The sequence below is a fragment of the Lutra lutra genome, chromosome 4 (genome assembly GCF_902655055.1).
Source record: "Lutra lutra chromosome 4, mLutLut1.2, whole genome shotgun sequence".
NCBI lineage: Eukaryota > Metazoa > Chordata > Mammalia > Carnivora > Mustelidae > Lutra > Lutra lutra.
The window spans coordinates 171,622,683-172,765,297 of NC_062281.1; the positions used below are offsets into that span (position 1 = coordinate 171,622,683).

The window sequence follows — 1,142,615 nt, forward strand, 5'->3', positions numbered from 1 at the left end:
AGCATGCTGCAGCCCTAAGAACCACCTTGCATCCATCCATCATCTTCAGCCAAGCAAAAGCAGGACATTATACCCATCTCAGGAGACAGAGACATGCACACGGGAAGTCTATCATAGAAGAGTGGTGGTACGGGAGGCTATGCTCATAGGAACTCCTGAAGGGCGTGAATGAGGGGGAAAGGATTGGGCAGAGGGTAAGGTTGAGTTGGGGCATAGTAATTGTGACTGAGATCTCAGCAGATCCTACAGGACCCTCTGGAACTGGAGTGGCCCTTCAAAGTTAGCCTGAATGAAGACAAGGGGGCTGGCCTTTGACTTTACTCATAGATCAGTTATGGTATATGGGCTATCCCTGGAGAAGGCATTTCACCTTGGTTGAGGCAGCACCCTTTGAGGGAAGGACAACTTCCGGGGAGGGATTTGAGAGCCATCAGCTGCCAACATTCCTGACCATTTGCGGAGTAAGTGACTTAATCCTGTAGCAGCCTTTGGGTGGCACACCATAACATCCACTACACATTTGATGTAGACATTGGAAAGCACTGAGCAGAAATGTTCTTACTCCCCCTCTACTCCCAAGACCTTCCAGAATGCACACTGTAGGTATTTTGCAAATATTCTCGGATAAGTAGTGATGGACATGCAGGACCCAATTGGGGCAAAGACAAAAGCATCATATCCGCATCCTCTCTTCCATCTGTTACTCCTTCAGAGGAATCATTGTGACCTGTAGAGCCATTAAATATTGTTTAAATTGCATAGGTGGGCTTCAAATTAGGGAAGGAAGGATGACCTGGCTCTGGGAGGGACTGTTAACTATTTGGGAAACAAAGTAAAGCTACGGCATTTGAATAACATACAACAAAATAAAATTCAGTGGTTAAAGAGTTAAATATAAAATAATTGAAACCATGAAAGAATTAGAGAAAAATTCTAGAGGAATGTTTTTATAAACTTGGGGTGGTTGGGCCTTTCTAAGTATTACCAAGCATTCAAACATTTCTAAGCAAAAACAATAAAGGAAAAGATTGATGAATTTGATTACTTAAATATAAAATCTTCATTGGGTCAAAAAACACCATAAGCAAAATTAAAAGGAAATGGCACACTGGGGAAAAATCTAATAAACATATATTATAGACAAAAGGTTGATCTATAGGTTGCACTCTCAGAAGTCAAAAAGGATAAGATAAGTACCCCCATAAAAATGGGTAATTGACATAAGTAGGCAATTCACTAAAGAAAAATTACAAAGCGACAATAAACATATGAGAAAACATTCAGCCTCACTGGAAACAAAAGATATGCAAATTAAATCAACAATGAGTGTGGGAAATTGGGCATTCTTGTAGCCTGCTGGAGGAAGTGTGATTTGGTGCAGCCTTTTCAGAGGGCAATTTGACAATATCTATCAAAAGCCTTAAAAATGTGCATACGGATCTTCAACTCAGCAATTTTCTTTCTGTGAATTCATCTAAATGATCAATGCAAATATATTTTTGCAATTTATACAAAAAAATTTATGTATAAGTATATTTGATAAAGAATTATTTATGTTAATGAAACTTGGAAGTAATCTGCATATCCAACCACAGACAGTTTATTAAACACATTATGGAATATCCATACTATGGGATACTGTGGAGCCATGAAGTTATGGAATAATACTTACTGACATGTTTGCAACATATTGCTGAGTAAAAAGGCAGGCTATAAGAACGATACAGATAACACCATAAATGGTGTGTGTGTACCTAGAAAGATGTATTTTCCAAATATTTATTTTTCACTTGGTGGCAGATTACTTATTTTTATTTCCCTTGTGTTTTTCTGTGTGTTGTCCAAATTTTCTGAATTAACCAAGAACTACTTTTGTATTTAGACAATAAAATCTCATAACAAAACAATTAGTTTTAGTAGAATTAACAAAAATAACATAATTGTTAGTATTGAGTATCAGAAATGGACCTCTAATGCCAAGGTGAATCAGATTGGTACCTGTCTCATGTTTGAAGTAGAGGACTGACAGCCAGAGAGAACCTCACCAGAGCTCCACGGAAGATGCCCAGTGTGACGTGATTGGTAGTATAAGACCATCAGAGCTTTGAGGGCAGGGATGAATCCCACATATCATTGTGACCTGAACAGGACTGACAGTGAATTGAATGAAGGTGCGAGTGAGTGGCATAGTTATCAACCTTATCTTCTACCCCTTTCCTCTCATGTGAAGTTGACTGCATCTAAGAAAGTGAGCCCCATCCTTGCTCCTCCAGGAACCAGTAGGATGTTCTTGTCACCAGGGCAACCTGATTGTGAGCAGAGGTTGTAGCCCAATGGAGGCCATCTTCCACCTTGGTTCTCTTCCCTGTGCCTGCCCTTCCCTCCCACTCTTGCCTGAGTCTCTCTCTAGGGACTTCGGGTTAGTTGCACAGTAGAGAGAGTTGGCTGCTCTACACAAACACATTTTGTATTAATTTTGGACTACAGCCACAGCCACATGAAACTCCTGAGGCCTCAGATACAGACTGTATTGATTCAGCTTAATTATTGGAACAGAGGGTGAAACTGTAGTTAAGCTTGGGTGGGTGGATGGATGGATGGATGTTACATTAATGTTACATAAATTCTTAAGACTACTAGCTTCTGGTAAGCTCACTCTCCACATATCTGAATTTCATTCAGACTCAAAATGAGATCTTGTTAGAACTGGTATGATTCTTCTCCATTTTACAGTTAAAAAAACCCTGAGGACCAGAAAAGAAAGGCCCTTGCCCAAAGTCACACAGCTAACAAGTGGCAGAGTTGGGACTCAAACCCATACCTAGGGGACACTTAGGTTTTTTCCTTTTTCATTCCACTATGTCCAAGGAAAAACACTGGACTCTGTTGTTAATGAGGTATACAACACTGCTTCATATAGGAACTGTATCACTGGTTGTCCCCTGTAGGGTAAGACCTCCCAGATAATGTTGACATTGCCTGCTTCTCCGTTGCACCTCTAGATAGAACAAATCCAAGTTCAAGTTCCCCATGGATAGTCCACCCCAGCAGTTGGTTTGCCGGCCTGTTGGGAGGAGAATGGCAGTTCCATCTGGCCAAACCAGATTTCCCTTGATCGTCTGCCAATTGCACAGCTACATCTGAGAGACAGCTCTGTACTGTGAGTCCTCCTGACTCCACAGGCCACCACAGGCTTTCCCAACTATCTCTGGCTTAGAGGAGCAGCAGCCCTGAGTAGCATTTCCATGGGCTTCTGGAGAAGATGGGTCAGCCTTGTGGGGTTGGTTCCACTAGCAGGGCAGGAGCCCTTAGGGGTCAGAGGCTCCTGAGAGAAAGTCATGCCTGCCACATGGGCCAGAGAGAGGCCTCACAATCCCAAGCCACAGTCTCTTTGTCCTGTGTGTGTGCTTAGCCCCTACTGACAGTCTTCTGACCTAGCCCCTGGTTTCTCCTTCTGCTTCTAAGTCCTGAACCATGGCAGCTCTGATGGCTGGGGCCTTGCCTCCTGTCCACCAAGATGCCTCCTCCATTCCTGTCTCTAAGTGGGACTCAAACCCTTTGCTTCTAGCCACTGTGTGGGTCCCACAGACCCAAATAGTACATTTTCAGCCTCCACATGATCAGGACCACCTACACCTACCTTATTCCTTTTCTGGGGACAACGCTTTGGGTGTCAACATCAGCCCAGGTCAGACAAAATCCACTAGGCTTCTTGAACATTGGGTTTGGACTGCTGGGCCCTCTCTCAAGTCTGAATAGAGTCTCTGCCTTAAATTGCTGCGGAAGAGCTCTCTTCAGGTCTTTGAAGTGGACAGAGCTAAAAGCTGTGACATTGATTTCCAGTAGGAGAGTTGGGAGGTGGCCTCTTACAGAGGAGCAGGTGAGGCATCCGTGAACATACAGCTCAGATTCTGTAGACCAGGGGCCAGGGGTAAATGCCTGGCTAGACCTTGGCCTGCAAGAATCCTTAAACTGGAACTGGGAATTGGATTCACAAGTGTGAATCCACGCATGTGTGTGCTTGTGTGCATTTTACTAGAGGGGTTTCCATCACTTTTATTAAAGACAACAAACACTTACTCAAACTTACTATGATCCAGGGACTCTTTTGAAGCTCTAACACATTTACTGATGTAATCCTCGCCACACCCTACAAGGTAGGTACTGTTGTTGTTCTCATTTTATTAATGAAGAAACTAAGGCACAGAGAGGGTATGTAACATACTCGAGATCACACAGCCAGCAAGAAGTGAAAGAATATTTGAACCCAGATCTTTCTGAACCTCAAATGCATAACTTTAGCCTCTACATTTTATTATTAAAGACTCAAAGATGCATGTGGCTCAACAAAGGTGAAGAGCCTCACACAAACTGAAAAGGTATCAAAGAACCTTGACTGGGTCAAAGTGCTGAGCAAGGGAGTATTAGTGAAACCAGCATCAGCTTTGCACCAGCAGCACCCTGCTAGCAGGTCTTTGTGTAGATTTTCCATTTATTCTTCATGACCACCATGAGCAACAGGCCTCTGAAACCACATTTTGCAGATGTACTCATCTGTGGCTTAGGGAGGCTCAGTAACCTGTCCATGAAACAACTTGCTGCTAGTAGACTGTGGTCAGAGATTCAAACCAAGACCTGCCTGAATCTCAACACGGGACAGTGTGAGAGGTTTGGTTTGTTATTGTGGACTTGCACACCATAGACAGGGGTGGTGTAGGAAGAGAAGGGATCCCTGATCCTCATTCATCGGTCCTGCCCATCTTTTCCCCTCCCCTGCACCTCCCACCCCCGCCCCATCCACCACACCTATTCCTTTTCACTTGCTGGGGATTAAGTTAGGAAAACAAAAATGAAATGAACACTGCTCCACCAACCCATCCCTGGAGACACTGACTTACACGCGTCTGATGCTCTTGATGATGTTCTATCGATTTCCCCTCTAATTGCTGCAGCTGGATCTATATTCATTTTCTGTCTCAAACTTCTCCTTTGTTGGTTCAATCAGCTAAATGAAGGGCCCATTTTTCTCTGCTCCTGTCCTGAAAAGCCAAAGATGTTTCAAATGAAGAGCTTTCTTTAGAAGTTAGAGAGGTCAGTGGACTTAGGGACAGAGAGGGTCAGAATGGGGTGACCTCTTTTGATGATGTAGCAAAGAACAAGGCTAGAAAAGAGAGGCTCAGGAGACAGACTGAGTTGGCAAGAAGCAGAAATATCCCATCTTGAATTCACACATCAGTTGTTTACTCATTCATTTAGCACCATGATGGAGCACCTACCATGGACCAGACCCCATGGTAGGATCCAGAAATCTTCCCAACACAGAACCTGCCATCATGTGGTTAAATGTGAGATAGGTGGATAGATATCAGTCAAATAATATCATGAATAAATAATTTGTGCTATAGAAAATGTCTAGGTCAACCTCAAGAACCACAGGAAGGAAACTCAGGGAGGAAATCAGAATTAATCCAAGCAATGTTCATTTTTCCCTTTGATAACTCAGGAAGCTTTTGAATTCCATTCAACTCAGGATACACCATGAAGACAGCAAAGAGCTGAGGGGATCTTCAATCTGAACAAGAATTGGTGCCTTTCACCCAGGAGCTCACTATATTACAGAGGAGCCAGATGCTGGGGCAATTGCACCTGCTTGTATAGGACCTTGGGTGGAAGGTGGAGCGCATGCAAAATTCAATCCTCTTTCTTTGTGATTTGTGAGTAGCTTTGGCCCTTTGGGTAAATATGTCACTTTCTCTTGGTGCTCATTCTTGACTGTTCTTTCTATGCTCAAGAGGATTTGAGATTCCGTCCCTATTCTTGAAATCTGACCACAACTTATCCACCCATTGCCAGTTATTGGCCTTCACCAGGCCTTCTTCCTTCAACAATATAATGATCAGGACAGGTGAGTGTATGAGCTATACAGTGACATTAGTCAAGATAAACTAGGCTATGCTGCAGAAACAAATAACCCCAAAATATTAGTGGCTCAACATGACAAAGATTTGTTTTATACTCATGCAAAGTCTGCAGCAGGTTCAGGGGCTCTACAGGGCCATTCCTCCCAGCAGTGATTCAGAATCTGACGGTCTTCCACCTTGTGACTCTGACATTTTTTTTTTATTTTTTATTTTTTCAGCGTAACAGTATTCATTATTTTTGCACCACACCCAGTGCTCCATGCAATCCGTGCCCTCTACAATACCCAACACATGTTTGCCATGGCAGGAGAGAGGGTCAGAGTCATTTGCATTTTCCAAAGTGACACATATTATTTCTGCTCACAATCTTGACCAGAATTAGTCACATGGCAGCACCTAACTTCAAATTTTCCTAGGAAGAAGAAAATAATCAGATATGTATAAGTTCTAGTAATGTTGACTACAATTGTTCCAGCCTCTGAACAAAGGATTTACTTATAGACATTCTTATCTGAAGCCCCAACCCATCATAGCCCAACTTATATCTAATCCTTATTTCTTTAATGCAACCTTAATTCACAGTCCATATCTGTCTTCTCTAGACATATTTCTTAACCAATAACTGGTAAGCTATGTTTCAAGCTCATGACTATCTTCAAAAGAAAAGCACACACCTTTCCCTTTACCTTAGACTACCTCCATAGGGAAAGCTCATGTGCTTGAAGCAATTCTGTTCTTATTGGGGCAGCAGTATTGAGACATACATGAAAGGCAGGATGGCTTAAGTGTAAGGGTCAAGAGTTTATGAAGTGAGGCACACATGAGTTCAACTGTCAGCTCTGCCATTTATCATTTGGGTGACCCTCAATGAAATGACTTAATCTCCAACTTTTACATCTGTAAAATGGGAATTGTAATAGTACTAACTCAGGGTGGTTATAATGCCAAATGAGCTAATGTAGTTAGTAAGGGTTCAATAAGCAGTAACTGCTATTAGTATTATCATAGATTTCTAGAAGTCAATAGCTAATTAAGGGTTTTATAGTGTGTTTCAGACTCAATGCTAGAGATTCTGGGAAAGGAGGGGAAAGAAAGAAGAAACACTTGGAGATCTGAGTTTACTGCAGCTTCCAAATAAGTTGTTGGGCAATTAAGCTGCCAAGAAAGCCAGGATGGTGAAGATATTTCAGGCGTGTACCTCAAGAGTAATGGGGCCTGGAAATAGGGGACAATAAATTGCTAAATATAACAAAGAGGTTAGGGGTATGCCTGTGTAACCTGCTTTCTCTATTCTGCAAACTTGAAATTGGGCTGGTTCCAATGTTGCTTGAGTTAAATATCACTATCTTGTAAAATGCGCAGCACAATCCCAGGCTTATAGTTGATAGTTGATGCTCAATAAATAATAATTATTATCATGATGATAATTATGATTCTCATTCTACCCCAATAAGTTGGCACATTAATCCAGGAGACCATAACAAGGAAGTTATCTAAAGAGACTTATTCTATGAATTGTTGATCTCCACCCACAGCTTATTAGGGGACACTATTCTAAAGCAAAACTTCTCTTAAATAAAGTGAGTTTAAAACTAAGAAATGTACTGTTCCAGAATGAGAGTTGGATATGGTACAAAGACAAGGTTTGTGAAACACCTTGTCTTATATTGTGCACATCACTAATATTATCTCCAGACCTCACAACAATCAAACAAAATGGGTCTTATATTTCCTATTTTATAGATGAAGAGAATTAAGCCTCAATTCCTCTAGTCTTAACAAGAAATTTCACTGACTTGCTATGAAGATTAGGCACAGCACCTATACAATGCATGGAATAATTCCAGGCACAGTGATGGTACAGAAGACGATGGAGTCTCCAGTCACTGGAATGTGTCTACATAGTTGCTGTCTGTACTAGGAAAGTGAATGAGAGGGGTGGTTGGTGACCCAGGAGTCTGACAGCTTTCTCCATGTCCCAACCCTCCAGTGTTAGGTCAGGATAATCCAAAGGTCACATCCAGCTCCTAGCCTGAGATCTAAGGACTGCCTACAACTTTGACTTCTTGTGTTTCCCCTCAGTCTCCTTTATAACCAACTAGATGGGGAAGTCAATGGGTGGGGCAATTCCAAGTTTCCCCACAACCTACCACTCCCTCCCTCTGCATCATTTCAGAGTATAAGACTAGGGTTCTGCCTCTTGTTCCCATTAGCTACACTCTGGAGTGTGATCTGGTCTTATCAGCTTCTCTGCATAGGTTTTGCTATATGTTCTCTGCTCCTGAATATACAACTCAATTGGATCTTGATACAACTCAAGATCCTGTTTACAGAACCACAAGGAAGACTTTTGCAAGAATAACAGGGACACATGCTTCTCAGGGTTAGCTGGAAATAGCCACCTATAGGGTGGATTTTTGGAAGGTCCCTCAATCCAAAATACTCCCTTTTGTCTGTAAAAGTTCTACAAATTCCACCATTAGAGATATTTAATTTTAATTTAGATTAAGAACCCTTTAAAGTACAAATATTTCTAATAAGGGTAACATGATATCAGAGTTCAGGCAAAGTCTTCAAAAGGTGATCTTCTTGATGAAGTTGCCTGTAGCAAAGCTAATAGTCAGAATGAAGGGTAGAGACAATAGTCAGCATGGACTTCATAAGGCCAAGACCATGAGGAGTTCCTTCCTGGCTTGTAGCAATTTCAGGGAGCTTTCCAGATCAGCTCCATCTTCTGTAGACACCATTGCCTTCAGGCTATCAGCCTCTCTGGTGAAGAGTTCTCTATTACAGATATTAGACAGCCAGGACTTCATTCCTGGAAGAAGGTAAATGCCATTCCTCTGGAAAGAGAGTTTTGCTTGGAGATTGTGCTCAAGAGATCAAATTGCGACTTGAGGACATTGACTCTCTTCCCAGACTTATCTTGATGATGATCATGATGGAGATGCTAATAGTAAATATAGCTAACATTCACTGTATATTTACAATGTTCCAGAGCCACCATTTCATGCACTTCACATGGGTTATTCACCAAATGCCCAGAATAAGCCTAGAAGGTAGGTACTATCATTATTCTCATTTCACAGATGATGTAGTGGAATACACAGAGAAGCAGGGCTTTCCTATGTCACTGTGTCACACAAGTCCAAGTGTCATTCTCATTGCGGCCCATGTGAATGGTGCCTCCTGGAGTTGTGCAGGGCACAAAGTGTGCAGTCATTCTGCAGTAACTTAGCTGAGATCACAATGCTAATAAGTGGGCTGAGAACCTAGGAAATGAAGTTCTTGAGTCCCCATTCTTAACCACTACATTTGATGGGACCATCTTCATCAGTTTCTCTTCAGTTAAGTGTACTATGGACATAACAGGTCAAGTAGTACTTTTTTCATTCATTTTTAATCATTATTTGTTATTACATGAGAGACTATGGACTCTGAAAAACAATCTGAGGGGTTTGAAGTGGTGGGGGGTGCGAGGTTGGGGGAACCAGGTGGTGGGTATTAGAGAGGGCACAAATTGCATGGAGCACTGGGTGTGGTGCAAAAACAAGGAATACTGTTATGCTGAAAAATTATTTATTATTACAAAGATAATACATACTCTAGCAGCAAATCTGAACATTACACAAGCAATCAGTGTGAAGTCAAAATTTCCTCCCCAACCTCTTATTTTCACATTCTCCCTTCTGTGGTGTCTCTACCCCCACACACTTCCACCAGTGCCCTACTGACAAGAAATAGGAAGGGAAGAGATGACGCTAGACAGATTGGATTAGTATTTGGGGAAGGAGTGTTGATATAGGAAAAGAAGGAAATGAAGCTTGAATTTCATGACCACTTTTAGGCACTCAGGGTAGATGTCCCATCTGGATCTCTCCCATCTGGAGTGATGAAATGGGGACTCCATCATATATGCAACTTTGAGGGGTATATTTTAAAAAGCTTTTGAAGGGGGGCTTTCAGAGTCTTTGAATCTCACTACCACCTATCACACCCCAGCTAGGAGAACAAAGCAAGCATCAGTCTATCATACCAAGAGCTAGATGTTTCTGCTCTGCTCTCATTTTATGACTTTGAAGATTGTGTGGCTCTTCTGAACATTTCCTTGGCCATAACCGTAGCCACAACTGCAGGGACATTGTTAACTAAGGGTCATTCAGCCTGATAATACTTCTAATCTTAAAAATATCTGTCTATTATCCATTTTGAGTTTATCTTTGTGTACGGTGTAAAAGAATGGTTGAGTTTCATTCTTCTACATATAGCTGTCCAGTTTTCCCAGCACCATTTATTGAAGAGACTGTCTTTTTTCCACTGTATATTTTTTCCTGTTTTGTTGAAGATTATTTGACCATAGAGTTAAGGATCCATATCTGGACTCTCTACTCTGTTCCACTGGTGTATGTGTCTGTTTTTATGCCAGTACCATGCTGTCTTGGTGATCACAGCTTTGTAGTAAAGCTTGAAATCAGGTAACTGGGTATTGGAAAGGGCACGGATTGCATGGAGCACTGGGTGTGGTGCAAAAACAATGAATACTGTTATGCTGAAAATAAATTTAAAAGATTAAAAAAGAGAGAAAACAAACAAAATAAATAAATAAATAAAAATTTAGAAAAAGAAAAAAATATCTATTTTTCCTTTATCAAAATGAGATTGTACTGTGTTTGCCTACAGTTTTTCTGCTCAACATCCTGTTACATGTCATGCACGTTCTCTCCACATCAGTACAAAAATCCTGTGCTTCTTTCTAATAGGGGTATGGTGACCCTTTGTACAAAAGCACTACAATTTTTTTTTGTCAGCTTCTTATTGATGGGTATTTAGATTATTTCCAATTTCCCCTTTTTTTTACTGTTGCAAACAGTGCCATTACAAATGTTCATACATATATCCCTTTCATCTTGCACTAATTTTTTTGTATGGAGGAGAATTGCTGTATCAAAGGATAGGCAATTGGCCAGTTTTAATGTTATAGCCAGATGGCATGAGAAGCAATGGAGACACATTCTAACATGAGGATGCAGCCATAACTGCTTGGAAGTGGTCACGAAGAGAGAGGAGAATGCTGACTTGAGTTTTTGTACCTTAGCAGAAATGAGCAGCCTCGACTTGAGAAGACTATGAAGGCAGCAGTGTACTCTGGGGGCATTTCATTCTCTGTTATGGTGGGGGGTGCAAGGAGTATTCTGGAAAAAGTCCCAATATGCAGGGAAGTCTGTCTAGGAAACAAACTGGGCAGGACTGGGAGGGTGGAAGCTGTGAGGCTGGATCAAGGGTGAAGGAGCAGAGAGCCATGTGGGGAAGTGAGGGGTGGGAAAGATAAGAGACTGGAGGGGAGAAAGGGTCTTCCATCTATAAGGTGAATAGCCACAGATGACAATGCTGTGAGGCTGGAAGATTGTCTGGTTATCAGATTCAAATAGATCTCAAGTCCTAGTCCCTGAATGGTACCCAAAGCTTAATGACTTTTGTAAAACATGGTCTTAGCTCACTGTCTGTCTTAGGTATGATTCGCTAGAAGCAGAGCCTGAGAGATTTGGGTGCATATGATTTGTACTAAGGAGTTCTCCTTAGTAAATCTTGTAAAGCAAGGAGGGAAGGGGAAAGAGCCAAGAAAGTCTATGGCCTCAAGTAAAGTTTAACCTTGTCTGACCTACAGGGTGCTCTGGAGTGTCACATTGTGGAGTAGTCATTCAGTGAGATGAAGGGGCCAGGAGTTTGTGCCCTCATGTCAGCCAATTAAATCATTGGACACCCCTAGATGAGGGAGTGTAGCATCCCAGGCTTCTCTCCAGGAGATTCCCATTGGCCACATATGACATGCAGAGAAGATCACAGTTACAAGCCATTAGCTAAAGCACTTGCAGCAACTCAGGGAGAAATGCATGAACAGGTAAATGGATCTGGGAAATCTGAAAGTGCTACCAGCCAGAGGGACTCTTCAGAGTCCTGGTCTTAGGAAGTCCAAACTGACTTTGCCCTCAAGAGACAATTGGAGTAATCTAATGAGACTGTCTCCAGAGACATATAAGCTTGACATAGATGTTCACTCATTCCCAGGAACCTTGCCCCACAGCAGGACAGCAAGAATGTTACTGGGTGGGAGGACTTAGGCTTTCTCAGGTGAATGGCTTGTTAAAGTCTGGCTGGGGCAAACTTTAGAGGAACACTTGTTTTGTGAACAGTGGGAGTTCTGGTGTTGACATAGGACATAAAGCCTGGTGTTGACATAGCCATCAGCACTGGCCACCTTTCCAGGGCTGTAGAAGGATGTCCAGTGGGACGTGGATGTTGTGCAGTGAAATGCAGACAAGGGCAAGGTTAGACACCCTCTTTCTTATTCTCTGCCCACATTTTACCTCACGAAAGCATCTTACACCTACTGATGCCTTATTCCCATCATGGGAACTGGAATTACACAGGCTGGGGATGTCTTCAGGTTTGGCCCGTTTCCTACCTGAGTGAGCTTAGGTGAGTTACCTCACCTCTCTGGGTTTCAGTATCCTCATCTGAAATAAGGGTGAAATGAAGGTAATCATAAAAATTACCAAGTGGTTGTGCAAAGGAGATAATGAGTATAAAACATCAAGTATATCTCTACACCAACAACAAAACAGAAGAAAGAGAAATTAAGGAGTCCATCCCATTTACAATTGCACCCAAAACTATAAGATACCTAGGAATAAACCTAACCAAAGAGACTAAGAATCTATACACAGAAAACTATAAAGTACTCATGAAAGAAATTGAGGAAGACACAAAGAAATGGAAAAATGTTCCATGCTCCTGGATTGGAAGAATAAATATTGTGAAAATGTCTATGCTACCTAAAGCAATCGACACATTTAATGCAATTCCTATCAAAGTACCATCCATTTTTTTCAAAGAAATGGAACAAATAATCCTCAAATTTATATGGAACCAGAAAAGACCTCGAATAGCCAAAGGAATATTGAAAAAGAAAGCCAAAGTTGGTGGCATCACAATTCCGGACTTCAAGCTCTATTACAAAGCTGCCATCATCAAGACAGCATGGTCCTGGCACAAAAACAGACACATAGATCAATGGAACAGAATAGAGAGCCCAGAAATGGACCCTCAACTCTATGGTCAACTCATCTTCGACAAAGCAGGAAAGAATGTCCAATGGAAAAAAGACAGCCTCTTCAATAAATGGTGTTGGGAAAATTGGACAGCCACATGCAGAAAAATGAAATTGGATCATTTCCTTACACCACACACGAAAATAGACTCAAAATGGATGAAGGATCTCAATGTGAGAAAGGAATCCATCAAAATCCTCGAGGAGAACACTGGCAGCAACCTCTTCGACGTCAGCCGCAGCAACATCTTCCTAGGAACATCACCAAAGGCAAGGGAAGCAAGGGCAAAAATGAACTATTGGGATTTTATCAAGATCAAAAGCTTTGGCACAGCAAAGGAAACAGTGAACAAAACCAAAAGACAACTGACAGAATGGGAGAAGATATTTGCAAATGACATATCAGATAAAGGGCTAGTGTCCAAAATCTATAAAGAACTTAGCAAACTCAACACCCAAAGAACAAAGAATCCAATCAAGAAATGGGCAGAGGACATGAACAGACATTTCTGCAAAGAAGACATCCAGATGGCCAACAGACACATGAAAAAGTGCTCCATATCACTCGGCATCAGGGAAATACAAATCAAAACCACCATGAGATAGCACCTCACACCAGTCAGAATGGCTAAAATTAACAAGTCAGGAAATGACAGATGCTGGCGAGGTTGCGGAGAAAGGGGAACCCTCCTACACTGTTGGTGGGAATGCAAGCTGGTGCAGCCACTCTGGAAAACAGCATGGAGGTTCCTCAAAATGTTGAAAATAGAACTACCCTATGACCCTGCAATTGCACTGCTGGGTATTTACCCTAAAGATACAAACGTAGTGATCCGAAGGGGCACGTGCACCCGAATGTTTATAGCAGCAATGTCTACAATAGCCAAACTATGGAAAGAACCTAGATGTCCATCAACAGATGAATGGATGAAGAAGATGTGGTATATATATGCAATGGAATACTATGCAGCCATCAAAAGAAATGAAATCTTGCCATTTGCGACAACGTGGATGGAACTAGAGGGTATCATGCTTAGCGAAGTAAGTCAATCGGAGAAAGACAACTATCATATGATCTCCCTGATATGAGGGAGAGGAGATGCAACATGGGGGGTTAAGGGGGTAGGAGAAGAATAAATGAAACAAGATGGGATTGGGAGGGAGACTAACCATAAGTGACTCTTAATCTCACAAAACAAACTGAGGGTTGATGGGGGGAGGGGGTTTGGGAGAGGGGGGGTGGGGTTATGGATATTGGGGAGGGTATGTGCTAGGGTGAGTGCTGTGAAGTGTGTAAACCTGGCGATTCACAGACCTCTACCCCTGGGGATAAAAATATATGTTTATAAAAAATAGGGGCGCCTGGGTGGCTCAGTGGGTTAAAGCCTCTGCCTTTGGCTCAGGTCATGATCTCAGGGTCCTGGGATCGATCCCCGCATCAGACTCTCTGCTCAGCAGGGAGGCTACTTCCTCCTCTCTCTCTACCTGCTTCTCTGCCTACTTGTGATCTCTGTCTGTCAAATAAATAAATAAATAAATCTTTGGAGGACAAGGGGAGATGGAGAGGAGAAGGGAGTTGAGGGAAATTGGAAGGGGAGGTGAACCATGAGAGACTATGGACTCTGAAAAACGATCTGAGAATTTTGAAGGGGTGGGGGGTGGGAGGTTGGGGGCACCAGGTGGTGGGTATTGTAGAGGGCACGGATTGCATGGAACACTGGGTGTGGTGCAAAAATAATGAATACTGTTATGCTGAAAAAAATAAAAAAAATTTAAAAAATATATGTTTCTAAAAAATAAAATTTAAATATAATAAAAAAAATCATAAAAATACAAAAAAACCCCATCAAGTATATAGTAGATACTCAATAAACATCAGTTGGATTTATAGTTGTATCTTTTTTTGCCTTTTAAAATATTTTTTAAATCATTTTTTTTAATTTATTTTCAGCATAACAGTATTCATTGTTTTTGTACCACACCCAGTGCTCCATGCAGTCCGTGACTTCTCTAATACCCATCACCTGGTTCCCCCAACCTCCCGCCCCCCCCCCACCTCTTCAAACCCTTCAGATTGTTTTTCAGAGTCCATAGTCTCTCATTGTTCACCTCCCCTTCCAATTTCCCCCAAATGCCTTCTCCTAACTCCCCATGTCCTCCATGCTATTTGTTATGCTCCACAAATAAGTGAAACCATATGATAATTGACTCTCTCTGCTTGACTTATTTCACTCAGCATAATCTCTTCCAGTCCCATCCATATTGCTACAAAAGTTGGGTATTCATCCTTTCTGATGGAGGCATAATACTCCATAATGTATAGTTGTATCTTAAAATCAGTATTATTTTCATAGTTCTGGAGTGGCTATGCTGGTTCTCTCTTTGCCTAAAGGCCTTAAAGTAAACACCACATAAAAGGATTTCTTCCTGTCCATCTTGCTAAGAATCTTGCTAACCTCTGCTTCCTAGCCCTGTTGGTCCACTTTGTCCGTGCCTCATTTATGACTGATCACAAGAGATTTGTGTTTTTATGGTTCACCCAGAACGGATAAGACCAGACAGGACCAGGATTGAGCAGGTGGCTGTGCTCTGGGGCGGGCATCCCAGAAAGGTTGCCATCCATCCTTTGTGTACTACTCATATGGGCATGGAGAAGTCAAGCTGGACTCTCACAGGCTCCTGTGTTGCCTAGGAATGCATTCAGCTGTAAGCAACAGAAAAATTGGTTAAAAGTGGTTCAAACAATTAGGAGTTAGTTTGTTTTTCTCACACCACAAGGAGCATACAGGTGGGAAACTTCTGGAAATGGTTCAGCAGCTGGATCATGCCAGAAGGGCTCTTGGCCTTTGAAATGCTCTTGGCCTTTATTTCTGCATTTTGCTTCATGGTTATAAGGTGTTTATAGCTCTGGACATGGCACCCATGCTCAAAGCAGGAAGAAGGAGGAAGGGGAGAAAAGGGAGAGACTACACTAACCTTGCCTTTCAACTTTTTAAAAAAAAATTATTTATTTATTCATTTGACATACAGAGAGAGATCACAAGTAGGCAGACAGGCAGGGAGAGAGAGGGGGGGAAGCAGGCTCCCCGCTGAGCAGAGAGCCCGATGTGGGGCTTGATCCCAGGACCCTGAGATCATGACCCGAGCCGAAGGCAGAGGCCCAACCCACTGAGCCACCCAGGCACCCCTCACCTTTTATCAAGAGGTAGAAATCTTCCCAGAACCACTCAAAAGACTTCCATGAAGGTCCAATTGGCCTATGTACAAGAAAAACTCACTCCTATTTTTCCCCTATACTGTCACACTACTATCACGCTTCACTCCTGCTTATCAAATGCCCAAGGGCTCTCTCTACACATCAAACAATTCCCCAACACTAGCTAAGTGTCTACAATTTAACTCACTTCTGACACTGTCTACATGGAGTTAGTGTCAGATCCCAAAGGTTAAGGGCTCAGTCCCACAAGACTCCTCCCCACCACTTCAGACACCAGTTGTAAGTCTCAGGTTGTCATCTGTACTTCTGACCAACCAACTGTAAGTCAGGGTCCCCATGACTCCCTCCTTTAATTTGACAATTTGCTAGAATGGCTTACAGAACTTAGGGATACACTTTTACCAGATTATTATAAAATAATAATCACATACTCACATTTACCAGATTATTATAAAATAAAGGATATAATAAAGATACAGGTGAATAGCCAGATGAAGAAATACATATGGCAAGGTCCAGAAGGTTCCTGAGTCAGGAGCTTCTGTCTCTATAGAGGACACCACTCTCCTAGCACATGAATTATTCCCAACCTGGAAGATCTCCAAACCCCATACTTTTGGGGGTTTTATGGAGGCTTCATCATTTAAACATGATCAACCATCACTGTAATCACCAGCCCCTCTCTCTTTCCCTGAAGATGGGGGTGGGTCTGAAAGTCTCAAACTTCTTCTTCTTCTTCTTCTTTTTTTAAAGTGAAAGTCTCAAACTTCTAATCATGACGTGGTCTTTCTGGTGACCAGCCCCCATGCAGGAGCCCACCAAGAGTCACCTTATTAGAACAAAAGAGATTCCTTGGGGCGCCTGGGTGCCTCAGTGGGTTAAGCCACTGCCTTCGGCTCTGGTCATGATCTCAGGGTCCTGGGATCGAGTTCCGCATCCGGCTCTCTGCTCAGCAGGGGGCCTGCTTCCCTCTCTCTCTCTCTCTCTCTGCCTACTTGTGATCTCTCACTGTCAAATAAATAAATAAAATCTTTAAAAAAAGAGAGAGAGAGAAAGAGATTCCTACCACCCAGGAAATTACAAGGGATTTAGGAGCTCTGTGCCAGGAACCAGGGACAGAGACCAGTATATATTTGTTCTTTATTATTTCACAACCCAAATAAGTTCAAAGGCCAGCATTAATTGCCAGGAAAGCCAGGACTAGAAATGTCACATTTGGATTAGAGACTAATTATGGCTCATCTCCAAGGATGGGGCGCATTGCTGTTCTGAACAAAATCAGGGTTCAATGGGCAAGAAAGAAGGAAGGAATGGATATTGGGTAGACAGTAAACAGTCTTCCCACCTTCACACCTTAGAAAGTCAATCACTAAGAATGTAGATTGCAGTAGAGAAGCTGCAGCTAATGAGGGACCACACCTAGAGTGTGTGGGATAGGTGGGGGGCACATGCCTTCACAACTCTGCCCCAAATTCCCAGATCCCTGAGCCATTTTTGTGCACCCAGTTCCCAGGGTGCTTTTGTTCCCCTCCAGCTCCTTTATCTCTTTGTTAAAGCGTTGTCATAGGACACCGGAGCTCATTTTGCCTGTGCACACAGACACCCAGAAGGGTATAAACATGAACTCCCTTGCCCCTGATTGGGGCAGCTCTGACGTGTGACATGGGTTATCTTCAGAGCTCCCTTACAGAATTAAGTTCAAGTTACCCTACATAGAATTTTGCTTGAGATCATACCTTGCCTGGCTTTTTCTTTCATTTGTCTCACTTCCCCCACTCCCCTGCTAGATTTTCCTAGAAACTCTTTATGACGAACCTTTTCATATGGGTCTTCAGGGTCTGCTTTTGGGGCACCCAACATCACATCTTGTGGCAGTAGTATGATTCAAGTGGTCTGTTCAGAGGAGCAGGGAGACAGGGAGAGGAAAGAGGTGGACAGGGTCCTGGAATGGTCCAAGCAGTGTGTTGGTGTCTCGCTAAGGAGGTTGGGATTTAGGACAAGTCTCCCAGCTCAGTGGTAGCTGTGGGGGAAAGGAGGGAATGGAAACAGAAGCTTGAGTAGAGGAGTGGGAACGCATCATAGGAATGAATCCCAGGCCACACCTCCCAGGCACTGAAGGCCAGTGACCTTATAGCCTGGTTCAGGCTGTGCAGGGCTGGGGCATGCTAAGTCTATACCAGATGCAAGTCCAGAGTTCTTGCTGAGTACTTGTATCTGGTATCATAGACTTAGCATGCCCCAGCCCTGCACAGCCTGAACCAGGCTATAGGAGAGTGCTGACTCATGCCACCCCAGCTCACCTCATTTAGAAGAGTATCACAGCCAGGAACAGTTTTTATATTGCGACCCCAGAGCCCCTGTGCTCTCAGCATGGAACTTCCATATATGATTACATTTGAATGAAAGGATCTGCTACTTAAGAAGGAAGGTTGAAAATCATCATTGTAGTTCAACCGCTTGGTTGAATCTCTAGACAAGCTAGTTTCTCCAGGACACTCAAATTCTACCTGCACCTGTGTTCCCTGAATTTATCAACTGATAAGTGAGAGTTAAGATAAAAATAACACTGCAAGCCATGACTCAAAGAGCCATAAATTCAGAGTGAAGACTATTCTGTACAAATGAATTTTCTTGGGCAATTGAGGTACGAAAGCCAAGCAGTGAAGAGTGGGCTCTGGGTTCAAATCCTGAGTCCAGCATTTACTAGTCATACTAAGTGATAGGGAACCAGCCCCTCTGACCCCCTATTCCCCATCTATGAAGGGAGGATAAATAAAATCTATAAAATAAGACCCATACCTATCAAAAATTTAATGACATCTGTGAAGATCAGTTGAGATGATTTCTTTAAAGCACTTGGCTGAGTGCTTCATATATGGTATATATGTATAGGTAAGAACCAAAATGTTTAATAGCTAAGATGGCACTAGTGCCAACCAATCAGCATGTTGCACTGACCAATCAGGGCTGATTCACTGTTCAGTAAGAAAGGATGCCTACTTGAACTGACCTACAAAAGAACACCCATGTGTTCTCTCTGTAACTCTTATGGTAATTTTATAAATGGAGGCCAACTAGCATGAACCCTGAAGCAATTTTGTTTTGCTTCTTGCTATAGAAACTCCAAAATGCTTTAACTTCTTTATCATAGTCAATAAGGTCAGAGAACTCCTTTCCTGAGTGAGAGTAATTTTCTACCTTCCTTTTCCCCTAATATAAACCTTCAATGAAGATGCAGAGGTGGGGATCTGAATCACTGCTCCTCAGTCTTATGTGTGCCCTTGTCTGAACCAGAGCAGTGAGGGGAAGATCAGCTATAGGAGCATCCCCTGGGGACTCCTTCAGCTTCTGTACTGGGAAGCCAACATCTGGATAAAATTTCACTGAGAACAGTGTGTTTCACCTGATGCCCTTGTTCAGGATTCAAAGTTTAGGGAGACAGAGTCTGAAAAGTTGAGCTTTTTTCATGCATTTATTTTTTACTCTACCAAGGCACTGAGCAATAGGATCCACCAGAAAGAGATAATTCTCCAAAAGGAAATTGAGAAGGTGTTAGAAAAGGAAGATTCCCAGATCACTGGGCAACAAAGAGAGGGAGACAGACAAACAGACATGTCAAATGCATAAGGAGACATATGGCTCATTCTTTAATATTCATCCTCTAAGTTATGACAAGCCATCGGTTCACCAATTTGTTAGAAACCTTATTACATATACTGTACACTGTTCAACTCCATTCATTTCAGTAGTGGTGACCAGAGGAAGGCAGAGAGGTATCTGCTACCAAGATTTCCCGGAGGTGTCCAAGTCCTGCCAATTCCAAGTGTAATTTCTTCTTTATGTCTCTTTCAGTTGGTGACCCTCATTACCCCTCCTAGGTTTCTAACAAATCCTTTTTTGTTTATGATACCCAAACTTTAACTAAAAGATTATAAATAACAGGCTCCCATCATGCATACAAATATGACATGATAAATGGACACTTATTGTACATCTAATGTCAGGGATTGCACAAAAGAAACTCACCCCAAGCTTGTTTTGCCACAATCACACCATGAACCTTTTTGCTTCCATGTCTCACTGTGTTTGCCATTACATTGTCCTCCAGCCAAACACCCTGTCTCTTTGCTGTAGCCATCTCTTGGGGTGGACATCAAGCTCATCATGACTCCTTTTCTTTGGGAAATGCCCTAAGTCAGTGGCTGGGTCTGAACTCACTAAGCTGCATCTTTAGGTCCACCTAAATAAACCAGGAATGGATCTCTGACTCCAGGTGTGCTGGATCATATTCTTCTAAGAACCTGGAATTTTGAACCGAGACACCCAGGGAAGAGATGTTGGTTGAGGAGAATTTTGTCCAGGTGTGCTCTCTAGAAAAGAAAATCATAGATTCCTGCCACCAAGGTCTCCCAAACTTCTGAGATCTTGTCGTTCTTGAGATATACTTGTTCATTTCTCCCTTGGATTCCTTGAAACAACCAGGAGTCTTACAATAACTCTCTTTTATTTAAACTAACCAGTCTATTTGCAACTAAAATAATGTTATTAACACACTCCCAATTCTCTATTCCTTCAACACTGCTTTGTCCCTCTTTCCATGAAGCCATCTCTGGCTCACCATCCCCTGGCAGGCAAAATTTGGCTCCTTCCCCTTCCTTGTTCCCATAATACTTGATGCTCACTTGTGCTGCAGCATTTTGTATATTGTTATGTAATCTGTTGTGTATTTAGATACATTGATTCCTCAAGGAAAGAAGCGGCTTTATTTATCCTGGTGTCCCTAATGCTGATCTTAGTGCTTGCAACATAATAAGCATTTATTAAATTCTTCTTGAGTAACTGATTAAAGGAATGAATAATTAGAGCTAAATTGGAGACAGGCTCCATGAAGAGTTAAACCTTATTCCTTTTCTGTGTGTAGGTGAATACTGCAGAGAGATCGCAGCAGAAAACCTGCTCCACTGGGCTCACAGCTCTGCCACAATGAACTCTACAAGTTGTCAGAATCCCTTTGTCCTGTTGGAGTATCCGTTTGTTGCAGGTTGGTTGGAATGAGAGCCCAACAGATAGGCAACTAGAGATTCCCTTGGCCATACAGAGATTTTTTTTGTTTCTGGAGGGCTTGACCTGGTGGACATTCTGGCCACCTTATTGACCCCTGGCTGTCTGGAGTAAGTCCCAGAGGAATAAGGAAGGATACCTCTCTGTCTGGGGAAGGAGAACTGACAGGGAGAATCAGAGAGACTAGCCAACCTTTTCTTGTTCACAAAGATTTGATTCTGACAGTCTTCAGAAAGACTCCTGGGTCTGACTCCTGGCTGAGATTTAAAGACAATTGCATCATGGGTGAACATGAGGCTCCTGGCAAAGTAAGAATTCCAGAACAACTGTGCCAATGAATATAACTCTGACCCAAGTTGTACAAAGCAAGTGAAATTATGAAAAATCAGGGCAAGAGTGGAGAGATGAATCTGATGCTGATCAAAGTTCAAGCACTCAGAACACATGCTAACTGAAAAGCTGAGCCACAAGGCCAACAGTTGGACTTCTATTGAGCTACAGCGTCTATAAGAAAAATGCAATCTGCCCCAGGCGGCTGTAGTTGTGCCATTTGGGCACTGGATTAGAAAGGTAGAAACAGCCTGGAAGGATAAGTTCTCTGAACTAAGGACCTAGGCAAAGGATGGTTGATAATTATGTTAAAATAGTGGTGATTTAATAACAATCATAACAGCAAACATGCCAGACACAGTTCTGAGTGCTCTTGATGTGTTATCACATTAAATCCTCACAATGTACTTAGAGATCAATGCCTCTATTATACAAAAATGAAAACAGCCCTGGACATTACGTGACTTGTCTAAGCCTACACAATGGGTCAGTGGTGGACTTGAAAGGCTAACCCAGACAGCCTGAAACCAGAGCCCTCACAGAGAGTCTGAAGGCCATAGATTCTCTTAGCCACCCTGGGCTCTTTTCTGCCCCAAGGTCTTTGGATATGCTGTTGCCTCTGCCTGATAATTAGAGCTAAACTGGAGACAGGCTCCATGAAGAGTTAAACCTTATTCCTTTTCTGTGTGTAGGTGAATACTGCAGAGAGATCTCAGCAGAAAACCTGCTCCACTGGGCTCACAGCTCTGCCACAATGAACTCTACAAGTTGTCAGAATCCCTTTGTCCTGTTGGAGTATCCGTTTGTTGCAGGTTGGTTGGAATGAAAGGCCAACAGATAGGCAACTAGAGATTCCCTTGGCCATACAGAGATCTTTTTGTTTCTGGAGGGCTTGACCTGGTGGACATTCTGGCCATCATAGTGACCCCTGGCTGTCTGGACTAAGTCCCAGAGGAACAACATCACTCTCAATGATGATAATAATAGTGTAACAAGATGGATATTTCCTCTAAACCTCTGTGCAGCAGATCTCAGGTATGCAGGATAGATTGCAGGATAGGCCAGTGAGTAGAATTCAGTAGAAAAAGTGAAAAACTGGTGAACTTGGGCAAATAAATCTTAAACGCTTCACCTTTTTGAAGGGTGTATTAGAAATGGGAGAAAAAAGAATTGGGATGAGAATGTTTTAGAGAGCAAAAACTAATGTATACTGATTTTAACTTATCCAAGGTTACCAAAAAAACCGAATTTGTCATTATATGGCTTGGAGTAGGCTTATGTTGATCCCCAGTTTCTTTTTTGTGGCAGCTACTAAACTTCTATTCATCGAAACCATTTCCTTTTGGGAACACTTATGTACCATTGGTGGAAATGTAAATTGGTGTAACAACTATGGAAAACAGTTAGGAGGTTCCTAAAAAAGTTAAAAAATAGAAACATCATATGATCCAGTAATTCTACTACTAGGTATTTACCCAAAGAAAATGAAAACACTAATTCAAAAAGGTATGCTCCCCTATGTTTATTGCAGCATTATTTACAATGGCCAAGATATGGAAGCAATCTAAGTATCCATCAATACATGAATGGATTAAGAAGATGTGAGATACACATACACACACACATACACACAGAGAGAGACATACACAATGGAATATTACTCAGCCATAGAAAGGAATGAGATCTTGTCATTTGCAGCAACACAGATGGACCTAGAGGGTCAGTGAAAGAAGTCAGTAGAATAAAAACCAATACCATATGGTTTTACTTATATGTGCAATCTGAAAAATAGAAAACAAACAAACAGAAATCAAACAGATTCAAATACAAAGAACAACTGGTTGCCAGAGAGAAGGGAGGGGAAATAGATGTAATAAAGAGTATTAATAAAGAGTATTAAGAAGTATAAACTTCCAGTTAAAGAAATAAGTTAGAGATGAAAAGTATAGCATAGAGAATATAATCAATAAGATTGCAGTAACGTCATATGGTGACTACACTTATTGTGGTGGGGATTAAGTATAGAATTATTCAATCAATCTGTTGTACACTTGAAATTAATATAACATTATACTTCAATAGTTAGTTAATTGATTAATTAATTTTTAAAAGGTTGTCTTAGTCAGTTTGGGATGCTATAAAAAAATGCCATAAACTAGATTCCTTAGAATCAACAAAAATTTATTTTTTACAATTCTGAAAGCTGGGAAGTCCAAATTCAAGACATCAGCAGATTGGGTGATGGGTGAGAGCCCACTCTCTGGTTCATACACAGCTGTCTTCTTGTTATGTCTTTACCTGTTGGAAGGAGGAAGGGAGCTCCCTCTTATAAGGGCACTAATCCCATTCATTAGGATTCTATCCTCATGACCCTCCAAAACCTCCCAATCAGCCCACTCCCTATTATCATCACACTGGAGATCATTTTTTAACATATGCATTTTGCAGGGACCAAAATATTCAGCCTATAGCAAAGACTATTGAAATAATCCAGGTAGGAGATGATAATGTCTTTGGCCAGCATGGCAGCATCAGTGGTGGTCAGAAATAGTCTTATTCTGGCTTGATTCTGAAAGGAAAGCTATCAGGATTTGCTGACAAATATATCCATTTGGATATGGGGGATATAAGGAGGAGTTGAGATCATTCTAAGATGTGGGGCTTGAACAGCTGGAAGAATCAAGTTGCCATTTTCTGAAATAGGAAAGACTCCAAGAGGAGCTAGTGTAGGGAGAGCAAACAGGAGTTCAATTTTGGATACTTTAGGTTAGAGACATCCATTAGATGTTCAATACATAATGTCTTGGTTGAAGACAACCCTTGGGAGTCATTAGCCTAGATGTGGTATTTTAAGCTGCAAGACCAGATAAAACAACCTAGTTCAGATGGAGAAGAGAAGTTTGAGACTGCCCTTCTGTGTTGAAAGGCAAGAGAGATAAGGAGTAGCAAAGTAGGCTGAGAAGACTTCTTGTCCAATAAGGCTAGAAGAGGATCAGAAACTAAGAGCAGAAAGAGAAGGGAAGGAGGAGGGAATGATCAGCTGTTAGAACCACTGCTGAGAGGCTGAGAGCCCACCATGGATTGGGTGGCATGAAGTTGCTGGAGACCACGACAGGAGCTACTTGGTGGAACCGCAAGAATGGAAGCTGGTCTAGTGGGTTCTAGGGGAATGGGATAAGACATAGATAGAGCAGGTACAGGCAATGTTTTTGGAAAGCTTTCCTATAAAGGGGAGTGGAAAAATGGGTCACTGTCCAGGGTGAGGGAGGTATAATCAAGAGGGTTTTTTTTTCTTTTTCTAATCAATCATTGAATGCTTTTGAGAATGGTCAGAAAGAAAAGAAAACTGATGTGAGGGAAACAGAAGAGATATTTTCAGGTTGACAGCTACCCTCCTGAGGCCAGAAGGGATGAGAACCAATGCCCCAGTGGTGGGAGGATAGCTTAAGAGAGAAGCAGGAACAGGGTAGCACTTACCAGCAAAGAGGCAAGTATCAATCAGGAAGTTAGCCAAGGCATTAGGAATCTGTAAAAGCTACCTTCCAAGTGTCTCCATTTTCTCAAGGAGCTGGGAAGCAAGGTTATAGCTGAGGGTGAGAAGAAGAAGAAGGAAAGAAGTGTGAAATGGTTTTCTAGGACAAAGGAGAGAATATGAGCCAGGAGCATGTAGGATAGTTACCAGGTTGCACAAGGAGCCTGTTTGAAGTTGGGGACATAAACAGAGGGAGAGCAGTCAGCATGGTTTGTGGTTTTCGTCCATCCATATCCAGCTGTAAAGGTGTGTGTAAAAGGTGTGTAAAAGAAGCTAGGCAGGGAGGTGGGTTTAACCTAAACTGGGTAATGGTGGACAATTGCGTTAGGGGAAGCCACCTTGTCTGAGAGAAAGCTCATTGATGCTACATTTGCTTTGTGTTGTTCCAAAAGGTCTCTTGTACTAGGATGCCTTCATGCTCTTGGAATTTTATGAACTTCAGTCATAGTAGTTGAGGTTGTTAATGTTTGCTGAGTCCCTCTCTTCCAGATGGCATTCTAAGCACTTTACCCAGATTATCTTATTAAACTTCTTGACAACCTTATGAGGCAGGTGCTCTTATTACTTCCATTTTGCTGATGAAAATACTGAGACACACAGAGAGATTAAGATACTTGTCCAAGGCTACACAGGCATCCCAGAAGTTACTAGAAAGCACAGAGGCTCCACCACTACCACACACCTCCCAAGCACCCGTAAATACCACAGAACCCCAGGCTTTGCTGTGTTTCTTCGTGGCTCATGCAAAATCACAGATTTCCTAAATTTGGATACCAGATGGGGAAACATATTCCGATTTATTGCCTAATTTATAAAGGGCTTTAACTTAGCTCAAGTTCTGGAGGCATGCTTGTTTAACAGAGGCATTCTACCCCAATTACAAGAGTTGGAAAAGAAAGGAAAGATGGCTGGTAATTCACAGCCAGCCTGCCGTAATTGTCAGCAAATGGGAGGTGGGAGAAAGTTTGCCTCAATTCCTAAACTTCCTCATGATTAACAATATTGTGACTCAACATCACATCCACACACACCCACAAACGTTTGTATATTAGCTTTCCAACGGCAGATGCCATATCCACCATGCTTCTTTTTGAGTAGCCAGGGAAATGACCTTCTTCAACCACTCAGAGATATTAAGAAAATGCCTCAGCTAAATATCTTACAAACAGTGTATTATTCCCCTAAGTCCTATTTTCTTGGATGTTCTTAATTCCCTGGTTCTCATGCCCTTTGCACCACCAATCATCTTGCCATTTTAGCAGCTACTTCCAAATCTTTTCCAGCGCTGGGATCCAGCCATTGCTGCTTCATGAAGGTAGCCTGCCTTTACCCATACATGTCTGTTCCCGATGTGACAAATCTCTTTTTGGTAAAAAGCATCAAATTACCTCTTTTGTAAGTGGTTGGAATTGTTAATTTTGCTTTCAGCACTCTTAAGAGGATAAACTGACCCACAAGACTCCTATAGGAAGAAGTAGGTCAGTTAGGAAGGGAAGGACATAATGGAGATGCTTCAGGGCCCTCGAAAGAGTACAGAACCCCAGAGTGAAGTCAGCTGGAGATTTAGGTGAGATGGAAGAGACAGGGCTGCCCAGAGTGGACCATTTATTTTCACAAAGTCCCCAGGGGTCTGCTGGGTGAAATTATGGTCACTGAACATTTTTGATTTTTAAATAGGGTGGTGAGAGTTGCCTTGTTCCCTTTAGGGTTCTGTCTTCATAGTGGAAATGGCACTGATTGGCACCCTCCCTTGGGCCCAGTCAGTGAATGCAGGACAGGAAACTGGAGTCCTAGTTGGTTGGGAAAGGGACAGTCCCAGAGCAAAGCCACCCCACCTTTCCCTGCAATACCAGCTTCATGGGAACTGTGGGAATATTGTGGAAAGCACAGAGAGGGGAGACAGATACTCCCAGGGAAAAGAAGCCACACAATGGGGTTGGGAGTGAACTCTGGAGCCTCTGAGGAGCCCCAGGCGGGTATACCACAGAGCCTCATGGAGGAGCCAGCTTCATGGGACTAGGCACCCAGCACTGAATGGGATAGTAGAAGTCTCAAAAACTCTTACTGCCAAGTTCAAGAACAAGTTCAAGACCTAACACATAGCTGTGGTTCTGACACCTGTCTTCACGGTGACCTAGAGTAGCTCTCCTATTGCATTTTTTTTAAAAAATTATTTATTTATTTATTTGTTTGTTTATTTATTTATTTATTTCTTTTTTTAATTTTTACTTTTATTTATTTATTTATTAAATTTTTTTTTTTTTTCAGCATAACAGAATTCATTGTTTTTACACCACACCCAGTGCTCCATGCAATAGGTGCCCTCCTTAATACCCACCACCTGGCTTCTCCAACCTCCCACCCCGGCCCCTTCAAAACCCTCAGATTGTTTTTCAGAGTCCATAGTCTCTCATGGTTCATCTATCCTTCCAATTTCCCTCAACTACCTTCTCCTCTCCATCTCCCCATGTCCTCCATGTTATTTGTTATGCTCCACAAATAAGTGAAACCATATGATAATTGACTCTCTCTGCTTGACTTATTTCACTCAGCATAATCTTTTCCAGTCCCGTCCATGTTGCTACAAAAGTTGGATATTCATCCTTTCTGATGGAGGCATAATACTGCATAGTGTATATGGACCACATCTTCCTTATCCATTCGTCCGCTGAAGGGTGTCCTGGTTCTTTCCACAGTTTGGCGACCATGGCCATTGCTGCTATAAACATTGGGGTACAGATGGCCCTTCTTTTCACTCCATCTGTATCTTTGGGGTAAATACCCAGTAGTGCCATTGCAGGGTCATAGGGAAGCTCTATTTTTAATTTCTTGAGGAATCTCCACACTGTTCTCCAAAGTGGCTGCACCAACTTGCATTCCCACCAACAGTGTAAGAGGGTTCCCCTTTCTCCACATCCTCTCCAACACGCGTTGTTTCCTGTCTTGCTAATTTTGGCCATTCTAACTGGTGTAAGGTGATATCTCAATGTGGTTTTAATTTGAATTTCCCTGATGGCTAGTGATGATGAACATTTTTTCATGTGTCTGATAGCCATTTGAATGTCTTCATTGGAGAAGTGTCTGTTCATATCTTCTGCCCATTTTTTGATATGATTATCTGTTTTGTGTGTGTTGAGTTTGAGGAGTTCTTTATAGATCCTGGATATCAACCTTTTGTACTGTCATTTGCAAATATCTTCTCCCATTCCGTGGGTTGCCTCTTTGTTTTGTTGACTGTTTCCTTTGCTGTGCAGAAGATTTTGATTTTGATGAAGTCCCAAAAATTTATTTTCACTTTTGGTTCCTTTGTCTTTGGAGACATATCTTGAAAGAAGTTGTTGTGGCTGATATCGAAGAAGTTACTGCCTATGTTCTCCTCTAGGATTCTGATGGATTCCTGTCTCATGTTGAGGTCTTTTATCCATTTTGAGTTTATCTTTGTGTATGGTGTAAGAGAATGGTCGAGTTTCATTCTTCTACATAGAGCTGTCCAGTTTCCCAGCACCATTTATTGAAGAGACTGTCTTTTTTTCCATTGTAATTTTTTTCCTGTTTTGTCAAAGATTATTTGACCGTAGAGTTGAGGGTCCATATCTGGGCTCTCTACTCTGTTCCACTGGTGTATGTGTCTGTTTTTATGCCAGTACCTTGCTGTCTTGGTGATCAGGGCTTTGTAGTAAAGCTTGAAATCAGGTAACGTGATGCCCCCAGTTTTATTTTTGTTTTTCAACATTTCCTTAGCGATTCAGGGTCTCTTCTGATTCCATACAAATTTCTGAATTATTTGCTCCAGCTCTTTGAAAAATACCAGTGGAATTTTGATCGGAATGGCATTAAAAGTATAGATTGCTCTAGGCAGTATAGACATTTTAACAATGTTTATTCTTCTGATCCAAGAGCATGGAATGGTCTTTCATCTTTTGCATTTTTTTTAATGTAGGGAGGTAGTTCAGTTCATTGTAAAGAAATTAGAAAAACTAATATAAAAGGCAAAAAAAAATCTATAACCTCAACACATGAACAGACATGTTCTTACTTTCATAACTTTCCACCAAGGCATCTGTGTGCACATCTACACACGAATATGTTGTACACAGATGGCTTTGCACTGTTTGCACTATTTTGTAACCTTCTTTTTCACTGGACGATACTTTCAATGTCTGCCCACGTAGCTTTACATCATTTTAAATGACTGCACTGCAATCCTTTGGGTAGGTATACTAAAATTCATTTAACCAACCCCCTATTGTTGGATATTTATGCTGCTTTCAACTTTTTCCTACTATATTCACTGTAGTGAATATTGTTGGACATATGGTTTGTGCCCTTGAGGAACTCATGGTAGTAGAATTTGGGAGGGGGCTTCCATTGCTTGAGTTTATAGTGAGTGTGGTTTTTAATGATAACACTGATAATAAAGTCACTTTCATTGAGCATTAACTTTGCGCCAGACACCATGCCAAGGACTTCACACCTATACATCTGTCATTTAATCCTTACCACTCTGTGAGGTTGGGATTATTAACATTTCTATTTTGCAGGAGAGGAAATGAAAGCTCAAAGGAGCAAGTGACTTGCCCAAGGTTTACACGGAGAGTATGTGGTAGAGACATGTTTCAAGCCTAGGTCTGAGTGTTCCAAAGGACAAACTGTAGGCCAAACACTAGACTTTCTTTTGACAGTTACTTGGAACTGTGTTCCTGGATTTTAGCCTCAGAGCCACTCTCTATCAGGTTCAGGTTGGATTAATAGACCGGCCAGTCACAGAATATTTGTGGTGGGTGTTTGTTCCTTCCATATATGCATGTCTTTGCACTGTGAGCTTGAAGCATCTCTCTTTCAGAGTGGAACCTGTTTCTCTGACTCTAAAATCAGCACCAGCCTTTGTGGTTTGCTTTAACCAGTAGAATGGGGCCAGTGGAATGTTGTACTGGTTCCAGAATTAGACCGCAGGATGCCTCCACAGCTCCTGCCCTCACCTGGGAACCTGCCTCTGTCATGTGAATGCACTCAGGCCAGCCTATTGGAAGATGAGAGCTACGTGGCTCAGGGGCTCTGTGTCCTTGTCGACAGAGATTAGTTGACTGACAGGTGACAGGATGCAGGAAGATACCCAAACAAGAGTCGCACAGCTACCCACTCAATTGTGAGCTCACAAAGCTTATTGCTCTAAGCTCACAAGTTGTGGGGTGATTGTCAGGAAGCAAAAGCTGATGAGTACCTGGTTCTGTTCATGTGCGTGACACAGTCCGCGAGAGGAGGGCTTGGGCAGGGGTTGAGAGACACGTGGCTGGGACAGCTTCAGAGAAGAGGTGACAGCTTGTGCAATGCAGGGTGTGCAATAAATAGCAAAGCCTCCTGAAGCAGAACAGGGAGGTGGGCCTGCATGCACAATCAGATAAACCTCGCCACTAAGGCTGCAGGTTGCCAGAGACGTGTCTCCAGAGCCTGAATTAAATAGAAACCTCCCTGAGGCCGGAAAGGCAGCTAGACGTCATTTACACACCAATGCAAAATAAAATAAAATAAAATAAAACACCTGGCAGATTCCCTGGGAGCCTCTCAGGTGTGCCCTGAGGGCTGGGGCAGAGGTAAGTTGAATGATGGTCCCCCTTTCAAGTGGATAAATGTTGCTCCTTCTCCTGCATCTCCTCCCACTGACCTGACACCTGATGGAGGCTAGGCCTTGAGGCACCCTGTGCCCTGGGAAGTCCTAAAGGAAGATCTTTCCTGTACCCTCTGACAAGGTATGTAGTGCAGTGTTTTCCAGTAACCCTTACACACGTGACCTAGCAGGGCTGCTCTTAGCAGCATCCTGATGAAAGAATTGAGTCAAATAATCTTCCAGAACATGGGACTCAAAATCATTTGTTCGATCATTCATTCAGTCATTCCACAGATACTCCCAAGGGGTGGAAGATGCCCCAGAGAACTTCACAGCCTGGTGGTAAATGCATATCTTGAAAATTCTGTGCCTTATCTTAAGTAAAGCTACATGGGAAAGCAGGTGGTCCAAAAGGTGGACCAAGAAAATGGATCCTGTGTTCTCTGGATTGGTGATGGAATCAGTGAGCGCTCTTCTCCAGCATCTGTTGGAGCCTGGAGGCCTGGGAGAGTGAGAAAAGAAAGATGAATGAAGGGGTGTGTGTCCAGATGCTGAAATTGAAGCACTTTGAGGTTTTGGTGTTGTCTAAGAAGATAGCAGGGACAAGGGTAGAGTTGTTGGGTTGCATTCTTGTAGGAAGCCAAGGTGAGAGGTTGGAGTCCTAGGGTCCAATCTAGAGGTCCAACCTAGAGGTTGGAGTCATCTGATATTGTATTATCAGTAATAACTGCAACAATGTTTCACACACTTGGAAGTATTTTTTAACACTTGTTAATGGTATATTGTATTGGCCTGGTGAGAGGGGTTGGGGAGATGGGGAGGATCCTGCCTCCAGGACCTCATGGCCTGTGGGGCACATAGTTCTGCAGATAAATTATTGCATTCCAATGTAATGGAAACAAGCCCAAAATGCTCAGGGAACAGAGATGAGGTGACCAGGGAAAGTCAGTGCTAGTTTCATATTTGAGCTGGTCAGTAGTTTTTGGGTGATGAAGAGACATTTCAAGAGGAATAAGGAATTGAACACACTAAGATGTAGCAGAATGAAAAAGCACAGAACACAGCAGTGGCCAAGTGTAAGATGAACAGAATTCAGTGAGAAGCAGGCTGAAGTGTGGCAAGTAAGAGCCAGACCACAGAGATTTGTGAGCCCATTGAAGGAGCCTAGACTTCAAAATGCTGAGAAATGGGAAGCCCTTGAAAGGTTTTGAGTGAGAGTGAGGTGATCAGAGCTGTCTTTTAGAAGGAGTTCTCTGGTAGCTGTGTGGGGAATGGTCTAGAGAAGGGTAAGACCAGGGACGGTTATACCCTCTAGGAGATGCTGCGGGAATCTTGGCAATGATGATGGAGGCAGATGCAGCAGGAGAGTAGTACTGCCCTGGTTTTGGGCAAAAGCTCTGGAGGCAACTTGGGGACTCAAAACCTGCCTGGATCCCTTCCTTACCAGCTGTGTGATCTTGGATGAGTTACTTAACCTTTCTGCATCTTTCTTCATCTATAAACTAGGAATAATAAAAGCAACTACCTCATCATAATCGTTCCATGAATGAAATGAAATGGTCCAAATAAAGCACCTGAACCATCCCTGGTACACTGCAAATGCTCTATAAGGACTGATTATTCTCATTTACTTCATCAGACCTGATGAAGATTACATGTGGACAATGAGTACAGTGTGAGTCTAGAAGTCTAAACTTGCTTCTACAGAGCTAGTCAGGCTGCTGCCATTCCTAGAGGTGAGAAATACGAGAATATTGCAATAAGTTTACTCCCTTCCAGGAGAATGGAAGTGGTACCCAGTGTACAGAACTAAGCTTCTGCCCTTTGCTTCTCTCTGAGAACTTCTAATGGTGTCTTGGTTTTGTGTAAGTAGACTAGACCCCTGCCTGAGACTAGCAGCAATAATGAACATCAACAGAAACCACCATGCCTACTTATCCTCTTCAAGCCTCACAATATGCTTGCAATACTAGTGAAACAGGGATGCTATTGTTCCCCTTTTACAGATAAACAAACTGATGCTCAATGCCACTGGCCAGAAGAGGTGGCTGAAAAGGGAAAGATCCATGAGTCTGATATTCAGGTCTTCTGACTCCCAAATCCAGTACTCTTTCCATGACCCCTATTTGTTACCATCTTTTTTTTTTTCTTTTCAGCGTAACAGAATTCATTGTTTTTGCACCACACCCAGTGCTCCATGCAATACGTGCCCTCCTTGATACCCACCACCTGGTTCCCCCAACCTCCCACCCCCTGCCCCTTCAAAACCCTCAGATTGTTTTTCAGAGTCCATAGTCTTTCATAGTTCACACCCCCTTCCAATTTCCCTCAACTCCCTTCTCCTCTCCATCTCCCCATGTCCTCCATGTTATTTGTTATGCTCCACAAATAAGTGAAACCATATGATAATTGACTCTCTCTGCTTAACTTATTTCATTCAGCATAATCTCTTTCAGTCCCGTCCATGTTGATACAAAAGTTGGGTATTCATCCTTTCTGATGGAGGCATAATACTCCATAATGTATATGGACCCCATCTTCCTTATCCATTCATCCATTGAAGGGCATCTTGGTTCTTTCCACAGTTTGGCAACCGTGGCCATTGCTGCTATAAATATTGGGGTACAGATGGCCCTTCTTTTCACTCCATCTGTATCTTTGGGGTAAATACCTAGTAGTGCAATGGCAGGGTCATAGGAAGCTCTATTTTTAATTTCTTGAGGAATCTCCACACTGTTCTCCAAAGTGGCTGCACCAACTTGCATTCCCACCAACAGTGTAAGAGGGTTCCCCTTTCTCCACATCCTCTCCAATACACGCTGTTTCCTGTCTTGCTAATTTTGGCCATTCTAACTGGTGTAAGGTGATATCTCAATGTGGTTTTAATTTGAATCTCCCTGATGGCTAGTGTTGATGAACATTTTTTCATGTGTTTGATAGCCATTTGAATGTCTTCATTGGAGAAGTGTCTGTTCATATCTTCTGCCCATTTGTTACCATCTTTTTGCTTCCTTGCAGGCTTGCCGAAGTCCTAAGTTCATAGGACAGCACCAAGGCCCATTGAAGCTCCAAACTGCGATCTTACTGTCTCCCAGGGATGGTAGAGGGACTTGTAAGTACCAAAGAAAGGGTGGAGCAGGAGGGTGCCCCCAATTTTACTTGAGTTTCTGCAAATTCAAATTTGCAGGAATTCAAATCCTTGAAAGCCTTTGCTACACGCCTGGCTATCTTTAGAAGAGGGAGAGATAGGATACTTAACCACCCTTTAGAGAATGGCCCAAAGAAGAGTAGAGAGGGAGGTAAGAGCCATTATTCTTTGAGCTCTGTGTTCCAGGTGCCAGACATTCATCATCTCATCGACTGCTTACATCCACTGTGAGGCAATCAATATCATTTCCATTTCTCATACAAGGAGACTGAGAGCCAGCAAAGTTAGGTACCCAAATTCTTAATCATTCTGTTATGGCAATCCCGCTTTCAGATGGAGAAATGAGGACATAAACCCTGTGTTAGGACAGCCTCCTTTCACTCTGGGCACATTCTCTGACCAACTCTGGAAGGTATTCTACCTAGAATCACTGCTTCTGTGAGGACAGCCAGGTAAATTAAGTATCATTGAAGGGCTTCATGAAGTAGCAAGAATGGGGAAAATGGTGTGTTTTTTTCATAGTCTGAATGTATATCTGCCTCTAGCTTGAAAGAACATTTAACTGGAACATATTAACTACCAAGAAATGTGGTAAGTGCTTTAAATACATTATTTCACTTAATTCCACGAAACAACCTTATGAACTGAGGTCTGTTATCATCATCCCATTTTCTAGCAGAGACACCTGAGGCTCAGAGAAGTGGAGTAACCTCTCACTCCAAGGTTATACAGCCAGCCACTCAATGGCAGAGCCCCGTCCATGTTCTTAACTGGCAGTTTTTGCTGCTTTCTGAAAGAGAAGAGAAGGCCCCTGTTAATTATACAAGAGGGTGGGCATGGAGCAGAGACTGCCTGGGACATGTGGCTCTACCTTGCAGTCCGGAGGGCAATTCCTGAGGTTAGTTAATCTCTGATATGAGCCTAGAACAAGAGTTCTCAATTTTGGTTTTCATCCCTGAGTAGGGATCCACAAGCTAAGAACTCTGTATCATCCCTCACTGGGCTTCACAGACCCTTGCTTAGCAGGTGGACTGTGACCACTTCCAGGCTAACAGCATAGGCCTGAGATGTGGAAGACCTAAGATTTGGGTCTTACCACTTATTAGCTCTTTGACCTTGGACAAGGGATTTACATGGTTTGGTTCTAAGTTTCCTCTACTGTAAAACAGGGCCAATAACAACACCCATTGTTCTGGTTACCATTGATTTGTAACAAACGATCCTAAAACTTATTGGTTTCGAACAGCCACTTGTAACTTTGTGGGTCAGGAACTGGGGAGAGACGGGGATGGGCCAATCTACTTAGGAACTCTCATTTGATTGCAGTCACGTGTCATCTGGGGTTGCGGCCATGTGAAGGCTTGACTGAGCTGGACATCCGCAGTTGGCAGTTAGTACTGGCTGTGGGCTGTAGGCACAGGTGGTCTGCTCCCTGGAGTGCTTACATATGGCCTCTCCAGCTTGACAGTCTCAGGGTTGGACTCCTTACATGGCAACTCAGAACTTCAAAAGGGAGTCTCCTCTAACAAGGGGAAGCCACGCCCCTTTGTATGCCCAAGCCTCAGAAATCACACAGTCATTTCCACTGTACTCTATTGATTACAATGAGTCACTGGGCACCCAGGTTCAAATGCAGAGAATTAAACTCTACCTCTTATTGGGGGAGTGGTAAGGATCTTGAAAAGCAGGAAAAACAAGAGGTATTGTGGCCACTTTTGGAAAATATCATCTGCCAGCCTTGTATTATGGAATTGTACAAAAATTAAATAAGAGGCTGTGTGGAAGGTACTTAAGACAGTGCTTGGCATATAGAAAGTGCTCATAAAGGTTAGCTATTGTTAGTAGATGACAAATGCTTGTGAGATGTCTTTCAACATATCAGAATAGGGGGAAGGGTTGAAGAAAGACTAAAATTGCTTCAAAGCAATGGCAAGGAAAGATTTCCCCAAGAGGCAGAGTCTTGACCATTTAGCTAATCAATGGCCCAAGGGAAGATAAAAGGGAAAGTAAAGCAGTGGGTATCAGGTTTACATTGGCTGAAGGGCTTGAAGTCTTGGTCAAGGGAGGTGTAATCTGGGAACCAGGCAGGAAGGGATGAGCACAAGAGCAGGATTGACAGGCTGGGGTGAGTGGGAAAAGCACATCCCAGACTCAAAGTATGTGAGAAGAGAAGACAAATCTAGGAGGGAAAAAGAGTTGACTAGGCCTGGAAGGGATTCCAACATGCAGTTTGAAGCTGCCTAGCTTGGTTCATAGGCTTATGTCTGGGCTAGTCTTCAATGGCAAAGAAGTTGGCCTGTAAATGTGTTCACTTCAGGGATTAAGGGGATAGACTGAAGGTGCCTGCCTTCTGGTTTCCTAAAACATTTGCTAACCTAGGAACTCTCAACATAACTGAATTTCCTAAGAAGATCTGAGAAAACACTTCACTATTTTATTATTGCTTTTAAAATAAAGTCCAAACTCCATAGCATAGCCTACAAGAATCATTTGGCCTCTGCTAGTTCTACACTCTCATCTTGAACTTCTCTCTTCTACTTACTAGACTTCAGTTCCATTGAGCTTCTTTGAGATGCTTTAAACTCTTTCTCGCCTCAGGACCTTTGTGCCTGCTACTTCCTCTACTTAGGATGGCTTTTCCTCCTCCTCTTTACACAACTAGCCCCTTTTCATCCTTTAGACCTCAGCTGGAACATTGTTTCCCTTCATATCATGTATTACAATTTTGTGTATATATGTACTGGACTATTTTCTTGTTCAGTGCCTCCTTTCTGCCAGACTGTGAGCTGTATGTGGGAAGGGTGATGACTTATTTTCACTCTATACTCCTAGCACCCAGTCAAAAGCCTGGTACTCAACAGCTATTTAGTGCCTATTAGTTGTGAGAAAGTCTGTAACCTCAATGTGGCTGGCTAAGGGGTGTGGACTTTGTTCACTCTGCAGCCACAAAACTAGGATAGGTTAGAATGTACTAGAGTGTTAGAAGTGGTGGTGGCCACTACTGTTCATGTAAGAACATGTGGGATTGAGGGGCTGAAGTATTTTTGTTCCTAAGGGTGAAAACCTTTTGAAGGTGGCTGTGCATGAGACCGATCTCCTTTTAGTGTGTTTCTTTTGAGATGATTTTCCACAAAATCTGTGGAATTTTTCTGTGCAGATAAATTAGAGCATTTACTGATGTCAGACAATGAAAACTGTGTTACTCAATGTGTGACTGCTACCAGGAACAGAGTGTAATTTATAGTCTGCCACTTGAAATGAGTTCTGGTGGGGGCCTGAGATCACCAGCCCAGGCAGGTTAGACTGCTCTCCTTGGTCCTGAAATGTCCCGGCTTTACATTGTGTCCTCACAGAAACACACATATCAAAATACATAAAAGAACACAAATTTACATGGGTATATGTGCACACACAAGCACAACCCTATAGAGACAAATACATCATAAACTTATCCACATGCACTCTCATGAACAGTGAGATAGCAAAACTCATTTGATATGTATGCATTAAGCTTCTGCAGTATTTATGCCAAAAACTAGGATGATCTAGGCCCTTTAAAAAAATTATTATTATTTTAAAAATTTCTTTTCAGTGTACCAGAATTCATTGTTTATGTACCACACCCAGTGTTCCATACAATACGTGCCCTCCATAATACCCACCACCAGGCTCACCCAACCTCCCACCCCCTACCCCTTCAAAACCCTCAGATTGTTTTTCAGAGTCCATAGTCTCTCATGGTTCATCTCCTTCTCACATTTCCCCCAACTCCCTTCTCCTCTCCATCTTCCCATGTCCTCCGTGTTATTTCTTATACTCCACAAATAAATGAAACCATATGATAATTGACTCTCTCTGCTTGACTTATTTCACTCAGCATAATCTCTTCCAGTCCCGTACATGTTGATACAAAAGCTGGGTATTCATCCTTTCTGAGGGAGGCATAATACTCCATAGTATATATGGACCAAATATTTATGCCAAAAACTAGGATGAACTAGGCCCTTCTTAAAAACAAAGGGCCATCATATCTCCTGAGGTAGATGATTTGTAAATCTGCAGTTATTTCCCTCCATCCCTGCTGGCTAAAATGTGAGTTTTCACTTTTCCCATCTAGAAGGAGAATCTATTTCCTCAACCTCTGAGTCTGGGCTTATCTTATGAATTGCTTTAGCCAACAGGAAGTGAGAGAAGTGAGACCGCACCAGTTTCAAGCTTACATCCCAAGGGGCTTTGAACAGTCCCACTGCCCTTCTTGGAAACCAGACCAGCTGCTGTGTGAACAAGTTGAGGCATTCCTGCTAGAGGATGAAAAACTACATAGGGCAAAGATGAGCTATCCTAGCTGAGCCCATTCTGGATAAGTCAGTCCCCATCAGACAGCAGACACGTGAGTAAGTACTGCTGTAAATGGCCTGGCCCAGCTCAGACCAGAAGAGTTGTCTAAGCCAATTGGTGGACTTATGAGTAATAATAATTTGTTGTCTGAAGTCACAAAGGTTGGGGTAGTTTGTTACTTTAAAACAGAACCAGGTATACTTCCTTACATGAAGGATAGAATCTGAACTATTCCTGAAACTAATATGTCCTTACCAGTAAGATGTCTCTGTAGGGCCCTAAAGCAATTCTGCTACTGATGATAAAGTCCCAATGGGATGTGGTCAAAGAGCACTGCTTTGGAAACAAGGAGATTTAAATCTTCATCCCGACTCTGTCAATAACTGACTGTGTGACCTTGGGCAAGTCACTTGACATCATCTTGAGTCCTTTATAAATTGAAAGAGCAAGTTTAGCTTATTTTAGGCCTCCAGGCTCTGACACACATTCTGTGGTCCCATAATTCTCAGTCTCTGCTTTTATCTGTAAACCAAGAAAAGATAATTCACAATTCTTTCTGTCTTGCAGGATAATCCAAAAGGATGAAGTGTTATTTCCTTAGTGGCACCTCTGCTTCCAGACACTTTCAAGAATTTGAGCCTATGCAGCAGGAACAGACACCCTGAAATTCTGGCTTTGTGATAATTCACTAAGTTTTATCAACATATGTGAACACACAGATTTTCAGCTAATATTAGAAGCTGAAATGGAACTGATGAATGTGATCCCCAGGCAGTCTCCACCACATCTCCTAAAAGAAGTGTAAGCATCTTATAGAAATATGCATTCTGTTCCCCCTTCTTTTCTCCTGGGTTCCCACTGTGGGTTAATAAAACTTTATTTGTGAGGTGAGATTGATTTCCCAGGCCCAAGGAGATCCTGGACAGGTAAAAACATATGCACACCATAATTGGAAGAGAAGGTTGCTTGGAGCTCTTTGCTTGCTTCTGACCATACTTAAATAAGTATAAATGTTAGAGGGGTAAAATTATTCCTGTGGAAACTTCCAAATGAGCTCTTATAATTTGACTGAAAATTGGTTCCAGAAGTCATATTTAAGGAGTGCCATAAACGCCAAAACCTGGAGTCTGGCTCAGGACAGTGTCAATGACTAAAGAGATAGCATGGCAGATGGATGGTGGGGTTGTAGGACAGGAACAGGCATTCCTTGAGAGAACACAAAAAGCCCAGCAGAGAGCAACCAGCCAGTCAAGACCATGCAAATATGGGCAGCCAATGCCAGCACACAACAGTGGATAAAGCAAGTAGGGAAACTTGTGCTGGCTGTGTTTAAAGACATGATGAAGAATGCGTTGTTCACATTTTTTTCTTGGCTGCATATCACAGAAAATCTAACCCCAAATGACTTAATCTGAAAGAATTTAGTGGATCACAAAACTGAAAAGGTCATGAAAAAGATTATTTTCAAGCATGGCTTCATGCGGGCATTGAAACGACACTACCAGGACCCAGTTTTCTCTGTCTCTCTGTTAGGCTCTGCTCTCCCCAGTATGTAGTCATTGACAGGTTCCTACTTTATGAGCACAATGAGGGTACAACTGCACTATATCTTTCATCCTTTATGATCTGTACTGGGCAGGAAGGGAGAGTATCTCTCTCAACAGAGTGTTCCTAGTTCTGGGTCTGACACTTGTTGGTACAATTAGGCCACATGATCATACTTGTATCATCCTAGTGCCTAAATTATGTCATGCACAGATTGGCTTAGGCTGATCAGGGCCTACCCTGGGACCTGTCAAGGGCCAACCCCAACCAAACCACAGGAACCTAGACAAGACAAAGAATAGCTCCCCAAAGGAAATTTAGACCCACAGACATCCATGACAGCAGGTGTGGATAGAAATATGGAACAGAATCTAAAACATTCCAGCCTGAAAGTCAAAGATTTTCTTGAAAAAAAAAAAAAAAAAGAGTAAAATTTGTTGCAGGCAGGTAAGGATCTAGATGAATACCTTTATTAAAATAAGACAGATCATGGCTAGAGATTAAGGAAACAAGCTTCCTGGAGAGCACCTTCTGGATTTGAGGGCTCTAGGGTTATAAGACTTCAGATTTTCTGGATGTGGTATCCAGAATAGGGTCTCTCAGCCCAGGTTGGATACTATAAGACAATATATCTGAAACTATAAAACCAGTCAAATGGAACTGATGTTTCCAGGCACTAGGACTCAGAGTAAAGATAAGCTTCTATGAAAGGAAACATGTTTGACTTAAAAAAAAAAAAAAAGACCATATTTTAAGGCATATCAAGAAGAGCTCTGATTCTTTTTTTCATTGTGTATACCCCAAATGCAGCCTGCAGATGCAAAGGAGGTCACCTTTAAAGCTCAAATTACCATAGCTCCAAGCTCCTACCTGCTGGATTACAACATTTATAAAACAGGATTATAGTTTTCACTACAACTCCCTCACACTCTGTCACCTAAACCCAAAGCAGTTTTGCTTATCCCTGAATCCATGATAGCTCTCAGCAAAACAACTCAATCAGCTGTTGGCTTTAGCCCTCTAGCCAGTGATGCTTAAACCTAGCATCTGGAAAAACTAGGGAGGAACAAATATTGTGGCAACTCTCCCCTCTGTTCCCTTCATCTCTATCTTGCACCTGGACTACAATAAACTGTTGTCCTCTTCCCACAGCTTCTTAGTAGATACAAATAAATATAAGTGGGTGATGGTTTATTCATTTAACTAATATTTATTGAGTACATAATATAGTAGGTACTTGAGTTTACAGTTTAGTAGGAATGACAGAGAATGAAAAAGTAAAGATGTCTGTGTGTGTGTGCATACATAACTAGTGATAAGTGCTATTAAAAAACTGGAAAATAATTAATGTAATCCATCACATCAGCTACTTAAAGAAAAATCATATAAGATCAACAGATGCAGGAAAAGCATTTGACAAAATCCAATACCACTTCATAATAAATATTATGAAAAATAAGACTATTTAGCAAAATAAGCAAAATAAGACTATGAATAGAGGGGAATCTCCTCAACTAGTATAGAACACCTACAAAAATCCCTTCAGCTAATATCACACATAATGATAAGGAACTACATGCTTTTTTTCTAAGACCAGGAACAAGGCAAGGATGTCCCCTTTTACCACTGATTTTCAACTTCATACTGGAAGTCCTGTCTAATGCAATAAAACAAAAGAAAACATTTATACAGAGTGGGAAGGAAGATATAAAACTTTCTTTGTAACGGAGGAGTCAAGATGGCGGAGAAGTAGCAGGCTGAGACTACTTCAGGTAGTGGTAGATCATCTAAATAGCTTATCTAAAGATTGCAAACGCCTACAAATCCAACGGGAGATTGAAGAGAAGAAGAACAGCAATTCCAGAAACAGAAAATCAACCACTATCCGAAAGGTAGGACTGGCGGAGAAGTGAATCCAAAGCAACGGGAAGATAGACCGCGGGGGGAGGGGCCGGCTCCCGGCGAGCGGCGGAGCAACGGAGCACAAATTCGGGACTTTTAAAAGTCTGTTCCGCTGAGGGACATCGCTCCAGAGGCTTAACTGGGGTGAAGCCCAGGCGGGGTCAGCGCGGCCTCAGGTCCCACAGGGTCACAGAAGGATCAGGGGTGTCTGAGTGTCGCAGAGCTTACCGGTATTAGAACAGGGAAGCCGGCTACAGAGACAGAGCTGAGGAGTGAGCTCTAAACTCGGGGTTACCTTGAACCGGTCGCAGGCTCAGTCAGCTCGGAGCGCGGCCGGAGGCCAGGGTGATGGGAGTAATTGGGCGCTGTTCTCTGAGGGTGCACTGAGGAGTGGGCCCCGGGCTCTCGGCTCCTCCGGGCCGGAGACAGGGAGGCCGCCATCTTCATTCCTGTCTTCCAGAACTCTACAGGAAAGCGCTCAGGGAACAAAAGCTCCCGAAAGCAAACCCAGCAAACCCGAGCGGATGACTCAGCCCGGCCCCAGGTAAGGGCGGTGCAACTCCGCCTGGGGCAAAGACGCTTGAGAATCACTACAACAGGCCCCTCCCCCAGAAGATCAACGGGAAACCCAGCCAGGACCAAGTTCACCTACCAAGGAGTACAGTTTCAATACCAAGGAGAGCAGCGGAATTCCAGAGGAGAAGAAAGCAAAGCATGGAACTCATAGCTTTCTCCCCATGATTCTTTAGCCTTGCAATTAATTTAATTTTTTTTTCTTTTTCAATTTTTTTTTCTCTTCTTCTGCTAAATTTTTTTAACTTTTACCATTTTCTTTTTTTACGTTTTTAAAATAGTTTATCTAATATATATATATATTTTCCTTTTTATATTTTTATCGGCTTTCTTTTTTTAATAGTTTCTTTTTTTTTTTTTCTTTCTGAACCCCTTTTTATCGCCTTTCTCCCCCCCTCACAATTTGGGATCTCTTCTGATTTGGCTAAAGCATATTTTCCTGGGGTTGTTGCCACCCTTTTAGTATTTTACTTGCTCCTTCATATACTCTTATCTGGACAAAATGACAGGGCGGAAAAATTCACAACAAAAAAAAAGAACAAGAGGCAGTACCAAAGGCTAGGGACCTAATCAATACAGACATTGGTAATATGTCAGATATAGAGTTCAGAATGATGATTCTCAAGGTTCTAGCCTGGCTTGAAAAAGGCATGGAAGATATTAAAGCAACCCTCTCGGGAGATATAAAAGCCCTTTCTGGAGAAATAAAAGAACTAAAATCTAACCAAGTTGAAATCAAAAAAGCTATTAATGAGGTGCAATCAAAAATGGAGGCTCTGACTGCTAGGATAAATGAGGCAGAAGAAAGAATTAGCGATATAGAAGACCAAATGACAGAGAATAAAGAAGCTGAGCAAAAGAGGGACAAACAGCTACTGGACCACAAGGGGAGAATTCGAGAGATAAGTGACACCATAAGACGAAACAACATTAGAATAATTGGGATTCCAGAAGAAGAGGAAACAGAGAGGGGAGCAGAAGGTATGTTGGAGAGAATTATTGGAGAGAATTTCCCCAATATGGCAAAGGGAACAAGCATCAAAATCCAGGAGGTTCAGAGAACCCCCCTCAAAATCAACAAGAATAGGTCCACACCCCGTCACCTAATAGTAAAATTGACAAGTCTTAGTGACAAAGAGAAGATCCTGAAAGCAGCCTGGGAAAAGAAGTGTGTAACGTACAATGGTAAAAATATTAGATTGGCAGCAGACTTATCCACAGAGACCTGGCAGGCCAGAAAGAGCTGGCATGATATATTCAGAGTACTAAATGAGAAAAACAGGGGCGCCTGGGTGGCTCAGTGGGTTAAGCCGCTGCCTTCGGCTCAGGTCATGATCCCAGGTCCTGGGTTCAAGCCCCACATCGGGCTTTCTGCTCAGCAGGGAGCCTGCTTCCTCCTCTCTCTCTGCCTGCCTCTCTGCCTACTTGTGATTTCTCTCTATTAAATAAATAAATAAAAAATCTTTAAAAAAAATGAGAAAAACATGCAGCCAAGAATACTATATCCAGCTAGGCTATCATTGAAAATAGAAGGAGAGATTAAAAGCTTCCAGGACAAACAAAAATTGAAAGAATTTGCAAATACCAAACCAGCTCTACAGGAAATATTGAAAGGGGTCCTCTAAGCAAAAAGAGACCCTAAAAGTAGTAGATCAGAAAGAAACAGAGACGGGGCGCCTGGGTGGCTCAGTGGGTTAAGCCGCTGCCTTCGGCTCAGGTCATGATCTCGGAGTCCTGGGATCGAGTCCCGCATCGGGTTCTCTGCTCAGCAGGGAGCCTGCTTCCTCCTGTCTCTCTGCCTGCCTCACTGCCTGCTTGTGATCTCTCTCTGTCAAATAAATAAATAAAATCTTAAAAAAAAAAAAGAAAGAAAGAAACAGAGACAATATACAATAACAGTCACCTTACAGGCAATACAATGGCAATAAATTCATACCTCTCAATACTTACCCTGAATGTTAATGGGCTAAATGCCCCAATCAAAAGACACAGGGTATCAGAATGGATCAAAAAACAAAACCCACCTATATGTTGCCTACAAGAAACTCATCTTAAACCCGAAGACACCTCCAGGTTTAAAGTGAGGGGGTGGAAAAGAATTTACCATGCTAATGGACATCAGAAGAAAGCAGGAGTGGCAATCCTTATAGCAGATCAATTAGATTTTAAGCCAAAGACTATAATAAGAGATGAGGAAGGACACTATATCATACTCAAAGGAACTGTCCAACAAGAAGATCTAACAATTTTAAATACCTATGCCCCTAACGTGGGAGCAGCCAACTATATAAACCAATTAATAACAAAATCAAAGAAACACATTGACAAGAATACAATAATAGTAGGGGATTTTAACACTCCCCTCACTGAAATGGACAGATCATCCAAGCAAAAGATCAACAAGGAAATAAAGGCCTTAAATGACACACTGGACCAGATGGACATCACAGATATATTCAGAACTTTTCATCCCAAAGCAACAGAATACACATTCTTCTCTAGTGCACACGGAACATTCTCCAGAATAGATCACATTCTTGGTCCTAAATCAAGTCTCAACCGGTATCAAAAGATTGGGATCATTCCCTGCATATTTTCAGACCACAATGCTCTAAAACTAGAACTCAATAACAAGAGGAAATTTGGAAAGAATCCAAATACATGGAGACTAAACAGCATCCTTCTAAAGAATGAATGGGTCAACCAGGAAATTAAAGAAGAATTGAAAAAATTCATGGAAACAAATGATAATGAAAACACAGTGGTTCAGAATCTGTGGGACACAACAAAGGCAGTCCTGAGAGGAAAATATATAGCGGTACAAGCCTTTCTCAAGAAACAAGAAAGGTCTCAGGTACACAACCTAACCCTACACCTAAAGGAGCTGGAGAAAGAACAAGAAAGAAACCCTAAACCCAGCAGGAAAAGAGAAATCATAAAGATTAGAGCAGAAATCAATGAAATAGAAACCAAAAAAACAATAGAACAAATCAACGAAACTAGGAGCTGGTTCTTTGAAAGAATTAATAAGATTGATAAACCCCTGGCCAGACTTCTCAAAAAGAAAAGAGAAAGGACCCAAATAAATAAAATCATGAATGAAAGAGGAGAGATCACAACGAACACCAAAGAAATACAGACAATTATAAGAACATAATATGAGCAACTCTACGCCAACAAATTTGACAATCTGGAAGAAATGGATGCATTCCTAGAGACATATAAACTACCACAACTGAACCAGGAAGAAATAGAAAGCCTGAACAGACCCATAACCAGTAAGGAGATTGAAACAGTCATCAAAAATCTCCAAACAAACAAAAGCCCAGGGCCAGACGGCTTCCCGGGGGAATTCTACCAAACATTTAAAGAAGAACTAATTCCTATTCTCCTGAAACTGTTCCAAAAAATAGAAATAGAAGGAAAACTCCCAAACTCATTTTATGAGGCCAGCATCACCTTGATCCCAAAACCAGACAAGGATCCCATCAAAAAAAGAGAACTACAGACCAATATCCTTGATGAACCCAGATGCAAAAATTCTCGCCAAAATACTAGCCAATAGGATTCAACAGTACATTAAAAGGATTATTCACCACGACCAAGTGGGATTTATTCCAGGGCTGCAAGGTTGATTCAACATCCCCAAATCAATCAATGTGATACAACACATTAATAAAAGAAAGAACAAGAACCATATGATACTCTCCATAGATGCTGAAAAAGCATTTGACAAAGTACAGCATCCCTTCCTGATCAAAACTCTTCAAAGTGTAGGGATAGACGGCACATACCTCAATATTATCAAAGCCATCTATGAAAAACCCACGGCAAATATCATTCTCAATGGAGAAAAACTGAAAGCTTTTCCGCTAAGGTCAGGAACACGGCAGGGATGTCCGTTATCACCACTGCTATTCAACATAGTACTAGAAGTCCTAGCCTCAGCAATCAGACAACAAAATGAAATTAAAGGCATCCAAATCGGCAAAGAAGAAGTCAAACTATCACTCTTTGCAGATGATATGATACTATATGTGGAAAACCCAAAAGACTCCACTCCAAAACTGCTAGAACTTGTACAGGAATTCAGTAAAGTGTCAGGATATAAAATCAATGCACAGAAATCAGTTGCATTTCTCTACACCAACAACAAGACAGAAGAAAGAGAAATTAAGGAGTCCATCCCATTTACAATTGCACCCAAAACTATAAGATACCTAGGAATAAACCTAACCAAAGAGACTAAGAATCTATACTCAGAAAACTATAAAGTACTCATGAAAGAAATTGAGGAAGACACAAAGAAATGGAAAAATGTTCCATGCTCCTGGATTGGAAGAATAAATATTGTGAAAATGTCTATGCTACCTAAAGCAATCGACACATTTAATGCAATTCCTATCAAAGTACCATCCATTTTTTTCAAAGAAATGGAACAAATAATCCTAAAATTTATATGGAACCAGAAAAGACCTCGAATAGCCAAAGGAATATTGAAAAAGAAAGCCAAAGTTGGTGGCATCACAATTCCGGACTTCAAGCTCTATTACAAAGCTGCCATCATCAAGACAGCATGGTACTGGCACAAAAACAGACACATAGATCAATGGAACAGAATAGAGAGCCCAGAAATAGACCCTCAACTCTATGGTCAACTCATCTTCGACAAAGCAGGAAAGAATGTCCAATGGAAAAAAGACAGCTTCTTCAATAAATGGTGTTGGGAAAATTGGACAGCCACATGCAGAAAAATGAAATTGGATCATTTCCTTACACCACACACGAAAATAGACTCAAAATGGATGAAGGATCTCAATGTGAGAAAGGAATCCATCAAAATCCTCGAGGAGAACACTGGCAGCAACCTCTTCGACCTCAGCCGCAGCAACATCTTCCTAGGAACATCACCAAAGGCAAGGGAAGCAAGGGCAAAAATGAACTATTGGGATTTTATCAAGATCAAAAGCTTTTGCACAGCAAAGGAAACAGTGAACAAAACCAAAAGACAACTGACAGAATGGGAGAAGATATTTGCAAATGACATATCAGATAAAGGGCTAGTGTCCAAAATCTATAAAGAACTTAGCAAACTCAACACCCAAAGAACAAAGAATCCAATCAAGAAATGGGCAGAGGACATGAACAGACATTTCTGCAAAGAAGACATCCAGATGGCCAACAGACACATGAAAAAGTGCTCCATATCACTCGGCATCAGGGAAATACAAATCAAAACCACAATGAGATAGCACCTCACACCAGTCAGAATGGCTAAAATTAACAAGTCAGGAAATGACAGATGCTGGCGAGGATGCGGAGAAAGGGGAACCCTCCTACACTGTTGGTGGGAATGCAAGCTGGTGCAGCCACTCTGGAAAACAGCATGGAGCTTCCTCAAAATGTTGAAAATAGAACTACCCTATGACCCTGCAATTGCACTGCTGGGTATTTACCCTAAAGATACAAACGTAGTGATCCGAAGGGGCACGTGCACCCAAATGTTTATAGCAGCAATGTCTACAATAGCTAAACTATGGAAAGAACCTAGATGTCCATCAACAGACGAATGGATGAAGAAGATGTGGTATATATATGCAATGGAATACTATGCAGCCATCAAAAGAAATGAAATCTTGCCATTTGCGACAACGTGGATGGAACTAGAGGGTATCATGCTTAGCAAAGTAAGTCAATCGGAGAAAGACAACTATCATATGATCTCCCTGATATGAGGGAGAGGAGATGCAACATGGGGGGTTAAGGGGGTAGGAGAAGAATAAATGAAACAAGATGGAATTGGGAGGGAGACAAACCATAAGTGACTCTTAATCTCACAAAACAAACTGAGGGTTGATGGGGGGAGGGGGTTTGGGAGAGGGGGGGTGGGGTTATGGATATTGGGGAGGGTATGTGCTAGGGTGAGTGCTGTGAAGTGTGTAAACCTGGCGATTCACAGACCTCTATATATACTATATATAGTATATATACTATATATACTACTATATATACTATATATATACTATATATACTACCATATATATATATATATACCATATATATATATACCATATATATATATACCATATTTATATACCATATATATATATATACCATATATATATATATACCATATAAAAATATATGTTTATAAAAAATAAAATTTAAATCAAGAAAAAAAAAACTTTCTTTGTAGATCACACGATTGTCTATTTAGACCATCTCAGAGACTCATTAACAACAAAAAACTGGAATAAATATGTGATTATGTCAAGGTTTCAGGTTATAAGGTTAACATTAAAAATCAATTGCTTTTGTATAGACAAGGAATGAAAAATTGGAATTTGACACTTAAAACACAATATCATTTAAATTAGCACAAAATTAAATGGTTTGATATAAATCTAGCAGGATATATACAAAATCTACATGAGGAAAATGAAAAAAGAAAAAGACTCGGTAGAAGAAACAAAAGAAGATCTAAACAAGTGTAGAGATATGACATGCACATGGGTAGGAAGATTCCATATTGGCAAGATGTCAGTTTCCCACAACCTGATACATAGATCCAATGCAATGTCAATCAAAATCCCAGCAACTTTTTCTGTGCATATAGATAAGTTGTTTCTAAAGTTTTGCATAAACAATAAATTTTGAAACACTGAAAAAAATTAAATTAAATTAAAAAATAAAGTTTATATGGAGAAGCAAATTACCTAGAATAGCTAACACAATATTGAGAAGACCAAAATCAGAGAACTGATACTACCCAACTTTAAGACTTGGTATAAAGCTATAAAAAAAAAAAACAGTATTGATAAGAAACAGGCAAATAAATCAATGGAACAGAACAGAGACCAAAATTAGACTCACACAAATATGGGCAATTGATCTTTGATAAAGAAGCAAGGGAATAAAATGAAGAAAGGAATAGTCTCTTCAACAAATGGTGCTGGAACAACTGGACATCCACACAAAAAATGAATCTAGACACATACTTTCTTCCTCATAGCTGAATAATATCCCATTATACATACATATAATACAAAATGTGTATTACATAACATATATTTCTATATGTATATATTATATACACATATACATACATTATATGTATATCAAAGCAAAAACTCATTCTTCAAAAAAAATCAACAAAATTGATAAACTTCTAGCAAGAACTAGAAAAATAAAAACAGAAAAGATACATGAATTACCAATAGTAGAAATAAAATAAAAGCTATTATTGCAGATCCTGCAGACATTAAAAATATAATAGAAGAATGTTATAATTTAGTACTCATAAATTTGATAACATAGAAGAAGTTAACCAATTCCCCCAAAGCAATAAATTACCAAAACTCAGCCAAAATGAATAGGCAATCTGAGTAAGTCTTGAAGCTAGCAAAGAAGTTGAATTCATAACTACAAAGGTTCAGGAAAAAGGAAATATCCAGGCCCAGATAGTTTCACTGGAGAATTCTAGCAAACATCTAAAGAAGAATTAACACCAATTTTACACAATCTCTTCAGAAAATAGGATGTTGGTAAGCAGGATAATGATGCTGGAACCTGTTAATGTTACTTTATAGGGCAAAAAGGACTTTATTAAAAATGCTAGGATGGGGGGCACCTGGGTGGCTCAGTGGGTTAAGCCTCTGCCTTCAGCTCAGGTCATGATCCTAGGGTCCTGGGATTGAGCCCTGCATTGGGCTCTCTGCTCTGCAGGGAGCCTGCCTCCACCTCTCTCTCTCTGCCTGCCTCTCGGCCTACTTGTGATCTCTGTCTGTCAAATAAATAAATAAAATCTTTTTTAAAAATGCTAGGATGGGAGAGATTATCTTGGATTATGCAGATAGGCCAGATATAACCACAGGTGACCTTACAAGTGAAAGAGGGTGGTAGTATGGTCAGATTCAGAGATATTTGAGGACACTATGCTGTTGGCTTTGAAGATGAAAGGAGAGGCCGTGAGCCAACATATTCAGTTTAGACCAGTGAACCTCTCTTCAGACTTCTGACCTCCAAAACAATAATAATAAGCTTCTTGTATTACTTGTGTTGATGTGTTACAGCAGCACTGGAGACTAATATGAACAGAAAACTAACATAGAGAGGAAACATTTCTCAGGTCATTTTATAAAGTCATCAAAACCAAACAGACACAGTACAAATAAAGAAAACCGGTCAAAAACTCTTATGAATTTACACCAAAATCTGAAAATTTTAGTAAAATGAATCCCACAATGTATAAAAATAATTACATGCCAATATATGTATTGTATATTACCAATACATGCCATGACCAAATGAGACTTATTCTAGGTATGTCAGGTTGGTTCAATATTCAAAGCTCAGTGTAACCTATTATATAAGCTAAAAAAGGAAAAATCATATGATCAAAAGAACTGATGCAGAAAAAACTTTTGACAAATTCAACACTCATTTATGACAAAAACTCTCAGAAAAATAGGAATAGAGGGAAATTATTTCAACTTGATATAAAGCATCTTCAGAAAACCTACGGTTAATACTGGCACTTATTGGTGAAAGCTTAAATCTTTTCTCCCTAGGATTGGGAGCAAGATATGAATTTCCATTCTCAATACTCTTACCAAACAGATCTGGAAGTTCTAGCTATTGCAATAAGGCAAAATAAATAAATAAATAAATAAATGGAATATAGGCAAGGAAATAAAAGGAATACAGGCAAGGAAAAGGAATACATGAAATAATCTCTATTTGCTGATGACATGATTGAATACAAAGTAACTCCCAAAAAGTCTTCATACAAAAAACCCTTCTAAAGCTAACTAGTGAGTTCAAATAGTTGCAGGATATAAGATCAGTATATAAAAAGCAATTGTAATACAGCCAAGAATACTATATCCAGCTAGGCTATCATTGAAAATAGAAGTAGAGATAAAATTTTCCAGGACAAACAAAAACTAAAACAACTTGTAAACACCAAACTAGCTCTACAGGAAATATTGAAAGGGGTCTTCTAAGCAAAGAGAGAGCCTAAAAGTAACAGAAAGGAACAGAGACAATATACAGTAACAGTCACCTTACAGGCAATACAATGGCACTAAATTCAATAGTTACCCTGAATGTAAATGTGCTAAATGCCCCCAATCAAAAGACACAGAGTATCAAAATGGATTAAAAAAATAAAACCCATCAATATGCTATCTACAAGAAACTCATTTTAGACCCAAAGTCACCTCCAGATTTAAACTGAGGGGTTGGAAAACCATGCTAATGGACATCAAAAGAAAGTTGGGATGGCAATCCTTATATCAGATAAACTAGATTTTAAGCCAAAGACTATAATAAGACCTGAGGAAGGATGCTATATCATAATCAAAGGGTCTGTCCAACAAGAAGATCTAACAATTTTAAATATCTATGCCCCTAACATGGGAGACCAACTATATAAAACAATAACAAAATCAAAGAAACACATTGACCATAATACAATAATAGTAGGGGAAGTTAACACCCCCCTCATTGAAATGGACAGACCATCCAAGCAAAAGATCAACAAGGAAATAAAAGCCTTAAATGACACACTGGACCAGGTGGATATCACAGATATATTCAGAACATTCCATTCCAAAGCAACAGAACACACATTCTTCTCTAGTGCACATGGAACATTCTCCAGAATAGATCACATCCTGGGCCACAAATCAGGTCTCAACCAGTACCAAAATATTGGGATCATTCCCTGCATATTTTCAGACCACAATACTCTAAAACTAGAACTCAATCACAATAGGAAATTTGGAAAGAACCCAAATACATGGAAGCTAAAGAGCATCCTTCTAAAGAATGAATGGGTCAACCAGGAAATTAAAGAAGAATTGAAAAATTCATGGAAACAAATGATAATGAAAACACAACAGTTCAAAATCTGTGGGACACAGTACTGAGAAGAAACTATATAGTGATACAAGCCTTTATCAAGAAACAAGGTCTCAAATAAACAACCTAACCCTAAACCTAAGGGAGCTGGAGAAAGAACAAAAAAGAAAGCCTAAACCCAGCAGGGGGAGAAATAATAACGATCAGAGCAGAAATCAATGAAACAGAAACAAACAAACAAACAAACTCAAAAAACAAATATACAAAACTAGGAGCTTGTTCTTTAAAAGAATTAATAAGATTGATAACCCCCTGGCCAGACTTATCAAAAAGAAAAGAGAAAGGACCCAAATAAATAAAACCATGAATGAAAGAGGAGAGATCACAACCAATGCCAAAGAAATAAAAACAATTATAAGAACATATTATGAGCAACTATATGTCAGCAAATTTGACAATCTGGAAGAAATGGATGTATTCCTAGAGACATATAAACTACCACAACTGAACCAGAAAGAAATAGAAAACCTCAACAGACCCATAACCAGTAAGGAGATTGAAGCAATCATCAAAAATCTCCCAACAAACAAGAGCTAAAGGCCAGATGGCTTCCCCGGGGATTCTACCAAGCATTTAAAGAAGAATTAATTCCTAGTCTCTTGAAACTTTTCCAAAAAGTAGAAATGGAAGGAAAACTTCCAAACTCATTTTATGAGGCCAGCATTATCTTGATCCCAAAACCAGACAAAGACCCCATCAAAAAGGAGAATTACAGACCAATATCCTTGATGAACACGGATGCAAAAATTCTCACCAAAATACTAGCCAATGGGATCCAACAGTACATTAAAAGGATTATTCACCATGACCAAGTGGGATTTATTCCTGGGCTGCAAGTTTGGTTCAACATCCCCAAATCAATCAGTGATAATAAAAGAAAGAAAAGAAAGAACAAGAACCATATGATAATCTCAATAGATGTTGAAAAAACATTTGACAAAGTACAGCATCCTTTCTTGATCAAAACCGTTTAAAGTGTAGGGATAGAGGTACATACCCCAATATCATCAAGGCCATCTATGAAAAGCCGATAGCAAATATCATTCTCAATGGAGAAAACTGAGAGCTTTTCTGCTAAGGTCAGGAACATGGTAGGGATGTCCATTATCACCACTGCTATTCAACATACTACTGGAAGTCCTAGCCTCAGCAATCAGACAACAAAAAGAAATTAAAGGCATCCAAATCAGCAAAGAAGTAGTCAAACTCTCACTGTTTGCAGATGATATACTTTATGTGGAAAACTCAAAAGACTCCACTCCAAATCTGCTAGAACTTGTACAGGAATTCAGTAAAGTATCAGGATATAAAATCAATGCACAGAAATCAGTTGCATTTCTATACAACAACAGCAAGACTGAAGAAAGAGAAATTAAGGAGTCAATATCATTTACAACTGCACCCAAAACCTATAAAGAACTTTTCAAACCCAACACCCAAAGAACAAATAATCCAATCAAGAAATGGGCAGAGGACATGAACAGACATTTCTGCAAAGAAGACACCCAAATGGCCAATAGACACATGAAAAAGTGCTCCACATCACTTGGCATCAGGGAAATACAAATCAAAACCACAATGAGATATCACCTCACACCAGTCAGAATGGCTGAAATTTACAAGTCAGGAAATGACAGATGCTGGCGAGGATGTGGAGAAGGGGAACGCTCCTACACTTTGGTGGGAATGCAAGCTGGTGCAACCACTCTGGAAAACAGCATGGAGATTCCTCAAAATGTTGAAAATAGAGCTACCCTATGACCCAGCAATTGCACTACTGGGTATTTATCCTAAAGATACAAATGTAATGATCCGAAGGTGCACGTGCACCAGAATGTTTATAGCAGCAATGTCCACAATAGCCAAACTATGGAAAGAACCTAGATGTCCATCAACAGATGAACAGATAAAGAATATGTTGTATATATCTACAATAGAATACTATGCAGTCATCAAAAGAAATGAAATCTTGCCATTTGCAATGAGTGGATGGAACTAGAGGGTATTATGCTGAGTGAAATAAGTCAATCGGAGAAAGACAACTATCATATGATCTCCCTGATATGAGAAATTTGAGAGGCAAATTGGAGGTTTGGGGGGGGTAGGGAAGGCATAAATGAAACAGGATGGGATCAGGAGGGAGATAAACCATAAAAGACTCTTAATCTCACAAAACAGACTGAGGGTTGCTAGGGGGAGGGGGATAGGGAGAGGGTGATTGGGTTATGGACATTGGGGAAGGTATGTGCTATGATGAGTGCTGTGAAGTGTGTAGACCTGGCAATTCACAGACCTGTACCCCTGGGGCTTATAATACATTATATGTTAATAAAAAAATAAAAAATTTTAAAAAAAGAAAGAGTATCTCTGGTTGTGAACTAGAAATAGTAAATTAAAAAAAAAAACAATTGTATTATACATATCAACATACACACCTATGAACATGCCAACAGCAAATTTTAAAACACAATACCTTTAAAAAAGAAAATAAAGGAAAAACCATGGTAACTTTGCGCCAAAGAAAATAAACAAACTAACTAGATATAAAATTAATAAGGCATGTGCAGGATCTGCATACTCAAAATTACAAAATGCTGATGAAAGAAATAAAAGTCCTAAATAAATAAAGTGATATACCATGTTCATAGATTGGGTTTCAACATAATATGTGAATTGTCCCCAAATTGATCTATAGATTTAACACAATTTTTAGAAAAATTCCTGCAAATATTTTCATAAGTATAAAGAAGGTTATTCTAAAATTTACATGGAAAAAATACCAGTCTTAGAATAGCTAACCAATTTTGACAAAAACTATAAATTGCAAGAAATTACCCAATATTAAGGCTTACTAAATAGCTGCAGTAATAAAAAACAGTGTGGAACTAATAAACAGGTAGATAAATCAGTGGTTAATAATAAAGGATCCAGAAATAATGCCGCACAAATATGCCCAACTAATTTTTGACCAAAATGCAAAAGCAATTGAATGAAGGGAAAGAATCTTTTCAATATTTAAACACAAATTAAATAAAAATGTATCATAATTTAAATGTAAAATGTAAGGCTCTAAAACCTTTAGCAAAAACCATATGAGGATGTAAGTCAAACCATAAATTTACACACAGGTGTATGTCAATTACTTCTCAATAAATCTAGGGGAAAAAAATCTTTCCTCTTTAACCTATCAATTTTATATCTAGTAATTTGTTCAGAGGAAATAAGGAAAAAATCTGCATCTATATTTAATTATTTATATTAGCAAATTATTTTAAAACTTTCTAAATACACAGTAGGTAAGTTGCCAAATAAAATTTATTTCATCCATTCATAGAAAAAAAAAGTGCGTATATTTTCAGGACTAGGGCTATTCAAAGAATTTTTATACTTGACACCAAAAGTATGATTCCTAAAAGGAAAAACTTGATGAACTGAATCTCATCAAAATTTAAAACTTTTGCAGGTCACCTGGGTCTCTCAGTTGGTTAAGTGTCTGCCTTCAGTTCAGGTTATGACCCCAGAGTTCTGGGATTGAACCCCATATCAGACTCCCTGCTTAGCAGGGAGTCTGCTTCTCCCTCTCTCTCTGCTTCTCTCTTTCTCTCTCAAATAAATAAATTAAATCTTAAAAAAAAATGTAAAACTTTTGCTCTGTGAGAGGCCATGTGAAAAAGATAAAAATATAAGACTGGAAGAAAATATTTGCAAAACACATATCCAGCAAAAGGCCAGTATCTGGAATATATGAAGAACTCTCAAAACTCAAAACTCAAATCTTAAAATTTTAAACAAAATTTTAAAAATAAGCAAAAGACATGAATAGATATTTCACCATAGAGGAAAATGCAGATGGAAAATAAACATGTAAAAAGATGTTGAATGTCACCAGCCATCAGGCAAATGCAACCAAGAAAACCACATGAAATATCATTATGCATCTATCAGAATAGCTAAAATTAAAAATAGTGGGTGGGGTGCCTGGTTGGCTCAGTCAGTAGAGCATGTGACTCTTGATCTCAGAGTTGCAAATTTGAGCCCCGTGTTGGGTGTAGAGATTACTTAAAATAATATCTTAAAAAATAAAAAATACTTTGTGTGGAACAATGTTAGACCTATTCTCAGGTTGGCTTAATCAACCTCTTTGATGAAAAATAATCAAAGAACCCAAACTTTTACCAAATTCCATGGCATTTTTGATGTCAAAGCTGCTATAGTAAATAAACTGGGCATTCTTGATACTTGAATATGGAATATGTTCACAGGGAAAGGAAATAAACATTGCACTTTATAAGCAAATGCAATGCCTTAAATAAAACTGTATTTAAGATCGGCATCAAAAATTAAATACATACATACATACATACATACAAGCTAGTGGCAACATCAAATGCTGTCAAGGAAGCAGAGAAACAATCATCATGCATTGCTAGGAGAATGTAAAATGGTACAGCCATTCTGGAAAAGTCTGGCAGTTTCTTTAAAAACTAAACATGCAATTAACATAAAACCTAGCAATTGGAATCTTGGGCATTTATCCCAGAGAAAAGAAATTTTATGCTCAGACAAAAACATACACATGAATGTTCATAGCACCTTTAGTTGTAATAGCCAGAAACTGGAATTAGCCCAGAAGTTCAACACATGAATGGTTAAACAACTGTGCTACATTCATACCATGCAATTCTACTCAGCAATAAAAAGGAACAAACTAGTAATACATATGTGGATGAATCTGCAGGGAATTATGCTGAATGAAGAAAGCCAATCATAAAGTGTTGCATACTATATGATTCTATACATATAACATTTTGAAATGATCAAATTTTAGAAATGGAATACAAATTTGTGGTGGCCAGGGGTTAGGAAGGGGAGGGTGAAGAGATGGGGGTGGGGTAGGGAAGTGGGTATGGTTATAAAAGGGCAACATGAGAGACTTTGTGGTTTTGGAATTGTTTAGTATTTTGACCATGGTTTTGGATACAGGAACTTATACAGATGATAAAGATATATGTAATTTAATGCATACTGCACACATACACACCTGCACACAAGTAAAACTAGGGAAACCTGAATAAGACTGATAGATTGTATCAATGTCCCTATCCTGGTTGTGATATTATACTATTATTTTGCAAACTATTACTACTACTGAAGCAAACTGAGCAAAAAGTTCAAGGGATCTCCCTGTATTATTTCTTACAACTACACAAGAATCTAGAATTATCTCAATAAAAATGTATATTAGAAAATCAATTGGCAAACAGTAGACTTAAATTCAACTTTTAATTAACAAGTCAGGAAATGACAGATGCTGGCGAGGATGCGGAGAAAGGGGAACCCTCCTACACTGTTGGTCGGAATGCAAGCTGGTGCAACCACTCTGGAAAACAGCATGGAGGTTCCTCAAAATGTTGAAAATAGAACTACCCTATGACCCAGCAATTGCACTGCTGGGTATTTACCCTAAAGATACAAACGTAGTGATCTGAAGGGGCACGTGCACCCGAATGTTTATAGCAGCAATGTCTACAATAGCCAAACTATGGAAAGAACCTATATGTCCATCAACAGACGAATGGATAAAGAAGATGTGGTATATATACACAATGGAATACTATGCAGCCATCAAACAAAATGAAATCTTGCCATTTGCGACGACATGGATGGAACTAGAGGGTATCATGCTTAGCGAAATAAGTCAATGGGAGAAAGACAACTATCATATGATCTCCCTGATATGAGGGAGAGGAGATGCAACATGGGGGTTTAAGGGGGTAGGAGAAGAGTAAATGAAACAAGATGGAATTGGGAGGGAGACAAACCATAAGTGACTCTTAATCTCACAAAACAAACTGAGGGTTGATGGGGGGAGGGGGGTTGGGAGGGGGTGGGATTATGGACACTGGGGAGGGTATGTGCTATGGTGAGTGCTATAAAGTGTGTAAACCTGGTGATTCACAGACCTGTACCCCTGGGGATAAAAATATATTATATGTTTATAAAAAATAAAATTAATAAAAAAATTCAACTTTATTAATAATTATGTTAAATATACATGGATTAAACATTTCAGTTAAAAGGCAGATATTTTGAAAATGGATCACAATAATCATTGCCTAGCTATATGCTGTCTATAAAATATACACTTTAAATACAAGGATATGAGGGTGTCTGGGTGGTGCAGTCAGTTAAGCATCCAAATCTTGGTTTCAGCTCAGGCCCTGATCTCAGGGTCATGATATCAAGCCCCACATTGGGCTCCACACTCAGTGCAGAGTCTGCTTGAGTTTCCCGCTCTCTCTCTCCCTTTGCCCCTCCTGCTCATGCTCTCTCTCTCTAAAAATAAATAAACCTTTTAAAAATAAGTACAAGGATGTCATAGTTTGAGATTTTTTTTTAAAGGAAAACAATTTCCCAAGCATAAACATATAATTAAAAGGTGAAATGACATTATAAATATCAGACATAATAGACTTTAAGACAAAGAATATTACCAGAGATACATTTCATAGGATTAAAGCATCACTATTTTAGGACAACATAAGAAAAATAAAATATATGCACCTGATAATAAAGCTTCAAAATACAGGAAACAAAGATTGATAAAATTAAGGGGAGAAATGGGAAAATATATAATCATAGTTCTCTTAGGAATTTATAGAAAAGCTATATGTATATGGTTACTATGTATATATTATTTATAGTATTTTATACATGTAGTATGTGTTAATTTTTTTATGTGTTAAGTTTTTTTTCTTTTAGATTTTATTTATTTATTTGTCAGAGAGAGAGAGGGAGAGAGAGCAAGCACAGGCAGACAGAATGGCAGGCAGAGGCAGAGGGAGAAGCAGGCTCCCTGATGAGCAAGGAGCCCAATGTAGGACTCGATCCCAGGACGCTGGGATCATGACCTGAGCCGAAGGCAGCTGCTTAACCAACTGAGCCACCCAGGCGTCCCTTTATGTGTTAAGTTTTAAAGGAGCTAGATGATACTGCCAAACATTCTGACCTAATGTGATAGAAAACACATGATTTTCAGGGCAAATACAATGTTCACCAAGACAAATAATATGTTGGGCCATGTTGATACAAAGGTTGGGTTTTCATCCTTTCTGATGGAGGCATAATATTCCATTGTATATATGGACCACATCTTCTTTATCCCTTCATCTTTTGAAGGGCATCTCAGCTCTTTCCACAGTTTGGCAATTGTGGACATTGCTGCTATGAACATTGGGGTACATATGACCCTTCTTTTCACTACATCTGTATCTTTGGGGTAAATAGTATCAACATGGATGAGACTGGAGGAAATTATGCTGAATGAAATAAGCCATGAGAAAGTCAATTATCATATGGTTTTCTTACTTGTGGAACATAAGGAATAATATGGAGGACATTAGGAGAAGGAAAGGAAAAATGAATTGGGGGAAATCGGAGGGGGAGATGAACCATGAAAGACTGTGGACTCTGAGAAACAAATTGAGGGTTTTGGAAGGGAAGGGGTAGGGGGGAGGGTGAGTCTCGTGGTGGGTATTAAGGAGAGCATGTATTTCATGGAGCACTAGGTGTAGTGCATAAATAATGAATCTTGGAACACTGAAAAAAATAAAATACTATGTTGAACAAGAGTGGTGAGAGTGGGCATCCTTGTCGTGTTCCTGATCCCAATGGGAAGGCTGCAAGCTTTTACCCATTGAGGATGATATTTGCTGTGGGTCTTTCATAGATTTTATGAAGTTCAGGAATGTTCCCTCTATCCCTATACTTTTTTTTTTTTTTGACAGAGAGATCACAAGCAGGGAGAGAGGCAGGCAGAGAGAGAGGAGGAAGCAGGCTCCCCAAGAGAGCAGAGAGCCCGATGCGGGGCTCGATCCCAGGACTCCGAGATCATGACCTGAGACGAAGGCAGCGGCTTAACTCACTGAGCCACCCAGGCGCCCCTCTATCCCTATATTTTGAAGCATTTTAATCAAGAATCGATGATGGATTTTGTCAAATGCTTTTTCTGCATCAATTGAAAGGACCATGTGGTTCTTCTCTCTTCTCTTATTAATTTGTTCTATCACATTGATTGATTTGCGAATGTTGAACCTTCCTTGTAGCCCAGGAATGAATCCCACCTGGTCATGGTGGATAATCTTTTAATGTGCTGTTGGATCCTGTTTGCTAGGATCTTGTTGAGAATCTTAGCATCCATATTCATCAGTGATATTGGTCTGAAATTCTCCTTTTTGGTAGGGTCTTTGCCTGGTTTGGGGATCAAGGTAATGCTGGCTTCACAGAAAGAGTCTGGAAATTTTCCTTCTGCTTCAATTTTTTGAAACAGCTTCAGGAGAATAGGTGTTATTTCTTCTTTGAAAGTTTGGTAGAATTCCTCAGGGAATCCATCAGGTCCTGGGCTCTTGTTTTTTGGGAGGTTTTTGATCACTGCTTCAATCTCGTTACTAGATATCGGTCTATTCAGGTTGTCAATTTCTTCCTGGTTCAATTTTGGGAGTTTATAGTTTTCCAGGAATGCATCCATTTCATCTAGGTTGCTTAGCTTATTGGCATATAACTGTTGATAATAACTTCTGATGATTGTCTCTACTTCCTTGCTGCTGGGAAAACTGGACAGCTATATGTAGAAAAATGAAACTCGACCATTCTCTTACACTGTACACAAAGATAAACTCGAAATGGATAAAAGACCTCAATGTGAGACAGGAATCCATCAGAATCCTAGAGGAGAACATAGGCAGTAACCTCTTTGATATCAGCCACAACAACTTCTTTCAAGATATGTCTCCAAAGGCAAAGGAAACAAAAGCAAAAATGAACTTTTGGGACTCCATCAAAATCAAAAGCTTCTGCACAGCAAAGGAAACAGTCAACAAAACAAAGAGGCAACCCACGGAATGGGAGAATATATTTGCAAATGACAGTACAGACAAAAGGTTGATATCCAGGGTCTATAAAGAACTCCTCAAACTCAACACACACGAAACAGATAATCATATCAAAAAATGGGCAGAAGATATGAACAGACACTTCTCCAATGAAGACATTCAAATGGCTATCAGACACATGAAAAAATGTTCATCATCACTAGCCATCAGGGAAATTCAAATTAAAACCACATTGAGATATCACCTTACACCAGTTAGAATGGCCAAAATTAGCAAGACAGGAAACAACATGTGTTAGAGGGGATGGGGAGAAAGGGGATCCCTCTTACACTGTTTTTGGGAATGCAAGTTGGTGCAGCCACTTTGGAGAACAGTGTGGAGATTCCTCAAGAAATTAAAAATAGAGCTTCCATATGCTATGGTGAGTGTTGTGAAGTGTGTAAACCTGGCGATTCGCAGACCTGTACCCCTGGGGATAAAAATATATGTTTATAAAGCTGTAAAAAAAAAAAAAAAAAAAAAAAAAAAAGAAAGAAAGGATGAATCCCCAGGTTTTTGTAGCAACATGGACGGGACTGGAAGAGATTATGCTGAGTGAAATAAGTCAAGCAGAGAGAGTCAATTATCATATGGTTTCACTTATTTGTGGAGCATAACAAATAGCATGGAGGACAAGGGGAGATGGAGAGGAGAAGGGAGGTGAGGGAAATTGGAAGGGGAGGTGAACCATGAGAGACTATGGACTCTGAAAAACGATCTGAGAATTTTGAAGGGGTGGGGGGTGGGAGGTTGGGGGCACCAGGTGGTGGGTATTGTAGAGGGCACGGATTGCATGGAGCACTGGGTGTGGTGCAAAAATAATGAATACTGTTATGCTGAAAAAAATAAAAAAATTAAAAAAAAAAAATAGAGCTTCCCTATGACCCTGCAATGGCACTACTGGGTATTTACCCCAAAGATACAGATGGAGTGAAAAGAAGGGCCATCTGTACCCCAATGTTTATAGCAGCAATGGCCACGGTCGCCAAACTGTGGAAAGAACCAAGATGCCCCCTTCAATGGGCGAATGGATAAGGAAGATGTGGTCCATATACACTATGGAGTATTATGCCTCCATCAGAAAGGATGAATACCCAACTTTTGTAGCAACATGGATGGACTGGAAGAGATGATGCTGAGTGAAATAAGTCAAGCAGAGAGAGCCAATTATCATATGGTTTCACTGATTTGTGGAGCATAACAAATAGCATGGAGGACAAGGGGAGTCAGAGAGGAGAAGGGAGTTGAGGGAAATTGGAAGGGGAGATGAACCATGAGAGACTATGGACTCTGAAAAACAATCTGAGGGTTTTGAAGGGGGAGGGGGTGGGAGGTTGGGGGAACCAGGTGGTGGGTATTGGAGAGGGCACAGATTGCATGGAGCACTGGGTGTGGTGCAAAAACAATGAATACTGTTACGCTGGAAATAAATTTAAAAAATTTTAAAAAATAAAATAAAATAAAATTAAGATGTTAAAAAAATGCATTGGGCCATAAAAAGTCTCCATAAAATTTTGAAATTCTGAAATCTTACAAAAAATTCTCTAACCAAAATTAGAGATAACTAACAATAAGATATCTAGAAAGCCATAACTATTTCCAAATTAAATAATCCATCTCAAAATTACCCAAATGTCCAAGAAGAAATCACACAGAAAAATAAAAACTGGATCACAATGAATAATAATGAAAACATAGCACATCACAATTTGTAGAGTGCACCTAGAGCCCATGCTTAGAAGGAAATCTATAGCCTTAGGTGCTTAAATTTAATAGGTCAAAAATCAATTATCTGAACTTACACCTTAAAAAGCTCTACAAAGAGTATGAGTTTGGGGTAAGATGGACTTAGCACCTGTACCCTGCCTCTCTCACTGAATGTGGCTAAAAAACCCAGAGAGAAAATGTGGAGCAGCTATTTGAAGACTTTGAAAACAGTAGTGAGCATATTGGGGAAGAAATACAAGAATGCAAAATACAACTGAAATGATGGTGAGTTGATTAAAATTTTTTCTCTTCCAGTATCCCCTGACCTAATCTCAACACCCTCTCAAAACTCTGAAGTGATCATGGGGGTGCAGGAAAAGAGAGCTCCAAGAGAATCACTCTAGTTCTGGCTCAAAGAGTGGAAAAAGAAACTTCTAATACTCAGAGTGAGCATAGATAGTCCTGGTTTAGTCTCAGGATGGTAGGCAAAATATCAACACTTTCTCACTTGCTATCTATCTATGATCTGTCTATCATCTCTTTTTCTCTTCATGTAGCTTGGTCTTGAATATTGGTGTAGTTACAGAAGCATGTGGCGAAGTGGGGTAACTAAAGCTCCAGCTGGCTATCCAGAGAACCAAAAAGGAGTGCCCCAAATTGCAGAGGAGGAGCTCAAGAAAGAAATGCCATAAAGTTGTTTTGAACCCTTGGGCTCCCCCGCTAGCTAAACATGTGTGAATCCAATCCTAATCAGCATATCAAAGACTTTGAGGATTAGACAAACACATAGACTTATAGCCAGGTCCAGGACTAGCCTCGAGGTGGCACATATGGGGGGAAGAGTAAAACAGCACCAAGAATGCTTTGAAAGGTGAACTGACATTGGAACAACAGTCCACAGGAAGCCTGAACTTGAAACCTGATATTAACCAGGTTGATTTTGCTGCTAATACAATAATATCAACATTGGTATAGGATTTAAATAAGACTCAAACACTCATATTCTAATATTCAAACTTTCCGAAACACTATCCAAAAATTACTCACTGTACAAAGAAACAGGAAAATCTCAATTCTGATGGTAAAAGACAATCAACAGCTGCCAACATCAAGATAGCACAAATATTCAAATACTGAATTATCCAACAGACTTAAAAGTAGCTCATATAAAAATTCTCCAACAAGTGTTGTAAACACTCTTGAAATAAATGGAAAAATTAACAATTTCAGCAAAGATATTTTGATCTGAAAAGCACAAATAACTAAAATGAAAAAATCAATGTCTGGGCTTGATAACCGAATGGAGATGACAAAGGAAAGAAGGAATTTGAGAATGTATCAACAGAAATTATCTAATCCAAACAATAGGAAGAAATAATTTTTTAAAGCAATAAACAGAGCCTCAGAGACCCTGTAGGACAGAACCAGAATGTCTAATACATGATACATGCTGGAACACACTAGAAGAGCAAAAATTCAAAATATTGATAGAAAAATATTATAAAGGACAGGGAGCTACCAGATCTCTCATATATGGTTAATGCAGATATAAAATAGTTCATCTACTTTGGAATAAGTGCTGGTAGTTTCTTATAAATTAAATAAAAGAACACCTGCCTAAAACTATTATATGACCCACTAATTCCAGTTCTGAATATTTATCCAACAGAAATAAAAGCAAATGTCCAATCAAAGAGCTGTCACTGGCAACCTTATCCCTAATAACCAAAACCCAAAACAACACAAATGGACATCAGTATGAGAATGGGCTTTAAAAATTGTGGTATATTCATATAGTGGAATACTAACCAACAATATAAAAGCATGCCACTGATACAAACAACATAGATAAATATCACAGTTACTATAGTAAGCAAAAGAAGCCAGAAACAAAAATTTTCTCATTATATTAGCCCATGTATATGAAGTTTTAAAACAGAAAAAGCCAATGATGAAAAAAATCAGGACAGGGGTTTGCCTCTGGGTTAGGGGTGGGAATTAACTGGGAGAAGATAGGAGGGAAATTTCTTGATAGGGATGTGGGTCACACAAATATATCTATCTGTCAAAACTACACAGCTTGTAATTATTTCAATAACGGTAATGGTTTATTTTACAAATAAGAACTATTTTTTTGAAATTACTAAATAAGACATGAAATCAGAAGAAACCATGCATTGTGGGGCAGAAGAATATCAAAGGTAGATAGAAGAGTACCTGTAAAGCCTGACTGTAGCAAGATGTTTGTTGTGTTTGAGAGGGTGGTAAGTCAGTGGGGGGATGGAATAGAGCTGATAGGAAAAGAATGGAATGAAAACACCATTGACGTGGACACAGTGCACATTGCCTCAGCCTGGTTTAGCCAGAATAAGGAGTGTTCCTTTTCTCTAAAGCATAATGGGAAGCACTGGAAGTTTAAACAGGGAAACGCCATGGTCCAGTGTGTGTTTTTTAAAAGACTACCCTCAGCAATTCGGGGTCTCTTCTGATTCCATACAAATTTTAGGATTGTTTACTCCAGGCTTTGAAAAATGTTGGTGGAATTTTGATCGGGATGGCATTGAAAGTATAGATTACTCTAGGCAGTAGAGACATTTTAACAATGTTTATTTCTCCAATCCATGAGCATGGAATGGTCTTCCATCTTTTTATGTCTTCTTCAGTTTCTTTCATGAGTGTTCTGTAGTTCCTCAAGTACAGATCCTTTACCTCTTTGGTTAGGTTTATCCCCAGGTATCTTATGGTTCTTGGTGCAATAGTAAATGGAATCAATTGTCTAATTTCCCTTTCTGTAATTTCATTGTTGGTGTATAAGAAAGCAACTGATTTCTCTACGTTGATTTTGTATGCTGCCACATTACTGAATTGCTGAATGAGTTCTAGTAGTTTGGGAGTGGAGTCGTTTAGGTTTTCCATATGGAGTATCATGTCATCTGTGAAGAGAGAGAGAGAGTTTGACTTCTTCATTGCCAATTTAAATACCTTTTATTTCTCTTTGTTGTCTGATTGCTGTCGCCAGGACTTCTAACACTATATTGTACAAGATTCGTGAGAGTGGGCATCCCTGTTGTGCTCCTGATCTCAAAGGCTGTCAGCTTTTTCCCATTGAGGATAATATTCGCTGTGGGTTTTCCATAGATAGATCTTATGAAGTTGAGGAATGTTCCCTCTATCCCTATACTTTGGAGCATCTTAATCAGGAACGGATGCTGGATTTTGTCAAATGCTTTGTCTGCATCAATTGAGAGGACCATGTGGTTCTTCTCTCTTCTCTTATTGATTTGTTCTATCACAATGATTGACTTGCAAATGTTGAACCACTCTTGTGACCCAGGGATAAATTCCACCTGGTCATGGTGGATAATCTTTTTAATGTACTGTTGGATCCTATTAGCTAAGATCTTGTTGAGAATCTTAGAGAGCCCAGATATGGACCCTCAGCTCTATGGTCAAATAATCTTCAACAAAGCAGGAAAAAATATACTGTTGAAAAAAGACAGTCTCTTCAATAAATGGTGCTGGGGAAATTGGGCAGCTATGTGTAGAAGAATGAAACTTGACCATTCTCTTACCCCATACACAAAGATAAACTCAAAATGGATAAAAGACCTCAATGTGAGGCAGGAATCCATCAGAATCCTAGAGGAGAACATAGGCAGTAACCTCTTCGACATTGGCCACAGCAACTTCTTTCAAGATAGGTCTCCAAAGGCAAAGGAAACAAAAGCAGAAATGAATTTTGGGGACTTCACCAAGATCAAAACCTTCTGCACAGCAAAGGAAACAGTCAACAAAACAAAGAGGCAACCCACGGAATGGGAGAAGATACTTGCAAATGACAATACAGACAAAGGACTGATATCTGGGATCCATAAAGAACTCCTCAAATTGAACACACACAAAACAGATAATCATGTCAAAAAATAGGCAGAAGACATGAACAGACACTTCTCCAATGAAGACATACAAATGGCTAACAGACACATGAAAAAATGTTCATCATCATCATTTAGCCATCAGGGAGATTCAAGTCAAAACCACATTGAGATATCACCTTACACCACTTAGAATGGCCAAAATTAACAAGGCAGTAAACAACATGTGTTGGAGAGGATGTGGAGAAAGGGGAACCCTCTTACACTGTTGGTGGGAATGCAAGTTGGTGCAGCCACTTTGGAGAACAGTGTGGAGATTCCTTAAGAAATTAAAAATAGAGCTTCCCAATGACCCTGCAATTGCACTACTGGGTATTTACCCCAAAGATACAGATGTAGTGAAAAGAAGGGCCATCTGTACCCCAATGTTCATAGCAGCAATGGCCACAGTCGCTAAACTGTGGAAAGAGCCAAGGCACCCTTCAACAGATGAATGGATAAGGAAGATGTGGTCCGTATATACTATGGAGTATTATGCCTACATTAGAAAGGACGAATACCCAAATTTTGTATCAGCATGGATGGGACTGGAAGAGATTATGCTGAGTGAAATAAGTCAAGCAGAGAGAGTCAATTATCACATGGTTTTGCTTATTTGTGGAGCATAAGGAATGACATGGAGGACATGGGGAGATGGAGTGGAGAAGGTAGTTGGGGGAAATTGGAGGGGGAGATGAAGCATGAGAGACTATGGACTCTGAAAAACAATCTGAGGGTTTTGGAGGGGGCGGAGGTGGGAGGTTGGGTGAGCCTGGTGGTGGGTATTATGGAGGGCACGTATTGCATGGAGCACTGGGTGTGGTGCATAAACAATGACTTCTGGAACACTGAAAAGAAAAAAAAAAAGACCATACTCACTGTTGGGTGGAGAATAAATCAAAGAAGCTGAGAGCCAAACCAGGGACACCAGTTGCAGTTGTCTGTTTAAGAAATTTGAAAGTCACTGGACTGAAAGGCAGCCATAGCAGAGAAGTAAAGTCCATTGTTTCCAGCTGTGTTTAGGAGATGGAAAGAATTGGACTTAATAATGGACTGGTTGTGGGAGAAAGGATGGAAAGAGAGGGAGGAGCAAGGCCAGCATCCAGGTTTCCCACTGAGAGATTGAGAAGAAGATGGCAGCATTTGCAGAGGTAGGTAAAACTAGGCACTATTCAGATGTGGGGACATGTTAATTCCAAGGTTGTCTGCTATGTATGTATAAGGCTATGCTATAGGGGGGTATGAATTAGGGAGTCACCAGCCTGGGATGCCACTGAAAGCTGTATAAATGGATGAGAGTGGGAAGAGAAAGCAAAGGTCCCAAGGTGAGTCCTGGAGAGCATAGAGAAGACCACACAAAAGTTGAGTATGCAGCAATTGGATACAGGAGAGGAAATCTGAGAAGTCGCCAGAGGGGGGAAAAGGAAGAGAGTGATGTCATGGAAAGTGTGCTGAGAAGGAGGGAATAATCAATTGTGTTAAATGAAGCCAAGAGGTCTAGAGTAAAAAGAAGCATTTAAGTGTGGTATTTAATAACAAGGAGGTTGCTGGTAACCCTGCCCAAATCAATTACACTTGAAGTTGTGGTAGCTATATTGACTACACTGAGTAAAAGAATAACTAACAGGAGTCAAAGCAAATGTAAAGTAAATGCAGTCATCTCTTCCTAGAACCTTTGCCATGAAGAAGCCAAGAGAACAGGCGCAGGAGGTTTGCAAGAGGGAGAACAGGAAGTAGGCTTCTTAGTGAGTGGAAACTGAGGTACCAGGAAAATCCATAGGCTTGCTGGCCACTAGTGAAGGTCCTCCTAAAGACAGGCTGATCTTCCTGTGGGATTAGTAGGATATTTCTTAGTGTAGGTCTCAGCGAAGAAAGGGGTAAATTAAAAAATGAAACAAAGATAACCTTGTCAGCATGGATGTGTGCTTGGATGCAGGCATGGAGAACAAAATGATTGAGTTCACCTGTAGTTGGAGTTTTTCAGAAGAGTATGTTAAATGAAGAGATGAGCAAGAAGGTGAGGCTCTTTACAAGGGGGTGGTTATACCAATGGACCACAAAGTCTCAGTGATAAAATAAGGGAACTGTTGACCAAGGGGAACTATTGGACAAAGGGAAAGTATACATGTGTTGGAGGAGGTGGGAATCAATCACTGAGTTTCCGAATGATCAGTGGAGCACTTGAGAAAATAAATATAGGGATAGGATGCTGACAGAGGGAAGGGTGCTGGAATTATAATTTTGGAGGTAGCAGTACTATTTTGACTGGATATTTTAGAGTCCAGGGGGAAGCCTTGGGCATCAATTTTGAGGTACAATCAAGTGCCATTGGAGGATGAGAAGGTAGAAAAACCCAAAAGATTATTGTATTAGTTTGCTAGGGCTGCCATCACACAACACTACAGACTGGAAGTCTGGAATTTATTTTCCTCACAGCAATTTATTTTCTTAGAATTCTGGAGATTCTAGAGGTTAGAAGTTCAAGATCAAGGTGTTGGCAGGTTTGGTTTCTTCTAAAGCCTCTTCTTGGCTTGCAGATAGCTGTTTCCTCACTGTGTCCTCATACAATCATCCCCCAGTCTCTGGGTTTATGTGTGTCCTGATCTCCTCTTCTTGTAAGGACACCAAGCATATTAAACCGGGGCCCATCCATATAACTTATTTTACCTTGTTTACCTTGTTAAAGACCCTATCTTGACAAAGATTCTCTCCTTTATCCAAACTAACTCCACTCTTCCAAGCTCTCTTCTCAAAAAGGTCTTTATTTTGGGGCTTCCATGCTCATCTCTGCATTGTCCAATTTTAGTAAGGATACTGCTAAGTCACTTTAACCAGAATGCCCCACCATCAATGTCTGATCATCCTTAATATCTAATCTGATTCCTCATCCTCCATCATTCCCAGGTGATGTCTTATTATACTGGCCTGCCTCCAGTGAGAATTTCATTATGTCCTTTAGCCAAATCCCACCCTTTATCCTTGTGGTTTCACCTTAGTAACTTCCTATCCACAGACCACCCATTCCCCAGGTCCTTGGCTATAGAATCTTCATTTGTCCTTCTTGTATTAGGAGTTGAGCCTGATCTCTCTACTCTACTACAAAACCCCAGTGTGGCAATCCCTACGCCTAGTGAGATAGTCCTCCTGAAGACAATCTGCCTTAATTTCTTCAACAAGTGTCAAGAATATATATTTTTTCCATGTTATTCCTTATGTTCCACAAGTAAGTGAAATCATATGACAATTGCCTTTCTCAGCTTCACCTATTTCACTCAGCATAATCTCCTCTATTCCCATATGTGTTGATGAAAAATTTGGATATTCATCCTTTCTGATGCCTGAGTAATATTCCATTGTATATATGGACCACATCTTATTTATCCGTTTGTCTGTTGAAGGGTATCTCATCTATTACCACAGTTTGATATTGTAGACACCACTGCTATGAACATTGGATTACATATGGCCCTTCTTATCACTACATCTGTATCTTTGGGGACAATACCCCGAATTAATTTTTGAGGAATCTCCACACTGTTTTCCAAAGTGGCTGCCCCAACTTGCATTCCCACCAACAGTGTAAGACGGTTCTTCTTTCTCCATTAGGAGAGGGAAAGGAAAAGTGAAGGAGGGAATTGGAGGGGGAAATGAACCATGAGAGACTGTGGACTCCAAGAAACAAATTGAGGGTTTTAGAGGAGAGGGGAGTGGAGGGATGGGTGAGCCTGGTGATGGGTATTAAGGGGGGAATGTATTGCATGGAGCACTGGGTGTTATACATAAATAATCAATCTTGGAACACTACATCAAAAACTAATGATGTATTGTGTAGTGACTAACATAACAATATAATAACAAAGAAGCGCGCGCATGCGCGCGTGTGCACGCGCGCGCGCGCGCGCGCACACACACACACACACACGAATATGTTTCTTTTTCTTTAAAAATCTCCAAATAAGGGTGCCAGGGTGGCTCAGTCAGTTAAGTGTCTGACTCATGGTTTTGGCTCAAGCCATGATCTCAGTGTTGTGAGATCGATTGATGTTATCAGGTTCTGTGCTCAGTGAGGTGTTTACCAGAGATTATTTCCCCATCCCTCTTTCTTCCTCCCTGCTCCTCTCCCTGCTCACATGCTCTCTCTCTCTCTCTCAAATAAGTAAATAAGTAAGTAAGTAAATAAATAAATAGTATTTAAAAAATATCTCTACAGTCACATTCTGAGGTACTGGGACTTAGGACTTGGAGAGGAAACACAATTTAGTCCTAACAACAGGGTATTAGGTGAGTCATTTATGTGGACCTTATGCTACATAGTAACTAGGACATAGAAGAACATAAACAACCAGGTGCTAAGTCTTCAGTGAATGGGTGGGGGGGCGGTGACCAGGCCAGCACTGGCAGCAGTGTATGTGAGTGTTTGAGGGGAGCAGGTTATATTTTAATTCATGAGTCTCAAAGGAGAGATGGCTTTTGAAAAGAGGGACAGAAGTGGTCTGGAAGTAGCCAAAGAGTCAAGGAGAATAATCAGGATTTCCTCCCTCATCCTGAGGCATTTGGAAATACAAACCTGAAAATACAGTCTCCACCTCAGAGGGCTACATGAGCAGTGACATCCTCAGGCAACAGTCATGTTTTTACAAAGGCAAGGGGTGGACAGGATGTTGGGAGAGGGGGCTGAGAATACAGGGGAGTTAGCAAATCAGAGCAGGAGTCTACATTAGTGGCATCTGGGTCCCAACCTGCAGTGTCCACACGTGTGTGTGTGTGTGTGTGTGTGTGTGTGTGTGTGTACATTCCATCTATTTCAAGACCACCAATCAGCCTTTCCCATCTCCAAAGCAATAATTCTTTTTTTTTTTAAGATTTTATTCATTTGACAGAGAGAGAGAAATCGCAAGTAGGCAGAGAGGCAGGCAGAGAGAAAGAGGGGAGGAAGCAGGCTCCCTGCAGAGCAGAGAGCCCAATGTGGGGCTCGATCCCAGGACCCTGGGATCATGACCTGAGCAGAAGGCAGAGGCTTTAACCCACTGAGCCACCCAGGTGCCCCCAAAGCAATAATTCTTATTGTCTACTGCCTATGTGGGACATTTTCACCACTGCAAATTGGTGGCTGAAAGAACCACACTTACTCAATTGTAACATTGGGCCACCTGTGAAATGACAGCTGACTCTCCAATTGTACTTTCAAATCCATTTGTCAATTTGTTCCTGGTGAGTAGTCCCCCCAAGAGCTCACACAGTCAGCTCTCTCTCCATTATTCCAAGGACAGCTTGAAGTTAAAGAATCACATCCTGGGATTTGGTGTCTCCATTGGCCTCTCCCATCAAAAGGATCCAATTAATGTGCCCAGGGCTGAAATGCTTATTTATTTCATTGATGTAAGGCCAGGTGATTCCTCCCTTCAGATTTGTATATTAATGTTCAAAATAAGAAGTCAGCTGCATGCAGTGGCTTAAACTAATCCTACAAGATACATTTAGCCAAATAAGCATGTGCAAATGCAGAAATTTGAGTTTTGAGCTGGAACATCTGAAGGACAGGATGTGCCTGCACGTTTAGTACATTTTACTCCGTGGAATGAGCCAGGCACTTTACTAAGATGATGCATTGCTGAAAACTGTCTAGAAACAGAAAAATGAACCTGAGCCAGGACAGGCTTGGCTTAAATAGACAGGAATCCAAAATGAGGACCTTAAGGAAATGGGCTGAATTTGAATTATCTTAATCACTAGGAGGAGAAAAAAAATCAGGCCTTTTTAAAAAAATAAAAATGGAATATGTGAGAATATATGGGTATCTGGGCATCTCTCTTTAAATAATAATAAAATCATCATGTAAATAATTCTATGTTCATTCATTCAACCAGAATTTTTAAAAACCATTTTGTCTTCTGTCCTATACTAGGTGCTGGGGATATTGAAAGGCACAATTTCTCTGCCTGAGGATTTCCCAGTCTAGGGGGAAGACAGATAGTTACAGATGGTATGAATTGCCATTTGTCAATGGTTTAGAATAGATCCTGATTTCCAACCTGTAGACAGAATCCTGGGGCAGAGATCATTCTGATTTGCAAAGTTTTACTGCACCAGACATTTTCTAGGGAAAAAAAAATATTTCACACATACATATGCTACTTTAAAGGTGAGTGGATAAAGCTGTGACTAACAAAAAGAAAAGCTTTTCCAAATTCATGAGTTTCTTACCATTATGTAGTTTTTGATCAAAGGATATTAAAAGTATAGCTACATCTGGAAGAACAGGAAATATTTTGAAGTTCAAAGAGAGGCTTCAATTAAGGAAGAGCTAAGAACCAGGGGTCTCATCACCAGCATGGGACCTCTGTTTCCAGTGTAATCCCAGCTCAGTTGGAGTGCAACACTACTTGTTTCCTCTGATTCAAGACTGATCACCTACCTGGGTTCCAGATTCCTTGCCCTTCTCCTTAGGACTCTCTGTTGGTTACCTCTTCAATTTGATATCTTCATTCTCTTACCCATATTCATGCTCAAGTCTCTTTATCTTTACAAGAATACTTTCTATCATATTAGTTCCATGGACATTTATTGAGATTGTGTATAACCTCATCTGGAATATCAGGAAAAGACTCTCTGAGAAGGTAGAAATTGACCTCAGAAAAAAATAAGTAGTCATTAGCCACCAAGCTGAGGAGCAGGGGGCAGGATGGGTATTCCAAACCTTTCATTTCATCTCCTGAAGTGTCTCTCAAAGTCATTTGCTTTTCTCCATTTCCAAAACCAGCTAGTACAAACTGTCATTAACTCTTGCCTGGATATTTTAATATCCTTGTAGCTGATCTAACTGTGGTCAATCTTGCCTCCTGTCTGTTCTCCACACTGCAGCCAGAGTGGTCTTTTCAAAATTTCTGAGGAGAAATCATGGTGGCTTGGACTCAAATGCTGGCAGTACAAATGGAGAAAAGTAAACAGAATTGAGATATATTGGGAACTGGAACCAATAGAATTTGGTGATGGATTCAGTGACAGAGATTGAGGGAAATGGGATTTTCAAAGGTAATTCCTAAGAGTTTGGTTTGAGCAACTGAGTGGGTGCTGGTTTCATTTACTGAGAGCCTATGTAAGAGACAGGTATGGAAGCTCACTGTCCCACCTCTACTGAGCACCTGCTCCTTCCTTTTCTTTTTGGGTTATGAGTTGTTAGGGTAATTGGGGTGTGGAGTGCTTGATTAGCAAACTGAAAGGCATTGTGAAAATCACTCCTTAGAGATGAACTTGAGATATTACTTTGCTAACCCATGATACCAGCATTCATTTCTCTCTGCATACTAACTTCCCCGTCTTTCCTTCCTTCCCTATCCAGCCTACATCCCATTTTGTGTCACTTCAACCTCTCTCTTACCAAATACCCTTGCCCCACTGTTTTCCCAATTCAACTTCTGGCAAAACACAACTTGGATGAATCCAATTATTGCCCATCTCTGGTTGCTAAGCACTGCTGGAAATCCACACAGATTGGTGTCACTGTAAATCACTGGTGCTGTTCTGAATTTATTGTCTCCAACTCCAAATGGACCCTCAGTGCTTCCTGGCAATCCTTATCTATTTCCCTTGTCAGCTTTCTCTCATTATCCACAGTGGCTGTTTCAGATTTTAACCATTTCTTAAACCCTACTTACCCTTCTCTCTGATCAGATGAAGTCATTCCTACTTCACAGAGAATATACAAGCCTCCAGAATGAACAACTGCCTCATGCTTCTCCCATCAACCTATATTCTTACTTGAGTCTAAAACTATCCTTTCTTATGCCTCTCCAATTACATGTCTCTTCCTGAATCTAAAAGTAATACTTCAGCTGGCTCTCATTCCCTCTTACTTTTTAGGAATCTTCTTTATTTATCCCTACTGTTCCCTATATTGTTCAACCATTCCTTTACCAGCTCCTTCCCAATGGCATTGAAACTTGCTCAGGGCTCCCCTATCTTTAAAAAAAATTTTTTTTAAAGAATCTATTGTTCTCTCTATTCCTTACTACTAGATTTCTCTTCTTTCTTCTCATTAAAACTTTCTGAAAATATTGTCAACACTGGTTTTGTCTTCAATTCTTATAGCCTGCTCTCTTCACAAACCGTGGAAGTCTTGCTTTCACCATGAACCTACCTTCATCATTGCCACAATCTCCATTTTTAATTCTAATGGTCATCTTCTGATCACTATGTTCCTTGGAGTCTCAGCAGGTTCAATATTGTTCACCACATCTCCCATCTAGAAATCTCCCTTCCCCCTTGGTTTCTATAAGCCACACTTTCCTGGTTTTCCTGTGACCTCTTAGGCTATTGTTGAGTCTTCCTCTTCTTGAGCTTGAATGACAGAGGTATGTGCTGGACTTTCCTCTCTTTTTCTTCTGTACCTTAATCTTGGTTGTATTCTGTAGTAGATTATTTGCAAAAAAAAAAAAAGTACCAATTTTCTATTCCTCCTTATATCTATACTCTTTGTTATGTAACTTGCAACTCCTCTGTGAAGAGATAGAGTCTATTTTTCTACTTCTTGAACCTAGACAGGACTTAGCTTATTTGAACAGAACAATATGGACATTAGGAGAAGGAAAGGAACAGTGAATTGGGAGAAATCGGAGTGGGGAGACAAAGCATGAGAGGCTGTGGACTTTGAGAAACAAACTGAGGGTTTGGAGGGGATGGGAGTGGGGGGTTAAGTGAGCCTGGTTGTGGTATTAAGGAGGGCACATATTGCATGGAGCAGAGGGTGCAATGCATAAACAATGCATCTTGGAACACTGAAAAAGTAAATAAAAATTTAAAAAAAAAAAAGAATATGACCTTTTGTACCCCAATGTTCATAGCAGCAATGGCCATAGTCGCCAAACTGTGGAAAGAGCCAAGATGCCCTTCAACAGATGAATGGATATGAAGAAGATATGGTCTTTATACACTATAGAGTATTATGCCTCCATCAGAAAGGATGAATATCCAACTTTTGTATCAACATGGACGGGACTGGAGGAGATTATGCTGAGTGAAATAAGTCAAGCAGAGAAAGTCAATTATCATATGGTTTCACTTACTTGTGGAGCATAAGGAATAACATGGAGGACATTGGGAGAAGGAGAGGAGAAGGGAGTTGGGGGAAATCGGAGGGGGAGATGAAGCATGAGAGACTGTGGACTCTGAGAAATAAACTGATGGTTTTGGAGAGGAGGAGGGTGGGGGGTTGGGTGAGCCTGGTGGTGGGTATTAAGGAGGGCATGTATTGCATGGAGAGTTGGGTATGGTGGGTAAACAATGAATCTTGGGACATTGAAAAAATAAAATTAAATTTAAAAAAAGAGAAAATGGCAAACCAATACTGTGTTGCTTCCAAGCCTGGGTCTCACTTCCATGTGAGCAGACGTGGGCTGCCTTCCTGGACAATGAGAGTCCATGACCCAGTCTCCTTAGTCAATAACCAGACAAGCAGCTGGTGAGTAAAGCCATCTGACACCAGTCAGCCTCAGCCATTCTGCCAGCTGACCATAGACACATGAACAAGCCCATCTAAGATCAGCTAAGCCTGGCCCAGATCACAGAGCTTATAAACTCATGAACAGTTTCACATGGTTGTTTTAAGCTACTAAACTTTTGCTATGTAGCAAAAGCTAATTGATATGGTTTCACTCCCTTTTATGCCTCAGTGGTCATCTTTATGTTGGTAATTTCCTAGACTATGTCTCTAACACAGATCTACCTTCCTAAGTCCAAATTCACATTTATACTTACCTAATAGATAAGAGCATTTATCCGGATATATATATATATATATATATATATATATATATATATATATAAAACCTTTCATTTTATCTCCTAAAGTGTCTCTCAAAGCCATTTGCTTTTCTCCATTTCCAAAACCAGCTAGTACAAACTGTCATTAACTCCTGCCTGGATATTTTAATGTCCTTGTAGCTGATCTAACTGTGGTCACTCTTGCCTCCTGTCTGTTCTCCACACTGCAGCCAGAACGGTCTTTTCAAAATTTATAAAATTTATATTTCAATATTTATATAGTGGTGGGTATATATACATATATATATATGTATATATAGTAATCTATTTATATATCTATATCTATCTATCTATCTATCTATATAATTGTATATGGTCCTGGATATAATGCAATGCTGCACACATTTCTCTTCATCTTCTCAACCCACCATGTGGTGGATTTTGCTCATTACTTCATCTTACAAAAGAAAAAAATGGAAGCAAAGGGAAATTAATAGCATGTGCATGATCTTACAGCATAAATTGGTAGGTCTAGAATTTACACAGAGGTCTGTCATATTCCAAAACTGATAATTGCCACCACTATATTGCCTCCCCACTACTTGCATTACAAGGACTTACAAACATTCTCATATCTCTCACTTTACGCATGTCGACTGTTCTTCCGTAGGTGTTTTACCCTTCTGCTGTTCCTGCTTTATCCTTATGCTCTTATTGGCTAACTTCTCTGGCATGAATGGATCAGGTGACTCCTTTCTCACCCAACATAGCACCCTCTGCATACCTCTACCTGCTCTCATGGTGTCATATTGAAGTTGTGTCTCTCTCCCTAGATTGCGAAACCATTGAGGACAGGGATTTTTGCCCTAGGAAGGGATCCAGTGGGCATCAGATTTATTTCACCCAGCCAGGCACCACGGTCCAATATATTCTAAAAGAATTGTTGTTCAGATATCACCTTGGCACAGCCCAGAGTCAGATAAGTAGAACTAGAATAACTAAAACAGCTCCAAATGCTAGCTATTCATATAGAAATGGAAATTGCAGTCCATTTGACAATTTCTGAGACAGTAGGTCTTAGAATGAACTTTTCACAGTCAGAGAATTTGGAAAGCCACTCACCCCAAACTCTAATACATGGCTTGAAGACAAACTGCAAGAAGATTATAAAGTTCTTGCTCTTCTTTCTTCCATCAATAGACACTTTCCCATGAAAGCACACTCTAGAAGGTGCTGGAAATGAGTGATTTAAGGAATGGAACAAGTCACGCTGGCCATATCTCAGGCAATGCAAGATTCAAATGGCTCCAAAAGGGCACTTCGCTTTTGACAATAAGAGCAAACACTCCATGCTCATGGATCGGAAGAATAAACATTGTTGAAATGTCTATACTGCCCAGAGCAATCTATAGTTTCAATGCCATCCTGATCAAAAGTCCACCAGCATTTTTCAAAGTGCTGGAACAAACAACCCTAAAATTTGTATAGAGCCAGAAAACACCCTGAAATACTAAGGAAATGTTAAAAAAGAAAAACAAAGCAGGGGGCATCATGTTGCCTGATTTCAAGCTTTATTACAAAGCTGTGATCACCAGGACAGCATGATATTGACACAAAAACAGACACAGAGACCATTGGAAGAAAGTAGAGAGCCCAGATATGGACCCTCAGTTCTATGGTCAAATAATCTTCAACAAAGCAGGAAAAAATATCCAGTGGAGAAAAGATAGTCTCTTCAATAAATGGTGCTGGGAAAATTGGACAGCTATGTGTAGAAGAATGAAACTCGACCATTCTCTTACACTGTACACAAAGATAAACTCAAAATGGATAAAAGACCTCAACATGAGACAGGAATCCATCAGAATCCTAGAGGAGAACATAGGCAGTAACCTCTTCGATATTAGGTACAGCAACTTCTTTCAAGATATGTCTCCAAAGGCAAAGGAAACAAAAGCGAAAATGAACTTTTGGGACTTCATCAAAATCAAAAGCTTCTGCACAGCAAAGGAAATAGTCAACAAAACAAAGAGGCAACCCACGGAATAGGAGAAGATATTTGCAAATGACAGTACAGACAAAAGGTTGATATCCAGGGTCTATAAAGAACTCCTCAAACTCAACACACACAAAACAGATAATCATATCAAAAAATGGGCAGAAGATATGAACAGACACTTCTCCAATGAAGACATTCAAATGGCTATCAGACACATGAAAAAATGTTCATCATCACTAGCCATCAGGGAAATTCAAATTAAAACCACATTGAGATATCACCTTACACCAGTTAGAATGGCCAAAATTAGCAAGACAGGAAACAACGCGTGTTGGAGAGGATGTGGAGAAAGGGGAACCCTCTTACACTGTTGGTGGGAATGCAAGTTGGTGCAGCCACTTTGGAGAACAGTGTGGAGATTCCTCAAGAAATTAAAAATAGAGCTTCCCTATGACCCTGCAATGGCACTACTGGGTATTTACCCCAAAGATACAGATGGAGTGAAAAGAAGGGCCATCTGTATCCCAATGTTTATAGCAGCAATGGCCATGGTCGCCAAACTGTGGAACGAACCAAGATGCCCTTCAATGGACAAATGGATAAGGAAGATGTGGTCCATATACACTATGGAGTATTATGCCTCCATCAGAAAGGATGAATACCCAACTTTTGTAGCAACATGGACGGGACTGGAAGAGATGATGCTGAGTGAAATAAGTCAAGCAGAGAGAGTCAATTATCATATGGTTTCACTGATTTGTGGAGCATAACAAATAGCATGGAGGACAAGGGGAGTTAGAGAGGAGAAGGGAGTTGGGGGGAAATTGGAAGGATAGATGAACCATGAGAGACTATGGACTCTGGAAAACAATCTGAGGGGGTTGAAGCAGCGGGGGGTGGGAGGTTGGGGGAACCAGGTGGTGGGTATTAGAGAGGGCACAGAAGAGCACTGGGTGTGGTGCAAAAAACAATGAATAATGTTATGCTGAAGATGAATAAATAAACTTAAAAAAAAAAGATATGTCTCCAAAGGCAAAGGAAACAAAAGCGAAAATGAACTTTTGGGACTTCATCAAAATCAAAAGCTTCTGCACAGCAAAGGAAACAGTCAACAAAACAAAGAGGCAACCCACTGAATGGGAGAAGATACTCACAAATGACAATACAGACAAAGGACTGATATCCAGTATCTATAAAGAACTCCTCAAACTGAACCACACAAAACAGAAAATCATGTCAAAAAATGGGCAGAAGACATGAACAGACACTTCTCCAAAGAAGACATACAAATGGCTATCAGACACATGAAAAAATGTTCATCATCATTAGCCATCAGGGAAATTCAAATCAAACCCACATTGAGATACCCCCATATACCAGTTAGAATGGCCAAAATTAACAGGACAGGAAACTGCAAAAGTTGGAGAGGAAGTAGAGAAAGGGGAAACCTCTTATTCTATTGGTGGGAATGCAAGTTGGTGCAGCCACTTTGGAAAACAGTGTAAAGATTCATCAAAAAATTAAAATAGAGCTACCCTATGACCTAGCAATTGCACTACTGAGTATTTACCCCAAAGATACAGATGTAGTGAAAAGAAAGGCCATCTGTACCCCAATGTTCATAGCAGCAATGGCCACAATTGCCAAACTGGGGAAAGAGCCAAGATGCCCTTCAACAGATGAATGGATAAAGAAGATGTGGTCCATATATACAATGGAATATTGTGCCTCTGTCAGAAAGAATGAATATCCAACTTTTGTATCAACATAGATGGGACTGGAGGAGATTATGCTGAGTGAAATAAGTCAAGCAGAGAGAGTCAATTATCATATGGTTTCACTTACTTGTGGAGTTAAGGAATAACATGGAGGACATTGGGGGAAGGAGAGGAGAAGGGAGTTGGGGGAAATCGGAGGGGGAGATGAAGCATGAGAGACTGTGGACTCTGAGAAACAAACTGAGGGTTTTGGAGGGGAGGGGGGTAGGGAGTTAGGTGAGCCTGGTTGTGGGTATTATGGAGAGCACGTATTGCATGGAGCACTGGGTATGGTGGATAACAATGAATCTTGGAACACTGAAAAAATTAAATTAAGTTAAAAAAAAAAAAGAGCAAACCCTCTCTAGGGTGACCGGGTCTTCTCCAGAGACTCCTGTCTCAGAAGTTGCTGTCATCAAGCTGGGAGAGAAGATGCCATATAGTATAGGGCCATCAATTCCACTTCAGGCATCTTTGATGTGATGAGACAATGATGAAAAAAAGCTGCTTTCAAGAGAGAAGACTCTTTAGAGAACAGAATCTTGGGTTCCAGCAAATGTCTTAAGCAATTAAAAAAAAACATTTCAAAGTTTGAAGGGTGCAAAAACTTATATGATGATGTAACATGTCTAGAATATATTTTGCAAAGTTTCTCAGAGAAGCAACTACCTTTTAAACCACTTAGCTTTTTAGAGCTTTCTCTTAAAAGTCCTGGATTCTAAAATTACACACACACCCATAATGAACTATGGAGCCAGTATAATCATGTGGAGCTTTGGGTTATTGTCCTGGAGTTAGTGGTATTTGCATTATAATAATGGCTTGGTATTATTTTTTTGATATAATTTTTTTTATTAATTTCTTTTCAGCATAACAGAATTCATTGTTTATGTGCCACACCCAGTGCTCCATGCCATACATGCCCTCCATAATACCCACCACCTGGTTCCCCCAACCTCCTACCCCCTGCCCCTTCAAAACCCTCTGATTGTTTTTCAGAGTCCATAGTCTCTCATGGTTCCCCTTCCAATTTCCCTCATTTTTTTTTACTTTTTTCTATGTAACTTTATTTTTTTTAATTTTGTTTTTTATAAACATATAATATATTTTTATCCCCAGGGGTAGAGGTCTGTGAATCGCCAGGTTTACACACTTCACAGCACTCACCATAGCACATACCCTCCCCAATATCCATAACCCCACCCCCCCTCTCCCAACCCCCCTCCCCCCATCAACCCTCAGTTTGTTTTGTGAGATTAAGAGTCACTTATGGTTTGTCTCCCTCCCAATCCCATCTTGTTTCATTTACTCTTTTCCTACCCCCTTAACCCCCCATGTTGCATCTCCTCTCCCTCATATCAGGGAGATCATATGATAGTTGTCTTTCTCCGATTGACTTATTTTGCTAAGCATGATACCCTCTAGTTCCATCCACGTCATTGCAAATGGCAAGATTTCATTTCTTTTGATGGCTGCATAGTATTCCATTGCGTATATATACCACATCTTCTTTATCCATTCGTCTGTTGATGGACATCTAGGTTCTTTCCATAGTTTAGCTATTGTAGACATTGCTGCTATAAACATTTGGGTGCACGTGCCCCTTCGGATCACTACGTTTGTATCTTTAGGGTAAATACCCAGCAGTGCTATTTTCAACATTTTGAGGAACCTCCATGCTGTTTTCCAGAGTGGTTGCACCAGCTTGCATTCCCACCAACAGTGTAGGAGGGTTCCCCTTTCTCCGCATCCTCGCCAGCATCTGTCATTTCCTGACTTGTTAATTTTAGCCATTCTGACTGGTGTGAGGTGATATCTCATTGTGGTTTTGATTTGTATTTCCCTGATGCCGAGTGATGTGGGGCACTTTTTCATGTGTCTGTTGGCCATCTGGATGTCTTCTTTGCAGAAATGTCTGTTCATGTCCTCTGCCCATTTCTTGATTGGATTCTTTGTTCTTTGGGTGTTGAGTTTGCTAAGTTCTTTATAGATTTGGACACTAGCCCTTTATCTGATATGTCATTTGCAAATATCTTCTCCCATTCTGTCAGTTGTCTTTTGGTTTTGTTCACTGTTTCCTTTGCTGTGCAAAAGCTTTTGATCTTGATGAAATCCCAATAGTTCATTTTTGCCTTTGCTTCCCTTGCCTTTGGCGATGTTCCTAGGAAGATGTTGCTGCGGCTGAGGTCGAAGAGGTTGCTGCCTGTGTTCTCCTCGAGGATTTTGATGGATTCCTTTCTCACATTGAGATCCTTCATCCATTTTGAGTCTATTTTCGTGTGTGGTGTAAGGAAATGATCCAATTTCATTTTTCTGCATGTGGCTGTCCAATTTTCCCAACACCATTTATTGAAGAGGCTGTCTTTTTTCCATTGGACATTCTTTCCTGCTTTGTCGAGGATTAGTTGACCATAGAGTTGAGGGTCTATTCCAATTTCCCTCATTTTGACATGTAGATGTGTTGTACATAACTGGAGAATGATTAGTGATGGCTGTACAGTGATGTGAATGTATTTAATACCACTGTACTGTATACTTAAAAATGGTTAGGGTGGTCAGGTTTATATTATGTATATTTTACTGCAACTTAAAAATTTTTTAATAAGTTTTGAAAAAACTCCCATGCATGCTCAATCATTCTATTCCTTTCAACTGGCTGAAATGGAGACAACTTCAGGACAATCTTGGAAGCCACTGAAAATACTGAAAATGACAGTCTCTATAAGCATGGTTACAAGAACTAGAAATAAGTTTCTATTGTATTTGGACTATTAAACATATCTGGGTCTATATTAATCATCTATTGCTGTGTGAAAAATTGCTCCAAATTATAGTGGCTCAAAACAAGCACCATTTATTATCTCACAGTTTCTGTGGGTCATGAATCTAGATGCAGCTTAGCTGTGTCCTCTACTTCAAAGAAAAAAATATGTCAGCTGGGGTTATAGTCATCTCAGCCTTGACTGGGGAAGAAAGAACCTGCTTCCAAGCTCACCCATGTGATTGTTGGCAGGATTTATTTCCTCATGGGCTGTTGGCCAGAGGCAGCTCTCAGTTCCTGGCTATGTGGACCTCTCCATCGTGCAACTCACAACATGGCAGCTTGCTTCATCACAGCAAACAAACAAGAAGTACCAGAGTGAGCGAGCAAGACAGAAATCACCATCTTTTATAAACTAACCTCAGAAGTGACATCCCATCTTTTTTGCTGCATTCTACTCATTAGAAGCAGGTCACTAGGTCTGGCACACACTCAAAGGGAGGGAATTACACAAAAGTATGCAAGCCAGGAGATAAGGTTCGTTAGATGCTATTTCAGAGGCTTCCTATTACAGGGCCTACTTGTTACAGCAGCTAGCCTATACTAACTGTTACAAGAAGCCTAATGGAGTAATTTACAACTTTGGTATTAGTGAGAGTTTTGAAGATTGCTTGAACATTTTACCCCCTGCATCCTGCCTATTCCTGGGATCAGAAGCAGAAATACACAATTTCAGGTTATTGATAACTGAAGAGATACATGATGACATTTCAAAGAGGCCTGAGTTTTCTTGGCATGATTAACAGCAGCATCATTCCACAGTTGACCAAATGCAAGACCAAATGGAGAATTAGTTTCTTCTCACTGCCAGATGCTCCCTCTTCCCTACATCCAGTGACTAAAAACCATGACAGCAAGATTTTCCTCACATTGGTGGCTTTGCCACCAAGCTGTTGGGGCCAGTTCCTGATACTTTGGAAGGTGGAGAAGAGCACTTTGGTTTGGCTTCCATAAACTCTGGATCAAGGAGGGGTTGGCCAGACAGCTGTCAGATGCAAGGATCTTCCCTATGTGTATAGTTCAACTTAATTGCTCATCTGGCTAAGTCCCATTCCTCTCCAGATGTTGTATCATGGCGCTGCTGGAATTGCTGCTCTCAGCCTCCTCTCATCACCCTCATTAAACCAAAATAATAAGGCAACATGTTAGACACGTTGATCAAGTTTTAATTAGACTTTGATAAACCCAATGTGAATTTGGTCTTGTCAGGTGCAACATTTTTGACATGCAGTGAGGCCAGTGAATCATGAGATGGTTTTGGTATAAATAGCAGCTATGGTTTCAATCTCTTCTATGTAGAGGGAAGCCAGGAATTGGGTATGTACATAACCATAATAACCCTTTACATTAGAGGAACACTTTACAGTTTGTAAAGTTCTTTCAGCCCTTTGCTATGTGATTGCGTGGGCTGAGGCTCATTTGGCAGCAAGGCATCCAGGTCCAGATGGGAAGAATAAGGAAGAAGCTAACATTTAGTCAGTTCCCAAGACATGCCAGGAACTGTGCTAGGAATGTCATATATGGAATAGAAGTCAAATGTCTCACCCCGAGTCTCAGGACTTAAGGAGTGTCAGGGTGAGAATGCCCACCCAGGTCTGTTCATTTCCTCTGTAGGACTCTCTTCACCACTTCATCAAATAGTCTCCCAAAGCCAACCTAAGAGACAACTATCACAGAGGCAGTCACAGAATCAGAGCTGAAAGTGCCCTTAGAGATAGCTCCAACTTCTTCATGGTACAGATGGGGAAACTGAGATACAGAAAGGCAAAGGCATATCCCCTGGCCATACAATGATTTAGTGGCAGAGCCAGACAAAAACTTAAGTCTGACAGTCACTTTCTCAATTCATTTGATTCAGTGTGATTCAACAAATATTTGCTGGGCATTTATTATGCACCAAGCACTGTTTTAGGGATGTGCCAGTGGATTAAAAGAGATAATCCATTCTGGGTGATGGGGAACCATGTTACACTATGTAGGAGCAAGAGTAAGCAATAGATAAGTAAATTATAAATATGTGAAGAAAGACTGAGTGTTCAGATCAAAATAAAAATGTGGAGCAGGATAAAGGGGATTGAGAACAAAAGAGATGGGTGAGCTTAAATTTAGAACAGGATGGTTAGGATAGGACTTATTGTGACAGAGAAAGCTCCCTAAAGAAAAGTTTCCCATTCACTCATTTATTCATTCACTTATTCATTTATTCAGAATTTATTGAACAGTTACTGTATCCAGTCTTTTGACAGTGGTGGGCATTGATGTCAGTGGAACACAGCCAATCATCTCTCTCCGAGATATCTGCTTAATTCCCAGGAACACCACTGTGGTCTGAGGCACTTTTTGTTAACGAATTGCATTCCCCAAGCTTATGGCCAGTGAAATGGCTTCAGCACTACTAACCACTTGTACATGGCACAGAACACCTAGACACAACATGCAAAGTTTGAGAGCCAAGTTGTGGTTGGGCCTGGAAGCAACAAGACATTCCCAGCTGTGGTGGGGAGCAAGGAGGAAAGCAGCAGGAGCCTTCCTCTCCTCCCTAAGGCACCACACCTTGCACCCCAACAGGTTTCTCTGGTAATGCCCCACCTAACCTTTATCTGCCTTTCTCCTTTAAAATTTCCCTTGACTGGATTGGGCCCTGTTTTCAAACCCCAGTGTTACAGCTAATTACCCCTGTAGGCTAAATGAACCTGTGGATTCTGGCGTCTATTCCTGTCTGCTAATTGGAGTCCACTGACCCCAAACCATTCATTTTCTCCCTCCTCCTAATTTGTTGAAGTAGCATTCCAGAGATAAGTGGTCTCTGTCAGATTCCTTCATGTTACACTATGTAGGAGCAATAATCTTTTGCATTTAGACAGAACTTTACAACTGACATGGACTTTCATATCCATCATGTTATTCGAGGCCCACAAAAATGCTGGGTCATAATTCCTTCTATTTTACCCAGATTAGTAAGCCTACACTCTAAGAAAAAAAGAGTTTTCCAACATCACACAGCCACTGAAACACAACTGGATGTCCAGTGCTGTTTCTAAAACCCCAAACCGGCTGGCCCTGTGAACAACATTTGGTGACAGGCCAGATAGACAAAATAGAGATAGCCCAGCCTCAAGGTGAATGAAAAAGAATCAGGAGAAGAGCATGGAACCCAGGAGCAGTAGAATGTAGTATTTCTGAGACTTCAATGTTTACAAAAATCTCCTGGGAATCCTGTCAAAATGCAGATTCTGGGTCCATAGGTCTGGGAAGAGACTGAAATTCTTCATTTCTTTAAAACTCTCGGGTGATGTCAATACAGCTGGTCCTCAGGCCACACTTTGCATAGCAGGAGGATGATGTAAGTCCACACACTGAATCATCTGACTGGAAAGAGCTCAATTCCTAGTTCTGCCCTTTAGCTGCCTGTGACTTCAGGCAAGTCTCTTCACCAAGCTGAAACTGAGGGTGGTTGTTCTTTTTTTCCCCCAAGCTCAGCAACAGAGAAGTGCCATGGTGGGCACTCAAATTAGTTCTGAAGAAGATCTCAATCAACCATAGGCCTGAGACTGTCACATAGGGTTATGCAAGGTGTGCTCTGTACCAATGGGAGGGTGGGTGTCAGCTGAAATCCAGCCCACGTTCCAGTCACCATGCAGCAGCCCTTGCAGAAGGCTACGTCTACACAGAGGAAGGAGCATCATTTCCTTCATTTACACAAGAGCACCATGCAGACCAGTGGAGGCTTTATATAGCCTATGGTCTAATTATCTACTTTTATAAGGCTTAATCTAGTTGCCAGGCTTCTTGTTTACATTTACACTGTCTTCTTCTCATTCTGATAATGACCTCTTTGACTCCTCTTCCAGGCCTCTACTAAGTCCTAGCCCCATCAATAGCTTTGTGGTGGGGTCCATGTTCATTCATTACCTTTCACTTGTTCAACAGCAAATATTTATGGGGTATCCTCTGTGTGCCAGTCATGGTTCCAAGCACTGAGAATATAGTAGTGAACAAAAACAGGCAAAGCCCCTACCCTTCTGGAGTTACCATTCCTAAAGGGAAGAGACAATCAAATAATATTTGAGATAATGGCAGGCAATCATATGCATAGTGAGGAAAATGAGGCACAGTGATATTTGAACAGAAACCAGGAGGTGAGGGAGTGAGCCTTATGCGGTGATGGTGGAGAAGTACAGTTTGGCCAGAGGGACAGTCTCTGCAACAGATCCTAGAGCAGCTGTGTGCTTGGCATGGTCAGCAAAGCTGCAAGAAGGCCAGCGTGCTGGAAGCTCTGGTGCATCAAAAGGAGCATTTGGGTCATGGGGAGAACTCTGGGTTTCTAAACACAATGGGATAACATTTAAGAGCTCTGTGCCATGACCATTGTTATTATACTTATGCCCCCTGCATAAACTGCTCTCCAGTTTAAATGCTTTAAGGAATTTGGACTATGAAATAATTCATTTAACAAATTCAATATATGTATCGTGAGTCCCTACTATGTGCCAGGCACTTTCTCAGGCCCCACTCTAGGTCCTGGGAATATTAGCAGTGAGCTAGATAGGCAAACTCCCTGCTCTGGTGGGGCTTACATTTTTTTTTAAATTTAAGTATAATTAACATATAATGATATATTAGTTTGTGATGGTACTTTCAGGCATACAACATATTGATTCAACAATTCTATACATTACTCAGCGCTCACCTTGATAAATGTAGTCATTGTCTGTCCCCAAACATTATTACTATGCTGTAATATCCCCTATGCTGTACTTTTTCATCTCCATGACTTACTTATTTTATAACTGGAAGTTAGTACCCTTAATCCCCTTTATCTATTTCACCCACCCACTTCTCACCAGCAATACCAGTTTCTTCTCTGTATTTAAGAGTCTGGTTTTTTTGGTTTGTTTATTTCTTTGCTTATTTGTTCAGTTTTTATATTCCACATATAAGTGAAATCATATGGTATTTATTTTTCTTTGTCTGACTTACTTTACTTAGCATAATACTCTCTAGGTCCATCCATGTTCTAAAGCGCAAAACCTCCTATTTTATGGCTGAGTAATATTTCATTGTATGTATGTACCACATTTTCTTTATCCATTCATCTATTGATGAACTTGGTTTGCTTCTGTATCTTAGCTATTGTAAATAATGCTGCTATAAACATAGGTGTGCATTTATCTTCAAATTAGTATGTTTGTTTTCTTTGGGTAATATCCAGTAGTGAGATTCCTGGATTATATCAATGGGACATGAATGACCATACTACTCCCAATGAGATCCACATGGGGAGGAGGGTGAAATGACACTGTTTAACAGAGCCTCCCTCTCTTTAGATTTGCAAATTGGGTTAGGGGTGGGACAAGCCAGAAAGTGCTGAGAGATACCCTACTACCTACACACAAATGTTTTACGTTGTGACACTTGTGGAAATCTAGAACAAGAGTTTGATACCATGTTTGGGTTAATATAAGAAAGAGCGTGTGGGGTTGAGCTTTTTGAAGGATCCGGAATTGACCTTGGGTGTGGACATAAACCTTGGGAATGCACATAAATTCTGGGAGGAAAAGGAACTGGGACAGGAAGCTTGCCATTGCTTGTATTTGCATACATGCACACAAGCATTTTGCCAAGTTGTGCTTGTCCTTCAAGATCTAGCTAAAAAAATCATCTCCTTTACAGGACCATCCTTAAAAATTCTTCATCACTTCTGCCTTCCAACAGGTGCTGCATCTTGTGGCAGTGTTTCCAGTACCTATCAAAGAATCTGGCTCATAGTGCTCAATAAATACTTGCTGAGTAGTGGGTGGAGGTGTGGATGGATGGATGGATGGACAGAAGCTATGATGCCACTGAGGTATGGTTTTTCTAAGACTAGCTTGTTGGCTCCAAAGTATAAGCCTGTGAAGTAAGGAAGTCTGCAGGAAAGATCTAAGACTGATTAACCTTTTTCTCCTACAGCACCTAGACTGTGGCCTTATACATAATAAGAGTCCAATAAGTGTGTGCTGAATGAAAGGAGATAAGCTTTGACCAAAAATATGAGCCCAAGGGTTCAGTTTTTCCCATGAAACTTTAATGCCAAAAAGGATTTCTGAATATGAAATTCACCCTTCTCTGCTCACCTTTACATAATTCAAGCAGCATGTGGTTCCTTGGGGACTTCTTGGACATTAAGTTCTCTCTCAACAGTCCAAGGATTGAACAGCTGCACTTAAGCAATTACCATTGATTTGTCATCATGACGGGGTATGGGAGCCGTGGGAGGAAGGGCATGGAGATGAGAGCCAGGGACAGAAGGACCCAGTGGTTGAGAAACACAGGGATTGCATTTGTGGAGGCAGGGAACTTGGAGAAGTCAGTGTCCCTGGAAGTGCCAAAATGCTGGACAGGGCTATTAACACACCCTAGAGGCACAAGAGACTTTAAGCTATTTCTTGGTGTACTTGTTTCTTTCCCCCTGATCAGTATCTAGCTCATGCCCCTCAACATCTGCTTGACAAGCACATTTCTACAAAGCAAGACAGAAAAGGGAAGAGGTCGGAGAAGCCGTCTTTGTTTTGCAATGAAAACCCAGGAGATGAGGAGGAAAAGCATCAAGGCACTCTGAAGATGAGAGTCCCCTGGGAGCTGTCAGAGGAGTGGGAAATGGCTCAGGCAGAGTTTGCAGGCTCCCCCATCCTCAGCTCTCAGAAATGCCTGCACTGATGATGGACAAGGAAAGAGGACCTGGTGAGTATGGAAGTCTGGATAAGGACTGGTCCAGGTTGGAGATGATCAGGACTGCAGAGGAGCAGCTAGCTAGCACCTTCTCAAAGAGGAGAGACAGTAAATGACTTCTGTGAGGGTCCAGAACTTAGAAAGTGAAGTTCTGAGAAAAAGAAGCATGATCTCCCTCCTCTCACCCTCATTGAAAAGGAGATTCCCTCCAGTGGAAGTGGTGGGGGGAAAGAGAAGAAATCCCTCAGCCCCTACCACTTCATTATGAATTAGCCCCTCTTGAGGACAGAGACACCTGGAGAAGAAGAAGTGGGGAGAAAACCAGCATTATACATAGACCCCACTCTGAGGAAGCAGCTTCACAGATCTTGTTTTGCCAAACCCTTACCACAATCCTCTGAAACAAGTCCTATGGTTCCCATCTATAATTTGTTGAATTATGGTCCCTCCAAAATATGTCCTTGTGATGTTATTTAGAAAAGGGTCCTTACAGATGGAATTAAGGATCTTGAGATGAGATCATCCTGGATTGTGAGGTGATGGCCTTAAATCCAATGTCATGTGTCCCTATAAGAGAAAGGGCAGAAGACACCAACACAGTGGGGAAGGCCATACAAAGATGGCAGATGTTGAAGAAATGCAGCCACAAGTCGAGGAACTAGGGCCTCCAAAAGCTGGTAGAAGCAAAGGAGGATCCTCTCCTAGAGGCTTCAGGTGAATTACAGCCATGCTCACATCTTGATTTCATATTTCTGGCCTCCAGGATGAAAAGAGAATAAGTAGGATTGTGGTCATTTATATAGCAGCCATATTATATCACTGTATCACTTCATAGATGAGAAAAACAAGGCTCAGAGAGGGTAAGCAACAGTTCTAAAGATTCCTGGCTCCAGCAGGATCTTTCTGGGTTACAGACTTTGGAGTAGAGCAACGCCTGCAAAAATGGGTCCAGAAAGGTCACCTGAACACACTTCCATAGTCAAAGAGTTGGGAACCATTCTGTTCTGAAATTTCTCTTGGCTAGTGTGCATGGTAAAAGCTCTCAGAAACCTGCGGACCTATCACTTCCTCAGGAAGACCTGCCCTCACGCTACAGAAGGTTAGGACCTCACTCTGGTTATTTCTTCTCATAGTACCTTTGCTGGGCTTCTCTAGTTTGCACTTACAATCACAAGCCTGAGTAAACACATATTTGGAGTTTGTTTCTGTCTGATGTCTTCTTCCCCAACCATTCCACAAGTTCCATTAGAAATAGGACTGTGTCCAGTTTCTTCCCCATGGTGCTCCTTGGTCTGGACCCAACACTTGGTACAAGGTATGTGTCCATTAATATCTGCTAAAGGGATGATCAAGAAAAAATTGTTTAACTTTACTTAACCTAAGGTTTTCCAAACTTATTTAACCATTAAACCCATCTCCCTATAGCACCTGAGAACATTAGATTTGGGGAGAGGTGGGGGTTTCTGCCAGTAAGTTGGGTTGATTACACTGATTTCCCCTGAGGCAGGCATGAGTGCAAACCTCTCCATCCAAACGATGTCTTGACCCAAGGAGAACCTGCTCTCTCCTTGGGAAAGAAATGCAGTCATAAGTCAGTGAAATCCAATGATAAGACGTAAGGGATTTGCAGGGTGAGAAGGAACAGGCAAGGCAATTTAAAGTCTGTAGGGAAAAACAAACATGATACTAGCCAGGAACATTCTGAAATTTGAAGGAAAGAATAAATAAAAATGCCAAGTCTTGCCAGATATTAGGACATAATAGAAATCTATAATACTTAAAACTGTTTGGTACAAGACAAGACAGTCAACTAAAGGAAAATAGAATCTACCAGACAGAAATCCAAGAACATACAGGAATTTAGTGTATAATGAATATGGTGTTTCAAATGAGGCAAAAGGATTCTTCACTGAGGAGTGTGAAGACAACCAACTTGCCATCTGGAGAAAAGTAAAGCTGGATCTTGTCTTCACTTCTCATGTCATAGCAAATTCCAGATGGAGCAAAAATTCCAGCATAAAAAATAAACCCATAAAAATACTAGAAAGGAACATGGAAAACTTTTTTGTGACTATAGAGTAAAGGCAGCCTTTCTAAGCAAGACACAACCTCTTAGCTGAAAAAGTAAAGAATTGATTCATTTGAGTAGAAAAACTGAAATTTTAAGAACTTTGAAAAGTACTAAAGTAAACTCAGAAGTCAACCAACAAACTAGTGGAAAAATATCTGACAAAGGTCTGGTTTACTTAATATATCAAAAGATCTTATGGATCGATAAGAAAATGACAAATAACCTGATGGAAAAAAGAAATGGACAAAATCCAAACCAAAACAAAAAACACAGACAGCTCAGAGAAAAAGACCTGCAGATGGCTAATAATATAAAGATATTTATGGCATCTTATATAATTAAAGAAATGCACATTTTAAATGAGAAGCTTTTTTTTTTTAATCTATCAGATGAGCACACTTCAGAAATGTGGTAAGACACAGTGGCAACGAGGATAGGGAAATAGGTACCATAAGTCCTGTTGGTGGAACATAAATTGGTACAGGCTCTTTGCTGGGGAATTTGGTGACATTTTTCAAAATGAAAAGGGTGAGCCAGGTGCTCAATGGGTAGAGATTCCTGCTTCAGCAGTGCTTGGATGAACCCTGGCCAGCCACTGTGATGTCCCAAGGCCACCTCTCCTCTGTCACCTGCTAGGATCCACATACCCCTCAACTACCATCAGCCTCAAAGACCTCCCTCTAGTCCAGACCAAAGTGGGGTGCTGTGCCTCCTGCATTTACTGTCCTTGTCTCAATATCCTCCCCACCCCACCCCCACTGGAAGTGGAGTGGCTTTGGAGGATTCTGCCATATCTTTTCTTCTCAGATCCTATTAAGAGAGGGAACACACTGAGAAATCACAGAGACTGCAATGTGGCTGAACCTTCTTTAGAGCACCAAGAAAGGAGCCTATAGCCAATGGGAATGCTGCACAATGTGCATTTACACTTGAACAGAAGTGTGAATTTGTTGTTGACAGAAATTGCACAACTTGGCTGTTGACCAAATGATGCCCACTTTGTGAATTCTCTGAGACCCTCACCTGCTGAATAGATGTGATCCATCAAAGAGGGGGGTGACCATTGAACCAACTTCTCCACGGAACTAACTTCCATAAGAGGTGGTCCAGGAGTCTGGCATGGTATAGTATCTTTTTGACAAGCACATCCTGAGAGACAGTGACAGGGGAGATAAGCCTAAGGCTTCCTTACAGCCATGGGGGTGGCTTCCCAGTGCAATGTGTCTGCATTGCTGGGTCACCTTTAACTTTCTGTAAGCCGTACCAAAACATCCACCATGTTTTCTTTGAACATTTCCACTCTTCCTTCCATAAAGGAATCTCGCACCCCTTTGTCAGTATGAAAAGTATACAATAAAAAGGCCCATCCTGCTTCACTGAAGGCCAACCACACCCTAACTCTAAGGGAAGGGAGATCTGTTCCCTGAAAAGTGAGGTATGCCTTCAGATATGCCTATTCTCTCAACCCAATAGTCTAGAGCATAAAATTGGGCTCCTGTTTAGGTTCATCATCCAAAATGTGCTTCAGCAACTGGGATCCCAGCAAGGAGAGGGTGGGGCTGCTCTGCTCTAGCCAGACCCCTGACATATAACCTGGGGGCAGAAACCCATTCCTGGGACACATGTCTCCATTACCAGATGCCCTTGACATGTGTAGTCTGCAGGGAATACCCAGTACCATCTCCTAGACTCCTGAGTCATACCTCCCGCATGAATGCTACCCCTTGAAGTATTTACAACTGACATCTGGAGTATCAGGCAGCACTTCCTAGAGTGCTGAGCTCTGCCCTCAGGAAAACCAGATACTACCTGCTGGAGTAAACAGCCTGACAAACACTGCCTGTAGTCCTCAGTGCTGTTCGCTGAGGTCCTGAGTGCTCGGACTTGACTTCTGATGGCTGACTGGCTGGAGCACAGAGCACCATTTGCCTGGAGTTCAGAACACTTCAGTCCTGAACCCTTGCTACTGGGGACCTGAGCAGGGGCCCCGAGTGCTGAACACTACATGCATGGGCCATGGGGTTGAGTACGCTAAGGGTTTCAAGTGCTATCTCTTAGAGGATCATTGTACCTGGAAGACTGGAAAGGACCTCCACCCAGCACCACCACTTCATCGTGAACAACCACTGTTGCAGACCAAGTTTTTTCTTCCTGCCATCTGACCTGTTCTTCAGCATCTTCCCCAGGATAGCTCCACCCCACAACAGTCACATATTTATTGGACACTTACTGTGTGCTGCGCACACAGCACATAGAAGTCCCACAGGATTGGTAGCAATGAGAGAAGATGGGACCCACTTCCTTGGCCCAGGTCTTGCTCAAATTCATGCAGGGTGGTCTGGCAGTTTTCTGAGTTGCTCAGAGTGAGTTTAGCAGCCAGGATATAGATCTTGGCTGGCCGAGATCCCAGAAAGCTGAGGACTAGAAAGATGGATTGACTTCATTTCAGGAGAGGCCAGAAGATCTCAGATTGGTTGTGAATGTTGATAGATTGAAGCCCAAGATGTGCCAATTTAGTCTCAGTGTGGATCAGGGAAACCCATGCACGTCTTATGGGTCAGAGGCTAGACCAGAGGGGGTCCAGGCTATGCCATAGTACCCAAGACCCTGTCATTCTCTTGTCTTGGCCTCTGCACTGCCCACTCCTTCCCCCAGCAACAATTCAAGCTAGAGTTATAATTAAACCACTCAAGTCATGATTGCAGATTTTGCCAGGTGCTCCCTGGTAGGTGGGATCAGCAGCTGGCTTGCCTCTGGGCTGCCAACGTGGGCACATGGTCAATGCTTAATACGTGGTAAATTTAGTAGTTAGTCTCTGCCGGGGGTCACTTTCTTTCCCACTCCTTTCCCATGCTGATCTTTATCCCCTATGCTGACCCAGGCTTTCTAGAGAAAGATGGCTCCAGGCAGTCTCATGCTTGCTTGAGATACATCGCAGATTGTAATATCAACCAGAAAGTTCTGTAGCCATGACTATCACATGTGACACCCCTCATGGTGTCCAGTCATAACTCAGCATATGAGCACCGAAGCTGGAGCAGCTGGCTGCGATTTGTAGTTACGGCAAATTGCTTAACTTTTCTATGCCTTGGGGTTTTTTCCCTGGCAAAAAAAAAAAAAAAAACTGAAACTCATATCTATTTCATAGGGTTGTTGTGAAGATTAAATGGATTAACATATTGAAAAGCACTTAAAATGATGCCATCACACACTGAGTGCTCAATGAATGTTAGCTAATGTCACTACTCAAAATGGTATGCTGCCTGTCAGACACTGTCCTTCACATACACCATCTTACTAGAGGCTCACACAGTGCTCAGAGGCAGGTATTATCATCCCCCTTTGTTGATTAGAAAATTGAGTCACAGAGAAGCAAAGTAACTTGTCCAAGGTCTGATGTCTAGGAAATGGTGGGGCTGACATGGGAAACAAGGGAGTTGGTCCTAGAGCCCATTTCAACTCTAACCACTGTGCTATATAGTCCAGCAAAGAAGCCTCCTCAGATGGGTTTGTTAGAAGCATGTCTGGACACCAGGTTTCTTCAGAGAGAGACAGTGGGCAGAATATCCCTTCTGGTATGCCACTCCTTTCTTGCAGCACAGAAGGTTACCTGGGTGAGGTTACTGAAAGAGTAGTTCTTGGTATCAATGAGCTGGTTCCAGTGAGTGCAGGGAAATCAAGATAGGAGTCAGGACTCATACCAGCTAGCATTTACCCAGCACTGAGTTAAACACTCCCCCCTCATTTAAACTTCAAGAAGCCCTATGAATTATATATATTTAATCTCATTTTATAGATGATGAAGCTGAGACACAAACAAGTAATCTACAAGATCACACAGCTAGGAAGTGACAGAAGCAAGACTGAACCCCAGGCAGTCTAGGGTCATGTTTTAAACACTACCCCCAACTGCGTCTGAAGTTAGCAGCCTAGAGTGCATCCCCAGAGAGTTCAGGTTAGTCCCCCAGGACCTCTTATACTTCATCAAAGCAAGAAGACCAGAGCCTGAGAAATCCAGGAAAATCCAACAACCTAACAGGAGCATTTGGAACTCATCAGGAGGTCCGGGACTCTGGTCACCCCCTTGTTTTGCAGTAAGATCTGCAGGGAGGAGACTACAGAGAAAGGGGCTGGGGATCTATGGAACTAGGTTCTGGTTCTAGATGTGTGACCCATAGAGCATCATTTCTCCTCTCTAAGCATTAGTTCTCTTGTTTATGAATAAAGGTGATTGGTTCTCTTTTGTTCTGCCACTCTTTTATGGCAAGAGAATTATGGTCCATTCTGGGGACAGAGACTTGTCATGGGTCGATCTATCTGAAGCTGACAATTCCCAGAGGATAGAGACTATCCCTCTATTTGTCTTGGGAGGGGCCTGGCTGGGTATGGCAAATCTCTATCATTGGTAGATATCAAGAATGATGTTTGCACCTCTGATGTGAGTGGTCCCTCAAAGGGCCCAATGATCCTAGGCAGCTCCCAGGTAAACATGTGAGCAGAATGTAGAAGCTGAAGAAGGACAGAACTCAGCTCTGAACAGGAATATCAGTGTAATGAGTTATCTTATGAAAGAGGGAGCTCTCCATCGCTGAAATTATCATGCAGAGATTATCATGCAGAGATTATCATGCAGCGACACATGTTCATCTACAGGAGCCTTGGAGAGGAAGTTCTTTCCTTCCCCCAGTGGGTTTAGAATGCACTCTATTTTAGTTCATTCATTTACTAACCATTTACTCACCGACTGAATATTTAATGAGCATCTACTTTGTGCCAGGTACTGAGCTAAAGACAATTTATATAAAGATGAAGAAGGTTCAGTCCTACCTCTCACCACAAATGTATATTGTGGTATCAGCGGTGTTAAGAAGGACTCTCAGTTACTGAGTTGTAACTTGTTGGTGAGTCATGTACTCACTTGAAGAAAGCTTTGGACATTCATACCTATGCAATATTTTATATCTCAATTTGAAGTCCACAAAGGAATGAAAGATGGTGTCCTAGAGCCCATGTTTCCAATCTATTAGCTCCCATGTCTGCACAGCTGAGCAGGGACTGCCTTATGGCTGTCCATGCTGGGAAGATGGCAGACAAGTCCAGGCACAAGAGTAAGAGGCTAGAAGGGATGCAGGGCAACTGTGGACTAAACTAGTTTCAAGGGATGTCAGTCATGGTGACAGAATCCAAGGTCAAAGGTGGCATGGACAGACCTATTCCATTAGTCTAGGGTCCAAGAGAAATTAATGTTTCTGGTAGGATGAACAGGGAAGGATGTTTCTGAAGTGCAGGGTACGGACTAGAGGAGAGACACTCAAAGCCAGGTATTCCCTGGAATTTCAGGAGGAAAACCAAACTAGGCTCATTCTGGGGTGATGGGAGTTGAAATCCCAGACAAAATTCAGGGCTCCTTCAGCCTTTTGAAGGATTAGTTAGAGAGGTCTGGACAGAGAAGACCAGGCAGCTAGCCCAATCTCCCACAGGGATTTCTCTGCTTTTTCTCTGCAGAGAGCAGTCAAAACTATTTCTATTTCACTGCTGTTTCCAGGACAAAATCTCTTTCCATTGGGCTCAGTGGGTGGATAAGGCTGGCCACAGACCAGGCATGCCCAGAGGGGTAGAACTTGAATGGGTAATTGCTGCCAAGAACCCACAGAAATGCCACGAGATTCCAAGCCCAGGGTCAGTCCAGGTCATGGGGGTGAGCCAGGGTCTCTAAGCGGCCTTCTCAGGGGCTACCCTGGAGAATGGAGGGCCCAGGACCTCTCCTGAACAGTCCTTAGAGACAGCAGAAAACTAGATAAAAGTTAGGATTAGAGGACCTGCCTCAGACACGAAGCTGACCATTAATTCATCTTCCAACAAGAAGAGATTCAAAGAGCTTCTGTCAGGGTGACGTTGTTCCCAGCATTGGTCTTTCATCATAAAAGCCCGGGGTAGCTGTGCTCATCATCATGAAAGCCCATAGCACAGTGGTGGCCTATCTCCATCTATCTCACCATCAACTTTCAAAACACAAAGCCCGGGATGCCAGGGTGGCTCAGTTGGTTAAGCGGCTGCCTTTGGCTCAGGTCATGATCCCGGCATCCTGGGATCGAGTCCCACATCAGGCTCCTTGCTCGGCAGGAAGCCTGCTTCTCCCTCTGCCTCTGCCTACCACTCTGTCTACCTGTGCTTGCTTTCTCCCTCTCTGTCTCTGACCAAAAAAAAAAAAAACAAAAAACAAAAAACAAAACACAAAGCCCACGATCTTCCTCTTACTCTATGCCAGACACTTCTGGCCACTTTGCTCACACATCTCCTACAATTCTCAATGACCATTATTGTCTTTATTAGCCAGGTGTGGGGGGTGGGGAGCTGAGATGGGGAGAGCTTCAGTAATTGTCTAAGATCAGAAGTTAGTAAGAGTAGAACTGGGACTCAGAGCCAGTCAGCCTGGCAGCTGCCTGGGCAACACTGCCCCCTTGTCACTTGCAGGGACCTGACTCCTTCAGTGATGCCACTGGAGCACCTTTCTTCATGGCTTTTCCTACTTGGGCATTTGATGACCACAACAACCATACTCCGTCTTGGTGAGGATCTGGACTCAGCTTCTCGTTGGTCACCTCTCTGGCTTTCTCCCTCAGATGGCAGCATGAGCTCTAGGCGTCTGGCCCATCTCCATTTCTATCCCCTACTCTTGGCTTCCTCCACATGGCAACTGACACCTCCATGCCACCCATCCTCAATGCCAATGTTCTTCTTTTGGTAATATTTTTTCCAAACTTTACAACAGTGCTGTTGCTCTTCCTAATCCTCACTTGATTATCAGCCCACCTACAACTCTGCCAGCTGAGACACTGGAGGCTGGACGGCTGGACCTGATGCCATTCACTTTGTCTCCCCCTCACAGTAATCCCTCCCTAAATATCCTCTGATGATGTCATAGGCTTTAATCCTGAGCCTCATCCACATTTAGTGGATCATCTTTTTTCCAAAACTGGTCCTGCCAGCTGAGATTTTCTATCCTCAAATGGTCTAGTCTAGGATGTCCAAAAATCTGTCTCTAAGTGAGGTCTGCTCTGTTGCATCTCAACCCAGGGTAGATCTGGAAGTTCAGCATATTGACCACCAGGATCTATAGAAGGAGATGGACCCACTGCTCCATCTGACACATTTCTGAACAAGCCCAGGCATTTGGCTCTTAAACAAATGGCCATTGTGAGTCACGACTTAACTGTTTCATCTTCTCTCCGTACCTAGATTATAATGTCTTAAGGTTAGTCTCATACTACATGTTCAAAATAGCTAATTAAGTCAATGATTGGATGAAGGGGAGAGGGGAACTCTCATTTACTGGATACCTACTTTGGAAAAGGTACTAAGGGACTTCTATGAACTGAATAGTTTCCTCCTCCAAAGCCCTATGCTGAAGCCCTAAACCCCAGTGTGATGGTGTTTGGAGATGAGGCCTTTGGGAGATTATTAGGGTTAGGTGAGGTCATGAGGGTGGGGCCTCCATGATGGGATTAGTGCTCTTGTTTGAAGAGACACCAGAGCTGTTCTCCCCCTCCACCTCTCCCATCCCACCACTTCTCTTTCCCTCTCCCTCTGTCTCTCTCTCACATGTACACAAGGGAGAAGTCATGTGAGCACACAGCATGATGGAAGCTCCTCAGCACCTAAGAGAAGAGCCCTCAAAATGAAACCTACCTTGCTGTCACTTTGACCTTGGATTTCCCCACCCCCAGACCTGTGGGAAATAACTATCCATTGTGGAAGCCTCTAGGTCTATGGTACTTTATTATGGCATTCCAAGCAGATTAGGACAGGGGCATTCCATCTTCTACCTGTCTAACAACTGTATGAGGTATCAGGGTAGGCATCTCTGGTTCCTATCTCAAGCCAAATGCTCTTCATCCTTAGTTTATAAAACCCCAATTTGGCTTGTGTATTAGACAATTCTAATGCATATGGGAGACTTAAGTCCCTTCCCCAGCTCCAGCTTCTCAAATTTCACCAGAGTCTAAGTCTGAACAAGTGAACATGGCCTTCATTTAAGTCTAGTTATAGAGCCTGGACTCTACAGACAAATTTCCTGGGTTCACATTTTACTTCTGACAACTATCTGTTGCATAGCTTTGGGCATTTTTTTAATGCCTTTTGCACCTTAAACATGGCATCTATTTATTGGGATTATTATGTGTATTAAGCTAGCCCATGTAGGTATTATTTACTTATTTAGAAGATTTTATTTATTTATTTGAGAGAGAGAGACTGAGCGAGAGAGAGAGAACACAAGCATGGGAGGGACAGAGGGAGAAGGAGAAGCAGACTCTGCTGAACAGGGAGCCCAACATGGGGCTCCCTCCCAGGACTCCAGGATCATGACCTGAGCAGAAGGCAAATGCTTACTTAACTGACTGAGCCACCCAGGCACCCCCCTCCCCATGTAGGTATTTAGAAGGTGCCTGTTATGAACTAAATACTACACAAAAGTCACTATTATTATTATTGTTGCTGTTCCCATGAGCTGTAATGGGGAAGTATCCTGAATACTTCTATGTAAGATTATGCTCCTTGATAAAAAGAGAAGTGACAAAAAAGACTGCCCCCTTCTTTCTGCCTTGAATTTGATTGTGATATGATTTGATGCCTGGAGCTGCCATCTTGGGTATTGAATCCATAACCTCAGGACAAAAAAGCAAACATGCTCTCATGGCAAGATCAAAACTTGGAACAGCCAATTTCCAAATTTCTCTTTCTTTGAGATAATTAGCCGTACTAGGAGATTCTTAAATTTTTTTGAGTACAGTTGACACACAGCGTTACATTAATTTCAGGCGCACAACATGGTGATTCAACAGGTCTATGTTATGTTATGCTCATCACAATGGTGCTATTATTATCCCACTGGACCAATGAGGAAACAGGCAGGGGGAGGGCTGGGGAATGTTGAAGTAATTTGCTCAGGATCAGCTAGATGGCAGATCTGGGATTCTAACCCAAAGCCCAGGCTCTTCCCTTAGGACCTATAAGCCTGGAGGCTTGGAGAGAAAGGTGCCTGCCTTGGAGAGGAGGTGAGGGAAGAGTGTGCTCTGCCTGACTCTGAGCTTCCTGTGGAAGAGGTGTACTGCAGCAGGTGCCTGCCTGCCTCCAGTGCCTTGGCTGTCAATAAAACCCCCAGCCTGGCTGTAGCAAGCTGCAGATTCATGCAAATTCAGGGCCTATATTTAGCAGTAATTTAGCTGTCATCAGTCAGAGGGAGAAGAAAAAGTCCTCCCCAATGTAATGGTTATTCATATCAACTACCTACTCCTCCGGTGCCTTATAAATCCAACGGAATCTGACTCAAAGCGGTGGTGGTACTCAGGGGGGGCTGGATGGCTTAGGTTATTCGACACCCCCCCCCCAGCCCCGGGAAGAGATGATGGGGCAATGGCCTGAGTACAAAGGAAAGGAAGTTTCATTTTTCATGGAGGGTGGTGATAAGGGAGAGAGATGGAGAGAGATGAGACAATCATAGAAATCTAATAAAAAACTTGAAACAAGAAGGATGTCAATGAGTCAGAGGATGTCAGAGCTGGGAGGGCCATGGGAAAGAAAGCAGTCCAACCCCGAGGAAACCAAGGCCAGGGAGGAGAGTAATCACAATAAAAGCTATCATAATTACCATAATTGAAAGCTTGTCCTCTGTGCCAGGCACAGTACTGACCACTTCACAAGCATGTGGCCACGCTATCCTCCTAGTAACCCTGCAAGATCAGAATTATAGTCCCCATTGTATAGAACAGGGACAAGAGATGTGGAGAGATTTAGTCACTTGCCCCATGTCCAAAAATGGCAGAGCCAGGATTTGAACCCAGGTCGGCCTGACATCACAGTCATTGCTCATAACACTAACAATACTGTTTGATTTGTCAACAGTTTCAGGGTTAATATCAGAGGTGGACCCATGCACCTGGTCCATTCTGTGTCCTCCAAGTAGAAATGACTGCAGGACTGAAGAAGGAGAAAGTGAACATGATAGGTGGAAGGAGAGTGGATTTGTACTCGAGGTGGTTGGAAGCTTGGGGAAAAAATGAAGGTACTGTTCTCTCCCTTTAGCAATGCATCCATTGAATTTATTTGAGGGTATGGTGGGGTGTCTGGAACCAAGAGGAGAAGCTACTTTGGGAAGGGATGAGTGAGGCACATCGGGGGAGACATGATGATGGGGGCTTCAGGCATCATTAACACCCAGTGGGTGGAGGGACTGGACACAGGAAAGGGGACGCAATGAAGTTAACTCTGTCTTCTTGTGCCAAAGTTCTGCTCCCTTGCCCAAAACAGACCAGGTGTCACTTTACATGAGGAACTTCAAGAAAAAAGAGTCCTAGGAGGGAGGAAGATTTAGGCAACACATGTGATCTTATAGTGGCTGGGCCACGAGGGAGCCACGTCTCTGCTCTTAGCCCACAGAACCTAACCACAGACTTCAAGAGAACTCAGAATGCATGTCCTGAGCTAGTGCCAGGACCCCGCACAAGCAGCCCCTCCAGGACTAAGCGCATGGACTCTAGGGCCAAAGTGACTGGCTTCCAGTCCCTATTAGCTGACTGACCTTGAGCAAGCCACTTGACTTTGCCATGCTTCAGTTTCCTTACCCATACAACAAGAATAATAATAGTCCCACCTCCAAGGGTTGATGAGAGGATGAAATGAGTGAATCTGTGTGAGGCGCTTAGCACAGCGCCTGGCACGGAGTCAGTGCTGTGTAAGTGTTAGCTATTACTATTCATTCTGAGATGCTTTTGTCTGCCAAAGCAGAAGGTCTATAGGACTGAGCATTTTCCCTCCGTAAATTCAAGATGATTAAATTATCCCCAGCTATGCCACAGAATATACACACCACTCAGATAATATGCAAAAATATTACATTTCTATGCCTATCGTTCTCTGCCATTTCTCCCCACCTCATCCTACCCACCACCACATACACCACCCCCGCATTACTACATTTGTCTGGATAATAATAGAGAAATAAGTCCGCTGCTCTGTTCTCAAATTGCTCAGGTATCTCAAGGCTAGTTCATTTGGGGATACTTTGGCCCAGAGTGATTGACTCTGGCCAGATTCTTCTCCTGCCCTGCACCACCACCCCCATCTCTGCCACGTGCCGCTCTGGTCCCCTGGGTCACAGACCATCATATCCCTCCTTTCTGCCCTGGAAGTTTCAGATATCAAGTGTGGCTCCACAGTCAGCACTTTATATCCTGAGCAGCCAGGAAGAGGAATTGACACAAATAACCGTGCTAATGGAGGTAATGGAAGGAGGGAGACTGATGTCTCCAGTTTCCCCGGGAGGGCTGGTGGCATGAGCTCACTGAGCCAAGCCCGGCCATAACCCTCCAGCCAGCTGCTAACTTCTCAAAGGAAAAGGTTGTGGACCAGGCTGCCTATAACAACTGCATTTCAGGAACGAGTCCCGCAACTCTCAGGTCTCAGACCCTCTTTCCATTCTCCTGCCTCTGAAATGCCTCCCCTAGTTTACCCCTTCAGAGCCCCTCACAGCAGGGGAATGCACAGAGAGCACGTGGTAGCATCCAGCAGCGGCTCTCTGGGTGGGAGCCTGGACCAGCAGCATCAGCACCACCTGGGAACTTGTTAGAAATCCAAATTCCAGGGCTCTACCCCACATTTGTGAAACACTGAATCAGAGACTCTGGAAGTGGATCCCTGCAATCTGGGTTTTAACAAGCCCTCCAGGGAATTCTGTAGCACGTTCAAGTTTGAGAACCCCTGGTCTAGTCAATAGTTCTCCAACTTGGCTGAATATTAGAATCACCTAGGGAGCTTTTAAAAATCCCAACGGCCAGGCCACCCTTCAGCCCAATTAAATCAGAGTCCCTCAGGGTGGGATTCAAACATCAGTGTTTTTAGGTTCCTCCAGGTGATTCTGATCTATGTTGAGGGCTGTGAACCATTGATCTAAATATTTAATAGGCAATCTACAATCATCCTCTTTTTAATGCAACTATGCTTGGTAAAAGCTATAAAGACAGTTTGCCTTCAGGCAAGGAAATCTAGTTTGTGAGCATCTACTGGATACCAAGATGGTACTGTGTCCATTTTACCAAGGCAAAAAGAAGGCATGTATTTGTTAAGTAGCTTGTCCAAAGTCAGAAGCAAATCCCTCAAAAGGCAAACTGGCCACGTCGTAACCCAGGGCCTCTCTGGCTAGACCAGACCACAGGCAGGGTCAAAGTCATGCACCACTGCTCTCTCAACCACAGCAGTTCCTTAAACTGCCTCAGCTCTGGTGAAAGACATCACTGGCTGACAGACCTCCCATCCACGCAGTCAGTGAGGACTCAGCAAGGTCCAGACCACACACCAGTCAGAGTCATTTGTCTACACTAACAACTCAAGATGGAAATTAAACTGTAGATCTAGAGGGGGTGGTATACTATTTGAAACATGAAAAATTCATCATGTCTGACTGGTACCTAAGAATATAAATTAGAAATCTTTAAGCACCACAAATGGGAGATACGGTGTTACAGGTGAGAAATCGAAATCAGATTAGGAAGCAAAACCAAAACAGTGATTTCCTCTTTGCTGGTTTCATACACCTTCTGGCTTTGGCTCCTCAACGAGTAAGTTTCAGAGCTGGAAGCTGACTCCTCCATCACCTGATCCCAAAGCTCAGGCACTCAATATTGCTCTTGAGGATTAATCTTAGAGAACAAACTTCTGCCTAAAGATGTTCATTGAAACACTACCTATAATTGCAAAAAAAAAAAAAATTGAAAAAACACAATAACAGAAAATTAATAACAATAATGGTAGTGTCTGTCCTTACTGAATGCTGTCATGTTCCTGGGACACTGTGCTAAGAACTTTACATGTGTCATTCCATTTTAATTATATGTTGTGAAAACTATCAAAGTTTTCTAGTTGTCCCTAAGACGCAAGGTAAGATTTACCTCTGCTCTCTATTGTTGGTGGGTGAGGCCAGGTTATTCTGTTAAGATAGTTCTTCATCAGTTTGAGTCCCTAAGTAACTGCCATGAACAGAACCATAGTAACACCAACTCTTTCCCATCACCAGTTAACCCATGATGCATATGTAACATGAGGAAAGAATAAAATTTGCTTTACTTAACTGAGACTTGGGGTTTGCTTATTACCACAAAATAATAGCCTATGATGACTGATGTATATAATATATTATAACATACTTATAAAATATTATGTCATTTTTTAAAAGATTTTATTTATTTATTTGACAGACAGAGATCACAAGTAGGCAGAGAGGCAAGCAGAGAGAGAAGAGGAAGCAGGCTCCCTGCGGAGCAGACAGCCCGATGTGGGGCTCGATCCCAGGACCCTGGGATCATGACCTGAGCTGAAGGCAGAGGCTTTAACCCACTGAGCCACCCAGGCGCCCCAAAATATTATGTCATTTTAACAACATCCCTGAGTGATTAATATTGATTCCATTTTGTAGATGTAGAAGCTGAGGCTTCATAGTTAAGACCATGTTCTTAATCACTACACTAAGGAAATGGTATATCCACTCCAAAGGACTATTATGAAATCATTAAGATCAATAATTAAAAGATAATGTGGAAACAGAGAAAGAATACATATGATGAAATAAGCGATGAAATAAGCAAATTAGGGCACCTGAAGGGCGCTTCTCCCTCTGACCTTCCTCCTTTCATGCTCTCTATCTCTCATTCTCTATCTCTCTCTAATAAATAAATAAGTAAAATCTTAAAAAAAAAAAGAAAGAAAGAGACTGTCTTTTTTCCACTGTATATTTTTTCCTGCTTTGTCGAAGATTATTTGACCACATAGTTGAGGGTCCATATCTGGGCTCTCTACTCTGTTCTACTCGTCTATATGTCTGCTTTTGTGCCAGTATCATGCTCTCTTGGTGATCACAGCTTTGTAGTAAGGCTTAAAATCAGGCAATGTGATGCCCCCGGTTTTGTTTTTATTTTTTAACATTTCCTTAGCAATTTGGGGTCTCTTCTGGTTCCACACAAATTTTAGGATTGCTTGTTCCAGCTCTTTGAAAAATGCTGGTGGAATTTTGATTGGAATGGCATTGAAAGTATAGATTGCTCTAGGCAGTAGACATTTTAACAATATTTACTCTTCCTATCCATGAGCATGGTATGGTCTTCCATCTTTTTGTGTCAGGAAAAAATATACAGTGGAAAAAAAGACAGTCTCTTCAATAAATGGTGCTTGGAAAATTGGACAGCTATGTGTAGAAGAATTAAACATGACCATTCTCTTACGACCTCAATGTGATGCATCAGAATCCTAGAGGAGAACATAGGCAGTAACCTCTTCGACATAAGCCACAGCAACTTCTTTCAAGATATGTCTCCAAAGGCAAAGGAAACAAAAGCGAAAATGAACTTTTGGGACTTCACCAAGATCAAAAGCTTCTGCACAGCAAAGGAAACAGTCAACAAAACAAAGAGGCAACCCAGATACTTGCAAATGACAGTACAGACAAAAGGTTGATATCCAGGATCTATAAAGAACTCCTCAAACTCAACATACCCAAAAGAGATAATCGTGTTAAAAAATGGGCAGAAGAAATGAATAGACACCTCTTCAAAGAAGACATACAAATGGCTAACAGACACATGAAAAAATGTTCATCATCACAGCCAATCTCCATGCTGGAGATTCAAGTCAAAACCTCATTGAGATATCACCTTACACCAGTTAGAATGAACAAAATTAACAGGACAGGAAACTGCAAAAGTTGGAGAGGATGTGGAGAAAGGGGAACCCTCTTACACTGTTGGTGGGAATGCAAGTTGGTGCAGCCACTTTGGAGAACAGTGTGGAGATTCCTTAAGAAATTAGAAATAGAGCTTCCCAATGACCCTGCAATTGCACTACTGGGTATTTACCCCAAATATACAGATGTAGTGAAAAGAAGGGCCATCTATACCCCAATGTTCATAGGAGCAATGGTCATAATAGTCAAACTGTGGAAAGAACCTAGAGGGCCTTCAATGGACGAATGGATAAAGAAGATGTGGTCCATATATACTATGGAGTATTATGCCTCCATCAGAAAGGATGAATACCCAACTTTTGTATCAACATGGATGGGACTGGAAGAGATTATGCTGAGTGAAATAAGTCAAGCAGAGAGAGCCAATTATCATATGGTTTCACTTACTTGTGGAGCATAAGGAATAACACAGAGGACATGGGGAGATGGAAAGGAGAAGGGAGTTGGGGGAAATTGGAGGGGGAGATGAACCATGAGAGACTGTGGACTCTGAGAAACAAACTGAGGGTTTTGGAGGGAAGAGGGGTGGGGGGCTGGGCGAGCCTGGTTGTGGGTATTATGGAGAGCACATGTTGCATGGAGCACTGGGTGTGGTGCATAAACAATGAATTCTGGAACACTGAAAAGAAATTTAAAAAAAATAAAATTAAAATTAAAAAAAGAAAGAAGCAGATTAAGTGGAAACACTGTGATATATGTGTGTATATATATATTTCATGTATACATATACTCTCTCTTTATATATATAGGTATATATGTGTGTGTGTGTGTGTGTGTGTTTGAGATGAACCAAACCAGGAAGAAAATATGCAAAAGTGGAAATGGTTGTTATTTTAGAACAATGGAATTATGTGTGACTTGTCAAAAGTCTCTCCAGTGCTATTTCATCACTGTTTCATTAATAAAAATAAATCAATCTTTTTCAAATGTCTACATCTGCACAATGTCAAACACGTGGGTGGAAGGTAGAAAGTGCCATACGTCAGCATCATGTATCTCTTGCCCAATGTCAGACATCTGGAAAGTCTGAATGAGCAAATGACTGAATTTTTCATGCTTCCCTGAAGATTTTGGGGAGTGGGGAGAACAGAGCTCTCTGCATAGCTGGTGACCTTCATGGAGAAACTGACTTAGGTAGAAATGCTGTGGATAGAAATGCCCCCACTGAGAAAAAGTATAGGAGGAAGCAGAGAGTCTCCCGGGCAAATCAAATGAAAGATGTTTCTCTGTTCAGCCACCTCTGCCTCAGGTCCTAGTGAGAAACTTGGTCACTGGGGAGTGAACATTTAGCTGGTGACAGTGTCCTACAGACCCTTAGCACTGATTATGGGAGATCTGAAGACTGCTTCACCCCTCCCCCACTCCCAAAGGGAATGATACTCGGGTCAATATTCATCAAAAGACAGTGCAGATGCAGTCTCCAAACAGGAATGCCCATCATTCTCTTATAATGGAGGCTTCCACAAAAGCTGTCCTGCTCATGCTACATGCTCATCTTCACCAACACCTCAGCTGATGCAACCAAAGGAGTGCTCCTGAGCCAAGGGGAAGACAAGCTACAGGCTTGACTTAGTCTAGCTCCAGAAAGCTCTACTCAAAGAACAATGTCCTCTCACAAAACCAATCCAAATCTCTCTAATGGGGGTAGTAACACCAGAAGGAGATTGGGCAATAGATAACAGCAATGGAAGTGGGCAGAAACACAGGAAGAAGCTGAGATAAGAATGTGCTCCAGTCACCATCACAGCAGAGCACTGGACACACTCTTGCTTTTGGGGAAAATGAGCCATACTAAATGACCTGGTGTTGTTAATTAGTGCTGGATCCTGGAGGATTTTCCAGTTCCTACAATATCTTCTAATCCTAAGTCATGAGACTGTGCAGCTGGTCCTAGGATATCTTGTTTGGGGATGTTTCCTAGGGTGGTTCCTATAACCACCAGACTCCAGAGTCTGCTGGAGGGACAAGAAGCTTTGTTCAGGGAACTGGTCTAGGACAGGGATGCCAAAGCAACAATAGAGGGAAGTGACCACCAAGCACTTCAGGTAAGCTTCCAGTACTAATTTGTTGAATCAGGACTCAGCAAACTTCTGAAAGGGCCATAGAGTAAATATTTCAGCTTTGGGGGCCAAATAGACTCTGTTACAATGACTCATCTCTGCTGTTGTGGCTTGAAATGAGTCACAGAAAATCTGTAAATAAACAGGTGCCAATAAAGCTTCACTTATGAAAACAACCAGTTGGCTAGAGTTAGACTGTGGGCTGTAGTTTATTGACCCCTGGGTTGGGCCATCAGGTTCCCCCACCTGACTGTAATATGTCCACACGCATCTTGAGGACTGTGTGCCCAAGCTCATTGAATGCCTTTCCTCTACACAAGAAGCTGACAGTGGTAGTGGTGGGATTAGCTCAGGGGAGCAATGGCATTAGTCTCCAGCTAATGTCACCTTCTTCCACTTTGTGGCCCTGCAACTATTTTGCAGCTCCTGGATTGCAGGGACAGGCTGATAATGAGGAGATAGATGGATGACAGAGGGCCCTGACTCTCCTAAAAACTCTTCTGCCTTCTGGGAAAAACAACAACAACCACAACACAGCTTCTTAAGGTATGCAGAGATGGGCAGAAAAAAAAAATACCATCTGTGAAAATCCCTCTCCTATAACACTCTCCCTGTTCATAGTGCTCCTTCTACTCTGGTCTCCTTTCTTTTCCTTAAATCCAGCAAGCTCTCTTTAGCCTCCTACTTGCCATTTCCCACCCCCTGCCTGCCTGCATCATCTTTGGTCCAGTTCTCGGCATAATTGGCCTATTGTCACCCTTCAAGTCTCAGTTCACATGCAGCCAGCTCATGGAGCCCGCCATATTTAAAACCCAGCCACACAGCCCTTATCTTTGTCCGAAAGGATCATTTTGAATGTTTGTGTGGTTGCTTATTGTTGCCTTCTCTAGCAAAGTCCAATCTCCAGGAAGAAAGAAATCTTGTCAGTCTGCTCTGCTGATCTCCCTGTGAGTACCTGGCACAGAAGGATCAATAAATAATTCTGGCTGGTTGAATGAGTAACCTCACCCTACACCATATGGGATGGGGTGGGGGGAAGCCAGTGGACATTCTCTCCTTTTCCTTCTCCCTAACCAGTCAGGGTTCTTGGTCTTAATTACTTGGCTCAAATTTCCACCTCATAGAAGGAAAGAAGGGACTGTGTATGTGTGTGTGCGTGTGTGTGTGATAGGAACAGTGAACATATTTACCTCTTAACACATTTTTAAGTGTACAGTGCAGTATTGCTAACTATGAACATGATGTTCTGCAGAAGATCTCTAGAACTTATCTTGAATAACTGACACTTTATACCTGTTGAATGGCAATCCCTATTTCTCCTTCCCCTCAAGCCCTTACAAATTTCTGCTTTTATGAGTTCGACTATTTTGGATACTTCAAATAAGTGGAATCATGCAGTGTTTGTCTTTCTGTAATGGTTTATTTCACTTAGCAAAATGTTTTCAAGGTTATCCATATTGTCATATATGGTGGGGTTTAAGAAGGCACTCTTTTTCAATTGTGCTGGGGAGCCCACATAGGCTTTTCCTCACAGCCAAGAGCAGGAGGAATCAGACAAGTGAGGACATGTAAAGTACAAGACCCCAGAGCAACAGTGAATTCCCCTTTGGCCTTTTGTATCCTTTACTCCAAGGAAATCCTTTGACTTTGAGTTTCAGCATCCTTGCTCTAAGATGTAGTCAATAACAGCTACCTCACAGAGTACCATCAGGATCTAGTGAGAGAACACACATGAAGCTAATTTGGTGCAGAGAAACTCCAGAAACTTAGGGTGGGGCTAGGGTTGTAGGGCACTACCTTGGCAGGCATGTAAGCCAATGTCACTTTGGAGGAGTCTCCACACCAAAAGCCTCTCAAGAAGAATACAAACTTCATGAGCAGATATTTGGTTTTGTTTCTGTTGTCTGCCCAGTGCCTATAGCAGTGCATGTCATGTAGCATGCACTCAAGATTCAAGGTGAATTTATTAGTGGCTACAAAGTGTTCCTACTTGTTGTTAGCCGAGAAGAGTGACAGACCAGAATCAGAAAAATTAGTCTGGATAAACAAGGCTCAAATCCTCTCCTCTTAGTTTTAATTAAAAGGGAGAGAAGGGAAGGGAAGAGAAGGGAAGGGAAAGGAAAGGAAGGGAAAGGAAGGAAGGGAGAGAAAGAGAGAAGAGAAAGAAAGGCAGGAAGGCAAGAAGGAGGGAGAGAGGGAGGGAGGAAGGAAGGGTGTGGGGAGGGAGGAGGAAGGAAGGAAAGAAAAAAGAGTATAACCAACTGTGGTCAGAACTGTAATGAAATATCTTGAGCTTGTTGAGGAGTTAACTACAGGATTTAGCACACTGGAATCTTCTTCTGCTGGACTGTTACTCTACCCCTCCCTCATCTCTCTCCTGTTTGGACTCAGTATATTTTCCAGCAGCAAGCCTTCCATATTACTTTTCTACCACGCTTCACTTCCACCAGACAGACTCTGGGATTAAGGAGGGCAATCCATTCTGTTCCAATGAGAGAACTCTTCATTTGGTCTGATCAATGCGGAAATGCAAGTAAATTATTCACTCACAATCAGTCACTCTTTGTCAACTGCAGTGAGAGTAGCACTTTGGATTTTAGCCTTACCATTTCCTGCCTGATAGTAGCAGGGTTACTTCAAGGTCATTCAGTCCTGAGAGCTGCTACTGTCCTCGTAGGTTAGCTCCCAAAGCAATTCATGGTAGACATTTGGATGTCTAAACATAGCCTGAGGCACAAACCAGGGACTATTACTGGGTTGGGACTTGAGTCTGAGCTTTCTTAGTAAGGTTCAGTGTATGGATGAAATTGGGGAAGGAGGGAGGAGGATCACAGAAGCCATCTGCTTCCAGCCCCATCCTAACAAGTCCTCAGTTTGCAAATATCATGAGCCTCTGCCTGGAATGCTTCTGCAAGAAAAGCTCTCTCCCTCCTTTTTTTAGAGGGGGAGCTTACTTATCCTTCAAGATTTAGCATGCCTACTTCCAGGAAGTTTTCCATGATTTTACTGAGTCAGGGGTCCTTCTCCCAATCCTTGCATTGGCCCCTAACACAGCGCTTAACTCACTATCTCCTCCCCTACACTGAGAGCATGGTGTAGGGGAGGATCTTGTCTTATTCCTCTTTGATTAACAGTGGCAGATCTTGCCATTAACATGGCAAATCTTGTCTTATTCCTCTTTGATTAACAGTGTCTAAAACAGGAACTATTGCATAGTAGGCCTCAGTGAATTATGGTAGGCATCAGTGAATCTGTTGGGTTTGAATAAATATAGCAACTTTCCGAAGATTACACAGCAGAAGTAGCAAAGCCTGGAATATTTGTCAGCTTTGATGTATAACAAACATCCCCCAATCTCAAGGCTTCAAACAACATACACTTATGTTGTGTTTATGTTGCATGTTGGCAGCTGCAGTTCAGCTGTGGTTCTACCTTGCTCTCTACATCTTCTTATTCGGGACACTAGTGGAAAAAGTATCCCCTGTTTGGGATACACACATTCTCAGGGCAGAGGGGAAGAGCAAGAAGCTGACATGAACCACATATTTAAAACTTCTACTCAGACATAGTATATGTTGTGTTCACTCATATTACATTGGCCAAAGCAAGTAACATGACAGATCCCAAAGTCAGTGGGGGTAGGGAGTTATACTCCTTGTTTGGATAATATTTAAGTAAAATGAAACAGTCTGCCACAACAGGACAGAATGACTCCAAAGTGGCCCATCTTTCCTTTGTATCTAGCTTTTAGTTTAGAATCTCTCTCCCTTAGGCTCAAGCCTAGGGATCCAGATGTAGAGAGGGAGGCTGGTAGTGAAGAACAACTGGAAAACCTTTCTGAAAAAACTATGTTTATCTTCCATCTTGCTGAAGAATTTGCAATGTTTGCACTGTTGCTGCACAAATAGAACCATGACTTAAGTTTCACATCTCCTGTAACTGATTTCATGCAATTTTGGCAGTTGTGTCATGTTTTCAAGGAATCATAAATGTTCTTTCTCCTCCAGGAACCATGTCCTCAAAATACAATGCTTATAGAAGTAATCACAGGAAACACATACAACACAGGCTCAATTCTCTTCCCTAGTCTACATTTCTGAGCCCCAAAATAACAGGTGATGCGAGAAATAACTGTACTGAACTGGTACCTGCAATGGAAGCCAACATCACAATAATACCCCCCAACTGAGAGGTGACATGTATCCTCTGGAACATGGGCTTGACTTTCCCTCTTCTCTCAATGCCCTTCTTGCTTGTAGTGCATGTAGCATCTGGTATCATTTTGACTCCCCAAAGAGCTGGGAAGAAGAAAAAAATCAGAGAAGGACTAATATCTATTTGCAAACCAGACTCCAACTAATGCCAGGAAATGTGAAAAAAAAATCTGGAGATATTACTCAAAAATCAAGATTTCTGGACCCTAGAAAAATTGGAAAATGAAGCAAGGTTAGCTTGCTTTCCCACATGGCAATAGTTGGCTAGAGTTGAGTAATGGTGTGACTGTAAGATGGTTGTCCCTTTTAACTGGGACAGGAGCTCTAGTCTCCAGATGGACATAACCATCTCCCAATGTCAAACATGCATCTACCTAACATTTTAGCCTGCCTCACTCATTTATAGTACTTGCCTGGTCCCTGTGGGTATTTGTAGTTTTAAACTCCTTATTTATTAAATGCCTACTGTATTGAAGGGACTGTTCTAGAAGCTACCTGGTCTCCTTTTTCAGTGACCTTCCCCATGATCAGGAAAAGACTGGCCCTTCCTTTCAATAATTCCTATTAAATTCAGTGTTCTGCTGAGAGGGTTATGTAATGACTTTGGGGCCAAGGTGATTGATATGCCTAAGGCCCAGTACATGGTCTTGTTTAGGTCATTGATGCCTTTTATCTCTGGAACATTCCCAATTACTACACCCAAGCTAACTCTCATAGTTGAAAGAATAAGGTTTTTGGTCAAATTGACCTAAACTCAAGTTTGAACACCAAATCATATCAATTCTCTGAGCCTGAGATTTCCTATTTGTAAAATAGGCATATTAATTCAATATTGGTGGGTTGCTATGAGGATGGAATAAATGAGATCATGTATGTAAGAAGCAGACTTTGCATTATAAAGTATTCAGTAAATGTTAGCTCCCTTCAAAAATCCCATCCACTTACAGCCTCACAAAATATGAATACCTGACATATGTAATAATTATATATAGAAAAAGTTAGCTAACAGACATGAGTGGGAGTATTCTTGCAAGGGAATAATGAAAAACTTGGTAGGTCCCTCTGTTTTAGGAAAGGAATGCGCTATTACCCATAAACACCATGTCCTATTAGGTAGCTTCCTGTAGATGAGCTAGTTCTGTTTGGGGCTGTGAAGGTGGTTTCTTACTTATTTGTTTGTGTTATTTGTTTTCTTACTCATTTGTTTTTGTTATTTGTTTGCGTTGATTCTGACCATTGCACTCTGTTTTATGAAGTTGGTTGGGCAAACATTGTCCTATATTACAGATACAGAAAGTAAGGCTCCAGTGTTCTAGTCAGGACTCTTAGTTGCAAAGTCAAAATCTACTTGGGCTAGCTCTGCTTGGGTGAGCTAATGAATATATGGGGACTGACACCAGAACATAGCTGAGACTGTCAGGGACAGAAACTGGCAAGTCAGAAAACCATGTTTTTTCTCTCTGCAGCCTCATATTGTCTCTCATCTTTTTACTCTGACTATTCAGCTTGCAGTTGTTCCAATATGACCAGCAGTCTACCTTTATCCCATGTCCTTTTAGCTTACCAGTTTCCTATACCCCAAGATTGAGCCTCAATCCTGGAGTCTAAATTTCTTGCCCTGCTGCTGGAAATAAGATGCCAGGAGGAGTACCCTACATTGGATATTATGCCCATATTCATGAGTTTTTCCTCCCCTCTCACCATTTTTCATAATAGAATAGAGCAGAGGCAATAATCAAAGTTATATTAACTTGGAATTTTCCAGAATTGGTAAAGGAATATATTAATGTGTGGGTACATCCAAGTATATATTGACTGTATAAATAATAATCATAAGCATAATGTCTAATTTGGGATAGTAAAAATATTGAAAAACTTTAAACTTGAGACAGAAGGAGAGTAATTATAACTAGAGTCCTTGAATTTGTGGGATGGAAAACATATATATTTTGCCTAATCTGTTAAATATGCATAATAAAATGTCTAAAGTAGCACTAAAGGAACAAATATAGGAGTGTAACTTCCATATTACTTGAGAGATGGTGGATAAGTTTAGTAGAGAATCAGTCTAAAAGAAGACCTAATTAATCTAAAAGTAGAATAGAGTGGAACAAGATTAGAGAAAAGGGCAAGAATAATAGGAAGCACAAAATAAAATGATAGAATGAAGTCCAACCCTATAAGTGATTCCAATAAATATAAAGTGACTACATTTCCCAGTTAAAATAAAAAGGTTACTAGAATAAAAGCAATTTGCTTTTATACTGGATACAAGACAAAAAGCAAATAGAAGTAAAGAGAAATATTAAAGCATAGAAATGCAAAAATGTACATAATTTAAATACTAAACAAAAGAAAGCTGACATAGCTATATTAGTATGATCTGATTAAATATATTTTAAAGCAAAAAGCATTACTGAGATAAGAGTCATTTTGTACTGATAAAAGTTTAATTCACTCAAAAAATTAAATAATTCTAAACTTGCATGCACATGATATTGCTTTATCAAAATAAATAAAACAAGAACAGTCTAGGTTGGCAGTGTTTCTGTTGGTATAAAATTCTCAAAATTCTTGTTGGCCTTCAGTGCAATTAATGGGAGAGCAAGCTATGAGACAAGAAAGTCCTCCACATATATTTCCTAAATATCTCTATTTTTAGATTATGCTTAAATGGCTCACTGTGTCCATCATTTACATTCTTGGTCTCTTTAGCAAATTGTTGTCCAGCCACACTTTTAGCCCCATTTCCAGAGCATGCTATTTGGATAAATTGAGATTCCTTCAATCAAATGTTGTATTCTTTTTGCTTAGCAGTTCCTTCTTCAATTTATTTCTTTCCTCTCATATAAAGTAGCACCAAGCTGAAACTTCAACACTTTGCTTTGAAATCTCCTTAACTAAATATCCAGATTCATCACATATAAGTTCTGTTCTCGATCCAAAAAAAACACAATTCAGCCAAATTCTTTGCAATGTTATAACAAGGATTGCCTTTCCTTCAGTTTCCAAAAACATGTCTCTCATTTTTGTACGATAACTAACCAAAAGCATCTTTAACATTCATATTTTTAGCAAAATTCTATTCATGATGATACACGTGTTCTCTAAGACAACAAAAATCTTTCCTTTCTGAGCTCTCACCAGAATTTTCTTTAACATCTATATTTTTACTAAAAGTCTCTTCAAAGCAATGTAAGCTCTAATTCAACCCACAACAATGTTGAAAGGGTAATACATTATACATTACTTAAATCAGACTTAATAAGTTAAAGAAACATATTATAAATCACAAGGTATTCACTAAAAAATTTTAAAACACTGAAGTATAGTTAATAAGCCAAAGTGGAAATGAAATGGAACACTAAAATATAAGAGAGAGAACTCAATATGAAAGAAGGTAAGAAAAAGAAAAAGAAATAAAGAGCAGATGGGACAAATAGAAAAAAATTGCAAGATGGCAAATTTAAATCCAACCATACTGATAATTACATTATGCATAAATAGTCTATGCACTCCAACTATAAGACATAGATTGTCAGAGTGGATTTAAAAAGCAAACTTTGGAGTGACATCAGAAAGATGAAGGTATAGAAGTTCAAGCTCTTGCCTCCCCACAAAAACATTAATTTAATAGCCATCCATGGATAAAAATACCTTTCTGAAAGCTCTGGAATCCAGGTGAGAAATTATAGCACCCCACTGGACCACAGAAATGCAATAAGATGCATTGTGATGTGTAAGAAGTTTTTATTCATGCACATCAACACTCCCATAACCCAATACAAAGGTGCACCAAGAGATATCTCCCTGGCTTGAGGTATCCCCCAAAGGAAAGAGAGAACAAGCCTGCCTGTGGACTATGGCACAGTTCTGTCCACCTGTGGACCCCAACACCAGGCCTGCAGCCCCCACCACTGCCATGGATTCTGCCACATGGCCTACCCAGAATCTCTGACTAGGCTGAGTGATGAAGGGCCTTTCTTACTAAAGCCATTCTATAAAGAGCGGGAAAGATGACTACTACCTCAAATGCTCAGACACCAACAGACGACTATAAGAATCATGAAGATTCAGGAAGCATAACACCACTGAAGGGTCAAAATCAATCTGACCCTATAGCTGACCCAATAGCTGAACCTAAAGAAATGAAGATCTAGTAACCGACTGAAAAAGAATTTAAAAATATTCATCTTAAAGAAGCTTAATGAGCTACAAGAGAATATAGATAACTAAATGAAACCAGGAAAACAATGCATGAGCAAAATGAGAAGTTCAATAAAGTGATAGAAAACATTAGAAAGAGTCAAAGAGAAAAACTTTGGGAGTGGCAAAATATTATGACTGAACTAAAAATTTTAATAGAGCCATGCCTGGGTGGCTCAGTCAGTTCAGTGTCTGACTCTTGGTTTTTGGCTCAGGTCATGACATCTGGGTAATGAGATCAAGCCCCATATCAGGTTCTATGCTTAGTGGAGAGTCTGCTTGAGATTCTCTCTGTGTGTGTGCCTCCCCCACCTCTCCAAAATAAGTAAATAAATCTTAAAAAAAAAAAAAAAAACCCTGTATAGAGAGCTTCAAAAACAGACTCAATCAAGTAGAAAAAAGAATCAGCAAACTCAAAGACAAGTCATTTGAAATTATCCAGTCAAAGGAATAAAAAGAAAAAAAAAAAAAACAATGAAAAAGAGTGAAGAAAGTCTATGGGACTTATAGTACATCATCAAAAAAAAAAAAAAATCAGCATATGCATTATGGGAGTCCCAGAAGGAGAAGAGAAAGAAATAGAAAATTAATTTAAAGAAATAATGACTGAAAATGTCCCAAATCTGGGGATGGGCGTGGATATCCAGATCCTTATGAAGCCCAAAAGTCTTCAGATAAGTTGCATCTAAAGAGATCTACACCAAGACACATTACAACTGAATTGTCAATAAAGATAAAGAATTTTGAATGCAGAAAGAAAAAAAAGCAACTTATTACATACAAAGAACCCTTATAAGACAATTAGGATATTTCTTAGCAGAAAACTTGAAGCCAGGAGAGGGGTGGAATGATATAGTCAAAGTGCTAAAAGAACTGCAAACCAAAAATATTACACCCAGCAAAACTGTCCTTTAAAAATGTAAGAGATAAAGACTTTCCCAGATAAACAAAAACTGAGGGAATTTGTCACCAGTACACCTGCACACAGTTGCTAAAGGGAATCTTTCAAGTTGAAATGTAATAAAGCTAAACAAAACAAAAGGGTAAATACTAGTAAGGGTAAATACATAGACAAATACAGAATAATGTAATACTATAATGTTGGTGTATAAATCACTTTTGACTCAAGTTCAAAAGCTAAAAGACAGAAATATTAAGAATAACTTTTAAAAAGTTAAAAATAACAGTGGCCACAAAAATTTCTTAATGGATACACGATGTAAAAAGAAGTAAATTCTGATAACAACATGAAGTATGGAGGACATAAAAGTGTAGTTTTTATATTTGATTGTTACCAGCTTAAAACAGATTGTTAAAACTATAAGAAGTTTTAAGCAAGCCCCATGGTAACTGCAAAGAAAAAACCTATAATAGATACAAAAAAATTTAAAAAATTAAAAACAACAACAACAACAACAAAAAAAAAACACAAAAAAAGCAGAGAAGCCAGCTATATCACTATAAAAAGAAAAAAATATCAAATCATGAAGGAAGACAGCAAGAGAGAACCAAAAGAACTACAGAACAGGAAGAAAACAATGAACAAGGCAAAAGTAAGTCCTTATCCATCTATAATGACTTTAAGCATTAATGAATTAAGCTCACCAAACAAGAGATATAGAGTGAATGGATTGAAAAAAATCCATTTATATGCTGACTGTAAGACACTCACTTTAGATTTAAGGACACATATAGCTGAAAGTGAAGGGATGAAAAAAGATATTATATGCAACTAGTAACCAAAGAGAACAGGGTGCCTATACTTATTATCAGGCAAAATAAGCTTTATGTCAAAAACTGTCACAAGTGACAAAGAAGGTCATTACATAATGATAAAAGAGTCAATTGAACAGGAAGATATAATGATTATAAATATTTATGTATCTAACATCAGAGGGCCCAAATGTATAAAGTAAACATTGAGAGAGCTGAAGAGAGAAATAGACAACAATACAACAGAAATAGGAGACTTTGATACCCCACTCTCAATAATGGATAGATCACCTAAACAGAAAATCAACAAGGAAACAGCAGATTTGAACAACACTATAGACCAAATGGACCTAACAGATGTAAACAGAACATTCAACCCAACAGCAGCAGAACACACATTTTTCTCAAGTGCTCACAGAAAATTCTCCAGGATAGATCACATGCTAGCTCACAAAATATATCTTAACAAATTTAGGAAGATTGCAAGGAATTTCAAGTATCTTTCCCAATCACAACAGAATTACAAAAGGAAAATAGAATGGAATTACAAAATGGAATTACAAAAAGAAAACTCATAAATGCATGGAAATAAAAAACAACACACAATAAAAGAGCTCCAAAATACATGAAAGAAAAATTACAGAAGAGAAAGGAGAAATAGAAGAATCCACAATTACAGTTGGAGATTTCAACTGCTTTTTTCCGTAAATAGAATAGACAGGATATTAGTAAGGATATTGAATACATGAATAATGCTATCAAAAAACTGGAAGTAATTGGTATTTATAGAAAAATCTTTGCAACAACCTCAGAGCACACATACTTTTTAAGTTTACATGGAGTATTCACCAAGATAAACCACAAATAACAAATTTTTAAAAAGTTTAATAACAAATTTAAAAGAATTGAAATCATATAGAGTATTTTCTCTGAATACAAGGAACTTAAATGAGAAATGACTAATAAAAATATATCTGGAAAAATCCATGGATATTTGGAATTAAAGCAAACATTTCTAACTGATCTATATCAAAAAGGAAAATCACAAGATAAATTAAAAAAGCATTTTGAACTGAATGAAAACAAAAGCAAAACATATCAACATTTGTGAGATGATGCTAAAAGAGTGTTTTAAGAAAAATGTATGGCTTTATATACCTGTATTAGAAAACGAATAAAGGTCTCAAATCACTTATCTAAGCTTCCATCTTAAGAAAATATAAAAGGAAGAACATATTAAGACCAAAGCAAGTAGAAGAAAAGAAATAATAAAGAGCATAGATTAATGAAATAGAATATAGAGTAAAAACTCAGAAAGTTCCTGTCTCACATTGAGGTCTTTTATCCATTTTGAGTTTATTTTTGTGTACAATGTAAGAGAATGGTCGAGTTTCATTCTTCTACATATAGCTGTCCAGTTTTCCCAGCACCATTTATTGAAGAGACTGTCTTTTTTCCACTGTATATTTTTTCCTGTTTTGTCGAAGATTATTTGACCATAGAGTTGAGGGTCCATATCTGGGCTTTCTACTCTGTTCCACTGGTCTGTGTGTCTGTTTTTATGCCAGTACCATGCTGTCTTGGTGATCACAGCTTTGTAGTAAAGCTTGAAATCAGGTAACATGATGCCGCCAGTTTTATTTTTGTTTTTCAATATTTCCTTAGCGACTCGGGGTCTCTTCTGATTCCATACAAATTTTAGGAATATTTGCTCCAACTCTTTGAAAAATACCGGTGGAATTTTGATCGGAATGGTATTAAAAGTATAGATTGCTCTAGGCAGTATAGACATCTTAACAATGTTTATTCTTCCAATCCAAGAGCATGGAATGGTCTTCCATCTTTTTGTGTCTTCTTCAATTTCTTTCATGAGTGTTCTGTAGTTCCTCAAGTACAGATCCTTTACCTCTTTGGTTAGGTTTATTCCCAGGTATCTTATGGTTCTTGGTGCTAGAGTAAATGGAATTGATTCTCTAATTTCCCTTTCTGTATTTTCATTGTTAGTGTATAAGAAAGCCACTGATTTCTGTACATTGACTTTGTATCCTGCCACGTTGCTGAATTGTTGTATGAGTTCTAGTAGTTTGGGGGTGGGGTCTTTTGGGTTTTCCATATAAAGAATCATGTCATCTGCGAAGAGAGAGAGTTCAACATGAGACAGGAATCCATCAGAATCCTAGAGGAGAACATAGGCAGTAACCTCTTCGATATCAGCCACAGCAACTTCTTTCAAGATATGTCTCCAAAGGCAAAGGAAACAAAAGCAAAAATAAACTTTTGGGACTTCATCAAAATCAAAAGCTTCTGCACAGCAAAGGAAATAGTCAACAAAACAAAGAGGCAACCCACAGAATGGGAGAAGATATTTGCAAATGACAGTACAGACAAAAGGTTGATATCCAGGATCTATAAAGAACTTCTCAAACTCAACACACACAAAACAGATAATCATATCAAAAAATGGGCAGAAGATATGAACAGACACTTCTCCAATGAAGACATACAAATGGCTATCAGACACATGAAAAAATGTTCATCATCACTAGCCATCAGGGAGATTCAAATTAAAACCACATTGAGATATCACCTTATACCAGTTAGAATGGCCAAAATTAGCAAGACAGGAAACAACATGTGTTGGAGGGGATGGGGAGAAAGGGGATCCCTCTTACACTGTTTGTGGGAATGCAAGTTGGTGTAGCCACTTTGGAGAACAGTGTGGAGATTCCTCAAGAAATTAAAAATAGAGCTTCCCTATGACCCTGCCATTGCACTACTGGGTATTTACCCCAAAGATACAGATGGAGTGAAAAGAAGGTCCATCTGTACTCCAATATTTACAGCAGCAATGGCCATGGTCACCAAACTGTGGAAAGAACCAAGATGCCCTTCAATGGACAAATGGATAAGGAAGATGTGGTCCATATACACTACGGAGTATTATGCCTCCATCAGAAAGGATAAATACCCAACTTTTGTAGCAACATGGACGGGACTGGAAGAGATGATGCTGAGTGAAATAAGTCAAGCAGAGAGAGTCAATTATCATATGGTTTCACTGATTTGTGGAGCATAACAAATAGCATGGAGGATAAGGGGAGTTAGAGAGGAGAAGGGCGTTGAGGGAAATTGGAAGGGGAGGTGAACCATGAAAGACTATGGACTCTGAAAAACAATCTGAGGGTTTTGAAGGGGCGGGGGTGGGAGGTTGGGGGAACCAGGTGGTGGGTATTGGAGAGGGCACGGATTGCATGGAGCACTGGGTGTGGTGCAAAAACAATGAATACTGTTACACTGAATAGAAATAAAATATTTAAAAAAAAAAGACTTGTAGAAAAAAAATGCAGAAGATTAATAAAATCAAAATATGGTTTTTGAAGAAAATTAATATATTGAACAATATATCTAATGTACTATATTATAATGAAACTAATGATATACTATAAGTTGGCTAATCAAATTTAAATTAAAAAAGGAAAATTAATATAGTTGTTGATAAAACTATAGTGAGCTTGATCAAGAAATAAAGGAAGAAGACACAAATTATGACTATCAGGTATAAAGATGGGCTATCACTACAAATCCTGCAAGAAATATTACTAACTTTATGCTACCAAATTCAACACTTGAGAAGAAATGGGCAAATTCTTTGAAAGACAGAATATACTATAGCTCACTTAAAAAGAAGTATGAATCTGAATAGTCTTATCTATTAAGGAAATTGATTTCTGAATTTAAAACCTTCCCACAAAGAAAACACATGGTCATATGCTTTTGTTGGTGAATTCTATAGAATATTTAAGAGGAAAAATAATACCGGTTTTATACAAGATCTTTTAGAAAATGGGATAAAAAGGAACAACTCCCAAATAATATATGAGTCCAGAATTACCGTGAACCAAACAAGACAAAGATATTACAAGAAAAGCACACCATAGGCTAATCTCACTTGTGAGCATAGACACAAAATCCTTAGCAAAATACCAGCAAATTCAATTGCACGATGTACAAAAAGATAATACATCTTGACTAATTGGGGTTTATTCCAGGAAGGCAATATTGGTTAACATTTTTAAAAAAATCAATGTAAATCAGCATATTAACAGAATAAAAGAGAAAAACCCTATTATCACCTCAATAGATGGAGAAAAAAGCATTTGAAAACTTCAAGACCTAATCATGACACGATCTCTAAGCAAACCAGGAATGAAAAAGAACTTTCTCAACACGATAAAGGACAGCTATAAAAAACTCTACAGCTAGCATCATACTTAATATTGAAAGATTAAATGCATTACCTCCTAAATTGGGAACAAAGCAAAGATGTCTTCTCTCACTGCTTCTATCCAGCATTGTGCTGGTGGTCCTAGGCAGTTTAAAACAAAATATAAAGTAGGTAGATAACAAAAGCTCTAAGTAGAATATTCTTAGCAATGTATAAAAATACTCCACCAATACTAATAAGTGAGTTTAACAAGGTCAATATACAAAGTAGATTGTGCTTATATAAATTACTAGCATTCAGTTGGAAACTAGAATAAAAAAACAATGCCATTTATAGTAATACCAAAAAAACATGAAACCCTTAAGTATAAATATAATAATGCTCAGACCTATATACTAAAAACTAGAAAATAAAGATAGAAAGTGAAGAAGACTAACTAATAGGAAAAAAATCATATTGATGGATCAGGACTCAATATTGTTATGATGTTTGTCAATTTTCCCCAAACTGTAGATTCAGTGCAATCTCAATCAAAACTCTAGGGGGCTTTTATATAAAAATTGAAAAGATGATTCTAAAATTTATATGGACATGCAAAGGAGCTAGAATAACAGAGACTATTTTTTAAAAGAACAAATAAAGAATTTACACTATTTACTTTTAAGTTTTACCATAAAACTAAATACAAAATTATTGTAAGCTAGGAAATGTGGCACTGTGAAAGGGTATAAGAGAAGACATCTATATCAATGGAACAATAAGGAAATAGATCCACAATTGATGGTGCCATGTTAGTTTTCCATTACTGCTATAACAAATTACCATCAACTTAGTGGTTTAGAACAAAACAAATTTATTTTATGGTTCTGTAAATTACATTCCAACGTTGAGCTCACAGAGTTGAAGTCAAGATGTCAGCAAAGCTATGCACCTTCTAGAAGTTCTAGGGAAGAATCTGTTTCCTTGTCTTTTCCACTTTTTAGAAGGCACCTTTAATCCTTGGCTCATGGTCCCCTTCTTGCATCTTCCAATTCAGCAGCATTGGGTCCAGTACTTTTCACACTGCCTCACTCTAACTTCTATTCTGTTTCCTTTTTCCATTGTTAAGGATCATTCTGACTACATCAAACCAACCCAGACAACCAGGAATAATCTCTCTATTTTAGGGTCACTCCTGTAACCTTAATTACCCTTTGCCATGTTACCTAGTATTTACCTGTTAGGTTAGAACATGGACATTGTAGGCCATTGTTCTGCCCACCACATACAGATGCCAAGGTAAGTCCATGGGGAAAGGGTAGTCTTTTCAACATCTGGTGTTGGTACAACTGAATATCCACATGGAAAAAAATAAATCTGATAATGACCTAACCTCACCCACAAAATTATCTTGAAAAAGATCATCTATCTAAACATAAAAATGAAAACTATAACACTTCTAGAAGAAAATCTTTATGACCAAAAAGAGGGCAAAGATTTCTTAGGACAGAAAGGACACAAACTACAAAAGAAAACTTGGCTAACTGTATTGCAACAATATTAAAATTTTTTTACTTTAAAAGATGTTGTTGAAAAGTCAAAAGCAAGCCTCAGGCTAGGAGAAAATATTCACATGTGTATATCTGACAAAGAAATTCGTATACAGAGTATATAAAGAATACTTTCAATTCAATAATAGGAAGACAAAAACCTCAATTTAAAACATGGGCAAAAGTTTTGAACAGACATGTCTCCAAAAAAGATATATAATAGAAAATAAGTACATGAAAAGATGTTGGACATCATTAGTATTCAGGAAAATAAAATCACAGTGAGACAAAACTAGCAAGACCAATAATGCTAAGCATTGAAAGAATCTTGTTCAATTTGAACTCTCAAATTCCATGTTGGGACTATAAAATAGTTCAACTACTTTGGAAGTCTCTTTTCTTTTTTTTTTAAAAAAATGTTATTTATTTATTTATTTATTTATTTATTTATTTATTTATTTTCAAAGTTGAAGTGACTTTTTATTAGGTTTTTAATTTTCATTTCTATGTAGTTAACACACAGTATCACATTAATTTCATGTATACAATGTAGTAATTCAATAATTCTGTACATTACTCAATGTTCATCATAAGTGTACTTTTTTAATAAATTTTTTTATTTTTTATAAACATATAATCTATTTTTATCCCCAGGAGTACAGGTCTGTGAATCACCAGGTTTACACACTTCACAACACTCACCATAGTACATACCCTCCCCAGGGTCTATAACCCCACCCCCCTCTCCCAACCCCATCCCCCCAGCAACCCTCAGTTTGTTTTGTGAGATTAAGAGTCACTTATGGTTTCTCTCCCTCCCAATCCCATCTTGTTTCATTTATTCTTCTCCTACCCACTTAACCCCCCATGTTGCGTCTCCACTTCCTCATATCAGGGAGATCATATGATAGTTGTCTTTCTCCGATTGACTTATTTCGCTAAGCATGATACCCTCTAGTTCCATCCACATCATCACAAATGGCAAGATTTCATTTCTTTTTTTTATAATCATTTTTTAAATTTATTTTCAGCATAACAGTATTCACTGTTTTTGTACCACACCCAGTGCTCCATGCAATCCGTGCCCTCTCTAATACCCACCACCTGGTTCCCCCAACCTCCCACCCCCCCACCTCTTCAAACCCTTCAGATTGTTTTTCAGAGTCCATAGTCTCTCATTGTTCACCTCCCCTTCCAATTTCCCCCAACTCCCTTCTCCTAAATCCCCATGTCCTCCATGCTATTTGTTATGTTCCACAAATAAGTGAAACCATATGATAATTGACTCTCTCTTCTTGACTTATTCCACTCAGCATAACCTCTTCCAGTCCCGAACAAAAATTCGCTATTCATCCTTTCTGACGCCTGCATAGTATTCCGTTGTGTATATATACAACATCTTCTTTATCCATTCGTCTGTTGATGGACATCTAGGTTCTTTCCATAGTTTGGCTATTGTGGACATTGCTGCTATAAACATTCCTGTGCACGTGACCCTTCAGATCACTACGTTTGTATCTTTAGGGTAAATACCCAGTAGTGCTATTGCTGGGTCATACGGTAGTTCTATTTTCAACATTTTGAGGAAACTCCATGCTGTTTTCCAGAGTGGTTGCACCAGCTTGCATTCCCACCAACAGTGTAGGAGGGTTCCCCTTTCTCCGCATCCTCGCCAGCATCTGTCATTTCCGACTTGTTAATTTTAGCCATTCTGACTGATGTGAGGTGGTATCTCATTGTGGTTTTGATCTGTATTTCCCTGATGCCAAGTGATGTGGAGCATTTTTCATGTGTCTGTTGGCTATCTGGATGTCTTCTTTACAGAAATCTCTGTTCATGTCTTCTGCCCATTTCTTTTTTTTTTAAGATTTATTTTATTTATTTATTTGACAGACAGAGATCACAGGCAGGCAGAGAGAGAGGAGGAAGCAGGCTCCCCACAGGGCAGAGAGCCCGATGCGGGGCTCGAACCCAGGACGCTGGGATCATGACCTGAGCCAAAGGCAGCGGCTTAATCCACTGAGCCCCCCAGGTGCCCCCTGCCCATTTCTTCATTGGATTATTTGTTCTTTGGGTGTTGAATTTGCTTAAGTTCTTTATAGATTTTGGACACTAGCCCTTTATCTGATATGTCGTTTGCAAATATCTTCTCCCATTCTGTCAGTTGTCTTTTGGTTTTGTTCACTGTTTCCTTTGCTGTGCAAAAGCTTTTGATCTTGATGAAATCCCAATAGTTCATTTTTGCCCTTGCTTCCCTTGCCTTTGGCGATGTTCCTAGGAAGAAGTTGCTGTGGCTGAGGTCGAAGAGGTTGCTGCCTGTGTTCTCCTCAAGGATTTTGATGGATTCCTTTCTCACATTGAGATCCTTCATCCATTTTGAGTCTATTTTCGTGTGTGGTGTAAGGAAATGGTCCAATTTCATTTTCTGCATGTGGCTGTCCAATTTTCCCAACACCATTTATTAAAGAGGCTGTCTTTTTTCCATTGGACATTCTTTCCTGCTTTGTCGAAGATGAGTTGACCATAGAGTTGAGGGTCTATTTCTGGACTCTCTATTCTGTTCCATTGATCTATGTGTCTGTTTTTGTGCCAGTACCATGCTGTCTTGAAGATGACAGCTTTGTAATAGAGCTTGAAGTCCGGAATTGTGATGCTACCAACTTTGGCTTTCTTTTTCAATATTCCTTTGGCTATTCGAGGTCTTTTCTGGTTCCATATGAATTTTAGGATTATTTGTTCCATTTTTTTGAAAAAAAAATGGATGGTATTTTGATAGGAATGGCATTAAATGTGTAGACTGCTTTAGGTAGCATAGACATTTTCACAATATTTGTTCTTCCAATCCAGGAGCATGGAACAGTTTTCCATTTATTTGTGTCTTCCTCAATTTCTTTCATGAGTACTTTATAGTTTTCTGAGTATATATTCTTAGCCTCTTTGGTTAGATTTATTCCTAGGTATCTCATAGTTTTGGGTGCAATTGTAAATGGGATTGACTCCTTAATTTCTCTTTCTTCTGTCTTGTTGTTGGTGTAGAGAAATGCAACTGATTTCTGTGCATTGATTTTATATCCTGACACTTTACTGAATTCCTGTACAAGTTCTAGCAGTTTTTGAGTAGAGTGTTTTGGGTTCTCCACATATAGTATCATATCATCTGCGAAGAGTGATAGTTTGACTTCTTCTTTGCCGATTTGGATGCCTTTAATTTCCTTTTGTTGTCTGATTGCTGAGGCTAGGATTCTAGTACTATGTTGAATAGCAGTGGTGATAACGGACATCCCTGCCGTGCTCCTGACCTTAGCGGAAAAGCTTTCAGTTTTTCTCCATTGAGAATGATATTTGCGGTGGGTTTTTCATAGATGGCTTTGATAATATTGAGGTATGTGCCGTCTATCCCTACACTTTGAAGAGTTTTGATCAGGAAGGGATGCTGTACTTTGTCAAATGCTTTTTCAGCATCTATGGAGAGTATCATATGGTTCTTGTTCTTTCTTTTATTAATGTGTTGTATCACATTGATTGATTTGTGGATGTTGAACCAACCTTGCAGCCCTGGAATAAATCCCACTTGGTCGTGGTGAATAATCCTTTTAATGTACTGTTGAATCCTATTGGCTAGTATTTTGGCGAGAATTTTTGCATCTGTGTTCATCAAGGATATTGGTCTGTAGTTCTCTTTTTTGATGGGATCCTTGTCTGGTTTTGGGATCAAGGTGATGCTAGCCTCATAAAATGACTTTGGAAGTTTTCCTTCCATTTCTATTTTTTGGAAAGGTTTCAGGAGAATAGGAATTAGTTCTTCTTTAAATGTTTGGTAGAATTCCCTTGGGAAGCCGTCTGTCCCTGGGCTTTTGTTTGTTTGGAGATTTTTGATGACTGTTTCAATCTCCTTACTGGTTATGGGTCTGTTCAGGCTTTCTATTTCTTCCTGGTTCAACTGTGGTAGTTTATATGTCTCTAGGAATGCATCCATTTCTTCCAGATTGTCAAATTTGTTGGCGTAGAGTTGCTCATAGTATGTTCTTATAATTGTTTGTATTTCTTTGGTGTCAGTTGTGATCTCTCCTCTTTCATTCATGATTTTATTTATTTGGGTCCTTTCTCTTTTCTTTTTGATAAGTCTGGCCAGGGGTTTATCAATCTTATTAATTCTTTCAAAGAACCAGCTCCTAGTTTTGTTGATTTGTTCTATTGTTTTTTTGGTTTCTATTTCATTGATTTCTGCTCTGATCTTTATGATTTCTCTTCTCCTGCTGGGTTTAGGGTTTCTTTCTTGTTCTTTCTCCAGCTCCTTTAGGTGTAGGGTTAGGTTGTGTACCTGAGACCTTTCCTGTTTCTTGAGAAAGGCCTGTACCACTATATACTTTCCTCTCAGGACTGCCTTTGCTGTGTCCCACAGATTTTGAACCATTGTGTTTTCATTATCATTTGTTTCCATGAATTTTTTCAATTCTTCTTTAATTTCCTGGTTGACACATTTATTCTTTAAAGGGATGCTGTTTAGTCTCCATGTATTTGGGTTCTTTCCAAATTTCCTCTTGTGATTGAGTTCTAGCTTCAGAGCATTGTGGTCTGAAAATATGCAGGGAATGATCCCAATCTTTTGATACCAGTTGAGACCTGATTTAGGACCCAGGATGTGATCTATTCTGGAGAATATTCCATGTGCACTAGAGAAGAATTTGTATTCTGTTGCTTTGGGATGAAATGTTCTGAATATATCTGTGATGTCCATCCAGTCCAGTGTGTCATTTAAGGCCTTGATTTCCTTGTTGATCTTTTGCTTGGATGATCTGTCCATTTCAGTGAGGGGAGTGTTAAAGTCCCCTACTATTACTGTATGATTGTTGATGTGTTTCTTTGGTTTTGTTATTAATTGGTTTATATAGTTGGCTGCTCCCACAATAGGGGCATAGATATTTAAAATTGTTAGAACTTCTTGTTGGACAGATCCTTTGAGTATGATATAGTGTCCTTCCTCATCTCTTATTATAGTCTTTGGCTTAAAATCTAATTGATCTGATATCAGGATTGCCACCCCTGCTTTCTTCTGATGTCCATTAGCATGGTTAATGTTTTCCACCCCCTCACTTTGAATCTGGAGGTGTCTTCGGGTCTAAAATGAGTTTCTTGTAGGCAACATATAGGTGGGTTTTGTTTTTTTATCTATTCTGATACCCTGTGTCTTTTGATTGGGGCATTTAGCCCATTAACATTCAGGGTAACTATTGAGAGATATGAATTTAGTGCCAGTGTATTGCCTGTCAGGTGATTGTTATTGTATATTGTCTCTGTTCCTTTCTGATCTACTAGTTTTAGGGTCTCTCTTTGTTTAGAGGACCCCTTTCAATATTTCCTGTAGAGCTGGTTTGGTGTTTGCATATTCTTTCAGTTTTTGTTTGTCCTGGAAGCTTTTAATCTCTCCGTCTATTTTCAATGACAGCCTAGCTGGATATAGTATTCTTGGCTGCATGTTTTTCTCGTTTAGTACTCTGAATATATCATGCCAGCTCTTTCTGGCCTGCCAGGTCTCTGTGGATAAGTCTGCTGCCAATCTAATATTTTTACCATTGTATGTTACAGACTTCTTTTCCCAGGCTGCTTTCAGGATTTTTTCTTTGTCACTAAGACTTGTAAATTTTACTATTAGGTTACAGGGTATGGACCTATTCTTATTGATTTTGATGAGGGTTCTCTGCACCTCCTGGATTTTGATGCTTGTTCCCTTTGCCATATTAGGGAAATTCTTTCCAATAATTCTCTCCAATATACCTTCTGCTCCCCTCTCTCTTTCTTCTTCTTCTGGGATCCCAATTATTCTAATGTTGTTTCATCTTATGGTGTCACTTATCTCTCGAATTCTCCCCTCGTGGTCCAGTAGCTGTTTGTCCCTCTTTTGCTCAGCTTCTTTATTCTCTGTCATTTGGTCTTCTATATCGCTGATTTTTTCTTCTGCCTTGTTTATCCTAGCAGTGAAAGTCTCCATTTTTTATTGCACCTCATTAATAGCTTTTTTTATTTCAACTTGGTTAGATTTTAGTGCTTTTATATCCCCCAAGAGGGTTTCTCTAATATCTTCCATGCCTTTTTCGAGCCCGGCTAGAACCTTGAGAATCATCATTCTGAACTCTAGATCTGACATATTACCAATGTCTGTATTGATTAGGTCCCTAGCCTTTGGTACTGCCTCTTGTTCTTTTTTTTTTTTTTTTTTTTTTTGTGGTGAATTTTTCCGCCTCATCATTTTGTCCAGATAAGAGTATATGAAGGAGCAAGTAAAATACTAAAGGGAGGCAAAGACCCCAGGAAAATACACTTTAACGAAATCAGAAGAGATCCCAAATCGTGGGGGGGGAGAAAGGGATAAAAAGGGGTTCAGGAAAAAAAAAAGATACAATTAAAAAAAGAAAACGAATAAAGAAAAAATATAAAAAAGAAAAAATATATATATATTAGATAAACTAGTTTAAAAAAAGTTAAAGAAGAAAAGGGTAAAAGTAAAAAAAAATTTTAGCAGAAGAAAAAAAAAATTGGAAAAAAAATTAAATTAACTGTAAGACTAAAGAATCATGGGGAGAAAGCCATGAGTTCCATGCTTTGATTTCTCCTCCCCTGGAATTCCGCTGCTCTCCTTGGTATTAAACCTGCACTCCTTGGTAGGTGAACTTGGTCCTGACTGGATTTCTTGATCTTCTGGGGGAGGGGCCTGTTGTAGTGATTCTCAAGTGTCTTTGTCCCAGGCGGAATTGCACCGCCCTTACCAGGGGCAGGCTGAATAATCAGCTCGGGTTTGCTTTCAGGAGCTTTTGTTCCCTGAATGCTTTCTGTAGAGTTCTGGAGGATGGGAATGAAAATGGTGGCCTCCCAGTCTCCGGCCTGGAGGAGCTGAGAGCTTGGGGCCCCACTCCTCAGTGTGCCCTTAGAGAATAGGGCCCAATTACTCCCATCTCCATGGCCTCCAGCCACACCCCAAGCTCACTGAGCTTGCGACCGGATCAAGGTAACCCCGAGCTGAGAGCTCACTCCTCGGCTCTGTCTCTGTAGCTGGCTTCCCCGTTCTAATACCTGCAAGCTCTGTGACACTCAGACACCCCTGATCCTTCTGTGACCCTGCGGGACCTGAGGCCACACTGGTCTCGCATGGGCTTCACCCCGGTTTAGCCTCTGGAGCAATGTCCCTCAGCAGAACAGACTTTTAAAAATCCTGATTTAGTGCTCCGTAGCTCCGCTGCTTGCCAGGAGCCGGCCCCTCCCCCCGCGGTCTATCTTTCCTTCTCTTTGGATTCACTTCTCCGCCAGTCCTACCTTTCAGAAAGTAGTTGATTTTCTGTTTCTAGAATTGCTGTTCTTCTTCTCTTTGATCTCCCGTTGGATTTGTAGGTGTTTGCAATCTTTAGATAAGCTATCTAGCTGATCTCCTGCTACCTTATATAGTCTCAGCCTGCTACTTCTCTGCCATCTTGACTCCTCTCCTATTTATTTATTTATTTGAGAGGCAGAGGGATAGAGAGAGAATCAGACTCCCCACTGAGCAGAAAGCCTAATGCAGGGCTTGATCCCAGGATCCTGAGAACATGACATGAGCTGAGGCAGACACTTAACTGACTGAGCCACCCAGGTGACCCATTTTGGAAGTTTCTTATGTTAAACCTGCACTTAACATACAACCCAGCAATTCCACTTCTAGCTATTTACTTAAATGAATACATTTGTCCATACAAAGATCTGCACTCAATGTTCATTGCATCTTTGTAATAGTGATTAATTAGAAACAGTCCGCAGATCCACCTTCAGGAAAATCATAGTATATTCATACAGTGGGATGTAACACAGCAGTGAAAATGAGTTAACATCTATTAAGCACAATGCTGATTTTTAAAAAAGTCACAGAAAAATACATACAGAGTGGAGTCCATATATATAATGCATAAACATGTATATCATTTCTGTGTTTATGTATGTGGAAGAATTATTATTTTTTTTGAAAGAGTTAATATTTTTTTAATTTATTTTCAGCATAACAGTATTCATTGTTTTTGCACCACACCCAGTGCTCCATGCAATCCGTGCCCTCTCCAATACCCACCACCTGGTTCCCCCAACCTCCCACCCCCTGCCCCTTCAAACCCCTCAGATTGTTTTTCAGAGTCCATAGTCTCTCATGGTTCACCTTCCCTTCCAATTTGCCCCAACTCCCTTCTCCTCTCTAACTCCCCTTGTCCTCCATTTGCCCCAACTCCCTTCTCCTCTCTAACTCCCCTTGTCCTCCATGCTATTTGGAAGAATTATTTTTAAAACTCAGGGAAAGAGAAACATAAAATGCAACATGGTGGTTATCTCTGGAAGGGTTCAGAAGGATATGGGTTTGTAGCAAGGCATAAAGAAAAATTCAAAAGTATTGGCAATGTTCTTGCACTGCAATGTTTATATCAGCAATGTCCGCAGTAGCCAACTATGGAAAGAGCCCAGATGCCCATTGACAGATGAATGGATAAATAAGATGTGATATATATATATATATATCACATCTTATATGATGATATATATACCATAAATATATATGATATATATAATGAAATATTACTCAGCCATCAAAAAGGATGAAATCTTGCCATTTGCAATGATGTGCATGGAGCAAGAGGGTATTACACTAAGTGAAATGAGTCAGTCAGAGAGAGACAAATACCATATGATTTCACTCATATGTGGAATTTAAGCAACAAAACAGATGAACATAGGGGAAGGGAAGGAAAAATAAGATAAAAACAGAGAGGATAAAGAAGATAAAAACAGACTCTTAACTATAAAAAATAAACTGGGGGTTGCTGTAGGAGAAGCAGGTTGGGGGATTGGGTAACTGGGTGATGGGCATTAAGCAGGGCCCTTGATATAATGAGCACTGGATATTATATGAAGCTAATGAATCACTAAATTCTACATCTGAAACTAATAATACACTATATGTTAACTAAACTGAATTTGAATAAAACATTTATTAAAAAGGTATTGGCAATGTTCTCTTATGCTAAATGATGGTAACACAGACTTTTCTTCTTTATAAGCATACATTATAATTATTCTTTTTGTATAATATAATATTTATGTTTAAATTTTTAAAATCGGGGAATTGAATGCAAGTCTCTTGACCCTGAGCCAGGGAGAGAGAAGTAGATCTTATCTCTCTGCTTCCAGGTTGAATTTAAATTTTGTGGGAGAGGTAGTCAGTGTAGCAGCCAGCTGGAAAGATAACCTTTGCCTTATTCTCCATCACCTGTGGATATTGTTGATATTATCTGCCTCTTCTCTCTACCAAGTATCTCCTCTAGGTGCTAAGACTTAGGATAGCAGATGAGATCTTGTGCAGGTCAGATCCCCACCACAAGGGGAATTTTCTCCTTCCTAATGAAAAGTGATAGACAATGAGGGTGCTCGCCACCAGCAGATGTTCATCCATCCTGAAGCAGTTAGGATCATGGGGACAAGCTCTCCAGGAGGTAAAAAGAAGTCCACTGGGCTCCCTTCCCTAATCACAGGCAGAGTGGACAATCACCTCTGACAAAGGAAGAGCTTATGAGGCTCCCTGGAAAAGATGGTTTCCATATGCCACCCACCCTCCTGGTTTACATGAGTAGTCCCATCATTTGCTGCTCCCCTGAGACTACATTAAAATGCACATCCTTTACTTTGGGCAGCCTGTTGGCCCTCTCCCATTAACCATTGACATGGATGAGCTCAGATCTCTTCAGAGACTGTTCCTCCATCCTTTCACTGGTCTAACACTTATTAAGCAGGAACCAATCACAAGACCTGTCTTCGTGGATAGGACAGAGATAATAAGCCAACAAAAGCTATCTTTGCATAGGGAGCTCATAAAGGGAGAGAAAAATATATCAACATATAATTACAACACATTAAGCTTGTGCTAATTGAGTTTTATACAGAAGAAAGTGCAGCAAATTAGTGGCCTTATCAGAGGAGGTGACATTTGATATAGGGTTTGAAAAAGGAGTAAGAATTCACCAGAGAAGGCAGGAGGTACAGAGACCGTCTGAGAAAGGGTGAGAGGTTGTGGTGGGCTCTGGAGAAACAAAGGAGACCCCCATGGCTGGAGCTTGGATAAGTGTAGGAAGAAAACGTGCACAGAGGTCCTTTAGGAGAGCTGTAGGGTGCAAGAAGTTTGGAACTTAACTTCTAGGCTATTTATCTTCAACCTCTGAGCCCCCAGAGACGTTGGGTTACAAAGTTATGTGGAAGAAGTCCTCAAATTCCTATGTGCACTGACCTGTGACTATTGAATGAATAAATACTGTAAATATACATGCTATTATTTTAAAATAGAACTAAATTTTACAATGATTTTTTAAGTTCAGATATATTTGAAAGTCATGGTATTTTTTCACATTATGCAATTTTTCCAAATAACAGTTACTGCTAGTTCAACTGCTGTCATGGGCTGAGGTGCAAGGAGGCCTCTAGGAACATTTTCAATGTTAACAGTGGGGACGAATGGTCCTAACTGAAGTCCGGGCCTTCTCTGAAGGAATGAGGAGAAACAGGACAGTTTTAAGTAAGGGCAGGACATGTCAGGTTTCCTGTTTGGAAAGGTTGCATAGGCTGCCCCCTGAGGGGGAGGAGGCAGGATGTGTTATGGAAGGGAAGCCCCACTGGGGACAGAGCCACCAGTTCAGGGACTCTTGGAGTGATGAAATGAGAAGTCCAGGTGATCTGAGCCAGACAGATGTGGTGAAGATGGAAGAGAGAGGCATTTCAGGAGGCTTTAAAGTCAGAATTGTGGGGGAGGGATGAGTAGGCAGAGCATAGAGGGATTTTTAGGGCACTAAAAATACTCTGTATGATATTAGAGTGCTGGATACATGTCCTTATGCATTGATCCGAGCCCATAGAATATACAACACCAAAAATGAACCCTCATGTAAACTATGGACTTTGGGTAATTAGCATGCATCAATGCAGGTTCATCAATTGTAGCAAACATACCACTTGGGAAGGGGAATGTCAATAGTTGGGAGGCTAATACATGTTGGGGGGCAGAGGCGATATAGCAAACCTTTGCATCTTCCTCTCGATTGTGTTGTGAACCTAAATTGTGCTTTTAAAAATTGAATCTTTAAAAAACAGTAAGTAGAAAAAAGTCAGGATTGGTAGAAAACGAGTGGATGTCGGAAGTGAACCAGAGGAAGGAGTCCAGGAGGGCTCCAGGTTTCCAGCTCTGACATTTACTGAGGCCATTCTCAAGACTATCTGGACTATCTCCTGTAATCCTATGCTTAACCCCATCTTTGAAATGTCCCGGGCTTTGCATTCGGAAATCACTAAACTCGGTATTGAAGAAGAGGAAGAAGAAGTTTACACTAAACACTAAACTCAGTGTTGAAGAAGAAGAAGAATACACTAAACTCAGTATTGAGGAAGACTTCACAAGAATCAGAAGAGGAAGAAGAAGCAGGAGGAGGAGGAGGAGGAGGAAGTGGAGGAGGAGGAAGAAGGAGCAAGAGAAGGGGGAGGGGGAGGAGGAGGGGGAGGAAGAGGAGGAGGAAGGCGTGGAAACTTGACCACCTGTTTAAGATGTAAAGAGGCAAAAGAAATGAAGTGAGAATGTGTAACTACTGATGGATCCCTACAGGGAAAAGAGAATGAATGACACAAGTCACTATATACAGGGGAGTGGTCATTGCCAGAGTCATGGCCAAGAAAACTAAAAACATTCTGAGGCCAAAGGGTGACAAGGCCTACCTGTTATCTGCTCCAGCTGCTCCTGGGAACGAATGCACTGCTGCAGGATGATGAGGAGGGTACTTCTGAAGCTGGGGCCTCCATTAAATCATGTGCACACGGGTTCACAGCTGGTAAGCAAAGAGATTTCAAATAATATCAAACGCTTGAGGATCGCTAACAGTCAAGAACTGTCCTCAGCTCACGACATGCATGAATTCTTTGAATAAACATCCTAGTTCTGTGACGTAGCATTGTAGTATTATTCTTATTTCTTCCATTCATTCATTCATTCCCAGAATGAGAAAACTAAAGCCCTCAGAGGTTAAATAAGTATCCAAGAAAGCACATGTGGTAAGTGCAGGAAGCTAGGAATTAGATCCCAGCAACCTGGAACCAAAGATTGCTTGGTTGGCCCCTACTCAACACCCTGAGTCTGTCTGTCCATCTTTGAGACTAACTGAGATTCTATTCTTAAAAAGAGAGCCACATTGCCCTAACATAAGAGGGAGTCCAGGTGTAAGGGGAGGTGGTTAAACCAGTCCAAGTTCAGGGTAGTGAGGCCTGGAAGAGGGGGGCACCCGGAGACAACTTTGCTCAGTGAGGTGGGTCCGTGTGGGCCTCTGGGTCCAGGGGACCAGCAGTGGCAAGATGGGTGGCTGCAGCCCACTCTGGACAAAGGCAGGCGAAAGATGGAAAGGCTGCAGTTTTCCATCCAGACTGAAGCATAGGTGTGGTCCGGGGAGGGGTTAGAAAACTGGGGGGGGGGGTGATAGAGGGGCAGAACTATGTTGAAATTCTATGAGGATACTTCACAAGAATCAGGCTTTCTGGATCTTATAGAATTGATTTTATTTTTATGTCTTAAGTTTGTGCCAGGATGTTATTTCTCAGTTGAATTCCTTTGACTACTTCTATCTCCCAATTACACTCTCATCTTCCTCCAGCAGTCGTGCATTCATTCCCATGTGCAAACAGTGAAGGCAAGCCGAAAAGCCTTGTTTCCTGGAGGCCAAGCGTGTTGTCTTCCTGTTGGCCTTGACCTAGAAAAGGAGTGCTTTTCCGAGTCTTGGAACCTATGTGAAGGCAGACCTTCTTCCTTAACCAGCAGTAACTGGTTCTGTATGTTCTTTTTTTTTTTTTAATTCTTTTTTTTTTACAGATTTTATTTATTTATTTGACAGAGAGAGAGATCACAAGTAGGCAGAGAGGCAGGCAGAGAGAGAGAGGAGGAAGCAGGCTCCCCGCTGAGCAGAGAGCCCGATGTGGGGCTCGATCCCAGGACACCGAGATCATGACATGAGCCAAAGGCAGAGGCTTCAACCCACTGAGCCACCCAGGCGCCCCTTTTTTAAAAATTCTATTTGCCACATCCCACTTTTTTTTTTTCAATTGTAGAAATTCAGTGATTATCCAAGTTTTAAAAGTACCAGGAGCACTAACCTTTCCTTCCTGCCTTTGGCCACTGCTAACAGGCTCCATCCAAACTTCAGTGCCCTTGGGCAAGGCTACGTCCTACTTAAGACTCTACTTTCCCCGGAGGTCTGTCTAATAGAAGTAGCCTCAGGAACATGCAGAGGGGTAGGGGTGGGGATGCATATTTACTGAGCCCCAGTTTTGTACCCAGCAAACACTAGACATTCTCCAGTTTAATAGTCACATTTACTAGCTAATGGACTCCATGCTAAGTACTTTACCAAAACTACAGCCGCTTTTAAAAATACAAATCAAACCCTGCCATCTTCCTGCTAAAAACCATTCAAGGGTTGCCCACTGCTCTTAGGATGGAGTTCAAAGTGGAGTTCTTGCCTCAAGCTACAAGGCTGGCTGCGGTCTGGTCCCTGACTACATCACCCCCTTCTCCTTCGATCGCTACCTGAACTCTGCTACTCATTCTCAGAACTCAGCTCAGAAACCAGAGTATATGGGAAGAAGAGGAGTGCGGTGGTTTCAGGTCTTCTAGCCAAACTATTTAGGTTCAAATCTCAGCTCTGGGCCTAGCTGGTCTGGTTGGATCAGTTGCCCATCAATAATCCAAGTGCTGGCCAAGGTGATAGGATACCCAGGGCTGCCCCCCAGGGTCCAGGAGTGAAATCAACTTTATTGTGAGCACCTGGCTTATAATTGGGGCCAGTGATTCACCAAGGCACATGAGGAAATGTTGCTCCAAGACGGGCGAGCAGATGCAGGAATGACAAATGTCCACTTTGCTGTGGTCCTGTGTTTTCCAGACTATGACCACTGTGCTCCCTCTGTGATTCTTGCTTTATTCTTTTTATTTCATTTCCCACCCCTCCTTTTTGGTACTTAGAGTCTCATTTTAAAATAAATGTATTTACATCAGCACTGTCCATGAAAAGCAAATCTTGCTTGCCTTAAAGAGGAGGTAATCTTACGTAGTTTTTTCCAGTGAAAACAAAACAATGTTATTAAATTCTAGCTGGAGACAGTGGCCTGCTAAAAATGCTCTGGGATTGTGGCCTTGTTCTCTCTTTGTTAAAAAGAGAGATTATCAAGTGTTAGAGAGGCGTAAAGACATACTAACACCAAACTGAGCCTTTCTCCCTGATGTAATCAGAAGGCCTAAGAAAGAATTGAAAAGGAAATTACTTTCTCACTGTGTGATTCGATGTGATGTGATGCCGTATCCATGCAGCATTGAAAAGTCATTTTCCATGCCACTCGTAATCACTGGGTACCCACCAGGGCTACCTGACAGACACTTTAGGGAACACTGTCTTGGAGTATTTGAACTTGGTCCAAATTACTGAATGAATGACCAAAGATGGTGAACCTGAGGACTAGTGGGTTATCAGGGAGGGTGGGAAGCAAAACAGTCGGCACATTTTAACAACAGGAAATTACCTCTTTGTCTAATTGGAACTTTTTGATGAGCTATGAAAGGTTGTTTTGTTTCTCTCCTTACTTCTGGCCAGTTGCTCCTCCTCTGTGTCACACACTGTCCTTCCAGGCTGGTGTCTATGCAGTCTTTCCAGTGACTGATCTCTCCTTCTGCCCAGCCAGGGACCTGACCTCCAACCTCAATACCCACTATTCACTCATCCCCCTCACATGTCAATTTCCCTGGCATATTCAACCATTTCCATTGTCTAAATATTTTCTCAAATCTGTCCCTTTCTGTCCCTCTCCACTGCAACAGCCACAGTTCACAGAACCATTATCTGCCCTCTGGACACCTGCAAGTGCCCCTTATCATTCCACCTCCCTGTTTGCCCTCGTTCCTTGATCCATTTTCCACCTATCATCCAGAGTGATTTTTTTAAGCAAGTGGATTGGAGCCCTCACTGCCTTTCATTAAGACTTCAATGATTTAGGGGTTCCTCGGTGGCTCAGTTTGTTGAGCGTCAGACTCTTGATTTTGGCTCAGGTCATGATCTCAGGGTTGTGAGATGGAGCCCAGCATCAGGTTCTGTACTGGGCATGGAACCTGCTTAAGATTCTCTCCCTCTTCTTCTCTCCTCTTTCCCTCTCTTAAAAAAAAAAAAAAAGACTTCAGTAGTTTATTGGGGTTAGAATAAAAGCAATAGCTAGGACTACCCAACTGTGCCATCTGCCATCTGGCCCTGCCTCAGTCTTATACCTCACCACACTGCACCCACAAAGCATAAAGCCCACCTCTGCACTGGGGCCCCATTCTCCTTCCTACAGTGTGTTGGCTCCCAGTCCTCGGTGCCTGCACTGTGCCCTAGTTCTTCTTCTGGCTTGATCCTTCTCATCCTTCAGGAATGCCTTCCTTCACCCCCCTCCACAAAATATATCCCCTATCATAGGACCCCATTCTTGGCCTGTATGGCACTTCTCACTGCTTTAACCATATGTATTTGCCTCTGTTTGCTCAGTGTCATTCTCCTCCATCTGACTAAAAGCTCCCTAAGAGGAGGGAAGAAATTTATCTTTCTTATTCATTGATACATCCCCAACCATTAGCCTAGAGCCTGGCACTCATTCATGTTTGTTGAAAAGCATAAATAAATACTTTCCATAAAGCAAATAATGTCCTTAATGTCTAAAATTGGCTAAGAGGGAAATGCATTGCGTTAGAAGAGGGGAATTTGTAGATTAAGAATTAAGGGTATTGGATGTATTTGGTAAGAGGTTTGATAGTGGATAAGGTATAATTATGTGGCTAAGTATGTTCAGGGATGATTTCTGTTTTATGTTTAGCTGAAAAATTTAAAAAATCTGTTCTGTTGGGGAATTCAAGAAAACCTGAAGAGCTCATTAAGACATTGGACAAAGTGGGCAGGACAACTCAGAGGATGCTAAGTGTTCACCTCCTTGAGACCACAGGTTTGAACTGAGCATGGACATGGCTAGATTCCAAATAAGCAGAAAAAAGGACCTCACAAAGACTAATCTATGTGGCCACCACTCGACCTACCCTGTTCCTCCTGCTAATTACACCAGAAGTGGAAAATTCCCCTACAAATACAGTGGTACAACTTGGAGTCAAGCTAGCTCCCCCTCAGAGAGGAACTGGATAGAAATAGGAGGGGCTTGGAGGAATTATGGCATCATATGGGGATGACACTGAGGGGTAATTAATTTAAAAAACATACTGAGGTTCTGTGCATGAGAACGTCTTGAGCAAGGTACATCTCTCCCTCAAGCATGTGGCAGCCAGTGTTAAGAAATTAGGGATTTGAAAAAAATTTAAAAAAAAAGATATTAGGGATTTGTACAGCCACATTCCGCCTCCTCACCCCTGTCCTAGTCACCACTGTTGCTGCTTAGAAGGGAACCCCCACAGGAAGCAGGGCAAGGAAAAGTCAATAGTCTCCACCAGCTTTTAAAAGTCAAATATCTTCTTTCCATTATGCTGATAAGGCCAGTAGGGCCATAGGACATGAGGTGTAGACAGGATGGGCTGTGATGATGTGGTCAGTACATCAACAGTGTGTGTGTAGTCACCATACAATCCTCAGAATTTAGAAAGAAGATCACACTCCCAACTTTTGTATCAACACGGACAGGACTGGAGGAGATAATGCTGAGTGAAATAAGTCAAGCATAGAAAGTCAATTATCATATGGTTCCACTTACTTGTGGAGCATAAGGAATAACATGGACAGCATTAGGAGAAGGAAAGAAAAAGTGAACTGGGGTAAATCGGAGGGGGAGATGAAGCATGAGAGACTGTGGACTCTGCGAAACAAACTGAGTGTTTTGGAGGGAGGAGGGGTGGGGGGATGCGTGAGTCTGGTGGTGGGTATTAAGGAGGGCACGTATTGCATGGAGCAATGGGTGTAGTGCGTAACAATGAATCTTGGCACACTGAAAAAATAAAAACTAAAAGAAAAGAAAAGAAGATCACTCTTTGTGAGTAGATCTGTTAGAAGTATCAACGCGGGTGAATTTGACTGTTAGCACAAGGCCCTAAGTAAACCAGAGGTATGTTGGAGCCAGATCAGACCAACTCTCAAATGTCAATTGGTAAATTTCCTGGATTTTGCAAACTGGTTGTTAAGCACAGACATTGTTAAAAATTAAATTCTCTCACCTTTGAATTAAATAAATTTTATTACAAAGATAACAAATACTCAGAACTCTGACTTCTTAATTATTTTACACTTTACTACTATCTGTGCTCTTGGGGTTATTATTTTTTTTTTTTTACAAACCAAGAATATAGTATTTTATTCATTTCTGGATTATGAGTATTACACAGCATATACATATATTTAGATAATATATAAAACAATGAATAAACCGTAGGAAGAAATATTGGTCTGAAGTTGCCTTACGGGACATCTTTAAATCTGTAAGTTCGTGGTAAGTGTATCTCCCCACACACTGAGGCAGGCAGCAGGATAAACTCCACCATTCATGTTCCAAAGGACGGCTTATTCCTCACTGTACTTACAATGCAATTAGGGCATTATGGCATGGTCACTGGTGTCCACAACAGGGGACACCAAGTAATAGATAAAAGAACCACAGCACAGTAAACTAATAGAAATTTTTTTTTTTTTTTTGCATTGTCCTGCAGACAGTTTCCTTTTTAAACTAAGAACCATGTCCAGGGGCTATCCCTTGAGTTGCATTCCAGTTATTGCTTTGCTTTGTTCTGAACTGGGAGATACAGTTTGAACTCTGCTGGCAGTTCATCTTCTGAGTAGAGTCTGTCTGAGAAGTAAACCTGTCGGATGCGACAGTTTGCATGAATCTGCACTCTTAGGGTCTCGATATAATTTGTGCCGTACGCCTGCCTAGTGAAGTCTGACAGATTGAACTGAATCTGCTCTTGGGGTTATTTGCTTCTATTATGTCTGTATGGTGGAAATACTTCAGCATGGTGTACTTACTGTCTCCTCCCCACTCAGGGTTTAGTGACATCATGCTGGTGGCTTGCAATTGGCCAAAGTGGGAGTGTTTTTACCATGGAAGTCAGAAAATATTACAAATTACAACTTGATTTATTGTTTTGTTGATTGTCTAGATGTAAGAAAGTGATGCGGAGAAAGTTAATAACGCAGATAAAACTTAAAAGCCTGCCGTGTCTGTAAATGTCACATGGGGAATGGCACAAAAATTGAGGAAATATTCTTCCAATATTTGAAAACTATTATCTGGTTTAGCAAAGCAGTGACTCACATCACTGATGAACAAATGGCGTTCCTCATGCTCTTGCTGTTTTACTTCCATCTTCCTTGTTAACGTGAAAGAAAATATGGGCCAATATCCACGTCACCATTCACCAGTTCCTTCCTTAGGCTGGCTGTAGATACAATTGTTCAGCAACAATCGATGAAAGCGTTCTATGAGAATTTACAAGAAATAGTGTTGCATATTGTATTATTTGCAAACTGCGCCCTACACACCCTTTGTCAGTAGAATTTAAGCAAATGTATGTGTATATGTACAGTATGTCCATATCTTTTTGAGAGCTGGTTATTGAACATGGACCAGCACATGGCTTGTTATCTCCCAAACCAAAGCAGAAGAATGAGCACAAGAAGTCACTGGGTCTAAATCAATGACCTTGATATTATTACAGGAAGACATGGCAATGTAAGGAAGTTGAACTTCACAAATACCAAGAGGATGCTGCAAAGGGGAATTCCACTCTTTATCCAATCCTGCCCAAGTGAGAGGACACACAGAGACATGTTTTTTTTTCTGCTGGGAGAACAAAAGCTTCCTCAGATCTCAGTCTACATCACGTTTTCTCAACCTTGGTGCTATTTTAAGCCAGAAGACTCTTAGTTGTGAAGGGCTGTCCTGTATGTTGCATGGCATTCAGCAGCATCACCCACCTCTAACTCCTAGATTCTGGTAGCACCTCCCCAGTTGTGGTCACCAAAAACGTCTGCAGACCTTGGCCCAGGAGGTAAAACTGCCCCTGTTTGAAAATCATGGGCTTTGATGAAATATCACCACCATTCCAGTCAACTCAACAAATAGCTATTATCACCTGTTATGTGCGAGATGCACTGTTCCAGGTGCTCAGGATACAGAAGTGAACAAAGCCAAGAAGGAGGCTTGCTTGTTCTCATGGACTGCCAAGTTACATGCCTTTGATGACCCACTGAACTGATTGTCTCCACTGTGCTGTGAGCTCCTTGAGAGCAGAAATTGTGTCTCCAGGTCACCAACTTGTTTCAGCACAAGGTGTGGCACCCAGGTCCTCAGTAAATGTTGAGCTAGGGTGACCTGAAAACCTTGGCTGGGTGAACACACTACCTAGCTCTACAACCACACCCCTTTATCCACCACTGAGCTTCAGCTGCTCTGAGCTGGTGCAGTTCACCAATTTCTCACCAATGTCTCACCTCTGCCTCTTCAAGATCTCTCTTAACATCACCCCCTCCTGGGTGGGTTAGTTTTTTGTCGATGTGTAACAATTCACTACAAACACAGCAACTTAGAACAACACCCATTTATTATCTCATGATTTCCACAGGTCAGAAATCTAGGCACACCATGCCTGGATTCTCTGCTTAGATTCTCATGAGTCCATAATCAAGGGGTCAGCTGACTGCATGCTCATCGGGACCTCAGGGCTCTTCTTCCAAGTTCATTTGCGTTGTTAGCACATTTCAGATCCTTGCTGATTGTCTGGGGGACTGGGGTGCACGTTTGGCAGTGAGAGGCCTGTCTCCTGTCCTTGTCATGTGAACCATCTTCGAAGCCAGTAGTCGAGAATTTGTCACACATCAGATCCCCCACATACTTTGAATCTTTCTGACTTTGATCTCTTTCTCCAGGAAGGGTCTCATGCCTTTTAAGGGCCCAGGTGAATATGTCAGGCTCACCAAGGGTCATCTCCCTTCCTTCCTCATGGGTGTTGTGTAATATAAACTAATTATGGAAGTAGTGTCCCATCATATTCATAGGTACCTCCCACCATGAGAGAGAGAGAGAGGTTTACACAAGGGTGGGGATCCTTGGGGGATCATCTTAGAATTCTGCCCATTACGTGTGGGTGTCCCCACTCTTCCCAACCCCCTTTAAACTTGGCTACCCCAGCCCTCTTACTATTAGGTCTCAGCTTAGGTGTCAAATGACAATATTTTCCTCTTAATGAGTAATTTCTAAAAACTGTGCACCACACTTTACATTCAGTGTTGTATTTGCTTTTCACAACAGCCGTCTGAGGTTGGCATTGTTTTTGTGCTTTGCACTTAGATTTCCATCTGTCTAAGATTTTCCAGATAAACTTCCTGTTCATTCCTTCACTTCTTTCTGGTCTCCACTCAAATGTCACCTCCTCAGAGAAGCCTTTCCTGATGACCCCATCTAAAAACAGTTCACAGTGGAATAATCACTAATGAATGCAGAAGAAATGGTGTAATGAGAAAACTACCACTTGGCAACCATCATATTAGTGATTGATTTGGGTAAGAATCATCAGTGATGCTAAAACTTGTGAGTAGATCTCAATGAGGAGCAAGATAATTCCATAGGCTCAGGATATCTTCCCACAAAATATTTATTAATTATAGAAGAAAAGAATAAACTTTGTTAAAATGTCTATGCTGCCTAGAGCAGCCTATACTTTCAATGCCATTCCAATAAAAATCCCACCAGTATTTTTCAAAGAGCTGGAACAAATAATCCTAAAATTTGTATGGAATCAGAAGAAACCCCCGAATTGCTAAGGAAATGTTGAAAAAGCAAAACAAAACCAGGGGCATCACGTTACCTGATTTCAAGCTTTACTACAAAGCTGTGATCACCAAGACGGCATGGTACTGGCACAAAAACAGACACATAGACCAATGGAACAGAGTAGAGAGCCCAGATATGGACCCTCAACTCTATGGTCAAAAAATCTTCAACAAAGCAGGAAAAAATATACAGTGGAAAAAAGACAGTCTCTTCAATAAATGGTGCTGGGAAAATTGGACAGCTATATGTAGAAGAATGAAACTCAACCATTCTCTTTCACTGTACACAAAGATAAACTTGAAATGGATAAAAGACCTCAATATGAGACAGGAATCCATCAGAATCCTAGAGGAGAACATAGGCAGTAACCTCTTCGATATCAGCCACAACAACTTCTTTCAAGATATGTCTCCAAAGGCAAAGGAAACAAAAGCGAAAATGAACTTTTGGGACTCCATCAAAATCAAAAGCTTCTGCACAGCAAAGGAAACAGTCAACAAAACAAAGAGGCAACCCATGGAATGGGAGAAGATATTTTCAAATGACAGTACAGACAAAGGACTGATATCCAAGATCTATAAAGAACTTCTCAAACTCAACACACACAAAATAGATAATCATGTCAAAAAATGGGCAGAAGACAAAAACAAACAAACACAAACAAACAAAGACAAAAAACAAACAAACACAAACAAACAAACATATGAGTGAAGACATATGAATGGCTATCAGACACATGAAAAAATGTTCATCATCACTAGCCATTAGGGAGATTCAAACTAAAACCACATTGAGATACCACCTTACACCAGTTAGAATGGCCAAAATTAGCAAGACAGGAAACAACGTGTGTTGGAGAGAATGTGGAGAAAGGGGAACCCTCTTGCACTGTTGGTGGGAATGCAAGTTGGTGCAGCCACTTTGGAGAACAGTGTGGAGATTCCTTAAAGAAATTAAAAATAGAGCTTCCCTATGACCCTGCAATTGGGTATTTACTGGGGTATTTACCCCAAAGATACAGATGTAGTGAAAAGAAGGGCCATCTGTACCCCAATGTTTATAGCAGCAACGGCCACAATCGCCAAACTGTGGAAAGAACCAAGATGCCCTTCAATGGACAAATGGATAAGGAAGATGTGGTCCATATACACCATTGAGTATTATGCCTCCATCAGAAAGGATGAATATCCAACTTTTGTATCAACATGGAATGGACTGGAAGAGATTATGCTGAGTGAAATAAGTCAAGCAGAGAGAGCCAATTATCATATGGTTTCACATATTTGTGGAGCATAACAAATAACAAGGAGGACATAGGGAGATGGAGAGGAGAAGGGAGTTGAGGGAAATTGGAGGGGGAGATGAACCATGAGAGACTATGGACTCTGAAAAACAGTCTGAGGGTTTTGAAGGGGCTGGGGGTGGGATGTTGGGGGGAGCCAGGTGGTGAGTATTATGGAGGGCACGTATTGCATGGAGCACTGGGTGTGGTGAATAAACAATGAATTCTGTTATGCTGAAAAGAAATTTTAAAAAAAGAATAAAAGGAAAAAAATAGAAGAAATATTAGTGACTTTATGATGGACAAAGCTGGCAAACACCACCTTAACTAAATGATTGAGTTAATATCACCAGTAATGGCACAAAGCTACCTCTTGTGCCTCTTAATATGATGCACTGAGAGCAAATTACTTCTGTGCCAGAATTTGCCCAAATTGAGGAGTCAGACTACAAAATAACTAGGCTGTATTCTCCAAAAATGTCAAAACCAGAAAACCTGAGCAGCTATTCTTGATTAAAGGAGATTAAAGAGACATGACAACTAAGTGGGACATGTGATCCTGGATTGGGTCCTGGACTAGAAAAGAGAAGCTTGCTTTTCTTCTTTTCTTTTCTTTTCTTTTTTTTTTTTAGTATAAAGGATATTATTGCTACAAATGTTAAACTTTTAATAAGACCTATGGACTAGATAACAGTATTAAGTTAATTTCCTGATTTTGATCATTGTACTGTGGCTGTGTAAAAAAAAATATATATAATCTTGCTCTTAGAAACTATATATTGAAGTGGTTAGGGGTAAAGGGGCATCATATCTGCAACTTACTATTCTGAATGGTTCTGGAAATAAATTAAAAAAAATAATGATGGAGCAGGAGCCTCTGGGTGGCTCAGTCCATTAAACGTCAGACTCCTGATTTTGGCTCAGATCATGATCTCAGGGTTGCGAGATTGTGCCCTGTGTTGGACTCTGTGCATCTCTCTCTCTCTCTCAGAAAGAAGGAAAGAAAGGAGGAAGGAAGGTAGGGATGGAGAAAGGAAAGAAGGAAGGAAAGAAAGAAAGAAAGAAAGAAAGAAAGAAAGAAAGAAAGAAAGAAAGAAAGGGAGGGAGGAAAGAAGGAAGGAAGAATGAAGGAAAGAAGGAAGGAATGAAAGAAAGAAAGAGGAAGGAAGGAGGGAGGGAGGAAGGGAAGGAAGGAAGGAAGGAGCAAAAGTAGTAAAATGTTAACTGCTAGAGGACCTGAGTGAAAGGCTATGGGAGCCCCTTGTACTCTTTTTACAACTTTTCTGTATATTTGAAATCATTTCAAAGTAAAATTTACCAAAAGAAAAAAATATATAGTAAGAATAGCTCACTGTCCCATTCTTCATGCCTTAATCTGCTTTACTTTTCTGCATAGCTCTTACCACCCCTGGCTAGAGCGTGTACTTTACCCTACTTTGACAACACCATATGAGCTAGGTACCGTTATTATTCCTTGCTTCCATCACCCTCTCTGTCTGCAATGCCCTCTTCCCCAGCTCTCTGCAGGTCATTCCCTCCCCTCCTTCTGGCCTCCACTCAGGTGTCACTGGTGTAGGCAGCAATGTTAATTTCTTCCTTCACTAAACTAAAAATCCCATGAGAGCAGGAACTTCTGTTTTGTTACTCATCTTCATCTCCTTCAACAATAGTTGACACATAGTAGGTATTCAATAAATATGTGTTCAATGGAACACCTCTATTTAAAAGAAGAGTCTCTTTAGAAAAGTCTCTTTAGAAAAGATAGTAGGTGCTGAATCCAGGCTTTGAATTCAGGCAAAGTGATTCTAGAATAACTATTAACTACTCTGCTTTATTGGCTTCATTGTTCTAGGAAGATCCCTGGCCTCTGTGAACCCCTTACTCTTGGGTGTGGCCTGGACCTTGTAACTCACTTCTAATGAACAAAATATAGCTGAAATGATGGGATGCCACTTCCATGGTCAAGTTCATTGTAAAAAGTTTGCAATATTTCTGTCACTTTGTCTTGCATTTTTGCTTGTTTGATGCCATATTGTGATAATCTATAGAGAGGCCCATGTGGCAAGAAACCAAAGAAGGGCTTCTAACCAATAGCCAGTCTTGCCACAAATGCATGAGTATTCACTTTGCAAGTGGATCCCCCTCCCCAGTTGGGCCTTCGATGGCAAAGTTACTCCAGCAGAGACTTGGACTGCAGGCTATCAGAGACCCTGAAGCAGAGAACTAGCTGAGCCACCCCCAAGAGCCTGACCCACAGAAACTATGAATCATTAAGTATTGTTTTTAAGCCACTACATTTTGGAGTAATTTCTTACACAGCAATGGAAAACTAACAGTACAGGCTTCCGTATCTACACTGCTATATTCTACTATTGCAGAAGCAGGTTGTATGATACTTATCTGTATTTTCTACCCTCCCAGGACCCACCCTATAAGCTCTTTGGGTGGGTGGACTGTGGCTAGTTTATAATTTTATCTTTGCTTCATAGCACATTGCCTATTTCATACTTGGAGCTCAATAAATGATTATCAAAAATTACTGAGAAGAGTTGGAGGAGCAAGATGGTAGACGAGTAGGAGACCTAAACATCATCATGTCCTAGGAGTTCAGCTAGATACTTATCAAACCATTCTGAACATCTACAAACTCAACAGGAGATCGAAGAGAAGAGCAGCAATTCTAGAAACAGAAAAGCAACCATTTTCCATAAGGTAGGAAGTGGGGAGAAGTGAATCTGAAAGAACAGGAAGATAGACTATGGGAGGGGGGGCTCCTGGCAGCAGTGGAGCAGCAGAGCACAAAATCAGAACTTTTAGAAGTCTGCTCCACTGAGGGATGTTACTCCAGAGGCTAAGCCAGGGGTGGAGCTCTTGCAGGGACAGTGTGGTCTCAGGACCCGTGAAGTCACAGAAAGACCAGGGGTATCTGACTGTGGCAGAGCCCCCAGGCATCAGAGTAGGGAAGCCAGCTGCAGAGATGGAGCTAAGGAGGGGACTCTCAGCTTGGGGTTACCTTAAACCATGATCTGGGGCACAGTTGGGCCACTGCTCTTTAAGCAGTTTCCCCACAAGTGTCAGATTCGGGGATACTCACTTTCCTTCTCTGGGAAGAGGGATGCAGGAGCACACAGCAGGAATTGGCTGGGTTTAGAGACTCCAAACGGATTGAGTGCTAGAGATAGAAATCCTCAGTCACAGCCTGGGTGAGCACGGAGCGTGGCTAAAGACCAGGAAGATGGGAGATATTGATTGCTTCTCTCGGAGGGCACACTGAGGAAGGGGCTCCAAGCTCTCAGCTTCTATGGCCAGAGATTGGGAGGTCACCATCTTCATCCTGTCCTCCAAAACCCTACAGAAAGCATTCAGGGAACAAAAGCTACTGAGACCAAAACTGCGCAGACTACTCAGCCTGGCCCCTGACAAGGGTGGTGCAATTCTGCCTCGGACAAAGACATTTGAGAATCACTGCAACAGGCCCGTCCCCCAGAAGATCAGCAAGAACATCCAGCCAAGACCAAGTTCACCAATCAATGAGAACTGCAAAACTTCAGAGCTGTGGGAATATATCACATAGAATTCATGATTCTTTAGTCTTTAAAAGTTAAATTTTTAAAATTTATTTTTTCTTATACTTTTAAAAAATTTTTCCTCTTTCCTATTTTAATTTTTTTATCTTAGCAATACCTTTTAAAAAATCTTTTTTAGATTTTCATTGTTAATAGTCATATTCTGTCCTTTCATTTTATTTAACTTTATTTTTTGTATACATATAGGTTTTTCTTTCTTTAAAATTTTGGGATATAGTTTCTTCCAACAGATCAAAATATACCCTAAATCTAGTGAATGGCTTTGTTCTAGCCTCCAGTCTGATCACATTCTTTCCTCTTTTTTTTTTCTTTTTTCAACCAACTTATTTTATCAAAGATTTTTAGAATTTTTTCTAATTTTCATCTTTACAGTCATATTCCATCCCTTTATCATGTTTATCCTTATTTTTGTATATATAAGTTTTTTTCCTTTAAAGTTTTGGGAGGCAGTTTCTTTTAGTAGACCAAAATACACCCAAAGTCAAGTGTGTGGCTCTTCTCTAGTCACCAGTCCAATATATATATCTATATATAAAGATATAGATACAGATTTTTTTAAATAATTTTTTTCCTACTTTCTTCTCCCCCCCAGTTTTGGGTCTCTTCTGATTTGTTTAGTGTACATTTTTCTGGAGTTGTTTCTACCCTTTTAGTATTTTGTTCTCTCATTCATCTATTCTTATCTGCATAAAATGACAAGGTGGGAAAACCCACCTCAAAAAAAAAAAAAAAGAACAAGAGGCAGTACTGATGGCTAGGGACCTAATCAATACAGACATTAGTAAGATGTCAGAACTAGAGTTTAGAATGATGATTATCAAGGTGCTAGCTGGGCTTGCAAAAGCATGGAAGATACTAGAGAATCCCTTTCTGGAGAAACAAAACAACTAAAATCTAACCAAGTTGAAATAAAAAAAGCTATTAATGAGGTGCAATAAAAAATGGAGGCTCTTACTGCTAGGATAAATGAGACAGAAGAGAGAATTAGTGATATAGAAGGCCAAATCATGGCAAATAAAGAAGCTGAGAAAAAGAGAGATAAACAACTACTGGAAGCCAAGGGGAGAATTCAAGAGAAAAGTGATACCATAAGACAAAATAATATTAGAGTGGTTAGGATCTCAGAAGAAGAAGAAAAAAGATAGGGGAATAAGGTAAATTGGAGCAAATTATAGCAGAAAATTTCCCTAATTCAGCAATGGGAACAAGCATCAAAATCCAGGAAGCACAGAGAACCCCCTCTAAAATCAATAAAAATAGGTCAACACCCTATCATCTAATAGTAAAACTTACAAGTCTCAGTGACAAAGAGAAAATCCTGAAAGCAGCTCAGGACAAAAGGTCGATAACATATAATGGTAGAAATATTAGATTGGGAGCAGATCTATCCACAGAGACCTGGAAGGCCAGAAATGACTGGTGTGCTATATTCAGAATACTAAATGAGAAAAATATGCAGCCAAGAATATTATATCCATCTAGGCTGTCATTGAAAATAGAAGGAGAGATAAAAAGCTTCCTGGACAAACAAAAACTAAAAGAATTTGCAAACACCAAACCAGCCCTACAGGAAATATTGAAAGGGGTCCTCTAAGCAAAGAGAGAGCCTAGAAGTAACAGACCAGAAAGGAACAGAGACAGTATACAGTAACAGTCACCTTACAGTCAATACAATGGCACTAAATTCATATCTTTCAACAGTTACCCTGAATGTAAATGGGCTAAATGCCTCAATCAAAAGACACAGGATATCAGAATGGATTAAAACAAAACAAAACAAAACAAAACAAGACCCATCGATATGCTGTTTACATGAAATTCATTTTAGACCCAAAGACACCTCCAGACTTAAAGTGAGGAGGTGGAAAACAGTATGCCATGCTAATGGACATCAAAAGAAAGCTGGGGTGGCAATGCTTATATCAGATAAGTTAGATTTTAACCCAAAATTATAATAAGAGATGAGGAAAGACACTATATCATACTTAAAGGGTCTATCCAACAAGAAAACCTAACAATTTTAAGTATCTATGCCCCTAACATGGGAGCAGCAAATTATATAAACCACTTAATAACAAAATCAAAGAAACACATTGACAATAATAGTAGGGGACTTTAACACACCCTTCACAAAAATGGACAGATCATCTAAACAAAAGATCAACAAGGAAATAAAGGCTTTAAATGACACACTGGACCAGATGGACATCACAGATCTATTCAGAATATTCCATCCCAAAGCAACAGAATACACATTCTTTTTTGGTACACATGGAACTTTCTCCAGAGTAGATAACATCCTGGGTCAAAATTAGCTCTCAACTGGTACCAGAAGATTAGGATCATTCCCTGAATATTTACAGATCACAATGCTTTGAAACTAGAACTCAACCACAAGAGAAAAGTTGGAAAGAACTTAAATACACGGAGGCTAAAGAGCATCCCACTAAAGAATAAATGGGTCAACCAGGAAGTTAAAGAAGAATTTAAAAAATTCATGGAAACAAATGAAAATGAAAACAACTGTTCAAAATCTTTGGGACACAGCAAAGGCAGACCTGAGAGGAAAGTATATAACAATACAAACCTTTCTCAAGAAACAAGATTTCAAATACACAACCTAACCATACACCTAAAGGAGCTGGAGAAAAAATAGCAGAGAAAGCCTAAACCCAGCAGGAGAAGAGAAATAATAAAGATCAAAGCAGAAATCAATGAAATAGAGACAAAGAGAACAGTAGGATAAATCAATGAAACTAGGAGGTGGTTCTTTGAAAGAATTAATAAGATTGATAACATCCTGGACAGACTTCTCAAAAAAGAAAAGAGAAAGGACCCAAAATAATAAAATCATGAATGAAAAAGGAGAGATCACAACCAACACCAAAGAAATACAAACACTATAAGAACATAGTATGAGCAACTATACACCAGCAAAGTTGACAATCTGGAAGAAATGGATGCATTCCTAGAGACATATAAACTACCAAAACTGAACCAGGAAGAAATAGAAAACCTCAACAGACCCATAACAAGTAAGGAGATTGAAGCAGTCATAAAAAATCTCCCAATAAATAAGAGCCCAGGGCCAGATGGGCTTCCCAGGGGAATTCTACCAAATATTTAAAGAAGATTTAATACCTATTCTCCTGAAATTGTTCCAAAAAATAGAAATGGAAGAAAAACTTCTAAACTCATTTTATGAAGCCAGCATTACCTTGATCCCAAAACCAGACAAAAATCCCATCAAAAAGGAGAATTACAGACCTTTATGGTCTGTATGTATGTATGATGAATACGGATGCAAAAATTCTCACCAAAATACTAGCCATTAGGATACAACAGTACATTAAAAGGATTATTCACCACGACCAAGTGGGATTTATTTCTGGGCTGTGAGCTTGGTTCAACATCTGCAAATCAATCAATGTGATACAATACATTAATAAAAGAACAAGAACCGAGGAGGAGTCAAGATGGCGGAGAAGTAGCAGGCTGAGACTACTTCAGGTAGCGGGAGATCAGCTAAATAGCTTATCTAAAGATTGCAAACACCTATAAATCCAACGGGAGATTGAAGAGAAGAACAGCAATTCCAGAAACAGAAAATCAACCACTTTCTGCAAGGTAGGACTGGCGGAGAAGTGAATCCAAAGCGACGGGAAGATAGACCGCAGGGGGAGGGGCCGGCTCCTGGCGAGCGGCGGAGCAATGGAGCACAAAATCAGGACTTTAAAAGTCTGTTCCACTGAGGGACATCACTCCAGAAGCTTAACTGGGGTGAAGCCCAGGCGGGGTCAGCGCGGCCTCAGGTCCCGCAGGGTCGCAGAAGGATCGGGGGTGTCTGAGTGTCGCAGAGCTTACCGCTATTAGAACAGGGAAGCCAGCTACAGAGACAGAGCCGAGGAGTGAGCTCTAAACTCGGGGTTACCTTGAACCGGTCGCAGGCTCGGTCGGCCCGGAGTGCGGCCGGAGGCAAAGGTGATGGGAGTCATTGGGCGCTATTCTCTGGGGGCACATTGAGGGGTGGGGCCCCGGGCTCTTGGCTCCTCCGGGCCGGAGACCAGGAGGCCGCCATCTTCACTCCCGTCCTCCGGAACTCTATGGAAAGCGCTCAGGGAACATAAGCTCCCGAAAGCAAACCCAGCAAACCCGAGCGGATTACTCAGCCCGGCCCCGGGTAAGGGTGGTGCAACTCCGCCTGGGGCAAAGACGCTTGAGAATCACTACAACAAGCCCCTCCCCCAGAAGATCAATGAGAAACCCAGCCAGGACCAAGATCACCTACTAAGGAGTGCAGTTTTAATACCAAGGAGAGCGGCGGAATTCCAGAGGAGAAGAAAGCAAAGCATGGAACTCATGGTTTTCTCCCCATGATTCTTTAGCCTTGCAGTTAATTTAATTTTTTTTCTCTTTTTCAATTTTTTTTTCTCTTCTTCTGCTAAATTTTTTTTAACTTTTACCGTTTTATTTTTTTAACGTTTTTTAAATAGTTTAATATATATATATATATATTTCCTTTTTATATTTTTTATCGGCTTTCTTTTTTTAATAGTTTCTTTTTTTTTTCTTTTTTTTTCTTCTGAACCCCTTTTTATCCCCTTTCTCCCCCCTCACGATTTGGGATCTCTTCTGATTTGGCTAAAGCATATTTTCTTGGGGTTGTTGCCACCCTTTTAGTATTTTACTTGCTCCTTCATATACTCTTATCTGGACAAAATGACAAGGCGGAAAAATTCACCATAAAAAAAAGAACAAGAAGCAGTACCAAAGGCTAGAGACCTAATCAATACAGAGATTGGTAATATGTCAGATCTAGAGTTCAGAATGATGATTCTCAAGGTTCTAGCCGGGCTTGAAAAAGGCATGGAAGATATTAAAGCAACCCTCTCGGGAGATATAAAAGCCCTTTCTGGAGAAATAAAAGAACTAAAATCGAACCAAGTTGAAATCAAAAAAGCTATTAATGAGGTGCAATAAAAAATGGAGGCTCTCACTGCTAGGATAAATGAGGCAGAAGAAAGAATTAGCGATATAGAAGACCAAAAGACAGAGAATAAAGAAGCTGAGCAAAAGAGGGACAAACAGCTACTGGACCACGAGGGGAGAATTCGAGAGATAAGTGACACCATAAGATGAAACAACATTAGAATAATTGGGATTCCAGAAGAAGAGGAAACAGAGAGGGGAGCAGAAGGTATATTGGAGAGAATTATTGGAGAGAATTTCCCCAATATGGCAAAGGGAACAAGCATCAAAATCCAGGAGGTGCAGAGAACCCCCCTCAAAATCAATAAGAATAGGTCCACACCCCGTCACCTAATAGTAAAATTTACAAGTCTTAGTGACAAAGAAAAGATCCTGAAAGCAGCCCAGGAAAAGAAGTCTGTAACATACAATGGTAAAAATATTAGATTGGCAGCAGACTTATCCACAGAGACCTGGCAGGCCAGAAAGAGCTGGCATGATATATTCAGAATACTAAATGAGAAAAACATGCAGCCAAGAATACTATATCCAGCTAGGCTATCATTGAAAATAGAAGGAGAGATTAAAAGCTTCCAGGACAAACAAAAACTGAAAGAATTTGCAAATACCAAACCAGCTCTACAGGAAATATTGAAAGGGGTCCTCTAAGCAAAGAGAGACCCTAAAAGTAGTAGATCAGAAAGAAACAGAGACAATATACAATAACAGTTACCTTACAGGCAATACAATGGCACTAAATTCATATCTCTCAATACTTACCCTGAATGTTAATGGGCTAAACGCCCCAATCAAAAGACACAGGGTATCAGAATGGATAAAAAAACAAAACCCATCTATGTGTTGCCTACAAGAAACTCATCTTACACCCGAAGACACCTCCAGGTTTAAAGTGAGGGGGTGGAAAAGAATTTACCATGCTAATGGACATCAGAAGAAAGCAGGAGTGGCAATCCTTATATCAGATCAATTAGATTTTAAGCCAAAGACTATAATAAGAGATGAGGAAGGACACTATATCATACTCAAAGGAACTGTCCAACAAGAAGATCTAACAATTTTAAATATCTATGCCCCTAACGTGGGAGCAGCCAACTATATAAACCAATTAATAACAAAATCAAAGAAACACATCGACAAGAATACAATCATAGTAGGGGATTTTAACACTCCCCTCACTGAAATGGACAGATCATCCAAGCAAAAGATCAACAAGGAAATCAAGGCCTTAAATGACACACTGGACCAGATGGACATCACAGATATATTCAGAACATTTCATCCCAAAGCAACAGAATACACATTCTTCTCTAGTGCACATGGAACATTCTCCAGAATAGATCACATTCTTGGTCCTAAATCAAGTCTCAACCGGTATCAAAAGATTGCGATCATTCCCTGCATATTTTCAGACCACAATGCTCTAAAGCTAGAACTCAATAACAAGAGGAAATTTGGAAAGAACCCAAATACATGGAGACTAAACAGCATCCTTCTAAAGAATGAATGGGTCAACCAGGAAATCAAAGAAGAATTGAAAAAAATTATGGAAACAAATGATAATGAAAACACAACAGTTCAGAATCTGTGGGACACAACAAAGGCAGTCCTGAGAGGAAAATATATAGCGGTACAAGCCTTTCTCAAGAAACAAGAAAGGTCTCAGGTACACAACCTAACCCTACACCTAAAGGAGCTGGAGAAAGAACAAGAAAGAAACCCTAAACCCAGCAGGAGAAGAGAAATCATAAAGATCAGAGCAGAAATCAATGAAATAGAAACCAAAAAAACAATAGAACAAATCAACGAAACTAGGAGCTGGTTCTTTGAAAGAATTAATAAGATTGATAAACCCCTGGCCAGACTTATCAAAAAGAAAAGTGAAAGGACCCAAATAAATAAAATCATGAATGAAAGAGGAGAGATCACAACGAACACCAAAGAAATACAGACAATTATAAGAACATACTATGAGCAACTCTACGCCAACAAATTTGACAATCTGGAAGAAATGGATGCATTCCTAGAGACATATAAACTACCACAACTGAACCAGGAAGAAATAGAAAGCCTGAACAGACCCATAACCAGTAAGGAGATTGAAACAGTCATCAAAAATCTCCAAACAAACAAAAGCCCAGGGCCAGACGGCTTCCCGGGGGAATTCTACCAAACATTTAAAGAAGAACTAATTCCTATTCTCCTGAAACTGTTCCAAAAAATAGCAATAGAAGGAAAACTTCCAAACTCATTTTATGAGGCCAGCATCACCTTGATCCCAAAACCAGACAAGGATCCCAACAAAAAAGAGAACTACAGACCAATATCCTTGATGAACACAGATGCAAAAATTCTCGCCAAAATACTAGCCAATAGGATTCAACAGTACGTTAAAAGGATTATTCACCACGACCAAGTGGGATTTATTCCAGGGTTGCAAGGCTGGTTCAACATCCGCAAATCAATCAATGTGATACAACACATTAATAAAAGAAAGAACAAGAACCATATGATACTCTCCATAGATGCTGAAAAAGCATTTGACAAAGTACAGCATCCCTTCCTGATCAAAACTCTTCAAAGTGTAGGGATAGACGGCACATACCTCAATATTATCAAAGCCATCTATGAAAAACCCACTGCAAATATCATTCTCAATGGAGAAAAACTGAAAGCTTTTCCGCTAAGGTCAGGAACACGGCAGGGATGTCCGTTATCACCACTGCTATTCAACATAGTACTAGAAGTCCTAGCCTCAGCAATCAGACAACAAAAGGAAATTAAAGGCATCCAAATCGGCAAAGAAGAAGTCAAACTATCACTCTTCGCAGATGATATGATACTCTATGTGGAAAACCCAAAAGACTCCACTCCAAAACTGCTAGAACTTGTACAGGAATTCAGTCAAGTGTCAGGATATAAAATCAATGCACAGAAATCAGTTGCATTTCTCTACACCAACAACAAGACAGAAGAAAGAGAAATTAAGGAGTCCATCCCATTTACAATTGCACCCAAAACTATAAGATACCTAGGAATAAACCTAACCAAAGAGACTAAGAATCTATACTCAGAAAACTATAAAGTACTCATGAAAGAAATTGAGGAAGACACAAAGAAATGGAAAAATGTTCCATGCTCCTGGATTGGAAGAATAAATATTGTGAAAATGTCTATGCTACCTAAAGCAATCTACACATTTAATGCAATTCCTATCAAAGTACCATCCATTTTTTTCAAAGAAATGGAACAAATAATCCTAAAATTTATATGGAACCAGAAAAGACCTCGAATAGCCAAAGGAATATTGAAAAAGAAAGCCAAAGTTGGTGGCATCACAATTCCGGACTTCAAGCTCTATTACAAAGCTGTCATCATCAAGACAGCATGGTACTGGCACAAAAACAGACACATAGATCAATGGAACAGAATAGAGAGCCCAGAAATGGACCCTCGACTCTATGGTCAACTCATCTTCGACAAAGCAGGAAAGAATGTCCAATGGAACAAAGACAGCCTCTTCAATAAATGGTGTTGGGAAAATTGGACAGCCACATGCAGAAAAATGAAATTGGATCATTTCCTTACACCACACACGAAAATAGACTCAAAATGGATGAAGGATCTCAATGTGAGAAAGGAATCCATCAAAATCCTCGAGGAAAACACAGGCAGCAACCTCTTCGACGTCAGCCGCAGCAACATCTTCCTAGGAACATCACCAAAGGCAAGGGAAGCAAGGGCAAAAATGAACTTTTGGGATTTTATCAAGATCAAAAGCTTTTGCACAGCAAAGGAAACAGTGAACAAAACCAAAAGACAACTGACAGAATGGGAGAAGATATTTGCAAACGACATATCAGATAAAGGGCTAGTGTCCAAAATCTATAAAGAACTTAGCAAACTCAACACCCAAAGAACAAATAATCCAATCAAGAAATGGGCAGAGGACATGAACAGACATTTCTGCAAAGAAGACATCCAGATGGCCAACAGACACATGAAAAAGTGCTCCATATCACTCGGCATCAGGGAAATACAAATCAAAACCACCATGAGATATCACCTCACACCAGTCAGAATGGCTAAAATTAACAAGTCAGGAAATGACAGATGCTGGCGAGGATGCGGAGAAAGGGGAACCCTCCTACACTGTTGGTGGGAATGCAAGCTGGTGCAACCACTCTGGAAAACAGCATGGAGGTTCCTCAAAATGTTGAAAATAGAACTACCCTATGACCCAGCAATTGCACTGCTGGGTATTTACCCTAAAGATACGAACATAGTGATCCGACGGGGCACGTGCACCCGAATGTTTACAGCAGCAATGTCTACAATAGCCAAACTATGGAAAGAACCTAGATGTCCATCTACAGACGAATGGATAAAGAAGATGTGGTATATATACACAATGGAATACTATGCAGCCATCAAAAGAAATGAAATCTTGCCATTTGCGACGACGTGGATGGAACTAGAGGGTATCATGCTTAGCGAAATAAGTCAATCGGAGAAAGGCAACTATCATATGATCTCCCTGATATGAGGGAGAGGAGATGCAACATGGGGGGTCGAGGGGGTAGGAGAAGAGTAAATGAAACAAGATGGGATTGGGAGGGAGACAAACCATAAGTGACTCTTAATCTCACAAAACAAACTGAGGGTTGATGGGGGGAGGGGGCTTGGGAGAGGGGGTGGGGTTATGGATATCGGGGAGGGTATGTGCTATGGTGAGTGTTGTGAAGTGTGTAAACCTGGCGATTCACAGACCTGTACCCCTGGGGATAAAAATATATGTTTATAAAGCTGTAAAAAAAAAAGAAAGAAAGAAAGAAAGAAAGAAAGGATGAATCCCCAAGTTTTGTAGCAACATGGACGGGACTGGAAGAGATTATGCTGAGTGAAATAAGTCAAGCAGAGAGAGTCAATTATCATATGGTTTCACTGATTTGTGGAGCATAACAAATAGCATGGAGGACAAGGGGAGATGGAGAGGAGAAGGGAGGTGAGGGAAATTGGAAGGGGAGGTGAACCATGAGAGACTATGGACTCTGAAAAACGATCTGAAAATTTTGAAGGGGTGGGGGGTGGGAGGTTGGGGGCACCAGGTGGTGGGTATTGTAGAGGGCACGGATTGCATGGAGCACTGGGTGTGGTGCAAAAATAATGAATACTGTTATGCTGAAAAAAATAAAAAAATTAAAAAAAAAAAAAAGAAAGAAACAGAGACAATATACAATAACAGTCACCTTACAGGCAATACATTGGCACTAAATTCATATTTCTCAATACTTACCCTGAATGTTAATGGGCTAAATGCCCCAATCAAAAGACAGGGTATCAGAATGGATAAAAAAACAAAACCCATCTATATGTTGCCTACAAGAAACTCATCTTAAACCCAAAGACACCTCCAGGTTTAAAGTGAGGGGTGGAAAAGAATTTACCATGCTAATGGACATCAGAAGAAAGCAGGAATGGCAATCCTTATAGCAGATCAATTAGATTTTAAGCCAAAGACTATAATAAGAGATGAGGAAGGACACTATATCATACTCAAAGGAACTGTCCAACAAGAAGATCTAACAATTTTAAATACCTATGCCCCTAACGTGGGAGCAGCCAACTATATAAACCAATTAATAACAAAATCAAAGAAACACATCGACAAGAATACAATAATAGTAGGGGATTTTAACTCTCACCTCACTGAAATGGACAGATCATCCAAGCAAAAGATCAACAAGGAAATCAAGGCCTTAAATGACACACTGGACCAGATGGACATCACAGATATATTCAGAACATTTCATCCCAAAGCAACAGAATACACATTCTTCTCTAGTGCACATGGAACATTCTCCAGAATAGATCACATTCTTGGTCCTAAATCAAGTCTCAACCAGTATCAAAAGATTGGGATCATTCCCTACATATTTTCAGACCACAATGCTCTAAAGCTAGAACTCAATCACAAGAGGAAATTTGGAAAGAACCCAAATACATGGAGACTAAACAGCATCCTTCTAAAGAATGAATGGGTCAACCAGGAAATTAAAGAAGAATTGAAAAAATTCATGGAAACAAATGATAATGAAAACACAACGGTTCAGAATCTGTGGGACACAACAAAGGCAGTCCTGAGAGGAAAATATATAGCGGTACAAGCCTTTCTCAAGAAACAAGAAAGGTCTCAGGTACACAACCTAACCCTACACCTAAAGGAGCTGGAGAAAGAACAAGAAAGAAACCCTAAACCCAGCAGGAGAAGAGAAATCATAAAGATCAGAGCAGAAATCAATGAAATAGAAACCAAAAAAACAATAGAACAAATCAACAAAACTAGGAGCTGGTTCTTTGAAAGAATTAATAAGATTGATAAACCCCTGGCCAGACTTATCAAAAAGAAAAGAGAGAGGACCCAAATCAATAAAATCATGAATGAAAGAGGAGAGATCACAACGAACACCAAAGAAATACAGACAATTATAAGAACATACTATGAGCAACTCTACGCCAACAAATTGGACAATCTGGAAGAAATGGATGCATTCCTAGAGACATATAAACTACCAGAACTGAATCAGGAAGAAATAGAAAGCCTGAACAGACCCATAACCAGTAAGGAGATTGAAACAGTCATCAAAAATCTCCAAACAAACAAAAGCCCAGGGCCAGACGGCTTTCCGGGGGAATTCTACCAAACATTTAAAGAAGAACTAATTCCTATTCTCCTGAAACTGTTCCAAAAAATAGAAATGGAAGGAAAACTTCCAAACTCATTTTATGAGGCCAGCATCACCTTGATCCCAAAACCAGATAAGGATCCCAACAAAAAAGAGAACTACAGACCAATATCCTTGATGAACACAGATGCAAAAATTCTCGCCAAAATACTAGCCAATAGGATTCAACAGTACGTTAAAAGGATTATTCACCACGACCAAGTGGGATTTATTCCAGGGTTGCAAGGCTGGTTCAACATCCGCAAATCAATCAATGTGATACAACACATTAATAAAAGAAAGAACAAGAACCATATGATACTCTCCATAGATGCTGAAAAAGCATTTGACAAAGTACAGCATCCCTTCCTGATCAAAACTCTTCAAAGTGTAGGGATAGACGGCACATACCTCAATATTATCAAAGCCATCTATGAAAAACCCACCGCAAATATCATTCTCAATGGAGAAAAACTGAAAGCTTTTCCGCTAAGGTCAGGAACACGGCAGGGATGTCCGTTATCACCACTGCTATTCAACATAGTACTAGAAGTCCTAGCCTCAGCAATCAGACAACAAAAGGAAATTAAAGGCATCCAAATCGGCAAAGAAGAAGTCAAACTATCACTCTTCGCAGATGATATGATACTCTATGTGGAAAACCCAAAAGACTCCACTCCAAAACTGCTAGAGCTTGTACAGGAATTCAGTAAAGTGTCAGGATATAAAATCAATGCACAGAAATCAGTTGCATTTCTCTACACCAACAACAAGACAGAAGAAAGAGAAAGTAAGGAGTCCATCCCATTTACAATTGCACCCAAAACTATAAGATACCTAGGAATAAACCTAACCAAAGAGACTAAGAATCTGTACACAGAAAACTATAAAGTACTCATGAAAGAAATTGAGGAAGACACAAAGAAATGGAAAAATGTTCCATGCTCCTGGATTGGAAGAATAAATATTGTGAAAATGTCTATGCTACCTAAAGCAATCTACACATTTAATGCAATTCCTATCAAAGTACCATCCATTTTTTTTTTCAAAGAAATGGAACAAATAATCCTAAAATTCATATGGAACCAGAAAAGACCTCGAATAGCCAAAGGAATATTGAAAAAGAAAGCCAAAGTTGGTGGCATCACAATTCCGGACTTCAAGCTCTATTACAAAGCTGTCATCATCAAGACTGCATGGTACTGGCACAAAAACAGACACATAGATCAATGGAACAGATTAGAGAGCCCAGAAATAGACCCTCGACTCTATGGTCAACTCATCTTCAACAAAGCAGGAAAGAATGTCCAATGGAAAAAAGACAGCCTCTTCAATAAATGGTGTTGGGAAAATTGGACAGCCACATGCAGAAAAATGAAATTGGATCATTTCTTTACACCACACACGAAAATAGACTCAAAATGGATGAAGGATCTCAATGTGAGAAAGGAATCCATCAAAATCCTTGAGGAGAACACAGGCAGCAACCTCTTTGACCTCAGCCGCAGCAACATCTTCCTAGGAACATAGCCAAAGGCAAGGGAAGCAAGGGCAAAAATGAACTATTGGGATTTTATCAAGATCAAAAGCTTTTGCACAGCAAAGGAAACAGTGAACAAAACCAAAAGACAACTGACAGAATGGTAGAAGATATTTGCAAATGACATATCAGATAAAGGGCTAGTGTCCAAAATCTATAAAGAACTTAAGCAAACTCAACACCCAAAGAACAAATAACCCAATCAAGAAATGGGCAGAGGACATGAACAGACATTTCTGCAAAGAAGACATCCAGATGGCCAACAGACACATGAAAAAGTGCTCCACATCACTCGGCATCAGGGAAATACAAATCAAAACCACAATGAGATATCACCTTACACCAGTCCGAATGGCTAAAATTAACAAGTCAGGAAATGACGATGCTGGCGAGGATGCGGAGAAAGGGGAACCCTCCTACACTGTTGGTGGGAATGCAAGCTGGTGCAACCACTCTGGAAAACAGCATGGAGGTTCCTCAAAATGTTGAAAATAGAACTACCCTATGACCCAGCAATTGCACTGCTGGGTATTTACCCTAAAGATACAAACGTAGTGATCCGAAGGGGCACGTGCACCCGAATGTTTATAGCAGCAATGTCTACAATAGCCAAACTATGGAAAGAACCTAGATGTCCATCAACAGACGAATGGATAAAGAAGATGTGGTATATATACGCAATGGAATACTATGCAGCCATCAAAAGAAATGAAATCTTGCCATTTGCAACGACGTGGATGGAACTAGAGGGTATCATGCTTAGCGAAATAAGTCAATCGGAGAAAGACAACTATCATATGATCTCCCTGATATGAGGGAGAGGAGATGCAACATGGGGGGTTAAGGGGGTAGGAGAAGAATAAATGTAACAAGATGGGATTGGGAGGGAGACAAACCATAAGTGACTCTTAATCTCACAAAACAAACTGAGGGTTGATGGGGGGAGGGGGCTTGGGAGAGGGGGGTGGGGTTATGGACATTGGGGAGGGTATGTGCTATGGTGAGTGCTGTGAAGTGTGTAAACCTGGCGATTCACAGACCTGTACCCCTGGGGATAAAAATATATGTTTATAAAAAATAAAATTAAAAAAAAGAAAAAATAAAAAAAGATAAAAGAACAAGAACCATATGATACTCTCAACATATGCTGAAAAGGCATTTGACAAAGTACAGCATCCTTTCTTGACTGAAACTCTTCACAGTGTGGGGATAGAGGGTACATACCTCAATATCAACAAAGCCATCTATGAAAAACCCACAGCAAATATCATTCTCAATGGGTAAAAACTGAGAGCTTTTCCACTAAGGTCAGGAACATGGTAGAGCTGTCCACTATCACCATTGCTGTTCAACATAGTATTAGAAGTCCTAGCTTCAGCAATCAGACAACAAAAAGAAATAAAAGGCATCCGAATTGGCAAAGAAGAAGTCAAACTATCCTTCTTTGCATGATATGATACTTTATGTGGAAAACTCAAAAGACTCCACTCCAAATCTGCTAGAACTTGTACAGGAATTCAGTAAAGTGTCAGGATATAAAATCAATGCACAGAAATCAGTTGCATTTCTCTATACCGAGAACAAGATAGAAGAAAGAGAAATTAAAGAGTCAATCCCATTTACAACTGCACCAAAACCCATTAGATACCTAGGAATACACCTAACCAAAGAGGCAAAGAATCTGTACTCAGAAAACTATAAAGTACCCATGAAAGAAATTGAAGAAGACACAAAGAAATGGAAAAATGTTCCATGCTCATGGATTGGAAGAACAAATATTGTGAAAATGTCTATGCTACCTAAAGCAATCTACACATTTAAAGCAATCCCTATCAAAATACCATCAATTTTTTTCAAAGAAATGGAACAAACAATCTAAAAATGTTTATGGAACCAGAAAAGACCTCAGATATCCAGAGAAATGTTGAAAAAAAAAAAAAGGTGGCAGCATCAAAATTCCAGACTTCAAGCTCTATTACAAAGCTTTCATCATCAAGACAGTATGGTACTAGCACAAAAACAGAAACATAGATCAATGGACTAGAATAGAAAGCCCAGAAATGGACCCTCAACTCTATGGTCAACTGATCTTCAGCAAAGCAGGAAAGAATGTCCAATGGAAAAAAGACAGCCTCTTCAACAAATGGTGTTGGGAAAATTGGACAGACATGTGCAGAAGAATGAAACTGGACCATTTCCACACACAAAAATAGACTCAAAATTGATGAAAGACCTCAATGTGAGACAGAAATCCATCAAAATCCTTGAGGAGAGCACAGGCAGCAACCTCTTCGACCTCAGCTGCAGCAACTTCTTCCTAGAAGCATCACCAAAGGCGAGGGAAACAAGGTCAAAAATGAACTATTGGGACTTCATCAAGAAAAAGGCTTTTGCACAGCAAATTAAACAGTCAACAAAACTAAAAGACAGCAGACAGAATGGGAGAAGATATCTGCAAATGACACATAAGATAAAGGGCTAATATCCAAAATCTATAAAGAATTTATTAAACTCAACACCCAAATAACAAAGAATCCAATCAAGAAATGGGCAGAAGACATGAACAGATATTTCGGTGAAGAAGACATCCAAATGGCCAACAGACACGTGAAAAAGTGCTCAACATCACTCAGCATCAGGGAAATACAAATCAAAACCACAGTGAGATACCATCTCACACCAGTCAGAATGGCTAAAATTAACAAGTCAGAAAATGACAGATGTTGGCGAGGATGCAGAAAAAGGGGAACCCTCCTACATTTGATGGGAATGCAAGCTGGTGCAGCCACTCTGGAGAACAGTATGGAGGTTCCTCAAAAAGTTGAAAATAGAGCTACCCTACAACATAGCAACCCCATTATTGGGTGTTTAACCTATAGATGCAAACGTAGTGATCTGAAGGGGGCGCATGCACCCAAATATTTATAGCAGCAATGTCCACAATAGCCAAACTATGGAAAGAACCTAGATGTCCATCAACAGATGAATGGATAAAGAAGAGTGGTATATATATACAATGGAATACTATGCGGCCATAAAAAAACCCACAAAACCTTGCCATTTGCAATGACATGGGTGGAACTAGAGGGTATTATGCTAAGCAAAATAAGTCAGTGAGAGAAAGATAATTTTCATATGATCTCTCATATGGGGAATTTGAGAGGCAGGGCAGGGGGTTGTGTGTGGTAGGGAGGGAGAAGATGAAACAAGATGGGATCAGGGAGGGAGACAAATCATAAGATATTCTTAATCTCAGGAAACAAACTGAGGGTTGCTGGGGGATAGAGGGGAGGGATAGAGTGACTTGGTGATAGACATTGGGGAGGGTATGTGTTATGGTGAATGCTGTGACTTGTGTAAGACTGACTGATGATTCACTGACCTGTACCCCTGAAGCAAATAACACATTATATGTTAATAAAAAAAAAAACAAAACAAAACAAGTTGGATTCTGGAAGGCTTGGTACACAGAGTGCTACATATCCATGGGCAACCCAAAGTCTGTGAGATGAGGCCAGAGGTGGATTGATGGTGATATAAGTACATGGAGAACCTAATATATAAAATTAAGAGACCATTATATCCTTTCTTTTCTAAAATAAAAAAGATACTCATTATTATGTTTAAAAAATTATTGAGAAGTCCCTCATTAGAAATAAATTGCAGTTGGGTTTATACATCAACCTATGAATCTGGTCAGATCTAAGTACCCTCATAGTGCTCTTGACTTTCCAAAGCTCAAAAGCTCAGCCTAACCTGTGGGCATTCACGAGGCCCCAGCTGGGTGGCCAGCTGGTCCCCTAGATGGTGTCTCTCTCACCTTCTTTAGCACCAAAATTCTCAAAACTGTTGTTTGTAATACTAAACCACGTGAAAGGACAAAGTGACCTGCCCATCCACCTATTCTTATTAATACAGTTTTAAACCTCTCAAGAAAAACCATTTCGCCTCCTTCCTTTACACCAAACAAAGACTTAGCCATAAAATTTCGGTTTAGAGTAATCACATCCTGAATCAATGGCTTCTGTTCTGAGTTTAAAAAAGAGAGAGAGAGAGCCCTCTAACATGTTCATTTTAATTTTAAAAATGCTATTTTAAATGGTAGGGAGCCTTTTAATTCTCCACTTTGGGTTATAAAAAAATAATAGATAGGCTGAAATGTGTTATTAAAGCTATTTTTCTTGGCGTTCTGGTAATTTAATAAACTGCTGAAGCTAAGCCTTGAGACTTTATGATGCAGCAAGAAGACGACTTGTCTGTTGATTAATAGTTTCTGATCATCCCCCACCCAACCCCCCCTCCCTCCTGGGGTGATTCCTGAAGGACAACGGGTGATTTCTGAGGAGTGGAGATTTGGAGAAATGGTGTACAAAAATGTCCTATTCAAGGAAGTTTAATCTCTTGGAACACCCATATGCCCTTCTCTAGGACTCAGGGTGTTAGGGAGCTGGTTGAGGTGAGTCCCAGAAGCTAAATCTTAAGGTCGTCACTCATATATCTGACCACTTCAGAGCATTTCATCAATGTCAAGATCACTGGGGAACGTCTGAGTCTGCTCAGGCTGCCATGACAAAACACCAGAGACTGGGTGGCTTAACTGACAGATCTCTATTTCTCAGACCTCCAGAGGCTGGGAAGCCTAATTTCATGGTACCATCAAGGTGGGTTTCATTCTGAGGCCTCTTCCTTTGGGTGGTTGGAAGCTGCAGTCTCACTGTAGGCTCATATGACCTCTTCTTTGTGTGCATGTGGAGAAAGAGAGCAAGTTCTCTGGTGTCTCTTCAAGCACGGGCACTAATCCCATCATGACAGCCTCCCCTTCATGACCTTACCTAACTAACCCTAATTACCTCCTTAAGGCTTTATTTCTAAATAGCATCACACTGGGGGTTGGGGCTTCAACATATGAATTTGTGGGGGTCACAAACATTTAGTCCATAACAGGGTGTTGAGTTACTAAGTCATTATTTGGCTTCAAAACACATTCCAAAAGATCCTGAAGATCTGCAAACCACTTTTCTGCTTTGCATACCATTTATCTCTTAGACTCTATGAGAAGGAGTAATAGAGGGACCCCCAAGGCTAGAGGAGGTAGAAGGGCCTGTTCATTCTTGTTTGGCTCCAATTCTGGTCAGCATCACCCAGCAATGACAATGTTTTCCATTAGCAACCACGTACTTAGGTTGCCATTTTCCCAACACTTACAGAACAAGCCTCGCTGTGCCTTCTTAGAACATCAATACCAGTAAGCTGATGCCTCCTCCTGCGAGGTCTGCATTTCTGCCTCAAGGAGCTCTTCCTCTGACACCAATGCTGGCCAAACAGTTCCTGCTCCCCAGACCCACATGTCTGAGTTTCAACTCCAGGGCTGCTCCTCTGGGCTTCCAAGTTTTAATAATTCCACACTCTGCTTTCTGCAATTGCTATTTCTGTGTTAACCTCCAATCTTTTTTTTTTCTTCTTTTTTAGTTTTTAAATAGTTAATAATTATTTACTTATATCAAATTCTATTAAAATAACTGAAGTGTCAGGGCACCTGGGTGGCTCAGTGGGTTAAAGCCTCTGCCTTCGGCTCAGGTCATGGTCCTGGGGTCCTGGGATCGAGCCCCGCATCGGGCTCTCTGCTCGGCAGGGAGCCTGCTTTCTCCTCTCTCTCGCTCTGCCTGCCTCTCTGCCTACTTGTGATCTCTGCCTGTCAAATAAATAAATAAAATCTTTAAAAATATATATAACTGAAGTGTGTCTGTCTCCTGTCTGGGCTGGGCCCTAACTTGATGGTGAAAACTTGGTCTCATTCATTTGATAAAAAGATGCAATCCCCTAAAATGTACATCAACTACTTTTGCATTCTCTAGGCCTGCTTTTCTCCTTGTAAAGTGGAACAACTGGTGAATACATTTCATGTATGAGACTGACCACACTAAGTCAATTTTCTCCTCTTTCTGGGAACTGCTAGGTTGTATGACTGTGACAAGGAAAACCTTCTTAATGGAAATTTTTCTTTCTTTATAGTCAGCTAGCTCTGTGATGGCAGAGAATATGATTGTCCAACTACGTATCTCAGCACCTGGATCATGCCCAATGTACTAGGGAGGTAGTCAATAAATTCTAAGTGGTGATTGAGTAAATGGATGGATGGATGGATGGATGGTTGGATGGATGATGGATGGATGGATGGATGGGGAATAGATGGGTGGGTAGATGGGTGGAAAGTTGACATTAACTGAACTCAAAAAGACAATAGTAGGACAAAAAAAATCCCTTTTGAAGAAATGGTGTTACTTCATTTTTGAGTATGTGAATTAGGATTAGGTTTGGCTATGTAGGAAAGAAACCTAAATAGTGGTGGTTTTTTAGTATGTGAATTAGGATTAGGTTTGGCTATGTAGGAAAGAAACCTAAATAATGGTTTTTAAAAGGTGTTCATTTTCGTCTCACATAAGCATTTTCCTCTCACATGGCGTGTCTCACGCCAGGGCTGGCCTGGCACCTCCACTATTAAAGGCTCTCTCCTTCCATCTTCTTGCTCTACCTACCCACTTCATCCTATAGCTTTGACCTCCAGAAATCACACAAAACACTTTGCCTACATCTCCTTTGGCTAGAACGAAATCACATATTCTGGGTGGCCATGTGCTAATCTGAAAAGAGATATTCTATTACTAAGGAAGAAGGGGGAGATGTGGGGTTGGTGCCAAATGGAAATCCTGTCATACAGAGGAATGAATAACACAAAGGCACCATGGGGTGCCTTCCTCACGAGGGAGCCTTGGGGAACCTGAAGTCCTGGAGTTTCAAGACTGAGACTTCATTTTGGGATTTTCCTCCACATTTCTAGATAATTATGGGAATTCCACTCTCTGGAATCATCCATTTTAGGTATTACATAGTGACTTCCTCTTATGGTTAAGTGAGGATTTTAGCTTTATTCACACTTCTCTTTTCTCCTCCATCCTTCCACTACAGTTATAACACAATTTTTGGTGAAGTCTATAATTGAGCTTTTTATTATTATGACCACATAAATATTGTCCACTCCCAAATTAAAATTGTTTCATTTTTCACTCTACAGCTAAGTCTCCCCACCCCAGCTCCCAACCACTATAAAACAATTCTCAGTATAATGTTCCACATGGTCAACTCTGTCAGGATAATCTGGTGTTCTCTTTTTCCCCAGCCCCTCAGACCCCTCATGGACATACCTCCTCTCTTATGTCTCCAGCTTCCTGCTGCTGTCTGGACAGGTGGCGGTGGTTTCCCAGGCTCTGCTGCATGGTTCTTAGCTAAGACCTTCCTCTCTCACCACCTCGGATGCCTCCTTAGTCTCCCTCCTGCTCACATTCCATTGGCTACCTGCTTCCCAGATTCTGGATCCTCTTTTTTGGCTTACCCACTTGTCTCAGTGGAGCACATCCTCCCTTAATTTATTGACAAGTGTGGAAAGAGGTAATATTTTTGAGACTTTGCATGTCTAAAACCAACTCCTTTCTACCTGTATGATAAAAACTGAGTTTTAAAATTCTAGGTCAAAAATCATTTCCAATCAAAGTGATGACAACTTTGTCCTGGGATCTTCTAGGTTCACCATGCTACTGTTGAGGAATCCAATGCCATTCTGATTCTTGCACATGTGTATGTGATTGGGCTTTTCTGAAATTATTACAATCCTGCCTTTATCCCTGGTATTCTGAAATTTTACAGTGATATGACTTGGGATATTTCTTTTTTATTCATTTTGCTCAGCGCCAGTCTGGACCATTTTATCTGGGAAATTTTCTTGTGTCTTTCTGTTAGTACCACCCTCCCCTCTATCTTCATTATTCTGCGTAGAACTCTTGTTAGGCAGATATCTCATGTCCTGGACTGATCCTCTCATTTTCCCATGTTTTATCTCCTATAATCCATCCTTGTGTCTTTTTTTAGTTCTTTTTTCCATGAGATCTTTCTGATGTTAGCTTCCAACTCTCTTCACTAAAAAACATCAACTATCACTGTTTAATTTCAAAAGCACTTTCTTGTTCTGATTTTTAAAAATAAGTATATGGCATATTGTCTTTTTTTTTTAAGATTTTATTTATTTATTTGACAGATAGAGATCACAAGTAGGCAGAGGCAGAGAGAGAGAGGAGGAAGCAGGCTCCCCGCTGAGCAGAGAGCCCGATGTGGGGCTCGATCCCAGGACCCTGGGATCATGACCCGAGCCAAAGGCAGAGGCCTTAACCCACTGAGCCACCCAGGCGCCCCTTGTCTTTTTTTTTTTTTTAAATGTACTATCTTATCTCCCTGAGAATATTATGGTCTCTCTTTTTTTGGTTTCACTTTACCTTTGTTTTGATTCATTTCTTTCTTGTTGGAGATTGTCCATTCCTATTAACTATTTTCCATCTGGACTCTCAGCTCCACAATCCTTATGTATGGTCTCCAAGTTTCCCCAGAGAAAATGCCTCAGTCTTCTACAGAACTGTCCATGGCCCCTGGCTTTGTGAGGCTGGGATAGAGGCTACCTCCTACATCACTTCCTCACTTTCATCCCTCTCCAGCCCCACTTCCTTCCATGGTGTCCAGCACCCAGCACCTCCTGAGACCTTCAGGACTCTACAGGAGGAATTGTTTGCTTCTTGTCTCCTTCAGCAGGCATCTCAACACGATCTTCCCTTGCTCCACTGAGGTGTTTACCATTCCCCTATCCCATTTCCAACTTTGCAGATAGTGGATGGGATTGTTGGCTTCTCCTAGTTTCACTGAGAATGGAATTTGTATAGGTTTTTTTGCTCTCTCTCCTATTTGGGGGGCAATTTCAAGAGAAGAGGGACAGGAACATCTTCACCATTGTAAAACCACAAGTCTGAATTAAGTAGACATTAAATCTATATTAAGTCTACATTATCTTTTAATCCCCACAACTATTAACATTGTCATTAATAAAGCTGAGGCTTAGCGAGATTGAATTCTCTGCTCAAGGTCAACATTAGAATGTGGCTTAGAACCCAGGTCTTGCCAAGGGCAAGTTAATGCTTTTTCTCTTACTCCCTCCTGCCTCCAAACAGTCTGAGATCAAGAGAGGGTAGTAAACTATGGTCCAGCCTGTGGCTAATACCTGGAGAGACAATATGAGGAAGGCTTTCAGGAAAGAAAAGGGCTCTTGAATTTGTCAGAATTCCTAGGTGATTAATGTCTCTCTCAGAGACCATGGAGAATCTAGACTCTTGGCCAAGGAAATCAAAAATAAATAAAATATACTAGAAATTGGGTACAGCCTTGGGGGCAGGGGCTAAAGAACTTGGGGAGAATCCCTGACTCAGACCACGGAGAAAGAGAGAGGGCCTAAGTCCTAAGAGAATTTGGAGGAGAAATTGATTTCCAGGTTCCCAGAAGGAAAGGTCAGTGAGGCCAATGGCGTCATACTGTGAGGGCAGGAGAAATGCTCCTGTGGGCACAGGACTAAAGCTTGTCCTGAGACATCAGTGATTTCTAGACTCCAGGCTGTCATTGGTATCAGGACTGGACTAGTCAGGGTGGGATTGAGCTTTCAGATAACTAATAGGATTGGTAATAGAGCAACTTAGAACTGATAGTGTTAGTCCATCTTTTATGTGCCTAACTTATTTTTTTGACCCAAGAGTAGGTTTTACATTAACTTGCTGTTTAGTTTCATCTTGTTAGAATCTGTCAAAGGCTGACACATGGGTTTCATGTCACAGACCATCCCGGATCAGTGATGGCTGCCTGGACCACCATGGAGAGAACAATTCTATGGCTTTGTACAGGCTCAGGGAACCGCAGCTTAGTGACGCCTGCCATGGGTGTAAGAGAGCTTACCACATGCTATTACCAGTTGAGGCCATCTCCTCCCCCCAGATTTGTGTCCTCCACATATGTGGTCAGGATGCTTTCAACAGCCTTATTCAAGTCACTAATAAAAGTTGGTTGAGATAGATCCAAGGGCAGTGTTATCACTCACAGTTTTGAGATTGGCCTGGAGCTTGGCATTGATATACAATCTTTGGATATAGTCTACCCCATTCCAGATTGTTTTTGGAATTGATTTCCAGGTCATGTTTTCCCAACTTGTGTCCAAGAGAGATTTTTTTCCCTATAAAGCAGCCCCCTAAGGAGGGTGCTTTCCTTTTATGTCCACTCCTGTGATACAGGAACTGGGATGCTGAGAAGTGAGCAGGTCACAAAAGAAAAGAGGTTAGCCTTTACATTTATGACCCCTAGGGTATTTATGCAGCACTGCTTGAGGACTCCAGCCTGTTGTCTCCCATCAACATGAGACACAATGCTGTGTCTCATGCATAGGGGAAATGAGCAGTGAAGATGACACAGAGCATGACAAAAATAAGCAGGCACACTCCATTTCAAGCAGCTCACACTTTTATCATAAAATACAAACTTTCTAAAATTAAGTGTCTTACTTCTACTTTACCAACAACAAAAACAAAAATCACTCATGTCAGCTAACTACAGGTGCATATGTGGTTGAGCAGGAGAGTATGTCTATGAGGGAGGTGCATGTGAGGTGTGCAGCATGTGGTGTGTGTGAGAGGGCCTGTGTGTGTGAGAAAGTTGGTCAATAGTTGAGTCTGGTCTTGCTGTTTTCTGTCTGTGACCTGGTTGGAACCTTGGCTTTCCAAACCTCAGGCCACGTTATTACAGAATCCAGAGTTCCAGAGCACTTAGCCCTCACCCAAGGGCGAAGGTAGGAGGAGGGAGAAGATCATCTAAAAATTTATGCCATTCCCACTGGAGGAAAAATACGGGCTGTTCATCACAGGCCCGCCAGCCGTCGAGCCAAACCTGGAAGAGAAAGAAGACAGACGTTGTGACGGAACTGTTAATTTTGTGGCTGTCACGGACTAGAAAGATCATGACAGGCGTGGAGGCTAAATGTTTTAGCATAATAAAAAAATATTTGGCTCTGGAAAAATAAAATATTAAAATGATACAATTGGAGGACAATAAAGAGCTTCTTCTGTCACTTCCTTAGGAAAAGGAGCCCTTGGCAGCCTTTAGGGACTGCCTCTACGGGCCCAGTGTTCTCTCCATCTCCAGGACCACACAGCAGGGAGCCTCTCTGGATCTGAGCCCCTTACCTATGGGCCTAAAGCCATTCTACCTGCCTGGGAAGGCCAGGTATGTCCTTCAGGAATTCCACAACATCACAGAACCCAGGGCCATGTCCCAGTGTGAGATCCCAGAGTCTAGACAATTCCAGGGCTCCCTCTCCCCTTATCAGCTAAGTCAGGTTCCCCATTTAAATACCAGTGCGAAGAATAAGCATTGAGACATCACTGCATGCCTGGAACTTTGCTTAGATCCCCAAGGAAGGAAAAGCTGAGAGCATTTGAGCCTCACCTTCTAAGCATAGAAATGTGTACACTTCTGCTTTTTACCCCTGGCACCACTGCTGTTCATACTTCAAAAGAGAGTTCAAAAGCCATCTCCTCTGTGACCTCTCCCCTGACCTCTCCAGATGGAATCATTTACTCACACTTCTGGGATCCTACAGCAATTTCTTCACCCATCTGCTAGGATGTTTTGAATGAATGGGAACAGAGCTCAGCACAAATTGCAACAGGGCAAATGGCTAGATTTAGTCTAATCCAGGGATTCTCAGCCCCTTTTCAGCTGGGCAGATGCATATTACAGAAGATGTTCGTGTTCACCACACCCTTCCATGAATTAATGAAACAAAAAAGGGAGGGGGTGAGGGAGGGAAACCGCTGCATTAATTTGTAATGCCTCAGCTGGTATGGTATCCGTCGCTCACTGTAAGTGTCATGGACAAGCTAGGCTTTGGGTCGATTTGCTTCCCTTCTCATTAAATAAATTCCAGAAGAGCAGGGACATTATCTGGACTGTTTGCCGCTTTATGCCCAGGGCCCAGCTCAGGACCTGGCACAAGGCAGGTGCCTTGTAAACAAGTATCCTGGCTCTAATCCCATCTCTTCTTCCCTCTTCTGGAACTCATATTGGAAAAGAACTGATTGAAAGTCATGTTAATACAGGGATACCCTGGATTCGGGTCTGATTTACAAAATAAAAACCAGAACCCATACTTCAGCATGTAATAATTTTTGGTAACAAATTACTCAAGATACACCTCATATTTGATTGCCATGCCCCACGCATCTAGACCATTCAGGTTGGGAATTCCTGACGGGTTCACCTGCCAAGGGCATGGTCTAGACAGGATGTCCACTAGAGGGCCAGGAGGAGAGGCAACTCCATGGACTAGAGTTATCAAGGAATGCTTCCTGGAGGAAGAGGAAAAGCTGGAACTCACTTGAGCATGGCGAACTGGCCTGGTTGGCCTGCAACAGTTTCTACATTGGCATTTATGGGGTGATTATTATTTGTGTTCCTTTCCACTCTCAAACTTGTCATTGTTGGGAAGATAAACTGCATATGATTATCCTGCCCCATGAATATACACAACTGATTCGGCGGGGGCGGGGGAGGGTTTGGGACCCCCCCTTCCCTCAGAGCCACAGGCTCCTTCCTCTCCCTCTTCGTATAGTTTAGTTTCTTGGTTTGCTCTTTGTTCCTGATCCTGCTTGTCTCCAAGGCTACACTCACCCTCAGTGCCCTTGCATGCTTCCTCCCCAGTGCAGCCTCTGCTAGACCTGTTCCACCCACAGAACTGGGAACCCTGGACAACACTGCCATACTCCATACTCACTGGGTCCCAGCCAGCGGTGCCCGCATCGCTCTATGATCCCTCCCCACACTCGCCTATTTCTTCTCTCACCTCACTAACACTCCCTCTTGGATCCTTTGCTGGGTCCTCCACATTTCCCCAAGCTCCCTACATGTAGGAGCCCCAGGGCTCAGTCTTGGGTCCTCATCTGTTCTCCAAGCACACATGCTCCCTGGGCCATCTCATTCCATCCCGTGCCTTTAAATATCATCTATATGCTAATGACTCCCAAATGTACATTGCCAGCCCCAGCCTCTCCTCTAAGCCCCAGACTCACATATCCACCTGCCTCGCAGCAACCGCACTCATATGTTTAATGGGCGTCTCCAACTTTGCATATCCAAAACCAAACCCCATCAACAGACCCTTCGTTAGTCATCTTGACCTTAGTATTTTGTTTATTTTTTTATTTTAAAGAGTTTATTTATTTATTTGAGAGAGCGAGAGAGAGAGAGAGTGAGCAGGAGCGAGCACAAGCGGGATTAGAGGCAGAGGGGGGAGCAGACTCCGCGCCAAGCAGGGAGCCCGACTCGGGGCTCAAACCCTGGACTCCAGGATGATGACCTGAGCTGAAGGCAGACTCTTAACCAACTGAGTCCCTAGGTGCCCTTGACCTTAGTATTTGGCATTGCCACTTGTTCAAATAAAACATTGAAGAATCATGCTTGACTTTTCTCCCTTTCCCGCCATCAAGTCCTGTCAATTTGACCAAGAAAATAAATACTCCAGAACTTTTTCACTTATCTCCTTCCCACAGTCTCCGCCAGCACCTCTTTAAGATTTATTTACTTGTTTATTTTAGGGAGAAGTAGGGGGAGGAGGAGAAGGAGAAGGGCAAAGGGGGAGGGAGAGGGACAAGCAGACTCTGCACCAAACAGGGAGCCTAATGCAGGACTCAACACAGGGCTCAATCCCACCACCCTGAGATCAGGACCTGAGACTTGAGCTGAAACCAAGAGTTGGATGCTCAGCTGACTGTGCCCCCCGGGGGCACCCCACCAGCACCTCTTTATCCCAGGGCTGTCAGGGCTCCTATCCTGCGTCCCTGTATCAGCTCTTGCCCTGTGGTCCAGGCTCTGTACATTGGCCAACGTCACCGTCTTTAGACAGAGAATTAGAACATGTCCTCAGCAGTGTAAAAGCTATAATAGCTTCCCACTGTGCTTAAAAGAAAACTCCTCACCATGCCCACCAGGTCCTATCTAGTTTGGCCCTGCTTCCTCTCTGATTTCAATTCCACCCACTCCCTCTCCTACTCACCGTGCTCTGGCTACATTCCCCACCTCGGGGACACTGCCCAGAGTGCTCCTCACCCAAATCTGTCGTCTCCTTTCATTCAGATCTCAGCTCAGGAGACATCCCTTCATTCTCTCACTCCCTTACCCCCCACACGTGACATGTGTGTGGTTTGTTTATTTCCTTACTGTGTATTTCTTTCCCTGGAATGAGAGAAGGAAGTTCTTTGCCTTGTTCCTTCCCTTCAGGAAACGTTGCCTAGAACAAATAATCCTTTGTGGGGACATGGGCCTGCAACGCCCCCCTTGCCTCACTTTTATGATTTCCTGACCTTCTCAACCTCTTGGGCCACAAGCCCACCCTGCTGACCACTCCTCCCCCATGTCACTGACCTCCTGTGCCCACTTTGTCTCCGGTAGACCCCAGGCTCTCTCCCACTCCGCAAACAGCTCCTTTCTCAGCCCTTTGCCACGCTTTTCCTCTCCCTGCCCCTCTGCAGGCACCCAGAGACAGGTGTACCCCCCCCCCGCTCTTCAGTTCCCCAACAGTGCTTCGCACCTGCTGGCTGATGAGACTTGTGGCCACACCCCCTCCCCGGCACAAACAGTTCTGGCTTCTGCAGTCTTGCCTCCCTCAGGCCCGGTGTCATGCTGTGGAATGGGACTTGTTGGGGACAGGTCTTGATTCCACTGCTGTCTTGTATAGTCGCACCCCCAAGGGAGGCGAGACCCTCTGCTACAGACCCTCCAGTCCCCTCCAGGCTGCACCCTGACTTGCCTCCTATTTCCTCCCCTCCAGCCCATCCGTGCACTCCAGGCTGCACCCATCTGCATGGGATCCCAGGCCTACCAGTCAGTCCTTAATATCCAAGCCCAACCTCCCTTTCTAATCCTATTTTCCACCTTTTCTGGGGATAAATCGAATACTTCAAGCAGAAGATGCCTTTGTTCCCCAGGCCTTAAGCGTGCTGCACACTTTCCCATCTGAGGTATGGACCCTCCTCCAGCTGCTGTTCCCTGAAACCTCCCCGCCTGCAGAGCCCCTGCACACCACCCAGCAGGGGTGCTCCCTCTGTCCTTGGGCCATGCTCGCTCTGGAGCTAGGGGGACGGGGACATATTGCTGTTTGTGGGATGGGGTGACTGGGGGAGATCCTGGGAGCCAGGCTCTCTCTCGTCTCTATTCTTTCTCCCAGAACAAGGTTGTGTCCACATCTCATCCCTTCTCAGTCTCTGAAGGGAAGGACTGTGTCCTAGGCATCTGTGGGTCCCCACAGGCTACATTCATATTAGCCACATGAACTAACACAGAGCTTTCCAGGGTTATCAGCACCCTGATAATCTGTACAGGAAAAGGGAAGAAAAGAGGGGGAAAGAGAAAAGAAAGAAGGAAGGAGGGGGAGGGAAGAAAAGGAAAAAAGGAAAAAAAGGAAAGAAAAGGGGTCATGGATTTCATGTTCAAATAACACTATCGACCACCTCGTGAACATTTTCTATGAACCTTGAGAAATTAAATAGTCTGAGAATTCCAATGATTAAGAAACCTGCTAATCTTTGTTTCTCACAGCTTTGCCCAAACAGATCCAACTCTGGAAACCTTTTTTTAAACATGTAATCCTCTTACAAGGCATTCAGGGGAAACACTGAAACTATGAGAGTTTGGGGAGACCTAGGTGACATCACAATGAGGGTCTGTGACGGGGAGGTGGACAGGAAGGGAATCCATGTCAGGCTGGGGAATTTGTCCCTCACTCTATCAGCTCAGTTCCTCAAACTGGGGCACAGCTTCCCCAGGGTGTGTGAGGCTCAGGTCTTCAGGAGGGACGCGGCCTGCCTCTCGGAGCATGAATACAAGTTGAAGATTGGGTGGGTGAGAATGAGCGACCGTGTGCTCTTCTATCGAGACAAGGAACATTAATTTATGGCTGACCAGCATGTAAAATTTGTGTGGAATTTTCAGCTAAAATGCTGAGTTTGTGTTGGCTGCTTGCTGTGAAGTCCCTATCCTCTGCTGTTTGGGGCCCTTTGGTGGGAAAGCATGAGCAGCCGTGATAAGCCCAGGAAGCCCCTTCCGCAGGGCCTGTTACAAAGTCAATGGGATGTTGGAGAGATTAGCCTGGGAAGGAGCTCAGGGTGCAGTAAGGAGGGCCAAGGGAGGGAGCTGTAAGAAGATTACTCAGCCGTGTCCTGTTGTAAACCAATCAAACGGGCAAAGGCAGATGGGTCATGCTCCATCACCTGCCACCTGCTAGAGAGTGTACCTGCTGTCCACGGCCAACTAGTGTGCCTACGTTTCTGCAGCCAGACTGTGAGGCCCCAGCCCCATCGTGGGCCTACAACAGGGGCCCAGCAAACCCTGGGCCAGCCTCACCTCCATACCAGGTCTCTCCAGGACACACAGAGCCTCCGACCGGCACAGGTTTCCTCCCTCCCCTCAGCCACGGAACGTATGCACAGAGAACGCACCAGTGAGGCCCACCTGGCATGCTCCCCTCTCCTGCCCTCCCCGGCAGACTTCGGGGTCCAGGGTGGACTTACAGTGTGAGTTGAGGACTCACCCGTATGCCTGGGGGACGAGGTACTGCGGCCCATCTCCTGCCATGGGGGAAGGGTCTCGGGGATTGGTGGACAGCTTCGGAGGTGTCCTCTGGGGGTATGGATAGTTGGGCTGGACGAAGGGAATGTAGCTCAGCAAGGGAGTGTAGGAAGAGCGGAAAATCTGCTGTCCCATCTGCTGTGGATTGTACGGCGTCACCTGCAGGTCAGAGACGAGAGAGGGGCTGGGTCCAGCAGAGCCCATTGCTTCCAAACCTCCAGTTCCTGGCTTTAGCCCCAAACCCAATCCTGGCACCCCCCCTCAGCCCCTGTGCCCCTCAGTCACTGTAGGTGTCTATAAGGCACCCTGTTGGGATGGCAAAAGCCCAAGGCTCAGATTCCTATCTGAATGGCAAGATACTTAATTTGTCTGGGCCTCAGTTTCATCATCTATAGAATGAGCAAACATTCCCTTCACTGTATGGAGATTGAGTCGGTTGATAAAAGCAGAGATTGGTGCATAACAAAGAGCAAATAAGTTTTATTTCCATTCTCTGGCCTGCCTCCCTACCTCTTCCTCTGTCAATAACCATCCAAAAAGCCCTTGTTCATTTTTAAGTCTTTTACTATCTAAAAAAAAAAAAAAAAAAAAAAAAAAAAGGCTGTTGAGATTTCTATGTCCCTGGCTTCTACCTCAGGATCTCAACAGTCTCCCAAGTCCAAGACAGCCCAGCTCAGTGGAAATGCCTGTGCCAGGTGATGGGGATATTCTGCATCTGTCTGGTGTGGTAGGGCGGCCGCCAGGCCCACGAGTCTACTGGTTGACCACTTGAGCTGTGGCTGCTGTGGACCCGAGGAAATGAATTATACATTTTACTTGATTCAAATGTAAATAGCCATATGTGGCTAGTGGTTGCAGTATTGTACAGTGTGAGTCTAGGAGAAAGGGCATACCCTAAATGATGGAGAGCTCATTACATCTTAGGCACTGTATTCTACTCCTGACAGCTCCAAATGTCAGAAAACCCTCTCGTGTATGGAGCTGACATCCATCCTCCTGGATTCTGAAGGGAGTTTCCAACAAAACTGGGGAAACTTCTGAGATTCCTCTTTAAAAGCCAGAGTCTGGGATCTAAGCTGCTGAGGCATTCAGCACACTGACAGCCTTCTCTCACCCTGCATGTCCTTATCTAATTAAGTTGACCTTGCACAGTGTGTGCTCCAAGTGTCTGAGTTGCGGTCGGAACCCCCAAGGCATGAGACTGGTACCCATGCCCTGAACCGCACCTCGACACCTGTTCCCTTCAAAAGCCCAAGCCCCTCCCTCTGGGCCCTCATGTCTCCCCCGGGGGAGAGATAGGACCTGGTGATGCTGGATGTGGGCCCCCAAACCCCAAGATGATGAGCTAAAGGTCTGAAAGAGCCACGACCTCACAGAGAGAACCCAGGAAGGCACCTCCCAGGACAGACGCAGAAATGGCAGAAAATGGGGGGCTGGCGGAGGTCCAGACCTGGGAGGCAATTGACAGGAAAGAGGAGCAGGTCCTGGAGCTCACACAAGCCTTCTGGAGGGATGTGTCCTTAACTCCGTGGAACTGGTAAACACCATAAAAAATGCCCCTCTGGAACCATGTCCGGGATATACTTTGCTGGCGAAAGCAATGACAGAATAGCATGCCCAGAAAGCCACATCTGTACAAAAGGTTGGTGTAAAGAGATGTCCCTGGAAGGGTCCTGAAGGAACCAGCAACAGCAGCTGCCTCTGAGACTTTTTTTTTATTTTTTAACTTTGGACCATGTTCTTATATTACTTTTCCAGATACACGCACAAATGTAAGGTTGTCTCAACATGCTCCCTCTGGAGCTAAGGGGACATATTGTTGTTTGTGGAATGGGGGTAACTGGGGAGACCCTGGGAGCCAGGCTGTCTCTCGTCTCTATTTTTCTTGATGCCACACAGCCCCTACTGTTAGAAAAGTAGCTCTGGCTCACTTAATAAAGTAACCTGTACCTGTGGGCTCTTCTCTACCCTCTGGAACATTCCAACATACTTCAGGTCAGAGGTACAGTTTGCTCCCTGAGGGGAGAAAAGAGGTGTAGGGGTGTGAGTCTGAGCGTGGCTTCTGTCCACCTGTGTGTGAGCGGGGGCAAGACCTGCCTGGAGACGCAGTGCAGTGTCAGCCTCTCCCCTCACACCCCCATATCTGCCCCAAGACTTTCACTGTCTCTGAATACAGGTGTGTGCCACTTAGCGGCAGGCATAGAACTACGTCTTCCTTTGTGTCTCTGTATCTGTGTGTGTCTGTCTCTGCGGCTTTATTCTGATTCTGTGTTTTTGTGTATGTGTGTCCAAGAGGCAACAAGCCACGGTCGTTGGCAGCATGGACTCTGAGGTTAGGCTGCCTGAGGTCAGACCCCGATTCTGTCCTCGTGTAATTTTCAAGCTGATATCCTCTCCTGGCTTACCCGTGGAAGTGGGGGGTGCCAGATTTAGCAAACAAACAAACAAAAAAGACATCCAGTTAGGTGTGAATTTCAGATAAACAGCAAATCATTTTTTTCATATAACAAGGACCCATACAATATTGGGGGCTTCCTTATACCAAAACTTTATTCACCATTTAACTGGATGTCTTCTATTTTAACTAACAAACTGACCCAGAGGGAGAGGAGTCCTCGGCCCCACCGATGCTGGGCAAAACCATGTGGTTTTCTTTGGCCAGCAGAAGGCAGGTGCACGCTGCCATGTGCTAGCTCCAAGCTGATGCTTCCAGAAGCAGTGGGTGTTGCTGATCACCTCTCCCGCTCTCCTGTCACCCACCTGAGGCAGGAGCAAAAGCTACTCTATCTTCAGTATGGTCCCCAAAGGAAGACCTGTGAAATGGGCTTGAACCCAATCCCAGCCCAGCTCAACCAACCCATAGACCTGTGAAGGAAAAATAAGTATTTATTGTTGAAAGTCTCTGGGATATTGGGGCTGTCTGTTGCCACAGCAAAAGCTAACTAGTATGTTAACTTTATGACCTTGCACACGTTACTTAATCTCTCTGTGCCTCAGTTTCTTCATCTCTAACCTATTCCACAAGGTGGCTGGGAAGTTTATGCAGATAAAGCCCTTGGAGAAGGGCTGGGATGCAGTGAGGGCCATGGAAGCACCAGCATCTAGCACCTAGGGACACAGATTTGATTCCAAGTGCATGCTGGCCTTCGTGTCTATTCTCTGGGGCCAAGGGCGGGCCAGAAAATCTGGCTAGTGACCTGCTGGACCAAGATGAGGAAACAGATGTCCTTCTGACCTGAAGGCCTTCATGGCACTGGAACAGAGGTGAGGAGGTTGTGTACTCACCTGTCGGGAGTAACAGCCCATTTGGGGATGCAGGGCCTGCTGATAGGGCATCCTGGCTGCTCGCTGCGGGTATAGGCCCTGCAGGGAGAAGGGGGAGGCTCAGCGCAGTGGGGGCAAAGGGCTCCCCACCAGAGAGCAGCAGCCACTTGGCCCAGCTTCCCGCTCACAATGCCTGGATTGCCAGCCTGCTCGAGTCCATCCCACCGCACTGCTAGCCAGACCCCTCCATCGTCTGTCCAGCCACCAGACTGAGCAGGCACAGCTCACACCACACAGGAAGCCCCTGCTGAGCAGGCTTCATAGCCTTTCAGGGGAGTGTTTAAGGGGAGAGGGATCTGATGGTCTCTTGAATCCCAGATCCGCCCCCCTTGGTGGCTGTGTAACCTTGGGAAAGTCACTTCACTTCCCTGAGCCTCTTTTTGCTTGTCCATAAAATTACGTGTATTCAAACAGGTAGAGCCTGTGAAGGTAGCCAAATTATCTCTGTTGTTATCTATACCCTTTTTCTAAGTGCCTTTCCCCAGACTGCAGTCCTGCCCCAAGACATGAGGCATCGATGAGCCTCTGTGTGTGTGCGTGTGCTGGTTTGCCTCCATGTTTGTTTCGGCACATCAACACGGGTGCTTCCACTCATGTCCGCCGCTGTGTGTTTCGGGAGTATTAGGCTGGGTCTCTGCAGCTGTGTATCTGCACACCCACACATTCACCCATGTCTGCTCCTTATGGCGAGGACCGGCAGGAAGATAAATGAGTTAGTGCCTCCAACAGCTTAGAACCGTGCCCAGCGCATAGCAAGGGTTCTGTGAATGTTCGGTATTTTCAGCATCGCTCACTGCTCCCCCACCTTGAAGAGGCGGTCGGGCCAGTTCAGCCGAATGGGAAGTAGAACCTTTATTCAGAACTCCATCTGGGGCGGCCCTGGGCACCCATGTGTACACACACACACACACACACACACACACACAGAGTTGGCTACAGTGGGTGGGGTCAGATCATAGTCCCTCCAGGCTCAGACTGCCTCTACCTGACAATTCAGAGTTACCTCCTAAGACGCAGCTCAAAGCAGCCTTCAGGCCAGTATGTCTTTCCAGAAGATTCCAAATCCCAAGATGGTGCCCCCATTCTGGGCCAGCTTGTGCCAATTATCAAAGTGTTGATGGCCGACACTGTGCCCTTGATGACTTCTTCAGCACCCATGGGCTGACATGGGGCCCATCGTCCAGGTCCCTGAGTGTACACAACCTCCAGAGCCTGCCCTGGCTCTCTGCTCCCAGGTGACTAACACAGGCCGTGGTCGGGCTGCTCCCACTGCCACCAGCCCCTTTACCTGCGGCCAGAGCACCAGCTCCCCTTCTCTGCAAGCCCTGCGGCCCCAGGGCAGCCCTGCTCACCACCATGACCATAGCCTGGTCTCTGCGCCCCCCGCCAGGGCCTAAACCTGAGCAGTCAGTCAGTCAGACAGGCAGGTTCCCTGCAGCTGTTCTGGTGCACGGCGAGCTCCGAGACCAGGTTCCGCGTGCCCACCTCCCTCCTGGTCAGCCTGGGCTCTGCGTGCATAGTCAATTCCCAGGGCCTCCGTCCTCCCCACACCTGGGCTGGGCTGCTCCCAGGGCCCATGCAAGACAAAGAGCCGCCCATCCCTGTTCCATCCTGGATGGGTTTGCAGGAGTCAGGACCACATGCATCAGTACGAGCGGCACACTCTCTGACCTTCAGGACATTTCTAGTTGTTCAAATTGCTAATTCTGCAATTCTGTAAAATCACAAGCAAGGGTAAATAAACATTCATTCTTCTTTGCTTGAGGTCACGGCCCCTTTCTACCTTCCCTCCTTAACTGGGAACAGAGTTCCTTTATGCTAAGAAGCAGCCTAGGAGCCTCCAGAGCTCCTTGGTGCTGCGGACTTAGTCTTCCATGGCTCTGCATCGCTCCACAGTGGAGCTCTGAGTAAATTGGATTTGGGACCTCATCTTTATTCCTAACGCCACGCAGGAGAAGAGACGAGGATAGACCGTTCCCTGTTTCTCCTCTCTGTCTCCTCAAGGTCTGTGGAGCTCCCTGACCCTGTTTCCTAGGAAAATCAGGGCTGAATAATAATAAAAACCAACATCTGTATCATACTTTAGACTTTTCAAAGCCCTTTCTCACCCGTGGACTCAATTAACCTTACAACTGAGTCCATGCCACCGCCACCGTCGCTGCTGCTAATTGCTACAAGCCCATTTCACAAGTGAGGAGACCAGGGCTCAGAGCATTTAGCTAACTTGAGCTTGCCCAGAGCCACCCAGCTTGAAAGCAGCAGATTTCTTTAAATGCCAAGTCTTCCAGTTCCAGAACCTGCCTTCTTTTTATTATGTCAGGCCCCTTGATGAGCCGTCTTGAAGTTAGACTGCATTATGAAATCCTGAGAAGCTGTGAGAAGGTAAATGGCCCTGTTCTCCCTTGCTACCTGGGAGGGTCAGTTTCTCCAGCCAAGGCCAGGAAGCCTTAGAGGCAGCTATGCGCTGCAAACACTGGCATCTCTGAAAACAAAGGATCTTCATGCTCAGATAATACGTTCGAATCTCACTCCCTCCAAAAAGCCAAGCCAGAGACAATGGACATAGCAAGGAGCTCTTAGCCACTCTTTATAACGTGAGCCAGCGTGCACCTGCTTTATACGCTGAGCCCTGAGTGCACTTAGAGCAAATCAGTTTACAATGTATAAAATGATGCGGTTGCTTCTCTTCCTGGGTTGGGGGTGAAGTCATAGTGCTGGTCTGCGACTTGTGCCTGACCTGTGCTGGACTCTGGGCATTGCAGTCATCTGTGAACACCCTCGCCTGGCCGACACCCAGCCAGTGGTTAGGGTGGAGCCAAGGCTTTTAAATTACTTCAATGAATGAGTAAACATAAATAAAAAGGAACAGGTCGCTCAGTAGGTAAGTAAAGGACTGAAGAGTGAAGGAGCAAACACAGAAACGCCAGGATGGAGAGCACTGGAGAAGAGGTCTGGGGACAGATGAGGGCGCGAACAGGGCAGTTCTCTCAAGACCTAAGAAAGGACGAGACAGATACGGGACTGACTCACGCTAGCCTCCCCCTCCATCATGCTTCATGGCAGCCCCAGCTCGAGGCTCTCCATCCTGCAGAGGGAGGGGGTGGGCACTTGTCCTCTTTAGCAAACAAACAAACAAAAAGGCTTGAAAACAAAACATCAGAGAGAAAATCAGACACTTCGCTGAACTCTGTGAGCTTCTGTTTAAGCTTCTGGGGCTGAGTCTGGTGGTCCCGCTCAGAGAGGCTCTATGTGGGGTAGAGAAGATCTGCCTTCTGCACAGGGGACACCTAAGCCCAAGGCTTGCCGCTCTGTTGTAAAGGAGATGAACACAGGGAACCAAGGAGTCGTGGGAGCAGAAGGGACACAGAGACTGGGTGAGATAATTTGCAGGTGTATTGCCTTCTCTGTGTGCCCTCTCCATGCTTTCCTGGGCCAGCCCAGGGCAGCAGGCCCCCAGGGACCTGGGTGTACAAGTTGGCGTATCCTGCCCATATACCTACGTGCCATTCTGGAAAGGCTGGGGCAGAGGCCAGTAGACCAAGAAATCTTAGATGCTGAGCACCTTTCCTGGAGAAACTGAGCACAACCTAAAGGGACTGTTGAAGCTGCTGAATTGAACTAAGGTTTAAACCAGAGTGGACATTGATTTGATTTTTTTTCCTCCTTCTGTCCAGTGGGCGGCAGCTCTTAAGGGAGATTGACTTAATAGACAGACTAAAGAAACTACATTTTCCTGCAGAAATAAGTTCCATGAGTAAAATTTCCAGGAGCCCTGCTCCTTGTGTTTCACTGTCCCTTTGTGTCTGGTCACGAACTCCCTTTAGGCTAGGAGCCCCAGACTGTGAATGCGTGCCAGGCCATGGGAGCTGGTACAAGCTAAGACTACTCAGATATCCTTTAAATAAGGTGGTCATCTAGATTGGCATCCACCCCAGGACACTTGGGAGTGAAAAGAGGGTGCTTAGAATAATTATGATGGGAAAAAAGACCAAAGCCGGGACTGTCCCAAGTACTCTAGGACACATGTCATCCAACTCTAAAGGAAGTCACAGCAGGTGGGTGGGAAACAAGGACTATGCCCTCATCCCATGCTGGGAGCCCAAGCACTTCACAGGCCAACACTAGCAAAGCAGAGGTGAGGGACCCTCTCACTCACCTGATACTCACCTGATACTGCGGGAAGGTAGAGTGATTTGTGAACACAGGAGGAGGCGGGTAGTTCAGGTTGAGCCAGAGTGGCTGGTTCAGGGTGGCTGAGGTCAAGGCTGTAGCAAAGCGTGGGGTGAAAACATTCCCTGTGTACTTGAGGTTGCTCTTGTCGGCCACCGTCACAGGTGGGTTAACTGTGAGTCACAGAAGGAGAGTGTCTCAGGGACTGCAGAAGGAGGAGGCCAACACACCCGCAGCACCAGGGCCACCTCGGGGTTCATGTTCTCAGGTCCTTTAAGCTCCAAGAGAGTTCCTCAAAGTGTGGGGGACTTTCCAACTACGGGAAAACATCGTTCGCACACACCTGGCGAATTTGGAAGTGGTGCGAATCCCAGCATGGTCTGGCTTAGAGCTCTTTCTCCACTATTCGCTAGTAAAGGAGGTGGTTTAGCAAGAGAAAACAATACACCAGGTTGCTAGGGCCATAGTTCATCCATGTAGAAAACCAAATGCTTCTCAGTGCTTTACAAAAATCCAGTTTTATACCAACAATTGCTATGCCGTTGGAATTCATACTAACCAAATTATTAAAGCAGCCCCCTGAGGACATACACTTGGCCACACTGAGGACCTTACCCAGGTTATATATAACTGACACGGTATGACCCCAAATTAGTCTGAATGGATAAGATCTGGTTGGGTTGTTCTAGGATACGAATCCTTGATTCTCTCCCTCTGTCCTGTGGGCTTCTAGAGTCAAAGATGGGGCCTCAACTTCCCCTTAGAACATCTTTTGGGGGAAAGGAGGTTTGATGGAGACAGATGTAGGGAGAGAAAGGAGGGACATGGATAACCTCAGTGTAGGAATCATCTGAAGCATGGATTTTTCCTTGGCTTGAACAACTTGAGGGCACAGAGGTATGCGGGCTCAGGGCTATATTCAAACTGACCCCTCGTGGACCCCCTGGGACCCTGAAATTCACCTGCATTCCTCTAGCAGTGGTAGTCCTGATAAGGGACATGGGAGAGAGTCATTCCCCCATTCTATGAGTTTAAAAACACACGCCCAGAGAAAGCCAGTGACTGGCCCTTGGATGAGGCAGCCATTTGGTGACGATGGAGCCGTCACGGGGCTATGAGAGTATCTGGAAGGGGCACCGGGGTGGCTCAGTGGGTTAAAGCCTCTGCCTTCGGCTCAGGTCATGATCCCAGGGTCCTGGGATCGAGCCCCGCACCAGGCTCTCTGTTCAGCGGGGAGCCTGCTTCCCCCTCTCTCTCTGTCTGCCTCTCTGCCTACTTGTGATCTCTGTCTGTCAAGTAAATACATAAAATCTTAAAAAAAAAAAAAAAAAGAGAGAGTGTCTGGAATCCCCTTCCTCTCCAGCCCCTCCCCGCGCAGGGCCAGCTTACGTTTCAACTCCAGCCCGTCCACCTCCACTTTGCTGCGAAGCTTTAGCTGCATGCTTGGGTTTTTGGTGGCCCCAAGAAACTCATAGAGCAGGTTCTTCTCGGCTGGCCACGCAGGCTTCTTGGCTGGTAGGGCCGTGGTCACGGAGCCCACTGAGTCACTGCACCCCTCTTCACCGCAGCTGTCCTTCCGGCTCTGGGGCCACTGACTGAGAAAGAGGCTCTCTCGACCCTTGGTCGGCTCCTTGATGCCAGAGTTCCATTCTATGGCAGGGGAGGGGAAACTGAGTCAATGGGTCTGGGAGGCCACGGGCTGGATGCAGGGAGCACTTTCTTTTGGACAAAATGACAGGTCCTCCCTATCACACACCTGTGGCTCAAACTGCTCTGGGGTCTCCCTTACAGCCCAAGCCAGTCCTAGTCTCCTCCCTGAAGCCTTCATGGACCACTGCCCATCACAGCCTTCCCCTCTCATGCGTGCAAACGTGGATCCATCCGTCCATCCATCCTCTCTTCCTTCCATCCAAACTTCCGTCCTTCCAATTACCTTTCTTTTCTTCTCTCTCTTTCTCTCCTCCCTCCCCTTTTCTCTGCTTTCTCTCCTTTCTACCTTTTTTCTCTCTTCTCTCCCTCTTTTGTTTCTCCATTCCCTCTATTCATCCACAGTGTCAAGCTTGGGATACGGAGCTGCCTTCAGCCCCGCCTCCTGGCTCCGTAGGGAAGACGCACAGCTTCTGTAGAACACGTGGCCTAGCTGAGGTCCGGCCCCTCACTGTGGACTCTACTCCTGTTTTGGTGCTCACGGGTGATCCAGCCCATTTGTCAGCACCAGGCCCTGACCTGAGTACTGAGGACACCGATGAGTCAGAGCCAGACTCAGGCCTGCAGGAGCTCACAACAAGGAGGGAGAGAGAGAGACAGACCCAGAAATAGCTCCAGGACAAGGCAGATGGGAACTGTGAGGTGACAGAGGGACACAGTGGGAGAAGAGAGTGTCTGAGATGGCTTCTCTCAGTGAGGGTCAGAGGGTTTCCAGAAGGAAGTGGGCCTTCCAGGAGGCCTTCTGTCCAGGAGTACAGGGAGATGGCATGGCAGGGGCGGGCATCAGAGAGACACAGCAAGTGCATGTCCACACAGTGCGTGCCGTTGGGGCCAGGCCCGGGTCCCTCTGCAAACAGACAGAGCGGTCCCCTGGTGTGGGATGCTGCCTGGACCATCCCAGGACCCTCCACAGCAGTGATTTTTTTCACCTAGATTTCCTTTCGAGCAAAGGGACTCATTCTTCAATCAAAATTAACTATGGCCGAAATTGTATTTATGTGGGTTTGTTTGTTTTTAAGGCAATGTCTGGCTGAAGTAGTGCTCTCCACTCCTTTCCCAGCCTGGAGGCTTTGCATGTCTCCATGGAGCTTGTCTGGGAAAGAGTGCCGGACACCCAGCAAGGACCTCAGATTGTTCCCGGCGCGGCTGGATCAGAGGACCTGTGCCCAGTGTCACCTGTTGGAAATGGATTGGATCCCTCCAGCTCGTGCCCCCACTGCAGGCCAGTGGTCTTGTGGCTAAGTCTGGATAGGACCGGGCCTGCCCTCCTAGCACCATCCCAGAGAAGGAAAGAGTGCTCTAGCCTGAGCCAATTTAGAAGAAAATGACATTTTTAGCAAAACATGTCCCTGGAGTCTCTTCCAAGAGTTTCTCTGGTTGCCAAGTTTAGCCCCCAGCCAGTGTGCTGAAATAACAGTACCCGCTAATAATAGCCTTTTCCCCAGAGACCCACACACCTGCCGTCTCTCACACACCTCCCGTTGCCTTGAACGGGCCTGCCGCTCACTCAGCTCCAAAGCTCCCTCTTTCAACGTCTGTGTACACAGGCAGACAGAAGACAGACACACATACATTCTTGCCTGTTGTTCCTCTGCCTCACTTACGTGTGCACAACGATGCACATAAGATGGATACACAGAGATATACACTCGAGACACACTCAGATGCCCCCACACCCACCTTTTCTCTAACACACCCACATCTATAAAACGTCCTTTGGCACACCTTTGCCCACATATCTATACATAGATACACACACACGCACACACACAGTGTGGGGAGGGTGGGTGGGACAGGACCACCTCCAAGCCGGCAGCCCCATCCCACAGAGAGCTATCCAGGTGTCCTTCCTGGAGAAGGAGGTAGTGGGAAGGTCTCACGCTCTGGGCAGGGCTCAATTGTCACACGCAGAACTCGCAAAAAGCCCTCTGCGTCCCAGGGGCCTTCCCAGGACCCAGAGTCCAGCTTGCTGTCCCCAGCTCTGATTCCTCGGCCTTCCCAGAACGTTCCATAACACAGAACATGCACCACTTCTCTTAAGGAGATGGATTCGGGCCCTCCCAACACAGCATCTCAGTTATCAATCCATGCTTACAGCCTGGGGGTGATTTTTCTTTTGGTTGACGTATGATCAACTCTCCTAAAGACTGCTGACTGTAAGCAAATGCCTCTGCCATCAGTCTGCCTTGGAACCATTCGGTCTGAGTGGCTGGTTCACAACATGCAGAACCTGGAGGTGGAGTGGGGGGAACTTGGAAGGTGGCTGGGCTTTCAGGAAAGGGTGTGGACTCCTCAGTTAGCAGGTGGAAAGACACTGTTCTAGGGTTCAGGAGTCCCAGAGAACAAGTTCGGGGCAGTCTGAATGGCATGTGGAGAATTTGCATGCCTCCCCCCATCCTGGCCCCAGAGTGAAGACCAGTCCTCGTGGTCAGAACAGGTGCCTCCGTCGGAAGCCAGATGACCCCAGCTGCTAATCACACTTCCCTCCTATCCATCTTAAAGTCCCTATGCTGCAGTTTCAGCTGGGGTAAACGCCTCCATCAATGTATTCTGCATGCCTGGATTCAAAAAACGAGCCAGTTACCACATGTGCCTCTATCTCCTCTCAAAGTGTGTTGGGATCAAGGCCACTGTGTTTGCTTCCACAAGCTGTGTCCCCATACATGGGCATCCAGCAGAGGGGGCCTGTGGGTGCTGAAAACCACTTGCACTTGGGGACTGTGGGCATCAGAGAGGCCACCGTGTCTAACTCTGTTCAAAGATGCTGCGTGCACCTGCTGCAGCCCTAACGGGCTCTCTGGCAGGTTCCTCCCTGAAGTCTCGCTCACTAGCCCGGCCCCCAGCCACACTCACCCATTAAGAGGTGCCCCTCCATGGTGGACTCAGCCTCGGGCTTGGAGCAGATCTTGGCAAACACTGGGAGCTGCCTCTTCTGAGCAGAAAGCTCAGGAAGTTTGTCAGGGGGTGCGGGAGGTGGGGGAGGCAGCAGGAGGAAGGGGCACAGCCCTGTGGGTTCCCTGGGTCCTGGGCCACGGAACATGCTGTTCTGCAGGAAGTCTTTGATGGCCCTGGTCTCCTCCAGCACCACCTTGTTGTCAGGAGCCTTAGCTGCCTCTGTGGACCTCAGGGGGAACTGCGCCAGGAGCTTGTTGATTTCCGAGTTGGAGGCGCCCAGGATGTGGCCCCTGTCTTCTGTCCCCTTAACACTCTTGACCTTGGCAGCACGCAGAATGCCCGTGACTGTAGACATGACAGAATCGCAGTCCTGCCGGCTGCTGATCACAGACATGGCCACCTTCGGATCCAGAAGGGTGTCGGCGGCAAGGATGGCAGCTCCTGGGTACTCACTGCTGTCTGCCAGTGGGGAAGGTGCAAGAAGGCGGGGAGCCGGCTGCCTGGGCCCCTCAGGGGAAGTGCTGGGTACTTCCAGCTCCCCAGAGGTCTCTGTGACTAAGATGAGGTGCTCTTTGGTCAGGCTCAAGAATTCCTGCTCCACCAACAGGGAGATCTCATCTTTGTCACGGCTGAGCTCCAGAGCTCTGCAAACAATTCAGAAAGAGGTTGTTTTAGTGTCAGCTCACTCAGGGGTTGGGGGGGGGGGTCCCTGTAGCAGGCCCCAGGCCGCAGGGAAAGGGGGCAGAGAGAACACATCTCCAGGTAAGAGAAACCCACTGCTTTCTCAAGAGGGAAAATGCACAAACAGCAGATTCCCAAGATGTTTCTAGGCCCCCAGCAGGCCCGGCACCAAGAGCACAGTTCTGGGAATCAGGACATCGGGGTCCTCTCCAGATGCTCTGTCTTGCTGAGTAACCTGAGCCTCAATTTCAGTCCCTCCCTCCCTGTTCAGTTGTGCCTGGGACCTGAAGCAATGAAAGTCCAGCCACGTTGGGGTTGGGAATGAGTCAACAGCCCTGAGCACAGAGGCCAGAGTGCTGGGGGCTGAGCCCTGGGAGTAGAGGGCTGGACCGGTGCCCTGGCTCCCTCATTTCCCCGCTATGACCCTGGGCAGGTCGCTCAGCATTTCCATGCCCTGTCTCCTCATTTGGTCAACAAGAATATCAGAGATGGCAAAGCACTTTAGCATAGGGTGAGGTTGACCCAGGGTGTGTCAGCCTGGTTGGATCCTAGAGACCGCACTGTGGTCCCTGTGGGTGGAGACCTGTGGCTCCCCGCAGGCTGGCACGGCCCTCTGACCAGATCACAGCATCTGGACTAAGCGTCAGCTCTTGGGAGCCCAGGAGTCACTTGGTCCCCGCACGGATTCACAGGCATCTCCCTGAACTCCCACACTGGCCTCTACCCACACCTCCAACACTGGGCCCCAGCTGGACCCCTGACAGTCAACAACAGCCTGATGGGCCCGATGGGGCCCAGGGACTCTAGGCACTTGCTTGTTCGCTTTTTCCAGATGGGGGAGAGGATGTCAATCATGCCGGCCTGGCGTCTTTGGCCAGGGGGCACCTTCCTCCCTGACACGGTCAGAAGGACCATGGCAACCTAGCTTAAAACCATCTGCTTTCCATATGTGATGGGTTCCCAGAAAAAGTGGCTGAGGTGGTCTACAAAGAGCATTCTGGAAACCACTCAGTGCCCCTGGGGGAGGGTGGTGAAGGCAATGAGGAAGGGGCAGAGGGAAGATGAAAGTGCCCACGAGGGGAGCTTAGCCGTGGGGGAGGCCAGGAACACACCCCTACCCTGACGGTTCTTCCCCAGGGCTCAGTGAGTCCCTCGAGCAGGGACCATGAATCCTGCCAGCCGGGATGTGCCTTCCTCATAATGCTCTTCGTGTGTGAGCACATGCCTCGCCTGTGCAAAAGAACAGATGTGCACACTTGTGGATGTGTTTGATGAGCACGCACAAGCACCGGTGCAAAACAACTCCCACGTGAGCACACACGGAGCCAGGGAAAAGTCACTATACTTGACAACCACTCAGAACAGGCACAGCAGACAGTCCCAGGTTCTCCCAGCTGCGCCAGGCATTACTCCCTTAGTTGCTGGGTCCTCGTGAGGTCCAGGGAGACCTGGGAAAGGAGCTGGGTGGCCAGAGCCCTCAGGAAATACAGGCAAGAGCATGTCTCCACTTAATCAACTGACCACCAGCCCCGCAGGTGGCCTCGGCAGACTTAGAAGCAGAGACGGGCCAGGAGAAAGCAGATTCCAGCCACGCAGACCTGGGTCTCCATCGGGCACTAATGCCTATTTCATGTCAGACCCTGGAACCTCAGGGCCTCCTCTGTAGCCTGGGCATGACACCTGAACCAATATTGTGATGATGGGGTGAGAACCTGGGGAGGCAACCTGGGTTTGAGCTTAGCACGCGTCCTCTGGGAGCTCCCGAAGGCGGCATTGCTTCAGGGACATGTCTTCCACTCTGGTTCTCTCGTTCCTTCCATTCTCTCCTCTTCCCCTTCCCTTTCCCCCTCCCCTCTGCCCTCTCCCATTCCCTTCCTTTCCTCTGTCCCATGTCTAGACTTCGGCTATAAATAGGACCCATTCTCATGGCTATGTCCCTGTGAACAATCAGAATAAAGAGATCCCCCTTCTTCCTCTTCATCATCATCCTCAAAGGGAACAGGTGAATCTCGAGTTACAGAAACCAGACATTTGAAAAAAAAAAAAAAACTTGCAAAGCAAGCTATACACCAATAGATTTTTTCTTTTTTTTTTTTTAGGAAGACCTACTACAATTATGTCAATTTTAAAACATTGTGATAACAGTATTGTGGTTTATAATTAACAAAAAAATGAGTCCTTATCTCTTAGAGGTAGATAAACTTATGTCTAAGATTTGCTTTAAACTTAATCTAGCAGGGTAGAGGGAAGAGGGGGACATAGATGAAACAAGGTGGCCATGGGTTGACCATCACTAAAACTGTGTGATTGATCAGTACATGGGTTCATCACGTACTATTGGCTCTGCTTTTGGCGGATTTTTTTTTTTTTTTAATAAAAATGTTGCACAATAGATGCACGCAGAAAAAGTCTCACCGCTTGAATCCTCTCAAGTACCAACTCCAGGAGAAGTCAAAGCAGATTCTAAAAGACCCTCAGGACCCTGGGTCCCTGTATCAAAAACCACCCACAGACCGTCCTTTCTCAGCACTCAAGAGGACCCTTGTGTCCCCTTCCCAACCTGGGACACAGGCAGACACTGAGGATGAACCCCTGTTCTTTTTTTTTTTTCTTTCCATTCTGTTCAGTTAGCCAACATAGAGTACATCATAAGTTCTTGTTGTAGCATTCAACGATTCATTAGTTGCCTGTAACACCCAGTACTCATCCCAACACATGCCCTCCTTAATACCCCTTACCTGGTTACCCCATTCCCCAGCTCCCTCCCTTCTGTAACCTTCAGTTTGTTTCCCAGAGTCCAGAGTCTCTCATGGTTTATCTCCCTCTCTGATTTCTTCCCACTCAGTTTTCCCTCCCTTCCCCTATGGTTCTCTGCTCTATTCTTTATGTTCCACATATGAGTGAAACCATATGATAATTGTCTTTCTCTGCTTGACTTACTTCACTTAGCATAATCCCCTCCAGTTCTATCCATGTTGATGCAAATGGTGGGTATTCATCCTTTCTGATGGCTGAATCATATTCCATTGTACATATGGACCACATCCTCTCTACCCATTGGTCTGTTGAAGGGCATCTCATGAACGCCTGTTCTTACTCCTCTGTCACATTACAGCAATCAGGGGCCCCTTAGGAAGTTGGCATTCCCAGCAGGGGCAGCGTAGTGCCAAGGATACAGGGTCCACTCTGGCTGTGGGCCCTCCATGCACCCCTGAAATGCTGTCGCCAACCTCCCAGCCCTCCCTTGAGCCAGTCTCCACAAACTCCTACTTCCCTTGCTTCTGTCACAAATCCACTACAGGCCAGACAGGAAGCCATGCATTCCTATACATGCTTGAATTTAATCTTCTTCACACTCGTGAGCAAGAGATAGCATCATCCCCACTTTACTGATGGGGAAAAATGAGCCTGGTTGAGGCCAAGGACCTTGTCACCTAGAAAGTGTGGGAATGCGGGTGGGTTCAGCTGCCTTCATGACCTCCCCTTACCCCATCCAGCTTCCTTTCCAGGGATAGCTATCCAGCAAGGACTCCCTGCTTCATGGCTGAGCTCTGTTCCCCAATCAGAGAGCAATCAGGCCTATTGCTGGTTTCATTCCATCACTCCAGCCTGGGGAGGATCATCATGGTAAGTCCTGAGTCTGTCATCTGTGGCATTAGCTGTCCCTGACAGGTTCATGTCAGCTGCATGTCTGATGAGCGTGTCTCCTGGGTCTTCTGCCAATTTACAGATAGAAATGTTGAAGGGAATGAGTCCAGGGCTGAGCCTTGGAGACAGTGCCAGAGACCCTCCCCACAGCCTGACAGTAATCCTGGATCAACACTTTGGGGGAATAAATCAATCCAGTCACTATCATTCAATCTCTTCTTCTCTAAGACAGCCTTTATCAAACGCCTCTCTGCAATCAAGATTCATCACACAGTTACAAGTCCCTGATCAAGGATGTCCCTACCTGCCTTCTCTCCAACCCCCAAGAAAACAAGATTCGTTTGTTCTTGTTTGTTCTAGAAAACTGCCTGCCTGCAGTGTTAGGATGTTCTCAGAACTCAGATCAATCCATCTCTCTGCTTAAACCCTCATGTGGAATCTCATTACTTATAGGATGAAATTTAAACTCCCTCCTGACCTTCAGGGCAGATACAAAGTGGCCCCTTCTGCTTTGACTCCTTCATCCAAGCCCTTCTGGCCTTAAAAATATTCCTTGACATGCCAAGTTCATTCCAGCCCCAGGGCCTTTGCATTTCCTATGAAATGCTAGATCATCCCCTGACTGCTTCTTCTCATCATTTAAGCCTCAGCTCATGTTTCCTACTCCCAAAGTAGCCTTTTCTGCCCATTTTTAAAGTGCCCCCCCCTTACTAGGCACTCTCTGACCCACCAATCTGCATATTTTCTTCATGGTATTAACCACCATCTACAGCATCTTTTTGTCTTTACTCCCCACAACAACATAACTTCCCCGAGGGCAGGGACTATATCTTGTTCAGCACAGAACTTCAGGGTTTAGAGCAGTGCCTGACATCTGACTCCAGCTCAGGGAGAGTTTGTTAAATCAATGAGGAAACTAGCTCATGAACTTATCTTTACCCTTGTCCATCTCTTGGAGCTCTTGACATCGAAAGCTCTGTTGCCAAAGACTGCTCAGCTCCTCCCCACAGGTTGCAAACTCTGTGGCTTTGGTTCCATTTTCTGGCCCCCACATCTGGCCTGACATCCCTAAGCTGGTCAGATGACATAAGCCACCTGTTCAGCCCAGTCCTAAGAACGCCCCACCTCTACACAGCAGTCCCACAGCAGACCCCACAGAAAGCCTACCTGACCTTTGCAAGCACCTTGGGGATCCCAGGAAGATTTTTCATTCTTCCCACGACTTCCCTGGGTTCAATGTCAAGTCTGCTCCCCTGCATTTCCTGGAATCTATCTTTTCTTTTCTCCTCCTAAGAAGTTTTGCCGATCCTGGCACCTGTCCCATGCTATTTGCTTTCTCCTTTGAGTTGGTAAAAACCATCAAATCTGCCACAGACTCTATCACAGTGAATCATTCAGGAAGGTTAACCCAGTTCCCAGGTGCTGACAAAGAAAGAAGTCAGGATTGGTGCTGTGGTTCCAGCGGCCGCCACCACCTCTGCGTTGCCCACCTCCAGGAGTGACAGGTGTCTGCCAGCGGCTCTAGACGTAAGCGCTATGCATGATTTCTGCATTTGCTGTGTTCGGAGTCATGTAAAAATAAAGGCTATTGACTGGTTGGCACCCCTTCCCAGAATAATGACTAAGCAAGCACACTGTTAGCTCCCAACAGCGGTTCTGTGTACATGATAACACAGAGCAAAGATGAAAACTGCTATTCATCCAAGCCAGACAACAGGAAAACACAAGCAGAGAATTGTTAGTGCTACAAGAGGACACCCAAAACAAATATTTTCTTCCCACCATGGCATTTCAGACCAACGACAAACATGGTACCCAAGCCCAGTACCCGGGTAACATGGCTGATGATGGCTGACGGAGGTGAAGGACCCCAAGACTGATGCAGACCTGGGCCTGAGTGACAGTCCCTCCGTGGACTGACCTCATGACCATGGGTGAGGTTCTGACTTCTCTACCTGTCCACACACCTGAGCAGCAAAGCGTAGTGGCCAAGAGCTCTCTCCCTGGAAAGAGTCGGAAACAGACTCAAACCCCCGATGGTTAACAGAGGCCAAACGTTATGCAAGCTGGCTAACATGTTTAAGCTCAGGTCCCAGGTCACAAAATAATAAGAAGGCTTAGCGCTTATGGAGAGCTAACTAACTGGCTAGGTGCTGTGTTAGGTAATTTCCATGCCCTTTCAAGAGGGTGGAATCAAATCCCCCAACAGCCCCAGTGGGGTAGTGTGGTCAACTGCTCACAGTAACAGGCCCCATTTTATCATGGCTTCCTATGTCCAGGCCTTTCAGGAGTTTCCACCAATCTTGATTCAGTAATAAGGAAAAATATCTAGGAATAAATTTAACCAAGAAGGTAAAAGACCTGTACTCTGAAAACTATAAGACACAGCTGAAAGAAATTGAAGATGACACAAATGAATGGAAAGATACACCATGCTCATGGATTGGAAGAATTAATATTGTTAAAATGTCCATCTTACACAAAGTAATCTGCAGATTCAGTGCAATTCCTAACAAAATACTATTATATAGCTAGAGTAAATAATCCTAAAATTCATATGAAACCACAAAATGCCCCAAACAGCCAAATCAATCTTGAGGAAAAAAAAAAAAAAAAAAGAACAAAGCTGAAGGTATCATGCTCCCAGATTTCAAACTAGAATACACAAAGCTATAGTAATCAAAACAATATGGAGCCAGCACAAAAGTAGACCCATAGATCAGTGGAAGGGAATTGAGAGCCCAGAAATAAACTCATGCTTGTACGGTCATTTAATCTGCATAAAGGAAGCAGGAGTGCAGAGTGGAGAAAAGACAATCTCTCCAATAAATGCTGGTGGGAAAACTGGACAGCTACATGCAAAAGAACGAAATGGGACCACATTCTTACACCATCTACAAAAATAAACTCAAGATGAATTAAAGACCTACATGTAAGACCTGAAACCATAAAACTCCTAAAAGAAAACAGGCAGTAAACTCTTGGATAACAGTCTTGGCAATATTTTCTTGGTTGTCTCCTCAGGCAAGGGCAACAAAAGCAAAAATAAACATTTTGGGACTATATTCAAACGAAAAAGCTTTCGCTCAGTGAAGGAAACCAACAGAACAAAATGGCAACCTACTGAATGAGAGAAGGTATTTGAAAATATGTACCTGATAAGGGGCTAATGTCCAAAATCTATAAAGAACTCATAAAACTCAACACCAAAAAAAAAAAAAAGGAAAAAAAAAAACAAATAATCTGATTAAAATGGGCAGAGAACCTAATAGACACTTTTCCAAAGAAGAATACAGACGGCCAACAGACACATGAAAAGATGCTCAACATCACTCATTAGTAGGGAAATTCAAGCCAAAACCATAATGAGGTATCACTACACACCTGTCAGATGGTCACTATCGAGCAGATAAAAAATACCAAGTATTGGTGAGGATATGGGGAAGAGGGGACCCTCAGGCACCATTGCTGGAAATGTAAATTGGTGCAGCCACTCTGCAGAATAGTATAAAGGCTCCTCAAGAAATAAAAATAAAAATACCATCCAGTCCAGCAATTCTGCTTCTGGGTATTTTCCCAAATAAAATTAAAATGCTAATTTGGAAAGACATAAGCATCCCTATGTTCACTGCAGCATTATTTACAATAGCCAAGATCTGGAAGAAACATAAGTGTCCATCGAGAGAAGAATAAAGAAGATGTGGCGCGTGTGCACGCGAGCGCACACGCACACACACACACACACTCACACACGGGAATATTATTCAGCCATCAAAAAGAATGAAATCTTGCCATTTGTGACAACATGGATGGACCTAAAGGGTATTCTGCTAAGACAAATAAGGCAGATGGAGAAAGACCAATGCTGTATGATTTAACTTACATGTGAAATCTGAAAATGAAAACAAATGAACAACCAAAACAAAATGGAAACAGACTCATAAATAGCGAGAACAAACCGGTGGTTGCCAGAGGGGGAAGATGGAATGGGCAACACAGGTGAAAGGAATTAAGAGGTACCAACTTCCTGTTGTAAAATACACGAGCCACAGGGATGGAAAGTACAGCATAGGGAATATAGTCAATAACATTGTACTGTAATAATTTCACTTGGCGACAGATGGTGACAAGACTTATGGTAAGCTTCTTGTAATGTATATAAATGTTGAATCCCTATGTTGTACACCTGAAACTAATATAATATAATATGTCAACTATATTTCAATAGAAATAGAATCCAAATTAAAAACAAAATACATTTCATACAGAAAAGAACAATGAGTGGAGACTCAAAGTGCTTGGACATTAGGACCTCATCCCATGTTTGTCTTAGGACTTAGCAACCCCCATGGGCACGGGAGTAGGAAAGCTTACCAGAGGATGACACAGCCCATGGAGGGGAAACCCCAAGGCCCCCGGGTCACCCATTGCCACCCCCAGCTGACCGCAGACGTGGGTGAATGGGAGCCCCGTGCAGTCAGCCCCTCCCAGAAGAACCACTCTGCTGAGCCCGGGCCAGACTGCTGCCCCACAGAAAGGGAAGCTAAGTGGTTAGTGATGGTTTTGAGTCACCAAGCTTCGGGGTGGTTTGTCATAGATCAAAAGATAACTGACACAGAATTTTCCCAGTTTTTAAAAATGAAGAAGCAAAGAGACAGAGAAGTTAGGTAATTTTCCCAAGGTCCCAGAATTGAGAGGTAACAATGGGAATGAGTGGAGGCAATCTTGTTCACATGCTACATTTTTCAAATGCTGGACCACATTGTTCTGCAAACACAAAGTGAGAAGTTGCGTGGGAGAATAGTAGGTGCACACACCCAAGTTAGGAGAGTGAAAAAAGCCTCATTGAGGAAGTTTCATTTAAGCTGGGGGAGAAAAGAAAGAAGCATGTATTTAGGTAAAGAATGCAAGGAAAAGCTTTCCAGACACAGGGAATAGCACATACGAAGGCCATGACGCAGAAAAGGGCTTGGTGCATTGGCATGACTGATGCTCGAGTGCGTGGGGCACATGAAGGGTGGGGTCACGCCAGGTGAATTTATAAAGAGATAAAAGCAGGAGGTGGTATGTGCCAGGACTCTGAGTGATGAGAGGGGATTCGATTCCAAAGGCGCAGAGAAGCAGTGGAGAGATTTCAGCAAGGAAGCACCAGGTTTAGGTATTTTCCCTCTAGGAAACAGCCCAGAGGAGTGACAGGAGGGGTCTGGGGCCTGACCCACCATCTGTGCTGTGTCTACTGGGTGCCAGGTATATGCTCAGCACTTGTCCTTCCAACAACTAGGAAGGGTGAGCAGCACCTTCATTCCCAATTTAGAAAGAAGAAATGGAGACTCAGGAAGTCTGAAAGGTAACTTCAAGTTCACCCAAGATCAGGGTTGGATCCAAGGCTACTTGGCTCCAAGCCTCTGCCCATAACCACTGACCTACATTGCCTCAAACAGCAGAAGTGGGAGAAGGAGCCGGGTCTTCGCCGTCGGGACGCCTGCACTCGAACCCCAGCTCTGTCCTTTCTGACGAGGTGACCTGCAATTCACTTCCTTTCTCTGACCCTGGGCGCAGGAGGCCAGAGGCCAGGGAACCAGCCAGGACTGAGGAGGAGGCGGCAGAAGGCAGAACTTGGTGGGCAGGTGAGTGGTTGTGAGTGGGGGTGGGGAGGAGACCCCAAAAAGCCCCATGTAAGGAGAGGTCTTCATCACGGAGGCAGAGGCTCTGCTGTCCAGTCCGGCGCCCACCTCTGCTTGACCAAAGTAGTGGACATTTCTAAGTCTTCCTGTCTGCAGGAAGAGCAGAAACCCTGGTGCATAAGTCACAGCACCCAGGGTGCCCTGCCCAGTGTGGAAGGAAAGGACACAGCCGTCTTGGTCAAAGCTACCTTGTCTCTTCTATCTTCCCTCTCCTCCACATGTGGGATTCACTGAATCGCCCTGGGTCTCCCTCCCCGTACACACATGCCACACCCATGCACACACATACCACAACCATGCACACACACACACACACACACACACACACCCCACAGCCATGCACACATGTACCACAATCATACCCCCCACCCAGGTGCACACACATACACACAGCCATGCACACTGCGCAAACACCTCACCCACATCCCACACAGCCATACACACATACACCCAACACACACAGCACACACAGACACACACACTACCACAGGCTTGTGGAAAACCAGCAGGAAGGAAAGGAATGAGGAGGGTGGATTCCACCTGTCCCAGCTGTGAGGGGCCAGGCTCTGAGGGGCTCAGTTTAGGGGGGAGGGGGCACTTGAGAGAATAGGTAGATTCACTCGCCACCCCAGGCCCCACACACCTGGCTCCCAAAGGTACCTGGGAGCCCCCTGAGCTCTGTCTGCAGGGACATCTCAGTGGGCAGAGGGGTAGGGGGCCTTCAGAAGGCTGCACCTCCCACCCCTCCTCCACCCTGCAGGCTGGGGAGGATTAAGTGAAACTAGGAAGTGAAGCACTCTGTAAACTGTAAGGAGCGCTATGCAAATGTTAGCAGCTCCGGAGAGAGCTGCTGACCCCTCACCGCTTCCTGGGGCCCAGCTGGCTGAGGGTGGGAGTGGGGGGAGACATCTTGGAACCTCAGTCTTGTCATCTGCACCGTGGGGATAGTGACACCACTCGGGGTTAAAGGAGGTAACCCCGTGAAATACCTCAGCTGCCCCAGCACCAAGCCTGGACTTGGCGTTCCTCTCACTTCTCAGCAAAGGCCTTCACACTGATAGAGCCCATTTTTTACGGTGTCCGTCCTTGGCAAACACGGCCAGAAAGCTCTGTCTCCTTCCTTCTTGCGCTTGTTTGGAACACCTTCTCAAAGCTGTGTGTCCCTTTTAAACCTGAGGCTCTGTCATCTTTGACCCCCAAAGTACCCAGAGAACTTTCATACAAATGCACAGGAGTCACGTGGGGCAATGATTCCGAATGCAGATTCCCAGGCACTCTTGAGGAGATGGCCACTCCATTGGTCAAGAACAGGGCCTGGGTATCTGCATTCTGAATAGGTAGCCCTCCTCCCACCCCCTAGTGGGTGTTGACACAAATGATGCCTTTGATGCACAGGAGACAGACAGCCAGGTGTGAATTTCCCTCGGGGCAGGTGGGACAGAGAAGGCAGAACAGCACAGGGAATTGGGACACCTTCCCCAGCCCCCCAGCCCCTCCCTGACCCTTGTCCCTCAGCTTCCCTCAGGAAACTGCTGAGGGCTGGGTCCCCAGAACAGCCAGGTTTTGGGGTGGGGGACTCAGGGAGCTGGAGACTGAGTCCGGACCTGCTGAGGAATGAGTACAGAGTAAAGGAGATTCTGCGGCATCAGAGGAGCTACAGTGTGATTCGTATTGTTCAAATTATCTTGAAAACTTTTCATTTGAATCTGTTTAATAAGAGAAGGCTTACCCTAAGGAAGAGGTATTTTTTTTAATGTGACTTGGGAGCTGAATTGGAAAGAACGTTGCAACAAAGATATTAAAAAGGGGATTAAACCAAACCACCGGTGGCCCATCTCTGCAGGCTCCCACAACCTGCGACACAGCTCCCGAAACCATAAAATTAAATTAAAAGGGGGGACACGGGACATGGGACGTTAATCATGCTTCATCTTCCCTCGGCCTCTCATGGCTCCTGGTACTAAGCAGACACAGAAGGGCTATTGTGATGGGCTCCTGGTGTCCAGGAAGGAGCTCAGGCCTTGAAGCCTCACGGGACTCCTATCTCTGCTCTGGCCCCTCCTAGCAGGAGGACTCTGGGCAAGTTACCTAGAGGTTGAGCCTTGGTTTCATCATCTGTAAAATGGGAATAATATCGACCATCTACTAGGAAGGATTGCTAAGACAATGAGATAAACAGAAAATTAAAATGTAGAGCCTGGCATATATCAGATGTACAAGAAAATGTTAGTTCCCCTCTCTGCAGCTTATACAGAAGGAGGAAAAAACCCTGCAATGTCTTGCCTTATTGTTATTCTGTCCTTGGGTCACTCAAGGCTTCCTCTGATGACTGTGACCCCTTTCTTGGATCCTGGCCACCTCCGGTCCTCACCCTCTTTGCAGTGTCATTTTTATGGTCCATCCATCATTCACTTCCTCATTCATTCATACACACTGCATAGCAGCCACCAAGTGCCAGGAACTCAGCTGGGCACCAGGAGACAGAGATGAGTAAGACACAGATCTTGCCCTTAAGGAGCCATGGTCAAGTGGGGGAGGAAGGATTGTTGCCACAAGGCACTGTACAATATGTGCCTAATGATCAGAAATCTCATGCCTGAACCATAACAAGAGATTCCATGGGATGCTGTGTCCTCCCCTTTGGCCAACGGTCAACATGAGAGTTGGGCCTGAACCAACTTTTCCATTCTGTCACCCTCATGTAAAGACCCCTATCTCACAGTCCTTAGAGCTAGGGAAGCACTGGTCTCTCCTGATGATCTCTCCTGTTTTCTCTTATTAGATGATATAAATTATATAAACCAACTGCTTTGTCCCCACTGTTTGCCCTGGCTGCCAAGAAACTCAGAGCAAAATGCTAGCCTTGGTTGAGTGGTTTCCATTAACTTAGGTTTTCAGGAATATGAGTTTCCTCCCCTCATATGATTCTTGATGACTGAAACCCTGTTATTTTATCCTTGATCAAAACAATAATGGTGATGATGATGCTGGAGAATAACTTAGAGTCCTTATCTTATGCCAGGTGCCGTGTGAGCTCTGCGCACATTCCTTCATTAACCTCCACAATCATCCTTTAAGGTGGTTGGTCACTGCAATATTTTCCATTTTTCAGATGAGGAAAATGGGGCACAGAAAGTCTGAGCAGCTTGGTTATAGCTAGGAAGCGTGTCGGGATTCTAATCCACCTGTCTCCTTATTTTATTGTTTCCTGAGCCACCTTGAAACTCTTAGGAAAAAGAGAAAGTTATAATTATGTATTTAAATTCAAAGGAAGAACATGGAAGAGGGAGGAAGAAAAAAAATGTTGAATGGGTGAGACATGAAACATTCAAGGGATGACACACTTATTCTATGTTTTTAAGGATAGATAGGATTTCAATAGGCACAGATATGGAAGAGAGGCATTCCTGGCAGTGGAGTACCCCAAGCAAAAGCAAGGAGCTATACACCTGCTGGTGGTTCATCTCGGCTTACAGAGAGTTTGGAGAAGAGCAGCAAGGATGCTCCTAGGCACATAGGCAAGGTCAACACAAAGACCCTTGTAGACCAGATCAAGGGGTTCAGAAGACAACGAAGGAGCCATGGGAGAATCCTGAGCAGCACTGTTGACATATTTCAGGAATATGAAGCAAGTGAAGGGCAAAGCACATCCAGGAAGAAAAAGAACCAGACACAGCCAGATGAGATGTTCTGAAAATGGCAGAAAAGAGAGTGGCAGGGAGGCAAGGAATCCAAGACCATCCTGAAGGTGAGTGGAGGAGAGAAAGATTGGGAGGTCTTAAACCTCTGTCTGCCATTTTGTGCACTAATTCACCTGATAACCAAGATGGGGGTATCAACGTGACTGGGGTCACAGCAGTGGCAGAGAACCACCCCCAGGAAGCATGAGGGAGGGAGACACTTAGTGTCTAGGAGAAATGGATTCCAACCTGAGGCCCCCGCCCGGTGGGTGGGGGAGGTCTCTGCCATTTACAAAATATGAAGGGATAGAAGGATGTATTTTAAGCAAAAGAGTGCACAGCAGCTTTCCTTGGATTCTGAAACATTTGACTTCTTAGAGAGAAGAAAACTCTAGCCTAGAGCATCAGACTCCAAAGGTCTTCAGAGCTGGCTTCTGCTCTAGGACACCGTCTGCATTTCCATGTGTGAGTCTTGCCCTAATCACACCCATCACTAGGGTCCAAGCTTTTAATAAATAAATAAATAAATAAATAAATAAATAAATAAATAAATGTGAGCATATCTCCCAAGCAATTTTTCCAGAAAAGAAGGATTCACTCAAATGTTCAAATAACCATAGCACAAAAGATTGGTTTGTTGGGAGAACAGCTTCAGTAAGGTGGCACCTTGGTTCAAGTCCCAGGGGCCCCACCAGACTGGAGGCTGGGGTCAGTGGGCATAAACAGTAAGGATTTCCTAAAGTAAGGGCAGAACAGCCCTCTCCCTTCTTGAGACAGATACTTCAGAAGGCTGTTAATCAGAAAATCATTTCCATTTTTTAAAAACTCAAGTGGATTTCCTTTCTTTGGGTAGAGTTATCTTCCTCCTTAGGTCTGGCTCAGGGTAACACCTACCAAAGCCTTCTGATGCTGCAGACCGAGTTCTGTCTGACTTGGGGATGTGGGAAGTTTCTCTAGTGCTGCCTGAGCGCCCAGAAGCCTCCAGAGAAGGTAGTGTGGTACCCAGCAAGCCCCAGGCCACCTCTCCACTCTCATCCACCCCCAGGCATGACATGCCATCTCCAGGAAGCTACCTGTCCTTCTGTGCACCTGAGGGATGCTTTCTGTAGGCTCTTATCTCTTCTCAAGACCCGGCCCAGGAGACACAACCATGGATCCCCTTTGCGGTGATAATCCTGCCATCTTCTGCTCCCAAGGGGCCATCTCTGTACCCTTCATCACATGCACAATGCAGGGGTCTTTTCTCTTGACCTTCCAAACCGCCTCCTACCGCCTTCTCCAGCAAGCTTTCCCTGAGCCCCAAGGACAGCCTCTGTGTCCCCCTCAGTAAGCTTTCACAGCACCACAACTTCATCAGCATGGTAATGGTAATATGCTGTCATCTGCCTTCCTCAGGACACTGAAGGTCCGTGAAGGTCAGAGACTGTCCCCATCTTTCCCACCATTGTATTTGTTTGCATACTTTATCAGGCATGCTGTAGGTGCCCAATAAATACTGTTGAATGTCATTGCTGTTTCTGGGTCCATCCCAGCCACTAGAGGTGGAGCTCTTTGAGAGAAGGGCTCCTGTCCTACTTATCTCTGTATTGAGGGACCCAGTGTAGATCTTGGGGCCCAGCATAGGGTCTGGCACCCAGAAGGCAACTGTGAGCGTTAATTGAATGAATCTATAAAGGAATGAACAGATGCCACGTCCCAGTCAGGGCAAAGGAGTCAACCATAAATCCAAAACCCGATTCTCAGACTGTGAAAAAGGTCAGTGACAGGGGTAACGAGGGAACACATGGTTCTAGGCTGTGAGTCTGGAGGCTTGCCACAATGCTCTAAGCCCTAATTTAAGTCTACTTAAAAGATAGCTGAGTAAGATTCTGGAGTTTAATGAATACTAGACAGAATTAGTGTTTTCTCCCCAAAAGCCCATTTCTCCAGTTTCTTCCCCACATCAGGAAATGCCCCCCAGTTCAGCTGGTGGTGGCTCAGGCAGAAAACCTCAGCAGAGCCTTGCTGTCTTTGTTTGTAGGCTCCAAACATCAGCATGCCTGCTGGCTCCTCCCAGAATAGCCTCTGACTCTCCCGTTTCTTCTGTGTCCCTGCAGTTGCACGGATCCAGCCACCCTGCCGTGGTGCCTCAGCTGGACTACTGGAGCATCTTCCAGAGGTCTTCCTACCTCCTCTCTCAGGCCCACACATCCTGTCTGCACAGCAGCTAGAGAGGTCTTTTTTAAAAAACAGTGAATCTGCTCATGCTACTCGCCCTTCAAGCCTTTGAGCATGTCCCATCACACCGAGAATCAAATCCACACTAAGTACAGTGATTCCCCCAGGCCATCTACACCTTACCGGCCTGCCTTTGATATCACCTTGTCCCATGCCATCACACCTCTGCCCCAGCCCTGTGGTCCCTCAGTCCCTCTCTGTGCTTATTCCTATGTTGGGCCCTTCATGGTCACTCTCCCCTCTGCCTGGACATCCTTCCCTGGATTTCCCCTGACTGGCTCCTTCTTGGGATCCTGGTTTCAGATCACATGACCACGTCTCTCTGGATAGCCCTTCCCTGACCACCCTCTACTGAAGACTGCTTTGCCCTGACACGGTTTTATTTCCATCAGAGTGCTCATTGTGATCTGAAATTATCTGGTTGATTTTTATGTTTGGTTTCCTCCAACTAGAATACCAGTCTTTTTCATGTTCTAAAACTATCACAGTCTTTTATTCACTTGTTTTTGGTTTCTGTCCCCTCCTTGACTGTAAGCTCCAAGGAGAGCCTTATCCAGGTCACAGCCCTACCCTGCTCTCTCTTAGCACTGTGCCAGGCACACAGTTGATGCCTATTAAATATCTGCTAAATGAATAAATGAATGGATGGATGGATGGATGAATAAATTCCAAATGTGCCCACAGAATGAAGCTGGCTCATGGGGAAAAGTGAATGCAGCATTAATCACCATTACCATGAATACAAAATAAAAACAGAGAAGATCCAGTTTGCACAAACTACATCATACCTGGTTTCCTGTACTTAGTTCTGGTTACCTCACTGCCAAGTGGACCAGCACACGTGAGGGGAATCTTAGAAAACCAGAGATGATCAGCTACAAAAATAAGAAATCCTAGGAAGAATATAGTTCACCATCATTTAATATCTAAAGGGCTATGGAAAGAATGAGGGGATTGATTAAGTTTGGAGCCCTAAATCCACTGATCTGAACCCAGCTCAATGGGTATGAGTTTGACAGAGATAGACGCAATATAGGAAGAAAATGGTCTTTTGACAGCCAGCATTCATAGCAAGGGAAGGGGCTGCCTTAGGAGGTGGTGAGCTTCTCCATCTAAGCAAGTGTACAAGTGGGTAACCACTTGGCAAGGATCTTGAGGAAGAGATTCAAACAGCAGAAGGTGGCCTCCAGGATCCCTTTCAGCCTTGAGATGTCTGGGGTTTTGTGATATAGAGGGATTGAGTCAAGAAAAAAATTTCTGGCTAGCAAGAGCTTTAGAATTTACTTATCTAGCCACCCTAATAGCAGAAAATATCACCCAAACTAGGTTTACAGATGAAGCGGTAGGAAGATTAGCTGAGAGGTATCTCATGAGCCTGAAGCCATCCCACAGGCACGCTGTACATACAGCACACAGGATTTGCAATCCATTGTTTATGTGTGACCATTCAGAACATGGGGCTGCCCAATATTATAATGGTCCAAAAAGATGCTTCCATTTCCAGGGGAACATAGCCCACACTATCTATCGCATAGTAGCTGAGATGAACCTGAGTTTGCTTTCTGAAATTCCACCACTTCCTAACTGTCAGGCCTCGGGCAGAGAAAGGGACCCCTCCAACCCATGACCTCATCTGCAAAAAGGGATTCCATTTAAAAACCAGGGAGGGGGGCGCCTGGGTGGCTCAGTGGGTTAGGCTGCTGCCTTCGGCTCGGGTCGTGGTCTCAGGGTCCTGGGATCGAGCCCCGCATCGGGCTCTCTGCTCAGCGGGGAGCCTGCTTCCTCCTCTCTCTCTGCCTGCCTCTCTGCCTGCTTGTGATCTCTCTCTGTCAAATAAATAAATAAAAATCTTAAAAAATAAATAAAAATAAATAAAAATAAAAACCAGGGAGGGAGGACTTGAACCAAGAATGGCGCAAGTGTGGTAGTCAACGAACCGGAACCTCGGTGACAGACACCCAGACAGACATTCATCATCCTATTCTATTTTATGCCCAGGAACATCGGCATAATACAAAGTCAAAAAGAGGGGGAGTTTAAAATAGTACCAACCTCATGGAATAATTGCAGGGCTTAAAGAGATCATCACCATCATTATTATTACAAGGTAATAACATTGATATCATCGCTGTTATCGACACGCTCGAAGGCTTGAAGGGAGAGTAGCATGAGCAGATTCACTGTTTTTTAAAGACCTCTCTAGCTGCTGTGCAGACAGGATGTGTGGGCCTGAGAGAGAAGGTAAGAAGACCTCTGGAAGATGCTCCAGTGGTCGATCATGTTATCGATGTTATTGATATAACATCGATACAAATCCTAGTCATTACCGTTATTACCAGGAATACTTAAATATCCCTTTGAATCATCCCACCAGCCTTCTGGGATGGCGGTAAAAGTCTCCCCTTGGCAGATGAGGAAACTCAAGCTCACAGAAGTTAAAAAGATCCCACAGCCCGAGCAGTGCGGCACGCAGTCTAAAGCCAGGGATCGGACTCTGCCATTGCAGCCGCCTTGACTGCAGGAAGAGTTTCTCGGGTTCTATTTAGTTGGTGTCTACAGTTTTGACACTGGTTACTCATCTTACGGGGTGTTTCTCTGGCTCCCTTCTCAGCAGCAAAACCATTGTTTTTTTGTTTTCCCCAAATGTAGCTTATGGAGAACTCCAGGAAGCAACAACCCAAAACACCAAAGAGGCTTCTGGCTGAAGTGGGGATGAGGGCCCAGCAACCAGGCCCCTTGATTCTAGGATGGCCCCTTGAAGCACCTGCGGGTCTTTGAGCAGAGTATGAAAACCCCGATTGAAGCCAGCAGCAGTAACAAGAAAAATCCCCTGAACTCTGAGAATCCCATTAAAGGACAGCCTCCTCTGCATAATGCAGCTTTCGGGGGTGGGGGAGGGTCCTGGGCCAACTGCATGTGATTCTCCTTATCGACTCTGAGGTGGACCAAGCAGGCCATATCGTCCTCAATTTGCAGAGGAAAAACATCAAGGCCAAAGGTGCACCAGTTCACTTCTGGGCCAAGTGCAGACTGGAAGTAGAGTCTGTCTCCATTAACTCAGTGGGACCTGGCAGAGAGAGTGCCATCTACTGGAAATTGCCACTGACCCTTGGTCCACAAAGTGGACAATCAGCTTCTTGGCCACTGAGAGCTGAGCACAGCCCCAAGGGCCCCCTGCCAAGGCCCTGTCCCAGAACAGATGGCAACAGGCAGGGGAGGGGTGCTCAGTGCCACTGGAGGGCTGGACAGCAGGATTTTGGCTGTAGACGGGCCATTCCCAGACCAGCCATGTCGTGCTGAGCACAGGGCAGGATAAGCAATCACAGCCAAAGTGCCTTCCACCTTCGTCTGCAGCCCAAGAGGGGACAGCAGGTAGGGCACACCTGGGTAGCAGTTCTGCTTCCCCTCTCCTCATAGCTCTTTCATGGAAATCCCTGAAACCAGACACAGTGGATAATTGCCTACATGGCCTCCCCACTCTAGCATCTCTGAGCTGAACTGGAGCATGTGTTGGAACAGGTGACACTTAATTATCACTTAGTCTTTAATTAGCATTTAATTATTAACACTTAATCCATCTGTAAAATGGGGACACTAATACCTGGCTCATAGGGACCCTGGGAGGAGTAATTAATGTTCGCGGCCCACTCGGAGGATGCCCGACATTGAATGGGGGCTCAGCGGTGGCACTGATGACCAAGGTGCTTTACAGGCTTTTCCTAACGAGCTCTCTCCTTCCTCTTCTTGAGAATATCCATCCCCAACAATATCTGCCCAACATGAAACTGTGTTTCCCAGACACAGGATTTCCCATCCAGAAAAGGCCTATTTACAGCCATCTTCCCGCACTTTAATTTTCTATTGTGCCCTCTGAATATGTCAATGCCTTCCCAGTAAATATTTTGATGTGCGCTCTTGCAGAGGCTTCCGTGGAGGCTGAATGGGACAGCTGCTCCCTGTATTAGGGAATTCCAGATGTGGTTTAAAACTACCAGACTCATCTCTGCCAATGCCTAGCCTTTGGGGTGGGAAAGGGAAAGTATCACGGAGTTGCCGCCAGGGAAAGCCATGGGCATCTGACCCTCAGCCCAGGCCAGTGCGGGTTTTCAAGGTCCTCAGATCTACATCTGAGTTGCGTAAGTAAAAGGAAAGGTGTCCCCTTAGCGGGCTGGTAAAGAGACAGCCGAAATACAGCCCTGGTCTGGCACTTCACCCAGGTAACTTCAGGACCCCTCCCAACTCCCCTATAAAGATTGGACAAAGGACCAAGACAGATGGAGGAAAAGCATACAGCCTTTAGGGTTTAACCAGACTGAACAAGGGGCAAGAACATTCCCTCAGAAGGTTGGACCTCAGCTCCTCCCACTTCCCTTGATGCCAGCCCCAGAGGGGGACACTCACTCTTCCTGGAAGCTGAGTCCGTTGTCTCTTGAAGTCCCAGCCACAGGGGTGGAGAGCTGTTCCTTCAAGGTCCTGGGTTGCAAGGCCTCGGGCAGGCCTTGAACTCTCTTCCAGATTTCATGGCAAGTCTTGTCTAAGCTGTCTTGGGGTGTGTCCTGGTGGATCCAGGTGTGTCTGGGGAATGGGCCCAGGGCGGAGGGGCGCTTGGCCACCAGGGCGGAGGATGAGGGGAGCCCATTCCCACTGGCCATCCTCCTCCTCTCTTTCCGGAAGCCCCTTTGTCCACCCAGGGCTCGCAGACAGGGGGACCATCCACCACCACCCCTCCACCAGAAAGGGAGATGAGGATGGGCAGAAGCAGGTCAGTTCTATCTGGCTGTTGCTTCAGCAAGGTTACTATGTGCAGAGGCCTAGGATTTGTGTGTGAGTGGTGGAGGGGGGACAGCTTTCTTTTGGGGAGGGGGAGCTTATTTTGATTTGTTTTTATTTGTTCTTTCCTGACTTTTGACCCCCTCCCCCTCTCCCTTAGAAGAAAATATTTGAAAGTCAACAAAAACCAGTAGCTTAGTAACTGTGGAATCCCCCTGAGCTCAGGAACCAGGCGCCTGGGCGGGCAGAATGACATCTGGGAACAGCTGGAGGGGGAGGGCGGGCTCTCCCCACAGTCCCTGGCACTCCCCCCGTCGTGATGCGCCCGTGACACCTTGCGGCAACTGTGGCTCAGCCCATTCTCTCTCGCCAAGCCGCGCGGATGGGCACTGTGCTAGGCGCTGTGCGGGCGGGGGCCCGCCATCAAGTTCTCAGTCAGGCCTTCCCAAAGACCCCCCGCGCACTCCGAGGGCCAACGGGCCCGCAGAGCCCCGCCTAGCTCGGCCCCCTCCCCGCCCCCTGTCCCCCTGTCCAGAGCCGCTCTGCCTCGGCGGCTGGGCAGGAAGACCCCCCCCCCCTGAGAGTGTGGACCCCGGTAGCCCGCCCGGTGCCCCCAGCAGACACCTGCCGCGTCCCCCGCACCCGGCTGCGCTTGGCCTGGGCGGGGGCCTCAAGCCTGAGCAGGGCTCTGTCTCTGCAGGCGGCGCAGGGCGTGGCGGCTAGGGCCGATTTGCTTGCCTGTGGCTCCCACACCCTCCCCGTCCAGCGCCGGAATTCCTCTGTGGGTTTCAAACGCAACGGCTCCGTGCGCGGGCCGCCCTGAATTCGGTCGGTGCCCAAGGCGCCCGGGCAGGTGGGGGTGGGGACCCGGAGGACCCCAGAGCACTTGCGCCTGTTGGAAGTCAAGGGCGCCGTGACCCCGCTGCTCGGTGGGAAAACCTCAGCTCCTGTCAAGGGCCCCTGGCCCTGAATCGCCTGATTTTACCCCAAACTGCCACTGTATTGGGGCTTACCTTGTGACAAGCTCTGGGCTATTCAAGGAACAAGTTCATGTAGTTAGTACCATTGTTTATGACTGTTCTGCGTTTGAGGAAACCCAGGCCCTGAGTCAGGAAGGGGTATGTCCAAGACCCTCTAGGGAGAGGGGAGCTGTGAAACAAACCCAGCCCCGCCCCCAACATTGATCCTGATCCTGTGCTTTCAAGACATTGAGATCCACCCGTCCCTCCTGAGTTCCCTCCTGAGCTTCGTGCAGCCGGTCCTAGGGGTGAGAGTGGGGTCAGGGCTCAGGTGCAGAGAGAAGGGCTAAATTAGCAGTTTGCGGCCCAGTGGGCTCCCCCATTCACTGGATGGGCTTCGTTAAACTTGGAACTGACAGCACCTTTGCCTGTTCAGAGTCAGTCCTCGTTCCTCTAGGGTTCCCAGAAAAGGGAGAACTCAATGACTTGGGAGAAGATTGGATAGGAACAGACCCGAGCCAGGTTGAATCCCGACATGGCCATCTCCAAGCTGTGGGACCCCAACCACTTTTTAAACCTCTCCCACACTCCTTCCTTCCTTCTTTCCTTCCCCAGGATCAACTGAGGACCTCCAGTTGAGTTGCTGGGCTCTGAGGAAGCACACAGGTGAACGAGATAGCACGGTCCTTGATTTCCTGAAGCCTATATTTTAGGGCAAGGAGACAGATCGCAAACTAGCAAAGCAGGTAAATAAGCACTCAATACAGATGAAACAAGGGCTCTGAGGGGGCAGGGGGAGGGGAATGGTGGCTGCATTAGAGGGATGTCCTGGTAGGCCTCTTTGAGGAGCTAAGTTAACACAGAAAATGAGACAGAAGGAGGAGAAGGAATCCTTTTCTATAAAATGGTGTTGAAAAATTCTTAAGAAAACCACATTTACAGCACATAGTAGGCACTCAATAAATATGTCTTGGAATGAATTAATGGTATATCATTTGTAAAGAACCTGGCATACAGTAGGTGTCCAATACACAACCTTGCTCTTTAGAAAAGGCCGGAGTTCCTGGAAATGTTGACTCTCAATTTTGAAATCCAAGCTTCATTCCCCTTTGATTTTCATTATAAAATTGAAGATGTGCTCCTTTGGGGAAAATTCTGAGGACCTAGACGGAATAAAATTATAGTTAAGAATGTAGAAAACCTTTTAAGACAGTGTATTTAAAGGAGAAGTGATCATTTCTGATGAAATATTAATAATTCTGAAAATGTCACTCAGTGTTTGTGCTGCTTGGCATTTGGTTGGCTAACACCTATGCTTAGAGCACAACGCCAACAACCCAGCACTGCCCAGGCCACAGGATTCTGGAAACTTGGCCAGCTCACTCACTCGTGTTCTCCCCGCACCCCCCCCACCCCCGCGTAGCAGGAGACTAGGCAGCAGGGGCTAAACTGGAAAGGATTTGGGGGGGGGAATGCAGCAGGGATACAGAATAAAGATAGGGGCATATTTCTTGGAGTACACAGCTGAGGTTTCTAGAAGATTCTGCAAAAAAATGTGAAATAATTCGAAATAGTATAAAGCTATGTCCAATATGCTAGCTGCTAAACCACATGGGGCTATTTTAATTCTATTTTAACATAAATTAAGTTAAAATTTTAGTTCCTTCGTTATATCAACCACATTTCAGGTGCTCCTTGTGGCTTGTGGCTACCATTTTGGACTGCACAGAGAATATTTTCATGGTCATGAAACACATGGACTCTAGAACCAGACTACCTGGATGCAAATTCTGAGTTCATATATTCTGGCCTGGGGATATTAGTTTTCTAGGGCTGCCATAACAAAGTACCACAGAATGGGTGGCTGAAAAAAACCATAAAAATTTATTTCTTCACAGTTCTGGGGGCTGGAAGTTCAAGATCAAGGTGTCCGCAGGGTTGTTTCCTTCTGATGCCTCTCTCATGGGCTCCTGGATGGCTTTCTTCTCCCTGTGTCTTCATACGGTCTTCCCTCTGTGTGTCTGTCCTCTTCTTATAAGGATATCAGTCGTATTGGAATAGGACCCAATCAATGATCTCATTTTACTTTAATCGCTCTTTAAAGGTTCTGTCTCTACTTACAGTCATATTTGGAGGTACTTCCTGGGGGGGTTAGGACTCAACATATGAATTTGGAGGGACACCATTTAGCTCATAACACTTAGTCTCATCTGTAAAATAGAATGATAGTAAAGAACACCTACTTTGTAGAATTGTTGTAGATATACTATTACTAGGTAATTGACACATGAAGTCGCTAGAATGTGGAGCATATAAGACATCCGTAAAAGTGCTGTGTATTAGTTCCTTTGTTGATTACACCAAAATGTGGACTACTGGAGTTTCTAAATAACAGCTTTTGTGCTATGTAGAGGGAGGGAGGACTTTCGCTGTCCTGGGGCAATTAGTCCGTGATGGAGGGACAGACTCAAATCATCCACTAAGCCTTTCTGGGCTTTGTGCATTTTTGAACACCTGCCATGGGCCAAGACTGTACAAGGCAAAGGGCGAGGAGATGATAAAAACCTTTGGCTTAGACATTGCTACAGGCAAGTGAAGGGAGCAAAGCGTTCCATAAGTGCCTGGTAAACAGCAGATGTAGGGGAAACTGGACTTATTCCAGTCTTGTTCAATATATGTAGTGGGTTCCTCCAGTGCCTATGTATCTATGTGCCCAGCACGTGAAATAGTGTCCGTGGCTCCTGTATGCTTCACTTCGAGCATTGGAAAAGGGCAGGGACCAGGCCTGGCTTCGGCACCTTGAACGGTGGTTTCGATCTGTTTGGACACATACTTAAATTACCTGTTACTGCCCTTACGACGCTGAGAAGATTGTTTAACCTCTGTATACCTCGGTTTGCTCATCTGGTGAAATAGGGATAATAAAATACCAACTTCATAGAGTTGTTTTGTGACACCTGAGATAACGCAGGTGCGGAGTTTAAGACAGGGACCCAGTGAATATTAGCTACCATATTTAGGATTTTGAGGTTCTTGCTTTTCTATTTGGAAGCAAGAAAGCCTCAGGAAGAAGCAACTGTCCCTCCCTCTTCCCCAGCCCCCACTCACCTGGCTTCCATCACAGACACTAACATGGCCAGGATGGAACCCTCCTCCAGGTGGGCATAAGCCAGTGCTCCAGGAAGACCTTCACAGGCTGGAAAGCAGCTTCCTCTTGCAGGCCCTATCGCTCATCGAACATATTTGAAACACACCCACCTCTCACCACAAATATAACTTTTTGGCTGTAAAAGAAAAATTGAAAGGATTTTTGCCATTTTGCTTTTGAAAATTTTTGGCCATGAGTAATTTATTTAATTTATGGTCAGCTGTGATTTCTTACTGTGCTTGGTGCCTACCTGGGATGTCTTGCACAGTGAGGAAACTCCAACCTACAGACTGTTATCAAATGTAATGAAATTTTTATGACTACTAAATTCAACCATTAATGAAGTTGACATGATGTTACATTTTGCATTTAATTAAATATTTACTGATTTTAAGGTTGCAGTTTTCTACTTTGTGTTGTGGAGCTAATAAAAACATGTTTAGGCCTCAGACTTTCTTGTATGCCCCCGAAAACCCATAGAGAAACCCCCCTTCATTCCCAGGCCAATGATGCCCTAATGGGTCAGGCTACCCAGATTTGGGAGGGGCGTGCATAGGGAGATCCCAGGTAAATTTCCTGAGGGACAAACCATCAGAACTGGAGGAAAAGGAGGGTACAGCCATGTGTCACAGGAACAGGCTTTCCTGGATATTGTCCTGGCAACTGAACCCAGCCACAGAGCAGCCAACCATTTCCAGGACTTTGAAAAGGACACCAGAATGCTCTGGAAACAAACCTGTGACTCTGGCTTCTCTCTCCTGGCAGCACCGTCGGCAATCCTCGCCATCGCCCAGGGGATTTCATCTCTTATTCTTGCCCCCATTCCTTGCCCACCTGTGAGGAGATTGTTAAGAGTTGAGGCGGAGGTAGAGGCACCTGGGTGGCTCAGTGGTTAAAGCCTCTGCCTTTGGCTCGGATCATGATCCCAGGGTCCTGGGATCGAGCCCGCATTGGCTCTCTACTCAGCAGGGAGCCTGCTTGCCTTCCTGTCTCTGCCTACTTGTGATCTCTGTCAAATAAATAAAATCTTTATTTAAAAAAAAAAAAAGAGTTGAGGCTGTGGTAGCTGATATACTTGAATTTGAATTCCTGCTCTGCTACTTACTACTGAGGGCTTCACACGTGCTTAACTCCTCTGGCATTTCATCATCTGCAAAGGGGTTGAAACGAGACAGGTGCAGAGGGGGAGAGGTTCAGATAGGAAAATGCAAAGTTCCCAGCACAGATTCCTGATTATTGTTCTTACCAGCTAGTAAAGTAAAAGTGGTAGCTTATGAGATGTCTATTTTTTTTTTAAAGATTTTATTTATTTATTTGACAGAGAGAGATCACAAGTAGGCAGAGAGGCAGGCAGAGAGAGAGAGGAAGGGAAGCAGGCTCCCCGCTGAGCAGAGAGCCCGATGCGGGGCTCGATCCCAGGACCCTGGGATCATGACCTGAGCCGAAGGCAGCGGCTTTAACCCACTGAGCCACCCAGGCGCCCCGAGATGTCTATTTTTAAGTTAGGGAAAAGGAAGGCCATAGTTGATGGAAGGAAAGAATACGACTTGGCAGTGGTGTCCCAGTAAGGTAGCAAAAAAGTCAGAACTCATTTGGCCTTTCACTTCCTGCTCTGGCTTTCCTGCCAGACTCATTGTGACAGGCGCCCCGAGAATTTCTGGAGAGGCTGTATGTGGGATCCTTCTCAACTAGAAGCTTGGTGTTCTGCCCTTCCTTCCATAACTTCCATGCCACGAGGTTGGTCACCAGTATGCATTCATTTAAGATTTATGCTAGCCGACTGCTGAGACGATCTGAGGCAGCTTTCAGATTAAAAAGTAAAAATTACAGCTTTGAAGAATAAAGCAAGAACTGACTTCATCTAAAGAAAACAAAGAGTTGCTGCTTTCAAGCACCTGAATTGGTCAGAACGTACTGAGGTAATAAGATAAGAAAACTGGGTATCCCTATTTGTCAGCTAAAGCAAAAATGGAAACACGTCGGAAGGCAGAGTTTTTATTTTCTGACAGCAGAAAATACACATCTTCATCTGTGGAGACAAAATGTTTCCTGGAAATAACCTCAAGCATGAATTTATCATGAGTCCTTGTATAAAGGACGCTGAGTGACATAGTGGGCCATATATTCAATTCTGTTTTCATAAAGACAGAAATGCCATTAAGTTGGTCAGTTTCTCACATCAGGGTTCTCTGAAGATATAAAGCGTAACATTAAATCATAACTCAGAGAGGGCATTTCTTTAAGGAACTCAGATAATGAAGTCTAGGGGAGACACCTTTGGGTCCATTCCACAACCATTGCTGAGCACCTAGTCAAGCATCCATCCATCCATCCATCCACCCACCCACCCAGCAGAGCTCTACCAAATGCCCACCGTGTACCAGGCACTCTAAGTGGCACTGGTGAAGACTGCCAGAGCTGACACCTGGACTGAGTTCTGAAGGACAAACAGGAGGACACCAGACACAGAAGGAGGAAGAGAGCATTCCGGATCTGATCTAGGGAACAGCACATATAAAAGCCCAAGACAAGGGAGAGAGAAAGCAGGCCCATCTCAGGAGTATAAGGGGCTCCAAATGGAGAGGGCATGTGTGGGTGAGTGGGGAGATGGGGGCTAGAGGAGCATATAAGGCACAGGTTAATGGAAGCCCCCGTAGGAAGAAATTAGCAGGGAGCTTGGATTTTACTCTGTAGGTCATGGGGAAGTGTCCTGGGAAGATGGGGGAGCTGTGAAATCAGTGGAGTGCTTGCAAAGTAACTGGTGGCAAAGAGGAGGCTACACTGAATGGGGCAAGAGCAGAACTGGGGCACTTGGGATGTGGCTGTTGTAAGAAACTGGAAAGAAAGACCCTAAGACCTGGGGAATATTAAGAAGGCAATATTTAGATGACTTGGGGGGCTGCCTGGATGACTTGGGGGAAACAGGGAAAGCATCCAGGATGAACCCTGCAGCTTTCTGGCTCAGGAACCCGTGGACGTGGAGACACGGAGCAGAGAGGCAGGATGCGGTGACAGGTTATAAGCCCGGAAGTCCAGGTGTGAGCAGGATGGGGCATGGCATCCCGTGGGACATCCAGGAGGATAGGATGCCAGATCCCCTGTAGGCACTAGGGACCTAGACCTTCAGGAGGTTTCTGCCAGAGGCAACTCTCAGTCCACCAACTCTCAGTGGGGGGGGGGGGGGGGCAGTGAGAAGTGGGACAATTACAGAGCCTGGAGAGTGCAGAAGTGAGATCTCCAGCCCCTCCTGCCCTTCTATCAGCATCCCAGACTGCACAAAGGCTGCGGAAGCCTCAGGCTACCTCCCTCCCAGCGCTTGCCTACACTGCTTGCTTCCAGGACCTGGTTGCCTCTCCCCCACCTCTTTCCCGAGGCTGAGCCAGGAACCCTCCTCCTTTCTACCCCCTGCTATATTGAATCCTGCTTTGCTGTTTATCTCCCTTCCCTATAAACTTTATCAACTCCCTGAGGGCAGGGACTACTGGCAAGGTCTTATTCTTCTTTCTGTGTTCGTCATTGCTTCCTCCAGACCCAGTGCAGAGCCTGGTTTGCTGAGCAACATTTGAGACATGGACAAATGAACAAGTGAGGAATAAGCCCATGACTACATGGAATATTCCAGAAGAAACCATGCAGGGGTGCGCAAGGGTACTGCCAGCTGCTGGGGCATGTCCCAGTATTCCAGTGGCTCAATGCTGTGAAAGATCATGTCTCATACAAGAGTCTGATGCTGGTGTTTCTGGTTGATGGTGATTTTCCTCCACACCGTGATTTGGGATCCAGGCTTCTTCCAGCTTGTGGCACTGCCATCGCGAGGGACACACACACTCTGCTCCAGCCAGCGGATGGAGGAGAAAGGATGAGAGGATTTTATGGGATCAGCCTTGAAGTGATATCCACCACTTCTGCTTACTTTCTTTTGGCTGGGACCCTGTCTTGTAACGTTACCCAATTCCAAAGGGGACTGGGACATGTAGACACTACTCAGGGACACTTCAGCCCTTCTCAATATCTTGGGCTGCATAATTTGGGAGGGGGTGGAGGAGAGCTTCCCCAGGGGGTTATAGGATGTCCATCAGTATCCCTGACCTCTACCCTCTAGAGGCCAATAGCACCCTCCAGTTGCAGCTGTTGTCAAATGTCCCCCAGGGGACAGCATTGCCCCTGATTGAGAACAGTTGCTACATTCCATGGAAGGGGAAGCAAGGGCTTCTGAGATCCAGCTAGCTGGCCAAGCTGCAAGGGAGCCCAGCAGGAGGGACAGGGGCCACCTAGGACAGGTGCCACTTGAGCTGGGCGGTGGTTAGGACCATTTACTCTGCACGGTAAGAGAGGAAAGGTACTACTGTTAGAGGAGACAGTGGGAGTAAAGGCACGGAGGCATGACAGCATAGCTGACTGGAGCTTCCAAGTGGAGATGATAGTCTAGGGTAGCCCCTAGAGGGACAAACTAGAGCTAGCCCTAGAGATAGGATAGTCTAAGATAGCCCCTAGAGATCATTGCATTGTGGCCTCTGACAAGCCAAGGAGAAAGCTGACCTCTTTTGCCACTGGTGGGAGTGCTGTCCCTCTCCTTGTATCACAAATAGATTTTTCTATAAGAATTCGGGGGACCCCCCCCACTTGGTAGCCTTGGAAAAAGGGCTAACTAGGGGCCCTTCTCACTTCTCCCTCCTGGCATCTGAGGCCCACAGACTCACTGCCCTTCGTTCTGGGCCTTTTCTTCCTGAAACCCCTGTCACCTCTTCCTGGGGAGCAGATCGCTGTCATGTCCACAGTGACAGCCTTGCTCTTGGGACAGAGGAGCTTCTGTGTGATCATACTGGTGATTTACAATCCCTGCCCTCTACTCAGACCCCAGGCTCCTCCTTGGAGCCTTTGCCTTTGCTCTGTGGTCCTTCTCTGCCCTCCTGCTGACCCCCCCCCACACACACACTTTCCTGCCGCCCCCACCCCATGGCTTCAGAAATCTCCTGCATTTTCTTCTTGGGTCAGAATGAAAATTGCAGGGCATCAAGTCTCCAGACCCTCCTTAAATCAGGCTGAATTCTCCAGCGCATCAGGTCTTGTTTTCTTTCTAAAATGAACTCTGATCTTATCTGGATATTAGGCTTATCTTGGCGAGTCACTATACTGCATTGGGCTTTTTTTGCAACGTGATATTGTGGAGGCATCTTGACCTGTGGCTGCCTACTGTTCTGGGGAGAAATGAAGGGGCATGTAGGGGGCCAGCCCTGGAGGCTGGGCTGAGAGACACCCTCTCCTAGGCTACAGCAGGGTGGGCCGTTATCATCTCTTGGACTCCTGCCTCTCCCTTGCTCCATGAATGTTCCTAAGGCTCCTGTCTCTGCCTATACCCACATCTCTTCCAGCAAAGACTACTGCAGTCACCTTCCAAGTGCATTCCCTTTTTCTGCCCCTTCCTTCCCATCTGTTCCCCACAGAGAAGTCAGAGTACATGCCAGGCTGTGCCCCTTGGCTTCTACTTCCTAGAAATAAAAAATCCACCTCTCTGGGTTTCAGAGCTGTCCACCTTTCTGTGGAGTATCTCCTGCTAAAGCCATCATGCTACACGCAGCCCTAACAGATCTCTCTTTAAATATATATACCCACAATCATGCCTGTGCTTCCTTTCCTCCCTCCACCTGCTTTCCTTTTGTGGGTAGAATTGTGTCTCCTTCCCCAAATTCGTATGTTGAAGTCCTAACTCCCAGTGTCTCAGAATGGGACTGTATTTGGAGACAGTGTTTTGAAGAGGAAATCATTAAAATGAGATTAGGGTGGGCCCTAATCCAGTGGCTGATGTCCTTCTAAGAAGAGGTGACTGGGACACAGACAGGTACAGGGGGAGACAATATGAAGGGATAGGGAGAAGGCCATCTACAAGTCAAGGAGAGAGGACTGAGAAGGAGCCAACCCTGTGGACACCTTGATCTCAGACGTCTAGCCTCCAGAACTATGAGAAAATGAGTTTCTGTGGTTTAAGCTAGGCACTCTGTGGTACTTTCTTAAGGCAGCCCTCGTGAACTAATACAGCTCTTGCTCTCACTGTCTGTGGCTAAAATCCAAACTCTTCACCCATCCCCTTTGCCTCTGCACGATCTGGTTCCAATGCCCCCCCGCTACCCTCACCTGCAGGGTGTCCCCTCTTGCTCATTTGATGCAGCCCTACACCCTGTCTCTTACCCTTGTCTTTTTTTCAGAGCCTTGTCCATGTCCCCTGAACCAAAAATCCCTTTCCCACCTCTTTACAGGCCTGTGCTGCTTAATTTAGATCCTGCTTTCAAGGTCACCACCTCCGAGAGGCCTGCCCAGACAGACCACCTATTTAAGTTACATCCCCCCCACCCCCCACCCCATAGTCTTTCTCAGAACACCATGAACTTTTCCTTCATGGTGTCCTTAATTAGTAACGTCATCTAAATTTATCTATTACCTACTTGCACCAAGCCGGGGACTGTTCACCTGGGTGGATATTCATTATCTAGTACTGTCCATCGTGTAAAGATGCTCACTAAATATTTGTTGAGTAAATCTTCATCTTGCCAAAATCTCTATCCAGGCCTCGGAGCCCAGCCAAAATCCTACTTCCCTCCTTAAATGAAGAGACTTTCATTCCCCCAAGTCCAAGACAAGCTTAGTCTTGATTTGTCTCTGTAACAGGTCCCTTGTGGCATGGTGATCACCATCGCCCGACTGTCAGGGTTCTGTGTAGGGTGCCCAACTCTGCCCCACATCTTTCCAAGCTGGCCTGCACACTGAGGATCTCTGCATTGCCCACAGCACAGGCTGGCACATGGCCCAGAGCCCAGGGGGCCTCAGTAAATGTATGTGGACCCAAATAGATCAGAGAGAGGGTTGAATGGTGGAGGAAGTAACTGGGCCATTTATAGGGATGAAAAGTACGCCCCTGCCCTCCATATCCCCCAAAGAGAAGGATAACAAACATTCCTATTGCCAGGGAAGGTTTAGGGGGGCAAACCTCAGCTGTGGGTTGCAGCCACAGAGCAAAGTTCTGGGGCTAAGAAGGGGCTAGGGGCAGTACACTGGCCTGGAGCCCCAGAATTATAGAGCAGTCCAGACTCTTCTGCCCAGCTGTGGGCTACTGGGGAGGGCTGGGCATCTGCCAGCTCTTCTCTGGAGGGGGACCCAGGAGGCAGGAGAAGGGGAAGGCCCAAGCTTAGAAGCCAGGAGCCCACCCCAGGGAAGGCCCCAGCCAACAGCCCCCCAAGGCTGCCATCCACTCACGGCACAGCCAGTCCCTCCCTCCTCCCCAGGGCTGGTGGGAAGGCCCTGGCCAGTCTTGGCGGGCTGAGCTCTCTCTTTCAGGGGCTGGGCCTGGACAATGGGAAGCGAAAAGCCCCCTCCCCACTGCCCTGGGGACATAAAGCAGGCCTTTCACTGTGGAGTTCTGGCTGCTTCGGTTGGTTCTTGGCACCCGGCAAGAGGGCGTCAGGAGGGGCGAGAAAACAAGTGTGTTGGGGGTGGGGTTGGGCCGGCGATTCGGAGGATGCTAGCCGGCCCTGGGCCACCCGGCAGGCTCCCCAGCTGTGGGATGAGCTCATGCAGGGAAACCGGAACAACTTGGGGTGGGGGTGGGGGATGGGCATCAAGGAGGCTGGGAGATCGTGGCTCTGGGGAGCAAGTTTTTCCTGGGGGGTAAGAACAAGCATCCACTCCTCCGGCCCTGCGCATCACCCTCCCCATTGGAGATCGGCAATCCCGTAGCCCTTTTCAGGCTGTTTCCCGGAAATTCCCAGGCCCAGCCGATAGCCGGCCACTGGCCAGGGGACTCGCAGAACCGGAGCTCAGGCTCGGCCAAACCCCCTAAGCCCGGAGCTCAGCTTCTCTCTTGTGCTTCAGGCAAAGGGGGTGGGGTGCTCACCGACTAGTGTCTTTCCGCTGGGCGAGCCAGCGGGGACCTTCCCCACCCCCAGCCTTGCCCCTCCCGGTCCCCCCGCCCCCCCCCCCCCCCCCCCCCCCCCGCAGTGGCTCTTCCTTCTCGCCCAGAGTTTGGCATAGACAACGAAGGAGCCATCGTGACTGACAGAGGAGCCTAGGGAAGATGAGACTGAGACAGCGACCGACTGGGGGTGGGGGATGGGGTGGGACCCGACGCTGGGTCTTTGGGGGCAGGTGGCAGCGGCGACGGGGTAGAGGTGGGGAGCAGCTCACCCCACTGGGAAAAATTCTCCCGTTTGGGGGCCGTGGCTGGGAGGGGGAGGGGAAGGGGAGAAGCAGGGTCCAGTTTTTTAATTTTGAGGATAAATTGTACAAGTAACTCTTGCATCGTCCTTTCACCAACCTCACCTGCCCCACGCACCTCCCCCCAATCCCCCACCCCTCCACCCGAGCGCATACAGGCACTCCTCCCTCCATCCTGATTTTGTCTTAGGGTAGGGGTAGGACCGCCCCAGCCAAATAACCTGTCGCCCCCACCCCCCGCCCAATTCTTAACCCCCGTGTGAGCGCACACACCCTTCTCCTGGGATGGGGTAGAAGGCTATTGCGAATGGGCCTCCTAAATAAACATCGGCCCCGATCCCCAGATTGCAAGTTCAAAGCCACCACCCATGATCCGCTCTTAAGAGCCCTGACTTGGGGAACCGCGTCCTTCTCTGGTTACCTTTTCCCAGACAGTATTCCAATTTCCAAACGTGGAAGAGGCGTGTGTGTGTGTGTCCGCGTGTGTGTCGCTATCACTGTGTGTATGTGTGCGCGTGTGTATGAGGGGTGTATTCATGGGTGATCTTATAAATGGAAACGAGAAGACTGAACTTAAAAGAAACTGGTCAATTGTAAAACAAACAGGAATAAACAACCCTTTAGATGTAATTTGGGGTTTATCTGGAGGTGGAGGTGGCGCGGAAGAGGAACCCCCACCCTCCAATATTTTTTCCTTTGCTACGCCTCCACCCCCAGCATTTGGAGCGGCGGAGAAGCGGCTCCGGAGTGATTAATCCGGGGATAATTCACCCCCCCGCCCCCCGGCGCGAACCCCGCGAAGCGGGATTGGAGCGAGTCATTTCCGAGAGCGCAGCGCGCCTCTCCCCGGCCGGGCGGACACTTGGTTCATTCCAGCCGCAGAAGCTCAGGGCTCCCGCGTACCGGGATTTTTTTCCGAGCAGAAAAAAGCTCCAGAGCTCTCCTGACCTCCTTTCTCCTCGGCGGTGAGCAGAGCCTCTCCCTCCGCGCTGCCGGCCGCGCCATGCCGCGCTCGCGGGGACTGGAGCAGGGACGCTGCGGCTGCCCCGCGGGGAGGGCTCGCGGCGAAGCCGGGATTTCGGCGCTCGTTTCGGGCGCCGGGAGCCGCTGGGGCCGCCCGCCGCCGCAGCCGACGCCGCCGCCGCTGCTGCTGCTACTGGGCTGGGGGCTGCTCGGCGCCTCGGCCGCCGCGGGTAAGTCCGGTCGCGCGGTTCGGAGCCGCGGCCGCCGCGCGCCCCACCCGAGCCCCGCGCCCACCCCTCCCTGGCAGGGTCCCTGTCTCTTTCCTCTCTCTCGCCCTTAACCTTCCCAACTCCCAGTCGCCCACCCTCCTGCTCAGCCTCGCTTCAGTCGATCCCCCATCCTCCTCCCACCGTCAGCCGCGTCCTCACCTCCACCCTCACCCTCCTTGCTGCCCTCAACCCCAGCCGCAACTTGGCCGGTTTCGGCCAGCGTGGGGAGCCTGGGATATAGACATCCCGGCCGGGGCTGGGGGCACCCGGATTCAGTTTCACTGGTTTCAGTTGCTCCAGCCTCCCAGCCCCCCCGGTGCCAGGCTTTCCCCGGATAAACTTTCCTGGAGCCCTACCCCCACCGCCGCCTCCCGATTCCGGTTGGCACGCGGGTCCTGGGGGCTGGAAAGGAATGGCGCGCCCCCTCCCCGTTTCCGCGTCTGCAGGGTCTGCCCTTCCTGCCCCCGCCCATTTTCTCGTGAATGAAGCCCGTGCCCCAGCCTGAGCCGTCTCGAGACTGCGGCCACCACCCCCTCCCCAAGTGTCCCCCTCCCCCCGGCGCTCAGGGCTAGAAGAGGGGGGGCGGTCAGGTGGGCGCGCGCCCAGGGCCAGGGTCCCGCGCACGCCTTGCGGGAAGACTCAGGTGGGGGCTGGAGGGTGCTGAGCCACAGGGAGGCGGCGTCGGGGGTTGTGCCCGGGGGCGGGGGAGGGAGTGTCGCCGCCAGGTTCCGCGCCGCCACATTCCCCTCGGTTCCCACTCCGCGCCAAAGTGCCCTTTCCCGCGCCCTGCTGCAGCCGAGCGGCGGGGCTGCGGCTGCGGCGGCGCGGGCGGCAGGACCTGCTCCAGGCGACCGAGTCAGGGAGGGGGCAGACCAGGCGGGTGCGACGAATCCCGGAACTTCGCGGGTGTTTGGCTGCAGCTTGCAGTCCCGGGAAGGCTCGCGGACCTTCGGGAGAACCCAGTCCCCAGTAGGGACCAGTGGCCCCGACTGGTGCCCTTCCACTTTATCTCTTGCGCCGCTCTGAGGCTCAGCGCTAGCCACAGCCTAGAAAGTTCCGCGTGCCCGGGTGGGGACGGGTCCAACGGGCGACGCCTGGGCCGGATTTTTATTTACTTGGGAGGCTGACACTCACTGGGGGAGAAAACCCCTAACACCTGCTGCCTAGGCTAGGACTTGGGCACCTCCGGCCTGGATACGTGGGGTTTTTGTTTGTTTTTTGTTTGTTTTTTTAAACCACCGATTGAACCTTTGAAGGCTTGGCCTCCGCCACTCCAGCATCCCCGTGCTCCCTTCTTGGAAAGTGCGCCCCTTCCCTGGCAAGCCTTGCGGCCCGCTCTGGGTTCCAGCGTCTTGTGAACCCGAACCTGCAGATGGTCGCCAGCCCCTTAGCGGGGAATGTTAGGGTAGCTGTTCTGGGAAGGCGCCCCGAGCTTCGAGCTTCGAGCTTCGGCTTTCCCATCCCGACTTGACCGGACTTTCTTGGTTTTTCTAGGAGTCATAGCTGCCGACACCCAGAGAGGGGCGCCCGCGGTGCGCTCGCCTAGGAGCTCTGGCCTTGCGCGCACACCCACACCCACTGGGTGGCTGCGCTGTTCCCTACGATGCCGCTGGTCCCCCAGACCTGCCACATGGGCGGTGGGAGGAACCGCTGCTCGGGACTGGGACTGTCAGGGCTCTCCGACGTTTGTCCAGGTGTGGCTTTGCAGACTTAGATTGGCCCTGAGGCCATGGAACTGTTTTTATGGCTAGATCTGTCCCTGCCCCCTGGGCATGTCATGCCCCTGGGGAAAGAAAAAGGCCTTCTCCCTGGAGCTTGCACAGTGCTGGGCGGTGCTGGAATCCTGCCTTGTAGATCCGTTGGCTTCCAGCTCTTTGGTCAGCAGAGCAGTTGGCGGTGGTGATGGCTTGGAGGAGGAGGCATTTGCTCTCTGGCCAGTGGCTCTGGCTTCCAGTGCTTCCAGTATATTTCTTTCTAAACCTTTCCCGCATTCAGATCTGCTGTTTGGCCTTGCCAGCAGCAGAGGTTTGGAAATGGACTTGGTGACGGATGATCGCAGGCTTTGGCAGTTTCAAGGGGGAAGAACATTCATTTTGTGTTCTCTGTACACTGTTGACTTTGAAAGACGCTCAGGACTGAACTGTCTCCCTTGCTTGGACCCGTGAGGACTGAATACAATGATTATAAGGATTTGAGAAGGGGGAGCCTCCTCACTCACCTTTGCCTTAGACCCTCAACCCTTCTGTCAGGGTCAGGCCGGTCTCACACTCCCCCTGGCTCTGTCCCCCAGAGAGACCTCCCATCATTTACCTTCTCTGTTAACTCTGGCTCAGTCTGTCTCCCTTCTTCCATGTCCCCTTGACCTGCGAACTGCTTGCTCTATAACCTAAAACAAGCTAACCAGACTTCTTGGCCCTGTTGACCTTCTCCCTACCATCCCTTTGCCTTTACAAGTGTCTTCAAATGGGTCTTCAAATCACTTTCTTGGCTACTGTTCACTCTGCAATCTGCCTTCTGTCCCCGGGATTGGAAGTCTCCAAGAGAGATCTCCAAGGACTACTCTGATTGTCATGTCCATTGCAATGTACTTTAACTCTGTGTTTGTCTTCCTTTATCTCTGTGGCTTTGAACACTTTGGGTTACTCTTTTTTTAAACATTTCTTCCTTGGGCTTCTGGGATACTGTGCTATGCCGATTTCTCTCCTGCCTCTTGGCTGTTCCTTCGCACTGTCTGGTGGTTAGCACTTCTTCCCCTCCTGTAAGCATTTCTTACAGCCTTCTAGTCCTTGTGCCTTTCCTCGCTTCCTTTCCCCACTTTGCAGGTGAGCTCAACCCGGTCCCGCCCTTCCACCACCACACTCTGAAGCTTCCAGATGTCTCCTGCCAAGACGCTTCTCCTGACGTATCTTTTGGTATCCTAGCCCATGGAAGCTCTGGGTCTAGACAGCCCATGTATCCAGCTGACTCTTGGATAGCTTCACCTAGATGTTTCCTTTCTAGAGAAAATTCATTAGCTCCTTTCCTGAACTTCCAGGATTCCCCGTGTAGGCTGGTGGTTCTTCCCAGTTACCCAGCCCAGAAACCTTAATGTCATCTTCAACTCCTTCCCTATCAGGTGGCCATCAAGTGCCTACCTTCAACTTTGACTAACCCTAGCTACTTTTCTCTGGATTCAGAGGCTCTGAGCATTGACAAGGCTGTTGTGTCTCCTATATGCTTACTAAGTAATTCAAAATAAAAGCAACATTGACCTGTGAGTTTAAGGAATTCCACCAAAGTTCTGATTTTCCCCGTGCTAACCACTTCATTGCCTTAAAAAAAAAAATCAAATACCAAATTATTATTATTTTTTAAATTCTGTTTTGCTTATTCCCTAAGTGCTTGTTGTTAGAGGTGTCTTGGGGACTGGAGCACTGACCATACCCAGTGTTTGATTATAATACTAATTGAGTTGTCCTCAAAGTATTTGTTTGTTTGTCTCACATATTGAACTGTGAGCTTCCCGAAGACAGGGATAGTACTTTTTTCTCTTGGTATCCCCAGCACCCAGCTCAGGACTTTGCATAGAATTAGTGCCTGATAAATGGTTGTTAAATCAGCAGATGGTTTTGAAACTTTTTTTTTTTTTTAACCCTTGGATGGTTTTCTAGGGACTGATAAAGCTAAATCAAGAATTTCAGTAGCCAGGACAGCCAGAGATGACAATGACGCCTGGTCCCCTGTTGCTTCCGCCCCCCAGAACTAAATGTCACAGATTGGTAAGATAGTTCCTTAGATTTCAGAACTGATGCACAAGCCCTTAGCTATCATTGTCCCCACTCCCCCAAAGGAAAGATACTCAACCACTCAGTTACCAGTATATGGATTTGAATTTTCATTTGCCATGGAACTGCAAGTTTTTGGTTTTCAAGAAAGAAGCTGACTGTAGCAGGTAATGTTGAGCACGTCTCTGGCTTGAGAGAGCGTGGCTTTGTTGAAGGTGAGGCTGGGAGCGTGTGCAAGGGGACTGGAGAATAAGATGGCAGGCTCTCAGACTACGGGGTTTGGGTTGGTCCACGAGAGTCCAGCAGGTGGCTTTGGCAGCGCCACCTGGATGCAGGTGTGTGACCTGCCCCTGCCTCACCATGGTTTTTTTGCCAGCAGGACTAAAGGCCTCTGATTGGCCCGCAGAGCCAGATGGTCCTTGTAGAAAACTGGTCGACCTCTTCAAGGCTCAGGGTCCCACTTGGGAAAGCGGCATGTCATTCCTGTGTTGTGGGAAACACTAGAAGTCAGAGATGCACCAGACCCAACACGTACCTACCTCATCCAGAGTGCCCATTTAGTACAAGCTGGGGCTGAAGTGGGGACCTTGAAGGCAGAAGCCTCAGCGAGGAAGTGAGTGAGCCCTCAGCAAGGCTTCAGCAACCCTCAGGTGCCCCGAGATACCCAGATGGCTGGTGGTCCCTGAGTCCCCATCATGAGCTGACCCCATCCCCACCACTTGGTCGGGTGAACTCAAGCCTCACTGCAACCTGGTGAGGGCAGCAATCTTATTATCCCCTTTTTGTATGGCAAGAAATAGGTTCAGAGAACTACATAACTTAACCACACAACAGTCAATGGCCAAGCTAGGCCTTGAAGCCAGTTTGCCCAACTCCAGATCCTTTACTCATAACCACACTGTTGTCCAGCTTCTAAGGGGTCCAGGCTGGCACCATTCCCCTGGAATCCTTCTGCCCAGGCTGCCTGCCTCTGCCCTGCTTTTTCTCCCAGGGCTGTTTCCCCCCAAGTGCTGCTGGGCACTTGAGGCTTGGACCCCAGGCTTTCAGCCCCTCAGGCAGCCATGGTCCATCCATGTTCACCACAGCTACTGTGACTGCACAAGCATCCTTGGTCTGCTGCTCCCAAACCCCCATCTTGACTGAGACCTCTAGTGGCCTCTCAGCCCCCAAGATCCCCCTGCTATAAAGCTCAGCAGGACATATTGGAATGTCTTGGTTAGTGAGGTGGCACCTGTCCGTAATCCCTAAAGGCCCATGCACCCATGCAGGCCGGTGTAGCCCAGACCCCAGCCCCCAGCAGACACCCGAAGAGCACCTGTCCAGAGGATGAAAGGCAGGTTCTCTGGAACCCGAGGCCTCCTTACCCTCACACTGCCCTCTTGGACATTCCCAAGGCAAGGGGTTTGGAGGAGTGGGAAGGGGGGAAGAAGCGCCCTCAAGTGGGAGGTGGCCCAGGCCCTTCTGGGGAGCACCCAGATAGTAGCTTTCCTTTGGGGAGTCTGGCTAAATGGCTAAATGCTTCGTAGACATTACTATTCAGTTTGCATAACCATCCAGGCACTTTATCATATTTGAAGAGACGAAGGCTCACAAGCATTTTGGCCAAGGTTTTAGAGAAGATAGGTAAAGGAGGCAGGATCAGCCCCCAGGGCTACTCGACTCCAGGGGCCGCTTGCTTAATTCCTGGAAAGCAGTTGTCATGGTGCTGGACACCCTGTTAGCAACCAGTGCCTGTTAGATGCTGTCCCCACCGCCACCACTGCCCCCTTGCCCATGCTGCTGCTACTGTCTACTTGCTTCAGGAACCAGCCTTGCAGAATTGGGAGGGAAACAGGTCTAACCCCTGTTAGGTGGGCTTGGGGTCTGAGAGCCCACTGGAGGTCTCAGGTGTCTAACACGTGCCCCTCTGACATGCAGCTCGATGCATCACAAGAACCTTTTCATTTCTCCCACTGAAAGGACACCTTTAAGAACCTGGCCAACTCACCCAACCCCATCAACGCTGGTCCCGCCTCTTCCTAGAAGGGTCATGGGGGAGGGTCCTCAAGTTCCTCCTAGAAGTTGGACAATGTCCCTGATATGGCGCTGGGGTTTCAGTCCTTGAGGGAGGGAGATGGCCTCCCAACCCCTCCTCTCTGCCTGCTGCAGAGATCTTCCACAACAGGGGTACATGGGGGTGAACTTGAAACTGGAGGGTTGCTGCAGAGTTCTCTACCTCAAAGAGACACTGTGTCTTTGTGGCTTCACTGGCTTTGAACAGAGCTTGGCTCTCCCTTAGACCCACAGAAGGCAAAGGGTAGACTATGCAATGTGGGGTTTTCTCAACTTGAAAATGATAGTGATGTTCTTAGAGCTCTCTGCTGACTCTCGTAAGCTAAGAGAGACAAAGGAAACTCAATTTGTTTTCTTTCTGGACTCCCGAGAGCCCAATTCCCGGGATTATCTTTTCATATCTCTTCTTTAAAGATGAGATTTTGTCTTTTTTTTTTTTTTCCCCTCCTCTCCCACCCCAGTACACATTTAACTGTTAGATATTTGGGGGAGGGTGAGACCTTTTGACTTTCTCATGTAGCTTCCTGTAACACAAAGAACAGTCTCATCTCTGTATATGATCATAGATGAGAGCTTTGACAAAGCAGGGCATAGGAGGGGAGGGAACGTAATAGAATATCATGGCTTGGAATTGGAGAAATAGGATAATTTGAGATGGACTGAGATCAAGTAGGAAGGAGTGAGTTACGGTAGGATCAAGAGCCGCAGGGAGGTGTTGGGATGGGATAGAATGAATTGGGGTGGATTGGGATGGGTGGTGGAATGCAAAAGAATAGGGTTGAGTGAAATACAATGGTTTGGGGTGGTATTGAGAGGGTGGGAGGTAGAGCAAACAGGTGATTGACTGGGTATCCTATTGGGCAGGATAGGAATGGGTCAGTAAGGATTGGGGTGGAATGGGATAAGATGGGATGGGTAGAGTTTGGGTGGGGTGGAATGAGACAAATTGGGATATGGTGGAGTGGAGGTGAATGTGTCCTGGTGGGATGGGGTGAGATGGGGATGAGTCAGGCTATATTGGGACAGCTTGAATTGGGTGGTTGGGATGGGATACTGGAAGATGTGAGGTTTATAGGCAACTGAGTGGGCTCTGTAAAGAAATGGAAATGAGTGAGGGCACCAGAAACAACCTGCTTCCCATGTTTTTAGCATCTTCTTCTTCCTCCCCAGAGCTCCTCAGGTTTTTGGTTACCCGAACTCTGAAATCTCCAGCAGATGGGAAGTCCGCATCAGCCCTGCTTCCACTCGGGCATGCATCCTAAAATGCTGGAGGCTCCAATCTCCGTCTGTCAGAGGTCATTCTTCAGGGAGCAATTGGGAGTCCTCTGTGGCCACCACCACGAGCCCTGTCAGAGAACTATGCCAGAAACATGACAGGAAACCCCCATGCAGCCCAGCGTCAGACAAGGGCACCATGTCCTCCCTAAACTTGTGGGGTGGCTGTACCCATAGCAAGCCATCTTTTCAGTGGTGGAGGGCTTCACTGCAGTGGCACTCCTCTCTTGGCGGGGGGGTCTCCCCACTGGAAACTGCCTTTGCTTTCTACCTACTTGTTTCTGTAAAATGTCAGAATGTTTTAAACGGAATTGATCTCTATGAGGATGTCCATCCTATCCTTGAAAGTCATCATTATAAAGTCATCATATATAGCTTTTATGATGCCAGGAATAAGGAATATGTGGTTCAATTATTGACAGCGCCAAGATAACTCTGAGAAATTTATTCGAGAATCTCCCATGTGGTCTGGAACAGAACATAAGGGCTGGTATTGAGGCCCAAATAGCGTCCCTTCCCTCCAGTTTCTAATTTATACTCAATTAAGTGTAGTTATAATCCCCAAACCTCAAAAAAAACAAAAAAAACAAAAAATGGTATGTCCATCTTCTGAGTTTTCAGATCAGAAATCGCCTAAGTTCCATTATGAAGTAGACACATCTATTTATTGAATGGAAGCGAACTAGGGTGACGGTTTCAAGTTTAAAGGGAGAGAGCAGAGACTTTGAAATTTAGATCATCTGAGGGACGCGTCCCTGTGAGAGAACGCCCTGGTGTTTCATTCGGGCTCGTCTAGGAAGAACAGGTGTGGGAGGGTGGACTCAGCCCGGGGAGGGAACTTTGTCTGCTGGTTGCCGCCCTTGTCTCGCCTACCACCTGCTGACCCTCATTGCCTCCTCCCTCGCTGTTTCCGGGGAGGGGGTTGAGTATGGAGAGAGGCGGAGAGACTGAGTGAGACTTGTGTGGGCTTCTGGCACGTTCCTTGGCAAGAAGAAGGAGGTGAGAGTGTGCTGATTCATTTTCAATCCCCTTGAAAGAGTTCCTAGCATGAAAACAGCCACTTCTGGCATGGCATCCCTTCTTCCTGGGGACCCGTGTGGCCCTGCCCTTCTGGCCCTTGTCATCTGGGTAGCTGTGGGAGGGCTGACCCACGGCAGATCCGAGGCTGGGAGGAAGGTAGTCTCCTGTGTTTGATATCTGCCTTGAAATTTGGCTTGAGGGTCAGGAAACTAGTATTCTGTCTCCGTCATGCCTTCACAACTTCCGTGACCATGACTTCATCTTTACGGGCCTCTGTTTCCTCACCTGTAGAATGAGGATAATATTACTCACTGTGTCTGTGTGATCCTGGACTTGGAAGCTCTTTAATGAACCAAACTAAAAGGATCTGGGGATATGACAGTAAGCCACTAGACCAAGCACTACCCAGTGGGAGATCCCATCTGGTAGCCAGGCTGGCTTGTCTTGGCTTGGCTTGGCTTTCCAGGGATTCAGAACCCCTTCCCTCTGCAGACCACCTGCTTCATAGGGGGAGCGAGTAAAGAAGGGCGGACTTGCTGGGCTTCCTGGCCCTGATCCATTCTTAGCTCTCCGACGGCCTATGTGGCTGATATGGGGAACTTGGAATGGAGGGGACAAGAACTTGCCCATCAGACATAGGGCTCAGCCTTCTTTGAACCCACCCGGCCGCCCTGGGACAGCATCACTGTGCATTCCGTGGGAGGGGGAGTGATTGCCCAGGTTTCTTCTTCACTAACACATTCATCCAGGGGACAAAGCTCTGCACTGAGGCCTTTTAACTCAAGCAAGATGAACATTCCTTATGTTCCAGGACCACGGGACTCACATCTCTTATGATATTGTGTTCCCAGGAACGTGAAAAGAGGAAAATGTTACGGAGATAGTTTTCCTGAGTCACATGGAAGGCACAGGTGTTTATTTTGTGCCTTTTTTGTTTGTTTTGAGCTCAGGTGCATAACATTGAATTCATCCCAGCCTCAGACCATAATGCTTTAAGATCATCTGTCAATGCAAGGTTCCTGTCTTGTTTTATTTTAAATGTTTTCCTCCCTTTATCTTCAATCCCAAGGCATTACTGCATTCCTACATCTGTACCCACTTTGATACATTTGATAGATGTCTTGAAATAGGCATGGATCCTTGTATTATATGTAGGATTGTCTTGTGTGTGATGGGTTTTTAATTTACATAGATAGTAGTCAGCTACACGTTTCATGCAGTTTCTTATTTTACCCAACACTGTATTTTAAATATCTAGCCTTGCTTCTGTATTTGTCTGGTTTGTGGCTTCTAATTGCTGTGTTACATTATGAGCTCTGTATCACATTCCGTGTATGCCTCTCGCCTGAGGATAGACCCCTGGTTTGGCTGTAGCTCCCAGCCACGCATGAAATTCTGAAGAACATCCTCAGTCATGCTCTCTTGGGACCCTGTGTGAGACTACTGGGGGTTGTATAAATGGGGAATTGGGATCCTTGAGTTAATATGTTAATTTCCTATGTTCCGCTGGAGTGTTTTCCCGAAAGGCTCAGCCAGGGCTCATTTCCACGAAGAGTGCACAAGAGTTTCTGCCTCCCCATATCATCACTAATACCTGATATTATCCATCTTTCTAATTTCGGCTGTTCTGATGAATTTAAAGTGCCATCTCCTTGTTTTTTACTGGCATTTCTCTGATTACTAGTATGTTCAGATATCTCCTATATGCTTGTTAGTGGTTTGAGCTTCCCCTTATGCAAATTGTCTATTCATGTTCCTTGTGTTCTTTTTAACCAGGCTTCCTGTCTAATTTCGGAAAATTTTCGGTCGATTTGCAGAAGTTCTTTCTACAGCCCAGGTATTACCCTCCGTCAGTATTAGAGGTTACACATAACTTCACCCAATCTTTCATCTGTCTGTTTGGTTTATGGTGTTTTTCTCTGGACAGAAACACTTCATTTTATGTGGTCAGATCTCTCAGTGTTCTATGAAAGGCAGAAGTGGAGTCATGTGGGGCTGAGGAGCTAGGGGCAGGGCGGGGTCCCAGGCCCACCTGGCTCTACACTCCCGCAGGCCTGGCTCTCTGTATGGAGGGCTTTGAGGATTTCCAGACTTCCAATCCATACGGGGCTCCTAAATCTTGCAAAAGGTCTCTCTTCTGTCTCAAGGCCCTGTGTTTTCTGAAGTTGCCCGCTAAAGTAGAAATTAATGACTTGCTGGGTACCACACTTGGAGAATGTGAGGGACCGCTCAGTCCTTCAGCAAGGCATTTAGGGAGGGTCTGTGCTGTGCCCGAGCTCTCAGACACACTGGGGACATAGACAAGTCTGACACACGTGTTCATGGCTGCCTGATTCACAGTTTCCAAAAAGTGGGAACAGCTGAAGGTCCATCAGCCAGTGAGTGTCTAAACCAGATGTGGTCTTTACCTACACGGGGGAATACTATTCAACCTTGAAAAGGAAGGAAATTGTACAGGCTACAATGTAGAGGATCCTTGGAGACATTCTGCTAAGTGAGAAAAGCCAGTCACAAAAGGACCAATACTGTATGATTCTGCTTAGATGAGGAAGCCAGTGTAGTTCAATCCATAGGGACAGAAAGTAGAAGGAGGGTGTGGGCGGTAGGGAGGGTAGGGCAGGGGGAGAAGGGAACGGAGAGTTAGTGTTGAGCGGATACGGAGTTTCAGTTTTGCAAGACAAGAAGAGTTCTGGAGACGGAGTATGGGGAGAGTTGCCAAAGGACATGGACGTACTGAACTGTACCCCTAAAAATGGTTAACGTGGTCAATGGATGTTACATGAATTTTGACATAATTAGAAAAACAGTCTCAGGGGTTCTGGGAAGGCTCCTGGAGCAAGGCAGGCTCTGGCTGAGGTGTGCAGGAGAGGTAGCAAAGGGCAGATGAAGAGGGCCCCCAGGGGGAGGCATGTCCACTATGGAAACGCACCCTCACAAGCCCTTGGTCAGTGGGAGCAAGGCGTGCAGAGGGTCTAGAAGTTCTGCGTGACCTGCGGGTGTGCTAACACAGGAACCCCAAGGAGGAATGTGCAGGGTCAGAGCCGGGCTGCAGTCTGGCTGGCTGGGTTGGAGGGTGCAGACCTCTGCGGGGAGGAGGGGTTGGTGGGGTGTGGGCACTGTGGGCAAAGGCGGGTCTGGCAAGGTGCTTGGGGTGCCATGGGGGAGAGGGGGCTGGAAGGGGGTGCAGGGATCCTTTCCCTTCTGTGTGCCCCCACCCTGCTCCCCACCTTCCCAGAGGGCGTAAGCATCCGACAGAAGTGCCAGGAGTCCACGAGCCCCACTCCATAAATTGTGGGCTGTAAATCACCATACCGTTAATCCTCCCTCAGTGAGAACAGCACCACACTTTCCTCCCGAAAGAATAAAAATAGGAAATGTACCTACTCAGGGATGACTCAGCAGACTGTCTGGCGGGGGGACCCGTGGTCTTCCTCCTCAGCCAGTCACATGTGCCCCTCACCATTTTGCTCTGTGGCCTCCTTCCGTCACTGTGGCTTGTCTCCCTCGCCTTTCCTTTTCGACTCCCTCCTTTTCCCCAGCCCTGTGACCTCCCTGGCATTGTCATCATCGTCCTCCTCCCCTGGGTCTCATCTTCAGTTGGACCCTCTTCCTGACCTTTGATCTCTTTGTCATCACCCACACCTGACCTGGGACCCTCCATGTCCCTGGCCTTACCTTTAGCCGGGTTTCAGCCCAGCAGTTCTGTCAACAAGGAGGGTGTTTAAGGCCCTTGGCACTCTGCACAGAGTCATTCGGCTGCCTGATGTGGCCCTGGGGGGGGGGTCATGCCTGTCAATACTACTTCAAAGCCCTTTGGCCTTTGGCCAAGGACAGTTATAAACTCCCAGGTACCCAGGGAACTCCAAGAGAACAGTGGAGGCAGGGAGGGGGCAGGGCAGGCTCCCCAGGGCAGTAAGCAGGCCCTCCAGGTCTGAACACAGGTCCCTGGGATGCTGGGGATGACCACTAGGAGGTCTAGGACCAGGGCGAGTGGCTTGCACAAAGGCTTGCACAGAGGCATATGGGCTTGTGGTCTACCTTCCCCTCCAGCGGCACCACTGTCTCCATCCTGGAAGCCGGGAGCTGTCCTTTAGGGAACACTGGGGTCCCTGGCTGAGAGCTGTATTTTCCTCTCCTTAAGCCTGGCCCTCCTAAGAAGTCGGTCATTGGCAATTGAGGAAGCGGAGTTGAAGGCAATGAAGTTCCTCACCCCCGACCACACTGCTGGGGAGAAGAGAGCCCGGATTGAAAGCTGGTCTGATCCAGGCCCAATGGACACAACTGTCACTGTAGCCACGTTTCTGGTTACACATGGGGAGCCCCAGGCCCTCCCGCCCCTGGTCTTCTGAATCAGAGTATGAATCTAGGAGCGGGGTGTGCAGTCTGCATCCTGAGAAGCTCCTCTTAGTATTATAATTAGTATTATTATTACTGTGCACATGGGGTCTGTCTGGGAATCTCTCAGGCAAACAGCTCCCAGTTCCGAGGGTGGAACACCAAGGTCATAGGCTTTCAACCACCGCTCCTGCTCACCTTGCTATGGCCCTGGTCTTGAGGGGCCCCCAGGACCCAGCAGAGGAATCAGGGAGGGGAGGCCACCCCCTTCCCTCCTTTACTGTTACAGGAACTTTGTCCCCTTAGTACCTGAGGTTCTCTGTCAGGTCATACCTCTTCAAAGGATGAAGAGGGAGACCAGATGAAGGGTGGTGGGCAACAAAGTGAAGTTTACTGAGCAATCCTATAAAGCTCCTGGAGAGGGAGGGGTGACCTGAGAGAGTTACCCTCAGAGTTTCTAAGTGTAGGGGTTTTTATGAGCTGTTTTGTGAAACTATCTTGAGCATCCTGTGGGGGGGGGGCCATGAAGTGTGCCAGTCATGGCTTTGATCATGCACCAGCTACCTGTCGGGTTATTGTTCATGTGTTGATGGTCTTTTGGGCTGACATTTGGAGACTAAGTCCCTCTGAAAATCCCACCAGTGAGCTTGGGCTGCCCGCCCCCTCCCTGCTCCCCTGGGAGGGTGGTCCTGCCCCAGCCAGGGAGGTAAGAGGCTGGGAACTGGATTCCTTGGCCCCACTCTGGGAGCTTCCTCCAGAAGCCTACCTTGACTGCACCGTAATCCCAGCCTCACCAGGCCCTGAGCCTACCTGCCTGACTCTCCCTTAGCCTGCCTACAGCGCCAAGAGAGACCCATGTTTTACGGTTAATTGTTTTGTCTCAGGATGTTTTGCAAAAGTCATTTTTGCAGACGCTGCAAAATAGAATGCTAGCGAGGTTTTGTCTTAGCTGTCCGGGCTCCCTGCTTTCTTTCTTTTTTTTTTTTTAAAGATTTTATTTATTTATCTGACAGAGATCACAAGTAGACAGAGAGGCAGGCAGAGAGAGAGGAGGAAGCAGGCTCCCTGCGGAGCAGAGAGCCCGATGTGGGACTGGATCCCAGGACCCAGGATCCTGAGACCAGGACCTGAGCCGAAGGCAGAGGCTTCAACCCACTGAGCCACCCAGGCTCCCCAGCTCCCTGTTTTCTTGTTGGGGAATCCTGGCCCTGACTACCTACATGTCCCACTAACTCCTAAGGCTACTCCCAGCCCCGCCCCGGGGGTGGGGGAAGGAGACAGGTCCTGCTCCCACAGGTAACCAGATTTGTGCTGTCAGATTCAGGGGAGGGGCAGAGGAGACAGGAAGCCCTGGAGCCTGGTAGTCTGGCATTTACATTCCTAAACTGCTTAACCTACTGAACAAAGGGCCTGTTGGGGAGGGTTGGCCTGGCAGCTTGGAGCTCCTGAATCCCGGAGTCCTTCCACCAGCGCCTGATTTGTTAGGTGAGAAATCAGGACACTCAGGGGAGCCTTATCCTCAACTTTCTCTGTGTGCTAATTCCCATTATTCTAGATTTAATACTCACTGAAGAGCAGACACAAAGCACCGGTATGCCACTTTCCTCCGGCCTTGTGGTGGGAGGCGGCTGGCATTTTAAGAAAGAGGCTCTGTAGCCAGGCTAAGGCAGGGCAGTGCAGTGGGGTCAGGGTGGAGCCGGGCTGGGGTTAGGGTACAGTCAAGGCAGGCTTCTGGAGGAAGCTCCCAGAGTGGGGCCAAGGAATGCAGGTCCCAGTCTTCTTAGCTTCCTGGCTCAAACAGGACCCCGTCCCCAGGGGGAGTGGCCCTAGCTCAGTGGAGGGACTTCCAGAGTCTGCCTTCCCTATGAGGAACCGGGGTCTCAGCAGGGAGACAGAGCCAAATAGGGATGCTAAGGCAGAAAGTACAAAGATCCTGTGAGGCCCAGGGTGGCCTTCATTTGTGAGGTGGGGACGATTAAATCAGTGCCATGGGAGAAGAATCTTTCATGATCAGGTGAGCCTGGGAAACACTAGGCCCTTGGTGTCCCACGACGGGTGGTCCAAGGCCTTGCCAGGAAGCTTCTTAGAAATACGGCCTCTTAGGCTTCACCGTTCACCTACTGAATCAGAATCACTTTTTAAAGAGACCCAGGTGATTCCTGTGCCTGAGAGTCTGAGGAGCACTAGGGGACACACTTTCTCAGGGTAAACTTTGGAGTAAGTCCAACCCAGCACAAATCCTGGCTCTCTTCTGGGCCTCAGCTGTTACAAGTAGAACGAGGCAAAAAGTCTGACCTCGCAGTTACACCTGTAAAGGTCTTTGTTTGCAAGGGCCTGGCTCTGAGCACACAGATCTCCTATCCCACTGACAGGGTCTGGGTTCTTTTTTCACCTCAACAGTGTCCCCAGCGCCTAGGACAGGGCCTGGGGCACAGTACATGCTCAGTCCATGTTTGTTGACTGAATATGTAGTGAGTGGTTGTCAGGAAAAATGGAACACCCTGGAAGCTAGTTTTTAGAGCAGCAAAGACACAGCAAGGTTTTCCTTTCTGTTCTTTGTTGCTGCATCAGATTAAGACAGATTCCCCAAGGTGAAGGGTCGCTGAGGGGCGGGGCAAGGGGGTAAGGCAAACTTTTGATACAGAGCAATGAGATGGCGTGTCTGTGTCAGCCTGTGTTGCAGGAAGATTTTGTTGGTGGTGGTGGTAGAATTAAATTATTTTGAGAAGTGTTAGCCTTTCACACTTTAGTAAAAAATGAGCTGATCAGTCTAGAGAGATCAAGGTCAGGTAGGGTAGTAAAGGACTCACTGCCTCTGAAACCACTCAGCATGCCCAGGCCTCAGACTTTGAACCTGGAAGTTCACCTGACCCATTCTTATTCCTCTTCCTCCTTTTCATCCAGCCTCTGTTGACCTCTGCCCCTCAGTGCAGTCCCTGGTATGTCCCACCCCAGCTCTGTGCCCCTCTGAACCATAGGCTCCATCTGGGGATCATTCTCATTGGGGAAGGGAAGCCTTGGGGAAGCCAAGGGAAGCCTTGCCCACTTGCTGTCCTGAGCAACCTTGTTTCCTCCATCACGGAAAAATTGTCATTGAAGGAAACAACTGCATGAACCTTACTGCTGAATTTGGGTAGGGAAGCACTACCCAGGAATGGCACTGCTGTCACTGGCATCCCTGCTCCTCATGAGCCCATAAACACACTTGGTTTTCATCTTAAAGGTACACGAGGGGTGCCTGGATGGCTCAGTTGGTTAAGCATCTGCCTTTGGCCCAGGTCAGATCCCGGGGTCCTGGAATTGAGTCCTGCATCAGAAGGAGCCTGTTTCTCCCTCTCCCTCTGCCTTGCAGCACCCCCCGACTTGTTCTCTCTCTCTATCTCTGTCAAATAAATAAATAAAATCTTTTTTTTAAAAGCACACTGAACAACACCCCTTCCTTGACTCTTCACCCCCTTTGGCTGTCACCCTGTTTTCTTCCCTTCCTAGCCATGCTCCTGGGAGGGTGTCTGCCAGCTCCTTTCTCAGTCAGCCTGTCATCTTGCTCCCACCCTCCCCAGTCCAGGGAAAGTGCATCCCCCAGGGTGCCACATGACTTCCTCCTTCCCAAGTCTTAAGTGTCTCTCTTGGCCTCTAGACCTTTCCATCAGGCACAGCCTGCTCTTGACCTTCTGTCTGTCCTTTCCTCTCTTCAGCACCTGACACTGCTCCTTCATCCTTCCCTACTCGAAGTTGCGTTCTTATCAGTGCTTCCATGGCTTTGCCCTTAGCCTTCCTCTCTGTTGATCTGCATTTCCTTCCTTCCTGGGGCTTAACACCGCCATCCACATGCTGATCATCACTGCCTCCCACATTTAGGTCTCCAGAACTCCAGATCCAGCACCACACACACACGTGCATGGTCCAGCACACCCCCCACCCCACCCCCAGCATGCTCACCACCCCGTGCTCTTTTGTGTCTCACCCCCAGAAATGGCTACACTACCGTCGAATCTTCCTAAGCTGGAAATCTGGAAATCATTCTTGAGTTCTACCCTCACGTACTGCTTTTCGCTAATCAGATCTTAGGGATTCTGCTTCCCAAATAGCTCCGGAGCCCTCCCATATCCGCCCCAGTGCTACTGTGACTCAGGCCTCACCCTTCGCTCCTGGACATTTGGGACCTGGTGCTCTGGCCATGTCAGTGGCCGTGGTGTGGACTCGCACATCCTTTCTTGCCTTCCTCCAATCGGCGATGCGCACCTCGGTCAGAGAGAAGCTGGGGAGACATTGCTCTCTGGGATGCAAAGGAGGGGCACCCTGTGGCAGAGACTGAAGCTCTCAGGATAAGCATGAGCCTTGGCAGGAGCTCAGGCTGATATGTCCCTAACCACCCCCCCCCACCCCTTCCAGGGTTCTGATGGATGGAGTATAAGGACAGAGAATGCTAGTTGGATGGAAGAGAAAGTACTGATTCATTTATTAATAGCTGGGCGTGTGCCTGCTACCTGTCAAAGCACAGGCTTTGGGGACATCAAGTTGGAGAATGTGGCTCAGCCTAAGCCCAGGGGTTACTTTCCATCTCCCACTGTGAGTGTGAACCTTGGGAACGGAGGGACCTCTTGGGAGCTTCTGCAGAATTAGGCTGGGACGGGGTCTGTGGCACACCCTCAGTGTCCCTTCCTCAACCACAAGAATGATGAGCTGGCTTTGCCTCCAGCTTTAGGTTGGATGGCCGTAGGGGACAGCTGCGGGACACACTTTGCCTTCCAGCTCAGTGGTCCTGCCTGCTGGTAAAACACGGCCCAACCAGTGGTGAGGAGGGAGGTAGCAAGTGCCCAAACTGCCTTCTGAGCCTTCCCTAGCAGTGGGGAAAGCGGGGGGTCCCCCTCTGTTGGCTCAGACTGCCACAGGGTATGGGGCTGGCGGGTAGGGGTGAAGCAGGACTCCTGAATGTCTCCCCCTCCATCAGCATAGCCCAACCTTGTTATGACTGGGGACTCGGAGTTCCTCCCAGGAAACTTGTGTTTCAAGGCACTGTTTCCCACCAGACTGCATTTATTAAGAGGTGCATGGATCCTTTCCCTGTTTTTATTCCTAAAGGACATACGTTACTGCCATTGTTTTCTGGTCTGTTGGCACTGATCAGCTCTCCCAAATCTTCCCACACCGAAAAGCTTACTGAGAGACTCTGCCAGGGGGCCCTGGACAAGTTCACTAGACTTCCTGGCTTCCCTCAGCTCTGTCCCTGGACTGAGGAAGGCGAAACCACATCCACCATGTGGAAGCAGACGTGTGACCCTTTCTACCTTCCAGCTCTCCTATTCCAGAGGCCTGGTCCCTTTCCCTGCTTCCGGTGGCTGTGGCCTTCTCCCCGCTCCCCACCCTATATGGTTTGCATCAAGGCCACAAGATGTTCACTTTCCTAACAGGTGGTTCTGATCTTTGGCTCTGGGAAGAGGCATCTTCTTGGGAACTCATTCTCATTCCCTTTATCTGAGGTTGAGACACACCCCCCCCCATTTTTTTCTCCCAAATGCACCTCATTGCAGTTTCCCCTTTTGATGTCACGGACAGCCCTGCCAAGGGGCTACCGTTTCTCATGCAGTAAGCAGAGGGACTGGGGAGACCAAAATCCCTTCATTCTCTATCCTTGGGGGAGCACGGCACAGGAGGGCCACGGCTCTGTCCCACCAATCAGGATGGACAAAAGGCAGTGTGACCTCACTGATTGGGAGTCTTTCCAGCCCAAGGCAGACACTCAGCGTTTATGTGTCTGTGCGCGTTTTGATCTTGGACAAACGCAGCTTCTGTTAGGCTCTCTGAAATACTGAAAATAGCTCACAATAGCTCTCATTACTGCCTCTGAAGACCTGTAGGGGTCTGGGAACCCCAGGCAGGGAGCACGGGTCTGGTCCGGACCCTCCTCTACACCCTGCCCGGCACACCTTTCCTCCTTCTCAAGTTCAGACCAAAGTGAGTGAAAAACAGGAGGAGTCATTTATTACCGATAAAGCCCACTGGAGAAGGTGGCTTTGGCTACGCAGCCCAATCAGATTGTTACTACATCACCCCTGAGTGGGAGAGATTTACCCACCCTTTAGCAGGCACTAGGAGACAACACCCCTCTGCCCCGATGTTCCCCTGCCTTCCTCACATGGACCAAGGCTGCTCTATAAGTTTAAGGAGGTGCCAGGAGGGTGGCAAATTTGAGTGGGCCAAATTCTTCCCCCAGTTTCATTATTTGGACAAGTTGTTCCCTGGAAAAAATCGGCAGACTTGGAGTAGTTTGACCAATGGGGCATGAATGGGGACTCCCGCAAGGATCCTGCTGTAGTGGACAACCCGCTTCCCCGATGTCAGCCTCGCTGGAGGCTGCGGGCGGGCAGGGAGGTGGCAGTGGGCGCAGGCAGGACCTGTCCCACGCTCCTGGGGCGCCGCTGGAGATGCCAGCCAGCCTTGGAACTTTCTCAAAGCCCCTATCCAGATGGAGAGACATTCCTAAGACGTTGATCATCTGGGCTGCTTATCTCAGTGACATACTTAAATAAGAAACTAAATTGTTCATTTTTCTTTTCTCTTCATTGTCCCCTGGAAGAGTAAATGGAGAATGAGCTTCATCCAGGTGAATTGTTAGGAAATGGGACTGCTGTTGAAAATGCATGCACTCTGGAGTCAGACCTGATTCTCCTTGGTTAACTCCTTGATAGGAACTGATGTGGGATTAGGGCCGGGCACCATACATTTGCTTTGCAGATGAAGGATCAGAATTGAGTGGAAGAGGAGCAGGTGGTGGGGGGCGGGGTGCCAGAGGAAAGCAGTGAAAGGTGCCAAGACCTTTTCCTTCTTTCCTTCTCCTCCTTACTCCCTCCCCCGCCTCCTTTTCTTCCTTCCAGGTGCTCAGCCATCCATCCGTGCATCTGTCCAACCAAGTTGTACCGAGTTCCCACTTTGTGCCGGGCACTGTGTGGGGTTCTGGGATATAGGGCTGAAGGCATGCGTGGTATCTGTCTCCCTCCTAAACGATCTATCTTCTACCTCCTAAACTTCCTTTCTTTCTAATACCTCTCTCTTTGGGTGATCTTTTATTTTTATTTTTTTTAAAGATTTTATTTATTTATTTAGAAAGAGAGTGAGAGGGAGCAGGGGGAGGGGCAGAGGGAGAGGGAGAGAGAGAGACTTTCAAGCTTGGAGCCCAACGTGGGGCTCAGTCTCACGACACTGAGATCGTGACCTGAGCTGAAATCAAGGGTCAGATGCTTACCTGGTTGAGCCGCCCAGGCACCCCTGGGGTGATCTTTTAAATGCAGACTGGTGAATGTTACCACAGAGTTTAGCCCAGAACTGGGGTGGGGGTTATGGGTGCAGACAGGAAGGGCAGAAACCCAGCCAGGAAGAATCAGGGAGGACTTCTGGATATACTTTGAAGGTAGAGCCCACAGGTCCAGAGGGACTTAGCCTGGGAAAGATAGAGAAGAGCAAACCAGAGCTTCGTTATCTGGTAGCTGTTGCTGGTAATGGCCAGGAGCTATTTCCCCCAGGTGGACGTGCCTTGCCTGGGCAGGGGGAGGGGCTATCTTATTCTGATTCTGACTGTGTTGAGCTGTACCCAGGCACCGTGCCACAAGACCCCACTAAGTTGTTCCCATTTTATAGAAATGGAAGCCAAGGTCTGAAGGAATGAAACAACTTCCCAGGGTTCGCACAGCACCTGTGTGGGATTTCTACAGCTGTTTCCACTGCAGTGCACAGACCAAAGATTCCTAGATGAGTCCAGCAGTGACCCTAATCGGAAAGCATTCCCATAATAGTAGCCATAAAATCATTATCTTCATGTATGGAGCTCCGACTATGAGCCAGCGCATCAAGCATTTACATGTACGGTCTATTGTAAGTCTTATGATGGGTTTGTAAACTAGATGGCATTATTATCCCCACTTTGCAGATGGGCAAAATGAGCCTTGGTAATGTTAACTAATGGCTCAAGGGCACACATAGTTGGTACATGGGAGAGCTAAATGAGAACCCAGGGCTGCATGACCCCAAAGCTCATGCCAGCGAGCAGAAGGTTATTTATCTCATCTGTAATTTCACAAGAAAATAAGGAGAAGAGGCTCTTCTCATCTTGTGTCACCAGTGCCCTGCCCATGCTCCTGCCACTTGCTGGACCTCGGTTTGCTCATCTGTGTAGAGGGGACATTCATCACTGCCTGTTTTGACCAGGCATGAGATGGCAACAGGCTCACTGGAGCTCGCAGGAGCGGGCTTCACCGGGCTGAGCAGGCATTTGCTGCTGAACTCAGGGCTCCTCTCTCCCGAGGGTCGGGAGGTAGCTGAAGGGCAGAGAGGTGCCCCCGTGGGCCTAGGCTTCTGCGACCATGTGTCTGAGCCGGTTGTTCCAATCCATCGTCTTTTAGATGTGTGTGACCATCAGATGTGAAAGGATCAGAGCCTCTCTGGAGGCTGAAGGGGTGGCTAGGGCAGGACCAACGCTGCCTCTTCCCCCAAAGGCCACGTGGCAAAAGGAAGGCACAGCATGGCCGCTCAGGGACATTTGATGACTCACATACCTCACAGACCTTAACATGCCCGGCTCCACACAACATGGCCGAGGGGGACAGCCTCCGCTCCCTGCCCTGTAGAGCTTGCCTTCCTGTGGGGGAGGCACAAGTGGACACACACACATGGAGCAGGTGGGGCCCAGACACGTGGCCGTCATCCCAGATGCTGCCCTTTGCCCCTTTCCTCTCCTGCTCTGTCTAGCTGTGAGCAAACCCTTTTGGCTCCACCTTCAAAATATATCCTGCCCCTCTCGCCACAGCCCTGGAGTCTGAGCCAGCAGCTCCGTCGTCTGGACTTCTGCAGATACCCCTCTGTGCTTTCCTTCCTTCCATTCCTGCTTCCTGCCAGCCCAGCCGCTGGAGAGCTTTGAGCGGTTTGGGGCACATCACATGTTCCCCAGCCCAGAATCCTCCAGCGCCCCCCCCCACCCCCCGTTGCATTCTGAAGGAAGTCAAGACCCTTCCACGTTCTCGCCCCTGGTTTCCTCCCTCAGGGGGGTTTTCCTCTCCCCCGAGATGTGGCCGCCTCACTCTGCTCCAGCCCATGGCTCCCCGCCGCTCCCCAGACACACTGGATGACTGTGTGCTCAAGTAGTCTTCGGCCCTGTGTCCCCAGAGGGCCACAGGGCGCAGTTTACTGCCTCAGATGCCACCTCCTCGGAGAGGGGCCCTGAGTCCCTGTCCAGAGTCAGGCCATCTTCCCTTGCTCTGCCTTGGGTTTCTCCACTGTTCCTTTTCACTGCTTGACATATTACATCTGCATTTCTCCCCCGTTTCCCATCTGCCCACCCCAGGAAGTTCCCTGAGGTCCGGGGGTTTGTCTGCTTTGCTCCCCATGGTATGCACAACTCCCAGGGTGCTGCCTTACGCACAGTAGGGGCTCTGTGGCTATTGATGGCATGTTGAGTGAATGGAGCTGTAGAGCTTAGGAAAGCCCAGGCGATGGAGCGGACGAAACCAGTGTCCAGTGCGTGCAGGCGGGGTCCCTGTCGGAGGGGGTGGCATGGAGGTGGGAGGTAGCTGGGGAGGGTGCGGTTTCCAGGGGAGGATAAGAGGGGGCAGGAGCCTTGGCAGAGCCCCCAGACCTCAGAGGGTCTGCGCTGATGGGAGCAGATGAGAAGTTCTGTGTGGTAGGCTGTGTGCTATTGGTGGCGGGGGGTTGCTGAAATGAGCTGGGGTGGAGGGCTGGTGGCCCCAGCAGCTAGGGGGAGAGGGGCCGCTCCCTGGGAATTGACTGTGAACTTGGACTCTGGAGCCAGCCTGGCCTGCAGGGAAGACTCATCAGTCACACTGTGAGGTGGCCGTTTTATCATCCCTCCGGACCTCAGAGAATAGCACTGGACATTCTCAGAAGCACGAAGTGAAGCTTCAGAGAGAGGTAGGCTTAAATCCCGGCCCTGCTGGGTACTAGCCTGTGCAAGAGACTGAATAATCTCTTTCGGCCTCGGTTCCCATCTCTACAGCGAGAACAATAATCCCTAATTCACAAAATCTTTGTAATGATGCGGTGAGATAGTGTCCATGAAGCACTTACCTAGGCCTGGCCTGGTACTCAGTCATGGTTGCCAAGGCAACGAGAGGCCTGCTGGATCCAGGGGGATCAGGAACATTGAGAGGGACTTGTTCTTTGAGCTCTAGGTGGGGCCACAGGCACTCTCCAGACACTTTCCGGGCACCCGCCCCTGCGAGGGCCTGCACCTTTGCTCAGAGACCCTGCCCTCCAGCTTGCTCCTTCCTTCAGGGCCTCAGAGTGCTGTGCTCCCTCCCTTCTGCCTCTGGGCCTTTGCATGTGCTGATTTATCTGTCTGGAGTGTTCCTGCCCCCTTTCACTTCATTAACAAAGACTCATCTGCCACCTCTTGGTCCAAGGTTCATGTCTTCTCCTGGACGGCTGCTCCAGGTCATTCTCACAGATTGTGCTCCTTGCTCTTGGATAGCTTATCTCAGGTGATAATTATACATGGATCAGGGTCATTCATTTGTTATTGCCCTCCCTCATAGACTGTAAGCCTCAGGAGGGCTGGGACCGTGGGTGTCTTTGCCTGTCATCGCTTTGGACCATGGACAGTCCCGGCTAAGAGTAGATGCTCAGACAATATGAAGAGTGACTCAGGACATGTGAAAGTTACACACACAGCCATAGTGACCTTGCCTTCCCCCTGCGCCTTCCCAAACCAGGCTGATAAGACTGAGGGAGGCCCTTTCCTGTGAACCTCACAGCCTTAGGAAGGATGCCAGTTCTTTTTAAATTTACAACAACAACAAAAACAATAATAAATAACACATACTCAGAGCCCCAGTCGCTATGCTAAGTACGCTGTAGACATTACTTCATTTAATTGAAACGTCATTATTATTGAGTGAGAAAAGCAAGATGCTGAGAAGTGTGTATAATATGATCCAATTTAAAAAAGATAAACAATGTCAAAGCCCTACTATATATGTAAATGTGTATTTGGGAGTATGTAAGTTTATGTTTGTATATGGTTTTATGAGCAAGAATAAAAATATGGAAAGAGGCAAACGAGACTGCTGATGTGGGTGAGCTAGGGGTGCGTGCTGGCTAGTGGGTGGTGTGGGTAGGGAAGGGTGGGACCGAGAGAGAGACGGCCAAGTGAGTGAAAAAAGGAAAAGTAACAAGCCAAATGGCACTAAAAACCCAATGTGCATAATAAGATCATACTTACGTATTCATGCCAGATTATATATGGATTTGTATGTAAAAAGAAATACAAACTTTGTTTCAGAGGAGGTCTCTGTGGCGTCAAGGGTGGGGCATAATGGGCACTTTCTCAAACTGCCTCTAGGGGTGTAAATTGTTACGAACTTTCTGGAAAGCAACTTGGCAATACATTCTCAACAGCCTTAAAAACGTTCATCTATTTGGACTCAGTATTCCACTTCAAAGAGCTTACCCTGAAGAAATAACCAGAGTTGGGGTCAAGCATTTCTGTGTAAGATGCATAGCGTGATTTATCACAGAGAGAAAATGGAAATAAATAGCCAGCAAGGAGAGGTGAAGCAAACTGTTCATCACAAAGTAAGTTACAGTAGTTGCAGGGTCACAGCTGTCCGGCAGACAGAAACGTTCTTCCCATCTCCATCTTCCAGATGAAGGGAGAAGAGGCTGGAGAAGGTGAAGCAGGTTGGCCAGTTGCGGAGCAAGTAAGTGGCGAGCAGGATTTGAACCCCTGTGGATTGGCCAGGACAGACAGATTCCTACCTGGGCGCCTGGGTGGCTCTGGCGGTTAAGCGTCCGACTTGATTTCTGCTCAGGTCATGATCTCAGGGTCGTGAGATCGAGCCCTGTGTTGGTCTCTGCACTCAGCAGGGAGTCTGCTCGAGATTGTCTCTCTCCATCTCCCTCTGCCACCCCTCTCTCCCACTCTCTGTCTGTCTCCCTCTCTCAAATAAATAAATCTTTAAAGAATCTCTACCTTATGGATGGGATTGCAAACAGGGTGAGCAACTCAGGTTCTTCTCTGGGAGGAAATGGTATAGCTCATCCTCCAAACCCTTGAAACCTTGATGTGGGACCTGCTAAATCATAGTGTATGGAAGGACCCCCAGGAAACTCATCAAAGTGACTTTACTTTCTTTCTTTATGAAATAATGTGTAGAAAGCCTTTAGCCAGCCCCTGACGGAATGAGCACTCACCATATACTATACCTTATCCTTTTTAATTAGTACAGAAGCAGTTAGGAAAATGGGTCTTCTTGCTTATCGTTCTGAGTTCTCTCTGGGTTAGCTTGGAAATTGTCCTCTTAGTGGCAGCTCGTGGGAATCAAGGAGCCAGATCTTTGGAGTCAGATCTGGGTTTGAATTCTGATATCGCCTCTTAGCAGCTGTGTGACTTCAGACAAATTACTTTGCTTCACTGAGCTTCTGATTCTCCTCCTTTGAGACTGCCTAACTTAGAGAATGTCAGTATAAATGAAATTACGTGTCAAAGAGAAAATGCCTAGCACAGTTCCTGCCTTGTAGTAGGTGTTTATTAAATGTTCCCAATTAGAAAACACATCCTTCAGTTGAAGCCTTGCTGAGTGGCACTGGATTGGGAGTGGTTTCAGGCCAGGGTGGACCAGGCCAGACCAGGATGTAAACTGGGCCAGAGGCACAAACATCATGGTTGGAGCTTTACCCCAGGCTAGAGTTCAGTGTGGCAGTTGGGCTCAAAAGGGAAGGTACCTGTGGTTACTTAGGCACAGGATGGAGCTAGAAGTTACAACGTTTTGAACCCGATGTTTTTGCTTTTGCTGGTATCTAGAAGTCACAGTTGATGAGAGACCCGTGGGGGAATCTGGGCAGGAAAGAAAGAGGAGGGATGTGAAGTTTGGATAAGACTAGCTGTTGAGAGTGCTCAGGTATGTCCTGTGTGAAAAAAGCTTAGTAGGCCTTAGGAAAATAGGGTTTTTCAATAACTTTTTTTTTTTTTTTTTTTTTTGCTTCTTGTAGTTATTGGATGTTGGCTGCCCCCGTCTCTTCACCTCCAGAGTCATACCCAGGTCCAGGCTATAGGGTGGGATGAAGAGACGCAGTTGATGAGTGGATGTGTGGATGGAAAAATGGATATATGAATAGGGTGGAGAGATAGTAGATGGTAGAAGGGTGGATGGTAGAGTTAGGTGGCATTGTGGGAGGGAGGAATAGATGAGTAGGCTATTGTATACGGGGGATGGATGCATGCATGGATGGCTGGGATGGAAGGACAGGGTTGATAGGCTGGTAAAATGGAAAGATAGATGGGATAGATAGGATGGGTGAGTGGACTGGATGCATAAATGAAAATATGGGTGAAGGGATGAATGGATAGATGGAAGTATTGACTTGATAGATTACAAAGATGAAATGGGATGGTTGAATGAAAGGATTGAGGGAATGGACGATGAGTAGATTCATTGGATGGGTATATTTAAGAGTATTTGGATAGATAAGTGGATAAAAGACATGATCCAAAGATGCACAGATGGAAGGATGATTGGATAATGGATGGATCAGGGCTTTCATAAGTTAATGTTCAAGCAAACCCATTTGCTTGCTGGCTGGTCAAAAGTGGAAACACAAGCTGAATGAGAGAATAAAATATACTGGCTTTCTTAGAGGCGATAGGTACCTGAACTCCTTTTCATCATTCTCTTATCAATTCCCGTGATGTAAACACCAACACAGACCATGCACATACCCCTGTGAAAATAGACTGTGTCTTTTCTAAAGCACAAGCATAGTCTTTATTGACTCTGACATGCAAATATGAGATATGTCCACACTGGCATTTACACTCACAGTAATTTGTGATGGAGACTGCCTGTTTGTATTCTTCTGGAAACCAGATGAGGTCAAAGGCCAGCAATCCACAGCACACCCAGCTGGGTGGGATGGGACAACAGGGAGGAAAATCAGGCACCCTTGCCTTGTTTAATGGATATAGGGTTTTACTTTTTGTTAAACAAGTATTTGTTTTGAAGGCCACCAGTTAGTGAAACCAGTTACTTGGTCTTCATCAAAACAACCTGAAGATAGAGCACAGAAGAGGCCTCTGAGGTTCTCAACTGGGCCTGAGTAGTCTCCCAGATACAGTTTTCCAAATGACTGGATTTCCCTCTTCCACTAGCCATGCTTCTCTCTCTTGCTTGCTCTCTCTCTTTCTTTTAAGTTAATGAGTTATGACTACTTTTCAATTATAATAGTAATATATGCTTAGGGCAAATATCAGAACAATGTAGAAGGGCATAGGGTGAAAAAGACCTCCTCCCCACTGAAGATCCCCAGTCCTACTTACTAATAGTTTCTTCTAAATTGCTCTAGAAATCCTCAAAACACACAGAAAGAAATATGACACAAACGCTTTATATCTCACACAAATGGGATCCTTCTAGATATAGCAAATATACTATTCTGTAACATTTTTTTTTCTCTTGGCAACATCTCATAAGTCTTTGTGGGTAGGCACATGGTAGTCCCCCCTTCTTAGCCATGGTTCTGCTTTCCAGAACTTACCTGTGGTCAGACGTGGTCTGGAGGCAGATTATCTGCTGTCCGACAGATGGTCAAGAGGTCAATAGTAGTGCAATGCTATGTTAGCATGTCTACGTCGTTCTCCTCACTCCATCTCATCATGTAGGCGTTTTATCCTCTCACATCATCACAAGAGGAAGGCCGAGTAGTGTCCAATAGGATATTTTGAGAAAGGAGACCACATTCACAAAACTTTTACTATAGTGTATTGTTATGACCTATTTTCTTATTAGTTATTCATCTCTTACTGCGCCTAATGTATAAGTTAAACTTTATCATAGATATGTATGTATAGAAGAAAACATAGTGTGTATAAAGGGTTTGGTATTATCTCTGGTTTCAGGCATCCACTGGGGGTCTTGAAACATATCTCCTGTGGATAAGGCATGGGGGGTGTGCTCTTGTACACTGATTCATCTCATTCTTGTTAATGATTGCATGGTATTTCATAAGTTACCACCAATGACTGAATCAGTCCTTTATAATTTAGGCTTTTTCTAGTTCTTGGCCACCCCAGATAATACCACAATAGAATAATTGGTTGTGTGTGTGAGTGATTTCAACCTGAATGGATAGTCTATAGAATGGATTTATTTCCTTAATGGGCGTAAGCATTTACACCATAAGACGTTAATTTAAATATTACCAATAGTATTTGAGAATTCATAGTTTCTCTACAACTTAGAGTACATCAGAATTAGCTAGATGGTTTGTGACAGTTTCTGGGCCCAAGAAATTCTATCCAGTAGATCTGAGGTGGAATAGATCTCATGTAGGATTGAGAATTTGCATTTCCAGCAAGTTCCTGGGTGATGCCAATGTGCTGGTCCAAGAACCATTGCTCTGCACCTTTCCAACAGCTTTTTAAAAATTGCCAATCTTATATGTGTCTAGCATCTCACTATTGCATTTCTTTAATTATAAATGAAATTGAACATCTTTTCATATTTCTTAGTCATCTTTATCTCTTTTCCTGCATACTGTTCATGTACTTTGCTCATTTCCTATGACATTGTTCATATTTTCTTTTATTGATTTGTAAGAACTTTTTGCATATGAAGGGCATTGGCTCTTTATCTGTAGCAGTATGGCAAATCTTTTTCCCAGTTTGGAGCTTGTCTTTAGGTTTGATGATTTTTTTCCCTTCCCTCCTTCCTTTCCCTTCCCTTCCCTTCCCTTCCCTTCCTTCCTTCCTTCCTCATTTTTGTGCACTCAAATTTGTCAATATTTTGGCTTTCCTGTTTGTTTTATACTTAGAGAAAGGTTTTTCTCTAAGATTGTATAAACATTCACAATGAATGTGTGTTAATGCTTACTTTTTACTTCTAATCTAAAATTGGGCAACTTAATGAAAAAATAAAATGGGTCAGCAATGTTACTATGGCAGTGTCATACCACTTAATGGAAAATGTGAAGTCTTCGTATTTCTGAATTAACCTGATGAGATCTTTTCAGCTGCTTCATCCCTTGGGCCTGTAAGAGAGAAAAGAAACTTCCCCTTGTTGGTTTTCCTCTCTTCAGGCTATTGCTGTGATGAGTTGAGATTTAAAAAAAAAAAAAAAAAAGGGCGCCTGGGTGGCTCAGTGGGTTAAGCCGCTGCCTTCGGCTCAGGTCATGATCTCAGGGTCCTGGGATCGAGTCCCACATCGGGCTCTCTGCTCAGCAAGAAGCCTGCTTCCCTCTCTCTCTGCCTGCCTCTCCGTCTGCTTGTGATCTCTCTCTGTCAAATAAATTAAAAAAAAAAAAAGAGGCCAGAGGGTCTTTAAAAAAAAAAAAAAAAATCTTGATGTCTGAGGGCAAAATATGAAGGCTCTTTTCAAGCAAACAAATATTTCTAAAGTGAGGGAGATGAAGAAAGAGCCAAGGAGGTGGCAAAGGTGAGGCAGCACAGCGAGTGAAGCTCCCTCCCTTTCTACCAGTCTGGCTGTTGGAGCCCCCCACCAGGGTTTCTCTTGCAAACTGCCCAGACCATGGCATGTTCCCTCCCATTGAGCTGCAATGCTTACCACTGGAAAAAAACATGGCCAGCACACGCGCAATTGTGAAACATGGCCTTTTGCACGACCCATAACGATATATGCACAAATAATTATGGGCAAACTGATTTAATGGAACCCTCACAATTTTGCAAGGTGTACTTTTTCTATTATTCAGACAACTTCCTGCTCAGGGTCCTGGGACAAAATCCTAGATGCAAGGACAACATCCTTAACCGGACACAGTGCTAGCAGATTAGTAGACAGCTGGGTATGGTAACAGTGATGTTTTTGAAAAGAGAGAGGCTAATAGAAGGTGCTAGACTAAACCAAGCAGGGATCATGTTTTACCCATCATTCTGTCCTAGGACCTAGAGCAGAACCCGACAGTGGGTGCTGAGCGTGGAGCTGAGGGAGGGGTATTGGATGCTGAAGTCAAGTCTAGCCCACTCATGTGCCTAGAAGAGTATAGGATGGAGAAATCCCTAGGCCAGGCCAGTCTGTATAAATAACTTTCAAGAAAGAGTCACCCATTTGTTTATTTAAAAAAGTAAGACACGAAACCTACTCCACTGGAACCGGGTGCAAGACTTCGACTCTAGGTCAAGTATAACTTGATCCTCATCTGCTACTGCTGCTCCTCACTGACTGTGCCACCCAGGGGCAGGTTATTTAACCTTTCTGCCCCTCAGTTTTCTCATCTGTAAAATGGGGTTATAATAACTCCTATCTCAAAGGGCAGCTGGGAAGGTGAAATGAGTACATGTACTTGAAGACACTCAGCACATGGCAGGTGCTAGATAATGTTCGTTAACAAAAACAAAGCAACCGTTGGTGGGATAAGAGATGTGGGGATTGGGGGAGGGGTGCCAAACCCTGGGCAGTAAAGGACAGGTGCCAAATTACAAATATGCATCTATTGAGCACCTACCGTGTGCTAGATCTGGTGGGTAGATACAGGAAGGAGAATCTGATGCCATGTCTGTCCTTGAGTTGTAAATAAGATACATGGGTTTGTCTTTTAAACCAGGTACCAAGTGCTGTGGACCTGCATAGACGGGGATGGAGAGGGTCTTCTGGGAGGGCGGCCTTTGAAAAGTAGGCTCAGAAAGAGTTGAGGAGTGGCCTGTATAGCCCAGAGTCACCGGAGAAGGCATCCTGAGCGAGGAGAACAAGGATGGAGAGGAGGCAGGGACAGGGTTGGGGGTCAGGGTGGTGCAGGATGAGTCTTTTAAACCCTCTTTGTCTCTCCCCAGGGACAATAGCTCCCTCGCCTATCTGCCTGCTTTTTGATGTTGTCGCCTCGGTTCATTCTGCACACAACAGCAAGACAGATCCTCACGCGGAGGGATCAGACCTGGTCCCCTCTTCCTTCACTTGCACAGAGCTCAAACCCTCCAGATGGGACGCGGCCTTGACTGCCCATCTGCTGTATCTCACCTCCCACACTCCTGCATGGGCTCCATCCCAGGGGTGCTGGCCTTCCTGCTGTTACCTTGAAAACAAGCTGGTTCATTTACACCTGCCCTTTTCTCTGCCTGGAATATTCTACCCCTCAGATCCTCCATGGCCCACTCTTCCTTCCCCTCAGATCTCTAATTCCAGAGTGACACCTGCAGAGTGGACTACCATGGATGAAACTCCCCCACATCCCTCCCTCATAGCTTCAATGGCACTCCTTATACCGTCTGCCTGTCGGTCACTTGCTGATCTTGACCTCCCCCACCAGAAGACAAGCTGTGTGGGGAGGAGCCATAGGGACCCAGCACCTCCAGTGCCTCCAGCAGGCTTGACACACAGCACTCAAGAAAAACTTATCTGTTGAGTGAATGAAAGACACAAGGGTGGGAGGAAGGGAAAGAACGAGTGGTAATTCATGTTTATTGAGTTCCCTGTGCCTGGCATTTCACACCTATAATGTCATTGAATCTTCCAGCATGCCTGGGGGGAGCTATTATCCAGCCCTCCTGCCTAAGGGCACTGAGGCTCAGAGAGGGTAAGCAGGGTGCCCACAGTCACACAGCAAGCCAGCAATGGTGGTGCGGGACTGGGAATTCAGGGCTGTCTGACTCCACAGGCTGAGCTTGGTCCTCACTACTGTGCTGGGAGTCGCAAGCCCGCTGGAGCGGCTGATGTCCTGGCACGTGTGTGTGTCTGCAGGAGTGGAGGGTGGGGCAGATCAAATGGCTACCGTGGGCTCTTTTTCAAGTCCCCTATGCTTACGTGTATCCTTCCATGCATTGCAGCCTTTGAGCGTAAGCACATGAGCACACACAATCTTCTACTCACACGTGATCACAAGTACGGTTTCACCAGACACACACACTCCCCTGCCACTCACAAGCACAGCCCCAGGTGGAAGACACACCCAGAGCTTTGCCCAGATTCTTCCAGAAGGCTGCTGGGGTCCTGGTGGAGGGTGGGGGGTCCTTCTTCTGCAATGGTGGAGCAACAGTGTGGGGGAATGGGTTGTGCACACGGCAGTCCTGTGTGTGCAAGTCGTGTGTGTGGGGGGGTGCATGCACGCATGTAGTGAAATTGGATGTTTGTGTCTAGAGATGCTGATGGGCGTGTACCTCTGAATTCTGGATGCCAGGAGCTGGGTGGTCTCAGCTCCCAGCTCCCGGGTGGGTCAGGCTTTGACCTTCAAGGCCCTGACCCCATTCACTCTCCTTCTGGGCTGGTGGAGTTTATGGGCTGGGCCCTTCCCAGAGCAGACTTGTCAGCTCTTTCTTCTCTTCCGGCAGCTTTCTGATGACCCCAGGATATGAGCCTGTGCTTGGCAACCATGCCTGGCAACAGCCAGGGCTCAGTCAGACCAGCAGCTATGCAGAGCCCGCGGACTACAGTGGGCTTTGGAGAGGTGCCGGCCTGGTGCTTGGTGTTCAGCCGGTGGGCCTGATGCCTTTGCCTGACCTTCAGGCCTCCTTGAGCACCTGGGACTTCTTGTTCAAGGGAGCCTCTGCCTCTTTGAGAACCTGCTTTCTTGGAGCCGGTGCTGTGATCTCTGGGTAGAGGAGGAAGGGAGAAGATGTGCCCTCAGACCCAAGCAAAGGGCTCTGCCTGTGGTTCCAGTCTTCGGAGGACATGTAATTCCCTAAAGCTCCTGTGAGCCCGAGAGATTTTCTTGCCTTTGTCTCTTTAGACTCAGCCCTTCAAGTGCTCTGAGGAGCCAGAGCCTCAGAAGTTTCTAGAACTTCTAGGGTGGGCGGGCCAGGCAGAGGTGTGCTGCCTGGGCTTTATTTACTGCCTTGGAGCCATCAGTGCTGAGTCTAGAGCAGAGAAGCCCCCAAACCAGTCTAGATGAGCTCAGAGTCCAAAGAGAATGTGGGAGAAGGTCTGTCCCTGGCCCTAGTGTGGGCAGAAGTGGAACCAGGGAACAATGGAAGCTGACAGCTGGGAGGGTAGAGAGTGATGCTGCTTCCCCAGGGGGACGGACTGAGAACGACAACCAAGGGCAAATTGAGGTCATAGCTGGCCATGACTGGGCAGAGGACAGCCGAGGAGGTGTGTGGGATGATGGCTGTGCCCAACCATGCAAGGCCTCTTGGAAAGCTGAAGACCTCTTAACCCCCCCCCCCCCCACCCCCATTCCTCCCGCAGGCAGCTTTCCTCAGCCCCTGTCCTTCAGGACAACCCCGTGAATGACTGGTCCACAGGAACCCTTGACCTTTAGTCCTCTGCTGCCCCCCCTGCCCACACACTGCAGCTCGCTGCCTGCCCACCCCCGCCCCGCCCCCCACTCTGGGCTGTGAATCTGGCCACCAGTGCATTCTGAGCCCAGCAGAGCTTAGCTCTCTCTTGATTGGCTAGCTGGTCAGCTTCCTGCCTTAATCCCAAGAATGGCCATTCTAAGACACTAAGTCATGGTCCCTTCACTGAGAACACACACAGCATCAGGAATGGACCTCTCCCACATCCTGTCCCCTTCCTGCCTGCACCTACACCTGTACCTGTGGCCACTCTTGCCCCCCCCCACCCCCCACTCCCCAGACAGCGGTGGGGGTCCCCGCTGCCATTCCCAGTTCTCAGACCGCTGGATACCATCCCTTGTCTCCCCTCCACCTTTCCCTTTTTGTTTCTCTCCTCCACCGGCTTGACTCTAAATTTAAAACATGTTCATAATAAAAAAGGGGCTGTCTTTGGGCCCTGAACTCCTCTGGCTACTGCCCTGTTCTTCCACTTAAAGCGAAGCTGTTCCCTGTTGTCTGTGCTCCGTCTCCCTTTCTTCTCCATGGCCTCATGCTGGGGAGACTGTGTGTTGGGTGCCATGGAAGGCCTTCTTCAGGAAGCCGCTGGAGCTGGTGGTTCCTTGTGTTTCTCCCTTTCCCTCCATCCTTCTTGTTACTGTTGCCTTGTCTGCCCCCTATTTGGTCTTTCTTTTCCTTTTCTCTCTCACCATGTGTGCCTTTGTGTCTCTCCTCTATCTGCCCGTCTCTCTTCTGCCTGCTTTTTCGGACCCCTGGTTTTCCCTCTCCTGATCTTTCTAGCTTTGTCCTTTTCGTGGGGGTGTCCAGCCATAGGTGGTGTGATTAAGGCGGTCCCTGTGGGTCCTGATGCCCCCACCTTGAGAGCCTCTCCAGAGGCCTGGACAAGGAGCAGTGTGGGTCTGGCTGTTTGGGGTGGGGGTGAGGGGCTGTTGTGGCAGCCCCACATCAGGAAATGCCCTCCAGGCCTCAGTGGGGTTGGGAGAGAGTCCGTCTCTCTGTGGATCTGTGGAGGTGTGTAAACGACAGGGGCCTGGAGCGCCTCCAGTTAGTGTAATTACATTCTTCCTGCTGACAATTCCCACCATGGTCTCAATTGGATGTGACATTCTTATTAAATAACTTCACCAGTAACTAGTAATAATAACACAGTCCTTACTTCGTGACCTAAATTGCTCGATGCTATTTTGGGGAGCAGCAGCCGAGCTGCCGGGCTTCTGCAGAGCAGCCCGCTGGATTGCTGCCCGCGTGCACACACGTGGACACATGTGTGTACATGACCAGGACCGACGGGAAGCGTGCATGTGCCATTTGTGCACAGCCTACACCCTTGTGCTCAGGAGCACATGGGAGGGTAACACCCCCTCTCCAAGCTGGGAGTCCTGGGTGCCTGATGACCCAGCATCCCAGACAGGGATCTCTTCCTAGCCTGATGGGTCGTACACAATGGAGACTTGACTTCCAAAGACCTCTTGATCCTGTGTTTCTTTCTTTACCCTGCCCTAGCTTCTGTGCATTTATATCTGCCTTCCCTGGAGTGTACGTCTGTCTCTGGAGTTTCTGTCCCTTTTTTTTTTTTTCCTACCAGGTGACATTTTATTCATCCTTCAAGGCCCTGTGCAGATGTTGCCTCTTCCAAGAAGCCACCTCTGATTCTACATGGTAGAATTAGTCACTCCCTGAATTCTGCCTTATTTTGTCTGGTCTGGCACAATGTCCTGATTTTGTTAGCTGGATATAGGACTGTCTTTTGGCCAATAGGGCCATATTTCCTTAAAATCAAGATCTGGGTCATAACCCCTCTACTCCCATAGTAAACTCATTGTTCACCAAATGGAAGTGGAAATAGGTTCATGATGAGGGGTGGGCATTGCTGGAAGCTGAGACTGGTGGTGGGTTTCTCCACAGAGATGGAATGTTTGCAAGACCCCTAGTTTGTCTGTCTTTGGTTTTGTTTTCCATCTTGATAAAAAATGTGAGATGTTCACTCTCGCAGAACAAATAGAACTGTGACTTCGGTTTCACAATTTATGTGGCTGATTTTGTCTGCTTTTGACAGTTCTGTCGTGTTCCTGACAGTTACAATTTGGTTTCTCTCTGGGACCTCAGGATGATATGTTGGGATGCCAACCTTGCACTGATCCGCTGGGGGAGCACATGGCCCCTCTTGCTTTCTCCCCGTTCTGTGCTTATGGATTTGGAGTTCTGCGCAAGCCGGCGGGGGTCGGGGGTACAGATGGTGAGAGAGTAAGGCAGTGTGAGTATGTGTGGGTGCCTGTGCTGGGGGAGGGGGATTGCCTGGATCACCTGACCCCTTTGACCATCCGAAGGCATGAACAGGACCCACTTGTAGTTCCCCAGACCTGCTCCCCACAGCTGCTTGGTACCCCAGAGGGCAAGCCTCAAGTGAGTCCCTGCTCCTGTGCCCTTTCCTTCGTCCCCAGCCCACCCACCAGCCTGCAGCGTGTCTCCATGCTGACGTAAGCGCTTGAAAAGAGGGGTCACAGCTGATTTCTCTCTAGATCCTTAACACACAACATGTGACCTCAAGAAGCATCAGCTTGTGTGCCAAGTGCATGATGAATGAATGAATGAATGAATGAATGAATAGATGAAGGGTGAATGAGTCATTTGCTGTAGCCTGCAGTTTTCCTTCCATGACCTGAGCATAGAATTGAGTCTGTCTTAGATTTCAGTCCTGGGTCCACTGCTCACTAGCTGAGTAATCTGGAAAGGTTATTTTGCCTTTGAGGAGCTTCTCTCCATCTATAATATCCAGAACAGAATCCAAGCCTGCCTGGATTGTTGTCAGGGTGAAAGGCATGAGGGACCACATATGGTGCAGTGGTTAAACCTATGGGCTCTGGACCCAAACTGCCCAGGTTCATATGCTTGTTCAGCTGTTTCCTAGCTGTGTGACCTTGGGCAACCTACTTAGTCTCTGTGCCTAGTGTGTTCATATGTACATGGGGATAACAGTCGTGTTTATCTCCCAGGGCTTTGGGGAGGATTTTATGAGACAAAGCATTTAAAGCAGGGCCTGGCAGATGGTAGCGACACTTGTAATGAGCATCGCATAATATATAAACTTAACAAATCACTGTGTTGTACACCTGAAACTAATATAACATTGTGTGTTAACCTTACTTCAATTAAAATAACAAAAATTAAAAATAAGCCAGAGACTGGCATATAGCAAGTGCCCAGGACATGGGCATTTGGATGGGCAACTTGGCAGAGTCACAACTGAGATTCAAATACGAAGACTCAGGAGTCAGGCTATGATATATACTCTCTAGGGAGCCCTTCTGTCCCCTGGTCGGATGTCTCCTTCCCTCTCATGGAAGTTTTGGATGACTAGCCACACTCCTGGCTGGGATGGAGTTTGGCAGTTTCATGAGTAAGAACTTGAACTGAGAACACAGATGGGGTTTTGATACATGTAGACCCATGTAATGGAGGAAAACCGTAGGTGAGTTAAGGGCACAACAGAGAGAAAATTCACTGTGAGTGAGAGAGTCAGCGATCTGACAGGGTCCCGAGGCTTAAGAATCAAGAGGAGATGGATTCTGGATCAAACGCAATCAAGTATGTCTCCAGACATTGCCAGATGTTTCCTGTAAGAGAGAAAATCACCCCTGGTTGACAACCATTGCTCTGTTACACTGCAAGAGGATGACAACTCCTTACCAGCTGGAGAGAGGAGTAAGGAGTGGGAGTTGGGTAGTGGAGAAAACAGGAAAGTTCCTTCCAGCTGCCTAAGAGTGTTAACACTCCTACACATCCCAGATCAAGGTGGCAGATCAATGCCGTTGGGCTCTCAGCCTGCCCTGAACAGCAGTGGTGAAGTTTCAGTGGCCCTGAGGCTGTTGATGAAGGGCACAGAGGCTGACTGAGAAGGCGGGCAGGGTCCAAGAGGGTGGCTCTACCTCCACTGGGAGTTGGCAGCCTTGTTCTGGGATCCCCCTCTCAGATGTTCTAGTTTAATTGGTCTGGGGTGAGGGGCCTGGGAACTGGGAATTTACAGAGCTTCCCATGTGCCACAAAGTTGAGAACCAGCCACTATAAGCAACAAGTGCTGCATTCTAGAGATAAATCCCATTTGGTCATGGTGTATGATCCTTTTAATGTTATTGGTTCAATTTTGTGGAATATTTTGTTGAGCATTTTTGCATCAATATTCAGCAGGACCCATGGTTTTCTTAGAGTATCTTTGATTTTGGTATCTGATCAAAATCATACTATTGGTCTCATAAGATAAGTTTGGAAATGCTGCTTCTTCTTCAGATTTTTATAAGAGTTTGAGAAGGATTGGTGTTTTTCTTATTTGAAATGTTTGGTAGAATTCTCCAGTGAGGCCACTGGGGCCTGGGCTTTTCTTCATTGGGAGGTTTTTGATTACTGATTCAATCTCCTTTCGAGTTACAGATCTATTTAGATTTTTTATTTCTTCATGATTCAGTCTTGGAAGTTATATGGTTCTAGAAGTTGATTCTTCTAGGTCATCCTTTCTGTGGTGTATAGTTATTAAGAGTAGTCTCTTGTGATCCATTTTATTTCTGTGGCCTCAGTTGCTCTGTCTCCTCTTTCATTTCTTGTTTTTTCTTTGAGTCTCCATGCTTTTTTTTTTAACCTAGTTGAAGATTTGTCCCTTTTGTTGACCTTTAAAAAAAAAAAAAAACAACTCTTAGTTTTGTGGATTTTTTGGTATTATTTTTCATTCTCTATTTTATTTCTGTTCCAATCTTTATTATTTCTTTCCTTCTGGTAAGTTTTCATGTTGAGTTTGTTGTTTTTCTGTTTTCTTGGGATATAAATTTAAGTTGTTGATTTGATACTTTCTTTCTTCATGTAGCCATTTGCTGCTATAAACTTTCCTCTTGGTACTGCTTTTGTGCATCTCGTAGTTTTGGGATGTCCTGTTTTCCTTTTCATTTGTTTAAAGATATTTTCTAACTTCCCTTGTGATTTCTTCTTTGACCCAGTGGTTATTCAATGGTATGTGCTTTAATTTACACACATCTATGAATTTTCTGTTGTTTTTATTTTGCTACTGATTTCATTTCATTCCACCATGGCCAGAAAAGATACTTGGTATGATTTCAGGGTTTTTTTTTTTTTTTTTTTTTAATTTGCTGAGACTTGTTTTGTGACCTAACATGTGATCTGTTCTGAAGAATATTCTCTGGGTGCTTGAGAAGAATGTGCATTTATTCTCCTCTTGTTGGGCAGAGTGTTCTGTATAGGGCTGTTAGGTCCAGTGGATCCACAGTGTTGTTCAAGTCCTCTGTGTCCTTTTTGAACATCGATCCATTTTTGAAAGTGAAGAGTGAAGTATTGAAATATTCCACTATTATTGTCTGTTTTCCCCTTTAATTCTGTAAATGTTTGCTTTACATATTTGTGTCCTCTGTTCTTAGGTGCATTTATATTTATAATTGTTCTGTATTTCTGATGAATTGATCCTTTTATCATTATTATAATGTCCACTTCTTTAAAAAAAATTTTTTTTTAGATTTTTATTTATTTATTTATTTGACAGACAGAGATCACAAGTAGGCAGAGAGGCAGGCAGAGAGAGAGAGAGAAGCAGGCTCCCCGCTGAGCAGAAGCCTGATGTGGGGCTTGATCCCAGGACCCTGAGACCGTGACCTGAGCTGAAGGCAGAGGCTTAACCCACTGAGGACCCAGGGGCCCCTAATGTCCTTTTTTTATGACAGTTTTTGACTTGAAGTTTATTTTGTCTTATAGAAGTATGGCCACCCTTGCTCCTTTTTGGTTACCATTTGCAAGGAATATCTTTTTCTGTAATTTCACTTTTACTGTATGTATGTCCTTACATCCGAAGTGAGTCTCCTTAACAACATACATTTGGATCTTAATGTTTTCTCTACTCAGTCACTTGGGATCTTTTGACTGGAGAATTTAATCTGTTTACATTTAAAGTAGTTGCTGATAGAGAAGGACTTAACCAGTACCATTTTGTTAATCGTTTTCTGTACCTCTTGTAGTTATTTTCCCCTCTTTTCTTCTCTCCCTGCCATTGTATTTCTTTCCTTTGTAGTGACATACTTCGCTTCCTTTCCATCCTTTTGTGAGGTGTTTTTTGTTTGTTTGTTTGTTTGTTTTTAGATTTCATTTATTTATTTGGCACAGAGAGAGAGATTTCAAGTAGGCATAGTGGCAGGCAGAGGGAGAGGAAGAAGTAGGCTCCCTGCTGAGCAGGGAGCCTGATGTGGGACTCAGTGCCAGGACCCTGAGATCATGACCTGAGCCTAAGGCAGATGCTTAACCGACTGAGCCATCCAGGTGCCCCTTTTGTGAATTTTCTATAGATAGTTACCATTGGAATTACATAAAATATCTTATACTTAATACAATCTATTTTAAACAGTTAACATCAATCACATAAAAAAAACTCTATTTCTTTTCATTTCTACACCTGCCTTTGTTAACCATGTCACAAATTACATCTATTTACATTTTGAATCATTAACACAGTTTTATAGTTATAGTGGTTTTTGTGCATTTATCTTTTAAATTCTATACCAGAATTAAAAGTGATTTTATATGATTACAGTTTTATAGGATTCTTTATTTTCTATATATTTACCTTTATCAGAGAGCTTTATATTTTCATGTTTTGTGTTGCTGTGTAGTGTCCTTTCATTTCAGCTTCAAGGACTCCCTTTAACAATTCTAACAAGGCAGGTCTCGTATTCATTAATGCTTTCAGCTTTTGTTTATCTGGGAGGGTCCTTATTTCTCCTTCCTTTCTGAAGGACAGTTCTGCTGGATATAATATTCTTGGCTGGCAGTGTTTTCCATTCAGCACTTTAAATACATCTTCCCACTTCCTTTTGGCCTGAAAGATTTCTGCTGAGAAATCCACTCATAATCTTATGAGAGTTTTGTTGTATGTGGCAAGTTGCTTGTTCTCTTGTTGCTTTCAAGATTCTTTTTCTTTGTCTTGATTTTGACAGTTTGATTATAATGTGTCTTAGTTTGGGTTCATCCTAGTTAGAGTCTCTTGAGCTTTTTGAATTTGGATGTCCATTTCCTTCTACAGACTTGGGAAGTTTTTAGTCATTTCTTCAGATAAGTTTTTTTTGCCCCCTATCTCTCTTCTCCTTCTGGGACTCCTATGATGTGTATATTAGTCCATTTATTGATGTCCCTTAAGTCCTTTAGGCTTTCTTCACTTTCTTTATTCTTTTCTTCTCTTTCGCTCCTCTGACTCAATGATTTCAAATGACCTTTGAGTTTAGTGATTCTTTCATTTGCTTGATCAAGTCTGCTATTGAACCCCTATAGTGAAATTTTCAATTCAGTTATCTTCTTTAGCTCAAAATACCTGTTTGATTCTTTTTTATAATTTCTGTCTCTTTGCTGATATTTTCATTTTATTCATGTATTTTTTATTGGTTTAATTTAGTTGTCTGTGTTCTTTGGAGTGCATTGAGCTACTTTGAGATGACTATTTTGAATTCTTTGTAATTCTCCATTTCTTTAATTTTGGTTTCTGGAGATTTATTCTGTCCCTTTGATTGGATCACAGTTCTATGTTTCTTCATGTGCCTGGCTATTATTATTTTTTTTTTCCTGTGATTTATGCATTTGATAAAATAGCCACCTCTCCTTATTTTTACAGACTGGCCTCATATGGTGAAACACCTTCTCTGGTTAGCCTGGCTAGAGCTTCTGGATCTGGAGGTCACTTAAACTTTTTACAGGGATGTGTCTTCTCTGGGCTTGTGCATGTAGTTTCTCAGTTAGAGAAGTGGTTTGACATTTTTTCCCTTAGGGTCTTGCAATTTCTTGCTCCCTCTCATGTCTGTCTGTGTTACTGCAGATTCTCTGGTGCTATAGCAAGTGCTGGGCTCCCTTTTGTCCCCTGTGACTCCCAGGCATCCTGAGTATGCTGGTTCCTTCTTTGCACTCTAAGTCAGATGAGACAGAAACCAGTCTCTTGGGCAGTGCCCTAAAAAGCTGGAGCATTGGACTTATGTTCTACTCTTCTCTTTCCTTCCCAAGGGATAAGGTGCTAGTTGGGCTATTCTTCCTAAACATAGTGAGCTGTGCTGGCTTGAGAGAAAGACTATCGTGGTTGCTGTAAAATGGCTTTTCTTACCTGTTTTACTGGGACTGTGTGGCTTTGAACTTGCCTGGGGTACTGTGACTTTTTAACTGGTTTCTGGAGTTCTCCTAAAGACTCTTTGGGTCATACATTGTTATGATCCAAAGTTGGTGACTCTGGTGAAACAAAGTCTGGGCTTTCTTAGTTTGCCATCTTGCTGATGTAACTCAACTCCTCAGCCCTCTTTTTAATGACACCTCATCTAGACACCCTCCCCACTGTCTGCCAATAGAGACTATTGCACTGTAAGGGTTGTGAGAATCATTTGGGCCTCACACCTGTAAAGGCCTTGCTGGATCATAATAAACTCTCTCCTGCCCAGCAGGATATGTGATAGTTGAATGTAAGTTCATTCTGCTTTGACCAAGTCCAGCCTGCATGGTCTCCATGCCATTTCAGGGATAGATGTGTTTTGAGAGGACATTGCACCCATGGAATTGTTGAGTCAGAGGTCCTAGGTACCAGCTCCATGAGCCCAGTAGATGTGACACCTCTGGTTTCTCTTTTGTCATGCATGGTCAGACTCACCATTTCCCTCTTGGGAGGCAAAAGGAGATGGGTACCTCGAGGTCCTAGGAATCTACATGGGAAGTATCACCAGGAGGGTACAAGGAAAGGAGGGGTAGAACAGATTTCCCAGTTTATGATAAGAGATCTGTGCCAAGAGGTGGCCCAGCCAGGGCAGAGCTTAGCTTGCAGCAATGAGGATGAAGCTGTCCCCCACCTCTCCCTCAATGTCCCTCTTTCTCTCCTTTTTATAAATTCTTTGCCCTTCTGTGATATACACCTGCTTGCCAGCTGCCATTCAACCAAGAGCATTGTCAGGGAAGCTCAGATTGTCTTGTAGAAGTCCCTAGTGAATACCCATTGAATTCTTGAATTCTATTCTTTCCTTGGCCCTGTGCTACTCCTCAAGCTAGTGTGTTTCCTGGCTTGAAAATCGCCAGCAACTAGATTTGAAAGCCCCCTGCTGGACTTGCCTTTTATAGATTCTCCCATTAGAAGGTTCATTCATTTGTTCACTCACTCATTCATTCATTCATTCACTCATTCATTCATTTAGCATCTGCTTTTGATTTTTCTTAAGACCACCCAGCAGAAGGCCCTAGGAATTCTTGCCCCAGTCTCTGGCATGGAGACATCATTTTGGTGTGTCCACAAGAGAAGGAAGCTAGGATTGGCAGGATTTCTGTAGGCCCTAAATGGTCTCCAGGACTCTCATCCATAGAACTCTGCAAAGCAGCCCTCTGGTAAGCCTTTGAGTGACTGAGTGCTCTGGATGGGGCTCTCAGCTAGAGCAAGGAGGCTACTGGGACAGCAGGTGGGTGATTAGGCAGAGGCTGCAGCTGACCAGACTGGAGGAGCCCAGGGTGGGCAAAAGCCATTCAGGCTAGCACTGGGCATCTGGGGAAGTGGCCACAAGGATGTCTTCTAAGCCAAAGTCTCAGGTCACTGGGGCACGTTCTGAATCAGATGCTTCTACATGCCCAGCCTCATCATGATGTTGGCTTGCATGTGTACGGGGGAAGGGCAACAAGAGAGCTGTGATGATTTCCTTTTATAGAGATTCTAAGAGGAAGTATATTTCTCCATTACTTCCTGACACAATTTTTAGATTATCCACCTACTCAGATACATTTTTCCCTCAGTTCATTCAAGTTGAGACAGGGAGAGAGAGGGAGGGGAGAGGAATTGAAAGGAAGGTTTTCAAAGAATTAATTAATATAAAGTCCCCTCTAGGACAAGATGTGCAACCTCTGTGCTTCCTTTGGGGTAGGGAGTGCGGTGGGGACAGGGCTCTAATAGAGTCATGTCCACCCAAGAGGAAAATCTCCTTAGCTCTGGTCAGCAATTTTAGACCTCCATGTTACATCTGGCATGTGGCCTACCATCTTTCCTTCTTCTTCCTTCCCTCCCTCCCTTCTTTTCTCCCACCATCCCTCTCTCCCTTGCTCTGTCTCTCTGCCCCTCCCTTCTTCTGTCTGTGTCTCTCTCCCTCCTTGTCCCCCTCCTTCCCTTTCATCCCAGTGCAGTGGTAGAACATATAGTTTTAGATCTCAGTCTCAAGAGTCAGACAGACCTGTGTTGAACCTTAGCTTTGCCATCTATTATTATATGTGTGAACTTGGGCAAGTTATTTAGCTCAAACCTCACTCATTAAACAGGGTAAAAAATAACACCAACCTCTTTCGGATGTTTTGAGGCTTGAAAGAAATCATGTGAATAAGATGCTGAGCACTGTGTGGGGCACGTAGTCAGTGCTGGATAATTGATGGCTGGAATTCCTTCATCCTTGTGCTTACTGACATTTGATTCTTTCAATAGCCCTGTGCTGGCCCTCAAGGATGTGTTGGTGAAAAAGGTAGACAGTGTTTTATGGCCTAAGGGGATCAGTCTGATAAGGAGATGGCTACTCAGGGCCTCTCTCCCTGGCTGTAATTTCACTGTGGGCTGAAACTGTGGGCCCTTCCATTCCAAACTGCTTTCAGACAGAGCCACACCAGCTGGTTTGGCTTCCTAGGCCTTTAGGGAGTTGGGTCCACATGAGCTGTGCATTTGTGAGTATACCAAATTGTAGTTTATTCATTCATTGAACAAATATTTACTGAGTGCCTACCATGTGCCAGGTACTGTTCTAGGCATTTGGGATGGAACAGTGAATAAAACAAAGAACTTGGTTTCGTGAAATGAATGTTCAAACAAGAGGAAACAGACAACAAACAATAAACACACATAAATAAACTACATAGGATGCTATAGGGTGATACATGCTATGGGAGAAAGGAAACTGAATGGGTAAGGGAGATCAGAGGTGTTGGGGATGGAGGTGGGGGAGGGTTGTGATTTTATTAAATGCCATCAGGGTAGACCTCATTGCAAAGGGAACATTGGGCAAAGACTTAAAGGAGGAGAAGGAGTTTGCTGTATCTGAGGAGAAAGGACTTTATGAGAAGAGGGGAAAGCAAGTGTAAAGGCCCTGAGGTGAGAGCATGGACCCTTGTGGGAGGAAAAGGCAGGAGGCAAGAGTGGCTGGGGAGAGAGGGGCAAGAGGGAAGCTCTACGAGGGAAGAGACTGTGTCTGTCCTGTGTCTGTCAGGTGGTAAATGTACAGTGAGTATTGGTTGAAGGAGTGAATCTTTGCTGGCGTCTAGGTCTGACCTGAGCTGGGCCAGGCCAGGACTGACCTCATCACTAATTGCTTGAACAGAGTGGCTGATTTAAGCTTTCCTTTTTGATAAGAACAATTTTCAAATCAACAGAGCTCATAAAAAATTCAAATGTGCATTTGGGGGCATCAAAATACAAAGCTCTTTCCTTAGCATGTAAAAGAGCAGCACATCTGCTGAAGAGTAGGAAAAACAAAATGAAATTGCAGATGACCTTTGAATGCCTAATTTAAAGAAAAGTGTGTATTGAACTTTTCCTGTAGCTGCCTTAAAAGTCTCTGTGAGTGAGCTATTTGGATTTCCAGCAGATGTCCAGTCTAAAGGTACTGGAGGAATGAGAGGGTAGGCCATCTATGGAGGAAGAAAAGGCTGCACCCAACTGCTGGTGACCATATGTTGTGTCCTCCCTTTGACCCTTAGGATGTCAGATTTTGTGTCTCATTCTGGATCTCAGGTCTTTCCACCCCTCCTCCTTCCCATGTCCTCCTCCTCTCCCTTGGCTTCTGAGGACTGAGTGCCAGGAATATCTCAGGGGTACACTCTTAAGGGACCCTACCCATCCCTCACCCAGGCCTTCTAAGGCAAACCATCTCTGGTGTGGCCTCTGGTTCTGTCTGGCCTAGGGCTGATGACCATTGTCTTAAGCACTCAGGATCCTGAATGGACCTCCAGAGCTCTCTGCCCTCACCTGTGCTCCACTAATCCCTTTACCCTCTCTCTGCTTTTTCATCTTACTAAGTCCCCTTTCCTTTCTCATCTGGTACAGAAATCCTGGGAGAAATTGGACATGCACCCCCAAGTGCCTGGGGTCAGTAGAAACAGCCAACCCTGAGGACATTCATGGTTCAGGACCATGAATAGAGCTCATAGGCTCCTGCAGCACCAACCATTCACTTGGGTAGCTGACTCAGGGCACCTATGGGAAGATGGCCTTGAGAAACCCATTTTAAGATGGAGGGCAGGGGCTTATGTGACTAAGGGACTTGACCATATCCGTTCCTAGTAAGTGGCAAAACAGAGTTAAGAACCCAGACTCTCTGATTCTTTCCACTGCATCATGTTAATCCCCCCCCCATTTTTTTCAGTTAATTTCCAAATATGAGTCACAGAAGGGCAGAGAGCTTAAGTTGCCTGTGTTCCTCAGGGATGAGGCCAATTCTCCTATGGGTGTATGTAAAACAGCAGCCATGAGCTTTTAAGGAATAGAGAAACAAATGAAAAGAAAGGGTACAGATGACAACTAGATGTATTAATCTATTTACTCAATAAATATTAACTGCGTGTCTATGAAAAGCCAAAACCCATGTTGGGGATTTAATAGTGAATCAGATGTGCCATCATGAGGTGCACAGGTGGGTGGGAGAGACAGAGACATAAGCTTGGCTTCACATACTTTTGATAATTCACTTGTTTCCCAGGTTACCTTTTTTCTTCTTTTGGGAAAACCAGTGTGCACAGAATTCCTCATGTGGTCTCCCTTCTGATACCTCACTGTAGTGGGCTCAGCCTTAAAAAGGCAGGCAGTGGAGCAGAAACCTAAGAGTTTGAGCTGAAGTGATTGATTCTTGAGTGAAGGCCCTTGTAAGGCAAGATTCTTTGCCTGTGAGGTTGCTCTAGAAAGAGGTGTGACTGATCAGTATGGCTAAAAGAAGCATCTAGCCACTTTTTAGCCTCCCCCGCCCCCCAATCCATCTATCTATCCATGGAGAAGTGGTTAAGAAGGCAGAATTTGGTACCAGATTGCCTGGGGTTGAATCCTGTTTTTACCATTTATCAACTGTCTGACCTTAGGTAGATTACTTAACCTACCTAAGCCTCAGTTTCTGTGTCTATGAAATGGGAATCATAATAGTACCTATCCAATATAGTTGCAGGGATGGAATGCTGTAAAGCAATAAGAAAGCTTTTGGCACAGGAGGAATGTGTAATAATCTATTATTATTCGACTGAGCTCCATGAGGCCAGGGTTAGTGCCTGGGATACCACAGGTGCTCAATACTGTTTTTTAAAGATTAATTAATTTATTTTAGAGAAAGCATGTGAATGGGTGGGGGGGTGCAGAAGGAGAGAGAGAGAGGGAGAGAATCTCAAGCCAACTCAAGCAGACTGAACGCAGAGCCCCATGCAGAGTTCAGTCTCATGACCCTGAGATCTTGACCCAAGCTGAAATTAAGAGTTAGATGCCCAACTGACTGAGCCACCCACATGCCCCTCAATACTGTCTCTTAAGTGAGTCAGTGAATGACTCGAGCATTTGCTAAGACCTGAATTATTGTTTCAGCCCCTGTGCTCAGCCACCTTGGGTCACAACCACAACTCAAGTGTCTTCTCAGTTGAGGAGAACTCAATGCTAGCTTTCTGTATTTGCTCTGAAAGACCCAGCCCAGGCGTAGGACCAGCCTGGCAGAGGTGCCTGTCCCCAGATACCGCTGGCCCCCTCCTCTCTGTGCTGATGCAGGGACGTAGTACAACCTGATGGGTGAGAGGCTCTACCATCAGCAATACAGAGATCCCTTTGCTGCTCCAGGATTCCCCATCAACATAATAAACAACCCCTGGCTGGTGTTGGCTCAAAATGATGACAAATGATCTGCCTGTGTATTGCCAGGCAGGGAAAATCATATTTGGAACACAGTGGTGGCTTCTGTGTTAAGCATGTCCGGGAGAATCAGAGAGCCTGGGGGTAGAATTAGAAAGCTGAGCGGCATGGGATTACTCCCCCGGAACAATTGGATGTGGTACAGGGGCAGGCTGGCCACCTCACCCTGTCTGCTGTGCATTGTTTTATACCTTTGCTGGATGCATCCCCAGCTCAAAAGGAGGGAGACCCTGTTTTGTTTTCATGTCCCTGAGGCACAGCAACTGCACTAATCTGTTTTCAATAAATCCCAGGCTCTGCCCCCAGTGCTGGATGCAGAGTGAAAAAGGACCATAGCTTAGGAAGTGTGTCCCCTGATGGCATGTGGAAGCCTTGCAGTCTGGCAGAGGGAGGAGCCAGAGCTTGGCTCTCCAGCAGACCTGGGGTTGACTCTCAGCTCTTACACTGCTACCTATTTGACCTTGACCGTGTTCTTAATCCTTGACGAACTTCGGTTTCTTCACATGTAAAGTGTTAGGGATAGGAAATGGGACCATTTTGAGGTGTCATTGCAAACATTAGGGAGATAATGGTAGCAAAGCCTGTGAAGCCAGACCCACGCAAAAGCACAAGTCTTTCTGGGTTTGTTTTTACGTGCTGTCTGCTGCACCCCTGGGATCCAACAATGAGGTCTCCCCAAACTACTCGTTAAGTGGAGGGTTATTAAGACGGCCCATGCGTGTCTATCTCTATATTTCGCTGTGAACTCCTTGGGGACATGGAACACATTATACAAAATCCATCCTTCCCATCTTCCTACCCCCATACACATACAGGCTGGGACTAAGGAAACTTCCCCAGATTTGCTGAATGAGAAATTGCATTTGGTTGGATCTCTGGAGTTCTTTTTTTTTTTTTTTTAAAGATGTCATTTATTTGACAGAGAGAGAGATCACAAGTAGACAGAGAGGCAGGCAGAGAGAGCGAGGGAAGCAGGCTCCCTGCTGAGCAGAGAGCCCGATGCGGGACTCGATCCCAGGAACCTGAGATCATGACCTGAGCTGAAGGCAGCAGCTTAACCCACTGAGCCACCCAGGCGCCCCAAGATCTTTGGAGTTCTTGATAGAATCTAGGGGCTTCCTAACTTGGATAGGAGACAATTACATCTTTATTTTCACTGATTTCCTCTTGAGACTTGGCGTTTCTACCAGTGATGAGTATAGGCAACAAAGTACAGCTGTATTAGCAGTATTTGTGAATTTGTCACTGATAAGATCACAGGTATTTTCATTACCTGAAAATACGGTTGTTGTAGCCAGCCAGAAATAACATTTATGGCTTGGACCACAGTATTTATCAGGCCCATTGCTAGATCTTATTAATAATGCATTAATAGAGGAGTGCCTGTATTACCAGATGACACATTTTCAAAATGTTTTGAAAACTGTATTTCAGTGTAATTGGTTTCCTTTGTAATTCTATATATTTTGTTTTATTTCAAACATTTATTTCATTAAAAACACTTATTTTATTCAAAAACATCATTTGTGAAGGCCTCATCAGGCTGCCAAAGAGGATCATGGCACAACAAAGGTGGAGAAAGTCTGGTGTAGAAGGTTTGGGAATCCTTTGACATAAATGACAAAGGTGGGAGGTTAGCATTCTATGTCTATTATTCTAGAGAGTATTTCTAACTTTCATTAGAAGCTCCAAAATGGCAAAGAATTAGATAATAGGTCTCTACGAGGGGTGATTTTTCCCACCTAGGGGACATTTGGCAAAGTGTGGAGATATTCTTGGTTGGTTCAAGTGGGAGGTGCCCCTTGGCATTCAACCAGTAAGGCCAGGGACCCTGCTGAACAAGCTGTATGCTATATACAGAGGACAGTCTCCACAACAAAGAATCCTTCTGCCCGAATGCTGACGGTCCTGAGGCTGAGAAACCCTGGACTAGACTATCGCATCATTGGTGGGAATTTCTCTGATTGTTAGGACCTCTAGGAAAAAAATAATAAATGTGAAACTTCATTAGAAACACCTGCACTAATTCTCTCGTCCAGCCCTAATGCACATCTGCTGTGTATACCAGGTGCTGGGCCCTAGGATTCCAGAAAGAGGAGGCATGGCCCTGGGGGAGCTCTGGGTCTGCCATTCAGCAGGATGTGTGACCCAACTGACTGGTATGCAAAGTACAGCCACTATGCCCATCACTACTGGGCACCTCTTGTCCAGGCTGATGTGCTGGGTGCTGAGGATCGTTGTGAATGTGACAGAACATGGTCTTTACCCCCACTGAATCCACACCTCTCTGGGGAGACATGTATGCCACGTGTGATGTTGGAAAGGCGGGGTACTGTGAGGCTGTGTGGCAGGGTGTGTGTTTGGGTGCCTGTTGGGCTGAGGATGACACACCTTAGGGTAGTGGTCCATAAGGTCTCCCTGGGGGTGGTGAGCTTTGACCTAGGACCTAAAAGATGAATCGGAGTTGTCCAGACCATAGGATGTGGAAAGGATGCTTCAATCAGAGGGAGCGGCCACCAGTTTGAGGCTCAGAGCGAGCCAAGGAACACGGAGCATCAAAGGAAGGAAATGGAGTCTGGCTTGGACTGGAGCATCCTTTAGGGGAAAGAGTTGCGAGAGCTGAAGACCGGACAGGAGCCGGGGCTGGCTCATGCAGGGAATGGATGTCTTGTGCACCATATTAAGGATTAAGAGCTTTATCTAGAGGAGCCATTGAAGGAGTGTAAGCAAGAGTAGCAGGCCATTTTTGTTTTGTTGAAAGACATAGACTGGAAAAGAAGAGCCAAGAAATCTGGAATTTGGTGGATGGCTTTTGGAGAGAGGGAGAAAAACAGGAAAGGACAAACCAAAGGAGGGAGGGAGAGAGGGAGAGGGTAGGGAGAGAGAGAGGAAGAGAGGAAAGGACAGACAGAGGGAGGGAGGGGTGGGGAGGGAGCAGGGAAGGAGCTGGGGATGAAGAGAGGAAAGGACAGATGGAGGGAGGAGGGAGGAAGAGAGGAAAAGACAGATGGAGGGAGGGAGGAAGAGAGGAAAGGACAGATGGAGGGAGGGAGGAAGAGAGGAAAGGACAGATGGAGGGAAGGAGAGGGGGAGGGAGAAATTGCCCAGGAAACCAGGGAAGACTCCTCAGAGGAGGTGCTACGTACGTGAAGTGAATCTGGAACAGGGAGTAAGGTTAGCTAGGTGTAGAAGGCAGGGGAAGGGCATTCCAGGCCAAGCACTGTGAGGGCCTGAAAGGGCCCGGAGTGTTTGTGGATGATGAACTATTTGGCCTGAACCATGCTTGGTGTGTAGGGGAGAGGGGTTGAACATGAGGCTCAGTGCCAGCATCTCCACAAGCGTGATCTCTGACCTGCTCCTATAGGGTGATTACTGAGGGCCAGAGATCCTGTGTGGCCCCTGTTCCCTCCATCTGTCCAGACATGGGGCCCTTGCCAGAAGGCATGTCTACAGCTGGGCCAGAGTCCCACTATAGACTTGGGGGCACAGGTGGCTCTCCACGTGGCAAGTGAGACACCCTCAGTAGACACGATGATCCGCCTCACACCTGGAGCTTTCCTCTGCATTTCCTCTTAGGGCGGCTTCATTAATTACATGGCTTTGACAAATCCATATTCAGCCCAGAGCGCACTCCCAAATTCCAGTCTACAGCCCTAATTGCCTTCTGGCCATCTCCGCCTGGATGTCCCACTGGCTTCTCCAACTAAATTTGTCCAAAATTGACCTTATCAGTCAACAAATATTTGCAGAATTGAATTGAATTTTCCTGCCAAACTTCTCAAAAGAGTTATCTCCTCAAAATTATCATTATTTGTAGACAACATGATTGTGTACCTAAAACACCCAAGGGAATCAACTGAGAAAATCTTTGGAATTAATAAGAGTTCAGAAACCCAGTTGGATGTGAGATGAATATATAAAAATCAATAGGTTTTTCTGTATACCTGAAAAAAACAGCTAGAAAAATAAAATAATGGGGAAAAAGGTTATTCACTAGAGCAAAGAAAAGTGCATAAAATGTCTGGGAACAACCTTAACAAGATGTGACTGGACCTCATATAAAGAAAAGTACAAATCTTTATGGAAAGATGAGCTGGTATTTATTGATTACGAATCATATATTAGATACTATCTGAGTATTTAGCAATTTAGTAGGTATTATCACATTAAACTATGTAGTCATCTTTGAAGTAGGTGTTAATTTTAAAGATGTCAAAACTGAGGTTTAAACAGTTTACATAAAGCTCCCATCAAGTATTAAGTGGCAAAATGGAAATTTGTATGCAAGGTTTTTGCTTCCCAAACCTATGCTTTTAACCTTTGCCTAAGCCACCTCCCCAGGAAACCCTAAGTACATGGAAAAATGAAGTTGGAAGGTGTCATCTGAATGTTATAAAAAGATTAATTCATTTCACCCATCCATTCATCCCCACAGTGGGTACTGAATGTCTACAATGGGCAAGGACTGATAAGGTGGTAGAGATAAAAATATGCATAGTTTTTAAGAGAGTCTGTGGATGGAGAAGCCACATAAGTGTGTCATCATGTCACCATTGGTGAAGGCAAGGATATTCACAGTGGATGGCTAGCAAGTAGGGGAGAGGGTTCCAAGATGGCTGCTTGCAGGAAGGAAGGAGTCTCAAAGTAACTGTAGTCAGCTGGGTGAAGGAACCAGAGTGCAAGCATCCCAAGCACAGAGAGTTGGATGGGCAATTAATATTTATGAATTCATTCATCCAACCAGCAACTCTTCTGGGAGCATCTGCTCTGTGCCAGTATGAGTCTGGGAGCTGGAGATAGAGCAGAGAACAAAACAGCAACTCTGCTCTCATGAAGATGGCATTCTAATGGGAAGGGGCAGAAAATAAACAGGAAGATGGACGGCAGTGGGTGCTAAATGATTCGGAGAAAAATAAAGCAGGAAGCTAGAGCACCTGGTCTGAAAGCAGGGAGGCCTGGATTTTAGGTAGGGTGGGCTCCGAGGAGGTGATATTCCACTCCAGAGCTCAAGGAAGTGAGGGAGTGGGTCGCAGGGCTCTTGAGGGAAGAGGTGTCTGGACGGAAGTTTCCCAAGTTGGGCATGTGATGGGATTAAGGAGTGGCCTGGAGGCTGCATGGCTGACTGTGGGAATAAGGAAACAAGAGACAGGAGAGGAAATCAAGAAGCAGAGGGGTGTCCATTGTGGGAGGGCTATGAAGGGCCAGGACTTGAGCTTTTATGCTGAGGAAGATGAGAAGCCAGCCCATCTTCAGTAGAGTGGTCTTTCTAAAAGTATGACCAAGAAAGAGACAAGTCGATGTCACTGCTTACAAAACTGAACATTTTAGTCTACAAGAAAAATCAAAACAATGCAAAAAGCGCACAGCCATGTAGACAACGATATTTGCAACAAATATGACAAAAGAGTAAAATCGGATTCTATGAAGAGTTATTACAAGTTGGTAAGGAAAGAGGAAAATTGTAGAAACCTCTGGAAGACTTAAGTACATAAAATTTAGGAACCTGTGTATGTCAAACATCATAAAATTAAAAGGCCAAAACAGTGACAAATGTGCTTGTAGTACCTGTGAGGCCTAAAGGACGACAATATGTAAGTCAAGAAGGAAAAATAAACACTACAGTGGAAAATTTAGCCAAAGATTTCATCAGATAGTTCCCAAAGGGAGGATTTAAAATTATTAGGGAAAGTTGAAAAATTCTTGAATCCAAGTTATAAAGAGATGTTAAATAAAACAAGATAGCTTTTTTTGGGGGGGGGTACCTGTTAAGTAGGAAAAAACTTTTCAATAAGAGAACACACAATGTGAGTGAAGATGGCTTGAGATAGACATTCATAGGCATGGCTGTTGAGAATGGAATTGGGGTATGTTTTTCAGAAAGTATTTGGAAGATCCAGAGCCAGAGCATCACAAAGGCTCATACCCTTTGACTCAGTATGTTGCACTTTTGGAAGTCTATCATTGGGAAATCATCCCCCCCCCAAAATGCATGAACAACACCCCAAAGCATTTAATTCTCCAGGATTGTTCTTGAGCCTGAAGTGGGTCTTGGCCATGTCTGGTAGCTGCACTGACTAGAGAGAGTTATGGGTAAATGAAAGTAGCCCATCCTGCGAACAGAGAAAGATATGCAAGTTGCCCTGGGATCAAAGTGCATAGCAGCATTCCCGTCTACAGGACAGTATACTGGTCATTAGAAGCGAGGAAAAAAGAATACAAAAAAAACTCATTTAAAAAGATACAAGTACCCCTGTGTTCACTGCAGTGTTACTTACAATAGCTGAGACATGGAAGCAGCCCAAGTGTCCATGGGTAGATGAATGGATAAAAGAGATGTGGTGGATATAAGCATGAACTATTACTCAGCCATGAAAAAGGATGACAGCTTGCCATTTGCAACAACCTGGATGGAACTTGAGTCTATGATGCTAAGTGAGATAAGTCATTCAGAGAAAGAAAAATGCCATGTGATTTCACTTATGTGGTATTTAAGAAATAAAACCAACAAAAAAGGGGACAAACAAAAAGAGATTCTTAAAGGCAGAGAACAAAATGGTGGGATGGAGGAAATAGGTGAAGGGGATTAAGGAGGACACTTGCCATGATGAGCACTGAGTAACATATAGAATTGTTGAATCACCGGAGCACATACCTGAAACAACTGAACTGTATGTTAATTCTACTGGAATTAAAGAATAATAACAATTAAAAAAAAAAGAATGAAGAACAGGTAACCCTTTTCTTGGAAGAAATTCAGATTCTTATAGGCATGAAAGGACATTTAGCCCCTTTGGCATGGATTCCCTCTCTATTAGCCTTTCAATCTGGAGTGGCTTCTCTCTGGGTTATAATTCCTCAACTCACTAACAAACATTTGATTTCAGGGAGACTTCCCAATGAGTCAGGCTTCTAGCACTATCTATCTCCAACAGTGCCTGCCACAGAGGTCAGCCAGCCTCCTATGGACAAGACCATCACCCCCAACCTTGAACCCAAAGCTGTATATGGTTACAGTGTTAAGTGAACATTTGTTCTGGGAGTCTGGCCATGGAAGAACATTTTCCACTGCACTGACGAGCATTCATTCTGTCACCAGAGCTTACAAAGTATCCAGGTCTTATTTAAAACAGAAAAAAAAAAAAAAAATCCAGAAACAATTTAAATGTCTGACAGTGGGAGAATGTCTGAGTAAATTTTAGTTTAACCACAGACCGGAATGTTGTGCATCCATTTAAAAGGCTTTTTATAACAGATTCAATATCTTGGGGGAGAAGCTTGTGTTATAATGTTTACTGAATTGTTGCAAAAGAAAACAGAGAAATGATCTGTGTGGCCATGAGCAGGGGAGTGGTTGAATACATTGAGATACACCCATGCTGTGGAATATTACACCTTTATATAAAAAATAAGTTAGATATGTATCTCCTGACCTAAAAGGTGTCCCTGACGTACTGTTAAGTGAGAAAGCACATTGCAGAGAAATGAGCTAATGTAGGATCTCATTTTTAAACAAAATAATAAAAATTCTCGCAGAATGTGTCCATTTCTTGCATGAGAGTGGAGAAGGTTGGCGAGGGACACATAGCTGCCTGGTCACTTTGGATTGGATGGGAGGGAGAGAGATAGGAGATCAGTTTTTTTTTAATATGTCTTTGTTTTATATATATGCATATCTATGTATATCAGAAAAGCACCTTGCCTTTGTAATTTAAGACAAGAATAATTTACTGAAGAAGGAGCACACACAATTGTATATACAGTATTAGTTGCACAGTGTGAAATGCATCTGGAAAAATAGAGAAAAAAATGAAAATATAAATAGCAGTTGTCTCTGGAAGGAAAGTACAGTTATAATGTTTCCTCTTTTATATCCTTTCCTGTATTTTCCAAATCCAATGAGCAAAATGTATAAATTATTATTTAAAATATACTGCCTTCCACCAGTCCATCTTGCCTTTACTTAACTGTGATTGGGCCTCTGTCCGCCTTGCCTCCTGCCACCTGCCTTTGCTGAAATTCATGTATCCATTCAGCACATACTTATTGAATTCTTTGCATTGGGGATGCAGCAGGATCCAGGATAAATTTCCCACTCTCAACATTCTACTTCCAGAGGGACCATTGAGACATCAAACCGAGTGACCTCACCCCAGACCCTCATCTTAGCCTGTCTGTGGTGCTCAACAGATTGAGTCAAGTTCTCCTGCATGGAAATGCCCTCTGGTTCTCCTCCAGCCATTCTTCCTGCCTCTCTGCCCCCTATTCCATCACCTTTCTTGTCCCCATACATGGAAAGTGTTCCCAGGGGCTCTGTTGGGAGCCCCTTCACTTCTTTCTCTGTAGAAGTCCATTTAGAAGTAGAAGTAGAAGTAGAAGTCTGATTCTGAATCAGAAATAGCAGATCTGTGCCTTTCTGAGCCAAGGCAGCAGCCCTGGATGCTGGGGATGGTGGTAAATGTTGGTATCATTGGTTGTCTAGTATATGGATGATAGTGGCCTTTACGGTGTGGCCCCTGTGGGCTCTGTACTTCAGATGCACTCTGTGTGTCCCTGGGTGCCCACAATGGAGTGTTTGCTTATGTCCAGTCTAAGATCTGGGCCCCATGGCCCATCACCAGGTCTAACCTAGGGGAATGAATGAATGAACAAATGAATGAATGAATGACATAATACAGTGACATCAACAGGCAGATTTTAGAAACGAGTAGATCTGGTGCCTGTGTCAATGAGGGGAAGTTTAGGGAAGTGAATTATGGGGCTCCTTTGAAGATTTATTACATTATTATTGTGACTAAATATTTTTCTGTTTTCTGGGCCACTTATGTCTTCTTTTGTAAACTAAGTTGTTTAAGACCCTGTCTGATTTTTCAGTTATAGTGCTTGTTGTTTTCTATTGATTTGCCAAGGTTCTTTGTATATTAAGGCAATTACTTTTGTGCCTAACATTTTTGTATCCTTTTCTCTTCTGTTTCTATTTTTTTTTAAGATTTTTTTTTTTTTTAATTTGACAGATAGAGATCACAGGTAGGCAGTGAGGCAGGCAGAGAGAGAGAGAGGAGGAAGCGGGCTCCCCGCTGAGCAGAGAGCCCGATGTGGGGCTCGATCCCAGGACCCTGGGATCATGACCCGAGCTGAAGGCAGAGGCTTTAACCCACTGAGCCACCCAGGCGCCCCCTGTTTCTATTTTTGACATATACATACTTCTTGCACAAAACTATCAGGCTTGTAGTATTTTCCAGATAATTATTTGCCTATATATTTTTTCTAATCATTTTTTTGGCTTGATTTTGTTTTAACATCTAACTCTTTTCTCCATCTGGAATTTATTTTAGTAGATGGTATGATTTGAGGAGGTAGCAGTTCTTTTCCCAGTTAATTTGGTGACTATGCAGAAATGTTTATATCTTTTCTCATTGATTATTTTAATGTTGCCTTGTACGTATTTCAGTTTTTATGTGTGTTAAGATTGTTCCCACAATACTGTTTCATGTTCTGCCTGTCTGCTCCTAGACCACCATTCCGCTGTTTTCATCAGCATCATTTGGTGATTCTGGTTAGTATCTTGCAGAAGGAGGATACTGCATTTACTACCTTTTCAAAAAATATGCATTGTCTGTGACCATCTATTTTTCCACTTAAACTTAGGTATCATTTTACCAAATTTAAAACAGGTCATTGGGCTTTTGATCAGAATTGCATTTAGCTTACAAATTAACTTTTCAAAAGGTTAATATTCTAAATTAACCTTTCAGTAGTTCGTCTTTCTGGCTCAAGATGACATTACGTCTCTTCAATTATTCAGTTTTTAAAAATTGCTCTCTAAAAGGCATTTTCATACAGTGCCTACTCATTTTTTACTGAACTCATTTCTATGTCTTGCATGCATTTTGTAGTTATCATAAAGAAGAACTTTTTTCTTTATATTTTTAACTATTACTGGCATATGGAAATGGTATTGATTTTGTAAACTTATTTTGCATTTGGCTACTTTACAGAGGTTTTTTTTGTTATCAGTACTAACAGCTTTATAATTGATTTCTTTGGGTTTTGGGTATATTAAAATATCATTGACAAATCTTTTTTTTTTTTTTTTTGGTGGGTGTTTATATGTGTGTGTTACATGAGTTAGCTCTTCCAATAAGTCATGAACCCTCACAGGTGACAGTAACATTTCTATCTCATTCCTGATCTTAATCAGGTGTTTCACTATAACTATGATGTTGGTTATTGTTTTAAAATGGATGCTGTATCATGGTAAGGAAATCTTTTCCCTAATTGCAAAAGCTCATTTTAATCAGGGTTACCCGTCTAATTTTATTAAATGCGCATTTAGCATTTATTCAGAAGACTTTAACTTTTTTTCTCCTTTAATGGGATACTTTGTGTTAAGAGACTTCTCAATAGTAAAGTCATTTCAGAGATTAACTGTCCTTTGTCAGTTAATCCCTAAATGGGCTTTAAAAATAGTGTTGAGTCCATTTGTCAGCATCAGAGTTAAGGAGGGGTGTGTGTGACATGGCTGCTCTTGTGTGAATCCCTTTTGTGTGTAGCAGTGTGGTTTGGGTTCCATTCCTTAATTTCTCTTTGCCTTAGTTTTTTATCTGTAAGTGGAGATGATATTGATAGTCTCCATCTTGAAGGGCTGTTGGTGAGGTTTAAACAACTCAGTCTACACAAAGTTCTTGGAAGAGTGTCTAAAACACTCACTAAATACAAGCCATATGTTAATTATTAGAAATTTATTAGAAATTATTAGAAATTTGCCATGTGCCTGATACTGAGTTTGGGGTGTGGATTCAGAGATAGGAAAACTCGCATATGGTCTCTCTTCTCATGGAGCTTACAGTGTGACAAGAAGAAGATCCTTATGAAATAATGACATGGAAACATAGAAATTTGCTTCTATGATAAATGCTATCAAGGAGAGATTATGGTGTCATGAGAACATGTAATAGGGGTGTTGAGCTAGTCAGGGAGAGACACTAGACTGAGATCTGAAAGATAGATATGCCCAGAAGGTAGGGAAGAGTTTTCTAGGAAAAGAGAAAAACATATGCAAAGGTCCTGTGGTCGTGCAAGGAAGATAGTGTGGCTTGTACAAAATTTGAGAGGGTGGCGTTTGACTGGAACACTAGCAGACACTGGGTTTGAGAGGACAGTAAGGGCAAGACCATGCAGAGACCCTCCCAGGCTTACAAGTGATTTCCTTCCTTACTGAACAGCAATGAAGAGTCATGGAAGGTTTGATGTAGGTTGTGGGGAGGGGAGTAATCTGATCAGATTTCTGTTTTAAAAAGACACCCCTGGCTGCAGTGTTGGCAAGGACCAGAGTAAATGTGGTTGACCAGTTAGGAGGTTGTTATGGCAGTCCAAGAGAGAGACTGGTGTGGACAGGGAGGTGGGGAGTGGAGGTAGAGACAGGATGGTAGATTGCTTGGGAAGTTGTGATGGAGAGCAAGATGTCAGAGGAGAGGGAGGGAGGGGGACATCACAAGCCTGAGCATCCCAAAGGAGATGTTGGGGCTGGAGCTCAGAGGGAAGTACAGCCTGCACTGTGAAGTTGTGGGTTGTCAGTGGGCAAATGGGGAAGTCCTCCAGTCTAGACAGAGAGGAAGAGAGGCCCCAACACGGAACCTGGAAAGGGGCCAGAGGAAGAACAGAGGGTGTAAAGAAGGAAAAAGCAGTGGTATAGGAGAGAGCTTTAGACCACACTGCTCTAAGTGTGGTCCCCAAGAATCAGTATCATTGCATCACTAGGGATCCAGTGAAGAGGAACAGCCTTTGGCCCCAGCAGGATGCTGTCCATCGGAATGTCAGAGTTCACATTTCCACCAGCCACCCAGACAGTGTGCATGCATGGTGAAGTCCGAAATGCTCTGGCCTGACAGGAGTGTTTCCAGAAGGAGGGTGTGTGTGAGCAATAGTTTTAGAGGCAGCAGAGACAGAGGTCTGTTAAAGGGAAGACTGAAAAATAGCCACTCGACCCATCAGTGACTGTAGCACACCTGCTTGGGTGAATCAGTAGGGCCCGAAGGCAGAAGTGACAGGTCTAGAGAGTGAGTGGGAAGTAAGGAAATGGAGACAGAAAGTATGGCCAGATTGTGTTTTCTAGAAATTTGGCAGTGAAAGGGAAGAGAGAGACAAGACTTGAGGGAGTGCTTTGGTTATTATTTTCTTGGTTATGGAGTGAATGAGAAGAATGGGAAGGCTCCAGTGGAGAGGAAATGATTGGATATGTGTAGTGTATGCAGGAGAGAGACAGGGGTCGGGTTCTTGGTGGGGAGGGGGGATTTGATTCCAAGGGCAGATGGGATGATGGAGCAGGGGTGGTTCCTTTGTTGGGAGAAGGAGGACAACTTGGGGAAGATTGGACAGGTGCAGAAATGGGAAGGGGGGCACGGGACCAAGGGATTCCCCCTTGTGGCTTTGTTTTCTCTGCCAGATGGGAGGAGAGACAGGAAGCTTGGAGGAGGGGCCTGCAGAGTCAGGAGAGCCTGGAAATGGAGATGGTTGCAAATCATCATTCTGGCATATGACGTTCTAGACAGGAAGCCTGTGTTCTGCCCCGTCTGGTGACTTTTAGTTCCAATTCTTTGAGCCTCACTTTCTTACTGCACACTTGTTCTGAGGCTCGTCCAATGATGCACATTTTGTCTTCCGCACAGTGCATGACACAAGCAAACCTAGACTCCCTCTGTCACCCATCCTTCTCTCCCTCTGTGCCCAGCCTGGGACAGCCAAGGAAGCCTGTGGGAAAGCAGGTGGACATTATTCCCATTTCTCTGGAAGCTTCTAGGAATTCTTCTGGCCACACTGACCTCCTCCCTTTCTCTCTCCCAGGTCAAAACTGCACGTTCCAACTGCAAGGTCCCAACGGGACAGTTGAGAGCCCAGGGTTCCCGTATGGCTACCCCAATTACGCCAACTGCACGTGGACCATCACCGCAGAGGACCAGCACAGGATCCAGCTCGTGTTCCAGTCCTTTGCCCTGGAAGAGGACTTTGATGTCCTGTCGGTGTTTGATGGCCCGCCCCAGCCAGAGAACCTGAGAACCAGGTACTGTCTGCCCTCCTCCCCACAGCCGACAGCGGGGCCCCAAGCCAAGCCCACTTGCCAACAAAACCCTCTGTTCCTATGGGCTCTGCCCTCAGTTCCTCTGCTTTCTTTTTTTTAAGATAGATTTATTTATTTATTTATTTATTTATTTATTTATTTATTTGACACAGAGAGAGAGAGAGAGAGAGATCACAAGTAGGCAGAGAGGCAGGCAGAGAGAGAGAGGGAAGCAGGCTCCCCGCTGAGGAGAGAGCCCTACTCGGGGCTCAATCCCAGGACCCTGAGATCATGACCTGAACTGAAGGTAGAGGCGTAACCCACTGAGCCACCCAGGCGCCCTAGTTCCTCTGCTTTCTTTACATTTCCAAATTCCTTTCTCCAGCTTAGAAGTGCCCAGTAGGTGGGACTGATGGGTAGTGTACTTGGGAAGATGAGATAGAAGACACAAAGTGTTATAGAGAAAACCAAGTCTTTCTATTAAGACAGATTTTGTATGGATTTGTGTGTATGTGTATGTATCTATTGGTGTGGATTCTTTGCACGCATGGAGATCTTTTTCCTCCCCCTGGACCCAGCAGATACGTGTTGAAGGCCAATAGTGATCATGGCTTACATCCTGTACTTGAAAACCATCAATACTTTGTTGGAATTTGCCTTGCATTTACATGGACTTGACTGGCAGTGTAGAATCAAGAGTTTGGGGGTAGGGGCACCCGGGAGGCACAGTTGGTTAAGGTCTGAGTCTTGATTTCAGCTCAGGTCAGGATCTCGGCGTCGTGAGATTGAGCCCTGCATTGGACTCAGTACTGAGTGCGGAGCCTGCTTGTGATTCTCCCTCTCCCTCTGCCCCTCTACCTACTCCCTCAAAAAGGAGTTTGGGGCAAAGTTCCCACTCTCTCAAACCCCAGCCTGGTCATTGGAAGAGAAAACTCTGGAGAGGGCTTTCCTGTCCTGCTGGGCTGTCTCCTAAGGAAGAGAGAGTTCCCTTCGAGGAGGGAGACAGGCAGGGAGGCTCCTGCCTGCACAGACGGCCAAACTTGTCTGGGACAGAGGTCAGGCCCCAGAGTTCTTGCTCTCCAGCTTTTCTTGACCTGGTGCACGGCTGTGCTCTGTGGCCAATGGTGTCCTGGTTCTGCCAGCCAGGCTTTGGGTTCCCCAGGGAGCCAAAGGGTTAGTGGCTTCCCAGCCAAGCCCCGGGGAGCTTGGGGTGCTAATGAGCAGAACAGTAATGAGCCATTCCCTGGCAAGTGCTTTAACTCTCGAGGTTTTGTTTAAGATGCTCTGTGCCCTTAGCTCATCAGCTTCTGGAGCAGGGTCACAAACAGCATTTATAGGACAGCACCAGCTATCTCCTCTCCCGCTCGCTGCCCTCTCAGGGCAGTGCAGAGGTGAGGCTGCCAAGCTTGCTACGGAGGTAGGGGCACCTGGGGCCCCTCTGACTAATAGCTCCTCCTGGACAAGGCTGGGCTTATCCATCCCTCCTGGACAATCAGAGGGTTTGGCACATGGTAGGTCTTCAGTGACACTTGGCGGGGGGACAGGGACTGCAGTCCTCTTCACTTGTTCACTGTGCAACTAAGTCACGAGCACCCCTTATGTTCTAGACGCTGGCCTGGGTGCAGGGGATGTGGCAGCAAGCACAACACAGCCACTGTCCTCACGGGGACTACCTGCTCATGGGGGCAGCGGGCATGGATGTGAATATGTGAGCTGAGCGTTCAAGGGCATCAGAGCTCGAGATAAAATGGGGGAACTGGGGCTGGAGAGGCTGGATGAGGTCGCAAGGGAGCAAATCCTCACCACTGGGTGCTGAGCTCAGGCGACACCAACCGTGGGGCCCCTGTGTAGACTTTTGATGGACACTGAATGAAGCTGAAAGGTGGAAAGGCTAATGGGGTGCTTCGCTCGGGTGTGGACAGCTGGAGGCTTCCTTTGGTTCTGTGTCCTGGAGCTGTTCCAACTTTTCTTGCTCTAAGGTCCTCACGGACGTGGTCAGACCTCTGCTTTCTGATGCTTGGTTTGCTCACTGTGAGAGTGAAATCCAGAACACCCACTGGAGTGGGGGGACTGGTCTGGCCTGGAAGGGTGGGGAGGCGGTCCTGGAAGGGAAGGCCCTGGATGTGTTTCTGGCCCCAGCGCAGCCCACTCTGGCCAGCCAGCGTGTGTGAGGAGGAGGGCCCCGGGGTTTGTGGCTTCACTAGGTCCCTGCTTGGGTTCTTCCTTTCTGGGATCTTCCCAGTCTGCTCATTTCCTTTCATTTCAGTAGCCAAGAGCCTACAGGCTTGGCAGAGGGGAAAGAGGGCTGTGCCTCTTGGGGTCCCTGCAGCCAGAGGAACTCCCAGCTTGGAGGACCCTGGGTGGGGAGATGACCCCAGAGGGCAGCCCAGATAGCAGGAAGGAGTGGGATATGCATGAGTTCCTTGAAGGTTGTGGAATGGAGCTCCTTCCGAGAGTGGAGGGGGCGGACAGCAAGTGTGTGTTTGGTGGGGACTCCTGGGTCCTTGTGAATTGTTTTCATGTTTTTGCATGGTTATTAGTCTCTTCTGGTTTTCTTCTTACTCATGAATCAGTTTCTACATGTATGTTTGTCCAGGAAATCATCTGTTTTATGGAGATGGTCAAGGGTCTCAGGCTAGAGTCATACAGTTTCCCCACCTCTCTGGGATCTGGGAGCACACTTCTGTCTGGCGTTTGCTCCCACTTGTTTGTGTTTTGTTTCTTTTTACTCAATTAGTCTTGTCACAAGTTTGCCTGTTTTATTGGTCTTTTTAGCATTCAACCTGTAGGGGTATCAATTTTATTCTTTATTATCTAACATACATTTCTGCTTTTATCTTTATTCATCCTTTTCTCTCTCTTACCTTGGGCCAGTGTTGCTCTTTTGCTGATTTCGTGAATTGAATTAGTTTCATTATTTCTTGTTTGGAAACAAAAACCTTAAGAGACATTTTCCCCCAAGTATAACTTTGACCGTATCCCATAAATTTTGATGGGTAGTCATTATTTTAGGAGGAGTCTCTAATTGTGGTTTTGTGCCTTCCTAAACTCTAGGGTTTTTTTTTTTTTTTCTCTCAGATTTTCCAGTAACTTTTTTTATACTTAAAACATTATTATCTAGTTGTATTGCATTATGATCAGATCATGATTTCTACTTTGGAGAATTGGCTGATTTTTCCCCCCACAGTATAAGATCGCTTTTTTGTAAGTGTTCTATAACCATTTAAAAGAAATAATTTTTGTGAAAAAATTTGTGTCATTAGCATTATGCAGTTTTTCTAATTTCTTACCGCCTGATGAGGTTTGTCAAGGATAAGCGGTACATTGTTTTCACATCTGCACTCTTGTTCTTGTCAATTTATCCTTTTATTTCTAAGTTTTTACTTTATGTATTTTGGTGCTATACTCTTCAGCACATCAGTATGTTTAAACATTAGATATTAAGAGTGAATTTTATGTATCTTTTTCAATACAAAAGTTATCTTTAGTCCTCCAGGTTTGTTTGTTTGTTTGTTTGGTTTTTTTTTTGGTCTTAAATTCTACTTTGATGCTAATATAACCACCTTCGTTTCTTTGGGGTTTGTATTTATTGGGTCCCCCTCTTTCCCAATTGCTCTATTTTTAATATTTCTGCTATTGTTTTAGTTATGTCTCTTAGGACATCATATCATTGGACTTTTTTTTTTAAGAATTAAAAGAATTATTTATTTAAGAGGGAGAGAGAGATACAAGAGAGAACACAAGCCACAGGGTGGGGGGAGAAGGAGAGAAATAAGAGACTCCCTGATGAGCAGAGAGCCCGACACGGGGCTCTATCCCAGGACCCTGGGATCATGACCTGAGCCAAGGGCAGGTACTTAAGGACCTAAGCCACCCAGGTGCCCCTGGATTTTTATTTTTAAACCTTCACTGAGAGTCTGTTCCTTAGTAGGAAAGCTTAATCTACTCAATTTTTTTGGTCACAACATATATGTTTGTTCCAGTGTAATACTTAATGCTTTCTGTTCTTAAGTTTCCTTATTCTTATTTACTATTATTTCCTTTTCTCTGCTTTCAAGTACAAGTTTTCTTTGCCTTTTCTGTGATTTTGGTTCTACTAGTGGTTAAGTTACTTCGTGAGAACACATTTTTAAAAAAGATTTTATTTATTTTTTTGACACAGAGAGAACACAAGAAGGGGGGGAGCAGCAGGAAGAGGGAGAGGGAGAAGCAGACTCCCCACTGAGCAGGGAGCCTGACACGGGGCTGGATCCCAAGACCGTGGGATGACCTGAGCCGAAGGCAGTTGCTTAACCGACTGAGCCACGCAGGCACTCCCAAAAAAACATTTTAAGGTGTATTTCTCTGTCAACATTTTGCCTGGCTAGGCTTTTTCTTAACTGGGTCATACCGGCACTGCACCTTGTAGAAATTCCTTAGTGTTAGTAGCATGTAGGTATCTTTCTTTTTTTCCTAGTTCCCAGAGCAGATGTTTATACTGACTCTTTTTAATACACCTCTGATTATTTCCATGAGAACTTAGGGGCTCAGGTTGAAGGGGAGTATAACATGTTGGCTTGGCTATCCATCTTCAACTGGAAGTTTCTCTTCGGATTTTTATTCTTTTTTTTTTTTTTAATTTTTTTATTTTTTTCAGCATAACAGTATTCATTATTTTTGCACCACACCCAGTGCTCCATGCAATCCGTGCCCTCTACAATACCCACCACCTGGTGCCCCCAACCTCCCACCCCCCACCCCTTCAAAATTCTCAGATCGTTTTTCAGAGTCCATAGTCTCTCATGGTTCACCTCCCCTTCCAATATCCCTCAACTCCCTTCTCCTCTCCATCTCCCCTTGTCCTCCATGCTATTTGTTATGCTCCACAAATCAGTGAAACCATATGATAATTGACTCTCTCTGCTTGACTTATTTCACTCAGCATAATCTCTTCCAGTCCCGTCCATGTTGCTACAAAACTTGGGGATTCATCCTTTCTTTCTTTTTTTTTTTTTTTACAGCTTTATAAACATATATTTTTATCCCCAGGGGTACAGGTCTGCGAATCGCCAGGTTTACACACTTCACAACACTCACCATAGCACATACCCTCCCCGATATCCATAACCCCACCCCCTCTCCCAACCCCCTCCCCCCATCAACCCTCAGTTTGTTTTGTGAGATTAAGAGTCACTTATGGTTTGTCTCCCTCCCAATCCCATCTTGTTTCATTTACTCTTCTCCTACCCCCTCGACCCCCCATGTTGCATCTCCTCTCCCTCATATCAGGGAGATCATATGATAGTTGTCTTTCTCCGATTGACTTATTTCGCTAAGCATGATACCCTCTAGTTCCATCCACGTCGTCACAAATGGCAAGATTTCATTTCTTTTGATGGCTGCATAGTATTCCATTGTGTATATATACCACATCTTCTTTATCCATTCGTCTGTAGATGGACATCTAGGTTCTTTCCATAGTTTGGCTATTGTAGACATTGCTGCTATAAACATTCGGGTGCATGTGCCCCTTCGGATCACTATGTTTGTATCTTTAGGGTAAATACCCAGCAGTGCAATTGCAGGGTCATAGGGTAGTTCTATTTTCAACATTTTGAGGAACCTCCATGCTGTTTTCCAGAGTGGTTGCACCAGCTTGCATTCCCACCAACAGTGTAGGAGGGTTCCCCTTTCTCCGCATCCTCGCCAGCATCTGTCATTTCCTGACTTGTTAATTTTAGCCATTCTGACTGGTGTGAGGTGCTATCTCATGGTGGTTTTGATTTGTATTTCCCTGATGCCGAGTGATATGGAGCACTTTTTCATGTGTCTGTTGGCCATCTGGATGTCTTCTTTGCAGAAATGTCTGTTCATGTCCTCTGCCCATTTCTTGATTGGATTCTTTGTTCTTTGGGTGTTGAGTTTGCTAAGTTCTTTATAGATTTTGGACACTAGCCCTTTATCTGATATGTCATTTGCAAATATCTTCTCCCATTCTGTCAGTTGTCTTTTGGTTTTGTTCACTGTTTCCTTTGCTGTGCAAAAGCTTTTGATCTTGATAAAATCCCAAAAGTTCATTTTTGCCCTTGCTTCCCTTGCCTTTGGTGATGTTCCTAGGAAGATGTTGCTGCGGCTGACGTCGAAGAGGTTGCTGCCTGTGTTCTCCTCGAGGATTTTGATGGATTCCTTTCTTACATTGAGATCCTTCATCCATTTTGAGTCTATTTTCGTGTGTGGTGTAAGGAAATGATCCAATTTCATTTTTCTGCATGTGGCTGTCCAATTTTCCCAACACCATTTATTGAAGAGGCTGTCTTTGTTCCATTGGACATTCTTTCCTGCTTTGTCGAAGATGAGTTGACCATAGAGTTGAGGGTCCATTTCTGGGCTCTCTATTCTGTTCCATTGATCTATGTGTCTGTTTTTGTGCCAGTACCATGCTGTCTTGATGATGACAGCTTTGTAATAGAGCTTGAAGTCCGGAATTGTGATGCCACCAACTTTGGCTTTCTTTTTCAATATTGCTTTGGCTATTCGAGGTCTTTTCTGGTTCCATATAAATTTTAGGATTATTTGTTCCATTTCTTTGAAAAAAATGGATGGTACTTTGATAGGAATTGCATTAAATGTGTAGATTGCTTTAGGTAGCATAGACATTTTCACAATATTTATTCTTCCAATCCAGGAGCATGGAACATTTTTCCATTTCTTTGTGTCTTCCTCAATTTCTCTCATGAGTACTTTATAGTTTTCTGAGTATAGATTCTTAGCCTCTTTGGTTAGGTTTATTCCTAGGTATCTTATAGTTTTGGGTGCAATTGTAAATGGGATGGACTCCTTAATTTCTCTTTCTTCTGTCTTGTTGTTGGTGTAGAGAAATGCAACTGATTTCTGTGCATTGATTTTATATCCTGACACTTTACTGAATTCCTGTACAAGTTCTAGCAGTTTTGGAGTGGAGTCTTTTGGGTTTTCCACATAGAGTATCATATCATCTGCGAAGAGTGATAGTTTGACTTCTTCTTTGCCGATTTGGATGCCTTTAATTTCCTTTTGTTGTCTGATTGCTGAGGCTAGGACTTCTAGTACTATGTTGAATAGCAGTGGTGATAACGGACATCCCTGCCGTGTTCCTGACCTTAGCGGAAAAGCTTTCAGTTTTTCTCCATTGAGAATGATATTTGCGGTGGGTTTTTCATAGATGGCTTTGATAATATTGAGGTATGTGCCGTCTATCCCTACACTTTGAAGAGTTTTGATCAGGAAGGGATGCTGTACTTTGTCAAATGCTTTTTCAGCATCTATGGAGAGTATCATATGGTTCTTGTTCTTTCTTTTATTAATGTGTTGTATCACATTGATTGATTTGCGGATGTTGAACCAGCCTTGCAGCCCTGGAATAAATCCCACTTGGTCGTGGTGAATAATCCTTTTAACGTACTGTTGAATCCTATTGGCTAGTATTTTGGCGAGAATTTTTGCATCTGTGTTCATCAAGGATATTGGTCTGTAGTTCTCTTTTTTGTTGGGATCCTTGTCTGGTTTTGGGATCAAGGTGATGCTGGCCTCATAAAATGAGTTTGGAAGTTTTCCTTCTATTGCTATTTTTTGGAACAGTTTCAGGAGAATAGGAATTAGTTCTTCTTTAAATGTTTGGTAGAATTCCCCCGGGAAGCCGTCTGGCCCTGGGCTTTTGTTTGTTTGGAGATTTTTGATGACTGTTTCAATCTCCTTACTGGTTATGGGTCTGTTCAGGCTTTCTATTTCTTCCTGGTTCAGTTGTGGTAGTTTATATGTCTCTAGGAATGCATCCATTTCTTCCAGATTGTCAAATTTGTTGGCGTAGAGTTGCTCATAGTATGTTCTTATAATTGTCTGTATTTCTTTGGTGTTCGTTGTGATCTCTCCTCTTTCATTCATGATTTTATTTATTTGGGTCCTCTCTCTTTTCTTTTTGATAAGTCTGGCCAGGGGTTTATCAATCTTATTAATTCTTTCAAAGAACCAGCTCCTAGTTTTGTTGATTTGTTCTATTGTTTTTTTGGTTTCTATTTCATTGATTTCTGCTCTGATCTTTATGATTTCTCTTCTCCTGCTGGGTTTAGGGTTTCTTTCTTGTTCTTTCTCCAGCTCCTTTAGGTGTAGGGTTAGGTTGTGTACCTGAGACCTTTCTTGTTTCTTGAGAAAGGCTTGTACCGCTATATATTTTCCTCTCAGGACTGCCTTTGTTGTGTCCCACAGATTCTGAACCGTTGTGTTTTCATTATCATTTGTTTCCATAAATTTTTTCAATTCTTCTTTGATTTCCTGGTTGACCCATTCATTCTTTAGAAGGATGCTGTTTAGTCTCCATGTATTTGGGTTCTTTCCAAATTTCCTCTTGTTATTGAGTTCTAGCTTTAGAGCATTGTGGTCTGAAAATATGCAGGGAATGATCCCAATCTTTTGATACCGGTTGAGACTTGATTTAGGACCAAGAATGTGATCTATTCTGGAGAACGTTCCATGTGCACTAGAGAAGAATGTGTATTCTGTTGCTTTGGGATGAAATGTTCTGAATAGATCTGTGATGTCCATCTGGTCCAGTGTGTCATTTAAGGCCTTGATTTCCTTGTTGATCTTTTGCTTGGATGATCTGTCCATTTCAGTGAGGGGAGTGTTAAAATCCCCTACTATGATTGTATTCTTGTCGATGTGTTTCTTTGATTTTGTTATTAATTGGTTTATATAGTTGGCTGCTCCCACGTTAGGGGCATAGATATTTAAAATTGTTAGATCTTCTTGTTGGACAGTTCCTTTGAGTATGATATAGTGTCCTTCCTCATCTCTTATTATAATCTTTGGCTTAAAATCTAATTGATCTGCTATAAGGATTGCCACTCCTGCTTTCTTCTGATGTCCATTAGCATGGTAAATTCTTTTCCACCCCCTCACTTTAAACCTGGAGGTGTCTTCGGGTGTAAGATGAGTTTCTTGTAGGCAACATATAGATGGTTTTTGTTTTTTTATCCATTCTGATACCCTGTGTCTTTTGATTGGGGCATTTAGCCCATTAACATTCAGGGTAAGTATTGAGAGATATGAATTTAGTGCCATTGTATTGCCTGTAAGGTGACTGTTATTGTATATTGTCTCTGTTTCTTTCTGATCTACTACTTTTAGGGTCTCTCTTTGCTTAGAGGACCCCTTTCAATATTTCCTGTAGAGCTGGTTTGGTATTTGCAAATTCTTTCAGTTTTTGTTTGTCCTGGAAGCTTTTAATCTCTCCGTCTATTTTCAATGATAGCCTAGCTGGATATAGTATTCTTGGCTGCATGTTTTTCTCGTTTAGTACTCTGAATATATCATGCCAGCTCTTTCTGGCCTGCCAGGTCTCTGTGGATAAGTCTGCTGCCAATCTAATATTTTTACCATTGTACGTTACAGACTTCTTTTCCCGGGCTGCTTTCAGGATCTTTTCTTTGTCACTAAGACTTGTCAATTTTACTATTAGGTGACGGGGTGTAGACCTATTCTTATTGATTTTGAGGGGGGTTCTCTGAACCTCCTGGATTTTGATGCTTGTTCCCTTTGCCATATTGGGGAAATTCTCTCCAATAATTCTCTCCAATATACCTTCTGCTCCCCTCTCTGTTTCCTCTTCTTCTGGAATCCCAGTTATTCTAATGTTGTTTCGTCTTATGGTGTCACTTATCTCTCGAATTCTCCCCTCGTGGTCCAGTAGCTGTTTGTCCCTCTTTTGCTCAGCTTCTTTATTCTCTGTCATTTGGTCTTCTATATCGCTAATTCTTTCTTCTGCCTCATTTATCCTAGCAGTGAGAGCCTCCATTTTTGATTGCACCTCATTAATAGCTTTTTTGATTTCAACTTGGTTCGATTTTAGTTCTTTTATTTCTCCAGAAAGGGCTTTTATATCTCCCGAGAGGGTTGCTTTAATATCTTCCATGCCTTTTTCAAGCCCGGCTAGAACCTTGAGAATTATCATTCTGAACTCTATATCTGACATATTACCAATGTCTGTATTGATTAGGTCCCTAGCCTTTGGTATTGCCTCTTGTTCTTTTTTTTGTTGTGAATTTTTCCGCCTTGTCATTTTGTCCAGATAAGAGTTTATGAAGGAGCAAGTAAAATACTAAAAGGGTGGCAACAACCCCAGGAAAATATGCTTTAGCCAAATCAGTAGAGATCCTGAATTGTGAGGGGGGAGAAAGGGGATAAAAAGGGGTCCAGAAAGAAAGAAAAAAAACTATTAAACAAAAGAAAGCCGATAAAGAAAAAAATATAAAAAGAGAAAAAAATATATATATATTAGATAAACTATTTAAAAAACGTTAAAAAAAAGAAAATGGTAAAAGTTAAAAAAAATTTAGCAGAAGAAGAGAAAAAGAAAAAAAAATTGAAAAAGAAAAAAAAATTAAATTAACTGCAAGGCTAAAAAATCATGGGGAGAAAGCCATGAGTTCCGTGCTTTGCTTTCTTCTCCTCTGGAATTCCGCCGTTCTCCTTGGTAGGTGAACTTGGTCCTGGCTGGGTTTCCCATAGATCTTCTGGGGGAGGGGCCCGTTGTAGTGATTCTCAAGCGTCTTTGCCCCAGGCGGAGTTGCACCGCCCTTACCCGGGGCCGCGCTGAGTCATCCGCTTGGGTTCGCTTTCGGGAGCTTTTGTTCCCTGCGCGCTTTCCGTAGAGTCCGGAGGGCGGGAATGAAGATGGCGGCCTCCCGGTCTCCGGCCCGGAGGAGCCGAGAGCCCGGGGCCCCACTCCTCAGTGCGCCCTCAGAGAACAGCGCCAAATGACTCCCGTCACCCTGGCCTCCGGCCGCGCTCCGAGCTGACCGAGCCTGCGACCGGTTCAAGGCAACCCTGAGCTGAGAGTCACTCCTCGGCTCTGTCTCTGCAGCCGGCTTCCCCGTTCTAATACCGGTAAGCTCTGCGACACTGAGACACCCCCGATCCTTCTGCGACCCTGCGGGACCTGAGGCCGCGCTTACCCCGCCTGGGCTTCACCCCAGTTAAGCCTCTGGAGCGATGTCCCTCAGCGGAACAGACTTTTAAAAGTCCTGATTTTGCTCCGTTGCTCCGCTGCTCACCGGGAGCCGCCCCCCCCCCCCCCCCCCCCCCCCCCCCGCGGTCTATCTTTGGATTCACTTCTCCGCCAGTCCTACCTTGCAGAAAGTGGTTGATTTTCTGTTTCTGGAATTGCTGTTCTTCTTCTCTTCAATCTCCCGTTGGATTTGTAGGTGTTTGCAATCTTTAGATAAGCTATTTAGCTGATCTCCCGCTACCCGAAGTAGTCTCAGCCTGCTACTTCTCCGCCATCTTGACTCCTCCCCCAGGATTTTTATTCTTTTGATGCTATTGTGAATAGAATTATTTTTTATTTTATTTTATTTTTTGATTATTCACTGCTAATATATAGAAATACAGTTGGTTTTTGTACATTGGTCTTATGTCCCATGACCTTGCCGAATTGTTATGAATACTCCTTTTTTTTTTTTAAATCTATGAATAGATGTTTTTGTTTTTCTCTTCCAATCTAGACTTCTTTTAGTTCTTTTTTTTTTTTTTTTTTTTTGCCTAACTGTACTGGATAGGATCTCTAGTGTAGTCTTGAATAGATGTGGTAAAGCTGGGCATCCTTATTTTGCTCCTGATCTGAAAACATTCAGTCTTTCGCGATTAAGTGTGATGCTAGCTATAGAGGATGGCTAGAGACCCTTCAGATGAAGGTTTTAAGCAGAAGATTTTGGCATAGCCTGGCTGCAGTGGGGAGGAGGCACTGGGTTGGGGGCTGGACTGGTGACCGCCAGGCCAAGCAAGAGACTATGGTAGCCTGAGCTAGACCAATGGAGAGAGAAGATGGCGTGGCTTTGTGTGATGTTAATGGAAAGACATTGTCTCTGAAGTTAAGGGTGAATTTGTAGGGACTGTGGAGTGAAAATAAACAGAAGGAGGTGAAGGGTGACTCCACAGTGTCTGGCCTAAAAGCAGAACACAAGCGAGATCCGTGTGCAGTGAATTCTGTTCTCCTGGAAAAGGTGTTCTCACGGCATAGCAGGGTCTCTTCTGTACGGACGCCTTTTCTTTATTCACTGAGCAGAACAGGAGGGTCACATCCTTGTATGTTGTCTTCCTGTGAAACAGTGGAGTACAGTGGCGGCAGGCCTGAATTTATACCCAGGTGGGTTCCGCATTTATTAATGTTGTGACCTGTGCAAGGTCTGGCTTCTCGGAGCTTCATCTCTAAAACGGAAGTCACACTGCCCATCTTTGCCCGTCTTCCAGGGTGGTGGGATGGGAGCCCCAGCTACAGATCTCTTTGTGCTCTAGCAATGGTATTTGCTTCCTTCCTTGCCCCTCTGTTCCCAGACCTAGGAACTCAGACTATTCTAGAGGGCTTTGGTGTCTGTCCTGACGCTCTTTCTCTAGACTTCTTAGATCACAGGAGCGCAGGTGTGGAGCACAGGCACTGGAGAAGGAATGGGCCCGGGGTTATCACTCACTGTGGGTAGCATTACTGAGCCCCTGATCACCTAGTTAGTAGGGTAGGAGCACCGGGAAGTCTGCAACAGGTTTCTCTGTGCCTGGATAGCCTGTGGCTTGCTATGTTTATTGTCTACAACTCCGCAGGCTCAAGTTTTGCAGTTCTGCTGTCTGTGCAGCTGGAATGTACTTCTCCTTTCTTCTTCTCTTACTCCAACACTAATCTTTTCCGCTTGGTGGATACATTCCAGCACAACGCTGAAGGATCTCTTCCCCACCTTAATCCCCAGCCCCATTAAATTTACCTTTCTCCGGCTGCTTGCTCATGGGTTGTGTTACAAGTGACAAGCTTGCTAACTGGTCGGATCTAAATTCCTTGAGACTGAAAGTCAGGCCTTCTACCACATTTTGCTGTGGCAGAGCCCTGCAGTGAAATATATCTCTTGCTGGTGCGTGACGTGAGCTTGACTTCCAGCTGTTCCTTAGATGCTGGGCATCCATTGGTCTCTTTAACTCAGCCTCAGCATCCCCATCTATGAAGTGGGTACATCAACATCTGCTTCATAGGTTGGTTGGTGGGATTAAATTAAATCATGTGTGTAAATCATGTTGAATTGTATAAGGTATATACAAAAGGAATACTTGTGTATTTGGAGAAGAAAATCAGAAAACACAATTAAGCAAAAAGACACCTCCTCCTCCCCAATAAATGTATAAGTCATGTGGCAGAGCAATGGTTCTCAACCCCCAGGGGACATTTGGCAAGGTCTAGAGACATTTTTGGTTGTCACAGCTGGTGGGGTGGGGGGACTGTGGCATCTAATGGGTCAAGACCAGGAATGCTAAACATCCGGCCATGCCAAGGATCGCCCCCAGGTCACGTGCTGGCGGTACTGAAGTTGAGAAATCCTGATGAAGGTGATGGAGGGGTTAAAGCCTTTGGCATCGGACATACTTAGGTTCTAATCCTATTTCTAGGTCAGTGACCTCGGACAAGTGAGTCAACCCATGTGAGCCTCAGTTTCCTCCCCTGCAAAATGGGGAGCTCTGGGTGGTGCTCTGTGCTGACAGCTGCACCTGGCATCATCAAGGAAGAGGTGCCAGGAGACACTGTGCTCGGCTCGTTCTCTATGCAGATGCCATTCATCTCCCAGCGACTCCCTTTCTCTACCAGGAGTTCAGAGCCATCTTCTTGAAAGCATCTCACATTTCATCTAGAGCTATTCACAAGCAGCAACATCCCAGGGTGCCAGAAGGCAGCGTCTGGCTGCTTGAAATTAAATTTACAATAGAAGCTGATCAGATTCTTCTCATAATGGATCAGGGTGGGAAGCGAGAGCAGAAGCTGGTCTTGAAAGCCTCAGAGCCTGTAGGAGTTTGGAAATTAGCAAGAAAAGAACAAAGAGCCTTCCAGATAATGCAGTGTCAGCTCTGCCTGGATAAATTACCACAACGATCCCCCCATCTCTGCTTTGGCACAATTAGATGGCCTTTCCGTGCTGGCAAACGTCGTCCTATTGCATTGTCGTTTAATGTGGGATGAAGTTTTCTAATGAAACACGAGCAAACGTAATCTACGGAGACGCCGCTAATAAACAGCGTCACTGTGTATTGGAGGGTTTAGAAGGCGCTGGTGATGACTACACCGGTTAAGCACAGCTGAGCATCCCTTAATTTAGACATTTGGGTGCAAGTGATGGGAAACACCACCGCTCGTTCCCTCAATTACCGGCAGTACGCATTCTGTCGTCTGCCTGAGGTGGAATGAAGTTTAAGTCATTTGGAGCTGGTTGCAGATTTCACTCAACTGGCGTTAGGCACCTGTTTGGAAGTTGTAAAAAATGCACCAATTTGCCAGATTTACTGTCTTCTTATAAATCTGTATCACAGCCGAGGCCCCTGAAGGACCCGTCTGCATTCCTTAAAAAGTGTTCCTTGCACATCAGTAGGGCAGTCCTCGGAGGGTCCTCTCTCTCCCCAGAATGCCTTGAGAGTGTGCTCCTGTGTGTAGGAGGTGGCTGGGAGGGCCCAAGGGGGTGAGGGGGCATGCTTTCTTTGTGACTGCAACGGGGAGAGAGGACACTGGAAAGGGGAAAGGAGAGACGGTGGCCCTGGATGTCTCTGAGGGTCCAGCTACCATGCGAGACACGGTCATTCATGGTGTTTCTTCAACACTGCATGCCTATAGGAGCGTCCAGCGCTGGGGATGCAGGATTGAACTGCCCTGCAGGATGCAGGGCAGCCTCTGCTTTCAAGGAACTTACAGTCTCTTTGGGGGGGGGGGCAGATAAATACACAGGCAGCACCAGTCCAGGTTGCTGCACGCTCCGCTCCGGCTGGAACAGCTGATGGCCTGGAGGGAGCTCTTTGGAGATGCTGATCTATGGGCCTGGGATGTCCTCCTCCGTCTGCCCCTGTGCTTAGCTATCTTACTCATTCTTCATACCTCAGTTCACTTGTCACTTCCTCACTCAGGGACTCCTCGGAGCCACCCCCACTTCTCCACCTGGCCAGACCCTCCTACGATTACCCTCCTCCATGCCTCCGTCCTCCATGGCTTTATGTGTGCGTGTGCATGTGTGTGTGTGTGTGTGTGTGATTCTGTGATTTGTGCGCACCTCCCACAGGACCGTGAACCCCTTGGCTACAGAGACTGTTTCTGTTTTACTCTGTGTCCTGTCTCCCGGGCCTGTCTGATGGTAGGTGCTCAACAGATATTCAAGGAATGAATGAATGAATGAATGAATGAATGCTGTCTGGAGGAAGGGTCACCTGGCAGGGCATGGAGGTTGGGATGAGGACAGTGTTTTAAACCAAGAGAATAGTGTATGTACCAGTCCAATAAAGCAGAGAAGGTGAAGTATAGGATGAGAGTGGGTTCATTGTGGGGTGGGCTGTAGTGGAGAGGTAGGGGTGTGGCCTGGGCAGAGCACCAGGGGCCCTATACACCATGCTGGGGAACTTGTCACGTATTCTAATGGAAGCGGGGATGCACCAGAAGGTCTTTTTTTTTTTTTTTTTTTTAAAGATTTTATTTATTTGACAGAGAGAGAGAGATCACAAGTAGAGAGAGAGAGAGGAGGAAGCAGGCTTCTTGCCTAGCAGAGAGCCTGATGTGGGACTCGATCCCAGAACCCTGAGATCAGGACCTGAGTTGAAGGCAGAGGCTTAACCCACCGAGCCACCCAGGCAGCCCCGATGCACCAGAAGGTCTTAAATGGGCACTGTATGTGTTATCTAATCATTCAATAGCACCGTCATGAAATCAGTAGCATTAATTTCATTGCCGGAGTTAGATAAACGTCTGAGGTCTCTAAGCTGCTGAGGGGCTGAAGGGGGAGTGGGCCACAGGTCCCCTGGAGCCAGAAACGAGGCTTTTTTCCCCACACCAAAATGCTTTCTTACCACATCGGACTCATTTGCATTCATTTCATTTCCTTTTTAAAAATTCATTCCGTTTTCCTTTTAAAGCAGCTTCTTTGAAATAGTGAGAGTAGTAAGCGCTCACTACTGTAGGAAAGTCAGGCAGTCCAGCAGCGTGGAGTAATATGATGGAAGCGCCTCCTTCCCCAGGCCCTTGTCCCAGCCCTGCTCCTGGGAGGTGACTGCTGTTAACAGTTTGGTGTGTGTCCAATTTCTTTTTAAATAAAGATTCATTAAACTGCCCGTGAGGCTTATTGGGACATCCATCAGCCCTTTAAAAATTGTTCTGATGAATTAAGTGTAAACTAATTAGAAACATGGATTCAATTACCCTCGAAACACACAAGGGCTTAATAATTAATAGGAAGAGGGCTTGAGGGCAAAGGCATTATGGATTTTATCAAACCCCTAACATCTGAAAAGTAAATATGTTTGATTCACCCTAAATGCTGGCAGATTTGCCATCCAGAGGCAAACCTGTTGGTACGAGCTTTGTGTTTAATCAGGAAAGTTATCTGTGATTAATAAAGAGTCAGCTGGAGTGCGTGGGAGCCGAGGTCTGCTGGTTGTTGCTGCAGATGACAGCCTGGGACAAGAGAGCCTGTCTCTCTGGGTTCCTGGAGTCAGCTCTGTTCATGATCTCTCACCAGGCTGTTTTTGGGGGTGGTGGTGCGGGGTAGCGGGTCTGCTGAGGTCCCCTGTGAATTCACTGATCCTTCTTGTGGGTCCAGAGTATCTGGAGAGTACTGCTGGGCAAAGAAACCCTGCAGGATTTGGGGGGGGAGCATGCTGTTTGTCCCCTTGGACTATGAACTATGTTGCCTTAGATGGAGTTGGAGGAGAGCTGGGGTGGGGGAAGGAATGAATATTTACCTGCTGTGCCAGCTGCTCTGTGTACCATAGCTCATTGAATCTTCAGTTTTCCCGGAGGTAAGAATTATTGTCTCCATTTTTAATGCTAGGGAAACTGAGTCTGAAAGAGGCTACATGCCTCGGGGCGGCTGTGTTCAAAGTCCGAAATCTGGCTAACAGCCAGGTTCACACAGGTGTGCACAATGACACCAGGGCTGAAAGGGGTGGTGGTGGAAGGACAGGAAGCAGGGGCTCAGGAAACTAACTGCCGGGACCCATGGGGCAGCCATGTGCTCCATCACCTAATGCCAAAGGGTGGGTTTGGGCGGACGTGGTGGGGGGAGGGGTTGGCAGCAGGTGCTACATAAAGCCAGGTGGGCAGCCGTGTCGGGGTCCTGAGCAATCTCTCCATTCACAGTAGGACCCTGTGGTTCAAGGTCAAAGTCAGTCTTTGTGGCAAAGCTTCACCTAGCTTGTTCGCCAAGTCTGCTACTTAAGAGCAGCCAAAATTTAAGGCTGTGGAGCCCGAGTCTCAGGCCAAAAGGCCATGCTAGCTCACCCCTCCTCATGACTGGTTCTGCCCGCCGTCTTACCAGGGGTTGGTCAAAGATGCAGCATTGCCCCAGAATGGAGTGGGCCACCCCTTGACCTTCATCTGCCCCTTTCTTGCAAGTGGTGGCTGACAGGGGCGTTGCTGAGATAGGAAAGCGCCCCCTCATTTATCCTCAGCGCTTATTCCCTGAACCTTTAGGGCCACAGAAATCACTGTGCAAGAACCGTGTCACCCAGGATATGGGCCTCAGGGTGGAGGCAGGTTTGGACACGGAATTCTAGCCTTCCCTCTCTTCATCAGTAGAAACGGTACCCAAACAAACCACCCCCCAAGTACGAGTTCCTTGTTCCCTTGGAATTAAAATAAATGTAAAAGGAAGCCAACTGTCATCTTTTCAGCGAACCAAGAGCCAAGTTATTGCTTCCTGGGGCGGGTGTGAGCTGCCGCAGGGTGTGGTGCCCTGAGCCAGGCGTGGGACAAGGAGACCTGGCTCATGTCCAGCCTGTTTCCTGACCGACTTCACCAGGTCTCTCCCTTCGGAGACTCAGCAGTGTCTTCCTGACTTGTCCGTGGAGGGTGTGAGTCCAGAAAGCCTCCAGAGCTTCTCCGAGTTCTGAAATCATGGAATTGAGTCTTGCTGGAAATGTATGGGGAAGGACTATGAAATACTCCGCATCTTCTTGGATTATTTCTGTCCTCCTCGTGTACTGCTCTCAGTTCTGTGAATAATTCTACTGTTTGTCTTTGGCATCGGGGTTTATCTTCCAGGGGCCCGTCCAGCAGCATGACAGAGAAGGCTGACTGCCCACCATTGTTCTTGGTCATGTCCACGGTCTGTAAGAAGCAGCAGCCTCCCTGCGTCCGGTGCTGCCGTGTGGTTTAGCGGTCAACAGAAAGTGGATGGAAGTCATGTGTACCCCTCCCAGCCTGGCCCAGGAAGGCTCCCCTGTGATCTTGTGTTCCCTCTTCTTCTCTGGAGTCAGGAGATGCTTGCATGACTCTTTGAAGTAATTTGTATTTGAAACCCACCTACTCCTGGTTGGCTGAATTTTGTACAAAAGCTTTGCTCTCTGAGGGCCCCGAGGTTTGTCTGTTGCTGTAGTCCGTGTTTGCTTAGCCATTGTGAGCTCTGAGTCCAGCCACTGAGGAAGGTACTATAGAACCTAGAGGTAGGTGAGGATTCTAGATGGCAGGATCCATGAGCTTTCCGGAATTGACATTTGGTCTTGTTTGCTTTTGGGGGAGATGAAGCTCCTGGACAACCTGGCCTTAGTGCCTAAAAATGAGGCCATTGATGCAGAGTTGAGATATTCTTTAAAGGAGTTTTTGTGCTCCTGACTTCTGGTGGATTCCTCTTGCCATCGTGTGGTTCTGGTTGTAGTCCCTGTCCCTGTCCCATCTCCTGGGGCTTCAGCTGAGAACACGTCTTGGTGTGGTGGCTCAGAGAGAGGCTTTGGAGCCAGGCTGCCTGGATTCATGGCCTCGCTCTGCCTCTTACTGGCTGTGACTTTGAGGAAGTCCCTCGTCCCTGAGTCTCAGTGTCACTGCCATAAAGTTGGGATTCCAGTGGCACCTATCTTGTAGGAAAGTTGTGAATATTCAACTACCCTATAAGACCCAACTACATAGCAGGTGCTGGGCCCGTGGTAAGCACTCAGTAGATGTTTATTGTCTTGTCATTATTGTCCTCCCTGAAGCTCAGGTCCCCGCTACCACCTCCCTGGTCCGTCCCCACCCCGTTTGTCTCTTGCCTTGGTTATCACAACAGCCTCCTCCCACCTCTTCCCCTTGCTATGCCTTGGGTGTTTTTTGTCTTATCCCTAATACCAGAGCTACAAGGATCTTTTATTTTCACATTTTTAATTTTTTTTTAAAGATTTTATTTATTTATTTGAGAGAGAATGTGAGCAAGAGAAATAGAGTACGGGTGGAGGGCAGGGAAGGGTAGAGGGAGAGAGAGAAGCAGGGTCCCCGCTGAGCAGGAAGCCCAACACGTAGGATCTTGGGATCACGACCTGAGTCAAAGGCAGACACTCAACCGAGCCACCCAGGAGCCCTCTTTTTTAAAAGAACAATCTTTGAATTGAAACATATAGAAAGAAACATTTTGAGATTTACAGAGAAGTTGGAAAGATGGTACAGAGAGTAACTATATGTGGCTCACTCAGATTCCCTTATTATGAACATCTCACATCTGTGTGATACCTTTGCCACAGATAATAAACCAATACCGATTTATTGTTATTAACCTAAGAACATATTCTATTCAGATTTCCTTAGTTTTTACCTAATGTCCTTTTTCTGTTCCAGGATCTCCCCCAGGGTATCTTAGATCCTTAGGCTCCTTTTGGCTATGACGGTTTCTCAGACTTTACTTGTTTTAGATGATGGATACTTTTGAGGAGTACTGGTCAGGTTTTTTTGTAGAATGTCCTTCAGCTGGGATTTGTCTGATGTTTTTCTCATGATTTGACTGGAATCCTGCTTTTTTATTGTTTAATATTTTATTTATTTACTTATTTGAGAGAGAGAGAGAGAAAGAAAGCAGGCTCACAAGTTGGGGAAAGGGGCAGAGGGAGGGACAAGCAGATTCCCCACTGAGCACAGAGCCCGATGCGGGGCTCGGTCCCACAACCCTGAGCTCATGACTTGAGCCAAAATCAAGAGTTGGATGTTTAACTGACTGAACCACCCAGGACCCCCAAGGAGTCACGTAGTTTGAAAGGAAGACGGTGTTTTCATCATATCACGCCAAGGGTACAGATAATCGACATGACTTGTTCCTGTGGATGTTGACCTTGATTGCCTGGCTGAGGTCCTGTATGCCCCACTCCAAGGTGACTCCTTTCTCCAACTGTCCTCTTGAAAGGACAGTTCCACACCCAAGGGTAGAGCATTAGGTTTCATCTTGAGAGCAGAGTAACTGCACGAACTATTTGAAATTCTTCTGCACAAGAGATGTCTATTCTCTTCCATTGATTCATGCATTTATATCACTATGGATTCATAGGTCCTTATTTTTGTACTCTGGGTTCTAATCCAAAACTGGTTTATTTATGTTGTTTCTCAGATTGTTCTAGCCCAGCCCCCGGGCACTCCTATAGTTGGCTCCTCCTGTCTCCTGACATTTCCCACCATCATCAGTCTTTGTTATAGATGTTGGTGGTGCTGCTGTTTCATGAACACTCTTGGGAGCAATGAGCTTGGGTTCCCTTGATCGGAAAATGGTATTAGACCCTGAGATCTGGCTCTGCGTGTACCCATGACTTTTGGGGCATCACTGCTTCTGGGCCCTCCTCGCTGCTGGAGCAAGGAACTCTGTGTGTACACCAACCCGTGTATATACACAAAGCCATAACTATGTTTATGTGTATCCATCTGTGTCTCTGTTAAGCTAAACGTGAGTTCATGCTGATATCTCCAGCTCTACTCCAGGACCACCTGGATCATTGTTGCCTCCTTCCCTTACTTATCTGGAACCTCCCACACTGCCAGGGAGACACCTGGCTGCCCCCATCTGCTATGCATTTACTTCATTGTTCAATTACAGGCTGCATGTATGGTGGTACCAGCACTGGGAAACCGTGCTCTCGTCGGAAAGGACTTTTTCAACTAGAGGACAGTCATTATGCTCTGTTCCTTTTGCCTTTGGTTTCCCAGATTTCACTTGATTCAAAAGTTCCTGAAAATAAGCACTATGGAGAAAATACACATCAGGGCAGTGGTGTGATATGTAAGGGGTGAGATCTTAATAGGGTGGACAAGGAAGCCATGTCCCATGAAGGTGACTCTTGTCTAAAAGCCTGGAACAAAGTGAGTTCGGTGTCTCCATCGATCTGCGGGTGGCTCCAAGGGACACCTGTCACATTGGGTTGTGTGTCTCACGTACGTTTCCATCTCAGGGCCCAGCAGGTCTGTTAAGGAAAACTAAGGGACAGGGACCATGTTTATCAGTAACTTCAGGGGACATGAAAGACACTCAGGCCCACGTTATGGGCACCTGTCCCCAAGGAACTGCAGCGGACTGTGGTTTCCTGGGGACGATGAGAAAAGCCATGAAGTCAGAGAAGGGATTTCTGAACTCACGAGGCCACCAAGCATCGTGGAGGAAGCAGGGCCCGCCATCCCACCTGAAGGAGAAAATGTCTGCACAAGGTTTCTATCAGTGCCCTCCCCTGGACCCAGCAAAGTCTTTCACCGAACCCTTCTGGTTCCGCCCTTCCCTGCCCACCTTTGCCCCTTTCTGCTCTCACTGGGCAGCGGTAGCGTCATCAGGGAAGGAAGTCTGCACATTCGGCTCCGCCTCCCCAATTTGATTATTTCATCCTCGGAGGCTCTCAACTAGTGATCTGTGGGCTTTGTGGGGCCCTGGCTGATCAGAGGAGGCATATCCAACCTCTGTCTTCTTGGGGATCCTCGAGCTACCCATCACAGTCAGGGTGGGTCTTAGACCTCTCTAAACCCTCCAAGGTGAAGGGTGAAGTTGATACCTTTCCAGCTGCATTGCAGTCGTGGCAGGAATTCATCGCGTGGTCCCTAGATGAATGCCCTGCCCCCCAGCGGGGCCCTTGTGGGTCGGGGAGCCAAAGACAGGAAGAGTCCCTGCAGACCAGGGCAGGTGCAAGGCTGCTCCGTGGGTCTCCTCCCTGCTCTGTGCGACGGCTTCAGCTTCCCAGACTCGCCGTGTTACTTGCTTTCCCTAGTCAGTCAGTACTGGCCTTTTCTTTGCTCCCATCTGGCAGAGGAGAAAGCTGAGGTTCTAAAGGATGAATAAATGGTGGATGATAATACAAGGTGGCCAAGTCCTCAGTGTTTTTGATCTGCTGTGGCAGTGCCCTCCAGCCATATAGACTGTAGGGTCCAGTGAGGGGCAGGAGAGAGCCAACCTGGACACAGAGCCAGCGGTCCTAGAGGACATGGAGGAATGAGAGGGAACCTTGCAGAGATAGTATTTCTCTTCCACAGCCTACCCCTTCCTCCCTACTGGAATTTACCTCCACTTGGGCAAAAAGGAGAGCAGAAAGGGCTAACCGGCTTTCCCCCTGCTGGGCTCCTACTTCCGTGTTGAACTAGGTGAGGGCCTTGATGTGGTGAAGTCTTTGTAGAACCCCGAAGGAGTGGGTTCCTTCTATTTTGGAGTATGTAGAAGAGTAAAGATTTTCTTTAATTAGATAGTGCCGGATAGATTTAATTAAAGCTTCAAACCTGCAATTTTCTTTGTTTGATTGATCAGTTGGTGCTGATTGCCTGGAGTAATTACGAAGGGGGAGGTGGCGTTTGCGAAGTCTGGTGGTGATAAAGAACCAGACTGAGTCAGCTCCTGGGTACTTGGTTGTCAGAGTATTCTGCAAAGGCTTAAATTGCACAAATGTTTGTTCGTTGGCCAAATGAAAAATAAGGTGTTTAAATTACACTTTTGTCTAAAGCGTGCTCCTGGCTGATGTGCTTCTATAGAAAAGTTCCCTTTTACCTCTTTGCTCCAAATGTAATCACGTGCCTGAGACCAGGTGTTATTCTGTTATTTTTGTCTTCTTTTGTGGGGGGAATAATTGAAGCACATCGTGGGGAGTGTCTCGTAGTGACCTCTTTTAAATCTCAAGCCCGTGGAGGTTCAGGTGAGAAAGACCACCTCTCCTGAACTCTGCATTTAGGGAACTCATGGAGTTTTGGAGTCAGGAAGCCCTGGGTTTGAATCCTAGTTCTGTGACCTTGAGCAATACTTTCTCTTTTTCCCCCTGAGCTGCAGATAGGAGAGCTGTGTAAAGGATTCAGTGAGCTAACATTTGGGTATCTAGTGTCTGGCCTGCTGTGGGTTCTCACTGGATGTGTCTCTTCCCCGTCCTGGGCTCTGTCACCTCACCAAGGTCCCCACTACCACGACTGAAGCTCGGTGAGCTCATGAGAACAGAGCCATCTTGCTCACCATTACAAAATCACCCCTGGATGACAGCCACGTCTTGGTGCGTGGCCGTTCTTAGCAACTCTCTATCCTGTGGTAAAGAAGTGAATGAAAACCCTGTGCATTTAGGGGCCCCCCACCCACCAAAGTAAGTGACACCAGGATAGGGAGAAGAGGAGGCTCCATTCATAAAAGCCTGTGGGGTCCTGGTCCCCACTGGACGCAGCCTGAAGGGGGTGGCGGGATCTGCCGTTTGAAAGCCTTGGTGGGAGAAGCTGTTCTCTTTTCTTCAGAACTAGTCAGACCATGCATGGAAACTAAGTTGACTTCTTCAGTCATACACTGGAAGGGGGTGTCAAGGCTGTTGCCACACAGAAGAATGTTTGAGTTGTTAGAACAAAGTAGGCTGTGTAAATTGCCAGTACATTCTGTGTATCACCGCAGGAGAATGGAAACACTAGAGGCAGAGAAGAGCAGCGTGCTAATAATACCGGTATTAGGGGAGCCGGATTGTAATTTTTGTTTTCTGCTTTATTTGAAGATGTTTCTGTCACATAGCATGTTATTTGGACCATAAGAGTGCATTTTCAGTGGATGTAAAGTTAGGTGTAAAAGAAAAGCAAAAAGCCTCCGTGTGTTACTCCTCACTCTTATCCGTAGAGGGACGGGGACAGACGGAAGTTCTTCCAAAGGAGAGTGAGCGGGATGAAGGGAGATTGGGTCTGTGTTGCAAGAGAGAAATTGAAGGACTTTGGGGGTGTTTACTTGGAAGAAGGGGGCTCGCAGCGGAAGTGATGGCTGTTGTCAAAGGCTCAGGAAAGGCTCGAGAGCCAACATCAGGCGGCCACACTCGGGCTGCAAAATGGACATGACAGGACCACAGACTTCAAGTCGTGGCCAACACTCGCATCCCTCTAAAACCAAGGCTCCTTGCTTCCTGCTTCTGGAAGAATCCATGCAGAAAGTGGGGCTTGCAGGCCTGCCCCTCTCTGGGCCACCTTGCCTTACACTCAGCCGTGACCCCTGGAGTTGGGGAAGTGACATCCCAGTAACTAGCCTAGATGGGAGCTCGGGGGGAGGTTTATAGACCGAAGATCCCACAATTCCCCGAGAGCTTCTGGGTGATGCTGGTGTGGGTTCATGGCCCACCCAGCACCCAGCACCCAGCAACACCTCTGAGGCCCTTTCTGTCAGCTCCTGGGGCCCTGGCTCCCTCGAATGGCAGCATGTTGGTTGCTTACCTATCCGCGCTTGGCCCGTCCTTTGTAGAGTCTGTTAAATGAAGAGGAACCAAATAAGAATGAAGAGCGAGGTGCGAGTGAATCCAGGCACGACTTGAGAACTGTGTTTTAACGATAGACCCCGGCACTCATTGCTCAGATTCATATCTGCACATGTTCATATCTGGGCTCGTGACTATTGATCATTTGCAAATAATGCTCTGTTGTCTTAATCCTACTTTTATGGCTAATGATGTGTGTTTCATTCCGATCAAGCGTAGACTTAGAGTAAACATACATTTCTCAATATACTTCCCTCCGATCACTACCCAGGACCGTGAGTCATTGAAAGAAATCGAGTGTGAGGGAGTCAGGATGGTGTCTGGAGCCCGTCCGGTGCCGGCAGCCTTCTCTGGCGGCCCACTAAGGACCTAGAATGGGCGAGCCTGCTCGTCCTTGCTCATGCCCTCCCTGCTGGTTGAGGGAGACCCTGCGACTCTCTGATGAACGTCCATGGGCTTGAGGGAACTGCCAACACTAGTGATCACCAGCCCATGCAGAACAGAGTTTCTCTCTTGTTTCCAGGAATTTGTGATGTTTCCAGTTTGATTATCCAGGATCGCTCTCTGCTGCCCCCATTCCTGCTCAGCAGCAGGCAGCGTCATCCCCCAGACCCCCACCCCATCTTACCCCAGGCTGACTGTGGAGAGGCCCCATCCTTACCAGAGGGTAGCTCAGGGCTTAGCCTCCTGGGCCCAGGCTCTGAGCACCCTGGACTCTAAGGTGTCTGTTGTGTGGTGGTTTGCTGGCCCCCCAGCTGGGCCCAGGCCCTCTAGCCTGGCTTTGGATGCCACTTGACTTCTTTAGCCCACTTCTCATAGCAGCTAGCCTTTGCCCCTGCCTCCTGGTTGCAAGTCAGACACGGTCCCCAGGGCCCTGCCAATCTCCAGGCCGTGAGCCTCCTGTGTCCCTGTAGGCCCCACTCCACCAGGCTGGTGGCTGAACCCCAAACGGCCCTTTCCCCTCCCTTCCATCCCTTGCCCCTTCCCTCTGCCAGCTTCGAGGGTGTTTCATGATGCGAGTGAGCAGGGAATGCTGAGGGAGGGATAATGCCAAGACAGAGAGTGGGGAGCAGGAAGGCACTAGCAAGGAGGAGGGTGGGATGAAGCAAAAGCTGGCTTTGGGACAGCAGTTCCTGACAATAAAAATTAACATGTGCCATTATTTATATATGCAGTTGTATATACACCCCGTGAGGAAGGTGTTATCATCTCCACTTTATGGATGGAAACTGAAGCGGGTCACGAAGTGACTTACTGAGATCACGTAGCTGATAAATGGCAGAGTCAGGATTTGGACCTGAACTGGCAGACTTCAAAGCTTATAGCCTTAAGCTCTCTGCGACCCTGTCCCAAGTTTCCACCTTGGGCAGAGTGGGGTCATGGGCCCCCGTGAATGTCTGATGTTAGCCATGGGCTCTCCCCTCCACGCCAGGTACACACACCATCATTTAACCATGTGCATTCAGTCGTGATGGGTGGATGCCTCAACCCCATGGGGCCCATCTTTGTGCCTTAGGTTTGAAGGCTCCTGCTTTGGAGGTGGTGCCCATGGATGGCAGTAAGAGTAGCAACAGAGATTTTTACTTTGTTGAGTATTTACGAAGTTCTGGGCACAGGGCTAAAGGCTTTCTGTGAATTACCTTGTTTACCCCTCCCAACAATTTCAGGAGGAATTCTCAGCCCCATTATGCAGATGAGAAAGCTGAGGTTTAGAGAAGTCGACTCACTATCCCAAGCTCAAGCAGCTAGTGAGCCCCACAGAGGAACTTAAACCTAGGTGTGGTCTGCCTGCTCTGAAGTCAGTGCCCTGTATGCCTGCAGCTGCCCTGCTAAGGGCTGGTGGCGCCCTCGTCCCTTCGGGGAACAATTTCTGGCGGGTGCTTCTTGGAGATTCTCACCCCCAACCTAGGCCTGCTGGAGTCTGCTTCGCCATCACTTGTGCACACGGGTGACCCGTGCACACCCAGCAGAGTCTTTTGTCTTGGAGAGCAGGAGGACAGCGTGACAAAAATAAAGGACAGGTTGGGGGGCCCAGGGCAGAGCCAGCCAGGGAAGAAGGAGGAAGATTTGTTCCAGAAAACCTAGAAGACCCCCACAGAGGAAATAACAGTGTGAGGAAAGGAAGGACCGAGGGAGGTTCCGGGAAAGGGGAGGATTCTGAGGAGCCTGTTCTTACAGAGTGAGATTAGGGCATTGGGTTCTGCAGCCAGTGGGTTGTTTTGTTTCTGCAGAGACTGTTGGTTGTGGGGTCAGGGAACAGGGTCGTAAAGCCTGGCAGAGGCAAGGATGGGGTTGGGGACCATCAGGCAGGACAGGCCCCAGCAGAGCTGCATCCATACGCAGAGACTGGGGGCTGCTCTTGGCTGCCTTGTCCTCTGGGATGGGCCCTCAGAGTCTGTTCTGCACGTGGTCCTCCACCTTCCCTGACCTCTGCGTCCCCATCTTTAGCACGGCCATCTTGAGCGTGTGTCCTGAAATGTGGCCCCCATAGGACTTCCTGGGGTGGCCATTTTAAAGCATCCACATTAAAGTGACCGTGTCGGAATGTACCAGCCACTCTTTTGTTCCCAGGTGTGTGTGTGTCATGGACATCTACGATAGATGCCAACACATGCTACTTGGTAATCAAAATAGCCGACGGCTTAAGGGTTTATTTTTAGACTGTGTCCAAATATGCTGCTGCCTCAAAATGTCACTGCAGGGTCTCAGAGGGCCTGGGTGCTTGCTGGGTCTTGTCCAGGGCCATTGCCCGCTTCCGGGGCCCAGCGAGGTCCAAGGCCATGGTAAGAAGTATGCTGGTGGATTGCAGATTCACTAGGGTTAGAAGTGACCCTAGGGTCAGGAGTGGGTGCTGAGAGCCACATCTGTCTTACTGGAGGGGAGGCTGGTGAGTTCCACATGGTGGGGTCCTGTCTCGTCCTGGTGCCTCACTGTGCGGATCCCATATCCAGAGCCCATAGGGAGAAGCTTGAGGCAAGTCTTCTCCCCCGCTGCCAAGCCAACAGTCTCCTCCTTGGGACAATGGCAGTGATACCTCTGACTTCTTGGCCTGTGCACATGAATGGCAATAGTAGTAACAGGTTGTCAGGGCTCAAGAGGACTATGGGAACCAGAGCTGGAGTGTGGTGTGTGCTGGCGGGGATGCTCGCTGCCGTGGTGAGCGATGGTACCCACTGATCTGTTGCTTTCCCCTAGGTAACAAGAATGGCTACCAGGTATGGAGCCCTTACTACCTGTCAGGCACTGCTTTAAGTGCCAAACATGGATGTACTCTTTAAAGTCTTAAAACAGCAATGCTACGAAGTAGGTGTTCCCATTTTCCAGATGAGGAAGCTGAGGCACAGGGAGAATACGTGACCCATGTCTGCGGTGTTGGGATTTGAATTCAGGCAGTTGGATCTCTGAACCCCACGACTGAGGATGAGATGTGCAGCGACCTAAGCCAGTGCCCTTCAGTGCCCAGGAGAAGCCAGGGCCTTGTCTTCTGCTGTAAGAGAGCCTTGAGGAGTGTGTGGGTCCCCAAGGATAGGTCAGAGTCAGAGGCTGGCTTGCTGCCAGACTGTCAGGTGGGCTTTCTCCACTGGGGCACTGCTGCCCTTGGGGCTGGGGAATTCCTCCCAAGCTAGGATATTGAGCATCTCTGGCCTGCCAGCCGCGCCCCTTTGCAGAAACCAAAAAATGCCTTCAGACATGGCCAAATGTCCATGGCGGGTAGGGGGAGCTTCCCCACTCTGAGGACCACTGCTGTAGGAGTCCAGAGATGGGAGCTTTGCTCCTGTCCCCAAGTCTCTCCCCTACCCACAGGTTAACATCTCTTGTGTGATTGATTAGCTACCTCCAGTTCCTGCTAAAAGCCGGCTTTCCTGGCCCCTAGGAAGGCAGGTGGGTTGGGCCTCTGTGCCTCTGCGTTTCTTTGCAGAAATCAGAAATTGGGGTGGGGGCAAGGTAGGGCACGGGAAGGTGAGGCTGGGCTGTGGTGGGGACCTGACAGCATCCGGCTTCCAAGACTTTTCATGGCCTTTTTATCCTGCTCCATTAGTGAGATGCATGGCATTTCTGTTACAACGTTTCCACAAAGAATCAATTGAAAAGATAAAAAATACGGCATCTGGAGAGTTTAAAATTAAATTCTTACAAAATACAAAGTGGAAGAGAGAATTAAAAAATAGAAACAGGGAGCCCCATGACTTGCACAAATCCTCCATTTGTTGCCTGGGAACTGAGCAGCCTGGCCTCAGAGGAGAAGGAATTCCAGGCTGCCTGGGGTGGGGGTCCTCTGAGGACCAGGGGAGAGGGGGCAATGCCCTGCAGAACTCGCTCCAGGCCAGCAGCCCGCCTCTTCTCCCCCAGGGCCTCCCCGTCTTCGGCTTCCCCGTCCTTCTTCCTTTCCTTTCCACACATACACTTCCATTATAGAAATAGAGTCTTAATATAGAAAAACCTGGAAAATGCAGACTAGTATAAAGGAGAATTTTACAAAATCATCTGTGATGTTGCCACCCCAGAGAACCACTGATAACACACCCCATGTGCACTTAGTCATGGACTTGGCCAGAACTGTAAATACCGTGTATCCTGTTTTGTATGTACATCATTTTTTCCCCACTTAATTTGTCCTGGACCCATGGGAGGAATCCAACTTTTCTGGGGTCTCCCTGTCCCTCCTGTCAGCCACGAAACATCTGCATGAGCCTCCCCAGGACCCAGTACTGCAGGGGCAGACAGGCAGAAGGACAGGAACACCCAGACTCTACTCGTGTTCTCACAGCCTGGAAAGGGGCCCAGGACCCCTGATGGCCTGACGGTTGTCACAGGGCAGTGCCTTTACCTGTAAAGACTTCCTGGAAGGACCCAAGCTGGGTTTTTGGAAGAATCAATCAGACTTGGCTGGAAGGAGGGATGGGGAGGACGTTCCTGGTAAGGGGTAGAGGGTGAACAGTGGCGGGGGGAGGAGCCATTCCAGGCGCATTTGGTGGGGGGTCTTGGAAGGGATGCTCAGACCATACACAGAACAAGCCCTTGGACCTGCTGGCCACATTGACGATGAACAGTTGGTCGGAAAGGTGGATTTGAAGCTGCTTACAGAGGAGCTGAATCGTGCTGGAGGCACAGATCTGGGCAGGGGTGGGTCTGGTGAGGGTGGGCTGGAGGGGAAAGGCTTTGTAGCTCCTGGACACTTCTTGCGCTCTACCTCTAGGGTCCTTGGAGCTACAGCTGTGAGCTGGGCAGCCCTGTTTTGGTGTCCTGCACTGGCCACCTGTGGTCTAGACCACCCTGGTTCATCTCTCCTGCAGCCAGGATCATGCTTTCATTGGCCTCTCCAAATCTCTTCCCTTCTCTGGGCATCATCCACCCTTCCCCTCTCTGCGCGCAGTCAGAGTCAACATCATGGGCGTACGATCCGGGCCTTCACCCAGGATCCTGTGCTTGAAAAGGGCCCATGCTGGTTGAATGCTCTGCTGTCATTATCTTCAAATTCCTAATCATTTTTGAAGGTGGGGCTGGCTTCTTTGTTTTGCAGGGGGCCCCACACATTATGTGGCAGGCCCGACACTCAGTAGAAGGTCTCATCTCTCATTTTTCCAAGGGCTTCATCGAGGCCCTCCTGCCCCACAGACCTGCCAGGTTTCTGTCTGTCTGTCTTTCTCTGAGGCCACCCTTCTCCCTGGCTCTCAGGTGTTTTCCCCACATGTTGTCCCTCTCTGCACCCTGCATTTACCCTCTCTCTGCTCCTTCACTCCAACCCACACCTAGGCTGGGTTACTAGCCTTCTTCAAAATTAAAAAAAAATTACTACCTTGCACACCTACTTGCCCCTCCTTCCAATGGCCCTACCCTCTCCTCCTCCACTTCGTGGGGCTCCCCCAGAGACCTCTGTTGCTTGGTAGGCATTGGCGTCATCTCTGGGAGGTCTTGTTTCTGATCCCCTTCCTCTGCCTGCAGATCCAGTCTGTAGGGTACTCACACAGCTGACCCAGGAGGACCCAGGGGCCTTTTCCTAGCTCACCCTCCTTGCCCTCTGAGCATCACCTCTCTGGGGCCGTCCTGGACTGGTCCTCATCATTAACTCCCAGCATGTTTTCTTGCCTTTCTTTCCCTCACTTCTCCACCCCATGGATGTGGCAAAACCCAAGAGGTCCATTCTAGCTATGCCTATGCCTTCTAGAAGCCTGGGCAGAAATAACCCCATGATGACCAGCCAGTGGTCCAGCATGGGGTGGAGGTGTGTGTGGGGGGTGGTGTAGGGAGGTGGGTGTTGGAACCAACAGAGATGGGCAGGGACCAGCCAGGTGATAGTCCAAAGGGTGGTGGCTGATGGAGACTCAGGCCACAGGGATCTGGGGCAGGGGGATTAGGAAAGTGAGGGAAACACCCCCCACACACACACACCTGAGTATGCTACAGTAACCACAACAAATAGCACTTCCCTGCTTCCATTCGCTCCTTCATCACATGCTCCCCAAACAGTCCCCTGCACCTATCCCAGCACCTATCCAAGCTGGACACTGAGTGTGACCCTATAATGTGTGAATTCTACTGTGGGGTCACCTACGGGGGTCAGTAAGTCATTGGGAGAGCAGTGGGGGAACAAAGACACCAATTCCAATCATTCCCAAATTTAGCCTCTAGTAGAAATTAATAAATAAATGAAGAAACAAACAAAGCGATTACAGCTTTTGATAAGATGTCTGCTTGAAATAAATAGGGGTCAAGAAGAGAGATGGTGGGAGCCTGGTGTGAGTCTTCACAGAAGGACCCTTAGGATCCGAAGGGTGGGGTGGGTGGACCGGCCTGGAGGGGGTGCCAGGCATAGACACGCCCAGCACAAGGCCCTGAGCCAGGAAGCAAGGCCTTTACTAGGCACTGAAGGAGGTCTCTGCTTGCCAGTGCCAGCTGGCTGGGCATAGCCTTTACTGGTGGCTGGAAGCGCCCTGACTCCTGGTGATATTGATAGCTGCGTCCTTTGTCTCATGTCACAAAATGTCCCTGAGTACTTGAATTCTCATGACTCAAGGAGTGTCCTTTCAGAAACATGACCATGGTCACTGTTCATTTCTTCCTGTCCTGCGTGACCCTTCATGCTTCTGCCCCATGCAAGGACCTCAAATATGGGATTGGCTTGGAAGCGGGGTGGGGTGGGAGACCCAGGTCTGGGCTTCATTGCCTGGGAGGTTCACTGACAAGTGCCCAAGAGGCAGAGGGTCCTAAAGCTGGTTCAGGCTGGGGTCCACCGAGGTTGAAAGAAAACTGAGATCCAAGTATCCAGGACCCTCTTCTGTAATAATGCAATGCCTCAGGGGGTGAGGTGATCATGCCATTCGAGGCTGAAATGCGGGGAGCGGGGTCCCGTCCTCTGGGGAAAGGGACTGACCACAACGCAAGGAGATGAACAGGGCTGAAGGCCAGGTGTGTATTTCGGGAACCAAGGCAGGGCAGCCCTGTGGGCTCATGTGGCCCCTTAGGGCGGATCCCACTCTGACACCCATGAGCCTGCAGACAGCAGGCACAGGAGGCCGTGTTAGCTCCACGTGGGGCCTCGGGAGCTGTAGTGTCCCTGGGCTGCTGTGGGTCCTTCCACATATTTCCATTCCGATCCCACAGCCTTGAAGACTGTGGCCTCACAGCAAATTCCTTCCTTTTCCTTAGAGGAGGTCTTAACATCTTTTTCTTCAGAAATTTTGTTTGATAGCTACAGGAACGTAAAGACTTGTTTTTATATCATCATCATCATCATCATCATCATCATCATCATTATCATGTTAACCCCTTGCTCTGTGCCAGCATCCAGAGGAAAGGAGGATCAGAGTGGGGAAGTGTGGCTAAGATCCTAGAGGGAGTAAATGAGCTTGCCCTCCGAATGGGACCAGCTCCTGTGTGATGCAGGCCCTGGAGGGGGTTGGGGAGGGCTTCCTGGGCTCCCAGCACTCAGTCCATCCTTTCAAAGGGACGGGTTGGGGTGGCATTGCCCAGTACATGGGGGGGCCCACCCCCGCGGGTGGCTGTGCTGCTCCCTTGTCCCCACCCCCCACTGATTCCTTCTGCTCTGAGGCCAGTGGAGCCAAGCCTGGCAGCACTCTTGAGTTCAAGGAGGTCAGAAGCTGCTCTGGCCTTTGTCATGGCGAGCCTGGTGCACAGCTCACCTCCTCCCCCCAGCACCCCCACCCCCCTTTGCCTGCCCACGCTCAGAATTGTGGTGCTATAAAAAGCCCAGTAGTAATATGCAAATCGCCCTGATTATTTATGGCTAAGTTAGTAAATAAGCCAAAGAGACAAGGTGGGTTGTTGTTTTTACGATCTCTGCAGTCCTCGCAGGAAAATCTACGGTAAGCAGAGATTGGGTGAGCCGAGCCAGAGCCCTTGGTTTAATAAACACAGCCTAATTACCAGGCACAGGGGACAAACAAGCAAGGTGGTTGAGCAAGGGAGGGAAGAGGGAGCGCGGCAGCCCAGCTGGAGGAGGGGGTTGGGGGGGTGTGGAGACCGTGGGCAGGAGCTGGTGGCTGGGCCCTCACTCCGCCCACTTCGCTCTGGTCCCGCCTCCAGGTGCCCGCTGGGAGGGGCGGGGTGGGCCACTACCACCTTACCTGGATGTGGGTGGGGCTGTGGGTTCTGCCCCGGAAGAGGGAGCGCAGCTATCCCGGCTGCAGGAACCGGTTCAGGATGGGCCTGACAAGGGAGGCTCTGGACGGAGAAGGGAGGCGTTCTGCCCGCCTTCAGCCTTGTGGTGAGGGTGGTGTGGCCCCTGGTGGTTTCCCCAATCTCTGCTACGGCGGCCCCTGGGAAGCTGGGATTGGGATGGACTCAAGGAGAGAGATGGGGCAGGGGAACAGAGGAGCTCCGCGGACTTGAGGAGAGCAGAAGCCAGGCTGCCAGGGACACAGTCAGAAGTCCTGCTGGGCATTTGTCCCCCACCCTCTTCGGAGATTATGGGCTCACCTGCCAGACGGGAGTGGAGGGCCCCTCCCTGTAGCCTCCCCCAACCCATAGCTCACTGGGAGGAGCTAATGGCCCCAGGAGCCCAACAACCAACAAAGGAAAGAAAGTGTTTGCTGGAAAAATACCCTGAGCCGCCTCTCTGTTACAGTAAGACAACTGAGTTGTATGTGCTATATGTGCTATGCCCACTCCCAGGGCCCCTTTTGGGATTCAGAGCCATTCACTCATTCTGGCACCTTCTGCAGCTGGGACCCCTTTGTGGGTTGCCTCCCCATTCCTGTCTCACTGCCCCTCTCCCTCACTGTACTTCCAGGGATCACTTAACAAATAAACTCACTTGCATCCAGATCCTTAACCCAGGTGACCATAGCTACCAGGTGCTAAACACTTTGATAGTGTTAATTATAATAATATTAGCTACTGAGCACTTACTATGTGTCAAGCACCATTCTAAGCATACTTCTAATAACTCATTGAATCATTTCTACACTCTATGAGGGTGATACCATTGTTAATCTCCCATCTGACAAAGGGGGAAAAGAAGGCACAAAGATATTAAGGAACCTCAGCAAGGTCACACAGCTAGGAAGTGGCAGGGCCAGGGTCCAAACCCAAGCACTACTAACTTTAGAGACTGTTTTTTTGTGATCATCATACTAAGCTCCAGGCTTTTCAAATATTCCCCAAGTGCTTCTTTACTCCAGGCCTTATGCTTGAACCTTGGAATCTAGAGATGAACTGGATGTGGGTCCTGACCTTGGAAAGCTTGGGGTGATGAGCAGAAAGAGGAAGGAAGTAGACAAGACCATGCAGTTTGGAGAGATGTGTTCAGAGCAAGGAGGGTTTAGAGGCAGAGCACCTGGAGGAATCAAGGAAGACGCTAGTAAGGGGTTGTCCCTTGGAAAAGTCTTAAAGAAGAAATGAACTATTCGGGTGCATGTGCCCCTTCGGATCACTACGTTTGTATCTTTAGGGTCAATACCCAGCAGTGCAATTGCTGGGTCATAGGGTAGTTCTATTTTCAACATTTTGAGGAACCTCCATGCTGTTTTCCAGAGTGGTTGCACCAGCTTGCATTCCCACCAACAGTGTAGGAGGGTTCCCCTTTCTCCGCATCCTCGCCAGCATCTGTCATTTCCTGACTTGTTAATTTTAGCCATTCTGACTGGTGTGAGGTGATATCTCATGGTGGTTTTGATTTGTATTTCCCTGATGCCGAGTGATATGGAGCACTTTTTCATGTGTCTGTTGGCCATCTGGATGTCTTCTTTGCAGAAATGTCTGTTCATGTCCTCTGCCCATTTCTTGATTGGATTATTTGTTCTTTGTGTGTTGAGTTTGCTGAGTTCTTTATAGATTTTGGACACTAGCCCTTTATCTGATATGTCATTTGCAAATATCTTCTCCCATTCTGTCAGTTGTCTTTTGGTTTTGTTCACTGTTTCCTTTGCTGTGCAAAAGCTTTTGATCTTGATAAAATCCCAAAAGTTCATTTTTGCCCTTGCTTCCCTTGCCTTTGGTGATGTTCCTAGGAAGATGTTGCTGCGGCTGACGTCGAAGAGGTTGCTGCCTGTGTTCTCCTCGAGGATTTTGATGGATTCCTTTCTCACATTGAGATCCTTCATCCATTTTGAGTCTATTTTCGTGTGTGGTGTAAGGAAATGATCCAATTTCATTTTTCTGCATGTGGCTGTCCAATTTTCCCAACACCATTTATTGAAGAGGCTGTCTTTGTTCCATTGGACATTCTTTCCTGCTTTGTCGAAGATGAGTTGACCATAGAGTTGAGGGTCCATTTCTGGGCTCTCTATTCTGTTCCATTGATCTATGTGTCTGTTTTTGTGCCAGTACCATGCTGTCTTGATGATGACAGCTTTGTAATAGAGCTTGAAGTCCGGAATTGTGATGCCACCGACTTTGGCTTTCTTTTTCAATATTCCTTTGGCTATTCGAGGTCTTTTCTGGTTCCATATAAATTTTAGGATTATTTGTTCCATTTCTTTGAAAAAAATGGATGGTACTTTGATAGGAATTGCATTAAATTTGTAGATTGCTTTAGGTAGCATGGACATTTTCACAATATTTATTCTTCCAATCCAGGAGCATGGAACATTTTTCCATTTCTTTGTGTCTTCCTCAATTTCTCTCATGAGTACTTTATAGTTTTCTGAGTATAGATTCTTAGTCTCTTTGATTAGGTTTATTCCTAGGTATCTTATAGTTTTGGGTGCAATTGTAAATGGGATGGACTCCTTAATTTCTCTTTCTTCTGTCTTGTTGTTGGTGTAGAGAAATGCAACTGATTTCTGTGCATTGATTTTATATCCTGACACTTTACTGAATTCCTGTACAAGTTCTAGCAGTTTTGGAGTGGAGTCTTTTGGGTTTTCCACATATAGTATCATATCATCTGCGAGGAGTGATAGTTTGACTTCTTCTTTGCCGATTTGGATGCCTTTATGTCTACAATAGCCAAACTATGGAAAGAACCTAGATGTCCATCTACAGACGAATGGATAAAGAAGATGTGGTATATATACACAATGGAATACTATGCAGCCATCAAAAGAAATGAAATCTTGCCATTTGCGACAACGTGGATGGAATTAGAGGGTATCATGCTTAGCGAAATAAGTCAATCGGAGAAAGACAACTATCATATGATCTCCCTGATATGAGGGAGAGGAGATGCAACATGGGGGGTTGAGGGGGTAGGAGAAGAGTAAATGAAACAAGATGGGATTGGGAGGGAGACAAACCATAAGTGACTCTTAATCTCACAAAACAAACTGAGGGTTGATGGGGGGAGGGGGTTGGGAGAGGGGGTGGGGTTATGGATATTGGGGAGGGTATGTGCTATGGTGAGTGCTGTGAAGTGTGTAAACCTGGCGATTCGCAGACCTGTACCCCTGGGGATAAAAATATATGTTTATAAAGCTGTAAAAAAAAAAAAAAAAAGAAAGAAAAAAGAAAGGATGAATCCCCAAGTTTTGTAGCAACATGGACGGGACTGGAAGAGATTATGCTGAGTGAAATAAGTCAAGCAGAGAGAGTCAATTATCATATGGTTTCACTTATTTGTGGAGCATAACAAATAGCATGGAGGACAAGGGGAGATGGAGAGGAGAAGGGAGTTGAGGGAAATTGGAAGAGGAGGTGAACCATGAGAGACTATGGACTCTGAAAAACGATCTGAGAATTTTGAAGGGGTGGGGGGTGGGAGGTTGGGGGCACCAGGTGGTGGGTATTGTAGAGGGCACGGATTGCATGGAGCACTGGGTGTGGTGCAAAAATAATGAATACTGTTATGCTGAAAAAATAAAAAAATTTAAAAAAAAAAAAAAAAAGAAGAAATGAACTAGAAGATGATGAGATGAATGGGGTAGGAAGGGTCCAGGCAGGGGAATAGTGGGTGTAAAGGGGCGAATTATGTGCACTATGGGGAGGTTCCGTGTGGCTAGAGACCTGGGGTGAGTCAGCCTTTTGCCTGTTTGTTTATTGTTATTGTTGTTTGGGGTGGGGTGGGTGCTGGTGACTGATGGGTGGAGAGGCAGAGGCCAGATTGTGAAGGGTCTTGTCAGCATGCCAAGGGAGGGGACAGCTCCCCAGGGGATCTGACCGTGTTTGCAATGCTTTGTTTCCTGGCGGGAGTTGAATACACAGGTGCTCATTATATTCTTCTCTAACTCTTGTGTTTCTGAAAGATTCTTAGTTTTAAAAATTATTTAGGAAAATAAAAGCAGTTAGCAGGTAAACAAACCCACACGGATAGACCAGAATTATCATCTCGTCCCTATGGACACTAGTCCTGGGAAGGTACCCCGACCTCCAAAGTCTTCTAAGCTTTCTTGACACCAACTCATACAACAGGAGTCAGCCTCAAGCTCCACGAATGTTGAGCATTAAGACTTGTACAGTTTGGGTCTAGGATCCAAGGACACAACTTACTCTTCAATGCAAGTCCTCTGGATTAAGTCGGGGATGACCTTTTGGATTTGGGTCTCGGTCACATGAGCCATAAGTTCACCAGTGTGCCATCTATGTTCCCATACAAGACATTAAAAATTATGGCGTTCAGTGCAATGTGGTCTCCTGGATTGGGTCTCGGAACAGAAAAAGAACACTTGCGGAAAACCTGGTGAAATCGACAGAAAGGCTGTAGTTTAGTTAATAGTAAAATGCCAGTGTTCATCTCTCCCATTTTGGCCAACTACCATGGTTACAGAAGTTGGTTCACACCAGGAGAAATGGAGTGAAAGGTACATGGTCATTCTCTGTATCATCTTTGTAACTTTTCTGTAAATCGCAAATTATTCCAAGCTAAGGAATTCATGTAAAAATTGGAGTGGACAGAGGAGGACTGAGAATTGGCCTCTGTCACAAAGCCCTGTTCCAAGGTGACATGTGCGCATGGCTGAGGTGGGAAAGAATTATGATTTTGATAATGTCCAGCCCAGCCTTCCTCTTCTTGTGCATGTATAAATGCCTTGTTGGAACCCAAATATTCCATACCTGTCACATATTCCTGACCTTCCCACCTGGTAACTCTTTTCAAAAGGGAATGAAGGTAATGATAATGCACTTTGGAGAACATTCCACTTGATCAAAAGATTGACCAGAAGTTGCCTTGAAGGGGCATGCTTTCTTCCTACATTTTAAGAAATTCCTCTACTAATGTTATATTTTTGCTTGCCTCTTTGGAAATTCCTGGAGTAGTACAGACCCATTTTCCCCAGAGGAGAGACAAGAAAATGGCTTCAAGGATGGCAGCCCTGCAATGAAAATGGACTCGTATTGACTCCCTATGTGTACCACTAAATTTTAACCTTCTCTGGAGATTTCTTGCCTCCACTTTGCTTGGAGAGACCAACTAATGGACTCGTGGGCTAATGAGGAGTCAGTCACCCATGGAGGTCACCATAGGAAGACGTGGAGATAGTAACTTTCAGTCTTTCTTAGACAGACGACAACGGCAAATTGTCCTCGTTCTAATTGTCCCTGCTGATTAATGAGGTCACTTAAGGTATCAATTATTATCCTGCCAAGAGAATGTGTATCAGACTGAAACAAATGCCTAGGAACTTGCTTATTCTATTAAAAAATAAAGTAATGAGAGATGATTAATGGTATGCGCTCTGAGAGAAGCCACAGGCAGGGATGGGCAGGAGAGAAAGGTAGAAATGAGCCTTTCTGATTAGGGGTCTAAAAAGGCTTTTGTTTGAAAGTAGCTTTCTATGGACCCTATTCCTTTCAACACCATGCCTTGGGGGAGCAGTCTAGACTCAATACCTCTACTTCCTTCCTTCCTGTGAGCAGCTTAACCCACTGTAACCCACTTTCAGCCTTACTCCACTTAGAATGCTCTGGAGAAAGTCACTACTCTGGAGAAAGTCACACCTGCCGCAACCATTGGCCCTCCAGTTCTCCCGTACCAGTTCCCTCAAAAGGGTTTGCCACCACTGACCTCGTGCTTCTTGAAATGCTTTCTTTTCCCAACTACTCTGACACCACCAACTCCTCCTTCCTTCCTCCCTCCCTTCTATCTTTCCTCTTTCATTCCTTCTTCCATTCACTTTCCCATGTATTTATTGGGCCCCTACTGTGTGCTAGGCACTAAACATAAAAAGGTAACCAAGACGACAGAGTCCTTATTCTAATTGGAGCTTATTTTCAAGCAGAGGAGGATAAGCAACGAACAAACAGTGCCTGTAAATAAGATATTCAGTGTTTGGAATAGGAGGACAGTAAATCTGAGTGACAATAGAGCGTGAAGACTGGGCAGCATCAGGTGGCGTGGTCAGTGGGACCCCTCTGTAAACACGATCCTCCATCCATTCACGTGGCAGTCTCTCAAATCTTGCCATTATCTCTGGGGCTTTCATGTCTTTCTTCGTGTCATTTCAATTCCCCCCCCCCCCCCATAGACATGGGCCAGACCTTGAGGATCATGGGATTGTGCTTTGTTTGCATCAATCTGCTTTGGTCCCCGCTTTGCACCAAAGATGATTGAAGATGTCATCCAGGGGGTGAAACTCAGTTCCAAATTCAAGCTGACGGTTGTCTGATTCTGGGGTTCCAGACAAAGAGACCAAACCCAGGGACAAGGCAACAGGTCTGAACACACAGAGCCGTTGACTATAATATGAATCACATCCCTCAGAATTGTGCAATATGGTGGCCTGAAAAATCCCAGAGGCCAGACTGGAATTAGAGATTCAGAAAGATGCTAGGACAAAGAGCCTGAGAGATTGCCCAGACCCCTTGCAAAAACTCCCAGGTGACCAAGCCGTCTCACTGCCCCTGTGGCTCGGTCCTATCAGGTCTCCAGCTGAGGGCACAGGGAAGGGCTCTTTATTATTAACTGCACCTGTCATGAAAGGCCAAGCTGGGTCAAGGTTTTCCAGGATCCCGTGAAAGCAGATAAAGTCTGCCTCTGCTAGAAGGCTGAGCAGCCTCCAGAAAAATCCCCTCTCTTGGGGAGACTAGTAATTAAGCAGTCATGGCAAACACATGGAGGATGAACAGCTGGTTGTATCCATTTGTTCTCCTGTCTTTGGTTGGAGAACAAGTTCATAAATTACACGTGGAGTTGGATTTTGTCTTTCCTCTGCTCATGCTGTCCCCTTTGCTTGAAATGACCTCCCTGTGCTCCTGCTACCCTCCATGCCCTTTGGATGATTGGCTAACAATCTATCCTTTTAGATCAGCTCGGGCTGATGATGTCGAATTCCTGGGGCACATCGCTGTCACTGAACTTACTGTGTTGCATTATCATTGTGTCTTCAGCAGTAGTACAATTAATTATTAACTCCTACTGTGTGCCTGGCACTGATCTCTAATGCTGGGCATAGACCAGGTGACCAGATGGGTCAAAATCGCTGTCCTCGTGGAATTCACAGAATGGGGAAAGGTGGACTTAATAAATAAGGATGAATCAAATATATAGTATGTCAGATGGGGATAAGAAATGCAGAACTAAGAGATAAGGAGACGGGAAGTGGGGGGAGGGGAGAAGGTCGCAATTTTTTTTTTTTTAAGATTTTATTTATTTATTTGACAGAGAGAGAGATCACAAATAGGAAGAGAGGCAGGCAGAGAGAGAAGGGGAAGCAGGCTCCCTGCTGAGCAGAGAGCCCAATGCGGGGCTCGATTCCAGGACCCTGAGATCATGACCTGAGCTGAAAGCAGAGGCTTAACCCACTGAGTCACCTAGGGGCCCCGAGAAGTTTGCAATTTTAACTAGAATGGTCATCAAAGACCTCAATGGAAAGGTGATATGTGAGAAAAACTCCTGAAGAAGATGGGGAACCAGTCAACCATGTGCAGGGAAGGAGGTGGGATAGCTGGGAAAAGCTAAGGGAACAGCAAACACAAAGGCTCTGAGACAGAAACTCGCCAGGTACGTTCAGGCCATTACAGGTGGAGTGAGCGAGCAGGGGAGACTATTAGATGATAGAGAGAGAGGGAATGAGAGTGAGTGGTGATGGCAAGAGGTTTGCCCAGGGCCTTTGGGTCATTATGAAGCCTTGGGCTTTATCCCAAATCAAGTGGGACACCTTTAGAAGAGTTATAAGCAGAGAAGTGACATAATCTGGCTTAAAGTGATCATGCTGGCTGCTGTATTGAGAATAGTCTGGAGGGGGCAAGGGGATGTAGGGAGAACAGTTGGGAGGTTATTGTAATCAGCAAGGCAAGAGATGGAGGTGGGGCGAACCAGGATGGTAACAATGAAGGTGATGAGATGTGGCTGAATTTCTGGATAAATTAATGGAAGTTTCTACTTTTGAGCATGAAACTCTTGAGGGACATTTCCGTGTCTTATATATTTCTATCCTCAGAACCAAACATAGTACATGACGTTTAATAACACACACAATATTTGTTGAATGCATGGTTGATGAGAAAGAATTTTAAAATGTTAATAATAGGAATAAGTCAGCTTCTGGTCTCTTTTTAGAACCTGTCAGATCATAGAGCAAATCCTGGGTAACAGTTCTAGATTTTCCAAGCTTTTGTCATTAAGAAGGCTGTTCATGGGTATGCTGGATCAAGAAGTGTGGGGCATGCTCGCTTCAACTGTGTTTGTCTATTTTTCTTGCTGCAGGACTTCTCAGAGCCTTTAGTACACTGATGTGTGGATTCCCAACATTTCTTAGCTTGAAGTGCCATTAGGTGCCTCAGTTATTTTTCCATGGATAAAACAGGTGCTCCATGGGTAAAAGAAATACCTATCAGCTCTACTTACTAAATAGTTAGGTCCAAATGGCTAAATAAGTATTTATACCCTAGCCATTTTGTAGCTGTTTGAACAAATAATAAATATAAATTGAAAGAAAAAAATCCAATTTTTATTTCTTCCTTAAATAACCACCACTACTTACGAATTGGCTGTGCGTACTTGTTGGGCTATGCCCAGTTTCTCAAATCTTGGAATCAGATTGGATGCCGCCATCCTCATATCCTGTTCTACACTGATTTTCTCCCAGCACCTGTGTTATATACCACACCAACCCCTAAACCCGCAGCTTGGCAAAGATATGATGTCATCTCATGGAATGTAACCTCACGTTGAAACTGTGAACTGCCTCGAGCTCATCCTTTGGGTGGCCAACAGATACTGAGTGTCATGGATTCCTTTGGAAATTTAAAATATTCCACAGCGCTCTTACGAATTCCCTGCAGCACCCTAGCCTACCACAGCACACCGTCTGAGAACTAAGGTGCTACTTTGGACATAGCACTTCCCAAAATTATTTGCAGGTTTTCTCAGGCAAATCTACAAACATCACACTGGATGCAGCATGGAGAGAGAATACCCAAGGCTCCTTCCTGCAGAATCTGAAGCTGCAGCTCTATGGGAAACACTCCTGGGTATTGACAGAGTGAGCATGCTTAGCATTTGCATTCTAAGCATACAGTGCTGCTTCCTTATTTTTAGCTGTCAGCAGGTGGGCCTGCTTTGACTCCAGACCTCACTTCTAAAGCCTGCATGTGTCCCAGACAGGGTATCTGGAGATTTGGATGCCTAGCATCGCTCCCACCGAGCCATACTTTGGACAGGTATACTGGCCTCCCCAAAACGTTTGTATGTGTGCAGCTGAAAGCAGACATTTCTAAAGCCAGAGGATGTTTTCTGGATAGACCTAGACCTTTTAGAGAAGATCCTTTGGACTTAAGTTGGGATTTTTTTTTAGCCGATATGTGGCTAATGCCAGGTTATCCTCAGAAATGAGGGGGTTATTCCAAGGATCCCCAATCTTGGGACAGCACAGGACCCAGCTCTACAGATTTTTGGTTACTGTGGGTTTCAGGGCTTCTGAGACCAGGAGTGTCCATGGTCTCATGACCAGTTTAGCAGTAGCAGAAGCTCTGTGACCTGCCTTCTCTGAGCATCCCATCTCCCAGAGAGTGCTCCATAGTGCCCCAGCCCACAGGTCCTCTAAGAAAAGAGCTCATGACACAGACACTTAAAAGCACAGAAAGCTCTTTTTCTGCAAGTTCCCCAATTTTAGAAGCTCCTGATGCAATGCAAATGGGAATCACCAGAGAGAACTTATGTCTGTAGGGGTGTATGTGTGTGTCTGTGTATTGTGTGTGATTATGACTAATGTCCATCAATTACCTGCAAATGACTAGACAGTGCCTGTAATGATAGTTCTGTTTTTAGCTTAATGGTTTATGTATCTAACTAGTGGCTGCTGTCTGGAGTAAGGCTGCTGGCAAATCAAAACACTGTTTGCCACGCCTGTCAGTGTGACAAATGTTGCTTGCATTTACTCTTTTATTCCCAAGGTCAATTGACATGTCTTTTTTTATATTACTGTTTGATGTGCTAAGAGCCTTAAATGAGAGCCATCCAATAAAGGCCCAATTTGCTATATTACTGCTTATTCCTGGATAATTCTCTATTAACTGGGCTCTTTAAGATTTCAGAGAAATGACATGCATGGATTATTCTCAGAAATAGGGATTTATTGCCAGGATCCCTGGGTCTTGGGACAGCACAGGGACCATCCCCTCAGGCTTTTGGTCATCCTGGGTTTCAGGGCTTCTGAGATGAGGAACGTCGGCAGCCTCGAACGTTGTGACCTGCCTTCTCTGCACATCTGATTTCCTAGGTGGTGTCCCACAGAGCCCCAGGCCGTACACTCTAAGGATAAAAGGGTCTCTGGTCCCAAATGGGTTTGGAGCTCTTGGCATCATCTACTCCTGTCTTGCAAGTTTGCTATTCACCTATTAAATGTCTCCACAAACACTTTATTTCTGTTTTTTTTTTCTCTGAAAACTCCTTGCCTAACTTTTTCCAATTCTGTTTAACCAATAGACACCCTAGAATATCCTTTGAAGAACAGTCTGGTTCTTGACTTGTACTTTGCAGACGGATAGGGTTGTGGTCACTTGTTGCCCTCTGTGCTGGGGGGTCCCTGCAACCACCCACAGCTTCCATGATACGCTCAAAGGACTCACAGGATGTAGCCCATTGTTGTCCTCCTAGCTATGATCTGTCACAGTGAACGTGATGGGAAACCCGGCACGGGCTACCAGGAGTCCTTTCCCAGTGGGTTCACGCAGAACGTGCTTAATCGCCCTGGCAAGGAACACACTTGTGAAACGCTGCCACCAGGGAGGCCCACCAGAGACTGAGTTTTTCCTGGGAGCAGCGACATCGGCACTGTCTGCCCAGCGTGTACCAAAGTTTCAGACTCCCAGCAGGAAGGCAGGTGTTTAGAGTGAACTGTAATGTTCACATAGATAGTTTAGATGACTCTTAGCAGTTCTGGGAAAGGTGGGGACCCTCCTGAAATCCAGGTTCAATACCAGCCAAAGGCCGACCTTGTAAGCTAGCCGTCAAATAATAGTAATCAGGTCTTTGCTGTCTGCTCTCTGATGGTTGAATATCCACTCATTCATTCCTTTTACATTTGCCTTAATCCGTTTGACTGCTATAACAAACGTTCCATAGACTGACTGGGTGGTTTGTAAACAACAGAGATGTATTTCTCATTGCTCTGGAGACTGACAGCACACGGTCGGGGGGCCAGCACGTGAAGATGTGGTGAGAGCCGTATTCTGGGCTGTAGGCTGGCTGCCATCTTCCCCTTGTACCGTCTCATGGTAGAGAGCAGAGATCCTGTTCAAGTATCCCATGCAAGAGGGCTCTGCCCTCACAACCTCATTTAAACCTAATTACCTCCCAAAGGCCCCACCTCTTAATTATCACACATGGGGGGAGTTGACTTGCAACATTAGAATTGGGGGGGGATTCACTTTCTAGTATGTGCTGTATACTAGCGATGCAAAGAGAAAGTTAAATCTAGACCTTGCCTTCAAGAGACTTATCATAAGGAAAGACAGATACATCCCAAATAATTCAATAAGAAAATCATGCTATGACAGAATGAGTATTGCAAAGGAATAAGTCCTCTGTCCTCTGAGAACATTGATCAGAGATCTCTATGCCCTTTCCCAGAGGAGGTAACGTTCAATCTGAGACCTGAGAAGCTAGTGGGGATGGGAAGGGGGGATGGTGGCAGCTTGGATGGCTAAGGGGAGGGGGGCAGCTCATGCAGCCCTAGGGGCAGCTGATACAAAGGCTGGGGCGGGAAGAAACACAGCACATTCAAGAGAAGTGCACAGGCCTGTGTGGGTGGAGGGGAGAGAGTCTTGAGCTGAAGCAAGAGAAAGGCAGGCCAAGTAATGCAAGCACAAAGCCTTGAGCTGCATCCCCCAGGGGGCATCCTGTCTGTGTCATCCCTGGGAGCAGACAGATCTCTGCTTCCTCTTGAGGAGTGGTGCTCAAGTCACAGCAGTGTTTATGCAGTGTTCTTGCCCCTGTCCTCAGAAGGCTGCCCTGGGCCCCTTTCCCTCGGGAACCACGAATAAACAAGCTATCATTTTGTTGACAGTCCACTCTTGATCTGCTGGCCTCACCACACTGAATAATAATAAAAGCTACATTTTAAAACACTGTGGTAACAACCAATCCTCAAATCTCAGTGGTTTAACCCACCAAGATTCTTTCTTGCTCAAACTGTTAAATCCAAAAACAGCTTGCAGGGGCTCTGCTCTCTGCTGGCTGGAGTCACCCCGAGACCCAGGCTGGCAGGAACCAGGGATCCCTGCAATGGGGGAATTGGGCAAGAGGTGCACAGGCTCTTCAAGCCTCCCTCCCAGAAAGAGCGCATTCTGTGACTACCCGCATAGCCTTGGCAAAGCCAGTGCCACAGCCAGGCTTGCCCTTGGCCGTGGTGGGGAGATGCCATTCTACCCGGTATCTGGGAAGAAAGCAAAGCCAGAGGTACGTGCTGAGGAGCACTAGTGACTGCCCAAGGGACCCATGAGGATGCAAATAGATTGACTGCTCTGGGAGGTCAAGGACGCCTCTTTCGGAAACACTGAAGTGTTGAGACATTTGTGACAAGATTTGAACGATGGGAAGGAGTAAATTAGCCCAGGAGGTGGAGAGGAGGTGAGAAAATGCTCTAAAAAGGAAAGGGCATGTGCAAAGACCCTGAGGAGGGGGGGGTGCATACTGAAGGAATTGAAGCCTGGAGGAGGGTGGGGAGAAAGGTAAGGGAAGAACATTTTATCACTGACAGTGTTTGGAGAGCAGCCTCATGGGAAGCCTCTGTTTTATTATCATTTTCAGATTCTCCACAGGAAACACACAACTTATTGCCTGCACTTGGGGCCGACCATGGCCCCTGCCCTTGACCTAGGAAGACTGATGGGGCCGGAGCCAGGTGGGATGCAGGGGCTGAGTCTTCCAGGCTCTGTGGAAGGCACTAGGGGTCCTGGCCTTAATCTTAAGAACAATGGGAAGCCATTGGTGGATTCAGCACTGGGAGAGTGAGAAGTTTGGGGTCTTGGACATCACCAGGGTCCAAGATCCTGGGTGACTCTGGGCATGGAGGCAGAAGCAAAGAGAAGGTTCCTGAGGAGCAGGAAAGACAGGGAGGCTTGAGAAAGCTGAAGAGGAGCATTCTCTTACATCTGGGGCCATGCCACCAAGCTCTCCTCTGCTCACTTTAGAGTCAATGGGGGAGAGAGCCAACAGCAGGAGGGGCTTTTGCTGATCTTGCCATCCCCTTAGCCCAAGTCTCTGATAAACCTAGATTCCACTCTTGAAGCATGCTTAACTCCTTTCAATATGGTATTTAGACTCATCAGATAAATGGTGGGAACGTCTGGAAGTTTTGTTTGCTTATTCCAAAGCGCAGCATGGTTACTGCTCCTGTGAGGTCATCAGCTTGTCTCAGATTTATTTGGGGACCCAGAGTGGGTGAGGGAAGATCGGGCACGGGGAGTGGGGGAGGGGAGTAATGATTCAAGTATCCAGACGGGAGATCCAGGCTTTCACACCCCCTCCCGCATTAGCACTTTTGAGGAATCCTCCATGTTAGAATTTATCTACCAAGGCTGGGAAAGAAAGAGCAGGATGGTAAATATCTGATTAGAGAAAGTGCCTTATAAGCTGCAATTCCATATATTGCAAGCGATAAAACTGTAATTGTTTGTTGACAGTGTACATTAGCTATGCGCGGCTTGTGTCAATATAGTACCAAGAAACTAGGGTCTAGGAATCTTTAACGGCAGCTTAGAAATATCATGGGAGCAGCCTTGGTGAAGTGTGAGAGGCCCACATGAAGCTGTATATTGTTGAAGGAAGAGTCTCCCCAAACCGTCTGGGAAGGACACCCAAGGACATAGAGCCAAGTTGCACCTGCTGTGACTTGGGCCCGTTTGGAGGTTGGAGACACCTAGGGACGGTTGGGATGGGGCCTGGAGAGCAGTTGCAGATAGAGGTCTGACCCTAGTGGGGACATTTTAATGCCTGCCGTTGGGGGCAGCAATCTGTCATCGGCAGACATGCGTGTCTGGGTATGGGAGAAGGGTATCTGGTGCATGGGCATGTCAGAAGGGAGCCAAGGGACATGTGAGTGGTGGCTTTGGGGCTGGAGTATGGTTTCGGTAAGCAGTCCTTTTCCAGCAGGGACCCAACCATGCTGCAGGTGTGTGTGTTTGGGGGATGGGTGCTGGAATGTACAGGAAGCAGCTGGAGAGAGGGGCCTGAGAAAGACCAAGTAGGAGCTCAAGGCTCAATCTAGGTAGACCAAGTTTAGGTCAAAACTAATGGAGGACTCAGGTACTGTCCAGTAGAAACACAGTGTGAGCCACAAGTATAATTTTTAAAAATTTTAAATTTAGAAGACATTATAGATTCATAGAAGGTTGAAAGATAGTACAGAGGTTCCATGTGCCTTTCCCAGTTTCCCCCTGTGGGTACATGGAATGTAACAGTTGTAAAATATCAAAACCAGGAGACTGACGTTGGCATGGGAATATGTTTATGACTTTGTCACTCTGTCACATGTGTGCATTTATGTCACCACCACTGCTATCAGGATACAGACCTGGTCCATTGCCACAAAGAGCTTCCTCCTTTACATTTACCCTTCTTTATAGCTATCCCACTTCCCTTCCTCTCCCTATTCCTTACCTTTGGCCACCACAAATCTGTTTTCCATCTCTCTTTTTAAAAGATTTTATTTATTTATTTGAGAGAGAGTAAAATAATAAATTATTGATTTAAATTGCTCTTTGAGAGAGAGAGAGAGAGATTACCCCTACAGTGGGGTAGGGTAGAGGGAGAAGCAGGCTCCCCTCCGAGCAGGGAGCCCAATGCAGGGCTTGATCTCAGGACCCTGGGATCATGAACGGAGCTGAAGGCAGACTCTTAACTGACTGAACCCCCTAGATGCCCTGTTTTTAATCTTTTTAATATCATTCCAGGAACCTGGTATAATGGAATCATCTGGTGTGTCATTTTTTTTTCTTTTTTTCTTTTTCTTTTTTTTTTTAGAGGTGGGGGGTGCATGCATACACACAGGAGCAGTGGTGGGGAGAGGGGTGGGGGGGTAGAGAGAGAATCTTAAGCAGGCTCCATGCTTAGGGTGGAGCCTGGTGTGGGGCTCGATCTCGCAACCCTGAGATCATAACCTGAGCCGAAATCAGGACTGAGCCACCCAGGAGCCTCGGATGTGTCATCTTCTGAGATGAGCTTTTCTTTCTTTCTTTTTTTTTTTTTTTAAACTCAGCATAATGCCCTTAGATCCATTCAAATTGTTGTATGTACAAATAGCCCATTCCTTTTTATCTCTGAGCAGTAGTCCATGGTGTGGAGGTGCCATGGTATGTGGAACGGGTTTCGTCATTCGCTTGCAGGACATTTGGGTCCTTTCCAGTCGTTGATTATTACCAAAAAAAAAAAAAAGCTATGAACAACTGTGTACAGGTTTTTGTGATGACACAAGTTTTCATTTCTCCGGGATGAATGCCCAGGAGTGTGATTGTACATTGTATATGTCCACTTCTTCCTTCCTTCCTTCCTTCTTTCTTTCTTTCTTTCTTTCTTTCTTTCTTTCTTTCTTTCTTTCTTTCTTTCTTTCTTTCTTTCTCTTTCTCTCTTTCTCTCTTTCTTTCTTTCTTTCTCTTAATGAAATGGCCTCTTTCCGGAGTGTCTGTTCCATTTTACATCCTACCAGCAATGTCTGGGAAATCCACTTGCTCCGTTTCATTGTCAGCATTCAGTGTTGTCCCGATTTTTATCTTCTCTTTTCTAATGGTATGTAGTAGTAAGTAGCCTACCTTCCCACATGTACTCATTTTGCATTTCCCTAGTGGCCAGTGATATGGAGCATTTCTAATATGCTTGCTTGCCATTCTTGTATCTTCTTTAGTAAGATGTCTCTTTGTCTTTTGCTGATTTTCCAGCTGCCTTATTGGATCCTTGACTTATTGTCAATCCTCAGGGAAAAGCAGTCTTTTACCATTAAGTGTGAGGTTAGCTGTAGGATTTTTTAGATGTTCTTTATCAAGTTCAGGAAATTTCCTTCTATCCCTAGTTTTCTGACAGTCTTTTTTTCCCCCTCATCATGAATGAGTGCTGAATTTTGTCAGATGCTTTTTCTACATCAGTTTATATAGTTGTGTGATTTTTCTACTTTTGGCCTGGTAATGTGGTAAATTACAGAGACCGATTTTCAAACATTGAACTAGCCTTTTGTCTTTGGAACAAACCCCACTTGTTTGTGGTATATAATAATTTTATTATATTGCTGAATTCTCTTTGCTAATAATTTTTAAGGATTTTTGTGATTATATTCATGTGGGATATGGGTCTTTAGTTCTCTTGATTTGGACTGTCTTTGGTTTTGGTATTAGGGTAATACTGATCTCATAAATGAGTTGGGAAGTATTCTTTCTTTTCTCTGTTTTTTTGGAAGAGATTATGTAGCATTTGTATTAATTCTCTTTTATATGCTTGGTAGAATTCTCTAGTGAAACCATCTGGGCTGGTATGTATTTTTTGGGGGATTTTTAAAATTACTAGTTCAATTTCCTTAATAGTGGTAAGGCTTTTCAAATGATCTCCTTCATACTAGGGAGCTTACATTAGGTTGCACTTTTCAAGGAACAGGTCCATTTCATCTAATTTGTCAAGTGCATGTATATAATCTGTAGTATTTCCTTATCATCTTTTTGATATCTGCAGGATCTGCTTTCTGTAAATTTTGCCAAGTCTGGATAGTTGCCAATGTGAGAGGTGAAAAATGAGTCTTGTGGATTTAGTTTCCAACTTTTTTTTTATATTAAGTAGCTGGATCATTTTTCTATTTTTGTTTGTGTCCTTTGCCCTTTTCCTTTTTACTTGCTTATCCTTCTCGTAATTTGTAAGTGTTCTTTATAGATTATGAATGCTCACCCTCTTCTTGTCATATATATTATAATCTTCCCAGTTTGTATTTTTCCTCCTTTTTTTTTTTTTGCAGTTCCTTTTGCTTTGCTACATGCTTTTAATTTTCACATAATTAAATCAATCAATACTTTCCTTTAATGCCTCTGGGATTTCATGCTGTCTCCACCAGTAATCAATCGCAAGAAATAGAATTCAAATCAAATTAGCTTGAGAAAAAAAAAGAAAGGAAGGAAGCAAGCAAACAGAGGATTGTTGGCTCATGTAACAGGGCACTGCAGAGTTGAATGTCTCTGCATGGCTGGCTTGAGGATCTCAACAATGTATCATCAGGGTTCTGTCTCTCTTCTCTCACTTTCAGCTTTGTCTGTATCATGGAGAATATAATTTTGTAAAGCAGCTAGCCTCTGGATACTGATAAAAAGGCTGCTGGCAGTCCCAAGCTTACATCCTAGTGATTTAGAATCCAAAACTAAAAGGTTCTCAGAATCTGTATATCATATCCCATGGAAGGACACAGAATGACCCTGCTTGTGTTAAGTGCCCTCCTCCTCCTCCATGCCTTGAACTGGTCCTTAAAGATGAGGGACATGCCACAGTTGGTCATTTGCCCATTTCTGTAACAGGTGGGCTGGCGGGGTACTCTGTGCAGTGACAGCTCCTTAGAAGAATGATGGTGGAATGTAGGAGCCAAAGGAGTCCTTTAAACATGTCACTCTTAGAAAGATCTTCCCCACATAAGATGATTAAAAAAAAAAAAAGTTTTTTCCTAATATGTATGGACTCAATATTTTACATCTAAATTTCTGACCCATATGACAAAATGAGGGAGACAGAGACAGAAGGTCAGGGGCAGATAGAGGAAAGATTATGGGGTGATGTAGGCATCTCTTGCTAGAGGCTTTTGTATCAGAAGAGAACATGAACTTGAAACTTCACCTGTTTCACAGCTCTATCACTTTCCTTCTCTGTTCCTTGAGTTTATTTTGAGTTAACACGAATCCTGTAAGATTAGAATGGTGGGGAGGGCAAGGACTTCATCTAGCACAGGGCTTTTCATGGTGGGCTTTGACACCTATCTAATTCAATGTGTCTGAACCCAGAGTTCATGACTCCAGGGGACATCTGGACATCCCCTGGAGTCAAATGAAATGCATTATTTTGACAATGGAAGGAATAGAGCAGGATCCAGGAGCACCACGGGTGTCCCATACTACTTGAAAATGAGAGTAAAGGTGAATCTTGAACTCCCTCCCAGAGCCTTGATGGGGGTGCAGGGATGTAGGGTGAGACTCAGGGAGGAGATAAAGGACAGAAGCAGACAGGGGACTGGCCCCTCACCACCTCCTCTGTGCATACTCAGGTCACCTGTGGGGGACCCAGCTGTGGACACCTGCTCTCCTAAAATATGTTCCCAAGAGTTAAGTGAAAGCTTCTTTATTTTATCTTTTTAACATTAGAAGAATCTTTTCCAAATGATTCTCTTGTGCTGCAAACAAATTATCTCAGGTTCAACAGTTCTCTCTATTTCACCTTTGTTTCTTTTCCTTCACTGAACTCACAGAAAAAAATTAAGTGTTTTAATTTTAAAAGCATGTACAGTACGATCCCATTTGTATGAAATTATTTCATTGATGATGATCCCATCTATTGATCCCTCCATCACTTTGTATGTCAACTGTTAAGCACGGTTATTTCTAGATTGCATTGGTCTGTCTTTCTTTCTTTCTTTCTTTCTTTCTTTCTTTCTTTCTTTTTCCTTTTTGCTTTCATCTTTTAAAAATAATAAGCACTTATCATTTCTATAAAAGCAGTAGACTTATTCCTTTTAAAGAATAAATTCTGTGATGAGAAGCAGCTACCTTCTGATACTTATGCTTAGGTCTGTTTTCCTCATCCAAGTGAATGTTGTCTGTTGGCAATGACTAGTTTTTAAGTTTGTGGTGAAGTCGACTCAGAGACACAGAAGACCTCATCTAGTAAGGGAAGAGATGGGAGAAGACACCCAAAGAGGAGAAAGAAGAAGAGACATAGATGAGGCAAGCCTCTGGGTCGGGGGATGGCCTGTGGCTTTCTGTGGTCTGTGACAGGAGACTTCCGTTTGCCACCACCTCTGTTCCCTCACCTCTTTGTCCTTGGACACCTTGCCCATGTCCAGTGTTAGTCTGCTTTCATATCCCTCCCTGGGCTGAAGTCAGCATTGTGCATCCAGCAGGTGCTCAATAAATGCTTAATGGATGCTCATTTCCCAAGGGGGTCATTCTCCCTAAATGGCACCTCTTTGTCTTTCAGGCTCACAGGCTTTCAGCTGCCAGCCACCATCGTCAGCGCTGCCACCACCCTCTCTCTGCGTCTCATCAGTGACTACGCGGTCAGCGCACAGGGCTTCCATGCCAGCTATGAAGGTAGGTACCTCTGGGCTGGGCCACTAGGGCCTGGCATGTGAGGTTGGGATGGCCCTGGGTAGGGCCGCGCTGTTCTCAGCTGCAGAGAAGGGGTGCTTCAAATTCAGAGCTCCCCCTGTCCTAACAAAGCTGCCTACTAACCTGTAACTTGGTTACCTAAATTGTCCGTGCCATGTTCCCAGGAAACTGAAAATTAAAATGAGAGCTTGGCTGCAGTCATTTATCCTGAGGGCCTGGTCCCATCCTACTTCTCTCTCCCCTAAATGCGTTTGGTTGTGTTTTTATTTATTTATTTTTTTTATTCTGTTTTCTATCGGGCTTAATGGTGTAAGGTATCTCTGCTTGGTTTTGGAAATAAGAGAGGTAGAAAGCCTAAGTAAAAAGAAATAAAATAAGGAGCTGAAAAAACACTTCTGCTCAATCTGTGACCGCAAAATGTGAGTGTTAGGTCATTCAGAGAAGAACTGTCCGTTGTTCCTTAATAGCACGGATTAGGCTTTCTTGGTTTGAGTTATGCAAATAATTTCCACTTCCCTCGGCTTGTTTAAATACGGTGTTGGCATTCAAATTAACACTAATATCTTCAGATTATACACTATTATTATTATTAACTTTATTATATTAGTTCAGAAGGTGCTACTTCTAGATCTCTGTCATTTCCCTGGGAAATTTACATCTCATTAATAGGTAATTATGCTGCTCTTGGCTAAGACTTGCACTGCTATTTTGTGTTGAGATCATTAGTAGGCATATTTTAAGACCATTAATGATAATTAATAACAGTAATGACATAATACCCTAGTAAAGCATGCCAGTTATTTGAAAGCTTTCTTACCTCCAAGAACTTAAAGAATAAGTGATGCTTTTTGGAAGGGAGCTATAGCAACATAGAAAGAGATACCACCTTTTTCCCAGCTAGGAGTGCACCACAGAAAGAGAGCAAGTCCTACTCCTTTGGCAAAATCCATCCCTGGTAGTCAGGGTGTGGGGGATAGAGTTTGATGCTTTAACCTGAGTGTTTGAGGACTCCTGAGGAAAGGCTCCATTATTTTTAAACTAAAGGTTTCTGAGAAGGCTCCAGAGAAAATTCTGCATGCCTTTAACTGATAATTTCTGACATAATTCTAGCCTTTAACTGAGGGCTCCTGATAAAGACCTAATGATCTCTACAGGTCTCTTGAGGTAGCTCAGTTTCTTTAGAAAAAAATGATCACATTCTCCCAATATCAAGTCTGTGATCTTGGTCATTCTGGCTATATCTTCACCCCAAACCTTTGTCCCTGAACCCAAAATAATTTTCTCCAAATTTGAGTTACAAATGGCCTCTTCAGAAATCCCTTACAGCATCTCTGGTCATGAGTTCCTTTTACAGCATGTTGGCCTTAGGGAGATGGGGCGTGTTTGGGGCTGGTGGTGGGGATAACTCAGGGACACCACAGTTGGTGTCTGGGGAGATGCTGGGAGGGGCTAGCATGGGGGGCCCTGGCTGGACCCTTATGACGTCCTCACTCCACCATCCTTATAGATATTTGTCGGAAGCCTGGACTTTCATGAGTGTCCTGTTGATTCCTGCCCATGTCGCCCCCTCTAGGAAGCAAGGCCAAGCACTTTCTTACCAGGCAGAGCAGATCTGAGGTTATATTCACTGATACCTTTTAGATCAGAGGTTGTATGTAGCTTGGGGCTCGTGACAAGGCTTATAGTTAGACATCAAAGTCCTATAAACCCCTTGAAATTAGGGGCAAAATGCTGATACTTAAAAAAAAATTTTTTTTTTAAGAGAGAACAAGTGAACAGTGCTAGCAGGGTGGGTGGGCGGGCAGAGGAAGAGGGAGAGGGAGAGAGAGAGAATCTTAAGCAGACTCCATGCCCAGTGGAGAGCCTGACACGGGACTTGATCTCACGACCCTGAGACCATGACCTGAGCTGAAATCAAGAGTAAGATGCTTAACTGGCTGAGCCCATTCTGAATGTATATGGATATATGTGTGTTTTCTTTTCTTTTCTTTTTTTTTTTTTTTTTTTTAAGAAAAGAGTAGAACAGAGATCAACAAACTATGGCCCCATGGCTAAATCCAGTTCATGCTTGTTTTTGCAAATAAAGTTTTATTAGAATGCAGCTAAGCCCACTTGTTGCTGTGCTGTCTATGACTGCTGGCATGGGCTACGACTTAAGAGTCAAGCTACTGCCACAGAGACTGCATGGCCTGAAAGATCTACGATCTTTACTCTCTGGTCCTTTACAGAAGAAGTTCGTTGACCCTTTGTCTAGAGCTGTGCTATCCTGTGTGGTTGCCATTGGCCACATGGAAATATTTATAGTTACATTACTCAAAATTAAATAACATTTAAAATGCAGTTTCTTGGTCACATGAGCTTCCTCTCTAGTGGTCAGGAGCCACATGTGACCATGATACTGGACATCACAGGTGGAAAGCTTCTCCATCACTGCAGGGGACGCTACTGGACGAGCTGAGCCAGAGCTTCCATCAGCTTCACAAAGGGTCAGCAATTCAAAAGAGGTCATGGAATAGTGCAGTCAAGTATAGGCTGATGAGTCCCTCTTTCCACCTGCCTGGCAGAGGAGGCAGCCCAGATGCGAGTTTGCACAGCATTCTGTTGCAGGACCAGTGGGCCCGAGGAAGGGCCTGCCCTACCCTGGCCATGTAATGGTGTCTTTGGTGGTAAGAGGACAAAGCCTTGCGGGCAAGGTCCAGGCAAACCCTGGACCCATGTGAACAGGTTGCTGTGGTTGAGTGAGTCCCCATGCAGTCACCTGGGTGGGTTTCTGCCAGCTCTGGTCTCTGCAGCTGCTGTCTTTGCACAGCCTGGCAGAGTGGCTCAGAGATGGGTGTCCTAACAAGGGAGCCAAGCACAGAGAAGCCAAGGCTGGGGCACTCAACAGACCCCATTGACCTGGCCTGGGCCTGGCCTGTGGGGCAATGTATACATCTAGAAAAGTATGAATTGTACTGACTTCTGGAACACCCCAAGTAGAGGGGCGAAGGGTGGGTGGCAGGGAAGGTGGGAGGAACGAGTATGGGCCACACTGCTGGGAATAAAGCACAGGCTAGCTGTATATACCTGATGGCCAGGGCCTGTCTGTCACTAGGTATCACCGGGCTTATGAAAAAGACACCAGATAATCCCATATTTGCAGACTTACTGATAAACACTAGCTTCTTAGCCTGTAACTGACTATCTGACCTTGGGCAGAATTTTTGGAACTACCTGGGCCTCCCTGGAGGGCAGGGAGGGGATCCTGTAGGTAGAACGACTCTGAATATTTGGCTTTCTGGGAAAGAGGTCAGCTCCATTGCAGAGTACATCTTAGACAACTGTGCTGGACAAGTCATAGTCAGACAGGGTCCAGAAGAGGAACCCCCCTCCCCGTGCCACCAGCCTGGGCTGCCCCCGGCTGCCACGGCCCCCTTGCATTCTCTAGTTCATCTGGGTCCTGTTCTTAGTAGCTCGCCTTGGCCGACGTCCCTGAGAGTCTGCTATCAAAGCAAGTTTGTCTCCTCCAATGCATCAGGAGAGTGGAAGGTACAGATAAGGGGCTGAGCTGCTGCGGGGACTTTGGAGAAAGGTGAAGTCAGGTGAAGAGTGTCAGCCCACGGCAGCTGGTGCTTCAAGCAAAAGATCAAAAAAGGCCAGTTGTCTAACTTTGAGATGGCAGGAGATGCTTGATTTGTAATCCGCGGGGACAAGAGCGTGGGCTGCGGCCTCTGATCAGAGGGAAGGGGATCAACTTGTATTAAGCGCTGACTGTATGCCAGGCACTTTACATACATCATCTCACTTAATCCCTACGGCAGCCCCGTGGACAGACGTTGCTATCTCCATCTTACAGATGTACGAGCTGCATGCGCCTTGAGAGTTTTGTGTTCAAGCTTAAGGCTACTTGATGACCAAGAGTTTTTCTGTGGCTTCTCCAACACTAAAGCTTGCGCTCCCTGCAGAATTCCTGGAGGAGGGCAGAGATGGGTACCTCCATTTCATGGGCAGGTCAGCTGGAGCTAAGTCAGAGGTATGGGAGGACCCAGGAAGTCTGCCTCAGCTTCTGCTCCCCTTCCAGCGGGTGTGGGTCATGCTGGGGAGACAACAAGAGATGTGTCCAGAACTTCCTCGCTAGGGTTGACAGATAAACTACTGGGTGCCCAGTTAATTTGAATTTTTAATTATTCAAATTAAAATTTAGAATAAAGTATAAGTCTATCCCAAATATTCCATGGGATAGACTTATACTAAAAACTTGTCCATGGTCCATCTGAAGTCCTACTTTAACCCAGTGTCCTGTAGATTCATTTGCTGGCTCTGGTGACTCCATTCCCAGCACCGAGTCCCCAGGAGTCCTCAACCCATTCACTCCCCCATCCCCTCCTGACTTCCAGATCTTGCTCCTGCCCTGGTCTGCCCAGCTAGGGCTGCCCATCCACTGCAGAGGGTCCAGCCTCACCTCTGCTATTCTGGGGAGTATACGTTTAGCCAGCGGTCCACACGAGCACATGGGTACCTGCACGGGAATGGAGATCCACGTGCCTTTGGAGTTATGCTCTATGTTCAGTTCTGTACTCTGGTAATGAGGACGGCGTTTTTCTATGTTAATAAGAGTAGCCCTGCTTTGTTTGTCCTTCTGAATGAATATCAGTGAGGGAGCCATTGTGGTTTGCTTGTATCACAATTATTTAACCGGTAGTCTTCTGTGAACACTTAGGTGAAGAACATTCTTGTACATACAACTTAAACCCTCATCTAATTATCTTCTTAGAATAAATTCTTGGAAGTGCCATTGTGGGGTCCGAGAGTGGGTAGATTTTACATTTTAATGCATAATTCCACTGTGTTCTTGGAAAGGTTATGCTGATGCCCACCTCCACCAACAGCACATGAGAGCCTAACCCTCTGCCCCCTACTTTATCTACATTGCATATTGGTGAGTTTTAAATCTGTTTCGTTGATTAAAATGGATAAAAAATGACATCTCATTGGTTGTTATAATTTCCATCTCTTTGATGACAGGGGAGGTTGAGCACCTGTCTTCACTTACTGGCCTTTTGTAGATCATTTTGTAAATTCTCTGCCCCGCCTCTGCCCATTTTTCTTTTGAGGTGTTAGTATTTTTTTTTAATCTCTTTTCTCATAAGTGGTTTTTGTATATTAAAGATATTAAAGTTATTGGTTTCCTTTTGATGTGTGGGAGTTTTAATCTTTATGCCACTGATTTTAAATTTAAAAAATTTACTTTTATGATCTACCTTTGGTGTCATGTTTGGAAAGGCCTTTTTCATGTCACAATCAGATAAATATTCATTTAAATGTTCATCTTTTTCTTTTGGAATTTTATTTTTACATTTCACTTTTAAATCCCATTGGAATTCGGTTGTGTTTGTCTTGGTTTCAGGGACTATTTCTGTCTCTGGCTCTCCAGTGCTCTGGTCTGCCCTATCCATCTTTGAGTGTGTGCGAGTCCCTTACTTCTCAGTTTGTTCCCAGTGTGACTCTCCCTTTGGGTCTTATTTCTCCAAGCCTATCCGCCAGGCTTCTTGCCTTCTCCACGCACAATCTGAAAGGCTATGAGATTGTCTCTGTGTATTCCAGACCCATCGGCATGTAAACAGGAGTTATTATAAGCATATCAGAAATGTCAATTAGATGAGAATCTCTGCGGGTTTTAAATGCCCAATCCTGGTTTCATCTTTGCACTTTCAGACCATTAATCCAGAGTTGTCCATCAGACACTTTCATGATGGGGACCCATCCCTGAGTGCTGGGTCTCAATCAATCAGATCTATTTTCATCATCCAGATCTGAAAATAGGTATTTCTGCTTAGCTGACTCTGACTGTTATCTTGGGATCGCACTATCAAAATACTGGAGGCTTCCTTAAAAATCAGGCCTGTTCTGTTTCACATAGTATCTCCACAGAATCTAGAAGGATGAAGAATGCTTATTCTTGCAAATTCCCTGGTAACTGTTTTTTTTTTATTTGTTTTGTTTTTTAATATTTTATTTATTTATTTGACAGACAGAGTTCACAAATAGAGAGGCAGGTAGAGAGAGAGAGAATGGAGGAAGCAGGCTCCCTGCTGAACAGAGAGCCTGTGCAGGACTCGATCTCAGGACCCTGAGACTATGACCTGAGCCGAAGGCAGAGGCTTAACCCACTGAGCCACCCAGGTGCCCTTCCCTGGTAACTGTTAAGGGGAGAGGTGGCATCGTACAATGGTCAAGACTCTAGGTCCTGAGTTCATACAAATCTGGAATCAAAGCCCATCTCCGCCGTTCACTTGCTGTGCGACCTTAGGCAAGGAATTCTGCTTCTCTGAGCTCTGACCTCCCCATGTGAAATCAGCTAAGAATATGCTTCCACAGTTGGGAAGACTAAAGAAGAGAACACACAAGTCACACGATGTGCCCAGGGCAGGGCTCTGGCTAGCATCCCCGCTCCATAAATATCAGCGGATCCAGGAAGTCCTGCTCACACTAGCCTTACTTGCCTGGGATTATTTCCAGAGATGGGAGAAAAGCTCATGCCATTGCCAGAGGTCACAGTCCCAGCTCCACCTCAGTCCCCTGGTCCTGAGTTTGCCCCAGATGCTCAGCCCAGTATTCATGGTGTATCCGGTCTACAAACAGACCGTGGTCTCTGTGGGGAAGGAGCAGAGTGTTGTCCATGACCATGAGCCCCAGCACTGCCTGAGGGCGCATCCGCTGGACAGGGATGAGGCTCCAGGCCTTGCCGCCTCGTGGACCAGTACTGCCCGTCATGACCAGGAGCTTAGCCTTTTGGTGGCTTCTGCTCTTTGCATCAGAGGTATTGGCTTTAGAGCTCAAAGTGCTAGCAGCACGTCCAGCAGGCCCTAGGAGTTGGAGGTTGGAGCCACGGATTTGAAAGCCATAACTGTCTTTGCATTCCAGTTCACTCACACCTGTGTGTGCACACACACTCACATATATGCATGTACACTCACACATGCGTGCACACACATGCACATACACGCATACATACATGCTCACATCACTTTTCCATATTTCCCTTTACCTAATTCAGATGCCCCGAAGCCCACCCACAAACCACTAGTCCCCTGAAGAGCAGAGCCCAGAGGGGCTGACGTCGTGCATGAAGTTGAGGGTAGAGACTCTTTCTTTCACTCTTTCCTTCACTTGATTTCTCAAGTGCCTACTGTGTTCAGTTACTGATTTTCAGCCAAGCCCCACCTTCACAGCCCCACGGCTCACCCCCTTTGCCCCATCCACCGGGCAGGGGAGGAAAAAGACATGCCCACTATGGTGTCCCTTCTGAAAAATGCCAGGGTGACCTTCTGCTACAGTGGAAGGTCAGCAGCATCGTTACTGGGGGTCAGGCAGACACACAAGTAGGGGACAAAAGGACAAAGATGGCGCTCCCCGTGGCGTTGGACCAGGAGAGGTGGGTTTGAAGCAAGCTCTGGGACAGAGTGTGCTTTCATGGCTTTTGGAGGTTGGAGCAGGGTGGGAGGTGACCATGACACTCTGCACACAGGGAACCTGGGGTTCAGAAATGGACCCCCTCCTGATTTTATTCCTTCCTGTTATTAGGCCCGCTGATTCCCATCTCAGTCTCTACCTCTCAGACAATTTCCTCATTCTGAAAGGGCTCCCCGATTCTGGGACATTATGCAGACATTTTAAAATTGAGCTAATGGAAGCTCTCTGACTATATATATATATATATATATATATATATATATATACATACACATACACTGAATATGTAATTTGCACTATTCAGGCCACTCTGGTCCAGAACGGCAGGCCTGGCAAGGCCTCCTCTAGGGTGGGAGGCGATGAGTGTCCATTTCCTCTGCCCAGGAGGGATGGTGTGCGCTTCCTGAGTGAACCTGCCCCATTTCCGATGGCTCTGCCTTGGGAGTTGGAGAACATTCCTTTTAATCAGTACTGTGGAGTAGCAAATTAATACATAGAGATGTGACATTTGAGGCAAATTGGGCAGCACTTCTCAATAAGTGGGGAATCAGGATGGATTTCATAGCACATCCTCAATAATCCCATAAACAGTTCATCACGCACAGTGATATTTCCCCCCTTTGGAGAAGAGTATTAACATAATTGGACGATGATATCATACCAGAGTCTAGCGCCCTGGCTCACCTCATGTCGGCGTGCTAGAAGACAGGGAGGGGAAGGGGAAGGCCCTTCTCAGGTGGCCGCATTACCCACCCGTAAGCTGTACACCCACTTTACCTCCCTGCCCGCATTCATTCCTCATTCGTTCAACAAATATTTACTGCACCCTTGCTCTACACCAGATCTCGAGGTAGGCTTCAAGGAATAGGAGTGAATAAGAAGCAGCCCCCATCTTCGAGGAGCTCTGAGACCTCAGACTCATGGAAGGAGTAAGAACAGAGAGGTGGGTTCAAACTCTGGCTAGCTGTGAGAATTTAGGCTTAAGTCTCCCAAGCTCCCTGAGCTGATTTTTTTGCAAAAGAGCAAGTGTAATGCCCACCTCAAGGGATTGTAATGGGGACTGAAAGAGTTAATGTGTGCAAAATGCCTAACACAGAGTCTCTATTCAATAAATACCAGCTCTCTACCACATGGAAAGAATTGCTCTCCTGCCTGGTTGGGTCTCTGGAGACCGATTTGAGCATTGCCTTGTCCCCACTGTGTGACCTTAGGCAAGGCACCGAACCTCTCAGCTCCCTCCTGTGGAAATGCAATCACCCACTCTTCCTTTCAAGAGGAGTGTGAGCATTAGTAAAAAGGTCTGGAAAGTACCTAGCATGACATCTGGTGCACAGTTGGTATTCAGCAAAAGGAAGCTATTATAATATGGCCTGGTGTGTTTCGTGGGAGTGAAAAAAATTTTTTCCCAACAAAGCCTTTGGTCAAGACTTGTGGGTCTCTAAGAGCAAGGAATGACACCTATTTTTTGTTTGTTTGTTTGTTTGTTTCTCTCACCACAATACCTAGTCCCAGGCTTGGCACACAGCAGGGACGCCACAGTAGTAGCTAGCCCTTGCCTCTGCTAACCTGGATCCCTGCTAATCCGTATAGGGCTTTTGTGCGAATTAGCACAAGTGGTCACCTTGAGGGGACACAGCCCTGTGAGCATATGGCTTAGTGGGTGGAGGGTAGGCTGGGTTTTAGTTCTCATCACCCTCTTGTCTGGGCACCTTTTTGCAGTACTCAACCTGAACAACTGCACATGGGGGCCTGGCTCCAGAGCCTTCCTTTTAGGAGTCCACAGTCAAAGAGTGACTTTTTGTCCAACCAAAGATTTAGAGAATCATTAGATGCTTGGGTACAAGGATCTCAGGGAGGTTTCACTTAAACCCTCTGTTTCCAGGATGGAGAACAAACACCTTACCAGGCCATGAAAGCCCGGGACATCAGCCCCCTCTACCCTCTTCCTCTTCTGGCTGCACTGGACTTTGTCCAGTCTCTGTCTCGCCCTCATTTCTCAGACTCCTCTACCCACTTCCACCACCCACTGCTCTGCTCTTCCTCTTGCTTTCCTTCCAGTCTCTGCTTAACCCAAACCCACAGGCTGCCCGTGATGCAATGCTGCCTCTTAGCTCCAGGTCTCTCTCCTCCCATCCCATGCATCGCTCATACGTTCCCCATTCCTACTTTGCCTTCCCCACACCCATGTGTACTTTGGGACGGCTGGGACATGTGGGAGAGCACCGAGATCAGGAGCTCAGGTCTGGAGGGAGACTGGGTTCCCAGCTTAGCCGGCTAGCAGCTGGTGTGGGGATTTGACCTCCCCTGTTAGAGGAGGAAGGTGATAAGCCCTCTTCTGTGCCATTCTCACTGGGAACAAATGAGACCACCCATTTGGGGATTCCTAACATGCTCAAGAAGCAGACATGGGGACTGTCGTGATCCCTGTTGATAGCTGTGCTTAGCCCAGGATCTGACACATGGTGGACCCTCAGTAAACAATGATTTAATAAGGGGAAGTTGATAAGTGGTCACTGTGCCCAGTGAAAAAGACTCTGGAAAGGAGAGAGATTTGCTCGAGGTTCCTGGAACTGTATTCCATTGAATGTGAGATGCCGTCTGTTACGATATAGCTTGATCAGATGTACCACAGAGGAAGAAAAACATGTTGCCAATTAAAGTCTGACATGATACTGATTATAAGACACATTACAGTTTCAAAGATACTAAGATCTGGAAAAATGTGTGCCCTCAAACTGATGAAATACGGTAATTCCTCAATTGCTTTTGACCACTCCCCAGCCTCCTTTGCTGTCTGCTTGTCCTTTTAACCTCTTCCCCGACCCAGGACTCTCAGATGGTCTGAGCTCTTCCTTTTCAGCATTCAGATGGTGGCTCTCTCGGTCATGTGATCACCTCTCAATTTATTCTCTTGGCTCTGAGTCTCATTACTTCTCAATTTTCTGCATTGAACTCTATTTAACACCTATTAGCACAGGTCTTCAGTTGATAAACGCCCTTTTCGCGGGAGGCAGCACAAGGCCCCCGTCTTGACCCTCCCTCCCCTATCTGTGCCCAACGCAGGCGAGCCCATTAAACCCAAACATGGCTCATTTGGGGCCTCTGCCAGCCCACAGCCAGCCCTTCCCATAGTGACCCCAAAGGCATGGAGAACAGCACTGGGTGGGGGCGTGATTGTGGTTTTTCCCATTGACATGGGAGGTGGGAGGGCCAGCCTTTAAGCACTGTCCTGACAGAGACTAGAGCTAGACATGCACATCCATCTCCCTCCGGCAGGCCTGGGTCAGGTGAGAGCATGAGAGCTTCCTCTGCTGACCCCCGCTCTGGACGCTGAGAGGTCACTTGCCTTTCTCTGCCTCTTTGCGGGGGGACTTTTCTCCCAACCCCTGAACTGAGCATCACTGGGGAGATAACCCCTGCAAATGGAAGTATCAGATTGAATATTCCAATCTCATTTCTTCCCATTATTGGACCATTTGGGGGTAATCAGCCACTGTTTTCGATTATGATTTCCAGCTCTTCCTTTTAATAATGTGGATAATCGAGAGTTTGAATCCACTGATGGTTCATTTTAACAGCAGGAGGGAAGAACACCATGTTAGGTGGGAGATTTGGATTTGGAAGTTTGGGGGTGGGTGGACTACAACTCTCCCCTCCCCCTTTCCATCCCGATGCACGATGGTTCCTTCACAGTCCCACGTCCTCACACGAGCCACAGCAGCCATGCCAGGGGCTCTGAGAGCAAGAAAACCCAGAATCTAATGATGCTTGAGAACCTTTGATGTGCCCAGCAATGCGGTGGGAGCTTTGCAGACACTAGACATCACCACCTCAAGGGCAAGGTCTTCCTTAGAATCCCCATTTCATGGAGAAGGATGTCCAGGCCCAGAGAGGTTAGATGGCTTGTCTGAGGTTATAATGCGCCTCAGGGTCCTGCGCCCTTCTCCACTCTGTGCTGTCTCCCAAAGTATGTCCCGATTGGTTCTCCAAACCCATCTCTTCACTTCTCCTGACCCCACAGAATGGAGTGATAGTAGAGAATCAGAGTCAGCACAGGATGCTGGGATGTTTCCCAGAGCCTGCAGTCCCCAGGGTTGACCCTCCCGAGGACACCGTTGCTGCCAGAGACCCTGTCTTGTGCATGACGGCTTTGCTTCCCTGCTTTTCAACCTTTACTTCCAGCTCTTCAATTCCTGCTCTTTCCTTAAGACTTTTATCCAGCCATATTCCTGGGGCTTTTGCCATAATGCATTCCAGGAATTCAGAAATTATTTAGGAATAATGCAGATTGCATTTGATAATGAATGACATGACCAGGATGGGTCTTGTGAAGTAGAAGGAGGCAGAGAAATGGCAAGCCAAGCACATCTCAGCCTCAGGGCATCCGTACATTCTGTTCCCTTGGCCTGCACTGCTCTAACCTGGAGGCCCCAGCTTCTTCCCTTGTCTCTGCTTCAGGTCTCTGCTCAAATTCCCCCTCATCAGAGAGGCCTTCTCTGACCATACTGTATAACACAGCACTCTGACCCCCATTTCTCCATCTTACCCCTTCACATATGATAACAATTATTTATTTGCTTTTTGTCTGTCTCCCCTAGTAGAATGTGAGTTTTGGGGGGCCAGGGACTTTGTCCTTTTTTTGCACTATTATTGTTGTTCTCTGCTGAGTCCTCAGCTCCAAGAACAACAGGTCCTGATGCATTAGGCACTCAGTAAATATTTGGTGGAAGGAAGGAAGGAATCAAAGGTCAGAAGAAAGAAAGAGCATATGTATTTGAGCACCTGCAAGAAATCTTGCAGGGCAGAAGTGTAGACTGTGAGAAGCAGGAGTAGCAGGAACTGAGTTCAATGAGGGTCAAAGGCCAGCTTGTGCAGGGCCTGGGAGGCTATGGGAAGGAATCTAGGCTTTATTTGCAGAGAGAGGCCATCATCAAAGAGTGCTGGGCAGGGAAGTTACACAGTGGGGATGGTGAGGAGGGCAGGGGGCAGATTGGAGGCAAGGGGGCCATTGCAGTTGGGGACCATTGCCTAGAACAGAATGTGCCTGGACCTTCATCAGTGCTGGGGAGGGTGCCAGGACAAGAGGGCACGTGTCCCAGGGCTCATGCCACACTTCCCACATTCCCTGGGGATGGGTATCTGAGGTGCTGGAATAGAGGAAATGCCCTACACGTGAAACAACTTGGCTTTACCAATGGCTTAAACAAAAATACTGATGATACTTCTGTCTGCATTCATTCACGATGGGACTGTAATGGATCAAACAAGCTCACCGTGAGAGTCCAGATGACTATATGAATGTCCAAGCACTGGGGTGTCCAGTTTAAGTGCTGAAGCACTAGACATCACCCTTGGAAATTTTGCAGGGGATTCCAAGCAGGGAGGAAGAGCAAAAACACAGGACAATGATGATTGTAAGGACAACTCCCATTGCTTCCACTCTGGCCAGGTGCCAGGTCCTCGTCAAAGTACCTTATGTCTTAACATTTCATCCTCATGACTCTCCTATGAGGTAGGTACAATTATTATCCCCATTTTACCGATGAAGCACAGAGAAGTTAAATAACGTGCTTGAGGTCACAAAGCTAATAAGAGGGGGAATGACGGTTCAGACCCAGGCAGTTTGACATCAGCTGGCAAAAAAAGAATAAAATAATTCCCCTCAGATGGGATCATTGAATCAAAATAAAATATGTTGCTATAGGAGAGAGCAGTGCCAAGCTTTGTACTTTAAAGGACCTAGCGAAAGGAAACAATGTACTCATCTGACTATATTCAAATGTAAAAGTTTGTGTAACAAAAACCATCTCCAACGGGAAGGAAACAGTTGACTATTGAATCATATTATGCCAAGAAAGGATTATTCTTTCTATTACATAATAAGCCCATCCAAGGCAGTAAAAAATCTGGAGTTCATACCCGAGGAAATAGAGTCAGCAAGTGAATATAGAGGAAAGCTATACCGTCTTTCTAGTAATCAAAGTAAGTCAATTAAAACAATCAAATGGCACTTTAACCCTAGTAAATTAGTTAGAAGAGCCTTAGCAGGAAAGAGAGTGCTGGCACAGATGCAGAGAAACGGGCATACTCGTCGCACGCTGCTGGTGGCGATGTAAATTAATCCTTTGGGAATCCAGTTTGACAACATGTATCAAGAGTCATAAAATGCTCATGTCATTTGACCCAGTAACTCCTCTCCTGGGAACATATCCTACAGAAATAATTCACCAGAAGAAGAAAGTTATATGTGTGAAAGTGTTGATTTCAGCATTATTTATAATGACGAAAAATTGGAAACTGTAAAAATGTCCAACAATGGGGGAATGACGAAGAAAATTATGGTATATCTACCTAATGGATTTATGCAACCATTTAAAATTATAATAACATTATTTAGTAATATAGAAAGATGTTTATGATACTATTTTCAGTGGAAAAAGCAGAATACAAAGTTATTTCCCCATATTTATTACAAGCATGTAAAATAGGTCTTCTATGGACAGGGACTGGATGAAAATCTAAAAAGGAAGCAATGGCTATGGAGGACCGTGAGACTGTGGGTTATTTTTTTTTAACTCCTTAATGTCTGTTCTAGTGTTGATTGTGTGATAAAAAGCAAATAGGAGAAAATCCAAAATCAAAGAGTGAGCTAAAATCAACAGCAGGAAGGGAGGGAAAAATAAAACAAGATGTAACCAGAGAGGGAGACAAACCCTAACAGTCTCTTAACCATAGGAAACAAACTGAGGATTGTTGGTGGGAGGGAGGTGAGGGGATGAGGGTAACCTGGTGATGGTCATTAAGGAAGGCATGCGATATGATGAGCACTGAGTGTTATATACAACTGATGAGTCACTGACCTCTACCTCTGAAACCAATAATACACTCTATGTTTATTAATTGAATATAAATAAAATAAAATCAATAACAGTGAGGTTCTGACATGTGAAAACTATACAGAGAAACGTTTCAGTTGGCTATAAAGAGAAGATGAGCCAAACCTCATATGGCTCTATTAATAGAAGTATAGACTCTAATCTCGGGAGGTGGATGTGTCCAGAGGAAGGAAACGCACACAATAAAACAACAATTAGTAACAAGGTGTTTTTGAGGGTAATGGACTGTATCTCCAGCATAAGACCCAGCACTGAGTAAATGTTTGGGAAGAATGAATGAGAGAAGTAATGATCTCTGCAGAGCAATTAAAGAGAGGACTTGGGGGTGACTTGAGGATTTGTCACATTGAGGACAAATAAATGTTTATTCTGGATGGTCCCAGAGAGCAGGACAATGTCCATTCCATAGATGTTAGAGATAGGTGAATTTCAGCCAAGCATCAAGAAGAAATTTTTCATAGCTTTCTTTTTTTTTTTAATTTTATTTTTTATAAACATATATTTTTATCCCCAGGGGTACAGGTCTGTGAATCGCCAGGTTTACACACTTCACAGCACTCACCATAGCACATACCCTCCCCAGTGTCCATAATCCCAACCCCTCTCCCAACCCCCTCCCCCCATCAACCCTCAGTTTGTTTTGTGAGATTAAGAGTCACTTATGGTTTGCCTCCCTCCCAATCCCATCTTGTTTCATTTACTCTTCTCCTACCCCCTCTCAACCCCCCATGTTGCATCTCCTCTCCCTCATATCAGGGAGATCATATGATAGTTGTCTTTCTCCGATTGACTTATTTTGCTAAGCATGATACCCTCTAGTTCCATCCACGTCGTCGCAAATGGCAAGATTTCATTTCTTTTGATGGCTGCATAGTATTCCATTGCGTATATATACCACATCTTCTTTATCCATTCGTCTGTAGATGGACATCTAGGTTCTTTCCATAGTTTGGCTATTGTAGACATTGCTGCTATAAACATTCGGGTGCACGTGCCCCTTTGGATCACTACGTTTGTATCTTTAGGGTAAATACCCAGCAGTGCAATTGCTGGGTCATAGGGTAGTTCTATTTTCAACATTTTGAGGAACCTCCATGCTGTTTTCCAGAGTGGTTGCACCAGCTTGTATTCCCACCAACAGTGTAGGAGGGTTCCCCTTTCTCCGCATCCTCGCCAGCATCTGTCATTTCCTGACTTGTTAATTTTAGCCATTCTGACTGGTGTGAGGTGATATCTCATTGTGGTTTTGATTTGTATTTCCCTGATGCCGAGTGATGTGGGGCACTTTTTCATGTGTCTGTTGGCCATCTGGATGTCTTCTTTGCAGAAATGTCTGTTCATGTCCTCTGCCCATTTCTTGATTGGATTATTTGTTCTTTGTGTGTTGAGTTTGCTGAGTTCTTTATAGATTTTGGACACTAGCCCTTTATCTGATATGTCATTTGCAAATATCTTCTCCCATTCTGTCAGCTGTCTTTTGGTTTTGTTAACTGTTTCCTTTGCTGTGCAAAAGCTTTTGATCTTGATGAAATCCCAATAGTTCATTTTTGCCCTTGCTTCCCTTGCCTTTGGCTATGTTCCTAGGAAGGTGTTGCTGCGGCTGAGGTCAAGGAGGTTGCTGCTTGTGTTCTCCTCAAGGATTTTGATGGATTTCTTTCTCACATTGAGGTCCTTCATCCATTTTGAGTCTATTTTCATGTGTGGTGTAAGGAAATGGTCCAATTTCATTTTTCCGCATGTGGCTGTCCAATTTTCCCAACACCATTCATTGAAGAGGCTATTTTCCATGGGACATTCTTTCCTGCTTTGTCGAAGACTAGTTGACCTCAGAGTTGAGGGTCTATTTCTGGGCTCCCTATTCTGTTCCATTGATCTATGTGTCTGTTTTTGTGCCAGTACCATGCTGTCTTGATGATGACAGCTTTGTAGTAGAGCATGAAGTCCAGAATTGTGATGCCACCAACCTTGGCTTTCTTTTTCAATATTCCTTTGGCTATTCGAGGTCTTTTCTGGTTCCATATGAATTTTAGGATTATTTGTTCCATTTCTTTGAAAAAAATGGATGGTGCTTTGATAGGAATTGCATTAAATGTGTAGATTGCTTTAGGTAGCATAGACATTTTCACAATATTTATTCTTCCAATCCAGGAGCATGGAACATTTTTGCATTTCTTTGTGTCTTCCTCAATTTCTTTCATGAGTACTTTATAGTTTTCTGAGTATAGATTCTTAGTCTCTTTGGTTAGGTTTATTCCTAGGTATCTTATAGTTTTGGGTGCAATTGTAAATGAGATTGACTCCTTAATTTCTCTTTCTTCTGTCTTGTTGTTGGTGTAGAGAAATGCAACTGATTTCTGTGCATTGATTTTATATCCTGACACTTTACTGAATTCCTGTACAAGTTCTAGCAGTTTTTGAGTGGAGTCTTTTGGGTTTTCCACATATAGTATCATATCATCTGCGAAGAGTGATATATTGACTTCTTCTTTGCCGATTTCGATGCCTTTAATTTCCTTTTGTTGTCTGATTGCTGAGGCTAGGACTTCTAGTACTATGTTGAATAGCAGTGGTGATAACGGACATCCCTGCCGTGTTCCTGACCTTAGCGGAAAAGCTTTCAGTTTTTCTCCATTGAGGATGATATTTGCGGTGGGTTTTTCATAGCTTTGATAATATTGAGGTATGTGCCGTCTATCCCTACACTTTGAAGAGTTTTGATCAGGAAGGGATGCTGTACTTTGTCAAATGCTTTTTCAGCATCTATGGAGAGTATCCTATGGTTCTTGTTCTTTCTTTTATTAATGTGTTGTATCACATTGATTGATTTGCGGATGTTGAACCAACCTTGCAGCCCTGGAATAAATCCCACTTGGTGGTGGTGAATAATCCTTTTAATGTACTGTTGAATCCTATTGGCTAGTATTTTGGCGAGAATTTTTGCATCTGTGTTCATCAAGGATATTGGTCTGTAGTTCTCTTTTTTGATGGGATCCTTGTCTGGTTTTGGGATCAAGATGATGCTGGCCTCATAAATGAGTTTGGAAGTTTTCCTTCCATTTCTATTTTTTGGAACAGTTTCAGGAGAATAGGAATTAGTTCTTCTTTAAATGTTTGGTAGAATTCCCCCGGGAAGCCATCTGGCCCTGGGCTTTTGTTTGTTTGGAGATTTTTGATGACTGTTTCAATCTCCTTACTGGTTATGGGTCTGTTGAGGCTTTCTATTTCTTCCTGGTTCAGTTGTGGTAGTTTATATGTCTCTAGGAATGCATCCATTTCTTCCAGATTGTCAAATTTGTTGGCGTAGAGTTGCTCATAGTATGTTCTTATAATTGTCTGTATTTCTTTGGTGTCCGTTGTGATCTCTCCTCTTTCATTCATGATTTTATTTATTTGTGTCCTCTCTCTTTTCTTTTTGATAAGTCTGGCCAGGCGTTTATCAATCTTATTAATTCTTTCAAAGAACCAGCTCCTAGTTTTGTTGATTTGTTCTATTGTTTTTTTGGTTTCTATTTCATTGATTTCTGCTCTGATCTTTATGATTTCTCTTCTCCTGCTGGGTTTAGGGTTTCTTTCTTGTTCTTTCTCCAGCTCCTTTAGGTGTAGGGTTAGGTTGTGTACCTGAGACCTTTCTTGTTTCTTGAGAAAGGCTTGTACCGCTATATATTTTCCTCTCAGGACTGCCTTTGTTGTGTCCCACAGATTCTGAACCGTTGTGTTTTCATTATCATTTGTTTCCATGAATTTTTTCAATTCTTCTTTAATTTCCTGGTTGACCCATTCATTCTTTAGAAGGATGCTGTTTAGTCTCCATGTATTTGGGTTCTTTCCAAATTTCCTCTTGTGATTGAGTTCTAGCTTCAGAGCATTGTGATCTGCAAATATGCAGGGAATGATTCCAATCTTTTGATAACGGTTGAGACCTGATTTAGGACCAAGAATGTGATCTATTCTGGAGAATGTTCCATGTGCACTAGAGAAGAATGTGTATTCTGTTGCTTTGGGATGAAAAGTTCTGAATAGATCTGTGATGTCCATCTGGTCCAGTGTGTCATTTAAGGCCTTGATTTCCTTGTTGATCTTTTGCTTGGATGATCTGTCCATTTCAGTGAGGGGAGTGTTAAAATCCCCTACTATGATTGTATTCTTGTCGATGTGTTTCTTTGATTTTGTTATTAATTGGTTTATATAGTTGGCTGCTCCCACGTTAGGGGCATAGATATTTAAAATTGTTAGATCTTCTTGTTGGATAGTTCCTTTGAGTATGATATGGTGTCCTTCCTCATCTCTTATTATAGTCTTTGGCTTAAAATCTAATTGATCTGATATAAGGATTGCCACTCCTGCTTTCTTCTGATGTCCATTAGCATGGTAAATTCTTTTCCACCCCCTCACTTTAAATCTGGAGGTGTCTTCAGGTTTAAGATGAGTTTCTTGTAGGCAACATATAGATGGTTTTTGTTTTTTTATCCATTCTGATACCCTGTGTCTTTTGATTGGGGCATTTAGCCCATTAACATTCAGGGTAAGTATTGAGAGATATGAATTTAGTGCCATTGTATTGCCTGTAAGGTGTCTGTTATTGTATATTGTCTCTGTTTCTTTCTGATCTACTTCTTTTAGGGTCTCTCTTTGCTTATAGGACCCCTTTCAATATTTCCTGTAGAGCTGGTTTGGTATTTGCAAATTCTTTCAGTTTTTGTTTGTCCTGGCAGCTTTTAATCTCTCCTTCTATTTTCAATGATAGCCTAGCTGGATATAGTATTCTTGGCTGCATGTTTTTCTCGTTTAGTACTCTGAATATATCATGCCAGCTCTTTCTGGCCTGCCAGGTCTCTGTGGATAAGTCTGCTGCCAATCTAATATTTTTACCATTGTACGTTACACACTTCTTTTCCCGGGCTGCTTTCAGGATCTTCTCTTTGTCACTAAGACTTGTCAATTTTACTATTAGGTGACGGGGTGTGGACCTATTCTTATTGATTTTGAGGGGGGTTCTCTGAACCTCCTGGATTTTGATGCTTGTTCCCTTTGCCATATTGGGGAAATTCTCTCCAATAATTCTCTCCAATATACCTTCTGCTCCCCTCTCTGTTTCCTCTTCTTCTGGAATCCCAGTTATTCTAATGTTGTTTCGTCTTATGGTGTCACTTATCTCTCGAATTCTCCCCTCGTGGTCCAGTAGCTGTTTGTCCCTCTTTTGCTCAGCTTCTTTATTCTCTGTCATTTGGTCTTCTATATCGCTAATTCTTTCTTCTGCCTCATTTATCCTAGCAGTGAGAGCCTCCATTTTTGATTGCACCTCATTAATAGCTTTTTTTATTTCAACTTGGTTAGATTTTAGTTCTTTTATTTCTCCAGAAAGGGCTTTTATATCTCCTGAGAGGGTTTCTCTAATATCTTCCATGCCTTTTTCGAGCCCGGCTAGAACCTTGAGAATCGTCATTCTGAACTCTGGATCTGACATATTACCAATCTCTGTATTGATTAGGTCCCTAGCCTTTGGTACTGCGTCTTGTTCTTTTTTTTATGGTGAATTTTTCCACCTTGTCATTTTGTCCAGATAAGAGTATATGAAGGAGCAAGTAAAATACTAAAAGGGTGGCAACAACCCCAGGAAAATATGCTTTAGCCAAATCAGAAGAGATCCCAAATCGTGAGGGGGGAGAAAGGGGATAAAAAGAGGTTCAGAAAGAACGAAAAAAAAAATTAAAAAAAGAAAACCAATAAAGAAAAAGTATTAAAAGGAAAATATATATATATATATTTTAGATAAACTAGTTAAAAATGTTAAAGAAAAGGGTAAAAGTTAAAAAAATTTAGCAGAAGAAAAAAATTGAAATAGAAAAAAAAATTAAATTAACTGCAATGCTAAAGAATCATGGGGAGAAAGCCATGAGTTCCGTGCTTTGCTTTCTCCTCCTCTGGAATTCTGTTGCTCTCCTTGGTATTGAAACTACACTCCTTGGTAGGTGAACTTGGTCCTGGCTGGGTTTCTTGCTGTTCTTCTGGGGGAGGGGCCTGTTGTAGTGAATCTCAAGCATCTTTGCCCCAGGGGGAGTTGCACCGCCCTTACCTGGGGCCGGGCTGAGTAATCCCCTCGAGTTTGCTTTCGGGAGCTTTTGTTCCCTGAGCGCTTTCCGCTTTCCGTAGAGTTCCGGAGGGTGGGAATGAAGATGGCGGCCTCCCGGTCTCCGGCCTGGAGGAGCCGAGAGCCCGGGGCCCCACTCCTCAGTGCGCCCCCAGAGAACAGCGCCCAATGACTCCCGTCACCCTGGCCTCCGGCCGCTCTCCGAGGTGACCGAGCCTGCGACTGGTTCAAGGTAACCCCAAGCTTAGAGCTCACTCCTCGGCTCTGTCTCTGTAGCCGGCTTCCCCGTTCTAATACCTGTGAGCTCTGCGACACTCAGACACCCCGATCCTTCTGTGACCCTGCGGGACCTGAGGCCACGCTGACCCCGCACAGGCTTCACCCCGGTTAAGCCTCTGTAGCGATGTCCCTCAGCGGAACAGACTTTTAAAAGTCCTGATTTTGGGGGCACCTGGGTGGCTCAGTGGTTAAGCCTCTGCCTTCAGCTCAGGTCATGGTCTCAGGGGCCTGGGATCGAGTCCCACATTGGGCTCTCTGCTCTGCAGGGAGCCTGCTTCCTCCTCTCTCTCTCTCTGCTTGCCTGTCTGCCCACTTGTGATCTCTCTCTGTCAGATAAATAAAATCTTTAAAAAAAAAAAAAAGTCCTGATTTTGTGCTCCGTTGCTCCGCTGCTCGCCGGGAGCCGGCTTCTCCCCCCGTGCAGTCTATCTTCCCGTCGCTTTGGATTCACTTCTACGCCAGTCCTACCTTTCAGAAAGTGGTTGATTTTCTGTTTCTAGAGTTGCTGTTCTTCTTCTCTTCGATCTCCCGTTGGATTCGTAGGTGTTTGTAATCTTTAGATAAGCTATCTAGCTGATCTCCGGCTACCTGAAGTAGTCTCAGCCTGCTACTTCTCCGCCATCTTGACTCCTCTCACCTTTCATAGCTTTCTTTAATCAAGGTAGTGAGCTCCCGATCTCTGAGGTGCTCAAACAAAGGTTTGATCAATCAGCTCAACCAGAGATCCCATTAGCATACTTCTCAAATTGGCATATGTCTTGGATCTCAGCAATTTAACATTCCATCGATTGTAAGATGCGCCATTGTTTCATGCACCACTAAGAGAGAAAAAACACTGCCAATTAAGCTGTGACACGCTCTTGATTGTAAAACTCCTCCAATTCCTGAGTTATTTAAATGTTAAATGTGAAAAAAAAAAATCAGTGAAATACACTATGGTCCCAGGGAGGATACATGGTTTATTTTGAGTGCCGTCATCTGTAGGCTAAACATGTCATAATTTCTGGTTTTATCAGGGGTTGCAGTATTAAAGCTTATATCTTATATTATTATTTTTATCTCTATATATCTATGTATACACATACATGCAGAGAGAGAGGGACAGAAGGCAAGTGAAATGCAGATGGGCATTTTTTTAAAGACAGGGCAGGATACTTAAGAGCCATGTCCTTCTGGTGGCCAGCCACAATAACTTGTCCCCTAGGGTCCTGGGTACATGCACACACATTCTTTTCCTGCTGAGGATTTCTCTGGTGTGAGAAAATAGGCTGAGCTGGATAGGGAGTTTCCCTAGATGCCTTCTATAATTCATGGTGAATCTATGAGTTGCTAATTCAATGGTTCTGTGATTCTGGAACTCACTACTTTAATCAGCCATCCCCATCCATTCATGCAATTGACTTTGATCCAAAGCATTTTGTAATCCCTAGTCCTGGCCCATGCCTGCCAATCAAGCCCCATTAACACTGAGATGGCAGGAATACAGGCATGCAGCCAGTCCCCCCCTCCACCCCCATGGCAGCCCTCTATCTGACCCATGTTCCAGCAGCATCCTCTGGAAACAGGCCTTTGTGACCCAGGAAGCTGCAGAGAGATGGAGGAGGCATGTCACCTGGGACATTTTCCTTCCTCGGGCACAGGGAAGCCTAGACCCAGTGCCCACATAGCACCCTCTCTTGCCTCCCTGGACTCCCACCCCCTTTTAGAGGTGGGGGGAAAGTAAGAAGCAACCAGAAGAGTGGGATGAGCTTGTCCTTTGGAACCAAATTGTTCTTGGGTTAATCTGCTGTGCACTGTGTATTATCCAGCGAACATGCGGTGATTTTTCTTAGCCTGAGTTTTCTCAGCTGTAAAATGGGGTTGGTGCCCAAGCACACCAGAATAACAGCAGGCTCATTGGTAGCCATGCCCAGCGGGGCTGAGTCTGCCTCCTCCTGCAGATCCTCTCTTGCCTTGCGGCCACATGGGACTTTTCTAAAGCCTCCCTGTCCATCTTGAATGGAGGCTGAGATGGGGCAAGATTCTGTCCTCAGTTGGGAAAATATGTTTAGAAAGCTGTGGTTTCGGCAGCTCCATCATTCACAAGCCAGGAAGAACATTCTCTTTCTGGGGCTGTGCACTCAGCTGTGTTGGAGAACAGCATGGCCCTACTTGGAGACAGCACATGGGCTGGTTGGCTTCTGATGAGTCTTCTTGGGACACAGAGCATATTCTTTGGTTTCTCGCTGTTCAGTCAAGCACGGATAGGAAAAAATGTCTCAAACACTGTGAAGGTTATAAAAACCTAACTTTTTTGTTCATCCATCCATCCATGTGTCCATCAATCCATTGATCCTTCCATTCATCCATAAACATGACTTGAATACCTACTCTGAGCAGGACCTAGGAAAACACTGATGGTAAGATCCCATCCTTGACCTTGGACAACCATGATCTAGTTGGGAAGAAGGATAAGAAACCCCAATCTGTGATGCAACTGCTTGAAAGTGTGGGCACAGTGGTCACTTTCTTAGGCTCAAGGAGGAGAGCTCCTTGGATGGAATTTGGGGTCCTGTACCACCACCTCCTGGAGAACCCCAGGCTCTGAGTCAGCAGCATCACAGAGCCCCTGACGTGGGAGTTGCCTGGCACATTTGAAAACAGAGTTGAGCCAGTGTGGCCAGAGGAGAGTGAGCTGTAGGAGACTAGTAGCAGGTGATAAAGTCAGAGAGGGAGGAAGGGACCAAGTCAACACCTCCTTACATTACGGGAAGGACTTGGCTTTTACTTTGAGTGTGATGGGACCTGTGGGTAGATCAGAGGGCCTGACCTAACTGACCTTCCAGGAGTGACCCTGTCTGGTGTGTGTGCATTGTACACTCGAGAAGGTCTGGCAAGGGAGGAGCTGGGAGCTCGGCAGGAGTCTGCTGTTGTAATATGGATGCAAGACCAGGGCTGGGGGGTGGGCGCGGCACTGGGACAAGGGCAGCAGTAGCAGAGGGACCAAGAAGCGGGCCTGTTCCTGATGGATTTTGCTGATGGAGCGAACAGAACCTGCTGCCAGATTGGGTGCAGGTGGTTAGGGAGAAGTCATGGATGGCTCCAAGGGTTTGGCTGGAGCACTGACAGCACAGACTGCCTTTAACTGAGACAGAGCAGCCCCAGGTGGGGGCACGGGCTGGGCGGTGCGGAGATCAGTGGGGTCTGTTGGCCCTCAGGAGGACCCGGTGGGGAGGCAGCTGGGGGCAGAGAGCGTGTCTGCAGTATGTCAGAGGCTACTCTCTTAGAATGGAGACAATATTTGAAGCCCGGAGGTTAGATGACTAACTTTGAGAGGGAGCAGACATTGAAAAGGGAGCTGATTTTTACTCCCAGAGCTGTGCTTGCCTGAGGTATTGAGAGAAGGCCCATTACCCTGTTCTCCCAGTTACGTCTGTTTCCTGGTTCCCGCTGTGGCCATGGCGTTGCTTTCTTCCAGAGGTCTAGCCAGCAAGGTCAGCACCAGTGTTGGCACTGGAGAGCCAGGCACTGCCCCTGGGGCTTCTGGCTCCCTTTCCTATCTTCCTGAAGCAGGTGCCCAGCACCCGCAGGAACTTGGACAGGGCTGCTCCAGTGGAGGGATGCAGGGTGTCAGGAGGGTGGCCAAGCTCCAGGGTCCCACCCTGAGCTCCAGAGAGAAACCAGAGAAGCCTCTGCGGCTGAGCAGTCACCCTCCAAGCAGCAGTGAGGTCTGTCGTGTGCGCCTGTGGGTGCAGGGGGTCCCTTACGGCAGCATGGGGAGAGGAAGCTCGTCTCTGCCTGGCGGGCACCTACTGCCTGGGGAGCTAGGGATTGAAAAATCCATAACGGGCATGACAGTGAGTGATAATACTTGAAAGGAAATCTGCGACGTCTGCTTTCAAAGCAGTGCTTTCTGGAATGCGGGTCTGCCCGCCGTTCTCGTAGCTGTCCTTTGGAGATGGCTGTAAGCACTTAGCCAGCTTGCTAGGGTTCACACAAGGAGGACAATTAGCAAGACTGTGGCTTGGGCTTGGAGTTGGGCTTCTTTCTATAGGCTAATCATTGGTTCCCAAAAGTGAAACCTTGGGTGGGGCCCCCGCAAAGCAAGGGCTGGCCCTGTGATGGGGACACACAGACAAGCCCAGGGCAAGGCAGGTGTGTCACCTTTGTTCTCTTGCCCTGACAGTTGTAAGGAAAGAGCTGTTTGGGATTCAGCAACAATTTCACTGGCTTCGTTTATGGGACTGTGTACTTCTGATGGCGAATCATTCATTCATGCCACAAATATGACTGAGCACCTACTGTGTGCCAGGCACAATTTGAAATCTTGGGCTTGCAGCAGGGAAAAAAACCGATGTCCTCTGAAGCTTGCATTCTAACATACAGACCAGATAATAGACCAACTAAATTAGTAGAATATATATGTATGTATGTAGTTGTTGATGAGTACAAAGCAAACTGACAGGCAGAGAAGCAAGATAGGACAGGTCCGGGGTGGGGAGGTTACAATTTTAGATTGGATAGTCTGGGAGGCCTCCTTGAGGAGATGCTATTTGTGTGAAGACCTGAAGGAGGTGAAGGGGTGAGCCAGGAGTCTGTTTGGGAGAAGAGTGTTCCAGACAGCAGGACTAGTAAGTGCAAAGGCCCTAAGGTGGGCCTGACATGTTCAGGGAACGACAAGGAGTCAGGGGTGGTTGGAGGGGGTGTGTGGGGTTTTGATGAAGAGGAGGCAGAATCAGAGGTCACAGTGCCAGGTGACGTAGGCCCTGATAGAGTGTTTTCCATTTAGAAAAAAACTGAGCCATTCCACCTACAGTCCCAGTGTTTCAGATAAGGAATTCGACCCCAGCCAAGGCAAAGTAGTTTGTCCATAGTCTTGCTGTCAGTAGCTAGCCTTGTTCTAACCCTTGGGTCCCCTGACATCCAGATCATTACTTTTCATTCAACTTACTTAGTCATTTAGAAAAATGTTTATAGATATTTCACTCACTACTGGAAAGGAAAAATAAACAAAACTGATGGAGAAGCCCAGAGAACCAGAGTGGAGAATGGACGGGCTCTCATGAGAAGATGCTCACAGACTGTCTGTTTTGACTTTCCATCTGGAGAGAAGCCTTTGAAAACATCACTCCAGAGCCAGTGGAAGTCCGGATTTCTGTTGCCTAGTTTAACAGGAAGATTTCTAGGCTTTTGCCAGTTTTCCCCTCAGTCCATTTCCAGCCACCTTTCCATCTCGAAGTTATAAGACAGAGTTATTAGACCAGGGCTCAGCCTCCAGTGGGAAAAGAAGCAAAGCATGCAGTAATTTGAGCAGGAATTATTGGCATAGTGGAAGGCAGTGGGGACCCATTGGTGATCTAGAAGGCTTTGCCCAGGCCCTCCTTGGAGCTCCGAGCCCCGCTGGGGGCAAGCCCGTAGTCCCGGCACAGTGATCAGGGCTGTGATGGGGGTTGAGGGAGCCGCAGGTATGCAGAATGTGGGTGTCTGAACCAGATTCGAGGTGGGCGGGTTAGACAAAGTCTCCTAGAGAAAGCAGAGAGCTGGAGGGTGAGAAGGAGGTATCAGGCCTTTCTGAGGCAGAGGGAGACCATAAGCGAACCATCAAGAGAATTGGTGTGGCCTTTGTGACTTTGGGGACGTCCCTAAACCTCCATGTCTCGCTTTCTTCACAGATAACATGGGATGACGATAGAAGCACCTTCTAGAATTACACTGAGAATGAACTAGGGAATGCAGGAATATTGAGCCCATTGTGAGTGCCTGCTCGATGGATGTGTCATCATGGCAATCCAATGTGTAGAGTGTAAGGGATCATAACTCCCTGCCTGGGTTCTGCTTCCTGGAGGTGCTGCCACCCTGGCTGAGCCTTAAAGGGAGAGTGGTCCCCTGAGCCAAGGGAGCAAAGATGTGGAGAGGAAGTCCTTCCAGGCAGGAAGTCCTGAGCCAAGACTTGGAGGCCCAGGCCAGCACGGTGAGTGGGAAGAGCTCCAGGTGGATCAGTATTGAAATTAATAACAATCAGAAGGTGGGGAAGGGGGTTTGGTGAAAAATAAAAACAGGCAGGGTCTAGAATCAGAGGTCTGTATGCAGGTCAGGGATCTGATGGTGGCCTGTGTCAGTGAAGAGCCGTGGAAGGGCTCTCAGAAACAAGGGAGTGGCATGATCGGGCATCTAGAAAGGTCACTGTGGCTGCTGAGGAGAGAGCAGATTGCAAAGGTTCAAACAAGTAGTGGGGGGCCCTCCTGGGAAAATAGGGTGTAGGTCCAGGTACAAGATGTGAGGCCTGAACTGGGATAATGGCAGCAGGGACAGGGGTGGCAAAGAGAGGCCAGGAAGAGGTTACTCAGGAGTGAAATCAGCAGGACTTGATATTAGATTCAACTCCGGGAGATGGGGGGAGGCTATGAAAGAAAAGAAATATCCAGGAGGTCAAGAAGTTTTAGGAAAAATACTCCTAATTTACATATGTATATATAAAATATAAAGTAAAAATATATAAATATAAAATATTTTATATATACATATATACACAAATAGATATATTTGTATATATTATATACAAATATTTTACATATTATAAATGTAAAAATAAAATAATATATACACTCTATAAATATAGGTGCGCCTGGGTGGCTCGGTGGGTTAAAGCCTCTGCCTTCAGCTTAGGTCGTAATCCCAGGACCCTGGAATTGAGCCCTGTATCGGGCTCTCTGCTCAGTGGAGAGCCTGCTTCCTCTTCTCTCTCTCTGCCTACCTCTCCACCTACTTGTGATCTCTGTCTCTCTGTCAAATAAATAAATAAAATCTTTAAGAAAAATGATAAATAAATAAATGTATATAAATATAAAATATCTTCAGTATACATATACACACAAATATATAAGATCATATATGTACATATAAGGTGAGATACATATATAAGATATATACATATATATAACTTAAATATAAGATATAAAAACTGGGAAATTGGCATTGGCTTGCAGGATTATGGAGGCTAGGGGGTCCCACCATCTGCCCCCTGCAGGCTGGGGGCCCAGGAAATCCAGCAGTGTGATTGAGCGTGAGCCTGAAGGCCTGAGAACCAGGGGACCTGATGGTGTGCTTCCCAGTCCAAGGGCCGGAGAAGATGGGGGGAGTTGTCCCAGCTCAAGCAGGGAGGCAGAAAAAAGGGGTCAATCCTCCTTCTTCTGTGCTTTTGTTCTGTTCAGGACGTCAACAGGTTGGACAAGACCCACCTATACTGGGGAAGGCACTTTACTGAATTCACGGATTGCAATGCCAAACCCATCCAGGAACATGCTCACAGACACACCCAGAAACAACGTTTAATCTGGGCACCCTGTGTGGCATGTCAGGTTGGTCCTTACCATCACCTGTCATCACACTGGAGCAGCTAGCACTCCTGGGGATGAGAGGGGCTGAGTCACCAGGAAGAAGCAGTCACAGAGCGGGGTGCACTGGGAGACACCTGGGGCAGGCGGAGGAAGAGGAGTTCATGGAGGCAGAGCTGTGAGTCAGGTGCCCAGATTCCAAGGGGCTGGGGCCTCCAGGAGAAGACAAAAGGGCAGTGGTAAAGGCAACTGAGCATCCAGGAAGAGTGAGACTGCCGTGTCTCCTGGATTCTGCCCCAGGGGCAGTTAGCCACAGAGCTCTCCCTCACACCCAGTGCATGGAGCTGAGGCATGAGCTGGAGGGAGCAAGGAGGGAGAGTTGAGTGTCTAGACACCTTTTTAGAGATGTTTGAGTGATAAGGGGAGATAGGCCAAACTCCTAGGTGTGTTTAGCTTTGTTTTTACTGTAAGAGAGATGAGGTGTTTACAAACTGAGAAGTGCTTTTTGGAAGGGAGAGATAGGGATGACAAAGTCCTGTGTAGCTGAGAAATCTTTTTTGAAATCTTTTTAGCTCTGCTGTTGGACAGGACAGGACAATGATAGAGCCCTGTGGTAGACCACTAGAGACCCCTCCAGATGGACAAATCCCGCTGCCTTAATCTAGGTCATTTTCCCAGCACTGATGCCTAGCATTTCTCCCTCTTCAGTCATGGGAACTTCCTCCTATCCACTGCACTCCCGATGACATGAGGCAGCCCAGCACGTTGGGAGACTGTGGGAGCTGGAGGTAGGACACCTGGATGAAGGTGTCTGCCTGGCTCCTCTCTAGAGGGACAGTTGGAGTGGGACGTTTAACTTTTCAGGGCCTGCCTTCCCTCCTTTATAAAAATGGGCTCCATGCTGATACCTGCCATGAGTTCTTGCCGCAGTGCTTGGCAGGATTAGATGGGAGAATGTTGGGGAGCTGGGTGGCAACATAGAGGGCCTGTGGTTTCTACTTCTCACCTGTGCGCACCGGGAGCCGGAGTCGCTGCCCCACGAGTGCGGGGAACCAGCAGCACATTTCGGGACCTGATTTGGTTGTGCGTGCTTTGTCAGGCTTAATCATTTGTTGGTTTACATGAGATCGCTAGGCTTTTTTAAAAAGTCAGACAGTTTCTACTCAAACTTGCAGTCTGACAGCCAAATTTCAGGATGCATGTCTTTTTTTTTTTTTTTTTTTTTTTTTTTTTGTCTTTTAAGACTACATGTTTTGCTTTTATAGACTACAAAAGTATTACACATTCACAGGAGAAGATGGGCGGAGTGCACAGAAGCACAAAGACGAAAATTAAAATTAGCCATGATCTAACCCTTTAGGTATCACCACCGTTAATATATTGTTGTTTATCCTTCTGGGCATAGGTTTGTAAATGTGTACGTAAAATTGAAATTTTATATATTTATATTGCTATAATTATTTAACTAATCTCCTGTGTTTAAAATTTGAATGGTTTCCACTTTTTCCCTATGATAATGCTGCAATGAAAAATCTTGATACATAAATCATTGGATATATCTGATTATTTCCTTAGAATAAATCCATAAGGGCATGGTCTATTTCAAAGACTTTTGGTAGGTGGTTTCAAATTGCTTTCCAGTAAGATTTATCTTCTTGCCAGCAACATATACACATTTGCTCACACCCTCCCCAACACCAAATTTATTAACATTTTTAAACAATGGATCACCAATTTGACAGGTTCAAAGGGGGGGGGGCGCCATCAGAGGTGGCCAGTCCTGAGGGTTTGCCTGTATCCCAGCCACTGCAAGGATTACAGCAGAACTCCTATTTCTCAGGAGCGTGTTGTTCCATGCACCATGTCCTGGCCTGCCCCTCACTCATTGGGAACCTAGTAAGTGTCTCTGCATGTTTGCCCCAGAGTGGGGCACCTCCAGGAGGCTGAGGTCAAGCCTGAGGGGGTAATGATGCCCAGGGGCATCTGAGTCTGGAAAAGAGAGGGAGAGGGAAAGAGAATGAATGCATTTCAGGTGGAGGCAGACCAGTGTCCTGCATATCATCTTGGATGTACTTCTGGGCTCAGATTCTAGAACCTTCTTTTGGGCTCTACCCATAGTCCAGAATGCTCTGTTTGTTCATGGGACCTGTCCCTTTCCAGACTAGATGCACAACTTCTGGAGGGAATGAGCTAGCTGAGTGAGTGTTCAGAGTGTTCATGCTTATGGCAGTCTGGTCAGCGGGCTCCCTAGGGGGTGCTCAGCCTTCTTCTCTTCAGTCCTTTCTTGTTATCTCTTGAGCACGCCTACTTTCTCAAACCTGAGACAGTGCCCTGTTCATGCCCATGCCCTGGACATAACTGGAGGCCTGTGGGAGAGAAGGAGGCAGAGAGCATAAACATCCATGTCAGGGCCCAAGAATGCATGGTGGCACACTCATTTGGCCATCCTGCCTTGCAGTGTGCTGATAGTAGGACAGAAATGAAGACGAACAGGACCAGGTCCTTTGGTGCCCTCTAGGAGCTCACAGTCAAATAAGACAGACAAGCCCACATAAACCAGCAATCCCAAACACAGGGGTGAGGCATAAGCCTCAGACACTTTCTTTCAGACACTCTGGAAGCCCAAGCTGCTCACTTTCTTGTCTTCATCTGTTATTTGGACTTTAGAAAACATTCCTCCAGGAGCAGCGTGGGATGGTGAACTGGAGTCAGGGAACAGGAACCGGGGTGGGCTGGGTGGGATGTGCACAGCTGGCCTGGAATGAGAAGAGCAGATGTGGGTAGGGGCTAGGGGCCACAGACTTTTCCAGGTGGAAATATGCAGCGTTCCCCTCCTAAGACAGGATAGTAGCCTCTGAATTAGGGACCAGGGGAATCAGGTGAAGTCTGTGAGGACTGCCCCAAAGGTATCTGATTTGGCTGGGAATCAGGACGGGCTTCAGGATGAACCAAGATGGGTTAGACCCTAAAGCACAAGGAGCCGGGTATGGACTGATAGAAGGATCTGGCAGAGGGCCCAATGCCTCTCACTCATCTTGATGCTAGCATCAGTTGATTGGTTGTGGCTGCCAAGAACCGTGTATTGAAGCCATATCGAGGTTCACTGAGAAGAGTGCAGAGATCGGTTGGTGATATCTGCACGGGAGTGGATTAGAGGAGTGTGGGCACGCATGCTATTTTTGACATCCCTGATTCTGGACATCAGGGATGACAAAAAGATATTGACGGATGATCTTGCTAAATGCCAGAGAGGACAGGGTCATGATGGTGATCCTGATTTACACTGGTCTCTGGGAAGCATAAGTCTCCCGGGAATATAAATCTGAGGCGGTCAGAGGAGCAAGAGTCATCTGTGGAAGAAAAACTGAACTGAGCAGAGCATGAGGGTCCCAGCCTTTATGACCAAATTCAGCTAAGGTTCCAGTCGGAGGGGAGCTGCAGCACCAGTCGGGGATAAGAGGCAGGAACCAGGAACCCAGGGAATGTATACCAGGCCAGCCTAGCCAGTGCAAGGAAGGCTCCACTTATGGGCTCCACTTGGCTCCTGAAGTTGGGCCATACAGCTCATTTGGACTCTACCTTCTCATGGCCTCCCTACCCTATTCAGGACCAAACCAGGACCCAGGCATTATCACACCCTCAGAGGCTGGATGAATGACCTAATCATTCACACGTCATGGATTTCCACACTCAGAGGAGGCCCCATGAAATTCCCAGGCCATAAATGAACCCACAACCCATCTCTGTCCGGAAGGAGATCTCTCACCTTCGCTCTGCCTCCTTGCTAGGGCGGAGAGGGCCTTCATAGCTGGAAGTTCTTCAGTCTGGGCTCCTTGTGTTTCTCTGGAAGATTTCTCCGTTGCAAATCTGATTATCTTCCCTGTTGAGAGGTTGTTTTCCTGAAACAGGGACTTGACTCATGGGTTGAGCAAGTCAGTAGCAGAGCCCTCAGGGGCAATTGGTGGGAAGATGTGCCCCTGCTGTAGCCTTTCCAGGGTCCCCACCTTCAGTAGTGGTTGGCAGATGACCAGTAGCTGCAGGACATGGGCCCAGCCTAGCGCAGCAGGGATTGGGCAGAAGAATTTACTGAGGAAGAGGGAAGAGACTGGAACCAAGCAGGGTACCCCCTCTCAGAATGACATCAAGCTCCCAGGTGTAGGAGAGAGTTGGAAAAATAGAATGGAATGGAATTAAGAGGAATTTGCCAAGGTCATGGGAATCTGACCATCCCTCAGATGCCCTAAGCCTCTGACCATGCCCTAAGCCCCTCCAGCTATTTTGCTGTAGGTCCTTCTGACCATCCCTCAGACCATCCCTTCCTGAGAGGCACTGTAACAAGCCCCATATCTCCATGATTCTACAATGTACACCCTGCCCTCTATGCTCCACCCAGTAGTTGAGCCCTTCTAAAATCAATATGAATATTAAAACAATAAACAAATGCAGCTCATGTTATATTTTTATTTCTTATTTTTCCAAAAAAAAAGAAAAGAAAAAGAAAAAATCTTTTAAATTGATGGTGCATGGCATACCTGATGGCATGTTTCAATCATAGAAATGTAGCATATATACAAAGAATGAAGCTGGCGAAGGGACCCTTGATGACTAGATAAAACTGGTTCCAAATGCTCTCGTGAGCTGTCTGGATTCCAGTGAAAATGTGTTCAGCTTACTTCCATGATTCTTTTAGCAGTTCATAAGAGAAAGCCAACTCAAGGGAACTTGAACACGAAAGGAAATGTATTGGCTTAGGTTCCAGGGAAGTCTAAAGCCTGAATGCCTTCAGGAACAGCTGGATCCAGCATTGCCGGGACTCTCTTCATCTTTCAACTCTGCTTTATCGCTTTCATGTGGCCGCAAAATGGCTTCTGAGAGCTTTGGTCTTCCATTATCCTGGAGACAGCGATCCTCTTCCTTCCAACATCCATATGGAATCCATACAGAAGAAATGTTATTGACCATAGTTGAGCCATGTACCGCCCCCATGAGAGAAATCATAGTGGGCTGGGGATGAGCAAGAAGGCAGCTAGAAGGCAGGCAGGGTGTTGTGGTTTGAGGGACAGTCTGCACAGGGCCATATGGGATATACACAGAGCAGTTCTCTCCTGGGAAGAAAGAAAGGCTGGGTAGATAAAAGCTAATAGCTCTCTACTCTTCAATCAGTCTGAATGACCTAGAACCAGAGTTCTTCTGCTCCAAGTTCAATCTCTGACCACTCTGACTCTGACTACTTCTGTTCAAGGAAAGGCCAGTCTAGAATAGCCCATTGGAGTGACAGAGGACAAGGAGAAGAAGGGACAGAATATGGCACTTGCTCCAGTGCCCGGTCAGTGCAGGGTATCCCTCCCAGCGGTGGGGGGTTGGAGGGGTGGGTGGTGCTGTCTCTGGGCACGTTCCCCACAGAGGGGACATGAGTCCACAGAGAAAAAGCAAAATAGCTGGAGAGGCTTAGGGCAGCCTGAGCTGTGCCGACAAGAAAGGAAAAAACAGAGGAGAGACTGCATCCTCTGTGAAGATAATGCATGGGGATGCTTAGCCCAGTGCCTGGCACCCAGTGCCCAATCAATAAATAGTAGCTATTATTATTACCCATTAGGGATCATCCCTCAGCGCCTGCAGTCTGGACATGATGGATGCAGGCTGTGTTTGTGTAATGGGGATTATTTATTAGTCACCTTGTAAAAAGCAATGACAGAAAGGCACATAACTGTGTTACCACAGAGGGATCTTATCTCATGGAAATCAAAAGCTTCTGTTTTTCTACTAGGAAACAAGAGCACTTGTTCTCAAAGATTAAATCCAATTCCTCTGTTAAGACCTAAAGGAGAAGGAGGAGATGTAATTCCCACAGATCTCAGCACAGCTTTTAGGATAATTCTCCTCTGGTGGTCCCTAAGTACCCAGGACCCAGGCATGCACCTGTTGCGGGAAAGGTAGGTGTTGGAGGGAATGGGAGCCAGAGAGGGGATTGGGGCCTGGTCCCCTTGGAGCTCACTTAGACCTTGGCTCCAACTTCCCTACCTTTACTGGCTCAGGGCAGAGAACCAAAAGATGTTTCTCCAGATCTGTTTGTGTTGGTTGGGGGAGGCTGGACCATCCCTCCCCCTCCCCCTGCCCAGCCACACCTGCCTTCAGTTGCCTCCCCTGTCTCAGGGCTCCATTAGGAGCCCTGTTATAAAACCATGGCCCTCTACTCATTGCCATCTAGCGGCATATACTATTTTAGAACTACTTACAGAAATGTCTTTCAATTTGATATTTTCAGTTAACAGAGGACACAGGACACAATTTTGTGGCTGCACTCATATAATAATTTTGAGTGGCCACAAAGTCCCCATGCATGATATTAGGTCTTTTGCTAATTATTTGTTTAATAACAGCTCTGCCTAACAACAGTTGAAGACCTAAACACGGCAATCAGCCACGTTCTCCCAGAGACTATGGGGACATTTTAAAATTATGTAGATAATAGAAGAAAATGTACAGATCACTTCTTATTAGCACGCAGTGAGACTTAGTGGTCACTCTGAGTATATCATTTATTAAGCACTTACATTGCCTGGCGCTTTATGGGTATTATCTCACTTACACTCCTCCAAACTGTTCTCTAACATAGGTGCTGTCATCCCTATTTTACAGGCTAGGAAACTGAGACACTGAGCAATGTTAATAGACTGGGGGAAGGTTGAGCTCGCATGCTCTGACTTCAGAGCTGGTGCCTGCCCCTACCATGAGACGGGGCCTCGTATAGACCCACCACATCAGCAGGAAGCAGGAAAGGAGGGGCATGTAAAAAGGGATCATGATTTTACTCTCCTTAAATGGTTCACATCTATCATAAACATTAAGGAGATGCAGTGAATTATAATTACAAAGCGTTTTGTAATTGTACAAAATTCCACCAATGCAGAAGTAAACCACTGTTAACATTTTGAGGCCATCACTTCTAGGCATCTGGCTACCTAGGGAGGTAATAAGCTAAAGAGGCTGCTGGACAGAATGAATTTTAAGGGGAAAAAATGGGGTTGCTGCATGCTCTCCGTTTTATTTTTACTTTTTGAAAATTTGACTTGAATTTAACATATGGAACAACGAATTAAAGAGAAATGGAAGGAATTAGTGAAACTTGAGATAAATAGGCATTAGTTTCTTAAATATCCATGGAAAGCTAAGGACAAAGATTAAAAAACTCACTGAGAAGTTGGAGATTTCCTCCCTTTCACCTTTCTCCTCCTCCTTTTCCTCCTCCTCCACCTTCCCTCTCCCCCTTTCCTCCTCTCCCTCCTCCTTTTTGTAATATTTATTAACCTCCCTCTGGTGAGGAAGTCAGTGCATTTATGTTTCTTTTCATTTCCTCATCCTCTTTTTCCTGGTTTAAAAAAAAAATGTGTCATCTTTTTGCCCAGCAGGACTTATAACATTTATATTCTTTCTGTGCAGTCATTTTCACAGTTGTGTTATCTTGGCCCCATATTTATAAAAGGATTTAACACTCGCCACCAATCTTCTTACCACATGTTTTATATTCCAGAGTTCTGTATTTTGATTAAGCTCTTGGTTTGCTGAGTTCAATCTCAAATATTTTTTGCAGGAAGGACTCATGGATGTTGCGTTCTCTGAATTCCTACATGCTCAAGAGGGTCTTCCTGTTGTCTGAATACTTAAGTGACAGTTTCACTGGTTATACGATTCTTAAGCTGTAATTCTCATCAGAGCTCGAGAAGATTGATCTAAGGCTAAGCAGACTTATTTTTCTGTTATTTAGCTTAGTTTTTCAGCTTGGGTGCCCATACAATTCATACTTTTCCCTTGAAATTTAGCAAATTCACCAGCATATCCTGGAGGTGATTACTGTCCATTTAAGTTTTGGCAACAGAGTATACCTTTTGATCTTCAGATTGAGTTTTCTTGATTCCAGTATGTTTTCATTGATTATATCTTTGTATATTTTTCTCTATGGAAACATTGGATCTCTTTTGCCAATATTCCATACCTGTGCTCTTCTCCATAATCAAGTTTCTATATTTGATCTTTTCCATTTGTTTATTTAATTTTCACAAATGTGCCCACCACATGCCTAATTTGGGTTTCCAGACATGCCTCCCTGACCCTTCTGCCACTCCCTTCTTCAGTTGCTTTAATGTGATCAGTCTTTTTCTTCCTCCTGCTCTGCATACTTGCCTTCCTGTCTTTTGTTTATCTTATAGTTCCCCTTTCAGATCCTTGAAACCCTTTGAATTTCCTTTTTTTTTTTTTTAAATCTAGAATTTCTTTGAGACTAGACAACCATGCTTTTCTGAACTCATATTGTTTCCTTTGGTAATTCTTTCTGCAATATATGTTGTCCATACCCTTTTACTTCATTCATTTCTTACTTTCTTATTTTTTTCACTTATTTTGTGAATTCAACCTGTACTTCTGGCTAATTCCCTACTAACGTTCTCTGATTATTGTATTGGACAAAATATTTGTTGACAAATAGCATGTGGAAGTCGGGGGGCATGGGCAACGAGGGATCGTGAACAAGCAGTCCTGCATTGTGGGTCAGGTTTTGTAGCTCAAATACCGTCTTAGTCAACCCAGTTTTCCTGTTTACCCACAGTCAAAAGCTTCTCCATGTGGCAGTTTGGAATGGATGCCTCCCTCATCCACTGCCTTACTCTGAAACCTCCCTAGGACAGAGGCAGGGCTGTAGACCATTCAAGTGAAAGGCAGTGTGGCCCATCCTTCAGCCTCCTCACCTCCTTTCCTGCTTCCAGTGCTGACTGGGTATAAGCCTTTCTGCCAGTTCTCCCATGGCTGGCCTATATTCCAACATCTTATCAGTCTCATCACAAGTTCACGGAAGCCATTCGGCTGCTGAGATACCCCCTTTTAGGGAAAACCATATTTTGCTGAAGGTCTGAGGATGCTCTCAGCATCCTTCCTTAGTTGGGTCCAAATTCTGCTGTATTTGGTGGATGTGCTAAGTGACTTGTGTTTGGGATCATTTCCTTGTTTCACCAAGGATACAGCTTTTACTTGTTGTTCCTTTTGTTTCTCATCATTGGATTTTTAAGAGAAAGAATAAGCGTAGATGCCCTAATGTGACATTTCTAGAAAGAAGACTTTCATGGCATCATCGTTGTGTAGAATCCTGCTGTGCCAATGAGCAACATTTAATGAATGGAGATTCTCTGTGAAGGGTATTTCTGTTTCTTTTTCTTCTCCCTCCTCTTTTTGATGATAAGCAATGCTATGATGACTGTCCTTGGATATTTGTCCAGTTGTTTTCACCCACATTGTGAAAAACTAGGCAAAGCCTCAGAGAGGGTAAGGGATTTGCCCAAGGTAAAGCATCTAGTTACTAGTGGATATGGGATAGGACCGAGTTTCAGAGCTGTCCAGCCACGCCAGACCTATGTTTCTGTTCATCCTAGCAAAGACCCTTCCCACCACCCATCCTCTCAAATTTGACTGCCTCCTTTGGCTCTACATTCTTGTAGACTTAGCCCCTGTTCTCAGAGGGATTAACTGTAAGAGGATTTCTGTGCAGCTTTTCTCCTGGATTTGTACAAAAGGACTTAGATAAGTCTTGGCTTATGGGGCCTTAATGGGCCATTAGGGGAAACTGGAGCATCTGGAGCCAGCTCTAAGCAGAGGAAGGGATCGGGGAGGCTAGTACATGCCTGGGGAGGGCCTTTCCAAACCTCTTCTTCAATGTCCTCTTGAATAGCATACTCTGGGAGTCTGGGCTATTGGTGCAACCCAAATGTTTGGAATTTCTTAAACTGAGGATCTGTACTCTTGGGGGGCATTCACACACAAATGACAAATCTCTGAGGATCTAACAGATAATCAGGCCTGGCTTCATAGACGTGAGACCTGTCCATTGCCCAGGGCTCTGTACCTTGAAGGACCCAAGCTGGGTTTAGTATCGTGCTGTTGCCCTCTTGAAATTCCTATTTATGTTTGAGCAGGGCTCGGCATTTTCATTTTGCATTGGACGCTGATTATATAGCGCTTCCTTTGTGTGCCAGATACTATACTGAGCTCTTACACCTGGGCTCACTGAGGCCGGCGTAGGGAGAAGCAGAGAACAGGGTCTGAGAGCTGTCAGGCTGCTAGTCTTCAAATGCTGCAGGCTGCAGGCCAGGCCGTCTGGTGTGAGAGCAGCAGCCGTGCAGAGAGAGGGACCCCTGGTCATGGTGACTGCCCTCCGAGCCCACAGCCACAGCTGGTCACTCTGCAAAGGCCACAACTGGGGGTCTTGGGGCTGCACCTCAAAGGCAAATGAGATGCTCTTCCTGCCCTCCTGGACTGCAGTCAGCTGCTGAAGGCTGCTGCAAATGGTTTTTGCTCCATTTTTGTCCCATCACCAGCAACATCAGCAAAGTGAAGGAGCCCGGTTTCAAGAATCATGTGGACTGATCTCAGCGCTCCCACTGAACCATGGCTGGAAGACAGCCTCCCTCTCTCCCTGTCCACGTTTCTCTCTCTTTCTCTTTTCTGTCTTCTGTTTTATTAGCTGCACAAGAAAAGATTTTTATTACTCAAATGAGCTCTCAGCACGTCTGCTAATACACTCCTAATGGGTTTTAAGACTTAAAAGCACCAGCACGGATCACCATTTGCTTGCTCAGCAAGAATTTGCCTGGTGGGAGGGCTGGATGAGGGAGGGGAGGGAGGCAGGGAACAGGAGTTACCTCCGTTGGCCAGACCCACCATGCAAATAGGCTGGGATGCACTCCCAACATATTAAATGGATCAGAGCAGCTTCTTGTTCACATGTGCAAATTAGATTAATCAGACCAGACACAGAAAGAGGAGAATAATAATGCCGTTACTAAGGACACACAGGCACCCACAGGGACACGCAGGAACCGGACTTGGACTGGAAATCGTCTTTGGGCGATGGGTCATATCCTGGCTTCTCTCACCCAGCCATCTAGCCGGGTCCAAATCCATCAGATGATCTCTGTCTTGCCAACCTCCAGGTCCTTCCTGTTGGGCCCAGCAGCTTCCAAGGCACCGAGGAGCAGAAAATCTGCATTTCTCAGGCCCCAGAGAGATGCAGTATGGTCTGAGGGTTCAGAGCACTGATGACCTGGCCCTAGCATTGACCCACGGGGTGACCTTGAGCAAGTTCAGATCCTTATCACTCTTGAGCTTCCGTTCCTACAGGTGCTGATAGCTCCCGCCAAGGCTAGCTCTGTGGATTAGAGATAATACACACAAAGTAGTGCTAGACAAAATAAATGTAGCTATGATTTCCTTCCTCTTTTCTTCCCGATTCACAGAATCAGTTCCAGTTTTCTCTTAAGTGGATTCATAAAATCGACTCCATGATTTCTCTAATTTGATCTTCCAGGAGAGACCTACAAACCCATCCCACCTAGAGGGGGCGCACATCGAAAATTCCAGCCGTGTGCCTGGAGTAGCCCTGCAGGCAGGTGCCCCTTTCCTTCTGCCTTGCCCTGCTCCTTCGTCTTCCTTCTTGGGGGCCATGACTCAGCGCTCCTGTCTACCCAGGTCTCCCAAGCCCCAGGACAATTAGGACCTGCTGTCAGGGCATTCTGTCTGCCCCCTGCATCTTGTGGTCTGATAACCGATACGTACAGAGCATGCACACCTGTGCTGGTGTCTGTCGGCAGAGATTTTTGTGGAAAGGCCTCGGAGAGAACAACTCAAAGCTTGCTAGAGTGTGGCTTATCATCCTCCTTGGACGCTCTCCCATCCCTCTGTGCTGAGTTTGATTGTGGCAGGCAGTGAGGGCCCTGGATGGGGGCTGGAGGGAGGGGTGGCTGGCGATGTGGCCCGGGGGCATGGGCGATGTGTCTGGCTCTGATGATCAGCAAGCTTGAGTATCTTTCCAGGATTATCAGCCATTTGCATTTCCCATGAATTTTCTCTGCCTATCCTTTGCCTGTCTTCTGGGCTCCTTTGAATTTCTTTTTCCTTTTTACGTAATTTGCAGGCGCTCTTAATAATATCCGGGGATTCATCCTTTGTTTGTTATGCATGTTGTGCATATTTTCTTCCAGTCCTCTGCTCACTCATCCTTACTTCCTTGTGGTTTTTCACCTCATCCATCCCCCCAGCTGACCTCAGCGAGGCCCTGTGCCAGCACGGGGCAGAGGGTGCGGGGGGGCACTGTTACAGATGGCTGGGGTCACTCACACCTGGGAATCAGAACTGTCTGGTGTGCATCAACAGAAAAATCTTGACGGATCACCGCTCCAGGTTACTAACTATTAGCACAACCGGACTTTGGCATTTTTAAAGCATTGCTTTTCTTATTTGCAATGAGTCATTTCTTGCAAAGAAATTACAGTTGCTTGTGAAGAGAGCAGAGGCATGACAAGCTCTCGCCGTCCTGCTGGAGCTGGAAACTGAGTCTGAACGAAATGGGTGGCAAATACTCCGGGAGTGGGGGCTAGTGAAACAGCTGCTGTGTTTTTCTATTTCCTGAGAGCTAAGGTTGACCTCAGGCTCTGGGGAGTGAAGGATCTTCAGAGGCCCGAAAGCTTAATCTGGAAGCCAGTTATAGATGCAAAATCCCTCGCAGGAGACTGGATGGTGGCTTTTGCTTCTAGATTGCCAGGCTGGTAAGCAGTGATGTTCAGAGGGATTGGGGCTGATGTCACAGAGCACTGCCCTGCCTGTGGCCACCACCAGGCAGCCTCAGATGGTGACCGTGCCGCAGCCCGGCAGTGGGGGTTTCAAATGGGTGATTCCAACGTGGGCAAAGCCAAAGGACTCCCCTCTCCCTGAAACAGTCGGGGCTGTCGTTCTGTGAGAAGCCAAGGCAAACAGGGAGTCCTGGTAGGAACCTGTGGGTAGTCTTCCTGGATCCATGGTGAGAATTTACCGTCTTAGACAACATTTCTTCTCTTTCTCTTCTTCATTGACAAACACATTCACCAAGCACCTAGTGGGTTTGGGACTGATGCGAGTTCACCAGAGTCACCTGTAGTTCCATAAGCCAGCTGGTGGGTGTATCAGGACAATGAGGCGAGATTCCCAGGCACATGGGTGTTCGAGGAATGGAAGCGGCTTTGGGGAAATTGCAGGGTAAAAGAAGTTTTAACTAACAACTGGTTCTTTTTTTTTTTTTTTTTTTTGGATGAATATTTATATATCTACCGTGTGTTGTGTATGGGTTGGGCTCCGGAGGTACAATAAAAAACAAAGACAGGTGCATTCCTTCCCTTCATGGATCTGAAGGAAGACATTAATCAAGGAACGCACAAACACATGGAAAGGACAACTGTGGGAAGGACCACTAAGGCTCAGCCCGCAGTGCTGTGAGCAGGAGCAGGGGAGAGCCACTGGTCAGTGGGGATGCAGGGATCACTGAGCCCTGAGCTGGAGGGGGAAGGGTTCACTAGGGAGCAGGTTGGGCTTTCCCAGTGGGGGGAAGTGCACCTGCCATCACTCATCTCCTCTCCTTCAGCCTGCTCATCCCTTCCACACCCTTAACCCAAAGCTTACCTACTGTTTCCAGTTGGTCACATATCCTGTTTAGTCTGCCTCCCAGAAATCCCTGGAATCTGATCCTCCCCTCCCTTTTCCAAGGGCCCCCACTGTGTCTGCCTCTTGTCTCCTCTCTCCCAGATTCCCCTAAGTATCCCTTTGCTGGTCCCAGCATCCCCCTTCAGTAAGTCACACATCCTGGTGTCAGGGGTTTGCCTTCATACATTGGCAGAGACCTTCTTCACAGAACATGTTCCTTATTCAGATAACTCTTGGAGGGTGACTCAAAGCTAGACACCCAGGAGGATAGGGACTTACCAGGGAGAAGGATTTGGGCTTTCTGGAAGGCTTAGCTTTTGACGTGCCATGGCAGAAGGGATAGGAATCCGATAGAAGGGATGGGTGAAGAGGGCATTGCAAGCAGTCAAGGAGCAGTGGGGAGTCTTGGGGCGCAGGGACGTGAGGCTCGAGAGATGGCCATTCAGAGGAACTTTCAGAGCAGTGTTCCTTTACTTTGGCAGAAGCACAGAAGAATTAAATAGCTGGGATTGTGAGTCATGACAGCCACAGGGAAGGGGATGGAGGCCTCTTTCAAGAGGCTGGGTCAGCTGGAGACGGGATGGAAGGTGGACCCTGGGGGACACAGAAGTGGGGAAGGGGCAGGCGGGAGAAGAAAGCAACTTGCTGATAGAGAAGGGCCCGGAGGAAGGAGAAGAGGCAGGGGAGGGCCGAGTAGGGTCAGGGCCTCCCTCGCAGAGCTTCACCTTGGACAGGGGGAGGGAGGCTCCTTCTAAGAGGAGGCAACAGAGTCCATGCCATTACAGGGGAGAGGGGACCCTGTGAGAGGGGCAGAAGCATGAAGAGGGAGGGAGCCGTCTGACCCCATCCCTGTTCTGTAAACCAAGTTCTTTTTTTTTTAAGATTTTATTTATTTATTTGAAAGAGAGAGAGAGAGTGAGCGAGCTCGAACGAACGAGCGAGCAGGGGTGGGGGGAGGGGCAGAGGGAGCAGGACAAGCAGGCTCTCCGCTACCCACCAAGCCACCCAGGCACCTCTGCACACCAAGTTCTTAACGTGGTAAATCTGTGAACAGCATAGAAAGCTCCAAAGTAAAAAGGGTCCCCCTTCACAGCCCTCTTCCCCCATTTGCCTCTCAGATTTTTCCAGGGTCAGAATTTGCTGTTCCGTTTAGATCTTTTCTATACATTGGACACCCCTGTGCACACACCAAGCTAGAGATGTATGCATATGCATAGACCCAGACAGACACACACACATACACACACCGATATAGTTCTACTTCTTTATATAAATGTGATAATACAAAATGTACTATTCGGAAACTGTTGTTTTTTTTTTTTTTAATACGCCATATGTCTTTAGAGTTTTTTATATATTTGTATTCATTCTCTTGGGTGGCTCCAAGGATTTCTGTGCCCTGAGTTGTCTATTTTATGGACAGACACTGAAGTGGCTCCCAGGGATCTCTGTCAAAAGCCACAGTTGCCCTGAGTGTCATTGTTCAGCGCATCTCTCCGGAAGAATGCCAAAGGGATGGAAAGCTAGAGCTGGAATTAGGGGAAGCTAGAGGTGGAATTGGAATTGGAGTATGTGGGCTGCAGTTTTCATATTGTTGGCTGTCCTCCCCCAAAGCCATGCTAATTTACATTCCCACAAACAAGGTAGATTGATTTCCCTCCCAATCCTTGATTTTTATCAATGCTTTACATTTCTGCCAATGGGATTGTCAAATAATGCTCTCTCTCATTTTCATTTGCATTTTTCTAGATTGTTAATGAGGTCTGTCTTTTCATGTGCTTATCCTCCATGTATTTGCTTGTTTGTTTGTTTTTCAGTGAGTGACCTGTTCCTATCCCCTGACCTTTTTCTCCCCTGTGGGGTCTCTTTCTTCTCTGTCTTAATTTGGAGCGCTTAATATATTCTGGGCGCCACTGTTTTGTTTACTATATATGTTGTGACTTTTTTTCTACTACTTCTCTGTAACTTGTATTTTTTTTTTAAGATTTTTATTTATTTGACAGAGAGAGAGAGAGAGATCACAAGTAGGCAGAGAGGCAGGCAGAGAGAGAGAGGGGAGGAAGCAGGCTCCCTGCGGAGCAGAGAGGCCGACGCGGGGCTCAATCCCAGGACCCTGGGATCATGACCTGAGCCGAAGGCAGAGGCTTTAACCCACTGAGCCACCCAGGCACCCCTGTAACTTGTATTTTAATGTTGTCTTGAGGCCCATTTTACAGATGAAGAAACTGAGTCAGAGACAGAGATTTGAGATGACTTGCCCAGAGCTATGTTCTGACTCCTAGTGTTCTTTCCATCAGACTGACTGTTCCTTTGCAGAACAGCGAGGCTGCGTCTCCTCTGGCTCCCAGCCAGGAGGATTGGTAAAATTGGACTCACTACTTAGGAGGGAGCCAGTGTCTTATCAAGCTGCTGAGCTGGGTGAGGAAGGTAGACCCACTTTCGGGGCACCTGTTCAGCTCTGCTCCAGCCCCTTTCATCTCCTTTCTGTATTCCTGTGGAATAGTTTCAAAGGTTTACCAGCCCACAGTTCATGTTTGCTTAGGACCTGCTGCTATAAACAAGGCTTCAAACGGTATTATCTGGAGTCCTAAAGGTTCGAGGATAGCGTACCAGGACTAGCTGGAACAGGGTTGCTAGACTTAACAAGCCAAAATAACTGGGCACCCAGTGAAGTTTGAATTTCAGATAAACAACAAATATTCGTTAGTATAGCTAAACCCCCTATGCCATATTTACTAATACTAAAAAAATCATTTGCTGTTTAACTGAAATCACAATTAACTGGGATGATTCTGTCTGGCAATCCTGACCTGAGGAGGTGGGAAAGGTCAGAGCAACTCAGCAGACTCATGTTCCTTCCCCAGCCCCCAATATCAACCAAAGAGTGACACTTTCAAATGTCTTAGCTTTTTAGATTTAGAAATTTAAGGTACGAAGAGATCAAGGGACTTGGCAGAGCTGGGATCTGGATCAAGATGTTTCTAAGAGATGATTCTATGATGTCTCCCATGTGTCTTGAATTTGGGGAGGTCAGCTCTCCTCTTCGTGTCTCTCGGTGGGCTGGGGAGCAACAGAGGGGCCGAGGAGGTTGGCCTGTAAAGGGCTTCCTACATGGAGAAAGTGTAGGGGGAGGGGAAGTGTAGGAAGAGAGAGTAATGTGTGTTTTCTACAAGACTCTCATCACCTTAAATGGAGTGCATCCACATTAATTCAAATTAAATAACTATTTAATTGGCTCGAACTCCATTTCCAGGGGCCCACAGCCCATGCGTGTATCCTTGGGCCTCTGATTACTACAAATCTTACATTACTACAGACACAGTACTGTTTTTTTGATACCCATTCTAAGTGTTGTTTTTTTTAAATCACCTTTATTGAAATATAATTAACATGCAATAAAATATACCAATCTTAAATGTGCGGTTGGATGAGTTTTGACAAGTTTATGCAACCACCTAAGGACAGAGCAATCAAGACACAAACAATTTGACTAACCCAGAAAGTTCCTTTGAGTCCCTTCTTAGTCATCCCTCCCCCAACTCCAAGTAACTGATCTGCCTTCTGTCACTTGAGATTACATTGGCCTTTCCATGAGTTATCCTTTATCAAGTCATACCGTGTCATCAGACAATGGTTATACTCTTTTGTGCCTGGCTTCTCTCGTGTCATGATTTTGGGACCCGGGCCTGTTGTTATGTGCGTCCAGAAATTCATTCATGTTTACTGCCGAATGATGTCTAGTGGTATCGATATGCCATAATTAGTCAAGCCATTCCCCTATTGATGGAAATGTGGTTTATTTCAAGTATTTGCACCATCACAAATAAAGTTGCTCTGAATGAACATGCATATAGAAGACTTTGTGTGGGCATATGTTTTCGTTTCTCTCAGGTAAATGCCTAGGGACAAAATTGCTAGGTCATGTATGTAGTAAACATCATAAACACATTGCTTGACTGTTTTCTGAAGAGGGTGTGCCATTTTGTATTCCCATCTGCAATGTGTGGTGGACACACCCTTGCTAAAACTTGGTGTCCTCAGTCTTTTGAGTTTTGAGCATTCTGCTAGGTATGTAGTAGCATCTCACTGTGATTTTAATTTGCATTGCCCTGATGGCCAGTGGTGATAAACATCTTTTCAAGTAATTACTGGCTATTTGGCTATTATTGTCTGTTCAAGCCTTCTGCTCATTTTTTTAATTGAGTTATTGAATTTTTTGTCTTCTTAGAGTGAGCTAGTAAATTCTACATCTCTCTATATATATTTATACATTCATATATGCATATATTTATGTATATATAGAGAGAGTCAAGGTTCATTTTCTCCCCATATGAATATGCAATTGTTCCAGCACCGCTGGTTGAAAGACCATTAAATTCTATTAAGATGCAATGTGATTGATTTTTTATCAGCCCTTTTTGTTTTTCACCTTTTTTTCCCCAATTAACAAATATTTGCTGAGTCTCCACTACACATCATGCGTTGGTTTAAGTGCAGGGCATCAGCAGGGGGATGAATGCCTGCTCGCCTGGAAGTCATGGTCTAGCGGCAGGAAGCAGACAGTCCACCAGGTACTAGAAGGAAAACCAGGCTGGGGCCTGGGACCCAGAGAGCAGCAGGATGAGCTGGGGTGGGGAGAGGTGGGTGTCAGCATTTCTGATGAGCCCGCTTGAGCCTTTGAGCCAACCGGAAGGCTGCAGGGGGCAAGACTCAGCTCTCTCCAGATGGGCATTTAGGGAAAAGCCTCATTTCAAAGCCCCTCTTCCTCCTTGCCTTCTCAGCTTCTCAGAAATGCCCTTGGGTCGGGGTTGTGGCCGGGTCCTTCTGCAGGATCCTGCGTCCTATCAGGTGTCAGGTCAGAGTTCTTCTATATCTGGTGGTTCTTACCACCACTTACCAAGGTGCATCTTCCAGCAGGGAAGTCTCCAGGCAGTGACCTCAGCAGATTTCCCTCCTTCATTCATTTCTTGGATCAAAGGCTGCATGTTCAGCACATGGAGTGTGCTTGACACTGTGCTTGTGTCTGGGGAGACAGAGACGAACCAGTAAAGGGAGGAGGGTTGAGGAATGGGCCCAAACGACTACATCAACAGGAGCCAGCCCAAGAAGAATCTGAAGTGAGCTTGGTACACTGGGCGTGTCCTCAGCAGGGAGGGGGGCTCTGTGCTCCCTTGGGTCATGGCTGAGGCCATGACTTCTTGCTGTTGTGCGCCTTGGGTTTCATTTTTGGGGGGAGCTATAAGATTCTCCATAGAATTATATATGTATGTTTCATTATATATATTCTATATAGATATATTCTCTATATAAGATTTTATATTTGGGAGGATATGGGACAAGGAGGGCTGAGCCCAGCAGACATTGCAAGAGGCCAGGCAGGACACACCACAGGAGTGGTTTAAAGCAGTGGAGACTGACGTGGGGGGCGTGGGAGAAAAACTCCGGTGAGTCCAGGTTTCTGACTTGAAGGAAAGGGGCTAGTAGTACAGTGGATGGCCTGAGGGGACACGGGAGGAAGAGCAGGCTTGGAATGGGTGTGTGGGGTGACGGTCTCATTTGGGGGCATGTTGGGAGTAAGGTGTGCCTGGTAGAAATGTCTGGGACTTAATAGTGCCTGAAGGTCTGAAGCTCACAGAAGAGGTCTTGGCTGGAGGTCAAGCTCGGGAGTCATCACGGCGAGATCACAGTTCAGGCCCAAGGTGGAGGAGATACTCCCAGGAGGTTTCTGAATAAATACTTGCTCTGTGTCACCCTTTGCTCCCAGCACTTTGCTTAGTGTGTAGTATACTGGTTATGACATTGTGGTTTTTGGTTGTTTTCGTTTGTGGTTGGTTTTGTTTTTGTTTTGTTTTGTTTTGTTTTTTTAGAGAGAGCACATGCATGTGTGGGCGGGGGTGTGGGGAGGGGCAGAGGGAATGGGAGAGAGAATCTCAAGCCAATCCCATGCCCAGCACTGAGCCCGGATCGGGGCTTGATCTCCCAACCCTGAGATCATGACCTGAGCTGAAATCAAGAGTCAGACACTCAACCGACTGCGGCACCCTGGTGCCCCATGACCCCGGGTTCTAATGCTCAGCTCCCTGGGTTCAAATCTCAGGGCTCCTACTTACTAGGCACTCACCTGTCTATGCCCCCACTTCTTCATCTATAAAATGGTGATAATAATACTTCGATAATAATATCTTTGCCTTTTGGGGGTACAGTGAGGATTAAATTATTCAGAACCTGCAAAGCACTCAGAACACTGTTATTTATGAGCAGAAAATGTTTGTTAGTTGTGATGTCCTTTAATTTTCTCAGCACACTTATGAAGGGGATGAGGGATCAGGATTACCCATTTTATAGATAGGGGAAATGAGGGTCTGACAGGTCCCTGCCCAAGGTCGCGGAGTCATGAAGTGGTGGAACCAGGACTTAGGGTGTGCCCGTCCCAGAGTGTAGCACGTGAGACTGCCTGCCGCTGTGGCGAGAGGCCTGAGCATTCATTGACTTCTTGAGTAACTCAGCCTCTCCAGGCAGAGCATTCGTGACGTGAGGCTGAGCCCTCATCACCACTGTGTCATCAGCCAGTGCTAGCTTTTTCCCACCCAGCCTGGAGCCTGAGGACCCAGCAGATGGCCTGCAGGCCTTACGCATGCGTGAGTAGGACCCTTCTTTTCTTCCCTCCTCCAGATACTCCAGGATCCGATCCTCCCATCTCTCCCAGGAAGCCTTCCCTAACTACCCCAGTTCCTGGAACACCCCGCCTCTGGGCACCCTTAGCCGCAATGGCCCAGTCCACTCACTTGGGACATGCATACACACTGCCCTGGGCAACCTTTGTCATCTCCTGGTAGGATGTTCTTCTTATACCAACTGCGCTATGTCTGAGTCAGGTGCCAAATGTCCCCTTCTTTGTCACAGGGCAGAGGGAGAGAGAAGCCTTCGGTCAGTGCTGGTTCACCATACCTAGGGCCCTGGGTTGTACTCTAGGTGCCCCATTTGGAGAAGGGGATTAGTGAGGAGCCCCGGCTGAGAGGGCATGGCGGCCAGGGGTTGGAGCCAGGAGAGCAGACTTACAGGGACTGGAGCACAGAGAGAGGCCAACAGTTCTGCCAGGAACTGGGGTGGGGGGTGGGGTGGCTAATCCCAGGCCAGCTGGGAAGCAGGGAGGCAGCCAGCCCTGGAGAGAGCACTGAGAATGAGCAGTCCTGGGCTGGAGGCCTGCTTCTGTTTACCTGTTCAGTCACCAGATGACCTGCCGCCCTGAGCCTCCGTTTCCTTAACGGCAAAATGGGTGTGACACAGTTTCATCCCTTCCTGGGTTGTGAGAACGCCAGGTGGTGCTGGCCTTGCCTTATCCCTGCCGCCCAGGAAGGGAAGACTTCCTGTGGAAGGCAAGCTTTAAGCAGCATTTGGGAGACGAGGAAGGCCATGGCCTGGCTGAGCAGGGAAAGGAGGGTATTGCTGCCTGGGTGTGAGGCTTGAAGCCCAGGGCATCAGCTGAGCCAAGAGCTCTGGGAGGAGAGATGAATGGGCACGCACACATGAAGAGGGAAGGAAGAAGTGGCCACTGTCATTCTGAGTCCTGCACGGTGCCAAGTGGACGAGGGGACACCTGTGCCCTTGGAGCTTCCAGTGTGGGGGGGACAGTCAGACACATCATGGGGCATCTCCATCAGGGCTGTTTGACACATCATGGAGCATCTCCATCAGGTCTGTTCCGGGATGATCAAGGGTGGCCCAGGGACACAGACCTCATGACAGCGAGTAATTCCTTCCGCATCGATGGCTGTAACCTGGCAGCCTGTGAGTGACCTGAAGCCCCCACATTCCTTGAAGGTAGAGAAGCAGAGAGGCTGTATAGGCCGCATGCTGGAAAGAGAGCACAGCTTTGTATCTGCAGGACTGAGCTGGGCAGCACCCTGAGAACCTCGACCTCCCGCTCGGGAAGAACAGGGCCTGAGATCTCTTGGAGAGCTGCAGCTGTCACAAATGGCATCCCCTTAATGCCCCTTTATGCAGAGAGAATCTCTGTTTTCTAAAAGCCCAGAGGGGTCCAATAACTTACCTGGAGTGGCAAAGTCAAGGTTCGTACTGGGGTCCTTCTGGCTCCACTGGGCTGATGTCTCCCACATGACCCCTCCTGCCAGCCCCGTGCCTTCCCAACAGATGGGCCACTCCCATGTCTCTCCCAAGCCCTGCAGAAAATACTAGGTCCTGCCTCCCCTAGAGGAGCCCAGGCAGCCACAGGGCCTGGCCCACCACGGTCCCTCCTGTCCTTCCCAGCTGCCAAGCCACTAATTAGTGGGCCTGGCGTTGTGGACTCCAGTGAGTGTGAACGATGGTTCCTCACAGCTTCCCGCTCACCCGTGTCTCTCCTCCAAAGCCAGGCTGTCGGCTATATTTAGCTGCGGCTACTTGGCAGGGAGGGGTGTGGTGGAGAAAGGGAAGAATGGCTTAGTCCGGAGATTGTAGTTTGCACATGGAGGGTGACAGCCAGAGCAGACTCTCCCCCATCGCCAGCAGGAGCAGCCTTGACTGGACATTCTTGGTTCAAATCTGATGGACGCTGAGGTCCATGTACGATGGCACCAGAAATCTTGAACGTCAGACTTTATTAAAGCTGCCTTGTTTTCACTGATCGGCTTTACAATAGGCAAGCCTTATACTTTTGTATGTGTACCATATGTTCGTATTCTTCTCATTTTGTTTCATACACCAGGGTTCTGGGCAAGGTTGCTTTCAAGACAGGTTTGTTTCCTTAATGAAAAAAAAGTTTGGAAACTGGAAGTTTCAGCCTTTAGTGCCTTGCGGCTCAGAATGTGGTCTACTGACCGGGAGCCTGGGCCTCACCTGGGAGCAGGTTCAAATGCAGCATCTCGGGCCCCACCCTAGACCGAGTGCATCAGAACCTGTGCCTTGTAAGACCCACGGGTGATTCCTCTGCTGTTTGAGAAGCATGGCCTTAGTAGAAGTCAGAATCTTGGGGGGAGCTTGTAAAATGCAGAGTCCCTGGCCTTGCTCTGCGGGATTCTGAGTCGGGTCTCCCAGCGGGCCCAGGTAATATCCATGCTTTGTAGCCCCCTGGCAATGGGGCAGGCCCTCTGTCTGCCCCGGTGATGGGAATGCCTGCGCTCTGCCCGAGGCGATGGTGGGGGCAGGCAGGCTGGTGGACAATGCGCAGAAACAGGCTTTCCTAGACAATCCCTTTGTCTCCTGCAAGGTCCCTGGACCCCAGTCGTGTTGGGAGGAGCAACGGCCTTTCCATGTTCAGTCCAGGGGGAAAACACACCTGTGACCACAGCTTCACAAGTTTTCCCTTCGGCCGTGACCGTGGAGAGGAGGGCTGAGATAGCAGACAGTCTGGAAACCAGGCTTGTGCCCAAGACGAGGCAGCTGTGGTCCCAAACCAGATCCGCACACTTGCAGATCACCTTCTACATGATCACTCAGCAAGGGGTTCACACCAACTCTTTCCTCTCCTTTCTGTCCTGGCCAGACCACCCACAGGGAAAAGTTCCCAAGAAGAGATGATGTCCTGAGGGAGGTGACAGGGAGAGGAGAGACAGGTGATCAGACCAGCTGAATTCTTCACTTCCCTCAGGGTGAGGTCCTGAATAACGTCGTGGCATCTGCTAAGTGCTCACAAACACTCAGAGTGTATAAATGTGTGTATACATATGTATACGTATATACGGAAGACCGTGCCTCACCTAGATTTTTGCAGGAACCTGCTAATAGGACCCCTGCCTCCAGACCTCTCTCCCCCATTTATCACATCCCTCTTAGGGCCTCCAGGCCCTGCCTTTCCTTGCTTTGAGTCCTGAGGCTGTGCTCCCAGTACAGGATTTACAAGGTCTTATGGCCTAGGCCCTGCCCACCTCCCCCATCTGAGGCTTTCTCCCACTGATGCTCTCCCAAGACTACATCACCTCTAGTGCCTTGAGGGTGCCAAGCCTGCCCAGGCCTCTCTGCCTGAGCACCTGCCGTTCCCTCTGCTGGGGATACACTGCATCCACCCATGGCAGGAGCCCCCTCACTGGTCCATCCCTTCTTGAGTTATACACTAAGAGCTCAGGGCTACCATATGCCATATACTGAGCTAGACCCTGGGGTAGAAAATGCAATCAACAAACTGAAAGGACTCACAGGCCAGAGACCTCTTCTCAGTGCCATCCAGCTCCTCCTGCTTCCCCTTCCATGGCCCTGGTCTTCTTCCCGTGCGCCCAATTCTGAGGACAGAAACACTGATCACCCAGGTGCCTGATCAGAAAGCTGCAAATTGTCTGGGCTCTGCTCCATGCATCAGCTCCGTGCATCCTCTGTCTGCCTCCTAAAGTCTCTCACGTTGGTCCCCTGCCCCCTCCTGGTCCTAGGAACCCTCGCCTCTCATCTGGGTGACTGCAAGATCTTCTTCATATCGCCATAGCCTCGTTCCCTCTGCCCTCCTGCAGTCTGTTCTTCCAAGAAACGCACAGCCCTGCAGCCAGTCTGAGCAGGTTGCCTGGCTCCCGCAGGCCTCAGGGGCTGCCCTCACTGACTGTGATCCTGCTACCTGGCCATTTGTCAGCACTGCCCAGAGGCTCCTCTCATCATTCACCCCTGCCCCATGCAGCCAAATCAAATTGTGCCCCTTCTTCAGCTCCCAGCTCCAGCTCCATCCCCCCAGGGATGCTCCTCATATCACCTGTCCAGCTTGCACACCTTGGCTGTCTTCATGGAAATGTCTCGAGATGACCCATTTACTGAAGTCATTACTTTATTGACACTTGTCCCCTTGATGAGATGAGAACAGCAGCACAGCAGCAACATGGGTGCTCGGGGCCTCCCTGTCCACACCGCACCTGTAGCACCCGACGGATAGGAGGCAGGCCAGGAAGACACAATGAACTAGTGAGGGTGGGGCTATGAGATCACATCAGAGAGTGCCCGGACAACCCGTGGCCATGGTCTCTAGCCTACGGCAGGCCCTTATTATTGACTCATGGTCATTGTTGTCTTGAACAAGCCTTACCTGATGCCCAGAGGGGGGGATGGAAATTCCAAGTAATTGGGATGGTGGCTGCAGACAGCTGGAGAGGGATGATACTGGAGCGTGGCAGCTGTAAACAGCTGGGAGGGTGACTGCGAACAGCTAGGGAGGGGACGGCGCAGTCCTGAGGATGTGGCCCGCTCAGAAGTGGGTAGGGCTGCATGCAGCTGGAGGACTGAGCTGTGAACAGCTGGGAGAAAGACCTGGGGAACAGCCCGGGACAGGCACGCATGCCTGTGGGTACAGCTTGCTCTCCCCATCAGCCCCGACCCCATCTGCCCGTGCAGCGCCCCGGCCCCAGCAGGTGGTCCTCGCTCCTAACGAAGTGTGTCTCTCATGGGCCACCATCTGTGTCCGATCACCCTGTGGCTTGTCTCCACTCTCCCTGTGCTCCAGGAACGCTGCCCTTGCTCAGCTCCTCAAGCGGGCTGTGCCTCCTCAGGCTGCCTGGCCTGGGCAGGTGCCAGTCCCTCCTCCTGGCTTCCCTTCCTCCGTGTGTGAGTTCGGGCAGCACTTTGTCAGGAGGCCTGGCTTGGATTCTCCTCCTTCCTTCACTTCCTCTTCTGCAGTGAGAACAAGGGTCGCTCTTCCTTTGCTTGCAGATACTCACAGGGTTTTCTGACGAATCCCCACCATCCCTACTGAACCATGGCTTCTAGAGAGCCAGGCCGTGACGTGGTCCTCACTCACCTGGCCCTGAGCCTGGTCCCCGGCAGGTGCTCGTACATGTGAGATGGTGCGAGGATGGATGGAGGCACAGGGGCGGTGGCTGACTGGGAACACATAGGTCCTTGAATTCTGGGGTAAAGAAAATAAAAAACTCATTTATGGAGTGTCTGCCGTCTATCCAACCCTGGGCTAAGTCGTTCCCTTCTAGCTGGTGCTTAGGATGCCCATGAGTAAACTGCTCTTTGTTTCTCCAGAGTCCGTCAGAAGGCCTCAGTGCCCCGTGGCCCAGCCAGTGCTTCCCCGTGGTGGCTGGCCTGTGAGGAAGTCTGTTAGGATGAACAAAGCAGGCCTGCCAGCACTCACACTGATAGCCACCTGCTCCTGTGGCCTGCTTCCAACACAGCAAGGAAGAAACTGACAACCCCAGGCCTCAGTTTCCCCATCTTTAAGAAAGTGCTCCTAGGTGATGCCCGAGGACCATGTCAGGTGCGATAGTCTGAGTTGGGGGCTACTTTCTCAGTCTGGGACATGTATTTTCATTCCAGAACTAGGCACATCCTCCCAAGAGGGTCAGCCCCCAGACCAGCATCACGGGGTCTGTCCACTGATGTCTATCACATTGGCCAGGAAAGCGTCCAGAGTGAAGGCTCTCACTGGCTCCAGTAACATGTGGCATCCACTGACTGGCTTACAGGAGTCCCACAGCTCCGTAAAGCAGACACAGAACCCAGAATCCCACAGGCACCTCAGACTCCAAGAGACCCCAAGTAATAATAACAAAGCATTGGCTAGATGTTCTAAACTGAAGTTCAGAAAGGTTAAGGAACTTGTCCAATGTCACACAGCTAGTAGGTGACAGGGCTGGGCTTTGGGCTGAGGCAGGGAGGCTCTAGAGTCCTGCTTCTGACCTGAGACACTCAGACACACTCACCAACAGACACACAGGCTCCCCAAAGTACACATGCGTGGGTGCGTGCGATCACACACACACACACACACACTCTCAAAGTATGCACAGACGTTTTCAGGGACTCCAACAAAATGGCTCCTATCCTCTCCCACTTCCTCTCCTGATGCACGCTTCAGCTCTGCTGGTGAAGATCCCTGCACAGAGCTGGGAAGGTGTCTCTCATTCCCAAGCACTTTCTCTCTTGGATGGACTGGCGCACTGGGCGGTGGGAGACAAGTTCCTTAAGGCCCGAGCCTCGCAGTTCCCTTGGACGCTGTACCCTTGGTGGCGGGAAGGGGACAGAGCTGTTTCTCAGTGGGTCCCTGGCCTGGCACGACAGCTGCTTTGGGTGGTAGCCGAAATGCCTCTTTTATCTCTGTCCCAGTAACTCAGAGATGCCATAGGAAACCTGTTAAGGAAAAAACGAAATGGGCCAGCCTGTGCTCTGCACTGCCAGCTGTCCCTCCCCTTCCCTGCATGGGACACAGCCAGGACGGGGAAACCAGGCAGTCCTGAGGGGCCTTGGCTCCTGCCCAGCATGGCCATCCTGGGCATCTCACCTGCAGGGGATGGGGTCTGGGGTGGGGTGCCTGGGGGTAACCTGAGCAGGGCAGAGCAAATCATCCAGAGGGGTGAGAGCAGACAGCAGGGTGCACAGAGCCACACACATGTGGGGACCAAGTTGAGGAACTCCTAGAAGAGGGTATGTACCTGGGACAGTGAGGCAGACAGTGAAGACAGGAAAGTGGGATGGCTGCTGTTGATTCTCACTCCCCTGCCTGCAGGCTGTGTGGCTTTGGGCAAGGCCTTAACTCTCTGTGCTTCTGCTCCTTCTCTGTAGACTAGAGATGGCAGGAGTACTCGCCTCCTAGGGGCGTTGAGAAGAGTCAGTGCAATAACTTCGCAAGGAACTTCATGCAGTGCCTGGCGTGTCCTAAACATGCAATCGATGCTAGCTCTGATTAGTGGAATAAGGAGGAGGAGGAGGAGGAGAACGCATCTGGGAAGGAGAGCTAAAGGGCACTGTGCCCGGGGCAATGATCCTTGCCAGCCACCCAGAGTTCCGTCAGCAACTTGGACGCACTGCTCTGTCTTGATCTTGAATACGCTGTTCTCTCTCCTGCGTACTCTTCCCCAGGTCTCCTTCTGATTAATTCCTGCGGTGGGTGTTAAATAAATTTTCTGAGGATAAAAAAAGTAGTACTCACATGTTGGATATTAGAATCTTATCTCCTTAAACCCGAGTGTTTCTTGAAAACCAGCTTTGACACCTGTCTCAGCACCTCGCAGAGACACTGAAACTGGTGCAGTCAGGAGCCCTGGACTCAGACTTCCCCGCTTTTAATCCCTTCTCCTTCCTTTGTAGCTGTGTGACCTTGGGAAAGTCATCTAACCTTTCTCTTCCTCAAGCTTCTCATCCATACAATGGGAATGATAAGGTCATTGGGAAGGTGAACAGACTGATACACTTCGATGACTTAGAACAGGGCTGGCCCAGACTGAGCTCTGGGTGAGGCTTGGCCATCTGGGCCTTGATGTTCAACCCGAGGCCTGTTCTGCCCACACTGTGAATCGTGTTCATCCCGCACTGGCCCCTTCTCTCTTCTCTTGGCTGCTTTGATATGTTGTGGAAGTTGCTGTGATTTTTCCTCACTCAATGGTGGTAATGTTTTATGTCCTCACTGAAAACAAAGCAAAATAATATAAGGTTCAAAGGAGAAATGAAGGCCATTTTTGTTAGGGCAGGGTGTGGTCTCACATCTGAGCCTTGGTCAGCAGGGTGAGGCTTGTCTGTCCTCAGCTGGGTGGATGGGCTGTCATCTTCTGATGAGTCCTTGTCCCTAGTCCCATCTGGGCCCAGGACAGTCCTGTCTGGGGCATCCCAGGTCAACTACGCAGGCTCAAAGCCACCAGATCATGGACTGGCCGGGTTGCTCTCAGCCAGAAGCCCCATGAACATGTGCTGATGTTCCTCTGTGTGTGTGTGTGTGTATGTATGTAGTAGGGCTCAGGCCACGCCACTTCCTGTCTCACAGCCTTGCATGTGATCTCAATCTCCATTTCTGGACTAATCGATTTGTCTTCTGGTCTCTGACTTGGACTAACAGTCTCCAAACTTCAGGCTGCTTATCTGAGTCCTAACATCCTATAGACTTTCACCAACCCCTTTCCTCAGGGCTGGGTCTGCTGTCTATCCTTCCAACTACTAGCTGGGCTTGCTTCACATCTGGTGACCCCCCCCTACCCCACATCACCCACAAGTCTGGTGTGAGTGCCTCCCCAGGTCAGATCCAAAGGCAGCTCCAGCTCCCATGAAGGTCCTGGCATACCTCAAGGCCTTGCCCACAAAGGCGAGGACTCAGAATCCAGACCAAATGCCAGATGTGGCCTGCAAGGTCCCGCAGGCTGTGTCCATGTTCATCTCTGGCCACACTGTCCTTCCTTAAGTTCCTGAGGAATGTGTCATGTCTCCTCAGAACCTGGGCAGTGCTATTCCCTCCACCTGGAATGCTGTTCCTCTGCTTCCCCCTCCTGTCTTTTTCTCTCATCCTACAGACCTCAAAGGTCACATCCCTGGGATGCCCCCAAAGGGCTCCCAAGACTAGATACAGTCCCCCTGTTGCTCCCTCCCCAGGCTCCCAGAATCTGTTCATATGTTCTCCATCAATTTATCATCACTTATAATTGTTACTTAATTAACATCTGTCTTCCCACTCGACTAGAAGCCCCATGTGGGCAAACTTGTACCTGCTTTACTCGTCCTGAAGCCTAGCCAGTGTTCATTATGGACACACTTTTCTTGATCCCCTGCTGCTCTGGGCCCTGAACTAGATGCAGCAGGGGCAGTGGGGAGTGAGCCATGGCTGAAAAGATGGACCAGAAAAGTACCCACTTATGATAAAAGGTGATCCAGCTGCTGGGGGAGCACAGCAGAGGGAGGAGCCCCAACCCCCAATCTGAGAGGAAGGTGTCCTAGTTGGGACTTCAGTCCCACTACTGACTAGTAGGGTTCTCTTTCTCGAACTCTTACTCTGTAGGGTCAGCTGTGTTGAAGAGTTGGGTTGAGGAAGGGTATTTGGGGTGGAAGAGATAGGAAAGAGTATAGATGGAACTTCGGCAGCAGCTCAGTGGTCCGGTTGCCCCAGAGGGAGTGGGAGAGGAGGCTGAGGGACCGGCAAGGGCTTGATCTGGGTGATGGTGCATCATGGAGAGGGTTTGGAATCTAACATGAAGAAGGGAGGCATTCGTAGAGGAGATTGTGTGAGGTGATGAACAGGGGTGTCTCCTGCTTCCCCATCACTCACTGGCCCACAGTAACCATGCTTATTTTCATGTCTGCCCACTCCCCTCCCACCACCACTACCAGCCTGACACGTGCCTAGACAGGATCCTTCCTGCCTGTCCCTTTCCTTCAGCACCCTGGACAGGGCCTGGCCTAGCCTGGCCATGTTCCCTTCCTTTCCTTCTTCCATTCTTGTGTAACCCCTTTCCTTCTAATTCCTAACGCCTTTCTTTATCTCCCTTCCTCCCTCTCTCTCTGTCTCCCCAAAGAATGGTTTGGACCATAAACGGATTTCTCTTCTCCTCCCCATACCTGCTCTCCCCCATCCTATCATCTGCCACTTCTTTGCTGGAAAAGCTCTGAACTCAGCGACACTTGAAGAGCTAAAAGGATGGGTTAAAAGAACCGATGTCAATCGAACATCTTTGTATGCCCAAAACTATGCCAGGTCCCTTATATGAATTACTTGATCTAATTGTGAAATCAACCCAAGGAGGTAAATATTAGTGTCTAACCAGTGAAGGTCAGAGGAGTTCAGAGCTGTCCAGTGTCATATGGTAGTCGAACCAGACCCCTGATTAAAATAAAGGTCTGTAGTGGCAGATGTTAGGCATCAGGGTAGAACAATGGGAGAGGGATTTAGGAGCAAGGAGTCCTTCCCACACCCTGCACATCACATCCCAGTGGTGAAGCCCCATTTCTCCTGCCCTGAGTCAAGGATGTCCAATAGCAGCCCTTCTCTGGGTCTGACTCCTTCAGCTCCTGCACTGGATGGTGCCCTAGGCAGGCAGGTTGGGCATCTGGTTCAGCCAGAGCTACGAAGGTGGTTTTGGAGCCAGTGGAGGCCAGAAGCCATGTCCCTGGAGGTGTCATGTGGAGTTAAGGCCGTAGCTTACGACAGGATCCCCTGGTGGGCCCTGTGGGCTCCTGTCATCAGCCTCTCCATTTGGATCCATGTCACCATGTCTGTAGTCATCTCTGCCCCCTGCCCTTGTGCATGTCTCCTTGTCCCCATCACAGCCCTTGGCCAGTACAGAAAGCTTGTGTTCTGGACCTCACCGCTGCTGATGGAGACCCCGAGCCATGCACCCCCTGAGCTCCCTCCGAAATTTAAATCAGTCCATTCAACTCAGGTGAGAAAGTGACCCTGGTCCCCTGGCTCAGCATCAAAGGGCCAGGAATTCTCAGCAGGTTGCTTTTGAAAGAGTAGAGAAACAAAATGTGTGAGGATATAACTTTTAATTTAAAATCCTGTGCCCTCTGCATTTGGATGTCAGGAGGGATCATGAGTGACATTTGCAGAGTTGCTGGGGTGAGCGCGTGAGGTCAGGCCTGTTCATTAGTCATGCTCAGAGGCAGCAGCAGAGGGAGTGGGGCATAAATGGGTTCTACCCACTGGGTTCCTCCCTATCAGAGAGAAGCAGAGCTGGATTCGTTTGGACAGCCCCCAGGCAGGGCCACAGCCAGGCACAGAGGGGGCGTCCACAGGGCTCATGGCGAAGCATCAGGAGGAAACTGGCATGGCTTCAGAATGTCCCCAGCCCACAGGGGAAGGGGAGACCAACAGGAGGCTCCCTTAGAGCGCCCCATGGCATTGTCTCTGCTTAAAGCAAACCAGAGTTGGGCTATTGGGAATTTTATCTGGGAGGGAACCTGCATGACCAGACATTGTATGGAATTCCCCGACTCACAGATCTTGGATATTTATGCAGGTGTGTGTGTGGGGGGGGGACACTTGGGAGGATCTATAGAATTTTTTTTAAATTTTTAAATTAATTTTTAATTTCTTCAGATTCTCAAAGGGAATCTAAAGAAATTAAATCTTTAAAAAAAGTAACTCAGTGACCAATTATTGTATATGTGGCACAGGTCTAGGCCCTGGGAATATAGTAAGTGAATAAAAACAAAGTCTGTTTGTACTCCAATCCAGGGGACAGAAAGGAAGTACGTGAACAAACAAATGAGAACTGTGTTTACTGGTTCTGTGGGCCACGAAGAGCAAAGATTGATAAGGAGAAGAGAGAGGGATGGATAATGGTGCTGTTGGGTACATGACACTGAAAGCATCAGGAGCGCTTGGTATAGACAGTAGGCCTGATTCTGGTGTGCAGATCTGTTGCACCTTACAGAGCAGGTCTGGGTACGAGCCTTTGGAAGCCAGGTCCTCTGGTGATGGGGATGGACTCTGGGAAGACACAGTGACCTCATGACCCTACTTGCACCTACCTCAGTGCCAGGCTTCTTAGGGGAGAGGAGGGCTTATCTAGCCAGGGGCAGTCGGAGTGGAGCTCTGCAGTGGGGAGCATGTGGCTTAAGTCCCCGGAGTTGGGGACGTCCAACCTCCTCCCTCAAGAGGTGAGCTGGGTAAACACATCAAGCCCTGGCTTGCGTCTGGCTCTTGATGGCTGCTTCATTCATAGCTTTGGCTTCCTGGGGACACTCGCAGATAAGATGTGTGCAAACATCCAAGTATGCCAGTGTGGATGGGCCAGGAGGCTCTTGTCCTGAGAAGAACACTCTTTGAGAAGCTCCTTCTGCTTTCTGGGCCTTGGCGGCTTCACTGTGCAAATGGGGAGGGTATGTGTGTGGAAGGGGTTGGGTTCTGAACTTGGCCCGTGGTTCCTTCTCCCCGTGGAGTTCACACTCACATGCTTGCCAGTAATTTCCTGAGGGCTGATTTGCACTGAGTCCTGGGCCGAGATGAGCGATGCTTAACCCTGACCTTGGGACACTCAGTCCAATGGAGGAACTAGGCAGGCAGAGTGGCTCTGCCTCTGACCAGCCCTGTGACCTGGAGCAAGTTACTTCCGCTTCTCCGGGCTTGTTTCCTCATCTGTGAAATGGGGGATTGTTAGGATAGCTCCTGGGGCTTCTGCAAAGCTTAAACATACAAAGCACTCAGAATAGCATGTGGTAGAGCTAGCTCCTTGGGGGACAGGTCACCTGACCTGCTCACATCTGAGTCCCCGGGGCCTGGCCCAGTGCCTGGGCTGGAGACGGGGTTCCAGAAGAAAGGCAGAATGAGCAAGCAGCAGGAAGTATCTCTTCTACGTGCTGGGTTACCAGTTTCGGGAGTCACAGGAGGTTTGTGCAAGCCCGTGTGCCCCTTAGACAGCTGTTGCAGGCTGCTCCAAAGCTCTCACCAGCACCTGTCCCTGCGAGCCTCTGTATCGTGTACTTGAGCCTTTGATATATGTGGGATGTTTGCCAAGGGAGAGACATGTTATTGGACATTTTTTTTGTGGTTGTAAAGATTACTTTTTGATGAAAACACACACAAAGAAAGACTTACAAGCCGCCTTTAAGGTAGGCAAATGAATGATGTGTGTTTACCGTGTCCCAGCCTTGCTCAGGGCTGTCAGTTCTGGTGGGGTGGTGGTGTGGGAGGTGGCCACGTGGCCATGTGCACATGCATGAGCGGGGGCAGGTCTACTTTGAAACCACAGCAGCCCATTATTCTGAGCCATCCCTGGACTCCCCTTGCTCTTCTCAGCTCGTCTAAGTTTTTCCTATAAAAGAGCCAGGCTTTTCCTTGAGGTCTGGCCTCATTGCTGCCCCCTCCCTGAGCTTGAGGGGACCTTGTGCTGGGTACACCTTCCCGGAGGGTCTATCTCCTCCTTGAACCCCATGGGGGCTCTGGCTTTTCCCATGAGGGAGGGGTCCTGTCTCCCCAGAAAGATCCTAAGTCTGAGAGGGCAGTTTGCAGGGTCGCTTCTAGAGACCTGAGCCCAAGCAGCTCCCTTCCTGAATGCAACAGGCAGGCCAGACAACAGGGCTGTGGCTGAGGGGGAGCTCTAGGGAATAGACTTCAGGCAGCCTGGGGACCTCACTTCTCAGCTGACCCAGGAAACTTGTCTCATTCAACGCAGAATGTCAGGGCTTGTAGAAAGGGGGGAATTCAGGGAGTGAATCACGAGGCACACAGTCAGCCTCCTTGCTGACCCTGCCATCTCGGACCCCACCATCTCGGACCCCACCTCCTTTGCCAGGAAGCCCCTCCGGCCATCCTCCCAGTGGGAAGGAATGCCCTCTCCTGGCTGGCTGCTCTGTTCTCCTCTGGATCTGCTTGCCGCCTGGCATCAAAAATTCTTCTTCGTCATACACAGACACGTTGATGCCCTTGCTACAAAAATGGAAGACTTTCTGAGGTGCCAGGAAATAGGGACAGAGTTTCTGCAGGGAGTCAGGGTGGCTGGGGTCCCAGCTGGGCAGGGCCTGGCCTCTGGTTGAAGAAAGAGCTGGAGACACATAGGGCCTGGGTTAGGATGGGTGGTTGGGAGCTGGGACCTGGGGTTAGAAGCCAAGATTAGCATATAGCTGTGCAAACTTGGATGGCTGGCTTACCCTCTCTGAACTCAGCTTTCTCTCTGATGGCAAGAGATAAGCCTTGAATTGAGACGTTTAGTCTTCTAGCTGTGGGGGTTCGTCCTCCCACTCCAGCCTCGTGCTGGGCCTTGCAGGGACATCAGTAGACTGTCAGCAGCCTTCCTGCCGTTCATAGTATGTAGCGGCTTCTTATTGTCACTGTGACAAATTACTAAAAACCTAGATGCTTAAGACAACAGAAATTTGGGGCACCTGGGTGGCTCAGTGGGTTAAAGCATCTGCCTTCAGCTTAGGTCATGATCCCAGGGTCCTGGGATCAAGCCCCGCATCGGGCTCTCTGTCTCTGCTCAGTGAGGAGCCTGTCCCCCTCCCCCTCACCTTCTCTATCTGCCTCCCTACCTACTTGTGATCTCTTTCTGTCAAATAAATAAATAAAATCTTAAAAAAAAAGCTACTTTTTTTTTTACTTAATTTCTTTTCAGTGTAACAGAATTCATTGTTTATGCACCATACCCTGTGCTCCATGTAATACGTGCCCTCCTTAATACCCACCAGCAGGCTCCCCCAACCTCCCACTCCCCGCCCCTTCAAAACCCTCAGATTGTTTTTCAGAGTCCATAGTCTCTCATGGTTCATCTCCCCTTCCAATTTCCCTCAACTCTCTTCTCCTCACCATCTCCCCATGTCCTCCATGTTATTTGTTATGCTCCAAAAATAAGTGAAACCGTATGATAATTGACTCTCTCTGCTTGACTTATTTCACTCAGCATCATCTCTTCCAGTCCCGTCCATGATGCTACAAAAGTTGGGTATTCATCCTTTCTGACGGAGGCATAATACTCCATAGTGTATATGGACCACATCTTCCTTATCCATTTGTCCGTTGAAGGGCATCTTGGTTCTTTCCACATTTTGGCGACCGTGGCCATTGCTGCTATGAACATTGGGGTACAGATGGCCCTTCTTTTCACTATCTGTATCATTGGGGTAAATACCCAGTAGTGCCATTGCAGGGTCATAGGGAAGCTCTAATTTTAATTTCTTTAAGGAATCTCCACACTGTTCTCCAAAGTGGCTGCACCAACTTGCATTCCCACCAACAGTGTAAGAGGGTTCCCCTTTCTCCACATCCTCTCCAACACACGTTGTTTCCTGTCTTGCTAGTTTTGGCCATTCTAACTGGTGTAAGTTGGTATCTCAATGTGGTTTTAATTTGAATCTCCCTGATGGCTAGTGATGATGAACATTTTTTCATGTGTCTCTTAGCCATCTGTATGTCTTCATTGGAGAAGTGTCTGTTCATGTCTCCTGCCCATTTTTTGACATGATTATCTGTTTTGTGTGCGTTGAGTTTGAGAAGTTCTTTATAGATCCTGGATATCAGGAAAAAAAAAAAAAAAGACAACAGAAATTTATTCTTGTATGGTTCTAGAAGCCAGGAATTCAAAATCAGTCTCCCTGGGCTGAAGTCAGGGTGATGGGAGGGCAGGTTCTTTCTGGAGGCTCTAGGGGAAAATTTATTTCCTTCCCTTTGTCTGCTCTTAGAGGCCACCCACATTGCTGGATGTATGGCCCTGTCCTCATCTCACTTCAGCCTCTTGCTTCCATGGTCCTGTCTCCTGCTACTGACACTGGCCCTCCTGCTTCCCTCTTAGAAGGTCCTTTGGATTTCATTGTGCCTACCCAGAGGATCAAGTTAACCTCCCCATCTCAAGACCCTGACTTAATCACATGTCCTTTTACCAGGTCAAGTAACACATCCACAGGTTCTAGAAATTAGGACATGGACATCTTTGGGTAGGGAGGGGCCTACTGCAGTGTGGTAAACTATTCATCAAATAAACCATCAAATAAATGTATTACTTGAGCTCTGATAACACTATGCCCCACAGAAACGCTGTGCTGTGAGAGGTGTAAAGGGGACTTGGTTTAGCCTGGTGGGGACAGCAAGGTCTGGGCCACATTACTCCCTTTTTCTCAAGCCCTGTCAGTTCTCATGGCCCTGCCTGCCCTCTGGAAGTCCTCAGAGAGTCCCTTTCTACAGCCACCCTCCACCCATCTCCCCCTGCCCCTGCTCCTGACCAGGGCAGCCATCGGTGTCGTCAGACTGTAAGGGAGGCTGAGGGAACTTGGGAAATTTCTAGGCAGCCTGTGAGCCCATATAGACCAGCTTCCCTTGGGAGGACCAGTGACATAAATATAAAGATAAATATTTGTCTCCTGGGTTGGAAGAACTATCAGGCTGTAATTTATTTGGTCAGTTGTGCTGGCTCTTTCTCACCCGCCCACATCCTCCAGAAAAAAAGTCCTCTGCCTGTCTGAACAGTAGACAGTCACCTCACTGGAAGTCCTCCAGCGACAGGTATTACCACGAACCTGGAGGGCTCCCCGGGTCCTCCCAGGGGCTGGGCTGCCGACGACAGTCAGAGCTGGGCCCCCTGCCAACACCCACCCCCCCCGCACCCCTCTCCCATCCTGTGGAAGCTACTGGCACATTCCTCTTGACCTTCCCAGAGCTTCCAGAAAAGGCAAAGGAGCAGTCAGCTTCCTCTCCACTGGGCTCCATGGGAAACCACAGCCCAGTCCCCTTTGTACATGCCATGTCTCCCAGAGCTTCTAGGGTCTGGTGGCTCCACTCTGGCCTGCGCACATGTAGGAAGGATATCAGAACATACCTAGCATCACACAACAGCTAAAGCAGTGGGGGAATCAGGATAAAGGCCCAAGACGGGTACCCTGCTTCCAGAGGCCCTCCCAGAGCTGGAGGAAGATGGAGCACAAGCACCCATGTCCATGAGGCTGCCGGGGCTGGCTCACCTGTGCACCCAGGGCCCTGGGGACTCCAGAGGTCAGGCTGCTGTGACCTCGGTGGGGTCCAGGGAGGACAGCTGCCAGTGCCCCAACCCATGTTCATCTTGGTCCTCCTCTCCTGGAAGGTGTCTCTGGCCGTTGGCAGAAGCCTTGAAGCCTCTTCACAGCCAGCGACTTGCTAACAGTCGCTCCAGACACCATGAGAGCCCCTGTAACAATCATGCTAATGATTCTGACAATGGCAATTGTGCTCCTTTCCCGAGCATTTATTCTGCGCCAGGCACTGTGCTAAGCTCCTCTCCCGCCGTATCCCAATTAAATCCTCCCAGAAGCCTAATTCTTATTATCCTGATTTTCCTGATGAGGAAACTAAGGCTCAGGGAGGTAAGTAGGGAGGCAGGGGGCTGCTGCCAGAGGGAAGCAGTTATGGGAAAAGGAGCCCCAGGTTTGGAGTTCAACGGATCTGGACTAGAACCCAGAGTTTGCCACTTACCAGTTCCGTGGCCTACAAGACACAGCCCTGCTCCAAGTCTCAGGAGGCAGGAGAGGGCAGGTGGGCCCACAGAGGTCTGCCTCCCTAGAGCCCAGTGCTCCGTCCCCGCAGGCAGGGAATAGCCTCTGGGGAGGCGCCCTTCCTCCTGGGGAGGCTTGGGCTGGTAGGCAGGGCTGGGGGTGGGAATGTGCCAGGAGATCCTCTCTAGGACTGCCCACACCCAGGTGCCAAGCCTGAGCTCCATCTCTAATGCCATATGATGTCACCTTGTGATTCTGTTGGGCTGGCCTCTCTTCGGGGACTGGAAGCCAGGGGTAGATCTGGGATGGTGGTTGGATCGGTACCTGCCCATAGGGATTCCAGAGGGAATGTGTGTGGCAGCCTCACTGGGCAGCGGTGGTGGGTGGGAGAGGTCCCATCTCTACAGCCTGGCTCGCTTAGAGAGCCTGGTGGGCCAGGAGATCTCATCACCATCAGAAACACATACCTTCACTCACTCGTTCATACCAGCCCCGGCTGCTGAATCCCACGGACCCGGCTTTGAATTTCTGACTCTCTAGGAATTCTCGTGCCATCTTGGGAAGATCACATAATCACTTAATCTCTCAAAACCTCAACTTTCTCATTTGTAAAATGGAAGTAACAGTATCTAATTTACAGAGTAACAATGCAGGTCAGATGACATAATGCCTGGTGTCAGGAAATACTTGATACATGATTCCAAAATATCTATCTATTTAGTCCTCTGTTTAGTAGAAATATAATGTAAATCTCAAATGCAAGCCATGGATATAATTTTTTTTCTTTTTAATTAGTTAACATGTATGGAATTTTAAATTTCTGGTATCCATATTAAAAGAGTACAAAGAAACAAGTGAATTATTCTAATAATATATCTTATTTAGCCTAACACATCTTTTAAAGATGTAATCCTTACAAAACCTATTGAGATATTTTACATTTTTCCTTCCTTCCATATTAAGTCCCTGAGACTGGGTGCACATTTTTCCACTTATAGCACATCTCCGTTCAGACCAGCCACCTCTAAATATGAGCGTTCCCCAGGGTTTGGTCCTTGTTCTGATCTTCTCTCCACATGATCCTTCTCCTATGATCTCACTGATTCCCACAGTTTCAATTATCGCCTCTAAGTGCATGATGACGGGGGAGTGTCTTAGGGGGCCTTCTTCAGGGAGCTAGGGAACAGACAGGATGCACACAGAAAATGTCAAGAAGGGCATTCCACCAAGAAAGCTGGGCATTAGCAGAGGCCTAAGAAAGGAGCTTCAGGGTAGTAAAGTCCCAGCAAAGCTTGGTGTGGTAGTTATCATCCTAATATCAATGATCACAATCACAGGTTATCATGATTATAAAATGATCACAAACTGAGCAGCCTAAAATAGCATACATGTATTATTTCACAATTAATAACTTTAATGCATTTATCTTATGGATCAGGAGTCTGGGCACAGGCTAACTGGATCCTTTAACCAGGACTTCACAGGCTGAAATCAAATGTTGTCTGGGCTGCATTCTCATCTGGAGGCTTGACAGAAGAGTAATCCCCTTCCATGCTGGTTCTGGTGCTAGAAGGCTTTGTTTCCTTGCAGCCGTATTATTGAGAGCTCCCAGATTTCTGCCAGGTGTCAGCCAGATGCCTCAAGTTGTGGAGGAAACTCTTGGGTCCTAGAGACTTTTGGGTCCTTGTCATGTGAGGTTCTCCAACTTGGCCACTTAGTTCATGGAGCCTGCATTGAGAGTCTCTCTCCAGTCTAAGATAGGGTCTTATGAAATGTGACATAATCATGAAAGTGACATATCATTACCTTTGCTATATTTTGTTGGGTAGAAGCAAGTCACAGGCACACCCACACTTAAGAGGATGATATTACACAAGGGTCTGAACATCAGAAGGCAGGGAATTTGTGGGGCATTGCTTTGGGGTCCATCTGCCACCTGGGATTTGTGAAAAACTATAAAGATGAGGAACACAAGTTCAGGGGAGTTAAGACCCTCCTCTTACCTGAGTCTAGGAAAGGAGATGCAGAGATACCTCACCAAATAGGAATCAGGAACCAGTTTTGTTTATATCTGGACAGGCTCCCTAAAGAGTGGGACTTCAGTAGGGCTAGACCAGAGAATATGGTGGGGCTGCCCATCTTCTTTCCAAAGAGAAGACATCAAGGCCCATGGGGCAAGTCTGACAGGATTTACCCACCTGGCCATAAGTAAAAAAGGTAGGCCAGAGGGAGAGAATGGTATGCTTCTCTCTAGAAGGCAGATTAAATCAAAGCAAAATGCAAGAGTCAGCCCTTTTGCTGTTTAAAATATGGCCCAATGGATTTTAGGTTCTTAATAATCAGCTGTGCTTCTCCACCTTTTTTTTTTTTTTTTTTTTTTTTTTTTTTTTTTTTTTTTTTTGGAGGAGAAAAAAAAATAAGGGGGTAGGAGAAGAAGGCAGGAATGTCCTTTCCTCTTTGGAAGGGAGATAGGGACCTGCCCTCAACAAACATAAAAGGAATTTACGATTTTGTTGAAGCAGGAGGAAACACCAGGCCCACTGCCTGGTAATAACTTCTCGCACGTGCACTGGAATTGATAGACTCCCAAGCATTTTCAAGTCCACTGACCCACTGCATCTTGAAAACAACAACAATCAGCGGGCACGATAACGCCCATTTTAGAAATGAGGAAGCTGGGATGCCTGGGTGGCTCAGTCGTTAAGCGTCTGCCTTCAGGTCGTGTCGTGATCCCAGAATCCTGGGATCGAGACCCACCTCGGGCTCCCCACTCAGTGGGAAGCCTGCTTCTTCCTCTCCCACTCCCTGTGCTTGTGCCGTCTCTGTCAAATAATAAATAAAATGTTTAAAAAGCCAAAAAGAGGTGAGGAAGCTGAAGCTCTGAGTGATCAAGTGGACTTGCTGACAAGTTGCACAGCTTGGACCTTGAATCTCAGTTCTCCAATTCCTCGTCTAGTCCCCCTCCCACTCTCTATTATGCGGCCACAGGATGGAGAGAGAATGCAGAGAGCAGTTCAACCTCTCTCTCACATCTGTTTGGATTTTTGGCAGCAAACTAATGGAAAGTTTGACAAGGACTGTTAACTTAATAGCTGGGGAGTATGCAGGTGCCGAACCAGTGGAGGTACACCAAGAATGTGTCCCATCAGAAATTAAGAAAATAATCCCATTTACAATTGCACCAAAACCAATGAAACACCTAGGAATAACGCTAACCAAGGAAGTGAAAGACCTGTGCTCTGGAAACTATAATAAACACTGATGAAAGAAATTGAAGATGACACAAACAAATGGGAAGACATTCCAACAACAAATAGTATTAAGATGTCCATACTACCCAAAGCAAGGTACAGAGGTAATACAATCCCTATCGGAATACCAATAGCATTTTTCACAGAGCTGAAACAAACAATCCTATAATATATATGGAACCAGAAAGGACCTGGAATGACCAAAGCAATCTTGAAAAGAAGAACGAGACTGGAGGTATCCCAATCCCAGATTTCAAGACATACTATAAAGCCCGAGTAATCAAAACAGTATGGTATTGGCACAAACATAAATGCAGAGATCAGTGGAAGAGAATAGAGAGCCTAGAAATAAACCCACAATTGTATAGTAACTTAATCTTTAACAAAGGAGGCAAGAATATGCAAGGGGAAGAGAGTTTCTTCAACAAGTCGTGTCGGGAAAACTGGACAGCTACATGCTGAAGAATGAAACTGGACCATTTTCTTACACCGTACACGCAAATAAACTCAAAATGAATTAAGGAACTAAATGTGGGACCTGAAACCATAAAAATCCTAGAAGAGAGCACAGGCAGTAATCTCTCGGACATCAGCTGTAGCAACATTTTTTTTAGGTATGTATCCTGAGGCAAGGAAAACAGAAGCGAAAATAAACTATTGGGACTACGTCAAAATAAAAAGCTTCTGCACAGCAAAGGAAACAATCAAGAAAACTGAATGGGAGAGGATATTTGCAAATGACATAGCTGATGAAGGGTTAGTATCCAAAATGTATGGAAGAATTTATATAAATCAGCACCCCAAAACAAATAGTGCAGTTAAAAACTGGGCAGAAGACATGAGCAGATGTTTCTCCAAAGACATCTAAATGGCCAACAGACACATGAAATAGTGCTCAACTTCACTCATCATCAGAGAAATGCAAATCAAAAGGTGAGTTATCACCTCCCACCTGTTAGAACAGCTAGAATAAAAAACACAAGAAACAACAAGCTTTGGCAAGGATGTAGAGAAAAAGGTACACTCATGCACTGTTGGTGGGGATGCAGACTGCTACAGCCATTAATGGAAAAGAGGTTTTTCCAAAAGTTCAAAATAGAACTACTATGTGATCTAGTAATTCCACGACTGGGTATTTATCCAAAGAATATGAAAACACTAATTCACAAAGATATATGCACCCCTATGTCTATTGCAGCATTATTTATAATAGCCAGACTGTGGAATCAGCCCAAGTGTCCATCAACAGATGAATTAATAAAGAAGACATGGTCTGTATACACAGTGGAACATTATTCAGCCATCAAAAAGAAAGATACCTTGCCATTTGCAACAACACAGGTGGATCTAGAGATTATTATGCTATGCAAAAGAATCAGAGAAAGAGAAAGATAAAGACAAATGTGATTTCATTAATATATGGAATTTAAGCAACAAAACAAATGAACACAGAAAAAGACAAACCCCAAACAGACTCTTAACTATAGAGAACAAACTGATGGTTACCAGAGGGGAAGTGGGTGGGGAGATGGGTGAACTAGGAGAAGGGGAATTAAGGAGCGCACTTAACTGTCATTAGCTTTGAGAAATGTATAGAATTGCCAAATAGTCATATTGTGCACCTGAAACACAGAACACTGTATGTTAACTCTACGAGATTCATGAAAAACTTTTTAAATTTGCCTAGCTTTCTATAGTTGGCCAATCATTGAAAAAATAACAGATGTGGGCAGTTCCCAGTCTTTATTATCTAAGAGTGCTTCAACTGGGATGGTCCTTAATCTCACAGGAAACTGTACAAGGAAGTCTTGATGTCCTTCTGATTTTCCATTACCCTAGGGGATGCACCCTTCAAACCAGTTTCCCCTTCTGTTATCTCAGGGTTTATCCTGCTCCACCAAGGCCCTTCTTCACAGACTAGAAAGGTCTGAAAGTGCAGCAGGAGAGACCCATTGCCCTAAGAGAGGCGTTTCTCTTGGGGTAGTCCAATCCTGTTGGCTCTGATCTCATCGAGTTGGCCCGATGGGGCATTTCTACCCAACATGGAAGCCCTGACTTCCTGCTGAGCACCTGGTTTGGGGAATTGGTCACAGACCATGCCTGCATTTTCCTCAACATACCTCTAGAAAACCCTGCTGTGTCACTCGTATGGACTTTGGCTAGGATTTGATCTGGGGAACAGAGAATGGAGGAGGTGGGATTGCTGTGGAAGGAGAAAGAAGTTGGTAGAAATATCTGTGTGGTATAGGGGAAGAGGGGTATGCACACTGGAGCCTGATATATCTGTGAGTGCACCTGTGAGTGCAGCTGTGAGCACACCTGTAAGTGCACCTGTGAGTGCACCTATGAGTGCAGGTGTGCCGGGTAATTAAGCAAGAGTATGCCTGTGTATATTCACACTGGGGTGAGGGTGTGTACTTGTGTGTGGAGATCCTTGAAATCCCATGTAGGGTATATCCTGAGAACCTGACATTCCCAAATTCTCGAATATCTTTATAGATATTTCTCCTATTAAAAAATCAGTAAAATGTGTACTCGAGAAAAAGAATTTTGGTGACCTCTTCAGACCTTTAATGATTCACTAAGTGTAAGACCAAAGCCATTTATAAAATATGAAAATCAGTTCTCCACTAAACGGACCCCCTTCTCCTTTGCCTCACATCCTTAGCCTACCAACATCCCCATGGGGTTTAAGTAAAGCTTCTAAGCTGAGATGGGATCAGGATGGATACCAGTGCCCCACCCCTGTTAACTTCGGCCGCACTGAGGGAGAACACTGGGCCAAATGTTCAAACCTTCCCTTGTGCTTAAAGGTCAACTCAGCTGCCCCGCTCTTGCATCCACCACCTGGTGCTTTAGGGAAATGTTTGTGGGCTCCCAGATGCATTCCAAGCGCATTTCCAGGGACGGTCGTGGGTTCCCTGGACACGTTGTCACAACACCCTCAGCCGCCTTGTGTAGCTGTCACCGAAGGATTCATTCCCACTCAATGAGCAATTTCTGCCCTGGCTGAAGCACTTGCTGAAATGATTTCATACATCATCTTCCCCTTGTTTCCAAACACTCGTGGAGCAGAGCCCCATCCACTTCAACATTCGCTCCCGAAAGCACCCACAGCTTCTGTTTTCGAGCTCAACACCATTACTTCCTGAGCCTCCCTCACTCACTTTGCACTTCCACTGCCACCCCGGGCAGTTGGCTCTATTCTGGGAGATGATTTTTCACAATAAAATAAAGATGTTCATCACTTCGGAGGCGTTGGTGCAGAAGCCCACGAAACCGGAGGGCTCAGCGAGGTTTCCTCCGCTACCGAGCATCTCCCTCCTGGGCCAGCCCGCAGCATCTGCAGCCCGTGTCTCAGCCTCAGCTGAATTAGGAACTGCAGCCTGGGCTAAAGTTCACTTCATGTGGCCTGGGTCTGGAAGGATGTGCAGCCCTTAGGGTGGAAAGTGCCCACGGCCGTGGTCAGGGATGTACAGGCGGGACCCAGCTTTTGGCCCGGCATCCTCAGCTTCTGTTGAAATTCACTACGAATGCGCTGGCTGGAACCTGGGGTCCAGATCAGAGGCTCCACAGGCCAGTGGACTCCCTGGGAGTTCCAGGAGCCTTGTAGGTTTCCTCTCCTTAAAATTCAGATCTTGCAACTTTTATTCTGAAGGCCGTTCCCGAGCTCCCCCTTGCCTCTGTACAGCAGGTCAGCTTCTTCCAGGAAGATCATACCTTGCCCCATCATGCCTCGGCCACTGGACCTATTACTATGTACTGTACTTACCTGCTGACTTCTTTCCTCTTGTGCATCCATGACTGGACTGTGAACTCCTGAAAGCAAGGGCTGTCTTCCCTGTCTCCCGGCCTGACCTTCCTCCTGTCACTCTGAGGCTCTGAAGCTCCAAGACTCTGAGGGGAGGACATGCCCTTTATATAGCTTCTCGCACTCAGGACCAGCTTCTGGGACATGTGGCCTTGGCCGTCACATGGGTGCCAAGGGCCCCTTGCATGGCTTCACACGCTGCAACTGTCTTGAAATTGTTAGCCATTTTTGAACAAGGGGCCATGCCTTTTCTGTCTGCGTTGGGTCCTGCAGATTCTGTAGCTGCTCCAGTCCACACAATGGGTGAACAGGAAGTATTTTTGGAGGCTTGGTGTGCCTCCTTGTTTAATGTTGGTGTAACATTAAATGAGAATCTCTAAGGGCACAGACTGCAGTTTTCCAGCACATTCTGATGGCCCCAGTATCACCTTGGGCAGGGGTGTAGCCTTTATCATCACCTTTAACCCCTGGCCTCAGCCAGGGCAAGTTGAAAATCAGGAAAAGTTTACCCACATCCAAGAGGGACCCTTCAACCAGCAGCCTAGACCCACTCCTGAAGACTGCATTTATGGCACAAAGTATGGGAGGCATTTGTTCTCTGGCATCATTTCAAAGCCAGACAGCGAGAAGGCCAGGGACAACAGGCTCTGAATGGACCTCACAAATCAGGTAGGACACAGCACCATTAGCCAGAGCTCTTTATCAGGCAGGCCTAGGCCCAAGAGACTTTCTGCTGGAAGCAGGAGGCAGGGAGTAGGGACCATTAGCCCCATGGCTCAGGGGAAGGGAATGACGGATGAGAAGAGTTCTAACTCCATCCCGGGTTGCCTTTGTTCAGTCTGCATGAGGTCACTCAGGGAAGTGTGCCAGATAGAGACGCATGCATGGGCCGAGCTGTTGCAGGTGCTGTAGCCCCTGTCTCTGTCCCTGGGAGGTGTAGAGGATGACAATGAACCTTTCCTGAGTGTTCCCCATGTGCCACTGCTCACAGCATTAAATGCCTTACCCACCGCTTCCCACTGAGTCTTGCCCCATCCTGTGAGGATGTGTTGTGATTGTCATTTATAACTGGGGAAGCTGATCATGACAAGATCTCACGTCCTATCCTCGGTCATCCAGGTACTTAGGGACAGAACAAGGGTTTAAGCCCAGAGATACCAGGTGCTGCAACCTGATCTCCTAAGGTCACACCCCATAGCCCACCCCCCCACATGAGGCCAGAAACCTCTGCTCTCCCTAGGTGGCCTCTAGGGTCTGGAGAGGGGCTTCAGATGAGGGGAGGGAGCCATGTGCCCATTCTCCTGGATGGGGCTAGAGGAAAATAGAGGATTGAGGTCCCTATCCTTGGGAATAAAAAAGAAAAGCAGAAGTCTTGAAGGGAGGGGGAAGGGTGACACCCGGAATGATCTCAGAGGGCATCGGGAGCCTGGATGCATGGACCTTGAGGATTCTAGAACCTCTGTCATTGCCCTCCACCAGTTGCTCCTTTCCAGAAGCCATTTCCAGAAGGCAGATGTAATTAAACCCAGGCACTCCTGCTCGGGAGCCTTCTTTCAGTCACTCCTCACCCTGCTTCAACGCAAAGATCTCTTAGAGCTATTCAGAGCAGTTGCTCCAAACCCCGAGTGCAGATCAGAACCACGTAGGAGAGTTTGAAACCCTCACGCTCCCCGTGACTCTTCCGCACAGTGGCTGGGCATGCACAGTGGAACGACGACCTTGGAGAGAAAGTTTGATGGTTTCTTAAAAAGTTAACCACAGCCCTGTCATGGACCCCAGTCATTCCCCTCCCAGCAGACAAGAAAAAGAAAAAGCCCATGTCCATGTAAAGGTTTGTACCCAAAGGTTTAGCCAACTTTACTTGGAAGAACCAGAAACTGGGAATAATCCAAATTGCCCACCAATGGGTGAATGGATACACAAGCTTTGCTAGATCCCTCTCATAGACTACTACTCAGCAATAAACAATGGGCTACTAGGAGATACATGGCATGGATGGTTCTCAAATGAATTGTCCTGGGTAAAAGAAGCCAACCAAAAAGAGCATCTACTGTAGGAGTTTGGTTATATAAAATTACAGAAGCTGTAAATGGCTCTGGAGTGAAAGAAGGCAGATCTGTGGTTGTCCCGGGGCAGGGTGAGGTAAGAGAGATTACCGCCAGTCCTAGGGAAACTCAAAAGTCATGGAACCTTCTTACCCTCATTGTGAAGGTTAACTTAGGAGGAGTATAGTAGGTTCAACTTGGTCCAAGCAAGAGCCTTCAATATGTGTGGCTTCTTGTGTGTCCGTTATACCTCAACAAAGCTATGGGGGAAAATTAAAAAACGCACACAAAAAACTCTTGCTCAAACCTGTCTCAGAACAAATAAATCAGCTGTTGGGTATAGACCCTAGACACTACTGTTTTTAAAGCTCCCCAGAGATTCTAAGGGGCTGCGAAGGTGCAGAGGTGCCGATGCAGTGGGGAGACAGGTGTGCAGAGAGATGGTAGGTGTTCTGGGAGGGAGGTACTCAGAGCAGGGCTGCCAACCCAGCTCAGAGCTGGGCAGGGGAAGCGCCTCGGACAGGTGACCGCTGAGTCATGCAGGAGGTAACAGAGTTTTGAAGGCTAAGCAGGAGTTTTCCGGGCAGGCAGGGTGGAGGAGGCAAGACAGTGTGGTCCAGGCAGCATGGGCAGCACCAAGGTCAAAGGTGCAGAGGATGGAGAGGACAGCCTGTAAGCAGGAGCATCATGGCGGTCTGTTGCCTGCAGCTTGGGCCATAAGGCACAGAGCACCCACATGCTCCTGGAGAGAGGCCACATGAGCTTGGCCTTTATCTTCCTTTTTCTTGAAGGTCCCCTTAAGGATGAGGGAGAAGCCCACCAAGTGCTGACACTACTCTTCCCCAGGCATGGTTCTCCCTGCTGGGAAGGTTGGGGTTAACATAGGTGAGGGGGGAGGCGCTCAGTAAAGGGCCTTAAGGAGAGTGATAAGGTCAGAGATATGCTTAAGAGACCACTCTAGGAACCAGATAAAGAAGGCTGAAGAAGGTGGGATTTAGGCTCTCAAGTCTTTGATGGCAGTCTGTGCTTTCCAGGGCAGGAGGGTAGTGAGGCGGGGTTTGGGGGCACCTGCTCTTTGTTCCTTGCTACACTGACTCATTCAGTGCACATCTCCAGAGGGCTGGCACTAGCCAGGCCCTGCTCTCAGCTCTTAGGGACAGGAAGGAATGAAACAAAAGAAACCCCTTTCCCCACAGAGCTTACCTTCTAGACAACATAAACAGCATAATTAATGATGGTAGAGTATATCAGACGCTTATGAATGCTGTTGAGAGAACAAAAGCCAGGGATGGGGATTAGGAGTGGCAGGGCTAGGGGTGGGGCTTGTGATTTTAAACAGGGCAGACAGGAATGGTGTCACTGAGAAGCTGACATTTGAGGAAACACCTGAAGGAGGTGAAGGAGTGAACTTTGCTGATCTTTTGGAGCAAGATGGTACCAGGCTGAGGAAACTGCAAGTGCAAAGGCCCTGAGGCAGGAGGGGTGAGCGGAGAGAGACCAGTAGAGAAGAGGGCAGAGAAGGCGTCGCCTGTGTGGGGCAACTCTGAGTGAGAGGGGAAGCCCTTGGAGCATTTGAACTGAGAAGGGGCACTCAACCTATTCTTGCAGGGTTGTTTGTAAATCAGATGTTTGGCAAATGAATCCTGCTTAAAATCCCATGGGAACCCAGCTGACCCAATGGTTCTTGCTTGAAGGTGGCTGGTTCCCACAGAGCAGGTGTGCTTGTGGACACCCTGCACAGGCTTTCTCCAAGTGAAATCTCTATGTGCCCTTTCAAAGTGAGAGAGCAAGCTCCCCACTCGTCCCCACCCACCCCTGCAGATAGCAACACTGTCTACCTACAGAGCCTGCTCCTCCTCCCCAGGGACTGCATCCAGGCTGTGCTGCTCCCCTCTTGGGTGGATGAGGTTGCAGAGAGAGAAGGGAGCTCGTGAGGGTGATGTCGGAGGGAGAGTGAGCCACGTGGGCCCTGCAGTCAGAACTCCAGAGCCAAGGAGCCTGAACACTCTGCCTCTAAGCCAAGCTGATGAATTTGCCAGAATGACTTCCATTGCAGCCAGCTGAAGTGGCTACTGTGCCATTCACTGAGCACTTACTATGTGCCAGAATGGGTAGTAGGTGCTTTGCATGATCTCTCATTCAATCATCTCAACACTCCTGACACCTCATAACTCCCGTTTTGCAGATGAGCTCCGAAATGCTAGCAAATGAGGGTTTTCTGTGTTCACAGGAAATGATCGTGGCCCCAGGGTGTCCCCGCCCTCCTGCCCGCCCCCATGCTGGCTTCTGCTCTAGCACCCCTTCACATCCCTGTGATTATGTCCTTAAACATTTGTCTTCCCACAAGGCCACCAGCCCTTTGAAGGCAAGGTCTGAGTCTGATCCATGCCCCGTCCCCGAGCCTGGCACAGGCTGATCCATAGAGTTATAAAATAAATTAATGAATAATTAGGAAAAACCGGCTGCCAGAGAGCACCGAGGTTCCAAGTCAGCGGTCTGATAATGTCTCTATGAGTGAATCCAGCTTCTGTGGACTTTGTGTGTTGAATAATTGAGTGAGGTATGCCAGAGGCAGAGCAGATGTGAGATTTCTCAAACCCAACAAAGGAAAGAGAACTTCGAAACAGAGGAGATGGAGATGGGGTCGAGACCCACCCTGGGGGTTCATGGTCTGGGGATCCCCAGGAGGCCGACCTCAGCAGGAAGAAGGAGTGGGGGAGGGATACAGCTTCGGGTAGAGGGCGGTGGGTAGGACAGCACAGTGCTGGGCATTCCAGGGATGACAGAAGGGACCAGGCAGCTCCGAGTCCTGGGATCCAGAGTGCTGCTGTCCCAGGGGAGCTGAAAGTCCAGATAGAAGATTAGGTTTCATTTATTCCATCAGCATGCGTCCTTGGCGTTGGGACCCAGCCGTGAACAAGGCAGTCACTACCCTTATGAAGGTGACTTCTAGCATGGAGACAAGTCAACAAGTAAACAGTCTCATTTCGGGTTGGGATAAATGGTACACAGAGACAAGAGGCAGGCCAGGGAAGAGAGCAGGGAGCTGGGTTATCTCGGACAAGACAGAGTCCAAGAGGGCTTCTCTGAGGACCTAACTCTTAAGCAGACCCTTGAGTGATGCAAATGATGTCTGTCTCCGTGGCTGTCAGCTTGGCATGTGTGAGAAGCTGCCCCACAGCCAGGTGGCCAGAGTCAGGGACACAGCAGGAGAGAAGGGAGAGGGGACCCACCGTGCCACTGCAGCCTGCCTGTGGGGTCTCCTAGGATATGGGACTTTCTGTATTAAACCTGGAAACGTCCCAGGCAAAGTGGGACTAAGTTGGTCACCTAGAGGTAGGGCAGGAGAATAGAGGGGGGCAGGGACAGGAATACGCAGGCTTGCCTTGGAGGCCCCAGGTTTTATTCTACATTTGATAGGAATGGAGACAATGGCTCATGTTTGATTGAACAAGTAACTCTGAGAGCCTCCTCCCTGTGTGGCGCTGTGTTGGCCAGTGAACCGGGGTGAGGCACACGCTCCCGCCTCCTCGATGTTTTGGGCTTTTGTGTCCTCTCGCACTGGACATTAAGCCAGTGGTGGCACACTGTCACCACATGCCTGCTTTTTTGCATTTTCTGACCAGGCTCAGGGAGAACAAAGAGAAGCATCTGTAGTCTTCAGACAGGTGCCTTTCTTTTCCATCCAGAACAGCAGGATGCTTCCAGACATCATCTCATCATGACAGGGAGGGAAGAGCGTGTTATCTGATCCCGTGTTGTGGTCCAGGTCACCCTGGCAAGCGAACACTGGCTTAATTTGCGCACCTGAATAGGAAGGTCACAGGATGGCCGGGGTGGCCAGGAGAAGCAGGCAGTTACAGCGGAGCACATGGGAGCCTGGCAGAGCTGTGTGGGCGGGGCGGTGTCACACCAGCAATCGGGAACATTCACTAAATGTTAACCATATCAGCTTCTCAGTGCTGCATAGCAAAATGCCCCAAACACAGCAGCTTAAAACACATTCATCATAGCACAGTTTCCTTGGGTCAGAAGCTCTGGGCACATCTCAGCTGAGTTCTCAATTCAGGGTCGCACAAAGCTACAATCAAGGTGTCAGCTGAGGTGCGGATCTTATCAGAGGCTTGGGGTCCTCTCTCCAGCTCATGTGACTGTTGGGAGAATTCATTTCCTTGTAGCTGTAGAACCAATGCCGCTTGCTTCTTTAAGATCGGCAGAAGAATCTGCTGCTTTACGTCTCTGACCCTCGGGCTCACCTGATTTGGTCAGGCCCACCACCCAGAATAATTTCCTTTTTGATTAACTCCTAGTCGGCTGATTTGGCTTTAATTACATCTGCAAAAATTCTGTTCACCTTTGCCAAACATCTAATCGTGGGAGTGAAACCTCATGATATTCATGGGTCCCACCAATACCCAAGGGAAGGGAGTTCTGAGGGTGGGATGAAGGGGCGGGGACTCTTGGGGACCATCTCAGAGCTCTGCATCCTGAAACAGCCTGTAAGATGGACTTTACACACACCAACTCATCTAATTCTCAGATCAGTCCTATGAGGTAGATACTGTTATTGTTCCCACTTCACAAATGGGCCAACTGAGGCAGAGGGAAGGTAAGTAATAAGTCCAAGGTCCCACAGCAGGAGGGGCCAATGTTGTGATAAAGCACAGCCTGTTGGAACAAGGATGGCTGTGCCAGTCAGGGAAAGAGGAGGGGGCAAGCCCACCAAAGTTCCCATTACTGTTTCATCAAGCGTTGCCATGGAAACCCTGCAGGAAGCATCGCTGAAAGAGCTGTTTGATTATTTTTTCTGGGTGACCTCTGCAGACACATAGCAGCAGCACCAACACAAGCACGCACCGTGGTGGGGTTAACAGGTCTCGCAATGGGCACGTGGCCGGAGGTCCCGGAGGCCCCTTGATAAAGGAACACACTCATTGGCAATATTAGAGTCTGGTCACTGTCCCTGCTGCCAGAAACCCAGATCCAGGGAACCATTCAGGTCCCTGTGGTCTGTAATGCTGTCAGTTTTCACTTACCGTGGATCCAGAGGGACTGTATCTGTGGCTGGCCCTCTCCTCCCACTAGCCTGCACTCGTGGCCTATCTCTGACCTGCTCTTCCTGCCCTCTTCACACTGGTGATCTTGGTACCTCTGCCCAGTCAGAGAGAGGGTTAGGACAGTGTGCAATTTGTGGAAGGTATGCCTGGACAACAGACATAGGAAGGTCCCCAACCTGCTCTCTGACCCCCTTCAATGAGTTCCAGCTCCCACCATGACACAGAACGTCCTGGACACTTAATGATCTTGTCCTAAATCTTAACATAAGGGCCACCCTCGCATATCAATGAGGAGTAGGTCCAGGGTTATAAATATGACGACAGTGGCGATCACAATGACTGCCATTTAGTGTGACTTCTTGCCAGGTCCCACGCGAAGTGCTTTGTGCAATTGAGTTTAATTGCTCATTTGTCAATTCACTCAACAAATATTTATTGAGCCATTGCTCTGTGCCAGGTTCTGGGTCTCACCCGTGAAGCGGTTAGATAGCATCCTGCTTGCATTCTAGTGCAGGGTGGGGGACGAAGAGAATAAGCAAAGTGGGAAAAGTATTGAATTGTGGTGTCATGCAAAGAATTAGAATAGAACAGGGTTGCAGAGAGGGCCAGGGGACTTGTTTGGTCTGTGTGGTGAGTGGAAGCCTCCCTGAAGAGGCCAGAGTTCAGCAGATAGTTCAGCAGACATCTCAATAAAAGGCTGTGCCAAGGAAAAGGTACAGTTGATGCAAAGGTCCTGGGGTAGGACCTGGCTTGGTGATTTTGAGGAAAGAAAGAAGAGCAAGAAAGTGGCTGGAGTATGGGAAGTAAGGACTAGAGAGTACAAGCAGAGGTTGGCCAAAGAGACGTTGTAGGTTTGTGCAAGCTGTGGGTTTTCTGGGATGAGAGATGAGAAGCCCTAGGTGTATTAAGCAGGGGAGATATGGGCCGTAACTTATATTTCAAAAGATCACTCTGCCTACTGTGTGAAGAGTGACTGCATGGGGACAGGCTTGGAATCAGGGAGGCCAATTAGTAGGCCTTTGAAGGATTCTGGTGGCTTGGGCTGCAGAGGGAGCAAGGCAGCTGGAAAGAAGTACATGGATTCAGGTGTGACCAGCCAGGCTTGCCAAGAGTCTGGATATTGGCGTGGGGAAAAGGATTCTGGACTATTCCTAAGTTCTTGGTCTTGAGCAACAGGTAGATAGAGATTCCATTGCGGCAAAAATTCTTAAGCTGTATTGTGATTCGTGTTTCACACCTTAAAAAGCAGGCCCACAAACGCCTGATGTGTGCTGCTACACAGGTGAACCTTGAGGACATTATGCTAAGTGACGATAAGTTGTCGGGTTCACAGCGACAGAGAGGAGACTGGCAGTTGCCAGGGCCTTTGGGGGAGGAGGGATGAGGAGTCGATGTTTAACAGGTGTGGAGTTTCAGTTTCGCAAGATGACAAGAGTTCTGGAGCCAGAGGGCAGTGACCGTGGCACCACGGGTGTGAACTTAATGCCACTGAGCTAGGCACTTAACAATGGCTACGATGGTCATTTTTATGTTAGGTGTATGTTTCCCCGGTTAAAAAACATGGAACTGGCCCAGGATCCCACAGTGACTAAGAGGTCAAGCCAGGTTTTTATCTGGGCCCAGCGAACACCAGAGTTGGTGTGTTTAACTGCTGCATCCTTGTTCCCAGGAACACGGGACCCAGGCCGCACAGAATCTCACCACAGCCCTGGCACCAAGGGAGGACAGCAACCCCAGGTGTGGCTGGTGTGGGTCCCTGCCCATGGGTCGTTTGAATGGGAAGGGACAACAGGAAGTCCACCGAATCCTGGGACTTTGTAACAATGTTGATATGTACAAGAAAATGATGATGATACTGATGATAATGGTGGTACTTACTGCTGACCACAACAATGACAGCAAAATGGCGAAAACGTCAGCTCCCACACCTGGACGTGGGTGGGCCAAGCCCCTGGCATCTAATATTTTAGCAGTCCTCACCATAACCCTACACTGTAGCTAGTTCCATGATCCCAATCCTTTTGATGAGAAGACTGAGGCTAAATGCCATTAAGAGACTTGCCCAGGACCATCCGCCCGTAAATGGGAGTAAAAATCAAAGCTTGGCCTGCCTGTCTCAAGATGCCTTTCTAGTAATGGCCCAGGTTAAATGAGGGGACTAATTACGAAGGGATAACTGTGCTGCTTCTCAGTGTTCTATTTTCTGGGCCAACTTGAAGGGACACAGAGTAATGATTTCCTGGAATGAGCATCTTCTGCACGGGCCCCAGGATGCTCCACACTCAGTCTCCCACGTGGAAGCTGACACTGCCTTTGCCTGGCGACAAGTCCCAACAAGGCTTGGCACATTCCCACCCCGCCCCACTCAGGAGGCACCTCCCGGGGGGGGGGGGGTGGCAGAGGGGGAGAGAACAAGATAAAACAAAATCCAGCTGAGCTCCTAATTCACATTCATCTCCAGCAGCTCCTCGATGATAAATAATTCCGGAATTGGAAATGAGGTGGAGGGAGGCAGGTGGAGATTTGGGCAGCCCGGGCTCACCAGACCTTTCCACTTGGGATCTTCCTCTCTGCTGCTCGGCTGGCCAGTGAGTCGGGGCCCACCAGGGATGAGGGGGCACCTGTGCCTCCTCCTCTCTCTCTCCCTCTCTAGTTATTATTTTCAATCATGGTAAAGTCGACATAACAAAGTTGACCATCTTCACCATCTTCACGTACAAGTGTGCATTTCACCAGCATTAAATACATTCCTGTTGTGCAACCATCCCCGCCGTCTGTCTCCAGAACTTTCTCATCTTCCCAAACTAAAACTGTGCTCCTGAAATACCTTTCCCCTCCCTCCTCCCTGCTCCCAGCAACCACCATTCCACTTACGTCTCGAAGGATTTGACCACTCTGGCTAATCCAGCTGTGAACACGCCCTTTCCCTACCCCGGGTGTAACCATGACTGTGTATCACCAGTGTATTCAGGTGATCAGGTGAAGTGTGCATCCTGTTGACCTCCAGGATGGCCACCCTGCCTGGTGCTCAACAGACCCCCTACCACATCTCATCCTAGGCCTTGCAGGTTTCCATGGCAACCCCATGCCAATCAGCTGGGCAAGGCAGTCCTGTGTAGCGGTTTGAGTCCTGGCTGTCTGCTTACCAGGTGTGGGACCTCAGACAGGCGGTCACCAGTCATGACTGGTCTTTCGTTTGTTCTCCTGTAGAGCCTGGGTCATCCTAGCTCCTGCTTCACAGCTAAGGGGAGGGCTTGTGGGGAATATGATGTCCTTGTTCTCTGGTGGGCATCATACTGGGTGCTCGGTACAGATTACTTGCCATGGCCCTCACAACGACCCTCATGCGCACTTAGGCCCTTAGTCTAAGCTCTGTCTGTAAGTTGCTTGCTTGCTAGATGGGGAAACTGAGTCTCATGGAGCTGAAGGTCTTGCTGGAGGTCCCTCCCCAGTCAGTGGTGAGGCTGAAGCTCTGAATACCCAGCTTGTGGTCTTACCCGCCGTGCATAGAAGGCATCTAGCATAGGACACGGTCTGCAAGAGTTGCTCAGCAAACGGGGACCCACCTGATGAACTTTGGGTATGGCCATAGCTGGCTCCAGACTTGAGGAAATCAGTGCATTTCCCCAGAAGCGGAAGCAGAGTTGGCTTTAACAGGCAAAGCCCTTGTCTGACCCGGACATTCTGGTCTTGCCACTGGGCCAACAGATCAGATTGGCTGTGCTGGGCAAGGACACTTGGGATCCATGCCTGACCTTGGTGATCTGTGGTTGCTGTCTTCCTGCAAAGAGGGTCCACACATTTTATTATTTCTCAGAAGGTCCCTGACCCCCAAATGAAGACCCCACTTGGATTTTAAACCCGATGGATCTCAGAGAGAGGCACAGGCTGTAAGAGATGGTGTTATGCTGAAGCTTGGAGAGGGGCCAGCTCCTGGGACAGCAGGGATGGAGTCACTATGGACACATGGTGAGTCAGCAGACGTATGTGCTATAGGACAGACAGAACCAGCCAGGACTAGGGGTCGTAGAAGAGAAAAGCCGCTGTTGGCAGTCAGGGGGATGAGGTCAGACCACTGGGAATGCTAGGCTCGGCCACAGTAAACAGAAGACACCAGACTTTCCATGGCTCAGCGAATAGCACTTGATTTCCTGCTCTTGTGTCGTCCTGAGCATGTGTTCCGTTTGGCGGGGCAGCTCTCCTGCACGCGGTAATGCATGTTGGAGACCCACCATCCCCTGGGGTCTGCTCAGCTGCCTCCAGCTGAGATGGGAGAACTTGGAGAAAGTTGCATGTGGGATCTTATGGGCCAGGACTGGAAGTGGCCTGGGCCACCACTGAAGAAGGCCCAATTGCAGGGGAGTCTGGGAAATGTCATCTAACTGTGTGCCCAAGGGAAAGAATGAGTTTTGGTGGACAACTGGCTTTTTTTTTTTTTTTTTTTTTTTTGGCCACGTACAGCCAATCTGACATTAGAAAATGTCTAAGGAACAGAAACCCCCTGAAGTAAGTTCAGTAAAGCGGGGTTTATGCTAAGTATTTAGTGGACAGCCTCACAGAAAACTAAGTACATGATGATGGGCATGTATCTGCTTGTTCATTCGACAAATAGTTGTGTGTTTGTTTTTTTTAAGATTTATTTATTTATTAGAGAGAGATCATGAGCAGGGGTGTAGAGGGGCAGAGGGAGAGGGAGAAGTAGGCACCCCACTAAGCAGGGAACCTGTCTTGAGGCTCAGTCTCAGGGCCCTGGGATCATGATCTGAGCCATGCCACACAGGCACCCCCAACAAATGGTTTTTGAGGGTCTGCTGGGTGTTGGCCACTGTGTGATTTGCTAGGATACTAAGGTGAAAATGTCAGAGTCTTCTCATGGGGCCTGCATACTAGTGGGAAGAGGGAAGTAAACAACAAGGAAAACATTAAGAACACATGAGATGATTACATATGGTGACTCATACTCCAAAGGTAACATAAAAGGGGGTGGGACAGAATAATTGAGGGCAGATTAGATGTCAGGGTAGTTCTCTCCGAGGAGGTGGCATTTGAAATGATATGTGATAGATGAGCATGAATGAGCCATGCAAAGAGCAAAGGCCAGAGCACTTCTGGGCCAGGGAAAGTTGTGCAAAGGCCCTGGGGCAGAAAACAGTTTGATATACTTAAGGATCAACCACCATCTCTGTTATCCTAATTCAGATCTCTTTACTCTTTGCTCTGTTACTTTTCCTCTGTTAAATTCCACTGGTTCTACGGGGGACTACCAAATTCAGTGGCTCTGTGTCTTCCCTTCCTGGCTTCAGCTCTTAGCCACATTCCACACACTGTGGGCCATGCTGTCATTCTCAAGATCCTCTGGGGCACCCATAGCCCCCTTGGCTTGTCGGTTCCTACTTGTACAAGCTTCCCAGAGTGGAAACAGTGGAGGACTAAAGGGGGGCAGGCAGGGAAGCTGCAGTGGGGCCTGGGTGGGTAAGCAGGAGAAGGGCTAGGAGAACATCCTGTTTTCTTGGCAATCAGGAATGTAAGTTGCCTGCACAGTGCCTGGCTCAGAGTGGGCCCTCCGCCATCATTGCCTCACCTCCTTGTGGGGCTGTGGCCTGGGGTGGGCACTCTGCTAGTTTCTTGACTAAAGGCTCACAACCCAGAGTGTAAAACCCGTGAGGGCAGGGAGGGTGCTCCCCGATAGAGCCCCAGCACCACCACTGGTTGCATGAGGGAAGGAATGAACCAGCAGCCCCTGTAAGCCAGCATGTCTCCTGAGCCACGGGCAGTGTAGAGTGACAGATCCCTGTGACATGGCTTTGGGGGTGGGGCAGAGAGAACCAGGCCTGTTCTGGAACCCCGTTCCAGCCCTAGAGATGCTGATAACAGACAGGCCAAAGGAAATGAGGGTGGGGAGGCCAGAGACCCAGCCCACGACAGGCAGGAACCACAGTGGGTCAAGTTCAGACACAGGACAAACCAGAAGGAGAGTTTGGAATCATCAGGCATCTGGAAAAACTCCCGAGGCTCTGGGAAGAGGTGTGACCCCAGGCAGGAGCCAGAATGGAGAGCTTGTCTCTCTTTGGGAAACAGTCCCAGTGATAGAGTGATCAGGTCACTCCAGCTCTTTGGAGAATCAGAGAGGGGTACAGGCTCTTTGGGGCCTCTCACCCCCCTCCTTTCCTGAGTAGGAGGGAGAACAGTACACAGGGATCTGGCTCCTTCTCTGAGCACAAACCCTATGCTCCGGGACAGCTGTAGGCCAGGTCAGGAGATGACTGAGACTCCTTCATTTCTTTTTGGGAGGGGAGAGCTGGGAATGCCTGACTCCTGGACACTCATTCCCTGGGCTGGCAGCTACCTGGCACAACTGTGTGTATCCACTGCTGTCTTCTCCACTCAGTCTCCCTCTGTCCCCAGCCTCAGCAGGCTCTCCCACATAGACACACATATGCCTCCCGTGTCCCAGCACACACCCACATGTGACATACATATGCAAATTGATATCTACATCTACAGTCTACAGCTCTGTCCACACTTGAAACACTGGCACGTGAGCGCACTTGCATACACTAGAGAGACATGGTGTTCTTGCTCACACACACATGGTGCTGGAGGAAATACAAGGAGTTCGATGTTGCTAGGACATTGGATGTGAGTGGAGACAGCGCTAAGGTTGGAGGCAGGGGTGGGGCCAGATCTCAGCACGTGAGTGATGGGAAGACACCAGAGGGCTTTCGGAGGGAAGCAATGTGATCTTGTTAGCTCTTTAGAGAATGGGTTGGACTGGGGCAAATCTAAAGACAGAACAGGGAGGATGCACTGTCTCCAAGTCCCTGAGAAGAAGGCCAGATGGGGGGAGTGGGTGGCCCTGAGGCATTAGCAGGGGGGTGGGGAGGAGGGACAGAGAGGAGAGAGGAAAGGAAGCCAACACTAGAGACTGATGCAAGAGGTTTTGGCGAGGGTGGCTAGAGGGAGCCCGCCCCCGGGGACAGGTGGGTTTGAGGTAAGGGCAGGAGTTCCTTTGGTCTGCATGCAGCCGGAAGCATGTGTATGAATTCCCCGTGGAGAAGCCTGATGGTGGGGAGACCTGGGGCCTGGAGTCAGGAAGAAGGTGGGACTGGCTACCTGGGACTTTGCAGATAGGTGAAGAGTCAGCAACAGAAGGGACAGCTGCGTGCTCCTGGCCATGTGCCACTGCCTCTACCTGGAATGTCCTTCCTTCGCTGCCAAGACCATACCTAATGCCTCTTCCAGGAAACTTCTCCGAATTATTCCTTCCCATCATCCCTGAGGCTGTGTGGCACTGGCTGGGGCAGCTGAGTGCAGCCAGGATGAGGGGTGGAGAGGGGCCGAGTGGGGCCAAGTGGGGCAGGGTCCTGGGCCTGTGTCTGTCCCCTGCCAGCTCCCTGTGTCGTCTACATTTCCCTAGCCACTTTGGGGCTGAGTAGACTGCTCAGAAACTGTTCTGATTAGGCTGGGGAAGCGTTTTGGACCAGCAGCAGACGAGAAGCAGGCGAAGCAGGCCCTGCTTGGCTCCGTAGAAGTGCTGCAGGTCCAAGGGCTGCCACCTGCCTGGCAGAGGCCGGCTTCTCACGTTCCAGCTCCTGGGCCCCATCTGCTCCCTGCAGCTACTCTTCCAGCCTCTTCTCTCTCTCAGCTCTGGCTTCACCTACACTGCCCTGGCATCCTCTCCTGGGGAGCTCTTGGGACTTCTATTGAATCACATCCCCAATTTATTGAGCAATTCCTATGTGCCAGACACTGAGATAAGTACTCCGTCTGGTTTATCTGACTTAATCCTCGCAGCGGCTCTCTGAGCCGGGTGCCGTGACATCTCCCATTTTATGGGCCAGAACACCAAGGTGCCAGGAGGTGAAGTACCTTGCTCAGGAAATAGCAAGGCTGGGATTTGAACCCAGGCCATCTGTCTCCAGGGTACACTCTCCTCACCAGGGCGCTCGGCTACCTGCTATCTATTCACTGCTAACCCGTGGCTGGAGGCAGGGGCAGGGGTGGGGTGGGGGCTGAATTCCAACCCAGGTCTGCAGGACACTGGCCCCATTCTCCGAGCCATGGTGGTCTGTGCCTGCCTGACCCTGGCAGCCTCACTGTCTGCCTCGGAGCCTGTGGCCGAGGCCAGCAGCTGCCTGCCCCATGATCACAGCTGGATCCGCCTCCCCACCCCAGTCCTGTCTCCTGGTCTGGGCCCGGGTGATTAAGAGTGTCAACACAGGAGCCGGGCAGGCCCCTTGAGTGCGGGGATAGTGACACTGGCTTCCAAGACGTGCTCTGCTTGTTGAAAGAGACACCTGCCAGCAAGTGTTATTCACCCAGGAGAGGCGTACGGAAGTGAATTGTCATTTTGAGACATAATATAGGTTGTTTATCCTGTGTGGGGGAAGATGTGTTGTGCCTGCTGTCATATATGTAAATGCAAGAGCTATGTACAGGTGCCTTCTGGATGGGTCTGTTTTTATATATGCATGTTTGAGTATGAGAGAGAGAGAGAGAGCATGATAGAGCGTGTATGCGTGGGAGAGCATTTGAATGATGGTTTTGTGCCTGTGTGATGTGTAAGAGATGTGGGTTTTCCAAGTAAGAAACTAGTCCAGGGCAGAGAGTTCTGCCACCTGGCTCTTGACCCTTGAGGGCCCACATGGGTGGTCTCTACTTATACAGGGGGCTCCACAAAGCCTTTGGACTTCAGCATGCATGTAAAGTTAGACCTCAGAAGCGGTCAGAAAGCTCAGGGCTGCTGATAGAGGGAGTGAAGAGGGCTCACAGACTTCCTGTGGGGCCTCACACACACAGCGTTTCTGCGTCTTATAGTTGCTATATCCACCATCCTGCATACCTGCAGAAGGTCTAGGAAATAAGGGAGTGACAGTGGATGCATGCCTCCCTTCTCTGTTCCTCTTGGGCCCCTGTCAAATTCTTTTTAGGAAGAGGGCAGCCAACAGTCTAGAGCCTTTGGAATGTTGTGTTTCTCCCAGTGGAATGCAGCCTAAGTGTCTCTTGCCTTAAGAAGAGAGATGGCCATGAGGCATGCTGGGGCTTCCAGGCCCTGGACAGGAAGCCAAGTGCTGGAAATGGGGACCCTGGGGGGCTCCCTTGTCCGCAGGCCGGCACTGGCACATGGCAGATTCCCATGGGCATCCCAAGGGGTGCTTGTGCTCAGAGACAGCATTTCCCTGCTAGCCAGCAGGGTACTGGGGACTTAAGACCCAGCCTCGGGGGACGGAGGTTTTGCAAAGCTTGGGGGAGGTTCAAGGGAAAGTAAGACTAAGTATACTGCCTAGTGGAACAGCCCCAGCAAGGGAAGGATGACTTTCCATATGGGCATCCTCACCCAGGGTTACAAGTCCCAGCCGTAGGGCAAGACACCCTGCCAAGCCAGCTCAGGCCTCACCCTCTTTAAGTTCCTTTGCCAAGATTGGTTCAGGATCCATGACTTCCTGCCTGCCGCTGGGCAGGGGTGAGGGCCCAGGATGACTGGCCTTAGCCAGAAACCTTGGGAAGCCCTAGCCCCCTGGGCCAAGGCTCACTCTGCCCCAGCCAAACAGAAAACATACCCCGCTATAGAAGGCGTCAGAAGAAAGAAAAAATCCTATGCATTTGCCATTTTATAACATATACTGAGCTCAACAGGAAGTGGTAACTTCACTTCTTTGATAGGAATTGATCCCATTCCTTAAAGCTCCTGACGAGTGGAACCTGAGAAACCTCAGGCCATCCCAGCTTCCAGAAAAACATAAGTTGGGATTTGCCAAAGGGGAATTATTTTTTTAAAAAATTCATGTTAACCGGAAAAGTTCTATGTAATTGTCAACTATCACCGCTATTTTCCTCTTATGGTGGTAATGGTTAATAATGTCAATCAAGCAACTGAGGTTTACCTTATCCTAGGATCTAGCAATTCCCAAAGCATATTCCATAGAACGATTCTGGAGTTACTAGGTGATTCTAAGGGAAGAAAATGGGGAGGGGGGAGAGGAGGAGAGATCCTGTAGTTAAATTTTTGGAGATTCTGATTTAAGTAAGGTTCAACAGGTTTCTCGCCTGAAGAACCTCTTGGGTAAACTTGTGAGCATTGGTTTCTGCTAGAAGAGGGAGTTTCTGGAGTATTTTTAAAAATTACTTGACCCACTGGATGCTTTTCTCACAAAATGTATTTCTCATTTTTGTATGGAGCATACATCGGGAAACATTTTGAGGCTCCATTCTGCAGCAAATCACATTTATCCCCAAATTGCGTATTTAGCTGTTCTAACAGTATTTTTGCAGCATTTCCCCAAAAGACATCAATGATTCTCCATGCATTCTCTGTTCAGACAAGCTGGAGAATCCCTGTGCTTGGCTGTGGGGGGAGAGGTGCCGGGAGGCTGAGTGGGGAGCAGGAGGGTCTGGGGCTTCAGAGGTCAACAGAGGCTGCCTCATGGAGGACCTTGTACCAACCTAAAGCTACTCATCAGAAGGGCTGAGGCTTGCCACCAGCTCTTAAAACAGGAAAGGGACATGCTGGTGCATAAGAACAGGGGCTGGAGCTTCCCTTAGGGATTGGCTGGGGGAAGGAGTGGGTGGCCCAGCCCATTGCTCCCCTGTAATCCTGCAGAGGATCCTCAAACTCATGAAAGCCCCATCCTGGAAGGCTCTGAACTTCCCCCTCCACAGCCTCTCTTTTTGTTCAGTGCTGTGTTTCCTAAAAGCAGGGTTATCTCTCTCCTTTTCTTCTTCCTCTTTTTCCCAGAGAGATCCCTTGTGCCTCAAGAAGCTGAAGTCATTGATGCAGAGGTGACTCCCCTCTGGGCTAGAATGGACAAGTTAAAATACAAGGTGCCCCGTTAAATTTGAATCTCAAATAACAATTTTTTTTTTTTAGTGTAAGTATATCCCAGATGGCGCATGGGGTATACTTACGCTAAAAACCCCTATTTGTGTTTCTCTGAAATTCAAATTTAACCGAGCATCCTTTGTTTTAACCAGCAGCTGTATTCAGGGACCTAGGATATTGCCTTTTCGGTGCTGCTTCTAAAGAATGGCTAGTAAAAATGAGGAGATCATGGGGTCTTGTGGTTGCAAAGTGTCAAGGAAAATTCTATACTGACAGCCCCACCACGGCTGCTCGTGGGAGAGTGGATGCCTACACAGCCCCAGCTTGTTAGGGTGGGGAGATAGGGCCAATGAGGCTCTGCCTGGGTGTGGGTGGGGGTTTCCCTAGGTCTGGCAGAGAGAGGGACAGTGCAGGGACACAGAGCACTGCCTCCATGCTGGGAAAACAGCCTTGAAGCCTGAGAGATCAAGGTTACCACCTGATGAAGGAGACAGCGCTGTGGTCAAGTGGCTTGATTTTCAAGCCCAGCCCTGATCGCAACCAGGAGTGTGACACTGGGTCCGAGTTAGCCCCCCCAAAGGAGACCTCCATGGTACCTGTCAGGGGAAAATGAAGTAGAGGAGCCCAGATAAAGTGCTGAGTGGAAGGTCTAGCTCAGATTAGACATCCAAATGCTAACAGTTACTGTCATTACAACTGACCCTCTGACTCCTTTCCCCATAGCGGTGCTCACGAATGCCAATCTAAGGAGGAGCTTGAGGACTAAGAGAAGTACCGTCCTAACAGGAAGAGGCGGAGTTTGAACATAGGCAAGCCCTTCCCGCAGCCAGCACAGCGCCCCCTGTTTTCAGGGCCAAACTGAAGGGGAAAGGAAATGAGATTTCTCTCGTAGTCCTTGGAGGGCTTACTGCCTGTGTTTGTCTGGCCCACTTCCGGCTGGTTGCCTCTGTCCAAGACTCCTGCCTGCCTGGCTCACTTTTCTCCCAGCCCCTGCCCATCCTTGATGCCCAGCAAAGAATACTGTACACCTGAGCTAAGTGCCTAACTGAATTGACTGCCAGACAGTGGCTCGTGGACTGGCTGCCTGTGTTCTCAGTAAAGTTTTATTGGAACATGTGTTGTCTGTGGATGCTTCTGCACTACAGTGGAAAAGTTGAATCTCTGAGACAGAGACCATAAGGCAAGGCCCAAAATATTTGCTATCTGGTCCGTTACAGAACACAGTTTGCCAACCCTGCACTGGTTTATTGCTATATATATATATATATATATATATATATATGCTAATATATAATGCATATTTTTATATTTATATAATATACATTATATATATGTACATACATAAAATTCATTCAATGCATTCCAATCAGGCATCCTCTTCCTGCCAGGCATTAAGTAAAACACGAGATAAATACAGAATAACTCATTTCTGCCCCTCAGGGGAGTCCAGCGATGAACACAGACACCTAAAGAAATCCTGAGAAGCAGGCTTAGCTCCATTTGGAAAGCAGGGTGTCCTACATGGACGGCTGAATGAGTTGCAGTGTTGTGTGACAAGTGCAGGAATTGATATGCAGCAAGAATTCCAAAGTTATTCTGTAAATGGGACCCCAAAGCTCCAATCAGGTAAAATGTGGGTTTTGAGGTCACAAAATGATGAAATGAAGAGAGGGGCCTGTGAAGTTCACGGGCGGGGAGTTCCAGAAATCTGGGAGCCGATCGCCAATGACATTATGCGTGAATTGACCTTCTATCCCAATGTGTTCTCCTGGGATCTTCCAGTTTCTACCAGACACAAAGAGCATCAAGGAAGGTGTCACAGAGAAAGTGACATTGAAGTGTGGCTTTGAAGGATGAGTAGGAGTTTTCCAGATGGAACATTTGAGAGAAGAGTAAGACGTGCTTGGGGAGCCTGTGGTTTAGAACAGCCCTAGTGGAGGGGATGAGATTGGGGGAGCAGGAGGTAAAGCAGAAGTTGTCAGCCGGGGTCACCTCATGGAAGGATGGGGCTGCATGAATGTAAGCTTTGATTTATCCTAACAGCGATGAGAAAGCTCTCCAGATTTTCTTCTTCTTTCCTTTTATTTATGTTTATTAATTGTTCAAATCATTATTTATTCTTTTGTTAATCATGCAAAAGAGCAGGGGACCTGCAAGGACCGCTGTGCCTGGGTGGCAGGGAAGCCACTTTTGGCACGTGCACACCTGATGGGGTGAACAAGGCAGGGCTGTGGTAAATGAGACCTTCTAGAAAGTTCACTCTGTCATCCGTGGGGACAGTGCCTCGGAGGGGGCAACACCAACAACGAGATCAGAGTGGGGTGTGGAAGTCCAGGGGAGAGGTGAGGGGGACTATCAAAGGAGATGCAAGGCTAGGGCAAGTGTGATTTATGGAGTGCAGCACAGTCCAGGGGAGAGGTCAGGCTTGCTGCCCCCAGAAGTCAAAATCCGGTCACAAGTGAGGCCCCGAAGATTGAACAGTTCAGAGCTCAGAGGGATAACCCCACGGGGTTAATAGGATAGCTGACACAAAATAGGTTGCGGTGAGTGGTTGTCAATCCCAGTTCTGCTTTGCAGACCCCTGGACGAGCCCAGCCTCTGCCTCTGAAATTCTGAGTTGGGAAGTTGTGGGGCAGGCATTAGTAGGTTTATAGAATTCCCCACATGCCCCTGGTGGCAAAAACCACACACCTGAGCCAAGCAAGCACGCTCACCGTGGGGAGTTTATGCGTGGCACTGGTTGAGAAGATGTGTGACAGGACAGGGCCCTATGAACCGGGGTTGGGGGAGGCAGTGTACCCCATCAGAGGCCCTGGTGCCCCCTGTATTTGTTTGACTGACAGGTGGCAGGAAATGTGTGGGGCCAAGTGAGGGGCTGACTTGCCTGGTGGACACCCCAGGACATCCCCCAGGGAAAATGAGGGTGAAGACCCTACGAGGAGGGTTCAGGATACACGCGCCACCCCATGGCGGGGTGACTCAAGGTGGGGTGCTCAAGTGCAAGCAGAACCTAGTGCAGCTGCAAAGTAGGGGTTTAGGAGCCCGGCATTGCCTTGGAAACCCAGCTTTACCCCTCAAGGACCATCTGTCCTTGAGTAAATGTCCCAGCCTCTCTGGTAGGCATGCTCCTCTCAACAAGGGAGGATAGTGGCATCTCTGGCAATGGGTTGTTGAAAGGATTAAATAAGATCATTAAGTCATTTGATCAGCTTTTATCAAAGTATTGTTATACTCGAGGTGGAATGTTCTAGGAATTGGTACATGGAAGTGAACAAAATAGACTAAAACCTGTCTGTCTTTATGGAGCTTACATTGTAGCAGGGTGAGATGAAGAATAGCAAATGTATCAAACATAAAATATGTCAGATGGGAGGAATGGAAGTGGAGGCAGCAAGTAGAGACAATTCTTTGGGGATGGTAATATATACAAAGCACTTGGCACTGGGGCTAGCACTTAGTAAGTGTGCAATAAATTATGTTTACAAGGCCAAACAGCTAAAAGTAAGGGAGTTATAAAGAATAACTTTATAAAATTAAAGGTCATGTGTGTGATGCAGAAGTACCTAGCTCGGAGTAGTTAATTGGAAGAGAAAGGTTTTTATTCCTCCCTCTCCTGACCATGCCCACTACCCCTCAGTGTCACACACACACACACACACACACACACACCCCCCAAACACCATCTCCTCTTTCCATGTTGAGGGTTGTGGGAAATGTAATCCTTCCCTCTGAATCCTTTTTCCCAGCCATCTTGCCACTTAGTATCAACCGTCTGGCCACCGAGATGAAAGAAGTTGCTTGATGGAAGATAAGAAATCAAAACATACGGAGGGTGCTTGTCCAGAGAGCATAAATGACTCTTCATTATAATATGGGAACTAAAGTCTCAAATTAAAAATAAAAGAAGGCACGGTGTAGCTTTTGCTGCACTCCAACCACAGAGGAGATTCATTGTCATACAATCACTGAGAATATTATGTTGATTGGCAAGAACCAGGCTTTGAAGAAGGGACAAAACTCCCCACAGCTAATCTACAATGGAATTGTTCAATGTCAGGCACAGCTTTAATAATATTGTTCTGAGGTACGTTGGATGTAAATATCCCACTCTTCATTTTGTAAGCAATCAAAGGGAAGTTTTATAGATGGGCGAGCATGAACAGCTAAAATAGCTGTGCCAAAAAACACACGGGCAAAATAAAAAAAATCAAAGAATGCCACACCTCAAAAGACTTGCTTTGTGGCTTCTCTCCGATCTCCTCTGTCCAGCAAGTTGCACATCAGACACATTACAAAAGCCCTCGCTTTAAATGTTGCCCTTGACATTATTTTAAAAAAAAATACAAGGTTAGTAATTCAGACTGGAGGGAAAAAAAAAAAAAAAAAACACAGACCATTAAATCTGGACAATCAGGTAATCACCCTTCATCTTGTCGCAGCACCTACAATGATGGAGGGAGGGAGGGAACTCTGGTTGATTAAGCACCTACTGTGTGCTGGGTGCTGTCTCTGTTGGAACCAGTATCACAGTCCAATTAAGAGTGCTGAACAATGGAGCCAGAAAGACTGAGATTCACAACCTAGCTCTGCCACTTTCTAGCTCTGTAGCCTGGAGGAAGTTGCCAAAACTCTCTGTGCCTCAGTTTTTTCCTCTGTAAAATGAGGATAACAGGTATCCCATTGGATTGTTTTTAGGATTAAGTAAAATTAATTTGTAGCCTGGGCCCTAAAACCTACCCGTTACTCAAGAATGGATATTACAGAGCTAATTTTACTTAATGTGCACAACAGTGCTACTACAGGTTTAACGGTGTCCCCCAAAAAGATATATTGAAGTTGTAACCCCCAGTAGCTGTGAATCTGACTTTACTGGAAGTAGGATCTTTGCTGATGATGAAGTTCAGATGAGCCCATTAGCGTGTGTCTTAATCCCAATCCAAAATGATTAGTGTCCCTATAAAAAGGTGAAATTTACATACAGAGACACAGAGAAATAATGCCACTTGAAGATAGGGGATGGGAGTGGTGTGCCTTTAAGCCAAAGAATGCTAAAGATTGCCAGAAAGCCACCAAAAGCTAGGAAGAGACAAGAAAAGTTTCCCTTACAAGTTTCAAAAGGATGCGTTCCTGCTGACACCTTGATTTTGGACTTCTAAACCTGCATATTATGAGACAATAAGTATCTATTGTTGTTGTTTTTTTTTAAGCCACCCAGTTTGTGGTACATTATTACAGCCTTAGGAAACTAATACAATACCCACCATGGGAAGAAACAGTATCCTTATTTTCAGATGAAGAATTGAAGGCCAGAGGCGACAATTCTAGCTTAAGATCACTCAGCTAGTGGTTGCGCTGAGATCTGGAATCCACACCTCTCTGAGCCCAGCATCTGCCTCCATCTCTGGCCACTATGAGGCCCCTTAGGAGCAGAGCTCAAGATTAAAAAAAGGAGGTGGCATTGGGACTGAGCCCCCATTCATCACACCCAAGTCCCAGTCGAGGGGCCAGGTCAGAGTGGCCTGATTATGAACAGCTCATTAAGTAAAGAGCAGTGAGTGTTTGAGAGTGACTTTTTAAAAAGAATTGACTTTTATTTATAGTGACGTTCCAGTCATTAATTTCGAAGGAAGAAAGCCCAAAGCAGAAGCAGGTTCATTAAAAATTTGACATTAGTAATTTAATTAAATTGGGTCTTTGCATCTCGTTGCAGAAAATAAAACGTTAGTTCTACACCAGTTCTCAGCCCATTTCCCCTGGTTTGCACCCTCCCCTCACCTTAGCTTGCTTTCTTCTCCAAATGTTTACCTGACCCACCCCTCGACGTCCCGACACTCACAAACACACACACATCACAGTCACTGCCTCCTCTGCAAGCTAGCAGTGTGAGCTCATGGGAAACGTCAAGGAAGCCAATAGTGTGGGACATAGGAAACGCCAAGATAGCCAGCAGCGTGGGATCATGTGAAATTCCAAGATGGCCAGTAGTGTGGGATCATGGGAAATTCTGAGGTAGACAGTAGTGTGGGGTCATGGGAAACACTAAGGTAGCCCGCAGCATGGGATCATGGGAAGTTCCAAGGTGGCCAGCAGTGTGAGATCATGGGAAATGCTAAGCTGGGCCAGTGGACAGGGTGATAGAGGTAATCCCTTCATCTGAGTCATCACACCCTTAGAGATAGAGCATGTGCACAGAGAGCTCTTCAGTCTTTAAGATAACTCACAAAAACTTCAGCCTCTAGAGGGCTGGGACCCTCCTTATTTAGTTCACTGCTAATTCCCAGCATAGTAGGCCCACAATAAATTTGTATTACATGTAGGAATTAATTATATTGCATGAATTAATTCCTTCATGTAATACAAATTTATTGTGGGCCTACATGAATGAGTAACTTCCCCAAACAACTAATTAATGAACACACAATTAAGTCCCTGCAAGTGCCAGGCATTGTGTTAGGGCTCCCAGGATAAACCTATGGGCCAGACCAGGCCCCTGACCTTCGGGTCCTAGGACTCAGTGGAATCATGCAGCAACCATTTTCTGAGCACCTACTATGTGCCGGGCACTGTGTCAGCCAGCCATGCATCATTTATTGTCAGTAACCCCCTCCACCACTAGGTAGTGTTCTCCTTTCTCAATTGAGGAAATCAAGGCTTAGAGAGGTCACATGAGTCAAGGCCACAGAATAAGACAGAGAACAGTGCCTGGTTGCAGAACCAGATCAAGTCTGCCACTTCTCTCTACACCATGCTTTCTCTTCCTAGAAGGGGATAATAGGAAAAGGGAAGGAAAGCCTTCTTTCTGAGGGTTCTAAGATCATCAGTATTGGTAGAGAGGGTCCTGGAAGACGGCAGCATGGTCAGGAAGAGGGTATGGCAAGGGCCCGGGAAACCCTCTAGGATTCAGGGTGGCCACCTCCACTTCTTCATCCTTACTCCTCATCCTGGCCACCATGGCCCTCTTATTTCAGGCTTTTTGAGCCCCTAGGTGGTCTCTGGCCTCCGGCCACTTGTGCATGATATTTCCTTTTCCTGGGACACTCTTTAGCCTGGCTAATTCTTACTAATCTCTCAGAATTCAGCATAGATGTCACCTCTTCCAGGAAGCCATCTCAGACTGCCCTAGATTGGGTTTGGTCCCCTGCCTGGTCTCTATCCTATCAGAACATTTAACATACCTTTAATTGTGCACATCTCTCATGAAGTGTGCTCGGATTCACGTGTGTCATATTCATGTGTCTGCCAGGCTCTCTCCTAAGCACTTTGCATATCTTTGTTAATTTAATTTTCCCAAATACCCATTGAGGGAGGAAAGTACTGTTGTGATCCCTGTCTTGCAAACGAGGAGGCTGGGGCACAGGGGACTTAAGGGACTTGCTTGGGGTCCCAGAGGTAGTAAGCCATCTGTCTAAGATGAGCATACCCAAGTTCTTGCATCTGTACTCCCCACCACCCTGCTCTATAGCCTCTCAGTGATGCCTCAGTGAGCCATCGCTTAGGTGATGGACGTATATTTGGATGATGCTCTGGACATGTCCATGAGCCCTTGTCACTGCCCCATGGGGACATCTTGAATGGGTAGGTCTGACCTTCAGGGCACAGGCAGTTCTAACTCTGGGGAGATAGGCAGAGGGTTGGGGGAGCAGGATTGGTTTGAACAAGTGACTCAGGCAGAGGAGCTGCTCCCACCCTCCCTGGAGATTGGCTGGTACCCTCCCCAATTTCCTCGGGATAATGAGAGCCCACTTGTAGCTGGCCGTGATGGCTTGGCTTGGGTCACACCCTGTATGTTGTAATCCCCAGCTCCCCCTTTAAGTGGGTCATTCAGATCTGAACTGAGGTTCTTGTCTTCCCACTTCACTGCCTGTTCCAACACCAACAGCCCCTTCAACTCTCCCTAACCTGCTGGGCCAAAGGGCCCCTCCGGTGGCCAGAACAGACACACATGAAAGGAGGGACCCTGGGTTTAATGAGCACCTACTCCACGCCATGCTCTGCACCCCTTCCCTGGTTGTAAGGAGTGTGGAGTGTGAAATCAGGGCAACCATACCCAAGAGATTAAAGTGATTTTTCCCTGGAGAATCTCGAGTGATGGGACTGACGTAAGCCATATCCATGGTTGCGCGGGAGAAAAGGCAGGAAACCTGGATGTCCAGTCATAAACCACAAGTGCGGCTCCTCCTTAACGCAGGGCCACCATGAGTACTCAGAGACTAGGCAGCCTCGAGATGGCCTGCCCATCTACCCGGGAAATGAGACCCGGGGAGGCGACTTGTCGGGGCAGGTGCTGCGTGGAAATGGGCTTTGTGGCTGAAGCCTCGCTCACAGGTGACCTGTCTCCCTCTCTCACAGTGCTCCCCAGTCACACGTGTGGGAACCCCGGGCGGCTGCCCAACGGCATCCAGCAGGGCTCAACCTTCAACCTCGGGGACAAGGTCCGCTACAGCTGCAACCCCGGCTTCTTCCTGGAGGGCCACGCTGTGCTCACCTGCCATGCTGGCTCTGAGAACAGCGCCACGTGGGACTTCCCCCTGCCCTCCTGCAGAGGTAGGCGGCCAGAGAGGGTCTGAGGAGTGGGCAGTAACTGGAGGGGATGCTGGAGCTTCTAGTGGGACCTGGTCTTTGGGGGGGAGGGGAAGCTACACCATCCACTCCAGCTACGTCGGGGGTGCCTGCTATGGGGAACGCATGTCTGGAGATCACCGAGTATCCTAGGGTACCTAGCTATTCCAGAGGCCTCTCAGCCTCACTGACTTTCCAGCCCTCAGGTGTTCCTCTCCTCAATCACTTACCCCCACATCAACAAACTCATTATTATTTTTTTTTAAGATTTTATTTATTTGACAGAGAGATGGCAGGAAAGGGAATACATGCCGGGGGGAGAGGGGGAGGGAGAAGCAGGCTTCCTGCTGAACAGGGAGCCCAATGTGGAACTCCATCCCAGGACCCTGGGATCATGACCTAAGCCGGAGGCGGATGCTTAATGACTGAGCCACCCAGGCAGCCCAACAAACTTATTTTTAACCAATCTGCCCTCCTGTCTAGAAGAAACATGGTTTCTTTTTGTTACGGAATATCTGTGTGCAAGTGTCTTCCCCAGCTGCTTCCCTTCCTTCCAACCACCCCAGCCATTCTGCTTTTCCCTCGCCTATAAATTTCCTATAAATTCAGCCTCTCTCCCTGTTCCATGGAGTCCTCCTCTCAGCCTCCAAATATGCTCAAAACCTCTTTACCCCAACAGCCCTCCCACCCCCAAAACCCGCTGCCTTAGCCTCCCAGCTAAGGTGACCAACTTATCCTGGTTTTCCTGGGATTTTCCCATTTTTAGCTCTGAAATTCTCTCATCCTGGAAACACCCTCAGCCCCAGGCAAAGCAGGATGATGGGTGACCCTCTTCCCAGCCTATTTCTTATTGTCCCTCCAGTCCGTAGTAACTGAGTTTACTTCTAGGCTAATTTCCCATGCCTCTAATCTGATGATAAAAATAACACATAATCATTTTTAAATGATCTTAGAAAATTCAGAGAAAGAGTAAAGAAGAAACAAAATTTATTCATTTTAACAATGATTTTCATGTATTTCCTTCCTATCTTCTAATCCATACTGCATTATGCATATATTATGAATATGTGTATAGTTGAGATTATTGTGCATGTAGATTTTTTAAGGCACCTCCTAAAGGCTGTGACATTGTACTGTTGTGTTTCCCCAGGCCACCAGAAATGCCTGGCATCTCAAAAGCTCCATCTAGCCTAGTCTCTGCCCACCCCGACTCCCACCAACCTCCCACTTATTCCTCTGCAGACCGGCCTTTGGCCCCAATATTCTGCATCATGTTGTCAAATCAGATGGGAATTGTTCTGGCCCTTATATTTCTTGACCTCTCAACAGCCTTTTGTACTACTGACCACTCTTTTCTTCTTGAAACTCTCATCTTTAAATTGTGCAAATCCCAGAACACTCCACTATAGGTCTGAAGGGAGGGGGGGCGTTTCAAGGAGTTGAGAAATGATTGGAACACACAGCTCTCCTTGGGTTCAAGTTTTGCCTTTCTCTTGGGGGCAGATTTTCTGTAAATACTGTCCAAAGACTAGCTTGGGGAGACGGGCTCCCCTTTCCCGCCATATGCACATACCCTTTGTACTATCTGCACAGGGGTGGAAAATCCTTGGCATATATGTCTCTTCCCTTGTTCCCACGCCAGTGGCAGACATAATTAATTGATCACAGCACCCTTTCTTGAGCCCACACACGACTATGAATTCCTCCCCAACAGACAAGCCACAACCAGTCGGCGTGAGTCGCCACCTGACCCCATGTTTGTTTACTCCTCCTCGACCATGTTGGTCCTTCTTGGTGGAACCCAGGGAAATGAGAGTCTCCCTCCTTACCTTCCTAAGGGCTCCTCTCAGGCCCCGTTTCTAACTTGGGATGTGCCTCTTGTCATGTGCTTGCTATCAGGAATGACCAACCCCATCAGGGGAGACCTTGGCCCCTCCACACAGGTGTGTCACCCTGTGGACCAAACAAGGCCAAAAACTGCTGTCTCCACTCCTCTTAGAGAATCCCTACCCACACCCGGCCTAGAGGATATCCCAGCTGAACACTCTGACCTTCCTAGGAAGGGTGTCAGAGTTGGGACATGATACTAGAATATGAAACCAGGTAGTATATGAAATCAAGTATTTAAGTTGTGAAACAAGACCCACCCTTCTCCTTCCTCTTGCAGCACTCTAAATGCCATGCTCTTTCAAGATGGAACTAGAAAACAGTGGCAGCCCAAGTGTGAGAGGCAGCAGGGCTGTCCCCACCCCCTGTCCTGCGCCATATAATCCACATCAGCACCCACCCCGATAGGGTAGAAATCCTCTTCTCTGATCGTCATCAGCTTGAGCCTCCTCTGAACCTGGATCTCACATGCCCTGTCTCCCTGGGTTCTACTCTTCAAGCCGAGGTCGAGGTCGGGAACTTGGCCCATTGGTCTTCAGTCTCTCCCTGTCCCCAGGGGGAAAATAGAACAAAACAGAAAGCAAAACCCACTAACAAAGGTGTTTGCAGGCACGCAGAGCAGCTCTTTGTTGAAGGTGTTGATGGCAACAGAGGGAGTTTGTGGCTCAGCAATGCGAATGGCCGAGAATGACAGTCTGAGTCATCAGGAACCTCCAAAGCTTTCAGCCCTGTTCTCTGGAAGCTTGTCCTTGGCTTCAGTCTTGGCAGGCTCAGGCCCCCCGGGGCTATGCATCACACCTTCTCTTCTTTCTCCGTCCTCCTTCACTTGGCCCCTCTTGACTTCGGCCCTGCAAGGGGAATTGTGTTGACCGCGTAGGCACAAGAGCCCCATTGCCTCTTGGCTTTGCCCTCTCCTTCCAGACTAACGGGTCCCTTCCCAGGGTGGTATTGTCCTGAACAGAGCCACCTCACGAGAAACTTGACTGGCTGTGAAAGTGCCTTTTTTATTAATCCACCAGTAAAAATGAGGGCTGAAGGCTGTCCCCTGGAGGTCTTCTTTGGTTGGGTGGGCTCACAGCCCCCCAGTCTCAAGCCTGCATGTCCAGGTGTGGGAGCAGGGCCGGAGGGTGCGGAGTGGGCTGGGGTGATGGTGCTTCCCAGCAGTAGTTTCACAACCCAGCAGTGGTTCATGGGCATGGGGGGCTTTTCTGGGGCACGACTCTCTCCCTGTCCTCTCTCCTTCCTCTTTTAGCCTCTCAGATGATGACGATCTTCCCCGCCTCTCCCCAGCCTTTCCTTTAATCCCAAAGGGCCTAGCATGGCCTCACCTCTAGGGACATCTCGCATCTCTTGGGGTTTCTCATCCACTACATGCCTTCTAATTGTCACTTGGAGATGACTCTCCAGTGTCTGTCTCTAAGCCTACTCTCTATCCCACGTTGCAGGCCCCCATGGGTATCAGACTCTACCAAACCTTTCCCGGGTGTGTGCCTCAAATGGGGCACATCCAAAATCTAATTCTTTCTGTCTTCCCAAACCTGCTGTTTGTGTGCCTCCCGCAGCTCAGTGAAGTGTCACCATCCAGGGTGACCAAGCCAGACACCCCAGTGGCATCTTACAGCCCTCGCCCTCCTTGCCCCCAACACCATCAGCCACCATCCTGTTGCATCTCTCTGCACCTGTCCTCTCTCCAAGCCTCTGCCCCTGCTCAGGGGTTCTGGCTAGGGACAGTCCAGACTGCCTTATATCCCATCTCACTTGTCCCACTGCAAAACAGCCCTCCCAGGTCCCCCACCCCGCCCCAACATGACCCAATCCATTCTCCACTGCTGGAGTGACCTTCTAAGCCACAGATCTGACAGAATCACTTGTTACTTAGAAGGCAGCCAGTGGCTCTTCCTCCCTGATGGGGTCATGTTCGGATTCTTTAGCATGGACAAGGTCCTTCCAGAAAGAGTCCTACCTAGGCTGATCTTTCTAAGTCTTTTCTCAGTAGCTTCTAATTTTGCTACACCAGAGAAGGTCCTCTTCTGGAACACACCAGGGAAGCCAGTCAAGGATGTCAAGTGTGGCTTCCAAAAAGGCTTCGAGTCCTGGAGGCTCCTTGGTGTCTTCAGGGGCTGAGATGTGTCTTCACTCATGACTGGGGGAGGACAGATGGCTCTCCCACTCTCTGTGCCCCAGCGCCTCCCCCATTCTGTGGGCTTCAGGTCCATTTCTGGTTCCTAGTTCACCATAAGCTGCAAGAACAGTCTGAGACGTGTCCTCAATAATGTCAGTGATTTTCCAAGCTGCACCTCCTCGGGAGGCCAAGCCGTACAGGAGCTGAGGGGGTTGGTTCATCAGGCGTCCCATGATGCCAGGAGTCGTGGTCACGCCAGAGCTAACGGTTCGTACTCAGGAAGGATTAAAGCCTTTGGCCTTTATTCCTCTTGTGTAGAACTCTCAAGGGCTGGCATCTGTGAGTGGATAAACCTCGTCCACTGGGCAGTGGTCGGTAAATATTTGCTGAATGAGCGGATGGCTGGATGGGTCTAATTCACCACCAGAACTGTGCAGGCATACGAGCCCGAAAGGCAAATTGCTGGCCTGGGTTAACCCACTTGCCCAGCAGTGCTGAGTGATGCAGAGTCTGAGACCGAGGCTTCCTGGAGCAGGCTGGAGGGCCAGAAATGTCACATGCCTGGCTGAAAGGTAGACTCAGCCTAGGGATGTAGCCCAAACTAAGGGGGAGCGAGGACCCACTAGGATATTAGGGGGCAGAACAGGTGCAAGGCTGACCTCCAAGGAGGCCCATCCCAAGGCTGCTGGCCCTCTGAGGCTTGGTCTAGCTGGCAAAGGGAAAGAGGCAGGGCCTGTGACCTCCCTTTGCTTTATGTCCCTCTGGGCACCTTGTCAAAGGCAGAGGTCCCTGGGAGGTTCTGAGCTTTGTGGAACCTCTTTGAATCACAAGAAGGAAGACCATGTCGGTTTCAGCAAATGGCCTCTGAATTGGGATGGGCATGGGCCCTGGAGCAAAGAAGGCCGCCTGGGGAAGGAATGGGGTTCGGATGTGCTGGGAGCTGGGGGACAGGTGGAGAGAAAGCATCTAGAGCAAGTAATGCTTGGCCTCTGAGGTTTGAGCCAAACACTGCTGGCTGTCCCCTGACTTGGGGAATGGAGCATTGGTCTGCGGAAGCTTAGGCTGCAATTGTCCAGCTGCATTCCTGATTTTCTAGCCCCAGGGAGAGGGATCTGGGGAAGACGAGACAGAAGCAGTGTGCTATGGAAAGAGCATGGAGTCAGAAGCGTCCAAGTCAGCCCTAGCCATCCCGTGCCAGCTCAGAGCTGCAAGTCACTGGAGTGCTGTTAAGCCTCCTCTCATTTTCATCTGGAGAACACCAGCAGTGGGCTTAGTCGCTTATTCATTCATTCACTCCAGATTCAGCAACTTCATGAGGGCCTACCACATGCTAGACAGTTAGTAACTCAATCCTTATCTATCGACTGCCGATTTTTGTTGGACATTTGTTATTCTAGATACAGAGAATTCCCATGATGAAAAGTCAGACCAGGCACCATGAGATCATGGAGTATTTATTTGATTTTAGCAGCTGGGAGGCAGAACACAGATTAAAAATCAAATACACAAATTTCAGATCACGAGGAAAATGAAGCGGATCATGATAAGAAGGCTACTCGAGATGGAGCCCTCAAGAGCGGTCCCCTCTGAGCAGATGATACCTGAATACTGTGTGAAGACCCTGGGAAGGGCATTCACAGCAAAAGGAACAGCAGGTGCAAAGGCCCAGAGGCAGGAGAGAGTTTGACATGTTGCAGAAAGAGAAACCAGGCCTGTGTGGCAAAGTAGAATGGGGGGAAGGAGTTGGGGGAGAGGAGTTGCTGTGATGAAGTAGGACAAGAAGTTGGGGTGTGGTTCTAAGTTCAGAAAGGAGCCAGGGAAGAATTTTAAACACAGGTGTGGTGCAGCTGAACTTAATTTTTTCCAAAGTTCATCCTGAGAGCTAGAATGAGAGGGACTATAGCCAGCAAGAGGTGCAGCCAGGAGGACCAGTCAGGAGGCAGCTACCATAGGCAAGCAGGCTGGAGACTCTGCCTTTGGGTCACAGGTGACCATGGAAGAGATGGAGGGACCGTGGTTTGGTGGCACAGCTGATGGATTGCATGTAGGTGCAGATGGAACAGAGGGTCAAGGTTGACTCCTAAGCTTGAGAGCTGGCAGGCTGGGGGTGTCACTACCCGAGATGGGGATGACTAGCACAGGGAGTTGGAAGCATGTGTCTTGAGGGGGATCAAGAGAGCTCATTTCATCCAGATAAAGTCTGAGATGCCCATGAGACATCTGGGGGGGAGGGGGATTTTAACTCTGTGGCTGGGGAAGTTCTGAGCTAGGGAGATGGGGGGAGGGATACGAGACCTTATGTTGACACCATGGGTGGCAGAGAGGGTCTGAGAACTGCATTTTGGGCCCCTTTATGCTGATCACACTACACAACATACAGAAAGTACCAAATATCCTGCCAACCAGTGTGCACCTTGAGTGATTCTGCACTTGATCTTAGCCAAAAGGCCGAGAAGCGATGCACCTTGAGTGATTCTGGAATGCACCGTGGCTTCCAGATACTGTTCCTAACCACAAGGTTCTTCTCCTCCCATTAGGGTCACCAGTCCTTCTCCAATCACCTTTGCCATCACTGTTACTACAGTAGAACTATAGTAGAATGTGTTCCAGAGTCCAGTCACCTGGATTCAAATCCTGGCCTTGCGATGCCTACCCACTAGCTGAGTGACCTTGGGCTAGTTACTCCACCTCTCTTTGCCTTGGTTTGCTCACCTGTAAATAATACCAACAACAGTGAGTAACTCACAAGGGGGAAGCAGGGTTCAAGTTGATCAACACTGCGTGTGCAGCAGAGGGCCTTATTCATAGCGCTGACCCAGGGAGAGTGAGCTGCTGTGATTCGAACTGCCACCACACTGCAGGCTGGCGTTCAGGGAGCTCCATCTGTCCTCCAGGCCCTGCTCTGCCTCCTGCAAGCCTCAGCGAATCCCCACAGGAGCCCCAGGAGGTCAGAGCTTGCTCTCCCCTGGTGCACATGAGGGAACTGAAGTGCGGAGAGATGAGGCACCTTGCCTGCGGTTGCATGGCTCGAGGGCAGTGGACCCAGGATTCTAGCCAAGGCCACACATCTACCAGCCATGATCTTGACCTCCACTGTCAGCTGCAGATGATGCCTGGCAGGAGACTCGTGGTGACACTGTTGCTTTCAGAGCTCCAGCTTGGTGGCTCAGGGCCTGAGAGCTTGATCCTCTCCCAGGGGCATCCCCTGATGGGTCCACTAAGCCAGGCACTGCCCAGTCTCCTGTGTTCCCCCGGGACCTTCCTCTCTAGACTGTCCCAGGAGCTCCAGTAGAGAAGCCTCAGGGAAGGGGCCCAAGGTGGTTCTGCTGGGCAGATGTTGCTTCAGTGTGGGGCGGGAGGAGCCAGCATCTGTGGGGGCTGCTTCTATTCTTTAGGGGAAGCCTGACCCAAGACTCACCCACCTCCACCCGAGTACGGGAGCTGGCCTGCACTTTGCAGACAGCTCAAAGCCCCCACCTCGGGCCACTCAGGCAGAGGGGAGGAGGAGCAGGAGGAGCTTCTCATACTTGGAAAAACCCCTCTCCAGGGCCTGCTGCTTCCAGGGGCTCCTCTAGTCCGTGTCTGGTACAGCATTGGAAATAGGTGCATAACGGCATGGCTCTGGAGTCAGAGTGATCTGGGTTCAAGTCTGACTCTAACAGTTAGTAGCCATGTGACTGTGGGCAAGTTTCAAAAACCACTGAGTCCTTGGGGCGCCTAGGTGGCTCAGTTGTTGGGCATCTGCCTTTGGCTCAGGTCATAATCCCAGAGTCCGAGGATCGAGCCCCACAGGGGCTCCCTGCTCTCAGGGATACTGCTTCTCCCTCTCCCTCTACCTGCAGTTCTGCCTGCTTGTTCGCTCTCTCTCTCTCTTTCTTTCTTTCAAATAAATAAATGAATAAATCTTAAAAACAAAACAAACAAAAAAACACCGAGTCAGGGTGCCTGGGTAGCTCAGTTGGTTAAGCGTCTCCCTTCAGCTCAGGTTGTGATCCCAAGGTCGTGGGATCGAGCCCCACATAAGGGCCCCCTACTCAGTAGGGAGACTTCTCCCACTGCCTGCCACTCCCCTGGCACATGCTCTCTCTGTCAAAATAAATAAATAATTAATTAAATAAATAAGATCTTTTAAAAATAAATAAAAACCACTGAGCCTCAGTTTCCTTATCTGTAAAATGTAGATGATATTATACCTATTTCTTCAAGCAGTTTGAGGATTAAACAAAAAAGTATCAGCAAAGCATTTAGCACAATGCCTGGCCTGTACTCGAAGCTCAGCAGAGTTACGTAACTGAATACCATGTCCCACCTGTATTCTTCTCCCCAGAAGGATGCCTTGGGGGACCATATCCATGGATGGCATCTGGTGTTGGGGAGGAGCAGAAATACCGATGCTCTCAGGCAACTGCAATTTCTTAATTTCAAGAAAGGGTATCTTTGATCAAGCCAAGGATAAAGGGGCAGAATCCTGAACCCCCAGAAGAGGTGACTGATGAGGCTGAGCGGGTCCCTGGAGCCCCCGGGACCCCTGAACCATATAGCACAAGGAAAAGGGGGGACATCGAGGCTTTGGAGAATTCACACCCTGGCTTCTGCCTCACACTTGAGTTGTCGGGTGGCAGCTTCTCCCCCAGGGCCGATGGGGATTTTTGTTGCCTCAGAGACAGAGTAGCCTGGGGAATGAGGACATGGATAGAAGCCCAGAGCTAAGTGTCCCCAAACTTGCAGGCATCCAGGATTTGGCACTGGCAATGGCCTGAAATGTAAGGAAGGGAGGAGTAGGATGGTTCCCCCGTCCCTGCCTGAAATTTGTGTGTCACGGGAGACTTAACAGACATCCAAGGGGGCTGAGGGGTAGTTCTCTCAAATTATAGTTAATTGAAGAAATTTCGGTGGAGCTTTAAGTCAATCATAAATAAAGTCATAAACTTGGAAGGGCAACGCTCGGCATCACACACCTGCACCTTGGAATATATAGGACTTAATGGCAGAGCAGAATGCCCATTACCAGAGAAGGAGAAAGTGTAAATAATATTTTAGGACTGTGGTGTCAGCTGAAGGTTATATTTTATGGCTCTGAAGTTGTAAACATGAAATATGATGCCTTGTTTCAAGGCAGAGGATATCTCCAAACAACTTCTAGAGCATCTTTAATCAAAGCCAGATGTTCAGGAACCAGGGGGTCGGAGGAGCCCGAGAAGCAGGCCCCACTCAAATGGGAAAGGGGCCACCTTCAAAGTGGACTGGCAGCTCTGGGCAGAGGGCCTCAAGCTCTCCAGTGTTCAGTCCCAGAACAGTTTAGAAATCACTGACTAAGGTTTAGGAGCTTTGAAGATCTCAGGATGGCTTACCAGACTGCTTTCAAGCAGGGCATGTGGTATCTTGACAGAGGCCACAGTCCTGGTGCCAGAGAGACTCAGCTGGAATCCTAACTGGCCACCCACTGTGTGACCTTAGGGAAGTTGTTTAACCTTTCTGGGCTTCCGCATCCTGTTTCATTTCATTGTTCGACAGCTGTTTACTGAGGGCCTACCAAAGGCCAGAAGTGATAGGTGCTGGGGGCATTTTCATTTCCTCAGAGCTGAGTAGCCCTGAGGTTCCACTGAGCTCCATTAAACCCCTTGCTGGATGTCAACAGTCCTTTCTCCTTCCCAGGAAGAGAGTCTTGCTACTGAAATTCTGGGTCCAGAGGCAAAGGTGTTTTGTTCTAAAAGACATTTCTTCTGAGTGAAACTTATAACTCACATCAAGGACAAACTTCCCAAAGTCCCAAGCCTCATGGCATAAGGCTCTTAGCCAGGGCGATGAGGGGCTACACACCACCCAGCCACAGTGACCCAGCAGCCATCTGCCCAGCCTCGCTGCCCACAGACACAGCCCCTGCCCTTGTGGAGTGTACAGTCTAGACATTAAATAAATGACATAACCCATCAATGAATTTGGGAAAATGATTCATTATGGGAAAGCATGTGCGATCTGAAAGCATAAGATCGGGGGAAGGGGTTTCTGTATCTGGAAAGATCCTTGAGGAAGTGATACTTAGACTGGGACCTAGAGGCTGAGGAGGGGCCATCCAGTCCCCAAGAGGTGGGGAAGAAGGTTCCAGAAAGAGTAACTAGCACTTGCCAGGTCCTAGAGCAGGGAGATGCTTGGTACATCAGAAGAGCTGGGAGGAGGCCAGAGTGGTGGTGGAAGGTAGTCAGGAAACACTGGTATGAAGCAAGGCCCTGTATACCTTTATAAGCCATAGAATGGTGTACTATATCATGAGTGACTGTGGGAGTTACTGAAGGTTCTTATAGAGATGAGGGGCATCCTTAGGTCTGTGTTTCCAGGATGGCTCAGGTTTCCATGTAAAGAATGATGGGCTGGAGCAGGAGGGGTGTTTGGAGACCAGGAGGGTAGCCTCATGACTGTGGACTTGGACTATCACATGGCTTCACATGGAGCAGGTGCAGGGCAGATGGGGAACCCAGTCAAGAGCTACTTACAGGGAGGAACGGGATTTGGTCTCCGGCTGGGTGTGCCATGTGGAAGAGGTCACCGATGGCCCTAACCATCTGGCATAAGGCCCTCCGTAGGTAGCACGGACACTATCTGGGAAGGAAATGCCGGAAGGTCAGGTTCAGTGGGAGGAGAGCGCGATGGTGGTCTTGGTTGGGTTGAGGTAGTAAACAGTGTAGGATATCTGGTTGGGTTTCGAAGACCAGAATCACATGGAGGCCGCAGAGTCACCTTCTTCCCCCCCGACCTGCTCTCCTCTGGCATGGCCATGGCCAGCTGATGCTCCTCACACTGCTTCCTCACACCAGCCCCCCACTCGAGGTCCCCCTCCTCCCTAACCCTGACCACTCTTCCTTTCAGGTGCCTTCGCTTCTGCCTGCTGGTCATTAAATGTTGCTCTTCCTGGGCCTTCTTTACTCCCGTGGAGCCACAGTTTCTCTTTGTCCCACTGACTCCCAGCCTCGCAGGCTCCCTCAGCTCATGGTCTCTTTGGGCGCGCCACCCGTTTACCCTCAGCAGCTCAGACTCAGCACGGGAGTGCCAAGGGCCATCACTGTCCCGCTGAGCTTCTTCTCTTCTGGGGCTCCCATTTACCCAGACAGCGTCATAATGCTGCCCTGTTAGAAATCTCCACCTCCTCTTTCCCTCCTCCTCTGCTTCACTGGCCACTCCCAGGTGGAGACCGTGTCCTCTCACTTCTCCCCTGCCTGGCTCCTGAATCCTTCTGTTTCTTCTCTTTCTCCCACTGCCACTGCCCCTCATTGAGGCTTTGATGAGTAGAACAACCTATTCACGCTAAGAGTTGGCATTTATAAATAGGCTCATTCTCTTGAACTAGACCTTGACCCTGTAGAATGACATTAATGAGGATAGTTCAGGACCCCTGAATGAACTCACCTTGACCTCCATCCCACACTTCTTCTGTATATCCAGCTGTCAACTCTGTCTCTGCACCCTCATGGACATCCCTCATGCATACTCAGCCCTTGGATCCAAAACTGAACTCCTGCTAGCCTTCCCCACCACAAGGCACCCCCCTCCTGGGTTCCTGCTATAGGCAGTACCTTTCATTCATCCAGATTCTCATGCCCCAGACCTGGAGCTCATCCCTCCCAACTGCCAAAGCCTGTAGATTCTGCTTCTAAAATCTCTCCGAAATCAGTGCTCTTCCTGCAGTCCTCAGCTTCAGCTCCAATCTCATCTGGCCTCCCCTGGACTTTGGTGACTATGTCCTACTAAAAGCATCATGCCCACTCCCCTTACTCAGACCTCCCCTGTGCTACGGCTCCAGTGATCTTTCTAAAATGAAAATTCAATCATATTTCTTCACTACGTTTGATTCCCAAGATGAAGTGGAAGGAAAAGGAGAACTTAGTACCTGCTGGGCGTCTACATGGGCCAACCACTGGCTGATGCTAGGCACTGCACCATTAACGATCCCATCCAGTTATCCCAGCAAACCATCATACAGAGAAGCCAAATGAAGCTGCCAGAAATAATCACCCAATTGGGGTCACATGGCTGGGAAATGGTGGAGGCTGAATTCAAATCTAGGCCCTCCTGACCCCCAAATCCATTTTCTTTCCAATACAGTCCACTGCTTCCAAATCTTCTTGGCCCAGTGTTCTCTGTCACACGGATCCTTCTCCATTGCCAGTACCATCACCCATCATTCCTCTTAGTTCGCTCTGTGATAAACTGTCGAGAGCCCCTTATCTTAGGCATGCCTTGTTGCCTTTGTGCTTCTGTGCTTAAGACATTCGTTTCCCTGTTTTCTTAAATGCCATACCCTTTCTTCTCTATCTAGAGAACTCCTATTCACCCGTCAAAATCTAGCTCTAAGGGCATCTCCTCTGTTAACCTTTACCAAACTGAGTCACCCAAGCAAAGTAATTTGCTGCTTTATCCATGTCCTCCAAGTATGAACTGTACTCCTGGGAGATGGAAGAGTGCATTGGTTAAGGGCACAGCTCCTGGAATCAGGCTTAGAATTCTAGCTCCTATAACAAATAGCATGGAGGACAAGGGGAGATGGAGAGGAGAAGGAAGTTGAGGGAAATTGGAAGGGGAGGTGAACCATGAGAGACTATGGACTCTGAAAAACGATCTGAGAATTTTGAAGGGGTGGGGGGTGGGAGGTTGGGGGCACCAGGTGGTGGGTATTGTAGAGGGCACGGATTGCATGGAGCACTGGGTGTGGTGCAAAAATAATGAATACTGTTATGCTGAAAAAATAAAAAAATAAATTAAAAAAAAAAAAAAAAAGAATTCCAGCTCCTTCAGTCACTATGAGCTGTGTCACCTGCAGCAAATGCCTGACTCTCTGTGTGCCTTGGTTTCCTCACCTACAAAATGGGCATGTTACTTCACAGGGTCAAAGTAAGGACTACATGAAAGATGTAGCATCTTTAGAATGGTTCCTGGTATAGTGTAAGTGCTCCAGAAATATGAGCTTTTGTTATTGTTACCAGGCGGCCTCTGGCACACGTTGGGAGCCAGCTTTTGCATTTCTCCGTCCTTCACCACATAGTCCTGCCTCTAGCAACACATGCTAAGTGTACTGCACTCGCTTGCTTGGGTACAGGTACTAGGACAACAGCTTAGACACCAGCCAGCTAGTGAGCCGCAGGAAAAGGATTAAGACGGCAGCCTCCGATAATCCAGAAGCCAGGCCTCTTATTAACTAGTCTATGTCAGAGCATGTTCCCCGCATCATTTTTTCTAAATATCAAGTCTCAGCTGGGGTTTGGCAGGAGCGGTGTGACCACCAGGTTGTGTGGTGGGAGGAGGGAAACACAATCCCTGCCCTTGGGGATTCCCAGCAGAGCTCAGAACCCGCATGGCAGACAGATGGATGAATGGGTCACTTGGACAGGACCACGTACATGTCTACCATCAGACACATTGCAGCGGGAGCCCAGAGGAGAGAGCAGTCACCAAACTTTTGCTTACGGGCATGAGGCTCTCTCCCAAGAGGTGGCATCAGAGTCAGGCCTAAAAGCAGGAGAAGAGTTGCCCTGGAGAGAAGGCATCCTGGGCAGAGGGGGCCGCAGTGTGAGTGCAGGGCAGAAGGCTGGCTGTGCGTGGCGTGAGAACAGAGCTGATCCGAAGACAAGGGCAGGAGGGAGGATCTCAGTGGTCTGGCCAGAGTGTCACCCCAGGGAGCTGTGTTGAGTTTTTGTCTTGTGTCCCCCATCGGAGGCTTCCTAAGTTCAGATGGGAAGAAATATCCTGTTCCCCACAGTGGTGACCATGGCAGTAAAGGTGACAGCTGAGTCCCTCCCTGCTCACAGCAGACCAATATGTGTGGTACCCTGAAGGTGTCCTGGATGTCAGAGTTCGGTCACAGTTCAGGGGCTGTGTCACCTTAGGTAGGTGACATAACTTCCCCGTGCCTCAATTTCCTCATCCGTTCAAGGAGAATAGTCAGATCTGAGATTCTCAGAACAGGGCCTGGGAACTAGAGCAGCTCACCTGAGCCTCTTCTCTGTGTGTCCACAGCGGACGATGCTTGCGGGGGAACACTGCGGGGCCAGAGCGGCATCATCTCCACCCCCCACTTCCCATCGGAGTACCACAATAATGCCGACTGCACGTGGACCATCCTGGCCGAGCTGGGAGACACCATCGCCCTGGTCTTTATTGACTTCCAGCTAGAAGACGGTTACGACTTTCTGGAAGTCACAGGCACTGAAGGCTCCTCCCTGTGGTAAGTGCAGCAGCCCCTCCCAGTCTCCATCCAGAGGCAGTCTCCTCCAAGGCGGGGCCTGCACTCCAAGGCCCCTTTGCCACATCCTGGACCCACAGTTGATGAGTCTGGTTCTGATCATGATGAAAACTCCCTGCGTGTTTTCAGAGCTGGGTCCATTTTTACAGTGATTTTGGGATCTGATTTGATGTGTACTCTTGCTGAAGACGATGGCCTTGGTGGAGTGACTTGCCCTGAGAGTAAAAATCTTTTCTTTCTCAGGCCAGAGACTCAGTGTGCAGGTTTGAAGTACAGTTGCCTTTGTGGAGGGTGTAGTCATAGTGTACGACAAAGGGAACAGAATTGTTAGGTGGCAGTCCCTAGGGCTCCCTCCTGGGCAAGGTTTCTGATGGGAAATGTCCAGCTTCCAGTTTGGGTGATAAGCCTTGAGTAGTGGCTTGGGGCTTAGAATGTTCTCTCGTCGTCTCCTCGTGGCTGTGTTATCGGGAGGAGGGCAAAGGGGATGGTATCAGCCCATCAGGTGCCCACAGAAAGGTGTATCAAGACTTCCTTCCCATAAGATTGGGGGGTGTCTCGCAAGCTTCATTGCAGCATAGGGGAAGCACAGAGAGACAGGGGAGGACAGTGCCTGGGAAGGAGATGTGGCAGTCAGTATAAGTAGGGAGGAAGGGAGGGAGAGGAAGCAAACAGGAGGCAGGGGCACATTTACTGAACCCCTCTTTCAGACTAGATGTCATGTCACAGGATAGAAAAACAGCTGTGGAAGACAGGGTCCTTGGAGGGTGAGAAAACCAGACAAACCCATAGCAGGAGCCAAGTGTGACTATTTCCAGGGAACAGAATTGGAACTGACTCCTCCCAAATGTGGGCTGGGAGATCTGGGGACTGGTGTAGCCTGGAGAACTCAAATGTCCTGGGACAGTGGAAGGCAATCTGACCCGGGAGCCAAAGACCTTGGTGCCATAAGCTTGTTGAGTGAACTTGGCCAGATCATTCACTCCCCTGGATGGGGAGTTGAGGGAAGCACGTGTGAGTCAAAGACCGACCACTATAGGCAGGTGGCTGTTCTGTCAATGGTCTGGGGCAGCAGCTGGATACGTGGTGCTAGGAGTGGGGATGAAAGCCTGGGCGCCCCTCTTTTGGACTGGGACCCCAGTGCCCTGCCAGCCCGAGGCCCTCTGGCCTCCTGCCTCTTTTTGTTAAATACCAATTTTTGTGACTGTAAATAGAATACATCTGCTTTGTATAGAAAACATCAAAAGGTATGGAGAAATGAATAAGATATATTAAGAGTTTGGGGCACCTGGGTGGCTCAGTGGGTTAAAGCCTCTGTCTCCGGCTCAGGTCATGATCTCAGGGTCCTGGGACGGAGCCCCGCATTGGGCTCTCTGCTCAGCAGGGATCCTGCTTCCTCCTCTCTCTCTGCCTCTCTCTCTATGCCTACTTGTGATCTCTGTCAAATAAATAAATAAAATCTTTAAAAAAAAAAAAAGAAATATTAAGAGCTTGATGTATTTCCCTTTGGCCGTTTTGCTTTGTTTGAATCAAGCTAGCTGGCTATTTATATATGTTTTAATATTACAGAATTAGGATCTTAAAATCTATCTGTGGTTATATATTTTTAACTTAGCATTATATAATGAAAATATTCCCTGTATCATTGCAGAGCCTTCCAAAACACAAGAGGTGCAGTAATAGCCTAATTTATTGAGCATTTGTTATCAATATGTCTCAGGCTGGTTCTAAGCTCTTTTGGCTCTAATTTCATCTCTTCCTTATAGAAACTCTGTGAAGTAGGGAACATCCTTTTCCTCCTTTTCCAGATGAGGGAAATGAGGTCCAGAGAGGTTATGTCCCTTGCTTGAAGCCACACAGCTAGTAAGGAGCAGAGCCAGGATTCAACCCGAGGTTAGTCGGACGTGAAAGGCCATCTCCGTAAGCCATGACAGAGCAACACATCATGCACCTTACATTCGAGAAGGGCTGTCCCAGCTGTGTGGCATTCCCTCATCAAACTGACAAGGGTTTACTCATCGGATCTCTGATGAGGCCGTTCTCAAGTTTTGGCTTCTGTAAACAGATGCCAAGATGAATAGGCCTGCCAGTTCCGTCTCTTCCAGTCCCAAGGCCTCTTCGACTCACTTGTTTATCCGTGGGCCAAATGGTCTCCCACAGCTTCTGCCCCCTCCCCAGGTGTGAATCCACACGTTGCCCAAACTTCTGGAGTGAAACAAATCTGAAAGACTATTCCTTTTCCTATTAAGTCACTCAGTGGGGAAGGAATTAAGCAGAGGAAATCGTTAGGGGAGTCATTCAGAACACTTTGCTATAAGATAAAATTATAATTATTTACAGGGTTGGTGTCACCATTTCCAGGCAGGATGCATTTGTTGTTCTAATTTATACTTGCATAGCAATTATGGATAAACAAACTTGGAGGCTCAGGACGTGTGTGCAAAGAACCCACACTCTCGCCTGCCCCTCTCCTTTATGGATCCCTGGATTCCTGTGAAAATGTGATGCTGCTGGTTTATGAGGGTGCTTTATATCGCCATGCATTAAGATTTTAGGATGTTTTCTTGAGTTCTGTGCCAAGTCATAGAAAGACTGCAGTTCCTGTTAGAAAAGATGAATGTAAATAACTGGGCATCCCTTCACCTATTGAGAAGACAGAGGCAGCTTTGAGAGAGAGGGAAAAAAAAATCCACTACTTCCTTTCCCAGATGGCAGATTCCCACTGATTCAGGATGGGTGGGCATGGGATGTTCCTGACTCAGTTTCCCCACTCTTCTCACCACCCACCCCCCGCCATGGGATACAAGCAGGAGAGTTTTCATTAGGGGTTCCAGTTGTTTGGATTTTGTGGACCATCAAAATTTCCAAACAATTAGGGAAATAGAGGGTTGATCATTTTTCATTTTGCCAGGCAAGGACATTAGGGGGGGAAAAGTGCCAACTCCTCAGAACATTATTTTATAAAACAAAGGCCAATTCAAAGCCAAAAATGTGGCAGGATATAACCAATTTGCAGCCTTGCACTGGCACAAGGAAAGAAGGGGTAGGAGGAGTGCACAGAAGTAGCGGCGTATGGCGGGAGCAGCAGACCCAGCGCAGGGCGGTCATCGGCCCCGGGCCAGCCGCTTCCGGCTTTCGGCTTCCCTGTCTGTGACTGGCCACTGAGAACCCGGAAGTCCGCGCTTGGAACAGGAAACAGCTGTTCCTATGGTGAGAACCAAATCCTGAACATCTGACGCGTCAAGAGATCCCCAAGTGTTTTAGATGTCCTCTCTCTAAAGTTAATTGCTATTTAAAAAAAAAAAAATTTATTTTGTGATTGTCCATAGACAAAAGCTGGGTTTGAACTGAGAGTTACAATCCATAGTGTATTTGGTGTTCCTCCTACACTACACACACATGCACACACACACACACGCGCGCAGAGCCAAATCACCACCATTTACGCATCACCAAGTGAACCCCTGTTGCAATACATACCTGTGTCTCTAGTTCACTGAACTCAGTTCAGGGGCCAGATATCTCTCACTGATCCTTCTTGGGGATGGTGGGTCTTTGCTCTGACCAGGTCAGTTGGTTGTGTCCTTCACAGAGCCCCATTCCTTCCCCTCCAATTCTAGGAAAATATTCTTACATTGCTAAAGTTCCTCATGAGGCCTCTGGACTTTTTCTGATGGCTAGGACTGAGCACGGGCAGAGCTGGGGTTTAAAAACTCTGTTGTTTAAGACTCTGGGTTCTGTGTCCCTGGAAGGTATCAGGATCATGCTATAACAAGTACAAGCGATTGCCAGCCCAGTACCCTGTCAGCCTCTCCATTGTGGAGAAAATCAGTGAATGAAAGCCCACTGGGAAGACTCAGGAGCCAGAATCTCTCCCCTCCTCCATCTGCCTCATGCTTGACACTGTCCATTTGAGTCTCTAGGCTATTCCTCTGGGCTAAGGAAGGAGAGAAAGCCAGATATGCCCTCCAAGAATAGGAAAGAGGTCTATGTATCTTGGCATCTAACTGGGAAGACAGAAAGCCTGGGAGTCAGACAGATTTGGGCTCAAAACCCTGATCCACCTTTTGATACCTACTAAAGCATATTTACCTACTCCTGAGTCTGTTTCCTTCCACATCTGGAAAATTGAGCTCATGATACCAGCCTAAAAAGCATGCTGGAAGGGCTGGACATGTAGGCACACAGTAGGCTCACAGTAGACACAATACTCCTGAGATGGGGAACACAGTCAGGGGCTCAGCCTTTGAAAGGAGAAAGGTAAGATGGGGCATCTCCAGCAACTCAGAGCCCTGGTGGCCCCATCCTCGATGATCCCACTGAGGCTGTTCTTCCTAGCCCACCAGCCCTGTGACATCTCCCCGGGGCAGAAAGATGCACAGCCTGGTCACTCCAGCTGACTCAGCTCCCAGGGGAATTGCCTGGAAAGCTAGGGAAGGTGTACTGACAGAGAGCCCCTGGGTCAGACTGGAGGATGCCCTTGCAAAGGTCAGAAGAGAGGGTGCTGGTTTTGTTGAAACTGTCCTCCCGGAGCCACATTTTGTGAGCACATTGCAAGCAGCATCGCCTTTTCTTGGCTGGACCCAGCTCCAATGAACTGCCTTGTTAGAAAAGCAAAAGAGGGCACCTGGGTGGCTCAGTTGATTGAGCACCCGACTCTTAATTTTGGCCCAGGTCATGATCTCAGGGCCATGGGACCAAGCCCTGCATTGGCCTCCATGCTCAGCAGGGAGTCTGCTTGAGGATTCTCTCTTTTCCTCCACCCCTCATTCTCATCTCACTCACTCAAATAAATAAGTAAGTCTTTAAAGAAAAGAAAAAGAGGGGAGTGGATCAATGTAGTGATAGTGGCTATTCTGGGCAGGGCTGGGAGCAGGGGGTACTTGGCTCAGGTCAGGCACAGCACCTACCCCGAGGGGCCCTGCTGAGTTGGGGAGAAGGGGCAGAGAGTTTGGAGAAGACATTCAGGAGACCACTGTCCCAGACCCAGAGGGGAAGCAGGTCTCTGCCTGGCACCGTCTCACTGGCTGTGATGGATGATGCAGCAGAGTTCAACTGGGCCTTCCTCTCTCCTCTGCTCCTTCTCTTTCTCTGCTTCTCTCCTTCCCCAGGTGTCAGTTTCCTCCTGTTGCAGGGACGGCAGGCAGGTGTGACCTGTGCTCAGAACTGAAGCCACCCTTTTCCTGGGGCCTGGCCAAAGGGCCACACGCAGGGATGTGTTTGTGATGGGGAGGCTGGTAAAAGGAGTTCAAACCTCCTTCCCACATGTGGTGTTTCTGTGTAGACCCTAGAACCACCCCCACCATCTTCTTGGTTGTCATTCCTGTGGTCAGTCTCTGCCAGTGCTTCCCAGCCTCTCTTCTCTGTCCCCTTTGGTATATTTGGACTTCTGTTCTTTTTTTCACTGGGATCATTTGCGATCTCCATGCCCATTCTCTATGTCCCCCCACCCCTAGCCAAGCCCCCATGGACCTCTATATGACAGACTTGCCTCCGCCAAACCTTTGAAGTAGGGAAGGAAGGGAGGGCACGCTGCAGGGTTCAGAAGAGGATGCTGCCCTCAGGTAGGAGGACCAAGGCCTCAAGAGGGGGGCTGCTTTGGAGACAAGCCTGGAAGGGTGGGTGCCACTTGGATATGGGAGAGAAGGGGACAGGGAGAACATCATCCTAGGGCTACTGCTGGGCATCCTACCTGACATGGGAGCTGCCCTGATCCCTGAGACGCAGGGCCAGGAAGTGGTCCCAGGACTCTCTCCACGTGCTCCCACCCTGGGCTCTACCATCTGCCTCTGAGCCTCAGCAGCCCCTCCTCCTGGAGAGCAATAGAAAAGAACCTGCTAGACTGTCTGGATCTCCTGCCCCCCAGGGCCGCCCAGTAGACTTGGGTTGTTTCCAGAAAGCGAATTTCCCTGAAGAGCAGCTTCAGCCTACTCTCTGGATCAAGCTTTGAGGGTTTTTCTTCCCTTTGTTCCCCTTCCTTTTTTGCTTTTGTTTTTGACAGGTGGAGATACAAAAGTTCCCGTCTACTTTACAGACATTCAGTTTGAAAATTTTGCTAGCAACATTCTTTTTCCTCTTTGAAAGACTTTATTTTAATTATTAAGCATTTTACACAAGAAATTTGAGCCAACTAGAACCATTTGATCTCAGCGACTTTTAAGTAGATATTTCATTCAGGAGTCATTAGATTCAGATATAATTAGAATGAGAACAGCATGCCAACGGGGATTTGTTAATAATAACTATTCACTTATTTACTCATTTGCATGTACTTTATCAAACCATTGGTTTAGATCATTTACGTTCTTTGTTACTTTTCCCCTATTTATTTCCAGTAATCATTTATGGAGAACCTTCTATGAACTAAGATCTCCTAGGTGCTGGGGAGAAAAAGACACAGTCCCGTCCCTAAGGAGTTATTTATTCCCTCCGCTGATGTTTATGTAATAGCCATGCATCATGCTGGACCCTGGAGCTCACAGTCAGGGCAAAGAGGCAGAATATAATTAAATGCTTGACAATATCATATGTTAGGTGCTTTTCTAAAAGGTATAAAGAAGCTCCCGTGGAGACTGAAAAGAGAAATGTAATAGTTAGTATTCTTTTGGTTCAAGAAATAGAAACCCACCTCCAGCTGACTCAAGCTAAAATGGGAATGTGCTGGCTTCTGTAACTGAAAAGTCGAGGGATTGGCATCAGGGACTGCTGGATCAAGGTATGCAAATAATATCATCAGAATCTATTTCTCTCCCTCCCACAGCTTTGCTCTCTTATGTGTTGGCTTCTTCAGGCATGCTTTCCCCATGAGGTAGCAAAGGCAACACCGTCGGCTCTGTGCATTCCACTGGCTTAGCAATCCCAGCAAAAAGGAATCTTCTCTTTCCTGATGGTTCCCACAAAAGCCCTAAGATGTACCTTGAGTGTGCTTGCCAGCCAGGCCCAGGTCACATGACTCTCTGACCTGCTCAGACTTCCAGACAAGGAGTAGAGGAGGGTGGTTCCCAAGGGGCAAACTGAGTTCCAGGGAATACAAAGTCTTCCTGTCCTGTTGGGAGAGGCTGCTGGAATGACTCCAATAAATGAGCCCCAGAGGGGGTAACTTTTGAATTCAACTGAATCATGGGAGTTTACCATTGTCATGGAGCAGGAAAGGGCCTTGGTGTGTTGGGGGCACTGGAGGTGGGTTCAGGGTGAGCGCAGGGAAGGCATGGGTCTAGAAGAACCTTGTCCCACGTTCAGAAGCTGGGAGAGGATTCCAAAGACTGTAGAAGGCTATAGGAGTGTTCTAAGTGGAGAAGTAACACAATCACTCTGAATTTTAATTGAGTCTAACTGGAAGGCTCAGAAACCAGCTATAAAACTTTTTTGGTGACCACTCAGGCAGGAGATGTTCCAGCCTTGAATTAGGGCAGCTGTGAGGATGTGGAGAGGAGGGGGTGACATCAAGAAACATCTCAGATGCAGAATCAGCTGCTTTGGGGAGTTCATTGGAAAGGAGAGAGGGGAGAGTCTGGGTTGACACCCAAGTTCCTGCCCGGAAGACTGTGGTAAGATTGTCTACCAAGGAGAGGGTCACAGCAGAAGGATCAGGACTTGGGAATGGGGACACAGGGGCCCTTGAGTGCTGACCTATATAGTCTTTTGAGGATCTCTAGTGGAGATGGTCAGGGGGAATCAATAGCTAGGCCAATTTGGTGTTGGGCTAAATGTTGTGGCAGGGCCTTGAGAAGTCATTGTCAGGAGCAGCACCAACACCATCATCCTCAGCAGTGTCTCCATCATCCTGGTCACCCTCACCAACCCTGTCTTTATTACCAAAACCCTCCACCATGATTTATTCATTAAAGCAGACTACTTAGGGCTTCTGTTGCTGGACATTGGGCTTGGCATAGGAACACAGTAGTGGAGGAGACAGATAAAGCCTCTGCCTTTGTGGGACTTCTGGTCTACCTTGCAGAGACTGACATTAAAATCACCAAATAAATGTGTTAATAAAATTAACTTGTGTTGAGAGCTATGAAGGAAATGAACAGGATGGGGGATGGAAACAGTGGGGGCCTTATTAATATAAAGTGGTCAAGGAGGCCTCTTGGAGGGGGCCAGATTTCAGCTGAGACCTGACTATTGAGAAGGACTCAGGGATCAACATTCGGGGCAGAGGGGACTGCATCTATAAAAGCCCATCATCACAGTGCCCTATATGTCCTTAAACTTTGTACCTGGGAGTGTCATGGGCCAAATACCTGTCCTCTGGGATTTTGGCTTGTTTGAATGTCAAGAGCAAGACAGGGTCAAGGTCTCAAGCTGGCAGAGAATCTCAGGGAGCAGCTGAGATGGTGCCTGAGCAAGGCTGCTGAAGCCAGTGGCACTTTGAGCCACTTCCTGCCTTCCTGTGGGTCCCTGAGGCCCTTGCTTCCCCCTTCTTCCCTGCCACATCACAATGCTTTCTGCCACCCCAAGAAGCTGTTCTCTTCGGATGGAGCCCATGAAATTGCATCTGTTGTATCCATCAGGAGCCAGGCCATAAATAACCAGCCCTTTAAAATCTCATCTCCCGTATCTCTCTGAGTTGGAAATAGCACTCCCAGCCCCACCGCTGAGCCTTAGGAAAGGATTAGTGTCCTAGCACACCGCTGGCAGAACACATCTGCACTTCTGCACTCTCCACGGAGCACCAACTTGACTTCCTCACTTCCCTTGGTAAAGCTGGAAGGAGCAGGAAGTGAGCGGGGTTGTCCACTGTTGGCACAGTGGCTCGGCTAGAGAGCTTGTGATTTGGCCAAGTTGTTTGCATGGGAAGTGAGGGTCAGGTGGCTGCCCTGCACCCCCATGGGTCTGACTGCATGCAACAGGTTTGTACTAAGTAGGTTGTCTGCTCAGGGGCCTGTGCCAGGACTGGGAAGGGCACCAGACAACAAGATGCTCTTTTCGACCTCTCTCTCAGGGAGCTGCCAGATGCCTGATAGTGCTGCAAAGACAGATGGAAGGAACTGTTCCGGGCCCTTCCAAAGGCCTCTCGTTCCGGCAAACCCCACCTTCCAGAATGGCGTCAGTTCATTCAGCATGTTCAAGACCCCAATCCTGATTTCTGTTTTCATGAAACTTGCCCATGAAAGTTTGTTCTACTCACTCTTGGCCTCACTCATCTCATGGTTCATCCTGATTTTGCCTGTCTCTGACTCCTACAATTTTTTCTGGTTTCCAGAGCCTGACCTAAGCCATTGGTTCTAACCCTGAGCTTATACTTCCATCATCCCAGCTTGTCCTCATTTGGTGGCTAGGGGGCCCAGGGTGTGACCCTCCCAAACTCACCAGGGAAGTAGGACTCATAAAGAAAACCAGCATTTGGCAATCTGAGGAAATGGCCAATGATCACTGTTGAACTCAGCAGATTTCGTCATCTCGGGAGCAAGGGGCCAGGTTGGCTTGAAAAGTGGGAGGCTTCAGGGAGAACCCTATCCCTTCTGAGAACTTCTCATCCAAGGTCTCATTCGAGCGATCTGCCTTGAAGTCCTCTCTCCACATTAATTCCTCACTTACTTCTCCATGGCTTCTATCCCCAGCCTTCCCCTGAAACTAGTCACATTAGGATCATCATCAGAGAACCACCCCTCACCCCAACACTAACCACTTCCAGTACCCAATCCATGAAATAGTCTTTACGTCCCCTCTTATTGACACCTCTTCATTCCTTTACCTTGTTGGTTATTCTCTTGTTTTAGAACTTTCTCTTTGCTTTATGACACTCTCTCTGATGCTTCTTGGACCTCTCTGACCATTGCTTCTCTGTTTCCTTCGATGTCCCCAAAAGACTCTGTTCTGGCCTTATTGCTATTCCCATCCCATACATCTCGTGGGGTACTTTTATCTGCTCTCACAGTTTTAGGTGCCACTTGTTTGTTTAGAGCTCCCAAAGCTGGCTCCCCAGCCTGGCCTGCCACTGAGCACCAAACTGTAGAGCCAACCAGCTGTGGGAATTCTCCACCTTGATGTCCACCAACGTCCCCAAGTCAGCATGTCCCAACATCTCTCATCATGGGCTACTAAAACAGTCAGACTTGGTTTGCTTTCTTTGTTGATGGTGTCACCTTCCACCAAGTCTTCCAAAAATCTGGGACTCTTCTCTGTTCTTGGAGTTCTCCCAGTGTACCTCCTATAACATATTTTTCATCTTTACTGCCACTCCCCCCAGTTCAGCCCCTCATCTTTTCTTCTTTGTGGGTTGTAATAACCTCCTGACTGATCTCCCAGCTTCTTGGCACTCTTCAATTCATCCTCCCCACTGCTACCAGAATGGTTTAATTAAAATGCAGATCTGACATGCTAAGCCCCAGGCAAAGGCTTTCAATCATTTTCCATTATCTGTGGAATAAAATTCCTGCCACTGATAAGGCCCTGTTTAATCCAACCTTTGCCTGTCACCCTGGTCTCAACTCTTGCCACTTCCTTCTTTGAGCTTCATTAACCTTAAAACTCAATGGTATAATACCGCAAAGGTTTCTTTTTTGCTCATGTAACCTGTCTGCCATGGGCCAGTCCAGAGTGGCTCTGATCCACATAGTAATACAGGTGGGTATCCAGGCTCAAGGAAGTTCCACGGTCTTATAGATGGAATGTGTGGCCTTCTCCAATGCGGTGGCAGGGAAGAAGAGTGGAGAACCTAGCATGCACTTTTCATTGCCCTGGCCCAGATACCATGCACATCACTCAACTCATATTTCATTGGCCAGAAATAGCCACATGGTCCAGCCTAGCTGCAAAGGGGCCTGCAAACATCATGAGCAGATGAAAGGGTTGGTGAGTCAGTATCTGTGCCATATTTCAGTGGATGAGATGTCCAGGCTCTTGTCAAAGGCCAGCCCCTCCCTCTATGTTCTAGACCTCCTAGTCCCCAGACTTCTATGTTAAATTCATCTTCTTTTTCTTGCATTCATTATTTTTTTCTTCTCTCTTGGACATGGCTCACAGCATAGAGACATGTTCTACTATCTACTGTCTAAAGTCAAACCAAAAGCACCACGCCCCAGAATCCCACTACTCATTCCCATTCAGCTGCTGCCAGTTATTGGTAACGGACCCTCTCTCAGTGTCTGCCCCACCTACCACGAAATCTGATCTTAATAAGATCTCCAGTGACCAACCTCCAGATTGCCAAATCCGGTGTTGCTTCTCCCTGTCACCTGACTTGGCCTCTTGGCAACATACAACATCAGTCATCTGTCCTTCTTGAACTTCTCTCCCTTCTCTTGGCTGTCATGGAGACACACAGCTGGCTACCTGTGCTCACTCCTGCTCCGTCTCCTTGTGTCTCTCCTGCAAGGTCTATCCTCTGTCCATCACTCACAGGTGGCCTGCCCACAGGGTCCTGGGACCCTCCTCTTCTCCTTTTACCCTCATTTCCAGGTAACATCAACAAATCACATTTTGGCCTTCAATATCATTTGTTTATTATATGCCAGTGTTGCTCAATTTCAATGTCCAGCCTGGAGGGACCCTCTAAGCTCCATATTTATATATATTTCAAATTTCAAAATCTTAACAGGAATCTCAAAATGAACACTTCCTAGCAGACTTTTTTTTTGTGGTAAAATATACGTTAAATTTACCATTTTAACCATTTCTGAGTTTACAAATGAGTGGCAATAAATACCTTCACATGGTTATACAACCAACAGCTCTCTCCATCTCTAGAACATTTGTCACCTTCCCGGACTGAACCTCTCTGTCCCCACTGAATAACATCCCATCTGCTCCCATCCTCTGAGAACCACTTCTCTGTCTCTATGAATTTCACTGGTCCAGGGACCTCATATAGACAGAATTATACAGTATTTGTTCTTTAGTGTTGGCTTATTTCACTTAGAATATTGTCAAGGTTCATCCATATTATAGCACATTCCAGAATTCTATTCCCTTTTATGGCTGAATAATACTCTCTTCTATTATATACCACCTTTTGTTTATCCGCTTTTCTGTCTGTGGACATCGGCTTCTCTTTCCCTCCTCACCCCTAACCCGTCCTTTACCCGGCCTTCTCCACCTCTCTCTGTTCCCAAGAGGAAGCTGCTGGTGCCCATTCATTCCCCAGCATCTCTGGCTATTCAGTGGCCTTGTCTCCCTGCTTCTACCCCTGGGTAACCCGTTCTCCATGCAGCAACTTGGGTGACTAATGTTTATATACATCAAATCATGTCTCCCTTGTTTAAGGCTTGCTAACAACTTCCCATCACGCTTAGAATAAAATCCTACAACAAGACTACATTATTAGGTTACTGCCCACCTCCTTGACTTCCCTCCTATCACTCTTGCAACTCACTCTGCCCCAGCTATACTCCCCTTCCTCTTGTCTCTTGGTGGGTTAAGCAGGCTTCCTCCTAGGGCTTCTGCACTAGCTCTTCCAAGGGCTTAAGATTCTCTTCCTTCACAGTGTTTTGTTTTTTTAAGGACCCAGCTTTGGGGCACCTGGGTAGCTCTGTGGGTTTAGCCTCTGCCTTCAGCTCAGGTCATGCTCAAGGTCCTGGGATCAAGTCCCGCATTGGGCTCCCTGCTCAGTGGGGGCCTGCTTCCCCCTCCCCATCTGCCTGCCTCTGTGTCTACTTGTGATCTCTCTTCCTGTCAAATAAATAAATAAAATCTTAAAAAAAAAAAAAGACCCATGGGGCGCCTGGGTGGCTCAGTGGGTTAAGCCGCTGCCTTCGGCTCAGGTCATGATCCCAGGTCCTGGGTTCAAGCCCCACATCGGGCTTTCTGCTCAGCGGGGAGCCTGCTTCCTCCTCTCTCTCTGCCTGCCTCTCTGCCTACTTGTGATTTCTCTCTGTCAAATAAATAAATAAAATCTTTAAAAAAAAAAAAAAAAGACCCAGATTTTTGAAATGCAAAATTCAATTTAAATCCTCCCTTTAAAAGGCCTTCCCTAGGCACAATCTAAAGTAACCCTCGCTCACTGTCCCAGCATCTTGTTGTATTTTAAACATTTGCCGATAGTGGATATTTTCTTGCTTACTTACATATGTGTCTCTTTTCTTTGCCCTTCCCCTGCCCGTCCACTGCCTGCAGAACCTTGAAAAGCCCCAAAGGCAGTGCTTGGCGCTTAGTAGGTGTCCAAGATTGGCTTGTTAGGAGGAGAGACCTGCTTTTGTCTCACCAGTACCAATGTCCTGTGGCTAATTGCAAAGGTTAACATCGAGCCTCTCCACCAAGTATTTTAAGTGATAACCTTCCTGGGGGACATTTGCAAATTAGCCCTGACTCTTGCTGATTATTCATCCTAAACTCAGTCTGATTAATAATTAATCAGCAAACTGCTTGGCCAGAGCAGGCTGATCAGTGCTAGAAAGGATCTTAAATTATGCAAGTCACTTGGCCAGTGTTGAAAAATAAAAAGCTCAGCAGTCGACAGAAATGGAGAGGTTGATTGCAATGTGAGTGAGGTAAGGTTTCTCGCTTGTTTGTTTTTCCTTTCCGTCTTTTTTTTTTTCCCTTTTGACGAAGAAATCAATTAGGCTCCCAACTTGCAACCTCGGAGAGAGACTGAGTAGCACAGAAATAGAAATGTGTTAAATATCACTTTTTCTTTTTTGTTTCTTCCCTTCAAAAGAGTTTTGGTCCGAGAGACAGAGGTTAAAATTAGCCAGTTTGTTAAGCAAATGGGTGTCTGGCACCTGATGTCAATTTCTGCAGCCCCCTCAGTTCCTGCTACCCCCTTCCCGTCCTCTGAGCAGCAGCACGCTGGGCCTGGCAATAAGGAGGTGAGAGATTTGATGGGTACTGCTCACTGCTGGCCCCGGGGTTGGGGCAGAATCAATTTGCCAGCAACCTGTCCCACCAGGAGGCCTTCTTGTACTCTTTGCCTCCTACCTACAAACCCCAGGGAGACAGGAGAAAAGGCAATCAGAGGGTGATGGACAGGCTCCCTGTTGCCAGGAGTGAACTCAATGACCGCTGGGGACACTTTCATCCTCAGTCTGTGGCGTCCATCCTGAAAGGCAGGTCCTGCCTGTGTCTTCGTATTTCTTCCAGATGCCCCTTCTGATCATTGGAGATACGGCTGATGGGGAGACTCAGGGAAAGCCAGAGGGGTCTGTCAACATTGATCTCTGAGCCTGAGAAAAGGTGCAGGGGTATAGGACTTAGTGAAGTTAGCGCAGCCCTGACATTTGTCCAAACCAGCAGGGGTGACAAGACAACACCCTAGACCAACTGAGTCAGACTACCCGGGGATGGGACCTAGGCCTGCATATTTTCAAAGCTCCCCATGGGCTCTCTCTGCCTCAGAGGGGAACGTCATGAACTCATGGAGCCTGCTAGGCTTTTAGGAAGGAGGTGATGAGGGACATCAAAGAGGGAAATAGGAAATGGGCTTCTCCCAAGTTGATTGTCCTCCCCAGACTTGCCTGGAAGGTGTTGAGAATGCTGAATCCTGGATCCTACCCTGGGCTACTACCTCTGAAGTTTCTGAGTGGGTCTACATTTGGTATTTCTAATCATTCTCCCAGGTGTTCAGAATCAGATCACATTTTTAGAGCCATGCTGGACCTAAACGGAACCAGTCCTTCCAGAGGAGCCATGTAGGGTGGTGGACGTTTGCCCATTGGGAATGGATCCGTTAACGAATTTCTTGGTGTGGAAATCCCCAGGTTACATTTGACTTATACGTCTGGTTATGGTTTCCGTTCCAGTTTGGGCAAGGGCATCTTTTACATAAAACGAGGCACACTGACTCCTAAATATTGTTTTTTATTAATATTTTTATTAATTTATTTAACAAATGACTTTTGCCTGCCTGCTCTGCGTCACCCTTTGGGATAAGTCCTGCGATTATGCTGCTGAACTAGAAAGTCTCAGCCGTCTGGCTTTGAAATCTAGCCTCACATCCTGGTCTACCTGGGATGGGCCAATGCAATGTCTCCTTTCTGAAACCTTGAGACATGCTGGCCTCTCTGCTGTACCCCCTCAACCCCCGCTGGTCTCCTGCTGCCCTGGCATAAACCACTTAGCTTCTCTGGCATCCTTCTTCCAACAGAAACTCTGAAAAAGCATGAACTTACCCATCATCTCTGAATCCTCAGGGCTCAGCCAAAGTCCTGGCAACAGACAAGGCAAAGATTTGCTGACAGTTCATTGGATAATCAAGAGAGTATTTGCCTGTTTATTTGTCTTGACATTTATCCTCTTACCAAAGGGCTCTGAGACCAAGCAGGGTGAGACAAAGTGCCATATGCCTTTCCTTTGGGTCGTGGGGAGATGGAGCTGAGGCTCGAGGGTCTTGATTGCCTCCATGAGCCCGTTGGTTCCTGTGCCGAATGACGTCTCGCATCCCATCTTGTTGAATTGTCAGCACCAGCTACAGGTTAGGTATTTGCACACCCACCTTGCAAATGAAGAAACTGAGTCTTGGAGGCTTTGACTTCTCCTCTCCTGAACACTGTCCTCTTCAGCTGGGTTCTTCCTGTTCCCCTCCCTCTGGAGATCCTAGGCCAGCTGTGCCCGGGGTCCTCTCTTGCCCTTTGAGCTGGTGTGGTCAGTGTGGCCTCTTCAAGTCTAATTATCTGCCTCCCTCCTGCCTTAACCTACCTTGGCAGGTGTAATAACTTTAAGAGCTACTGCGTGTCAGGCCCTGTACTAAGGGTGTCATGTGCATTATCTCATTTAAATCCCAACAAAACTCGTGTGAAGAGATGTGTCATCCTCCCTGTTTTTCAGATAGAAAAGCTGACTCTAGGAGGTTAAGAAACCTGTCAGAAGTCATACAGCTAGCAAGCATTTGTCCAGGAGTTGGACCCCTGTTTTCTGGATTCTAGGCCCTGGTCTACCCCCACAACCCTCTCTCTTCCCCTCTGAGCTCTGATTCCTTTCCAGTTCATACCCCATCGATGATGTAGCTTTTTGGTTTTTCTCTTTTCAAGTCACATGTCCTCTCTGCCCTCCCCGCAAGAGCCTTGGTGAGTCCATCCTGGGTCCCAGCCCGCAGAGAGCAGACCCTGCCCACCCCGCTCTGAGGATGCCTCCAGGATTCTGTCTCTTCCTGATGTCCCGGGATAGTCGGAACTGCAGCCAGCCCCTGGCCTTTGAATCAAGCATTCAGTTGTGTCTTGAACGAGGCTAGAGTCTTCTCTGTTCCTGTGACATGCCATTGAACCTTGTAGGCTGCTGCCTGAGTGGGGGTGGGGGCCACATGGTTCCTGTACAGTGCTTCTCCTGCCCCCCCTCCCCGGGTCTCTCTCCTGATGGTCTACATCACCAACTGGGAACTAGATAGGAAACCTCCTTGGAGGATGTCTGTGACAGGCCCAATGAGAGGTTGTTGGGCAGCAGACCAAGTGGGCTAACTCCCAAGCGAGGTGTGTGCTGGGTTCTGAGGGAGCTTGGTCCTGCTACTGGGATGCCCATTGTCCTTTTGCATGATGCCATGACTCCAGGTGTCCCTGGCCCAAGTGGGGAGCCAGGGCTTGACCTGCCATACCTTCAGCTCTGGTTCCCAAGCCCAGGTCTTCAGAAAGGAACCACATCTCCCCCTTAGCATCCTGGGAGAGATCCCTGGGACTCCTGGCTCACAGCGTGGAGTAAGGGAAAGAGCATGGATTTAGGAGTCAGTGCTGGGTTCAGTACCAGCTCTGCTGCCAACTAACCACATGATCTCATTAACTTACTTACCCTCCCAGGGCCTGACATAGAGTCATGAGAAGCATTTGGCGTGGAAGCCTTTGAACAGGCCCAGCTTCCCAGCTTTTAAATCCTGCTTGTGTCCTTTCTCTGACCTTGCATGGCCAAAGCACATGGAAGGGCCTCCTCTGGGCCACCTGCTGCTCCAACCTGCCCCTGTCCATACTGCTCCTCCCACTCTGCTCCAGCAGCACCCTCAGCAGACACACAGCTGTGCACTGCCCCCTTCAGTGGTCCTCGGGTCCTGGGGGGCTCACTCCCTGCAGTTGGTGCGTCAGGGAGGCAGCTGGGTTCTGGACCCTAGTAAGACAAGAGACTGTCATCCTGGTCTAGGCCAGGCAGCTCTGAGGTCCCAGGACCATTTTGGCAGTACCCTCGGGGACAGATGGAGGAACAATGTGGTTTTGATGCTTCCCTCTGAGCCAGGTCTTCAGTGTCTGAACCTGACCTGCCCTAGTTTTTTAAGGCAGGTGGTGGGTCCTTCGCACCCCTCCTCACCCCTCCACCTGCTGGGGACATGCCGCTTGGTGCACAGAGACTTCCTAAGTTCCCCTGTATAAACATAACACCACAGATTCCCTTCCAATAGCACCTGTGCCTCGCAAGGTGATTTTTCTGGAACTGGGTGGGTTTGGTTGTTGTCGTTGTATGTATTCAATTATTTACTTATTTATTATTAATTTATTTTAATGTGTTTTAGTGGAAGTCTGTTTGACATACAATATCTTGTTAGTTTCAGGTGTATGTCCTAGCGATTGGATATTTTTATGCATTATGAAATGATCCCCATGATAAGTCTAGTTACCATCTGTCACCATACAAAGTTATCGTAGTATTATCAACTCTGTTCCCTAGGCTGTACATTACATCCCCATGACTTATTTCCTTTAGTCCTGGAAGCTTTTTACCTTTTTACCCCCTTCAGCTATTTTGCCCAACCCCCCACCCTGTCCCGACTTTAGTAATCAACAGCTGGTTTCCTGGAGGATTTGCGGAAGGCAAGATACGGACTCTGTAAGTGCCAACTGCATGTCAGACATTGACACCGATTCTTTCCTTTGCATCTTTAAGTAACTCGGAGAAACTGAGACTCCATGAGGTCACGTGCCCAAGGTCATATGGGAGCTGGGAAGTTGCAGCCGGAGGATTGGGGCAGGAATTCCAGGCTGGGTGTTGCAGAAGGCCTCTGGGAAGGCCTCCCGGGGCCCACAGCCTCGGCAACTGTTCTCCCCCTCATGCTGCCTTTGTCCTTTGGGCTGGGCTGGGCTCGGCTGGAGCCGCAGGCCAGCTTCCCACCAGCCAGGCTCATGGAGGCCTCATTGGCCACATGCTACCAGCTGCCTAGGAGACACGCCATGAACCCAGGACAGACTGCCGGCCACCTTCCCCGGTAGGAGAGCCCTGTCACTGCAGACAAATGGCCCGTGTCATTCAGCCACGTCCTTCTCGTTGCTGATCTGCAGCCTGAGTTGTCCAGATAACCCTGTTCATTTAGTGTCGTCTTTAAGGATGCCACGAAGGTCCCCAGGCAGTGACAGCCCAGCCTTTGCCCCAGCCAAGGAGAGACGCAGACAGGCCTGCTTCCTGACTTCTGTTGGCTGCACGTTCAGCTCTTGCAATTATCTGAATCTGTCAAGCTGCATCAAGTGGCATTTTTCACATAAAGGCAAGTGTCCCTTAGGCCTGGCTCTGAGCAGGGGATGACATCCTGGATGCTAACATGGCTTCCACCAGCCATCTCCTTCCCAACTGCGCCTCCCAACCCCCGTCCATCAATGCCCCCTCAGCTCCCTTCAAAATGCCCCAATCCCCATGCTTATAATTACCCTCCTCCACCCCCTCCCCACCCCCTGTGCCTTGGCAAGTAATTACCTTCCAGGGAAGTTGACAAGTCTCTGGCGACTCCTAGCCCAGCTGGAAAAGATTCATTATTCTGTATCTGGAAATAACCAGGCCCATCAGCACAGGGCTGAGATAACACCAGTATAAAAGTTCTCTATTCAGGAGAATTAATTAGGATTCCTTATTAAAGATCCCATTAGGCAAAAGGGCATTTTTATCTGTGATAGTCAGCTGCTCCTATTTTTCTAAAGCTATAACTCCCAAGTTTTAAAAAAGAGAAAACCAGGGGCTGTGTTTTCCTCTAAAACAATGCAGTGTCAGTTATGTCTTCATCAGGATGTGAAAATAGATTTTCTCATTCAATTTGCAATGTTTTATCTCTTCAGAGTCTGGTAATGACTCCACTATATCCCTTTAGCAAGAATCACAGCCCCAGATGGGCATTTGGGGAGTGGGACGTTTGCTGAGAATGACTACAAGAGAATCTGAATCTTTTTAGCAGCCTGGGCTGGCAGGAAATGCTGAATCTGCCATGTACTGTCTGTGTGACTTTGGGAAAAGTGCTGAACCTCTCTGAGCCTCACTTTCCTCCTCTCTAAATCTATCTCCCAGTGCAGAGGTGGGGGATCAAGAGTATAGTTGACCCTTGAACAACCTGGGTTTGAACTCTGTGGCTCCAATTATATACAGATTTTTTCGAGAAACACAGCACAGTACTATAAATGTGTTTTCTCTTCCTTAGGATTTTCTTAACATTTTCTTTTCTCCAGCTTACTTTATTTTAAGAATACAGTGTGTAATACATATGACTACAAAACACAGTTGACCCTGACTGATGTGGGGGGTTAGAGGTGCCAACCTCCTGTGCACAAATCTGCACAGAACTTTTGACCCCCCCAACACTTTACTACAGTAGTCTACTGTTGACCACAAGTCTTGCCGATAATACAGTTGATGAATACATATTTTGTACGTTACATGTCTTATATTACTATATTCTGACAATAAAATAAGTTAAAGAAAAGAGAATGTTATTAAGAAAATCTTAAGAGAAAATTCATCTTCCCTCCTATAACTGTAAGATATTCATGTAGGAGAAGAGCCCATACACCACTGTTTTGTTCAAGGGTCAGGTGTGAACCATTCTGACTGAGCCTTGGTTTCCTCATCTGCAAAATGGGAGGGCACACCCTCTTCCAAGGCTCTGGAAGGGTTCAAAAAGAGCAAGTAAAAGCACGTTCGTTGCCTATGGGAGGCATTTTATCCCTGTGTGTCAAACCCGTAATGGACTCATTTGGTATTTCCCTCAGAGAAGCCCAGTCGGGCTCCCTGGAGACAGCTGTTCCTGCTCCCCACCCTGAGAGACCTGAACTCATTTGCCCTGTCTGGGGCCTGGGTATTAAGCTCCCTGGGTGATTCTAGAGTATAGCTGGGGCTGAGACAGCCCGCTCCATTTCATCTAGGTGAGCCTCATTGAGTGACACTGTGGCCTCTGTGGCTCCCAAAGGAGGCAGCGCAGGGGTGGGGAGGGGTCACCTCTCGACCTCAGTGGCTGTGCTGCTTTCCCCTCAGCCTGGGACCCAGTGCCTAAAGTCTACCCGACCATGGGACATGGGCGCTCCCTGTAAACCCCACAGATTTTTATTGGCATTGTTAAAGAGAGCAGCCATAGCTTGTTTATCTTGAGGAAGAGAAGAATGGGAGGAATAACAGAATCTGAGGCCTCCAAAAAGTTCCGTACAAAGCACGTTGTTGTTCTCTTGCCTCACCCCGTGGACAAGGACACGAGTCCCAGCATTACGCAGCAAGTGCGTGGCATAGCCAGGGTAGAATCCAGGCTCTCCGAGTCTCATCCAGACCTGTTTCCACCACCTTCCATGCTATTGGGCTCCCTGCCACACCAGCATTCACCAGACTTCTCATGAGAGAGTCACAGCTGTGTCGCCTTCTGCGAGATCTGTATCCACACAAAGCCTCCTTCACACAGTGTTCTTCTGCCTGCCTGTCCTGATACCCCTTCCCCATTGCTTGTGCCTCAGTTTACCTGGTAGAGGAGACACCTTAGCTTCTGGGTCCTCTTCTCACACTTCCTTCGCATTGCTTTGGCTTCAGTCCTCTTTTATTTTATTTTTTTTTTTAAAGATTTTATTTATTTATTTGTCAGAGAGAGAGAGAGAGAGCGCGAGCACAGGCAGACAGAGTGGCAGGCAGAGGCAGAGGGAGAAGCAGGCTCCCCACAGAACAAGGAGCCCGATGTGGGACTCGATCCCAGGACGCTGGGATCATGACCTGAGCCGAAGGCAGCGGCTTAACCAACTGAGCCACCCAAGCGTCCCTTCAGTCCTCTTTTAAAGCCTCTAACCCTGCTCCCTCCCCCATAACCTCTCTGACCTCCCTGCTCTCTCATCCACCTCTGTGGCCACACTGGCCTCCTTGCTGTTCCTCAAACACCAGGCTCACTCTTTCCACCTCAGGACCTTTGCACTTGCCATCCCCTCCACCCAGAATGCTCTTCCCCCCAGATGTCCACATGATTCACTCTTTCACCTCTTTCCTGCGTCACCCTTCAGGGCATCCCCTCAGTGAGATTTCCCTGACCCCCTATTTAAAATGACCAGCACCTCTCCCCACACTTTAGAATGTCCGTTTATACCTGTTTTTTCTCAGCTGGATCCCCATATCTCAGAGTGTCTAGCACACAAGAAGTCTGGAATTTGGGGGTTCCAACCCCTCTCCTTGGTTCTATCCCCAGAAGCTCTGTTCAGAACTTCACACCCATCACCTTCATTCTCCAGGTCAGTAAACTAAGGCAGGGAGGTGGCATGTGCCCTCCCAAGGTCATGCCAGGGGTTAGTGTCACAGGAGTGACTGTGCCAGTTGTGTTAAACCAGCCCCCAAGGCCGTTATGCTCTCAGGTTAGTTGTGTCCATCTCCTTGGTCTGCCCTGGGCCTCGCCTCGGAGTCTGGCTTTACTGGGTGAGTCTGACCTCGGGGTCTGGCTTCACTTTTCCTGGGCATGGTCGTGTTCAGCACCCACGTCATGAAGACAGATTGCCCGACTGCACCAATGTGTTGCTGGGAAAGAACCCAGTCTGGGCTGAGAACCAAGAAATCCTCTCCCCCTTGGCACTCCCCTCCTCACCCTCCTTTCCCCCATTCCTGCCAATTCCCCCATCAAATAATTCCTGATAATGAAGTTAGGATGATTCATTGGTTTTCTGATGAGCGTGAATTCATCATCAAAATCTACATATTTCAATCCCTTGATATGTGCTCTCAGATTCCTAACCTGATTAATATGTAAAGTGCTTTATCCTGTGACTTCACAAGAGAAAACCCAGCTTGCTTTCAGGGGCCTGCGTGGCTCCCCGCCTGTGGGGTTCTGGGCAGTGTGGGAGATGCTGTGGGCTCCGTGCTGGGGATGGTAACGTAGCTTGGCCTGCACCACAGCTGAGAGGATGGTGGCTGCAAGGAGTCCGGCCCTGGGAGACCAGGTAGTCACATAACCTGGAAGGCCTAGATGCAAAGTTCAACATTCACAGCCTCCCAAGCTTGCAGGGGCTAGGAATAGACCACAACCCATGTCTGGGAGCCTGGCAGAGAGGCAGCAGCCCCTTTCTGAGCCCTTCTGGAAGGCCAGCCAGTGTGCGAGCCACCTTTCAGCCACGACCATCTAAGTTTGATCCCTGCATCCTGTCTCCACGCCTCTCCGGAGGTCAGGCTCAAGTTCAATAAGCAGCTTTGGGCCTCCCTTCCCCAGCCACAGCCACACTGGGACTGGCCCTGGTACTGCTCACCTCCTGTCCTGTCTAAGATGCCTGCCATGTCAGATGTAGCCCCTGCTCCATCTCCTTTCACCTCACCCACCAGACATCCCTATCCCTCCACCACCAGATTCTGCTACAGCCCAGACTGGACAAATTCTGGCGTACACATCCTTGGATTCAGACTGTTGCCTCATACCCCAGGCGGGGCCACCCCTGCTTCTCCTCCCTGACCCACAAACCCAGGCGCAGGTGCACACACGCCACAGAATCTTCCATCAGCTGCTGTGGCCCCTGACCCCATGGGTGGCTGTTTGCCCAGAAGGTCATAGAGTCAGACATGGGTTCAGACTTCAGGTCCAGGATTTGGGCGAGGTTTTCACCTCTCTGAGCCTCTGTTTCTTTAGCTTTAAAATTTGGGCCATCAGGAATAATAATTTATATTGGGTCAGGCTGCCATGAATTTCATCCCAGCACTAAGCAGCTTGTTTAGCATGTAGGTGACACTTGGTAATGTAGCTGTGGTTGGCATTCACCCTCATAGCCCCTGACTCGGGTGAGCAGGAACCCCCATTTCCTGATCTGGAAACAGAAGCTCAAAGGTGTTGAGGTTGGAATGTGGTTCGGTGGAGCAAGGCAGCACCTCTTCTCCACAGCAGAATCTGGAGCCTCTTGGGTGAAAGGATCTGGGCTCCTGCAGAAGATGGGAATTCCCATGAGGACACCTGCCCTGCAGGAGACAGGGACCCTGTCAGTGGCCTGGACACCCCAGCAAGATAGTCATCCTAGCAGGGGAGTACTGCTTCCTGGCACATCCTGGGTCTGATGCTAGAATTCTTGCTCCTGCTACCAGGATATTTTCCTAGTTTCAGTTTTCCCCAAAGCAGACTTGAGACAAGGATTCAAGGGCAAGTAGTTTATTGGGAGGTGCAGGTGACAGCAGTAGAGAAGGAGGACATGCTATGGGGAAGGGGTGCAAGTGGACACAGGGTGTGTGGTCCCTCCAGCCACCACAGTGATGCCTGGGCATAATCCTACCACGAGACTCCGGGAAACCCAGGTCTGCAGAACCCAGGTCTTGGAGTCATGCCACACAAGGAATAGGGAGCCAGGTATTTATATACCAACTTCTTCGAGTCACCAAATGAGAGCTGCTCCCAGGGGATTAGTAGTGCCAGGCCCTTCCAGCCTGCTGTGCTTGCAGGCAAAGTGGCTCTCCTGTAGGGAAAATGACCTCAGGCACAGGGTCCAAGGGCTGGCAGTTGACAGCTGTTCCACTCTGAAAGATCCAGAATTATAGGAGGACACTGACCATACCTGCGACAAATTTAAATGTGTAAAAACACTGTGGAAATAAATCAAAAGATCTGTAACTCTTGGGACCCGGGCAGCTCACTAGACATGACCTTGGGGAATGACCATCTTCCTTTAAGCCTTGAGGAGCTACTGAGACTTTGGCAAATCTGCAGAAAGCTGGGGTGCGGGGGGAGGCATTGGCTCTGGTGAACAGGTATAGAGGACAGCAGGACTCCACTATCCAGGTAGCTTCATTTATGTGACTCTAAGTCCCCTGCCCCCAACACCACCATCTGACAACAGCCTGGAGACCTCCCAGAACAGGGGGAGGTGGGCCCCATGTCATCTTGTGTTTGGATCTCTTACCCTTCCCTGCAGGTTTTAGCCAGCATCAAGGGGACCCCTTCAGGGACCAGCATTGACCATCCCGAGGGGACTTGGAAAACACTAGGCTCCCTGCTAGTTTGGCAATTAGCTATTGAAACTCAGAAGGTCAGGAACATGAAACTTTTTTTGTAGTCACAGAACAGTTAAATTCTGTGGATTTAGGTCACACACACACAGAGACACATACACTTACAAAGACCAATTATTCACTGGAATAGAAGAGTCTGCTGTCAACATTCAAATATTTTTGGAAGGTTTTGCTTTTTTCTGGCTGTGCATTAAGTGAAGTCGTGCTTCCTCTACCAGTTGTAGGCTCCAGGGTGAAGTCACCCAGAGCTCATGCATAGTTAAGCAGCAACGCCCACTTGGGGGCTTTATTTAGACACACCCCAGATCTCACTTCATCACTTTCTGGAACCACCTTGGGAAGTTTCAGAATTCAGCCTGGGGAGAAGGAAAAATGTTCAGAGTTCAAACACATTCCTGACCCATTTATTCCTCCTTCTAAGGATTGTGGTTGAAAGCTTCTTTGTGCTTCACCCCCCACACCCTTTTCTGCCCACCCCTACCCCCGCCCCCCAGCTGGTCTGCCAGGAAGAAAACCCCAGGACCTGGAGTCAGGTAGATGGAGTTCCATGGGACAGCTTTGGGCAAGTGCCTAGTCTCAATTCTCCCATCTGCGAAGTGGATGCAATATTGCCAACCATGGCCCTCCAGAGACACGTGTAACATCCCAGGTCCTGAATGAGGGCTCCTCTCCTTCCTTTCTTGTGACTTGAGTTCTCCTTGTGACTAGGAGCTTTCAGACCTCCTCTCCCTCCCTCTCCATGCAGATTATAGCAGGGAGAGTTGTGACCCAGATGCTTCTGTTGATGTGGGGAGTGGCTGGAAATATGGTGTGATAGTCCATCCATAACCGTCACAAAGCACCATTGACTTAATACATATCTATGACTACATGGGGAAACTCCCGTTGATCATTTTGAAGGTGACAACCTGAGCCTCTCGCCAGGCCCATCTGCTTGTTCCCACATTCGTTTGGTCACTCACCTCCTACAAAAACCATCGAGTCTGCACTTGGGGGCCAGGGATGCTGGGCCCCCATTTTCTGCTTCAGAATCACCCAGCCAGCTTCTGTGGAAAAGAGGGAAAGCACAATGATTTTACCGTACTGGTTTCCAGCAAAAAGGAAACAATTTAAAAAAAGAATAGAGAGTATTTGTTTTTTTGTTTCCATTATGGATGTAACACATGGTCATTAAAGAAAATTTAGGAAACAGAGAAAAACTAGACAAAGAAACACTTATGCATGAACATTTTGACGAACTGCCTTCCATTTTTTCTAGGCATGGCTTTGTTTTGTTCTTAAAGAGCCATGTTCTTGCGGTGTGTTTATATCTATGTGGCTAGATAGATCCTTTTCATTATTTACAAAAGCAATTCATGCTCATTGTGCAAAATTCAAAACATACGCAAGAGTACAAAGTAAAATGTTAGCTTTCTGTTTGTCAACCCCCTACCCTAATTCCACGCCCCCACCCCTTGCTGCTCCCCCAGGCAAACATTATTAACAAGTTGGTTTGTAGCTTTTTAGATGTGTCCCTATGTGTTTACACACACACACACACGCACACACGCACACACGTACACACGCACAGGATAGGGGTTAAATGTAAACATATCACTCTACAGCTCATTTCTATTCCCTTAGGTGTGTATGTTAGGTATTTCTCTGTGTTCGTGCCTAGATCTGCCTCATTATTTTTTTAACAATTGCCTTCATGTTGTATTTTTCACCATCAAACAGTGTTACAGTGAACATCCCTATGCATCTATCTTTATGTGGGTGTTACAGCATTTATAGGATACCTCCTTAAAGTGCAATTTCTGAGGGTGCCTGAGTGGCTCAGTGGGTTAAGTCTCTGCCTTCAGCTCAGGTCATGATCCCAGGGTCCTGGGATCAAGCCCCACATCCGGCTCTCTGCTCAGCGGGGAGCCTGCTTCCCCCCCCCCATTCCACCCCGCCTGTCTCTGCCTACTTGTGAGCTCTCTCTGTCAAATAAATAAATAAAATCTTTTATAAAAAAAAAAAAAGTGCGATTTCTGGGTCAGAGTGTACGTGTTTTTAAAAAAAATTCAGTTTCTGCCACAGTACATTCCAAAAAAGTAGTGTCAATTTAATGTTTTTATCAATTATGTAGGAGACCAGCTATTTTCCTACATTCTTTCTAAATTCAAATTTTGCTATTTTTACCCATCTCCATGAGTGAAAAATAACACCTCATTCTCCTTTTGATGGCCATTCCTCCAATTATTAGTAGTTGATCATCTTTTCACGTGTTTATGGTCATTTTCATTTTATTTTATGAATTAACCTATTTATATCCTTGACTCATTTTTCGGTTGCATTGTCTGTGTTTTTTTTCCTATCGATTTTTAGGAGGTCTTGCATATGTTGAATAGCACAACTGTGTCTGGGTCGTAGTCCTTTCAGGATGCTATAACAAAAATGCCAGTCTGGGTAGCTTATAAACAACAGAAATTTACTTCTCATCCTTCTGGAGGCTGAGAGTTCTAAGGTCAAGGTGACAGCAGACTCGTGGTCTGGTGAGGACCCACTTCCTGGGTCAGAGCTGGCAGACCCTTGCTGTGTTGTCAAGGCAGACAGGAACTCTCTGGGGTCCCTTTTATAACTAATCCCATCAAAAGGGCTCTACCCTCATGACCTAACCACCTGCCCAAGGCCCCATCTCTTTGTACCATCCCCTTGGGGTAAGGTCTCAACATATGAATTTGGAGAGCAGTGGGGAGGGGGGACACAAACATTCAGTCTACGGCAGTCTGTCTTGTATGTTGGAAGAGTTTCTGTCAGCCAGTAACTTGTCTTGTTTCCTTCTTCCTCGCAGCACACACTTTATTTGTATGTGACCAAACCAGTGGATCTTGTGTCTTGGCTAGGAATCTTCCCATGGAGGTCATAAAAATAGTCTTCTCTATGTCTTGTAGAACTCTCAGGATTTCCTATTTTACAGTTAGCTCTGGAAGCTGTCTGAATTATGTTCTGTGCCAGGTGCGGGATATAGATCTAACTTTGAGTTCCAAATGAATAATGAGTTGTCCCCAAACCTGTCCTTTCTGATTTGAAATGGCCCTTTTGTCATAAACTGAGCTTACATCTTTCCATGGTTCAGCATCTGTATTTTTTTTCTTGTATTTCATTTAACCATTATTCTCTTTCTGTGCCAGAATCGCATATTTTCAATGACCATAGCTTTTTAGCCCTCCCCCATTATTATTTTTAAGACATTTTGTTGGCAATTTTTGTGCATTTACTTTTCCAGATAAGTTTCAGAATAAGGTTTTTGGACTTCTTCAAGAAATTCCATTGTGATTTTGCTTAGGATTTGTAGGTTAATTTGGAGAGAACTGACATTTTTACAATAGTGAACCTTCCGATGTAAGACCATGGTATGCCTCTAATTTTTCAGATCTTTGTTTATGTTCTTTAATAAAACGTTATGGTTTTCATCATTTAGGCCTAGTAAATTTCTTGTTAGGTTTTATTCCTAGGTAATTTTATAGTTTTTATTATTGTGAATAGTGTCATTTTGCCATTGCACTTTTTAATTGCTGACTGCTGGTAATTAAGAAGACCATTGACTTTTGTACATTCCTTTTGTAACTGACCATCTTACTGAACTCTCTCATTGGATCTTGTAGTTTTCATGTTGATTATTTCAGATTTTCTAAGTCTAACAATGCTATGAACTGCAAGTAATATAATTTTGTTTCTTCCTTTCCAGTATGTATGCTGGTTGGGTTTTTTTGTTTTGTTTTTGGGGGGAATTTGGGAGGCTTTTGGGGTTTCTTACATGACTAGTGCCCATAGAACTGTATTAAAGAGAAATGAAGGTTTGGCAGCCTCATGGTTTTTGCAAAGGAGAGACTTACAAGCAAGCACAGCTTTTACTAAATTCTGTATCATGGAGTAATAAAAATCACACAGTTTCTAAAGATTTTTTATTCCCACTTTATATAAGACTGAGAATCATGTTGTGTCCACATTAAGTGATGTTACTTTTTTTTTTTTTTTTAATCTCGAAGGATTTAGAAGGGGCTTGGGGAGATCAGAGTGACAAGGGCCAAAAATGCAACCCCAGGCAGTTCTGTGGTACCGTCATTAGATGATGCATTGCGTCATTTCAGATCCTCATTATTCCGTATTTACACCTTTGGCATTTTTCATGTTATTATGAGCCCTCAGCCCCAAAATATTCCATGAGGTAGAGATATCACAACTTACTTAACCATTCCTTTTTCCGTGGACGGTTAGATCATCCCCAGTTGTTCGTGTTATAAATATTGCTGTGAAGAACATTGTTGTGTGTAAAGTCTGTTTTTTCCCCCTCTCTGAATTTATGATTATTTCTTTAGGAGCGATTCCCAGAATGAATATTTTTTAAGACTCTTGATTCTTATTGCCAAATTGCTTTCTAAAAGCATTCGATCATTTTACCCTGCCACGAGCAGTATGTAAATGCCTGAAGAAAGGGGACTTTCAAAATTAAAATTATGAAATATGTTGTAGAGGAAAGAAGATGGGCTTTGGATCCTGGTTCCTCCACTGAGAAACTGGTCAGATTGGGAAAAAAAAACAAAAAACAAAAACAAAAATCTCTCTGGAGCATCTGTCTCCCTAGCTGGAAAATGTGAGGCCAACTCTACAGTCATGGTCAAGGCGGAATGAGAACAAACGGGTGATGGCACTTGGCACAAAGTAACTATAAAAAAAAATACATGTCGTCTTCCCTTTATTTGAATGATTTTTCAGAGATTTTTTCTTTCCTAACCGCCTTCGGAGACTTCCTCAGACAAGCATGCTTGCTGCAATGAGGAGTGACTTCTGTCTCTTAGCTGAAGCCTGTCTGCCTTGGGGGATGCCCTTGACCAATGCTGCTGGCCACTTGTCCCAGCCCTGAGCTCCAGGACCTGTTCCTAGGAAGACTCTCCCATGGGCTTCCTGTCGGGCCCCGCTCTGTGGTCATGCGACTCACGAGCCTCACAAGCATGGGGACAGGAGAGAGTGGTGAGGCCTGTGTTCTTAGTGGAAACTGTGGCTGATGGCTTCCAAGGAAGCCATGCCTTCTCTCCCAACTCACTGACTGGGTTCTCTCCTTCACGGACATTGCACAGAGTGGGCAGTCATCATCCACTCACATTTCCTGGCTGCCAGATCTCACCAGTTCTACCCCTGTGATATCTTTGCAGTTTGTCCCTTTCCCTGCAACCTCAGGACCCCCATGGTCATTCAGGCTGTCACACCTGGAAGACTGAAGCAGCCTTCCACCACCCTCCCGTATTTGTGCCTCCCATCCATCCTCTATTCTGGCCACCTGTGATCCTACTAAAAGCCTGGGTCCAGCCTCATTGCCATTTCACTGCTGAACACCTTCCGTGGTTCAGCTTAGCATCCAGGGCCCTCCAGCTGGCTGTCACTCCTCATCTGTACGTTCCACGCATGCGTTTGTCTATTCGAGAGACATCTATTATATGTCGGGGCCAGGCTGTGTCGGAGGTACACCTGGGATGTGTTTCAAGCTGACCAGTCCTGACCAAGAATCATATGGGCTCTCACGCTTCCTGCCCTCTTTTTAGGCGCTTGGTACTGTGCTGAGTACTCTGTATGCATCACCTCTCCTAACCCTTTCAGTAACCCTGTGAGGCTGGTATGATTTCCATTTCCCCTTTACAGGTGAGGATGCTGAGGCTTGGAAAGTTAACACTGGCTGCCGGGGGCAGCTCTGCTGGGAAGTAACAGAGCCAAGTCCTCTGGCACCAGAGCCCATGCTCTTGGCCACCCATCAATCTCCGTTCCTTTTGTCTGTATTAAGCCTGAGACTTCCTGTTAGACTGAATAGTGGCATCCTCTCTCTATACATATCTTGTAATAAATATGAGCAGAGGAGCACCTGGGTGGCTTAGTCGGTTAAGCGTCTGCCTTTGGCTCAGTTCATGATTCCAGGATCCTGGGATCAAGCCCTGCATTGGACTGTCTGCTCAGTGGGCAGTCAGCTCATCCCTCTCCCTCTGCCACTCACCCCTGCTCATGCTCTCTCTCTCTCTCTCACTCTGCTCTCTTTCTCTCTCTCTCAAATAAATAAATAAAATCTTTAAAAAACAAAAACAAAAAGAGGGGCTTCTGGGTGGCTCAGTCATTGGGCATCTGCCTTCAGCTCAGGCATGATCCCAGGGTTCTGGGATTGAGCCCCGCATTGGGCTCCCTGCTCAATGGGAAGCCTGCTTCTCCCTCCCTACTCTGCTTGTGCTCCCTCTCTCGCTGTCTCTCTCTGTCAAATAAATAAAATCTTAAAAAAAAAAAAAAAAAGGAAAGAAAAAAAAAGAATATGGGCAGAGACTTCACAGTTCTAATGAGCAGAATGACAAAACCTGCCACTGACCGGGAACTAGCACAGGGACTGGGGCAAATTCTCCACTGCCTAAGTGCTCCAGGGCTGACCACAAGATTCCTGCCTTGAACTCCAGTTCCTGGCTCCCCAGTCCCTGCCTCCTCCTAGTGCTCCACACCTAGTTTAGTTATGATTTCCCAAGAGGTGTGTCTGCCTTCCTCTCTGGACCTTCCATAACCAGCCCTTACAGGATGCATGCTAGCCATTCAGTAACCACACCAAATTAAATTGGATTGAATTGAACCAAATTGAATTCAGGAGCAGATATTCCCCAGCAGTGGCTGGGATTTAAGTTCATTGTCGTCCTAATCATCTTGTTGTAGATAACATTGCCTCCTCCATAAGCCAAGCTAAGCACTTAGGTGTTTGAGGATAGTACATCTTAAGGGGTTTCTGTTCAGGCAGGGTGGCTCTTTCAGCATACACCATTGGAAAGAGATCTGAGTTGGGTGTATTCTTTGATGCAGTCCTCTGATATGTCTCAGAAGTGGCAAAATCTGGGTTTAAGAATCATCTGTACCTCTTGCCCTGCTGTATGACCTTGGGCGAGTTTTTTAGCCTCTCTGAGCCTCTGGTTCCTCATCTGTCTCTGTCTCATGAGGATATTGCAAGGATTAAAAAGAAAAATTGAATATAAAGCTCTTTCTATCAAGCTTTACATATAAGGAAAGAGGCACAAGGCATAGTAAGAGCTCAGGGGTGTTGACAAGGATTGTTAGAACTGTTCTTTTATTCCTGTCTCTCTTGTCTGTGCTGAATTACACGGACTGGAGACAGTGACAGTAAGGAAAGGGAAGAGGAAGGTAATCAGAAGCATGGTCTTCAGGGAGATTGCTCAGCCCTGGAGCCCAGGACATACGTAGGGGGAGCTCTCTGTTTCATGCCTAGAAAATTAGCTGATGGGTGTGAAAAATGAAGACAGGATGAGCCTGGAGAGGTGGATGGAGGCCAGATTATTTGCATTTAATTCCGAGGTCAATAGGGAGCCACCAAAAGGTTTATAGCAGGGAAGTAACACTATCAGCTTTGCATTTTTTAAAGACCACTCTGGTTGCTGCTGGAGAACAGGATGGAGGGATGAACGCAGGCACAGACACCCACTGTTCCTTGTTGCTGTAGCCTAGGTGAGAACTGATGAGGCCTGAATGAGTAGAGATTCATGAGTGGAGGGTTGGGTTTAGAGGACAAGAAGAATGGAAACACAGCAGCATCTGGTGATGATCCAGTGAAGCTTAGGGACAGAGGAGGATGAGGAGGATAGATAGCTCCCAGCTCTTGGCTTGAACAACTGGTGGATGGGCAGGAGGTGGCAGGTGAGGTTTCAGAGGTCCATGGGACTTCTAAGGTGGATGGATTAAGGAGCTGGGTTTTGGGTGGGCTGTGGGTTATAAATAGACATTTGGGAGCCATCAGCAGAAAATTGGGTGCAAGGAGAGAACTTAATCCAGGAGACAGCAGGGACAGAGAGTGGCACATGAAGGAGAGGAGGCAAGAGAGTGAGTAGATGTGAGGACTTGCTCAGAGCCCCGGCTCTTTCAGGGGATGACTCTGTGCTTGTTTGCCCTGATGTCCAGCACATTCTGCAGTGTGCTGTGTGTCTCCTGTGGTCACAGTGAACCTCCGGCTCCCTTGCCTGGCCTGGCCTGGGCCCTGAGTGTTCATCTGCTTGGCTGGCCCATGAGCCCCTGCCCTGCCCTGCTTCTCTCCCTCCCAAGAGCTGTTTTTCTCTATGAAAATTATAGAAATAATCAATGCCCTGATCTACCTGGCAGCACATTTCCTATTTTCCTCCCCCTTCCACATTCTAAATCCTATAATACAGAAGGAACTATCTCTACTCTCTCTCTCTCAGAGGAAGACATCCTGAAAATGGGGTCTTGTTCTCGGTTCAGAGGTGTGTGTCCTCTTTGGGGCATCTCACCTGGGGATCAGATGGGCACTTGATTGTGGAACCCCTGAGTAGCTTTGGAGAGTTCCCGTATGTGTCAATGCCTTCCAAGTTCTTGGCACCATGGATACTGCTCTGAATTAAACAACGGCAGGAGTTTCCAAATCCCACTCTCACTCAATGTGTCTCAGTAGATTATAAATCTACATTTCAAATACTCACCCTAGACCACTGTGATTTAAGAGGCCAGAGAATATCTTTGAGAAACAGGATTCAGTGGAAGATGATCCCTAGGGGAACCAGCATCTAACCACCACCGGTCATTTCCCATGTGGCTGATATTTCATTTAGTACTCACTATTCCCCAGTAAGGTAAATACATCCATTATGTATGGTCTAGGAATAATCTGAGATGTTTAGTAACTTGCCCAGAGATGCACAGCTTGTTAGCAGAGTCAGAATTGAAACCCCAGGTCTGTCTGACTCCAAAGCCTAAGACATTTATACTTTAACACATCACCTACTGAGAATGAAATGGCACCTGTTTTCAGGTAGTTAAATGTCCACAGAGGAAAGAAAGTCTATCAATTGGCAGAAACAGAAACAATGGGTGATTGCAAGAGTCAAACTTTGACTCAGCGCAAGATCTAATAGAATAGAGTAGCTTCCTGTAGGTGACCACTGGAGTGTTAAGCAGGTGCTGGATAGATGCTCATTGGAGACTGTGTGGACTTGCGGAGTAGGCGGTAATGTGATTGAGTCATTGTCAAACGTGATGTCCACCGGATGGTGTGTTGATGAGATGACTCCCAGAGTCAGGTCCTCACATTTGCTGTAGACTTACTGCATTGGTGGCCGTGAAGGGAGGAAGAGAGGGAGAGGGGAGAGAAGTTAGCCCATAGTTCAACATATGAGGATTGAGAGCTGTGGATCCTGAATCTTTTGTCCCTCACTGAGTCATGTCTTAATGATGAGAGAACTGAGAAGACATGCCTCGTGTTGAGTTGTTCTGTAAACTGAAGGCAGTCATGAGGAATCCTCCCTGAATCTATCTCACATGACCAGACAAGTTTTCATATGTGCATTTCCTGCTAATGCCAGCCCAAAGCCTGGGTCAACAAGGCAGTCATGGCCAAGAGAAAGGTAGATAGGTTTCATTCTCTTTGGTCTGAACACACTCAAGTGGGAAGTGGGGACATAGGCAGCTTTAGAGAGAGAGGATGGAATTCCACGTGTTGTCTGCCAAACTACCTGTCCTTCAAAGCTGGGTTGTTTTTTTTTTTTTTTTTAAGATTTTATTTATTTATTTGACAGACAGAGATCACAAGTAGGCAGAGAGGCAGGCAGAGAGAGAGAGGAGGAAGCAGGCTCCCCGAGGAGCAGAGAGCCTAATGCAGGGCTCAATCCCAGGACCCTGGGATCATGACCTGAGCTGAAGGCAGAGGCTTTAATCCACTGAGCCATCCAGGCGCCCCCTTCAAAACTTTTATTAGACCGTCCATCTTCACCAGAGTGTTTCAGCCTTCCAGATTTGATCGCCTCTGGCCCCACCAATTCCCCTCTCACCACTCTCCCCAGCAAAGCTCTGCCATAGCCCTGTGAACACCAGTGCCCACATTCAACTCTCAATCCCCCACTCTCAAGCTCCTTAATCCTCAGGCAGGTCATTGAACCTCTTTGCTGGGATTATAAACTGGCACAACCCTTCTAGAAGGCGGTTTGACAGTAGTGATTGAAAGGTAAAAGGAGCATACCAGTTTTAGGAATTTATTCCGAGGAGATAAAATGACGTACACAAGGATGTCCACTGCAGTATTATTTATGACAATGGGGAAGGGAAACAATATATGCCCAATATCAATGGTTAGCTACACTGTGGTCATTTGGCTGATAAAACATGCAGCAATTCATTTCAAAGAAATTGAAAAAAATTTAATATATGGTATTAAGTGAAAATTAACAGATAGAACTGAATATGTAGCATGAACTAAATTTCTTACATGCATACATATGTAAAAGTCATAAAAGGAAAATGGGTGAATGGGGTATTAATATATTTTTCAATATTCTCTTATATTTTCCAAAAGTTTTACGACAAGACTGTATTTCTTTCTAGGTGCAGAAAAATCAGCATAAGTTAAAATATATTTTGATAGTTCCCACCATCTACCAGGTGAAGAACAAACTTCTTTATTTTTTAAGATTTTATTTATTTATTTGTCAGAGAGAGAGCAGAAGCACAGAAAGCTGCAGGCAGAACAGGCAGAACAGGCAGAGGGAGAAGCAGGCTCCCGCTGAGCAAGGAGCCTGATGTGGGACTCCATTCCAGGACCCTGGGATCATGGCCTGAGCTGAAGGCAGACGCTTAACCAACTGAGCCACCTAGACATCCCAAAAACAAACTTCCTAACAGAGGATTTTCATAATCTGGCCCCACCCTAATGTAGCAGCTTCGTCTTATGCCACTGCCCATCCTTGTCAGCAATGCACATCATGCCGAAGTACCTTGCTTTAGCCACTCAGAGCCACTTGCTATTCTGTAAACACATCGTAACCGTCATCCTGTCATGCCTGTATCCTTCCTGTGTTCTCCATCTGGAATGACCTTCTCCACGTTTTTCAAGGAGCGGTTCAACTATCTCTATCCCCTCCTTGGCAGTTAACTAATTCTTGCTCTTTTACATCTGCAGAATTTTTATATATACGTAAGAGTTACATATTTAGTCTCTGTCATCCCCACTCTTTGCTTTCTTCAAGATTTTGTGGGAATCCCAAGAAGAAAAGACTAATAACTCTATTTTGGAGAGTCAGGAAAGTAGTCACAGAGAAGAGGACATTTGATTGGGTTCTTAAAGAATGAGTAGGAGTTTGTCAGGTAGGCAAAGGACAATAGACATCCCACACATTCCTAGAACAAGCTTTCAGTATGCCCACTGGCAAACTCTTGTACTTATTTCTATCATAACTTTTATCTCACTGCATAGTGTTTTGCATGGGGAAATTGTCTGTCCCCTACCAGACAATAGGTCCTCGGGGGCAGAAAATGTGCCTTGTTTTCCTTGCAATGTGCAGCACAGTGCCTGACAGATGCTGGGCATCATAAATATATTTTTGTGCTGGCGTATGAAAGCATAAAAGTACCAATCCAGGAACTACCTTTCTCCTTGTCTTAGTGCAAGTGGGGAAAATATCATATTCTTATTGCCTCTTATCACTGGTTTCAAGAGCAGGCTCAGAGATGCTGAAATACTCTATAAATTGTCTGCTGATTTGAACCAAATTGAAGAAGTTGCTCACCTGGCAGGCATTAAGAGGATTTTCTGTAACATTTGGACTTCATTTGAGTATAAAAATTCCACCAGGATGAGCTTTGCTTCCCCTTTAAACAACATGCCACTGTTTTCAGGATGATGCCTTGGAAATAAATTCTGTTCGAGTAATATTTCTCTTGGACTCATAAAATCTTTATGGCAATCTTTTTTCATCTCATAGACTATGAGAAGGAAGAGAAAGCCAGAACCACTGAGCTAGAAGTGGGGAGTGCAGTATTTTCTCATATGTGGGTCACACATTTAATGTAAATAGTTTTTAAATGCAAATCCAATACTGACTACACATTAGCTCAAAAAGCCTAGCTCTGTCCAAAGTGCTGAATCTATGAGTACCCTCTGATTAAAGGGTAGGTGGTATGGAAATGATGTATCCTTGCAGATAGAAGGCTTGTGAATGTATTAAAACATCTAATAATAGCCATACTAGGGATAACAAGACAAATGCCAACAGAAATAAAACAAAATGAACAGCTTAGTGCCCCCACTGCAGGAGAGAGTGAGGGAGGGAGGGAAGGAGAGAGAGAGAGAGAGAGAGAGAAACAATAAATTGATAGAACTGAGCTCTTAACCCAGTTGTACAAAGGAGCACTGAATTGGGATTAATGCAAGAATGCATTAATCATTAATTCAACACAATTTTTTGAGTGACTACTATGCACTCAGCATTGTACTAGGATATTAAATGAGATAAATCATTATCTTTGATCTCTACAAGATCACAGTCAGTGTTTACTCAACCACTGACCAGCTGTTGACCTTGGGCAACTTACTTAAACTTTCCAAGCCTTGGATTTCTCCTTTAAAAATTCATGATAATAGGATCTCACGAGATTACTGTGCAAATTAATTAAGGTGACACTTACAAAGCACTCTGCACAGAATTTAACATGTTGTAAGCTCTCAGTGAACATTACATGTTAGGATCATATGTGGTTCATTATGCTAAGTTCTTCATACCCATTACCTTTTATGCTGTCCTTTACTCTGCACCAGTCACATGGGATAGGTTTTAACGACCCCTTTACACAGGTTAGGAAAGTGAGGCTCAAAAGAATGGGGTTCATTATCTCACCCAAGTTCATATGGTTGGTCACTAGTGTGGACAGAATTCAGAGCCAGCACTTCTTTTCTCAATTTTATTTATTTTTTTTAAATATCTTTTCAGTGTTCCAGGATTCGTTGTTTATGCACCACATCCAGTGCTCCATGCAATACGTGCCCTCCATAATACCCACCACCAGTCTCACCCAAACTCCCAGCCCCCTTCCCTCCAAAACCTTCAGTTTGTTTCTCAGAGTCCATAGTCTATTACGGTGTGTCTCCCCCAACTCACTTCTCCTCTGTATCTCCATGTCCTCTGTGTTATTCCTTATGCTCCACAAGTAAAGGAAGCCATATGATAATTGAATCTGCCTGATGACTAGTGGTGATGAACATTTTTTCATGTGTCTGTTAGTCATTTGTATGTCTTCTTTGGAGAAGTGTCTGTTCATGTCTTCTGCCCATTTTTTGACATGATTATCTGTTTTGTGTGTGTTGAGTTTGAGGAGTTCTTTATAGATCTTGGATATCAGCCCTTTTTCTGTACTGTCATTTGCAAATATCTTCTCCCATTCCGTGGGTTGCCTCTTTGTTTTGTTGACTGTTTCCTTTGCTGTGCAGAAGCTTTTGATCTTGATGAATTCCCAAAAGTTCATTTTTGCTTTTGTTTCCTTTGCCTTTGGAGACATATCTTGAAAGAAGTTGCTGTGGCCGATGTCGAAGAGGTTACTGCCTATGTTCTCCTCTAGGATTCTGATGGATTCCTGCCTCACATTGAGGTCTTTTATCCATTTTGAGTTTATTTCTGTGTATGGTGTAAGAGAATGGTCGAGTTTCATTCTTCTACACATAGCTGTCACTTTTTACTCTAAAGCCAATGCTTATAATTATGGTGATGCTGGCTAGAGCAAGACTTGAAAACAGATTGATTGTCCCTGTCAACAACCAAAGAAATAAAGCCAACTCCACCCTCATCTGGGCTGGCACTTTGGGAAAGGCAAATTCTTAGGAACTGGGGTGGGCACACGAGCTAGGTGCCTGTGTGAATTTTACATTAGGGATACTTGCAGGTTGACAAAGATGAGGAGGATAAATCCCAACCCGCAGGAGAATAGGGCCAAAGCCCATCCATCTAGAAAGTGTCTTACCAGTCTCTCAGCCCACAAGGGAGAAAGAATAGAGACCAGAGACCAGAGCAGAGCAGTCAGGCAGATGAGCCACACTTAGATATGGTGGTTAACTACAAAGCCTGCAGAGGTTAAATCCCAAAGGGCATGTTGAATTTTGGGAGGTGGGCAGTAGACTATTTCCTGAATCCATCTGACAAGAGAGAAAGGTGCTTGTGATGAATTGCCTCCTGGAGACTCACTGGCACCCAGACAGGGCAAGTTAAGCTCAAATACGTGGCAAAGCAAAGGCTGGGCAAGAGCTGGCATCACAGAAGCCACTGTCTCACACATTCCATTTGGAACCTCCAGCTGAGAGAAATCTGCAATTGTTCTGGTCTGTGTCCTGTGGAGCGGGGGAGATGCGGCTTCTGAATTAGTGACACCACATTGCTACCTCCATGGTAAGAATGTTCCTTTCCTTTTAGTCTAAGAGCTTATGATCCAGACCTACAGACTCCACATAAATATATATTCTCTTTGCTTTCCTCCCTGTGGGACACATCAGGCTACAAAGCACAACATTCCCCCTTCTTCCTCCCTCCTCCAAAGCTGTTCAGTAAACAATGGGAGCTTTGGACTCCTTTGATTGAAACCGAAAAGGTCACATCTCAATAATGTCTTTGAGTCTTACTTGTCCCATTTGTGACAATCCTGGGCTGTTGTGGGTCCTCCCTAAGGTGCCCTTCCAGCTCTGACTTTCCATAGGTGTCTTTTAAACACAGAGAATCATCAGCCATCAGGCAGGTAAACGGATCAATGTGGGCTGTTCATCGAATCGTGCTCCCAGGGCCTCTGTGTCTGCTGCCTTCTGCCCCTGCTGCTGCTGTCAGATCAATGGGGTGTACTGGAGGGCTATACTGTGTCGTAACAGCGACTCCTTTGTAGGGACTTTTCTCAGCCCTTCTCCTTCAAGCTGGGAGGTCAGGGGCAGCCATGCCCCACACCTCAGCAACTCCAGAGAGGCCCGTGTTGACTTCTGATCAAGGTCAGTAGGGGGTCTCCAGAAAGGACTGCATGCTGGTCTCCCACTCACCTGTGGTGCTATCTAGTCTGTCCCCATGAGATGGGAAGTGTAGGTGTTCCCATCAAGTGACATGTACATGGAGCCCATGGGGCCAGGACTCATCTTCCACTCAAGCTAAGGGAAGGCATGTGGTGACAGGGAAAGCAAAGCAGGAGTTTCAGGTTACTTCCAATGCCTTACCTCTCTGCAGTAACGGCCCCATGCGATGGCTCCTGGCTCAGGAATTCAGAGGGTTTATTGAACAAATGCACAGGACAGAGAGTGCCGAAGAACAGCTCTCTCCAGTACTATGTGGTCTCTTCCCCTCTTCCTCCTTGTGAATCAGTACACACAGTCTCAAATGGTCCCTCCAGATGCTAGGTCACACTGACTTCCAGTTTTCTGCATCTCTTGATTCAAGCTATCAAGAGAAAGAATCTGATTTGTTCAGCTGGTTGATGGAGTGTTAACTCCTCATCCAGTCAGTTGACAATAAGAAGAGGCACACTCAACGGGGACAAGAATGGCTGCTGGAGCCCACCCCTCCAGTGGTGGTGGTAGTGGGTGGGTGAGGAGCAGGGTAGCCATTAGAAGAGGGCATGGGCTGGGCACTAAAACCATGACATGGCTTCCACATTAGCCTAACCTTGCCCTCTTCTCTTGGGTCGTTCTCAAAAAGAAATGAAGAAAACTTCTTTCATCTACCTCCTTGAACTAAACAAAATAAAGCAAAGGGCCCAGCACTCCATGAAGAGAACTTGAAAGCCATTTCAGGGTGTCCCCGCCACTACTATATTGTCTGGCTGGCTTTCACATTCTGCAGAAGGCAGCTCTGTAAATACCGGGGATTACTCTGATGATTATGAGTCCTCTAAGCTAAATTTACCAAGTGCTCAGGGTTGTGATGCTTTGGGATTTAGAGATATAATTAAGAACAGATGAACCTCAAAAAGATTGATGATCATTATTGGGGATGGCAGGAGAGAGCAGAGAGGATGTTGGTGGGGGTTCCAGGATTCCATTGCCCCATCATAGTGGCAGAACACAGCCAGGGGAATGGGTGGGGGATGGCAAGTGGCCTGAAGGAACTTGGTCACTAGAGTCAGGAGTCCCTGTCTCCCAGGCACCCAGAACTGGGGACACAACCTATAAATCTTCTCAACAGGTTAGAACCAGGCAGTGTGGAGTCACCCTCGGACCGTGGTGGTATGGAAACAGCTTTCTACTGTTCTGGGACCCAGGGAGCCCGCCACATCTGGCCCATTTCCTCTCAGGCAGCCATTTGCCTTCTGCCCACTTACCAGTCTTGCCACAAGAGGGTTTCTGCTGCAGCATTGGGACATTCCCCAAACCCCGTTAGTTTTTATTCATTTCCCAGTGTTTTCCCCCAACTTCAGGATTTACTAAAAGGAACGGAAATGCCAAAAGGCAATGCTATGTTTTATTTGATCTATCGACCACAGTGACCTGAATCTATAGCATCTGTAATGCCAAGATTGTTTTGACCTTCTAAAAGGAAATGAGTGTGCTTGGAACCAGAGCCAAGCAAGCAGCTCTGATCCATCCATAAGCAGAAGTCTGGGACCTGGGGAGTTCCAGAGAATTAAATTGCCATCAAAATTTGACTAGAGTCTTGAAACCCTTGCAGCCAGGGAAGGGAAGGAGCAGAGATCCAACAATTATCATGAAAGGAGAATGAGGATGTTAGAGCCAGAATGCTTGAGTTCTGCTACTTGATTGCTTTGTGACCTTGGATCTATTGCTTAACCTCTCTGTATTCCATCTTCCCACCTGCAAACTATAGATTAGGATAGAATCTGCCTCATGGGGTTGCTGTATCAAAGGCGTCAACACATGTGAGGTACTTAAAACAGTGTCTGGCATACAGGGGAAGCACATAATGGTCTCTCTTGTTCCCAGGGGTTGCCTAGGTACTCTATCCCGTGTCTTTTCATTTTAGACTCCCAATAGCCCTGGAAAACATATTTTTATATTCCCAACAGGCAGAAGAAATGGAATCTCTGATGTTCAATAAATTGCCTAGGACCACCTAGCTAGTAAGTGGCAGGGATAAATTTCTAAAGTGGAGATCTCTGACTCTAAGTCCTATGTTCTTTCTATTCTCTGTTGTGGCCAGTCTCCTTCATGGTCTGCCTTGCTTCCCATAATCATCTCCCTCCTCCACCATGTTTCCTCTGCTGAGCCCCTTGGCACCCACCTAAGTTAGTTTCAGTGACCTTGGAATCACAGCACCACTTCCTGGCTATGACAACTCTCTGAGCTTCAGTTTCTCTATTTCTCTAAGTTGGCACAATCACGGTGCCTGCTGATGAGGAGAGCAACAGCCCCTAAGGGCTGGAAAGTGGCCTGGCATCATCAGGCTACCCCTTCGCTGGGAACTAGCCTGGCACCCACACCAGACCATGGTGTTGTCCGTTGAACATAAATGTCAGCATCAGACAGGCCGCTTCATGACCATGATGGATTAAGATAAAAACAAGACTACTTCATAATCACATCTGAACTCCAACACTAGCAAGAACATTACCAAAACACAAAAATGACCAAATGCTCCCCTCCCTTTGCATCTTGGCTAACGTACGTGACAACTGGTGCTTTAGCAATTGCAACTTTAGTCTTGCTTCATTCCTCCTGCCTTCTAGAGAACAGTTATGAAGTCCCCAGTCATAGAAATACACCTACGTCTTGACAACAGCTAATCCAGAGCAAAGCTCCACTTTCTTGAGCCCTCCCCAGATTACCTAACAAAAGCCCAAATCCTCAGTAGGTTCTTTCCAACACCCTCATTGAGACCTCCCCCTCCCCCCCCTCCACCTCACTGAGACCGCCCCCTTCCATGGTTCCCAGTGATGCACATTCTCTCTCATTGCCACAAGCCAATAATGCCAAGTTTGCTCAATACAGGTAGATTCCTGGCGGTCTTTGGCTGTGGTTTTTTAGGTGGGGTGGGCCTCCACACTGCTTCTGGAATTAAATATGATGATTCCTGAAGAGCATTTAGAAACAGGGCCTGGTACCTAGAAAGTACCAGGCTAGTTAGTAGCATTGTATTTATTGCCAAAAATGTCCCTCTTTGGACAGACCACAAGCCTGTGAATACTTTTACCACCCATGACTTTTGGGACTGCCATCTGCCCGCTGGGGCCCCTCTTGAAAGACAGCCTTTCAGAGTGTTTCAACAGCAAGGTGGGTGGAGGGGAGGCCAGGCGGGCAGTGGAATGACGATCGGGCTTCACCAGTCCCCTTTCTGCCTGGCAGAGAAGACACTATGCAGATGGAAGTTCCCTCTCCCTCTCGCCAGAGGAGTCTGGCCAGAGTCCTCTGCACAAATGTACTCACAGCTGCATCTGCAAGGGGCAGCTCCAGGGCTGGCAGAGCTCTTCCATGCCCACTGCTGCTAATTGCAGATAATGCATTAAAAATACAGAGCCACATCTGTTCATTTCAACATGAGTATCGAGGAATCTACACGGTTTATAATGACAGGGTGTGAGGGGTAGGAAAATTCTTATTCTGCCTGCGGGCCAGAGACACAGCTGTGAGCAGGGAGCTGGAGGTGTGGTTTCTAGTGCCCAATAAATCCTCTGGATGCCAGCCAAGCCCTTTCTTGGAGGTGCCAAGAGATAGATCCAGGTATTTCTCTGGAAATACAAAATGATGTAACCAGTCGAGCACAGAGTATGTGTCTTGGTGCTCAGGAGCCCTTCTGGGCCAACTCTGCTATTTGCAGAGCTCCTGCAAGGACAAGAGGAGCAACGTGGCTGTCGTGTTTCCAGCCAGCAGGCACTGAGCACCTAGCAGGGATTCTCAGTCCCCCGCCTGCAAAACAGGGGTGTTTAAAGTTCTTGCCTCATTGGGTTTATTATCAAATAAAATAATTACATCTGAATCACCTCAAACAGTAGCAGATGTATACAATAATGTTTACTATTATTATTTGAATGCATTTCAGGCATTGTGTTAGATTTTTAAGGGTACCGGGATGAATAAGGCAAGGTCCTTGCCCTTCTCCACAAGTCCAGGAGACAAACAGGTAATACAATGTGATCTGCATTGGGATGGTGATATGCTGTGGGAGCGCAGAGGAGGGTAGGAGAGTCAAAGAGGACTTCCTGGAGGAAGGGACACCTGACCTGACTTTCATCTGATGGTGGAAGTTTACCAGACCTAAACGGTAAGAAGGAGGATCCCAGCCAAGAGTAGCATGTGAAAAGGCCCTGAGGAGAAGGTGAGAGTATCATGTTTCTGGGGGAAATATATAGCAGGGCCTCCGGGTGGGAATATTAAACACCTTTTGGTGCATAACAAATTGCCCCAGAACTTAAGGTCTTAAGCAGTGTTTATTGTCTCACATGTTCTGTGTATTAGGAATCTGGCTGGGGCTTAGCTGTGTCCTTTAGCTCAGGGTTTCTCACAAAGCTGCAATGAAGGTGTCTGCCAGAGGTGCAGTCCTCTCAAAGTTCAGTTGGGGAAGAAGGTGCCTTCTAAGCTTGTTCACGTGATTGAAGGATTGGGTGCCCCAGTGCTGTTGATCAGGGAGACCACCTTAGTGCCTCTGGTGACTTTCAACATGGCTGCTTACTTCATCAGAGCAAGTCTGAGGAGGAGAGAATGAGACCAGGAGGCCTGGTCCTTTATAACCTCATCTCAAAAGAGATAGCCTACCACTTTAGCTGTATCCTACTTGTTAGAAACAGGTCACTAGGTCCAGCCCACACAAAGGGGAGGACATTGACCAAGGGCACAAATTCCTGGAGATGAAGATCATGGAGTCATTTCTGAAGCTGCCTTATTACCGGCTACACTCTGGATCCCAACTCCTTCTCCTTCCACATGCAAAATGCAGTTGTCCCTTCCTCAGGTCCCACAGAGTCTCATCCCATGATAGCATCAGCTCAGAGTCCAGAACATCATCACCTAAATCATGTTCAGGTATGGACGAGGTTCCTGGGTGTCATTCCTCAAAGGCAGGTTCTAGAAGACTGCTACCCTGGATCTGTAGTTCTGGTTCTACAAAACCAGAGAGAGAAGCATTGCCTGCCACCATGTACCCAACACACAGTGATTCAACAGGCATAGCGTCATGCTCAAAGACATTCTTACTCGAAAAGGGGGGAGGAGAATGTGAGGCATAAAGGAGTCTCTGGTCCATAACAATTCTGAAATCCATCCAGGAAAATATTAGAACTTTCTTGATTACTTTCAAAATCTAGGAATCATTCCCCATGAGTTGCAAATCCACATTCTGAGCTCCTGTTTCCTTCCTCTGAGTCATTTTTGTCTTTCTCATGGAAGAAAGCATATGTTGAGAATTTGGGGAGTCCACTGACCTCTTTTTTTCATGCTGTCTCTGTCTTGAGGGTCTGCTAAAACAACCAAGGAATGATGCTCTGATGCTTCCCAGAGGCCCTGCTGTTTGATCTAGAGGGCCTGTGAGACCCACCCTAATCTCTTTAAAGGGCCTTCTATGTCTGAATGACATTATGCTCTTTTTTTAAATTTAAATTCAATTAGTCAGCATATAGTACATCATTAGTTTCAGATGTAGGGTTTAGTAATTCATCAGTTGCATATAACACCCAGTGCTCATTAAATTAAGTGCCCTCCTTAATGCCTGTCACCCAATTACCCCATCCCCCCATCCATCTCCCCTCCAGCAACCCTCAGTTTGTTTCCTAGAGTTAAGAGTCTCTCATGGTTTGTCTCTGTCTCTGATTTCTTCCCATTCAATTTTCCCTCCCTTCCCCTATGATCTTCTGTCCTATTTCTTATATGCCACATATAAGAGTGAAATGATAAGATCATTGTCTTTCTCTGATTGACTTACTGCACTTAGTATAATACCCTCTAGTTCCACCCACATCATTGCAAATGGTAAGATTTCAGTTCATTGATGGTTGTATAATATTCCACTGTGTATATATACCTCATCTTCTTTGTCCATTCATCTGTCATTGGACATCTAGGCTCTTTCCATAGTTTGGCTATTGTAGACATTGCTGCTATGAACAGTGAGGTACAGGTGCCCCTTCGCATCACAACATTTGTATCCTTTGGGTAAATACCTAGTAGTGTAATTGTTGGGTCAACACTATGCTCTTTTGATCTTCCTGACATTTCACCCAACAGCTGGACAGTCACACCTTCACTTATCTCCAGACCACCTTTCCCTGACAGTGCTGGAAAGCTGTTTGATTTTAGCATCCTTTGATGTCTTGAGGGTCTGAGAGTTTTCAAAACTATCAGGCCCTTGCTCCTTTTTAACAATCTTTCCCTCAGTTTATCTCCCTTCTCACTGAAGTGGCAAGAAGAAACTGGCCATGCCTTTGACACTTTGCTTGGACATCTCCTTAGCTGGATTGCTGAGTGGGTATGTGTTTTGCTTTCCACATAACTGCAGACAACAGTGTTGCTAAGCTTTCTGCCACTACATCACAAGGATCCCCTCTCTCCAGTTTCCAAAAACATGTCCTCATTGCCTTTTCAGCCTTCACTGGCAGCACCCTTAAAGTCTAGATTTTTCTAACAAGCTTCACAAAATATTCCCTGCCTCCACCCAAGCTCTGGTTCCAAAGCCACCTTACATTTGAGATATTTTTCATGATACTATACCTTACATTTGAGATATTTTTCATGATACTATGCCTCTTTTGATACCACAATTTGTATTGTTCTCTCTTTTGGTTTATAACAAATTACCCTAAACCGTAGCACAAAACATCTGTCAGCCTGGTTTCCATGATTCAGGAATCAGGTGTGGCTGATCTGGGTCTGTCACAAAGCTGCAAGAAAGGTGCTGCGCATGGGAGCCTGGGAGTGGTCCACCTCTGAGCTACTTCATGGTTGTGGGGAGGATTCCCTCCCAGCAGGCAAGCCAGCCTCAGTTCCTTGCCACACGAGCCTCTCCACAGGACAACTTTCAACATATCCATTTGCTTTGAGCAAGCAATGGAGATTGTGTTTAGTAGCTTAGTCACTAGCAGAGAAGTGATGTCTTATCACTTTTGCCCTATTCCATTCATCAGAAGTCAGTCACTAGGTCCAGCCCACACTTAAAGGGAGGAATCAGACAAGGGTGTGAATACCAGGAGGTGAGGATCTCTGGGAGCTACTCGAGAAGCTGGGTGTGGGCAACAGTGCAGAGGCAGCAAGGTTTGATTATGCTGCGTCAGACTCCCACAGGCAATGGGCAACCACTGAAACGTTTTACTGTTGAAGGGGAAGTCTTACAACATCCATCAGGCAGCCAGAGCAGAGAAAGGATTGGAAAGGGAGCAATGGGTAGTGAGAGCTAGTGCATGGAAACTTACAAGGGGATGGCCACATGAGAATGTTCATGGCATCCCACCAACCCAGAGATCAAGGCCAGCCAACCTGGAACATCACACATTCCTCTTTGGGTCCCTGGCTAGGTTTCCTCCTGCTTCAACTGCCCTTTTCTATGTTGTTCTCACCTTCTTTAAACCATCCTTTAGAGTCCAGGGCAGGAACCCTCATTCACAGGATACTTCCCACACACCAGACCTCATTTACAATGATACACACATCATTCATTCTCCAGCACACCTGTAGGGCAAGTATAATTTTGGGGAGTGTGATTAGAGGACAGGAGAGTGTCATTGCCTTGGTGATTTCACCCAAAAACCATGCCCTGCCCATGGACCAAATCCTTGAGCTTAACAGCTCAGAAACTGGATCTTTTGATCCTCAAACAATTGATGATTTAGTGGAAGGTAAAATCTATTATAAGATCCCAACACAGCAGGTGCCTGGGTGGCTCAGTTGGTTAAGTGTCTGCCTTTGGCTCAGGCCATGATCCCGGAGTCCCAGAACTGAGCCCTGTGTGGGGCTTCCCACCCAGCAGGGGGTCTGCTTCTCCCTGTCCCTCTGCCCCCAAGCCCCCTGCTCTTGCTCTGTCTCTCTCTTTCAAATAAATACATAAATATTAAAAAAAAAAAATCCCAACATAGTTGTGGGTTCTAGATGGTAATCAGTTGTTTTGCAACTGGGATCAACTCCTCTGTTGGGATTTGAGGCAAACCCAATAAATAAATATGCTCATTCCTGTGAGGTTTGGAATCAGTGGCAGGTGCAGGAGAAAGACAGATGAGGATCAGCCTGTCCCCTCTATTACCAATGAACTAATTAAAGTGCAGACCTGAACACATTCTGCAGCTAAAGTGGTGGGGGGCGAAGAAAGAAGGGTATGGTGAGCTCCTCTTCTCAAACTCATTAGGCAGATAAGTCTCACTTCTTATTACTCTTCCAAGTGAATGCCCAGGTTGCAAGAGGGAGAAGAATTCCCCTGTGAGCCTTGGACTGGTAGCATCAGTGTCACCTGGGAACTTTTAGAAATGCAAATTCTAGGTCCAACTCCCAGAAAAATTGAATCAAATTCTAGGAGTGGGGCCTAGCAATCTGTGTGCTAACAAGCTCTGAGGTAATTCTAATGTAGGCTCAAGGTTGAGAGCCACTGGTCCAGCAGAAGCTGTTCATATGCAAATATGAAACCTGGGAAGAAGAGTCTTTATGGAACGTTCTGCCACCCGTGCCCACCCTTTTCCCCATCCCTGGGAAAATTAATCACAGGGCTAGAAGTTTCATCCTTTCCACATTTGATTTTCAGCTTACAGCTTCTCCAACAAGTACCAAGTAGAGACTCCTGATTATTTCCCATCCAAAAAAGAAAAATGTCATGGGTTTGATATTTGTTAGCCTTATCTCTTACTCTTGAAAACCTTGGAGGGGCTAGCATCCCCTTTTTGGTACTGATAGTTTCTGAAAATGCTAGAATGACCAATATCCAGAAGTCAAAGTGGAAGCATGTGGCTCTTCCTGCAGAAAACTCTGTGGCTCCCCATTGCACTTAGATTTCAAACAAACTCCTTTCTAAGACCTGCCTCACTCCAGCTGCATCTCACACCATGTCAGTCAGGCCTCCCTACTCTCCCTCTAACATGCCAAGCTCACTTCTGCCTCAGGACCTTTGCACTAGCTGTCCTGCAGCTTGAAGAACTTTTTCTTCAGACCTTGGCATGCCTAGTTCCTTGTCCTTTAAACCTGAAACCAAATGTTGTCTTTGGTCACTGATTTAAAGTGCCCTCAACCTCACTTGTCATTGTTTATCTCATTACCCTTGTTTATTTTCTTTGGAGCACTTGACACTATCAAAAAATGATCTGGTGTATTTATTTGTTGACTTGTTATCTGTCTGCCCCTCCCTGGAATGTAAGAGATCAGGGGCCTTGCTGTATTCCTAGCACCAGAACAGTTCTTGGTATATTGCAGGCATAAGATTTACATAAATATTTGTTGAATAAATGAATAAATGAATGAATAAGTGAACATAGGAAAAGCTTTAGGAGAGAAGTATCAGAGTGCAGTGATTCATTCATCGAGACAGTGATAGACCCAAAGACTCTGCCTTCCTCTTCCCAAGGACAGGGGCACAGAGCCCAGCTGAATGGGTCTGGAGTGTTGGCACCATACCAGACTCCTTGCCTGCTTCTTCTCTATCCCACTGTCTTAGTCCTGGCTCCCCCTTCTCTTCCTCCTCTTCCCCTCCCTCTGCCTCACTGTTATTACATTACAGTCATTAGAAGCCTGCAGCTTCACCCCCTCCTGTCGACTTTTTCATAAAGGAATGTTAATGGAGTTCGTCTTCAGCAGGGGTGTTGCAGACTGTTGTCAAAACTTTGACTTGGCCACCCACATTCACATAATTAATCACACAGGAAACCAGAAAGGGGCAGCAGGAGGGCTGGGCCTCTCTATGTGGTGGCCCTCTTCCCAGAGTGGAGTGTGGTATAACACACAGCTGCTCCCCACCAAGAGCCCACAGGTCAGGCTGGAATCAAGACAACTCAACAAGAACCACTACAGAGGAGTAGAAGTCAGGCTCTAATCTGCCATGGGGAGGGGGGGTCTCCTCCACCTTCAAGAGGATACCAAGTAAAGGAAATTAAACAGACAAAGTAGAAGCTAGAGGGAGAAATAAGGTTAAAGACTGTCTCTTCTAAAATTATAAGGAAGCTGGCTTTTATTGAGCACTCTATTGGTTATTTGTTGCCATAAGACAAATTACCATACACTTAATGGCTTAAAACAACACACATTCATTGTCTCTCGGTTTCTGTGGGTCAGGAATCTGGTAATAGCTTGGTTTAGCTGTGAGATCTCACAAGGCTGCAGTCAAGATGTCTACCTGGACTGTGTTCTCATCTGAAGGCTCAACTGGGGAAGGACCCACTTCCCAGCTTATGTGATTGCTAAAACACTCAGTTCCTTGTGGTTGTAGGACTGGACTGGGAGCTTTAATTTTTTGATGACTGTTGGTCTGATGCCACCCTCAGCTCCTAGAGACTTATCACAGTTTCTTGCCATGTGAGTTTCCCCAGCTTGGCCTCTTCATCATGCTAGCAAAATCTCTAGAACAAATCAAGTAGCAAGATGAAGTTTTATGCATCATTACATAATCACAGAGGTCACAGCTCGTCTCTTTTTTCTCCATTCACTTGGTTAAGAGCAGGTCACAGGTCCTGCCCATATTTAAGAAAAGATTGTACGTATGTGAGTAAGGACACTGGCAGGGGGGATTATGAGACAGCCATCCTAGAGGATGCCCACCACATTACATATTAGGTGTCAAGGACTATGCCAAATGCTTTTGCATGTATTATATCATTTATTTACTAAAACAACCTGTAAGGTGAGCATCATCCCCATTGCACAGGGGACAACACAGAGGAAAGAACTTGACCAAGGTCCTGCAAACATTAAGATCAGAACCATCTGTATCATAGCACCAAGCCAACCTGTGCAAGCTTAGAGGGCTAAAGGATTTGCATCTTTAGAGTGAGGAGCAAGGGCCTGAGGGAGGCAGGGGATGGGGGTAACAAGTATGTTCTAGCTCCCTATAAGACTTGAGATCAGGAGGAAGGGATGGGTGTGGATTACATGTTGAGAAAGAAGAACACTGAGAACGCTTATGTTTGATGATCTCTGTTTTCTCAATGAGACAGAAAATGAGGGCATCTCCTGAGAGAGAGGGGGTTGGGATGGAGGGGAAGCAGAGCCAAGTTGGAACAACAGCTGTAGGAAATGGGGAATGGGGAACAGGAATCTTGCCAGCAGCAGTACAAGTTTGCCAAGTAGGATAAAGCTGCTTCATCCCTGAAGACTTCAAAGGTCTCCTTGGTAGGGGATACCCACTCCTGCCCCCTACACTCTGAGTTGCCTTCATTTTCATCATGCCTTGTAGTGCTGTAGTTTATGCTCACATCCTTCTCACCAGAAGGAAAGTTCAGGGCAGGAACCTGACAGTAGTCTATGCAACAGACTATGTAGTACCACATAGTAGACTATGCAGTAGCCAACACAGGATCTGGCATATGTGAGTCTTCCATAAATGGCCTGACTCCAGACCTTGAACTTCTAAATCACTCCACTGTATTACCTTCTATTCCCTAAAGGCTCTCTAGTTCTGTAAGATTTTTCAAAGTATGTATTTTTACTTTTGTTTTGAGAATAAAAGTTCAAAAAGTGGTAGAGGACAAAGTCTAAGTCCATCCTGGAACAGGAGTGGAGGTGGAATTAAGGAAGTCTGTTGCATTCATAACACAGTGACAAAAAAGCAATTTTGTCTTTTGGCCCAGTCTTTTTGATGTCAAGAAGTCAATAGCCATTTCACAATATTTCATACCAACTTATATTGGAGATGAAGCACTGCTCATGATATGTCGCCTGAAAAATACAGCACAGACACAGAACAGTCCTATTTGTGCCAAATGACCACTTTAGTCTCATTTTAAATGGCAGAATCCTAACTCAAAATACCTTAGACAAAAAAAAATAATAAATAATAAATAAAAAAGAAAGAAAAGAAAGGAAAGGAAAAAGAAAAAAAAAAAAACATTTGGGCTCATCTTCAATGAAGTCCAAGATTACACTCTGTTGCCAAGGGACTAACATTTTGGCCCAAGAAAAAGGCAGATGGCTTACAGTAGCCTCAGGACAGGGCTCTCCTCTAGGACTCCTGGCACAAGTCCTGTGGTCCCCTCTGATTGGACACCCTGGGTCACATGCCTGTAACTGAACCAATCAGTGTGACCAGGGGACTTCAGAGGAGGGTGCTGTGAACAAGAGGAGGAATGGATGCTGGGTGGACATAAAGGCAGTAAATGTCCACTCCATGTGTGCTGTGCTTCTAACCACAGACAACTGATTGGGTGGGTGCCCACCAAAACCAGGGTTTTCTCTAGTTTAGAGGACTTGGACGGAGTCAGATGCCCACATTCGTAAAATCAGCCCTGTGTTTTCATCCCCACCAGAGCAGGAACCAACCCTGAGGTGGTCTCCTGGCCCGCTGATGATACCTAAGGCTCAGCTGGAGGAGCAATTCTGGAATTACTGGAGGAACCAAGTACTCCAAAGCCCACCTCAACTCCAGTTTCCCAACCTCTGCTGGGGCCTCAATTAGGAGTCTGACCTGAATTCCAGGCCTTCTGGCCCTGCTGGTAAGGATGATGGCAGGACTGGCATCCATGCACCCGACCCAGAGGAGGGTCAGTCCTCTACCCTCGATAACCACTTGCAACCAAGATGCCCTACCTCTGTGACTTCCACTATAGACCCGGAAACTCCCATCCCGCCTGCCCAAGCTTAACTCCGTAGCTACTGACCTCACACATTGCCTTGGACCCCTTTGCCCTTCTCTCAAAGCCAGCCCTCCCCAGGATCAGCTTCCAAGTCCCAATCTCAACCGCCACCCCACTCACTTCCTCAAGGCAGCAGCATCACTGGCTACACTAATGTCACACAGGAGACCAGCGATGGGCAATACAGTTGAATGGCATTTATTTCTAATTGGATCCATCAGCTTTGTCTGAGTCAGTTTTCCTTCTGCGCTGGTTCTTAGCTGACCCTTGGAGGCCCTTCCTGGCATTACATTGTTTGCGGTAGATTTCCAATTCCTCTTGGTATTTGGCTCTCAGGAGAGCTGCTCTTTGCTCATATGGCTGCTTTTCAGCATCTGTTTTCGCAGACCACATCTTTCCTGAGGCCCTTGCCACCTGCACTACTGACCAGCTCGGATTCTCCCTCTTCAGCCGGGCAAAGTGGTCTTGGCAGAAGAGCAGGAAGGATGATGGGGGGCGTCTGGGTGCTTGGGGGTCCCGTTTTCTCCGCTTCTTCTTCTTGCCAACATAATTCATCATCTCTTCCTGATACCGGGCTTTGTCGAGCTTGGCCAGAGCTTCATATTTGGCCTTTTCGTGCTTTGAGATGGACTTCCATTTTTCCGAACACTTTCTAGAGAACTCTTTAAAGCCAAGGTAGGTATTTGGCTGCTGCTCCTTGAACTTGTTCCTGTAATTCAGCAAAAAGTGGATGTAAGAAGAAACATTTGCCTTGGGCCTTATCTGGATTTCTTTTCTCATGTTCATAAGGTCATTTTTTTTTTTTTTTTTTTGGATTCAGTAACTTGGACAGCAGAGACTTCTGTCTCCACACTCCAGGAGCAATCTAGAAGGTGCCCTGCTTGCGGTGAATTTTTCCTTCTGTAAGAGCTATGGTCACAGCTCAGCCTTTTCAGTGGTGGTGGCATTATTGCATCAGAGGAGGGATTGTGACATCATTCACCAGCCTGTGGCATTAGCTTACAGCTCCTCTTATTGGTTGGCTACGGGAGGGTCCATTTTTTTCTGCTTCTCATGTGAGATGGTGGTTCACCCAGGGCTGGTTTGGAAGCAGCGACTTCCCCTGGAATATTTCTCCTTGATGTCCTGGAGGCCATGGGCTTTGCTCAACTATAGGAGATTTCAGTCCCTCGGATGTAGTAATGAGCCATGGGGTCTGCCTTCCTCACCGTAAGATTGTCAAGACGCCGCATGATCCCTTCCGAAGTCAGGATGGATATAATGAACGTGAGGAGGTGGATGGCTCCAGGGCTGTCATGATAAAATGTGAAGTCTTTCTGTTTGCCTTGAATGGTGGCAGCTCATGCCGTTCAAAGAGTTTAGTAGTAACTCTAAAAATAATGAGGTATGACAGCCGTGACTCGGTTCCTGTCAGGACAAAGTTGTCTAATTTAAAACCTGAGCACTTGGGCTATATACATCTGAACTCTTCATTTCTCTGAAGAAACTGGGATGGGGTGGGCAGAGGGAAGAGAACCTTGAGGGGCTTTACTCAATACACTTGAGGCCGTGAAAATGGGGTCAAATCCTTGGCCGTCAGGAGGCCTCCCTGCTCTCATCTCTGGGGTCATTGGCTCTCAGGCTTAGAGTACAGAGCTCTAATGGCTACACTCACACTTGTCAGCTTTTGACTTTGTGTTAAAGCCATTGCCCATATTCCACTAGTCTTCCAATGGAAGGAAAAAGAAAAGACAATAAAAAGGTCATCTTGTGACCTTTGGACACTTTGAGGGCATTGCTTGTATGGGACCAGGGTTCATATAACTCAGTGGTTGACGATAGTGCCAAATTTATAGGACTACAAAATGGAGCCTCATTAGCAGAAAAGTTAAGGTAAAATAGCCTAACAGATGGGAGTCTGAATTTGGACTGATTTGCTTGACTCAAGCTTGTGTTTCTTTCTCAGTCCTTAGAAGTGGTGCCTCGGGGGCCAACGACTCTGGTGTGTATCTTCAGCAACTGAGCCTGACAGGGAAACTTGACTAAGACTAGACCACATTTCCAGGGCTCCCAGTCCGTTCCTAAGCCTCTGAGACTGACTGCAACTTCCATCTTCTGTAAAAGAAAGATGGAAACTAATGAGTGTCCCCAGTCCTGAATTTGAGCCCCAGCTCTGCCACAAGGCAACTGGGCTACGATGCTAGCTCCTTCCTTCCTGTGAGCCTCTGATTTCATATCTGTAAAATGGGTGCTTTGGACCGGCCAGGAAGGACCCTCCAGATGGCATGCTGTAGTTTTGTGGCTGCATTTAGAGGCCTATAAGATCTCAGATGCCAGCCGAGGAAGCCTGGGCTAGTGATGATGGGGCCAAGAGGTCTGGCAGGGGGAACAAATTACTCTGAGAATATATCTCAGCATGCTAAGTTGTTTTTCACTCTGGTTCTTTCTCCCAAGGCCAGGAGTTGGCTCACCTATTTGTTGGATTTGAGCTAGGTTGCCAAGATCAATAGGACATAGCTCCTTTCCAAGATGGAAGGACAGGTTGTGAGAAAGAATTTGGCCGATGTCTGTGGACATGAATCCGACTCTGCTCAGTCTCACAAAAACCCCAACAGCTCATTTGTGCCTCTGTTCATGATGATCTACCCTTCTCATGATGAAAAGATCCAGAAGGACTAACCCTATAATCATCTGGAGCCTAGCATGTCTAGGAAGACAAGGTGGTAGAAGGTAAAAGCTACGGCCACCCTGTGATGCTTGGGCCACAATCTCACCTTGGAGGGATGAAGTGGGGGAAATGTCTGGAGAACCTTAGGGAGGGTCAGTACGGCTAGCTTTCTAAGTCGATGCTATGTGCTCTGGTAGCTGGGGCTTTCCAAACCTCTTCACTATCTTCTGTGCCCTGGGAGGCTGACCCAGATGGACCACATCAGTGGATCTCATGCCCTGTGGCTTCCATTTCAGTTTGGTCACTGTGGACCCCAACAGTAGATCAGGGAGAGAAAGGTGATTCCAGGACATTCATTCTCCTGGCTTCCCCCTCAAGAGGTCACCTGGAGCTGGCTCTCAGACCCTGGACTGAAGGTCTTGGCTCCTATCAAGTTTCCCTTTCTAAATGACTGGCTCCTTCCAGGTTTAGGAATTGCTCCCTTTCCTCGTCTTCTCTTGCCAACGGTGGTAAGAGCTCTGCTTTTACTCTGCTGTCCCTTGTGGCTTTCCTACACCTTGCCCTTCCCTTTGTAAATAGCCTCTTTATTAAACACTCCTCAAATTATGCTCATTTGAGTGGCCATCTGGTTCCTGCTGGGACTCTGACCGATGTGCCATGTTTCTGGCTTTCCACCATGAGCAGCAATGGAGGTGGATAAATAAAGCAAGTATGGGCATAGGTCCAGGGTCAAAGGCTATTGAGCTTCTTGAGGCCCAAGGACCCAGTGGTCTCACAGCCTAGAATGTTCTGCAGGGGTAAGCGTGCCTGCCAGGGTAATAACAGAACAGGGCCACATGGCCTCCATAGAGGCATCTAATATCCCTTATATTATAAGATGACCTCTAGGCAGGGACATTGGTCTGGAAAGCCAGATAAGAAAGATTTTCAGCTTTGTGGGCCCTGTAGTTTTTATTGGACATACTCAACTCTACCATTGTTGCTCCAAAGTAGCCACAAACAATACATACATCGATAAGCCTGGCTGTGCCCCCAGTAACTTCACAAAAACAGGCAGGTGCCTGGACATCGTAAACTGCTACCATCCCAATCTAGAGCTGTGAGTTCAGTGTTTTCAAATTTGTTCATTGCAGCTTACAATAAGATTTACATTTTACATCACGACCCATTTGTGCATGTCTGTACTTCATAATATTGATATAATGCGTCATGTGTGCCTGTCTCTGTTCCAAGCACTTTACCTATATCAAATTATTTAATCTTTGTAACAACTGTGTGTGTTAGGGATGCTATTTTTTTTTAAAGATTTATTTATTTATTTATTTTAGAGAGAGAGCCAGCATGGGGCAAGGGAGGGGCAGAAGGAGAGAGAGTCTCAAGCAGACTCTGCTGAGCATAGAGTCTGATGCTGGCCTTGATCTCACGTCCCTGAAATCACTCCCGAAGCTGAAACCAAGAGTTGGATACTTAACCAACTGCACCACCAGGTGCTCCTGGGCAGGGGGGTTGGGTGGAGGTTGGGGGGTGGTGGCAGGGCTGCTATTTTTATCCCTATTTTAAAGATGAAGTTCTCTAAACACAGAGTTTGCAGAAACAACAATATAACAAATTATACTTACTATGTGTGTGAAGTAGTATTTTCTATTCTATTCTGTTATGGTCTATTTTGTTATTCAAAGTGCCTACAGACCTACAGATTGGTCTCATGACCCACTATGGGTTACAGTCCATGGACTGATTTGAAAAACACTACGTAGGCAAGCTGAGGGGGAGCTCTCACCTTGAATACAAATCCAATCAGATCCCCTTGATTTAGCGTTAGTAACATGAAGAGGAAAGAACATGGCCTTGGGAGCCAGGCAGACATGAATTCAAATTCTAGCTTTGCTACTTATGTTCTGGGTATTGCTCGTTACTACCTTATCAGTAAAGAGCAGTGAGATGGTAACAAAGCCGTGGATAGGAACTAACTGCAGTGATGGGAACAATGGACCCAGTACCCCTTTACCAAATGGGCCAGACGTAGGGACTCACTTCTAATGAATAGCATGTGGAAAAGGACAAATTGTACCTTTCCAGTGGAGAAAGCTGGCAGGTACCACCCTAACCAATAATGATATTCTTCCCCCAATTGCATAACCCCGGTCTAATCCTGAGAAAATATTAGACAAACCCAAATTAAGGGGTATTCTACAAAACACTTGACTAGTACCCTTCAGAAGTGTCAAGAAAGCAAGGAAAGCCTGAGAAAGCAAGGAAAGCCTGAGAAACAGAACCAGATTAGAAATCAAGTAGACTTAATGTCTCAGGGCTCTGGGAATTGATGGACTGGATGGTGGACCAAGAGAAAACACATTAGTGGAAAGACTGGGGACATCTGAATGAGTCTTCCACTGAGCTAATGTCAACTTCTGGATATGTCTACCATGGTTATATAAGACACTAATGTTAGAGGAATCTGGGCGATGGGTCTATAGGAAATTTTTGTACTGTCTTTGTAACCTGCAATGCTTTTTTTTTTTTTTTAAGATTTTATTTATTTATTTCACAGATAGAGATCACAAGTCAGACAGAGATCACAAGTAGGCAGAGAGGCAGGCAGAGAGGTAGGGGGAAGCAGTCTCCCTGCCAAGCAGAAAGCCCGATGTGGGCCTCGATCCCAGGACCCTGGGATCATGACCTGAGCCGAAGGCAGAGGCTTTAACCCACTGAGCCTCCCACGTGCCCCCGCAACCTGCAACTCTATTCTTATTTCAAAATAAAGTCTTTCGGAAATCTCCCTCGCTGACAGTAATGTGTACCCACAGTTGAGATACCTTGCTCTTGATCCATCTCCTCCAGAAATCTCTGGGCAGATTTGACCCTCAACCGTAGCAACATGTGCTCTTGGCATGTCTTCCATCACAGTGTTCCCTGAATTGCAGGGCATGCTGGAACCACCTGAGGAGGTTTCAAAAATCCCAGTGCTCAAGGTATTATATAGGACTGATGGATCCCTGACTTCTACCTCTGAAACCACTAATACATTATATGTTAATTGTTGAATTTAAATTAAAATAATAACAATAATGATGATAATAAATCCCAGTGCTCAAACAAGAAGAAGAAGAGCAAAGGTACCTGGCTTGGGCATCTGAAATGCTTTGATGCTTCCTTCATCCCCCTCCTGCCCCTCTTCTTGTGGGGTGGGAATCTGCCTACACATGCCCTCTGAGTGGAGTATCCATGGTAGGCAGAAAATGGCTCCACAGGGACACCCACATCTGAAACCTCAAAACCCATGACTGTGTTACCTTCCATGGCAAAAGGAACTTTGCAGATGTGATTATGTTAAGGATTTGGAATGAGAGGATTACCCTGGGTTACATGGGTGGAGACCTGCTGTAATCACCTGGGTCCCTGTAAGAGGAAGGCAGGAGTGTAGAAGTCTGAGATGGAGATGCAGTGACAGATGCAGAGAGTCAGAGTCAGAGATCTGAAGATGTGGTACAGCCAGCTTTGAAGGTTGAGAAAGAGACCACAAGCCAAGAAACAAGGTGACCACTAGAGGCTGGGCAAGGCCAGCAAACAGATCCCCCCCGCTAGAGCTCCAGAGAGCACAGCCCTGCAGTCACCTTGATCTTGGCTCCATGATACCCATTTTGGGCTCCTGCCCTTTCCCCCCACCCACCACCCAGAACTTTTAAGACAAGTGTGTTCTTTCAGGCCACAAAATTTGTAAAAATTTGCTAAAGCAGAAATAGGGAAGGAATACAGTGTCTTTCTCATCCATCTGGTGGTCTGTAATGTTTCCTGTGCTGTTCTTAACCCCTGCTTATGTTAATAAAAATTAAAAATTTATGCCACCACTTATTGGATTAGTTGTGGGACCAAGGAACATGGTCTGCTCAATTTTACACACTCTTCTTCATGCACTTGCTGACTCATTAAGTCACTAATTCACTCGTTTGCTTACCAGTTAATTCACTCTTAGATTCTTTCAGTTCATTCACTCACTTATTCGCCACTCATATATGTGTGCACATGCACACACATCTCAACAAATAGCTGTGAGTTGTGGAGCAATGTCACTGATTCTTTGATGGCCACTTATAAGCAGCATTTGAAGGATGGATATGTCTTAGGAAAGGAGGTGGTGGGAGAGAGAGGCATCTGAAATTTCCTGGAAGCCAGACTGGTGGGAAAGGCAGGGTCATAAACAGTAGGCTTAGGCTCTTTGGCACTAACCTCATGCCAAGAACTATTACTCAATCTCATGTGACCATAATATTTTAATAAGAATGACATTAATGGGGAGTTAGAGAGGAGAAGGGAGTTGAGGGAAATTGGAAGGGGAGGTGAATCATGAGAGACTATGGACTCTGAAAAACAATCTGAGGGATTTGAAGGGGCAGGGGGTGGGAGGTTGGGGGAACCAGGTGGTGGGTATTGGAGAGGGCACGGATTGCATGGAGCACTGGGTGTGGTGCAAAAACAATACTGTTACGCTGAAAATAAAGTTTTTAAAAAATTAAAAAAAAAAAAAGAATGATGGTAATGTTTTAAGTATATCATCTCCAGAAAAGCCGAGAGAGAGAGAGAGATTAATTTTTCCAGGGCCACACAGCAATGAGTGGCAGAGCCAGGCCTCAGACTCAAGTTGGTTTGACTCTTAAGTCCATGTGTTTTGCCGCTACTGGGAGTCTCGGAACTCCACTGGCTAGGACCAAGGAGAGGAGGAAGCCAGAAGGGAACAAGGCCAAGCAGTAGGAGGGCAGATGGAATAATAATAATAATAATAATAATAATAATAATAATAATAATAAGGTGTCTAAATCTCAACATTTGAGGGATTCAGGGGACACTTTTCTCATTTGGGTTGATGGATCTCTCGTTCCAGATGGATCCGGTCAGTTTACCCCAGGTCATGGAATGTCCTGAGTCTACAGGTAGACTGACGTGGATAGCCCATAGAACCACACCAGCATGTGCAGGTACAAACAGAACCTGGGTCTACTTTTAGAACACAGGCTGGTCAAAGCTGAAGTGAAGTGTCCGCACCTAGTCCAGTGGCTTAGTGGACAATGGACAAGAAATGGAACAGATGATCAAGCACAAGCATGGGATGAGCATGGCAAGGTCCAGGCATGCCTGCTTACCTCTGGTAGGACACAGCAAAGGAAGAGAGGATGAGGTCTAGAATGAGACCAATTTTGGGGAGAGAACGCCCACAGCAAAGTATGACTGGATATCCCTCACGGGCCTTGACAAAAATACTCTATTATGCCACAGAGTAGGAAGAGTGGTCCCTGATCTTTTTGTCCAGCTCCCTGCCTCCTTCAACCAACATGAGTATCTTTCATTTGGTCTTCCTAGCACTGGCCACTCCCTCCTTCTAAGCACATCCCTTCTTTTGGAGAACTGTCTTCGAAACAGTTCCAGAGGAGGCCTATGCCCTTGGCCCCAGGCATGGGCACACCCCCCAGTGGGACTACTTGGAGGACTCCAGTGAGCTTTTTCTAATTAGAACTAAGAAAGGGATTTTCGTCTTGTTTCTGGAAGTGAAGGTGTGAGGATGAATCAAAGCTGCTAAGGGTGGCCATGGGTCCAGCCTTGAGCATCGCCATTTGCCATGGAAAGAATGAAGTCAGCAGACAGAGCACAACAGAAAGAGGACACAGAGAGAGGGGCCTTGTGACATTTGGGTCCCTGGGTCTAGTCATCCCTGGGGCTAGCTATGGCTTGACTATAGCAGCCAGTCATGTCTTCTCTATTCTAGGCTGATTTGATCTGGATTTCTGCCATCTGAAACCAAGAGCATTAGCCCAGATGTAATGCAGGTGAGCAATATGAGAAGCCAGGAGGAGAAGACTCTCCTCTTGCCCATTTGTCTGTTCTCTCCTTTTTATCTCTTTCCTCTCCCTTCTACTTGCTTTTGCTCCACTAGATCTCTGGTTTGTTATTCAGAAAGTATATATACAACACTGGCACATTATTGGCCCTCAGTAATAACAACAAATGGTCTTTGAGCACTTGCTATGTGCTGAGAACTGTACCAAGAGCTTTTTAAAAAAAATTTATTTTAGTTTTTCAGTGTTCCAAGATTCATTGTTTATGCACCACACCCCATGCTCCCAGCAATACGTGCCCTCCTTAATACCCACCACCAGGCTCACCCATCCCCCCACCCACCTCCCTTCGAAAACCCTCAGTTTGTTTCTCAGAGTCCACAATCTCTCATGGTTCATCTCCCCCTGTGATTTCCCCCAGTTCACTTTTCCTTTCCTTCTCCTAATGTCCTCCGTGTTATTCTTTATGCTCCACAAATAAGTGAAACCATATGATAATTGACTTTCTCTACTTATTTCACTCACCATAACCTCCTCCAGACCCATCCATGTTGATACAAAAGTTGGGTATTCATCCTTTCTGATGGAAGTGTAGTATTCCATTGTATATATGGGCCATATCTTCTTTATCCATTCCTCTGCTCTAGAGCATCTTGGCTCTTTCCACATTGTGGCGATTGTGGCCATTGCTGCTATGTACATATGGCCCTTCTTTTCACTGCATCTGTATCTTTAGGGTAAATACCCAGTAGTGCATTTGCAGGGTCATAATCTCTACACTGTTTTCCAAAGTGGCTGCACCAACTTGCATTCCCACAACAGTGTAAAAGGGTTCCCCTTTCTCCATATCTTCTCCAACACTTGTTTCTTGTCTTGTTAATTTTGGCCATTCTAACTGGTATAAGGTGGTATCTCAATGTGGTTTTGATTTGAATTTCCCTGATGGCTAATGTTGATGAACATTTTTTTCATGTGTCAGCCATTTGTATGTCTTCTTTGGAGATGTGTCTGTTCATATGTTCTGCTCATTTTTTGACGTGATTATCTGTTTTTTGGGTGTTGAGTCTGAGGAGTTCTTTATAGATCTTGGATATCATCCCTTTTTCTGTAGTGTCATTTGTGATTATCTTCTCCCATTCCATGCATTGCCTCTTTGTTTTGTTGACTATTTCCTTTGCTGTGCAGAAGCTTTTTATCTTGATGATGTTCCAAAAGTTCATTTCACTTTTGTTTCCTTTGCCTTTGGAGACATATCATGAAAGAAGTTGAGGTGGCTGATGTCGATGAGGTTACTGCCTATGTTCTCCTCTAGGATTTTGATAGATTCCTGCCTCACTTTGAGGTCTTTGATCCATTTGGAGTTTATCTTTGTGTCCGTTGTAAGAGAATGGTTGCATTTCATACACAGCTGTCCAATTTCCCCAGCACCATTTATTGAAGAGACTGTCTTTTTTCCACTGGATATTTTTTCCTGCTTTGTTGAAGATTAGTTGACCCCAGAGTTGAGGGTCTATGTCCAGGCTCTCTACTCTGTTCCACTGGTCTATGTGTCTGTTTTTGTGCCAGTACCGCTGTCTTGGTGATCACAGCTTTGTAGTAAAGCTTGAAATCAAGCAACATGATGCCCCCAGTTTTGTTTTTCTTTTTCAATATTTCCTTAGCAATTTGGGGACTTTTCTGGTTCCATACCAATTTTAGGATTGTTTGTTCTAGCACTTTGAAAAACTTCGGTGGAATTTTTAATGGGATGGCATTGAAAGTATAGATTTCTCTGGGCAGTATAGACATTTTAACAATGTTTCATCTTCCGATCCATGAGCATGGAATGCTTTTCCATCTTCTTGTGTCTTCTTTAATTTCTTTCATAAGTGTTCTGTAGTTCCTTGAGTACAGATCCTTTACCTCTTTGGTTAGGTTGATTCTCAGGTATCTTATGGTTCTTGGTGCTATAATAAATGGAATCGATTCTCTAATTTCCCTTTCTATGTTTTCATTGTTAGTGTATAAGAAAGCAACTGATTTCTGTGCATTGACTTTGTATCCTGCCACATTACTGAATTGCTGTATGAGTTCTAGTAGTTTGGGAGTGGAGTCGTTTGGGTTTTCCATATAAAGTATCATGTCATCTGCAAAGAGAGAGAGTTTGACTTCTTCTTTGCCAATTTGAATACTTTTTATTTCCTTTTGTTGTCTGATTGCTGTTGCTAGGACTTCTAGTAGTATGTTGAACAACAGTGGCGAGAGTGGGCCTCCTTGTCATGTTCCTGATCTCAAAGGGAATGCTGTCAGCTTTCCCCATTGAGAATGATATTCACTGTGGGTTTTTCATAGATAGATTTTATGAGGTTGAGGAATGTTCCCTCAATCCCTATACTTTGAAGAGTTTTAATCAAGAACAGATGCTGTATTTTGTCAAATGCTTTTTCTGCATCAATTGAGAAGACCATGTGGTTCTTCTGTCTTCTCTTATTCATTTGTTCTATCACATTGACTGACTTGCGAATGTTGAACCACCCTTACATCCCAGGGGTAAATCCCACCTGGTCATGGTGGATAATCTTTTTAATGTACTGTTGGATCATATTAGCTAGGTTCTTGTTGAAATCTTGGCATCCATATTTATCAGGGATATTGGTCTGAAATTCTCCTTTTTGATGGGGTCTTTGCCTGGTTTGGGAATCAAGGTAATGCTGGCTTCATAGAAAGAGACTGGAAGTTTTCCTTCTGTTTCTATTTTTTGAAACAGCTTCAGGAGAATAGGTATTTCTTCTTTGAGTGTTTGATAGAATTCCCCAGGGAATCCATCAGGTCCTGGGCTCTTGTTTTTTGGCAGGTTTTTGATCACTGCTTCAATCTTGTTACTAGATATTGGTCTATTCAGGTTGTCAATTTCTTCCTGTTTCAGTCTTGGAAGTTGATAGGTTTCCAGGAATGCAACCATTTTTTCTAGGTTGCTTAACTTTTGGCAAATAGCTGTTGATAATCATTTCTGATGATTGCTTCTATTTCCTTGATGTTAGTTGTTATCTCTCTCCTTTCATTCATATTTATTAATTTGGGCCCTCTCTCCTTTCTTTTGGATTAGTTTGGCCAGTGATTTATCAATCATATTGATTCTTTCAAAGAACGAGCTTCTAGTTTTGGTGATGTGTTCTACTGTATCTCTAGTATCTATCTCATTTATCTCCACTCTAATCCTGATTATTTTCCTTCTTGTTCTTGGGGTTGCCATAATTTGTTGTTGATTTTCCAGTTCTTTAAGGTGTAAAGAGAGCTGGTGTATTTGGGATTTTTCAATTTTTTTGAGTGAGGCTTGGATGGCTATGGATTTTCCCCTTAAGACTGCTTTTGCCATATCCCTGATGTGTCTTCCTTCTCATTGGTTTCCATGAATTGTTTAAGTTCTTTGATTTCCTGGTTGATCCAAACATTCTTAAGCAGGGTGGTCATTAGCTTCCAAGTGTTTGAATTTCCTTCTAAACTTTTTATTGTGGTTGAGTTCCAGTTTTCAAAGCATTGTAGTCTGAGAATATGCAGGGAATAATCTCAATCTTCTGGTATCAGTTGAGCCCTGATTTGTGACCCTGTATGTGGTCTATTTTCGAGAAAGTTCCATGTGCACTCAAGAAGAATGAGTTTTTTGTTGTTTTAGGTTAGAATGTTCTGTATATATGAAACATTCGAATGTTCTATATATGAGGTCTATCTGGTCCAATGTGTAATTCAAAGGTCTTGTTTATTTATTGATTTTCTGCATAGATGATCTGTCTATTGCTGAGAGTGGCGTGTTAAGATCCCCTACAATTAATGTGTTCATATCAATATAATTATTTATCCTGATTAACAGTTGGCTTATGTAGTTGGCTGCTCCCATATTGGGGGCATAAATATTTATAATTGTTAGATCTTCTTGGTGGGTAGAACCTTTAAGAATGATGTAGTGTCCTTCTTTATCTCTGACTACAGTCTTTAGCTTAAAGTCTAATTTATCTGATATGAGAATTGCTATCCCAGCTTTCTTTTGAGGCCTGTTGGCATGAAAGATTGTTCTCCATCCCTTCACTTTCAGTCTGGATGTATCTTTAGGTTCCAAATGTGTCTCTTGTAGACAGCATGTGGAAAGGTCTTGTCACTTTATCCAGTCTGCAACCCTGTGCCTTTTTATGGGAGCATTTAGGCCATTCACATTGTGCAAGTAATTATTGAAAGATAAGTTTTTATTGACATCATGTTGCCTGAGAAGTCCTTGTTTCTATAGATTGTCTGTGTAAATTTCTGTTCTATGTCACTCTTCAATTCTTTCTTCTTTTATAGAATCCTCTCCTTAATATTTCTTATTCTGCCGGCTTGGTGGCCACATACTCTTTTGAACCTTGCCAGTCTTAGAAGGTCTTTATCTCTCCATCCATTTTGAATGTCAGCCTTGCTGGATAAAGTATTCTTGGCTGCATGTTCTTCTCATTTAGTGCCTTGAATATGTCTTTCCAGCCCTTTCTGGCTTGCCAGATTTCTGTGGACAGGTCTGATGTTATTCTTTTTTTTTTTTTTTTTTTTTAAGATTTTATTTATTTATTTGACAGAGAGAGATCACAAGTAGATGGAGAGGCAGGCAGAGAGAGGGCGGGGGGGAAGCAGGCTCCCTGCTGAGCAGAGAGCCCGATGCGGGACTCGATCCCAGGACCCCGAGATCATGACCTGAGCCGAAGGCAGCGGCTTAACCCACTGAGCCACCCAGGCGCCCTGGTCTGATGTTATTCTGATAGACCTTCCTCTGTACATAAGGAATCTCTTCCCCCAGCTGCCCTTAGGACCTCTTGTCTAAGATTATGATTTGTGAATTTCACAATTAAGCATCTGCAAGTCTTTCTAGATTTGTTGATCTTGGGGTATCCTTTCTGCCTCTAAGACACAAACATTTGTTTTATTCTCCAGACTGGGGAAATTTTCATCCAGAATTTGTTCAACTATATCTTCTAGTCTTCTCTCTTTCTCCACCCCCTCAAGGATCCCAATAATTCTGATGTTAGAATGTTTCATGGCATCATTTATTTCCCTAATTCTGTTTTCATGGCTTCTAAGCTATTTGTTCCAGGCCTCCTCTTGATCCTTCTTTTCTATCAGTTTGTCTTCTAGATCAATAATTTGATCTTCTGCCTTGATTACTCTAGCTGTTAGAGTATTTAGATTAGATTGGATCTCACTGATAGCATTTTTTAGTACTGCCAGATTAGCCCTCACTTCCACCCTTAGAGTTTCTGTGTTGCCACTAATGATCTTCTCTAACCTAGCCATTGCTTGGATAATTGTTACCCTGAATCCCCTTTCTGACATACTGTTTATGTCCGTATCCAATAGTTCTGTGACAGAGGGCACAGTCTCTGAATTTTTCCTCTGTTGGGTGTTCCTCCTCCTAATAATTTTGGTGAGAGGTGGTTACGGGGATGTATAGCTAAATATATCAACCACAATCCAGGCAAGGTGCACCCTGGAAAGTTTTTGAAGCAACCACCAAAAAGGAAAAAAAAAAAAGAAAAGAAAAAAAACCCAGCCGAAATAAACCCCAAAAGTAAGATTTATAAGGTCCATAAACAAAACTGAACAAACAAAAAGACTGACAATAGTAAAAGAAAAGGGAGAAAAAAAGAAAAAAAACAGCCAAAATGAACCCCAAGAATAAGATTTAAATAGTACAAAAACAAATACACAAATACTAACAGAAGAATAAGATGGGAAGGTGTTTACAAATCCTTGATGTGGATATGGAAGGTTATTTCGGTTCTTCCTGGGTGAATGTTGTTATCTTTGTTAAAGGACTCAAATTTCCAGACATACAGGGAAATTAAAACTGGTTTATATATAGGGGTAGTATTGAATAGGGAAAAAGGATTACCTTGAAGCTTATATCTATATGTATAAAAAAAAGAAAAAAAACAGGTATATGTATGAAAAAAGTTCAAGTTAAAAGTTGTTATGCAATATGTTGTATTAAACCTCTAGTTGTACTGGTAAGAAGGTTAAAAAAATTAAAAGAACAAGAATCATGAGAACGAATTAAAAAAAAAAAAGTTGACTATGAAATATACAGGTTTTGGGGCAATACCAGGAGCTTAATATGTTGTTTTCCCCTGATGTTGGGGTTTTACAGTTTTATGGGGACCCTGTGATTAACGTCCTCTGGTTCTTTTGGCTTGTCTTCTGCGGGAGGGGCCTGCCATGTTTGTTTGTTTTTCAGTCAGTCCTCCTGGGGCTGAGTCGCCCCGCCCACTATCAAGGAGCTTGGCTCTGTGGAAACCAGCTTTTCAGGCTTTTGTTCTCTGGAGGTTTTTGTTCTTTGGGGGCTTTTTGCAGGGCTTTTCAGAGGTTTAGTGGAAAGCAAACCGTCTGCACCCAGACCTCTGCCTCAGAGAGAAGCCTCAGTCTGCTCCCCTCTGGGTGGTCCAGAACACACAGACTCCCCCTCTGCAAACTCCACTGAACAGTGCAGCCTTCCACAAGCAGTGCGCACCCCTGTGCCACTAAAGCCATGAATGATATTGGTCTGGGTGAGCCTGATCCCAGGTGACTGCCATTCCTGGGACTGCTGTCTGGGGTCCATGCCCTCGCCCGGTGCACTCACACCCAGTGGCGGCACAGGTAACATGCAGAAGTCAGTGGGCCCAGAGACCGTGGGCCAGTGCCCACACCAGACTCACTCAGGCACGGGTGGGAGTGGGCCCAGCCCAAGCAGTGGTGCAAGCAGTGGAAAGCCGTGGGCTCATGGATCACGGACGTGAGCCCCCGCTGGACTCTCTCTGGCATGGGTGGTTGCCAGTGGTGACCGTCCTGGGACCATGGGCTTAGGCCCATGCCTGTGACCACCCGATTCCACCAGTTGCCTCTTAAGATCTTTTACTCTTTTTTGGTGCTTCTAACAAGACTCCAAGTTAATGCTGGTCCCCAATCACAGGGCACTTTCATATTGAGATATTACTTTCCAATGAGTCACTTCTGGTGGCTCCCTCCCCCTTCTGTTTATCCTCTGATATCAGTCCGAGTGTTCCCACTCTGCTTTACCTCTCCATTGGTGTCTTCTGCCCCTGTAGTGATCCAGAAGTGTATAATCTTACACCTCAGGCTGATTTCATGGGTGTTCAAAATGTTCTGGTAGATATTTAGCTCACTTTAGGGGACTGGTTGAAACAGGGTCTCCTACTTCTCCACCATCTTACCCCTCCATACCAAGAGCTTTTATACCCATTATCTCATTTAGACCCCCTGTCAGCTCTATGAGGTGGGTGCTGTTGTTACCCTAGCAAATAGCAGGGGAAACTGAGGTCCAAAGCAGGTCAACCACTTGCCCATAGTTAGACAGCTGATAGCTAGACAAGAGATGAGACTTGAACCCAAGCAGGAAACTTCCAGGGCCCATGTTCCTAATCTCCACCCCAAACTGCCTTTTTTTAAAAGATTTTATTTACTTATTTGACAGACAGAGATCACGAGTAGGCAGAGAGGCAGGCGGTGGGGGGGTGGTAAGCAGGCTCCCCACCAAGCAGAGAGCCTAATGTGGGGCTCAATCCCAGGACCCTAGGACCATGACTTGAGCCAAAGGCAGAGGCTTAACCCACTGAGCCACCCAGGTGCCCCCCAAACTGCTTTCTATTCAGTAAGTATTAGCCCTTGGCCCACGACTCTCCTTTGCTTTCTGGAGACATGCCGTGATCAAGAATATGTGGCTGCTATGTCTTGAAGGCGTAGCAGGAGTTTACGAGCATCACCATAGCACCTCAAATTGTCACAAAGCACTGTGATACACATACTGGGAAAGAGAGACTCAGAGAGGTGAAGCCATCTCCCAGGGTCACGCAGTCAGTGGATGTGGAGGCAGGATCCAAGTCCAGCTCCATCTGACTAGGACACCTTGCTCACTGGCCTGCACATCACCAAGATGCTTTAGCCCATCCATTCTCCAGCTGACTAGAGGCTCATGCCCTCAGCCAGGGCTTCAGAGCTGCCTGGCTCTCAGGCAGGGCTGGCTAGCTGCCTCCTCCTGGAGGGGGAGGAGGACATTGATGTTGCTCAAGCTAAGAGTGGCAGTCGAGTGGCAGGCAGAGGCTGGCGTGGGAGGCTCCTCAGTAAGCCATCTGCAAACATTTCCTCAGGATGAGAAGTATTATCCAAATATAATCCCCAGAGGCCTCTGCAAGGCATACATTGCCACCATCCTTGGGAGGGGGACAGGCCCCTCCTCTGACTCATGTCTGCTAGTGACAGGTGGAAGATGGGCAAGACTGAGAGAGCAGGAACTGGTGGAGGCAAGGCTAGAGCCGCTGAGGGAGAAGGGAAGGTAGCTGCCACATGGACTGGCTACCTTGGGTGACACAGAGTGCCCTGTCTCTTCCCCCATGTACTGTCCTGTCACCAGACTGGGTGCAGGCATCCTTACTTCTCCAGGGAAACCTAGGCCAGGCTACTCCAGGGTCTACTTAAACCCTGTATGCTCTGGAAGATAGGGTTCAAGGCTCTGATAAGATCCCATCCTTTCTCCTTCTCTCAGACCTAGCTAAACAAGGGTGGGGGAGAATAGTTCACATTTGTGAAGCACCTGCTGTGTGTCAGGCACAATCCTAGACACCTTATATACATAAGCACAGATGTTCATAGGACTCCCATTGCACAGATGAGGAAACAGATTCAGAGAATTTTTGGCACATCCCCATACTTACACAACTAGTAAATAGTGGAGCCCAGACTCAAATACAAGGCTGTGTTGGTTCCAGAGGCCTGGCCCTTAACGTTTGACCTCCTTAAACCTATTGCCTCTGTGTAGGGGAACAAGACAGGTGATAACCCAGACAGGGGACATCTCCACCTAGGCAGAGGCCTGAGCCGGGAAGGCGAGAGGGTCAGGTTGAGTGTGAGTGTGCCTCGGCCACCACGTTCCTAAGGCACCCACTTCCGGGGCCAGGACTGATGGGGCAGGCTTTAACATTTTAGTCCATGGGGCCATCAGCTCTCCAGGCGAGCTATCCGGCCTAACCTGGTGCAATGCAGACCCGGGCTGGGAGCAGAGCGTGGCTAGCTAAGGATTCAGCAGCAGGGCAGGGCAGAGAGGGCACTTAGATTCTGTCCCAGGCAGATGGCAGCAGGCCGTGGAGGAGGATAATGTACGAGGCACCCACATCCCGTGAGAGTGATGGGGTGGAGGTACAGGGTCAGAGGTGGAAGACTTGATGTGGGGCCACCCTTTCCGGAATCCCTCCCGCGGGTGAGGCCCGTTCCCATGGGCCCATTGGCCCCACTGGTGTCACGTGGCCACCCTGAGCCAATCGGGCGCGCCCTGTGGGTCGCGTGGGGTCGGCGGGGGCGCATGCTTTTCAGACGTCTGTAGCTCACGGAGGGGAGTGGGACTGACAGAAAATGAGGGAGGCGCGGGGGCCCTGGAAGGTAGCTGAGAGCATGCCAGGAGCCCCCTCACCCAGAGCTCAGCACTTCAGGCCCCGCTCCCGTTCGCAGACCCAGTGCCAGTCTACTCTGCGCAGTCAGGAGACGCCTCAGCCAGCAGCCTTTCTGGGTGAGCAGCCCTGCAGGGAATGCAAAAAATGAACACCCCAAGCCACTCCCAGCCCTTCTCAAGGTGCCACCCCCAACGCACAAGCCCCAGGACCCCCAGCGGTGATGACACCCACATCCCAGGGGCAGACATTGCCGGGAGCCCTGTCCTACCCTTTTCCTGGTTCACATACTCGTCCTCCAGGGAGCAGTGCATCTGGAGGAAAAGCGTTTACCTGATGTAGCTTGTGTGGGTTCCCTGGGGCTAACAATTAGCTGAGCAGGGAAGAGCCCTGGTAATTTGTTGAGTTTATTGAGTTCCTTCTGGGGAAGGAGGAACATTTGCCCACACTGATTACAAGACCTCACGGTTAGTGCATTGGGGATGTGTCAGGATGAGAAGAGTCCCCCAGAAAGGTACGAGCAGCTGGCAAATGAGTAGGGGATAGGGCGAGGGCTGAGGGACCAAGGGGGTGTGGGGGCGCATATTCATAGGAAACCAGGATGAAACCCATTATGGCCTTGGAGGCTCTCACCACTGTCTCCAGGCCCACCTGCTGGTCTGTTTTCCCCCTCATATGCCCTCTGCTTTCACTAGCAAGGATCTCATTCATTCATTGACTCATTCAAGCGTTCCTTCTTCTAGTAAGCAATGTTTATGGAGGCGTGTTAGGTTTCCATGGAAGGTACTGATGAAAGAATTAAAGAAGAAAGAAACAGCCCCTGTCTTCAGGAGCGCACAGTTTGGAGAATGAGGCAGACCCCTGGATGATTCTTGGTGAGGCAAGCACCAGGGTAGAGGACGTGCAAGGAGTCCCAAGGTACACAGGAGAAGCCAGCTAGACTTTCTGGAGCCAGTGGCTATAAGATGCCTGCTCAAGGATGAGCAGGAAGCATCAAGAAAAGGGTGGGGGTAAATCAAAGTAGACTGGGAGGATGTGGCAAGAAGCTGACTTATCAGTCTTGGGAAGCATTCAGAACAGATCTGAACTGACCATCTGTTGGGAAGGCTGTAGTTGAGATCTATACATAGCTGGCCCTTAGGCCTGGAAGTCCTGTGAAGTCCTCATCAATTAGGATTTTAATATTAATATTAAGTGAATCCCACTCTCCTAGTAGCAAAGGGGATGTGATTAGTAAAGATGCCCACAGCTGAAAGCAGGAGACTGCCATTTGTTCATTCATTGATTCATTCATTCACAAGACATGTATAACGGAAGTGCTCTTAGCCGTCTCCACCAGAGCAGCTTCCTGGGGTAGCTGGAATTCCCATGGCCTTGTTAGAACTTCCTGACCAATGCCCTGTGGCACTCTAAGCACCAGCGGCCTGCAGGCCATCTCCCACCCCCACCCTCAAAGCCCATGCCCTCCATGCTCCCACCAGCTGAGTCTTGCACTTTCTGAGAATCAGATGGGTCTGTTGCCAACTCTCTTGGTGCCAGTCATACTTGTTATTGTAATTATGTGATTTAAATTAAACATCACATAAACTGATGAAATATGAGTGTGAAAGGAAATAGAGTTGCATCTATGGAAACTAAATTGAGTGCTTTGGAAAGACTCCATGGAGGAGAATCTCTAAAAAAGAATTGCTTCCTAAATATTAGGTGTGAGTGACTGAGACAATTGCTCAGTTCCATCGGGGCAGGGACCAGGACTGTCTTGCTCACCGCTCCATCCCCAGTGCCCCCACACAGTGCCTGGCACATGGCAGGTGCACGATAGATATTTATTGACTGAATGAGCTGTAGCTAAATCGGATATGGCGAACGATGCATTATAGATGGAGTTTATATAAGAGATTGTGAAGAACAAAACTGTGATCAAAGAAAAGACCTTGGTACTACATTAAATGGATTGATGCATAAATGTACATTGAAGTATTTGTGCACTATCAGGAAATATTTTAGCTGTGTATGTATTCCTTTATTATTCCTTACTTGGAAATTACTTTTTACCAACAAGCTATGTCATCTGCAAGGCTTAGGGTAGGTGTCAGGAAACTGTTTCTGTAAAGGGCAAGACAAATATTTGGTGTTTTGCAGGTTATAGTTTCTGCCCCAACTACTCAATTCCGCCATCATAGCTTGAAAAGGAGGCAATACGTAAATGAATGATCATGGTTGTGATCCAATAAAACTTTATTTTTAAAAACAGACGGCAAACTATAGTTTGCCAACCCCTGTTCTAAGGAATTGACTTGTTCCACATGCCAGGCACGGTGCTGTGTTTCTGGACATAGCGAGATAAAGAAAATTCTGTCCCTGCTCTTACAGAGCTTGGCTTCTAGTCAGGGAGATGGTTATGATTTGGTGTGTCCAGTACGATGGCAGGGGCGTGAGCATGGTGCAAAGGGGCCACAGTGAAGGCAAATGTTTCTCCCATGGGGCAGGGAAAGAGAGAGGTGGAGAAAAGGAGACATTTTGGTTAGGTTTATGGGAGCAGTGATATTTCCCAGGAAGTCAGGTAGGGCAACAGGAAAGGACATTCCAGGTAGAGGGGGTAGCATATGGAGAAGCATGGAGATATGAAAGAAGCTGGGGCTCGAAGTGGGTGTCACTGGGGAGGGAAGGTATGAAAAAGTCTAGACTTTGTAATACTGGAGCCAGCGGGCCTTTGCTGCTGGGTTTCTAGCAAGGCAGGAACTCGGGGAAATCTCCCCCCAGAATACAGAGAGGGATTGAGGGCAGAGGGCAGGACAAAAGGCTGTCTTAGTAGTCCAGGTGAGGATCATGAGGTCACAAGGCAGAGAAGATGTGGCTGCAGTTGGTCACGGAGAGCAGGAATGGGAGGAGTTAAGGATGATGCCTGGTTTGGGTGACTAGGAAGACGGTGTAGATTATGGGAAGAAAGAACACTGAGGAGCGAGAATGATTGGCAGAAGCTTGGGTTTGTTAGACAAGTCTCAAAACCTCCAGGTGGGTAGCTGGGATTTGAATTTTCATACTGTGGCTCAGCTGCTCAGAGCTGCCTGAATGACTAACTGGGTTGGGTAGGCACTGCTGAGAACCAGATATTGGGATGCCTTTCCAAAGATAGGTCTTAAGGTTCAGGGACTCCAACTGTCCATATCCAAAAGAGAACTGCATTCATCCCGAGCTTTTGCCCGGTTCCAGGAAAATAGATGATATCATGGATTTGTCCTGGGAAAAGCATTTATCTCGACTTAGCAAGAATCCTAGGCATTTGGCTAAAGGGAAACTAATACGGAAATCATTGGTGATGAGAATGAGTATCAGAGCTGAGTCAATAAGTGTTCACTTTCTTAACAAGAGGTGGCTGGGGCAGTGGCAGCAGGAGTCAGGTCTCCAACAAGGGCCTTGGTGCCCTTTACCCACCACCACTAAGCCATTTCCAGAAGGGTTTTTCCTGGTTGCATCATGGTGCCTTCTCCATCCCCCAAAGAGGAGAGCAGATGGCACGTAGGAAGGGAGGTGGGTGTGGGAGTGGGGATAAAGTGGGACACACCTCCTATATTTTGTATTCTCTCCAGCCAGCTTTGGAGTTGGAAGGATGGCTTCTGCTTGCCCCTGGGATGCAGAGATTCTCTAACCCTGTGTCAGATTCAGGCTGTGCGCATAGCTTAGCTGAGAGATAAAGCCCACAGGAGATGCTCTGGGAGCCCATAAGCCAGATGCTATTGACCGAGGAGTTGAGGTTGTGCAGATGAATATGGTAGAGTTCAGGCTTTGCAAGGACTGCCCATATCCAGGGAACCAGTGGGAGTGGCACCCACTGGCAAGTGCCATGCCTCGTATCCAATATGTGCTCGATGAGTAAATGAATGAGTGAATGTTCTGCTGAGCATGTCAGTTTTCAGGAATACTGAAATTTAAACCAGAAGCTCCTAATACTCCTCCCCCTCTGCGTATAGTTAGGAAGCGATTCCTTGCAGACTGTTATCATCTCAGCGCTCCCAGCATCCTGAACGTAGGAGAAGCTTCTTAAGAAGAAATGCTTTCCGGGGAGTCTGCTCTGAGCTCTCTTATTACCAAGACAAGAACTTAGAGATTGCTGTAGGGGAATTCAAAGCCACTTTTCCCATAATCAACTACAAGCATTAAAGGAAGCGGTTGTGGGTTTTGTTGTTGTTGTTGTTTTATTCTCCCCAAGCCAGATTCCATTAATGAAGCCCCATTTAACGGAAGTCAATTTACCAAAAAGAAAAAAAAAATTGAGTGTAATTGCTTAAATACATTTTATGCTATACTGCAATAGCAGTTTCCTGGGCGAACTTAGAGTTCCCCAGGCCCCCCAGAGTGAAGTTAATGTGGACAGAAAGGTTTAAAGGGGAGAATCTCTCTTTGAGTTTCTTGCCTTTAATTATGGTTCTAAGAGGGAGCAAAATTAAAGAGGATCCTGGGGGGGGGGGGGATGTGAGAGGGGAGGAAAAGAAACAGAATGGAATTCAGCCTGAACTGTTCCACTGCCTTCCTTCATGCTTGGGTGTACGTGGCAGTACAATGCAGAGGCTGAGTACATAGGCTCTAAGTGGGGTGGTTTGAGTTTGACTCCCACCTCTGCCCATTTAATAGCTGTGTGACCTTGAACAAGTTTCTTCACCTCTCTGTGCAGCCAGCTCGTACAATGGGAAAGGGCAGAAAGCAGCAAGTGCAAAGGCAGAGAAGCACAAAAAAGCAGTGTGTGTTCAAGTACAAGTAAGGTCTTCTGTTTGGTTGGAGATGGTTTTTTTGTGTGTCTGTGTGTGTGTGCGCGCGTGTGCTCAGGGAAGGTAGGCAGGCAGGAGTCAGACCAGAAAGACTTCACCAAGAAGGTGACATCTGATCAAAGCCTTAGACGAAGTGAGGAGGTGAGCCACATGGATGTCTGGGAGAAGAGCCAGCTAGCAGGCAGAGGGAATGTCAAGTGCAAAGTCCCTGAGGCCAGAGGAGGTCTGGCCAGGTTTTTTTGTTGTTTTGTTTTGTTTTTGTTTTTCTTTATCTTTTTCATTATGTTATGTTAGTCTGGCCAGTTTTGAACAGCAAGGAGACCTGTGTGGCTAGAACAGAAAGAATGAGGTGGAGAGAAGAGGAGGTAAGAGAGGTGAGGACACTCTGACTTTTTTTTAAAGCCTAAGGCCATAGAAAGGTCTTTTACACCAAGGATAGGAGCCACTAAAGACTGTTTTTAATTAACTCTATTTTGGGTAAATTTTGCAAAAAATAAAGTGACCCATTTTAAATGTACGGTTTTTAAAGCTTTGACCAACGTGTACATCCCATATAACCACCATCTCCTTCACAATGTAAAACATTTCTATCACCCGAGGAGGGTCCCTTGTACTCCCTTCCAGGGGGTCCCTGCTGGTATCTCTCACCCCCAGCTCTGGCAATGACTAATCTGCTTTCTTTTGCTATAGATTAGTCTTTCCCAGAGTTTCATATAAATGGAACTGTACCGTATGTCCTCTTTTATCAGTATAATACTTCTGAGAGTCATCCATGCCATTGTGTGTGTCATTGGCTTGTTGGAGAGTTGTCAGTGACACAGGGCACCATCTCAGTGGCAGAGTCTGATGTGATGACAACAGCATGGAAGCCCCCAGTTCCTGGGATAGTTGCCAAGAAAATTCTCCAATGTGCATTTATGTGTGAGGAGTCAGGAGCAGAACAGAGTAAAGGTGTGAAGGCACCACAGGGCCCTGAGAGTTTAAGCCTTGGGAGGGAACAGTTAGCAGGAGTCCTAGGGATGAGTAAAGGTGTGGGAGAGATGGAAAACAGATGTCCCTTGGGGCGTCTCCAAACTGGGCAGCTGGAGTTAGAGCAGGTACCAGGGCTGGAGAAGTCCACTTTCCATCCCGATCATTACTCTCCTCCTGCTCCCGGGACCCTGGCACCCTCCCCACATTCTATTTTGCAATAAACAGCCTTTGGTTCTGAATTATTCAGGTAAATTCTCCCTATTTCTACTTCCCTTATGTAAATAGTCTCTAAGCTTTGTCATTGAGATAGAATTGAATTTGGCCTGGGGAGGAAAAAGCCACAATACTGTTTGTGGCTCCTTAGAAAACTTAAATGACTCAGCCTATAATAAACTATTTTAAATGGGACCTGGTAAAATACGGTAATTGGTTTCTAGAATAGCTCTTACCATGGCAATATGGGTTATATTACTGGAGTTCGGTGTGTGTCAGCATTTTCATTATAGTAAAAACTCAGTTTTGCCAGGATATGAAACCACTTGTTTTCCTTTGCTTATTACATATTTATAGGGACCCACCATGCTGGATCTCTTCCACTTGTCCCTCCAAATACTCTCCCCAGCTTTCTCCACTTGGTTCCGTGTCTAGGAAGACTTTGCTGTGGGTGGGGCTACATCAGTATGCTCCTTTGTTTATGGCTTCTAATTGGGAGAGATCAACAGAAGCGTCAGCAGGAGACTGGAGGGGGGGAGGGAGGAAAGTGAGTTCTGGGTATCCATTTCCTGTTCCCTCCAGGTGGGACTTCCACAAACTGCCTGAAGAGCTGGGTCCTTTATGGTGGCCCTTTCCATACAGCCTTCTTTTTCAGGGACACCATTTCTTCTCCAGGCCCAAAACAGCTCCAAAAGCTGTATGGATACTGCCCCATCCCTGGTGGTTGTCCCTTTACAAAGAGTCCATTCATGGAACTCCTGGAATTATTCTCAGATGACTGCACCACCTGTTTTGTACTGGAATCCTGATGTCCCTGCTTTGTATCAACCATTGTGCTCGGTGCTTGGTTCAGAGATGAAGAATGCAAGTGGAAGAGAAGAAAAGAGCAGCCACCATTTACCAAAAGCTCTCTGTTTGCCAGGGACCATGCTAAGGTCTTTGTTGTGTATTGCCTCCTTTAATCCTTGCAACTCTTTGAAGGAATGGTTGTCATTTTCCCCATTTTAAAGTTAAAGTTATGGAGAGCAGAAGTAATTTTTGTTAAGATAACACAGCTGATCCCTGTAGAGCCCAAGCTTTACCACCAGGCTACAGTGCCCTCTTTGAGGAGGTATCATAGGGAGACACACACCTAGATAGGGAATCATAATCAGAATGCAGTGATGTGGCATCATGGAGGAGGGAAAAGGAAAATGAGATTTCTCGAGCCCCTGTGTGGCCTGGACTGGGCTATGTTCTTTGCCCACAGGACTTCAGGCTGCTATTCATATTCTCATCCTCAGAAAGTTTCAGTAACTAGTCCTAGGTCACACTGCTACTAAGTGCTGAAGCTGGATCAGAACCCAAATCCACGTGGCTACAAAGCCAAGCAGAGGAGGAAAGGCTTTCTCAGGACAGGATGTTTGAGAGCTTCCCGAAGTCATCTCAGGTGACATGGGGTGTGCAAGAGAGAGGGCTACAGGTGGGCCTGTTCCCAGCAGTAAAGGCGAAGATCTAGAAAAGGACAAGTGTGCGTGCTTAGGAGTTGTTGGTAGGGTGTCCCCGCGGGGGTGGGAGCAGACAGGAGGGAGGTGTGATATTGCCAGAGTGGAGGCATTGGGAAGCTTTGTACCTGATTCTTATGTGGGGAGGAAGAGCGGGGAACACCAGTGTATGGGCCAACTGGGAGGCAGTGAGGTAGATGAGGGAAGATAAGATGGAGGGGGTTCCTGGGTGCAGGGAGCACACGGGGTGGAGGACATCACAGCTTGGCCTGAGTATGGTAGAGAGGGCCAGCACTGAGTAGAGGCTCATTCCGGCAGGGGACAGGTGGGAATTTTGAAAAGCAGCATGTCTTTTGTAGCCACTAGGGAACCCCTGAAGGTTCCTGTGCTCCAAGAGGAAGGATCTGGTTGACCTGGAAGTTGGCCCAAGATGGCAATTTGTCAAGAGGCTAGGGCACTGAACAGTGACAGCAGGAGAGACCCCGGTGCCCTCCTCTCTGGGCTGGACTAGCTGGGAGCCAGAAGAGGCTAATCTAAGGGAGGAGGGGTGGACCCAGCAGGAAGGGGGAGGCTTCTTATAGAGGCAGCAGCACTAGGGGAAGAACTAGAGGAGACCTGGGGCCTACTGAGTGATCCCAGAATGGGCTCTCACACCACTGAAGGGCCACACTGCCTAGAGTGCCTGTGTTGGCCCTTTCCACAGACTCCCTGGGGCCTCACTAGGGGTAACTGATCCTTGGCCCTGAGGTTGTTGGCTGGATTTTTGCTGGGGGAATCAGGATCTTAGATGGGGCTGGGTGGGCTCTGCTGGGAGGACTGCAGGAGAAAGCTCCTGCAACTGCAGTCTGTGGCACAAGGGAGTGACACCTGTCAACACTCCTATCTGGGAGGAGGGGATGGGCCTCTGCTCCTGGCCTGAAGGACCCACCCTCTCCACAGCTTCTTAAGGTAACCCAGGTGGGAAGGGCCCCTAAAGAGCCACCTGAAGCTGCTCAGTCCCTAGGTCGCTGGAGGGCAGCCAGGGTGGCACCACCCTTCCTTCCTGCTCTAGGCCTGGACCGAGGCCCTAGCTCACATGGGAAATGGGTTCACACCTGGATGCCTGCCCCTGTCTCACCCCTAACCCTGCTGATATCGTGTTCCCACAGGTTCACTGGAGCCAGCCTCCCAGCCCCAGTCATCAGCAGCAAAAACTGGCTGCGGCTGCACTTTACCTCGGACGGCAACCACCGGCAGCGTGGTTTCAGTGCCCAATACCAAGGTAGGTGGGGCTGCCATGCTGCTTCCATGGGCTGCAGTGACTCCTGGTAGCTCGTCCTGTCCCCAGACATGCCTCTAGCATCCTGTTCTTATTTGCAGACCTAGGGTCTCCACATCAGGCATCTCTGCATCTGCCACGGTGGCCTGCTGCCCCAGGCAGCAATGGGGTCATGTGGCCCATCCCAGGCCCCACCAAGTGCCTTTGAAGAGCCAGGCACTGTGGGGGGCACTTGATAAGTATCATCTCATTTAACCCTTATCATTCCACTGTGAAGTAAGTGGTGTCACCATCCCTGTTATATGGACAAGGAAGGTGAGGCCCAGAGCAATTAAACCAGTTTCCCAAGGTTATCTGAACTCCTCCTGCCTATTGAATCCAGAGCCCAAACTCTAGATCACCGGTGTTCCACCTCCCCTGGTGTAAAGTGGAAGACTGTCTTTTGTGTTATATAGCACCCAAATGTATTACACACGCGGGCAGGGGAACTCTAGGAGTGCTATAGCTCAAGTGCCCTAGTCTGTGAAGGGCTGCCTGGCAGCCAGAAACCAGACTCGGAATGGCAGGTGGAAATCGTAGGTAAGCAGATTTCTGCTCCAATCCTGGAGAACTGGCTCTCCCCAAGACAGGGAGCTCCTCAGGCCTGGAGGAGATCCAAAGTCCAGGGAATGTACGGGAGTAGATGAGGACATTCCTTTCAACCTTGAGTTTGCTCGAAGTACACAAAATTTATAAACACCAAGGGTGGGCTTTAGAACTTGCTCATTAAGCCCTTAACTGCTACCAATTACAAGCTGATGGTTCTGATTGATTCGACAGTGAACTTGTATTGCACACCTATTAAGCAGAAGGCCCTGGAAGGCCCTCGGGAATAAAAGGTGGGGTAGGCTCACGGTGTAAGTGAGCGAGTGAGGAAAACCAATGGTGTGCAGAGAATGGGACCATGTAAGGCTGATAAAAAGTACGAAGTGCCTCCAGGCAGGGGTGTGCTGGGTCAGGGGGTAGGGGCAGGGGGCAATGCAGATTCTCAGGTGGAGAGCAGGGCAGTGTGTCCCTCCCAACCCTGGCTTGGAGGCTCTGGCTCCGGACAGCAGTGGCCCATCACTCACCTGGAGGGGGCAGGGGGCAGCCCCCGCCACCAGGCCCCCAGGGCCAGGATTTCTGGCCTGAAACTAGGATAAAACTGGCACTGGAGGCAGAGGCCTTACCTGTAAAATCTGGGACCTTTCCTAAATAGCCTCACTTCCTTAGCTCAGGGTAGCAGGACACCTTTGAAATATTTAAAAAATAAACCCCAAAGCCACCCTGGTCTGATGAGCTTCACAGAGCCTCACTCTGAGAGCTTTCCTGAAAACATTTTTCCATTGCAGACCGTGGGCTTTTGTGGAAGCGAAGCACCTGTCTGGATCTTTTATTTGTATTTTCCAAAATAGAAAAGTAGAGATGAATATTATCATTTTATCTGGTTAAATAGGTACCAGGATTTCTACTATTTCGGGTGCCCGAGGGCCTGTTTGGCATGGCCGTGGGTTATAGTTTGATGCCAGACAATGGGGGACAAGAACCGAGCTGTGTGGCAGCCTCTAGAAGATCAGGAGCATACCTGCTGTGCAGGAGGCCTGGACAAGGCCCTGTCCCCCACTGCCCTGCTGGGCACCCCCCCCCCACACACAGCACAGTGGCAAAATGTGTTTTTAATTCCTACATTGCAGCTGAAGAAGCCGAGGCTCAGAGAGGTTTAGTAACAAGCCCAACACACATAGATCACACAGGTTGTAAGTGGTGAAGTTGAATTCATTCACAGGCTCGTGTGAGTTTTCTGCAAAAGCAGAGAGCCTTCTCTGAATGGTGCCTCGAGTGTCTTACCTTTCCTATTTAACTGGTAGCTTTTAAACTTCATTTGTTAATCTCATCCCACCATAAAGAAGTACATTTTCCAACACAACCCAGTACACACATCTATGTATAGAACTAAAAAGAAAATGTCACCAAGTGGTATTTACCCTTACGAAACATGATGCACCCTGAAAATTTCCCATTTTTAATGTTAACTGCAGCCTCGAAGTGAATTTCACAAGTCTACAGCAGCTAACAACCCACAGTCTGAAAATCTGCTTTAGTGATGAACTTCTCAAAAGCAAGCCCTATCTTATCCTTTTCTGTCTCCCCGAATACAGCTCTGAGCAGGTCTTGCTCATTCCCGTGGGCCAGTGTTTCCAGAGGGCTTTCTCTCACTTCAGGCTTCTGGCATTTACTACTTCACCCAGTCCTAACAGCGGCTGTGGGAAGGAGGTCCTCCTCTTAGCCCCGCTCTGCAGGCGAGGAGCCAGGGTTTCCGAGAGCCACGTAACTGGCCCGAGTCTCATCGATGGAGTGCGGGAGGCGGGATTTGCACGCCAGCGGTATTCACGCTTATAGACGGTGGCAGATATACTGTGCTAATAACTGATTCTACCCTGGGAACTTCTTTTTCTGGTGTTTTCCAGACCGGGGGCACATGGTGCAAGCATACGCAATAATCATTTAGTAATTCAGTTGATGACTCAAGCAGGGTTCCTGAGCCTCAGCCCTGTTGACATTGTGGCATGGGGAGCTCTTTGTTGTAGGAGACTGTCCACTGCATTTTGGGGTGCTCAGCAGCATCCCTGGCCTCCATCCGCTCAATGCTAGATGTCAGTAGCATCTCCCTCAACACACACAGTCATGATAACCAAGAAGTTTCCACACGTGGCCAAATGACCCCCGCATACAGAATCACCCCCCATTGAGAACCACTGCTCTGAAGGCAAGGAAACTTGGAAATGACTAAAATAATCCGTTTGGTGGCTTGCAAATACAGCCCCAAAACCTGGCAAAGATAGCTTTTAGTCAGGGGGCCTAGCAGGAGATAGAAGACATCCTGCCCAGCTTTCTGAGGAGGGTTTAGTGATGGGACATTTTACAGAGGATAGGATGGGATTAAAGGTCCCCAGAAGGATGATGAGGCCCTCAGCGACCACGCAACAAGGAGGCCTTCACCATAGTGGAGTGGGGGCTGGGGGCAGAGGGAGTAGAAGATAAGCCACCTAGCTAAACTGAGGAGCCTGACCACTGCCAACCCACAGTGTAGGAGGAGGGGGCCTGGGAATCAGTATCCAGAGCAGGAGGAGGAGCCCAGAATCAGTAACCTGATCTCTCTCTTCTCTATCCCTCCTGTCTGCTGTGCCTCCCATCTGCCAACCCAAAAGGAGCGAGAAACAGGGGAACAGAGGCCCTGCTGTGGCCCCCTGTGTACTCTAGGAGGCTAGGAGCCTTACCAGGGCCCCCTTGCTCTAGCAGTGCTCAGGGCAGGACAGAGAAGTGTGAGGACTGGACCTAGGGACACATCATCAGCAAGGCGTCAGTTTCCACAGCCCTCAGCTTGCTGGGATTAGTCTCAAGTGATTTATGGCACCTCAGGGCTAATCATTATAAACCCCTAAATGGATTGATGAACAGTTGGTTTGGGCTTTTTTGTTTTTTTTTTTTTGCCCCCAGAAACCAAATCATACATTGAACAAATAAATGAATAACCTACAACATGGCATATTCCATTCCCATCTCAGTCCAACGAGAACTTAGGGGTATTCTTGGCCAAACAGGATGTTCAGTGCTACCTCGGGAAATCAGGGGACCAGAGTTCCAGTGTGAGTGTGCGTCTGGCTGGCTGTCAGATGGTGGGCAAGCGTGCTGAATTTCAAGCATCTTGGTGTGACATGGCCATGTGACAGCACGGAAAGGGGACTGCGGCTAGGCCAGGCTCTGCTGTCAAGGAGAACAGCTTAAAGAGAGGAACAGGCGTAAATCTATAAATTGTGCGCAGCCAGATAAGAGATACAATTGAGGCCTAGGAAAGGGTTCTAGGATTAGAGATAAAGGAGCAATTAGTTTAGCGGGAAGCACTTAAGCCCCAAAAAAAGGAAAAGGTGGCAGCAACATCAGTGTGGGCTCCAGAAAGATGCCACACAGATAGTGAGGAACATTCCAGGTAGAGGGAAGGCAAGAAACGGCTAAGTCTGAGGAGCCCCGGAGACCTGCGTGTCCAGGGAGGAGCTGGGCCAACTACAGCCCGCAGGCCTGACCCAGCTCTCTGACTGCTTCTATGTGGTCCTCAAGCTGACAATGGCTTTAACGTTTTTAAAGACTGAAAAAGAAAATCAGAAGGTTTCGTGACACATGCAAACTGTATGAAATACGAGTTTCTGTATCCATAAATAAAGGTTTATGGAATACAGCCTTGCTCATTCATTTACGAAGTGTTGAGAGCCTCCAGAGCGCTACCAGGCTAGAGCTGGGCACTCTACAGCTGAGACATGACCCACAGCCCAACTCATGCACTCTCTGGCCTCCCCTCTCCCCGAAAATATTTGCTGCCCCAGCTGGAAGCCTGCCATCCAGAGCACGGGACAACGGTCAAGGCAGCAATCTCCGAGCCCAGAGAGGGAGACAGAGATAACACTGAGAAGCTGCACCGAAGACAGGAGATCATAGGTCTTTAACAAGAGTTAACAGAAGTTTAACATATGGGCACCTGGGTGACTCGGTCAGTTAAGCGTCTGCTTTCGGCTCAGGTCATGATCCCAGGGTCCTGAGATGGAGTCCCACCTTGGGCTCTGTGGTCTCTCTCTCCCTCTGCCCCTCCCCCTGTTCATGCTCTCTCTCTCAAATAAATAAATACAAATCTATAAAAAATTATTTAAAAAAATTTTTAAAAAACAAGGGAGACATGATCATATTTTCATTTCAGGAAGATCTTTGACTACTCTCAGATGACAATGGGAGGACAGTTAAGAGTCTCGGAGAACCTGAAAATCTCCAAGGACCTAGACTTTAGGCAGAGGCAGAGAGAGACTGGAAGAGGCCTCCCCACGGTCACCTGGCTGGACTCGTGGCCTGTTAGATTGGGGAGTGAGAGGGGTGGAGGAAGGAGGCAGGGCATTCAGAGGTGAATTTTAGGTTTTTAGCTTGAGGGAACAGGTGAAAAAATGATACTGTTAACCAAGGTGGCCTGGGGCAGAGGCACATGAGGGTGGATTTGCTTGGAACATGTTGATCTACATTGATATTGGCGTTTTGGGGCTTAGGGGCCATCTAGTAGGTAGCTGGCTGGTCTGTCAGTCTGTATCTCAGAGAAGGGTCTGGGCTGGAGAGAGAGATGTGAAGACTCAAGGCAAAGTAGAGGCAGAGGTCACTGGTCCCCTCTCAGGGCAGGAGTCCTCTTCAAATGTGTGTAACATGAGAGGAGGGAGCCCGGAAGAGTGGTTTTCAAAGTGGGTTCCTTGGAGCCTGGAGAGCATCTCCCCACAGCTGTTTTGATAGGGACTGAGTGGGTGGGGCTCTAGGTTCACCCCCACACCATCAACTTAAACCAGAACAGTTCCTCTTTGATATGTTTTGTGTAGTGGGCATTTACCTAGAAGTGTAACAGCAGGTTCCTGTACCTGAAATGTTTGGCAATCACAGAAATGGAAATCCCTTAAATTTTCTCCAGTTCTGGGAGACCACTGAGGTTATATAATCAATCCTTCTACCTCCAGGAAAGGAATATTTTCAGTCTTTCTTGCAGTGCTAATTGCTTTCTTGCTTTCTTTTCAAGCCTGCAAGGAATGACATTGAGAAGAGCCTTTTTAAATTCCCCCAGAGGCTTATGTTCACAACTGGTGAGGGTCTTTCCTGGCAAGGAAGAGAGCATACCTCCCAGCTTACTGTTGCCCTGCTGGTCCCTAGAGAGGGAATGGTATTGACCCCCATGGGGCTAGTGGAAATTGAAGGAGGTCCTGCTAAAATATCTGGCACGTGGCAGATGTTCAGGAATTGGAACCCTCAGGCCTCAGACTGCACCAGTCACCTCTACTCCCTGTTATAGGAGGAACCCCTTGTGCAGTGACAGGTAGACCTGGTGGCTCCGGCTCCTCAGCCGTGGGCTCTCTGCCTGTCACTCCAACATCATGGTTACTGTCCACTGCTTGACCCTCCCTCCAGCCAAATCCTAGCCTGACTCTGCTGTTCCTCTCACTGCCTGTGTTGTCAAGTGAACTCTGGGAACCAGGAGTTGGGAGATACTCCACAGTGAGAGAATCAGCTCCTCTGCTTTCTGGAAGTCTGAGACACTGAGTCTCAGTTGTCTGCCGAAGAAACTCAAACATTTGAAACCAATTTGCATGCATCGAGATGCTTTTTATAGTAATAAACCCAAGCTTCTGTTTGGGTTTGAGCTAAAGTGCCTCAGGCAGCCTATGTCCACGCTCAGACTCTTCTCTCCAATTCCTGTCCACCTGCTGAGCTACTCAACCCTTGCCAGCCTCATTGTTATGTTCTGGATATCCAGGTGTCCTCCATGAATCGCAGACTTGCTGCTTCCAGGCTCCGGAGCCCAGAGCCCAGTGCCCCTGAGGCCAGCCTTCTAAATTCAATCAAAAGTGAGCCTGAACTGAAAACAGCATGAACACAAAATACAGCACCCCTCACCTCACCTGCTTTCAAGGGCAACCCAGTCCTTTTGCTAGGAAAGGAACTCCAAGCACATATTCTTCTAACAGTTGGTCATTTCTTCATCCACACAGTCATCGGATGGTTCAGGGAAACTTCTGTGTGCTTGGCTCTGTCAGTCACAGGTCACAGATCTGTAAGCTTGGGGGACAAATAGGAGAACAGGACATGACATCACAGTAGAAAAAGGGCTTCAACAGATGCCCGGATGAAGTCTTGTAAGGGCAGTGACTTCTCCCTGAGGTGGAGCCACAGCCACAGAGAGGAGGAAGCCTTTGAGTCAGGCCTTCGCCAGTGAGAGCTAGCCAAGCAGGGAAGAGGGGAAAAAGACATGCCAGGTAGAACAAAAAGCATTGCCCAGGCCATGAAACCAACAACTGATGGCCATAGAAATTTCCTTAAATATCTTTCTTCTGGTCATTTTCTGACTTGTCAGAAGTTGTTTGTGAAGACCACCACACAGCCTGTTAACAATGGCAAAGCACTAGTCTAGAAATTAGAACATTCCACTCCCATACTGCCCGTCATCTACCCTGCCAGGATCCTTGTCTTCTTCAGGGATTCTAGTGACTACGAGGTTTGCTGTGGTTAACCCACAGGCCACACCAGCAGCACCCAACAAAGTACTTCTTACAGACTTCAGTTGTTTTGTATATCCTACTGCCCATAGTTGGGTTGATGATTTCTTTTTCCACCATATTCAAAACGCCACCCAGCATAGTGTATAACCAGCTTCTGAGGAGCTGTACATTATTTTCTAAACTATTGACAATCCTTCCTCTCCTGGATTTTAGGCAATGGTAATTGGTGGCATTTTGAGTGTTCTCCTTCCATTGTTGCTATACCAGTCTTTTGCTCTTTGTTAGCTAGAGCAGTGAATTTAAGATGGGAATGTGCCAAAGCAAGGCACCCAGATAGCGCCTTTTCCAGCAACGGGTCTTGGAGCATTCACTGTATCTGTTACTCCTTCCTTTCATTCTCTTCCATGTCACTTGTCCTGGTGACCTTCAGCACAGCTCTGCCATCTAAAGGGTCACCAGATGTCCCTGGAGCTTTTCTTTTCCACAGTCACTAGTAGTGATTACCTGAATATTTCTCTTTTTGAATCTTGTCACTTCTCTCTTGCAAGCATGTGCCATCATCTTCCGTTACAATAACCTTTCCAACTTTTCCTAAATCATGAAGCAAATGATCTTGAAAATTCAGAGCCTGGCTCTCTTTTCCAAATACCACACTATCAGTAGCAAAAGCTTTGTTGGTTCTTTCCCTGAGACCAGAACCTGAAGCTTGGGTTGCTATAATCAACAAGCTGACATTTACCCTATTCCAAGTGAGTGTACTGAGGGCATCTTCAGCAGTCATAGCCCAAGACTTTCATTGGGCATTGGTGGTTTTAAGACTGGGTACCATGGACCGAACACCGGAAACCCTAAGTATCCTAGAATTTCCACTTCTGAACTATTGATGTCTTATTCAAGTAGGGAGATACGTAATTTTCGGCACCTTCTGTGCCTTTGATTCCTGCTTCAGTCCAGTGTTTTCCTGCCCCATATTGCGAGGATATTCTTTGAACTTTTGTGATTTCATCAGAAATGATATTGCCGATTTGTCTGTCTCCATTTGCAGAAACTGTAGCCAACTGAGCAATGTTTTCAGAAGTTATCACAGCTTTAGGCTCCTCGTAAGTTTAGGAATTGCAGTATCAACACAAAACATCACACCTTTCCTGATTTCCATTAGATTAACACCTTTGCTCATCTTCTCAAAGCCTTCCATGGCCATGGAGCATGCCAGTACAGTGGAAACAGTGATGCCACCCCAGCCTCTTTATTTGTGTGTTGGCAACATCCTGGTCAATGGTGGCACAATCGTCTTATATTTATCCCTCACCAAGTCCACTGACCTGGCAGGCGAAACCCCAACTTCCGTTACATTGAGGCTTTCTCAGCTCTATTCCGTACCACTGCTCTTTCCACTGTTCTTCTGCATAGAAAGGGCTTCAGCATCTGCTAGAAGGTCTGTACCTTGAAGCATTAGATCTTGGGCATCTGCAGCAAATTTTCCATCTTTGGCATAAATCTGAGCGAGGTAAGGAGCGAGTGTGCTAGACATTGACTTTGTCTAGCAAAGAACTATGAATAATGAAAGCATGTGTGCAGGGCTGATGACCAAGCAAGAGGCAGGTCATCAGTGACAGGGGAGGGCCAGGGTGCACACCCACCAAGTTTTCTAAGGGAAAAATCAGATTCTAGTTTTTAAAAGATCATCCTCTGCAACACTTTGGGGGGTGAGTTAGAGACAGTGAATCGGTGAATAAAATCCAAGCAGAAAAGGGTTTAGGGCAAGAGTGGCTTAGAATCCTGAAAGAAAGATATACATTGGATGATTTTTTTCTAAGGCTGAATGAACTAGGTTTGGTGACGGAACAGGTGTGGGGAGATGAAGTTATGGTCCAGCCAGTCATACAGCCGAGTGGTGGGAAAAGAGGAGTGATCAGGATTAGCGCCTGGGCTCAGCCTTGTGAAGGGAAGTCTGACTCCTTTGGGAGGAGGAGAAGCTGCAGGTTCCCTCCACTTTGTGATTCCCAGAGCCCTGGGGACAGTTTTAGCATCTCCCCTCCTCCACCAACAGGTCCTTGTCTCCTGCTAGCTCAGCCCAATAACTCATGCTGCAGACTAGAAAGGAATTTGTATTGCCAGATTCTTCTAGCTAAATGTGTACCATGTGTCCCGCTAACCTTTACAACAGCGGGGAAATGTCTTGTAATTAACCAGAATATAAAGGATGAATGGAGCAGCCTGGCAGTCTCCTGGAGTCATTATCATTCGGGGGAGATGAATGTACCTAGTAAGATTTCCATCAACCAGTTCAAGCCAGCACTTTTCTCTGGGAGTCCTGATTTTGTTCCCGGTGCAAAAACATGTGCAAAAGGGAATTATATTTTGTATGTGAGTGTTTGGGGCCACGCATACCCAAGGGCACAAATTTGCTGTGGGTGTGCTGATTGTAGACACAGACGCATGTGTGGATCTGTGTGCAGGCACATACATATGTGCATCGAGGTGTGCATACAAGTGTGGCCGGGACTGTGGAGCTGGCACCAGGCTCCCTTATATCTGCGGTGCATCAACGGTTACAAGATCCATTTTAAAGACCAGAACTTCGGTGTAATATCATTGGCACTACACTGTGGGCGCTCCCTGAATGAATGAATGAATGAATGAACAAATGAATGAATGGATACATGCCAGAAATTCTCTAGGTTCTTGCTACTTTATCCTGCCTTTCTGAATGGGTCTGTCAGTAGCATACTGTGGAGATCTAGAGGCAGAAGCCCTCTTGTTCTCTGATGCTTTTTACCTGGCCTGCCCTGGTCTGTCGAACTAGCTCTTACTAAGCTCATTTTGTGACTGATTTCCCACGGTGTTCCTTTTTCCTTGATCACTCACTGCCCACTTGGTCAGACTGTTTAAGAGACAAATTGGTTGTCTATAATTCAGGGTGTGACAGCTTCCCTGGGATTGCTCAAAAACTGAGGCCCCAGCATATATGGAGGCAATTTCTTGATGTCCACATCCCCGCTAATATGGATCTTGCCAAGATTACCCCCCAAGCCAAGACCACTTTCCTGATCCATTCATCAGCTCCCACTATGGTATGGGTCCACTGTATGGGCTCCCCTCCCCAGAGCCTGGGCCTGGGCCAGTTGGGCCTGGCATACATCCTTTAGAGATTGTGCTGTTGGTGTGAGGAACCACCATCCAGAGAGCAGGACCCCTGCCTTCCCCAGGCTTTTGTGTGGTGCTTACAGACAGCACCTCACAGACAGCACGGGCCATGAACTTCTGAAACCAACTCAGAGGAGTAAATAGTCCAAGGTTTATATGTAAATTAAGAAGCCCCTTGAGGCTTCTCAGATTCCTTCTCATTCACTTCTTCTTACCGCTTTAGCAAGTTCCATCCTGCAGTAAGTAGCAGGAAGGACAGAGTTCATTCCTGCTGGGGAGGATGATGATGTCAGCCACCCCTAACAGTGGCCCAAGGGTTATAAAGCACTGACCTGGCGGGTTACACAGCCCTTCTTGGGGAAGGCCGAGTAAAGTAGATGGGCACAGAAATTAGAAGGATTCCTTCTGGAGCCTCTTCCTGAGTGCAACCTTGAGAAGAGAGAAAGAAGGGCTCCCTCTTAACCATCTCCTCATGCCCACCTGCCTCTCATTGTCCCCCTTCAGCAGCTGCAGGGAAAACTGAAGGAGAATTTACCCCTGGGATGGCATTCGTGGTGCATCGGCCCCTCCTCACCTCCCTTCTTCCAGAGAACACTAGGATAGGAAACGAAGAAACTGGGAATACTCTTACTTCCTCTTTCTTGGCCAGGTGCCCAGAGTCATCTGCACAGACCTCCCATAGAGTGGACCACACTGGGTCATGGAGACCCTCTCCCCACCCCAGCCCCAGTGCCAGGGGATCAGGGAGAAGAGCTCGAGCTATCCCCACAGTACTGGGACCAGCCCTGTTCTCTAAGGGATGACTGAATCCAAGGAATTTCCCCCCTGCTGCACTGTATTAGCTAGGCTTGAATAATGCATGTTTCCCTACTAATACCCTCTGTTTGATAATGGGTCCACGTTAGTGTTCATTGGAAATTTTCCTGCTGGATACACATGGAGAGTAATGCACATTTATAAAAAGGCTTTGAATGCACGTTGGGAAGCAGTGACTCCATGTAGTAACTGAATTTGATCAGGCATTCAGTTTAGCAGCTTGTCAGGGGACAAACCCTTTGGGAGCTTTTTGATATAGGCAGATCTGGGGGTTGTGGGGGGTTGGGAGATGGGCTCTTGCATGCCTGATCACTGTGGGCTTTAGTTTCGGGACTGGCATGTTACCTCAAGTGCAGAGCAAGTACGAGTTTTTCAGGACTGAGCTGGGGCAAAGGAAAGATTCTGGAGAAGATCAACAGTGCCCCTGGGATGGCTTTGGGGGCAGGTCACAAGAGAAGATGCTAAGGTTCAGCCAAGAGCAGCTGCCTCCTGGCTGTGTGACCCGTAGCAAATCACTTAAACCACTCTGAGCCACCATGTGATTATCTATCACATAGGTATAGTAACCACCAGTCAAGGTCGATGGATGTGTAAGGAGCAAATGAAATGATTATCGAGGGCCCACCATGTACCAGGCTCTATTCTAGGCATGGAGGAGGCACCAGTGAACAAAACAGACGAAAATCCCTGCTTTCCTGGAGCTTACGTTGCATTGCGGGGGGACACAAACCAATGATCCTATGTGTTAGAAAGTTAGGGATGTAAAGTAGGGAAGGGAGCTGCAGAGCTGGTGGTGCGGTGTCACTGTAATCACTGGTCAGAGAAGGTGTTTGTTTCTGCAGGGAAGCGGGGTTTGCACAGATGCTTCCAGGGAAAAAGGGAGTCATGAAGATACCCTTGGAGAAGAACATTTTAGGGAGCTGGCAGGTAGAAGCAGGAACACACTTGGCATATTTTAGGAGCACCAGGGAGGCCCATGTGGCCGAACAAGAGTGATTAAGGTTGAAGATAAGGTCAGAGGGGTGCTGGGAGGGCAGATGGGACTGTGCAGGCCACTTGAAAGATGAGCTTTTAGTTTAGGAGAGGCAGGTTGCCATTGAAGGGTTTTGAGCAGACATATAATATAGTCTGACTTAGGGTTTGTTTTTTTTTAATTGACATATAGTGTATTATTTGTTTCAGGGGTACAGGTCTGTGAATCATCAGTCTTACACAATTCACAGCACTCACCATAGCACATACCCTTCCCAGTGTCCATCACCCAGCCACCCCATCCCTCCCACCACCCTCTGCTCCAACATCCCTCAGTTTGTTTCCTGAGATTAAGAGTCTCTTATGCTTTGTCTACCTCTCTGGTTTTGTCTTGTTTCATTTTTCCCTCCTTTCCCCTATGATCCTCTGTCTTGTTTCTCAAATTCCTCATATTAGTGAGATTATATGATAATGTCTTTCTCTGACTGACTTATTTCACTAGCATAATACCCCCTAGTTCCATCCACATCATTACAAATGGCAAGATTTCTGATTTTTGATGGTTGCATAATATTCCATTATATATATATACCACATCTTCTTTATCCATTCATCTGTTGATGGACATCTAGGCTCTTTCCATAGTTTGACTAACGTGGACATCGCTGCTATAAACTTTGAGGAGCATGGGTCTGACTTATGTTTTAAAAGGATCCCTCTGGCCCTTGTATTAAGAACAGGCTATATGGGGCAGGGAGGATGGGAGGTCATGGCAACCAGGGAGAATCACCAGAGATTTCCATGGCCGACATGGAAACTGCACTTGGGATCTACTTGGAAGGGTTTGAGGCATCCTGACGGATCGGGTGTGGGTAGTAGGTGTGAGTGAAACAGACAAATCAGGGATGCTGACCTGAATAAAAGAATTTGAAAGGCATTTAGCCCAGGGCCTGGCACACAGGAAGTGCCTGGTCACAGTTGCTGCTACCACTGCTGGGTACTCATCTGAGAAGGCTGAGCCACCAGCAGGGGCCAGCAGGGAGAAGGCTTGGGGGTCTGGGACAGATGCATCGAGCAGTATACCCAGAGAACGGATGAAGCCCTTAGAGGCCAGCAAAATGTCTTGGGGACCTGAGGAAGTCAGACAGAAAGGAGGTGGATGGCTTCAGAGGATTGGCCTTTGGAACAGTGGCATCCTGGCTCTGATGCCTTTTCTGTGCTCTTTAGCAAACTCCTGATGAGCTGTGGATTAGACTGAGATGGGATCAGAACCCAATTCAGTCATCAGGGTACCACCTGAGCCAGGCACCATCCCCCAGGGACCTCCAGGACTCTGCTTCCCCTGCCCACAGTAGGTCAGCTAGCATAGGCTGGGCTCAGCTAGCCAACTGGTTCTGCCACATATGCTACTCATCCTCCTGGGACCAACCATGATCTCTCCCAGGGATGGTCGGGATGTGAGAGGACAAGCCTAATCTGACAGGTACTTTGCAAGCCCTCAGACACATCAAGACCTCCAAAATTCCAGTTGCTGAACCCAAAGTCAACAGGTGAGGGAATATACCCCACCTTTTTAATGGGAAGAACTATAAAGTCACATTGCAAAGTGTGAAGATATAGGGAGGGTGACAGTTTGGGGGGCATTGCTGCAATCAAGTGCACCTTTTGCCCAGAGGGATTTCTGGCTTTGACCCACCCTGGAATATCCCAAGCCAAGAGTGGGGATTATTCTAGAAGGACCCCATCCCTAGTCACCGATAACAACTAAAATGGTTTTCCCTCTTACCTCCTCTCTAGTCAAGAAGCAAATTGAGTTGAAGTCTCGAGGTGTGAAGCTGATGCCCAGCAAACACAACAGCCAGAAGACATCTGTGTGTAAGTGTCTGCCTGCCTGCTCGCCTGCCGGGCCTCTTGCCTGAGGTCAGACCTACTGGTGCTGTGACTGCAGGGAAGCCAGATGATGCTAGAGTGATTTCCCTTCAATCCTGCCTCCTTCTGTCTCGGGTTCTGCACATGGACACACTGACCTAGTGGCCAGTGAGCAGCCCCAGGGTCTGACCTTTGCCTCCTCCTCCTCCTCCACCTCCTCTCCTCCCTGCACTTCCCTCCCTCCTCTTCTTTCCCTCTCACTTCCCATTTTAACTGTAGTCCAGGGAGTCATTACTGCTACATTTCTTTCTTTATTTTTCCTTTTGAATCACTTCCACCTGCTAAAACAGTCCTCTTTCTGCTCCTTGCCTAGGAGTCACTTACCCCCAGCTGGGATCTTAGAGGCTGCAGGGTCCCCATTGCAGCTCCCAGAGCAAGATCCTGTTCCAGGGTCCCTGGACCTGGCTGGGCTAGAGGGTGGGCTCCTGCATTCAACCCCTCAGTCAGTGCTGGGGTCTCTGTGCTGGGGCATGGGGCGATTTTTGTCTATGAGAACATGTTTCTGCTATTGATGTTTGAATGATTAAAAGGGGAACATCTGGTGCTGGGGAATGGGCTGGAATGTCACCTTAGAAACAACTGATTAGAGCCTGTGCTAAGGGACTTTTGGGCTAGTGTATGAGAAGGGGTTCAGGAAGGTTCTGGGCCACCCCTGGAGGGCTGGACTTGAAAGCAATGGAGATTTTCCCAAGAACCCCTCAGGTTTTGTTCTGAAGTTGAGTGTAGGGAGCCTTCCGTGGTTAGGGACGCCCAGATGACCAGCTTTCTGCTTTTCCTTCTCCTACCCTTCCTTTGCCTTTCTGCTTCTCTCTCTCCCAATCTTCCCACTCTCCTTCTTCCACATCCTCTCTGCTGTCTGCTCCTTCAGTTTCTCCCCTTCATCCTGACTCTCTCCTTTCATCTCACCTCCACATGCTCACTTCTCTAAAGGGTCTGGAAGTACTTCCTGAGAGGGATGGAGAGCAGCCATCAGTGGTTCCAGAGCTCTGTGCCATGTATGTGGCAGGGAACCGGGTAGGGGAGAGGCCCCGACCGAACTGAGGCTGGCTATGGGATTTTTCTCTGGTTCTTCAAGTCTCCGGGGACTGTCATCTCTGACATTCTGCCCTTGATGGCAAAGGGGCGGCCAGGAGCCTTGCTTCTGTGCTGCATGAGGGTGCCAGGGGAAGGAGCAAGGGGAACCGAGGGTTAAACCAGGAGTCTGCAGAGCAGGCTTGAGCCATGGCTCTGGCCCTCACAGTCTCATTCCTTCTGTAGCCACAGGAGAGGAGATGAACTGAGGTTGGCGTGATCGTTTCAGAGTTTTCCTGGAGCCACCAGCAGACTTCAGGGACATGGCCCAGATTTGAGAGAGCAAGTTTTTATCCCTGTGTGTTTTCAAGTGACTCTGTTACTCCAGCCACTAGTATCTCAGTTTCCAAATCTGTGAAATGGATACAAAACCTTCTTCCCAAGGCTGCTGTTGAATCTAGGATGGGCCTTCCTGACCTAGGACTTGAGGAGGTCCGTGAACTGGCTAAAAACTACATGTGATATTGTGGGTGCACTTTGGGGGAGGGGGCATGTGTTTCATTAGCTACTCAGGTGCCTGAAACTCCCTCAGAAAGATGAAGAAAGCTTATTCTCATGAAATAATGCAGGAAATCTGAAAAAGATACACATCACTCTACTATAAGACACGGATCTCCCCTCTGAGGTTTCCTCAGAGACAGACGGGTTCACGGCTACAGTGTGTGGAAGGCAGGCCACCAAATGTCTGCAGGTGTCTGGCCCTTGGTGGCCTACCCACACTCCCTGTGGACAGATGTCGTGAACTTCAGGGGAAGAGTGGACCCCCCGACCTATCCCAAACCCTACTTACTGCCTTCACTGGGTGGTCCGTGGGTACCACCAACTCCTGGCCATCAATCCCGACTGCCCGCATGTCCCTGCCTCCTTCACCTTGGGTGGAAGACACTGCCTTTCTGAGCGTGTTTCGGCTTCTTGGGGTAAGGCCCACTCTCCCTTTCCTCCCATCCCTCTGTAGCCAACAGCGAACCAATGCTACAAACATAAGCAGCTGGTTGAATAGCCAGGAGAGGCTGGGATTAAAGAAAGAGAGGGGAAAGCCCTCTTGACTCCGTCATTCACACATAAAGTGTTCAGTTCACGGGGACTTATCTTTGCTTGTTTCCCGGGGAGCCTGGAAGTCCTTGCACTCAGGCCTCCCAGGAAGACAGGTCTTGGGGGACTGTGAGTACTTACCTCGGGCTGGTGACTTCCAGGATGGTGCCTGAGCCTTACTTCCAGGGACCTAATGAAAGGGGGTGTGGCAGGGTTGGCTGCACACGTGCGGGGCTGGGGTTGGGTAGGTGGGTTCTGCCGTGGGCTCTCTTCTTTGGTCCAGCCACATCCTCATCCCACAGGCTTTAGCTCTGTGTGCTTCCTGGGTGGTGTGAGTACTGGGCAAGAGGGCAGGAAACTGCTGTACTGTGTTAACATGCTACCAGGGGCAGCTTGGTTCCCATGCGATGGGCTCCAGGGACTGTGGGAGGGGTGTGGCCAGCGGGCAGGGGTGAGTAGGCCAGGCTGGAGGAAGGTGAGCACTTGGCTGACAAGTCCTTAGGGGGGCTGGATCGTGGTGAGGCTGGCTTACTGAAGTAAGTACTGGCATACAGAACTGGCATCCTCATCTTCTTAGAACAGAGCCTTCTCTCGCCTTTCTGCCTCCAGGGGATCCTGGAGACCCTGTTACCGCCTTCCTTCCTGTTGCTTGTGGAACACAGAGGCTACAGGAAGTGGGACGTCCATCTCATTATCCCTGCCTGGGGGGTCCTGCACTGGCAGGAATGGTGATGTTGCTGAGTTTAGGATGTGAAAGCCTTGGAAAGAGAGGGTTCACTGGGAAGGGGATGGGAGTGGGGGACATGCCTGGCATGAGTGACTGGCTTTAACAGGGCAATATGGAATATTGGAGGAGAGGCTCCCTGAGAGGCCTTGAGCTCAGTGCATCACAACCAAGAAGATACCAGGTGTGTGGCTTGTGTGGCATCTGTCCAGATCCCCAGGTTCCCTTGGCCAACCACCCTCTGGGATACCTGGAGGTTTGAATGGGGTCTACACAAGTCTTCTAACTGTAGAAATGAGCTCCAGGCTCCAAGAGTCTGAGATAGGACTCCACGGTCCCCAGGTGAGACATGCCCTTGCTCCCTCTTCCCACACTTTAGTCTTCCAGGAGCCCTGGGGACTCTTTCTTTGCCACATCCATTCCCATGCCTTCATGTCCGTCCCCACTGCCAGGCTCTTGTCCTTCACCTCGACAGTCCTAAAACTTCCCAACTGATCTCCCAGGCACCGCCCCCCTACCCCCACCGAGCATCTTACTGGCCCCTTCTACCCCAGGACTCTTCAGTGGCTCCCCATAATTTTCAGGATCAGACTTAAACCCCTCAAAGTTCTGACCTCCAAAGCTTCACCTTCCACTCTTCATGTCACTGGTACCCTCTCTTCTATTCTGGCCACACTGGGCAACCCCCAGTTCTATTTCCATGTCTTCACTTCACCTTCCTGTGTTCCTCTGTCTCCCTAAACTGCCATTCCTCTTTCACCATGTGTTCAGATCCTACGATCTTAGACGACTCATATTAAATGCCATGTCCTCCAGGCAGGCTTCCATGCTTCTCTCAGCAACATAAGACAGGTCTTCCCTCTCAGCCTCCCTACAGCTGCGTCTTTCATCACTTCCCTGTTGTGGTTCTACAGTTGGTTTGTTTCATATCTTTACTTGAATGGGAGCTCCTGGAAGACAGTGGTCACATCTGATATCTGACAGTTGTATCTCCATGGAGTCCAAAAATAGGGCCTTGTACATAGTAGGTGCTCACTTAATACTTGCTGTGTACCAATGTATGGGAATGAGTGAGTGGGTGAATGAATGAGGAATGGAGCCGTTGCTTATACTGTGGGACATTGAGTGGGTAGGAGGGACATGGGGTAATTCAGAGAATGTTGTTCCACGCTCCCTGTCATCTCTGTCTTGAGGGTACAATTGGGACTGTAGGATGGGTAAGGCCTTGAATGGATAGTCCTCTGGCCAAGCTGTATGCCAGGTCCCAGCTCCTGGTCATTCCGAAAGCCAGGAATCCAGAGGTGGGAGAGAGCTCCAGCCTCATGAGTATGAGCATCTCGAGAACAGTAAACCAGCAGGGGCCAGAGGGTTTCTACCCTCTTCACTGGAGACAGGAGAAAACCGTGTATCCGCCGCCCCCTGACCAGGCTTCTCCTTTGGCAGAGAGGACCATGCACATGGTTGTATAAACAGCACTCTGGTGTTGGCAAGTGTGAGAGCATCCCACCACCTGCCAGCACCACCACGGGGGCCGTCTCTGCGTGGTGCTCTTGGCCGGTGGCGTTGGATCGGGGATGCACTGCTTCCTGCTTACTCAGCTTGAGAAGTGTCCGATGGGAAGAGGTTTCTTGGCAGAAATAGCCACATTTGAGCTAACGGCCCTGCTTTGAACTTCAGACTGCAGCTTTCTCTTACATTCTTTACTGTTCCTGATCACACATCCACCTTTTATTTAACTTTCTTTGAGTCATTTCTCCATGTGGGGCTGAGGTTGGGGGTGATCATCTCATCTAGAGTTGCCACCCCCGGATCCAAAGCACAGGGTGAGGAGATCACTGGGGGGCTGAGGCCTGTCCACTTCTGGCCACTGGCGTGGGGTGAGGGAACTGGGTGGTTGCTGGTTTGGGGAACCTGCCTCGAACCCCCATGCCCTTGATGAATTTCACTTGGACTTTGCTCACAAAGGAATTTGTCAAAAGCAGCTCCCCACCTTGCACACTCATGAAGCCTGAACCAGGAGACCCCACAACCCCACAGCCCCACGGGGCAGGGCCTCATTCTGTCTTTGTGTCCACCCCCCACCCTGAGCCGCTGCCCCGGATGTGCCTTCCTGTGATTACCCATCTCTGTTTGTGCTGTTTTTTGCCTTGTAGTAACTCAGGTTGGTGTGTCCCAAGGGCATAATATGTGTCCAGACCCTGGCATACCTGAAAGGGGCAAAAGACTAGGCTCGGATTTCAGGTAAGACCTATTCGGGAACTTTCTAATTGCAAAGAAGGGTGGCTCGCCTGGTTGGGGGGAAGACAAGGGCTGGTCTTCTTAGAGGTACTATGCAGAGGACAGTATGGATTTAGGAATAGACACTTTTTGGAAAAGAACTGTGGCCTCTGGCATTCTTTCCTGGGCCAGTCCTGGGACCAGTGCCTGTAGGCTTTAGGGGAAGGAGAGAGCTGCAGACTGCTAGTGTTACCCAGCAAAACTATCCCTGGGGTACAGGAACTGCCCTCACCAGTAACGACGTGCCAGCAGCTGCTTATATCTCCATCATCTAGAGATCCTAGGGCCCCAAGATGGCACATCTTACAGTGTTTCTAATAATCAAACTATCTTCCCCAAATCCTCCATTTTCATTAAAGTTTATGGGTACCATCCACCCACTCTTAGCTGTCCTAATTGGTACTTATCTCAGAACATGGCTCTTTTGTTCACAAAGTCACCTTTTAACTCAATCCTAAGACCATTAAATGGTCCAAAAAAAAAAAAAAAAAAGATGAAGAGCAGATGTTCCTCTCAGTGGAGATTTTAAGTGATACAACAATGGAGTAGAGATGAAGGGCCAGAGGGAAAATATTGTTTGGCATGGTGCTTGTTTGTGGAGCAGGGAAGGACTTGGGTGGGCCTGGCAGACCCAGGGCTGAGCTCACAGAAACACCTTGTCTCCCAGGTTAGGATCCAGTGTCCAGTTCACCTGCAGCGAGGGCTATGACCTGCAAGGGTCCAAGCGGATCACCTGTATGAAAGTGAGCGACATGTTTGCGGCCTGGAGCGACCACAGGCCAGTCTGCCGAGGTGAGGGCGCCCTGGGAGAGGGAGGCTGGCCAGAAACCAGGATGGGCAGGGAGGATGTAGCTCAGCTCCTGGTCCCTGAGGGTACAGGCTTACATCCAGACTGGCTCACCTCACTCTTGCCGTGTTCCAGGCCTTGGATTCTGCATTCATTGACTAACTTAAAACTACATTTAGTTAGCACCTTCTCTGTATCAAGTCCTGTGCTAGGATCAGGGGCTACAGAGGTGGGGATGAGAGACATGGCCTCTGCCCTGCATGGACCTTACAATCAGGTAGGGGAGACACATATGAAGCAGGTTGCTAGCTCATGGCACAAATACATCTCAACTACACCTCACATGGAAGGGAAGTCACCCTGTGTAACATTACCTTGATTCCCTCCATTGTAACACATTTATACCCTAAACCTTCCATCTCAATGCCTTTGTTTCTTTCCACGTGCTCAGTAACCCACAGACCTGTCACCTCGAGAAGAATGTTCTTAGCTAGGCAAGAATCATGTGGACCATGATATCAGAAGGCTCCTCCATGGGATTCTTCTAACCTCACACCTGGGCATCTTGTTTTCAAAGACCTGCCCCCCCCCATCCCTAGCCATCACATGGCCCGAGGCTGGGCTGCTGGAGCCCCTGTCCCCCACATCTTAAAATAGTAGACCTGAATGTTTTCCTTCCCTGGGACAGGACAGCAGCTGCTTCTATGGTAGAGAAGCCCCTGGCCTCATCCCCCAGGGCAGCGGTAGCTGGCTTTTTATTTCCTCTGTTCTGTGGGCATCTCCTTTCCACTGTTTGTGCACATGACCAGAGCTCAGTTCTTGGTGCAAGAGTGCAAGAGTGAGCAGTCTCTCTGGAGATTGTGAACGAAGCCAACAGTTGCTCTTTTGAGGGCCCCTGTGGAAGAGAAGGTACATTGCCTGCCATAAATTTAAGTTCAATTTAAGAAGGAGATGCTTTGCCTCTCTCCAGGCTTATGTGCCAAGATGAAATTGATGCACAGAGAGGGGTCCAGGGGAAAGAACTTGGATGATGATTACACTAAAGAAGGGACCGAGTTGGAGCTGAAACCCACTCCCTTTTTGTAAATGTGTTATTGAGTAATCTTGGAAGAAGGTCATGAAAATACCTTTGAAAGAAGCCTTGGATGTATTCATTCTCACTCAACTTCGAGGTGGCCATGACCCACAATTAGTAATGTACTTTGTGTTCCCACTGATTGTAGCTATATTATTTCAAGGATTCCACTTAGCTAATATTTTTAAAAAATCAAACAAAAGACCAAGTCTTAGGTATAACTCTCAGCTTTGCCACCAGCTAGCCATGGGCAGTTTGGCAAATCATCTATTTTCCTTGGCCTTATTTTCTTACCATTTATATAATGGTACCTCCCCTAACCATCTTGTATTAATTTGAGAGTTGTGGATATGGAAACATCTTGTGAATCAGAATGAGTTTGACAGGAAAAGGAGTATCCTCACGCTAGAATATCAGCTCAATAGAGCAAGAATGCCTAGAATGGGGCCTGGCACATAGTAGGTGTTCAATAACAGATGTTGAATGAATAATTGAATGAATGAATAATCAGAGCAAACACTCCCAATTCCAGGGAGCCAAGAAACCAGCTGTGTAGAGAGGCATGGAATTATCATGTCTGAGGACAAAAAGGACCCTGGGCCAATCTATTTTACAAAATTTCTTTTGAGGAGCCAGAGTAACAATGCCTTTGGACAGTAGTGGAATCCAGTCTTTCCCAAAACCTTTCATTGGCGGAAGATTCTTCTTTTAGGAAGGGTGGTGGTTTACGTGAATATGCCCAGGGAAGAACTGGCATTTCGGAATGAAGTTCACAGTCAAGTTATCATGCTTACCTTTTTCTCCAGAAGTGTTGTGTGGCCCATTCAGGTTATGTCCAGTGATTTTGACACACTAGACTCTAAATTCTCTGCCACCCTGTTAACTGAGCTTTGGGCTAAGCTTTATGCATCTGTTCTCCTCTCATCCTCTGCTTCTGGGAGGCAGAGGAAATTAGTGGGAAACAAAGCCAAATACCCAACTTTTGTAGCAACATGGATGGGACTGGAAGAGATGATGCTGAGTGAAATAAGTCAAGCAGAGAGAGTCAATTATCATATGGTTTCACTGATTTGTGGAGCATAACAAATAGCATGGAGGACAAGGGGAGTTAGAGAGGAGAAGGGAGTTGAGGGAAATTGGAAGGGGAGGTGAACCATGAGAGACTATGGACTCTGAAAAACAATCTGAGGGTTTTGAAGGGGCGGGGGATGGGAAGTTGGGGGAACCAGGTGGTGGGTATTGGAGAGGGCACGGATTGCATGGAGCACTGGGTGTATGCAAAAACAATGCATACTGTTATGCTGAAAATAAATTTTAAAAATTTTAAAAATTAAAAAAAAAAAAAAAGAACTGCATTCAAATGCAACTCCCACCACTTTGTAGCTGGGTGTCCTCGGGCCAGTTCCTGCACCTCTCTGAATCTCTTTTTTGTCTGCTAAAAAGCAGTGATTCTAGAACATGAGTATTCCTTGGCTTTACCTTGAGGCCTAGAGGAGGTGGTGGATTGAAAGTGCTCACTTAGAAATGATCCAGGAGCATCTGCAAGGCTCCCTCATGGCACCATCTGCACATGGCCTCCCCCCGCACCCCCCCAGCCTGGGAGTACCCCCTCCTCAGCCTCTAGGGCTACAGGGTTTTAGATGCCACTTCCCTCTCTGTCTTGGCCAGTCGTACCATAATCACACAGTTTGGGGAGGTACACAGACTTTGATCTAGATCACAACTCTGCTGCCTATTAGCTTGCTGGCCCTGGGTGGGTTCCTCCCTCATTTTGAGCCACAGGGCCCTCATGAACTAGGAAAAGGAAACCTCTCCTTCCTCATGCTGGTGACATTTAAACAAGCCATTTTATAGAAAGTAACCAGTGCCAACTGTGGTAGAGAGGGGGGCTTCTCAGCTCAGGTTAGAATGCTCTCTCCCCCTCCTGTTTTCTCTCCCCTCCTAACTCTCTGTCATTGGAAGGGAGCAAGAGACAAGGCAAAGCCTCCCAGGTTTGGACTTGGATGGCCTGTCCTCGGCTTCCCTGAAGGCTAAGGGCTGAGACAGAGATTAGATTCAAGGGTCCTCTCATTGTGGCAGTTTTGAAAGTTTTTCTTTTAAAAATCTCTTGTTTTTAATTAGTTAGAATTATTATCATAATTGTAAATTTTTATAGAAGTCTAAGTGAACCCCACTTTGAGAATAAAGAGGGACAAAACTCTTTGAATTCCAGGATAGCTCTACTAATAAGCAGGTTATCAAAAGATCTCATTCTAAAAAGGATTTACCACTAATAACAGTGGTATTATTTTTCCTCTAATGCATTTAAAATATGATTTGATTTTAAATATTCATTTTCCACACAATTAATTCTGCTAAAACATGGGGCCTGGCAAATAATAGGTTCTCAACAAATGTTGGAGGATGACCTGAATGGATCGGTGATTGAAATGAGCGAACAATATGGGACTGTGCCTTCATTTTGGAATTTGAAATTAGGTATTCACAGGTTTTTCTTCTCTTTCCATCCCACCAAAGAAATAAGTTCCAAAAAGAAAGAAAGAAAGAAAGAAAAAGAAAAGAGTTTCGAATTTGATGTGCCCTGGAAAAGTTTGATCATCCAAAGTAGACTGAGGGAAATTTGAAACCTACTAATCCTCTTCAGCTCTAGACAGGAGTGGGTGCTAGAGTACAGAGCTCATCAGAATCATTTTACAGATGGAACCCAATATTTAAAAATCAGCATTTGCAGAAGCCTAATAATAAAACATAGATAATAATAATAGATATTAGATAAAAAATAATAAAATAGAGCTTCTTTCTTTGAAGTAGGGGCAAGAGATTTAGGGTTGCCCCTCCCTCACCCCTTTCAATAGCCCCCAAGCTACGTCCAAGGAACCCTGAGGCTCCAGGGAACACTAAACACTAAACCACTCAATAGCGTGGACAGGACCAAATTGACAACCAGGAGACCTGGAGGCCTGGTTTCTTGTGCCCACAAATTGATGTTGACAGAGAATAGGAACCAAGTATCAGCCCTAGATCTATCTCATCTGAGCCATAAAGTAGATACTCAACAGAAAACCACACGTCATTCCTCTCCTTTGTGGAGAACTCCCCTGTTTGCTGTACAAATACACATGCATACATATGCACACACACGCACACGCACATATCTGTACATACTTGTATATCTGTATAGAATAAAAGCCTTTTCCCTCCCTTCCCCTATGATCCTCTGTTTTGTTGGAGGGGAGGTGGGTGGGGGGATGAGGTAACTGGGGTGATGGGCATTAAGGAGGGCACATGATGTTATGAGCATGGGGTTATTATATGCAATGGGTGAATGACTGAGCTCTGCATTTGAAACTAGTGTTGCACTATATGTTAATTAATTGAAATTAAATAAAGTAATTTAGTAATTTTAAAAAAGGAATAAAAGCCTTTTTGTGGGTAGAACACCTGACTCAGGACTCAAGAGACCTAAATTCAAGTTCCAACCTTGCTATTAACATACCATATGGCACAGGGCAAATTACCAAAATGCTCTGCATCATCTCCCTCATTCTCATAAGACGGTAGTAAAATGTGGAGAATATGGCACAAACCAGCGGAATGAAACAGCATGACAGTTACAGGTGGTTGTCTTTCTTCTTGGTGGCCATCACTGGATCTGTTTCCCAAGCCCACTCCTTAAATGCTAATGTTGTTCAGAGTTCTTTTTTCATCCCCTCCTCTCCTGTCCCCTCCCCTCTCTCTCCACTCCCCCTAACTCCTACCCCAAACTTTCTTTCCTCTCCTTTGTAGTTATTCCCCCTAGGTGGTAATACTGACAGCTAAAATACATGCCTCCTTGTTCCCCAAGACTCGTACCTGTATATTTGTACTAATGATAAAGCTCCCATTTTTTACACTATTTGTATAAAGCATTGCAGTATGCATTTTCCATAATTTCTTTATAAGGAAAATGGCAATATTCACATTTTATGTTTGGCTCAAGCTTGTAATGGTCAGCCCTCTTGCCCAAGGACACAAAGCTCATGGGTTGAGGTGGGATTCAAACCCTGACTCCAAAGGCTGTCTGTCCTACTCGAAAATGGCACCTGGGCAGCCTTTGGAGTTAATATACTGGATGGAACCACATAGAACTACACCCTCTTCCACACTTATTGGCAACTTTTATTTTTGTTTAATTGTAAACTCGCAATTTATGGGAAAGGTGTGAAGAACTATACACTTTTTACCCAGATTTAAACAACTAATTTTGAGGACTTGATGAACAAGAAGGAAGTTGAGAAGGATCATTCAGAAAAGTAGAAGAGCCAAGAGGCACCATAGAAGCCAACAAATGTGAATTTCAGAGAGAAGGATCAGTAGAATCAGGTCCTCCAGAGAGTTCAAGTGCAGCAAAGAGTAGAAAGTAACCACAGGGGTTAAGTGACTCAACTGAGTGGCAAATGTTTGAAGTTACCTCTGTAAGAAATTGTCAAGGAAACTGAATAAAGACAAGGGAGAAGGCTGACCTGAGCTGAAGCTTCAATTACTATGGAAACTATGAAGCTATGTGGTAGAATTCATCAATGGCAAATATAAGAGAGTTGAGGGTATCAGGGTATTGGTAAGGGTCTTGAAGTCCAGACTGGGTAGTGAAGGAAGAGCCAGGTAGAGATCAATAGGCAGGGCGAAATGAGGGAGACAGAGGGCTGGATGAGCCTATGTTTTGGACAGCAGGTACCTTGAAACCAAGTCACTCTGCTGGGTACAGAGGCAGAAGGGCAAAGAGTGGGATAACAGAGTTTAAGATCTCATAGGTGGACTCTCACAAGTCCCAGAACAGCAGGCCTTCGCTATGCTCATGGACATGGTTGACCTTGGGCAAGAGTACCAGGTCTCATGAGGAGGGCTGGCCTCTGAAAGGTGAAGGAGCCATCTCTCTGTTGGAACCAGAAGGGAAGGAGTAGATGAGCACATAAGCAGATAGGAATTCAGATCTGGGAGATGGGAAAGAGGGTGTGCCCACCAGATGTCCTTTGTGTCATCCACAGGGACTGAAGCAGGATGATCAACTGAGAGTGAGGAGAGGCAAGGGGAAGGGTGAGAGGTCTGCGGGCATGGAGAGGGTATTTGTCTTCGAGCAGAGCATAGAGGTAAATGGCAGAGTCACTAGGCAATATCTAGGATTCTTTGAGGTGGGTAATCATGAATTTATAGTGGTGTCTCTCTTCCTACTCATGTGACTTTTCTCTAACAAAGCTTGACTCTATGGGGGCAGGCCTAGAGAATGTAGGTTGAGGGGTTCATCCATGATTGTTGTCACCCAGGCTGATGAAAGGAAAAGGAGCAAGAGACTTGGGTAGATTTGTAAGAAAATGATCAAAGTGGTGGACTATGGGATCTAAGTTGGATAAGTACAGAAGAGAGGAAGGGCAACTTACAGCTAAAGAGACAACATTGGTGTCAGTGGGATGAGGTCTCAATGAAGATCAAAAGAGAGTTCCTCTGGAGGTTTTCAGCTAACATTTGTGGAAGGAGATACTGGGAGGCAGGAGAAAACCCTCCACTGCCGAGGACAGCAGGGAACGCACTGGAGTGGGGAGAAGGAGCCAGCCTTCAGGCAGGGCAGGAGTTGGAGTGGGAGGTTCTGAAAGATGTTGCAGCTACTAATTGGGGTTTGTCTGTCTTAGAATTGGTGATGGGGACATGGTTCAAGAGGCCTAGGGAAGGGGCAAGGAGGGAGGTCAGGCAGGAGAGGCGAGGGAAGGCAGCATGGAAGACGGTGGGAATAAGATTTGGGGAGGAGGGAGAAGACCAGAGGCACTTGCATCTGGAGCTGCTCGCTTTCTGGTGGCAAGCTGTTTCCATGCCAGAACTGGCTGTGGGTCCTTGTGGTGTCTCCTGAAGGTCCCCTGGGTTGCTGTCTGCAGAGCTTAGGCACTGAAGGTACTGGAAAAGTCTCTCCTAGAAGTTATCCAGAAGAACATTTGTTGGGAAAAGGCAAATAGAGAAACACAAGCGTGTGTTTAGTCATTTATTCAGACGTTGTCTGAGCACCTTCCATTTTGCTAGCCTGTGTGGGTGGCATCGATGAGCTATCCATCCACTAGTGGGATCCCAGGGACTGGCTGCTCAAGGGGATGTCTCTCTGTCCACAGACACTCCTGACCCTACCCAGACAGCAGAGGGAAAAAGCAGTTAGTGCTCCTTTTTATTTTTTATTTTATTTTTTTTTAAGATTTCATTTATTTGACAGACAGAGATCACAAGTAGAGAGGCAGGCAGAGAGGGAAGGGAAAGCAGGTTCCCCACTGAGCAGAGAGTCTGATGTGGGGCTCGACTCCAGGACCCCGGGATCATGACCTAAGCAAGAGGCAGAGGCTTTAACCCACTGAGCCACCCAGGCGCCCTTGGTGCTCCTTTTTAAACCTATTTTAAGGTGCCCCATGTTAACTGTCTACACACTGTACTATTTTATGTATGCCCCTCAAAGCCCTTCAAGTGGTAAATGCCTTTTTGACCTGTTCTAATGACCTTCAGCATGTTTTGACAATGCAAATACCATCTAATTTTTGGAAACAAGTGTGAGATAAATTGAGTCTGGAGGTGAGGACCTTAAAGGCAGCAAAACGTGACCTTCCAGAAGAGGTATAAATGGTGCTCATGAAGATTTGGAGGAATTCCCTGCAGGGCTAGGGTTCTGAATCCACAGGTCCCCTTTGCAAAGGTGGGTGAGATCATGGTTTTTGTTTTGATGGTCTTTTTCTAACTTGCATACTAATATCACTACCCCCATTTTACAGACGAAGTGGGATCAGAGAGGCTTTCCAACTTAACCAGCAAATGGGTTTCAAATACAGAAGGCTGAGCTGGTAAACCCCACAGCCTATGCTCTCCTTACCATGGTGAGCTGCCTTCAGGCCCAGTTGTATCAAGTACAGTCTGAATCTTAGAGTTTCCCAGCACAGAACTACAGGCACAGTCAGTTGTACATGAAGGGGACAGAGGAAGTGTTCCTCTAGGGCTTTTTTCAAACTTGACTCAACTGCCATTGGAGCTCCTGAGGGAGAAGATCTTTCAGGTGTGAGACCGGGGCCAGCTACCAGAAGGAACGTCCTTGTAGACAGTGTTGACCCAGTAGAGAAAGAGCAGTTCGGAGCCAGCAGCCTCTTACAAATAACCCTCTGAACGCTACTCTGCTTCATTGTGGCCATTTCCACACCTGCTTCCCCCACTTTCCGCTGGCCGTTTCAAGAGGAGAGGTTGTGTCCTAGATATTTTTCTCTCCCTGCATTCTTCCTGGCCCATAACAGGCACTCAATATATGTAGGAATGAGTGAGTGCAGGAACAAGTGTAGGAAATGAGCAGATTAATTATGGCCGGGGGCTGTGGAACCTGCTTCCCAGATCCTCCAAGAAGACTTTCCCAGGAAAGGTTTATCGTGGCCATTATCCACCTGCGGAGAGGAGCCCTAGGATGTTTTGCCCCATCAGAGGAAACTAGGTTTGACACCACTTTCATTTTATATACTTAAGCTTGTTGGGTTTGCTCACTATTTCTTTACTGTTAGGCACTTTGCCTACAATTAGGATAAATTGCCATGTGGGCAGCAACAGAACAGACTCCTAGAACTCTTTATTAAAATAGCTGAGTGCTAACACTGAAGAATGATATGGCCAGAACTAAAGAGCACGTTTTTAAAGAAGGCAAACACCTAGGTACAATGTAGTGCCTTAACTGTTATCAATCACTACTTAATCTAATTAGTTTAGAAGCTATTTTAAAGAGCTTAATTAGATTAAGCTGTGATTGATAACACTTTATATCTACTTGAGTAGAGTACTTCTTCTAATTCACCTTGAATCTTTATGCTTCCAGTCAAAAACCTGTTACAGACATGTGCTGAGGGTGGGGAAGGAATTAGGAAGTACTTGATTGGCATTGAAATCACTCTGGGTGCCTGGCATCAGGGCTGAGCTGGGGGCTTTGGCAGTATCTTTGGGTGTAGGCATTCTGAGACCTCCTAGAGTGGCTTTGACAAGGACATCCTGAGATTGTACTTCAGGAGGCTGAGAACAAATGGGGAAACAGGTCAGCAGAACAAGGGGTGAGAAGCTCAGTACTCCCATAGATGCCTGGGACCTACCTAGCTTTAGGTCCGCATGAGTACTACTAGCCCACACCATCCTGGAGGAGATGAGCTGCTCGATCACTGTGGAGTCGGGATAGGGAGTCTTGTTTAGCCTAACCATGGAAGTTCATCATTGCCTACAGAGCAGCAGGTGAGGCCTTGTAGGCCTGCCCCTCCACCAGTGTACCCGGAATTTGACTTTCCTTTGAGGCTGCGGGGAACTGGGGAAGGAAATAGGAAGTAGTAATATCTGGGGTGCGACGGGTACAGACTCCAGGCTCTTCTGGCTGGAAGTAGGAGGGGGGATGGGAACCGGATGTAGTCTAAACTAAGATGCTTGCCTTTCATCTCCTCCCTGCAGCCCGCATGTGTGATGCCCACCTTCGAGGCCCCTCGGGCATCATCACCTCCCCCAATTTCCCTATTCAGTATGACAACAATGCACACTGTGTGTGGATCATCACAGCACTCAACCCTGCCAAGGTAAGGCTCCTGGGGAAGATGGGGAATATCCTGTGGGCAGGTCTGGCTTGGGAACAGTTGGTCTCCAAGGGGTTTCAAACCCAGAACTTGGTGGTGGTAGATTCTCTGCAGGCTATTCTTAAAAATTGTGTTTTATTAAATTTCAGGTAGTTAAAAACATATTTGTAAAACATAATAAGTAAGATATAAAGAGCATCAGTACAACAAACAATTTCATAGTCATCTCCCAACTTAAGGGGAAAAAAAAATACAAACATTTACCTTAGTGATGCATGTCCCTCAGCAGCCCCATTCCATTTCCTATCCCTCAGGTACCTTGATTGTGTTATTTATTGTTCCTCTGCTTTTCTTTATAGTTTGTGTGAAAATGTGTATCCTTAAAAATGCATTATTTAGCAAGCCAGTATTTGAACCTCATAGAAACTTACTCATATCATATATATTCTTAATCAACTTCACTCAAAATTATGCCCCTAAGATTTGTCTGTGTTGGTGTGTGTATTTTGCCCTGTTATATACGTCTCTTCACGTTATTTTACATTTAGTTTTTTCCTGCCCTTTTGTTCTCTCATAAATTTTATCTTGCCAAGACCCACAAAATAACCTGTTAGAATCTTTATTTTAATTATACAAAAACTACAGATCAATTGGAGAAAAACTAATATCTTGAGGATACTGAGTCTTCCCATCCATGAGTATGGAATATCTATTCCCTTAGGGCTGTCAATAAACTTGTGTAATTTTTTTCCATTATAGATCTTGTTTGTTTCTTAATACATGTTCTTCTAGGTATCTTATATTTATTGTTACTGTTATAAATGATATCTTTTAAAATATCATTTTCTCCCAAGTTCTTGATAGTATTTAGAGATGCAATTAATTTTTATTATCTGGTTTTTTAATACAGCAACTCTTATAATAATTTATCTGTGAATTACTTGGAGTTTCTATAAAGGACAAAGAATGATACTTTATTTCTTCCTTTCCAGTCCTTATGCCTTCTTTTTATTTTTTTCTTACCCTAATGTTCTGGCTAGACCCTCCTATATAATGTCAATCACTGTGATGATGGTGGGCACACTTGTCATTGTTTGATGTTAAATAGAATGTTTTTATCATTAAGTATGATCTTTGCTGAAGTTTTTTTTTTTTTAACTTATGGTTCCTCTCTGACTCTAGTTTTCTAAGTGCTTTTATTGTGAATAAATGTAGAGTTTTATCAAGCACCTTTCTGTATCTATTGATATCATTATGATTTGCTCCTTAATTTTCTTAATGTAGTGAATTACATAGGTTGATTTTTCTAATGTTACACCAACTTTTCATTCCTGGGATAAACCCAACATGGTAATTTAGTATTAGATGCTCAAATAAGCATGTAAGTGTTATAAATGCTTATATTTGATTTGCTAATATGTTGTTTAGTAATTTGCTTCCATTTTGTTAGTGAGATTGGCCTTTTTTTCATATTACCCTTGCCAGATGTTTTTCAACAAGATATTGTTAGCCTCATAAAATGATTTGGCAAGTGTATCTTCTTTATCTATCCTATTAGGTTAATACTGGAGGTTGGAATAAATTGTACCTTAGAAATTTGGTGAAACTTTTCAACAGAACTATTTGGATTTGGTGTTCCTTTGTTGGAAGATTTCAAACTATTGATTTAATACTTTTAATGACTAAAGGACTATTAGATTATCTTATTTTTCTCTTGAATCCATTTTAGCAAGTTTTCAAATTTATTGGCCATAAAGTTCTGTATACTATCTCTTGCTATATATATTTTATTCCCTCTTTTATTTGTAATTTTGTACCTCTTTTAATCAATATTGCCAGAAGTTTCACATTTGTTATTCTTTGCAAGAACCATTTTTAGTTTTGCAAATATTTCTTTTGATATATTTACTTTTTATTTCACCAATTTCTTTCCTTCTGTTATATGGGGTATGTTCTGGGTTTGTTCTGGGTATATACATATACATACTGGGTATGTTCTGGGTTTAGGATGCTTTTTTAGAATCCTAACTTTGATGCTTAATTCATTATTTTTCAATCATATTTAAGCATCTAAAGCTACAAATTTCCCTCTGAGAACTATTTGGCTACATTCCCACAAGTTTTACAGGTAGTATTTCTGTTATCCTTCAGTTCTGAATAATTTTACAATTCCATTATTCTTTTATCTTTCAACAGTGGGGGTTTTTGGTTTTGTTTTGTTTTCTTTTCTTTTGTTTTTGAAATATTTCTTAATTTCCAAACAGAGGATTTTTCTGGTTCTCTTTTTATTATTGATTCTAAAGCTTGTGGTCAGAGAATATTGTCTGTATTTGAATCATTTGAAATTATCGAGGTTTTTAGGATCAGGAATGCTTTTAGGATCAAGAATGTCATTTTTCACATATATTCCTAGTGTGTCTGAAAAAATAAGATGTACTTTGTAGTTTTTGTGTTCTAATATCTTCATTGTATCAGCCTTGCTAATTGTGCTTATATCTTTTATATCTTAATTGTTTTGCCTTCTTTATCAAGAGAGGGCATATTACAATCTCCCATTATGATGGTGGTTTGCCTAATATTCCTTGAAGTTCTGTCAGTTTTTGCTTTATATATTTTGAGACTGTTATTAGAGCATGTAGTTGAGATTTTATATCTTGCTGGTGAACTGAACTTTTTCAAAAATAGTTATTTAATGATTCTTTTTACGTGAAGTAATGTTTTTGACCCTAAAGTTTTTACTCCCAACTGTTCCATCAGTTTTTTGTTTGTTTTTTGTTTTTTTGTTTTGGTTTAATAAATCATTCCTATTCTCTTGCTTTCAACTTTTCTACTTTCTTATGCTTTATATATGTATTGTCTATAGCTGGATTTTTAAAAATCTCCTCTGACAATTCATCCTTCAACTGGAAGATTATACCATTTAAATTATACTATCATTTGTATTTTTTAGGGTTACCCTATATGTCTAGTGTTAATATGCATACTTAGCAAAGTCCAACGTAAGTAGTAATTTTATGTTCCCCCTAAAAAGTCAGAGGTCTTAGAACACTAACTTTAATTACTCCTTCCCAATTCATACTCTATGGTATGTGTTTTTTCATGTAGCCTTTCTCTTGCTCACAAGTAATTACTGCTCTTGTTTAATAAAACTAATGTCCATTTAGATTTACTCACACATTTGCCATTTTGTTCACTATTTCTTCTTGCATATTAGCCCTTCTTTTTGGAATTACTTTCTTTCTGTACAAAATACATGCTTTAGAATTTATTTTCATGTTAATGACAAACTTTCTTAGTTCTTGTTTGTCTTAAAATGTCTGTTCTTCCCTTGTTCTTGAAGGAACACTGCTATTCACTAAGTATTTGATTCTTGTTTGATAATTGTGTTCTCTCTGTACATGGAAATGTTATACCAATGTCTTCTAGCTCCCATTGTTGCTGTAAGTTTATTGTCATTCCTTTGTATGATATTCTTCTGGCTGCTTTTATGGTCTTTTCCTTATCTTTATTGTTCTGCAGTTTCACAGTCAAGTGTCTAGTTCTGGATATCTTGGCGTTCATCCTGATTGACTTCATTAAGCTCTGGGATCTGAAGATTATATCTTTCATCGGTTTGGGGAAATTTTTAGCCAATGTCTTTTCAACTGTTTTCTCTCTTTTATTCTATCTTCTCTGCTCCTGAAAGCCTGACAGGACACGTTAATCTTTCTCACTTCATCTTCTGTGTTTCTTAACTTATATAATTTTCTCTCATTCTTTTCACTATTTATCTGAGCTACATCTAACCTCTGTTGAATTCATTCACTTAAGATTTATCTTAATTTCAAATAGCACCATTCATATTTTATTAGATCCTATTTGTTTTTTCTTAAAGTGTTCTTGATCATATTTTATAGTACTTTGCCCCCTACTCATATGTTCCTTAATTCTTTAAGTATATTAAACATATTTATCTTATATTCTGTATCTGTTAATCCCAATATCTGAAGTCTTTGCAGGTTTGATTCTGTTGTCTGTTGTTTCTCACTTCTTGCCCCCTGAGAGCCATGTTTCCTTCCTTGTCCTGTCTGTAATTCTGGCTATGTGGTTAGAGCCATAAGCTTTTTCTGTGAGACTTCTTTGAACCTGGGTAGAAGATGGTTTCTCCCAGAGAGAGTTTACATTTGCTTCTTCCCAGTGCCTGGGGGCATTACCAGTCAGAAACCTCTCATACTAAATTCTCAGTATGAAGGTTTCAACCCACCCAAGTAATGTGCAAACATGTGAATGCAAACTTATTGTAAAGGAGTCTCAGGAGTCTCTCTACTGTAAAGAAGTTTTCTGTTTGCTGTACACTCAGTGTCAAGGTCTCAGATAAATAATCAGCCTCCAGATCCACCCAGAGGGCGTTAGTGGCAGATGAGAAGGAAGGCAGTCTTACTTCTCACTAACCCTCACACTATGGGTGCAGCTTTAATTAGCCCAACTGTATTCAGGGATGTCATACTAGAGTCCCCACCTTTGTGGGTCCTGACCCTTGTCTCCTGTTCCCTTTTCTCTGCAAGGCCCTGAAAACCAGAGCTCTACTTCACCAGTTTTTAAAAATGAACTCAAAGCCAAGGCCAGCTTCCTGCTCTGAGTCACAGGATTTGGACTCTAAGTATTCTTACTTTATTAGTCTGCCCAGGCTGCCATAACAAAACAAAATAGACAGGGTGGCCTTAACAAGGGACATTTATATTCTCACAGTTCTGGAAGCTAGAAGTTCACAATCAAGGTGCCAGAAAATTCATTTTCTGGTGAAGCTTCTTCCTAGCCTGTAGATGGCCTCCTCCTTACATGGCCTTTCCTCTGTATGCATCCAGAGAGAGAAACTCTCTGGTGTCTTCTCCTCGTATAAGGACACCAATCCCATCAGATTAGGGCACCACCCTTATGACCTCATTTAACTTTAATTACCTCTGTAAAGGTCCCATCTCCAAATTCCATCACACTGGAGGTTAAGGTTTTAACATGAATTTCAGGGAGATATAATTCAGTTCATAGCATTTACTAATTTGTAAAAAAAGCTTTTTTTTTTTTCTTTTTAAATTGTACTCAACATTTTTAAATTGTTTGGTCAGGGTGCTTAGGACCACAGTGCTGGGGACAATGGAAACAGATTCCTCTGCAAGGCATTTTACAAAGAAAGACTCATATTTCATCAAACCATTTGATGATGAACCTAGTCAATGGGGAAGGATGCTTCAGCCACATGGGGATGGAGGCTGGATCAGGATAAGGACTTACTACCATAAGGTTATTAAGTTGCTGACAAGAGGCTCTTTCTTAGGTATTGTTAAAGATGCTTATCTCAATTTTCTTTTGAACCTGAAGGTGAGGTGCAGGGGAAAGTGTAAATAAGGGCTGAGAAGTTCCTGAGAAACAATTTGTTTCACCCTCCTCCCCCTACCCCCCAGAAAGGCTAATCTTAGCTGGTGTGCAATGGTCAGTTCATATTAGTCCACATCAGTCACTCCCTCATGTGTCCTGCAGGAGGTCACACCAGCCTGGGTTCCTGAAGCCAGCCCCTCTGAAGGGTACTCCCTCAGAGTCGAGCTATGAAAAGAGATGTTCCTATTCATCTCCATGGGTTCTTTATGAGCTTCAGGTAGAGCTGAGGAGCCTAGAGAGGCTGAAGGGTGTCCCCTACTGGCATCACCCTGGAGGAGAGCCAGGGAGAATTATGTGCAGAAAGAAGGATATAAGTGCGGTAACCAGAAATCCAAGACTGAAGAGTCAGAGCTTCCTTCCTGCAGACATCAGGGAAGATGCATAATGTGTTCCTAACCCTGGTCACTGACCCACAGGCGAGATACAGGTGTGTCTGAGGACTGCATGTCCAATCACCCTTGTAATGTGCTCCTCAGTGAAAAGCCTAGTCTCTCCAAGTTCACAGTATGTCTTATGAGATGAGCTCTCACTCATTCATTGAATATAGATATGATCTCTGCCCTTGAGGAACATGTACACAGGAAAGATGACAGGCACTTAAATGAAAAACTAGAGTATGGGTAAATGCTGATGGAGGAGTGTCCAGTTTGCTATCTTAGAAAATATTGGAAGGGGCCACTAACTGGAGTGTCAGGGAAGTTTTCACATTCGAGCAGGGTCTGCAAGGATGAGTAGGCTTGGAAATCCATATGTGAGTGGATGCATGTGCAAAGGCACTGAGGTTTGGAACAACCTCTCAGAACTGAAAGGAATTCAACATGTCTGGGTCAAGATGAGGATGGAAAGGTCATTGGACCCAGATCATATGGAACCTATATGCTTGGCAGAGAGGCTTGGGTTTTGTCCTGAAACAGATTTTTAAGAGCAGAAATGTTAAATTGTTGGTAGTAACAACAATAGTTATGTATTACTGTATGTATTTCATATGTCAAGCACTGAGCTAAGCCTTCTATATAACTGATTTTATTTCATTCTCTTCATAGCACAATTAATTAGGTGGTAAGAAACCCACATGATGGATGAGGAAACTGAATCATGGATAGATTAATGGGTAGGAAACTTAGCCACTGTCATAGCCAATAAGTGACAGCACCAGGATTTAAACCCAGTCTTTGTGGTTCCACTGCCCATGCTCTCACCAGCTGGGCTATGCTGCTGGATGGAACAAGGTCCCAGGAAAAATGGGAGGGCATCGGACTGACAGCACTGAGATCAGCCTTGGAAAAGATGAGGGTCATCCTTTCTTCTGAACAAAAGCAATATCAGGAAGGTCTGAATTTTTGAAATGATTCTGGCAGCAGTGGAGAGGATTTCAGAGGGATCCTGAAAGGAACAAGACCAGTTAGGAGGCAGAAGCAGTTACCCAAGTAAGAAAAATGGGGACATTCACCAAGGCTTTGGAAACATGGAGGGGAGAGATATTTAAGAGAAATGTAGGGAATGGAATGCAACTTGGTGACTGACTGGATGTGAGGATGGAGGGAGAAGGAAGGTCTTACCCAACATTGTATCCCAGGTGACCAGCACAGTGCCTGGCACATAGTGGGCACAAGGAAAACATTGATTCAGTGAACAAATGAATGATGATGCGATACTTTCTGACTTGGACCAATGGGAGGCTTTAAAAGGAAATGGAAAGGGAGAGACATGCTTTACAGGGTCAAGAGGAAAACATGGTATATTTGAAGTGCCTGTGTTTCATGCAGTGACATTTGGATGTTACCCAGTTGGAAACTGGGTAAATCCAGGTTTAATAGAGAGATTGAGTGTTACCTCCTCAGCACTTGGGTGAGAATAGAAGCCTAACGAGTAGACAACACTTCCTGAAGAAAGCAAAGAGAAGAGGAAGATTCCAAATGGATCTGGAAACACCACCCTTAGAGAGAAAAGAAATCCATTCTAAGACACAGAGGAAGTACAGCGTAAGGTAGGAGGAGAATCATGCCACAGAAGGAGAAAGAGTTTCCAACCAGAATATGTCTGACAATGGTGGTAAGGAACAACTGTTGCTGGAAAAGGACAGAAAAGAAACCATTGGCTTTGGCTTTGAAAGAGAACCTTTCAGTGAAGCTTTGAGGGCAGAAACAGCCACAAGATGAGGAGAGAATGGGCAGGAAAGGAGGCTCTAGGAATAAGGAGTCCAGACAGCCACTCTGACAAGTTTCAAGGTGATGTGAAGGAAGGAGAAAGGGCATGAGAGGGAGGTAAAGTGGACAGAAAGTTTGGGGCTACTTAGAGTGTTTGTTTAGAATGTTGGAAACTGGAGTATGTTTGCAGGCTAAGGGCAGAGCAGGTGAAGAGGAAGAGAGTGAAGTTGTAGGAGGATCTGAAGTAAGTGAGAGTCACTTGGGACTGAGAATGCAGGGGCTATCTTGCACAGAACAGGAGAAGGATGGTACTAGGAGGAGAGGCTGGAGTTTTGCCTGCAAGCATGCAGAGCAGGACACATGTCTGCCCCTCCTTATGATCCTGAGATGATTACTTATCCCAGGCACCTGGATATCTGTGGACATGAGGACTCTTGCTAGAATTCCATCCCCCTTGTAGGACCTCTGTGGGCTGAGCTTGAGAGGGAGCTGTGAATGTTCCAGTAACTAGGGCCCCCCCAAGGGCAATAAGAAGGTCCAAAGAGAAATGAAATTCTCTGGTGTAGAAATGGCCAAGAATATGTCAAGATACCAGCATTGACTGAGTACGTATGGACCACGTGGCAACGCATTGTAAGGATAAGAACTTACAGTCTAAATGGGGCAGCAGGTGAGGGTTATGTCTCTACTCCGTAAACTAAGAATGAAACAATTAAAAATACCCAGGCCATCCTCTTGGAACCTTGGCAGATTCAGGGAGAAGAAAGAAGGCTCAGAACAAGTGAAGTTGGCCCACTCCGAGTGACTCCACATTCTCCCTTTGATTGAGATGTCCATGAAAAATGTGAGCCCCACCTTGGCCATTTGGGCTATCTTAGTCCTTAGAGTCATTCTACTCACAATACTATTTCTAATCTTCAGAAATACCTGGAGAGAACTTAAGATACAAATTACAGAACTCTTTCTTCCAAGATAGGATTCTGTGGATCTGGAATGGGTGCCTGGAGCCATACCTTGAAAGGGCACACTGGTGGCTGTGACCAGCCAAGCTTGTGTGCTAAACAACAACCCCCTTGCCTCACAGCAAAGCACACACAGGGACTGCCCCTCCTAGCCCCCCACTCAGGCAGCCCTGGCTTCAGCCATGCTGAACTCCTGGTTCATAGATACACGCAGTCCTTTCAGACCTCTGTCTGCACACACCTGTCCCAGTGTGCCTTCCCTTCTCCTTTAGGCAAGTTTCTTTTCTTTTCTTTTCTTTTTTTTTTTATTTCCAGCATAACAGTATTCATTGTTTTTGCACCACACCCAGTGCTCCATGCAATCCGTGCCCTCTCCAATACCCACCACCTGGTTCCCCCAACCTCCCACCCCCCGCCCCTTCAAAACCCTCAGATTGTTTTTCAGAGTCCATAGTCTCTCATGGTTCACCTCCCCTTCCAATTTCCCCCAACTCCCGTCTCCTCTCTAACTCCCCTTGTCCTCCATGCTATTTGTTATGCTCCACAAATCAGTGAAACCATATGATAATTGACTCTCTCTGCTTGACTTATTTCACTCAGCATAATCTCTTCCAGTCCCGTCCATGTTGCTACAAAAGTTGGGTATTCATCCTTTCTGATGGAGGCATAATACTCCATAGTGTATATGGACCACATCTTCCTTATCCATTTGCCTGTGGAAGGGGGCATCTTGGTTCTTTCCACAGTTTGGCGACCGTGGCCATTACTGCTATAAACATTGAGGTACAGATGGCCCTTCTTTTCACTTCATCCGTATCTTTGGGGTAAATACCCAGTAGTGCAATTGCAGGGTCATAGGGAAGCTCTATTTTTAATTTCTTGAAGAATCTCCACACTGTTCTCCAAAGTGGCTGCACCAACTTGCATTCCCACCAACAGTGTAAGAGGGTTCCCCTTTCTCCACATCCTCTCTAACACATGTTGTTTCCTGTCTTGCTAATTTTGGCCATTCTAACTGGTGTAAGGTGATATCTCAATGTGGTTTTAATTTGAATCTCCCTGATGACTAGTGATGATGAACATTTTTTCATGTGTCTGATAGCTATTTATATGTCTTCATTGGAGAAGTGTCTGTTCATATCTTCTGCCCATTTTTTGATATGATTATCTGTTTTGTGTGTGTTGAGTTTGAGGAGTTCTTTATAGATCCTGGATATCAACCTTTTGTCTGTACTGTCATTTGCAAATATATTCTCCCATTCCGTGGGTTGCCTCTTTGTTTTCTTGACTGTTTCCTTTGCTGTGCAGAAGCTTTTGATTTTAAGGAAACAAAAGCGAAAATAAACTTTTGGGACTTCATCAAAATCAAAAGCTTTAGGCAAGTTTCTGTCCCTCTTTGACACACAGTCCAAATACCTCCTCTTCTGAGACGCCCTCTTAATTCCACCAGGTCTTGGTTCTTCCTCCATTCCTACAGCATTGCATCAGCACCTTTTGTCTGTGTATGTATCATGTCACACTGGATTTAGAATCTCCTTCCCCCACAGCCCAAGAGCACCCTGAAAGCAGGGACGGTGCTTGGCACAGGAGGAGCATGGCAGATGTTTGAATACATTAATGATTGACAGAGGAGCTCTGTCCCCATGTCAGGTAGCTCCTCAGGTACAGCCCTGCCCCCATGGGGCCCTGGGGCTGCCTCCTGTCAGAACCTCTCACCTGGGCCTCCCAGAAGACACACTGATGGAATTTCTGCAGTCAGAACTGAAGCCCAGACTCATATCCTACCTGCACACATCTGCCTTTCTTTTGCAGCTCCTCAGTATGAACTTGAGACCTATGATCTGATTTGTATGTGAACTTCGCTGGGTTTGAGCAGGAAGATCAATCCACCTATACAAGAGAAGAAGTAAAAGCAAGGCAGATGGATGGGGTGGGGGATGGGGGGGTGAGGAAGAGTAGAGGAGGAGGGCATGGACCTGAGAGAGAAAGCAAAGCTCACTTCGTGAACTTCAAAACCAAAGATAACAGGGTTTTTGATTATTTCCTCCAGGATTACCAGTGTCCCTCTTCCCTTTGTGCACCTGAAGAATTGGGAAATCTCTTTCTCTGTGCAAATGATCACTTGCTAGTGAAAATGCTGGGAGCACATTTTTTTGGCCCATTTGCTCACTCAGTTATTCATTCAGCTAACTGACTTGTGTCCTCTCTGTGCTGGTCCCTGAATGAGATGCTAGCTGGCCACCAGAGGACTTTCCTCTAAGTACCCCCAAGCCCATTCCTCATAACCCCTTAATGGCCTCCCCCAAGTCCTAAACCTGATTCTGTTCCTCTCACATTTGTCCTCACCTCACATCACCTCTGGGCATTCCTCTCTCCCCACACCTGGCTGTGATCTTGGTATCCTCACACCCCCTCCTCTGTTCTTGAAGGCAAGCTCTGGCCCTCCTCTAGCCAGGACTTTCTGTGGCCCTCATATTTGCTCCAGCTGTTTGCTTCCCCGACTCCAGCACCCATCACATTCTATGGTATTTTCCATAGACTCATGCATCTCCTCTTCTAGACTGTGGGATCTCTCAGAGCAGTGGCCATGTTTAGCTTGCCTATTGTTGCCTCTCCAAAACCCAGCATGTGGCAAGTGCATTTTAACTATTGAATGACTACATGAATAAATGAATTCATCAATCAGTGAGTGAAAGAGCCAATGAATGGATGAACACGTTTGCTACTCTTCTAACTCAAGGGGCCATATAATAACAGTACATAAGCTAGATGTGGCCCAAGGGCCATGGTTCTCCAACCCCTGAAAGTTCCAGAACATCTGAAAGTTTTCAGTCTCTGCCCTGAGCTTTCTTTCCCAGCCTCCTCAAAGGTGCTGGAGGCTGTCGTGTTTGAACTCCTGGGGTTAAGGTCAGCCTTCCCACTGGCCTCCCCTCCTCCCCATCCTAAGAGCCACCTGTCCAATCCTGCTCTGGGTCCTCAGCAAGGTCCAGCCAGGAATCATTATATAGGCTGTACCCAGGAAAAGAAAGTTCCCTTCCTTTCATGGAGCTAATGGTCAAACTGACAGCAGAATTCATAAGTCAAGGCTGGTTGAGCCGAGGTCAGCCCTCAGGGGCTCAGAGAAGTGCTCTGAGGAGGAATAGGGGAAGTTAGACTAGGGCAGAGCATTGTAGAATGGAGCTCTAACTAGCTAGGAAAGCCATTTCAGCCTAGGTTGTCCTTGCCAAGATGCTAAGCTTTATCCTGATGGAAAGACGAAAGTCTTTCTTTAGAACCTATAGCTCTTAGGTTGTGATTGGCTATGAACTACAGAAAATGACTCCACAGAAGCTGAAACAAAACACAGTTTATTTCCCATATACCAAAGGTCCAGAGGTGAGGAGTCCAGGGCTGGTTTAGCAGTTCCTTCAGTGTCTCCAGCACCTTTGGGTTTTCCCTCTGCCATTCTCTTTGTGTGGCTCTTCTCATGATCACAAGAAGGCTGCTCCAGCTCAGTCCTCACATCTGCATTCCAGGAAAGCAAGGAGAAAGAGGTGGGAAAATCCCATGAGGGCTCTTCAGCTGTGTGTTATTGCCCAGAACCCTGCTACTTAGTTGTCTTTAGCTCTGAGGTTAGCTAAGTGCATTGCCTCTCTCCAAACTCAGAGTTCTGTTAAGTATGGATAAACAGAGGGAGAGACATTGAATAAACCACTGTCCATGTCTGTCACAGAATCCCAAAACATGAACTAGATCAGAAGGAACTGCTTTGGTAGGAGCAGGGCTCTACTGACTCTGGCTCCTGCTCTCCCTTGGTTCGTGGCTGCTTAGGTAAATTTATGTAACTTTGGGGTACCTGGGAACCCAGTTTGAAAAACCTCGCTCTATGCCAGAGATCAACAAACCTTTTCTGTAAAGAGCCAGGTAATAAATATTTTAGGCTTTGAAGACCATGTGAAGTTTTTGTTACACATTTTTCTTTGTAGTGCTTTGTTTTTTTTTAAACCTTTAAAAATGTAACACTTCCTAACTCAAGGGGCCATATAATAACAGTCCATAAGCCAGATGTGGCCCAAGGGCCATAGTTCTCCAACCCCTGCTCTAAAGGATCCTGGGGCACAGAGTTTGGGTACAGAGTGAAGGATGGCAGCAGAGACTGGGAGCCCAACAGGGAGGCTCTTAGAGAAATTTAGTCGCTGGACAAAACTGTCTCAGGTTAGGTCTTTTGGACTCCAGCTTCCAAAAAAAAAAAAAAAAAAAATGCCTGGCAGGCCCAGGATCCCAGTCCTTTGGGTGGTCTTGGGCAGTGTTCAGAAAGCAAGGGCTGTCCTCCAGGACCCAGGGCAGGCACTCCCTTTGGTGTTGCTCCCATCCTCCACTGTTCCAGGAAGGCAGCTATATGCTGAAGTTATGGTCTCCAGACCCCTGGCCCTGGCCTCCCCCTCATCCCCACCCTGTGCACCAAACACAAGCTCAGGCTCCCTCGAAGCCCTCCTGCTACTCTGAGGCCTGGGAGTAGCCTCCTGGCAGGTCTCCCTGCCAACAGTTCTCCCTTCCATGCTGAGGTGTAGCTTCCCCTCATCTTCACCATCAAGTCTAGACCATCCACTCAGGCCCGCCAGGTACAAGCCAACTACAGACTCAGCCAGGCTGTTCTCACCCTCCACCCCTCTCCTGCTCCAGCTTCCTGCCCTGCTCTTTGCTCCCAGTTCACTGCTCACCACATCTCCTGCACAGAACCCACACCCTTCATCCTGTGAGGACTAGCGCACCCACCTCTTCCACATACCTGCTCTCGTCTCCCCCTTCTTTGTGATCCCCAGCACTCACCATCTGCCCCATGCTCTCAGCTTTGGGATTCTGCTCTACATTGCTAGGCAAGTGAGATAACTTCTGGGGAACAGCTGGCTCGGTGCTTGGCACATGGCAGATGCTCAGTAATTATGTCCTAGATGATGGGTTCATTTGTCCCTTTATCTGATGGGTGTAAATTGGGTGTCTGAGCCACGTACAAATATGCCTCTTTGATCTCGCCTATTTCGTGTGCTGCCACTCTCCTTGCCTCAGAAAGACACTTTGCGAGTTTGATTGATCTGCATGTCAGTTAATGAGTCATTATAGGTTCCTGCCTTTAAACAAAGGCCAAATAGGAGAAAAAAAAATGAAAGCATCAGTACATGGTGCACAGGGATACTGTCCCAACACTGCAATGTTATGTCTGTTGTACAGTCTACTTGGTGTAATTAGCCCCTGCGTTAGGGTCAGAGGCTCTAAAATGTAGTTCACATCAATGGGTGCTCTGACTAGTGATGTGAATCATTTTATGGCTCTGGGTTCTGGCCTTCAAAGCAGTATTTTCCCATTATAGACATAATAATCCCACACTCCCTCTTTTGGAGGTGGCTCGGTGAGCCAGTATCCTCTGCCCTGAGGCTGGCTGCAAGGGGGTCATGGTGGCAAGAGTGTGCCTCCAGGGCCATCACTCCCTGCAGAGGCCAGGCCCCTCCTCCTGCAGAAGGCACTGCACCCTTGCACTATTTTATACGCAGCAACTGTTTGCCAGGCTGCTGGGATTCAGCAAAAGAGCTTAGGGAAGTTTTGAGAGGGTCAGTTGTGGTCCCTACCTGATGGACCCGAGACCTCGCTAGAGCTGCTATGAGGCAGTGAGTGGCAAAGAGCCTGGCCTCTGGCTGCTGGTGAGGCCCAGTTCTACCACTCAGCTGTGTGATCTTAGGCAAGTGGCCTAACATCTCTGTGCCTGGGCTTTTCCATTTGTAAAATGAAGGTATTTGTAGTTGTGGTTGTTGTGAATTTCCCTGAACTGATGTGTCCTAACTGCCCCTAACAGTGTCGAGCATGTGGTAGGGGGTCCATGCCTGTAAGAGAACTTGATCAAGAACTATGATTAAGTGTCTCAAAGAATCTCGTCAACCGGGAGTCAGCAGGCTTGCCCCTCTGGGCCCAAACCAGTTCATTGCTTGATTTTGTAAATTGTGTGCATGCTGTCTATGGCTACGTTCATGCTACAGCAGCAGAGGTGTCTGCACAGGGCAAAATAATTACTCTCTGGCCCTTTACAGAAATGGTTTGCCAGTCTTTGTTCTAGACGGTAACTCTGATGGGGGACTGAGGGCCTAGCCATTGGTCCATGCAGGAAAACCAGAAACGGTTTGGAAAACATTCTCTGGTTCAGCACTATCTAAGCCCCTGGGTTGTGCCTGGTACACTGACAGGCAAGGGCATCAGAGGCAGGAAGACCTGGTCCCTGCTCCCCCTATCCCCCTCCAGAAGTTCCCGGTGTAGTGGAGGAGCAGGTAAACAGATTAGTACCAGAGCAGTAGGTAAATGCGGACCCAGAGGTGAGGAAGAGTATGGGAACACCTGGTAAAGACAGGGCCTGGGGGAAGAGACGTTGCTAGCAGAGCCAGCGGGGAAGGAGGGGTCTGTGCAAACCACAGTTGGAACTGGCCAGTATGAGGGGGTACCCAGGAGCTCAGGGAGCCACACTGACTTGCAATGGGGAGGGCCGCAGGGAACAGTTACCCTGGGCCCCTCAGTGTGTGTCTGGCTTAGAGATGGTGATGTCAGGACAGGACCAGGGAGGGTGAGAGGGGAAGGAGATTCCAGGCCGAGCAGATGGTCCTATGATGGTGCCATTGGCCATCAGGGAGTATGAGGGGTGAGCTGGCCTAAAATGGGACAACCACAGGGGTAAAGGCATCCCCACTCACTGCTGACCATTCTGTGCCATTCCTCCTTCCTAGCACACCCCCGCTGTTGCCTGCTACGGGCCTACCTCCCCACTCCCCCATGTGACTGCCACAGCCCAGAGATCGCTCTCCTGGTTTCCCACCATCTCTCAGTGCTGTTGCTCCGAAAACAAACATCATGCTTCACACCTTTGCTCACAACCATTCCATCACTTCCCCTTGTCTTTAGGGCAAAGCCCAAATCGTGGCTGACAGGATGGATAGCCTTTCCTACTCTGCTCTTCCCACTTCTTCCCAGCACCAGCCTCCAGTCCCCTCTGCGTTTAACCATTGCAGATCCAGGAGTCTCTGGATGAGTCATGCGTCCCACACCTTTGCCTGTTCACCTGCTCCTCCCTCTGCCTGGATGGCTCTCCCTTCCTTAACTGTTTAGTGAACTCCGGTTCATCTCCCAAACTCAGCCCTGGCTTCATTTCCTCTGGGAAGCATCCTTTAACCTTTCTTACAGCCAGTGCCACTCATCTCCTCTGCTATCCTGTTCTGTGCTCACAGGTGTTCTTATACAGAGATGCTCATAAGAACGCCATGCCCGGTATGGAGGGGGCCTCAGACATGGCAGCTGGGCTGATGAATCAGTGTAGCAGAAGGTGGCTTCTGAGGTCCCTGAGGGCACCGGGGGTGAGGCTGTAGCAGCACCCTAGCAGTATGTGGGTTCCCACAGAGGAGACCTTCACAACAGGCAACATCTATCCATAGAATTCTCTATTTCTTGAGTCTTACAACAGAACACAGAGGAACATCTTCAGCCTCCCCACTGGGAGATGGACGCTCTTCATCACATTGGAGCTGCAGATGAATGGATAGAGAAGATGTGGGCAATGTCTGCAGTGGAATATTACTCACCCCTTAAAAAGAATGTCATCTTGCCATTTGTAAGGACGTAAATGGATCTAGAGAGTATACTACTGAGCAAAACAAGTCAGTCAGAGAAGGACTAATACCATATGATTTCATTCATACATGGAATTTAAGAAACGAAACAATCATAGGGGGAGAAAAAAGAGAGGCAAACCAAGAAACAGACTCAATTCTAGAGAACAGCCTGATAATTACCAGAAGCCGGGGAGAGGGGGGAAATAGGGGATGGGATTGAGGGGCGCCCTTGCTGTGATGACCACCGGGTATTGTATGGAAGTGTGGTATCACTGTATTGTATCCCTGAAACTAATATTACTCTGAATGTTCACTAACTGGAATTTAAATAAAAACTTTAAAAAAAAAAAATGGAACAGGCAAAAAGAAGCCCAGAGTAGCCATTAGGAGTGGAGCCTCCCTGTGTCCCATCTTGTGCATGGCAATACCTCTCACCCTTCCAGGGACCCACAGGTCATCCTGAATCCCTCCCCGTCCCTTGGTCCCCACACCCATGCAGTCACAAAGCCCTGAACACTGCCAGGACCTGTTTATCTTTTCCATCCCCACCGCCTTCCTCTATCGCCCACCTAGACGGAACTCTCCCTACCACCTCTGGCCTCCCTCCTGCCACATCAGTTTCCACACCAGAAGCCAGACTGACATTTTTCTCAAACACTAATATGCCACTGCCACCCACTTTTTGAAACTTTTCTTAATGCCCCCGCCAAGATAAACCTCAACTCTTTGGGTCAGGGGAGATTTTTTAAGACCTTTCAGACTTAGCTCCAGGCAAATTTCTTAAGTTCTGGACCTTCCTGTGTCCCCTCCTTGCACTGAAGGCCCAGCCACATTGTCCCCCAGAATGAAACAGCTAGCAGCTGTGCTCACTGTGCAGACCTTCCATCAACAGATAACAAACACTCATTCTGGAATGTCCCATTTCTGCCCAAACTCAGGCCCTGTGCATCTGACTCTTTAGGACAGGTCCTTCCCTCTGCCAGCACCCCCTGTGACCTGATCATCTTCCGCAGCCTTCAGAACCCTCAGACAGCCCCACTACAGGCTCCATGAGCCCCAGGCTGCTCTGTGCACCTACAGCAGTCTTTGGAACACCTGCCACCCAGCAGGGGCTTGGTGGTTCTCAGCGTACGTTCTGTCTCCCCTGCTCACCAAGGGCAGAGGCTGTGCTCACTGTTGAGACCCAACACGTGGTGGGTGCTTAGGAAATATTGTAGAAGGCAGGACTAAAATGAATTAAGAGAGAAGAATTTTGTTGAAACCTCCTTCCTGGACCATTCATTTATTCAATGAATAAACAAAAAGTGATAGAGAAAGGCAGGCAGAGGAGGGGCTAAAAGAAACTTCTGCAGGTCCCTGGGGGCAGGCAAGATGGCTGAGATTCCACATGTGGCCTAAAATATTGCCACGAAGTCCAGGGGGACTTCTGTGCATTAAAGCATGAAGAGAGAATCTAATCTTCTCACAGACAGCCGGATGTGCCTGATGTTGTCATGGCAGCCCCCAGAATTTGCCAGATGTGCTGTGAACATCTCTGGAAAACATCAGGGGACCCCAGAGGCTGTAAGGCCTGGAGCAAAATAGTTCACACTCCAAAAGGTGGTGTGGAAATGCTTCGTTTGGATCAGGGGCTGTGGGGGGTGGTGTCCCAGGGACCCTGGGCCTCGGAACCTAAGGAGGGAACTCCTCACAGCTATATGAGTGTCTCACGGCAGCCCCTGCCTGCTCCCTAACCCCGTGATCCCTCCCCAGGTGATCAAGCTGGCCTTTGAGGACTTTGACTTGGAGAGGGGCTACGACACCCTGACGGTCGGGGACGGCGGGCAGGACGGGGACCAGAAAACTGTTCTCTACGTGTAAGTGAAGCAGGGCTCTGGTCCGGAGGGTGGGGAGCACATGGCCCTGGCCTAGGGGTGGTGGGATGGTACACTGAACCCTGTCTGGTCCCCAGGGTCACACCACATCAAGCCCAGGGGACCAGCCCCTCTGCTCTGGTGGAAGGAAACAGAGCACTGGCCACATTCTCTCTAGGAAGTTCCAGGAAAAGTGGGCAGAAGGAACCGTTTCTCAGGGAGGAGGGGGAGTTGAGGTTCTGGGTGTGCGCCTGGAGCGTTCCGCGTGGTGAGCTGCTCCTTGCGGCTCCTTCCTCCGCCACCCACTAGTTTCTCCTCAAGCCCATGTCTATCCGTGGAAGGCTGACTCCAGACAGAGAGGGTGGAAGTGTGCTGCTGACCTCCCTGCGTGCTCAGAACTATCTGGGAAATGAGCTGTTTCAGGGATTTGGGACCCTGTGCACACAGTGGCCACAGTTCCTAAGCCAAGAAAGGCTCGTGTCACCTGGTGTAGTCAAGGGAGAGGATAATGCCGTGCTGTCCTAGGATTCCGTTCTGTTGGATCTTCCTTTGCCCACCACCATCAGCCTGACATAAACACAGGAGAACACTCCTGTTCAGTACATGTGGTCCAGCTCAGACGGCCTGATCTCGCTCATCTCCCTTGCTCAGTTGGGGGGGTTGGGAGCAGGGAAGCTTTCCTACACACCAAACATCCACTGCTTGCACAGGCTCCGGGAAGGGAACTTGCACATCAGATACCTCATTTAGTTGTCATTATCCCCATTTAACAGGTGGGGAAACTAAGGCCTAAACGTTGCAAAGCTGGTTGGTGGCAGAACCAACACTTGAGTTCATGCCTTTTGATTTCAGTCCAGGACAGCATCCTGTGCCAGTGCTCTTCCCCACCAGGCTAGCCCCAGGCTAGTTCCCTTTGGTTTTCATGCTGAAGGAGAAATGGCTCTTCAGTCCTGGCTGCTTTGTGCAGGAGCTGTTCTTTTCTGGGTGCTTCCCACACCTTCCCCACAGCTACCAGAGAAATTCTGTCAGGGCAGTTAAATGACTCACGACGTTACCCTCAGAATCAGGTGACATTGGCTGATACTTGGAATCTCTTATGAGAAAGGAATGGGATGTGAGCCTGGAGGACATCCTCCCCCTGGCCCACTCCACTGTATGAATCAGGGTTCTCCAGAGAAACAGAACCAATAGGATATACACAGAAAGCCAGGGATTTATTATAAGGAATTAGTTCACATGCTAATGGAGACTGACAAGCCCCAGGATCTGCAGGGTGAGTCGGCAAGCTGCGACCTAGGAGAGCTGATGATGTAGTTTTAGTGCAAAGGCCAGCAGGCTCTAGACCCAGGAAGAGTTGATGTTTCCATTCAAGTCAAAGGCAGAAAAAAAGGGAAGAAAAAAAAAAAAAAAGCAATGTCCCAGATGGAAGTCAGGCAGGCAGAAAGAATTCTCTTTTACTTGGGAGAGGGTTAGCCTTTTTGTTCCATGCAGGCCTTCAGCTGATTAGATGAGACCCATCTATATGGGGAAGGGCAATCTGCTTTATTCAGTCTACCAATTAAAATGTTAAAGTCATCCAGAGGCATCTTCACAGAAACAGAATAATGTTTGGCCAGATATCTGGGCATCCCATGACCCAGGCAAAATGACATAAAAAAATATAAAATGACATATAAAATATAAAATGACAATTCCTCTTCTGGTTCATCTGCCATCTCTCACCTGCCCTGTATGGTCCCTCAGCTTGGTGTGCTCAGAAGGCCAGGATCCTGGTTCTGTCTCCTCTCAGGACAAAAATCCCAGGATGCTCTGTCAGAGAACATTAGAAGAGCAGAGCCAGAAAGATTCTTATAACCCGTTCCCCTCGTTTAACTCAAAATGAAAAATCGCAGAGTGGCTCAGCCCCTTGCCCAGAGCCCCATGGCAAATGAATGACTGATCCAGGGTTTATACCTAAGTCTCTGTAAGTTTTGAGAGAGCTCTCAATACATCCTATAACAGCCCAGGGGCTTTCCCCCCAACCCTTAGACCTCCATAGGCTAGCATCCATCTCAGACTTCAGGGAAACACATGCAGAATGGTTGGCCTCCTTTGTTGTCATGATTGGGTCAAACGGACTCTGCCATCCTAGAGTTAGGAGCCAGCCCTGGCTTGGCCTCAATCCTTACGCCCTGCAGAATGCCAGTACCCTAGTCCGGCAATGTCACATGGGCCAGTCCAGTGTACCCAGATGTCTACCCCAGCCCCACACCCACAGCACTCACATTGTGCTGATCATCTCATACAGCCAACTCAGTGTTCCCCACAACCTTTAAGACCCCAGAATGGAGTAGAGATTAAGATCCATTAATCCAATCACACCATCCACCACCATCCCCTGCTCTGTGCTAGTGATCTGTTTGGTCTCAGCAGCAAGAGGAAGCCAGGTTTCTTCTGGAAAGCCCAGCCTCTGCTGTGGACTCTGGCTCTGCCACTCTCCATCAGGCCAACCTTGGGAAAGCCACTGCCCATTTTGCACCCTTGTCTTCTCATCTGTAACATGGGGGTAACACAGCCCCTATCTCACTGGGCTACTGGGATCATTAAATAAGATAATGGAGGGAAAATTATCTGGCTTGGATAGGTATTCGGTAAATGTGAACTCAATCCTCCCCATGTCTGAACTCTGTTCTTCAGAAAGTATGTGGCCCCAGAGGGAAGGCTGCACTTTAAGCCTTTCTTCATATATGGAAACTGATAATTCCATATAGAGCTGAAAGAGATGTCTCATTAAAAGGAGTGGCTGGGCTCGACTGGGGAAATGGGTTTCTGTCTCTGTCTTTTCTTTGGTAGTTCACATGAAAAATCAGAGATGGCAGGTGTGTAGATACCCCTTCAGTTGATCAGGCTACAGCTAACCCCGGCCCCTGAGAAAGCAAGGACCCAGGTCTACCTCGCGAGCCCAGGGGTCTGGGCTGGGGGTCACGGGTAAATACAAGCCTTGCCCGTGGCTGGAGGGGAGAGGTGATGAGTCTCTCAGCCACTGGAGCACCCGTCACTGGGCTCCAGTGTTAAACACAGTGGGGCCCAAATTCACCTGACAGGGCAGGGCTCCTAGTCATTCTGTGGGGTGCCAGAGTGGGGGGCACTTCTCTAAATCTTGCTGTCCTGACAGCCTGACAGGTACGTCGGTCCCAGATCTCATTGTCAGCACCAACCATCAAATGTGGCTCCTCTTCCAAACTGATGGCAGCGGCAGCTCCCTGGGATTCAAGGCTTCTTACGAAGGTAACTGCAGCTGGGGGGCTGATCCACGCACTCTGGAGTCAGACTTGGGGTCCGGATGTGTGTCAGCAAGTTCTGGGTTCGAATTCTGATTGTGTCCCACGCTAGCTTCCTCTCCGTAGGCACATTACTCGACTTGTCTGAGACTCAACTTCCTTTGGCCAGTGGGTCTCCTGGATTGTTTTGAGGATTATCTGGGATAAATCACTTGAGGCTTAGGCCACACAGTGCCAAGGGCATGCATTAATTTCATCTACAATTCACACCTGGCTTGTGTAGACCTTTAAAAGACCCCATAGACTTCTGGAGCTTCCCAAGCTGCCATACTTGGGTGTCATAGAGCTGAGTGACTGCACACAGGGCTAGGGACAGACACACACCATTGGTGACCCGAGGACGATACAAAGGAGGGTGACCTGAATCTCACTGGGAGCCAGCATTAAGGGAACAGTGAACTCTGGGCCCAGGATACTTCCACCATCCACCTTCTGTGCGCTTCCAGATTTCCCATTGGTGATGACTGCTAATGCCAACCCCCACAGAAAGGGGAGCAGAAGCCATCCCCAAGCATTTGGTTGGCAGATTTGGTAGGTGGCAGAGCCTAGCCCAGCACTCAGGGAACAGACACATCAGATCTGAGCCCTTGCAAGGGGTCTGCACTTCAGTGGTGAGACAGAGGAGGAAACATATGAGCTATTATTAAAGCAAGATATCTGTGGCAAACAGCCAGTGGGAACACAGAGAAAGGGGCGGTCATCCTGTATGTGACATCCGAAAAGGTTCTATCAAGAAAGTGAGCCATGAGTCTTGAAAATGACTTGGAGAGACAGGGGGCAGAGGATGAGGGAGAGAAGGTTTTTCCCCACCCCTGTTCAGAGACCTGATGATTCTACATGAGATGAGTTGGGGGTAACAACTCCAAAAGGCTCTTACTCTGCTCAGTGTGAGCCCCCCCACCCCAGGGGCCTGGGGTTCCACCTGTACCAGGACCTGTACTCTGTCTCCAAGCTGGGTACACAGGAGTCCTGTCAGTTTTCCCCAGCTGCTTGACAAAGGACCACACACTGAGGGGCAGCTTAAAACAACAGAACTCTATTTTCTCCCAGTTCAGGAGGCTAGGTCAGTGGAGGTCCTGTTCTAAGAACAGGAGGCACATGTCAAGGGGAGACAACAGCAGCCAGAGCACCAATGCGGGGACAAGTGCTGAGTTCACATCCTGGTTCTGTCCTTTTCTAGCTCTTTGTCAGGTCAGGGAGCCTCTCTGGGGCTCTGTTTCTTCACCTGGGACATGGAGGTGATAATACGCCCTAGGTCCCAGGGCTTCTGTGAAGAGTAAGTGTGGTCAAGGATGTGAAACTAAGAATTGCACAGCAATTATGGGTGACTAATGAGTGAGGACACAGGTAGGTAAGCAAATGGTTCTTTGGGTACATAGAGTTACACACACACAGATGGGGGACGGCAGAGAGAAATCAGGATTCAGGCCAAGCTCCGACACTCGCTCCTTGGAAAATGGGAATGGATTCGGACTCAGAGTTCCAAAAGTTTCCCTCATGTCTGAAGTTCTCTGGATGTTCAGCAGTGAACGTTTCCAGAAGTGGGGAGGAATGATCCTGTGTGCCACCCACCTGCCCTTATTCTGTCCATATTTTATCAATGGCGTGGTTAAGCCATAAATAGCATGAGCCGGAAAGGGACGACAGTACAGCAGTGAGCAAACAACGTGCAGAAAGACCTCAATGGGGTAGAGCTCCTGGCTAAGTCACCAGGATGAGAGGAAGTGGGAATAAATAGCAAGTCCTCTGTGAATGTTTGAGAACTTAGCAGCTAGAATTTACCCCAGGGAGTCAGTGGTGCTGGTTTCTCGTTCTGACCAGGCATCGAGAAGTGGACCTAATTGTGTGGACGCTGGGAGAGAACTGAAGTCAAACCCTGTGAGAAAGGTTAAGAGCCCCCTGAAAATGCATTTGGGAAAAGAGTGGACTCGGGGGAGAGCTGAGAGCTCCGTCTAAATATTTGAAGGGCTGTTATGTAGGAAAGAGGAATTAGATTTGTTTGGCATGGTTTCACCGGAAAAGAAAGGGACAGAACATTGAATGCCTGTTATGTGCCGGAAGCTTTATGCTAACTTTCTCAAGGTTTTCAAACTGTCATGCAAACATTTGGGGTACCCTCAGGGACCACCAAGGTTAGGTAGGGTGTGCCTAACAGGGCAGGCTCTGATCCTGCCTCCACGCCTTCTCCTTTCTTCTCTTCTGTTCCTTGTAAGCCTTCTTTTAAGAAAGGATTTGTAGCTAAACACCAGTTTGAGAAACTGCTTCATCTCATTCGGTGTGACAGCTAGCCGATGGCTGCTGTTTTGTAACTGAGGAATTTGGAACTCAAGGGTGAAATATCCTGCCTGGGGTCACACGAAGTCTGGGACCTGGAAGAGCCAAGATTCAACTCCATGTCTCACTGGCTTCAAAGCCCATGATGTTTTCCCCCTCTACCAGGGGTCTCCAAAGTGACAGAATTTCAATTCCTTTTAAAATCTTAGAAGCCAACACTGTGCCCCAGTCACATGGGCCATATGGCATGAGCCCAGGCTCCTCGTTACAACCAGTTGGGGTTTTGTTCATCATGTGTCCATCTTGCCCAGAGGTAGTGATGAGCCTGTCACATGACCAGCATGACGCTGGGTGCTGGAACCGCAGTAGGAGCATCACAGACTAGAACAGAAAACTAAAGCAGTCTGAAAACATCCGCGGTGGGACTTTTAGTCACAGACTAGGTGTCAGCAGGACCTCTGCTCAGACTTGTGACAGATTAGGAAGAGAGTCTGGCATTACCTTACATCATTAATCCAAGGGTCTACTTGTGTCCTGCTCACAGAGGCAGGTGAAGATGGAACAAACTCTGGAATTGGACCAGATCTGATGAATCCCAGCATGGTCCCAGCTATGGGATTGGCCAAGTCCTGTGGTCCTTCGGAGCCTCAATTTCCCACTCATAAAATGGAGAGTAGTGGCAACCTTAATGCCTTGTGAAGAAAGTGAAATAGAGTTCCAGAGAGCTCCTTGCACAGTGTCTGGCTCAGAGAAGTGTCTTCCCTTGGGACCACTGAGGTTCCTCTGCACCCAAGGCCTCCGTGATCAGCACTGTTCCCCACTCCAGGGTGTGTCCTCTTCTGCCAGGGAACACTTGGCTCCCTCGCTGTTTTGTAGGTGGCCTGGCACTAGGTCCCTGCCTCCCACCTGCACTACACACCCCAGACTGCCTGAGAAATGAGATGGTTCGCTCTAGCTGCAGCATAGGGCAGGGAGGCAGAAGAGGCAGGAGACAGATCCAAGTGACTGAGAACCTTGAGACCTCATGAAGAGCTTGCACTTTGTCCTCAGGGAAGAAGAACCTGGGCAAGTTTAAATGTAGAGATTTAAATGTAGGGAATTAAAAGTTTAGACGTAGGGAATGTACCTTCCCCTTCTTGTCCCTTCCACCCTTGACCTTTGATTGGAGGGTAAAAGCTGTCCATCTCTTGCCTTCACAGTGAGGAGCCTCTACTATGAATAAAGCTGGGTCGGTTATGTCCCCTGGCATGCCAATGTGATTAGCCATCCTCCTCTCTGGGCTTCTGCCACCTGCAGCCTCCTGCTCATCTGCCACCCCTCTGGCTGCTCCCTCAGAACTCCTGCATGGCCCCTCAAGCCCCCACAGAGCAGGCACTTCCCCGGGTCTCTCCTATTTTCCATCCTCTTTTTCTAGAACCTTCCACAGTGGATTGCATCTACTCCCATGGCTTCCCTCTCAACCTAAACACTGGCAACTTCCAAATCTATTCCCCATTTGTATATCAGTCTTCATGTGACACATTTCTCCTTCAGACATCTCAAACCCAAGGCACGTGTGCTAGTCTGCTTGGGTGGACATAACAAAAATACCATAGACCAGGATCTGAAACAGAAATTTATTTTGTCACAGTTCTGAAGGTGAGAAATCCAAGGTCAAAGTTCTGGCTGATCCAGTTTCTAGTCTGGGCAGCCTCGTCAATGTCCTCGCATGACCTTTCCTTGGTACTCACACAGGGAGAGAGGGAGGGAGCCCGAGCTTGCTGGTGTCACTTCTTATAAGGACGCTAATCCTTTTGGATAAGGGCCCCACCCCTATGGCCTCATTTAGCCTTTATTACTTCCTTAGAGGCCCTGCCTCCAAATCCAGAACCTTTGAGGTCAGAACTTTGCCGTATGTCATACGAGTTTGAGGGAGGCACATTCAGTCTATAACTCCATCCAAACTGAGCTCACCATCTCCATTTACAGTAATTCTAAGCCACGTCCTGGCTCTTGAGAACTCATTCTAGGCAAGATTATAGAATGTCCATCTCTTCAGGCCTGCAGGGCTGAGCCTAGTGCCTGGCACACAGAGTGTGCTCAGAAAATCTCTCAGATTAAGTTGTGATGACCGTCTACACAAGTACAATCAAAGCACCCCTCCTCCACATCCTCTCAACTTCCCAGCACTTGGATACAGGAGCCAGGCACTCTCCACTGTCCCCATGGCTTTGGGGTCAGACAGACCCAATCTGTAATCCCTGTTGCGCTGTGTGTGGTCTTAGCCAGTCCCTCCACATCTTTGAGCCTGGGTACTCTCACTTGTGAAGAGGGGCTGATAAACACTGATCTCACGGGGGGGTTCCCGAGGGCTTGGTGTCATGCACCTCCCAACATAGGGCCGGCATTTAGGAAACACTCATTTAAAAGCCCGCTCTCTCCCCTGCTTCCTTAGGCTTGTAGCTCCTCTTGCAACCTGCACCCAAAGCTTCAGAACGACCTCCATCCGCATTCTAGTCCTCCTTTTATTCAGATTCTGAGGAATCCCATACAGGATAGACATCCTGGCTCAGCGATAGGAAGGTAACTGTGATATAGATGTTTTGTAGGTAGCATGAGGCATCCGTGGATAGAGAATGCTCCCGGGCACTTCTGGCCCCATCATCATCAATACACCCTCTGCCCCAGCTCAGGTAAAGAGAAGCTTCCTTGGGACAGACAGGTAGCACTACAGTATCACTCCACCCGCCCTCATTAAAAGTGTGAGCCCCTAGGTGGGAACATTGGGGGACTTATTTTCTAAGAATTCTTCCAGTTCTGCTTGTCACAATTGCAGGTCAGGGCTGGGGAGAGGACTCAGGCACCATTAAAATCTGAGTACTCGGAGCCTAAAAATTCAGTCCCCCTCCATGGGGGCAGCCAGCTGTAGGAAATGCATTCATAGTTGCAATTGCTTTGCTTCCCAGTAGAACAAGAAATATTTAAGGAACAGGCAATTAGCACTTACCAGAAACATTATAAAATTACATACAACTTGCTAACAAGTTTTAGCATCAATCTGGGAGTCTCCTCGCTTCCTGACTCAGAGCCTGGAATCTGGCAGCCTAATGCTAAATCTGGGGATTTGACTGGCACAGGGGTGGAAGGAGCTGAGACCTTGACCTGGAGACATGAAGAATCGGGGCATGACAAATGATGAAGAAAGGACGCCCAACAGCAGGGACTCACCTTGGAAATGAGGTCACCTTCTATTCAACATTTTCTAAGCCCCTATTGTGTGTTGCAGGCACTGTTCAGTTCATGGGGGCCACGAGGACAAGAAAACAATCTGTGCCTTCACCTCAGCCATAGCAATGTTCAGTAGAGTCAAGAAAGTGCAAGAAGATGGGGAAATATCAAGGAGGGGCCACTAACCTTGCTTGAGGGCATCAGGGACGGCTCCCTGGAGGAGCAGGTATCTGAAACGGAGGCTTGCATAAAGGAGGAAAAGAAGTTGGTCAGATATCCCTGAGACTTCGAACATAAAGTCTGAGAGCAAGTAGGGAGAACACAAGCAAGACTAGCCCTCTGCTGGCAATGCCACCATCCCCTTCCCTAGAATTTAACTCTGCTGGGGAGCCCAGGTGAGCTTCCTGGAAGTGACGGCCATGATCTGGGCTGGAAAGAAGACCAAGGGCAACAGACCTGCAATACTGGCTCCACTCCTTTTTGGACCCTGCCTTGCCTCAAGCATGAGGCCATTTTCAACCTCAAGTTCACTATTTCACTATTTTCAGGACACCTCTTCTTTTTATTTGCTCCCCATGAGCAAATGGGCCCAAACCTCCCAGTTTGGGTCAGAAACAACACCAGGCATGTTCCTAAGACACTCAGAGTTTCCCTGAGACCCTTAAAGCGTTCTCAGGCACTGGGAGCTGGGGTTTTGTTAGAGACAGGCAACAGTTGCCTGCTCCCAGGAAAGCCCAGTGGGATCCACGCTGTAACCAAGTCTGTCCTGGCCCGCGGGGGCGGGGACGGCAAGCAGCAGAGGATGCTGTACCATTAAAATTTGGCAGGCGACAAGTGCAGCAGCAGTCTGCAATATACTGGCATTATGATACTGAAGAGAAAATTGGCAGGAAGTAATTTGTCCATGAGATATACTCTCAAAATACATGGGCTTCTGCTGATAGCAAGCTTCAGTGTGGGGCTAATGCGAACAGCTCGGAGGTAAGCCCGATGGTCTACGCGTCCACGTTCACCCCTGGTTCTTAACCTCCTTCAGCTGTGACATCCCCATGATAGTGTTGTGGAGGAAGGAGGTGGGGTGGGAAGCATGTCACCCCCTTCATCCACCGCCGTCTGCGTCCCATTTGTGCCAGCCTTTGCGAGGAGAAGCACAAACACCAAAGTGCACGTAGAGGCAGAGGTGCTGCCTCTACACAGAGGTGCTGTGTCCCTTGCCTCTGGCTTCCCTTCCCATCAGAAGCAGAAAAGTGGAGTGGGATGTGGTTCTGAGCAAATCCATGAGATCCAGGCATGCCTTAGGGTTGTCTTAAACACCAAAGATGTCTCAGACTCACAGGAATTTGTGCTAATTGAACAATAGGTCTGAGCAGCTCAGCATGCCTCAGACGCTGTCCTTGGTTCTGGAGCTACAAAGGGCAGAAGAGATGGGACCCTTGGCTTTGAGCAGCTCACAGCCTCCAAGACCACACATAGATGACTCGTCAGTCATTGACCCAGGCTCTTCATGATGTCCCTGAGACCCTCTCTATGGCCTCCTCTCTCTTCACTGTCACGTCCTGCCACAGTGGATTTCTTTTTTTTTTTTTTTTTTAAGATTTTATTTATTTATTTGACAGACAGAGATCACAAGTAGGCAGAGAGGCAGGCAGAGAGAGAGGAGGAAGCAGACTCTCCGCGGAGCAGAGAGCTCGATGTGGGGCTCGATCCCAGGACCCTGGGATCATGGCCTGAGCCAAAGGCAGAGGTTTTAACCCACTGAGCCACCCAGGTGCCCCCACAGTGAATTTCTAACTGTTCTCCAGATACTACACTCTTCCTTCCTCCTTCCTGCTTCTTTTCTTCTATCCTTCCACCTGCCCCTCATCATCCTGTACCCTCCTAGAAGCTGGGAGGATAGACATGTCAAAAACAGTCTTTGTCCTCAAGAAACTTGCCATTTAACAGGGAGAAACACAAGCCACAAACTGCAGTAATGGTGCCGTAACAGAAAGTTGTCAGGAGGGCTGGGAGCGAGGAGGGAAAGATCCCCTAAGTCTGCCCCATGATGCGAAGGATGATCCCCAACTGGGAAGCGCTTGAGTTGACCCTTAAAGGTGATTCTCTGTTGGGCAGCCAAGCAGGGGTATTCATTCAGGGAGAGAGGACACAGGGGCCAGGTTAGAGCCCTGTGAGCGCCAGTGGGGATCTGCCAGCCACACGGTGATAATAACGATGGGAAACACTACTGCTTACTGCTTGCGTGCCACATGCTGGACGTTCTGACAATTTCTTCTATATATAAGCTCATTAAATCCTCACAACAGTCCTGAAAGAAAGGTGTGATTACCATTTCCATTTTACAGATGACAAAACGAGAGCTCAGGGAGAATCCGAAATGTGCCTTAGGTCTCCTACCTATGTTGGAGACAGGATTTAGATCCTCGCTCATTGCTATTGCACTGGTTTGCCTCCCCACAGGCCAACTGGGGTTGGGGGTGGGGGGGTGCATCTAAATCTCAAGGTTGGTGACGGCCAAAGAGAAGTCTGGAGCAGGAGGGTGTGGGCAAGGTCCTGCCATGCCAAGCATTTAGAGACTTAAATCTGTGTGTTTTAGGCAGCCATCAAAGAATCAATGGGCAGGGCACAGCAATGATTGGATTTTTCTTTCTGAGCAATCTCACCCTGCTTTGCAGAGTACAGAATAGAGGCAAGAGGCAGGGGACCCACTCTTGTCAGATGCCACTATCCCGGTAGGGGGTGGACTAGACAGTGAGAGGGGGCTAGAGACCAGAGGGTGCTGGGATGTCTAGTGGGGAGAGCTGGCCTGAAGCATTTAGTGAGGCTGTAGGTGGGGAGCGGAAGGTGGGATACCGGCTGACTCCCAGGTGGCTGGGACTCCAACTCTCCCAGCCCGAGGCCAGAGCTTCCTCCTCTGCCATCCCAAAAGCCATTCGGCCAGGTACACACCTCTTCCTTCGCCCTCATTTCCCTTTACTTATTTCTATACCCCCTTGACTAGGACTCTCCAAGGGCAGGAGCCGTGGGTCAGGCCACTCTATATCTGTAGTGCCGAGCCTGGCATTTGGCACAGTTTCCATGCAGTAAATGCAGTCCAAGCTGGACTCCCACACTGAACAGAATGTTCTCTGTGTTCCAAGCCCTGTGCTAAGTGCTGGGTACACAGTAGTCAATAAGGCATCTCCAACACCTGCCTTCATAGAGCTGACATTCTAGTGGGTGAGGAAACAGGAGGGCCAACCTGGAAGCCAGCAAGGAGCCAGGAACCTGAGCTGGCAAATCATTTTGTCCCTCACACCCCACAGACGGGAAGCATCTTGAGGGGAGACATTCTTATCTTCTTTCCCACTGCTATACCCCGAGTGTCTTGAACAGTAACTAATAAAATGAATAAATCTTTACAAAGGTCAGTCAGCACCATGAAGGAAAAAATGGGGTGCCAAGAGAGGCAAGAGAATGGGAGCCCCCTGAAGTGCATGGGTCCAGGGCAGCATCTCTGAGGAGGTGGCCTCTTAAGCTGACCCGTAGCGTGAGGAGTCAGCATGTGACGGAGGAAGAGAGGAAGTGGTAGCCCAGGCTTAGGGGTCAGTGAGTAGACAGAGGGACACATGGAGTCCCACCCATTTGGAAAGGCAGCAAGTCACAATCCACGTGTGGACTCCCCTTCCTCCTCCAAGTGGCACTGCTCTTCTTGGAGCATCTCAGACGGTGAATTTAGAGAGATATATGATGCATCTCCTTTGGTATTAGAAATTGAGGAACCCAGGAGAAGACAATGAGGTTGATCACAGATGATAGGGATAAAGCCTCCAAGCAAAGGAAAAGCAAATTCACCAAGTGCCAACCCCATCACAGTGGAGTTCCAGGCATCTCTCAAGTACTCCTCTTTGGTCTGCTGGCTGGCTTTTGTAGACAAAGCGAGAGAAAGTGGGAGAGAGTGAGAGAAACACTTACAAAATAGAATTATAGTAAGCAGATAACAGGGAATTGCGTGCATGATTTTCTCTAAGTCAAAATTTGGTTTACCAACTTTTTTTTCTGGGCCCTGACATCAAACTGTCAGCACCTGACCACAAGGGTCAAGGACAAGTGCCTTTCAGGCAGGCAATGGAGCACACAGAGCCCTCTCCAGGAAGTCAAGCAGCCTTGGTGTCTGTGCTCCCAGCAGGGGTTGGCCCTGGACTTGGAGGAAAGGCCTAGACAAAGACAGGGAGTGTCTGAGGAACACAAGCCAGCTGCCTGCTCCCTCTGCCTTCCTGGAGGGAGCTACAAACTCACAAACCTGCCTTCCTTGCTCTTCTTCTCCCTTCCACCCAGTCCTGGTCCTGGCCCCATGCATCACCTCCCTCCGGTGCCTTGGACCTCTTCACCAAGTGCTCCCTTAACCTGACTTCCCCTTGAGGCCCCCATTACCTGGTAGCCCTCTCCAGGGACAGAAGCACATATCCCCAGACCCTATGAACTTCACCCTTGGAGAGACTGGTTCAGAGTTCAGTGTCCAGTGCCATTGCAGCCATGTACACCCTTTATCCCTTGACCTCACTCTGTCACCATATCTGGCTCTTTCTCTCCTCCCATCAGTGTCACCAGCCTCTTCCCCTTCACTCCAAGCCTTTCCATCACCTTGCCTTTCAGCCACTTGACTTCACTTCCTTACTGTGCTGCACCCTGGCTGTCCCAGACCTTGTCCTCCAGCACCTCTGACCTCCAAGCCTTGCCTAGCCTGCACCGGCCCTTGTCCTTTCTGCTCTTCCTCCCCACTCTACTCCCGTGTATCACCCTCCCTTGGCCAGGTGATCCTCCGCCTCTCCTGCTTTTTCCCCTTTAGCTAAGCCCCGAGGATAACGCCTCTACCATTGCCCCTGTGGTCTTCCATTTCTGTAAATCCAGTCCCACCCCTCAATCAGTCCTGGAGCCTCTTTCTCCACTTCCACATGCACCCAGCTACTGAGGGCTTCAGGGACAAGTCCCACAGCCCTGCTGGGGGTGCCCTGCTCATGTGTCATCTCCGCCTTCTGTGAGCCTCAGGTGGCAATCCTTGTGGCCATGATTTCCTCTTCTCCAGGGGGAGTGTCTCAGACATTCTCATCAATGTCATATCTCTTTCCCCACAACCATACCCCGTCCTTCAGCAAAGACCATGAGACCAGTGGACCCCTCCTCCATTTAGAAAGTAGAGCCCATGCCATCACAGGACATCCTTCATCCTCCTGCATTGCCCCTAAAAGCTCAATGAGCCTTCATCTCCTCCCTCCTGCCATGCAGGAAGGAGCTCCCTGATCTCTCAAGCTACCTTCCCAGTGTGCTCCAGTTCCCCTGCCCTGCCTGCTCCACGGCCTTGGGCTGTCCTCCCCATCTGTTCTCTAGATCTTCAGTTAACATATACTCTGTGTATCTGTCTGTTTCCTCATTTTAAATATGGTTAAGTTTCTTCGATCTTAAAAACATTTTCAGCTGCCGTCTTCAAGGCCATGTTCCTCATGAGTGACCACCTAAGTTCTCTCTCTTCCTTCACTTCCAAGAAATGCCTCCTTTAAAAGTCATCTGCTCTTCCCGTATCATCTTCCTCTTCTCCCACAGCATGGGGCCGCGTCATTGCACTCAGCTACTCCTGTCAGTCAATATGAGCAGTGACCTCCTTCCACTAACCTGCTCGTCCACCCCACCTAAACTTCCCCATGGCATTCAAGGCTGGAGTTCTCCTCCTTGAAAGTCCTTCTTCTCCAAGCATCTGTGACCCTGCACTGCCTGGGATTTTTCGCCCAGCATTCTGCACGTCCATCCCATGTTCCTAACTGTTCTGCCCAGAACTGACATCTCTCATTCTCCATGGGTGGCCGCATCCTTCTCATGGCTTCTTTTACCATCTGTGAGCTGAATCTCAGATTCTGTATTCCTACGCTAGGCTTTTAAGACCAATGTACCACTTTGCACTAGATGTGTCCACCTGGAGGTACCACAGGCAGCTCAAAACTCAGCATATCTTACTGGTGATCGTGCAGACCTGGTCCTCTTCCTGCATGCTTGTCTCAGTGAAAGTGCACCCAAGCGCCCAGGCCAATCTGTCAGTAGATCCGGCCTCTCCTTTATCCCAGACATGCTCACTTTACACCTCCCAAGTCTGTCTGCCTCTTCCCACCCCCTCTGACCTTGCCCAGTCTGGGATGTCATCAAAACACCTCCCAGATGACTGTGAGCCTCCCACCAGATGGAAGCTTCATGGGGCAGGCCTTGTGTCTGCCTTGTTCTTTATCCCTAGGGCCCAGCATGGTGGTGTTCACTTAGGAGACAGCCATGTATTTTTTGAATGAATGAACAATCACCCCACCTCCAGAATTGCTGCCCCCAGACCATTCTCCAGACAGCAGTCAGGGTAATCCTTTAAAATACATAATATGAAATGCTAAATCAAATGAAACCCTTTGTTGGTTCCCCAATGCTTCCCATCCATGGTCCAGTCTCATTAGCAGATTGTACGATGCCTTTAGCCTTTTGCAACCTCATCTCCCACCACCTTGCAGAAAACCCCCGCACTTATACTCAGAGACAGGCAATGCAGTGCTGCAGTAAGACCCTGGGACTGTACAGCCCACGTCTTGATCTCAGGTCACTCAGATGACCTGGGACAGCTACATGATCTCTCTGCACCTCAGTTTCCTCACCTTGTAAGTAGGACAAATAGTACCTTGCTCCTAACATTACTATAAGGATGAAATATTAAAATGCTCAGAGTGGCTGCCAGCAGGACGTCAGCACCGTGTATTAGTTCTACAGCAAACTCCGTTACAACAACAATGAGTTAGTTGTGGCCTCTGCTCTCCTTGCCCGACAAATGGTGTCACCTCTGATGCTTTGCATGGGCTCTTCCCTACCTAAAAGGCCCTTCCCCTCCCTTCCCTCCTACTCCTTCCTTCCTTTCTTTTTTTTTTTTTTTTAAACTGGCTTTACTGAAATATAATTGACATCAGTAAAAGTGTACAGAGTGATGATTTGGTACATGGATGTATTGGGAGAGGATTACCACAATCGGGTTAGTTAACACGTCTGTCACACAACCTCAGTGTGTGTGTGTGTGTGTGTGTGTGTGTGTGTGTGTGTGTGTGTGTTGAGAACTTTTAAGATCTACCCTCTTAACAACTTTCAAAGATGCAATACGACACTGAACTAGAGTCACCATGCCATACGTGCCACTCCAGGACCTGTTCATTTTATAACTGGAACTGTGTACCTTTTGACCCCCTTCGTCAGTCTCTCCTAACCCACTCTGTTTTTATGAGTTTGGTTTTTTAGCTTCCACATATAAGTGAGATCATCCAGTATTTGTCTTTCTCTGTCTTGACTTATCTCACTTAGCATCATGCCCTCAAGCAAGGTTCCTCCGTGTTGTTGCAAATATCAGGATTTCCTTCTTTTTCTTTTTTATGGCTGAATGATATTCCTGTGTGTGTGTGTGTATGTGTGTGTGTGTGTGTGTGTGTACGTGTACGTTTTCTTTACCCATTCATTGATGGATAGTTAGATTTTCCCATGTCTTGGCTGTTGTAAATAATACGGCCATGAATCCCACTGGCTCTTGCATAGCCTTTAGGCCTCGTGGTATAGACATCACGTCCTCCAAGAAGCCTTCCCTGTTGCCAAGTCTTGGACTAGGCTGAGATGAGAGAGGCACATGCCTTGGGCATAGATTGTAAAGGAGTTGCCGAAATGCTCAGTAATTCAGTTAAATAATTTAATGCGATTTTTTAAAACCAAGATTAGTGCAAATTATATATGATAAAAATATCAACATTTTAATTAACAAGAGGTTCAGAAAACCAGGACAAGGGTGAGGCCAGAGAAGTGAGGCACACAAATGCTGGGTCAGATCTGATCTTTAAGTTCTAATATTGATCTTCTTTGTAGGTTTGATTTATATGCATTAGTTTTGATTTTCTAAAAAATATTGCATTAAGATATTACTGGCTTGCTTGCTGAGTTTTTGTTACCCCCTAAAATTTTGTGTTGAAGTTTAATGTCTTACTGCCTACAGCCTCACCTCCCAAATTTGAGTTAGGTGCTCCTTCTGGGTGCCTACACACACACACACACACACACTCACACACACACACACACACACACACACACACACACACCACCACCACCACCACCACCACCCCCCACCCCCCCCGTCAGAGAACGCCTTGTTCTGCCAGCTCTCAGCAGAGATCTGGAGACCCTGGTTTTCAGGTAACATGAATGTGACAATTCAGAGGCACATCCATGAAAGGCAGTGCATGGGGCTAGCCTGAGCAGCCCACAGAAACCCCACCAGCTGTGGTTAGGAAGTTTTTGCAACATCATCCCTGTTAGGGTGACACACAGCAACTTCAGGGACTGTGCCTCCTGCTGGCTCATTGTGGCGTTTTACAGCAAAGGCGGGGTCCCCTTGGCCTGACAAACCTAGGAAGATGTCCAGCAAACTTCCCTGATTACTCCAGCTGCCTCCCTTCCAAGTCACAAGACCCTACCATCCTCCCTTCACCATCTGCCACTAAATCCATTACGCCCTGTCTTTCCTGCAGGAGGTCCTTTTCCCCAGGAACTGCTCCCCCTCCTCTTCTCCTTCCTCCCTTCCAGGTACCCCTCTCCGGCCCCTCATTCCCCTTCATCTCTCACAGCACCAAGCACAGGGCTGCTGGAAGTGGGGGTGACTCCAGAGGAAACTCCAGGGACTTGGCCAGGACAGACTCCTTTCCTGAAGCCTCCAAGCCCTCATTGCCTCTCCCATGAGGTTGCCAGCCCGTCATGCCCCCTGGCGTCCGGGCCCACGCAAGTTGTCTCCAGGAACCCACTCCATGTGTGACTCACTCGGTTGAATCAAACGAACTTTAAAAGCATACTCAGTGAGCCACTTGTTTCATTTTACCGGTACCTTCTCAAATTGAATTTAAAAAAACCTTTGTGAAAGTGCTTCCATGTCAGAAGGCAGCGAATATTGATTCTCACTTAATCTCTGGTTTGGGGAATGGCAGGCAGCAAAGCTGCCTCATTTCATGCTTGTCTTTGCCACTCAGGAATGGACGGAGCCGAAGGTCTGTCTGGTCGTTCTGAATGCAGAGGCAAGTTCAGCAAGCTCGTGACAGATTCCTTAGCTCCTGGGACAGGTATCTCACAGAGTGTGGAGACCCACCTCCACTGAGTGAAAATATCCAAGCCCCTCAAAGGCTCTGTGTGAACCCAGAGTCTCAGGCATATTACTGGCCGGAAGGCCCCTTGATCCTGGGATGGGGTTTTAAACAGGACACGGCAGGAATTCTCATGAAAGGTCTTACCTGTGTCACTCTGGGCACTGAGTCGAGGCAGAGGGGCAGCAGAGCGTGTAACGTGGACCTCCCACTCCAAGAGAGGTAGGAAGTCACATTTTGTCTCTGTTTTCTCTTCTTCCTGTCTTCCAGAGATCGAGCAGGGCAGCTGTGGCGATCCCGGCATCCCTGCCTACGGCCGGAGGGAAGGCTCCCGGTTCCGCCACGGTGACACACTCAAGTTTGAGTGCCAGCCTGCCTTTGAGCTGGTGGGGCAGAAGGCAATCACGTGCCAAAAGAATAACCAGTGGTCGGCTAAGAAGCCAGGCTGTGTGTGTAAGTGAGCGGGGAGAAGGCCTCTTCGGGGTCTCCACCAAGAGGCAGGGGGCCCCATTGGCTAGCTAATCCAGAGCCCCTTGGGAACCTCACAGGTCATGGCAATAGCTTCCCTCGTTTTCTTCTGTTCTTCCCAACCTTGCTGGTTGGGTCCTCGTTTCTGGCAGTAATGTAGACTGGAAATGATTGCTTTTAATTTTGTGGCGGGGGGAGGGAGGGCTTCTTCAATGCTGTCTTGCCATCCGTGGTGATACTTGAGAGCAAGATAGAGGCCACTAGGGCCTGGTGCATGAGGCTCTGACCTGGACATTTGTTCCTCGCCCTTGTTGCCACCAGTGACACCATACATTCAAGCCAGGGTGGAAGGGACAGGCCGGTTTGTAAGATCGTAGACTCTGGACCAGGCTCCAGGTGTGGTGGGAAACCACAATCTTGCCAGGGTCTGAGGAGTTTTCTCAGATTGCTTCTTCTTGGACTGGAGTTAGGGAGGGATGGGGGATCAAGCTGTCTTCAGATTATTGATCCTCTGGAGTGCCCATCCAATGGCAATATCAAGGAGGTCTTTCTTCCTTCCTCTGAGATGGGATGACCATACTTCCTGACAAAAATAGTACTTTAAGTTCTGGGCCCAGTGAGACTGGCAAGTGTGAGGGGCTTGTATGCAGCAAAGGGAGGAGCCCACTTGATCTCTTAAGTCAAGGTTCCAGCTTCTCTTCCCCCAAACATCACCTACCTTCTCCATCTCTTTCCATCTACTTCTCTCAGGGGAGGGCAGAAGCCCAACCCTCTGATCACTTCTCCCACTGCAGTGGGCTTCTTGGAGTCTCCAGGTGCTACAAACTAGAATGGCTCCCCAGGGCAGTGGGGGAGGATAGCCTGGGGGTTACCAGGGAACATCAATGAGGACTAAGACTTTGGCATATGAGTTGGTGAGTTGGGTCATACCTTTTCAAACCAAAAAATCACTTTGTTTTGACAAAGAATTTATGATGACTTGTGAGTTCATGCAAAGATCCTTGCAAAAATTTAAAGAAAAAAATGCTCTTAGATATACATCAAATCACTCTTAGATATACACCCTTGTTGTAAAAAAAATAAAATTGCATGAAATCTACACATTTCTGTGGCTGAATGTGGTTAGAATATCGTGCCCAACAGCGTTAGCCTTGTCGCACACTGGGAGCCAAGGGGACTGGAGCCAGGAGGGGCAGGGGACATTGGCAAAGAGCAGCCCAGAGCAAGCAGGAACAAAGACCTGAGGTGGTAGAGGGAACAGGGCTTTCTCTGCAAATTGGAGGCAGGACCTCAGAAGATAAAAGTATAGACTGTGGGAGTCCCAGGTATTATGGGGGCTTTATCTTGGAAATCCATTAGGTAAAACAAGGCAGGAAGAATTGGGAGAGGGTCAGGCCACTGGGTCAGAGAGCTGGTGGGAATGAAGTGGGTAGCAGAGCCAGCTGGCTTCTTAGGACAGGATAAATTTGCCTGCCTCACAAGCTGAGAGATATTATCTGAGAGCTCTCTCTCGAGTCCTGCGAGAATTTCCTTGACCTGGGGCACCTGGGTGGCTCAGTGGGTTAAAGCCTCTGCCTTCGGGGCGCCTGGGTGGCTCAGTGGTTAAAGCCTCTGCCTTCGGCTCAGGTCATGATCCCAGGGTCCTGGGATTGAGCCTCACATCGGGCTCTCTGCTCAGCAGGGAGCCTGCCTCCTCCTCCTCTCTCTCTCTGCCTGCCTCTCTGCCTGCTTGTGATCTCTGTCTATTAAATAAATAAATAAAATCTAAAAAAAAAAAAATTTCCTTGACCCTTTGCTCCTGGGGAAGGGTTTTAGGAAATCCTAGAACCTTCCATAAGAACAAAGGGCCATGAAGTGCTACTCAGCAGGCTCTTCATTTCCAGGAGTGAGGCTGGCAGCCTCCAGTGAGCTGGAGACTGCTTACAAAGAGCTGAAAAGAAACAAAGACAGAGTTGTCCTGGCAAGTATGGAGCAGTGCTCTCTGTGGCTTAAAATAAGGAAGAGGAGCCTGAGGTTTATTGAGAACTGCAAAGCAGGCAGTCTGGGGGGGCCAGCACAGCATTTCATCTTCTGGATGATTCTGGGTTGTAGGGGGCTGGCATCCCCCAGCCACTCCCATTGCTCAGGTGTTTTGTTTTTGTTTTTGCTTTTTTTTCTGGTCATTTGGATATAACCAAACACAGCTTGAGTCTGAAGGAAGCCAGAGAGCCAGCTGGCCCCATGCTTTTGCACCACACAGCAAGGTCATCTTCCTATTCCATGAAGTCAAAGGTGTGCCAACTGTCAGCTCCCTACTGAGTACCCAGCCCCTAAGCTGATGCTTCCGTGGGTCCTGGGCTTTGTCCTCAGGGACCTCACAGTCTAACTGGGGGGTGAGAGATGGCATTCAGGTATGCTGGTGCACAGAGATAGCTTTGGATTCAAACTCTGAAGACTTGTTTCTCAGTCCTGGCTCAGCATCATCATGATGGCTGGGGCATCCTCTCGCTGAATTTTGGTTTACTAATCATCCGGTAGGGTAGCATGCTATTCTGGCTCCCCAAACCCGAAGGCTCAATAATTATATTTATAGAACATGAACAGTCCTTACGGCATGAACAGCCCTCACTGCCCACAGCAAATGCTTGGAAACCACTTCCTAAAATGGGTCATTGGCAAAGCAGGTCATATACTTTGCTTGAGGGATATGTTAAACTGAGCTTCTGACCCTGACCCCAGATCAAACGTATCGATAGCGGGTGGTCACTAGGAAAGGGCCGACATCTATAAGCATCCATAGAAATATAAAAGAATACAGTCTCTGTATTTTATAGAGATAAATGTACATACAAAAGCACCTCTAGCAAGAGTCAACATAAACGCCCTAAATTTTCCCACACGTTAGTCACAATGAGTATTAGTACAATATTTAGCAGACAAACTATTCTTTCCTTCTTAGGATTTAGAAGCAGATTGGAAAATTTTAATGGTTCAAATTTCTATGAACAGTTGTCCAAAGAAGTGCAAAGTGGCACATTGTTCTTCTCTCAAAACATTTTCTTCAAAACAGCTCTTTACTCGGAAATTGCCCTGCCGAGACTACACAAATAAACTCTTTCCTTCATGTTCCCAAACATTTTCTGCAGCAAGCCGACTTCAGAATCATTGCATTGGCTTTTGAGCTGCCCTCACAGTAGTAAATGTTTAATAGATGCTCTTTTTTCATCGAGGTTTTAAAGAAAAGGATGTTTCTCACAGTGAAAAGCATTTTGAAAGAAAAGATGGAGCCAGCTCCTTGCCTTTCACTGTCTTCTTCCTTAGTTAATTCACATCTCCAGGGACCGCTGCTCAAAATCAGTTGGAAGTAGTACTCCTTTCCATCCATCCAACAATATTTACCAAATGTATACCCTGTGCTAAGCGCCACATATTGAATTCAGAGCTATTCGATCTCTGCCTGGGAAATGTGCTCAACCTGGTCTCCTGGTAGGCATGCTCTGGCCAGGCTGTGCGTTTTCTTCCCTTTCCCAGCTTTGCCCATTTCACCCCATTCCTTGCAAAAGAAGAGAGGGCCCTTCCCATGCTACTATGTCCAGTTAGTCTCCCACTGCAAGAGCTACAAGAGGAGGGAAGGGACAAATTACTCTGATGGAGGTGCACAGATACTTGATGCTTTGTTGACAGGCTCACAGAATGCTTCACACTTCATAAGAAAGCCAGGAAACCAATTATCAGTCCATTAGCAGCCACTTTCCAAAGAAGTTTCAAAACAGGCTCCACCAGAGATATGCCAAGACTTCACAAGCTCAGGCTTTCTTTGCCATTTTGTAAACCATTGGGAGAAGGTGTGAACCCTAATTGCTCAGCTCCTAATGTATATGGGCGTAGGTGTGAAATGTGAAGGCAGGGCCCCCTGGGATGGTTACAGTGTAAGTTGGGAATCAGCAGCCAAACCTTGAGAGTCCAGGGAGGGAGAAGTGGGTCCTTGGGTGCCCCAAGAAAATGTCACAGAGAATAGAGGGCTTAAGCTGGGCCTTGAAGAGTTGACAGGTAAAGTAGGGTGTTCTGTATAGGAATGTTGCAGGAAATGGTCCTCTCCTACTACCCTCCTATATTTTACCTCCGAGTTCCCCTGAAATCCCCTCGCCCTGTCCTTCGCTGGACACACACACACACATGCGTGCACACACACACACACACACACACACACACACATACACATATCTGCAAAGGAGTGCATGGAGTCATAGGGTCATCCAGATTCTCAACCTCAGCACTATTGATATTTTGGACCAGATAATTCTTTTGGTGGAGGAGGGGCAGTCCTGAGCATTGTTTGAGCCACATTCCTGTCCTGCATCCACTAGAAGCCAGTGGCACACACACGCCTCTTGCTGCCAGTGTGACGACCAAAATGTCTCCCTATTGGACATTGCCAAAGAGAGATGCCAAAGACATCCCCAGAGAGAAAAACCACCTGAGATTGTGACCCACCAATCAAGGGTACTGTAGACTTCCCAATTCTAAGGACGAAGAAATCTGTGTTTTCGTATTTTAATTGAGGCTCTGCTTAAAGTCTGTAGGATTGTAGCAGTGAGAAAGCTTGGGGTAAAGGAAGATGCAATATTTATTTAATGTTCTATGTCATTTGGGAAGATAACGAATCTTTCCTACAACTTTATGGCATATTTTCTTCTCTCATTTTACCAATGAAAACAAAGTTCAAGGAGACAAGGGGACTAACTCAGAGGTTATAAAACCCCTAAGGGTTGGGCTGGAATTTGAAGTGTTCATTGACAGAGCAGGTTCCTACTCCAAACCCTGTACTCTCTCCACTGTGCTAGATTTCCAGAATCCAAGGGTTCATCTGCAGCAGGAAGGACAAGGGAGCCTTAGGACAAAAATACTAGCTTAAAGTATAGGCATGCTGTTGGCTGAGTTCCCCTCATGAAGTATCAGAGATTGACAAGCATTAAACAAAGTCATGAAAGCTGGACCCATGATCCTTGTTGGAACTGTATGAATGCTCTACACCAATGTGCAATGTGTCAGCACCCAAGCATTTCCCTAATCTTTATTTTTTCTCATTTCTTCTACCCACCCATTTATCCATCCATCTTTGATTTATTGAGCACCTACTGTATACAATCTCAGCTGCATAAGAGGGTATGGCTATTCTTGTTCCTTGTCAAATCATAATCTAACCTGAAGGGCCTCTGAGGATGATCTTGCTCATCTGGGGATGGGGTTGAAGGGGAAATCTCTTAGTGCCTAGCCTTATATAATGTGCTAGAACTCTTTCAGGAAGTATCTGGAGCTCAAAGGTCAAAATTCACCACAGGCTCTTGGTATATTCTAGTGTTTTAAGGGTTTAAATCTAAAGGTTTAAACAAATAAAATACTCTTAATTTCACTTCTTTAAACCAAAACCAATTTCAATCTTGGCTCTTCTTCTTTTACTCTCACGCCTATGCACACATATTTCATGTGGTTTTAATCAAAGCGAACATATCAGCTCACATTCTGTGTTTCAAAGTTCACATTGTATTGCGTATCTTACCATGTTGCTATGTGCCTTTAATACTTCCCATTCTTAGTATCTGTGGAATGTTCTGTTTGGTGGATGGAGTCGTGACTTAGTCAAACAGTCATGTTCATTTGTTTTACATAAGGCTGTAATGAACATCCTCATGGACGTGGCTTTTTTCTTTCTTCTCTTGAACTGTAATTCTTTGGGCTAGGTTTCCAGGAGTGAGGTCATCAGGCCAGAGTATGAACATTGTTATGACTCTCAATGTACACACTCTTATATTGCTCCCCAAAAACGTTGTGTTGGTTCATAATGCCAATAACAGAAGCTATATGATTAAGAAGATGATTCATATACTATGCGGCCTTCCCATGCAGAAACATGGTGTAACTCTCTTTCATGTTCCTCTACGTTCACTTTTCTAGATATAACAACTTTGGTTTTCTCCCAATAGATCATATAACATATTGCTTGTACCCGTTATCTGCATTGCCAAACCCCAAGTATTTGCATCCCCTTTTATGAAATTGCTAACTTCGTAAGTATAAGTTGAATACATCCCCACCAGCACACCCTTGTTGACTTCTGTAAGGTGCCATGTATTGTGATGAGGTCTGTGACTCCAGAGATGGGTTGGACACAGCCTTTGACCTCAAACTTCTCACTCTGATGTGGAGAGAGACGTAATTATGTAACTTAAAGAATGCTCTTATTGTTCAAAATTTAGTTTTCAACTAGAAAACATTGGTGACACGGACGCATTTAGGATCCATCCCATGAAGAGTCATTCTTTTATTTAACAAATATTTGCTGAGTGCCTGCAATGGGGCAGATATCACGGTGGATGCTGAACAGGGGAGCAACAGCCCCCCCCTTTTCATGGAGCATAGAGAAGTCATCACTACGGGAACAGTGGGGCCGGAAAGGAGTACAAAGTCATGCTCCTTTTGGAATGGGGACATCCAAGGGATAGCACTGGGTCCTGAGAGAAGCCATGGGGTTTGGGCCTCTGCAACAGGGGGGTGTTCAGTGGATTCATTGGTACACACACACCTGTGCACACAGGCACACATCACCCATCTGGGTCCTTGGTTCACAGCGGTTTCTACAGGGTTTGGCCGCTGCCAGTGTATGTGAGTGGAAGAGGGGAGGTGGGGGGGGGGGTCCATGGGAGCAGGTACTAGAGAGAGACTACTGGGTATCCCCAGGCTGGAGGCACATCCCTGGCAGACCAAGGGGTATGAAAGTGATGTCAGGATTTCCAACACAGCATTCGAGACAGAGACTCCAGTCCTGACTTTTCGCTTGCCGGCTGAGTCCAGTCCTGTTCAGAGGGGACAGGAGCCCTTGTTATTTGTTATTTGTGATCCTCATGGGACAACTACCTGCGCTGAAGTGTGGCTTCAGGAGTATTGTGTGGTATTTTCCTTTACAACTTGAAAGCACTTTTTCTCCGTTGTGGTGAGAAACTCTTCATGATATGTGGTGTATATAGTTTCCGAGTCTCTTCTCCCCGCCCCCCCCCTTTTTTTAGTATTTTGCATCGTATACTTGTTTTATGTAGACAAACCTTCAATATTTGTGATTTCTTTTCAATGCTGACAGAGTTATCATTCTGCCACAGATCTGAGAAGCAGTTTGTTCTATTTTTGGTTATTTGTGGGTAATTTGATTTTTTTAAAAAATATAATTTGTTAATCCATCTGGAGTTTATTTAGATGAATGTAGAATGTATGGTCCAAACTATTAAGCAGTTTTCCAACACAATGTATTAAGCAATTCATTTCCCTTCTGATTTGAGGGAAATGAATTGTTTTATCACATACTGAATCCTCACATGCGGTTAAGTCTATTTCTTGAGACACCACTTTGTTCTGCTGCTCTATTTCTATCTTAGCACCGGCATTGAATAATTTTAATTGTTGTTTTATAATATGTTCTAATATCTGGCAGAGCTGGAAACTACTCCTTCCTCCCTTAATTATTTTCTCTTTCAGAAATGTTCATTGTTATTCTCATCTGTTTGTTGTTCAAGATTAATTTTAGAATCATTTTGTCAGAGTAAAAAAAAAAAATCCTATTGGGATTTTGTATGTGCACTCCTATTAAACCGTAAATTAACTTGAGGAAAATAGGCATTTTTATAATACACAGGCTTCCCGTCCAGGAACATGGCATGTCACTCTTTTTGTTCATCTACTTTCATTTTTCTAAATATAACAGCTTTGTGGTTTTCTTCATATAGGTCACATACATTGCTTGCTGCCTTTATTTTTAAATAGGCAGGTACTTTTTTCACTCCCCTCCTACCTCGACCTCAACGCCCCATGCACAGGTGAAGCCTGTCCCTTTTTGCCTCTTCTGTATAGCTGAGCCCTGACTTTCCCTGTAAATATATACTCCCAGGTTTTCCAGGACAAGAACAATTTCAAACATCCTTTCCTTTGGCCCAGAAAATATGATTGCAATAGCTAGACTCTTTGGAAATTGCCTTTTTCAAATATTTGGAGCCAGAATTGGGATCAGCTGAGGTTTGAAAGCATCAGCCTCAGTGTGAGACATAATATTCCTGGGCATGGCTTGTGTTCAGAGGCAAGGGGCTGTAACAAGGGCTGTATGAGCATCCTCTGCTGATGTCATGTTCTGCTTAGTTCTCTAGGCTTCCTTAAAGGCCCCACTAGACCACAGGTGGCCCCAGGAGAGGGGCAGGGAACCTGGGGATTGCTTTGGTCCAGATGTGTATTTCAGGCCAATTCCTAGAAGTTGAAAACCAGCATGTGAGGCCCACATGGGGCCCCACTGGGGCCCACTTCCTCTGTTACCAAGTCCTCAAGAACACAAACACTGAAGACCTAGTGCTATGCAGAGGTTTGGCGGTGATGGGGGAGGGGGTGGTAGCTGTTCTGTGTAAGGGCCTCTGGTAATCCAGAGGAGTCTTCCTTGGACAACATCCTGGTGGTGGTGGGAGGTGGGGAGGATCTATGTCTGCCCCTGCACTGGGGAAGGGACACTGCAGTCAGGGTGCGGAAGCATTCTAGAACCACAGGGCCAGCCTGGGGAGGGTAAGCCAGGGCTGAGGAAGGCCAGGGCTGGGAGAACTGACCCTGGACAAAGGCATGGCTCATAAAGATGGCTGCCAACATTTCCTATCAGGACGTCTTGAGAAGCAGAATCAACACTTGTCCTACCAGACCAGTGTGGGTCATACATCACTTGCTACCTTAAACTGCTAAACAGGTAGATGTTAGTGGAAGAAGGCAGCTTCTGGGCTGAATAAAGTCCTCACTGAGGAGAAGAAGGCCTACGCCTACAGGGTAGCCCTGTCCCAGCCAGAGGCTATGGTACTAGAAAGGGCCTTCCTTCCAGAAGGGATTAGAGAAGAAAATAGCAACCAGAACAGAAGTCCAGTCCCTAGGCAGGGGCACACATTGGGACAGGAGTGACAGAGGAGAATCCTGAAACTCCTGGGTGTATGGATGTGCTGGACTCCTCACGAGCCACCAGATGCCAACTCTGGAGCCATGCTCAGACCTCACCCCATCGGTTTGAGGACATGGGCCTTCCCATGACTGTGAGGCATGTCTGGGCCTGGGCCCAGGATCTGGCTCTAAGGACTGAGCCCATGGAATGAAGGTTGTCAACTGATCTGAGCAAGGTCTGATCGAGCAAAGATTAAGGGATGTGCTTTGCAAAGGAGGCTGCCAGCATGTTCAAAGAAGTAGAGTCAACACTCCCTAAAAGGCCAGTGTGGGCCATAAACATCACTTATTATCACTTTGTTTTTAAATAGGCAGATATTTTATGGGGAAATGACGTGTACTCCATGGCCCTGCCCACTCTCAAATGGGCCCAAGTGTAGCTAATCATTAGAGTTACTCAAAGGGTTTTTAAAATACAGAATCTTCATCCCCAGAAATTCTGATTCAGCAGGTCTGGGATGGATCCCAGACACTGTGGTTCTAAAACCTTCCTAGAAGATCTAGATGCTAGGTTAGCTCTGTAGGCCACTAATATGGAACTCCCACTGTGTGTCAGTTGTTTGCAGGGAAGTTTTACATCCTTGCTGAGGAGTTTGGTCCCAACAAGACAGCAGCCTCTTTAGGCATGAGGCTATGACATATGTGGCCATATGTTGTTGTTTTGAGTCTCACCACCCTAAGACTGCCATAACCCATGATGCCAGTCATCATGATGGCAATAACCTCCTGTCATCCAAGAAATACTGACCTCCACATTGATATGCCCTAGGGTTGCAAGGTCCAGTCCTCTGAACATTACTACTTGATGCTGTTGTTGCTGGCCTCTCATTTCGTTTGAACACAGCAAAACATGAATTGGGAGGAGCTACTGCACGCTGGGCGTTGTGCTCAGCACTAGGAGAGTAATGGGGATGATTCTAGCCTGGCTCTTGCCCTCTAAGTGCTCATACTCTAGTGAATGTGATGAGCACATACTTGTGTTATAAAGCAGTCTTCGAATTATTACAATAATAGAGGTGGCCACGAAGTGCCCCAGAATGTAAAGGAAAAAGAATTTATCCCAATCGAAAGATTCTTAGAAGACTTCTCAGAGGCAAAAATTTCAGCCCAACTCAGGAATCTGTCCAGAACCAAACTGCCAAACACAGCTGAGTATAGGGCCCAGTCCAAATGCTATGGTCCTACAACTAGACCTCCTAGTCCAAGGTATCTTGGGACCGTAGCTACCTGGGTGAAACAAGGCTGGGAAAACTGACCAAGCCTTAGGGGTCTAATCCTGGACTGCGACCTCTGCTTGTAAGTGGGGATGGCATCTATCTGCCATTCTCACTTCGGTTTTCATCCGTGGGATTGTGGCTAATAGGTTCTTTTCTCTGTAAGATTTCTGAAGTTATTTGTGTCCTAAGTGTGTTCTCACTGCAGACCATGCTTTCTCCACTGTGCTCTGCCATGTGCTCTTGACTAAGAGAACTATGGAAGAAACACAGTTTCACCAAGGAGGGTCTGTTTTCATAGCTGCTGGCTCAAGACCTGGGGCTTGAAGCTCTCTCTACTTGTACCCCTCCTCCATTCTGTGACCCTCTGGCTAAGTTTGTCATCTAACTTGGTCATAATTACATTGCCATCGGCCTTGGGTGTCACTGGGCTCTGTGGTTCGTGGGGAAAGTACCACTCACTTCTTCTGGAGATTGGCTTTCTAGGAGAGTCTTGGACTACCCCTCTTGGATTTATAGGTCTTCCTCCAGTCATTTTGTACAAAAGCAGTAGTCTAGTGACCCCGGGGAAGGTGGGCCAAGAACAGGGCTGCTGCCATGAGCTGATTAACTCCCATCTTGCTCTTAGAGTCAGGAAGACTCCCATAGTCCTAAAGGCAGCTCTCTCAGGTCAGCTGTAAACTCCCCTGGATCCTTGTGGATTCCTGTGGAGGAAATTCAAACATACTTCCTTATGATCATGGAAAGCAGCCACCACTCCAGTCTTCAGTGGGTGGTAGTCTGAGGTATGACTGGGCTTTGAGTGGCTAGGATGATGGACTGGTTCCAGACTCTGCATGAAGACGCTTTGTTGAACAGCCTTAGAAAAGATGGTGAGGGGGCGCCTGGGTGGCTCAGTGTTAAAGCCTCTGCCTTCGGCTCGGGTCATGATCCTAGGGTCCTGGGATCGAGCCTCACATCGGGCTCTCTGCTCAGCAGGGAGCCTGCCTCCTCCTCCTCTCTCTCTCTGCCTGCCTCTCTGCCTGCTTGTGATCTGTCTGCCTAAAAAAAAAAAAAAAGAAAGAAAGAAAGAAAGAAAAGAAAAGATGGTGAGGCTCTCTGACAGGACTCAGATGAAGAGGACAGGCGCTGCATGCCCCAAAGTACAATCCCAGGAGCACCTCTGAGCCATTGAAGATATAGTCTACACTATTTCTTGAATTCCCCTTCCCCATTAGGAAAGACTTAGGCTCTTGGGCTGTGTCACACCAACACAATTTTTTTCCGCAGTTAATACCTGTGTTTGGCCACCAGGATAATAATCTGCAGGAGTTGATCCCTTAATTGACTAAGATCTACTCCTGTGGCAAAGAAAGAACCCTATGAGTATCACTCAGGGATCCCAGGGTCTGGGCATGGGCAGCTGAGGGACTTCACAACAATGAGATGCACGTTTACTTAGCCCTCAAGGAAGACTGGGTCACTGAGGCACCCACTATTCATCTCTCATGGCATAGCTCATCAGAGTCCCAGACAAAACTCAAGACTGACAGAATATATACTACTTAGGTATAGATCTCTTCAGCACCAGGTGCCCCCTTGTAGCTGATAGACTATGTCTCCTTTTATAAGTTGGTCTTCCCATAGAAGGTAGCACCAAGCGTAGTTAGTGACCAAGCCCTCAATCATTCCTGCAAATGACTTTTGTCATTTGGAGTTACCCTCTCACTCACTGAGGAAAAGAGGGACTAAGGACCAGAGAGCAAACCTTGGTCTGGAGTCTTGCTAGGTTGAGCAATGGGCTATGCTAAGGGAGGAGTGGGGAGATGCCTCTCCTGCCACCTCAGTGGGCTGGCTGAGACTCAGAGATAGGCTAACCAGGCGCATATGTGGAGAAACAACCATCAGCAGCAGAGGGGGAAAATGCCTCATTTCAAATTCAAGAAAAATTGATTTTATACCTTCCGCGTGCCCAAGTAGTACACTCAACACCTTGAGAAGCATCATCAAAGTGAATCTTCACACAAGAGTTGTGATTTAGAAGTTATTAGTCCCATTTTTTATACATGTGGAAATAAAGTCAGTGAAGAAGTAGCTTCCCATCCCCACACCAAAAGGCACATAACTAGTAAGTGAGAGAAACCAGGCAAACCCAAATTTTTAAGGATTCTCATTTCTTCCAGTTTGGGGATACTGGCTTGGCTTGGCTATCTATTTTTCAAAGAATTTATGGTCTGTTTTCAAGGTAAAACCTGAGCCCCAAGAGTATAAACTCAGCCTCTTCCCATGAGTGCAGAGCAGGGACTCTCTCGTGCTTTGTTCCATAAGGTTTTAGACCTGTCCTGGGAGCTGGTGACGGGAGTCCTCAGCCAATAGCTAAAGAGCACATCAGACCCCAGATCAGAGCCTGGCTTTGAATAGGGTCTAAAGGTTAGTGTAAGCACCAGGAATGGTTTGGGCAGGCATTATTCCAGAGGTGTGGCAAGAAGCAATCATGGTTGCAGGCGGGTCATTGTAAAAGCTAAACAGGAGTGGCACTGTTTAGGCCAGGAACTCAACCAGCCTCTCAAGAGGTACAGGGAACGGGGTCTGGTTATAGGAGGCAAGAACTTAGCACTTATCAGAACCCCACTGGTGAGCTTCAGTTTAAGATTTCAGCTCCCAAAGGGGATTGGATTGTGAATGGGGAGCTTGAGGCAGAAGCTACCCCCTCAAGCTAGAGGATGCTCTTGTATAAGGGAAATAAAAGGACCATGAGTGGGGTGACTATACATTTATATTTGTTTGGGACAATTCTAGTTTGTATCTTGTGTCCTAAAGTAATTATTAGTATTCTCAAAAGTGTCCCAATTTGGGCAATGTATTATGTGGCTACCCTAACCATAACCCAAGAGACTTTATGCCAAGAAAAGTTTTGATCCTCAGTTGAATATTTTGGATGCTGAGGGAATTCTCTGAGCCAAAGGCCTATGAACCACTATGTGACTGACCCCTTCCTACCTCTACCTTCATCCCATACTACTTGCCTCCTCGCTTACTCTGTCCAGACTCCTGGCCTCTTTCAGATCTTCAGAGTCTCTAAACTCCTTCCTACCCCAGTGCCCTTGCACTTTGCAGTTTACCATGTTGGAATGTTCATTGGGTGTCTGGGTCCTTCTAATCACCTGTTAGCTGCCACCTCCCCAGAGAAGCTTTCTCTAACAGCCTTATCCAAAAGGTAGTCCTTCACTTTCTGAGTTCTTCACATCCCTTTTTATAGCATATTAGTCGACTTTTGCTCTGGTATCAACAGTCCAAAAATCTCAGTGGACTGCAAGAACAGACATTTATTTCTCATTCATATCCCATGAGGGCTGTAGGTCAGTTACAGCTCTCTGGGGCTTGGCTATGCTCTACATAGCCTCTCATTCTGCCATCCAGGCTGAAGGACCAGTCCATACATAGAACATTCTGTTCTTGTGGCAGAAGGTGGAAAGTCAAGCAGATAGGGCAAAGCCATCACAGGCACTGAGTGAGTTGAACCTGGTGTACAGACTCTGTGACTGCAACCAGGAAGAATTAATGAATGGTGGGAGGCACCCACACCACTCAAGAGATATGATGCCTAACAGAGCTTTCCAGGTGGACAGGAAGAGAGAACTTTCTAGAAAGGAAAAAAGACCTGGACAAGACATGGAGTTAGCCTTGCACATTTGTAGGGCTGTGAGTCATCTAATACAGCTGGGATGTAGGATGGGGTGGGGGAGTGGCAGGGTCTTATCTTAGGTCTTTGAGGGTCTTTTGTGCCCTTTTGAGGAGTTTGGGTTTTATCCTCTGTGCAGTATGGAGTATTTAAAGAGGTCCAGGAAAGGAGGTAACATCATGAGAATTTGTGATTTATGAAAATCACTCTGGAGCCACTACAGAGGATGGATTCAGAAGGAGTGAGCTTTGAATCCAGGAAACCAGGTAGACTATTGCAGCAGGAAGTGGGCCTTAACTTAATAGGGCTGTGATGGGGATGTGACAAGTACAAGAGATATTGAAGAGATAGAATCAACTGAAGTTAGTTACTGATTGGATATGGGAGTGAGGGAGGAGTTGATATATTTTGCTTAGGTAACTGGGTATTGTCATTCATGGAGATAAGGAATGAGGGAGGCTTAGAAAAATAGATAAATAATTCAATTTTGGACATCCATTCGAGATGCCAGTGGGATCCTCAGTAGAGATGTACGTCAGACAGTTCCCTCCCCAGTCTGCCACAAGCAGGAGGACCACAGCTACTGGAATTTACTTGGGAAGTAGTGGCATAAAGCAGGAGTGGCTGGGTGGTGGTAAGAAAAAGCCAATCACTGAGTGATGACAGGGCTGAAACATTTGCTGACACCAGGGAACATTCCAGACCCTAGTATCCAGAAGAACCAGTTTTGGGAAAGAAGACTTCAGAGTTCAGTATTGGACATATTTAGTTTAATCTGCTGTGACATAATCCAAACTCCTTCTCATGGTCTGAAAGCCCTTTGCCATCCTCTTCATGTCATCTCCTATTCCTCGTCACTTTAGGGTTTACCTTGCTTCTGCCACAGTGCTCCCCCTTCTGTCCCTCACGTGTACCAAGCTCATTCCCCCCATCCGCAGTGGCCTTCCCTTGCAATGTCTGGCTTCTTGCTCACACAGGCCATCTCTCACCTCCTTATTGGAAGTAGGTCACTCCCACTACATTCACTTTTTCCCTTCGCCCAGGCTTATGTTCTGTTACAGTATCGACCTCATGAGAGCTGAGGGCTTGCTTCTCTTCCTTGTTGGTTGCCAACCCATATCCCTCATACCCAGAGCAGTGTTTGGCACATGGCTGGTGATCCAGGGATCCTTGGGCAAGGTGGAGACATTGCCTAGACCACAGGATATACAGGTCTGGGGCTCAGAAGGGTTGTCTTTCCAGGGGGCATACATTGAGGAGGTATGTGTGGGGTGGGGTGCCCTAGAGAGGATGTGAGCTAGGGGTAGACGACCCTAAAATCGATCCCTTCATGTTCCACAGTGTGAATGTCAGGTAGAGGAGGAAAGCTTGTGGATGACTGTGAAGGGATGCCAGAGCCAGAGGTGGGAAAAGTGAGTGAGTGTGATGGAGGACAGAATGGACATGGTTCAGGAATTAGAGGGAGATCAGCTCTGTTGAAGGCCCTGCCTGTCTAATTCAGGACACCAGCATCCCAATCTTGCTCGCCTGGGACCAAACCAAAAAAAAAAAAAAAAAAAAAAAAAAGGAACAGAAAACCATGAGCACAATTCATGGCCTGTGGATGGAATTAAATCCAGTATGAATTTAAGAGGACATACTGTGTGCTCCAGAAACACATGGCCAGCATCGCCCACTGATCCTAATGCTCCCTTTGGAATGTGGGAGTTTCTGCAAGACGTCCTCAGTATTCTCAAAGAGAACCACACCTTAACCTAATCTCCTTTAGGATAAGGATGAGCCATGCAAGGGAGTAGTTTCACCCCTCCAGCATGTGACTTTGAGAACCTCTCACCACTTCCACAGCCCCAGTGAAGTTCAATGAGAACTTTCGCCAGGCTCCAGCACCAGAGATGATGTTAAGATAACTCTGATGAACACAAACACACTGAGCTTCTGAGCAGGCCAAAGACATTCAAGAGTGGGTTTGTGAAGCCTCTGCTTCCATCTCAGCTAAAGCATTCATCAACAGAGCTGTCTCAGTTCACCGGTCCAGAGATCCACAATGAAGCAAGAACAACCTGATTGGGCTTCTCCTGCTTGGCTGAGCATTGCTGGAGAAAATCGCCCAACCAGGCCAGTGGTTGCTGCTGCAGATTCCCTGGGTGCCCGGCTCGCTGGAGCCTGCGGCAGCGCCAACCCATCCATCTGTGCTTCTCAAGGCAGCCTATTGGTCTCTTCTCCGTGGAAGCTGTCCCCTCACTGCTCCCCTCAAACCCATGAGTGGCCCCTGCCCACACCTGGCACTGGAGAGTGACCTTGCCTCCTACCTGGCAGGCAGACAACCGTGTTCTACTTGCAAATACCAAAGACACCCAGCCTGTATATTATACTCCTTCCCATCCTTCTCTGCTTTATAATGGAGACGTTCACTCTTCTCTCCCATCAAAAAGCAGTCCCCCTGTAGATTGTACATCCCCTTTAGGCTTTAAATCAGGGATATACAAACATCTTCGAGCTCAGTAAGAAATACAACGCGGTATACACGCTTGCACTAAGTGAAGCAGACGATTTACAAACAGTACTTCACTACTTACAGTGTGCTCAGATAAATTCCATTCTCTTCCTTTTTTCCTTTTTACTCTTTTTTTTTTCTCTTAGCATCCAACAACTCAGTATCCACCACATCACTTTCACAACCGGTGATTAATGGACTGTTTCAAAAATCTTGCTATAGTCTCCCTCACCTCCCACTTTCTTAGGAATCTTTTGCCTTATGTGGAATCCGTCCTCCTTGTTCTGTCTCTCCAGCCTCTCCCCATCTGCCGAGTTCTGCCCGTCACCATTTAAATGTCCCTTAGTCTCTCTTAACTTACAAGTTAAGCTCTTTCTTCACACCCTGCATCACTCTGCCCATTCCCTAATGTTCCTTTTTACACCCAGACTTCCTTGACAGGATGTCCTCCCTGCTGCATCCATTCCTCAGCTCCCGATCCCTTGTCACCTGTCCTTTCTGACCTCTGTGTCCCCCACACCCAGAGACTGCTCTCACCAAAGTTGCCAACGACCTCTTGTCATTAAAACCCAAAGGCTGGCTTTCTGCCCTCCTCAGATGTTCTGCTGTGTTTCAGAACAGAGTGTCCCTCCTTCTAGAAACCACTCTCCTGTTTTTCTTCCTCCCTCAGATGCTTGGTCTCCATCTGCCCTGCCAGCTTCTCTCCATTCTCTTGCAAAGTTCCATGCTGTCTGTTTTCCCTTTGCCAACTTGAGAGCTCTGTCGTTTGACGTTTCTGTTTTCCAATAATATTGTACGTTTCCCGCATCTCTGTTGACCAGCTTTATTCTTCTGTTAGTGGCCTCTTAATTTCCTTGGCCCATATTTCTATTTTGAGTGTTACCTTTTTATTGAATTGTTGTTCCATATATGGTAAGCATAGTAAATATATTTAGTATATATACTAAATATTAAATATATAGCAAATATTTAACTGTAGTAACCTGCAAATATTTCTCTCTCCCTTTGCTCCTCAGTATTGAGGTTTTGTTTATGGTGACTTTTTAAAATCCAAAAGTTTCCTATTTCTGTAGTTAAAAAATACCATTTCCCATATGATTTCCTACTTTGGTGTAATGCTGAGAAAGTCCTTTTCCACCTCTGAGATTATACGAATAGTGCTTTTTTTTTTTTTTCCTGAGTAGTTCTATGGTGCATTGAGTGAGGTATGAATCTAATTTTTCCACAACTGGTTAGCCATTTGTCCCAGCATCCTTTATTGATCCATCCACTTCTGCCCTGCCGATGTGAAAAGCTCCCATTTTCATGTACTAAATTTTTAGATGTCCATGTGTGTTTCTGAAATTTTCTTTTTTGGCCCCATTTCTCTCTCATTTGGAGCTAATACAATACAGATTTTACTATTACAGCTTTAGAATATGTTTCAATATCTGAGTGGGTAAGGCCTCCTTACTGGGAAAAAGTAGGTGTCATGGCTAAGAGCTCAGGTTCTGGAACCCATATGGCTGGGCTCATATCTCAGCCATCACCCCTTGCAGTATGACTGGGGACAGGTTACTTGACTACCTGGACTCAGCTTCTGCATCTATAAAATGTGGACAGTAGTATACACTTCAGAGGGTTGTTGTAAGAGATTGCTGATGGGCATTCCATACGTATTACTCTCATCTCTTTTATGAGACACTGGCTCTTTTCGCCTTCAGGCAACAGATGGATCTTACAATTGTTTCAAGTTTCAGAAAAAAAAATATTTGTGTGGGCTGTGCCTGAAGTTATGTTCAATGTATACAATGATTTGAGGATAATTGTCATTTTAATAATATGAACTTGTCATCCAGAAAAATAATGCGTCTCTCACTTTTATATTTTCTTTTCTGCCTATCAGTAAAATTTTGTTGTTTTCATTATATAGACTGTGTTTGTTCATTGTTGTAGGGCTGAATTTGATTTGCTAACACTTTGCATATGGGATTTCTTTTTACACTGTGGGTATGTTGGTGTGTGAGTAGGTGGGTGTGAGTATGTGTATCATATATACTGTTTTATGGGAGTATTTGTATCAAAATTAATTTAAACAGCATGGCTATTATGGTGTGTTTAAAGTTTTAAAGCTCTAGCCACAAAACCACCTACTCCTTAAGTACATTCCAGTTTTCTTGCGTTTTTCTCTTCACACAAGTTTGGTAATTCAGAATTTCCTAGGAAATTCTGTTTTGTCAAGATTTCAAATTTATTATTATGTTATACATACTATTCTTTAATAATTAACGTATCTCCTTAATTTTACTATCCTTTCTTTATGTATATGTGCCTTCTCTCTTTTTATTTCATGAGAAGTTTCTTATTTATGGGTCTTTCCCATTATTTTTTTCTATTTTTATCTTCACTAAGTTTATTCTCCCTTCTCTCCTTCATCTTGTTCAGTTATTCTCTCTGTAACTTTTGAGTTTCAACATTCATTTCACTTATTTCTCAACAATTTAATGAGGCTATGAATAAGGCTATGAATTTTCTGTGAAATATAGCTTTGACCTGATACCCTCCTCATTATTATAAGTAGTCTGTATTGACAGGTTTCATTTCCTTTTTTTTTTTTTAAGACTTTATTTATTTATTTGGCAGATAGATTTCACAGTAGGCAGAGAGGCAGGCAGAGAGAGAGAGAGGAGGAAGCAGGCTCCCTGCCGAGCAGAGAGCCCGACGCGGGGCTGGATCCCAGAACCCTGAGATCATGACCTAGAGCCGAAGGCAGAGGCTTAACCCTCTGAGCCACCCAGGTGCCCCTCATTTCCTTTTTTTAACTCAAGAACTTATTTAAGAAAGGGTTCTATGAATTTTCAAGTGATTTAGGGATTTTTCTGTATTCTTTTAGTACCGATTTCTAGTTCATTTGCACTGTGAACAGAGAGTGTGGCCCCACCATTTTTGCTTTGTGGAGAGGTTTTTGGAGATTTCCTTGTAGCCTAAGATAAAGTCCATTTCTGTAATATTCCATGGGTGTTTGTAAAGAGGGTGATGCTCCCTGTTTGTAGGCCACACAGTTTCATATAACACATACACACACACTCATAGTATTTTATAGATCCTTTTTATCTTTACTTACTTCTCTTTTTTAAATTTAATTTCTTTTCAGTGTAACAGAATTCATTGTTTATGCACCACACCCAGTGCTCCATGCAATCCATGCCCTCCATAATACCCACCACCAGGCTCCCCCAACCTCCCACCCCCCACCCCTTCAGAACTCTCAGATTGTTTTTCAGAGTCCATAGTCTCTCATGGTTCATCTCCCCCTCCAATTTCCCTCAACTCCCTTCTCCTCTCAATCTCCCCATGTCCTCCATGTTATTTCTTATGCTTCACAAATAAGTGAAACCATATGATAATTGACTCTCTCTGCTTGACTTATTTCACTTAGCATCATCTCTTCCAGTCCCATCCATGTTGATACAAAAGTTGGGTATTCATCCTTTCTGATGGAGGCATAATACTCCATAGTGTATATGGACCACATCTTCCTTATCCATTCGCCCGTTGAAGGGGGCATCTTGGTTCTTTCCACAGTTTGGCAACCGTGGCCATTGCTGCTATAAACATTTGGGTACAGATGGCCCTTCTTTTCACCACATCCATATCATTGGGCTAAATACCCAGTAGTGCAATTGCAGGGTCATAGGGAAGCTCTATTTTTAATTTCTTGAGGAATCTCCACACTGTTCTCCAAAGTGGCTGCACCAACTTGCATTCCCACCAACAGTGTAAGAGGGTTCCCCTTTCACCACATCCTCTCTAACACACGTTGTTTCCTATCTTGCTAATTTTGGCCATTCTAACTGGTGTAAGGTGGTATCTCAATGTGGTTTTAATTTGATCTCCCTGATGGCTAGTGATGATGAACATTTTTTCATGTGTCTGATAGCCATTTGTATGTCTTCATAGCTTCTGATTTCAGATTAGTATATTTTTCTCCAACTCTTGTACTTTTTAAAAATATTTGATCTGTGTCAGTGCTTTGGGCCATAAAGTATCATAACCATCATATCTTCATTTTGTAATCTATGCATCATCCATTATTTAAATATCATCTTTGGATTTTGTTTTTCTTTGTCAGGCCACCCTCCCCATAATTGAATTATCATTTTGAAAGTAGTGAAGCCATCAAGGACAACACCAAAAGAGGAGATAGTAAGAGAGGGTTTTCCAACAAGCCCCTTGTGTTTCCTACTCAAGACTGTATCAAATAATGATCTGATATTACAGTAATTACGCACACACCTGTTAATGAGTTTCCCACCTTTGTCAGTTTTCAAAAGTCTGAGCAATGGCAGAGCCCTCTGATTTAAAGGTTTATCCAAGGTTGAGATCCATAAGCATAACTACTTCCAGAGGGGGTAGGCACCTTCTATCCCTCTTTTAACCTGGATGATGGATAATGATGAGATCCAATCACAGCATTTGATGTTTTCCTCCGTTTGGACACTGAGAAGCAAACTCTGCTCTCCAGCAGAAACATTCCAAAGTAGCATGCAAACATAATTTTCCAGAGTGAGAAAGATCAGACCTCTGTAAGACAATGCATATTCCCTTCCCCTGCAACAAGTGTAAGTTATCTCTTAGGGTGCTAGCCTGATCTCTGTAGGGCCACACTCTTGTTCTATGAGTGTCGGTTTATGAGCTTCCTCTCTTTCCAAGTGCAAGAAGAAATGTCTCTTGGTAGTGTCCGTAAGACCCTTGACCAAAAACAAGGATTGTCCAAGAGCCTGGTGTGACATTGTAACATCCAAGGTTCTGATATTAATATTAAAACCCCCTTTTTGGGTGGTTTGCATTTGCTTCCACCAGTCCTTCGGAAACCTTGATTGCACATTTAGGATCACCTGGAGAAGCTTTTAGAACCTGTGGATGCTCTGGACCCACTCTACCATATACATAGGAATCTCTGGAGCCTTGGCATTGGTAAACTTTAATACTCTTCTAATGTGAAGCCTGAGCTATCTCGGCCCCTTCCCTTGTTTTTAACTATTCCAAGTCACTTTGTGTAAGTCACTTATGTAAGTTGTGTAAGTCTTGTTCCAAAATGAGGGTTATACTTTACTCAGCTAGGTTAGCCTGTATATATGTATTGTCATAAATAATGTTTTGTCTCTTGTCTTTTTTTTTTTTTTTAGCATTTACTTTACATTTCCCCTCTTTATGCCTCCTTGTTGTGTCCTTTGAATTCCATTTTTTGCTAAATTGACTGCTTTCCTTTTTCCCCTTTGGTAATTTTGAAGATAAGCTACTTTATAGTCTATTACTAATTACTCTTAACATCTTTAAAAACATGCTCTAACCTATATTTCTCTAATTAACCACAGAAACTATATAACAGAATTTCTTGCAAGATGAGGAAATTAGCATATCTCCTTGTTCCAACTTTATGCTTTCTATCAGTGTCATCTGCAGAGTTTTACCCTGGGGTTTGGACAGGAATGATATCTTTTATTTTCTCTTCGAAGGAATATTTGTTACACTTGCATTCTGGTTTATAGCTATCTTTACAGCAATTATTTAGATTCTTTACTCTATCGTTTATTTGCTTGTTCCTAATCTTTTTTTTTTAGTTTTTATTTATTTTTTTAATTCCTTTTAATTCCTTTTCAGCGTTCCAGAATTAATTGTTTATGCACCACACCCAGTGCTCCATGCAATCCGTACCTTCCATAATACCCACCACCAGACTCACCCAACCTCCTACCTCCCCGCCCCTCCAAAGCCCTCAGTTTGTTTCTCAGAGTCCACAGTCTCTCATGGTTTGTCTCCCCCTCCAATTTCCCCCAACTCCCTTCTCCTCTCCATCTCCCCATGTCCTCCATGTCATTCCTTGTGCTCCACAAATAAGCGAAACCATATGATAATTGACTCTCTCTGCTTGACTTATTTCACTCAGCATAATCTCTTCTAGTCCCATCCATGCTGATACAAAAGTTAGGTATTCATCCTTTCTGATGGAAGCATAATATTCCATAGTATGTATGGACCACATCTTCTTTATCCATTCATCCGTTGAAGTGCATCTTGGTTCATTCCACAGTTTGACAACTGTGGCCATTGCTGCTATGAACATTTGGGTACAGATGGTCCTTCTTTTCACTACATCTGTATCTTTGGGGTAAATATCCAGTAGTGCAATTGCAAGGTCGTAGGGAAGCTCTAATTTTAATTTCTTAAGGTATCTCCACACTGATTTGTTTTGTTTTGTTTTGTTTTTATTAAACATAACTTTCCCACATTTAAGTTCTTCATTTTGATTCATCTCTTGTTTGGGTAGAAAACATCTTTGAGTGTTTTTTTTTTTAAATGAATGTTATATGAATTATATATTTTTCAAGGTTCTTTAACACTGGGAACAATTTTGTTGTCTAGCAACTTGGCTGGGTCATTCTCTTTTCTACTCTAAATTATTAGGAATGGATCTGTACTGTATCTAAGAGAAATGCATTGAAGGTCATGGCCCAGTATTTTTTCCTAGTTTCCAGAGCTGGTTCAGGTATCCACCTGTTTTTCACACTTTGGTCAATTCTGTTGCTTGGGGGTTGGAACAGGATGGGAACGTGAGGCTCATGTATTCATGTCCCCGTCTTTTCAGATGTTATCAACCATTAAATACAGTTAACCCTTGAACAACACAGAAGTAGCAGTGCCAGCCTCTCCCCCCAAACCCTATTCAGTCAAAAAATCCACATAGAACTTTTGACTCCCCCAAAACTGAACTACTAATAGCCCACTGCTGACTGAAAACCTTACTGATAACATAAACAGTTGATTAACACATATCTTGTATGTTATCAATATTATATATTGTATTCTTACAATAAAGTAAGCTAAAGAAAAGAAGATGTTATTAAGAAAACCATAAGGAAGAGAAAATGCATTTACAGTATGGTGCTGTATTTATCAAAAAAAAATTCATGTGTTAGTGGGCATGTGTGGTTCAAACCTGGTTGTTCAGGGGTCAACTATACTCATTGATTCATTCAGCAAATATTGATTTTCTGATTGAGCACCTACAATGAATGCACCAAGCATTGTGGGAGCCACTAGGGACTGAGAGGAATCAAACAGACAAGACTTCTACTCTCATGGAGCGTATGTGTATGTTTTGGGGCGAGGGAGGGACAGATCATAAACAAACAAGTGAATAAGATAATTTTGGAGAGTGATAAGTAAAGCTACCGTATACAGCTGCTCAAAATGGTGCCCCTGGAGCTTTGCAAGATGGCAACGTACTACGAAGAATATAAAGAAAAAAGAATAATGTGATAGAGTCATGAAGTGGGGGTGGGGACTCAGGTGATGTTAATTAAATTCTCCTCTGCTGCAAATGCACTTGTGCACATGCTCACAGTGCTTCTGGTGATCTTCCCTCTGAAATCATGGCACTTCTTTTTGCCTTAGGTCTGCCCTGGTGTGTTCTACTGGAAGGCAGACCTTGTGATTTTGCCCCTTGGCTTCAAGGTCATTATCTCTGTTGGGTTTGGATTCCTCATGATCTGTGTTAATGCTTGCAGCTGAAGACAGCCTGGCTGTCCCACTTTGGTGCTAATATAATGGTTAGGAGTTGAGAGGTCGATATTCAGCAAATTCTAAGGACACCCCCGTGGATTCCACTTTTAGGCAGTGGGCAGTACTGTTCTCATAAGAGGATGTTGAGGGATGGCTAAGAGCTTGGCCCCTGGAGTCAGTTGGATTAGAACTTGTTGTTACCATTTACTGACCAAGCAACCCGGGCATATTACTTAACCTCTGTGTGCCTCAGTGTCTTCATCTTTAAAATGGCTACCAGCAAATACTGCTATTGGGACAGCTAAATTGACTAATGGATGGCTGTTCTCAGATAGTGCCTGCACTTAGTAACCACCACTAATATGTTATAATAATCACTATTGACTCTATATTGTGTTGCCTAAAAGTTTTTTCATGTCCATCTCTCCCCTTGACTCAGACTCTTTCTATATCTCTAAAACACAAGAGACTACAGCGATAAGACTGAATATGTCTTAGGGACAAGATTCGCTTTGCAGAATCGGATGGGAGGGCTTTGAGTAGCAGATTGGAAAAGAGATACCTAATGTAGAAAAGGGAAGGATGGGTAGAGTCAGGGAAAGGAAGGAGAAGCTCAACATAAGGAGTCACCAATTCCTTTGTTTTGTATGTATGTTTGTTTTGCAAGCATGATTTCATTATTGTTTTTTTACCTTAGCTTCACTATAATTAATAAGCCAGATATTATGCTAACTTAAGTTTCAATATTAACACCAAACATTTAAATGGATTTAAATGTTTGTCCACATTAGTTTCTACCCTCTTTATACTTTTACATTTAAAAGTGTTTATTATGAGCCTATATCATTTTTGCAGTCAGAAAAATTAAATATTGTTTTCATTTTGAAAAAGTATTACCCCCAAAACCTATTATTCGAAAACAATTTTTATTCAGGGGCTCATGTCCAGTCTTCATCCACGTGTAAATATGTAATAGCTATAATCAGAGATATACATATAATTTTATGATCTACTGTTTTACTTAAAATGATGCTTAACGTTCTTCTTTCTGCAGGGTCATATTTATCACTTTAATGATTTCGTTCAAACAGCATCACATTAAAAGCTATAATTTACCTCATATTATTAGGCTGGCATATAGGTTGTTCACATTTTTTTCTCTGTAATAAAATTATGTCACTATAAACATCTTTGTCCATGCGGCTCTTTTTCTTTTGAATTAATTCCTAGAGATTAGTAAGTCAGAATATTTGAGTAGTTTTGTGGTTGTTGATAAGAATTCATATACTCCCTTCCAAAAGGATTATATCAACTTTACTCTGCAACCGGCAATGAATACCTATGAGTTTCCAAGATGCCTCAACAATATTGGGCTGTATATTTTTTCTTTATTTTTTTTTTTTACTAGTGAAATGGACTATTTTCATATTAATTCAGTTTTCCTTTCTGTGAATCCTGTGAGCATACTCTTTGCTTATCTTGGTGATGTTCTTATGTAGTTATTAAAAGCTCTAAGTTAATATTGATATTCACCCTTTGGCATATTTGTTACAATTTTTTTCATTCTATTATTTTCCCTCTTAATTTTGGTTTAGTGTTTGCTTGTTTGTTTGTTTTTCCATTTATAGCACTTCCCTTGCCTCAACCTTGTTCCAGGGTCTGTTAGTCACTGGCATGAAAAGGGTTTAAAATAAGGAATTCCGGAAGAATGTGTCCTTAGGATAAAGTAGGAGAGAGAGCAGGAAGTAGATAGGGCATGGAGACAAGGCACCATCACCTCTTCCCCAGGATTCTTCCAAAGCTTTGGCTTCTGCAAGAGAGTGTTTAACCAGCACCTCCTTAGCATAGTTTTGTAGCTTTGAGGTTGCCCAAATCCTCAGGGCATACCTATTATTAAAGAGGGGAAATGGACTTGGCATGTCCTGACCCTGGTCAATACCCAGGGGATCAGCAGCAGTTAAGAGGACCAACTCCTCCATGTCTGCAGTTTGCCAGAGGGGCCCTTCCCAGCTCTGTGCCCAACATGGAACCCAGCATGTCTCCCTCCGAGATCTCAGAGCCCAGTCGGTCCAGCCCAACCCTGGTGTTACATTTCTTTCCATTGCTCTTTAGGCCAAGGAAATACACCCCATGCCAGCCCTCTGTAGCCCAGGCAGAACGCCGGGACGCACCCTGACCTTCGTGGCTCTTCTCTTGCAGTTTCCTGCTTTTTCAACTTCACCAGCCCCTCTGGGGTCGTCCTGTCGCCCAACTACCCAGAGGACTATGGCAACCACCTCCACTGCGTCTGGCTCATCCTGGCCCGGCCTGAGAGCCGCATCCACCTGGCTTTCAACGACATCGATGTGGAGCCTCAGTTTGACTTCCTGGTCATCAAGGATGGGGCTACAGCTGAGGCCCCTGTCCTGGGCACCTTTTCAGGAAACCAGCTCCCCTCCTCCATCACAAGCAGTGGACACATGGCCCGTCTCGAATTCCAGACTGACCACTCCACCGGAAAGAGGGGCTTCAACATCACCTTTACCAGTGAGTCCCCGCTATGTCTCCAGAGGACCATCCCTCAGAGTGCTGGCCCCTGAGCATTGTGGAGGGTGCCCGAAGGGAGGAGCACTGATGTGGGTGGGCCAGTCCCAAGGGCTTGGCGGGGTTACAGGGCCTTGGCATGGGGTTCCACTATGACCAGAAAAGCAGAAAGTCCGGGCTGCTGGCCGGGGTGCTCTTTTCAGTGGAGTTGCTCTCTTTTGAGCATTTCTTTCCTAGAAGTGCAATATGTAACATAAGAGGAGCCTGGAACCTTATTTCTCCCACCCACCCTCCCTCTCCTAGAAGGCCCAGTGAGCACCAGGAAGGCCCCTGGGAGAGCAAGCCTGTGTCATCCTCTCATTGTTGCCCGTCCCTCTCAAGGTGCTCCCCCACTTCCACCCCCAGTCCTCGAACACCTGCTTACTGTTGACTTCAGGTACTCCCCAGTGGGGTTCACACTTCACTTTGCCTACTTCCCACCCCTGCAGCTGAATCAGAAATAAAGGTCCGGAGCAGTGTTTTTGCATGGATCTGAGGCTTATAGCCTTGTTATTGGGACAGTTCCTCATTGTCCCTCTCAGGGCCACAATCCAAAAGCTATCACCTCCAGTTTAAACCCTGGGCCCCTTCTCTAGAAGCAGCCTGAAGCTAAGTGGTAGTTCTTTGCATTTCTGTGTCTCCTGGAGCTATAGTGAGGAGGGGGAGGGGAGCAGAGCTTGGAGACCAGAAATAGCAAGCTGCCAAAGGTAGCAAGAAGAGCTTATTGGGTCATAATAAGCTGTAGACCCAGTGAACTCAGCCAGTGGCAAATAGTCAAATGGGGCTGAAGTTGGGTCTGCCTGTTCCTCTTCCAGGGGCTGTTTGTGAAATGCAAGCCCCCGGTTCCTGCCCCACCCATGCATGCAAACACTCACGTAGTCTGGTTCTTTTTGACAGAACTGATCTCCTCCCAGCCCTCACCCCACTCCCTTGGCATAAAGGCCTTGCTTCCTTGTCCCACCTGTCCCTGGAGTCTAACTGAGCTGGGACTATTGGGGACCTCAGATTCCAAGGAACCACCCAAGCTAAAGCTCTCTCCCAGCACTCTCTTCAGCACCTTCTACAGGACAGCAAACTTGCTAGAAACCATCGGTCTTCCCAGGGCCTGCCTCTTCCAGGGTGTACCTGTTCCCACCATCCACAGTTAGGAGGAAGCAGAACCCAGTCCATCTTCCCTGGTCTTACCAGTCTAGCACAGCGCTCTAGATTCTAGATGATCTACCTCTATCCTTGCTTTACCATGAGATCATAAGCTCTGGAAAGGTGCGGGTATGTGTGCTTATCTTCTTATCCCTTCTGCCCAGCACAGAGTCTGGACCTGGTAAGGATCAGTATAGGATGGAAAGATCCATGAGTGACTCACACCCTTTTTCTCCCTGGTGGGAGTAGGAAGAGTGTGTGAGAGGTATCCCAGGGAGCCCCCCTTCTATGATGGTCAGGGCTGGGAACTCTGAAGGATCAGTGTAGGTATGAATACCAATAAGAAGCCTGGGACAAAACCGGCTACTGAGACTTCTGGCAAAACCAAATCCCAGGGAGTGCCCACTTTCCAAAAAGCAGCAAGTGCTGAGTCCTTGGTGGGGAGGGGAAAAGGGAGGCAAAAGGCAGGGACCTGACCTAAGTGAGGATCCAGATTTTGCCTAGCATTCCTCTTCAGAGCTTCTCCACCACCATAAAAATGATACACAGCCAACACATACATACTCAACAAAATAGAGCAGGTCAAAGAAGAAGTAGTAACTACTACCCCAGAATCCCCCCACCCAGAAATGATTCTTGCCAGCCTTTGCTGAACACTGCTGCAGACATCAGATATTTCTCTATGCACTTATAGAGATAATTTGGGGGGATAAGTAGACCTAATTGTTTTATATTTGGGCCCTGTTGCAAAATCATAATCCCTAAGGGGATAAGGCCCCGTAATCTACATGTTTACAGGCTTCACAGGTGATTCTGATGTAGCTGGTACAGCACTAGCCTACCGACAAGTGTCCGGGAACTGGGACATAAAGCTCCTCGGTCACATGCAGCCAGTGATCATCTAGGATGACCTGCACCTGCCCAGCGTGGGGAACTCACCTCCCAGACGCTTCACCCCTAGTGCTCCTTAGAGTAAAACTAATCCTTCTTCCACATGGGGCACTTGGACCAATGATGATGGCAGGTGCTGTCCCCAGGGCACCTGCCATTTGAGCACCTCTGTGCTTCCCACCGCCAGTGCTCAGCAGAAACATCAGCAGCTAAGCTCTGTCTGTCCCTTCCACACGCCAGGAAACTGAGGTCTGAAAAGGCTCTTGACTTACAGCTTTTGCACCCTGACATTGGAAGTAGCTTTGGAGTCCTGCCTGTATGCGCGCATGTGTGACTGAGGGGGTTCTTAGGAGACATGTCTGGACTTCTGGGCCCCAAGCACCACTCTTCTTCCAAGGGCATCTTTCTAAATGTCAGGGCACCCTCATAGTCATCGTTCCTCATGAAGGACGGTGAGAAACCTAAAGTCCTGGGCTTTGCATTTCAGCGGGAAGTGTGTTAGGGTGTCTACCGAGGCTCCACAAGGGATCGTCCCAATCATCCCCACGTCAGATGCTCCCGTGACTCACCTTTGGTAGGGAGGATCCCCAGATTTGCAGGTCTCTTGCCTCCAGCAAGATCCAGCAGCCTCTGGGACCCTTCTGTTCCTGGTTGTACAAGTGTTTCGATCACTAGTGAACTTCAGAGGGTTGCAAATTGAGTTCTTCATTTACAGTGGCACAAGCCCACACAGCCAGGGAGCCTGGCCTCCTGGAAAGCGCCATCCGCACAATAGCAGGGATGCAGAGAGGGTGTGGCTCAGAGACTTGAGCTCCAGAACTGTGGCACCCTGGTGGAGGCAGGCTGGGAACGTGCTCTGTGGAGACGGAGCGGGAATGGGAAGAAGGCAGCGGACTCATACTCAGGGAGTACTTGCCATCTGTCAGGCACCATCCCAAACATTCTCCACTTTCAAATTCATATCAACTTTCCTTTTATTTCTATCCTGAAATGACCCTGCCAGGGAAATATGGTCTCCATTTTATAGGTCAGGAAACAGAGACTCAGCAAGATTACGTAAGTTGCCCAGAACCGTGTAACTAACAAGAGGCAAAGCTCAATTAAACCCACAAGCACTCTCTTTCCTCTGCCCCATTCCTGCTGCATTATCATTGCCTGGATGATGGAGCGAGAGGCTGCCTGACAATACACAAGGAAATGAGGGAGATGGCTTCAGACAGGGTTGAGTCCAGAGCACCTACTTTATGATGCTTAGTGTCTATTAGTGTCACAGGACTTGGAGCCCAGCTCATCTGCAGCATAAATGATCCCGTGACTGTCTGAAGTTAGGGAAGTGTGGAATGATTGTGGCAGTAGGACGGAGCTCTGCTCCTAAGCCATGCTGGGCCTCAGTTTCCTCATTTGTAACCTGGGTAATCATGTCTACCTCGTGGAACCATTATATGATGGAAATGAGCTGACATGAGAAATACCTAGTCCGCTGCCTGACTCATATATGTTCATTAGCACGAAATTGGATTAGGTGCTCAGGAAGGCAGGAGATCAAGTTTAACAATCACCTGCTTTCTGCCCACTGTGGCTGACTGGTTCTGGGGCATCTGGCTCTGTCTCCAACATGGCAGGTTCTTGTGGAAGCGATGGGGGTCTAGGATTGCCTATCATAATGAAGCTTGTTTTCTCTGGGGTTGGGGGCTCCATCTGCTCACCAGCTCTGCCTAATCCTGTCCTTGATCCCCATCCACTCAGCCTTCCGACACAATGAGTGCCCAGATCCTGGCGTTCCGGTGAATGGCAAACGGTTTGGTGACAGCCTTCAGCTGGGAAGCTCTATCTCCTTCCTCTGTGACGAAGGCTTCCTCGGGACTCAGGGTTCGGAGACCATCACCTGCATCCTGAAGGAGGGTAGCGTGGTCTGGAACAGCGCCGTGCTGCGGTGTGAAGGTAGGTGCCTGCCAGGGCGGGGGTCTGGGGACCTTCGGCTGGAGAGGAGGCGGAGGGGGCTGAGTGACACTTGTCCATGTTGTCCTTCCTCTTCTCCCAGGAACCAGGACACCCTCTCACCCTCACACTGGGACAGCAGGGGCTCTATAGGACGACCATAGCACGAAAATTTAAAATTTCTATAGTACAGAAATTTGAATTGTAACCAGAGATTAACCTAGAGAAATGCTGGTTTTAGACAGTCAGGCACCAAAAACACCTCTTGCTTCCACTGAGAACTCTCTTCCACTGAGAACACTGAGAAGTACAGCCATTAGGAGCACTTCTTCCAGCTCCTGCCCAGGGGAGCACCATGGTTTGAAGTCTTTCAGGCCACCTGGCACTCGCTTCTCCATGTGCTCATTTTCCCCAGTTCCCTGGGACGTCTCCCTGCCTTGGCCTTCACGCTCCTGTTAAAGGAGCCAGCCAGGAGAAACACAGCTCGAAGCAAGTGCAGGTTATTATGGTGTCTCCTTAGTCCAGCCTGGCCACACAAAGTAGGTTTGACTCAGGCTTAGAGACCAGCCATCTGCTCCCCGAAACTGTAGGCACGTAAAACACAGATAAAAGCTTCTAGAGGGCAGGAATCAGGCCACATCTGCATCCCAAGCACTGTGCCTGCCACAGAGCAAACCCTCAGTAAAATTTGTGACTGACAGATGAAAGGTGAGCATCCACCAGCCCCTGGGAGGCAGTGACCATGGACATGGAGGCAGGGGCTTGTAGTTCTCCACTGTGGGGAGCCAGAAAGCTGCTTCCTCTTTTTTCACATGATGGACAGAGATGGAGACCTAACTGACCTCTCTCCATACCCAGTCCCCAAACCCAAATCCGTGCACCCCAGCCAGCAGGTGGGAAGGGCGGGAAAAGAAGAGGGGAGCGTTAGAGCGAGCACTGCCCCAGAGCTGATGGGTGGGCGAAGGGAGAAGAGAGACCGCTGACTGCTCAGTGCACATGGCAGAGGGTCTGCAATTAAGGTAGGCTTTCAAGTCCATGGAATCCTGGCAAGTCACCTTTTCCTTCTGCGCCTCTGTATTTTCCGGCTGAACACAGAAGGGAGGGGATGAGAACAAGATACATTATAAAGGGCAGTTTCTGGCACGAAGTACTCAAAACGGTTTGCTCTGCTGCCCCTGGATTGTAAGCTCCATGAGGTTAGGAGATCTACCTTGCCTCACAGCCACACAACCGGCAAATTATTAGACTCTTAGATGCTCAGCCAATACTGGTTGATAAATTACTGAATGGATGAATGAAGGAAAGTCCTTTTAATTAGGTTAGTCTCTCCCTAATGGCCTCCAGAGCCTGACTCCCACCAGACTGCCCTTGGCCTTCACCCTGAAATTTACAGTCTGAGGCAACCTGAGCAAATGACTTGACCCCTTCGTGCCTCTGTAGCCCCATCTATATGGTGCCATTAATAACAGCAACCTCCTCACAGGTTGTTGTGAGCACCCACTGACCTTGGACGCACATCTGGCAGAGAGGGAGCGATTGATTAGTGTTGGCCGTGAGCATGATTTTAACCATTTCTTCATCAGCCCACTCAGATGAATATCACTCCACTTCGGGGGTTCAAGTGGTGCCCTTCCATCCTTGCAGGCACCTGCCCCAATCATGTCATGAACAGACTATTTTCTGCCCTCCAATTTCCCACAATGAGGTCCACACAACGTCACAGCCATTTTCCCCAGTGAAGTGAGCTTTTTTGGAAACGCCATTCTCAGCCATGGAACTAGCAGGTGAAATCATGCCATCGTTGACAGCAGAGGGGTGATCATGCATGTGTGATGGAGTTATTTATGGGTGAAGCCCATGACCCTGCAAAGCCACTGTGCAGAGCCCAGGGTCTGGAGGACTGTCCACTTTTCCTTCAGGCTGCCCCTCATTCTCCCTTATTCTCTCCCTTGACCTCTTTGGTTGTCCTTGTCTTGGTCCATCTCATCCAAGACATCTTCCCTGCTGTCTCTCGCTCACTGGATCTCTCCCTTCTCCTAATTCATTTTGTTCTTCGGGGCCGCTACTGGACCACGCTGTTGGATGCTTGGTCTCACCACCATTTCATTTTTCTTTACCAGTTCCCTGACCTTTGGTCCTGTCTCCCCCCCCCCCCATGATTCTCTTGCAGGGCAGAAGCCCAGGCTCCCAGTGCCCCAAGCCTGTAGGGGATCAGTTCCAGTGGAGCTGACCACCCCCCCCCACCAAGGAGACACTAAGGCTTGGTAACTGCAGACCCCACTTCTTGGCATGGTCCGTCCTCCTGAATCAGGGATTCCTAGACCCTACTTCCATCAGCACAGTGAGATACTCGAGACCATGTATGAGTGCATGAGAGGATTAGACTCACTGTTACATGGGCAAAGTCCTAATTTTGTAATTAAAACTATCCCATCCATTCCCTTGGGAGGATGGGGAATGCTGAGGTTGGAGGACCACAGGCAACCAGGCATAGGGAGCATCCCATTGGAGAGACCATGAACTTGGCACAAAGGAGAGCCTGCTCAGTTTCCTCAGAGGGGTGGATATTTGCTGCCAAGCTGGTTTTCAGGAATCTGGGGAGCTGTATATCTGAGAGCCAAAGTCAGAGACCCTACCTCGGGTAGCCAAACCCAGACTGAAAACAGTGGAGTAGATGGGGTAGAGAAGCCCCTGGGATTGACCCCTCCATGGCTCCTTTCCCCCTGTATCCCAGCCTCGGGAGAACCCGGCTTTGGAATCAGCATCTTTTGTCTTTTCCATTTTTCTAGTTTTGTTTTTGATTAAGTATCCCCACCTTGTGGACAATTAAATGCAAAAGCTAATGGTCTTTTAAAAAATCTTTTAATATATGCCAAGAGCCACTTAGCTTTTGAGAGGCTATAATGGGACAAGGGAGAAAATGGCATCTTCTCCTAAATTTAGAAAGAAGGATGATCATCTGGTGGCTCTAAGGCGCAAGTCGGCAAACTTTTCCTTAAAGGGCCAGCTGGGAGGTAGCTTTGGCTTTCCGGGCCATGTGGGTCTCAACTCTGGTACCGTTACACAAACACAGCCATAGACACCACTTAAGTGGATGGGCTGGATTGACCCCCGAGCTGTAGTTTGTTGACCTCTTGTCTAGAGAACAGAGGACATAGGGGAGCCATATGTTTAAAGTCAGCAATATATTTTAAAAAGCCTTCCAGGCAGTGACGGCATCTACACAGGTGCGCCTGATTATCCCTCTCCCCCATCCACCTCTTCCTTGTCGTCGTCGTCTTTTTTTTTTTTTTTTCCCCAGAAAGAACCAAGTAAGCATATCACACTAGGATCAGTATTTTACAGGTGTCCCTTCATGTCAGCCTTGCACCTGGTAGGAAGCAGGTGTAGTTGCAGTCCCCACTGGAGCCCAGAGAGGTTAAGTCACTCCCAGCTTGTCAGTAGTGGAGCCACAATTCAGACCCAGACTCTTGGCTACACTGTTTCTGTATTTTTCTGGAATTATTTCACTACAGATAATATAATTTCAACCTTGTTTATGAAATACTTCTAAGTATGCACAAGTAGAATAAAAAGCAAGTTTCTCCTTTTCCTATCCCAGAAGAAAATTAAAACAAAAGGAAACATAGTGCCTATTGCAAGAGACAGAGAAGACAGGACACCCCATGGAAGCATCAGAAATTGACAGCATAAATCAAAATGACAGCAGTAAGACAAACATATCAGTTATGACAGTAAAGGTAATTAAACTCCCTATTAAAAGACAAAGAACCTCAAACTGGGTTTTTAAAAATATATATATGCTGCTTATATAGGAAATGCACAGAGGGGGAAAAGGAGATAAATTATCTACAGTGAGTGTGTATTCTCATTTTTATAGTAATATTTGGTAGTTGTAAAAAATTTAAGCAATACGTAAGTGAGATAAAGTTCAAAGTGAAAATTCTCATTTCCCCATCCTGCTCCCTAGAGGAAAATGGTTTGACTGTTTGGTGTAAACACGTCCACATTGTTTTTCTCTGCTGTATGTACCAGATGTGTTACTTTTATAATCAGAAAATTAAAAAGTCCTATAAAAAGACAGAAGGCCAATTCTCCCCATTCCCACAAGAGGAATCCAAGTGATAGTTGTAGCTCATTTAGACCTCCAAGGAAGAAGTAAGTAGTTACTGAGTTTCTAACATTATCTCACTGAATCTTCTGGCCACACTCATGAGAAAGATGTTGTTAGGCTCCAAGCACAAGAAAGCTGCAAACCAGCCAGGTGAATTGACCAGCCTGAGATCCCGCAGCTGATAAGAGTTAAGCATTTACTACATGTTAAATATGAGGCCAAGTGCTTTGCATACGTTGCCCTACTGAATCCTCATGACAACCTTGGAGGTAAGTACTATATTGTCCTCATTTCACAGAGGAGAAAACTGAAAGACATAGTAGTTACGTAACTTGCCCAAGGTCACACAGCTAAATGAATGGGAGAGTCAGGATTCCAATCCAAGTACTCTGATTCCAGAGCATCACTTTGAATCCTCCAGTGAGGTCTGACTCCAAAGTTCACTCACCTTTCATGCTGCCACAAACAGTGGTGTAGCAGGCCACCAGAAAAGGCTTTCATGAGTTCTGGTTGTTCACGCTGGACATGTCCTCGCCTAAAACCCTTCCAAGGGTGGTGGTCATGGTGGGCATTCCCATGTCCACACCCACAGTGGCTAACAACACAAGCTCTCGAGCCAGCCTGCTGGGTTTAAATCCTGGCTCTGCCACTTCCTCGCTGTGTGTTTCTGGACCCATTAGCTAACCTCTTTGTTCCTGTTTCCTCCACTCTGAAATGAGGCTAATACCAGTCCCCACCCTCTCGGTTGTTGTGAAGATGAACATACAAGAAAAGAAAAAGGGCACATAAATTAGTGGCCGGCACCCGCGAGGCTCAAAGACTAGTTCTTCATATTCTTGTGTTCCATCACTGCCCAGTTGCTCCTGGCCTGGCAAGATGTTAGTGTCCGTCATGGGGAAGCTCAGTGTATTAGTCATCTTGTGCCATTGTAACAAAATACTGCAGACTGGGCAGCTTGGACAATAGAATTTTGTTTTCTCTCCATTCTGGAAGCTGGAAATCCAAGGTCAAAGTGCCAGCAGGTTTGGTTTCTCCCGAAGCCACTTTTTCCTTGGCTTGCAGATGGCTACCTTCTCGCTGTGTCCTCACATGTCCTTTTCTCTGTGTGCCCATCCCTGGTGTCTCTTCTTAGAAGGACACCAGTCCTGTCAGGGTCACACCCTAATGATCTTATTTAACCTTCATCACTACCTCTTTAAGAGCCCTAGTTCCAAGCAGTTATATTGGGGCTAAGGCTTTAACCTGTGAATTTGGGGGGACACAATTCAGTCATAACACCTGGTCTTCTATCTTTCAACCAGTACTTCATTCCTTTGACAAAGTATTTATGGAGTACCTGCTGTGTGCCAGGTACTGGGTCCCTCCTTTGTCTTATCCCTGCACTCTTATCTCTATTCAAGGCACGAAACCTCCCCCTCTTTTCTTTCGTTGTGCATGTGAGTATGTACGCAGTATGAGTTTGAGAGGTGTGAGTGTGAGTGTGTGCATTTCCTTTTTTTGCCCCACATTCTGAGTGGAAAATTTCAAAAAGAATTGATGCACCTCTGTGCCCACCTCCCAGCTTCACCAGTTACAAACTCATAGCCTATTCCATTGCATTCATACCCCTACCTGCTGCCCCTGCCACTCCCCCACTCTAGGATTATTGGGAAGCAAATTTCAGGCAAAATAGCCCATCCACAACATTTTAGTGTGTATCTCTAACAGATAAAAAGAGCTCTTTATGACATAACAGCAATACCGTCATCCTAAAAAAATAAAAATAGTTACTTAATACAATCAAATTTCCATCATTGTTTAACACTTTATTTTAAAGATATTTTTTAAAAAATCAGAATCCTGCTTAGGTTCACTCATTACAGGTAGCGCATATGTGTCAGCTCTTTTAACCTGTGGACCTCTATGCCCACCCCTCTGATTTTTTGTGGAAGAAGCCAGGTCATTTATTCTGAGGTGTCTCCTGCACTCTGTATTTTGACCATTATGTCCCTAGGAGGTTGTTTAACATGACCTTCTCTCTTTCTTATATTTCCTTTAATTGGCAGTAGGATCTAAAAACCTAATCAGATTTAGTTTCCGTTTTTTGACCGGAATGTTCTATGGGCAGGGCTCTGTGCCACCATCAGAGACGCATAATGTCTGGTTGTCTCTCATTTGAGGATGGTAGGAGCCAGCGATGAGATTGCAAAATGCCCACATGCTATCATTTTATCTCCTTTTATAAGCTGGAGTATTTAAAGAAAACTAGCCCTCATCAACTATTTGGTTACCCTGAGGTACAGTTCATGAAGGAAAGGCAGAGAAAAACTTAATTATTTTCCTTTATTTACTGGTTTTTATTCAATGAGTCAATTCCCTGACATAAAGTTGAACATTTTTAAATACCATTATGGTTCAGGGTGTTTAAACATATTTTATATATTTAAATCCATTGCAGTTATCACTCTAACCAACACTCCAACTGTCCCATTGGCCAGTGGGTACCTTTCTGAAAGTGGCCCAACCTCATTTTGAACATTTTCTTTCCCTGACCTGGAAGCAGCCATTTCTCCAAAGAGCCCTAGTCCCTTTTTGGTGGAAAGTGATACTGACAATCTGGGCGCTGGGGATAATTATTCCTATTGAGTTGGCCTTTGTCTCTAAGGCTTTTCAATGAACAGAGCTAAAGAATCATTTTTTTAAAGATAAAAATGCATAATGGGTTTATTTCATTTCAGATGTAAGAATACTTCCTTTTTTACTTTCTTGATATCATGTCTGTACCTGCTTTCATTCCTGCTGAAAATTCCAGTTCCCTATAACATCAGCATGATTTCCCATTCCCTACTGCACACCCAAGACTCGCAGAATGACACAGCCACTACAACATCAGTGTGATTACTGAAAATGGTTTAAGTTGTTTTACTTTCGATTCCTCTCATTCCTAGACCCTACTAGGGATGGCTGTGTTTTAAAATCTCTTTCGCTAGTTTCTTCATGTGCGATTATGCCACCAACTGACACAGTACTGTATTCATTTATTTCACTCTGCTTTTGAGTTTTGAGAGCTTGATTATCAAATTTAAATCTTTCTCTTTAGTTGTGAAAAATATTTACATAGTTCCAAATTTAAACCTCTGAAAGAAGATACATTCTGAGAAAGTCTAGCTTTTATTCCTTTCCTCTCCACCCTGTTCCCTCCTTCTTTCCATAGATAATCTTGAGGTTGGGCCTCATTCTTTCATCAGTTGTTATAATATGAGTCAGAGTGTGTGTGTGTGTGTGTGTGTGTGTGTGTCTCTCCCACCCCTCTCTACAATAAATGGAATCATAGGATTATTTTTTACCTCTTTGTCTTGGTTTTTATTCACTTACTAATATATTCTGGGGACCGCTCCATGACATTATATAGACTATCCCTCATTTTTGTTTACAGCTGCACCGTCCATCTTGTTGATTACTCCAGTTCATTCAGTCAGCTCCCTATTGCTGACTCCCATTTGGGCTCTTTCCATTCTTTTGCTACTATAAATCATGTGGCTTTGTATAGCCTTGTACATATATATGTCTTTTCATAGATTTGCAAGAATATCTTTGGGATAGAGTTCTAGAAGCAGGGCCAGAGAGTGAATGCATAGGAATTTTGCTATATATTACCAAATTTCTTTTCACAGGAGTTGTGCCATTTTGCATTTCCACCAGCAAGGTGCTAGAATACCTGCTTTCCCTGAGTCTCATGTGTCCTTGAACTCAGATTTTGTCTATGTGATGGATGAGAAATATTTTCTCATTGCAGTTTTAATATATATATTTCCTTAGAATGAGGTTGAGCATCTTTTCAATTGTTAAGGAGACATTGCATTTAGGATCCTTGCCTACTCCTCCCTGCCTGACACCTGTCACCGTGAAGATAAACCAGAGAGTGTGAAGGACTGAATGCATAGTGGTGGTCATTCGAGCAGTACATGAGCAGGAGAAGAGAAGAACCAGCAAGGTAGTAAAACAATACAACAGAGAAAAGCAAAGTGGTGACCAAAGGCAGGATTTGGGTTTCCGTGTCTGGAGATTTTAGATAGGGTTTTGTTATTTTGATTTGTGCACTGAATGGAGGGTAGCCTAGACAGAAAGTGACCATGTGATCTTCAGTTTTCTGGAAAGTAAGTAAGGAGATCACAGTCCACAATCCAAGAGGCTGGGCCTGTGCTGAATTGAATCCGAGAGAGAGTCCCTTTTCCTACTGAGGCTATGCATGGGAACCGAGGGACTGAGCAGTACCCCCCTACAAACACACACCTCCAAGGTCTCACCCGTCCATTGGACAAAGAGAGGAATGTGCTAGCAGGTTCAGTGAGAGGCAGGTATGGATCTTAAAAACTGGGGTTACCCAGGAAGTGACAATACCCTTGTGCAATTTACTCCCTCAGTGTTTTACATAATGCTGTGTTATTACTTAATTTCTCCATGTCTCAATTTACTGAAAATGGGGTGATAATCCCTACCTACAAAACGAGAGTAACAATAGTACCTGTCTTTTAGTGTTGTAGTTGTCACAAAGGTAATCCTCATCAAGTCCTGACATACAGTGAGCTCTCAATCCCAATGAGCTCATTGCTGCCAGCTGTGGCAGTAGTACCATTATGCACTGCAGGTGGATTTGGAGACAGAGGTCCTGAAGTGAAATCCCAGCTCTCTCTTCATTACTTCTTGATCTAGTCTCTTAGCCTACTTAGCCTAAGTTTTCTCATCTATAAAATGGGCATAATAACTGCATAAATGTTATGTGGTTTTAAATGAAATAATACACATAAAGTAGCATTGTAAGTCATTGATATGAGTTTCTACTGCCATTTGTATTACTGTTCTTAGGTTAATTAAACTTCCTAATCTAACACTCTGTTAAGAATGCTTGACAATCAGAGTACCTTGGTGGTTTAGTCAGTTGAGCCTCTAACTCTTAATTTCAGCTCAGGTCATGATCTCAGTATGGTGAGATTAGCCCAGTGTCAGGCTCTGTGCTCAGTAGGGAGTCCGCTTGGGATTCTCTCTCCCTGCCCGCCCCCCCCTGCAATCCCCCTACCTCTCGCTCTCTAAAATAAATAAATAAGTCTTTTAAAAAAGAATGTTGACAATTATTTTCAGTCTTTCCAAGAAGTTCATAGAATTGAGAGAGGAAGGGTGTGGTATATTTGATCCTGGTTTTTGAAACTGATTAACTAGGGAAACATGCAAAAACAACAACAAAAAAAAAAACCTGCAGAGATGGAAGTACTGGGTAGCTCTTCATTTTCTTCCTGGTCTTGTTTAGGACATTTTTGGCATCTGATAGCTCCATAGTAAGGAATTCCAAAGGACATAGGGGTTCTTTGAAAAGTGGAAGTCTGCTTAGTTTTGGATCTCTGGATTTATGGTGTCTTCTTAGGTCCGAGTCCAGGCTCTATCACCAACTAAAGCAGAGCTGGTTGCTGCACCTGCATAAACCTGTCCTAGCTGTAAAATGGGGAGAATAATAGTGCCACCCTTGCAGGATTTGTGTTCTGTGAAGAATGAGCATGACTGTCCGTGTGAGCCCATGAGTGGCCGTGGTGGTGACAGTGGCCACAGTGTGGGTAGTGGTTGGTGCCAGCATCCTCCTCATTGGTCCTGGGGAGGTACCAGGTGGGTAAGGTTAGAGTGTGTTAACAAACAAGCCCCCAATCTCAGTAGCTTAAAAACAGGAATTGGTAGCTCACACAGGCTGCCTGAGCTGCATGTTTAACACTGGTCATCAAGGGCCCTGCCCCTTTGTCACTTAAAGGCCCAGCCTGAGGGGACTTCCATCCTGACACTTGCTCTCACCATCAACAAGGCAGAAAACGGCAAATCTGGCACCAGCTCCTCAACTTTCCCCATGGGCGGGACCGTACCACTACTGCTCTCTTGTGATTTGTCAAAGCGGTCACGGGACCTAAGATAACTTGAAAGGCATGCAGGATGAAATCTGACCACCTACCAGAAAGAGGAGGACTGGGCTCGCTCTGATGAGCACCGCAAGGGCCAAGGTCCAGCTGCAGGAGGAGGCGATGGTGAAGGAAGGATGCTGGTGGGAACAGGAAGCTGAGGGATGGGAAGAGTGAGACCGACCAAGGGACTGAGAGGACACACGGAGCAGGATTAGAGACATGTCTGCACTACCCAGTGTCTTGTGGAATCACCTGCCATGAGCCACATTCATTCATCCTTCCATGCATTCATGTATTCATTCAAGCAATGATTACTGATTCCTGCCACAAAGGGATAATTGTGTGCCAAGCTCTAGGCTAATGCTGGGGACTCTAAATTGGGAAAGACAATGAACAAGGCCCCTGCCCTCAAGGAACTTACAGTGGAGTAGGTCAAGGCCGAGCTCCAAGCTGAGCTTGGGGATCTGCCCACTGCCCGTGCCAGAGGTGGCCGGATCTCTGCTTTTGCCACAAGCCTGATGCAAGGAGCGAAGAACAAAGGAAAAACCAGTGCAACCCAAATATTAGCTGTACTTCAGCCATCCTAGAATGACAGAGGACTTTGTTTAAAGGATTATTTTTATTTCTCCCCTCTGGCCTTTAATAAAAGTCCAAATGATGTAACTGAGCATGTCTATAAAGGTCCCAATAGACAGAACTCACAGTTTATATAGTTTATGTAATTTTCCATAAAAACAAAAACAATACTTGTTGGCAGATACATTTTATAGAGAGAGTTTTTATTTGTTTGTTCATTTGTTCCCCCTCCCAATACAAGAAAGTTGTTTCTCTCCCTTCTGTTCCCCAGCTCCCTGCGGTGGTCATCTGACTTCGCCCAGTGGCACCATCCTGTCCCCAGGCTGGCCTGGCTTCTACAAGGATGCCCTCAGCTGTGCCTGGGTGATTGAAGCCCAGCCAGGCTACCCCATCAAAATCACCTTCGACAGGTGCCTGCAACCTTATAGCCTTGGAGGGAACAGAGCCAGGGGTGGGGGGAGGGGTAGATTTCTTAGGAGTGGTGGTGGAGGGGAGCCTGGGGTTGAGGGCGGAGGACCAGCACGTTTGCTGAAATGTTAGCAAAGTCAGAGAACATTGGAAAAAATTGCCCTGGATGGAGATAGGCCACACAGGCTTTGCGCTTGGCCTTGGTTTCACCTCAGTAGTGGGGTTTGTGTTGTTTATGACTGGAGGAGTGAGCAGAAGTGTGGGTAGGGTATCACTTGGGATGTCAGAGCCCTTCTGCCCCCCTCACCCCCAGTGACGGAGAGTGGGCAGATAGACACCATCAAATGTTGAAGCAGGCATTGGCATCTGAGGAGTATAACTCTAAAATTTGCAGCATGGAAAGGCAGCCTTCCTGACCTTTGACCCAAATCCTGCTCATATGCTGCATTTCCTGTTCCACCCCAGGCATGCCCCTTGGGTGGGGAACGTAGCCACCCAAATATGAACAGAAACTTCTTCCAGACAAAGCATCCATAGCCTAGAATAGCAGTGCTCAAAACTTTCCATGAAAGTCCTATTCTAGGTTTTGTAAGCCACCTGTGGTTATCTGTTGCATATTTTCTGTTTTCTTTAAAACATACCCCTTTATAAATGTTAAAAACCGGGCGCCTGGGTGGCTCAGTGGGTTAAGCCGCTGCCTTCGGCTCAGGTCATGATCTCAGGGTCCTGGGATCGAGCCCCGCATCGGGCTCTCTGCTCGGCAGGGAGCCTGCTTCCTCCTCTCTCTCTGCCTGCCACTCTGCCTGCTTGTGATCTCTGACTGTCAAATAAATAAATAAAAAATCTTTAAAAAAAAAAATGTTAAAAACCATTTTTAGCTCTTAGGCCATACAAAAACAGGCTATAGAATAGATCTGGCCCTGGGCTATAGTTTACTGAATTCTGGCCTAGAACATTCTGACCACCCCCCATGAGACTAGTCATTGTGCCTCTAAGTCTGAAGATGCATCTTGGCCCAGGCCACAGGAAGGACTGAGAGAGTGCCCAGCCATCGGAGGTGGGGGAGGGGCTAAATGTAGTGGAGAAGGCCCTTCCCTATCACTAATGAATGTGTGCAGATTATATTAAAATGTCCCAGCCCACCAAAATTTGGTTGTTCTGAAGTCCTGGGTCAGGCAGGACCTTTTGTCATTTGCAAGTTAATAAGCCTCATGTTTCTCAAGAAGTCTACATTCCCATCTTTGGCAGATTTAAAACCGAGGTCAACTATGATACTCTGGAAGTTCGAGATGGACGGACATACTCAGCACCCTTGATCGGGGTTTACCATGGGACCCAGGTCCCCCAGTTCCTCATCAGCACCAGCAACTACCTCTACCTCCTCTTCTCTACCGATAAGAGTCACTCGGACATCGGCTTCCAGCTCCGCTATGAGAGTGAGTATTGGCAGGGAGGCAGATGACAAGGTGGGCTGGGAGGAGGGTGTAGGGACCAAGGACTGTTCCAGCAGTGGGTCCCCAACTTGGCCCCATCCCAGTGGCTTCCTCAGTTAGGCTGTGCTCCTGGGGGGCACTCCCCTACTCTCAGCATCTGTCAGAGCCCACAGGAGCTCAGAGGGGAGCCTCTGGAAACAGTGAAGTCTGATGACCCACATACCACAAAGCCTCTTCTACCTGCAGGTGACTGGGCACCACCATGCCAGGCTGTCTGGGGACAGAGTATTTGAGGATAGTGAGGCTGAAATGTGATAGCATCTCTCGCTCACCCTCACCTCCCCATCGCCTTCTGCATCCATCTGTGCTGCCTCAGTTGAACAAGATGGATGTCACTTCCACTCTTTGTAGACCAGTAGAGAAAGTGCTGGTTGAGAGCGCTATGAGGGCAGCCCCATGTTCTTACTCATGTCTGTATCCCCAAGACTTAGCATGGTCTAAACCATAGTGGACACTCAACTTATGTTAATTGAATGAATGGACGGATGGACAAATACTAGAATCAGCTTATTTTCTCTGAGAAACAGGTCTTCAGATGTCATAGCAGATGTCGACAGCCACACTTGACACATGGGTAAATGACAACCTCAGCTTTCTGTAAATCAGGGTTCTCTCCTCCCTCCCTTTGTGGGCCAGCTAGGGTCCTTCTGTGGTGATGGTTAGCTGTCTGTTCCAGCTGTGGGCTCTCTTTTCCAGCTATAACACTGCAGTCAGACCACTGTCTGGATCCAGGGATCCCTGTAAATGGGCAGCGCCATGGAAATGACTTCTATGTGGGTGCTTTAGTGACCTTCAGCTGTGATTCAGGCTACACGTTAAGTGACGGGGAGCCCCTGGAGTGTGAGCCTAACTTCCAGTGGAGCCGGGCCCTGCCCAGCTGTGAAGGTGAGACACGCCTTGCAAAGGGGTGCTAAGGTAGTGGATTCCTTTCCTGCTGTGAAGACCAGGAGCTAGAAGGGGCATTGACTCTCCCACCCATTAGTGAGGGTTGAGGGTTGAGAGAAGATGGTTCCCCAGCTCCCAGGAGGATTGGTTGGGGATGGGGATATGGGGTGGGGTGAGGGAGCTCCCTGGGCCACTCTGGTCTTTCAACACTGTCTTTACTCCTGTAGCACTCTGTGGTGGCTTCATTCAAGGCTCCAGTGGGACCATCTTATCACCAGGGTTTCCTGACTTCTACCCCAACAACTTGAACTGTACCTGGATTATTGAAACATCCCATGGCAAGGGTGAGTGGTTAGGCCTGGAGCAAGTATTGGACTGTGATGTGGTCAGAACCCCATGTTCTTCAGGTCAAGGTGGCCTCAGTGGGGATCTCCCTATGTAGTGACCTCAGCATTTGGTCTGAATTTTTCTCATCAACAGGAATACTCCCATAAGCTTCCCATCTCTTTGAATCACAGAATACATTCCACAAATATTTTTAAGAATCTAAAATCTTCATGCTAGAAGATACTGTAGAAATTACCAGCTATGAAACCCTACATAATGCAGGAATCTTCTCTAATTGCTCCCAACAAGATGGCACCACACCTGCCTAAACAGCCCCAGCAGTGGGAAGGTGGCCAACACATTCAGCAAATGGGCACCTGGTGTCATTTTTTGATAGATCGGACCCCTCCTAATAGCCTATTAGATGTTCCTGAAGCTTTTTTCCTTGTTCTGTGTCCTAGAGGAACATAGGATCCATCTCCCCCCTCTCCTCATGTTCACCCTTCAGACACTGGACCCGTGAACCTCTTCTTTCATAGCTCAGCTGTTCCTCAGATGCCATGTTTTCATACTCCTCACCAGTCTGGACTGTTACCTCAACTTCCCTCACATGAATAATCTTTGGAAATCCAAGTTCAAAGGAAGGGTGCTGGTTAGAAATAAACAGGAAATAATATAGTCTTTGATTCAGCAAATATTAATTGAATAATGCCACCCATGCAGCAGACTCAGGCTGGGAATAAACAGTAACCAGGCACATATGGCTTCTATCCTCAGAAGCTTATTCTGAAGTCCATCCAGGGTCACAGTTCTTAACCCCTGCGCACTGTAGCAAATATGTTAATGCTTAGACTGTACTGTAGAGGTTTTGATTCTCCATGTTGGAGATGGAAAACCGGCATCTTTGATTTCTGAAGACTTCACTAGTAAATCTGATGCATGCCCTTGAATAAGAACCTCTCATCTAGAAGAATTAACATGTAGAAAAGCCAAGAAAAATTTTTAAAAGAGTAACTCTTTCAGATAGTAAAATGTTATTGGCTAAAATAATTTTAACGATGTGGTATGAGTATTGGAATGGACACACAAACCAATGCAGGCATATGAAGGTCTAGACATAGAGTCCTGCTTGTGTGTATGTGTGTGAGACTGTACATGCACACACATGCACACTTCTGTATGTGTGTGAGAGAGACAGTTTGTAGTACATAATTAAAGTGTCATTTCCAATCCATTGAAGAGAGGATTGATTATTTAATAAATGGTTTTTAAACACTGGACTTAAACACTTGGGAATAAAAGAAAAGAACCAAACAGACCTCACACATTTAACCACATAAATTCCAATACTAGAAGAACATAAAAATCTAACCTCAGGTGGGGATGTACTATAAACAGTAATACTAAAAGCAGAATCCATAAAGGCAAAGACTGTAAGATTTGATTAAATAAAACTTTGAGTGGATTTATGTAAAAAAAAAAAAGGCCATAAAAATTTCAGACAGTAAGTGGACAAAATTATTTTCAACATATATAATCAACTAAAGATTACCAACCTGATGCATGGAGAGCTCTTAAAAATCCTAAAGAAAAACATACCTGGTCTCTAGGCCTGTAAAATGAGCAAAGCTATAAATGCTTCATAGTGGAAGAAATAGAGATGAAAGGACATTGACCCCACTCATAATTAAAGACATGCAAATTTAACCAGTAATGAAATACCATTTCTTTTTTCAAGTCAGCAGAGAATATCATAACAGTGTGGGAGACAGTGTACAGACATGAATACTCTTCTTCAGCGCAGACATTGTATAAAATGGTTGAAATTCTCTGGATGATGGTTCCATGATATGAATCAAAAGCTTTCAAAATATATGTGCTTTTGGACCCAGCAATTCCACTCCTTGGAATATATCTGAAAAAAATAAGTACAACTATACATCAAGATTCAGCTGCAAGGGTGCTTCCTAGAATACTTTACTAATTGGAAGATTAGTTAGCTACTGAAATGTCTGTCAAAGAGGAAATGTTAAATAAATATATGATACCTATATATAATGCAACACTATGCAGCTATGAAAAACCATAATGTGAGAGAATATTTAAACACCTACAGGGTAGGAGTGCCTGGGTGGCCCAGTTGGTTAAGTGACCAACTCTTGATTTGAGCTCAGGTCATGATCTCAGGGTTGGGGGATCGAGGCCCATGTTGGGCTCCGTGCTGAGCATGGAGTCTTCTTAAGATTCTTTCCTCCCTCTCCCACTGGCCCACTTTCCTCTCTTTCTTTCTTTCTCTCTAAAATAAAAGTAATAAAATATTTTTTAAAAATAAAAAAAATTTAAAAATAAAGACCTACAGGTATAGTTGTAATACATTGTTAAGCCAAAAGAGATGTTTGCCAAAAGAACATAGTTTATAAAAACTAAACCAAGATATGTGTATAGAAAAGTACCTGAAAAGTTATACCTCAAGACGTTAGTGCCACTACTCTCTTATTTTTATCTTCTCCATTTTTTCTAATTTTGAGCAATAAGAATATTACATGTAAACTATACTACTTGTGTAAAAAAAAAAAATTGTAAGAAAAGTCACTCAAAGTCTTCCCACGTGTGCTTAAGGACTTCACTTTTGCCTCTAATAGGCCTGACCTAACTGGGATTAGGGTGGCATGCAGCTTCTTGGGGAGAAAGGACCCTGCAGGCAGTCAGGGTGAGGCCTGGTTGTCCCCTTCTCCTTGAGGAGAGGAGGGATTGGGGCAACGTCCTTGTTCATCCTGCAGAGCTGTTTCCAGTAAGTCTTGGCCAGAGTGGACCAATGTGGGAGCCAGAAGCTCCTCTGTGGCATCAAGAGGGCAAGAAAGGCAGCTCCTCATAATCCTTAAAGGAACATCCCCCAGTAGTCATGATTTTCTTTCTGTCTGGCATCTGTAATCGCGGAGGGGCAGGGTATGTTTCTCTATGCCTTTCTATATGTGTCTTTGTCTAGAAGTCAATGCGATTCAAATATTGAGCAAATGCTTATGTTATACTTGCACTTACCCTTGGTGCTAGGAAAACCCAGTGGCATGAACCATTCTGGCATTGCCTGCCTTCAGGAAGATTAGAGTCCATCTAATGTACCATGGCTAAGAGCAGATAGAGGTAGCAAACATCCAGCGGCCACCCTAGGGCTTGATTAGGTGGTGTCCTGAAGTTGAAACTGGGGCCAGTCTTCAGGGATGAACAAGTATTAGCCAGGACAAGAGGTGTTCCAGGCAGAGAATCGACACAGGGTTGCTGATGTATGACCCGGTCACTTCTTCCTTAGGACCATTTAAAGGCTTTACCAGAACCTTAGTATAAAGCTTGAAATTATAAAATAGCTGGCGTGAGCCTATAGCCCTTGCTCACCTTTCTCAGCCTACTTCTGAGTCCTATAAACACTAAGTCCTAGCTACATTGAAGCTCTCTCAGTTCCTAGAACTTCCCAGACTTTTGTTGTCCTCTAGAGCTTTGTGTATTGGGATGCTGTTTTTCTCCCTGGGACACTTTCCCCACTGCACCATCTCCACCACCCTTCTTGTGTGGCCAGCTCTTCGTCTTCTGAACTCACTTCCTATAATGAGCCTTCCGGACCCTTTCTTCCGAGGCCTGGGTGTGAGCTGGGTTCCCCTCTGTGGGCTCCCACATGATCCTGTGCCTTCCTGCTCCCCACACAGAGACTCCAAGCCCTTTGGGAGACATGCCTGCCTTGTTTCCTGCAGCTTCCCTAGGTTCTGGCTCTATGCCTGACACATGAGGAACTCAAGAAATATTTATATGAATAGAATTAAATTGAACCTAGACCCTTCTGCAGAGGGCAATGCCTATAAGAGTATCTCAGGTTAACAAATCCATTAGGTTACTGACTCTGATTGATCCCCAGCAGGCAGAGGAACAGCTGGAGAAACTCCGAACTCTATGAAATTCAGAATTGTTCAACTTCCCAGCCAAAGGGAATGGCTAATTCAGGAGTGCAAAGAACAGGCCCTTGCTGAGACCCCAGAAGTGAAATTTTTTTCAATCCATAAGGCTGTCTAGAAGTTAGACAAGCTGAGCAAAAAGAAAACCTACTGTGTGTTGGACACCATGCCGTGGATTCTGCATCTGCTATCCTAATTGTTCCTCGCTCCAAGAATTAAATGTTACCTATGAGGAAATGCTATCATCCCCATGTTATGGTGGAGGAAACTAGAACTCAGGACACTTGAGCAACTTCGGCCCAGACCCTTCAGTTAGTAGATGGGCAGTTGACCCAGGTCTGGGTCCCTCCCCGCTCCCAAAGCCCATGCCTTTTCCACAGCTCTGAATGTCTGCCTGGCGTGGTACCCACATCCTTCATAGGATTCGACATGGTCACGCCAGTGAAGTATCGGTTTGTGTGTGCATCTGTCACACCAAATCTGGATTCAGACTCCAACATGGGGCCTCTGTGACAATGTCTTCATTTTCTCACAATGACCAAAAGAGCCTCAAGCAATCAGCACAGCTGGGAAACCCAGGGGCTTCATCTCAGTTGTTTACTCATCCTTAGAATGCCAGCCAAATGTTTACTCCTATGGAGGGGCTGTGTTTGCACGCTGAAGAATAGAGTGTGAGGCTTAGTGCTTCATCAACTCCAATTCCCCGTACTGTGTCTGATCCACTCGTTACCCAACCCTTGTTTTACCAGGAGGGAAAGACATTTCCACCGAGCCTTTTCCCAAGCACTGTAGACGGAGAACAGTTTCTCGTGTGCACCTGTGTTGATGTGTTGGGAGGAGGATAGGATACACGTGGGCACACATACCTGTGCATCCCCAAAATGCTCATACCCATCCTGTCAAAGACTGTGACTCTGTGAAGTCTTCCCAACCCTCCGGGCATTGTTGGCACTCTTCTTCTGTGCTGCCATTCTAGACTCTCACTATGGATGTGTCAGTCTCCTCCACTAAACTGGGAGATCTTTCTCACTGCTTAGCCCAGGCCTGGCACTTAGTAGGTGCTTAGGATTTGTTCCCTTGAGGAAATAGGTCCATAGATGTAACATAGTTGCTTGGGCACAGGGCATTTACAAGCTGCATGCCTTGGGCGCCTGGGTGGCTCAGTGGGTTGAGCCGCTGCCTTCGGCTCAGGTCATGATCTCAGGGTCCTGGGATCGAGGCCCGCGTCGGGCTCTCTGCTCGGCAGGGAGCCTGCTTCCCTCTCTCTCTTTCTCTGCCTGCCTCTCCATCTGCTTGTGATCTCTGTCAAATAAATAAATAAAATCTTTAAAAAAAAAAAATTTTTTTTACAAGCTGCATGCCTGGTTCCATCACCTCTATGGGCTTCTCTTTCCCCTGCCCCCACCCATAGAATCCCCCAAACTCTGGGCTTACCAGCTCCTATCCATAGAGAAGCAAGACTATGAAAACATTTTAAATATTTTAGCATTGAGAGCTTGGATCCAACCATGATTTATCAAAAACTTGTTGCTAATTATCTAGAGAAGTATTCCTCAAACTTTTATGTGCCTACAGACACATAAAGGACCTTGTTAGCATGCGGATTCTGATTTGGAAGGTCTATGTCAGAGGCTGAGATTCTGCATTTCTAACAAGCTTGCAGGCAAGGCCCATACTGCTGGTCCATGGACTTTGAATAGCAAATGAATCTAGCCCCCCTAGTCTAGCCAAGCACCTGCCCTTAGCACGCCCACAGCATACATTCCCATGGGCGTGCTGATGTGTGAGTGGGCAGGCATTTACACATGGGCCCACCCAAACACAGGCGGCCATCTGGATCTGGTCCAATAGCTGCTTCGGGTGTTGAGATCCTACCACCCCATCTTTCTCACCGCCAGACCCATCTCAGCACCTGGCCACCCCTCCTGCCTGTTCTCTCTCCATAGTGGGAGAAGCAGTGTCATGGAGCAGTTTATTACACAACCCTGAAGTCAGACTGCACCCAGATCCCAGCTCTGCCACCTGCTAGATGGGTGACCCTGGACATGTGCCTTTCCTCTTTGTGCCTCAGTTTCCTTGGGTGTAAAATGGAGATGAGTTATTGGTGGGGTTAACTGGGTTTTCAGATCTTCTCTTCCAATTGATAGGGGCCAACTACAAGGCAATAAAACACATAGCATAGTGACATGCAGATACTTAGTGCTGAAATGTTAGTGAATATTATCGCTTTTGTTTAGTGCTTGCCATTCTGCCCCCGGAACATTCTGGATGATGTTTGATAGTGCTTTTGTCACTCTGTACTGTAGCTCTTTGTTGAATGTCTTGTATATACTCTTGCTCCTCCCTGGCCCTGGATCCTAGCCTGGAGGAAGCACTTGTCAGATATACAAATACTTGTTGAGAAATGAATGAGAGAATCTGTGAATGAGTGAAAGGCTATGAAGCATTCTCACAGACCTAGCCATAAATCTTTCAAATTTGACAACCATAAGGCGGTGTCCTTCTCCCTGACCTGTGGGCAAATGGCATATTCTGGATCATTCGGACGTATTCGTTCTGGTTCCCCCGTATGTGGCTATCAATGCATGCTTGCACCCCAACCCACTGGTAGACGTCCACAGACTGGAAATGTTTGTGCCAATCCCATCTCGCACTGGGGCTGTTGGTGCCATCTCAGTTTGTCACCTGGACCCTTCTGGTCTCTTGGCAGGTGTGTTCTTTACATTCCACACCTTCCACCTGGAGAGTGGCCACGACTACCTCCTCATCACCGAGAACGGCAGCTTCTCGCAGCCCCTGAGACAGCTGACCGGCTCACGGTTGCCGGCCCCCATCAGCGCTGGACTCTATGGCAACTTCACTGCCCAGGTCCGCTTCATTTCTGATTTCTCCATGTCCTACGAAGGATTCAACATCACCTTCGCAGGTAAAGCATGTTGGGGTCCCCTGGGGGAAGAGATGGCAGAATATCTGCCTCTCCCTCTGCTGCCAGCCTCTGGTCTTCCCAGCAGATGGACATTGATCCACTTTCCAGTCCCTGGGAGAATGACCTCACTTTTGCTGCAGCAAAAGATTGTTGGGTTAGACACAAGGAGGCCCTCCCTATGATGGACTGGGAAGCAGGTGTTTAGGGGAATCTTCCCTGAAGGTGTTTAAGATCCACTCTGAAAATCACCAGTATAACTGGTTGGACTAGGATGTCCCCTCCTGTCCTAGGAATACGTGATTCTTCTGCTGATTTCAGTTCCACTGTTTCATGACCCCAGTAATTAAAAAAGAGGAGGAAGAAGAAGAAAGGGATTTGAAATGAACATATTAGAGTCTTATTTGGGGACTTCTTCACCAATGCTTATTTAGTAGTAATAGATATTTATCTCTGTGTTTAGGAATCCTATGCAGAAAGCTCTTTAATTTGGCATTCAGGAAGAAAAGCAGACCCTTCACTGCTCTGGTCCCAAGTACCCCACCACTCTTATCCCACTGCTTCCCAGAGTGCCTCTTCTCATCCCACGGGTTCTCCCAGGATGGGCAAGAGATATCTGGCCTCTAGGAACTGGGATGTGGCCCAGCTCAACCCCACGCTGTCCCTCCAACAGAAGCCACCTGCCATGGGCCTGGCCAGGTCATGGATATGTGGGACATATCTAGCCACTATGCCTCCCCCCATCTGAGGAAATCTCCTTCTCTTTACTACATAAAGCCCTGGGGCACTGTGCCCCAGAAGGGAGATACCCTTGGGGACAATGGAAATTGTCACTTCTGTGCCCTCACTAGAGGTACTGGGCTGATCCCTGGGTGATAAGTGCCATTCCATCATGCTTGCCATCTGCCTCCAGCACCAGCATTGCTGAGACAGAGTTTGAGTGAAGCATTCGGATTCTTTCTCCCAATGTAGGTTGCCCTCGGCTGGGTCATACATTCTGACCCTCTAGAACAAAGCTGATTGAATTTATCTGGGTCAGTGCCTAGGGAGAGAGAGGCAGGAAAGTCTTTGAGCCCTGAGGCTTGGGGTTAATATGGGGATGAAGAGTCAGAGGAGGGAAAGGTCAAGTCACGGGGACCTCATAAATACTTCCAGGAAGGATGCTTCCAGAAACTCGGTGTCCTCTCTTTGCTTGCAGTGGGGAGCCATCCCCAGTATCTGAAGCATGGTGTTACTCACTTCACTGTGTGTCTCTCTGCCTCTGTTCTTCTTAGGATCATTCTTCTCTTCTCTTTACCTTTTGTGGGCCAGTGTGTATGTATTCTGACCTCTGTCTGTCATTACCTCTGGCCCTTTTCTCCCTGGTGTTTGTGTCTGTATGTTTCCATATTCTGTCTCCGACCCCAGCACTCCTGCTCCTTTTCCAGAATATGACTTGGAGCCTTGTGAGGAGCCTGAGGTCCCAGCCTACAGCATCCGGAAGGGCTTGCAGTTTGGCGTAGGCGACACCTTGATCTTCTCCTGCTTCCCCGGGTACCGTCTGGAGGGCACGGCCCGCATCACGTGCCTGGGGGGCAGACGGCGCTTGTGGAGTTCGCCTCTGCCAAGGTGTGTTGGTAGGTGGTCACGTGCTTTCATTTTGCTTCACTAATGGGGTGGGCCAAAAGTTAGTCAATTGCTGTGAGGTGGTGAAACACACGCGGGCCTAGAGACCAACAGGCTTGGGTTTGGGGACTGCCTTAGCACACACTTGCCTGCAGTGGGGCCTCAGGTGGGAGGCCTAACCTCCTTGCCAGGCTCTGAAGAAGACTCTTCTGAGCTCCGGGCCCCACGGGTGGGGAGAGGTAGAGTGATACCCAGGGAGCGGGGACAGTTGCTGGTCCTTATTTGTAAGGCTGATGGCTCTGCTCACTAAGGACTCCACACAGGGCCGGATGGAACACAGCCTGGATGAATGCTCGCTGTTAGCATTACAGTGAAATCTTGCGTAAAACCCCAATATGCCAGAGAGCCTGAAGCCACAGTGTGCTGATTGCAACAGAGGCCGTGAGGTCAGCCCAGCCGGAGACCTCTCTGTGGAGCCCGGGGCTCAGCGAAGGACAGTCATAAACAGGCTGGCAAGATGGACAGGGCTGGGGCTGCACAGTCACCAGGGTCAGGTCTCCACTCAGGCACTTACCAGCTGTTAGATCTTGGGCAGGCCACCAAACCCCCTCCACCCCAGCTTCCTGGCTTATAAAACAGAGATAACAATAGGCAATTCACAGGCTTCATTCCAGAGTAGATGACATAATTTGCATAAGCCAGTGGGGGGCCATGTAATTATCACCATTTTCCCAATAACCTTTTTATTGTTATTTATCAATAACCAATAACCTTTTATAGTCCCAGAGGGCAAATATTAAAACAAATAGATGCAGAATTCCATTTTGGCCAGTTAAGTCATCCCAAAGTTTATCCTTTCTCCCATAACCAATCCCTGAGCCTCAACCCACCCTGACTGAGACACACATACAGACCTACACGTTCCCCCATGTTCAGTGTCTGTCTGGCCACCAGCAGCTCTTTTCTTCTCCAGGAAAACATCTTCAGCTAAGTAGGTCTGGGGGAAATTTTTCTTGAATTGGATTATCCGGGACCACAGATGCACACACTCCTTAAACTCTTGCCTCATTGATCTCATTACATAAACTCATTCTTTAACTTATTATTCCAATTACTGTGTGTTCATGACACCTCACAACATTTTCATTATTACATTTGTCTTCTGTTTCGTGTGTTATTAATAATGCACAGCAATTATAATCACCTCTAATTACCACCAGCCCTGCAACAGAGCCTCGGGCTGGAGGTTTCATGGGAATGCCCACCCTGGGGATGCTCCCAGTTGCCACGGGCACTGGGGGTGTAAATTGGATGACTTAGCCCACACAGTGTTACCAGGAAACATTCCCAGCTGCGAAGATGAACAGCCCTGGGCTCTAATTCATGGTGTGATGGGTTGACACAGCCCTTGACCTCAGGGGCCCCTGGACTCCATGTAGAAGAGACAGCCCTGACTCCAAGGGCCCTGATCTGCAGCAGGAGACATGGCCCTGTCCTTGGGAATCCCGGTATGATAGAGAAGAGTGAACCCTCTGCCTCCAGAACCCCAGACTGATGGATAAGACACAGTCCCTGTCCTTAATGAGACCTCTTCTGATGAGGATGACAGACGTCACAGATGCCTCAGTCAGTGGCAGGACTTTCCTGTGCATATGACTGTTTGTTTCTCTGGAACATTGATTTATTTCCACTGACGCTTGTGTTAGCTTTTCAGTGCATCTGCTCACCTCCCCCGTTACTTTGGAAACTCTCCCAGAAGCAAGTGTCACGTCCCTCTACCTTCCTGTACCTTCCCTGGTGTCCGAGGCAAAGGTCCTGGCAGGGAGTCCGGCCCCGGTGATAGGCCACGGACTGGCCCCATCTGAAGCTATCAGCTCTGAGTCTCTCCTCATCAAGGTGTTGGGCTGTTGGGGAGAGGAGACAGGCATGTTGGGGCAGCAGGAGCCACAGAACTATCGTGCAGGAAGCCAAGGCCAGGAAAGGTGTCCAATAACATGCCAAAGCCCATGTTTAAAGGAAGCCAAATTTAAGAACTAGGCAGAGGGCAAGAGGCATCAGGACTAGTGAGGATGCTGTGAACGCACTTCCTAAGAAGCTTCTCGGGCTTTCTGCCTGCCTCAGAGCACAGGCACTTAGGGCTCTGAATCAGGTAAGCCGAGTAGTTTCACCTGGGATTAATGGGGGAAAAGAGGAGGAATCACACTTATTGGGAGACTACTGTATGCTAACCACTCCCTACATGCTCACTTGTTTAATCATAAAATCTCATGCATTTATTCTCTGTAGTCTTACACAGATGCTATTATTGCCCAGATGAAGGAGATGAAGAGACCGAGGTTCAGAGTGTTGATATAATAACTCAGCTGTCTGTCTCCAAAGTCGATGCTTATCCCACTGTTCCCCATGCCTCTCCCTAGTTGGAGGGATTGCTGAGTAGCAATAGTGTGTGACTCCAGAAATAATGGAAAACTGCTTCAGGGTGCTGCCCACATGACAAGACTGAGTAATACAGGGGCACAGTCCTCAGCACCCACTCTCCAAATCTCCACCCTCATCTCCAGGCCCCCAGAAAATGTCCGCAGGGTGCCTGTCCACAGCTATCACTTTAGTCTTATGCCCCAGCTCACCACATTCATTATGTGCATTTGGACACTTTGCAGACAGGCTCTAAGACAAATGATCAGTCTCCTCTAGGCTTAAACACCAGATACCTCTTATGGTTCTAGAGCCCAAGCAGCCTAAGATCAAGGTACCAGCAGATTCAGTGTCTAGTCGAGTTCCTCTTCCAGCCTGCAGACAGCAGCTGTCCTTACAAGGCAGAGAGAGGGCTCTAGTCATTTCCTCAGCTTATGTGGTCACTAACCCCAATCACCTGCCAAGGGCCCACCTCGGGATACCATCACACTGAAGATTAGGGCTTCAGTGTATGGATTTGGCCTGAGGCCACAAACATTCAGTGCATGGGAATGGCTTATATAAACTCCTAGGAAAGTGAAGCTGTCCTGAATTGGCCAGAGCTCAGGGAGTAGGGCCCACTGAAAAAGTAAGGACTTGTGGTGGGACACGGACACTGTCTTCAGAGGTCTAAGGAGCAGCCTTGGGGACAAGAGGTTATACACATAGGTATAACCGAGACCACAAGAGGCTCAGCTCTGAATGTCCCTGTGTCACAACCTCCATCTATACTGCCTTGGCCTAGTATACATCAGACTTAGGACAATTAGGGTTAACTGTATGACCCATTGGTTGACCTCAGGGATAACCTTCTACCAATGACTGTGCCCAGAATAGGGACACCAAGGGATGGTTTGAAGAAAGCAGACTTGCTACCATCAACCTCAGAGATTCAAGATGTGCTCCCAATTCCCCATATGTCCAGACAAGTAATGTGCCTGCCATCTGGACTTGTATTTTCATCCTTCTGGAACCTAATTATTTTTAGGACTGTACATCTTCTGAGGTCTGTGTCCTCCATATTCATTCATTCACTCATTTCGCAAATATTTATTTTACAGACAATCTGGGCTAAGCCTTGGAAGTTTAGATTCATTAAGCATGACCCTAGTCCTCAAGTAACTTACATTTCGAGTGGGGGCTTTAGGCAAGTAACAAGCAGTCGGGGTACAATACAACAGACGCTCCAATCCAGGAAAGTGTGGGGAGGGAGGGCTTTACAACTATTAAAGACCCTAGAGAGACAGCTGAGGGGCTCTGCAATCATGCCCTGCCACTGAGCTCCCTCCCCTTTCACCTTCTCATGCCTGCCCCGCCCAGGCACTGAATGGAGGCTGGAGAGACAAAACTAGGACCCAGCCCCAAAGGATCAACAGGAAGAAACAGAACTGTTTACAAATGGGGAAATAAAATGTGATGACTGCTATAAACAAAAGTACAGGAACAATGGGGAAAGAAGGACTAATTCTGGAGGAGGAGAAAAAGATGTCGAGAGGAGGCTATGAATTCATTAGCTGTTGAATGAAACAGGGTTTCAGTGGGTCTATGATAAAACTTTCTCCAGAGCCTCAGTGGCCTTAAAGTCCAGGACCAGGAGGGTTGAATTCTCAGCCCCCTCCTCTTGGTAAATGGAGAGACTTGATCTGAACTTTTAAGTACCAGATTCTTGACTTTTAAAACAGGGATGATAATTATGCCTACCTTATGGGATTGGTCCTTGTGACTAATAACTGAAGTTTGGAAGATGCTAGCAATAATTATTCAACGTTGACCCCTTCTGAGTTTCTAGCCTCTGATACTGAAAGGATTCATCTCTCCTCACTTGACCACCCCCAACCACCCCTGACATCCTCCTCAGTCATTCTGTTGCTATGATACTAGATGAACAGGTATGGAGAAGGGCTGCCTCATGCCACTAAGAAGGTATAGGATGCCTGGTGGGTTCCTTTCTATTCCTGCAGAAGAGAGACAGACCCACAGAACAAGAGAGATAAAGAAACAGGGCAAAACTACAGGTGGGCAGATATGTTAAAAAAAAAAAAAAAAAAAAAAAAAAAAAAAAACCTTTGATAAGCAGTCCTCCAGACAGGCAGGCAAATGGACAGATAACCAGGCATTTGGGCAGGCAGAAAGGCAAACAATGTGTCATACTTGTAAGGTCCTTCAGCACTGTGAGTTCTTTTCTGGATGTAGCTGATGGGGGTTAATTGGTGATTATTGTGATTCTCTTTTCAGCTGAGTGTGGGAATTCAGTCACAGGCACTCAGGGCACATTGCTGTCCCCCAACTTTCCTGTGAACTACAATAATAACCACGAATGCATCTACTCCATCCAGACCCAGCCGGGAAAGGGCATTCAGCTTAAAGCCAGGACATTCGAACTGTCAGAAGGAGATGTCCTCAAGGTAAAACCAATAGATCTCATAGGAGATGTAAATGACAGTAGGCAGCAGTGTGCTGAGCACTTCCTCATTTACTTCTGTGGGATTGACCCACACTTTCATCTTCCCTCCTGAGTTCCAGGATATTGTCCTCATTCATCTGGAAGAAAGTGGGAACCCAAAAGAGAAAGTTCTGTGAGAGTCTAAGAATGTGGCTTTCAAGTTTGCTTCAGAGCTGACTGTTCTCAAATACATATATGGTAGAGAACAGGCTGACTGCATGATAAATAATCATAAATTCAGCTTGAGGGGCCGGTGGGTCAGGTTTTTCATCATGAACTCTGACCATCAAGCTGGACAGTGAAGAGCTCATAGAATATGCGTGTGCATTTGTGTAGATACTTGTTTATGGAAATCCTTTTATGTGTACATTTCTGCATGTATGTGAATCTGAGTCTATATACCAGCTTGGTTTGAGGGACCTGTGTGTGTGCATACGTGTCTCGGTGTATCTTATGTGTGTGTGCACCTGAGGACATATTTGAGTATATGTTTTGGAAGACTAGTAGGTCATTGTGCCATGGTGAAGGCCCATGTGTGGCAGCAGGGTTAAAGAAAGCGGATTCAAGTTACATGTCAAAGAGGTGTTGGGACTTGATTATAGAAAAGGGATTGTTACAACACTGAGCACACATATGATTTGCATGTCCTTGTATGTATGTGATTCGTGTGTATCTCCAGTAATATATGGTGTGTGAGTATGCGTGTAATCAAAGAGTAGACTCTGGAGAGTTTCTCTAAGAGCTGCCTTATTGAAATGGATTATAAGGAAAAACTCACAGAGTATGTCCATTTTCATCCTATGCCAAGAAACTTTTTCCAAAGCCTTTTTCAGCTTATCTTAATACAGTTTTATTGCCTGCAGCCCAAGAAGTCTTGACATTAAAACAATCAGAGGTCACTACTCTGAAAAACCCAAAGAGAAAGCATTAAATAATCTCATCCCTTAGGATTCTCTCTAGATATGATGAGTGAACTGTGTTTTTTATGCAGAGATGCTGTTCTTGACTCACTCTCTGGAGCATGTGTTCTCTGGAGTGTGTGTGTGTGTGTGTGTGTGTGTGTGTGTGTGTGTGTGTACACGTGCATGCGTGCATGTGTGTGCACGCGCGTTTGGGAAGTGTTTCTCACTTTTACCTGATTATCCTTGGCCCATGAGATGACTGGTTGGGACCAGATACACCTGAAATAGAAGAGAATATGCTAAGTGGTCAAGAGGGGGTTGGGGCCCAATTATTGGCTTCTTAAGCTCTACTTTGCAACCTCTTAGCTCCCTAGACAGAAAAGCAGTGCATCTCCTTTTAAGCGAGCAATAGATAAGATTTTATAATTTCCAAGGGCCGTGTCTTCAGGCAGCCCCCAGACCTCGCGTCTCTCCATCCATGTGTTCATCATTCACGCTAGAGCCTCAGAGGGTATAGCAGGTCCCAGCAAGGCCAGAGTAACTTCCTCTCTCCAGGGCTGCAGATGGAGTTGATGAAATGCAGAGTCCTTCTTGCATGAAGGCTGTTGTCAGGCCTACAGAAGAAGGATTTTTGGAGACACCTAAGTTCTAGGTTTTGAAGGGAGTCCATAGCCGCAGTTCTGTGTGTCTGGCCTGATGAGATCAGGGGGCTCCTTGGCTGCCAGAGGTCACGTGGAGTAATGGCTAGTGCCTGAGCCTCTTCCCCACAGTGGCCTAGATTCAGAGAAGCAGCTAACACGCAGTCAACAGGTGAGCACAAGCAACTGCCCCATCCAGGTGCTGTCTCAGGATTAGGTGAGCAGCTCAAAAGACAGAAGCGAGACTTTCTGAGGCATTTGGGGTAAGAAGGGAGAGACATAGGCGGTAAAACCCAGGTCAGAGTTCAGGGAGGACTCGTTTAGGAGGCAGGACCCCAGGTAGTCCTGCAGGGTTGTGGAGAGAGGGGGATGTATGCCTGTGTCTTAAGGGGATGTTCCAGACCTTCCTGCCCAGCTTCCCCTACCCCCCCCTTCTAATAGTGGGTTCTGCCTTCTTGTCGAAGAAGGCCCTCTTCCTCCTGTGTCCAGGCCTCTGGGGTGTCCTCCTCAGAATGCTGTATCTCTGACCGGGCTGAAAGACCTCTTGTGGGACCCCAGGACCCCTAGAACTTCTATAGAACAAGGCCTGGGAAAGGGAGGGCAAAGCACCCAGGGAGATGGGATTGTTTCCTGGAACCCCTTCCTCTTCTAAGTCTTCTCCTCAGGGTGGAGAACCTGGAACATGAACAGGTACAGAACTATTTCAGAATGAAGACAAACCCACAGTTAGGTTTTCCAAATAGGATTCAGAACGGCCCTGTAGCCACGTCAGCGGCCGTGGCACTGCTGGGCCAGCATGTCACTCTGGTCTACCTTGACAGGAATGTGTGCAAGAGCTATCTAGAGCGGTAGTCAGCTCCCAGAATATCTCGTCCTTGCCCAGCTGGAACTCACCCAAAGCACTGGTGGATTCCTAATCCTGAGGACTATCTTGTCTCTCCAGAGAAAGCCCAGTGCACACCTGAGCTCCTAACCAAGGAGACCTGTCACCTTCTCCACACATTATTTATTGCCTAAGATGTAATATTCCATGTATCTGACCAATTCTCCAAACTGTCTGTGTAGTCTTGTTCTTCTGACCCACGAGATAACTCTGCTCACATTTGTGACCCCTGATCTGTTTCTTACCTTTAATAAGTGAAAATTCCTTAAACCATACCCCTACTCTACTTCAGCTTCTCTCCCAGCTTCTCTCCTTTTATTTTGGCTCCTATCAAAATTTTGACCTGTCATCAGCAAGACAGGAAGGGCCTTTAAATTACAATAGAATGGAAAGGCGACTTCCAGCTCAAGATGGCAGATGAAGCGTATGGCTGTATGTATAATGGCATCCTCTGCGGGGTCCCGCTGGAATGATTAAAGGACAGAAAAACAGAGGATTGTGGCTCAGCACTGAAAATTAGGCAAGGGTACCATTCACGTATCACTTAAAGGAATTTTTACCAAATAAAATATCCAAAGAGTCCAGATTGAGAAAAGGGCCTAATCAAACTTTGATTCACGTAAGCGAAGTGAAATCCTGACTGTGGATGGAGTGCCAGAAACCAGAGGGAAAAACGCATCTCCAGCCACCTAGCTCAGAGCAGCAGCAGAGCCCAGAGCTGAGGACAGGCTATGGCACTATAGGCAGGGACCAGACGTCCACACCATTGGCTCCTCTGCAAGAGTACTAAGTCTGAGAGACCACACAGAGCCACCATTCCCTCTTGGTGGAACATTCTGGGCTTCGTGTGGCTTTTGTTGGCAAGCCAGATGAAGTAGGGCAATGTCTTGGTTGGTGCCTAACAAGAGTGGTCAGGCGCGTTAGAAAAGAGGTACACACTCACACACACACACACACACACGCACTTCAGCACCAGGAACAGGGAAGCCTCTTGCCTTTTCTCGCGTAATCCCTCTGCTTTCCTCCAGAGACCACTGAGCATTTCCATTCCCCTCTTTTATGCTCCCTCTGCAATGGTGTGCTAACAAGAAAATTAACTGAAAGTGTGTAAATATTCTGTAGATCAGAATAAGGGAACTTGTCTGAAGAGTGAGAGCTAATTGCCCCTCTGTAAGCGATGAAGAAAAAAGACTTTAAAAACAGCTCCTACTTTGTATTCTTAACAGGATTTGGGAGAATCTTAAATATGACACAAAAATAGGCATTAATGAAAACAGAGCGATCCGAGATGAGGAAGGATTAAATAAAGATGAGAAACATGATCACCCAATTAAAAAATGGGATGGAGGCAATGAACGGAAGAGGGTAAAGCACAGAAAAATGAAATCAGTTTATTATGAGACGACTTTGAGAACTTCTTTCATACCTCATAAGGAAATTAAAATGAGGATTCTTCTATGTTAATAAAATGTACAATCAATCCACAGTCAAACTTTATGTGCCAAATAACATAGCATGAATAAATTAAATAAAAACTGCTAGAAATGTAAAAAAAAAATTTTTTTAATAAAGTTGCAGTCATGGTGGAAGTTTTCAATATACCTCTGTTAGTCTCTGATGCATCACCTAGGTTAAAAATAAATAAGGACCTGGGTAGCATGAATTATATAACAATAAATCTGAAGGAAGTAGGAGAAAGAGCCTTTTTTAAAGGTAAAGTCAAAAATGACTGAAAAAATACAACCAAAAAACAATAGCAATTGTTAATAAAACCAACTGGTTCCTTGAAAAATAGCTAAAAAAACACAAACCTTGCAGGACTGATCAAGGAATAAAGAAGCCACCAACATATAATTTTAGAAATGGAAAAAGGAACATAGTTAAAGATGAGGTCAAGATTATTAAACAATCAGAAAATATTTAGGAACAACTGTAAGCTATCTGAATGCTTAGGTAAAATGGACATTTTGACAGATTAAAAAGTACTAACATCAAGAAAAGATAAAAATCTGAATAAACCAACAGTTACTTAAAAATTTTGAGTTCTCCCCCATATCCTGTCTCAAGGACCTAGACATAGACTATTTTACAGGTAAACTAAAAAAAAAAAAAAAAAATTCAAGGAATAATTAATACTGTGACGATTAAACTGGCTCAGAAAAGAGAAAAATTGACATCTATCTCCTCAATCATTTTATTTAAATGAGGCAAGTAGAAATATTGATAGTGGACTGAATAAGAGCCATAGAAGAACAAACTATCAGACCAGTCACATATGATCATAGATCAAAGCACCCTACATACAGTGTCATATTGAATCTAGCTGTGTATGAAAGCAAAAATGACCGAGCAGGATGATTCCAGGAATGTGAGGACGTGTCAATCTTAGAAAAGCTCATAGTGTTACAATAGTAGGCAAACCCTATGAAACACATTTCTGTAGGTCAAAGCTGGTCACATATTGGCAACTTCACGTGGCTTAACCTAATATCCTATAAACATTAGAAGTCAAAAATACATCATCCTCCCAGTACACCCCAAAACATCACATGATGAAATTCAGTACTCATTCATGATTTTAAGATATCTCAAAACTACAAAGAGAACTTTATTAATCTTATTTTTAAAAATGTTCCTACCAATACCCATAGCAAACATTATTCTAATGACAGAACTTCCTAAGGATTTCCAGTAAAGTCAAGAGCAAGACCAGAGTTGTGCTATCACCAGTAGTATTCAACATTGTGCTTCAGATCCAAGCCATCACAATAAGATCAGAGAAAGAACAAAGAAACTATAAAAATTAGAGAGGAATGTATAAAATTGTCTTTATTTAGAAAATATAGAAGAATTGATGGATTAACTATCAGAACCAATAAGACAATTCAGCAAAGTGGCTGATGTGTCTGCAACCAACTAAAATATACTCAGGGGAAAAAAAAAATCTCATTCATAATAGAAGAAAAACCTATAAAACACCTAGGGATAAGCCTTAAAAATTTGCATAATCTTTACTGAGAAAAGTATGAAATGTTATTTTGAAGGACTTGAAACTGAAATGCAGGGAGGTTTCATATTCATGGATAAACAAAGGATATGAACAAGAAATTCACATAACAGGAAAGTGGAATTATGGATAAACACATGAAAAGATGCTTAAGCTCAGTGATAATCAAAGACATACAGATTAAAACAAGATACCATTTCACACCCATCAAATTGGGAAAAATTAGAATGCCTGAAAATACCAAGTGTTGGCAAAGATACAAAGCAATGAAAGCTGTCATACAGTGTCAGTGAGAAATTAAATTTGTATTACTCTTTGGAGAGCAATCTGGCAATATCTAACAAAGTTAAGGATGCATCTTCCCAGCAACCAGCTTCTCCATTCCGGGCATATGCCCTGGAGTAACTCAAGCATGTGTACAAGCAGACATGTGTCCATGGGAATGTTGCTTGTTTGTAACTGTGTGGACAAAGCTGTCCCTGTAGTGTAGTTATTTTGAAGCCAGCCATCTTGCTGAACTGTCATATCAGATGTAACGGTCATGTGCATCAAAATATCAAGTTGTACACCTTAATTATATACAATTTTTATTTGTCAATTATACTGCAATGAAGATGAAGAAAATAAAAACATCTACTAGAGAAAGAAAAAAAAGGAAGAAGTTTAGTTGTTAACGTATGTATATGGATTCTCTTGGATTTCTCAGAGACTAGTCCATCCCCAGTATATTACGAGGAACTGGACCATCAAAGCATTCTTATAGACAAGCAGTATTCTGTTAGAAAATAAATGTAGACAAAGGCCCATCTGGACCATCAAAGTATTCTTATAGACAAGCTATATTCTGTTAAAGTAAATACAGAGAAAGGCCCAATTCCAATTGCAAAAATATATGTAAAAATACCCAAAAATAAATACAGAATTTTACCAAGAGACTTGCAAAACAACTTGATTAAATGGAGCCAGATGATAATATGTGAGTTAGAAGATTCAGTATCATGTAGATGGACTTTTTCTCTTACTAACCCATACCTATGATGTTAATCAGTCAGAATTATACAAGTTGTTTTGGGGGGGGTTTGGGAAGGGGGGAGCAAGAGGTATCTGTGTGTGTGTGTGTGTGTTTAAGAAAGTTCATCTTGAGTTTGTCTAGAAAAATAAACAAGGGGGAATAAAATTTTTTAAGCTAAAAGAAGAACAAATGAAAGAGGACTTGCCCTACTAAATATTTAAGTGTATTATAAAGCCATCATAACTAAAATGGTATGGGTCATACCCAGAAAAAGACAAATAGGTACCAAATAGAAATAGAATAGACTAAAAAGTTGACAGACAAAACCAAATGTATAACTGGATATGTGATAAAAGTCAGTTTAAAATTGGCAGTGGATGGAATGTTTATAGTGTTTGGTTAAATGGCTCGTCAACCAAGGAGAAAAAAGTAAACTCTTATCTCCTATCATGCCTAAATAAACTCCAGGTGGACTTAAAGACAAAAGTACTCTAGAAGAAAATGTTGGCTTATTTAATTATCATACTTTTATTGAATGTCTCTTATCTGTCTGGGCACACATTCTGGACAATGATGTGTGAATAAGTACAGTGTGGGTTGGTTTAATTTTATGATGGAATTTCCTGCAGTTATTTAAATGCCGTTGGGGAAAATATTTAATGCTTCAAAAAATATGCACATTATATTAAGTGAAAGAGTAGGTTATCATATAGTATCTATAGTTGGATCTTGTTTTTATATTTAAAAAATAAAGAAATAAATATAGATAAGGAAAAACATGCATAGAACAAAGCCTGGAAAGATAGTCACCAAAGTGTTGTGAGTGCTGAAAGTTGTTTTTTTGTTTGGTTTGGTTTTTAATTTTTTTGTTTAAAATTTAATTTTATGTTTTCAGTGTTACAAGATTCATTGTTTATGCAAAACACACAGTGCTCCATGCAGTACGTGCCCTCCTTAATACCCACTACCAGGCTCACCTATGCCTCTACCTGCCTCCAAAACCCTCAGTTTGTTTCTCAGAGTCCACAGTCTCTCATGCTTCCTCTCCCACTCTGATTTACCCCAACTCACTTTTCCTTTCCCTCTCCTAATGTCTTCCATGTTATTCCTTACTCTCCATGCTATGAAAGTTGTTTTTATCTTCTATGTGTTCTTCTGTTTTATAAGTTTTCTGCAATGAATATTTTATCATAATGACACATTATGAACATTTTTGTCCTTAATGAGTTAGAATGAATAATGCTTGGAAATTAAGGAAATAATCCTGTTCCCATTATACTTTTATTAATTAACAATACTCTCTTAACATCATCATATATCCAATGAATGTTCAAGTTTCCAATTATCTCATAAATGTCCTAATATTTTTTTAAATTTACACTTTATTTGAATCAGGATCCAAAAAAGGCCCATACATTGCATTGGTTGTCTCATACGGCTTTTAATCTATAGGTTTTCGCCTCCATCTTTCTTTTTCCTCCATCCCTTGTAATTTATTCGTTGAGGAAGTCAGGTAACTTGCCCAGTGGAATTTTTTATATTCTGGGTTTTGCCGAACATAGTCCCAGAGTATCATTTCATAGATCCCTCCATCTTCTGTAGTTCCTGTAAGTTAAAATTGGATCCAGTGACTTGATACAATTCAGGACTGATTTTTTTACTTTTTCCTTTTTTTTTTTTTTTTTTTTTTTTTAGCAGAATGACTCCATAAATAGTGGTGTACATGATATCTGGTTGTTTCTCTTGTGTTTTTCCTATTGTGATGTCAGCAAGTGTTGACAACTAATGACTTGATCAATTAATTCCAATATGTGTTCATGGGTACAAATATTTTTTTTAAGGTGAATAAATTCATTGTAGTCACATACAGCAGGGCAGATTAGCTAAAGTCATTTTCAAATTGACATTTATAGATAAAGATATTATATTTAGAAAAAACTTAAAAATTTTTTTTAATTTTATTTTTTTTCAGAGTTCCAAAATTCATTGTTTATGCACCATAAATATTTTTATTTAGCAACTTGGATGTCCCAGTGGGCTAAACTCTTTGAACTGGTGTCATCTCTCTGTCTGTTGGAAGTCCAGAATTCTCTCAAACTCTCAGTGATATTGTACATGGAATCTGGAAACAGACTTGAAGCTCCCAGGGGTCTGAACAAATCTCTATAATATATAGCACTGTTAGCTTGAAGGATGGCTTCTTTAAGAAGGCTTTGCTTCATAAATAGTAAAATGGAAATATTGTTCCAATTTGCTGGCAGCTGGCACCACATCCCGAGCCATGCACAAATATTCATCACCTACCCATAGATCCCATCTTTGATATTTACCAGAGCACTAGGGGGGTCCTTCACTCAATCACAACTTCTGTTGTTATTTGTGCAATTATCTGGAAAGGAGCAGCAACCTCAGAACCTGGGGAGCCAGTTCATTATTCTGATGACTGTTGTCTTTGCTAGTGCTCAGAAGTTCAGGAGACAGGGGCGCCTGGGTGGCTCAGTGGGTTAAGCCGCTGCCTTCGGCTCAGGTCATGATCCCAGGTCCTGGGTTCGAGCCCCACATCGGGCTTTCTGCTCAGCAGGGAGCCTGCTTCCTCCTCTCTCTCTGCCTGCCTCTCTGCCTACTTGTGATTTCTCTCTGTCAAATAAATAAATAAAATCTTTAAAAAAAAAAAAAAAAGTTCAGGAGACAGATGGGTGTCGGGGAAGCCAGATGCCTGCACAATTCCACCCCTGGCAAGCCCAGCAGGCCCTTGCTGGAGCCCTCATTTTAGGAGGGCAGGGACGGAGGCTGAGCTTGGGGAGAGGAAAGGCGCGATAACACACTGGTCATTTTTACTCTGTGCTGCTGGATCATGATGGCCCATGTCTAGAAAAGTCATCAAGATAGGCCACTGCCCCAGTGGGGTAGGGTTGGGCAGAAGGACAGTTGTCTCATCTGGAAGGACAGGACTGTTTAGCAATGCAGAGCTGTCGAATGCTTTCAGTGTGCCTGTCTGCAGAAACAGATGGCTTGGGCCTTCAGGCGGCCCCATCCTGGCCTGCCCAGACTGCTGAAGAGTAAGCTGGTGCCATCTGGGGGTTGGGGGACAGAGCAGAGCTCCACTGGAAAAGTTAGAACAACTCTAGCAGTTCCCAGAGACTGGATTCACACTGAGACGGGCTGGGCACAGAAGGGCACTGAGTAGAGACATGAGGGGCTGATCACTTGCTCCGTTGCTAGCTCTCTGTGCCATCTTCCCTGAATCTGAGGCTCATGGCCCCTCCAACGGTCAGCATTGGTGCTAAACTCTGGGAATATAGGCTATGAGATGAGAAACTGTTGTTCAAAATAAGGCCATACTGATGTTGGGTCGGGGGTCTCTCGTATATCCAGGTCTACGACGGCAACAACAACTCCGCCCGTTTGCTGGGGGTGTTCAGCCGTTCGGAGATGATGGGGATGACTCTGAACAGCACATCTAGCAGTCTGTGGCTTGATTTCGTCACTGACACCGAGAACACCAGCAAGGGCTTTGAGCTGCAGTTTTCCAGTAAGTCTCTCTTGCATTGGAGTGGACGATGAATTCAGTCCTTCCCTGGTCCCCCAAACAGGGAGGTCAGGCTCCGGGATGTCACCCCTCATTTTGAAGGTTTGGTTTTCTCGGACTGGCGCATGCTGAGCGGACTGTTTCCTTTGAAACCTTGTGCCTGTGCTCTGGGTAAGGGGCCACTTGGCATCTGCTCTAAGGTTTGCATCTATGGTTAACTGAGAGTCACGGCATACCTATTACTAATACTTCCAAAATACAAACATCGAGGCTTTTAACTAAGGCAACCAAACAAAGCCTTTCCTAATCACAGCATTTATAATATAAGGTTCAGCTACAGCCAGATGTAAAACATGCAAACACTGATGTGTAATTATGTTCTTTTGCACTACTCCCTAAAGACTTCAGTCTTGATTCTTCCCCTCTTTCGTGCTCTTAGCTTTGACTTTTATTTCCGCGATTTCAAAAACAGAAAGCACTAGGTTTATATATGGCCCCGGGGTATTTGGGATTACATCTCCACACCGCGGCTTGGAGGCCCTTATGTTCGTTGGTTTGAGCTCCTGTACTCGCCCAGGAGATGCCAAAAAATGTGCTTTTCTAGGTTATTTTAAAATCCAGTGAGTATCCATCAGCTGATAAGTGGATAAACAAAACATGATGTATCCATCCATACAATGGAATGTTATTCAGCTGTCAAAAAGAAAGTAAGCACTAATCCACGCAACACCGTGGATGAACCTCGAAAACACTGCTAAGTGAAGGGTGCCAGTCACAAAGGCCACACGTTCTATGATTTATTTATATGAACTGTCCAGAGTAGGCAAATCCATAGAGAAAAAGAGGAAATTGTTGGTTGCCAAGGGCAAGGGGGGAAATGTGTATAGGGTTTTTCTAGAAGTGATGAAAAGGCCCTGAGGTTGATTATGATGATAGTTGCACACCTTTACAAATATACTAAAAGACACTGCATCAAACACTTCAGATGGGTGCATGTTCACTATGTGAATTATATCTCAATAAAGCTGTTAGAAAACCAGTGAATCCACCCACAATTCCTCTTGCCTGGGCCCCAGGCCATCTGGCCCAGGGGTCCGTGCCTGGGGGAAGAGGATTGAATAAAGTTGCATGCGAATTCCATCTCCATCATCTGGGAATGTGTGACTTTGGAACGATTCACTGAACCAGGCCTGTGTCCTCACTCATTACCCCTCCCAACAAGACCCCCTGTGGATAAGGAACGTGAAGCGCCATGTAGCAAGGCTCTGTAGACATCCTGCATAAGCCTTCCCCAGCCCTTCTCAATAGACTGTATTTAAATAGGACGTAATTTGAACTTTGAAAAATGCATTTGTAGTGATGTTTCCCTATTACACGATCCCATCAGAATGTCCCAGCGAGCCAAACGAAAAGAGCAGCCCTGCTAACAAAATGCTCTGGGGGTCAAACAAAGGAAATAGAAAACCCAGACCCTATGTCTGGAAACTATTAAAAGCTGCCCTGGGAGAAAGAGCTGAAGCCATTTCCACGCAGCAGCCGGGAGCGAATCCTGCATGCAGCTCCTCTCCTGGGCACAGCCGTGTGGGCCCCCTGAGCAGTGAGGCCGGCGGAAGCCAGGGGCACGTGCCTGGTGACTTCCACGAGGACACGGACCTCACACTGAGGGAGGAAAGGGCGTCTAGCTTCTGCCATGGCAGGTCTTGCTTACTCTCTCTCTCCTCTCTTCGGTAGGTTTTGAACTCATCAAGTGTGAGGATCCAGGAACCCCCCAGTTTGGCTACAAGGTTCACGACGGAGGCCATTTTGCCGGAAGCTCTGTGTCCTTCAGCTGTGACCCAGGATACAGCCTGCGGGGCAGTGAGGAACTGCTGTGTCTGAGTGGGGAGCGCAGGACCTGGGACCGGCCTCTCCCCACCTGTGTCGGTAGGAGGCCTCTTGCTCTTTGAGTGACCCCTTGGGCCCCCCTGAGTCCCATGTTCCTAGCTCTGGTCTCGTGAAGGCTCTCCCATTGGACCCTGCATACCAGTGCCTTGGAGCTGCCTAATTGGACTGAGTGCTGCTATTCACAGGAGCCGACCCTCGCCCTGCCCCCCCTTCTCCGTTCCCTCACTTTCATACCTCATTCCCCCCATGCAGCAGCACACTCAGGCAGGGGGCTTGCCAGTGTTGAGCCAAGTGGGACCACAGCCAAGTCGTGCCCTCAGAACTGTAATGCTGACAACAGAGGAAAGGGAGGAGTGTGAAGTAGGAAGAGGTGGAGCACTGGCCTGGGTTCCAAGGGTTCCTGCAACACCCAGACTCAAGCAAGTCTCCCACTCACTCTGGGCCTCAGTTTCCCCATAGGCAAAATGGGGCTTATGCTCCCTTTTCTGGGGGAAGTCAGAAGAAAGAGTAAGATAATGAGCTAGCGTCTATCTCATTCTTGAGAAAGAATGTAATAATGAATGGGCACCTTCTTAAGCCTGTGCTGCTTCCAGAATGTCAGCAGAGGCTCTCTCTAAGCTTTTTCCATGTGTCATAGGATGAGAGAAGCCTGGCCCAAGGCAGGAGTATGAAGTAGGCAGAACCTGTCTTTCTGTTGGTCTCTTCCTCTGTCACCACCCACCTCACTGCACCTCCCCACCTCACTGTTACCTCCCTGCAGATCAAGGTTCCCATCACACTGCTTTGTTCCGCTTCCCTATCCCTGGACCCCAGGCCGTTCCCTCTGTCCCCTTCCCCTGGTGCCACAACTTCAGCATGTCTATTGTACAGCATTGGCTAATCTTATAAGAACAAAACGTCCACTGGGAAAACATTTAAGTTCCTACCAAGCGCCACAGAATTGATGCAGTTGTATGTTTGGGTATGTACAGAAGCAGACAAATTTAAAAAAGGAGAATGAAGCATTTTCCCCTGCTTAAGGGGAGCCTATAGCCTAGCAAGGCAAATAGACACATAAACAGATAATTATAATACAAGATAAGCACTATGCAAAGAGTTATGGGTAAAGTGTTGGGAAAATATGGGGAAGTTTTGCACAGACTTGAAAGGATGGGTAAAAATTCACCAGCAGGAGGTGGATGGGGGCTGGGCTTCTAGCCTGAGCCTGCGTGAGGGCTGGAGAGGTGAACCTGCATGGTGGGTGTTGATAATGGCCAATATTCTTGTCCCCTAGACAGCTCCATGTTAACAGGATGTTCAACACTGTTACACAACAGAGGGCCTGAAGGAGAGGATTTTAAGCCTGACGGTGGACAGACCAGCATGGCGACCTCTAAGTAGCCTAGAGAGTCTTCCCCTCCCTCTGTGCTTAAGATCGCCCCAGCTGGCGGGCACGCTCCATTTCTCCCTGCATCCCTGTTTTTGTCCCCTGCTTTCATTCATGTGCCAGGCCCTATGCTGGGCACCAGGAACCTTGACTAGGGCAGATCCCAGGCCAGCGAGGGGGACATGTGCATAAGCGGATGACAGCACAATATCACAGGCAAGCCAGAGCAAGTGAAATAGGAAGGAGATGATGCACGGTACAAGATAGTGGCATGCTTTGCCGGAAGGATGCACTGTAAGGCTCTTTCGAATATCAGCTGTGCCAGTTGGGCTGAACTTAGCAGATCCATTCAAGTGGTGCTAGTAAGGGTACTTATTTTGAATCTTGGAGGTTTCCCCACTGAGACTCCCGCAGACCCTACATAGAGGAGGGAAGCTGTGTATCTGGGGTGGCGGGTATATATTTTTACATATGTCATGTTGTGGTGGACTCTATCATAGTCCAGCAAAAATGATCACTGTGGCTTTCTTCATTGACAAGTGGACCCCGCAGCCCAAAGGAGGCAGCCAAAGCTCTAAGGATGGGAAGAAGGGCAAAGAGGAGAGCCTTCTGGTCTTATCAGTGCATCTGCAGCTTGCTAGCCTCTGGGCTCCTCCCACCCACGTGCCAGCCTCCAGATGTTGGGACCATTGGGAAAAGAGCAGTAGTGTCTATAAGGAAGAGCCCCCTGCCCCCATGCTGCTGCCTCCAAATACTCACCTTGAGGGGAGAAGGAGGGGCTTCTCCATCTGGAATAGGGAAGGAAGCTCTGGCCCAGGGCATGGATAATGTTCCTCCACCTCTCCGCTACCCGCCTCTTTTGTGGGGCCAGACAGGCTTCCTTTCCCCAGCTCACAGTCCGTCCTCTCGCCCTCACCCACTCCCCAACATGGCCCACTCAGCCCTGCGTCCTGTAGGCACCTCCTGTCCCAACAGCACCCTGTGGGAACTTGTAACAAGCGCGAGCCAAGGATCCGGTCTCAGGAGCAGGCTTACTGGCAGAGTGCCTCCTTCTGACCCTGCCATGGTGCCCCTCTGTGGGGCCATGAGGCTCTTGAGATGCTTAAGGAAGGTGAAGGCCCATCTTCTACCTGTGACCATGACCCCATCTTCTTCAGTTTCTTCTAGGATTTTGCTCAATCATCCCATTTCCTAAAAAACACTATAGTAAATCTCCTGCTCTTCATTTTCACTCGTGCTTCCTTGACGCAAGTCCTTATAGTAGTTTTCCCGGGAAGCAGTAAGTGCCGCTTGTTCATCTGATCATCCATGTATCCCCCCTTCTGTAAACACTTACTAAGATGTCTGTAACGTGTGATATACTACAGCAGCGCCAGTTGTGCAAATAGGAATAGGACAGGGTCCCCACTGCCAAGGTGTCTGGAGTCTTGAGAAGGAGATAGACGTGACTGTAACACGGTACTCGTGTTGTGATTAAAAACTTGCCCGTGTTAAAACGGAGACAAAAGGAGGACACAGGCAACTCCCCCTGGGAGGGGAGGGCCAACAAATTGTCCCCCAGGGAAGATATTTTCAGGCTGTCAGGCCCTGTGGAGGCATGAAGAGGCCTTGTGTTCCTGCTGATAGCATTCATGAGGCTTGACTGGACCGAAGGGTGTCAGAAGGGGACTCAAGAGGGCAAAGGGAGCCCCTCTGGGAGCTTGGACTTCATTCCAGAAAGGAGGGTTTGAAGCAAGCAATGACTCAGTTTGCATTCTAGAAAGGTCCATCTGGTGGCACCGTTGGGGGGAGAGTGGGCAATTGTGCCACCCCAGAGATGGCCGGGGCCTAGGACAGGGCTCTAGCAGTGGGGCTGTAGGGCACTGATGTGACAGACGCCCCAGAGGTTCAGGGGCTGGGTCTCGGAGGCAGATCCGATGTGAGGAGAAAGAAGGCCAGAAGATCACCAGCTTCTGACCTGGGTGGCTAGGTGCTCCAGTGGGGAGTGTAGACCTCTGCACTGGTCCCCTGCCTCCAGTTCCACCCCTCATGCCCTTTAGGCTGCTCCCAGAGGGCACTTCCTAGCATGTAAAGTTCACTAGCATGTAAGGTGACCAGTTCTTCCCCAACAGAGTACATAGACACTAGCCTCATGCACTGTTCCCTTGGATGTCCGTCGCTGGGCCAACTTCACAGCCCTGTCTCCCACCCCCATCTCCTCCCCTAGCCCCCATCTGCCACGCTGTTGCCAACCGCCAGGACATTTGCCCTTTCTCCTCTCTCCTGCTGTGCCCCCAACACCACCCCTGCCACCCAGCCAGCCCAATCCACTCCCGTTCCTCCTTCACGACTCCCCCTGCCCATGCAAGGGGAAGTAGCCACTTCTCTAAGGATGCAGCATCTTGCTTGCCTCCGTATTTGTGGCACCCTGCCCAAGCCCCGTGGCTGAAAGCACAGGTGCAAGTGTCTGCACACGGCTAGGGAGGCTTCAAGGAGTTTAGGCGCAAAGTAGGCTGTCAGCCCTCTACCCAGGGACCTTTTTAGAAATGGCTTTATTGAGACACAATGCATATCCTTTTAAAGTGTACCATTTAGTGCTTTTTAGTCTATTCCCAGTCTATTTGCAACTGTCACCACAATCAGATTTTTGAACATCTTCTCTGTCTAAAAGAAGCCCTGCACCCATTAGCAGTCCCTCCCACCTGCCCACCCCCTCCAGGTCCTGGCACCCTCCACTATACTTTCTGTCTTTACAGATTATTCTGTTTTGGACATTTTATACACACCAAATCATAGAATATGTGGCCTTTGGAGCCTGGCTTCTTTAAATTAGTTCATGTTTTCAAGTCCATTCCTGTTAGAGCGGGTAGCAGTCCTTCATCCTTTATTATGATCAAATACTATTCCGTCATACAGATTACAGCATATTTGTCTATCCATCCATCGGCTGATGGACATTTGGGTGGTTTCCATCTTTGGGCTGTTATGCATCAGGCTGCTGTGAGCATTTTTATGTGAACGTATGCTTTCATTCTCCTAGGTCTGTGCCTACTGGTGGAATTGCAGGGTCCTACGGTGACTACGTGCCACCTTTTAAGGAACTATGAAACTGTTTCCCAAAACAACTGCCCTGTGTTGCCTTCCTACCTGCAAATGTGTACAGGTCCCTGTTCCCCCACATCCTCACCGACACTTGCCCAGTCTGGCTTTTTGATCGCAGCCACCCTTGTGGACGTGAGGCACATCTCACTGTGGTTTTCATTTGCATTTCCCTGATGGCTAATGATGTTGAGCAGCTTTTCATGTGCTTGCTGGCCATTTACATACCTTCTTTGAAGAAATGTCTATTCAGATGCTTTGCCCGTTGTTTAATCAGGCTGTTTATCTTTTCATGATTAAGTTTTAGGGGTTCTTTGTAGATTGTGAATACAAGTTGCATCCAGGGGCCTTTCTATGTGCTGTGCTCAGTCACCTGGAGGGAACTTGGGTATACTGACAGGAAGAGACACTGAGTCCCTGCTGGCGCTGCAGGCCACCCCATAAAGCTCACTTTTTTGGGATTTCTTTCAGCTGAGTGTGGAGGGACAGTGAAAGGAGAGGTGGCAGGACAGGTGCTGTCACCTGGGTATCCAGCTCCCTACGAACACAATCTCAACTGCATCTGGACCATCGAGGCTGATGCTGGTTGCACCATCGGGTAAGTGTCATGGCTGGCAAAGTCCCCATTGCTCGCCATTCGGAATAGTCATCACCAGCATCATTGCTGGGCCCCTCACTAGTGGCTGACCTGCCCACCTCACCTGGAGGCCCTTGTGATCAGCAGTGGTTGCTGTGACCCCAGGCTCAGGCTGGTGCCCGTGGAAAACCTGGAGAGGCCAATCTTGGCCTCACAGGGCTGCTGTCCAAGTTCAGACAACTCTCTGGCCTCAATGGCACAGTCACGGCAGAGTAGCTGAGAGCAGAGCTGGAGGTCATATGGACTCCAGCAAGAATCCCAGCCCTGCCACCTGCTGTTTGCAGGACTTGGGGCACAGCCCTTATTTGCTATTATAGTAGCAGCATCTTGGGGGAAAGACTTAAATGGGGACAGCATGTGCAAGGCACCCAGCATCATACTGGGAACATGGTAAATATCTAGGAATGCTTCTGTGGTAATTTCTTATATAATAGTGTCAGCTCAGAGCGGTGTGATCCCAGATTGTTTCCTCTTCTCAGTCTGAGTTTCCTCATCTGTAAAGTGGGGGCAGAAATGCTAGTGTTTGAGAATTGCAGAGGGAGTAATTACAAAATCCCAGCAGTGTCTGATACTGCATACATACTCCCTCAAAATATAACTTCCTTCCATACAAGCGTCTGACCAGCAGGAATTATTTACAGGAGTTCCAAAAAGTCAGAGAAGAAAGGAACATCACCATTTACCCAGCCCAGAGCCTGGCATGTCTATCCTCGTAACAGTTCTTTACTAATAGTAAGTCCTAATAACAAATAGACATTGTTCTCAGTCCCCTTTAATAGATGAGAACACTGAGATCCCAAGGGAATGCATGGTATGTCTCAGTTTGCACAGTGAGCTGGATGTGAACCAAGTTTATCTGAATCTTCATGTTATTCACACTGTTGGCAAAGCTGGGCCTCGCTTGATCTGTGGTTCAAATGAGCTGTGAGGAAAGGAGTAGGTTGGGGTGGCAGGATGAGCAGAGGTCTGGAAGGAGGATCGAAAGGCAATTGGAGAGGAGGCAGAGTCTGGCTAGAGAGGGGGAGGCATGTGAACAAAGAAAGGGAGGTAGAGAGGGTGAAGCACGGTGTGGTCATGGAGGACTGTGAATGCCAGCCAACAAGAGGGAGCCATGGGAGTTCTTGAGCAAGGTCCTTCCCATCAGGGTCATTTACAGTGGAGAGAGCTCATGTGAAAAAAACCAGTCAGGAGTCTACCACAGTGACCCAGGAATGAAATGTGGAGGATTTGCAATAGTGGGGAGCCAAGGAAGGAGAAGTGTAGCTAGAGAAGATTATGCCCTATAGAGTTTTCAGTTAAAAGGAATTGGCAGAATGGATACGTTGCTGGAAGAGATATAGACATTTGTGTATTTGCTGATGTACACAGGTCCTTAGACTCAGTTCAATTACAGTTAAAGAAATGCATTGAGTGTTTGCTCTGTGCACGTTTTTGAGCTAAGCCCTGTGCAAAATGAGGTCAGCAGTACTCTTAGGGGTTGTGCACTGTTAGGGGGACAAGTTAAATATACAAATTCATCCTGCATATTTCTGTTGGAATAAGCTTCTGGAAGCACACCTGACCAGCTCACCTGCTAATTAGAAATCTTCCATGACACCCAAGCTCACAGAAGCTAAACATATCCTGGTTTTCAAGGTCCTCATGACCTCAACCTATCTGCCCAACCTCATTTCCCACCCCTTCTCTCCAGGGGCACTCCAACAAAGCCAAGTAACTGGTGGCTCCTGTGCATATCCAGGCTCATGGCCTCGCTCTGTGCCTCTGTTTCCACTCTGCCTTCCCTGCAATACCCTCCTCCCTTCAGAGGCTTATGTCTAAAATTCCACATCTCTCAACGTCAAGCGTGTGTGTCAGCTCACCCAGGAAGTCTTCTGGTCCCCTCTCTTGGACTCCTAGGAGTCTGTCCCCCTCTTCTGAACTCCCTTTGCCCATGACCTGCATTTCCCTTATGACACTGACCACTTCCATCCTCTCTTTGTGCTCCTGCCTTACCTGCCCGGCTAGAGCCATGGTCTCTGTCCAATTCATCTCTGCAAGTCTCCCAGGTCTCAGCACAGTGCCCCTAGCACCTGGCCCCCCACAAAGTGTCCAGTGATGGATGAATGAATGAATGAATGAATGAATAACTGAAGCAAGCGGGACTTGGGTCCAAAAGGGGGTTATATGACTAGCAGATCCATGATAGTCCCTCAATAAGTGTTAAATGAGCAATGACGGAATCAGGAGTATAATGACTCTTTCATGGTAATGTGCATATATGCAAATCAGGAGGCTTTCCTGCTTCCCTACCTTGGAGCATCTCTCACTCACTCGTTCACTGATTCTTGTAACAACCACCTGCCTGTCTAACACACGGCATTGTCTGGGCAAGGTGCTGGTGTCACATATGCAATCAAGACTCGGACACCCAGACTGGCAAAGGGGAGACATGTGCATATACACAGGGAGGCTGAGGAGTAGGGAGGGGTAGGGAACAAAAGGCAGGACAGGAGACCAGAGATGCTGTCCTGGAAAAGGAGACACAAGAGCTGAAGGATGGAGAGGAAGTTGCCGGGTAGCCAGGGAGGAAGCCTGCTGGGAAGGGAAGTGACTGGGTGTGGTCAGGCCCCAGGCCCAGATCATGAGCTGTGATTTAGTAGCCTGGTCAGGGTTGAGAACTTGGGGCCTGAGACACTGGGTTTGGACCCATCCTGGCAACCTCATGGAGAATGGGGTAGCCTGGGGCAGGGAGCCCAGGGAGGAGGCTGTGCCAGATCGTGGTTGGGATGAGGAACCAGAACCCGGGAAGGGGCAGTAGGAGTGGAGAAGAAGGGATGAATTCAGGAACCACTGAAGTGGTCACACCAGATGGTCTCACTCTCCTCAGTGGACAGGGAAGGTGTGGTTTCTTCTGTTTCCCTAGGTTTTGCTGCATAGCACACAGTACGTAACATACACAGCAAAGTTGAAAGAACAGCACACGAGTGCCTGCACACCTGCCACCTAGACTCGGCCATTATGAATATTTCGCCATGTATGCATTCTCTCTTCTATCCTTTTTTGCTGAATCACTCAAGAGTCCATTGTGGACCTCATGGTGTTCCAGTTGTAAATCCTCGGGCAAGCACTTTCTAAAGCAGATTCGCTCGTCCACAGCCGAGCGACGTTAGCATTCCCGAGACGGCCTCATCCCCAGGAGGGAAGGTTTAGAACAAGGGCCAGAGGAGTGCAGAGGGATCTAGGAGCAGCTGACAGGCGAGCACAAGGAATCAATGATGGAATTTCTGGGCAGGGGTGAGGACCGCTGTCACTGACGGGAATGGTGAGCGTGGGGTGAGCTGGTTGGGAGCCAGGAGGACCTCTTCATGGCCCTCAGGAAGAGAAGATCGAGACAGAGTCACCAACCATCCTCTGCAGGGTGACACAGTGAGGACAATAAAGTAGTGGGGCTGAATGTGTGTGCAAGGCCTCCACGACAGGGAAGAGCAGGGAGAAGGTGAAGGTAGCTCACGCCCTCCCTCTGGTGGCCTCGCAGCCTCAGGGAGCTGATGCCAAGGGAGCAGGGGGGGCTTCCGTCCACGCTGGGCTGCAATGAGATCCTAAATGAACAACAGAACTCCTGGGATGGAGACGAGCCACAGGATGCCTTTCCCTTTCTCGTTCAGTCCCCCAGCCCAGCTGATGCTCCCCGTGTGCACAGAGTCCACACACACATCTGTGCTCATGCCTGTTCTCTCTCCTCTCTCTCCCTCTTTCTCCCTCCTTCCCTGTTTCTCTCTCTCCTCCTCCCCTGTGGTCCCCCACCACCCTCACTCTTATAACCAGCAGCAAAGTTAAGGGAATTCATGATTAGGCCTAATTAAGACAAACACGTAAAGCCCCTTTTGTGTTTGAGTCCTTATTCAGAGTAAGATGTAATTATTATTTTTTAATAATATCTTTATAGAATGTTTCTATATTTAAAAAAAAAATACACCTGTTTTAAAAAACTCAAAATGGGGGTGCCTGGGTGGCTCAGTAGGTTAAGCCTCTGCCTTCGGCTCATGTCATGGTCTCAGGGTCCTGGGATCGAGCCCCACATCGGGCTCTCTGCTTGGCAGGGAGCCTGCTTCCCCCTCTCTTTTGTCCTGCCTCTCTGCCTACTTGTGATCTCTGTCTGTCAAATAAATAAAATCTTTAAAAAAAAAATTAAAAACTCAAAATGTAAAAAATAAATCTGTAGAGATCATAAGTCCCCTTAATCTTACTCTGGTCTCCTCTGCACACCCCACAGAAGATAACCATTGAGATCTGTTGGTTCCACTTGCTCTTCTAGATATTTTGTGTGGCCATATATACATCAAGCTATTGCGGTAAACACGGTTCCTAAAACAAGATCATCTCTACGCATGGCTTAGTGGCCTGCTTTTGATGTACTGTTTAATCCTCTATCATCATATTATGATGTCAATATATAGATCAGCCTCATCCTGTTTGATGGCGACAGAGGATTCTGTTGTAGGCACAACTATCATTTATTTTTCCACTCCCCTATTAATAAAGTAAATATTTTCAGTTTCTCACTCCAGTGAACAGCCTTATACGTGAACCTTTGAACTGTTGTCCAATTATTTCCTTAGGATATATTTTTAGAAGGCAAATTTTAATATATGACCTCGATTTCCTTCTCGTGACTGCAGCAATCTATACATCCACCAAAAGCCTGGCTCCCCACACGGAATCATGAGCTGCTGTCAACCCTGTCAGTGTCTATCAGTTTGATGGACAAAATGATATCTAATTGTCTTTGCTGCTTCCAGTTCTTAGTATATTTTCTTTTGGGGGAGTTGTTTTTGTTTGTTTGTTTGTTTTTTTCCTTACAGAGTGCTCAACTAGGTTGAATTTTAGATGGTCTCTCGTTTCAGTTTAGATTTAAATTTTTTTTTAATGTACTAATTGACTATATATATTTCGTATGATCTTTGTTATTTTTATCACACTGTGCCCTTTTTACCTTTGGAATTTTTGTCTTCTTCACGTTCTGTGTAAATTTGAAGAAAGGGAAAAGAGCACAGGGCTTTGTATATTTCTTTTTCATTGAACGTGTTATGCCTTTTTTCAACCGAAACAGGCAATGCTTCTTTATTGCTTTCTTTCATTTTTAACTCTTGCTGTTGTTAGCTGATTTGATTTAATTAGCTTTGTTTAACCCCCAGTGATCTGAGAGGGTTTTTTTTATCCCCCCCCCCTTTTTTTTTAATTCTGCCAGGGATCTTGTGTTTTCATTAATTCTGTTTTCAACAGCATTTATCTTGTTCTCCTTTATTTTGGAAATCTTGTTGTTTTCATTTTTATTTTAAGGAAACTATTTTTTTGTTGTTGTTTTCAGATTGCTCTTGACAGCCTACTTTTGTTTTTTTGATGTATTATCATCTTGCATCTCCCTGAGTATACGATTTATGTTTTGTTTTACAATGTCTCCTGTTTTTTCCTGCATTTACTGCATTTTGCAGCTGGGCCATTTTGTCTGATCTGTCAGCTCATTTCCTCTGAGGAGCTGCTTCTCTTTCCATCCCAGGGGTTTTGTTCATTCAGGATCAAGTTGTAGCTCAGAGTTGGACTCTGGCACCAGATTGCCCACCACTCTGATGAGCTGTGCAGCCTGGGAAGATCTTTAAACAGGTGCTCTGGGCCTCTGTTCTCTTATCTGTAAAATGGTGATTTAAGATGGTCCCTACGATCTAAGGTTGCTATGAGGGTGTAAGTTAACCTATCTGAACACTCAGAACAGTGTCTGGCGTGAAATTCCCAAGTAATGAGAGCTCCTTCCTGGGGCTGGGTTGGTGGTTGCTCATTTTACCAAGATGGGCCATCCCCTAAACACAGCAGGCTGTAAGTCACCCCTGAGAGTCATAGGTGGTGGGAGCAGGTGTCAAGATGCCCCTTGGTGTGCCAGATAGGATGAGATGTGGGAAAGTCCACAGGCCTCCATGAGACCCTTCCCAGGCACACAGACGGGACAAGTCTTTTAGATGTCTCTCCTCACCACCACCCCCAACCCCAGCCAAGCACTGGAAGTGATCAGCAGGCTCTGTGGTCCACCTCACCCCAGCGAGCCAGTCAAGGATAATCCCTTGCCAAAAGTGCCCAGGAGGGATGGTGGGGAGCTGCAGAGATCACACTCAGCCCTGGGTGGGGTGCAGGCAGGAAAATGGGCCCTTCTTGGGTGTGTGTGACTAACTTGGGCTGGCAGTCAGATTCTGCCCTTGAACACTGTGGGTATCTGCAGCATTTGGCAGGTGCTTTTCCCCTGAGTGCCAGGAATGGGACAGGCTGGCCAGTGAACTGCATCCAGTCCTAGCAGCTAACAGCAGGAGAGCAGACAGTGAGCTGCACCCTCCATGTCGCTCTTTCCTCTGTGGTCAGGATGTAGAACATGGAAGTTTGATCTCTTGTGGGTGAGACCTCTTCTCAGTTTCCAATGTTGGCCTAGCGTTTTCCCTATTATAATCAGTGGACCAGCTCAGAGGAAAACTGGAGATGAGAGGGAGACAAAGCTTTCTGCTCTTGGTCCTCCCCTCTACCTAACATTTATCAAACACATACAGTATACCACATTCTTGATCGGTTATTACTGTCCCCATTTTACAGATGACACCAGTGAGGCTCAGAAGGGGAATGTCTCCCAGTTACCCAGGGATCTGGGCTTCAGACCCATTCCATTTAGCTCCAGGCTTTTCTCCCGCCTGTCCTTCTGACCCCAGTTTAGTTCCATTTAACAAAACACTCATTGAACACTTCCTCTGTATCAGAGACTGTGCAGTGGGAAACACAAGAATTGGACTAAGGCCGGTCTTTGTCTTCCAGGGGCTCACATTCTACGAGGAAAATATTCAAACAAACAGGTCCCTCTAAGACAAAGTGTTATTATAAGTGAGTGTAAGCCAAGTTCAGTAATGGAGAAGAGAGAGAAGGCCTGCCTGCAGGCATCAAGGCAAACATTCCAAATGAGGGGGAAAGAGCGAAGGGACAAACAGAGGGCAAAACATAGGGTCTGTCCACGAAAGACTGCTTGCTTCCTTGATGTGGCTGAGGACTGCGCAGGGGAGTTGAGGTTGCGTGGGGAACAAGGGCTCTCTGCAGGACCCTGTGTGCCAAGACGAGAACTCTAGATGGATTTCTCAGTATAATGAGGAGCCATTGGAATATTTTGAAGACAGTAACCACATTCAGTTCAATTAAAATACTTGGAGCATTTACTCAGTGCCAGGCATTCTGCCAGGTACTGAGGGTATAAATATAAATAAGAAACAGTCTTTTCCCTTGAAAGTCTCAGTCTTATAGATAGACATTTTATCAGTTAGGAATAGAAGCTGAAAAACTGACTAAAGCTGGCTTCAACAGATGGAGGTTCACTTTTCTCTTGGAACAAGGATGTGAAGGTCCCATCTAGACCCAGGGTAGCCGCTCAGGACAGCGCCTTTCTTCTCGCACTGCTGTCCCCAGACGCTGTCCTCCGGCTTACCCCACTGCACTTTGGCCTCAAAGGGGAGAGGCCAAGGCACAGAGCTTCCCTGTGCTGAGGGTTTGTGTATTTATTCGGGGAGAATCACCATCCTTACAGGCATCTTCCTACAACTGATTAGTCAGAACTTGCCATGAACGCCTGGCTGGGAAAGTGGGAAATCAATTTTGTTTTGCTTATACAGTTTCAATAGTAGAGATAGATGAGAGTTTTTGGAAATGGAGTGCACACAGACCATCCTACAGGGCCTGCTACAGATTCTAATGTGACGTGATAAATGCAATAGTGGAAGTTATGTGTGAAACACAACCAAAGAGCACGTGCAGGGATGGTTCCTAATTCCAGGTGGTGCCAGGGGGTGGGGGCAAGGTGTTCTGGAGAAGAGGGGTTATGGTAGCTACATTTAAAAGCACAGTAGGAGCTCACCAGGCTGGGTGGAGGTCAGGGCCTTGCAGGCATGTGGAAGGGAGGAAGGGCTTTTTCTGGAAGAACCCATCATCTGGTATGATGTAATGATATCTCCATTTCTAAAAGGAGATCATTGGTGGCAACGCAGAGAAATTGGCTGGGAAAGCAGGGAAGGAGTCTAGGATAATTGAGGGGTCCTGGTTATATTCAGAAGAACTGAGGCTTGTTTCTGAGTACAGATCTGGCTAGGCTGGAGAGCTGCGTGTGACTGGGGAATGGGGCGAAGGGAGAAGACACGGTCTCTTCCAGGTGTGCCTTTCCTAGGGAGATCTGGGGCCCATGGAGGCTGGGAAAACCTGTTCTGGAAGCTTTGATTTCCACTCCCAATGCTCATGTTTGGCTTATCGTCCTAGTTTATCGATTTTTAACTGTAGGGATGCTTTTTAATGATTAATGCAAAGGGTGACCTGAAAGCTCCCTTCTTGGTTGTTGGTCACACAGCTGTAGGATTACCGGGAGATAGAGGCCTGCAGTTTTGATGAACCAGAACCTCTGCCCAGTAGAGCTTGTCTTCCTGGGAGGAGCCTGGACCAGACAAAACATCTGGCTGCACCTGAGACCCAGAGTCCCCACCTGCAGTTTCCCATCAATCATAGGGCCGCCATCCCCCACTGCGGTCAGCGTCGCTTCCCTTAGACAGCAAGTGGGCAGCTGGCCCAGAGGAGGCAGAAGGCACCAGAAGTAAAGCTTCTGTTTGTAGCTCTTGCCAGGAATCCCGGCCGCAGGTTTAGCAGCTTCCAGAAGGTTTGTTTTTGAGCAGTGACAGCGAGTTAAACCTTAAACAGAGAAGGTTCATGTACTTGCACTGCGAGAGCTGACCTCCTGCAGGAACTGGGCAGATAAGCACATACACGGCGGGGCGTCCCTTTGTCAGACTTGAGATTTCAACAAATCGGGAAATCGTCAAAAGGAGCTCAGAAGTTTTTTGAAGGAGAGGATGTGGATACTCCCTGGGTGTCAGTGTAAGAGTGGTGGTCTCTGGCAATTTAGTTTTCATGGATCACCTCTAGAAAAAGAATACAAATTACTTCAAATCATCCAAGAATAATAACCCATCTGAGCTACGCTTGATAGTCGAATTGGCCAGCAGATGTGAACTTGACTGCGAGTTTACCATCCCAAAAATGGACTCTAGTATTTCTTAGAGGAGGATTCCATTCATTCAACAAAAGAAATGCAGACCTGCGTTCCTGGCCACGCTGGACCAGTAGAGAGCTCACCCTCTCAAAAGACTAAGTAAACAAGCAAAAAAGAAATAAAAGAAACTTTTGTGATACCACATAACACATACCATTCTTTTAAAAAGGGAATCATTTCCCTAAAGAAATAAGATATTTTCTGAAAAGATTGCATTATAGTAAACAAAAGAAAATCTAAATGGATAGATGTATGCTATTCTCATTTAAATATAAGAAATAGGGACGATCCATAGCAGAAGGATGGATAATGGAATGCAGGAGGGGAGATCCTGAGAAAGAGTGACCTTGATAACCTCGAGTAAAGAATGAAAAGAAGCTAATGACACAGTAGCTAAAATCTACAAGAGTAGCACTTGCCTTGTAAGAAATAAAAGCACTGAAGAAAGAGACAATCTGGAGGGTCTGTCTGAGACTGCAGAGACAAAGTGCAAGGGTGTGGAAATAATGAAAGAGAAGTTACCCAGTGTGGAAGACAGAGGACCAACCAGGCAGCACAGATGGAGAAAAGTATAATAATAAAATACAAACTGTGAGCAGACTTCTCTGAGAAGGGACAGAGGGAGGGACCGGACTAAAGTGTCCTTGGTGAATTGAACAGACTCACTGAGTTCCAGCCAAAACGAATTAGATAGAACTTGATGAAAAATGGATCAGTTCCAAGGATAATAAAAGATTCTTGAAAGCTTTTCACAAAACACACTCACACAGGTAAGCACACAACAAGTCCTCCTCAAATAAAACGGTCATTTATGAGAAACCACCCCTACACCAAACCCAATCCTCCTAAAATCTCCCCTCCTTCACATCACTGGCCAAGAACAGCGGTGCTGTAAGACCAAAGAGTCATTGATTCAGCCAAGATCTAATGTGCACAAAAGCCACAGAAAATTGCCACTGGGGCTTCTTGAAAAACTCGCAAAGACATTGTAGTAGGCTGAGTGACGGCCCCAAAAGACTTCAGGTTTTAATGACCGGAGCCTGTAAACATTAGCTTATTTGGAAAAAAAATCTTTGCAGCAGTTATTAAATCAAGGCTCTTGAGATGAGGAGATTTTCCTGGATTCTCTGGGTGGGCCCTAAATGCAGCCACATGAATCCTTGTAAGAGGGAAGCAGAGGGAGATTTTATACACACAGACAGGAAGATACAGAGATTGGAGTGATGCAGCAGCAAGCTAAGGAGAGCCAACAGCCACAGGGACAGAGGGAATTATTTCATGGAAAAGTGCCTGTGCTATGATAATGCTAACAGTCATGGTCTTTACACAACGAATAACCGACCAAGAAAATGTAGAGTTAAATCTGTCATAAATACAAGAAATTGACAGTCGTAGAAGGACTTTAACACATCTTTCTTAGTCAAGTAAAAGGGGAAAAAAAGTCATACACCTGAAATGAATATAACACTGTGTATTAGTTACACTTCAATAAAAATAAAGAGAACAGAAATAGACTTTGCTTTAGGTGATTTTACCATTTATTGATTTTTGCACTATGTATCAGGCTTGGTGCCAGGTACTTTATATGTGATTTCATTTACAATAATCCTCCCAGCAACACTGCTGGATGGAGGCCGTTACCGCCATTCGACAGAGAAGTAAACCAAGTCTCCACAAGGTCACCTGATGAGCAATCCCAGAACAAGATGTGAAGCTGTGTCTTTGATTCCATAGCCACGGTTTTTTTCCCTCTGGATTATGCACTTCAGGAGGCATGAACCTTTCATTTATGGACAACATTTCTTCCGGGAAGAATAAAGACACATCTGTCCTCACAAAAATCCCTGACACCTCCAGGACAGGTTCCGGCCCATGACAGGTGGTCACACAGCCTTCATGTACAAGGTGCCCATGACAAGAAGGAAGCCAGTCCAAGGTCACTGGTGAGGAAAACTGAAAGACACAGCAGTAGCCTAAGTCCTGCGTTTGTGCACTGCCCCAGCCTCCCAGAACGCCATCACCACTGCCACTGCAGTGACCCAAAGCTCAGGTTCATTTTCTCCCTCGTGGAAGTAATAAAAGAATCTTTTTTCTATCGGATACCAGCTGGCCCCAGGAAAGAAGAGCCTCTCATTTTGCTCTAGACGCCAATGCTTGCTTTGGGCTTTGGTCTGTCTTCTCCGTTTTTGCTCTTTGGATGGCAGGATGCTTTAATTATTATTGTCTGCTATTATGATCATGGTTTAATTGTCAGTTTGCAGCTCCGTGGCTCAGAAGGCGGCATTTTATAAAACAAGTATTATTTTCTTATTGTAGTTGCCAGTGTCACTGAGGATAATTTAGGCTTCCTTCTCACTTGCGGGCAGGAGTGATTTCCGACCCTCTCCCGCTGGCAGCAACTGTCTGTTCGCGGGCCATTTTCCCCTGATATAAAGATCCACCATTAGGACTTGTGCCTCTGCACCATCCATTGTGTTCATGGAGTGGCAACGGTTGTCCTGGAGGACCAAAGGCCCTTTCACATTTGGGGGCCGCAAGTGAAATCAAATGAAGTCAACATGTGAAGATGCTGTGGATTTTTTTTCTTGCTTCTGTGTATCTGTCTGACATGTAATGGATCCAGATGAGCTCCCTATAAGCAGTGGGGTTGGCAGAATCCAAAGAGCATCCAAGGTGTCCAAGTTTCCTTGGGACTGAGGGGACTAAGGACCAGATCCCAGAAGCAGGTTTTGCCTGGGGACAGCTCTTGAGAGGTACAGGCACCTGCAGCGAGAATCCACTGTTCCCCTAGCTTTTTAGATTTAGACTCTGGTGGAAAATATCTTCGTGCCATTGAAGCTGAGTGTCATGAGCCTTACTCCCTTACCAGCAAAGTCCGGCAGAGTTTCCGTGGCAGGCTGGTAGGGGGTGGTAGGGGAGCAAGGGCCGGGTGGGAGTACCCTCCCTGGGGCACCTGCTGCCAGGAGATTGTGGAGGAAGGTGGGACTCTACAGAGACACTATAAGAAAAGGTGTCTGGAGATCCTGGAACAGGGTCAGCCCCACCATCCAGGGTGCCCTGGGGTTGAAGCAGGTGGCAACCAGCTGAGCATTGATGACCCAGCCCTGGAGAGAGCAGAGTCTCAGGACAGTCCCCAGGGAGCCAAAGAGAGAGAGAACTAGAGACAGTGGTGCTGAGGAGCTGAGCAGTATATTTGTTGGTCCCCGTGAGCACCCATGTTATACCCAAGGCGAAACAGACACCAGACTTAGGACAGTGAGACCAACTCCAGCCCCTCCTTTGGTGGGCACTGGTCTTCCGCCCCTGCCCCCAGCCCTGCCCCATCACCGCACAAACCACTGTCACTAGGATTATAGATATAGGATATATATATATATATATATCCTATATATATTCCTATATATATATTTATATAAATATCCTATATCTATATCCTATTATAGATATACCTATATATAGATATACCTATATATAGATATAGGATGTAGATATAGGATATAGGATTATTGCCTTCTCCGCAGCAGCTTGGGCATTATTGCTGTCCCTCTGAGACTCTCCCCTGTCTTGGCTTCTAGGACTGTACCTTCTCCTGCTTCTCCTTCTACCTCTTAGTCTTAGTCTCCATGGGCTTCTCTTTCCCCATTCATCCCTAAAGTCAGAATCCTCCAGAAACTCCCTTCCTTATGTGCCTCTCACGCTATATACTCATTGGACATGCTTGTCCAAACCCACCACCTGCACCCCATGCTTGTGTCCTCCCAAAGAACTGGCACTTTTCTCTCTCTAGCCCATCCATGTCTTTACGCTGTCTCTGTTCCCTCCCTGGCATTCCCTCTTCTTCTCACGTTCCTCGTCCACCCCCTTCATCTGCACACAGCCTGTGCATCTGACAAGACTCTCAGCTCAGTTGTCACCTCCTCCAGGGGGCCTGCCTCACCCCCTCCACCCAGGTAGGGGTCTGCTCTGTGCATGCCTTGACCATAGAACTCATCACACCACACTTAGGGTCAGAGACATGCCATATTCCCATCAGTGCTGTCTGCATCTGGTACCTGTTCTCTCTTGATTGGATGTATGACTCTTGGTATCTGTATCTAGACTCAGAGAACCTACCAGGCTGGGCTTAGCCAGTGTGCGACCATGACTGCATCCTCCCATGTCTCCTGGGTTTGGACAAGGCTGCTAGCTCTGGCTTGGGGTTGGTGCAGCTAGCTCCTATTTCTTTGGTAGTGATAGAGCACCAAAGATTCAGTGGGAAGATCCAAGGAGCTGAATGTGGCCATAAAGAGAGATGTCAGAACCTCTGGCAAAATAGGATGTATCTTCCTTAGCACAGAGGATTTCATTTCCTCTCACCATGTGGTACACACTTGACAAGGAGAGTAGGTGAGTTTGGCTGAACTATGGTATTCCTGCAAGGTGGTGAGCAGTTCATTCATTCATAGTTTAACCAGACCAAGAGCTTAGCATGGGCCAGGCCTGGTGCTGGGTACCAAAGATACAGAGATGAATAAGTCAGAAACACAGCAGTTAAGGAGCTTGGTAAGATAGGTACGTCACCAATGGGTCCAAAGCTGTGGGAGCACGTGGAGGGAGCATCTGTCCAGATGGGGTTCATGGGGTCAGTGGGGGATGGGGAGGCAGTGCACGATATGGAGACACCCAGGGAAAGGTCCCCACTGGGTGTAGGGTATCAGCTGGTACATGCTAGTCAGGTGGTGTATGAGTTTGGGGCTGCTGTAACAAACAGAATAGCTTGAAACGAGAACAGAAATATACTTTCTCATAATTCAAAGTCAGGGTGTCGGTGCTCCCCCTGAAGACTCTGTGGAAAAATCTGTGACCTTCTTCTGGCTTCTGGTAGTTGCCAGCCACCCTGGGTTCATAGATACGTCACTCTGGTCTCTAACTCTGTTCACATGGTCTGTTCCCCGCTGACCCTCTGCTTCTCTGTATCCCAGTCTCCCTCTCCTTTCTCTGATGAAGACATCAGCCTTTGGGTTTAGGGCCCACCCTAACCCAGGATGACCTCATCTGAACTTGATTACATCTGCAACGATGCATTGATTTCCCATTAATCGTCCCATTGATGATTCCATTTAAGGTGACACTGAAGGGGTTGAACTCAGCCCGCTGCAGGTGGCAGGTACGGGAGTGTATGGGAGGGTAGGAATGTTCCGGGCAGAGAGAAGTCCCTGAAGCAAGAAGACAAGAAGGAAACAGGTGGAACAGAGAGGATTGGAGGATGGCAGCTGGGGCTCCTGAAGGACTTGGTGAAGGAAAGAACAGTGTGGTTCAGAACGATCACTGTACCCCGCACAGAGAAGGTGAATCGAAAGGGTGGGAGGGAGTCTGGATTCAGGAAGGCTAGTCCCATGTTTTATAAGCCTCTGTGTGTGCTGTTCCCTCTCTTGTGATCTTCCTCTCTCCATCTGCTCCTGCTTTTCTTTTCTGTCTTCAAAATTACTGCAAAGACACCTCCTCCTTGGAGTTTTCCTTGCTTCGCTCAGGTAGAAGACAATGTGAAAGGAATGCCTTTGATACTAGAGAGACATGCACTGAATGCTGGCCCTGAGCCTTACTGGCTGTTTGATACCCACTCCCCACTCCCCACCCCGCAGTGGTCTGTGTTAAACCCCGGGGACTTCAGTCCCCCCATGAGCAAGGTGGCAAAAGTAACCTGCAAATCGAAGCATTTTTACAGGGATCCCACACATATTACTGTGTGTTTTTCACTCAGCAGCAGCAGCCTCCAGGGCAGAGACAGAGTGTGATACCCAACACGCTGCAGCCCTCTTCCCTGGCCTGTGTCATATCTGTGGCCCAAAGAAGCAGACACCCTTGGGAGGAAGGCTTCTCTGTGAAGCCTTTTACCTCTTCCCCTCCCTTCAGTGCCTCCCCACCTGGGGTCAGTGGGGAGCAGGGTCCTCAAAACTGCTCCCAGTTTTTCAAAAGCCAAAGAAGACTTATGCTCACCTGCAGAAGAGCTACTCAGGCAAGCCTGCTGTCTGCCAGGCCTGGAATGAGCCCCATCAATCAGAACCTCTGATTAGCATTTTACAGACTTTGATTTCTCAAAGATGAAAACAAGTCTTCAGTAAGAGTCTTAATCAGGGTGGTCGGTTTGACAAAGGAAGTCTTCCCTGGCTCTTGTCAAGGTTTTCTAATACAAGGGGTCACCACACCCTTCCCTGCAGCCAGCGCCCCCCACCCCAGCTACCTGCCGTGCACCCACTCCAGCCCCTGCCGCTACTCCCATCTGGGCAAGCAGGAGTGACCGTAAAATGGAAATTGGATCCTGCCAGGCCTCAGCAAGAAGACCCCTCAATGAAACCCAAACTCCCCCTCCCCCCCACCCTGTCCCCACCCCTCGGGTCCCCCACCCGACTTGGCCTCTGCCTGCCCATCTCAGTCCCGCAACAGCCTTTCTGTTTGGGGGCCTTTGCACCTGCTGCTCGCCACCACAGGAAGCTTCCTCCCACCTCTTGCTCTGTTCAGGTCTGGTATCTGGGAGCCTCTCCCATTGCCTCCCTGTCCCCTCCTTCCAAAGGGCCTCCCCCCAAGGGCGCTCTCTGGAAAGCGGGTCCTCTGTCTCAGCATGCTCCTTCCTTCCATGCAAGTGCCACCATAGCTGATCGTCTTTACAGGGATTTGTGTGTGAGGGAATATTGCCCATGTCCAGAAACAACTAGAAAAGGACGCCCTGTCCTCATCACCATTATCTCCCCACACCCAGAGCAGGGAGGTGTTGAAACAAATGAATGCAGTAAGAGGTCTGGCCCTTCAGCCTCCCTTCTTCTGGCTGCTGAGCTGCATTGTTTTTGCCTGCAGAGGACCTTGGGCTCCCTCCTCTGCCTCTCCCCCTGCCATTCTCTAGACCTGTTCAAAGCCAAGCCTTTGACTTTTGTCTGATTATCAGATCAGCCGAGCCAAATGCAATGAACTGGCATTTTTAATTCATGGTCTCAAAGATCAGCTCTTTCACCTTGTTATGATTCTCATGTAAGCTATTGATTACTGATAGGGCCTCCCCGCACACACCTGCCTCCCGGCCACAGCCTCTTCCTTCTGGAGGCACAGGCGGCATTCTCAGGGGAAAGAGTGGGAGCGCCAAGTTTGGACCCAGACTATAATTATATAATGTAATTCTGGCTCACTCTCAAACCAGCCGTTGACCTTGGGCAAGTTATTCAACCTCTCTGAACCTCTGTATTCTCATTTTTAAAGACGGAAAGGATGCCACTTACAAAATAAAGATGCTCACGGGGGCTAAGTGAGACCACGCGGAAGTGCTTTGTACTTGGTGGTTGTCATATAAACATGTTTCATCCTTGTTCCATCTCCATATTCTCTCTTCACAGCTTCCTATCAGACAGTTCCTCCTGGAATTTCATTCATTCATTCATGGATTCATTCACTCACTCCTTCAGTTATTTACCCTCTGGGACCTCAGTGGGTCTCTTAACTAAAAGGGGACAAAACCCAGATTCCTCTAGCTAATTCTGGGTCCTCATGATCTTCCCACTCTCAGCCCAGCTCTATTGTCTGTGACCTCCTGACGCCACTTGGACTCCAGTGTGGGAATCACCTTTCTTCCTGGCCCCTTCACCTTGCTCCACCTCTGGGTCTTGTCTCATGTTATTTTTCTTTATGATTTTTTTTTAATCCATCTGACATAGAGAGAGAAAGAGAGATAGTGACAGAGAGCATGAGCAGGGGTAGAGAGAACGAGAAGCTCACCAGGGAGCCCAATGCAGGGTTCGATCCCAAGACCCTGGGATCACAGACCCAAGCCAAAGGCAGACCCTTAACCAATTGAGCCACCCAGGCGCCCCTTGTCTCATGTTATTAATGCAAAGAAAATCCACTCCCTTTCATACCATACAAACTTCAAGTCTCATCTCCTCCCTCCCTCCCTGACAAGTCCTCTCTTTTCTGAGAACGCATCCAGCCACACCGCACAGCTTACCTCCTGGTCTGCTCTTGTGGTTAAGGCCAATTTTGCATCCATTGAGTATCACGGAGAAAGCAGAAAAGGAAGGGTGCAGCTTGGCACGGCAGTGGGTATGCCTGTTGGCTCTGCTTCCTGGGAAGCTCCCACTTCCTCTTTCCAATCAAGTGTGGGGCCCCAGACTGCCAGTCTGTTTCCTGCTGAATGCATGGAAGGGAAGCCCATCTGTCTTTACTCTGCCAGAACCCCCCAGAGGGGATGCCTGCCAGGGGAACTAGCACCCACACAGCTTCTGGTGTGGCGGACCTGCACCTCTATCTATAAAAGGGTTTGCTTGGGAAATCCAAGAGATTCACTTGAATCCTAGTAAAACTACCTGGTAACTAAAAAGAAAAAACATGCACACACACCCAACAACAAATACACAAATAAAAATTAGATCTCATTCATAATAGAATAAAAAATTTAATAAGAAGTATGCAAAAAGAAAAACATAACAAAGATGAAAACCATGAAATGTTACCAAGACACATGAACAAAGCTCTAAATAGGTTAAGATACCTATAGTGTTCCTGGCTGGGGAAAAATAACATAAAGCTATCGGTTTGCCCAAATGAATCAATGCATGTGTGAAATTCCAATCACAGTATCAGTGAGGTTTTTTTTGGAACCTGATAACTATAAAGTTCATCTCAAAGGATAAATTTGGGAAAATAGCTAAGAAATTTGGGGGAGAAAAAATGAAGGGGGATTTGCCCTGGAAGAATATGAAATATGAAAACAGAACTAAAGGGGCGCCTGGGTGGCTCAGTGGGTTAAAGCCTCTGCCTTCGGCTCAGGTCATGATCCCAGGGTCCTGGGATCGAGCCCCGCATCGGGCTCTCTGCTCTGCAGGGAGCCTGCTTCCTCCTCTCTCTCTCTCTCTCTGCCTGCCTCTCTGCCTACTTGTGATCTCTCTCTGTCAAATAAATAAATAAAATCTTTAAAAAAAAAAAAAAAGAAAACAGAACTAAGTTGTGGAGGTGTGTTTGTGGTACAACAAGTAGCATCTGTAGAGACCAAGGAGGGAGTCTTGGAGATAAGGAGGGTGTCTAGAATCAGAGTCATGACCAAAATGATGTTTCATATCCATGAGGGGAGCCTGGATTATACAGTGACAACTGTCTTCATTCCCCAGACATTCGTGGGCACCATCCAAAGTGTCAGGCACGTCATAGGCTCTGAGGCCACCAGAGTGAATAGCCCCCGGCCCCCATTCATGAAAATTATCTTCTAGTTGGGGAGACAGGTAGTAAACAAATGAGTAAGTATAGACTGCAATAAATGCCCGGGAGGAAGTAAACAGAGCATTTTGATAGTCAAAACATGGACGAGGCTATTTTACACCAGTGGTAGGAGAGTTGAGTGTCCATCTGGAAACATAATGAACCTATAAACCTCAAAAAATAGAACTAACAAGATCTGGGGAAATACTCAAGTTTGGCTTTTTAATCTTTTGGGAAGAAGAGGGTTTGCCCAAGCATAACACGACACTCAGTATCTTTTTTTTTTTTTAAGTTATCTCTTTTTTTAAAAAAAATATTTTTTATTTATTTGAAGAAGAGAGCACAAGCAGGGAGAGCAGCAAGCGGAGGGAGAAGCCAGCTCCCCGCTGAGCAGGGAGTCCAATGTGGGGCTTGATCTCAGGACCCTGGGATCATGACCTGAGCTGAAGGCAGATGCTTAACCAACTGAGCCACCCAGGCGCCCTGCCATCAGTATTGTTAAGGGAAAAGATTAGCATATTTGTTACATAAAATGACTTAAGTCCAGACACACCTGGGTGGCTCAGTCGGTTAAGCATCTACCTCTTGATTTTGGCTCAGGTCATGATCTCAGGGTCCTGGGATCCAGCCCATGTCAGGCTCTGCACTCACCAAGGAAAAGGATTTTTCCTTCCTTGAGGACTTTTCTTCTTCTCCCTCTGCCCCTCCTCCCACTTACTCTCTCTATATATAATAAATAAATCTTAAAAAAATAAATAAGTCCTACACCAAAATAGGCACCAAAAACAAAATTTATTTATTTATTTATTTATTTATTTATTTATTTATTTATTTATTTTATTTGACAGATCACAAGTAGGCAGAGAGGCAGACAGAGAGAGACAGGAGGAGGCAGGCTCCCTGCTGAGCAGAGAGCCCGACGCGGGACTCCATCCCAGGACCCTGAGATCATGACCTGAGCCGAAGGCAGAGGCTTTAACCACTGAGCCACCCAGGCATCCCCAAAAACAAAATTTAAAGGGCAAAAAGACATCAGCTGCTAGGAGAAAATATTAGCAATATTTAAGAGAGAAATAAAAATATATAAAAATAATGAATAAAAAGTATAATTAATTGTAAATAGAATTTTAAAAGACAAATAACTCTGTTAAGATGTCTAAAGGTTATGAAGATATGTAAGTGGGCAATAAATATATGCAAGGATACGCTTATAACAAAATATAACAAAGATACACATTTAATATGCACATAACTTAAATTATCCAAAACACCAGTGAGATTCCATTTTGGTTTAGCAGATGGGCAAATATTTTAAATATCTGATGTTGATGAGGTGAAGTTTAGAGAGAGGAGTCACACTGATACTGTTTAGTGGGAATGTAAACTGATGCAATCACTTAAGAGAATAATTTAACAGCACTTATAAAAGATTTTTAAGTGTATACTCATGCCCCCCCCCAAATTCCTCCAACAGTCGACTGAGATGTTAACAGAAATGGGCAAAGCTATGGGAATGTTCCTTGCAGTCTTATGTGAGATAGTGAAATACAACAGTGTCCATTTTTTGTAGGAAAAAAAATGAAATATATGTATTACGTCCCTAACAGTCTTAAGTAAAAAAAAGTAACTTAAAATTCTGTAAAATATGGTCCCATTTGGGGAGTGCACACTGTGTGCACACTGAAAGAAAGTCTGGAATGATATGCAGCAAGACTAATATCAAGTGAAAAGCTTTGGAGAACAGATTGGTTTGTGTAAGAGACTTTTTAAAAAATTCAGTACATCTATATATTGTTTGTCTTTTTCTGCCTTGAGCATGTCTTATTTTTATAATTTAAAAATATACTTTTTAGGGATTTTATTTTATTTATTTGAGAGGGGAGGGGCAGAAGGAGAGGGAGAGGGGAAGCAGACTCCCCGCTGAGCACACCAAGCCAGCCACTGCGGGGCTCAACCCCAGGACCCAGAGAGCACAACCTCAGCTAAAACCGAGAGTTAGATGCTCAACCGATTGAGCCACTCAGGTGCCCCTAAAAAGATATTTTTAAAAGGAGATAGTGATAAATGAATTGGCTTCTGGAATAGAGAAAGGCATCAGTGGAAAAACTGGTGAGATTCAAATGAGGCATGGAGCTGAGTTCATAGTAATGCATCCAAGTTGGTTCATCAGTTGTGACAAATGCACCTGGAAACATAAGACATTAACAGTGAGAGAAATGGTGAGGGGTCTATGGGAATTCTCCATATTAACTTTGCAACTTTTCTGTAAGTCTAAAATTGTTCCAAAATAAAAATTTGATTAGGAGAGAAAGGCTGGTAGTCAAATAGCTTTGACAGCCAGAACCTCTTTGTGCTGGGAGAATTCAGGGTTCCTACTCAGCTACTTTGCCCTGAGAGCTCTGTCTGTGGCCTGCAGGCAGCCCGCCCCCTCATGTGGAAACCCTGCCTGGCCTCCTCAGATCCCCAAGGATTATCTAAGCCAAGCCTGTGTGTAGCCAGTGTCCAAAGTTCTGTTCTTGAAAACCAAGATGTAGGCTCACCACCCCCCTCCACAACTGGATCAGCCTCTCAAACCCCACAACACACCCCTTACCTTTATCCCCACGCCCCTTTTTCTAAGGCCGAGTTTCTTAGAGCAGATTTAGGTTCAGAGTAAAATTGAGACAAAGATGCAAAACTTTCCCATTTGCCCCCTGCCCCGTCACATGCACAGCTTCCCCAAGAACCACACCCCCCACCAGGGTGGGACATTTGTTACAAGTGGTGAGCCTACACTGACACATCGCTATTGCTCAAAGTCCATAATTTCCATCAGGGTTCACTCTGATGGTGTACATTCTATAGATTTACTTTGGCCAGAAATGGCCAAACTGTCTTCCAAAGTGGCCTTACCATATTGCATTCCCACCAGTAGTGTGTGAGAGTTCCTGTTTCCCTCCCCATCAGCACTTGGTGGTGTCTATGTTCTGGATTTTGGCCATTCTCATAGGCATGTAGCGGTATCTCATTGCTGCTTTCATTTGCATTTCCCCGATGACAGGATGTGGGGTGTCTTTTCATGTGATTATTCCCCATTTGTCTATCTTTGGTGAGGCGTCTGGCAAGGTCTTTGGTCCACTTTTTAAGCAGACTTACTTGTTTTCTTATTGTTGAGTTTTAAGAATTCTTTGTGTATTTGGGGTAACAGTCCGTTATCAAATTATGTCTTTTGAAAATATTTCCTCCCAGTCTATGGCTTGTCTGCTCATTTTCTTGACATTGTCTTTTGCAGAACTGAAATTTTTAATCTCAATAAAGCCCAGCTGATCAGTTGGGTTTTTTCACAGATCATGCCTTTGGCATATCTAGATGTCTTTCCCACACCCAAGGTCATGTAGGGTTTCTCCCACGTCTTCTAGGAGTTTATAGTTTTATGTTTACATTTAAGTCTGTGACCCAGTTGGAGTTAACTTTTATGAAGGGCCTCAGTCTACAGCTAGATTCATTTTTTACATGTGTGTGTCCAGCGGCTTCAGTGCCATTTGTTGGAAAGACCGTCTTTGCTACCTCGTCAAAGATCAATTGACTGTATTTCTGTGAGTCTGTCTCTGCGTCCTCTATTCTGTTCCATGGATCTCTTTGTTCTTTCGCCAATACCCACCACCTTGATTACTGCAGCTTTGTCATTACGTCTTGACATCGGGTACAATCAGTCTCCAGTCTTGTCCTCTTTCTGTATCATGTAGCTGTTCTGGGGCTTTCTCCCCTCCATATGAACTTTAGAATCAGTTTGTCAATAGCCACAAAATGGCTTTCTGGGATTTTGCCTGGGTGTATGCCTTCTTGGCGTCTCCATCACAATCTAGAATGATAGTGGACTCAGGAGGAAGTCTGGGGACCGTGGTGGACAGTGAAGAGATGGGTGGGGTTCAACAGTGGCAACATAAAACCCAGAATGATCAACAAGGTGCACAAAACCTACACCCCCCTCCCACCCCTGTCCCGGCTGTTAGGGACCCCCAGTGGGAGGGGCAGGCCGGCTGGAAGCCATGAGAGAGGGTGCCACTGGACACTGCTCTCTTCCTTCTAGCAAATCTTTCTTGGGTTTCCAACCTCCTCTGACCTGAAGCCCCTGGGAAGAAGGCGCTGAGCCCAGGATGACCACATTCCTCTTCTCTCTGTTCAGGCTCCACTTCCTGGTGTTTGACACAGAGGAGGTCCACGATGTGCTGCGCATCTGGGATGGGCCTGTGGAGAGTGGGGTCCTGCTGAAGGAGCTCAGCGGCGCGGCCCTGCCCAAGGACCTGCACAGCACCTTCAACTCGGTCGTTCTGCAGTTCAGCACCGACTTCTTCACCAGCAAGCAGGGATTTGCCATTCATTTCTCAGGTCTATGCTCATTTCATGCCCATCCCTGTCCATCTGTCCTGCGGCATGACAGCAGCCCCCACCCCTCCTTGCCCTCCCTTCCTCCAGCCCTCCGTTCTTGTAGAGAGAGCCACTGAGCAGGGGCTGTGTGCCTGGCACCTGGTTAGCACTTGTGTTCAAATATCTGTGCTGGGCTGCAGGGAAAGACAAGCAGCTTCAGAGACACTAACATGCAGATTGATGAGTACCGGGGTGGGGTGGGGAATATAAACTCACCTTGGAGCACCAGGAAGAAAAGATATTCCAGAAAACACGGAGCCCACGCTCAGACCTGCAGGAGGAGCAGCAGTAACAGAGGGAAAGACTATGTTTCAAGCAGAGAGCAGTTGATGATTCCATGGGGTGGGAAGGGCCACGTAGTAGGACTTGGGGGGAGGGGGGAGTCTGTGGATCCCTGTTAGAGAAAAAAGAAAGAAAGGGGTGCCCTAGGTGTGAAGAGCATGTGCACAAGTGCAGAGGCAGGATGAAAGGTTCCAGAACGTGCAGTGTGAAACACGGGGAGCGTAGAAGAAGGCACGCAGACCCCTGTGGACGGTGGTATGGGGCTCCCTACCAGCTTACGGAACAGCCACTCTGACATGCCGCACACTCTGGTTCTTAGTCTAGTGTGGGTCCCAGGAAGGGCCGGGAGCCAAATAGAAATGATCTAAATTCAATTAATTATGCACTCTAGTAGCCAATTATGGAGGAGCATGACATAGAGCTACCAAAAATGGGCAATGCTCACACATCCGAGTCCCGGTATTAGATAATTCATGTGTTGGTCCTGCCTCCCCCTGTGATGCATCATCTCATCTCCTCTAAAGTGCCTCTTCCATCACTCATCTCCCTGCACAAGTGACTCTGCCTTGGTTTATGCTTATGTTTATTATACAGCAGCTGTCTTCATTACCATGTCCTTACTCCAGAGTGTGTGGGGGCGTTGTCATGGTGATTACGAAGCAAGCCCATGTGGTACCCATGCCACGGCTTTGCCTCCACATTCTCCCCTTGGTGGTTTATTAGCTAAGAGTGGTTGAGTATATTTCCGGTACCAGGTGGGCTGGAATGGGGCTATAGACCCTGCCTCTAGCTCTTGTGCACATCTGTTTTCTCCGTGGAGATGAGCATTCAACAGTCTGTAGGGCAGATGAGAGCCTCCAGGATTATGTTCCTTTATACCCATTAACTTGCCCGATTAACACTCATGCAAGCTTCTAGCCTGGTGAGGAAGAGCTCCTTGCAGGGTTCACTGGGAGTCTTCTTACATGGAATCCTGGTACCCGTTTGCCCATGGAGAGTCTCTGGGGACCACAGGGTAACAGTGAGCCCATCTAAGATTAGGTCCCACCATGAGGCAACAAGGGAGTCATTTTTAGATAAGCATTTCCCTCATCTGCTCCCTGGAGTTCGACGGACTCTTGGCTGATGTTGCTGGAGAAAGAACGTTGCACGGTCTTAGGTCAAGGCAAATCTAAAGAGGCTATCTGTAACTTGGCACCTCTGAGAACTTTTGGTATGCTAATGTAGCGGGTGAATTCAGAAGGTGTCTATCTAGTAGGTCACAGTTCCCAAATATATTTGACCATGGAGGACTTTTTCCTAGACCATCTCAAGAGACTAGCATTTTATGGAACAGACTTCGGAGACTGCTGGGATAAGCCATAAAGGATCTGTAAGCAGTGAGGAGAGTGGAATGCTAAAGAGACAGCTCAGTCCACTCTCTGGGGAAAGGAGTGTTATGAATAATTAAACCAGACATGTATTTTTTCTGACTGTGCCCAAGCTAATGGTTATGGCTTTAAAAAAAAAGAAAAAAAAAAGAAAAACCCTCTTAATTGCTCTGACAAATTCCCCTGTGGGTTTGCGCTATCTGACCTCCTGTGCACTGTCAGCGTGGCCACGTGGGACAGCACCCCTGGGCACTGTCACGAGCCACACCTTCGCCCAATAGCTCCGGGTGCTTCCTCACGCATTGTCCAGCCCATAGAAGGACTATTCATCCTTCGAGGTGCATGTCAGATGCCACTTCCTCCCCATTCAGAATAAATTGCCATGGCCTGTGGCACAGCGAGCACTTTACTTCGGTTTCTTCGGTGCGTTGTCAATCCCAGACACCCTGCCTTGTGCTGGAGGTAGCCAACCCTTGCCACGTCCTGCCGCTCAGACTCCTCCACGGCCCACGCATGCAGCGGCGGTTTAACTCACTGCTTACTGGGAAAGCAGGCATGTGGACACCTGTGCACATGAGCGCATGGTTTTCTCTAATGTGTGGATGCCCAGAGGCAAGCTGCCCTGACCACCGCTTAGGTCCGTGGAGAGGGGCGTGGGCAAAGCTACCTAACCTGGACTCCAGAAAGGCCACGACGACCTGGCCCAGGGTCCGGGTGTAACCAAGGTTCAGGAAAGGTCACCTTCCCTGTTTGCTGTCCTCAGTTAGCAAATACCAGGACTCCTCTAGGGAAGGCCGCGTGGCTCGCCCCAGGTTAACTTTATAGTGTGTGTTTGACGGGGGATTGTACAGAAATGCCAGAGACGATTAGTGCAGGCTTGGCTTTATTGAGTAAACATGACTGTGTAACATCTAACATCCTGTCTGAACCACGCGGATCCAGCCTTTTCCCGGGGCTTTGCCAAGCAGCTCAAATTCTGGAGCATTAAAGAGGGAAAGTGGGAACAAAGAGGGTTAGGGGGACACTGAAGGAGAGGGACACCGCCTGCTGAGCCGGCACGACCCTAAGCACTCTGCTAGTAATTTTCACAGAAGCCTTCGAGTATGGTGGCCATTATTTAATCCGTGCTGCAGACGTGGCTCTGAGGTCCAGGGAGGTTTCTCATACAAGGTCATCTAGTTAATAAGCAGCAGAGACTGGATCAGAACCCCCATGTCTGATTCCCAGACCCAGGCTCTTCATCATTGCACTCTGTCACCTCCTACATAAATAATCTTTCTGAGTATGGTCAGAACAGGGAGCTATTTTTCTTTCAGAGAATCATTTACATGTGTACAGTGCACTGTAAAGCTAGAGATGAAAGCTAAGTCTGTTTTTAATTGGGAAGGAAGAAGATTGATTCTTCTTTGACGTTGTAAATAAATTCAGTAAGTGTCAGATGGTGATGATTTGTTCATTTATTTATTCATTCAACAAATATTTACTGAGCACGGCTGTGTGCTGGGTAATGTTCTAGGCCCCGGGGATACAGTTGGAAGCAAAACAGCCGAGGTCTCTGTTCCCGCAGAGATGCACAAGTGATATTACAATAAAGAGACAAATGAATTAGCAAGAGTATTACAGACTGTGCAATGAAAAGAACAAAAGAGGAGAATGTGACCAAATTAATAGCAGGGGGGTCAAGGGATGAGCCCAGAAGAAGGTGGTTAGAGAAGCCTGTCTGAGGAGGTGATTCAAGAGCTAAAAACTGAATGACAATATGGAGCTGACTTAGGAAGGTCTGCGGCACCATCGCTTCAGGTGGAAGGACCAGCAGGTGCAAAGGCCCTGGGGAGTGGGAGAAGCAGGGAGGGACCTGAGCTTTCTGTGTTGGAAGATTTTACAGATGTAGCTGGGTATAGCATAGCATATATAAACAGATGAGCATGGCTGTATTCTAATAAAACTTATTTACACAAGCAGGCATAGAAACAGATCTGACTGTGAGCCCTAGTTTCTCGTATATTGTTACTGGGTATGAGGTATCAGATGCTATAACTCCAGACTCGTTCACACAATCCTAGATCTTACAGTTGGTGATATTAGTGTGTACAGTTGCCCTGGGCTCAGGCTTCTCGAGTTTTTCCACTGACGTCCTCCTCAGAGCAGAAGAGAGTGAATGTCTATCCATTTGTTGATCTGAAAGCTGTAGGAGGCTACAGTCTCTTTGAGGCTTCATGTTTTTGCTGAAGAACTCATATGACTTTTACATTCTACTCCACAATAAATTCATTTAGTTTTGTGCATGCTATTTTTCCCCAAGATTTGGGGGTGGGGGAATCTCTCCCTCCAAGCCCATGAATATTACAGATCCTGTGGCCTCCAGGGGCTCCTGTCCCTGGAGCCTGCCGCCCAGAATCTGGAGGATGACCTTGGTTGCAGCTGTCCCGATTCTTTCTCTGGACTTTCTCTTCTATCATTTCCTTTTCTCATGATGCATCTGCTCATTCATTCTTTTATTCATTTACTCCTTCCCTCCATTATTTGACATTCACTTTTAAAGCACATGGTCTGTCCGACACTAAGTTAGGTATCAGACAGCAAACGTCTCCCACATTCCTGAGGTTTTTTAACGTTGACTACATCTCAGCTATGAATGTTTACTTTAAACTCTACTTTGTCCCTTTCTACACACCTCAGACTTTCCTCCGGTTCCGGGCCAATGTGGTGTTGGGCGTTTGCCTTCACCTGACTGCAGTTCTCCCTATGCCTGTTAACATCCACTGCTCGGCCTGCAGGGAGACCAGCTCCCAACCCACTGGCAGACCCTGCTTGTCTGCTTATCTCTGCAATAAGGCGGGTATTGATCCCAGCTCACTTCTATAATCACAGCTGTGCAATCACACCTAACTCATGGTACCTTGTGACAGGTGAATGCCCAGCGGTGGTGAAGGTTCTCGTAATGGTTCTGATGGTGGTCCCCAGTGGTGACAGAGATGAGGGTGAAAACAGAAATGAAACGGTGGCCCTGTTGCCAGTGACACCAGTGGGAGGTGACAGAGATTATGGCTGTGGCCCTGGCAGTGGGCACGGTGATGACAACGAGGGTGATGGGCTGAGAGCCTCATTGGCTGGCAGACTTCTAGGCAACCCCACTTGTTCTTCTTTCTCCCAGTGTCTACAGCCACGTCCTGCAACGACCCTGGGGTCCCACAGAACGGGAGCCGGAGTGGTGACAGTTGGGAAGCCGGAGACTCCACGGTGTTCCAGTGTGACCCTGGCTATGCGCTGCAGGGGAGCGCGGAGATCAGCTGCGTGAAGATCGAGAACAGATTCTTCTGGCAGCCCAGTCCGCCCACATGCATTGGTACAAAGCAGCCACAGGCTGAATCCTGCCCTCTGGTCCCACCACTTGTGTGTGCCAGACCCCATGGCCTAAGTGGCAGCTGCATCTAGAGGCTGGCCAGTAGCATCGGAAAACCCAAAGTTTACGCTGCTTTGTGTGAATATGTGCACACAAATGCCCCCTCACATTCACACACTCACAGTTACTGTCTACACATGACAAATTCTTCACTCTCCAAAGTGGTCCCCAAAACTTCTAAGCCAGGCATGTCTGCCTCTTTTCTCCCTGGATCAGGCTATTTAGGTGGGAAGGAGGACGATGGATCAGCTCGGGAGGGAGGTCAGCAGGTTCCAAAATGCCCTTTCTAATATCCAAAGCACTAGAAAGGCATCCACAGGCTCAGGTGCAAAGGGAAGAACCTTGCCCTTTCTTTTATCAAGCAAATTATTGGTTACCTGGGTGTTCAATCTCTCGATCTGTCCTTACTCTTAAAAATCTCCCCATTTGAGCCATGCAGAAATGGAAGCTCTGCGACTTGCCCACGGTCAGAGAGCTTGTAAGGGTTCGGGGGGTAATAATACTGTTCCCCAGCTCCTTGAGCCTGGGAGGAGGCAGGAACTTGAAGAAAGAAAGAAACAGAAACATTCCAGGTGCTCATTGCTGCATGGCCCTTTTTCTCAGGCAAAGTCCTGAATGCATTTATGTCCCGAGTCAACGATGGGTGTTAGAAGCAGTGGTCCCCAGGTCCCCTTACTGTGTGCTAGCCCCACACTGGACATTTTCTTACCCAACCTCATTTAACTTTCCCTACAGCTCTCTGAAATGAGCACCATTCCCTCACTTTATAGTTCAGGAACTGAAACTTAGATAAACTTGGATATCTTGCCCAAATCACAGAGCTGGGACTTGACAGAGCCAAGATTCACACCCACATCAGTCTGAAAGGAGAGCCTTTCAATTTCCTACTTCCCACACTAGCTCCTGTGCTGGGGATGGGTTCCAGGGACTTCCCAAGACACAGCCCAGCAGCCTTCACCCTGGTGATGCCCTGCATGTCTTTCCACTCAGGCTCAGTGGGAGGCTCTGTCCAGACATCCGAGGACTGGCCTTTGCGGGCCAAGCTCTGAGGCCTGGTGCTGAAGGTGAGACACTAAATCCTGTCTCTCAGAGGTGATTAGGAGTCACCCGGGTTATGCAGTAGGAGCATGGTGAATGAATACATAGCAGACAGGAGGTTGACTCCTGGCTTCCAAAAACAGGTCAGATCTCAGTTACATGGAATAGTATGTGCAAAAGATTGTGGGGTACTCAAGTAGACAGATCTGGGTTCAGATCCTGGCTCTGCCATTAACTAGTTCAGTGGCCTCGGAAGAACCGCTCCATCTCTCTGAGCCTCAGTTTCCTATTCTATAAAGTGAGACTAAATATACTTTCATGGCATCATGGAGTAAGGACACAAACTAACCCAAATCTCAAGAAATACTGATTTCCCTCCTTCCTTTTCTCATTCCTTCCTTCCTCCTCCCTCCCTCCCTCCCACCCATTATTCCCTTCTTTGTTTTCGTCTCTTGAGTTTTTGGACTTACCTCCCTTCCCTGAGCATGAATCCCAACGGGGCAGTGGAATTCTGGTGAGTCCCAGGAGGGAGTTAGATGAACTCTGAGGCCCCGTCCAAATTTAGCATTCTCTGGGGCTGTGATTCCTTAGCTTCTCTTACAGAAAAGCAGGTCCTGAGACAAGACTGTCCCAGGTAGAGAAGGGAGGGGGGGCTGCACGGTGTTAAGCTGTTAAGAGCAATAAATGTGCAGCGAGCAGGGCAAAGAGGTTAATTCAGCTTTCATTACCCATTCTTCTGTACTCAGCTTGGGGAAACGTTCCTCGGGCAACAAAATGAATGTCTTTGTCTCTTCTCTCAAACAGTCTGGAAATCCCAGTGACAAGCCCCTAATTTCCAGCTCCCTTGGCAGTCTGCCATGACTGGTCTGGCTGGCCTTGATATCCCTTCATTATAGGGAGGAAGCAAAGGGAGAAAACAAGTATTTATTGAGCACCATCCCCATGATAGGCACCGGGCTAGAAGTTTTAGCTGCATTCTTGCAAATGGAATCGTCAGATGGTAAGTTTAGAGCTCAGGTTCTGGATTTCAACTACCGACCGAGTCTGGTGGCTTCACCCCAACAAACTATGTGGCCTTAGGCAAATTGCTGACTCTCCCTGGGCCTCATTTTCCTCCCCTGTAAAATAGGGGCATTAGGAGGACCTAGATCATCACCCTGTTCTGAGGAGGAAAGAAGCTCATGCTGTAGAGCGCCTAAGACCACGTCTGACTCACGGTGAACCCAGTGTGCGTTAGAAATTATTATTGTCCTTACTCTTTTTGTTATTATTATTTACTTTATATATGGGAAAGTGGAGGCTCAGAGAGATGGGATAGCTTGCCCAAACTCATAGCTAGTAAGTGGCACAGTCAGAATTGGAACCCAGGACTGTGTAACTTCGAGTTCAATGACATTTCTCACACCTCTCACCTCGCAGAACTGCCTGCCCACTTTTTGGCCGTCTAGGGTGACCAGCTGTCTGCTACCACCCCCTCCTGGGCTTCCATGGTTTATAGGCTCCAGCCTCTGTTTCTGACTCACAGTAGGGAGGGACAAGGCGTGACCGTGGGTGTGGGACAAGCATCCTGGAATGGAAGCAACACCTGGCTTCTAGTTCCCACCTGGCTTCCCACCCCTGTGAATATCTGCTGGAAGGACCAGGTGATGCTGGGATGTTGCCAAGACCTCATTTGGTCTCCTACAGCTCGACTGTCCTACTGGTTAGTGCTGGGGCCTAGAAAGGGAAGGGACTTCCTTCCTCTGCGTATCTCTCCACCAACTGTGAGCAGCGGGAACACTCCTGCTGGCCAAGCAGCTAGGAGTGTGGCCAGGCCTTGACACACAAATGGCAGAGGGCAATGACGCCCAGGCTGGGGTCCTGAGTGGGAAGCAGATGCCTGAATGCCCGATGCCAGGGAGCCATCTGGAAGGGAACTGAGCCAGGACAGAGGCCTAGAACCCAAACAAACCACAAGCACTTTGGGAGTGGGCAGAAGAATCATGGGAGCAATTTCAGAAACAGCCAGGTCACCCCCATCCCTGGCTAACTGAGGGGAAGAGACCCCCAAGCCACAGAGGAAGCTCACACCCAGTGGCCTTTGCCCTCACGGAGGCATCACTGTGCCCCTTTAGGAAGGTCCCCAGGGAGCTGGGACCACCCAGGCTGCATCAGACAGCTGCTAGGGTTGGGCCCTCAGAGCACGGGACAATGGGTCCTACTGTGCTAAGTTCAAGGTTTTATCCGGATCGAACAGGCCTCCAGCACGTCGCCTTCATGTAACCCTCTTCTCCAAGAGGGCACAGGGGACAAGCAAGCCAGACACAAAGCAGCCCTGATGCAGGGAACCATCCTTACTCAGAGAAGCTCTCCCAGAGGGGGCTGCTCCCTTGCCCCGCCACCGGAGATTCTGAGCAGAAAGGAAGAGTGTGAAAGGGCTGCCCTTTTGAGGCAGACGGATGAAGGTTGAGTCTCAGTGGCTCTGGGCGGGTCTTTCAACTCGCTGAGCCCCAGGCTTCTCGGTTCTAAACCAGGAAGAAGAATCCATAGCTCACTGAGTTGTTGCGAGAGGGAAGTGAGATGAGGTATCTAGAATGCTCTGCGTCGCGTCAGACGTAGAGTAAGTGCCCCCTTGAGTGTTTGTTCCAGTTGGGACTTGGGATATATTCTCCATGGGGGTGGAGGGGAACCACTACTCGTGGGACCTCTCAGGCTCTGTGTTCAACCACATTAGGGCTTTTATGGCCCAGCCTGAAGCCTACTGTTTTTTAAAAAGACCCTGTGGGCGTTGACCGAGCCTTCGAAGGCTTGCCCTGAGCGAAAGCTACAGCATGCGTCTGTAAAGCTCAGCTCAGCAGCAAGACTGTGGCTGCTCTTGAGCTGGGTCTTGGACACAACCTTGGCTCCCACCTCTGTGTCCAGTCTCAGACTTTCTGGCTTCTCCTTAAATGGCTTTCCTACTCTTGTGGGCTCCCAGCTGATGTACTTGACATCAACCTCCAGTGGCACCCTGTGGGGTTTCTCAAACCAAACCATTAATAGTCTCTACCATATTTCCTGGATGACCCCATACACTTTCCAGCCCCCATCTCATCAGACCCTACTGCTTCAGGGCAGTGACCCAGCCGGCCATCTAGGGGAGACCCTGACTGTAGATCTGGGAAGTGCCCCAGTGGGCTCCAGGTAAGCTGCCTGCTGCCTCACCTGGCCACTTGCCCCCTCCTTACCTGTTAAAAGGCCCATCATCTCAGGGGGATGGGGTGGGGAACCACCACGGATGTATGGAGCTCTGTCGTATCTCCATCCAAGTGAGGTGCCCCCGCTCTCTTAGACAAGGTCTTCTGGAAACTTGGAAAGAATCTACAGCTCCAGGCAGAGGCCAAGAGCGTTGACAGGGAGGAGGCTAGCCACGCTTGGCAGGTGAGCGTGACTGTATTCTCCACCCCCCTGACGGCGAGCACACTAGAACTCGGATCAACACCCACAAAGCTCACCTGGAAACTGGACAGGAGGCAGTGGCAGGAGACCGTGTATTTCAAATGTCTAAAAGAGGAGTATCAACTGCCTCCAAATAATCATTATTTACTGTATTCCAGATGCTTTAACAGACCTCTCCAGCATCTTTAGTTCCATCCATGAGGGAAATAGTACCTCTTCCTGCAATAGGGAAAGGATGCTGAGGTCCACAGAGGTTAGGGTAATTCCCTAAGGCCTCATGGCCAGGAAGTGGCAGAACCAGGTCGTTTGGTTTTGATTTTAATAATTTCTTGAGGTGAAATTCACATAACATAAAACGCACTTTTTTTTTTTAAATGAATGATTCAGTGGCATTTGGTACATTCTCGATGTTACACAACCACCACCTCTGTTCCAAAACTTTCCCATCACTTGGAAGTAAAACTCTGCACCCATTACATCCCATCCTCCCCTTGGCCCTTAGAGTCAGGTTTTCGCTCAGATCTGCCAGATTCAGTCCCTCCTCCACTTTGCCTCCCCAGCACCCAGGCCTGACCCTTGTCTTCCTCTCTCCCCAGCTCCCTGCGGTGGAGACCTGACAGGACCATCAGGAGTCATTCTATCGCCAAATTACCCAGAACCTTACCCACCAGGCAAGGAGTGTGACTGGAAAGTGACTGTCTCTCCGGACTACGTCATCGCCCTGGTATTTAACATGTATGTACCTTTCCCCCAGGTGGGAGACAAGGGGCTCAGAGCAGCTGGGGGGTTTAGACCAGGGTCTCCAGGTGAGTGCAAACAGGTCTGCTGGGAGCACATGAGGGAGCCCAAAGGAGGGAAACTAGCATTTATTGGATGTTTCCTGTGTGCCCTGTGCTGTGCTCATCGACTTCACACATTATTATCTTATTTAATCCTTATAATTGCTGAAGTAGCAATTATTCTTTCTTCCTTCCTTCCTCTTTCTTTCTTTCTTCCTTTCTTCTTTCTTTCTTTCTCTTTCTTTCTTTTTCTTTTTTTTCTTCCTTTCCTTCTTTCTTTCTTTTTTTCTTTCTCCTTCCTTCCTGTCTTTCTTTCTTTCTTCTTTCCTCTGAAGATGTTGAGATTCAGAAAGCAGACCCTTGCTGGATCCTTTCCGCCCCCCACCTCTCGTGTTTCCCCCTTTGCTCTCGCCTCGCTCCTTTCCTCACACTCCCTAGTGTGCAAACAGGCTCGGGTTTGTCTTAGGTCCTCCCCCATCCAGTTCCTGGCCTGCCTCCCGCACTGCCTCCTTTATCTCTTTAGAGGCAAACTCTTCAAAAGAATCATCTCTGCTTGTGTCTACGTCCTCGCCTGCTGTTCACACTCAGACCACGGATACTTGGGTTCTGCCTGCAGGCTTCTGCCAGAGACCCGAGCAAACTCCTGGTTGCCACACAAAATGGCACTTCCCATGTTTTATCCCACTGTAACTCTTGATCACTCCCTCCATCCTTGCCCTGCTTTTTCTCCTTGGTTTCCATGAAGTTACTCTCTTCCAGTTCTCCCGCTTCTTCTGTGACTTCACAGCTTCCTTGTTATGCCCTGCCTTCCTTGGCCAGGCTCTATCGGGAGCCTTTTCTCTTCGTATCCACACTCCCTTCCTGGGCCCGCTCCTCTGCTCCGATGGCTTCACCTCAGTCTTAGAAACAGGGGACTCCATGCTACCACAGCCCAGACTGCCTTCTGAGCTGCGGGCTCTCCTATCCAGCTGTTGGGGGTCTGGTGACTGACAGTGCCTCTGAGGCAGCATGTACAAAACTGAGCCTATGACTTGCCCCCGCCCCAGAAGAGCTCTCTCCTGACCCCTGGGGAGTGCCACCTTCATGCAGCTGCTGCTTCCATTAGTGAGCAAGGCCTGGAGCCTCACATCTGCCCCTCTTCTCCAGCGTCCGAGCTACTGTGCTGTTGAAACTCTCACTACTTACCCTCCAAACTACTCCCATAGTCTCCTGACTGGTTCCTCAGCCCCCATCTTCCCCTCATGCCAGCCTCTTCTTGAGTTAGCTGTAGCGGTGATCTTGTCATGTGAAAATGCTAAAACAACCACCTCAGCTTCCATGGGAACATTGCAATAATATGCTACTCAGCCACAAAAAGGAGTGAACGACTGATACAGGCAACACGGCTGACTTTCGAAGATATCACACTGAGCAGAAGATGGCCCCAAAAGAGCCCATAATGTAGGATCCCACTTACATGAAATTTTGGGATGAGCGAAATGAATCAATGGTGATAAAAATCTGTTCAGTAGTGGCTTCTGGGGAAGACTGACTGGGAAGGGGAGCATTTGGGGATGGTGGGAATGGCCTGGGTCTTGCTATGCATGTGTCAAAACCCATAGGTGATACATTTATGAGCTGATCATTTCATGGTGTATAAGTCATACCTCTATTTGAAAACAAATACACAAACAAATGGATCTCTTATTTTAAAGTCCTGTCGTGGCTTCCTCTTCCTATAAACTCAGAACTTTGGTTTTTCAGTCCAAGCAATCTGGCTGCTGCCTCCCTCTCCACCCAGTCCCCCCAACCCCATCCTAACCCCTGAGCTCCAGCCTGAGCTGCTCAAAGCTTCAAGACTATTCTTTGCCCTTGTGATCTCGCCTCTGCTGCTTCCTTCATGGAGACTTCCTTTTCCCTCCTTGTCCAACCATCAGGGGTCTCTGCACTTCCCAAAACTTGACACCAACTTGGCCTCCATGAAAGTCTCATTTCCTCCTCCCCGAGGAACTTTGTGCTATGATCCCATGTGCCCACACAGACTTTGTACTTTGCTTTGCTGTCTTCGTACCCGTCGCTGCCTTCAGCCCCATCACCATCTTGAAGGCGTAGCGTCGGACATAGCCCTGTGTCCTGAGCACCTTGCAAGCACCTGGTACATTGAGCACACTCAGACGAAATGTGATGACTAAAGGAAGACAGGGATAGACAAGGCAGTTAGGAAATGCCTCAGCAGGTGACCCCATTGTGAGGGTGCCATGGAGGAAGGAGACCAGTATATATCCGGCTCCCCTACCAGATCCCTCCCCCAGATCTCCATCCCATCTCCCTGCCAGCCCTACCCACTTTGTCCTAGAGATGTCACGGCCCCCTCTCTCTGCCATGTGTCTCAGCTAAAGAGTGGAACTGCTGTCCCATTCTTAGTCCAGCCAGGTGGAGTATCCGAGGATGCCAGCACATGGCTCAGCTCTGAACAAGTTAGCGTCCCAGATCTGTTCTCAGCTCACATTCTATTGTTTTCATGTTTGTACCCTTGACCCAGTATCCATGGCTTTGCTGGATGTGTACCTAAGAATGGAGTCGCTGCCTCATAGGGCCAGCGTATGTTCAGATCTAGTAGGTGAACAGCTTTCCAAAGGGGCCAAACAACTTTACCATCCTGCCAGCAGGCTCTGAGAGCTCCGGGGGCTCCACATTCTTGCCGGTCTTGGCATTTTCCATCATTTTCACTCTAGCCAAACCAGTGGGATCGATGATATTCAAGGACTCTAATACTCAATTTGCTAATTTCTTTATTCAGTTTTTTTTTCCCCCATGAGCGTCAAGATAACTAAGAAAGAGGCACACCTGTGGGTGCCAGGAGTGGGGTGATAGCAGAATCTGAGAAGAGCTGGGAACTGGCACCGAGATGAGGGGACAGAGCCAGCTTCTTCATGAAAACAGACCCCTCCCCACCTGGGAATGGCCCCCTGGGTGACTCTTTCCCTCTTGGAAAAGGAGGTGCAGACTAACACAATCTAAAGTCCAGTGGAAGCAGATAAGAGAGCTTACCTGCTCTGGCTGACTCTTCAGTATATAGAATTGGTAACTTGTTTTTCCTTTTGTGCAGAGTGTAGTGAATTCAGACAACAGTATTGTATTATAATCTTCAAACTTGCTAAGAGACTAGATCTTAGTTATTCCAACCACTATAAAGAAGTGATAACTATGTGAGATGTGATAGAGGGACTACTTTTCACCACTATGGCAATCCTATTACAGGATAAAATGTATCCAATCAACAAGTTGCACACCTTAAATTTACACAATATTCTATGTCAAATGTATCTCAATTAAAAATACTTTTTTTCAGAAAGAGGGGTGTTGGGTTTTCAGCTCTAGCTTTCTGGGCATTGGCTTTAGTGCCCAGAAGAAGACCAGTCTTCTCTGCCCCCAGGCCTGGTTTATCCAGATCCTGGCCTGACTGGGAGACCATCGGGGCTTCCGGCTCTCCCTCCCACTGGGAAGAGTCAGGAGCCAGGCGCCAGTGGGGTGGAGGGCTCGATGTCTGGGAGGCCCCCTCCCCCGATTGAGCCTAAGGCCTAGCAAGAGCCTTTTCTGACCTTAGTGGGGTGGGGGCGGGATGTTTTTGTTCCCCAGCTTTAACTTGGAGCCTGGCTATGACTTCCTCCATATCTACGACGGACGGGACTCTCTCAGCCCTCTCATAGGAAGCTTCTATGGCTCTCAGCTTCCCGGCCGCATTGAAAGCAGCAGCAACAGCCTCTTCCTGGCCTTCCGCAGTGATGCGTCCGTGAGCAGCGCGGGCTTCGCCATCGACTACACAGGTAGGACCCTGACACCCTAGCGTAGGGAGGGCAGAGCCAGGCAGACCTGGCGGAGGGGAGGGACCTCGAGGAGGGCAAGGGCGGGGTCACCAGCAGAGCCCCTCCCAGCCCTGTGGCCCTCCAGGTGGCCTAGTCTTTCCTTCCCATGTGCCCCAGGCCTGGGAGACCGCCGGGGCCGGCACTCTGCTCACACCTTGTTTCTATTGCCACATCCCTGCTCCTCTTCTGTCCTTTTCCTGTGAGGGTCAGTCCTCGATAGCTGAAGCAGAGCAGTCAAAGCAGGACTCAGCACGGGTTTCTTCATACTTTAGGCTTGTGAGGCATCCGGCCTCTGTCCCCACCACCCAGGGCTGCCACGGCAGCACTCAAGTGGCCCAAGACAGACTGTGAAGGAATGGGTACAGCCGCGCTCCCATAAACATCTCCCTCTAGACACACACAGTCTCGATGACCAGTGAACTGCATCCCGGGCTCACATTCTTACTTCGCAGCCATGTGGCCTTGGGCAGGCCCCTGAACCTCTCAAAGCCTCCATTCCCTCATCACAAAATGCTGGTAGGCTGATCCCTGCCTCACAGACACGTGAGGATCCGTGACCCTGAGCTTCAGAGCCCTTGGTCTGGCACCTGGCACATAGCAGGTGCTCCGTAATTTTCCGACAGCAAGAGTAAGAGAGGCTCCAGGCTCCCAGCTGCTCCGAGTGCTTCTACCCTGTTATTCTCTGGGTGACCTTTTCTTCTTCCCTAATTATCCCAGATGCCATCATGCAAATCCTAGCCCCACTTCTTGCTTGATTTGTGCGCTTGGCAAGTTATTATCTCTTGGAACCCGTCCCTCCATCTATAAAGTGGTGGTAATAATAATTATGCTGCAGAAGGTTAAAATTAAAAAATATTTTATACCTACATATTATATGTAGGAGTACAATGCCCAGTAGGTGCTAAACACTCTACAGATACTCTAGAGATGATTGATTTTGTTATTGGTGCGCTAACCCAAGTTCACCCGGGCCTCATCAGCCTGTGTGGACAAATGGGGTCATATTACCCGTTAAAATTAAAAAGTTTCTGGCTCATGGCCCCCACTTGCATAGTGTCGGACCTCAGCAACCTTTTAAAGGGTTCCTTAATTAAATATTTCTGGCAACTGCTGGGAATGTCTCACATACACTCACAAATAATACCGATCATAACAAGAGCTAACTTAGCACCCATCCACTGCCAGCACGGTCCTAAGTACTTCACACCCATCAACACGTCGAGATCCTCAGAATCACTGACTGCCTGCTCTTTTGTCAGATAAAGTTCTAGAAGATACTTAGTGCACAAAATAGAAAATGTCTTGCCGTGGTCTTCTCTCCTCGTGGGGCTGGCCTGGAGAATGGATATTTTGCCAACCTCTCTTCTTCCAGACCCTGCTGTCTGTCAGTAAATCTCCTGTTCCCAAGCCCTCCTGCATGCACTGGTGTCAGAATAAATATGGTCACATAGTGTGGAATTCTAGGGGAGGCATGACTTAGACTCAGCCCAGGACCCATCTCTCTGCCACTGCCATCTCCACTGCTGTATTATCACCTTCACTTTTCCTACTGTTCACCCTTTCCATTGCACGCACAGAAGTACCCTAAGTTCCTTGCCCCCTGGCCATTCTGTTGCAGCCTTGCAAAACAACACCCTGTGTCACACCCAAACTCAAGTGGCTGAAAATGACCAGAAAGGGTCACACAAGCATGGCACTTGGATCACCACAAGTGATGACTTTTAACCCTGGCCTTAGCCACCTCCAGCTTGTCCCAGCTGGGGACTTCTCCCTGGAGGCGATTCCAAAATGTCACCCCAGAAGTCACCCCTTCCAGCTTCTTCACAAAAGGACTTCAGCTCATTGTCCCTGGATGCAATAAGTTCAAGGGTTCACAGCATCCTGGCTGCAGCCACCTCTTCCCCAGTCCCATCCACTGAAAACACAGGCTAGAGCCACACTTCCGGGGCCTCTTTCCCAAAGAAGCCTTCCCACTTCCACCTGTTGGCCCAAGACTGCACCTGGAGGGGTCCCCAGCTCTAAAACACAGCCTCAGGGAGTAAGGCCTTCCAGGCAGCCATCTGAGCCAGCCAAGTGGCTGAAGGAGGCAGGTTACAAGGGAAGAGGAAAGGGGATGCCAGCCAGTGCACCCTCTGCCACCTTGTTGGCATCTGTGGTTCAAGCACCAAGATAAATGTGCCTGTCTGGGGTGGGAGGTGCCTAGTGAGGCCTGAGGCAGACTTCCTTCCTTCCTTCTCAGATAGCATACTCCCTAATATCAGTCATCTCACTGCTATGGCCCTAGCCTCTGGTCAGGCAGCCAATTTTATGGGACCCAGGGATCCTCTGCCTTGCCCCCATGGTCTCCTTCTTCCCATCTCAGGATCCCTGGATTCCTGGAATGGGTCCACTCTGCTACCGGATCCCATGGCCTCAGTGATATCCCCACCATGCTCAATATCTTTATGGGGTAGCCTTCATTGCTTATGAACTGTGTGACCTTAAGCAAGCCCTTTACATTCTCTGAGCATCCCTGCCTCACTCATCAAAGAAGGACAGAGCACTGGGTGAAAGAGCTGGTGTGGGATAGGAAACAGACACAACCCCCAGCACAGGGCCCAACACCAGGAGCTACTTGGCACACACATTGATCCACATTCTCCATCTGTTGCCTTCTTTCCTGAGAAATGGATATTTCATGTGTTCTGCTCTCGTTTGGAAGAGAGAAGAGTTTGGAATCCTCCTCATGGGGCTAGCCCCGTCGAATGCAGTACATTTTCTGTTTACTGAAGATACAAAGTGTGAGATGATGTTTTGCACACACCTGAGTCTGAAATGTTTATAGCATGAATATGTATGGCGTGTGTGTGTGTGTCCTATATATGTCTCCGACCCATGGCAAATATGCTGCGTGAGTTTACAGAGCACCATACACTGAGATGCAGCCCATCAGGACCAGCACACTGAGGGAGGTCTGGATCCTCAGGAAGAAAAGCATTGGCCTCATCCAGGTAGATGCCATCCTATGTTCAGAGGCAGAATGCTGTCTTGTCTCTTGTCCAGGAGCCCTGGATCTCCTCGAATGTTGAGTATCTGGGTCTCCCAGGAGCTGTGGTTTCAAGTGTCCTGGTTTGGGAGATGAGGGGAGTGATGTAGAGAGATGTTGCCAGATTCTGCTGGGCTTAGTCCAGTGAAGACCACGGTCTGAGGTCAACCCCTCCTCTGACTGGAGACATATAGACCAGGGCCTTTCCCCACATCCTGCCGAATTCCCAAGCAGGAAGCAGAAACAGTGTGGTTGCAGCTGACTCAGGGGTCATTTAGTTTCAAATCAAGAGATCCACTCATAATTTATTATAAAAATACAAAAAAACAAAACATGTTCAAACAAACTTGAGACAAAACTTTCTTATAAGAAAATTAATGGCCAAAATAATTTAAGATAAGAAAGGTTCTATACCTTAACAGTACACATAACAAAAACTCCCTTTCACTTAACACAAAAAGGGAACATCTTTTTAAAAGACAAGAGCTCAAGGGGAGGAAGCATAAACATCCAAGGGACTGAAATCAGGAAGGAAGAGTCGAAGGTTGAGATTACCTCTATCTCCAGGACCACTTGGTCTCCTTCCTGCTTTTTCCTGAGCATCTGCTACATTCTCTTCTCTCTATAGATGCATGTTTGTTGCTTCTACTAGGACAAGTATGGTGGCCTTACTTTTGACCCTGAATCACTTCCCAGTCTAGGTCGCAATTCCAAATCCCGAAGAACCTTAAGACTGACCAGGATTCAGGCAAGCATCCTCTGAACAGTGCCATGGAATTAGGATTTTTCATTAGGGCCAAGGGCAAGTCATGCAGTTTTATTCTTTTGTTCACTCAATAAATATTTACTTAGCACCTTCTATATGCCAGACACTGTTATAGGGGCTGAAAACAAAGCGGGGGAAAAAAACAAAGTTCCTGCCTCCATGGACTTCACATCCTCAGGACAATCAGATGGATAGACATTTCTGTTACCTGTAAGTCTTGGAGGTTCACCTACTTAGAAGACAGTAATGGGCAAGGTTGTAGGTGTCTCTGTCCAGTTGCACCTGGAAGGTGGTTGTGGTGTCTAAGTCATTCTAGACAGGTCTTCTAGATGATCCTGAATGCAACTGTGTCATTTGTGGACTTCTATAAAACCATGCTCTGAGGCATTCTCATCTGAATTCAGCTACCTGGGTAGCTTTACCCTTTGCTGGAAGGAAAAAATAGGAAATGAGGAGGATCCTGGTTTTTTATATAATTACTAAAAATGAGACCCAGAGAGACTTAGTGTCTTTCTCCAAGCCAAAAACATCAGAAGAATGGGTGTGTGGGTGGGGGGGGGGACTTTCTTGTCATCTTCCATCAGGTGTGGTGGCCTCCTCCTTCTGAGACAGGCTAGGACATCCAGGCATGAGTGTAGAGACCATACATCCATTCAACAAATGCTATTGAGCTTCCACTTCCTGCCATGCCCTATCCTGAATATGGAGGCTGCAGTGGTGAGCACAGTGGTCATGGCCCCCACCCTAAGGTAACCTCAAGGTGAGTGAGGGAAATAGACAGTACGTAAGTAGACCAGCAAGGAGTTAGAAGCAGATATTAGGAAAGAGAAAGCTGCTATGAGAAAGAGAAATGGGAAGTCAACCATAGAATGGCAGTTGGTGAAGGTGAGGACCTCGCCCAGTGGGTGATATTTAAACAGAGACCTCAAGGTTGAAAAGAACCCCACTGTGTGAGAACAGGCCTGGGGAGTGTTGCAGATAGAGGGAGTTTGAAAAAGTTCAGAAGAAGAGCTTGAAACCTGCAGTAGAGAATCTGAAATAACTCAGGAAAGGCCCAGGTCAGCTTCTACCAGAAGGTACTAAACAGTACCTATTTTCTCTTTCAAACCCTTGGATGTAACATTATGGGCCAAGGAGTTACAACCAGATTTCCACACCTGCTGCCCCTACCACCACTACCACCACCCACCACTTCCATGGGTCTTTCTTCCTTAAATTCAAATTAGAAATATATTCATGGTTGCCTATTTTAAAAGTAGCATGTGTTTTTTGGAAAAATTCAAGCAATATATAGAAGCACATAAGATGTACTCTAAAAATATAACACCTCCCACTACTACCATCCCCTGAAGTACCATTATTAATGATTTTTTATCTCATTCCAGATATTTTATGTGAATAAAAGGTAGTGTGAATTCTAGAACAAGGGTTAGCAAACTTTTTCTGTAAGGGACCAGACAGTAGTTAGGCTGGGCAGACCAGAGCTCTCTGTTACATCTGCTCAACTCTGCTCTTGTGATGCTAAAACATCCATAGGCAATAGGTATGGCTGTGTTCCAATAAAACTTTATTAAAACTTTATAAAAAACAGTCAGTGAGACTGTGGGCTGTAGTTTGCTGATCTCTGTTCCATGTGAATAGAGATCATACCATCTGTACTAATATGTCATATGGGTTTGTTTTTACTTTGTTTTGGTTTTTGTCCAATGATCGATCTTGGTCGTCTTTCCACATTTGTATTCAAAGACTTTTGCAATTCTTTTTAAAGCCTGCTTGTATTTCAGTGAATGGCTGTAATCCAGCCTTATTAACCAGTTCCTTACTGCTTGGGTGTGTGGATTGCTATTTTCAGTGTCTTGCTATTACAGTGTTTAGAAATGTTCCTTATCTATTAGGACAAAAAGAAGCTGATTCTTTTATTCTTGTTTTAGAGGGCATGGTTTTTATTTATTATTATCCCAATGACATTTCAGTCATTATAGTTTTATCATTCACATCTGAGCTCTGGTCTGGCTGACTAAAGACCTGATTTTTGTCTTAATTCTACTTCTTCCCAGCTGAATGACCTGGGAAACTCATTTAGCCTCTCTGATCACCACATTTCTCATCTGTAACCTGAATAGGAACACACCTGGCCCTGTCTGCTTCAGAGGCCTTTGTGAGGCACAAATGAGATAACAGATTGGAAGGTACTTTGAAAATTATAACGTGATATCCTCTGTAAGGGGCTATCATCATTATCATTACCCTTGTCATTTTCATTAATGGGATAATGTTTGGAATGATGAGCTCTTCTTGCTCTGACATGTGAGTAACTATAAAATACAGTCTGTATTTGGAATTGCTGATGTGATTGTGGATTTGCCAAGTCCTGAGGTGTTCAGCCAATCAATTCAGCATTCATTTGTTAAGCATCCATTATGTGCCAAACAGAGCAAGTTCTAATACCAAGTACTGTGATAATTGCCAGGGTTATGAAGAGAATAGGTGATGGTCCTGTCCTTTAGGAGTCCAGAATCCACTGGGAAGAAATACACTTAACCAACCTACCAAGATAATGTCACACACGCTATATAATTCAGGAAATAAAAACAGAATTTTGCCAGACAGAAGGCAAAGTTCAGGAAACTTGTTCAAAAGACAGTGGCATTAAAAATTATAGGAGTTTTTGCCATGCAGAGAAGGGAAGAAAGGACTTTCTGATGGTGTGAAGTTCTGGGACAGACATGCCCAGCTGTTACCCAAAATCACAGCTTCTTCTATGAGGTAGAAGTTTGTTCTCCTTCCCATAAAAGAAATTTAGAGATTGTCATCCTGGGATGATGAGGTGACCCCCATCCCCACTGCTCTTGTCTTTCTGTCCTACCATGCTGAGACATGGCTCCCATTGTCATGGCTATCTCAGGATCCAAGATGGTGACTAGAGTTCCGGCCATCATGTCTGAGTTCAGACTGGGGGAAGGAGGAAAGAAGGAATAAAGGGCCAATGAGCATTCTCTCAGCTGAGTCACTTTCTCTTAAGCAGTCTTTCTTGAAGTCTCAAATTTATCCATTTAAGAAATATTTATTGAGTGCCTACCATGTACCAGGCACCAGACTAGAACAGTAGATAAAACTGGATAACTCCTTCATGGAACCTACATTCTCTCGTAGGGAGATAGAAAAAAACTGGGTAAATATATAGTACATGAGATAGTACTGATGCCAGTACAGAGAAAGGTAACCGAGAGTGGTGGGGAGAGGAATATCAAAAATTTAAGTAGCTGGTCAAGGAAGTGTCTCTGAGAAGAAGACACTGTATTAAATCCTGAAAGAGATTAGAGAGAGTGAGAGCATGTGGATGGAGGAATGTTCCATGCACAGAGGCCACTGTGGTTGGAGCAAAGTTAACAAAGGGATGATAGGAGTTGAGATCAAGATCATAGAGGGGTAGGGATTAGGGATAGAAGTTGCAGAGCTTGTAGGCCTGTAAGGATTTGGGCTTACACTCTGAGGAGGACAGGAAACTCTCTGACTTAACTGAGTTTGCGTCTCTTTGGCCAGATGTAGCTGCTTGGAGGTCAGAATGTATGGATTTTAGCTGGTACCTTGGTACTCTGGACGAAATCTGGTTTCTATTATTTAAGAACAAAGAGGGGAAATGGATATTGGGGGCTACAGCTAGTCATCATCCCCTTACCAGCTGTCAACCTAGTCCTAAGTTACCTAATTTCTTGGAACTTCAAATTAGGTTTGACCTGCTGTCACTTGTTAAAAGGACAGATGAAATATATGATGGTGACAGTTCCTTGTGTCTCTGTGACTCTCAGATGGGTCACCCAATGGCCAGTTGTATTCTGGCCAGAGCCAGTGGGCTTCAAGAGAAGACAGATTTGGGGCACCTGAGTGGCTCAGTGGGTTAAGCCTCTGCCTTCAGCTCAGGTCATGATCTCAGGGTCCTAGGATCGAGCCCCGAATCAGGCTCTCTGCTCAGCAGGGAGCCTGCTTCCTCCTCTCTTTCTGCTTGCCTGTCTGCCTACTTGTGATCTCTATCTGTCAAATAAATAAAATATTTTTTAAAAAGAGAGAAGACAGATTTGATGAGGGGTTAAAGGTGACACAGCACAAGGTGCATAACGAAGCCACTGAGGGGTCGTCTGCTAGACGAGGGACATTTTCTGAGTCCCAGCTGAATTTAAATGCAATAGCATATCTGGGACTACTGTACCCTTAGCTATCAGCAAAGACAAAGAGCAGGACCATCATAAGGGCTCCAGTCAAGAGCGGCTGGACTTGGCAGGACCCTGGACTCTCAGAGCCCCATCCCATCAGTCAGTGAGCTGACTGGCAGCTGAGCAGCACCCCCAAGCAGTGGCTGCCTCAGAAAGGTGGCCTAAAAGATGCCCAAGTGACAAGGACAGCCTCAGCAAAATTCCTTAGCTATTCATCTCTGAACTCTGATCCCTTCTATTCTGGCTCTTTCTTCTTAAATCTGCTATTTGAACTTCTGAGTCCTCCTGTAAGGGCTGCTGGCAACTTTTTATGAGCCCCAATCTCCAGACCTCCCTGTAGGGCAGCCTCCAGGAGCCAAATGGAGCCCTGACACCCAGTGGCATGTCCCTCACCCTGCCCAGCCTCAGCTGTGTCCTGACGTTGCCCAGCCATGACACCAATGGTCTTTGGACAAGCGGTCTTTTGGATGAGGAAAAGGAGCAATGGGTGCATGTGAACACTGGCTCCCAGGATCTGCTCAGGATTTCCAGCTAATGGTGAGGGAGGCTGCAGAGTACCCTTCTCCAGAGATACCCTTCTCCCAACTAGTGCACTCAACTGCTCAGGCAGCACCAAGTTCAGTCTCATCCAGCGTAGAGGGGCAGAGTAGGGGTCTGTTAGGCACCTCATGGAATGCCTAATTGGGAAGACATATATGCAGTGAAAATCAAGTGGAAAAGCACTACTGTTTTAATAAACTAGCAAGCACCCAATACGCCAGTGCATGATCCTGGAAAACTATTTAACCCTAGAAAGCCGAGGGCTTGAAGTGGGATTTCCTACTTCCTTCCTAAATCTATGTATTGGTACCCATGCACTCAGAAGTCCCTCCCAGGTATGGATATGAGAGCAGGCAACTTCTCTTGAGAGGAATGAGTCAAGGAATGACAAAAGGCCCTCAGTGTTTGGCTGTGACTCGCTCCTTTGTGGGTCAGGGCAAGAATGTGGGAGAAGAAGGAAAATTTCATTCTCCAGGATGACGTCCAACCCTAGATTTAGAGAAGTTTTCAGACCTAAAGGAAGGACCACCAATCCCAAATCTCCATATGCTCTGTGGCTAATTCGAGTCAGAGTCTTTTCTTGGGTGCACCATGGACTTAGGTCACTAATGAGTCCTGTGCATGTGTGTGTGTGTGTGTGTTTCTTCTTTCTAGAAAACCCACGGGAGTCATGTTTTGATCCTGGTTCCATCAAGAATGGCACACGAGTGGGGTCTGACCTGAAGCTGGGCTCCTCCATCACCTACTACTGCCACGGGGGCTATGAGGTTGAAGGTGCCTCTACCCTCAGCTGTGTCCTGGGACCTGATGGGAAGCCCGCATGGAACAACCCCCGACCAGTGTGCACAGGTGGCGGAGTGGGGACGGGAAGGGGTTGGAAGGAGTGAGAGCATGCCAGTGGCAAAAGGGGCTATTGGCTGGGGGAAGGGAGAGGTGAGAAATGGCCCTCAGAGTGGGCCCCTTGTGTTCACTGTGAATGAGAGAGGCTGGTAATTTTACTAGCTGTACAGTCCCTATCAACATGCCCTCACTCTCAGATCACAGTGTTCCCACACCCACTCACAGGGGCCCCCAGACGTGCCACCAGCTGGTATGAGGGAGATGGGAGTTTAAAGGTGACCTGGACATGTTTCTGAGCCTAGGAGGAGTCACTGAGAGGTTGGATGTGAAAAACTGAGGCCAGTGGGGTCTGGCTCAGCCACAGGGCCCATGCAAGAGGCATGGGATAGAGTCTCAGAACTTCAGGAGCTTGGTGGCTATCCAAGTTGGAAAGCAAGGAGGCCCCTTTGCCCAGGAGAGAGGAGCTGGCACTTGGGGCCACCCCTTGTGGAACTGGGCACCATGGAAGGGAACAGAAGGTGGCTGGGTTGCATGTTGCTCCCAGTGGGGCTACTCTGGGATCTTCAGCTCTCTACTCATGAGACAGTAACTGCCTGGGGGAAGCCTCAGCCAGGGGCAGAAGATCAATCCCAGGCCCCTGTGCCTCTAGGGATTGATAAAAGTATTACTAGTTAGAGGGCAAGATCTGACTTGTGGCCTGGAGGGTCTTGGATGGCATCAGGGTGGGTTTTGGGCCATATGCCAGCCAGGGATGTCTTCAGAACTCCCTTCCTCCACCCTAGTGGCTGCAACCCTCAGGCAGCCCCACCAGGACCAGTGGCTCAGGCTAGGGGTGGGCAGAACAGAAGACAACTGTTGATGAGAGGTCTGCAAGGTCACTTGACCCTCTCTGGTTTCTCTTTCAGCACCCTGTGGGGGACAGTATGTGGGTTCAGATGGAGTAGTCTTGTCTCCCAACTACCCCCAGAACTACACCAGTGGACAGATCTGCCTCTATTTTGTCACCGTGCCCAAGGACTATGGTATGGAGGTGTTGCATGTCTGTTTGTATGTTTTTGGACCTCTTCCAAGGCCTCTGGCCCTTCTCAGTTATATCCCAATCCCACTCTCAATTGTATGTACTCCCATTATGGGAATGGAAAGACAGTCTCTTATGTAGGCCATGTGGGTGCAGATGCCATGAAGTGGAAGTAGGATACACTGTAGGCACACTCCTGACACACGTGGGAGGAGGGGCCCTGGGGAGGCCAGCAGAACCAGGGGATACGGCTAGGGAGAAACTGGCCAGGACAGAGGGAAGGCAGGGACACCAGAGGCTAGCCAGCACAGCCTAAGACTCAATAGACGGGTTGCAGTTCCAGGCTGATTGGGAAGCCAGGCGAAGGTGGCCAAAGGGCAGGAAGAAGGAAGGAGTGGAACAGAGCTGGGAACCACCATGCTCCAGTGTTCCATCTGAGACTGGGAACCTGGTCCAGCAACTATGGGTAGGGCCAACAAGAAAAGCAAGGAGCAGGCCAGTGTCCTGAGACAGCAGAAAAACTTCGAGATTCCAAGAGACACAGGCAAAAAGAAGCCAGACTTGCCACCTGGCAGTGGGGACATCAAAGAGTCCTGCTATCCCTGGAGGATTCAGGAAATTCTAGGCAACCAGCCTGGTTGTACCTGGGAGATCAATCAGGTGACCCACCTTGATGCTTTCTCCCTGGATCACCTCTTCATAGGAAGAATAACAACTATTTCTAAGCAGGACTGGTGTTGGGTGGGATAAAGGACATTGATCCATCCTGACCATCTAGGAGAGGGACGGACGGGGCAACCTGCAGAGAGCTGGCCACTGATTCCCGAGATAGACTGGCGTGGGTGTAGGGCAAGTCCTGATGTCACCAAACATTTGTGAAGCATCTCTCAGGATCCATGCACTCTGCTACAGACATGAGCGAGACATATTCCCTGCCCTCTATAAACTCCCACTCTCATCTTGACCTACAGCTCCAGCCATCATGGACCACTCCCACCCCAGCGCCTGTACACTTAGGTGCATGGGTACACGCTCCCCAATATACTTAAGTGGCAGGAGCTTTTGACCTGCAGGCTCACCATTAGTAAAGTCCCAAAAGTTGTCCAATCCAATCTGCCACACAGAGGACAATCCTCGATAAGTGGTGTGTTTGTACTTGGATTCCTCCCATGATAAAGAACTGAGGCCTTTAAAAGAACCAACCTCGAGGCTGGTTAGTTTCACTGGGCTGAAACCTCCATGCAGAGAGTTGGTTGGAGGAAGGGCAGTGATCACAGGGGCTTTCCTCAGCCACCTCCTTTCTGCCAGTCACTGCCAGAAGGGCTGTGTCAGTGGCCCCACAGCAGGCACAGCTCCAATTCAGCTCTCTGCAAGACCTGCACTGGCCTCCCAGTTCATCAGGTGCATCTGAGGGCAAGAACCAGGGGAAGAGAGAAAGGAGCAGGAGTCATAGGGGTTGGAGGGAGGAGCAAGAGGGAGAGCACATTTTGGAGCCCTGAAAATGGGTACTGAGTTAGGTGAACAGGATAGGAAATATTCCTGCTTTCACAGAGTGTGCATTCTAGTGAGTACCTGGCACACAGTAGGTGCTTAAATAATGCCATTTTGCCTCTTCCCTTGGCTTGGCCAGAGGGAAATGAGCTAAAGATGTTTGCCCATTCCTTAGACAGTTGCTCCTTCCCCAGGAGCAGTTGCTTAGTCACCACCCTTATTCCTCTTAACTGGGGGGAAACTTGCATCGAGGGCTGCCCTGGTCAGCTGGATTTCTGAAGAAAAAATAAAGGAAAATACAGGGTTCCTGAGATCATATGAAAAATGGGAGGGGGCATTGCCAAAAGCCCTTCCATGTCCATGAGTAGCTGCCCACTGCCATCTGAGAAAGGAATAGGGTTAGCTCAGCACCACTTCCACCACCCCTGACCATTGAGTTCAGTCTTCACTGTTACCTTGACCCATGAGGGAGAATGCCAGGTGGCCCTCTCCACCTCCACACAACCCTGTGCCTGGCATCTGGCCCGTGTGCTGATCAGCCAGTAGAAAGCCTTAGCAAGCAGTTAGCCCCAGGAGCCAACAACTTCCTCCAAGGCTTCCCTGCTCCTGGCCTGCAGCCCCCACACACCTCCGGTTCCTTGCCCCCAACAAGGCAGCCAGTATTCCATGCTGACGTCTCCACACCATGTCTCCTCCACAGTGGTGTTTGGACAGTTCGCCTTCTTCCACACAGCCCTCAACGACGTGGTGGAGGTGCATGATGGCCACAGCCAGCACTCCCGGCTCCTCAGCTCCCTCTCGGGCTCCCACACAGGTACCCAGGGCTAAGCTGGCGTTGGGGATGGGGGTGGGCTGAGGGCATCATGGGCCAGCTGAAGGGAAACAGGCCCTATAAGCCTGGCCACAGGTGGAACCACACAACTTTGTTTCTATCGTGCGCTGGTGCTATCTCTACAATGTGACAGTCAGCTCCTAGGAGCCCAAACATGGAAGGGAGCTTCAGAAGCTACCCTCACCCAGAGCTGTGTCTACACCGCTGCCCCCAAGTGGTTAGTATTCCCCTGTTGGTTTATTCTTGACCCATGATGTTTCTCTAATCGTAAGCATACTGCATTTTCGATGTAGAAAACTTATAGGCAAGACAAAATTATTGTATGGGGAATTAAAATACAAACCACCCAGAAAGAACCACTGAAAGATGGAGTGTATTTCCCCCCAGACTTTATATACACTGAGATTTAATCTTTTGCATATTTTATTGAATATAACAATATACATATTTTTATTGAAATGTTCATTGTGAGCATTTGTCATTATTTTCTTCTATAACAGGATTTTTAAATTATGCAAAATAGTCTATCATATAGTTACTTAAAATTTATGTAAAAAATTTATGTAATGAATTCCCTGTTATTGAACATTGAGATTGTTTCTAATTTTTCACTCTCATGAATAGTAGTAACTCTGTATTATACATATGTCTTTAAATACATTTCTGACAATTACCTTAGATTATCTACAAGTAGAATTGTCAAGTTAAAGGGTATGTGTGATTTTTAAGGCTTTTTATGGGACCCTAACTATATTCTTTCAAATTTAGTCAATCAGTTGTTTCAACGGAATTCTCAAAAATCCCAGATTTTGAGATATACCAAAATGTCAGACATCCCTCTAGAAAGTTCTTGCCACTTTGTTCACCACCAATGAATTACAGGGCATGTTTTAGTCTCACAAAAACTAGCTAATTGAGGAAATAAAACATCATCAGTTTGAAAAGTGAAAATGGCATCTCGTTTCTTAATTTGCCTTTTTTTTATTACTAGTTGGGTTATCCTTTTTATAATGTAATTATTGGCCCATGCATTTTTTTATCTGTGAATTTAATTGTAAATTGCTGTTGGTTTTTCTATTAGCATTTATCTTCTTATTGTCTTAGGAGATCTCCATATTATTACAAGCTATACATATCACATACCATAAAAACTTCGTGTCTACCTTATATGCTATAAAAAGCGTTCCCTTACAGTTTGTCATTTGCCATTTAATTTTCTTCAGGGTGTGTTTTAATGTCAGACCATTTACATTTCCCATGATATCAGATCTATCAATATTCTCTTTTACAGTTTTCTCCTTTACTTTTATGCTGATTAAGTAAATATTCTGTGTTTTCTTTTGCTTCTTTTCAGTTTGTTTTGCTTTAATACCTTTGGAATTTATTTTGATTTGTTATTTATTATGAAGAATCTAACCATATTCTTTCAAATTTAGTTGATCAGTTCTCCTAACAAAACTTTCAAAATGCCAGATTTACATCTATTACATTTTTATGAAGTTAAGGATATGTTTCTAGAGTTTTTATCCATGTCTTTAAGTGTCTGTTTATTTATGTGTCAGTGCCCAAAAGTTTAATGTAAGATTATGAAAATGTTTAATATTATGATCATTTTAAACATAGGATACTATAAGTCCCCAAACTCACTTTCTTTTGAATTTTTTATTGACTGTTCTTGTTCCTTTTTGTCTCCAAATAACTCCTAGAAATATCTTGTCAAGTTGAAAAAATTGACATCAGAATTCCCATTGAACTTCCATTAAACCTACTGATTCATTGAGGTAGAACTCACATCTTTATGACAGCCACCCCTCTTCCCTTCCAAGAACATGACATGTCTCTCCATTGATGTATCTTTCATAATCTTGGGGAAGGGGCTCTAATTTTCACTTCAGCCATATTTCTTTTCTGTTATCTTCATTCCTAAATATTTCATGGCAGCTTTGTTGTTGTTTTTGTTGCTGCTGTGAATAGGTCTTCTCTTCCTTCTGCTATATATTCTAGCTGGGCTCTGCTACTATATTAAAAGACTGGTATTTTTGGTATAGTCATTTTGTAAAGTCAATGAGCCCTCTGTAATAATGCTAACACTGCCAACTGATTTCTCCCAGGCCCTTAAGGCAAGAAGCAATATCTTGTGCAAATAAATACATCTCATTATTTTATCTCTTCCTTTTCAGTGTTTTTTCTTTTTTATTTTCTTCCATGGTTATTGCACTATTCAAGTATATTACCTCAATATCAATGTGGATATTCTATATTTTAGTAAAAAGCCCGTTTTGTAATTATTTTAAATTCAGCAGCATAGGTTATATCATAGACTCTGATGCTGTTGGATCTCCTTCGTGTTCACAGTTATAAACCCCTGCCTTTATGCACCAAGGGCTATATTCCTAGTGCCCCTCTTTGCCCATCATTGTGTTTTTTATTGCTTCTACTTTTCAATTCTTCTGTGGACTTTTTTATTTTTTAATTAATTAAGTTCTGGGTTTATTTCATAATGTCTCTCCTCCTGTTTTCTTCAGTTTATGCTATTCTTCTTGTGCTAACTCCTTGAACTAAGAGCTTTGTTTGTTACTTTCCCTGTGTAATGAAGAGCACATGGATAGCAGTACACTCCCCTCTAAGCATAGTTCAGGCTTCATGCTATGAGTATTAACATGTATTATTGTCTTCCTCTGTACTTTCTAGATACTCTGTCATCCTGTTTTGCTCCTTTTGCCCAAGTCATTCAAGCTTGCCTCTTCTTTTTCTCCAGGAACTTGGGTTTTGTTCTTGTTACATTTAAACATTTGTGTTAATTTCTCGTTTTATTGCCACATGGTGAAAGACTATATCCTGAACCATTTCTGCTCTGGGGATGAAATGAGGTCCACTCAGTAGCCAAAAACATTTTCTTAAATTCCTTAAGTATCTCAGAAGAGACTGTGTTCTCTGAAGGACTGAAAAGCCACAGAGAGACTGGGAGCCCAGGCCCAGCACTCACTGCCTGGCCCCTAATCTCAGCTCTCCCCCTGCCAGCTAGGTGCCTGCAGGGACCAGAGCTTGACCACTCTAGCTGCTGTTCCCTCAGTGTAAAATGCTGAGAGGAAAACCTCTGCCTCCTAGAGCTATTGTTAGGATTAAATTAACTTTGTAATAGCCATTAGACCAATCTTACTCAATTTTATTATTCAATTCCATTCTATCAGTGGTTCTCAATGAAATGAGTTTTTGATATTAATACCCCACATACGCACACCCAGCCAGGAATGTAAGTCAGGATCTCTTGGGGTAGGATGCTTTTTCAAAATCTCTTGATTTTCAAGATAGAGATATGAGTTTAGTTATAGAAATATAGACATAGGCAGAGAGAGAGGTACATTTAGGACCTGTATATATAAATGTGGGTATAGATACAGGTACAGATACAGATGTAAAAGACCAATGGATAGAAAGAAATAGATATCATGGATGGATGGATGGATGGATGAATAGGTAGGTAGAGAGAACCCATAGGTTTAAATATCAATATTCTCAAATCATCTGTTATTCCTTGTTCGAAGAAACACTGATGAGGTGATGGGAGTGGTGTGCCCCGGTCCCTAAGGGGTATTGAGTGGGGGAAGAGAAGTTTGAGGACCCAACTCAACAATTTTCATTTCGTTTTTCTATTTGATATTTCAGTGATTGAGAATGTTGTGCATTTAAAGATCCCACTACAACTATGATATTTTGTTGTCTTCTTCTGTTTCCAACCATTTTTGTATCTGTGCTCACCTGATAGATCTTTCCTCATTTTCTCTGAGAGTTCTTTTCTTTAAAGAGGATGTTTACTTACTTATTTTACATTTGGTCTGATACCTGTCATCTGGTTTTGTTCTTTGTGGGTTTTTGTTTCTTCTGTTTTACTTTTGCTTCCTTGGTTTTTCATTCATATCTGACCCATCTCTAACTTCCAAGGTTTTTCTCATATATATTTAGACTTTCATATTAATGTTATTAGTAATTATTTGTAAATTATGGACTTCTTCCCCAAGAACAAGTGTTTACATTTACATTTAGTTTTGCTTTCTCATTGACAATAATTATTTTGATTTAACTATATTTTCTTTATTGGCTTTATCCCTGAGTTTCTGATTTCCCTATTTCCATTCATTTATTTATTTTTTTTTAATTTTATTTTTTATAAACATATATTTTTATCCCCAGGGGTACAGGTCTGCGAATCGCCAGGTTTACACACTTCACAGCACTCACCATAGCACATACCCTCCCCAATATCCATAACCCCACCCCCCCTCTCCCAACCCCCCTCCCCCCATCAACCCTCAGTTTGTTTTGTGAGATTAAGAGTCACTTATGGTTTGTCTCCCTCCCAATCCCATCTTGTTTCATTTACTCTTCTCCTACCCCCTTAACCCCCCATGTTGCATCTCCTCTCCCTCATATCAGGGAGATCATATGATAGTTGTCTTTCTCCGATTGACTTATTTCGCTAAGCATGATACCCTCTAGTTCCATCCACGTCGTCGCAAATGGCAAGATTTCATTTCTTTTGATGGCTGCATAGTATTCCATTGTGTATATATACCACATCTTCTTTATCCATTCGTCTGTTGATGGACATCTAGGTTCTTTCCATAGTTTGGCTATTGTAGACATTGCTGCTATAAACATTCGGGTGCACGTGCCCCTTCGGATCACTACGTTTGTATCTTTAGGGTAAATACCCAGCAGTGCAATTGCTGGGTCATAGGGTAGTTCTATTTTCAACATTTTGAGGAACCTCCATGCTGTTTTCCAGAGCGGTTGCACCAGCTTGCATTCCCACCAACAGTGTAGGAGGGTTCCCCTTTCTCCGCATCCTCGCCAGCATCTGTCATTTCCTGACTTGTTAATTTTAGCCATTCTGACTGGTGTGAGGTGATATCTCATGGTGGTTTTGATTCCATTCATTTATTTTTTAACAGCCTCATCACTGCAGTTCTTTCTGTCACCTTGCATGTATGAGTACGTCTTTCCTTTGATGTATCATATAAATGACAACTTGATTGTAAACCAAATTATGGGTCACAAGCTTCTTTCAAAACCGCAGCTACTGTTCCACTTCATTGCAATAGTTAATGTCACAAAAGTGGACTCCAATCTTATTCTTTATCCTTGTAGGTAACCCATTCTTTTCTCTCTGGATGCCTTTTTATATTTTTGTGTTTTATATTTAAAATTTAAAAGCCCATTAGAATATGTTGCAGTGGAAATCTCTTTTCATTAATTACATCTGGCACTTTGAGAACAATTTTAGTCTGAGGCTCAAGTCTTTCTTAAGCTTAGAAAAGTTATATTCTTCTGTAAACCATTTCTTCTCCTTCCATTTCTCCTGTCTTCTCTCTCTCTCTCTAGAATTCTTAATATATGCATATTGGAGTTCCTTTGATCTATCTTCCATGTCACTTTTGGTTTCTATCATTATTTTCATTTCTTTATCCTTTTCCTGTGCATTCTGGAAGAATTTCCCAAATTTAATCTCCACTTCTTTGTTCAATTTCTACAGAATACAGCCACCATGTACTAGTGCTTCTCAGTTTTGCAGGCTTTATTGATCTCAGAACTTTCTTTGGCACACCTGTCCTCTCTGACTTTACAGATGCAGTATGAGATCTAATATCATGACAACCACAATTGAAAATCTTCTGAGATTTTTTTCCCTGTTCTTTTTTGTAGTTCCACATAAAAATATTTGCATTGATTTCTAGGTGGTCTTCACCCTTAAAACTTTGGTAGCTTGTGTTTTGTCCAGGGATTTTACTATGTGCTTATCCATGGAGAGGGAGGTCTGTGTACATCCAGGGTTGGAAGTTGAAATGGGTTTGTGAGGGATCAAAGGAGTCCTAATCCACATATCAGGCCAGAGGATGGGAGGATGGAAGATTTGAGTTTTGTTCTACTCACATCTGTTAAAGAGCCAGGGACAGTGGTGATAATAAAGAGAGGCTTTTGCTTCATGAGTTTTCTTTTTGCTTTGGCATCCAGAAATTATCTGGGGCAATGACTCCTAGCCAGGCTCAGCCATCTGGGTCACATGTAAATAGTGTGCTATATAAAATTCTCTGCTCTCTGTGGCCGGTAGCATCACATGGGCTTTCTGGAAGCACTGGTTGGACCCCAAATGTGTTTCCCAGTGGCTCCTTGGCTGGTCCCAACTCCCACCTTCATGGCAGTGGAGACTCAGCCTGGCTGTCTGCAACCTCAGCTTCCCTTCTGATGGTGGGGTGGGGGAGTGGGCAGGGGCTATCTCAGGGATTCCTAAGGCTGTATGGGGCCACATACAGAACAGCTGCTCCACTGCCAAGCCATAGTCCCGCAGCCATCTCAAGAGAGTGACTAAACAGGACAACACTTCACAGCTGTCAGTCCAGTTGGTATTATCTTTACTTCTGTCCATCTGTACCACATCAAGGAGAAGCTAGAACTTTATCTTCTGATATAAAGGCATCCTATACCCATGCAGATTTTCCCCAATTTGTGTGTTTTCAGTTGGGTGGCAATACATCTTGCTTTGTTTGTGACAGTCCCAGCTTTCACTTGGTTGTCCCAATTAATAACACACTCATTGGCTCTCACAAGTGTCCTAGTATAAGCAATAAATTATACAATTGCTGTGGTTATCTATCATTTTACAGCATCTGGGAAAGGCCAGTTACTCTCACATATTCACATCACCCTCCTTCCCATAAGCTGGTGTCATTTTTCTTTTTAATGTCCATTTTCCAAGTAAAACCACCAGCCAGTTTGGTAACGGCCATTCTTCCCATCCTTGTAAGTCAACATATGTCTAGAAGCTTTCTCCTTTCTGGGAAGGTCATTTAATCTTTCTGATCCTCTCTCTTGACCTATTAAATGGGTCACTGAAATTTTGTCATGCCAACCTCGCAATGAACATGGATCAAGGTAAGACCATGGATGCTAAAGCCTTCTGCAAATCTTGAACAGTAAAAATGGAAGGTTGTATTTCAGAAAAACCTGGGATATGGAAAGAAATTCTGTGGGGGGTGAGGCCAGCCACTCCTTCCTGGCCAGGATCTTCTCTACTGGGCCGACTGATGGACTCACCGTCTTCCTCTCCTCCTCGCCTCTTATCTTGGCAGGAGAATCGCTGCCCCTGGCCACCTCCAATCAAGTTCTCATTAAGTTCAGTGCCAAAGGCCAAGTACCAGCCAGAGGTTTCCACTTTGTCTATCAAGGTATGCAGGAAGTATCTGTGAGAGGTGTGAAGGCAATCTCAGTTCTTTAGTGACTCCCTGACCGAAGGAATGGGAACTTTTGACCCTTAGTCTGGGCCGTAGTCTTAGGGTGCTGAAGGGCAGCTATTGATTTTTAAGGCAGTTCCTTGAAATTCAGTTGAATTTAGGTACCCATTTGCCCAACAGACAATTCTTGGACCAAACTCCATGTCAAATGAGGAAGAAATCAGACATGGGAAGCTGACTCCTGCCCTCTCCCTTCCCCATTGTCTGGCACAGTCCCGTTGGCATTGGGACGTTGGCTTATACCTAGGCTTTCTCCCATGGAGTTTGGTTTTCTCTGCAAAGCACAGTAAAAGTGTGGGGAAAACACAGACTTGGAATCAAGGTGGACATGGCTTTGAATCCCAGCTCTGCCACTTTCTAACTGGGCACCAGCCTCTCCACCCCTCAGAGCCCCAGTTTGCTCACTTATGAGATGAGGGTAAGCATGTTACCTCACTGATGAGTTAAGAGAGTTCCCAGAGTAGTTGGCACTGAGCAGGTGATCAATGTCTGTTCCCTTTCTCTCTGGTCTTGAAAGGCAAAGTCTTAAAGTGCCCTGGCTTTCATTGGCAGGCCCCAACCTCTGCTTGTCCAGAAGCATGCCTGCTTCTTTAGGGCCCATTCTAGGCATGTCCCATTCATCCCACTACCCAGGAGGAGCTGCATTCCCCTGCCACAGGGGCATGCCATATCTGGGGCCTGGGTTAAAACATACTGTGTGCCATGTGGGCGGGGTGAGGGGAGGTTCAGACTCAGACCATGAGAGTAGAGCCCTGGACAGAGTCTTAAGGCACCTGGGGAAAGAGGCCAAAGGCAGGACAAAGGGAAGAAGAAGGGCCATTCTCCCTGTAAGGGGACGTGGGCCCCTGATAGTCAAAGGGCATCATGGAGGAGCCACCAAACACAACTGGGTCTAAAGCCTGCCTCCTATGGTTTCCAGAAACTGTGCTGCAACTATATTTCAGTAAAATGGGCCTTGTTCTGGAAAACCCCTACCCCTGTCCTGGGAGAAAGTGCCCAGAGCCTCTCAGGGTCTCATCCAGACGGTCTCAGCTCTAGCACCATTGTGTGTCCATCCCTGGGCCAGTTTCCAGAGGGATGAGGCCTGCCCCTCAGTGCCCTTGTCCCCTGCAGCGGTACCCCGAACCAGCGCCACACAGTGCAGCTCTGTGCCGGAACCGCGCTATGGCAAGAGGCTGGGCAGTGACTTCTCCGTGGGGGCCATCGTCCGCTTCGATTGCAACTCCGGCTATGCCCTGCAGGGGTCCCCAGAAATCGAGTGCCTCCCTGTTCCCGGGGCCTTGGCCCAGTGGAATGTATCAGCGCCCACCTGTGTGGGTGAGTACCTGGACAACTGGGACTCTGGGGAGTGGGTGGCCAGGGAGATCCAACAGCAGCCCCTGCTCACCAGCATAACTTAAGTAGGGTGTCCTATTCAGGCCAAATCGCTAGTCCTGGGGGTTGGGTGTAAAGACAGCAAGGGGTGGAGCTGGGGTGGCTGGGAGCTGGATGCATGGGAAGGAGGATTGTAGGGACAGGAGCCATGGAAGGAGCAGGAATGGGGGCCTGTGGGAGAAGCCAACAGTCAGCAAGAGAGGCTAGGGGGCCCTGGGAGGAGTGTTGGGGGAGGACCCCTTAGGGGACCTAAAGACAAGCTGGAGAAACCTCTAACCAGAACTGCCTCCTTCCCAGTGCCATGTGGAGGCAACCTCACGGAGCGCAGGGGCACCATCCTATCCCCTGGCTTCCCAGAACCCTACCTCAACAGCCTCAACTGTGTGTGGAAGATCATGGTCCCCGAAGGTGCTGGTATCCAGGTAGGGGCTAGGGGAGGCCTCAATGTGGCAGGTGGCCTGGAGGAGACATTTCAGCCCTGTCCCTGCCCCTCAGGCCAGATATGGAGGTGAGGTCCACAAGCAGAGAAACACAGCAGCTCGAGGCCCAGAAGCTTCAGGGGGTGTGGAGAGAGAGAGCCAGGTACCTTAGGAAATAGAAGGGGTAGCAGCTGCTCAGGCCATCGGGGAAAGCCAGAAGAGGAAATGGGCCTGGACTGAAAGAAATACAGAGACTGAGGAAGAGTCATAGAAGGTTTTTTTCTGATTGCTTGAAGGGTTCTTTTCTCAAGATGATAGGGTATAGAAAAGGGGACTTTGCAGGAGAGGGAAAGCGAGCAGATGAGTCATGGAGAAGCCCCAGGCACACACCTCGGTGTCACACCTGAAGCCCAAGTTACAGGAGAATAATGGGGGCCAAACTGTTCCCCTCGGTGTTAAGAGTCAAGTGGAGAAGGCCCTGGAACTGGTTATGGCAGCAAGGCCACCAGAGAGGCAGCAAGCAGGGCCAGGAGTGGGTTCCTAGACTCTCGCGGCAGGATGTCTGATGTCATCCAGGCGGGAAGGTGGGGAACCCAAGGAACATGTGAGAGATGGAGAGGGGTCCATTCAGACTGAAGTAGTCCCACTTCCTGAAATTCCCTTTCCCCATTATCTGCCTAACAAAGTACCCCACTGTCTTATGACCCTTCATTTTACATCTGTCTTCCCCACTGGGCATATGAGGTCCTGGTGGGGGGATAGGACAGTATCTCATTTTTTTTTAAAGATTTTATTTATTTATTTGACAGAGAGAGATAACAAGTAGACAGAGAGGCAGGCAGAGAGAGAGAGAGAGGGAAGCAGGCTCCCCGCTGAGCAGAGAGCCCAATGCGGAACTCGATCCCAGGACCCTGAGATCATGACCTGAGCCGAAGGCAGTGGCTTAACCCACTAAGCCACCCAGGCGCCCCCAGTATCTCATTTTTATTGGAAGCACCTAACACAGTGTCAGCCCCAGAGCGGGTGCTAAGTACTGAAATTAACTACATGAATGTAGAAGAGGGGAGGGAGGGACACAGATGGACACAGGCTACTTAACCAACAGTTCAATTCCTCTGCCTTCCCAGATTCAAGTCATCAGTTTTGTCACAGAACAAAACTGGGACTCTCTGGAGGTGTTTGATGGTGCAGACAACACTGTGACCATGCTGGGGAGTTTCTCAGGTGAGGTGGGCCTTCCAGGGGCCTCAGCTCAGAGGGCAGGGGTGGACTTCATCATCGTCGTCATCATCATCATCATGATCATCACCATCATTATTATTACTGACATGTAATTCACATGCCATAAAATTCACCAATTTAAAGTGTACAGTTCACAAATGTTACCTAGACTCATTTTGGTGATCGTGTTACGCTCTATACAAATATCGAATCATTATGTCACACACCCAAAGCTAGTATAATGTTATATGTCAATTGTAACTCAATAATAAAACAACAGTAATAATGCTACAATGAAAAGAGAGTGTACAATTCGGAGGTTTTTAGTATATTCACAAGATTCTAAAATTATCACTGCTCTCTAATCCCAGAACATTTGCATTACCCCAAAAAGAAACCAGGTACTCATTTGCATGCACTCCCCATAGTTCCCCCTCCCCCATCCCTTGGCAACCACAACTTGGCAACCTACTTGCCATCTTTATAGATTTGCTTGTTCTAGAAATTTCATATAAATGGAATCCTACAATATGTGGCCTTCTGGGTCTGGCTTCTTTCACTCAGCATCATTTTTCAAGGCTCACCATGTTGTAACATGCACCAACATTTTGCCATGTGGATAGACCAGATTTCACCTACCCATCCGTCAGCTGATGGACATTTGGTTGTTTCCACTTGTTGGCTCATTATGAATAATGCTACTATCAACATTCATGGAGAAGTTTCTGTGGAACATGATTTCAATTCTCCTGGGTATATACCTAGCAGTGGAATTCTAGGTCATATGATAACTCTATATTTAAACTTTTTGAGGAACTGACAAACTGTTTTCCAATATGGCTACACGGTTTTCCATTCCAATGGCAGACTTCACTGAGTATGGTGTGTGTTTTTGTCCTATGTCCCGGGCAATCATCCGTGTCCTTCAGACTTCAGAATTCCATGTTGCCAAGATACAAAAAAGGGTTGTGTGCACCATATATACGGTCTACAATGCCTGGAATATCCAGAGAAGTATAGCTGTTAGAATTTTTTGAAGATGGCTGGGAAGGAGACCAAATTCTTCGACTACCTTTGGAACATCCCCTCCTGCTGGCATATGGCTCTGCCACTGCTCACTTTGCACAAAGTTTGAGGTCTTGTCTCCCTCGGCCACTGAAGAAGACCCAGCACTCCTGGCTGGGGTGGGGGGTGCGGACGGGAAGTGCTAATTTGTCATGTAGCAAGTATAGTAACTGGTGACCTTTGAGGATCTTGGGAGCAGAATGTCAGCAGGTAGCAAAAGCAAGAGAAATGGGAAGGAGCTCGGGAGCTGGAGATGGTTAAGCATGAATGGTCCCTGTTTCCTTGCCATAGGAACAACCGTGCCTGCCCTTCTGAACAGCACCTCCAACCAGCTCTACCTTCATTTCTACTCAGATATCAGCGTGTCAGCAGCCGGCTTCCACTTGGAGTACAAAAGTGAGGATCCAAAGTTTCAGCTGTGTATGGGGCTCGGGGTGGGAACTGACAGGTACTAAGGACCCACACAATGAGCAGGGGGCCCACTGGGCTGTATATTCTCTATGCCGTGTAAACCTTACTACAGACCTAGAGGAAGATGCTAAAGCTCAGAGAAGGTTTGTAACTCCTTAAGACTGCACAGCCAGTAAGTAGTGGAGCCAGGACTCTCACCCCAGTCTCTGTTACCCAGACACCTGTGCACTTCCCCAGTGTCCACTCCGGGAATGGGAAAGTAGCCGCATCATTGACTTAGGTCCTGTATGAAATCTGGGTTGTAGGAAAATTCAGGTGCTCTCCTCTGCTCCTGAAACCTGTCCTCTCCAAGCCTGGCTTCTATGATGCAACTGTCTTTAAAGTTCTTGTCCTCATGAGAAATTTCACTCCTCTTGCACCAGATTTCTCACTCCATTCTCAGAACCTTCCATCTTGGCTTCTAGTATCTCGAAGTAGTCACAATGAAAAACTCTTAGAAAAATAAGGCTGTGGATGTGCCTGGTGGGGCAACAAAGACAGAGGTTACTGGGGAGACTGTTTTCATCCAGGGACAGCCTGCCATTCCCTTCCCCTCTGGGTAGAGGAAAGAATAGGTAGGCAGAATTTGCAACGATGTGGAGGGAACTAGAGGGTATTATCCTTAGCGAAATAAGTCAATCGGAGAAAGACAACTATCATATGATCTCCCTGATATGAGGAAGTGGAGATGCAACGTGGGGGGTTTGAGGGGTAGGAAAAGAATAAATGAAACAAGATGGGATCAGGAGGGAGACAAACCATAAGAGACTCTTAATGTCACAAAACAAACTGAAGGGGGCCAGGGGGAGGGGAGTAGGGAGAGGGTGATGGGGCTATGGACATTGGGGAGGGTATGTGCTATGGCAAGTTCTGTGAAGTGTGTAAACCTGGCTATTCACAGACCTGTACCCCTGGGGCTAATAATACATTATATGTTTATTTTAAAAATTAAAAAATTAATTAAAAAAGAATAGGTAGGCAGAGGCATCTGTTATTCATTCATCCAACAAATAGTTATTGAGTGTTTATAATATGCCAGGTGCTGTGTTGGGGGTTGCTAGGACTGGGTGAGATTGAGATGATTAAGTCCCCTCCAAGTCAATTAAAGAGAGGCAGACACTGGGACAGAGAAGCACATTACAGGATTCCAGGTGTTCTCATGGATGTCCCCAGATGGTAGAGAGTAGTTCAAAGAAGAGCATGGTCACTTCTCCCTGGGACAGGTGGAGAGGTCAATGTCGTGAAGAAACACTGGGTGTCCACAATGTGGCAAGCCTGTGCTAGATGCCCACAGAACAAAGATAAATAAGACATGGTTCCTGCCCTCACACACACGAAGTCCAGGGAAATAGGGGGACAAGAGGGCAATAATTTTAGTGCAACTGAAGCAGCTAAGGAAGTATAGAAGAGGGGAACTAAACCTGGCCAGGTGAGACCTTACAGAAGCGGATGCCTGAGCTAGGTTGGAATGAGAAGTGAGAATACAGGAAGGCAGAGTTGGCTTGACCATCTTGGACAACATGGGCCTTCCAGATGAGAGCCCCAGTTGGCGCCAGAGGCCTGATAAGGTCAGCATTGGATGTTCTACAGATGCTCCGCTGGTCTCCAAGCACATGATCCTTATCCAGATGGTTAGGAGAGGATTGGTTGGATCCTGGGATGCTTGCGGCCTGAAAGAACTGAAGTGTGCACTTGGCAGGAAAGACCTGGGACATCTTGAAGCAAAGACCTTGAGGGCCAGAGGATAGGACAGGGACCTCTGACACCTTCCCCCTGCAGACCTCAAAGTCTTCACTCTCCTGGTAAAGTGAAGTATGCTGGGTTTCTTGAATAGTTCACATTTTTCCTTTTACCCTATTGCTCTGTTCTAGCCAATTTTGTTTTCTTATCCAGTATTTTCATTGGAGTCCTTAAATGTTCCCTCAAATGTTTTCTTTTCTTTCCTCTTCCAAAGATACACTTCCTTCCTAAATATCTTCTCATTCTGCTGTCTCATTCCCAGAAAAAAATTCACCTCTCCTCAGTTTGTTGTTGTTGTTGTTCAAGGGAACTGGTAGTTTTCTTTGTAGCTGATGTTTATCAAGCACTGTCCTCTTACAGCAGAAAGGGCTGAGGGAACACAGAAGCGACTGAAAGTCATAGGAGCCAAAACCATTTTTGCTTTGTTAAGCTACTGTTCTCTTAATATTTGATAGTCTACAAAGAGGGTGCAGAGGGGAAGAATTAACTGTAGAGGCAAATGGTTTTGAAGGGTACTGAAAAGTCATAGCTACTGCTATGACTCACTTAATGTTGATTTAATTGAAATGGAAATGGAACAATATGCTTTTGAAAGCAATAAATTGCATATGATAAAAAATAATTCCTCCATTGTTGCATGCATGGCTTAAATAAAGTCAGGCTGTGCACTGTAGGAGAAATTAGAATGGACTTTTCTCTGTCTCCTTCTTTCTCTCTTGGATTTCACTTTTCTCCTCATTCCATTTTTTTTCCTCCTACCACAGTCTTCTGCTCTTGCTTTCCCTTTCTTTCTCTCTGTCTCTCCTTATTCTATCACTGCCAAGTGGTTAAGTAGGTTTCAGTCACTAAGCTGTGGTCACTGACTAAATACTGAGTTGAGTTGTGTTGCATTTTACTTAGAGTGCCAGGAGGAGTGGAGAGAAAGAGACAAGATGACAGCCAAGATGTAGTTCTTCAAATTCAATTTGATGATTATTTTAATCCTGTCTTTGGGGTCTTTTGCCCAGCTGGACATAGGCCGAAACAGCCTTCATTTGCAAGAATCATGTTCACTTCTTAAAAGCACATGCAGGCGGTTAGGCGTCTGACTCTTGATTTTGGCTCAGGTCATAATCTCAGCGTTTTGAGATTGAGCCCTGCCTCGGGCTCCATGCTGAGTATGGAGCCTGCTTCAGATTCTCTCTCTCCCTCTACCCCTCCCTGCCCCCACTTGCATGTGCATTCTCTCTCTCTCTATCTCTCTCTCTCTCTTTAAAACACAAAAAACAAAAAAGGCACATGTAGGACAGGAATTACCTGGGAAGGGCACAGAGGAACTATCTGGAGTTAGCAATTTTCTGTAGTTTTGATAGGGGTTGGAGTTATACAGATTCAGGCATTTGTCAAAACTCAGCAAATGTATGCATAAGATGTATGTATTTTGTTACAATTTTGTTATATGTGAATTTTCCTCTGAATGAAAAAAGCACATGTAGTTATCTGAAGTGCATGTTGACTGTCAGCTCTGAATGTAGAACAAGGACATATCACCAGCTCCACAAGAAGATGGGGCTGGTGTTGTCCTAGGCTGGCCAGCCCTTCCCATCCCTTTTCTGCTACATACATGTGGCTTCCCCGGGGAGCCTGTATCTCCCAAGGGATCTGGGAGGGCTATCAGAAGGTATCCACCAGGAACCAACCAGGAGGGCTGAGGTTGCCCGCTCCCAAACTCTCTGAGTTGTGCAGGTGCCTAGGATCAGACCAAACCATAAAGTCTGTCCGCTCTCATTCCTGGAAAACGGCACCGCCAGTCTCATGACTTAGTACACAGAGATCTCTTTAGTGCATCTTATCTCATCTTAGTTGGTGCACCTTAAGTGCCCACAGCTGCAGAGGGACCGCTGTGGGGCACATCCCACAGTCAGGAGATGCTCCACTCCCGCTTGCTGTGAGTTTCCACCAACAGGGAATTCAAAGCTGGATGAGGATGATTTCAGGAAGGGAGGTGGGAAGAGCAGGGTTGGGTCACCTGTGAGCTAATGTGGCCTGTGAGTCTGGCCTCTACCTGGACCAACCTGGAGTTAGACTGGGCTTGGTGTGAATCCCAGCTCTGTGGCTTGCTAAGGACATGTCTCTGGGACTCTTGGCCTGCATCCTCAGCTGTGAGACAGGATGCAAAGACTTCTTTCAAGGGGATAAGATAATGTGTGGGCCCCTTTTGCCCCAGCCTTGCTGGTGGGAAGTCTTAGTAAGTGCTCCTCCAGTGATGATGGTGGGTGGGCCGGGAGGAGGAAGACTCTGATGAGGAAGATTAGGATGGATGTCCTAGCATAGATGGTGTACAAGGCTAGGTATAGAATAAGGAGCGAATAAATGCAGATTAACTTTGAAACTCAAGAAAGGATCATGAAGGAGTGTTTGAGAGTCCTTAGAAGTGATCTTGGAAAGTAGATTGGGCCAAGATCATGACAGTCCTAGAATGTCCAGTGAGAGGATGAGATTCTGAATAACACTTGATGGGGACCCACTTTGGACTGCTGAGGAAGGCTGTCCATGATTCAAGGAGAGAGATTCAGAAATGTCAGTTGCCTCTGAGCACAGGATGGCCCTAGGGCAGGGAAAGAGAGGGAGGTGGTAAGGGGTCCGGCAGTGAGTAAGGACCAGAGTTGACCATGGGGGACTAGGCATGATGAACCCCCAGTAATACTCCCAGAAAGGAACTGGCCTCACCTTAAAAACAGAACAAGAAATAAGGCAGCAGAGAGTCTCACCCACTGGCAAATTTTTTTCTGGACAGCCTGTCCCCAAGAGTGGGACTCTCAGAGCCTTCTGAGTGACACTGAGAGGCCTCTCTCTGATAACTGCTCTCCTTCCTCCTTGCCTTTCCTTCCCCTCTCCCAGCTTCTTTGCCCTCAGGAATTGTCTTCTTAAGGCAAGGAAAATGAAGGGAAGTTGAGGGTCTGGGAGTGGTGCGGGAGAAGCTGAGTAGAGAGGTCTGGGTGTTTGGAGCCAGGCTGGGCATCTCGCTAGCTCCAGAGTCCTTCTGCTGACCTCAGGGGGCAGGTACATGACCCGCATAATGCTCACCCACCCCAGGGAGCATTGGTCTATTGATTCTCTGTGCTGTACAAATATTCTGACTTTCTGTGTGCTCGGAGGGCAAGAGGATTAAGAAGCACTGGTCTCTAGGCAGAGGGCAAAGAAAGTACAGATTGGAGCCCCTTCTCCTCCCCGCTGCCAGCATTATCCTCTGCCTACTGGTGCACTGACCTGCTGGGCTTGTCCCTCCTCCTTTCTCTTTATCTCTGTCTCATCTAGCGGTGGGCCTGAGCAGCTGTCCAGAACCGGCTGTGCCCAGTAACGGGGTGAAGTCTGGCGAGCGCTACCTGGTGAACGATGTGGTCTCTTTCCAGTGCGAGCCAGGATATGCCCTCCAGGTACCTCCCCTTGACACCCCGGGCAGGAAGCAGGTGGCCCCTGAGATGTGCTTGGCCAGCCTCTCGCCAGTGGAGCTGCAGTCACTGAAGAACAGGGAGCAGCCCCTAGGGTTCCCCAGGGACCACTGTCCTTTCCCGGAACTGTTCATGCAAAAGACAAGCTTTGCTGACTTGGGCGCGTTAGCATCAGCCAGCCTCAAAATGGGCTCCTGCAAAGTTTCAGTTTGATTAGACTCCAGGAAAATTAAATCTTCCTTTGAAGGCCAGGAGGAAATCTAGTAATTAAAGAAGTCTCACAAGGAAACTTTAGTAATGAGAATTCCTTAGTAATGGCTGTTAATAAGCATCCTTCCCCAAAGTCTCTCTCCCTCTGCCTCGTCCCACCCCACAGAGGGTTCGTGGATCTTTGTGTATCTTGTTGCTCAACACAAGGCCCCTGAACAAGCCCCCTGTTCTGGGTTGTACATGCAATTGTGCCCCTGGGGGCAATGAGCCCACCCCTGTTCCTGATCCCTCCAGGGCCACGCCCACATCTCCTGCATGCCTGGAACTGTGCGCCGCTGGAACTACCCTCCGCCGCTCTGTATTGGTAAGAGAGCCCCGACCTTCTCAGTCCATTCATAATACCCGTTCCTGCCAGAGATCTGGGTTCAGTGACATCTCATGGAGATCAAGCTCAGATCAAAGGACAGTTTGGTGTCCCTGATCTCTTGGAAGGGAGTCTTTGTAGGCTGCCTTGTGGCTGTTGCACAAGCTGGTCATGACTTCTGCAGACCTTCGCCCATCGAATGAGGTATCACAAGAGGCTTACCTGTTTGAAAACATTACGATGACCATCCTGATTCCAGATAATTGACCAAAGCCCCGATGGAACCTCTGGGCAATTGAAGCCTTCCCCTGTGACTTTTCATGGGACAGGTGGATAAAATCTGCCACTAGAGAAAAGGCAGAGGGCGGGTTACAGGTGAAACAAGGGCCTAGCTCGGTTGGGTTGGGGAGGGAGGACATAACACTTATTGAGCGTCTACTGTATGCAAGTCATGGCCTACCTGTTTCTTCACAGCAACTCTTCAGGGCAAGTATTGTTGCCCTCATTTTTGCAAATGGGAAAACTAAGGCTTTTAAGGATTAAAAAGTGATTGGCACCATCAGGGATGGAAACATACTTTTCTCTGATGCCCTGCCAACTGTAAAGTACAAATCAAGGCTGACCTTGGGATAAGAAGCAAAGTAAGCGGGGAGGGAGCATCCCTTAGTCATAATGGCATTTCCCTGCTGGGATCTCACCACTGGGCAGGGTGTGGTTGCCTGCCCTGTGGTCAGAAATGTGTCTGGGCAGACTGAAGCACTCCGCCCATTCCCACTCCATATTATGAAGTTCTTGCGGAGGAAACCACTCCTGTTAACAGCAGCTACCGCTAATAGAGTGCCTGTCACCCAGTTACTGTGTGCATCGGCCCCTGTTCTAAGTGACATGCAGGCCTTTCTGCTGTAACATAAGGACCACCCCATGATGTAGGTCCTGCAGTCAGCTCCATTTTATAGGTGGGGGAAACTGAGGTTTGGAGGGTTTTAGACTGGCCCAAAGTCACATGGGAAGTGAAAGAGTTGGGATGGTGACCTTGGCAGTCAGTGCCAGAGCCACCCACCACTCTGAACCCAGGCATGGTTCTGTTTGTCGCCCTCTCCCCAGAGGCCTTCATTTGGACCCTGCAGATCCCCCCACCCCCCTCTTTCTCTGGTTTCCATAACTAGCTAATCCCTTGCAGCTCCCACAACCATTTCCTGCGAAAGAAAAGAATTGATGTCCACTGACCAGGCTGTATTCATGCTCCAGCCTTGCATCTTAGGTGACTCTGACATCACCTCAGCTGGAGTGTCAGTGGCCCTAGCCCCTCATGGTTGGCTCCCCATGGAACACTAATCACAGTCACTTTGGCTGAGGACAAAGGTCAGAGAGCAAGTGTGGGCCCCTGGTAGGCTCATCTTCGGGCCACCCAACCCTATGGGATGAGTTTGTACAGAGCCCGGCATGGAGCCTGGCACAAAGTGGGGAATCTGTGCATGCCAGTCCCCTCCCTTCAGCCTTTCTTTTAAGTCTTGGAAGAATTGATTGGACAGTGATAGAGATTTGAGGCATAGCGTAAGAACAGTCACACTCCTCATGGAGCATTCTAGTGCTGCTGCATGACCTTACTAAGGGGACTGACCTGCAGAGGGCCGGCTCTAGGTCAAGAGTCCTAACTCGGGTTTGTGGCCGGCTGGGCAGTGCCTTCCTGAACTTAAATTTGTACTCAGTCTTGCCCATGTGTGTAGTCATTTAGGGGAGATTACTCTTGTTTCCTTTGGATTCTCAGAGGGGTTCATGACTTGGGAAGGGATCAGAAACTGCTGCTGTAAGGGAGCACCCAAACACTGGCATGACCCCATACCCTCCTCCATGCTGTCCTAACCCTCTGTCTGGTCTCTTGTCACAGCGCAGTGTGGGGGCACAGTGGAAGAGATGGAGGGTGTGATCCTGAGCCCCGGCTTCCCCGGCAACTACCCCAGCAACATGGACTGTTCCTGGAAAATAGCGCTGCCCGTGGGCTTTGGTAAGTCTGCACACCCAGGCCCTTGGTGACCCTTCATTATGACTTTGACCAAGGTAGTAGAGCGCCCCATCTCTCTACTTCCTCATCTGTTGACCTCTCATACAATTGTGAAGATCAGTTAAGAATGCTAGGAATGAACACTTTGGGAACATAAAATATAGGGAAAAATCTGAAAGATTGCCATTATTATTATTATTATTATCTGAGTAATAAGCTAAAATTCAGGACTGCAGAATGAGAAATTACTCAGGGGTGGCTGAAAAAGAATAAAAAAAGTCTTTAACAGAGACTGGACCTCAAGTTGTGCTTTTAACTTCAATATCCAAATTCTCATACTAATTAAATTATATATCCAAGGTCAATATGATATAGACTTTGCATTCTTTATATGCACATTCTGGCTGGTCTTAAAGAGTGGGAGTTTGGGGGGTGGGGTTTGTGTGTGTGTGTGTGGAGATGGAGTATGCCAGGCACGGGGGTTGGCGGGGTGTAGAGGACATCAGTCTGGGTACAAAATTTAATTGCTGATGATTCATTACTGACTGGGGATATAATTTAACCCCAACATCTCTGTTGAAGAGATAAAAGATCTGTGGTGATGTGGAGCTGATGGGTCATCTTGCCTGAGTCACTGCCCTGCTCCCTGGGACAGAACGTCCTGCGGGGATGGCTCCTGCATGGGCCTGTGGTCTCCCAGTCTATGACCTCAGGAATGAAAACCACCTCTTTTTATTCTGTACTATTCAGCCAAGACTGGGTCTTCTGATAGAGAAGGGGCTTTCAGGAGAAAGGGACTGAACTGGCCTGCTTTAAATCTATTCTGTGGGAAGGAGAGAAGTTGGTGACCTTTCAGAGGATGGAGTCTCATATTTTGTACCATCTTCTGGAGGAACCTGGGGGTGCATGATCAGGGTACAAAATGATGAGTGCTTTGGCAGCCTTGGGGAACTCCAGATTTTAGAGATTGAGGGAAGAGGAGCTAGGAGACCCCATAGCTCTGCACCCAGGCATGGACCACAAGAATATCAGATGACAGAGAGAGATAGAGAGAGACAGATGGAGAGAGAGATGGAGGGCGCACAACATCCAAAGGAAATCAGAAGTTTAAGTGGGAGGTACATCACTGTTCTTGTAAGTCCTGATGTTCAGCCACCAGAGCTCTCTAACTCTAAGGCCTGGATGCTTATTCAGCCTCTGGAGAACAAGACCTCTGCAGGGTGCAATCACAGAAGTCCTTGCTTTCAAGTGAATGTTGGACTCCAGTGAGGACCTGAGTATGGCACCTGGTTTCAGTATATGCAGAACCTCTGCATTTACAAGATGTTACCACCAGATGGCAGTGGTGAAGCCCAGTCCTTTCCCCACCCATTCAATTCAGAATCTGGGATCCGGGAAAAGCCCCTTTGATGAACATGCTGCCCACGGTGCTGGGATGATGCGTGGGCTGTAGACCGCATGTCCTAAAGTGCTCATTGCACAATTGTCAGTGATTTGGAAATGATCTGCATGTTCATTAATAGGTTAGTGAATAGTGTGGTTGGGTAATTCATAAAATACAATTATAGACCTTGAAAAGCACAATATTGAATAAAAGAGTTTATAAAACCTCATGTGCAGTATAACAACATGCATGTTCATGTTTGAGACAAACAAACATATATTTAAGAATCTAAAACCATGAACTGGAAAGGTATCTTCCTAATCCATGAGTGACCCTCAAATGGGAGAGAGCAGGAGATACAAAGGGTCTTCAACGTTGTAAATCAAATCTTTAATTTTTAATAAATTTAAATTAAAATTTTAAATAAAAATTTATTTAATTAGATGCAAAAAAAATCACACCTATGTCTCCATTTATGTAAATTAGAAACTACAAGTGAGAAATGTTTAAAAGGTTAAAATCCATCTGAGACCCCACTATGCAGAGATAATAACTTATAGCTTAGTCCTCACCATTCAAATGTAACCCCCGTGAAGACAAGGACCTGATAGATATTGTTCATCCCTGAGCAGTGCCTATCACAGCCCTGATGCATGGCAAATCCACAGTAAATATTATTAGTGAATCAGATATTCATATCAATGAACATTCTTCTGGGTTTTTAATACCAAAATTAGAATTATATAGTACATACTACTTTGCAATTAGATTTTCACAATTAACATAATGGACATTTTCCTATGCACAATAAATATATTTCCTCGATATAATTTAGGGAAGTCTCAGCTATAAACAAATACCAATCTTCCCATCTCCATTCTGCAGAGTATATCACTATGTAAGTTAAGGGCTTAATCAGATCCATTTAACCTGTCGGGTTGTTAGGAGATCTTGATTAATCCAGTAAGATCCCAAAGCATAAACTTCACTGACAATGTATTTTTCTAATTTCTCAATTATCGTAAGTGTTCTAGAAGATACCAGTACTGAAGTTCATGTCTTTTGATTAGGTATAGTTATTTTTAAGTGGTGATATTTTTAAGTAAAAAGTTTATTTTAGCAAAGTTATCTTTGTATTGCTAGTAGGGCTAGGAACTACAAATCAATTGTTAGCCCTGAGCTTTGTTTTCAGTAAAATAAAATGGACTCGGAACAGAGCTCTGGAATGAATGATGCCCTTCATTCTGAGCAAATAATGTATTTTTAAGTTCAATCCTGCCTCAAGACAAAAGACTGGACAGGATGGTGTCTCCCCGAACTGTGTTCTGGCAATCTCGGTTGAGGGGGAAGCCAGTAGTAGGGATGCGTAAGGTCTGGCAGGAAAGGCTTCCATGAAGCCACATGTTTGAAGCAGGACTCTATTGCTTTGGGCACTGTCTGCCTCTATCTTGCTCCCAGGGGCTCACATCCAGTTCCTGAACTTCTCCACCGAGCCCAACCATGACTTCATAGAGATCCGGAATGGCCCCTACGAGACCAGCCGCATGATGGGCAGATTCAGTGGTAGCGAGCTTCCAGGCTCCCTACTCTCCACATCCCACGAGACCACTGTGTATTTCCACAGTGACCACTCCCAGAACCGGCCAGGATTCAAGCTGGAGTATCAGGGTAAGGACCCAGAGTGCCCGTAGCCTTCTGCCCATTCCCTCCTACCCATCCCCTTCTCTTAGCCACAACCACCGTATTCCCAGTCTTCCACATAGGGGAAGAGAGAACACAGGGAGGGCTGAGGGGTGGCGGACAGGCCTATAGATGCAGGCTCCCCTTTGGTGGCATATCTCTCCGGCCCCATGAAGATATCTAACCCCCTTGACAAGGTTTTTCCAGGATTAAGGCCCAACAGCACCATTGGAGGCCTTCCGTCTAGATCCAACTGCCAACAGTTTTCCCTGAACGTTCCCATAGGACATCCCTGAGTGGCCAGTCGGCCACTTCCCCTCAGCGTTGATAGGCTTACTTAGTCTCTCTGGATCCTCCCCTAAGTGTCAGGCCCAAATTACCCTCAGCAAAGCTCCTTTTATCTCATGATGGAGGATTCTGGTAACAACCCAGGAGCGCCCAGCTGAGCCTTCACAATGAGATAAGCCCATTAATTCCCACACAGGGTTTCCTGACTATGCTCACTGGGGCTCTGCCTTGCTGAGGTGAAATCCTGTGATAGGACCCCCTCCTCCTGGCACGGTTTCCCTGGAACAAACCCAATCCACTCCCTTCTCTTGTGTGAGGGGCCATCACCTGGGGCTGTGCAGATTGTTCCCGATCTATGCCACTATATGCCGCGGCCCTAGGTAGGCCCAACATCTCCCTCGGATGCCTCCCTACTGTGACTGACTGAACCATTTGTGCTAAACTCTTTTTCCAGATTCCTCCACCAGCTTTTTTTTTTTTTTTCATAATTTTGGACTTTTTTCCAATCTAATACATGCTTATAAAAAATTAAATCATTATAGATGTTTTTGTGAGTACATCATAGAAAGTCAAAATTTTCCCATATAATCCCATCTCCAACCCCACCTTATGCAGAGATAACCAACTTTTAAGTTTGTTTTCCCCATTTTTTCTGTACATATGTTGATGTAACTCTATTATTATATATTAACCAAAATTGTATCATACTAAAAATACTGCTTTTGCAATTTTCTTTTTTAAAGTGAATTTTTGATTATATTCACAAACACACCTTGTTAAAAAGAAAGAGAGAGGGGAAGGGAAGGAGGGAGGAAGGACAAAGGGAAGGAAGAAATTAAAGCATTACAGGTAAGACCAAGCTTTCTCTGTCTACAGCTTCCAAACCAGGCTTATTTCCCAGAAGTAATCACTGTTGCTTTAACATGATCTTTCCCGATCTTTTTCCACATGTTAACATACATATGTTATAGGTATCTGTGAGGATATATAATGTTTCATGAAATTTTTGGTTGTGTTTCCTATATAAATCTATAGAATGCTCTATTTACATAATGCTCTGATACTTGGCTTTTTCATTCCTTGTCAGAGGTGAATACTGGATTTGGGTTTGTCATTTAGGGAAAGCCTTCAAGGGTTATTCTACAAGGTAGGCACCGTTGGACCAGTTACACGGGCACTGCCTCCTCAGAAAGAGCTTCGGCTGGTCTGGCTGGGCTTGCCCCGACCTGGGTCACCTCAGGAGGAGGAGCTGGGCCTCTCACGCCAATGAAGTGGCGGGGAGAAGCAGTGCTTTTACCAGAGAGTGCTGGCTCCTTCCTGATAGTAACAAAGCTGCCTCACCCAGTGACGCAGTCTGTGGGCTTTTCACAGAGGCCAGCCCTAACCAAGAGTGTTCGTGCCTGTTAAGCACACACAGTTTCAGCGGGCGGTGTGGGCTGTCAGATACATCATGATACGTCAGACGGCCATGTTCTGTCACAGGAGAGACTCAGGCCCACATATGTGGTCAGCATTTCCTGCTGAGGCAGATGCAAGCCTCTCTCGGGCTTCTCCTGCATCTTAGTTTGTTAGGGCTGTGGTAACCAAGTACCACGGACTGGAGGGCTTAAACAGCACACATTTCTTCTCTCACCGTTCTGGAGACTGAAGTCCCAAAATCAGGGTGTCAGTAGGGTTGACCTCCTTCTGAGGGCTGTGAGGGAGAGTCTGTTCTCACTTCTGGCAGTTTGCTGGCAGTCTGGAATTCCTTGGCTTATAGAAACATCACCCCCATCTCTGGCTTCAAATCCTTGTATGTCTCCAAGTTTGCCTTTTTTATAAGGACACCAGTCAAATTGGATTAAGGCCCTCTCTAATGACCTCATTTCAATTTAGGTGAAATGGCAAAGATCCTCTCTCCAAATAAGGTCACATTCTGAGGTACTAAGAGTTAGGACTTCAACGTATGAATTTGGGCAGGGGGCACAATTCAACTCACAACACCTCTGACAGGCCCATGTGCTCTCCCCATGGCTCCTCCTATTGGATAAATACAAGACTGATGACACCACCATAGTGGCAGAGGCAGCTTCTTGGGGGCCTACCCACATACACTGTGCCCTCACCTCTATGATGGGCACAGCCCTGCCCACTGAGTCCATGTTATGGGAGCAGAAACTCACTGTGTTCCCATGTGATATGCCAACTTGTCCCTATAAGAATTGTCTCCCTGAGTTCCTTGGACTTCACTGACTTCTCCCTGTAGAAGAGACCTACCTCTCCACAGAGCCCTGGTCTCAAGCTCAGCCCCTCTCACACTCACTGAGGCTTCCAGGACACAGGCCAACACCATGGGCCAGCCGTCCTCTCTGTGACGTGCCCATTACTCATGCTGGAGCTTCACATGTTCAGAGGCCCACTCCTTTGAGGATGTTCCCTTGCTGGGGGAAGCTAGGCCCAAGGGCAACAGAGTTCTAGGTATGCCTTTGGATGCCCAACACCTCCATTAGGAGTTGGTGCAACTGTATGACAGGCCCAGAGGTGTCTCCTCTATGGTGGGCCCACCTACTTCCACTCACATTTTACCTTCATGACTTGGTAGGTGTTTCCCTTGAGGTTTCCCTCAGGTCACAGGCCCAGCTACTCCCTCGGTGCCTGCTGGAGCTCCACAGACATAATGATGCCTGTGAGCCCACACTTGGTGTCAGGGCAGCTGCTCCCCTTCAGGCTTGACCTGGACTTCCATTAGGCTTCTCTGTCTGTGGTGGTCCCCACCCCTGGGACTGGGTTGTCTCTAATGTGAGAGACCCAGATCCTCCCACAGAGGCCTCCTAATGTATGACAGACCCAAATAGTTCTCCCTGCCCAACTTGCCTACTTACACCCTCCTTAGCCCTACGGAGCTGTACCTTGTACACAAGCTCTGACCACTCACCCCAGGTTTTCCTTTATGAAAAGACTTGTTTCCAAAAGGGCCACCTGTCCCCACTGAGACATTTCTATTGAGCAGGCCCGTCTCCCTGCAGTCCCACAACTTTCTCTGAGGAAATCCAACTCCTTACTTTTTCTCAGAATTCCTCCATTAGACACTCTGAACTACCTAGGCTGGAGTTCTCTTCTCTCTTCTCAGGTAGACATTCCCTTAAAATTGTTACTAACAGCTTATGCCACTCTTACCGAGCTTCTCAGTTGGACAGGCTTAACTTTATATCATTAAAACTTTTCAGGATATCATGTTTATAAAGAACTTTTAGCAAAATGAGACACATAATTGTTCCAAAATGTTAGGCATCATTATTCATATTTTAATAATATGAATATTTTAATAATTTTAATAATATTAATATTTGCAATTGTGGCACTTTGTTAAAAATTGTATCTGCTCCCACCATAGCATCTCCATCTGCGACAAACCCAGGAGCCCTTCTTTAGGAAAGCTAATGATTCTGCCCTTTAGAGTTCATCTCTGCCTATAGGCCCAACTTCTCCCTTTGAAGCTTCTTCCAGGTAAACAGGTTCTGAGATTTTTCTCAGTTTGAAAACAGTCCAGGTACTCTCCCTTAAATGTCTCTTTTTCTAAAAAGCTCAGCTCTTTCTGTATGAGACAGGTCCTATAAGGGACTCTCCATCAGGCTGCTCCCGGCTTCTTTTTTTTTTTAATTTTTTTATTTTTTCAGCATAACAGTATTCATTATTTTTGCACCACACCCAGTGCTCCATGCAATCCGTGCCCTCTACAATACCCACCACCTGGTGCCCCCAACCTCCCACCCCCCACCCCTTCAAAATTCTCAGATCGTTTTTCAGAGTCCATAGTCTCTCATGGTTCACCTCCCCTTCCAATTTCCCTCAACTCCCTTCTCCTCTCCATCTCCCCTTGTCCTCCATGCTATTTGTTATGCTCCACAAATAAGTGAAACCATATGATAATTGACTCTCTCTGCTTGACTTATTTCACTCAGCATAATCTCTTCCAGTCCCGTCCATGTTGCTGCAAAACTTGGGTATTCATCCTTTCTTTTTTTTTTTTTTTTTTTTACAGCTTTATAAACATATATTTTTATCCCCAGGGGTACAGGTCTGCGAATCGCCAGGTTTACACACTTCACAGCACTCACCATAGCGCATACCCTCCCCAATATCCATAACCCCACCCCCCTCTCCCAACCCCCTCCCCCCATCAACCCTCAGTTTGTTTTGTGAGATTAAGAGTCACTTATGGTTTGTCTCCCTCCCAATCCCATCTTGTTTCATTTACTCTTCTCCTATGTTGCATCTCCTCTCCCTCATATCAGGGAGATCATATGATAGTTGTCTTTCTCCGATTGACTTATTTCGCTAAGCATGATACCCTCTAGTTCCATCCACGTCGTCGCAAATGGCAAGATTTCATTTCTTTTGATGGCTGCATAGTATTCCATTGTGTATATATACCACATCTTCTTTATCCATTCGTCTGTTGATGGACATCTAGGTTCTTTCCATAGTTTGGCTATTGTAGACATTGCTGCTATAAACATTCGGGTGCACGTGCCCTTCGGATCACTACGTTTGTATCTTTAGGGTAAATACCCAGCAGTGCAATTGCAGGGTCATAGGGTAGTTCTATTTTCAACATTTTGAGGAACCTCCATGCTGTTTTCCAGAGTGGTTGCACCAGCTTTCATTCCCACCAACAGTGTAGGAGGGTTCCCCTTTCTCCGCATCCTCGCCAGCATCTGTCATTTCCTGACTTGTTAATTTTAGCCATTCTGACTGGTGTGAGGTGATATCTCATGGTGGTTTTGATTTGTATTTCCCTGATGCCGAGTGATATGGAGCACTTTTTCATGTGTCTGTTGGCCATCTGGATGTCTTCTTTGCAGAAATGTCTGTTCATGTCCTCTGCCCATTTCTTGATTGGATTCTTTGTTCTTTGGGTGTTGAGTTTGCTAAGTTCTTTATAGATTTTGGACACTAGCCCTTTATCTGATATGTCATTTGCAATGCTCCCGGCTTCTGATGTGCAGCCACTCTCTTCTGGCTACTCACCATCACTGGGTCCGCAGCTTCCCCCCGAGGCTTCTCATAAGAGGCCTAGCCCATCCATTCAGTCAGCTCCCTGGGCAGTAGTTCCCCGCTTTTCTACTAAGACCTTAATTTGCCAGATTGCCCAAACCGCTGCTGCTGACAGGGCCACGTGTCTCCGTTGGCCGACCAGCCTGCCCGCTCCCGCCATAGCTGCTTGATTTTTTTGACACACCCAGTGACCTTGATGATTTCCCAGTGATACCTGCCTGGTTCCTCCCGCTGAGGCCTCCCGCAGTGAGACAGTGAATGGAAATACACAACACAGGCACAGGCACAGTCCCAGAGGGCGGGCTTCGGAAATGTCGGCTTCGTGATCACTGTTATTTATATTGTTATTACACGTAATGAATGCATCCACTTCCATGGAGCGTTCATTTGATCTCAACTCCCACTGAGAATTTCCACTCTCGGAACGCTCCGTCTACCCCACTGCCAATTTCCTGTGTAGGATGGGCCCGACTCTGGCCGCACAGCTGTTCTTTTTTCTATGGATCCAATTATTCAGTCTGTGCTCTGTGCACGTGCTCAGCAAACCCCTCGGTGACCTCTCTCTGTCAGACATGTCTCCAGTACTTCCATGAAGGCGTCTCCTTTTTGAGCTGGGCTCCCCCATTCTCACGGAAACAGCTTTCTTCCTCTTTAGAGAGGCTTCCTTGTCTTACAGGTACACACATTCCTTTTCATTCAGGCTTGGCTTACTCCCACCAGGTTCTTCTGTCTTGAAAGGTTAGCGTTTCTCACAGTCAGAAAGACCCCACTCAGGTCCTTCTCTGACTGCTTTCTGTGTCTGTGATCTAGAACCTGGTTGTTATGGTTAAATGAGATGATCCATGTGAAAGAACTGAGGTCAGTGCCCAGCCCCAAGCAGCTGCTCAGCGAACAAGGGTTCAACATAGCCTTGTCTTCCTTGAGCCTCCTTTTCCCACAGAGACAGTAATAACAGGTAACATTTATTGAGCTCTTACTGTGTGCCAGGACTCCGCAAAGAGCTATGCATATATTGGCCCACTTAATCCTCCCAGTAACAATTTTCTAAATAAGAAACCTGAGGCATTGGGGCGCCTGGGTGGCTCGGTGGGTTAAGCCTCTGCCTTCGGCTCAGGTCATGATCCCAGGTCCTGGGTTCGAGCCCCACATCGGGCTTTCTGCTCAGCAGGGAGCCTGCTTCCTCCTCTCTCTCTGCCTGCCTCTCTGCTTACTTGTGATTTCTCTCTGTCAAATAAATAAATAAAATCTTTAAAAAAAAAAAAAAAAAAAAAAGAAACCTGAGGCATAGAAATGTTAAATGTCTAGCCCAGAGCCAACAACTGGTAAATGACAAGGGTCCATCTGAGTCCAAGTCTTGGTGCTTTACACCATGTGAACTCTGATGCTTCTATAGTCTGGTTAAGGAGAAAATGTCCAGAGAGAATAAAGTGACCTTCTCTCCTGATCTCTTCCAGCCTATGAACTTCAAGAGTGCCCAGACCCAGAGCCCTTTTCCAATGGCATTGTGAGGGGAGCTGGCTATAATGTTGGACAATCAGTGACCTTCGAGTGCCTCCCGGGATATCAACTGACTGGCCACCCTGTCCTCACATGTCAACATGGCACCAACCGGAACTGGGACCACCCTCTACCCAGGTGTGAAGGTATGTCCCTCCCTCATCCCTGGTGATTCTTCCTAAGGAGACTGATTCAGAGTACTCCCATGCTCCCTGGAATCACCCATGCCGGGGAGTCTAGGCAAACCTTGTCCATCCTGTTTTCATATGGAAGGGACCCACCCTATCCAGGGAAAGAGTCCTGGGGACAGACTTCTGGGCCCAAGCTTGGGAGCACCTGGAGGAGAAGTTGGCCACAGCCAAGGGAATACCTACTCAGCCCTTCGAAAGAGCCAACCCATCAGAAGGGAAGATGCTATAATCTTAATCTCTTTCCTGAGATCTACGCCTGTATATCCAATACTTACTAAAGAGCTTCACTTATCCAGAAGCATCTAAATCCTAATATACTCAAAATTAAAGTCATCATCTTTGCGCATGGGAAGTCCTCATTAGTGAAGGGCACCTCTAGTCACATGGTAACTCGGCCCTTATTTGGCACCTCCCTCTCGCCTATCTGACTTACTCACCGAGTCTTGATAATTCTACATCCTGATTACCTTTCAGATGTGTCCACTTCTCTCCATCCACTGCCTCTGCCTTTATCCCCACCACCACTTGGACAAGGCTCCTCGCCAGTCTCCCAGCCTTTGATCATGCACTACTCAATCCAGTTTTCACAGTGTAGGCAGTGTGAGACTTCCAAGCCATCAACACACTCCAGACCCTCCCCTGCTCAGATGCCAGCAAGGCATCCCCATCTCCCTTGGGGCAAATTCCACACCCCTTCGTGTAGTGCCCCATGTCCCTCCAGGCCTGCATACCTCTGGGTATTCTCCACTCTAACGGATTTTTAGGTCCAGCTAAGCTGAAGTGCTTTAGCTGTCCCAGGGCACCATGTTCTCTTGCATCTAGTTCTTAGCACATGCTGTCCCTCCTTCATGGAACATCGCTCCTCTCTCTTGCCTTGTCTACTTAGCCTTGTCTAAATGGGACCAACACCAAAAATCCTTCCCTACCCTCACAAGACCAGGTGAGGGGCTCCCCCGTCGCTCCTGCGGCATTCCATGTTGACGACATGTCCTCCCTACTCTGGCATCTACAGAGGCCAGTGGACTTAGCTGTATCCCAGTGAGTGGGCTGTGAACAAAACCACGTGCCTTGGTACCCTTGCTCCCCTTGGTCTCCCCAGGCTGTGCCTGACCCTGACACAGAGTGGATATTCAGTGTTTGTAGGAGGGATGGTGTGTCCCTGCAGACCCCTCTCAGGATGCATATGCATTCATGGAAACCCTACCTTCTGCCTGGAGGCATTTGGATTCTTTCTCTTCACCCTGGTCTGCTCACCATCCAGATGACCGCTTGTTGCCTGTGCCAGCCAAATGCACTCATTATTCTGGACCGGAGTTGGTTTTTTGTTTGTTTGTTTGTTTGTCCTTTTTTTTCCCTCCCTGATGACTAAATTGGAACATTATGGAGACTTCAAGGCCTCTCCATCCCCTTACCCAAAGCCTAGATCAGAGTGAGCCTAAAATTGGGTGTCACTTTTGGGGGACAGAGAAATAGGGAGAGAGGATAAGATCTAGGCCACAAATGCCTTCTCTGTGAGCTAAATGCCAGGCTGGACATTTTACATGCATCAGTTCACCTAAGGGCCCCCACAGTCCTCAAGGGGGATGCTCTTAGTTCCATTTTACAGGTGCAGGAAGAGAGTAAACTCTTGTCTAAGGTCATCTAGTTAATAAATGGTTCAGCCGTGATTTGAACCCAACCTTAGCTTCATCACCAGAATCCTTATCTCTTAGGTCAATACCAAAGGTACCAGTCTGGGCACCTGGGTGGCTCAGTCAGTTAAACATCTGCCTTCAGCTCAGGTCATGATCCCAAGGTCCTGGGATCAAGTCCCGCATCAGGCTCCCTGCTCAGTGGGGAGTCTGCTTCTCCCTCTCCCTCTCCCTCTCCTCCCCACTACTTGTGTGCTCTCTCTCATGTGCTCTTGTTTTTGGTCAAATAAATAAAAAATCTCTTAAAATTAAAAAAAAAAAGAAAATTAAAAAAAATTACCACTCTCAGAATCTTAGAGCAAATAAAATGAGAGAAAGAAATAGTTTCATAATTTCATAGCTTATCCCAGCAATAGTACTACAGCCCTGACTGTGATATCTGTCCTCCACTCCATTCCTAGGAAGGGAGAGCTTTAGTGCTCCTTCCTTCTGGGCAGGTCTCATCCACAGGAAGAGTAGGGGGCCCGGGGGGCTGAGGCTGGCTGACAGAGGCACCTGCACTGAAGATCAGGGGCCAGATGGGGAGTGTGCTGGGACTGGTGCAGGAAACTAATGCACAGTCATCCTCAGCCCCATCGCCTCTCCCGATCCTGCCTGACCTCCTTGGACAGGGTAATTTGTCCTGGGCGCTGGCACTTCATAAGGGAGTCATAAGGGAATTTTTTTGGGGGGTGTGGGGAAGGGTCTATCTCCCACACTCATCTGTGTTTGTGTCCCCTCCCTGGCAGTCCCCTGTGGCGGGAATATCACCTCTTCCAATGGCACAGTGTACTCCCCTGGCTTCCCCAGTCCATACTCCAGCTCCCAGGACTGTGTCTGGCTGATCACCGTGCCCATTGGTCATGGCATCCGCCTCAACCTCAGCCTGCTGCAGACAGAGCCCTCTGGAGACTTCATCACCGTCTGGTAGGGCCAGCTGCCACGTCGACAGCCAATTAGGGGCATTAGCTGGGTTCTAAACTGGGTTATTCAGCTTTTTGTCAGAAAACCAAGAGCTGAATGGTTGTAAATGGTGGTCAGCTTCCTGGCTTTTGAATAAACATAGTAAATGAAGGCTCAGTTTCAATTACCCTCTGTGACTCCTTGAAGGGACAGGGATGGGAGGACAGTGGTCCAACCCAGAGTGCTACTAGGGGTCAGCACCAATGGGTGGGTGTGTGAATAGGAATGGTTGTAGATACACAAACTTTTCTCATTTTTTCAAGAGTCCAAACCAAAATTCTACATTTACCTAAGATAAGCTACCCAGACTAATGAAAGAGTTTTGGGGTAGAATTCTGTGAAGTCCCACTGGTTATCTCATCTGAACCAGTATTGTCCAACACAATGTTGTGCAGTAATGGAAACAAACTGCTGTCCTATACATTTGCCCGTGGCTACAAGTGGCCCCTGGGTACTTAAATGTGACTGGAGGGACTGAGGAACTGGTTTTTAAACTTTATTTAATTTTAATTAAGGTAAAGAGCCACATGGGGCCTAGTGGTTACCAGATTGACAGTTCTGCTCTGAGTGATAGAATATCTTGGGTGACTTTACAATGGGAGTATGAATTATGAGTCAATAAGTGTAGTCTCCTAGACAGTTCCTCCCAAACCACTGAATCTTTGGACAAATGTATAATTAAAGTATTCTTTTGTTTAGGGGTTACTGCCATTCTAGGAATTAGCAGGGGATAGTGGGAATCTTTTCCCAAAATTCTGAGGGCTGAATAAGTGTAATCAGACTATCCTGGGTTAATTTCTAGTTTCCTTTACAGACTGCAATTAAAAGCAGATAGGAGGGACGAGATACATCCCCAGGGAAGAAAGCCTTTGCCTAGAAAGGCTACCTGGGTATGTCTCTGCTTGGAGACAAGGAAGTGGGGCTGGCCTGGATAGCAGCATGAGCTTCCTGCCCATCTCCTCAGCCCCATCCTACTGCTGCTCAGACTGAGAGAACCTGCCCAGTGGCTCCTGCTTCTCGGCTGAGACTGTTACCCCCAGGAGCCCATTACAGAGTCTGGTGAAGAATCAGGTGAACAAGGAGTCAGTGTGTGCTTTGCCAACTCTGTCAGCTCTGTTGGCAGACTGAGTTGGGAGAGAACAGAGGGAGGTTGGAGCATTGGAGAAAGACAGTGTTGGGCACAAGAAGAGTCACAGCCTCCCACTCCAGGCCTTTGTTAAGGAGAGGCAAAGCAGGCAGCTATGGTGACTTGTGACATACCAGAACCTTCTTTCCTACCTGCAGGGATGGGGCACAGCAGACAGCTCCACAACTTGGAGTCTTCAGCCGGAGCTTGGCCAAGAAAACATTGCACAGCTCGTCCAACCAGATTCTGCTCAAGTTCCACCGTGATGCAGCCATGGGTGGGATCTTCGCCATAGCCTTCTCTGGTCAGTATGGAAGCCTGGCAAGGGAGGGAAGCACTGTACTCTCAAATCAGGGCCATGCTTGATCCCTGGTTCTACCATTCCCAGTTGTGTGATTCTGAATGAGTGACACAGCTTCTCAGCCTCAGTGTCCTCAGAATTATAAGAGTTAAATGTGTTAACCTATGCGATATCCCCCAACACAAACCTCCATACATGTAAATTTTCCTCCTCTTCCACACTGGAAGAGAGGCACATGGCACTGATCCTTGGTGCCCAGTCCAAGCTTAGAGACAAGAGGATAAGGCTTCTCATTCTACTCTTTCACATAAACCCACTGGTTACCCTCTTACTTGGGTTCCCCTGCTTGTCCTGTAGCACCTTCTAGAGGGTTGTCCCACTCCAAAGGAATCCAGGGCCTCTGTTGACCTCACAGGAAGTACTGAGCCCAAGTGAATTTTTGGAGAATTGAAGCAGGAGGAGCATGAACAATTCAGGGTGCATTTGTCCTTATCAACAGCAATTTTCTTCTAAGAGTCCAAAGTTATGGATCTGGATACTTTTACATTTTTGTTATAGTGGAAGCAGGATTGAAAAACTTAAAGTTCTCTGTGGGCTTGTGCTTATCTATAGAATAATCCTCCATATTACAGTTTGCAGAGCATTACATATATTTGAGCTGGAATTGGGAAAGCTTGACTTTATTCCTGGATCCATCTTACAAACACTGGATTTTATCAGATTTTTAAATTTCTGCCAATATGGTGGATGCATGAAATAGCATCTCACTCTTTTTTTTTCAGTGTTCCAGAATTCATTGTTTATGTACCACAACCAGGGCTCCATGCAATACGTGCCCTCCTTAATACCCACCACCTCCTACCCCCTCTCCCCTCCAAAAACCTCAGTTTGTTTCTCAGAGTCCACAGTCTCTCATGGTTTGTCTCCCTCTCCAATTTCCCCCAACTCCCTTCTCCTCTCCATCTCCCCATGTCCTCCATGTTATTCATTATGCTCCACAAATAAGCGAAACCATATGATAATTGACTCTCTCTGCTTGACTTATTTCATTCAGCATAATCTCTTCCAGTCCCATCCATGCTGATACAAAAGTTGGATATTCATCCTTTCTGATGGAGGCATGATACTCCATAGTACATATGGACCATATCTTCTTTATCCATTGGTCCATTGAAAGGCATCTTGGCTCTTTCCACAGTTTGGTGACTGTGGCCGTTGCTGCTATGAACATTGGGATAGAGATGGCCCTTCTTTTCACTACATCAGTATCTTTGGGTGTTGGTGGGAATGCAAGTTGGTACAGGCACTTTGGAAAACAGTATGGAGACTCCTTAAGAAATTAAAAATAGAGCTACCCTATAACCCTGCAATAGCATCTCACTCTTACCATGTTAATGATGAGGTGAGCATCCTTTTATATCTTCATTGACCATTCATGCTTTCCTGCTCTATGAAATGCCTGCTCCCCATAGAGCTTTCTTCCTCTGGGGAGAGAGAAATAGCAAACAAACAGACAACTGAAATCTTTGCAATTTATAATAAGTTGCTATGAAGGAAACAAATAAGATGGCAAACAAAAAGGTGGGGAACTCTGCTTCATGTAGAATAATTGCAGAAGACCTGTCAAAAGGTAATATTTGTAACAAGAACTAAAGAAAAAGAAGAAGGTACATTTGCAGAGACTGGGGAGTGGGACTGGTGTGGGGAAAGAACGTCTGCCTTTCTATAGGCAAACATTATCTTTAAATAAATTTAAGGACTAATAGGTAGAAAAGTACTTTAAGAAGAGCTATAAACAAGATTCTGCAGTATTTTTTAATGAGATGATCAGATTTGAATTACAGAGGAAAATGCCCTTGAAAACATGTAGTTTAGGAAATAAAAATAAATTTTGGAAAGCATCTGCTACCAGGATAAAAGTCTATACTACACAGACTCCAAATAAGAAATAGAGAAAAGGAAAGCTGAAGGTCTTCCCTTCCCTTCCCTTCCTGAACAATTCAGTCCTGAAGCTGTTAAACTGGATAAAACAAAGGGGGCATTAGAAGAAAGAGGGGGTCCACACTGAAGGCAACATCTGTACAGAGAGGGCTGGCATGGGGTATCAAGGCTCTGAGCAAACTGAGGAAACACCTGGGTAGGGTAGGAGTCCCAGAAGAGTGGGGAAGGCATCCACACAGATGATCCATCAGACTCCAAAATGGGAGAGCAGAGCATTCACATAAGGGAGGAGTGGCAGTAGAGATGGGAACATGGTTCCCTATGGGTGACTGATCAAATAAGTGAATGGATTAAGGACAATAGAGAGTAGGTGCCTCACCATAAGAGAAGAGGGTTAGAAATGTGGCAAGAGCAAAAGTTAGAATATACCCAGAGAATTGGATTGGAATTGGAGGTATGAGTTTGAGCTATCGTTTTCAATATGTGCACCTAGATGTAGACTAAGATATGGGTGTAAATGTGGGTGTGTACACATACACGTATTCCTTACCTCTTTCCACTAAGAAGACTTGGAAGCAATGACTCCTCGATAGTAATGAAGATGTCTAGCTCCAGATACCAGTTTCTAATGCCATCTTCCACTAAAATGGACCAGGACTCCTTAAAGAAAAGGAAACTAGGGCGCCTGGGTGGCTCAGTGGGTTAAGCCGCTGCCTTAGGCTCAGGTCATGATCTCAGGGTCCTGGGATCGAGTCCCATGTCGGGCTCTCTGCTCAGCAAGAAGCCTGCTTCCCTCTCTCTCTCTCTCTGCCTTCCTCTCCGTCTACTTGTGATCTCTCTCTGTCAAATAAATAAATAAAATATTTAAAAAAAAAAAAAAAGAAAAAAAAGAAAAGGAAACTATAGGAACAAAAATGCAGACAGCACAGAATAAAACAGTGGAACAGTGGCCTACAATGGCTGATGCCAAGCTGGCTGCTGCTTCACAGAACACAAGGAGCCCAGCCCACCAGTTAGTGTGTTAACCAGTATTGGAGTCTGATTAAGCCTCACCACCAAGGGGAGAAAGGGGAGTGGGGACAAGGTGAAGTGGAGGAGTCCTGAATGTCCGCCCCCCCCCCGCCCGCCTTTGAGTTCTTCCGCAACAACATGGTAGATGCAGTATATGCTCTGGGGGGCGGCGGGGGGATTGTCTATAAGAGACCCAAGGTCATGCACCAAAAGGCTGACAGTGGTTGTTCCTAGGTGGTGGTGCGACTTGGGGAATTTCCATTGTATTGTTTTTTAGTATTCCAGCTGCTTTCTGCATTGAGCAGAAAGGTATAACTTTTTAAAAATATAATGGGTAATCTACTGCAGTCAAACTAGTAACCACAATATGTTAAAAACTCAGGCTGTGTTTAAGTGCAGATCCCTTTTTACTGATTTTTTTTTCTGGAAGTTAAGTATGTCTTAGAAAATATTTTTTTCAGAATTTGAGAGACTTTTTTTTTTTCAGTTTTATTGGGATACAATTGGCATATGGCACTGTGTAAGTCTAGGAATACAACATAATGGCATGACTTACATATATTGTGAAATAATCATGGCAATAAATTCAGTTAATAGCCATCATCTCATATAGATATCCAAAAATAAGAACTCTTAGGATCTGCTCTCCATTAACAACATTCAAATATGCCAAACAGCAGTGTTACCATCATGTAACACATGATATCCTCAGTACTTATTCATCTCATAACTAGAAGTTTGTACCCTTTGACCCTCTTTATCCAATTCCCTATCCAGAAAGTCTACTTTAAAGATAAGCATGTGGCTGAGATTGAAAGATATCAAATTTTTTAAAAAAACTTAATAAAAGAAAACATTAAGAATTGGTTAAGCAGCGGGACACCTCGGTGGCTCAATCAGTTAAGCGTCTGCCTTCAGTTCAGGTCGTGATCCTGGGGTCCTGGGATTGAGCCCTGTGTCAGGCTCCCTGCTCAGCAGAGAATCTACTTCTCCCTCTCCCTCTGCCCCTCCCCCAACTCATGCTCGCTTGCTCGCTCTCTCTCTCACAAATAAATAAAACCTTTAAAGAAAGAAAGAAAGAAAGAGTTGGCTAAGCAGAATAAGCAGAAACTTCATGCATCTACAAATTCAAAGAGTGTCCTAGAAAAATATAAGCAGAGGATAAACTGAAAAAATATTTAACAGGCAGAAGTCAGTCTTTTTTTTTTTTTTTTTTTTTAAGAGAGGGAGGGGGCGGGGGCAGAGGGAGAGATGGTGAATCTTAAGCAGGCTCCATGCCCAGTTCTCACAACCCTGAGATCGGGACCTGAGCCAAAATCAAGAATCAGATGCTTAACCAACTGACCCACCCAGGTGCTCCCAGAAATTGATCTTAAATATGCACCAGGTTCTTCAAATTGGTAAGAAAAATAGGGGCAAAGGACTAACAGAATGTTAAGAAGAAAAACCTGAAGAGTCTATTAATCTATGAAAAAAAGGTTTAACCTAACTCGTTATCAAATGTCAATTTAAAAAAAAAAAAGAAATGCTACCTTTTTGTTTATCTGAGTTCCATGAGGGCAAGGACTGTCTGTTTTGTTTACTCTTGCATCTTCAGTGCCTAACACAGTGCCTGACCCAGGCTAAGCCCTCCACAATCATTAAATGAGTCGGATGGAAGAATGGTAGCAGCCAGTGTCAGAGAAACTGCCACTCTGTTGCTGATATCAGTTACAGCCATTTTCCTGGAGAGAAAAATGGAAGCATACATCCAATGCAGGCATGGTCCTCCCTGGTTTATGTTAAGTCACAGTTAAACCTTCGTGGTTACCCCACGAGTGCCTCTTGGTTTTAATACTCACATTTTCTAAAGCTTCCATGTCTCTCAATACATTTTTCAGCCAATACATCTACAGAAAAAAAATGAGATAAATCATCAAAATATAATACAACATTTTCAACAAAACTATATACAGGAAAAGTCTCAGATTACTTACCAACTGCAATTGGTAAAACACTGGGATCCCAGGCAAACATTTAGAATGGTATCGTGTTGCTGCTGGTTCTGAGAGGTGTGATGATGTGATGTTCATTGTGAGCCATGCTGTACCACCCACAGCGCCATCCTGGACACACACCCACATTACCCTAAAAGGCTAGGGTTTTACAATGTGTCCCGCTGGGAAGGTTCGTGTGGTACTTATGGTATGCAAAATGTATGTGCTAGAATGAACAGAGCTGCTGTTTTGTTACAACAGTAGTCATTCTTGGGTGGTCAAGCAGTAAAGTTTCAAGTATTGAACTTCCAGCATTATGGTTTGTTGCATACATATATGTATGTATATACATACCTATCTTGTTATTTTAAACACTTTCTGAGTTTGGGATTATGCACTGTAATTTTTTCCCACTTGAAGTCGTCGTAAATAGGCTCCTAGTTAGCATCTTTACACGGAACATCTGATTTCTGGAAGTGGGTCACTGACGTTCAGTAGGAGATGCTTATACTTTTTTTTTTTTTTTTTTTTTGGAAGAGATTATGCTGAGTGAAGGAGATGCTTATACTTTTAAAAGGTCATACTATTTAATCATTTCTAGGAGTTTTTTTTCATATTTCTATTTAAATGCCAGTTAGTTGACCTTCAGTGTAATATTAGTTTCAAGTGTAGAATTTAGTGATACAACACTTCCACATATCACCTGGTGTTCATCACAAGTGCAAGCCTTAATCCTCATCACCTATTTAACCCACTCCCCCCTCCACCTCCCCTCTGGTAACCATCAGTTTGTTCTTTATACTTAAGAGTCTGTTTCTTGGTTTTACTCTTCCTTTTCCCTATATTCATTTGTCTTGTTTCTTAAATTCAATATATGACTGAACATTTGCCTTTCTCTGACTGATTTATTTTGCTTAGCATAATACTCTCTACCTCCATCCATGTCATTGCAAATGGCAAGATTTCATTCTTTTTAATGGCTTAGTAATATGGCTGTAGTAGAGTATTATATATATACACATATGTGTGTATATATATACATATATGTGTGTATATAAGTGAAATATATATACATATATTGTGTATCTATATGTGTGTGTGTGTATACATATATATACATAAAATATATCATGTCTTCTTTATCCATTCATCAGTTGATGAATATTTGGGCCATATCCATAATTTGGCTATTGTTGATAATGCTACTATAAACATTGGGGTGCATATATCCCTTCAAATTAGTATTTTTGGGGGCACCTGGGTGGCTCAGTGGGTTAAGCCGCTGCCTTCGGCTCAGGTCATGATCCCAGGTCCTGGGTTCGAGCCCCACATCGGGCTTTCTGCTCAGCAGGGAGCCTGCTTCCTCCTCTCTCTCTGCCTGCCTCTCTGCCTACTTGTGATTTCTCTCTGTCAAATAAATAAATAAAATCTTAAAAAAAAAACAAATTAGTATTTTTGTATCCTTTGGGTAAATACCTGGTAGTGCACTTTCTAGATCCAAAATTATACAAAGAACTTTTAAAACTCAACACCTAAAAAACAAATAATCCCGTTTAAAAATGGGAAGACTTGAAAAGACATTTTTCCAAAGAAGACATCCAGATAACCAGCAGACACATGAAAAGATGCTCAACATCACTCATTATCAGGGAAATAAATACAAGTCAAAACTACAATAAGATACCACCTCAGACCTGTCAGAACGGCTAAAATAGGCAACACAGGAAACCACAGATGTTGGTAAGGACACAGGGAAAGGGAAACCCTCCTGCACTGTGGATGAGTTTAATTTTCTTCCTACTGTTGTCATAGAAAATCTCATATTTTCTCTCAGGACAGTGTATTATATTTGTAATTTTTTTGAGAGAATGTTCTTTGTGAAAAAGCATAATGGGGCTTGGGGGGACTTTGGAAGTAATCACAGCAGTAGCAATGGCAACAGCAGCTCTCACTTACATAGCACCAACTGCATGCCACGTAGCAAAGGGAAGGCAAGCCGTGAGCCCACGCTGAGCTTTGTCTCAGTAAAACCATCCACACACAGTCCAGTCTCTGCCCAGAAGGGTGGTGTCCAGTGTAGAAAATCCACCGTAGCCAGAGATGTCTGGTCAACCATCTGAAGGGAAACCAGCTGACTTTAGTGGGCACTCACATGAGCTACACTCAGTACTCAGTTGCCAAGCAGTGGGAAGAATATGGGATTTGAGAGAGAGCAGCCAGACCTGGATTCAAGTCTTACGGCACTCACTTCCTGTGTGACCTTGGCAAAGTAACCAAAGCTTTCTGAATCTCAGCCTTCTCATAAAGAGAGGAAGAACACCTCGCAGAGGGATCAGCCAGCATGAGAATCAAAGGTGACAGTGCGTGAAAGAGCCTCACGCAGTAGGTGCTCAGGAAATGCTTCTCTCCCCTTCCCTTCAGTGCTGGCGACTGTCACTGAGCTCTCCTTTATTGTCGGTGTTACTATATAGCTCCTGGTTTTTGCATCAAAAACAAACAAAGAATGACAGCAGATATGCAAAATAGTGCTTGGCTAAACTTGCCCTGCGTACAGATCAAAAGTCACTTGCATCTGTGTGAGTGAATGAGGAATGAGAAGGTGAAGGAGTGAACGAGTGAATGACAACGTGCCCCGAGAATGATGCTCTTACACCAATTTGTCTGCTTCTGTCTTTTCAGCTTATCCACTCACCAAATGCCCTCCTCCCACCATCCTCCCCAACGCCGAAGTCGTCACAGAGAATGAAGAATTCAACATAGGTACCCCCTCCCAAACCAGCAAGGACTGGGCAGGCGAGGAGGGTCCGGGTCGGGTTGGGGCTGGCCAGCAAGGTGCATCTCTCCCTCCCATCCATGGAGAGAAACAGTAGGCCAAGTGCCAGATGGCTGATGTTCTGTCAACTGAGTCTGCTCCAAAAATACAAACACTTCCTTTTAGCCATCACTAGGCAGAGGAGACAGGAAGGCAGTTTTCTTCTGTGATTCAAGTCAGTATGGTTTTGAGAAATGAATCCGCACAGGGCCCTATAAAAAGTTCCTGGAATGTGGAAGCTCAAGGCTGAGCTGTGAAAAGGAGGTAGCAGTTTTTCTGGGTCATTTGATTGGAGTTGACCTGAGCAGAGCACAACCCACTACTGATTGACCTGCCTGGAAGTGGGTTTTTAAGTACTAAGGGGTGCCCCACCCAGACTTCGCCAGCAAATACCCACATGGGTCTCTCTTTGGCAGGTGACACTGTCCGCTACAGGTGCCTCCCTGGCTTTACCTTAGTCGGGAATGAAATCCTAACCTGCAGACTTGGAACTTATCTACAGTTTGAAGGACCACCCCCAGTATGTGAAGGTAATTGCACAGAGCCATGCCTTTGTGGGTCTCAAGTTCCTACAAAATGTATTCTTTATCTTACTCCTCCCTATCTTCCCAGTCCCTGCCCATAAAGTAAGAGGGCATTTGGTGAATGTTTGTTTATATGAATGAATGATTGCTCTAGAGAAATTCTTAGGTCCTACTCTTAAGTGGGGCTACAAATTGCCATATAACCACTTTTATCTCTGTCTTCCTTTTTTCTAACTGGCATTCTGTGGAAATGGCCTACCGATCATTGGAAGGAAGAAGTTCTGGGACCTCAGGGAGAGGTGGGCTTGCACACCAACCTAGCGCTACTAGAGTGCAGATGTGCTCAAGGTCCTATGTGCTGAACTTCATTCCAGTGTGACACCTTGACAGAAAATGAATTGGCTTCACCAAGTGATCCCTACTAAGACCAAAAACAAACTCTCCACTCAAAAGACTTCTGACCTAGGACAAGATATTTAACTGTCCTGTGCCTCAATTGTCTCATCTATAAAATGAAGATAATGATATTATTTATGCCATGGACTTACTGTGAGGAATTAAATGGGTTAATAATGTAAAGCACTTTAGAACTATGCCTGGCACATAGTTACTGCCCAGTGCGGGTTATTATTATTGTTATTAGTATTATTACTGCTTCTGGTACTAATGCTACCAGCAAATATTCAGCAGTGTATGGAGAAACATGTCAGCTTCTCCACCACTTCTCATAAGGCAAGAGTAGAGAATCCACAATATGGTTCATTAGCAAGAAAGAAAGAAGCCGCAGCCCTAGAATTGGGCTGCCCCAATACACTGAGAAATTCATTATCTCTAAGTTGAGCTGACCTACCCACACACCAAACAACCAGCCCCCCTATAAAAGTGGACTTTAGCTTTGATCCTGCTCCAGAGCTTCCCTGCTTTGTTCCAGCCTTAGTTTCTCATCTCTGGCTTTGTTTCTGTGTCTACATGGCTCCAGCCTTCTTGGCTCTACTCCTATCCTCAACCTCATGCTTTCCTCTGGGACTTGGTGTTATACTTGGCTTCTCAAGATGTGACCCTTCACTGGCTTTGTTATAATAACAGCTTTATTGGGATAAAATTCATGTACTATGCAACTCATCCATTTAAATCACTTCAGTGATTTCTAGTATATTCAGAGCTTTGTAGCCATTTATAAGATTTTTGTCACCTCAAAATGAAACACTGTACTGATGAGCAGTCAGCTTCCATTTCTTTCCAGCCCCTTTGCCCCCTGCCAAAAAAATTCTAGACACCACCAATCTAGTTCATGTCTCATGAATTGACTATTCTGGATATTTCATGTTAATAGAATACCACAAGAATTTTTTTGTATGCTCAGGAAATAAAAATAAAACCTAATATTGGTAAAAAATGGAAATATCTACCACATTCATTAAGAAAAAGAATGAATACAGGTAGAAGGGTTCAGATGCAAAAAGTAGCAATGAGCTAAGGAATCAGTAAAATAGGGTAGTAAATCTAAGCAATACTGACCATAGTAGATTTAAAAATATGCACACAACTGGACAAATAAATGGCACTGAAAGAAAGAAAGAGTAAGCTCAGGACCCTCACTTGTTGAGGAGAAGGATTGATATTGATTAACCCACTATGTTAGTTAAATATATAAATTAAAAATAAAGCTTAAATTTATGGATAGTTTTTTGAAATTATGGATAGCCCTAGTAGGTGTAAGTTCTTTTATTTTATTTTATTTTATTTTATTTTATTTTATTTTATTTTATGTTTTCAGTGTTACAAGATTCATTGTTTATGCACCACACCCAGTGCTCCCAGTGCTCCCTCCTTAATACCTACATCCAGGCTCACCTAACCCCCTACCCCTTTCCCCTCCAAAACCTTCAGTTTGTTTCTCAGAGTCCATAGTCTCTCATGCTTCATCTCCCCCTCCTATTCCCCCAATTCACTTTTCCTTTCCTTCTCCTAATGTCCTCCATGTTATTCCTTATGCTCCACAAGTAAGTGAAACCATATGATAATTGACTTTCTCTGCTTGGCTTATTTCACTCAGCATAATCTCCTCCAGTCCCATCTGTGTTGATACTAAGGTTGGATATTCATCCTTTCTGATGGAGGCGTAATATTACATTGTATATATGGACCATATCTTCTTTATCCATTCGTCTGTTGAAGGGCATCTTGGCTCTTTCCACAGTTTGGTGATTGTGGGAATGCAATTTACTATGCATAAGTTCTAAAACCATAATCAAAAATAAGGATAAAGAGAACTCAATTAATCCAATAGAAACATTAAAGAAGAGAAAAAAATCATGGTAACCTGAAAACACAAAATAAGGTAGAAAAACTAAATGCAAATATATGTGTAACCATAGTAAGTTAACTCGGTAAAACTGCTAATCAAAAAAAGAGATTTTCAGATTAGCTAAGTAAAAAATTTAATTATAGGCTTTCCATAAACTTAAACTTGAATATCTTCATCTGCCTCCCTAAAGACATAGCTAGAAGGGTCACTCATCCCTGGTATGAAAAAAAAAACTTTGAAAAAATAGCAAGTACTAACCTCTAAAATCTAAGGTAACAAAAATCCATCAAAAATAAATAACCACGGAATGGGAGAAGATATTTGCAAATGACAGTACAGACCAAAGATTGATATCCAGGATCTATAAAGAACTCCTCAAACTCAACACACACAAAACAGATAATCATATCAAAAAATGGGCAGAAGATATGAACAGACACTTCTCCAATGAAGACATACAAATGGCTATCAGACACATGAAAAAGTATGTCATCATCACTAGCCATCAGGGAGATTCAAATTAAAACCACATTGAGATATCACCTTACACCAGTTAGAATGGCCAAAATTAGCAAGACAGGAAACAACATGTGTTGGAGGGGATGTGAAGAAAGGGGAACCCTCTTACACTGTTGGTGGGAACGCAAATTGGTGCAGCCTCTTTGGAGAACAGTGTGGAGATTCCTCAAGAAATTAAAAATAGAACTTCCCTATGACCCTGCCATTGCACTACTGGGTATTTACCCCAAAGATACAGATGGAGTGAAAAGAAGGGCCATCCTGTACCCCAATGTTTATAGCAGCAATGGCCATGGTCGTCAAACTGTGGAAAGAACCAAGATGCCCCCTTCAATGGGCGAATGGATAAGGAAGATGTGGTCCATATACACTATGGAGTATTATGCCTCCATCAGAAAGGATAAATACCCAACTTTTGTAGCAACATGGACGGGACTAGAAGAGATTATGCTGAGTGAAATAAGTCAAGCAGAGAGAGTCAATTATCATATGGTTTCACTTATTTGTGGAGCATAACAAATAGCATGGAGGACATGGGGAGTTAGGAGAAGGGAGTTGGGGGAAATTGGAAGGGGAGGTGAACAATGAGAGACTATGGACTCTGAAAAATAATCTGAAGGGTTTGAAGAGGTGGGGGGGTGGGAGGTTGGGGGAACCAGGTGGTGGGTATTAGAGAGGGCACAGATTGCATGGAGCACTGGGTGTGGTACAAAAACAATGAATACTGTTATGCTGAAAATAAATTTTAAAAATGATTAAAAAAAATAAAAAAATTTAAAAAATAATAATAAATAAATAAATAAATAACAGTCATAAACTTCTATGTACCTAGCAATATAGGTTTGAACTATATAAGGAACATTGACAGAATTTTAGGGAGAAAAGGATAAATTCATAATTACAGTTGGAGATTTTCACACACCTCTTCCAATGACACACCAAAAATAAGTAGGTACATATAATATTTGAATGATATAGTTATGTCAGTTGGTAAGTTTTTGCTACATAAAAACCATGCCAAAATTTAGAGATTTTAAATAATAACCACTTATTTCCTACAAAAAACACAGTTTAAATATAAATACCAGATAGCTTGCAAGAAAAGGAAAGAAAAAGATATATCATGCAAATGGTAAACATAAGAAACATAAAGAAATTTTGGATAATACTGTAAGCAAAGAGTATTATCAGAAATAGATTTTATAATGACAAATGAGTTAATTCCATTATGAAGGATATATATATTATATGGAAATGATAAAAGAGCTTCAAAATACATGAAGGAAAAATGGACAGAACTAAATGTGAAAAAGAAAAGGCAAACTACAGAATAAAAGAAGATATTCATCATACATATATTTGTTTAAAGGACTTGCATCTAGGCTATGTTAAGAAATTTAACAACTCAATAATAAGACAGTCCAATAAAAATATGGACATGTATTGCATGGAGCACTGGGTGTGGTGCATAAACAATGAATTCTGGAACACTGAAAAATTTAAAATATAAATTTAAAAAAATATGGACAAAAGACTTGACTAGACACTTTGTAAAATAAGATATATGAATAGCCAATAAGTATATGAAAAGATGCTAAAACATCGTTAGTCATCAGGAAAAGGCAAATTAAAACCCTAATGAAATACTACTACTACACACCCACTAGAATACCTCAAACTTAAGACTGAAAATACCAAGTGTTGACAAGAATGTGGAGCAAGTAGAATTTTTATACATTGCTGGTTGGGATGTAAAATTATACAGTCACTTTGGAAGACTGACTGGTAGTTTCTCTCAAAGTTACACATATACCTGCCCTACTGCCCAGCAATTACACTCCTTGTTATTTTCCCAAGAGAAATGAAAACCCATATCCACAAAAGGATTTGTATATGAATTCCATAATAATCCCAAACTGGAAGCAGCCTAAATGTTCATTAATGATAAATAGAATGAATGAAAAACCAGAATGCTATGATTGCTACAGAGCAATAAAAATAAATGAAGTGGTAATACACGGAACACCATGGATTGAATCTTAGAAACATTATGTTTAGCAAAAGAAACCAGACACAAAAATAACATGTCTGATTCCAATTGCATGAAATTCTAGTACAATCAAAACTAATCTGTTGTTATAGAAATAGTATCGGTGATTTCCTGGAGCCTGGGGCAGATCATACTAATTAATTACAGAGGGGCCTGAGAGAACATTCTGGAGTGATGATAATAATCTATATCCTGATTATGGTAGGGGTTACACAGGTATATGCATTTGCTAAAACTCATTAAACTGCACACCTAAAATCTGTTCATTTATTGTACCTAAATTATATCTCAAAAATTTTGAACTTTAAATAGAAGTTAATGAGTTATAAAACAGAAAAACATCCTTACTGATCAATAAAAAGAAGTACCTGGAACTAAGAGTGGCAAAATAATCAAACCATTAGGTGAGTTAAACAAAGGGAGAAAGCAGTAATATACAAAAATAAGAAAGGGAAAATGGAATATAACCATTGAAGCGAAAGAAAATTTTAAATTATGAGACCATCTTGTACAAACCTATGCCAATAAATTAATGATTTGATACGAAATATTTTCTAGGAAGATGTAATTTAATAAAACGGAGCTCAGTGGATAGAAAGTTTATACTTTCCTAATTCTTTAAAAGAAATAGAGAATGTTATCAGAGGAAACCCCATCAAAGATATCAAGACTGGATGGTTTCATGGAAGAATAAACTTCTAAAGAAACTACTAAACCATCAAGGGCCAGACATCTTGAGCATACAGGGAAAGAAAAACTTGTCGACACTAATGCTCAGATCTGATAAAGTTTCGCACAAAAAGGCAAACCTGTGGACCAATCTCATTTGAGAAATCATGCCTATTTCCCTTCAGTGGGGGAGTTTCAGTTAGAAAGGGGAGGGCTTCAAGAGCAGCCCTGGTAACGGCTGGAGGGTACTACGAAGCTTGGGGGGATGTAAATATCACCACACTTCAGGGACCTGGAGGTATCAGTTTTGTAAAATGAGGAGCATTTCAAAATCAAGTCTGTTTTCCTCCATTTGTTTTTCTTTTTTTGGATTTCTTATTTACAAAATAAGAAGGAAGTTCTCTCTGGAGAAGCTAGTTAGTACCTTTCAAAGCTATTCAAAAGGGGCGGGGAGGGGGTGCCTGACTGTCTCAGTCAGTAGAGCATGTGACCCTTGACCTTGGGGTTATGAGTTTGAACCCCATGTTGGGCATAGAGAGTACTTAAAAAAAAAGTGTGTGTGTTGCAAAGCTACTCAAAGGTGTCCCAGATGAGCTGTGTGAATTTGGGGTCACAGCAAGCATTTTCGCCTGTTAGCCCAGACCCTGTGCTAATTAGCAAGTCCCATTTCTGTGAAGGCAGAAGGTTTGAAGGAAGCAGTGGAGACAGGTGGAGACTGAGAGGCTTAATCTCCTCCCCAGAACAGCCTCATCTCAGGTTATGATCCAGGATTAGCCCTTGGCTGTGCGGTTCCAGATGCTCTCCTTTGTCAGTATCCTAGAATCCAGTACATTTGGGAAGCCTATCTAAAGGCACATAGACAGCAAAATCCCAATTTCTCCATTTGTAGTGATTGGGACACTTGCCACTACTGCCCAGGCCATGCCTCTTTCATGCCCGAAGAAGATGATTCAGTCCTCAGAACTTTATTGCGACGTCCTCAGCCCGAACAAAGGGAGGGAGATCATCCTGAAGTTGGCTTCACATAGGAAGTAGTGACAGGTCCCTGTACTGCAGGAGAGAACACCCTTCTGGCATCCGGGGTGTGCAGGGCCCCTCAGAACCAGCATCTTCTCTCGCCTCCCTGGTGACAGACACAGGAAATCCAATCTAGCCCCTCCAGCAACTCCTTTTCCAAATTCTACATTGACTATCTTCCTTAGGGTCCCATGTTTTCTTAAGTTATCTTAATGCTACTTATCAGGCCATAGCCAACCTTCTGTTCCTGGTATAATTACATCATTATCATTATCATCTCTACAGTTTATGAAGACCATGTGTTGCATGCCATAGATATATTGTTCCCTATATTATAGATATTATAATATTAATTTACAATGGTATAATATGTTATATAATGCAATAGCCTTGTAAGGCAGGTGTTACCATTCTGCAGCGGAGTTAGAGATGCCATTGCACAGAGAGGAAATAATTTGTTCAAGACCACACAGCTAGTAAGGGACCAGGGTGGGCTATAAATCCAGATGTGTTTGACTCAAAGCTCCATATACTTACATCTGTCCTATACTCTTTTTGTACAAATAAATCCCACTTCATAGAATAACTTTTGGATTTGGGGACACTTTCTCTTGTCTGCCTGTCTGTATCATTGTCAGTTTTACTCCAAAGCCCGTATCTGAGCTAGGAAGTAATGCCAACCAACTGACCAGGCCTGAATCCCGGCAACATAGTAACATTGACATAGAATCTGAGGTCACCTCATGCCATGGAGCAGTGTAATGATGGGCCTTGGGGTCTTGTTTGAATGTGCTCAAATACTCGTGTTCCAGTGGTTGTCTTTTGTACCAGGGAAATGTGTCGGCCCTGGTTCCCTCTCCATCCCATATACCTGATATTTCTCTTTCTTTTTTCCAAGTACACTGCCCAACGAATGAGCTTCTGACAGACTCCACAGGTGTGATCCTGAGTCAGAGCTACCCAGGAAGCTATCCCCAGTTCCAGACCTGCTCCTGGCTGGTGAGAGTGCAACCCGACTACAATATCTCCCTCACAGTGGAGTACTTTCTCAGTGAGAAGCAGTATGATGAGTTTGAGATCTTTGATGGTAAGTCAGTCAAATGTTGAATAGTTGCCTGCTGCAGATGGCTGATTTGCTTCTGAACCCTAGGGATCTGTGCCATTACCTCCCCATTAGAGCTTTCCTAAAGCCCCATGCAACATCTTTCTCTATCACAGAAACCCCAATACCATGGGCTCCAGTGGATTGTATGGCCCATGGGGCAGGGATGCTTTGTTGCCACCTAGTCCTGCTACAGAACACTTTCTTACTCCAGCCCCTACTCAACATTAGTACCTTGCATGTCACCTGATAAATGGATCACAACAGTATTCCCACATGAAGAGTATGCCACCTCTGAAACTCAAAGGGGTCTACCAAGTATTATGCTTTTGTCTTTGTAGTAGAAGGGAAAAGGCACACTAACTTCCTCTTTAATTTGGAGAAAATGTTTCAGCGTGTCCTTAAACCACTGGGAAAATTTCACCTGCCTCTTTGTAGGACTTATCTCTTACCCTCTGGAGCCCTGTGTCTTACAAAAGCATCTACACTAATTGTCCCTTCTGGCTCCTCAGAGGCAATTAATATGATCTCCTCCTAGAGAGAGTCAATATGTCATATCCTGCAGGATGTCCAGATGGTCCACATCTTTTCATACTATATTCTGACAGTGAGCAGGAGAATTAACATAGCTCTGGGGCAAGACCATGAATGTATACTGTTGTCTATCTCGTGAATGCAAATTGCTTATGATCCTCCTTTCTGATGAGTCTGGAAAGAGCGTCTTGCTAGATCAATAACTGCATTTCATGCAACCCAGGCTATGTTAACCTGCTCTAATGAAGATACAACATCTGGCATAGCTACTACAATTGAGGGCTACCACTTGGTTAAGTTGGTACTGTGAGATAGACCTGGGCCAGGACTCCATTTATTACCAGCTCCAACCCTCAGACACTTCCAACAGAGGGACCATGATAGTGCTTTGGGTTCCCAGGTATCAGCATCAGTTCACACTCTGTATCCAAAATCTTTGGAATACCTGAACATTCCTTTTTCTCCAGTGTTCAGTTGCCTGAGGAAATAGCAGTAGGTTTTTCTTGGGCAAAGACTGAGAGAATCACTACTATATACAATTGATGTCATTTTGTTGGGTCCTTTTTCATGGGGACCCAGTCTCTCCTTCAGCCAAAGTGTTCTGGAATGAAATGGAACCTGGCTCAGGTCTCCAAACTGGGTGAGGGTTTGCAACTTTCCATTGGGGTCAGCTTTCCTCACTGTTTTGACTATATGTTCATGATGTTTTGTTCATATATTCATATATCAGGGGGCTTTCCATCTATCTTGCCCTTAGAAATATCATGTTCTGTGAGACACCACCATAGATCCTACAGGTTAGACTCTCCCAGCTACCATTCCAACCTTGCTTCCCATTTTAGCAATTACACTAGCCTCACTTACGGACTGTTAAGTGCCTCCGCCTGGCTCCTGTATTCTGGAATCTTCTCATCCCCATTAATACTAGGAAGCCCAATTCTATGACAGCATCTCCTTCCATCAGTTTAGGCGATAGAGGACAGCTGTTACTCAGGTTGTCAATGGTGCTGGTGCTCACCCCCTCCATCAGTGTGTTCCTCATTGCTTTAGGAACTAGAGTATTCCCCCAGGTCCTTCTGAGGGACACCGTCAGCTAGTGGGCATTTTGGTCTGATGTGATAGACCTATTCTGGCATGCCACTTCTCTGAGCCTTCTGACCCCTTCCTTCACAGTTTTTTACAGCGGCTCTGATGGCTCTATTTTGTTTAATGTGGCCCATTACCTTTGCCAAGCTTCCACAAGCTGTCTTGGCAGATATCAGAACCATCACTCAGGGCTATTTCCAGGGCAATAAATCCTGTTATGGATTATCGAGCTTTACACTCTGCCTTCCTTGAACCAGCCACCTTAAGACACACTCCCAGGCATTAAAGGTAGGAAAAAAGAAGGGGGAGGGCTTTCTGGAAGAGCCTTGGAAAGGAATATTGAGGAGTTCTTTTATGTATGACATTGAGACACGATGTTTGACTCTAGCTTTATTGTTCTATATTCACTCAGTACAAAGCTTTTCTCTATGACAAGCACTGAGCTATTTTTAGTGTGCATGTGAGAAGTAGGTGGCAAAGTAGAAGTTCCCAGTTTGCAAACCAGTTCTTACATTAACCAGCTGCTTGATGTTGGCAAGTCCCAAGATGGGAAATAGATTTCATCTCACCTGCCGACTCCTGTAGGTTGGCAGTGACATCCTGGAGCACTGCTTTAGGGCTCCAGCGGAGAGACCACCCAGCGTAGCACCTGGGGATGCAGAGAAAGGACAGAAGGACAGACCATTGCATTGACCCTGATTGTCTCAGCCTAGTGTCATCTCTTGAGGAGTAGAAACGGGAGGTGGTTGCATTTGAGGTATCGAATCAAGGTACCTACTCGCTTGCAACTGTGCATGTCTGTCATCCTGTGTCCTGTACTCTCGCCCAGGTCCCTCCGGACAGAGTCCTCTTCTGAAAGCCCTCAGTGGGAATTACTCAGCTCCCCTGATTGTCACCAGCTCAAGCAACTCTGTGTACCTGCGCTGGTCATCTGACCACGCCTATAACCGGAAGGGCTTTAAGATTAGGTATTCAGGTGAGTAAAACATAAGGACACATAAGAAGGGCCACAGCCCCTGATCCCCTGAAGTTGCTTACACAAAACACCCAAGGAAGCCATGGGCCATATCCCCATCAATGGCAGAGGCCCTCCACAGGGACTAACAACTTCTCTCCTCTGAACCTCTCTCACTACAGCTCCACAAGTGTCCCTAACAGTCTCCACCTACCCCCCTTCTGCTCCTTTCCCCACTATAAGCTCTTCCATCTCCTATGGCCAGCCTATCATGGTCTTTTGGATAAGTTTATTACATATCATCTGATAATATCTCTAAGGTGATCCCATGCCCAACGTTGTTGACATGTTAACACAAGTTCCTTACAATTGAGGAACCCTAAGACATGGGTCTCCAGCTGGGAAGTGTTAGCCAGGCAGCAAAAGATGGCCTATATTTTAAGTCCAAGGGCCTCTCTTCTGCTCTGTCCACCACAACTGCTGGGCAGAGGCAGACCCAGGGCCACACCAGACAGGCGGCTGACCAGCGCCATGGTCTATAAGGAGCACAGAAAGATCGCTGGAAATGTAAGAAGATGGGGGGAAGAAATGGCATTTATCTGAACTCCCGTCATGGGGATTACTGTCTGTGGTTGGAAAGAAAACTTGATAAGCAGATCAGTGCCCATTTTGAAGGGGAGTGTGTCCACACACCGGCTGGGCTCCGCCAGCATGGAGGTAGAGAGGAATTACTGAAGACCACGAGATATTCCAGGAGATGAGGCTGAGGGGCGCCTAGAAAGAGAAGGACCTTTACTACCTCAGAGTCCATGTTCTCTATAAACTGAACCGGAAATCCCTTTCCCCCATGCACATGAGAGGAAGGGTAGCTTCACGAGCCCAGGGGAAGTGATCAGCTCTGTCACCAACTAGCCAAATGATTGTTAGACATGTCACTTACCCTCTCCAGGCTTCAGTGTCCTTGGGATGAAAAAGAAACCTTTATAGCAGCTGTCAGGGACATTCAGGCAGCTTCCAGGGGTTCCTGGCAGCTGCTCTCACGGGGGAGATACAACAGTGTGATGGTCACTACACTGAGAATTAAAAGTCACCAGGAGGTGCCCTTTCCTTGATGTTCTGAAAGACTGATCATATCTAGGGGTAATGAGTCAGGAGTAACTGGAATACCTGTTCATAGAAAGTTGATCCACTACATGGTGAAACCTTTAGAACTTAATGAAAATACAGTAGACTTATGTACTTTGCCCACGCATCAGTTGCCATGACTCAGGATATTTTATACCTGAGACTCTGTTCTGACTGAGGTAAACACATAGGTTGATCGATGCAGGTGGCAAAGCAGGAGCCAGGAAACACATCTGGCCTGGAACGGAGGGCTTTAAAACCCCATTTCACCAGCAGAGGGATGTGATCGCCAAATACGAGGCCAGAGGACCTCACCTTGGGGTCTCATCCTCCCCTGTCGCATGCCTGCCTGGCAGACCGAGGCGGGGAGTCTTCGAGCCAACAGAAGTACATGGTCAGAGTGTTCCCCCGTCACAACCATTCCCGGCCTCACAGAACATCCCCTGGGGATCCCCGGCAGGAATCTTTAGGGTCAGCCCCCTGAGGCTGGGATTTTTGCCTGTGTTCTTTACTGTGGTATTCCCAGCACTTAGAACATCTCCTGGCACGTAATAAACCCTCCACGACTGTTTGTTGAATAAACGAATGAAATTGGTTGAAGCCATGTGCCAAGGGGGAAGTAGGGCTGTGGATATGTGTCCCGGATTGCCACGCTCCCTCTCCCCCGGCCCCCTACAACAGAAAGGAGAAAGGCCACTTACTGAGCACCAGGTGCCCTGCACGAGGCTGGGGGCTTTACAAACACAATCCCATTTAAACTGTCCAAAAGCCTAGGAGGTGGCCGTTTCCCATCCCAATACACAGGGGAGGAGAGGGGACCTCAAAGAGCTTCAGGGCTGTGTCCCATGTCACAAACCTGGAAAGGTCAGAACTAGGACCCCAGAGTCCACACCCCTCCAGTCACACCCTCCTGGAGCCAGCCCCTCGCTACCCGTGTCTAGATCCTGCCTCTTCGGGAGCTGATGGGTTTCAAGAGCCTGAGCTCAGCACTGCGTCTGGGCCACGAAAGAGATCCAGGGCTTCATGGCTTCTTCTCTTCTTTCCTTTTCTTTGGCTTTTACTACACTGATCAGCCATTTTCAATATCAACTGCTCAGACCTCCCTAAATACCAGAGGACCCAGCAGTAGCAGAGACAAGGAAATGGGGCAGGGAAGGGGAAAAAGGAGCTGGGGCATGCAGGGAAGCACACATCCGTCTTCCTGCTTGTTTGTGGTCCCCTGAGCCTCATCTTGTTGTCCAGCTCCCTACTGCAGCCTGCCCAGGGCTCCACTCCATGGCTTCCTTCTGGGCCAGCCCAGCACCCAGCCCGGAGGCTCCGTCCACTTCGGCTGCAACGCCGGCTACCGCTTGGTGGGACACAGCATGGCCATTTGTACCCGGCACCCCCAGGGCTACTACCTGTGGAGCGAGGCCATTCCTCTCTGTCAAGGTGAGGAGCATGTGGAAAGAGGGTGACACGTGGCTTGGATCCTCCTCACCTCTTGGGCTCATCCCAGGACCATCACTTCCAAATGTGGGTGTCCTCATTGATAATTAATTCATTCTTTCAGTGAACATATATTGAGGATCTGTAAGATCTCAAGCCCTGGGGATATACATATGCATAAAACAGTCTCAATGTTTTCAGAGCAAGGAGGGAGATGGATATGTAGCCACATAAATGCAAAATGGCAGAGGAAGGAAGTGCTGTATCAGGAGAACAAACAGTGTTGTGGGAGCCCAGAGGTAAGATGGGACCTACTTCTCCCGGACAGCTAGGGAGGGCTCCCCTCTTCTGGGCTCGGGCTCATAGAGCAAGTGGGGTGTTTGGGGCCAGGCATTGGCAAGGTAACATTCTAGGCAACAGCAAGAGCATTTGCAGAACCACGAACTGGAGAGAGATCACAAGATATGCAGGGCAGCTTGGGCTGGCGGAAGCATTAGGTCAGAAGAGGCGAGGGGCAGAGGTGACCAGGAAGCAACAGAGGCTCACCATACTCATTGCCCGAAATGAAGCCTGTGATCTGTACCAGGTGTTTGCATGCATTGCCTTTCAGAATTGATAGGATTTGTTTTCCCTTAAAGTAATATAATTCAGACAAGAGATCTGGGGGGGAAAGGAATCTATAGATAATGCAAAGGGCTGCTGGAGGGGTGGGGGTGGGGGTGGGGGTTGAATGGGTTAAATGGGTGATGGGGATTAAGGAGGGCAGATGTTATGATGAGCCCCAGGTGTTGCATGTAAGTGATGAATCGGTAAATCCCACAGCGGAAATTACACTGTATGTTAACAAACTAGAATTTAAATAAAAACTTGGCAGAAGAAAAATGACCTATAATCACATCAACTGAGATCACAGTGTAACATTTCAGCACATTTCCTTTGATCTTTTATGTATTGTTTATAAAAATGGCATCCTTGGTGTGCAAAGCTCTTAATATTTTCTTAACATCTGTCACATAATTAAATACACTTCCTTATCACTATTTTCAGTGGTGGCATAGTGGTATGGAAAAACTGTCATGTATTTAAGTATCCTCCTATTGGTCTTTTGAATTTTTCAATTTTTGTTACTGTAAACAGCGCTGCTATTAAGATCTTCATAATTCCATCATTATGAACATCCACATTTATTTCTTAAAATAAGTTCCCAGAAATGAGATCATTGAACCACAATCTATGCAAAATCTACAGCTTTTGGCACTCACTGCCCTTGAGGACATTTGCCTTCACCTAACTTCTACCAGCACGTGAAACCCCTCTTTTCTCCCACATTCACAACATTGTGTACTGCATTAAAAAAAATAAAAAGGAAAGGAAAATTTTCCTAATGATACAGACAAAAGCAGGAAATGACACTGTTGTTTGATTTTCTTGTTCTTTGATTCCTAGTGTGGTGACAGACTCTTTAGTGACATCTGTCATCTCTGACCCTCACAACCTTCTTGCCTCTGCCTGAGATTCCTCAAACAATGTGTCATTAGCATTCTGTTTGATGCCCTAAGAAAAGGTCCCAGAGAACAGACTGATCACAAATGGCAAATGTCATTTGGCTTTGGTCTCCGTGTCTCTAACTGTATCAACACAGACAAGTCTTTCTTCTGAAGCGCTAGTTGAAAACCACCATGCCTCTCATCTCTGTTTCCTTTTGTAACTTCCCAAAACTAAGCCCCTCTAGGCTTTTTTGTACTCCTCTCCATACTATTTTATACCCAGTCCCAGCCCCAAGCTTCCCACTGATGCCATTGCCCTCAGCCATTCCTCCTGAGCTCTCTGGAATCCCAGTTCCCTGGCCAACCAGCATACGCCCTTGGTCACTATCCAGAAAGCTGTCTTCACTGCTTCCCTCCACAGAGACTGGCTCTCCTCTAAGAACATGAATGCTGGGGCCCTTTCAAGTAAAGGGTCCCCATAACCCAGGGCCAGGAAAGGCCCAGCATTCTTCCAATTCCATATTGCTTCTTCCAAACCATGACTTTCCACCAACAAATACATCTCATTAGAGATCTTGTGTCTTCTAGTGCTTTCGCTCTCATTCCCCAACCCATTCTTTCACTACATATTCTCTCCCTCAGAGATCTCATTCCACCATCAGCTTCCTCTGTCCCTTCCTCTCCTACTTCAATTCTGTCCCTTCCTCTTGGGTTCTGTCCCTTCCTCTTGGACTCTGTCCCTTCCTCTCCTACTTCAATTCTGTCCCTTCCTCTTGGGTTCTGTCCCTTCCTCTTGGACTCTGTCCCTTCCTCTCCTACCCACAAGAAGTGCCCTTCATACCTCAGGGTTTAGGGACTGTTTTGGCATGGAGATCAGGAGACATTTTAGTGTCTCAGGCTGGGAAGGTATCCTCTGTCCTCTTAGTTATCTGCATGGGAAGAGCTGGGTCAAGAGCAGTGAGAAGTGACTGCTGTCCACTTCCTTCATCTGCTATCTCCAGATTGACTGACCCCTCATGCAAAATATCAGTACAAACCTAAGTATTTCTTCAGAAAAGTTCAAGGAACAAAGGCAGTTCATTGATCACAGTTTGACTACTCTAGTACCACCAAAGGAGCTTACAGTCTTGCCACTTAGGCTTTAAAAGAGCATCATCCTATTCAAATGCTTCTCATTTCTTCATTCCACATTTTCTCCTCAGTTCCTCCTTATTCACTCATTCCTTCTGTTTTCCAGTCTTTGAAACCTTCTTCTATCTTGATATCCCAATCCCTGTCCCCCTGAAGAGTCCATCCTTCCCTGTATCATAATGAAGCCCTGGCCCTGTGTCTCTTCTGAGTTCTAGTAGCATCGAGGATCACTGTTCGCCAATGTGGATGGGGACTTCCTCTGCTTGGGCTGGCTCTGAATGAGGGAGGTCTGAGCTCTAGACGACTTATAGAGGTGGGGGTGGAAGAGGGACAACAGTGGGTACCCTGATTAATTCCCCTCCATCTGTACTAGCTCCTGAACTATCGAAGGGCTAACATGGTTTGTGTTGATTTCTTTCAAAGACAACCCAAGCTACTCCTACCTAAGTAATATGTGTTCCTCCAATAAACATAGTGTTGAGCCTACTCCTTATAATGACCACGGCCATGTGCTGCATATCTGTGTTTCCTGAACTGTCACCTTGAAATTCCTTTTCTTTGTACTCCTGTGTTAGCATTACCACTTTTTAATATTTTTATATCCCATATCATACCCTTTCTTGGCTTTTACCTCCTTATTGATGGAGCATAGCCTTAAGTAAATTCCTTATAAAGGGTTCACAAGAAGGAAATTCTCTGAGTCTTTAAATGTCTGAAAATGTCTTTACTTTTGCCCTCTTAAATGCTTGGTAGGTTGACCAGGTAAAATTCTAGATTACAGATCATTTCCTTAAGTAGTTTGTTCCATTATCTTTAGATATCCATTGTTGCTGATGGGAAATGTGATGCCAGTCTGATTCTCATTCCTTTGTAGGGATGTCCTATTTTTTCTCTCTCTGGGAACTTGTAGGAACTTGTCTTTCATCTTCTGAAATTTCATGATGATCTACCTAAGAATGGCTCTCTTTGCATCCATTTGGCTCCCTTTCAATCTAAAAACTTGTGTCTTTCCAGCTCTGGGAAATTTTCATCTGTGATCTCTGTTCTCTCTGGAAATCCGACCTGTTGGAAGTTGGACCTCCTGGATGTTGACCTCCTATGTTTTCAGTCCTTTTTTCTCATTTTCAGTTTCCGTCTTTTTGGTCTATATTTTGGGAAATTCCCTTTGCTTTTAATCTCCAGCCCTTCTATCTTAATACTTATTTTAGCAGTCATATTTTTAACTTAAAAGAGCTTTTCCTTGTTCTGTTGTCATTGTTCTTTTTTCAAAGCCCTTTGTTCTCATTTTATGAATACAATATGTCACCTTGACTTTCTCAAGATACTCCCAATCAAAAGCTTAAAGCTTATGTATCTTCTATTTCCTGAGTTAGCTCTGTTTTCTAAAAGAGAACTTTATTTCTATTTGTTTCTCTTTCTAATCTTATCTTTGTTTATGTCTCTCATGCTACTGGTTGTCTTCATATGTACAGTGATCCCTCGTTAATCCTATTTTAAAGGAAAGGCAAGGCTGATTTTTCCAGGTGGCAGATGTGGGTTACCTTTATTGTGATTACATACAGATATCTTTGCCCACTAGGTCTCCCTTGTGAATAAGAAGTTGAGTTGTGAGTATGTAGCAGAGATCAGCAGGCAGAGGGGCGGCCTTTAGGCCGAGAGCTCTTAAATCCTAGAATTAGAAGAGCTTTACTTTGAGATGCCATCTCACACCTGAGCAGCCCTGATTCTCTCAAGAGATTTCTATTTTTTTTTTCCTTAGGTGGAAAAGAAAACCCTCTCTATTTTATTTGAGACTAGATTCCTGGATACCTCTACACTGTATTTGTGAGAAAAGAGGGAGGAGAATTGGTCTCACACTATAGCTCCTTCATATTTTAAGCTGCAACTTCTCGGCGCCACTTAATCTATCAACAAACACACTTCGATCTGCATTCCATCTCCCTAAGTTTTTTTGAAGTCTCCTCTGCTGCTGATCCTCCCATTTTGTTTATTGTTATGAGGCATTTCTACTTTACTGGTCTTTACTATAATTTTAGTAGGGCCTTGGGGGAGAAGAAAGATTAAAAAATGTTCTCAGAATACCATCTTGAAGCAAACATGCCCATAATATTTTTTTCTCTTTGCTAGCTCTTTCCTGTGGGCTTCCTGAAGCCCCTAAGAATGGAATGGTGTTTGGCAAAGAGTACACAGTGGGGACCAAGGCTGTGTACAGTTGCAGCGAAGGCTACCACCTCCAAGCAGGTGCCGAGGCCACAGCAGAGTGTCTGGAGACAGGGCTTTGGAGCAACCACAATGTCCCCCCAAAGTGTGTCCGTGAGTCCTTGGGCAATGGAGATGGGTATAAGGAGGGGCTGGGTATGCAGCTGAAAAGATTCCTGCAAGGAGTGAGCTACAAAGCAGGTACATGGAGGTTGGGGATTCGGAAAACAGACAGGTGGAGAGTGTCATCTACCAAGTTGGGCTTCCATTTGAAATTGCTCTCAAAGCATTAATAGACCATTGCACCCTGAGATGTTTCAATAAACCATCACAGAACTTAAGAATAAGTTCCTTTTAGAAGGAAAAACTATTAGAACATTTGCACAAATGTCCATTGATCACAAAAGTCAAAAATGTTTTATATGCAACTGATGAATTCCTGAACTCTCCATCAGAAACTGATGATGTACTTTATGTTGGCTAATGGAATTTAAAAGAAAAAAGGGTGTTAGTTGGGAAAAAAAACAAAAAAAACAAAAACCTACCTCTAAAATGACAGAGGTACAGTTCACTTTAAGGCCAGAGTCATAAACTTGCCGCCTATGGGGCCATATTGAGTCTGAAGACATAGAGTTTTGTACTTTTGATTTGTTTTTGTTTTTTTTGTGTGTTTCTTTGGCCTATGATGTGCTTTATGAAATTTCTGAATTGCTTCCCAACATTTTAAAATTGTGAGAGTTTACATAAAAATCCATATTTCTAGCTCATCTTGAAAAATAAAGATCTGACCAAAGAGAAATTACAAAGTTCACTTCAATCAGCACTGATTACCCCTCCCCTTTTTTCTTTTTTTTTTTTTTTTTTTTTTTTTTGTGGATATGCCCACCTCAGTTTGCTTCATGCCACCAGTCCCCAGCCACTTCATTCATTTAACAAACCTGCCTGGCGACTCAAGATTCTTACTACTGCATTACAGTCTCCCAGGCCCTAGCTCTGGATTCTCTCCAGTGTCCTCCATAATTAATTAATTAATTATTCTCCTCGCTGCTCCTTGTCCCCCCAGCTGTGACCTGTCCTGATGTCAGCAGCATTAGCGTGGAACACGGCCGATGGAGGCTCATCTTTGAGACTCAGTACCAGTTCCAGGCCCAGCTGATGCTCATCTGTGACCCTGGTTACTACTACACTGGGCAAAGGGTCATCCGCTGTCAGGCCAACGGCAAGTGGAGCCTCGGGAACTCTATGCCCACCTGCCAAAGTAAGCCCAGGAGGGGAAGGGGGGAAAGTTTGGCACAGTGCCTCCCACCTGAGCTATACCATACCTGGGGAAGGAGAGAGGAGGGTTATCACCAGGGATGGCAATGTTCCTCCTTTTGAACACTCACCTAGAATCAGGAGTTAGGGAGATGTCTTACTCCTTCAAGGAAGTACTTCTCAGCATTTTATCATCTTATTTACAAGTTGCTTTTGGGGGCACCTGGATGGCTCAGTCAGTTAAGCATCTCTCTTCGGCTCAGGTCATGATCCCAGGGTCCTGGGATGAAAGCCCCACATGGGGCTCCCTGCTCAGCAGGGAGTCTACTTCTCTCTCTCTCTCTCTCTCCCTCTGCTGCTCCCCCTACTGTTCTGTCTCTCTCTCTCTCTGTCAAATAAATAAATTAATCTTAAAAAAAAAAAAAAAACTGAGTATCCCCTCATCCATGTGTTCAACATTCATGCCAGGTATTATAGAGTATGAAGAATGAAGGCTATGGTTCCTGCCCCCAGTGAAGCTTATAGTCTGCTAGAGAGGCAGACCAAGTAAGGAAGCAATGATAATGGGGTGTGACAAGACCTGTAATGGGAGTATGTACAGCACAAGGGGTTAGACACCTAAGTGTCTGCCTCTCCCTCTATATTATTAATTGTTTTTGTTTTTCAAGATAGTTTCCAAGATCAGGGTCCCTTGGAAGCAACTCTGAGACAGAGGTTTATTAGGGAGTACCCTTAAGCTCTCCACCATCTTATGTAAGGGAAGGGGAGGAAGCAGTACTGGGAAGATGGCACAGTTGACCTCTGATGCAGTATCAGGATGGCCTTCCACTGACCCCACAGGGAGCTCTGAAGCTGGGATGGTCCATCAGAACTGCCACAAGTTGGGGCTAGAGGCATTTATACCTGCACACAACCAAACATTGAGTACAGAATACCCCAGGAAGAAGCATGATCTAGATGGGAGGACTCTTCAGCCAAAGCAGTCTGAAGAGGGCAAGCAGCTGAGGGTCATTTGCCACCAGCTGGGGATAAATGTCCTCCCATCCTAAATGGGTGTCTGAGTGGCCCATCACAACACCCACTACAATGGGATATGCTCATGATATTTACTTAATCAATAAGGATATGATAGAGATGGTGGGTGTTTTTAATGGGGTAAAAGGGAATAACATGTCAGTGAGGAGTGGAAAGTTTGATACTAGATGGGAGAAGAAGTGATATCCTCCCTACTCCCATGATTTAAGTCACTATTGTCTTTATGCATCCAAGTTTAGACCCCACCATAGAATGTAACCATGTATGTGGCAGAGCAGAAATCATGAGCATGTAACAGCTTCATCACAACGGAGGCTCTCACATTTGAGTGCAGCTTTGACCATCAGGCCTCACCTCCCACGCCAGCCAGTGGCTATATGCAGGACTCTCTTGGGAAGGAATGGGAGGTGGCCGCTGCTCTCAGCAGAAAGGACAAGGGAATCAATGGGCAGTGTCTGCGCTGGACACCCAGGGCACCACAGAATCTCCACCTCTAGTGTGGTGGTTCCTAACCAGGGTATCACCTGAACCACCTGATGAGCTTTTCTTAAATATGCATATATCTGGGCCTTATCTCAAGAGATCGTGAGTCATAGGTCCAGAGTACCGCCTGAGCATTTTGAAAGCTCCTTGGCTCCTTCTGGCAATACTTCCAATTGAGAATCACTGCTCCAGGGTAAACTGTGCAAGTCACTCTCGTGCCCCATATTCTGCTCGTGAGACCCAGTAAAGTTAAACAGGTCCTATTTTTGTCATTATTCTTGCTACTCAGAAACAGCACGTGTCCCTCCTCATGGGGCTGGCTTTTCACTGAGCACTTTGTGATCCATTTCAGTCATCTCCTGTGGAGAACTCCCCATCCCGCCCAGCGGGCACCGCATTGGAACACTGTCCGTCTACGGGGCGACGGCCATCTTCTCCTGCAATTCTGGCTACACGCTGGTTGGCTCCAGGGTGCGGGAGTGCATGGCCAATGGGCTTTGGAGTGGCTCTGAGGTTCGCTGCCTTGGTGAGTGACCTCCCCAGACCTACCCTGCCCATGTGTCCTTCCGTAAGACAAGTTAGAGCTTTCTAAAGCTGGATCCCAGTCTTCAAACAGTATCATTTTACCTATGGCATAAAGTGCTTAAGCCAAACACCAGCTCTTGGACATCCACCGTGACTAAGACCTTGAACTTTCTTCTCTTGGGACACCCAAGAGGATGAGAAGAACTTCAAGTCTGATGAGACAAAGTTCTATTTATAAATATATACACACACATACTTATACATATGTACATATGTACATACATATATACCCATGTGTATAGAAGAAATACATAGAGACAAACATGCATGAATATACATATAGACATACATATGTGTATACATGTGTGTACATATATGTATGTACGTGTGTGTGCACATGTGTGTATATGTGCACATACATATATGTATATAATAAGCAAATGACAAAAACACAAAAACAACCTGGCTTACAAAGGACAAAATTTTTCATTTTCCCCATGGCCAATCCATTCCCTACCAAACCTTAGATTCTAAGGTATTCTCTCCTTTCACTTCTTTCTTAGATCTCTCAAGTCCAAAGGAGGGTCTCAAGCTACACAGACCTAACAGTATAGATTGGAGGATGATCTCCAGAGTGAACAGTGCTGCCCTCCCATTGTCACTGGCCCCTGTTAGGGATACAGTCATGAGTTATTTCCACAAAGAGCCAAGAATACCAGTGGAAATGCTAGGAATATACTCTACCCAAACCCCATTCAATAAAATAATACCTAGGTTACACTATCTGTGTCTCTTGCCACTCAAGGAGGAGGAAGGATGGATTTAACCAAACCACCTATTTGTGCACAGTTATTTTCAATTCCACTAGGCTTTGATGGCTTTAATGTAGACCAAGGTGCCCTTCCTCCAGTAGATGCTCGGTCGATGCTGGTTGATGAAAAAAAAAAGAGGGAGTCAATCCCAGAGGCAGGGAGGTGACAGTGATCATTTCCAACCCATGGACAGACACAGATACTATAGCCCAGAGGTGGATGGCCTTTTGGAATTCAACCTTGGGATTTGGGTTTGCCACTTCCATCACGACTAGGATCCCTAAAGCCATTCCTAGATGGCTACTCCTGAATGGCTATCCTGGGTGGGTGGCTTGGTCCTTTTCCTCACCATCCCCGACTCCCCTACCCTAACCAAGCCCCTACTCCTCTTCTATAAGCTCCTCCTTGATTTACACTCTTTCCTCATCTCCCACCAAAGCTGGGCACTGTGGGACCCCCGAGCCCATCGTCAATGGACACATCAATGGGGAGAACTACAGCTACCGGGGCAGCGTGGTATACCAGTGTGACGCTGGCTTCCGCCTGATTGGCATGTCCGTGCGCATCTGCCAGCAAGATCACCTCTGGTCGGGCAAGACCCCTTTCTGTGTGCGTAAGTATGTTATCCACTCTCCCTAGTCACGGGCTCAGACTCAACATGGACTTGCTCCCTTGTGCTCTTGATTAAGTTCACTGGATGTTCTGTATACTTCATTAAATTTTTTGAAAGACGCATCATTACATCTCGTTTTCAATTTTCGGCATCCTTCATTACTGTTTTTGCCTTCACTGTCACCCTCCTTGGAATTCCCTTTGGTTAACTTGTTTGTTCATTTCTAGCTTTTGAGTTGGGAATCCAATTCATTTATTTTCATTTTTTTTTACTGTTATTGATATAAGAGCTTAAGGCTGTGAAATGTCTTCCAATAACTGCTCTAAGCAGATCCCAAAGTTGATAATAATTAATGCTTAATTGTTTATTAGAAATTCTGTAACCTGGGTATAAATTTCTTCTTTCACCAAGAAGTTTCTTAATAGTTATGTTCTTTTCATTTCCAGGCAAGAAGGGCCATTCTACTTTTATTTTGTTATTCATTTCTAATATTATCACGCTTTGCATAATATTTCTACCCCATGGAATTTATCAGTGCTCTCTTGACCTCATATTTGATCAGTCATTCTGAATGTTCCATGGGCATTTGAGAAGAAAGGGGGGTAGGGTGTAAATTTCTGTGTATAATCATAAGATGTGCCTTGATTGTCATCTGTGCCTTCTGAATGCTTACTGACTTTTTGTCACTTGACCTGTTTTGCCCTGAGAGGTGTGTCCTAAAGCTTTCTATTCTTAGTGTTCTTCTATTTTTCCTTGCATTTCCTCTAGTTTCTGCTACATAAAGGTAGTTGCTGTATTATTTGGTACATACTTGTTCAGAACTATTATATCTACATTGCAAATTGTGATTTTAGCCTTTAAAATGTCTTCTTTGTCCTTCTTAGTATTTTGTAGCTTGACTGGCCCCCAGCCTGATATTAGGCTTATAACCCCTACTTTCATCCTTTTAATGTTTGCCTGGTATACTTTGAGCCATCCCTCTATTTTACCCTTTCCAACTCCTGTGTACCACAGAGAGTTGGGCCTTGCCTTGTGAGACCATTTGAAACATTTCTCTTTTAATAAGTTAGTTATACTCATTCACATTTATCTCTATGACATATGCTTGGTCTTACATCTGTCGTGTCTTATGTAACTGTTATGGGCAAGATATCATACTCAGCTATTTCTTTCTCTGTGTGATGTTTTCGATGTTTTCTCTTTTTTTAAGATTTTGTTTATTTAACAGAGAGCACAAGCATGGGGAGCAGCAGAGGGGAAAGCGGGAGGCATGAGCGGGGTGGGAACAGAGGGAGAGGGAGAAGCAGACTCCCCACTGAGCAGGGAGGACCAGGGGCTCAGTCCCAGGACCCAGCCATCATAACCTGAGCTAAAGGCAGATGCTTAACTAACTGAGCAACCCAGACACCCCTTATGATGTTTTCCTTACTGTTTTTTTCCCATTTCTATTGGTATTTAGGAAATTTTGTAGAGTTTTATGCCCCTTTCCTACAGTCAGTGCACTGACCTATTAGGATTTTTTTTTTTTTCAGTTTGTTCACATTTAAGATGGACTTTCTCTTGCAACAGTGACTTCAGATCAATATTGGGCTGTTCCCTGCCCCGTTCTTCCTTTTCCTTACAGTCTTGCTCTCCACAAAGGCTCACAATAGAAGCGTGAGCAAGTTCTTCCCGGGTGTCGTGTTTGTTTTCAATTTACACATAATTTAAAGTTTATAGCATTCTCTGTTTTGGTTATGTTGCAAGCCTGGGCTTTTTATAGTTTTATTTGTTCTTCTTGTTCATCTGCAATTTTTTTTTTAAATTTAGATGACCACCATTATTCTCAGTTGCCTAGAAGTAATTTGGAAAATTCTTCACTTTTTAAAGTTCCCCAAAGTGAGCCTTTATGTAACATGCAGGGCTAGTTTTGTTGTTTTATTTTTTAAGGCAAGTTTTTGTTTGGAATTCCTCTTCATCTGGTTCTTCATAGATGAGATGGAGCAATAAAATAATGAGACGCACTGAATAAACAATGCGTGAAAAATTAGCCTTAATAGCTGCGTCAGTATTAGGTTTACACAAAGCAAGACCCATCTATATTCAGTCACTCTTCCAGATGGGCCTGAACAAAACATTTGGTTTTCTCCAGAAGATGCAAATTCAGATGCCTCCAAGTAATTGGCACAGACTATGCATGTGGAGATTCAGGTTATAAATAATAGGGAATGCTGGGGTCTGAGAGTAAGTGGAGAATGTTTGCCTAAGCCTAAAGATGTTTGATTTTAAAACCAGCACGCACAGAAAAGCAGGGTAGTAAAGCATCTGGACACTTGGCCCCTGACCGTGGTTGCCTGGGGCCTACCCAGACCTCCCACCACCTATCATGTGGCTCTCTGACTTCAGATGGGTTCGTTGACCTGCCTAAGTCTGCTTCCTCCTCTCCAAAAAGCAGTACTTCGGGGTATGATGGGGATTAAATAAATGCTGTTTTGGACCCAAAGCAGTGCAAACAGGACCCGAGAGAGGCGTGAAGCCAATGCTCTTGCTGTTGCTATGACGGTGGCGGTGTCAACCCTGCCACATGACAGAACCCAGGAACTCTCGGACCTATCCCTGTTGTGTCCCAGAGCCCAGAGCTGTGGGGGACACCTGGAGGAGGAAGGCAGGAGGAAAAGAACAAGCATTTATAAATGATGACTCTGTGGTCGGGGCTGTGTGAGCCGTCACCCTGTGTCAGTCCAGGGTTTCTGTAGCCATCACCCTCAGAACTCCCGGGCAATCCCACCTCTCCTGGTAGCTCTCCTGCCCATTCCCACACATCCTGCTTGATTCCACCGCTTTCCTGAAGACCTGCCCTCCACCTCCTCCACCTCCTCCACCTGCCTTCTCAGCAAGGGCTAAGGCAGGTAGCGAACGCAGCATGGAGACACAGAAGCTGGGTTGAGGACTCAGGTGAACCGCTGAGAAACTGCCCCCAAATGAGATTCCCGGCCGCTCTGAGGAGGACGGTGGTGCCTGCCTCACAGGGTGGTGGGAGGCAATGAAATAATGCAGATGGACCCCAGTAATGATTAGCTGATTAGATAACCTCACTTTCTATTTTGCAGAGAGGAAGGAAGCCATCAGACAGTAACTCCTTCTAGCTCCTGCTTCCCATCGACGCTTCTGTCCTTCTCCCTTCCCTCCCACCTCTGTAGAAGAGTCTCTCCAGGCCCAAGGCTATGCCCTTTCTTGATCCCCAGATCTCCTCCCTCTTGCTTCCTTAATGACCCTAATCTGCTTTTAACTTTCTCCTCTGTACTGCTTACCTTTCCTTTCTGTTAATTTCCCTCAAGCCCTGAGGAAGCACACAGGCTTCACGAAGACCTCGATTTTCTTTCCTGGTGGGGTGTTCTCCACCTCTTTTTTGCAGCTTGTACCAGTGAGGGTCCCCAGAGAAACAGAGCTCTCTGGGGTATCTGACATTTCTTGCGGCTCTCCCTGTGGCTTTGGGGACACCTCCCCCGTCTCCCCACCCTCATTGAATTTTCTTTTTCTGCCTTGCTGACCATACCTCCATTTCCCTTGCAGGCACCTTAGTGACCTGTCCTTCAAAAGGCAGCACCCCCAAGGGTTTTCTACTCAGCACACTTCCCTCACTGGACACCAGTGGTTTTTAGCCTTTGGGGAGGGGGCTTCTGACCCTCTGTGAATCTGTAAGAGCAACGGATCCTCTCCTGAGCCCCCTGCCTTCAGCCAGCATTTTGCATGTCATTTCTGGGGGTTCACAGACCCTATGAAGCTTATCTCCACTCTCCCACCACCTTGCTAATCTGGCAGGATCCTCACCATCTGTGCAACCCAGCTTAGATGGCCTGCTCTTGCCTCCAGGACCCTCCTCAACCCTCTCTCTCCCCCGTGGAGGATAGATGTCACTGCTGCGTGTGTGCCTGTCCCACACAGGCACGCTGTCCTACAACAGTCTGCTTCCCCGACCGCTCTTCCGCTGGACTGGGAAGTGAGCTCCCTGATGGCATAGACCATCTCATATCCCTCCTTGTGTAGCATCAGGGCAGAGCAGGGTACCTAGCACAGAGAAGAAACTCAGCAAGATTGAGAAGTAAATACACAAATCTATTTTCAAAGCAATTCTGCTTACGAAATCCAAAACCTTACTTTAAAGATAAAGAAAGTGAACCCAGAGCAAATTGTCTAAAGGAAGGAAAGGGCAGTGCTGAGTGCTGAATCCCGGTCAGCTGGCCCCTATAGCCCCTTCTCGTCCTAGCTTATGAGGCAGCCTCAAACCCCACAGTCTGCTAGCCATGTGTGTCCTGCTCTGCCCAGCTCTTTCTGCTAGAGTCACGGATACTACTTTTGGGATTTACACAAGAGAATAGACCCAGACTGATACCAGAGTTGGCCACAGCAGAAACTGGGCTCTATCCGCTCTTGCCCCGCCATCCCCATTCACACGAGCTGGGTTTGGAGTAGGCTTTTTGTGGGTCCAGTTGTTGGGGTAAGAAAACATTCCTCATGGTTTCTCAGCCTCAAGATCCAGAACGAAGGGAAAGGCCTGGCAAGACCATTACCTGAGAATTCAGTCCAAAGAGACTGGGTACCAAGCAAGTTCTAGAGAGATCTAAGGACTAAGGAGCAAAGCAGAAGGCCCATCATCCGTCTGTTTGTACCTCACACGTTCCTTCACTCAGCAGACAGTGCTCAAGCTCTTCCTACATGTCAGGCTCAGGTACAGACCCCAAGGGTGTAGCGAGGAACAAACCAAAGACCCCGCCCTTGTGCAGCTTACCCTCAGGTGGAGGGAGATAAGGAATGAGTAAACGGAGAACTATGTGTGGAGTGTGTCAGTTATTGTGGAGAAAAGTGGAGAAGGAGTAGGACCCCGGTAGGTTGTTTATTGGGTCATAAGGGACAGCTTCACTGATTCGGTGACATTTGAGGGGAAACATGAGGATATGAGGGCTGGAGCCAAAGGATGTTCTGGCAGAGGGGAAAGCAGGGCCAAGGCTCTGGGGCAGGCACCTATACTGGAGAAACCTCAGAGAAACCAGTGCCTGGGTGGAGAGATGAACTCCAGTTTGAGGAGGAAGGAAGAAAGCTGGGACAGAGGGTAACCCAAGCACTCTGGGGCCAGGCCTGCCAGCACTGGGGCCACCGTCGCCACCCTGCTTGTGGCTGAAGAAATTACAAAATCCTGCATAGGTGCGGAAGGATCACCATCATTACTAATAAAGCTTAAGTCAGAAGCCATAGCTTCACATGAGAGCCCAGTGGGGTCTGCTGAAAAAACCCAGGGTGGGGTGGAGTGCCACCATCGGAGACACACTGCAGGGGCAGCACCCCTCCATTGTCAGGGAGCGCCGTCTGCAGAGGAGCACCAGAGAGCACTGCTGTCCACGGGCACTAGGTCCTGAGAGGAAGGGGCCGCATCGGGTCAAGCATGACTGCTCATTCTACCCAAGTCGCACAGATCAGCCACTCCACATGACCTAGGCCAGAATCAGTAAAAGAGCCCAGAGAAAGGCCAGAAATCACTCCTTCATCTGGAAGGAGGAGAGGGGAAGTGTGCTCTCAACAACAGCTTTGGCTCCCCAAGGCTGGCCTGCACCACGGGTGGGGCAGGGGGAGCCCATAGGTCAGGCAGGGGAGCAGTTCCTCTGTTCAGGCTGGGTGAGTGTCGACTCTGGCTCTGTCAAGCACGGCCCGGAGATGGGCTGGGTCTGATTCCAGGCCAAGGGGTGGTCATCACATCCGGGATGGAGAGTGGAGAGGGGGAGCTATGGGGACAGAGGCCAAGAAAAGGAGGGAGGGCTGACTACCCAGACAACAGGCCTACAACCCAGGCAGGAGGCCTCATGGGGAGTCACAGAAGGATTTCTCTAGAGTTGTCCAAGCTACAGATACGCCTACCTAGAAGAAGGTGTATCCACATGCTGATTTCAGGAGATAAAGGTTTTGCTGCTAAAGAGACCATAGTTAGACATAGGGCTGAACATCCCCCATGCTTGTAAGAAATACCAGGTGAGAAAAGGATGAGCTTTCAGGGCTGCGGAATAATAGGAGGGCTTACCTCTTGTCTGTTTTGGTTGCAGCAATTACCTGCGGACACCCAGGCAACCCACTCAACGGCCTCACTCAGGGCAACCAGTTTAACCTCAACGATGTGGTCAAGTTTGTCTGCAATCCTGGGTATGTGGCTGAGGGGGCCCCTAGGTCCCAGTGCCTGGCCAGCGGGCAGTGGAGCGACATGCTGCCCACCTGCAGAAGTGAGTCCCCCTTCTTCTTGCACTTGGCCCCTAGTACTGCTGCCATTTGGAACTCTGTGACCCAGTAGCAAAAGCCAGCAGATTCAGCCCTAGCATGATTTTGACACAGATGGGGAAGACTGAGAGCAGAGGAGGGTCATAAATGAGGATTTTCTCAACCCCTAGATACAGCCATGTCTGTCTGTGTGAAGATTTCATCACTGGTTACATAAGCACAGCAAACACGGTGTGCCTTTCAAAATAGAAATGGGAAGCAGTCTTCTTACTTACATTGCACAGGACAAATACTCATCCTATGATGAGTATTATCCTATGAAGCCCCATTCCTGAAGAAAGAAAAAAAGCAAGAAAGTTAGAATGAAAAATACAAAGCTGAGAGCATAGGGGTTGGGAAGAAGCAGGAGGAAGAACAGAACCCAAGGAAGATCCTGGGCAGAGGGTATTCTGGCCCCATCTGGGCTACTTAGGAAATAGTTTTTAAAGATTTTTGAGGCTGGTCACAGCAGTAGGGATGAATGGAGTTGCCTCGTTCCAGGAAGGGCCTGGCAGACTCAGTGACGTCTGAGTAGAGCATCAACTCGGGCAGAACATGAATAAGTCCAGCCCTGACCCGGAGGTGGATTGAGTCTTTATTGTTGTGAGGACACAGAGTCCCTGGGACAACAGCTCCTCGTTGTAGTATGTGCAGGAGCATGGTGATTGGCAGTGTGTCATAGGTCATTTGTAACTGGTGTTAAAGGACTCAGATTTTCAAATAAATCAAGAGGCATCACAACTAACCCTAAAATAACATCCATCTGGTAACCTTTGAAGATGCCATTTTGAGGGAAAGAACATTCCAGAAAACACAGGAACAAATGCCATGACCTGGTGTTGTGCCTTCCTACAATCATCTGTTGAGGCAGGAAAGAGTATAGAACTTGACTGCTGGTGGGTATCATTATCCCCCAGCCCCTTCTCGAGAACTGTGTTCCATCTCCACAACACGAGATGCAAATTCCCCTGTAACTCCAGCTCCCACCCCTAGCGGTCCCTTCCCAGAGTAACGAGCTCAGCAACTGGTCTCAGAATCTGAGGGATGGGCTAAAATCTTAGAAGTTGTGGCCTCTGGTCCTGCTTCCGCCAGCCCATTCTTTCTGCCAACAGAGTGACTTGTCTCAAATGCAAATCTGATCAGATCGTTCCCTGTTTAAAACACCTGCCCAGACTCACCATTGCCCTCACATCCATACTGTTCTTTGTCGTGGCCTGACCTCTGTACTGGAGTCTGGCTGCACAGAGCCTCTTCAGTGTCCTCTTCCACACCATGCACAACCCCTGGGCAGTCCCACACAGTCTCCTCAAATGTGTTCTTCTCTGTCCCCTTTGGTCTGGATGACTTTTACCCAACGATCAAGAACCAACTTGAACACCGCCTTGCCTTGGAAGCTCTTCCTGCTTCACCCCCCTCCACTGGGCAAGATAAACAGCTTTGTGCTTCTGGAAACTTCTCTTCTAGACCTTTCAGAGTGCTTATTAGATAAAATAATTGCTGGTTTGTCCTTTCTCTCTAGACCAGCAGTTCCCAAATGGGGATGATTTTATCCATCTCCCCACCCCAATAGGGGACAGAGGTCTAGAGACATTATTCATTGTCACATGTGGAGGGCTTCTCTTGGCATCTAGTGGGTAGAGGCCAAGGGTGCTGTTAGACATCCTGTAATGGACAGGACTGCCCGACAACAAAGAATTATCAGCCAAAATGTGCATAGTGCCAAGGTGGGAAAAGCCTACTCTCTACTGAAAATTCCTTGGTGTCTTTACTGCTCAGCATACCACTTGGTGCTCGGTGCACAGCCATAAAGAGTGTCAGTCAGTACATGCTAAGTATTCATTTTGTGATGCCAACTTCTCTGAGCCTCAGAGAGGCTCATCAGAGGTAAAAGTACCTTATACTCTAAAAACTTATCCAATTTAGAAAAAATACCTGTCCCGCCACCTTATATGACAAGTAGGAGACCACAGTAAGCATTTTGAAAGCAAAAGCACACATCATGGGTTATAAATGATACTGTCATTATCCTAAAATACCCCTCTGATTTTGAGTTAAGCTGCTTTGAAAACACTTCAGCATGTAGCAGTCAAATTTATCCCCAGGATATCAATCTTTCCCTGAAATACTCTTCAAAGTGGTTAAAACAGGTTCCAAAAAAAGACCAGCCCCTGCTGGAGTCAGCTCAGACGTATCTGTTTCGCAGCTGATGAGCTTTGCTGGGTCAGGGATGGGGCGCCCAGAGACGAGAGAGTCACGCCGTCCAGGGACTCCTGTATTCAAACAACTCCTCATCAGGCCTGATAAAGTTAGCTGTAGAGGTCTGTGCCGGGGAGCACTGTGGAGGGAGAGGCTAATCAGACTGGGAGGAGGTGGGAAGGCTTCCCCAGGGAGGTGGAGTCTAGCCAGGTGGTCAAGGTCAGTGATCAGGACATACAACCGCCTGAGGACCAGCTCGTCCTCCCAGGCGTGATCAGCTCTGTGCTACCAGTTTCGATCTGGAAATATGGCCCTACTGGGAATGCATGCCTGTTGGGACTTAGGAATTCTCATTTAAAACCATAAGAAAATCTTCACATCTGGATTTCTGGGTCTGATGGTCCCATTCCGTTACAGTCATCAACTGCACAGATCCTGGGCACCAAGAAAACAGTGTTCGTCAAGTCCACGCCAGCGGCCCGCACAGGTTCAGCTACGGCACCACCGTGTCTTACCAGTGCAACCACGGCTTTTACCTCCTGGGCACCCCGGTGCTCAGCTGCCAGGGCGATGGCACGTGGGATCGTCCCCGCCCCCAGTGCCTCTGTAAGTAGGGGTCATCTACTCCAAGTGACACCCGTGCAGACTGATGGGGTGGCCCATGTCCAAGAACAGTCTTCCTTGTGTGTGTGTGTGTGTGTGTGTGTGTGTGTGTGTGTGTGTGTGTGAGAGAGAGAGAGAGAGAGATTGAGATCACAATGGCAGTCACTCTGGCTGCTCCTTGAGCCCTGTAGGATTACTTCCCACACCAATTCATGTACTATCTTTCTTCTGGGCCAGAAGCCTATTCTCCTTCCTCTCTGGTAGTTACTCTCCTCTTCAGCTCTCAGGGGTCCCTTACCTTACAACAGGCTGTCTGGCACAATACTGTCTCCCACCTTACCCCTTCCTTGCTTTTCCAGAAAAACAACACATGACCCCCTTTCTTTTGAAGGATGGAAGCAGAAATGCTCCAGACTCTGGAGGCTGGGTATGGAGCCTACTTAATAATAATTTTTTTTTAAAAAGTGGCAAAACAGACATCCATCTCTTGTTCCTAGTCTTTGGAGAAAAGCTTTCAGTTTTTCACCATTAAGTATGATATTAGCTGGAAAGTTTATGTAAATTCCTTTATGAGTGAGTAATTTCCCTTCTATTCCTAACTAGAAATTTCCCTTCTATTTCTAGTTCATTGAACATTTTTACCATGAATTGGTGGTGTATTTTGTCAAATGCATTTTCTGCATCCATTGAAATGACGCTGTGCCTCCCCACCCCCCGCTCATTCTGTCAATATATGGAGTATGACATTGATTGATGTTCCTCTGTTGAACCACTCTTGTGCTTGGGGAACAAATCACACTTGGTCATGGTATAATCCCTTTAATCTGCTGCTGGATTTCATGTGCTAGTATTTTGTTATGGATTTTTGCAGCTATGTTCGTAAGGGATATTGGCCTGTGGTCTCCTTTCTTTGTGATGTCTTTGGCTCTAGTGTCAGTGTGATGCTGCCTTCCTAAAATGAGTTGGGAAATGTCCCTCTTCTTCTATTTTTAGGAATAGGAAGATTGGTATTACTTCTTTAAAACCTGGATAGAACTCAGCAGCGAAGTCATCTAGTTCTAGGCTTTTCTTTGAAAGTTTTTTTATTATTGATTGATTCTATTTTTTTTTTTTTTTGCTATAATTCTATTCAGATAGTCCACTTTTTCTTGAGTAAGTTTTGGTAGTCTGTGTACATCTAAGAATTTGTCCATTTCATCTGGATTATCTAATCTGTTTGCATATAACTGTTCATGTTCATAGTATTCAATAATCCTTTTTATTTCTAGAAGCTTGGTTGGTAGTAATGTCCTTATTTTCATTTTTTATTTAATAATTTGAATCATTCTCTCTCCTCTCTCTTCTCTCTCTCTAAAAATTATCTATCTATTTATTTATTTATTTAAAAGAGAGGGCTAGGGGAAGGGCAGAGGAAGAGGGAAAGATTCTCCCACCAGCTCCTTACTGAGCATGGAGCCCAACATGGGGCTGTCCACAACTCTGAGATCAGGACCTGAGCCATAATCAAGAGTGGGACACTTCACTGACTTAACCACCAGGCAACCCCACATTTGTCAATTTTATTTTTTAAAGATTTTATTTACTTATTTGACAGAGATCACAAGTAGACAGGCGGGCAGAGAGAGAGGAGGAAGCAGGCTCCCTGCTGAGCAGAGAGCCCAATGCGGGGCTTGATCCCAGAACCCTGGGATCATGACCTGAGCCAAAGGCAGAGGCTTTAACCCACTGAGCCACCCAGGCGTCCCTGTCAATTTTATTGATATTTTAAAAGAACCAACTTTTGGTTTTGCCTGTCATCTCTATTGTTTTTCTCTTTATCTCTGCCATTAACTTTGTTATTTCCTTTCTTCTATTTGCTTTGGGTTTAATTTGGTCTTTTTTCCCCTAGTTTATTAAGGGAAAATGTTGGGTTGTTGGTTTGAGATCTTTCTTCTTTTTAATGTAGGCATTTACAGCTATAAATTTCTCTCTGAGCACTGCTCTCACTACATCTCATTAGTTTTGGTATGTTTTGTTTTCATTTTTGTTCACTTCAAAGTATTTTCTAATTATTCTTCCAATATCTTCTTTAACTTAGTGATTATTTAGGAGTGGTTGGTTAACTTCTCTAATAGTTGTAAATTTTTCAAATTTTTCCCTGTTACATTTAATTTCATTGCATTGTAGTTGAAGAACATACTTTTCATAACTTCAATCTTTTTAAATTTATGGAGACTTATTTTAGGACTTAACACATGGCCTATCCTAGAGAATATTCCATGTGTGCTTGAGAAGAGAGTATTTTCTGCTGTTATTAGGTGGAGTGTTCTCCAGATGATTGTGAGGTCTAGTTGGTTTATAGCATGGTCACTATATTTTCTAGTAGGTCTTTTGTCATATTGTTCTATGGGGTAGTGAAATCTCATACTATTATTGTTGATTTGTCTATTTCTCCCTTCAATTCTGTTAGTTTTTCTTTCATGTATTTGGGATCTCTGTTGTTAGGTACATATATATTTATAATTTTATATCTTATTGATGGATTGATCCTTTTAATCACTAGAAAATATACTTTTGGTGTTTGATGACTATTTTTTTCTTTAAACTCAATTAGCCAACATATAGTACATCATTAGTTTTTGATGTTGTGTTCAATGATTCATTAGTTGCATGTAACACCCAGTGCTCATTACATCACGTGACCTCCTTAATGCCCATCACCTGTTACCCCAACCCCCAACTCATCTCCCTTTCTACAACCCTCAGTTTGTTTCTTAGAGTCTATCCTGTCTAATATTAGGATAGCCACTTCAGCCTCTGTTGGGTTGCTGTACACATGGTATTTCTGTTCCCATCTTTTATTCTCAGTCTATTTGCATCTTTGAATCTAAAGTATGTCTCTTTTAGACTGCGTATGGTTGGATCATGTTTTTTATCTATTTTGGTAATATCTGTCTTATGGTGTTTAATCAACATTTAATGTAATTATTGATAAGGTAGGTTTTACATCTGCCATTTTGCTATTTGTTTTCTATGTATTTTATGGCCTTGTGTTTTTTAGTTTTGGAGCTTGGGGGGGTTTTTTTGGTTCTCCATTCTCCTATTGCTGCTTTATTTTTCATTAAATAGATCTTTTCTATTGTAATATTTTAATTTCTTTGTTATTTCACGGTGGGTTTTTTAAGTTATTTTCATAGTGGTTACTCTGAAAATTATAATCAACATTTTAACTTATAAAAACATAGTTTGTATTAATACTAATTTAATTTCAGTTGTATACAGAAGCTTTGCTCCTACGTAATTCCATTGCCTCCCCCGTCCCTTGTGCTGTTACTATTATACAAATTATATCTTTAGACATTGCAGGCCGACCAACACAGATTTCCAATTACTGTTTCATGCCATTTCTCAGCTAAGAGAAGAAAAATTACAAACAAAAAAAAAATTAAACTTATACTGTAGTTTATATTTACCTATGTAGTTACCTTTACCAGGGTTTTTTTAGTTCTGCATGTGCCTTCAATTCCTTTCAGTTCAGCCTGAAAGACTTCGTGTAGAATTTCTTTATAATTTAGAATTTCTTCGTAGGTTTGCTAACGGTGCATTCTCTCAGTCTTTATTTAGCTGGAAATGTCCTAATTATTTCCCCTTCATGTTTGAAGGATAGTTTTGCTAGCTATAGAATTCTTGGTTAAAAGTCTTTTTTTTTTTTGTCACTTTAAACATGTCAAACTACTGATGTATTTAAATTTTAAGTCTACCATCCTATTTTGTGTTTTCTGTTTGTTCTACCCATTCAGTTTCTTTTTTTCTCTTTTTTTACTGGATTAACTATTTTTATAATTCATTTTTTTTTCTTCTCTACTAATAAGTAAGTTATATGCTCTACATTTTAATGGCTACATTAGGAATTATAGCAGGAACATTTCACTTATCAAAATCTAGAGTTAATCTTTCTTCCTCCTGTATCATATAAGAACATTAGAACACTTTAACTTCATTTACCTTTTTCTGACTTTTACATTATTGTTTTCTTATATCTCAATTTTGCCTTATTTTTTAACTCACAACATATTATTGTTGTTTTATGCAATTATTTTTTGCTTAGATTTATCCACATATTGGCCACTTTCTTTGTTTTTCATTTCTTCTTATACCTTGTCCTTCCTTGTGGAACATTTTCCTGCTCTTTGAAGGGCATCCTTTAGAATCTTATTTAATGAAGATCTGCAGGTGGCAAACATTCAGTTTTTGTTTGGCTATGATATGTTTATTTGTCTCTCGCTTTTTAAGGATTTTTTTGGAGGGTTAAGAAATCCAGGTTGGCAGTTATTTTCTCTCAACCCATTAAAGAAATCTTTTTAATATCTTCTCACCTCTTTTATTGCTATGGAGAAGCCAGCTATCAGTCCTTCACTCCTTTATAAAGTCTGTCACTGTCTTTGGTTTTCTGCATTTTCTGTAGTTATTAAATGATAATTTAGGTGGATCAGAAGTCCAAGTAGACATATTTGGTGGATTCTGCTCGCATTTATTATTAATGAGTAGTCTGCTTTCAATCTAGTCATTATACCTTTTAGGTAGTTTGGTTGTTTTGTTTTGTTTTGTTTTGTTTTGTTTTGACTTCACTGACTTTAAGATCCTCTCTTTCTTGTTGGCATTCTGAATTCTTTTACATTGTGTTTAGATATTTTATTTATCCTTCTTAGGATTCATTAAGCTTCCTGGATTTTTTTACATCTGGGGAATTCTCAGCTATGTATTTCTATAAATATTGTCTCTCCTCATTTTCTTCCTTCACTACTTCTGGGACTCCAACATTAGACTTTCTTCTGCAATTCTCTATGTGTCTGAAACTCTTATTCATATTTCCCATCTCTGATAGATTTCCCCAGGTCTCTCCCTGTTAGTAATTTAAATTAATATTATTGGGAGTCTTTTAGGTTGAACTAAGTTTTTTAAATTTTATTTTATTTTTTCAGTGTTTATGCACCACACCCAGTGCTCCATGCAATCTGTGTCCTCCTTAATACCCACCACCAGGCTCACCCATACCCCCACCCCCCTCCTCTCCAAAACCCTGTTTTAAAGTTGAACTAAAGTTTTGTTCTAGATAATCAGCTATCAGTAGGCTTGGTGGGCTTTTCACCTCTTCCTAAAAATCTTCTCATTATTTTGCTATACAGATAAGTTTGTTCTTTAAAAATTGTTCGAGGCACCTGGGTGGCTCAGTGGGTTGAGGCCTCTGCTTTCGGCTCAGGTCATGATCCCAGGGTCCTGGGATCGAGCCCCACATCGGGCTGTCTGCTCAGCAGGGAGCCTGCTTCCTCCTTTCTCTCTGCCTGCCTCTCTGCCTACTTATGATCTCTGTCAAATAAATAAATAAAAATCTAAAAAAAAATTGTTCATAGGTAGCTTGTCTGTCCTACCATTTGCTAATTATCATTTTAGCTATGACTTAGGTGAGATTTAACCATTCACTGAGTTTGTATTTTCATTTATTTCTTTTGTATTTGAAATGTTTTATTTGTTGTTTAAATTTGCTTGATTATTTATAGTGTACTGTTCTTCTATAAACATGTTCTTTTTATGTCTTTCACATATTAAATATACATATAATGCCTTCTATATATGATCATTACAATATCATCATCTTCGTGACTAATTCTGCTATTGTTGTTTCTGCTGATTTTCACTTACGATGACTTATTTCTCATATGTTTTATTATGTTTCCATTGTGATTTCTTATTGGACTGATCTTAATCTGCCAGAGCCATGAACTAGGCTCTCAGTCTTTCAGAAGTCAAAGCCTAGAAACAAGCTAGCCATTATCTCTCAAAAAAAGAATGACTAATGCTCAGTAGTTGCTGATATTTTTTGCTCCAAAAAACCAATTATAACTTCTTTTTCTTATTTGGGACTTACAAGGTGCTAAACTCTGCCTTCACTAATTACTGAGACCACTGCATTCTATCATTATTGGGGACATAGAAACCAAAACTAAGAGGCAAATCTGATCTTCTTTTTGGAGCAGGTTTCCCCAGGACAGTAATGTTTATTACTCATTCTGAATATGAGCTTCAGCAGGACTTCCAGAAAGATGATATGCCAACACCAGGACCCAATTAGGCTATTCATTTGTTGATGGGGGAAAAGTAAAGAACTTTTTCCTTAGATTTGATGAGAACATTTCAAAAACACAAGACCCTGAGGAACTTTGACTGCCTATAAGATCCTAAGTGACTCTCAGTAAAACCATTTTCACTGATGTTTCATGATTATCATGACATTATTTTAGTAGGCTAACTTGAATTTTTACTTCTGGAAGACAAAAATACCTGTGAATGGGCTTATAGAAAATTGTAGAGTACTTACATATCCCCTGATCAAATCAGTCAGTGAAAATCAGCTGTTCCTTCCAGGTGAAAGCAAACTGTTTTAATTGGCATGGATGTGCAGGGACCAAGGAAAATGCATGACTCAGGTCTATATCATACGTTATTTCCCTGATAAAGTGCTTTAGAAAACAGTGGAAGCCCTAGAGGCTGGCCAGCCATTAGTACAAGTCTCCATATTTGGGGTCTAGGAGCCAGCATGGGGTCCTTTTCCTTTTACTGTGGGACTCAGCATAGCTTACACCCAACTATAAATTCTAATTTGTATTACTGTTTTTTGCTTAATTGTAATTTTATACTTTTTCCTCAATCCCCTGTTATATATGTATTCTGTGTAAGGCAAGAAAGTCTGCTATTACTTGCAGTGCTAAATATCTAGCTTGCCTATTTTTATGTATACATTTAAACTTATTTGCAGTAACTAATTTGCAGTTAGAAACTAAACAGCCACTGCAGGATCTGGAGATCCCATTTGGACGTGGGCATAAACATTAAAAACATTTTTTAAATGTTTTTATATTGACAAATTGAGAAATGCAGTAGAAATTCACCTTCTCTGTGTTCATCATCTCCCTGATTTGTATGCAAATACACACTGTATATAAGTTGTTCCTCTTTATTATTCTCTTACATCCTTTTCTTATTGTTCCTTACCCACAGCAGCCAAAAGGTATTGACACTGTTTTATCTTTTCTCACAAACATTTTTATTGTTGACTTTTTCCTCCTTTAAAAGAAAAAAAACACAGGAAAAGAATACAACAATAGAGTATACTCTGGTTGCTAATTTTACAAATACCCAAGTGGTCTAGATCAAACCAGCAACAAATAAATAATTTCAGGCATTGCATATACATTTTCAGAGACCATTAGACAATGTCATAATTTAATACTGTCCTCAATCTAGCCAAAGACAAATTTTATTTTATTTTTTTAAAGATTTTATTTGTTTATTTGACAGAGAGAGATCACAAGTAGGCAGAGAGGTGGGCAGAGAGAGGGAGAAGGAGGCTCCCTGCCGAGCAAAGAGCCCGATGCAGGACTCGATCCCAGGACCCTGAGATCATGACCTGAGCCAAAGGCAGAGGCTTAACCCACTGAGCCACCCAGGCACCCCCAAAGACAAATTTTAAAACCACATAAGAACATCAGAAAAACAACCAGTCAACTCTAATCACAGAAATCAGTAGACATAGCAAACATATATGTGTACCTATGTACATCAATAAACATAAATAAAAATATTCTTATCAGAGTTATTCATAAAAGCCCAAAACAGAAAACAATCCAAAAATCCCTCAACAGGAAATGGATGAAAAAATGTGGTATATTCACACAGTGATAGGACAGTCAGTCTTGAAGATGGTGCCAATGACCCCACCTACTGGTATTCATACTTTCATGTAGTATCTCCTGTACTGTACCAGGGTTGGTCTATGTCAAGTGGTGGTGTGCGACTTACAAAGTAGGTCTTAAAACATATTTCCACCTCCACCTTGCTCTCCTGGATCAGTCACTCTGGGGGAAGCCAGTCAGTTATCTATTGCTGTTAACAAACATCTCAAAACTTAAAATAGTAACTGTTTGTATTCTCTCACAATGACGTAAGTCTAGAATTCAAGGCTTAGCAGGTGTATTAGTCTGAGTTCTCCAAAGAAATAATCGCCAATTGGAGATTATATAGACACAGAAATAGGTATAGGATAGATACAAGTTTTTATATCTTTATTTTATGTCTAGATCTAGATCCAAGATGGCCTCACTCACACGTAAGGGAACTTGGTCCCAGCTATTGCCTGGGACATCATGATTACTTTCCTGGCTCCTGTCTCCATGTAATTTCTTATCATTCAGTAGTCTAAGACAGACTTCCTTACATGGTGGCAGTCATATTCCAAGAAAATGAGGGCAGAAGCTGCTTGGCCTCTTAATCCACAACCCACCCAATGTCATTTCCACCACATTCCAGTAGTCAAAGCAGGTCACAAAGCCAGCCCAGATTCAAGAGGAGGCAAAACAGGCTCCATGCCTTGATGGGAGGGATTGTTAACAGTGGTCTCTGCAAATAATATACCATAGGCACTTAGAACATGACCTGACACACATTAAGATCACAGTGAGAAATGTAGATAGCCAAGACCTATTCATGCCATCTCTGTGCCTGGCCAAAATTCCATCATCAGGAACAGCATCAGCCCAACTCACATTTTATCCCATTGGTCACGTGTCTGGATCATCACCCATGCTGTGCCCTGTGCCCTTTTTGGGTCCAAGTAATGACTACAAGGATCTTCTACCATACCATCAGGTTTAGTCCATCCAAGTCATTATCATCTCTTCTTGAACTACTGCAATGGCACCGTCTTTCTTGCCACACTCTGGAACATTCTCTATACTTTAGCCAGAATGATCTTGTTAAAGAATAAATCAAATCACATCACTCCAGTAGGTGTCTCATCATGCTCATAATAAAATCTTAATTCTATACCATGATCTGGTTCCGGGCAACCTGTCCATCCATGCCCTCCTCCATTCTTTCCTTGCTCAGTTCATTCCAGCAGGCTTGGCCTTCTTGCTCTTCCTCAAACACACCAAGCTCATTGTCCCTCTGGGGCCTTTCCTTCCCTCAGTATGCTCTTTTTGTAAAGCTTGCATGACTGGTCTCTTTAGATCATTCAAATCACTGATCAAATGAAACCTCCTCAGAGAGCTCTTCCTTAACCACCCTACTCAAAAATAGCACTCACAGCCTACCCTTGAATACCTTTTTCCTGATGGAGCTTTATTTTTCTTCAAAACACCCCGTAGAATTACCTACATTTTTTGTTTATAGTCTCTCTTCTCCACTAGAGTATAATTTCCATAAGAGCATAGATTCTCCTCCCAAACATATAAAACAGTGCCTAACATATAACAGGTACTCAATAAATATGTATTGAGTAAATAAAAGAAGCTGGGATCAGCTATGGCAAAAATGCGAAGCAAACCCAGTGACGTTGAGCATTGCCCTGCTCTATCTTGTACATCTCAATTCTGGTATTCTCATCTTTCTTTTTTAATTGAGGTATAATTGACATACAACGTAAGTTTTGGATATACAACATAATGATTTGATATTTGTATGCATTGTGAAATGATCACCACAGTAAGTCTAATTAACATTCATCACCATACACAGCTTTAGAATTTTATTTCTGAGAATTCTTAAGATCTAGTCTCTTAGCAACTTTCTTTTTTTATTGTATTATGTTAGTATAGTACATCATTAGTTTTTGATGTACATTTTTGTTTTGATGTACATTTTTGATGTACATTTGTATTGTATTATGTTAGTACAGTACATCATCAGTTTTTGATGTTGTGTTCCATGATGCATTGTTTGCTTATAATACCCAATACTCCATGCAATCCATGTCCTCCTTAATACCCATCACCAGGCTCACCCATCCCCCCAACCCCCTCCCTTCTAAAACCCTCTCTTTGTTTCCCAGAGTCCATAGTCTCTCATGGTTTGTCTCCCACTCCGATTTCTCCCCCTTCATTTTTTCCTTCTCCTAATGTCCTCCATGCTATTACTTATGTTCCACAAATAAGTGAAACCATATGATAATTGACTTTCTCTGTTTGACTTATTCCACTTAACATAATCTCTTCCAGTCCCATCCATGTTGATGCAGAAGTTGCGTAGTCATCCTTTCTGATGGCTATGTAATATTCCATTGTGTATATGGACCACATCTTCTTTATCCATTCATCTGTTGAAGGGCATCTTGGCTCACATTTTGGAACTTTCAAAGTATTAGTATTAGTAACACAGTGTTAGTAACCATAGTCACTGTGCTGTACATTACATTCTCTGACTTATTAATGTTTGTTCCTTTTGACCTCCTTCACCCATTTAGCCCACCTCCCATCCCCTGCCTCTGGCAACCATCAATCTGTTCTCTGTATCTAAAAGCTCCATTGTTTGGGTTTGGGTTATTTTTTTTTTTTTGAGATCCCACATATAATTGAGATCACATAGCATTTGTCTTTCTCTGAATGGCTTATTTCACTTAGTATAATGCCCTCGAGGTCCATTTATGTTGCCACAAATGGCAAGATTTCATTCTTTTATGCCTGAATAACATTCCATTGTATATATACACTACATCTTCTTTATCCATTCATTTGCCAATGGACACTTAGGTAGCTTCCTTGTTTTGGCTACTATAACTAATGCTGTAGTGAACATGGGATTCTTTTCAAACTAGGGCTTTCATTTTCTTAAGATAATCTGGCATTCTAATCTTATCAGTGGTGTTCAGTTACAATTTGGTGTTTCGGGAGAGGGAACTTGCAGACCGAAGGGGACAAGTTGGGGACAACTGATGTGGGCATCTATAAATATGGTACAGTTGGGAAAAGACTAGAACTGGCCCTTATTTGGGAACCTGTAGCTAGTACAGACAGTCCTAGGATGACAGGTTGTCTGTTCTGTGTTATGTTTGCTATGTGTTCCACCTTTCTGCCAGAGATACCTTGGGTATGTCCTACGGCAGTGAAGAAATAGGGAGAGGTGTGCACAAGAGGCAAAGAAGAAAGAAAACATATATTATTGCATACCTTCTACATGCTGAGCAGTTTCCCAGGTATTATCTCATTTAACTCTTAAAACAACAGGTATTACTCTTCATTTCACAGATACTGAAAATGTACAGCAAGGTGAGTTGGCATTGTCTGCTAATGTCAGGTAGTTGTGCCAACAGGAAACAAACTTCAGTAGATAATGCAGGCTTTCTCTTCTTCTCTACCTGTCACTATGGAAAGCTAGCACGTGTCCTATGATGACAATCCATCCCTTTGCAGAGTTGCTGATATGTTTGCTCTTACCCACAGTGGTGTCCTGTGGCCATCCGGGCTCCCCACCCCATGCCCAGATGTCTGGGGACAGCTTTACCGTGGGAGCAGTCGTGCGTTACAGTTGCACCGGCAAGAGGACTCTGGTCGGAAATGCTACCCGTATGTGTGGGCTGGATGGACACTGGACTGGCTCCCTCCCCCACTGCTCAGGTATGGAGATTGGCATGAGGGGGCAGGGTCCAGTGGAACTCTTGCCTGGGGGGAGGTGGACAAACTCCCAAAGTGTGAGTGTGACAGGTGGGCAGGAGGGAAGCCAATGTTTTAGATCCCCACTTCATAGGCAGTGAGCATAGCTATCAGAGGTCCCAGTCGGACTTCAGCCTTTGGTGGTCTGAGCCCAGCTTCTTCCCTTTGGTCTGCTATGGCCAAGCCCATACAACCCAGTGTAGCAAAACTAGGAAGAATGAAAATTTGTGAGGTCCCCTGTGGTCAGAATCCTGTCCAGACACTTGTTTCCATAAGTTTCCGAGAAGAGTCCAAGCCTCCCTGTTGTTGGGCCCAGGTCCAAATCCACCCCCGTGTTCTTTCTTCCCTGTTTGGGATGCCAAGGCCTGCTTCCTTTTCTTTCTTATCACTGCCTCCTCCCCAGCTTGTCTTATGTCTAGGCTGCCCAGTTTCCCCTACTGCCCTTATACACCAGTCTCAGACTTTTCCTATTAATAAATTTGTTTTAGTATTAATCTCTATGAGGATACTGACAGATGCTATTCAAAGAGCAGATTTAAGAATGTGACAAAGCTCTTGTGTCCATATTATACAAACCAGAAGTTCATCTATAATGTCTTAATGGAACAAAATATTTGAAATTGAATGATCCCACCAATGACAGAAATCACTAACCCAAAAATTAGTACCCTTGAACTTGGTCTCCTTTGAGATGAGCCTGCTTGGCCCCAGAAGGGATCCCATAAGGTGTGTCAACCCCAAGAAGTCAACTGCTTATGTAACTTTATGTTCCTCAGGGGACCCACCTTGGCATTGATATTAACCCCCATCCCTTCCCATGCCAGACCCCCTCTAGAGGTAAGAATCCCAACCTCTTCCTCTTAAAGACACTTTCTCCTTGGCTTGGGACCTCACCCACAAGACATGTAGCTGTTCCTGCAATCTGAGTTCCCAGATGATCTGACTCCCAAAATTCAGGGCACTTCCAGAATATTGAACCAAATATTGATTGGTTCTCCCCAGAAAGAAGAAATTCCTCAAGTACTGGCCACTGTTTCAAAGGGCTTCTGGCTGCCCAGGACAGTCCCAGATACATCACTCTAAATTACCACCCAGGACTTCGGCCCCTCACCTTTATTAATCTCATAAATCACTCACTTCATGAACTGGATGGGACTATGTATTAGCCATGGAGACCCTTTACCTGGACTAGAGGAAAGCCTATGAACCAGGCCCCTAACTTCATTCTGTTTGGACTTCTGGTGGAAGTGACTTGGGGAGGTTGGAATAGAGAAGACAGAGTCCTGTCTCCTGAGTTATCCACAGAGCAAGTTCCAAGAGGAAAAGAGATTCCAAAGAGGAAAGACTTTCATTTCCTATCCAAATGCAAATGCCCCAGTCTCTTCTGTGAATTGTCCCTTTATGTAGATTCTCCCTCTAGACATTTCTCTAAGGTATTGGGCCAATCGTGTTCTTAAAGCCTATTTTATCTATCTTGGGGATCTTTGTTCTCTGTGGGAAATGGAAGTGCAGGAGAAAGAAGCCAGAAAGAAAGCCTTGAACCTCTCATTCCTATTAACATGTATAACCCAACCACACAGCCATTCTGCTGGTCCAAGGTATGGAATCCAAAATCTTTTCTCAATGTAATTTCCCTTCTCTGGAGTTGTGTTAACAGATGCTGAAAAATGACCTACTTGAAAAATGACCTGCCCCAGAACCAATTCTGGGATAGAAAACTAAGCTAGAAAACCTCTAAAACCCTTAAAACCCTGAGCTTTCCTAATTTTGTGACTTCCTAAATACCAGTTCTGCATGTGCAAAAAGGGATACTTCCTTAGTCACACCAAAGGTCAAGGGAGACTAGAAACAAGCTGACTCTCTGGGAACATGAAAAAGTGAAAAGCAAGAAAGGAATCTTCAAAGGGCATGGACCCCACTCATTATGACATATGTTGCATTCGGCTGTTTTATAGCTGATGATGAGTATTCTGAAGAATCGTTTGCAGCCACTTCTCCCATGTATCCATCAAGAATGACAAACACTTCGGAGACCAGAATCATAGGCAGAGTTTTCCTGGTGACCTCTAAGCACAGGATTAGAAGGGATTATATTAATGCTAAGGCTGAGGAATGAATGAATCTTAAATGCTTTAGATAAGAAATTGAGAGGTGTGAAGAATAAAAGATTAGGAAGTAACACTAGATGTGCACTTGTGAGTAGAATATAATTCCTCCCTTCCTGAAACTTACAGATATCATCTTTTGCAGCACTAGCTCCTGCCAGTCCTAAGAAATATGCATTCAGAAATCCAAGGTCACATTTCTGAGCCTCATTCTGTATGGCCTGCGCATAGATGATGCATAACAGGGTATAAGTGTGTGGGCTATCAGAACATACAGAAATTTCTAGCATTTGAGACATGCTTCAGGTTGTTCATTGTCCACCTCTGCAATGTCACCGTTTGCTGATATCCCTCAGTAGAGGATCAACAGTTACCATGTGCCCCCACGGTATGATATTCTGTCTCACACCCCCTTATATCACCAAAAAAACAGCCCCAAACATTACAGTGAGGACTATTCTGTCAGAATAAGCTCCCAGAACTAGAGACCTCCACCCTCAGGCCTGTTGTTCAGGAGTGGAGCTCCAGCTGAGGTCACCTAGCCATTGTGGGAATTTGTGTACTCACTATCAGAGCTGCCTTCAGGTAGACTCTGTGCAGCCTATTGCATTAGCGGCACTCTGGAAAACTCCAAGAGAGAAGAAAATCTATCTAAATGTGATGGGCCCTCTCTTCCCAAATGTTTGAGTTGAAGGTTGAATGAATCCCCCTTCCTTGGTAGAGAGCAACATGGGATCATAGAGTATTCTCACCGTCTGAGACTGAATGAGAAAAGGAAATAATTCCATGATTGAGAAGAAGAGACATAAATGGTAGATGGTGGGGTATACATGACTTAAACATTTATTTACTCCAACAAACTAAACGTGCTTACTCAGACATTACCATTTGATGCCCACACATGTGGGTTCCTGAGGTGACACATCAGATGGCACTCTGTCTTCTCATGAAGTTGCCATTTTTTCCTTCATTTTCCTCTTCCTTCTTCATGCTTCCCATGGCCTAGTCTGATCTTATGATGTCTCCTATACAACTCTGTATTATGAGGGGTGCTGGCTCCCACAAGCCTTGACCTGGTGGCTTTGTCTCCTGTTCTCTACCCTCCACTACCTCTTGGGTCCTTAGCACTCTCTTGGGTGGGTCTGTACAATACCAGGACCCAGATGAATACAGAAATGTAGCAGGAGGCAAGGGGCAAAGAAAGAATGGAATGTGAGAGTCCAAAACATTTCATCTAGAATTCACCTGTGTTACATAGTTGGTGAATAGGGAATCCTCAATGAATGCCCCAGGACCGAGATTCAAGCCAAGCTGTTGGGAAGACAAAACTACACTAAGGAGTTTAGACTTTAACCCATGTGGAGATGTTTCAGTAGGAATTAAGATCAGATGGTTGGTGATTGTTCATTGTCAAGGTTTGAGAATAAAGTGGAAGATGGGTTACAGGGAGAGTTTAGGAGGTGGGGACATAAGGAGACTCTCACAATAGTTGAGGCTAGAGAATGCTGGGCAGGTAAGTTAAGATGCTGGAACTGGGGACAGAGAGGGTGCAGAATCACAGATATTGTGGAGAAGAGGTAAAAGGAAGAAGGAAGAGATGTGGCCAGCTTGGACCAATGACATTCCACACTGTCACCGGCCAGAGAGCAAAGGCCGATCTCCACCACAAAACCTCCCCTCTGCTTTCTTCCCTTGCTATATGGTCCTTGGGGACTCACCCATGACCTCAGACCTGGGTATTCTCTGACCTCTGAGTAGTAAGTCAGGAAGTAAGGCAGGAAGTAAGGTCCAACTAACTGGGGCAAGACAGTCAGTCAGTTTTCACCCTTCTTATTCCTGAGGCCCAATGCCTTCCCTTAGCACTGGCCCAATATCTTTCTCAGTTCCCCACTGCCAGCTCTTCCATGCTAAAACAAGAGGGTTTGTTTGGTTCTGATCCATAGGAACCAGCACGGGAACCTGTGGCGACCCAGGTATCCCAGCCCATGGCATCCGTTTGGGGGATAGCTTTGCCCCAGGCAGTCTGATGCGTTTCAGCTGTGAAGCTGGCCACATGCTCCGGGGATCGTCTGAGCGGACTTGTCAAGCCAACGGCTCGTGGAGCGGCACGCAGCCTGAGTGTGGAGGTAATGTATGTGACCATTCTGCTTTTCCCCTTTGCCCACCCCAGCTGCTCTTCCCCCAAGTTGCCAGCTCCTGAGCACCTGCCCCCACACTCGCAGACAAAATCCATGGCCCCGTTGGAACCCTTGGCCTGGAGGGTAGTAGTCAACAGAGAGTTCTCAGTCATGCTCACTAGTAATCCAAAGAAAAACATAATCCCCACCCTCACCTAAGAGGGGAAGAAACCAGAAGCAACAAAGTTTAGCCCCATTTTTTCATTTATTTCCCATACAGCTCCAACAACCATGTTCCAAATACTATATTAGGTGCTGGGGACACAGCAGTGCCAAGACGGACACACCTCGCCCTCTTGGAGTTTAGTTTAAGGGAAGAGACTGTTACACAGGTATCCAAGGTGCCAAAAGAAATACAAATCTCATTTTTAAAAGACCCTTTAAAGGTAATAGAATTCCCTACTGATGTTTCCTGAGGTAGCTCCAGGGGGAGAAATTAGATTTATCCACACAATCTTGAATTTCTGAAAATAACTTTATTTTAAAACCTCTCTCCCCAGAGTCCAACTTTTTGTACCTGCTCCCAGGATCTCTCTGTCTCTTTCTAAAATACAGCCTGCATAGCACTCTTCTAATGAGGAATCTGTGTAGCCGCTGAGATAAGGGTGTGTGAGAAGGTGCTGGAAGAGGAAGGAAACCATATAAAACAGTCACCTAGCAAGGGGGGCTTGGGAGTCGAATAGGGAACCATATCATTGCCAGATAGCACCAAGGGCTCCCCTAAGTGAGAGTAGTCAGCATTGACCTGTGTTTTTGTTCAAGCCACATTTTGCTCCAGAGGTGCAGACATAGGGTAGGTGAAGCTGTGGGTGTACAGTTGGGGGTTTTATCAGGCAGCTAAGACGTTGGCAGTAAGTAGCAAGTGAGGAGAGGTTATATGCGAGGGAGAGGGATTATGATGGATCTTGGCATCTATGCTGGGTAAGTAGGGAGCAGGTTTATGAGTGGAGTAAAAGACAATGAAAAGTGGTGGGATCCATGGATTATCAGTGCCATTGGAACCAAAATATCCCCAGAGAATGAATCTCCAGAGGGTATGAGCTGAAGAGATAAGGGGCAGTGGTGAGGGAATGGACCTTGAAATTGAGGTTGCAGTGTAAGTCCTACAGAGTGCGGGGAGATGTTCTGGCTCTGATCAGGGGACACCTACCCAGGAAAGGCTACAGATGGAGCCAGTGCCCTCTCCCACTTGTCTGCCTGAAGTCCTGCCTCGTGGACAGTGCTTTGGCAAAGTTAGTTTCCACGGGACTTTTTTTCAAGTAGGCTCCACACCCAGCAGGAGCCTAAACTCAAGACCCTGAGATCTATAGTTGAGCTGAGATCAAGAGTCAGATGCTTAACTGAGCCACCCAGGCACCCCTGTTTCCATAGGATTTTGTAGGCATAGTTAAGAGGTCTATGGTAGTGGGAGAGTATGTTGGCAGGGGGAGAATTTAGTGCATTCTCAAATATCCACTGTGCCTTGGGTCCCCTTTCATGCCAAATACTATAGTAGGTATCCCAGCCTGGAGTCAGTCACCATGCCAGGAGTGTTCGGGAACAGAAAGTGGGTGGCTTAGAGTATGGACCTGGAAGTGAATGTTTGTTAGATGAGTGTGTGTATGATATGGACACAATTCTTCATGACTTTCCTTGGCAAGTTCCCACTTACCTTTCAAGGGACTACTCAGATTCCTACCTTCAGCCCCCATAAGCTCCTCCCTTCTTAGTGTGTTTTTTTTTCCTTCAAGTATAACAATTATTACATCATATTTTAATTCTACTGTTTATAAGTAGGTCCTTAAGATGGACTGGGCTCCTGAAGGGCAGGGGACATGACTCCCTAATTATGTTTCCAGCACCTAGGCAGCACAAATATTGTTGAATCTGTGGGTGTTAAGGACTACCTGTTGTGCTCATTATATAGGAATCAATCCCAAAGATTTGACTTTGGGACCACATAACATAAATGTTGTATACACTTAGCAAAGTAAAGTTAAATCAAAGATTAGAAACAAGCAATCTCTAAATAGCAAAATCAAAATGAAAACAAATGAACATAACTACTTATCAAACTGGTCACTTAACAATCCAGGGAATTATTTCAATTGACTTGAAAAAAGTGGAATTTGACCATGGCATATGTGGCCCGAGGACAAAGAGAATGACAATAAAATCTTCAATTGTTTTTCAGCAATCATATTATTAGTAATAATATTGACATTACTATCCTGAAACTTTTTGAAAACAAATTATCTATCATTAAGAACCAAGATTTTCAGCATTAAAGAGATATAAAAATAAAGAAGTTAAGAAGACTTGTAATCCTAAATTTGGATTGGTAACATCAGCATAAAGTCATAATGGATTTTCAACTTAAAAAGTTTTTTTTCCCAGCTCTACCCATTCTAGAAGTCTGTATCAATGACCAGCTCAGTAGCAATGAGTACCCTTAATTTTCAGATTACATTTTTTAAATCCATTCTCCATTAAAAGAAACCAGAACTCTTTAGAGAAATGACTGATTCCAGGACTGGGGCAGAATATACAAGATGAACATGGAACATCTTATCCCTCCAGCAAGGAATCTGCCATAGATAAGTGGGATTATGTCAGAGGAACACAGAAGCCAGCATGGAGAGGTTCCCCTTACCCAAAGATGGGATAATTTAGGCATCAATAAGAATAATTGTGGCAAAAAGTAAAAAAGAATAATTGTGGCTATACCTTGGCTAATTGAATTTAAATTTTTTTTTTAATTTACTTATTTGACAGACAGAGATCACAAGTAGGCAAAGAGGCAGGCAGAGAGAGAGGAGGAAGCAGACTCCCTGCCGAGCAGAGAGCCCAATGTGGGGCTCGATCCCAGGACCCTGGGATCATGACCTGAGCCGAAGGCAGAGGCTTCAACCCACTGAGCCACCCAGGCACCCCTAAATAATTTTTTTTAAAAGAAGAATAGTGGCAACGGATGGCAACATAATAAAATAAGTTTAAATCCACGTCAAAGATGACTACTTTGCAGCTCACTAGGAAACCAAATCCTTATTCTGATACCGGATAAGAAAGAAAACCAAACACTATCCAGCCTTCCTTTATGAATTGTATTTCAGGGAAAACAAATGTTTGATGATGGGCAAGTTCTTTATTAAAGAACTCTATTTATTTATTAAAGAACTCTAGCAAAAAAATAAAATCTTTAAAAAAGATGATCTGAAATTCAAATATTAAAAAAAAGCTCTAGCTAATGCAGAAAGAATTATCCAATTAGATATCACCATTTTCTGTCCCCTAATGAAATAACAAATCTAGTCGACAATCAGTGCTGCTTAAACCATTGAGTGAACCACAAACGGGGACTCTGTAACACCAGGAGAGGCGGGCTTACCTGAACCCATTTGAACAACCTCAACATCACAAGCAAGGAAACAGCCAGACATCCTGTGCCTCCTGATGAGGTGTAGTAGGAAAGACAGGACCGCCTGTGAAGCTCCCTTGCTAAGAACTGAACTTGACTCAAAGGAACTACAGGGGACAGAGCAACATGGGGAAGAGCACCTCACTGGTGCACTTAGCAACATCTGGGAAATGGGAAATTGCACTGGAGAATTTACAGATAAATTCTAGGAGAGGGAACATGGATCTCGGAATTCAAAGAGGCTGGGAGGCATGCCTAGCCAAAGTCATATTGGATCATGATTCAAACAAATCAACCATAAAATAAGGCGGGGGAGAGTACAATTGAGGTCAGTTAGGCATGGTTGGCTATTTGGCGATATTAAAGAATTGTCTAAAATTTTAGGTGGGATAATAAAACAGGTATAGTCTCCACTTCTCAGAAAATTAACAACAACAAAATAATAATAATAATTCAGATCTCTCCTTCCGCTCGGGGGGGGGCGAGATGATCAGACAAAAAAAGCAGCCTTAGAGGCATCTCAATCCATAGAGTCCTGATGTAGCCTGCCGTTTGCCCTCTGGGCCACTCTCAGCCCCCCGGCTGATGCCCACCCTGGTTCTGGTGAATAATGCACTTCTCTGGCTTCCTAGTGATCTCTTGTGGGAACCCCGGGACTCCAAGCAATGCCCGTGTCCTGTTCAGTGACGGCCTGGGCTTCTCCAGCTCCATCGTCTACGAGTGCCGGGAAGGCTACTACGCCACGGGCCTGCTCAGCCGACACTGCTCGGTCAATGGCACATGGACAGGCAGTGACCCGGAGTGCATAGGTGAGAGCCCAGGCCCTCTGGGCTCCGTGGCAAGTGGTGGCCAAGGCGATTGGGCTCCTCCATGCCAATGAAGGCTGTCTATGGGAGACTGGGAAGGCTGGCCGCAGTGTGGGGACTCGCTTCCCAATGACAGGTCTATTTACTGAGCACATACTGTGTAACCACCACTGAGCTAAGTGTCTGATTTGATTTGCATCATGTCATTTGGTTCCCACCACAGCCCACTTGACATATGAGATGACTGAGGCTCAGGGAGGGGAAGGGTGTATATATCTGCTATTCCTCAGGCTCTCAACAGTTCCTTAGGCTTCCTTGTTCTCTTCTGTGGCAAACTCCTATGGCTATTGCCTTCCACCATCTTCGTGGGTTTCTCTCAGCCTTAGACCCATCCCCCACTGATCCCCCCGCCTTGCTCTCAAGCCTCATATAGCCCCATTGGTCCCATTCCCTGCTCTTCTCTGGGGCAGCCCCAGACCTTTTTCCTTGGGAAGTAAGTCACTGTGGGTCCCAGACAGAGGGAAGTAGTAAGATAAAGGTATCTGAGAACACCAGCCCTTTCTAAGCCCTAGCCTATGATTTCAGGTCTCTCCCTAAATCCCATGTCAAGTTCACTTCTGTTCCGAGGCCAGAGCTCACTCAATACCATAGCAAAGATATGACCATTGCAAGGTTATAAGACCCAGCTTCTAAGCCGCTGGCCCTACAGAGGCCTCCTAGGCAGAACAACAGGTAATAGCATGCGCCCCTCAGTGGACAAGTTGTCTGCTGAGGTCCAATAACACAGGCTCTTCAATCTGAAAACCTCCTTCTCTGAGCCCCAGCCTCATTTGGGAACTAGGCTCTCTGGGTACTTCCTGAGAGGAGTGGGCTTTGAATAAGGATGGTCCTCATAGCCCAAGTTGCTGGGGTGCTGAAGGATGGTGGGGGTGAGGACAGTACGGATATGGGAGGGCCTTTGCAGAGAGACATAGCCAGAGGGACTTTAGAAAGGGCAGCGCCCAGCTGGAGCCTGGGAAGAGTCAGGGCATCTCTGATCTGATTCTTCCCTCCTGGACATGTGCAGGGAATACTAGTGATGGCATTGGAATGCTGGGGAGAAATGAAGTCTGTACCTAGAGTAAACCATGCTTTATCTCCCTTCTCCTAGTCATAAACTGTGGTGACCCTGGGATTCCAGCCAATGGCCTCCGGCTGGGCAATGACTTCAGGTACAACAAAACCGTGACGTTTCAGTGCGTCCCTGGCTACATGATGGAGTCACATAGGGTGTCTGTGCTGAGCTGCACCAAGGACCGGACATGGAATGGTACCAAGCCAGTCTGCAAAGGTGTGTCTGAGGGCTGCTCATGTGGACACAGGGCCAGAGAAGATACAAAAGAGAGACATGGGCCTTGAACATATAGCAGGGTGGGAACAGAGGAGGCAGAGCCCTAATACCATCTTGTCATGGGGGGTGTGAGGTGAGGACTGATCCCTGAACATCTGCAAGGAGGGAAACAGAGGTACCAAGGTAAGTCCTGGGCTCTGAGCATCAGGGGAAGGACTATGCAGACAAAGGAGTGGATTATCACACTTGAGCGCATTGTAAAATGCAAAAGGACCCCTGGCTTCCAAACTAAGAGGGAGCATTCCTGATTCTCCCTGCTTAGCCTAGACTCTCAGTAGGCACAAGGTAGCCAGTGACATTGGTGCTGGGGAGTTGGGTCTAGTGCCTGCCCTAGGATAGCACTGGAACTCAGTGTGCTTTGGTCTCCCCCTCCCCCCAGCTATCATATGCAAGCCACCTCAGCTCATCCCCAATGGGAAAGTGGTGGGATCCGACTTCATGTGGGGCTCAAGCGTGACATATGCCTGCCTGGAGGGATACCAGCTGTCCCTGCCTGCGGTGCTCACCTGTGAAGGGAATGGATCCTGGACTGGAGAGTTGCCTCAGTGTTTCCGTAAGTTTGCTTATGAACAGGGCCTTTGTGCATCTTATCTGCTGGCTCCTTCCCCTTCCCTCCTCAGAGCTCTGCTACTGGGAGGCCTAGAGTAGGTAATAACCATCCCCCTACCAAAATCAGGGAGCGGATTTGCCAAAGACACTCTTAAAGGGAGTTTAAAAGAAAACAATGAGAATATCCCACTGAGCCCTGGACACCATGTGGAGTCACAGTGTAAGGAAATTACGCCAGAGAAAAGGGAGGTGTTTCTTAACATGAAAGGTTGTTTACTGGATAGGGTAGTTCCCAAAGATCTGGAAGGTGCTCATGCTGGAAATGTGCCTGTCTTTATGAAAAATAGCCTGCAGAGAAAAGATTCCTGGAGCATACATGATTTTTTGATGAAAGAGTTTATTTCTTATCCACCTGGCCTAATCATGACCCCAAGAGCCCAAGTCCACCCCAGAGTTCACTTCCTCACTTATTCCTGTCATACCACATAATTGGACTCTGGAAGATTCTCTCAGTGTCCATGCTTTGGACAAGTAGAAGACCTAATTTTTTTCTACTAGGTATTTATCTAATCCTGTAGAAAACTATCAACATACTCATGACATTGAATTGGTACCTCTGAAAATTTGCTTCAGTTTGGGAGATTTCAGCAGGAACTGGGAGCGGCAGCTCAAATGTGGACACAGGAAAGGCAGCATTGGGTGCCTGGTCAGCCCCTCAGGCCCTTTGTACACCTCCAGAGAAACATTAGGAAGGTAGCAAGTCTCAGAGTTGAGTCTGGACTCAGAAACCCTGCTTTTCTTCTTGAGAAAAAGCTAAATTGCCTCTGAACAATGAAGTATGGTCATCATTAAAAAAATGTAAATGTGGGGCACCTGGGTGGCTCAGTGGATTAAGCCGCTGCCTTCGGCTCAGGTCATGATCTCAGGGTCCTGGGATCGAGCCCCGCATCGGGCTCTCTGTTCAGCAGGGAGCCTGCTTCCTCCTCTCTCTCTGCCTGCCTCTCTGCCTGCTTGTGATCTCTCTCTGTCAAATAAATAAAAATAAAATCTTAAAAAAAAAAAAAAAAGTAAATGTATCTGAAAATACAAAGAAGAACATAACAGTCCTGTGAACTCTGGCTGCCCGAAGATAAGCAGGTCTCTCTGAGCTCTAGACTGTGCTTCCACCCCAACCACAATGCTTTGGACAGACAGCTGTACAGTTTTCTGCAAATGGTATTAAATCATGCTGTGCAAGCTAGTTTGTAACTTGTCTTCATCGATAGGCCATCACCACCTTTTTGTTTGTTTGTTTGTTTTGTTTTGTTTTGTTTTGTTTAAAGGTTTTATTTATTTATTTGACAGAGATCACAAGTAGGCAGAGAGGCAGGCAGAGAGAGAGAGAGGTGGAGGCAGGCTCCCTGCGGGGCAGAGAGCCCGACGCGGGGCTCGATCCCAGGACCCTGGGATCATGACCTGAACTGATGGCAGAGGCTTAACCCACTGAGCCACCCAGGCGCCCCCATCACCACCTTTTTAAATCCACAACTGGTTTAATCTTCTCCTACGGATGATAAATTTAGGTCTCTCCAGTTTAATCACATGAGAAGCAGTTCTGCAACCAATGTTCTTGAGGATAACCTTTCTTTACTCTTGTGGTAAAGTCCTAGGAGAGAGAAAATGCCAAGCCAGCAGGCATGCACTCAATAGGTCTTGACACATGTTGCCAAACTGTCTTCTAGAAAGAGTCCCAGCTCACTCTCCCACCAGCAGTTTCTGAAAATATTCCTTGACTCACAGCCTCATTAACAATGGATTTTGACAATATTTTTTAATAATTACCAGCCCAAGAAGTTTAAAAAGGTATCTCATTGTTTTCATTGGCATCATGTTTCCTTTTTTTATTAATTATTTTTATTAACATATAATGTATTATTTGCCCCAGGGGTACAGGTTTGTGAATCATCAGGCTTACACACTTCACAGCACTCACCATTTCACATACCCTCCCAAATGTCCATAACCCCACCACCCTCTCCACACCCCACCTCTCCCCAGCACCCCTCAGTTTGTTTTGTGAGATTAAGAGTCCCTTATGGGACTTATTTATGTAAGGACAGATTTTCCTTATGTAGTTCGATAATCAAAATAAGTTACAACATGCTGGAACATAGAAAAAGATACAAGTCTAGCTATCTTTCCATAAATTAGATAATGTAGAGGTTACAAAAGTTTAAAACAATGCCCTTTTTCTCACTAAATATTTTTATTTGGAAAATACAATAATTTTTAATAAAAATATGTTATTTATGTTAACATGTAATGTTACAAATGAATAAATTAATATTCTAATATTCTAAAAAAAAAAAGAGTCCCTTATGGTTTGTCTCCCTCCCGATCCCATCTTGTTTCATTTTTTTCCTTCCCTATCCCCCAAACCTCCCACTCTGCCTCTCAAATTCCTCATATCAGAGGGGTCATATGATCATTGACTTTCTCTGATTGACTTATTTCGCTCAGCATAATATCCTCTAGTTCCATCCATGTCATTGCAAATGGCAAGATTTCATTCTTTTGATGGCTGCATAGTATTCCATCGTGTATATATACCACATCTTCTTTATCCATTCATCTGTTGATGGACATCTAGGTTCTTTTCATAGTTGGGCTATTGTGGACATTGCTGCTATAAACATTCAGGTACACGTGCCCCTTTGGATCACTACATTTGCATCTTTAGGGTAAATACCCAGTAGTGCGATTGCTGAATCATAGGGTAGCTCTATTTTCAACTTTTGGAGGAAACTCCATGCTGTTTTCCAGAGTGACTGCACCAGCTTGCATTCCCACCAACAGTGTAGGAGGGTTCCCCTTTCTCCCCATTCTCTCCCCTTTCTCCCGTTCTCTCCAACATCTGTTGTTTCCTGACTTGTTAATTTTAGCCATTCTGACTGGTGTGAAATGGTATCTCATTGTGGTTTTGATTTGTATTTCCCTGATGGTATCACGTTTCTTATCAGCAAGACGGAGCTGCTTTTTCTTTGTCATCTATTGTACTTCTTATTCATTGAGCTGCCTCTTCCTAGATTCGGTGACTTCTTATCAAGTCAGCCTTTAACTAACTTCTGATTGGTTAATCTAGACTCCCCAGCTCTCATAGAAGCTTCTATTAGCATAGGCTACTGGTCCTGTTTTCTTTTTTTTTTCTTTTTTTTTTTTTTAGAATGCATCTTTTTTTTTTCATACTTCTTTACTAGTTTCATAGAATTTAGTGATTCATCAGCCTTCTGTAGTACCCAGTGTTCATTACATCACATGCCCTCCTTAATGTCCATCACCCAGTTACCCCATTCTCCCACCTCCCTCCCCTCTAGCAACCCCCAGTTTGTTTCCTGTAATTAAGAGTCTCTTTTGGTTGGCCTCCCTCTTTTCATCTTATTTTATTTTTCCTTCCCTTCCCCTATGTTCATCTGTTTCAATTCGTAAATTCCACATATGAGTGAAATCATATGGTATTTGTCTTTCTCCAACTAACTTATTTCTCTTAGCAAATACCCTCTAGTTCCATCCACATCATTGCAAGTGGTAAGATTATTCTGGGGGGGGGGGAACTTGAGTAATACTCCATTGTGTGCATATATATACTACATCTTCTTTATCCATTCATCTGTTGATGGACATCAGGGCTCTTTCCATAGTTTGGCTATTGTGGACATTGCTGCTATAAACATTGGGGTGCAAGCGTCCCTTCAAATCACTGTGTTTGTATCCTTTGGATAAATACCTAGTAGTGCAATTGCAAGGTTGGCCGTAGGGTAGCTCTATTTTTAATTTTTGGAGGAAAACGTCCATACTGTTTTCCAGAGTGGCTGCACCAGCTTGCATTCCCACCAACAAAATTCCCCTTTCTCTGCATCCTCGCCAACATCTGTTGTTTCCCGATGTTAATTTTAGGCATTCTGGCTGGTGTGAGGTAGTTTCTCACTGTGCTTTTTATTTGTATTTCCCTGAGGTCAAGTGACATTGAGCATTTTTTTACATGTCTGTTCTTTGGAGAAATGTTTGTGCATGTCTTCTGCCCATTTCTTGGTGGGATTTTTTGGTTTTTGGGTGTTGATCTGATACGTTCTTTAAAGATTTTAGATACTAGCCTGCTTCCATTTTATTTTGTATATGATTATGAACCTCTTGACTCTGTGTACACACACACATTCACATTATAGCATGAAGGTTATTCTTCACTCTTGAAGTGATGTCTTGGGGAACTGTAACTCTGCTAGTCATTGTTCTTGTAGTGTGCTATAAAGAAGTCAAATATATTTATTTCCTTTTTTTAGATTTTATTTTTTTAGTGTTCCAAGATTCATTGTTTATGCACCACACCCAGTGCTCCATGCAATATGTGCCCTTCATAATACCCACCACCAGGCTCACCTAACTCCCTACCCCTCTCCCCTCTAAAACCTGCAGTTTGTTTCTCAGAGTCCACAGTCTCTCATGGTTCGTCTCCCCCTCCGATTTCCCCCAATTCACTTTTCCTTTCCTTCTCCTAAAGTCCTCCATGTTATTCCTTATGCTCCACAAGTAAGTGAAACCATATGATTATTGACTTTCTCTGCTTGATTTATTTCACTCAGCATAATCTCCTCCAGTCCCATCCATATTGATACAAAAGTTGGGTAATCACCCTTTCTGATGGAGGCACAATACTCCATTGTATGTATGGACCATATCTTCTTTAACCATTTGTCTGTTGAAAGGCACCTTGGCTCTTTCCACAGTTTGGTGACTGTAGCCATTGCTGCTATGAACATTGGGATGCATATGGCTCTTCTTTTCACTACATCTGTATCTTTAGGGTAAATACCCAGTAGTGCATTTGCAGGGTCATAGGGTAGCTCTATTTTTAATTTCTTAAGGAATCTCCACACTGTTCTTCAAAGTGGTTGCACCAACTTGCATTCCCACCAACAGTGTAAGAGGGTTCCCCTTTCTCCACAGCCTCTCCAACAATATATTTATTTCTAACTTGCTGTGCTCCACAACGTACTTTCTGTGGCCAAGCGGCTGACCGTTGAGATGTGCAGTAACCTTTCAAATTCTTATCACTGTTCCCCAACTTTGCAACTGGGCCTTCTGCAGTGCTTGGTACTCTCACTTCCCTCCTCCAGACTGCATCTCTTCCTCCATAGATCTGCTTCTTGGACCTAGTCACTTTCTTGCTGTATTGCTGCAAACGTATCCCTCATAACACCACTTTTTCGTCTTATGTAACTCCCTAAACGTGGGCAGGGATTTTGTCCCCATACTGTAACACATCAGGATCAAGTTCATTTTCAGCCTCACCACTTCCTACGTGCTTCCCCAGACCCACTCAGCTCTTTCCATGCCACCTCCCATTTGGCTGGACAGCTCCCCTGTCTTAAGTAAAGCAGCTTCAAGTCGACTTCTTCCCTGGATCCCACCATTTCCAAATGCGCAACTTCTACTTCTTCCCCTGAGTCCCTAATGCACTTGTGTACTTTCAACAAATTTTACTGATGCTCAAGCCACGTTATTTATCTGTATCTTTCACCTTTTATACCCTCCTGGTTTAACCAGCTTAGATTCTAAGATCTCAGGAGGCAGGGCTCATATCTACAGACTTATTTGGTGCCAGAAGCAGCAGAAAATCAGGAACTGAAGAGGTTTGTTAAATGCTGTTTGAAAATTAATAGAGAAGGAAGTGAATTTAATTCAAGGCAAAATGGGGATGAGGAAGAGGAGTTACATTGTGCCGTTAGGTTTGCTCTGATTACCCACATGTGAACTCCTCCACTGAGAGGTCACAGCATGTCAGTCCATCCACAGAGATAACATTTTACATTTCACAGGCTTTGTGCTGCCTCCTCAGGGGATGCTTGCACACATGGTCACATCTGATTCTCACAACAAGATATCCTGGGAGGCAGGCAGAAGTCCCTTCTCATGTGGCTGGTGGGGAAGATAAGGCTTAGGAAAAGGACCTGACCTAGTGTGTTAGTGACAAAGTTCTAGTGTGAAAACAATCATTTCTCCAGACAATTTTCTCTAAAATTCCTACTCAAATTTACAGCCTGTATTATCACCACGAGAACTTTTAAAACAGGAAAAAAGATAGACATAAAATTTAACTTTGCATTTTAGAGTGCTTCAGTCCATGGAACCCCAAAGCCACATATAATTGGCACGAGGCCCTTTCTTTTAAGTAGAGCACACTCACAGAGTGCGGGGGACACACCCGGCCACTCCTCGTGGCAGCTACGAGAACTGCTGCAGGAGTGTTTATGGGAAAAGTGCAAACTCCCTGTGCTTTCCGACCGGCACAGCCCAAGCGTACTGGTTGTCCCATGGCCTGCTCCCGCCACACCAAACACCACTGGCTCTCTGTTATGTGGCATCTCTGGTCTTGAGAGCTGTAGAAAAGCATATTGTCTCTAAGAATAAAAACACAGATAGAATCCCTTTATTTATTTATAGATGCTTATTTTCAAGGCATCAAAATCACATTTGCCGTCAGCCCCTTTTAGAACACAGGCCTGTCTCTGCAGTGTCCTAAGGAAGTAAGCATTTTTAGTAAACCATATGTGCAAATAAGACGCTGAGCAGAAGGGACAGAAGAGGGGCCTGTGTTTATTCTGTTTGCTGTCACGTGATCATTCTTTAGGCAATCTCTCTGCGGATCTCAGTGAAATGGGCACGTGCATACCCACAGCAGTGTAAATGCACACCCTCGGAAAGACATTCGGCTTATACACCAGGAGCTGCAAACTCGTTCAGACATACTAAGTCCACTCCTAGAGGATCCCCACAAGAAAACATTAGCAGGGAAAGAAGAGCCACATCTAATGATTTATAGTAATAGAAAATGCCTAATATAATGGCTACAATGAACTGCAATTACGGCACAACCTCTCATGGCAAAATGATGTAGCCAATAAGTGATAATGGTGTCATAAATGTGGAAACTGTTTACAGGCTAGTAAGTGAACAAAGCAAGGTTCACACCACTGGGAAGTGGGGTTCATAGCCACACACAAGTTTACACATGACTCAGCAAAGACTAGAAGGGAGTGAGCATGAAAATGGGAAAAAGTTTTGGGAAATGAGTTGTAGTTGACTTTCTCTCAATTTAACCTCCTATAACGTTGCTTCATTTCTTGGGTGATTATTAACAAGCATCTTGAATATGGGAAGGAGAGGATGCACAGAATAGCAGGTGTGTGAGGGAGCGGTGACTATTGACTCAGGGCTGCCCCTGTTGGCAGAGTCCAACTGGCACTTGGAGGAGAGCCAGCCTAGGGTGGCAGACAGGGCTCTAGAAAGCACCTTGGACCTGCCTTTCTCCCCTCGTCTTCCCAGCTGTGTTCTGCGGAGATCCTGGCGTCCCAGCCCGTGGCAGGAGAGAGGACCGAGGCTTCTCCTACAGGTCGTCCGTCTCCTTCTCCTGCCAGCCCCCTCTGGTGCTGGTGGGCTCTCCACGGAGGTTTTGCCAGTCAGATGGGACATGGAGTGGGACCCAGCCCAGCTGCATAGGTGAGAGATGGTCTGGGAAAGAGTGGGCGAGCTGGTGGGCATCCTCCTGAGCTTCTTAAAGCAGGGCATGAGGTTGAAAATAGCCAGAGTGAGCGTGCTTCCAGGAATCACATAGATGGTGCAAGGGTATGACGCGGGAGAAGATCTTAACAGGTGTGGGAGGCAGGATGTGGCTCCATTTTTCCCTCCTACACCTGTGTCTCAGAGTGAGTGGACGCAATGAGAGCCTCACTGACCATGGGGTCTGTTTCTCTGTTTTGCAACCTAGACCCAACGCTGACCATGTGTGCAGACCCCGGTGTGCCGCAGTTCGGGATACAGAACAATTCCCAGGGATACCAGGTAATGAAGTCAGCCAGGATCTGGCCTTCCTGCCCCCTGTCCCTATCATTGTCAGCCTCAGGGGCTCAGGGATCTTCCCCAAAACAGCATGGGTGGAAACAAGACCTTGGAAGCTGGAGGCAGAAAGTGTTCTGTGTCTTTGAACCATGCCACGCAGGAGCAGCCTGCAGAAACAGAGGCACTGACAGCAATCGGAGAAACAGACACAGAAGTGATTCTCACATAGTGATGCAAACACTTCCCAGCAGCCCCCTGCAGTTGGCACGGACAGTTGGGGGAAGACAGAAATGAGTGAGACAGACAACCTTCTGTCTGCATGGCACCAGTACACTCCCTACAGATACAGGGCTCAGAGTGGCAGGAAGGAGCAAGTGCCACACGGCAGGCAGGCTCCATGGGAACATCTCAGAAAGAACTTAAGAAGGAGGCAGGGATTTGGACAGCCTGGGATGGGACGCTTGGAACAGAGAACAGGAAGCCCGAAAGGTGTGTTCAAGACAGGACAATTAGCTGGAGCCTGAGATGCACCCAGGAGAAATGGCACAATGCAATCCAGCCAAGGAGTGTGACTTATTCAGCCAATCTGTGTTAATGTAACAAATATTTACTGCCATAAACTTTCCAGGTACTAGGAATGTGATGGGAACAAGACAGGCTAGGAGCCCACGCTAAGAAGGTCTCCAGCTGGGACAATAAAACAGGATAACTTCTGAGAGCAGTAAGCCCTACCCACCATCTAACAGCAAGGGGTGTGACAGGGTGGGCTGCTATTTTAGGGAGTGTGGTGAGGGAGGAGCTTCAAATTGAGCTGTGGCCTCCAGATTGAGAAGAGCCAGCCCTGTGCAGAGTGGGGTGGGCATCCCTGGCAGGAGGAGTGGTCAGTGCAAAGGGGCACCAACGTGGGGGAGCAGTTAGCTGCTTGGCGGAGTTAGAAAGCAGACAAGCCAGCGAGTCCAGAGTAGTGTGAGCGGAGGAGGAGATGTAGCTGGGGAGCGAGGCAAGGTTTGAAAACAACCGGGCACCGTCTGTTAAAGTTAAATAGTCACACAGTCTGCAACCCAGAAGCTCCATTCCTGGAAACTAACCCCAGAGAAACCCTTGCGTATATTACCGAGATCTGAGAAAAACTGTGACGTCACCGCAGTGACAATGAATGCAGGACTACATTCCTGCATTGAATACAGATCTACACTACGTGGGTGAATCTTAGAAACATTGTATCAGATGATAAGATAACATTGATCAGATGATCAGATGACAAGGAACGCAGGACTACCTTCCTGCAATAAATACAGATCTACACTAAGTGGGTGAATCTTAGAAACATTGTATCAGATGATAAGGTGGAATGATGCTATTTCTTTTTTTTTTTTTAATTTTATTTTTTATAAACATATATTTTTATCCCCAGGGGTACAGGTCTGCGAATCGCCAGGTTTACACACTTCACAGCACTCACCATAGCACATACCCTCCCCAATATCCATAACCCCACCCCCCCTCTCCCAACCCCCCTCCCCCCATCAACCCTCAAGTTTGTTTTGTGAGATTAAGAGTCACTTATGGTTTGTCTCCCTCCCAATCCCATCTTGTTTCATTTATTCTTCTCCTACCCCCTTAACCCCCCATGTTGCATCTCCTCTCCCTCATATCAGGGAGATCATATGATAGTTGTCTTTCTCCGATTGACTTATTTCGCTAAGCATGATACCCTCTAGTTCCATCCACGTCGTCGCAAATGGCAAGATTTCATTTCTTTTGATGGCTGCATAGTATTCCATTGTGTATATATACCACATCTTCTTTATCTATTCATCTGAATGATGCTATTTCTATAAAGATTAAAACTAGGAAGGACTTATGATTAGAGATATATGTGCATGTGTGTGATAGAATTATTTTTTAACAAAGCAAGGAAATTAAAAACACAAAATTCAAGATAGTGGTTACTGCTGACAGGGAGCCGAGGAGTGAGGAACAACAGGGCAGGGAAAGATGCAGAGAGTAACAAGTGTGTTGCTAATGTTAATGTGTCCAATTTCTTATAATAATTCCTTTCCATGTACATTCCATATATTCTTTTGCATGCATCAAATAGCAAGTAATAATTTTTTATAAAAGAAAAAGCCACAGGTCAGGTCACCTAGGGCCCTTGAGGCCATGGTAAACATTTTGGATTTTATTCTAAATGTCACAGGAAACCATCTGAAGGGGACTGTGATCCATCATTTGAATGCTGCAGAGAGAGTGAATAATGGGTGGTTAGAACGAAGGAACCTGGACAAGTAGGACATTGCTGCTGTGGCTCAGGGAGAAGGGCGAGGTAGTGACAGTGACACAAAGAGAAGTGAAGGGGTTAGGATGGACTGTGGAGGCAGAACCAAGACAACATGCTGATGGATTAGAGGGAGGGGTTGAAGCAAAGGGATGAATCAAGACTTCCTTGAAGGTTTTGATTGGCACACCTGGATGGACAGAGGGGCCATTGCTCAATGAGAGGATGAAATTCCAGAAGTGGAAGGGCCTGGAGGATGGGAGTGGAAGTCAAGTGTTTCACTTGGCATTGGAATTTTGCTCCCATAGGTAAAAGGGACATGCGAGTGTTTCCAGCTGGGAAACTGGGACATCAGAGTTGCCACTTAGGAAGCCGCCATGCAGAGGGCAGAGGGAGAGATGGAGCTGGTAGTTGCAGTGGTGTCGCATGGGACAATGAGGGCTGGTGGACGCGGGGTTGGGGGGAGGGACAAATGATCAGAGGTAAAGATGGTAGCAGGTGGTGAATCTGCCCAACAGATACTCACTAAGCAAGTGCCAGGTTCTTTGTGGAAGCTCTCTATAAGGAGACAAGTCTCCCTTAATGTGTAGACTCATGGAAGAGACACACACAAGTCATGATTCTGTGTTGGGCAATGTGTCCCATTTTATAAAAGGCTTTCAAATCCAACACTGCATTTGAGTGTCATGACACTGTGCTGTAGGCGTGGTGGGGCCAGTAGTCCCTCATTCTGCACAGGAAGACTTGGGCATCGAGTTCCCAGCAACTTGTCATTCCATGAGCAAACATCAAAGCCAGAAGTCAGACCAGGGTCTTCTGATTCTGAGTCAGGCATCTGTCCACCACAGCAGAGCATGCTCCATCTGAGAAGAGCACTGCTCTGGCTCGGGCTTGGGTAAGGGCCAGTGGAAGAGGTACAACAGCTTCCTCAAAGGGTAAATAATATTTAACCAGGCAGAGAAGTGGAAGGAAGTTTCAGGTGGAGGCAAGGGTGTGGGCAGGAGCTGGGTGATGGGAAACTAAGTAGTCAAGTGACAGGATATGAAGCATCACTCACTAGGAGGGGATGAAGGAAGCTTCCATCCTCCCCACAGGTTGGAAGTACAGTGCTCTTCCGTTGTCAGAAAGGTTACCTGCTTCAGGGTTCCACCACCAGGACCTGCCTCCCCAACCTCACGTGGAGCGGAACCCCACCCGACTGTGTCCGTGAGTGCAGACTTCCCCTGCACCTTGACAGTTCCTCTCAACAACACATTACCTCCCCCAGCTGGGCACCCGGATGCTCAAATGCTCTGAATGACAGGGAGCTTATAACTGGGACCGATATTGCTTTCTTTGTAGTCCTTATCCCTTGGGGCTTCATGGAAAACATTTCCACACAAAAGCCTTCCTGATATTTGAAGGCAATTCTTATGCCTTAGCAAAAAAGAAAGAACTTTCCAGTGGCAGCAAAAACTCACTGCTACAAGGTCACCCCTCATAAAGGATTTCAGGCTTTTGACCATAATTACTCCTCTTTCCCCAGGAAGAGTGCTACAGGCCCCCTAGGGATGACTAAGCCAGGATCCATGTCATCTCCATCCCGGTCATAAGTCTAGACTTCAAAGCTGGGGTTGGGGGATAGTTTTGGGGAGGGGATGGGAGACATGAAAGGGACTTAGAGGGGAAAGGAAGGGGATGTTCCATGTAGGAACAGGAATAATCAAAAGGCTTCCTAAAGACACTAATCTCCAAGGTCCAACACTGTATTTTCTCTCACCCAGCCCACCACTGCAAGCAGCCAGAGACGCCAACCCACGCCAACGTCGGGGCCCTGGACTTGCCCTCTATGGGCTACACACTCCTCTATTCCTGCCAGGAGGGCTTCTCCCTCAAGGGTGGCTCCGAGCACCGCACCTGCAAAGCAGACGGCAGCTGGACAGGCAAACCACCCATCTGCCTGGGTGAGTGTGCCCACTTGGCAAACCTTTCCAGGGTGGGAGGCCAAAGGTGACAGCTGAGCTTGAGTGGAAGACAGCAAAAGAGAAGGAAGGAATATGATGTCCAGGAGCTAGATCCTGCTTCTGAGTTTCTGAGGTATTATGCCTCTAGGAGATGAAACCAGAGCAGTCCAGAGAGACACATAGTGAGGCCATCACAAGTTTTATTTTACTACCTTCTGCCTGGGTATAAAGATTGATTGGTTGGTTGTTGGTTGGTTGGTTGGTTGGTTGGTTGGTTGATTTGAGAGAGAGAGAGAGTGTGTGTGTGTGTGTGTGCATGCACACACAGTCTATCTCCTTCTCTCTTTCTCTAAAAAAAAAAAAAGGTAGACTTACCTTAAAAAAATAATTGTTTTGTAGCCTAACAGATGATCTGTCCGGGAGAATGTTCTATGTGCACTTGAGTAGAGTTCATCTGATCTACTGTGTAAGTTAGGCCCAGTGTTTCCTTATTTATTTGCTGTCTGGATGATCAATCTGTGGTTGAAAGGAAGGTATTGAAAGTCCCCTGCTCTTACTGTGTTGCTATTTCTTGTTTGTTTTTTGTCTTCTTTTGTCCATTCAGCCACTCTCTGTGTTTGGATTAGAGAACTTAGTCCATTTACATTTAAAGTAATTTTTTATAGGTATGGACTTCTGTTACCATTTTCTTATTTTTTTTTTCCTGGTTGCTTTGTAGTTCCTAGTTCCTTTCTTCTTTCCTTACTCTCTTCCTTTGGGATTTGATAAGTTTCTGCAGTGGTATGTTTTGATTCCTTTCTCTTTACCTTTAGTATATCCACTAAAGGTTTTGTGTTTACCATGAGGCTTACCTAAAACATCTTATACTTACAACAGTCTTTTTAAAGCAAGTAACAACTTGGGGGCTGGGTAGGTCAGTCAGTTAAGCATCTGACTCTTAGTCTCGGCTCAGATCTTGGCTCAGGTCTCAATCTCAGGGTCATGAGTTCAAGCCCCACACAGGGCTCTGCACTGGGCATGGAGCCTATTTATTTTTGTTTGTTTGTTTAAGTTTATTTTATTTTTTCAGTGTTCCAAGATTCATTGTTTATGCACCACACCCAGTGCTCCCAGCAATACGTGCCCTCCTTAATACCCACCACCAGGCTCACCTAACTCCCCACCCCACTCCCCCCTCAAAACCCTCAGTTTATTTCTCAGAGTCCAAAGTCTCTCATGCTTCATCTCCCCTTCCAATTTCCCCCAATTCACTTTTCCCTTCCTTCTCCTAATGTCCTCCATGTCATTCCTTATGCTCCACAAGTAAGTGAAACCATATGATAATTGACTTTCTCTGCATGACTTATTTCACTCAGCATAATCTCCTCCAGTCCCGTCCATGTTGATACAAAAGTTGGGTATTCATCCTTTCTGATGGAGGCATCATACTCCATTTTGTATATGGACCATATCTTCTTTAACCATTCATCTGCTGAAGGGCATCTTGGCTCTTTCACAGTTTGGCAATTGTGGTCATTGCTGCTATGAACATTGGGGTGCATATGGCTCTTCTTTTCACTACATCTGTATCTTTAGGGTAAATACCCAGTAGTGCAATTGCAGGGTCATAGGGTAGCTCTATTTTTAATTTTTTGAGGAATCTCCACACCGTTTTCCAAAGTGGTTGCACCAACTTGCATTCCCACCAACAGTGTAAGAGGGTCCCCCTTTCTCCACATCCTCTCCAACATTTGTAGTTTCCTGTCCTGGTAATGTTGGCCATTCTAACTCGTATAAGGTGGTATCTCAATGTGGGTTTGATTTGAATATCCCTGATGGCTAATGATGATGAACATTTTTTCATGTGTCTGTTAGCCATTTGTATGTCTTCTTTGGAGAAGTGTCTGTTCATGTCTTCTGCCCATTTTTTGACATGATTATCTGTTTTGTGTGTGTTGAGTTTGAGAAGTTCTTTATAGATCTTGGATATCAGTCCTTTGTCTGTACTGTCATTTGCAAATATCTTCTCCCATTCCATGCATTGCCTCTTTGTTTTGTTCATTGTTTCCTTTGCTGTGCAGAAGTTTTGATCTTGATGATGTCCCAAAAGTTCATTTTCGCTTTTGTTTCCTTTGCCTTTGGTGACATGTCTTGAAAGAAGTTGCTGTGGCCAATGTCAAAGAGGTTACTGCCTATGTTCTCCTCTAGGATTTTGATAGATTCCTGCCTCAAGTTGAGGTCTTTTATCCATTTTGAATTTATCTTTGTGTATGGTATAAGAAAATGGTCAAGTTTCATTCTTCCATACATAGCTGTTCAATTTTCCCAGCATCATTTATTGAAGAGACTGTCTTTTTTCCACTGGATATTTTTTCCTGCTTTGTCAAAGATTAGTTGACCATAGAGTTGAGGGTCTATATCTGGACTCTACTCTGTTCCACTGGTCTATGTGTTTGTTTTTGTGCCAGTACCATGCTGTCTTGGTGATCACAGCTTTGTAGTAAAGCTTAAAATCAGGCAACATGATGCCCCCAGTTTTGTTTTTCTTTTTCAGTATTTCCTTAGCAATTCAGGATCTTTTCTGGTTCCATACAAATTTTAGGATTGTTTGTTCTAGCACTTTGAAAAACACCAGTGGAATTTTGATTCAGATGGCATTGAAAGTATAGATTTCTCTGGGCAGTATAGATTTTTTAACAATGTTTCTTCTTCCAATCCATGAGCATGGAATGCTTTTCCATCTTTTTGTGTCTTCTTCAATTTCTTTCATGAGTGTTCTGTAGTTCCTTGAGTACAGATCCTTTACCTCTTTGGTTAGGTTTATTCCCAGGTATCTCATGGTTCTTGGTGCTATAATAAATGGAATCGATTCTCTAATTTCTCTTTCTATGTTTTCATTGTTAGTGTATAAGAAAGCAACAGATTTCTGTGCATGGATTTTCCTGCCACATTACTGAATTGCTGTATGAGTTCCAGTAGTTTTGGAGTAGGGTCATTTGGGTTTTCCATATAAAGTATCATGTCATCTGCGAAAGGAGAGAGTTTGACTTCTTCTTTGCCAATTTGAATACCTTTTATTTCCTTTTGTTTTCTGATTGCTGTTGCTAGGATTTAAAGTACTATGTTGAACAACAGTGGCAAAAGTGGGCATCCTTGTCATGTGCCTGATCTTAAAGGGAAGGCTGTCAGCTTTTCCCCATTGAGAATGATATTTGCTGTGAGTTTTTCATAGATAGATTTTATGAAGTTGAGGAATATTCCCTCAATCCCTGTACTTTGAAGAGTTTTAATCAGGAATGTATGCTGTATTTTGTCAAATGCTTTTTCTGCATCAATTGAGAGGACTATGTGGTTCTTCTCTCTTCTCTTATTGATTTGTTCTATCACATTGATTGATTTGTGAATGTTGAACCACCCTTACATCCCAGGGATAAATCCACCTGATCATGGTGGATAATCTTTTTATTCTACTGTTGGATCCTATTAGCTAGGATCTTGTTGAGAATCTTGGCATCATATGCATCACAGATATTGGTCTGAAATTCTCCTTTTTGATGGGGTCTTTGCATGGAGCTTATTTAAAAATAAGTAAATTAAATAAATGCATAAGCAAATAAATAAAGCAAATAACAATTTAATTTGAATACATACAAAAGCCCTATTTTTAGACTCCCTTCCTACATTTTTTGTTTTTGATGTCATAGTGGACATCTTTTTATACCATATATTCATTAACATGTTATTACAGTTCTAGTTTTGAGTTTTTTGGATTTTTTTTTAAGTAAGCTTCACACTCAGCATGGACCCCAATTTGAGGCTTGAACTCATCACCCTAACATCAAGACCTGAGCTGAGATCAAGAGTCAGATGTTTAACTGACTGAGCCACACAGGTGCCCCTGCAGTTGTAGTTATTTTTAACACTTTTGTCTTTTAATCTTTAAACTAGAGTTATAACTTATTCACCCACCGCAGTTACAATATTAGAGTATTCTGAATTTAACCATCTATTTATCTATATCAGTGAGTTTTATAGTTTCCTATGCTTTTATATTTAGATCCTTTCTTCTACGTGAACTCCTGCCGTTGAACCACGTGTAGCTGTACATTCAGTGTGTCCATAGCAGGAGGGGAATTTAGGAGCCTCCTATTTCGCCATCTTGGTCCAGAGTCTCTTCAAGAGTCCTTTATATATCTAGAATATAAGATTCTTATCAGATGCAAGATTTGTACATATTTTCTCCCATTTTATGAGTTGTCTTTCACTTTCTTTTCTTAAAATTTACAAGTGCTTTCTCCTTTATTTCACTCATCACTGGAAATGAAATTAGACTGTCACATTTCGAACTCCATTTTAACACAGCCCTGTGTTAAATTTTTTTCTTTTTTTTTTTCAAGTGGAGTTTTTTTTTTACAGCCTTATTGAGATATAATTAATATATAAAAATGCACATATTTAATATATACAACTTGATAAGTTTGGATCTTTTTACCTTCTTCTGGTGTCCTTTTAAGCACAAATGTCTTTAATTTTAACGAACTCCAATTTATCTATATTTTCTTTGTTCATGGTTTCATATCATACCTAAGAAACCATTGCCAAATCCAAGGTCATGAAAACTTATGTCTATTTTTTTTTCTAAGAGTTTTATAGTTTTAGCTCTTATATTTAGGTCTTTTGTTTATTTTGTGGGTTTTTTTGTTGGGCGGGGAGTAGTCATTTGGGGTCCAAATTCATTCCTTTGCATGTCCCAGCTCCATTTGTTGGAAAGACTATTCTTCACTATTCTTCTTTGAATTGTCTTGGCACCCTTGTCAAAGATCATTTGACCATAAATATGTGAGCTTATATCTGGATCCTCAGTTTTATCCATTGATCTATATAACTGCCTCTATGACATCACCACCATTCTGATTACAATAGCTTTGTAATAAGTTTTGAAGTTGAGAAGTGTACATCCTCGGTTTTTTTCTTCTTTTTTTTCAAGATTGTTTTGGCTCTTCTGATCCCCTTTTACTTCTATATGAATTTTAGGATTGGATTATGAAATTCTGCAAAACAGACAGCTGGGATTTTGACAAGGATTGCGGTAAATGTGTAGGTCAGATTGGGGAGTATTGCCATCTGAACAGTATTAAGTCTTCCAATTCATGAGCATGGGATGTCTTTCCATCTATTTAGATCTTTAATTCCTTCTAACAATGGTTTATCATTTTCATTATACACGTCTTGCGCTTCCTTGGTCACATTTAGTCTTAAGTATTTTATTGTTTTTGATGCTATTATATACCTGTATATAAAAGTACAAAATGCTTTAGATGCAGTTGAATTTCAATTCGACCCCTTACTGTGTGATCTTTGGCAAGCCTCTTCACTTCTCTGCCTCTCAACGAGTTTCTCTTCTATAAAATGGAGATAGTACTCTGTACCTCACAGTTTTGAGAGCAGAAGTAAATGAAATAATGTGAATAACATGGCCTAGCACACCTTCTGGCCCATAAGCTTTCTCCCTTCTACTCCCTTTATCTTATAAAACCTAAGACAATAAAGACATTTTCTTCATAAAAGTACTTTGAGTCACTGTGGAAAATTTTTCCACAGCCTTCTGTACAGTAGCTGCCCTGTGGAGTCAGAAGGACTGTGCTCAAAATCAAGCCTCCTCAAGGAGATAGTAGGGAGAGTCTGCCCTTCCTTGAGGCAGATATTTCTGTTGTTTCTGTACCAAAGAAGAAAAGACATTAACACTGGCTAACTGTGACCTTCATGTTCATAAGTTCATTTATTCAGTGTAGACATGTGAGGTATGTTTCAGTATTTTCCCACATTTTCAGTGAGGAGATGGAGACTCTGAGGGGTAAAGTGACCAGTCAAGGTCACACATCATGAAGTAACTGCTGGGACCCGAACCTGCAGTGTCTGACTCAGGCCCAGGGCTTCTGACTTTGCCTGTGAGGGCTTCTCATCTTTTTTGCTCTCCACACACAAGTGCACTACTGAATTCAGCTCTAGACTGATGCGTATAGAAACTGCTGTGAAAGGGGTGACAGCCTCGGGCATGGGCATCTACTAGTAGTCTCCATAACCTTTTATGATCTCTGAAATTGCTTAGAGAATCATCAGCAAGCCAGGGGTGAAAGTAATGGTGGAAGTACTGATTAGAAGGAGGCCCAAGGCCAGGGCCCAGATGTTCAGGCTCTTCGTGGCGGAGATAGAGGCCAGGGCCCCAGTCACGTCACCTGCCACCTTCGTTCCCCAGGCTTCACAGACTAGGCGAATGCAAGGAAGCCCAGACTGTGTTGAGCGGGGACTGGATGATGTGATCAGACATGGAGGTCTTGCTATGGGTGTTGATCGTGGGGATCACCAGAGGAGCCAAGCCCTGGGGCACCCCAAGTGCAGCCCCTTCGTGCTCCTCCTTGAGCATCTCTTATGCTGGGAGCTATGCTGGTGTGGATGGCCAGAGAAGCAGCACTGGGAATTGTGGTTCATGGTGCAAGACAGAGCAATTGTTTCGGGCTTCAGTCTTAATATCATCACACTGAGGGAAGGGAGCATACCACTCAAAGCCCCACCAGACCTCAAAGAGTTTGCTTTTGATTGGTTGAAGGTCCTCCTTCATGCCAGGAATCTGGGAGAAAAGCAGAGTCCAGGACAGGGCTTTTCAACCTAGGGTCATCAGTAGGGGATGTTCTGAAGATCTAGGTACGATGTTGGCAAAATAGCTTTATTTCCCTTTACCTCTTGCTGAAATTTAGCACTTGCTTTAACTTAAAACATAGATCAAAACCCATAGTAGTGTTGGGGCACCTGGGTGGCTCAGTGGGTTAAGCCTCTGTCTTCAGCTCAGGTCATGATCCCAGGATCCTGGGATCGAGCCCTGCATTGGGCTCTCTGCTCAGTGGGGAGCCTGCTTCCCCATCTCTCTCTCTGCCTGCCTTTCTGCCTGCTTGTGATCTGTCAAATAAATAAGTAAAATCTTAAAAAAAAAAAAAAACATAGTAGTGTTAATGATACTTGTGGCTTTGTCACCAGTAAAAAATTGCAAAGATTTTCATATTATATTACAGTTGTTACTGACATCATGAAATATTGCTTATATTTCTGACTACTTCAAGGATATGGTAGTGACTGGACCTGCTTCTATATTCTGTTATTTAATGTAGTGAAAAAGGATCATATATCTACCTGCATTCTAATTCTTTGTTTAAAATATCAATGACTATAATTGATAAAATGGATTTCCTTTTAACTCATTATGCTTTATTTTCCCGAGAGGGGTCCATAGCATCTATCAGACCATCAAAGTATCCACTCCCCCTTCTAACAGGATAAATCCAAAACAAGATCTCAGAGAGCCCACTGACCTAGTGTCAGAGAGGTGGCCATTATTTTTCCACTGGAGTGTAGACCAGAGGCTAAACCCGTGTTGTTCTATTCTCTTTCCCCAGCAGAGGTCCGGCCTAGTGGGAGACCCATCAATACTGCCCGGGAGCCACCACTCACCCAGGCTTCTGGTAGGTATGGTCCAGATCTTTGGCTCAAGAAACTGGTGTTGATTCCTTTACCTAGTCACCCAGAAACATGCACATGACTTTCCGAGTACTCAGTGAAAGGGTGTGAAAATTGGCTACAGAGCCAAACAGATACCCCCACCCACTACCCTCCCCTGACAAATTTCAGGAGGAAGTGAGCCTGAAGAAAACAGAAACCTCATCCAGAAGAGGCCAAAGCCTTCCAGAAACACAACCAGAGCTCTGAGCTCTGGAACCATGGATTACCACAAACCACTCCCCCACCACCTCAGCACAGGACTGGCCCATGTGTCATACAGATACAGAGATCCAAGTCCTGCCCAGGGAACTTCCTGGAAATGGTTACTTTTTTAACACAGGTATTGTTTCTTTCAAAGGGCGATGTCCAGAACTGGACACATAACTATAGGTGTGGCCCAACTAATGCAAAATTATTATAGACTATTGTATCTATTTTTTGGGGGGGGTCTGGCTTATTTTATTTAACAGAATATTTTCAAAGTTCATCCACATTGTACCATGTATCAATACACAATTTTTCTTTTTTTATTTTATTTTTTTTTTAGTGTTCCAAGATTCGTTGTTTATGCACCACACCCAGGGCTCCATGCAATACGTGCCCTCCTTAATACCCACCACCAGGCTTACTCATCCCCCCACCCCCCTTCCCTCAAAAACCCTCAGTTTGTTTCTTGGAGTCCACAGTCTCTCATGGTTCATCTCCCCCTCCGATTTCCCCCAATTCACTTTTCCTTTCCTTCTCCTAATGTCCTCCATGTTATTCCTTATGTTCCACAAGTAAGTGAAACCATATAATAATTGACTCTCTCTGCATGACTTATTTCACTCAGCATAATCTCCTCCAGTCCCGTCCATGTTGATACAAAAGTTGGGTATTCATCCTTTCTGATGGAAGCATAATACTCCATTGTATTTATGGACCATATCTTCTTTATCCATTCGTCTGCTGAAGGGCATCTTGGCTCTTTCCACAGTTTGGCAATTGAGGCCATTGCTGCTATGAACATTAGGGTACCGGTGGCCCTTCTTTTCACTACATCTGTATCTTTGGGGTAAATACCCGGTAGTGTAATTGTAGGGTCATAGGGTAGCTCTATTTTTAATTTTTTGAGGAATCTCCACACTGTTTTCCAAAGTGGTTGCACCAACTTGCGTTCCCACCAACGGTGTAAGAGGGTTCCCCTTTCTCCACATCCTCTCCAACACTTGTGCGCTGTCTTGTCGATTTGGGCCATTCCAACTAGTGTAAGTTGGTATCTCAATGTGGCTTTGATTTGAATTCCCCTGATGGCTAATGATGAACATTTTTCCATGTGTCTGTTAGCCATTTGTATGTCTTCTTTGGAGAAGTTAGACTAGGATATACTTTTTTGAATTTTATACTTTTACTTACCACATTAGCATGTGTGTTATATAAGAAGGAAACCAGAGTTGGCATCATACTCTGCTCAAGTTCCATTCTGGATCACAAGAGGACCAGAGCACTCCACCATCCTCTCCCATGTTAGGCTTTGGAGAAAACAATCTCAGTGAATGAACTGGGATCAGCCGCTAGGTGGCCTCAGTCCCTTTCACATCTGTTTCTCAATTCCTCCAGTTCCTGGGGATGTTTTTGCCAAGAACTCCCTATGGAAAGGGGCCTATGAGTACCAGGGGAAGAAGCAGCCGGCCATGCTCAGAGTGACTGGCTTCCAGGTTGTCAACAGCAAGGTCAACGCCACCATGATTGACCACAGTGGTGTGGAGGTGCACTTGGCTGGTAAGGAGCAGGCCACCCCTGTAAAAGCCGGGGTATGGTAGGGGTGGGCGGGCATACACCCTCTACAAGGACAAGTCTACTGTCATTGCATCCTCATGTCCTGGGGGGACTAGTCTGATGGGCAGGAGAAGGAGAAACTGTCTGTTCATCTTTGTCTGCATGACAAAATCACCAGGGACTAAAAGGAAGTAGTTAGATGACAAACATTAATAACTTGAAGAGGACTCTTAAAAGAAAAGAGACCAAAATCTCTAAAACTGAACCAAAAATAGGGACAGAGAATTCCCAGAAAACAAAATACAGTCAATAAACGAAAGAAAAAATATTTTTCAGTAGTAATAAAAAAAAAAACTAAAAGTAAACAGAAAATGTCATTTTCCACTTATCCAACTAAGATTTTTTTTTCTTTAAGTGGTAAACATTAGTGCTGGTCAAGGTCCGATGAAGACACTGATGCAGTTTGTGTTAAGATCTTTGAAAATTACTGAACCTGTTAATTATTTTTCTAAGAATTTTTATCATAAAACATAGCTATGGAGAGAGTCAAACATTCCTGAATAAAGGATGTTCACATTAAAGGGCTATCTGTATTACATAAAAACCACAAAGAGAAAATTGTCCAAAAATAACAAGATGGACATTTACTTTTAATACATCTGATAGATAAAATAGTATGCCAGTTTGGGGGCAAATGGACCTACCCTAGTGCATTTATAATGTGATTCCAGTTTTTAAAGGAAAAATTGTATTCATAAGAAAGAAAACGGGGGCACCTGGGTAGTCAGTTAAGTGTCTGCCTTCCGCTCAGGTCAAGATCCCACTGGCACCCTGTTCTGCGGGGCGTCCGCTTCTCCCTCTCCCTCTGCAGCATCTCCCACATGTGCACTCTCTCTTGCTCTCTCCCTGTCATATAAATAAAATCTTAAAAAGAGAAAGAAAATTGGAAATAATTCCACCAAAAGGTTAACAGGGGCTATTTCTTAGTGATATCAGAAATGATTTGTTTTTTCTCCCTGCATCTCTACATTTTCCACAATTTCTTTGATTTTCAATCTTTTTATAATCAGAAATACTAAATCTCTCAGAAAAACATTTCTGGAAAAGATGGACAGGTAAAGGAATACATGAGTGAATGGATGTGGACATTAACACACAGCCCACACACAATCATATCCATGCATTCATGTGAGCGTGTGCACACATACCACTGAACAGTCGGGTTCGCTCATTTGCTGGAAGGCAGAGTCATGAAGACATTCACAGAAGCCCACATACTTGCCTCATGCAATCCTGCACTCATGAAATCATAAAGCATATTCCTCCATTCACGGACACATTAACATATGCAAAATAATATTCACTTTATTCTGACATGTGCATGTGTTAGTAGGGTCACAAACACAGGTCAGCAATCTAGTTGTCGATAACACACATGCACACACTCTGTGTGCCCTCCACGATCAGCCCACACAAACTCACAGGCAACACTATACTTAACTCCTGGTGGTTGTGCATGCCACGTTTACATCAACATCAACACATGAAATCCCATGTACATGCAGATTTGAGCTTGGGTGTTTTTCCAGATCTTTCCTGTACTCTCTGAATTTCCTTTTCCCAGGAATTTACAAGAAAGAAGATTTCCATCTCCTGCTCCAGGTTTACCAGATTACAGGGCCTGTGGAGATCTTTGTGAACAAGTTCAAAGATGATCACTGGGCTTTAGATGGGCATGTAAGTGCTGCAGAATCTCAGTCCTTGACCTTCCCATCCCCTTGCTCCATCCCTGAGTCCCAGATCACAGGCAGGGAATCGAGGAGAGAGATGGAGATGCATAGGATCAACATGGAAACTTGGAAGGGTGTTTTGGGGGCCAGGACTGGAATCAAGGGAGTCCTCATCTGCTAGGGAAATAGGTAAAGGAAAAGATAGGAGGCCAGGAGGCTGAGTGTCCAGAGGGCCAACACATCTGAGTGATATGGAGTAGGGTCTAGTGTTTGAGCAGAAAGCAAGGAACCGGAACAGCAGTGTAAAAGTGAATTCAAGCAAGCAGGAGGTAATGGTGTGGTGCTGGGATATGGGAGAACGTCCCAGATGACTACTTCAAATATCCACTCACAATGGAGGATGTGGGTTCCAGATGACTTAGCACAGCTGTGAGACCAGAACATGGGGGAGGAGATGTGGCTTTCTTGCCTTCCCTTGTGGGAAAGCCTTACTGCATTCTAGGGCATTCTTAAGGCAGAAGGCAGATCCACAATGATGTACTCTGCCAGTACCTTCCAATCTCATATGGGGGCCGGGGGAGATGGATTTCAGCATCATGTCACATGTCACACCTGTGGCTCCCGGTCTCAGATTGCTGATGCTGGACATGGAAGGGTAGGAAGGAGGGAGAAGTTGTGGGGCCAGAGTAGCAGAGAGCTGAGAAGTCAGGGTGCATCTGCAGGGACAAGACAGATGAGCCAAGAAGACTCAGATCCCCAGCTACCTTCTGAAATTAGTAGCTATTGGAACTGTGATGAACCATCCAAAGTTCGTTAAGTCTGTCAGGTATGCTTTAATCATGGCTCAGTGGTTCCAGGGGCTCTTGGCAGTCGTTTTCATCACAGTGATAACGGCAGGCAGTTCTCTAGGCCCAGAAGTGGTCTAAGCAAGTGCCTTCTGTGCGTGAATGGGCGCAGGCCTTGCCTCCACCCCGTGCACGGGCACCATTATTACTCCTGCCTGACAAATGAGAGGCCCACACGGATTAAGTGATGGGACCAGTAGCTGAGGAAGCCCCTTCCCACCTCCTACAAACCCGCCCCACCTCCACACCACAGTCCCGGCGACACCAGAGTCTGACAGTGCACGCCAAGAGGACATGTGGCTCTGCCTGATGTGCCCCCATCTCACGGCCTCTGCTCTCACCTTTGCAGGTCTCCTCAGAGTCCCCCGGAGGCACGTTCATCTACCAAGGCTCAGTCAAGGGCCAAGGCTTTGGGCAGTTCGGCTTTCAAAGACTTGGTAACTAGCATCTGCCCCAGGAAGGGAAACACTTGTATCCTGGGCGGGGCGTGGTGGGGGCGGGAAGTTGGGTAGACGCGTGAAGTTCAACAGCCAAATCCAGGGGTTCTTAACCATTTGGGGGTCGTGGCTGCCTTTGAGATTCTGATAAATACTGTGGAGTCTGTCCCCGGAAACAAGCACATACACATAATAGCCTCAACCCTTGCCACACAGTCTCCTGGCCAGGCCTGGAGTTGAGAGCCCCACCTGAAGGGACACTAGGTCTCAAATACAGCCCCCAGCAACACCAGCCAGCCAGCCCTTGGACACCACCCAGACACCCCGAAGCATGCAGATGTGGGGTTCTCTGGGGTGCCTTTACTCACAGTGGCCTTCCCTCCCCGAGCAGTCTGGAAAGCTGGTTCTTCGCTGGCATCTTTACCCAGTCTGCTACCATCATCGACATTTAGTCTCCTTCCTTCAGAGATTCCCCTTGACCCAGAGCCTCAGACCCTAGTCGGGGGAGGGCCCCTGAGATGATGGGAGGGGAGACAGGAGGCAGTCATGGGCACTCAAGAGCCAGCTTTATGTACCCAGGGGCTGACACCACCATGCCCACAGGCCCGGCCTATACTTCCTTGCAGCTCAGACCTTCCGGAAGATTCTCCTTGTCTTAGCAGAAATCCGCTTCCCTGTCATTCCCACTCTCCTCCACTAGGGGAGTTCTTAGCTCACCCTTGTGAGGAGCAAGGAATGCGATCTCTTCCCTAGAGCAGCCCTTCAAGTTCCTGCAGACAGTTCCCCTGCCCCTCAGCCTGACACACCAGCAAGAACTCAGAAGCTGGAGTTCTCGTTCTGGCTTCCCAACTGACTCCCTGCCCCCCGGGACAGAACTGTCCCCTCTTGGAGCCTCCACCCCGGGTGAGGGGGGCCACTTAGCGTTTGTCCCTGTGCCCCTGGGAACCCCCCTAGCCTTGTGCCAGGAGGGCCACAGCGGAGGAGGGGAGACCCACCCGAGGTGGCTCCCACCTCCTCCTCCACACCACTCACGCAGGCCCACCCCCCCCCCCCGACCTGTTCTGTATTTTGGCTTTCTGGTAAGGTTTTACCCAATAAGAGGCTTCTATGGCCAAAAGAAGTTTCAAAACTTGTGAGGGCAGCACCCTTTGAAGATTTTATCATGTGACGTTTTAGGTTCTCCCGCAGACTGGCCTCCCTGGGACGGAACACGGTCCTCTGCATGTGACCTGACCAGCATGTGTGGGGCATCTTCTGCTGGACAGGCAGCATGTGGCGGGAGGCAGCCGGCGTGTTTGGGCCACAGGGGATGACCTCCCTACCTACCGCCATACTGGCCCTGGGGGCTGTCCCCTCACATATCTGTGCCTCTGTGACCTGAGCTTTCTGCTCTGCAACTTTGCAGACCTCAGGCTGCTGGAGTCCGACCCCGAGTCCATCGGCCGCCACTTTGCTTCCAACAGCAGTTCGGTGGCAGCCGCGATCCTGGTGCCTTTCATTGCCCTCATCATCGCGGGCTTCGTGCTGTATCTCTACAAGCACAGGTACTTGAGGGAGGGTGGGGGCCCCAGGCCACAGCCTTCCTGGGGCCTTCTGCATGAAGGATGCCCTTGCTCTCCCCCTTCAGACCCTGACTTTGTCTCTCTGTCTTGGTCACTCACTCTCTCATTCCTAGGAGAAGACCCAAAGTTCCGTTCAATGGCTATGCTGGCCATGAGAACACAAACGTTCGGGCCACCTTCGAGAACCCGATGTACGACCGCAACATCCAGCCCACAGACATCATGGCCACTGAGGCGGAGTTCACAGTCAGCACAGTGTGTACCGCGGTATAGCCTCCAGGCCTGGCTGCCACTGCCACCGCCACCGAGAGCCCCGCCTCCGGCAGCAGGTGAGGAGAGTGTGGGTGGCAGACACGCATACGCACGGGGACACCCTCGCCTACCAACCTGAGGGCGGGGGGTGGGGGAGGAGGGCCGAGCACCCATAGGGCTGTGTGCCAGACGCCAGGCTGGGGATGGCCCCCCTGTAAGGCGGCTCCTGCTGTTGTCCCCATTCATGGGAAAGCTGAGGTACAGGAAAAGGAATGAACCCGACCAAGATCACACAGCTGGTAAGTAGCAAGGGCGGAATCTAGTCCCAGTCCCAGGCAGGCTGACTCCAGAGGTGGTGCTCTTCTTAGCCTTTGGGCGTGGCAAAATACCCGAGTAGAACGTGCCAGCCAGGGCTCCCCGGAGAGAGGTGCCTGTGTGGATACACAATACATGCATCACATAGACACATGATACACACATAGACATCTCCACACAGACGTATGCATACCTACATCCACACGGGAGGATGTGTGCACATGTGCATATACCCATCCATAGATGGACACATATGTGTATGTATGTATTGTATGTATACATAGAGACAGACGTGTGGGGAGAGATTTAGTTTAAGGAATTGGTTCACATGATTGTGGGGCTAGAAAGTCTGAAGTCCACAAGGCAGGCCTGCAAGTTAGATATTCCATCAGGGGTTGATTTCTTCTGGATCCAAAGGCCATCTGGAGGCAGAATTCCTTTCTCTTCAGGGACCTCAATCTTTTCTCCTCAGGCCTTCGACTGATTGGATGAGGCCCACCTCTATGGGGTGGGTAATCTGCTTTACTCAAAATCTACTGATTTAAATGTTAACGCCCCTAAAAAAATTCCTTCACAACAACATCTAGACCTGTGTTTGACCAAAAAACTAGTGTTTGACCAGAGCCTTGTTGAGTTGACATGTCGAATTAGCCATCACCTAGAGCATAATGGATGGTTGACACAACCCCTGCCTGTTTCCAGTTCTCCCTGCCCTTCTTTGAGTCCAGTTTCTCCTCTAAATTATTTCTCTGGCTTAAATCTGAGCTTAAGTTGTAGGCATTAAGATAAATTATACGTAAAGAGAAAAATTATTTTCAGAATATACAAAGGCAACCATTGAACACAAATAATTAACTTACTGAGTTTTCTTACATCCTTTGACACCCATCTGAAACAAACATTTAAAGAAGGAGAAATTATTCCAGAATTCCATACTTAGTTCAGAGGTTTCCATCTTTATGAGCCCTCTGTACTTTTTCCTACTCAGAACTCCTACAAATAGAAAGCAAAAAGGAAAAAGGATAATCCCCTCTGATGACATAAATCAGGCCTTACGGGTGATCCGTAATGACTCTGAACCTGGAGTTCCTGAGTTACTGAACAGTGTAAGAGAGAAATCAGAATGTCCCCTGATCTGTGTAACCCCCCCCTCTCCAGCCCCCGCTCCCCATCTCAGGCTCCAGTGGGTCCCCACACCTGTGCACAATGTAGCAGCTCCAGGTCATGTGCCGCTGGTGGCTCCAAATCTAAGTAGCCCCCAGTGTCATCCCTCATCAGGGCTCTGGAATATTCCAACCATGCCACAGCTCCCCAGCGCGGCTTTTCTGGAGAGGGACGCACCATGTCTGCCCAGAGCAGGAGCACAGCGAAAACACAGAGTAAGTGTTTCTTGGCTCCGTGAGGGCATGTGTGAAGAACCACCCTGAACACACACACACGTTTAAAATGAGTAATTAGGTGATGAATTCAAATGAGGCCTAACAAGAACAGCTGAACCTGAAGTAGGAAAATCATGGAGACCTGTGGGGTCAGGGAGTCAGGGGGCAGGCCCATGGTATGGCTCTCATGGGCCTTTTCCTCCTTTAAAAAAAAATAACAATAACATTAAACATGATAGTTGACTTAAGCAACAACTTAAGCAACAACTGTGTTGTTGTAAAGATGACTATAATCCAGTCTGGACACATTACTGTATGCCCATTATTATTGTATTCATATTTTTTCCTCCCGATTTTGAAAGAAATTAAAATTAAACCATTTTCCTGCACCCCTAAAAGCATGGTGGCCCCTGAGCACTGGGTCTCTTGTGCCTAATGGGGAAGTCGATACTGCCAGGGAGAAAAAAGAATATTGGGAGAATGTGTATCCTGCGGTGTATGTTCCCCACTACACCCTGTCCTCAGCTCGGGAAGATCAGAGATCGAGTCTGCTAATTTACTTCTTTCCCCTTTATCCCTTTTTGCTTTGCCTCTTTTCTTTCACTTGCTTCTGCTCCTTGTCCCACCCTGCCCTGCCTCTCCTGTCTACAATCTGGGGTACGATCTGTCTGTCCCCCATTTTCCAGGGGACAGGCAGTCACCCCCTGAGCACAGTGCCCAGTGCCCATCTTCGTCTGTCTCTCTGCCTGTGTCTGCTACTGCTGGGACTCGGGCCCTCGCCCCGCCACCATCTGCACCCGCCACCCCGGAGAAGACTCCCACTGGGCCCTGACGGGGGGGCTGCAGACGGATGAAGGAAGCTTACGGATTTAAAATAGCAAAGCGTCCTGTGGGTGTGCCCGTGTGTGTATAGGCCTGAGCACACACAAACATGCACGCCTGTCCTTCATTTGAGTCCTATGGAAGAGAACACAGAAGCTTAAGAAAGAGAAACATGTATGAAAGATGCCCCATGTCCTGCTCCCCACAAACATGGAGAAGAGGTGAAGGGAGGACGCTCTGTCCACACCAAAACCAACACGCCCTGCCTGCCCCGTGTGTGAGGACACAGTCAAGGTGTTAGCCAGTGGCCAGCATGCAGAAACCAGTTGTCTGCCCATGGATGTTCTCATCGGCAGGGTGACAGCAAGGAGGACCCCAAGGGCAGAAAAACATCTGAAGAAGTACATTAGAAAGTAGCTTATTTTTTCCAACAGAATTTTATTGAGTTCTAATCCCAGTGAGTTAAAAAGTCATTTTGGATCCGGGGCAGCAGTGGGAACGAAGGGTGAGTTGGGGGAGGGATGGCAGGAATCTGGCCTTGATTCCAAGGGCAAGTCTGGCTGTCGACTGACAAGGAGAAAAGAAGGAAGTCAGTGGCCTGGACGGAGGCAGCCGAGTCTGCAGGCGTCTGGAAGGGGCCGGTACAGGAAAGCAAGCCGAGCCCCATGTCCAAAAAAGTAACGGCTGCCACGTGTTGAGTTTCTTCTCTGTGCCTGACACTTTCGGTGTATCATTTCTAGACCTTACAACACCCAAAATATAGAATTATTATTCTTGTCTTAGAAATGAGGAAAGAGAAGCCTGGAAAGGTTGAAGAGACATAAGCCACTCAGTAAGCCTGCGGTCAGGATGCCAGACCAGGTGGGTCTGACTCCAAAGTCCGCGACCCCAGCCGCTGGATGCCCAGGTCTAACAGGGCACCAGATATGGGGGGAGTAGGTACATCTCCGTGGCAGAACTGTGGCCAGGGCTGGTGGGCCAGGTAGGGGACCTGTGTGTCCTCGCTGGGCTCTGTTCTCTCCATCCAGCTGGGAAGCGTCAGGGAAAGGACCCGGAACCCAGGCCTCCTGGAGCCAGTGCTGGCCCCTGGCCCCCCACAGCCCCTCGCTGCAGCAGACAGAGGACCTGAGTGCTCCTGAACCAAAAGAATGCACTGAATGAAAGTCACATGCTCTCCAGTTCCTTGCAAGTAGGCTTGATTCATTTTGAGTTCCATCGTGCTTGGGTCATTACTGAATTCCATATACGTATTGTTGGGACACTAACAAGTTCAGGGATCAAACGGTGGCATTTAGAGCCATTTTCTCTGTCCTTGGGAAGGCCCCCCTGGGCTTACGCACCTGTGCACTTGTGACATGCTGGCCTAAGATATTCATATCACATAAGTGAAATAACGAATAGAAACATAAGGGAGTAGAGTGGCAGGGACACCCGGTTCTTAAGCAAATGAAGTGATCTGCCAGATGTTAAGAGGGGCTAGAGAACAGTGGGAGGTGATCAGTTTCCAGCAGATGGGACTGGGACTGGGACCCCCAGTGGCAGGAGCCCACGGCCGCCCACCTCTGCTCTGGGTCACCGCATCCCTGGGTTTGGCAGGAGAGGACCCACCCAGACACACACACTCACATGCTCATCTCTCTCTTTCCCTGGAAACAAATGCAGGAAGTTCTCTGGCTGCTTCCCTTCCCCATCCTTTGCTCCTCTCAGACCACACAGTGGACTCCTCCTGCAGCCCTGCCTCTCTCCCCACCCCTGTGTCCCCTTGTGGGGTCCCAGGAGATGCCCAAGGAGCACATGCCGGTGGGGTTCTCAGTCTGCCATGCATCACCTGTGCCCACCTCTGGCATTTTCACACCACCTTCAGAGGCTTGGAAGGAACCGGGGCAAACTAGGCCTTTCACTCTCCGTCCACACTCACCGTCATCCCATGAGGGGAAAAAAAAAAGTAAAACAAAAACAAAAAAAATCTTTTGTACAGAGATATATTTTTATTATACAAAGTTTGTACAGTACCAAAAAAAAAAAAAAGAAAAAAAGGTGTAAATTTTTTTTTCATTATTGTAGGTAAACGGTAGTGGAAGCCTTTTTTGTAAATGTAATAAAATGTATAAATATGGTTTTCAGAAAACATCAAGTACTGTAAATATGTAATCTACACACCTTCTTGGCTTGTCTGCAGTATATACATTTAATTTATCTGTCTCTGTATATGAGGCTTCCCCTGGGGTCCTGCATTATGGTACTTTCCTGAATTTGAAAGCAATTTTAAATTTTTTGAATTCAAATAAAATATAAATTTTTGCATTGGTTTCTTACATTTTAATGGCCTTTTTCATGGCTAAGGGCAAATGTTTCTTGGGGAATGGGAGGAGAGACATATTTGGGGCCAGAAGCCAAGAGTGGAAATGTGGAAATGTGGAAATCTACCATAGACAAAAATTACCACAAAATGGAGTACATACCTCATGTTGACTGAGCCACCCAGGCGCCCCTCAAAACTTAATTTTAAAACAGTCAAAGGGGGGACGCCTGGGTGGCTCAGTTGGTTAAGCAGCTGCCTTCAGCTCAGGTCATGATCCCAGCGTCCTGGGATCGAGTCCCACATCGGGCTCCTTGCTTGGCAGCGAGCCTGCTTCTCCCTCTGCCTCTGCCTGCCACTCTGTCTGCCTGTGCTCACTCTCGCTTCTCTCTCTATGACAAATAAATAAATAAAATCTTTAAAAAAAAAAAAAAAACAGTCAAAGGGGGCGCCTGGGTGGCTCAGTTGGTTAAGCAACTGCCTTCGGCTCGGGTCATGATCCCGGAGTCCCTAGATCGAGTCCCACATCGGGCTCCCAACTCCATGGGGAGTCTGCTTCTCCCTCTGACCTTCTCCCCTCTCATGCTCTCTGTCACTCTCTCTCTCTCAAATAAATAAATAAAATCTTAAAAAAAAAACAACAACAAAATAAAACAGTCAAAGGACTTGAACAAACATTTCTCTAAAGAAGACATACAGGTGGCCAAAAAGCACATGAAAAGTTGCAAAACGTCACTCATCCAATCAAGCATACAATCAAAACCACAGTGAGATGCCACCTCACAACCATTAGCATAGGCTCAGTGAAAAACCCAGAAAATACCAAGTGTTGGCGAGAATGCAGAGAAACTGGAATGTCTGTGTATGTGAAATAGTACAGCCGCTGTGGGAAACAGCATGGAGGTTCCTGGGGAAATGGGCTGCAGTATGATCCAGCTATTCCTCCTCTTCTGAGTGTATATGCAAAAGAATGGAGAGCAGGGTCACAAAGAGATATATGTACACGCGTGTTCACAGCAGCATATGGTGACGGCCTGGGGGTGGAAACAGCCCAAATGCCAACTGACAGGTGAGTGGGTGCGCAAGGTGTGCTGTATGTGTACAGTGGAGTAGTAGCCTTAAGAGGAAATCTTGACACATGCTGCCACATAGAGGAACCTTGAGAACATTATGCTAAGTGAAACGAACCCATTATAGGACAAATACATTATGATTCCACTTATATAAGGTGTCAAATTCATAGAGGGAACAAAATCACTATTTTTTTTTGAAGATTTTATTTATTTATTTGACAGAGAGAAATCACAAGTAGGCAGAGAGGCAGGCAGAGAGAGAGGAGGAAGCAGGCTCCCTGCTGAGCAGAAAGCCCGATGTGGGGCTCGATCCCAGGACCTGGGATCATGACCTGAGCCGAAGGCAGCGGCTTAACCCACTGAGCCACCCAGGCGTCCCCAAAATGACTATTTTAAAGAGAGAACTGTAGCTGCATGTTCATTGCAGCATTGTTTACAACAGCCAAGACATGGAAGCAATCTAAGTGTCCACCGAAGGATGACTGGATAAAGACACACACACACACACACACACACACACACACACACACACAGTAATAGTATTGAGCCACAAAAAAAGAGAGAGAGAGAAGGAAATCCTGACATTTGCAACAACATGGATGGGCCTTGAGGACATTATATGAAGTGAAATAAGTCACACAGAGAAAGACAAGTACTGTGTGTTCTCATTTACATGTGAAATCTTACAAAACTGAACTCACAGGTACACAGAATAGATTGGTGGTTGCCAGAGGCAAGGGTGATGGGCAGAAGAAGTGGGTAAAAGTGGGCAAAAGATGTAAACTTCAAGTTGTAAGAGAAATAAGTTCTAGAGATTTAATGCACAGCATGGTGTCTATAATTCACAATACCGTATTTTTATATATATATATATATATATATATATATATATATATATATATATTTTAAGTTGCTAAGAGAAAAGATCTTAAAGGTTCTCATCATGGGCGCCTGGGTGGCTCAGGGGGTTAAAGCCTCTGCCTTTGGCTCAGGTCATGGTCCCAGGGTCCTGGGATCGAGCCCCACATCCGGCTCTCTGCTCAGCAGGGAGCCTGCTTCCTCCTCTCTCTCTTTCTGGCTGCCTCTCCACCTACTTGAGATCTCTGTCTGTCAAATAAATAAATAAAATCTTAAAAAAAAAAAAAAGTTCCCATCACAAGAAAAAAAAGGGTAATTATGTGAGGTAACAGATGTTAACTAAACCTATGTGGTGATCATGTCACAATATATACATTTATCAAATCATGTTCTATGCTTTAAATTAATACAATGTTATATATTAATTATATCTCAATAAAACTAGGAGGAAAACAGAATAAAACAGAAAATAAGTACTAAAATATTTAGCTAATGAAAATACTACCCCCCCCCCAAAAAAATAAGCAAAGGAGAGGAAAATTTTTTTAAAAAGCATTCCAACATTGAGGCACCTGGCTGGCTCAGTCAGAAGAGCATGTGACTCTTCAGCTTGGGATGGTGAGTTCAAGCTCCACAATGTGTGTAGAGATGACATAAACAAACAAACAAACAAGCTTGAGTATTTAGCCTCAAATCAAAAAAATAAATTAAGGGGCACCTGGGTGGCTCAGTGGGTTAAGCTTCTGCCTTCAGTTCAGGTCATGATCTCAGGGTCCTGGGATCAAGCCCCACATCAGGCTCTCTGTTCAGTGGGGAACCTGCTTCCACCTCTCTCTCTGCCTGCTTCTCTGCCTACTTGTGATCTCTGTCAAATAAATAAATAAAATTAAAATTTAATTTAATTAATTAATTTAAAAAATTCAAACATTAACTAAATACAATTAAAGAAGCAATTGTAAATATTAAAGTACAACACACATTGGGGTTCCAAAACATGGAATGCAAATCGACATCCAAAAGGAAGATGTGAAGTGAGAGTTTTCAAAAAAAAGGACAGACATATCTTAGAAATTAAGACCAAACTGCAAAGTATCCAGGGGACAACAGATCCAGGAAAAAATTACATTGCAAGGGCATATAGGAAGAAAACAAAAACATTTAAAGAAACAAAAATCAAAGGAGTAAAAAGGATAAGAAAGTGAGACACAGAACAGGCAAAGATAAATCAATTTATGGGCAGTAAATTCCCTGAAGAAGGAAACCTAAAGGAATAGTATCGAATTAATATTTAAAGTTATACTTTCAGAAAAATTTCTAGAACTAAAAGAAATTCTGTGTTCCTGGGAAAATTATCTTGGAATGGCCAAATCTGGGACATACCCCTGTAAGACTATATTTTAAAGAAAAAGAAAACATTCTCTGGGCCTCCAAGTTAAAAATCAAGTCCATTGCAAGAAAAGAAATCATCAGATTTCCTAATAGCAACACACAAAGCCAAACAAGAGTGATGTGATATTTTCAACAAACTGCAGGGAAAATATAAGCCAACCGTTACATATGCAGTAATTGTTAAGCATCAAGACTATGAAACACAGGATTAAATATTGACGAACTCAGGAATATTTTACTCGGGAGCCACTCCTTGAATATCTACTACTGATGAAACGACAGGTTCCATCCAACCCATTGGGAACTCCAGCAAAAAGACTGGTATTGAGAACGGATTATATTGAAATCGAAGATGAAGAGGAAGACAAAGATGAAAGAATAGTATGTGAATGTCATGTGTCTAACGAAGAGGAAATAAGTTTTTTAATGAGAAGAGAAAGGAGAGGAAAGGGGGAAGTAAAATGAACCCATTGCTGGCCACAGAGAGAATTGGTGGGAGTTGAAAGATCACCTAAAGAAGGATTTCTCAAACTCGGCACCATTGACATTGGGGGCTGGATACTTTTTGCTGTAGCAGTTGGCCGTGCTGTGTGTTCTAGAACGTTTAGAAACATCCCTGACTTCTCCCCACTATATGCCAGTAGCACTCCTCCTCCAGCAGTGACAACCAAAAATGTTTTCAGATATTGCCACGTGTCTTCTGGGAAGAAAAATGATACACACACACACACACACACACACACACACACACACACACACACACACACACCTCTTCCCTCCCCTCCATTGAGAACCACTAATATAAAGCTAATAAAATAATAAGAACCTCAGTAGTGAAAAAGAGGACTCAGGGCATTCCATAAATGTATCAGTCTAAAGGAAATTATTAGAATAAAAATACAAATTTTGCTAAATATTAATACACATTTTAAAAGGCCCCCAAATATCACATTGTAAAAGAACTAGGAAATATGATACACAAAGTAAATACAACATGATATACTATGACAGATCTGAAAACAAACAGCCATTGTATCACTAAATGTAATTAGGTTTAATGTGCTTGTTAAATGGCTTCAGATTAGTTCACAAGTAAAACTCAACTCTGTGCCATAAGAAGAGGCATATCTGAAATAAAGTAAATCAAAACAGCTAAAACCAGAGGAATAAGCACGTCTTCTGCATGGTTCGAGACAATTACACATTCTATAAACTGGACCTATAGTAGAGCCGGGGAGGGGAACGAGCTCTCATAGCCACACCCAGAGTCCTAAAGTACATGGATGCAGGGCTTAGAGCTAAAGTCAAAAAATGTAGTTGCTACAGTTTTTACTCTTAGTGTTTCAAAGGGAGAAGGGGGCGGGGGACAACAAAGGGATAAACAAAGGAGCAGCAGACATACGCAAACAAGAACCCATGAGAGCTCCGTCTTGGCATCAGACAAGTCAGAATTCAGGCTCATAGAAGCTCATTTTACAAAGCTAAAGGACACAACTCACGAAGAAGATGTAGCCTATGTTAACTACTCACCCGATAAGAAGCAGCCACTTTCACAGAGCAGCAAAGAAGAGATGCAAAGAGAAGTAGAAACACACCAGTAACAGGAGCTGGAAGTCACTCCCCTGACGCCACCATATATTGAGGTAACGAAAGAAAAAAAAAGGAAGGTTGCAAAAGACCTAAACAAAATAATCATAGGGAAGTTTTTATGAATTTTATGAAAAAAGAACTGCAAGAAAATGAACTATTTTCAAAAATCGTGGTAGTAATAGCACAGGTATTTTTTTTTTAAGATTTTATTTATTTATTTGACGGAGATCACAAGTAGACAGAGAGGCAGGCAGAGAGAGAGAGAGAGAGAGGGAAGCAGGCTCCCCGCTGAGCAGAGAGCCCGATGCGGGGCTCGATCCCAGGACCCTGAGATCATGACCTGAGCCGAAGGCAGCGGCTTAACCCACTGAGCCACCCAGGCGCCCCAATAGCACAGGTATTTTATTAATACTGAACGTTGTATAAAAATCACAAAAGAACACCAGAAAAGTCTATAATTCCGGCAGCCTGAGATTACCATGGTAACATTTTACTATGGATCTTTTCGGAATGTTCTTGTGCCTACACCCACTTTTGTAACATTGTTGCTAACAGTTCATCGTGGGCATTTTTACACACAGTTATGCGTGTATACCTTTGTCATCATCTTAAATGGCTGCTAAGTTTTCTATTGCCTGCTGGTATATAATTTGTACCCTAATCCCCTCTATTGGACACTTTGATTATAAAATGTTTTGTCATCCAATTGCCACCAGGAACAACCTCATAGGACGATTACTGGACAGTGTTTAGGACCTAACTGACCGTGAACTCATTGTGGCACCAATCTTTCTTATTTGATAATGCTTTTATTTTCTTACAGCAAAAGATAATAACATGAATGCAGGTAATAGAGAGGTTGCATTGTTGGGTTCTTCAATGATTGAAGTCATGCCAGGCAGATGTAATAGAAGACAGCAGTAAGAGTGCCAAGCTATTGGCAAGAGTGGTTGACATTACAAATATGGCGCCAAACTGGGTAGGAAGGGATATGAAGATGGGAAGGAGGTAATAGAGAGGAGAGGGGGGCCTGGACACTAAAGATCTTGGGTACGTTTCTCTCCACCTCAGAAAGAGGGAACCCAGCTCAAACTGGGTTTGCCAAAGGCCATTGGCTCATGTGACAAAGTCCAGCAGCTGAGTGGGCCACGACTTAACTAGTATCTCCAGCTCCATTTCTCTGGGATTCCCTCAGCTCTGGGCTTGTGGCTCCAGGCAGGCCTTCTTGAGGCAGTAAAGTTCAGAAACTAGTTTTCTAGTCCCGCCCCTCCACCTTCTATTTCACTGGCACAAATTGGGTCACCCATTTCCGGTCATCCAATCCCTGTTACCTCGGGAATGTCATCACTGCGTCACTGCTTGTGTTCTTAGACGGAGAACGGGGCAGGGAGAATGGGATTATCCTCGCACCAAGCAAGCCCCGTCTGCAACCTGAAGCAGGGTAAGCCCTGAGGCATGTGGGCTTCCTCAAAGGAAAAGTTACCTAGACAAAGACTGCCGTTCTCTGTTCTCTTACGAGGGAGGGAAGCAACCAGCAGCCTCCGCCACAGACACTAAGAAATAACCATGTAATAAAAGACAGGGTAAGTGTTCTGAGGGAGAGTGGGCTGGGAGTTTGCGGTTTTTAAATTGAGACCTGAGAGAGGACTTCCAGGGAAGATGATGGGGTAGGAGGCTCCTGGACTCATCTCATCCCGTGGGCACAATGAGAAAACACATCAGTGCAAACAACCCAGAAAATGACCCGAAGACAGGCAGAGCAGACTCTCTATGGCTGAATGCAGAGAAGAGGCCACATGGAAGAGGGTAGGAAGGGAGGAGAGGCAGTCAGGAGCCAAACAGACCCCGGGGCCTGTCCAGGGGACGTAGGGACCTGCAGGCATGGAGAGGGAAAGAACCAGACAATCCCACTGTGGAGAACCACAGGGAAGATGAATCCTCGTAACACTTCACTTTGAAAACCAGGGGGGCCAAATTTCACAAGTTCTTATAATCAGCAGGACTTAACCCCCGAACTTTAAAAATCTCTGGCAAAGCCAGGAGGGTGAGGGAAAACGGAGTCCCTCCCCTTAAAGATACTGCACACAAACAGCCCACAGAGATACAGCACAGAAGCAGCGGTTTGAAAAACTCCTGGGACATAGGAGAGAGAGATTTGTTTACTCATTGCAGAGTGTGTCTCAGAGGGACAGGGATCCTGACTCCTCCCAGAACAAAAGATCTGTTGAACGCCATTTCTCTCCCTTGCACCACAGCGTAATCACCCAACCACCTGTGGGAACCAGCACTGCACCAGTTCTCAGTACCTATCTTGCTAACAGCACACCCCACCACCATGTCCTCCCACAGCCATGCCCCCTCCCGCCAGGCCTCTCCTTCAGAGCCTCTCACATAGCAGATGCTTGCAAACCTTGTCCGACTTGAGCACCTTGCATGGAGGATGCCATCTTGACTGCAATGGAAAAGGAAGAGGTTAGAGGCTACAGCAAGCTCAGGGGGAATGAGTGTTGTGGACCTGCTGATCGCAGAGGAGATGCCAAGTAACTAGTTGTGCAGATCTGAGCTCAGAAGAGAGATTAGTTGCATTCATGATATCAGAGGTGGCAGGTTCAAGGACAAACGTGGCTGAGCTAGAGCGGTCAAAGACAGCACGGCCATCTTGTGGTCGTTAGAGCCACCCCGGGAGAGGACAGGACTGCCGCCAGCCAGGGGTGGAGGTCCTCGGTGATTGCAGGGGCACACCCAGGAGGTGGGGGCTGTTGCGGGCAGGGAGGGGCTGTGGGATGATATGGGTGAATGGCTCAGGCACAACAGGAACAGGCCTTTGAAGGACCTGCTGGTGGAGCATGGCCAAGAGTGCAAGCCCTGAAGCCAGTCTGTGGGGCTGGGATCTGGGCTTTCCTATGGAACTAGCGGCGTGGCCTCGGATAAGTCATGAACCTGAGCCCAGGTTGCAACTGACATTTGTAACTGACCTCTGGGCTATGCGAATAGCGAGAGCACAGCAATAAGATGTCTGTAACCTCTGTCCTGTCTTCCAAGAAGACAAGCCCTGTGGATCTGGTCACTGTTGGAGCAACTGCCAGAAAGAAGTCACATGAAAGCATGTCCACGAGACCTAGAACTTCTCTTCCAGGGAGACGATGACTAATTCTCCCCTAGATCTCATCTTTGTCCCAAGATACGCAGAATATCAGGGCGACCCAGCTGCTGCTACGACCTAACACTCAAGATTCTGACTCCTACAGGAAGGAACAGTTTCCAGTGGATTCCAACCAAAGCCATGGAAAAATCTGAAGTGTCACTCTCTCCCCTCCCCCTACCAGTTTACAACGCAGCATTCAAGGACAGCAGAGTTGAAAAGAAGAAAAGTTGCCTATGTTTCACTCAATAAAAATAGAGAGTGAAAGTTGATTAGGAAACTTCAGTCTTGAGCCACAGAGTCTCCTGGACATTACCAGAAGAGGTGGGTGGAGGAAGGAGGAGAAAGAATCCCCATAAAGACCCTCCAGCTCTCCCTTCCTTGCACTCAAAGTGTGTCAGCTCTGTTCCTGAACCGGGAGGCAACTCAGAGGGGCCAGGTAAAATTCAGCCCTCTGGGAAACTTTCCTTTCTTTTCATCCATACTCGGGCGCCTGGGTGGCTCAGTTGGTTGGACGAGACTGCCTTTGGCTCAGGTCATGATCCCAGAGTCCCGGGATCAAGTCCTGCATTGGGCTCCCAGCTCCACGGGGAGTCTGCTTCTCCCTCTGACCTTCTTCTCTCACATGCTCTCTCTCACTGTCTCTCTCTCAATAAAATCTTAAAAAAAAAAAAAAAGTCTTTTCATCCATACTCATCCTTGTGTTATTTGGGCCCCAGATGCCTCCAAGTTCCCAGCACAGAGATCCCAGGGGGAAATGTAAGCAGGTGTATAGGGGAGGCCCGCAGACCAAGGAGCCAACTGTTATGGACAAAAGTCAATGACTCCTGAGTTTGTACATTCCCCAGTGTGTGAAGAACCTTGGAGAACAGTGAAAGAAAGATGTCAGCCCAGCACAAGGGCCGTGAGATCACGCAGCCTCATTGTGGATCCCCTGATTCCCCTCACCCTGTCCTCCACGCTTTGAGGGTCACTAGAGAGATGCCAGAAGAGCCCAAAACAAGTTTGTTTTTTCTTTCAGTTTAATCAGTATAATTTATTAATTTATCAGGCCACTTCATCCCAAAATAGGATTTAACTAGCCAAAACATGAAATAATCACCAAAAAAGGAAAATATGAAAATGAAACAAAATGAAAATAATAAAGGATAAGGAACTGAAAACAAAGCCAGACAAAGTGAAGTCAGGCACTGATGAGCAAACTGTGAACCAAAAAGGCCTGCTCGGTTTTTAGAATTGGATCTTGAACCTCTGAGCCTCCTGGTGGCCATACTTCATTCCATTTTTATTTCCGAGTTGCTCAGATTGATCCCAAGTGCCTGGTTTTTATAAGATATTAGTTGCTCAAAGGAGTCCCTGGAGAGAGCAGGCCCAGGGTGTGCCAGAAGGACTTAGCCTAACCCCGCCCCTGGCTAGTCCCACCTCCTCCATCTACTTCCGGGCCACTTCAGGAATAGGGTTGCGTCGGGGGCCACATGTATCGTCAGGAACAAGCCTTTCCTTACCAGATGCTGTCTAGAGGGGGTAGGCCTTTTCCTGCCCTGCCCACCAGCCTTCCCAATGAAGTGTGACAGAGGGGTTTCAGAGCAGCAGGTCACCACCACCACCACCACCACCACCACCACCACCACCACCACCACCAAAACCACCACCGCACCTACCCCCGTCCCTACCCCACCCCCGCCCTTGGCCCTCACGCCCATTTCCACTCCTCTAAATATACAGAAGCTCCTCTGTGCCCTGTGAATCCCCCAAAGTACTGAAGCCAAGCCATGTTCTAATGAAGAAGAGGAGTCCTTTCCCCTTTGTGTCCCAATTGTCACCTGGCACCACAGTGGGGCTCTCTGAGCTCCGGTGACTTTCCAGAGATTCTAAGGACAATGGCTCCGCTAGCCATTGCCTGTGGATCCTCTCCTGCTTAGGTTCACGTGATCTCGAACCAGCCTTGCAGGTCCATGTGTTTTCTCACTGTTCCTTTGTGGGGACCTCACCCTCTAGATGGCATAATTATGGGGCATTTTCCAACAATGAAAATGTGAAAAACAAATGTGACCTCAGGAAGTGTTATGTGAAGGCGGATGGCAGCCAGGATCAGAATCATCCACACAACCCAAGAGAATCCTGCACCAAACTGGGATTAGAAAATCCTTATTCAGCCTGTTCAGTGTGTTTGGGCAAAGTTGTTTAACTGGATCCTGCCCTTGACCGTTCTGACGCTCCTGACTTTACTAGGTGACTCTTAGACCAAAGCAGCTGTCGGCCTCGAGATGTGGGAGGACAGACCCACACTGAGAACAGGGGCCTCCTTAGCGCTCTGCCTCTTCCTCCAGGCAGCCCAGGGCGGGCTCACCGAGCACAGGCTACGCCTAGGGTTCCTTCCGGGACCAGGGGAAAGGAGCTCCAGGGCAACGAGGTCCCCAGCATGGCCCCAGAACAGATGAGGCAGGGAGAGACCAGGATTCCCCGAGGTCCTGACTGCTACGTTTCTCAGCATGTGAGGACCCAAGCTGCCTTCCGCTCCTCCTGGCTAGAGGCTGCCGGGGGACAATGAGGGTGAGGCAGCCGGGACCGGGAGATGACTGCTGGAGTCAAGGCTAAATAGAGCAGGTACCTAAAGGCGCCCTCAGCCCCACTCCCTGCCCTCACCCACGGGTCTGCTGCCTCCCGAAGATTCTGTGGAGGGGAAAGCCTTTCAGTGTCTCTCTGTCACCTCAGAAGAGCCTCGGCCCTTCTTGAGGGAGGGTGCAGAGCTCAAGTAAGAAGGCGCAGCTCACAAGCCACGGTTGCAATCGCTGCCTCAGTTTCCCTTCACCAGGGTCTGTCCCGCGGGGCACAGCCTGAGGCCCAGGCTGCAAAGTGAATCTGCTTCTCAAGGGCAGACTCGCGTTAACAAAGCTCAGGGTGTCCATTTACTGGAGCAGCAAAGACCTGCTGGAGGATGTCTGGGTGGCCCAGCAAAGCAGGGGTGGGGGGCAGGACCCAGACACAGGAGCCACCTGAACAAGAACTTCCTCCAAAATGTCAGTTATGCAGGGAGGAGGGCACACACCGCCTGTGCTCTCAGGCTGAGTCTGCTGGTCCGCCAAAGGACCAGGGGGTAATGAATATCCAAGCATTCACTGGAAGCATGAGACACTAGCCCACCTCCAAGAACAGGGGTGCTGGTGACACTCGAGGGAGAGAGCGCAGCTTGGCTTCCACAGTGAAGGTTCCAGAAGACTTGGGACTACACTGAGAATTCAGGCATCAGCAACAATGGAAAGTGTCCAAAAGACGACAGGAGTGCGCGGGGGTGGGGGGTAGGAGTGGAGAGCGGTCTAGAGCTCCCTGGAGGAGCGTCTTGCTCTCCCTTTGGTGAATCCCAAGTTCTGTCCTGGGCCCGGGTTCTTCCAGGACTTGAACATACTCTCTTATCTGTGGTTTAACTCCCACACACGCAGGTGCCTCCCTGGTCCTGAGCTGTCCCCTAGCTTCAGGCCACACATCCAAATGCCTGCTGCAGTGCCCCTCAGGTGTCCCTCAGGCACCTTAAGTTCAAATGTCCTGAACTAACTTTGTCATCTTCTGCCCTCCTGCATCTCCTCCTTGTGTTCCCTGTTCTGGTGACATGCCCCACCCATCACCCAAGGCATCTAGCTCTCCTCTGCTGTCCCCAACGCTGCCTCTGAAATGGCTCAGATCCATCCGCTCCCCTTCCGGGTACCCACTGCTCCAGTTCAGATCCTCATGTTTAACTGGAATATTGCAGTAGCGTCCCTACCGCAGCACAGCCAAGCTCCACTCAGACCACACGCGCCCATGTCACCCGCGGCCTGACGTCTAAGCTCCACTCAAACCACACGTGTCCATGTCACCCACGGCCTGATGTCCAAGCTCCACTCAGACATGAGGTCCGGGAAGCTGCCCCCGCACCCTCCCATCTCGGCTCGCACCACTGCCCACCTCTCCCTTTACACGCTGTCGGTCCTAAGCTGCTCTGGCACCCATCCACACCCGAATCCTGCTGTCACACCACCATGCCCCTGCCCGGAACTCCCTTCCCCGCAGCTCACACGGCTCCCTGTGCCTCATCTTGTTGCAGCAAATACCTGCGGGTGCCTACCCAAGGCTCACCCACGACCCTGCCCCTCAGAGACCATGTGAGCCAGGAGAGTTAAACGGGGAAGGAGTTGCCAGGCAGTGGCCCCGGATGAGCTGGTTCTCAGGACGCAGAGGAAGGGCTGGAGGAGCGATCTCACTCTGTGGGAGTGCACAACTGTCCGATGGCTCCCCCGTGTGTGCATAGAAACTTCCACTCTTCCCATCACTTCCACCATCTGCTAGGTACTTCCCAAGTCCATGAAATACCCAGGGCATGATGGATGGCCTCTCGAAGTCACAAGCAGAGATGTCAGGACAAGGATTTTCTTTTAAAATCCTCTGGAAACCAAAGACCATGGTCAATATTTTTAAACCCTCCTAAGGAGAAACTCTGAAGGCCGAAGTATGCAAATTAGAAAACCGTCGTGGGTGAGCCCTTCTGACTGGTCTTTTGTGGGAGGGCCAACATTCAGGAAGCACCGGGCAGGCCCGGCACAAGCTGGCTCAGGATAAAACTGTGCCCCACACCTGAGGTGCAGGGCGGTGGTCAAAGCCCTCTCAGTAGGCACGGCAACTCCTCCCACCTACCCTCTGCTCAGCTACCACCAAGAGGAAAAGGGCTGGGGAGACGAAAACACTGGCCTGGGTTTAAGGTTTAACATTTTCAACTCAGCCAAGTCTAACTCAAAGAGGACAGACTCCTTGAGAAAGGGGACAATTCTTAAACCCCATTTTCTTCGTGGAAGCTGTATCCCATGGGAAGAGGTACACGGTGGCTGCCTGTTCTCCCCAGTCTCAACCCCTGTATCTCTTCCCCATACTGTTGCAAAGAAGGAAAGCCACATCAAGCACTTTAATACTAGCTCAGCCTTGCTCCAAGCATCGCCAATTCGGGCCATTCCAGACCCTTTCATGTTTAGGGATTCCTGGTTTCTGAATTTGCTAAAAGGAGAATTCCTAAAGGAATTTTAGTAGGAAACATGGCCCACAAAGTGCTTTGGGGTCTGAGTTACCCACGCTATGGCAGAAGGGGACTCAGTACAATGGTCAGGGGCACCTCAGGCTCCAGAGACAGATAGATCTGGACACAGTCTGCCACTGCCATCTTCAGACATGCCACCCAAGCAGGTTACTTAGTTTTCCCAAGCCTCAGTTTCTCCTCCGGGAAATGGGGAGATTAGTACCTTCCTCCCAAGGCTGCCATGAGGAGTGAGAGGATGTGTACAAAGTGCTTAGCACAGAGCCTGCCAAAGAGCAAATGCTCAATAAATACTGGCTACTTTTGCTATTTTTAATATTTAGTGATGATGTCACTGACATTCCTCCTCTTTGCTGAGGTCATGGTGGTCTGCTTCAAGCCACTGATTGCTTTCCCAGTCTCAAAGTTCTTCTATATTGATACGCCCCAGCTGAAACCTGCCATGTATGAGAATTTGCCAATGCATCGTGTGTACCTGGGGACAGTGTAAAGGCACAGTGAGGTCTGGAATCTCTGCTCAGGACCAGGGATTTCCCTCAAATCCCCTACGTTATCAGTCTGGCTCGAACAGTGATAAAGTTCTCCCAAGACAACAAATGTAAAGACAGCTTGAGGACTGCATGGGGGGCGGTTTACAGTAGAAAAACAAATTACACTTAACAAAAGTGCCTTCAAACCATAAAAGACTCTTAACGTCAGGCAACAAACTGAGGGCTGCTGGAGGCTGGGGTAACTGCGTGATGGGCATGAAGGAGGGCACTTAATAGAAAGAGCACTGGGAGTTATATGCAACTGATGAATCACTAAATTCCACCCCTGAGACAAATACTACAGTGTATGTTAACGAAATTGAATTTAAGTTAAAAATTAAAATTTTAAAAATTAAAAATTTTTAAAATTAAAACATTAAAAATTTTTAAAAATTTAGAAAAGAAAGTGCCTTCAAATCTGGATCCTTTGCATTTGTAATTCACTTCCAAATAACCTGGATCATACCAAGACAGCTTTCCTGGGTATACACCAAGCTTAAAAACTGGGTAAGTGTCTAGCATATATCTTACGATGAGAAGAGTTAAATATACATTTCTCTCTTGCTATGGCAAGGGGGGCGGGGGTCTCCTAAGATGCTTTCCCTCCCATGTGAGTTCTCCGGTGGGCACTGAAGTGGGAGCTATTGTTGAAGTCCTTCCCACACTCCATGCACTTGTAGGGTTTCTCCCCAGTGTGGATCCTCTGGTGAATGATCAGACTAGAGCTCTGGTTAAAACACTTCCCACACTCTCTGCACTTGTAAGGCTTCTCTCCTGTGTGAATCCGCTGATGAGTGATGAGGTTGGAACGATCACGGAAGAACTTCCCACACTCAAGGCATTTGTAGGGCTTCTCTCCTGTGTGCACTCTCTGGTGTGTGACGAGCTTGGAGCGCTCACTGAAGCTCTTCCCACAGTCCACACACTTGTACGGCTTCTCCCCCGTGTGGGTTCGCTGGTGGTTAGCCAGCGTGGAGCTCTTACTGAAGCTTTTCCCACATTCGGCACATTCATATGGTTTCTCTCCCGTATGGATTCTTTGGTGACTAATGAGGGCAGAGCTCTTCGAGAAGGTTCTCCCACAGTCAGAACACTGGTAGAGCTTTTCCCCTGAGTTGGTGCTGTGTGGGCCAGAATTCAAGTTCTTACTGGTGCTCTGAGGCTGTTGAAGAGACGTCTCTTCTGCAGCGTTCCTGCAGTGAGCACTGAAGGATAAGCTTAGGCCCAAGTTTTCCCCAGGCTCACTGTAATGGTCAGGATGGCCTCCCAAGTGGATTCTCTGATGTTTCAGGAGGTTTGAGCTCTGGTTGAAACTTTTCCAACATTCCCCACACTTATAGGGCTTTTCGCCTGTGTGGATTCTCTGGTGGGTGACAAGATTGGAGTGATCACTAAAGCTTTTCCCACATTCGAGGCATTTATAGGGCTTCTCCCCAGTGTGGATTCTCTGATGGGTATTGAGGTTGGAGCGATCACTAAAGCTTTTCCCACATTCAAGGCATTTGTAGGGCTTCTCACCTGTGTGGATCCGCTGGTGGGCAATGAAGTGGGAGCTCCGACTGAAGCTTTTCACACATGTATTGCACTTGTAGGGTTTCTCTGCCAGGTACAGGCCTTGATGGTCGATAAGTTTTTCTAAGTCCTCTTCAGATGAACATTCTTCCCACTGCTCCTCGGTGTTTCCCCACTGCCCTTCACCTTCCTCTTCATTTTCACTGTCTTGCCCCCAGTCAGGAGGGTGGCAAACATCCTCTCTAGTGCATTTTGATAAGGCTCCAGGCAAATCCTCAAAAATGTCCTGCTCCGAAATCTGGTCTTCATCCTTGGGCCTCATCTCAAACCCTGAAATAGACAGAAATGCAGTTTTCCTTCATTCATTAGTTAACATCTATTTATGGACCTTGTGTTTGTGAATTTAGCATGAATTTTATCACATATTTTCTGTTCACATCTTATAATGCAACTAACATGAAACTAATCAAGTTTTGGGGTATTTGTAAATTTCTGAAGGGCAAAGCAGAGTGGAACCTGGAACATGGTGACCCCACCGACGGAGTCATGAGGCCCAGGCCACGCGGCTAGCTAGTCAGTCTCTGCCCAACTCTCCCATCCCTCTACTCAATAATGAACACCTCCTTCTTCTAGCACATTACAAATAGCCCACATCATGGGAAATTGAATAAACTCTGTATTTTTGCAGTTAAATCCCAGTAAAATTAAGACCTGACTACCTATCTCATTTGGGGGATTACACAAAGCTAGAGACTGAATCATCTGAGCAAATCACAAATGCTTTTCCTATTCATTTCCATTCTCTCTTATACTACAGAGACAAACAGAAATGAGCTGGCCCCCTTGTTCTCCTGCAAGCTTCTGGATTTTGTGGGCATCAAATTACTCCCCACTTACCGGTATCTGGGATATTAGGACATGAGGCTAAAGATTTGATGGCATCTTCATCTGCCATCTCATCCCAGGCCTGCTGGTCACCAGCCTCAGTACTGTTGTGCCCCGACCTAGGGAGATCTGCTGCCTCCCTGAGGGTTCCCATGGCTCTGACCGCAGTCCGCGCCCTCATCAGGGAATCCAGTTCTTCATAGAAGGGGCACGTCCCTGGTGGGTGGCTGCTCTTGGCTTTCCGGTAGCTTCGAAGGAGGTTTTTGAATCTGTAGCGACACTGCTCCAGGGTCCGCAGGAAGCCCTGTGCACACAGCCGCTCTGCAATGGCCCGGTACACCTGGCTGTTCTGGTGACAGGTGCGAAGCTTTTCAGAGAATGGGGACTCACTAAGAATGGTCAGGAAGGCCTTGGTCTCCTCGTAGCCCCAATGCACACCTGCTGTCAGGAGTGAAGAGTTCAGAACTGTGAGGCATAATGAAACGTGCCTAGGTCATCAGGGTTCACGGTCCCCTGCCCCCCTTCCAAATGCCTAGAACGAACACAGGACCCTCAGAAATCTTCCAGGCACCCAGGGCCCCAGCAAAGACTATACCCTTGCTTCTCAGAGGTATGCCATGGCCTCCCACTCCACCCCACCCCTTCTAAGAGTTTCCATTAACTCTTGAGTCTTAGCTGAAGAGGACTTAGGTGGCCACGTTATACCAGGTGACCCCAACTCCTCTGCTTCAGTTGACTGGTGTAGGGAAAGGCCTGAAGCTGGGATCCAAGATACTTTCTCTACATCCATCCCATACACATCCTCTATTTTATGAACTTTCCTCTTAACAAACATGGGAACTGAGAATCCCTAGACATAACTGGACTTCAAATAATCTTGCAATAGCATCCAACCAAGGATGCCCTTTCCTTTTGTGGAGGAATGAAAAGGGGGTGGTCTGTTCTCAGGTCCTCTGTGGGTAAATGATGCAGCCCAGGTGGGCAGCATGGTGGAGGAGGAAAAAACCACATAAAACTGGAGGCAGGAGCTCTGGGTACTGCCCTGCCCCTACCTCACTGTGTATCTTTAGATAACACATTTCATCTCTTGGGCTTCTGTGTTTCCACTTACACAATGATTGTTTCCCGAATGTCATGTGTTCAACTCTTACCGTCATGACTTCTCTTACATGTTAAACATCTCACTCTGTATCTTTCTTTACTTAAAGTTACTGTCTGTAACCACAGGTTGATGTGCTCATTACACATTAAAATTAAAAGTTCATTCATGGGGGCGCCTGGGTGGCTCAGTGGGTTGAAGCCTCTGCCTTCAGGTCAGGTCGTGATTCCAGGGTCCTGGGATCGAGCCCCACATCAGGCTCTCTGCTCAGTGGCAAGCCTGCTTCCTTCTCTCTCTCTCTGCCTGCCTCTCTGCCTACTTGTGATCTCTGTCTGTCAAATAAATAAAAATTAAAAAAAAATCTTAAAAAAAAAAAACTTAAAAAAAAAAAAAGTTCATTCATGTAACACAACAACCTTCCCCATCCTCCTAGTGACATATTCTGGCAAATACAGCTAACCCTTGAACAACACAGGTTTGAGCTGCAAGGATTTACTAATCCACAGATTTGGTTTTTTATGTACAGTACAGCACTGTAAATATATTTTCTCTTCCTTATGATTTTAATAACTTTTCTCTAGCTTACTTTACTGTAAGAATAGAGCATATAATACATATATAAAATATGTATAATTTACAGTACTGGTAAGGCTTGTGGTCCACAGCACGTGCTATTAGTAGTTAAATTTGGGGGGGGAGTCAAAAGTTATATGTGTATTTTCGACAGAGCAGAGGATCGGTACCCTAACCCCTACATTGTTCAAAGGTCAACTGATACTGAATTACCCCTTTAGGGTTCCTTAAGGTCTCAAAAGTTTGCTTCCATAGCTAAAACTCATTCTAGGAAACTGATCATAGGAGGCAAGAGTAGGAGTTTAAGGACAACCAAAGGAACTTAACCCCTTACTCCAGGGGCATTGATCTAGACTTGCAAACCAGTCTATGCCCTGAACTCAGGGAACAGAGGTTGGGCTGGCAGGAGTGTTGGAATCTGGATCCACACCACCCCTTGTTCTTACCAATACGACTCTGGAACAGAGTTGGGCCCCCTGGGATCCTGGGCTCCCGGATGGACTCATCAGGGGCCAGGTCATCACCATCACAGTCTTCTGCTGTTTCCTCAGGCTCCCAGCCCCCTTCCTCCTGCCCATCCATCTCTGCATCGCTATCCCCCAGCCTGGGGAGTGCCACAGCCTCTCCTGGGCCGTCTGTGGCTCTGATGGCCGTCCGTGCCCTCACCAGGGCCTCCAGCTCCTCATAGAAGGGGCACGTCCCTGGTGGGTGGCTGCTCTTGGCTTTCCGGTAATTCCGTAGGAGGTTTTTGACCCTGTAGCGACACTGCTCCAGGGTCCGCAGGAAGCCCCGGGCCCTCAGCCGCTCTGCAATGGCCCGGTACACCTGGCGGTTCTGGTGACAAGTCCGGAGCTTTTCAGAGAAAGGAGACTCACTCAAAATTGCCAGAAAAGTCTTGGTCTCCTCGTAGCCCCAGTGCACACCCGACACCTTCATGTCCTCTGTGTCCCACTGGTATGGTTCCTCCCAGGCCTTTGAGTCTCTCCAGGCCAATGCCTGAGCTGGTGTTGTTTGCTCATTACCTGGGTTATAATCTGCTGTGTTCCTTTTTCCGGAATTTATAAAGCTTGGACGCCAAAGTTCTGGTCCTTGCTCTTGCTGGCAGTTGATACTTGGTTTTGAAACTGGAACTCCTAAGAAAGAAGAGAAATGATTAAGTAGAAATGACACACTAAGCAGAGTGTTTGTCCAAAATGCCCCTAAAAGAAATCATTTCCCTGCATGAGGCTAATGAGAAATTCCCATGCCAACTCCCCAAGCTAACTGACCTGTTTGCTTTGTTCGCTTGCTTTCTTTGTTGTAGTTATGAAATACATCACACAAAGATTGAGTGTTACTGGTCCACAAATGGGCACGTGGCCTAAACTGGCCCGACCAGAATGAATTTAATGGTTGGAGAAAAGGTTTTCCTCTCTCTTATTCATTCGCCGTGTGTGTATGTTTGTGTGTGCACATGCATGTGCGTGCATGTGTGTGTCTCTTGCTAGGAAACTTGTGAGCCCAACTGACATTGGCCTCTATCTTCTGATTATGACACATGACAGCTCTAGTGCGAGGCAGACACTGAGGACAGCAGAACAGAGGAAGGCCCTCGGTCTGCCATGACACTGCTGAGACACTCTGTACCAGGGCTGGAGCGTGCCCTCCGCTCGACTTCCAAAAACGTGAGAAAGTATGTTTCCTTATTTTTTTAATACTTAGCAGCTATGTGTAAAGGACTGCTGGCCCAACAGCTCCCAGCCCTAACAAAATAGGAAGCCTTTAATTAAAATAAATATTTGAAGAAAACCAGATCAGAAAGAGCTGAGAGCTGCAAGAAACTTTAACCTTATTTGGTTCAGCATTTCCCAAAGTTTGCTGTGAACACTATCTTACCCAGATATCATGGTTTATCTAAAAAAGGAGTTCTACTATAAAGAAAGGTGCCAACAACTTCCCGTGTCTTCCCTTAGCTCCCCTAGGAGTCACAGCTAGCACTGTCTTCCACTTTATCCCCCTCTCGCGTCTAACGCCTCACATTGACCCCAGGCTCCGCTGGGATATGGTTCTGTTTTGTGGAGACGCGCCCAGAGACAGGCCGGCCATGCGGGCTCCTCACTGTGGTTTAGTGCATCAGTCTCATGGGCTCAGCTCACTGGAGTCTGCCCATGAGACATGGAGCCTGTCTGCCGCTGAAAGGACTGGGTTCCTGAGACAGCCTAGGACCGCCGTGGTGAACAAACTGAGGAAATGAGCCCTGGGAGGGTAGGCTCTCAGAAGCCAGCTGCCAGCCTCCATGCAGGCAGACCCCACACCCCCGACTCCATTCCTGCCACCAGTGCTGGCCACAGAGAGCTGCCTTCTTCCTGTCTCTCAAGTGCCAGACTTCCCAGAGCTATGAGTCTTAAGGGAGAGATGAAACATTCTTCGGGACCTGAGTGTACCAGAAACCAGACAAGAGCTTCCTAGGAGGGCACTATTTCCTTACCTAGAGGCACGCCGCTCCCACACCCGTCTCCTGGGGGGTCCTTGCAGAACTCCTTCTCAGCGTGTTTGCCAGGGTCCAGAGCTTCCTGTGAGATGTACGAGACAAGGACCACAACTGAAATCAGCCTGGGAACCCTAGCAGGCCCCAGGAAAGGTCACAGACACAGGGATACCATGTGTGAGATCATCGCTGTAAGAAGCAGCATGACTAAGGAAAGGCCCAGCAGATGGGGGTCAGGGGCAGAGACTAACACCCTCCAACACATGCCCTCCTGCCAAGGGCAAGCCATGGAGAGAGAAGAGGGACGCAGGGGCACAGGCCTAAGAGAAGCCAGGACAGGAAAGGAAGGACAAACAGCAGCTTACCTGGGACTCGGCTGTCGCCTCCCAATCTCCAACACTCCCCATCTTTGGGACAGCAGGGACTCGGGGAGTGAGGACAGCTGAGGAGAAGGAACAGTCTCTGAAACCCAAGCTCTGGTTCCCAGGAACCACTCCCTCCCAGGTCCAGCTTTCCAAGGGCCACGTTGCATCAAACTGAGACCACCGGACCAGCCAGGGCAGATTTCCCCCTTTTACTTCCCTTCTGGAGGGTCTGGCTTCGAAGCCACCCTGAGAGATGGGCCATGTGAAAGATGCCAGCTCAGACTCCTCTATGATCACCACCTGACCCCAAGCCAACCTGGACGTGCCACATGACTCGGCTCAGGGGGGCATGCTGACATCGCAGGGAGCTTCCCCTCCTTGCACCATGCTCACCCACCTTCCCTCTCAGCGCGCCCATCAGACACTACTCCTCCCCGTGCCTTCAATTCCCTACATCCCTCCTCCCCGTGCATCCTTCCTTACTCCCTCTAATCTTCTCCTCTCTTTCCCGGGGTTCCCTGATTCTCGGTACTCACCGCTCTCCTTCAAGGGCTGCGGCACCATCTTGGTGTCTAGATGCTTGGGAAGGTCAGGGCATGAATTCTTCACCCACTGCTTCTGGCGCTGTGCCTTGGGCCAGTGATTTGCCGGCTGCAGCTGACAAGGCTGAGATTCCTGCATTGCCTTTAAGGACCTGGCCTCTTCTGCACACAAGTCCAGTTCCTACACACAGAGGGTCAAAATTCCCAATCGTCAGTTCAATAAGACCAATGTTGCTAGGGCAGGGAATGTTCTTTTGAGTACAGCTGTGGTCCAGAGGTTCACAGGCCCTTTTTAAGATCCAAGGATGACTCAAAGTATGACAACAAAGCCATGAGACTGACATTAGTAAACAGACCAGCACTGATTCCACCAAATGACTACTATTTTGTTCAACGGGGGAGACCGCATGAGTGTCTCAGTGAGGCTGCTACGGTTCCAAACCTTCCTGAATCGCAGAGATAAATCATGTCACATGATTTTATGACATTAAAACATAAACTCTAAATATTGAAAACAGGAGATTTCATTTTTAAGGCATCAAGCAAAGATAAGTTAACCAGGTATCCGTCAAAAGATAAAAACAGATATAACAATAACTCTAAATATAATTGCCTAAATATGCCTGCTGCAAGGCAAAGAAAATTCAAAAATAAATATAAGAGAAGGGAGAGGCAAACAACTACAGATGGAATTTTTTTTTTTTTTACAGATGGAATTTTAAAATGGAATGAAAGTATGCACTGTTTGAGAGAGGCCCCTCTACTCTTAAAACAGAAGGAGAAGCAGAGACAAGGCACTGTAACTCAAAGGAAAAACAGAAGTGGCAATTTCGATTTCAGTGCAGAAGTTCAGGCAGAAAAGCACCCAGAGACACAGAGCATGTATATAAAATAAGAGGGAAAAATCATAGAGAGGATAGTACCCAACTCAGCATTATCATAAAGCTCATTTCTTATCTGTCCGTTGGTTCCAAGTTCAGAGATGGAGGTGGAGATGTTATTTCCTGGCCCTAAAACCTCAACAATGTAACACTCTCGTTGCCTTATAGAAACTTCAAAAAATGTGTTTCAATGTTTTCAGTAGGTATTTTCAAAACTCAGGTGGTTCAGAAATAGAAACCATGAAGGTCTAGTTACTGAAAATAGCCGGTCCCCAGCCCCATACCCATCCCATCTACCCAGTATCTTCCTTCTCCCCACACCTCCCCACAGGAAACCACTGCTCTGCATCATGTCAGTTTCTTTATATACAAGCATCTATGAATACAGACTCTTCTTTCTTCCCTATTTCTATATAAAACACAGCAGTTATAAACATTGCTCTGAACCTTATTTTTGATTCAAAATAATAATATCCACCTTCATCGACTTACTGAGTCTGAAACAAACCTGTAACTCCAAAAATCTTTGACTGATCTGAAAACTCCAATCTTCTCCCAAAGACAGGGATGTTTATCCTTAAGATATACAGGAATGGGCCCTGAGCCTAAAAAGCCATTCCAGATGAGGCCATCCACCAATGTCCTGTGTGGTTCACAGGAGAAAACATCTGCTCACAACCTTCCTCCATGATTGGTTAAGTAAAAAACAAGTCAGCCTCTCTTTGTTACAGCTACAATCTTACTACAGCTACAATCAGAGAAATTGTGTGACTAGACCCCATAACAATCCTCCCTCGCAGCCCGAGTTCCTCCAACTACTGACACACCTAAGCAAAGATTCTGATTCCACAGATGGCAACTGTAGACGCAAAAAGGAAGAGATTCAAGTGACAAGGAGAAGGAAAAAGTGGCTGGGGTAGGGATCAATAAAGAATCCCTCAAAAATGCCTGTGCACCGCACAAAAGCCTACACATGGATGTTTATAGTAGTTTTACTCCTAATTGCCAAAACTCGGAAGCATGCCCTTCGGTAGGTGAACCGACTGCTGGGCATTCAGACAATGGAATATTACTGTGCTAAAAAGAAATGAGCTATCAGGCCAGGAAGACGCACGGAGGAATTTTAAATGCATACCATTAAGTGAAAGAAGCCAATCTGAAAAGGCTACATACATCCTGTATGATCCCAACTATACGACACCTTGGAAAAGGCAAAACTATGAAGACAGTAGAAAAATCAGTGGTTGCCAGGGGGTTGGGGAAGGAAGGATAAATACGCAGAACACAGAGGATTTTCAGGGCAGTGAAACTACCTCGTATGATACTATACTGGTGGATACATGTTGTTATACATTTGTCAAAATCCACAGAACGTCCACCCCCAATAGTGATATCCAATATAAGCTACAGACTTTGGGTGATAGTGACGTGTCCGTGTAAGTTCACTGATCACAGCAGGTGCAGCACTCCTGCAGGGAACGATGTCCCGGTGGGCTGGGGGAACGGGGGCGTGTGAGAAGTCTGGCTGTGAACCTAAAACTGCTCTGAAAAATAAAGTCTATATATACATTTTTTATTTTAAATGACTATGCACCTGAGGGGGAGAGGGGTTCTGGAAGAGGTGACCACAGAATCAACACGGCAAAACCCACCCAATAGCAGAGCTGAGATGTCTCTTTAAGGAAAAGGTCTTGGAGGACGCTGCCCAGAGCGCCGCCTTTTCCCGGCAGTTCTCTCCACGGGACCTAGCTAGCTGGAAGGTCTCGGAAAAATTTCCCTTGTGGAAAACGTAACCGAGTCAGGTACCCCGCAATGTAATCACAAGTTGTAAGGTCTGTGGGGGCAGGGAGCTCCTTTGCCCCTTACACGTTTGTTTGGACATTTGTAAGTACTCAGGAGCAGGGAGAAAGTTCAAACAGAAAAATAAAAGTCACATCATAAAGAACGTTCCAGGGCGCCTGGGTGGCTCAGTGGGTTAAGCCGCTGCCTTCGGCTCAGGTCATGATCCCAGAGTCCTGGGATCGAGTCCCGCATCCGGCTCTCTGCTCAGCAGGAAGCCTGCTTCCCTTCCTCTCTCTCTGCCTGCCTCTCTGCCTACTTGTGATCTCTCTCTGTCAAATAAATAAATAAAAGCTTTAAAAAAAAAATTAAAAAAAATAAAGAACGTTCCATTACCTTTTTTTCTTTTCCCAATTTTTTCTTTTTTTTCCCCTTTTTTCCCCTTTTTTTCTTTTTCCCAATTTTCTCGGCTCAGCTCACAGGGGTGTAATTTGAGAACTTTTGGTCTAGTCCAACCCCCTCATTTTACAGATAAAGAGTCATAAAGACCCTGATTTAAATCAATTCTCTCTCTGGGTCTCAAGGTCTTCATCTTTCAGCTCTGAAGTCCTAAGACCTCCATTTATTTTCTCACTGCCACTTAAGAGGTACAGCTGGTTTCTTTACAAGAAAGAATATGGGAGGGTGGGCTGGTAAATTCAAATAAGGTACATTCTCTCATACTTAGTCCTGTAACTTCAAATAGGATACTTTGTGTCTTCAAAGGGTTTGCAAAGGAGTCCAAAAAGCTCACAGATCACAAACCTCTCTTCCTCTCTCACATCTGTCCAAAGCTTTACCTTTTACAGAAAACCCCTGCCATTTGCAAGGGATATTCTCAAACCTATAATTTCCCCCAACAAAATGGGATTAACTATAACATCACAAAAACCATGTGACAAGGGGAAACAACAGGGTTACATCGAGATGAAGGTTCTGGGCGGCTAGCTCAGCCCGCAGCTGGCTCAAGGACTTTGTTCTACACATGCCAGCTCCAAAAGCAGGATTGAAAAAAAAAAAAAAAAAAGTGGTACCAGAGAAAAATTGTAAAATGACATCACAGGCCTTCAGTCTCTTGCAAATTGTCGAAACTGTGAATGTTAAATCCACAAGGCTTTCACTTCCCTTATTTCGGCTCTACCACTTAGTTATAGAAATCTAGACAAGTTACTTACCTCTTTGAGCCTCGGTTTACACAGCTGAAAAATGGCGGCAGAACAGCACCTACCTTCTCGGGTTGCTGTGCTGATTAGAGGAGCAAGTGGAGAGTGGTCTGACACACAGTGAGTGCTCAGGAAATGTCAGTTACTAACCTATTTGAGCCTCATGCCTAAAAGGTATTTTAATTCCCGTGGTTTGCAGATGAGGCACCTGTCATGTCTGTCATGTCGCAGAAAGAACATCGAACTTGGAACCCGAGAATATACGTTTAGGCTCTGGTTCGACTGACTGAGCTCTGCAAGCCAAATGAATTTGGGGGCCTTAGTTTCATCTACACGACGAGGATGATAATGCTACCTCTGCCCACCCAGATTTCTGCTGTAAGCACCTCAAGATTTCGTCCCATGTGAAACGTAACACAAATCGCCCACACTGTGAATACGGTCCCAGGAGGCAATCTGGGCAGTGGTTCTGAATGTGGGCTCCAGCGTCAGGCTGCCACACATTCTGGCTCTGCTGTCTGGGGCTCTGAGACCTCAGGCCAACCACCTATCTGTCCTCTGCCTCAGTTCCCTCAGGGGTAAAATCAGGGTAACAGTACCGATCTCATTAAACCGTTGACAGGATTAGATGAGTTAATACATGGAAAGCACTGAGAACGGTGTCAGGTACACAGCAGTGCTCAATAAATATCGGCTGCTCAGTACCAACAACAATCACAATTATTACCACTGCCTTTGGCAATTATCAAGCTAGTCACAGCCCCACCACCTTGCCTGACCCGCTCCTTGGAGAACAGACTGTTTGCCTCACCCTCTGGCCCACAGCCTGGACCTCTCGGTGCCAATCCTCCACGAGGGCCACGGCCTCCTCGCCACTCTCAGGGTGGTGCTCCTGCACCCAGGCCTGGACCTCCCTGGGTAAGATCGTCAGGAACTGCTCCAGCACCAGCAGCTCCAGGATCTGCTCTTTGAGGCGGATCTCTGGCCGCAGCCAGTGACAGCAGAGCGCCCAGAGCTGGCTGAAGGCTTCGTGGGGTCCCGCCGCATCCCTGTACCGGAACTGCCTGAAGCGCTGGCGAGAGGCTTCGGGGCCAGGGACAGGGACACGGTCCTCCTGCCGGAGTTTGGATTCTGATCTCCACGAGTCCCCCTCCAGTTTCACAATCAGGAGTTCTTCAGGCTCTGGCTGGTGAGAGGCCTGGGTCTGGGGTTCTAGGGCCACGGCCATGGTCGGTCCAGGATACCTCGCTTCAGCTAGGCTGTCCTCGTTCAACGTCTTCCTGCATCTAAGGCGTGTCCTTCAAGGGGCTCCTAGGAGAGGCAATGCTCCCCAAGGTTCTAAAGGCAGAGAAACAAGGGACAGTGTAAGAAGACCCCCGTACCTTCCACTGCCTTTGCCCGGGGTCGGGGTGCTAAGAGGAAGAAGCATAAACGGGCACCCAAACCATTAGCCAGCACACCTTGGAGGACAGCACAGTATGAAGTCCTCTGGGACGTGCTAGAACACCGTACTCTGGCATCACGGCCTTCACCATCTAGCATGCCTGCCTTCCTCTACGCAGACCCAAAGTCTAGCTTTTCCTCAAGGTGGGTTCCAAATGTCACCCCCTCCATAAGGCCTTTTTTCACAGACCTTCAGCTTTCCCCTAAGGGTGCTCTCCTTGCAAAATCCTTCTCACTCCACATTCCCTCTTGGTCAACCCACCCATCTGGCATTTTTCACCATCCCAAAACTGAGGACTCCCAACACTCCCACCAGGACCTGCCACCAGACCTCCAGACCCCAAATCCAACCATCTACAGGACATTTCCTCTTGACTGTCTACTAGGCACCTCGAACTCAGTGGGCCACAAACAGAATTCATCTTTTTCTCCTGCAAACCTGTCCTTCCTCTGGAACTCTCCACCCTGCTAAGGCACCTCATTCTTTTTTTTTTTTTTTAAGATTTTATTTATTTATTTGAGAGAGAGGGCGCGCATATACAAGCATTGGGGCGGGGCAGAGAGAGAAGGAGAAAGAGGCTCCCCACTGAGCGGAGAGCCTGATGCGGGGCTCCATCCCAGGACCCCAGGATCAGAGGTGAAGGCAGATGCTTAACTGACTGAGCCACCCAGGCGCCCCAAGGCACCAACCTCTATCAGGATACCCATGCCAGAAAGCTGGTCATCATCTCTCCCCAACATCCCCCACAGCCAATTCATCACCAAGCTGTGCCCTCCTGGACTTCTAGGCATCTACAGCCCAATGCCACCGCTTCCAGCCACTGAGTAGCCATGCTTTCGCTGCCTCAGCCTCCTGACTCATGTTCCTGCCTGCTCTCCCCTCACCCCAACCTGGGCTTCTTCACACCACAACCAGACCAGCTCCCAGTTTTACCGGGTCACTTCCTGCTAAACACCCTCGAGTGACCTCCCACATCCCTGAGGATCAAGTGCGAACCTTGCCCATGTCCGCACCTCATCTCTTTGCCACATTCCCGCTGCTCAGGGCATTCCGGCCGCACGGCTTGCTGCCCGCTGAACCCTCCCACGGGCAACCAGCCGCTTTCTTTGGGAAGTATTCTCCCTTTCTTCACCTAGCTAGGTCTCAACTTCTACTGTACTGTTTCCAAGAGGCCCTCCCTATGCCCTGAAACAAGATTCAGTCCTTCCTGTGCCACCAGCTTCCACACCACCTACATTTTCCCCATAGTTCTCTTACCCACGAGATCATAAGCTTCCTAGCACAGTGCTCAGGGCACACAGGAAGCGCTCAATAAACGGTGAGACAATGGTCAGTGCACACTGGTGATGTGTCATGAAGCAGGGGTTATAATTAATCCCCTTCTGCACACACTAGATTTTTTTTTAAATGACCTTCGTGCTCATGCCAGAAAGATTTCTCCTCTCCTCTTTATTTTCATCAAGGTCACACAGGCCACATTCCATGTTGTATTACAGAGGTGTGTGTATGTGTGGCCACAGAGAGACGACAGCCTGAGGACAACAAATACGGTTTGCCCCTTCCCTCCCCCACCCCCGCGATAAGTGGGGCACACAACACCCCGGAGGCTCTCAGGAAATGCTTGTGGAGGGGACATCTGGGGTTGCTTCTTCTACACAATGAAGATGCTGACGACACTCACGCTGGCTTATCTGGAAAAATGAGCTCTTTGTGTCATTCCCAACAAATCCAGATGACACTAAAAACACCCACTCAAAGGAGGCTCTCAGCTACCCCCAAGTGAGAATGAGCCAGCTGAACTAAGAATGGAGGGAGTGGTACATAGATTTTAGGTCACCTGACTGGACTGTCCAGAAACAAGGCAAGGGTGATGCAAAGTAAAGGCTTGTCCTGAAGACCTGCACATACACAAGGACGCTAGGAACACAACTCATGAGCACCTGGCAAGTTCCTCTTTGTCCTTCAGCTCCCAGAATCATCTCCCCATGCCTGTTCCCAAAGCAGTTGGCACAGGCCTCTGATATAAGTGTTCTTCTACAGCCTTGTAGTTCCCTGTTCTGACCTCTGACAGCCCCACTGGACTGTATTAGGGCCAGCATTCCATCTTACCCATTTCTGTATCCACAGTGCCTGATAAACGGCAGGGCCATTAGCAAGTTTTGTTGCCTTTTATTAAAATAGTAAATCTGGTACATCGAAAGCCTAATGGGCTATGGAAGGGCCATCATTTATATTAAGCTAAAGAATTAACTTTTCATGAAATTTCCTTTTTGAACCACAGCCTTAATCATGCACTAGTCCAAAAGCATTTGTGTCGCTCTCTCACACAAGGACTCATTCACCACCAGTCATTTACAGAGTCCTACTATGTACCTGCACTGTACTGGTCGCTGGAGAGCCATCAGTAATTGGGACAGATGGTCTCTACCTCCATGAAAGTTACAGTCTCATGAGAGAGACAGTCAATAAGCCAACAAAGACGTCTGTGCTCCTGCACCAAGAGAACATTACCACAAATTCGGCAATTAGTAGTTCTGCCAGGCCCAAAGCCCAGGGTAGCAGGTAACAGGGATTTTCTTTTGGAAAGACTGGAAAGTCCCAAAGGCTAGCTTCAAATACAAATCTGAAAGCTATTTCTGCTACTCTCTTAGACAGATAATGACTAGCGGCCTATCCACAGAGGGAGGTCAATGCAGTCAGTGAATAGCAGGGTGACTTTACACAGAGCTGACGGGAAAAACAGACAAGGGCATTCAGTAGTCCTAAGACGACCAGGGGGATCCGGGCCACGCTGGGATCGGCAACCTCAGAGAGAACCCATCTACCCAGTGCCCATGAGGCACGAGCGGGCTGCCAAGAGTTCCACCTTCATAATCTCATTGAATCCTCCAGGCAAGTAAGTGAGGTGTCATTGGTGTGTGACTGTACTACAGCAATCTGTAACTTACACATGGGAAACCACATGCCAACACCTGGAAGAGAAAGCCCATAATCTAAATGGTGCAGTCAGTTCCATTCACTAGGTGTCTGTTTCAGAATGAGCATGACCTTCAGGGATCCCAGGTTGGTCTGAGTTCTCTCCAGCCTTCCTTTCCAGGGTGTGAGCAAAGTGTGTTTCATACAGCAGGGTCCCCAAACACAGGCCAACTCTTTCATCTGACATTCAAACAAGGAAACCCAGCTGTGCTGGTTAGCTTATTGAAAGACAGTGTGTTGGTTTCTAAATGGCTCCTTGCCAGAGGATTTTCAAGCTGACTGTGATTTCTGGCTAAATGTGATTTCCACCTTCAGTACTGCCTTTAGGATATAATTATCCTGTAACGTTTGAGTCCATATCCTCAACTTACATATAGGGAACTGAGCTTCTATGAAGAAGACTCACTTAAGGTCACACAACTAGCAAGCGGCAGAGTTGGGACTCAGCCAAGATTCATTCTTTCCACTCATTTTTCTTAACTGCACCATCCAGCATCCTCTAGGTATGCCAATCATCCAAGCTCCTGAGAAGATGGTACGAGAGTAGAAAAAACATTAAGGTAGGAGGGAGCAAATCAGGGTTCCAGTTCCACTCCTGCCATTATTAGCTGTGTGACTTTGGACAGGTCATGTGGCCTCTGCAGCTTACAGCTTGACCCTCCTCAGTGCCTGCCCCCAATTAGTATGATGGGAGCAGAGCGAAGGGACAGGAAGACTAGAATCAGCGGCTACACATTTAAATGGCTACTGGGGCCAGGCAATGTAAATGGGTACATGAGTAGAGCGGGGGCTATCGCTAACTACGGAGCAGTAGAGAGAACACTGGCCCAGTTCCCAGGCCTTCTATTTTTTTCCAAGAGAAGCTAACTCTGGATTTTTAAATATTGGCAACCAACTCAAAACTGTTTGAAACACCAGGACTAAATAGAGGATGATGATAGGCTTCTTTCAGCATGGGCTGTCGTCACTTTACCATCTTTTAGCTAAATGATCTCAAAGGTCTCTTCCAATATCCCAAGATCTAGAAAGGGTACAGATTCTCCCTAAGCAATGAGGGATCAGTGTTGACTGGGGCAGGATCCCTTTACAAACACAGGGAAGCTGAGGAGCATCCTGGCTCCTCGGGTGTTGAGTGTGGATGTGGACATAAGGAACACACCCACTGAATAGTAGGTTGGTAAGGGATCGGCCCCAATCCCATAGCAAAAGCCAAGACTGGTCTGTGACCTCCAAAGAAGAAACTAGGAGTCCCCAAAGGCTGTCAAGCTTACTGGGCTGATGGTCCAGGCTACTGCTTAAAGTAACTTGACCTCACATTTAAGGGCTTAAACCAGGGAGAGGAAATGGGCTTCACATAAAGCACCAATTTCAGTCAACTGCATTAAGGACTCTGAAACCCACGTCACTATGTGTTGTCACCAATTAGCTCTGACCACCAGACACAGGAAGAAGTGGCAGCACACATTCTACATATTTGCCACCCCTGGCTTAAACTCCCATAGGTAATGAATCAGCGCCCAGCAAAGACAGCCCTGACAGGCAGGAGAAGACAAAAAGCTCATGCCTTAGAAATCCACTGGAAGTAGCACTCTTCAAGACTGGTATAGCAAAGCTCACCCTAGACTGTCATTATTCACACATGCATCAAGTAGTCAAGTGTTTACTGATTTACTGGATTTACATCAAGTATTTATGACCCTGGGCTGGACAATGAGGAAATGGAGGGGACTAGGAAACTGTCCCTGTCCTGGAGATGCTTACGGTCAAGTGGAGGAAGCAAAAAGAAAAAAAAAAAAAGTCACAGATAATTATGATCGAATGTGGTAAATACAGTAAAAGAGATCTATGGGAACTGGGGTTGAGGGGGTGACTTAATCTGTTTAAAGGAAGAGAACAAAGTAACATTCAAGTTGGCTCCTGGAAGGGCGGTTCTCTTGGCAGACAATGGGGTGAGAAAGTGTTCTCTAAGCTGAGAGAACAGCACACATAAGGTGGAAAACCAAACAGCCTCTCCAAGAGATGGGGAAAACCAAACAGTCTTGGAGCATGGGGTGCCTGGGATGAGGCTGCAGAGAGTTCATGAAGAGTCTTCACTATCAGGCTAGGTGTCTGGACTTAATTCCATAGGCAATGGGAGCCAAGAAGGTTTTTAAGCAGAGGGCACAACCACAGTTGTAGGTTAAACAGATGACGCTACTACAACGTGTCAGTCCAGGCTCGGGAGGTGAAGAGGTGGGAGGTTTCAGCAAAAACCCTGACCAGAAAGGGGCAGATTCAGGACACATTAAGGAAACAAGAGGGATCTGAAGATCCTGGATGTGGAAGAACGCAAAAGGAATCAGAGGGTGCCCGGCTAAAGTGGACGACGGTGCCACTCACTTCCATTAGGTGGAAGGAAAGGGGGCGCTGGCTTGGGGCCAAACACAATAGCCAGTCCCACCTGCTGCGTGCCAGACGTCACAACCGTTAGAGGAAGTGTAAGGTGGTATCAAATCTGCTATGTTTGTCGAGGCGGTCGGGTAGAGGCTGGAGCACTATTTTTAAGGTCGGGCTTCAAGCTCAGGCCCTTTTCTCTTCACTTCTTGCCAGGGCCTGAGAACCCTCTATCCCTCCCTCTGTGGTCTCCAGACCCTTCTAGGACTCTCCCACCTCCAGAACCTCTCTCGGTCTCCCCACCTAGAGACCTTTCTACGACCCTCCTCACTCCCCCGACCTTCTATATCCCCGCTCATCCCCGACCCCTCTGTGACCCTTCCCATCTCCGGACGCTTCATCCTCTGGCCGCCCCTCACCTCCACCCCCACAGAAAAGCTTCTTTCTCCCTTCTCACCTTCCCTGGCCCCCTGGGACACAACCACCACCTAAGCCTCCAACCCAGTGCCTGAGTCTCAGCTGCCCCCGCCCCGCCACCCGGACTCACCCACCGAGACACCCACTTCACAACAGGGCGGAAGTGCTCCAGGCTTCGCGCACGGAACGCTGGGACGCGGAGTCCGAACCGCGCCACGGGAATGGAGCGTCAGAGACTACAACTCCCAGAAGGAGCCGCGCGAGCGCCGGAACAAATCGGAAAAGGGTCTATTCGTGGGGGCGGAGCCTGTAACGACTCCTGTCCTTTCCACCGGCTCCGAGATCTTGGCATCGCCCAGTGGGCGGACACTCAAGGCGAAGGGGCGGGGCCTGCTGCAGAAAAATACGGGAGCTGGGGCTCGGGAGAGGTCACAGGAGAAACTGGGAGAAGTAAAGAGAGAGTGTGACCGGTGGACCGGAGAGAGTTGGGCAATTGTAGGTTCAATTTCCAGCTCACAGTTAAGCCACGTGATTTTGGCTCGGTGGTGAGCCTCGCGTTCTTCACCTGTAAAGTGAGGATAATAGCATCCGTTCGCCGGGTTTTTGTGAGGTTTCCATGAGATAATACAACTAAGACGATTAAACCAGGGCCCGGATCCTAATAATACACAGCGAATGTTAGCTATTATTATGTAAATCAGGACAGAGCTTGGCACTTCGTGGGTGTTGGAAAAAATGTTAGTCATTATTTGAATAATGATAATCAGAATAATTTCAATATAAATGCAGTTGCTTTGTACCCTTATGAATACTTCGTGATATGAGCAGTCTAATATGGGGTTGAACACGTGGGTTTTGCAGTCAGGCATGGCTCCAAATCCCAGCCCAACTGTGTGGCCTCGAATGTATTACCGCGTGTCTTTTGTGTTAGGTTTTCGCATCTGTAAAATACATCGCAGGCTGTTGTGAAGATGAAATTGAGGTAATGCAGGTAAAGCAAGGTCTCTAGAATCAAGCTGCTTGCGTCTGAAACGTCTTTCAAATACAAGTTGTAGGCTTTGCCACTCACTAGTTGTAAAACCTTGGGCAAATGACTCAACTGCTTTGTGCTTCAGTTTCCTTGTTTGTAAAATGGGAGTTATCATAACGGCATCTACCTAATCGTTTGTGAGAGTAATAAATGGGGGAAAGTTTGTGAAGGACTTGGCACATGCCGGTCAGAAGGAGTTTAATAATCATTAGCTATTATTATTTTTACTAATGGGTATGAGACTTTGGGGAAAGTAATAGTACCTAGCAATATGGCAAGTGCTCAGCTCATGTTAGGGGAATTCTATATTTTAGTTTTAAAGGCCCAGTTCCTCCTCATGTTCAAAGTGAAACATGTTCCAACTTATTCATCGCTGAGAACTCACGTGACTGTGCTCAGTGAACCTAATGGTGACCTCTATACCACTCCTTGCTGTTGAAGTCTTACAACAGCCCCACGAGGCTGGTACTATTACAAGGAGGAAATGGGGGCTTACACGGATGAAGTGACTTGCTCAAGATCACATGGTAAGTGTCAGGCTGGAATTTGAACTGCTGGCCTTGACGCCAAAGGTTTCTTCTGGGCTCCACACTGCATGGGGAAAAGACCATGGTTGGAGTCGAGTGGGGGTTAAGTAGAGAAAGAGAGACCGTGTATCAGACATTTGAGAGAGCGTCAGGATCTGAAGCTGGAAGGGCAGATCTGTGGTTCAGAAGATGGCCACTTCAGGACCATCTGAGGGGAGAAAGGCCTGTGGTGAGGTTGTACACTGAGAGAAAAAACAGCATTACAACACAAGAGGGCGCCCCTCACCCTAAATCCAGGCCAGAATTGCTTGATAGTTTCCATTAGCTTTTTTTCTAATTAAAACCTGGCATTTTACAGAAGAAGAACACTAAGGCTCTAAGAGGCCACGTGCCCTGCCCAGGTTCACATAGAAATAATCAACAGCCTGAACCAGACCCCAGTTCGTGGCATCACCATCCACCAAGATTTTTTTCTCACCACCGTTGTCTACAAGACCCCTTTGTACTGGGCCAGCGCTAGGCTCTAAGGATGCAGAGATCAATCAGACTGGTTCTTGTCCCCAGGATCTGACCTTCAAACTTTCCAGATCAAATTCCTATTAGTAAATTAGTAATGCTTCCTATTAGTAAAATAGTTTTGAACACACACTCCCAGCATATATGTATTTGTTTACTTATAAATGATACACATACATGTAGTAATATGTAATTACACAGAAAGCTTACCTTTATTGAACACTTATAATGCATTGCTGTCCTGCTCCCAGTGCTGTATACATATTAATTCACTTTACCCTCAAAACCCTATGAGCAAGAGTGTGATACGATCCCATATTACAGAAGAGGAAACTGAGGAAGAGAGGTTAAGTAACATAAAACCATATGGCTAAAAAGCAGACAATCCAACTTCAGACTAAAATGAGATTGAAAAACAGAAATATAAGTCTTAACATTTTTTTTCTTAACCCCTGTGAGTTATCTTCTGCACACATCTTTGAAGACCAGTGCTTGAGCGGCCCCAGACCTGTGCAGATGAGTACAGTGTGATCACTACTTTGAGAAGGGGAAGTGCAGGAAGCTATGGGACCCAGAGGCAGCAGCTTACCTAGCCTGGGAGGTCGGGAATGGCTTCTGGAAAAAGTGGTACCTAAGCTAAATCTTAAAGGATATGTAGTAGTTTCCCCAGAGGAGGGAAATTGTGTTTCTGGGCGAAGGAGCAGTGCACGCAAAGGCCCAGGGGCAAGAGCACATGGTGTTCTGGGAGCTCCAAGTAGTTCAGCATTGCTGGACACTGAGTGCCAAGGGGGTGGATTTCTCCTCCCAGTGTTGTACTGGGCCTCAAATAAGACCATAGGTATGACCATGCCTTTGTGTCTTTGCTGAGGGAACAGGCAATCAGTCTGCTCCCTCCTGGGCAGCATCCCAGTTTTTCAGTCCTCAGCTGCCAATTCCTCTATACCCAGATGGCAAAAGGGGCCCCTCTACCCCTTGAAGATCTGATTGAACTTGGCCTAGACTCCATTCCACAGCTGAGCACTACTCACAGCCCTCCATCCTTCCCCAAAGCCTCCATGAATTTCCAACTTTATTTCCTCTGAGCTACAGTTTCCATGACCGCAGCCCCTTTGCCTCCTCCCTCGTATGAATTTCCACCGAAAACAAAAAGTCCAATTAAGTCAAGCATTTCATGGATTTAGTAAATTTACTAAGGATTTGGAGATCTTGAGATCACATCGCATACCACACGGCCACCTGCCAGCTCCCAATTTTCTCATTCCAAGGCTCATCCAGAGCCTTCCCAAAACCTGTGTTCCCAAAATCACCAGCTGATCCTCCCAACACATGCAGCACCCCCACCTCCCACCAGAAGCTGGGTTCAGTCTCATGCACCCACCCATACCCACTATCTCCCTGCCAGTCTGGCTTGCTTTTCCTATCCCCTCCTCCAATATACACACACCCACTCTAGTCCAACCCAGGCTGCCCTAGACTGCTCCCCAGCCAAGCACAGAAGCCTTCCCTCCTTTCATCCTCCCTGGGCCACACACAAAAGTCCCCTCTGCAGAGCTGCCAGGCCAGTCCAGAGTAGCCAGGGAAGTGGTGGTGGGAGACAGGCTCCAGGAAGACCAGCAGCAGCGCTGGGGGGTGGGGGAGCTGCCAGCTGGAGGAAGGTAACCAGGTGGCGCTCCAAGAGGCCACGTGGGGTATGCAGGAGCTGGTAACTCAGCACCAGTGGGGCCCAGCTGCTTGCCATGTTATCAGCCACATTGTCAACCACATCCTTTCCCGTCTCACCATCCCTCTTAGACACGCAACACTGGTCTTGCTGGGATGCAAACACAGTATAGAGGAACCATTTACCCTCACCCTTCCAACCCCTGGACCTGCCAGCCAGGCCCTGAACAAGGCTGGAGATGGAGAATCTAGGACATACTGGCTTCGTGTAGGAGGAGCTAAGAGATCAGCAGAAGCTGCAGGCAGAGCAACCCCAAAAGAGTTCCAACCCCAAAGTTTTAGGACAGTGGCTCCAGAGAAAGGAGAAAAGGGGATTTGGGGGGGGGCAGGTTCTGGCCAGCACAGCTGGTGTAATACAATATGCACGCATGTTCTGGGGGATCCACTCAAGCCAGGGTCCCACCAGGCACTGGCACACGGGCAGGCCAAGGAAGTACCCAGAATATACACATACTGGGGTATCTGAGGACTGTGCTCTTGGAGGTTGCCATCCAGCACGAGGCCTTTCTCTCAGCCCAGCACCAGACCTGAAGAATGCCCGGGTTCTGGAAAGCAGCAACAGTGTCTCTGTCCAGCCCCACTTTGACCAGACGCAGTAGCTCAAGCCTGGGTACCTCGCCTAACAACTCCTCAAGCCACCCCGGGAAGGGCCAGACTCAGGACGCCAGGGCCGGCAGCTTCAGCTCCCATAGACTGGACAGCCCCATGATGCAGCAGGCCCTGGGCTGTGCCAATCCACCCAGACCACAAATACTGGAGCCTGGCGAGCTGCCAGAGGAAGAAATTAGAGGAACCCGGGGAGCACAGGGCTTTCAAGTATGGCCAAGCAGAGAGAGTTGGCCAAGGGCGGGGAAGATCTTGGCAACATTCCGGGTCCCTAGCTGCAGTGCCTCGCCTTTGAGAATCAGGGTTTGCAAGAGTGAAAAGACAAGAGAAGCCAGCTTCGAAAACTTCCTGTCTGGGACCACACAGTGCTCCAAGCTGGTCAGCCTCTTGGGCAGGGACAACTCTACCCAAGGAGAACCAGAGGGGAGCTATGATCGCAAGATGTTCAGACTCTCTGGGCCCGGGAAGTCCAAGGCCAGGCTCAGCACCATGAGGGTATCGAGCAGGTTTAGGGGGATCAGTGTGCCCAGGGGAGCCAACCAGCCCTGGCTTGGGGCTGCCGGTGAATTCTGGCCAAGTCTGATATCACCCACCTCCTTAGGCCCTGGAATATTTGGACCACTAGACAATCAGCCAGCTTCCCTGAAGTAGCAGCTTCCCAGGAGAAAGCGGCTAGGGGTGGGGTATGAATCCAATTTTTGGACATTTCCAGGGTCCTGTTTCATTGGTGCACAGCATGGCACCCACCATTGGTTGCCACTCGGGTTCAGTCTCCGAAGCCTGGGCGTGGCAGCCAGGAAACCTAGTTAGATGGCATTAAACAGGCTTAAACCACTCTTAAGACCCAAAACCTTCAGGCTATGGCAGGAAGCCGGGGCCTCTGGAGCTGTGTGCCCCATGAGATTGGAGCCCAAATTCAGCTCCTGTAACTCAGAATGGGCAGCGGCCCGGCAGGTAGTTCGGCCATGTTGGTGTTTATCACAGATAGGGTGTCTCATCTCAGCAGCCCCAGTCCTACCACTGCAAGCTGCCTCCATCTTTGTGTGATCCAGACACTGAGTCCCCAGGCAGAGGTCCCAAAGGGTCCCAGGACTGGCCATTTTCAGCCAGCTGGTGAATGACAGGTCCAATATGTCCAAGATCCAAGCATCGCGAGAGGAGGGGTCAAGTACCAGATCTGGGAAGATGTCAGCCAGCTCCCGCACATTCTGAAAGCCACTCTATTTGGCAGCCAGCTGCATACACTGGAAGGCAACTGAACACCCAAGTTCTCATGTAGACAGGGGCCTAAGAAAACAAGGTGCTGGAGGAAGCTCAGGTTGCCCAAGGTGTCAGGGGTAAAAAGAGGGAATAAGTTCGGGGAGCCAGTGAAAAGGCTGCTGCAGCTGCCCCAAGCCCCCAAGAGCTCCTGGTAGAAGCTAGGTGAGATGCAGACTCTGTCCCAGGACCTGAACTCTGGGAAGTGGCAGAAGGCATCCGGGCATGGGACAGAAGTGGAACCAGTGAGACAGAGTCCCTCCATGCTCTGTGGCACAGCCTCCAAGGCATTGTGACAGGTTGGTCACCCAGGAGCCTACTGCAAGGAGGGGCAGGCTGGAGTCCAAGGGACAGATCAGGAAGAAGTAGGAAAGCAGAGGCGGACAGGAGCCTTCCATCACAGGCAGCTGGATCAGTCCAGCCTGCAGTCAGAGGAAGGGACAGGAGTGCTCACCCATCTCAGCACCGAGCCGGGTCTGCAGAGAGGCAGAATCAGGACCCCACTCTCTGCCCTCCTCCTTTTTCCGGAGGGGATCCCAGACCCCACCCTCTCCCTCCACACAGACACATCCAGTAGTCACAGCTCTGACAGGGTACACAGCCTCCAGGGGACCCAGGAGGCTCTGGAAGCAGGGTCAGCGGGCCCCTATGCTTCCAAAACTCACAACTACTGGAAGGGTGGGACCAGCTTCAGAGATGCTTGGAGCCCAGGATCCAAGGGTCGGGGAAAGGCAGAAGTGCACTCGTGGGAGGGGACAACCTGCTCTCTCTTTTCTGCTGCAAACGAGCAAGCAGTGTTTCTGAGCACAGGATTTGGGGCTGGAGGTCCACGATCCCACTCTGCCATTGTCCTTCAGCTCGGAACATGTCAACACCCTGAACTTGAGTTTCCTCCTCAGCATGCCAGGTGTCCTGTTATCTGCTTCACGGGATTGCAGCAGATGGCATATGGCTGGCAGAACAGGGTTTCTCTCCTCAATACTCCCTTCTACTACTTCTTCTCCTTTCTCTAATGGAAAGGAAATCCTGAGTAAATCAGGATTTTTTAAAAGATTTATTTATTTATTTGAGAGAAAGTTTGGGGTGGGTGGAGGGGGAGGGAGAGGGAGTCATAAGCACACTCTGCGCTGAGCATGGAACCTGACACGGGGCTCAGTCTCATGATGTGGAGATCATGACCTGAGCTGAAACCAAGAGTCAGCCGCTTAACGGACTGTGCCACCAGGCCCCCCAAGTAAATCAGGATTTTAAAATGCAGGCGTTTTATAAGCAAAATAATACATCAAAATGATGCCTTCATAAACATCTTGTAATGCTCCATGTGGAAGATCTCCAAAAGCCCAAGATTTATCCAAGAAGACTACAGGGGTCCATTCCTGTCCTTCCATACTGGGGTTAGGAAGAACGGTCTTCAAGGCCTTGACCTTGATGTGCACTACCAAGATGAAGTGGGGACTCCAGGGGAGAGCAGAAAAAGAAAACGGAGCTTTATGATGATCTCAAACAATGCAGTAAACTACTCAATAGAACTCAATCTGATCATGATTTATAAAAATTAATAAACTCAGAGAGAAGAAAAATGCCTTGACTTCTAAAAGGATATTTACCCCAGATCCATAATACATATAATTCTTAACAGTGAACCATCTGTTGCATTCAACTTAAAGCCAGAAATGAGACAACTATGATTACTTGCGTTCAACATGATAACGGAGGCCTTAGCCAGGAGAAAAAGAAAAAGAACAAATGAAATTTATAAAATCATAAGCATCTTAAGAAACAAAAGGGTCACGAGATATAAGATGCTGTGATTGCCTACTTAGGAATTCCAAGAATTACTAGGAACAAAGTATTAAAACTAAAGAATGTTCAACAAGGGTACTAGATACTAGATACCTAAAAAAATAAAAACAACAACAACAAAAAAAAAACCTTTCTAATACACCAGTGCACTACTGAGAGTCTCAACAGGAAACAGCACATTCAAATTGCAGTTTTTCTGAGGGGTTTATATGTCAAGAGACTAATCACAAGCCAGTTAGCTGGGCTTCGGGGTACCAAGAGGGATAGCGCGGGACCCAGAGCTGGCAAACACAGAAGCTGTCCTCACACCGAGAACTGGAGGTGACTAAATTTCATCAGATCTAAGATGCTCATTTTTTCATATTTTTAACACTTTTGAAACAGGGCTGTGTCCTATAGTTAATGACATCTTGCTATTGCTGGTAACATTGATAATATGGTGACTATTGCCTGTGCATATTACATACTTGATCATAGCCGTTCATATTACTAACACTGCAACTGAGTCATGGACATCGTTGATACTACCCGTTCTAGTTGGTTGTGTTTCACTTTTTTTTTTAAGATTTTATTTATTTATTCATGAGAGACAGGGAGAGAGACAGAGAGACAGAGGCAGAAGGAGAAGCAGGCTCCCTGCTGAGCAAGGAGCCCCATGCGGGACTAGAACCCAGGACCTTGGGATCATGACGTGAGCCGAAGGCAGATGTTTGACTGAACTACCCAGGCGACCCTGGGTGTGCTTTACAATATCTTCAGAAATATTACACTGTAATTCCACATTGAAATGAAGCGTTATCGTAGTTGTAAGAAGAGCATGGAAAGAAAACAGTGGGGTGCATATTCTCTGTTGGAGAAATCAAGTGGGAGGAGCTCAGAGAAGGACTATTAATATGAAGGAGTTTGAGGCATAATCAATCAATCTTTCTTTTATTTTGATTTTCTGTGTGTACAAAATTTAGGTAAGATAAAAATCTCTGTCTAAATGTGTATACAATAGCTCTAACTTACGAGTGATGAGAAGTCATTGTGTCACCATTTAACTGGATCATTTTCCTTAATGGTACATAAAATAATGGTTTGTTCTATGACTGATTGTTAGAGTCAGTCAAATGCGGTAATTTAACTATTTTAAGCTAATTTTTCTCTTCTTTCCTTTCCCTCATTATTAAATAGTGTGTTGGTGGTTGTGAATTTTACAATTTCTTGCTCAGATCGTAGAATTTTGAGACAAGACAGTAGTCATCAGAGGAGGCACCCTACCTCGCAGCTCGTGGACTGGCAGCTGGATATAATTACTCACTAGATTTAGGATGATTCCTTTGGGGATGAGTAACTCATTATAGGTTTTTCAAAAGATGATTAGTGGTATTATAGTAGATGGAAGCTTTTATTTGAAGTGTAAGTATTGGAAAGGGGGGTCAGGTCAATGGACAAGCCAAGGGGTAGACTATAGGGGGCATTGGTTATTCATTTAGCATCTGAACTCCCTTTCTTAGGCATATAAGTAACCATGTCCATCTTGCCACTTGTAAACGCTATTGCTTGGGGTCTGTTCTCTAGGATGCTGGAAGACTGAATCAGGGAGCTCATGTCAACTGCAGCTTCCTATACCTATCCCCAGTCTTACAGAGAAGTCACAACAGGGTGTTTCAAAGGTGACAGGTTTAATGCTCCCTAATCCATTTCTCAATGCTTTCAGAAAGGGATTGTCTCCTGGGCCCATTCTGGAAATACAGTTAGTGAGTGGAGCACAGGGCACATGGAAATGTGCTCAATATTTCAACCCCCCACCCCATTTGACATGAAGGAATTTATGGCATCTTAGCTTTGGTTGGTAGACCACTGGTTAGTCCGAGGTCCAGTCAGCCAACAAAGCAAACAAATTAGAACACTTCTGGCTACTCAAAACTAGTCTATTGAAATAAAAACCTCTGGTAAATGCATCTACCTCAATATATTCAGTACAACCCAAAATCATGTCGCTTCCTCCTTGGCCCAGCATACCCTCAGCATGTTTCCATGTGCATTCTCTAGATTTGGCCAACGTAAATGAGCAGAACGCTACCCTGATTTGCCTCTCCCCTTGGGTTTACTTTGTAATTGCCTCCTAGGTATATTGGAATCTGATGCCAGCTATCCATCTCTGAGCTGCAGAGAAGATGGTTTTCCATTTGTACCACAACCAGGCCTGCTTCTCAGATCCATTCCCCTCCCTCTCCTCCTCTGCTCCACATCACTGACAAGCCAATGCCTGCAAGGTGTATTTGCTGACTTCTCCGGGAGTAGGAGGTTGGAGGGCAGGATGTTTTCCCCTCCCTCTCTGTCGGTGGCAGCTTCTACATCAGTTGTAAGTCTTCCATAGTTCCAACTCCTGCAGGGTAGGCCTGCCGTACTTCCAGCATCTACTGGTGGACTCTGGGCACTGGGTTCCAGTAATACCACCTCTTCCCCTTCTTCCTGCATCTGCAAGAAATTTGGGATTCTTTTTTTTTAAAGATTTTATTTATTTATTTGACAGAGAGAGATACAACGAGAGAGGGAACACAAGCAGGGGGACTGGGAGAGGGAAAGGCAGGCTTCCCGCTGAGCAGAGAGCCTGATGCAGGGCTGGATCCCACTCCCCTGGGATCATGACCTGAGCCGAAAGCAAACGCTTAATGACTGAGCCACCCAGGCACCCTGATATTTGAGATTCTTCAATCATAGTCATAAAACACCCTTAACTTTTAGGCAGACAACTGGGCTGAGTAGTTAAGATATGAGCTTGAAGTCTCTGGGCCCCTCCTACTGCACTATGATGAACCTTGCTTTCAATGGGCACTTCATTCCAGGGGACTGGAACTTTTCATGTAATTGACTGCTTCACTAGTGCATGTCTGATCTGTCAGAGTCCTAAGACTTAAAGCTGGGTTTTCACTGTGCTTGGTCGTACTTCTGCTGCTGCTGGGGCTAGCTTGCACTGCCCACCCCCCAGAAATTAGATGCTGGAGTCGCTGCTCCCTCTACCCTATTACCAAAAAGGGATTCTGCCTTAGTTTCCCTTTGTTATGGTTTCCAGATCTTGAAAGGCCCTGTGGGTTCATCTAATCCAACACCTTCCTTTTCAGATAAGGAAACTGAGACCCAGTGTGGGGAAAAGGATTTTCCAGGGCCCAGTGGACAGCAGGTGGCAGAGCTGGGATCAGAACCCAGAATCAGGCCAGGGGAGGCTGGTGGGATGGAGGGAATCTTCGTGGCAACAAGAGGTTACCACCCACACACACACTCCTGCCTAGGCACTGCTGTCCTCCGGGAGGACAGGCTTCTGATGCACCCAAGTGACCGCCTTCTCTGTGAGTTATTAACTGGTCAGCAAATATAATTTCTAATCAGAACCAGTTTGTAGTGATTTCGCTGCATAAGCAATTCAGGTGACATCCCTGAAACTGTAAATAAAAAGAAGAGACATGTGATAGCTCCGCCATCACCAAATCAAATGGCTTTTGCCTGCCTGAGTTCACTTTAGTTCTTGTCCCAGCTTTAAATACTTTTCCTGTAACCACTTCTTACACTTTCCTCTGTGCCAGCATCGTGAGAAGTACATTAAACAATAGCAGCCCAGAAATGTTTTATTTCCCAGAATGCCTGCTTTTTTGGACTACCTAGAATTCCCTTTGATAATAAAAATAACTAACATTTGTTGAGAATGTACTGTGCCAGACACGATGCTCTTATGACCCAGTTTCTGTGTACTTTTCCCTCATGTTCTCCAGATGGAGAAATGTGGCCCAAGGAATTTCATTGGCCTCTCCAAGGACTGTCCTTGAGGTGGTTTGTTTCTTCCTCTGTAAAAAGGTGAGAATGTGGGGGGCACCTGGGTGGCTCATCCAGTTAACCATTTGCCTTTTGCTCAGGTCATGGGATCAGACCCTGTCATCAGGCTCTCTGCTCAGTGGAGAGTCTGCTCTCCCTCTCCTTCCCTCCCCCTTCTCCCCTCCCCCTGCTTTGCTCGTGTCCATTCTCTCTCTCTCTCTCTCTCTCACACTCAAATATATAAATTAAAATCTTTTTTAAAATTTGGCAATGATTAAAATTTTAAAAAGAGGTGAGAATGACCTAGTTACTACCTTCCCATTTGCGTTTTCAGGGACTGCTGGCATTTTTGACTGAGTTGCTTTATTATTACTGCCTTTGTGGCTTTGGCGTTTTCAGGTGTAATTCCTGGGAGCCCTGGGTAAAGAATGGCCTTGTTTCTTGTTATTTCAGACATCACAAGGACAGACAGAGAAGTCCAAACAAGGGCTACAGAAGGAGGATAGATACATCGACACACAGAACGAATGGGAACCCAGTGGGGGAAGCTGGGCAGAACCTCCAGGCAGGAGCTCCCCGTGGGCCAGTGGCACTGGGGGTCTTGCTGGGGAGGGGAAAGAGGCCGCCCAAGAGTGGCCTGGACTATGCTATTATCTTAGTGGAGGCTCTTTTTGTGCCCAGGAACAGAAATCAACTCCCCTGGCACAATTTTTGGGGAAGATGTGGAGGTAGCTCATGGAATCCTCCATCAGCCTGCCCTGGGGAAGGACTGAAGCCAGGGAGTGGGACAGTCAGAGACCTGCCAGTAGTTCCTCTCCCATCTCTGCAACTTTCCATTCTCTCCTGAGCAGCCGTGTGTGCTTCTGGGCTTTCACAGCTGACGTGACCACCCCATCCAAGAACACCAGGCAGAGCTAAACCAAAGGCTGGATTTGGAGGGTGCAGAAGCCCTACCCCTCCCTGGTCTGGTCTTGTTTACCCCTCCCACCCCTTCCTGTCCCCCACCACTTCTGCTTGAGGTCCCTCCCCGCTGCAGATTTTGATCCCTCCCCCCACCCCACCTGCCCCACTCCACCCTCCACCCCCAGATCTACTGTGGGAGCCCTGAGGGAAGAGAGGCCAGCATCTTCCTTCCTTGGAGACCACTGAGAAATCCCTCTCCATATGGCTCCCTGTCTGTGTTGGGAGCAGGCCGGGATGCTCTGCTTGGGCATAAATGGTTTTCTGTATAGCTCTGGGGAAAGAAGCAAATGGTCTCTTGCTCAGGGGAGCAGCAAAGCAAACCACTGTTCCACTCCCAAAGAGAGCTTGCATGTTGGGCTGTACGGGGCCATTGGGTCCTGGTTTCTCAGTGCTCCCTCTCCTTCCAGCCCACAGATTTCATTATGTAGACAATCTTCTTAGTTGACAATGTGTGCAAGCCCTATTAGACAGGGGCCCACAGCTGTGGTGAGTCTGACATGGGTACAGAGGCCAAGGGGGCAGAGTTTCTGCCTTTGAGAGTCCCGTGGTAGGTGACAAACCCATGAAAAGAGGAATGACCCAGATGTCCTCTTGCTTCTCCTGCTTCAGTCCTCAGTTCCCTTTAATAGTAAGCAGCAACAATCTGAGCTCTCAATCTACAAAGACTAGGAAATCTGGTCCCTTTCCAGGTTGCCTGTCCCGAGCATCTCTGAGAATTCTCATATACTCTACCCATTCATTGTGGTTGTTCCTTGTCACCGGACCCTGGGTCTGAACACTGGCAGGGCAAGCCCTCAGGAGAGCTGCTCTTCCCAGGCCCCTGCTTCCCATACAACATTGCCTAACATAGGCCTGTTCCCGGGAAAACTCCAAACTCCCTCCTCTCCTCTCCTGTCTCTCCCTGGGTGATCTCACCCAGGCCCATGGCTTTTAAATACTATCTGTCATATTTGCCCATGACTTCACAAATCCGTATCATCGCCAGTGACCTCTCTCCTGAGCTCCAACCTCTTATATCCAACTATCTATTTGTCATCTTCACTTGGAAATCAAATAGGCAATTGGAACTCAATTTAACCAAAACAAACTCCTAATTTCCTGCCCTGCCATGCCCGCTCCCCTCCAAGTGTCTCCATCTCAGGGACATCTCAGCACAGAGCATGACACCGTCCACTTAGTTGCTGGACTTACGAATCTGAAAGTCATTCCTTATTCCTCCCTTCACTCAATCCCAGCAGCTGGCCCTGGGGATTCCACCTCAGAACCTATCCCGCATCTGCCCACTGCTTTCCATCTCTTGTCTCAATGATGGCAATGGTACCCTGACTCCGATTGCTTTCACTCCTGCCCTCAGCAGCCCAGCTTCCACACAGAATCCAGAGTGAGCTTCTAAAAGTATAACCAAGTTATATCATTTTCCTGATTAAGCTCTTCAAAGGCTACTCACATTTTTTTAGAGAGGGGGAGAGAGAGAAAGGGGGAGGGGCAGAGGGACAGGGAGAGAGAATCTCAAGCAGGCTGTATGCCCAGCGCAGAGCCCAGTGTGGGGCTCAATCTCAATACCCTGAGATCATGACCTGAGCCAAAATCAAGAGCTGGATGCTTAACAGACTGAACCACCCAGGCACCCATCTTATAGAATAAAAACTCAATTTCTTACTCTGACTGACAATGGCCTCCTTGAACTTGTTCCTGCCTGCCTCTTGCCATTACTGAATACTGTCCATACAACTCCTGCTCTTGCTCCCTCTCTCCCTCTCTTTCTCCCCCACTTCCTCTCCGCCTCTTTAGAGAGGGAAAGGGAGCCACACTTGGCCTTCTTTCTATTCATCAGAAGGATCAGACCCATCTCCACCAAAGGATCTTTGCAAGAGCCATTCCCTTTGCATGGTGAGCTCTACCTCACCATTGAGGACCTGTGTGTGCGTGTGTGTGTGTGTGTGTGTGTGTGTGAGTTTTACTAGCCATGAGTTAATCCTACAAAACTAATGGCTTTGCCTATGCGTTATCGCTTTAAAAAGTTTTTGCCTAAGACAAAACAATTCTCCTAGGCTATTAAGAGGTTCTGTTCTCCCATCGTATTTTCATAGCAGAAAACATGGCTTTGAGCAAAACACTTTGAAGTCTTTCCAACAATAAAAAAAATTCCATAATTTGGGAAGAAGAAGAAGCAGCAGCAACTGGAGGAGGAGGGAGAAGAAATAGAATCTAAGAGATTAGATTAGATTTGAATCTCTAATCTAATCAAATCATTATGTGAGGTTAAGGGGATCACATTGAAATAGTAAGAGCTATATTACTAGAGTAACAAAACATACAAACCATGGCTTTTAGAAAGATAGGGAGAAGTTAATAGAAGCAAAATGGTAGTTTTTAGTTATTCGCCCAACAAATGTTAGACAGCTATGTGCTAGGCATTGTCCTAAATGGTAACGAGTAAGCGGTAAACAAAACATATAACACCTCTGAGTTGTGAAGCTCCCTTCTAATGGGAGGGATGGGTTTGCAATTTTAAATAGCATGGTTCAGGAAGATCACCTCTAATAGGTGACATTTGAGCAGAAGCTTAAAGAATGGGAGAGAGATCCATGCGGCTCTCTGGAGACAAGCACTCAAGGCAAGAGAAAGAGCAAGCGCAAAGGCCCTGAGGTAGAAGTAGGTCTGGTCTGTTAGAAGAAAAGCCAGGAGGCCAAGATGGCTGAAGGAATGAGCAGGGAGGAGGGGGGGTGTTGGTGTTCTGGGAGACAAGGTCAGAGAAGTCATTGTAAGAACTTTAGCAGCTCTCTGTGAGATGAGGGGTCAGCGTAGGTCTTTCAGAAAAGTGATGACACAATCTCATTTCTACTATAAAAAGAATCATTGAGGCTGCCATGATGAGAAAAGAATGACTGAGGGTAGCAGTGAGAATATGAGAACAGAACCATAGGGACAAGCAAGGAGATACTACAAAAATTCAGACGTGAGATGATGTCACCTTGGACCCTGATGTCCAGCCTGGGGGAGGAAGGAAAGACATGATTAGATTTTGACTGCACTTTGAAGACAGAACTTGCAGCATTGACTCATGGGTTTGAGGGTGGATGTGAGAGAAAAGAAAGTCAAGGGTGACACCAAGACTGTGGGAGAACAGGTTTAGGGAAGTTAATTTTCGAAATGTTGAGTTTAACAGGACTATGAGATGGTCTAGTAGTGACAGCAAGTAATGTCAAGTAATAGGTGTAGCATATGTGTGTGTGTGTGAAAATCATAATTAATCTAATCATAATTCAAACTGGCTCTCTCTCTTGGTGCCAGTGTGATTTCAGAAGAGGGGGAGGAGCTGGAGCAATCAGTGTGAGTTTGGTGCCATGATTTTGGAGTGATTGTGTGGTCTCCAGCTCCCTGTAAAGTGTATCCACCAACTTGTATTGGTTCCCAAGCATACCTCGCTCAAGTTCAAAGACAAGTCCTTTCCCACAGCAGCCCTGCGGTTCTGCTGATCCTCTCCACATTCCCACTGAGCTGACCCATCCTTCAGAGCCTGATTCCATAGTCGCTCCTGCCAAGCATAGCTGATGTGGGCCACCTGCCCAGCCTGCTGGATGGCTGGCACAGCACGTACTGTAGCCAATCATCTGTTGGGGGAATAAGGGAAAACTGCAACTGTGCTTTGTGAACATCTTCCTAGATTTTGATCTGGAGGTGCCTGGAACTTCCTTCCCTCGGCCTCCAAGGCCTAGCCACACTCTGAGCCCCCGGATGGTGTATAGAGACAGAAGGCTCCTTCCTTTGTGTTACAGGGATAACTTGGATGCTCACAGACCTGGTCAGCCTACAGGGATGAAAGAGGCCAGGATATCCCTTGGACATACACGTTGTATGTACTGCCCCATCCTAACACAGGCTTCCTGTTGGGGCTCAGAATCATCACAAGCTCACTCTGTCCTGGGCATCTGTGGAAGTCCCAGCATGGTCCCATGCATGCTTCCACAGTGGTTAAGGCTGCTGCTCAGGCTGTCTCCTCCACTCTGCCCTGGACGTCACGTGGGCAGATGCTTACTTTGCAGGGCTGGCCTCTGAACATCTCTTAATATCCTGCCAGACTGCTGACCAGCATCTGTTTCCCTCATTCTCCCCCTACCTTTTCACTCCTAGGAGGATAGAGAAACTGGTCTCCCCTCTGCTATATTGCTCTCTTAGCCGAGACTCACTGCTGAGTTCGAGGTGATGCGTTATTCAGATTCTTGTTCTGTTTTGCCTACATCTGTGGACACACACAGATCCTGGAGCCAGAGCCGTGGCCCGTCTGTATCTTTCAGACCCTGAGTTGAGGCTCATTGTTCATTTCAGGGTCCTCCGTGCATTCAGCCGCTAGCCACCAAGTGCCCAGGTTGAAGGGACTATGACAGTAACTTGGCATATTAATTTTGCATTGCTATGTTACAGATTACTGCAGTCTTAGGGTTTAACACACCATACATTTGTTCATAGTGTTGGAGGTCAGAAGACTACAAGGGGAATGCAGGCCCTTCTGGAGGCCCTGAGGGAGAATTCATTCCCATGCCTTTTCCAGCTCCTAGAGGCCACCCACATTCTTTGGCTTGTGGCCCTACATCGTTCCAACCTCTGCTTCTGTCACCACATCTCCTTCCCTGACTCTGACCTTCCTGCCTTCCTCTTACATGAACCCTTGGGATTATATTGGGTCTGCCCGCCTAATCCAGGATTTCCTCCCCCATCTCTAAATCCTTAGCTCAATCACATCTGCAAAGTGCCTTTGGCCCCATAAGGAAGACAATATATTCTGAGGTTTGGGGGATAAAGACATGGGGAGCTGCTATTCTGCCTATCATGCTGAGTATCCAGCTGAAGGGATTCTATCTGAGGGAGGCATACTCTCATCCTACAATTTACCCTTGGGCACTCACCCTTTCCCTCCCAGTTTGCCAAACACACCTGTTCATAACCAAGTCGTGCGCCAAGTTCAAGTTCTTTTCTCAAGAGCTTCCTCTTCAACCCCCTTGTAAATCAGACTGGACGTATTTCCCCTTTGGGGACCCAATCCTCCCTCGGAGGTAATGCCCCCGGCTCTCCGTTAGTGTCACAGAGAGAACTCAGATACTCAGGTAAGAATATGGAGTCCCTGCTACATGTGTGTACATCCATGTAGAATCCTGGGGAAGCTTCCTATCTCCTCTCCCCCAGGCCATTCTCCACCCATCTCCACCCTGTTCTGTACAGCAGGTGACTGACCTCCACGAACCACATCCGCGAGTGTGCTTGTCCTCTGGCTTCCTGTTGGGGTTCAGCCAATGGGGACTCTGGCAGGAGATGGGAGGATAGAGGAGAGTGCAGGTAGGGTCTGACTCCCTCCTGCAGGGTGGCCCTGGAGGGCTGTATCATCACTGAAGGTCTCAGCTCCTGCTGGCCCCTGCAGGCTCAGGCAACTGCTCTTGTCCCCCCAGACATCCAGGCTGTAGGGAGAGCTCCAGATTCCACACGCTCTCTTGCAGTTTCCCCAAACTCTGCCCACACCTTTGTAAAGACCCTTCATTAAACTTTTCTCAAATTACCCCACTGGAGTGTGTCAACGATTTTCTGTTGGGATTCTGACTGTTCCATTCTCCAAAACGTAACTCAGATGTCCCCAGAGCTTCACGGGCCTAAGGGAATGATCTCATCATGTAATTTAGATCTAAGTGTTGGCAGCTCAGTACCCCCACACCTGAGTCACCCCACAAACTCAGTTCCCTTTCAACCTTCTAGAATTCTTGAGTCCCAAGGGAATGCTCACCACTGGTCACTCCTTACATGTCCTCCGTGCCTCCTCTGCTCATGCTGTGGTCCAAGGCACTATTGACAGACTGGAGTTTTCCAGTTCTTTTGGGAGCCAGGCTCTTCCTGAGACCCCAGGACTTTCTCCAAGCCAGACGGAGGTGGTTTGGATAGGCTGCGGATATGTGAGTCAAAGCTACCTGACTCCGAATCTGACTTAACTCACACATGTGTGCAGATACCTTCTTTGCGGATCTACTCTTTGCCAACACCTCTTCTTTGTCCCCTGGTTTACTGAGAAAATGGAGCTATTGGGCAGGAGTTGTGGGGGGCCACATCCCATCCCACATCCACAAGTATAACCACTTCATCATTCGCCCTCACCACCTTCCTCATCTCAGAAGACACATTTCTCTTTCTGTTCAAGGCTTATCTCTACATCTTTGCTCTTGGCCCTACCCCCTGCTGTCTGCTGGCTGTCTCTATCTAACACAGGGAGCTAATTCCTCTTTCCACATCTTTGAACTCTCCTCTATGGAAATACTCCTGTTTGCCTGTAACTGTTCTTGGAGTTTTCCCAGCATGAAGAAGAAGGAGGAGGAGGAGGAGGCAACATCCTCCTTTGTTCTAGAGTTGGCTATTTCTGCCTCTCCTTCCCTTCTCCTCCAGGTTACCCAAAAGAGTTACCTTATAATTCTAGTTCCATATCCTTATTCCTCATCCTCAACCCACTGCAATTTCACTCCTGCCTTTCTGGAGCCAAGGAACTTCTTTTTTTTTTTTTTTTAAGATTTTATTTATTTATTTGATGGAGAGAGAGATCACAAGTGGGCAGAGAGACAGGCAGAGAGAGAGAGGGAAGCAGGCTCCCCACTGAGCAGAGAGCCTGGCATGGGGCTCGATCCCAGGACCCTGAGACCATGACCTGAGCTAAAGGCAGAGGCTTAACCCACTGAGCCACCCAGGCACCCATGGAGCCAAGGAACTTCTTAAATGCCAAACCCAATGGGGACCTTCCATCCTCATCTCATGGGACATCCCCCACTGCATCGAGCTATTTGGGCCTCGGAGTCCTCCATCTCCTCCTCCCAAAGGCAGGGTTGTCGTAACAGAGACTTTGAACTTCCCTCCATGGGCTCCTTTCCCTCTTCCTTTTTTTCCCCTCCCCACTCCCCGCCCCGAGATGTAACAGAGAACACAGCTGCCCTGCTGGATTCTATACTCCCCAGGCTTCCTGCAGCTAAGTGGGGGCACTGTGACTTGTGAGATGAGCAGAAAGGATGTCGCCACTTCCTGGCCCTACCCTTAGGGATGTGAATGCAGAAATGGAAGACCCTTTTTAAGGATCATAGCATCAAGCCACCAACCTAGGTCCCAGAGGACTCATTGGAACAGAGTTGGCCTTGCCAGCTGTGAAGTCCTCATATCTGGACTTTTCACATGAGAGAAATAAACTTACATCTCATTTAAGTGTATTGGACTCTGAGGCTTTGTTACAGCATCTTAACCTGTACCCTAAGTAGTACAGTATTGACTCGAGAGCAGTCAATCTGTAGGCTTCCGAAAGCCTACCTCACACCCCAACCAATTTAGATCCCCTTACAGCACCCTGTACTTCTCTTTCAAAACACATATCACAACTTGTAATTAAATAATTATTTGGGTAATGCAGTGTTTGCTATTGACTGCTTTTCCCACAGCTATCTGCCCTCCCTCCTTTTTATCTCTCAGAATCCTGATGTTATTCAGGAACTCGTGGCTTCCTCATTCTGATTCCTGCTGCAGGGAAAGATGAGCATAAGCCCATCAGATTTTCTCTCTTGGATTTGGACGTAAGAAACAAATAAGAAGCCATTTATCAAAAGGACCTAAGATGGAAAGTTCACAGGGGAGAGGGGAGCCAGTGCACTACCGCAGACCACATGCAAACTAAAACTAAGAACGACAGCGACAGCCAGATAGGAAAGATGCAGGTACGTGAGGTGCAGGTAGACGGTGCCCGTGATGCCCCCATGCAACCGTGTCTGCTGAGGCTGTGCAGCCCACCCGCATTCAGGATTGTGTCCCAGTGCTGGTCTCTGCTCTTGGTCCTCTACAGCTAGCATCTACAGTCATCCCTACAATACACCATCTTACCCTGGGCTCACAAGAGTGCCCACCTGTTTCTCGTAATCAAGCAGGGCTAGATAAAGCAGTAACTTTGGGCAAATGTATTCAACAAAGATTTTTGAAGACCAACAACGTTCTAGGCACTGCTGTATGCCCTGGAGCACTAGGGAGAACAAGACAGGCTGCTTAAAAGCATCTCTCTGGGGAACAAAGTCAACTATACTCCTCAACCTGCTTCTAATTCTTCAGTGGCTCCTAAATGATGTCAGAATAAAGTCGGAAATCCTTAAGGTTTACAGGCAACCTTGCATGAAACAGCCTCTGTCTATCATTTGAATATTGATTCTGGTACTTTACCCCTCCCTCCACTTCCACCAGATCAGCTCATGTGCAGGTCCCCCAGTGTGTGAGCCTCTCTCATGCTTGCAAGGTTTTGCACCTTATTCTTCCATTTACTCAAGCGTGGTGAGCAGCGGCATGAGGCAAGGATAAGGATGGTGATGAAGATAAAATAATACCACCATCTGAGCTCTCCTATGTACTTTACATATATTCTCCTTAACCTTTGCCACAATATTGCAAGTTATGTCCTGTTTCTCCCATTTTACAGATGTGGAAACTGAGGCTGCCAGAGTTCAGTAACCAGCTTTAGATCACACAGTTAAGAAGTGGCAGAGCCAACCTTTTGAATCCAAGACTATTTGACTCCAAAGGAGGCTGTCTAGGCCAGTTGTCATCTCTTGTCTACTCTTTCGAGCTCAGCTTCTAAAGGCAGACACTCTTGGGTTTGGATTGGGGTTCCGTTGCCTCCTGAGTGGGTGGCCTTGAGCACATCATTCAATCTCACTGAACCTCAGTTTTCTCATCTGTAAAATGAGGTCAGCAACAGAACGTACCTCAGAAAATAATCGTGACATTAAAATTAAAGGATGCATATAAGGCGCTTGGCATCGTGCCTGGACCGGTGCATTCAGTGAAGGTAGATACCATTTCCTTATTATCATTATTACCTTCTTCACTTAGGCAAGTAGCTCCCTCCTTCACCCCGTCCGGGTCAGAGCTCTGTGTCTTGTCACAGACACAGCCTCAGGCCTGCTTCTTTGCCGGGCCTCCTGGGGCCAGGCCTCCACGGATCTGTGGAAGGAAGCTTGGGCCGGCAGAGGAATGGCCTGTAATTGATCCCAGTTAGAGGTGGACAGACCCTGTCCTCCTCGGCAGGGGCCTCAGGAAGCAGGGCTCTGCCTGATTTATGTTCCCACTGCACCGAGGATGACCTGGTGACCTCTCTACGTGTTCCAGCATCAGACAAGGCCATAAAACGGAATTGGTGTGGCACGTTTGTTCCTATCAGGGCCAACTTGTCCACTGTTGCACCCAGCTTGGGTCAATCCTCTGCGGGACCCTCCCTGGGGAAGGTTGCTGTGTGTGGCCGGTCTGTGAGGTCGGTGCTAGGAGTTGAGGGACAGTGAACAGAAGGGAAATCACCATCTCCCGTATTTTCATGACTTCTGTGACCATCTTCAGTGAAGGATGCCCCATCCACTTCCTGAACCTACAGCTCCCCCCAGCCAGCCTCGGACCCAGATGTCCATGGCCTGCTCGACGCCTCCTCCTGCACATCCCACAGGCCCCCATCCGTGCTCACCATGTTCACCACTCTGCTGGCTCTTCTCCCCTCACTGCGCGGAGGGGGCCGCTTCCTCCCGGCCTGCTGCAGCATCTCTGGGTAGACTCCTCCATTGCTCTGATGGCCCCATGTTGTAATCAGAACAACTTACTGTAGGTTTCAGCATTATGTGTATCTCTGTCTCCTCCAACAGACTGCAAAGTTCTAGAGGCAAGAGACCTCATCTGATCCACCTCTGCACCCCCAGGACCTAGCACAGAGCCTGGCACAGAGGACAAGCCATAAACCTTTGATGAAAAAATGGGGGGAGGGATGGATGGATGAATGGATGGATGGATGGATGGATGGATGGATGAAGGAACAGAGAAGGGTATCTTTCGAGGTAGTTTTCAAATAAAAAACAGACTTCTTAAGAGGGACCCCAAAATTCCCCTGGGAAGACTGAAATTAGATATTAGCATGTTAGAGCCAGATTAACCTCATTAATTATGTACTCTGAACTATCCACAGAGCTCTTCCATGTACAGATGACAGAGACCCAGAGAGGTTAAAGAACTTCCTGAAGGTGAACAGTGATTTAGTGGCTGAGCCCTTGGACCAGACCCCAAACCTCCTACGTACTGTCTGTAGCCTCTTCCTCTCATTCTATATGCTGAGCTCAAGAGAGCTCTTCACAAAGTCCAGAGCCTGGCTTCCAGAAATGCACTATAGAAGGTAGGGAGTCTTGGGTCCCTTGGGTAGCGCAGTCAGTTAAGCGTCATCCCACTCTTGGTTTCCACCCAGGTCCTGATCTCAAGGTCGTGAGATGGAGCCCTGCATTGAGCCCCACGCTCAGTGTGAAGTCTGCTTAAGAATCTCTCTCCCTCTCCTTCTGTCCCCTCTCCCCAGACATTTTCTCTCTCTCTAATAAATAAATAAATCTTAAAACAAAACAAAACAAAAAACAAAAACGAGGCAGAGGGTTTTCCAGACTATCTACAAGGTTTTATTAACAACGTGATCCATAGTGGAAAAACTGAGATGAGTTTCTCAGAATTTGCAGTTCTGAGAATAGTATAAGACTATATGATGGTGTGGCCCTTAGCTTCTCTGAGCCTCAGTTTCCTCACCTGCAAAATGGGAATAAGAATGGCATCTGTCCTGGCAGGATGCATGTTTTTTCACTTTAGGCTCTTGCAGTGGATTATATCGTTACTCCCAACTACTTGCCACATCCCCAGTGAAAAGATGACCCCTCTCTGCCCATGGCCATGGGACTTGTAGTGCTTCTCTGTTGTGGGGGGGGGCTCTACTTCGCTGGCCCCCTTTGGTGTCAGCCTGGCCATTCGCTTCCTTCGCCCAATGGAACGTGAATAAACGTGACGTATTCCACATCCCAGCAGAAGCTTCAAGAGTCATTGCAAGATTCAACCATGACGTTTTCTCTTCTGTCTCTGGACTGATACAGGGGTCACTCCTTTGGTCTGAGACACAGAAGGCAGACACATCTAGAACAGAACCTCAAATGACCTGCGGCTGTCATGTAGCAGAAACAAGAAATAAACCTTTGCTGTTGTCAGCCGTTGGGGTTGTAGGGTGGTTTCTGCTGCCCAGTCTAGCAAATGCTGACTAATAATCTTTTGCTTATAACATAGACAGACTCGTTTAAGCCTTCTTAAAACAGAGTATAGGGTTTATGGTAATCATAGTCACAAAACGCACTGAATCCCAGTGCTGGAGCTAAGTATTAGCACAGTCAGGTGAATTGCCATCATTTCCGAGACTCCAAAATAAAAGTCTTAAATAAGGTACACACTTACTTCCTGCCTAGAACAGAAGATGTAAGTGGCTGGTCCAGGCTGGTTGGGCAGCTCAGTTCCGTGATTGCCTGAAGATCAAGGTTTCTTCCAACCTGCTGCCCCAGCCACCTTCCATGGTGTTCTCTTCTGCACCATGTCCACCTTCCAGCCTGTGGGAAGGAGAGGAGAGAAAGCAGGGATGAATGCAGCTCCTTTTAAGGATGTCCAGAGAAGCTGCCCACATCACAGCTGCTCACAGACCACTGACCAGTCGTCTTGACATGATCACAGGTGTGTAATACAAGGCACGGTTGTAGATCCCAGGTGGGTCCAGCCACGTGACCCCGAGCCCTAAGGAAACACAAAGTGCATCTTCTACCAGTAAAAAAAGAGGGGGGAAAGGGGGGACAATTCAGCGGTGTTCTGAGCTGGCTTAGACAGGCTCAGGAGAGCCAACCACATGGCCTGCCCCCTGCCTCCAGTTCCATATTCATTGACATGACTTGAAATTGGTCTTGGTAGGAGTATTTACATCACAGGTATTGGCAAACACTACAAATCCAGGCTCCCCTCCCCTCACCCTGACCTGCCAGAGAGCTAGCTTGCTGTTACACATTTGCCTACACCGATCCGAGGATGGCAGGTACCTACAGGCAATCAGCACTCTGCCACGTTTGGGCCACTGTTTCTTGGTGTTGTCTCTGCCGCCTTCTCTCACTTCTGAACACCTGCCTCACCTTCTGCTCTAGGAGAAGTCCTCCACAGTTCAAATTTGTGCGTGCAGCTCCTCTTGCCTGCCTCTCTCTTACTCTCCATTGCCTGCCCTGGGCCAGATGCCTCCACTTGGGCTCCCCGGCAAGGTTCAGGAGAGGAGGGGATGGAGGGGGATCATACCCAAAGCTGCCTTCAGAGGAGCTGCGAGCAGAACCGACCCCAGAGGCAGACACTGGGTGCAGCTCAGGGGCCAAAGTTCTTTCCCTGTCCCCACCACAGAGTTGAGGTTGTAGGAGACCATCCTTAGGCAACTTGTTGAATATTCCTTTGTATTGCAGTAAAACACACATAACATAAAATATACTATCTGAGCCATTTTCAAGGGTACCATGCAGTGAGATCAGACACATTTGCCATGCTGTGCAACATTACTCCCGTCCATCTCTACATCTCTGACACTTCTTTTATCTCTCCTGTGACTAGGTGGCGCAGTCTGGTGAAAGAGGCACTTGCTGAGGCGGCTGGGGGCCTCTGGCTGAGGCGTGACTGTGCCCTATGTCACCAGGGCAGTAATTTGCGCTATAGACAGGACAGTGGTGATTTGTGGGAGATCTGAGGTCCACACCCAAGGATCTAGGAAAGGTGGCTGGATGAACACCGCCCCCCCCCCAAGCAAGGAAGGCAATCCAGGAGGTAAGAAAGAACGCAGACTTCAGAGTCAGACAGCACCCAGAGCCTAGCCCTGTCCCTTCGTGACCTTGGGCAAGGTCACCTAACACCATGTTCTTCATAAACACTGAGCCTTCTGGGACTAAACTGTTCTTAACTCACTTTGTCTGATTAGTGCTTGAAGCCCTTCAGAGGCCTCTAAATTGGGTCTCTCACAACACCCTGGTCTTTCTTTTTGTACCCTAGTCGGGTTTTTACGTGTCTCCTAATTATCCATCTGGGTCTGTACTAATCTGGATGCTCCATTATTTTTGTTCAGCATTGTGTCCTGAGCACTGAACCCAGGACTGGCACAAAGCAGCCATTCAATAAAAATGTGTTGAATGAATGAATGAGTAAACAAATGAACTAGGTCAGTTAGCGTCTTTGAACTTCACCTGTAAACAGGAGAGTATTTAAAACATCTAACTGGTGAGGCAGAAGCCAGAACCCATTAGAAAGCATTCCAAGGGTTTAAGCCAGAGTTCTGGAGTGGGGAGTACGCAGGAGGTGCTGGCTCTGCCTGGTATCAACCTTTTAGTTGCTGGATGGTGTTGAGGTCTGGGGGAAGAGACTAGGATAAAAGGGAGCTGGAGGGGCACTTAGGGGACTGGAAGCGACACACAAGGAACAAAAATTGTTTTACTAAATTAACAAGGTATTTGAGGCTCTGTGGGTGCAAGCCAGCTAAATATCATTCCTGTCTATAAACTGGAGGAACGAACACCCAGCTGAGCAAAAGGGGTGCTGGGGAAGGTAACATCAATCAGTCCTGTGACACCCAAGGAGAGGCAGGCCTGAGGTAAAGAAAACACCAGAAGCTTAGAACATACTAGAAGAGGTATGGCTGCACTTCACCTTCCTGCTCGCTCTCCAACCCCCATGCCCAAGAGAAATAGACAAGTCCTAGCAACCACTTCTGGCTGTGGGGCAAGGCTGGGGGGGGGGGGGCGGGGAAGCCAGTCCAATCTGGAGAGGGTGTCAGTGACTGAGGGATTGCAAATATAGAAGAACAGAACAGGAACAGGTGGCAGGAGAGACTGGGGCTCTCAGGAGTTCCCTCCTTAACTAAGGAGAGTCAGAATTAGGGGTCCCTCCCATGTAAGGCCTGGGCAGGCCCCCTGTAGTGTTCAACACCCGAATCCCTTTGCTCCTGAAGTTCTCTGACCCAAAGGCTCATTCAAAGTAGGAGCAGAGGCAGTTCGGTCCTGAGACTCTGGATTTGAATTGTCTTCTCCCTCGAGCAGCCCTTGAAAAGTTGATCTCTTGAACATGGAAGACCCAGTTGTTGGGGGTACAGCCTGCCTTCCAGGCACCAGGTGGAAACGAGAGACGCCCTACATCTGACTTCAACACAAAGGAGATTTACTACAAGGATAGAGGATACATCACAGAATCCAAGGTTAGGGACAGCATAGGGAGGACAGCAGGAAGCTCAGCACCCTGAAAACTCCAGCCATCGGCTTGGCTTTTCTTTCTTGCTGCAGACTGATTGGTTCTTTTTCTAATAAGCGTGGTGGAAAATGTCCGCTGCCAACCGCTCCTAATATCACCTCAGGTCAAGACGGCCGCCAAAGGCAAGCAGCAAGCCTTCAGCTGCAATCTGAGATCTTGGAGATGGGGATGTGATTGGCTCAGCTTAGGTCTGTTGCCTGCCCTGACCAATCATCTGTGGCCTGGGGTGAGGGGCAGAATCACAGGTATGTTCAGCTGCTCTTCTCCTGGTCCTGTGGTTAAAGGGGAGGCAGAACCATTCCCAGAACAGGGATACTGGGCAAGCAGTAGACACAGGTACCTTCTACATGGGATTTGTCCTATGTCACTTAGCTAGAAAATGGCACACTGGGTCCAAACGACTTCTATATTCTTTCCATTTTGCCCCGTTTCAAGGAGCAAATGAAGGTTATTATGCCAGAGGGACACCAAAAGGGAAGTTCAGAGCTGCAGACTCCAAAGAGGTTCAGGAGGTAGTGAGTGGAACCACGCTGCCCAGGCCTGGCTTCCCTGTTAGACTGCAAACTGGGGAGGATGGTTGTCTCGCAAGGGTGTGGGCAGGTAAGAGTACTCGGCAATTAATGAAGGGAAGGGAAGGAGAGGGAAGGGGAGGGGAGGGGAGAGGAGAGAAGAGGAGGAGAGGAGAGAAGGGAAGAGAAGAGAAGAGAAGAGAAGAGAAGAGGAGAGAAAAGGGAAGGGAAGGGGAAAGGAGAGAAGAGGAGGGGAGGGGAGGGAAGAGAAGAAAGGAAGGAAGAGGGACAGAGGGAGGACTGTGCTTCTAAATCACTTATAGTTTGGTAAAAAGAAAGATTATAATAGTAAGCAACATTTATTGAGCATTTAGTATTTTCAGACCTGACATGTATTAAAAAACTAATCTTCACAATAAATCAATGAACTAAATATTATTATTGCCTTTCATAGATAAGACACTAGGGCACAGAAAGGCTAAGAAGTGCACCCAAGTTCACTGGTTTAGTGGCAGAACAGTTGCAAATCCAAGCAGCCCAGCTCTAGATTCCCCCCCACCACCATGTGAAACCTCTGCCCAGTACAGCCTCTCAAGATGTCAGCAGCCCAGCCCAGACCTAGAAAATCAGTCTCTGAGAGTGGGACCTGGGAATCCACATCTGGCCAAGTTTCGCAGGTGATTCTGACGCACAGCCAGGGTCAGACCTAAGACTGCGGATCTAAAAAGTAGCAGCAAACCAGGGGCACATGACTAGAACAAACAAGGCTGCCTGCAGGATTTTCGAGTTTGTCTGATTGTGTGAACGTGAGGCCTGTTGAGGAGGCCTCCTCTTTGTGACCCGTACCCAGATCAATCACAAAGAACCCTCTGGAGACCTGTGAGCCGAAGGCCAACTCAGGAGATCTGCCTGTGAGACACTTTCTGAAGGGGCTCCAGCTGCTGGCCACTGTCCTCGGAAGAGCCGGGCCTGACTGTGTACCTGCCCAGTTCCGGGACTTTGATCTCCCCTCTGACCTCCTTCTCACCCCTGCTCTGATCTGACAACTCCTGCTGGGTTGACCCCATCTCTGACCCCGGCCTGCCACAGTTTGCAGTCTCACTGCTCCAGGCTGATGTCTCACAGGATGACAGGTCGAGGCAGGACAATATTCAGATCGGCCACCAATAATGGGAGCAAGATGCCTTATCTTCTAGTGATGGAGTGACAAATGGAATAGTCACGTCAAAAAGAACTGTGGCTTTCAGAGTGGAATTCGGGGACCTGGCACCAACTCTGCAACCATCACTGAGCGTGGAGTGTCGAAATAGTGAGCTGCAAACAGCCCTTGGCCTTAACTGGAACAATGTTCTTGCATTCACTGCGCAAATGGCTATTGGGAGCCGGTTGCATGACAGTCTCTGTGTCAGCACTGGGGACATAAAAGATGAACAAGACATTGTTTCTGCCCTCCAGGAGTTCTGTCTGCCTGATTCCACTGTGGCATCCAGAGAAGATGATGCCTCAAAGTTTAGCCAAAGAATTGCCCCCCACCCCAAGAAGGCTGCATGATTCCACTTACAGATAAGGAATGGTTCTAGCTTGGTCCAAGGTTCCAAAGTCCTTCAATGATAGGACCTGCCTATGGAAGTCTGGGGAGACAGTAAAGAGCCTCAGACCACAAATAGCTTTTTTAAAATGAGATTAGGGGCACCTGGGTGGGGGGCTTAGTCAATTAAGCCTTTGCCTTTGGCTCAGGTCATGATCCCAGGGACATGGAATGGAGCCCCACGTCAGGCTCCCTGCTCAGCCGGCAGACTTCTCCCTCTCCCTCTGCCACTCACCCTGCTCGTGCTTGCTCTCCCCTGACCCTGTCAAATAAATAAATAAAATCTTAAAAAACAAAAACAAAAATAGATCTGTGCACCAGAGGTTTAAGCCCAGGAGTTGGGTAGCCTTCCTGATAGGCATGAAAAGGGCTCAGGATTAAGCCTTGGGCTCCCCCATTCTGTTCCTGGCTGTACCCTACTTTGATGTAATCCTAGACAATTCACACTCCCTCTCTGGGCTTCACTTCCTTCAGACCATTTCTTTTCTCTCCGAATGCCCAGCTGTTCAAAGATTATTTGATAAATGTTTGTTGAATGAATGAATGAACCTCTGGGGTCCCTTCCGGCTCTGATACTGTGAGTCTATGCACTGGAAACATCTTTGGGAAAGAAACTTAAGGGCACCTGGCTGGCTCAGTCCATGGAGCATGTGACTCTTAATCTCAGGGTTGTGAGTTCAAGCCCCACATGGGGTACAGAGATCACTTAAAAATAAAGTCTTTAAAGGGGCTCCTGGGTGGCTCAGTGGATTAAGCCGCTGCCTTCGGCTCAGGTCATGATCTCAGGGTTCTGGGATCGAGCCCCACATCGGGCTCTCTGCTCAGCAGGGAGCCTGCTTCCCCCTGACTCTCTGCCTACTTGTGATCTCTCTCTCTCTCTCTGTCAAATAAATAAATAAAATCTTTAAAAAAAATTAAATAAATCTTTAAAAAAAAAAAGAAAGGAAAGAATGAAAATGAGGGGCGCCTGGGTGGCTCAGTGGGTTAAGCCGCTGCCTTTGGCTCAGGTCATGATCCCAGGTCCTGGGTTCGAGCCCCACATCGGGCTTTCTGCTCAGCAGGGAGCCTGCTTCCTCCTATCTCTCTGCCTGCCTCTCTGCCTACTTGTGATTTCTCTCTGTCAAATAAATAAATAAAATCTTTAAAAAAAAAAAAAAGAATGAAAATGAAATTGGCCAAGAGGGAGAAGTTTAGTCCCATTTCTAAGGGACCCTGGGTCACACTCCATTCTGCGAGTATGATCTGCTCTTTATGTACAACCTCGTCTTTCTTTCCACCCTCTTCCTTCATTTTCCATCTTCTCTTTACACATTGTTGCAGGTTGAATTTTTCCCCCAGAAAAGGTGAAAAGATACATTCAAGTCCTAACCCCTGGTACTGGAGAATGTGCCCTTATTCGGAAATAGGGTCTGTAGACGTAATGAAATTAAGATGAGGTTACATTGGGTTAGGGTGGGTCCTACTCCCCACAGAACTGGTATCCTTACAAGAAGAGGGAAATTGGGACACAGACACACAGGGAGAGTGTCATTCGAGGATGGAGGCAGAGATGGGAGTAATATATCTATAAGCCAAGGAACACCAAGGATTGCTAGCAGCCACTGGGAGCCAGGAGGGAGACGTGGGAGACATTCTCCCTTTGAGTCCTCAAGAAGAAACTGACCCTATGGCTACCTGGATTTTGGACGTCTGGCTCCCGAATTGTGAGAGAGTAAGTCTGTGTTGTTTTAAGCCACTTAGCGTGTGGCATTTTGTTATGGCAGTCCTAGGAAACTCATAGACGGCTCCAAGGCCATTATTTGGAAATCACCCCACTGATGCATGTTACCAGAGCCCTAAAAAGCACCAGTGCCCCTGACAGCTCTCCAAATGTTCACTGCAGATGAGTCATCGTTGTGCCTATTGTGGTTCTCTGAAACTCCCCCATGGGGGAAGGAGGAAGGCCTTCCACAAGATTAGCAGCAAGAGGATGCTGGGGAGGTGGGGGGTTGCCAGCTGCTTTTCTTCCCCACTGGGGACAGCCCCAAAAAGGGGACTATCATCACTCTTAAATGTCACAGTCATTTACTTTCTCTCACTCCGTAAGTATACACAGAGCCCTTAGGGTGCTGGGTTCTGCAGGTGCTGGTGGAAAGCGTGCTTGTGTGGATGGAGGAGGAATGTTACAGAAATAGAGCACACATTCCGTGAGTTGTATGAGCGACTCTGGAGTCGGAGACCTGGGGCATGGTGGGTTACCAGCATGGACTTGGGAATCAGACAGTCCTGCTTGACTCCTGCCTGCCCCCCCCCCCCCCACAGACTTCCATTGTGATCTTCTTCTCTTTTTTTAAAAATATTTTATTTGTTTATTTGACAGAGAGAGACACAGTGAGAGAGGGAACATAAACAAGGGGAGTGGGAGAGGCAGGCTTCCCGCTGAGTGGGGATCCCGATGCCTGCTTCAATCCCAGGACCCTGGGATCATGACCTGAGCCAAAGGCAGACAATTAACGACTGAGCCACCCAGGTGCCCCTTCCATTGTGATCTTGGCCAAGTTACTTAATCCCTCTGGGTCTTTGTCTCATTGTAAGAATTAAAGAAGATGATGTATATAGCACAAGGCCAGAGTATGTGCGCAATAAATGTTATTTTCATTATAGGAGAGCAAAGATGTTCACGAGAAACAGCTCAATAAAAGGCAAGGTGATTCTGATCAAGCAGGACCCTATCAGCTCTTGCCTGACACTATCTGATTAAATGCTCAGAGCAACTCTGAGAGGTAGTCTCAATTTACAAATAAGGTAACTATGGGGGTGCCTGGGCGGCTCGGTTGGTGAAGCGTCTGCTTTTGGCTCAGGTCATGATCCCAGGGTCCTGGGATGGAGCCCCACATCAGGCTCCCTGATGAACGAGAGTCTGCTTCTCCCTGTCCCTCTGCCTGCTGCTCCCCCTGCTTGTGTTCTTTCTCTCTCTGTCAAATAAATAAATAAAATCTTAAAAAACAAGAAAATAAATAACATAACTGTGGTTTAGGGATGCAAAAACTTGGCTAAGTTCACAGAACAAGGGAAGTGGCAGAGTCAGCATTTAAACTACGGTCCCAAGGACATATTCTTCTTATTCCTGGGCAGCCTTTATTTGCAAGTCAGGATGGGGGTGGGTGGAGCAGCATCTGGTTGAGGAAGAGCGAGAGGGTCTAGAGCACTTTGCCTAAGGCTGTAACCCCCTCGAAAGTACATTGTATTAGACTTACGTTTTTATTTTGTTTAATTAGCAAATGCATATCTAATGCTTAGTATAAGGTGTGCTAAGCACTTTATGTTAGTAACTTATCTTCACAAGAGACTAGAAGGTGGACACTGTTTTATTCCCATTTTGCAGATGTGGAAATTGAGACAAAGAGGTTAAGCAGCTTCTCTAAGATAGTGGAAGCAGGATTCACACTTGCTTCTTCAGCTCCAAGAGACTATGCTCTTAACCACTGTTCTATACTGCCTTATCTTTTGGAGCAGTGGTGGGCTGGCTGCCCAAGTGTGTACATGAAGTGGGGGTGTGTGTGTGAAGGGGAATTAACACCCCCCACACAAGCCACCCTTTGGTGCTATTGCTGCAATAAGACTGTGAGTAATTTGACCCTATAAGGTGAATGGCAGGATGGGGGCTGTTTAGCCCTGGGTTTCTCTGAGTCAACAGCTTTTCATCCCTGCCCCACTTCCTGAAAACTCTTTGCTCCTCAGCTTTGGAAATCCTTTGAGCACAAAGAACTCATTTCCTGTGGCCAGGAAGGACAGACGAGTTCTTGATGACAGCTCATCTCCCTCATTAAGGCGCTCATAAAAGTGTTTCAAGGAGCCTGACTTATGGCTTCGCTGTTTGTCAAGATCCCCTTCTGCAAGGAGCCACTCTGGTAATTTGGTGCTAGGAGATGTGCAGGAGAAACCAGCTCCTTTGAGTCTGGGAATTATTTATGATCCTAAGAAGAGGGAATGTCATTGGAGAGATAACAAGGCTTCACCAGCACAACAGGGTGTTTAATATGCCATGAGGGATGGGGAGCAGCTTCAAAATTCCAAAGCCAGCTAGGAAATCTTGAGAGATTCTGTACATGTGGGTTGTCTGTTCCTAGGAAAGCTCCTGGGGCAATAATATCTAACAATTATGGAAGTTTTACTCTGAGCCAGGACTTGTGTTAAATGCTTTTTATGTGTTAATTCATTTAATTCTCACACGATTCCTATCCTACTTTACAAATGAGGAAATCGAGGCACAGAGAGGTTAATCACTTACTTGAGGTCACACCTTAGTGAGTAGCGAAGTCAGGATTTTATTCCCAATAAGTCTGCCTACACCATTGTGCATTTGAACATCAGTCACAGTAGGAGGAAATTGGGTTTTAAATCAGCTCAATAAAGTTGAAATGTACAATATATTCAAAATTACCTTTGATAATCCCTTAAAATGCCTATAAAGTTTAGCATATTTGATATGAGTCATACGGCCCTTCTCCAGTAATTAGAGAACCACTGAGCTAACTTAGAGGAGTAGAAGGAAAGTCCATATGCAGATGTTTACACTTTTAAACTACTCTGTCTTTAGGCAAACTATCAAATCCCTAGGGGTAAAAATCAAGAACCAGGGAATTGTAGGCTGTACTTACCCACCTACGGAGGTGACTCTATTCTCTTTTAATATTTAGCCTCTGTGACTTTAACACATACCACTTGTCACGCGATGTTTTGCTGAATTAAGAGAGAGCATGGTCATGTTTTAAGAGGAGAGGCCGGGAAAGATCTGTTACAGAAGCCCAAGTCCAAGCCTAAAGTAAATGAACCTGGTATAATGAGACTTCATGAGACTAGCTCTGGAATCAGATAAACCTAGATGTGAACCTAAATCTGTTACTTACTAGCTGTGTAGCCTTGAGCCATTTGTTTAACTTCCTAAAGCCTCAGTTTTTTTCATCTGTAAAATGGTCATAGCCATACCACTGTGTCGAGAAGGCTGAATTTAAAAGTTTATGAAGTATCAAGTTGGAGTATAAATCATAGCAGTTAAGTACTAGCTCTTAAGAGCTGTTTGACTGGAGGCAGGTCGCGTTACCTCTCTGAGCCTCGTTCTCCTCATCTGCAATATAAGCCTACTGGCCCCAAAGTTCATTGTAAAGCACTGAACAGTTTGAAGCACTGTACGGTTTGTAGGAGGCTCTCTCAGCCCTCTGGTTTACCTGGAATTCTGAGGAGGTATTGGGAGACCCCTGCTGGAGAAAGTAACTCAAATAGAGTCCTGGGCCTGAAGACAAAAACGGGCTCAGATCTCCACTTTTGCCATTTGGTGTTACTGTGTGACTTTGGGTGAGTGACCTAATCTCTCTGAGCCTCCACTTTCCCTTGTATTAAGTGGGGTTAACAGTACTGACATCACAAGGTGACCCCGAGAATCATATTCTGCAGAAAAGTGTTAGGCACGTGGTAAGCACTCATTTACTGTTCGCTGAGTCTGAATCCTTTTGAGGGGAGCCAGATTCAGCCTTTCTCCCTCCGCACGGTGGGAAAAGTACACGGTGTCTCCACACGGAATTCAGGTAGGAGAGATGCTCCCGGGGGGCCACTGGACTCCAGTGCCTCCCCACTTCCCCCCCGCCCTCCCAGCCGTTGCCATGGCCACCGGTTCAGGCCCGGAGCAGCACCTAGGCGTGTTCAACCCTATCCCCGCCTTTCCAGAGTGACCATTGGCTGGAGAGGCCACGTGACGCGCGCTGGTATGCTAATATATGGTAATCGCCCCCACGCCCCTCCTCCCCGGGCTGTGTCCGAGTAGCCAGCAGGGTGCGCGGCGCCGAGCCGAGGGGGCGGGCTGAGGGGCGGCCCCCGGGAGAGAGCGGCCAGGTGGAGGAGGAGCGCGAACGCGACCGCAGGTAACGGGCGGGCGCGTGCGCGCTGGGGCCGGCTCGCGGCGGACCGGCAGCGCGCGGGGCACTCCGGCCGCTGCGCAGCCGGCTTAACCCTTTGGGCACCCAGCTGTCACGGCCCGGCCGGGGCGCGGCGACCGGGCCGGGCCGCGCGGGGCGGGGCACTGCCGTGGGCACGGGCGGGCAGGCGGCGGGCGGCCTGACCCGGGATCCGCGGCGCGGGGTCCGCGCGGGCACCCAGCAGTCGGGCCCGCGGAGCGACCGGCCGCGACGCGCAGGGTGCCGGGACTTGCGGCAGGCAGAGAGGGACTGGCCGGAGCATCGGCGCTCGAGCGGCTTCTCGGGGGCCGAGTCCCTTCGCGCAGAGGCCCGCGCCTCGGCAGCCCGTGGCCTGGCGCGGCCTGCGTCCGTTCCGCTCGTCCCGCAGAGTGCGAGGAGACCCGGGTGTCGGGCCTGACCTCAGCGTCCCCCCACTCAGCAGGGCCTGACAGCCCGGACGCCGGTACTTTTGACCTAGAGTCAAGCTGGGCCCCCGCCCTGCGACGAAGGCGAGATTGGTGCTTAGAGGGGCACCGGCAGAGGGAACTAGGGATTGCCGGTGCTGGGAGGAGAGGACAATCCCCTAAAGGAAAACCAGGCCCCAAGATTTGCCAGGTTTGAGAAGGAGGGATGCCCGGGGAAGGCTCTGGCTCCTTGTTTTCTGTGCTGGGTGATGACCTGACACTCATGGGCAAAGGTCACCGCCGGACACCTGGAGCGGGTCTGTCATGTCCAGAGGAAGCGGCTGTTTTGCGTGAGTTTCTAACAAATTTCTTATAAGGCAAGGTTTAAATTCATCTTCCTTCCCGGCCCTTCTGCTAGGTGGGCTAACAGTGTGTTCTTTGGATTATCACCCCCTCCCCCAACCACCACCAGTTCACTAAGATCGGTGGCAGCTTTAGTCTCACGGTGTAATTTAGCTTTCACTACAACCGAGATGGTAGGATGGGCCATGTGCCACTAATGTTAAGCTTGCCCTGGGAGCTTCTTGGAAGTATGTGAGTATATGTGTGTGTGTGTGTGTGTGTGTGTGTGTGTGTGTGAGTGTGTGTGTGAGTGTGTGTGTGGTGATGGTGGTGGTGGTGGTGGAGGGTTTGGTGGGGGGGCATCTTGCTATCATCAATGAGGATGAAAAACTGGCTAATGTGCCAGTGATATCAATAGAATTTCCTTTATGAGTCTAAAGTTGTTTCTCCCAAATCAAGGGAAAACGTGGTTACACATGAAAAGTACCAGGAACCAATGTGATGTTTGCAAGTGAAGTGCAAATTGTACTTCTTACTGCTCTTGATGTCTTTTATCACACAACAAAAAATACTCAGTATATGCCAGGCACTCTGCTGTGTCTTGTTCTATGTCTTGGGGATGCACAGATGAATAAAATAATTAGTCCTTGTCCTCAGAGAAGTAGTGGGAGAGACAAATAAAATTGCCAGTAAAAGTGATAGCATAATAGATGTGTATAGAAAGAGCTGTGGAAACACAAAGGAGGGAACAATTAGCTGGTTGAGAGGGTCAGAGAAGGCTTTCCAGAAAAGAACGTGTTTAAGCAAGATCTTGAAGGATGAATAGGAGTTTGCCTTGCAGAGAAGATAGGGAAGGACAGAAGGACAGACACAGAGGAGAGAGTGAATATAGACACTTGGAGAGTATGGTATCTCAAGGCAATGGCTTTATATTGTAGCCTTGGCCTTTTTCCTTCCTTGATAAAGTAACTTTCCGAAAGTAATCTAGAATTTCTAATTGCCACTACAATTTCCAGTCATATTTTCCTTCTTATTGTTCTTCTTCCCCACATTCCCCCCCCCCCATCTGTTTTTTGGAGGCTCACCCCTGGTCTTTGTCACTCATATCGTTCCAAGTAAGCATTCAAAGTGCAGAGATGGGAAGGGGATACTTTGCAGTAGCTCCAAGGTAGAAGGCCTGGACACTGGGTACAATGTGTGACAATAGAGGCATAATCCTGGGAGGACGGATCTATACCATACAACAAGAGGAAAATACAGGGCATAACCGGGGAAGCAATGCTGAATGTCAGATCTGTGAGGTCGGGTTTCTGAGACCTGAGGAAGGGAGTAATAAGGTCAGAAGCCTGGAGGATCTGGAGCAAGACAGGATCTGGCCTATTATATGGGTCAGAACAAGCAGTTCAGGACTGAGCCATGAATCATGCAGAAGCGACAGAGCCCACTGTTACGTGGTACTTGCCGCAGAGGACAGGGTTGGATCTGACAGCTTCAAGACACTCTTCAGAAAAGGACAGCGCCATCTCCTCAATAGAATATTTCTAGCATTTCCTTCTTTCTGTTCTGCCTCCCTCCTTACTCTTACCCTCTTTTGATCCCATTTTCCACCCATGATGCACTTTTATTGGGCTTCTTTTACCAAGGGTTTATTCTGCCTATTCTGCCTTAGCATCCACCTCCAGAACTCTAAAATAGTCCATTTGACCTCATAAGCCATCAACTAGCCAGTCTGTGTTCACTTCCTAATCGTTTGGAAACAGCAAGGATGGGCCTAGAGGTGTATAGAGGACATCCCCAAAACTCACCTCATGCTTGAATCAGATAAAGGCCTCTTAGCTTTTCTTAAACCAATATTTATTTTTAGAATGGGTAGTGGTGACGTTTGGGCAAGTCCCCTGTCTTGAACTATATTACAGATCAAGCAATGTGAAGAAGGTGATGTGCCTAATATACATTGCTAGGATTGACAATTCTGTAAGTGCTAGAGAGCCATGGGTGCTATTTAAGCAATTTTCTCAATCACCGTGTTTACTGAGCACCTGCTTGTGTACAGCTACTGAGACAGGAAAATGAGAGAGGTGGTGTAGTCTGGGGATTATTCTCAGCTAAGTAAGGATTTGGATCCCAGTTCTACGGGTTACTTGCTATATGACTTGGACAAGTTAGTTGACTTTATTTCTTTGTGACAATGCCCCCTACCCCATGGAGTTGTGAGGATTAAATGTAAGGCAGCCATTCAGTACGTTTTCAAAAGCACTGCAATATGTGGTATTATAGGAGTCAGAAAAAGAGAAAGGTCATTTGGACTCTGATTAGAAAGGAAGGCTTTTTTGCAGAGGTATGGTGAATTTTGTTATAGAGGGAGAAGGACGGTGGAAGGAATTTCCAGATCGGAAAAATCATGTTTATAAAACACAGGACTGGGCTATGGAAGAAAGTTTTCAGGGACCAATCTGGCAAGATCAGAAGGTTTAAACAGAGAAGTTGTAAGACAGGAAGGGGTGGTGGAAGCCCGATTTTAACAGGCTTTGAATGCTGAACAAGGAATTAGAACTCTATCTCCTATGATGGAAAGTGAAGATGACTGGTTAGGGAAATGCGGGGTCATGAAAGGATTTTTAAGAAGATTCTCAATAACAGTGTGAAGAATAAACTTTAGTGGGGATAGAAGGAGACCGGTACAACCAGCCAGTCCGTTACTTACAGAGTCTGGATGTGAGGGGGTAAGGAATTGAATTAGGGTGATGGCAGTGAAAATCAAAGATGGGTTCAGTTAAGTATCACAAAGGAAACATGAACAGGAGTTCATGACTGGATATGGAGGACAAGAAATAAGGAAGAATCAAATATAGCCTTGAACAAGGGTGTCAAGATGAATAGAGATAAGACAAAAGGAAAGCTAGTCTGGGGAGAAGAGGAAAGGCTAAGTGCTAGATATCTTGAGGTGATACTGGAACTTATAAGGGGACGTGTACCATAAGTATTTGGAAGTAGGGGGCTAGAGCTCAAAAGAGAGAAGTGAAGGAGTCTGATGTAGAGAAGGTGATCTCTGAAGCTGTGTGATAGCTTAGTCAACTAGAGGTAGCAGCATATGAACAGAAGCATAGAGGACCAAGGGCCAAAGCTTGAAGAAACCCACATTTAAGGAGGTAGGAAGAAGAAAGCGGGTCAGTATAGGGGAAAAGAAGGAATATCAGAGAAGCCAAAGAACCATCTAGTCTTTTCCTCCAACAAATGCATTCTCTTCGGGACCGTTCGTGTACCAGATAGATGCAAGGCTGGCCAGACGCGCTGTCAGCCATGAGGATGCAGTGCCAACCAAAGGAAGGAGAAGAGAGGGTTTCAAGCTGGGGAAATTGCTCAGCAGTATGAAATTGCAAAGAGAAAGTGGGAAATGCCCATTTTATTTGGTAAACAGGGTTATTAGTAACTTTTTGAGAACAATAGCTTCAGTTCGGGGAGGGGGGCAGGGGGATATTAAATGCCAGAATAAGAGGACTGTGGCATGAGATGTAGATTCAAAGTGGAGGCAGCGTGTGTATCACCCTTTGTATGCTTTGCAATAAATGGGAAGAGAGAAGTAGGAGAGTAGTTAGAGAAGGCAGAAGAACCAAGCAGAAGATTCGATCTTCCTTGTCTGCCTCATTATTTTAGTAGCCCTAAAATTCCAATCTCATGCTTTCATATCCTTAATCGCAGTTCAGCAATTCATTTCTTAAACGTACTGCTTTGATAATTACCTGCATATTTCACTGAATGATAATAGTTAAGCTACCACTTGTTGAGTGTTTACTATGTGCTGAACACTGTGTATACATTCTATTCATTATCCCACTTAATTCTCACAATACTGGATTACAACTACACAACCTCTTGGAAGTATGGAGAGGCTAAATAGATCGGCTAAGATCACATAAGTAATGGGTGGCAAAGATGGGATTTGGACCCAACTCGGACTCTAAAGGACCACGCTATCCTGTTCCTGAAGGCAAGACCAGCTTTGCCGGTGCACAACCTATGCAACCTCCCAGGGCCCTGTGCTTAGAAGAGCTCCTCACTCAGTTTAATGCTCCATTGTTGCTCTCTTGAAATTCTTAATTTTTTAGCAAGGGTCCTGCTTTTTCATTTTGCACTGGACCCCACACATTGAATAAGTTCTGCCTGAAGGTATCAATACTACCTCCTAAAGCCAGAAAAGCACGTTGTGCTGGATCCCTTGTTTTAGTTTTGTAGGGTGTCAAGGTGCTTTTTGTGTCATGGTGCATGATCCCATTTTCCTGTGGTCTTCTCCTCTCGGACTCCTGATATTAAGAGCAAATGGGGAATATTTTGAGGTTCAACTAGATAGTATGAAGAGAAGAGAATAAAGAGGCAAGGGATTATTACCTGGAATGGCTCCTGGAAACTCAAACATCATGGTCTTGAGAATATTATCAGGTAGAGTTACAATCCTGATACTGTTGTTACTCCCAATTTAAATAAGAAATGAGTTCATTTCTATTCCTTTTATAGTCAAATATTCCCATTTGCTTGTAGGAAGCTCTGGCAAGCTTTTTTTAACCTACTAAAACAGAAATTGGGATTGAGCAAATGTAATACAACTTGTCTGCCCTGATCTGATGCCTTTTCAGTCAGGCTGATGCTACCCCATCACCCCCATACCAGGGACTACCCCGAAGCTTTGAACAATGTGGCCCATTTACCACATTTGTCTTGGATGCTCCTGTCCCACCCTTGTCTTTGTTGCCTGCTCCGTTCTTTTATCTACCCATCTGAAGAAGGAAAACTTAATCTTTGATATTATTGCTTATTTTTGGCTTTACAGTCATTACTTGGCAGGGACAACAAATGAAGTTTTCTGGTTCTCCTGATTACTGCTCCCTCAAAAACAACTTTCACTCATTCTCTTGCTCCTCCTGCTCCTGGTCCCTCGGAGTGATTATTTGGCTGGTACTGACCAAGTCCTTACTGCGCTAGGTATGGGCCAACCACTTGACCAGGTCTGAACACCAGCCAACTTGGGTTCTTCTGCGGGGGTATCAGACAAGACTGAGACTGCGTTGCTTCTTCCCATTCCCTGTGTCCTTCCCATTCCCAGAGTGCTTATTCACACTTTCTACTCCAATAGGGACCAGGTGAGCCTTAGGATATATAAGAGTGAATCTATAGAGATTTCGAGTATAACCTATGGTATATGTCACAAAACAAAGTTTAGATGGCCAGGTGTTCTCCCTATATGTGCTAGTGGCATGGTCACCATAAGGCACTGTGGTAGTTCTCTATTGCTGTGTAACAAATTACCACCAAATCTATCAGCTGAAGACAATGAACTTCTCTGTCTACCAAGATTCAATTCAAGCATCGCATCTCAGAAACATTTCCCCACTTGGTTTTAATGAATTAGCGTCCTTCCTCTCTGGCCTTCCTTTGTACTTTAACATCTCATTTTAGCACTTACCACACTGTTGTAATTGCTAGGAACTATGTCTTTTTCATATCCGTAGCTTCAGTTCTGAAAACCAGTCCTTGAACATAGCAGATGCTCAATAAATAGTTGTTGAGTGTGCTTAAGAATAGCTTGTACCTTTATATACTTTTCGTTCTAGAAAACATATATACTGCAAAGTATCTAGCCTTATACCCTGTGATAAATGTACCTTTCTTCATTTCTCTGTCTAGAGGCTTAAGTATCATTGTTGTTGAAGATGTGAAGAAACCATTATACATATCAAAGGCTTGTTGACGTGCCAACTCATTTGTTCCAGGAAGGGCTTCTTGACCTTGTTTCTGTCAGTTAAGTCCCTTCTCCATCCATACTCTGAAACCAGTTCTGGCCCTTGTAGGAAATTGTATAATGAACCCCTAGCCCAAAGATACTTGGTTCAATAACAAAGACAACATTGATTCACTATTTAAATATTTGACTACAAACCTTATGAAGGCATGACCTGGGTCTGTGTTCTTCACTGCTGTATTCCCAGCACCAAGTACTATTTAGATGCTTAATAAATACATGGTAGATGAATTAATGACACTCCATACTTGATAATCATGTTCCATTCCTGTTATCTAGGTCCTGAACTCTGATCACCCAGAATCTTAGGTGTTCATCATTTCATGTGGCCCAGACATTTTGTCTTGGTCCTTGACTCTTCTCTTCCATCTCTTTATCATAGCTGATCTTTGGGAATTTGACTCCTTGCTTACTCTGAATTAGTTCAGAGGCACCTCTTCCTCTCTTGATCTTCCTAACTAATACTATTGGCCAGATGCCTTCAGGACAATATTCTTTTCTCTACCTATAGCCAGAAACTATACGTGTTGAAAAATACTGAACTGAAGAGAATAACATTCAGATTCCAAAAGAAAGGAGACAGGCCCCTTAGGAAACAAATTTTGGCCAGAAACCAAATTCTAAAATTTTGTGAGTCTGTTAAAATGATTAACTTGTAAGCTTAAGCAATTCAATGCAAATTAATTTTTATACCAACCAGCAAATCAAAGGAGGGGGGAATTAAGTGAGTGTGTAAATATGGTTGCCAGGGAAACTTTTCCTGACAGAAGAGAGAACCTCACAGGAATTTATGCAGGCCCAAGAAAGCAATGTAACCTGATCTTTCTCTGTTCTCTGGATGATGGGGGAAGAAAACAATGTAGAAACCGTGGGTACAGATAAGGGTGGCTTTCAGCTTTTCTAAAGGAGTAAGTTCTCCCTCTTCAAGCAGGACTGAGTAGTAGAGCTCCCCAGAGCAAATGTGACTATTATAAGGCACCTGTTGCTTCTGAGGAAACATCTGGAAATGCAGAGTTCTGAATTCATCTCTGAAATGGTATTCGTTCAGTCAACACGTTCTAAATGGCCCATTGCCCAAAGGGAATATGATTATACGAGATAACAGTTTGAACGTACTATATCACACCTAGCGAATGGTCTTAAAATTTTGTCTAAATTAAATTTTTGAGTTAAGGGTAATATAGACCTAAATATTTAATGCTTTTAAAAAAAAATAAAATTCTGTTTCTGTAGAAAAAGCATGAACACAAGGGCATTTTCTGTCATATTTCTATTCTCAGGTCACCGCTCTTGAGAAATATCTAACCTGTTGATCCATAAAGTAACACCCAAGGTCACTATTCATCTAGTGACAGTGTCATCTGAATTGTAAGTGTAGTACCAGTAAAGGACAAATCTATCTCCTAGATAGCTAAAATCACAAGAGACCCTTAATATTTTAGCTATAAACAATGGGTGGTTTGAGATCTAAAATCTTAGCTGTAAAATGCATTTTAGATTGAAATGCATAACACTGTCGCCTACCCAAGGCCTGTCATTCACTGTTTGCCCTTATGCCTTAAGTGCTGGAGTTTTCATACTGCGCATGATGCCTTTCAGTGAGCTGCAGAGAAGGCAGTAGAAGGTAATGGTTAACAGCATGGCCACTAGAGCCAGACCATTCCGGTTCCAGCCCCGCCCCTACCACTCAGTAACTGAGCTTTACAGGCTCCTTTGAGTCTCCTTGTGCGCAGTGGGGATAATAATAGCACCTACCTCGAAGAAGTATAGAATTAAACAGGTTAATACATGTGAGCTGCATAGTACGCACCATGTAAGCTGTACCTTTTATTATTTCCTGTGTCCTCCTTGATAGTAGGATTGATTCCATTTGAAGGAAAAGCTGGTTGAGATATACAGAGATATAATTTCCCTCAAGTAGCATGCTAAGTTTGGGCTCAGATTATTTGCATCCTTAATTTAGCCCTCAAGTTTTCCATTCTACTTTGTAAGAGAGAGAAAATGAGAATTTGAGTAGGAGAGAACAATTTGGCTTTTGGAGCATTTGAAATAGGGGTTACTTCACAAAAGATGGTGACACTAACGCGTAGGAAAATGCAGTTGTCTTCTCAAAGGCAAAATCAGTGTGAGAAATGGTTGGGAATCATATAAGACAGGGGACGTCCTACTGGGGCGGGCCTGTCGTATGTTGAGCCCTAAATTCTGTCTCTGATCATGATAACTGAGCAGTTGGAGGAAGTCTTGTAGCTGCCATCCACAATGGGAACTTCTGATTATAAGAATGGACTCTCTCCCATCCCTACCTGTCTTAGTGTCTTGATCACTCAAAGATTTAAGCTCTACTTCTATTTCGGGTCTTTCAAATCTGTTCATTTATTCAACATCTTTAAAGCTCTGCACCCCCATGCTAGTAGCTAGGGATACAATCCTGGCACCCCAGAGGTTTATAAAGGAAGACAGACATGGATACGTTAATTATGGTTTCATAGTCACTGCCATTAATAGGAGTATGGACAAAGTGTTTTGAAAGCTTAGAGAAGGGAGCACTTAATTCTGCTTAGAAAAGTCACCTTCTGAAGAAAGTGACAATTGAGATAATTACAGGAGGAAAGGGAGTCCTCAGGCAGAGAGCGCGGCTCAGACAGAAGGAGCAATCTGTGGCAAGGCGGCGTGTCCGTGCGCGGGAGCAAGTATACACCAGGAGTTGCAAATCATCTAATATGACCGGAGCAGAGCATACGAGGAGGGTAGCAGCAGAAACAGGGCCAGGAGCAAACACAAAAGTCTTGGCTGGCCAAGCTAAGGAATCTGGACCTATTGTTGGAGGCCCCAGAGAAGTGTTGAAGCAGTGACAGGCTCGGAGCTGCTGTCCGGAGAGTGGTTTGGATGGGAGCGAGACTGGACACACAGTCAACACGGTCAGAAGGAAGCCTGTAGCTCGACTTCTCATCTTCTGCCAGTATTTACACTATTGGGAGTGTGCCCTTGTTCTCCCAGCCCAGACTGATCGATGACATGCCAGGTCCAGGGCTAACTGCAGGAGATCCTGGGACAGGCCACATGCTACCCATGCCTTGGAGTTGCTGACAGGGTCATATTTGTCCTAAACAAAAGCTTGCTTGAGTTTTTCGGCTCCCCTGTCCACTTTCCACTTCACCTCGGTCCCAGGGCTGGTGTTGTGTGTGTGAAGATGAGCTGGGTTGTGTTGGCCTTGTCTGTGCTCATCATGATGTCCCTGTCCCCATCATAACTCGCTCCTCTCAACCTCCCTGTCTCCTAAGTGCAGAGTTCTCATCATTTAGTGAATCCCTGTGCAGAGTGAATCAACTACATCCCCTTTTTAGACTTTTGCTATTTAAATTTGTCATCTTATCTCATTTCCCCAAACATCAGGCATTCTAGTTGTGCCCTTAGACTAAGTGCACTTAGTCATACGTCCAGCCCTTCAGGCCTTCCTTCCTGTCCTTACTCTTTTCATCCTTCTTTTCTTCTTACCCTGAGGGTATGGATACCGGAATTGCAGATTGCATTATTTTCCGGGCTTTTTCTGTGTGGTCGTAACATCTTTCACCCATGAGATCACAGTCCCCAAAGGAAAAACTCCTCCCACTCTGAGAATAAATTGAAATTGGAAAGAAATTGAAGATGAGAGGATATTTCTACTGTGATGGAATAGCAGATAGTGTTTTGTTAGAAATAGTAGTGTTTAGTACATAATGATAAATTGTGATAACGATTTGCCTAGCAGTTACTCTACATGCTAACTGCCATGCTAGTACTGTACGTGAGTTCTTACTGCGTACAGTACTGCGGCATAAGAACTTATTACTCCTCTTTTATAGATGAAGAAACAGGCTCAAAGGGGTGAAATGATTTGTCCAGGTCACATCATTAACACATAATAGCGTCAGCTCTCGAACTCAGGCTTGATTCTAGAAGTGAATTTTCTTTACTACTGTGGAGCACGGGGTAAATATGTAGGGTCTGGGTGGAGGTACCTGGTCATCAAGAGTGAGCCCATTGTTTTTAACCTTTAGTGACAAGTGCCATTGTCAAATCTTGTTCTTGGTTCTTACTAGCCATGTTAATAAGCTATTTTATTTGGATCATAGGAAGGCACAGTAAGTTTCTAATAGCTCCCCTGGCCCAAAGTTTATGATGTTTGTCTTAATTTTACAGATTTGAGTTTGTATGTTAGCGCTTAGAGATGCTGTAGTTCATTATGGATGCGATGCTCACAGTTTGGGGACCCAGCAGGTAAAAAGGTTGTGCCTTGGCAAATGGTTGCATATTCTTTTTTTTTTTTTTTTAAGATTTTTATTTATTTATTTGACAGACAGAGACCACAAGTAGACAGAGAGGCAGGCAGAGAGAGAGGAGGAAGCAGGCTCCCCACTGAGTAGAGAGCCCGACGTGGGGCTCGATCCCAGGTCCCTGAGATCATGACCTGAGATGAAGGCAGAGGCTTTAACCCACTGAGCCACCCAGGCGCCCCTGGTTGCATATTCTAACAGGTTTGTTGTAGAGAGAGCTAAGTGTACTTTAAAAAAATGTTATATGTGTTGTAATTTCTACACAAGATCCGTCTACCCCATTCAACCCAGATAGGTTGAATAATGGCTATCCAAAGATAATTAGGTTCTAGTATCTGGAACTTATAAATGTTGCATTATAAAGAAAAGGAGTCTTTGCAGACATGATTAAATTAAGGATCTTGACTGGTGGAGATTATCCTGGATTTCTGGATAGGCCCTAAATCCAACCACAGATGTCATTCTAAGAGACAGAGGGACATTTGACACACAGAGATGAGGAGGCAATATAAACACAGAGGCAGAGATTAGAGGGGGGCAGCCATGAGCCAAGGAACGTTGGCAGCCGACAACTCGGAAGAGACCAGGAGTGGATTCTCCCCAAGGATCTCCAGAGAGAATGCAGCCTTGCTAGCCCCTTGATTTCAGCCCAGTGAAACTGGTATTGAAATCCCAGCCTCCAGACCTGTGAGAGAATATGTTTCTGTGGTTTTAAGCCAGGAAGCGAATTGTTATGCCAGCCACAGGAAACTAACTCCATGGGAATAGTCACTTCTTGTGCTGCTTCGTTCATTTTGAGGACACATATCATGGCTTAATAAAGATGACAACCAACTAATATAATATGAATAATAATAGTAATTCCAACACACACTTGTGTAGTGTTCACTATGTGCCAGGTACTATTAGAAGCATTTGAAATGTATTTATTCATTCAATTTTCGTAACAACCGTATGAGGGGAATTCTATTACTATTTCCACTTAAAAACAGGGACATTGGGGGCGCCTGGGTTAAAGCCTCTGACTTCGGCTCAGGTCATGATCCCAGGGTCCTGGGATCGAGCCCCGAATCGGTCTCTCTGCTCAGCGGGGAACCTGCTTCCTCCTCTCTCTCTCTGCCTGCCTCTCTGCCTACTTGTAATCTCTGCCTGTCAAATAAATAAATAAAATCTTAAAAAACAAACAAACAAAAAACAGGGACATTGGAGTACAGAGAAGTTAGGTGACTTGGTCCAAAATTATGTAACTTACTTAGTAAGTAGTGGGGCTAGGACCTGAACCCAGGGAGTCTGGCTCCAAGTTCATGCTATGAAACACTATACAGGGGTTTGCACTCGAGAGGCACAGTCAGTGTCAGTCCTCCGGCCATTTTCTCTCTCCATGTTTTCTGCTGTGTTCACTGAATTTGTCTTCCTCCATGTGTTGTTCTTTATCTTTAATGTCTTTTCTCTGTGTTTTTTTTCTTTTTATAATAGCCTTGTGTGGTTTTGGTATAGTAATTCTGGCCTCATAAAATGGGTAGCTAAGAATTGCCTTTTTCTATTTTCTGAAGGAGTTTATAGACCATTGGTTTTATTTCTTTTTTTGAATTTTTAGTAAAATTCACCACTAAAATCATCTGGGTCTGGTGTTTTCTCTATGGAAAGCTTTTATGCCAAGAGCTTACATTCTTTAATAGATAAAGAGCTATTCAAATTATTTCTTCTTGAGTGAGCTCTGATAGCTTGTCTTTCCAGGGATTTGTCCATTTCATCTAAGTTGTTTACTTCATTGGCCATAGGATCTTTCATTCTTATTATTGATAATTTCATCGATTTTACTGTTTTTTTTTTCAGAGAACCAGCTTTTTATTTCATTGATTTTTCTCTATACTTTTTCTGCATTTTATTTTATTGATTTCCATTCTCATCTTCATTATTTCCTTCCTTTTGTTATATTTCACTTGCTCTTCTTTTTCTAGCTTCTTAAGGTAGATGCTGAGTCTAATGATTTGAGATCTGTCTTCTTCTCTAATATAGGTGGTTTAATGCTATAAATTTTCCTCTAAGTATGGCTTTAGCTATATCCCATAAATTTTGATAAGTAACATTTTTGTTTTCATTCAGTTCAAAATATTTTCTACTTTCCCTTATGACTTCCTTCTTTGACCCATGAGCTATTTTGAAGTATGCTGTTTTCTTTCCACATACTTGGGATTTTCCTTATAGCTTTGTGTTATAAGTATAATTTTCTTACACTCAGAAAATGTATAGTTTGCATGATTTTAATTCTTTTAAATGTATTAAGACTTATTTAATGATCCAAAACATATATTCTGTTGTTACTGGGTAGAGTGGTATAGATATGGATATAGATAGAGATATATAATATCAGATGGGCAGTGTTTTACATCTTTATTAATTTTTCTGTCTACTTGTTTTACCAATTTTTGGTTCTATCAGTTTTGCTTTATGTGTTTTGAAACTCTGATGCTAGGTCATACACATTTAGGATTGTATATCCTCTTGATGAATTGACCCCTTTATTACTATGAAATGATTTTCTTTTTCCCTGATAATATTCCTTGTTCCGAAGACTACCCAATGTTGATATGGTCTTTATAGCTTTCTTATGGTTATTGTTTGCATGGTATATCTTTTCCAACCTTCTGCTTTTAACCTACGTATGTCTTTATTTTTAAAGTGAGTTTCTTATACAATGCATTTAATTGGGTCTTGCTTTTTATTTATTTATTTATTTTTTAAACATTTTATTTATTTATTTATTTGACAGAGAGAGATCACAAGTAGGCAGAGAGGCAGGCAGAGAGAGAGGAGGAAGCAGGCTCTCCACGGAGCAGAGAGCCCAATGTGGGGCTCGATCCCAGGACCCCGGGATCACGACCAAGCCGAAGGCTGAGGCCTCAAACCCACTGAGCCACCCAGGCGCCCCTGGGTCTTGCTTTTTATTTTTTTTTTTTAATTAATTTTTTTATTTTGGGTCTTGCTTTTTAATTGAGACATTTACAGTTAACATTTATTATATATCGGTAAGGTTGGATATAAAAAGCTGATCAATTCTATTTGTTTTCTATTTGTCCTGATTTTTGTTCCTTTTTCTCTTTTTTGCCCAATTTTAGATTATTCAAATTTCTTATTTATGACTTTATCTTCATTATTGGCTTACTTTCTTTTTATCTTTGTTCTATCCTTTTTTTTTTTTTAAGATTTTATTTATTTGAGAGAGAGAGACCACAAACAGGTAGAGGGGCAGAGGAAAAAGTAGACTCCCTGCTGAGCAGGGAACCTGATCTGGGGCTTCATCCCAGAACCCTGGGATCTGACCTAAGCTGAAGGCAGATGCCTAACCAACAGAGCCACTGAGGCAGCCCCATTCTATCCTTTTTTGTAATTGCTTTCATGGTTATAATAAACATCTTTAACTTACCCACATTTATCTTCAAATAATACTGTATCACTTCATGTATAGTAAGAACTTTGAAAGTACATACTTCCATTTCTCCCCTCCTGTTCCTTGTACTATTATCATATTTTATTACTATAATTGTTTTTTATTTAGATAGTTATTTTTTAAACATATTGAAAAATGAGAAAACATGACTTTTATGTTTACCTACTTATTTACTGTTTTACCCACTTATTTACTGTTTATTTACTGTTGGAGACCTCTTTATTTCTTTGTGTTTCCATCTTTTATCAATTTCTTTTAGCCCAAAGAACTTCCTTTAATATTTTTGGTAGTATAGGGATGCTGGAATTAACTCTTTCAGTGTTTTTCTGTTTGGAAGGCTTTACTTTATCCTAATTTGAGAGACCTTTTTACTGAGTAAAGAATTCCCGGTTGGCAGGCTTTTTTCTTCTAGTACTTTAGAGGTGTCTAGCCATTGGCCACTGGCTTGAATAGTTTATGATAAGAAATTTGCTGTAATTCTTTTTTTTTTAAGATTTAATTTATTTGTCAGAGAGAGTGTGTACAAGCAGGCAGAGCCTCAGGCAGAGGGAGAAGCAGGCTCCCCACTAAGCAAGGGGCACAATGCAGGACTCAGTCCCTGTACCCTGGGGTCATGTCCTGAGCAGAAGGCAGATGCTTAACAGACTGAGCCACCTAGGCTCCCTTTACTGCAATTCTTATCTTTGTTCCTCTGTAATGGTCTTTTTTCCCTCTAGTTACTTTTAAGATTCTCTTTCTATCACTTAAGCAATTTGATCATGATATTTCTTGGAATCATTGTCTTTCTATTTATTCTGTGTGGATTTGCACTCCTTGGATCTGTGGGTTTATAGTTTTTATCAAATTTGGAAAATTTTTAGCCTTTATTTCTTCAAAGGTTTTTTCCTATCCCCTTCCTCCCCAGATCTCTTTTCCTTTTGGAACTCTAAATTTGTGAATGTTAGATTGCTTGATATTGTCCCACTGTTGCTCACTGATTCTCTGCTCATTTTTTTTCTGTCTTTATTTCTCTATGCTTCATTTTGGATGGTTTCTAAGGCTGTGTCTTCAAGTTCACTGATCTTTTCTTCTGAAGTTCCCAATCTATTTTTTAATCTAACTCAGCATATTTTTAATTTCAGATATTATATTTTAGTCTCTAGATGTTTAACATCTTTTTAAAAAAGTCTTCTTTCTCCTGTCCTGATTTTCCTCTACTTCTTGAACATGTGGAATGTATTTGTTAAAGGTATTTTTAATATCCTTGTCTGCTAGTTCTTTCATCCCTGGTATTTCTGGGTATGTTTTTATTTATATTGTTTTTTCCTAGTTAACAAGTTTCTTTACATGCCTGGAAATTTTTTATTGAATAGTGAACATTGTTTATTTTATATTCTTGGTTGCCATATTTTGCTGTGGAATATACTTAAATTACCTGGAATCAGTTTGATCAGGGACTGCTTTTATACTTTTTTATGGGGGTCTAAGGCAGCCTTTATTTAGTTCCTACTACTATGGCAGTGCCCTTTGAGGATTCTAATTCCTTGAGTATTACAGGGTCCTTCTACTCCAACTGATACTAACACAAACTATTTCCAGTCCTCTGTGAACTCTGGGAGTTGTTCTGCTTACTCCTTTACAATAGTCTCATGTAGTTTCCTCTCACACTTGTGCAAATCTGTGCTCAGCGAAAGACTCTAGGGAGGCTTGTCTACAGATGAGGTTGTAGAGTATGTGCTGTCCCTCCCTTCTTCTCTCTGTGCAGCACCAGTCTCTCTGGCTCTTTTTGCCAAAAATTCTAGGCACTTGGCACCCCGGAGCTCTAATCACAGTCTCCTCAACTCAGTGAGCTCTGTTTGGGCTCACCTTCTTTATACCACATCCTGGAAACTGCCTTCAGGCAATAAGCTAGTACAATCATAGGGCTCACTTTATTTCTCTCTCTCTCTCTCTTTCTCTCTTTTTTTTTTTAAACAGATCATAGGCCGGCATTGTCTATCAACCAATGTCTGAAAAACATTGCTTTATATATTTTGCCCATTATTTAGTTGTTTAAGGCAAGGAGGTAAATGTGATCCCTGTTTCTCCAATTTTTTTTTTTTTTAAGACAGAGAGAGAGCATGTGAGTGGGGGAAGGAGGAGCAGAGGGAGAAAGAGAATCTTAAGCAGACTCCATGCCCAGTGCAGAGCCCCCCACAGGGCTTGATCTCACAACCCGGAGATCATGACCTGAGCCAAAATCAAGAGTCAGAAACGTAACCAACTGTGCCACCCAGGCATCCCTCTCTAGTTTTAAGTGAAAGTCTGTAACATCTTTTCTAAGGACCTTACATGTTGATAGTAGGTTCCTTCCTTAAAGAAGGGTCACTTCAGACATGGCTTTTGAATAGTTAAAAACTAGAACTGTATTTAAAGTAATAGTCAGGGCTCCTGGGTTGCTCAGATCGTTGGGCCTCAGCCTTAGGCACAGGTCATGATCTCCAGGTTGATCAGGCAGGCTCCCAGCTCAGCAGGGAGTCTGCTTTTCCCTCACCCTCTGCCTCCCCACCTACCACCGCCCCAGCTTGTGCTTTCTCTCTCTCTGTCTCAAATAAATAAATAAAATCTTTTAAAAAAAAATAAAATGAAAAAATAAATAAATAAAATGATTGTCATACATCTAGATAAATCAATTCATTGTTATTAGGATGGCAGGGAGTAAAAAAGGAATTTCAAAAAAAGGTCTAAAGCTATCCAGATGGTGGTTTATTAAGGTTCCATGGTTGCACAGGGCTGTATCCAGTTACGAGTCTTGGCTATAAGCTTTTTAACTGCCCTACTATCTATTTAAATTCCTTCTGTGTTAATCTTTCTCATTTGTGCCTCTTCCCGATAGTGAAACAAGAGTGAAACCCTCTGAACCACTGAGATAAAGATCAAAACTGTATAGTGAAAGGATCGAAGAAAATGCCAGCAGTGTTTGAACCGCGGAACCCTCCACCAACTATTGACTGTCTGACTCCAGAATTGATATTTTTGTTCATGTCGTTGCTGGCCGCACTAAAATTAAGTGAGGCCAATTACAACACTCTATCCTTGGACTAGGTTATGGAGGCCAATAAATCAACCTCAACTATTAACCTCGTATGTATGTGAGAGAAAGAGAGAGACATAGAGAATAAGTATGCATGTGTACATATATAGCATCTTCTATGTGCCAGGCATCCCATTTAATCTTCATAATAACCCTATGAATTTGGCTGTTAGGTGTTATGTATTAGGTATTCAGTGAAAATGCTGAGATCCAGAGATACCACATGACTAGTTCAAGTTCATGATACCATACTGCATTACCTTCGGTAGCACCATAATTCAGTTGTCAGTAGACCATAAACACAACCTGGGGCCATTCATCTTGCAATTATGTACTCTGGGTCACAAGAGGTATTGTAAAACAAGGTTGCATAGATAATCACAGTGTCTTTCATTAGTAAAAACAATTCCAAGGTCATAATTTACATAGAGTGGATTAAAAACAATAAGTAGGCAGTGAGGACAGTACATTTTTATCTCTGCAGGCCCATTTAACTGAAAAAGACTGATATGCCCCCAATACCATAGTGCCTGTTTCTCAAAGACAGACACTATAGTCTGAAGTCATAGTTACTATTATTAGCAAAGTCTAACAGTATTTGCAACTTTGTCTTTTAAACTTACGATCTTCATAAAGAACCTTCACATTTCAGGTAGCTACCATGGAATGGTTTTTCTGCAGTTGCTTTCCAGCTGTGCCATTGCAGTACAATGTTCTACATTAAAGTCATAATTTTATCTACTTTGCTAGCAGTGTCCTTGATTTAGCTCATCACAACGAAGCTACCTGAAGTTCCTGCTATAATTTTTTTCTACCTGTGCCCTGTCTAGTGTTGGTAGACTGGCTGTATTTTAGGACTGTGGTATTCAAGAGTAGGCTCAATAAATACTTGTTAATTTAACAATGCTAGTTATCCTATTATTCCTGCTATTTCTGGTAAAACCTGGATTATAACTACTTTAAAAAACCATATGTAGAATCCCTGATGATAACCTCAAGCTTCTTCCATAAAGATGTAAATGCCACTAGATTTTACTAATGCACCATCAGTACTCTTTCAAGTTTCGCTTTCTACCATTAGAGATAAGTTGTACTGAACTAGAGCATTTGCCATTTATTTGGGGAGACTCTAGGTAGGGTACATATATCTGGGTTGTGTTAGTGAGGTTTTATCCAGTGTGAAATGTGCTTGCCTATTAAAAGATTAAATGTGTAACTTTATTAGGCAATCAGCCATTGTGCTTTTTACATATACAGTGAAGAGTCAGGATTCACATCTTGTTGTTTTCTTCCTCTTCGCCACAATTTCAGGTGAAGCTAGTGGTACTTCAATAGAAGAATAGAAATGATGTTAGTGTTTACATGTATGTGTACAGTAACACCTTGATTAGTAACTGGTCTTAAAATAGTTAAGAGGAAGGATCTTTCTGTTATTGTATCTTGTGACTTTGATAAATTCACTTTAGTTCTAATGGTTTTTGGTAGATTCCTTAGGGTTTTCTATAAATGCAAGTATGTTGTCTGCAAATAAAGACAGGTTGACTTCTTTTTTTCTAATACTTAAGCTTTTTCCTCCCTGCCTTATCTAAAACCTCCAGTATGATATTGAATTGTCATTCCCAGTTTTGGAGGGGAAGCATTTAGTCTTTCACTGAAAGTTATTATGTTAGCTGTAGGCTTTTGTTTCATGTCATTTTTCATGCTGAGTAAGGCTTTTTTTTCTATTTCTGATTTGCTGAGAGTCACGATGATTGGGTATTGAATTTTATCAATTGTTTTTTCCTCATCTATAGGGATGATCAAGTGATCTTCTTTATTCTGTTAATACAGTGATTTGCAATAACTGATTTTCAAATGTTAAATTTTTTTCTTAATATAACAAGGAAATAGAGATATTCCAATATACTTCTGTATTTGTTGGATTTCTGGCAAAATCTTAAGGTAGTTTAAAATCTCTAGGCTTATTTCCTAGTCATCTCTCAACTGTAAAGCTATGTGTTAAAGACATAATAACCAATAATAATAAACCTTTGGGGGTAGAACAGTGATTACATCAAGTCTTCCTGATTTGTGATTTAAAGATATTGTAGTGAAATTTGAAATAGTACAAGGAGAATATAGTATTTACCCTGACTTTCTGACCATTTACTTCTCCCATAATTCACAGAAAAAAAAAATCTTGATTCTTTTGAGATCTTCCTTTTAAAATAAATGAATATACTACGTAAAGAAACTAGTAGGTAATACATAATTGTTGAGAAGTAATTGACTGGATATTTAGAAGTTATTTTGGAGGGGCCCTTGGGTGGCTCAGTCAGTTAAACATCTGCCTCCAGCTCAGGTCATGCATGATCCTGGGTTCCTGGGATTGAGCCCCGCATTGGGCTCCCATTGGTCAGGCTCCCTGATCAGTGGGGAGTCTGCTTCTCCCTCTCCCCCTGCTCCTCTTCTCCTGCTCTCTCTCTCTCTCTCAGTCACATTTACTAACTCTTCTTCAAATAAAGAAAATCTTTCTTAAAAAAGTTATTTTGGAGTGCTAGTCATAATAAGCAGACTTTCCAGGTGAAGAAAGGCTTGGTTCTTCATCTGGTGATAAAGAAAAGGAAGACCCCATAGCTGATGCCTTGATTTATCATGCTTGCTATTCACCCATGACCATAAATAATATAATGTTCATTCTCTTTACAGGAAGGCATTTTTATTGTTTGTTACTAGGTATTACTGAGCCTGTTTTATTATGGTGATTGCTATTTTTGTAAAGAAGGCATTTAAATATAGTAAGAGTGATTCATTCCCCCTATTGCCACTTCCAGTTCTGCAAATGGAAACAGCACTGAAGGGGACATCAGCTGATTCAGTCTTTCATTGAGGTTCTATTTACAGAGCCCATGATTGCTAAAGGCTTAGTCTGCCCATTACCTCAACAGACCTTTTGTACAAATAAAATTGAATCAAGCAGATGAGTGAATAAGTGTGTCTGGAACGCAGCCCTGCCATCTCACTGCCCTTCTGTGCAGAGCTGCATTTCCCAGCCCGCTCTGCACACAAACGGCCTGTGGGGTCAAACCCGGTTAGGTGCTCTCATCATCTCTCTTAAAGGATTGGCCTTTTCAGCCTCGAGAAGCAGCATGACCTGTTCCATTCAGCCACTGTTCTCAGCCATTCTTTAGTTTCTTCTCTTATGTTCCCATGGAGGGAGGCTCTGGGCTTGTCCTGCACATGCTCCCTGAGCCAGTCATTCACAGAGACGGTCTGCTCTCTAAGGGAAAGCAGTGAGCCAGTGAGGAGAGAGGTTGCATCAACCAGAGGGGAAGAATAAAGCATATTAAAAATGACATCAGTGCAGTAATCCCACAGGGTCTTGGATTGAGCTGGTATGTTTTTCCTGGAAATTCCAGTTCATTACAACCATTCATTTTTTTCTGTAAAGGATTGGGGGCAGTTTGATTCTCTCCATACCACAAAGACAATGAAGCAGCAGAGGCCATTAGGCCTTACTGACAAGCACTACACAGAACTACTAAATATACAATAGACCTTCCAGGGAAAATACATGAAGTTGTTATAATAATGACATTCCCTTTGGGTATTCTCTCAAAATATTTTTATTTAGTTTGCATATGAGAGATAATGTCATGTCATAAGGATAGTTTAAACAGGAGATTACTTGGTCAAAAACAATCACATTGTAAGTATATGACATTCTTTTTTTTTTTTTAAGATGTATTTATTTTAGAGAGAGAGAGTGAAAGAGCATGGGGAGGGGCAGAGGGAGAGGGAAAGAAACTTTAGCAGATGCTGTACTGACGTTGGAGCCTGACCCAGGGCTCCATCTCAAGACCCCAAGATCATGACCTGAGCCAAAACCAAGAGTCAGTCACTCAACCAGCTCTACCATCCAGGGGCCCCAGTATACCACATTCAGTTTCCAATTTATGTGGGTAAATTTCTGGCTATTAGCACTCAGTTCAGTTCAAGAAATACATATTATGAGTCACCTACTCAGTGCTGATGGGTGAATGTTACTCTCTTCTGGGTGGTCAAAAGCTGAGAAAAGCTGTATATAAACCAAGCGTGGAAAGAGGGTGGAATTAGGAGAATATAGACCTCTTTGTTCATCAGTGATAGATGAATTGGACCTAGAAATAGCTGGTCTGAGGTGGCCTATTTATTTATAGGGAAAGGAACTCCAGTGTATTTTATAATCAATTTTTTCTTATTATAAAAGTAATATGTTTTCATTATAGAATACTCAGCAGGGGAAAAAAATAAGCAAAGCCAATGAAAAACCACTGTTCTCCTACCTCCCAAAAGTAATGCTGTTAACATTTTTAGATCCTTCTAGGTTTTATGAATATATATATATATATATATTTATATATATATATAAAGATTTTTTTACCATTTTTTAATTTATTTTCAGCATAACAGTATTCATTGTTTTTGTACCACACCCAGTGCTCCATGCAATCCGTGCCCTCTCTAATACCCATTTTATTTATTTATTTGACAAAGAGACACACAGTGAGAGAGGAAACACAAGCAGGGGGAGTGGGAGAGGGAGAAGCAGGCTTCCCACTGAGCAGGGAGCCTGATCCGGGGCTCGATCCCAGGACCCTGGGATCATGACCTGAGCTGAAGGCAGATGCTTAACAACTGAGCCACCCAGACGCCCCTACATATATATTTTTTTACTAAAAAAAGATCTTACTATATTTGTTCTTTCATAAATTACTTTTATCATCTTATTGTTAACATTTTTAGTTCCTTGTAGTTTTTAGGAGTACTTATATATTTTTTACCAAAAAAGATCTTGCCATATATGTTCTTTCATAAATTACTTTTATCATCTTATTGTGAACATTTTTGTATCATTAAATAGAGTATTCTATTATATGAAAATACAGTTATTAATCCCCTTTTGATGGGATTTTAAGTTTTTATTTTCCCCTCTCATAATAACCATCCAAGTAGCTAAATCTTTGTGAACACCCATAAATTATATTTAACACAAGTTCATAAGCATGGAATTAATGGATCAAAGTTGTATAAAATACAGTGGCTTTGGTGCATATTTTTAAAATTTTTCCCCAATTTATAAATCTGTCAACCATGAGTATATGAGGAAAGTCTGACTTCTAAGTTGGACATAACTGAACAGTATCAAACTCTGTATTTATCTACTTGTATATACTTATACTCTGATAAAATCCTAAAGTTGATATAAAGTAGTGTTCATTCAAAAACAATACAGTAATTTTCATTGCTTAAGGTATTCAGCTAATGCCCTACCACGAGTAGGTGGGAGATAAGGGAAGAGATGAATTCCTAAAAATCTAGTTCTCAGGTGTCTTCAAGTCCCAGGATGATAATAAAGAAGTCAGGAAGACTGGAATTTTATCATTTTTGTTCTAGATCCTAGAGAAAGGGGACACTCATTAAAAACAATTTGACAGAGGGAGAGTGAGAGAGAGAAAATCTTAGGCTCCATGACCAGCACGGAGCCCAATGCAGGGCTCAATCTCATGACCCTGAGATCTTGACCTGAGCCAAAATCAAGAGTTGGGCACTTAACCAACTGAGCCACCCAGATGCCCTGTCTAAGATTTTCTCTCTCTCACTCTCCCTCTGTCCCTCACTCCTCTCCCCTTTCCCTCTCTCTAAAAGCAACAACAACAGCAACCAAGAAGGATCCCTATATCTTAGAGGTGTCTGACTGGCTCATTCAATAGAGCACATGACTGTTGATTTGGGGGTTGTAAGTTTGAGCCCCACATTGGGTGTAGAGATTACTTAAAAATCTCAAAACCAAAACAAAACAAAAATATCTCTAATCTTTAAGTACTTATTGTCTAGACAGAAGAGAGAGAGAACATACGTCTATGTGAAGCAAACATCATGCAAATAATAAATTCACATAATTCAAACTGTTCTTTTTGGTTAGTGTTTTAAATATGGTATCCCTTTTGCTTATAAACAATCTGACAGAATGTGACCAACTTGATTCTCTCCCTCCCCTGTTTAAAAGTCATCTGTTGGCTTCCTATCATGCTTAATCTTGGAACTTTCATTGCTGGTAATGCTAGCCTCGATAATTAGGACCATTGAGGAGAGGTAGAAAAGTTGAGAGAAATATTCTTTTTATATTTCTTAAATGTATCGAAGAGCTAACAAAATAGTAAGATAATAATATAAATATAAAAGTTGATCTGTTTTCTATGGTAAAACAAGAACCTAGAAGGCAAGGTAACCACTCAAGACATTTCTCTGAAGACATTTGCCAGTCTGGAAGAAATACTTTTTAAATAAAACTGAGTTTTTGGTAGCCTTATAGGGCAAGGGAGACAGAAATAAAAACCTAACATTTAACCTGAGTAAGAAATTGAATAAGCCCTCCCCTTCTTTAAGCTGGAACCCTAAAGAGTTACACCTTCAGAGTGAGAGTAACCTGGAAGTAAACCCACCTTGGAGCAGTTCAAATTTGTGTCACTTAGGTGGTCCACAGACCTGCAAACTTTTAACTTAGCCCAGAATGTGTCTTGGGGTGCCTGGCAGAAACAAAGGAAAATCCTTTTTAATGGTGCCATTTTCCTAGAATTCAAGTTAATTAAAAAAATTTTTTTTTCAAATATAATGACCAGCAGTCAAAGATAATAAAAAATAACAAAATACCCTGAGAGATAGCCAACAGAAAACACAGATAACACAAGGTCCCACAAAAGCTTCAGATATTGCAATTATTAGACTACAAAACAGTTTTGTAGACTATATTTAGAGATTTTTTTAATAAGCTTAAAAATATCTGCAGGAACAAAAATCTATAAAAAGCATTATAACAGATTTGAAAAAGGACTAAACAGAACTCCTAAAACTGAAAAATACAATAACCCAAATTAAGAACTCAGTGAACATATTTATTAACAGATTATACACAGCTGAGGAGAGAACTGAAAGACAGGTCTGAGGAAATTATCCAGAAAGCAGCAGAGGAGATAAAATGATAGAACATATACAAACTAGGATATTTGAAGAGGTGATGACTAAGAATGCCTCTGTTCCAAATTGCTTCTCCACACCTTCTGGGGCTTTCATTAAAAGCATGTTAGGCCTTCTTATTCTATCCTTCATGTCTCTTGTCCTGTTTTGAGATAGGATTTCTAGAGATAAAAGGTGTTACTTCAAAAGAATAAGAGTTTTGGGGATGCCTGTGTAGCTCAGTCAGTTAGGCGGCTGCCTTGGCTCAGGTCATGATCCCAGGGTCCTGGGATCAAGTTCCAAGTTGGGCTCCTTGCTCAGCAGGGAGCCTTTTTCTCCCTCTGCATGCTATGCTTGCTGCTCCCCCTGCTTGTGCCCTCTCTCCCTCTCTCTCTGACAAATAAACAAATAAAATATTAAAAAAAAAAAAGAAAAGAAAGCTTGTCTTTTAAAAAAATAATAAAAGTTTTCATTTATCAGAAAGATGTAAGAATTTAAAAACTATATGCACATGATAAAATGGCCTCAAAATACATAAAGCAAAAAATTTGCAGAACTCTGAGGACAGATAATTTTACAATCAAGGTATCTTGTTTACTTTCTGTTGTGGTATTTGCTATAACAAACAGGAAAAAAAAACTAGTAGGAATATATAATATTTGAATAACAACAAATTTCACTGATGGACATATATAGAACATTAAAGCTAACAACTACAGAATACATACTCTTTTCAAGCACACATGGAAAATTTATAAAAGTTGACCATGTATCAGACCATAGAACTAGTCTCAACAAATTTTACAGGATTAATGTCACACAATATTATGCTCTCTGACCACAGTGTAATTATAATAATCAATAAGATAAAAGTGACTGGAAACACACTATCTGCCCCAAACATTTAGAAATCAAGCAGCATACTTCTGTATAAACCATGGGTCAAAGAACAAATCATAGTAGACAACAAAAATATTAACAATGATAATGAAAAATACCATATATATATATATATATATATATATATATATGAACTCCTGGGGTGCAGATAAAGCTAACTTAGAAGGAATTTTATAGCTTTAAACTCATCCATCTCAAGAAGTTAGAGGAAAAACAACAAATTAAACTTGAAGAAAATAGAAGGAAATAAGAAAGACAAGAATAGAAATTAATGAAATAGAAAATATTCACAGAGAATCAGCAAAACAGAGTTGGCTTTTTATGAAAACTAATAAGATTATAAATCCTTTTTAAGACTGATCAAGAAAAAAAAAAAGACACAGATAAGGGGCACCTGGACGGCTCAGTGGGTTAAGCCTCTGCCTTTGGCTCAGGTCCTGGGATCGAGCCCCACATTGGGCTCTCTGCTCAGAGGGGATCCTGCTTCCCCCTCCCTCTCTGCCTGCCTCTCTGCCTACTTGTGATCTCTCTCTCTCTCTCTCTCTCTCTCTGTCAAATAAATAAATAAATAAATAAAATCTTTTCTAAAAAGCACAGATAAGCAAATCCAAGAATGAAAAAGTGAAGATGTCTCTGTAGATATTACAGACATTAAAAAGAATACATTTATAAAAGAGTGAACTGCAACTTATTTTGCATGTACACAGCCCTATGTTTTCTAATCCCTGCATTCTTCTTGTTTTATATCACTTGCTCTCTTGTCTACTATGCAGTTATCAAACATGGCCAAGTTTGTTTCTATCTCAGGTACTTTACGCTAACTAGTCACTCTTTCTGGGATGTAGTGGAATTTGTAATTTGATCTGCACTGTAACTATAACATCCTCAAAAAGGCCATTCCTGACCACCAGTCTGAAGTAACCAGTAGTCATTCTCTGTCACATTTCCCAATTTAATTCCCTAATTAGCACATATTACTACCTGACTTTTTAATTGTTTGCTTCCTGCCCCAAATATAAAACACATGATAGAAGGAACCTTATCTACCTCATGCTTTGTCCCAGAGTGCACACAGTAGGTGCTCAATAAATATTTGTTGATTGAGATACCGTCTTCTGATTCAGTCATGGAAAGGTGGATGAGGGGAGATGAGGTAAAAATTAGAAACAAAATGAAAAAAAAAATCGAACTATTTAAGAACCTATTGTGTACAAAAATAGAAAGAAAAGGAAAGAGTCCAAAAATGTGCACAATGGATTGAAAGGGGAGAAGAAAATATATAGTAGTACTGTCATATTTCAAAAAACTTTTTTTTAAACATTTTTTAAAGACTTTATTTATTTATTTGATGGAGAGAGACACAGCAAGAGAGAGAACACAAGAAGGGAGTGGAAAAGGGAGAAGCAGGCTTCCTACCAAGCAGGGAGCCCAGGACCCTGGGATCATGACCTGAGCCAAAGGCAGACGCTTAACAACTGAGTCACCCAGGTGCCCCTCAAAAAATTCTTAATTAGAGGAAAGGAACTAACTTTATTGAGCCCCCTCTATGAAGGAAGCCTAATTTCCAGATGATGTTTTTTGAAAGGTTTCATTCCTACGTAGAGCTACAATGAAAATAATTTTCCTCATTTTCAACCCCTTCCAAGGAAGAAAAGAGAGCATGTTCCTTTATCTTATAGGAACATGAGGGCTGGGAATGGGAGGGGGGGGATTTTCTTTTGTAGAGTAGTATTTGCCCAGGACTACTAGCAGTGCCATTCACTGAGATTACTAGAAAAACCCATTTTGGAGGGAAATCATGAGTTTCATTTTTTTTTCTTTTTTTTTTAATACATATTTTTTTATTTGTTTATAAACATATAATGTATTATTAGCCCCAGGGGTACAGGTCTGTGAATCACCCGGTTTATACACTTCACAGAACTCACCATAGCACATACCCTTCCCAATGTCCATAACCCCACTACCCTCTCTCTACCCCCCTCCCCCTGGCAACCCTCAGTTTGTTTTGTGAGATTAAGAGTCTCTTATGGTTTGTCTCCCTCCCGATCCCGCCTTTTTTCATTTTTCTTTTCCTAACCCCCAAGCCCCCCACATTGCATCTCCACTTCCTCATATCAGAGAGATCATTTGATAGTTGTCTTTCTCCGAATGACTTATTTCGCTAAGCATAATACCCTCTAGTTCCATCTACGTCATCACAAATGGCAAGATTTCATTTCTTTTGAAGGCTGCATAGTATTCCATTGTATATATATATACCACATCTTCTTTATCCATTCATCTGTTGATGGACATCTAGGTTCTTTCCATAGTTTGGCTATTGTGGACATTGCTGCTATAAACATTCGGGTGCACATGCCCCTTCGGATCACTACATTTGTATCTTTAGGGTAAATACCCAGTAGTGCAATTGCTGGGTCATAGGGTAGCTCTATTTTCAACTTTTTGAGGAACATCCATGCTGTTTTCCAGAGTGGTTGCACCAGCTTGCATTCCCACCAACAGTGTAGGAGGGTTCCCCTTTCTCCGCATCCTCACCAGCATCTGTCATTTCCTGACTTGTTAATTTTAGCCATTCTGACTGGTGTGAGGTGGTATCTCATTGTGGTTTTGATTTGTATTTTCCTGATGCCAAGTGATGTGGAGCACTTTTTCATGTGTCTGTTGGCCATCTGGATGTCTTTACAGAAATGTCTGTTCATGTCCTCTGCCCATTTCTTGATTGGGTTATTTATTCTTTGGGTATTGAGTTTGATAAGCTCTTTATAGATTTTGGATATTAGGCCTTTATCTGATATGTCATTTGCAAATATCTTCTCCTATTTTGTCAGTTGTCTTTTGGTTTTGTTAACTGTTTCCTTTGCTGTGCAAAAGCTTTTGATCTTGATGAAGTCCCAATAGTTCATTTTTGCCCTTGCTTCCCTTGCCTTTGGCGATGTTCCTAGGAAGAAGTTGCTGTGGCTGTGGTTGCTGCCTGTGTTCTCCTCAAGGATTTTGATGGATTCCTTTCTCACATTGAGGTCCTTCATTCATTTTGAGTCTATTTTCATGTGTGGTGTGAGGAAATGGTCCAATTTCATTTTTCTGCATGTGGCTGTCCAATTTTCCCAGCACCATTTGTTGAAGAGGCTGTCTTTTTTCCATTGGACATTCTTTCCTGCTTTGTTGAAGATGAGTTGACCATAGAGTTGAGGGTCTATTTCTGGGCTCTCTATTCTGTTCCATTGATCTATGTGTCTGTTTTTGTGCCAGCATGAGTTTCATTTTTAACAGGTTAAGATTGAGAGACTTTTAAACATCAACTAGAGGTGTTGACTAGATAATGGGATACCTCAACCTAGAACCCATAAGAGAGGTCTGAGCTGGAGATCTAAGTCTTTGATGTACAGGTGATAATTGAAGCCATGGGCATGGATGTAAATGTCTAGAGAGAGAAAGAGCAGAGTATGAAATACCAAGAGTCTAGGGATGAACCTTGAGAAGCTCCAACATTTAATGGCTAGGTAGTGGGAGACAAGCCAATTTGAAAGCAATTGAGAAGGAATGGTGGGAGACCATGGTTTCATGAAAGCCAAAGTGAGACACTTTTTCAAGGAAAGAGGATGGTCAGCAGTGTTGAATGCTACTGAGATGTCAAAGAAAATAAGGAATGAAAATGTTTTTTAGATTAGTAACAGTAGTCTTTGACCCCAGTGAAAGTAGTTTCAGCAGAGTGGTAGTAGAATTTGAGTCAGTCTTAAGCATGCAATTACAGTGCCTTTGCATATGTTAGACACTTGATATCCTTTTTTCATTTGTTTTAGTGTAAAATGTTGTAGAATGTATAATATATACATGTAGAATTTGAAAAATAATTATAAAGTGAACAACATTCACTGATCACCCAAGTTAATGAAACTTTGGAAGACACTTACAAGGTTGCATCTACCTTCTTCCTCTGTCCAGAGTTATTATTCTGCCAACCATTGTAATAAGTATTCTCTTGCTTTTTCTCTGTGGCTTTACTAGATATGAATGATTTCCTAAACAATGTATTGTTATTTTTACAATATATGTTTTAGTTTTGACTGCTTTTGAATTCTGTATAAAGGGAGTCCTGCTGTGTCCATTCTTCTGGGTCTCACTTCTATTGCTCAACATTATGCTTTCCAGATTTGTCTGTAGTAATACATGAGACTGTACATCATTCATTTTTACTATTGCATACTAGTCTATTGAATTAATATACAAAAATTTATTCTTAAATGCTGCTTTTGATGGACATTTCCAGTTTTTGCAGTAACAAACAACACTGCCATGAGCATCATCATGCATGTCACCTTATGAACTTACGTAAGAGATTTTCTAGGATGGGTGCATACATAGAAGTAGAATTTCTGGGGCATGGAGTATGGAGTATTTGTGAAGTACAAACCGTTTTCTGAAGTGGTTATATGAATTTATGCTCCTGCCCTCTCAAGAGAGTTACCATTGCTCCAGATCCTCCCTAGTGTTTGATGTTGGCAGATTCTAAAACTGCTTGATCTGATGAGTATGAAATTTTATCTCACTGTGGTTCTAATTTGCATTTCTGTGGCTATTAAATAAGGAAGAAATGTTTATGGGCCATGTACTATTTCACAAAAGAGAAAATCCAATTCAAGTCTATTGTCATTTTTTCTGTAGTATCTTTTTCTTATTGATTCATAGATATTTTTTAATATTTTAGATGAAATTCCTTTTTACTTATGTGTGTTGAAAACACTATTTTCGGGGGAAGTCTTGAATTTCACTTTCTTTATGATGCCTTTTAATCAACAGAAGTTTTTTATTTTAATGTAGTCAAATTTTATCAGTCTTCTGTTATTTAAAAATCTTTTCCTATTCTGAAGTCATAATGGCTTTCTCCCACATTTACTTCTAAAAGTCTTATATTTTTGCCTTTTCCACCTAAATATTTAATTAAAATTGATTTGGGGGTTTGGTGTGAGGTAGGGAATCAATTTGGGGTTTGTTTGGGTTTTTTCCCATATAGATACCTGATTTTCCCAGCACTATTTCATGACATGTCCATCCCTTCTTGATTGACCTGATAGACCCATCTGTCATATAACAGGTGTTCACAAATGTGTGGATCTGTTTGGGGAATCTCTGTTTGCTTTCACTCAGTGGTGTGCTGGTAGATATTTCACAACCAGCTCTACTCTCACCTCTCCAAAACATGCAAAAAGACCTGATCTGTAGCATTGCCGATTTGTATGTTATAAATACTCCCACTATGACCAGGTGCAAGCTACCAACATGATGTCACAGAATGCGAAGTTGGTAAGAGATGCTAGCAATTGGTTCTCAAGAACAAGGTTTATCCCAGAGCTAATATCATACTTTTTAAGTTACTATAGCTTGATACCTGATAAGGCAATTCTCCCAGCATTGTTCTTCCCTTCAAGCATGACGTGCCTATTCTTGGTCTTTGCATTTTTCATATAAATTTTAGCATCAGCTTGTCAGGTTTATTTTTTAAAAACTTTCTGGGGCTTACACTGGAATTTTGCTTCATCTATAGGTTGATTTGGGAATAAATGAAATTTATATAATATAGAGATTTCCAAGTCACAAACATAGTCTAAGTCTCCATTTGTTTGGGTATTTTAAGTGTCTTCCAGTGAATTTTTATAATTTTCCCCATAAGTGTCTTGTACATCTTTTGCTAGGATTATTCCTGAGTACTTTACATTTTTTTGTTTCAATTATAAACAGTTTATCTTTTCAAATTTCATTTATAACTCTTTGTTGCTAATATATAGAAACATAATTGATTTTTATATATTGATTTTGCAGTCTAAAAAATTTTGCAAACTCCTACTCATTCCATTTAAATGTAGATTCGGTTGGATTTTCCATATACATAATCATGTAATCTGCAAATAATGGCAATTTTGTTTCTTCCCTCCCTATGCTTTCAGTTTAAACATTTGAGTTCTTGTTCTGCCAGAAGGGGTGGCTACTACAGCCAGTACCATTTTAATAAAGGGACAGCAAACACCCAGTCAGTTTTCCCCATAGAACAGGGTATCTCAGTACATACTTGTACAGTTAAAAACATATCAAGGATTAAATTGAGAGGTGTGGACTCTGAAATCTATAGGTGCTTTGGAGAAGCGAGGGCTCTGTTGTTTAAGGAAGGTTCTCTATTGACATCCTGAAATCCAGATGAATGGACTTTGCCCAAATAAGAAAGGCATGCCAGGCAGGAGGAGAAGAGCAAGAACAAAGGCGGGAATGAGCTTGGCATACAGGTGGCCCAGTGAGAAGGCCAAGTGGTAATAGTTCCTTTTGATGAAATCAGGACATTCTCTCAGGTTGACCTGCAAAGTACATTCAGAATCAGATGCCTTCTTACTACATTTATCGAGACGCCCTAGTTCCAGCTACTATCATCTCCTGCCCAGATCTCCACAGAAGCCTCCTGACGAGTCCGAGCTTCGGCACTGGCCCCTCTCCAGTCTGCTCTCCATGCAGCAACCAGAGTGAGACTTTAAAAACGTAACTGAGACCATGTCACTCCTTTGCTCCCAGCCCCTAAACGCTTCCCCGCTTACTTGGAGTAAAATCCAAAGGCCCTGCACTGGTCTACAGGGCCCTGTATCCACGTTCCTCAACCCTGACACTGCTGACCTTTGGGCCAGGTAATTCTTTATGGAGGAGTAGTCTGTGCACAGCATACACTGAGCAGCACCCCAGGTTTCTACCCACGGGGTGCCGGTAGCACCCCAGCCTCCAGTCATGAAAGCCAAAAATACCTACAGATGTTGCCCAATGTCCCGTAGAGGGTAAAATCACCCTCAGTGAGAACCACTGGCCCACATATCTCAGTCTGCACTATACCACACTCCGCTCAACCCCTCTCACCCCATCCTCAGCCGCACTGGGGCTTTCCTTTTTTTTTTTTTTTTTTTTTTTTTTAACTTTACTCTTCTTCGAACACATGAATCATCACCTCACCTTAGGGCCTTTGCACAAAGTAATTCTTCTCTGTGTTTGGGATGCTCTTCCTCCAGATAGCTACATGGCTCACTTTCTTCCTCATTTCTCTCAGGTTTCTGCTCAAATGTCCCTTAAAAAGTCCTTCCCTATATAATAACAACCTTCCCTACCACCCCAGGACTCCTGTCCCCTTGATCCTACTTTGCTTTTCTCTGAGACATTTAACACTGCTAGATACTCGTTTTCTGTCTCCCCCAGCTGGAATGTACACCCCACAAGGAAGTATCCGCAGTATTCCACTGCTGTATCGACCCCTGGTACATGGTTGATGTTCAGTACCCTGTTGAATGAATGAATAGGGATTTGGGATGGGTGGGGCCAACATCCATGACAAGGCAGTAATTCACATGAAATTGCATGAATTCCTTCCTGAAGTTTAACTATGAATGTATTGAAGGAAGTGGGCTGAAAAGTCAGTAGAAAATATAGATTTATATAGACATCTCAAACCAGTGGGGCTGGGCATGGTGAATTAGAGGAGAAGGGACATTAGAGGGAAAACCTGTGGGAACAGAACAGTAACCCAGCCACATTATGAGGAGGACCTGACCGAGAGGGAAGCCATCAGAATACAAAAGAACAGTGAGAGGTGAAACTGGACAGGTAGCTGCCAGACGCGCAGAGTGCCCTACGCTAAATGGGGTTTCCTCCGGAAACAACCAGCTGCGCTGCCTTTCCTAATGAAATTCACACCCAGCATGTGGGTCCAGACTTTCCCAACCTTCTGTTCACACTGTGATATAACACCCGCACACGTTCTTCCTATGTTTCCTCAGCTCGTTCTATCCCACACACAGCCCTTGGAACACTCCTCCTCAAAAAAATTTAATTGTATCAATCACTTCTTTTTATAAGCAAATCTGCAAAGGCTCCTCCTCTCACTTTTTTTTTTTTTAAAGATTTTATTTATTTATTTAACAGAGAGAAATCACAAGTAAGCAGAGAGGCAGGCAGAGAGAGAAGAGGAAGCAGGCTCCCTGCTGAGCAGAAAGCCCGATGTGGGGCTCAAACCCAAGACCTGGGATCATGACCTGAGCCGAAGGCAGTGGCTTAACCCACTGAGCCACCCAGGCGCCCCTTAAGGCCAGATCTTACTTTGACCTTCAAGACTGTCTTACTCCCCTCCCCCCATTCTTTCCCTTACTACCCTGAGGAAATCAGTTAGTTTAGGAAAACCCACAACTGAAAGGTACATTGACCAGCCCTCTTCCCAAACAAAATGGTGGTAATCTTTACATTAGGAAAGAATTTATATTTGGACTGGAGTCCTTTCCTTTTCAGATAATTTCCCCGATGCTTTTATTTACTACTTTTTAAATATAAAGAAAAATAATGATCTACTGCCATATCTACTTTTTTATTAACACAAAGGGAAGGGGGTGTCTGAAGTATGTTATTCCAACGTGGAATAACAGTTAGTAATCCGTCTTCGAGATCTTTCCATGTCAACATGTACAATTCTGACTAACTCCTTTTAACTGATGCAGAGTGTTCTGGCATGTGTGTATGTATGAGAGAGAGAGAGAGAAGCACGCACACAAGTGAGCATGGGAGCAAGCCCGTAAGCTCTGGAACCAGACTGCCTGTCTGGGAATCCTATTCTGTTACCTACTGTGTGACTTTAGACAAGCCTCTTAACCTCTGTGAGTCTTATTTTCCTCATTTATAAAATGGGTAAGTAGCAATACCTACCACAGAATCGTCACACAGTGTAAATGAGATACGTGCGTAAAGCATCCGCAACTATCCACCACATAGTAAATGCTCAATAAATATTAGCAGTTACTGTTCTCACTGTTTATTACTCCCGGTGTTCTCAGCATTCCTACTGTGGCACTGCTGATGAATGCTCAGTTTGTTTCCAGATTTTGGCTGTTACCAACAGTGCTATAGTGAACATGCTAATATAGATATCTCAAAATACATTGGGAATATATATCCCTAGGGTATAAATTCCTATAAGCAGAATGGTTCGGTCAAATGGCATGTGCATTAGAATGTTGATATCTCTTGCCAAGTTGTCCTGCAAAAAGGATATTCCAAATCGCATTCCCACCAGCAGTATAAGAAATGTATTTACCCACCTTATTCAGCCTGGGTATTATCAAATTTCTAAATGTTTGGCAGTCTTACAGGTGTTATTTTGATTTGCATCTCTTTGGGGTTTTTTAAGATTTTATTTATTTATTTATTTGAGAGAGAAAGAGCAAGACAGAGTGCATGAGCTGGGGGAGAAGCAGATGAAGAGGGAGAAGCAGACTCCCTGCTGAGCAGGGAGCCTGGTGTAGGACCCCGGGATCAGGACCTGAGCCGAAGGCAGACACTTAACCGACTGAACAATCCCAGTGCCCTTTCATTGCTTTAAATATTAGGATAAACATCCCTTTATAGGTTTTTCACTTGTAATTTTTTATAAGTGATGGTAAACTGTTTATTTATATCCTTTGCCTATTTTCCTACTAAGTTATATATTTTTTTTCTTACTGATTTCTATGAGCCCCTAAGGCCTTACAAATAAAAATATTGATAATCAATTTTCAGAAACATAGTTGCTGGGAAAATGAGGTATAACTTTGAGTTAGTTACATTCATTTCATATTATCTTATAAATATTTTAAAGCCTCCTTCCCCATGCCACTGCTCCACATATATCCTGAACATTCCCACCTAAAACTGCTTGGAGGTCAGTGCCATAACTTCTCTTCCTTTGTTCCTTCCTCTCCCCTAGTCCCAGCAGCACCTGCTTCTTTGCCAAATTCAATGACTGGTAGAGAGGCCTTGCTATGAAAATTTCAAAAGAGTGAACTGAGTTACAACCCTAAGACATAAGCCACCATTGGGCCTTATAAGGCTTAGAAAACAGGAAAGTGGTTCAGTGGCTAAGCAGGCCCCTACACATCTCCAAAGGCAGCCGTGTTTAAGGCCATTACAGCAGAGAAAAAGATTGGCCTGTTTGTATGGCATCATCCAGGAAAACTTGGAGCGGATAACTGAGCCTTTCTGTATCCATTCACCTATAATCATATGGCTCCATGGAACTTTTCCAAATGGGGACATTGGTAAGGATAATGTGACTATGGTGTGGTCCCCTATGGCCCTTGTCAGCTCAGTGTCCAAAACAGGAATAATGGCAGCATCCTTTGTGAGTGTCTACTGTGTGTGCCACAACTCCCACGCCCCCCGCCTGTTCCCCACAGTGCCACCTCAAGGGCTGCCATCTCCCTTTTAGAGATGAGGAAACAGTGACTCAGCGAGGTACAGCACACGGTCCTAGGTCACGCTGACAGTGGATGGCAGAGGTGTGTCCCAACCAGGCCTGGGTAACCCCAAAGCCACTGCCCTACACTGCTTGGCTCCAACTGTTCCCTTTGTACATCTGTGGCAGAACCAGTTCCTTATACCTATGTCTATCATCCTTACAAGATTGTCAGAGCCCTTGAAGACAGAAACCACATCTTTTCCACCTACCTCCCCAGCAGCACTAAGTGAAGTGAACTGTATTGAGTGACTTGCCCCAAGAATACTCTGTGGTCACTATCTGGGTCAGGGGTTGTACTCTCTGCTGGAATTGATCCTAGGAGTCTGATGCCTCCCACCTTTGTATGCTTTCTAGCTCTGTAAAATACCAAATATTCCCTGGACCCGTTGGAATATGTATTGAGGGCACCAAGAATGCCCAAGCTCCGGTTCAGCAGGTGTCTGGATGCTGTGGGCCAATGCGGACAGACCTGCACCACCAGCTTCTGAATGACCAGGACTTGTTCAGATGGAGAATGAGCACCCTTTCCCTGAGGTTTTCATTTTTCACTTCTCTTTTATGCTGAGAATATTGTGATGTCTCAGCCCAGATAATTTAAAAAATACAGACAATTTGGAAAATAAAGCACAAACAAGAAAATAAACATTAGCAGTGACCATACCACCCAAGCAGCCATTATTATTAACATTTTGGTATGTATCCTCCCATCTAGTTCTACATCCAGTAACATGTAATTCACAACAACGGGACGAGACTGTGCGTATTACGTTCATAACAGGCTTTGTCCCCTTCGTTTTGCCTGGTTAATAGAAATCTAGTGAAAACCCTGTTGGAGGCAAGTCCTCTCCTTCCTCTTGCCAAGACTTAGCGGGGGCAGAGGTGGGTTTAAAGCATAATTACACTTACTTAATAGCATTTAATAGTGGGCAAATCACTTCACAAGCTAATGGGGATAAAAGGTAATCTTGCTCCCAGCCCCGAGGCGAGATCAGAGTCCGTGTCTCCAGGCTGGCCTCAGAATCCGCACGCCGCTGTGTGTTCCAGCTCTCCACGAGGCTGAACCTTGCAGGTTCCAGGAGGAGAGAGAGAGAAAGCAGGACAGCTCTAAGTGGGGTAGATGATGTAATGGCAGGGCCAGATGGGCTATTGTTTTTCATGGCTTTTCTATCTGAGGCATTCTTTTTTAAAATTATTAACTAACCAATTTCTGAATATGTTTTACGTGCATAGGGAACAAAACGGTAAAGAAACAAAAGGGTATCGAGTAGAAAACAGGCCTCCTCCCACCCTGTCTCCCAGCTGCCCACCCCCCAGGCCACCTAGGTGCCCTCTGTGGGACGTCAGCGCAAGTGGCTCCCGTGGGTCCTTACCTGAGGCATCTGCAGTTCTGGGGGCAGGAGTCCGCAGAGGTTATCAAGGATGAGAAGAACACTCTTCAGTATTCCCCTCCATCATACCGGTTTCCTCCAGGGAGGTCATCTGAGTAACCAGGCCTCATAGCTCCCAACATAGTCCAACAGAGTTCCTCCTTCCAAAGCTCATTATGGATGCAGCTCAGGCTGGTGGGGGGGGAACCCCACTGCTGAGGCCACTGCAAGGGGAGGGAGCAGAAGCCCCCCCAGCCTCAGGAAGGCCCTGCAGAACCTGGGCTAGCCTTAGCGTGGGGGAACCGAACGCCTCATCCATGCTCTGCCATGGACTGAATGAGTCTAGGCGACTTACCTTAGCTCCCTGAGCTACCATGTTTGAGCAGCTAATCTCCAAAGCCCTTTCTTCTCTGACTGTGCAAGACTTTAACGAAGGGGATGTCTTAGCCTGGGCCACTCCAACAAAATGCCATAAACTGGTGGCTTAGAAAGGACCAAAATTTATTTCTTAGAGTTTTGGAGGCTGGAAGTCTGAGGTCAAGGTGCCAGGGATCCTCAGGGCTGATGAGAGCCCTCTCTGGATTGCAGGTGGCCAACGGGGTGGCATCCTCCCAAGGCCGAGAGCCAAGCTCTCGCTAGCTCTTAGAAGGGCGCTAATCCTGTTTCTCAAGACCGCACCCTCACAACCCTGTAACCCTACTCACTGTCTTCCAGGCCCCACCTCCTAAGGCCAATACAGTGCAGGGTAGGGTTGCAGTTTAGGAATGTGGGGAGGGATGCAGACTTTCAGTCCACAGCCGGGATGACTTGAAACAGGGCTTTTCAAATTTTGATAAGAATCATCTGGAATATGCATATGAATCACCTGGGAATCTTGTTACAATGAAGATGGTTGTATCCTGCCTCGGGCGGGGCCCAGGATTCTTCATTTCCAACCTGCTCCTGTTGATGTGAGCCTACCGAGACCCTAAGGACTGAGATGGCCTGACTAATGGTCTGTGACTAAGGGACAAAGGCCTGTTCTAGGGACTGAGCACCTGGGAGTTTGGAGTAAGGATTACTTTGATGCTGAGCAGCTCCCTCTGGAGAACCCTTGATGTCCAGTTTCCCAAGATTCTTCTCTGCTGGAGAATGCTAACATTCTGTGAGCTTCTCCTGTGTGCCAGGTGCCGGGCTGAACCTCTCTCTCTCTCAATCCTCACAGCTACCCAGTGAAGTCAGGGCACTGATTATCCCCATTTTACAGATGAGGGCGCTAAGCCTTAGCGAGGTTAAGGTTACACACTGGCAGAGGAGGCATTCCCAGCCAGACCCAGACCATCTGGCCCCAGAGCCCTCGTCTTGCCACCCAACCAGAGAGCAGAATGGTGTTTTGGGTTCCAGGCTTGGGAGAGGACACCACAGGGATTACTGCATCATGGAACCTTCTCTTGTGTGTATGTGGGAGACAGACGCTGCTGGCTATCAGCTCAGAGAAACACATCTCCACTTAAAGACCTATCCTCAGTCTCAGATTCTCTTGATAACTCTTAAGGGGTTCTGACTGCAGTAAGATGGTGTAGGACGACATCTTCCATGAGTCTCCTCCATCCTTCAACAAGAGGGTTCCTCGGCTGCGAAAACATGTAGATTGTGTCATAGGAAGGCCATGGGCCTTCACAGGCCACATCCATTTTCATTTACCTTCTGAAAGAAGATTAAGGAGAAAATTCAATTTTGCCTAATGCTTCCCCCAAATGGCTAATTTATATGCTAATTAGCAAGATAAGAATCGATGAAACTGGTAATCAATATGATATCCAAGGCACCAGTAATGAAATTCATTTTGAGATACACTGCCAGTGGAAATGAAGCAATTATGCAGAATAAATGGGGCAGCTCAGGGACTAGGGGCTCCCTCCATATTGCACTTGACAGCACTATTTCCCTTCTGTCCTCCCTCACTCTCTCCCCACCCTGCTGGAGTCAGCTGTCCACTCTGTTCCCTTGGGACACCCCACACCAGCTTCTTCCTCCCTAAATACCTGACCCGGCTCTCCCTGTGGATCTGCGGGCCGCCAGGGGGAAGTGGAGCTACGGAAATTACAGAGTCTGAGAAGATCAGAGGTGTAAGCCCTGGAGGGGGGTCAGGGGCTAACTAAGAGCTTTTAAGCCATAGACAGAGTGGTAAGTAGCACTTTCCCTTCATACTGGCTGAGGCTGGTTTACAGTTTTTAGTTCTAGAGCATAAATATAATATTGCCCAGATTTTCCAGACCTGTCCCAATTACAAGTATTTTATCCCATCAGACCGTACGTTGAGTGAGGTGTCCTACGTGAGTCCAGTGGGAAGTGGGCCTAGTGTCTCTGCAAGGTTTTGCCTGACCCTAGATATCTTGTTGCAACCTGGATATTTATTCCAGGAATTCCAACTGTTTTTCTTTTCTTTCATGTGTGTGTTGGGGTTGGGAGGTTATGATTACAATCAACTCTGGAAATTAGGGGCACATCATTCATTATTCATTCATCCTTGTCAACCAAGAGAATTGAAATTTATCTTTTATCCCCATGTCTGCTCATTGGAATCACATGGGGAGCTTCCCCCCAAATTTCATTCTGAAAAATTTTAAATATACCAGAAAGTTGAAAAAAATTACCCAGTGAACATTATGTGTATTTAGATTCTACAATTAACATTGGGCCGTACGTGCCTTATCATGTATCTGTCCAACTCGCCATCCATCTGTCCACTCATCAGTCCATCTTACATCTTGTCACACATTTCAGAGTGAGTTGCAAGCATCAGTATATTTCACCCCTAAGTACTTCAGCATGCATGTCATTAGAGTTCAGTATTTGTTTCTTTCTCTCTCTCTCTCTCTCTTTTTTTTTTTTTTTTTTGAGGTAAAACTCACTAACAGTGAAAGGCACAAATCTGAAGTACACCATCCTTGAGTTTTGACAAATGAGCACAGCCATATAAAACAACTCTCGGTCTCTGGAACACTGCCCTCACCAGGAGTTTCCCTCACGCCCCATCTCCAGTCACTCCCTACCCCTACTCCCACCCCCCACTCGCAGAGACAACCATCACTCTGATTTTTCCCACCATAGATTAATTTTTCTTGTTCCTAGAACATCATATAAGTGGAACCACTCCGATTATACTCTTGCATAAGGGTTTGTTTGTTTTTTGTTTTGTCATCCAGCGTACCATTTTTTGGTCTTTTTTTAAATTAACATATAGTGTATTATTTGCTTCAGGGGTACAGGTCTGTGAATCACTGGGCTTACACATTTCACAGCACTCCATATCACATACCCTCTCCAGTGTTCATCACCTAGCCACCCTATCGCCTCCCCTCACCCCCAGCAACCCTCAGTTTGTTTCCTGAGATTAAGAGTCTCTTATGGCTTGTCTCCCTCCCCAGTCCCATCTTGTTCCATTTTTTCCCTCCCTTCCCCCCACAACTCCCCTACCCTGCCTCTCAAATTCCTCATATCAGAGAGAGCATATGATATTTGTCTTTCTCTGATTAACTTATTTTGCTCAGGATAATACCCCCTAGTTCCATCCGTGTTGTTGCAGATGGCAAGATTTCATTTTCTTGATGGCTGCATAGTATTCCATTACATATATATATATATATATATATATATATATATATATATATATATATCTCACATCTTCTTTATCCATTCATCTGTTGATGGACATCTAGGTTCTTTCCATAGTTTGGCTATTGTGGACATCAGGATACCATTTTTGAGATTTGTCTGTTTTTGTTGCCAACATCAATTGTTTGTTCCTTTTTATTGCTGCATAGTAGTCTATAGTATGAATATACCATAATTTTTTAGCTAGTATGAATAAAGTTGTAAGCAACATGCTTGTACAAGTCTTTTTGTGGACATGTGTTTTTATTTTGCTTCAACAAATTCCTAGGAATAGAGGTAGATGTGTATCTAGTTACATAAGAAATTACCAGACCATTTTCCAAAGTGCCATACTATTCCTAGCAAGCTCTTTAAAAACACTGCCAGGGCATCTGGGTGGCTCAGTCCATTAAGTATCCAACTCTTGATTTGGGCTCAGGTCATGATCCCAGGCTTATAAGATCGAGCCCACATTGGGCTCCACACTGGGTGAGGAGCCTGCTTATGGTTCTCTCTCTCACCCTCTGCCTCTCCCCACCTCTTGCTTGCTCTCTCTTAAAAAAAAAAAAAAAAAAACACTGCCTCCCCTGTAACCCCCAGAAATTCTTAATTTATTGGTATGGAGTGTGACTCAGGCATACCTATTTCTGACATGCTTATCTGGTGGTTCAAATGTGCAAAAAAGAGGTAGGAGTCACTGAAGGTTTAGCAGTAAACACCAGTTGAAATAACTTTGGATACCTATAATAAATGCAAAGAAAAAAATCCTTTTTTTTTTTTTTAATTTTGAAAGGTGGCTTTCTGTTGCTGACCTCTTTTTCCCTCGATGTTTTTGCTATAAAGACCTGGGCATGATCAGGCATGATTTAGACATTGCTTTTTTTTTTTTTTTTTTTTTTTTTTTTAGATTTTATTTATTTATTTGACAGAGAGAGATCACAAGTAGGCAGAGAGGCAGGCAGAGAGAGAGGGGGAAGCAGGCTCCCTGTGAGCAGAGAGCCCGATGCGGGACTCGATCCCAGAACCCTGAGATCATGACCCGAGCCGAAGGCAGAGGCTTAACCCACTAAGCCACCCAGGCGCCCCTAGACATTGCTTTTTAATTCCAGCTTTGCCACTTTATAACTATAAAGCTTGAGCAAGTCACTCATCAGTTTCCTCTTCTGTAAAATGGGATTTATGATATGTATTCCAAGGTTATAAGGATAAAGGTGCCTGACTCAAAGAATTTTCTGAAATTACTATAAACCAAGGTGGGAAGAGTTATCCAACCCTACAGATGCATGGTATTCTTTAACTCTGCCTTTCTGAACAAAGGCACATTGACAGGTTTTGCAGGGGGGGGGTGTTTGTTTGGGGGGTGTGTTCTATAATATGGCTTTCGGTGGTAAGGCTGTGAGTGTCAAATATTGGAGAGCTGTCACCACCTTTGTATAATGATTGGAGTATAATCATCTCCATCTTAACAAATATGTAGAAGCTACAACTCAATAAGATAAGGGATTTGAACTGGTTTTCCATCCTTGTGGTAATGGGCTGATCGAAATTTCTATGCACTGTCCCTGTATAGCCAACAACACACCTTCCCAAGACGGCCTGCTGAAGTCCGCTTTAGGGGCACAGTGAGGAGCTATCCAGCAGCTGAGGTCACAGTCTTTTCTTGCCTTCATGCTGGGTTACTGAGCATTGAGTCAACAACAACAAAACGAACTACTGAAATCTGATTCCTACCATCTGAAGCCTGGCCCACTCTCCCAGAGGGGACAGACCTGGACACTGTCTTCTGAATACACTTTTTATTCCAGTCCAGATCTGCGTGATCCAGCCCCTGGACCTTACCAAAAGTTGGTATCATGGCTCCTGACAGCATTTTACATCAAATACTCAGTACTTGTTGGGAAAACAAGCATAGAAACATCTCTTGAAGGGGTCTTATGAGCGATGTGGCTTCTCTCATTGTTCAAACATTTGGATGAGGATTTGCCAGTTGGCACCAGGGAGAGTGCTATTGTAAACAATGGGTTTTCTCCTGCTAGATCAGCCAGCGTGGACATAGATTAGGCTCTTAAATCAGGCTAGAAGTGCTAGGTTTTAGCTCTTTTCTGGACAGGAGGGCTGTGGAGGATTCTCCTTCATGCCCTCTCCTGACAGCTACTGAGAATGTGGTATTCCTCACCTTCCCAGGACGGTATAGTTTCCAGAATATTAGAGGTTGCTCTGAGTTTTAGTTATTAAGGACTGAAATCCAGGGTAAAGGATGGTGGCTCGTGAGCCTCTTTTCAACTTTTTGGCCTCCCTGAGTGTCTGTCTGTGGAACCTGCATGCTTTTGTTAGGGGGTACAACGCAGAGGGGACGAAGGAAAGAGATCAGATGGCCTGCTATCTGCAGCATGTGCCTGACTTCAATAGTCCCCTTTTGGGTTGGTTTTATTCTGTAATGCGTCCCCTGAGAAGACAGACTAAGCAGGCTGGGTTACCCTGCAATTTCTCCAAACTATTTGCATGAAATACTGCAGGCAAAAGGTCCAGCCCCTGATTGGCTGTTGCTAGGTAACAACATAATCATCAGGAAATTAGGCTGTCCTTTTTTTTTTTCCAACCCGGAGTATGTGTGTGATTGCAGCGTTGTGCAGGAAGAGAGAGGGAGTGAAACAAAGAAAGATAAATGGGATGGTCTTGAAGGCGGGGACACCACAGCCACAAACCTGCATCCCACGGTAGGACAATCTGCTTTGGGTTGGGCTCTTTACTCAGTCAGGCCAATATTGGTTCCTCTTCTTTTTTTTTTTTTTTTATAAGAATGACAAAGCTAGCAGTTTCTGCAGACAGCAGGAGCAGAAGCTATGGAAGCAACTTTGACATTTGAAGTGATTTTTAGAAGCAGGATGTAGTGTTTAATATATGAAAATGACTCCAAGTGAGGATGAATAAATGAATGTGTCTCGAGAACGTGTGTAGGCAGAGAAGAATCCATTAGCACGGCTATTGAGCGCCCGCAAGGAGCAGAGCGTGAGAATGCGCATGTGAATGAGGCGTGGGACGGAGAAAAAACGAGCATGCTTTACAATGTGGAAGGAAGCCCCATAAACTGAATGAAGTTCACAATTGTGTCTGCTAAAACTCCGCCAGCGTTCAGGCGTGTGGTCCTCCCGTTATTCAGCCGGGCAGTCCTCAGCCTACCGTTCCACCCAGCTAGACGGGGCAGGTGGCTGAAGAGGAATGTAAAGAGAGCGTTTGTGTCTGTGTGTCTGTGCACACATGTGTGCACGCAGGTGTGTGGTGCGTGTGCATTGGTGTGTGTGCACATGCACTGAAGCACCTGGTTCATTTTCAAGGTTGTCTCCCAGCGTAACAGCATGTGGTACCCTGACAAGTGTATGGCTACACCTGGACACTTCCACTGGCTGATAATATCCATGGAGACTGTGAGGGCTTTCCTTTCCCTTCCTGCCAGCCCCAGATGGCTTTCCCACCCCCTCACCTCCCTTATCTTATCCTCCTTTTGAGTTCCCTAGCAATGACCCCGCCCTTACACTAGACCCTCAGTTGCCATACTGCATACTTCGTTGGCTTGCTACAACCCCAGGCAAGCTAATTGCCTTTTGCCATTCATTGTGTCCCAGATTAATGACTCCTCCCATGTCTGCTTGCCCATAGCCTCCTCTGAGATTCCTCTGTGTACTCTCTGGTTTCCCCCTCCTCAACCCAGCCTCTCTGAGCCCCACATCTGACTTTATAGAAGTCATTTAACCTAAATGCTAAAATAGAAACACCGTCTTCCTCTTCTTTTCTTTTTTTTTTAAAACTGGTCAAAGGAGGTAGTCCCCAAAATAATGCCAAGAGGACCATTTTATAGCAGTGGCAAAAATACAGAAATGTATCAGGAGCAAAAGAGAATGTATGCCAATAACCAAGATCCAGACAGAAATATCCTAACCACACAGCCCCCCAACAAGCACTTGCTGCCTCCAGTGGGTGAGTCTAACAAGACTCAGGGCTCCTGCTATGGGGGGAAAAGAGCTGTCACCCGATCTCCAGTGGCTCTGAGCCCCTTTCTGAGTCCGGGCACTAAGTGGAATGAGCCAGGTGCTCTGCAGAGCGTCTACGCCCTGTATGCAGACAGAACAAGATATTCCTTGAGACTATTGTTCTCAGAGTGCAGTCCCTGGACCAGCAGCGTCAGAAATCTGGGGGTGGGGCCCAGGAATCTGTTTTCCAAACCCTCCAGGTGATTCTCACAGATGCCAAAGTTTGAGAACCACTGTGGACCTGAAAACTTGCCTTTGTAATAAGTTCCCAGGTGATACTGCCCATTCTTTGAAAACCTCTGCTCTAAAAAGAGAAAACAGGGGCTCACATGTAATTGCCCTCCTTCAACCTAGCTTACACCTTCCCCATTTCCAAAGTGTCAAATGAAACTTCTCGCTCAACCAAAGGTTATCACTTCATACCTTATTACATGCTTAAAGGCCAGCAAACTAGAGCCCACAAGCCAAATCCAGCACACAGTCCATTTATGTACGGTCCCAGAACCAAGAATGGCTCTTACGTTTTTACATATTGGGGGGTGGGGTAGGGTGATGGTTAAGGATCAAATAAGAATATGCAACAGAGGCCATATGTGATCTGCAAAGTCTGAACTATTTACTATCTGGCCTTTTATAGAAAAAGTTTCCCTACTCCTGTTATATTTATTTGTGTATCTTTCTTATTTCTCCTCTTAAACCGTTAGCTTCTTAAGAAGTCAGTATCTGAGTCATTTTTGTATTCCACTCAGTACCAGGCACATAATAATTGTTCAATAAACATGGAGAAGACAGAGAGATGGATGGTGGTTGGGTGAGCAAGTTGGGTAGTTAAGTGTTCTGGGAATCCGAAAGAGATCAGCTTTCCTACTTAGCCATTCTGTGGCTGTCCCATCCGTGAGATAAGAACAGTGGTTTCCTCCATCCGAGTAGATGATAAGAATCAGGAAGCTCATACGAATGGAGTTTATTCTTTCCATTAGTAACCAGAATGGTGAAAACCATCTAGACACCGTCCTGTGGCTTGATAAACAAGATTAGCATTTAGAACATTCATAAATGGGAAAAGTTCAAAAATAGGCAAAAAGCCTAAACTTTCAGGTGGATTTCTGGCATCCAGTAAAAGATTTTCATGGAATTAGATGCTAGCAGTGTTAAAAGAGGTCCTAGAGGCAAGACTGTGTGCAGCACACCTGCCACATGGTCGCTCCGCCTCTGACCGCTCGCCTCCACCTGCTGGGAACCAGCTCTGCGCAGCCCTCCTTCCACGTCGCATACCCACACCTAGCATGGCCCGCTGCACTTGTTCCCAGTTCCAGCTCACTCCAGTGAGTTCTTTTCTTTGTGGAGTTGAAATCTATCTCCTGACGATTTCCACTCTGCAGTCCTACCTCTGCCTCTTCTAGCTATCAAAATTAGTTACCTACGTTTCGTAAATATGAGCAAAGAAGTAAGGTAAAGTTCCATTTGGCTGGAAAGAGTGGAAGATGGAGGGCAATCTACCCCACTGAGATCATTTTCCCCTGCAACCAGTGACAGAACAGGTTAGAAATATAAGAAGCTGCAAGCCAATTGGTATGCTATGAGAGGAAAAGCAAACCTCTGGGTATAAAATGGAAGAGAGCATAACATTCCCAGTGCAATAGGAAGCAGAGGGCTTGTGGTCACAGTAGATCATAGGCTGACCACAGACGTGCAGTATGTTTCTGCTAGAGAGGAATGTTAATAGCAATTAGAGGCCATTATTTGGGACAAATGAGGGAAAGAAGGCCCCAGAGCTGGGCCTGCGGGACTCGGGAGTTGCTTTGTAATTTCAGAGCTCTGAAGCAGCTGCAAGACCGAGTTGCTAGGGCAGAAGGCGAGCAAGGGAAAGCCTCTTAGGAATGGCCGAGTCTTCTAAATGGTGGGCTGGGCCAAAGCAGTGAGGGCCCAAGGAGGGAACTGTCCCCAAGAGAGGACAGGAGGGTGGGAGGAGGGAGTGGAGAAAGGAAGCTTAAATCTCAAGATGTATGCCAGTGGACAGTGTAATGTAGTCGGTCCAAACACCTCGAGAACCGGTAAATCAATCATTGTGTGAAAAACAGCTCCAAGAACAATGTTTAGTGATCGTTTACTCTCTAGATTTCTAAAGCACTTTTACTGCACAGAGCCTGGTGTTGTGAGAGGAGCTCAATCTGCTAATAGGTCTCGCTTTCCCCTCCCTCCCTCCCCCTGATACATACCCGAGTGCACACACGTGTGAACACCCCCTCACACATGCATGTACACTGCAAGGCTACGTCTGCTCTGGTTATCGCTTCCTTCAGAATCACCTGTAGGTGGGCTTTTTATTTTCTTATTTTTCTTTTCTTAAGAAGAAACTTCCTGAGATTTGAGAGCAGGGCTTTTTGGACTCAGGAGAAAAGCTTCCAATCGAGCCTGGACTAAGAGTTTATTGTATAATTGCAAAGGATTCAAAGCCCCAATTTTTCATCTTCCCTGCTCCGCTTGCACAGCACTCCCCGGTTACTGGGACTCGGTCTTGGACGGATTACAGCTCAGAGCCCGCTTCCCTGTCAGTCATCACTCCTTTAAAACAGCACTGCAAGCAGGCCCAGAGAGGCTGATCATTCTTAAAAGGACTAGTCTGTGCTGCACACTTATTTGCTTTCCCCAATAACTCTTAGAAATCTATGTCCCTGGCACTGTTTACAAATGAGGAAACTGAGGCCCAGGGAGGCAAAGTAACCTGTCTGAGATCCTCCCAACGGGGGCAGAGTTGGGAATCAAAACAGCCTTCTCTGATTACAAAGCCCTACTCCTTCTACATCCTGCCACCTCCCTGACACTGCACCCAGCACAAGGGGGGGGTGCTCAGGAAAGTTAGGCGTCCTTTGCCCCTTCTCTCCAAAGGACTGTGGGGTGTTTCTTTTTCTTTGTTATTACTTTTCAATTAAACACTTGAAGAAGATTTTATAAACACTGCTGACAGAACCAGCCGTATATGAAGGTAAGATACCTGAAAATACCTCTGAAAGGAAAGGCCTACAGATATGAGACACGCCACAGTGACTGCTCCACGTGCGATTGCCAGGGGACAGGACAGGCCCCGGGGAGAGTCCGAGTTGACAGGTTTGCCATGGACTGACCTCCCTGCTTGAGAGGCTTTGGTGAGACTGTCTGTCCGACACAAGGCAACAGGAGCCAAGTTAACTTCATAAGAACTCTTTGGCCCAGCTGGGCCTAGACCGGAGTGAACACAAGTAATTCTGCCTCTTATGCAGGGACTCGCAGCCCTGGTTTCCTACACCTGCCATTTGCTAGGTCTGTGGCCTCAGATAAGTTACTGGACCCTTCTGAACCTCAGTTTTTTCTTGTGGGAAAAAAATGAGGAAATAATCCCTGTGTTCTAGGGCTGTTGTGAGGACTACATGAGACAAAGCCCTTGGCCCTAAGCAATACATGGCAAGAATTTTTTCCCAGAACCAGGCCAGAGACCACTAGCCTCCTAGTGGTAAAAGATCACTTACAAATAGGACAAAAGTATTTGTAACAGAAGACTTTTATCCCAGGCAGTCTATCTCCTTATAATCCCTCAAAGTCTATAAAACCCCATTCCCAAAACCCTTATAGAGCATATAAAGGGAAACTCTAAGGAAGAAGCCTACACTCTTGGAATAAGTTCTGGGAGGAGCATACCCAGGTAGAAGCAGGAAAACTGGGCAGTCCCCACTTTTCCAAGGCGCTCTCAGCGGGTGTTCCTAACAATGAGCAAACTCCCAACCCCAAGGACCCCACCCCACTGATAAAGTGAGACCTACCTGCCCCTGTAGGTCTGAGCCATGTCCTAGGTTGGAGGAGCAGAACAAGAAGAGAAAGAGAAAAGAAGCCTAGTTAAGGATTTATAGACAAACGTCCATGCCCTTGAACAATGATTTTGAAAGCCTGGCTGCTGTCCATAATCCCTGTCCTGACTTAGTTGTGCTTGTCGGGAAGTAGCAGTGGCAGAAAGACTGGCCTATGCTGGCTTACCCCAACAGGCCAGTTCAAGTCTAAGACAGAAGGCAGAGAATGGTGAGTCCTAGAAAGGGAAGGGGTGTGTGTGTGTGTGTGTGTGTGTGTGTGTGTGTGTGTGTGCACGCGCGCGCGTGCGTGCATACACTCAGGCCTGCTTTGTGGAGAGGCTTAGGATGGAGAGGTTTTGTTCTTACCGAGGTATAATTAACATCATTATATTAGTTTCAGGTGTACAGCAGAGTGATTTGATATTTATATCTACCTTGAAATGATCAAAGGAAGTCTAGTTAACACCCATCATCACACAGAGTTACAGAATTCTTTTTCTTGTGGTGAGAAATGTTAAGGTCCGCTCTCTTATCAACTTTCAAATAGGCAGTGTAGTATTATAAACGGTAGTCACCATGCTGTGAGGTGTATCCCCAGATCTTATTTATTTTGTAACTTTGAAGAGATTTTTGTAGAGGTCTTCTTTTATAGCCTTGGCTCCTGAGATTCTGTGCACAAATCCCAGGCATCCATAGCTCTACTAAGAAAAAACAAGGAAGAGGGGCGCCTGGGTGGCTCAGTCGGTTAAAGCCTCTGCCTTCGGCTCAGGTCATGATCCCAGGGTCCTGGGATCAAGCCCTGCATCAGGCTTTCTGCTCATCGGGGAGCCTGCTTCCCTCTCTCTGCCTGCTTGTGATCTCTGTCTGTCAAATAAATAAAATCTTAAAAAGAAAAAACAAGGAAGAATTTACTAAAGAAGAATTTACGCTGTCACCAGATACCCACCCCCCCCAAAAATTGAACTTTGAGGTTATTGATGGAAATAAAAGTATCTTTTCCTTTGGAAATAAAGTCTTCAGTCCTACCCCAACCTACTCTCTTTCCAGCCCGTGCCATAGAGTGGGTAGCTTGAAATGACAGAAATGTATTGTCTCATAGCTGTTGAGATCAGAAGTCTGAGATCATGGAGTGCATAGGCCCACGCCCCCTCTGAAGACCTTCTTTGGCTTGAGAAAGCCTAACTCCAGTCTCTGCCCCTGTCTTCACATGGCTGTCTATTCCCCATGTATATCTGTCTCTTTGCATGTCATTTTCATCTAAGGACACCTGTCACATTGGTGACCTCTCTGTCACCACCAGAGAGGTGGCCCTCTCTACTCCACTCTGACCTCACTCACATCTACAGCGACCCTCTTTGCAAGTGAGCTCATATTAGGACACAGTGGATGTTAGAACTCTGACTTAGCTTTCTGAGGAGACACGGTTCAGCGTAACAAGCAGTATTTAAGTTGGAGGCAAAAGGGCATGGACCCTGTGTGTCACGGCTACATAGGAAATTAAAGAGATGGATGTCTTAAAGCTAGGTGCCAAGTGAACAGAATGACGGGATCCAGGTTTGTGTATGTGTTCGTCTTTTGGGCAGCCAGTAGAATAGCATTTCCGTTTGGCCCTGGAATAAAAGTTTTTTCTGAAGAACCTTAAGCAGTGTCAATCATAATAAAAATATCAATAATAACGAGGATGATAATCACAGCTCACATTTATTAAGTGTTTGCTAAGTGCCAGACATGGTTCTAACTGCTTTATATGGATTAGCTCATCTAATACAACAGCCCTCCGGGATGGATTTTTTTTTTTTTAAGGATTTTATTCATTTATTTGACAGAGAGAGAACACAAACAAAGGGAGCAGCAGTTAGAGGGGAGAGGGAAGCAGACTCCCCGCTGATCAGGGCACCTGACCTGGGGCTGATCGCAGGACCCTGGGATCATGACCTGAGCCAAAGGCAGATGCTTAACTTAACCAACTGAGCCACCCAGGCACCCCTCAGGATGGTCTTATTGTCCCAATTTACAGTTGAGACTGAAGCCTGAGGTCCCATAACTTGCTCAGTCACACAACTAGGAAGCTGAAGTTCTAGGGCATACATTTTGAGACACATAATATAGAGACTGACTTTCTTTACATCTTATGTTCCTCAAGAGCCTTCTGGAAAATCTACCCTTTAAAAAAGAAACAAAGAGGGGTTCCTGGGTGGCTCAGTGGGTTGGAGCCTCTGCCTTAGACTCGGGTCATGATCCCAGGGTCCTGGGATCGAGCCCCGCATCGGGCTCTCTGCTCGGTGGGGAGCCTGTCTCTCCCTCTCTCTCTGCCTGCCTCTCTGCCTACTTATGATCCCTCTCTGTCAAATAAATAAATAAAATCTTCAAAAAAAAAAAAAGCTCTAAAAAAAAAAGAGAGACAAAGATTTAGACAGGTAAAATGGACCATGGTTCTTTATAAAGAGATTTTTAAGTGTAACTCTGACCTGTGACCAATGGTGAGAAATAACTTATGGGATCTTCACTATCTGAGGTGAAAGGAATTGCTTCCAAATTCCAAGTCGGGTTCGCACCCTTGCCGTGTATCACATGCTTCCTATTTGCTAAGTATTGTCCTCAGGACCGTATGGACACTTCCCGTAATCCATGTAACGGTCCCATAGGGACATCTGATCTCATTTTACTGCTAAGGAAATTGAGGCCCAAAAGATGACCCAACTTGCTCAAGGATACACAGCTGGTGTGTGGCCGGGTTGGAATTCGAACCCAGGTCTTACGAACACAAAAGCCTGTGCTGTTAACCAGTATGCCACAGGCACCTTGCCAGCCACATGGCTGGTGGATAAAAATGAGTTTGCCACAGAACAGGGGTCCTGTAAACTATAGTCTGCGTCCCAAATGTGGCCCACCACCTTTCCTGGTGACTAATGGTTTGTTGGAACACAGCCACACACCGCTTATGACTTGTCTAAGGCTGCTTTTGCATAGCAGAGTTGAGTTGTCATGGCAAAAACCATAGGCCTGTGAAGCCAAAAATACTTGCTCTCCGGCCTTTTACAGAAGTGCCAACCCCTGCCTTCTGGAGGTGCGGAGGTGCGGACTATGAGATTGCCCTGCCTTCGAGCAATGGGCCAAAGCTGCCTGGGGCCAGACACACTCATGCTTGTACCTCAGTCCCATTTGCATAATGTGGCTTACCCACACGTGCCTTCCAAAAGAGATCAAATCCTTCCTTTTCCCCTTCACGTGCTTCAGCCAAGGAGCACCTGCCTGTTAGAAAAGCATTTTCTAAAGTTTCCTTTCTAGAATATATGAAGAAAACAATGAGGTTTCAAAAAAGTTTATTTAAATTATGTGGTTCTCTTTACCAACGAAATCCTTTTTTATTTTGATGGCTAGGGCTATGGGTCCCGTTTTATTTTCTCATCCTTCATTTCTGTCTTTGTTACCCTGCATTTATTTCCTTGGGCTTCTAGAGACTCTGAAGGAGGCATCACGCAGAGGACTGGGGAGAGAGAGGGAACTTTTTGAAGCGATTTGAGCTGAATCCATTTGGATTGCTTCCAATGTATCAGTAGCGTGAGACAGCTGCCAGAGGCATAATGAGGCTGGTGTAAATCAGAATATTTATGTTAATGCAGCAGCTCAGAGGTGTAAGGCGGGCTCCCTCAGGTCCCCTACATCTAGAGAGCCTGAACGCTTTGCTGTTATTGACTTACACCTCCGACAGAGAAGCAACCAAAGAGAGGCAGAGCCAGAGCAAAGGAACACAGTCACCCCATCACCCCACCTTTCAGACTCTCCAGGCACAAGCCCCTACAGGAATGATAATACCAGCAGCCTTTGTGGGGCAGAGGAGACCTCTCATTTCCTGTCAGTCTCCGATTCCATTAGGAAAGGCTCCACCCCACTTTACCCCAAGGGCTTTAGGCTCAGGATTTGGAGAGCTCTGTTTTTAGTTAGTATCTTTCCCCTCCGCTTCCCTAGAACCTCTGCCACGGCTGTAATCCGCAGCAAATGGATTTCCCTGACCCCCGGGGACAAAGGCCTAGTGTTCCCTAGACTTGGTGGCTCCTGGGAGGGCAGAACCTCAGCATTTCTTTGGCCGCTGGTCTCAGGCCCTGTGGGCAGCAGGGACCTGTAATAAGATCACTATCCCAGCAGAGTACAGTGGGCATGTCATTCAAAGCGGCCCCTTGCGGTTGGGAAAGGAGAATTAACTAAAGTGGGAATCACAGCCTTCAGAGCCTGGGCTGGCCGCACAAAGCCACAAAGCGAGCTGGAACGCGGAAAAAAACATGCTCCCAGTCCCGGATGGTGGCTGTTAATCAGATTTGGCTGTGGTTCACATTGGGAGTCCACAGGGATAGGTGGCCTGGGGAAGGAATAAGGAACTAGTTAGGAGGAGAAGGGAGGACATAAGAGCAGGAATTAAAAGGAAATTGAATAGGGGTATAGAACGTGCTGGAAGCCTCGATGCTATGAAAGTTTAAAGGTCTGGATTTTCTAATATGAGGAGAGTCCACAGATCTCTTACTGAGACTCCAGAACACCTACTTTGCATCCTAAAGACCAGAGCTTTGGGGCAAAAAGAAATCAGGAGTGGGTAAACACTGAAAGCTTGGGTTCAAAGAGAGGAACTATAGCAGAAAAAGTTTGAGTGCTACCATACCATTCCATGGTTTCTTTTTTTTTTTTTTTCATGGTTTCTAATTCTGTTTTTCTCCATCCCAAGCTCCCTTCTACTGGGAGACCATCGAGAAAGTGCCATATGGCAGGACCCTAGCTTCTGGGCTCACCTCAGGGCAAACTCAACCCTCTGGTTGAGTAAATCCCCACCACGATGAGTCCAGTAGGTTTACTGGGGTGCCTTCCATGTCCATGATACTGGAGGAGAGTCAAAGGAGCCATATTTCCTTGAGTGAGCTGCTTCCCCAAAAACTGGTCCTCAGTTTCTACACAGGAAAAACGAGGGAGATTATGGTGGTGTTGGATTTCTTAAACTGGTCAGTGGGTACTCATGTATATTATCTTTTATGTATATATTATATATAGGGAGATTAGTGTGTAAGTATAAAATATTTAATAGACATTGGGGTGTCTGGGTGGCTCAATAGATTAAGCATCTGTGTCTTGATTTTGGTTCAAGTCATGATCTCAGGGTTGTGAGATCAAGGTTGTGTTGGGCTCTGCAGTCAGCATGGAGTCTGCTTGGGGTTCTCTCTTCCCCTCTCTCTCTGTCCCTACCCCCCACTCGCACTATAAATAAATAAATAAATAAGTAAAATCTTTAAAAAATATATTTAATAGACATTAATAATAAAGAGATCAAATTCAGTGGTCTCAGTTCCTTTGGACTTCTGAAAACCCAGTATGCTCTGACATGGGCTTTGCCTAATGTCACTGAATAATGGCTCAAGGTGAGATTATGGGTGAATTCTCAGAGGATGTGGTACGAAGAGCTCTGGCTTTGGAATCAGACCTGGTTTTGAACCCTACTTCACTGATGACCTTAGATGAGTTCCATAAATAAGTTCCTCACTGACAGAACTGGAATAATAAAACCTACATCATAAGGGAGGTTATGAGTACATGTAAAGCATCTATTGCAGTGCTGACATGTAGTAGGTGCTCAATAAATAATCATTATTCGTAGTATAAACACTCTTGATGGAAGGTACAAAAATTAAATCACCAGTATATATGTTTTAAAGTAGTTCGGGAGAATTTGTCAGATGAGGTAGAAAGAAAGCTGAGCTTTCAGATGAGAAGCAGGACCAAGTGTGGTGCCTTTCCGACAGTTCTGTTCAACAAACATTTGTGGAATGAAGCACCAGGTATATATGAGAAAATACGACATTGTCCTCTTCTCCAGGAGTTCAGAGTCCAGTGGGAAAGACAGACGCATAAGCAAATCACTTTCTTGCACTACTACATTATGAATGATAGGAAAGAGATAAGCACACAAAGTGTTGTGGGGACAGAAGATGTTAGAAGCTAATTTGACAGAAGCAAGAGAAGTGTTAGAGGGGGTTGCACATGTTTCTCAGGGGGAGTACATGTTTCACAGGAGAGACTGAAGTTGTTTTGAAGATCAAGTCGGTTAGGTGAAAAATGGAAGGGAAATATTCTAGGGGAAGGGAAGACCATGAGTACAACAACGTCAGGAAATTGCAGAGGTGAGGAACAGCGAGGCATCCAAAACTTCAGCTTGTTTGGAATATGCTGGGTGAGAGTATAGGGTGGAGAAATCATGGGAAATGAGGCCAGGAAGGCAGGGAGGGTCAATTCGTGGAGGGTTGATACACCATACGAGAACTTGGTAGGGGAATTGTGTGGGCCCAAGAACAGAAGTTATTCAACAAATGGTTCAGGGATAAGAGCAATATCCACATGCAAAAGAATGAAGTTGGGTGGTTCCTCAACAAGCTAAACATAGAATCACCATATGATCCAGCAATTCCACTCCTAGGTAATACTCCAAAGAATCGAAGGCAGGGACTCAAGCAGATATTTGTACACCAATGTTCATAGCATTATTCACAACAGCTAAAATGGAGAAACAACCCAAGTGTCCATCTACAGATGAATAGAAAAACAAAACGTGGCATATACCTATAATAGAACTCAGCAAAAAAAGGACACATGCTACAACATGGATGAACCTTGAAAACATTGTGCTAGATGAAAGAGCCAGACACAAAGGACAAATATTGTATGATTCCATTTACATGAGTTATCTAGACAAATTCATAGAGACAGGAAGTAGATTAGAGGTTGCCAGGAGCTGAGCAGGAAGGGGAGAAGAGGAGTTCCTCCTAAAGGATTATAGAGTTTCTGTTTGTGGTAAAAAGTTCCAGCAGCAGATAGTGGTAATGGTTTCACAACATTGTGAATGGCAAATTTTATATTATATATTTTTTCACCACAATTTAAAAAATGAAAATGAAATGAAATAATGTTGTCCCCTTAACTCACACAATACACAAAAATTAACTCAAAATGGATCTAAGGCCTAAATGTAAGAACTCCAAAGGCACCTGGCTGGCTCTGTCGGAAGACCATGAGACTCCTGATCTCAGAATTGTGAGTTCAAGCCCCACACTGGATGCAGAGATTATTAAAATAAATTTAAGGGACACCCGAGTGGCTCGGTTGGTTAAGCCTCTGCCTTTAGCTCAGGTCATGATCCCAGGGTCCTGGGATCAAGCCTCACAGGAGGCTCCTTGCTCAGCAGGGAGCCTGCCACTCCCTTTGACTGCCACTCCCCCTGCTGTACTTTCTCGCTCTCTGACAAATAAATAAATAAAATCTTTAAAAATAAATAAATAAAACAAATTGAAAACCTTAAAATGTAAGAACTATAACTATAAAACTCTTTGAAGAAAATTTAGGTGTATATCTCTATAACTTTGGATTAGGCAATGGTTTCTTAGATATGGCAGCAACCAAAGAAAAAAATAAGTAAACAGGACTTCATCAAAATTAAAGAGGAGAAATCATGAGGATGTCGTACATGGTGAAGGAAAGCAGAACCACCAGACCAGGGCAGTAGACTTACGTCATGGAATACAGCCTCTTTCGTTATACTTCACAGACACTGGGTGTCTTACAAATCAAAGTATGTGGCAACCCTGTGTCAAGCAAGTCTACTGGTGCCATTTTTCCAACAGCACCTGCCCCCTTTGTGTCTCTGTGTCACATTTTGGTGAAACTTGCAATATTTCATACTTCTTCTTTATTACGTTTGAATGCTGCAATCTCATGATAAAACTTTCACAGATGAAGAATTGCTTCTGGTGGGTGAACAAAGAAAGTAGTTTCTTGAAATGGAATCTATTCCAGTCGAAGAAGCTCTGGAGATGGTTGAAACGACAACGAAGGATTTAGGGTGTGACATTGAGTTGATAAAGCAGCAAGCAGCAGGGTTCTAGAGGATTGCCTCCAATTTAGAAAGAAGTTCTCCAGTGGGTAAGATGCTATCAAACACCATCCCGCACTGCAGGGAAATGGTTTATGAAAGGAAAAGCCCATCAGTGCAGCAAATCTCACTGTTGTCTTATCTTAAGAAATTGCCACAGCCACCCCGACCTTCAGCAACCACTGTCCTGATCAGCCAGCAGCCATCCACATCCAGGCAAGACCCTCCTCCAGCAAAAATTTTACAACTCATTGAAAGCTCAGATGATGCTGAGCATTTTTTAGCAATAAGGCATTTTTTAAGTAAGGTATATACATTCTATTTTTAGACATAAAAATAGAAATAGAAATAGAAACTGCTGTTGCATACTTCATAGACTCCAATATAGTGTAAACAGAACTTTTACCCGCACTGGGAAACCCGAAAATTTCATCCGCCTCACTTTATTGTGATATCCGGTTCGTTGTGGCGGTCTGGAGCCAAACCCGCAGTATCCCTCCAGGCATGCCTGTGTACGGTTAGGAAAGTGGAATGAGGCTCAGAGATGAATCCTCACGCACATACACCACGCCCCAATACCCAATACTGCAGATTAGGGAACCAAGACCCAGAGAGAGAGCCTGCCTTGCCCAAGGCCATACAGCAGCCACACTGCACTGGCGTTCCCAAAGCTAGGACTACCCACCTTTTAATCCCATGCTCTTTCACCTTGAGTGCATTGCCTCTCCTAGGAAAATTGAGCCACTGGAGAATGCCCGGAGGGAGGGGCTGAGCACTGTCCCGCTTACAGCGGTGACTGTTTGCCCAGCAGCAGCATAAATCAGGGCTTCCTCTACTGTCCATCTATCATATTGCACACTTTCCTTTCCTCAACACTAGCAAATGTCTCAATCATTCATCTGGAACTTGGCAGATGATAGTGAATAATATTTTTATCTTCATATTTGTACTTCCTGCCCAATTTCTACCTGGCTAGGAAGCAGAGCTTCTTAGTCCAGAGGTAATAGACAGGCTTTAAAGGATTTAACCTCTATAATTACAAGTTCATTTTTGTCTGACTCTGTGCATTTTTTTTTCTGGGGCAGAAGACTTTAGTTTCACCATTTCTGATAGGCCCACAAAAGTGAAAACCTTCAAATAAGCCTTCATGTCTTCTACCTCGTCCATTCCCAGTACTTAGCAAGAATACTCTGCATGTGGCAGAAGCTCAACAGATGTTCAGATCTGGGGGGAACCAGGAACTTACTGCTTGCGAAAGGTTCTAGAAGTGACTGGCAAGGAGTGATGGAAGATGGGACGGGCAGCTCTATGCAGTGAAAGCGAGAAAGTGTGGGTTCAGGCAGCTCAAATGTTACTTCTCCTTTTAAATGTTCCCTAATCTCCTAGGCAGTCTGTCCTTCCCTCCTCTGCTTTGTATGAGTGAGTGAGAGAGAACCCAAGAGGGAGTGTACACTTGAGAGACAGCGGTAGCTATCAAAACCTTGAGCTAGAACAGGGAGTGCCGGCCAGAGAGAGGGAAGGAGGGGGAGGGAGAGGGGAGCAGCAGGGAGAGGGCGCATGCACGATCTAGAGCGAGTGAAAGTGAGAGGGTATGCTGGATCAGGACTGGGGGAGAGAGATCCTCAGGCACAAGAAAGGAGAGCTAGAGCACAGGAGGCAAGGAAAGCAGACACAGAGTGAGCCAGCAGCCGAGCGAGGGCCACTATGGGCAGGGCAGGCAACCAGGACTAGGACATAGTGTGGGGACAGAGCAGAGGTCAGGAATGGGGAGAGAGAGCTCATTGCTGTAAACTAGAGCAACCACTCAGGATCAATGCAGCCCAGGTAAGAGAGAGAGGAGGGAGAGGGAGAGATGCATGCACCTGTTCCAGAGAGAGACAGAGAGCCCGCGAGTCCCGAGCCAAAGCACCATCAAGGTGAGTATGATCTTCCCCTTGGAAGAGGATGGGGCCAGGGCAAGGAAGCACAGGTAGGACTGAGGACAGGGACAGGGGACAGGAACAAGAACAGGAAAATCAGAAAACCAGGGTTTGGGAGCAAAAATTAATGAGACAAGGCAAAGCTGGGGGGGAGGGTGGGGAGGAGCCAAGAATGCAGCAGGAGTAAGGAGACCATCAGGTAAGTGAATTCAGGAAACACATTATGTCTATCCCTGTGTTGCTAAGTCTCCCACCCTAGCATGAGGGCCAGCTGCTGTCCTTGCCTGTGCAGGTTTTCTATATAGGAGTGGCATGCTCTCTTTAGGATTCTGCCCTGCTTTATTTGTCAGCAAGGACAGAGTATATACTGTGCACAAGATCTGCCTGAGCTGCTGCTGAGGCTCCATCATTCAGGAAGTGTGGATTACTCACTCTGTCCTTAATTTGCTGTGACTGCTGCCGTTTTCCCATTTTATGTTTTATGTTTACAAGTACTTGCACTGAAATTTCCCAGGGCAGAATGAAACCAAGAACTGAAACCGCACCCTGCTCAAAAGGGAGAGTGAGGCACTTAACTAAAAGAAGACTTTGGGATTCTATGGGATTTTCCATGTTTGAATTTAACTCTGATTTGTCGGTGGCGATCCTTGAAATTTCAACTGAGCCTTGTCTCTGCAGCTAGTTTGTCGGTTCCTGCAAGATGGAATTATGCCTGTACGCCTTCCTACCCAACCTACCTGTCCCTCCCTAGAACTTAAGATAAGATAGGTTTCAACCGAGCAGAGCGCAGGAAGTATTTGTTGACACTGGTTTTATTGATTCCTACGTTGTTACCATCGTAACAATCTTTGACAAGTGATGGCCATAAGGAGGCAGGCACGAGGCAGGCACCGAGCGCAGCTCTGCACAAAGGGAACTCATGACAAGAGCCTTGCCCTGTGGCAGAAAAGGAGACATTCAAACATTAGGGGCAATCACTCCTCAAGGACCCAGGACTCACAGGTCCCGGTCCTTTAGCCTGTACCCCTACTTTGTTCAGCTCACTGCGAAACCCACCCAGTCAGAAAAAGGCAGCCTGAGAAACATTGAGCGCCTCCACACCGAGAAGCTTTGGGAAGAAGCCAATAGGACATTAATGACTGTTTTAGTTTTGGGTACTAACCAATGCTCTTGGCAGTATGAAAAATCATATATATTTTTTTCATTTCTTAAACTGGCATAATGTGCAAAGAGAATTCAATGTTTATGATGGGATGACAAGTGTCGTTTCTAGATATAGGAAAGAATAGGTAGAAGGAAAAGCTCATATGTAGAAATGAGAATTTTAGGAATAGCATGAAAGAAGAAAGGGGAACTTGACCTTAGACCTGGATCTGCCTTTCTCACCACCCCTCCTTCCCTCCCAGCCCCTTCACTCCCCAACACATGTCTCAAGGGGACATGTGATTTCCAGTTCTGAATCCAGATCATAGGCTGGTCCCTGAGGGAATTCCTGGCACCCTTTAGTGGCTGGGATCGAAGGTTCCAGGAGGCTGGGCCAGCTCTACCTTGGAGAGGATTGCTCTATTGGAACCGGACTGGAGACCATTTTAATAACCACAACAACAGCCAATGCCTGGAGTGTTCCGTATTTGCCTGATGCTCTACTAAGCACTCTGTATCATTATTTGACTTGCATCTCCCACCAATTCATGGATTCTCACATCTGACAGATTGAGACAGAAGGTTTGGGAAGTGTGACTTGCCAAGGTTTCCCAGCTTGTAAGCGGCAGAGCCAGGACTCAAACCCAAGTCTTTCGGAACCCCAAACCTGCAGTTTCAACCACACTGCTTGACACAGCGCCCTGCTTAGCGTTAGATCAGAGGGCACTCTCTAACTACTTCTTCGAGAAAATAGAGACTCCAAACACGCTGGCAGCTCTTCTGGCCTGGACCAACACAACCAAATAAACCCTCCAGCTCATTTTATTGCCTCATTCATCTCTTTCCCTCATTCTGTTCTCCCCAGACTTGTAATCCCATCTCTTTCATTAATGAGCTATATACATTCAGACAAATAATAAGTTCTCTGATGCCCCGTTTCTCCATTCCGAAGGTAAAGAGGTAGAGTGTAGGGGGTGAGGGGGGACCGGGGAGAATGGGGGGGAGCTGACCCCTAAGATCACTGGCAGGAAGGCCACTGGAGGTAATCTGCCTCCTTTGCTACTTTTAGCTCCTTCAGCAGAACAAGGAGTGCCAGGTCATAGACTTTATATATATTTTTAAAGATTATTTATGGGGCACCTGGGTGGCTCAGTGGGTTAAGCAACTGCCTTCAGCTCAGGTCATGATCTCCAGGTCCTGGGATCGAGTCCCGTGTCAGGTTCCCTGCTAAGTGGGGAGCCTGCTTCTCTCTCTCTGCCTGCTGCTCCCCTTTCTTGTGCTCTCTCTTTCTGTCAAATAAATAAATAGTATCTTTTTTAAAGAAAGATTTTTTTTTTAAATTTATCAGAGCATGAGCGAGAGTGGGGAGGGGGTGGCAGAGAGAGAAACAGGCCCTCCACCGAGCAGAGAGCCCAATGCGAGACTCGATCCCAGGACCCTGAGACCCTATGATCTGAGCTGAAGGCAGATGCTTCACTGATTGAGCCACCCAGGTGGCCCCAGGTCTTAGACTTTAAAATCAGGCAGATCTGATTGTGAGTCACACCTGGCCTTGTCCTTCCGTGACAAGTACATCTCAGGCCTCAGTCCAGAAGTGGTCCCACCCCAGGCTGATGGAAAGCTGATACATATGTATGCGTTCTCTAGGAAGCACCTGTGTGACATTTCACTTCTGCCTCTTTGCTCCCAGCACCTGCCTGCCCTTCTGCTGTCCAAGTGCCCTGACTGTGCCATTGCACCGGCCATGGAGAACGAGCTGCCAGTCCCCCATACATCCAGCAGCACCAGCAGCAGCTGCAACAGTGGCAGCAGCGGTGGGAGTGGCCGCCCCACGGGGCCCCAGATTTCTGTGTATAGTGGCATTCCTGACCGGCAGACTGTGCAGGTAAGATTCCAGCTGATCTAGAGATCGTAGTCCTGGATCATGTTGGGGCTAGCCAGGAGGACATGTTGGCATGGTCTGGGGAGCAACTGGGCTGCGGACTCTAGAATGGGCATCAGGGAATGTGTTCATGGATATATACTTAGACACCGCTAGAGAAGAAGTGATGCTAGATGGGTCTGATCAGGGAGGTTCAGGGAGAGAGAGAATACTTTGCAGATCTGGAAAATTCCTATCTCACCTGGTGATTCAGATCCCAGAGTGCTGTTTGGGAGGACAGGCATGTGAAAGTGTGAAGGGGAAACAAAAATAATAAGCAGAAAAAAAGCAATAGGGAGCTACTCAGCCACCACCTAGACCTATTATCTGAAAAACCACTGCCCTGTAATAAAACTAAGTTTCTTAGAGGACCAAAAGGGATCCCCAAAGCAGTAGTGGCTAAGTGTCATCCCTGAGGCCTTCCGGGTGATGACACATGGTCCCCCACACACCCATGCCCATGTTTCACCATCTGCTTTGTGCCCCATATGGTACGAAAACCACTGCGGATTTATCTAATCCTCCTGCTGGAAATGGGTATTACATTCTTCTTCCATAACGGAGAAGACTGAGGCCCAGAGAAGGTAATAACTCACCCAGGCCATTCAGGTGAAGACAGAAAAGGCTGAACCTCATGCCCCCCACAGCCCTGTGTCTGTGTGAGGTCCCCAGATAAGACAGATAGACTGCCCCTAGGAAGTGTTCGCTCCAGGGAGCTGGGCTAATCCCCCACAAATGTATCAGACATGTGACCTCATCCGGCTTTGGCCCCTGGCCCAGATTTGGGAGTGGAGGACACGTCACAGTAGACAGCGAGAGAGTCTGAAGATACCATCAGGTACTCTGAAGTCTTCCCTCTCCGGGTTACCTCTGTGTCCGGTGGAGTAAAGCCATGGTTCCTGCACCCATCCTTACCACCCCCACACCTGGCTTCTTCCCAGCCCCTCGGAACATGAGGGTTTGAGCACAGCTTCTGGCAGCCCACGTCAGGATGAGCCGTCCTCCCACATCTCATCACAAGTCTAGATGCAAGGGATTGGGGGTTTTCTGTGCTGCGATGGACACCCCCCCCCCCCGCCACGGTTGCGTTGCGCACCAATGCACAGTGGTTCAGGGCTCCTGCCATTTCCACTTGTTGTCACCAGCCCTCTGGTGAGGAAGAGCCACCATATCTCCACCACTACTGTCCGGATTGCAGGGATGTTCATTCAGGAGTCTAAGGAAAATAGAGAGGCCTAGGTGAGGGGAGTAAGAGGAAAGGATTCTGGGAGAGAACAAGGAATAAAGAGCACTGTGATTGTATAAACTGGGACCATTTGAGGAGAGAGAACACTGAAGAGGAGTGGGATCTGAAGAATTGGGCTGGGGTGGAGGAATCTGGAGATCCCAGAGCCCATGAAGAATCTGAGATATTAGCCTGTTTTTGCAGAACTCCAAATCTGAGCCCAAAGATGGTGTTGGTCAAGAACCACCAGCCCTAGAAGTCAGGCTAAGGCAGAGAAAGCCAGACTGGATGCTTGCTTGTTGGGGGCAGGACCCAGGGTGGGGAGCAGCCCCATGGTCAGGGATGTGGCAGAGCTAAGAGTAGCAAGTGGGCCAAAGACTGGCCAGCGCCCGCATGGAGCATCAGGAGGCAAGATGGCAGGAGGGTGACCAGGCAAGGAGAAGGGAGGAGAAATGTCTGTGGGGCTTAGGAGAAGAAGACAGAAGATCTCAGGGCTGGGTGAAAGGCATTCACTTTTATTTGTTCCTGGGGATAAGTGGAGGTTTTGAGACATTGGGAGTGAAGGTTGGGGAGAAGGAGATCAAAGAATCAAAGGAAGCCTTTGTCACTTCCTAGAGGCAATGGCTCAGCCAGTCTAGTCTGGAAACAGGAGTAGCAGCAAGGCTGGTGATAGTGATGGTGGCCAGAAAGAGGGAATGACGGAGAGGGGAAGAGAAAGAATACAAGAGAAAGGCATCATCCTTGTGGCACTGGCCTGCTCTCTAAGGCCAATGGGACTTTCTTCTAAGGGACTGATGGAACTCTAGCAGCTGGGGGCAGATCCTGGGAAGCAGCCCCAGCCTGGAGGGTGTGGCCCTTGGGTAAGTTGCGGCTGCTGGCTGTGCTGCTCAGGCTGGACTAGGCCCCCCTTCGGACCTGCCTCTCTCTCCTACCCCTTTCCTTCTCTCCACCTTATTGGGCCTCAGTCCCCCTGCCCTCACTGTCCAGTGCTCTGGTCCCCCAATCTGAGCACAGGGAATGGCCAGAGGGGGAGTGGCGAACAAGCCTGGCAGGGGACACGGTGTCCCTGGAGGCTTTCTCCCCGCTACCTGCTGTCTGTCGCCCTGAGCCTCCCCGCTGCCCAGAGCCGCTCAGAGCAGCGGTGTCCTGCTCTGACTTTCCCCACGCCACGCGGCGGCCGCGCCCAGAGCTGATGCAGTTGGGGAGGAGAGGAGCCCAGGAGCTGAAGCTCTGCAGGGGCAGACGAGGGCGGAGAAGTAGGCAGGGTGGACCGGCGCCGGCCGCAGGCCTCCCTAGGGCGTGGTGACCCATTGTAGGGGTGGCCGCTGGCCTGGGGTGCCCTGAGCAGTTAAGGGGAGATGGGGCTTCCCAGGCGTTGGGGAAGAAGGGGAGGGTCCCCGCCAGCCCGGTGACAGCGCTGCCTCCCCCTGTCCCCCGCCGGCCCCCTAGGTGATCCAGCAGGCGCTGCACAGGCAGCCCAGCACGGCGGCCCAGTACCTGCAGCAGATGTACGCGGCCCAGCAGCAGCACCTCATGCTGCAGACGGCCGCGCTCCAGCAGCAGCACCTCAGTGGCGCCCAGCTCCAGAGCCTGGCTGCCGTGCAGCAGGTGAGAGGGGCAGGGTGGGGGAGGGGGGAGGAGGGAGGAGCAGGCCTTGTATGCACGGTGCGGTGCCGTGCGGTGCCGCTGGGGGCAAGGGGGGAGGGGCACAGGGGCAGGGGGTGCCCTCACAGAATCCCTGGGCGGGGGCACGAAGGTCATGGTCCTTTGCCAGATGAGGAAAGAGTGTGTGGGAAGTTCGGCCCAGGGCCCAAGTTCACACAGCCCCGTGAGTGGAGTGGTGGAACTCTCTGCCCAGCTGGCCCCAGGAAGAAGGGCCGGGGGAACCCCTCCTCCCCAGGGCACCACACCACACTAGGGGGGGCCCCGGAGGGAGTGACCTCAAAAGAAGGCCGTTGGCGGGGGCCGGAGGGAGTGACCTCAAGAGAAGGCCGTTGCCCACCTAGCTTCCTGTCTGTCCTCCGTGGCTGAGAAGACCTCATGCGTTCCTTCATTCACCAAAAGTCCCGTGCACCCACTGTGCCACAGGGCATGTCAGACACTGAGTCCGCTGTGGACCCTGCTTCGCAGAGCTTAGATGAGGTGAGAGCGAGCAAACAGAAACCCAGATAGATGAGGAAGCGAAATATCTAAATCTCTAAGTTGCTTTAAGCAGTCTGAAAGAGAAAGTTCGCTTGGCCTGAGAGACAAGTGGGTTGTCCTGGGTTGGGCAGCCAGGGACCGTCTGTCTGCTGGAGGGACATGGCGCTGACACGTGAAGTATGGGAAGAAGCCGGCCATGGGAAGGCGGGCAGACAGAACATGCCAGACAGCCTGTGCAAAATCTCTCATGGGGTCTGTGAGCCCAATGTGACAGAGCACGGTGGCAGGGGCTACAGAGACCCAGAAAGATAGGTAGTAATCATCACTAATCCTCTGAGCTCTTACGTGTAGATGCTTTGCCTTGCTTCATCCTTTCCGTGATGCTACAAGGTGGGTTCTGTTTTTTTAAAGAGGAAACTGAAGCACGTGCTTGAGGCCACACAGATGAAGTAGAATGAGGGTTTGACTGTAGGCTTTGGACTCCTAACCATTGTCCTCTAGCGCTTCCTTAGAGAGCTTGGGGAACAGCTAGCTGGAGGAGATCTGGGGCCCTTGTGACAAGCATTGTTCTTTTCTAGGCAAGCCTGGTGGCCAACAGACAAGGGAGCACGTCAGGCAGCAACGTGTCTGCACAGGCCCCAGCCCAGTCATCCTCGGTGAGTAGGTTGGAGAGCAGCAAGCAGAACCCACGGCGCTGGGTCCAGCTCCTCCCTCCTTGCCCCAGATGCTCTCGGGCTCCCAGACCCAGGCAGGGAATCCTTAGCCCTGCTCATGGCTGGAATCTATCACTCTTGCCAGGGTAGGGGGGAAAAAAATTGGCTCTTTCTAACCCTTACTTTAGTAACTCCCTGTCACCCTTCACTCCAACGGCCAGACTCTCTGTGTAGAGTTCAGTTCTCTCTGCCACTGAACCCTCCCTGCAGCTCCACACATAGGCCAGAGATGGGCCAGAGATGGGGCAGGGCTGAGGGACGCTCCAAGACGCATGTGTCAGAGATGGTCCTAAAGAAGGCTGAATCCACCAAGGAACAGAGGAGGGAGAGAGAAAGAAGTGGATGGGGGGGGGGGGCACAGAGTTAACCAACAGAACCTCCTGCTTCCTACTGCATGTTTCTCTCTCATCAGATCAATCTGGCAGCCTCCCCAGCAGCAGCCCAGCTCATCAACCGGGCGCAGAGCGTCAACTCGGCGACAGCCTCAGGCATCGCCCAGCAGGCTGTGCTCTTGGGCAACACGTCATCTCCGGCCCTGACGGCAAGCCAAGCACAGATGTATCTAAGGGCGCAGATGGTGAGTACCCAGCCTGGGCCGCAGCTCAGATGGCCTGGGAGGAGGACAAAGACAGACAGGTTGGGGCTGGGAGGTTAAAGAGGGTAGGGATTAGAGAAGTGGTGGGGAGGAGCACCCAGGGACAGGCGGCAAGAGGTAAGGGGTGGCATAAAGAAGAGGGCATCTGGAAGGTTGAATGGGAGCTTGGGTACAGGCTCAGTGACCCAAGGACATGTGGGGTTCCCAGCTGAAATGGAGAAGGTTGCTGATGAGGCCTCCTTTCCTTTCCTAATAGTCCTCTTCTTATCAGAAACCACTCCCCCGAATTCATTAGGGTAGAAAATGGAGGGGCCCATGCCCAGATGGTCAGTATACGCAGATACTTAAGCAAACACATAGACATCCATGAACTTTACAAAAATGGGGTCTTAACCCCTTGTGGCAGGCCTTACAGGGACCAGCCACCACTAGTTCCAGGGCCAAAGGAGAATTCCAGCCCAGGGGGTAAAGGTGACATTCCATTTCACGACACACTGCTGTCTCCACTGCTCTCCCAACTGGGTCCCCATCCAAATCAGGGTCACTCTGTCACCTGTTAATTCAGCTTATTTGAATGTGCCAAATGTGCTCAGGATGGGATCAGCCCCAGACCTGCTTACCTAGAATCTCTCCTCTATACCTGCCCCTAAGGGATGCAAAGGTCCTGAGGTCTGGGTCCTTAAGATTTAGAAGAATTTCCAGGGAAAACAGCAGCATACTTCCCAGGAGGCAAATAACGTGTAGCTCTCTGTCAGGCTCAGCTCACTGAGTCTGATCTCGTGTCTCCCCTCCTGAAGATGTCTCCCTCTGGCTCCTTGACACGCTGCCCTGAAGACAATACAGTCCTACCCTCCCTTTGCTTCTGTGGCCAGAACTTGACACTTGGGGATTTTCCGGTCTTGCTCCAGCACTTCCTTTCTTGACTCTGAGTTTGTTGTTTGTAGTGTTCCATTCCCTGGAAATAGCCTCTGGGACACACAGTATGGAATAGACTTGCACTTCCCTAGGGAACAGGAGGCCACAGCGTGACCCTGCCCAAACTTGCCTTTGTCTTCGGTTTACTCGTTCCCTTGTCCTACTCAGCTGCCCCAGTCGGGGTCCTTCAGCCTGTCTGCCTCCCTCCCCAGTGCAGGGCACACCCGCCCAGAGGAGTAGACATAGGTGTACCTCAGAGTTTGGGGAAAGCTGCCTATGAGATATCTGCAGACCCACGGGGCACCAAACAAGGCTCGCAGGGTTGGAAGTGTCACGCACAGACCTGCATGTAGCTGGTACCCACCGAAGGAGAGGCAGGCCCGAGTATGGCTCCAGGAACCCCGGTCTTCCGCCACCATTGTCTCTGCACCCCCCTCCCACCTGAATCTAAATTTGACTAAGAACCGAGAAAAGAATACATCTACTTGGATCCCTTGTGCAGGGGAGTCCCATTCTGGCCCAGACCTGGAGTCAGGAGTGGGTTAGACCTGGAAAGAGGTCCTATGACATCTGTCTGAACCCAAGGTCCCTGCTCCCTGGGGTGCTGTGGAGAGAGTGACTTCAGGGTGTCCCAGGAAGTTTGGCCCTCTGGGATGAGCTCCTCACAAAGGCTTCTGAAGTAAACCCAACATGCATCCCCAGATGCGCTCTCCCCCGCCTCCCCTTCACTAGCCAGCCTGGATCAGGACGCTACAAGCCTCTTGAGACTTTCAGGTGGTCCCCCTGGACTCTTTCCCTCTCTTGCCTCCCTCTTTCCCCATATCTGCTCCTTGGCTGAACTGGCCTGTCCTGTGGCTGAGCCCACATTGGGCAGGTAAAAGGCGCCTCGTTTCCTGTGATTCCAGGCCCAGCCAGGTAACCTGGTGCAGGTAGCTAGGAGCCTAGGCGGCACTGTTCCTTTGTCCCCTCAGCTCATCTTCACGCCCACGGCCACCGTCGCTACTGTGCAGCCTGAGCTCGGCACTGGCTCCCCCGCCCGGCCCCCCACCCCCGCCCAGGTGAGGATTCCATGCTGCTGGGAGGGCAGGGGGGTGGGCACCTCCGTAGAGGGGTACTGATACCGGGTATGGGCACAGGCCTGGAGGCTCTTTGACTCTCTTGAAAGGTTGGGATCTTCTAGGAAAGCCGGGGGGAGACAGGACATCCCGCTGCTCCCAGACTGACTCCTTAATTAATTCCCCCGTTGAGAAGACCTCAGCCACTCTCGACTCCGCTCCATTCCCTCAAACGTAGATCAGGAGTCAGAGAGCAACAGGCTGGGGTAAACGCTGTTGCCAATAATGGGTGGCCATTACTAGCTTTTTCCCAGTATAACTTCTGTGTTGCTTTTCAAGTGGAAAAATCCCACTCTGGCTACACACACTAGCCCCTCTAGTTCAGGAAAAATGGCACGGAAGAGGGAGCAAGGTCAGTCCTGGGTCCCCACCTTCCGCTGGGAGTACACAGATACTGCTGTGGCTGTAAAGATTCTAAGGGCAGCGGGGCAACACCACCCCCCTCCCCAACTCTCTCCTCACCCCAGCTACAGTCCGGGAGAGCACTTGGGAGCGAGAGAAATCAGATTGGTCAGAAGCAAGTCAGGCACAGCCTCTGCGCGTCCAGCAGAGGGCACCAGGGGCCAGGTTGAGTAAGCACGCTGATCCTGGTGTAAACCTCTTCCTGAGATCCTGAGGACAAAAAAAACAAAAACAAAACCAAAAACAAAAGATCCTTTGCCTGGTGGCCACGCTGGTCAATTAACTTTCACTTTTGCCCTGGCCCTTTTGAGTGTGGGAAGCCCTGGACCCCGCTGTAGCTGGGAATTCTTTCTAAATGGAATGCATCCCATCCTGATAGTTTGGGGGAGGAGAGGAGGTAACGGAAGGGAGAGAGAGCCCGCCCCAGCCTGGGTGGGCATCCCTTCTCAGAATTCAGTTTCTTCTGCTGACGGATCCAAGCACTAGCATTCTTTCTTGTCCCCTTTAGAAACTCTACCTGCTCCTGGTTCCTCTTTCGGCCCCTAACTCATTTTCTCTCTTTTCTCTCTGGATTTTACAACCTGCTGTCCCAGTTAGCCATTCCTAGGTCCATCCCTACCTCATTCCCTGTCTTAGCTGTGTGTTACCACTGCTGCTACCCACATTCTCGGGACTCCTATAGACCCCTCTTTTCCAGGTACAGAACTTGACCCTTCGAACACAGCAGCCACCAACTGCAGCAGCCTCGGGCCCTACCCCCACCCAGCCTGTCCTGCCCAGCTTGGCCCTGAAACCCACGCCAGGTGGTAACCAGCCTCTGCCTACCCCATCACAGGGCAGAAACACCGCTCAGGGTTCCCCCGCAGGTGCCAAGCCTGGCATAGCTGACAGCGTGTTGGAGCCACTCAAGAAAGGAGATGGTAACAGCAACGCACAGGGGAGCATGGAGGGCCGGGCTGGGCTCAGCCGGATGGCCCCCGCTGTGGCCACCCACCCCTCGTCGCACCAGGTAAGGGCTCCATGGACAGGGTCTTATCCAGAAAACCCAGGAGGACTATAAGGGAAGGGGAAACTTTCAAACTTTCCTTTTTCCCATGGACATGCTAAGATCCCAGCCCTGCATCTCCTCCTCTTCCCTCTTCCAATCTTTTTTTTTAAAGATTTTATTTATTATTTGACAGAGAGAGATCACAAGTAGACAGAGAGGCAGGCAGAGAGAGAGAGAGAGAGAGGGAAGTAGGCTCCCTTCCCTCTTCCAATCTTGAGGCGTTCATCAGCTCCTTGTTCTGTACCATGTCTCCATCTAGCTTAGAGGAAGAAAGCCATATCATCTGGAATAAAGGAGTCCTTAGCCACGGGCGCAATGGTGAATCTCGGAGTACCACTCAGAGCTCCTAGCCTAAGAGAGTGGAGGCTGTCAGTTGGGCTATTTTGAAATGCTCTAAGGGTCAGCAAGAGGGATAGGGACGAGCCCGATGCACACAAGAACCACACAGGCAGATGAGGAAGCGGGAAGTTGATTTTCTCATCATGCAACAGACATTTGTTGACAAATGTATGCCAGTTATGGTGCCAGTTCCGGAAGCGCAGAGATAAATGAGACTTGGGCTCTGCCCTCCGGGGAGGGCACTGTCTAGGGAGATAGACAAGTACAGTGAGGTACTTGTGATACTCATAAATGTGAGCTCTGGGCACTGCAGGGACACCGGGGAGCTGTCTAGCTCTGGGGAGGAGAGCCAGAAAGTCTTGCCAAGGAGGGTGACACTTGAGAAAAAAAATCTAGCGGATTAAAAAATAATAATACCCAGATTATCTGTGAGGCAGGTTCTGGGAGGGGACTGACTCAGCATCCCCTGAGGCTGGACCTCTTTCCCTGCCTGCTAGCATTGTCCCAGCACCGCCTGCTGTAGGCAGTCAGTCTTTCCTTAGAAAAGTCTCAGAAGGAGGGCCTGGGTGACTCAGTCAGTTAAGCATCTGCCTTCAGCTCCGTAATGACCCCAGGGTCCTGGGATTGAGTCCCACGTTGCTCTCTGCTGCCACTCCCCCTGCTTGCTTTCTCTCTTGCCATCCCTCTCTCTGACAAATAAATAAATAAAATCTTAAAAGAAAAAAACAACCCTAGAAGCCAGCTTATCGGTCTAGGGAATGAGACCACAATGTTAGACCACCCAAATAAATATAGCTATGCTGCTGCCCCTTGGAACAATTTGTTACTTAAACTGTAACCCTCGGAGGATTTACTAGTTGCCAAGCACATGTAGATACGGCCTTAAAGAAATACGTATACTGGCACAGGTCTCTGGGAGAAGGACGCTACACACGTGAAGCCGGGAACGTCTGGCCCGCCCAGGCGGAACACCGCCTGCTTCAGGGAAGCGAGCACCCGGAACACCCGGGTCAGCTCAGGGTGGAACGAAAACCGCCTGCTTCCCTTTTCCGTGATCGCTCCTTTCTCTTCCCAGAGCGCCCGCTGTTAGTTAGTTGAGTCCTTTGAATGTGCTTGTTAACTATAACTTTATCCTCCTCCTCGCTAGTCCCGCAAGATGTGACTAACGTTTGACCTTCATCGGTCCCTTCTGTTGGCTATTGTTTCTATCTAATAAAAAGTGAGACTGTGGAGTTGCTCGGGGCAGCAGTGCTTTCGAACCGTTGTCCCCAGCTCCCAATCTCTTGCAGCTGACTTGTTTGTGCCTAATTCTTCTCCTGTCGCCGACTGGAAAGCGGCATAGCTATAGACAATATGGCCTAACATGAAAGAGATCATTATCCTGGTCAATACCTGAGACCACCACTGACCCTCTGTCTTCATCCAGACCATTTTACCAGCCAATCTAACCTGCATTTTTTTTTCTTGAGAGCCTATGTATGCCAGTTACTAGATTAACCAAGAGGGCCAGAATACAACACCTTACCTAAATAATGTGCAGTCCAAAAGAGGGGGCCAGATATATAAGCAAATCCATTCAACTTCAAAGATCTTATTATAGGAGTAAGTCCAAGGTAAGTGTGGGCACAGGCCGCCAACTCAGTGCCAGGATGATGGGTCAGAGATACTGTCCCTCAGAGGAAATGGCCTGTGAGTCTTAAAGCATGAGTAGTTTCCCCACCAGACAAAGCAGGGGAAGATAGTCAAGACAGGGGAAAGCACAAGTCAAGTGTCATGATAGCGAGCAAGAAGGATCTACACTCCAGTCCTTCATTTACTCTCCTTAGGTTTCAAGGGCAAAGGGTTGGTGATTCTCTGCCTTTGGACGGTCACTGCTTGAGCTAAGGAAGGCAGCCAGCTCACCGACACACGCCTCACTGCCCTGTGTGTTCCAGATGTTTCTCACCGGCTGGCATTGCTTTCATCAGACACTAGTCCAGCCTCTTCCTGACTAGGCTCAAAAGGGTCAAGGCTGGGCATCTTACAGCGAGTTGACAGCAGCTTGGATGAGAGTGAGACCCCAAATTAGCACTTCTACCTTCTCATTCAAGCTACAAACCCTACAAGCCCTACTTCCTGAGAACCATTTCCATCCAAGCCAAAATATAGCCTCTCCCTAGATTGAGGCTAGCCCCCCAGATTCTAGGACCCTTCCACAGAAAGACCAGTTTCTCGAGTTCTTTCTAAATGTGCAAGGGAAACCCTGGAGTCCTCGAGAAACTGGGGTGCTGAGAAAACATCTCCTGTGACCTAGATGATACGCTAGGCATCTTTATCACACCGTCCTGTTAACCTTCGAAAGAACCTGTAAGGTAGATGTGTTTATCCATTTGCAGACGAGAGGATGAAAGCTCAGATAGCTTATCCAAGAACTTACTACAATATGTTTCTCAAGGTCAACATAAATCCTAAGCGGCAGAACTGGAAACCAGTTTCTGTGCCTGGCCGAGTCAGATTCTGTATTCTTAGTCCTTCAGCTGTATTTTTGCCTCTCCCATTTCTTGCAGTAATTTGGGTCTTTCCTAGGCTTTCCTGTTCGTGACCGAAAAAAGTCAAAGAGCCTGATGGTTCTAAGTTCTGCATCTTACGGAATCCAGCGGAGGACTCTCTTCTCTTGAATCTTATAAAGGTGACAGTAGTGAGTTACAGGCTGAGGCCTGGGGCCCAGGCATGGCCTGGGACTAGTAATTTGTGGCTATATACAATACAGAGACCAGTGGCTCTCCAGAACTTTTTTTTGGAGCAGCTGTGAGCCTCATCTAGATCATACAAATCAGTGGGCTTTGCATGGTTGCTGCCTCCTACCATCCTCTCCCATTCTTCCTTCCTTCTTCTCCCCCTTCCTCTCTGTAAGGCAGTGATTCCATTCCCCACCCCAACCTCCCAGATGGAATGCCGTGGAAGGGTTATGATGCTGCAGATCCTCTCAGGCCTCTGGAACAAAAAGAGAGGGAAATAATCCTTAAGTCCTGGTGGGGGCGGCCTGGAACAGCACCTGGCGCTGGGCTCGGGGTCCTCAGGCAGAGGTAGTTTCTCGGCCTCCTGCCCAGCCCAACCCACTTCGAATGAACAGAGGAATCAGAGCATGTGGGCATGCACACTGGAGAGAGGAGAGAGAGAGAGAGTGTGTGTGTGTGTGTGGTGTGTGTGGTGTGGTGTGTGAAAGAGACAGAGAGAGAGGGAGGGAGGGAGGGAGGGAGAAGCGGGGGGTGGCGGGGTTTTGTTGGTTATTGGAGCATTTTCGAGCTGGCTGACTGGTTGCCTCCAGGGAGCAGTAACCAGTAGAGACCTGCGGTGGGGGGCAGTGGGGGATCATAGTGGAGAGGAATGTGTCCCCCTGGGGGCTATGTACTCCCAGAAACAGGCAATGCTGTAGTCCCAAGCTGGGACTGCTCCCACTGACAGCTGTTTGGGGGCAAAGCCCCTCCCCCATGGCGAGCTCCCTGCGGTTCCTTGCTCCTGTCACCTTGGCAACCAGCTTCTTTAAGATCTGCAAATAGAAAAGGTCCCTTATGCCCTGAAAAGGGGTGGGTTGGTAGGTGGGGGAGGGGAGTAAGGGGCGGAGAGGAGAGCCTAAGAGGTGGGCTTCTCAGAAATTCGAGGGACAGAACAAGGGAGGGCTTTAAGAGGAGCAGGCAGCAAGGTCCCATGGGCCCCGCCTGCAGGGAAACCGAGTCCTTAAAGGGAGCTGGGCCACAGCTCCGCACAGGCTTAGTTCTTGGAGTCCTCATTCTAGGGATAAACTCAGGGCCTTGGCTGCACACTCAGGCCCAAAGTTGAGCAGCAAGTTGCTGTGACCAGGAAGTTGATGCTGTGAAAAAAAGGAAACTGTCAGGTCATTGAAAATTCTAGGCCTTTCCACACAATTGTGCTCCAGATGCCAAGTCTTTGTTCTGTCCTCCTGCATCCCTCCTCAGGTCTCATCAGAGGAGCAAAAACTGCTGGAAAGGCCTGCCACATAGCAGCTTTGTTTTATCACAGAGAGGGGTTTGTGTCAGGGGAATAGTGATTTCTGTCTGTGATAGGCCTGACAACGTGGTACTGGGCTGATTCTAGGACTCTCGGGTACCACATTTCTCTCCCAGAGCAGCTTCCAAGCTGTGAGATAGATGCTTTACTTAGAGAATCCAATAAAAACAAAACATCCAAGTGGGCTTGTTATCTCGCTGGAGTCAAAATGCCCAACAATTCTGATGTTAGCTTCGTGCAACCAGCCATGAAGGTCATTTCAACTATCCACTGTAGGACCGAATTTAGATTACTAAGAAGTTCCTCTTTATAGCAGGGGGAAAGGTCTAGGGGATGATCAGTGGAGGCATTATATATTTTGCTTAAACACATCATGGTGTGTACGTGTGTGTGTGTGTGTGGTGTGGTGTTGTGTGTATGACAGAGACAGAGGAAGAGGGTACAACTGTGGATACACAGAGGGCCATGGAACTGTTGAGCCTTCTTTCCTGAAATCCTAACCCCTAGGCTCCTATTACATTACCTCCATGGGTCATTGCCAGCTAATAATAATAATTACCAGTTAATGAACAATCCAGTCACCGTACAAACATGTCCCAGGCACTGTACTAAATACCCACATATCTTACCTACATATCTCATTTAACACTAACAATGATTATTCCATTCCCCAAATGAAGAAGATATGACTCAGAAAGACTAATTAACTGTCGTCCCCAAATAGTTTTTCTCTGTCTCTTTAATTGTTAGTTCAGCTCAATAAATACTCATTTAGCACCTATTATGTGCCAACATAACGCTAACCATATGGGAGTAACAGAGATGAACAAGAGTTTAAATTCTAATTGGGGGTTGAGGAAATCGGAGTTGTGCCTAAAAAATGAGTAAGTTTCGAGAACAGAACAGAAGGAGGATGATCCTCAGCTGGCACTGGGAAGTACCGACGCCCAGAATGGCCATGTGTGGCTTGTGACCATCTGTGCATGTAGGTGGGACCTGCCTCCCCCCTCCTTTCCCCTCACCCCACTGCCATTAGCTATGGGACTCCCAAAGACTCAGTCCTGTCCTTCTGGCATTGTACTCCAACACTCACCCCTAAAGGAGCTTACTGTTCTTACATTTCAGACACCTACCACCTGTCAGCAGAAGAGTTTTCAATATGTGTCCATCCCTGTCTTCATTCCCCTTCCCTAGACATTTCCTGTCTACAGGATATTTTCTGCCTTGGATATACACACTTTTTAAAGATTTTTTTTTTAAAGATCTTTTTATTTATTCATTTGAGAGAGCAAGAGAGCCACTGAGAGCACCAGTAGGAGGGAAGGTCAGAGGGAGAGGGAGAAGCAGACTCCCTGCTGAGCAGGGAGCCTGACACAGGGCTCCATCCCAGGACCCTGAAAGCATGATCTGAGCTGAAGGCAGATGCTTAACCGACTGAGCCACCCAGGCGCCCTGTATACACATCTTTAAATTTACAGAATTCATAAAATAAAAACAAAAACCTGGCTGTGTTCCTCTACAGAAGAATCCCCGTTCCCAGTTTCCTGGCCACTGTCCACAGTCGTGAGCTACTCTTATAGCACAGGCTCTCAGTCTCAGTGTTATTCTGACTTCATTTTCCTTTCCCACAGAGGCAGTGTTATAATGGGAAAAGCATGGGCTTCAGAGTTAGATCTGGTTTCAGACCCCAGCTTCCCTACTTACTAGTTTTATGACCATCATCAAGTTACTTAATCTCTGTAAACCTCAATTTCCTCACCTATAAAACTCAGATATTTGTACTTCCCACAGGCTGTAAAGATGAGCGCGGTGGCCTGCAGAGGCGACCGGCGCACAGTAGGCTCGCGACAGCTACCAGCTCCCTTTCCCTCCTGAATCCCACCTTCCACCACCCCCCAGCTCATCGCCAGGCTCCGATGAAACGCCCTCTGTGTTGGCTCTTTGCCTTTCCTCCAGGCCTGCTGACTGTAAGAGTCTTAACTGATGGCCAGGAATTCCCATTCACAGCTGCTAGAACCCTCTTCCTCAGAGACTGTGATTTCTTTCTTGTTTAGAAACCATCACTGTGTCTTTATTTCCTCCTTTACCGGCTGCAATGCCTAGCCTGTAGGAGGGTTTCAATAAATAGCATGTTCATGACTTCTGGTAAGAATGACTCTGACTCCTTGGGGGGCCTTCAAGACCCTCCCCAGATTGCCCACTGAGCCACTGGAATTGCCCATGGCTTCCTGGGACCGATCTTCTGCCCACCCACACCCCCCCACCCCCATCCCTTTGTGACTTACTTGACCTGTCACATACCTTTTACCTCCCTGCCTTCTGGCAAAGCGCTCGCTCCTCATTGGCCTTCGCTCTGAGATGACCAGCAAAGGTCTGAGCAGCCCCCAGCTGCTATTCCAAGGCTTGCCTTTTACTTTGTGTTTACTGGCTTGTATTAGTCACTTGTCCATCAGCATTTTTTTTTAAGATTTTATTTATTTATTTGACAGACAGAGATCACAAGTAGGCAGAGAGGCAGGCGGGGGGGGGGCGGGGGGGGCGGGGGGGAAGGGAAGCAGGCTCCCCGCCGAGCAGAGAGCCCGATGCGGGACTCGATCCCAGGACCCTGAGATCATGACCTGAGCCGAAGGCAGAGGCTTAACCAACTGAGCCACCCAGGCACCCGTCCATCAGCATTTTTTTGAGGGTTTGTGATGTGCAAGGCACTATGTTTCATCTGTCAAGCAAAGCCGACCTTCCTTTAGCGCCGCCTTGTCCCAAGAATCGGAAACTCTGCCCAGCTCCTGCTTATAAAAATGGGAGCGCCGCCCATTTGCCTCATCGGCTTATTGTTATGCATAAATGAGATTCATATTATAAAAATGCTTTGAGAAGTTCAAATCCACATGCAAATAGCTGATAGTATTTTAAGAAGAGCTCCCTTTGCTGAGCATCTAGTTATGAGCAAAGGCAGTGAACCTTTTCATGATTGAAAACTCAATATTCCCTGGGATGCTATCGGCTACCCTATGTGGGGCATATTACCATTTCTAGAACAGGAAATCAAGATTCAGGGAGGGTAAGCAGTTTGTCTAAGGTTGCACAGTCTATCGGTGGCAGAACCAAACTCCAAACCCAGATCCGGCTCTGAACCCCATGCTTTAGGCCACTTACGCTGCACCACCGTCTCTCTGCCAAGGTGGGGAGGCGGCAGAGACGCAGAAGCCAGTTTCTTTTTTTAATGCTCCAGGCTGCCTTATGAGGAATTCTGCCTCACAGAGGAGGTTGGCTAGTTTTGCCAGATGGCTGCAGCGCAGGCCTCAAGACACGAAGACAGAGACAGAACGCCATGGCATGCCCCTGCCGTTACAAGCCTGTTGTTATGACCTAGTGTCTTGTTGCAGGGAAACCTCCCTTAGCTCCTCTTCCCCCTCAAACCCTTAGCCCTCAGCACAGAGGAACTGCTTCATGGAAAATTCATGTGGCTATTGCTTTAGGTTTTTCCAGAAGGTCCTTCCCTGTCTATTTGTGTGTGCGCGCGGGGTGGGGAGGGGGCTGATTTCTCTAGTCAGCCTCAATCTCAGTCAGTCCCAAGGCCAGATCCCATGAGCCCTCTTCCAAGAAGAGCAGCCTCTTGTGGATGCTAGCGTAATTTAGACCCTTCCTAAAACTGTGTGCTCTGCTACAGACACACCAGGTTCGGCTGCACCGGGTGCCCTACAGCTTTCTGAATGCACCTTGGCATTTCATGTCTCCGGTCCTCCCATGCACTGTTCCTTCTGTCATCCTCCTAACTCTGTGTCCTGTTAAATGCTTCCTCCGGGAAGCCTTCTCTGCTCTCCTCAAGTGGAATCAATCCCCTTTTCTGAGTTCTCCGTGTTTGGGGCTTATCTCCTATTGCAACGTTTACCGAGATAGGCCAAGAATAAATGTCTCCTTTGTTGGACTATAATCTGTCCTAGGCATCATGTTTCAGCCAGCACCAGACATAGTACTCGGTTTATAGTGAGTGCTTGCTAATGTTTGTTGAGTGAATGAGTGGTTCAAAGTATCTCTTCACTTTCTAAACCTTGAAGACTAGTGGGCAGTAAAGAGTTACGCCATCCTCTCTCACAGACCTCCCTCCTCACCCGGAGACCAGGAAACTAGTCCACTGTAGCAGAGTCTAGAAAAATAAGTGTACGAGCAAGCCTGAAGCCATTAGGGAGATGCTGGCAACTCCAGTGTATTTTGGGACAAGAGTCCCAGCCCGTCTGGGTCAGTGAGCTGTTTCCTGCATCCTTGAAGCCTTGAGATCAATAGAGATTAATTATTGATAAGTTCTGACAGTGGATGCAATGAAGGGGGCAAGCAGGTAATCCCTTCTGCCTAGGGGACCTTAATCCTCTTGTTGCTAAGGACCAACTGGTTTGTGAGCTGTGGATTGGCCTCTTGAGATTCTAAGTAGGCCGTTCAAGGTTAGAGCACCAGAGAGGAAGATGAGCATTGCCTAGAGTCTCTCTTCCTTTCTAGGCTCTAATTCATGGAGGTCCTGGGCCTGCCCCTCCCCTGCTCCATAACAGAAAGGGCATCATGATGGAGCCTTGCGAGTTGTGGCTGAGATCCCACAGAGGCAACCCTCTGTTCTGTAGAAGCAATGGACTCTACAGCAGGAGGGGATGGGGGAGCCAAAGTGGGTGTGGGGGAAAAAATGAAGCTACTGGGCATTAGAAAAAAAAAACTAAGAAAAAGGAAAAAGAGATTTCTGTGCATTAACATTGTAGAGATGGATATGCCCCATTCCACCTGTGGGGAAGAGAGACATGGCCTGCTCTGGTATCATGGCTGCCTTCAGAAATACTCTTTAGCACCCGAAACTGAGCTGGAGGGCATGGCAGGGGGGGAGAAGCATTCTTGGATCTCACCATGATCAGCAGCAGACATTTACTAAGCATCTGCAAGCATGTAGAGTATCCTGTTGGACAATGCGGAAGGTGAGACATAAAAAACCTTCCAGCTAAATTAAAGCATATCTTTTAAATTAAGAAAAAATTAAAAAAGCAACACAGAACATGCCTTTGACTGAAAAAGGTTAGCTGGGTAGATAGGAAACGTGCACAAGAACAAAAATATCCCCGTTTGAGTTCATCTAGGACACCATATTTTATTAAAATCTAAGGAGGGACGAGCCACCACCCCTTGAACTGACAGCAACTGGGATGTACATGCCATTCAGAGGATGTTACGTTAAAATGGGGGTTGGGGAAGAATAAGAATCAGTTTTTAAGAATCCGTGAGATCTGTATACAAGATAGCACATGTTAAATCACAAATAAATCAAACAAACAGAAACCTTCAGGAATTCTGCGGGAAAACCCATAATTGAGAGTTAAGGCAAAGAGGGAGACAACAGGAGCTGAGCCTGAGCCAAAGCAGCTTAAGCCTCAGATCACTGAAGCAGAAGGAGGGCATTCCAGAAAATGGAAGCACCGAAATCAAGCCAGACAGGCACAATGGGATATGATGTTTTATGCACAGCGAGTAGAGTGGTTGGGGTGGGTTGAAAAGTGAGTGCAGGAAGGTAGTGAACAGGGGGTGAACGGGAGGAGGGCCTTCCATAAACCAGAATGCTGGTTAATCCAAAATGACCTGTGGGTTTATATCCTTCTCATCTTCATTCTGGCTCTAAAGTGCAAAGTTTTCATGGGACAAACAAGCTGGAGTCCCACCATGTTGTCATTCATTCATTCATTCCCCAGTACTGACTGAGGATCCACTAAATTCAAGGTTCTTTGGATGAAATAATGAATCCCAATAAATTCTGCCTCCTGAAGGAGATAAGTCTTTTACTGAAATAACATGAATAGGTATCATCTTTACCCCCTTTTAAAGATGATGACAGAAGTACAGAGAGGTCATATATTGCCCAGCACCACACGGCTGGTAAGTGGCAGAGCTAAGCATGAAGCACTTTGACTCTGGAGCTTACACTTGACTACAGGACACGCTGCATCTCTGAGGGCCCGCTCAAAGCAGAGAGACCTTGGTGTAGCTCAAGGGGAAGAGTGTCCTTGGCCTAACGGCAGAGAAGGATTTGATTTGTGTGGCATTCGGGGCAGGATGAGACAAGGCATAAACTCTGTACAGAGGACAGTGAGCGGAGATTGCTTGGATCAAAGAAAATAAAAAATTAAAGGGTTGTAAAGAGATCTTGAATGCCAGGGGCTTTAGACAGCAGACAGAGGAGGATCCCTGATGGCTTTTTATCAGGGGTCAGATCTGTGAGCTGGGAAGATTAACTTGCAAAAGAAGATTATATTGGTAGTCTATAAGATGGATTATAGAGAGAAGAAACTGAATTAGAAAAGACCAATTAGAAAGTTATTGCAATATTTTTTTTTTTAAAGATTATTTATTTATTTATTTGACAGAGAGAGATCACAAGCAGGCAGAGAGGCAGGCGGAGAGAGAGGAGGAAGCAGGCTCCCTGCCGAGCAGAGAGCCCGATGTGGGACTCGATCCCAGGACCCTGAGATCATGACCCGAGCCGAAGGCAGCGGCTTAAACCCGCTGAGCCACCCAGGCGCCCCTATTGCAATATTTTAAATAAAAGAACTTTTGACCCAGGATAATGCCGGAGTGAATCGTGGTCTTTGCTTTTTATTACCTCAAAAGGTTACGGGTGTATACTCCCCCTGCCGCCCACCCCCAGATACCTTGAGTCTTTGATCTATGAAATTACCTAAATCTTCAGGAGCTTTGTTTCTAGCATGGCATACACTAGCATCATCTCTTCTGAAACAATGCCTCTGTTTTTCCATGAGCAGCATAGAGGGGAGAGTGTGGGCTAGTGGATAGACGGGGATGCCCTGGGAGAGTGGGCCAGCGGTTGCTTTCCCAATCTTGGCAACCAAGCATGTATTGTTCCTAACTGTACTCTGTGCGCTGGACATTTAGAACCCTTTCTCCTCCCTAACCTTCTTTTCACCACCTTATACATCCTGAATTTTAAACTACCTTTCTATGATAGCCACCCCCATCAGATAGAGCTGGAGCGACTCCTGTGCTCACCTCACCCAAACCTCCGCTTCAGAGAAAACGCTGATCCCTGAGAAGGAGGAGGACCGCCTCTGTGGGTCCCACACAGCCGGGGAGTGGCAGGACATGCCTCGGACGCTCTGTTCCCTGCCCCGCACCCGCACCCGCATCCATGCTTGCCTCAGACTGGCATCCCCTGCAGCGGAGACTGGTCCCAGGGCAGGACTTAGTGACTCTGTACTGAGAGGCAGAAAGGTTTGCCTGAGTTCTCAGGGATGGCGCCCATCCTCCTGCAGGTCTTTGTGGCTGCTCAAGCCTAATGGGGCCCTGCGTGGCATCTGTGGGACTCCCGGATGCCTTATCAACAGTCATCTCAGAAAGTCCTGATTGGGGCGCCTGGGTGGCTCAGTGGTTAAAGCCTCTGCCTTCCAGCTCGGGTCATGATCCCAGGGCCCTGGGATCAAGCCCCACGGCGGCTCTCTGCTCAGGCAGGGGAGCCTGCTTCCCTTCCTCTCTCTTTCTCTGCCTGCCTCTCTTGCCTACTGCGATCTCTGTCAAATAAATAAATAAAATCTTTAAAAAAGAAAGAAAGAAAGTCTTGATTGTCTATATTGCCTGATTAACAGTCTTTGCCTACTGAGGTTCTGAGCTCCTTAATGTGGAACTGGGAGGCAAGGCTTCCATTGGAGGCCAGGGCAATTTATAATCACCAAATGCCTACTGGCCATTTCCATTTTTATGTGCCACCAATCACCTCAAACCTGGCGCATTTCTCTAAAACCCCTGTGCCCTGTCTCTTCCTACAGCGGTCAGTCACCAGGGGCCACGTTGCTTCCCCTTCACACCTCTTCTTTCTTTCCTTTCCTTTCCACTCCGATGGGCCTTCTGCTTGGAACTCTGTATTGGGCTGTGACGAGATTGTTGGAAACGTTATGTGTCGACAGACAAAATTTAAGAAAGAAGCCCCTGTCCCCAATTCAGTTGGGGAAATCTGCTTGCTTTCCACCTGTCAGGACCACAGGATTCTTTTAAAATGTTAGCTCAGGATCCAAAATATGCCTTTATACTATTGGCTGGGGCAGCTTTGGTTGTAAAAATCCGCTTGTGCGCTTCCTGCTGTGACCCTCTCTGCATTTGCAAGGTACAGTGTCTCTTGCAGTGGCTCCCCAGCTGGGGGAATCTTGGTGGAGGGCCTCTGTCCAGCGAGACAGATTTGGAGGACCTGCCCTCAGGCTAGGCTAGCCTGGAGGCTACTAAGCAGGGTGAGGAGTAAGGACAATCAGTCTCTGAGCTGACTCTCCGAATCCCTATTATATATAAGAAATGAGCTAGACACTGAATGGATTACTAAAAAAGTGTACGAATCCCCAACTCAAAGAGTCTGGTTAAAATGGGAGAAGAAAAGGCTAGCGGCACATAGCAACAAATTAATTCCAGTTCAGGACAAGAAGTTTATTTCTTTAGCAGCCTCCATCTGACATCAGGCGTTAGGCCAGATTCTGGAAAAAGAGATCCAGGATAGTTTCTGACGACAACGGGTTCATGATCTTGAAGGGCAGGCAGCTAAGAAACAATTAGAGTGCACTGTGATACACGTTCTTATGGTAGACCTAAGTCCAGCATACTTTGAGAACCTAAACCAACATTGAAATCATTACTTTAATTATAGCTAGAAATGATCGAGCATGACTGTCTGCCAGGCACTGTGCTATGCACATTGTGTCTTTCTTTTTTTTTTTTTTTTTTTCTCATTTTATTCACAAAGTTTTTTCTCATTTCATCCCTACAACAACTTTCTGGGCGGGAACTGGTTTTATTTCCGACTTTCGGAAGAGGAAGCGGAGGCTAGAGAGGTTGAGCAGCTAGCCCAAGGCCCCTGTGTATGTAACAGAGTCCAGGACTCTGAGCGCAAGCCTCTCTTCTGGAGGAGGCCCAGCCTGAGCAGAGCTAGGGTTGGGTTGGGCAATGGAAGGCCACAGCGATTGCAGGCTCAGAGAAAAGCAAGGGAAGGGCAAGGAGGGGACAGAGAACATGGCACACTGTTGAATCCAGGGCTCCTCCGATCAGCTGGCCTGGTCCAAGAAGGCTTCCCAGAAGAGGTGAGTTTTGCACTGGGCTCTGACGGGCTGCCTGAGGGAACAAGACTTCAGCACAGGAGGAAGGCAAGGAAACAGAGAAAGTTAAAGTGAAAGCGGAAAGAGATCAAAGGCCGAGACCTTGAGTCTGGAAAGCTGTTGTGTTGTGGAGGTGGGAGGGGCAGAGTGGGAGCCTTGGCAGAAGATGAGGTCGAGCTGTGCCCCCTGACCTGGTCTGTCCCCCCTTCAGCTTATGCTCAGCTACAACCGCACCAGCTCCTCTCGCAGCCGCCCTCAAAGCACCTGCAGCCCCAGTTTGTGCTCCAGCCGCAGCCCCAGCAGCCAGCACCGCCACCGCCACAGCAGTCCCGGCCAGCACTCCAAGCCCCAGTCCCACCCCCAGCTCGCCTCTTGTCCCTCCCAGCCTGACCCTGCAGCCCAGCCCCGAAGCCCACGCTCCGGCCACTAGGCCCCAGTTACTCCCGCCCTGCCTCTCCAGTGCCCCACGACCAATGTGCACAAGGCTGGCGGCACCCAGCAGTGTCACCCTCCCACGCCGGACGCTGGGCCTCACAACGGATACCCTGAGGGCCTGGCCCACACCCCTCAACGCAGGTTCCAGCATGCTTCAGCTGTCATCTTACAACTGCAGCCTGCTTCACCAGTGGTGAGTGAGCCAGTGCCAGCATCCCGGGAACAGGCGGGAGGACGCATCTCAGGCAATGCCCACAATGCCCACATGCATGTGTTTTTCTTCTCAAAGTCCCCTCTGGGTGGTCCAAGAAAGCCTGGGACCCCTCCCTAATTGGGGGCTGGTTGAACCTTAACATCCTTGCCCGCTCTCCAAACTCCTTGGAAACAGGGGAAGTATCTGAGGTTGTGAGAGGCCACGTGTGAGCAGATGATCTCTGTCGTGTCCCTTTCACAGCCCCAGCAATGCGCCACGGATGACTGGAAGGAAGCAGTACCCTGGGGAGAAGAGTGTGCCCGAGACTCAGTCTGGCCAATCGCCCCATCAACAGGCCATCGTCACTGCCATGCCTGGAGGCCTTGCCCGTCCCCAAGAGCCCTAACATCCAGCAGTCCCCAGCTCACGGTATGAAGTGCAGTGGGGGCCCTGGAGGGAGGGGAGCGAGTTGGCCTTCCTGGTCACCCCCTGACACATTTCACTTGGGCATCTAGCCTGGGCGGGTAAACACTGCCAGCCCGCAAGGCACAAGGAAGCTGGATGGGTGGAAACAGAGTGGGTGGTGGGAGATGGGAAGACGAACCAAAAGGTAAGAAAGGGGACTCAGAAGATATAAAAGGAGACAGAAAGCAAAGGAGAGTCGAAGTTTCTAGATCCAGACTCTGAGGCCTACATGTCTTTGCTATCAGGTGTATCTGCATATCCATATGGCAAGTTGAAAGTTCAGGCAGGTTCCAGTTGTCTCACTTCTATGCTTCACTTGCTCTGAGAAGGAGTTTTTGAAATTGGAATATGACAAATGGCTACCATAGAACAAGATATGGCAAATGCCTAGGGAAGAGCCAGAAGGGGATTTAGAAGAGCTCAGCTCATGCAAAGCCTCTTTGAAAGAAGTGCTCAGCTCCAGGATCCATCCTCTTGTGAGTGCCCAGTGACAAATGGCCTTCTCCATTGCCTGGGCTTCAGGACACTCTGCTGGATCCCTCTACGCTGATGGGAGAGTCGCAGCAGTGACCTCTGGGGTCCCTCTCTGCTGGTGTGCAATCCTGGCCAGATCTGTGACATTTCGACATTCTCTGACATTCAAAGGCCACCTACAACTCAGGGAGGCAGTTCCAGTCATCAGACTTCGTGTGTGCTGGCAGTCAGTGTGGGGACAGCCAAGAGACAAAGTGTTTGGAAACTCAAGAAGGAGAAATGAGAAGAAAAGCACTTGGGGACAAACTAGCGGAAAGGGCTATCAGTGTCCTGTAAGGAATAGAGATGGGATCAAGGAAAAGGAAAGCAAAAGAATGTGGAGAAAGAACATCAGGAAAATTAAAAGACAGGAAGGAGGCCATCCATTCTCTTGGCACAATTACAATAATAAAGGGTTCACCAGTTTGAAAAGCAGCCCATTCCATTGTGGAGTTTCTCTAATTGTCAGAAAGTTGCTCTTCAAAATTAAGCCAAAAACCAGATCTCCTGGAACTTCCACAACTGGCCTCAGTTGTGAATGTCTTGTGAATTGTAATAGGGTCCATCTCCTGCAGTGTTTGTAGACAATTACCATGTCTCTTTCCTCTCCTTCCCATTAAAAAAAGGGATAATCTCTAGACTGCATATCTGAGACCTTTTTTTTTTTTTTCCCTAGACCATCCCATGTTAAGACCTCCCATTCCCACCACCATCTGGTCATTCTTGTTTAGCCACATTCCACCTTTGCATTAATTCTCCCAAAGTGGGAGTCCCCGAATGAAGCACAGTAATTCCAAATAGAAAAAGCCACTAGCCACCATTCGTTGGCACCTGGTCCTAGCTTTCTACGCACTTTGAGGGGCAGGACTGTTTCGCAGATCTGCATGTTATGGTAAGGAGGAACTGAGATTTGTTTTGCACATCTACTAGGTGCCAAGTACTGTTCTAAGTTTTCCTTCCCTCACTCATGTTAACCCTGAGAGATAAATATTATTGTCCCCATGATTTGGAGGAGGAAATAAAAGCCTATAGAGGATCCAGGTCACACTGCTATGAAAGGGCAGAGTCCTGAGTGGCTGGAAGCATAACGTCCTCACCTTCCTGAGTCAGCACGCAGTAGCTCCTCCACCAGGGGAATGCACTGTGTCACCTGAATCCCAGAGGGCTGGGTTTGGGGTTATTTTTATTTTGTTTTTTAAGGTTTCTTTTTACGCAGACTGCTATCATTCCAGGTCTCCACAGTCTCAAACTTGTACAATTTGTATCTTGAGCCAAAATATAGTTAATTATATCTATTAAATGTTATCTTGTGAATTCAGCCTGTAGTTCCTGCCCAGCCAAGAACATAGTTAATAGCTGATACTTACTAAGCCCTCTCTGCGGAGGCTTTATGTGTATCTCCTCATTAGTCCTGACAGTGATCCTATGATGTAGGAAGGGCTTTTATCATCCCCATTTTAAGATAGGAGAACAGAGACACAGAGAGAATCAGTGAGGGGACAGAAATGGTTTTGATCTGGATTTCATGATTCTTTCTATTAGCTCCTCTGCTTGACCTTGCCATCTGTAAATCATATAGCATGTTCTCTTGTCTTAACCAACGTGCTGATAGAATGTTGAACAGGACCCGAGTGAGGACACATGCTTTGTCTGCAGGTTGGTGGTAATATACATTCCTTGTTCCAGTACTTGTTATCCAGTGACTCCTACTGAACTGACACTCGCCTTTCTCTGTCTTCTCTCTAAAGCTCTCAAAAATCTCTTTCTGAAATCTATACTTACAACAAGCATCCTGTTCCTGAGGTACTATCTAATGAGAGAAGTAAGCTTTGCACAGTGGAAACAACTGTGAGCCACCCAAGACTTAAATATTATCCATTCTGTCCATGTTCAAATACCTGCTCCATGCAAAGCACTGTGGGCTGGGAGGTAATAGACATAGAGAAATAAGGTCCGTGCCCTACCTTCCAGGAGCTTAAGGTCTGCTGGGAAAGACAAGAAATGCACAGGAAGCAAACACAATAAAAAAAACCCAAAATGTCATAAATGCCATAGAAGGATTATAGGTAAGTGCTTTAAAAGCTAAGAGGGAAGAGTTAGCACCAGTAGAGATTTCAGGATAGATTGCCGAGAGGAAGTGGCATTGTCAAGAGCAGGGGCTGGGAAACTACATCCCAAGGGCCAAATCCATCACATTGCCAGTTTTTGAAAACTATTAAGTAATGGTTTTTACATTAAAAAATTCCTTTAAGAATCAAAAGAATACTTAATGATACGTGAAAATTATGTGAAATCTAAATTTCATTGTCCATAAATGAAGTTTTATTGGAACACAGCCACACTTATTCATGTGTGTATTGCTTGTGACTGCTGTCTAGCTACCATAGCAGAGCTGAATAGTAAGTGTCAAGCCCTGGATATACTTTCTGCTGCAAACTCTAAAATATTTGCTATCTGGTTCCTTATAGAAAAAGTTTGCCGACCACTGTTCCTGAGGCTAGAACTTGAAGGATAAGTAGGACCTAGACATGCAGAGTTGGGGAAAAGTCACTCTAGGAGGGACTAAAAGAAGTAAAGGTAGGGAGGCAGGAAAGTGTGGGCCTGTTTGGGAATAGAGAAGTTGAGTGTTCTATCCTATGTATCTTTGTTTGTAAGTATAAGAAACGCCATGTTTCCCAAAGGAAATGGGAATGTTAACGAACGAAGACTTTGAAATTTCGAAAATTCGAAAGATAGTAGAGGGGAGGGAAGAGGAATAGGGAGAAGAGGGAGGAAAGTAAACAATCGGCATATAAATAAATGTAGACGCAGAAAACAAAGAAAAAGGGATGAGACCTGAAGGGGAAAAGCGGAGGGGTGGGGGCGGAGGGAGAATACGAACGCTTAAAAAGGCAAGAAAATTGGAAAATATTTGGAAAAAGGGAGACATCACGCATGAAGGGAGAAGTCCATGCCGTCTCTTCCTGGTATAGCTGGGGGGGTGAGGCGGTGAGATGGGTGAGTCACCTTGCACATCTCTTGTATCTCCCACAGCTCCTAGCATATCTAGTGAATGAGTGTGCTTCGCCATGACAATTCAGTTTAAATCAGTGTGGTTTAGGAAGAGAAGTAGCATTTATTGGGCTCCAACTGTGTGCCAGGCACTGCAGGCAATTTGTGTAAATGTCCTCAGTTAACCTTCACAGTAAGCCTAAAGAGTAGGCATTATCCCGGTTTATGGAGGTGTAACTGGGTCACTTTGGTCATTACTTAACTTCTCTGATCCTCAGTTCCCAGTGGGGAGAATAATGACTACTTGTAGGGTTATTGTGAAGCCTAGTGGGAATGCGTGCGCGGAGGGCTTGACACATACTAAGCACTCGATTACCGCTAGTCATTATTATTGCCTCCGAATTGGCCGGGCGGGAGTCAACAGTCCGCCACGCCACTGGGGACTTCTGACGGGCGGCGGGCAGATGGTCTCGCCGCGCGGCGCCGGCCTCCCTAAACTTACGTCTCTAACCCACCGCCCCGTTCCGGGCGCCTTCCGGAGGGCGAGGGGCGGAGCCGGTGCGGCCGCACAAAGGAAGCCCGCGGCCCAGCTTCCGCGCCGGCGCCCCGCCTCCCGGAGGCCCCGCCCCGCGCGGCCAGGCCCCGCCCCGGCCCGCGCCCCGCCCACGGCGGAGGCGGCCGCGGGAGCCCTGCCGGGACGCGCCGCATTGTCTCCGCGGCGGCTGCAGCCCTCGAGCGCCCGCCGCGCGCGCGCAATCCGGCCGCCGCCCGCGCCCCCGCCCCGGCCTCGCGCCCCCGCCGCCCTTTGTTGACGCCGGCCAGGCCGGTGCGGTCGGATGCGCCGCGGCAGCCCCGGGCCCCGGCTCGGAGGCTCCCGGCGGAGAGGAGGCGGCCCGCCCGGGCCCGGGACCCCGCGCGAGGCGGCGCCCGGCCGAGGGGCTGCGTAGGCCCCGCCCGGCCAGGCCCAGCCGGGCCCTGGACAGGTCAGTGCCCGTGGCGGGGGAGGGGTTCTTGCCAGGAGGGGGCCCGCGGCCGGCGCTCGTCGCACGCGAAGCCGGGCACCGCCCTCCGGTGCCACTCCCGGCCCCGGCCTGCTCGGCTGCCAGGCCGTGCCAGTCCGCGACTCTCGGCCTCTCGGCGCCTGGGAGGTGTCTGCGCCTCCCCCCCCTCGTCGGGGACCCTGTCTGCCCCGTACTCCCCCGGAAGCCGCTGTGTCAACCTCCGCGTGCCAGACGCTTCCGTGTGTGTCCGAGCCCTTGCCCCCGGTCCCCGCAACCCCACCCCCCACCCCACCCCCGTCCTCCCGGACGGCGGTTTACCGGGGGATGGACGGGCCGTTTAGGGGCAGGGCTGCTGGCATCCGCTGCGCTCTGTTGGTAGGGGACTACCCTAGCTTGGAGGGCCTGCGGCTTCGCCGGAGAGTTTTGTTTTTAATCTAGTTCAGTCTCACGAGGTTTTTAATTGGATGGAAAGGACAAGCTGTTCTGTGTCTGTCCTGTCTTCCATTTTTAGAAGAGCATTTTCTCTCTTTCCCATGCCAAATGAAGGTATGCTGAAATGCGGATTCCTTACAAAAAAATCGGGATTTGTGAGATTTCTCTGTTTAAATTGAAGCCCGCAGAGATGGAAATAATTTCCCCAAGGTCAGTTGCAAACTGATGGTGAAGCCACAGTCTGAACTCCTGGCCCCTGACTCCTGTATGCCTGGATACCACCAGTCTGTACCAGCCATACCCCCACCATCCCAACCCTCTCCGTCCTTTCCCCACACCTGCCTACAATACCTAAACAGATTTCACTGACATACTTTCAGTTCTGATCAACTTTCCTTTCCTCCCTATTCCATACCCAGAATGTTCCCCTTCCTCTAGTGTGGTCTACAGACAGAGTCTCTTCTATTTTTTTTCCTGGTTTACAGATCAGTGACAGCTTTCCCCTCAGACATCTCCCATCCTAGGGCTCTAATCCCCTCCATTAGCATATTGGGCCCAGAGGATCCCTTATTGTGAAATAAGCAACGGACCTAAATCCGCCATATGTCCCCGATTTTTCTAAGACAGCCCCAATTTGAAATATTCCATCCCATTGTCTGTCCGCCCGAGTGTCTTGATTTTTGGTTTAGAATATAATGTTGCTTTAAGTGTATCAGACCCCGCTGTCCTGGCCTTTTCCAGCCATTTGGCTCTGGGGCATAACTGGGTAATCCAATTATCATTCACCTGGGATTTTTCTTCCTCTCCTGAGTCCACCCAAATGTTGGAACTGCCAGAATTTCTAGGTGAGTCTGAAGATTACAGGCTAATGAAGCAAGGAAATGCCTTCTTGCTCCTGTATTTCTCCCCTGCTCCTGCCCTCCCCATCGTTTATTCTAGTGCAGGGCAGCAGACCTGTGGCAGTGTCTGATGATTAGGGCTTAGGTTTAGGTCACAGGGAGGTAGGGCTTCGTATCATTTCGCCTGTAAAATAGGAAGAAAGTAACTTACCGTGTTGGTTATAGGGCAGGAGATTTCTGTTTGGAAATCTTAAGGTACCTGCACAGCGAAGTAGTTTGGGTCTCACACACTTTGGCATCAACACACTTTTATCAGGCTCCTGCTTCATATAAAGCACTGCGCTGCGCATTGTGGAGACTATAAAAGTGCTTTTCCCACATAGCCCCCAACATCTGGAGATCTGTATTTGGAAGTACCCACACTTGTGAGTCAGCTGATAAACTGTGTTTCCCACTATTTCTGTACCTGAATTCCAGTCCCTGCAGGGCAGGAATGAGAGTTTCTGGTTTGGCTCATTCACAGGGTCTGGCTTGTTTTACAGAGGGTCCAGCAGATGGGTAATGGTGCTCTCTTGGCACCTGCCCTTTCCAGGCGCTCTGCATCATCACGTGTGCCCTGCCCACCCAGGATCTGTTTCCCGGCTTGTCTGTACGCACTGGAAGAATAGATGTCCTTTTTTCTCCAGCCTTGATCTTGAGAAAGTAGGTAGTTTCTTGGTGTACATTTCTGTTGTTCTTGGTTGGTTTCTCTACCCAACTGTGTTCTCTTGAGCAGTCTCTCCTGTTACCACTCCTCGTTTGTTTTAAAGCTGTTGTTTTACTGAGATGTGGCACATAGATGCTTGAAGAATATTGGTGTTCCGTCATGTTCTCACCTCCCAGCCTTTTCCACCTCTCTTCCACGTCCTGACTGAATTTCTAATTTACCTTTGTCAGGCATACTCAATGTATATTACTTCACTTCCCTCAAAGTAAGGCGGAAACTCTGGCTCTTCTTCTTTCTGTCCCAATACTGATTCTCTTAGCTGTAGGACTCGTCAGCCATTGTCTCTCTCCATTTCAGTGGAGGATAAGCTTTTAGGAAGGTGTTGTTATGCTTCTCCAGACCTGTCCTCCTCTGTCACTGACTTACTAGTCTAAGCTGATTGATCCTGAGACTTCTCTTCCTGCCACCAGGCCCCCTCCCCCATCTGTGACCCTGTGCTGTTAACTTGTTCTGGCTCAGCCCCAGAATCCACTCTTTTTCAGACCACATCCTTTTTCCTGCCTTACTCATTTCCTGTCTCAGATACTTTGGATCCTTTAATTCTGATCTTTCCAAGGGGAAGAGAATAAACTAAGAGAAGAGGAGTAAGTGGATAGATGATCTTACAAAATTGAAGTGTTCTTTCTCGCTCTTACACAGGCTGTCCCCTCCCTAGGTTTTTTTGTTTAAGAGAAAGAGAAATGATGGGACGCCTGGGTGGCTCAGTTGGTTAAGCAGCTGCCTTCGGCTCAGGTCGTGATCCCAGCCTCCTGGGATCGAGTCCCACATCGGGCTCCTTGCTCAGCAGGGAGCCTGCTTCTCCCTCTGCCTCTGCCCTGCCACTCTATCTGCCTCTGCTCACTCTCTCTGTCAAATAAATAAATAAAATCTTTAAAAAAAAAAAAAGACAAAAAGACATGATGACTGTCTCAGAATAAGAACTTCCACCTGTGAGTCCATGTCTTTTTGTCTTTTTTTTTTTTTTTCCTGTTATGAATGTGTAAAGAGGATAATTTAGAAGTCTTAAACTCTTCCTCTAAGTCTCTGTCCCCCCTTTGGGCTGTGGACCTCATGCGAGGCATTTGGTAACCATTTGCAGAATAAAGTTCAGCCACTTCCTATCACAGTCCTTCACTTTCAGCTAGGGTGGATCAGTAAGCCAAAATAAAATTTAAATTACAAAAACTAGGGACTGGGATGATGGTTCCAGTTCTGGTAATACTGTTCCACATTAGTATGATATTTCCCAGTTAGTATGATATTCCCCCCCACCACCCACCCTTCTTGTGTTATTCCAAGTTATAGTAAAGTTCTCCCCGCTGTTCAGTGTCATTGTAATCTCCAGGTAGATTTGGTCGCATCCTCAAAAGGATTCTCCTGAAAAGATACATCTACTAGAGAGGAGAGTAGGGTAATGAGAATAAGGAGTCTTCATAAGTGATATTTTCTCATTTATCCCCCTCCTTTTGTGCCATTTTGCAACTAGAAGATGAAGATGATGACTTTGTGTGGTCAGGAGGAATCTCACCAAAGTGGTTGTAGATGCTATTGTGTTTTCCACACACACACCCTCTCCCTGGAAAAGCAGGGTGAGGACTGCTGCCTTATGCAATCTGCCCCCAGGAGGCCTTTGTACCAGTAACAGGAATGACACTCCCTGCAGTGACTTGGCACCTTGTTTGGTGGAAAGCAAAGCTGGCCTACCCCTCAAGGTAGATGTATGAACATATGTAGATTTGTATTTTAAACGTTTTTATGGTATGGTTTAAACTATAATGTGAGTCACCACTTAAAGATTGATTCTGAGTATGTTTTCTCTTAAAAAAGAAGTGTGCCTGTTTAAGAGTACTTAATCTCAGATAGATGTAGGTTTCATTTTGAGCATTAACTTAGTTCAGAATTTCAGTTTGAATTACCAGCTGCCTCAGACCACTGATTTGAGAAACCCAGAGGGAGGGCACCCCTAGTTCAACTTTATGACACTTGGGGAATTGTTAGGAAAATAATCAACCATTTGTTTAACCAAGACAAAAATCTTACAGATTCTGAACTTTTTCCTGTCAATAACAAAGTAGAATGTGATTGACATAGTCAAGAAATGGCCTGTTTTATAGTTAATCTAGAGTTATACAGTTAAGAATGTTAGTTTTTGGAAAAAGTGTAGTTAGAAACAGCGCATAATTTGGTAAATTGTTGTTGTGTGATTCATCGTAAGACCCATCTCAGCCAGCATGATAAACTTAATAGAGTTTTTTTTTTCCTTCCCCTTCCAGATTATTTATAGTTAGTGAAAAAGGATGTGCTTTCCTTTTCTTTCAATTTCCAAATGGTTTTTTTTTTTTAGTTTAGATAAGTCCAAAAGAAGAGCACCTTCTTTCGACTCATCAAAGAAAGGATTATTAAACAGGCATTTCCAGTTTTGAGATAAATCCAGATGCTGAAGACAGTCCCGGGTTGCTATTAAAGCTGCCTTCATTTATTTATTTTTTTAAAGATTTTATTTATTTATTTGACAGAGATCACAAGTAGGCAGGCAGAGAGAGAGAGGAGGAAGCAGGCTCCCCACTGAGCAGAGAGCCCAATGCAGGGCTCGATCCCAGGACCCTGGAATCATGACCTGAGCCAAAGGCAGAAGCATTAACCCACTGGGCCACCCTGTCACCCCTTAAGGCTGCCTTTAAAGCAAATACCTGGTTCCTGGATGATTTTCTTCTCAGCAGTGAAATTTATCTCTTAAAAGGAGATGCCTGTCAGATGCTATGTCATAGGTAGCTCTTCTCCAGTAGGTTAGGAGGACCACGCTTCAGACCATTGGCAAGAAAGTGAGAGCTCTTGACCACTGGGGGTTATTGTTAAGGCTTTGCTTGTATGGCTGTTATGTCTCAAATAGCATATAATTACCCCTAGTTACTGATGTCTTCAGACATTTGCAGCCATCCATATGGGGCCTAAATCCATACAATCCAAATCTATCTTAATCTGTATTTATGCCGTCTATATGGTAAGACACATCTAAACGATCAAAGCAAAGGACACTTTAAATTGAAACAATTTTAATGCCAGTCACATACTGTTTCTACAAAAATTAGTGAAGTTTGTGTTTTCAGGCCTTGAGTAGTCAGTATTAATCTGTTCCATCAGCTGATTGGTAGCAGAATCATCGCAGACTTAGACAATGGTTTTAGGAAGGAGGAAGGTAATCTTTGCTGGAAGCAGAAATGATCGGGAGGATTGGTTTGCCATATAGGTATCATCTGTCCCATTATATGGTTGAGACAGCTGAGGCTTAGCTTTTCCCCTACTTTCTCTGTCTCCCTCCCCTTCCCTCTCCCCTTCCCTCCCATTTATCTGAGAATATCAGTACTCCTGCAGTTGAAAAAAAAAAAAAAAAAAAAAACAAGGCGGCCTATCAGGCAACCCTGTTGTAATGGCCTTTCCTTATCATCAACCTGAAAATAATTACAGAATTTACTGAACATTTCTAGTTGTCTTTTTTTTTTTTTCTTAACTTTCTTAACTGTTAGAAACCCATCTTCCATGATTTTATCTTCAGCCTTTTAAACTATCCTTTTCATGGGCTGCACTACCTCCTGGCTGGGCAGGTTCCATGAGTGTACTGCTCTGTGGGTAAAGTGGATCTGAAGTTGCTCCACGTCACCTTGTCTGGCTGCTGGGGTTCTGCACTGTGTGGCACCCTGAGACTCTTGACGAAAGAACTGTCTAGAAAGGGAGTGTAGTGGTTGCCTCATCGTTTTGATTAATGAGTGTTGAAGGTGAATTGAGACATTCGGTGTGCCCTGGAGGCAGGTGCATTTCCCCTGTGTCGCCGCCGCTGCCAGTGGTCAAAGTGGAAGGAGCATTTCTTCCCGAAGCCTGACCTGGAGAGGACAAGAACACCCTGAGTAGACCAGGGTGTCTGAGAAACAGACTTGGTACCTGAGTTTGGGCAGATGGAAGGATTGCTCTGCCCTGGAGCCACGAGAAGCCAGGCTCTGTGAGAGCGAGACTGAGAGATTAAGGCAGGCTTCCAAATATTTCAGGTTTCTGTGATGTTAGCCCTCCTAGGGCCAAGTCTAGCCTATTCCGCTGTGCCCTTCCTACATTATCTTACTTAATCCTTACTGTGGCCAAGTGAGACAGGTCTAAGTATCCATTTTACAACTAAGGAATCTTAGGCCTCGGGTAACTTATCCACGATTACAAACTGGGATTTAAGCCTCAGGTCTTTCTGGTCCCAGAGTCCTAACGGCCACGTTGCACAGCTTCTAAATGAGATCAGTGCCGGGCATCTTCCATATAAAAGTTCTAATATTCACCATAACCTTGCAGCATAGGCAGTACGATCCTCATTTTTACAGATGGGGAGACTAAGGCTCAGAGCACAGATAAATCAAAGGTGGAACCAGAACGCAGAATATGAACCCAGAGGCACTGGCCCTGACCCAGAGCCAGCACTCCTTCCACTCTGCCGCTCTGACTTGCATCTTCTGTGATCTCGAGGTCTCGGGTGTAGGGTGTCTCCTGCAAGTTCCCAGACGCTTTGTCTTTTGAAGTCCCAGCACCTGCTAGAGAACTATGGTGGGAGAGTATCTGGGAGCCCCCGACCTCAGCAGCGGATCCCACGGGCCTGGCTCCATCCAAGTAGAAGTCTGGAACCCCTCCCTGACTCCCAGTAGTCAGAGTTAGCCGCTGTTCCCTGGTGCCTCGACCTGTCCCCGTGGGCAGTCACCCCTTGGTCCCACAGGTGCTGCTACCGCGCTTGGTCCCGTTGTGCGAGGGCCCCGTCTGTGGAGGACCCAGTCCCCCTGCGGGGCGGGCAGCAGTTCCTGCAGCTGTTTGGAAATCCCCCAGTGCTCCCGCTGTCTGGGCCTGCGTGGGGGGAGGGTGGCTGTTCGCTCCATTGAGTCCTTCCTTCATAGCTGGGGGTGGCAGCTTGGAGAACATTCAGCTGTTTACAATTCAGCTTATGTACCCTGTAGCCGGGGCCTGTGGGTGAGTCAGAAGGGCTGCTCTCTCGGCCTGCGTCCTCAGAGCCGGCAGGGAAGTCAGCTGTATGGTAATGGCTGCTGGGGAGGAGGAGGAGGAGCGCCCCCTCCCAGAAGCCCTCCCCAGAGTGTCTCGGCCCAGATGCTTGAGAGCCGAGGAGCGCGACTGCCCTGCAAGCCTCTTAACCCAGACTCCACAAGGTCATTTTGCTGTCATGCGGCGAGCAGGACTGCGGCTGCCTGGCTCAGCCTGGCTTCCGTTCTGCTGGCCGGCTCTCCCCGCGGGGACCCGGGTGGGGACCCGGAGCCTCACCCTCCGTGCCTGCTCAGCCCGGTGCCCCGAGGGCCCCTCCTGTTGCTGCCAGCTCTTCCCCTCCTGAGAGAGGTGGCTCACAGTGGGCTGCTCTTGCGGGCAGCGCCCAGGGAGGTCATCTGAGGAGCAGGATGGTGACGGCCATAGCCTGCTGTGTGTCCTTGAGGTAAGGATTTCTGCCGTGTCCGACAGCTCGCTCCTTAGCAGAAGTGAAAAAGTTAAAACATTGGGCATTGGTGCCTCCTGCCTTCTGGTGCGCAGGGGACACCTCCGGGGTGGGAAGGGGCGTGTCCTTTCCCCACGACTAAGAGCTCCTTCTGCGCGTGTTTTAGAAGGTCCTGCTTCCAAATATGTGGCATCCACTCTTGCCTTGGTTCTAAAATGCACCCTTTTCCTCATCTGGAAAATTGCTAGACTCCGGCCCTGTGTGCCCTCGTGCCTGTGATCCAGAATAATCACTCTCCCCTCCCACCCCTCCCACCAAGCCTGCTGTCCCCAGATTGGAAGGAAAGCTATCTGCTTCTCTGTCCGGTGGTTCACAGCCAGGTGTGAACGACCTAGCAGGTGTCTATTTGCATTTTAAAGAAGGTTGTTAACCAAATGATTCTCTTTGATGGATGGACTCAGTCAGGGTCCCAGGATAGAGCCTGCGCTCCTCCTTCCCTCGCTCCCTGGCCCCTGTCCCCCCTCTACCTATTTCTACCCACCCCTTTCTCTCTCCTCGCTACCACCCCTTCACTTTCCCACCTCCCCCTGGGGTGGTGGAGGGACGCCAACAAATGGGCGTTGATGACATATCTTACCTCCCTCACTTCCAGAATGGCACCGGTTTCTTCAGGCGCCCAAATATAACCAGGAGAGTGTAAGAGCGCCGGCAGCCTCCTGGCCCTCCGCTCTCTCTGCTCCCCCCACAGGCCTGCTGCTCTTCGCCTCCCCGGCATGGTTTCCCAGCAGCAGCTGGCACGCTGCATGTGCTCCCCATGGGCTCCCTCTAGAGCGCACGGTTCTGTGGGAGTCCTGCTGGCCCCCCTCCTGGCCCCTTGACTGGACCAGCTAAGCCGAGGCGCACAGAGCGCGATTGCAGAGCCGGGGGCCTGGGGAGAATGCCCCGTGTTGGGTAAAGCAGCCTTGTCCTGCCATTTGTCGAGCAGGATTCGCTGCAGGCAAATGACCCGTTTTATCACCTACTTTGCTTCCTTAAATTCTTGATTAACTTCATTAGCTCTGTCTCACTCCCACTACAGTCAAGGAAGGGTGGTTAGAAGTCTTGTAAATTAAAATGCTCCTCGCCTGGTGAAAATACAGAAGAAAGCCGTGGCGCAGGCTGAGGGGCTAGAAGCGGCTCGGTTTGCTCTAAGGGCTTCAGGAAGACTTGTTTTAGGAGCAGACACAGTGACTGGCCAGGCCATCTGAAACACCATCATAAGTGTTCGTCCTGAACAGGATTCCAGCATAACTGATGTTTGTTTTGTTTTGTTTTTACTATTCTCTTTACTTTTTTTTTTTTTCCTGATTTTCTGTCTGCTCATGTAAAGAACATGAGAACTGGTTCTAAAATGGCCCAGATTTTGCAGAGATGTAGCCAACCAGGCCTCTCTCTTAAACGGGCAGGAGAGCTCAGCCTCTCTGGACACCTAGTGGCTGGTCCTGCGGGCAAGGCCGTATGTAGGAGTCTCCCAGCCTCTGACTCTAGCAGTCATCATGCCTTTCTTGATGCCTGGAGTCCGCACACATATTTCAAAGGGGCCAGGGAATCTAGAACTCCAGCCTGCAGGGCAACTTAATGCTTCTTCTTACTGAAGAAATCCCTCCCTAACAAGAAGAAATGGGCCAAGGAATAGGTCTTGTTCTTTATAACTAGGTGCTCAGAAATGCCAGTGCTGTAGAAGGCGCTGGCCCGACTGCTCTCTAATCATTACAGCCTCGGTAAGTAATTTACAAACCTCAGATGGTGCCAGGTTCCCTGTTTGAGACCAAGGAAACCTGCGCAGATGGAGACCGTGGGTTCTAGACCATCCAGTTTAACAGACATTAAGTACGTATCCTGTAGGGGACATGGGGTTTAGCCTCTGAGGATACAGAGGTGACAGGACATAACCCTTGTCTAAAGAAACTTGCTCCGCCTAGCGGAAGGGACCCTACCCTGAAGCAGATCATCTCACAAACAGGCTGCTGGGTGGTTCTTCGTGTTTTACCCAGCCCCTACAAGGGCTGTTGCTGCCAGAGCCAATGAATGAGACCAGAATTGAGAAGCAGCCTAGAGCCTGAGACATATATAGTATAACAGCTTCCCCAGAACATACTGTCCTGTTCATTCCTATCTGAATCCTCGGCCCCTTGTGGGCAGCTTCATGAAGGACTAAATTCTCCTTCCCCGCACCTCCACCACCACCAAAGCTTGGCCTGCCTTCCCTCCCACAGCCCCTCGTGCTCCCGGCATCCTGGCCTCCAGCGTTCAGATTCCAGTACCTAGCTGTGTGTAACGGCTTCTGAGATCTGTGGGAATCTCCAGCAGCCGCGCCAGCCTCAGGGACTGGTCAAGAGAATTCAGAAAGGAAGAATTCCGAAGACAGAGTCTTTATCTTTTATCTGGCCTCAGACCCGGCAGGACAGGTTTGTGCAAGTTCCCCTGTTAAGCTGCTTTCCCTCAAGCAGGCTGCGGAGCAGTCTGGTAGAGCAGGGGAAGTAGATTAAATTAATCTCAGCATGCTGGGTTTAGCAGGGGGTGAGATTGTGTTTGGTCATTCCAGAAATAGCCCAAACTCCTTTGTTCTTAAAGCAGATGAGGAGGCCTTGGCCTCCAAGAGGACTGTGAACCTTTGTATATTCATAAAATGCCCTCCTTCTGTCCCCTGGCTTCTGTCTCTTCTGCAGCTTGCCCCAGAGTTAGAATGGAGAGTGGTCATTTCTAATGTTAGGGTGAAAGGATTGATTTGTTTGTTCTCCTGCTTAATAAGATCCTTTTTGAAAAACTTAGATCCCAAAGTCTTGCTTCCCAGAGTTAAGCGTCGACTCTGTCAGCTCTGAGCTACTGAATCTATCTGTTCACTCCTGTATTTGGCACAAGGAAAGAATCTGACCTCAAGAGTTTTGCCTGCGCCGCCCGTCTTGCAGTGCCCTAGTGCACATAATAGACACCGCTCTGAGACAGGAGGGAAGGGGGGGGGGGAGTCAAGCCAGGATGCAGAGATCCCATAAAAGGAGACAAGATATCAGAAGCAGTTTGGTGATGAATATCCATGAAAAGCCGGAGGTGGGAGTGATCCCAGAATTCAAGGAGAATGGATTAATTCCACCAAGGTACTTACACTGACACAAGGGAGTCACTTATTCCCTCCTGTGCTCTCAGTCAGGAACGCTACAGCGTTTAAAGGAAACAAAACCAAAATCTTACCAACACAGTCTCTTAGATCAATGTACTTGATTTTTCTGTTCGTTAACAACCAGGTCCCTGACTTGAAAAGACGTAAACAGGACACGTAGGATGATGAGGAACTTGGAGCCTTTTGTGCAAGCAATAGTTCAAGCAGCAGAGGGAGCTTGGCCCAGAGGGGAGAAGACGCGGCCGGGTGGGGAGCATTCTGCTTTCTGGCACCGAGAGCGTTTCTTGAGCATTTCCCGGTGTGCTAGCACTGCTGTGCTGGTGATTCTGTCTTGTGGTCCGCGGAGGGACCCAGCACCGTAGGGGAGGTATTAGAATCGTCCTTATTTCACAGCTAGTAAAATCGAGGCTCAGAGAGAGTCTAGGACTTGCCCCTAATTCACTTGAGTGATAAAGAGGAGTCTCTTAATCCAGGTCTAAGCCCGTGCTTTTGCCCAGTATACAAATATGATTAGCCTTGTTCTGCGTGGTCTTAAGGAACAGGACCGGGATGGGTGGGCAGAAATGAACAGGAGATAGGTTTTTGGCTCCTAATAAATAACAACTTTTTAATTGAACTGCCCACAGAGGGAGCTACTCAAGAGGTAGTAAGTTCCTTTGTCATTGCAGGCATTCAAACAAATGCCCCGAAATCACTCGGTGGGATTATTATAGAGAAGGTTCAACCATTGGTAAGGGATTGCACCAGGCTTTCCAGTCTTGTGATTCTATAATCTATAGTTCATTAGAGAAATCAGGAGATATTTTACCGGAAGAAATAAGCACCACCTAAAAATAAAATGTTAACTTATATATTCAGTTTTGTTTTTCAACATTTACTTATCATTTTAAGTAATATATGTATTTCTTTGCATAGTTAAAATATTAAAGAAAATGTAACCATGAAAATGCAGTCTTAAATGTTTAACATTTAAAAGCAGGGAAATTTAACTTGATTGATCAGTTTGATTGACTCAGTCCTACTAGTTATTCATGAACAGTTAAGGAAAGATTTTGTTGTTGTTGTTGTTGCCAAACACCTTTATAGTTTAGAAAGACTAATTCCAAAGGGGAAAATTTCCATCTCTACAGTAAAGTCAAAGCTGTCAAAAATTTTTTTCCAAATTACTATGAACACTGAAGGGAATCTTTCTAACTTACCGGTGTGACTTTTGTCTCAAACAAAAACTAATTTAAAGCAATCTCATCATTCGTGTCTCTTGGCTGACTCCCCTGCTGCTCAGCTCTGAAGTTACCGTTGGATTACGGAAGTCTGAGGAGTGACGGCATGGGTCACGGTACATTCTTTTTCATCAGACCAGATTTATTCTGGTTTATCAAGCATTGGGACCCACTAGTAAGAAAACAAGCCAGTTATAACCTTTTCTAAAATTAATTTATTGTTATTTCTCCATGCTCCATATCAGACACTGAATTCCTGTTCCTTGGTGGGATTTTCAGTTTTGGGGGTTTTTGTTTGTTTGTTTTTTAAGAAAGTGGTTTTTTGGAGAGTTTTTTTTTGTGTGGGTTTTTTTTTTTTTTAAAGAGTTTATTTATTTATTTGACAGAGATCACAAGTAGGCAGAGAGGCAGGCAGAGAGAGTGGGGGGGAAGCAGGCTCCCTGCTGAGCAGAGAGCCTGACCTGGGGCTCGATCCCAGCACCCTGAGATCATGACCTGAGCCGAAGGCAGAGAGGCTTAACCCACTGAGCCACCCAGTCTCCCCACATTTTCAGTTTTTAACAGGAAAATAGGAGCATCAACGTAAGAAGTCTTGTGCAAAAATCACTTAACACATGTACTGAAATCACTTTTCAAAGACGTAACACACACAGGGTTATGCTTAATATTAATAGGCTTGTTGCAATAAAGAAATGGCTTTTTCTTTCTCTTTTTTCTTTTTTAGGAAGTTCCAGGTTACAGGTAACCTCGCTCCCACAGTTGGTGGTAGAGAATGGTCCTGGAAGGGGGCAGGGAGGGGTGGCAAAAGTGAGGTAAAGTTTTGTACCTCTAGAGCCTGGAGCAGCTCAGGAGAGGGGCCCGCCAAGTGGAGAAGAGGAGGTTCCCTGTGCTGAGCACCTCAGCATACCTGGGTTTTTGGTTTTTTGGTTTTTTGGTTTGATTGTTTGTTTGTTTATTTGAAAGAGAGAGAACACACATGAGTTGGGGGAGGAGCAGAGGGAGAGGGAGAATATCTCAAGGAGACTCCCTGCCGAGTGTGGAGCCCAGTCTGGGCTTGATCCCACGACCCCAAGATCATGACCTGAGCTAAAATCAAGAGTCGCACACTCAGCCGACTGAGCCACCCAGGCGCCCCTTAGCACACTTTGTAGAGCACTCTCTCGGGTCCTTCAGAGGAAGGCCAGCAGGCCCAGAGAGGCGGGGAGATCTCAGGAAGGGTTGTCCACAGAGGCAAGGATTCCATGGTTGGCTGAGGACCAGATTGTATGGAGCTGAGAACAGAACAAGGGGCCTGATCAAGAGCACGGGGCCAGCAGCAGCAGCTGCCCCACAGCCTTTGGCAACTCTTTTGGGGGAGAAATTGAACTCGGGTTTATCGCAGCGGTTGACCCCAGATAACCAGCCTCTGGAAAGCGCTGTGTTCACTTGGGGCCCAGCCCTCTTGTTCCCTTTGGATTCATCTCTGGGTTTCAGTACTTTGACATTTCACAGGATGCTTAAAATCAAAGCATTCTCCATGGACCTTCATAGATGGTGTAATATCTCCCCCCTCAAAACCCTATCACACCCCAAGCCCCTATACCTAGTGCCCCTTTTCATCTGGTTGTAGATACCGCCTTAAATACGTTTTCTCCCTTGAACTGAAGGTGACCTTGTTTGTCCAGATCAGTATTGACCAAGGTCTTAACTCCCCAAAGAGAATTCTTGTCTGTCGAACTTGGTCATACTGTTCTTAGCACGGTTGGGAAATTAAGAAATACTGCTGGCTGATGGGCTGCCTCGCTGCAGAGCTGATTATATAGTTACCCTTGCTGGCGTGTCCATCCACCCCACCACTTTTAAGTAGGTCATTGAGGGAGGGAACTGCTTGGTTTGCATTGTCTCTTGGCTCCACGGAAAAAAACCAGGCACGTGCTGAGTCCCCGCCCTCTTTCTGCTGCTGGTCCCGCCCCGGTTCTGACCTCCCCTGCTTGTGTTTTCCTACTCTCCCTTGTGCAGAGACAGGGCAGGGCATTGTTCATGCACTGACCGACCTCAGCAGCCCCGGCATGACCTCAGGGAACGGAAATTCTGCCTCCAGCATCACCGGCACTGCCCCCCAGAATGGTGAGAATAAACCACCACAGGCCATTGTGAAACCCCAAATCCTGACGCATGTTATCGAAGGGTTTGTGATCCAGGAGGGGGCGGAGCCTTTCCCGGTACGGACTACTTCTTTTCCCCTTTTTTTCTTTCTTTTTTCTTTTTTTTTTTTTTTTTTTTGAAGTATATTTTGGATGTGTATTAGAATATTTTTACATTTCCATGTAAAATTTCCAAAAAATGTAAAGTTTGCTCTTTCCGTGCTAATTTTCCTCCCAAAAGAATGTCAGAGCCATTTTCTTTCTAGGATCGAGTGTCTTCCTATTGTCCAGAAAGGACCAGTGATTAGTAGGAGTAATTGGCAAGGCCCCTTGGTTAGAAGGGTCCACACACAGACTCAGCTGTGTCCCTGTATTGTGTGACCCCTCCCCACCGCCTTAGTTAGAAGAGAGTTCACATTGGGTGTTTGGGGCAAGACAATGGGTTTTGGGAAATGAGACCTTGTTCAGTTTTGAATGCCAGAACCTCTGAGTGGCAAAACTTTAACCAGTTAGAGAACAAAAGGGAAGTGTGTAGAGTAGAATTTTCAAGAGGTGTCTGAAATGAAGATAAGAGAACAAGGTTGTAGCTTGAGCTGCTTTTCTGGGATCAGAGCCTTGAAAAGAGTGAATGAGGGTGAGGGGCTCTTTAGAAAGGTCACAATCAGATGTCTCCAGGGAAAGCACAAGACCAAAGAGAAATATAAAAGAATCAAGAAAATAGCTTGTTAGAACAAAGCACCCCAAGCTGATCCCATGCAGTGTGAGTTGGTGAGGACAGGGGGCGTTGCTCTGTGGCTGGGAGGAGCCCAAAGCCAGGGGCACACTGGCCTCTCGTGATGAAATCATCTGTGAGAGAAACCATCTTCGTGGGACACCATCTGCCTTTTGCTCACTCTTTGGGTCCGTGAGCAGCTTGACTAGTCAGTGGCAGACTCTAAGCTTGATGAGCCAAGCCGGGTGAACTGCCTTTCCAGAATGCCAGGACACAAATAGGTTCTTATCCACTTGCCCTCTGAAGGTGGTTCAGGGCCCATGGCAGAGGAATCCTCTCCAGAGCCCCTAAGCTAGACGTAGCTCCCGCCTGGCCGCTTCCCCTCCCTCCTCAGACTGGGTCTTCCTCGTGGCCTCCTAGAGCAATACCAGAAACCACCCCTTCCCACAGGGTGGCTGCAGACTAACTGCCCCCACATCACCCTAGAGAACTAGCCACCAGCCGCCTGAGCAGAGGCAGCAAAGGAAGGACCAGAAGAGTGAATAAGCCAGTCTAGGGTCCTGGCAACCTCGGAGGACATTTGCTCTGTGGCCCAGAGTCCGTTTTCCTGTGCTCCTCCAGGGCTCTCTGCCCCTCTGGCTTGGGTAGAGCAGCGATACAGTGGAGGACAGTAGGAAATCACATATGGCTGCTGAGTCTCCTGCCTCCCACGGGGCCTCGGCTGTATTCCTGCTGGTGGTGCGTGAGCCCCGGGCCCTGGCTGTCCTTCTGGTCCAGTGGGAGACCTGATTGCAGCCTCCATCTCTGCCCCTTAGTCACTTGGAAGAGTAGCTATTTTCCTAACTTCCTAAGCCGCCCAGTGGTCCTGGGTTGAAGCCATTGCTGCACTTCGGTGACATTCAGCATCTTGCCTCATGAGCTACAGGGCAAGATAGGGCCTTGAGTAAGACACGCTTGGGATGACAATGTAGAGGCTGGCATCTGTGCCTCGCTGCGTTGTATGTGTGATTTTGATGAGGCTGGAGAACAAGGAAGCATCCCCCACCTAACCCTCACGGCCTCCATGTCACTTTGTCCTCTAGGTGGGACGCTCGTCCCTGCTGGTGGGGAATCTCAAGAAGAAGTATGCACAGGGGTTCTTGCCTGAGAAACTTCCCCAGCAGGATCATACCACCACCACTGACTCTGAGATGGAGGAGCCCTATCTGCAGGGTAGGCATCCCCCAGCCCGAGTGCCGAGGCCGCCTGCATGGCCGCACCTGACCAGGGAGGAGCCAGGGCTATGTGGGCTGGCCGCACACCCTTCCTCTCTCGATGTCCATGAAGGAACATGTCCAGCTGCTAAACGTTTCTCCGGGTCCCATCTCAGCCACTATCCCTAGGAAACAGGGAAGGGGGAAGGTCGCTTCCTTTGGGGAGCTGTTCGTCCCCAGCCTCTCCTCCAGTCCCACGCCAGCCAGCCACAGGATCCCAAGAGTCACTTCTCCTGTGGGAGTCATTAGTAAGAGGTGGGAGTGGCGCAGGCAAGGGTGTGGTCCTCTCGCTGCCTGAGGGCCCAGCTCTCGGGCAGCACAGTGACCAGGCCAGGACGGCCCTTGCAGCCTGAGCCACTGACCAGTGGTCGCTGCGGAGGATACAGAGCTCCTAGGTTCTGGGATCCAGGTCCTCAGCCCACTAGACAGATCAAGGTATTCCAAACCAGATGTGAGCACACCCGGAGTGTTCCCTGTGAGCCTCCCAGGGTCATAAAGAGGGCTGCTGATTCTTGACCACCTGCATTTGCCTCGGGCTCTTAGCGCTAGGGGAAAAAATCCTGTCAGGTGTCCAGGGGTCACCAGCAGACATCCCTGGGTACTTTCTAGGGCGGGGGAAACGGCCCTTCCCAAGCCAGTGGCAAAAGCGGGTGGTCATTTTCCAAGCTCGTCCGCCACTGCGGGCCACAGCTACGGGGACGTGAGCAGAGAAGGCAGGCCTCATGGGGGGCTGTCCAGGGTCTCGTGGAAATTTCTTCTCTTTACACTTCCTCTAATTTCCATACTTTCCAGAATCCAAAGAGGAGGGTACTCCCCTCAAGCTCAAGTGTGAGCTCTGTGGCCGGGTGGACTTTGCCTACAAGTTCAAGCGTTCCAAGCGCTTCTGTTCCATGGCGTGTGCCAAGAGGTAAGTGGCCTCAGCCCCACAGCTCTGCCAGCCCCTCCCTCTCGTCAGGGTTGCACCTGGGGTCCTACCCGCTTTGGTGACAGTCCATCCCAGGAGCGCCCAGGTGTAGCTTAGCAGCGTTCCAGTCCCTTCCACCTGCCTGGAAGCCGCACTGCGTCCCTAATCCGCCTGGTCCTGGCACCCAGAACTCAAGGGAGCAGGAAGGGAAGCAGGCTTTAGTGTGGCTGTCCCTCCTGGGCCCCACTCACTGACCCCGTAGTCTGGTCCTGCCCTTGGCAGCTACTGCCCCTTCGTCCAGAGCCCCTGCTCTAGGTACAGATGTCCCATCTGTGAGCTTGCACCCAGCGTAGGCCAGAGGCCCAGGTCAGGCGCAGCATCAGGTCCTCAGTGCCTGCCGCATGCCAGGCTCTGCACCAGGGAGAGGGTATGCCTGGTGTCCTCTGGTCTTCAGGGTAACCACGAGGCAGGGATTACCACCAGCCCCTTCACACCCACTGGAAAACTGAGGCACAAAGGGTAGGTAACTGTGCCCAGCGTCATAGGGTTGGGGAGTTAGACTCATGGGACTGTAAAGCCCTGAGTGCTCTTCGTACCAAGGTGAAGAGGCATGGACGCCGAAGCCCTGAGCCCTCAGGAGAATATCAGCCTCTCGAGCCCTACACAGAGGTGCTCTGCCTTGGCCGGAATAGAGCCCCTCTCAGCCCTGTGCTGGAGGGCATCGGTGCCTCTGAAGCTTTGCCGAGCTCTGGGCGGCCCTCATGTTACTGGGCTTCGCAGATGGCGCTGTTTTTACAGATCAAAGGTGTCAGGCGAGTCTGTTGGCCCCCATTCCCCAAAGGCAATGGCTCATTTTGTGTCTCTGTCACATTTTGGTCATTCTCTCATAACATTTCAGACTTTTTCATTATTACTATATTATGTGATCTGTGATCAGTGGTCTTTGATGTTGCTATAGTAAGTGTTTTGGGTGCCACGAACTACACCCACATAAGATAGTGAATTTCGTCAGTAAATGTCATCTGTGTCCTGACGGCTCCACCAACGGACTCTTCCCCCATATCTCTCCCTCTCCTCCGGCCTCCTGGTTCCTGGAGACACAACAGGATTGAAATTCAGCCCATTAATAACCCTACGGTGACCTCTGAGTGTTGCAAGTGAAAGTGTGGTACGCCTCTCACTTTAAATCAAAAGCTAGAAATGATGAGGCTTTGTGAGGAACACTCATTGAAAGCCGAGACAGCCTGAAAGCGAGGCCTCTTGCACCAAACAGCCAAGTTGTGACTGCAGAGGAAAAGTTCTTGAAGGAAATAAAAACTGCTACTCCAGCAAACACAGCAGTGGTAAGAAAGCAAAAACAGCCTCATTGTCGATATAGAGGGAGTTTGGTCTGGATCGGCGATCCAGCCGGCCACGACATTCCCTTAAGCCAAAGCCCAGTCCAGAGCGAGACCTAACTCTCTTCAGTTCTTTGCATGCGGAGAGAGGGGAGGAAGCTGCTGGAAGAAGAGTGAAGCCAGCAGTGGTGGATCCATGAGGTTTAAGGAAAGAAGCCGTGTCCATAGTGTGAAAGCGGAAGGGGAAGCAGCAGGGGCTGATGGAGAGGCCGCAGGGAGCCCTTCCAGAACATCCGGCTCAGATCACTGACAAAGGTGGCTACGCTAAGCAACAGATTTTTAGTGCAGACGAAACAGGCTTCTAGAAAGAAGATGCCATCCAGGACTTTCCTAGCCAGAGAGGAGAAGTCACTACCTGGCTTCGGAGTACAGACTGACGCTCTCTTTAGGGGCTGGCGCAGCTGGTGACTCAGGTTGAAGCCAGTGCTCATCTACTGTTCTGAAAATCCTAGAGCCCTTAAGAATTGTGCAAAGTCTGCTGTGCCTGTGCTCTGATAGTGGAAGCCTGGGTGACTGCACAGCCATTATAACATGGTTTAGTAAGTATTTTATGTCCAGTGTTGAGACCTACTGCTCAGGAAAAAAAGCTTTCTTTCAGAATATTACTGCTCACTGACCGTGCACCTGGCCACCCACAAGCTCTGGTGGAGACGCTCGATGACAGTCATGCTGCGTTCGTGCTGCTAATAACATCATCCATTGTGTAGCCCATGGATCAAGGAGTAGTTTTGACTTTCGAATCTTTTTCAAAAAATGCATTTTGTAACGTTGCCATAAAGAGAGATTCCACTGGTGGATCTGGGCAGACTGATGTGGAAGGATGTGATGGAGGGAACCGCACAGACCCTGCCAGGGGAGCACATGGTTCTGAGTCCATTAAAAACTTTCTAGAAAGGGGTGCCTGGGTGGCTCAGTGGGTTAAGCCGCTGCCTTCGGCTCAGGTCATGATCTCAGGGTCCTGGGATCGAGTCCCGCATCGGGCTCTCTGCTCAGCGGGGAGCCTGCTTCCCTTCCCCTCTCTCTGCCTGCCTCTCTGTCTACTTGTGATCTCTCTCTCTGTCAAATAAATAAATAAAATCTTAAAAAAAAAAAACTTTCTAGAAAGGCTTCACCATTCTGGATGCCATTAGGAACATTCAGGATTCAGGGAGAGTGCTCAAAATGCCAGCATTAGTAGGAGTTTGGAAGAAGTTGATGACTGTGAGGGGTTCAAGACTTTAGCGGGGGTGGGGCGGGGAGTGGCTGCAGATGCGGTGGAAACAGCCAGAGAGCTGTAATTAGAAGTGAAGCCTGAAGGTGTGACTGAACGGCTGCAGTCTCTTGATAAAACCGGAATGGATGAGCGGTTTCTTCTTAGGAATGGTTTCTTTTTTTTTTCTTTTTTAAGATTTTATTTATTTGACAGAGATCACAAGTAGGCAGAGAGAGAGGGAAGCAGGCTCCCTGCTGAGCAGAGAGCCTGACGCGGGACCCGACCCCAGGACCCCGAGACCGTGACCCGAGCCAAAAGCAGCGGCCCAACCCACTGTGCCACCCAGGCGCCCCGACAGGTGGTTTCTTAAGGACGCGTCTCCTCCTGGTGAAGACGCTGTGAAGACTGTTGAAATGACAGTGAAGGATTTAGAAATCAAATGAACTGAGCTGATGAAGCAGAGCTTGAGAAAATTGACTCCAGTCTTGAAAGAAGTTCTCCTGTGGGCACAATGCTATCAAACGGCATCACAGGCTTCAGAGAAATCCTTCCTTAAAAGAAGAGCCCATCGAGCAGCAAACTTCATTGTCTTTTTTTCTTCTAATTTTTTTAAAAAGATTTATTTATTGAGAGAGAGCGCACATGGGTGTGCACACAAGCAGGGGAGAGGCAAAAGGGGAGGGAGAGAAGCGGACTCCCCACTGAGCGCGGAACCTGCTACAGAGTTCAATCCCATGACCCTGAGATCGTGACCTGAGCTGAAATCGAGAGTCAGAGCCTAACTGACTGAGCCACCCAGGCACCCCCACTGTCGTCTTAATGAGCTGCAGTGTCACGTAAACATTACTTTTATGTGAACCGGGAAACAGTCATCTGACTGGCTGTGACCTGGAACGAAACCCGCGGTGTCTCTGAGGTGTACCTGTCCTTGCCAGCAGGACAGTTGTTTTCTGGCACAGGTCATGTTCAGCGTAGAACACGTCAGCCGTGAGTTCTTACACGCTCCCGAGTCCTCGTGTCCGGCACTCTCCACACATTAGCTCATACGCTTGTCAGACCAGGTTTGGAAAGTGAGCCGTGTCATCCCCAGCTCCAGATGGGGAAACTGAGGCTCAGAGGTCCAGTGGCTTGCCCAGAGTCCCCGAGCTAGTAGTCACTGATGGACCTGGGAGCAGAGCTTGCGGACGGACTCCGCTGTTGCCGGCCGCGCACCCCGTGACTGTTCTGACCCCCCCCCCCCCCCGTCTCCCTGACCCTGGCAGGTACAATGTGGGCTGCACCAAGCGGGTGGGGCTTTTCCACTCGGACCGGAGCAAGCTGCAGAAGGCGGGCGCCACGACCCACAGCCGCCGTCGGGCCAGCAAAGCCGGCCTGCCGACACTTACAAAGGACACCAAGAAGCAGGTGAGCGGCTGGCAGGGCCCGAAGCGCCGTTGTCACGAGTCCCCACCGGCTTCCCTCCCTAACAGACCGGGGATGCCCACATTTCTTTTCCGTGGCTGACTTAAGTCTGCTCCGTCGTGTTCTCATTTCTCACAAGCCCTTCCCGGGCCCCACAACAGGCTCCTGCGTTTAGACCCACGGATGCCTGTGAGGTGATTGTCTGCATCAGTGACCTTGCCCTTCCTCACCTCCCCCCTTCCGGTTTGCCTCCGTCCTCCTGGGGCCGTGGAAATGGGACCTCTGCCGCCCAGTCCCGTGAAGAGACAGACTGTCCCCGTTCCCTTGGGTCTTACACAGAGTGCCAGGTGAGGAGGCAGCCACCCGCTTCAGAAGCCCCGCTCCCCGCTGCCTCCTGGAATCCTGAGCACCGTTCTTGCAGCCTCTCCCGGGAACACGGGCGGTCCTTACAGATGCTGTAGCCCGGCTCTGAGTTGCACGGTGGGAACCCACAGTCTCGTGGGACGGGTCAGAGCCTGATGGCTTTGGCTGCTTGTCATCGCTTGGGTTGTAAAGCTCTTTAAGAATCTGACCAAGGCTGAGACCCAGCACGTACGTGCACAGAAATTTTACGTGCTGTTTCATAGCACCTAAACCTGAAACCTCCAGAGTCCTGGTGTAGAACCCCACCATGTAGAAGAAACCAAAGGCGTAGATCGAATCAGATCAGAATGTGCAGGGCTTGCGCCCCGGTGCTGGGAGGGGCTGGCTCTGCACCACGCCACAGGGGACAGCCCAGAGGGCATGTTTTGATCTAAGCATTCAGAGGTAGGTGGTCGTAGACCAGGTAGGAGGGGAGACTACCTGCCTTTGCCCATCTTCCTGCTGGAGACCTGGTGGGTTTATTCCTCCTTCTGAAGCCAGCGGTATCTCTCTGCTCGCAGCCAACGGGCGCCGTGCCCCTCTCAGTCACAGCTGCACTGCAGCTGACGCACAGCCAGGAGGACTCCAGCCGATGTTCCGATAACTCAAGCTACGAGGAGCCCTTGTCGCCCATCTCAGCCAGCTCGTCCACTTCCCGCCGGCGACAAGGCCAACGGGACCTGGAGCTCCCAGACATGCACGTGCGGGACCTGGTGGGCATGGGACACCACTTCCTGCCAAGCGAGCCCACCAAGTGGAATGTGGAAGATGTCTACGAATTCATCCGCTCCCTGCCAGGTAAGGCCCCGGGGGCCCCATGCCAGACTGGGAGAGCGACCTCCACCCGGGACAGAGGGAGAGCCCACCCTGCCACCACCAGGAAATGACTCCGTTAGTGACTCGGGTTTGGGAACAGCCGTGCAGACATGACTCAGTGAGATCCCTGCCTGGAAGAGCATATGTGCTGCTACAGGACGCAGCTGTAAAAAATACCCATGGCCGTGATGCATGGCGGTTCCTGGCACAGCAAGGGTCTGCGTGAGCTGTAGGGGTGACCGTGTGCCCGGCCTGTCACTCTCCTGGGACCGGGTGCCAGAGGAGTCTGGTGGGAGTGTAGGGAAGTGGTCAAGGAGGACGTCAGAGTTGGGAAAGGTAAGGCAGGCAGGGCTCGGCCAGTCGGAGACACAACCCCCCGGAGAGGCTGGAGCGGAGGCTCACCAATGTGGAAGGACGCGATGGAGGGAACCGCACAGACCCTGCCAGGGGGCGCACATGGTTCTGAGGCCTAGAATTTAGAAGTGAACCTTGAAAGACCTACCTCCCACCATTCACAGGTGCTTTCGGGGATCCCAGAGCTTCTCGGCTCTTGTTTCTGCCGGTGGCACCGCGCTGCTGGCCACGTCGGGTGTGGACGGCGGCGCACAGCTATTACTCAGACCAGAGTAGGAGCAGAGGTCAAGAGCTCTGTCTGACACGACTGGGCTCACATCCTGGCTCTGCCCCTCACTTCAGGGTGTTAGTCATCTCTTGCCGCGTTCCGGAATTAATCACCACACGGTTAACGGTTGTTCAGGAATGTGGGAGTGGCTTGGCTGGACATTTCTGCCACAGGGTCTCTTATGAGGTTTTGATGAAGATGTGGCCCAGGGCTTCCCTGGGGCTGTAGGATCCTGTTGTAAGGTGCCCCATGCCCCTGATTCTCAAGGAGGGCGTGGCTGCCCACGGGAGACCTCCCTTCCTCCCCCTATGGGCCTCTTCAGGACACTTGTGTTTGCATGTTCTTAGGATATGGTGGGCACTTGTCCCCACAGGGGGGCGATCCAGGAGAACATGGTGGAAGTCACTGTGGTCCTTTTGATCTAAACGCAGAAACTACATGGTGTCACTGTATCACACAGGTCATGCCCACAGGGACATGAAAGGGAAGCCTGGTTTATTTGGAGCTGGTTACCATAGTTCACCAGGCACTGGCTCTCATGATTCATGTTCCTCCCTCCAGCAGACCACCCTCACCCCCTGCCATAGCCCCCACAAGTCTCGGTCCCTTGCAGCAGTAATTCAAAGCCTGGGATCTCACCAGCACACTCTGGTCCGGGCATGGATGAGCAACTCAAGCCGCATTCCTCTCAATCTGAACACCTGAGAACTAGAGACATTACCCATTCCGTCCACAAACCCAAGATGTGGGATGGGTGTAGGATCACTGTGGTAGGCATGCTCTTCAAAAAGGGGAGAACAGTGCAGGAGGATACAGGAGTCACCCATCATCCCCGTTCTGAAATCTAGTGGGGCACGTGTTGGTGTTTCCCTGATCAGGACTCCATGCCTGGGAGTGATCATTTTTCCTTCTTGCTTCCAGCCTCTGAGTCCTCCTCTTTTCCCCATGAAAGGTAACCTGAGCTTTGAGAGGACCAGTTTTCTCAGCCTGATCCTGCTGCTCTTCATTTTCTGTGACCTCAGACTCTTTGGGTTCAAGCAGTGTTTATGACAGTACAATTGTCTTAAAATTGCCGTGGGCTTCCAATGCTTCTTGTGGGGTTTACTCCATTAAACAAAAACCATACCCAGAATTGCTCCAGGAGAAGCCCTTCTCTATGTTTCTTCTGAAGCTGAGGGACATGCCCTTAATGTCTTTGAAGGTCTACTGTCAGGTGGCCAGGATCTGTGAGGCACACCCATAAAATCCTTAGAGTTCTCTGAGGCAGCACCTTCGAGCTTCTAAGGTCTTGGTGCAAGATCTGTCCTCCCTCAGTTCCTTCTCGAGGCCATGTTTTCTCATCTGTGTCCTGGATTTGATCTTTGTCTAGAGATGACTTCTTAGTTTTGACATCATTTGCTATCTGGAGAGGCCAAGGATTTTCAGTTGAGCAAATCCTGGCTCCTTGACGTCTAACAGTTTCGCCTTTACGTCATCTGTCCTCGTTTTCCTGCGAGCAGCAGTCTGAAGCCAGGCGGCACCGTCACTGTTCTGCTAGAAACGTCCTCTGCTAGATTGTGCCATCTGTGAGGCACATTACACTAGCTGTGTTACACCTGCAGCGGGGTCGTGACATTTTCTCCGTTTCCCAGCAAGGATCCATTTCTCCCAATTTCCAGAAATAGTTTGTTTTTCCTGAAGCCTCACCCAGTCTCCTCACAGGCCATCAGACTTCTCTCCAGTCCCTCAGAGTATCTCAGACACGTCACTGACACTCTCCTCAGGGTCCTTCCAGCTCCTGCCCACTGCCGCTCCCCAGGCCACGGCAGCGCCCCTCTTCCAGAAACCAGAATCTGCACTTGTCACCCTAGAGTGTCGTGGCTTTACCTCAGGTTCTGTGGGTCAGAAACGCTGCTTAGCTGCGCAGCGCTGGCTTGGGATCTCATGAGATCTCAGTCAAGACGGCTGCCAGAATTGGGGTTTTCTGAAGGTTTGGAGCGGAGGACCCAGTTCCGGGGTGCCCCATTCAGGTGGCACAGAGTGCCAAGCGGCCTCCGTTCCTCTCCATGTGGGACTCTTCTGAGTGCTGCTTGAGTGTCCTCATGACATAGTCTCTGGCTTCCTCCAAAGTAAACTCCCCGGAAGAGCAAGGTGGCAGCTGCTGTGCCCTTTGCAACCTGGGCCTCAGAGATCACAAGCTGTCACTCCCGCAGCACCTCGTTGCTTTGCCAGGTCGGGCCCGTTCATTAAGTGGGGCTCTGACCAGGATATGAGTGACTAAGAGGCGCGGATCACTTGGGTAAGTCACTTAGCTTGTCTCGAGCTATCAAATGAGACAACCTTCCTCCCGGCATGGTTAGGAGGGTTCGAGGAGATCCTGTGTCTCACACGCGCGAGTGCCAAGTGTGAATACCAGTAGCTCTGACTGACGCTGTCTGTGCTGGTGTTCCCCTCAGGCTGCCAGGAGATAGCAGAGGAGTTCCGTGCCCAGGAGATCGATGGGCAGGCCCTGCTGCTGCTCAAGGAGGACCACCTGATGAGCGCTATGAACATCAAGCTGGGGCCTGCCCTGAAGATCTACGCCCGCATCAGCATGCTCAAGGACTCCTAGGGCCGGCCGGTGCAGCCAGGGTTCTGGCCCGGGGCTCCTCCTCCCGACTGAGCAGAGCCAGACAGACATTCCTGAGGGGCCCAGAAATGGGGCCAGTCGGAGGGAAGGGCTCTCCCTATGGGGCGTGGCTGGTGAGGAGGTCTTGGCACCCCCTCAATGGCTCTCAGGGGCCTTTCTTTCTGTGGGAGGGGCAGAGAGGTAGGTGGCATGGAAGATGGGGCTTTATGCTTGTAAATATTGATAGCACTGGCTTCCTCCAAAGTCCCAATACTCTAGCCCCACTCTCTTCCCCTCTCTCTGTCCCCCATTTTCCAGGGGGTATATGGTCAGGGCTCCCAACCTGAGTTGGGTTACTTTCAAGGGCAGCTGTCAGGCCTGGATCGAGGCCTTGCAAGCCCTTGCCTGCCTTTCTCCCACTTCTCTCTCCGGGCCTGGCTAACTCTTCCGTTGCCGGCTTCTCCCCCTTCAGCCCGTTTCTGAAGCAGCCAGGGGTTCTCCCCCTTCACCCTCCACAGGTGGAGAGAGAGAAGCTGGGCCCGGTTTGGCCACGCCTGCTGGCACAGACGCCTTAACGCTGTGTGTGTGACTGGATGACTGTGTAGGAGCCTGGACTGGCAGATGGGCCCAGAGCCACCCTCTGGCATCTCCAGGTGTTCTGTAGCAAACAGCCACTTAGTGCTTTGTCCTGGACTCCACTCAGCCTCAGGATGGGGAATAGAAAAGAAGGGCAGCCTCCGTGCAGAGAGGCGAGATCAGAAAGCGACGAAGATCAGGAGGTTTTCCTTTCCAGAGTGGGCATGCTGTCTCCGAAGTCCTTCCCACACTGTGAAGTCCCCCCGACTGGCCTGCTGTGCCACCGATGGCATTATGGGAGCTGCTGTGGGCTGGGCCTCCTGGCCTGCCTGCCCACCCGCCCGCCGCCCTGGGAGCCCCAGAGTGGGGGCCCAGAGAACGTCTGAGGGCAGAGAAGAGCTGGGGTGACGTTCCCTTGAAGAAGGCAGCCTTGGGCCTCCTGCTTCCACACTTCTTTGCCTCTTGAACTTGCTAGCAGTTTGAGCTACCTGCGGAGGAGGCAGGGCAGGAAGGGCGAGGGCCTGCCTCTGACTTGCCCTGTCCTCGGAGGCTCCTGGGGGAAGAGCAGGGCTCTCCCCAGGAAGGGGGGGGGCACCGTTCTCAGCTTGTTCTATTCCCCACTCACACCCCCAGGCAGGGTTGGAAATGAAGGACTTTTTTAACCTTTTGTTTTTGTTTTTTAAAAATAAATCTGTAAAATCTGTTTCTTCTCTGCTTTTCTCCGCTGGCTCCTCATCCAGGAGAGGGATGGTTCCCTGGGGTGGGGGAGGGACGATCAACCAACCAGGTCACCTGAGGGTGCCCTCAAGCCCATCGAGAAACATAGACACGGCCTCATTTTCACAGGTGTCCCTTGGAATGGTAGCCTCTAGAGCCCCTCAGCTCTGAGCCCCTGTGCCCCACCCCCTTCCCGCAGGGGAGCCGTAATGCTGCGGGGCCGGGGATGTCTGCAGCAGAGAAGGCAGAGCCCAGACTCTTCCATCGGCAAGCACACACCCTCCCTCCGTTGTTGCTGTCGGCAGCTCCCGGTCCGGAATGAGCGCCCTGGGGATGGCTCTGGTTCACTCTGCACTGGCTGAGCACTTTTTGGATGCTGGGATAGCTCATTGTTCGAGTCACAGTCCTCACCGAGGTGACGCCTAGGCCTTGAATAAAGAAGGGGCACTGCAGACGTAGGCGGCTATGCCAAGGCAGAGGTGGGCGGGGGGGGGGGGGGACGAGAAATTGGGTGGGGTGGCCCAGATGGGCACGGCCAACAGTGGCTTGTGTCACCCCGTGCCACTGTGAACCAGGCCACGTGGTGAGCAAAGCAGCCTCTGCCCTGCGTGAGAGCCCCTTACACCCCTGCTCATACCCTGGGGAAGGGAAGAGGAAAGCAACCTGGCCTCCTGCGCCTTCCCTTCTCTGGGTTTGTTTCCTTAAGGCCGTGTTTCTGCCAGTTTAAAATGTGGGTTTGAGGCCCCACTGAATCAGCCTCCAAGGGCGGGGCCCAGGAAGATTAGGCACAATCACTTTTAGGATTTGATAACACCTCTGCGGAAAGCCAGTTAAATTGTAACTAGTACCTGGAGGAGGAGGAGAAAAAGCCTGCGGGTGATTGTGACGACCCAGAGGGCAGAGCCGGGACTGGAGGGGTTGCTGGGCCGGGGCCCAGGGGCCGAGCCCCGGGGAAAGTGGGAGTGTGTGGGGTACTGCTGGGCAGGCGCCCTGAGGTCCCGGCTGGTGTGGGCAAGTCTCTGCACCCTGGAACCCCCTTTTCCCTTCTGGGGAAAGTCAAAGCCAGGCCTCCCCTGAGTTTGTTCGAACACGTGTGGTGAGGGAGGAGGGCACCAACTCCTCCGAAAAGAGGCTGTGGTGCAGTCGAGGGGACCGACACAGGCAAATACCGGTGCCATTCCTTCTCTGCGTGTGAAGGGCGATGCTCTCCCTGCAGGCAGATCTCCCCACTTGCGAAAGCTCGTTGTTAGGCCGCTTCACTTTTACAAAAGACCTAACGCGAGTCCCTGTTTTCATGGACCAAAACAAATCCCAACAAGGTTTTTGCTGTTCTGGGGGGGAAAAAAAAATGCAAAATTTGAAAATAGCTAGTTCAGCGTCTGTTCGGCATCGAGCCGCAGATGGAAGCCCGTGCTCCTTCCTGGGGCGCTCGGCATCCCAGCCCCCACGGCTCTGTGGGCTGTCGGGGAACATCAGCGCTCTGCCTCCCCTTGTTCGTGTGTCTGTTAGCAGGGTGTGTCCTAACGTAGCAGAAAAGCCCAGGACGGGTTACTTTCTGGGTCTGGGAACACTGAAGGCACTCTCCATATAAATTAATGATGAAATTAAACCGTCGTCACTCTGCGTCCTTTCTGCTTATGGAAGTTTCCAGAAAGAACACTTCTTTCAGAGGGCAGGAAAACCTGCATTTACGCCTGTTGCTTACACTTCACATAGAATTGTGCAGACCTTTTTTGATCATGAGCCACCGTTTAGAAAAACGTTTCCCACTCTCACACACGCCCTTAAGTATAGGTATTCGAAGCAACAACTTCACAAAACAATACCTAGCCTTATGTACATTCTGATATTTTCCTTCCAATTCTCTTCCTGTTCATACCTTTTAAATTTTGGTCACGATCCATGATCTGCAAAACTGATTTCTGAGGGCTCACAATCTGCACTTTTAAAAAAAAAAACCCTGCCCAGTGTAAACCTTACGCAACGGTTTCATATCCTCTATCTTGTGTGGCTCTTACACTGTCCTGGGCGACTGGCATATCCACCCCATTTTATGGTGAGTTCTCCAAGGTCATACTCAGGCGACCAGTGCCCTTGAGATCTGGCTGAAGTTCCATGCAGAACAGGATTTTCCCTGGATGGCAAATACCAGAGCCTGACTCACAGACCTTTCCCAGGGCTCCAAGACACTGACCCTCCAAGACAGGGACCCTCGGTAAGGTAAGAGAAGTCTGTACAAAATAGCTCAGAGCCTCGGGCCAACCAGCGCTGGCCTTACTCAGATCCACCTTCCTCCAGGTGATTGGCGCCAAAGGGGCTCCAGGCCCCCACCCCATCCTGGGGCCAGCTTCCTCCAGCAGGCACCGCCCCCCCCAAGGGAGTCCCTCTCCTGGCAGTTCTCTCTGCCCGCTCCTGTGGGTGTGGTTTCTGACAGCTGGCTTGGAGCTGCTTTGTCCCAGTCACCAGGAACTGGTCATTTCTACCCTGGCTCCGAGCTCGAGGGTTCCTCTTGGCCAGCTATCTTCCCAGCTCCTCGAACATGGCTCTCAGGGAGAGACTCAGGTGAGTTGGAGATACTGCCAGTGTGTGGGGGAAGATGGGGCAGGACAGCGGACCTGAGAGGAGTCCAGCCTGGTGGCCAGAACATTGAAGGAAGAGACACAAAGGCCGGCCTGCTGAGTACCAGCTGAGCCATGGTGCTCCTGGGAGAAGGGGACTCTGAAAGAGGACCTTGCTCAAGGGGTCGAGACAGTCCATGAGGCAGGGTGCGGTGGGGGGATGCATCATGAGAGATATTGTGGATTTTGTCAGGAGAGCTGGGTAGCTCCTCTTGCTTTCCTTAACTCTGAGCCCCCTTGGTGAGCGAAAGGCGGGGGTGAGCGAAAGACCTAGGGCTGTGTCCCTCACCGTAGCCAAGAGCTCTCTCTGGTCCTATTGGGACTGACTGTCCACGATTGAAACTTGTTCCCACTTAAGAACTAATGGTTGGTCTTCAGCCCCTCCTTGAAAGCCAGGAGGCTGTAGGGGGCAGAGCATGGGGCAGGCTTGAGGGACCACTTTGTGCAGGTGGGAGAGGTGGGGTGAGGGGGGTGCCTCTGAAAACAGCTGAGCAAGGTATGTGGGAGTATGGGCTGCTGAGCTGGGGCCTGGGAGGGGGCAGTGGGAGCTGGCAGGTGCCTACCACAGGCCTAGATCCGGGCACCCTCTGAGCCTTCACCCGGGCCAGTTGGGGCCCGCTCCGCCTGGCTGCCCTGGCCGAGGCCCAGCGCCCAAGATAAGCATCAGCTTTCCCCACCCAGGTTGGGAAGGGGCTGGCTAAAAGTTCAAGATACCTGAGGGCCGAGAGAGACTGATTCCAGTCTTTTCCTGTCCCAGTAGCCGACTTTGCCCTCTGGGGGTCTGTTCTGGGGGTAGTACTGCAGCGGCCCGGTGAGGTGAGAGCACAGGAGGGGAGAGAAAGTATTCTGCAGGGGACACCAGCAGGAACGTGAGGTGCCTTGGGGGAATAACAACACAGCCAGAGACCCCTGGGAGATGAGCCTCAGGGCTGAGGGGGGCCTGGTCTTAAGGAGCCCCAGAAGCTGTGTTTGGCATTGGAATCAGACCTCAGTTCAAACCTCAGCTCCGTGGCTTAACCAGCTGGGTGAGCCTGAGCAAGTGCTTGAACGCTTCTGAGCCTCAGTTTCCTCATAAGATGGAGACAGTCAACGGCATCTCCTTCAAGGGCCTGGGGGCAGACCTCCATGAGATAGGGACAGAAAACACTCAGCAGGCAGAGGGTCTGCTTCCTAAACAACGTCCAGGATTGTTTGTAAAGAGTGTAGACTTAACACGGAAGCACACAGTCTTAAGAAAGACTGGGAGTCTTAAGAAAGCTGGGAAAGAGAATGAGAAAACCATTCGTTGCTTTATTCCTTTGCTAAACAGTCATCACTACCACCAGCCACCAGGCAGGCTCTCAGGTTTGGCACCAAGAATACGAAGTCCAAGAAAACAGGTGCCCACAGGCTGGTGGGGCAGAGGTACAGAGTCTAGCTGGGCATGTGCTGGAGGAGAGGTCTGCCCGGGTCCGAGAGGCACCTGGTGGCAGGTGTTGGTGGGGGCATAGAGGAAGGCATCACAAGGAGGCTGGCTGGGTGTTGGAAGTATCCTCTGGAACTTCGTGGTGGTTGGTAGGAAAATAAGAGCAAACACCACAGAGGTGGGGAACGCACAAAGGCAAGTCAGACACAGGAATCCAAATGAGAAGCAATGAGACAGGAATGGCTCTGTGGGGTGGGGACAAGGGAGCTTGGGGCTCTGGCAAGGAGGCAGAAGCCAGAGGACTCGGTAACTGACAGCTGTGAGGGGAGGGGAAGGGGCCCCACTCAGGTAACTGGGACCAGTCACAGAGAACACAGGACGTCATGATGTCATTTACCAAGATGGAGGAGACATGAATGGAAAGCAGAGTTCTGAGGAAAATCGAGAGTTCCCTTTTGGCCATTAAATCTGAGGCACCCTGGGAGACACCCAAGTGGAGAGAGCAGGTGGCACCTGTCCCCCCAAGTGTCCTCTGTCACTGGACCCATGATGCCCAGAACAGTCCCACCAGAGGCCCCAACAGTGATTCGGCCCCTCGCCAGGTCCGGGAGGGAACTCTGATGGAGGGTGTGGTTTAAGACGACTTTCAGTCTTTTCCCTGTGCTCCCGGCCTAGAAGGGAGTCCTTCTACCCTGGCATTTCCTGAGTGACTGGAACGTGTTTTGCTCTTCCTAATAAGCCATGTCGCCACGTCACAGCTGAGTTTACGCTAATAAGGTGACTTAAGGTAGGACCCTCCATAGCCTCAGGATGGGCCTAGTCGCCAGAGAGACCCAGGCATTAGAGGCCTGGAACTTTCGGCCTCACCCTCCCCTTGAAGGGAGGGAAGGTGGGGCTGAACACTGGGTCATAAAAACCCCTGAACAGCAGTGTTTAGAAAGTTTCCGGGTTCATGAAGGGGTCCAAATGCTCCGAGGGTGGTGTCTTCCAACTGCGAGGGGACAGACGCTCCCAAGCTCTAGACCATCCTGGACGTCCCTCTATGTAGCCCTTCATCGGGTTGTTCATAAATAAACCAGGAAATGCGAGTAAAGTGCCCCCCTGAGTCATGTGACCTGTTCTTTGAGCAAATTATGGAACATGAGGAGGGGGTTGTAGGAATGCAGGAGGTGAAGTGAGCCAGAGAAGGAGAGGCAGCCCTCAGGGTGACTAGAACACGAGGTGGTAAAGCTGGACAAAAGAGTGTGAAGAAACAGACACTATTTTCTTCCGTTAGACAACATTAAAAAAAAAATTCCACTGAGGAAATTTGAAGATCCAATTGGCTTCTTTAATGATTCATGAACCGGGCAGCATCTCATCTCAGCAGACAGAAAGGAGCTCTGAGGAGCCTTACAAAATGGAAGGCTTTTATAGGCAGGAGGGGATGGGTGGGGGAAGGAAGCTTCTAGCAAAGAATGGACTATTTCAAGCAGGGTCACTTTCCTCTGGGGGAAGGCTCGGGGTCTGTCAGGCAGATGACTTCGCTAGGGCTGACCAGGTAATTCCAGACTGACTGGTTAAAAGATAGATTCCTGTGAGAAATTGGAATTGGAAGTTATGTTAGATCCTGAATGTTGGTTGGCTGACAGGGGCTGAGTGTCTGTGGCTCCATTTGGGGCCCGCTGTTTCTTTTATAACAGTTCCCTCCTTTTGATCGGATTCTCGGTTTAATGAAGATGAAACCGTAAGGCGTGGGTGCCCTTCCCAGCCGTCCCTGCGAAGCTCTCCCGCTGCTTTTGCTGCTGCTCTGCGTGATACTCACAGGTCGTGACGTCAGGCTCACACTGTTTAAGTTAGACGTTCACTCCATTCCCTTCTTAATGCCCCGGTCTCAGGGAGATCATTTGCTTGGGGGTCAGGCCTTCGAACGTGCATGTAAAGCTTCTGAGAGAGGACGGTGCCCCAGGATTACTACTGTGATTATCATCAGCGGGACACTTCTCTCTGTTTAGAGAGCACTCAGGAGCCATGGGCCCCAAGACCCAAATCCATCAAAATCAAGTAAGGCAAAGAAAGACCCCAAGGAAGGGGTTACCTTTTTAAGCCAAATGGCTCACTTGGCGTCCTTCCGGAAGTGAGTTTCGGCTTCCCTAGAAGTGTTCATCCCGGGGCAGCAGGAGGTGCTGGGCACAGCCCTGACTCTGTGCTCAGCTCAAAGTTCATCAAAGACTGCCCTATTATCAGAAACAGCTCCCAAGGGGCGCCTGGGTGGCTCAGTTGATAGAACGTCTGCCTTGGACTCAGGTCGTGATCCTAGGGTCCTGGGGTGGAGCCCCACATTGGGTTCCTTGCTCAGCGGAGAGTCTGCTTCTGCCTCTGTCTCTACCCCCGCCACCCCCCCCATGCTTCCTCTCTTGCTCTATTCTTTCTCACTCTCTGGCAAATAAATGGATAAAAACTTAGAAACGAAAACAACTCTGGCCAGAGAGTCTAAGGATTCTCCCTGTGCAGCTAGTGCTCCAGCCCTGGATTTTTGCCACACTTTCAAGAGTTAAGGAGAATGACCTGATCACAGCCTCATTTGTGATTAACTCCACCAGGGAGTTAGGGACCTGCCAAAGGAAGGAAATCCTGAATCACAAAAGCCGCCTGGTAGGTCCTTTCTAACTTGATGATGTAAATGCAGGGGAGCTGACCAATGGGGTGTCTGGGTTTGCTTGTGACAGTTAGGGCACTGTTAGCTAACCTTCTTAGAGAGGATGCATTGCCCCTGTAGGCATTCAAAGGCCCAAAGGGGATGAAAGCTGCCACAAAGACAGACCCTGTGGGAGCACAGTCCACTTCCACGAAGGTGGCATTGTGAATAGGATTCTGCCTTCATGGCCAGACCAGGGTTTTTAAAGACAAATCCCGAAGTCTGAAAGGTTACCTCCCTTTAATAATGGCCCAGGAGATACAGATGAAGGTGTTATCTTTCCAGACCAATGCTAGAATAAAGGAAGGAAAGAAAAGAAGTAAGGGTTTTGTCCTGAAAGTAGGGAGTCTTGATCTGGTGCCTCGGGTGGGAGCAGTCTGCCTGGATGTCGGCTACTTTTCCTTGTCCATGTGATTCGGAGGGTCCCCAGCATCTGTGCAGGCCCAGCGACCAGGTGGAGCCTTCTTTAGCTGTGAGCTGTGTACCCAAGGTTCAAGTCCCTGAAATTTGGCTGCCATCAGGGTAGTGAGGAGGACCTGGTATAATCCCTTCCAAGGAGATTCAGGGCTCTCTCTGGGCGCGGTGACTCCCAAGTCAGAAGAGCAGGAGAAACTTGGAAACATTCGGTTGGAAAGTCATAGTCAGATATTTGAAGAAAGGAGAATTGAGGACCTAATTCTGTTTACAGGCATTTAACAAGATGCCAAAGACAATAAACAGGATCAGAATCTAGGATCTACAAAGAGCAAACACAATTTTTCCCTCTACAATTACCCCTATTTGCTAAATATAATCACAGTTAAACTAATCTGTTTGCATTAAGTTGACCTAATTATTTCTGTAGGTGCAGTAAGAATAGTGGTTGACCATTCAAGCCCGTCTTAGGACTGCTTTGCCAAAATTTTTCTTTTTCTTTTTTTTTTTTTAAAGATTTTACTTATTTATTTGACAGAGAGAGAGACAGACACCGAGAGAGGGAATTCAAGCAAGGGTAAGTGGGAGAGGGGGAAGCAAGCTTCCTGCTGAGCAGGGAGCCCCGTGCGGGGGCTCGATCCCAGGACCCTGCGATCATGACCTGAGCTGAAGGCAGACGCCTAACAACTAAGCCACCCAGGCGCCACCCAATCTGAGATCATAAGGGATCTCAGATTGAACTTTTAAAAGTCTCTCAGGCAGGAAGCCAAGCCAAAGACTCACCATTAAATTTTACCTGATATACCTATAGTTCAGGTGAATTCCTATGAGTCAAAACCTTGGTAATATAACCAATGCTTCCAATTGTGTCTTATTACGAGAACAGATTCTCATAGAACTTAGGCAAATAACTAACTATAGAGCCATGAAAAGAACACTCAAGAGTTTCTGAATTCAGGAGGGGATCAGGTAGGAGAAAAAAGTACATGTTTCATCTTTGTCTACAAAAGTATACTGTCCTGAATTGCTGCAAATCATACAGTTGAAGAGAAAAGGTTTCCTTAAATATGGAAAAACAAAACATTAAGGAACCAGCAATGTTTCAGATAAAAAGTCATAAAAAAATAATCATACTCCTTGTTTATTCTGTCCCATGTCATTAATACATATTCTGTTTGAATCCAGTTTCCCTATTCTGAAATTTTTTACCCATTTCAGTTTTATGGTCTTAAAGTTATTAGAAACCTTACTGAATCTCCTTAAAGCTGAAACATGTTTGCAAAAGCATCACAGTAAAACTGAACCATCTGTAAATGACAAAAGACTTAAAAATGGCTGTGGACAGGGGCGCCAGGGTGGCTCAGTGGGTTAAGCCTCTGCCTTTAGCTCAGGTCGTGATCTCAAGGTCCTGGGATTGAGCCCCACTTTGGGCTCTTTGCTCAGTGGGGAGACTACTTCCCCCCACCCTCAGCCTACTTGTGATCTCTCTCTCTCTCTCTGACAAATAAATAAATAAAATCTTTTCTTTTTAATGGCTGTGGTCAAACAGAATTGACAAGGAAATTTGACTATTTCTATAACATAAAATATTTTAAAATAATAACCAGGATTATGACTGATAACATTATACGAGGACATACCAGATTTCCAAGAATTCCACATAATTTCTCTCTCTCTCTTTTTTAAGATTTTATTTATTTATTTGCCAGACAGAGAGAGCACATAGGTAGAGCAGCAGGCAGAGGTAGAGGAAGAAATAGGCGCCCTGCTGAGCAGAGAGCCCAATGTGGGACTCCATCCCAGGAGCCTGGGATCATGATCTGAGCCAGAGGCAGACGTTTAACCGACTGAGCCACCCAGGCGCCCTAGTTTCTGGAACACTTACCTACCTACACAAATACAACATAAGGAAGGTTTCCTGTTACTTATTTGACAATGGTTCCTGTATAATTTAATGTATCAAATAACCCTGATGAGTTTGGCATCTCTCTTTCTATAAGGAGAGAGAACAGTTTTTTTTGCAGATTTTCCAAGGATCCTATGGAAACCTCAAAGTTACTTCCAGGTTAAAAAGACTTCCTTTAGGGGCGCCTGAGTGGCTCAGTGGGTTAAAGCCTCTGCCTTCGGCTCAGGTCATGATCCCAGGGTCCTGGGATCAAGCCCCACATCAGGCTCTCTGCTCAGCTGGAAGCCTGCTTCCCTTTCTCTCTCTGCCTGCCTCTCTGCCTACTTGTGATCTCTGTCAAATAAATAAATAAAATCTTTAAAAAAAAGACTTCTTTTAGAATTATATTATGGGGGAAGGGGGACACAGAATTTGTAAAAGATATCAAAGGGTTTGGGGGGCTTTTTGGTGGTTTCTTTTTAGAGGGGGAGGGGCTGAGGGAGAGAGATTTGTAAGCAGACTCCATGCTGAGCGCAGAGCCCGATGTGGAGTTCAGTCTCAGGACCCTGAGGTCATGACCTGAGCCGAAACTGTCAGACATTTAACCAACTGAGCCACCCAGGCACCCCCGAAGATATAAAGAGGTTTTTAAAAACTTGATCAAATAAGATCATAGGTCGTTGTGAAGCATAACTTGGTTATTTGCTTAACCATAATGACGATTACAAGGTCTGCAGAGATTTACCGAGAGTTAAGGAGTCCTAAAACAAAAACAAGCCCCAAGCTTTCCTTATAGAGAAGTCTAGGTTTTCTTAAGTAACCAGAGATCTGATATGAGACACGGGAAATTATTTTGAGAGGACAAAATCTTTTGTTTCCAGGCAGATCACTTGGTAAGAAAACCTGTACAATCTCTTACCAGCTTCAGACCTATGGGCTTAGAAAACTCCATCCTTTTAACAGAGAGGAAACCAATTTTCATTTTGTACCTGTGCACTTTGGGGATTAACATTCATTAATTCATTTTTTAAAACATATTTCCATTCCAATCTTAGCTATCTTGACCACACATAAATCCTTTTCCCAGATTCCTTTTGTAACACCATCTGCCACCTTGTTTTTTACAGTCCGATCTCGTCCTGTTTTTCCCATTCCAAATAACCAGCCTTACTTGTAGGACAAAATTACTTTCTTTTCCCTCAACAAAAATGCATTTCCACTCCTCATACCTTCTCTTCCCGAAAATGCACATGCTGCTTTCGTTTCGTACAGAGAACTGTATTATTTCTCGTAGCTTTAAACAATTGTGAATGGGCTGTTACTGGCAATCTTATGAATATGTTTCATATTCCTAAAAGTATTATATTCTTCATAGTAAATTTTCCAATGTGGCACGCATTATTTTGTTTTGAGATGGTCTAGATATTCGGTGAGTTTGACTTAACTCATCACTTACCTTAGCAAAACTTTAAAATGTTGAGGAGTCAAAAGATTTTGGAAACTGGGAAGCCTGGGTGGCTCAGTCGGTTAAGTATCTACCTTTGGCTCAGGTCATGATCCCAGAGACCTGGGATCAAGCCCCTCATCAGGCTCCTTGCTCTGCAGGGAACCCGCTTCTTCCTCTGCTGTTCCCCCTGCTTGTGCACGTGCTCTCTCTCTCTCTCTCTGACAAATAAATTTTTAAAAAATCTAAAAAAAATTTTTTTGGAAACTATTTGCTGAAAAGTTCACCTAGAAATTCTTATCCCATTTATATCTGTTTAAATGAGTTAGTCTAACAGTTAGATTACCCACAAAAACATCATTACAGACATCAAAGTTGGTTATCATCCTAAGTTATTTTTCAGGCTGACAAATTTTTGTAACTGAGATATAAGCTTATTAGTGAAACCCAAGTAGAATAAAAGTTGTATGCCTCTTTGGTATTTAATGCTGATAACTCTAAAAACATACTTAATTAAACCAAACTTAAACTAGCTTTAATACTGAATATGTTCCCAGATCACATGAAGTTGAAAAGTATTTGGGTTATTTTCTATTATATTTCTGAGAATTTCAGGAATACTTACTTCATGTAAGTGCTTACTTTTTTTTTTAAGCCAGTTAAGTCAAGCTCTTGTATAAATTAATGTGGTCAGTATGGTTTGTAATAGAAAATACACCTATCTAAACATTTTGAACATATAGACGGATGCAGAGACCTTATAGCTTTTTTTTTAATTTTTTTAATTTTATTTTTTTATAAACATATATTTTATCCCCAGGGGTACAGGTCTGTGAATCGCCAGGTTTACATACTTCACAGCACTCACCATAGCACATACCCTCCCCAATATCCATAACCCCACCCCCCCTCTCCCAACCCCCCTCCCCCCCATCAACCCTCAGTTTGTTTTGTGAGATTAAGAGTCACTTATGGTTTGTCTCCCTCCCAATCCCATCTTGTTTCATTTATTCTTCTCCTACCCCCTTAACCCCCCATGTTGCACCTCCTCTCCCTCATATCAGGGAGATCATATGATAGTTGTCTTTCTCCGATTGACTTATTTCGCTAAGCATGATACCCTCTAGTTCCATCCACGTCGTCGCAAATGGCAAGATTTCATTTCTTTTGATGGCTGCATAGTATTCCATTGTGTATATATACCACATCTTCTTTATCCATTCGTCTGTTGATGGACATCTAGGTTCTTTCCATAGTTTGGCTATTGTAGACATTGCTGCTATAAACATTCGGGTGCACGTGCCCCTTCGGATCACTACGTTTGTATCTTTAGGGTAAATACCCAGCAGTGCAATTGCTGGGTCATAGGGTAGTTCTATTTTCAACATTTTGAGGAACCTCCATGCTGTTTTCCAGAGTGGTTGCACCAGCTTGCATTCCCACCAACAGTGTAGGAGGGTTCCCCTTTCTCCGCATCCTCGCCAGCATCTGTCATTTCCTGACTTGTTAATTTTAGCCATTCTGACTGGTGTGAGGTGATATCTCATGGTGGTTTTGATTTGTATTTCCCTGATGCCGAGTGATATGGAGCACTTTTTCATGTGTCTGTTGGCCATCTGGATGTCTTCTTTGCAGAAATATCTGTTCATGTCCTCTGCCCATTTCTTGATTGGATTATTTGTTCTTTGGGTGTTGAGTTTGCTAAGTTCTTTATAGATTTTGGACACTAGCCCTTTATCTGATATGTCATTTGCAAATATCTTCTCCCATTCTGTCAGTTGTCTTTTGGTTTTGTTCACTGTTTCCTTTGCTGTGCAAAAGCTTTTGATCTTGGTAAAATCCCAATAGTTCATTTTTGCCCTTGCTTCCCTTGCCTTTGGTGATGTTCCTAGGAAGATGTTGCTGCGGCTGACGTCGAAGAGGTTGCTGCCTGTGTTCTCCTCAAGGATTTTGATGGATTCCTTTCTCACATTGAGATCCTTCATCCATTTTGAGTCTATTTTCGTGTGTGGTGTAAGGAAATGATCCAATTTCATTTTTCTGCATGTGGCTGTCCAATTTTCCCAACACCATTTATTGAAGAGGCTGTCTTTTTTCCATTGGACATTCTTTCCTGCTTTGTCGAAGATGAGTTGACCATAGAGTTGAGGGTCTATTTCTGGGCTCTCTATTCTGTTCCATTGATCTATGTGTCTGTTTTTGTGCCAGTACCATGCTGTCTTGATGATGACAGCTTTGTAATAGAGCTTGAAGTCCGGAATTGTGATGCCACCAACTTTGGCTTTCTTTTTCAATATTCCTTTGGCTATTCGAGGTCTTTTCTGGTTCCATATGAATTTTAGGATTATTTGTTCCATTTCTTTGAAAAAAATGGATGGTACTTTGATAGGAATTGCATTAAATGTGTAGATTGCTTTAGGTAGCATAGACATTTTCACAATATCTATTCTTCCAATCCAGGAGCATGGAACATTTTTCCATTTCTTTGTGTCTTCCTCAATTTCTTTCATGAGTACTTTATAGTTTCTGTGTATAGATTCTTAGTCTCTTTGGTTAGGTTTATTCCTAGGTATCTTATAGTTTTGGGTGCAATTGTAAATGGGATGGACTCCTTAATTTCTCTTTCTTCTGTCTTGTTGTTGGTGTAGAGAAATGCAACTGATTTCTGTGCATTGATTTTATATCCTGACACTTTACTGAATTCCTGTACAAGTTCTAGCAGTTTTGGAGTGGAGTCTTTTGGGTTTTCCACATATAGTATCACATCATCTGCGAAGAGTGATAGTTTGACTTCTTCTTTGCCGATTTGGATGCCGTTAATTTCCTTTTGTTGTCTGATTGCTGAGTTTTTTTTTAAATTTTAGCCACAAGGGGCACCTGGGTGGCTCAGTCGGCTAGGTGTCCAACCCTTGATTTCAGCTCAGGTCACAATCTCAGGGTCATGAGATGGAGCCCTGGGTTGGGCTCCATGCTGGGCGTGGAGTCCGCTCAAGATTCTTTCTCTCTCACTCAAAAAAATAAAAAATTAAAAAAAAAATAAAATTTTAGCCATGAAACCAGTATGGTAATGTAAAACTCACTAGGTTATAAGGGAAGAGTTGGAACAAGTTAAGCTTACCTGCTCAGATGGCTGCAGCTCTTTATTCGTCTTCCTGGAGAAGACACTTAAGATTAGGATTTGTCCTTGACAAGTAATCTAATAGAAGCTGTGGACTAGATTTGGGGCAAGGGAATGTCCATAGCAGTTTCTATGTTTTACAGGCCTCTTTCCTCCTTTTCTTCCCACTTCTGTTAAGAATTACAGTTGACCCTTGAACAACATGGCTTTGAACCACAAGGGTCCACTTATAATGGATGGATTTTTTTTTCAGTAAGCACGGTACAATACTGTAAATACATCCTCTTACAATTTTTTTAATTTAATTTTTTAATAACATTTTCTTTTCTCTAGCTTACTTTATTGTAAGAATACAATATATAATACATACAACATACATATATCATACATATGACATACATATAATATACATAGATCAGTAAGGCTTCTGGTCACTAGTAGGCTATTAGTAGTTAAGTAAGGGTACAAAACTTATTATCTTCACAAGATCTAGAGCCATTCCCAGAGATAAATAACCAGTGGCCTGGATTTAGAAAGGAAGGGACAATGTGAAAACTTAATTTTTCTCTTTCCACCAGGTACTAAGAGATCTGGGAGAGCTGGCTCTAGTAAGAATATTCTCATCTTTAGCTGTCTTCTTCCATTCTTTCCCAGGATCCCACTTGCAGGCTCCTGGAGTGAGGTTTGTTTTTTGAAGTAGGCTCCATGCTCAGTATGGAGCCCAACACAGGGCTTGAACTCACAACCCTGAGGTCAAGACCTGAGCTGAGATCAAGAGTTGGATGCTTAACCAACTGAGCCACCCCATGTACCCCACAAGTGAGGTTTAGAGGGTGTAGTTCCAGCATCTACCAGAATTTGGCCAGTTGTTAAAATTAATTTTAACTTTAGTTTCCCCTTTCCTCTTTAAAGGAATTGCTGGTAGCAGTATGGGAGAATCCCTTGGAGACCTGTGAACTCTGGGAGGGGCCAGTAAGGGGGCCCACCTTTGGGGGTAGATAAAGGACATTCAAATTGATGTTGGAAATTTTGTACAGGGCCTTTGAGGACAATGTCTTTTCCAGCTTCTCCACTGATTACAACTGAGACATCAGTCCCTGAGCCAGTGTTTTAACGATGGGCCCTGGAAGGTGCAGCGTGGGAGACCCAAGTGCTCTTTTAAGTCTCTGGCCTTGCAGCCCTTACAGCTAGAAGACAAATGGCTTAGTAGACTTTTATGATCTTGTATCTAAATTTTCATTGGCCTTTTGTAATGAAAAAAAATTTTTTTTTAATGAAGCTATTCTGGAATCTTGAAGCCTTTGGAAAGCTTCTGTATACCAGTTAAAATAGGTATCCTAGGGGCGCCTGGATGACTCAGTGGGTTAAAGCCTCTGCCTTCGGCTCAGGTCATGATCTCAAGGTCCTGGGATGAAGCCCTGCATCGGGCTCTCTGCTCAGCGGGGAGCCTGCTTCCCTCTCTCTCTCTCTGCCTGCCTCACTGCCTACTTGTGATCTCTGTCAAATAAATAAATAAAATCTTTTTAAAAAATAAAATAAAATAGGTATCTATCCCATTCAGTTGGTTTGATTTGGGAAACCTCCCCCCACCCCCGCTTTTTTTTTTCAGATTTATTGGAGAAAGAGCGAGAGTGGGTAGTGGGGAGGGGGGAGAGAGAGAATGAACCTTAAGCAGATAAGCTGAGCATGTTGCCCGACACGGGGCTTGATCCCACAACCCCAAGATCATGAACTGAGTAGAAATCAAGAGTTGGCCGCTTAACCAACTGAGCCTCTCAGGTGCCCTTGGGAACCATGGGAACCCTTGTCTTTAAGTGCACTTCTTACGTGAGTGATCTTGTCTAAATGGAATGTTCTCCATAATGGCAACTGTAGTTCTAGGCTGCTTTAGTAAAATTGTGCCATTTCATAGATATCAATCTTTTAGTACTGTAGTTCTTAGACATAAAATAAGTCAGTGTGCTGGAAGATGGCACGCTTGACTCTGGAATTTAAGGATCCCATTATCATTATTATTGTCTCATAATAATAAAGCCTTTGAGTCTCTCAGAACCAAACTAATACTTGAAAGGGACGTGCTGCTGGACTGGGTATTACGAGATGTTTTAAACTGTTCCTCATTGCACAGAAATTTTCTTTTTCTTTTTTTTTTTTAAGATTTTATTTATTATTTGACAGAGAGAGATCACAAGTAGGCAGAGAGGCAGGCAGAGAGAGAGGAAGGGAAGCAGATTTCCTGCTGAGCAGCGAGCCCGATGTGGGACTCGATCCCAGGACTCTGGGATCATGACCTGAGCCGAAGGCAGCGGCTTAACCCACTGAGCCACCCAGGCGCCCGCACAGAAATTTTCTTAAGGCTGGCAGGAGACCTAGTAACTCAGCCTAACCTAACACATGAGTTTTGAGGTTAGGTGGCAAGTGCTGTAACAGTTTTTAAATGCTCGACCCATGCCCACCAATTTTTGGAGCTTTCTGGCTTCTACGACTCCCACTAGCGATAGCCTCTACCTTACATATGTGTTAACAGAAACCAAGTGACCACAGAAGTGGGCTTGTGGATGCCAGCAGTCATCTGCAGTGGTGGACAGAGGCCTCGTGTGCGCCACCAGCGATTCCCAGCATAGAAATGGGAACTGGGGGAAGGCCTGAATCACAAGCCCAAAAGATCGGGGACCAGCAGCTACCACCAGCGGGCCCCAGTGTGGAATCTGGGGACAGAACCAAAGTGCTAGGAGTTCCAATCAAGTTGAGGGTGGGGGGGATTGCAGACTAAGCTGAGGGCTTGGGGCTTGGGTTCTGGGTGGAACCCTGTGCTCGCTCAAGCTGACCAGCCCCAGACCAGAAAGTCAATGAGATCAGGAGTTTGACATTAGGAAAGACGGTGGAGCTCAAAACCAAGGGGAACTTACCTAGGGCCTTCCCTCAGAAACACGGAGAAAGAGAATTCAAAAGGCTCACGGGTATCATGCCTGTGTTTCTCATTATCCCCAAAGCCACCAGAAGTCTCCTTTGATCCTGTTGGTGCCACCCAATCTGTTAAAAAAAAAAAATTCAGCTGAGTACATTTGAAGATCAAATTGGCTTTCTTTTTTTTTTTTTAGAATTTTTTTTTATTTATTTGACAGACAGATCACAAGTAGGCAGAGAGGCAGGCAGAGATAGAGAGGAGGAGGAGGCAGGCTCCCTGCCGAGCAGAGAGCCCGATGCGGGACTCCATCCCAGGACCCTGAGATCATGACCTAAGCCGAAGGCAGAGGATTTAACCACTGAGCCACCCAGGCGCCCTGGCTTTTCTTCAATGATTCATAAATCGGGCAGCATCTCATCTCAAAGGACAGAACAGAACTCTGAGGAGCTATACAAAATGGAAATCTTTTATAGCAGGAGGGGATGGGGGAAAGGAAGCTTCTAGCAAAGAGTGGACTGTCCAAGCAGGACAGTGGACTGTCACTTTTCTCTGGGGGAAGGCGGAGAATCTCACTAGGGCTGACCAGGGAATTCCAGATGACTGGTTAAAGGTATATTTCTGGAACAAGTTGAAACTGCAGTTAGGTGCTAATTGGTTTGGTTTGCTGATGGGGGGCTCAGCAGGAGTGACTCCATTTGGGCCCCATTGCTCCTTTAACAACAACAAAAGGAACACCCACTCATTGTACGGTAGAACGTGATAGACGTATATTAAGTAGAAATTCCCTCCTCCCTCCCCTCTCAGCCCCCCACTAACTGGTCCGTCTTCTGAATCATGCCATCCTGTACGGCAGCCACCAGCACTATGTGGCTCCCAAGCACCGTAAATGTGGCTGATTCCGACTGAAATGTGCTACAAATCTAAAAAACACTGAATTTGGTATTTAGACTTAGAACAAAACAAGAATATAAAACATCTTCACAATTTTGTATCGATTATATGTTCAAACGATATTTTAGATATATTGGGTTAAATTAAAATATTATTAAAATTCATTTCAGCTGTTTCACATTTTTTATGTGACTACTAGAAAATTTCAGTTCATACATGTGGCTCACATTCTCCTTTTTTTTCTTTTAAGATTTTATTTATTCATTTGAGAGAAAGAGAGCACACAGAGGGGGAGAGGGAGAAGCAGACTCCCTGCTGAGCAGAGAGCCCATTGTAGGGCTGGCTTGATCCCAGGACCTGGGATCAGATAATGACCTGAGCCAAAGGCAGATGCCCAACTGACTGAGCCACCCCGGCACCCTGACATTGTTCTTTTACTGGACAGTGCTGATCTAGATCTTTCCCTACATGTTTATAAAAGACTACAGATCTGCACGTCTATAACTGCCTGGGTACTCAGGTGTGGGGGCTTTCCCCTCCTAGAAGTGGGATCAGCCTCTGTATATACTGTTGTTCCCTTTTCCATTTACTACATCAGGACCTCTTTTCCAGAGAGTACACATACCTACCTCCACCTCATCCTTTTAGGGGTTACGCGTCTTTCCGTGGTATAGATGTGCCTAACTCAACATCCAGTTCCCTGCTGATCAGCACTGGGGTTGCCGACATCCATTTGCTTTTTCTGACACAGCTACAAGACTGTCCTTGGTCTGCCCGCTGTGAGTCTCCATTTCTAGAGTGGGAAAGCCAAGTCAGGTGAGAGCACTTCACGTGGGACAGCGAGGGAGCCAGGCTCTGAAGAGAGGGCAGACTCGGTCTGGCACACAGCAGGAAGCCTTAACACAGCTTTGTTGTGGTGGTTGTTTTTCTAAATGGCTAACTCTGTATTTTTCCTTCATTAAAAAAGCAATATAAGCACATTACAAACAACTGGAAGGGAAAAATAAAGGAAAACAAAACCCTACTGTAACTTACTGCCTAGACACTTTTAAGTTTTCTTTTTTTTTTTAGTCTTATTTTCTGGTGCATATTTTAATTCCTGCTAAATTATAATCATACTGCCCATTAATTTTAGAACCTGCTTCCCCCCTCCCCCTCGAAGCTTCCTGGGTAAGCATTTTTCCATGTGACCACAGAGTTGCCAGTAAAAGGTGATTTAGTCAGTCTGTGGGCTGACTGCTGGGGCCTGTGCAGCAGCCCACGCAAGGCCTTCTCCGTGGGGCCTCGAGTGGGGATCCAGCCAAGTCCAAGTGCCCCTCCTAAAAGAAACCCACGGTCCTCCACAGATCCCTGCCCTTCAGCCCCTTTGGTTCCTGTCCTCCTCCCTCTTTCCAGTTGCATTTCTGGGAGCTGCCCAGCCCCCCGCCTCCACCACTGCACCTCAGCTCACTCCTCTCCCCACCCCATGGGACACTCAGGCCCCTGGCCCTGGAACCATGACCAAGTCCTGCCCAGCCCACTGCCTTGACAGCCCTTCACCACTGACTCCTCCACCCACCCCCACAACCAACACCCTGGCTCACATCGCCATTAGCCCCGAGGGCTGACAATGGCTTGGAGCCGACTCTCGGGCCTCCAGCCCTGCTCCCGCACCCCCAGCGTCCGGGCTCAACAGCTCAGCTGCGGATAAAAATCTGACTGCACCACTCCCTGGGGAAAGTATCTTTCAGGGCTCCCAGTGGTTCTCAAGATGATACCCCTTTGTGTGGAATGCAAGTTGGGGTGTGATCTGGCCTTGGTTTACCTCCCGCCTCACCTCTCCCCACTCCTCCCTGCACTGCACCCTGCAGAATGGCCCGCAGCGTGGTGCATACCCCAAGCTTCCTCTCATCTCTCACTTTTGTACATTGTTCATTTTCTTCTCATAGGCCTCCCTCCCCGCTCTGCTGCCTTCTTGAGAAAGGCCACCTCTTCCAGGAAGCCTCCCTGACTTCCTCCCCATTTTTCAAGGCCCAGTTGCCACCCTCCAATTTGCCCTCAGAGCATCTTGTATTATACTAATTGCAGCCTTTACTGTGCTGTGTTCATCTCTTCGCCATCTGTCATCTGACCCCTTCCCTCTCTTCCTGACCACCCACATCCTCCTGACTCCACTCCCTGAAGACAAGATCTGTGCCTCGCTCAGCTCAGAAGCTTTGACCTAGCAAGTGCTTGATTCTGAGCTTGTGCCTAGTAAATACAGAGTGAATGCCGGAATAAGCAGAAACTCATGAACATCTTCATGCACCAACTTTTTCCATACTAAACAGGTTCCCAGAAGCTGGGGAGACTGGATAAAAGGGGATTCAATTCCCAGAGCTAAGGAGCTCCCCACAAAAGACCTAGCAGCCTTCACCCCCGCTGGCAGCGTGAAAGTGTCTACCTCACTGTATCCCTGCAGCGCTGCTCTTTTTTTTTTCTTTCTAAAAAGCTCATTTTAGGGACACCTGGCTGGCTCAGTTGGTTAAACGGCTGCCTTCGGCTCGGGTCATGATCCTGGAGTCCTGGGATCTAGTCCCATACCGGGCTCCCTGCTCGGCAGGGAGTCTGCTTCTCCCTCTGACCCTCCCACTTCTTATGCTCATTCTCACACACTCTCTCAAATAAATAAATAAAATCCTTAAAAAAAAAAAAACTCATTTCATAGGTAAAACATGCCAGCCTGTTCTAATTTGTATGTCTTTGGTTACTAGTGAGGATGAACATTTCCGCACTTATTTGCCTCCTGGATGCATTTCTTCTTGGACGATTGGTCATGTGATAGGGACACTGTTAAGGCAGGCGGGCATTTTCCAGAATGGCTTTGGGGGCCATGTGGGGAGTGGCTGGGAGCAGAGAAATTTGTGTCCCAATGATCCCAGGGACAGGCGTGCAGGCAGAGTCGCTGGGGGGGCTGGGGGCACAGCAGGAGCTGAGCGCAGGGTTGGGGAGGGCGTCAAGGAGGCCAAGTCAACCCAACCTGGGGACTGACAGCAGATGAGGGTTAGGGAGAGGGAGGAGTGGGGAGCAGCCAGGTTTCTGGCTTGGCCAACCGAGCAGAAGGAGGGGCCATGTGCTGAGATGGTGGGCAGGTGGATGCAGGCACGCACACATCACCGCCACCTCGAGGTGCCTCTCCCGAGCTACCTACTAGAGACACCTGCTGATGAAAAGTGAAAGGGGTAGCAGAGGCGGTCAGGAGGCAGGAGCGTCTGACCAGGCAGGCTTCTTGAAAGAGACTGGGAGAGCCAGACTCCGGAAGGACTTGTAGGGCAGCGAGGGGAGTTGGGAGGATGTCCAGGGCATTGTGGGGGTCCGCTCCGGAAGAATAAGAGCACAGCCAGAGTGTACCGAGCTGGCACTATGTGTGAGGCCTTGCTCGAATTGCTTGGCTTTATGCAATCAACAGCCTATCGGGAAGCTGGGGAAAAGGGTCAGGAAGCCCTTCGGATACTGAGAGGGAAAAACCTCAAAGACAATGGTCGGTGGAGGTAGTGGAAAGTGCGAGAAGCAGAACAGCTTATCTGCTGTGCTACCACGTTTATATTTGCCTGTACACGCACAGACCACTTCTGGAAGGAGGCCCAAGAAAAGAGTGGTACTGGCTTGCCTCCACGCAGAGCGGCTGAGTGACTGGGACCAGGAAAGACTGCACTGTGTATACTCTTTTGTACCTCTGAATGTCTGTGCCATGCGAATAGGGTAGATCTGTATTCAAAAATAAACATGAGGGGCACCTGGGTGGCTCAGTGGGTTAAAGCCTCTGCCTTCGGCTCAGGTCATGGTCCCAGTGTCCTGGGATCGAGCCCCACATCGGGCTCTGTGCTCTGCAGGGGGCCTGCTTCCCCCCCCCTCTCTCTCTCTGTCTGCCTCTCTGCCTACTTGTGATCTCTGTCTGTCAAATAAATAAAATCTTAAAATAAATAAATAAATAAATAAACATGAAACATTAAAATTACATAAACAATTTCTCATGTGTATGCCTATATATAAATGAGTTGCTAATGCCCTTCCCCACCACCCAGGACCTGGAAGAGAATCTTTTGTTGGCTGATCCTCCTTGCGCTGGGCCTCCTAGGGCTGCTCCAGTATGGGCTCCCCATAGTCAGGTACAACCCCTCTCCCCCCAGTGCTCAGCGTGGGAACCTGCAGGGTCAGGGTTAAAGCGGCTCCTTCCAAGTGCGGGTGGGGGTGGTGCCTGTCTTGGCTGCACATTTGGCCTTGTGGGCTTTCCCTCCTTGCAAAGAGCAAAGTGGAGGGGCCCTGAGCTGGCTGTCATGCCCCTCCCTCACTGCCGCCCCCACCCCACAGGCATCTGGAAGCCCTCATCCCCATGGGCGTCTGCCCTTCTGCCAGAATGGTCCTGCTGAGAGACAACTTCACGGGTCTCCTGAATCCCTGGTAAGGAGCCAACGCCCACACATCCTCCAGAGCTCTGGCCCAGTGGCCCTGCCCTCCTCACATCCCTCACCCCAGCGGGACCGGGTACTCCTTCCGGTGGCCCCATCAGGTCACACATCTCCCGATCCTCCCTATCAGATCTCGGCTAGGGATCTCTAGGGACAGGGGCTGGGACACAACCATTTGTGGGTCCCCAGGGCTGGGGTCACTTGCACCCAGTGAACGTGCACCAAATGGGTGGACAAATGGACCTATCTCTCCATCCCTGCCCTGGCCAGGGCCCGGCCTGATGTCCTGACCTGTACCTCCTGGGGGGCCCCCATTATTTGGGATGGCACCTTCGACCCAGCTGCAGCCCAGCAAAAGGCTCTACAGCAGAATCTCACCATTGGTCTGACTGTCTTTGCTGTAGGCAGGTAAGGCCTGGGGAGGGGTGCCATGCTGTCCAGGCAGGGAGTAGAACAGGTGTGCATGTGATGTAGGGCTGGGGAACCCCGTAGGCCACAAGATCCTCAAGTGAAGGAGTCAAAGACACACCTCTTGTCCCAGACTCCCAGGAAGAGGGCAGGACGGTTCTTTCCCCACCCAGGGACCATCCTGGTTATCTATGTAAGGGACTGAAAACAGCTGTTATTATAGTTCCTGGTTCTGTGGGCAGGAATTCCCACAGGGCTGCGTAGGAAGGGCTCTTTGCTGCTCCCCAGGGTCTGAGCCTCCCCTGGGATGGCCAACTGCTGAACACCGGTGGGGCACTGTCTCCACGCAGGCTTCTGCGCAGCTAGCTGGGCTCCCTCAGGTCGCTGCGGCATCAAGGCTCTGACTTGGTAAGCGAAGGCTCGGAGCCCTAACGAGGCAAGGGCTAACGCCCCCAGTCGACCAAAGGGCCAGCACAGCCTCTGTGCCGCGACACCCTGTTGATCCAGGCAGGTAGTGGGAGCCCACGTTCAAGGGAAGGAACCCAGGGCCCCTCTGGGCAGGAGAGGCGAGCAGTCTGCACTCATCTGTGCCCGCCGGGAAAGCTGCGGTTGGAGGACTGCGCAGTGGAGCGGGGGCCGGCGCCGGGAGCCGGATCCCGGTGGGCGCCGCGCTCAGCCTGACCGGCCCCGCCCGTCCGGCAGGTACCTGGAGAAGTACCTGGCGCGCTTCCTGGAGACGGCCGAGCGGCACTTCATGCTGGGCCAGCGCGTGGTGTACTACGTGTTCACCGAGCGCCCGGCCGCCGTGCCCCGCGTGGCGCTGGCGCCCGGCCGCCGGCTGCGCGTGGTGCGCGTGGCCCGCGAGCGGCGCTGGCAGGACGTGTCCATGCAGCGTATGCACACGCTGCACGAGGCGCTGGGCGGGCAGCTGGGCCGCGAGGCGCACTTCGTGCTCTGCATGGACGTGGACCAGCACTTCCGCGGCGCCTTCGGGCCCGAAGTGCTGGCCGAGTCGGTGGCGCAGCTGCACGCCTGGCACTACCACTGGCCGCGGCGGCTGCTGCCCTACGAGCGCGACGCGCGCTCCGCCGCCGCGCTGGCGCCGGGAGACGGCGACTTCTACTACCACGCGGCGGTGTTCGGAGGCAGCGTGGCGGCGCTGCGCGCACTGACGGCACACTGCGCGCGGGGCCTGCAGCGGGACCGCGAGCGCGGCCTGGAGGCGCGCTGGCACGACGAGAGCCACCTCAACAAGTTCTTCTGGCTGCACAAGCCCGCCAAGGTGCTGTCGCCCGAGTTCTGCTGGAGCCCCGAGATCGGCCGCCGGGCCGAGATCCGCCGACCGCGCCTGCTCTGGGCGCCCAAGGAGTACTCCGTGCTGCGCGACTAGGCCCCGCCGGGCCAGAAAGGGGGTCCCGGAAGCCGTGCGGGCGCCCCGGAGGGCGGCGAGAGCTTGGACGCAAACAGCCCTGCCCGCTCCGGCCAGGGGCGCGGCAGTGGGATCGTGGCCTTTGGGGAGTTTCTCGCTGGGAGGGAAAGATCCCCTTTCCCCCACTTTCTACAGGGACGGACGACGACAGCGGCAGCGAAGCACGACGACGGGGCAGCAGCGCCTTGGCCAGGCTGCCTCTACACCTTTCACCTCTGACCTTACTGGATTCGGCTGATGCCTCCAGGAGAGCTCTTTTAGCCCGTCACCCACCGCCATCCCCAACCCCCTTTTTGATAAGGAGACTGAGACACGAAAAGGGAACAAAGCTGCCTGAGGACACAGAGAATCCGTGAGTCAGTCTGGGCAGCAGCTGCACAGCCAGCCCTGGCTCTCGCTCTGAAAAGACAATAGCTTCTGGGCCAAAAGGAGAAAGCTTCCGCTGCAGGAGAAATGTGGTGGCATCTGAGTTCTTGGCTTTGCCCTTCCACCTCCCCTGCCCTCAAGCACAGTTTGTACATATTTAAGTAATATTGTAATAAATTTATTCCAAGTGTCTTTATGGCCCTCTCTCCTGGGCACTGTCCACAAAAAGGGCATTTCCTTGATGCAGGGCCAATAGGGCTATCTGACGAGTAAGTTTCCTTACCCAGGACCGCTATCCAGAGTCTTCATCCTCAGTGGGGGAGAAACACAGGCTCTGAACAGGAGGTGAAATCATTAGGCCCTCCAGAAACGGCGGTCACAATGCCAAGGAGACAGGGAAGGCAGCAGTTGGGAAAACTGAGGCCCTAGGAGGGTGGGATTTCATCCCAGGTCCCCTGAATCCTTTACGTAGTGTTCTCAAAGACCTTGCATTTTTAAAGATTTTTTTTTTTATTTGTCAGAGAGAGAGAGAGAGCGAGCGAGCACAGGCAGACAGAGAGGCAGGCAGAGGCAGAGGGAGAAGCAGGCTCCCCACAGAGCAAGGAGCCCGATGTGGGACTCGATCCCAGGACGCTGGGATCATGACCTGAGCCGAAGGCAGCTGCTTAACCAACTGAGCCACCCAGGCGTCCCAGACCTTGCATTTTTAACAGCCTCCACTGTTCCTCCAAAGGACTGCATTTCCAGGATAAATCACCCCTGATGGTTTTCACAATCTGATCATCTCTACAAGCAAATTCCACTTATTCATGGTATGACTTAAGAGATCTCTCCCCTCTCAAAAACAGTTTGAAGTCCCCCAGTGCCTCCCACCCCAAACTAGATTAGCAAAACCCAGAAGGCCATTTGGATTCTGGATGAGAGACAAGAACAGGCTAGGTGTGCCTAAGAACAGGTTATCGCTTGATGACTTTGAACTGGAACATTCCTTCCGCTGGTGGGCACTTGTCCACCAGCTTACCCTGTAATATTCACTGAGGGCCACCCCCACCGACCTTCACTACCCGTGGGCCATGAGAGACCTGAGCACAAGCTAGGAAGATCTGGTTGGGCGGGGGGAGGAGGGAGTCTCTTCCTCTTCTCACTCTGAGCGTGACTGTGGACAAGTCCCTTACCTTTGCTGAGTCTCAGTTTTCTCATATGTCAAGTGGGGATGTCGATCACCCTCCTTGTGGAGGTTGTTGTGGTGCTCCAGGAAACGTAATTTGCCTTCTCCCTCTCCTTCCTTTCCCCTTCTCCAGCAAGTTCACAGTGCAAAGGCTCTGCCAAGAGAACAGCCATTTCCTGTCTTGAAGGGGAAATGATGGCACAGGCAGGGGTTGCCATGTGCTAGGCTGGGGCAGCTTCGTGCTGTGGGTGGAGACCTTCCTGAGGACAGGGAAGGGTCAAGGAAGCTGCACCGTGGAACAGACGACCTCTTGGGAGTGTCCCTCTCCTTTGTCTTACCCAGAGGCCTCACCGGAGGTTGGGGCATTAGAGGCACTTGGGGCAGAAGCAGGAATCACAAGGCGGGGCTAAGCTCTTTCTGCAGCCACCTCCATCTGTGTCACTGTCAATCAGCACTGTCCTCAGCACCTGCTGGGGGCCTCAGAGGCAGTGGAAGCTCCTGAGGGCTTCCAGGCGGGCAGGTGAAAAGCAGACTCCCAGTCCTCAGAGTGTGGCTCCTACATGTCAAATTTTCACCTGGCCCTGCTGCCCCACCCTGCCAGGCCAGCTCACATGCCACCCCCTGAAATTGCCAATCATCATCAGCTGTCTAGTCAGGCTTCACTGATCATAAGGGACTTAGACTGACCAAGGCCACATCAAATAGTAACAGTCATGATTACATTCACTGGTACTTAACTATGTACCAGGCACAGTTCTAGGCATTAGACATATATGGATTCATTTAATCCTCACATCCACCCTACAGATTGGTTACCATTATGTCCCTCATCATACATATGAGAAAACTGAGTACAGAGAGGTTACATATGTAACTTGCTCCATGTCACACCATAACTTAAACTCGCTGATGTGAGAACAAGCAGGAAATTAAACCTGGCCAGAGGACGGAGACGGGAAGTCAGGAACTGAGTCCGACACAAGCTCTCCGGCTACTCCCTCCATCTCTGTCTGCTTCTGTCTGCCTCTGTCCTGCTTGTGTCTGGCCAAACACACGTCCCAACCCCTGGACCACACGGTCTTTAGGTTCAGGAGTCCACCATCTCCTGACTTGCAACCATGGACTGGGGAAGCTGGTTGGAGAGCCAGTGGTGTGCTGGTAAGCATTTAGCAACTGACTCTTCCGGAATAAGAAAGCCCCCTTGCAGCCTTTGCCAGTTTCTGTTGTATGAATCCCACCATGGCTGATTTCAAAGTACAACATTCACTGAACGTGGAGTGGGGAAGAGGTGTGCCCAGTCCACTCTCATAAACCGTAATTGCCAGTACACACCACCAGCGCCACTGGGTAGCTCTTGGTCTAAGGCTCCCGCAGCGGAGTCAGGTGTCCACCGCTGGCCAATCAGTTTTGGCCGGGATCGGGTCATGTGATATAAACATGGCTGCCCTTCACAGCATAGAAGGCCATGGGAGGTCGATTTCAGAGAAGACAATGAGGCCTGTGAAGTTATCCAAAACATGTTCCTGGCAACTCCACACCTATTTCCCCCTCCAGATGTTAACACGTCTGGTTTCCTTTTGGGGAGATGTACTACAGACTGAGGTTTCACCCTCTGCTCCAGACTTAGAGAAACAGGCTCTAGGTCTCGGCCAATCAAGTACAAACTGTTCTGGTCACAGTGATTGGTTCGGGTCCAGTCCCAATCACATCTCCTTTATGGAACACCCAGTCAGACTTTTCCTGGGGCTTCTGGGAGAAAGACTGCTGGAAATTGAGCCTGGAGGCTGGAGCTGTTGACTCCACAGGAGCCAGATGATGAAACGGACTCTGAGAACAAAGCCATGTGGAGAGCTGGAGACACCACTGGGCCCTGAGGCTGGCCTCACACCCGCACTGTTCTGTTATGTAAGCCAATAAATCCGTGTTTGCATTGGGCTTTCTATCACTTGGAGCCAAGTCTTGACACCTAAGGCCTGTGAGGGCTCAGGGTGAATTCCTGAAGGTGAGCTCCATGGTGACTCTTGGTAGCGTCACTTCTGTCTAAGGATGCCCAGCCGAGGGGCAGCCTTGGTAAACTTTGGGGGAATTAATTCCCACATTTCCCTCTCAGGCAATCAAAACACTGACCCACATGGCTAAGATGTATGCAAAGGGGACTTCTTCATTCCCTCAACCATTGGAATTGCTCCCACAAGTCCAGACATTCATAATGGACCCCCAACGGTACGCAGGGTAACGGGATGTGGCTGCCCCTCTGGGAGTGGGAGCTGTGAACCTCACCAGTGGACCCCATCCATCCTAAAAGGCTTCACTCAGAATGAGACCAACATGGGCGAAATTTGTGTTCCTGCCACTTAATTGCAACTTGAGCCTCAGCAAAAAACCCCTCTTGGTTTGCTGACTGCCCCCCCTCCCCGCCCTGACATACACAGAGGGCTGTAAGGTAACCAACACCAAGCACTTGGCTCAGCAGCTGGGGTGAGGCTAGCCCACAGTAAGGGGCCATGTCCCTTCCTCCCCAAGTCTGGGGGGCGGGGGAGGGGAGAGGAGCAATGGAAAGGTGCCCCCCAGCCCTGCCCTCGCACAGAGCACGCCACACGCCACCGCCGCCCGGGTGCGGGTACAGTTTATTCTTCACAACAGAGAAATACAAAGAGCAGAGGGTTTGGAATTCCTTTGTTTCTTGCCCCGTTTAGTGTCTTCCCCCACATTCGATTTTTATTTTACTCCCCACCCCTTTCTTAAATCTAATGCAAACTTGTTTCCTGAAGCACTGAGGGGCACCTGCCCTTGCCTCCCTGCCACCAAGATGCAGACTGAGAAGCCAACAGACTGTTTTCTCTTTTTTAATAAGGTAACTAGTTCTAAATATGGTGGCCTGGAGGTCCCATAGAAAAAAGCAAATGGGGTGTTAACAGTATGTATAACAGCGTATTTACAGGGTAGTAACATGCGGACAAAAAGCTACAATACTGAGTTATCAGACGACGCAAGTCAAACAAGGGGGCAGAGAACCCCGTGGGGGGAAAAAAAAACCCAGGAAACGTTAAACTGGTAAATCAATGGCGAGTTAAGGCTTAAAAAGTGTATAAAAATAACACAGTTAATATTCAAAACGGAACTCCAGATACAGAATATATAGATGAGTTTCTGTCTAGTTTTCTTTTTTTTTTTTTCCCCCGGGGGATGAAGGGGGGCTTCTCCGGGCTCTGTACATAGTTCCTATATACACGGACACGCATGGCTTTCAGATTGGGGTGTGTCTGTGGGGGCTGAGGGCAGGGTCTGCTCCTGGGACCCTCCTCCCCGAGGATCCCTTCCCTGCTGAGGGGCCTAGGACCTGGACTGGGGATTCCCCCTCCGTAACAGGGAAGACAAATAACCCCTCCCTGGGCACTGCCCCATCTGGAGGAAATTCTGGAGGGGGGTGGTCCTAAGCCCAGGCCCATTCCCTCCCCACCCCCCTGCCCACAGTCTGGGTTGGTGGGAGAGGTAGCCAATAGGTTTCCTGGCCAGCACCGAGGTAGACTGGGGTGGTCTTCAGGGCAGTGGAGGGCCGGGTCTTACCCAGCCCACCCTCACCCCATTTCCCTGGGCCTGCGCCCAGCCCAGCCCAACGCTGCACCCTTTGGTCCTGCAGATCTCCCGGCCCCTCTCTCATTTTGCCTCCTGAAGCCTGGGCAGCGTTGGGAGCTGCCGCATCCCTCTGCTCAGTAATGCCCAGGGAGTAGCTCGAGAGGTATGAGTGGGGCAGCCAGGGGTGAGTGGCTCACTCCAGCTGCCTCCTGTCCCCTCCCACCTGAGGGTCCCCTTTGCAGTCCAGAAACCCAGGCCTGAGCCTTCCCTCAAGACCTGAGGCTGTGGCAAGAGAAGGTCCCACGTTGCCCTCTGGTTCTCTGTGTCCATCTGTCCGATTCTTTTAATTTCTCGGTCTTAGCAGCACCAACTTCTTGGCCAATAAATATCTTTTTTGTTATTTCCAAAACAAACTTAAAAAAAAAAAAAAAGAAAAAGAAAAACAGTGAAGCAAGTGGAGGGTGGGGAACAAAAAGAAACCCAACAGAGAGGTTCAAAGTGCTCTGAGATCGTCTTTGGATGCCACCAAAACAGTCCAGAATCTTGCAGTTGGCCTGGCCGCCCCCGGAGCTGGACCGGGCAGGGCTTCTGCAGCCCAGGCTTTCTGGAAGGTCAGGAAGGTCATGAGAGAGCTCGGCTGTTCCTGGAGGGCCCCTGGAGGAAGTTGGGGCCTGGTGCTGCCTGGGTCTGTATCTGCCAGTGGGCAGGGTGGGGCGGCGCCTTGGGTCGGCTCAGATGAGGGAGATTCGCACCGGGATGCCGGGGGACTCCGTCCTCTGGGGCGAGTGGTGGCTCACCAGGTGCTCCACCACCGTGTGTTTGGACATGTGCTTCATCAGGTAGGTCTCCTGTGGGCAGGGGTGAGATTCACAACATATGACCAACCAACCATGGGCAAGAGACGCAGGGGAGGCTGCAGTTCCCACAAGTGGCCACTGGAGGGCTCCTTGCTGGGGGAGGGAGCCAGTTTCTGGTGAGCAGTCCCCACCGCTCTAGGGCATCAGATGGGCACTGGGCATTAGTTCTAGTGATGCAGCATCGTCACCCGGTGTGGATGCTGGTTCGTTTCCCAGACTCTGAGCCTACAGGTCACACTAGCTGGAAAACTGCCTGGCACCAGGGTCATCCCTCAGTAGTGCCCACCCAGACTTTCCTAGGACCAGGCCAACAGGCAATAGTGGGGTATGCCGACAGGGATCCAGCATGGCTGCCCCCTTCTGGCTGGCACTCCAGCAAGGGAGAAGCAGCAGGAGCCCTTGGTCTGAGCTGGCTTCTGCCATCTCTTAGCAGTGGAACCTCAGACAGGTCATCTCCCGTGTCCAAGCCAGTTTCCTCCTCCTGAAGGCACAACCTCTAAGGGTTGCTTTGGTGGACAGAGCCCCCAGCATGCAGTACAGGTTGAGGGGACTCCTCCTTCCCCGGTATCTACACTGCATTCCGGGTGGTGGTGGCAGTCCCTGCCACTGCAGCAACTCCCCCCACCCCCACAACTTGATGCTCCCTGGAGAAGCAGCTGGACCTGATGGGACTGGTGACTCGAGGAAGCATAAATGGGGCATGCTCAGCTCGTCCCTTGAATGCCCTCACAGGCTCTGCTAAGTCTGACCTGAGGCACCTACAGCTGGGTGGGTGAGGTGACCCAAAGGCTCACCTGCAGGCCCAGAGGCCCTCACACTTAGCTGGGAGGAGGCAGAGCACCCAGGGAGCCACCACTCACCCCCCAGGCCCCGGGCCCCAGGCTCAAATGTCACTTTGCTCAGAATCTGGTACAGGAAGCTCTCAAACGTGGCAGCAACGTGCTATCAACACCAGAGAGAAGCCATCAGCAATGTCCAAAGCAGGAAACTCCTCATCAATGAATACTTTGCAAAGGACAGAAAGGCCCGAGTCAGGGGACAGGGTGGGGATCAACAGATTGAGATATACTGATTGGGTGCAAGGTAGGGCTCTTATTTGCATCTTGATTACAAAATCAAATTGTAAGTAAATAAAATTCTGGGGGCACCTGGGTGGCTCAGTGGGTTAGAGCCTCTGCCTTCGGCTCAGGTCATAGTCCCGGGGTCCTGGGATCGAGCCCCACGTCGGGCTCTCTGCTCCGCGGAGAGCCTGCTTCCTCCCCGCTCTCTCTCTGCCTGCCTCTCTGCCTACTTGTGATCTCTCTCTCTCTCTGTCAAATAAATAAAATCTTTAAAAAAAAATAAAAATAAAATAAAATAAAATTCTGGCCTTCCGAAGACAAAAATGTGAACGCCGACTGGGGATTTGATGATATCAAGGACTTAACGGTGAGTTGTAAAGATACTATGGGTATGTTCAAAAAGAGGAGTCCTTGTGTTTGGAGACGTAGTGAACATTTTCAGATGAAACACTATAATGTCTATTTTACCTCAAAAAATAGGGATATGGATGAGGCAAGACTGGTTGATGGTTCTGGAAGCTAATGGGAACATGAAGGTTCGCTATTCTAAAATATGTTAAAGTAGCTGAAAATTCAATCCATTAAAGTTTTTTTTTGCTTTGTTTTGTTTTGTTTTAAATAAAAGGTACCTTAGGACGCCTAGCTGGCTCAGTCAGTGGAGCCTGTGACTCTTGATCTTGGGGTCATAAGTTCAAGCCCCACCCTGGGCATGGAGCCTACTTTAAAAGATAGGTCAACTTACTTTAATTAAAAACAAAAATAAATTTAAAATAAAGATAAGTATTCTTGTTCTAGAGAGTCCAGTCAGGAGGGGGCCCAGGGACACCCCCTACCCCCAGAGTTCAGACAGACTCCATCTAGAGCTATAGCCTGTAAATGCCAGCAGTTCTTCCCCTAGAGGCAGGTGTGAGGAGGTGGATGTGGAGAACTTGAGGCCAACACCAGCCAAAGGTCAGCCAGCTCAGTGGGGCTCCTAGGTCTCTGTGGTGCCCCACCTCGCCCCTTGGTGCACTTTCCCTGCAGGTTCTGCCCTCTGTCTTTCACCTCTCCTCTGCCCTTTGAACTCCAGGGAAGGAGCAGTGTGAGGAACCCAGCACCCAGCAAACTGTAGGCCTGGCCAGCACCTAACATACTCCTGACACCCCAGGTGTGGCCCCTGCCTGTCAGTGACCTTTCAAAATACCCTCCCAGGCAGTCCCCTTCCCCCAGTGCCTTCCACTCCACCTGGCACATATCCAAACTCCCTAACAGGGCCCACCACAGCCTCCTGTGACCTAATTTCCTTTCAGTTCCTGGAAAGCGCCATGTTTGTTCCACCTCAGGGTCTTTGCATTCACCTTTCCCTGTTTGGAGGGTTCTTACCCTCCTTACCCTTCAGGGCTCCAATGAAATGTGACCCCGTCAGCCAGCCTACCCAGACCGGTGTCCCCTTCCCAAATCCATTCCAGCCTCCCTGCTACTTCGTCAACCTGTGGTCCTTCAGACTGTTGGTTCTCCACCAGAGGCAGCTGACCCCTGCCCCAGGACATCTGGCAACTTCTGGAGGCATTTTGGATTGTGAGAGCTTGGCGAGGGGCTTGCTGGTAAGCAGGGGTCAAGGATGTTGCTAACATCCTACAAGTCACCAGACAGCCCCCCAGCGGAAAGCGACCCTGCCCACAGGTTACCATGTGCTGAGGCTGACAGACCTCCTAAGGGCTGTTACCACAACCTGTCATTCCGTGTTTATTTGGTGGTTACTTGTTTAATATCTGTCTCCAGCAATAGTCTCCAACCTCCCTGGGGACACAGAATGTGTCTGTTGGATTCATCCTGATGCCCAAGCGCCTGGCACAAATGTTCACTTAACACTGAGTGAATAAATAATGGCGTTAGCGGACGTTTATTGGACATGGACTGGGCCGGCCAACAGCCCTGAAGAACAGTTACCTCGTCCGTTTTACGATGAGGAAACTGAGGCTCAGTGATCCGTGTGGGCTTACCTGGGGCTCTGCTAACCAGGATATTTCATTAACTGAACACATACACTCCAGTGACGGGCCAAGCTCCTCTCATGGGTGCTGAAAGGCCTCTGCATGGGGAAATTCCCACCCAGGACAGGGGGCTGGACTGTTCAGGCCTTTCCTGAGGTGAGGTGGCTCCAGGCTGGGTCACTGTGCCTCCTTGTGGCCACAATGGGGGTTGCAGCTTCCCCAGTGGCGAGGCTCCTCCCCCTCCTGGCCCCCCACCACTGCCTTGAGTGTTCCCGGGGCCTGGAGGAAACCACGCCTGGGAAAGCCAGGCTAAAGGCCACCAGGAGGCTGGCAGTTCGGCCCAGGGCAGCCAAAAACAGAGCTGGGAAGCCGAAGTCCTGGCTCAGCCACTCATTGTGATCTGGTGGAGTCCCGTCCCCTCTCTGGGCCTCAGTTTCCCTGCCTTCAAAGTGGGGAGAATCAGGGACCCCAGGCACTCACCGAGGTGTAGGCCCGCCCGCACATGCTGCAGCAGTAGGCCTTGGCGTGCTTGATGGCGTGGGCCGAGAGGTGGATCTGCAGGGAGGCGGAGTCCGAGTAGGCCCGGTAGCAGTTGGGACACTTGTAGGGCTTGTCCTTGTTGTGCTGGCGCTGGTGAGACTGTGGGGAGCACAATGGGGGGTCAGAAGCCAGGCCCCCCGGGGGTGGGGAAGGGGGGCCACCCAGTCCCACCCCCTTCTGCTGCTCCCTGTAGGGGGTGGGCGGCCGAGCACCCGCAGGTAAGAGGGAGGCGGATGGGCACTCACCTGGAGGTTGGAGAGCTGAGTGAAAGCCTTTTCGCAGCCAGGATGTGGGCACTTGTAGGGTCTGTCACCTGTGTGGATTCTGTAATGGGCAGCCCAGTGAGGCACAGTCCCTGACAGATAACCCAGCCAGCTCCAGCCCCCAAGGCCTTGGAGGGCCTCCACGATATATCCGGTCCTCAAGCCTCCCAGTCTCCCCTCCCCACACTCTCCAGAGAGCACCAGGCAAGAGCTGCCGCTTCTCCTTCGTCGTCTGGTCTCCCGGTCTGCCAGTCTGTGACCAGAGCCCTCCTGCTCCCCACAGGTCCCTGCTGAACCCAACCCACCACCTGCACCCACTCAGACGCCCCGCCCAACCCTCCAGCTAAATAGCAGCCACTTGCTCTGACCACTTTGCGCCCCCCTCTTCTTCAAAACCCACCTGCCCACCACTGTTGCCAAGAACACAACCCATGGCTTTGCCAGGAACTTCCCTGTCCACCCTGCCTCCTCCCCCCGAAGGAAGCCTCTCTCTCTCTCTCTCTCTCTCTCTCTGGCCCCCAGTTTCTGCCTCGTGCCCTGTCTCCACATCAGAGACATCTGTGTAATGGCAACCTGGTCACCCCAGCTACTGAGAAAATGCGGGACAGGGAGGCCCTGCAGTTCAGCCCTTCTGTCCCCTCCCACTCCTGGGTTCTCATCCTGGCTCCACCATCTATCTACTAGCTCAGTGACCCTGGGTGGGTGGGTGGGGGGGAAATCACTGTGCCTCAGTTTGCCCATCTGCAAAATGGGCATCAAAATATGCTCTCGCTTCACTTGTGAAGCTAATGTTAGGTAATACACGCTAAGGGGCTTCGCGGAGTGTTGGCACAAAGTCGGCACTCACGAAACACCTGCGATGTTTATCCCACAGGGCACCCGTGTGCCAGGCATCATGCTCGGCACTTGGAATGAACAACATAGATAAAATCATTGCCTCGTGGAAACAAACAACAAACACGAACTAAGTAAATCCCATGCAGAATGTCATAAGTACAGTGAGAAGAAAAAAAATAAGGTGGAGGGGGCATGAATGCCCTGGGCAGAAAGGTATGTGCAATTTTAAACAGGGTGGTCAGGGCAGGCCTCCCTGAGAGGGTGACTACACAGTGACGACTTCAGGGCTGATGGCTATATTTTCTGTTCAGGTCTGTGGTGCTGCTCATGCTCGTCTGACAGGCCAGGTGAGGACAGATGGAGCTGGGCCCAGATGAGGTGCCCATGTGGGGGAGCCCCATCCTCCACACAAGCCCCCCACCTTCGGCCTGCGCTTGTCTTCTGTCACCTGTTTTGGCAAATCCTCTCTGCCAAGCAGGGGTGCAGCGGAAGGCTGGCTGGCCTAAACCTTGTTTGTCTCCTTTGCCACTGAGCATCGGGTGGAGGGAGAACCCGGCTCTGGCCGCTCAGTTTCGGTTCCTTCCCTTAACGCCCTGGCTCACCTCGCTGACTAGGCTGCTCTGGCCGACAACACACTCATCAAACAAACTAAGGTCCCTGGAGCAGCAGGCCTCCTGCTGGACAGGCTAAAATAAAGACCCCTCCCCGCCACCAGGAAGTCACTGGCTGCCGGCTATGAACACAGGTAGAGTCCAGATTCCTGAGTGTGTCATTCAAGGCCCTTTGCCAGGGGCTCTGGGCTCCCCTCCCTGCTCCTCCACACCCTCCATCCTGCTCGGAGATCCATTTCTCATCGGGCAACCCTGCCTGACTGATGATCCTGCCCACCACAGCTGGGCCCCCACTGCACCCTCTGCAAGGGAGGCTGCCCCTCCTGTCTCCTCTACGAGCCGGGGAGCCGAGGGCAAGCCCAGGGCCCGGCCACAGGCTGCTCAGACACCTGCCAAGTGGAGCTGGGCTGGCCTGGCGTTGAGAACCAGTATTCTACCCGCACGTTTCTGGGGACATCATCCCAGCCAAAGCGCCCTGTCTCTACAACACAGGACCTTCACGGCCATCTGGACTGACTCCGCCTGAGGCCACAACCCCTCCATTTCATTCCATTCTCATTCCCCTCCAGGGCTGGGGAATTCATTCAGCTGAGGGTGGGTGCCAGGGGAGACTAAGGGACCCCCAGACATGCACTGATTTTGCTTTAAAAACCCCCAGTACCCACTGGGCCTCTCCCCTGCCACCCTCAGCCCCAGTCCCTGTTGGCCTCCCTGCAAGCTCTCCTAGCTTCCAAGCTCCTTCCTCGACCCAGGCTATCCCCTCCTCCAGGCACACTTTTCCCTCAGTGAACACCCAGCAAAAACCCACACTCCTGTTCTCAGCATAAAAGCCCTTGATTGGGCAGCCTTTCCTGACCCCCTGGACCAGGCCTGGCCCCTGCAGGCCCTCTCAAGCCCCCAAGCACGGATACTGATTCTGTCCCCATCTAATCCCTATTTCCTGGGCTGCCTCCTGAGAGCAGGTGCTCCCCTGGGTCCCGTTCACCACCATCACGCCAGGGCCCGGCGTAGGCTCAGTCGAGAGGACCCAATACAGAGTCATGGACTGAATGAAGGAAAGAGTTCTTTCTCTGTGAGGTCAGTCGTCTGCTCAATATAACCAACGCGCTCCACACCGCACAAGCATTTGTTGACTGACTGACCGAGCACCCTCCAAAGGACTCTAGGTCCTTCCTCAGGGACCCAGCCAAGCCTTCCTGAATGGGAAACCGCCCTTCGGCCTCATCCAGTCCAAGTGTCATGGCTGCCTGGCCTCCTCCCTAGATTCCCAGCCTCAGCCTCTCCCCTCCTGGCCTCCGCCATAGCAGCAGCATGGGGATCTGACCTTGCCAGGACCCTGCCTGGCAACCTCCATGGTCTCTCCCTTTTCCAGGACAGAGTCCAAACCCTGTGCCCCGGTATTCAAGGACTTGGTTTCTAAAGCCTCCCCCTCCACCACTGCTCTCCCCGACACGGCATCCTTCCAACTTCCCCACAATGTGCATGCATCCCCCAGGATGCCTCTGAGCCTTTGCTCATGCTGCTGTCCCTGTCCCTAGGGAGGGCTATGGACCCTTCAACGCGTGACCCAGATGGTCCTCCCCCACAGCCCCCACGTACTTCACTCTTCCACAGAAATTTCCACATCCACCAGCCTCCCAGGTCACAGTGGGGTTCCTCTGGGCCAGAGCCTGCCTGTGACCACCGATCCACCCTTGTGTGCCCCCCAGCACTGGGCTGGCTCCTAGGACTGCCAGCTGGGTGAATGGGGGGCTGGGCTGCATACTCCCAGTGAAACAGCCCCAAAGCCCTTCTGTCCCCGAGCTGCAAGTTAGGACCAAGCCCTCGATTTCCACATCAGAGTCCTGTCCCTGAAGAGCATCTTCTCAGCAGGGGAGCACCCAGTCCAGGCTCCCAAAAGTGCGGTGAAGGGGAGCTCACCACGGACCCCAGGGAACACAGGAAAGCCAAGTTGAAATTGGGGCCCCTGGAATGCCCCAGAGACTTGCCCTGCAGTGCCCAGGACCCTTGCCCAGCCAAGCTTCTCCTGCAGCCTGACCGCCGCAGCCCCTTCCACCCTCTGAGTCGCAGGCTCCTGGAGGGTCTGGGCTCCGAACCTCACTTCTACCTCCTTTTTGCAGAATGACCTTGGGAAAGTGACTCAGCCTCCCCGAGCCCAGTTCCCTCAGCCCGAAAACGGAGATAAGGATCGGAAGGACTGGAAGGATTCAGTGACCTATTCTACAGATTTCTAAGATATTTTCATAGTGATAGCTTTTTAATACATTCCTTTCTAATTAAGACAACTGATGAAAATCGACAAAGAATTTATTCAATGTTTACATAAAATCACTGAAGATTCCTTAGTTCTCATTTGTTCTTTCATTTTGCAAGTAATAAACGGCACCCCAGGGGGACTGACCTCAGGCGCATTGTGCTTGGTAACTCACATGAGGGCAGGTTCGGTGACAGCCTTCCTTAAGATGACCCCCGCCCTGTGGCATTTTTCAGATTGGCTGTCTCTTGCTTAAAAACAGAAAGTCACACCGTGGGCAGACTCTCTGGGGTCCGGAATCACCCTCTGCAAGGCCAGGTGCCTAGGAGCCTTTGACAAGGACTGGTGGTTGTTATGAGTTTATTACCACGACTGTCATCGGACTTGAGGAAACCAAACGACACCTCCCCGCGCCACCGGCATCGGGCCACATGTACACAACGTACATGTCACAGAGCCGAGAGAAGAAAAGCAAATGTGAGAAACAGTCTGCAGCCTGAGTAAGCAAATCCAGCCACCTGAGCTAAACTATAGCTCTGTAACCCACTGGCAAACCGGTGCCATCCCCTCGTGTCGCGACACTGCAGAGCTGTGATCTCACACGTGTGCTAACGGCTGCTGTATGTGCGACACGTGCTGTTTTCGCACGACCACCAGACTCACTACAGAGGTCTGCTCACTTCCTTTTGAAACACATGGGGTCTTTATTATTTATCAAGCCAACCCTGAACTCTGGACTTCTGGAACACTTTGCCCATCCCCCGCTTTTCTTTACTTGCTGTGTCTTCCTTCCCCAGAAGGAGGTCCCAGCAGGATGCTCCAGCTCCTCTGAACTACGTTACCCCCAAAATGCTCCCAGAACCGTCTTTCTCAACAACCAGGGTAATCCTGCACAACCCGTTTCTTTTTTTTTTTTTTTAATTTTTTTAAAAAATTTATTTATTTGAGAGAGAGAGAGATCACAAGTAGGCAGGGAGGCAGGCAAAGAGAGAGAGGGGGAAGCAGGCTCCCCGCTGAGCAGAGAGCCCGAATGCGGGACTCGATCCCAGGACCCTGAGATCATGACCCAGGCCGAAGGCAGAGGCTTAAGCCACTGAGCCACCCAGGCGCCCCCACAACCCGTTTCTAAGTCCATTTCTATTACGAGACCAGGGCTGGGTCAGCCTTGGACATGACCTTCTTATATTGCCGTCATTACTGGCAGTCACCTTTGGATGATGGATTTGACTGGTTCTCCATGGAAGAGCAAAAAGTGGGAAGGAGGCTCCATGGAACGGGCTAAGACAAGGAACTTGGAATCTGGTTGCTTCTTTATGCTTGGATTTTTCTGTTTGTTTGTCTAATGGATTCTGGGGCTTCTGGGAATTTGGGACACCCACCTCTTTGTCACTGGGTTAGGACACATTGGTTTAATTATAGGTGCCCCTGTCTACTGACTAGTAATTTGTCTCTAATGTTAACAGGACCCTCTTACGTGGCTTGTTTGGTTTCCCACCATTATGCACTCAAATCACTCAAGGGGGAAAAAAAAAAAGTGTGTCCTCGGGAACAGAGGGCAAAACCCTGCATCAAGAAACATTAGCGAAATACCCTCCTTCACGAGCCTGTTAATTTTTTGTTGCTGTTCTGGTCATGGTTTTGATTAATATTTTAGAACTAAAGTTTACTTCTGAAAAAAACAAGGATTCTTTTTTCCTAAGATTTTATTTATTCGTGAGAGAGAGAGAGAGCACAAGCAGGGGGAAGGGCAGAGGGAGAGGGAGAAGCAGACTCCCCAGAGAGCAGGGAGCCCGACGCAGGGCTCGATCCCAGGACCCTGGGATCACGACCCAAGGTGAAGGCGGACACTTAATCGACTGAGCCACCCAGGTGCCCCAAAACTAGGATTCTTCATACTTATCACTACTTGCTACCATGTTTATTTTCTACCAGACTGATGCTCAGACCTCGCCTAGGCTATCCACTTTGTGCCCTTAACCTTCTCAAACCCAGGCCCAACATCAGAATAATAAAGTTATCAAAGTATCTTTTATACCCAAACACTCTTGGACTTTCTAGATGGCCACCAAACAACACCGAAGATTTCCTTCATTGCTTTATAAGAAGAGTGATGCTCCAAATGACCGAGCCTTTTGTATTTTCTGTATTTCTAATTAGGAAAAACACTAGCATGAGAGCTGTCCTATGAAGATGCAAGTGTAAGAACGTTGGCAATCAAAAGAAGAGACACTCAGAGGAGGGTCTGGGTGGCTTAGTCAGTTAAGCGTCCAACTCTTGATCTTGGCTCGGGTCATCATCTCAAGGTGTGAGACCGAGCCCCACGTCAGGCTCCAAGCTGGGCGTGGAGTAGGGTGTGGGATTTTCTCTCTTCCTCTCTCTCTGCCTCTCTCCTGCCCTCCCTCTCTTAAAAAAAAAAAAAAAAAAAAAAAGAAGAGATAACTCAATCTCCGTGTATTCATTTATATTTTATGTGTACATATATATACACAGAAAACATATTTATATTACATATGATTATATATAATTTATATACAAATACATATTATATCATATACAATTATATATGCTATATAATATATATTATTTGTGTACCTTTTTAAAAAAATTCTTTTTTATCTTTAAGATTTTATTATTTAATTGACTGAGAGAGAGAGACAGCTAGAGAGGGAACACAAGCAGGGGGAGTGGGAGAGGGAGAAGCAGGCATCCCGCTGAGCATGGAGCCCGATGTGAGGCTTGATCCCTCATGACCTGAGCTGAAGGCAGATGCTTAACTACTGAGCCACCCAGGTGCCCCTAAAAAATATTTCATTTATTTGTCAGAGAGAAAGATAGAACACAAGCAGGGGAGAGGAGTGACAGGCAGAGGGAGAAGCAGGCTCCCCGCTGAGCAAGGAGACCCTATGGGACTCAATCCCAAGACACTGGGATCATGACCTGAGCTGAAGGCAAACACTTAAGCAACTGAGCCACCTAGCAGTCCCAATTTGTGCACTTTTTAAAGTGAAGACCAAAAAAATCCAGTAACTTATTTTCATGTACAATAAAAATCAAAAAGAAATGTCCTTAAAAAAGTGTTTCCTACATTTAACTACACTTATCAATTAGCGATAGTCCTAACATATACTTTATGAGATAATTAAAGAGCCTGAAGATGGGTCAATATCCTTGCTACCTAAAATATGTTCCTAATCTGAAAAAATGGATCATGCATTCTATCTTAATAGAAGACTCCATTCTCCTCCATTCTGACATTGATTGTTACAATAAATGTTTATTGTTACAATAAAGGGACCAGTCATTCTGGCTAATCTGCAGTTCCCAGTCCCACCTGCCTAGAGGCCTCTCCTTCAGGTCAGAAGTGGAGTCTTCTGAAGAAGACATCAAGAGATTATGGCCTCAGTAGAGGACGGCAGCACATGCACTTGGCTCTCTAGGTTCCAGAGAACAGATGAATGGGCACAGCCTCCAGCCACGCTGATACCATTGCCTTGATCAGACACTGCCTGAGGCCAAGGCAGGATCAAAGAGTCTGCAGTCCAGAAGCAGACAACCTGGCAAAGTAGATGGACCACCCAAGATCAGCAGGACAGGTACTATGACTTCGAGCCGAATGAAAGTGATTTAAGTGGGGTTCATTCCTATTTCCGAAAGGGTATACGAGAAGACCCTTTTCTTCTTTGATCTATACCTCTAACTCTTGATTTAGGAAGTTATATTTGAACCAGGAATAAAATATTCCTTCAATGGTGCCTTTCCAACTAATCCTTCAGAATTCTGGGGGAGGAGGGAAACTATAAAAATTTAACATTAGATATAAACTCATGACCTATCAAGGAATTTTAAAATAATAGCTCTATTGGGGTGCCTGGGTGGCTCAGTTAGATGAATGTCCAACTCTTGATTTCGGCTCAGGCCATGATCTTGGGGTCGTGGGCGCCACCTCAGGCTGTGCGCTCAGCGATGAGTCTGCTTGTCTGCTTGGGGATTCTCTCTTTGTCCCTCTGCCCCTCCCTCCCCAGCCTCCATACTCTCTCCCTCTCTCTAAAATAAATCAATAAATCTCTAAAAAATAATAATAATAAAATAAAATAACAGTTCTATTGAAAACAGCATGTTATGGGCCCCAAACTATAAAACTGCTCAGAATAATTGCCCACAAATGTTCACAGTGTCTTCCCTGGGACCACTTTCTCTTCATGGCTGTTAGTTCGGTATACAAGGTCAGTAAGAATCTGTCCTCCTTCCCAACAGGATATAATTGGGTAAATCAAATTTGTAACCATGACCGTGCCAGAAATGTCACATTTAATGACAAATTTCATTATATTAGGCATGACAAGCCTGAGAGTAAAACACACGGACCGTCCTTCCCATGTGGGATGTGGCCTCCCCGGGAAGCTGCCCAGTATCTGCTCCCTCTGGCTTGCGGATTCCCATCCAGCCTTTAAGGTCACAGAAAAAGTCAATCCTATCAGCCCAAAACACTGACAAACAGGGATTCTGCAAAAAGAAGTCACCCTTATCGTTACAGGCTGTACAGGCACTACCTGACAAGGCTGACCAGCATGGTTCGAGGCTTCTGATCTTAGATAATATCCTAAGAAATTTTTTCACACCCACCGATTCAAATGATGACCCAGAGGTTCCACGAAGCCTCCTGATAGAAGTTAGCTCTAAAGCCTTGGCGTCATATGCTCTGATCTTAACAGCCATTCGCCCAACGAGACTTTGCTTATTAATCATCACCTTGTTACAATGGCCTGTGTCCAGAAAACTGACCAAACTTTTAAAAAAATCAAAGTAATGACAAACATGAGAAAATTGCCGGAACAAACCACTGTGGTCCAATCCTTACGCCTCAGGAGGCACAGGAGCAGCAGGAACGGACAGAGGCCTCGTCCTGCTGGCACTCCCCCATTGCTGTCTTACTACCAAAACTACACATTACGCCTCCAAGTCCAAGAACTAGACCAACAAGGTGTTCCTGAGCCCCGTGATAAAGCCTACAAAGACAGCGGACATAGCTGAATAAATCACAACAGTAACAACAATTTTAAAAAACGCTAAAAGCAAAAACTAGGGTCTCGCATCAGTGCCCCAAAGAGAGAAAACTTGATCGCTTCCTTCAAGTTACAAGCTCTGTAGCAAAACCTTCCGCATCCCTGACTTTCCCAAACTGGTACTGGCCAACACACAGCAACGCTCGCAGATATACATGATCGTCGTTAGGGGCGGGGGCAGGGAGGGCTGTGTTTCTTCCCCTCTGAAGAGCTGAACTACTGTAATCTTGGTAACCTTTGGTTTGCTTCTTTAAATACCTGTGGTATTTTTATTTGGCAAGTGGCGAGTCAGCCTTTCTGAGGTCTGTACTCCCCTGCAAAAATCTGTCTTTTGTTAAAGCATTTGTGCTTCTGAATCTCTCTTTCACGCACTCCACTAGACAGAATGCCTATGACGACAGGGATTTTTGTGTTTTGTTCAATGCTGTGTTCCCAGCACCTAGAACCATGCCTGTCTTGGAGCAGAGGCTCTGTAAATATTTGTTAAACGGATGAATCATATGTTCTATAAAAGACAGTTCTACTTATGCTACAGATATCCCACAGACGCCCAGATGCTTATTACGTGCCACACGCTGGGGATATGGGGCCAAGCCCTCGTCTTCAAGAGCTCCCAATATATTTCAGGTGGCAGACAGAGAATGTGACACATACAAGGTAGCCTGCCACTGATCTGATGGGGATGCACGGGGCCTGTGGGGCCCCAGGAGGACTTCCCGGAGGAAGCTGAAAGGAGAGATGGCTAGGAGAGGGCCAGAGAAACAGGATAAAGAAGAGGGAGGGTGTTTCAGGCAAAGGACACAGCAGATGAGAAATGGGGGGAAGGGTGGCACAGTAGTGACAGCAGAGGCCAGTGAGGTCTACAAAGGTCATATCATCAAAGGCCTCAAATGCCAAGTAAAGGAGTTTGGTCTTGACTACCGGGGCAGCGGGCACCTAGAGCAGGTCCTCGCCCCTCCCACACCAGGTCCATGCACCCAGTGCAGGTGCTGAGCCGAGACCGACTGCCGGGGGCAAGGGGGTTGGTGGGAGGGCAGCAGCAGGCAGGTCACTTACCTGGTGTGCTGCTGGAGGTGGGAGAGCTGTCGGAAGGACTTATCACAGTAGGAGCAGTGGTAGGGCTTCACGCCCAGGTGAATGCGCAAGTGCTGGGCCAGGTAGGAGGCGTTGGCAAAGGACTTGGAGCAGTGCGGGCACTTGTGGGGCTTGGCCTCGGTATGCGACTTGGAGTGAATCTGCATCTCAGACTTGGTGAAAAAGGTCAGCGGGCACACCTTACACCTGCGGGGCAAGAGGCTCATTCACACCTGGGAAGACCCCCACCCTCTGTCTGGAAGCACAGGGGGCCTCCCGCACCCACAGACCTTGTGCCCCACACAGCGAGGAGTCCCGGGGGCACAGGCCCACCGGGGAAAGCGTGAGGGCAGGCTCCCAGCCTGGAAAACCTCCAATCTGGAGGCCAGGCTCTTCCCACAGGGGACTCTAGTCACAGCAGCAGGGGACTGCTTGACATTTCCCAGAGGAGAGAGGCCTAGCAATCCTGGGGAGGTGTGCCCAGGGCCACAGTCCTTAACACTCAGAGTAAGAAGTTCTCCTCCTAGGTGCCCATCAGAAGCATCTGGGGAGCTTTCAAAAAGGGCTGACTGGCCCTCTGCCCACCCACCCCCGACAAATTAAATCAGAATTTCTGGAGGTACGTTCCCGGGATTGGCATTTTCTGAGCGCTCCCCAGATGATTCTAACTTGAGGGCTGAGGTCACTGCTTGCAGGGAGGACGAATGGACTCCCACCGCTCCAGGCTTTGGTGAGCTGGGCCCCCAGCAGCCCCGCATAAGCAGGGGGAGGACCGCCCCACCCACCTGCGAAGGAGCTGTGGATGGGGCTTGTCAGAGAACCCCGCTCCTCAGGACCTGGCACCCACCTGCCCTTGGCCCCTGGGGTCCCCTTCTAGTCCCAGCTGTTGGGCTCCAAGGGCAGCCCCCCAAGCCCATGGTGGACCCCTTGGTGGACCCCTTTCCACCAAGACCCCCACCTGTATGTCTTGCCCTCCTTGGCAGTCTCGCCCGAGGCCAGGATGGGGTAGGGAACTACGAGGACAGGCGGCCCCCCTGGGTTCTCTGCCTTGATCTTTTTGCGGCCACGCTCGGACTTAGGGGGGCCAAGCAGGCCGTGGCCCTGGATTGTCTTGATGGAGTCCAGGAGGGGGGGGCTAGTGATCCCTGAGATGAGGGTGGGGGACGAGGCGATGAGGCGGCTCTGGCTGGTGGTGGTGGGTGTGGACGGGGTGCTGGTACCCGTGCCCGCACTTGACTCCGACGTGCTCACAGCCGGGGTTCGGGAGGAGAGCCCCAGACCTGCAGAAGACATGGAGGGGAAGGCAGCTGCAGAGGCCTTTCCATGTCTCCCCTTCCCTTCGTAAATTATCCGGGGTAACTACATGAGAGGCCCATGTATGTATAAGAGGGCTGACACACCGAAGAACTAAATTGGTTTGGTAACAGAGGCACTTTGGAAATACTCCAAACCACAGGAAAAAAGCACAAAGATGTTCACTACTGTGTTATTTGCAATGGCAAAAAACCAGAGGAACTGAAATATGGAACATTAGGGAAGGGGTCCATACATCGTGATCAGTCTTCTCCAATGAACATTAACTGCCAACTAAAAAATTATGCTTGGAAAACAAAACACACACACACACAACAAACAAACAAAACCAGCACATATATGCATAGAAAAAGTAAGTAGGAGAAGAAGATATACCTAAAGTGATGTGGATAGTACAGCTAGGAGTAATTTTTTTTTAAAGCATTTTGACTTAACTGTACTTTGATTCTTTGACAATGAACTTTTCAAAAAAACCTTTTGTAAGACAGGGGCTCCTGGCTGGCTCAGTAGGAGGGGCAGTGTTTGATCCTTGATGTCAGGGTTGTGGGTTCAAGCCCCACTTGGGTGTTGAGATTACTGAAAATAAATAAAAGCCTTTACAAAAGGGAAAAGGAAACAAAAATAAACTTTTGTAATGAAAGTCATTCTTTTAAAAATGAGGAAAAAATAAAATAAACTTTTGTAATAAAAGTCATTCTTTTAAAAACGGGACTAGAAACGTTTACAGTATCAGGTGAAGCCAACAAAAAGCTGAAAATGGTACCTTTCATGTGACTAAAAGAAGGCTTCTTTTAAAAAGAAACCAAAAATCTCGCCATCGAGAAAGGTAAGATCCAGAGATGGACAAGCGTTCATGTCCACCACTGCATTTATAACCCTCAATGGAGAGCTGACTGGCAGAAGCCATTAATACGTCAAATGTACATGACTTCTGACGAAGCAACGTGGCTTCTAGAAATTGCCCATAAAGAAATATCTAACCCTGAGCACAAGATCTGTGTATGTGGACCTTCTGTACAACCAAACTGGACACAACCCGTTTGTCCTCAGCAGGGGCTGTGTAAAGAGATGCGGTCCATCTTCACTATGAAGGACTGAGCAGCCACAAAAACAAGAAAGGTTCTGTGCAATGATGGAGAGAGAATGCCCAAATGTGCTGTCGTCAGGTGAAAAAAAGCAAATTGTAGACGGTAGGAACCCATCTATTTAAAAAAAAAACCACACACCTAAGCTTCCTATGTAGGTAACAGGCAATACAGATGTGTGTGTTAATGCACAGAAATAGCTCTGAGAAGACACACTCAACTAAATTTGTGTCTAAATTGTGGTTCGCTCTAGGGAGAAAAGAATTTTCTGGTAAAAGGAGATTTTCATACTGTGTCTATCTGCTTCTATATTATTTGAATTTTTTACCTGGTGAATTCATCCATTTTTTAGATCTGTGATTAAAGGATAAAACAAAATAAATTATAGAGAAAACATATGAAAACGCTAACAGTAGTAGGACGAAAGCTAATTTTCTCTCTTTTCAGCTTGTCTGCAATCTTTACATTTTCTATAAGGACTATGAATTACCCTCATAATAAAAAAAAGCATTAAAAATGCTCACGGTAGAATGGTTGAGTAGGAAAAGTGAGTTGAAGTCAGGGGTATAGCCCTACTACAAGCTCAGCAAAACACACACACGCATATTAAAAAATAAACAAAAAAGATGGAAAAGGAAGGAAATGAACCAAAAGGCTTTCCTTAACTGCTGGGTTAGGAGCTGGGGATTATGAGTGTGTTTTTTTCCTTAGTTTCTCTTTTTTTCCCCAAATTTCCCTTAATATGCTTATATTACTTTTTTAATATTACTTTTATAATGAAAAAAATAAATTTAATAAAATCATAATAAGGGGGGGATGTGCAGAGTGTGGCTGGGGACTCAGGGAGGCTCACTGGGTCTCATAATTCCTGGGTGTCTCTGAGAGAAACAGGGAATGAGGAGAAAGGCAGAGGCGCCCAACTAAAGGCAGGGGTGAGCCAGAGGAGGAACAAAGGCCCGGCTGCCATGGCCTCCAGAGAAAGCCTGTCCACCAGGCTCTGAGGTAGACATCAGGCAGCCCCGGCCTCGTGACACCACCTCAGGACTGAGCTCACCTCCTTCCCTACCCCATGCTTCCTCCTGTGATTCCTGCCCCCTGACCATGCCTGGGCTCTTCTCTCAGGTCTTCCCTCTCTTTACCCCTGGGGCCAGCCCAGCACCAAGCCCTGTCCATTCCCCTCCACAACTCTCAGATCTGTCCCCTTCTCCCTGTCCCCACTGCCACTGCCTGATCCAGGCCACTGCTCTCCTACAGATCTCCCTGACTCCTTCCCTCTCCCAGCAAGCCAGTCCCCACCTCGCACCCAGACCCAGCTTTCCAACCCGAATCTGAGCATTTCCCTCCCGTACTTAAAAATCTTCAGCGGCTCTGCACTGCCCAAGGGTAAAGTCCAAACTGCCCAGCCTGGCCCACAGCACCCTTCACATCTGGTCTGTTTCCTCTCTAGAGACCAGCTAAAGCCAAAGGTCATTAACACCCGGGCTCGAACCACACTGCCTGCCTCTGCCTCCTACGGACCATACAACTCTGCCTCGGTTTCCTCATCTGTTAAGTGGAGACCTCACGGAGAGAACGAAATTGTTGTTTCCTAAGTCAAAAACGGTCGAGTGTTCAACCTAATACTGTCAGTGCCCACCGCACAGGCTGCTGGGAGTAGTAAGTGACCACTGGGGCCACTCACAGGCGCTCGCCTGGAACCAGCTGCCATATTACCAGCGTAAACACGATCATCCTCTCATGGTTTGGCCCTCCCACCGGGGCTGACCTTCTGTTTCCCACCCACACACCCGCTTAGCACATGCTGTTCCCTCCTGCTGATCCACTTTCCTCATGAACAGCCAACCTTTCCCCGCACACCGGCCCCTTCCCTCACCCACAAGTCTGGTCAGGGCTCTTCTGTGGATTTAGGGGGCGGGGGTCCTCCCAGGACAAGCCCCCCCTCCCAGCCCACAGTACCTGTGACGGTGCTGGTGGCCGGCCGCGCGTGCAGCGCCACGTCGGGCTGCGGCACAGCCTGCGGGTGCAGCCCGGGTACCTGCTGCAGCTTGGGCAGCGACATGACGGCCTGGCTGCTCTCCGCGGGCGCCGGCGGCACCAGCAGCGGCTGCTGCGACGAGGCCGACGTGGGCGGCAGGTGGGGCGGCCGGATCTTCTCCGCCATCAGCTGCTCCTTGATCTTGTTAATCAGGACCAGGTTGTCCAGCTGCGGGCGGGAGAGGAGAGGCCCTGAGGGGGCTGGGGCCACATCCGGGCCACCTCCCCAGGCCGCGGGTCCCCCGCAAGTGGGGAGCCCGGAGACCCGCAGGTCAGGCCGAAGCCCCAGGCAAAGCAGAGCAGCTCCAAGGGGTTGCACCACCAGAGGACGACGCTCGTCTTACCTGGCTGGGCATGGTGGGAGGAGGGGGCCAGAAGTAGGGGTTGTTAAATCGAGGCTCAGCCATCCTGCGGGGAGAGAGCGACTGTCACAGGGACCCTCCCCACCCGCCTGAGGCGAGCTCCCATCAGCCATGCCCACTCAAGTCTGGCCCAGTGTCTGGGACCCCCGCCCTCATGGGACACTCACCCTGCAGCAGGGCAGGCCCCCTCCCAGGCCCAGGCAACCACGTCCCTAGGCTGAAAAGTCAGGAATTCAGAATCTCCCTCCGTGGGCCCCAGAGGGCAAAGGTCAGAGACAGACCAGCTATGCTCCCAGTCCCCCCATCACCCTGAGGCCAAGAACAAGCCCCATCCCCCGAAAGGGCCCAAGGCTGTAGAGCCCACCCCATGGACCCATGGATTTCACACAGAAGCCCCCCACCCCACTCCACCCCAACCCCACTCCCGCCAGACAGAGACACACTGGGGAGTCTTGGGGCAACTTTGTAAACGGCCACAGAACAGAGGTAACTGCCCAACCCAGATCCTGGCCCTTCTGACCGCTGTCCCCTTGAGGGCAGACATCTTCATCAGAACAAGAGGGTAGCCTGGGTCATCAGATATGGCCACTCTGAAGGGCAATCTGGTACTATGGTTTACAGAGACCCAAATGATTACTGCCCTTTGACCCAAAAAATTGTTACCTCTGGAAAGCTGTCTTCAAGTAACACGCATGGACACGGGCAACATTTTACCTACAAGGATGTGTCAGCACACTCTGCTAAAGGAGCGACTTGAGGAGGCCTGCAGCTAGGACAGTTTGGGGCTCTTCACTAGAATTATGTGACAGTCTACTGATGACCCTCACCTCTCCAAGTTCCATGGCAGGCCCGGGCAATTAGGCCATTCAACCAGGGCAGCGTGAAGGATGGGCCTTCAGAGCTATTTTACTCTTCCAGAGGGTTCCAATCTTCCTGCAACCCGAGAGTAAGTCAAGAAGTGACTTACAGGGATACCTGGGTGGCTCAGCCAGTTAAGCCTCTACCTTTGGCTCAGGTCATGATCCCAGAGTCCTGGGCTTGAGTCCCGCATGGGGCTCCTTGCTCGGCGGGGAGCCTGCTTCTCCATCTCCCTGCTTTGCCTGCCATTCCCCCTGCTTGTGCGCTCTCTCTCTCTCTCTGATAAATAAATGAAATCTTAAAAAAAAAAAAAAAAAAGTGACTTACAGGGACCATTCTGAACAGACCTGCTCTCCACCAAAATTCTCCTATAGCTCTCTCCCTAAACAGAAATTACTAGCCTAAATACCTACTAGTATTGATGCTTAAGTAAAACTGTTTATTTTGACAGGAAAGGCCAAAGTGAAGTGACTTTGACCTCTTTTCCTGGTCCTAGAAGCCCAAGGAGCCCCTAGTGGAATTGCAGGCAGAGGGTTTTAGGAGAAAACTCTCAATACAATCTAATCTCAACACTCTTAATAAAGACTTTTGATACAGATTATCCTTATAATCTTTACTTGAGAAATAGGCACAGGAGGTATTATTATGCCATTTTATAAGTGAAGAAACTGAGGCTTGGAGAGAGGGGGAGGGACCTGTCCAAGACGACAGGGCTGGGTGCCAGAGTCAAACTAGAAATCGGATTTGCTCAAGCCTTTTCCTCTGGGGAATTTGCTTTGCAAACCCCAGTCCCTGGTTGAGCCAATAAACCACATGCAAATGGCTGGATACCTACACAAAACGACCTCTGCCTTTCCCTCCCAGCCTGGGGGCTGCTTGAGGTCTGAGCCTGGCCAGGCTGAGGGTCAGACAGCCCCTAACCTCTCAGGGCTCTCCTGCTCCCTCTACCCACAGATATCAAGCTGCCCTTCCCTCACAGCCCAACACTAAAAAAGCCCTTCCTGCCTAGAGTTCTCCCTGACTGTTCCAGATCCCTTTCTCAGAAAGACCTCAACACAATAATGACAGTGAGGAGGCTGCCACTTATCAACTGCCTCCCTTGTGCCAGGCACATCGACACTCAAAGACAGGTACTCTCACCATCCCATTTTATAACTAAAACTCAAGTTCAGAGAGGTAGAGTGACTTGGTCAAGGTCACACAGCATGGAAACAGAGCTGAGATCCCTGCTCTAATCTGCCTAACTCCAAAGTCCAGCTGATCGGTCCCCTAGCTGTTCAGGGGAAAGGCAAGGCATCCTGACTGCAGGCTCGTGAACAGGCCCTGTCTTAGGATACAACGGGCACTGCCCGGGGGGCAGGCACCCACTCATCCAGCAGCCTCAGGACCTGCTGTCCACCAGGGAAAGTGTGAAGGGAATGGAGCTGGAGAGCCAGGGAGAAGAGACTCCAGGCTGGGGGCAAGGGAAGCCAGGAAGTGGATACACCTGTCTCACCCATCTCAGTATCCCTGGCAGCCACGCCGAGAGGTGACCCACATGAGTTGCATGACAGAGTGAATAAATGAAGGCACGATCATCAGAATTCAAGACAACCACACACAATGCGGCAGTTTACAAAGCTCTTCTGTGCCCACTGGCATTCTCCTCAGGGCCCTCAGGAAGCAGGGAATAGATTCACCCCCATTTTGCAGAGGGAAGCACTCTGCTCCAGGCCACAAGGATGGGGGAGACCAAAGGGAGCACCGCACTGCGATGCTGAGCCTCGGCTCTCAGAGACTCAGTGCTCCTCATCTGTGAAATGGAGTGAAACAGGCCGCTCTGCCTCAGGCCTGACCTGGCCCAGGGCTCTGCCTACTGCTCCAGCTGTTCCTCGGAGTTCTGTGGAGGCTACCCTCTTCTCCTCCTCTTTAGCTCAATGCTAAGTTCAGGCTTCCCAAAGGCCCAGCCTGGTCAGGGAGATACCAGGAAGGTGGCTGGCCTAGGGTCCCATGGCTGGGGTCGAGCATCCTCTCTGCCACTCGTCAGGCCCTTGGGCGGGCAGAGATGGCCCCTCGCCCCCGCTGGACAAACAGGCTCACAGAAGTGAATGGTCTGCCCTGGGCCACTTAACCTGATCCCCACAGTCTCCTCCTAATTTCTCCATGTCCTTCTCTGGCAGGTCACAATTTCATGATTAGGTCTGTGCCCCTGGCCCTGGCACATACCTCCTGTGCGTCAAAGGTGAGGAAGGTGGGCGGGGGTTGACCATTTGCTGGGTGTCAGGCCCACTGCCAGGTACAGCTCAGGAGTATCTCCAGGGAGGCTCCCAGCCAGCCCGTGGGGTGGGGGGACCCTTGGGCAACCTGGGGCCTGCACGACGTGGCGGGCCATCGCCAGAGGTGAGCAGGTAGGGTGAGCAGGAGGACTGGGCGAAGCTGCTCCGACCTTGTCAGAAAGGAGGGGTCTGAAGCAGGAGACTGGTCAGGTGTGTGTTTAGGACAGGTGGACAGGGCAGAAGCCCACAGCCCCAGCAGAGGCGCGGATATGTGCAAGTACGAGGCAGGTTTGGGTCCATGAGCCCGTCACCTTCAGGCACCAAAAAGAGAGCCAGAAAGGGGAGGTAGTGAGGGACTGGCCAGCCAGTGGGGCGCTGAAGGCCTGCCAAAGGGCTGGGCCGCAATGCTGGTGGGGAGAAGGCATCAGAAGCTCCAGAGTCAAGGGTGACTGAGGTCAGAGGGAGCAGCAGCCTGAGGGCCAGGCCGGGGCAGGGGCAGAGGAGCAAGGTGGCCTGCGCCTTTGAGGTCCTGTGGGGACAGGCAGGACAGGCTGCTGGCTGGGCGGGATGTGTCCACTGGCTTTCAAGCCCCCAAGGGAAGGCGAGACTGCTGTGAGCCTCGAGACACACAGCCCGGACGCTCATGGCGGGGCAAGTGCACTACCATTTCGTTTTTCTTGCTCCACAAGGTGAAGAAAGTCAGAAAGGTGGATGAACGAAACACCTAGTGCTGCCTCTGAAACCAACGAGCCCGTCCACCATCTGCCCATCCATTCGCTCTGGATACATCCTCTGGGCCGCACGGGGTCAAGAGCTGGGGTACCTGAGGCAAAAGGGAGCTCCCTGCTGTCCGGGAGCTCCCAGCTAAGTGGAGGAAGGAGATTTGTGACCCACAAGCTTCTGCATGAAAGAACTTTCTCCTGAGCCCTGCTACATGTCACCGAGGACCCTCCAGACCACCTCCTCATGGCCTCGTGCTGCCTGGACCCTCTGTGAAACTGTGACCCTGGGCTCCTTATCTCGGTGTCTCTCAGAACTCCCACCCACAAGCTACGCTCCTGTGTCCCACCCACCTCATCCGTGGCTGGCCCACCGGCTCTAGGACTCTAAATACAGTCCAAGTCCCAAGTCCCTGCCCTCAGACGGGGCCTGTCCCTGGAGCTCCAGGCCCACCTTCCAGCTACCTCCCTTTGCCTGTCTGGTGGGCTGCTTGGACTCAGCAAGCCTAAGCTGCACTGGGTCTTCCCCCAAGACATGCGCCCCCTCGAGCCATTCCTGACTGTGAGCGGGCACCCCCATCTGCCAGATGCTCCTGCCACAGACACACGTGTCCCTATACCTCTCAACCCTCCCCGCCCAGCTCAGATCCACCACCAGCCACTGCCCCGGAACTGGATTCCAAATTCTCCCTCAAATCCACCCACTCCTCTCCACGAGTCCTAGCTATGATCACCTCACCTGGACCATGGAACAGCCTGCTTTGTTTAGAGCCCAATGCACCTGGGTTCAAGTCTCAGCTCCAACTCACGAGCTGTGTGATCTGGGGCAAATCAGTTGCTCCTGCCCCCCAAGTTAAGGGATGAGCAACCCAGAGCCAGGGGCCTGACCCAGGATGGAAAAAAGGATCAGGGGGGACTTCCCAGTGGAGGTGATGCCTGCTTTGGGTCTTAAAGGATGAGTGGGAGCGAGCCAGGCAACAAAGGAGCGGGGAGCATGGCTGGCAGAAGCAGGAGCCTGAGCAAAGGCCCAGAGGTGAGAAGCAACACGCCGTGTGCAAGGAGCTAAGCGTTCCAGTGTGGACTGGGAGAGGGGACATGAGGCTGGAGCCAGCAGCCAGGGAAAGCTGACAACATCCTAGGCCTGGAGTCTGGACTCAAAGCAATGGGCGATGGGGCAGAATCTGTGGTTTAGAAAGACTCCACTGACTAATGAGTGTGGACAGGACCGGAGAGACCAGGGGAAGAGGCAGGAGACACCCATTAGGAGGCCCCTGGAGAAGGGGACGGAGGGGAGAGGCAGGGAGGACCTGAGCTGGGATGTGGAAGAAAGTGATCAAAGAGGCCTGGCTATCCAGTTGGAGCTGGAGGCCAAGGAAGCATGCACCTCTCCCCTCCCACCTTGTGGCCCAGGAGGACCTCGGGTCCCCCCGCAGACAAACACAGTCACAGGAACATGCAGACGGCCCCACACACGGACACACGTGACAGACACAGACCTATGGTCCCAAACATAGACAGATGGGGACACGGAGCAGGAACCCACAGCCACCAGGACACGGAGTCACAGGTGGGTGCTGTCGCAGGAGGGTGAGTGCACATGACCTCGGGGACAGACCCAGAAGGAAGCAGGGAGGGCACGCGAGGAAGTTGGGATGAACATAATGCCTTAGTCCCCCGCAAAGAACAAACCCCTCATTGACAGATTTCAACCTGGAATCACAGGCTCCTTACCTAGAGTGTCCTTTCCCACTTGGTGAACTTCTACTCATCCTTCAAGACCCAGCTCAAGTGTTCCCTCTTCTACGGAGCTTTCCCTGAACCCCCAGTCAGTCACTTCCTCTGTGTTCCCAACAGCACCTTGTATATGGGAATAACAATAACAATAATAATAAAATGGCAGCTACCGTCAATTTCAACACCCACTACGTGCCAGACACTGTGCTGAGTATGTCATATGCATCACGTCACTGAGTCTTCCCGATGCCCCTGTGAGACATGTATTTAACAGAAGAGGAAACTGCAGCTCAGAGAGGTTGACCAACTTGCCCAAAGTCACACAGCTAGCAAGTAATGGAGTTAGGACACCACCCAGATCTGGTGCAGCACTACAGGGCCATCACACCTGGTGTGGCTATCTGTTTCCCTGGGTGACTTCCCCGCCAAACTGTGAGTTCCTCACAGTTACAACTAGTGCTCGTTCACCTTTGCCATTCCAGCACCTAGCCCAACATGGTCTCAGAAACTCTCTGGAGAATAAAAAAATAAAATAATATCGACTCCCTTTTCTTGAGCACTCACAGCGGGCCAGGAACTGTCTAAGGGAATTTTACAGCCACTATTTTACTATTGCAATAGACCTATGATACAGATGAGGAAACTGAGGCCCAGAGAGGTTAAGTAATGTGCCTGAGGTCCCAGAGCCAAGTCTAGATTTGAACCCAGATCTGCCCATGACCCTTTCCTAGGAAGATGGCCCGAGGGCAGCCTTGTAAGCTCCACAGAGGGGTACCATGAGAGGGGGCAACGAGGAAGGTGCACAGCGGGTGGGAGGCCCTGCCCCTAGGGAGGTCCAGGTATAGTACAAACAGACAGACAGAGAGGACAGGCAGCCCAGGGGGAGGACGGCAGGATGCGGGTCAGCAACTGTCCCACCCCCGTCCCCAGACCACCCCACAGGCATTAAAAACTGAGATTTGCCCAGACCCCGTGGCCACAGAGGAATGAGCTCCCAACGAAGAAAATGGGAGAGAGCAGGACCCAAAACTGTCTGGACACTATGATTACGAGGAGGCAAAAATAAAAACCTGCGTCAGAAAAAGCAAGCTGCAGGGAACCACACCCGGGGGAGGGCTGGGAGAGGTGGCCGGAGCTGATCTGGTTTTTGTCTTTGTTTGTCTGATTTCGATTCTCTGTAATGTCGTTCAGTTGCTTTTATAATGAAAACAATAAATTTATTCTCAAAGAAAAGACAGAAAATTGTGGGTAGCCCAAGGGCAGAGGGGGAACAGATGGAGGGTCTTGGAGGCATGGCGGTGCAGGTGGAAGCCAGGGTCAGCTGATGGTGGGCACTCAACTGACCGCTAGCTGCCAGGCCCCGCACAGCCCCCCGTCCTCCGGGTTCATACAACCCAGCTAGGCGGCAGGGGGTGTCAGCAAAGGCTACCTGGCAGATGGAACATTCGGCGTGCACTTTGGAGCTGTTTGAAGGTGGGGAAAGGTCTCCACCACCTTCTCTGCCCTGGTCCAAGCCCCCTTTGGCTACTGCAGGAGTTGCTTTACTGGTTTCCCTGCCTCTACCCACAGCCCCCGTTCCATTCTCCTATTGCAGTTGCTGTGAGATTTCTAAAATACAAAAGCAGATCACGATATTCACCTCCTTAAAACCTTCCATGGCTCCCTACTTCTCTCCAGACAAGACCTGGACTCCTTGGGCCTTATGTATCAGGCCCCCACTGACCTCTGTGGCATCAGTGATTCTTCCCACCTTATACTCTGACCAGCCAGCCAGAGAGCTCCCCCAGGGTTTCACTTCCTTTCTTATTTCCTAAACTTCACTCAGGCTACCTCCTCTCCCTGGAACCCTCTATCCTCCCCACTTCACTGGCTAACGCCAAATTATCTTCAAGCTCCAGCGTATGAACCACTTCCTCCTGAAAGCCTTCCAGGGCTGCTCCACCTCCACCCTCCTAGGCTGTGTCAGGTGCCTCTCCTCTGTTCCCTTTGTGCCCTGCACATCCATAATCAGAGCACATATCCCCCTATTTTCTGTCTGTTTTCTTGCCCATCTCTATTGTCAGGCACGCTGTCAGGGCACAATCACGGCTGAGTAATTTGTCTTTTAAGCCCTGCACAGCACCTGATAAACGTTTGAATGAATGAATGAATGCACTAGATGGAGGGAACTGAAAGGGTCATGGCCTGGATAGAGGAAAGTCCTCTCCCTCATCCTGGCACTATACTGTCCCGGGTGTTGCTCTGTTTCTTATTTCCTAGATCTAAGCCCTACCTTCCTAAGTGAGCTGAGAAGGGGCTATATGTGCTCCATAAGGACAAGCAGACCAAAAAGGATGTTTGTTAACAGCTAATCACACAGAAAATGGCTGTGCTTCCCAGGCAGTGAAAATTAAATGAGCTTCACCTCTTAAAACAGCAAAAAGAAAGAAGAAAATGACAATACCCAATGCTAGTGAATGTAAGATGAAACTGGCACTGCTAGCCATTGGTGGGACTGTAAACTGGAACAAACGTTTCTTCCCCCGCCCCCTGCCAAGATTTATTTCTAAGTAACCTCTCCACCCAATACGGGGCTTGAACCCACAGCCCTGAGATCAAGAGTCACATGCTCTACCTTCTGCACCAGCCAGGCACCATGCAATCATTTCTGAAAACAGTCTGATAGTAATGTGTCAAGAACTCAAAAAAAAAAAAAAAAAAAAAGTTCAGACCTCCTGGCCTCGTGATCCCATTCTTGGTCATCTATCCCTAGAAAATAACCCAAATATAGACAGAGTTTTATGTACAGAGTGGTTTGCTTCAGTGAGGTTTTTTGTTTTCGTTTTTTTGTTTTTTGTTTTTTACAATAACGAAAAACGAAAGAGCCAAAATTTTAAATAGGAGGATGGATCTGTAAGTCATGGTACACAGAGACGTGGTCTGCAATCATTAATAGCCAATGTTTACTGGCACTGTCATGACTCATTCAACACTCATATCAACCTTACCCGGAACTGAAGCAAGGAGAAATTCGGTAACTTGCCCAAAGCCAAGCATGTACGATGGGAACCCAGAAAGTTAGGCTCCAGAGCCCATGCTTTCCACCTGACACTGGATCTGTTAGAAGGAAGGACTGGAGCCACCCTGTGGTTCCAATGTAGAAAATACTCGTGAGGGGTGCCTGGGTGGCTCAGTGGGTTAAACCTCTGCCTTCGGCTCAGGTCATGATCTCAGTGTCCTGGGATCAAGCCCAACATCGGACTCTCTACTTGGGGCGGAGCCTGCTTCCCCCTCTCTCTCTACCTGCCTCTCTGACTACTTGTGATCTCCCTCTCTGTCAAATAAATAAATAAAATCTTAAAAAAAAAGAAAATACTTATGATATAGCAGTTGTCAGGGAGATGGGGTAGGGGAGCAGATTTTTAAAAATTGTATGTGTAGACAGGGCAATGACATCTATATAAACATCATTTACTGAGAGAAGGGAAGGAAAAACCGGAAGGCTAGCAGTGATGGTGCCTCAGGCTTGGGGTGAGGGCAGAAATCGCAGGTTAGGCTTACCTCATTTCCCTAGTCTCTGACTTTTCTGCAGGGTAGTTATGTGACTTCCTTAAGGCATATTTTTCATGAAACTAAAGGTTCAGTAAGCTTGAGCCAAGCAGGACAGCCCAGCCCCTGCCCACAGCTCCACGAGGATTCTGGTCTCAGGCCCTAGTTTTACCAGGAGGAGAGAAGAGCTCGGAGAGAGTGGGGGGCTTGTTAGGTCCCACCATGAGCCCTCCAGCCCCACCCCAGACTCCAGCCAGGAGCACAGAGTCAGGAAGGGGCTTCAGAGGGGAGGACCAGGTCAAAGCCTGCCCAGGTCACTCATGCCTCCTTGAAATCTCTCTTGGGTTCGCATCAGCTTGGGGGTACAGCTCCAAATCCCCAGCACAGCACCCAGAGGCCTCTGCCAATGAGGCTCTGCAGGCCACATGTATTCCCAGCAAGTACATCCCCACAGCCTCCCCCCACCCTATCCCCCGTAGGTCCCCAAAAACAAGTTGCACTTTCATGCCACCATGCACAGGCGCCACAGCCCTGGAGAAGCAAGGAGGGGAAGCCTCCTTGCTCACTGGCCCCTCCACAGCTGTATTTGTGGCCTCTTCCCCTGAGCACCCCCAGCTTCCTGGATCTCCTCCATCCCAGCCCTGATCCCACTCTGCTAGAACTGCCCGCTTCCCTGTCCACCCAGTCCCCCACGTAGCTGTGAGCTCCCTGAGACCAGGGCTTGGGTCTGGTTCTTAGTGACAACCCCACACCCCAACTTGACCCCACAGCTCACCCGGCTGTTCCCTAGGTCTCAGCTGAACGGCACCTTTGAATTCTCTTCCAGCACGCAGTGGACTGCCCAATCATGCACACCCACGGCCCCCTGCTTTCTCTGCCGCCTCTCTATCATGCCTCCAGATAATCCCTCCAGTCGTGACCCACAAGGACAGGGCCACCAATGCGGCCCCAGGGCCAAGCTCTGGCCAGGTAGTAAGTGCTCAGATGCCTACTTCGTGCCAGGTGCTCAATAAACATTCACTAAGAGGGAAGGGCTGTCCTTGAGAGGAGGGGGTCTGTCCACGTGCACCTTACAGACTTAGAAGTTTGCCAGGAGAGCCAGAGGGTAGAGGGACAACATCCCCAGCAGAGGGGCAGTGTGTGCAAAGATACGGCAAACTGCTAGCTTCCTAGGGTAGCTGAGGGTTCTCAACCATGGTCCCTGCCCCAGAGTGACAACAAGTTGCTGCTGGGGCTCAGCTGAGCTATGGGGTAGGGGCGTTCCTGGGAAGATGAGCTCATCCCACTGAGAGATGCATGAAGCTTTCACGAAGATGGGACTTACTAATGGGGAAAGCAGAGAGGTCCAGAGATGCCAGAGAAGGGCAGGCCAGGGGGTAAAAAGTTCATGTGCCAAGGTTCATGTGGCAGGAAAGCACAAAGCATCACGTTTGGTCGGGTGTGGATATAGTGCAGGGATTTGCAGAAGATGGAGGGAAGGGTGGCTGGGTAGTTGACAAAGAGCCAGAGTTCCAGGCTATGGTGCTTGGATAAAAGGCCATGGGGGGGCCATGGAAGGTCTCTGAGCAGGGGAAGGCCACAGTCAAGGTTTTCAGTAGACAGGACAATATGTGACCAGAAGGACAGCCTGGAAGTGACGGGCAGGAGATGGTCTAAAGGGGAGAAGCTGAGGTTCCCCATCTTCCCAGCTTGTGAGACACCCACGTGCTCCAAGTCTGCCTCTCACGATCCCTCTGCCCTTCACATGTCCCTACTCCATGCGGCCCAGAGGGCTGAGCCCCAGCTGCTGGGCCTCACCCCATCCCCAGGACCCAGGCCGCCTCGGGAGCTTGCTCCTGGGAACTTCCTGTGAGGACCGAGGCTCCCGAGGGTCCTGGATCCAATTAAGCCGGGTTTCTGCAGCCCGGCTGAGTTGGAAGGGCAGTTCTCATTTCAAGGGAGGGACTAATTGGAAAGAGCAGGGCTGCTACCCGTGCCCTGGTCAGTGGAAGCTAGGATGCTGCCATTCGCCTCTCTGTCCCTCCCGCTCCTGTCCCTCCCTTTCCCCCACACCAGCCACCCAGAGACACCACCCTCTCCGAGAGCCACAGGGTTCTCATTTAGAGAATGGGCTGGGTTACCCTTCTCAGACTGAGAGAATGTTCTGCAGGCTTTGAACACAAGCCCTTCTCTACTTCTCTACTTCCATTTCCCCTGGGGACCCCCAGCTCCCATCCTCACGGGAAAGTCCTTCTGCCAGCATGAACGGACAAGAAGAAGAGGAACAGAGTACTCGGTTCATGCCAGGCACCGTGGGGAGCATTTCAAAATACAGCACACATTCAGAAAGATGCTAAGAACATAAACGAACAGCTAATGACTTAGGAAACACTGATCCAGGCACCCAAGAAGCCCTTACCCGATGCCCCTTCTGCCAGCCCCTGAGGGTTCCACTCTCCTGGCTTCTTCCCTAATCTCTTCCTTGTTTGGAGTCAGGAATGAGGCTCACACCCAGTCACGGCAGCTGGTGAGGGCAGAGGAAACTCAAACCCACTGCTACCAGCTTGCTGTGTGACCTTTAACAAGTCCATTTCCTCTCTGGGCCATTGCTCCTTCCTCTATACTTTCTTTCTTTCTTTTTTTTTTTTTAAAGGCAGGCTCCACACCTAGCGCAGAGCCCAAGGTGGGGCTTGAACTCATGACTCTGAGATCAAGACTCGAGCGGAGACAAAGAGCCAGATGTTTAACCGACTGAGCCACCCAGGCGCCCTGCTTCTTCCCCTAAACCAGCTGCAACTAGGGCACCTGGGTGGCTCAGTGGGTTGAGCATCTGCCTCTGGCTCAGGTCATGGGGACTGAGCCCCACGATGGGCTCCCGAGCCAGGAGTCTGCTTCTCCCCTTCTCCCTCTCCTTCTGCTACTCCCCCTGCTGTGCTCACGCACACTCTCTGTCAAATAAATAAATAAAATCTTAAAAAAAAAAAGAAAAGAAAAAGAAAGAAAGAAACAAAAAACAGTTGCAGCTCAATCACAGCCTGGGCTCTGGACCCTCTGAGGGACAAGGTGGCAAAATCAGGGGTTAAAAGTACAGTTTCTGTAAAAGAGAGTCCAGGTCAAAGCCCCAGTTCAGGCCCTTGGGACTGTTCCCCAACAGAGGACAGCAATGCTGTCCCCACAGCACTGCCTTTTGGAATAAATAAGTCAAGTCCGGAGAGCAGTGCCTGGTGCAGGAAGGACTCTGGAAGCCTTAGTTGCTGTTCTGTTAGAAGGTTCTCTCAGGCATGAGGGAGCCCTTCCCAACATTCCAAAGACCCACAGGGAAATCTGGCCAACCAGGGAGGTTAACTGGGCTGGGGGCGGGGGGTCAAAGCAGCTCCGGGAGGCTTTCAGGACCCACAGGGACTGCTCCCTGACTGCTAGAGAGCCAAGTCTGGGATAAAGTCCAAAAGGGAGAGCCGACTGCCGAACCCCGGCTCTGGCCTGGCCCCCAGAAGCTTTCTAGACAGGTCCTAGAGGTCCGGGGCTGGGAACCCCTGGCAGGTGGTCATAGCCAGTTCTCACGCTGTATGTACCTCAGAACCCTGGCGGGGGTGAGTGGGGGGAGCAGGCAGGCAGCCTACAGGGCAGGTCAGACAGAGCTGAGGACTGGGGTGGAGGCCAGCAGACAGAGTGGGCCCTGAGCAGGCAAGTTAGCAACGGGAAGGTTGGGCTGGTCAGAGAGAAGAGAGGGGAGGGCCTGGGGTGGACATGTGGGGAGGAGTAAAAACAGGTCACAGATCTACCAGTGGCCTGGCCTGGCCAGACCAGACCCACCTCCCCCTCCCCCAGGTCTCGGGGTTATCACTTTCTCCATGTTCCTTGATTTCCTGCCTCACTGTCTTTGCCCGGGCTGTACCCTCTGCCCTGATGGCCATTCACCTGGAAAATGTCACAGTTCAGATGATCAGTTCTTCCCAGAAGCACCCTAGCCCTACATGCACCTTGATCCTTACTCGTTAGGGTAAACCCAACACCAAGAAGCTATACGGAAGCCCTCATCACAGAAAAGTTTCTCCTTCCTCGCACTGACCAAAACCTGCAATCAGTCATCATTCGTGGGCTCCTCTGTGGAATGTCTGTCTCCAGGACGAGGGTAAGGGCTACATCAACTTTCTCACCTCTGTCTGCAGCCCCGAGCCTGCGGCCTGATACAGAGTAAATGCTCCGAAAATACCATGGAAAGCAGGCGAGAAGCAGAGCTCCGGCCGGGTGTGGACACGCACGCGAGTGCAAGGGCAGACGTGAGGGATCATGCGCGAGGCCCAGGATGGGAGGCTACGTCCTCGTGGGTGGAAATGAACGTGTGTATGTAAGTTGTAACTCCCGTGTAAGACACGCATGTGCACACGTGTGCCTGCGTGCAGACGAGAAAGCAGGCGTGCACCGTGAGTGTGCGTGGACATTAGCACTGTAAGGTGTGTGTGGCCTTGGACAAGCCCTGCTCCTCTCCCCTCCTGCTTCATTCCCCCAGTGGACAGAGTGAGGTTTGCCTAGATAGTCTCTGAGCCCTACCAACAGAGATAGGCTTTCCCGGGGCTCCAAGGAGGGAGAACGGTCCTCTGTCCCCAAGTGCTCCAGCACCGAGCGAGCACCCAGCACAGGGCTCCAGGGGTGGAGGAGCGTGCGGCGCGTGCTCTGGACACACACATTCACTGTCTGACTCACACATTCGCCGCCACGCATCAAGGCCGCCTGCCCTTCGAGCGGCTCACGACCCAGTGGGGAGAAAAAGGCTATGGAAGCCATGAAACCACAAGGTCAAAAGCACCGGGAATCTACAAACATCATTCCCTAAATGTTATTCACAGGGCAAGTGCGGCACTTTACACTTTGTGAAGAAAATCTTTCCGACAATGACAACTGTCTGACAAGAAGACAGGCGGGGAGCCTGGGGAGGAGGGAACTCCCCACCACCCTGGCTGAGATCAGAGGCCCTTTTGTCAAAGATGTGGGAAGGGGATTCCTTCTCTCTGCAGGAGTCGGTTGAGGTTGGGCTTCCCCTCTGCGGCTGTGGGATTCTAAGAAGGAGTCCCAGAGTGCCAGGTTCGAGTCCTGCAATGCCCCTGATGAGCTCTGTGAACTGAGGCAAATTACCTAATCCCTCTGTGCCTCAATTTCCTCATCTGTAAAATGGAGGGGGGATGAAAACAATGAGAATTCAGTATGTTAACATTTATAAAGTCTTTTGGAACATGGCCTGACACAAAGTACTTGGTGCTGGTCCCTTCTGCAAGCTTCTAAATCCCAGATCAGACCACACGAAGACTCTAAGCGTCAAAGGTCCTGAGGTAGAAAGCTCTTCAGATGCTAAGAGTCTGAGATTGGAAGAGACTGTGATTCTTAGAGGCCATGATTTAATCATCTCGTTATTTCCTAACGAGAGCCTCCCGGGGGAGGAGAGGACAGAGCTCACGGTCCCTTCATCTCCCAGGCACTGCCCTGCAGCCAGGGTCAGTGCCAACCCAGCTCCACGAAAGCCCTCGCCAGGCGGAGCCGGAACCACCTGCCCACTCGCCCACATGAGGTGGAAGCAGGTTCAGCAGTGTAGATAGGCACAAAACGCAAATAAACAAATCGATGAGAAAGCTCCGGATACCGATTAAGAGCCGCAAGGCAAAGTAGAAAGGGCACTGACGTGACCGGGTCACAAGAGCGGGAAGCTATCCCAGGGCAAGTGGTCAGGGAAGCCCCTCCCACCCCGGTGGAGGTGACCTGAGTGGAAACCGGTGAAACAAGAATGTGCTAGCCATGCACACATCTATGGGGAGAGAGCTCCAGGTGGGGGATATGCAAGGGCCCCCAACAATCCGTACATTCAAGGTGCAGAAAGCGGTTGCTGGGGCTGGAGCGGGTGAGCCTGGGGGCACAGGCAGGGGAGTGGAGGGGCGGGTAGGCCCAGCTGGACCATGAGGGGCCCCTGTAGGCTCCACAAAGGACTTTGGGTTTTTGTTCCTCGAAATGCCCTGGCAACATCTGAAGAATTTTAGCAGGGGAATATCAAGCAAGGGCAGGGCTTCCAGGGTCCCCGGATCACTTGGCTCACCCTGAAAATATCATGATGGTTTTCAAAACTCAAGGTGGGGGCTGGGGAGGTGACCAACATTCCTTATCGTTCAGTTGGTATATTCTGAGCTCCTACCACAAGCCTGGCCAGGGCTCTTGTTATCCCACGTACTCTTGTTATCAACCCCCCAAGTCCACAAGAGATTTGCAGTGTACCCATTTTAAAGATCAAGAAACTGAGGTTCAAAAAAGGGAAGAACGTGCCCAAAGTGATATAAGCCATGTACCACCCGGTGCAAACTGTGAAGTCCGATCCACAAATGCGACTTGGTCCAGGGACCCAGATCTACCACCATGACCGTCTGTGGAACTAACTCTCTAGTATTTTCAAACCAAGAGACCTCCCCTGTGACACATGCACGCACCCACAAATACTGCCCTGGCTGTGCTCCTCCTACCTGCAGTCTTTTTCCCTGCTGGCTTCAGAGCCCAGGAGGACTGTCCTTGTATCTCCCGTGGCTGTCCAGCCCATGCTGGGTGAGCTGGACACTGGATGGATGGAAGGACAGAGGGATGGATGACTGAAATGGCTAACCACTAAACTAACAAATGCATAATGAAAAGAATAAGGGAATGATCTAGAAAGCCAATGAATGAATAACTGATGGCTAGTTAGAAGAAGAAAGGGAGGAAGGAAGGAAGGACGGAAGGAAGGAAAGAAGGGGGTGGGGGAAGGACTCTGCTTTACAGAGAGGCAGGGCAAGGAAGTGTCTCTGCCCAGAGAAAGATGGGCCAGGCCGGCTTCAGACCTTACCCACACACCAGCTTCCTCTCCACCTAGGGCCATCTTGCCTCCATATCCCAAGCCCGCAGATAGCCTATTTCTCAGCATCTCAGACAAACTCATGTCTCTGTGAGGTGTTGGCCACTGTAGCACCCACTAACCCATCACCAATCACCAGCAGCAGCAGCAATCACTGCTCCCCAGGGTCCAGTGGAGCCTAGCAGAGGGCAGAGTGGTTCACTCTCAGACCTCTGAGTTTCTGGTAGAGGAAGGGACACAGGAGACCAGGGCTCTGGTCCTAGCTGGGACCCAAACTGCTGGGTGACTTCAAGCCAGTGGCTTCCCCTCTCTGAGCCCAGATGACCTCTCAGGGCCTTTTCAGTTCAGACATTCTACAGGGTTGGGGCCTCTAGATTTTTACACAGTGCCTGGGTCAGCAAAAGAATTAGAGAGACCAAACACCAGGTGGGGAAAAGCCCTATTTACAAGCATCAAAGTCCACCTAGAGAAAGGCCTGGACAAGGAGTTGGGGGGCTTGTGTTTAAGTCTTCCTCTGCCACTGCTCAACCTCTCCAAACCTCAGTTTCCTAAATTTTGAAATGGGGTTAAATATCCCCACCTCAACAATTTCACCACAAGCAAGTTTCTGGGGGAGGCTGATAGGGTAATAAGCACACACTCCAATAGGCAAACTGTATTCCATTCACAAGGAAGGATTATGCTGGCCGGGGTGGGAGCAGTGAAGGGGGACATGCTATCCCATTCCAGTCCACTTCTGTCCAGAAAGACTCTTCTAGGAGTCAGGGCCTCCACAGAGAACAGAGGAGAGAGCCCAGAAGTGGGAGTCTGAACATCAGAGTCCCTAGCTTAGCTCTCCTTCTAACGAGCAGTGTGACTTTAGGCAAATCACTTCCCCTCTCTGGACCTGTATCTGCACCTGAAATACCTAGCTTGGTACCCTCTGGCCCAGGCATGCCAAGTTCTGCAGCCCTGAACCCCTAAAGCCCACCCTTCAATCCCTGACTCTGCTCTCAGGAAGCTCACATTGTCCTTTGGAGCCAGGATATAAACCAGGAGTGAGACAAGAGGGTCTCCGTTCCAGGAGATGCTGGGACAGAGGCTAGAAGGGCTCAGGGTCCTCTCAGGACAAACCTTCCCAAAGAGGTAAAGACCAGGCCCAACCTGCCTGGTGCCTTGGACAGCGCCTGCCACTCCAGACCTTTGGGCCTGGTCTTTAAGACCCTCCTGCAGCCTTCAAAGCCAGCAGGTTCTGACCCGTCCACAAGATACTTCAATAACTTCACCCAAGTACAAACTGCCTCCAACAGAGGAGCCTTCAGGGTGCGGGCAGGAGTAGTAGAAAAGGGTAGAAGGGCACCACTAGGGAGAGGCTCAGACTAGCAAACCCGAGCCCTCCCCCTAACCTTCTCTTCCCCCTCCCCTCAGACAAGACCCACTGGGGCCCCCAGCCTGCACCCTGACAAAAGCCCACCACCCAGGGGCATCTGCCACCAGATGCCACCTCCAGAGGCCAGGAGGCCCACCAGATCAAAGAAGGGGCTCTCCAACTGCCAACCGCCAAACACACACACACATTTGCCGGAGGGCTCCAGAAGCCACCCCAAGGCCCAGGGCATGATTCCCGCCTACAGGGGCCACCCCCCCACCCCGGCCACCCATGAAGGAAACAGCACCCCCCCCTCCCCACACACACACTGCTCCAGGGCAGGGCAGGGGAGAGCAGAATTATTTCCTCATGCCCGGGGTCTGAGCTGAAAACCATGGGCCCGCTCAGAGCCCCTACTGCCAGCCCTCTCTCCCAAATCTGAGGATCTAGTTCCTTACAATGCCATTTTTATAGAGCCTTTTCCAAAAGACATTTCCTGGTCCCCCCAGGTCCCCATCGCCAGCCCTCCACGTGCCCCCCGCAGCTCTGAGGAAACCGGCAGTTAACTTTTTCCCAAAAATCCTGCAAAGGCGGCTGGCTGGGGGGAGAAATGGGCCTCGAGATCCTTTCGCGGCATTTCACCGCCTTCCAAAAAAAAAAAGAAAAGAAAAAAAGAAAAAGGAAAAAGAAAAAAAGAAGAGCTTTAAAAAAAAAAAAAAAGAAAAGAAAACTTTTGGAGTTAACTTTAAATTCCCAACCCTCCCCCCCAAATCACCCAGCGGCTTCCTTTTTTTTTTTTTTTTTTCTTTAAAGTGCAATTGCATTGTGTCTCACCTCCCCGAAAGGCTCGCGGCTCTCGCCAAAGAAAAGGAAAAAAAGCCAACCCTTCGGGTGCCCCCTCTGCTTCCAGCCGCCTCTCCCACATTCTCAGACAGTTTTATTAAAATTTTCAGACAAAAGAAAAACAAAAATGGCAGCCTGGCTTATTTTTAAAACAGGACAGGGACGCCATATTCTGCAGATCTGCAAAAAAGGGGAGAAATCCGGCACTGGCCGCTCCACCGGGCCGGCTGCAAAGTGCGCGAACCGCGCCGTTTGCAATCCGTTTATTTGCATTAAGCCCCATGAATCATTGTTTACCGGAGAATTGCAGCAGGTTTGAATAGCCCGGCTTAAGAAAACACACACAGAGACACACACACGCACACAGACACACACACACACACGCACACACTCGGAGAGCAGACCTAGACACGCCGCCGGAGACACTTCCTACCCGCGCGCCGTAGCCGCCGCCGCCGCCGCCGCCGCCGCTGCTGCTGCTCCGGGCCGGGCCCGAGGCGCAGGCGGCCCCGGGCCCTCGGAGCGCCCCGGCCTGCGCTGACAGCGCCCGCGCCCGGCCCGCGCCCCCGCCCGAAACTCGGCGCAACTTTCCCGCGGGCGGGCGCTCGGGCGGGCGCCCGCCGCCGCCGCCGGGCCCGCTCCCCGCGCGCCCCGGGCCCGCACGGACCTGGCTGTGCTGGCGGCGGCTCCGGGACGCGGCCGCAGCCCCGCGCCCGGCGGCCCTTGCAGGGCCGGGTTGGGGCTCCGGCTCCGAGCTCCGGCTCCGGCTCGGGCTCCGGCTCGGTGCGGAGCCGCGCGCAAACCTTCCGGGTCGCCTGCTGTTCACTTCTGGGTTCTGCAAGCGCCGAGGCGGCGGCGGCGGCGGCGGCGGGAGGCTGGGTCTGCAGCGCCGCGCGGCCCCCCGTGCGCTCGGCGAGCCCCCGCGCCAGGCGCCCGGCTCCGGGGGGGAGGGGGGGCCGCGTCGGGCCCCCGCCTCTCCGGCTGCGCAGCCCGTCCGGCCCCGGGGTCTCCCGCGAGTGGGCAGCGCCGGGCGCGGGCGACGGCGCGCGAGGGGAGGGGGCCGGGCTCCGGGCGGGGGGCGGGGGCGGGCCGCGCGCTGGGGGCCCCGTTTGGGCCCCGGGGCCTCGTCTCGCGCTCGCCGCCGCCGCCGCCGCCTGGCAAAGTTGCGCCGCGCCCCCCGCCCGCGCCGCGCCCGAGGCAGAGCCACAAAGGAACTCCTCGGCCCCCTCCGCCCGCCCGAGCCGCGCGGGGAGGGCACCGGCGCCGGGCCCTAGGCCAGCCCCTTCCCCAGCGCGGGGGCTCCCGGGGCCCCGGCGGCCGCGGCCATTGTCCCGCCCAGGCCGGGCCGCCGCCTCGCCGCCCCCTCCCCGCGGCGATGGCGGGCTGGGGACCCGGGTCCGGCGGGACCAGGCTGCCCTTGGAGTGGGGGGGTCTCCTGCGCAGACGGCAGGCAGGAGGGGACCCCCGGAATGGGTTCCCACACCTGGTAACCAACGACCGTGCTCAAAATCCAGGCTGAGATTTTTTTGTTGTTGTTAAGGCGAGGACATGGAATGGGGGCAGAAGTTTGTACTGGCAAGGCCACCCCTCCCTCTGTAGGCTCCGGGCGTCCCTGGCCCTAGGCCCGAGCCCCTAAAGGGTGGAGCCGCCTAAGGCTGTCAGCGGCTCCTCTCGCAGAGTCTATCAGAGGTGGCACCGGCTGTCCCCAAGCTCCAGACCTCAGAGCCATCTGCGTGTGACTCCTCCTCCCGCCTCACCCTCCCCAGCCAATCAGTCACCAAGTCCTTCGGTTTCGGCCTCCCGGGCTGTGTCCGCTTCCAAACTTCACTTCTACCTGAGGAGACGGCCCGGCCCTGGGTCCTTTCACCGACTCAGACTTCTGTGACACTCACTGCCACCCAGCCTCTAGGCCAGAAGAATCCAGGCTGGCCTTACCCTCAGGGAGTTCCCAGTCCCCAGGGAAGGAGACACACACACACACACACACACACACACACACACACACACGCAGGCACACACATAATCACCTGCCAGTGTTTGCTGGTCCTCCCGGAAGCATTCCCCAATTGGGTAAATAGTGATTGAGGACCTACGATCCCACACTGTGCTGATTGGCTGAAAACCCAGCTATGAACAAGTTGCACGAAGTTCCTGCCCCCAAGGGGAGTCCAGTCTCCCACAGGACGTCCAGACTGCAAGCAACTGGAAGAAAGGGCCTACTTAGGCCATTTGCTTTCAAGCCCCAAGCACAGCCAGCACAGAGCAGGGCACAAATCTTAGTGTGGCCGGAATTAGTTGGGATTACAAAGTACAAGAACGGGCAGGGAGGGGAGCGGTGGGGAGGACACAGAGGAGGCCACTCTTCTCTGGGGTGGAGAAGGGCTTCGGAAATTGGATCTGGGGTGAGCCAGGTGAGGAAGTTTCCCCTCCAGTTTCTAGGGGATGGTAAAAGTATTAACCCCCTGTTGAGGAGCTTAGTGAGATAAAAATAAATGGGAAAGGAGACAAATCTTTCCTGCAAAAGAATTCAAAATAATTTATGGAGATATTCAAGGAGGGGGAGCAAACTCTAGGCTCTTTAGGCATGGGCTGCGCCTAATGACTTTCTTCCAAAGTGTACAGTACAGAAAGGGAGGGCAAAAAGAGTAACTTCACAGGGGGGAAACCTGACAGCTACTACCTCAGCTGGGGGATCAAGGCTAACACCAACAGTCACAAACTACGTTTTCAGTAGGTACCTGATATTATGTGAACTGATATTATATGATAAAAGTGGCACTTTACCTTTACGGTCTTTCTCCCAATAACCTACAACACCAGTCTTGGCATGAGAAAAACATCAGACCAACTCATATGGTGGAACAACTTAAAGAATGCTCAACCAATACTCATCAAAACTGTCAAGGTCATCACAAAGTAAGTCTGAGACCCTGTGAAAGCCCAGAGGAGCCTACAGAGACAGAACAGCTAAATATACTGTGGTAGCCTAGGTAGGATCTTGGAAAAAAAGACATTAGGTAAAAACTAAGGAAATCTTAATAAACTACAGATGTTAGTTAATAATAATGCATCAATAAAATATTCATCAGTAATTATAACAAAATATAACAAATGCACTAACTTAAGATGTTACCAATAGGGAAAACTGGGGGAGGGATATTTGGGGATTCTCTGTAGTATCTGCTCCATTTTTCTGTCAATCTAAAACTGTTCCAATAAAGTCTACTACTAAGAAAAAAAATCCTAAAAAAGTGTACTAACCCACATTATCGTTGATGTTGTTGTACAATGAAATGATGCTTGACCCAGCATCTAGCACATTCTAAGGGCCCAACAAATGTTATTATGTTACTACTATCACCATCACTGTAATTATAGGTGCTTGGAATAATACATATAAAAGCACTGGAGTTTAGAGTGGAGAGGGTGATGGGAGACAGAATCCTGAAGGCTTTGATTGCTGAGCTGCGGTCTTTATAAGGGATTATGGGCAGAAGGTACCACAGTGTGGTCCATCTCTGCCTCACTAACCTTTTGTCTTACCACCTGGAAAGCTATGCTCCAGCCAATCAAGGTGGGGTGCCATCATGGACCTGGCCATCTCCCTTCTAAGGACTTTGCACATGCTGCTATTCACGTCTGCCTGGGACCTTCGGTCCTTTTCTCCCCATCTCTTAAGTCTCTGTAGAACACCCACTTGTCAAGGCTTGGCTCAAACATCACTTCCTCCCTGAAGCAGTTTTAGATCCTCTACACGGAAAGAGGCACTTTCCACAGGTTCCCAAAACACCATGGTCCTCTAGTCATACTGCTGGCAAAGCACATATCATGATGCATTAGAGTAAATGTTTGCTGAATGGATGGACAAATGATGGTGTAGACTACAAGTCTGCACTCATCCTCTCCAGTTCTTCAAGTCCTCATTCTTTTCCAGGAAGCCCTCCATGACTGCTCCAACCAATAAGCTCCCTCCATCTTCTTTAACTTCTACAGTTTAGCCCCTGGTTATACTCTAACTGTTGTATGTATAAGTATCTGTCCCTCGGATGAGAATAAATTCTTTGAGGAAGAAACCATGTCTTCCATGTTCTGTGTTTTCACTCATTCACTCATTCAACAAATATTTACAAAGCACATCTTCTGCGTCACAGACACCGGAGAGGCAGTGAATTAGATCCAGGCCCCACTCTGATGGAGCATGTTAGGACTGTGAATTAGTCAACATAAACCAGATTCTGCTGCAGAAACAAAGAACTCTGGAACCTCAGAGACCATAACATGAGAGTCTTACCGTTTCTTTCTCTCTTGTGCCACATGCCCATCCTGGGGCCTCTACTCTAGTGGCTCAGAGAGCTTGGCTGAGGAGTTCCTACCATCTTGAAGCTGAACCCACCGAAGGAAATGCATGCCCTTTTAAGTTCCCAACGCAGAACGGAGACTGCAAAATCCTGGCACGGTATTAGGCCGCTTCAGCGCGGAGGGGGAACGCGCACCGCCTCTCCTCACTATTGGCCAAGACGAGTCACGTGGTCCTGCCCAACCACAAGGCAGGCGGGGAAGGGCAGCATTCTCTGAAAGGAGAAGAGAAGTGGGTGTTAATTTCAGGAGGCAGAATTTAACAAATAGGCACTCAGATAATAATTTGTCTCACAAGAACTGCAAAAAAGAGCTTTGAGATGTCTGGGGAGTGGGTAAGAGAAGATCGGCGGGGAGCTTCTCAGAGGAAAGGACGCGGAAGCCCAGACCAGGGAAGAGACGGGACAAGAGCATTTCTGGTGGAGAGAACTGTGTGTGGAGGTTCTGAGGCCGTATTGAAGGGCCATAAAGGACCATGGAACGGAATTGAAATAGGGGGGACTTGTGAAGTGACCCTCTGGGCTGGACGTCCCAGGGGCTCCTTGGCAAGGATTTAGCTTGAGAACCAGAGGAAGTCATGAGGAGACAGGCATTAGGCAGACAGGTGATGTGATCACATTTCATTCCAAAGCGTTCATGTGGCTGCTGGGGAAAGAATGGGCTGGAATGGGCAAAGCAGAATACCAGGGAGGCCAGCAGGGAGACTTTCAGGGTCTCCCAGGTAAACAGTGGTGGTGGCCTTCGCAGAAGTCGAAAGAAGTGGACAAGTGTGGGACGTGTTAAGGACTTGGTGGCTGATGTAGGGAGTTACAAAGCAGGGGATGTCCAGGCAACTCCCGGGCCCCGTAACTCCTGTCACGCGAAGCACAAGGCAGGTTTCCTACATTACATTCCCAGCTTGCTCACAGTGGGACCTTAATGCCAAGAGATTTCTATCTTTCTCTCTTTGCCCTCTACTCAAGCTAGTCACCTCCTCATCCTCCCCACGGGGTATACCTCCCGTCAAAACTAAACCAACCTCAAACATCAACACAAGCACTTTCTAATAGGAGCCCTGGGAGGCCAACAGGGATGTTATCCCCCATTTGACAGGGGGAAAAACTGAGGCACGGGAGGGAAAATCGTTGGCTAGGTCTTAGGGCCTGGCCTAGGCTGAGATCTTCCAACCCAGGGTCCAGAGCCCCTGGTGCATGGTGAGCGTTATGGGCTGTTAGCTGAGGGACTGAATGAGTAAGTATGTGAGCTCTCTGCCTACTCACCCTCTTCAGCTTTGTTCATTTTGCTCCCCTCAGGAGGCCATGGAGTTTGAGACTATAGGTTAGGTTCTGGAGTCCAGTCAGAGCAAGGTTGAACCTCGGCTTGTTACTTACCAGCTGCTAATTTCAGGCAAGTTTCTTCCTCTCTCTGAGCCTCCCTTTTCTCATGTGCAAACAGCGTGATGACACCTACTTCATGGGCCAAGTACACAGGAGATCATGGGTGAGACCATGGCATTGTGGCTACCTGTACATTGGGGACCCACCCTGACCCCACCTCCCCTGGGAAATCTTCCCTGAGAACACGAGCCCACACTTCTCAAGACCTTCAGTCTGTACTGTCCAAGGTATGAGGAAAAGGGTTGTTTAAATCCCAAACTGGCCCTTCGCCTTGTTAAGGTCGTATTATATAACTCACACTGTTGTGAAGCCACATTTCTCTGTGCCATCCATTCCATTTGGGGTGGGAGGATGTGGAATGGGGAAGGAAAAACTTCTGCTCCCTCCAGAGAGACTCGGAGTATTTGGAGGTTATTAATGAGCAGAGCTATTAATGAAGGTTCAGATACACCAACATTGTCCAGGAGCTGAGAGAGAGATGGAGACCTAAATTGCTCTACATGATGAAATGACAGTGACTGTGGTCCCCAAGTGTGTCTGTTCACAGTCTGACCCCTCCAAAAGCCTCCATGCTCGATCAGGACTACTTTCGCCCTTGGCCACTGTGCACAAGAGGCCATGCAGGCGTCTTGTGAGCTCATGGAAGGCATTCTCATTCCTGTTGTCACACGGCCTTTGCAGTACCCTTCTCTTAGCAGGTGCTCCCCACCTAACCACACCCACCGTGTCCCCCCTCACCTAATGGATGCCTACTCACCCAGCACACCATGGCTCATAGCCACATGCTGAGGGTGGCCTTCTGTTATCTCCAGGATGCCCTCATAACCCCATGGACGTCTCCCTTTTTGGTACACTTATCCCAGCTGTAATTCTGCATTCAGATTTCTTCTTTTTTTTTTTTAAGATTTTATTTATTTGACTCGGAGAGAGAGATCACAAGTAGGCAGAGAGGCAAGCAGGGCGGGGGGAGGGGCGGGGGGTGGAGCAGGCTCCCTGCTGAGCAGAGAGCCCAAAGCCGGACTCGATCCCAGGACCCTGAGATCATGACCTGAGCTGAAGGCAGAGGCTTAACCCTCTGAGCCACCCAGGCGCTCCCTGCATTCAGATTTCTAATCTTGTGATTTGACATCAGACTGTAAGCTCAATACTTCTTTGTTGATTCATTCACCCGAATAAAAAAAAAAAAATGATAAGGGTTGAATTTTTGAAGGTGAGGGGGCTCCAAAAGCGAACAAGCTGAAATATGTGAGCATTGTCCTGAAATGTGGAGGTGATCAGTGTGACACGGGTTAGCTGAAGGAGAGGGGTGCCAGTGGACAGGCGGCTGCAGAACTTGTCAAACAGATATTATTACTCAACTCTCTGCCCTTTGCATTGCCATGACACCACCCCCCCCAACTTGGTTTCCTCAAACGTTCAGTAAAATGAGCTAGCTGCATGATGGATGTTTCCCTGGGACTGGGATGCCCAGATTGGCCCTGAGCAGAGAGGACAGACAGGCAGAGGAGACACTGAAGGTGCCCTGGAAGTAGAAGGAGCAGTAAGTGACCAGAACTTCATAAGTCACTGGAACTTGAAGAAATCTTGGGGACATCATCAGATTTCCACAAAATGTAAGGGAGACAATTCTAGCAAATTTTTATTTAAATCTCAAAAGACTCAAAATCTGGGCTCTCAACACGGAGAATGTTGTGACTGATTAGCAATGTCCATCATGGGCAGTGACAGCTGGTCACCTAGACCAGCCTCATGCTGGAGCCCCCAGATCTACCATTCGGCTTAGCATTTGCTCAGCAAGTGGGTGAAGACTATATCTTACTCATCATTTGTGTCTCTACCATTAGTTGTGAGCTGGGGCTTGTAGGATGTGGCCAGGTGACAGGGGAAGTGTAGGGGGTACAGCAGAGCCGGCAGCAAGTCTGAGCCCCAGCTCGGCAGGGCAGGACATGTGGATCCAGGTCCTGACTCTGTCAAATCCCTCAATGAGCTGAAGCAAGCCACCTTACAAGGCTGGGCCTCCATTTCTTCAGCTGTGAAATGGGCCAGTAGTATCTGTGGCAAGTTGTAGGTGAAAAGTGTGAGTGCTTTCAGATCGGGCACACACATTTCAAATACTCACTCTCACTAGCTAGAGGACCTGAGGGCATCTCAAGTCTTCTCATTTAAAAAAGGAGAATAATAATCCTTATTTCACAGGGCAGTGTGTCGGGATTAGAGACTGTATACACCACCATTTACCAAGCATTCGCTCAAAGTGAGGCATCTTGCTGGGCTTTTTATGGGCATGATCTCACTTAGGGAAGGCACAGTGCCCAGGACCTGGCCACTTCTCAGGGAGTGTTAATTCCCCATTTCCTATAGGATCTAAGGAGTCTGTGGGTATGGAAAGGCTGTATTATCCACAAATCACCTTTAGAAAATGACGGCAGCAACTATTTACAGCTCCCCCCAACCCCCACGGCTCTCAACAATCCTCCAGTGAGGGGGCTTCACAGCAGATCTGGACCCAGTTGTCTTTTACGACTGGCCCGGGGCTGCCAGAGGAAAAGGGCAAAAGTGCCATAATGAAAGGGCAGACAATTACCTTCCCTTATAATTACCATTTGCAGTAATTAAATAATAATAGCCTTTTGTAGGCCCTGAGAACTCAAAGCAGCCCACATGGATAACATCTGGTTCCCTTCCCTTCTGCCAGGAATTGTGTGCCCACAGGGACAGGATGGGGAAATTGAGGCAAAGAGAGAAAAAAGGCCAGCCACCCTCTGTCATATGCCAGTCAGGGTGTCAGGGTGATGAAAGGTCCTTAAAGCAGTGACTCAGAGAGGCAGACAACTGGGGGCCTGTGTTTTGGGGTCCTAGCCCCATTGCTCACAAGCTGCATGGCTGTGGGTGGTTCCCTTCCAGGTGCCGGGCTTCTGTTTTCCCACATGTAAAATGAGATGGAACCAACACTTGACCTGACCTAAGCCTATTGTTCTGGGCTTTACTCCATTCATATATAATACTGAGGAATTCTTGAGGCACCTGGGGGGCGCAGTCAGTTAAGCCCCAGACTCTTGGTTTCAGCTCAGGATGTGATCTCAGGGTCATGGGATCGAGCTCTGGGGCAACTGAACTCAGCTTAGCATGGAGTCTGCTTGACATTCTCTCTCCCTCTCTCACTGCCCCTACCCCCCTTCTCACTCTCTCATTCTCTAAAATAAATACATCTTTCAAAAAAAAATACCGAGTTGTTCTTTTTGCAGTCTTCAGGTTGCAAGAGGCAGAAATCCATCTCAGAGTAGCAAATCAGCAGAAAAAACAGGGCTAGTCGTGGCTCACGGAACTCAAGCTGTGCTAAGCAGCAGAGGTCTGGGGAACAACTGAGCCAGGGACACAGACATGTCAGGCCTCCTTCCTCCCTCCCTCCCTCAAATATCAACTTCGTTCTTTCCCTGCCTTGTTACGGAGTGCATCAACAGCTACACAAGCAGCTACGAGCACAGGGTCCATCATTCATACCCGCATGGGACTGTTAGGGATGGAGGAATGAGAGAAGTGCCCAGAAGACGTAGGGGAGGCAAAATAATCATTACTCACTAAAGCAAAAGCTAACTAACTACCCCTGAGTGTCTCCTCCCTGTGGGCAGTGACATCAGGGTATTTAGAAGCCCAGTGAGATAACACTTATCTGAGGAGGTTCCCCCCACACACACACAAAATGCCCTGTACCTGCCATTGTTCCTCCATCAGACTGTCTGAGGCACAGCTGTACCCCTTGTGGCTACAACAGTGACCCGGCACATAGATGACACTCCATAAATACGCGTTGGAGAGACTAATTCAGGTAGTGAGAGCGTTCCTGCAATTAGCATCCCTGGGAGGGGAGGACGGACCGCCCAGATAACAAAGGGCTCACATCCCGCACTTTCTCCTGTCAAAACCCTACACCTAGACATAAGACCAAAGACTTAGGAGAAGACGTGATAATCCCTGAGACATGGAGAGGATACCCCTTCCCACCCATCGCCCTGAGGAATAGGCAAGGCCAAAGGAGCATCACAGAGGAGGCAAGAACAAAGCTTGGAATGTTCAAGGGCGCCAGAGATGGGAGCCCCAGGTGGGTCTTGGGATCTGAGAACTGAGGCACACGTGCGGCCATGTACCTGGTGCTCTGCACACGCGGGAGGAGGAAATACCTCCAGGTTTGTCTAGGCAGACAGACATACCTGACACCGCCTCCGGGCCACCACTGCCAGACAGGGAGTGGAGCAGGCCGGGAGGGGCTGGGGCCGCTGGGGACGGGGGGTAGGGGTGGGGGGTGCCCAGAGGCAGGCCTTGCTGAGGCTTGGAGCCCAATGGAGTGCAGAGGTCTCCCAGGTGCTGCAAAGTTGGAGTTCATGACCCTGGGTCTGGTCCAGCTGGCCAAGTCTGCAAGAGGAGACAATGTTTGTAAAAGCACTTTGCAAAACAAGAAAGTGCTCTATAAATGTTAGCGATTATCAAGGGAGCTGCAATCCTGCCTCCCCCGTCCCATCCCTCTGCTCACAGTTCTCGCACTAATCTCTAAACCCATGGGCTCTTTTTCACCTTCCTTTTCCTTTTTAAAAAATTACCTTTATTTTTTCCAGTGCATGCTCATGATAGAACCAGTTGAAAATACCTACAGGTTGAAGGAAGAGGGGGAAAAGCTCTCCTCTGGGCCCATCACCCAGAGATAACTAATATTTTGATGTAATCCCTTCCAATCTTTTTTTTTTTTTGGTCAGGTATTTTCACCAAGGCATTTTTTTCTTTAACCAAATGTGATCATTTGGTAATGCACAAACTTATACATAATTGTTTTTAATATCTCTCATATTATAATACATGAATAAACTTAGTACATAAAGAAAGAGACGGAGGGGGGGGGAAATGTATTAACCAGAATCCCCCATCCCCCAAACCAGGATGTACCCTCAGGTCCATCCCTCCACCTCTTACTCAGTTGTTTTCCAGGATTTGCAGTTTTCATGTGTTTTTTTTTGTTTGTTTTTGTTTTTTTTTAAGTATGCTCCCTGCCCAGTGCAGAGCCCAGTTTGGGGCTCGAACTTAGGACCCTGAAACTGGGACCTGAGCCGAGATCAAGAGTCGGACACTAAACTGACTGAGCCAGGCAGGGGCCCCTGTGTGAATTTTTTTTTTAAAGGACTGATGTGGAGGAAGGGAGACAACACTCTGGCTTCCTCCAAACAGCGACCATGTCTTACAAACACGGCTGTCATTTTTCTGGTAGCGACATCCTTATGTTTCTGACCAGGGGCAGAGAGTAGGGAAAATGGACTATTTGCATCTTGCACTTTCTTATCAAATATCACAGGTGCTTTGCCAATTCCACTTCTCAATCTACCTCCATCACCTTCCGATCAGTGTGAAGCCCTGATTATAAGCATGGGTTGATTTTCAATGTCTAATGAATTTTTTGTCTTTTTCCAAGTCTTTGTAGGTATGTTTAGGGGTATACCTCTAGCTGCTCACAGAATCCAATTTTTAAAGTCTTATCCTTATCCTCTTTGAGTTTTCATGGCATTTGTCCCCACTGACCATGTCCTCCCAGGGAAATTCTCACCTCCCCAGACTTCTGTGACACCACTGTCATTTAACCATCCTTTTGCCTCGTCCGATCGTCCTGTTGGTTTTGCTGACTTCTCTTCCTCGGCTAGCTCTTTTTTTTCCAATATTTTATTTTTAAGTAATCTCTACACCCAATGTGGGGCTCGAAAACTCACAGTCTGAGATCAAGAGTCACATGCTCCACCAACTGAGCCAGCCAGGCACTCCTTCACTAGCTCTTTTTTTTTTTTTTTTAAGTTTTATTTATTTAGGGGTGCCTGGGTGGCTTAGTTGTTAAGCATCTGCCTTCGGCTCAGGTCATGATCCCAGGGTCCTGGGATCGAGCCCCACATGGGACTCCCTGCTCAGCAGGAAGCCTACTTCTCCCTCTCCCACTCCTCCCGCTTGTGTTCCCTCTGTGTCTCTCTCTGTAAAATAAATAAAATCTTTAAAAATTAAAAAAAAAAAAGATTTATTTATTTATTTTAGAGCGCGAGAGAACACAAGCCGGAGGAGAGGCAGAGGGAGAGGCGAAAAAACAAAGAGAGAAGCAGACTCCCCACTGAGCACAGAGCTGGACATGGGGTTCCATCTCACAGCCCTGAGATCATGACCTGAGCTGAAATTAAGAGTTGGAAGCTTCACTGATCAGCCACTCAGGCACCCTGGCTAGCTCTTAAATCTTGGTCTCCCTAGGGTTCATCCTTGGTTCTCTCTTCTCTGTGTAATTTCTTCCATCCCTCCTATGATTTGTACAAGGTTAGTTCTCCCTCCCTGATCTGTCCCTCGAACACCAGGACCCCATACCTAGTGGCTTGCTGGATCCTCTCCTGATCATCCCTCAGGAATCTGAGATTCCATTTGTCCACAGCCTCCTCATCTTGCTGGGCTGGTATATTCTCATTCTCTCTGTCTTTCTCAGTGTCTCTCCTTCTCTCCCCTCCCTCTCTCTCCCATTCACCCACAATCGGTGACTAATTGCAGTTCTCAGCTCTTCCCTTGCCTTTACCCCACATACCACTGGGTCCAGCTTCACCTGCCTGGATTTTTTTTTTTTTTTGTAAATTTCCATTTTGCAATAATTTCAAATTCACAGAAAAGTTACAGTAATAGCACAAAAGAACTCCCAAATATCCTTTACCCAGGTTCACCATTTGTATACATTTTGCCTCATTCACTGTTTTTCTATCTCTACCTGTATATGTATCTTCACGTATACACAATACACACTCATATGAAGACATCCTGCCTCTTTCCGCTAAATGTTTCAGAGTATATTTCCTAAGAACAAAAGGGGTCTCTTAAAGAGCAGTAATACAATCATCAAGCACAGGAAATTTAGCATTAATAAAATTGTCTTGTCTAACCCACAATCCATGTTCAAATTTTTGTCAATTATTCCAATAATATTCTGTATAATTATTTTTTTTCCTAGTCCAGGGTCCAATCCAAGGTGACACATTGCATTTAACTTCCCTAGCTCTTTATTCACTTATTTATTTATTTATTTATTTATTTTAAAGATTTTATTTACTTTACAGACAAAGGTCACAAGTAGGCAGAGTTGGGTGGTGCGGGGGTGGAGCAGGCTCCCCACTGAGCAGAGAGCCCGATGCGGGGCTCGATCCCAGAACCCTGAGATCAGGCAGAGGCTTTAACCCACTGAGCCATCCAGGCGCCCCTTCCCTAGCTCTTTAGTCTCCCTTCATGTGAAACAATTCCTGGGCCTTTGTCTTTTTGACCCTGACATTTTTGAACAGTCCATGGATAAGTTATTTTGTAAGATGTCTTCCAGTTTGGGTTTGCCTGGTGTTTCCTCACGACCAGAATCAGATCATATATTTTTGGTGGGAATCCCGTTGAAGGTTGTACCCTTCCCAGCGTATGACCTAGGGCATTTGACCACCAGAACAGATCTTTTTTTTTTTTAATGAACACTCCCCTCTTCTATATGACACAATTATTTTCAGAAATAATCATGAAATGATATGAATGAGAATAATGGCCCAGAAAAGAAACACAGAAATGCCACTAAAAATATGAGAACATAAAATATTTTAAAAATTATAGAACACAAAAAGAAAACATTAATGGCTTAATGATATTTAGTTACATTAATGCAGTTTTAGAAGAAGGGAGGAAAAACATATACTACATACGGATCTGTCCCAGAAATACATAACAGCCGTACAGTTGGTTTTTGTGCTTTAACTGATGTAAATTTCTCATGACTTCATCAGAATTGATCTGATTCATATGTTCATGTCCAATAGAAAATGTAGCCAGGTTTGTAAATCTGTCTATTCATAGTTGATCAAATACTTTTAATTAATATTAATTATTAGAAAAGTTTCTTTCAGGGGCGCCTGGGTGGCTCAGTCTTGTAAGCAACCAGCTCTTGATTTCTGCTCAGATCATGATCTCAGGGTCTTAGGATCGATTTCCAAGTTGGGCTTCACATTTAATGGTGGGTCTGCTTGGGGATTCTGTCTCCCACTCTGCTCCTCCCACCTGCTCTCTCTCCCTAAGATGAATAAATAAATCTTTTTTAAAAAGTTTATTTCACACGAATCAACAGATACACAGATAGTTATAAAAAAGTATTAAACACAGAAGTAAGTTTGGAAGAGACTCATAAAAATCTCTTTCATAATAAAACCCAGAAATTGCCATGCAGCTCATGGGTTTGTTTGTTTGGGATTGATACTGATTCAAACATCTCTACCGTCAAAAAAATTTCCACTAGAACATATTCACCAGAAAATTCATCAAATATTTCTATTATACTTGGTTTAAAAAAAAAAAAACTTCCAAAGTTTTTCTTCTTTTGCAAAAACAGACAAAATGGCTGAAAACTAACATTGTTTGATCCATTGTCTTTCAAGTGTATCCAATTCTTGCTGAAAACGATTGCAGCATCCAAGCATTTCCCTTTTATTTCTTCTGGCAGAGTAAGAGCAGCATCTTCTGCGGCTCCTCCCCGCTCTCTTCTTGGAAATTTGATTATTTTTTCTCCGTGAATGTCCACTTCCTTACATGTGTTGTTGCATAGTTAATGAACTTCTCCACCATTTCTGTCTGGATGCTTTACTGTTCCGTGATCAAGGCTGGTCCTGGAGGATTCAAATATTTCTGTGTCTGACTGACCTCACCTAAAACCTCACACTTGATAAAAGATAACTCGGGAAAAAATAGACACATACAGCAGAGAGCAACATCTGAACGGATCCCCCTTTGGAACCCACAGTTCTTCAAAGGCTGAGGTTCACTTTCCAGATCATCTGCCCTGCACACAGGACTTCATGCGGTGCAATCATTTTGTCCGGGGAAGCCTTTTCCCAGTGCTTCCTTCTGCAGCATTTCCCATCAACGAAGCCAGGCTGAAAAGAACGACTCCATTTTTTCTAAAGTTCCCCCAAAAATGTCACACATAGGAAAAAGACTCCAGCTAATCACACCGAATGTCGGAATTAAACTGACTCACGTTTCGTTTCTTTGCCATCCCTCTGCTGCCATTGCTTATTTTGAATCTACCGTTTAAACATGGGATGGGCAGCTCCACAGGGCTTGGAAGCACAAACCGCACCAAAGTTAGCTTGAACGGTTGCAAACTGAAATTATCTCCCTCTGAAAAAAGAAACACATTCTGCAGAGCCCACATCCACCGGGGCCAGCTGTGTAACTGGGAATTCGCCAAACAAACTCCACTTCAAACCCAACGTTTATCGGATGAGAAGTGATTAAAATATGCTCACTTGAAATGCATACGCATGTATATGTTTACATAGACACACACATAATTAAATATATACCAAATACATGATTAGATATACGGTTAAAACTCAAAGTCATGGCAGCGATCACTTGGATGATTTCAAAGGGGACTGCTTCATCACCCAATTGCTGGCACGTGGTGATAATAAAAAAGAAATCGATTTTAGTTTGTTTCACTATTTTAAAATTTTAGAACACAATTTACTGCCTAACTGGCTGCACCCAGGGCAGGGACTCCGCACCACGCAGCCACACCTGTGGTATGCCACTAGTGCAGCCCATTGTGTCAGGAAGCACGCCAGTGAACTCTTCCCAGTACTGGGGGTGTTCGCTTTGATTGCTCGGTGAAAGTAGAAGCCCTAGTAAAGTTCCCATGTTTCCCTTTGTAACTTACAAGTAGCATGGGAGAGATACTCTGAGACCACACTAGTATGCTGTCCTTCCTAGGACTTTACCCACTAGTTCTACCAACCTTTGATGATAATCCGAACTTAGCATTTTTATTCTGCATTTTGGGTCCTCCTTGCCTCCATGCTTCTGGTGGGGGGCTTCACCCCAGGGGAGTCAGTTGCTGTGATTTTCTAATTCTCTTTCCTTCTATATTTAGTAGATGACATACAACCACAAGGAAACAGCATCTTTCTTCCTTCCTTCCATCCTTTCTTCCCTTCCATCCTTCTTTCCTTTCCTTCTGTACAGACTCATAGATTATTTTATTCAACAGGTTATAATCCACTATTATCATTTATTATTTTGACTTTCAGATTGTCCCAGATTTGGCCAGTGGGAGCCTCTTTAAGTTAGGTCCTGTGTCTTTTGATATGCCCCCTCATTCTTTGAGCACTTCCTTGCTTTCTGGAGTGTGCCAAAATGTATAACACACACCAGTTTATGTGTCTGTATACCAATATGTAGATGAGTACCAGGAGAATGATCTAGGGGACCCCTCCTTATGGTCCATGTGTGGGGTCTTGCCAAAGATATTGGAGCAGGAGAGAGAGAGCAAATCTGGGACCTATTTTGGGTTTTGGCTGCCACTCCCTACCAGATAGTATGTTAATAGTATTTGATAATGGCACAGCAGCACAGATTGGAGAATAGGGTGGGCATTACGTGGCTCATAGAGATTGTTTTGGTTTGAATTCATCATGTCTGTGTTCCCCATGCCCTCAACCAACACACACCATTTGGATAGCCAGTCCTCCTGTCTTCATCTACTCATACCACAGACTGGGTGGCTTAAAGAGCAGAAATTTATTTTCTCATGTTCTGGAAGCTAGAAGTCCAAAATCAAGGGGCCAGGAAGGGTTGGTTCCTGGCGAGGACCCTCTACTCAGCTTGCAGACAGCACTTTCTCATTCTCTGCACACGGCCTCATCTCTGTGTGCACATGGACAGAGTAAATTCTACTGTCTCATCCTCTTCTTATAAAGACTCTGGTGACCTTATATGACCTTATGACCTTATTATTTAATCACCTCCTTAAAAGCCTTATCTCCAAATGTAGTCATATTGAGGGTTAGAGTTTCAACCTAAGAATTTTAGCGGGGCACAATTCAGTCCATAACATTCTCCTTTTGTTCTGGCTCTCTATATTTTTTTAAATATTTTTAAGAATATTTTATTCATTTATTTAACAGAGAGAGAGGGAGAGGAAGAGAGAGAGCACAAGCAGGGGGAACAGCAGAGGGAGAAGGAAAAGCAGGCTCCCTGCTTTTGCAAGGAGCCTGATGCAGGGCTCAATCCCAAGACCCTGGGATCATGACCCGAGCCCAAGGCAGACACTCAACTGACTGAGCCACCCAGGCACTAGCATTTTTTAAAAATATTTTATTTATTTATTAAAGAGAGAGAGTGCACACTAGCTGAGGGGAGGGGCAGAAGTAGGGGCAGAGGGACTAGCAGACTCCGCGCTGAACAGGAAGCCAGACATGGGGCTCGGTTCCAGGTCCCTGAGACCATGACCCAAGCCAAAGTCAGACACTTTAACCACCTGAGCCACCCAGGTGCCCCATGTATATTTGTACAGGACTGTCTTCCTGGCTGCACTGAGGGGCTGAAGGGCAAGCACCTGACCTTAACTTGGCCAATCACAGTACCTCCCTGATCCCAGCTATGTTGATTAGTCCACACAAGGACCCATGACTCAAACTGACTTCGGAAGAGAAGTTATTTTTCAATTTAGAGCACGAGTTCCAAATTTTTTTTAAAAGATTTTATTTATTTATTTGACAGACAGATCACAAGTAGGCAGAGAGGCAGGCAGAGAGAGAGAGGGTGAACCAGGCTCCCTGCTGAGCAGAAAGCCCATTGTGGGGCTCAATCGCAGGACCCTGGGATCATGACCTGAGCCAAAGGCAGAGGCCTTAACCCACTGAGCCACCCAGGTGCCCCAACGTTTTTTTTTAATAAAAAACTAAATAGTAAATATTTTCCGCTTTGGTGGGGAAGGGAGATAGGGTCTCTTTCACAATGAACAATTCTGTGCTAAATTCTGCCCTTGCAGGTGAACACAGCCAAAGATGATACATAAAGGAATAGTACCGGATTTGGCCTGTGGCAGGTCAAGCTTGTGGAACCCCAACCTACTGCACAGAAAAATGAATGCGGGTTCATAACGCAGTTCCCTTTCAAATCCTGGCTTCCTTGCCTGCTAGCTTTGCCATGAAATGTATATCATTTAACCTCTTGATGCCTCAATTTCCTTATCTGTAAAATAAGGACATACAGGTAATTTTGTATTCATCAGGCTGGGCGATGCTAGCTGCTGTAACAAACAGCTCCGCTATCTCATTGGCTTTAGCGCAATGAAAAGTTATTTCTTGTGCTGATCTTGCTCCACTGCTGATGGTCAGAGGCCAAGGGTGCTCCCTTGGTTCTGCTCTGTGAGGTCATGCAGAGGTCACTCCTCATGTGCTTTCATCATCTTTGACACCTGGCTTCAGGAGGGCCCTGTCCGCAGCTCACTGGCAGCTTAAAGAAAGAGAGCACAGTGAAAGCCACGCTGCCTTGAACCGTAGATCATTTCTACTCCCAATCCATTGGCAAGAGCCAGTCCTATGGCCCCACCCAGAGGCACAGGGACGGGGAAATGCCGTTCATCTGCGGGTCCAGGAAGAGGAAAAGGATCTAATGAACATCCCTCCGATCTCTGTCGTGGACTCCAGGCTGTCATGAGGACTGAGTTAGAGAATTGTGTCAAGATTTAGAAGAGTGTCTGGCCCTCATTAGCACTCAATAAATGTTAGCTGTGATCCTCCGTGAAGCTAGAGGTGGGGAAGAGGAAAGCACTCTTCTTCTTTCTGGTGGGAGAGCTATCTTGATGTCATCTGAGAGCAGCACGGCACCAATGAGTGGGGAAGGCCAAGCGTATGGAAGAGACGCTGACACAGGAAGAAAAGAGAGACAGAGGCCGGAGAGAGAGAGCTCTTCCTGATGGCGCTCAGCCACCTGCTACAATCAAACCTGTCCTTCTCTAGTCTTGGTCGGTCTGCAATTAATAACAACCATGAGAAGAGTAGCTAATGTTCTGTGCCAGACACCTCACTAAGCTCTTAATAGACACTAACAATTTCAAACTCTAGTCACAACCCACCGTAGAGGGAGGGGCTGTGAAATCATTTTAAGGATTCGGTACCAATATTTTATAATAAACAGAAGCGACTAGACTATACTGAAACTGAAATTATCAGAGTCTACCACGCATGGTAAGGGCAAATATTGTTCTGTGGCTTCTGTTTTATATTATGCATGTACTGGGTCATGATATAAAATAGCTTTCTGATTGCGGGTTACAGTCACTGTCCTCACCCATTGACCCTTCCCAGCAACCCATTGAAGGAGGTGTCATTAGAACTCTGTTGTGTAGACAGGAAGACCAAAGCCCTAAAAGGTGTCCTCACTTGCACAATGGGAAGTAGCACTGTCAGTGTTTGCTGCCCACAGTTGGGCTCCTGAGTCCTGCTCTAAAGTCGACCCTGGTATCTTTCTAAGAAATCAGTAACTTCCGGGGCGCCTGGGTGGCTCAGTTGGTTGAGCAGCTGCCTTCGGCTCAGGTCATGATTCCAGGCTCCTGGGATCGAGCCCCGCATCGGGCTCCCTGCTTAGCGGAGAGCCTGCTTCTCTCTCTCCCTCTGCCTGCCGCTCTGCTTACTTGTGCTCTCTATCTCTCTGTCAAATAAATAAATAAAATCTTAAAAAAAAAAAAAAAAGAAATCAGTAACTTCCCTTTTGGCTTCAGCTTCTTCAGGTTGGATATCTGTGCTATGCAAATCCAAGAGTCCTAGCACTGGAAGCAGGGCAGAGAGAGGGTGGGCTGAGCATGGGAGGTGGAGGAAGGAGGCCAGCTTCTAGACTGGGCTCAGCCTGGAGCTGCCCAGAGACCTTCAGCAGGGCACCTCCCCTTTCCCAGTCTTTCTCCTTCTCCTGGAAAATGAAGGCAGCAAGGATGTCTCCTTCAGATGCTTTTGCTGGGAAGAAGTGACATGACCTAGGAAAAGCACCTGTCCTAGGTTAAGCTATGAGTACAGCAGGGTGGGGAGGAGTTCGGGGAGGGGAGTGCGGGCAGGAAGGGGGTGTGCAGGGCAGGAACAGCACCTATAAAGGCATAGAGGTGGCACTGAGCAGAGCAAGGAGGGATCAGCCAGCCGGAACCGGAGGCTGGGCCGCCAGGCAGAGAAACTATGATGAATCTCAAAGGCCAGATGAAGAGCGTGACTAGGATCCCTGCACTAGGATCCCTGCATGGTCCTGAGTGGTTCCAGAAGAGTGAAGAAAGAAGTTCGCCAGGGTTCTATGGCACACATCAGCATTTCCTGTGAATTAAATTTGAGCAATACACAGCATGGTCCCTCTGTCCCAGGTGGCTGACAAAGGAAAATGGAGTCAAGTATCTCAAGCCGATGACTTCAGCCTGGGGATGGGAGTGGGAGGAGGCTGAGGAAGCCTAATGTCCGACCTTGGACCTTGGCTGGGGCCTCCGCAGTTCCCAGGGCTGCACAGCAGGCTCCTTGCAGAGCAGGAAGCCAGGAGCTGCACTGGAGGGCAGGCAGCTGTGGGGCCTCCTCTGGGAAGCCACCCTTTGATCTCCCTAGCAGCCAAGGGGTCCCACTTCCTGCATCCCGGAATGCCTGCTCCGGAAGGGACCGCAGAAGTCATGGAGCCCAACCTCATTGGACAGATGGGTCTGCTGGAGACCTGACAGGAGGAGACCCTGGTCAAGGTCACACAGGTAGCTGGGGTGGGGGGGCGGGGGGCAATTTGGGACGAGTGTGAGGGCCACGGTGCTCACTTACCCGGGACTTCCTCCACTCATCAGTGTTGCTCCTGCTTCCTCTGGCTCTGCGGGAAGCAGGCAGGGAGGGCCTGCTCCTTCCGATCTCTCTGCTGTGGGGGGTCCGTTTCCTGTCAGAGCTGAGTAAGTTCAAAGGCCCCTGGAATGGTGGGGGAGGGGCCTGGACAGCACAGGGCAGAGAATGGGTCTTTAAATCACAAAGACTACTTTATCTTTCCAGATTTTAAGTGGACAGAAGCCAATTTCTTAACGTCCTTTCTTCTGATGTGGCCCTTGGCAAAAATTATAACATGGGGTGAGGGCAAGGAAACTGAGGTATTTGAGCCCCTACTATATGCTAGGCTCCATGCCAGGTGAATCTTTCACAGACATAACTATCTCCCATGGTAGAGATTGGTCTCCTCATTTTACAGATGAGGAATTGGAGCACAGTGAGGTGAAGTAACCTGTTCAAGGTCACACAGCCAGGATCTGAGCCCAGGTGTGTCTGATTCAACAGCCTTAGCAGCACATAACTTCAGGTCACATCGGTGCCCCTGGGGTTGTGTTCTGGGTACTCTCAGTTCTGTATTAGGGTTTTCCATAGAAACAGAACCAATGATAGACAGACAGGTAATTTATTATAGGAGTTGGCTCATTATGGAGACCCATGAAAGTCCAAATCCAAAGGCCCAAGACTCAAGCCAGCTGCTGGTGCCAGTCCCCTTGTGGGTGCCGGAGAAGACCAAAGCTCCCACCCAAGCCTTCAGGCAGACAGTGAGTTCGCCCTTCCTCCACCTTTTTGTTCTATCCAGATCCTCCACTGGTTCAATGATGCCCACCCGCCCTGGGGAGGACAATCTGCTTTACTCAGTCTACCAACTCACATGCTCATCTCTTCCAGAAACACCTTCACAGCCACACCCAGAAGTAATGTTAGCTACATCTCTGGGCATCCTGTGGCCCAGTCAAGTTCAGCATTAACCATCACAACTGCTCCATTCCTTTATTCAACAAATACTTGCTAAATGTCAGGTAGGTGCCAAGTGCTTTGGGTACACAGATAATAGAAATAGACAGGACCTAGTCAGACTTGCTATGTGCCAGGCACTCTTCTAAGTACTTTACATGAATGAACTCATTTAGTCCTTGCAACGATCATACAAGATAGGACCTGTTGAATACTCCCTATCTTATGGGGAGTGACATAGGCACAGAGAGAGAAAAGGATGCATCATAGAGACGTCTGGGTGGCTCTGTCGGTTAAACATCTGCTTTTGGCTCAGGTTATGATCCCCGGGGACCTGGGATCGAGTCCGGATTCCGTCTCCGCCCCTCCCCCACTCGTTCTCTCTCTCATTCTCTCAAATAAATAAATAAAATCTTTTTTAAAAGCAGTGCACTTAGGGCTCCCTGCTCAGTGGGGAATCTGCTTCTCCCTTTCCTTCTTCCTGCTGCTCCTCCTGCTTGTACTCTCTCTCTCTGTGTCAAATAAAGAAATAAAATCTTACGGTGCCTGGGTGGCTCAGTGGGTTAAAGCCTCTGCCTTTGGCTTAGGTCATGATCCCAGGGTCCTGGGTTCGAGCCCTGCATTGGGCTCTCTGCTGAGCAGAGAGCCTGCTTCCCTTCCTCTCTCTGCCTGCCTCTCTGCCTAATTGTGATCTCTGTCTGTCAAATAAATAAATAAAATCTTAAAAAAATAGGGGTGCCTGGGGGGCTCAGTCATTAGGTGTCTGCCTTTGGCTCAGGCATGATCCCAGAGTTCTGGGATCAAGCCCTGCGTTGGGCTCCCCGCTCAGAAAGTCTGCTTCTTCCTCTCCCACTCCCCTTGCTTGTGTTCCTGCTCTCACTATCTCTCTCTCTCTCTGTCAAATAAATAAATAAAATCTTTTAAAATAAATAAATAAAAAGTGGTGCACTATAGTTGCATAGCTAGGAAGTGATGGAGCTGGGAGTCAGGCTGCCAGAGTCCACGCTTTTGACCATTCATGTTAAACCTCCTGAAACTCCCAGTCTCTCGGGAAGACAGACATGAATCCAGGCAATTACTATAAAGTGTGAAAGGGCACGGGTAAGGGAAGTGCAGGGGACTGAAGGTGTGCAGCGGAAGGGTGAGCCGGCTTGAGTGATCAAGAAAGCCTCTGGGAGAATGTGACAGCCAGCCCAGTGCTTAAGGAGTGACAAGTCAGGCCAAAGGGAAATAGGTCCCGGGAAGAGGGAGCCACATGTGCAATGGGCACAGAGGGGAGACTGAAGGAAGTTCAGTCTGACTAGAGCTTGGAGTCTGGTGGGGAGGAAGAGGGTAGAAGGACCAAGGATCCTGAAGGGCACCAAATGCCGCAACAACAATTTTGGGTTTTATCCAATGGGCAATGGAAGCCAAGGTGTGTAGCCTTGGACAAGTCACTTTACCTGACTGCACTTCAGTTTCCCTAGCCATAAACTGCGAGTAAAATAACCTACTAGAAGAGATGAAACAATGCATTTGTAGTAGGAACCTCACCAATGTTAGTTTCCAGTCTCTACCAACCCTCAAGTTAGGAGCCAAAATGTGGATTTGCAGCTGAACAACTAGACAAATGCCATGGGAGCCAGAGGCTCCCTGTATGCCAATCAGGAGGCTTTGAGCAGCAAGGAACAGAAACGCCAACTAAATATGATTTAATCCATAAAGGGTCAATTTTCAAACTTAACAATGGAGAAAAGTTCTACAGTTCAGAAATTCAGTGGCTCAATGATGTCTTCAAAGAGGTGTCAACCTCCTTCCCGCGTTGGCAATGCCTTGCCTCGTAGTCACAAGATGGATGCAGCAGGGCCTGCCATCACGCATAGACATGATAATATTTACTGAAGAAGGCATTTCCTCCTATGTGCCTTTAATGATTTTATTTATTTATTTATTTGTCAGATAGAGAGAGAGAGCGCGCACTTGTGAGTGCACAAGCAGGCAGAGTGGTAGGCAGAAGCAGGCTCCCTGCCAAGCAAGGACCCCCATGCGGGACTCCATCCCAGGATGCTGGGATCATGACCTGAGCTAAAGGCAGCAGCCTGACCGACTGAGCCACCCAGGCGTCCCACCTCCTATGCATCTTTAAAGGTAGAAAACTTTTAGTGAAAGCCTCCCCATCAGACTTCCCCTCAGGTCCCATTGGCCAGAATTAAATCACATACTTTTCACTACACCAATCCTGGCAAAGTTCCGAATGTAATCATCATGATTGGCTTAAGCCAGGGCTGAGAAGGGGCTTTTTCCCGAGTATTTGGCCTCAGTATGACAGGACCCAAATAAAATAAGCCTTTCCAGCAAGGAAGAAAAGGAAAGAGACTTGGCCAGACCATTAGCATTATTTGTGACTCCAAGGATCTGGGTCCAAGCTCTGGGCAATAAGGATAATCTCATTTCCCTACCTGCTTGGATTCAGGTCCTAAGATTATTCTATGACCCCTGAGATCAGGACAGACTGAGCCCAATGCCCTGTGCCTTAGAAACCGCCTCGGTAGGGCTGGGGGAGCTGGGCTACATGTCCTGTGTCCCCTGGGTCCAGTTCAGTGCCTCCAGCAGGATCCATTGTTCACTTATCAATCCATGAATATTAATTGGGCACCTACTTTGTAGTGGGGCAAACAATGGGCAAAACTTGACATGGACCCTGCCCTCACAGAGCTTACCCCCTAACTGGGGAGCCAATGGGATAACCAGACAGGTGTGTGTGCACAGCAACACCCGTGATCGGTCATAGACGGACTGGCATTGATGCCATGAGAGGACATAGCAGGGAAACTTGACCCAGGCAGGGAGGTGAAGGGCTTTGGACTTGGGTAGTGTCATTTTGAGCCCAGGCTCAGCCATTTACTGGCTGTGTGACTCTTCAAAGGCAATTTGCTTGACATCTCTAGGCCCTGCTCTCATTGGAAACCAGCAAAAACAATGGTACCTGTCCCCTGGGATTGGTAGGATGACAAAATGAGAGAAGGTGGCCTTTTGGACCATCCTACAGTAGTTGAGAAACCTCTAGCTCTCCACAATCCAGCACAGCACAGCCGCTGAGGTTTCTGGCTGGAGCCAGAGTGCACTTGCTGGGAGCCGGCTCCGGCTCCTTCTGGCTGTGGGACAATGAGCAATGGCATCCTCTCTTTGTGCCTTGGTTTCCCCATCTGCAAAATGGAGCCAATAACAAATAGAGTCGTGGTTAAGCTTAACTACAAAGCTCTCGGCACAGACAGGCCTGCCATAATGTAAGCTCCAGAAATGTGAGTGAGCGCTGTTATTATTATCGGCTTGTTGTTTTGAAATGAAACATAAACACACACATGAAAATGTGGCTCGGGATCTTCAGGCTGGCGACTGCAAAGCCGTTCTTCTCAATGCTATTTCAATAATAAAGGTGTTTGTCATCTCAATACGTGTATGGCCAGGAATGTTAAAAGTCCCTGAGCGTCCCCGAGCTTGATGGCACCTAGATATTCCTCCGGAGTACCAGCCTTCGCATTTCTATCCATAACACACCTTGAGGAGCGACCATTGTTAGGATAAACAAAGCAAGACCCAGCCAGCCGCTGCAGCCTCGGCTTCCAGGCTGCTTTCTCCTTGCAGGACTGTCTAACCAATCGCAAGCCGCGGGATGCAAATTGCGTTGCCTAATTGATCCATCAAGCTCTGCACCGAGCTGGTTCTGAAAACCCGCGCTGTGGGAGGAATGCCTGCGCGTGCAAACACTTAGCACCGGGCCCAACGGACAGTAAGGGCTTGGGGAGCCCTAGCGACTCTTTTTAATCTCACGTATCCCCCTAGATGGCGGGAGCATGGGACTGTAAGCTGGAGGGAGCCACCCCCCCCCCACCCCCGCTCTGCTTTCCCTTCCCTTTGTAAAACCACCGAGGCTGCTTTAGCTCGCGGTGCTAAGTTAGAACCACACCTACCTCTGGGAGAGGTGGGGAGGATTCCAGGAGTTAGCGCATGTGACACGCGCGGTTTGGCGTCTTCGTCTTCGGAGTGGTGCCTGGAAAGGCAGAAGCACTCGGCAGCCAATACAGCACCCGCAAGAGGGGCGGCTAACGCTGAGCATCTAGCAGATTCACTTTCTAGATTTAATCCTGGCCACCTACCAGCCAGGGAGGCATTGATATCATTCCCATTTTACAGGTGGGGCACCTAAGGGCGTAGGTTAAACCGGATGCTTTTAGTTAGCCAGCAAATTTGAACCTTAGCTGCTCTGCTTGTCGGTTTTTTCCAAAGTCGGTGTTCATCTGGAGAGTCCGCAGAAGCACAGCTATCTGTAAAAAAACAAACAGGGGCACCTGGGTGGCTCAGTGAGTTAAGGCCTCTGCCTTCGGCTCAGGTCATGATCCCAGAATCCTGGGATCGAGCCCCGTGTCCAACTCTGCTCAGCGGGGAGACTGCTTCCTCCTCTCTCTCTGCCTGCCTCTCTGCCTACTTGTGATGTCTATCAAATAAATAAATAAAATCTTTAAAACAAACAAACAGAATAGCTAGTGCACAGGGCACCTGGGTGGCTCAGTCATTAAGCGTCTGCCCTCCAGCTCAGGTTATGATCCCAGGGTTCATCTGGCTCCCTGCTTAGTGGGAAGCCTGCTTCTTCCTCTCTCCCACTCCCCTTGCTTGTGTTCCCTCTCTTGCTGTCTCACTCTCTGTCAAATAAAGAAATAAATAATCTTTTAAACATTAAAAAAAAAAAAAAAAAAAAAAGCTAGTGCACAGGAGAAAAGGCCAGTGGGAAAACACATTCTCTAGATGGGAGGAATATGAGTGAGGATTTTTCCCCCCTGCTTTTTCATTGATCTGTGTCTTCTAAGTTTTCCATTAGCAACATGTATTACTTTGGCATTGGGGGAAAATAAACCAAATTAATGTTTTAAATGACTGTGGCAAGTGCCTAGATGGATGAGAAGCTGAGGGAGGGATGCAGGTCAGGTCAGTAAACAGTTGCAGCGGTCAAGAGGGGAGAAGGTGAGGTCTGAACCAGCATGTTGATGGGGCGGGGAGGGGGGGAGCGGTTTGGACAGCAGGTACGGACAAGCACAGAAATGACTTTGTCACTGATTGAATGTGTGCAAAGGAGGATCCGTTCATTCCTTCATTCCACAGATGACTGTAAAGGTACGGACCAGTGTTGCTGGAGCTGTTCTGGGAACCAAGCTTCCACAGGACAGGTCAGTCCCCAACCTTGGAGAGCTTCCTTTCCACTGGGAAGAGACTGGATGATAAACTCATCAGTGCCTGATGAGTCAGGTGTTAAGTGTTAGACAGAAAAGCAGAGCCAGATGGGGGGATAGCGAGCACCAGAGTGGGGTAGAGGGCAACTACAGAAGACCCCATCCTTTGGAAACCGTTGAGTAGAGTTGGAAGGAAACGAGAGAAGCAGCTGTGTGTGTATCTTGAGCAAAACCACTTCTCACACAGGAGAGCCGTCACAAAGACTTTATAACAAGACATCTTGGGTGTCAAAGAAGAGCAAGGAGGCCAGGGTGGCTGCAGAGAGGGAGGGAGGGGAACCAGCGGTGGATGGGATTAGGGAGGCAAGGGGGCCAAAGGAAGTTGGCCACTGTCAGGACTTGGACTGTTGTTCTGAGTGAGATGGGAAGCCGTCAGAGGTTTCAAGCAAGTGACAGGCTTGACCTTCATTTTAAAAGGATCGCTGAGGCTGCTGTGTGAGAGATAGATACAGGCAAAGTTGAAAGCAGGGGACCAGTTAGGAGGCCTTTGCAATAATCTGGCGGAGAGATGACAGTGGTTTCGGAGTAGAGTCACACTGAGCAGTGTTGGATTCTGAATGTACTTTGAATGGAGGAGTCAGCAAGAGGAGTCAAGAGTGAGTCCAAAATCTGTGGCCTGTGCCAGCAGAACAGAGTCGACATTTTCTGAGAAGGCGAAGGCCTCCTGGGAACCAGATTCGTGGAAGGCGACCAGGAGTTGAAGTGGGTCATGTTGGGTTCAAGATACCTTTCAGCTGCCCATGAGGGTGTCCAGTAGGCAGGTAGAACATACTGGAAAGGAGTTCGGAGAAGAGATCAGGGCCAAAGACAAAAATTAGGAGTCATCAGCATATAGATGGTATTTCAAACCCAAGAAATGGATGAGAAGATCCAGGAGTGAGTACAGGAAGAGAAGAATGATACCTAGGTTTCTGGCTCTGGTTACTGGGAGGATAGTTTTCCTTCTTTGGCGGTGGAGGACACGGGAGGAGGAGCTGGTTTCAAAGGGAAGGAGAAGTGTTTGCTTGTGGACACCAGATTTCAAGGTACTTTAGGGCGTCACAGAGTGGCAGGGAGTGGCTTGGCAGGCAGTTTGGTCTAGAGACCATAAGCTCAGAGAGAGGTCTGGGCAAGAGAGGGAGAGATAGACAGAGGGTAACTGAGCTTCCAGCAAATGTATATAAAAGACATGCAAATCTACACAAAGCTGAGCCCTTTTTCCAAATCCCAGAGTCGGGGCAAACAGGTGTCAATGCAGGTGTTCCAGGGATTAAACTAGGAATTTGAACCTGCAGGTGAAATCTTCAACCATGTGTAATGTGAGGGAAACACCCTCGGAGAAGAATGGGGTGAAGGGAAAAAGAAAGACGGCCTTCCCCAGTTCTGAGAACCATCTGTCTCTCCAGGGCACCTGGATGAAGGACTCCTACAAGACCTGGGAGGACAGATGGAATAGAGATAATGGTTGTACAGCTGGGGGTAAGAAGGTGACTCTGCTTATCTGTTCCTGCACAACAAGCCACTCCTAATTGGTAATATAAAACAACATTTTTTATTATGCTAATGCCTTCCGGGGCCAGGAATTTGGACAGGGCACAAAGAAGTGGTTTGTATCTGCTCTACGATGTCTGAGGCCTCAAGTAGGGAGACTATGATGGCTGGAGACTGGAATCATCTGGAGGCTCCTTTTCTCACATGTCTGGCTCCTGGTCCTGAATGGCTGAAGGCCAGGTTTAACTGCAAGTGTCCCCTGTCGCACTTATATGTGGCCTTTCGGTATGACTTGGCCTTCTTAACAGCACTGAGTGAGAACTTATTCCCGAGAACAGTCCCAAGAACCTGTGTCTAGAGAAAGCCAAGCAAAAGCTGCTAAAAAGCCCAGACTCAGAAGTCACATATTGTCACATACTCCCTTCCATCATACACCATTGGTCAAAGTGGTCAAAGCAATTCCGATTCAAGCTCTGGGGACCTAGATCCAGCTTTCCATAGCAGCACTTTTAAAATCATTTGCAGCCATTTTTAAGTAAGTTTTAGGAATATATAGTTTACATATCACCTGATTCACTCATTTAAAATATATAATTGAATACTTTTTAGTCTTTTCACGAAATTGTGCAACCTGTCACCATACTCGATTTTAGAATATTTTCATCATCCCGAAAAGAAATCCTGTATCCTTATTTATTTATTTTTTTAAAATATTTTATTTTTTTATTTAATTGACAGAGATCACAAGTAGGCAGAGAGGCAGGCACGGAGAGGAGGAAGCAGGCTCTCCGTGGACCAAAGAGCCCGATGCGGGGCTCGATCCCAGGACCCTGGGATCATGATCTGAGCCGAAGGCAGAGGCTTTAACCCACTGAGCCACCCAGGCGCCCCATTCTGTATCCTTTCTAAAAAAGATTTTATTTATTTATTTATTTATTTATTTATTTATTTAACAGAGAGAGAGAGAGAGAGAGAGAGATCACAAGCAGGCAGAGAGAGAGAGGGAAGCAGGCTCCCCGCTGAGCAGAGAGCCCGATGTGGAGCTCGATCCCAGGACCCCAAGATCATGACCTGAGCCAAAGGCAGAGTCTCAACCCACTGAGCCACCCAGGTACCCTGAAACCCCTAGTTATCACTGTCCCCGCCCTTCCGTCCAGCCCCTGAAAAACACCAATCTACTTTCAGTCTCCATAGATTTGACTTCTCTGCACATTTCATATAAATGCAATCACGTATGTAGTCTTTTGTGATTAGTTTCTTTTACTTAGCATCATGTTTTCCAGGTTCATCCATGCCAAAGCCTGTGTCAGAACTTCATTCCTTTTTATGACCAAATCATAATTAAATTACATGGATGTGCCATATTTTGTTTATTCATTCACCAGAGGATGGACCTTTAGGTTGTTTCTACCTTTTAACTCTTAAGCGTAATGCTGCTGTGAACATTCACGGACAAGTTTTGTGGATGGTTTTTTAAACCACCATTGATCCACGGACAGGACATCCAGGGGTGGTGGGCCCCCAATGGGATCTTAACATGTCCTAGCTCTACGACCTTCAGGAAGTTACCCAACATTGCTGAGCTTCCTCTGCAAAATAGGATAATAAAATACTCCTGAACACGTAAGGTCACATGAGCTCAAGGATGTGAAGTGACTTTCAGAATGATATCTGACAGATGCTATGTAAAAGAGACTTCGGGTCGGCCACCCAACCACACCCCTTTTCTCAGGAACAAACCCTGATTTGGGGGTGCCTGGGTGGCTCAGTGGGTTAAAGCCTCTACCTTCGGCTTCGGTCATGATCTCGGGGTCCTGGGATCGAGTCCCACATTGGGCTCTCTGCTTGGCGGGGATCCTGCTTCTCTCTCTCTCTGCCAGCCTCTCTGCCTACCTGTGATCTCTCTCTCTGTCAAATAAATAAATAAAATCTTTAAAAAAAAAAAAAAGAACCCTGATTTTGGTCAAGCATGAAGAAACCATCTGTCTCATGGGTCTGGACCCCTTCCACTACACCAGACAAATGATGATCAGTTTAAGCTAAGGCAATCACGGTAATCCATCATCCTCTCCTATAAATGTTCTTGAAATGGCCTAGTGATACAGTCCTGGTGAATGAGACAGGAAGGAGGTCTGCTGGGAGTACTGCAGAAAGTGAGTTTCTTAGCCCTTAAATAAGAGATGCAGAAAAGGCAGCTAACCCTCTTTAGCAACATATTGTCATGTCTTCTTGTGAAAATGTACAGCAATCAGCCTGCAGAGTGTGATAAATGTGAAAATGGAAAGCAAATAGATGTCAGCATTGAGCTACCACTGGAGATGCCCTCACTCTGGATGACTCCTTACATGAGATAATAAATATCCTTATTCTTTAAGTCACTTGTGGTTGGGTTTCCTGTAACTTGTAGCTGAAAACATCCATACTTAAACAAATATCAGATTCTATCTATCTACCTCCCATCTACTTTCAGAGAGAATTAGACTTATTTTACAACAAAAGACAGAGGTAAAAATGAGAATAAGGTTAAACAAGGGAATTGAATGAAGGGGGACTTCTGTCTCTGACATCAAGGTGTATTAAGTACCCTTAACAGCCTTCCTGGTAAAAACAGCTAGAGTTGGGCACCTAGGTGGCTTTGTCAACTGGGCAAATGCCTTCAGCTCCAGTCATAATTCTGGAGTCCCGGCATTGAGTCCCACTCAATGGGGAGTCTGCTTCTCCCTCTAACCCTCCCCCTTCTCATGCTCTCTATCTCTCTCTCTAAAATAAATAAAATCTTCTTTAAAAAAAAACCCAGCTAGAGTTAGTTTAAATAAGTAGTCTTAATTGAATCAATCTGCTTAAATTTATATAAGTTAAGGGAGACCAAAAAAATTTTAAAACACAATCATAAATAAATAAAGGATATGACATGTTAGAAGGTAACAATATATAATGAAAAATAATTTGGGGAAGGAGTATTTGGGTGGCTCAGTCAGCTAAGCATCTGACTGTTGATTTCAGCTCAGGTCATGGGATCAAGCCATGCATAGGACTCTGTGCAGGACATGGAGCCTGCTTAAGATTTCTCTCCCCCCTCCCTCTGTCCACACCACCCCCCCACCTCCACTTGTTCTCTCTCTCTCTCTCAAAAAATAAAATTAATTAATAAATTAATTAAAAGCTTTGTAAAAAAATAATTTAGGGAAGAGAGCTCAAAAGTGGATACAATTTGGGGCACCTAGGTGGCTCAGTGGTTTAAAGCCTCTGCCTTTGGCTCAGGTCATGATCCCAGGGTCCTGGGATTGAGCCCCACATTGGGCTCTCTGCTCAGCGGGAAGCCTGCTTCTCCCTCTCTCTCTGCCTGCCCCTCTGCTTACTTGTGATCTCTGTCTGTCAAATAAATAAAATCTTTTTTAAAAAGTGGATACAATTTTAAATAGGATGTTTAAGGTAGGCCTCATTGAAATGGTGACATTAGAGAAAAGACTTGAAAGCAATGAGGGAAATAGCTATATGAATATTTAAGAGAAAAATGAATCAAGTATAGGAAACAGCCAGTGCAAGGAGTCAGTATGTCTGGAATGTACAAGGAATGACAGAGTAGGCTGTATGACTGGAGCTAAATAAGTGAAGGGAAGAGTAGAGGATGAGGTAAAGGATACAGTGAAAGATACAAAATTCTAGATTGGCAGTTTTTTCTTTCAGCGATTTGAGATTATCATTCATTTCATTCTTCTAGTCTCCATGGTTTTCTGTGTAGAAGTTGCTCCCAGCCCTACTGTATATTTTATGAAGATAAAATTCTTTACCCCACAACCCTGCCACCACTGGCTGCTTTTAAGATTTTTCTCTCTGTCTTTCATTTTCAGAAGTTTAGCTATTATGTATCTGAATCTGGTTTTCTTTGTATTCACTCTGTCTAAGGTTCATAGTGCTTCAGATATCCATGACTTGATGTCTTTCTTTGGCTTTGGAAATTCTCAACTGTCTTCTCTTTGAGTATTGCATCTGTCCTAGTTTCTCTTTCCTTTCACCCTGAGAGTCTAATTATACGTAATTTGGACATTTTCACCATGTTTCATTTGTCTCTTATATTCTTTTTTGTATTTTTTCATCCTTTAGTTTCTCCTAACTTTGGTGTGGATGTTTTCTTTTGGCTTATTTCCAGTCCACTAAGTCTCTCTTCAATTGCATCTAATCTGCTATCAAACTCATCTACTGAGCTCTTAATTTTAAGTCTCATGTTTTTAAGTTATAGAATTACTTTTTAATAATTTCTTAGTTTCCAGTTGTCTGCCAAAATTCTTGATGTTTTCATGTAATTTATTGATCATGTTAATCACTACTACTGAAAACTCTGCTAATGCCGATAGAAGGGTCCCTGTGGGTCTCTTTCTACTGTATATCTGTCTATGTTTTCTCTTATTTATTTATTTTTGGGGGGCCAGTTCTTGTCTCTGCATGTTTGCTAACTTTTTGATTAAATTTTGATATTGTGTATGAGAAATATAGAGAAAATTTGAGGCCCTGGCTCATGTTCTCTCCCTCAAGAAAAGATATACTTTTACTTTTGATGGATAGTAGAAGCAGATCACTTTAATGCAGTCAGAGATTGAGCTGGCTTTCAGTGTTTAAGATGGCTAGTCTATTTATGATTCACTCAAAATTACAAACAATGAAAAGTTCTGTGAAGGGGATAAACAGAATGAGAGAAGAAAGAATACTTCGGGATGGAAATGAACGGTGGATGCTGTCTGGGGTAGAGTGTTCAAGGAAGACCTCTGTATGAGATGGCACTTGAGACCTGACATGAATGATGAGAAGCAAAGAGCCATGGGAAGGTATAGTTTCTTCCAGACAGAGCAAGCAGTAAATGCCAGTGCCCTAAGGGAGAAATGAGCTTGGCAGCTTTGTGGAATAGAAAGAAGACAGAATGACATTACAAGGTAGATAAGAGTCAGGTCTTATAAGCCCTGGCAAAGGGTATAAATTTCATTGCAAGTGCAGCAGGAAATTATTGAAGAATTTTACATAAGAGAGTGACGTGGTCTTGTTCAGATTTTTTGAAAAAATTACTCTGGCTGCTATGAGAGTAAATATTTAAGGGAGGGCAAGAATCAAACTACAGAGACCATTGGTAAGACTATATGTAGAAATCCAGGTGAGCAATGATAATGGCCTGGACCAAGGTGGCAGGTGCAAATGAGGAAAAATCGATGGATATGAGATATATTTTGAAGGTAGGACTGACAGGACTTTTTGCTGGCTATGTATGGGGTGAGGAGGGCTTGAACAATTGGGCGGATGGTGGAACTATGTATCAAGATGGAGAAGTATGGAAAGGCATAGGTTTGGGAGATAAAAATTGAGTTCCACTTTGAGGCCATTTACATACTATGCAAATGGCATTGATTTGGTGTCTTTTGGTTGCAAATGTCAAACCGGCTTAAGCAAAAATGGGAAATTGTTGGTAGACTCTCTTCCGAAATACAGGCTCAGGGACAGCTGGATCCACGTACTCTGTCATCAGAACATACACACTTTGCTACCTCTCTCTCTCTCTCTCTCCTCCTTCGCCTCTTCCTTCTCCTCCTTTGCTGGGATGATTTAAGCCTGGTACGATTGCAGCTATGACCTTCTTACCAAGAAACTGTCTACCACAGGAAGAAAGGCAACCATCATCATACAGCCACTGCTCCTACCACTACCATTTTGCTCTTGCTCTCATGCTGGGTAAGATTATCTACCTACCTTTTTACCCCTCTAGAACAGCCCAGACACCCCTGAAGGGTAAGGTTCAGATCTTACCCCCTCTGGACCCTAGCTTAGTGAAATGAAGAATGAATTAACTTTGGAGTCACAATCCCAGACTGACTTTGGGATTCCACCAAGCTCTGATCTTTGGAAGCCGTGTGGCATTGGGAAAATCACTTAACTACTCTGAGACTGATTTTTCCTCATCTAGAAACTAGTGATTAGAAATATATCATTGGGTGGGTTCTGAGGATTAAATAAGATCTTGAAGAGACATACTTGATATAGCTTTGGTATTCCATGTTTTGATAAATGAGGCTATTCTGAAGACTATAACACCCCCCATTTGATCTCGAAGAAATGGGTGGGGAGGTGTGAAGCTAGAGAGCAGCCTGGCAGTGGGGTGGCAGGGGGAAGCCCTGCCTGACACGTGCTGTAGCGTTTCCTTGACCAGCCCCACCCCAAAGCTGGCCTCAGCCCAAGCCTGCAGGGGAGGGGGTCCCTGCCAGTGTTCCCACCCACAGCCAGGACGGGCCCTGGCCTGTACCCCGCTCCTCTGCCTGCGGCTGGGGTTTACCAAAGCCACATACATTCCTGAGGGATTGATAATATTCTGCAAGCCGCGCCCACCACCCACTGCCTGCTTCAGACTGGATGGGGGGGCCCGGGCCTTCGCCTTCCACACAGTAGGGGCTGGCTGCCACAAACCCACCCCCTCAAATATGCATGCCCCTGTCCCTTTCTCACAGAACCCCATAGCAGCAGAGCTTTAAGGAACCCCAAAAAGTCCCCAGCACGTGGGGACTTCAGCTGACCCTGGCTCTGCCACTTTGATGGGGTCCCTACCCCATTCCCCACTTAGCACCCACCGGCTTCATTCCTTTTGTCCCTGTAAGACCCACAAATTTTAAACCATGCTCAGAATCCTCTGGCATTAGGGAAACCATGCTTAGAGTGACCTAGCGGTGGATGAACATCCCTGTCACCCTTCTTCACCCTGGTTAGAACTCCCAGGCCTCTGGGTGCCTGGGATGCTGGGTGGAAACCCACTGGTCTTGCTGGGTGCAGGACATGGTCCAACCATGAGTGGGGGTGGGGGGTGGAGAACAGGGAGGGGAGTTCTTCACCTCTGGGGGCAAGCACAGGGCTCCCTAACTCCTCAGTGTGACCTGGGGTGAGTGGTGTAACTTCTCTGAGCCTCTTATGACCTCAGCTGTAAGATGGAGATTGACAATAGGGGAGTGAGGATTACACAGAAGAATGCTTATAAAGAGTTTAACAGGAGGCTGGCCAGAGAAAAAGCGGTCAATAAAGGAGCTCTTACTGCTGTCATCCGTAATAGAGACAGGAATAAAAAGTCTGTAATCCTGCCTTAGCCCTGGGACCAGGTAGGCTATGGAAGAAAAATCAGAGATACACCCCCCCCGCCCCCCACTTGTGGAGCCGCAGGACCCCATTCCCTCTTACCTACACACCTCGTCTCCCTGCAAAGCTCACAGCCTGGGAGCCTGGGTCCAGCCCTCTCTTTCTGCTCCCCGTCTGTCCGTCTGCTGCTTTAGATGATTCATCCTGCCCCCAGGCCATCGTCATGCCCATCAGAAATGCATTTTTCTGGTTTCCCCTTCTGAGCGGAGCCGGGGGGGGGGGGGGGGGGGGGGGGGGGGGGGGGGGGGGGGGCCTCTTGGGCTTTGCCTTGCTCCTTAGCCTAAAGGAGGGGTAGGAGCCCTGAGTGAAAATCAGTCTTCCCCTCTTTTCCCCTCTCCAGACCTGGAACCTGGAGGACCTGGGAGGCAAGAGGGAAGATCAGAGAGGAAGAAAGGAAGGAGACAGTTCCCTCTTTGGGCCTGAATTAGGTCTGGAGCAGTTCTGATCCCTGGGGCAGGGATGGACCTAGTTTTTGGTGGGTGGGGGCGGGGGTCAGGGAGGAATGGAGAGGTCAGGCTAGAGCCACGATTTCCCACTGCTGGGAGGGTCCTGGAAGTCTCTAGCACCTCAAACTCAGCCCAACATGAGCAGGACTTTTCTTCTGCACCTGCCCTGGCTGTCCACGAAGTTCCTCCGGGGATAAAACCTAGCCAGGCATCTCATTAGTTGCCAGGTACCAGCCCTTTCAGCATGGTTCTTGCTGGTCCCTCCCGTACAGGTCCTTCCTCACCCCCTGGTGTGGGTCCTCATCAGTGACCCCCACACAGCCAGCCCAAAGGGGATGTTCCTTAGCCACAGCGCTGGTCAAGTGTGGGGACAAGCCCGGGAAGGAGCCAACGCAGCCATGACAGCAGGAACAAGTGCTTCTCTCTGGTCAGCCAATGAGTGAGGGGAGGACAGGCCTTAGGGAGTGGGTTCACGATCCCTGAGCTCCCAACTACAGCAGACTACATCATCCTCGGTTCACCTCTCCTTCACCATGCCCTGTGAAGGTGGGTATCGGTGGACCCATTTTACAGATGAGGAAACTGAGAGTTCGGGAGGGCATGACGGTTGCACCCAGCTTTGCAGACAGAGTTGGATATGAAATTCTAGTCTGGCTTCAGAGCCTGGTTCTCTTCACTGGTCAGCTGTCTCTAGAGACTAGGGGGAAACCATTCTGTGTTGGGGAGCCTGAATCAGTGAACCAAATCGTTTCCTGAGAATATGAGAAGCTCTCTTGAAGGGTCTTTGTAGGGTGTAGTGTGGGTGTGTGTCCAGCTCCCCAAAGGCCTGTGTTGGGCTGGAATGCGAATCTTGCCCACTGCTGCCCTCCGCTGACCAGAGGCAGAACTGCTCCTGTCTCTTGGGAATCTAATTTCATGGGGGCCCCTTGTCCAACTCTAGGGACCCTGAGAAACCAGAAGGTCTGAGGTTAAATCCCTAATATACAAAGAGCTCTTAAAAAGCAATAAGCAGCAGACAAACGTACCCAAAAGGTAAGTAGACACAGGATATAAACAGGCCATTTCACAAAATATCCAAATGGCCAATAAGCAGACAATCTCATAAAAAAAAACAAATGAAAATAAAAACGAGATGACATGTTCGCCTTTCAGATTAGAAATTGCAAAAGCCCTCTATTAGCAAGAGTGTTGAGACGTTGGCACTCATATTGTTGGTAGAAGTGAGAACTGGGTGCTCCTGGGTGGCTCAGTGGGTTAAGCCTCTGCCTTCGGCTCAGGTCATGATCTCAGGATTCTGGGATCGAGCCCCACATCGGGCTTTCTGTGAAGTGGGGAGTCTGCTTCCCCCTCTCGCTCTGCCTGCTGCCCTACCTCCTTGTGATCTCTTTCTCTGTCAAATCAAAAAATAAAATCTTAAAAAAAAAAAAAAGAAGTGAGAACTGGTCCTAACTTTTCAGAGGATAGTTGGACAATCTGTATAAAACATTTTAATATTCACATTTTTGGCCCAACAATTTCATATCTGGAAATTTATCCTAAAATTGCAAAAGGATAGAGGTTTAAAGATGCTCACTGCCGCAGTATTTACAGTTCTTTAATTTATAGAGGAAAATAGGGAGCCGCTGAGAATACGACAGTAACAAGGGTTTGGTCATGTGGCTGGTGACCACATTTACACATTTATGTAAACGGTATATTTTTATGTGAGTACGTAATCAAAATTAAGATTTTTTAAATAGCAAGGTAAATATTTTTTACATAGATCTTCACAACATATCACTGGGTAAAAAACTTAGATTACAATGCAGTTAAAATACTATGATCCCATTTACACAAAGTGTGAGGGTGTCTAAAGTGTGTGTGTGTGTGTGTGTGCATGTGCGTGTCTGTGTGTCTGTGTGTGTGTGTGAGATCATAGGGAGTTATGGCAAAGACTACTGCCCAAATCCTAATGGTGGCTACCTTTGTATAATAGGATTAACCTCTAATTTTACTTTCTCCTTTACACTTCTGAACTGTTTAAATTTTTAATAATAAGCCCATATTATTTCTATAATGAGAACAATAAAGCTTTTTTCACTTTGAGAGAAGAAAGCAATCAGAGGTTCCTGCTTTCCCAGGTGATGGAGCCTACTGATCGGAATGCAGCGATGACCATATGAGGAAGATGTGCTAGTGGGTTGGGAGGTTAAGGGGGACATTAGGAGCTTGGCCAGATCTGCTGATCCATTGAGAAGAGTTGTCTGGTGCTAGTCCTGAACCAGCAGAGACAAGTGGGGTGGGCAGGAACTGCTCGTCTAACACCTCACTTTGAGGCAGGAGGGATAGAGTGGACAGTGGCTCAAAGAGGGCTAGGGACTCGGCCGAGGTTACACAGCGAGCCAGTGCTGCGTCAGGCACCCGAACCCAGGCCTTCCAACCCGAGTCCAGGGCTCTTTCCTCGCTGCTGTCACTTCATAAGGTGGATCTGAAGATCAGAAGTGAGGTCAGAAGTGAGGTCACTTTTGGGCCCCCGGAGTGGCTCAGTCCTTAAGTGTCTGCCATCGGCCTGGGTCATGATCCCAGGGTCCTGGGATCGAGCCCGCGTCGGGCTCCCTGCTCAATGAGGATTCTGCCTCTCCCTCTCCCTTTCCGTGTGCCTGAGCTCTCTCTCCTCTTATTCTCAAATGAATAAATAAAATCTTTATTTAAAAAAAAAAAAGTGAAGTCACTTAAATAGTATGTTTCCACAGGCATGGTATTACCACGGATTTGCTGTGAGAACAGGTCTCTCTGATTCCATTTCCTCATCTCCTAGCCAGGAAGTCCCAGCTTTGTCACAGACCTTCACTGACGCTCACCAGGAAGCTGAGATGCGGGGGGAAAGGGGGTGACCTCCTCTCCATGACCCCATGCCTCCCCTCAGCCCTCCTCTCCCTTCCTCCAGTACTGACTCAGTGACCCATTCTCTACACAGTCCACAGGGATGCACCCAAAACGCCACTCCCACCCTGTCACCTCTGCTTGGAAAAGCTTTCTTTGGTTCTCCACTGCCCTCATTCAAGGCCCTCAGTGATGTGGCCCCAAACTATCATCCCTACCCTCCAGTCCCCTGCTGGGGTCACATCCCATATGCTGACCTAACATGTCCTTTTATCTCCCTGCACGTTTGCTCATGCAACCCCCTCTGTCTATTATAACACCCCTGCCTTCTCTAGGAGGGTACCTCTGCTCATTCTTTAAAATGATCTTAAATAAGTGTCCCCCTCCTCCAGGAAGCCTTCCTTGATTCCCCTTGGAATTTTTAAGGTGCTGCATTCGATTATTCTTGCATGCTTCCCCATGACTTCAATTACCACATGCTTTTTCTTTGCTTCATTTTTCTTATTTCACATCTTCTTTGGAGCTCATTTTTTTTTTAAACAAATGCCTTTCCACAAATCCCTTTCCTTTGTTCCCTCAGCTAGCATGGATGTTAACTATGCATAACACACACTTAAAAATCAAGAGTCAAATAAAAATCCCTCACCTTCTTTCTTCCAACCAACACCAAATCAAATGTTTTCATTCTATCTCATAATTATTATCATTATTAGAAGAACCGCTACTTATTTAGATTCACTAACAATTTGCCAGTTTCTTTGTTCACTCTCACCTCTTGCTTCTCACACTTCACTTCTGGGATTTTTTCTAGCACCTCTATTGAGGTGTAATTGTCATATAATAAACTGCAACTATTTAAAGTGAGCAGTTTTGATAAGTTTGGGCATACGGATACACCCATGAAATCATCACCACTTTCAAGACAATGAGCATCACCCTCGGAAGTTTCCTGGTGATTCACAATTTCTCCCTCCCTCCCTCCACTCCCTGCCCCACCCCCTGCTCAGGCAACCACCGATAGGCTTTCTGTGGCTCTGGATTAGTTTCATTTTCTAGAATCTTCCATGAAGGGACGCACACGGTATGTGCTATTTTTTTGTCTGTCTTCTTTGACTCAGCACAATTATTTGAAGATTTATCACATGGTTGCATGCATAGTTTATTCTTCTTATTGCTGAGAAGTATTCCATTGTGTGGATGTCTCACCTTTTATATACCCATTTACCTGCCGACTGGGGACATTTGAGTTATTTCCAGTTTGGGCTGTATTATAAATAAAGCAGGAATGGAGGTGTGCGTGCAAATTTGTATACGGCAGATGCTTTCTTTTCTCTCGAGCATCTGGGAGTGGAATGGCTGCGTTGTACAGTGGGTGTATGTTTAACTTTACAAACTGCTTAACTGTTTTTCCAAAATGGTTATACGCTTGACATTTCCACCAGCAATGTGAGGGAGATTTCTTTGCTCCCCCATCCTTGCCAACACTTGGCAGGGTCTTAGCCATACCTTGGGTCCATAGGAGTATCTTCCTGTGGTTTTCATTTGTTTTAATGATGACTAATAATGTCAAACATCTTTTTATATGCTTATTTGTCATCCACCTATCTACTTGGGGGAAGGGTCTGTGCAAATCTTTTGCCCATTTGTGGGGGAGGAGTGCCATGTGTTTTCTTATTACTGAGTTTTCAGGGTTCTTTACTTCTTCTGGATATATGTGATTTGCAAATATTTTCTGCCACTTGTCTTTCCATTTTTGTAATAGCATCTTTCAAAGAATAGATCTCTCTTAATTTTATGAAATACATAATTTATCTATTTTTCTCTTGTGCATTTTATCCAACTTTTTTTTTCATTTCTGTAGTGTATCCAAGAAATCTTTGCTTAACTCAAAGCCAGCAAAGAATTTCTTCTATGCTTTCTCCTGAAAGTTTTATAGTTCTCCATTGTACATTTAAGCCTATGATTTACTTCAGGTCCTATCTTTGGTTTTGTGTTGTACCTATGGATATCTAATTGCTCTAGTACTATATCTTGAAAAGATTATCCTTTCTCAACTGAATCACCTTCATATTTTCTCAAAGATCAGTCAACTAAGTGTGGATCTATTTCTGGAATCTCTATTCTGTCCATTGATCTGTCTCTCTTGCAGCCAATGCCAAACTCTCCTGCTTACTGGAGATCTATCCTAAGTCTTGAAGTCAAGTAGTAGAAGTCCTTCAAATTTCCTCTCTTTTTTTTTCAAGTTGTTTTTGCCATTTTAGAACCTCTGCATTTTAAAATAAGTTTTAGAATTAGCTTGTTAATTTCTACACACACACACACACACACACACATGTCTACTGGGGTCTTCATTAAGATTCTGTTGAATCCGTGGATGAATTTTGGGAAAATTGACATCATAACAACATTGATCCTCTAATCTAAGAACTCTGTATATCTTCCCATTTCATTAGGTCCTTCTTTCATTTCTCTAAGTAAGGCTCTGTAATTTTCAAAGCACAGGTCTTACACATCTTCTGTCTGATTTATCCCTATTACTTCATACATTTTATACTACTGCAAATGATGTTTCGAGTTTCTGATGATCCTTTGTCAGTATAAAGAAATAATCTACTCAGTGCCCCAAGAATTGTGTTTTCCCCTCTAGCTGGTGGGAATGGCATTATTCCTGGCTACATGTGAACTCTGAGAATATTTCCCTCTAATCCTTCTGGGAGGCGATTTCCCAGCCTTGGATCATATCCTCTTGTGCATGCGCTGATCAGTACCCACTACTGTATGGCTCTCTCCTCTGGTACTTTGTCCTGCAAGCTTTCACTTCTTTGGCCTGCTTGGACTCCAGCTGCCTCCTTATTTTAGGAAGGCCTCTGGGTCTGCCTAGGTTCCCCCTCCATAGGAAGGTACATCTGGCTCTTGTTATTCCAGCTCAGCTGACAGAGGTCTTTCCCTTCCAAGTTTGATTTTCTTCCTGCCAAAGCTCATCTTTCATAAACTGTTTGAGCAAAAGTCCAAGGTCAGATTGCCTTCTCTCTCAGTCCATGAGTATCTGAAAATCTCTCCATTTCACATTCACCCTTAAAGGCAGGTTAGCTGAAGGTAGGATTCTAATTGTTTTTCTGATCCTTCTAAAGCTATTATTCCATTGGCACCTACTGCGGACTGATGACAAACTGGCTTCAGGGAGAATGTCATTCATTTGTAGATAATCTGTTTCCTCCTCTTTCCTCCTTGGTAGCTTTGCAGACTTTTTTCTTTATTGTGTTTTAATTTCTCTGCAACAGGTCCAGGAATGGAATTGTTAAATCCTCCTCAGAGCTCAGTGTTTTTCAGTTTAGGGGCTCATTTTTCTCCACGTAGAGAAAATTCTCCATCATGAGTTCTTCAGATGCTGCTTCTTTCCTATTTTCCCTTCTGGAACTACTCTCAGATAAATGTCAGAACCTCTCATTTCCCCCATCCTGACTTTTAATTTATCTTTCATAGTTTCCCTTCCTCTCTTGTATTAGCTGACATTTACTGAGCCCTTACTATAGGCCATAAGAACTATAATTTGTTGATAAGAACTATATTCATTTAACCCTAATAGCAGGCATGAGGTAGGGACTGAGGTCCTTCCCTTTTATTGATGAGAGAACAGAGACACAGAGAGCTTTACAAATGTGCCTGAGACCTCACACCTCACACCTTTAGCAGCCGAGCTAAAACTTCATCCCAGGTGGGTGGTTTCAGAGCCTGAGCCCTCCGCTCATATTCTGCACCGTCCATCCATCCTGCTTTCATCCTTTTCTCTGCTTCCTGGGCTGCATTCTGGGTGGTTCCTTCAGATCCATTTGACTCGACTGATTCCCTCTCCAGCCTGCATCTCGCTTACTTTTCAATACACAGGTTGTGTTTCGGGCAGTTCATTTCTACTCGGTTTGTAAGGGCCTATTTAGTCAGAGCGATTCCATCTTGGATTAAACAGTCATTTTGTTGTTTATGCAGTAAAACTTAAACTATCCCTGCCCCCCTTCCCCCCAGGGGACTTACTTAAAAACAAGTCCCAGAAACCAGTCCCAGGTAACAAAGCCCAAATACAGGGGTGGGTCAGGCCAGGTGGAGACATCCAATCAGTTGGGGGGCAGGAGGGGGTGCACATACTGTCTCCCTAGCTACCAAGGAGTATGGGCCCCGCCTGTTGGGCGCCAATTCTGACCAAAGTGATAGGCTAGTTCAAATGTCTACTGTAGGGTAAATTGTAATTCAACTGGTCACTTATGACCTAGCATGACTGTGCAGCTTTCTCTGTGTGTAACAATCTCATTGGCCACTTGTGCGTGGCCAGGCCCAACCACATGGCCTTTGCCCTTAAAGGCTAGTCTGTGGGGGCAGAGAGGGGTCACGCTCTCTGTAAGAGATTTGATTCTTGATGCTTGGCGTGGGAATAAAGCTTTGCTTGACCTTCGCTTTGTATCAGTCTCGCTCCTTTAATCACGGACCCATTAGTGGGGGACCTTTCAGATTTGCCTCTTCTGCCACCAACTCCTCTTCCTGCCTTATGTCTTCTGGTATTCCGTGTATCTTTTTGAAGTATACTTTCCGATTGTTCTAGGACAGGAGCTTTTTGGCCCGTGCATCACTCACATCTCCCTTCGATACGAACTTGCCCCTCTGCCACAAAGAGTGCAGCTCACTGACAACCTTGGGCTTCCTGCCTTCCGGGTTGGCCTCAGCTCAATCTTCCTTGGCAGACCCCAAGCAGTGACTGAGGATGAATGGGGCGCTGGAGTCTTGGCATTTCTTTTTTCCTTTCTTTCAAGATTTACTTATTTATTTGAGGGAGAGAGCATGAATGGGGGGAAGGGAGAGGGAAAGAAGCAGACTCCCTGCTGAGCACAGAGCCCCACACAGGGTTCAAGCTCATGACCCCAAGAACATGACCTGAGCTGAGCCGAAATCAAGAGTCCAACGTTCGACCAACTGAGGCAGCCAGGTGCCCCTCTTGCCACTTCTCAACCTGGAACTCTTCTACGGGCCACAGTTTGCTTTGTCATTGTCCTTTGGGTCAGCCAAGACTTTGTCTGACCTGCATCTCAGCTGAGGTTCTCCCTGCCAACCCCTTTCTCCTCTGCTGGCATCATCCCTCAACGAACACCTTGCACTCCCAGCTCCACCCCTACTTTGACATCCTGCCTCACTAATAAGGCATGGGAATTCCCCAAGCTGTTTCGTCTTCTGACCTTGTCTCCTGGAAGTCTCTCTCGTCTCATACTTTGTAATGTTTTGCTCGTGGGAGTTGTTTTCTATGGAAGTCCCCTGTGCCCCAGATCGCGGAGAAGTGCCACGGGGAGCTTGGCAAGAAGCTCCATTAGTTTAACGAGTCCCACTGACAAATGTTATTTCCATTTCTTGGCAGGGTTTCCCCCAGTTATCACCACCCCCATTGCAACATTAATACAAACTGAGTCCTTGCACCCACATCAGTGCCGGCTGGGGGCTGCACTTACTCCCAGGTGATCCTTCCCACCTACAGATTTTGCACTCAGGTAGATATATAAGTATGGTTTGCTGTTAGAGTTTATCCATCTTTTCCATTTAGAGTGGGAGCTGAAAGGGGTTTCTGTCCTCACTGGAGTACGTGTTCTTGCTGGAAGAAGCCCAAGAACCCACATTAAGGATATATATTCTGTTAATGCTATTTCCATGTGATTGGTTTCCTTGGTCATCCTACCTATTTTTTTTTAACTTTTTATTTTGAAATACGTGGAGATCCTCAGAAAGCTGCAGGGAAGTCACGCATCCCCTTCTCACTTTCTCCCAGCCGGGCCCGAGTCTGTGTTGTCAGCAAGGAGGTTGTTGCAGGGGGGCGGCCAGCTCCCCACCATACCCCCTGGACCTTTCCTGCCAACTGTTAGCATCTGCCCTTAAGCAGGGACTCGCACCCCAGCACCCCCACTTCCCGCGTGGGTTATATGTTTTGTACCATTGTCTGGGGTTCCCCTGCTGGGATAAGCAAGCTCCAAGAACCAGCTCAGTAGGTTGCTGGGCTTCACAGTGTGCTCTTCTCGGATGCTTTGCTCTCAGTCTCCCACTTCCCTCTTCTCTTTCACTGTGGATGCTTCCCCAAATAAGCGAATTTAGCTCGAGTCCTTGTCATGAGGTCTCCTGAGCTAGGACGGCTTGTACCAGAAGTGGTGTTCGAACACAGGTCCTTAGGACAAAATTCTAGAACTGGATCACCATGGCATCAAGACCTCTGTTGTTGGTAGACCTTGACATGTAGAAGCCCCATTACAAGAAGTCTCATTTGTGGTGACATGGAGGCTGGGCTGCCAGTGTAAGGGGATATAATGGTTTATACAGTCTCCCCAGCACTTGGAAGGAGTGGGGGCAATGGGAATTAAAAGAACTGGTGAAGTTTGCTGGTTGATAAGTCCCATGGATGTGATGAAAGAAGAAAATGGTGAGCTCAGACAAGCCAACTACTACCAGTCTAGGGCATGGCGTGAAAGCCAGAAAACCTCTGTGACCAAAGCGTCACCTCAGGCAGACAACAGTCAAGAGCATACTTGCCCTTTTCAAGACCTGCTCTCACGTTCTCTTGTGACTTCTAGACCAATCACTAGGACCAGGGGTCAGCATGGCACCACTCTCCCTGGAGAAATGGGATTTTTATGAAAAGAACCACAGGATCTGGCTAACAGGTGCCAAGAGAGGTCCAGAGAACATGCCTGGGAATGGATTGGCGGTGTTAACTTGGGAGGGGAAAGGGAATCTAGGGTTGCGTTGGGGAAGACTTTGTTGATACAGATGCATGCCCTGGGCCTCTGGATCTGTCCTCCCAGGAGGGACTCCTGGAGCTGGGACAGCTCCCTGAAACTTCAGCAGGGGAATAAAAAAAGATCAGAGTCCAGTCAGGAGACAGAAACCACAGCACTAATTTAAATAGAGTGAGCGGATTGCATAGTATCCAGAAGTAGGTATAATGTTATTAACCAGGTAAGTGAAAAGGTAAACAGAGAAACACTAAGTTATCACAAAGGTAGCAATGACGGGAGCAATGCCATGCCCAGGGCTGGTGGAATAAGGTAAGAGGCTAAGGTTGCCAAAATTGAAAAGTTTCGAGGAGGGCTTCCAAGAAACTGAAGCTCAGACCTCAGAGGAGGGGCACCAGAGCGTTGGGAAAACCCACATACTGGATTCAGCTGCCACTAAGGGAAGGCACCACCAATGGACTGAAGGGCAAAGCAGCTTTGCTGGGCGGGGTGGGTGCCCGCAGAAACAGGACGCCCCAGGAAGCCAAGGGAAAGAGCGTGTCCCTCCTGCCTGCTTCGGTCTTGTCAGCTCCCTCGTGCACTCCTTATGGGAGGACCTAACCAGAAAGACTGGTGATCCTAAGATGTGATTTTCTGAGTCCCGGCTCCAGCACTAAACAACAGGAAATGGAAGGGTGGCTTTGGTGCTAAGAGGCCCTAGCTTAACAGGTGACAGAAAGAACAGCTACAACAAGCAATGTAGAAATGCGTGAACTGCTAGAACTGGAGAAGCAGCAGGACGGTCCACGGAGGTGGTGCCCACTAGAAGAAACATATTATCAAAAACCAAAGGACCCTCCAGCTGAGTCTATTCCCAGTCTGCTCCTTTCACTGAAGTGGTAAGAAAGGAAATGTGAAAGGGGTGTTGGCGTCACGGAGCAGCTCAGGGGTGCAGCTCAGGGGTGCTGGTTCTTTCTAAGCTAAATGGACAGTAGGGAGACTGCTTGGGGAATGGACTTCTCGGTGTACGTTCATGGTGATGACAGGATTTCGGAACAGCAGGGTCCTCGTGACAGCGCTTAACCATCAGAGGCAAGGTGGATGGAAAGTCTACCCAGGGACCCTTCCCCACACAGATCTGAGGGCTAGCTCTTAGCGTTCCAAAGGGTGAGATCAATGGACAATCAACTATGGCATTGTTGACCCATGTAATCAAAACATGTCGAGAGCATGGGATCCGAAGTCTGATGTGAGCCATCACAATGGAAAATTGCTCTCTCTCACCCATTTCCCATGCTGAAGCTCGTCCTTAGACCAAGGGCCCATTGTTTTCAGGAAAGACTTGGTTATTTTGGGAAAAGACCATATAATGCCAAGTAAGTATGTGCAGAACTGATTTCCCTACTCTTTCCCCAAAGGGCCCTATGGCCATTTATCCAAAGTAACTGTATACCAGGGAGTGAAGAATACCCAGATGTTTCTATGGTTTGGGGATACAGGGTCTGGGATGACACTAATACCAGGACCCTCAAAATGCCATTGTGGCCCTTCTGTTAAAATAGGGATTTGGAAACAAGAGGACCAATGGAGTCTTGGCGGAAGCCCATCTCACAGTGGATCCTTTGGGTCTGCAGAACCTCCTGTGATCATTTCCCCATCCCTGAAAATTGGGGAGAATACACTTAGTAGCTGGTAGAAACCTCACATTGGTTTCTTGATCTGTACAGAAAGGTCTATAATGGTAGGAAGGTCAAGTGAAACATCTGAAGTTACATATATAGCCCCAGACAAAATAGTTAATGTGCACTCTGTGGTTAAATGGCATTGCCCTCAAAGGTTTAAAGAACAAAGGAGTAGTAGTCCCCATGGTATTTCCATTTAATTCAGACCTACCACCACAAAAATAAAAATTAAAACAAAACCAACAAATCATGGTGGGTGATGGTGGACTACCATAGACTCCATGGTAGACTCCGTGTAGTTTTTGTAGTTTTCATGCCAGATGTGCGAACTTTACTAAAACAGACCAAGGTAAATTCCAGCACTTGGCATGAAACAACTGTCCTGGCAAATGCCTTTTCCTTCCCCACCCCAGTCATTTTCAGGAAGGAAGATCAGAAAAAATTTGCATTCACTTGGAATGACAGCAGGACACAGTCATGGCTGTGCCCCAGGGCTATGTTAACTCTCCTACTCAGTCACAATATACTTACTACCTGTCCTTCCTCAGAGCCTCATACGGGTTCTGAGAAGTACTATGTTGATGAGATCATATTAATCAGACGTGGGGGAAGAGGAAGTGGTGAGTCTCCTGGATGCCTTCTAAGATACATGTGCAAGAGGGTGGAAAATACCAAGATTCAGGGATCAGATACAACAGTAGAAGTTTTAGTGGGCCAGAGATCTAGGACATGCGGAGACGTGCCCTCCAAAGTAACAGACAAATAATTGTACCTTGTATGTTTTACCACCAATAAAGAGGCATTCGGTGGACCTCTGGATTTGGGGGACAACATTTATCTCCTGTGGGAATACTGCTCCAAACCATTTATCGGATGTCATGCTGATAGAAGCATTCATATCTAGGGAAGGACACATAGGGAGCCTTCCGCAAGCCCTGTAGGAGGCTTCAGCGCAGACCTCTAGGAATCTGGAGCGAGAATCTGGAGCAAGAATATGCTTTCTTCAGTATCTGAAAACCAACACCTGCCATGCTACTGGGTTTTTGGGTTTTTTTTAAGATTTATTTATTTATTTATTTATTTGAGAGAGAGAGAGGGAGAGCCCAAGCAGGGGGATAGGGCAGAGGGAAAGAGAGAAGCAGACTCCCTGTTGAGCAGGGTTCCTCTCTCGCAAAGCAGGGCTCAATCCCCGGGCTCAATCCCAGGACTCCGAGATTGTCACCTGAGCCGAAGGCGGATGCCCATCCTACTGAGCCACCCAGGCACCCCTGCTACTGGGTTCTAACAGAGGCTGAGCAGTGACTGTGGGAGACCCACTGACCGTGTGACCGGAACACCCCATTGTAAGTTGCCAGCTGTCAGAGCACTATGTCATAAAGTCAGAGGATTGCAACAGCAAGCCGTCATGGGATGGAAATGGAACATTCAAGACCAGGCCTGAGGAGGCCTGGAAGTCACAGACGGATCGCACAAGCAGACCATATGGTCCCCACGTGGTCACCGTATTCTCGCTGGAGCCTCTCCCTCCGCTCACGGCTATACCTCCTGGGGAATTCCTTATGGCCAGCTGCGGAGGAGGAGAAAGCTTGGGCCTGCTTTATGGATAGGTTAGCACAATAGACTGGTAGGAGACAAAAACGAAAGGAACTTTCTCTGCACTGCAGCCCCGCTCAGGCAGATTCTGCAGGGTAGTGCAAAGGGGAGATTGCCCCAGGAGGCAGAACTTCAAGCAGTGCGTTGACTTGCTTCCAAAGGGGTAGTGGCCTGAGAAAAGGACTCCAGGTAGCAGTGAACAGTTTGACTGATTCATCAGGAGACTACCAAGGGCAACACTGAAAAACTGAAATTCAGGAAGTCTGGGGAAGAGCCTTGTATATTGACCTCTGAGAGAAGATACAAAACGTGTGCAGGTCTCTTAGTTCAATGTCTCCCCAAGAATGCCCGTTGTAGATGAGCTACTGAACCACTAGGTAGGTTCGATGATTCATCTATGGTCGAATTGAGTGGT

At 46.3% G+C, this 1,142,615-nt stretch overlaps 7 protein-coding genes, 3 long non-coding RNA genes and 1 pseudogene across 27 annotated transcripts; 3 read left to right on the plus strand and 8 right to left on the minus strand.

Annotated features, from left to right (window-relative positions):
• Positions 1 to 2,025: 2,025 nt before the first annotated feature.
• Positions 2,026 to 30,700, minus strand: LOC125099292 (uncharacterized). The gene is made up of 4 exons (XR_007127088.1): positions 30,149 to 30,700; positions 4,899 to 5,039; positions 4,091 to 4,196; positions 2,026 to 2,150 (listed from the first exon to the last, which is right to left on the minus strand). It is a non-coding gene; the product is annotated as an uncharacterized LOC125099292 (long non-coding RNA).
• Positions 30,701 to 173,972: 143,272 nt separating this feature from the next.
• C4H1orf94 (chromosome 4 C1orf94 homolog) lies at positions 173,973 to 213,692 on the minus strand. 2 transcript variants are annotated; one of them, XM_047726778.1, is made up of 8 exons: positions 212,537 to 213,692; positions 192,184 to 192,869; positions 189,013 to 189,273; positions 187,621 to 187,796; positions 183,415 to 183,492; positions 182,080 to 182,145; positions 180,092 to 180,288; positions 173,973 to 174,396 (listed from the first exon to the last, which is right to left on the minus strand). In XM_047726778.1, the coding sequence occupies exons 1-8, from the start codon at positions 212,785 to 212,787 to the stop codon at positions 174,321 to 174,323; spliced, it is 1,791 nt and encodes a 596-aa protein (XP_047582734.1). In that variant the 5' UTR covers positions 212,788 to 213,692; the 3' UTR covers positions 173,973 to 174,320. The 2 variants fall into 2 exon arrangements, with proteins under 2 accessions (XP_047582734.1, XP_047582735.1); XM_047726779.1 differs by lacking the exon at positions 182,080 to 182,145.
• A 2,068-nt stretch (positions 213,693 to 215,760) lies between these two features.
• On the minus strand, positions 215,761 to 225,707 carry LOC125096873 (uncharacterized). The gene is made up of 4 exons (XR_007126421.1): positions 225,639 to 225,707; positions 217,749 to 217,846; positions 216,973 to 217,148; positions 215,761 to 216,074 (listed from the first exon to the last, which is right to left on the minus strand). It is a non-coding gene; the product is annotated as an uncharacterized LOC125096873 (long non-coding RNA).
• Positions 225,708 to 226,003: 296 nt separating this feature from the next.
• On the plus strand, positions 226,004 to 845,565 carry CSMD2 (CUB and Sushi multiple domains 2). Its single transcript, XM_047727770.1, has 71 exons — positions 226,004 to 226,410; positions 285,878 to 286,094; positions 338,545 to 338,657; positions 437,095 to 437,289; positions 451,319 to 451,526; positions 529,562 to 529,674; positions 543,492 to 543,569; positions 548,604 to 548,691; positions 549,395 to 549,519; positions 559,056 to 559,177; positions 577,070 to 577,173; positions 580,325 to 580,437; positions 595,403 to 595,585; positions 621,702 to 622,028; positions 625,842 to 626,036; positions 636,913 to 637,051; positions 638,298 to 638,485; positions 639,239 to 639,427; positions 639,655 to 639,771; positions 646,406 to 646,621; positions 648,046 to 648,234; positions 652,913 to 653,082; positions 662,938 to 663,094; positions 664,823 to 665,014; positions 669,891 to 670,017; positions 692,526 to 692,728; positions 697,574 to 697,765; positions 702,874 to 703,012; positions 706,675 to 706,862; positions 716,098 to 716,292; positions 717,189 to 717,305; positions 719,493 to 719,606; positions 726,752 to 726,847; positions 728,027 to 728,230; positions 728,585 to 728,709; positions 729,834 to 729,930; positions 731,284 to 731,388; positions 736,480 to 736,598; positions 737,118 to 737,187; positions 739,076 to 739,192; positions 742,032 to 742,241; positions 749,033 to 749,221; positions 751,686 to 751,863; positions 753,184 to 753,329; positions 760,934 to 761,014; positions 761,483 to 761,596; positions 769,052 to 769,240; positions 771,705 to 771,851; positions 774,198 to 774,386; positions 779,129 to 779,314; positions 780,264 to 780,458; positions 782,325 to 782,498; positions 783,749 to 783,922; positions 789,994 to 790,167; positions 792,815 to 793,003; positions 804,253 to 804,426; positions 808,511 to 808,693; positions 812,774 to 812,950; positions 814,098 to 814,277; positions 814,717 to 814,890; positions 822,246 to 822,419; positions 822,688 to 822,761; positions 826,131 to 826,242; positions 826,800 to 826,979; positions 834,407 to 834,472; positions 836,109 to 836,270; positions 837,892 to 838,004; positions 839,192 to 839,279; positions 840,685 to 840,823; positions 840,955 to 841,170; positions 843,474 to 845,565. The coding sequence occupies exons 1-70, from the start codon at positions 226,221 to 226,223 to the stop codon at positions 841,112 to 841,114; spliced, it is 10,827 nt and encodes a 3,608-aa protein (XP_047583726.1). The 5' UTR covers positions 226,004 to 226,220; the 3' UTR covers positions 841,115 to 841,170; positions 843,474 to 845,565.
• HMGB4 (high mobility group box 4) lies at positions 503,245 to 503,995 on the minus strand. Its single transcript, XM_047727771.1, has one exon. It carries the CDS (start codon positions 503,853 to 503,855, stop codon positions 503,274 to 503,276), a length of 582 nt encoding a protein of 193 aa, XP_047583727.1. The 5' UTR covers positions 503,856 to 503,995; the 3' UTR covers positions 503,245 to 503,273.
• LOC125098705 (uncharacterized) lies at positions 837,559 to 839,745 on the minus strand. The gene is made up of 3 exons (XR_007126921.1): positions 839,648 to 839,745; positions 839,184 to 839,318; positions 837,559 to 838,997 (listed from the first exon to the last, which is right to left on the minus strand). It is a non-coding gene; the product is annotated as an uncharacterized LOC125098705 (long non-coding RNA).
• Positions 845,566 to 855,645: 10,080 nt separating the features above from the next.
• On the minus strand, positions 855,646 to 878,244 carry ZSCAN20 (zinc finger and SCAN domain containing 20). 6 transcript variants are annotated; one of them, XM_047727403.1, is made up of 8 exons: positions 878,195 to 878,244; positions 871,666 to 872,192; positions 866,987 to 867,173; positions 866,451 to 866,527; positions 866,086 to 866,170; positions 864,641 to 864,751; positions 861,959 to 862,384; positions 855,646 to 861,391 (listed from the first exon to the last, which is right to left on the minus strand). In XM_047727403.1, exons 2-8 carry the CDS (start codon positions 872,080 to 872,082, stop codon positions 860,139 to 860,141), a joined length of 2,556 nt encoding a protein of 851 aa, XP_047583359.1. In that variant the 5' UTR covers positions 872,083 to 872,192; positions 878,195 to 878,244; the 3' UTR covers positions 855,646 to 860,138. The 6 variants fall into 6 exon arrangements, with proteins under 6 accessions (XP_047583359.1, XP_047583358.1, XP_047583357.1 ...); XM_047727402.1 differs by having other exon boundaries at positions 861,959 to 862,387; XM_047727401.1 differs by having other exon boundaries at positions 864,065 to 864,751.
• Positions 878,245 to 970,512: 92,268 nt separating this feature from the next.
• PHC2 (polyhomeotic homolog 2) lies at positions 970,513 to 1,027,464 on the plus strand. Its single transcript, XM_047723924.1, is given in 20 exon segments — positions 970,513 to 970,642; positions 973,479 to 973,673; positions 976,384 to 976,542; positions 977,655 to 977,732; positions 978,202 to 978,366; positions 980,271 to 980,357; positions 981,514 to 981,815; positions 988,111 to 988,121; positions 995,533 to 995,669; positions 995,672 to 995,749; positions 995,752 to 995,949; positions 996,211 to 996,249; positions 996,251 to 996,331; positions 996,333 to 996,378; positions 1,014,775 to 1,014,977; positions 1,016,694 to 1,016,823; positions 1,017,657 to 1,017,771; positions 1,021,620 to 1,021,761; positions 1,022,682 to 1,022,958; positions 1,026,034 to 1,027,464. Coding segments are annotated over 20 exon segments (2,658 nt in total). The 5' UTR covers positions 970,513 to 970,582; the 3' UTR covers positions 1,026,189 to 1,027,464.
• A 2,417-nt stretch (positions 1,027,465 to 1,029,881) lies between these two features.
• On the plus strand, positions 1,029,882 to 1,051,930 carry A3GALT2 (alpha 1,3-galactosyltransferase 2). 3 transcript variants are annotated; one of them, XM_047725149.1, is made up of 5 exons: positions 1,029,882 to 1,030,040; positions 1,048,882 to 1,048,965; positions 1,049,168 to 1,049,257; positions 1,049,536 to 1,049,673; positions 1,050,277 to 1,051,930. In XM_047725149.1, exons 1-5 carry the CDS (start codon positions 1,030,018 to 1,030,020, stop codon positions 1,051,061 to 1,051,063), a joined length of 1,122 nt encoding a protein of 373 aa, XP_047581105.1. In that variant the 5' UTR covers positions 1,029,882 to 1,030,017; the 3' UTR covers positions 1,051,064 to 1,051,930. The 3 variants fall into 3 exon arrangements, with proteins under 3 accessions (XP_047581105.1, XP_047581107.1, XP_047581106.1); XM_047725150.1 differs by having other exon boundaries at positions 1,029,887 to 1,030,040; positions 1,050,376 to 1,051,929; XM_047725151.1 differs by lacking the exon at positions 1,049,536 to 1,049,673 and having other exon boundaries at positions 1,029,886 to 1,030,040; positions 1,050,376 to 1,051,929.
• Positions 1,051,931 to 1,055,245: 3,315 nt separating this feature from the next.
• LOC125097517 (uncharacterized) lies at positions 1,055,246 to 1,056,297 on the minus strand (annotated as a pseudogene).
• ZNF362 (zinc finger protein 362) lies at positions 1,055,467 to 1,095,138 on the minus strand. 10 transcript variants are annotated; one of them, XM_047725138.1, is made up of 9 exons: positions 1,094,337 to 1,095,138; positions 1,091,114 to 1,091,204; positions 1,075,523 to 1,075,586; positions 1,075,101 to 1,075,347; positions 1,071,704 to 1,072,025; positions 1,070,728 to 1,070,952; positions 1,060,889 to 1,060,967; positions 1,060,584 to 1,060,742; positions 1,055,467 to 1,057,060 (listed from the first exon to the last, which is right to left on the minus strand). In XM_047725138.1, the coding sequence occupies exons 2-9, from the start codon at positions 1,091,185 to 1,091,187 to the stop codon at positions 1,056,944 to 1,056,946; spliced, it is 1,287 nt and encodes a 428-aa protein (XP_047581094.1). In that variant the 5' UTR covers positions 1,091,188 to 1,091,204; positions 1,094,337 to 1,095,138; the 3' UTR covers positions 1,055,467 to 1,056,943. The 10 variants fall into 10 exon arrangements, with proteins under 10 accessions (XP_047581094.1, XP_047581096.1, XP_047581103.1 ...); XM_047725140.1 differs by lacking the exon at positions 1,091,114 to 1,091,204 and adding an exon at positions 1,081,104 to 1,081,229 and having other exon boundaries at positions 1,094,337 to 1,094,703; XM_047725147.1 differs by lacking the exon at positions 1,091,114 to 1,091,204 and adding an exon at positions 1,076,368 to 1,076,473 and having other exon boundaries at positions 1,094,337 to 1,094,702.
• Positions 1,095,139 to 1,142,615: the final 47,477 nt, after the last annotated feature.

Bases quoted from the DNA above. Each gene is read 5' to 3' on its own strand.
- CSMD2 (XM_047727770.1), top strand. From the start codon at position 226,221: ATGCCGCGCTCGCGGGGACTGGAGCAGGGACGCTGCGGCTGCCCCGCG. The intron at 548,692-549,394 runs GTAAGACCTATT...CTTGTCTCCCAG, and splicing joins AGACTAGGCTCGGATTTCAG to GTTAGGATCCAGTGTCCAGT. The intron at 790,168-792,814 runs GTGAGTCCCCCT...ATTCCGTTACAG, and splicing joins CATGCTGCCCACCTGCAGAA to TCATCAACTGCACAGATCCT.
- HMGB4 (XM_047727771.1), bottom strand. From the start codon at position 503,855: ATGAACATGAGAAAAGAAATCCAGATAAGGCCCAAGGCAAATGTTTCT.
- A3GALT2 (XM_047725149.1), top strand. From the start codon at position 1,030,018: ATGGCTCTCAGGGAGAGACTCAG. The intron at 1,049,258-1,049,535 runs GTAAGGAGCCAA...TGCCCTGGCCAG, and splicing joins ACGGGTCTCCTGAATCCCTG to GGCCCGGCCTGATGTCCTGA. The intron at 1,049,674-1,050,276 runs GTAAGGCCTGGG...CCGCCGGGAAAG, and splicing joins ACTGTCTTTGCTGTAGGCAG to CTGCGGTTGGAGGACTGCGC.
- ZSCAN20 (XM_047727398.1), bottom strand. From the start codon at position 872,082: ATGGCCGTGGCCCTAGAACCCCAGACCCAGGCCTCTCACCAGCCAGAG. The intron at 866,171-866,450 runs GTAAGCTGCTGT...TACATCTCACAG, and splicing joins AGGCGACAGCCGAGTCCCAG to GAAGCTCTGGACCCTGGCAA. The intron at 861,392-861,958 runs GTAAGTGGGGAG...TGTCTATTTCAG, and splicing joins TCCTAATATCCCAGATACCG to GGTTTGAGATGAGGCCCAAG.
- C4H1orf94 (XM_047726778.1), bottom strand. From the start codon at position 212,787: ATGGCCAGTGGGAATGGGCTCCCCTCATCCTCCGCCCTGGTGGCCAAG. The intron at 189,274-192,183 runs GTGAGTGTGGCT...CCCCTGCCATAG, and splicing joins GGAGGGGCACCTCTTAATGG to AATGGAACTCTGGCATCAAG. The intron at 183,493-187,620 runs GTGAGTATCAGG...TTCTCCCTGCAG, and splicing joins CTACCTTCCCGCAGTATCAG to GGCCTATACCCGCAGCGAGC.
- ZNF362 (XM_047725138.1), bottom strand. From the start codon at position 1,091,187: ATGGGCTGGACAGCCACGGGAGATACAAGGACAGTCCTCCTGGGCTCT. The intron at 1,072,026-1,075,100 runs GTACTGTGGGCT...TGTCTTCTGCAG, and splicing joins GGCCACCAGCACCGTCACAG to GTCTGGGGCTCTCCTCCCGA. The intron at 1,057,061-1,060,583 runs GTGAGTGCCTGG...CCCTGCCCACAG, and splicing joins GCGGGCGGGCCTACACCTCG to GAGACCTACCTGATGAAGCA.